General features: G+C 40.9%; 4 protein-coding genes and 1 non-coding gene across 22 annotated transcripts; 2 read left to right on the forward strand and 3 right to left on the reverse strand.

Moving 5' to 3' along the window:
• Positions 1–8,765: 8,765 nt before the first annotated feature.
• On the reverse strand, positions 8,766–128,368 carry SOCS6 (suppressor of cytokine signaling 6). Of its 14 annotated transcripts, XR_011462517.1 has the most exons (8): positions 127,705–128,368; positions 122,022–122,212; positions 78,356–78,552; positions 73,687–73,801; positions 31,245–31,688; positions 15,394–15,809; positions 15,020–15,118; positions 8,766–11,048 (listed from the first exon to the last, which is right to left on the reverse strand). XR_011462517.1 is itself a non-coding variant. In XM_070362020.1 (4 exons), exon 4 carries the CDS (start codon positions 98,136–98,138, stop codon positions 96,564–96,566), a length of 1,575 nt encoding a protein of 524 aa, XP_070218121.1. In that variant the 5' UTR covers positions 98,139–98,267; positions 100,095–100,261; positions 122,022–122,212; positions 127,705–128,012; the 3' UTR covers positions 92,629–96,563. The 14 variants fall into 14 exon arrangements, 5 of the variants coding, with proteins under 5 accessions (XP_070218121.1, XP_070218120.1, XP_070218117.1 ...); XR_011462519.1 differs by lacking the exon at positions 15,394–15,809 and having other exon boundaries at positions 127,705–128,366; XR_011462516.1 differs by lacking the exon at positions 31,245–31,688 and having other exon boundaries at positions 15,360–15,809; positions 127,705–128,365.
• On the reverse strand, positions 14,454–14,525 carry TRNAC-ACA (transfer RNA cysteine (anticodon ACA)). Its single transcript has one exon. It is a non-coding gene; the product is annotated as a tRNA-Cys (tRNA).
• A 69,049-nt stretch (positions 128,369–197,417) lies between the features above and the next one.
• On the forward strand, positions 197,418–318,897 carry RTTN (rotatin). 5 transcript variants are annotated; one of them, XM_070362058.1, is made up of 49 exons: positions 197,421–197,744; positions 198,070–198,257; positions 199,097–199,274; positions 201,182–201,271; positions 203,282–203,372; positions 204,722–204,836; positions 205,782–205,932; positions 209,985–210,150; positions 212,260–212,438; positions 214,852–214,967; positions 218,199–218,369; positions 223,846–224,058; positions 225,570–225,682; positions 227,468–227,594; positions 229,382–229,507; positions 230,012–230,128; positions 230,953–231,092; positions 234,853–235,024; positions 236,618–236,717; positions 238,673–238,761; positions 239,342–239,459; positions 241,045–241,141; positions 241,780–241,848; positions 243,968–244,156; positions 244,735–244,974; positions 247,218–247,362; positions 256,357–256,511; positions 257,873–258,092; positions 267,025–267,153; positions 267,620–267,730; positions 269,633–269,791; positions 270,952–271,023; positions 278,765–278,954; positions 280,403–280,494; positions 286,480–286,573; positions 288,916–289,108; positions 290,647–290,737; positions 293,867–294,020; positions 296,172–296,309; positions 296,621–296,838; positions 297,399–297,504; positions 298,465–298,562; positions 300,253–300,330; positions 303,620–303,746; positions 304,798–305,000; positions 309,116–309,383; positions 315,353–315,456; positions 316,489–316,558; positions 317,688–318,715. In XM_070362058.1, the coding sequence occupies exons 1-49, from the start codon at positions 197,714–197,716 to the stop codon at positions 317,771–317,773; spliced, it is 6,687 nt and encodes a 2,228-aa protein (XP_070218159.1). In that variant the 5' UTR covers positions 197,421–197,713; the 3' UTR covers positions 317,774–318,715. The 5 variants fall into 5 exon arrangements, with proteins under 5 accessions (XP_070218162.1, XP_070218161.1, XP_070218159.1 ...); XM_070362057.1 differs by having other exon boundaries at positions 197,422–197,744; positions 203,279–203,372; XM_070362059.1 differs by lacking the exon at positions 241,780–241,848 and having other exon boundaries at positions 203,279–203,372; positions 317,688–318,716.
• Positions 318,898–374,108: 55,211 nt separating this feature from the next.
• On the forward strand, positions 374,109–467,141 carry CD226 (CD226 molecule). The gene is made up of 7 exons (XM_070361733.1): positions 374,109–374,691; positions 379,298–379,462; positions 379,771–380,106; positions 433,791–434,138; positions 453,713–453,815; positions 459,065–459,122; positions 461,449–467,141. The coding sequence occupies exons 2-7, from the start codon at positions 379,417–379,419 to the stop codon at positions 461,560–461,562; spliced, it is 1,005 nt and encodes a 334-aa protein (XP_070217834.1). The 5' UTR covers positions 374,109–374,691; positions 379,298–379,416; the 3' UTR covers positions 461,563–467,141.
• A 16,601-nt stretch (positions 467,142–483,742) lies between these two features.
• On the reverse strand, positions 483,743–898,669 carry DOK6 (docking protein 6). The gene is made up of 8 exons (XM_070361670.1): positions 898,355–898,669; positions 757,102–757,209; positions 725,490–725,604; positions 653,930–654,049; positions 630,309–630,498; positions 574,387–574,525; positions 559,089–559,206; positions 483,743–484,087 (listed from the first exon to the last, which is right to left on the reverse strand). Exons 1-8 carry the CDS (start codon positions 898,418–898,420, stop codon positions 483,948–483,950), a joined length of 996 nt encoding a protein of 331 aa, XP_070217771.1. The 5' UTR covers positions 898,421–898,669; the 3' UTR covers positions 483,743–483,947.
• Between the last annotated feature and the right edge of the window lie 227,158 nt (positions 898,670–1,125,827).

Below are 1,125,827 nucleotides of genomic sequence, written 5' to 3' on the forward strand. Positions count from 1 at the left end.
TTCTCCCCCCTTCTCATATCTGGGCTTCCCTGGTGGTTCAATCGGTAAAGGAACTGCCTGAATGCAGGAGATAGGGGTTCAAGCCCTGGGTCAGGAAGATGCCCTGGAGAAGGAAATGGCAATCCACTCCAGTGTTGTTGCCTGGAGAATCCCATGCACAGAGGACCTGGTGGGCTACAGTCATGCGGTCGCTAAGAGTCAGACATGACTGAGCACAAAGTCGACTGGGGCCTTTCTGTCATGAGCCAGGAGGACCGTCAGTGTATCCATCAGGGCTCTCCAGAGAAGCAGAGCCAACACGCCTACAGGTACACGAGTGCTCAGTCTCTTCAGTCGTGTCCGACTGTTTGTGACCGCATGGACTATAGCCCGCCAGGCTCCTCTGTCCATGGATGGGATGCTCCAGGCAAGAACACTGGAGTGTGTTGCCATGCCCTCCTCCAGGGGATCTTCCCAACCCAGGGATCGAACCTCTGTCTCTTCCGTCTCCTGCACTGGCAGGTGGGCCCTTGACCACAAGCACCACCGGAGGAGAGTTATTACAGGAACTGGCTCAAGCTGCTACGGAGACCAAGAAGTCCCACCACCTACTTTTCTGTAAGCTGGAGACCAGGTGTAACTCATTCTGACTCCAAGGGCCTGAGTCCAGGTGCGCTGATGTCCAAGGGCGGGAGAAGATGGACATCCCAGCTCAAATGGATTCAGGGGAAAGAACTGGCTGAATTGCTTAATACGTGTGTGCACACGCGTGCTCGGTCATGTCTGACTGCAACCCCATGGACTGCAGCCTGCCAGGCTCTTCTGTCAACTGGATTTCCCAGGTAAAAATACTGGAGTGGGTTGTCTATTCCTTCTCCAGGGGCTTTTCCCCACCTAGGGATCAAACCCACATCTCTTATGTCTCCTGCATTGGCAGGTGTGTTCTTTACCATTAGTGCCACCTGCGAAGCCCCCAATGGCTTAATATCCTTCCAGAATTTCTTCCACAAAGGATAGCTCCATCCTTGACACTCTATCCTAAAGCATTTTGAACTTTTTTGAAACAAGATGGATGGTATCCATTTCCCACCCAGGTCATAAATAGTATATTATGATGAATATTCAGGAAATAATGGAGGGGGCTGTATGTAATTTTCAATTCCAAAGGAAACAGCCCTAATCCTGTAATAAAACGTCCAAACAAGTAGAACAGGAAGCTGGCAAAGTTATTTTTTTAAGGTAAGTTTGACCTCTTCACAAAAGGCTAGATTCTTTAGCTCTTGGTCATGTTGCAGGGCCTAAAATATTCTCCCAAAATAATAGATATGTGTTTTTCCCAAAGGCATAAAATAGTCCATGTATTAGGAGAAAGACTGAAACCTCCAGCGACCAGGCAAGGCAAGATAGTAGGTATTCGCGTGAGTTATCTTAACAACAGGAGGTCCTGGTAATGAACATGGAAGTAACAAGCTACCACCAACCAGAAGAATTCAGGAAAGGATCAAAAGGAGAGAGGAGACTCCAGGTCCTACCAACCTCCCAGAACCCTCCTGGCTGGAATCCACCTCAGGAGGAACCCTGAGTCAGTGATTCACCAGAAACAACCTGGAAATTACCACGACCACCACGAAACCTTCAAACCCAGATTTGAGCCACGTGGCAGAGCAGCCCTCTTGGGTTCCTTTCCCTTCTGTTCTCTGCCCCAGGGCCCTTTCCCAACAGAATTTGCAGCACTGGTGTCTCCTCCCACAATTCATGGCAGAGTTACACCTGGGCCCCCTTTGCGGCCCTGGAAGGAGGCCCTGCTCCTGCAACACATGGGCTTCAAGTCTATATTCTTGCTACTGCTACTTCTGCTAAGTCGCTTCAGTCATGTCCGACTCTGTGTGACCCCATAGACAGCAGCCCACCAGGCTCCCCTGTCCCTGGGATTCTCCAGGCAAGAACACTGGAGTGGGTTGCCATTTCCTTCTCCAATGCATGAAAGTGAAAAGTGAAAGTGAAGTCACTCAGTCACGTCTGACTCTTAGCAACCCCATGGACTGCAGCCCACCAGGCTCCTCCATCCATGGGATTTTCCAGGCAAGAGTACTGGAGTGGGTTGCCATTGCCTTCTCCTAATGCAAGGCCTACATGTGGTCAAAATTATGAACCGCGTTTCTTTTTTGTGTTCTCAGTTTTTTTAATTTTTTCTCCCCCCTTCTCATATCTGGGCTTCCCTGGTGGTTCAATCGGTAAAGGAACTGCCTGAATGCAGGAGATAGGGGTTCAAGCCCTGGGTCAGGAAGATGCCTGGAGAAGGAAATGGCAATCCACTCCAGTGTTGTTGCCTGGAGAATCCCATGCACAGAGGACCTGGTGGGCTACAGTCATGCGGTCGCTAAGAGTCAGACATGACTGAGCACAAAGTCGACTGGGGCCTTTCTGTCATGAGCCAGGGAGGACCGTCAGTGTATCCATCAGGGCTCTCCAGAGAAGCAGAGCCAACACGCCTACAGGTACACGTAGTGCTCAGTCTCTTCAGTCGTGTCCGACTGTTTGTGACCGCATGGACTATAGCCCGCCAGGCTCCTCTGTCCATGGATGGGATGCTCCAGGCAAGAACACTGGAGTGTGTTGCCATGCCCTCCTCCAGGGGATCTTCCCAACCCAGGGATCGAACCTCTGTCTCTTCCGTCTCCTGCACTGGCAGGTGGGCCCTTGACCACAAGCACCACCGGAGGAGAGTTATTACAGGAACTGGCTCAAGCTGCTACGGAGACCAAGAAGTCCCACCACCTACTTTTCTGTAAGCTGGAGACCAGGTGTAACTCATTCTGACTCCAAGGGCCTGAGTCCAGGTGCGCTGATGTCCAAGGGCGGGAGAAGATGGACATCCCAGCTCAAATGGATTCAGGGGAAAGAACTGGCTGAATTGCTTATCGTGTGTGCACACGCGTGCTCGGTCATGTCTGACTGCAACCCCATGGACTGCAGCCTGCCAGGCTCTTCTGTCAACTGGATTTCCCAGGTAAAAATACTGGAGTGGGTTGTCTATTCCTTCTCCAGGGGCTTTTCCCCACCTAGGGATCAAACCCACATCTCTTATGTCTCCTGCATTGGCAGGTGTGTTCTTTACCATTAGTGCCACCTGCGAAGCCCCCAATGGCTTAATATCCTTCCAGAATTTCTTCCACAAAGGATAGCTCCATCCTTGACACTCTATCCTAAAGCATTTTGAACTTTTTTGAAACAAGATGGATGGTATCCATTTCCCACCCAGGTCATAAATAGTATATTATGATGAATGTTCAGGGAAATAATGGAGGGGGCTGTATGTAATTTTCAATTCCAAAAGGAAACAGCCCTAATCCTGTAATAAAACGTCCAAACAAGTAGAACAGGAAGCTGGCAAAGTTATTTTTTTAAGGTAAGTTTGACCTCTTCACAAAAGGCTAGATTCTTTAGCTCTTGGTCATGTTGCAGGGCCTAAAATATTCTCCCAAAATAATAGACATATGTCTTTTCCCCAAAGGCATAAAATAGTCCATGTATTAGGAGAAAGACTGAAACCTCCAGCGACCAGGCAAGGCAAGATAGTAGGTATTCGCGTGAGTTATCTTAACAACAGGAGGTCCTGGTAATGAACATGGAAGTAACAAGCTACCACCAACCAGAAGAATTCAGGAAAGGATCAAAAGGAGAGAGGAGACTCCAGGTCCTACCAACCTCCCAGAACCCTCCTGGCTGGAATCCACCTCAGGAGGAACCCTGAGTCAGTGATTCACCAGAAACAACCTGGAAATTACCACGAAACCTTCAAACCCAGATTTGAGCCACGTGGCAGAGCAGCCCTCTTGGGTTCCTTTCCCTTCTGTTCTCTGCCCCAGGGCCCTTTCCCAACAGAATTTGCAGCACTGGTGTCTCCTCCCACAATTCATGGCAGAGTTACACCTGGGCCCCCTTTGCGGCCCTGGAAGGAGGCCCTGCTCCTGCAACACATGGGCTTCAAGTCTATATTCTTGCTACTGCTACTTCTGCTAAGTCGCTTCAGTCATGTCCGACTCTGTGTGACCCCATAGACAGCAGCCCACCAGGCTCCCCTGTCCCTGGGATTCTCCAGGCAAGAACACTGGAGTGGGTTGCCATTTCCTTCTCCAATGCATGAAAGTGAAAAATGAAAGTGAAGTTGCTCAGTCATGTCCGACTCTTAGCGACCCCATGGACTGCAGCCTACCAGGCTCCTCTGTCCATGGATTTTCCAGGCAAGAGTTCTGGAGTGGGGTGCCATTGCCTTCTCCAAATCTATATTCTTAGAATGAGAAATAAAGCGATTCTAGAACTACGGCTGTATCTCTCCCCCCGCCCATCTCTGCCTTACACACCTGAAGGCACTCAGGAAGCCAAGATGCTCCGGCCCGCTCCTTCGCGCACAGCCCCGCCTGCACCCCCCAAACACACCTGCAGATGCCCGCACACGCCTACCTGACACAGGAATGGGAGAGCTCACCACCGGTGCCGCTGGCCTGCTTCCTGGGCTTGGAGGGCGGGGGTGTCCCTTTGCCAAGGAAGTCACCCGACTTGCAAAGTGTCTCAGATGCTTTGAACACGGAGCGCGCGTGGACCTGCGCAGGACGCGCTACGCCAGGATCATGCCCTGATTCTCAAGGAGAAGGTGACCCCGCGGTGCCCGGTGACAGTGAGCCCACCCTGGGCGCCAGGCCTGGCCTCAGTCTGCGGACTCCAGGGCCAGTCCGAGGTCCGGGGGGAGGGGGGCTGGCTCCAGACCCACGCCGGGCCCGGGTCTCCACCCGCAGGGACAGGCCGCCCTGCGCCGTCTCCACGTGCAGCCCCGGGGCCCCATGACGTCCCGTCCGTCGCGGTGCGAGCTTCTGGCGCCGCTTCTTGGCCGCCTTCCTGGGCCTGGGGCGCAGGGCATCAGTGGAGCCAGCCTGGAGCCCCTGCTCTGGCCTGGAGGCCTAAGTGGCCCGCCAGCACCGCCCCCCGCCCGGGTCCTCGCGGAGTCCACGCCCGGCTGCCCATAACCGCCGGCGGGCCGCTCCTCCCAGGCCGACCTGCAGCCTCGTAACTGACTGGCCCCCGCCTCCGGGACTGCGGGCCCGATCTGACCAGGGGCCCAATACGGCGCGGGGGCAGGCCTTCCAGACCACAGCTCCCCCACGGAGGCCCCCTGGCTCCAGGCCGAGCAATAGAGAGGTCTCGGCAGGTGGCCTGGAATGATTGTGGGGCGCGGGGGCTGTCTTAGGGGTCAGCGGCCTTCAGGGGACAAAGTGTGTTTGGGGCAGTCGCATCAGTGCGTCATCTTGGATTGATTTCTGTGGCTTAAAAAGGTTTTATTGGGGGACAGACAGGTTTCTTCTTTTTTTTTTTAAGGCAAGAACCGGCCCACAGTGATCCAGCGGTTCCGGGGCCTGCAGCCCAAATTAATGGCTAAAATACGGACCTTATGGGAGCCACTCACTAGGGTCAAGCGGGGTCACTAACGTCCAGATGGTCCAATCCTGCGAGTCACCAGGAGAAGGGGAATGAAGGCAGGAGGCAGATACCTGGGTTTGGACAGGGTATAGGTTTAACGCGGCCGGCCCAGGTGGTGCCCAGTGGGCTGGTGTGGACACAGCCCTCGCCCCTTCCCAGGTGTCGGTCCCCCACTCCACCCACCCCAGAACCCCAAGCTTTGTGCGGCCCTCCTACCTGCAAGCTTGCTGTCAGCGGTGCTGGGCCCTCAGTGACCACAGTCAAGTGCTGCCCCGCCCCCCAACCTTCTGGGCCTGACTGCAGGGAGACCCGGCCTGCCTCCAGTTCACATCTCTCTGGATTTATTACTATTTTGCACTCTCGATGCCTGCTGATAATGACAGTCTACATTGAGAAAAAAAAAAATCAAGCATTTGTAATTTATTTAAATTGCTATCCTCTGGTTCATTGGTAGAATAGCTCAGTAGTAAATACAGAATAATTTCTTGAAGTGACAGGGCAAAGAGAGGACTATTATCCCGGCTCCTATCTTGGCTCACAAACCAGGGTGGCCTTTGCTTTTGGGATCAAACAGGATCAAACAGAAGAGTGTGGTGTAGGGTGTGGTTTAGTCGCTAAGCCGTGTCCGACTCTTGCGACCCCATGGACTGCAACCTGCCAGGCTCCTCTGTCCATGGGATTCTCTGGGCAAGGATACTGGAGTGGGTTGCCATTTCCTAAATGTGGTTAAAGGCCTGTGACTTCTAGATGAGAAGTCTGGCTTTTCAAGAATGAAAAGGTAATTGATTAACAATTCTGTAATTCTCATGTTGATTCAATAAGGTTTTCTAGGACTTAGACAGGAGGGATCTAGTTGTGTGTTCTGTCATCTACACAGTGTGTTCTAGGGCCTGAACTTTCCTGAAACACCAGGACACTCACTCAAAGGCCCTTCTGGGAAATCACCCTGCACCTGACGCCGGTTTGTGTGGCCTGATCACAGGATTTGCTGACAGGATTTGTTATAATCATTCAGAGGACTAAACATATCATCCCTGTTTTGTAGCAAAAAGCAGAAATACCTGGCCAGAGAATGAAACTGTTTTTTCCCTTCTTCCCTAGATTTCACAGACCAAGAGTATTTCTTTTCTTCCAGGACAACTGCTTCAGGAGCCACCAGACTTCGTGCTCATTATGGCAAGCCTGCAAATGAACATTTTCTTTGAAAGACCATCGGGTGAAAATTTAGAGACTGGGACAGAAAGTCACCCTACATTTTGAGATTAGGGAATGAACAAATACAGGTGACTGCCTTGTTTTCTCTTCCCGTGGAACACAGTCAAAACAGCACACAGGCTTCCTGGGTGACCGATTTGAAGGTAGCTTAGAAGTGCAGCCCAAATGCAAAAAAAAAAAAAAAAAAAACCCAGCCTCCGCAAATCCAGGCTCTTCTTTTTCATCTTTTCTTGACATTTTGCTCCTAAAATTAGCTTTTTGATGAGAAAATTGCAGTGAGTCATACCAAAGCTAGTTAAAGGTGAGGCAAATGTCTGAGATTGAAATTGAGTTGATTCTGCTTTGCTGTGCTGAGGGCGCCTGGTAATTGGACATTGGAATTAGAACCACTGTGACCTTTCACAATGAGCAGGGGAAAAGGCTCCATTCAATTTGCTGAAATTTTGTCTGTATTTAAAGCTCTTCTTTTGAATGAAGTAATTTACTCTTCTTTTTAAATGAGCAATACCCAGCAGCCTGTTTTTCATGTTGTCCTGTGCCTTTACTCAATCATTCCAGTTCTTTGATCAATAAAAACCAATCTGTTTCTCGCTTTCTTATCACCTCTTCCTCCAAGACTGGCTTCCCTCCTCGGCTCCTCCGACGCCCAGTGTTTCTGGAAATTACTGGTGTGACTTACATTTGCTGCTGTTTCCACGTGGCCCTGAGATGCTCCTCTCCAGATGCCGTCTTCCCGCATGTCTTCAGTGGCATTTGAGCATAGATTGTTTAGGATGATTGTTTCTAAGTGGAGTGAGAGAGGGGCCCAGTTATGTACCCAAAGCAGATTCCTATTTCCTTCTCTCTTTCCCCGTAGCACTTAGTTCATGTCACCTTTCCTTAGCTTAGCTCAGCTCACCCTTTCTTTTTTATTTTTTTGGTTGCACGGTGCATCTTACAAAATCTTAGTTCCCCATCCAGGGATCAAACCCAGGCCCCTGGCAGTCGGAGCACAAATTGCTAATCACTAGGTCACTAAGGCGGAGAAGGCAATGGCACCCCATTCCAGTACTCTTGCTTGGAAAATCCACGGACAGAGGAGCCTAGTAGGCTGCAGTCCATGGGGTCGCTAAGAGTCGGACATGACTGAGGGACTTCACTTTCACTTTTCTCTTTCATGCATTGGAGAAGGAAATGGCAACCCACTCCAGTATTCTTGCCTGGAGAATCCCAGGGATGGCGGGGCCTGGTGGGCTGCCGTCTATGGTGTCACACAGAGTCGGACACAACTGAAGCAACTTAGCTTAGCTTAGCTTAGGTCACCACGGAATTCCCTCATCCTCTCCATTTATTCATCATTTAACAGATATTTAGTAGCTGCTGCTATACATTCAGCCATATTCAAGTACTTACATATTGATTCAGTATCACTCAAAACAGGAAAAAAAAAATCCCTGCCCTCATGGAGCTTATAGTCTAGAGGGCAGAGAGAGAGGGAAGAGTGCAAATTAGTAAAGTACAGAAATAAGGAAAATGTGTAAAATAAGAGAGTATAGTAAGAGCTATAGGGCTTCCCAGGTGGCATGGCGATAAAGAATCTACCTGCCAATGCAGGAGATGCAAGAGACGTGGGTTCGATCCCTGGGTGGGGAAGATTCCCTGGAGGAGGAAATGGCAACCCACTGCAGTACTGTTGCCTGGGAAATCCCATGACAGAGGAGCCTGGCGGGCTACAGTCCGTAGGGTCCGAAAGAGGTGCACACAATTGAGTGACTTAGCATACGTGAGGATAAGATTGATTTGCTTTCCAAGGAGAGTAGCTGGTGTAAGAGACATGACCATTTAAACTGGCTTGTTTTTTAGCATCACCTGATGCCCTCCTTTGTCCCAGCAGCTCCCTTACTGAGTCACGGCCCTTCCCCTCCATCCCTGGCCCTCATAGCGTTTGAGGTCCATGATGAATAGAACCCCCATATGTGGGCGGAGAGAGGCAGCTGTGGGTACAGAGTTTCAGTGTTATAATAGGACAAAGTCCAAACCAACTGTTGAACAAAGATGTGAATACACTTAAAAATGGCTTATATGGTAATTTTATATTATGTGAATTTTAGCACAATTTAAGTAAATAAGCAAGCTAGCAAAGGGAAGTGTATATTAATTAGAAGATCCAAGGTTTTAAAAAAGTTCTAGAAATTTCTTTGAAAGATGTTTCCTCATAAATGAATATAGTCATCATGGACTATAAATCAGGGATGCATAATCCTATAGTTCAAAATCCAGAAGGTCACAGATAGTACAGTAAATGTTCTATTGAAGATACAGGTTACTGTAGCAGTTACAGTTAATTATTACCAAAACAGTGTTCATGGAGCAAGTCGAAAGCACTTCTTAGAGTAACTAGAGTTGGATGATAACAAGTTGAATTATCATTTAAAAACTATCGTCCAGTGGTTGAAGTTCTGTGCTTCCACTGCAGGGGGCATGGGTTCGATCCCTAGTCAGGGAAGTTCTGCTTGCTGAGTGGTACTACCAAAAAAAAAAGAAGCTATGGCCCAGGTGAGAGACAAAGAAACTGAAGACAAAAGTTTATGAAAAGGCACATGACATTTACGGCTTCAGGAAATTGTCATTTCTCCAGAATATTCATTCAAAACACATGTAAGCACAACATGATTTTTTAATACCTATAAGCATGCTTGTGGAGTAGGAAATGGCAACCCACTCCAGTATTCTTGCCTGGAGAATCCCAAGGACAGAGGAGCCTGGTGGGCTGCAGTTCATGGGGTCACAAAGAGTCGGACATGATTAAAGCAACTGAGCACACAAGCACGCTTATTCACGCTACACACACACACACACACACACACACACACACACACACACAGAGGAGTGAGTCTTGGGCCTCTAAATTAATTGCCCTAGATCTGATTATATCTACAGCTAAGCAATATGTACTACAGTCTGAGCAAAACTGTGTTTTTAAACGATCTCTGAATGATCGTTGAAGATGGAAAAGTGGTCATAGTGAGAGGAAAGGAAGATGATGCCCAAAATAAAAAGCCGTCAGGCAGCAATTTTCCTTTTGGCGCCACCATGAGACATGTTCTCAGTTCACGTGTCTTAGTTCCCTGACCAGGGATCAAACTCGCGCTCCCTGCAGCGGAAGCCAGGAATCTCAATGGCCAGGCGGCATTTTTTGTGTGAGGGTCTTAAGAACACCAAAATACCTAGAGTTAGAACAAAGCTCAAAGCCAGATGTTCCTATCATGGAAAATACATTAATTCTGATTTTTTTTCCTGAATTAAAACACAGAGGGTTTTTTTTTTTTAAGAAATGTTAAAATTAGGGTAGCCCTAATTTGCTGAGTCTACAGCTGTCACATATGAAATTTGCATTCAGAAAACTTAATTTCCAAATAATTCACACAGAATTTAAGTGGAGTATGAGCTTATAAGGTGTTGCACAAGATACACGTTTTAGTAGTTAATAAAAAGTCAGAGTTCATATAAAGATGAAAGGAACACTATACCTTGAAATAATAACACAATTGAAAATACTTTAGTCTTGAGAAAAGTGTATTTTTAGAATTAAATTATTCAAATGTCTAAAAACACATCGGGTGCAAGGATTTGGCACAGACTGTTGCTACTGATTTAGTGGCCACTGTTAATAAAATGTCTTCGAACCCCACAGGAACCTGAAGTCTGGTCATTCCAAGCCACAGACTTCAGCCCTAAATAATGAATACCAGCTCCCCTGCCTTTCACAGGCAAAATAACAGAGACAGCAAGAGACGGCAAGAGTAATTAAATTGACAACTTGAAAAACAAAATAAAATATTGTTTAGAAATGAAATTTAGCCTCTCCTTGTCTTTGCAATTTTTCAATTTAGAATGATGACATGCACAGAAAGGCCACAAGGGGGTGCTGCTGGTAAACCGACAAGAGCCCTTTCTTGACCACTCCAGCATCGAGGAAATAATCGCTCAATGTCCACCCTCCTGAGACATCAAGATGAACTCGGACGGTTCACAACGACGGGAGAGATCTAAAAGAGGAGAACGGTCAAGAACATTTTTCCAGAAACAGAGCACCAGGCCGTAAAGACAGGCATCGAAAGGCAAACAGAGGCGATGTCAGGTCTACTTCCCTTATTTTCTCATCACAGATTAGTCATTTGAAGAAAAAAGCAATCTCTGCTTCTCTTCAACGGAGCATTAAGCTTGAGATATATTTATTCTTCATTCTCTTTGGGGAACCATCCACTTTAAAAACAGCTCCAAAGTTCAGTGTCCTGGGGGAGCCTTCCACGGGACCCCCCACCCCCGCCCAGCCAGCCTCCAGTTACCCTGCACATCATTTGGGTTCAAAGAGCTGTCCTCCGTCACATTCTCAAGGCCTAAGTAAAAAAAAATAAAATAAAATAAAGCAAACAAACAGAAACTGAAGGTTTTAAATGCAAATCGAATCCTGAACATCTGAGTCTGGCTTTGTTGTGCTCAGAATTAATTCCACTATTTCTAACTTGCCCTGAAGTGAAGTTGCCAAAGAATTTGCTGAAACTTGAGGACTCGAAGCTATAAACCTCATGATGATTTAGCTTAAAAGCTTTCCCAGAAGTGACAGTACAAACACGAAGCTCCTCTCACTGGGCTAAGGTTTTATCTTTTTAATAAAAGCATTTACTTGGTTGATAAGACTTGTGATGCCTTGATTTGATTATTTTTCAAGAATTACTTTCAAAATGGGCCACAAAAGTTGTTTTCTTCAATCTTGTTAGCCTTAACCTACTATCCCCAAATCAATTGCAATTTAGCTATTTCAGCTGCTTCAGTTTGGGGGCTTTTTTCCACTGCTGCTGTGAACTATGATGGACAAGACAGCAGGGAGATCAAACCAATCAGTCCTAAAGGAACTCAATTGAATACTGATTGATTGATTCTTGAATATTCATTGGAAGGACTGATGCTGAAGCTGAAGCTCCAATGCTTTGGCCACCTGACGAGAATAGCCGACTCATTGGAAAAGACCCTGATGCTGAAAAAGATTGAGGGCAGGAGGAGAAGGGGATGGCAGAGGATGAGATGGTTGGATGGCATCACCGACTAGATGAACATGAGTTTGAACAAGCTCCTGGAGATAGTGAAGGACAGGGTAGCCTGGCGTGCTGCAGTCCACGGGGTCACAAAGAGACAGACACGACTGAGTGACGGAACAACAAGCCTTGAGGAACATCCAGCTGCAAGTCTGGAGAGCATGTCATCAAATACTAAAGCGATGGACACAAGGCAACATGACTTAGGAAAAACGGGGGTTGTGTAGTGAGACAGACCCTGGAGTGGGTTGAATCATGTCCTCCGAAAAGAAATGTTCACATCCTAACTCTGGGTACCTATGTGGGCGTGTGTGCTCAGTCATGTACGACTCTTTGGGACTTCGTGGACTGCAGCACACCAGGCTTCCCTGCCTTTCACTGACTCTCGGAGCTTGCTCAAACTCATGTTCATCGAGTCCCTGATGCCATCCAACCATCTCATCCTCTGTCACCCTCTTCTCCTCCTGCCTTCAATCTTTCCCAGCATGAGGGTCTTTTCAAATGAGTCAGTTCTTTGCATCAGGTGGCCAAAATATTGCAGTTTCAACATCAGCATCAGTCCTTCCAATGAACACCCAGAACTGATATTCTTTAGGATGGACTGGTTGGATCTCCTTGCAGTCCAAGGGACATCCATACAATAGGGATGAAAATACCAATTACCCTGACAGCTGGTGTGAAGATTCAGGAGATAGATTGACCACATCAACACAGTTATGTTAAATTTTGTGGATTGAAAATAAAAATTACCATGATAGAGAAATTATTAGAAGGAAAGTTTGGTTTTTAAAAAAGGTAAACTTAACTGAAAAAAAAAAAAGAAAAAAGAAAGAAAACCAAAGAAAGAAAAGCAAAGCTGTTTAATAAGACTCTGTGGCCACCAGAGGTCAGTGTTGCTTCGAAGCAAAATCCCTGTAAATCCCTCTGGGGGTGTAAAGGTCTTACAAGAAATGACTACATTTTCTTCTAAAAAATGTTAGCTTCAATATATCTGATTTTTAGACTTACTGAGTGACAGATGGTTACAGTCTGTTAAAAGAAATCAACTTGTTAAAAAAAAATCAACTTGTTAAAGATATATATTTTGTGCAAAAATGAGCTTGGATCCTCCTCATTCAAAAGTAATAAGAGGAATTAAGGGAGGAGAGAAATATATGCATAAAAAACATATGCACCTACTCAAATATATATTATATCTATGGTCCTCAGCCACTTAGTCATGTCCGAATGTTTTCGACCCCATGGACTGTAGCCCACCAGGCTCCTCTGTCCGTGAGATTCTCCAGGCAAGAATACTGGAGTGGGTTGCCATTTCCTACTCCAGGGGATCATCCCAACCCAGGGATCAAATCCTCAGCTTCTGCATTGCAGGCAGATTCTTTACCAGTGAGCCACCTGGGAAGCCCATATTATATCTATAGGTACATAGATATATTTGCAATCTTACCCAGAGCTCAGTGCCAGGGAAAAGCAAAAACCGCGTCTTATAACACTTACTCTGTAACTGAAGAGGTCAGTAACACATAGCATATCTTAATTTTTTTAATTATAAATATTTTTAAAAAAAAAATAAATGCTCTACTGCAAACAATAAAGCCAGAGATTACTATTGGTGGCATCATTTGCAATGTCTTTGCTCTAAGATTGGGAGAGCTGAGGAACAAAGCCATGCGGGAGGGAAGGAGAGGAGAGACGACCTTGAACACAGGGGTGAAAATTGACAATAAGCCTGTGGGGAAATCACATTGGGATAACTGGAGCTAGTTTTTGGGACATGTCGTGTGATTTTGATTCACCCCTGTTGCTCAAGTTCCACACTTACCCGAGACATTTGGATATTCATTCATCCACTGCTCTAGACAAAGAAATGGACAAAAACAGAGAGATTCCCAGCCCTCACGGAGCTGCGATAAATGAGCAAGCAAATGTTTGAAAATATGGTAATACGTGGTGAAAAGGGCTCAGGAAGAAAAGAGCAGTGTGACCAGACGAGGGGCTTCCCTGGTGGCTCAGATGGCAAAGAATCCGCATGCAATGAGGGAGACCCGGGTTCAATCCCTGGGTCGGGAAGATCCCCTGGAGAAGGGAATTACCAGACAAGACCTCTCAGAGGGAAGAGACATTTGAGCAGAGACCCGAGGACCATTTGGGTCATGAGCTGTGAGTCAGTATTTCAGGTCAAAGATGCCAAAGCCAGTGTAGACAGTCCACAGTGAGCGAAAAGGAAAGAGGTTTGGATATATCCCAAGGACAATGGGAAAACAGTTTGTACTTAAAGGCTAAAGAATCATTTTGGCTGCTATATAAACAATGGATGGTCTGAGGATTCAACGAGAGTGGACGAAGGGAGACCTGGGCGTGGTTAGGCGTGTGCGTGGTGTCCAGGGAGACCACGTCTGAGATGGAGAAAAGGTTGTAGACCTTTGGAGGGAGAATCAGCCAGTCTCATCAGGGATCAGACGGGGCCGGCGGGCAGTATTGCTGTTTACTCTGTGTGCAGCTGTGTGCTTAAGTCTCTACTGCTGAAACTTAATTGTTTCTACGGAGAAACACCAACCTTTCCTCTTAAAGAAAGAAAGAAAGTGAAGTCACTCAGTTGTGTCCAACTCTTTGTGACCCCATGGACTATAACCTACCAGGTTCCTCCGTCCATGGGATTTTCCAGGCAAGAGTACTGGAGTGGGTTGCCACTGCCTTCTCCAGGAGATCTTCCCAAACCAGGGATTGAACCTGGGTCTCCCGCATTGTAAGCAGATGCTTTACCACCTTAGCCACCAGGGAAGAGTTTGCATTTCCTCTTAAAAGCAGAATTATTAAATTTTCACCACTTATACAAAGAAGAATCAAATAATCATGTATCATTGATTGTTTTGCTGTATGTATGTAAAATAATACCAACTAAGTGCCATGCCTTTTTAATGGGAATGGAAGCAAAATTGCATTTTAAATTTAATAAAGAAAAAATGAAAAGGTGATTATTCCCTTGCTATTCTGGTTTTATATCCATTGTTCAAAGTCTCTATTGCTTTTTCTTCTCCTAGAAATAGTCATGGGAAATGGATATATTGAATCCAAAAATATTCGTCCCCAAATCTATAAATTATAGTCAAATTTCATTTCTACTCTATGGGAACATTTTCAACAATATGCAAGCACTGTGATAAGAGTATCTGTGCCAGCCAGGCAGCTAACAGGAGAAGAGATGGGCCTGTGGATGCGTCTAAATCTTATTAAGAGAACAAGGACTAACATCAACTAAATAGGCAAAGCTTTACCCCAGATGAGTTCTGGACATTCTCATGAAGATGCAGGTTACCGGGGCAAGCTGGTTTCCTTCTGGCAGAACTGGATGAGCCACGCCCGTGGGTAGAATCCTAAGGGAACAGATTTCAAAAGACATTAGGTGCCAGGCGGAGACTGCCTCGGACTACAGGTGTGGGGGGTTGGGAAATATTTTTAAATTATAGAACATAATGCCAAAAAAGGCAGTTGACTGTAACAGCTGCAATTTTCCCGTAAAAGAGGAAAAGAGTTTAGCACAAACAGAGAAGTAGTTACTGGGCCAAATGCCAGAGGTATGTCTAGATGCCCATGTTCAAGTGTGGCACAAATTACCTGGATCTGTTCCCATGAGACTCTGCGTCAGTACCTTCTCCCTCCATTGTCTCTTTTCCAAGGAGCAGCCCAAGGACTCTTCACACCACTTGTTGTTGTAGGAACAAATCAGGATGATGGTTGTAAAGTGAAAGTGAAAGTCGCTCAGTCGTGTCCGACTCTTTGCAACCCCACGGACTATACAGTCCATGGAATTCTCCAGGCCTGAATACTGGAGTGAGTAGCCTTTCCCTTCTCCAGGGGATCTTTCCAACCCAGGGGTCAAATCCAGGTCTCCTGCATTGCAGGCAGATTCTTTACCAGCTGAGCCACAAGGAAAGCCCAAGAATACTGGAGTGGGTAGCCTATCCCTTCTCCAGCGGATCTTTCCCACCCAGGAATCGAACCATGGTCTCTCGCATTGCAGGCAGATTCTTTTCCAGCTAAGCCACCAGCGAAGCCGAAAGGGCTCTGCAAAAATAAACAGTGCAACACAATGCAAGATGGTGTTATGATCAGTTATAATTTCCTTTAATGGTTCATCTGTTACATTTTACCATAACTATAGGCTTCAAGTAGATAGAAGTATCATACAATTATAATTATACATTTTATATTGGGTAATAGGATTACATGGCTTATTGTGAGTACTCAATAATGAAATGAATGCTAAAATCTCCTTAAAATTATTATCGTTTTTTGCTCAGTCGTGTCTGACTGTTTGTAACCTGGTGGACTGTAGTCCCGCCAGACTCCTCTATCCCTGCGAGTCTCCAGACAAGAATACTGGAGTGAGTAGCCATTCCCTTCTCCAGGGGAATCTTCCTAACCCAAGGATTGAACCCAGGTATCCTGCATTGCAGGCATATTCTTTACCATCTGAGCTACCAAGGAAGCCCCATACTTATTTCGATCTCATCCCAAGTCCTGAAATCTGACTTAGGTTGGGATCAAGGCATATGTATTTTCACAATTCTCTAGGTGATTCTGACGGGCACCCCAGCTTCCGAATCTCTGCACTGCTTTAATAAATATTAGGTAAAGTGAAGTGAAGTCGCTCAGTCGTGTCCGACTCTCGAAATCCCATGGACCTTCGTCCGCTGGTGCCAGCGCCCATTGTGCGGGGTCCTTCCCGAGCTTAAGTCACTGCCTGCCTGGGGTCTCAGCAGCACCACTGAGGTCTCAGTGGACGGGCCCCCGGGGCACACAGGCTGTGCTGAGCGGTGCTATCCCATGACACAGGAAGCACGTACAGGGAACACGCACACGTCCCTCCAGGTCACACTTCCCTGTTGGCTCCCCGAAGAGCTTCCTTGTGCTCCAGATGCCACCCCCAGATTTGTAAAATTAGCCGTTTCTGTCTTTAGTCCCCAGACTTGAGGACCGCACCTGATGGAGGGTGTGTGTGGAAGAGACAGGAGAGGACCCAAGGTTAGAGGGATGAGAACCAGGGCTGAATGACCCTAGCAGCTCCAAGAGCAGTTCTCTCTTCTATGTATGAATCTGGGGTGTTTCTGTCACACCAAGTTTACCTCTAATCTCCTCTCCCTTATTTTCTGGCACTGCCCATCAGAAAGGATGCTCCCCTGGGTCTGGAGGAAATGCTTGAATTCTAGGTGAACCACAGCTTAGGGGCAGGCTGTGACCTCCTAAAGCCATTCCCAGAGTCCTTCATTTGCAATGGGAGGAACATCTTGCAGACCAGTAGTAGTGTAAGGCAAATGATAGCAAAGCCAGTTTTGTTTACAACTGAACATATAGTCACGTTTGCAGACAGCTGTTGCAATATTTATTTTTCACTCTTCATAAAAATATAATAATCAATAGTGGTTTGTTACAGAGTCAAAAATTTCTGACCAGTCCTTGGAACATGATCCAGCCCCGGTGCTGATCCATCAGGCTAATGTGTCATTAAAACTCTGTTTGTCAAAGCTGATCTTTCCCAAGGTGACTGCGCCCCGGCTCTGCGAATGCACCCACTTCAGACCTTGCTGGTCAAGCAAAGTCTCTGCCCTTGTCCCTGGTTGATGTCGAACAAACTCCAGGATGATGCTCCACTCATGCAGGATGAGGGATCAGGGTCGGGGAGGGGATGGGGAGGGGGGGTGCTCCAGCTGCAGGTGAGCAGCAGAAACACCCCTGACCTTGCAGATCAGAAAGTCTCAAGAGTTTGGGATCAGGCTTAGCCGATGACATAATTAGCACTTCCTTGAGGGAGAGGAGAGAGAACTTTATTTTGGTCTGGTAACTCATTCATCTGGCTACCAGTCAAGTAAGATGCAAACGTATGATTTCAAATAGCTATTTTTTTCCTATTCTTCCTTTTGAGATAGTTTCAGCCTTACACAAAAGCTGCAAAAATAATACAAAGAATACCCACATAGCCCTCAAGGAGATTCCCAACTATCGACATGTTAATCATGTTTGCTCCACCATTCTCCCTGTCTCAAGCACAGTATGTTATTCTCTGAAAAGTTGGAAAATGAGTGGTGGACATAAGACCCCCTTCTCCCAAAACCTGCTGTATTAACCACATTGCAATTATCAAAAGCAGGAAATCGGCCCTGATATACTGCCAGTATCTATCCTATAGATCTTACAACAAGCTTGCGAATTGTATCACTAATGTCCTATGGCCGTGAAAAAAAGAAAAGAAAGAAACAGAATGTTAAGGCTTATAAAGTCACAGTTGCTCTGAGATTCAGGTAACTGGTAGCATAATAATTCTTAAGGGGTTCGGTACACCATAGTCCTGGTCCTAAAATACTCCCTGATATTTAGACCCTGAAACCTGCTACTACTGTCTTCTCGATTGAAGGGTAGGAAGTGACGATCCAGAATGCTGATCACATGCCTTTTTCAAAACTGAAGTGTCGTTGCTGTACAATATTTTGTAAGTTACAGGTGAACAATATAGTGATACGCAATTTTTAAAGGATGTACTCTGTTTAGCGTTATTATAAAATAGTGCCTATATTCCCCTGTTGTACTGTATATCCTTGTAGCTTATTTTATACGTCACAATTTGAATCTCTTAACCCTCTACCTTCTTCCTCTTCTCTGTCCCCATTGGTAACCACCAGCCCTTTCTCTGTATCCTGAGTCTGTTCTCCTTTGTCATAGTCACGAGTTTGTTGTCTTCTTTAGACTCTACATACAAGTGACATCACACAGTGTCTGTCCTTCTCTGTCTGACCCACTTCACCCATCATCACGTCCTCCAAATCCATCCATGTTGCTGTGAATGGCAAGATTTTACTCTAGTTTATGTCTGAATAGTATTCCATTATGTGTCTGTGTGTGTGTGTATACATACATGTCATGGGGCATCCCATGTGGCTCAGTGGTAAAGAATCCGCCTGCCAATGCAGGAGACACAGGTTCGATCCCTGGGTCAGGAAGATCCCCTAGAGGAGGAAATGGCAACCCACTCCAGTATTCTTGCCTGGAGAATCCCATGGACAGAGGAGCCTGGCATGCTACAGTCTATGGGATTGTAAACAGTCGGACATGGCTTAGCAACTGAGCATACACACATGCATATACATCACATCTTCTTTATCATCCATCTGTTGATGGACACTTAGGTTGATTCTACATGTTAGCAACTGTGAACATTGGGGTGCATGTATCTTTTCAAATTAGTGTCTTCTTAAAATTTTATTTATTTATTTAGGCTGCATAGGCTCTTATTTGTGGCATATGAGATCTAATTCCCTGACCAGGTATCGAACGCAGTTCCCCTACATTGGAAGCTCAGAGTCTTAGTCACTAGATCACCAGAGAAGTCCCCAAATTAGTGTCTTTTTTATTTCAGATATATACACAGGAGTGGAACTGTTGAATCCTATGGTAGTTCTAGGGCTTCCCTATGGTAGTTCTAGGGCTTCCCTAGTAGCTCAGCTGGTAAAGAATCCGCCTGCAATGCAAGAGACCCCGGTTCAATTCCTGGATCGGGAAGATCCACTGGAGAAGGGAATGGCTACCCACTCCAGTACTCTTTGGCTTCTCTAGTGGCTAAGCTGGTAAAGAATCTGCCTGCAGTGCAGGAGACCTGAGTTGGAAAGATCCCCTGGAGAAGGGAATGGCTATGCACTCTGGCCTGGAGAATTCTATGGACTGTACAGCCCACGGGGTCACAAAGAGTCGGGCACGACTGAGCCACTTTCACTTTCCATGCTAGTTCTACTCCTAGTTTTAGAAACCGTCCTACCGTTTTCCACAGTGACTACACCAATTTACCTTCTCACCAATAGTGTACAGGGTTCCCTTTTTTCCACATCCTCACCAACATTTGTCATTGAGTTCTTCTTGAAGACAGCCATTCTGACAGGTATGAGGTGACAGCTACTTGCAGTTTTGATTGGCATTTCCCTGACATTGTGATGCTGAGCATCCCGCCAGGCACCTGCTGGCCATCTGCGTTTCCTCTCTGGAAAACTATCAGTTCTTCTGCTCATCTTGTAACTGGATTGTTTGTTTTTATGATGTTGAGTCACAAGAGCTGTTCAGTATGTTGGCTATTAACCCCTATTGGTCATATCATTTGCAAATATCTTCTCCCATTCAGTCGGTTGTTCTCTTGTCTTATTGATGGTTTCCTTTGCTGTGCAAAAAGCTTTTAAGTTTAATTAGGCCCCACTTGTTTACTTTTGCCTTCATTTCTGTTGCCTTAGGAGATAGATCCAAAAAATATCGCTACGGTTTATGTCAAAGACAGCTCTGCCTATGCTCTCTTCTAGGAGTTTTATGGTTTCAGATCTTACATTTAGGTCTTTAGTCCATTTTGAGTTTATTTCCTTTTATTTCTTCTTATCTTCTTTATTTCTTCTCTGTTTCTCATCTGAGCAATTTAATTTAATTCAACAATTCCTTACTGACTGCCTGATATACCCAAGACACTATCTTTGGTTCAGGGGGATACAAAGTTTTTTAAGATGCAGTCTCAACACCCCATGAATCAAAATGTTATCAAACAAACAGTAGCTTAGTGGAAATAAAAAACAGTAGTAAAAAGGTAGTAAAAAAAAAAAAGTAGTAAAAAACTGTATAGCAGAGAACTATATTCAGTATCCTACTATAAGAATATCAATATCAATATATATATATATATATGTGTGTGTGTGTGTGTATAACTAAATCATTTTGCCATACAGCAGAAATTAACACCACACTGTAAATCAACTATACTTCAATTAAAAATTTAAAAATACAAAAAAAAAAAAGAATGGATAAACCACAGGGTTCTATTGTACAGCACAGGGTACTATAATCTATATCCTGTGAAAATTCATAATGGAAAAGAAAATGAAAACGAATGTATATGTATATATATTTGTGTGTGTATGTATGTGTGTGTGTATAACTGAATCACTTTGCTGTGCAGCAGAAATTAACACAACATTGTAAATCAACTATATTTCAATTTAAGAAAAGAGGGGAGGGATAGAATAGATTATTGGGTCCCTACTGTTTGGTAGATGCCTTATCAAGTGATCATATGCATATAACATTTTTCACAAATATGGTGACACTGGCATGATTTTCCTTGTTTCCTGGATGAGGAAATCGAGGCTCATAAAATCAAGAAATCTGCCTGGCAGGTCCATGCAGTGAGACTTAGAGATCTGTCTCCGAAGCCCTTCAGTTCAGTTCAGTTCAGTCGCTCAGTCGTGTCCGACTCTTTGCGACCCCATGGACTGCAGCACACCAGGCTCTCTGTCCATCACCAACTCCCAGAGCTTGCTCAGAGTTGTGTCCATCGAGTCGGTGATGCCATCCAACCGACTCATTCTTCTCTGTCTCCCCCTTCTCCTCCTGCCTTCAATCTTTCCCAGCATCAGGGGCTTTTCCAATGAGTCAGTTCTCCACATCAGGTAGCCAAAGTATTGGAGCTTCAGCTTCAGCATCAGTCCTTCCAGTGAATATTCAGGACTGATTTCCGAAGCCTTTGTCTGCTCCTCGAAAATGAGACAGAAACAGATGGTGTGGAGCAGAGGGAGGAGAAGGGAGAGAGAAAGAAGGAGAGAATGAAATCAGCGGAGGGGAGGAAGCCTCCCCGGGCCTCAAGGATAGACTGCCGCGCAGAGATTTTGAGGATAAAGATGAAACAGCAATCCAGGCTGAGGCTTGAAATAGCTGTGAGCAGGGTCCCGCGCTGTGACTCAGCAAAGTGGCCAGACCAGGTTCTCCTGACAGAACAAAGCAAACGCAGTTTCTTAAGAGTCCGAGGCTGCCCTCAGGGCACCCCAGGGACAGCTGAAGCCGGGAAGAGACAGCTCACTCCATGAGGCAGGGGGGTTCTCCCCTGGGATCAGCAGTTGGTGAGCTTTCTTCTCACTGTGAAGCTCCTTCGGATTTCTTTCTGCAGGAGAAAGATTCGCCCATTGAAAGCTAAAGAGGATGAGGCGGTGCTGGGAGCCCTTCTTCGATACATCTCTGACCCAGGGGGCCCAGTCTGCTAAGTGTAGACAGAAGTGCAGAGTCAGGACTTGCTGGCCCCCTGCCTGCTGGTCAAGCCACACGTCGCAGTTACTTGGGAAGCGGTCTGGGTGGGGAAACCTCTCTATTTCTGACGTAAAGAGATGGTGTTTGTTTATATTTGCATCTTCTAAGGAACGGATGCTTCAGCAGGACACTGGATCCTGGACAAACATCCTACTGATGACACTGTCACTGACTCCCCAAAAGTTGGAGTTAGAAGGAAACTTTGTTTATATTTACACATCTAAAATAGACCAACTAAGCACTTTTATATTGTAAATATCGGGCCATGGTCCATGGGGTTGAAAAGAGTCAGCCAGGACTGAAGCAACTTAGCATGTGCACACGCATGCAAATTCTATTTCTGACCCAGATCAGCATGTTCTGAAAGATGCTCATTTTGAAGCTGGAAAAGTTATCCAGGCCTTGTTAGTTGCTCAGTGGTGTCAGACTCTTTGTGACCCCATGGACTCCTCTGTCCATGGGATTCTCCAGACAATCCTGGAGTGGGTAGTCATGGCCTCCTCCAGTGGATCTTCCAGACCCAGGGATCGAACCCGCATCTCTTAAGTCTGCAGTGGCAGGCGGGTTCTCGACCACTAGCGCCACCTGGGAAGCTTGAAAGAATGTATGGTTCAGATGTGAACACTGACAGCCCCCTCTGTGCATCGCAGGCACAGAGCTCAGAGACGTGTCATCACTCCCCACACTCCTGCATCCTCACCTCACAAGGAGAGAATGAGACGGACTCCTATCAGTGTTTCCAGAATTAAATAAGTCAGTACACATGCAGCACTCAGAAGTGTGAGCAGTAAATATTAGTTTAGCTAATCATGGGAATGCATGATAAAGCTATTGGGTATTTAATTTCTCGGTTTAAAAAAAAAAAAAGGCCACGATGAGAATCAACATCGAGGAGCTAAATGACCACAGAAAAGAGAGTTTCACTTGACTTTCGGATCACTCACATACCTGCAGTACCTTCAAGATAAAGGTCTGAAGGAGGTGAAATATTTCATCTATCTACTTCCCTCTGGCCATAAGCACACAGGTCAAACCTTCTGAGTCAGAATTCAGGAAATGGTCTAAATCTGTGAAGTGAAAGTCTCTCGGTCGGTCCGACTCTTTGTGACCCCATGGACTGTAGCCTGCCAGGCTCCCCTGTCCGTAAAATTCTCCAGGCCAGACTACTGGAGTGGGTAGTCATTCCCTTTTCCAGGGGATCTTCCCGACCCAGGAATCAAACAGATGTCTCCTGCATTGCAGGCAGATCCTTTACCAACTGAGCTACGAGGGAAGCCCAAAGTCACTCAGTCGTGTCCGACTCTTTGCGACGCCGTGGGCTATACAGTCCATGGAATTCTCTAGGCCAGAATACTGGAGTGGCTAAGCTATTCCTTTCTCGAGGGGATCTTCCCAACCCAGGAATCAAACCCAGGTCTCCTGCATTGCGGGTGGATTCTTTACCAACTGAGCCACCAGGGAAGCCCAAATCTGTGAATTCAACCTGATTTGTATGGTGGTTGATTTGAATAAATTATTGAGATGAGTTCACACCTCGATTACTCAGATTAGAATTAAACTGAGTGGCTTTTTCAATTCAGTCTCATAATTATTCCTCATGGCACCTCCCATCAACTCCTTCTCGACATTTACTCAATACTGAATCCACATCCTTAGTCCTACCTAGTAGACTGAGATGACTGTTAACCTAAGGAACATCCATTAAGTCCCTTGGACAGCAAGGGGATCAAACTAGTCAATCCTAAAGGAAACCAACCCTGAATATTCATTCGAAGGACTGATGCTGAAGCTTCATCACTTTGGCCACCTGATGTGAAAAGCCAATTCACTGATGTGAAAAGACCCTGATGCTGGGAAAGACTGAGGGCAGAAGTGGGTAACAGAGGATGAGATGGGTGGATGGCATCACCAACTTAATGGACATGAGTTTGAGCAAACTCTAGGAGACAGTCAATGGCAGGGAGGCCGGGGGTGCTGCAGTCCATGGGTCGAAGAGTCAGACGTGACTTAGTGACTGAACAACAAGGACATTTTCATGATCATATTTCATTTTCATCATCTCAATATTTTCATGATCATTATCATATTTTCATAATCTCAATACAGAATCATTCCATGGTAATCATACCAAAACCCAAAAATCACCTACTCATCAGAAGAGAAGAGGCATCCTTTTACAGCATGGATGCCATTTCGAGATACTTGATCCCCATCTGCATCCTTTATGTAAGTTCAGAGCTCCCTGGTGGCTCAGACGGTAAAGAGCCCACCTGCCATGCAGGAGACCGGGGTTCGATCCCTGGGTCAGGAAGATCCCCTGGAGGAGGGGATAGCGACCTACTCCAGTGTTCTTGCCTGGAAAACCCCATGGACAGAGGAGCCTGGAGGGCTACAGTCCGTGGAATAGCAAGAGTCAGATATGACTGAGTGACTACCCACCACGGAAGTCAGAAACACTCTCCTGGGACTTTCCTACCTTCAAGTGAAAGGGGCGTGGGCTTGTTCCCTTGTTGAGGAACTAAGATTCCCACTTGCCTGACCCCCATAAAGAAACATAAAACAAAAGCAACATTTGTAACAAATTCAATGTGTTTAGTCACTGGGTGTTGACTCTTTAAGACCCTATCAACTGTAGCCCAAGCCAGGCTCCTCTGTCCATGGGATTCTCCAGGCAAGAATACTGGAGTGGGTTGCCATTTCCTTCTCCAGGACATCTTCCCGACTCAGGGATGGAACCCAGGTCTCCTGCACTGCAAGCGGATTCTTTACTGTCTGAGCCACCAAATTCAATAAAGATTATAAAGTCATCCACATCGAAAAAAACCTTAAAAAAAAAAAAAGAAGAAAGAAATGATCTTTCACTATTGGGCACTTCACGGAGACGTCTGGTCTTTGGTAACTGTGGGTCCTGAGCACTGTCTGGACCATCTCTTCCATTAGGCGAACCGAGGAACACTTTAGTGGATTCGTTGGTTCATTCATTCATTCAGGCAGTGTTGGGTGAGCCGATGCTTGGCACGGAGCCCTGCGGGAAGATGCAGATGGACTTGGCCTAATTCTTATGCCCCAAGGACTTCACAGGGTCACAGGTGAGGGGGGAGTCGGTGCTGGCGAGAAGGACTCGGGTACCGGGAGGGGTCCTGCCAGGCTGGCTCCGCGCACACATCTCTGAAATGACAGCTCATCATGGAGGCTTCATAGCATAAGACAGGAGTCTATCTTCCTGAGCAGGGGACCCCACCTAAATCATCCGTACCAGATGGTCACGGACAGTTGACCGAGGTGGACCAGCAAAGAAAACATCCTCCTCCCCCTCACCACAGCCCCTCCCACCTCGCACCTCTGAACTGCTCAGGGCGTTTCTGCAAAGAGGTCACTCCAGGGACGGGGGAGGAGGGGGAGGGTGCTTGCCCCCTGTCTGCACAGCAGCAACTCCTACTTCCTCCCCAGAAGAAATCCTGCCAGCCTCTTCTGAAAGTAAAGGAGGAAAAGATCTCTGCTGGCAAAGGAGATTCATTTTCTGGCCAGGAAAGAAGAACTGGGAAAGAAGGTGGGAGATTGTTCCTGACCCCCTCACCTAGGATCGGGTGTTGGTTCCCAGCGAGAAAGAAGGCAGGGCTCACCGTCAGGTGGAGGCCTGGAATTGATTCCAGAGCTGAGAAGGAGAAAATGCCCTTTCTCTACATCTCAGTATCTTCCTCTATGATACTGATAAATTATAATAAAACATTTACTTATGTCAGAAGGAAGCTGCCTAGAAAAGTGGCTCAAGGCCTAGAAATATCTTCGAACCTACTTAAGTGTTTATGAGCAGGGTGACCATTTCATGAGCAGTAGAAAGTCAAAACCACCTGACCTAGCGGCAAAGCCATCGTGAACTTTCTAGACCTCTTCCAGGGAAGCTGACCACCCTGAAAACTGAATCTGCAGCACTTCAGAAAGAGGATGGGAGACAGGTCTTTAAAAAATGATACATTTTGCATTAGAAGGCGGTGGACAAATGCCAGTTTTTTAATTCTCCCAAATGTAACATCAGAAAACCTCTGGATGTCTGCTGCAGAGGACCTGTCCCTCAACTGCATGTTCACGGCCAAAAAAAAAAAAAACAGTGGGAAACAAGGGCAAGTACTTCTATTAACACAAAAGGATATTGCTCCTTGCATTCCAGACACGCCATCGTGCTGAGTGAGTGAACTCGGTCAGTTAATCCTTCACTCAGGATCGGAGGTCAGTAGGATAATTATCCTCGTTTTCAGATAAGGCAGCTGAGCTCAGGGTTAATATAAACCAGTGATATTTGAACCAGGACCATGAAGAGAGAGAAAGGCAGGCATAACCAGAAAGGGATCAGAAGATGACCACAAAGCAAGTAAATGCCAATATCTGGGGTCACGTGGCTTCACACCAGTGGAAACAAAGCCCACTTAAATGATTAAAACATCTTGCTTATCGAATAGAATATTTCTAAATAAATGAGTTTTTTGTTCTCATGTACGAATAGGGACATAAAAGAGATGAACGTCATTACCATTAGGAAAGGCTCTTGTGACCATCTTTTGATGCATGAACTTGGTGAGGTTACAGCCTCCAGTTATTCAACCAGACTCTCTCCCAGGAGTTGCTGTGAAGAAATCTTGTAGATGGGAATCAAGTCCACAGTTGGTTGACTTGAGTTAAGGGAGATGATCCTCATTCATCCAGGGGAGCCGGATTCAGTCAGTGGGAAGACCTTGAAAGCAGAACTGAGGCTTCCCTGAAGAAGAAATCCTGTGTGGGGATAGGAGCTTCAGCCTCTTCTAGAATTCCCAGCTTACCCTGTGGATTTCAGACTTGACTAGTCAGCCCACGGTCACGTAACCCAACACCCCTTGCAGTAAAGCTCTTATGACTTATGCCTTGAACACTGGCTGACGCAGTTCTGAAAGTGTTCCTTGTCATGAATGTGTAAGAATGAATTAGGGCTTCCTGGGAGTTGGTGATGGACAGGGAGGCCTGGCGTGCTGCAGTCCATGGGGTCGCAAATAATCAGACACGACTGAGCGACTGAACTGAACTGAGGGCTTCCCTGGTGGCTCAGTGGTAAAGAATCCACCTGCTAATGCAGGAGACACGGGTTTGATCCCTGATCCGGAAGATCCCACGTACCTAGCACAACTGAGCCCGAGCACCACAACTGCTGAGCCTGGTGCTCTAGGGCCCGGGATCCGCAAGAGAAGGCACTGCAGTGGGAAGCCCACACACAGCCTCTAGGGAGAAACCCCCACGCCGCAACGAGAGAAAACACCTGGGCAGCCAAACTCCCGGCACAGCCAAAAATACACAAGTAAACACAATTATTTTTTCAAAGAAGGAATTAGCAGTCACCTACTGTATTCGTATAAAAGCTAGTACTGCAGAGTGTATGTTTAAGGGGGTTACAGTCTCCCCCGCATTCTGGTTACTGATGAACTCACTCTCAGAGGACGGACTCGGAAAATTTCTCACGAAGCCAAAGTAAATGTTAAGTTAAAATTCCGTCTGAATTATTCTGAACAAATTTTCAATAGGTAGTCTTAACAAAGTTCCAGAGTGTTAAAAAAGAGAGATTTCTTCCCTCTGATTTAAAGAACATATTCTTTCTCTCTCTCTCTCTCTCTCTCTCTCTCTCTCTCACACACACACACACACACACACATCTATCACAAAGTACTTCCCCAGGGAAGTTTGGAGGAGAATGGATACATGTATATGTATGGCCCCTTGGCTGCATTCCAGAAACTATCGCAACATTGTTAATCAGCTATATTCCAATAGAAAATCAAAAGTTTAATAAAAAAGAGAGAAAGTATCTCCCTTACTCCACAGACACTTTCATCTATTCCAATAGCATGAATGGAAGGCCAGTGACATCCTGAACACCTTTGAGCTTTGTGACCTTGGATAAATCACTCAACAACTCTGTCTCTCAAGTTGCTTATCTATAAAATAGGGACAAAATACGCCTGTCTCGCAGGCCTATAATGACAATAACGTTAGGTGATAATTGGAAATGAGAAGGTCTGGCACACAGCACACATCATGTATGTGTGGGTTTGGGAAGCTGACAAAAACTTCACAGAGGAGCTGGCACTAGAAAGAGTGGACTTTTAATTAAGTGCAGAGCCCCAGGTACAATTTCAAATAATGGAGGAAACAGGTTTGAGCGCAACTTAGAGGCAGAAGTGAGCAGAGCCTACCCTGAAACTCCTCCTCCTAGAAACCCCAGGCGAGAGCATGGATGCCAGGTTACGGGCAAAACAAATCTAGATTCTATGTCTAAAACACCATTTCAAGACACCTTAAAAACTACATGTTATGTATTTCAAAAAGAGTTCATGTTAAACAAGCTTGGAAAGCAGTATTAACTCAAGATTAACAGGTTAGCCATCACTGACTCAACGGACATGAGTTTGAGCTGACTCCGGGAGACTGGGAAGGACAGGGAAGCTGGACATGCTGCAGTCCCTGGGGTTGCAAAAATTCAGACACAACTTAGCAAACGAACAACAAACCAGCTTCCTTTAAAGCAGGATTCCCTGACAACTATAACCTACTAGGGTGCAGCCAGCAGCTTCCCGGGTGGCTCAGTGGTAAAGAATCTGCCTGCAATACAGGAGATGCAGGAGACACAGGTTCAATTCCTTGGGTTGGGAAGATCCCTTGGAGTAGGAAATGGCAACTCACTCTAGTATTCTGGCCTGGAAAATCCCATGGACAGAGGAGCCTGATCAGCTACTGATGAGTTTGAAAAACAGTCAGATACACCTGAGTGAGCGCACGTGCACGAGCCATGCACACACACACACACACATGCACGCACGCACGCGCTCACGCACAAGATACAGGCCTGTGCAGTCAACAGGGCGCCATATGCAATAGCTCCCAGCATGGGGTGACAGAACCCCCTCCCTCCAGAGCATCTCCCAGGAAAACCGTTCTGAGATGCACACCTCCGCGAATGCCAGCTGTATTACCTGTGTTTTCTGAATTCTGGCATCTGGGGCCTCGCTGACCAGAGAGAGACAGTGCCCCTCACAGGCCCAGGCAGTTCCCAAAGACAGTGCCTGGACTCAGCTTCCCTGCACAGACTGACCAAGCCAGGGCCCACAGGTCGCCCACCGACTCTGCGTGGCTCCCTGCCCTCATCAGCCCCAGGTCAGCCTCTGCGCTCCAGAGCCCACGGAAACCGTCACATGAGCCAGTCCTAAGTCTGCTTTCCCTGCCTTCCCTTCCCGAGGAAGCCACAGTCCAGGCTGCCGCCACATTCTAGCTCCTTCTGCTCCCGGACCCGCCCTGGGCTCTTCCAGGTGGCCCTGCGTGGCCCGGCTGGCCCCTCCTCTCCAGACCTGTAAGGAACAAACTATGCCTTCTATGCCGATCTGTTGGTTTCCCCATGCCTAAATTACAATAAAACCTACATTTTAAAACATCCAGGTTGCCAGTGAAGGGCTTTTAAAGACTTCTAAGCATATTTATGTTTTAGAAGGGCTGCCCTGATGGCTCAGATGGTAAAGAATCTGCCCGCAAGGCAGGAGACGCTGGTTCGATCCCTGGGATGGGAAGATTCCTTGGAGAAGGAAATGGCTACCCACTCTAGTCTTTCCAGGTGGCTCTAGCGGTAAAGAACCCACTTGCCAATGCAGGAGATGTAAGAGATTCGGGTTTGATCCCTGAGTTAGGAAGATCTCCTGGAGAAGGAAATGGCAACCCACTCCAGCATATACCTGCCTGGGAAACCCCAGGGACAGAGGACCCTGGTGGGCTACAGTCTCATGGGGTCACAAAGAGTCGGACACAACTGAGCGCACAACCACTCCAGCATCCTTGCCTGGAGAAATCCATGGACAGAGGAGCCTGGTGGGCTACAGTCCACAAGGTCTCTATAAACAACAAATAAGTGAATTACATTGCAAAGAGTCGCACACAACTGAGCAATTAAGACATACACGTGTTTTAGAGTATTCATCTTAACCATCACCTCCATGTGCTGTGCTTAGTCACTCAGTCGTGTCCGACTCTTTTCGACTCCATGGACTGAAGCCTGCCAGCCTCCTCTGTCCATGGGGATTCTCCAGGCAAGAATGTTGGAGTGGGTTGCCATGCCCTCCTCCAGGGGATCTTCCCAACCCAGGGATTGAACTCAGGTCTCCCAAATTTCAGGTGGATTCTTTACTGTCTGAGCCACCAGGGAAGCCCATCTTAACCATCACCTCTATACCACATTCCAAATTCCCGGAGCATACTTACAGCCTCAGGAAGCCCAAAACTACCCTAAACGCCTCACTGAGAGACACAGAGGGGTTCAAGGGGCCTGAACCCCCAACTATGTCCAAGTCCTAATATACTTGCTGAGTCTTTGGAAGCTCAGAGCATCTCAAGGAAGTCCATCCCTTTACCCCAATCTGAATACCTAGGAATATGGACCACATCACAGTTGCAGGAAAGGTGACACAAATCAGTCAGCTGGAGCCTCTTCACAGTGTTCAGAGAATTCTAGATGTCTTTGGCAATTGGCTTCCCTGGTGGCTCAGACGGAAAAGAATCTGCCTGCAATGCAGGAGACCCAGGTTCTATCTCTGGATCAGGAAGATCCCCTGAAGAAGGGAATGACAACCCACTCCAGAATTCTTTCCTGGGAAATCCCATGGACAGAGAAGGCTGGTGGGCTACAGTCCATAAGGTCACAAAAAGTCAGACACGACTGAGCAACAAATACATACACACTTGGCAATAGAGATCTGGGATTCACTTAAACTTTTTAATTGGAGGCACACAAGAATTGGGAAACTGGTCCTGTTTCTAAACACTTTGACCTCATCTTTTTTTTCATCTGTGATATTAAAGGAGTTGAACCAGTTACCTTATAAAGTAACTCCCGGCTCTGAAATTCTGTGGTTCTCAGTTACTCCCCAGAGCTACTAATTCCAGATAATTTTATAATCCTCTATAACGGCTTTAAATCACAAATGAGATTGATACAAAATTTTTCTACCTCTATATGTTTTTTTTTTTTTCTTTTCTACACTATGCCGGTTCTCCAGAGTACACTTTTGTTAATTACGAGGGCCCTTACTATTTATCGTGAGCCAAATAAAATAAATATTTGACTCTGGCAAAGGAAATGTTTTTTTTTCCTAGCTTGATGCCAACCTTCATTCCATACCTTGCCCCATCACTGAGTCAACAGTGAGCTTTATCTGCACTTGGAAAAGACATTAGGGAATGAATGAGTCACAGCCCCACCAGAGCCCTTTGGGGTCAAGTGGACACTGGCTGCAGCCCCTCCCCATGAGGGAGCCCTTGGCAGGACCCTGAATGGGAACTTCGGTGACCTTTGCTTGAAGGTAAGGAAATGAATCATAGGGCTTGATCAAGACTTACTAGTTCTGTCTCCACGTGAAGGAGCAAGGATAAAACTGATGGCTGCCTGATAAGAAAATTGGAGCAAAGCGCAGAAGAGGGAAATACACGAGCCTCCTATCTTTGGAAGGGAGAATGTTGCAACTTGATGGAAGGTGCTTTGCTGGACTGCTTTCATCTTAGGTGGAACATCAGGGCCATTAGTCAAAAGTCAGATTTGAAACAGGTGAAACTTCAAAGTAAGATATTCTTCAGTCATTAAATATGGAGCTCAGCGCTGAATCCCTTGACCATGCTTTTGTTGTCCATAAGGAAAACAGATCCCCAGTTGTCACGAAGCTACCTAAGAAGTATGGTGCTGTTGCTGTTGCTGTTGTTTAGCAGCTGAGTCATATCCAACTCTTGTGATCCTGTGGACTGTAGCCCGCCAGGCTCCTCCATCCGTGGGATTTCCCAGCAGAAACACTGGAGTGAAAAAAAAAAAAAAAAAGAAAGAAACACTGGAGTGGGTTGTCGTTTCCTTCTCCAGCTCATAGTGATTAGATGGTGTCTTTTATGGGGGCACATCCTTGAGTACGCATTGCATCTTGCTGTTGCTATTGTTCAGTCACTAAGTCGTGTCCAACTCTTTGCAACCCTGCAGATTGCAGCACCCCCAGGCTTCCCTGTCCTTCACAATCTCCCAGAGTTTGCTCAGATTCATGTCTATTGAGTCCATCGTGCTATCCAACCATCTCATCCTCTGCCGCCCCCTTCTCCTCCTGCCTTCAATCTTTCCCAGCACCAGGGTCTTTTCAAATGAGTCAGCTCTTCACATCAGGTGACCAAAGGATTGGAGCTTCAGTTTCAGCACATCCTTCTTACCCTCCAGCATCTCAACCCATCTCTCTGACCTTCAGGAAACCAGATGCCATCACAGTGAGTGATGTATCACAGTGCATTGTATTGGTCAAGGGAAATTAGTTCTCCTGGGCAGTGCTGTGTTTGAGAAGATAGACAGACTGTGCAGCCTCACCCGGGCCAGCAGACTCCAGCCCGGAAGCGCTTCAGGCCACATGACTGACCTCTCAGGATCTGCTCTGGATACAATTCTCAGGCACAGATTAACCAACAACATCTTCCTAGGAAAATACGATCATTTCTAGTAAAATATTAAAATAAAGTCGGGGAGAATTTCCTGCAATTATTTTCTTTGACTGGAATGCCAATATCTTTACATCCTCTGAATCTTTCATATTTTCAGCATTTGGAGAAACTCCCAGATGGTTGTTTGTCTATTAAAGAAATTTTAAAGATATACTTTGAGAAGTGTGGCTGTATCTGGATGGAGAGATTGGGGGGTAGTTTCACTTTTTTTATTTTCTACGTTTTGAATTGTTTGAACTTCTTACAGGGCAAATATATGTTTCAAAGTTTACAGATACATACTTTGCAATCCAAAAAGTAATCTTCACAGGTTGAGACCTTCCTGGATCATTGTTCCATGTAAAGCAAGCCCTTCGAACATCTCTCAGTGAATGTATATTACATGCGGCGCTTCCCAGGGGGTGCTAGTGGAAAAGAACCCAGCGGCCAACGCTGGAGATGTAAGAGACTCAGGTTAGATCCCTGGGTCAGGAGGGTCCCCTGGAAAGGAAATGGCAACCCTCTCCAGTATTCTTGCCTGGAGAATCCCATGGACAGAGGAGCCTGGTGGGCTACAGTCCATGGTGTTGCAAAGAGCTGGACATGACTGAGGCCACTTAGCATACACCCATATTACATGTATATTTTTGCCTACAGTGTAATGTCATGCCCTTATTCATGCTCAATAAATATTAGTTGCATAAAATTATCAAGAAGGATACAACACCTGTCTCCTAGCATCGAGAACATTGTCTAAAAGTCAGCCCATCACTGTCTTAACCATTGTTACAGACTGAATTCTGAACATCTATCCACTAAGTTCATCCTAAAATGAATGGAAAACGAGGGAAGGAGGAGCCACAAAAGGGGAACCGGCAATGGCACCCCACTCCAGTACTCTTGCCTGGAAAATCCCATGGACACAGGAGCCTGGTAGGCTGCAGTCTGTGGGGTCACTAAGAGTCAGACACGACTGAGCGACTTCACTTTCACTCTTCACTTTCATGCATTGGAGAAGGAAATGGCAACCCATTCCAGTGTTCTTGCCTTGAGAATCCCAGGGACGGGGGAGCCTGGTGGGCTGCCGTCTATGGGGTTGCACAGAGTCAGACACGACTGAAGCGACTTAGCAGCAGCAGCAGAGATGTGTGAGGGCCTGGACCCTTCACATATTCTCCTCACGCTAAGGAATTCTGGAAAGCTGTGCCCACAATTGCCTCTTGGTTATTTTTTAACCAGTCTTGGTGTAAACCCATAGCTTCCTGTCTGTTTGTGCTGCCAGACTCTTCAGAGGCCCCGTCCAACCCCTTACCATCTCTGCAGCAGTGCTTGGCGCCCTAGCAACACTGACTGTGACTCCCCTACCTGTGGTCGCTGCATGCACCCACCGTGCAGGGTGCCTCGCCTGGAGTGGCACAAAGCACAGCATCACATCCCCCCACCCCCCGGGCACACAGTGCCCAGCCCTGCCCCCGGGCCAGATATTTACCTGGGCACGTGCTCAGCAGGGCTGAGTCACCAGCCCTCGGAAACCTCACCTCCTAAGCCTGGCTGCTTTATTAAAGAGTTGGCTGAGCACCAACAAGTGAGCTATTTTTATTCAAAACTTGGGCTCAAAGATAAAATTATGGCCAAGAGGAAAAGAGAGGCTGAATGTGCTGTCTGGAAAGTCTAAAGAGAAACACTCTTGCAGTCCTGCTGTTGTTCCGAGGGCAGCACTTGAGTGCGTCAATCAGCAGAGCCTTGTTCGTGTTCCTGGGGGAGAAATCCAGCCACGGGATGCAACCCATGTGCCCTTATGTAGACAGGGGCACATCCTTGCCGCATCCGATGTTGGGCCCCACAGCAGTCACACTGAAGAGCATCCAAAGCAGAGCACGAAGCGAACTCACATCAGCATCAGGGCTTCCCGGTGGTTCAGTGGTAAAGAATCCGCCTGCCAATGCAGGACACCCAGGTTCCATCCCTGGGTCGGGAAGATCCCCTGGAGGAGGGAATGACAACCCACTCCAGTATTCTTGCCTGGAGAATCCCACAGACAGAGCAGCCTGGCGGGCTACCTGGTACTCTTGGCTGTTCACAAAGAGTCAGACAGGACTGAGCCACTAAACAACATTAACAACATGTCAGTATCAGTGACTCTGCAACACTCCTTGACTCCCAGGTCACCAACCATGATGTCCTGGTGCTGGGGTTTGAAAAGCCAGGAAAAAAACTAAGTGGGTAGAACTCTTGAGAGAGAGACATAAATAATTCTTTACCAATAGAATTTAATAGTGTCCACAGAGCCTCCTTAACCACCTTTCCCAACAAGCCTCCACTGCCTCATAGTACATCAAAACATAGAGCTAGACTCATGGTTGCAAGGGCAGAAGAATGTGCGGGAAGGGAGAGTTAGGGAGTCGGGATGGACACGTACACACTGCTATATTGAAAACGGATCACCAACAAGGACCTGCTGTAGAGCACAGGGAACTCTGCTCAATGTTACGTGGCAGCCTGGATGGGAGGGGAGCTCGAGGGAGAATGGATACATGTGTATGTACGGCTGAGTCGCTCTGCTGTCCACCCGAAACTATCACAATGCTGCTAATCCGCTATACTCCAATATAAAATAAAAAGATTTTTAAAAAGATATATCCAGGACCTAGTCATTTGTAACTTTGTAGGTGGTGGATTAAAACTTTAAAATTGAGCCAAGAGATGGCCTAAAATTAAGCTGGAGGTTAAAGGGAATTGAGGGTGGGTGTGAGGATGGTGATCCTGAAACACAGGATCGAAACCAGAGCTGCCGCGTCCATCCAGACAGCGCCCTTGGTTTGTGGATGGTCCCCAAAGCCTGAGAGTCTCGTGTGTCAAGTCCCTCGGGTATAAGTCTGGGAGGTTTGGCAGGTGAGGTGTAGTAAAAGTATTTTTGACTTAAGGACAGATTTTATTTTCTTGGGCTCCAAAATCACTGCAGTTGGTGACTGCAGCCACAAAATTAAAAGATGCTTGCTCTTTGGAAGAAAAGCTATGACAAATCTAGACAGCGAGTTAAGAAGTGGAGACATCACTTTGCCAACAAAGATCCGTCTAATCAAAGCTATGATTTTTCCAGTAGTCATGTACAGATGTGTGAGTTGGACCATAAAGAATGCTGAGCATCAAGGAATTGATGCTTTTGAAATAGGGTGCTGGAGAAGACTCTGGGGAGTCCCTTGGACAGCAAGGAGATCAAATTAGTCAAACCTAAAGGAAATCAACCCTGAATATTCATTGGAAGGACTGATGCTGAAGCTGAAGCCCCAATACTTTTGCCAGCTGATATGAAGAGCTGACTCATTAGAAAAGACCCTGATGCTGGGAAAGATTGAAGTCAGGAGGAGAACAGGGCAACAGATGGTGAGATGGTTGGATGGCATCACTGACTCAATGGATTTGAATATGAGCAATCTTCAGGAGATAGTGAAGGACAGTGAAGCCTGGAGTGCTACAGTCCATGGGGTCACAAAGAGTCAGACACAACTCCGAGACTGAACACCACCACTACCACCACTGGAGTCGATGAATATCTGCATTATATGAGCCACAAAATTAAGAGAAACAAGTATAGCTTAAATCTAGCCAAATGAGATTAAGATCAGTATTGATTATAATCAGTTACTTAAAATTTGAGAGCAATTTGAAAATGAAGGGTAAAGAGCCCTTATCCTATTAATATACACTATCATACTCTTCATTTTACTTTTTAAATTCCATGAGATCACTTGATAGATTAAACAAAATACTGGAAGAATGAATTCCTTGGACAATGGCATTGTTAGCAAAGGAAGCTAGGAAAAAAAAAAATGACACAGAGTCTGAAGCGGTGGGGTTCATCTAACACCACATAATGGAGAGGGAATGGTGACCAAGGAGGTCACATTTAATCCACTTGTCTGTTCATTCCAAGGTTACTGATTGATTGTGTGCGGGGGTCTGGTGAATTAGACAAATGAGAGTAGGTTGGCATTTCAGCAGGATGATTGGCTTTCCTGAAGAAAGAGGGTGGGGGTCTTCCCTGGTGGTCCCGAGGTTGAGACTCTGCACTCCCAATGTGGGGTCCAGATTAGGCTTTCCTGGTGGCACTGACACTTTTATATATTTTTTCATATATATATATATGAAAGTCACTCAGTCATGTCTGACTCTTTGTGACCCCATGGACTATACAGTCCATGGAATTCTCCAGGCCAGAATACTGGAGTGGGTAGCCTTTCCCTTCTCCAGGGGATCTTCCCAACCCAGGGATCGAACCCAGGTCTCGTGCATTGCAGGCAGATTCTTTACCAGCTGAGCCACAAGGGAAGCCCAAATATATATATTATATTTCAAAAAGAGCATAAGGACGTAAGATTGGAAGCAGAAGTAGTTGGAGGCTGCCTCAATAATCCTGGGCAGACACAACAGAGCCTGAACTTCCTGATGACCCAGAAACAGACAAACTCATGGGGTAGCTACCTGTCAGGTAGACTCGGCTCCTTTGCAAAGATTATTCTTACAATCAGGAAGAGAAACTCCAACTGTCTCCACCAAAGAACACTTCTTGAGATAAAGTTATAATAACAGTAGTTGAAATTAATGCGCTTCTACACTCTCCATCCGTGTAGCAATAAAGTGGCTCGCAGTGTCCGTTCAAATCTTAGCTCTTCACGCTAGCTGTGTGACCTTGGAAAAGTTCCTAACCTCTCTGTGCCTCCATTGCATGGACAATTTTATAAGGATTAAGTGAGTTAATTATATGTCCCTGACCTCATGCACTTTTGTGTCTAATCATTTAGTGAGATCAATCAACTCACATTCTCAGACAGCAGACACGCCAGGCCATCGGTACTGCATTATGCTGCACCTGCTCGTTTTTAATCTGTGGTGTCCCCAGGGCACAGGTCAGCTCCTGGCACACCTGAGAAACCAACTGAGACCCGGCTGAAGGTCAGCTCAAAGGCCTCACCTAACCACACCTGCGGAGAAGGCAATGGCACCCCACTCCAGTACTCAGGCCTGGAAAATCCCAAGGGCAGAGGAGCCTGGGGGGCTGAAGTCCATGGGGTCTCGAAGAGTCAGATATGACTGAGCGACTTCACTTTCACTTTTCACTTTCCACTTTCGTGCATGGGAGAAGGAAATGGCAACCCACTCCAGTGTTCTTGCCTGGAGAATCCCAGGGACGGGGGAGCCTATGGGGTCGCACAGAGTTGGACACGACTGAAGCGACTTAGCAGCAGCAGCAGCAGCAGCAGCAGCCACCCCTGAGTATCGCCCTGCCTGCCTCTCAGACTCCAGCTGTCCTGATGGGAGCCATTAGTCGTGTATTCCTAACCACCACTCGTGATGGGCCAATTTACTTTTTTTCCCCAAACGTTAAACTATTTGTTTTGTATTGGGGTATAGCCGATTGGCGAATGCTGTGTAGTTTCAGGTGAACAGCGAGGGGACTCAGTCATTCATATACTTTCTTCCTCAAGGGAATTCCCTGGTGGCTCAGACGGTAAAGAATCCGCCAGCAATGGGGGAGACCTGGGTTCGATCCCGGGGTCGGGAAGATTCCCCTGGAGAAGGGAATGGCAACCCACTCCAGTGTTCTGGCCTGTAGAATCCCATGGATGGAGAAGCCTGGTGGGCTACAGTCCATGCAGTCGGAAGGAGTCGCAAACGACTGAGCGACTTCACTTTCACGTTCGTTCTTCCTCAACCCCCCCCTCCTATCCAGGCTGGCACACAACACTGAGCAGAGTTCCCTGTGCTATACAGTAGGTCCTTGCAGGTTATCCATTTCAAGTAGACCAGTGTGTAAAGGACCTTCCCAAACTCCCTAACTATGCCTTCCCCCCGGCAACCATAAGTTTGTTTTCTAAGTCTGTGAGTCTCTTTCTGTTTTGTCAGTAAGCTCATTTGTACCATTTCTTTTCAGGTCCCACATATAAGGGATGTCATACGGTGTTTCTCCTTCTCTGTGGACCTACTTCACTCGGTCTGACACTCTCTAGGTCACGATGGGCCAGTTCAGAACACGACTGTGTGGACAGTGGTTTAACCTCTCAGGTTGCTTGATTACACTGGTGTGATTTGTTCAGTGTTTATACTTTGCTGTTCCAGCAGGAGGGTCCATGTCTTCACTGCTGTCAAATGTTACCTAGAGCCCTCTTCCCTGCTCCAGGGAACCAGGGCAGCTCCAGAAGTCTGCACTGCTGTTAGCCCCCTCGGGTCCCTGCCTGTCCATCCGAGCCTCGTCAATCCGATGACACTGGGACCAACCTTCTGCATAGTTAAGAAATGGGGATTTTCCCGTACTTCTCCCTAGCGATGAATAACATGAAACATAATTCATGACATTTAAATTTTTATTTTGTTGTTCTTTCTATTCAGTCATGTCTTGTCTGACTCTTTGAGACCCCGTGGACTGCAGCACACCAGGCTTCCCTGTCCTTCATTATCTTCTAGAGTTTGCTCAGATTCATGTCCGTCGATTCAGTGATGCCATCCAACCTTCTCATCCTCTGTCGTCCCCTTTCCCTCCCGCCTTCAATCTTTCCCAGCATCAGGGTCTTTTCAAATGAGTCAGTTCTTCACATCAGGTGGCCATAGTATTGGAGCTTCAGCTTCAGCATCAGTCCTTCCAATGAATATTCAGGGTTGATTTCCCTTAGGATGGACTGGTTGGATTTCCTTGTTGTCCAAGGGACTTTAAAGAGTCTTCCCCAGGACCACAGCTAGAAAGCATCAATTCTTCGATGCTCAGCCTGTTAGCGGAAGTGCACTGACTGAAACTGCCCACCCTGGCCTGGCACCATGGTAACCATTCATGCGAGTTGTTTTACGACAGGAGGTCCTGGTGGGGAACACAGAACTAAGGAGCCACCACCAACCGGAAGAGTTTGGGAAAGGTCAAAAGGAGACACCACGTGTCTGACCACCCCCCAGAATCCTCCTCTCTGGCATCCATCTTGGCTGAACAAGCCGCACACCACCAGGAAGGACTCTGAGTCAGAGTGATTGGTGAGAGACAACCCGGAAACGAATCCCATCACCATAAAACTGTGAGCCACGTGACAGAGCAGTCCTCCTGGGTTCCCTTACCCTCATGCAGGGGCACCCCTTCCCAACCAAGTTTCTTGCTTTGTCAGTTGGTGTGTCTCCTCAGACAATTAACTTCCCAGTGTTAGACAAGGATGATTTTGGGGGCCCTGGAAGGACTCCCCCTTCTGCAACAAGCCTTCTTTATGGTCCAACCGTCACATCCATACATGACTACTAGAAAAACTGTAGCTTTGACTAGACAGATCTTTGTCGGCAAAGTGATGTCTCTGCTTCTTAATACACTAAGTCTGTCATAGTATATTTTAAATGATCATGAATCCTAATCTGTCCTATTCATTTTTATTGAATTCAGTGATATTGAGTAAGGTTCTTTGGGTTACTTTCTCACCCAAAATTTCCCTTTCCTTATAAATATGACCCTTTCTGAGCATGGGCTGGGACCTCTCCCACACTCCTCACAATGTAAGGGGGTCCATCAGTCAGAGACCCTCCGTCCTTACTCACAGGGACTTAGTAAGCACAGTAGCTAAATGGACCGTTTCACTGACATTGACAAATCAATGACAAATCTGTCTCTTCACTGACGTCAGAGAAAACTGGTTTTCTTCATATTTTTTAACACCAATTTCCTCCAATGACTAAAAGTCCAGGGGAAAAAAATGAAGAGGAATATCAAAATGCATACCTAGGATCAAAGGCTAACTTAGCTTAAAGAATTAAACAGGTTTAAGCTAGGTAAACATTAACTTGGGAGGGTATGCATTTGCAGTAGACACAAATATTTAAAGGGTGAAGTCATCGGGATTGAGGAATTGTAAATGCAGATAAATCACCAGAAGCAAACGAAAACTGAGATTCGTACATAGATCAATATCTCAACCATGAATCTGATAGACTTATCAAACAGAATCTAGAAATTCATGGAAAGAACAATGCATCTTGATTAAGTAAAATTGATAGCTAGAATCAGGAAACAGTTTACTATTAGGATTTTAATTTAATTTACCACATTGAGAAAAAAATCAATATGATTATGTCATAACTAATCAATACAATTATCTCTATATATCTAGATGCTATGGGTTATATCTAGAAGCTATGCTATGGGCTTCCCTGGTGGCTCAGACAGTAAAGAATCTGCCTGCAATGCAGGAGACTCGGGTTTGATCCCTGGGTGGGGAAGATTCCCTGGAGAAGGAAATGGCAACCCACTCCAGTATTCTTGCCTAGGAAATCGCATGGATGGAAGAGCTTTGCAGGAGCTACAGTCTATGAGTTTGCAAAGAGTCGGACACGACTGAGCAACTAACACTGTAACACTGTCACTATCCACAGTGATTTTGAAGCCCAAGATAATAAAGCCTGTTACTGTTTTAAGTTTTTTCCTATTTGCCATGAAGTGATGGAACCGGGTGCCATGATCTTAGTCTTTTAAATGTTGAGTTTTAAGCCAGCTTTTTCACTCTTCTCTTTCACCTTCATCAAGAGGCTCTTTATGGTCTAAGGACATCATATACTCTGCTCGGTTATTTTTTTTTACTTTCTCAGGGAGAGCTTCTGGGGGAGGCCGAAGGACAGGCATGGGACAGGGAAGAAGAAATTCACCAGCATGGTGTCAGCTCTGAGATGGGTATGTTCACTTACATTATTCTACTGGATTCACGGAAAGCCCAATAAGTGTGATGCTATTCTACATTTGCAGAGAAGCGAACTAAGACTCTGAGAACTGACGGTAAAACGCTAACACACGTGTGCCAGGCTGCAAACCCACGCTCAGTCACCACACTGCACTTTCACACACCAAATGCAGGCTCCCCCACTCTTCCAGCCCGGCTCGGAAGGCTAAAGGCCGGCTTTTCTCCACAGTCAGAGACTATTTTCTGTTTCAATATCCTATCTCATCAATTCTAAGATTCACCATTTTTTCTTTCATTTTTAACATCTCTGAAATTAAAATGCATCTTATATTCACAAGGGCTCCCCTGGTGTCTCAGAGGGTAAAGAATCCACCTGCAATGCGGATTCAATCCCTGGGTCGGGAAGATCCCCTGGAGAAGGGGATGGCTACCCACTCCAGTATTCTTGCCTGAAGAATCCCATTGACGGAGGAGCCTGCAGGGCTACAGACCACGGGGTGGCAAAGAGGCGGACACGACTGAGCGACTTCACTTTATATTCACAAAGCTTTACAATTATATATGGCAGCATTTGTTCCTTTCCCAGTGATGTATAAAAGAACGGTGTGTCTTAGAATGGAGTGTTCGTAGAATGAGTGAGTAGGACACCCTCCCCTGAGCCACACACTGGGCTCTGAGGTCAGAGGCAGAAATTCTCCACCCTTCCTCAGGAACCTATGCCAATGGTCGTTTTTTTCAACATCAGGAAATATGTCTTATGTGCAACCTAAATCTCTCAGGCTACAGCTGAAGTTCCTGCCTGGCTTGGCTGTTAAAAGAGAATAGTCATCTCTCTTTTTTCTTCTTAGCACTTTTTGCTAAGCAGTGGGTTAGGAAGCTTGGAAGGATACAAACGAAGTGGAAGATGAGGCTTCTGCTCTCAAAAAGACCCAGAGAAAACCAACTGGGATTCAGGTAAGATAACACATGATTAAGGACCTAATTGTCACAGAGACGGCGGGGCAACTTGTTTTAGTTTTGTTTTCAATACAGTCTCATCATTAAGCTTCATTCATTAAGCTTTTCAAAAGCTTTTATGTAAAGAGACTTCCCTGGTGGTCTGGAGATTAGTAATCTGCTTCCCAACGCATGGGATGTGGATTGGATCCCAGGTCAGGGAGCTAAGATTCCACATGCCATGGGGCAGCCAAGTCCATGACAACTACTGAGCTGCGACCACAACTAGAGAGAAGCCTGCACAGTGCAACGAAAACCATATGCAGCCAGAAATAAAATAAATCAATATTTTTTAAAGCTTATGTAGAAATATCTTTGCATCAAGTAAGCTAGTGTAGTGGATCCAGTCATTCCCCTCAAGAGCCATGTTCAAGTCCTAACACCATGTCCCCCATTTGGAAATAGAGTCTTTGCAGATGTGAGCAAGTTAAAATGAGGTCATCCTTGATTAGAGGGGGCCTTACATCCAATGGCTGATGTATTTATTACAAAAAAAAAAAAAAAGGAGAGAGCGATCTGAATACCCAGACTCAGAGGAGGCACACAGAAGGCCACGTCAGGATGGAGGCACAGGTTGGGATGCTTCCCAGGTGGCTCAGCGGTAAGGAATCTCCCTGCAATGCAGGAGAGACAGATTTGATCCCTGGGTTAGGAAGATCCCCTGGAGAAAGGAAGGGCAACCCACTCCAGTATTCTTGCCTGGAGAATCCCATGGACAGAGGAGCCTGGTGGCCTACACTCCAAGGGGTCACAGAGCCAGACATGACTGAACAACTGATACTTTCACTTTTCATCCTTGATTAGAGTGGTCCTTACATCCAAGGACTTTATACCAAAAAAAGTAGAGAGTGATTTGAATACTGAGACCCAGAAGGAGGCACACAGAAGGCCACATGAAGATGGAGGCAGAGGTTGGGGTGACGCAGCTGCAAGCCAAGGCACCCCAAGGATGACCAGGAGGCCCCCAAAGCTGGGAAGAAGCAAGGAAGGATTCCTCCCTAGAAACTTGAGAGCAGGGGTCCCCAACCCCCGGGATCTGATGTCTGATGATCTGAGCTGGAGCTGATGTAATAACAATAGTAACAAAGAGCACATACATGTAATGTGCTCCAATCATCCTGAAACCATGGGCTTCCCAGGTGGCCCTGGTGGTAAAGAACCCACCTGTCAGTGCAGGAGACGTGAGGGACTTGAATTCGATCCCTAGGTCAGGAAGATCCCCTGGAGAAGGAAATGGCAACCCACTCCAGTATTCTTGCCTGGAGAATCCCATGGACAGAGGAGCCTGGTGGGCTACAGTCCATGGGGTCGCAAAATAGTCAGACACGACTGAGCATGTGACAGATGGAGAGATGAGATCTCTAAGTCATAGCTGATTTTTTAAAGAGTTTGTATAGCTCATTGTATCATGTATTGCTAAGAACACATTTTCTGTTAAAGAAGAACATTATGAAACTGTAATAACTCTAGAAGCGTATAGACAGTATTGCAGAATATAGAGACTTTTAGCCAATAAGAACCTTGAGGATCATAATCCCAGTATGAACCATTTGAGAATACTGAGGTCACAGAAAATACAGACTTAAACTCGCCCCTCCCCAGAGAGGAGGAAAGACTCCAGGGGGAAGGGGGCAGGCAGAGCGCATGCTGATTTCAAAGCAAAGAACAAGAGGAGACAGTGGGCCCCACACAGATGAAAAGAAAGCTGCCGAAGTGTAAAGACCACCTCTAATTCAGCATGGCACTGTGAAAAGAGGCCCGCTCTGGGTGTCAGACAGAACTAAATTCAAAACCCCCATTAGCCACTTAACGAGAGCTGTCATCTTCACTTATTTAAGTGGGCTACGATCCATCCTCTTCACATGGACTGCAGGGATGACATCAGAACTCAGTAAGGAGCAATGGGTACCTGGGTTCCCTGCCTGCAGGGAACCCGGCACCACTGACTCCCAGAGCCAACTTCATGAGGCAGGACCTTGTTATCCCTGTCGCCCAGAGTACACTGAGGTTTAGAGGAGCAAGGTGCACGCTCATGGTGACACAGACGGTGAGAGGCGGGGCAAGGACAGCCTAACTCCACAGCAGCCCTCCTCTGCCGTTTGAATCCTGACCCTCAAAATACGCTGCTCTGTTTCACCGACAAGGCATCACCCTGAATCGCCACCACCATCGAGAGCAACGCATCGGAGACACCCCCTATGTCCGGGGACCAGTCTACTCTGTCTTCACACCCTCAGTCCTGACCCAGATGACAGACACACAGCAAGTGTCTGTTAAGGGAATAAACTAACAAGGGAGGTGGGCAGAACGTGGGCTTTCAGGGTCTCGCCCGTGAGACAGAGAAGAAGAGATTTGATGAGAAACGGCTCTGCATTTGTCAAGTAACGCAGTCCAGTTTAAAACATCCACTGTGGGAAGTTCCCTGGCAGCCCTGTGGTTAAGACTCTGCACTTCCACTGCAGGGGGCTCAGGTTCAATCCCTGGTCAGGGAACTAAGAGCCCAAATGCTGTACGGAACACCAAAAAAAACAAAAACGCTGCACGTGACAGCCAGGTCGGACAGCTCAGTGGTGGCGCAGAGGACGCAGGACACAGCCCTGCCCTCTGAGAGCCACGTGCAAGGTCGTGAAGGGCTGTGCACAGATAAGTGATTCACACACGTACACAGTTCTCAAGGCTAATTATTATCTGAGGGATCCATAATGTAAATATATATCTTCATTTTATGGGGGAAAAACATGTACAAACAAAGTGCTGAAAATCATTTTTGTTCAAAAAAAAAATAATATATATAATATATATATATATATATATACACCCATTTTTACAGAGAAAGACCAGAGACGCAAAGATCTTGGGTGACCTGTCACCTCTAACACAGGAGGCCCGTGCTGAGAAGGCCCACAGCGAGCAGTCCAGGAGGTTGTCACGTTGTGTTCAGGTCACACGCATTGCCAACGCCTGAGTCTGGCCTGTCCCTCCCGTGCAGCAAGGTTACGGGCCGACACGATTTGTTCCACTGGCTTCACCAGGGACAAAGGGCAGACGTTTGCACAAATAAATAAACCTCAGGCTTGATATCTTGTTTCTATCCAAAGCTAAAGACCCCTTGTCCTTTTGTCCCTGGGGCAATCTTGCAATAATTTTTCATTTGTTCCTTTGCCTGTTTTGTATCACACTAGGCTCCTGTCCCGGAGAAGGCGATGGCACCACACTCCAATACTCATGCCTGGAAAATCCCATGGACGGAGGAGCCTGGTAGGCTGCAGTCCATGGCGTCGCGAAGAGTTGGACACGACTGAGCAACTTCACTTTCACTTTTCACTTTCATGCATTGGAGAAGGAAATGGCAACGCACTCCAGTGTTCTTGCCTGGAGAATCCTAGGGATGCGGGAGCCTTGTGGGCTGCCATCTATGGGGTTGCACAGAGTCAGACACAACTGAAGCAACTTAGCAGCAGCAGCAGCAGCAGGCTCCTGTCCATGGGGTTTTCCAGGCAAGAATGCTGGAGTGGGTTGCCGTGTCCTCCTTCAAGGGATCTTCCTGACCCAGGGATCAAACCCACGTCTCCTGCCTGGTAGGTGGATTCTTTTCCGCTGAGTCACCTGGGAAACCCCACTGGGAGCAATCTTGGTGACGCTCCGCCTGGCGGGACAGAGACCTGTCCTCTGGCCTGCATCACTGCGGGGCCATGGGGACCTGCAGATGGAGACCCCTTTCTACTGGGTCTTGTTACCCTCCCCAGTTGCTGCTAAGCTGACTTGTCTGGTTTTGTTCTGTCCTTGTACTGTGGCTTTTGCTTCCTGGCAGGGGCCTGTTTTTCTTTGCTTAGATCTACTTTTGCTAACACATTCTTATAGTCAAACGTCTATATTTTATTTTCCTCCCCCTGCATAAACAGCAGGACCTAGAGGAGAATGCAAGCTTTCTGATTTCAGATTACAAATTCTTTCTAGTCTACTCCAAAGTTTCTGGATACATTACACAGATTTTGTAAGAAACAATCAGTGAATATGTATTGAGTACCAAGCTCCCTGCTCAAGAGAAGTATCAATAACCTCAGATATGCAGATGATACCACCCTTATGGCAGAAAGTGAAGAAGAACTAAAAAGCCTCTTGATGAAAGTGAAAGAGGAGAGTGAAAAAGTTGGCTTAAAGCTCAACATTTAGAAAACGAAGATCATGGCATCCGGTCCCACCACTTCATGGGAAATAGATGGGGAAACAGTGGAAACAGTGTCAGACTTTATTTTTCTGGGCTCCAAAATCACTGCAGATGGTGATTGCAGCCATGAAATTAAAAGATGCTTACTCCGTGAAAGGGAAGTTGTGACCAACCTAGACAGCATATTAAAAGCAGAGACATTACTTTGCCAACAAAGGTCCGTCTAGTCAAGGCTATGGTTTTTCCGGTGGTCGTGTATGGATGTGAGAGTTGGACTATAAAGAAAGCTGAGCACCGAAGAATTGATGCTTTTGAACTGTGGTATTGGAGAAGATTCTTGAGAGTCCCTTGGACTGCAAGGAGATCCAACCAGTCCATCCTCAAGGAGACCAGTCCTGGGTGTTCATTGGAAGGACTGATGCTGAAGCTGAAACTCCAGTACTTGGGCCACCTCATGCGAAGAGTTGACTCCTTTGAAAAGACACTGATGCTGGGAAAGATTGAGGGTAGGAGGAGAAGGGGACGACAGAGGATGAGATGGTTGGATAGCATCACCGACTTGATGGACATGAGTTTCGGTAAACTCCGGGAGTTGGTGATGGACAAGGAGGCCTGGCGTGCTGCGGTTCATGGGGTCGCAAAGAGTCTGACATGACTGAGCGACTGAACTGAACTGAACTGAACTCCCTGCTCAAGGATCTTTCAGTCGAGTGGGTAAAGCAGACATACAAGCGGACGATCGGCTGTAACATCGTGTGTTAAATCAGGTGCTGAGAAAGCACAGAATACGATGGGGACACCCAAGGCGTGCTCCTGACCAATCTTGAGAATGAGGACAGGTTAACGCAGAGCCGGCAAAGAGGGTGGTTTGATGTTTGGGGCAGCGTGGTCCAAACAGTAAAGAGAGCTCAACCGAAAGCTGTAAACGTTTGCTCATCCTGACAGGTCGGGACATTTGACAGAAGTGAAGTTTAGGGACTTCCCTGGCGGTCCAGGGGCTGAGACTCTGTGCTCCCGATGCTGGGGGCCCAGCCTCGATCCCTGGGCAAGGGAACCGGATCCCACACGCCACCACTGAGACCCTGCACAGCCAAATAAATACATGTGAGAAGAAAAAGAAGCAAAGTTTGGAGTTTCTGTGGGTGACAGCGGGAGTCACCAAAAAGGAGTTCAAAAGGATGCGAAAAGAGACTCAACAAAAGGAGATGATGTATAAAAATGATCAGGACACAATCCCCTGGGTTCAAGATGTTCATCACCTCCTGGGCAAGACAGATAAACACATCATTACAGCACAATTAGCTGTGTTCTAAACACAGTGCAGACAAAGGGTTGGGGCCCAGAGGAGGAAACCATTAGCACTGCCTGAGGGAGAAGAAAGAAAGGCTTCACGTGGGAGAGAGTTGAGCAAAGTGACCGATGGGTGGGTGGCAGCCAGTCCTGGCAGATGAGGTAGACCCTCCTGGGCAGCTGGGACCAAGACAGGCACCTCCAATGCCAAATTGCATTAGCCAAATGTTTTGCCATTGTCTCTACATTATCCTGTTAGTGATAATGAGTGTTAGATGGTAATTCACAGCCCTCTTTTCAAGGAGGCTGAATGTTTACAGAGCACTCTCTACCTGGTGCATTCCAGAAACAAAAGGAGCTTTCAAAAGACACTCTCAGAAGTATCTGCAGTACCAGGACACTCTGCTCATTTCTGGAGGCTGTGTTTGTGCAATAACCACAGAATCAGAAGCAAGAAGGGCTGGTGTGGGCACAGTTGGACCCGCCTGGTGCGTGTGTGTGTGTGTGTGTATGTGAGTGCTCAGTTGTGTCCGACTCTTTGCAACCCCCTGTACTGTAACCCTCCAGGCTCTTCTGTCCATGGGATTCTCCAGACAAGAATACTGCAGTGGGTTGCCATTTCCTCCTCCAGGAAGGACTCTTTCTGACCCAGGGATCCAGCCCACATCGCCTGTGTCTCCTGCATGGGCAGGCGGGTTCTTGACCACGAGAGCCACCTGGGAAGCCTGGACTCAGAATCCAAGTGTCTGGGTCATGGGGTTAGAAAAGAAGACTCCTCCTTGTCTCGAGCAGCAGCAGCTTTTGCACAGCCTTCAGCTGGAAAGAAAGCTACCCTTCCCGTGTCCTTACCATCTTACAAGGGCATCGCAGGAGCACAGAACATCACGGGACACAGGCTTCTGTTTTTCCCTTAACACAGCTCAGCATCAATCCATGGAGAAAGGGAAGCAGACAGCCTGACACCTCCTTTGCTGACAGAAATACAAGCCAGGTGGGGTCAGCTTTACTGGTTTGGTGGGGTTTAACTTACGCCTGGTGGGAGCCGTGGAAATAGTGAAATGGAAACTACACAAATGGGTTGAAAATAAAGGGCTGGGCAGGAATCTATCAGGGAAACACAAACAAAAGATGTAGAAATAAAAGAGGTTCATAAAAGATTAACAGGCAATTTAATGTTTTAAATAGTCAGAGGACAATTTAGTAATGATAAAAAGCCATGACAAGGATATTATAGTGATGAATCTTTAGTTACTAAATAACAATGTAGTACATACATATGTATATTTAGAATATATACATCTCTTAGAATCTCTTAGAATGTAGACGGATAATTTGGTGAAACTGCAATCACTGTAGAGTAGATCTTTTTATTGTTTTTGTTGTTGGCTATGGGCTTCCCAGGTGGCGCTAGTGGTAAAGAACCCGCCTGCCGATGCAGAAGACCTAAAAGACACAGGTTCAAGCCCTGGGTTGGGAAGATCCCCTGGAGCGGGGCATGGCAACCCACTGCAGTATTCTTGCCTGGAGGATCCCAAGGACTGAGGGGTCTGGCAGATTACAGTCCAGTGTCAAAAAGAGTCGGACAGGACTGAAGCAATTTAGCACACACACACATTATTGGGTATAGCTGCTTTACAGTATCACTTTCTGCTGTACAATGAAATAAATCAGCTGTATGTGTACATATATCCCCTCCCTCTTGGACGGTCCTCCCACCCCACCCTCATCCCACCCCTCTGGGTCATCACGGAGCACCGAGCTGAGCTCCCTTCATGAGACAGCAACTCCCCACTAGCCCTCTGTCTCACACATGGTGTGTCTTTCAATCCCAGCCTCCCAGTACATCCCCCACTTCCTCCCACAACATCCACACGTTTGTTCTCTATCCCTGCCCTGTAAATAGATTCATCAGTTCGGACAATATAAAATGCTTACAGGAAAACACAGGCAGAACACTCTTTGACATAAATCACAGCAAGATCTTTTTTGACCCACCTTCTAGAGTCCTGAAAATAAAACAAAAATATGGGCCTAATTAAATTTAAAAGCTTTTGCACAAAAAAAAAAAAAACAAAACATAAGTGAGACACAAAGACAACACTCAGACTGGGAGAAAGCATTTGCAAATGAAGCAACTGATAAGGGATTAATCTCCAAAATATATAAACAGCTCATGCAGCTCAATAAAAAAAAAAAAGCAACCTAATTGAAAAATGAGCAGTGGTTCTTGACCAAAGGCAGTTTTGTCTCCCATGGGATACTGGGCAGTGTCTGAAGACATCTGTGGTCATTGCAGCCAGGTAGGGGAGGGCCACGGGTACCTGCAGTGATCAGAACACCCCACAGCACAGAGTTAGTGGTGCAAAATGTCAGCCGTGCTGAGCGTGTATAATATGTAGGATGCATCTGATGGACAGGCCCAATGGGGGAGGGAGGAATATATATATATACACACACACACTATATGGAAAATATATTTTCTCTCTCACATCTATAAAACTGTTATAATGATGTTTAAGCTAGATAGCACATTTTGATTCATTTTTTAAACTTTTTATTTGTATTGGGGTATAATTCATTATATATATATGGTTTTACATATATATATATGAAAAGATTGAGGGCAGGAGGAGAAGCGGGTGACAGAGGCTGAGATGGTTGGGTGGCGTCCCTGACTCAGTGGACATGAGTTTGAGTAAACTCTGGGAGACAGGAAAGGACACGAAGCCTGGCATGTTGCAGTTCATGGACTAAACAACAACACAGGCGATTAACAAACAGTGCTGTGATGGTTTCAGGTGAACAGAGAAGGGACCCAGCTGTACATATACAGGTATCCATTCTCCCCCAATATTTATTTTTGATGTGCAAATTAGACTAATAAAAATTCTAAGCTGAGGTATTATTTGACAAAATCATAAGACATTTAAACTGTACAATGTGATCATTTGATATATTACATCAGACGTTGTGAAAGGAATAAACCCCATTCAGATCATTAATACATCCATCATCTCACACATTTCCCTATTTTATGCCTTGTTTAATTTTGAGGTTGAATTCATGTTTTATAAAATTCTTAAGAGTTAACATAAATATTTGAATACTCACTGAAATCAACTTGATGGATTTGAAATCAACTTAAGATTACAGTCAAATTTATTGCCAATCCAATGTTGGCACAGATCGGCTGAAAAAGTTTTTTAAATTTCTTGAATATTACCAAATTTGATCTCCCTAAGAAAGAAAAAAATGCTCATTTAGACTACTAAAATATAAAAGCCTGTGAGAGAACTGTGGAGCTGGGATCTGTCAGAAATGACAAAAAGAAGCCAGAGGAAGTACCAAAGGCAGGAGTCCCAGTGAGGGCGACCCCAGGAAGGAGGCAACCGTTACACAGGGGTGACGGTGTCACACACAGGGGTAATGATGTCACACACAGGGGTGATGGTGTCACACACAGGGGTGATGGTGTCACACACAGGGGTAACTGTCTCACACACAGGGGTGACGGTCCTACATACAGGGGTAATGGTGTCACACACAGGGGTGACGGTCTCACATACAGGGGTGATGGTGTCACACACAGGGGCAATGGTCTCACATACAGGGGTGACTGTGTCACATACAGGGGTGACGGTGTCACACACAGGGGTGACTGTCTCACACACAGGGATAACTGTCTCACATACAGGGTAACGATGTCACTTACAGGGGTAATGGTGTCACAAACAGGGGTGATGATGTCACACACAGGGGTAACTGTCTCACACACAGGGGTGACAGTCCTACATACAGGGGTAATGGTGTCACACACAGGGGTAACGGTCTCACATACAGGGGTGATGGTGTAACACACAGGGGTGATGGTGTCACACACAGGGGTGATGGTGTCACACACAGGGGTGACAGTGTCATGTACAGGGGTGACTGTGTCACGTACAGGGGTGACTGTCTCACACACAGGGGTGACTGTCTCACACATAGGGGTAACTGTCTCACATACAGGGGTGACTGTCTCACACACGGGGTGACTGTGTCACACACAGGGGCAATGGTCTCACATACAGAAGTGACTGTGTCTCACACAGGGGTAACTGTCTCCCATACAGGGATAACAGGGTCACATACAGGGGTAACAGTGTCACACAGGGGTAACGGTGTCACACACAGGGTAAACTGTCTCACACACAGGCGTAACAGTGTCACACTCAGGGGTAACGGTGTCACACACAGGGTTAACGGTGTCACACACAGGGGTAACTGCCGAAAGGTTACCTATTCTTCTCAGGACAAGACAGATGAGACCCCAGTGGCTGTTTCCCGGCCCTGAAGCTGCCACTGAACTTCACACTCAGCCAAGCCCTGCCAAAAAGCACCATGCCCACACCAGCTGGGCCGGGGACCTGAAGGGCTGGGCAGGAGAGAGGAGGCAGATTCCTGAGGCACTCCTGTTAAACAGGCCTCTTCCTCTTTTGAATGTTAAGTTTGAAGATTCTATCTCACCAAGCCAAAAATCAATAAAAATCTCTTAAGTCTTTGAGGAAACTGCCGATTCATTTTTATCTATCATTTACGTTAAAGTTCCAGTTAATAATATTTTTAGAAAAATAATTGCTGCTGCTAAAAAAAAAATTAAAACTTGAAAATAAAAAATAACAACTTGAAAATGACTGCGGTCCAACATGCAAATATGATCAATCCCTGGAATTCATGAGGAATACACGAGATCTTCAAGAATCTCCAAATTTATACGCATCCAAAAATATTTATCTGGGCTGCTGTTCTTCCTCCCAAGTTCCAAGTCCCTGGCAGCATTTCCTGGACATATATTTTCTTTCTCAGTGGACAGTGTTCTTAAAAAAGAGAGAGAGATGTTGGGTAGAGAAGCAGTGAGCCAGGCTGGCGGGGGGTGCATGTGGGGGGCTTCTGAGCTTGCTTGCAGCTCTGGGCAGCTCCACACACGTGGTGGAACCACCCGATGCAGTTATCACACACATCACCCCCAAGTTATCACCCGCATCACTTCCTATACATGCATCCAATTTACTCGCTAACAGCTGAAGTCACAAATGTCAAGTTTAAGAATGCCAAGGGTCTACGCAGCTTCAGTCCATGAAGGGCATACATCAGAAGCCAACTACAGACCAGGATGATCCCTTCAGTGGAGGTCAGGACCCCCAGGGAAGGATGCTGGTGGAAACACTCAGTGAGGTGAACCTGAGGGGAAAGAAGGGAGGCAGGCAGGGAAGCTGCGGAGCGTAAGGTCTGTACGCGACACCGGAGGACACACCCAAGAAGGGGGATGGGCCGAGCGGAGCTGCGGGTCCAGGAAGTGCGGGGATGTCACAAACTGGGCTGAGTGGTCCAACCCAAGTCAAGAGCTGCATTCCAGTCCCAACCCTGAATCCCAGAGTCATTGTGAAAGGTTGTTGCTGAACGAAAAGACGCCGGGATTCTTGGCCTCCGGAGGAGAAGAATTCAATCTGGGGCCAGAGACGAGGCTTGATCGCTCAGAGCTTTTGTGTAATAAAATTTTATTAAAGTATAAAGGAGATAGAGAAAGCTTCTGACGTAGGCATCAGAAGAGGGCAGAAAGAGTACTCCCTGCTAGTCTTCAGCTGGATGTTATATCCAGCTGTCTGTTAATGAAAGAAAGGAATGTCTTAAAACTCAGAATGGCACCAGGCCCCTCACCCAGAAGATGCATTTTGGGATAATCTTGGCACCCTGGCCATAAAATGATTAACTTGAATCTTGTAGAAGGGCAGATTACCATACAAATAGTTTCACTTACATAGATTGGGGGAACAATATCTGTGTATAACATTCTGGTTTGTCAAGTCCGTTCTGAGCCATTAGGCGGAACCAACTTGAAGACAGAGTTTGGCGTAAATGCATAGCACATTAGCATAGCTTAAGACAAACATTTCCGTAAGAAAAATGCATTGGTTAATTCAAGGTTTGAGAATAGTTAACTTCAGGTGAAACCAGGTGTCATTATGGCAACACAGTATTTTAAGAGAAACCTCCTTTTAAATTTGTATAAAGAAGGAAAAAATATCGCTAGTTTGTTTCCTCCTGCCGCTTAAGAAAGATAAAAACGTCTGACAATTGCAGGCTATTTCCTCCGTTTGGAGACCCCTGGCCTTCCTGCCTGTTACCCTCTCATTCACAGATGTGATCAATATAAGAGGTGTTCACACTGGAGTAGGATGAGCCCTAATGCCGTGCCTAGTGTCCCTATAAAAACAGGGAAGAGTGGACAGAGACCTACAGAGAAGAGAAAGCCATGTGACAACAGAGCAGAAACCAGGGTGATGTGTCTCTGAGCCAAGGGACCCTGAGGACCGCCAGCCATGGGCAGACCCCAGGAGAGGGCCGTGGTCTCCTTCGGGGCCTCCAAAGAGAACCAACCCTGTTGACCCTTCCATTCTAGACTTCTAGCCTCCAGAACTGGGAGAAAACCAACCTTGCTGATTTTAAGACTCTCCGTGTGGGGCACTTTATGACAGCAGCCCCAGGAAACTAACCCATGGGGTGAATCGACTCAGTGCGAAGCTGCCCAGGCTTGCTGCTTCCTGACCGTGAATACGGACCGAGCTCCTAGTTTTCTCAGTTGACAGTCAAGGTTGTTCTCACTCACATGCATGTCATGATGCATCTTCCAGTCTGTGACTTATATGAGAGTGCAGATCTATTTTAGCTACCAAAATCAGTAACTAGAGGTGAAAAAAACTAGAGTCACCCAAACCCCACACTTTCATAGGCCAGACACGTTCTTCTGGGTCTATGTGTGAGACCTGCTCCCCAAACATACTTGAAATGCTAGGGAATCAGGGAGACGTCCAACAGCAGACGAGCAGAAGGAGAGGGATGGGTCCACTCACTGCCCAAGGGGTGGGGCTCCTCCAGACCCAGAGGTTCATGGACTTGGCCTGCATCCTCCCCACAAACCAGGAGGTGGATGCTGCGGACTGTGTGGGATGGCGGCACCCACAGTGGGACGTTCTGATGAAACCTTCCGACGCTCGGACCTTGCTCCAGGCTGACAAGGCAAGGCAGGGCTCAGAACCAGTAGTGAGGAGGCCAAGGCGGGACGTCATGGGCAGGAAGGGGTTTGGGCAGATGCTGACTGCAGCTGTGAGTGCATGAGCTGTGGGCGTGAGCCTCAGGATGTCAAGTCTAGAAGTTTATGGCTGTTTAGTTGCTCAGTCGTGTCCAGCTCTGCAAGTCCATGGACTGTAGCCCTCCAGGCTCCTCTGTCTGTGGGATTTTCCCGACACAAATACTGGAGTGGGTTGCCATTTCCTTCTTAAACAAAAGAAGGAGGGGTGTGTGTGTGTGCGTGTGTGTATAAGAGACAGAAGGAGAGAGGGGAGATGCAGAGGAAATATTAAGTATTTGAAAAGAGAAGAAATGAGCTTCCTTTTTGCAATAAAACCTAAACGTGTCAAGAGCTTAGCAGCCAGAGTAGGCTTTCCGTTCCCCAAATGCTAGGAGTCGATGCTTTTTTCTGTCTAGTTTGCCGTGTTTCTGTCTAGTTGCCTGTTGATCCAGCAACACCGCTGCTTCAGCCCAAACGCCCACGACCTCTGAAGAGTCCGGCTCGGGTCAGAAGTACACGATCCTGCCTCATTATCATTCAGGACCTTTTGAAGCAACGTCATTTTGTTCGGTTGGCCAAAAGGTTCGTTTGGGTTTTTCCGTAGGACGTCACATGAACACCCAAACGAATACTCTGGCCAACCCCATACAACTTTACACGCATCCACCTTTTTTGCGTAGCCGGATGGGCGGCTTCATTTCTGTTTCCCTAATCATCTCACTGAGAATGAATTCATATTGTCTACTTGATTTTTTTAAAATTAAGAAGCCTTGATTAAAATATTTCCATTAAAAACACACTGGCAAAGTTTCAAATTATTTCAAAACATTCCATTCTTTGCTTTTCAGTTCCCAGTGCTGTCCCATCACTCTTTATGGTTCCAACTTCAACAGCACATCAAATTCAGGCAGACGTGTCCACCAGCCAAACACAGAGGGAAGAGCCCTTTTAAGCACTGTTGTGTTGTTTTTGTCGTTGTTTAGTTGCTAAGCCGGGTCTGATTCTTGTGATCCCATGGATGGTAGCCCCTCAGGCTCCTCTGTCCATGGGAGTCTCCAGGCAAGAATACTGGAGTGGGTTGCCATTTCCCTCTCCAGGGGATCTTCCCAACCCAGGGATGGAACCCGGGTCTTATGCATAGACGGGCAGATTCTTTACCATTGAGCCACCTGGGAAGCCCTTCAGGTACTGTTGATCTGGGCCAAATACTAAAGAGCCCCCACTTTAATAAGCTGGTCATGGGCCAGGGGAGGAAAGATAACCAAAGAAACAGGAAAGCAGGGGAACTCGGCAGAGTGAGCAACAGCTCGCGTGAGAGGAGCGGGAAGTCCAACAACACAGAAAAGCATGACGACTGTTTCTCAGAAGCCTACCTTCGTAGGTCAGAAAGAGGAAAACAAGCATCCTATAGGCAGACATGTGGAATCTAGAAAAATGGTGTTGATGACCTTATTTACAAGCCAGAAACAGAGATACTGACATAGAGAACAAACCTGTGGACACCAAGCGGGAAAGAAACACAGGACGAGTTGGGAGACTGGGATGGACAAATACACACTATGGATACCATGTACAAAATAGAGAGCCAGCGAGGGCCTACTGCGGAGCGCAGGGAGCTCCACTCGGTGTTCTGTGGTGGCCTAAATGGGAAGGAAATCTAAAAAAGAGGGGCGTAAAAACAATAAGTTAGTCACTTAGTCGGATCTGACGTTTTGCGAACCCATAGACTGTAGCTTGCCAAACTCCTCTGTCCATGGGATTCTCCAGGCCTGTACTGGAGTGGGTTGCTATTTCCTTCTCCAAGGGATCTTCCCAACCCAGGAATCGAACCAGGCTCTCCTGCATTGCAGGCAGATTCTTTACCATCTGAGCCACCAGGGAAGCACTTATATACATATGTATGTATATATATATATAGCTGATTTACTTTGCTTCACAGTAGAAACTAACACAACACTGTAAAGCAACTATACACCAAGAAAAATTAATTGTAAAAAAAATGTAAAAAAAATATTTCAAGTTTACCTGAGATGAAGATTACCTTAGATGAAGATGAGTCGGACATGACTGAGCGACTTCACTTTCTTTTCTTTCTTTAGATGAAGATTAGGACTTTTTTTCCATTTATCTAATTAATAGAGAGCCATGAGGGATTTCATAAAATTGTGCTAAAGTATTATAAGGGGGGAAAGTAAGAAATTACAGTCTGTCTGGTGTAAGTTTTCCTAGATTCTAAGACTTATAACCAAGTTGGAATAAAACAAAAATTTTGACTTGCCCTTTGCTTGATTCAACACTCAAATAGACTTTATATTTACTACTTAAATAACCAGAGCACATGAATTTCAAAGACTATGTTAAAAGAAGAAAACAATATTTCTCCTCCAAATTAGAATATCTTTTGCTCTCTAAAAACCAATAGAATATATTTATTTATTGCTCACTACACTAATGACTAATTTCCATCTAGTTTTCAAAACTCTAAGGTTAATTGTCATAAATTGTCAAAGAAGCAAAAATTAAATATATTTAACATTCTCATGGGCTTCCCAGGTAGCTCATCTGGTAAAGAATCCACCTGCAATGCTGGAGAACCTCATTTGATTCCTGAGTCAGGAAGATACCCTGATGAAGGGATAGGCTACCCACTCCAGTATTCTCAGGCTTCCCTGGTAGCTCAGTCGATAAAGAATCTGTCTGCAATGCGGGAGACCTGGATTTGATCCCTGGCTTGGGAAGATCCCCTGGGGGAGGCCATGGCAACCCACTCCAGTGTTCTTGCCTGGAGAATCCCCATGGACACTTGAGGCCACAGTCCCTGGGGTCACAAAGAGTCAGATATGACTGAGCGATTAAGCACACAGGACACACAACACTCTCTTTACAAAGGACAGCAATATTGTTTTTAAGTTTATTTAAAATTGAATTTGCTGTGGTTGTGCTTTTTAATCCAAAAACCTGAGACTCTCATCTATTTGGAGCTTCTCAGGTGGCACACTGGTAAAGAATACAACTGCCAATGTAGGAGATGAGGGTTCAATCCCTGGGTCAGGAAGATCCCCTGGAGAAGGAAATGGCAATGCACTCTAGTATTCTTGCCTGGGAAATCCCATGGACAGAGGAGCCTGGCAGGCTACATCGGGTTGCAAAGAGTTGGACACAACTTATTGACTAAGCACATATCCTAAGACAGAAGACATTATCCTTTATGAACTGCTTGCTGTAGGGCTCCAGCATGGATCAAAGAGTTAAATGGTGTGGGCAAATAAGAAGAACAAAACAGAGTCTGTCCACCCTCTGATTTTAGGAGTGTCCAGACAACAGAAGACACAACAATGAGAAAGCATGTGTCTCTGCATCTGAACATTAAATTGCTACGTCTAAGTAATCAGTTCAGCTCAGTTGTGTCCAACTCTTTGCTACCCCATGGGCTGCAGCACCCCAGGCTTCCCTGTCCATCACCAACTCCCAGAGTTTACCCAAACTCATGTCCATCGAGTCGGTGATGCCATCCAACCGTCTCATCCTCTGTCATCCCTTTCTCCTCCTGCCTTCAATCTTTCCCAGCATCAGGGTCTTTTCCAAGGAGTCAGTTCTTCTCATCAGGTGGCCAAAATATTGGAGTTTTAGCTTTAGCATGAGTCCTTCCAAAGAATATTCAGGAATGATTTCTTTTAGGATTGACTAGTTTGATCTCCTTCAGTTCAAGGGACTCTCAAGAGTCTTCTACAACACCACAGTTCAAAAGCATCAATTCTTCTGCGCTCAGTTTTCTTTATACTTCAAGTCTCACATCCATACAATACTACTGGAAAAACTATAACCTTGAACAGACTGACCTTTTTTGGTAAAGTAATGTCTCTGCTTTTTAATATGCTGTCTAGGTTAATCATAGCTTTTCTTCCAAGGAGCAAGCGTATTTTAATTTCATGGCTGCATCACCATCTGCAGTGATTTTGGAGCCCAAGAAAATAGTCTGTCACTGTTTCCATTGTTTCCCCATCTGTTTGCCATGAAATGATGGGACCAGATGCCATGATCTTAATTTTTTGAATGTTGAGTTGTAAGCCAGCTTTTTCACTTTCCTCTTTCCCTTTCATGAAGAGGCTCTTAAGTTCCTCTTCACTTTCTGCCATAAGGGTGGTGTCATCTGCATATCTGAGGTTATTGATATTTCTCCCAGCAATCTTGATTCCAGCTTGTGCTTCTTCCAGCCCAGTGTTTCTCATGATGTACTCTGTATAGAAGTTAAATAAGCAGGGTGACAATATATTGCATTGACAAACTCCTTTCCCAATTTGGAACCAGTCTATTGTTCCATGTCCGATTCTGTTGATTCTTCACCTGCATATAGATATCTCAGGAGACAGGCAGGTGGTCTGGTATCACCATTGCTTGAAGAATTTTCCACAGTTTGTTGTGATCTACACAGTCAAAGATTTGAGCATAATCAATAAAGCAGAAGTAGATGTTTCTCTGGCATTCTCTTGCTTTTTTGATGATCCAACAGATGTTGGCAGTTTGATCTCTAGTTACTCTTTTCTAAATCCAGCTTGAACATCTGGAAGTTCACAGTTCACACACTGTTGAAGCCTGACTTGGAGAATTTTGAGCATTACTTTGCTAGTACGTGAGATGATTGCAATTATGCAGTCCGATGCTATAAAGAGCAATATTGCATAGGAATCTGGAATGTTAGGTCCAAGAATCAAGGTAAATTGGAAGTGGTCAAATAGGAGATGGCTAGCGGGAACATTGACATTTTAGAATCAGTGAACTAAAATGGACTGGAATGGGTGAATTTAATTCAGATGACCATTATATCGACTACTGTGGGCAAGAATCCCTTAGAAGAAATGGAGTAGCCCTCATACTCAACAACACAGTCTGAAATGCAGTACTTGGGTGCATCTCAAAAATGACAGAATGATCTCTGTTTGTTTCCAAGGCAAACCATTCAATATCACGGTAATCCAAGTCTATGCCCTGACCAGTAATGCTGAAGAAGCTGAAGTTGAATGGTTCTATGAAGACCTACAAGACTTTCTAGAACTAATACCCCCAAAAAAATGTCCTTTTCATTATAGGGGACTGGAATGAAAAAGTAGGAAGTCAAGTAATATCCAGAGTAAAAGGCAAATTTGGCCTTGGAGTACAAAATGAAGCAGGGCAAAGGCTAACAGAGTTTTGCCAAGAGAATGCACTGGTCATAGCAAACACCCTCTTCCAACAATACAAGAGAAGACTCTACACATGGACCTCACCAGTTGGTCAATACCAAAATCAGATTGATTATATTCTTTGCAGCCAAAGATGGAGAAGCTCTATACAGATAGCTAAAACAAGGCCAGAGCTGACTATGGCTCAGATCATGAACTCCTTATTGCCAAATTCAGACTTAAATTGAAGAAAGTATGGAAAACCACTAGACCATTCAGGTATGACCTAAATCCAATCCCTTACAATTATACAGTGGAAGTGACAAATAGATTCAAGGGATTAGATCTCAAAGACAGAGTACCTGAAGAACTATAGACCTATAGACAGAGGTTTGTGACATTGTAAGGAGGCAGTAATCAAGACCATCCCCAAGAAAATGAAATGCAAAAAGGCAAAAGGATTGTCTGAGGAGGCCTTACAAATAGCTGAGAAAAAAAGAGAAGCTAAAGGCAAAGTTGAAAAGGAAAGATATAGCCATTTGAATACAGAGTTTCAAAGAATAGCAAGGAGAGATAAGAAAGCCTTCCTCAGTGACCAATGCAAAGAAATAGAGGAAAACAATAGAATGGGGAAGACTAGAGATCTCTTCAAGAAGATTAGAGATACCAAGGGAACATTTAAGGCAAAGATGGGCACAATAAAGGACAGAAATGGTATGGACCTAACACAAGCAGAAGATGTTAAGAAGAGGTGGCAAGACTACGCAGAACAACTATTCAAAAAAGATCTTCACGACCCAGATAACCACGATGGTGTGATCACTCACCTAGAGTCAGACATCCCAGAATGCGAAGTCAAGCGGGCCTTAGAAAGCATCACTACGAACAAAGCTAGTGGAGATGATGGAATTCAGTTGAGCTATTTCAAATCCTAAAAGATGATGCTGTGAAAGTGCTGTACTCAATATGCCAGCAAATTTGGAAAACTCAGCAGTGGCCACAGGACTGAGAAAGGTCAGTTTTCATTCCAATCCCAAAGAAAGGAAATGTCAAACAATGTTCAAACCACCACACAATTGCACTCATCTCACACACTAGCAAAGTAACATCTAAGTAATAAAGAAACATTAAAACAAGCCCAAGGACATCATCTGATGGGGAAACTCTGCCCATCAGTTGTCTGGAGCAGTATAATACAGGACTTACTGTTTTCCAGCCTGTAAGTGCAAATGTAATTAGACTTGTTCCAGGAATTGGTTTACCTTTTCCTCTTGTGCTGTGTTTTCTCTTAAACTTGTTCCTTTTTAATATGATCCATGGATCGCATTAAATTGCAAATTTAAATTGAACAAACAGCTACAAAGGTGTTCAAAGTGGGAGGGAGGTATGGAATGTTGCTTGTTTCACCAGATAAAGTTAAAACTTTTTTTTTATCATTGCCTCTCTGATGCCTCAGATGGTAAAGAATCTGCTTGCAATGTAGGTGACACTGGTTCTAAACCAGGGTCAGAAAGATCCGCTGGAGAAGGGAATGGCTACCCATCCAGTATTCTTGCCTGGAGAATCCCAGGAACAGAGGAGTCTCGAGAGCTACAATCCATGGAGTTGCAAAGAGTCAGACACAGCTGAGTGACTGACACTTTCACTTCCTGAATCCTGGAGAATATCATTGTAAGTTACTATCTCCATACCAAAATACTAGCCCCTTTCTTACTTTCTCTGTTTTCAAGCAGATATTTCTATTTGCCTGATGTAAGAACACTGACTAAGCAAAATTATAGAATATTTATAAATGGTTAAAATAAAAATTACCCTCAGAGCCCAAGCATAAAACTGTTTTCATTCTTCATATCTTTCCATCTTCTTTCCCACAATTACTGTTAAGCATAAGATAAAGGCAAGTTTATATTCTGCCTTTTTCACTTAAAATCATAATATTTTCACAAATGCCCACAGCTATAATTTCTACGTGTTGTCTAATAGTGACTTCTCCCTGTACTGCTGCTGCTGCTGCTGCTAAGTCGCTTCAGTCGTGTCCGACTCTGTGCGACCCCGTAGACGGCAGCCCATCAGGCTCCCCTGTCCCTGGGATTCTCCAGGCAAGAACACTGGAGTGGGTTGCCATTTCCTTCTCCAATTCTCTCTGTACTAGATACTGACTATTTTAGATGGGACTGCAGTTAATAGCTTCATGTTTGTAGAACAGGAATACTTAGTCAGAGGTTGATGACTCTTTGGCAGGGCTGGCATCAGTTATCCTGTGTGGCGGGGAGGGGAATTTCCAGCACACACACTTTAATGTCTGTTCAAAGATAAACAGAGGCATACTTAAAATGCTAACAGTTGGGGCTTCCCTGGTGGTCCAGTGGATAAAACTCTGCCTTCCAATGCAGAGGGTGAAGGTTCAATCTCTGGTCAGAGAGCTAAGATCCACCAGCTTCCAGGCCAAAAAACCAAAACATAAAACAGAAGCAATATTGTAACAAATTCAGTAAAGACTTTTAAAATGGTTCACATCTCTTAAAAAAAAAAAAAAGAAAGAAAGAAAGTTAAGAGTTTATTGAGCAAAAATGAATTCCAGTTGGGCAGCACCAAACTGGAAGTGGCTAAGAACTGGGAGAGACTTAGAGAAAGTGAGAGAAAGTTAGGGCATTATGGACCAGCTTAGTTGGGTGTTCGTGATCGGTTGTCCTTAGATTTCGATTTCATAACCTTGAGGCATTGACAGGCTTACCTTTTCTGGTTTGGTTCCTAACTCCTCAAGGGCATGAGTGCCCCTGGATCTACTGACCTCTTTGGATAAGTGGTTTTATATGTCCTTTCCATTCTTAAATTCTGCTTCCCTCCAGCACAAGAAAAAACCCCAAGTGGTCTCACAGATCAGACAACCAACATCCAAACCAAGGATGTTTGCAATAGGCTTGTCCAGTCCGACTAGGGCCCCGAGGGATTTCGGAGTCTTGACGTCAGTGAGGGCATGGGCGGTTACAACCATCATTGTGAAACGCCTCCACCAGGCATTTAAGACAGAACATCCTTCACGATGCCCAAATTCCGTCTAAGCTGTGCAGCCCAATGCTGACTCATGCTTTCTCTGGAAAAAGCAAGACACTGTTGAAAAGGTCACCTTGGTGACTTGTCCCCCATGGATCAGGAAGTGAAGGTAGAGAGAAACTCAGGATCCGTTGGGACCTTGGCCAAGGCGCAGAAGTAGATGAGCACGTTTGCAAAACTTCCTTGGAACACGACGCCTCCGTGTGACCCAATCAGTACTGTTAGGGGAACTACTGACCAAAACCACCCACACTGGCCAGGCACCATAGAAACCACTTGCGTGAGTTATCTTTGTTTTTTTTCTAATTTATTTTTAATTGAAGGATAATTGCTTTACAGTATTGTACTGCTTTCTGCCAAACATCAACATGAATCAGCCATAGGTATACATATGTCCCCTCCCTCTTGAACCTCCCTTCACATGTTATCTTCCACAGGAAGTCGTGGTAAAGAAACGGGGAACTAACTAACTAACACCAACCAGAAGAATTGGAGAAAGGTCAAAAAGAGAGAGAAGGCACAGACCACATGTCCGACCAACCTCCCAGAATCTTTCTCTCTGGAATCCATCTCTGGAAGGGCTCTGAATGAAAGCAATTGACCACAGACAACCCAGACACTGACCCCATCACCATAAAAGCCGAGGCTGTGAGCCACGTGGCGGAGCAGTCCTTCTGGGTTCCCTTACCCTCTGCTCTCCACTGGCACCCCATCCCAATAAAGGCCCTTGCTTTGTCAGCACGTGTGTCTCCCCTCACAATTCATTTCTGAGTAGACAAGAGCCTGCTCTCAGGCCCTGGAAGGAGTCTCCCTTCCTGTAATAGTCCTGGGCTCGACTCCACTAGGATGCAAACACCTACACTGCTGTCGATCTGGCGAGCAAGTTTCTTATTCTGTGTGCCTGCGTGACTGTGTGCTCAGTCGTGTCTGACTCTGCAACCCCACGGACTATAGCCTGCCAGGCTCCTCTATCCATGGGATTCTCCAAGGATACTGGAGTGGGTTGCCATTTCCTTCTCCAGGGGAATCTTCCCGACCCAGGGATCAAACCCAGGTCTCCTGCATTGCAGGCAGATTCTTACTGAGCTATGAGGGAAGCACCTGGGAATCTCCTTGTTCTGGGAAAGCTATAAATAAGACATAATTTACAGAATACCTGATATCCTCTTACTCTAATTCATTTAGTCCTCATGATTAACCCCATTAAAGAGTTTTTTAATCTGTTTTATGTGATATCCACCCAAACTCTGTCATGGAAGTGATCGAATTCATCTTCCCAGATAAACTGGCATTCTATCTGGAGAAGGAAAGAGAAAGAAAAAAAAGAAGAAAACTGGTGTTCATCCATGCTGCTGCCTTCTGGGCACTAAAGTAGTCATTAAAGGGATAAAGCCAGAAAGAATAATAAATTCTCTAGATAAACAGGGGTGTGCCGGGACCCAATTTGTGTTTTACAAAGATCAGGCTGGATAACACAGAAAATAATGTACAGACCAAGAGATTTGAAGCACGGAGAACTTTTAAGAGACTGTTATTGAAGCTTCCCTGGTGGTCCAGTGGTTAAGACTCCAAGCTCCCCATGCAGGGGACCCAGGTTCGATTCCTGGTCAGGAAACTAGATTCCACATGCCTCAACCGCATGCCATACTCAATGAATACTACTGCACCTGAAACCTGGTTCAGCCAAATGAATAAATATTAAAAAAAAGAGAGAGAGAGAATATTATCTTTGGTTTTGTCTTCTCCGTTCAAATCTAGTTGTTGTTTTTTTAATCTCACACTGACCCCAGGCCATTTGTATCACCCATCTGCATCTCATACTTAACATATCTAAAAGCAAACTTGTCATTATCCTCTCAGAGTGAAATGCTGTGACTTTGGCCACTCACTTGAAAGGTCAATCCCCACCACCTCCCCCAGCATCTCTACCACTTGACACTTATTTTTCTCTTCCTTAAAGCCCTTCCTCCTAGATTACTACGCATTTCACTTTTTTTTTTAATGCTTATTATCTGATCTCTCTGCTAAATGAAAGTTATTAAGGCAGGAATTTTCATCTGTTGTCATCACAAATGTATCTCCAGGGGCTATCCTGATGCTGGGAAAGACTGAAGGCGGGAGAAGGGGACGACAGAGGGTGAGATGGTTGGATGGCATCACCGACTCGATGGACATGAGTTTGAGTTAACGCTGGGAGTTGGCGATGAACAGGGAGGCCTGGCGTGCTGCAGTCCATGGGGTCGCAAGGAGTCAGACGCGACTGAGTGACTGAACTGAGGGGCTACCCAGCAGGCCGCCAGCTTCCATCCCAGGAAGGAAGGGATGAAAGGGGAGGTGCTCCTTCTCGCAGTCAGGAGACAGGCCTGAAGGAGGGGTGGGCAGGGGGCTCTGAGTGCAGGAGGCTCCTTTCCTGCGAACACCTAGAAATAAGTGGAGAAACCTTCCAGGGCTGGATGACAGGAGTAGGTTACACAAGATACACGTGAGTAAGCAAGCAGTATAGCAGATGGCTTCCAGGGGGCACTAGTGGTAAAGACCCTCCCTGCCAATGCAGGAGACTTAAGAGACACAGGTTCGATCCCTGGGTCAGGAAGATCCCCTAAAAAAGGAAACAGCAACCCACTCCAGTATTCTTTCCTGGAGAATCCCATGGATAGAGGGGCCTGGGGGGCTACAGTGCAGTTCAGTGCAGTCGCCCAGTCATGTCCAACTCTTTGCAACCCCGTGGGGGGTACAGTCCATGGGGTGTCAAAGAGTCAGAAGGACTGAGCCACAAACAACAACAATGAATCTGGATAATAAGATCAGAGCCAACTTTATTTACCGACGTGTTTTCTTTCCTTTACCTTCCCTTGTCTTCTGGTGAAGTCAGTGAAAATGAAGGTCGAGGAAAACACAGTGACAATGACACGAAGGCCGTGGGGGCGGCAAGGGGAGTCAGAGGGGAGTCTTCTGCGACCGTTTCCCCATTCTGCCTCCCGGCGGTGGCCTCCTGTCCAGCCAGTCACCTCTCATATCGGCTTTAAACTTAGCCACGTTCTGGTAGGGGGAGCAGTGGAAATAAAGAACCTTGTTGCGAAATAACAGACAGGCTTCGCAGAGAGTCTGCAAAGGGGGAAGAAGTAGGAAGAGCTGAGAGAGGCTCTGAGGTGTTGAGCGTGCTCAGTTCTCAGTCCTGACTCTCTGTGACCCCCATGGACCACATCCCACCAGGCCCCTCTGTCCATGGGCTTCTCCAGGCGAGGATACTGGGGTGGGTGGCCATGCCCTTCTCCAGGGCTGGGGTGTTGAGCTCTCTTCGACTAAGAGAATGGTCGTGTCACCGCTGAGACCAGGAGGAACCCCGAGGGCAGATTTTGTCCCTCTGCCCCTGGTTTGGAAGGGAGGGGAGCCAGGAACAGGTGCGGCCTCGCAGGCTTTGGGGGAGCTTTGCTTCTATGTGGAGATAACCCAGCCTGTTTGAGCAGAGAGGGGATCAGACTTGGGTTTTGAAAGGATGACTTCCGGGCAGCATTGCAAACCCACTTGACTTTTGTGGTCATGAATTGAAAATAAACCAGTCAACCTGGTGTGGGTTTGTGTCCAGCCATGGCCAGCTCTAACTGGGCAGACAGATAGATGTAAGTGGAGGTTTAGATTTGCCCAGACAGCTCGAAGAAGGGCAGGGTGGCAGGTTCAGCATGTGGGATTCCACAGAATGCTTGTTGTTGTTGTTCATTCGCTCCGTCTTGTCTGACTCTTTGCAACGCCATGGACTGTAGCCTGCCAGGCTCCTCTGTCCATGGGATTCTCCAGGCAAGGATACTGGAATAGGTTGCCATTTCCTCCTCCAGGGCATCTTCCTGACCCAGGGATCGAACCTGTGTCTCCTGCGTTGTCAGGCGGATTCTTTACCACTGAGCCACCTGGGAAGGCCAAGTCCCCTGAACATTCACCTTTAAAAAAATCAAGCTTCTTGGAATTCCACTTTCAAATTCCTGTCTTGAAAAGTCTCTGTATTTCTCCGTTACCTGCAGCTCTGGTTTGTACACTTTGGTCCATGGATTGGACCATGTAAGGAACCTGAAAAGACTGCAGGTTATAGGACTCACCAAGTTGCTGGGGCAGTCAGCTAGAGGCCCAGGAGTCTGCATTTCCATAAAGCTCCCTGGTGATCCTAATACACTACCAGGGGGCAGAATGGTTGAATTACGAGATAAAACCCAAGCTCTTTCCCAAGTGTGTCAAATTTCTCCACAATACATTGCTACCTGATCTATTTATTCCTGTTTATTCCTCCTTCTCTCTTTCTCTCAAGTCTCTCAGTCAAGTCCAACTCTTTGCAACCCCATGGACTGTAGGGGTTGTAGGGTTCCTCTGTCTGTGGAACTCTCTTGGTAAGAATACTGGAGTCCAAGTTCGATGCATGAAACAGGGCATTCAAAACTGGTGCACTGGGACAACCCTGAGGGATGCGATGGGGAGGGAGTGTCTGGCAATAACCACCACAATATTGTAAAGTAATTAGCCTCCAATTAAAATAAATTAATTAATTAAAAAAAAATACTGGAGTGGGTTGCCATTCCTTCTCCGGGGGATCTTTTTGACCCAGGGACGGAACCCAGGTCTCCCGCATTGCAGGCAGATTCTTTGCCATCTGAGCCACCAGGGAAGCCTTGCAACCCACATCTTCTATCCCAGGAAAGGAAATCAATGCAAGGATCTTTACAAGGCCGGCTCCCTCCTACTCCTGTTTACACCGTGCATCGTTTCAGCTGGCTCTTCAATCCTGTGTGCCTGTTCCAAAACCGGTCCATCACCCCGGCCCAAGTCCCCCTCCACTCTCCACAAAGCCGTCAGGGTGATTGCCACCCAGCGATGGAACCCGGCTGGCCTAAATAAAGTATCGCTTGCTACTGTTTGACTTAGCTTGTTATGGCATTATGTGCAGTTTGTCTAAGGAAACTGCTCTTAGATAGGCCGGTGTTCATAGCCCTAGGGATCTGAACTATACCTGGGACGCAGCCTGGAGGGAAGAGTCTACATCACTTGCAAAATCCCCCCAGCACCTTCCTCACGCCCTTTCCTCACTGTCACAATTTAATTATCATAAGATGTTTTCAAATATCTTTTAGGAAAAGTGTAGCTATCATAAAAATGAGGCAGCGAAGATAGCTTGGGTTTCGTTTGTTGTTCTTTTAATCTCTCACTTTCTATCATTGTTTTTTTCAGGTGGCAACAGGGTAAAGAAACCACCTGCCAATGCAGGAGATGTGGGTTCGATCCCTGGGTCAGGAAGATCCCCAGAAGAAGGAAATGGTAACGCATTCCAGTGTTCTTACCTGGAGAATCCCCTGGACAGAGGAGCCTGGCAGGCTACAGTCCATGGGGCCACAAACAGTCGAACAGCACTGAACACACACACGTGCATTGCTATTATTATATTTATAAAGCACCACAGATAAACTAATGTACCTTAGCAATTGCAATAAAATAATTTTTACAAAGCACATGGGCTGTGTGCTTTGTATGTTTTTTTGTACCTTTTTGTTTTATATTTTCCTTGAGCAATAATATTCATCTCCTGTATTTCACTTCTACTTATAGCTAATTACACTTCCTGGTTCCCATAATCCAAATAATGTTGCAACTATATTTTTTTGTTTCCCATTCTCTGATCATTTCAAAATCATTTTAGAGATTTTTATTGATCTAATAACACTTTAATAATAAATCCCCAGTGAGGGGCTTCATCAATGTCTACATTCTTAGTTCTGTGATAGAACAGAAACACCCAATTTAAGGGCTTTTAGTGTCATAATGGGAAATACACACTGCACATCTATTTTCCTGGGGGCTACTAGGGGACCAAATCTCTATTTTTCTAGTAAAGATTTTACAGGAAGTTTTTGTTTTATTAAAGGCTACTGTACACAAGTTGCTGTAAGATTTCTTTCTGGTCTAGTTTTCTTTCCCCAAAGTTGATGTTTGCAATCTATTATTCATCAGGTTGCAGAGTCGGACACGAATGAATGACTAACACACACACACACACACACACACCCCTATAAATTTCATGAGAGCAGGAGTCATAGGCTCTTGTCCGGTCTTTTACCTTGTTCGGTGTCCAACATGGAGCCTGTTGATGGCACTGTGTGCAGCAAAAGAAACCATTAACAAAATGAAAAGCCAGCCTACTAGGCGGGAGAAAATATTTGCAAATTATATATCTGACAGGGGTTAACATCCAAAGTATACAAAGAGCTCATACAACTTAACAGCAAAATAAATAAATAAACCATCCAGTTTAAAACAGGCAGAGGATCTGAACAGACATTTTTGCAAAGAAGACACACAGATGGCCAATAGGTGCATGCAAAGATGCCCAGCATCACTAATCGTCAGAGAAATGCAGATACAAGCCACGAGGTGATGAGATATCACCTCACACCTCTTGGGATGGCGATTATCAAAAAGCAAGAAATGACAGCTTTTGGCAAGGATGTGGAGGCGGGGGGAGAACACTTGTGCACTACAAGTGGCAATGTAAACTGATACAGCCACGACGGAAGACAGGATGGAGGTTCCCCAAAAAATTAAAAACAGAACTACCATATGATCTAGCAACTCCATTTCTAGGTATTTATTCAGAGAAAATGAAAACACCAAGTTGAAAACACATACGCACCCCTGTGTTCCTAGAAGCACTACTTACAATAGCCAATACACGACAGCAACCTAAGTGTCCTCCAATGGATGGCTGGATAACGTGGCACATACACTGGAATATTATTCAGCCAAAAAACAATGGAATCTTCCTGTTTGCAACAACATGGATGGACCTTGAGGGCATTATGCTAAACGAAATATGTCTAAGAGAGAAACACGAATATTATATGATCTCACTTAATATGTAGCATCTAAAAAAAAAAACATAAGTTCACAAAAAAAAAGCAAGCTCACAGACATGGAGAACAGATTGGTGGCTGCCAGAGGAAGGGGCTGGAAAAGTAGGATGCAAAATGGATGAAGGGAGTCAGAAGGTAGGAACTTCCAGTTATAAAATTAAAGAGTCATGGAAATAAAATATACAGCCTGGTGACTATAGTTACCAATAATATATTGCATATGTGAAAGTTGCTAAGTTATAAAATCTTAAAAGATCTCTCCACAAGAAAAAAAAATTCTGTATATATGGTGGTGAATGTAACTAGACTTATTGGAGTGATCATTTCATAATATATACAAATATAAAGTCATTGAAAGTTAAACTGAAAGTTAAGTTGCTCAGTCGCGTCCGACTCTTTGCGACCCCGTGGACTGTAGCCCACCAGGCCCCTCCGTCCATGGGATTCTCCAGGCAAGAATACTGGGGTGGGTTGCCATTTAAAGTCATTATGTGTACTTAAAATTAATATAGTGTTGTATGTTAGTTACATAGGCTTTCCAGGTGGCTCAGTGGTAAAGAATACACCTGGATTCTCCATTTGCAGGACATTTGGGTTTGATCCCTGGGTCAGCATCATATACATATATGATATTTTCAGGTATTGTTTTAAGTGTTGTTTAGTCACTAAGTCGTGTCCAACTCTTTGTGGCCCCATGGACTGCAGCCTGTCAGGCTCCTCTATCTGTGGGTTCTTCCCAGGCAAGAAAACTGGAGTGGGTTGCCATTTCCTTCTCCAGGGGATCTTCCTGACCCAGGGATTGAACCCAGGTCTCCTGTACTGGGTTCTTGGCAAATGTCTCCTGCCAGATTCTTTACCACTGAGCCACCAGGGAAGAATTGTTTTAAGTACTTTTCATATACTGATTCATTTCCATATAGTGACTTATTCCATATATTGGCTCAATGCATGTCTTTCCATATATTGACCTCATCTACTGACTCATGGTCTTCACAGAGGTCTGACAGATGAAGACACCTCGGGACTGAGCAGTGCAGAGACCAGCGAGGACAAGGCTGGGATGTGAACCCTGGCCTCGTGCTTGACCGTCTGCACCGCGTTTCCTGCACGGCCCCATGCAGTAGCCGTTAACCACATGTGGCCGTATTCAAATTTTAAATTAACCTAATTATGCCAAAGGGGAGTGGGGTAGGGGAGGGGTGGTTAGGGAGTTTGGGATTAGCAGATGCAAACTATTACATATAGAATGGATACACAACAGGTCCTACTGAACAGCACAGAGAATTATAGTCAATATCCTGTGATAAACTGTAATGGAAAAGAATATGAAAAAGAATGTCTATACATGTATAACTGAATCACTGTGCTGTACTGCATAAATTAACGCATTGGATCATTGAAAAAGCAAGAGAGTTCCAGAAAAGCATCTATTTCTGTTTGATTGATTATGCCAAAGCCTTTGACTGTGTGGATCACAATCAACTGTGGAAAATTCTGAAAGAGATAGGACTACCAAACCACCTGACCTGCCTCTTGAGAAGCCTATATGCAGGTCAGGAAGCAACAGTTAGAACTGGACATGGAACAACAGACTGGTTCCAAATAGGAAAAGGAGTATGTCAAGGCTGTATATTGTCACCCTGCTTATTTAACTTATATGCAGACTACATCATAAGAAATGCTGGGCTGGAAGAAGCACAAGCTGGAATCAAGATTGCCGGGAGAAATATCAATAACCTCAGATATGCAGATGACACCACCCTTATGGCAGAAAGTGAAAAGGAACTCAAAAGCCTCTTGATGAAAGTGAAAGAGGAGAGTGAAAAAGTTGGCTTAAAGCTCAACATTCAGAATACTAAGATCATGGCATCTGGTTCCATCACTTCATGGGAAATAGATGGGGAAACAGTGGAAACAGTGTCAGATTTTGTTTTGGGGGGCTCCAAAATCACTGTAGATGGTGATTGCAGCCATGAAATTAAAAGACACTTACTCCTTGGAAGGAAAGTTATGACCAACCTAGATAGCATATTCAAAAGCAGAGACATTACTTTGCCAACAAAGGTCCATCTAGTCAAGGCTATGGTTTTTCCAGTGGTCATGTATGGATGTGAGAGTTGGACTGTGAAGAAAGCTGAGCGCCGAAGAATTGATGCTTTTGAACTGTGGTGTTGGAGAAGACTCTTGAGAGTCCCTTGGACTGCAAGGAGATCCAACCAGTCCATCCTAAAGGAGATCAGTCCTGGGTGTTCTTTGGAAGGAATGATGCTAAAGCTGAAACTCCAGTACTTTGGCCACCTCATGCGAAGAGTTGACTCATTGGAAAAGACTCTGATGCTGGGAGGGACTGGGGGCAGAAGGAGAAGGGGACGACAGAGGATGAGATGGCTGGATGGCATCACTGACTCGATGGACTTTGAGTTTGAGTTTGAGTGGACTCCGGGAGTTGGTGATGGACAGGGAGGCCTGGCGTGCTGCGATTCATGGGGTCGCAAAGAGTCGGACACGACTGAGTGACTGAACTGAACTGAACTGTGCTGAAATCAACTATACTTCAACAAAATAAAGTTTTAAGAATAAACTGCTGCTGCTGCTGCTGCTGCTAAGTTGCTTCAGTCGTGTCCGAGTCTGTGCGACCCCATAGAATAAACTAATTAACCTAATTAAAATCAAACCATATTACAGGTTTCAGTTCTTCAATGGCACTAGCCACTGTTCAAGTTCTCAATAGCCATGCATGGCCCGTGGCTTCCACTGGGCGGAGCAGATGAAGAACATTTCTATCATCACAGATGCTTCTACAGCCCGGTGCTCCTGACCAGGACACTTCCCTGCCTTGTGGACTCCAACAGTCTGTCCACTTCGCCCAGCTATCATAAAGGTTACAACCTGAATTCAAAACACACGTCGCAGAACCAGACACAACTGAAGCGACTTAACCACCACTACAACCACCACCACTCTATATTGAGCAAAAAGCTTATTCTGAGCCTACATTTTACATAGCTATTCAATATAACACATTGAGGGTTGCAAAACAGCCTGGTGAGACAATGGTTTGGATCCATGAAATTTTAAAAATTGGGAGGGGAGTTTGTGGGAGAACAGGTACATGCATGCGTATGGCTGAGTCCTTTCGCTATTCATCTGAAATTATCACAATATTGTTAATCGGCTATACCCCAATACAAAATAAAGTCCTAAAAAAAAATTAAGCTCAGGTAGGAGTCAAGAAGCGCTTCCCAGGTAGCGCTAAAAGAACCCGCCTGCCAGTGCAGGAGACGTAAGAGACATGAGTTCGATCCCTGGGTGGGGAAGATCCCCTAGAGGAGGGCGTGGCAACCCACTCCAGTATTCTTGCCTGGAGAATCCCAGGGACCAAGCGGCCTGGCGGATTACAGTACACAGAATTGCAAACAGTCGGACACGACTGAAGCAACTTAGCATGCACGCATGCACAGAAATCAAGAAAAAGTAATTGCTTGAACAGGAGTGAGGTGGAAGGCTGTTGGTGCAAGCCTAGCAGTGGAGTTAAATTGCACCATGTCTGGGATCATCTGTCTCTAAACAAAGGCAAGAACCCAGAAAGGAACAGAAATGCTCGACGACCATCAGCTGTTTTCCATCAACATCCTTGCTCTCTGCTCTCCTTTCCATCTCATCTCCCATCCTCCCACTTGGTCTCTGCTTTCCTTCTAATGACCCTGAAAGCACCACAGTCTTCTCAGGACCCACGTCTTCCACAATCCCTTATGAGAATTCGGGAATGCGTTCTTCCCTTTAAACCCCTCCTCCTCCTCCTTCTCCACCTTCTCATCCTGCTTTTCAATGACAGCAGCTGCCATAATGGGGAACCTGTCACTATATGCCAAAGCACAGTGTGATGTGTCTTATTTTGTTATCTCATCTAACCTCAGAACAGCCACCTCTGGTAGGATTACAAGACCCTATTACAGAGCGGAAACCGAGGTGTAACTCACCCAGGCCACATGATAAGAGCTGACGTCCGGATGTGGACTCAGGCCTGGGTGTCTCCGAGGACTGTGTTCTTCACGGTGCAGGAGGCCGTCTTCAGCGTCCTCAAATCAGGATTCCCTGTTATAGTGGAAAGAGCTTTTTAACTAAGCGAATTTAAAAGCCCTCACTTTTCACCCTATTCTAGGATAAGTTCAGTGATTATTGTGGGGAAATTATCTAATGTCTCTGGATTTCAGTTTCTTTTTTGACCCTGATGCTGGGAAAGATTGAAGGCAGGAGGAGAAGGGGGCGACAAAGGATGAGAAGGTTGAATGGCCTCACCGACTCGATGGACATGAATTGAGCAAACTCGGGGGAGATGGTGAGGACAGGTAAGCCTAGCGTGCCTCAGTCCGTGGGGTCACAAAGAGTCCGGCATGACTGAGCGACCGAACAACAAAAGCCTGTCAGAGGGATAGGATTTTTGAAGTCCCTTCCAGCTCAAAACTAAGAATTCTATTCTACCAATATATTTTAATTTCCTCCTAAGTATCTAATTTTTACCACATTTTAACTGATGACAACTAGTATTGACTATTGTCAATAGGAGCCAGGCATCTTACACTCATCTTGATCATAACCTGGGGAGGTGATTTCAGCATGGATTAAATTAATTCCGTGATGCAGAAATTGAAACTCAGGGCAGCTAAATAACTTGCCCCAACTATTTTTTTTATTTTATTTATTTATTTCTGGCTGCACTGGGTCTTCATTGCTTTGTGCGGGCTTTCTCCAGTTGCACCAGACGGGTTTCCTCTCCCTTGCGGTGCGCGGGCTTCTCGCTGCTGTGGTTTCTCTTGTCGAAGAGCACAGGCTCTAGAGGTTCAGGCTCCAGCAGTTGTGGCATGGGCTTAGTAGCTCCTCGGCAAGTGGAATCTTCCCAGACCAGGGATAGAACCCGTGTCCCCCGGATTGGCAGGTGGGCTCTCAACCACTGGGTCACCAGGTGAGTCCCAACTTGCCCCCAGTATGAAGGATGGTGGCTGAACCCAAACTCAAAGCACTTGACTCTGGACTCAAAGTCTGCACTGACCCTCAGTCATGCCCACAGCTCCTCCCCTCCCTGGTCAGAGGCTGTATGCTAGACTTTTCATAGCACACAGACATCTAGCGCTAGAGAGAAGTAGTGCAGAGACACATTAACTTTCAAGAAAAAATACACAACCGAGGAAAAAACAAGCAAACATATCTTGACGGCTGGCCTCCTAACAGGCTGTGAGGCAGCAGGCATATTCAACTTTTACTTGTCTCTTTGAACCCACAAATAGACTTTCATTTGTGAGTTAAGCTGCAAGGGCATGCGTGCTCAGTTGTGTCCGACTCTGCGACCCCGCCAGGCTCCCCTGTCCATAGCATTTCATGGAATCTTCAAAAAAAATCATATGACAAACACTGATTGTAGCAGCACCACTAAACTTAAAATCCCATGTAGTTTTTTTTTTTTAATTGGCATTTCTCCCATAAAAGTCATTTTTAAGACTGGAGAAGGGAAAGGCTACCCACTCCAGTATTCTGGCCTAGAGAATTCTACGGACTGTACAGTCCATGGGGTCGCAAAGAGTCGGACACGACTGAGCAACTTTCACTTTCACTTAAGGACTAGGTAAATTCTGGCTCAGTAATACTATCAAAAAAGGAACCTTTAGCACCTTCATTGCCTAAAGTCCATGTACACCGGAAGCCTTATATGGGAACTGAGCCCCTCTCATGTTTGGCAAACAGTAATGGTTTCTAAGGGCAATTAAGACATTTCTGGAGCTATCGCTGATTATTCTGTTGAACTAGGAACTCTCCTCATGTAAGTAAGTTTATAAACTTTGTTTTCTCATTAGCTTAATCAAATGTATCATATGAAAATCCCTCCCCTGGAGTGAAAACACGGATAGATATTTGACGAAGCAAACACAGTAACATTTTAATTATAGCATCTAGGTGGTGGAGATTTGGATGTTGACTGTACAGCTCTTTCCACTTTTATATTTGAAAGTTTTTACAGTGAAATGTTGGGAGAAAGATCCCCTTTTTTATAAAATACGATTGCATATTCTATGAATGGACTTCCCAGGTGGAGCTAGTGGTAAAGAACCCACCTGCCAATGCAGATAGATACCAGAGACAAGGGTTCCATGCCTGGGTTGAGAAGATCCCCTGGAGGAGGGCATGGCAACCCACTCCAGTATTCTTGCCTGGAGAAGCCCATGGACATAGAATCCTGGCGGGCTACGGTCCATGGGGTCACAAAGAGTCAGACACGACTGAAGAGACTTAGCATGCATCTCTATGAATACTTATTGACTCCTCACTATATGCCAGGTGCTGGTATATGCTGAACACTGGGGTTTGATGCAATGATCCTGCAGCGTTGGCTTAGGCTGGACTTAGAGCCCAAGGCAGAGGACCAGATATCCTTTCATTTGAGACAGGAACACTCCCACGGCCTATGCATGAGAAGACTTCCCCCCATGAGCCTAAGAACAGTGAACTGATTCAAGACTGTCAAATAAGTTTGCAAGTCATTCTGAAAACTCCTCACCCACTACCCACTCCTACCACTTCCAAAAACCCCACCTTAGAGGACAATCCCTCCCAAATAGGACAACGACCAAAGACTGTTTGAAATGTCCTCCTTTTACTCTATAAAATCATCCTCTCAAACCTCTTTGAGTCTCTTCATTGTGGTTTAGTCACTCAGTCATGTCGGACTCTTTGGGACCTCATGGACGGTAGCCCGCCAGGCTCCTCTGTCCTTGGGATTGTCTCAGCAAGAAGACTGGAGTGGGTTGCCATTTCTTCCTTCAGGGGATCTTCCCAACTCAGGGATAGAACCCCAGTCTCCTGCGTTGGAAGGCGGGTTCTTTAGCGCTGAGCCACTGGGGAACCCTTGAGTTTCTTGCAGGAGTGCAATAGTAGCTGACTCCGTCTTGACAGAACTCTGAAAAAACAGACTGTGATGAGCTTCACAGGTGATCTTCAACCTTTAGACAGTCCTCAGCTACCACTATCTACATGCTTCATTAAAATCAGTTGTGACAACCCTTCACAAACAAATCGGTCGTGGTTGGTTATTCATTCATAGGTTCTTGTTGGCTATGCATTTTACATACAGCAGTATGCACATGTCCATTCCAAACTCCCTAACTATCCCTCCCCCTTCCCTCCCCAGCCCTGAACATAAGTTGGTTCTCTAAGTTTGTAAGTCGCTTTCTGTTTTGTTAATAAGTTCATCTGTATCATTTTTTTTTTTTTAGATCCCACACATAAGGGATATCATACTGCATTTCTCCTTCTCTGACTTAACTACTTCACTCAGTATGACACTCTCTAGGTTCATCCACAGTGCTGCAAAGGGCATTATCTCATTCTTTTCAATGGCCGAGGTATATTCCATTGTATATATATACATATATATATGTATATATATACACACCACGTCTTCTTCATTCATTCCACTTTACATTTTTTATTTGACTGTGCTTTATCTGTGGCACACAGGATCTCTGATCTTCACTGCGGCATGCGGGATCCTTAGTGTAGCATGCAAGCTCTGAACTGTGGCTTGTGCAATACAGTTCTCTGTATAGTATAGTATGGTGAAGTCGCTCAGTCATGTCTGACTCTTTGCGACCCCATGGACTGTAGCCTACCAGACTTCTCTGTCCATGGGATTTTCCAGGCAATAGTACTAGAGTGGATTGCCATCTCCTTCTCCAGGGGATCTTCCCAACCCAGGGATTGAACCCAGGTCTACCACATTGTAGACAGGCGCTTTACCGTCTGAGCCACCAGGGAAGTCCTAGTTCTCTGACGGGGGATCAAACCCCGGGCCCCTTGCTTCAGGAGCACCAGGGAAGTCCTCTAAAGTCCATCACACTCCTCTTGCAAGGTGAGCTGCTGAAGTCAATATTTTATTGACTACAATAAAAACAGAGCGAACACCCAGGATAAGGATGCCAGGATACGCTTCCTACTTTCCTATCCTTGGGAACTATTTTAGAAGGAACACATAGAATTGATTGTGCTGTATATTGCCTAATGACAAGGTCATCCTATGCCATTCTTCAACTGTTTGGAGCCAACAAAATACAAACTTCACTATAAAAGCATGGAAGTCAGAAACAGTGATTTAAAATGTCAGACCCATGAATTTCAGATGAATTCCAGCTGTCCATGAACATATACCAAACATGTTTTGGGCAGAAAATTTATAGTCCAGGCACCTTTGGTCATTCAGAGCCTAGAAATGAAATTGTTCACACCTGGTCCCTAGAATCTGAACTGTTACCCCTTTAACTGGGGCTTCCCAGGTGATGCAGTGGTAAAGAATCCACCTGCCAATGCAGGAGATGCAAGAGATGTGGGTTTGATCCATGAATCAGGAAGATCCACTGGAGAAGGGCATGGCAACCCACTCCAGTGTTCTTGTCTGGAAAATTCCATAGGCAAAGGAGCCTGACGGGCTACAGTCCATGGGGTCGCAAAGAGTCAGACACAGCTGAGCGACTGAGCACTCAGACACACACAGCACTCCCCTTTAATTGCTCATCATTATTTATAAAATCAGCAGCATTAACGGTTGCCTGCCCCCTTCACAAGGCAGTTAAGAGGGAAAGATCCCCAGCTGTAGAGCTTTACCCCTCGATTCTTCAGCGTGCACAGTTGGTGGTGCTTTGGGTAAACGTCAAGGCGATTTAAATGGACCTGATCGCCTTTCACGTAGCCAGGTTGGAAACCCCACTCTTCCATGCTCGATAGGAAGTGTCAGCAGCCACCGTCGTAACTTTCTCCGAGTCCCTTCCCGAGCAGGGGAGGCTGTTGTCAGATGATGCCGTCTGTAAACAGAGTAGAAGGGAGAGAAATAAAGGGAGCGGGTTAGTTGCAACAAATGCTTTGGTCAGCAGTTCTCCACCCCTTCTCCTCGCCCACCTCCAAATGCAGATGCCAAAAAAGCGAGATCCTTCCTTTTCCAGCCACTTTTGTGGTTCAGGGAGGGAGGCCATGAGACCCCCTCTGCCCAGAGAGATGTAGGCAGAGCGACCTCCGGGAAAGATATTTCTCCGTGGATACAGGAGATGGGTGTGTGGGAAGGGTGGCCTTTTCCACCCTGACAGCCCTCCTTTCCTGCATTCACACCTGGCCGCGTGAAGACCTGCTGTCTGTGGGTGTGGCAACGACCTGGTGGCCTTGAAGCATGCCACCTGAGGATAAAACCTGAACCTGTGACAGATGTTGAAACGTAAGGAAATGTGACTTCCCTGGTGGTCCAGTGGCTAAGATTCCGTGTCCCCAATAGAGGGGGTCCAGGTTCGATCTCTAGTCAGGGAACTAGATAAAGCATTCGCATGACACAGCGAAAGATCCCGTATGCTGCAACTAAAACTGAGCCCAGCCAAAATAAATAAATAAAAGTATTAAAAAAAAAAAAAAAACGGAAACATAAAGAAAGAAAAGAGCATGGGACCCCCATGATGCTAAATCACAAACCAATCCAGAAGCACCTCCCGCTAAACATCTTATCAAATTTGCAATAAATGTGCTTTCTTAACAGGACACCTAAAAGAACAATAGTGACTCAGTTTTAGCATTGCTGCTGCTGCTAAGTCACTTCAGTCGTGTCCAACTCTGTGCGACCCCATAGATGGCAGCCCACCAGGCTCCCCCGTCCCTGGGATTCTCCAGGCAAGAACACTGGAGTGGGTTGCCATTTCCTTCTCCAATGCAGGAAAGTGAAAAGTGAAAGTGAAGTCGCTCAGTCGTGACCGACCCTTCGAGACCTCATGGACTGCAGCCCACCAGGCTTCTTCATCCATGGGATTTTCCAGGCAAGAGTACCTGAGTGGGGTGCCATTGCTTTGTCCACAGTTTTAGCATTGGGACCTACCAAATCATAGAGGTTCTAAAAATATAACACAAAAATAACTCAAGACTTGGCAACAGTAATAGCCAAAATCCATGAACAACCAGTTTCAACAGCTTGTAGTTCATGGAAATATTTACCTGGCAAGAATAAGAACCTGCTGGAACAGTTCCAGAGTTCCTCAGCCTCCAGGTCAATTTAGAATGAATGCCAGCCTTCTCTGGAAGGAATTTCACAACACCCTCTTCATTGAGAACGTGCTGACTTACCCTACAGACACAGCTATTAAGACCAAGGAGGGCCTTCCCTGGTGGGCCAGTGGCTAAGACCCCACGCTCCCAACGCAGGGGGCCCAGGTTCCATCCCTGGCCGGGGAACTAGATCCCACATGCCACAACTAAAACAGCTCACATGCTTGCAGCTGACACTTGGCACAGCCAAATAAATATTTAAAATAAAGATATATTTTTGTAAAAAAAGGCCAAAGAAATAATGAGAATTTTTTCTTATATAGGAAACACCTCCAGAAAGATTGGCAATTTTGTTTTTAATAGCAACTCATTGGACTTCCCTGATGGCTCATCAGGGAAATGGTCTGCCTGCAATGAAGGAGACACAGGAGACTTGGGTTCAATCCCTGGGTCGCAAAGATTCCCTGGAGGAGGAAATGGCAACCCACCCCAGTTTTCTTGCTTGAAAAATTCCATGGACAGAGGAACCTGGCAAGCTACAGTGTACGCGGTCGCAAGAGTCAGACACAACTGAGGGACTAGGCACACAGTCTTTGCAATATCCCAGGTGGGGTGGGATAAAGAATAATCACTGCCATTTTATAGGGAAAAAAATACAAAGAACATGAGATTAAGTGATCACTTATACATCATAGTCAACATTCAGCCCCACATAAATAGCCAGGGACTTCCTTGGTGGCCCAATAGTTAAGACTCCACGTTTCCAGAGCAAGGCGCTCACGTTCAATCTCCTGTCAGGGAGCTCATGAGAAGAACTGACTCCTTTGAAAAGACCTTGATGCTGGGAAAGATTGAAGGCAGGAAGAGAAGGGGACGACAGAGGATGAAACTGTTGGATGGCACCACTGACTCAACGGACAGGAGTTTGAGCAAACTCGAGGAGATGGTGAAGGACAGGGAAGCCTGGAGAGCTGCAGTCCATGGGGTCTTGAAGAGTCAGACACGACTGAGCGACTGAACAACAACCCAACCTCCAATCTGAATGCCAACATCTGTTTTAAAGTATTTTATGAGTATACCCTATTTCTGAATTTCTTGTTTAAGCCTTAAGATTAAGACAAAGATTTAACTCTTCTCTGTGCCCACACATTCACGTCCTACCCAATCCTCCTTTCCCCATTCTACCAATTTATCAATGACTTAACCAAAAATTATACCCAATTTTTGGTGAAATCATTATCCAGGTGTTTACATTATTATATGCATGTAAACATGTTTAGGCTTTATGCAGAGTACATCATGAGAAACGCTGGACTGGAAGAAACACAAACTGGAATCAAGATTGCCGGGAGAAATATCAATAACCTCAAATATGCAGATGACACCACCCTTATGGCAGAAAGTGAAGAGGAACTCAAAAGCCTCTTGATCAAAGTGAAAGTGGAGAGTGAAAAAGTTGGCTTAAAGCTCAACATTCAGAAAATGAAGATCATGGCACCTGGTCCCACCACTTCATGGGAAATAGATGGGGAAACAGTGGAAACAGTGTCAGACTTTATTTTTCTGGGCTCCAAAATCACTACAGATGGTGACTGCAGCCATGAAATTAAAAGACACTTACTCCTTGGAAGGAAAGTTATGACCAACCTAGATAGCATATTCAAAAGCAGAGACATTACTTTGCCAACAAAGGTGCGTCTAGTCAAGGCTATGGTTTTTCCAGTGGTCATGTATGGATGTGAGAGTTGGACTGTGAAGAAGGCTGAGCGCCGAACAATTGATGCTTTTGAACTATGGTGTTGGAGAAGACTCTTGCAGAAGACTACAAGGAGATCCAACCAGTCCATTCTGAAGGAGATCAGCCCTGGGATTTCTTTGGAAGGAATGATGCTAAAGCTGAAACTCCAGTACTTTGGCCACCTCATGCAAAGAGTTGACTCATTGGAAAAGACTCTGATGCTGGGAGGGATCGGGGGCAGGAGGAGAAGGGGACAACAGAGGATGAGATGGCTGGATGGCATCGCTGACTCGATGGACGTGAGTCTGAGTGAACTCTGGGAGTTGGTGATGGACAGGGAGGCCTGGCGTGCTGCGATTCATGGGGTAGCAAAGAGTCGGACACGACTGAGCGACTGATCTGATCTGATCTGATGGCTCATATTGGTAAAGAATCCACCTCCAATGCAGAAGACATAGGAGACACAGATTCTATCCCTGGGTAAGGATAATTCCCTGGAGAAGGAAATGGCAACCCACTCCTGTATCCTTGCCTGGAGAATCCCATGGACAGAGGAGCCTGGCGGGCTACAGTCCATGGCATCGCAGAGTCGGATACGACTGAGTGACTGAGCAGTGTGGAGAATGGTCTCTACCGCAGCCTGTAGCCGTGGAGTAGCAGAGAACAGCTGTGAAGGCGTTGCCCAGAACAGCACCTCCATCATGGCATGTTCTCAAGCAGATCACTTTTAGGAAACAACAACAGACACAGCACTTGACAATCTGGGAAATGATTCTCTTAAAATATCCATGCCTCCATAGTTTAGAATAGTTTTCATGTACTTTACCTCTAGACTTAATCCATACGCTTAACACAGTTTGAGGACTACTGTTTTAAAACAAGTCTTTCTGGTAACGTGGGATTCAAAAGGCAGAGAGAAATAAAAACACTGACTTTCTTACTCTCTCCTTATTTTTCACTTGTCACCTTTACTTTTTTTTTTTTTCTACAGAAACAAAGAGCTTTAGTTACTCTGTTCTTCTGAAACACTTCCTCCTCACCTAACACAACAGTGGGGAAAGTGGCTCAGCAGCTTCTATGTGATCCTGATGTTCAATAACCTATATTTCTCTAGAGTCTAGACTACGCAAATAGAATCATCAACAATGACAATTTTCTTTTTTTCTCATTTTAAAATTTTAACTGGAAACATCTATGGTCCTGTTGGCAAGATGCCAACATTTTAAGATGTATATGTACGTTATAGATTTAAAAAAAAAGAATTCATGATATTTAAGGATTTTAAGATGATTTTAAGAATTCAAGATGAAGAAAAGAAATATTTCAATAATTCTATAATCACCCTTATCTTTATTGTGAACAATTTTGGCATATGTGCCTGCTAAGTAAAATTATATTAATTTTAGTAAAATTTTAAGAAAGTCACCAAACCCTAGATGCTGAATATTATGGAAACATTATAACTGTACTTTCCAGGTTCTTATCATCTCTTTGTGGAGACCAGACAGTTAATCAGTCAAACACTGTATGATTAATTGCTGAAATGAGAGCTATGAAAATATAATATCTAAAAAAAAAAGAAAATATCTGATTCAGTATCATTAAAGACTTAGACTATTGCGAAATTTGCTCTAGAACCTTATCTTGTCATTTATTTAGATGAAAAATAAATTTCACTAGGCTGTGAATTGCTGAGAAATGCAACTGAAAAGTTCATACTAAAATTCAAACAGATTACCTTAATATATTTTCAACCTCTGGGTCTAAGCATATTCATTTATACCACAAGTTCTGAATAGAAACAAACATCATGATACTAAAATTGAATTTTAGTCTAATGCCAACACAGAAATTAAAATTGAAAAACTACAGCACAATATGATATATTTATTTCTTTTATTCAGAGTTTTATGAAGAGTTTGAAGCTATTTGAACATTCAAACTTCTTACATTTTAACTTCCTCTGAAAACAATAGACATATATTCCCACCCTGTTACAATTTTATCTCCCAGTTCCTATAGAGAAATCCTTTCAACTGAAACAGTTTACAAAAAGGTTAAAATCCAAGATTCTATCAATTAATGAAGTTTAGCAATTTAGTAGTTGATAAATGTTACATAATTTTTTCATGCCCTTGAGCTAATAATGCATATTAATTAAATTATTAATTTAGTTAAATGTAAAATTAACATTTAATCTTCTTGTTCCATGGCAAACTTGTCTTTTCATCACATGGCAAATGCCGATAGCTTGAAAAGCCACAAATGATTAGATATGTATGTAGCTATTTCAGTATATAGAAAAGAAAAAAAATCAGTATCTGGTTCATGTTTTTCTAAAAACTCAAGTTCAGACTTCCCTTTTCAGTCAGCATTTGCCACACATCTGTATTCCACCAATTGTCTCTAAGGTGTAAGCAGTGAAAAACTGCTTCTTCAGAAGTAGACCAAGAAAAGAAAGAAAATGAAATCACCTTTAAAGCAATGAAACCCAACAACTAACCATCATTGCTGGGGAAATAAGTAGTCAGGGTTTCAGTGAGACCTAAATATAAACTTCTGCATACCAAACCTTAGCTGTACTTCTCTGCCGAAGGCTCCAAAAATTACATGGTTTCTAATAAGTGAATTGGGCTTCCCTGGTGGCTCAGTGGTAAAGAATCTGCCTGAAACTCAGGAGACCTGGGTTCAGCCTCTGGGTTGGGAATATTCCCTGGAGAAGGAAATTGCAACCCACTCCAGTATTCTTGCGTGGAAAACCCCATGGACAGAGGAGCCTGGGGGACTACAGTCCACGGGGTCACAAAAGAATCAGGTATGTTAGCGGCTCAACAACAATAAGTGAAATAAATTTGTATTTTTTCCATAATCAAAGGATACAGATCAAAGTTTGGGTTCTTTAAGCAACCTTGTTGCTTCCTGAAGTGGCATTCTCATGCAAAAGTGAGGTCATCACCAGGTAAATCAAGATACCAGCTCAGAAAGCGATCAAAGTCGTGAAAAAGTCATTTTGTAAATTATTGAGGGGCATGCAAACACACTCTATTGAGAGTTCCAAGGTTACAGCAGAGAAAAGTATTGAAGTATATTTTGCCTTGTGCTTCATCATTTTTATTGAAACGGCTTCGTTTGGAGACCTATAGGGAAAGGCAGTGCTGTACCAAAGGAAGGCAAAGAGGCTGTAGATTTTAACCTTTCATGGAATCATTTAGATTTCCTTTTTTACCTTTAATCTATTCATGTGGAAGAAATATTCTGGAAATGAATCTCTACCTCTCCCCAAAAATCAATTCTTGTTTTTGAACAGGGAATTTTGTTAGATATTGCTCATCTTGCACAAATCAATATAGAATGAATTAAAATGTTATTTCTGGAAAGAACAAAAAAAAAAAAGGCTGAGTTACAGTTGGAAGACTTCTGGACGGGAGGTGGCAAGAACAAAATAAAAGCAAATTAATAACAGGATGTTTTCCATCCAGAGCTAATTCATCTACTGACAATGAAAGGGTTGGAAAAAGTTCTCTTGGTTATGGATTGGGTTGGCCCAGAACTTTTAAACAACCAAAAACACTGCTACAAATCATATGCGCCATGAGAAACACTGTTACAACTAAACATTTAACTAAATGGAAAAAAAAGTTCTGCCCTTTAGGCAATGCTAAGTTCTTAACCTTGTTATGATAAAAGTTGTCCCTTTAAATAATTCAATAAAACAAAAGCTTTTCTTTATTTCCATAAATGGGTCAAAAGTATATGCAGGAACTGATAACGCTCTATATATAGAGTAAACGCTCTGAGCACAGCAGAGTCTTCATACCCCTGCAAACAATTCTTTTAGGGAAAAAAAAGAAAACAAAAAATAGAAATAACGTAGAAAATTTCATTCTAAGGGAATCTTGTATCTATTCTGTAGCTAATATACCTAAAAATTATTAGTTATCAAATGATTGTCAATCAGAATTATTTTTAATTCAGTTCAGTTCAGTCACTCAGTCATGTCCAACTCTTTGCGACCCCATGGACTGCAGCATGTCAGGCTTCCCTGTTCATCACCAACTCCTGGGGCTTGCTCAAACTCATGTCCCTTGAGTCGGTGATGCCATCCAACCATCTCATCCTCTATTGTCCCCTCCTCCTCCTGCCTTCAATTTTTCCCAGCATCAGGGTCTTTTCAAATAAGTCAGATCTTCACATCAGGTGGCCAAAGTACTGGAGTTTCAGCTTCAGCATCAGTCCTTCCAATGAATATTCAGGACTGATTCCCTTTAGGATGGACTTGTTGGATCTCCTTGCAGTCCAAGGGACTCTAAAGAGTCTCCTCCAACACCACAGTTCAAAAGCATCAATTCTTCTGCACTCAGCTTTCTTTATAGTCCAAACATCACATCCATACCTGACTACTGGAAAAACCTTAGCTTTGACCAGACGGACCTTTGTTGGCAAAGTAATGTCTCTGCTTTTTAATATGCTGTGTAGTTGGTCATAACTTTTCTTCCAAGGAGTAAGCGTCTTTGATTAATTATTTTTAATTAAGATACTTCAAATTTTTTTAAGTGTTTTAGTTTAGGCAATATTTATTAAAGTTAAAATATAGAAAAATCAGAAGTGAAATTCAAATAACCTCCTCTTTGTTCCTCATTTTAATGAGATGACTTTATTCTAAGAGGATTTTCACTTTTCTTTGATCTCTATCAAAACTCAACATAAACTGACTGATGTCGGTAGACTTACAAGGTTCATAAATGGTAGCTGGAGAAAACTAACAAAAGAATTTCTGACTAGCGGAGGGAATCTCTCAGAGTGAGCAGAAACTTTTCAGTCAATGAAGTTCATCTGCCACTAATGGGTCAATAATTGTGTGCACTTAGTCATTTCAGTCATGTCCGACTCTTTGTGACCCCATGGACTGTAGCCCTCCAGGCTCCACTGTCTGTGGGATTCTCCAGGCAAGAATACTGGAGTGGGTTGCCATTTCTTTCTCCAGGGGATCTTCCTGACCCTAGGATCAAACCGATGTCTCTTATGTCTCCTCCATTGGCAGACGGGTTCTTCACTAGTGAAACTTATTGAGTGACAGTTGCTCAGTCATGCCTGACTCTTTGTAATCCCATGGACTGTAGCCTGCCATGCCCCTCTGTCCATGGAATTCTCCAGGCAAGATTACTGGTGTGGGTTGCCATTTCCTTCTCCAATGAAACCTATTAGAGGTTGTTTATTTTTAATTATAATACAAGGCACTGAAAAGATTTCAAATGTTTTCACATAATTTTCCAAGAAATGGTCAACACTGGTATACTGTCCCACATCTATGCCTTCTAGATACTTTATTATCTGATGGGGATGAGTTATCCAGGTAATCTCACTATTCTACAAAATAAATAAATATATCTAATCATGCCTACAGTAGGTAATACTACTTGATTACCTCATAAAATAGAATGTGAAAGATCTACATTTAAATGTGCTTAATTAAAAATGATCATATTTAACACACAGCTAACATCCTTATGGCAGAAAGTGAAGAGGAACTAAAAAGCCTCTTGATGAAAGTGAAAGTGGAGAGTGAAAAAGTTAGCTTAAAGCTCAACATTCAGAAAACGAAGATCATGGCATCCGGACCCATCACTTCATGGGAAATAGATGGGGAAACAGTGGGAACAGTGTCAGACTTTATTTTTGGGGGCTCCAAAATCACTGCAGATGGTGACTGCAGCCATGAAATTAAGACGCTTACTCCTTGGAAGGAAAGTTATGACCAACCTAGATAGCATATTCAAAAGCAGAGACATTACTTTGCCAACAAAGGTCTGTCTAGTCAAGGCTATGGTTTTTCCTGTGGTCATGTATGGATGTGAGAGTTGGACTGTGAAGAAGGCTGAGCGCCAAACAATTGATGCTTTTGAACTGTGGTATTGGAGAAGACTATTGAGAGTCCCTTGGACTGCAAGGAGATCCAACCAGTCCATTCTGAAGGAGATCAACCCTGGGATTTCTTTGGAAGGAATGATGCTAAAGCTGAAACTCCAGTACTTTGGCCACCTCATGCGAAGAGTTGACTCATAGGAAAAGACTCTGATGCTGGGAGGGATTAGGGGCAGGAGGAGAAGGGGACGACAGAGGATGAGATAGCTGGATGGCATCACTGACTCGATGGACGTGAGTTTGAGTGGACCCCGGGAGCTGGTGATGGACAGACAGGGAGGCCTGGCGTGCTGCGATTCATGGGGTCGCAAAGAGTCGGACACGACTGAGTGACTGAACTGAACTGATTCATGGGAAAGTGCTCACATTTTTATACATATTGAACTATTTTGATTTCATTAGCACATTTTTTGGTTCATTAACATAGTGAAACATTAGGTACCACCTTCCCCTCTGTATGCAAGAAGAGGCAGGTCCTATTGGAACAGACTCCTGTCTTCCCACCGTGGAGTAGCCATGCGACCCCACTGGACGCATCTGAGAATTTTATTATTCTGGCCACAGAGATTGGTTCAAGAAGGATCCAGTTTAAGCAATGTGGAGTCTTGGCTAGCATGTCTCTGCTGTACCTGAGAGGAAAGAAACACCTTTTCTCCACTGATTACAAAACTACAACAATGTGTCTCGAGGGCTACCAGCAATCAAGCCCCTCATCACATGGAAAGCTTGAGAACAGAGCTGACAGCCAGAGACGACAGGCGAAATGAAAAGGTCAGGATGGCATGGAATCCCTGGTTCGAGTTCTGGGAGCGAGCCACCCACCAAACCATGAAGTTATCATCTATGGTTTGGGGGAGTAAAGGCATTGCCTATTTAAAAATGGAATAAACCATCTTCAGTTCCTTGATAATCATCTCTCTCAAGATTACATTAGGTCTTACTGAACCCTACCTTTCTAAGACAACTCATCTCACTTATAATTACTTTTGCAGTTTGGACACATAATAGAAGCTCAAGAAATACTTTCGGAATCAATGAGTGAACCAATGACTAAAGGAATTCATTAGCAGTGAAACATGAAAAGTGTGAAGGTGTTAGTTGCTCAGTCCTGTCCAACTCTTTGCGACCCCGTAGACTGTAGCCCACCAGGCTCCTCTGTCCACAGAATTCTCCAGGCAAGAATTAGTGGGGTGGGTAGCCATTCCCTTCTCCAGGGGATCTTCCTGACCCAGGGATAGAAGCTGCATCTCCTGCATTCTAGGCAGGTTCTTTACCTCTACGCCACGGGGGAGCCCATAAAGCAGGTATAAATTGTTATTTCCCAGAAATGTGGAGGGGAATATCCCTTAGATTGATCACAGCATTTATCATATGAACAGGTGGTACATTTTTCTACCCATTTAAGTGCAGGCAGAGAAACTAAAGACAGGGTTTAAGTATAGCTAGAACTTCTGTAAGGAAGTTCTTGCTCAGGGTGTGCAAAGAGAACTGGCTGAGCACGGGTAAAGGAAATGAAAAAGGCGGACAACCATGGCTACTAGTACAATAGGGCAATCTCATTATTCATTAGCAAAAAAAAATCAGAATTAACGCTTTTCCTTATGCACCAAACATGTGGAGAAGTCCTCCCAAGAGTTCAACTTCACTTAATCTTGTTCCTATGTTAGTATATTAGTTAAAAGAAAACTTGATGAGGCCATACAAAGGACAGCAGTGGTCACCTCCCCCAGTAATAGAAGATAAAGTCCCCCAGATACACCAGCCAGGCCTCTGTCAGAGTTTTTCTGCCATGGCTTAGACAAGAGTATTTTTTGTTTAAGCGACAGAGTAATCCCCTAGAGAAGATAGTAGGTCATTCATTTACTTATGCTACAGTTCTTTCCCAGACAATCACAGATAGAAATGCTCCAAATAATAGAAAGCCTGAAGAAAGGAAGGAAGTATATCCTACTGGCTTCGAACATAGATTTTTGGAGCCAGACTGTGTGACTTTAAAACTGGTGTTTTTGTGGGTTTTTTTTTTTTTTTGGTATGTGTGTGTGGCTATGGGAAGGTTCACCTCTGTGCTTCACTTTCATTTTTGATAACCCTCAGGTGTCTGCCTTGCATAGGGCTTAGGAAATGTGAAATAAACGTTAAGCATTAGAAGTATTAGGTATTAGAAGTATGACTTAGCAGACATGACTTAGCGACTGAACAACACAGAAGCCCAATTCATTTGCTATTATAATTGAGAAATGGTGTAAAATCCAGCTCTCGTTTCATCCACTGATTCCATTAACTGCATTCTGGGAGAACTCCAATTTTTTTTTTTTTTTGCAGAGTAATGGATTCTTCTGTCTTTAAAGACATATCAATGCATGTATTGATTTTCTAGGCAAGTGTCACACCCCATAGTCACAGTTAGGCTTGTAATTCTCAGTCAGTGCCAAATGGGGCTAACAATTTGCCAGCCACAAGGAAAAAGGTGCGAAAGACTACAGTGAGACATGGGCTGCAGTAAAGCCCATTTAGGTGAGCAGGAGGCTTCACAGTACACTTCTCAGCGGAGAGGACCAGAGAGTCCGCGTCCTGAAGCTGTTAGACGTGCACTGGAGACAGAGGGCGGATTATTTACACAAAGGAGGAGAGGTTCTCTTTAATGAGACTCTAGGATGGAATCCCATATACTTAAAAGAACATTTTATGGGCTTCCCAGGTGGCACCAGTGGTAAAGAAAAATAAACTGCCTGCCAGTGCAGGGGATGCAAGAGACAAAGCAAGGAGACGCAAGCCAATGGCAGGAGAAGCAAGGGTTCGATCTCTGGGTCGGGAAGAGCCTCTGGAGTGGGAAATGGCCACCCACTCCAGTATCCTTGCCTGGAAAATTCTATGGACAGAGGAGCTTAGCAAGCTATAGTCCATAGGGTTGCAGAGTCGGACACGACTGAGCACACACACACACACGACTTATGACCTAAGGTGTTATCAAAATCTAGTGTGTATTAGACTTCCATAGGGTTGCAGAGAGCTGGACACGACTGAAGCGACTTAACACACACACATACATTAGACTTACAGAACAGAGACCAGAAAAGGCTAGCTTCCTAAAAGAATCTGTGCTTCCTAAAAACTTCCTTGGTGTGAAATCCATGGCTCGTGATCGGAGTCTCTTTCCAGCTTGAGATGTACCCTTATTTGCAAGCCAGTTACCAAGGACGGCATTTGACAGCCCCAAATGACCTCTACGCAAAGGCAACTGGCCCTGTTCATAAACCCTGTAAAAATATTGATAATCCCTGCTCTGGTCAGCCTCTCCTGAGCTTTTACAATCTGAAGGAGCCTCTCCTAGGAGGAGACTCCTCTAACTATTTTGGAAGAGGTGGGAGGCTACCTGGTATGAAGTAGGCAAAATGCAATTCAAAACAAAACTCCAGGAGTCTAATGACTACAAAATTCAGCTGTGCTCAGATACAGATTTAATGGAGATGCCGCTGCTACTGGGCTCTGTCCGTGTCAGGCTCTGGTGCTATCAGGAGGCCCTGGATTCAGGGGAGGTAGCTTGGGGAAGGGGGATGGGCAAGGCAGATGAGGCAAAAACATCCATTCATAAAACAAGTCATGCAAAAACAGCAGGAAAAACAGAAGTCAAAAAAATTTTTTTAAGATGTTACAGGTTAGGAAGCCCTTAAAACTAGAAATTGGAATACAAATACACTAAAAGAATTAAAGGATTTTTTTTTAATGAAGTTTAAATGAAACTAAAGAGTTGAAAAGAGATTGGAGATGAAAATAGCAGACAATAAGGACTAAATTCAAGTGAAATAAAAGTTAAAATATTTTTGATTCAGAAAAGTTGAAAAGCGTAAGTAAAACCTGTAAAAAACCTGTAAAAAAAAAGGTTTTTTTAAAACCTTTTTTTTTAAAAAAAGAATTTAAAGATGAGGTGGCAGTGAGTACTGTCTGCGTGACCATCAAGTAGGAGGAACTTCATCTATATTATTTCATCTGATTGATGACTGTCATTTATCACTTTATAGATACTTCTGTCTCGGGTATTCTTTTGGAAAAGGTGTACGGATTCATTACATATTCTAATGTATTGTCTATAGATTATAAGATAAAATCAAGCATGTATCTTCTGATACTTTTTAAGTTGACCTGTCTTTATACTTAGAAATGTCTCTTAATAGTAAGCCTCCCTGGTGGCTCAGATGGTGAAGGATCTGCTTGCAATGCAAGAGACCCATGTTCTTCTATCCATGGCTCAGAAAGATCCCCTGGAGAAGGAAAGGACAACCCACTCAAGCATTTTTGCCTGGAGAATCCCATGGATAAAGGAGACTGGCAGCTACAGTCCACGGGGTCGCAGAGTCGGACGCGACTGAGCGACTCTCTCTACTGTAGTAACAGGTCTGCTGTTTGAATGAGTAAGAGTCTTTTTGGCTAGGGTGTTAAGTCTGTAAAGTCTAAACTTCTGCAGAGTCCTTGAGGCCTGACCATCTCTTTTCCTTAATTTCCCATTTCATTAGCACCACCATCAGCAAAGTCTGACACTGGAATCAATGCTGTCAATTGATACCAGTTCTAGAAAATGTGGTTAGAACAAGACATTATTTGCATTCTATGAAAGTCAAAATTTGTGATATATTCTCAACCAGGTCATTTAAAACTTTATCTTTGTATTAGCCAGGATAAAAGACCTGTTAAAACGTAACTGAACGACAAATTTTCAAGTGAACGTTCAACCCGATGTGGTGTTTTAAGAACTTCAAAACATATAAGGCAACTCAGTGGCTATTAGATATCATTGTCTATGAAAGGATTTTTAAGTAACTCCTACAGAAAGATCAGCTGATTCTATTGAATACCATGAAGTAATAAGGGGCATATTTTTTAAATGTCAAAATCCAAACATTTTTTATCATTTGGCCTAACATTCTGTTAAGAGAAGTTTTATTATTACTGTGTTCATTTTAATTAGTCTTTGTTTTGCAATGTTCTGCCAACTGGCTCCAGCCTTTGTGCTGAAGGCTTTAGGATATTAGCAACACTGGCTGTCTCCCCGTCACCATTTCACTTTTCCTGTTTTACTAAAACTTGTTGGTCCCTACCTCCAGTCTCTGCCCAGTTTATGGGACATCCAGAAATAATCTAGTTAGCCCTATACCAATTACAAGTCAAACTCTGCATCTGATTATTAAATAGACCACAAGGCAGATCTTGTGAACGAAATTTTTATTTACATGTTGTATCTAGAAGCAGATACATAAATTTTTTATACGATTAATCTCCAAAAATGTGCAAGAAATTACTATAGTTTGTTTACAAACCAAAACACGTATTAAAATCAATGGACTTTGGATAATTCATTCTGTGGTGTTCTCAGTACAAATGGAACACACCTGATTCGAAACATACAGAAAAAGTGTAAACTACAGCAATCTGGATTGCAGGTATTAATTCCATGGCACTCTGACGACTATAAAATTTCTTTAACCCAACACGTATACTTAGTACAAAATTCTATAAGAATTTTTCATCATCTCTGGAAGTAGAGCTTGGATCACTTTTCAGAAACAGCAACTACACATTTGCCATGTTATGACTGATTAATAAAAAGGATGTTTATAAAAAATCTTTACAGGATTAAAAAAGTATTAAACCGAATTTGTGATCACTAGCGTACCAATCTTTGTTTTAGAATTTTAAAGTTACTTATGGAACTGGCAAGTGTTCCTTATTAGAGTTTTCAACGTAACTGTCTATTGCTGGTAGTGTGATTTCAAATTAAGACTTCACATTGGATGAAAAGCCATGAAGATTTAAAACGGATTATTTTGAATCATTCATAAAGCAAATCTCTCTCATATACAATGGGAACTGTACAATGATCAAAATTGGCATTTCTGAAAGCATTGTTAAGAAAGAGATTCGGATTGGTAGCACTAGCAGGGACACTGAATATAACCTACTGAAGATGTCAGTAAATTTTATCCTGTTTTAGTAATACTGGCTCAGAAATTATCCTGTATATTGTACTTGGGTTATATTTCCTATATTCCAATGGTTTAGCCTTTTGGCATGATTTCTTTTAACAGCAAGATGGTTGCCCTGTGTAGCTGGTTTCCTTAAAAACTATTTTAAATTCTATGATCGTTTCCTGTGACATTTTTTGACCTTCTAAAATTTTCAGATTATTGCACCAAAATGGGGCACAGTTTTCCTTAGAGAAAGGAGACTTTTTCAAGTACTTTCTATGCTTTCTTATTATTTGTAAAAAATAAAAATAAAAAAAAAGCACAATAGTGTCCTAGGAAGCCTGGAAATAGCTTCTGGCTTCCATCATGTTTCTGGGATGAGATATTTGATAAAAAGCAACTCTGATTCATTTCATACGGCAGAAGGATACAGCTTTCCTGTGTTCTTTCTCTTGCCTTGAGCTCAGATTTTCAGAAGCAAACATTGAAGAAATCACTTACAAGCAGCATCCATGTCATCTAAGCCACCATTCAGCAGAATCCAGAAATTCACCCAAATGCTACCTGCACAAAAACTACAGGATGAAGACTTCTCTTTTTCTCCTTTCCATTTTTAACCAGACCGTTTTACTAGCCTATAAAGCCAATTGTTCACATTATGTTGTGCTGCCTCGGCCAAATGGTTCCCTAAACAAAAGCAAAAAACATTGCAATATTCCTCTCTGTTTGTAAATGATTTCTTTGCAAACACTTTTATTTTTATTGATACACTATCAGACCCTAGAAATCTGAAACTGGATTAGAATAGGGCATTTTACTTAAAGGAATTTTATATTATGAACATACAGAAGCACACTACGAATTGGCTTTCTGAATTAGAACAGTATCAAGACTTGCCCTCCATAAAAACACAAAATACAATTTTCAAGACATTTATATGGAAATCAGAATGATCTTAACTTGAAACCAAATGGCTCAATCTTAAAAACATGGTTATCATGAAGAAGGTGTGGGGAACAGGCTATGCCCACATAAGACAGGGTTCAGGGCAGTCCAAAGACCTCTGTGCACCACGGTCTCACAAAGAGTACATGTCAATGCTTCTAGAAACACGGAGAAGCCATCTCAACACTTATTATTAACACACAGTGACTCTGTGACAATACCTGCCATCTAATATAGATGCACAGGGACTTTTAACTCACCCTAGATATATTTTAAATTGTTTAAAAATAAATAGTTTTGCAAAAAAATAGTTTAAATGTCTTGCATTAATTTGATAACAAGTTTACAACTCTGTAATAGTTCTTAATCCAAATAGCTTATAATGAACACTTAAATTATATTATTACAGTATACTCCATATTCAATCTTATTAGGTGAAAACATATCAGAAAATGAAAGAGGAGTCTTTGCAACAAGGTACAATCAAACATTCCACCAAAATTAAGTACCTTTTCCCCTTTAAGTCAAATACCATAACACAGGTATTAATACACTGGGCCTTTTCTTGGTAATTCTCAGCTGACTCTAAAAAAAAAAAAAAAAAAAAAAAAAAAAAAAAAAAATGGGGATACTGATATGTCTGGATGACAAAGCTATTAAATTTGACCTAAGACCTTTACTCTGTTTTTTTTAATGAGGATAAGAGATAGGAAAAGGAAGAAATGCCTTAAATTACATGTTTCATTGGAAGGGGAAACATTTCCTTTAAAGTTATGTAGCTAGAAACATCTTCTGGATGGAACAATTTCAAAACACTAAAGAATCTGCAGTGAATAAGCACTGCATTTCAAAATAACTAAAAAGTATTGGATATAACATACTACCCTCACCCCGCAAAGGACTGAATCAAAAGAGATGAAAAAATTAATGATGCTAATTTACTTAAGACTTGGCTAAATAAAAAATAGAAACCCTATGGATAAATGGCAGTATATATGGTAGGCAAATGCACACACCTGATTCGGTATTAACACTTCTGTTACACGGTGCGCCACAATTTCCACAATTTTTAAACTAAAGTCACTGGGATTTTTTGGTTTTGTTGCTTTTTTTTGGTGGGGGAAGGAAGTGTTAAATCTAGCACGTTTTAATGGTGAATACATAAAAGAAAAATATAAACCTAACTTTAAAACATTTTCTTTCTATTCAGATCAATTTAAAACTCTATATAGACTTTAATGTTGCAAGAGGATCTAGTCCATTTATGAAAAGCATTTCTACATCAAGTTCACCCAAGAAAATGTTGTCTAAGCTAAAGAAATTACAGATAAAACATTTTACCAGAGCAAAGTATAGATAACAAAAAATTGCTTATCACAGGAAACTAAGGTCATCTAATAATTTCTTTAATAGTTCTAGTTCCATAGGTCTTTATACGTTATGCCAATTTGTACCAGAGTTTAATGACAGAAAAGGCAACAATTTTTAAATTGGTGGTATACATTTCTTTACAACTTTTTAATGTAAGGCCATTTATTAAAAACAGACAAACCACAAGATGAAAATGAAGGCAACAGAAAAATCCAGCTTCTCAGAACCAAAAGACAGCACAACCTCAAACATAATTTAGAAACAAATGTGGCAGAAAGATATGTCGCAGACCTGCCTTCCATTACCCAAGGTTATGTCAGTTCACAATTGTAAATAAACCTTTGTAGAGCATGAAATTAAAAATCATTTTCAGTGTCGGTGTAAACTCTTGTGATTAATCACATAGCTATGCTGACTCAACACTATCTTTGAAGATGGGCCATTGAAAGAGAGACATAACAGGTTCATTCTGCAAGTTTCATTCAACTTTACTCAGGATTGGATACACATGAAATGTGCTTTTAATGCATAAAATCACAGTGGATAGCAGCAAAGGACTGGGGGTGGGTGGTAAGGAGAATCTGATCATTCACATTGTGATTATTCTGCGCGCTGATGGAAGAGACTTCACACCTCCTCAAACCTCCAGACTTCCCTTTTGTAAAGAACGAAAATGAACCCAAGACACCTCGCGGACGGTTCCCCACCCCTAAATGGACTGGACACTCTTTTACACATAAAACTGAAATAAAGAATATGGCAGCAAAAGATTCTGATGGCGATGAAGAGTCTGTAAACTGTATCTCAGTCTCTCTCTCTCTCTCACTCCCAAAGTGCACGATGCCGGGCTGCGGTCCTGTCAGTAGTGCTTCTCCTGTAGGTAATCCTTCATTTTGTTGGGCAGGGGCAGCTTCTGGATCAGGTCTATCCGGGTGTACTGGCGGATGACGAAGCGGCACAGGTACTGCAGCGAGCGCACCTGCATGAAGCGCGACACCGGGTTGGTGAGCCGCACCGGGTAGGTGGCGGAGCCCGGCAGGCGCGAGCGCGAGTAGCAGAAGGCGCCGTTCTCCGAGTCCCTGATGGAGTGCTCGATTAGGTCCACGATGGACGTGTGCCCCTCTACGTCCGGCTGCTCGTAGAAGCTGAACCGGCCGTTCGAGTGCTCGATCCGGGTGTGCAGGGTCTTGCCGTGTGAGCGGAAGCTCAGGCTGAGCAGGTAGCGGTCGTCTGAGCTGTCCCGCACCAGGAAGGAGCCGTCGGGCACGTTGGCCAGCTTGCCCTCTGCCTCCCAGCGCGTGATGGGCCCCCAGTACCAGCCCTGCTTGGCCAGCTTCTTGAGCTCCTCCGTCAGGCTGGTCACCGCCAGGGGGCCGCTGCTCTGCACCGAGTCGTACACCCTGGCCACCCCGGGAGCTGAGGTGGGGTCAAAATTCAAGTGGCAGCGCACGCTGTCGGCCGCGTGGGCATCCGGGCCGGCCAGCCCGGTGAAGGTCCTTTGGCTCGGATCGGTCTGCAGCGGAGGTAGCAGCGGGGAGAGGGGGGGCCCGTCGTCAGGGCCCGCCCGAGGGCTCGGCAGCACCCCCGCCGCGGGGCCCGCCAGCAGGCCGCCCACCGGCGGGTCGCCGAAGAGCTCGGGCGCTGGGCGCCCGGCGTCCTCGTCGCGGCGGGAGGGGCAGGGGCCCCCGGCGGCCGGGGGCGGCGGGACGGCCGAGACCTCCATCGGGGAGGAGCCGTCCAAAGGCACGGTGTACGGGAGGTAGTCCTGAGGCAGCAGGCCCAGGACCACAGGCACGTGCTCGCCCAGACGCAGGCGCAGGTCCCCAGCCACAGGCGCCGGGCTCCCGGGCGCGGCGGGTGGCTCCGGGCACGGGCAGGCGGGCTCGGCCGCCGGGCGGAGCTCACCGAAGTCCTTGCGCACGCCGTTGAGAGCCGGGCCCGTGCCGGGCGAGTGCACCAGCGCCTTGACCCGCACCTCCATCCGGATGCACGTCTCCTCCGAGGCGGTGGGCCGCAGCGGCCAGGGCGTGGGGCTGTAGTGGTGGCTGCGCAGTGACGTGGAGCGCATGGGCCGCGGCGCCCGCGCATCCTTGAACACCAGCGGCGCCGATGACGACGAGAAGGTATCCTCATCTGCCGCGCCCCCCGCCGCCGCGCCACCCTTGCCCTTGGCCTTCTGCTTGGCGCTCAGCCGCCTCTTCAGCGTGCCCATGAGGCTCTCGCTCTTGGCCCGGTTCTTGCCGCCTCCCTTTTCGTCCTCGCCGTGCAGCTCGCAGCCGGCCATCTCCTTCCCGTAGCAGCTCCCGAACAAGGACTCCTCTTTGCCAAAGTCGCTGGCTAGTGCTGGCTGTTGTACGACCATGAATTCTGCGTCTTCTTTGCTCTTACTCAAATTGAAAGACTTCCGGAAGGTCTTAAGGCTGATCTTCTTCATTCTGACGAGCTACCTGATCCGAGGGGCTCAATTTCTCTCGGGGAGATTATCCGCGAACATCTGGGCAGGCTGCAGGCGAGGCTGCATCCATGCGTTTTCCCAGCTTCATTACCCTTCTAGAGTCACTGTCTAAAAAAAAAAAAAAAAAATTTAAAAGGTCACATTAAATAATGTCTCCACAACAAGTCTTAGTTTTAATTCTTCAGCTTCTGAACAAGGATGCCTAAGTATAAGAAGGTAAGCTCCATTTGGACAGATTTTTTTCCCCCATTTCACGCAGCACAGTAGAACACTGCCTATTTGACCAACATGTGATAGTGCTTCAGGAACAAACCCTAATCCTTTTCTCCCTGCACCTCGCTTTGATTTAACCCTAATTATGGTCCACGTGCCTGTCCTTCCTGAGTCAGTCGCCCTTTTCACAATGACCCACACCGTCCCAGCCACCAGCCTGTGTCCTGCAGACATCCAACACTCAGCAAACAAGGCACCACGTCCATAACAAGCCCAACCGATTCTTCAACAACCTAGGTATATTTTTAAATCTTTAAACAGCTGTAAAAATGAATTAAAGGAAGTCCATAATCTGTGACAAGTTATCTGGGGAAAGCCTAGACATGCCCTCCATGGCCACGAGTCTACTGAGAACAGGGTCTGTCCACCTGCATGATCCCAGAGCCCCGCCAGCCCAGACCTCCCAAGACAGGCACTTTCACCTGCAGGGGACACCGGTAACAACAAGTACAGTTCTTCACAGTAGGAGAAACTGCATTATTAGTCTTAACAGGCAGAAAATGGTGATGTGAAGACTAACAAAAACCTCCCTGTGTTAAGTGATCATTTTCTGGCTCACTAGCAACAAATCCAATTTTGTCCACCAAAAAAACCGACCATCAATTTACAGAGATTAAGAAAACTTAATTACCAATATCCATAAAACTAGAGGCCGTGAATACAAGGAGAAAACAAACATGTTTAGCCCCCAAAACAGGAATGCTGTAAAGAAAGTACCGTTTATAATAATAACTGAAAACCAGCAAATTCTTGATAAACTAGATCAATGACTCAGTATCCAAAATGGATTATGTCTGGTGTGTCTGGAGTGTTACCCCAACATCTCCCAAACCCAAGCAGGTAAACCCACTACACTTAAAGCTTGACCTAGTGGGTCAGGCCCCATCGGCTTTCTATGAATGGTGTAAAACGTTAGTTCGGCTCTCTATTATTAAAAAAAAGCAAATCAAAACTACAACGAGGTACCAGGTCATACTCCTCAGACTGGCCATCATTAAAACCTCTACAAATAACAGGTGCTAGAGAGGATGTGCGGAGAAGGCAATGGCACCCCACTCCAGTACTCTTGCCTGGAAAATCCCATGGGACGGGGAGCCTGGTGGGCTGCTGTCTTGGGGGTCGCACAGAGTCGGACATGACTGAAGCGACTTAGCAGCAGCAGCAGCAGCAGAAAGGATGCAAAGAAAAGGGAACCCTCTCCTACACCACTGGTGGGAATGCAAATCGGTACAGCCACTATGGAAAACAGTATGGAGGTTCCTTAGAAAACTAAAAATAGAATTACCATATGATCCAGCAATCCCACTCCTGGGCACATATCCAGAGAAAACTCTAATTCAAAAAGATACATGCACCCTATGTTGATAGCAGCACTATTCACAACAGCCAAGACATAGAAATAACCTAAATGTTCATCAATAGATGAATGGGTGAAGAAGATGAGGTTTATAAACACAATGGAATACTACTCAGCCATTAAAGAAGAACAAAATAACACCATCTGTGGCAACGTGAATGCAACTGGAGATTATCATACTAAGTGAAGTAAACCAGAAGTAGAAAGACAAATACCGTATGATATCACACATACATGGAATCTAAAATATGACGGAAATGAACCTATCTGTGGAACAGAAAGACTCACAGACACAGAGAACAGACCTGTGGTTGCCTGTGGGTGGAGGGTGGGGAGGCACAGACTGGGAGGCTGGAGTTGGCAGATGTCAACCGTTACATACATAACGGATAAACAAGGCCCTACTGTGTGGCACAGAGCACAGGGAACCAGTCAATATCCTCTGCCAAGCCGTAATGGAAAACTGACTCATCTGAAAAATAGATAAACCATTTCTGAATAAAATGTAAGATATTAAAATGTTAAAAACAATCGCCTGGAGTCATTTGGAGCTCTCAGGGAGGGCTATCCAAGCTTCCCCAGCAGGCCATGTTGCCTCTAAAATTTTCTAACAATGGATGGGCAGGGAGAGCTCAAGTTCAACATATAAGCACTGAAGAGACTCAAATGTGAGTCAATTGCATGTAGAGGTTTTATTCACAGCTAACTTCCATTTGCAAGTAATTCTTCATAACGTCCCAATTTTGTGACATAATTTTAGTGACATTATCAGCCTCAGTTCTGGCAGGAAACAGCTGCAGTTGCAACCCTTCTAGGTCCACCAGTTACAGACATACTAATCACTAGAAACGTGTGTGTGCAGACACAGTTAATGCAGCGAGGAACACACACAGACTCGTCCCAGGGCTGGAGGGAAAACAGCCATGGCACGTGCCACATGCTGTAAGTCCAAGCTTCAGAGATGAACAAGGAGGTTAAGTCCTGAAAAGCAAGTCCAGAAGATGAAGAAAGATCCAGAACACGATGCAGAAAGGAGGCCTGACTAGGAGAGAATCTGCGGCAGGATCTGGACTGCCTGATCCTGCCCACAGGCACCCCGGTCTCCCCCATATCCTGCCTGCCCTGCTGCAGGACGACGACAACCTGAAACAGCTTCTCAGCTCCCTCAGTGAAGGACAACAGGGGCTGAGGCTCCTGTCCTCACCCCGTTCCTCCCGGGCTCTCTTCACTCGCCTCTCGGTGCTCTGAGAACACTGTAAACACGCTGCCACTGAGGGCCTGGGAGCTGGCTGCAAACGTCATACAACCACCCCTGCCCCCAGCTTCGGTCAAGTCTTCCCGATGTCACTGTCTCGATGAGACCTGCCCTGATCATGCCATTCAGGCTACACCACAAACCTTCTTACCCAGGACAACAGAAGTGTCTTGCTTTAACAGGCTCTCTGTTACCCTCTCCTCTTCCACTCACTGATGTGTCCCAGGCATCCAGGACTGTGGCAGGAGCCCAGGAGGTATGGTGATCAGACACCCCGCCCACCTCCACTTCCCTCTCACCTCACCTCAAGAGGTAATTCATCATCATAGGGAAAGGTTACACAGCTCCTTAACACAGTCAATAAAGTTCTACACTGTCTGGCTGTCCTGGGTGATTTCTGCTCCATTCATATTCACCATATTCTCACTCAACACAGAACTTTTTAACATACTGCTCCTTGGACCTGAACTGTTTCTGTTTTCCTTCTCCTCTTTGACTAATTCCTTTGAACCTCAGCTCATCTGTCAATTCCTCAGGGAGTATAAACTGCTCTTCCTGATTAGGTGAAATCCTCCAATTAGGGGATCTGAGGACACTGCACACCTCTCCAGCTTCGAATTTCCATCTGGGATGTATGCTTACATCTATTTGTATAATTACTTGATTAATACCTATGACCCCAGAAGGCTATAACTGACACAAAAGCAGAGACTAGTGTCCATTTTTTTCTCAGCGTGTTATCCCAGCACCCATCATGGATCTGGCCCAAAGAAGGTACACCACAGATAACTGCTGAATAAACAACAAAGTAAAATGAGCGAGAACCCTCAAAGGAAAGGTCCACAGTGACGGACGACTTGATGCTGATGTATTCAACTGCCTCAGCAGCAGAATCAATAACTGACTCGGATGTGCAAGTATCGTTTTTAACTCACCCTCACTAGGTCTGGCTTCCCTCGTAGCTCAGATGGTAAAGAATCTGCCTGCAGTGTAGGAAACCCGGGTTCGATCCCTGGGTCAGGAAGTTCCCCTGGAGAAGGAAATGGCACCCCACTCCAGTATCCCTGCCTGGAAAATCCCACGGACAGAAGAGCCTGGTGTGCTGCGGTCCATGGGGTCGCAAATAGTCGGGTACAACTGAGCGACTAACACTAACTACCAGGTCTGTGGCTGAAATGTCTCTGCTTCCCACTGTCGCATCCATTTCACAGAAAACATGACTGATAACTACAGTAAAATTACTTGGTAATTATCCACTTGATGACAATTCCTTTTTTCAACTATAAATCCATATGCAACTTAATAATAACATTCAATAAACAAAATTCAATCCCAAACATGAGAAACTACACAAAGTTCTATCAGGCCATATGGTCTTTTATCTTTTCCTTTCATTTTCTAGGCAAAGATTACTCTGGAATTTTTAAGAGTATCTGTTTTTCTGTTTGCACTTCCAAAAATATATGCCATCTTTTTATAGGACTACCATCTGTCTCATCATGCCTAAGTAAATGTTCTGAATTAGTTTCACTGCTTTTCTAATTGTAAAATTTTAAGTTTACACATGTATTGGCTTGGCCAAAAAGTTCACTCGGGTTTTTCCATAAGCGCGCTCAAGAAAACCTGAACAAACTTTTTGGCCAACCCAAAATGTGAATAAAGGTTCACATTGAAAATGTGCATAAAGGTTCAAGGGGAAGTTTTAGATGTGAATACGCCACCCAGGCAGAAGATAATATCTTCAAATAATTTCACAGTCTCTTTTTAAAGAAATGAGTGGTGGTAGTCATGCTTGGCATTTTAACACCTAATGAAAAAACTTTTAAAAGACAACATCAAAACAACTACCTAAACCTTCAACGAACAAAACAGCTTTATTGCTGTCAATTTTTACAAGTAAGGAAACTAGAGAGATAAAATTTGCCCCAACAGATTAGATAACTTGCCTCTAGGAAAAACAGCAGATCCAGACCTTAAAGCCAGCTGCTGGCGCCAAAACACACATTTTCTCCTCTGACAGCGGCCCTGCTGGTCGTGCTAGCGCTAAAGTCAGTGGTTCCCAAACTTTCGGGTCTCGGGACCTCTCTGCCCTCTTAAACATTACTGAAGATTACAAAAAGCTCTTGTCTATGTAGATTATACAGAAATCATTTCTTAATAGTCAGTTGCTCTGGGAAATCTGAAAGCTTTTCTTTAAACCCTATTACATTAGAAATTAAAACTGAGATTTAAAAATATTAATTCATTTAAAATGACAATGTACTCATTACACGATAACATAAACCACTTTTCAAGAAAAATAGATACGTCTTCCCAAAGAACTAAAATTCAGAGAGAAGAGGCACTGTTTTACATGATTGTAAATCTTTTCCCATCCGACTATATTAAGACAACTGGACTCTCGTCGGTGTTTGCACTGAATGTGTTACAATATGTTGTCTTAAAGTAGAAGAAGAAAACCCAACCTCTGATAGAAGCAGAACTGGAAAGGCAGGGTACTTTAATCACCTTCCGTGTAACTGTGGGTGGTCTTCTTGCACTAACAGAACAAAGTCAAGGGATAGTTTCTTAAAAGTCAGTATTGCTGAGAAAACAACAGAATGGGAAAGACTAGGGATCTCTTCAAGAAAATCAGAGATACCAAAGGAACATTTCATGCAAAGATGGGCTCGATAAAGGACAGAAATGGTATGGACCTAACAGAAGCAGAAGATATTAAGAAGAGATGGCAAGAATACACAGAAGAACTGTACAAAAAAGATCTTCACAACCCAGATAATCACGATGGTGTGATCACTGACGTAGAGCCAGACATACTGGAATGTGAAGTCAAGTGGGCCTTAGAAAGCATCACTATGAACAAAGCTAGTGGAGGTGATGGAATTCCAGTTGAGCTATTCCAAATCCTCAAAGATGATGCTGTGAATGTGCTGCACTCAATATGCCAGCAAATTTGGAAAACTCAGCAGTGGCCACAGGACTGGAAAAGGTCAGTTTTCATTCCAATCCCAAAGAAAGGCAATGCCAAACAATGCTCAAACTACCGCACAACTGCACTCATCTCACACGCTAGTAAAGTAATGCTCAAAATTCTCCAAGCCAGGCTTCAGCAATATGTGAACTGTGAACTTCCTGATGTTCAAGCTGGTTTTAGAAAAGGCAGAGGAACCAGAGATCAAATTGCCAACATCCGCTGGATCATGGAAAAAGCAAGAGAGTTCCAGAAAAGCATCTATTTCTGCTTTATTGACTATGCCAAAGCCTTTGACTGTGTGGATCACAATAAACTGTGGAAAATTCTGAAAGAGATGGGAATACCAGACCACCTGATCTGCCTCTTGAGAAATTTGCATGCAGGTCAGGAAGCAACAGTTAGAACTGGACATGGAACAACAGACTGGTTCCAAATAGGAAAAGGAGTTCGTCAAGGCTGTATATTGTCACCCTGCTTATTTAACTTCTATGCAGAGTACATCATGAGAAACCCTCTACTGGAAGAAACACAAGCTGGAATCAAGATTGCCGGGAGAAATATCAATAACCTCAGATATGCAGATGACACCACCCTTATGGCAGAAAGTGAAGAGGATCTAAAAAGCCTCTTGATGAAAGTGAAAGTGGAGAGTGAAAAAGTTGGCTTAAAGCTCAACATTCAGAAAACGAAGATCATGGCATCCGGTCCCATCACTTCACGGGAAATAGATGGGGAAACAGTGGAAACAGTGTCAGACTTTATTTTTCTGGGCTCCAAAATCAGTGCAGATGGTGACTGCAGCCATGAATTAAAAGACGCCTACTCCTTGGAAGGAAAGTTATGACCAACCTAGATAGCATATTCAAAAGCAGAGACATTACTTTGCCAACAAAGGTTCGTCTAGTCAAGGCTATGGTTTTTCCTGTGGTCATGTATGGATGTGAGAGTTGGACTGTGAAGAAGGCTGAGCACTGAAGAATTGGTGCTTTTGAACTGTGGTGTTGGAAAAGACTCTTGAGAGTCCAAGGGAGTGCAAGGAGATCCAACCAGTCCATTCTGAAGATCAGCCTTGGGATTTCTTTGGAAGGAATGATGCTAAAGCTGAAACTCCAGTACTTTGGCCACCTCATGCGAAGAGTTGACTCATAGGAAAAGACTGATGCTGGGAGGGATTGGGGGCAAGAGGAGAAGGGGATGACAGAGGACGAGATGGCTGGATGGCATCACTGACTTGATGGACGTGAGTCTGAGTAAACTCCGGGAGTTGGTGATGGACAGGGAGGCCTGGCGTACTGCGATTCATGGGGTCGCAAAGAGTGGGACACAACTGAGTGACTGATCTGATCTGATCTGATTGCTGAGAAATCTACAGCCATATCACTTTTTTTTACTCTATTACATTTAAATCTATTGGTCTAGGTTACACTTTGAATGACTCTTTTATACATTCCTGAGTTTTTAACATCATGTATTAGTTATTTCATCATACAATATGAAAAAATTATTATCACCACTGATCTCAAAAGCAAAGTCTTTAAGTATTGTGAAGCTGCGAAGCCAAGAGTGGTAGGTAGAAGAAGTTCTGCAGTTGATTTTTGCTTGAAAGCTTGAATTTAACGTGGGCAACAACACTGTCAGTGAAGTGAAAGGCTGTACTTTAACCATTTATGAGAAACCGTCTACTAAACACTCAAGATGATTAAGCATATCTGTCAATTGTTCTTTTAGGTAAAAGCAGTGCATGATGACAAAGCAGCTAGTTAAGTCAATTGCTCACACAAGGCTTCCCTGTGGACGCCTTCTTTAGTATGTGGTAAAAGTGCTTTCTACACACTTCCAATTCATCATAAGCATTTTAAAAAGATGTGTATTCAGGGTCAAAATTTGATAAAATTAATAATTTTTATAGCTACATCAATGACATTCTTAAATGTAACTGGAATCTTCTTACCACAAGTGCTTGGAGGTGAAGAACATATGGCCATCATGAAAGTTTAATACTATCACAGTTGGTGCCCCAGCCTTGTTTGTGAACAGGCACCATCATTTTTATTCACGGCACTTTTGCACCCTCAGCAGAAATGGCAGAAACAGTGGAAAAGGCAAATAATGTTTTAGCATTATGATGAAAGGAGATCCACAGACCATATTTTGAGGACTGATAAGTTAAAACTATCTGTGAAGACAGTTTAAAAGAGAAAGACTTTAAATGTAGGCAAAGCATCCACATAAAAAGTCAGCAAGACAGGAGGCTGGTTCACCGTTGTAAATCTCTCTCTGCAGGTCAACACCCAGCCGGTCTTCCCGCATGCTATGGCTCATGCCCGTCCAGGTCAGTGCCCTGGATCCCACTCCCTGCTCCTGAACCTGTCAGCTCGCTACCTGTCATCACCTTTATCTAAAACAAGGGAAAATAAACACCAGATACTAAAGCCTTTCCATGAAGGGAGAATCAGAAATGAGAGAAAGGAACAGACCAATAAAAAAGAAAAGAAGGGTAATGGCCAATGTAAATGAGATGCCACGGAATTTAGGGCCCAGTGCTTGTTGCAACAGTAAATATGAAGGGGATACACCCAACTATAAGAAGAAAACGACTTTCAGAGCTGGTTTTTAAAACTCCAGTCGTATGTTACATTTTTACCAGTTGCATTACATCTGCTCATTGACTGCTTTACATCCGAGCACCACCACTTGGTCACTAGTTGGACCCCAATACCTGAAAAACCTCCTGGGCACTGCTGACATTCATCCAAACTTTGCTAAACTTACGATTCTTTTTTTTTTAAGTTCTTTTTATAAAAAAAAAAGTTAATTGATTTGTAAACACTAAATAAATGCAGACAGCTAAAATTTTTTCCTGTGGAATTAGATGTAAACAAAACCACTCTAAAGAACTATGAAAACAGTACCTTAAAAAAAAAGAAAAAAAAAATCTAGGCCTTTGTATGAAGACTGCTTTGCAAATGTGATTAACTTCTAATTTTACTTAAAAGTTAAGTGCCAAACTGGAAAATCATAGATGACGCATTATGTAAAGCCAGAGATGACATAATTCAAACCAACTTTAGTCACTGAATATTTAAAGAAAGACATTGGTCCTACACTTGGAAACAAAGAGTGCATATTTACTTCTTTTAATTTAAAATAAAATGTTCAAAAGTACAAGAGTACATACTTTCATGCAGTTTTTCAATGAACTAGTAAATATCAATACTAATTATTTTCAGAAAAGATCCTCTAACAGAAAAGAACTTTTGAAAAAAGGCATATGGTAATAACAACTGACTGTGAGAATCAGGAAAAAGGGGAAAATGGATTTACACAAAATAGAAATGCAAAGAGCTGCTGCTGCTGCTGCTGCTAAGTCGCTTCAGTCGTGTCCGACTCTGTGCGACCCCATAGACGGCAGCCCACCAGGCTCCCCCGTCCCTGGGATTCTCCAGGCAAGAACACTGGAGTGGGTTGCCATTTCCTTCTCCAATGTGTGAAAGTGAAGTCACTCAGTCATGTTAGACTCTTAGCGACCCCATGGACTGCAGCCCACCAGGCTCCTCCGTCCATGGGATTTTCCAGGCAAGAGTACTGGAGTAGGTTGCCATTGCCTTCTCCGAATGGAAAGAGCAGTTAACAATAAATCTATAAGAAATCAAAATATGTAAGAGTATGTGGAGATGCTATGAAAATTAAGCTGAAACTCAGATGAAATGCAAAATTTTATGGCTAATATATATTATTACACCAAAATTCTATCAGAGGAGGCAGGAACCCAAAAGAGGCTGACAGCTGTCAAGGAACTCGAGAAAGTACCCATGAACTACCAAGGCCTTCTCTTCCCCTGAGGAGAAAAAGTGACAAGTCACTGAAGACATACGTCCAGTATTCCAATACTAAACCACGTCCAATACTCACTCAACTACTTCAGGGCAGAGAGGGAAAAGAATGGCTCCCAAATTTATTTTTGAAGTCAAAAGAACATTGATACCACAACTGGACTAAGACAACAAATTAAAAAAAAAAAAACACCAAATCTAACTTATGAATACCAAAATAGAACTCCTAAATATCAGCAAACATTGAGAGTGGTGGGGGGAACAACTCAGTAAGATACATCCGAGGTTTGCTGGTATGACTGTGTATTTGTAAATCTACTAACATAATCTACCATACATCAAGAAGAAATATTATGATCACAGCTGTAAATAACAAGAAAGATTTGAAAAAAATTACATAAATTCTTGATTCGCCTCAAAAGTAGTCTTTGCAGAATAGAAACAGATGGACATTTAACACAATAACTATAACAAAATTATGAACCATAATGAATAAATGCTGACAGGCGACAACAAGGACGCCAATTATCAATACTATTAATTAGCATTATTTTAACTGAGTAGCCAGTTAATCTGTCAACAGTAAGAAGCATAAATATTGGAAAGGAGGAAACAAGTTGTCATTATTTACAAATGACATGACTGAATGAATACTTGGAAACACAACAGATGCAGCTGAAAAACTATTGCGGGGGGAAGAAAATTCAGTCAAGTAACTAAAAATGTACACATAAAAATCACTAGTAATTCTATATTTTTTAAAAAGCTGATAAGAAAATATAATAAAAGACTAGATTCTACTTATAATGGTTTTTAAAAGATGGAGGGTCAGGATGGGGAACACATGTACACCCACGGGAAAAAAAAAAAAAGATGAAATTAATTTTTTAAATGTCCCTAACTTTATGAAAAAAATTCTCAAACTCCTCAGAAGGGAGCATAAAAGACCTAAAGACACATTATGTTCTTCAATAAAACAGTTAAATCCTGTCAAAATACTAGGTTCAAGACCCCATGAAAACATCAATGATGTTTTTGCAAGAAACCTGACAAGATGATGTTGAGCTCAGACGCACAAATGATGAAAAGAGAACCAAGACAGATGCTACAGGACAAATGAAAGGGATGAGCTGCACAGGATCACCATGCACTGCCGGGGCTCAGACCCGAAGGAGGACTGCAAAGTCAGGAGACAGACACGGCACACGGAAGGAGTCTGTGACGAGGAAGACAGCTTGAACTACTGGACGGAAGGCGGGTTACTAAGGAAGCGATGAGAGAAGGCTGGAAAACCACTTGAGCATGGTGGGGAAAGCAAGACTTTGACTTCATTCCTTATGCAACTATAAATTTCAGAAGGATCAGATTTGCAAACGAAATAGATAAATGAATGAAAGTTGAAAGAATCCTTAAAAAACTTAAGACGGCAAGTTTCTATGCATAACATAAAATCTTGACTCCATAAAGGAAAAGATAAACAAACATTAACAATGAAAATGTACGGCACAAATAAACCCAAAAAACAAGCTGGAGGAAAACTGCGAACACATATGTTGCTGTCGTTTAGTCTCTAAGTCATACCTGACTTTTTTGTGACCTCCGTGGACTGAAGCCCACCAGGCTCCTCTGTCCATGGGATTTCCCAGGCAAGAATACTGGAGTGGGTTGCCATTCCCTTCTCCAGGGGATCTTCCTGACCCAGGGATCAAACTTGAGTTGGCAGGCAGGTTTTTTGGTTTTTTTCTTTATAAAACACGCTGAGCTATCAGAGAAGCCTGTAAACACACATGACCAAGGATGAATTTCTGTCACATAGACCATGCTCTTAGCAATCAGCAAGAGAAAGGTATACAGTTCTAGAAGCAAATGAGCAAAATATAAATGAAAATGAAAAATTGACACAGAAAGGACCGAAGGAAAGTAAAAAAAACAAGCAAGAGAGAAATCAAGCAAGCAAGAGAAGGAGACAAATTCAAGTGGCCAGTTAACACCCTAGAAGATTCTCAACTCATCTACCACAAAGACATTAAACGAATTTGGGCAAGATGGAACTCTACTGATACACTGAGATTGTGGTGGTAGCTACATGACTGAATGTATTTGTATAAACTCAACAGATTGTACACTATAAAGGATGAGTTTCACTGAATATAAACTATTAAAGAGATGGGAATACCAGACCACCTTACCTGCCTCCTGAGAAATCTTTATGCAGGTCAAGAAGCAACAGTTAGAACTGGACATGGAACAATGGACTGGTTCCAAATCAGAAAAGGAGTGTGTCAAGGCTGCATCTTGACACCCTGCTTATTTAACTTATAATGCAGAGTACATCATGCGAAATACTGGGCTGGATGAAGCACAAGCTGAAATCAAGACTGCCGGGAGAAATATCAATAACCTCAGATAGGCAGATGATGCCACCCTTATGGCAGAAAGTGAAGAAGAACTAAAGAGCCTCTTGATGAAAGTTAAAGAGGAGAGTGAAAAAGCTGGCTTAAAACTCAACATTCAAAAAACGAAGATCACAGCATCCAGTCCCATCACTTCATGGCAAATAAGATGGGGAAACAGTAAGAGACTTTATTTTCTTGGGCTCCAAAATCACTGCAGATGGTGACTGCAGCCATGAAATTAAAAGACGCTTGGCTCCTTGAAAGAAAAGCTATGACCAACCTAGACAGGACATTAAAAAGCAAAGACATTACTTTGCCAACAAAGGTCCATTTAGTCAAGGCTATGGTTTTTTCAGTAGTCATGTATGGATGTAAGAGTTGGACTACGAAGAAAGCTGAGCGTAGAAGAATTGATTCTTTTGAACTGTGGTGCTAGAGACGACTCTTGAGAGTTCTTGGACAGCAAGGAGAAAAACCAGTCAGTCCTAAAAGAAATCAGTCCTGAATATGCATTGGAAGGACAGATGCTGAAGCTCCAATACTTTGGCCACCTGATGCGAAGAACTGACTCATTTAAAAAGACCCTGATGCTGGGAAAGACTGAGGGCAGGAGTAGAAGGGGATGACTGAGGATGAGATGGTTGGATGGCATTACCAACTCGATGGACATGAGTTTGAGCAAGCTCTGGGAGTTGGTGATGGACAGGGAAGCCTGGCGTGCTGCAGTCCATAGGGTCACAGAGTCGGACTGATTGAAACTATATGTTAACTTTAAAAATTCACTAACAAGAAAATTCAAAACAAAACAAGATAATATCCTTCACTGGTGAGTTTGAAAAAACTAAATCAAAAACAACGCTGGCAAGGGTATGGGGAACTGCTGCTGCTAAGTCACTTCAATCGTGTCCGATTCTGTGTGACCCCATAGACGGCAACCTACCAGGCTCCCCCACCCCTGGGATTCTCCAGACAAGAATGCTGGAGTGGGTTGCCATTTCCTTCTCCAATGCATGAAAGTGAAAAGTGAAAGTGAAGTCGCTCAGTCGTGTCTGACTCTTCGAGACCCCATGGACTGCAGCCTACCAGGCTCCTCCGCCCATGGGGTTTTCCAGGCAAGAGTACTAGAGTGGGGTGCCATTGCCTTCTCCATGGGGAACTAGCCCTGACCATTAACTAACTGCTCAAGTGTACACTGGTACAACTTGTGGAGGATTACTTGAAAATATTTATCAAAATTTTAGAATTCACATATGCTTGAGCCAAGTAATTATGCTATTAGGAATTTGTCTTTTAGATATATATACATGCCAAAAACAGGGACATATGGAAAATGATGTGAAGAGAATTAAAAAAAAAAAAAAACAGAAACTAATACTACTTAATCATTTACCTATTAATGACCTACACATGGGCGTGCTTAGTCACTTCAGTCATGTCTGACTCTCTGTGACCCCATGAACCATGGCCTGCCAGGCTCCTGTGTCCATGGGATTCTTCAAGTGAGAATACTGGAGTGGGTTTCCATTTCCATCTCCAATGACCTACTATTAGCAAATATAGGCCACATATTGGCCTACTATGTGCCAAGCCTTGGCATATACTGCGTCTCATTTAATCCTCATAACCCAGCGAGTTTAGTTCTGGGCATAAGAAGTACCGAGTCTGACACAGCAGGAAGCACTCACCTGGAGCTAGACTGCTCCGGGTCATCTGCATCCCAGCTCCAGCTTCATCAGCTGTGTCATCTTAGAGGTATTGGTGCCCATCACACAAGTTAGCGGTGAGGTTTCAAAGTGCTCATAAATGTGATGTCCTTAAAAATGCCGCCCACAGATTAAGCTATACAGGTGCTTGAGGCTAAAGGCAGCAAGAATAAAAGTAACACCCGCTCTGTACGAGTGGGGAAGCTGAGGCAGAAATCACAGCACTGGCCTCTAATCACACCCTGATTCTGCAGGATGATCCGCTTAATCTAAACTTCGCGAGACTTCTGCTGCATAATGCATTCTGGTCAAAATGTAGAATGGATCTGGATATCAGGGAGCAACAGTGAAAACACATGTCAAAAGCTAGTGAACTAGTTCAGTAAGTTACAGTCCATCCACACGATGGGGTATTAAAATGCATGAAGAAAGGGGTCCAGGAGACACTGGAAAAGGCAAGCTACAAAAGAAAAGGCAAATATGATCCCATGTGTGTATTTATATGGCTAAATATATACAGTAAAAGTCTCCAGGTATCAGTGACCACACATCCAGGCGGAGGACATGGGATCAGGAAGCCACACCTGCAAGGAGACATACGTTTCCCACAGAGGACCTTGCGGTGACCACTGAGCAGGTTTTACTTTACACAGAGCCACCACCACTCCCTCCTCCCCACGGGCTAGGTAAACAAGTGTTTGTCTGTGTGTTTTCGCCACCTGGGGTCACAAAAGCAGGACGCTGATGCCCTCGGGGTCAAAGGTCTCAACAGCTTTCCTGAATCACCCATCTCTGTGGACCCTCTTGAACTGCTTCCAATCCTCCCCAGCTTCCAAACTCCTGATGCACCTGCCCCCCCAACCCCAGGCCTGGCCTGGTCTCGCCCCCGGTACCTCACTCTCTCATTTCAGTCTTCTGCTTCCCACTGAGACTCACCCAGGGCTCCGCTCCTATAAACACCCGACGGAGGAAAGCCCTGGCGCCTAACAACCCCAGGACCTGAGCTCACCCCAGACAAGGCGTCCTCACCACTCACTACTGTTTCTGTAAGCTCCTTAACTGCGCTCACCTCTTTGCCTCCCTCTCCTACGGTATTATCACTCCAGCTCACACACGTGTCTTCACACTGATAAAACACTGCACTCCTCCACCAGTGTGAGGAGAGAGCTGCAAACCAGAGTTGAAAGATAAAGTCCTGACCCTCCAGGGCCTTCGATCCTAGTGCAGAATGTAAGTAAGCAAACATGTGCAGAAGGGTTGTAAAAGACACACATTTACAGCCCAAACGACGCACTCATCCTTGAGAGGAGAGACCTTGCTCACTCCAGGAGGCAGAGGCTTCTCGTCACCCACTGCGATCACTTCTGCTGGTAGACTTACTTCCACCGCCACTACAACCACCAACCCAGGGGCATTACTGCGCATAAAAAAATGCACACTGATCTTCCTGAATCGTCACAATAACCCTATTTTCAAGGTTCCAGCTTTACTTCTATTTTATAGAAGAGTAAACTAAACCTTAGAATGTTTAACAGTTGTCCTGAAGTTGCAAAGGAATTTGCCAAGCGACAGACACAAGAGCAGACCGTTGCCGGTTTCCGATGACATGTCATTTTATCTGACTGCGTTAACACTGTATGGAGCTGGGAGGACAAAGCCTTGTGGTTCTGAGCAAGACTCTGCAGTCACCACTGCCTAATGACCCTGGGTACTATGCCTCAGTTTCCTCATCTGAAAATGAGAATTTAAAAGTATGTACCAAGGGGGATCCACTTCTGGCATGATGGAAAGGGAGACTGACAAATCTTCTCTGTAAAAAGCAGAGAAAAACTCTACAAAATCTATAAAGTTTTTCCTCGGTAAAAACTATAAAGCTGGGCAAAACTGTCAACAGCAACCATTTCAGCACTTTAGAGATAAACTAACTGCGTACAACTGAGAACTTATTCATAAAAACCACTAAGCATTGGGACTTCATGAAAATTAAAAATTTCCGTGCTCCAAAATGCATCATTAAGAGAAAAGAGAAGCTACAGATTGGGAGGAAATATTTGCTTACTGTGTGTCTGATAAAGGATTTGTAGCCACAACAAATATATAAAGAACTCTTAAAACTGAATGATAAAACCACCTGTTCTTAAGTGGGCAAAAGATTTAAATAAGACCTTTTACCAAAGACATACAACTGGCTAGTAAGCACATGAAAAGGTGCTTGACACTACTGGTGGTGAGGAAAATGTAAATGAAAACCTCAATGAGGGACCACAACCCACCCCAAGACGGGCAAGACCTAGAGTCAGCAAGAAGGGAGACAAAGTGGAACCCTCCCACATTGCTGGTGGCAACGTAAAATGGGCTGGCTTTTAAACATTCTTCTTTTTCTCCTTATTATATGGAAAATGATTAAAATGCATAACTAGATGTGCACACCACAAAGACTTATGACAAGGCGGGTGCGTTTCAGACCCCTAGGAATCGCCCCGTGTCCGTTTACACAGATCGTCTCCTTTCTGTTTTCTACACTGTATAGCACTTGTGTCTTGACTTTCTCCTCTTCTTGTGGTGTCCTGAGGAGCTGAAGTTTCTCAACGTATTTCAGTCGAATCTGTAAGTTTTCTTTTATTGTCCGCTGCTCCTATTGTCTTAAGAAACACTTTCAACACAGAAAGCATGGTATCTCCTGTTATTTCCTATAGAAAAGTATTAAAGGGTTTGCCTCTCACAGGTAAGTCCTTGGTTAACACTTGGTTAGTACTGACTCATGTGTGAGGAAGGGATTAATTCGCATTTTTGCACAGGGATAACCAATTGGCTCGACATATTCAGAGAAAAATATTGACCCTCTAAGAATCCAAAGAAATGCAAATTAAAATAGCAGTGATCTTTCACAAGCCAAATCAGCAAAGATTCTTCTAAATAATGATATTCATTAGTTGAAAACATCTTAATATAGTTGTAAAACATCACTTGGATATATGCAACTCTTAAAAACATACTCTTTGACCCAATAATGCTATTTTTATAAATCCTGAATATGAAAACAAAGCATAATAACATCCCCTGCAATTTATAATGTAGTGAAAAGATAAATTTAAATTTAAAAAATCAGAAACATTCTAATTTCCAACATTACGAGAACTGTAAACAAAATTCTTGCACATCTACACAATGGAACTTTAGGGAAACACTAAAACTGATATTTATACAGAGTTATAAATAACATGGGGGAAAAGTTCATATTGTTCATTTGTTATGTGCAAAAACACAGGAAATGAAATCTTATGTAAAGTGTGGCCTCAATTATGTAGAAAGAATAGGGAGGAAAATCAGACCAGAAAGAAATACAACATAACTGTCAACTGGATCACAGAAGACTTTGTAAGTATTATTTCCAGTACCTTATTTTCAAAATATTCTACAAAAAACATGGAGTGTTTTCTTCAGAACAAGGTCTGTAGGCTTGTTTGTTGGTAAGGCACTGTTTAGAAGGGGATGGCTGAGTAAATCCATCAAGTCAAAGTAGAGTGCAAAGCCTTTCCTCGTTTTTCAGGCACAGCATGACCACCAAACAAAAAAGCAGGTCAACAGGTAAAAACACTTATTATTTTTGCTGTATTAAGAACCTATACAGCCTCCTCCTTCTCCTCAGTCCACTTAAAATAACTTTTTGCCAATCTGACATTACATTTTATTTAGTGTATATGTAGTCTGGACTGAAATATTCAAAGTTTAAACGTTAAGAGTAATAACCCCACCAGCTCTTCAGTGGCTTGTATTCCACGGTTAATCACCGTCATTCCATAGAACATTCCTTCAATTCCCTTTCCCCATTCTCACTCGGAAAAACTCTCCTGGCGGAACCACAACCCTGGGGACACGGACTCTGCCTGCACCCTCCCCGGGAACGTGGCTGGAGAAACACCAGCCGTCTGGCTGGTCTCAGTCTGCAGTCGTCTCCGCGAGCCGCAGGGGCAGCCTGAACGCAGCCTGGAAGTCACGTTCCATCCCCTGGTCCACTGAGCTCTCCCCTTCCGCGCCGAGCACGTCTTGTCTTCCCTCAGACCTCCTACATCTCCCCCACCTTCAATCTCAGCTGAAGGCCGGGCTCCCTACTTACCGGAGACAATCGAGACCTTCAGAAGCAAACGTGACACTGCGGCGCCGCGGCAGCCCACGCCCACCCGGCTACCATAAACCCACCGACCTTTCCACGGGCCGCTCCGCTTGTGCGCCCGTCTCCTCCACCTGCCAACGAGTCCCCTCTGCTGGGTCACTCCTCAAAGATACAAACCAACCTCCCCCACCCCCACCTATGCTTCTCTCCCTTACAGCCTAACACCTTGGGGGAACCACGCGTATATGTGAGGACCCCCTTGCCCCCATTTTTCTTAAACTCCCACCGGAGACCTTCTCCCCCGCGGTTCCGGGACCGCTCTTGCCAAGGTCACTAAGGCTGGCTGTGCTGCGCTGACCTCCCGCGGACCAGCAGCGCCCCCAGGCACGCTCGGCCCGGCACTCAGACTCCAGTCACTTCTCCTCCGTCCGCACTCACGTCCCTCATTCTCACGCAGGAGATAACACTGACGTGCAGCCCCCTCCCGAACCGTACTTCTTTGCAGTCCAGTTCCAGCCAGTTCCTCTCTGGATTCTGCCGCTGCGCTGTCTTATGGATACCTGAGACTCAAGCTCTTTCAAAATGAAAATCTGGATTTTTTTTTCCTCCCTATCCCAGCCCTAAACCTGCTCAAGCTGCACTCTTTCCCACTTTCATTCATGGCTACTCCATTCTTCCAGTTGCTCAGATCAAAACCTTCAGCACCATCCAGGGCTCTCCTCTTTCTCTCACTCCACATCCAATCTCAATCCCTATCTTCAAACCATAGGCAGAGCCCTCTCACCTGTGGGTCCAATCAACACACTGGCCATCGGCATCCCTGCCGCAGCCTCCTCACTGCTTTCCTGCTCCATCTCCACCCCCCACCCCGACATCTTCTCTCAATATGGCACCGGTGCTCAGGGAACTGGCAACAGATGCCTGTTACTATCCTGAGTAATAAAGTCCTTTATCTCTGACCCAGGAGTCTCATGTCTTCTGGCAGCAGCAATGGAAATGTTTTTGGTTAACTTGGTAGCTTGCAAGTAGCATAAAATCTCTGACTTACTAAATAAGTGAAATGTAGTAAACGTAATAGAATCGCTTTGACTTCTTTTAGAGTCTCTGATCTTTGCACAATAAGCTTTTAGAAGTCATATGAATATTTGCATGGCTATAAAGGTAGATAAGTGGGTTTCCCAGGTGGCTCAGTGGAAAAGAATCACCTGCTAACAGAGGAGATGGGGGTTCAATCCCTGGGTCCGGAACATCCCCTGGAGAAGGAAATGGCAATGCACTCCAGTATTCTTGCCTGGAGAATCCCATGGATAGAGGAGCCTGGCAGGCTACCGTCCATGGAGTTGCAGAGTCAGATACAATTGAGCACGCACACACTGTGTTGACTTAAGTCGCTCAGCGATATCGGACAATCAAGTTAAGACGAATGGACTTAAGGTGCCATATAATTTAAAATTAAGAATGATGTTTATGAGTACAACAAAAGCTCTAATAAATTTTCAAGTTCCAACTCCCACTTTGTGGGCTAGATACAAAACCATACCACGGCACTCAGTTTTCTGTGTGACACAGCGAATCTCCAGAGTCTCAAATTCCCCATATAAAATGAAGACGCTGATCTCTAAAACACATGAAGCTCTAAAATTATCTGATTCAATGAGAACAAAAATATGCAGAGACTTAGAAATTTAACCTGTAGAGAACTTTTATGTGAGCATTTCTAAATACATTTTCCTATTACTGTGTCCAAAACATTCCTATTAAATTGAATATAGAAAAAGTCATAAATTCAGTCATTTAAACCATCAGTGGAGCTAGTTTATAAGATTTGATTACTGAAATAAATTCGCTCCTCGATTTTTTAACTGAGATTTTAACACGTTGGATTTGAAAAGTGTGTGCGCGCTAAGTTGCTCAGTTGTGTCCAACTCTTAGCAACCCCATGGACTGTAGCCTGCCAAGCTTCTCTGTCCATGGCATTTTCCAGGCAAGAATACTGGAGTGGGTTGCCATTTCCTATTCCAGGGGATCTTCAGAACCCAAGGATTAAACCCATATCTCCTGCACTGACAGGCAGATTCTTTACCACTGCACCAACCAGTTACCCATTAAAAAGTAGTATACCTATTACCAATTCATTACTGTCTCTATGTATATACAGGCTAATTTTTAAATTATTTATTTTTATCATTTATTTTCAAATTAATGATATACCATTTATTTTTAAACTGTTTATGGCGCTGATTCTCCGTTGCTGCTCGGGCTTTCTCGCTAGCTGAGGACAGGGCTCCTCCCAGCTGTGGTGTGTGGGCCTCTCGCTGTGGTGGTGTCTCCTGTCGCTCTACAGCACAAGCTCAGGAGCTGGGGCGCATGGGCTTAACTGCTCCACGGCACGTGGGATCTTCCCGAACCAGGGATCGAGCCTGTGTCCTGCACTGGAAGGCAGATTCTTTACAACTGAGCCACCAGAGGAGGCTGATCATTTTCTAAATGTTTACATTTTTACACCTTTCCAGGCACTTACCAATGTTTTAGCTAAAAAACAGCAACTTCCCAAATACTCTCACCACTTTCACTGCCTACAAGGAAGTATTAAACTACTGGTTAAACTACCAAGTAGGTAAGATCCTTTGAGAATTTTTGACCAACTGTTGACAATTAAGCAGGGCCCAAGTATCTGTCTGTCATTTACTTTTATTCAGGGGCAGGGGTGCTGTACCAAACAGTGTAATGATGAAGTTCTTTCACTACTTTTCCTTCTTCAAGATTTGTTTATACACAAGGTCTCTTAAATATACTGAACTACTAAAGCAAAAATTTTTAACTCCTAGTGGCAACATGCACATAAAAGTAACTGAAAAGTAAAGCAACTGCTTTGACTGCTTTCAGCCCTTAGGTCTTAAGACAAAGCTCCAATTTAAAAGGCAATTTGTCAATTATGTGTGCAAATTATCTGTGCAAATGCTTTTGCACAGAACATTTAAGTTTTTCATTTGATTTGCATTAAAGTATAAGAGTTTTAGCTGTAACAATCTTTTCCTCATTTTATGTAAGTATACACAAATAAAGAATAGCACATTTGGGATACAAAAAGTAATCCATGTAAGATTTACTAGATGTATATTAAGAGTGAATGCAAACTTGATTCATTGATAATTAGCAATAAAGGAGATCCCGTAGAGCAATAATTATTCAAATGAATGATACAGCCCTATTAAGCAAATATAAATATCTTACAAAATGGAAAAGGTCATACACATTGTAAAATGATAACTTAATTGTCAAAAGTAATCACTAATTCAAGGCTGCCAAACAGGGGACCTCTAATACTTTTAAAATGATGCAAGTGAAAATAATTCATGTTGCCCACTGCAGATCAGCAGGTATTTCGTAAATTAAGTTCCACAAAGTTCAGTGGCATGGGTGTGGCTTCATGACAGCACTAACTGAAAACACAATGAAAATCTTTATTTAAAGAAAAATCAGACTCGGGTTTCCCCCAAAGTAAAAGACTTTATTATTCCCTGATGCTGGCAAAACAAACACTTTGGACAAGCTTCTGATGAAACATACACTGCTTTATCACCACAAAAAAACCCACAAGGAATGTGGAATTTCCTGGCAGTCCAGTGGTTAGGACCCTGAACTTCCACTGCAGGGGGCCTTGGTTCAATCCCACCAGCCACTCAGCCAAAACATTAAAAAATTAAAAAATAAAATAAATTAAAAAAACACGAGGACAATGAAAACTGGAATGCAAACAACAGCAGATGACAACAGTGTTAACCAGCTCAGACAAATGAAAGAAAGCTGAAATTTAAGCCTGCTACAAGGGCAGGCAACAAAAACAAACCTAAGAAAAAATATCACAAATCTAAAACAAGAGTCAGATGCTAGCCATTAAAAAGTGGGAGTACAAAACATAAAACAAAAACTCTTACAGCCAAAATTAAAATTCAATAGAAGAAAAACTGAGAAAATCCACCCCAAAAAAACCCCAAAATAAACCGACTTAAATATTTGAGAAAAAAAAAAAAAAAAAAAAAAATTAACACATCAATCTAGGAGACCCAACACTCAACAAAGAAGAGCTTTAATCAGGAAAAGAAAGCAAATGAAGGGGGAAAAGAAATTGTCAAAGAAAATTTTAAACTTTTCCCCAAACTGAAGAACGCAGTTTACACACTCAAAGACCATGGAATGCTCAGTACACACACCCAAGAAAATAAATAATAATCAGGCACATCATGGTGAAATTTTAAAATTTAGGTGATAATAGAAAGATATTATAAAGCTTCCAGAAAGAGAAGGAAAAAAAAAAATCACGCACACACGACAGGGAAAGAGATGGCAGCTGACACAGTGGTAACACTGAAAGCTGGAAGTCAGCCTTCAACTTCAGGAGGAAACCCGCCTCCAGCGCGCCCACTTGCACATCAACAACCCTGCCTGAGCACAGCCCCGCACCGCACCCGCACCGCCCCCGCACCGCCATGTGACGGCTTCCGGCCAACGGACTTCCAGCAACAAGGACACAAGTCACTTCTGGGCGGGACATCTCGTGCTAACTTATCAGCGTACCTGCTGGGGTAACCTGGGGCCACCAGGTGATGCGACGGGGAACTGCAGGAAGACGCCAGGGGAGCCCCCGGCAATGGACTTGGTGAAAGAGAGCAAGAAGCATCATTTACACACTGAGGTTTCAGACATTTATCTGCCATTGCAGCATAACCTATCATGTGCCGACTAACACAGGGACCTTGTGATTCTCCAGGCAAGAACACTGGAGTGGGTTGCTGTGCCCTCCTCCCGGGGATCTTCCAGACCCAGAGACCCTGGTCTCCTGCACTGCTGGCAGATTCTTTACTGTCTGAGCCACCTAGAAAGCCTGAACACAGCCAGACAACAAATCAAATATTTAGAACACGGACATTTTCTGACATATAAGATCTCACACTCCATCACCTTTCTAGGAAGTTATGAGGATGGGCTCCATCAAATCAAGGAGGCAAACCAGGAAACAGAGACCAGGCAACGTCACCTAGAGAGAGGAGAAAGCAGCCTCTAGGTTGGCAGCTCCCGCCACTCGGCCTGTCTTCGATATTGTCCTTGCACCGACAGCCCTGCCGACTGCTGTCCCAGAGTCAGCGCAACTGTGACATCCTCCCTGAAGACACAGTCCACGTTCCCTGGCTACCAGAAGTAATACACCCTGACCCTGCATCGACAGCCAGGGAAGCTGCATTCTGAAATCTGCCAGCAACGTGGTACGTGACTCAGGCACGTTAGGTAACCACTCTTACCTGCCTCCTCGTCATCTGCATGAGGATAAGGTTATCAGAAGGTGCCCTCTAATTCGAGAAAGGCAGTAATTCTTCAAATGAATAAAAGCACTAAAATCCTAATACAATTCTTTTGTTTGGTATACGTTTATACACTCTGACAGTCAGCGATACTTGCTAGTAATGTTATTCCCTAAATATATATACGTATATTTTTACATTAAAAGCAATGTAAATAGACAGAAATGACTTTAATCAGAGGGACGATACCTTCTTTAAAACCAAAAACACTTTCATTATTATTATAAACATCAAAAGGAAAATCACATGAAGTGACAGGTCTACGAGTAAAAAATTCATCTTCCGTTTTTTAAGAGTATTTATTAACCCTGCTGTCCCCACCACCCAGCGTGTTGCTGATGTGGCCAGAATACCACCACGTAAGAACAAGAGCAGGCAGCACCGAACGACAATCTGCAGCACCTGCTGCATACACCTTTTCCAAATAGCTCTAAAGAGTAACATTAAACTGGTTTTGCCAGAACTGTTATCTAAGAGCAGCTATATATTCCATTGCCTTCTTGGAAGAGACACTTTACAAACAAGCGTGTACATAATCTCACGCTGCCACTAAACCACTCCAGACAGACAGACGTCTCTTCACACAACCAGACTCACCTCGTGGCAGACTTCAGGATGGCATGGTGACGCCAGCAGGGGTTTTCTGACGCTCAGACGGCTTCGGCTTCCAGGCCTGCAGAGATCTGGTCTCGTCTTCTGCGTTTCTTGTTCTCTACTACGCAAGAGTCGGCTCCCCGGGACAACGGAATAGCCACCGCTCCCCAAACATAGTCTCCAAGTGTGATGTCCTTTTAATAATTTTAAGAAAAAATTTCAGTGGGATGGCTGTTAAGAGTGATAACACAATATTAAAACACACAGTAGGAGAACAAGTGCCAGGGACCTTGCGGGCGGCCGTGTGCGGTATGTTCCTGCTCAAGATTTCCCACCAACCGACCACGATGACCTGGGGCCAGTTAGCCCACCACTGCTCACACTGCCAAAGTGTCAGTTGCCCAGTCGTGTCTGACTCTTTGCGACCCCATGGACTGTAGCCTCTGTCCATGGAATTCTCCAGGCAAGAATACTGGAGCGGTTGCCATTCCTCTCTCCGTGGGATCTTCCCGACCCAGGGATCGAACCCAGGTCTCCTGCATTGCAGGCAGATTCTTTACCACCTGAGCCACTAGGGAAGCCCCACTGTAGCCATGTGTAATTCTCAAATTCTAGTAGCTGCACCAGCAGTACTTTTGTAGACTCCCATTCTCCTTCCTCTTTTATGTCCATTTTTCTCTTCTTCGTTTCACACCCTTTCCCCACAGAAGGCTTCTCCAGCAAGAAAAACCAAGTCTTATGCAGATACTGCAGGTTAATCAGAATACTTCTTTTAACTAATCACGATATAAGTGAAGTGAAGTCGCTCAGTCATGTCCGACTCTTTGCAACCCCATGGACTGTAGCCTACCAGGCTCCTCCGTCCATGGAATTTTCCAGGAAAAAGTGCTGGAGTGGGTTTCCATTTCCTTCTCCAGGGGATCTTCCCAATCCAGGGATCGAACATGGGTCTCCCGCATTGCAGGAGGATGCTTTACCATCTGAGCCACCAGGGAAGCCACCAATCATGGTATAGCTTAAACTAATTATTACTATTGTGCGTGCTCAGTGGCTAAGTCGTGTCCGACTCAGTGATCCCATGGACTGAGCCCACCAGTCTCCTCTACCCATGGGATTCTCCAGGCAAGAGTACTGGAGTAGTTGCCATGCCCTTCTTCAGGGGATCTGCCCAACCCAGGGATCAAACCCAAGTCTCCTGCATTGCTGGTGGACCATCTGAGCCACCAGGGCCCCTTACATGCATTATCTCACTTAATTTTTACACCGATGTGGAGGAAGGCACACTATTATTATTTTACAAGAAGATAAATAAGATTGTTATTTTATTTCAAAAATCACTGCCCTATAAAATCACAGGGCTGAAATTCAGGCCTCGATCTGCAGCCCTATGAGAGCGTGCCTTCACCAGCTATGCTAAGAGTCACCTAGGTCTCTGGCTGGTCTAATTCCAAATGAGTTCTTCCTTCTTGCCGCATCCTGAGGGTGCCAGAGGTTCCAGACAACTGAAGTCTCATCCCACCAAGTTCTGTAAGGCAACTTCAAGGGAAACGTGCCCTGGGGCGGATCCTCTCCTCGCACTCCAGGCAACTGTGATTCCAGATGAGATGGATCAGCCAGCCAGGTGTGTGAGTGAATTCAAACACCTCAGCCCGACAGGTAGAGGTGACTCTCCCTACGTGCAGCTATGTAGGCCATGGAGTTTCAAGAACTCAGGCCTTATTAGTGCTATGATTTATCCAGCTGAGCAGATCAGCGCAGACAGGGGTAAAGAAGAGAAACACAAAAACCAACAGACGTCCAAGACCCAGGCAGCACACCTCTGCCTTTACTGTGTGGACAACCACGTAGAAACCACAGGAGCTTTCTGCACCCCACGGCCCCACTCAGTGGACAGGAAGCATAAGGAGTGTGAGGAGGGCAGAGGAGAAAGACCACAGGCCCGGCACTCCCCAAGGAATTCAGTGATGAACCTTAGATCAGAAACACACGAACTGATAAATGGGGTTCCTGAAGGAGCTATGAGGAAGCGGAGCCAGGGAAGGCTTCCCTGAGACGGTGACCCTGGCATTACGATCCGAGGAAGAACCAACCCCAGGAGGAGCCACTGAAGAGCAGCCCTGTTCAAGGTGAGGACTGAGACGCAGCCTGGAATGCCGAGGAAGAGAAGGGCTGGACCATGACCGCGCTGAGGCAGAGGGAAGATTCTTCAAGACCAACTGAGGAGTCAGGCAGAAGTCACATTTGTAACAACGGTAAACAGCTCGGATGTCACTTTACACAAAACATCTGCGTACTCACAGTAACTCTGTCAGATGGATTATTACCCCCATCTTAGCCCCAAATGAGGAATAAAACTCCGAGGGGATGTACTGTGTATTCAAGGTCACAAGCTAGCAACCTACACGCCGCACTAAAGACTTAACACCTCCAAAACGTCCTCCATGTTCAAAGGGAGAGTGGAAATCCTCAATGACTTATCTCAGACTATTCTACATCTATTCTTCAAACATCAACAAGGCCGACAGTCACCCAAAACAAATGTCACAACAAAGTAAATGTAAAGTCTGTATGAACCATCAAAGACGACCCTGACGCCGGTTTAACGTGAAATGTGCCCTTAGTCTAAAAGTCTTCCCTACTTAGCACATAAAGCAACATGTTATGCAGCATAATAAATTAACCATAAAAACACTAATGACAATTTCACTCTCGGTACACTTTAGAACACGTCCCAGTGTTGTTTCTCTTTTACTACCTGGATAACTCTTTCAATCAAGCTAGTCATACAAGAAAGTTTCCCCTTATCATGACACACTAATATTATAAATGTCTCCCTTACAAAACGACTTTCACAATTTTATGAAAGTAACCGGACACCACAGATGTGCCATGTCCAGAAGTGGAAGAGGTTAGGAATGAGGGCGGAGAACTGAAATAGACAATCTTCATTTCCTATAAAAGATGCAACAAGCAGAAAACAGCAAAAGGTGATCTTTTTACCTCTAGGTCATTTACCTACTTGCCCTTTTTAAGTATTAAAATAGATGCATACACATCCATTAGCTACACCAGATTATAACTAACATGGGGAATCTGACCTCATGTGTGTGTGTGTTAGTTGCTCAGCCATGTCCAACTCTTTGCAACCCCATGGATTACAGCCTGCCAGTCTCCTCTGTCCATGGGATTCTGCAGGCAAGAATACTGGAGTGGGTAGACATTCCCTTTTCCAGGGAATCTCCCCAACTCAGGGATTAAACCTAGGTCTCCTGCATTGTGGGCAGATTCTTTACCATCTGAGCCACCAGGGAGGCCTCACACTTCAACATATTTGTTGAATACCTGACCTCATACTTCAACATATTTGTGTGTATCTTGTGTGTGTGCATGACCCATTTTGCATGACTGCATATTTATGAGTGAATAATAACAGTAATTGACACAAACTCAGAAATGATCCTGACAGTTTCCTTTTTTTTGGAGTACTGCATTAGTCGCTCAGTTGTGCCCAACTCTTTGCGATCCCATGGACTGTAGCCCACCAGACTCCTCTGTCCATGGGACTTCCCAGCCAAAAACACTGGAGTGGGTTGCCATTTTCTTCTACAGGGGATCTTCCCGACCCAGGGATCAAACCCGGATCTCCCACATTGCAGGCAGTCTTTACCACCTGAGCCACCAGGGAAGCTACGTAATAACTCTGAAATAAGATCACACGATTACTTCCATGAGGCAAATAAAAGAAAATACTAGTAAAAAAAATCAGCTTCTTGAAAACTGATCACAAGGGAGAAAATTACCAGAATTTTCTCTAAAGAGTGACGGTTACCTAACAAGACAGGCTTTAAGAAGATGCTTGCTTCTGTTCCCTAAAAAGAGGGCCATTTAAAGGAACCTGAGATGATTAGGAATCCAGTCAGCACAGCTGAGTTTTCTTCCCAGGGCACTGCCCAGCCCAGGTTGGCTGTAGCCCAGGTCAATGGCACCCCAACCCCTGCTTGGCCACTCCCCTGCAAGGTGCTACAGGGGAGGGTGTCAGGTGACACCCAAGAGTGTGCCCCTGGGTCCTGGGGAGGCCATGTCTAAGGCTTGCCCACCTTCCCACTAAGAGAAGGGAAAGGGGCAGTGCCAGGTACTTCCCACCAATTCAGGAGGTATTTAAAGATCATAAGGGGAAAAAGTGCTTCAAAAGAGATGCTGAAGGGAGGCCCCGAAAAGGTCAAGGTTCCGGTGAATAAGGTGGGGGATCCTACCCAGACCAGTAGAAAGTACTTGCCAGGTCACAGGTGAGCTGAGCTCTTCTAAGAATCCCAGTTAAGTCCAAGGCCAGTCTGACAGCTTCCCCAAAGGCAACAAGAAACCATGAGAGACAGTGTCAGAACCAAAGGGTTGGTCACATATTCTGCTTGGAGCAGGCGTGGCCTCTGAAACTTAACCATATCCATGCTACTTGATGCAGAAATACTGAGAAATAAGACAGCACCGGAAGCAGATCATAGGCTGTTTCCAGGTTTTCTCTGTGAAACTTGATAAACAGCGCCATTCATGTTTTTAAATAAAACATTCCCCACAGCACTACATATTCCACTGAACATTCATTCATTCAAGTAAGCTAAGTAGATTTCATGTTGTGATATTTGTTGCGTTAACCAGAAAAAGAAGAAGAAAAAAAAAAAAAGTCAAGATCACTGCACACCTACTGCGACTGGGAACACCTCGCCGTTTCATCTTAAAGGAGAGGGCAGTTTACTTTTGTTTGATGACAGACATGTGTGCAGCCAAGGACCGCTGTCCATGAAGAACGTATTTGGGCAACGTTTTGTGTCTCATTCACATCTAACCGTGATTACTACGTTCTCCATCCTCATCCACAGTAAAGTGGCAGGTCGCCTTTTCCAGGGCAGACGTTTCAAGACAACATTCGTGGAACTGAATCCAACATTATTATCTACCGGAAGCCTAAGGTCTGCCCCCATATTCCCACCTGGCCCTGAGTTCCAAAAAGTGGGGCTGGGAACCCCGAATTCCACATGCCGACTAAACGTGAAGTTGGCCTGCAGACGACCGCACACGTTCCAAGTTCTGGGCCGGGACCTGCCCCGGGACAAATGTCAATAGATGTGACCCAGAAGGGAGGCACCAAGGTGTCCGCGAAGCGAACCGAGCGCCGCGGCCCGGCCCGGCCCCGGGGGCGGGCTCACGTACCCCCGTCCCCACGGCCACGAGGGTCCGGCGGCGCGTCCCCGCGCGGAGCCCACCGGGGTCCCGGCCACGCCGCGGCCCGGGCCTCCCGCGCGCGCCCGCCGGCCGCCGGCCCCGGGGTCCGAGCGCGCAGGCCCCGCGCCGCCGCCCCAGGCCTCGCCGAGCCCCGGCCTCTCCCCGCCGGGCTGCGGGCAACAAAGGCGGCGGCCCGGGCCCGGCGCGCGCGGCGAAGGGCCGGAGGCCGCGGGTCGGGCCGGCGCGCGCGGCGGAAGCAGGCCTCGGGCCTCCCGGCCCGGAGCCCCGGCCCGGCTTCCCGGACGCCGCTCCCCGCCGGCCCGGCGCCCGCCCGCGGACCCGCCGAAGCCCCGGCCGCTCCCCGGCCCGCCCGCGCCGGAGCCGCCCCGCGCCGGCCCGCGGAGCCGCGGCGCCCCCTGCGCCCGAGGGGAGCGGGCGGACGGCCCAGCCCCGCGCCGCAGACGCTCACCCGGCGGCGCCGCTCCGCGTCCTCGCCCCGCGCCGGCGCGACTGCCGCGCTCGGCCCTGCTCGCCCGCAACTCCGCCTCCCGCCGCCTTCCTCCTCCTCTTCCTCCCGCCTCGCCGCCTCCTCCAGGAGCGGCGCGCCGGCCGCCGGCCCGAGCGCAGCCGCCGCCGAGGAGCCGAGCGGGCTGCCCCGCGCCCACCTCTCGGCCCGCGGCGCAGGCGGGCGTCGGCGCGGGGGGCGGGCCGGCGGGGCGGGGCGGGGCCGGGGCCGGTGCGCGCCGGAGTCCCGGCGCCCGCACCCGCCCTCCGGGCGCCCCCGGCCCCTGCGCGCTGGCCCGCCCCCTCGTCCGCCGCCTTTGCAGCCTCGCCTCCGCGGCGGCCGGGCGGACGCGGGAAGGGCCGTATCCACGGCCCTCGGGCGCCGGCCCCGGCCTCGTCCCCTGCGGTCGGGGGTCCGCTCACCTGGCGCGGTGACCGGGACCACCCGGCCCCCGCGGGCAGCGGGACGGAGTGGCCGAGCGCGCGCGCCCGAGCCGGGCCCTTCCCACACCTTTCTCTAGCTTAACCGTAAGATGTGCTGATTAAAAGAAAAACTTACTCCTTGTTTCAGCCCATCTGCTTTTCCCTTTAGTCCTTGTTAGTGGGGTTTTTTTTTTTTTTTATGCATGGTTTTTTTTTTTTTTTTTTAATGCAGAAATAGTTTATTGTTTGTGCCGCCGAGTTCCGAGTTCCGAGGCAGTGTGATGTCAAGTTGCCTGTTGGTAACTTGACTCAAACTCTGTGGATTCTTTGCTACCTGCATATAGAATTAACAGCAAATTGGACTTTTGTCAGCGAGAAGCTACAGGAACATTTATTTCTCTTTTCATCCGAAGAAAAGTGGTTAAAGATAAGTATCATTAAAGTCTAACGAGAATTAGTGTTGGCTTTGAAAGTTGTATTTCTTGAATAGCATGGAGCTTTTAAAAAGGAAACAAGGCTAGGGGAAAAAAAGTCTTAAAGTTTTTCCAAAGTGAATGTATATCTGAGTTATACCTCATTAAAGCTGTTAGTTTTTTAAAAGTTTAAGTAATTGATCTTAATTCTTATGAATGTTCGATATACAATTCTCATCTAAACACCAAACCCAGATTAATAATTTAAAAGTTGCATTGTCAGGTGATTCAGCTGGTTTGTATGACTGAATAGTATATATATAAGGTTGATGTCATCTGGTACATGTGATTCACCAGACCTCTGTCATCTTTAGTTCTTATTTCAATTTGTTATTAAATTCCTACAGGGACTTCCCTGGTGGTCAACTGGTTAAGACTCCCTGCTTCCATTGCAAGGGGTGCAGATTTCATCCGTGATCTGGGAACTAATAGCCCGCATGCCTGGAGAGAGGCGAAAAATAAGTAAAAATAAACTCCTATTATTAGTGTTAATCTGATTTAAATGCAACTCAGTTCTCAGATGTCCAATCACAGTGAATGTTGACTGAAATAGATCAGTCAGGTTAGTAAAAATAGTACTTATTAATTAGAGATGAAACAGGACAGAGGATGAGATGGTTGGATGGCATCACTGACTCAATGGACATGAGTTTGAACAAACCCTGAGAGAGAGTGAAGGACAGGGAAGCCTGCTGCAGTCCACGAGGTCTAAAAGAGTCAGACACGACTGAGCCACTGAACAACCCCAACAACAGAGATGAAACAAACTTTTCAACCCACCCCTCTTGTGGTAAGCCCATTCAGAAGAAGACGCGGGACAGACTGGAAATCGGACTGGTGTTTCCTTACCTGATCTGAAGAAGGCCAGTAGTTGGAGGCTGGGGAGCAGGGCTGATAAGCATGAAGGTGGCAGTGGGCTGGCTGATCAGCACGATAAGCGTGATCCAGGAGACAGGATCAAGACCCCGGCTTCTGAGTCTGGCAGAGCTGGTGTGGCGTCTCAGCCTTGACAATTCATACAGAGGTGTGAGCTTAACCAAGCTTCTCAGTTGTAACCTCGGTTTCTTAGAAGAAGAGGGGTGAGAACGGGGGAGGTGTTTTTATATTTTTGTATTAACTCTATTAAATCAGTTCATTCCCAACTCTTTGAGACCCCATGGACTGTAGCCCAGGCTCCTCTGTCCATGGGGATCTCCAGGCAAGTATGTTGGAGTGGGTTGCCATTTCCTCCTCCTGGGGATCTTCTTGACTCTATATTAAACAGTGGTGGCAATTGCTTGAGATAATGCTCAAAACCGTTTAACTTGGTACCTGGTCCGTAATGATTGCTGTTACTAGGTAATATGTATTTTACAAGCAAGGTATGCAACTATTTTGGGGCATATATTATCTACTTTATTTTAACAGTGAGTTTGTAAGATCTGTATTATCATCATCCTCACATTACAGGTGAGAAAACTGTGCCTTCTTGATTATAAGTAGTAAGTAACTTTCCCAAGTCACACCCTGCTAGAAGGCAGAGTTGGAATTCAGACTTAGGTCTCTCTGACTCTAAAATATGAGCTCTTAACCATTAAAATAATAGTGATATAACAGTATGAATAATACAACAACAACTTTAGGGTAGAGATACCCCAGTGGATAAATTAAAGTCTCCATGCTAATCTAGAAAAATGGTACTGATGAACGTATTTGCAGGGCAGGAATAGAGATGCAGACGTAGAATACCGACTTGTGGACACCGTAGGGGAAGGAGAAGGTGGGACCAGCTGAGAGAATAGCATTGACATATATTAAATAGATAGCTAGTGGCAAGCTGCTGTGTTACACTGGGAGTTCAGCTTGGTGCTGTGTGATGAGAGAGAGGTGGGAGGGAGCGGGGTGGGAGGAAGGTTCAAGAAAGAGGGGATATATGTAGACATAGCTGATTCACTTTGTTGTGTAGCAGACACTAACGCAACTTTGTATAGCAATTATCCAATTAAAAAAATTTTAAAATGGAAATAGTGCTGTAGATAAGAAATAACACACTAATTACTAATAAAATTTTTATAAAGAAAATCTCCATGTTTGGCTGAATTCCAACATTTTGGCTTTAGTCAGCACTGTCTGATACATCATATGCTTAGTCGTGTCTGACTCTTTGAGACCCCATGGACTGTAGTCCACCAGGCTCCTCTGGCCATGGGGTTTTTCAGGCTAAAGTACTGGAGTGGGTTGCCATTTCCTCCTCCAGGGGATCTTCCTGACCCAGGGATTGAACCTGTGTCTCCTGTGTGTCCTGAATTGCAGGCGGTTTCTTTACCACTGAGCCATCCATTGAGGAGGCCCCTGTCTGATAGACACACTTGCTAAAAAGGCGGTCCTGGCAAAGGGCCCTTTGCCCTTTGGAAGGAGTTCAGTTCTTCCTCTTCCTCCTGAAATCACAGCTTGTAGAGCCACAAAGAACCTTCTGGACCATGATCGGCATCCTCATAGTATGGAGGAGGAAAGAGATTCTAAGAAATCATATGACTTGCCCAAGTGACAGAGTTAAAAGTAGCTGAGTCATGACTTCAACTGCCCTCTCCCAGTTTCAAGTCTGGCTTGATTTCTAGTATTAAAGATCTTCTTTCCTCCAGAAGAGAAAAAATGTGGACCTTGGACTGGAAAAAACTGGATAGAAGAAGTAGGATGGGACATGGTGGGTAGCCTTACAAACTCATCCTGACATTGCAAGTCCATCCTCGGTGCTAAAAGTCCTGGGGGAAATTGGCCCAAGTAAGCAACACTGCACACTTTCTACATCCCTCTTGCTTTCCACGGCTATTCTGCTGCCTCTCACCTTCTGTCTTTGAGGCTCATGAGAGGTCTTCCACTCGTGCAGAGTCCCCTGATCGGGATTTGTACTGGATGGAAGAGTGTCCCCAAAGATACATGTCCTTAGCAGAACCTCTGAGTGTGACCTTGTTTGAAAGTGGGGTCTTTGCAGATGTCATGAAGTTGGTACTTGGTCATACTGGAGTAGAGAGGGCCGTTCATCCCATTTGATTGTTGACTTCATAAGAGGAAAAGAGACACAGGACAGGCATGCAGAGATGCTCAGGGAGAATCCCAGGAAGGCAGAGAGGGCAGTGATGTGCCCACAAGCCAAGGACTGCCAGAACTGCTGCCAACACCTGAAGCTGGAAAAGGCAAGGAAGGATGCTTCCCTACAGCTTCAGGGAGAGCATGACCCTACAGGCAGCCTGATTTTCTGCTGCTTTATCCTCCAGGACCAGGAGAGGAACTATTTCTGTGGTGTTAAAGCACCCAGTTTGTAGAGCTTACCCAGTGGCTCAGTGGTAAAGAATCTGCCTGCAAGGCAGGAGACTCAGATTCAATCCCTAGGTTGAGAAGAGCCCCTGGAGAAGAAAATGGCAACCCACTCCAGTATTCTTGCTTGGAGAATTCCATGGACAGGGGAACCTGGTGGGCTACAGTCCATGGGGTCGCAAAAAGAGGTGGACATGACTGAGCAATTAAACAACAACCCAGTTTGTGATGCTTTGTTGTGATAGCCACAGGGAGTCCTAGGCCTGCCCACCCCTCCGCCCTCCCCCTAACCCCTTCCACCCTGAAGGCCTGTTCTCTGGAATGAAGTCATTGCAATCGCCTCCCAGGCAAAGCTTCTCCTTGTAGAGCTTCCCAATTACTAGAGTCTCCAAACGTCCCAGTTTGCCCAGGATGGCACCAGGTTATAACTATCAGTCTGGCACAAATGTGAACAGTGCCACCTTTCATCCCGAAGTTGTTCCTGTTTGGAAAATAAATTCTGTGTTCACCCTGCATTCTCCGTAAAGCACAGAAGAGTGACTCAGTTACTTGGCATTCAGAGAGAGGTGGACCCAACCCACTTCTCCAGCCCCGCCGTCCACTGTTTCCTCATATTACACTTTGCCCGGCCAAGCCGCGTAGCTCCATCTGCAAGCAGTCCCGCCCTGTGCTTTTCTCTTCGCCTAGAATGTTCTTCCATCTCACCACACCACCACCCCGCCAACAAACACACCCTCTGATTACTTCTATACATTGAAAACCTTACTCATCATCTGTCAAGGCTCAGATCCACCCCATCAGAAAAGACGTCATGCTATCGAGAAAGCGCACATTGGGTTTTACAGCACATCCTATGCTCTACCCTGAATTGTAGCAGTTCTCCTTTGAGTGCAGATACGTTGTCTTATTCGTCTTTCTATTATGCTTCTAGTACCTAAAATGAAAAATGTTCACACAGTAGGGCCTCAGGAAATCTTTGATGAATAAATTTGAATATTTCATTCCTCTTTCCATCTATTTGAGAATATCCTGGTGATAAATGAGTTTTCAAAACCCTTTTTAAAGATCCACGTTAATATAGAAGAGTGGCTAATTTGTCCTTCAGGAAGTGACAGGTACCTGATCTCCAGAGCATAATTATGTGGACCCCCCAAAATATTGCCTGCCACATCAGTAAACATCCAACAAGTTGCCCACTGTCAAGCCTTCAGCCACATTAGCAGCTCTGAAGGTGCACCCCGAGGGGGATTCAGGATGAGAAAACAAGATAACTGCCACTGGATAGTTGAGATGCTTATCAAAGGAATCATCGCAGTGAAGCCAGACACTTGCATCTTCCCATACATGGAAAGGCACTGGATCATTATCTTGGGATGCCTGGATGTTTCAGTGTGATTAGCAGTAGGTTTTTGATGTTCAACTATGTATGTTTGAAGCAAAAACTGCTGTATATCCTTGTGTGTGTGTGTGTGTGTGTGCGTGCGTGCACGTGCATTCAGTCTTGTCCAACTCTCATTGACTCCATGAACTGTAGCCTGCCAGGCTCCTATGTCCATGGGATTTCCCAGGCAAGAATATTCAAGGGGGTTGCCAATTCCTTCTCCAGGGGATCTTCCTGACCCAGGGATCAAACCTGCGTCTCATATGTCTCCTGCATTGATAGGCGGGTTCTTTACCCGTGAAGCTTCAGTATATCCTTACTCCTCCTCTAACTCTTTGGAACACTTCCTCAGAGCTCTCCAAGAGGCTGAAGTTCAGGCTATTGTCCTCAGAAAGCCACTGAATAAAAGATAATTCTCGACTTCTAGCTTGTGCAATTTTTTTCAGTTGGCAATTATTAAGAGGAAGTGCTGCAGTCCATGGGGTCGCAAAGAGTCGGACACGACTGAGCCACTGAACTGAACTGAATAATTTTCCTGGGCTATTTCAATCAGTAGCTAGATTCTGCTCAGTGGGGATATGCTGACTGTAAAGGAATGGTGCCTACCTCCCGAATGATGGAATCTGAGGGTTTTTAAGACCTGGCAGGAGGTATGTGGGAACCTATTTGTTGCTCAGAAAGGTGGCACTTCCTCAAATTATCATCCCTACATGGTGACTGTCCCTTGTAGGCTTAGTTTCCTATTTATTCTTCATTTTCTAGATTCCACATGTGTGTTATTTTTCTGTCTTACTTCACTCTGTATGGCAGTCTCTAGGTCCAGCCACTTCTGTACCAGAGAATTCCATTTGTTAAAAAACTCTTCTTTACAGCAAGATAACGCACTGAATTCAAAAGCTAGAAATCCAAAGTAGGATCAGCATTTTATAGAAAAGTAAACTTCTACATATGTTCAGTCTTCGTAATTTTAAAGCATCAGGAAGACCTAACGATCCATAAAAAAAGAGAAATAATACTGTACCTTCTATGGATGGATTAAAATTCTCTATTAGAGCATTGTTCCATTATATTTGGAGTCATTAAAGTAAAAATTTCTCCCTAGAAGCAATATGACTTTTAGACATCATCAATTGTTTATATTCTGTAACCTAAGTATTACTATCACATTGTTATTTGATTTTTGCATCATTTTTAACTTTTCATATCTCTGTTTCCCCATTCACCTATAGTTTATATGAAATTCATTTTGCTCTTTATAATTAACAGCAGACATTTAAAAAGTGTGAGATTTCTCCTAGGGCAAGAAGAAATATTGGTCATTCAAATGTCTTGTCACATAACAATAATGAACACACCTGGAATTGGCATGCACACATTTTCCATCCTGAGTCACATGTTAGTGGCTGACAGAGAACTTGAGATCAAAAGGCACTCTCTTTGAAACAATACCTGCCATAGAATTTCCTGTGCATGACTTTCCAACAGGATCCATTTGAATGTCCCCCTGGACTTGAGTTTTGCTGGAGACTGGGAATCATAGGTGTTAAGTACCCTGATGTTAAGTGCTAATCTAACCGCAAAAGGAATGACTTCAAACCCTGTTTTGCCTGAATTAGCCCACCTACATAGCTTCAGGGTGCAGAAGAGGCTGTACACATCCCATCCTCCAATGAGGGAGGGAAGGGGCTGTCTCCTCCCTATTTGAAACCATGTAAGGGAAAGCTTCAAGAAAACCAGAGCTCTGGACCTATGCCCTTGGAGGACGTGCTGTAGGACAGGAAAATGCTGAGAATATAGCCTGACCTGAGCTGCCCTCCCCCAGCAAGAGAAAGAGGAGACCGGCCCACATCCCCAGGCGTGGCAAGCCAAGGAGGCACCCTTGGGCTGTGTAGGCTACCCTGGTGGCTCAGTTGGTAAAGAATCCACCAGAAATGGGTGGATCCCTGGGTCGGGAAGATCTCTTGGAAAAGGAATGGTAACCAACTCCAGTATTGCCTGGAGTATTCCAGGCAGGATTCTTGCCTGGAAAATCCCACGGACAGATGAGACTGGCAGGCTTTACCGTCCAAGGGGTTGCAAAGAGTCAGACAGAACTGAGCATAGAGAAATAGAGATATGAGCTGGAGGCAGGAAATCACAGAGGACTTCTTTCTGTCCTAAAAGGGTGCTGAAGAAGGAAATACAGTAAGTCCCCTACATATAAACATTCTGAGAGTGCCTTTGTAAGTCCGCTTTGTTCATAAGTCCAACAAAGTTAGCCTAAGTACCCAACTAACACAATTTGCTGTATAGTATTGTAGTAAGTTTATAATACTTTTCACAGAATGTAGTACATCAGTTCAGTTCAGTTCAGTCGCTCAGTCATGTCCGACTCTTTGCGACCCCATGAACTGCAGCACGCCAGGCCTCCCTGTGCATCAGCAACTCCCGGAGTTCACCCAAACCCATGTCCATTGAGTCGGTGATGCCAACCATCTCATCCTCTATCATCCTCTTCTCCTCCTGCCTTCAGTGTTTCCCAGCATCAGGGTCTTTTCAAATGAGTCAGCTCTTTGCATCAGGTGGCCAAAGTACTGGAGTCTCAGCTTTAGCCTTAGTCTTTCCAATGAATATTCAGGACTGATTTCCTTTAGGATGGACTGGTTGGATCTCCTTGCAGTCCAAGGGACTCTCAAGAGTTTTCTCCAACACCACAGTTCAAAAGCATCAATTCTTCTGCACTCAGCTTTCTTTATAGTCCAACTCTCACATCCATACATGACCACTGGAAAAACCATAGCCTTGACTAGACGGACCTTTGTTGGCAAAGTAATGTCTCTGCTTTTTAATATGCTGTCTAGGTTGGTTATAATGTTCCTTCCAAGGAGTAAGCGTCTTTTAATGTCATGGCTGCAATCACCATCTACAGTGATTTGGGAGCCCAGAAAAATTAAGTCAGGCACTATTTCCACTGTTTCCCCATCTATTGGCCATGAGGTGATGGGACCGGATGCCATGATCTTAGTTTTCTGAATGTTGAGCTTTAAGCCAACTTTTTCACTCTCCTCTTTCACCTTCATTAAGAGGCTCTTTAGTTCTTCTTCACTTTCTGCCATTAGGGTGGTGTCATCTGCATATCTGAGGTTATTGATATTTCTCCCAGCAATCTTGATTCCAGCCTGTGCTTCCTCCAGCCCAGCGTTTCTCATGATGTACTCTGCATAGAAGTTAAATAAGCAGGGTGACAGTATACAGACTTGACATACTCCTTTTCCTATTTGGAACCAGTCTGTTGTTCCATGTCCAGTTCTAACTGTTGCTTCCTGACCTGCATACAGGTTTCTCAAGAGGCAGGTCAGGTGGTCTGGTATTCCCATCTCTTTCAGAATTTTCCACAGTTTATTGTGATCCACACAGTCAAAGCCTTTGGCATAATCAATAAAGCAGAAATAGATGTTTTAAATAAAATAGATGTTTTAAATAAAGCAGAAAGTAGTACATAAAAATGCAAAAACAAAACAAAACATTTTTAATCTTACAGTGTGGTACCTTGAAAAGTACAGTAGTACCAGCTACTTCCCTGGTGGCTCAGTCAGTAAAGAATCTGCCTGCAATACATGGGAGACCTGAGTTTGATCTCTGGGTTGAGAAGATCCCCTGGAAGAGGGCATGGCTACCCACTCCAGTATTCTTGCTCAGAGAATCCAATAGACAGAGGAACCTGTCGGGCTACGGTCCGTGGGGTGGCAAAGAGTCAGACACAACTGAGCAAGCAAGCATACCAACTATACCACTGCTGCTTTTATGCTTGCTTCTGGCTATCCTGGGCTTGATATAAAGATACTGTATACTACTATAGTCTATACAGTACCGTACAGTAGATTACACGGACCACAACCACTTGCAGAGAATGCATGCATATGACCATGCACACCAAACACATGAACTAACTGATGTGATTGGACATGTGGACACATGTTTGCATCTTTGTAAGTTCTAAACCTGAAGGTTTGTGTCTAGGGGACTTACCGTACTCTGACACTTGTTAAAACGGTAAGGAGGGCTTTATTTTCATAGGTGTCAAGACTACAGCAATAGGGCAAAGTGATTGGGCTTTAACTCTGGGAACAGTAAAGACAGCTATTTATAGTCAGTGAGCAGGGTGAAGGGAGTCAGCGCACGGAAAATTATTAAGAGGAGGCAGGAAGGAGGGTTCTTGCTAAACCACCCCCATCTTGTGAGGGGACTCAAGCAGCCCAAGGGGAAGAAGCCCACGTGTACGGGAACAGAGGCCCTCTACCCAAAACCCAAAACCCGCACCGCACAGGTGAAGGTTAGTGGGAACCCTAGCTGCAGACAAGCCTTGGAATGACTGCAGCCCACACCTTGCCTGCAACTTCGTGAGACCCTAAACCAGAGTCACACAGCTAAGCTGTTTCTGAAATTTTGACCCAAAGAAATTGATATAATAGAGTTCATATCCTGCTTTAATCATCACATACTATATCTCTGCCACTGAAAGAATGGGAAGTGCAATGTGCAGCCTGGGGACAAATAGGATTTCTAACTAGCCAATAGCTATCTGAGTATGCCAATGACACTATTGTATTTTATGATTTTTTTTTCAGAATTTTAAATAAACTTTAGAGAAAAATAGCTGATTATTTTTTTAATCATCAAGGCTTTGCAGATATTTGAACATACTCAGAAGCTGACAATGCTTGATTAAATGTTTTATAATACGGATATTTTTTGGGGGGTCGGATCTCTGACCAGGGATTGAACTCACACCCTTTGTGTTAAAAGTGTGGAGTTTTAACCACTGGGCCACCAGGGAAGTTCCTATAATAAAGATTTTCTGTGCTTTTTTCATTAACTTTTGTGTGTGTGTGGGTGAGTGGAGGGAATATGTTTCTTTTACCCTGATTAACCTCCCTTCTCCATTCATATGAGCCTGGATTATAAAATTTAGTTTGTGATAGACTGAATGTTTAATTTAAATAACCCAATGAAATATAAACATATTAAGAAAATAACCCTCAACATCTGCTCGTGAGAGTTCAAAATATAGAAATTGCTTACTTTCTTAACTCCATGTTCTCGTTAAAAAACCAACCAACACCCCTACCACCACCAAAAACCCCCCACACCCTCACCTCATTCTTTTTTAATCTCTCTCCCTAGTTTCTCTTTACTCTTGATGTCAAGATTAACCCCCTGCTGTGCCCATGGTAATCATGTTTTGCAGGGAAGAAATGATGCAATAATTATATGAAAAGGGGGGGCGGCAAACCAGTTTTCAGCATCATCTTATTGCTAAAACTTTTGCTCCGGCGGCATTGGGAGTAACTCGAAAGTAGAGTTAACTTTTGGTTGTATTTTAATAATGATCACAACTCGGTAAATGCTGAGTCAGCCACCTAGGCACCTCTGTCCTCTCTCCTTTTCTCATCCCGTGGTGGTCCTCATGAAAAAGTATGACTTCAAATGAAACTCAGAAGTAGAAAAGGCCTTATAGTCACTTAAGAATAGCACTTTGCAAAGAATTCTTCATTATGCAAGGAACTAAGGAAATGTCTAGCAATAAATACCTATTTGACTATTACATTTTCATTAGCACACAGTGCGTACTTTAGTACGGTAGCAAACTAATGCCAGTTAAAAATAGTCGATGAATAATTTGGACCCAGATCTTCAGAAATAGTCTTCTCACAGATTCGCCCTTTAAAATAACTGCTGAGTGTGCGTAAACTCAGGAAAAATCTGGCACCTCCAGGATTTAACTTGAAAAGAGAAAGCAGCAAAAGACCTAGGGAGCTATTAAGGAAACATCAGTGTGATTCAGACTTCCTTCTGTCACTGACTATTTTCAGGTTGAGTTTTGTTTGAAAACAATTCTCCTGGGATGGGGAGCAAACAATAGCCGTCCCAGCACTTAGCCGTTCCTTTTCAGAGGACTCGCTGGAGCCCTGACAGGTCACCACCACAGAAACATGCCTCAGCTCAGTCACTGCTAAGCTTGAGAGGCAGAAGTATAAACACTTTATTCCCGACAAATGGCTGGAGAGTATTTAAGTCTTTATTTCCGGCCAGTGCAGAGAAGTCGGCTTAAATTTTGGACAGGTTGAGGGTAGGCCAGACACACACAGGGAAGGTTGAGAAAGCACACAATGATAGATCTGAATTTAAGATTCTTCCTACATTGGCCCCCAGGTTGTTCCAGGGCCTTCCTGAGGGCTGGCCGAAAACACCCTTTAATTTTACCCCTGCTCCGTCATTCTGACAGGCAATGAAGTCCCAGAGTTCAAAGTCGTGCTTTAACACGGCAAAAACTTTTACCAACTAAAACGTGTATAAAGCAACACAAAACTCAGACATTTTCTGTGGGATGACATAAATTCTCTTTGTATTTCCTAAGCTTCTGGTTGATTACATCCTTGTGTGTCCCTTCTTATTTTGAAACAGGAGTTGAGAATCCATATAGTGAAAATGAAGAAATACCCATGCAGGTTTAAATAACACCTAAATTTCAGAAATACTCTGGTTAAATATTTTAACATGAATGCTTCCCGTTTAGAATGACTCATTGTTTCAAAATATTTTGGTTGAATATTAATTTTGGTTTATTTTAAACTAGTGAATAGAAGAATCTAAAAGGCAATTTCCTCTCTAATCTTATTTATACCTTTTATTTTCCTGCATCAGAGGCTTTAAAATCAATTACCTAATATATATATGATATATATATATATATATTTAATTCCATCTTGTAATTCAAGACTGTTACAAGAATGAAGTGTTTCCTAAGTAATTACTACAAGAAAGGAAGGAAAAAACTAAAATTATTTTACTCTAATTCATACTTTATAAAGCAAGACCAGAGCTTTCTTGTTAATTTCTCAAACTAATATCATATCAAAGAACAGAAAGAAAAGATTTGACAATTCCTTTCAGATCATCAAATCAGTGGAAATAGACACATTGAAATGGATATTCAGTTCTAATTAAACTAATTGATACCAGTAGCTTAGTTTTGAGAAACTCAAACTAAAACTAAAACTCAGGTTTCAGAAATGTTTGCATAGGATTTTCTATTTTTAGTGTTTGTCTGTAAAAAAGAGTCAAATGTTTGTCCAAGAGTAGTAATGCTCTTATCAATGTCAGAATAAAAATTCAAATTTTTAACATCCAGAAAGAAGCAGAATAATGTTGTTGCTTTTTTTTAACTGAAAATTGAAACTGTAACTCTGTAAAAATACTTTTAGCTGTTTATCAAAGCTAACTTGAAGCCTGGGTGTCTCTCAAGATAAAATTTTCCTCATCCTATGTCAGTATTAAACATTTCTTGTTACTGAAAACATAGCCACATTCTAAGAAAGCATCAATCAATGAATAATTAACAAATAGAAAACCCCATCACTAAATTAAGAAGAAAAAAAAGAACAAAAAAAACTTTATCTCAAGGTCTGAAACGCTCAACTAAGATGCCTCATTTCAAGAATATTTGTGAGATGTTCCAGCCACTAGGGATCGCTTCAGGAAACTGGCTTCATTTGAACCATGGTTAAAGTCCTTGAGAGAATTTCTTAAAGAAAAAAAAAAAAAAAATTACTGTACAGGCCATTCTGGGCTCATTTCATGGGCTTGGGACCAGTTCTGCTGCTTGGCATCCAAGCCAGAAGGTCCCACAACTGTTGGTTAATGCTCTGCCGTGGAATTCAGAGTGGCTTTCTTTTAGCATTTGAGTTTTTTAAGTGAAGCGTGCTCTAGGGGCTTGGAGCCTCAGCTCATACGTATTCCAGCTTCCACTGTCTCCCAGTCAGGTTCTAAGTCACTTGCTCCATGAGCCTGGCCCCAGGCCCTGCTGTTCACCCGGCCTAGTCTCTGCCCGAGGTCCACCTGCCCGGTGATGCAGGTGGGAACTGGGGCCAGAAGCGCATGCGCAGCACATCCCGGCGGGGGCCGTGACTCACCCAGGGCTGGACGCACCTTGGTTCTTCACGGATGATGTGCAGTACTAGGGTCTTGCCCTCTTCCTTCCAGGTCCCTAGAGCATCCCTCAGAGGAAGTTGCAACACCCTTGGCCTTGGGCGGGGGGCAGCTGGCCCGGGGGCAGGAGAGATGTCGCCTCTGCTTCCAAGCAATGAAGGCAAGGCATAATGGTTTGAAGCCAGGGGGCAGGAGGCTCAGAGAGGGAGCGGGGACCCAACCGTTGATGACCTGCACCCACACCAAGTCTGGGGTAGGGGCATCTGTGAGGTTCTGCACTAGTTCTGCAAGTGTCCTGGGGCCCAAGGGAGCATGGCATCAAACAGCAAATTAAAACACACCAATATGGCAGAGAGACCCTTAGGAACAAATATCTTCTAAATGGTATTTCTGAGACATTTGTCAACGTTAGTAAAATTTACACAATTCTGTTACTGATTTGTAACTTCAGTGGGATAAGAATAAAGTCGCTCAGTCGTGTCTGACTCTTTGCAACCCCATGGACGGTAGCCTACCAGGCTCATCTGTTCATGGAACTTTCCAGGCGAGAATACTGGAGTGAGTTGCCATTTCCTTCTCCAGGGGATCTTCCCAACCCAGGGATGGAACCTGGGTCTCCCGCATTGAGGGCCGATGCTTTACCATCTGAGCCACCAGGGATAAACAACTATCTATATAGGTATAGATGTTGCTTATGAGGGGCTGCCCAGGTGGTGCTAGTAGTAAAGAACCCGCCTGCCAATGCAGGTAGATGTGAGAGACATGGGTTCGATTCTTGCATTGGGAAGATCCCCTGGAGTAGGAAATAGCAACCCCCTCCAGTATTCTTGCCTGGAGAATCCCATGGACAGAAGAGCCTGGCAGGCTACAGTCCGTAGAGTCGCACAGAGTCAGACATGAGTGAAGCAACTTAGCACACACACATTTGCTTATGTCAGGGGGCCATTTTGGTATAAGTTGTTTTGGGCTCAAATCCACGCTGACGCTACTCCTGTCTGTGCTGTGTTAAGGAGGCTGTCCTCTTGGGGTCCCCTCCTCTGGGCTTCCTTGCCCACTGGTGTCCAAGTAGGTCCAGCAACGTTAGGAAAGAGGATGTGAGTAGAGACATGCAACAGAGAGAATTTGGGAGCTTGTTCCCCTGGTCGGTCCTTGCAGAGGCTGCCTTCCTCGGTTTTAGGTCTTCTAGACATGCCTCTTGGCCACCGCTCCCTGGTTCACGGGGGTTGTTCCCTCTTCTCGCCATTTTGGGTGGTAATGGACTTCCGACTGTTGCCAATTCCTGGTGTCATTGTCCTGTGTTAGTCCTTAACCGTGCTCACCACGCTGTGTACTCTTCCTTGGTGATGTTGTTCAAGTTGCTCAGTCATGTCCAACTCTTTGTGACCCCATGGACTGCAGCACACCAGGCTTCCCTGTCCTTCACCATCTCCTGGAGTTTGCTCAAACTCAAGTCTGTTCATTAAGTGATGCCATCCAACCATCTCATCCTCTGTTGCCCCCTTCTCCTCTTGCCTTCGATCTTTCTCAGCATCAGGGTCTCTTCCAATGAGTCAGCTCTTCGCATCAGGTGGCCACAGTATTGGAGCTACTCCTCCTTCCTTAAGCTTTCTTTGGTGAAGCCCTTTATGTTTTGCCAGTGCTCTGAGTGATACGGCACCTCTTATTGACACAGTGTCCAAATGGCTGCAGTTCAGCTATCTAGTTTGGAGGGGTTTTCCTGGAGCACACATCTTAGAAATTCTGTCATTTCATTTTCTGGATAATCTCTAAGCATCCTCTGGTGGCCTGGCAATATGCTGACTTGGCTAAGGCTAACCAGCAGTTCCCGGAATTCTCGTCCCTGTGTATTTCTGGTTAGGGCTGGCCACAAAGACATTTGAAAAGGGGAAGTGAAGTTGCAGTTATATTACTCTTACGCCTGGGAGATCGGTGGAGAGGCCTACGGGGCAGTTCATTCCTAGTGTCATGTACCTTCCAGCCCACCTCGTGGGTGTCTGCAGCTGCTCCATCACCCGCACATCCTGCTTTTCACTTTTGTGATACCTGGACCAGGGGTGTGTGTTTAGCTCTAAGATGAAAAGTGCCAGGTCCCCGCGTGTCTCTGTGGGCCCCATTTCAAGTTCATGCACCCAGTTAGTTCCCTTTCCTGTCCTCCAACCCTTCACCTTCTTCCCTTTCTGCCCCTGGCCCTGTGGGCAGAAGGTCAAGCACTGCCTAACCAGTTGCTAGGATTGTGGGAGGTCAATCTTCATAACATAACCATATATGAATGATAAAGAATATATATATATATATATATATATATATATAGTGGTTCTATGTCTCTGCTAAATCCCTCACACAGTGACACTACTATTCTCTTATCTTCCCATATGTACATTAGATGTTCAAATCCTTTTGTTATATTTTTATCTCTCTTCTTCATTAATGCCATTTCAACTCATTTCAGAGACTCATTACCTTCTAAAATATCTTAGAAATAGCGCTGTGAGACTGTATTCTCTCTGAGAACATAATTAAGTAATTAGCATCAGTCTGGATGCCTGATTTGAGGCCATCTCACAGAAGCTAAGATTTGGACATTAAAATTCAAATTAGCTATTTTTCATTTTTCTCAAACTGTTGTATGATAGTTATTAGGTTTTTTAAAAATATTTTAAAAATCATTGGCGTATAAATTTGAAATGTTCTGTGCATTTCACTTAGCTGTGTTAATCCCATTCTTTCTCATCTTGTCTCTCTTTTGTTTATGGGTGCCTAAATCGGTCAGAAGTACTAGTGTATTACACCATAATGGTGGTTTAGTCGCTCAGCCTTGTCTGATTCTTTCGACACCATGGCTGCAGCCCGCAAGGCTCCTCTGTTCATGGAATTTTCCAGGCAAGAATACTGGTTTCCTCCTCCAGGAGATCTTCCCCACCCAGGGATTGGATCCGCATCTCTTGTGTCTCCTGCATTGGCAGACGAATTCTTTACCACTAGCGCCACATGGATGTCTAATTTGGGCAGAAAATGGGGTGTTATTTATTCTTTTATTAAACTAGTAAGCAGCATCCTTTCATTCGTATTTTACCAGTGGAAGGTAAAGACCTTCTATTATTGGACCAGTACAAATCCATCCATGTAAACACATTCCTGATTGTGACATCCTTTGCAATCACAGAAACATCTTTCATATTCCACATATTTGAAACTCATTATTATGTCACCCATGCCCTTTGTGGGCATAAGAAACAAAGGATGCTAATTAGTGTACGTAAAAATAAATTCTAGATGTGGCTACATTCCTATTTTTTTTTCTTACTTTGGAATTTATCCTTCAAAGTTAGGACTCAGATGCGTAGTTTATTCATTGTCTGATATCCACATCTGATTAAAAAAAAAGGTGATATGATGTTAGGTAATAATATTCAGAACAAATTAAGTTGGGACTTTTTTTATGAACATCTTTGCTTTTATGGATTATGTGATGTTGTGGATTGCACCCAAATATTTTTGTATTAGAAAAGGGAAAATTTTACTTTTTCAAAGATAAGTGTAATAAACATGATCAGCATACCTAAGAATCATAAGATCTTTTATTTCATAAAGGAAAGTGAGTGAGCAAAACCTGAATCTTAACTTGTTAATTTGTGAGGTTAGCTAAGTATAGCACAATCATTATTTGGAAAAAGTTATAATTTAAATATCTTTTTATATGCACCAGTCTGAAAAATATTATTTAATGTAACCACTTTTTTTTTTACTATGTGAACTCTATCTTAAGAGATAAGTAAGAACATTCATATTAATAAGGACATGCATTATCTTATTTAATTAAATGCCATCCACAGTGGAACTCATCAATCTGAAGAGGATACTGCGCTTGAGTAATGGTAGACCATTGCAGAAACTAAGCCAAGACTTCCTTCTAATTTTAAAAATCATTTTCTAAATCCAATAGATATATTGGCATAGTGTTCATTTTAGTTAAAAGATGTTTATTTTAAAAGTGACTGGCACAGAACCTGGCCAGTGTTCTATTTCACTAATTTTATACTCCTGGAATATTCACTTCAAAGAGATGAGAAGCATGGTCAGTTCTGAGCGAGAGCTAAGTTTGTAATTAACACAGAGTTTGTTTTGATGGGCTGAAGGAAGGACAGAGAAGTAAATTCACAATAATGGCATCTGAAATTAATATTAAACTTTCCATAGTAAAATATATTTTGTATAATTTACCACTAGCAAATTGATTTTATTTGTGTGATATATATCCCATAATTCTTTAAAATATAGACTAGTATGATCAACAATGATACCAAAAACAGTCATTACCTAGATTTTAAAAAATCATTGGAAAAGAAGCAGACAATTTCTGTTTTCAATGTGGAGAGAAAGGAAGGGACATTTACCCTATGCATTTTATTCCTTGCTTAATGGAACAATTATTGGACATTTTGAAGAAAAAGAAAAGATTAATATTTCAACAAAAGAAAATGACCACATAATCTTAGATCCAGAATTCCTGGTGGAATTCCAACAGATAAATTAAAGAGCTGCTTTCCTTTTTAGGAAAACAGAGTAACTAAATTATCTTCTTTTAAATAAGACTGATTTTTTAAAAATTCCTTTTGCATTGATCTAAGGTGATTTCAATATTTTCTAATTTGCAACATTGAAATGATCCTTTCACATAGTGTGATAATTATTAAGCATATTATTTTTCTTGGATTAGATGCCTAGCATTCTAGTTCATATTAAAGTTATATATTCACTTTCAATCCCCAGTACCTTACTCATGAATGGTAGCTCTTTAACTTTCTTAATATATTAAAATGAACAGAAAACCATCTAAGTGCATCAGTATGAGCATGTTTACATGTCTGGAATTTTGACCAGATCCCCTCACTCTGTTGGCTTCAGCAGCACCAAGTTATAAGAGAAATTTTGGATGATGCCATTTGGATTGATTTTCCTACATAAATTCAAAGACAAAGATGGAGGTTTCAGTCTAGGAAATTTTATTGCCAGAAACGCATCTTTAGTGTTCTAAGTCTATACAAAAAGAGTCACTGGACTTTTTCCCACCCGTATTTTAATGTTATGAAATAAGTTACCTCAACTCTCCTGCACGGGTTTCTACTCCAGAATATAACTGCAGTGCTAAACCTTTAGTAGAGGCCAATCTATTTGCAGAATTGTCTGTCATGAAATTACTGATTGATCCCTTTGGTTGGACCCTGTTAACTGATTACTTCTCTTTCTTTTAGATAGATTTATAGACCTATTAGACATCACATAAAGCTAGTAATGTAGAAATGTTCCTCAACGAGGCTGCACAGACTGTGTTAGAAAGTATGATGTGAAAATTTTAAAAGCAGTTTTAGAGTGTAGGACCACCTTTAACACTTTTATTTTTCCTAGAAAATTGCAAATCCTTGAAAATAATGAGAACTTCTTAAAAATAAATTAAACTTAAACAATATAGTGCATCAAAACATACATGCAAAGCTTTCTTTTGATATTAATCATATACTTCTTGCCATTTTTATATTTTGATGCTTTTGCAAATTTCTTCTGTGGTCAGAGTGCAGTGGAAATTTATAAAATTCTAAATAATCAAGCATTACAACTTAATATTTTATCTGAATTTCAAAATAATTCTAAGTGTGTTTAATTTTTAAAAGGATCTTTTGTTACATTGATGAATGAGTTGTTGATATCCAGCAGTTTGTGAACTCTTCGGGAAAAAAGCCAGGATCATAAGGCTATGGCATGGTTTCACTAAAATCAAGTCATGCTGCACTAACCTTATTTCTTTTTTAGGCAGCGTGACTAAAGGGGAAATTAAAGGGCATGCTATAGACCCAGGGTTTCTGGACTTGAGCAAAGCATTTGACAAGTTCTCTCACATAACGTCTTTTAGGATCAACAGAGAAATGCTAGCTGGGAGGCAAAGACACATTGCTGGAAGGAGCTCTAGATTAATGATCATCATCAAGGGCAAACTTGGTCTTTGGCCCTTTGCTGATCAAGTTTATTAGTGATTTAGCTAAAGAGCCCTTTAGATTTATAGCTTGTATGAAAAACTGAATAGAATGACCTGGAAAATTGGGTTGAATTTACAAAAGTGGAATTTAATTCAATAAGTTCATAATCCTTGGTCTTTAAAAAATTTTTTCGAACAAGTGTGGTTGGAGGAAATTTAGCTCAGCAATTTTAGTGAATATATAAATCAGCCATATGATAGGACGTCGGCAAAGCTACCCTGACCTTGGGCTATATTACTGGCACTGTAATACCCAGAGTGAAGAAGACAATTGCTTCAATCCACTCAATCAGACCCCACTTGGGAATTACAATTTCTGTGTGCAAATTGGAGCCTCTTCAAAAGAAAGCAACCAAAATGGTAAAGGAATTCCAAAAGCATATGATCTGGGAAACAGCTAAAGAAATGGGGGCATTGAATTGGGAGACAAGAAGACTAGAGAATATAAAATCGTGGCTTTACAGCATTTGAAGGATGGCCAGGAAAACGAGGATTAGACTCCTGTCTCATCCAAAGGGAAAACACGGATGATTCTCCTTACAGAAAAGGAGAAGCTCTTCCTGAAGATCAACGTTAGCTTACACATGAAGAAGTGTTAGTTGCTCAGTCATATCCGACTCTTTGCGATCCCATGGGCTGTAACCCGCCAGGCTCTTCTGTCCGTGGAATTCTCCAGGCAAGAAATACTGGAATGGGTAGCCGTTCCCTTCTCCTGGGGATCTTCCCGACCCAGGGACTCAGGTATCAAACCCAGGTCTCCCGCATTGCAGGCAGATTCTTTACAGTCTGAGCCACCCAGGGAAACCCATAAATGTAAAAGGATTGATGGAATTAGCAAGTCAGCACTTCACCAACTGTGACTGAAATCACTGCCTCAATCCAGGATAATCAATGGACACTAAAACTAGGAAGAGAAAGGTTGGTGAGAAATAGGGTATTCATACGGTGTCAAAAGGTTACTTTCTGCTATCACACTTATTTTATTTTTTTAAATTTTATTTTATTTTTAAACTTTACATAATTGTATTAGTTTTGCCAAATATCAAAATGAATCCACCACAGGTATACATGTGTTCCCCATCCTGAACCCTCCTCCCTCCTCCCTCCCCATACCATCCCTCTGGGTCGTCCCAGTGCACTAGCCCCAAGCATCCAGTATCATGCATTGAACCTGGACTGGCATCTCATTTCATACATGATATTTTACATGTTTCAATGCCATTCTCCCAAATCTTCCCACCCTCTCCCTCTCCCACAGAGTCCATAAGACTGTTCTATACATCAGTGTCTCTTTTGCTGTCTCGTACACAGGGTTATTGTTACCCTCTTTCTAAATTCCATATATATGCGTTAGTATAGTGTATTGGTGTTTTTCCTTCTGGCTTACTTCACTCTGTATAATAGGCTCCAGTTTCATCCACCTCATTAGAACTGATTCAGTTGTATTCTTTTTAATGGCTGAGTAATACTCCATTGTGTATATGTACCACAGCTTTCTTATCCATTCATCTGCTGATGGACATCTAGGTTGCTTCCATCTCCTGGCTATTATAAACAGTGCTGCGATGAACATTGGGGTACATGTGTCTCTTTCCCTTCTGGTTTCCTCAGTGTGAATGCCCAGCAGTGGGATTGCTGGATCATAAGGCAGTTCTATTTCCAGTTTTTTAAGGAATCTCCACACTGTTCTCCATATTTTAAAACCACATTTTGTGCAGGCATAGAGAACGTATTTCAGAGAAGGCAATGGCAACCCACTCCAGTACTCTTGCCTGGAGAATCCCAGGGACGGGGGAGCCTGGTGGGCTGCCATCTATGGGGTCACACAGAGTCGGACACGACTGAAATGACTTAGCAGCAGCAGCAGCAGCAGCAGAGAATGTACTTGTGGACACCGCAGAGTAAGGAGAGGGCAGGACGAATTGAGAGAGTGGCATTACATAGTGGAGTATTACTCAGCCATTAAAAAGAATACATTTGAATCCGTTCTAATGAGGTGGATGAAACTGGAGCCTATTATACAGAGTGAAGTAAGCCAGAAAGAAAAACACCTATACAGTATACTAACGCATATATGTGGAATTTAGAAAAATGGTAACAATAACCCTGTATATGAGACAGCAAAAGAAACACTGATGTATAGAACAGTCTTTTGGACTCTGGGAGAGGGAGAGGGTGGGATGATTTGGGAGAATGGCATTGAAACATGTATCAGATCAGATCAGATTAGATCAGTCACTCAGTCGTGTCTGATTCTTTGCGACCCCATGAATCACAGCACGCCAGGCCTCCCTGTCCATCACCAACTCCCAGAGTTCACTCAGACTCACGTACATCGAGTCAGTGATGCCATCCAGCCATCTCATCCTTTGTCGTCCCCTTCTCCTCCTGCCCCCAATCCCTCCCAGCATCAGAGTCTTTTCCAATGAGTCAACTCTTCGCATGAGGTGGCCAAAGTACTGGAGTTTCAGCTTTAGCATCATTCCTTCCAAAGAAATCCCAGGGCTGATCTCCCTCAGAATAATATCATATATGAAATGAGTCACCAGTCCAGGTTCGATGGACGATACTGGATGCTTGGGGCTGGTGCACTGGGATGACCCAGAGGAATGGTAAGGGGAGGGAGGAGGGAGGAGGGTTCAGGATGGGGAACACATGTATACCTGTGACAGACTCATGTTGATATATGGCAAAACCAATACAATATTGTAAAGTTAAAAAAATTAAATAAAATAAAAAAGAGAGAAAAAAAAAAGAGAGAGAGTGGCATTGACCCGGGTCTCCTGCAGTGCAGGCAGATTCCTTACCGACTGAGCTACAAGGGAAGCCCTATTGACATATATACATACATTCAAATTTGTTTACTAGAAAAAAATGAAAGTAATTGCTGTCCAGTCAATATTATAGTGCCTGATATTCAAAAATACAGCCCCCTTCATTGAATCATGGGTTTCAGGGAATTATATTGGAAGGCCATGAAATAAAGAAATGGTTCATTTGTGAGAAACCTATGATGATAAGCCTTCCCTGGTGGCTCAGGCAGTAAAGAATTGTCCTGCAACACAGGGGATGTGAGTTTGATCCTTGGGTTGGGAAGATCCCTCAGAGAAGGGAATGGCTACCAACTCCAGTATTCTTGCCTGGAGTATTCCTGGAGAGAGGAGACTGGTGGGCTACAGTTCGTGGGGTTACAGAAAGTCAGACATGACTGAGCGACTAACATTTTCTATGATGATAAGGCAAGAAGGGTATTCTGAGGAACAATAGCATTGGTGTGAAAAAATAAGCAAAGACTTTTAGGCACCATTTGTTAAAGTAAGACAAAAGCAAAATCTACTAATATGTTGGCACAAACTCTTGACGCTAAAAGAATCATTGCGAGGTCTCTGTGCCTGCAAGACTTGTCTCGGCCATAATGCATCAGTCTGCCCTACTGCTTAGAGAAGACTATGTCAGAGAAGCTACGGTCATAGAAGCTCATCTCAGGTAAAAGCTATCTCAAGTTTTTAATAAGACAGATTCTTTTTCAACTAGTAAAAAAGATAAACTCATTAGGGAAAAATGTCAGTTACGTGGCCTATGTTATATAAATCTGATTTTACTCCTTAAGTTTTAGAACCAAGTGTGATAAACTGTGATCCCACAGTAGTCACCTGTGATTTATTACAGCTCTTCACCACTGCCAGAGCTTTGCTTTTTTTAGACTTTGGCTTTTCTTTGAATTGTTCTTTTTACATTTTCTCTACCGACGGGAAGGAAGTCAATTTTATTTACATAAATCTAAAACTGTTTAAATATCAGCTTATTTCCCAAACCCGAAAATTGGGGATCAGTATATCAAAAGTGGGGCTTCCCTGGTGGCTCAGACAGTAAAGAATCTGCCTGCAAGGTAAAGAATCTGCCTGCAGTGTGGGAGAGCCAGGTTCAATCCCTGGGTCAGGAAGATCCAGGTTGGGAAGATGCTACTCTCTCAATTCTTAACCCTTATTACGACTTCTGGGATTCCCCGGTGGCTCAGACGGTTAAGAATCTGCCCACAATGTGGGAGACCTGCGTTTCATCCCTGGGGTCCACAAGAGCCCCTGGAGAAGGGAATGGCGACCCACTCCAGTTTTCTTGCCTGGAAAATCCCAGACAGAGGAGCCTGGGGGGCCACAGTTCATGGGGTCACAAAGAGTCGGACATGACTGAGAGACTAACACACACATGTATAAAAATTGGGGCTTCCCTGGTGGCTCAGATGGTAAAGAATCTGCCTGCAAGCTAAAGAATCTGCCTGCAATGCAGGTGACATGGGTTCGATACCTGAGTACGGATCAGGAAGATCCCCTGGAGGAGGAAATGGCAACCCACTCCAGTATTCTTACCTGGAAAATCCCATGGACAGAGAAACCTGGTGGGCTACAGCCCACGGGGTTGCAAGAGTCAGACACGACTTAGTGACTGAACCACCACCATGTCAAAATTATAAGACAAATTGTTACCTTCCAGTTTTTTATTTAGAACAAAATTTTCATATAATAGGCTTGACCTCTGTCTCATAGAGTCACAGGGTAAAGCAAAATTAATTCTTATGGAGAAGAATACTGAGAAAATGGGAACTGGATCTAGGTTCTGAATCCTGTGGGTCGTGAATGAGACAGAAAGTGGGGGAAGTGAGCCTGGGTTCACAATGGCCGCTCCAGGTAAGGGCTCTCTGTGCTGCTGCGTCTGACACCAGGGTGCTAGAGAAAAGAAAGAGGATTTGGAGACAACATCAAGAAGCCAAGAGGACTGGTACATTTCACACCTTGGTGCTTGCATACATCTTGGAGATGACTTTTTTGCATCATATTTTTTTAAAGGTCTTTTCTTTTGATATTCACTATTTTAAAAATTACTGTATTAAGTCTGTTACAATACTGTTTGTGTTATGTTTTGATTTTTTTTTTTTTTTTTTTGGTCATGTGGCATGTGGGATCTTAGCTCTCTGACGAGGGATTGAATCCACACCCCCTGCTTTGGACGGAGATGTCTTAACCATTGGATCACCAGGGAAGTCCCCTTGCACCATTGTTTATAGTCAAAATATGTTTATTATTTTTGCATAACAGATAACTTGTCTCTTCCTCCCTGAAATCTGTAACTTCCAGAACTCTGACATCTCAATTTTAACTGAGAGCTGGCCACAGTTTACAATTTCTTTCTTTTTTGCCATGTTCCAAAGCTTGTGGGATCTTAGTTGTCTGACCAGGTATCAAACCCGAGACATTGAAATCAGCAGAGTCCTAACCACTGAACCACCAGGAAATCCCCTACAGTTTGCAGGGTCTTGACTTCATGTTGGGAGCCCTCCCTAGACCATAGATACCAGCCATCCTCTGTTTTTGAGGAGCTCACTGTTGGAGATGGGCAGGAGGAAAGAAAGAAGTTCGTTCCATTTTTTTCTGCCTCATCTCTTTGTTGATTATGGCTTATTTGATTGGTATATATACTTACTCTGCACGATCCCACCACATTTCTAAAGCAGTCGAGGAAACTGTTCCCTGCCCCCCACCCTCTGCCTTTTTGTGGCCTTGGTTTTCCCTCAAGGGAAACTGAAATTTATCTAGATTTCAGCTGGACAAAATTGATAGTTAGGAAGAGAAAGAAGCATATAATGTGATTATGTGTGCCCCAATACTTCCTAGAAATAGCCCCGTGGACCAAATTCCCCTAAGGAGATGTTTTGCCCTTGTAAGGTCCATACAGCATCTTATAATTATATAGCCATTTATTCCTTTTCCTGCTCCCAATCTGACTGATGAACTTATCTAACCATGCCTTTAAAACCCATGTATCATTTTTCACCATTAATCAGTTATTCATGAGTTTTATTCATGTCTGAAGTATGTTCATCAGGAAAAATAGCCTCCATTTGCATTTTAATTGACCAATATATAGTGGGATCTGATAATACACATGGTGATTTCTGGCTAAGTAAAAGCTTATGTTTAGTAAGATTAAAATGATCTTTATTTGACAGTTCTCTGATGTGATTTTCATGAATGAACTATAGTAAAAAGTAGGAATTGCTTATATGTTAAACTGGTTTTAACAATAACCATCCAACTAGGATTGCCAAATAAAATGTAGAAGAATTTAAATAGAAAACAAAAGTTTTTTCCATTTTTTTCTAAATTTCTAAATTTCAGGAAAACAGCAAATAATTTGGTGTATAAATACACATATAATATTTGGGGGACATATTTATAAGAATATTTATTGTTTATATGAAATCGAAATTTAACCGAGTGCTCTGTATTTTTATTTGCTAAATCTGGCAATCCTGAATACATATATATATACAACTATGTACAAAATCAAACCAACCACATAATAGTCTACTGTTAACAAGGGTTTCCTATGTTAACCATGAATTCTCTTTAAAATATATTTTTGATAATTTTGAAAGTAATTGCTTTACTTGAAATTACTTAAGTCTTTTCAGATTTCTTTGTCTATAAAATATAAACAGCCTTATCTATATATAATCTTGAATGACTTTATCAGTAGCACCAGGAAACAGTGTTGACTTTCACTTTCTACAAGACCTTCTAAAACTAACACCAAAAAACAATGTCCTCTTAATTATAGGGGACTGGCATGCAAAAGTAGGAAGTCAAGAAACACCTGGAGTAACAGGCAAATTTTGCCTCGGAGTACAGAATGAAGCAGGGCAAAGGCTAACAGAGTTTTGCCAAGAGAATGCACTCGTTATAGCAAACACTGTCTTTGAACAACACAAGAGAAAACTCTACACATGGACATCACCAGATGGTCAACACCAAAATCAGATTGATTATATTCTTTGCAGCTAAAGAGGGAGAAGCTCTATACAGTCAGCAAAAACAAGACCGGGAGCTGACTGTGGCTCAGACCATGAACTCCTTACTGCCAAATTCAGACTTAAGTTGAAGAATGTAGGGAAAACCACTAGACCATTCAGGTATGATCTAAATCAAATCCCTTACAATTATACAGTGGAAGTGACAAATAGATTCAAGGGATTAGATCTGATAGACAGAGTGCCTGAAGAACTATGAATGGAGGTTTGTGACATTGTAAGGAGGCAGTGATCAAGACTATCCCCAAGAAAAAGAAATGCAAAAAGGCAAAATGCTTGTCTGAGGAGGCCTTAAAATAGCTGAGAAAAGAAGAGAAGCTAAAGGAAAAAGGAAAGATATACCCATTTGAAAGCAGAGTTCCAAAGAATAGCAAGGAGAGATAAGAAAGCCTTCCTCAGTGTTCAATGCAAAGAAATAGAGGAAAACAATAGAATGGGGAAGACTAGCGATCTCTTCTAGAAGATTAGAGATACCAAGGGAACATTTCATGCAAAGATGGGCTCAATAAAGGACAGAAATAGTATGGGCCTAACAGAAGCAGAAGATATTAAGAAGAGGAAGCAAGAATACACAGAACTATACAAAATAGATCTTCATGACCCAGATAACCATGATTGTGTGATCACTCACCTAGAGTCAGACATCCTGGAATGCTAAGTCAAGTGGGCCTTAGGAAGCATCACTACGAACAAAGTTAGTGGAGGTGATGGAATTCCAGTTGAGCTCTTTCAAATCCTAAAAGATGATGTTGTGAAAGTGCTGTAGTCAATACGCCAGCAAATCTGGAAAACTCAGCAGTGGCCACAGGACTGGAAAAGGTCCATTTTTATTCCAATTCCAAACAAAGGCAATGCCAAAGAATGCTCAAACTACCACACAATTGCATTCATCTCACATGCTAGCAAAATAATACACAAAATTCTCCAAGCCAGGCTTCAACAGGATGTGAACTGTGAACTTCCAGATGTTCAAGCTGGATTTAGAAAAGGCAGAGGAACCAGAGATCAAATTGCCAACATCCACTGGTCATCAAAAAAGCAAGAGAGTCCCAGAAAATCATTTACTTTTGCTTTACTCACTATGCCAAAGCCTTTGACTGTGTGGATCATAACAAACTGTGAAAAATTCTTAAAGAGATAGGAATACCAGACCACCTGACCTACCTCCTGAGAGATCTGTATGCAGGTCAAGATGTAACAGTTAGAACTGGACATGGAACAACAGATTGGTTCCAAATCAGGAAAGGAGTACGTCAAGGCTGTATATTGTCACCCTGCTTATTTAACTTACTTGCAGAGTATATCATGTGAAATATGGGGTTGGATGAAGCACGAGCTGGAATCAAGACTGCTGGGAGAAACATCAATAACCTCAGATACGCAGATGACACCACCCTTATGGCAGAAAGCAAAGACGAACTAGAAAGCCTCTTGATGAAAGTGAAAGAGAAGAGTGAATAAGCTGGCTTAAAGCTCAGCTTTCAGAAAACTAAGATCATGGCATCTGATCCCATCACTTTATGGCAAATAGATGGGCAAACAATGGAAACAGTGACAGACTTTATTTTCCTGGGCTCCAAAATCACTGCAGGTAGTGACTGCAGCCATGAAATTAAAAGACACTCCTTGGAAGAAAAGCTATGACCACCCTAGATAGCATATTAAAAAGCAGAGACATTACTTTGCCAACAAAGGTCCGTCTGGTCAAAGCTATGGTTTTTCCAGTAGTCGTGTATGGATGTGAGAGTTGGACTATAAAGAAAGCTGAGTGCCGAAGAATTAATGCTTTTGAACTGTGGTGTTGGAAAAGACTCTTGAGAGTCCCTTGGACTGCAAGGAGATCCAACTAGTCAGCCCTCAAGGAAATCAGTCCTGAATATTCATTGGAATGCTCAAGCTGAAACTCCAGTACTTTGACCACCTGATATTAAGAACTGACTCATCTGAAAAGACCGTGACGCTGGGAAAGATTAAGAGCAGGAGGAGAAGGAGATGACAGAGGACAAGATGGTTGGATGACATCACTGACGCAATGGACATGAGTTTGAGTAAGCTCTGGGAGTTGGTGATGGACAGGGAAGCCTGGCATGCTGCAGTCCATGGGGTCACAAGGAGTCAGACACAACTGAGCGACTGAACTGAACTGAACTTGCTGTTGAGATAATCATGTTCTGTCTTTCCAACTTTTCATTGTGTGAAACCATGGAATACTTGCTATAAAATTTCATATCTAGAAGGTAACAAATACACAAAATTTTGCATAGCTAAGTCTTAAACATTTGTTTAATTGATGTGCGATTTTCTTCTTTCTTAGAAGAGTTAAAAACAATCTTTTGAGTCAGTGTATGTCCCTACTTCAGAAAAACAATGAACATACTGTATCTAAAAATAATCATCAGATCACCCATCTTAATTTTCATTTCTCATTTTCCTTGACTTCAAGGGAAATATATTAGTTTCCAGTTACTGCTGTAACAAATTACACAATCTTAGTGGCTTAACACAAAACATATCTATTCTCTTATAGTTCTACATGTGACAAGTCCAAAATGAATCTGATGGGGCTAACATCAAGACGTCAGCAGGGCTGGTTCCCTTTGGTGCTTCTGGGGAGAATGGTTTGTTTACTTTCTCCGCTGCTAGAGGCCCCTGGCCTTCCTTGACTCGTGATCCTGTTTTCACATCACCCCCAGTTCCTGCTCCATCATCACATGTAGGAGGACTCACTCTGATTTTTCTGTTTCTTCTATCTGATCCTAGTGACTACATTGGGTTCACTCTGGGAATCCAGTATAATCTCGATCTCAGAATCCTTGATTTAACCACATCTGCAAAATCTCTTTACCATGTAAGGTCACATGGTCACATGTCTGGAGAACTCAGACATGAATCTTTGCAGGAGGGGGCCAGTCAGGGAGGGATTTCCACAGCTGTTTTATGAATACATTATGTATGTATACAAACACATATATGCATACATGTTCATACTCATGTGTCTTATATGTGTACTGTATTTATGTTGTTTGGGTTTCTAAGATGGCACTAGTGGTAAAGAATCTGCCTACCAATGAAGGAGACTCAAGAGATATGGCTTCAATCCCTGAGTCTGGAAGATCCCCTGGAGGAGGGCATGGCAAACCACTCCAGTATTCTTGCCTGGTGAATCCCATGGACGGAGAGCCTGGAGGGCTACAGTCCACAGGATTGCAAAGAGTCAGACACGACTGAGTGACTAAGCACACAACAAAATATATATATATATATATATATATATATATATATTCAATAGCAGTGCTTTTCACTCACAGGAACTCATTTGAATATTATAAAACACAGAAGTAAGGTAGACAAGACAGGTATTGTTTTATTGATTTTCAAAAACTTATGAGTAATCAAAATAGCAAACTTCTTTTCTAGGTAAGATTAAATCACTATGTATTCTTTTTCCACATTCAATTTAATGAATTATAATATTAATTCTAAATTATTTTTTAAACTGCTAAATAATAGCAAGCTTTTTTGAGTATTCACTCTGTGCTAAGCATAATGCTGTATTTTATTTCCTTAGTATTTTATTCTAACTCATAGGGTTTTACTATGAATTAGAATCTATTATTATTCTTATTCAAGATGACAATAAAGAGGTATAGAGAGGTTAAGTAATTTAGCAGTAACAACAATTTTTAAAACAGGAGCTTATTTTAAGTATTTACTCAGGCACTCTAGTACTCTCTCTCTGTTGTTCCATTTAATCCTTACAAAACTTTTACATAATAATGATATTAATGTCCACGTTTAAAAAGAGGTTAAGGGATGTGCCCAAAGGCACACAGTAAAAGGTACAGCCAGTGTAGAAATCAAGGTCTATCAGATTCTGGGGCTCATATACCTTAAAAAAGCTGTCACCATGGAGGAGTTGGTAAAGAACCTGGCTGCCAGTGCAGGAGATACAAAAGAGGTGGGTTTGATCCCCGGGTCGGGAAGATCCTCTAGAGAAGGAAATGGCAACCCATTCCAGTATTCTTGCCTGGAAAATCCCATGGACAGAGGAGTCTGGTGGGTTACAATCCATGGGGTTGCAAAAGAGTTGGACACGACTGAGCACCTGAGCACACATACTTTAAAAGCTACCTTAGTGATTCTAAAAAGAAGTCATTGTTGGCAGATCGTTAACTTCTAGGCTGTAGCAGGCTATGAGCCACAGGCAAAGTAGAAGGTAAGAATATTTTTCTGGAAGTCAATTATGTACCTTGTCAGGACGTTTGCTGCATCTGGCAGGTTATATGCAGAAGGTGACTGTGAGCCTGCATAGAGCTAATAACTATTTTTTTTTTTTTTTGATAGTCAAGTTTCTCCACAGAAGCCAAACCAATAAAACCAAGAGAGAGCTAGACAGAGAGATGTATTATAAGAATTCCCTGATGTGATTACAGAGTTCAGGAAGTCCCAGGATCATGTACAAGCTGGAAAATCAGAAAGGCTGATGATGTAAACTGAAGTCCAAGTCTAAAGTCCTAAGAAGCTGGAGTGCTGATGTCTGAAGGCAGGAGGAGGTGGACGTCCCAGCTCAAGCAAACAGCAAATTTTCACCCTTTCCCTGCCTTTCTGTCCTCCAGATATTGGAGGACGCCCACCTGCAAGGGCAGGACAACCTTCTTTACTTAATCTACTGATTCAAATGCTAATCTCTTCCAGGTAACACCATTGCACCTGTTCCCAGAAACACCCTCAGAGACTCACCCAGGTATAATGTTTCACCAGCTATTGAGGTATCATTTAGCCCCGTCGACTGGAGACAAATCTAACCATCATGCTGTCATCCTTCTTTGAGTTTAGGGTAGTTTATAATTCTAGGTTGAAATTTTTCCTCTAAAGGGTGACCGCATGGCCCCATGGTCTTCCAGCTATTGAATTCCCTGCCTTTACATAGGACCTGTTTTTGCTTTTTTTTTTTTTCCCTTCTAGGAGCAAGTAAGATCCTCCTCTTATCCCCATTGCTTTGAAATTTCATAAAATAGTTTCTGTTTTATTTTAGATCTTTTTAAAGACTTAGAAATTTTTTATTTCTATTTTATTTTTTACTTGTGGCCGTGCTGGGCCTCCGTTGCTGCTCGGGCTTTCTCTAGTTGCAGTGGGCAGGGGCCACTCTCCAGCTGCAGGGCTCGAGCTTCTCTTTGTGGTGGCTTCTCCTGCTGCAGAGTGCAGGCTCTAGGGCTGGCGGGTTTCAGTCACTGAGGCAGGTGGGCTCAGCCGTTGTGACTCATGGGTTTTAGTGTACAGGCACAATAGTTGCAGGACATGGGCTTAGTTGCTCCTCCACACGTAGGGCCTTCTCAATGAAAGGGTTGGAATGGGACTTTCTAACCCTTGTCTCCTGCATTGGCAGGCAGGTTCTTTACCACTGAGCCACTGAAGCCCTAGTTATTATTACTATTTTTTTTAATGTGGACCATTTTTAAAGTCTTTATTGAATTTGTTATGATATTGCCTCTGTTTTATATTTTGGGTTTTGGTGCACAAAGCATGTGGGATCGTAGCCCCTCAACCAGGACTCAAACCTGCACCCCTTGCCCTGGAAGGGGAAGTTGCAACCACTGGATCTCTGGGGAAGTCCCAACAAGATATTCTTTGACATTGGTCTTTTCCCATTCATTGTCCTGTGCTGTTGATAGGGGGTTATTAGTCTTATTTTTCAGTCTGTGCGATGTTCTATTACAACTTTGATAAGTCTATTTTCTCTGTTCTCTGTTTCTGGAATTCTTACCAGCTGGGTGTTGGGTCTTTATAGTATAACCTTATTCTTTTCGTACTTTTCTCATATATTCTTTCTATGCTGGTAATTCTCTGAGAGGTGTGCTCTCCTTTATCTTCCAATCCTTCGACTGTATGTTTTATTTCTCCTATTGTTAGGGGAAGCACACTGACTGAAACCGCCCACCCTGGACAGGCCCTTTAGTAACCATTCGCATGAGTTGTTTTATGACAGGAGATCCTGGTAAGGAATACAGAACTAATAAGCCACCAACAACTAGAAGAGTTCCGGAAAGGTCAAAAGGAGACACCGCGTGCTGGTCTACTTCCCAGAATCCCTCTCGCTAGCATCCATCTTGGCTGAGCGATGCCTGCGCCACCAGGAAAGACTCTGAATTAGAATGATTGGCCAAAGACCACCCGGAAACTAACCCCATCACCACAAAACCTGAGACTGTGAGCCACGTGGCAGAGCAGTTCTCCTGGGTTCCCTTACCCTACTGCTCTCCACCCGGGTGCCCTTTCCCAATAAAATCTCTTGCTTTGTCAGCACGTCTCTCCTCAGACAATTCTTTTCCGAGTGTTAGGCAAGAGCCCACTCTTGGGGCCCCCTTCCTACAACACTATCATAGCATTAATTTCCCAGAGCTGTTTTGGTTTTAGGAATGCTCCCTTTAATGCAAGACCAGACTTTGTTTCATAGAGGAAATATATTCTTGTGTAACTCTGAGAATCTATTTTTTTTTTCCCTCACTGCTTCCCCCTTCCAGGTTTCTTAGTTTTGTTCTTGATCTTTCATTTCTGTGAGTGTGTACTCAGTCACTCAGTCGTGTCCAACTCTTTGCAACCCATGGACTGTAGCCTGCTAGGCTCCTCCTTCTGTGGGTTTTCCCAGACAAGAATACTGGAGTGGGTTGCCATTTCTTTCTCCAGGGGATCTTCCCAACCCTGGGATTGAACTCACATCCTCCTGCATTTCTGAGTTTCTTCAAATAAGTAGTGAGCTCTCCTGGTCTATTCCTACTTCAAAATGAGGCTCTACAAGAGTTATCCGGAAGCTCTATGTGTTTGAGCTGGACTGTTTGTCTTGGAGGTGTCTGGGACACGGATGTACCTTTAGGGTTGGTTTTTTTGTTTGTCTGCGTGTTCGTGTTCTCTTTTTTGACTGGCAGGTTTCCTCAGAAAGGAAGGCGTGGCTGCTTGTGTTCTCAAGAAGGGGACAGAAGACACTCTCCATAATGACGACTTTCACTTAATCCGTACACCCCCGCCCCCCACTCCTCAGTACAGGGGAAAGTGTGCCTCTGTTTCCTGCCAAGACCCAGCCTGCTGTACTTTTTTGGCTTTGCTAGAAATCTGTCATCAAGAACCCTCTACTTCAGTGCATTCCATGAATAAATCTCTAGTCTTCACCGTGCACGAAGGGAGGAAACAAGTGTTTAATACGCACAATAGGATGCAAGTTATCTACAAATTACTCTGCCCATATCCTATTTCCACATACCTCCTATATGTTTGTGTAGGCATTCACAATATCTGGAAAAATATACATTGTGCCATTAACAGGGTTATCTCTAGGAAATGGATTGTGGGGAGAAGGAAGAGAGTGGGGACTTCCAGTTCCTAGTTCTTGCAGCTCTATACTTTTCTCGGCTTTATCATAATTTTCAGAAAGAGCTCCCAGTGTAATTGCGATGTCCATCTAGACTTGGAACCACTGGCCGTGATCTGACTTCTAGGTTCCTGTCTCATCAGTATGTTGGCTATAATAGGAATTACAGCAAAGGCTGCATGCATAGATGAAATAAATTCTGCAGAAGTCTTCCTGTATGACGTTATGGGAATGTGGGTGTTAGCAAAAAGGAAATGGTAAGCTTGGAATTCATGGGTTCTGGGTTTTTTTGGTTTTTTTTTTGATGCATTTTTGGCATAAAAGTGTCTGACTGGTTGTTTTACAAAGTACTGTGGACGTTGAATAGGTATTGATAATTATACCAACAGGCTACCCGTGGTCCTGAGCAATGCTGTAGAACAGGACGCAACACAGCTTTAAGTTGAGTGAATGATTCTGTTTAAATGTTCTCTTATACCTAAAATATACATATGGAAACCCACTGATATAAATTGATTCTTTTTAATATCTATATATCTATACTTATCTTTATCCATCTATATCAGAATATTTGTAAAAACAAAGAAAGGCATTAATTACCTGACCACCTAACACAGCGACTATTTTAAAAAACATTTCTTTACATCTGAGGTTTTTATACATTCTCCACATCAATAAAAGTTCTTACATTTTGTCTGATTTTTACGATTCCGAAAATTATTTCACTTTTCAATACATGTCATTTTTTTGTACATTTTTTTGTTTTTTTAAATAGATAAACTGCAATATGTTTGAAAACTGTTCAATAAAGAGTAAAGTACTATGTTTCTGAGTGTCTGTTGTTACTCTTTCCACCCACTAAAAAAACATTCCATTGCTACTCAAAAAATGTCACTTTTTTTTTCCTGAAACATTTTCAGAAATTCCTGCGATAGTCTTTTTTTCCTCTTAATTCTGTAGTAGGGTGGAAGGGAGTGAATATTACAGTATAGACTTTTGTCTTGCACACCATTGTCATTAGATTGTAAGAAACATAATTTTAAGAAAAATAAAGCACTAAGGACTTTATTTGTAAGCACAGTTAAACCATGTGTGGATCTTTTGTTTCTGGATATGGAGAAGGTAAATAGAGCAGTTCCTCTGACTACTCTGTGGCAGGTTCCATTAGGTTTTCATGTGTGCCCAAGTTAGCAAACAATGTCATTTGTTGGTATTCACTGTTAATTATTGGTCTTCACACAAATCTAGGGAATTATTTGTAATTCCTTCAAGCTTGGCCACTGTTTTGCCTTGCATTGTAATGCCCTGAAAATTTGTGTATAAAGGAAAAATGCCATATTAAAAAGAGTTACTTCAAAACTTTCAGTGAGACTAATTTTTTAATCTGTTTCTGGCTCCGGTTTGAACATCAGAGTAAGCAGTGCACTGATTTGTCAGTTTTCCATTGTCTGTGAATTAGGTATCCTCTTACGCTTTTGTTTTTATAAGCCTTTAACTCCACGCGGACTGTGGGCTCCGCCACACCCTAGCTAGTCTTTGTTCACAGAGGCACACCTTTGAGAAGAATGTAGGATGTGCTGTCGGTGTTTCCTGGTTATACAATCTCACCACGGAGTAACGATGCTCTTGGTGTTTAAGCAATTGCATAAAGCTATGATGAATAAAGAGTCATTTCTTGTTTATTCTAACAGCAGTGCAATGGTTGGAAATGGCTATAAATGTTCAAATGGAAACCGTTCTTGCCAAAGACTTTCACTCATTTATTGAACGTGCCCTTCAAAGAGATTTTTATCTCAGAGTCCCTTTTTTCTGCTCCCGAACAAGTTGCAAGATGGCCAAATGGAATGCTTTGTGAGCCGAACTTACAGTGTTTTACTCTTTTATCAGATTTTGGTAAATGTCCTGTCCCGTTGTTCCTTTTACCCAGAGAGCCTGCAGGATGTATACCAGAGTCCATCTGCCCCCAGGATTCAGGATTCAGGTGGTTGCTCAATCCAGGCTCACACACCAGAGGCTCTGCTTTAGGTTGAAAGAGCCAGACCTCTCCTTCTGCTGCAGGTGTTTAGGGTCATGTCTGACCCTTTGTGACCCCATGGACTATAGCTGGGCACTGGAGTGGGTTGCCATGCCCTCCTCTGGATTGATCCCTCTTGACCCAGGAATGGAATCCACGTCTCTTAACGTCTCTTATGGTGGCAGGCAGGAAGACCCATATTACTCTCCATTGACATATTCGTGTGACTTTTCCCAACTGTTAATGACTTTGGTGGAAGTTTCTCCGAGTTGCTTCTTAACTCAACTGTTCCCCTTTATCATGAAGCCAGGCTCTTTTTGATACTGTGGGTGCATTTTGCCTTTTTCTTCTCACTTGCGTTTCCACCCACATTTTATGAGGAATAGGAACAGGACTTTCTGTGATTTGGTTTCCTTCCTCTGCCTAAACTTCCCGTCCACCCCCATCTGATGTAAGTGGGAGTGTGGCTGAACGAGTCGTTTTGCCCAGGTTACTTACAGCCAGTGAGCTTCAAAGCAAGCATCTGAGTGAGGGCTGACTCCCCAGCCCTGCTCTGCCCTGCACCAGGCATCACGAGCTCCAAGCCCTCAGGGCCCGTCAGGTGAGTGACTGAAACCAGCTGAGCGGGCAGGTGGGCAGACCTGGGGCTCAGCGACTCCCCAGTGCCAGGTTCCCCAGGAAGTCAGCCTGTGGCTTTTCACTCCATCTATAGTAACTTGGGCTTCCCAAGGGGCACTAGAGGAGACAGTGCAGGAGACACAAGAGATGTAGATGGGTTTGATTCCTGGGTCAGGAAGATCCCCTGGAAGAGGGCATGGAAACTCACTCTAGTATTCTTGTCTGGGAAATCCCATGGACAAAGGAGCCTGGTGGACAATAGTCCACGGGGTTGCAAAGAGTCAGACACGACTGAGTAACCCAGCACACACACACACACACACACACACACACACACACAGAGTAACTTCAAATTCCTTTACCAGCCCCGGTTAGTCCCTGTTATCAGGATCTGAGCAGAAATTAAATCCAGGTAAAAGAGGCAAAATGGAGAAGGCAATGGCATCCCACTCCAGTACTCTTGCCTGGAAAATCCCATGGACGGAGGAGCCTGGTAGGCTGCAGTTCATGGGGTCACAAAGAGTTGGACACGACTGAGTGACTTCACTTTCACTTTTCACTTTCCTGCATTGGAGAAGGAAATGGCAACCCACTCCAGTGTTCTTGCCTAGGGAATCCCAGGGATGATGGAGCCTGGTGGGCTGCCGTCTCTGGGGTTGCACAGAGTCAGACACGACTGAAGCGACTTAGCAGCAGCAGCAGCAGCAATAGAGGCAAAATGGTGATTTCATACCCACAGATAAGCTGTCAGTCAGATAATAGGTCCACTCGCGATTTCCATCTGAAACCAGGGGAAGATGAATCATGTCAAAAAAAAAAAAAACTGAAACAATTTAGTGATGCGTTCATTGACAGGCGGATTCTTTACCCCTGCACCAGCCTAAAAAAAAGATGATTAAACTTCCTCAAACACGTGATAGCCATTGAATTCAATACTGTTTTGAGAGGCAATTTTTCAACTGAGAAAAAACTTGTTCATTACCTTATTCCCATGTGTGGATAAAAGCGAATAAACCATGTATCAATAGAACTTAATTTGAAAATAGTCACAGAATTTTAGTGACTGTGATTGGGAAATACGGTCGTTTGGGCTTTCAGATAGAAAGCGATGCTGAGTAAACTGTAGATGTAGCCGCAAAGGAACTTATGCATTATTCAAGACACATTTACTCAGAGTTTAAGAAATCTTAACGTCATTTTTTCTTTCTTGGCTGTTTTCTGTGATTTTTTTTTTCAAGACTAAAAATATAATAACTGTGGGAAAAGCAATAAATTAACCACACTGCAATTCTTCATAAACTTATTTTTGTAAGATCTTTGTGAAATTCAGAAACTTCTAAGGAATTTACTACTATTTGCCTCTGTTTGACAAAATGGGAGTGAACTCATCTAACGCTGATCTTCAGTTCAGATAGATATATCATATTTTGCTTATCTTTTGTGTGGTGATCAATTCTCAAAACTGGAAGTTAGCATACTTCACAAGCAGGTTTTTGACAAAATTGTTATTTATTTTCTAAAGGTAGATCTATTTTAAATACATTACTTTTCCTCTCTGGAAGATAGATTGGTAAATACTAGAGCAATATATTTACCAGGTCTTTTCTCAGGCATCACCACTTTTGATTTTCATAATATTAAAAGATAAAGAAGTGTTCACATCATTTTCACTCCACAGATGGAGGTGGAGGTCCAGGGATGAAGTTCAGCCACTCAGCCAGGGCAGAGCTAGACACTGAATTCAGATCTTTTGACTCAGTAACCTGTTCTTTTTGAATTAGTTAACACGAACCTGTCAGAGGGACTGTTGGCATAAATACCCGAAGTGAAAATGTGGGTTTCTTTCCTAAATCTGTAAATGATTGCTGGGGAGATAATGGGAGAACTTTTGGAACTCTCATACCCATTTTTTTTGGTAAGGTATATATTTTATTTTTATTATATTTAAAGTCAAAATTAACATATATAAACACATCCAAATATTATTATAAGAATATGACTGGCATGAAAAACACCATATATTGAGTTGCTTTTCTTTGATGGAAAATCATTGGTAATTATTGGGAATCTTCAAATAATTGTTAGTGTTCTATACAGGAGAAGGAAATGGCAACCCACTCCAGTATTCTTGCCTGGAGAATTCCGTGGATAGAGGAGCCTGGTGGGCTTCTGTTCACAGGGTCACACAGAGTCGGACATGAACTGAAGTGATTTAGCATGCATGCATGCATTGGAGAAGGAAATGGCACCCCACTCCAGTGTTCTTGCCTGGAGAATCCCAGGGACAGAGGAGCCTGGTGGGCTGCCGTCTATGGGGTCACACAGAGTCGGACACAACTGAAGTGACTTAGCAGCAGCAGCAGCAGCAGTGTTCTATACATTACAGAATTTCTCATACTGCATGTGTGTGTGTGAAAATCGCTCAGTTGTGTCCTACTCTTTGTGAACCAGTGGACTGTAACCTGTCAGGCTTCTCTATCTATGGAATTCTCTAGGCCAGAATACTGGAATGGGTAGCCTTTCACTTCTCCAGAGAATCCTCCCAACCCAGGGATCAAACCCAGGTCTCCCGCATTGCAGGCGCAGTCATTACCAGCTGAGCTACCAGGGAAACCACACAAACATTTTTATAAATGGAAAAATATAAATGTTATTTAACAGTGTCATTATTTAATGGACTTCAAGATACTTCTGACTAGAAACAAAGTACTAAAGTTTATATCTCATTGACCCTAAGAACCATTTTCACTGAAGTCTCACACCTACTTTTGAAATGCAGAGTCTGATCCTTACTTTCTTTGGTGAAGTCATAAAAACTATCTTAGAGTCTTGAAAAATACCATGGATGGGTCTCTCCTTATATTACTTAAAGTAAAGGCACTGTTTATCAGATGCTGAAATAGCTCAGTTGGGAGATAATTAGGCTGAAGATCTAAAGGTCCCTGGTTCAATCAGGGTTTCTGCAGCTGCAATTTGGGCTTCCCAGAGTTGGGTCAGGAAGATCCGCTGGAGGGGGGGCATGGCCACCCACTCCAATATTCTTGCTGGAGAATCCCATGGACAGAGGAACTTGGTGAGCTACAGTCTATGCAGGACTGAGTGACTAACATTATATCACACTTTCACGGTTACCAGACACTGGCGTTGCTTGATTCCTTTTCCATCTTGGCAATTGATTTTGACCTCAGACACAGTAGTGACTTTAATTGAAAGTATAATGAGGGAGGGGGTGGGAGGGAGACTGAACATGGCGTGGATGTATGTATACCTAGAGCTGATTCACGCTGTTGCACAGCAAAAACCAACACAAGATTGTAAAGCAAGTATACCCCTACTAACTATATCCAAATAAAAAAAATATTTTTAAAGTGTAACGATAGGCATGCTACAGAGTGGCGTGAAGTTAGTGTAGCTGCTAATATGAAGAGCATGGGGCACCTTCATACTTACCTTCTTTGTTGATAGGCTGTAGAAAGATGACTCCAGCACACAGTATCCATGGAGTGGCACTTTGGAACCACCCACGGAGGCGAGGGAGGAGGGACCTGGTCTCTAGCCCTCCCTCTGCCATCTTGAGGAGTTCCTTCTTGCTCAGTCTCGGGTTTTTCTTGTAAAACAGAGGAAGCATTGGATTAGATGACTTACTTCCAAAGGGCTTTCAGTTCTAGAACATGAAGCACTTGCATTCTCGGTTTGCACCGACCTCACGTTGCCTTTGCCACCCCAGACCATCGTTCAGTGCCTCCCCACCCCCCACCCATTAGAGGTGATGGACCGTCTTTCAGTTCAGTTCAGTCGCTCTGTCGTGTCCAACTCTTTGCAACACCATGAATCGCAGCACGTCAGGCCTCCCTGTCCATTACCAACTCCGGGAGTTCACTCAGACTCACGTCCATCGAGTCAGTGATGCCATCCAGCCATCTCATCCTCTGTCGTCCCCTTCTCCTCCTGCCCCCAATCCCTCCCAGCATCAGAGTCTTTTCCAATGAGTCAACTCTTCGCATGAGGTGGCCAAAGTATTGGAGTTTCAGCTTTAGCATCATTCCTTCCAAAGAAATCCCAGGGCTGGACATTATGTATTTATCTGGCTGTGTCGGGTCCCAGTCACTGCATGCAGGGTCTTCATCACATTATGTGGGATGTTTTGCTGTGGCGCATGGGTCTCTCTCTACTTGCGGCTTTTGGGCTCTGTAGTTGCGGAACACCGGTGATTAGTTTTTCCCCAGCGTGTGGGATCCTAGTTCCCAGACCAAGGATGGAGCCTGTGTCCCCTGCATTGTAAGGCAAGATTCTTAACCACTGGACCACCAGGGAAGTCCCAGTGATGTACTGATTTTTGTGTTAACTCCCTAAGTAGAAAGGTGTGTCTTTTGGGGAGAGTGGGCGAGAGAGAGAGAGAGCTGAGAGTGCTGTTTTTGTCTTAGAGTACCAACAGGAAAGAAAAAAAAGGTACAGTAAATGACCGAGAGAAGATGGATAGTTCCAGTGCAATAGACATGCTGCTTGTCTCTCTAGCTTTGGTTGCTGAGCCAGACTCAGAGTTAATGCCAAAATGATAGCTTCTCCCTAGTTATTGGGACACGCTTTCATTCAACCACTTATTCACTTACGTATCCATTCAACACATTCTACTCTGTGTCAAGTACTAGGTAGAGATCCTTTTATGAGCTAAGGATAAACATATTTGACGATGTCAGCTGAAACCTTAGCAGAGATAAGGTTGAAGGCTGAAGAGGGAATTGGACCTAGGAGAGTCACGTTCAGAATGAGAGAGCACAGAGGAAAGTTCCATGGAAAGACCTCTAGCTTGAGGCTGTTCGCACACCGTCAGGAAGGTGACTGGTAACAGGGACAAATGAGTGGAGTTCCGGTCCCTAGCGACACCAAATAAAAAAATGATGACTGAATTTGGTCTTGTAGGTTTTCAACATGAGGCTCAACATCAGACTTTGAACCAAGAGGCTCTCTTGCTGCTGGCAAGTGCCAGAGTTTTACACGGTCATGACATATGTAATGACCCCTTGAAACTCTGGGAAAAGAAAACCTTTCTAAGGAACACCAGCTCTCACGCACTTATGGGAAGAGTGAAACTGTCACTAGTTGTGTGTGTGAGAGTGTGCTCAGTCATGTCAGACTCTTTGTGACCCCATGGACTGGAGCCCGACAGGCCCCTCTGTCCTTGGGATTCTCCAGGCAAGAATACTGGAATGGGTTGCCATTTCCTCCTCCAGGGGATCTTCCCAACTCAGCAACTGCAACCTGAGTCTCCTGCACTGGCAGGTGGACTCTTCATCACTGAGCCCCTTGGGAAGCCAATCCTAGACAAATGTCTTTAAGCTTTTTAACTCATTCTACTCACGTGTAGAGTAGATGAGACAGAGGATGAGATGGCTGGATGGCATCACTGACTCGATGGACGTGAGTCTGAGTGAACTCCAGGAGTTGGTGATGGACAGGGAGGCCTGGCGTGCTGCGATTCATGGGGTCAAAAAGAGTCGGACACGACTGACTGAACTGAACTGACTCATGTGTAAACAACCTCCTCATAAAATCATGGACATTCAGTGAGAGATTAAGTTGTGGACACACATATATTCAGTTCAAGTCATAATTATTAAGCATAAGCATTTTCAAGATGGAGACTCTGTGATGTTAAAAATTATTCCATAATCTTCCTGAAATCCTAGAGCCCTACTACTGAACTAAATATAGGCATGTTTACTCACTGCACTGCTGTGGTTAAGCAACCTGCGTGCCCATCAGTCATCTAAAAATTGCCAGGAATTTCTGATTTTAAAGGAGGTACAGTCTTCAAAGTATCATAAATAAAACTCTCATCTGTTGGCGCAATCATTGTTTATGTCTATAAACTAAAACTTCATTAAATTCAGTTACTGCAAGCAGCAATAACAAGTTCTTAAAAGTTCCTGCTGTGACCACATCAACAAAAAACTAATTTAAGTGGTTAAACAGAGGAGAAAACTGTAGATTATCTAGTGAAAATAATCTGGTGGGTCTGATCAATGACTCAATCTCACTGGAAAAAATTCTTGTTTGACGTTACCTTTTCTGTAATCCTGTGTATGTGCTGTAAACAGTGCTTGAACGTGTCGATTAAACAGATACCATACCACAGGTACTTTCTCACTAAGGCCAGGTCCAGAGCCCAGACCGGGTAAGTAACATTGTGACAGCATTTGCAAACGCTACATTTGGATCTGAAACCAGGCGCTTTCTCAAGCCAATAATTGGATTCAAAGATTGTAGAAGGAATATGAATGCACATGAAGGATAGAACTAAAATCTTAGATTTTACTGAACTCCAAGTTCAGTAAAACTTGGGGCAGGAGCAGTAACATTATTTTTGTATCTCTGTAAGAAAGACATTTTGAATGGATAATTGATGAATGCATAAAAATTGTTACTTCAAATATATTAAACAAAAATCTCTCTCTCCTTTTTTTCTGTGCGGCATGCGGGATCTTAGTTCTCCGATCAGGGATCAAACCTGTGCACCCTGTATTGAAAGTGTGGCATCCTAACCACTGGACTCTCAGGGGATTCCCTAACGTGGCTCAAATCTGGACATGTATCTTTCGAAAACTATTTTCACAATGGAGACCACATTTATTGTTGGCAAGATGATATTCTTCATGAAAACAGTATCTCTTCCTATAGTGCACAATGCTTGCATATTCTTCTATTACGACGGAGGCGATAAATCATTATTATTTTAGCTGACAGATAGGTAAAACTAAAGAAGAGTATTATTATTGATATTACTAATATTTGAGCAAACTCTGGGAGATAGTGGAGGACAGAGGAGCCTGGCAAGCTATAGTCCGTGGGGTCAGAAAGAGTCAGACACGACTTAGTGACTGAACAATAACAACAACAAATATTACTTTGAAGACACTTATGATAAGTAGAGTGTGCAGTTAACAGCTCTTTGAGGCCAATCCCAGGTTTGGTTTTACTCTGTTTTTTTTTTTAAATAAGTTTTTATTTTGGGGGGTGCTTGGGGTCTTTGTCGTTGTTCACGGGCTTTCTCGAGTTGCTGCAAGCCGGGGCTACTCTTCCTTATGAAGTGTGGACTTCTCACTGAGGTGTTTCTCTTGTTGCAACTCAAGGGCTTGGTTGTTCTGTGGCATGTGGGATCTCCCCAGACCAGGGGCTGAACCGTGTCCCCTACGTTGGCAGGTGGATTCTTAACCCCTGGACCACCAGGGAAGCCCCAATTTTACACTGCTTTTGGTAATATAATGCAAACCTGCTTAAAATTAAAACAGGGAAGGTGTTACCTCGGTGGATTGTGGGGTTTTTCCACCAACTCTGTGGTCTCATTTAAACAATATGATGCATATTCTTCTGTGTTAAAGAACTCATACAGAGTATATGGGGCTTCATTAACATTGCATATTTCTGATTAATTATTAAAATTTCAATATAGTCTTGAATTTCTACTGCTAGTTAAAAACAATTCAAGCTACATGGGTGCGTGTGTACTAAGTCACTTCAGTCGTGTCCGACTCTGTGTGACCCTACGGACTGTAGCCAGCCAGGCTCCTCTGTCCATGGGATTCTCCAGGCAAGAATACTGGGGTGGGGTGCCACGCCCTCCTCCAGGGGAATCTCTCAGACCCAGGGTTCAAACCCACATCTCTTGCATCTCCTGCATAGGCAGGCAGGTTTTTCAGCACTAGCACCACCTGGGAAGTCCCTCAAGCTGCAAATCTGTGATTAATGATACTGATATAGTTTCCTTGATCATTAAACTGAGCTTTATGCTACAGAAGTAACTAAACATAATCAGTGTAATAATATACCTTGAATGGAATTCCTTTTGAAACACAGTCTAAGCGTTTCAGTCAAAGGATGGCATCAAGGAAAGAATTGACAGCCAGAGGTAATAGCCCATGGGATAGAGAAACATTCACACAGCAATGGAGAGCTACCCTTTATAGATTTGCAGAAAATGGAGCAGTTACTAGTGGTTTAATGCTTAGAAGTATTTTACCATTATATTCTACAAGAGCCACCAATAATAAACCTTTCTGAAAGCCTGGAAGTAAAAATGGGTTATAAATTAAATATTCAGGAGGATAAAGAATTCACCATTAACTGACAATTCATGATAGTTTCCCTATTCAAGAGAGAAAAAATATATTACTCCTTTGGGGACCTATTCTTAGGCTTCACCTACACTAGAATACCAGTTTATCACACATAGAAATAAAGATTGGCCCTCATCACTTCAGTACACATGCAGCTCTGATGTCAGGGAGGAATTGCCATGTGTTTTTAAATAATAATATTGTGCTCAGTCCGTCAGTCGTGTCTGACTGTTCGCGACCCTCATGAACTGTATACCTTGCCAGGCTCCTCTGTCCATGGGATTTTCTAGGCAAAAACACTGGAGTGGGTTCCTATTACCTTCTCCAAGGAATAAAATTAATAACATATAACAAATTATCTAACCACAGCGGACAGATTGTAACAGATTACAATGACTCTGTAACAGTGGTACTAGTTACAGAGTCATTGGCTCTCAGTGCCAAAGCACCCTCTCTACAAGGCTTCCTGACATGGGGTTGGGGTCTCTGCAACCCATGTGTCAGCTCCGTCTACTGGTTCCCTGGGGATCCTGCCTGTGGTGGGGCGGGGGGCGCTGGAGAGAGGCTGGCAGGCTGGGACGAGGACCCCCCTTCCTGAGGGTCCAGTCTGCTCCTCTTACTCTGTTGCCACTGCAGCAACAACAGCAGAAGGTGAACCAGTCTGCAGTTTTTCTAACCTGTGAAGGGCTAGCCTCAAAGTACGTCCTCAAGACGCACCAGCATCAGCCAGCTTGCAGAAGTCTCAGTCCCAGTGCCGAGGAACAAACCCTCTTCAGGGTGTCAGCTCTAAGGGACCCCCTCCTTCCAAGTTTCTTTTTAGTTCCTCAAAGAGGAGGGAACACCCTGCAGTTGTTACTGTGGTGGTGGGTTAGTGTTCTCCTTTTTACCTTTTCAGCACTTCAGACACAGTGAATAATAGCCTCTTCCTTCCTTTCTTCCCCTTCCTTTCTTTCAGCCTCACTGTGAAGCTCAAAGGATCATAGTTCCCTGACCAGGGATCGAACCCGCGCCCCCTGCAGTGGAAGCACAGGGTCTTAACCACTGGACCACCAGGGAAGTCCCCATAGTTTACGATTCTTTCCGTTAAACTACGTTAAAAATCATGTCCTTTCTGTCTCTTGATTGACACAAGTATACTTAGAAGAAAGGGATGAAAATCATTCAACTATACAGAAACCATCAACTATAACAGTTGGGACTTTACAGAGGTCCACATTTATTTACTTGGAAGGTCAAATGCCTAAGCTTATGATATTTTATAAAAAGGAAGTGGTGAAGTCTAGTTTATTTTTTCCTTGGTTGCTTGCACTTGTGGTTTCATATCTAAGAAACCATTGCCTAAGTCAAGAGACATTACTTTGCCAACAAAGGTCTGTCTAGTCAAGGCTATGGTTTTTCCAGTAGTCATGTATGGATGTGAGAGTTGTACTATAAAGAAAGCTGCTGCTGCTGCTAAGTCACTTCAGTCGTGTCCGACTCTGAAGAAAGCTGAGTGCTGAAGAATTGATGCTTTTGAACTGTGGTATTAAAGAACACTCGTGAGAGTCCCTTGGACTGCAAGGAGATCCAACCAGTCCATCCTAAAGGAAATCAGTCCTGAATATTCATTGGAAGGACTGAGGCTGAAGCTGAAACTCCAATACTTTGGCCACCTGATGCAAAGAGCTGACTCATTTGAAAAGACCCTGATGCTGGGAAAGATTGAAGGTGGGAGGAGAAGGGGATGACAGAGGATGAGATGTTGGATGGCATCACTGACTCAATGGATATGAGTTTGAGTAAACTCCGGGAGTTGGTGATGGAGGGAAACCTGGTGTGCTGCAGTCCATGGGGTCGCAAAGAGTCAGACACTACTGAGCAACTGAACTGAACTGAGGTCAAGGTCATAAAGATTCAGACCTAGGCTGTCTTCTAAGAGTTTTATGGTTTTAGTTCACACACTTATTTAGCAAATTAACCTATACTGCCCCCCCCCAAAAAATCCTAAAGTAAAATATAATTTTAACTTTTTCTACCTTTTTGCAATTTCAAACATGTCTTTCATGACAATAATCATTCTGCTATAAAGTGAAAGCTCCAAGTATATAATTTTAAAAGTCCAATGATCTAGAACTATTTGGGAACTTAAAATACCCAGACTGAACTATAAAAAGGACAATTCATTCTTTTCAAGAGCTTACTGCATGTTTGTTTCTACAATGCTGAAAATAAAGCTGCTGCATTTAATGTCAAATTGACATCAGTTAATTGTATAATTTTTTTTTTTTTGCAATTTCTAATGCTAAGTAGCTCAGGCACATTCATTTATATACTGTTTAGATTCAAATCATTTCTATTCTACTTACTAGGTTTGTTTTTCTTTTTTGGCCACATAGGTTTCAGTTTCATTTTTATTCCTCATTAAAGCTTACTTATGCTATACATTACTATGGAGAATACTTAGGTTACTCAATAGTTAGTGTATGTTGTTTAAAAAAGTTTATGAGCAGCAAATTATGCATTTGGCATGGAAGGAAATCATTTTTATTTCTCTTGGGGTAAATACTTCAAATTCTGGCTGCAGAGTTCAGGTCATTATCAGGACGGTCTGATTCCTCAAAACTCCTGACTAGTCATTTCATGCATATGAGGAAAAGCAAACCAATGTCTCTTATATTTGCTGTCCACATCGCCTGAAGCAGATTTATAGTTATTCATAGGGCTTCCCTGATGGCCCTTGGGGAAAGAATCACCTGCCATGCAGGGGACACGAGAGAAGTAGTTTCCCTCCCTAGATCAGGAAGATCCCCTGGAGGAGGGCTCAGCAACCCACTCTAGTACTCTTGCCTGGATAGTCCCATGGACAGAGGAGCCTGGCAGGCTAACAGTCCAAAGGGTCGGACACAACTAAGCGACTAGCACTTTTTTCACAGGAAAGTGATTTATTGCTTGAATCTCGCCCATCCTTAAAACTCGTCTCTCACTAGCTGAATCCTCTGAGCTGATGCTGTGCAGAGGTTGGAGCTTATCTGAGCTCTTCATCCTGTAAATGTCATGACTCCCTAATTGGAATAGGGTTCTGCTTCTAACTTCATGATGGAAATGAAAGACTTTGCCCCATAATTTAATTAGCTGATCATTCTAATTTACTAGTTTAACTTCTTTTGAGCATTGTATCACTTGGCCCAACATTTTGAGACTTCATGGAAAAGCGTACAGTTTCCGGGCAGGGTGCCTTCATTTACTGAACCAATATGGCACCGTCATTATTTGAAATAACTCTTCTGTTCTTTGGGATTGGAAGGTGTTCAGCCAGACCTATTGAGGCGTGCTCTTAATGACCAGTTGTGTACAAAGCACCTGCTTTCCTGAGAAAGGATCTTATTTCTAAAACACAGCTAGTCGTTGCCAAGAGGCGGGTTTTCGTTTCGTCGGCTGGCTTGATGCTTTATCAGGGTGCCTGTCTGGACTTTGTCGCTGCGGTGCTCAGTCCAAATTTCTTCCTTCTCCCTTTGTTCTGGGAAGGTCCTGCGGTGAATCAGTTTCCATCCTTCCTCTTAGAAGCTGGATCGTGCTGTGCCCAGCCCTGCAGCGAGATTGTGCCGTGATATGAATACAATGCTTCTAGTTCCTGCCACCTTCTCAGGGGAGTTGTTCAGGTCCAAGGACAGGCAAGGAGATACAGTCTGCACCTCCCCCTCCCCACCGCGGTCAGCAAACACCGCCCCTCCCACCGGTCCTCTCCCAGCCGCCCGCTTCCCTCCCTGCTCAAAGGACTCCCATTGGAATCAGGGGGCAGGGCCCGCAAAATCGGGGGTCGAGTTATCATCTGTTCCTTTTGTCCCGGGACAGATGGTTCCAGCAGACCCGGCTGGAAAACGGAAGTACTCCCTCAGGGGAAATCACCTGACACTCAGCGTACCTGAGCGAAAAAGCAGCCGCAGACTCTCCCTAACTCTGTGACCTTGGGCTGGAAGCCTCCTGTCTTCACATCTCAGTTTCCACGTCGTAAAAAGGTGCGAGTGAACTAGATTCCTTTCTTTATTTCCTGCCAATGGATCAGCGCTTTGGGAATCTGATGAAACCCATGTGCTTTCTCCTGAAATAGTGCACACAGACAAATAAGAAAAGATTATAAAAAGTTAGAGATTGACTGGCACCCTGGAGGTCCAAGGCCACGGAGTTAAAACAAAAAAAAAGAAGCAGCAAATAAGCAAAACCAGAAACACAACCTCTAAGTTCACTTTGATGTCACATGTCCTGTGGTTCCAGCCTCTTTGGTCCAGGCTCTTAACCTGCCTTGTATATTCTCGGCCGACCCTGATGCCTCACTTCTGTGTCACGTCATGTATTCGTTTCCCTTAGTTAACTGTAAAGCGACACTTGGCGGAAAAATCATGAAACCTCGATGAGACACTATAGGACTCGATCATTGGCCATTTCTTTTCACTTCTGAGATTTCTCTCTTTTTTATTCTTATTTATTTTGGGCTGCGCTGGGTCTTCGTTGCTCAGTGGGCTTTCTCTAGTTATGGTGAGAGGGGGCTACACTGGTTGCGGTGCACTGGCCTCTCAATGCGATGGTCTCGCGAGTTGCGGAGCACAGGCTCTAGGCGATCAGGCTTCAGTAGTTGCAGCACGTGGGCTCCGCAGTTGTGGCTCATGGGCTTAGCTGCTTGGTAGCATGTGGAATCCTCCCAGACCAGGGATCCAACCCTTGTCCCCTGCATTGGCAGGCGGACTCTCAACCACTGAACCACCAGGGACGTCCCCAGCTCTCTTTTTTAAAAAATATTTTACAAATTGTGGTAAGAGATACATTAAAGTTCACCGTCTTAGTTATTTGTACCAGTAGAGCTTATTGGCATACATATATTCACATTGCTTTGCAGCCATCACCATTAATCATCTTCAGAACTTTTAAAAAAATCTTCTGAAACTCTGGACTCATGAAACAATAACCCTTCATTCCTCCAGCTCCTGGCAGCCACTATTCCACTTTCCATCTCTTTAAATTTGACCACTCTAGGTATTTCATGGAGAAGGCAATGGCACCCCACTCCAGTACTTTTGCCTGGAAAATCCCATGGACGGAGGAGCCTGGTGGGCTGCAGTCCATGGGGTTGCCAAGAGTCAGACACGACTGAGCGACTTCACTTTCACTTTTCACTTTCCTGCATTGGAGAAGGAAATGGCAACCCACTCCAGTGTTCTTGCCTGGAGAATCCCAGGGACGGGGGAGCCTGGTGGGCTGTCGTCTCTGGGGTCGCACAGAGTTGGACACGACTGAAGCGACTTAGCAGCAGTAGCAGCAGCAGGTATTTCATGTAACTGGAACCATACAGTATGTGTTCTGTGTTTTCTTATTTTGCCTTGGTCCTTGTGGTCCATCCACATTGTAACGTGTGTCAGAATTCCATCCCCCTTTTAAAAAAATTGAGTATAATTGCTTTACAATGTTGTGTCAGTTTCTGACGTACAGCAGTGTGAATGAGCTGTAAGTATGTGTATATATATGTGTATCCCCTTCTCTTGAGCCTCCCTGCCACCCTCCCATCCCCGCTCTGTAGATTACCAAAGAGCACCAGGCTGAGCTCCCTGTGCTAGAGAGCAGCATTCCACTAGCTTCTATTTGATACACAGCAGCCTATATATGTCAGAGCTGCTCTCTCAATTCACCCCGCCTTCTCCTTTCCCTCCTGCATCCACCCTTCTGTTCTCTACGTCTGAGTTTCTATTTCTGCTCTGCAAATAGCTTCATCACCACCATTGTCTAGATTCCATATATAAGGCTAAATATTATTTCATTATATATGTGAAAAAACATTTTGCTTATGTGTTCACCTCTTGAGGGACACTTGGGTTGTCTATGCGGGTTGACTATTGTGAGTAAAGCTGCTAGGAACAGGTATAAACAAATATCTGTGTAAGCCCTTGCTTTCAGTTATTTGGGGTATATACTGGCAATTCAGTGTTTAATTTTTTGAGGAACTGCTGTACCAGTTTCCATAGCAGTGATACCATTATACATTCCTACCACCACTGCTCAAAGATTCCAATTTCTCCACGTCTTTGACAACACTTATCTCTTGTTATTTTTTTTTTAATAGTAGACATCCTAATGGGTGTAAGGTGATATCTCTCAGTGGTTTTGACTTGAATTTCCCTAATGATTAGTGTTGGTGAGCACCTTTTCCTGCGCTTACCTGCCATTTGTATTTCTTTGGAGAAATGTTTATTCAAGTTCTTTCTTCCTTTTTAACTTCTACCTCTACATTTTTCTGTGCTTTATTCTCTGGTCCTTTTCTCTGTTTTAGATTTTTTATTAGTTAGTGGTGTTAGATACACACATAATTTAATTTTGTGGTAGACTTTAGTGTTAAAGGGGGGCTTCCCTGGTAGCTCAGCTGGTAAAGAATCCACCTGCAATGCAGGAGACCCCGGTTTGATCCCTGGGTTGGGAATATCCACTGGAGAGGGAAAGGCTACCCACTCCAGGATTCTGGCCTGGAGAATTCCATGGGCTGTATAGTCCATGGGGTCACAAAGAGTTGGACACAACTGAGTGACTTTCACTTTCACCTTCACTTTAGTGTTAAAAAAAAGAACAATTGCTTAGTTTTCTCTTATTTATTACTATTACTGTTACTGCATTTTTGTTCCTGAAATTGAAATGAGTCTAAAAAATAAGCAACACACTCATTATCATAGAAATGCAAATCAAAACCACAATGAGGTATCATTGCACGCCAGTCAGAATGGCTGCTATCCAAAAGTCTATAAGCAATAAATGCTGGAGAGGATGTGGAGAAAAGGGAACCCTCTTACACTGTTGGTGGGAATGCAGACTAGTACAGCCACTATGGAGAACAGTGTGGAGATTCCTTAAAAAACTGGAAATAGAACTGCCTTATGATCCAGCAATCCCACTGCACACCGAGGAAACCAGAATTGAAAGAGACGTGTACCCCAATGTTCATCGCAGCACTGTTTATAATAGCCAGGACATGGAAGCAACCTAGATGTCCATCAGCAGATGAATGGATAAGAAAGCTGTGGTACATATACACAATGGAGTACCACTCAGCCATTAAAAAGAATACATTTGAATCAGTTCTAATGAGGTGGATGAAACTGGAGCCTATTATACAGAGTAAAGTAAGCCAGAAAGAAAAACATCAATACAGTATACTAATGCATATATATGGAATTTAGAAAGATAGTAACGATAACCCTATATGCAAGAGAGCAGAAGAGATACAGATGTATAGAACAGTCTTTTGGACTCTGTGGGAGAGGGTGAGGGTGGGATGATTTGGGAGAATGACATTGAAACATGTATATTATCATATGTGAAACAGATCGCCAGTCCAGGTTTGATGCATGAGACAGGGTGCTCGGGGCTGGTACACTGGGATGACCCAGAGGGATGGGATGGGGAGGGAGGAGGGAGGGGGGTTCAGGATGGGGAACACGTGTACACCCATGGTGGATTCAAGTCAGTGTATGGCAAAACCAATACAATATTGTAAAGTAATTAGCCTCCAATTAAAATGAATAAATTTATTTAAAAAAAATCCAAACTCCTAAAAAAAAAAAAAGCAACAGAAGAAACTTGCCTACTGTCAGTTATAAAACAATTCTCATTGCCTATCTGCCTACTAATATAGACACACTTTCAAGATTTTATACATCTATCAGATTATGTTGCTGATTTCCATCAGTGCCATTTCACAGGGTTAAATTGTAATTAACACTTTGCTCACTAATTATCAAATAAATGTCTACAAAACATTACGCCATGGTGTAACACTGAAACCAAAAGATAAAGATCTCACAGAAGACTGTTATATACCAGGGAATGTAATGAAAATCAAGAAAGCCGGCAATATCTGCCGAATTGTCGTAGAAATTCATTGGAAATTATAAAATACTCATGAGGGAGGAAAGGAACAGGCTGCGCTGCTTCCATCTTGAAAGAAGGAAACTGCATCTCGCACTTTCAGTGAGCTTTGGACTATGTGCCTGGTAGCCATGGGGATAACATACCCACGGGCAAACTGGCCTCCCAGACTGATAAGCCCCAGATTGCATACCAAGATTTCCCGTCGCCAAAAAGAATGTAATATTCCCCTATGTGGTCAGTCACCTTTGTAATCTTTATGGCACCCTTTGGTGTAGGCTACAATGTATAACCAGCTGACCCTTCTGATTATGAATCATGGCTGTAACCTGATTATATCTCCCTTTAACACTTTCCAGGCTAGGTTTAAGGAATTTGCAGACGTGGGCTTGAGCAGTACACTTAAGGTATATAAGGTTTTCACAAAAGTCGGTTGGGGTCCTTGGCTAAGAGGAGACTCCGTTTTGGGCCCACTGGTGCAATAAACTGCACTCCACTATCTGCATTGTCCTTCTGAGTGAGTTTGTTTCCCGGGATGCGTGGCTACAACACTCAGAGATAAATGGCTTCCCTGGTGGCTCACACTTAAAGCATTACATGCCAAAAATTTGGGAACAAATCTAAAGCAAAATATAAATTTATGCCTTTGGATACATTGTTCAGAAAGCAGATGGGAATAAAGACCTTCCCTGTCCTTTGAGATCAGCCATGTCCTAGACCAGCTGCTGGCCTCGGAAATGCAAGGCATACAAGCAGGCCTCGCTCATCTGTATCGCCTGCTGATATCTGCGCTTCTGTGAGACGGAAATAAATTTCTGTCTTTCTCTTTTAAATATTTACATGGCTGCACCTGGTCTTCGTTGCGACATGCGGGATCTAGTTCCCCGGCCAGGGATCAAACCCAACTCCTCTGCACTCAGCATGCAGTCTTAGTCACTGGACCCACCAGGGAAGTCTACATTTCTTTCTTAAGCCTCAGATAGTTAGGACTCTGTTAGAACAGCTGAGCCAGTATCCCAATCAAGGGAGATCTACTTCACACCTCTTAGAAGATAAACTCCACCTTCGTGAAGTGGAAGCCTAATAGAAGCAGATAAGCCATGACATAACCAAGGTAGGCAAGGGAAATCTCTTCGAAATTTGGGGTGGAGGAGGTGTTTAAAAGAAGAGCCCCAAAAGTACCATCCATAGTGACTAAAATTGAGAGAGATTTGACTATGTAAAAATTAAGTGAGGACCTTGGTTGAATGAAGGACAACACTAAAAAAGTTAAATGAGTTACAGACAAAAAAGGATATTTTCAATGTGCAAATGCAGGCATAGATCAATATCTAGATTATAGGAGGACTCTAGGTGGCTCAGAGGTTAAAGCGTCTGCCTCCAGAATGTGGGAGACCCGGGTTCGATCCCTGGGTCAGGAAGATCCCCTGGAGAAGGAAATGGCAACCCACTCCAGTATTCTTGCCTGGAGAATCCCATGGACGGAGAAGCCTGGTAGGCTACAGTCCACGGGGTCGAAAAGAGTGGGACACGACTGAGTGACTTCACTTTCACTTTTACTTTCTAGTCAGTCAACAAGAAAAAGATAGGGAATGGTATTCATTTTCTGCATGCTATTATAACAAATGACTGTAAACTTGGTGCCTTGAAATAACACAGATTTTACAGTTTAGTAGGTCAGAAGTCTGATGTGGGCCTCACTGGGCTAAAATCAAAGTGTCTGCAGGGTTCTGTACCTTCTGCAGACTCTAGAGGAGACTCTGTCTCTTAGCTTTTCCAGCTTCTAGAGCTGCCGGTGTTCCTGGGCTCATGGCCCCTTCTTGCATCTTCAAAGCTAGAAAAATCAGGTTTATCTTTCTCACATTGCCACACTCTGACCTCCCTTTCTAGCTTCCCTTTCCATCTTTAAAGCCCCTGGTAACTACACAGAGCCCACTTGCACAATCTAGGATAATCTCCCTATTCTAAAAGTTAGCTAGTTAGGAATCTTAATTTTCCTTTGCCCTGGAAAAGAACATATGTGCCAGGAGTTAGTACATTGACATCTTTGGAAGAACCGTCATTCTGCCCACCAGGAACACACCAGAACAAGACAGGGGATATGCAAACTTCTAGAAGGAGGAACACTAACGCTTAGAAAATTTGGTTCTGAAACTACCAGCACAATGACCTAAGCAGCATCAGGAAATTCATTCATTTATTCAATCAGAATATTTACTAAGCAGATATCATGGATGAGATTTCTATAGAAATGGAAAGATGGAGAGTTTCCAGGGATCTGCTATAGGCCCCCTTGACACCCAGCCTGTCCAGGGCCATAGGAGATGTACTGAAATACTATAAATAAAAAGTCTATTGACTGTGGACACCAGCCCTATGAGAGATGTTCTTTGGAATTCCAAGACTTCTGTCTTCATTTGGGAGTCAGAATGACACAGAGTTTAGTCTAATAATTGTGCAAAATTACCTTCCCAATTAAAGAGAAGATCAAAATTATTTTAAAATTACCATGTTAGCTCTGGACTACGTTTTTGCCTTAACTGATGTCTCATTCTTCCTTAGAGATGCTGCTGCTGCTGCTGCTAAGTCACTTCAGTTGTGTCCGACTCTGTGTGATCCCATAGACGGCATCCCACCAGGCTCCCCCGTCCCTGGGATTCTCCAGGCAAGAACACTGGAGTGGGTTGCCATTTCGGACACGACTGAGCGACTTAGTGAAAGTGAAGTTGCTCAGTCATGTCCGACCCTTAGCGATCCCATGGACTGGAGCCTTCCAGGCTCCTGCGTCCATGGGATTTTCCAGGCAAGAGTGCTGGAGTGGGGTGCCATTGCCTTCTCCTTCCTTAGAGATACCTAACTTTAAAACTGAGCCAGAAAAATATCTGCACAAGCAAAATGCATTCTGTGGCAGTGATTGGAATCAGTATTTTATTTACAGAGCCAAGATACATTCAGCCCAGCTGTATTCATCAGCCAAAGCCGGACTGAAAGTCAGGGTCATTTTCAGAACATAGATTAAATAGATTACTTTCAGCTGGGGCACAAATGGAGTTCATTATTATTAAAGTTGAGTTGACAGAGGTTACCCACATGGGAATCACCTGAAGATCACGGGAATCTATATCTGTGTATTGGATCTCAAAGGAGCCGGCTTTTTTTTTTTTTTTTTTGGAGCTGGCTTTTATTACATTTTCCTGGAAGTAAAATTTGACCAGCATCATATAACTGATGGTCATAATGAGGTTATGTGAATTTACACGTTGAAAAAATATCTGAACGTATTCACAAGATTGCTTTGAGCTTCCCCTTCACTCTTTATCCAAGGACTTCCCCATCATTAGCTGGTTAAATCTCACAGTTTGGAAATCAAAGCATACATTTACCTCATTTTATCAAAGAGAATGTTTGGGGAAGTTAAAATATAGAGTAGACAGTTATCCCAATGGGAAGGAAGTTTACCCAATAATGTATGATAAATGTAATGAATCTTCAAGGTTCACATAAGGACCACCCATCTAATCTATCACTTTAGAAGGGCCACATGTAAATCTCACCAGATAGAGGGGAAACATTCACAGTTTGGTGGGAAAGGACGCTGTGTGTCTTTACAAAAATAAGCTTTTTATAAAAGAAATTCTTGTTCTCAACTGAATGTCTCCTTACTGCTTTTCATTTTGTAACACTTTATTGAGATATAATTCATGTAGCATATTACTCACCAATTTAAAGAGTACATATCAATGGCTTTTAATATATTCACAGAAGTGCAACCATAACCACAAGCAATTTTAGAACATTTTTATCATTTCACAAAGAAACCCTTCACCCCTTAGCTGTTACCCTCTGTGCCTCCAATGAACCCCAAATCCAAGGAAGCAGGAAACCATTTTCTCTCTCTACAGATTCGCATATTCTGGACATTTCCTAGAAATAAGATCATATAACTTGCTGTCTTCTGCGTCTGGCTCCTTTCACTCGGACTTTGACTCGACGCAATGTTTCCAAGGTTCATCCATGCTGTGCACGTATCAGTATTTCATTCCTCTTTTAGCTACATAGTATTTTATTGTATAGCTATGATTTATCCATTCCATACATTCTTTGTTTCTCTTTTCCTGACTTGATGGACCTTGGGTTGTTTCTACCTTTGGGCTCTCATGAATAATGCTGCTCTAAACATTCCTGTGTCGAGTTTAGTGGTTAGGTGTGTTTTCACTTGAGGGGTATACCCTTACAAGCAGAATTGCTGCGTCATATACTAACTCTGTGTTGAACTCTTTGAGTCACTGTTAACAATTTTCCAAAGTTGCTGTCATTATTTTACATTTTACCAGCAGTGTAGCAGGGTTGTCATTTCTCCAGATTCTCTCTTATTATTTGTTCTTTGACTTTTTTTTAAAAGTTTCATTTCATTTTTTTCTTGAGGGAAAATTCACATGACCCAGAGTTAACATTTTAAAGTATACCATTCAGCTGCATTTAGTACATTTCACCATGTCGGGTGACCATCATCGTTCAGTTCAGTTCAGTTCAGTTCAGTCGCTTAGTCGTGTCCGACTCTTTGTGACCCCATGAATCGCAGCACGCCAGGCCTCCCTGTCCATCACCAACTCCCAGAGTTCACCCAGACTCACGTCCATCGAGTCAGTGATGCCATCCAGCCATATCATCCTCTGTTGCCCCCTTCTCCTCTTGCCCCCAATCCCTCCCAGCATCAGAGTCTTTTCCATTGAGTCAACTCTTCCCATTAGGTGGCCAAAGTACTGGAGTTTCAGCTTTAGCATCATTCCTTCCAAAGAAATCCCAGGGCTGATCTCTTTCAGAATGGACTGGTTGGATCTCCTTGCAGTCCAAGGGACTCTCAAGAGTCTTCTCCAACACCACAGTTCAAAAGCATCAATTCTTCGGCACTCAGCCTTCTTCACAGTCCAACTCTCACATCCATACCTGACCACAGGAAAGACCATAGCCTTGACTAGACGGACCTTTGTTGGCAAAGTAATGTCTCTGCTTTTGAATATGCTATCTAGGTTGGTCATAACTTTCCTTCCAAGGAGTAAGCGTCTTTTAATTTCATGGCTGCAGTCATCATCTGCAGTGATTTTGGAACCCCAAAAAATAAAGTCTGACACTGTTTCTACTGTTTCCCCATCTATTTCCCATGAAGTGGTGGGACCGGATGCCATGATCTTCGTTTTCTGAATGTTGAGCTTTAAGCCAACTTTTTCACTCTCCACTTTCACTTTCATCAAGAAGCTTTTGGTTCCTCTTCACTTTCTGCCATAAGGGTGGTGTCATCTGCATATCTGAGGTGACTGATATTTCTCCCGGCAATCTTGATTCCAGCTTGTGTTTCTTCCAGTCCAGCGTTTCTCATGATGTACTCTGCATAGATGTTAAATAAGCAGGGTGACAATATACAGCCTTGATGTACTCCTTTTCCTATTTGGAACCAGTCTGTTGTTCCATGTCCAGTTCTAACTGTTGCTTCCTGACCAGCAAACAAATTTCTCAAGAGGCAGATCAGGTGGTCTGGTATTCCCATCTCTTTCAGAATTTTCCACAGTTTATTGTGATCAACACAGTCCAAGGCTTTGGCATAGTCAATAAAGCAGAAATAGATGTTTTTCTGGAACTCTCTTGCTTTTTTGATGATCCAGCGGATGTTGGCAATTTGATTTCTGGTCCCTCTGCCTTTTCTAAAACCAGCTTGAACATCTGGAAGTTCACGGTTTATGTATTGCTGAAGCCTGGCTTGGAGAATTTTGAGCATTACTTTACTAGCGTGTGGATGAGTGCAATTGTGCGGTAGTTTGGGCATTCTTTGGCATTGCCTTTCTTTGGGATTGGAATGAAAACTGACTTTTCCAGTCCTGTGGCCACTGCTGAGTTTTCCATATTTGCTGGCATATTGAGTGCAGCACTTTCACAGCATCATCTTTCAGGATTTGAAATAGCTCCACTGGAATTCCATCACCTCCACTAGCTTTGTTCATAGTGATGCTTTCTAAGGCCCACTTGACTTCACATGCCAGGATGTCTGGCTCTAGGTAAGTGATCACACCATCGTGATTATCTGGGTCGTGAAGATCATTTTGTACCGTTCTTCTGTGTATTCTTGCCACCCCTTCTTAATATCTTCTGCTTCTGTTAGGTCCATACCATTTCTGTCCTTTATCAAGCCCACCTTTGAATGAAATGTTCCCTTGGTATCTCTAATTTTCTTGAAGAGATCTCTAGTCTTTCCCGTTCTGTTGTTTTCCTCTATTTCTTTGCATTGATTGCTGAAGAAGGCTTTCTTATCTCTTCTTGCTATTCTTTGGAACTCTGCATTCAGATGCTTCTATCTTTCCTTTTCTCCTTTGCTTTCCCCTTCTCTTCTATTCACAGCTATTTGTAAGACCTCCCCAGACAGCCATTTTGCTTTTTTGCATTTCTTTTCCATGGGGATGGTCTTGATCCCTGTCTCCTGTACAATGTCACGAACCTCTGTCCATAGTTCATCAGGCACTCTATCTATCAGATCTAGGCCCTTAAATCTATTTCTCACTTCTACTGTATAATCATAAGGGATTTGATTTAGGTCGTACCTGAATGGTCTAGTGGTTTTCCCTACTTTCTTCAATTTAAGTCTGAATTTGGCAATAAGGAGTTCATGATCTGAGCCACAGTCAGCTCCCGGTCTTGTTTTTGCTGACTGTATAGAGCTTCTCCATCTTTGGCTGCAAAGAATATAATCGATCTGATTTCAGTGTTGACCATCTGGTTATGTCATGTGTAGAGTCTTCTCTTGTGTTGTTGGAAGAGGGTGTTTGCTATGACCAGTGCACTTTCTTGGCAAAACTCTATTAGTCTTTGTACTGCTTCGTTCCATATTCCAAGGCCAAATTTGCCTCTTACTCCAGGTGTTCTTGACTTCCTACTTTTGCATTCCAGTCCCCTATAATGAAAAGGACATCTTTTTTGGCTGTTAGTTCTAAAAGGTCTTGTAGGTCTTCATAAAACCGTTCAACTTCAGCTTCTTCAGCGTTACTGGTTGGGGCATAGACTTGGATTACTGTGATATTGAATGGTTTGCCTTGGAAATGAACAGAGATCATTCTGTCGTTTTTGAGATTGCATCCAAGTACTGCATTTCAGACTCTTTTGTTGACCATGATGGCTACTCCATTTCTTTTGAGGGATTCCTGCCTGCAGTAGCAGATATAATGGTCATCTGAGTTAAATTCACCCATTCCCGTCCATTTCAGTTCGCTGATTCCTAGAATGTCGACATTCACTCTTGCCATCTCTTGTTTGACCACTTCCAATTTGCCTTGATTCATGGACCTGACATTCCAGGTTCCTATACAATATTGCCTTTTACAGCATCGGACCTTGCTTCTATCGCCAGTCACATCCACAGCTGGGTTTTCTTTTTGCTTTGGCTCCATCCCTTCATTCTTTCTGAAGTTATTTCTCCACTGATCTCCAGTAGCATATTGGGCACCTACTGACCTGGGGAGTTCCTCTTTCAGTATCCTATCATTTTGCCTTTTCATACTGTTCATGGGGTTCTCAAGGCAAGAATACTGAAGTGGTTTGCCATTCCCTTCTCCAGTGGACCACATTCTGTCAGATCTCTCCACCATGACCCGCCCATCTTGGGTGGCCCCAAGGGCGTGGCTTAGTTTCATTGAGTTAGACAAGGCTGTGGTCCTAGTGTGATTAGATTGACTAGTTTTCTGTGAGTACGGTTTCAGCGTGTCTGCCCTCTGATGCCCTCTTGCAACACCTACTTTCTTACTTGGGTTTCTCTTACCTTGGGGGTGGGGTATCTCTTCACGGCTGCTCCAGCAAAGCACAGCCGCTGCTCCTTACCTTGGACGAGGGATATCTCCTCACCAAACTATGCGAGTTAACCTTTATTTTCTTGGAAACGTTGGGTGGACTCCATCGTAAACAGTAACTTTCCATCCAGCTGGCAGCCACGCCACCGCGTCTCAGTGCCTCGGCCTCGCTCCCGGCTTCGCGGGCCGCCCTCTGAGCCTCCTCTGGAGCGCCCCGCTCACTCAGGAGCTCGGGGCTGCCTCCGACCCTGACCTCACTCTTGCCAAGCCGCCGTGCTTTCAACTACCACCCGACCCCTAGCGTGCCTGCCGCCGGCTCCTCCCGGGTCCATCATCATTATCTGGGTCCAAAACATCTTCAATGTCCACAAACGACACTTTGTAGTCACTTATCAGTTACTCCCCATCGCCCCTCCCACCAACCCCTAGCAACCAGCAATCTGCTGTAGGGGTCTGTAAATTTGCCTATTTTTAGATATTTCATGCTGTTATAAACTCAATGGTTTGCTTCCTAAATCCGTATGTTTAAGTTCTGACTCCCAATGTGATTGTGTTGGGTTGGCCAAAAAGTTCATTCAAGTTTTTCTGTCCAATCGTATGGAAAAGATTGGACCCTAGTGAACTTTTTGGCCAACCCAGTATTTGGCAGGAATACCAAAGAAAGGGTTTCTTTAGTAGCTCAATGGTGCTGCTGCTGCTGCTAAGTCACTTCAGTAGTGTCCGACTCTGTGTGACCCCACAGACGGCAGCCCACCAGGCTCCCCCGTCCCTGGGATTCTCCAGGCAAGAATACTGGAATGGGTTGCCATTTCCTTCTCCAAGGCATGAAAGTGAAAAGTGAAAGGGAAGTCGCTCAGTCATGTTCGACTCTTCGCAACCCCATGGACTGCAGCCCACCAGGCTCCTCCATCCATGGGATTTTCCAGGCAAGAGTACTGGAGTGGGCTGCCATCACCTTCTCTGAGCTCAATGGTATAGTTTGCCAATTCAGGAGATGCAGGATCAATCCCTGAGTTGGGAAGATCCCCTGGAGAAGAAATGGCAACTTACTCCAGTATTCTTGCCTGGGAAATTCCATGGACAGAGGAGCTTGGCAGACTACAGTCCATGGGATAGCAAAGAGTTAGACATGACTTAAAGCAACCAATAAAGAAAAAGGAAGTAATTAAGGTTTAATGAGGTCAAAAGGTGAGGCCTCAATCCAATAGGACTGGTGTCCTTATAAGAAGAGGCAGAGTCACCAGAAAGCCCCCTATCCCCTCCTCCCCCCACCACATACACACAGACGAAGGAACATAGTCAGAAGGCAGACTTCTTCAGGCCAGAAAGACAGGCTTCCTCAGAAACTAAATTTTCAGGCATTTGACTTCTTGCCTCCGAAACAGTGTGAAAATATGTTTCTTTTGTTTATGCCACTCAGCCTATAACATCTCTGTTACGCCATCTGGAGCAGACTAACCCACAGATAGTTGGAACCATGAAATATGTGACTTGCATTTTTCAGCAAACAGAATGTTTTCAAAGGTCATCCATGTGGTGGCATGGACCACTCCTTCACTCCTTTTTCATGGCTGAGTACTCTTCAATCATACAGATTTGCTGTATTTTGTGTTTCCATTCCTCCATTTATGGACATGTAAGTTCTTTTCACCTTTGGCTATTGCAAATAGTGCTGTTATGGATATTTATGTGCATGTACTTCCTTGAATTCCTGTTTTCAATAATCTTGGGGTAGGAGATGCCAAAGATACAGGTTCGATCCCTGGGTTGGGAGGATTGCCTGGAGGAGGGCGTGGAAACCCACCCCAGTTTTCTTGCCTGGAGAATCCCATGGATAGAGGAGCCTGGTGGGCTATGGCCCAGAGGGTTGCCAAGAGTTGAACACAACTGAAACGACTTAGCATGCATAAATCTAGGAACAGAATTGCTCAGTCATATTTTGATTCCATGGGGCTTCCCAGGCGGCGCTAGTAGTAAAGAATCCGCCGGCCAATGCAGGAGATGCAACAGACTTGGGTTGGATACCTGGGTTGGGAAGATCCCCTGGAGGAGGAAATGTCAATCTGCTCGAGTATTCTTCCTTGGCAAAATCCCATGGACAGAGGAGCCTGGTGGGCTACAGTTCATGGAGTTGCAAAGAATCAGACACGACTGAGCAGAAAGCACACACACACACACACACACATGTTGATTCTGTGTTTATCGTTTTGAAAAACTGCCAGGCTGTTTTCCACAGTGGCTGCACCATTTCCCACTTCCACCAGCAATGTATGAGGTTCACAGTTTCTCCATTTCCTTGCCAACAATGTTATCTTCAACATTTTTTATTATAGCCATCCTAGAGGGTGTGAGTAATATCTCATTCTGGTCTTTGATTTTCATTTCTTTGATGACTAATAATGTTTAGGATCATTTAATGTGTTTCCTAGCCATAGCTACATCTGTTTTTGAAGAACTATCTATTCAGAATCTTTATGCATTAAAATTCAGTCATGTGTCCTCTTATGGTGGAACTGTGAAAGTTCTGTGTATGTTTCTGATAATAGATCTTTATTAGATATATGATTTGTACATATTTTATTTCACTCTCAGGTTATCTTTTCACTTTCTTGATAGTGTCCCTAGAAGCAAAAAAGTTTTAAATGTGATGGTCTAAATAATCTTTTTTTTTTTTGCCTGTTTTTCTTTCATGTCTAAGAAACCACTTAATTCACACTCCTTAAGATTTATGCTTATATTCTCATCTGAGAATTTTATAGTTTTAGCTCCTGCATTTAGGATTTTGATCTATTTTGAGTTAATTTTATAGACGATGTGAGGAATAGATCCAAATTCATTCTTTTGCATGTGGATATCCAATTCCATTTGTTGTAAAAAAAAAAAAACAAACCCCAAAAAAACCCACTATTCCTTCCCTCATTGAATTGTCTGGGAACACTGATTGATAACCAATTGACTATACATGTGAATGATTATTTCTGGACTTTCAATTCTATTTCATTAGTCGATATCTCTGTCCCTATGTCAGTACCAAGCATTCATGAATATTGTAGCTTTGTAGTAAGTTTTGAATGGGAAGTATAAATCCTTCAATTTTGCTCTTTTTGAGATTGTTTGGGTCAGTCTGACTTAATTTCCATGCGAATATTATTTTCCGATAGATAAGCTTGTCAATTTTCACTGAAAAGGCAGTTGGGTATTTGATAGAAATTGCTATGCATCTGTAGCTTAATTTGGAGAGTATCACCATCTTAAAAGCAGTAAGTATTCTAATCAAGGACACAGGATATCTTCCCATTTATTTAGGTCTTCTTTAATTTCCTTCAATCATATTTTATAGTTTTCAGTGTAGAAGTATTACATTTATTGTCTTAAATTTATTTCTAGGTGTTTTATTCTTTTTGATGTTAATATAAATGGAATAACTTTCTTAATTTAATTTTTGAATTGTTTATTGCTAGTATATAGACATATAATCGGAGAAGGCAATGGCACCCTACCCCAGTACTCTTGCCTGGAGAATCCCATGGACGGAGGAGCCTGGTAGGCTGCAGTTCATGGGGTCACGAACAGTTGGACATGACTGGGTGACTTCCCTTTTACTTTTCACTTTCATGCACTGGAGAAGGAAATGGCAACCCACTCTAGTGTTCTTGCCTGGAGAATCCCAGGGATGGCGGAGCCTGGTGGGCTGCCATCTATCTATGGGGTCACACAGAGTCAGACACGACTGAAGTGACTTAGCAGCAGCAGCAGCAGCAGCAGACATATAATTGATTTTATATATTGATTTTGTATCCTTTAACCTTGCTAAGGTCTTTTTTTTACCTCCAAGTTTCTGTTTTGATTCCTTAGGATTTTCTCTAAATAAGATCATGTCAATGAAAAAACAGAAATAGATGTACTTTTTCTTTCTAATCTGGAGGACTTTTCTTTTTCTTGCCCAATCACCCTAAATTAAAAACTTCCAGGACAAAATTGAACAGAAATGTCAATAGCAGACATCTGTGTCTGCTTTTCTACATCTATAAATAAGACCCTTACTTATTAAATTGTATATAAAAAAAGCAGAGTTCAAATTTATGTTGCTCTACTATTTGAAATGGAACATGAATATATCTTGTTTCCATCCTTCCACTTTAAAAGGGCATGAAATATTTATGAACGTTCTATTTTGGTATGGGGACAATAAATTAGAATTTGACAATCCTCTTAAAAATTAAATATTATGTAAATTCATAGGACAAAGTTACGGGGCATGATTAGGAAAATTCATGAGTGGGGAATGAAACCTCAGGCCTCAACCACTTTTCCTTCTTAGAGATCAGAATTATTAATAAATCATGATTTTCATTTTTAAATAAGGCAGGCTGGGGTCCAGGTGACTTTCCTGGAAGGCACACAGAATGCTTGCTGCCCCTGGGGGCCTGTGAAGCACTTCCACACATCTATTGGGTAGAGCTCCTTTTGTTTAGGAATCCTGCTTGCATTGTCTTCATAAATAAATTAGTATCCCAATTAATGTAAAAGTAGCCTGAAAAGGATTTGCCCTTTGGATCAATAATTTCTTCCTTCTGAAAAATGAGGAAAAGGGATCGAAGTACTGTGGGGTTTTTTGCTGTTGCTGTTGTTTGGCTGGAAATTTCTCCTGGATATGGCTTTACAAATGGGTGTAAGGCTGCAAGCAACTCCAACCACGGAGCCTCCCTCACGGAGCAGCAGGGTCATTTCTGGGGCCCAGCGTTCCTCTGATGGAGCGTCTACCTTGTGGTTACACTTGCAGGTAGCACTGGGATATGACTTGACATTGCCTTTGATTCCTAGAAAGAGGATTATTTCAGTCCTTTTGGGCTGCTGCTCCTAAGTCACTTCAGTCATGTCTGACCCTGTGCCACCCCATATACAGCAGCCCACCAGGCTCCCTCATCCCTGGGATTCTCCAGGCAAGAACACTGGAGTGGGTTGCCATTTCCTTCTCCAATGCATGTAAGTGAAAAGTGAAAGTGAAGTCGCTCAGTCTTGTCCGACCCTCAGAGACCCCATGGACTGCAGCCTTCCAGGCTCTTCTGTCCATGGGATTTTCCAGGCAAGAGAACTGGAGTCGGGTGCCATTGCCTTCTCTGCCTTTTGGGCTACTGTAACAAAATATAATGGATGGCTTGTAAACAAATGTATTTCCCATAGTTCTGGAGGCTGGTAAGATCAAGGCCCTGGCAGATTCAGCATCTGGGGAAGGCCAGCTTCCTGGTTCCTGCACGCCTGCTCAGTCACTTAGACGTGTCTGACACTTTTGCGACCCCATGGACTGTAGTCTGCCAAGCTCCTCTGTCCATGGGATTTCCCAGGCAAGAATACTGGAGTGGGTTGCCATTTCCTCCTCCAGGGGATCTTCCCGATCCAGGGATGGAACCCATATCTTCTGCATCGGCAGGTGGATTCTTTTATGCTAAGCCACCTGGGAAGCCCTCCTGGTTCTTAGATGGCTGTTTTTCTGTGTCCTCACTTGGCAAAAGGGAGGAAACCTTTCCTCTCGGAAACCTCTTTTGTAATAATATAAAAGCACAAATCCCACTCATGAGAACTCCATCCTCAGGACCCAATCTCTTCCTGAAGGTCCCACTTCCTAATGCCATCACAGTGGAGATTAAATATGAATTTTTTTTTTTTTTTGGTGTGGGGATAATGGGACATTTAGTCCATGGCAAAGAACCACCCTTCACTTGGACAGCTGCTAAAATGTTTGTTGTTAGTAGTAACTACAGGTTATGGAGGTCTTGGGGTGCCTGCTTTCTGTTACCTGCTTTGGTCCTATCAGAAGGTACAATTATTAACATCAATTTCTACTTGTAGAAGTTGAGGTTATAGAGGCATCAGTTTTTCTCCCCTACCCCAAATTCTTTCCCTCCATTTTATGTTAATATCCCTTCTTTTCCTTAGTGGAAGTCTTCTGCCCATCTCCTTATGATCCTTGCATAGTATCCTGTTATAATATCTAGTTATCGTCTTCTGTGGAGAAGGCAATGGCACCCCACTCCAGTACTCTTGCCTGGAGAATCCCGTGGATGGAGGGGCCTGGCAGGTTGCAGTCCATGGGGTTGAGAAGAGTCAGACACGACTGAGCGACTTCACTTTCACTTTTCACTTTCATGCATTGGAGAAGGAAATGGCAACCCACTCCAGTGTTCTTGTCTGGAGAATCCCAGGGACAGGGGAGCCTGGTGGGCTGCCGTCTATGGGGTCGCACAGAGTCGGACACGACTGAAGTGACTTAGGAGCAGAAGCAGCCTCTTCTGCTCTTAGATGGGGCTTCCTTGATGTGGGCTCAGATGATAAAGAATCTGCCTGCAGTGCAGGAGACACAGGTTCGATCCCTGGGTCGTCAAGATCCCCTGAAGAAGGAAAGGGCAACTCACTCCAGTATTCTTGCCTGGAGAATTCCATGGACAGAGGAGCCTGGCAGGCTACAGTCCATGGGGTCCAAAAGAATCGGACATGACTGAGTAACTCACTACTGCTTAGAGAGTGAACAGGTAACCTAGGATCAGGTATGGCATATTTCTTGCTGTATCAGTAAATGAAGACTACCATAATCTTCAGCACTTGCAGCCACCACCTGATGAGGAACTCAGGCAGGAAAGACTCCCTTCCACCTGGCAGCCATCAGACTGCAGCCACTGGCCGAGGGTTGTGAAAACACAGGATACTGGTGCCAGGTAGGTGAGGTGCACATCACAGGAGTGATGTCAGTGAGCCCAGACTCCTGCATTTTCTCATATACCTAGAACAGCACTAAATTCCTTCACTTGAGATACGCGGTTTTTCGTTCAGACTACCTGCCCTCAGACTACCTGTGTGTTGTTGCAAAATTTCTATATAACCCGGCTCACCCCTTTCGCTGTCTTGGAGCCATTCTCTCAGGGTTTTCCTGAGATTCTGCCTCTTGGGCTTGAAGTTTTAAAAATTCCCACCGAATAAAACGTAACTCTCAGCATTTAAGTTGTGCATATTTTTTCAGTGGGCAGGCCACCTTAGGTCCCAGCTGGTGGGCTCTTGGTTAAATATTCCCTCCTCCCCACTCCCTCGATTTCCTCCTGGTGCCTCTCACTGGCCACAGTCAACTCAGGGCTGGAGGCCCTGCCTGGATGGTGCAGCCTTTCACGTGGACAAGTCAGTTACCTGCAGGGTCCAGCAAGTGGAGCGGAGCCACTGGAGGGGCCACGTGGACAGCAACTGGCAGGCTGGCTGCTCCTTCTCTTACTCCCAGACCTCATCCAGCCACCAAGACTTTCTCATTTTCAGAGTGACTCTGACAGACTCACTCTGATTTTGGGCCTTTGCATATACTGTTTCCAGGAGAAGGCAATGGCGCCCCACTCCAGTACTCTTGCCTGGAAAATCCCATGGACGGAGGAGCCTGGTAGGCTGCAGTCCATGGGGTCGCCAAGAGTTGGACACGACTGATCGACTTCACTTTCACTTCTCACTTTCATGCATTGGAGAAGGAAATGGCAACCCACTCCAGTGTTCTTGCCTGGAGAATCCCAGGGATGGGGGAGCCTGGTGGATTGCTGTCTCCGGGGTCGAGCAGAGTCGGACATGACTGAATCGACTTAGCAGTAGCAGTAGCAATATACTGTTTCCAAAAATCACGGCAGATGGTCACTGCAGCCATGAAATTCAAAGACACTTACTCCTTGGAAGAAAACCTATCACCAACCTAGACAGCATATTAAAAAGCAGAGACATTACTTTGCCAACAAAGGTCTGTCTAGTCAAAGCTATGGTTTTTCCAGTAGTCATGTATGGATGTGAGAGTTGGACTATAAAGAAAGCTGAGCATCGAAGAATGATGCTTTTGAACTGTGGTGTTGGAGAAGACTCTTGAGAGTCCCTTGGACTGCAAGGAGATCCAACCAGTCCATCCTAAAGGAAATCAGTCCTGGGTGTTCATTGGAAGGACTGATGCTGAAGCTGAAACTCCAATACTTTGGCCACCTGATGCGAAGAACTGACTCATTGGAAAAGAACCTGATGCTGGGAAAGATTGAAGGCAGGAGGAGAAGGGGATGACAGAGGATGAGATGGCTGGATGATATCACCGACTCGATGGACATGAGTTTGAGTAAGCTCCAGGAGTTGGTGATGGACAGGGAGGCCTGGCATGCTGCGGTTCATGGGGTCGCAAAGAGTCGGATATGACTGAGCGACTGGACTGAACTGAACTGATATACTGTTTTCTCTGGCAGAAATTCCCTCAGCCCTTTTCACTGCATGGAAAACAAACAAACAAAGCTCAAACTCCTACTTATCCCTCAAAATCCAGCTCAAATGTCACCACACCACAAGCGTGTGTTTTTATACACTTGTAGAAGTAGCCGCGGAGAAGGCGATGGCACCCCACTCCAGTATTCTTGCCTGGAAAATCCCATGGACGGAGGAGCCTGGTGGGCTGCAGTCCATGGGGTCGCGAAGAGTCGGACATGACTGAGCGACTTCACTTTCAGTTTTCACTTTCCTGCATCGGAGAAGGAAATGGCAACCCACTCCAGTGTTCTTGCCTGGAGAATCCCAGGGACGGGGGACCCTGGTGGGCTGCCGTCTATGGGGTCGCACAGAGTCGGACACGACTGAAGCGACTTAGCAGCAGCAGCAGCAGCAGCAGCAGAAGTAGCCGACTTCGAAAAACGGGACAAAGAAACATGAATCCTCAGTCAGCCACTTACTAGTTGATGTGCCTGTGTGCCAGAACTTCTCAGATTTTTAAGTGCCTCTCCTTCCCTTCAAAATAAGAATGTGAATTGGTGCCTCGATATCCCTTTTCCCAGGATGAACAGGTCCCCGAGGAAAAGTGTTCTCTAAAATGCAAATCACTTTACAAATTTTATTTTGTTGTCATCGCTTTTGCCATTGCCTGTATATATTTTTTTCTTTCCTATTGAGATCGAAGTGCAGCAGTCAACCTCCGTGGCATTCAAAAAAGAATTCAAACCCTTCCTCAGCCCTTTTCTTTCTACAGCCCCCTTCTCGCCTTTGCACTTCCCCTCCGCCGCACTCACGTCTTTTTCCACTTGTTTACTCTGAATCACGACTTGATGGGTTACATCAACCTGGATGTGTTACATCTCACAGTTAAAGACGTTGGGTCGTTTAGTCACGGGAGGGAGGCAGGTAGGAGTGGGTAATCCTAACACGAGTCTCTTCTCTGGGAGGTGAGAATTCAGACTGGCGCAGTTCTGAGCCAGCCCCTCGCGGAGGCAGGACGTAAGGCGGGGTTGAGTTTCTGCAGAACCCGCGCCGCAGCCCGCGCGGGCAGGCCGGAACCGCGGGCAGGCCGGAACCTCGGACAGGCGGGCGCGGGGGCGGGCCCGGAATTCCGGGAAGAGCGCACTACAGCGCGAAGACTACAACTCCCGAGATGCACAGCGCAAAGCCCGTTCTCTCCCCGCTTGCTCCCTCTTTCTGTCCAGTGCTTATGATGGAGACCACCATCTAAGAACCGCATACTGGTAACCGTGGAGACCGTATACGCTCTCCTGGCAGTGCGGGGGCCGGGGACAGCTCACAGAGTATACCTCTCACTAGTTGGGTCCTTCGCGCACACGGTGCAGAACCCGCCTTCGGAGCGGCCGGGTTTCTCGGGGGGACGGTAATTGTGGCCGGACGCGGTGGCGCGGCGGTTTAATTCTCCGGCGGCGGCCAAGCGAGTGGAGAAGACAAGAGATGGTCCTGACGGGGCTCATCCGGAAACTCGGTAACCGTCCGCGTCCCCCAGCGCCCGGCCGGCCCGGCTGAGGCGGCCGCTCGCCGAGGATGGCCGGGCCACGTTCGCGGAGGCCGGGCCACCCCGGTGACGGCTCCCCGTGGCGGCCGGGCAGCCCCCCGGGGACCCACGTCGGATTCGGTGTAGAGACCCCGGCGTTCGCGTCACGGCCTGCGCGTGTAGACGGAACCGGCTTGTTCCTTTGCCTCTTCAGCCCGCTCCCGCCCCCGGCCTCGATAGTGAAAGCGTTGGGGTGCACCCTCGGCGGGCGGCTCTCGGGGTCGGGAAACAGACGCGTGCTGTGCTGCTTTGACAGGTCACCCGCTGGCCGAGATCCGGGAGCGCGCGCTCAGGAGTATTCTCTGCAAGCTCGAGCACAGCTTGGTCTGCGGCGCGGACCTGGCTTCGCACAGGCTGCTGTTTCTCCACTTGCTGGAATGGTTCAATTTCCCGTCCGTCCCAGTGAAGGACGAGGTCCTGGGTCTGCTGAGCAGACTGGTTAAGGTTAGCATCCCTTCGAAATGCGCAAGTGTTCCGTAGTCGATTAGTTGGAGCTTCTGTTGAAAATTATTAACTAAAAAAAAAAGAATAACAACTGGAGATGTTGAATTTTAATCATCAGGGTATATAATGTTCCTCCTTTTCTCTTATGTGTGATGTTGACCCTCACAGTGTCTCTCATATGCTCTGAAGTTAACACGGTTTCTGAGTTCAGGGATGTCCCCCTTTTTTTTTTTGGCATCATCTTGGGAGGTTAATATTTGTCATGCTGTTTTCCCTTATGGTCTGTTGTTTACATGTTAAAAATTAGAGGTACTTTTGTATAAAAGAGAGCACATGAAAGATGATGTTACAGATCCCGATGATAGCACAAATGTTGTTTTGTTTTGTTTTTTTTCTCCCCATACCTGGTTTTCAGATTATTTTTCTGTCTTGAGAGTAGTTAGTTGTCAGGGTCGAATAGCTGAGTGCTAGTTTAAGGTTTCTAAACTTTATAAATCACGTGCAGTTGTAGGGGGTACTTATTACTTTGGCATCCTGTGAGTGGTTGGAGGTAGGAAAGGATAGGGCCACTGTCAGTGGAGAGAAGTAATCAGTTTAATAAAAGTAGGAATTGATAATGTGCATTTCTAATTTCATTGGGCTTTTCTCTCGTCAGTCTTACCGAATATTTTATATATGTCTGTATAAATCTCTGTCATGTACATTAGTGCAAGTTTTATGTTTTAAAAAAGGAACATCTGATATACCAAAACTAGTTTCATGTTTTAATTGCTGTAACATAAAGTCTAGAGATTTTGATATTTGTAGTTTTTCTCAAGATTCTCCTCTTCTGATTGCAGTATCCTCTAGCAGTGCAGCATTTGGTTGATCTTGGCGCGGTCGAATTCTTATCTAAACTTCGCCCTAATGTGGAGCCGAATCTGCAGGCAGAAATTGATGGCATACTGGATGGACTTTTTAGTCTTCCTTCAGAAGTTCCTGAAATGTATTCTTCATCTTACCAGACCAGTCAAACTGGTAACTCTCTGAAATCAATCTGATGAAGTCAATTAATCAATCATTCTGTTAATATATTGGTTCTAATGGTTAATTCTAAGGAAAAGGAACTTGATGGTGATGATGGTAGTTGCTCTGTCATGTCTGACTCTTTGTGACCCCACGGACTATAGCACACCAGGGTCCTCTGTCTATGGGATTCTAAACCCTTCCCCACTCCCCCATCCCACAACTTACTTTTCTTGTGTTAATTTATATGAATTTGACCATAACTCTTCTCCTCTAACATTATACAGGGACTTACTGTAGGTCAAATGGTAAAGAATCTGCCTGCAGTGCAGGAGACCCAGGTTCAGTCTCTGGGTTGGAAGATCCTTTGGAGAAGGAAATGGCAACCCACTCCAGTATTCTTGCCTGGAGAATCCCATGGACAGAGGAGCCTGGCGGGTTACAGTCCGTGGGGTCACAAAGAGTCAGACCTGACTGAGCAACTAACACCACCAATATTATAAAGAGGAGGACAGTTGTGTAATTTTGCCTTTTTGGTTGAGGCAAGTGACTTTCTTTTTGTGAGACTACTTTGACCAATTGTCTTTTAAACGATAAGAAATATTCGTTGAGCACTCATTACTATGTGGTGGGCATTGTTTTAAATGTTTTATACTTTCATTTTGGGACTGTGTTCTTCATATAGTGATAATATCTGCCCCACTCATGATTTTGTTATGGGATACAATCAAAACGAGCTACACGTTTAGTATACCTGCTAAAATCAGAATCAAAGAGACTAGATTTATGTCCCAGGTCTGCCACTAGTTGCGCGGTTTTGGCTAAGGGCCTCAGTCCCTCCAGGCTTTGTTTTCTCCTCCAGAAATCGGTACAATAAACGAGAACATCTTACAAGATTTTTGTGAGGGTTAAGTGAGATAGTACTTAGCATAGAGCCCGTCTATTAAGCCCAGAACTCCTATTTGATGTCTAGTAGTTCCTTGCTCATGGAAAGCATTTAAATTGATTTGAATAAAAGCAAGTGCTCTTGAAATTTATGAAAAGTATAAGATTTTCATACTCTGGAGTATAAAATTTAAGTAGAAGTATAAACAAATGTGTTTTGCTCATTTAATCTGTTAGACTCGATGTTTCTGTATGCCAGTGCTCTGCTGTCCCTGCTGTGACCCTCGGGCCCATTCTCAACAGGAAATAACAATAGCAGCTGCCATTTACTGAATTCTTGTGTGATTGTGATTTTTAATAGTGTATTTTAGAATTTCTTTGTAAGACATAACAAAGAAAGGATAATCTTATATTATGAATTTTCAACCTAGTTCCTGCAGGTGAGAATAGAGGAGTGGTCGTGGGCTAATTTGTAGTTATCTGTATCAGTCTGAGGACCACTGGTGTGAAAACTGCAAATGGAAAATTACAAAATTGAGTTTTAGCCTTTTCTTCGTTCTCAGTCTCATTATAACTGAAGTGCTGAATATGCAATCGTGTATGATAGGAGATAGTCACAGTTACTGAAAGGTAGTACTGACTCTTGCTTTGGCAACTTTTTTCTTAAAAATCATGAATGAAAATTGAACTGATGGGGAACTATGTAGAGTAAAAGAGGCGAGAGATGGACTAAGAAGCAGAGGTGAACAGTCGTTGAATTAATCCTTGCAGCAAATTCTTTATGTACATTGTGCATGTTTTCATTCTAAGAAATAATTGCAATTACTTAACAGTAAAAGAAGAAACTCTCTGAGTTTGAAATTGACTCAGCAGTCACTTTTTTTTTCCTCTTTAGGAGGACAGATTATTCAGAGAAACACAACTGCGTTTTTTTCTAGTTTTTAAAATGATCCAGAAACTTAATTAATATATGAAAAAAGCAAGTTTCACTTTCAGCAAGTAATGCACCAATAATATATATATTTTCTTTTCAGATTTGCTGCAACAACCTGAAATCTTAACAGGATATTTTCCTCAAGACAAAAGTACTTTGCAGCAGACAGAAATACCTTCACGACCTGTGGGTGAGTGTCTGTGGTGAAGTAGATACTGTTGACCTGGGAAATTGGAACATAATATACTTTTTCTCATTGTTCTGAAGACATGTTGTGGTCATACTTAAATGTTTCAGCACCAAACTGTTTACTTCCTCTAATTAGATTAGGATAGTCTAAAGGGTCCAACTTAATTGTTCTTACTGCCTTTGAGCCGCCGTGTGGGTTGGTAATGGTGGCCGAGGTCCTTGGCGCTTGTTGAGTGGGGAGTCTCTGTCAGGGGCTGAGCTGTGCCCCGTGCACGTCACCCGTGAATCCTCCAGCTCACCCAGCAGGACTGTCCATCCAGTGACGAAAGCCAAAGACTCTGGATCACTTTTGTTTCTCCCTTTGTCGTTATCCCCACATCCAGTTGACCTGCGAGTTCTGATTTAGAGCCTCTCCCGGGAACCTCATCCAGAATAGTCTCTGCTCTCATGCCACCTCCTCAAAGAGGCCTTCCTGAGGACTCCAGCCAGGATCACCTTTTCTCTGTCTTTGGTTTTCTCCTTACATGTGTTTATTAAATTGTGTGTTTATTTACATCTTGTTTGTCTCCCTTGTTGTAAGCTTAATGGCAGCCACAAGTACTGCTTCATCCAGTGTGGGTGTGGGGAACAGTGCCAGAAATGCACCAGGTGTTCAGTATGTATTTTTTGAACGAATGAGTGAATCTTCATGGAGTCCCAGGTTGATACTCTTAATAACCCCATTTTACCAATGAGGACCTTTGGACTTAGAAAAGGATAAAATCTTTGTACTAGATGACACAGTTAGGGCACGGTTAAGTGAGCACGAACTTTTTATTTTATTGCCTGTGAAGTTGAAATGAAAAGGCTGTTTCCAGCGATATTTCTGTGGACATCAAGTATTCAGAGCAATTCAGTTTGGAAGCCCTCTGTAACAGAAAAGATTTTGTAGAAATTCTCAGATTGAGTACAGTGTAAGAAGGAACAGAAGACTTGCTCAGCTGTTAAAATACTTGGCCTTTCCTTTCTGTAAAAGTTGTGTTAGATTTCTTGGGAGCTAAGGTTTGATATGGTAGTTCTTTGTGTTTGTGGCTGAGAGGCTTAATGTAATGACGGCCAGAGACATCTGAAGGGAGTGTCTCCAGGGCTGGGAAGGGTGGGTGTTTGAGTGAAGCTGTTGAAAGCATCCAGGAAGACTGAGATGGTGACGCATTCTTGTGTGAGTTGTAGTTTGTGGATTTGATGGTGTGGCTTCTTTTAGACGCATCTTTATGTCCTTCCCAACTCTTGCTTTTCCCTTAGACGGTAAACCCTGCTTTTACGTTAACAGTTTTGAAGGAAGCAACTGTGCTATGTTTGGGAATTTAATAATATCATTACCTGAATTTAGCAAACCCATGCTCTTTTCAAAGCATGTGGCAGAAAGACTATTTGCCATTTGGAAGGGCTTATGTGTTGCCACCTTAAGTTGTACACTAGAAGATCTGTTTAAAAGTAATTTGAAGGAGGGTAGTATAAAATTGCATTCGGGTTTCTCGGATTTCTTTTAATCTTGTTTGAGCACTGATATTTGATCTTTAACCTTATGGTCTTCAAGTCATCCTCAAAGTGTAACCGTTAAAATATCGAACCCTATTTATGATATTTGAACTTGACTTACTAAATACAGTGTATGATTACATTTATATCACTTTTAATTTCCATAGTTAGAGATCTCCAAATACCAGTTTCTTTTTTGTTTAAGGTCTCTGTTCTGGGTAGCCACGTGGTAGAATAAATAATTGATGCTATAAATGTCATTCATTATTGGTTTCTAAAAATAATAGGCATTCTGTTTAAATTGTGAAAAGAGATCTGTTATTTATTCTTTGAGAAGACAAATTTGCAGCTGATCTTTTTGACATACTTCGGGGAACTGTGAGCTGTAACTTTATTTGGGGACTTGTTTTGAAGGCAAAGCGTTCCTCGGGACATTGCAAATCTGTCCACGTTGCCTCCTTCCCTGCCTTATGTTTTGCTCTTCCATCAGCAGCAAATCCGACCACGAAGTGTTTGAAGTTTTCTACTTTCCCCTGGCTCCCCCTGACCGCAGCTGACAGACACGTTCTCTCATCCAACGAAAGGTACTGTGCCCGATGCATGGCAGGTGTTTTGGCTTCTGGTATTTGTAGCCATGAAGTCTGAGAGTTATTACTATACAGTTTCATCAGGAGAAAAAAAGATTCTAAAAGTGGCTGTGGTTGGTAGTAATGGGAATATATGAATGATTTTCAGTATTTCAAAAAGCAAGCCAGAAAATTCCCCTTTGCTTTTAATTAGGCTTCACATCAAGTTTCTTTTATGTGCTTGGAATCCTGTGCACGCTTTGGTGACATGAATCATCTCTTATCAACCAGATTATCTGGCCATTGCTTAGGCCCTTGGTGTATAAAAATGGAGCAATTAAACATAAATGCAGTCTTTTTAGTAGACAGTATATTTCAAAACATGGACTCTGTTAGGGGAAGGTTGGGGACCTCTGATCTGATCTTATGTAGTGGATTTTATTTGGTCATTACTCCTCAAAATAGAGAAATGATATCTAGAAGTTTGGAGAGTGTTTTAAAGTCTAGTTTCACTTTTTGCTAAAACTTAATTTCAGTGAATGCTATACCAAATGTGTTGTCTGCCTTATTTTGGTGAGAGTCTGAAAAATAAAGACCAACTTCTAGAGTTCAGACCAAATAGGGGGATGCTATTAAGTGACTTCTGATGATGGCCCTTCCAGGCCTGCAGTGAATTCTCTTGGAACAACATACTGAAGAGGTTGCATGCAGCTGGGGTTGGGCCCGGGTGGCATTGATCTGTCAGTTCTGTTTTGGTTGCTAAGGAGGGATATGGTCTCTAGGGGGTGCGTGTGGGTGGTGAATGGTGGACTGGAGCTGGACTGTGTGTGGGTTTGGTTTCTTGGGGTGAGAGGTGAACAGCTGCTGTCTTGCTGGGGAGGCAAGTGCTGTCAGAGAAGTTGAGGGGTGTGGTCTCCATGGGACAAGAGAGGAGTACCAGCTTGATTCCCCCCAAATAGGGAAGAGCAGTAAGGAATCTAATGCCTAGAATTTAATTCTGAACCTACTATGATTTCCTCTGTCTTATTTCCTAATTCATTTAGCAGACTTCATTGACCTCATTTCATGGCATTGTGATGGTCCCTGGGCACACAGTGGTGGGCACTGTGATGCCCCTGCTCTTGAGGAGGGCCCGGGGGCTGCGAAGTCGACAGGCAGTAGCCGCAGCGCGAATTCTGGGCATGAGAAAGAACACCTTCCCCAGGCTTGCTCATTGGTTAGGGAGGGGAGCTGGGAAGGTTTCCCAGGGGACGATGTGTCGGCCGAGACCTGAAGGGTTCTGATAGGGCCATTACGCCTGGTTCCTTAGAATCTGGCATGGGTAAACAGTTCTTAAAAATAAAGACTGTATTTTGTATATTTTGCAGCTCTTTAAGAAGTAGTAACCATACTGTAATCTGGAACACCTGTGAACTGTTGAAAGACGTTATCATGCAAGATTTTCCTGCTGAGATATTCCTTCAAAGGCCAAAAATTGTTCAGGTGCGTTTCCTCTGCATTGTTTTATTAGATTTTGCAATAGGGGACTTTCTGCAGTGAAGCACATGGTGCAAAGTAGGGGTCCTTGGGAGGCAGGTTTACACTCTCAGGTTTAGATAATGAGCTACCGGGCTTTTCAGACCCGTTATTCTCTAACGTGGACAGAGGTTGTCCTCCTGATAGGAGGTGGTCTCATTTGGCACACTCAGTCCAGGTTGGCCACCGTGGCCTCACCATTGATGGATCACTTGAAGGGGAGGGCAGACGTGGGGCGCTGCGGTTGGGCGCCGTGACCAGTCCCGTCAGTGAGACCCGTGTCACTCTGAGCGCGTGGGCTCTAACACACAGTGCCGGCTGCTGGGAACGGCAGAGGTGAGCGGTGTGGCTGTCTTCTAGGCGCCGGACTGCAGCCTGCCGCACGCGTGTGCAGCAGAGACGCTGGAGCCTGCGCTGGGCTGCAGCCTGTCCACAGCGTCCGGTCAGGCCCGGCCCCCTTGCTCCACACTCACCAGGCTGAGATGGTGCTGTGAGTGGCAGCTGTGAATACATGCTGTCCCAGCTCCGAGTGATAGCAGAGGAACAGCTGTTAATCATCAAAACATGCCAAATGATTTAGCTGTTTGATATGAAAAAGGCTTGCTGTACTTAAAAAAATACTCTGTAACAGTGTCTTGAATGGGGACTGTTTCCTGTGTTCTTCGGGATAGATACTCAACTAACAGTTCAGATATGAGAAACGCTGACTGTTCCCTTTAAATTTGATCTTCGACCCATCTTCCAGCAGTATGCTAAGTCGTTTTTACCCGTTTCTGCTGCTTCTCTCCTATAAATATTTGGCACCTTATTGTGATTCCTTTGATTGTCCATTTAACCTTGCGTAAGCTCCACGTCCGTCTTTGCAGTCGAGCACTTTGTTCCCGTGGTCATTTTCCTCACTCTTCATTTCAGAGCCTTTTATCTCTGTTGAAACTGGCCTTTGGAGGAGACGGGAAGCATCGTCTGGCATTACAGTCAGTGTCCTGCCTGCAGCAGCTGTGCACGTGTTTAAGAAACAGACTCAATTTCCACAGAGATCCAAGTTTCTTCTCTAATAAACAAGGTATTTCTGTTTGTTTATTCCTTGTGCACTGGCGGTATTTGTAGATTCTTCCAAGAGCTCCCCATTGTACTTACTGTCAGGCTTACTGTGTGTGTACAAAGCGGAAACGCCCCATCCTGAGTGTTTATCAAATCATAACCTTTGAAAACAGCGTGTTAATGAGGGAAGCACTCATGAGCCCATCCTCTTTTTTTTCTTTAAACAGAATGAACTCATTAATTTTTTTTTTTTTTAATTTGTTTGTTTGGCTGTGTCTGGTCGTAGCAGTATTTCTGTTTGTTTTTTTGGCTGTGTCTGGTCGTAGTTTAGCACGCGGGGTTTTCCTCATCACGTGGGACCTTGGGATCTTTTGTCGCAGTGCGTGGACGCTCTCGTTGTGACTTGCGGGCTCAGTTCTTGCAGCACACTGGCTTAGTTTCGCCCTGGCACGTGGGATCTTAATTGCCCGACCAGGGAGGGAACCCGCGTCCCTGCATTGCCAGGTGATTCTTGGGCCGCCAGGGAAGTCCCCGCATCCTCTTTTTTGATATGAGACGGCTGCACGGTGTTTTTCTCCCATGCATGCAGTGGTGACAACTGAGGACTGGGATTGTAAGTCCAGCTGATCACGTGGGGCTTTGGGCATTTTAGCAAGTTATACATTGTGTTAAGAAATTGTTCGGTTTGAAAAATACCTGTCTGTATTACGGAAACTATTTTAATGCAACTTGTGATGTAGGCGGTGTTTTCTGTTAATGTGGTAGCAGCGCCAGACTTCTCAGGGAAAGAGCACCACCTAATGGCCACCAGGAGTACTGGGCTGGCCTTGTCACACCTGCACTTCAGTTCAGGGTTCTGTGTTCTTACGCAGTATGCATTGAAAGTTGAATGTTTAATTACAGTGACTTGTCATGCTTCATAGTTAAGCCCTATTTTGTTGAGAGCATCACTGATCCTGTGCTACTTGAATACTTATGCTTTATATTAGCTTTATTATGGACCTCAGGGGACATGGAGTTTGCTTAGTAATATTCTTGAGAGCTTGCGGGTACCCCATAGTTCATCAGAGAAAGAGTTAAATGCAATTTGGTTGGTTAAAGTAATGGATAAATCAGAAGACTTACTCATCTATTAAATAATGTTTATCACCGCTTCTGTGCCAACCAGTGCTTGTGGGCAGGGGTACCTCTCGTCAGATCGGGGGTGGCGGTACCTCTCGTCAGATCAGCGGCGGCAGTACGTTAGAAGTGAAGCACACAGTCCGTGTACTGTGCTTGAATCATCCTGAAACCATCCATCCACCCGTGGCCTCCCATCCTGCAAAAACTGTCTCCCACGAAACCGGCTCCTGGTGCCAGACAGGTTGGGGACCACAGCTCTAGGGGGCGAGACACTGAACAGGGCAGGTGTGGCACCACCTGATGGAGCTTATGCTGTGGAAGGCTGGTACAGGCCGCAAACGCAGGAGCGTTCAGGTAGGACGTGCCCGAAGGGGATAGGAAGGGTGCTGTGACAGAACGTGACCCGGGAGACGGGTCACCTGGGTAGGATGGTCAGGGAGGGCCTCCAGGAGGAGGTGGCCTGACAGTGAGCGGGAACCTCCATTCCAAGGGCTGCAGGAGGAGAATTCAGGGAGGCCAGAGGCTCGGCACCCCATTCCAGTACTCTTGCCTGGAAAATCCCATGGACCGAGGAGCCTGGTAGGCTGTAGTCCATGGGGGGTCGCTAAGAGTAGGACACGACTGAGTGACTTCACTTTCACTTTTCACTTTCACGCATTGGAGAAGGAAACGGCAACCCACTCCAGCGTTCTTGCCTGGAGAATCCTGGGGACGGGGGAGCCTGGTGGGCTGCCGTCTATGGGGTCGCACAGAGTTGGACATGACTGAAGCGACTTAGCAGCAGCAGCAGCAGTAGAGGCCTCAGGCACGAGGGCGACCTGCTCGAGGAGCAGACTTCAGGCTGGAGTGAGTGAGGTGGTTAACCGGGCGCAGGTGCAGGAGGGGAAGGCGGGAGGTGGCCTGGGGCAGCGGGTACTGGGAGTTGCAGCTCTTGGTATGACTTTGTATTTTCTTTGAAGTGCAGTGAGAAGCTCTTGGAGAGTTGTTATTGTTCCTCCCTCCACACATGTCTTTGTTTTACCTAATTCTTTAAAAAAACTACGGTAAAACACACACCGCATAAACTCTGCCATTATGAACATGCAGTTCGATGCCTGCATTGCATTCATGCTGTTGTCCCCTCATCACCGTCATGTGTTTCCAGGCCTTTTTCTTCATCCTAAACGGAGACTCTGTAAGCACAGCAGAATCCCCATTTCCCCTTCCCTCTGCAGCCCCAGTAATCTCTAATCTATTTTCTGGCTGGGTTCTTCATTTAAGTGGGATCGTATAATATTTGGCTGATTTCATTTAGTTTAGTGTTTTCAGGGTTCATCCATGTTGTCAGAACTTTATTCACTTTTACGACCTAATAATATTTTATTGTATGTACACACCACATTTTATTTATTCATTCATCTGTGGATGGATGTGGGGTTTGTTCCCAGCTTCTGACTATTGAGTAATGCTCTAGTGAACATTGGCATATCTGTTCAAGTCCTTGTTTTCAGTTCTTCTGGGTGTATACCCAAGAATAGACATACTGGGTCATGTGCTAATTCTGTTTATCTCTGTGTGTGTGTGCATGCTCAGTCATGTCTGAGTCTTTGCTACCCTATGGACTGTAGCCAGCCAGGCTCCTCTGTTCATGGGATTTTCCAGGCAAGTGTACTGGAGTGGGTAGCCATTCCCTTCTCCAGGGGATCTTTGACCCAGGGATCAAATCTGTCTCCTGCGTTAGCAGGCAGATTCTTTACTGCTGAGCCACCCGGGAAGCCCTTAGTTTTCTGAAGAACCACCAAAATATTTTCCACAGTGGCTGTACAATTTTACATTCCCACCAGCAGTGTATGAGGCTTCCAGTTTCTCCACAGCCTCTCCAACACTTTTTTATTTTTAATCATAATCATCTTAGTAGGAGTGAGGTGGTATCTCATTGTGGTTTTGATTTGTATTTCCCTAATGATTATTAATTAATGACTAGTGATTCTCTCGGAGAAGGCAATGGCACCCCACTCCAGTACTCTTGCCTGGAAAATCCCATGGATGGAGGAGCCTGGTAGGCTGCAGTCCATGGGGTCGATACGAGTCGGACACGACTGAGCGACTTCACTTTCACTTTTCACTTTCACACATTGGAGAAGGAAATGGCAACCCGCTCCAGTATTCTTGCCTGGAGAATCCCAGGGACGGGGGAGCCTGGTGGGCTGCCGTCAATGGGGTCACACAGAGTCGGACATGACTGAAGCGACTTAGCAGCAGCAGCAGCAGCAGCAGTGATTCTCTAGTGACTTTTCATGTGCTTATTGGCCACTGATAGATTTTTAGAGAAATGTCCATCAAAGTTTTTTGCTCATTTTTAAGTTGGGATATTTGACTTTTTTTATTGTGAGTTTTGGGAGTTATTTATATATCCTGGATATTAAATCCTTAGGAGGTGTTTGACTTGCGAATATTTTATCCCATTCTGTAGGTTGTTGCTTTGTTGATAATGTCCTTTGATGCATGAAAGTTTTAAGTTTTGATGAAGTCCAGTTTATCTCTGTTTTCTTTGGTTGTTTGTGTTTTTGCTGTCTTATCTAAAAATTCGTTACAAATCCAAGGTCATGAGGATTCACCCCTATGTTTTCTGCTAAAGAGCTTTATGGTTTTAACTCATATTTTGGTTATTGATTCATTTTGAGTTCATTTTTGCACATGGTTTGAGGTATGGTCTCTAAGAGGGCTTTAAGCAGGAGAGTAGATGGTTTGGTTTCTGATGTTGTAGGTGAATGGTGCTGGCTAGAAGGTTCTGTGTAATCAGGTCAGTTTTATATGAACTTCATGTGCTAAGGGAGCACTGCATAAAAGTTTGACCTTCACTTTTACCTCAGAGAAGCATTTCTACTATTTTCATTTTTTTTTAAATGACAAAAAGCTCATAATCAATCATTTGTGTATACCAGGGAGTAATTTTATTCTTTTCTCCCCCAGATGCCGTGTCCCAGAACTCTTCCCTGTCTTACTGTCCTGATGCCAGGGCGGCTCCGCATTCCCAGAACCCGTCTCCCGGAAGCAGCAGCCCGCGGCCCTCCGTGGTGGGGCGCACGGGCCAGCGGCCCCGGGGGGACGGCCAGGACTGGGACGCCGCGTCCTCCAGGTGACCGGGGCCAAGGGAGCTCGAGCGCGTGTGTCAGTGCTAGAGGGAGATCGCCTTTCTCTTCTGTCTTATCTTTTGATAAGACAGGTGTTATCAAAACACATTAACTCAGGTGTTGGCCTTGTGTTAACCAGTGGCTTTCATACTTTTTTGACCATGACCTCCAGTAAGAAATAAGTATTATACTGCAACCCAGCACTCGGAGCACAGACATATACCCCGAGTGTGTGTGTGCGCGTGTGTATGCGTGTGTGCCCCTGTGTCTGTACACCAAAACAAAATGTTCACAGAACTCTTCTCTGATTTTGCATGTTACAGAGTGAATTGCATTATTTGTTCATTTCTATTTCATCAAGAAAATGATGATTCTGACCCACTGAATGTTTGTAGCAGCCACAAATGAACTGTGATCTAGTTTAAGAGCATAGTTTTTAAATGTTGGATACATCTTGATAACATTTTAATTAAACCTACTTCTGGGTTTCATTTAATTGTAATTTAAATGTATTGTTGTTTACTGTTAAAAGGAATGATTGGAGAATTAAAACAAAGTCCCCTTCAGGGTGCAGAGTCCATGGTGTTTATGGTGTTTTATTTATTTGTTTGTACAAAGAAAGATTTTTGCACATCGTTTCCTTAAAGGAACTGGCACGGTGTTTGTGTGTTACCTCATCCTTAGGCTATAAGCATCTTAAAAACCTCTTAGTCTTTTCCTTAGGTTCGTTCCACTGAATGCTCCCTGAGACCAGCACTTGTGTGTCAGCCTGATTCTTTTCTCCTGACATGACTAGTGTGGCTGCTCCAGGCTAACACCCACTCACACTTGCTATGTTCTTGGTGTCACCTCAAGGGCTTCACGTGCTTTGTTTCCTGTGGTGTCCTCATAAGAGCCCTGTGATACGACTGGAATGATTATTATCATCATTTTATAGACAAACCTGAGGCTGGGAGGGCTGGGGGCCAACCCCAGTTTGCACGGTTGGCGGAGTGCAGCGCAGGGGCGGGGCAGTGCGGCCCGAGGTGTGCTCCTCTGCTGACAGCGCGGCTGCTGTTGATCAGCGTGCTTTTCCTCCTCAGCTTGTTCTGAGCTGTAACTAGTGTTTTAAATTTTCACTCCTGAGGGAACTTCCGTCCAGGCCCTTTCAGAGTTAGAGAGAAGCCCAGCTCGTTTCCATGTTTCAGGATGCTTGGTATATTGGAATTGAAGGAATGACAACGTGTATTAAATTGTACAAGTTCAGTAGCGTCAGTGCATCTCTGTGATTCAGCTTCAGCTGTGGGTAACATCAAAAGTCAACATTTTGGGGTGCTTTATAAACATGACGTTTCAGGCCTATCTATGGCACTTTGATCCCCACCCCACCCTGTATACCCAAGGTAAAAATTTTTTTTTTTAATAAAGAAAGCTAAGAAAGATGGGATGTTCCACTTTTGGGTACATTTTCAAAATCATGTGATGTTGACTGTACTAAATAAAGTAATCCATTTCTCATCATGTTTTTCTGGCATTTTCTTGCATTCTTCAGTTGCTAACATTGGCTTACTTCAAACATTTGGTGAAAATCACAGAAAGTCTAGGGAGCCATATGAACTATTTAGTTTTTGCCTTTATAAGGGTTCAGGATGGGGAGCACATGTATACCTGTGATGGATTCATTTTGATATTTGGCAAAACTAATACAATTATGTAAAGTTTAAAAATAAAATAAAATTAAAAAAATAATAATAAAAAAATAAAAACTCTGTAAACAAACAAACAAAAAGTTATGGAAGAACTTTGCTATGAATCTGTTTGCTTTCCTTTAGAGATGGATGGGTTTTCAGTGTTTATGTCTATTACAGGAATGTTGACATGTTTGGAGAATATCAATTTGAAGAACAAAATATAAATGCATTCTTGGTTTCGCTTACAATTTTGAGCCATTTTTATGGAATTTAATCTCATAAACTTGTCAAGGTTTCTAGCAGTCTGACCACAGTTGTTCCATGGAACAGTATAGTCCAGCCCAGTACGAGGCTTCTTAATAAGCCAGACAGCAGCCGTGCAGTAGTCTGTCTGTGGGCGGTTTCCCCACCCCAGGGTCGTGATTGTCCTTGCTTACTTTACAGTGGGAGTAGCAGCCACGCTCACGTCAGCTCGCGGGCCTCTGCCCCCTCGCCTCTGGACCTGGCGCCCGTGGACCTGCCGGAGCTGGCAGAGGACGCGCTGGAGCTGCAGCTGCAGCAGCTGAGCCTGCCCCAGCTCTGCGTCTCCCTCCTGGAGGCCGCCGCGCCCCTCCTGAGGACAGGTCGGTGGGCCTTGGAGCCGGAGCTCGTCTGTACACTTTGTGTTTGTTTCTGTCTGTTTTCTAGGACTCTCATTTTCCTCTTTTTCACCTTCTGTCTTACGATCTTTAAAAATCTGTATTTACTTAGTAAGTTCACATTACTGAGGACTTAGTAAGGGCTTTATTCTCTCTCAGTTAAATGTGGATGTCATGGAGCACTGTTCAGATAGAGTGTCCCTTTTCACTTCTGGCCTTTTATGGCACAGACGTGCGCTTGTGTGTGGCTATTTTAAAGGTAAGCAGTGAGGAAAAAAACAACACAAGTGCAGTGAGTTAGAGAAGATGGACTGGCATGAAGAGACCAAAAGAAACAATTCTTGGCTTTAGCTTTTTAGAGATTTTTTGAGTTGCTTCCAGTTGTTCGCTCTTCCCACTCAGTTTTGACTTGAGTGATAAGTGAAAGTGAAAGTTGCTCAGTTGTGTCTGACTCTTTGTGACCCCCATGGATTATATAGTCCATGGAATTCTCCAGGCTGGAATACTGGAGTGGGTAGCCTATCCCTTCTCCAGTGGATCTTCCCGACTCAGGAATCGAACCGGGGTCTCCTGCATTGCAGGCGGATTCTTTATCAACTGAGCTATGAGGGAAGCCTGAGTGATGGGGACATGTTAAAAACCAAAACAGCCCCAACACTGGATTGTACCTTTGCAGTAATATTGTCCTCTTAAAAAACAAACCAGAGTTCAGAAAACCCAGACCTGGAATGACATTTCCTCACCACTGTGCTGGAAGTTTGTGCAGATGTCCTGCAGTGAACTCTGGGAAGTGGCTGTGATCTTCCTGGAGAAAGAATAGTGTGGCCAGTGTCCTGGGCAGTCCCGCAGTCAGTCAGGTTACCATGCACCGAGGCCCAGCTGTGCTCAGCTGCTGGACAGGGTCTGGTGCACGTTATTCCACGTGCTCCTCACACCAGCCTATTTGGTTCACCCCTCAGTGGTAGTTACTGCTCTTCTCCCTGTTTTACAACAAGGAAGCTGAGGTTTAGAGTGCTTTAGAAACTCACCCAAAGTCAGACAGCAAAGAACGGAGACTTGAACTTCAGTTCTGAGACCAAAATCCATGCACTTAGCACTTTGCAAGGTAAAGGAACATTTGCAATCTCCTTGGTATTTGTATTCTCTAAGTATATACATTTTAAGTAATTGATAAACTTGTCAAAATATAAACACAAGATAAATTTTGCTTTGGTTTATACTGGCTGAGTGATAAGTGTATCCCATGCTAATGGTTCTGTAAGTCCTGTGGCTATTTTTTGCTTGCTTGGAAGTGATGTGGAAGAGGCAGGAGGTAAGTGTGTATTTGGGAACATTAACAGTTTTTATTCTGAGAACAGTATACCTTAACTTCTTACTGATTGGAGAACTCTGCTTTGGGAGTGAGGAGAACAGATTGATTCATTTACTAATAAAGTGACGTGAAGGAAGATCTGAGCTTCTTCAGCATCAAGTGTGTATGTTTGGCTGCATGGTGTACTGAGGAGAACAGTTTTAGATTTAATGGTTTTGCATTTAACCTTTTCTTAATTTGCTGTAGAAAGTCAGATTGATAATTATAAAGCTGTATCATGGTACATAAAATTTTCTAAATGTTCTCTTGCCCTTTGGTAAAGGCACATTATTGCTTAATTTGTAATTGTTCAAAGTAATAAGAGATTTCTAAGAGAATTTGCTCCAGCTGTTCCAATGAAGCAATTAATCTGGACCCTCATGATCCAGTAGTTTGTTTTACTCTCATTCGTTAGAAATTGACCTTTGGTATGTGGGGCAGGAAAGTCCAGATTGAATACTCACCTCACCTAGGATTATGGGTGGTGGAATTTCTTTGTTGTTCTGTCTCTGTGGAGAAGGAGGCTGCCCAGGTGGGTTGACAGCACCCTTTCTTCTGGAATGTTTTTAGATTTTAAGGTGAGTGTAGGTTTCCCAAACTCCTGTGTGGGAAACTACTAATTCATGACAAGACTTAAACCTCCTACTAAGTGGGGAATTCATTAGACCATATCTTCTCAACTGACCTGTGCCTTGTCAACATATTACATGTAACGTGGATGGTCTCTGAATTTGAAAACTTACTTTACTCTGTTTCACAGTGCTTCTAGTTATATTGTTATTCTCTTCCTGGCTGTCTTTCCTACTTATGAGCACATTTGATTTTTTGGTGGCTGAATAGTGTTATGATTGAAACAGAAGCCTAATAGTGACTGTATACTGTGGCTTCCCTAGTCATCTCTCTTTTAACAGTTCTAAAGACATCAAAAAATAAGAAGAGAAATAGGAATTTGGGGGGCATTAGTTAACCAGAGGATTGAGCAGTATGCTATTCACCTTTACCCGGAAGTTAACTTTTTTCCCTTCTCTCTCCTGTTTGTATTCCCAGGTAGTAGACAGATGATAATAAGAGTTCTGGAGTTGCTCGCAGAAGTTGTGGTGCTTATTGGTGAAGCGATTTCAGCACATCTGTGGGATGACAGCAGTCTTTTTGCAATAGATATGGTGAGACTCAAGGTTTTCCTTGCAGCGTGGGTAATAACATCAGTCTTTTGTTTTATCTTGGTCCTTTCAAGCTGGCTTCATTGTCTCATTAGCCTTTGAAATCTTTCTTTGTTTTAGATGCAATAGATCCCAGGCTTATTTTGCACTGTGTCTGGAATTGGCTATTTCTTCAGAGATTCTAGTTACTTTTAATGCGTGCGTCCATGTAATGGAAACCATATCATATTTTACACTTCCCATATATCATAAATCATTTGCTTTTTTATATCTTTTATTTTCAAATTATCATCTGATGAGCTTGCTTTTCTGGGCAGAACTGGTGTTCTGTTTTTCTATTAATGTAAATTTGTAACTTATGCCTCACTTTTCCTTTTTTTTTTCCTTCGTCAGAGAATTGGAAGTAAAATTTGTTAGTCATAAAAATATATATTGCTTCCTAGAGTTACCATTTTTTCCTCTTTATGTTATTTTGACCTACCTCGATCTGTCTACATTTTATTAAACTTTGCTGTAGGCTGCTTGAAATCCTTGTGCATAGACGTTAAAACAGGAAAACAAAATCCTGATGTTTACTTTATACCAGTATCCATGTGTGAAGAACTCCCCCAATTTTTTTATATACACAAATCTCTTGAGAAGAAGAAGGATTTAAATCTTTTACAATAGGTTTAATAAATTGTTTCATGTCCTTCAATTTCCTTGTTTATAACATAGGGATTATAGTTCTTAATCTTAGTTTTCTGATAGTTCTTAAGGTTATCCCACTATTTTGTAGTACTTTTAGAAGATTTTCACATATTGAAGATTTTCAACAAGTGAGTTTTTCCTGAGAAGTGTGAAGAATGTTTTATCAGTTGCTTCTTAAAATAGCTTGAATTTCTTGGCCAGAACATTTATCTGTAAAAGTTAGTCATTCACTTTTAACTTTTGGCTGCTGATCTTTTATGATTCAATGAATTATTTTTACTTTAAAGGTTAAATCTGATGTACAAGAGCCAATTGGTATGTTAGAAATGTTAAATAAAACAGTACTGCTTGAAATTATATTTGATCTACTTATTTAAAAGGAAAAAAATGCTCCCTAGGAAAAAACATCTCATTCCTTTGGGCTATATATTAATAGAAGCAGACAATTAAGTAGAATTTCTTAATGTCCTTACTTTTGCAAAGTTTAAAAAGAAAACAGAGGTATATTTTTGTTGTGTCATTAAAGGAACAAAATAAAAAATTTGAGCAGTTCAGTAATTGAATACCTGAAGATGTGTAATAAATTCTCTAAAGCTTTCCAAATATTGCTAATAACACTCATGAAATTCCATAACTCAGTTTGTGTAAGCATAGTCGAAGAAATTTTTTTCTCTATAAATTGAAAATTTTTATTTCATTTGAAACAAATAAAATATTTTCACTGAAATTGTTATATTTTGTTAAAATTAAAAATTTATTGATAAGTGTTTGTAAACGTTAGAAGACCTGAAGGATGTCATCTCTCCTCTGCCTCCCTAGGAAGTTGTGTTTATTTTCCCTTATTTGCCTGGTAAGTTAGGCTCACGGAGTGAGGCTCTCCTCCCTGTGCCAGCTGACTCCAGACTCCTGGGGCTGCTTCTCGTCAACTTTTGCCCTTTTCCTCTCTGTCACTGCTGTCACTCAATGTCACGAAAAGCAGTCTTTGCTCCTTAATTACTCATTCCTTGTAAATTCCCGCCTGACCTGCTGTGAGCTGGTGACTTAGATTTCCTGGTTTGTTAGAAGAGTTGCTGGTTTGAAGTTCAAGTGCAATTGCGAGGATTGTGAAAGATTCTAGAGAGAGGGGCTTGGTATCCAGTAAGGGCTCAAGAAGGGTAACTGAACCAAAGTTTATGTCTGTTTAATTTATTAAGTTGAAAAAGATTGACTTAAAACCTAAAATCCAACTTCAGGTTTTGCTTGATATTTGTATTATTCAGACCACAAAGACTTCATTCGTGTTGCGTCTTTACTCTCTATTACACATTTCATCAATAGACAGTTATCACTTTATCGAATTCTTTTGTTCTGAATTATTCATTATTTATACCTTAGAGATTTTGTTCATATTTCAGTACACTAATTTTTTTAATTGAAGTGTAGTTAATATACAGTGTTGTTCGAATCTTTGCTACACAGCAAAGTAATTCTGTTATACACATGTATACTTTCTTTTTTTCAATAATCTTTTCCATTATGGCTTATCACAGGATATTTAATATAGTTCCCTGTGCTGTACACCAAAACCTTGTTGTTTATGCATTCTAAATGTAATAGTTTGCATCTGCCAAGCCCAGACTCTCATTCCATCCCTTTTCTTCCTCGCTTCCCCTTGACAAGCACAAGTCTGTTCTCTTGTCTGTGCGTCTGTTTCTGTCTTGTAGGTAGGTTTTTTTTGGTGCCATATTTTAGATTTATCGAATGATCCATGTAACAGGTTTACTTTATATAAATAATTTTTCATTTTAGTTTTCACATCTTTTCCATGGAAAGTTGAGATGAGAACCACAGTGGTTTTTTTCTTCTCCCGTCTCCTAATGCTGTCCTTTTAGCAGGACGTTTATAGATGCATGTTGTTACGATTTGCCGGTCTTGTCTAACGAATTTTACCTTTCTCTTCATACTTTATGCATACCTTTCAGTTTAAAAGATACAACTACTATTGGAGTCGTAAGCTATCTAGAAATTTATGATGGTGGAACATTTGCTCTGAATTGGCCTTGTTACCTGAAGAGAGATTATATAATTTAATATTTCATTTTTTAAAAATTATTTGTCTCTGCCTGTTTCATGTCTTAAGTAAATTTGGGATCCCTTTGAGGGCAGAGATCATATCTCTAAAACTAGCGCCTTTTCCCCCACAATCTTACCACTGTGTTCAGGAGACAATAAGTCCAGTAAGTTACTGGATGAGAGGTTTATATGTAATGTTCAAAGTTGGAACAATCAAGCACGAGAAACTAGGAGGAATTTATGGTCCCTTAAGGTTTTATATTTTGTTTATTATTAGAGTTCATCATGTTAATTTCTTAAAACTTGTAGCTTTTAAACAATTTAGGTGTGCTGCTTATTCTCGCCTACCATTAAAAGAATCTTGTTTATTCTTACCGGGAGGAATACATTTGAGTTATTTAATGATAACATTTTATGTCATTCTCCATGACGTTTGCATACTGGCCCCTGCAGTTGACTGTGGTCCCCTGATTGGTATTTAAATGTTTGCAGAAAGAGAAGCTGCTCGTGGTGTTGGCGTCCCTTGGAGACACCGTGTGCTACCATAAAAGCAGCGTCAGTCTGGAGCAGCCGGAGGCGCTGGTCGTGCATCACAGGATGGCCTTTGTCAGCATCTCGCTGTTTGCTGTCCGGCTCCTGCAGACACTGCTCCCTGTGGAAAAGGTAAGGCGGGTAGTGTGGCTTATTTGTAGTTTACCGGGTGTTACGGTCCCTGTTGTAATTCCTTCTGGTCATTTCACAGTGTACAGAGATTTTACTGGAAATGCAGAAGTTGAGAAATGGCTAATTTTAACATATTTGACTAGTTTTGACCAGTTGACAGAAAAAAGCACTCATTTTGTAAAGTTCTTTTTTTTTTTTCTTTTTTTAAGGTGATTTTTAAAAATTCTTGTGAAGCATGTTTAGAAAAGTCCATTCTTACTAAGTGACTAGTTGTTCGGTCACTAAGTCGTGTCTGACTGCAGCCGCGTGGACTGTAGCACGCCAGGCTTCCCTGTCCTTCACCGTCTCCCAGAGTTTGCTCAGGTTCATGTCCACTGAGTCGGTGATGCTGTCTATCCATCTCATCCTCTGCTGCCCCCTTTTCCTTTTGCCTTCATTCTAAGTGACTATATCTCTATTTAAAAAGTAACCACCCCCCCAAAACATGAGGTAGAGCACAGCCAGCATTTCACTGCCCCCTCCTGTCCTTTATCTCTCCTGCCCTCGCCCCCACCCCCAGCTAAACTCCTTTCTGACATCTGTCACCATAGAAGACTTTGTCTGTTTTTGAACTTTATATAAATAGACTTACAAAGTGTTTACTCACTCAAGATGTTTTTTTGAGATTCATCCTTGTTGTTGCTTGTAGCAGGTTGTTAATTTTTATCACAAAATACTTCTCCATTACGTGACTGTATGTTAAATGTGATTTTAATCAGCGTGACTGTTTCTTTTAAGTCCCCTTATTGACTGTACTTTTAATTGGAGGATATATCTCTGCATTTGAATGTTAGTAGTAAAAATATCTCAAATGACTCATATGCAAGTGTTGTGCAGTGGACTTAACTGCAGAAAGAAGGGTGTCGCATCATGCTTAGCTGAAGGTATGGGAGAAGTTAATGTAGCTAAAGAACTGTTTCCTGTGTCTTTTGTTGTCCTTTGTTAATACGTACTTTCCCTTTTGGTTCCTAGAATCTACAGAGCATGTAGTCTAAACTCCATTTAATAACACATATGCAATATATGTAATATATTATCAGGCCATCTGGGAAAATCAAAAGAAAACATCAAACTTCAAATATAGTATTTTGCTTTAGGGAAAAGTAACATCATTTCTGTTGATTTTAATTTTCAACTTTTATTCATTAGTCATTATATTTCTGAAAAGCATACCACTCTGTTAAAGAGTGATAATTTTCCAAGGCATTTGTTGTTGTTTAGTCACTCAGTCATGTCTGATTCTTTGTGATCCCATGGACTACAGCATGCCAGGCTTCCCTGTCCTTCGCCATTTTCTGGAGCTTGCTCAAACTTATGTCCATTGAGTCAGGGATGCCTTTCAGCCATCTCTGTTACCCCCTTCACCTCCTGTCGTCAGTCTTTCCCAGGATCAGGGTCTTTTCCAGTGAGTTGGTTCTTTGTATCAGGTGGCCAAAGTATTGGGGCTTCAGCTTCAGCATCAGTCCTTCCAATGAATATTCAGGGTTGATTTCCTTTAGGATGGACTGGTTTGTTCTCCTTGCAATCCAAGGGACTCTCAAGAGTCTTTTCCAGCACCACAGTTCATAAGTGTCAATTCTTCAGCACTCAGCCTTCTTTATGGTCAACATTCACATCTGTACATGACTACTGGAAAAGTCTTAGCTTTGATTGTATGTACCTTTGTCGGCAAAATGATGTCTCTGCTTTTTAATATGGTGTCTAGGTTTGTCATAACTTTTCTTCCAAGGAGCAAGCATCTTTTAATTTAATAAATTCCAAAGCATAAACATAATTTGAAGGATTTTAGTCATAAAGGACTGGAATTGTATTTAAAATATAGGTGTCTCACTTTACATAATAATATCATATAACTGAAAACTTAGTAGTGCTACAATAACTTATTAGGTATTACCAGATTCAACATTCTATATGTTGAATGTTGTTGGAAAAGTTACTTGTTAGTTGTACCATAGAGCTTAATTTTTGCTTTTTTGATTATAGATGTTTTTCATCTATATGCTTATTAATTAAAATACAAATCAGTAATTTATTTTATTTGAATAGAATAATATAAAGTCAACTCTCCATGACTTTTTTTTTTTCTTCAGATACTTACTTTTCTTGTTTTTGAAGGCAAATCAATATCTGCAATTTTTGGTAGCTCTTTTAAAAATATAGCTTGGAACTTCATTAGAGCAGTAAATGGGTCAATGAAGAGATTATAATAAAAGTATCAGCTTATAGATGGTTATAATTGCTTTGAGAACTTTAAAGTGAAATTTAAACAAAACTGCTCTTCTATTGCTGTTAAAATTGTCCTTTAATTGATAAAAATACAAGGTTTTGCTGCCTCTGCCTGTTGCTAGCCCACCAGAAACTGAACTTGAATCTGAACTCTGAAACTTTCTACACTGAAAGTAGCTTTTAAATATTTGAGTTGCCACTTACCAAATGTGTAATTGGAAGTTGGAAAACGATAGTATGACTCTATGTAAGGATTTCCTGAATTTGAAAATTTTGACAGAATGCCCTGGAAGACCTTTTTTGAAATTGATAATTGCTGGTTTTTAGATGAATTTGGAGAATATCCACTTAGAGGTTAAAAGGAGGCATTGGTAATCTTATGAAAAATGCTATGCTTGGTTAGATCCAATTGGTGAAAAAAATGCTGCTGACTCTTCTTTACCTAGTGGTGGTGATGGCACTCCACTGAAGTATCTCCACTTTTAGTCCCGCCTCACTGACACATGACTAAGGCTTGGAGGACCACCGTCTTCAGCCTGGGGTGTAAACTGTGACGGAGCCTCTGGCCCTTGCGAGGATTAAATGTACGCCCTTCCTTTGGTGCTCTGAGTTCCTGAGATGAATTTCAGATGTGGGAATGTAGAATGAAAATGTCAGAATTCCTGAGTGATGGATGAGAAGAGGAAAGAGAGGAAATTAATATTTATTGAGTGGGATATACCACATTTTCTACTTGTTTAATCGTCACGTCAGCTATTTATATTTTTGTGCCTAAAGTCAGAGAAAGCTCTTTTAAACTAGAACACAGCGTCTTTGGAGTTGATCCACTAGGATTTACTATCTCAGCGCAGTGCCCACCTCACTCAGTCTTTTTTGCTAATTCCTCTCTGTCTTCCTAACCTCTTAAAGAGGCAGAATCCCAAGACTGGCTATGCCCCTCATGAAATGTCATCCCATTTTGAGTCTTTAAATGCCATTTATTTGGGGACACCTCCCAAACTTATATTTCCAGACCACATGTGTCGTCTGAACCCCAAAGTCCTATGTATATCCTATATCCTTCTTACATCTTCCCTTGACCGTTCATATCTCCAGCTTAACAGGTCCCAAGCCTAGTTCTTTGCTTCCTTCCCAAGTGTGTTCTCCCTGTGGTCTTCCCATCTCAGTAAAGGACACTTTCATTCTAGTTGGTAGTTGATCATGAGAAAACCTTACAGGCATCCTTGATTCCTGTCTTTCATACACTTAGGTCCAATCCCTGGACAAAGTGTCTTTTTCCTTTGATCATCGGTCCAGAACCTGAGTAATTCTCACCACTCCCACTGCTACTGCCTGAGTTGAAGCCGCCATTCCGTCTTGCCTGGGTTGTTGCAGTGACCTCCTCCTTGGTCTCTCAGCTTCCACCATTGCCCTTTTCCACCTGTTCGTTTGGACTGATCATGATGTTTGCCCGAAACCTTCCAGTGCCCCCTTGGAGGACAAGTCCTTTTGATGATCTGAAGCCTTCCCTGATCTGGCACCACTGCCCCCGGAGGCCATCGCCCCGCGCTAGCTCCACTGGCCTGCTTGCTGCCAAAGATGCTCCATGTCTGAGCCTTTATACTTGCTGTTCCCTGCGCTGTGACTGCTTTTCCCTCAGATGTCCATGTGGCTCCTGACTCCCAGGTCTCCACTTACATGTTGCCTTGTCAGAGTCCTTCCTCTGCGCCCCCTCCTGTCGCTCCTTGGTCCCTGTCCATCCTTCCTGTCTCCTGTTTTTAGAATTTTCTCAGCACTCCCAGCCGTACCTGACAAGTGTGGCTTACTCTTTGCTTTCTCCGCTGGAATGTTAACTTTGTGAGGGCAGAGGTTCTGTCTCTTCCGCTGTGTCCCTAGGAGCTGAAATGGTGCCCGCGCACAGTGGGGGCTCAAGGAGCGTTAGCCAAGGGAGCAAATAATTAGTCAAGAGGTAATTTAGTTTCTTTCTCTTTCCATTAGGAGTGTTCTTCACAGAATAAGAGAAATTTCTCTTGACTTTGTAATGGCTGCTATCTTAATAGTTTTTTTTTTTTTTTTTCCATGCTCAGTAACATAAAATTTTGATTCCTTTAGTTTTTGACTTTCATTTGGCAACTTTATTTCATGTAAAAGCATTGTTTAGCTGATTTAGCTCTTAGGCCTTCAGACAGTTAATAATTATCCTTAAAATATGTTATCCATGAAAATATTATGACCAAACCTGCTAAAATAAAGGCAGCATAGTACTCTTGAGCTCTTCTCAAATGGTTTTCTCTGAATGTTGAGTTTTCAGTTCTTTTCATTAGTTGATGCATAGAATCCTATCACAAAGCTAGAATCATTAAAAGAAAAAATCTAACAGGGATTTCTTAGTTTTAAATCAATTAAGTTATAAAATGGGCCCCTTTATTTTATACTAATTAAAGGTCAATTTTTTGTGAGTGTTCTAGAACTGTATTAAATATTATGTTGAATTTCTCCTTTCTCTTCTAAAACACAAAACCAAATAGAAATTAATTTCTGTTCAAATCAGTGTATAGTTATACTTGATTTATCTTTAAGCTCAGTCGTGTCTGACTCTTTGCGACCCCATGGACTGTAGCCTACCAAGTTCCTCTGTCCATGGGAGTCTCCAGGCAAGAAAACTGGAGTGGGGTGCCATTTCCTTCTCCAGGGGATCTTCCTAACACAAGGATTGAACCCAGGTCTCTCGCATGGTAGGCAGATGCTTTACCATCTGAGCCACTGGGGAAGTCCTTAATTTAGGGTTATTCAATTCAGTGTGTAGTTAATAAGCCCTGGGCTGTCTCCTCAGGGGTTTACTGCATTTTTTCCTGACCATCTGTGTGCGCCTGCACGGGATACTTAGAGAGAGAGGCCTGGTGCCTTCTCTTCAGCTCTCTTCTGTTCAGCATGAACAAAGTGTGGGCTCCGGGGAGAGGAATGCTAAGGGTTGCTGTGGGGAAGGGGAGGTATCCCGGACCCCAGGCTTTGGAAAGGAGTTGAAATTTGGACTTGGGATATTTTGGGCTTAGAAAAAACTGCATTGAACAAAAGTGTAGAGGTAAATTAAGTCTTGGGGGATAGAATTTTCTTTGGAAAAGCATGGATTTTGTGATAGAAAATTACTAAAAAAAAAGTCGAAGTGCATTAAGATTATAGTTTACTGTATTTATCTGACAATGGTTAATTTTTTTTTTTTTAATTTATCAAGGCAAGCCGCTTTTTACCGGAGCCTGTGTCAGCAGCGTTATTTTTTATTTCTTTGGACATGCCTGTTTCTTTGGAATATCCAAACATTCACGAAGCTGTTGTGGCCTATTTGGAACAGCTGAATTCTGAAAACTACAGTATTTATAAACGAACTGCAGAGGCTGCTTATTCAATTGAGTGTACCTGTAACTTCCTGTCTGATGTTGGGAAGGAGGTAAAAAGTTTTGTTAACGTCTCTTTAAAATTCCTTTGATAAAATGTTTAGAAAATTCAACCTATAGTTTTCAAACTGATGGACATTTAACAATTGAATTCTTCGGGGTAGGATTCATTATTACTTAATGGCCCAATTACAAGATTAAGGATACGATTTATATAAAATAAAATGAAGATTTGATTAATGAATGGTGTATTTTTATGAGACCAGTGGTATTTTTTAAAACAATTATAATCAATATCTTTATTAGATTGAGTTCCTCTTTGAAGTGGTTTAGTGTGTGTGAACAGTGTGACAGGTGACATAAACAGAATTAGAAGGGAAAATTTAGTGCTTATTTGTAGACATATTTTTCCCTTAATATTTTATAGATCTTTATTTATATAAAGAGCTTGTTCTTTTGTTAAATAAAATTATGAACAGCATTTTAAGGTAGAAGGTCTACTTTCGGTACCCTGTTACAGTAGTAATTATGTATTGTTACTTATCCCTTTTAGGATATTATTTAGTATGTTATCTAAATAACATAAATAAAAGTAGCACTTTCTAAATGAAAGCGTTGCTATGCTAAGTCACTTCAGTTGTGTCCAACTCTGTGCTACCCCATAGACGGCAGCCCACCAGGCTCCCCCGTCCCTGGGATTCTCCAGGCAAGAACACTGGAGTGGGCTGCCATTTCCTCCTCCAATGCATGAAAGTGAAAAGTGAAAGTGAAGTCGCTCAGTCGTGTCCGACTCTTAGCGACCCCATGGACTGCAGCCTACCAGGCCCCTCCGTCCATGGGATTTTCCAGGCAAGAGTACTGGAGTGGGGTGCCATTGCCTTCTCCAAATGAAAGCGTTAATGAGTCTTAAAATAGACATTGCTTCAATAGTTGTTTACTGTCTGAAATATCAAAATGGGTCCTGAAGATTTTGAAAAATTAGGAGCAAAATTGTTACTCCTTTTGGCCCCTACAGTGGACTTTTTGGGAACCTCATACTTTAAATTTTCCTTATTTACCAATTATTGTTTATTTTTATTTTCTTTTCCCTTCATCTTTATGCCACTATATCTTGTTTCCTCCATGACAGAATTTTGAATTGCTGTTTAGTTGAATTATTCCTGTGGCATTTTGCATGGCTAGTTAATCACACATGTATTGATTGTACCCTGTTTTCCTAGAACCTGTCAGGATGTTAGAAGCGGGAGGTAGATCTTAAAATACACGGGTCCTGCCTTGAGCTGCAGTTAATAGGGAGACAAGGGCACAATCGAGCCGTCAAGGAACATGCCACTCAGAGGTAAATAGAATGAAGTCTCAGGTGGTGTTGAGTTGGGCATTCTCTCCGCATTTTTCCTCTGAGGCTGACCTTTTTGGTCTGCTTGTGGAGATGGTTGACTTAAGCAGATGTGAACAGGCTCAGGGCCTCTGGATGATCCAGTTTCTTGAAGCTGCTTTGTTAGCTGTTGAGAATCTTACTGTGTATGACCTTGACATTTACTGTTGCATTCTGCGTCTTTTTTAGGGAGAAAAGAATCTCTCAGAGTTAGTGGAGCTGGCAGATCAAGCCTTACGTAGCTTTTCCTACCATCAGCATTTCCCCCTAATAAAGGAAATCATCTCCATTTGTTCAAAAATGTAATTATTGTTCTTAATATGATTATATTATTATATGGTGTGTGTGTGTGTGTGTAAGTTTAGGGACAATAAAATGAAACTGGCTTTCAGTCTGGTTATTTTTTCGTTTAAATTGCTATTATATGTTCTGATTTTTAAACTGTGGGTGTATAGCTGCATTAGACAGTTAAATGTTTTCTTCAGCAGTAAACTAGAAATGTCATGTTTGTAATCAACATTAATTATCCTTAGATTTTTACACTTTTTGATGTCTTTCCAAATAAGTGTTCAAATTTGTTAATATATCTTTAACATTGTAATTAATAACTTGAATTGAGGGTTTTTTAAATGTAAGTTTCATTATTCCTATCTTTTATATAGATTTTTGGAAAGCATAGTGCATTGATTAACTTATTTTGGGGACGTTGGAGCAGAGTTTGCTTTAAAACCTAGTATTTTCATTGCTTTTGGATAGAGTAAACTCCATAGTGATAAATATCCATTAAATATGGAATTTATTTTTCTGTCCCTCTCCTGCTCTGTCAAGTCAGTCACCTCACATAATTATCTGGTGAGAACTACATTGAAGGTTTACTCTTACTACATATCAAGTGTACAAGACAGCATTATTAACCATGGTCCCCAGAACTTACCTGCCCTGTGTAACTGAAACCTTGTGTCCTTTGACCCACATCTCTGCATTTCATCCGGTCCCTGGCAATCACCAGTTCTACATTCTGCTGCTATGAGTTGACTTTTGTAGATTCCACATATAGGTCAGATCATATAGTATTTGTTTTTCTGTCTTGGCCCATGTCACTTAGCATGTCGTTCAGCTTCATCTGTATTGTCACAAGTGATAGGATTTCCTTCCTTTTCCAGGCTGAATGGTATTCCATTATGGGGCTTCACTGGTGGCTCAGTGGTAAAGAATCTGCTTGACATTGCAGGAGACACAGGTTCAATCTCTGGGTCAGGAAGACCTCGTAGAGAAGGAAATGGAAACCCACTCCAGTATCCTTGCCTAGAGACCCCATGGATAGAGGAGCCTGGCGGGCCACAGTCCATGGGGTTGCAAAGAGCTGGACTTGACTTAGGAAGTAAACAACAGCAGTATTCCATTGTATATATTTAAACACTGATTATTTTCATGTATTGGCTATTGTGAATAATTCTAGAGTGAGCATGGGACTGCAGATATCTCTTTGAGAAACCAATGTCATTCCCTTTGGTTACATACTTAACAGTGGGACTGCTGGCTCATACAGTAGTTCTAGTTTTAGTTTTTTGAGGAACTTCCGTACTGTTTTCCATAATGGCTGTACCATTTTACATTCTAAATATAATTTTCTAGAGACTTTTTTTTTGTACTCTTTAAGAGAGAATATTCTCTTTCTTAAAGCAAGTCATGTGCTGTTACTTCAATCGTGTCTGACTCTTTGCTACCTGCATGCACTGTAGCCTATCAGGCTCCTCTAAGCATGGGATTTCCCAGGCAAGAATACTAGAGTGGGTTGCCATTTCCTTCTCCAGGGAATCTTCCCAACCCAGGGATCGAACTCTCATCTCCCATGTCTTCTGCATTGGTAGGTGGATTCTTTTACCACTGAGCCACCTGGGAAGCCCAACTTTGTTTTAAGTTTACTTAAAACAAGTAGTCTTGGCTAAATATTAATTCTAGGTTGGTTAAAGAAGACCCCAGGTGGAGGAATTGGAGTGGAAAGAAATCCTGTTCACTGTGCTTTTCAATGTCATGTTTAGTAATTTATTTGCCTTAGATGTCTTGAATGTTTACCTTCCTACCAGCTGGAAATCCGTGCAGGCCAGTCCTTTACTACAAGGAGAAAGTCAGAAGGTGTTTCTGCGGATGTTGTCTCACCCTTTGCTACAAGTGAAAGTTGAAACTTACCACTGCTGTCTGGAAATTGTTAAGGTAGGTTGTTTGGTTTTTGTGGGGAGGGGAGCATTAACAGTGGATTCTTTTATTATAACACTAAAACTAAGAATTATTACCATAAAAATAAATGGTAATTATTAGTCAACTCTAAAAAATTTATATTATTGCATGCGTGCTGTGTGTGTGTGTGTGTGTGTGTGTGTGTGTGCGCGCGCACGCGCGTGCACTAAGTCACTTCAGTCATGTCTGACTCTTTGCAACCCTATGGACCATAGCCCACCAGGCTCCTCTGTCCTTGGGATTCTCCAGGCAAGAATACTGGATTGGATTACTGTGCCCTCCAGGAGATCTTCCTGACCCAAGGATTGAACCCATGTCTCTTAAGTCTCCTGCATTGGCAGGCAGGTTCTTTACCACTAGCGCCCTCCTGGGAAGCCCCCAAAAATTGTTAGTCAACTCTAAAAACTTTATACTATTAAATTCTGTAACTGCAAACTTGGTAAGTCTAGCATCTGAATCGCTTTATTAGAAGTTTTATTAAGAATTACATTTATGTTGTGTTACTTAATGACGGAAAAATTATAAGCGAAAGTTGACTTCTATCAAGTATTCAAAGTGATTTCTATGCACAGGAAAAGTTTTAGGTTATTACAGCTTAAATTTTATAGTTTCAGATCTGTTTTCTTAGTAATATTTTTCTTTTCTTTTGAAACAAATATTTCCTATATTTTTAAATTATAAAATATTTTAGGATAGAGTAGTGTTCTTGCCTGGAGAATCCCAGTGACAGGGGAGCCTGGTGGGCTGCCGTCTATGGGGTCGCACAGAGTCAGACACGACTGAAGCGACTTAGCAGCAGCAGCAGCAGCAGCACCAGTACATAAATATTAACTATTTTGATATTGAAAAGAACACTGTACAAAGGACAATATAGAAAAATACCTATGTTCCCATGTACTCTTGAAAATGTCCTCTTGTATTCAATACTTCTGTAAGTACTATCTAGGTATAATGTATAGGTTTTGCCATTTTTACTTATCATTTTTTTTCAGGGAAATAAAAATATTAGTTACAACTGAGGCTTCTTTCCTTTTGCCACCAATATAACCATTCTTAAAAGTTGGTGTTTATCCTTCCCATCTGTGTGTTTTACATACATGTCTCTATAAATCATATATATTATTGTTTCTGCCTTTTTAAAGTAAATAATTTCATGCTGTACACGTTTTTATGGCCTGTTCTTTTCATTTAATCTACCTCGTTCATTCATCTTAACTGCTCTTTACTTTGAATGTATTTTCTTCTATTTATAGTTAAGTATTTAGGTTTGGTCTACTTTTTACTGAAATTAAGTTTTTCAGTATTTTCAATAACTGTCTGTAACTGATAGTGCATGTTTGAAAATGTCTTGATTTTATCTTACTCCTGAATGATTGATTAGCTGAGTATAGAATTGTAGATTGACTGCTATTTTTTCTTAGCACTTTTCCAATACTCGTTTGCTCTTGTTAGGCTTCTATCATTTTTGAGAAGTCTGTTGTCAGTTAAATTATAATTTCTTTGTATTTTTTTTCTCTCTACCAGCTTTTAAGATCTTTTCCTTATCTCTGCTGTTCTTCAGTTTCATTGCAGTATAACTTTGTGATAGGTGTGTCATGCAAACTCAAAACTTGTCAGGAGAATCTTTATCTCCTACCAGTTAAAAGAAAAATTTTAGTGACTTAAGTACTAAAATTGGATTTGAATTATAAAGAGAAGAAAGAGGAATCCTTTGGAAAAATCAGTGTCACTGATTTTTAAAAACTTTTTGTATTATTTTGCAGGAATGTTTAGGCATCCATAATATCAGTAAACCTGTGTCTTCCCTTTGTAATGGAATTCATTTTCTACTTCACCCAAAAGTTCTGTATGAAATCTCTGCATTTGGCATTCAAGACCCCAAAAATGAGGTATGGCATGTTAAGAGGAAGTGTCAATACAAGAGAGTAATTTCGTAGATATTCAGCTAAATCAAGGTAATATTCTAATGTAACAAGACAGTAGGATGAGAAAGTAAAAAGAAACTTGTCTTTAATGTGTGGGTTCAGTTAAATTGTTGTTAAAAAAATGTTAAAAATGAGGCTCAAAATACAGGACATCCTTGTTCTCAGAGAACTCAGATCAAACTAAGTTTTTCATGTAAGGTATAGGAATGATGCAGTAGTTATAGTAAGAGTATTTCCATAAAAAACATTTTTATTCAATGGAAAAGTGTACTTTAAAGATAAGAAGAGAAACCATTAAAGGGGGAAAAACTGGTTGAGAACAGAATGTAAGATGATGCTGTGGAAACAGGAACTGTGAAGGAAGAGCTGCTGACTGTAGCAGCTTTCCAGACTGCGCATGGAGCGTCCCAGGTACGTAAGATGACTTGGCGGCCACCTCACTGGACTGATGTCCGTGTTGTTGGGCAGGTGAGCGCTGCAGCCAAGGCCATCCTGGTGCACCTGCTGCAGGGCCGACTGAGGGTGTCGGCGCCGACCTGGAACAAGTTCATCGAGTCCCTGTGCCCCGTCATCCCCGTGCTACAGGTACACTGTGCTCACCCACCTGGGCCACCGTTTCTGGTCAGTGAGCGTGACTGATTGAAACGCGTGCCGTCAGGGAGACGAGATGCTGGGGTGCTGTGTGTCTGGGTGTGAGGTTAAGAAGTGAGGCACTGGCCTTCAGCACCGACTGTGAAAAATAGAGCTCAGCCTCATGTAAAGGCTTATAGGCAAAGCTAACCATGCTTTTCAAGCAGACTTGATAGAATGAAACTGGCTTCGTGGATTCTACCTGTTTATGTATGGATTAGCGTGATAGGTTGATTACTGAGCTCTCAGAGAGCCAGCTTTGTAAGCAGCCCTTCTGGGGTCAGGTAAAGGAGTGAGGGGCATGCAGGGCCCCCCTCCCTTGGATGGGAAGGTGGGGAAGATGGGAAAGGCCCACCCTCATGGGAGTGGTCCTTCAGAAGACAGAGCTGGGACCTCCGGCCAGTGCAAGACTGCTCCCGTCTTTGCAGGCGCTCCCGCTGTGTGTGCGGGGTGGGGGGTGCGGGGGCAGCTCTGAAGATCTGCAGGGGCCCCATCCAGGGCAGCCCCACAGCTCGACTCCTGGAGAAAAATTAGCACGTGTCAGGAGGGTTGGCACATTTTGCTGAAGTTCTCCAGTATTATTTTTTAAATACAGTTGAATGCAGGCTTCTTACTTCATGTTGGTTATTTTAAGAAAAGTCCTTATTCAACTGAATTGAAAGAAATTTGTGAGTTGCCTGACAGGTCAGCAGAGTTTCTTATTCTCTCAAGGTAAAGAATCAAGCAGCATGTTATGTATACAGTCAAATCATAACTTGCCTCTTGATGAAATCTGTTAGGGCTACGCCGACACTGAAGACCCTCTGGGGAACTGCATCCTCCACCTCAGCAGAGAGAGTCCAGAGACCGATGAAGGGGTGCTCCCCTCTGCCACCCGGCTGAAGTCCATGCTGCGGCTCCTGCTGGTGAAGAAGCCCTCGTAAGTAGAGCAGGTCCTCTGAGTGTGCGAGGCCATGGGAGCGTTCTGGGAAATGAGTGAATCCATGTGGAACCAGAGAAGGTCAGGGAGAGTGCTTCTTTTATCAGAGGGCCCCGTGAGTGGTCTTGTGGACGCTTTCCTTGGTGCCCCATCCTCCTCCAGCCTCGCCGCTAGGCCCGCCCGTGTTGTGGCCCCACCGCACTCACTGCTGGTCACAGCACTGCTGCACGCGGGGTAGAGCGGGGCACAGAAGCAGATGGCAGGAACCGTAGAGTGTTTGCACTGTCTTCTCTCTTTAGAAATTGTTAGCCTCCTGGAGTGAAACTTCTCCAATGAAATATTTTTTCTGAAAACTAAATTTTTTCATGAAAGTGTGGTGGACCAGTTGCCTCACATATCAGGGTCTGTTGTTGCTGTTCAGCCGCTCAGATGTGTCTGACTCTGCAACCCCATGGGTTGCGTCATGCCAGGCTTCCCTGTCCATCACCAGCTCCTGGAGCTTACCAATGTGTGGATATATTTTCATCTTGTTTAGCTTGTCCTCTTACTAGGCAAACTGAAGAAGTGCCCTTTCCTCCACCATTCATGTGTCATTTTAACTAAAAGAGGAGGAGAGAAGGATTGTCTTTCTTCCTTCTTGGTCAGTGCAGCATGAATCTACTATTACTCTCTCGGTGTAGCAGGGGTTAGATTTTCTCTCACCAAGAAGAGAAAAAACACTTAAATGTCCAGATGGATCAGCAGTGATGACGAGAAAGGACCAGCTGGAAAGGCTGGGGGACACAGACAGACGTTCTCTTGACGATGGGTAATTTTGTTTTCACCTTACCTAGTTAGGATGATACAGTGGCTTCTTTGTAAACAGGCAGTCAGACGACAAAATAAGGAAGTAGATGAAATAAAGTAAAATGATAAGAGAATGGAAGGAGGAAAATAGGGACATTGTAAGAGCATGTGTATTGTGCAGAGAGGAACCTGTGGGTGATGCTGGAGCCGGTGGGGCAGATGGGGTTACTGTGCGTGTGCTCCTCGGGATTGGGCTTCTGCAAGTGCTCCCTAGTCAGTGTCTTTATTACTACTGTGCTCATTTAGTACTCCCTTCCTCAAATTTGGTGATTTAGCAAAACAGATGTTTGTTTCCGGATTGCCTTTCCTGGCCCAAAGTCTCCAGGTAAACAGAAACACTGTTCTCAGGCAGGACGTTCTAGGGGCTTAGAGATCCCCTCCCAGGAGCCAAGGGTTTGGGTAAGGTAATTCTCAGTTACACACAGCCTAAAGCAGTGTAAATCAGTGTGTAATTGTTTTCATTATTTGACTAATCCTCTCTCATCTCATCAGACCATAAACTCCATTCGGCAGGAACGCTGTCCACTGGCTAATCTTTACATCCTCAGACCTTCATTGACCACCTTGGGGATAAATATGCTCAAAATATATTCGTTGAAAGAAACAAGTGTAGGGAAATAATCGGATTCTGGTGCTCTTGCTAAACCTAAGAAAATGTGAAGTTTATCTCCAGAGGAAGAGATGCCTAAGTCCATGCTTGCCGTGTTCCCTGCTAGCCTTTTCCCTGGGGGTGGTGGCTGCCCCTGCACCAGTGACCCCAGACACTAATGCAGAGCATGGGCCCAAAAGAAGAGTGTCATGTGGGTGACACGGCAGAGGGGAAAGGGAGCTTTGCCTGACTTCCCACACCATCTGGAGCAAATATTTGCCCTTCAAAGATGGTACCTGCTCATAATACAGTAAATTCCTGCTTTCTGTTGATTTGGGAAGCACTTGGGAAACAACGTCAGACTTTATTTTTTTGGGCTCCAAAATCACTGCAGATGGTGATTGCAGCCATGAAATTAAAAGACACATGTATACCTGTGGCAGATTCATTTTGATATATGGCAAAACCAATACAATATTGTAAAGTTAAATAAAATAAAATTAAAAAAAAATAAAAGACACTCCTTGGAAGAAAAGTTATGACCAACCTAGATAGCATATTGAAAAGCAGAGACATTACTTTGCCAACAAAGGTCCATCTAGTCAAGGCTATGGTTTTTCCAGTGGTCATGTATGAATGTGAGAGTTGGACTGTGAAGAAAGCTGAGCACTGAAGAATTGATGCTTTTGAATTGTGGTGTCAGAGAAGACTCTTGAGAGTCCCTTGGACTGCAAGGAAATCCAACCAGTCCATTCTGAAGGAGATCAGCCCTGGGATTTCTTTGGAGGGAATGATGCTAAAGCTGAAACTCCAGTACTTTGGCCACCTCATGCAAAGAGTTGAAAAGACTCTGATGCTGGGAGGGATTGGGGGCAGGAGGAGAAGGGGACGACAGAGGATGAGATGACTTGATGGCATCACTGACTCGATGGACGTGAGTCTGAGTGAACTCCTGGAGTTGGTGATGGACAGGGAGGCCTGGCGTGCTGCGATTCATGGGGTCGCAAAGAGAGTCGGAAACGACTGAGCGACTGAACTGAACTGAACTGGGGACCGTGGTCGGCTGTAACCTGGCAGCACACAACACAGACATGACACGGCCTGTCTGGAACTGGGCATGTAACAGAAGAGAGATTGTATCAGTCATACTTCATTACTAATTGTAACAAAGCGAGATCAGTGACGGGGACTTCAGGGTGACGGAAAACAGGCTTGCTGTTGTAGGGAGGCCTGCGCGGGTGTGCAGGTTTTAACTGTAGTCTTCCATGTGCAACCTGAAACCTGGAACTCGGATTACCGCTTAGAATGTCCCGGTGTCCATGTAGTTCGAGAACCTGTCTCAGTATCCTCCAGCTCATTGTTGCTTGTCAACTTGATGATTCTAGTTTTGCATTTCAGTTGGTGATGGACAGGGAGGCCTGGCATGCTGTGGTTCATGGGGTCGCAAAGAGTCGGACACAACTGAGCGACTGAACTGAACTCAACTAATAGTGTGCAGCAGCCAGCCTTTTCTTGAAATCTTCTGCCTTTGCACTCAACTGGCTTTAAAGCTAATCAAGTCCAGATAAAATAGAGTTTTGATGGGAGCTAGAAGTATTTGCATTTTCATATTTGAGGGGATCTATTTCACTCCGAGTATCTCACTTTAGCTATTAACATGATTACTCTCCTGGAGGTTCGACCTGTTGTCTGGACTGTGTTCTTGCGTCTGTGATAGTTTTCATGATTGAGATAGATCACTTGACATGGAGGCTGGAGTCAGGATTTTTAATTTTTAATTTGGAGTTGAGGCAGTATTGACTGTGAAGTTTGCAGTCACAGTGAGTCTGCATCTTCTCTTGTAATTATCAGTTATTCTTTATTTCTTCTGTCTATTTATAAATGTAAAATGCAGGAATAATTGTAGATATACAGTGAGTACTTTAATAGAAAAAGTAAAATGTCATTCATAATTTCAGTATAGTAGAAAATGAAAAAGTGAAAGTGTTGGTCACTCAGTCATGTCTGCTCTTTGTGACCCCATGGACTGTAGCCTGCCAGGCTCCTTTGTCAATGGAATTCTCCAGGCAAGAGTACCAGAGTGAGTATCCATTTCCTTCTCCAGGGGATCGTCCCAACCCAGGGATCAAACCTGTGTCTCCAGCACTGCAAACAGATTCTTTACCATCTAAGCCACAAAGGAAGCATAAGCATAGCTGATACTTGTGTTGATTTGTAATAATTCTTTGGATTATGGACCTTTCTAATTTCTATACTTTTTTTTTTTTAGCCGTTTATATTCAGTTTATGTTACAAAATATTGACTTAAAGACTTTGTTTCTGCAGGGTCCGGGTGCTGGCATTAAAGCTCTTAGCATCTCACCTCACAAGGGAAGAGGGGTCTGACACCAAGCGCCCTTCAATAGATGCCAGAGTTCTCTCCAGAGTTACTAATTTATTTATTGTGAAAAAACCTATTGAACTCAAATTGGATGACCGAAGAGAACTGATGATTAAGGTGCCTCTAACTTTCAAGTTTATTCATTTGTTTATAACTGTGTGATCTATTGTGTGTTACATTCTTTATTCCATTATACATCAGACAGGGAGAGAAGTGGTAGCTTCACGTGTGAAGTTGAAGTTGTATCCTGGCTTTTTCTGGCTTCTGGATACATTTGTTTATTGAACAGATATTTCTTGACTGCCCACTGTATGCCAGGCATCATGTCCCTTTTCATTGAGAATATACTCTGGAAAGGCAAATTCATTTGAATAGAATCTTAAACACAGCGTAAGGCTAATCTCAAGGAAAGAAATTCTGTGATGACTCTTAAAAACAAATGTCACTGACATAAAAACTATTCTTTCTCTTCTCTTGGAAATATTCAAAAAAGAAAATATTCCTATGATAAAATTTTTCAGCCTTTTCATCACAGGAAAAGAATATAGAAGCCAAAGGCAGTTTCTCTTAAATGTTACAGTGGTTCTGAGGTATTTTTGTTAATCTCTTATTCTGAATCTTTGGCTTTTCCCCTCTCTTCAGAGGTTTAGCCTTCATCTCCTGTCTGCCCAAGGCTGCACCCGAATCATGGCGGACCTGTGGGATCAGTAACAGCTCGTGTCGGTTATCTCCATTGGTTCATTCCCAGCTTTCATAGCTTCACCTGTGGCTCTAAGTGTGCAGTCTGGCTGTTTTTATTTAAGTTTAGACCAGCCCTTGAGGCCTGTGGCAGTGCTGTAGAGCTACACATAATACAGTGGATTTTTTAAAATGGGGAAACACGTTCAGCGTTCTCCTAACCTGAGTGTTCGGGGCCATGTCATGGCAATGACAGGTGGTTGGAGAACCTTCCATGGACCATACACCAGGTCCTGTTGGGGTCGTCCTGTGTACTGAGCCCCTGGTGTCGCTCCTGGCCCTGTGTGTGGTGTGGGGGAAGGAGTGGGTTCTAGAGCTCTCTTTTCTGAGTGCATGTTAGGGCTGCAGATGGCGGTGGGTGGGAGGAAGGAAGAGTGTGTTCTGAGTCCTTTTCTCTCCCCTGGTCCTGTTGTATTTTGCGTCCTCACACTCTCCTGGCAGGAAGTGACGTCCGGGGGCTGGTACGGGGCAGAGGCTGGTCGGAGAGCTGGGCAGCCTGCCCCAGGGAGCTCTCTGCTCCAGGGTGCTTGAGAGGGGAAGGGGAGCGGGCCAGGGGAACTCAGCTGGTGGCCCCTGGGAGCAGCAGAGAAACCCCGAGTCACATTGGGGTTGACTCACATATCTGGGGTTGCTGTTCTCAGGCTAGCAGGCTACCACCTGGAGTAATGTTATGCAACTTGAACATTTTCTGTGAAATTGTTAAAAGTGGCTGCTAATGGGTTGTGAACAACTTCCTGGCAAAAATGTACATTAAGAGGAGAGGCTTATTTGACATGATGACTCTTTGTTTTAGATCTTAACTCCCTCTCTGACCTAGCACATCTTTCTTCCAAATATAAATATATTGATTACTTAAATAAGTTGGCTTTTGAGCCTTTCTTTTAATGGTATGAACTATAGAATGCTGTAGAATTTTACTGGAGAATTGGAAGTAGATGAAAAAATAATTTTTTTTTTCTTTTTGGTTTTCAGTTGGAGACTGTTGAAAAGGTGTATGGAATCTTTGTCTCAGATGATGTTGATCTTGTTTTGAGAAAGTCAGCCGCAGAGCAGTTAGTGGTGATTATGCAAGGTACTGTCTGAGGAACGTGCTGCTGAGGATGGAATTTCAGGGTGCTGCATACAGTGGTGCCGGGGGTTGGCAAACTGGTTTGTAGGCCATTCTGACCTGTGGCCTGTTTCTCTTAACAGCCTTCAAGTTAAGGGTAATGTTTACATTTTTAACAAATGTGCAACAAAGGCCATATGTGGCCCACAAAGCCTGATATATTTACTATCTAGTTCTTTACAGAAAAAGTTTGCTGACCTCAGGTCTAGATTATCATTATTTAACCTAGGGAATGTCATTTGATATGTTGATATAATTCAAACAGTAAATTGCATCTTCCTTTCTCACTTTACCTAGTATGTGGTGTTCTGTTTGTTCCGTCTTGCTTAAAGAAATAAATCAAATTGTACTTTTTGGGTAGGTAAGATAAAAATAATGTACTGTGACTATGTATTTTCTTTAAAGGTTTATTTTTAAAAAAGAAGTAGCAGAATGTACTCTTACCTTGTTTGTAGTGTTGTTATTCTTAGTTTTTAGTTTTTTCCCATATGTGATGTGTGTAATTTATTGTTAATGTTTGAAAGAAGTACCTTTGCATTTACATAAAAGGATTTTTTTCAACTTGGAAGGTGGGATATGATGAATGTTACCATCCTGATTGGGATGAGAGAGTAACGTGGAAAGGCATATTCAACATATTTGTGGTTTTAATAACAGTAGTAGAAACTACAGAAAATCAGGCTCAAGCAAATGTGGAAAGCCTCCACTAAGAAATTAAAAAAAAGGTTTTAGAGAGTATTCTTTGGGTATTGTCTAGTATTTCAAAAAGAAAGCTCCTAGTTTGGCATGCACTGTATTGGAAGGTAGTGGAGCTGCCTTTTTAAAGTGGCAGTTGGAGATAGTTACAGTGACAGCTACTAATTCAATATCAACTTTATGTTTGTATGTTTTTCTTAATGAGAATATAGGGGGACAAATTAAGAAAATGTGTCTACAAGTTATGAAATACTTATATCTAACTTAGAAGCAATGAGAGTGTTTGGTCCTAATGATGTCTCTAGTGCCTGTGTGTGTGTGTACATCTTAGTCTTTTAGGGCTGCTGTAATAGAATACCACAGACTAGGTGATTGATAAACAACAGAAATTTATTCTCACAGTTCTGGAGGCTGAAAGTCCAAGGTTACGGTGCTGTACATTCAGTGTCTGGTGAGGGCGTTTCTTGGTTCATAGTTGGCTGTCTTCCTCCTGTGTCCTCACATGGAGAAGGGGCAACAAAGCTCTCCTGTTTTTATCAGGACACTAATCTCATTCACGAAGCCTCCACCCTCGTGATTGGTGACCTCCCAGAAGCCCCACCTCTTGGAACCTCCACTTTGGAGACTGGCTTTCACACAGATGAGCTCTGTGGGGACACAGACACTCAGACCGTGCCAGTGTGTGCACGCACATATCCGCACGAATATGTTTATTGGAAAAGAGTCCATGTTCTTTAGAAATATTTAGAGTATGTTACAGACCCTTTCTTTTGTATTTGCTATTAAGAGTTTGGGATTAAAGAACTTGTGTTAATAGAAAAATCATGTTGCAAGTGATATTTACACATTTGCTTGTGGAGAATCTAAGCGTTTTGAGATGATGGATTTGGAAAAGAGAAGAAATGCCAATGAAAGAACCTACAATAATGTTCCATGTACAAATTAAAGGAGTCATTTGTATACTTAAAATTCTGGTACTTTTCAGAATCTGACTAGTTCATTTAATGATTCTTTTTAAAATAGTTTCTTTACATTATAGAAGACGTTCTTGTTACTTAAAAGTTCTCAAATTGTTGAGATGTGTATAAAGTAAAAAGTTTAAGCTGTCATCCTCTAATTTTCAACTATTTTTAACAGTTTGAAAGTTGTGGATGTCTGTTCTGTATTTTTAAGACTATAGAAAGTGTTCTTTAATTTTTAATAACTTTTTTTTTGGTCTACAGATATTAAAATGCATGCTGTGGTGAAAAAAGTGCACCTAGTTGACAAGATAATTGAGTATTTAAGTGAATGTGTGGGTCAGGATGGTGAGGTAAGACATATTTTTACAGACTGCTGTTTTTATTAATTAAATTTGAAATGAATTCACTTGGTTTTGGATGAGTTCTTGGAGTGTCAGTCTTGAGTAACACCCACGACCTGTTCATTTTTTTTTTTAATTTCTTAGAAGTAAGGTCTCTAAAGGAAAAGTAACCTTAAAATTTATATTAGATGTATAAGCATAAGTATATACAAAACTTACTTTGAGTGGAAAACAATTCTTAATGTTTGCATTTTAGTTTCACATAATTTTGGTGAAAAAGCATGAATTTAGAATAAGATAATGTTATATTTTGGAGCTTCCCAGGTGGCACAGCTGGAAAGAATCTGCCTGTAATGCAGGTTTGATCCCTGGGTCGGGAAGATTCCCCTGGAGGAGGAAATGGCAACCCACTCCAGTATTCTTGCCTGGAGAATCCCATGGACAGAGGAGCCTGGCGGGCTACAGTCCATGGGGTCACAAAGAGTCGGACATGACTGAGCACACAGGCACGCACACACATATGCAAAGTATATTTTATCTCATCTTAAAACTGATGACCATAGACAACTGTGTTTCCCCCGCCGGCCAGGTGGTGGAGTGTTTGGTTCAGCCGAGCCTCATGCTCCTGAGGAAGGTCCTCTGTGCCGACCCCGTCCTGCGAGAGTCTCTGTCCCAGAAGACTTCTGTCCTGACCCTGCTCTTCAGAGGTACATAAATTCTGATAGTAAGGAGCTCAGTCTTAAGCTTTAAGTGTTTGTTCTTTAACTGTAGGTGACATTTACTTTCTACTTTACTAACAGAATACCAAAGTGGGTATGCTGCTAAAAGAACCCATCGCAGTGGAAAATGTTTAACACTTTTGTGGCAATTTTCTTAAAATTCTGTTTCAGAGTAGGCCTCACAGCTGGGAGGGCTGAAGCCTCTGACGGCCTCCCACGCGGTGAGGTGGCTGTCGGGGGTGGTCAGCTCCCACCTGCAGAGCGAGGGGCTAAAGCAGCTGTCAGCACTGCCTTCTTTCCAACATCTGTTTCCTCTCTATTGTTTTATTTTGTGCCTTTAGATCTGACGCTTTGCTGCGATAACTGCTTAAATCCTTAAACTGGCCTAGAGGGTATATATATAAACCCAGTCTGTGGGGAGTGGGAACTAGACCATCCTGAATGGCTGTGAGCATCAGTGTATTATATTACATTTTATAAAGTGTGTGTTTTTTTTTTTTTAACCCCTTTCAGTTTGGTTGTAATAGAGTAACGTATTTAGATGGGAAAACTCCATGTAATTTTGTTCTCTTGTTAAATTTTTCTTGCCTTTTCTGACTGTTCTCAGTAGAGAGCTTGGTAACATTATATGCTGTTTTCTTTCCTAGAAGTGTAGGCCACTGCTTTTAAATATTCTACAAGAAATGTCTTGATCGGATGTCTTAATATGTTTAATCTTGTCAGTTATTAAGCATATTAAGAGATAAATGATACTTATGTTCAAAATATCCTTAGAATATAGTCATTTTATTTTAGCATTTTCTTGTCTTCTAATGATTCCTGCTTGCCAAGTTAATAGGACACAGTTTAAATAATATTGATAAAGCTTCTAACCAGGTAAAGTTCTAGAGACTCAGAGTGTTCGGCTTCATATATTTTGAGTAGTGTGTAAAATTTTATAATTTTTTTTATAGATTGATGTGGAAGAGTAGCAGTTATGGATCTGTAGTTTTCCTTCACCTCATTAATAATTATCTTCCTATTAACGTCATTCAGCAGAACTTAATTCCAGTTTACCATTTCTTTATGATTTTGATTTATTCAAGCAGTCAACTAATTATGAGTGCCTATTAGATTCAAAGGTGTTTTCTAAGCTAACATAATCTGTACCCTTTTTAATACTTTTTCTGTCTCATTGATGTTTCCAATCATTACTTAATTGAGTCTGAGAATAAATGATAGTATCTCTCATTAATGAATTTAGTTTCAGGGCAAAGTTAGTTTTTTACCTAGGTACTCAACAAGGAAAATTCGTTACTCAGCAGACATTCGTTGACTGCATGCAGTGTGCTAGACCAGTAGTGTCTGTATCCTCCAAATGTACTACACCAGAACCTCTGTTAACAAGCCCTGCAGAGATTCGCATAGATTTGAAAGGTTGAGAGCCACTCTTTTAGTAATGTCAGTTTGTCTGGGTTAACACTGCATTTCTCTGAGAATGGCATCTCTTCTTTTAGAGTTAAGATATTTTAAATTTGAGGTTCATCCTTTTTTGAGGTGAAAATATAAAGTTATGCTTCTTTTTATTTCTCAGTTTCCTTGATATTTCATGAAGATTGTACCATTGTGACTGAAGTTGGAGCATTGTTTTGTCTTCTGTTATTTGATGAAGTATCAAGAATGGATATGTGGTGAGCTATAAGAGTTTTAAATGAATTTTGCTCTGAAATATCTAAGGTTTCTGATGCAGTCTTGCAGCAATACATGGAAATTTCTGACTTAGGAAGCTTATGCTTTCCATGGTAGATATATGTGGTATGATATTTGGTTTGAGTAAGCAGTATTAAAAAGCACATTGGCTCAAAAAGTCACCCAGAACTTTACTTTTGAACATCACTAAGTACAAAATTTAATAATTACTATAGTAAATTCTATCCTAAATGCATTTTTAAGTATATACTCTCAATTTTGTGTTTTTTGTTCTTGAATATTTAATTTTAAAAACCTTGGGGAAGATGTTTAGGATGGTAGCATCTGATTAACACTGATCTTGAGCAGGATTACTGGGAGGGAGACATGGAGGCCACCTGCCAGGATAGCACTTGCATCGTCTGAGTCATTTCTTATATGGACTTCTTAAAGAAAAGCACTGTTTGCTCTTTATAAGTAGGTTGGGGAGGGCGCCGTGTTGTAACTGGACTGAATGACAGAATCAGGTGCAGCTCTGCATCTGAGCGTCGGTCGAGGAGGGGAAGCGGGTCTTGTTTGTTCAGCATGACAACGGTCCACTCAGTTGTCTCTTTGCTTTTCTGTTTCTGCTGTGAAATAGGTCTGATAGTCCTTCCTGCACACCATCTTCACCATCAGTCTTCAGTCTGCCTGTTTCAGTTTCTAGAAGGTAAAAAATTTCTTCCTTCGATTTTCTCGAAGGTAAAATACTGGTACTGAAAGGGAAATAAGAATCTGTGGTTTGTTAAAGTTTCACCTAGCTTTTCCTCACATGCCTTGTAGCGCTTTCACATCTCCTTCGTAAGGGGGGCTTCTGAGGGCTCAGTAGGTGTGCATCCCCCGTCACCAGATATTTGGTTTGATGCTGTTCACGACTACAGAAAGCTTGAGAGAACCGCGCGGTGAACACTCACGTACCCTGCGGTCTATAGTCAGCAACTGTTAAGATGTAGGTCTTGCTTCCTTCCTCCCTCTCTCCTGCTCTCTCAATACATTTATCTATTTTTATGTGATCTTTTCCCCAACCAGCTTAAAGATAAGTTTCAGACATAATCTTACTTCCCTCCCAATTATTCCAACGTATACCTCCTTAAATTAAGATGTTATCTTATATAACCACTGTATCATGAATGGTCACATTTAAGAAAATCAAAAGTAATTCTGTAATTTGATCCAGTTTCTCTAATTATACCCAAAATATCCTTCATGGATTTTTTTTTTTAAAGCAAGATCCAGTCAGGTCATGAATTACATTTGGTATTCATCTTTCTTTAGACTTTTTAAAAAGTAAATTTTTTTTTATGGAAGTGTACACAAAGTTTACAAATCACAAATTTTTCCAGATAAATACATGCATGTATCTAGCACACAGATTAAGGTACAAAATATTACTAGCATGCCGGAAACCACGTTCATGCTTCTTCCTTACCTTCCAGGGCCCACAAAGGTAATTCTACTTTCATTTCTGTTATTATACATTGTTCTTGCACTTTATAAGGTATATTCTTCTCTCCGGCTTCTTTTGTTCCACTTGGGGAGATGTGTCTGCGTCACGTCGTGAAGCACTATTGGGTTTGTTTCCACTTCTGTGTGAGAGTATACAGCTGTGTAGTTTACATTCTACCACTGATGGACACTGGGTTGTTTTCTGTTTGGGGCTACTGTGAATAAATGACTGCTAAGAATATTCTTGAACATATACGGATCAGAGGGTATTTACACGTTTAGCTTTAGTAGGTGCTCCTAAACAGTATTCCAGAGTGGTGCACTGGAAGCACCAGAGTGATTCACCTCCCAGCTCCAGTGTAGCAGTCCCTGCCGTTCTACACCACATATATTAATACAACGTCCGGATCCCCACCAGGCACATCCATCATTCACCTTTGATTTCCCTATCTCAGACCTTGCGTTAACCATTTCTCTGAGGAGTCCTGGTTACTCCTAAGGAAAATTCCAATTTTTAAAATTTGTCTTTTCTTAAATTATGCAGTCTCATTTGTATATAGAGTCCTACCTTGGCCTCTTTTACTGAGATGCTTGAAGTGAAGAAGCACACTAAAGTTTCTCTTAGAAATCCTACTCAAGGGTGTTTACCTGACATTAGTTACAAATATGTGAATATTAGCAAAATTCTTCTTTAACATTTGAGATGCTAGACATTGCTGTACTGCTAAACACTGTGAAATTAACTTTAAGAGATGCTGCTATTGAATATTTCTTAGATCTAAAAATATTTCTAGGTTCTCTTGGTAACACAGAGTCATTGAGTTTATTGATGATGCCACTGTGTTCTCAAGCGAAAATAGTTAAGCTGTGATTCTGTCCCTTATTGACTGCTGTGAGCACAGGCAATTCATTTGCCCTCTGTAAGTCCCATTTTGATCATGTGTAAAATGGGTATCATACTGCCATGCCAGGTAACTGAGTAAAAGGTAACATGCATTGTTAGCACACAGTAGACATTGGTGTTTCAGTTGAACACCATGTGTGTGTCGTTCACTGTAGCCACGGGCCTTGATTTCAGAGGGTGTCAGTTCCCTCTGCAAACACCTCTAATACAACAAGGACTGTGGTAAATTCTCAGGGAATTGTTCAATCAAGTGTCTTGGGAAGTTTGGAGGAGGGCAGAAGGATAAAGCATGACAACTGCTCCAAATCGGGACCATGAGAGAGATCTTCGTGTTATTGTAAAGTGGGAGGTGTAGAACTGACTCTCCTTTGTGGCTCACCATTTTGAGTAGCATTTAAGAATTTAAAAGTTTGTGATTATTTTTATTCCCTTTCTTCAGGTATCATCTACCAGTGCATGTAGTTGGCCACCATGCCGTGAGTCCTAACTCCGTGGTTTTGCCGTTATCTGCTGACTCTTTGGCCTTGAAGCCGGTATCAGATATGCTGAGGATGGCTTGGAACCTGTCGTGGTATCACGGGAGTGACAATGTGTTGAAGCAAGTGAACTCCGAAGCTGAAATCCAGGAGTAAGTGTGACACATGTAGAAAAGCATTCACATTTAATTAATTTAATTAGGCCTTATTTTTCCTTTAGATCAAGTAGCTTTTTTGCTTATGGTCATCTGCTTTTTCACTGAAGATAATAATTTTTACTTTGTTTTATAGGTTGTATATATTTATTACTTTTAAAAAACTATCATACAAAGGAATTTCAACACATTGTTCTCTGTTGTTTTAGAGATTGTATAAAGTTGGGTTAGTTAGTAGATTAATTCACTAGGAAAAGTGCTCTGGGTTAGTGTAAAAGCTTAATAAGTCTGTGTGCATTTGTCATCATTACTGTGATGGTGATGACTTCTAAATATATTGAAAATTAGTGTTTTCTTTTGCATGAAAATTATATTTCTCCAAGCAGGAAAATGTCAATATAAATGTCCTCAAGCTACTGTAAAACCCTAATATTGACAGATACACACCAGATTTTCTTTTGGCCATGAGTCACCCTTTAATTAAAAGGAAACAAAGATAAAATAGAATTTGGGGGAGCTAGTTTAAAAATAATTGTTAGCTTTTATTTAAATAGCTTCTATTGCTCTTTGTTTAGATTTTTAGATACACTGAAGTTATCCACCGAGGACACCCTTACTCTGAAGATGACCCACACACCTAGTGGACTCAAGGACTGTCTCTGCTCCATCGTTCAGGCCGCAGGCCACAGGGAAGTGAGGGCTGCTCTCACAAGGATGAGTTTTTATCTCCTAAATGACAGACTGTCTTTCAAGGGCGGCACTGGCCCCTGTGGGGTTACCCTAAAGTCCTTGTCTTGGCACACCACACTAAACAGGTCAGTGTCAGCTCCAGGTGCCGGGCCAGAGACCTGGGCTGGATTGTATTTGGGTTCCTTTCCATACATTTAAGATAAGAGCATGTGTTCTTATTGTCGGTATTGTGAGAGAGAAATGTGATTTTAGAAAGAAAAACTTAAGGATTTTTAATTATCTGTAATGCATATCCTTTCCAATGAGTCAGCTCTTCGCATGAATTGGCTGAAGTACTGGAGTTTCAGCTTTAGCATCATTCCTTCCAAAGAAATCCCAGGGCTGATCTCCTTCAGAATGAACTGGTTGGATCTCCTTGCAGTCCAAGGGACTCTCAAGAGTCTTCTCCAACACCACAGTTCAAAAGCATCAGTTCTTCGGTGCTCAGCCTTCTTCACAGTCCAACTCTCACATCCATACATGACCACTGGAAAAACCATAGCCTTGACTAGATGGACCTTTGTTGGCAAAGTGATGTCTCTGCTTTTGAACATGCTATCTAGGTTGGTCATAACCTTCCTTCCAAGGAGTAAGTGTCTTTTAATTTCATGGTTGCAGTCACCATCTGCAGTGATTTTGGAGCCCAAAAAAATAGTCTGCCACTGTTTCCACTGTTTCCCCATCTATTTCCCATGAAGTGATGGGACCAGATGCCATGATCTTCGTTTTCTGAATGTTGAGCTTTAAGCCAACTTTTTCACTCTCCACTTTCACTTTCATCAAGAGGTTTTTGAGTTCCTCTTCACTTTCTGCCATAAGGGTGGTGTCATCTGCATATCTGAGGTTATTGATATTTCTCCCGGCAATCTTGATTGCAGCTTGTGCTTCTTCCAGTCCAGCGTTTCTCATGATGTACTCTGCATATAAGTTAAATAAGCAGGGTGACAATATACAGCCTTGACGTACTCCTTTTCCTATTTGGAACCAGTCTGTTGTTCCATGTCCAGTTCTAACTGTTGCTTCCTGACCTGCATACACATTTCTCAAGAGGCAGATCAAGACTCTGATGCTGGGAGGGATTGGGGGCAGGAGGAGAAGGGGACGACAGGATGAGATGGCTGGATGGCGTCACTGACTCGATGGACGTGAGTCTGGGTGAACTCCAGGAGTTGGTGATGGACAGAGAGGCCTGGCGTGCTGCGATTCATGGGGTCGCAGAGGGTCGGACACGACTGAGCGACTGAACTGAACTGAACTGACTGAATGCATATCTTAGAACAGCAAAAGAGAAAATTTGAACATAATTACTGCAGTTTGGAGTTACAAATAAATTGTTATAATTTTTTATAGATATTAAAGTTATTCTATTTTTAGGTCCTATCATAGGAAATCTTAGTTTATCTTACAAAAGTAAGTGATTAGGATAATATGGGGTAAACAAACTGAATGCTGATCCTGTCCATATTATAAATGAGCTGAGATATCAGGGAATTGATTAAAGCCTTAGTAACCCTGGCTGTTTTATTTGCTTTTGCCTTTGTTTTGTTCTTAATTATCTCATTGATATTTTTACTCTGAATTTCATGAAGTTGATAACCATGTGGAGGTCCTTTGATAGTTATTGGAAAACCCTGGCCTGTAAATTTAACATGTTTAACTGGTAGCAGATGGCTGCATTTGAAACAAGACTGATAAATAGCTGTTGCCAGCAATTTTACATTTCAGTCTTCATATGACTTTAGTATAAAATGTATAACTTTCTGTTAAACAGAAAGTGTGCAGTTTTCAAAATGCAAGGTTTATATGCATTTCTAAAATGTGGGTGCTCGTTTAGTGTAGCTCTCACAATTTGGATATCTAATTCGCCTTTTCCAGTGGTGTGCTGGAGCCAGCTAGGACCACCTTGTTAGAGAGCTGTTGGTTAAATTATCTGAATTTCTGCAAGTTAGTTGTTAAACACAACCACTCTTAAAAATTATATTTTGTAAACTTATAGTCAAATTATATGAAAGATAAAGGTAACAATTATGCAAAGTTATCACTTCCTAATTATTTTACAACATTTCAATGTTATCTGTGTTCTCGAAGCTGTTTATATGGATCTGCCTGTGTGATGGGAACGCTGTGTAAAGGTGAGCTGCAGGCCTCCCCCGACAGCTGGATGGTCCCGTGGTGGACGGCAGGCAGACATGGCAGGGTATTTACACTGTAGAAATCGGCAAGCACAGCAAGTCAGCCTCCGCCTCACTGCTTAGCCACTTGTTAAATACTTAACTGCCACTTATTTTGAAGAACTAGAAACCATGGTTATGGTTTTCTTTTATCGTAGGTTTTTACAAGTTCTTCCTGCTTGCACTGAAGATGAGAAGCTGTTAATAGATATCATACATTTTCTCAGTAAGTTATTGAAGGAACAAAGGAAAAATGTACCCGTAGAACTTCTAAACTGGCTTCTAGAAGTACTTCTTAGACAAGTAAGTGCTGTTAAGGAATTTGAGTTTTAGGTTTGACAGATGATATATTTTATAAAGATTATTAATACTGTGTATGGAAATACGGAAAAGTATAATTTTTACATAGCTCATGTTTAGCAAAGTAGTCCTGCTGTTGTAATCTATAGCTTTTAGCAATATGCCTTCCTAACATGACTGAGTTTAAGTTAAAAGTCTATGGACTAAATGGGACCTTCAGTCTTGGTGTTTAACAAAACCTGATCTCTTTGTGAACTTTCAGCTTGCAACCATATTTTTCAGTGAGGTTCTTAGAGCGGGGAAGTTCAGATAGGCCTGTGAAGAGGCAGGGAGCCAAGCATGGAGGCAGAGGGACAATGCTGGTGAGGTTGGAAAGAATGAGTCACGCTGTTCAGGCTTTAATGTAAGTTTAGTGTAGTATTTACCCTTCCAGCCCCCACTGCTCTCTACTTTTTGTAGATGAATGTGTTTTAAGAAACCTGCCAAGAATCCAGGAAGCTAGCTTGCTTTTTATAGCTGGTCTACGTGTTTTATCTTTACAGATACTGTAGGGATTTACTTAACCTACTAAAGACAAACCTTTGCACAATCATGAAAAAAACACAGTAAAATTAGGAAAAAGGGCCTAAACTGAAACAGAAGATAGTAGACCTTATAAAACAAAAATGTTTCATTATATGTTAATGCATTGCAAAGCTCATTTAAAGACTTGATTCTCTGTAAAAATGCATGGTGCTCATATAATGTAAGTTAGAAATTCTAATTGAGAATGCTTTTATTATTTTTTTTAATTTATTTATTTTAATTAGAGGCTAATTACTTTACAATATTGTATTGGTTTTGCCATACATCCACATGAATCTGCCACAGGTGTCCAGGTGTTCCCAATCCTGAATCCCCCTCCCACCTCCCTCCCCATGCCATTCCTCTGGGTCATCCCAGTGCACCAGCCCCAAGCATCCTGTATCCTGCATCAAACCTGGACTGGCAATTCATGTCTTATATGATATTATACATGTTTCAATGCCATTCTCCCAGATCATCTCCCCCCCTCCCACAGAGTCCAAAAGACTGTTCTATACATCTGTGTCTCTTTTGCTATCTCGCATACAGGGTTATCATTAACATCTTTCTAAATTCCATATATATGCGTTAGTGTACTGTATTGGTGTTTTTCTTTCTGGCTTACTTCACTCTGAATAATAGGCTCCAGTTTCATCCACCTCGGTAGAACTGATTCAAATGAATTCTTTTTAATGGCTGAGTAATACTCTATTGTGTATATGTGAGAATGCTTTTAAAAGTAGTTATAAATTTAAAAGATATGTATATGAATGTTTATGCGTGTAAACCTTGTTTAGATGTTTATTGTTTTCTGCCTTACTGTGCTTGGTATAAAGGAGGACCATTTGTTCACAGCTGCATCCCACATTTGCCATAGTGCCTTGCACATAGTGAGCTCTCAGTTCAGTTCAGTTCAGTCGCTCAGTCGTGTCCAACTCTTTGCGACCCCATGGACTGCAGCATGCCAGGCCTCCCTGTCTATCATCAACTCCTGGAGCTTATTCAAACTCATGTCATTGAGTCAGTGATGCCATCCAGCCATCTCATCCTCTGTCATCCCCTTCTCCTGCCTTCAGTCTTTTCCAGCATCAGGGTCTTTTCAGATCTTTGCATCAGGTGGCCAAAGTATTGGAGTTTCAGCTTCAGCATCAGTCCTTCCAATGAATATTCAGGACTGATTTCTTTTAGAATGAACTGGTTTGTTCTCCTTGCAGTCCAAGGGACTCTCAAGAGTCTTCTCCAACACCACAGTTCAAAAGCATCAATTCTTTGGCACTCAGTTTTCTTTATGGTCCAACTCTCACATCCATACATGACCACTGGAAAAACCATAGCTTTGACTAGACGGATCTTTGTTGGCAAAGTAATGTCTCTGCTTTTTAATATTCAGAATGGTTGTCTGAAGAGGCCTTACAAATAGCTGTGAAAAGAAGAGAAGTGAAAGGCAAAGGAGAAAAGGAAAGATATACTTATTTGAGTGCAGAGTTCCAAAGAATAGCAAGTAGAGATAAGAAAGCTTTCCTCAGCTATCAATGCAAAGAAATAGAGGGAAACAATAGAATGGGAAAGACTAGAGATCTCTTCAAGAAAATTAGAGATACCAACGGAACATTTCATGCAAAGATGGGCACAATAAAGGACAGAAATGGTCGAACCTAACGGAAGCAGAAGATGAGAAGAAGAAGATGAGAGATAAGAAGAGGTGGCAAGAATACACAGAAGAACTATACAAAGAAGATCTTCATGACCCAGATAATCACAATGATGTGATCACTCACCTAGAGCCAGACATCCTGGAATGCACAGTGAGCTTTCAGTAAACATTTATTAACTCACTAGTAAACATGTGATATCAAGGAAGCTGTGTAGTTAATTATAAGAAACACAGATTACCCTCATTTCAAAAGATGTTACAATATAACATAAATGGAAACTGTGGGCTGTATTACGAATTTAAGTATATTCACAGAATAACGACTCCTAGAACTATAATATCTGGAGACAATTACAAATTGCAGAGACACGTGTATATGTGTTTCTGTTGAGTTTGTTTTAAATAGATAACCCTTATTTTGAATGATACAAAGATATTTACATGATTGGAGCTCTTTTGTTTCCTTTTCTGTGAATTGTCCCTTGATGCCCTTGTTAAGTTTTGCCTCACAATTGGGTTTTTGGTCTCTTCTAGCATATGTGTGCTCACACACACACACTCTCCCCCTTTCTCTTTCATTTTTGGTAACAGAAGAGCCCTTTATAAATTAGATTAGCCCTTTATCTGTGATATGGGTTACAATTTTTTTTTTTTCCATTAGTCTTCTGACCTTACTGTATTTTGGAGTTATTTTCCTATTTTAGCCACCCCTTTTATCTCCTAGCTTTTGTTAGTTGTTTCTACTTTTCATCTTTTATTATACTTAAACTGTGCTCCATGATCATAATTTCTACTTTTAGGCATAGTCTACAGGCGTGTGTGTGGTATGTATATATATGTATGTGAGAGAGTGAGAGAGAAAAATCTGACCTCTCACCCCTTGACCATTACTACCCCAGGCTGAGCCATCTAGTATAAAGATATGGTAAACTGAGAAAAATACTTATAATATAAATGAGAGACACAGTACGTGCACTGTGAAATTCCAGATGTTCAAGCTGGATTTAGAAAAGGCAGAGGAACCAGAGATCAAATTGCCAACATCCATTGGATCATTGAAAAAGCAAGAGAGTTCCAGAAAAATACCTCCTTCTGCTTTATTGAGTATGCCAAAGGCTTTGACTTTGTGGACCACAACAAACTCTGAAAAATTCTGAAAGAGATGGGAATACCAGACCCCCTGACCTGCCTCCTGAGAAATCTATATGCAGGTCAGGAAGCAACAGTTAGAACTAGACATGGAACAACAGACTGGTTCCAAATTGGGAAAAGAGTACGTCAAGACTGTATATTGTCACCCTGCTTATTTAACTTCTATGCAGAGTACATTATGGGAAATGCTGGGCTGGATGAAGCACAAGCTGGAATCAAGATTTCTGGGAGAAATATCAATAACCTCAGATATGGAGATGACACCACCCTTATGGCAGAAAGTGTATCTCAATAGATGCAGAGAAAGCCTTTGACAAAATTCAACACCCATTTATGATAAAAACTCTCCAGAAAGCAGGAATAGAAGGAACATACCTCAACATAATAAAAGCTATATATGACAAACCCACAGCAAACATTATCCTCAATGGTGAAAAATTGAAAGCATTTCCTCTAAAGTCAGGAACAAGACAAGGGTGCCCACTTTCACCATTACTATTCAACATAGTTTTGGAAGTTTTGGCTACAGCAATCAGAGCAGAAAAAGAAATAAAAGGAATCCAAATTGGAAAAGAAGAAGTAAAACTCTCACTATTTGCAGATGACATGATCCTCTACATAGAAAACCCTAAAGACTCCACCAGAAAATTACTAGAACTAATCAATGATTATAGTAAAGTTGCAGGATATAAAATCAACACACAGAAATCCCTTGCATTCCTATACACTAATAATGAGAAAACAGAAAGAGAAATTAAGGAAACAATTCCATTCACCATTGCAACTAAAGAGAATAAAATACTTAGGAATATATCTACCTAAAGAAACTAAAGACCTATATATAGAAAACTATAAAACACTGGTGAAAGAAATCAAAGAGGACACTAATAGATGGAGAAATATACCATGTTCATGGATTGGAAGAATCAATATAGTGAAAATGAGTATACTACCCAAAGCAATTTATAGATTCAATGCAATCCCTATCAAGCTACCAACAGTATTCTTCACAGAGCTAGAACAAATAATTTCACAATTTGTATGGAAATACAAAAAACCTCGAATAGCCAAAGCGATCTTGAGAAGAAAAATGGAACTGGAGGAATCAACCTACCTGACTTCAGGCTCTACTACAAAGCCACAGTTATCAAGACAGTATGGTACTGGCACAAAGACAGAAATATAGATCAATGGAACAAAATAGAAAGCCCAGAGATAAATCCACGCACATATGGACACCTTATCTTTGACAAAGGAGGCAAGAATATACAGTGGATTAAAGACAATCTCTTTAACAAGTGGTGCTGGGAAATCTGGTCAACCACTTGTAAAAGAATGAAACTAGAACACTTTCTAACACCATATACAAAAATAAACTCAAAATGGATTAAAGATCTCAACATAAGACCAGAAACTATAAAACTCCTAGAGGAGAACATAGGCAAAACACTCTCCGACATACATCACAGCAGGATCCTCTATGACCCACCTCCCAGAATATTGGAAATAAAAGCAAAAAATAAACAAATGGGACCTAATTAAACTTAAAAGCTTCTGCACATCAAAGGAAACTATTAGCAAGGTGAAAAGACAGCCTTCAGAATGGGAGAAAATAATAGCAAATGAAGCAACCGACAAACAACTAATCTCAAAAATACAAGCAACTCCTACAGCTCAACTCCAGAAAAATAAATGACCCAATCAAAAAATGGGCCAAAGATCTAAATAGACATTTCTCCAAAGAAGACATACAGATGGCTAACAAACACTTGAAAAGATGTTCAACATCACTCTTTATCAGAGAAATGCAAATCAAAACCACTATGAGGTACCATTTCACACCAGTCAGAATGGCTGCGATCCAAAAGTCTACAAATAATAAATGCTGGAGAGGGTGTGGAGAAAAGGGAACCCTCTTACACTGTTGGTGGGAATGCAAATTAGTACAGCCACTATGGAGAACAGTGTGGAGATTCCTTAAAAAACTGGAAATAGAACTGCCTTATGATCCAGCAATCCCACTGCTGGGCATACACACTGAGGAAACCAGAAGGGAAAGAGACACGTGTACCCCAATGTTCATCGCAGCACTGTTTATAATAGCCAGGACATGGAAGCAACCTAGATGTCCATCAGCAGATGAATGGATAAGAAAGCTGTGGTACATATACACAATGGAGTATTACTCAGCCATTAAAAAGAATACATTTGAATCAGTTCTAATGAGGTGGATGAAACTGGAGACTATTATACAGAGTGAAGTAAGCCAGAAGGAAAAACATAAATACAGTATACTAACGCATGTATATGGAATTTAGAAAGATGGTAACGATAACCCTGTGTATGAGACAGCAAAAGAGACACTGATGTATAGAACAGTCTTATGGACTCTGTGGGAGAGGGTGGGAAGATTTGGGAGAATGTCATTGAAACATGTGAAATGTCATGTATGAAACGAGATGCCAGTCCAGGTTCAGTGCACGATGCTGGATGCTTGGGGCTGGTGCGCTGGGAAGGCCCAGGGGGATGGTATGGGGAGGTTGGGAGGGAGGAGGGTTCAGGATGGGGAGCATGTGATTTTTTTTTAAATATTTAATAAACAAAAACAAAAACAAAAAAAGTGAAGAGGAACTAAAAAGCCTCTTGATGAAAGTGAAAGAGGAGAGTGAAAAAGTTGGCTTAAAGCTCAACATTCAGAAAACTAAGATCATGACATCTGGTCCCATCCCTTCATGGCAAATAGATATGGAAATAGTGGAAACAGTGGCAGACTATTTTTTTGGGCTCCAAAATCACTGCCAATGGTGACTGCAGCCATGAAATTAAAAGATGCTTGCTCCTTGGAAGAAAAGTTATGACCAACCTAGATAGCATATTCAAAAGCTGAGACATTACTTTGCCAACAAAGGTCCATCTAGTCAAGGCTATGGTTTTTCCTGTGGTCATGTATGGATGTGAGAATTGGACTCTAAAGAAAGCTGAGTGCCAGAGTTGATGCTTTTGAACTGTGGTGTTGGAGAAGACTCTTGAGTGTCCCTTGGACTGCAAGGAGATCCAACCAGTCCATCCTAAAGGAGATCAGTCCTGAGTGTTCATTGGAAGCACTGATGTTGAAGCTGCAACTCCAATATTTTGGCCACCTGATATGAAGGGTTGACTCATTGGAAAAGACCCAGATGCTGGGAACAGTTGAAGGCAGGAGGAGAAGGGGACGACAGAGGATGAGATGGCTGGATGGCATCACTGACTGAATGGATACAAATTTGAGTAAACTCTGGGAGTTGGCAATGAACAGGGAGGCCTGTCGTGCTGCAGTCCATGGGGTCACAGAGTCAGACATGACTGAGCGACTGAACTGAACTGAATGAGAGACAGCATGCTAATTTCCCTGAATTATAATTTTTGAGTTCTTAATAAGATAATTGTCCTTCCAGAGTACATAGACTTATTGTTCAAAGTTTACTCTTCTATTATTTTCTCAAGGATGATTTTGAACTACTGAATTTGCTTTTATTTTCTCTTAACCTTTACTTGCTAAAAAATTAAGGAAGCATTTAGAGGCGATTTTTTCCTGAATATTTTTAATAAAGCAAACAGGAAAACCTAATGTCATAGTTCTTTTAACTTTTTTTTTTTTCTAATTTTATTTTATTTTTAAACTTTACATAATTGTATTAGTTTTGCCAAATATCAAAATGAATCCGCCACAGGTATACATGTGTTCCCCATCCCGTACCCTCCTCCCTCCTCCCTCCCCATACCATCCCTCTGGGCCGTCCCAGTGCACCAGCCCCAAGCATCCAGCATCGTGCATCGAACCTGGACTGGCAACTCGTTTCCTACATGATATTTTACATGTTTCATTGCCATTCTCCCAAATCTTCCCACCCTCTCCCTCTCCCACAGAGTCCATAAGACTTTTAAGCCTACTTTAATATTTTAGAGATTCAGATCAGATCAGATCAGTTGCTCAGTCCTGTCCGACTCTTTGCGACCCCATGAATCGCAGCACGCCAGGCCTCCCTGTCCATCCCCAACTCCCGGAGTTCACTGAGACTCACGTCCATCGAGTCAGTGATGCCATCCAGCCATCTCATCCTCTGTCGTCCCCTTCTCCTCTTGTCCCCAATCCCTCCCAGCATCAGAGTCTTTTCTAATGAGTCAACTCTTCGCATGAGGTGGCCAAAGTACTGGAGTTTCAGCTTTAGCATCATTCCTTCCAAAGAAATCCCAGGGCTGATCTCCTTCAGAATGAACTGGTTGGATCTCCTTGCAGTCCAAGGGACTCTCAAGAGTCTTCTCCAACACCACAGTTCAAAAGCATCAATTCTTCGGCACTCAGCCTTCTTCACAGTCCAACTCTCACATCCATACATGACCACAGGAAAAACCATAGCCTTGACTAGATGGACCTTTGTTGGCAAAGTAATGTCTCTGCTTTTGAACATGCTATCTAGGTTGGTCATAACTTTTCTTCCAAGGAGTAAGCGTCTTTTAATTTCATGGCTGCAGTCACCATCTGCAGTGATTTTGGAGCCCAGAAAAATAAAGTCTGACACCGTTTCCACTGTTTCCCCATCTATTTCCCATGAAGTGGTGGGACCGGATGCCATGATCTTCATTTTCTGAATGCTGAGCTTTAAGCCAACTTTTTCACTCTCCACTTTCACTTTCATCAAGAGGCTTTTGAGTTCCTCTTCACTTTCTGCCATAAGGGTGGTGTCATCTGCATATCTGAGGTTATTGATATTTCTCCCGGCAATCTTGATTCCAGTTTGTGTTTCTTACAGTCCAGCGTTTCTCATGATGTACTCTGCATATAAGTTTAGAGATCAGATATTATTAAAATAATTTCTATAAAGCTTTTCCTCTGAGTTTTTTCATAACTTGATTTTTGATCTATATACTTTTTTATAACTTCATAATATTTTTGCTCATTTTAAGAAAAGAATAACCTTTAAAACAATCTCCTTCTTTTGTTAGAGTTCTTGTACACTGGGAGTTGTGGTGGCTTTGGTTTGTGAAAATAGCAGATATATACCGGGCTTTAGTTTTAGAATCTTTTCTTGAAAAGCTGTACAATAGTTGAATGTTTGTAAATAAGGCTGTAAATAGTATATAACAGTAGAAAAATTAAAATATATTTACCTAAATTGTGCAAGTATAGTCAATTAAAACTTTATATTTCAATCATTATGAATTTTATAGTATGTCATTAGTACTGACATATATATTCCATAATTTATTCATAGTTTTTAAAATGAAATTTCTTCAGAGTTGTAAATGATGGTACTGTAATGTTAATGCAGTTTTAGAAAAGGATTTTTGGTATTTGTTTGACTTTGTATGGTATTAAAGCTGCTTTAGAAAGCTTTTTATCTTGTCTTATATATTATCATCCCTAGTGTTATAAATAATAATAATACTTTTAAACATGAGCAAAGTAACTTAAGGAGAATTTACTCTCTAATATCATGCTACAAGAGTTAAATTATTAAGTGTCATGTTAAATTATTAAGTCTTAGTTTCTCCAGAACATGATTAACAACAAAAAAACCCCAACATTTTAGGGGAACAACATATAGCTTTAGAGAGTAAATACATGTTTTACAAACTTCATTTTTTAGAGTCCAAATCCACTGTTGGACCTGCTGGTTCTGACGGAGTCCCAGACACGAGAGGAAACAGATGATGTCCGCACTGCGGTCAGGCAGCAGCTCCAGAAAGAGCTGATTGCTCTCTTTAGTACCTTGCTGCTCAGTTTTGAGGCTGTTACTGACAGGTACCATTGGGATCGTTGGAGGTTTGGGGACATTTATGTAGAACCTAGTTTTCTTTTGATTTCCAAAGAGTCTTTTCACTTGTTTCAAATTAAGAGGAGGAAAGATTTCAGTAAAAATCAGTTGTTGTGGTCTGTTTTTATATCAGTCCTGATTGTAATTTCACACACACACGCGTGCACTATTTTGTTGTCTCTTGGCTTAGTTCTTGGGGCTTTCCTGGTGGCTGAGATGGTAAAGAAGCCGTCTGCAATGCAGGAGACCCGGGTTTGATTCTTGGAGATCCAGGAAGATCTGGAGAAGAGAATGGCAACCCACTCTAGTCTTCTTGTCTGGAGAATTCCATGGACAGAGGAGCCTGGCGGGCTATAGTCCACGGGGTTGCAAAGAGTTGGACACACACACACACAAAAGAGTTGGACACGATTAAGGGATTAACACTTTGACTTTTACTTAGGTCTTAGTTCTCTCTTACTTTTCTACACATCTGACTGAACAGTCATACCCATTTCTATGACTTTACAACTTTTTGCACTGATGATTTTCAAATGTATGTCCATAGCTCTGACTTAAAAATTTTACATTCATAATTTTAACCATAATTTTAAATTCATAATTTTAATTTTAAAGTATACAATTAAGTGGGTTTTGATATATATCCAGTGTGCAACTATCACTGGTTAATTCCAGAACATTTTCATTACCCCCAGAGCAGTCTGTCCCCATTCACCCTTACCCAGACCCCTGGTAGCCATTAATTAATCTTCTTTCTCTATGAATTTGTGTATTCTGGACATTTCATATAACTGGAGTCAGACAATACGTGACCTTTTCATTTAGCATCATGTTTCCAAGGTCTGTGCATGTTGTAGCAGATGACAGTGACTTAATGATAGTCCATGGACGGATATGCCATGTTCTGCTTATCTGTTCACCTGCTGGTAGACACTGAGTCCTCCTTTCACTGTGGTGAATTGTGGTGTTATGAACATTCATCTGCAAATTTCCATGTGAATATATGTTTTCAGTTCTTGAGTGTATATCTAGGACTAGAATTGTGGGTTCATGTGGTAATTCTGTGTTAACTTTCAGTTGCATTATCAGTTGTCAATACTGATACCCACTTATGCATTTTTCAGTGTAATTGTTACCTGTATTTTACATTATATATTCTGGATGGTATATTCACTATGTTTTCCTTGGAAAGACTTGTTTTAAGAGGGAGTATTTTATGCCGTTTCGACTAGTTCCTACTTTTCTGATACAGTGAATTGTTAGTAACCCTCTACCACCAGTAAGAAAGCCCATTAAACCCATTACATTTGTTCTGTGGTTGAATTTTTTCCCTTCTTCACATACACAGGAAATGCTTGGAGCTTTTTTACGTTTTCCAAACACAGCTGGCCCTGAAACTACTCCAGTGTCTGAGAGTCACGGACGCTCCTCACTTCTATGGCCTACCATCCCTTGAGAGGACCTTGCGGGGGATGGCCCACCTCACGGCGTGTCCGGGGTGGAGCGCACACTCTCCTCTGACAAAGCCACTCGACATTTGTGGGAAATACTTGTCAGGTCTCCTCGAAGTAAGTAAAAATAGCCACTGACTGTAAATAGCAATAGTACAACCCTAGATCATGGCTATTCACGGTTTATTGATCACTCAGTGTGTGCCAGGCACAGTATGAAGTGCACTGTGGGTGCTACTGTATTTAATGTAGATTATTACTGTTTATGTTGTTGTTGGTCAGTCGCTCAGTTCTGTCTGACTCTCTGCGACCCCATGAATTGCAGCTTGCCAAGCTTCCCTGACCTTCACTATCTCCTCGAGTATTATTTATGGCTCATCATGATTAAATGTTTTAATGATTTTTATTAGCAAATGTGTAAGTAAGGTTACTTTTATGAATAAACTCATTTTTAAGAAAAGTAAGGCTTACACTTAGTTAAGCCCCTTTATTTGGGTAACTTGTTTATTTGTGTTTATTAATACTTTTGTAAGTCATACTTCAGGTGATATTATCTAGGATTTGTTTCCAAAAGTACATCTTACTTTTTAAAAAAAGTTCAAAATTTTAAATACTCCCAGCTGTCCTATAAAATTTAATGTGACTATAATGTAAAATTTGTTACAGTCACTTTAACAAAATATTTTTTGAGTAATTATACATATTGAAAGGGAGCAAAGTGTCAGTGTATTAAGTAGTTATTTCATATTCATGGAGTGGGAAACAGCAACCCATTCCAGTATTCTAGCCTGAAAAATTCCATGGTCAGAGGAGCCTGGTGGGCTACAGTCATGGAGTCACAGAGAGTTGGACATGACTAAGCATACACACACACACACACACACACACACACACACCCATATTTAAAGGTGTCTGTGGTCAGAAATATATGAAAGTTTAGAACAGATATCTTAAGTAAATACTTACCGTAATGTTTTTTAAAAAGTCAACTCCTCCAATGCTTTTAATATAATTCAGTCTACAAGTATTCATTGAAAGGACTGATGCTGAAGCTGAAACTCCAATCCTTTGGCCACCTGATGCGAAGAACTGACTCTTTTGAAAAGACCCTGATGCTGGGAAGGGTTGAAGGCAGGAGGAGAAGGGGATGACAGAGGTTGAGATGGTTGGATGGCATCACCGACTCGATGGACATGAGTTTGAGTAAACTCTGGGAGGTGGCGATGGACAGGGAGGCCTGGCATGCTGCATTCCATGAGGTTGAAAGGAGTCAGACACGACTGAGTGACTGAACTGAACTGACTTACAAGTATCTAATTTATAGCTTTATTTATAATGCAATGTATAAATACTCCATTTATCAACCTTTTGGAACACATCGCCTCTATGAGGTGATTCTGTCAGTTTCAAATCAGGGATAGGTGAGGACCTGCTATAGCAGTAACTGAAGAAATATTTTGCTGTTTATATTTAGAAACCATCAGAAGTGCTTTTTGTTTGTAAAAGCTGTGTAAGAGGAGAGACTTCAGATGACGCCTGTGTTTCAAACACCTGAAATTAAAATGAGCTTTCTATGTTATTGAAGAACAAAAAGGTTTAGTTCTAGGTAAGAAGTCAAGGCAAAAAGAAAATAATATCATTCTAAGCTCAGTTGTATTTGCGGTAGTGAAAATCAGCACAGCTAAGGAATAGATTAAAAGTATGATCCTTGTTTTTTGAAAACCTTAATAACAAAGCTTTGGAATAAACAGAGGAATGCGTTTTATCTTCATGTCAATATAGCATCTTGGGAAGAATATCTTTGCCTTAAATGACAGGACAATAATACATATTTAATCTTATTTGGGTTCTTCTGCTTGCTTAACTAGCTAAACAGGTCTCTTTATTTTACTACTGACTAAATTGATTGGGGGCAGGAGGAGGAGAAGGGGACCACAGAGGATGAGATGGCTGGATGGCATCACTGACTCGATGGACGTGAGTCTGGGTGAACTGCGGGAGTTGGTGATGGACAGGGAGGCCTGGCGTGCTGCAATTCATGGGGTCACAAAGAGTTGGACACGACTGAGTGACTGAACTGAACTGAAATTGATATTTTAGAAACTAAAATAATGCTTATGTGAATGGACATCGAAACAAAGTCATTGTTGATCCAAATGATTTGCTTAATTAAAGCTGATTCCTTTTCAGATGGGAAATACAATTCATTATTAGATATTTTGTTTCTGCATAGTGAAATTTGAACGCGAGTATTTGCCTCTTGTGGTTGGGAAATGAGGCTTTTAGACTAAGCATGATTCATTATGATACGTGAATAAATATGATAATTAAATCCTTAAAAATTATATATGAAATGCAATTCTGGGTATCTGACAATAAGTCAAGTTGAAAGGAGATAACCATCAAAGTTCTTAACTTGTCCATCATAAGCCAAAACTAAAACCACGATAATATAGCTGTCTCCAGTGAATCATTCAGATTTCTTACTTCTAAAAATAGCCCCTTAAAATATTAAGCTTTTAATTATGGAAAATCTTAAACATACACATATGCAGAAAGAATAGTCATGTAGCAGTTACCTATAGCTTATTATCCCCTGTAAGATGGTAGGTGTTGCGAGAGGGCATCAGATGGCAGACACACTGAAACCATAATCACAGAAAACTAGCCAATCTGATCACACGGACCACAGCCTTGTCTAACTCAATGAAACGAAGCCTTGCCATGTGGGGCCATCCAAGACAGACGGGTCATGGTGGAAAGGTCTGACAGAATGTAGTCCGCTGGACAAGGGAATGGCAAACCACTTCATTATTCTTGCCATGAGAACCCCATGAACCGTATGAAAAGGCGAAACAATAGGACACTGAAAAATGAACTCCCCAGGTCAGTAGGTGCCCAATATGCTACTGGAGATCAGTGGAAAAATAACTCCAGAAAGAATGACGAGATGGAGCCAGAGCAAAAATAATAACCAGTTGTGGATGTGACTGGTGATAGAAGCAAGGTCCAATGCTGTAAAGAGCAATATTGCATAGGAACCTGGAATGTCAGGTTCATGAATCAAGGCAAGTTGGAAGTGCTCAAACAAGAGATGGCAAGAGTGAATGTCGACATTCTAGGAATCAGCGAACTGAAATGGACTGGAATGGGTGAATTTAACTCAGATGACCATTATATCTACTACTGCGGGCAGGAATCCCTCAGAAGAAATGGAGTAGCCATCATGGTCAACAAAAGAGTCCGAAATGCAGTACTTGGATGCAACCTCAAAAACGACGGAATGATCTCTGTTCGTTTCCAAGGCAAACCATTCAATATCACAGTAATCCAAGTCTATGCCCCAACCAGTAACGCTGAAGAAGCTGAAGTTGAATGGTTCTGTGAAGACCTACAAGACCTTTTAGAACTAACACCCAAAAAGATGTCCTTTTCATTATAGGGGACTGGAATGCAGAAGTAGGAAGTCAAGAAACACCTGCAATAACAGGCAAATTTGGCCTTGAAATATGGAATGAAGCAGGGCAAAGGCTGATAGAGTTTTGCCAAGAGAATGCCCTGGTCATAGCAAACACCCTCTTCCAACAACACAAGAGAAGACTCTACACATGGACATCACCAGATGTCAACACCGAAATCAGATTTATTATATTCTTTGCAGCCAAAGATGGAGAAGCTCTATACAGTCAACAAAAAAAAGACCAGGAGCTGACTGTGGCTCAGATCATGAACTCCTTACTGCCAAATTCTGACTTAAATTGAAAAAAGTAGGGAAAACCACTAGACCATTCAGGTATGACCTAAATCAAATTCCTTATGATTATACAGTGAAAGTGAGAAATAGATTTAAGGGCCTAGATCTGATAGACAGAGTGCCTGATGAACTATGGACAGAGGAGGTTCGTGACATTGTACAGGAGACGGGGATCAAGACCATCCCCAAGAAAAAGAAATGCAAAGCAGCAAAATGGCTGTCTGAGGAGGCCTTACAAATAGCTGTGAAAAGAAGAGAAGTGAAAAGGAAAGATATTCCCATTTGAATGCAGATTTCCAAAGAATAGCAAGGGGAGATAAGAAAGCCTTCCTCAGCGATCAATGCAAAGAAATAGAGGAAAAACGACAGGATGGGAAAGACTAGAGATCTCTTCAAGAAAATCAGAGATACCAAAGGAACATTTCATGCCAAGATGGGCTTGATAAAGGACAAGAATGGTATGGACCTAACAGAAGCAGAAGATATTAAGAAGAGGTGGCAAGAATACACAGAAGAACTGTACACAAAAGAGCTTCACAACCCAGATAATCATGATGGTGTGATCACTCCCCTAGAGCCAGACATCCTGGCATGTGAAGTCAAGCGGGCCTTAGAAAGCATCACTATGAACAAAATTAGTGGAGGTGATGGAATTCCAGTTGAGCTATTTCAAATCCTGAAAGATGATGCTGTGAAAGTTGCAGTCAATATGCCAGCAAATTTGGAAAACTCAGCAGTGGCCACAGGACTGGAAAAGGTCAGTTTTCATTCCAATCCCAAAGAAAGGCAATGCCAAAGAATGCTCAAACTATTGCACAATTGCACTCATCTCACACGCTAGTAAAGTAATGCTCAAAATTCTCCAAGCCAGGCTTCAGCAATACGTGAACCGTGAACTTCCAGATGTTGAAGCTGGTTTTGGAAAAGGCAGAGGATCCAGAGATCAAATTGTCAACATCTGCTGGATCTTCAAAAAAGCAAGAGAGTTCCAGAAAAACATCTGTTTCTGCTTTATTGACTATCAAAGGCTTTGACTGTGTGGATCACAATAAACTGTGGAGAATTCTGAAAGAGATGGGAATACCAGAGCACCTGACCTACCTCTTGAGAAACCTATAGGCAGGTCAGGAAGCAACAGTTAGAACTGGACATGGAACAACAGACTGGTTCCAAATAGGAAAAGGAATATGTCAAGGCTGTATATTGTCACCCTGCTTATTTACCTTATATGCAGAGTACATCATGAGAAACGCTGGGCTGGAAGAAGCGCAAGCTGGAATCAAGATTGCTGGGAGAAATATCAATAACCTCAGATATGGAGATGACACCACCCTTATGGCAGAAAGTGAGGAGGAACTAAAAAGCCTCTTGATGAAAGTGAAAATGGAGAGTGAAAAAGTTGGCTTAAAGCTCAACATTCAGAAAACGAAGATCATGGCATCTGCGGTCCCATCACTTCATGGGAAATAGATGGGGAAACAGAGAAAACAGTGTCAGACTTTATTTTTTTGGGCTCCAAAATCACTGCAGATGGTGATTGCCTTTCTTTGGGATTGGAATGAAAACTGAAATTAAAAGACGCTTACTCCTGGGAAGGAAAGTTATGACCAACCTAGATAGCATATTAAAAAACAGAGATATTACTTTGCCAATAAAAGTCCGTCTAGTCAAGGCTGTGGTTTTTCCAGTGGTCATGTATGGATGTAAGAGTTGGACTGTGAAGAAAGCTGAGTGCAGAATTGACGCTTTTGAACTGTGGTGTTGGAGAAGACTCTTGAGAGTCCCTTGGACTGCAAGGAGGTCCAACCAGTCCATCCTAAAGGAGATCAGTCCTGGGTGTTCATTGGAAGGACTGATGCTAAAGCTGAAACTCCAATACTTTGGCTACCTCATGCGAAGAGTTGACTTACTGGAAAAGACCCTGATGCTGGGAGGGATTGGGGGCAGGAGGAGAAGGGGCCGACAGAGGATGAGATCGCTGGATGGTATCATTGACTCGATGGATGTGAGTTTGAGTGAACTCCAGGAGTTGGTGATGGACAGGGAGGCCTGGCATGCTGCAGTTCATAGGGTTGCAAAGAGTAGGAAATGACTGAGAGACTGAACTGAACTGAACTGCTTATCCCCTGGCCAGACCTATGTCATTTTCAGACACACTATATAATTATTTGGTTTATGGAAATTCTAATTTAAGTCAGAATCCCCAAGTTATCTTACAAATAAATTGCTTTTGTTAAATAAGCTGTACCTAACATGATTTATATTTATACTGTCTTTTTTTTTTTAAACTAATCTTTGTTGCATGAGCTAAAAAAAATCCAAACTAAAAAGTAGTCTCTGTTATAAGACTAAACGGTTTACCTGCTGAGTAAAAGCATTGAGTTCTTGGGTGGATGAATTGAAAATCTTTCTGTTGTATTTGATAACAATTGGTTTTGACTGCTTTGACTTACAAGTGTTTCCTTTGTAATATATTGGCACCTAAAAATAGTTAGCATTCTTTTTTTGTGTGTGTGTACGGTAATGTGAGTTTCCATGTTACTCTTTCCATACATCTCACCCTCTCCTCTTCTCTCCCCATGTACATAAGTCTGTCTCTGTTTGTTTCTCCATTGCTGCCGTATAAATAAATTCTTCAGTATAATTTTCCTAGATTCCGTGTATAGAATACAATACTTATCTTTCTCTTTCTGACTTACTTCACTAAGTATAATAGACTCTGGGTTCATGCCCCTCATTAGAACTGACTCAAATGCATTAATTTTTTATAGCTGAATAATATTCCATTGTGTATATGTACCACAACTTCAATCCATTCCTCTGTTGATGGACATCTAGGTTGCTTCCATGTTCTAGCTATTGTAAATAGTGCTGCAATGAAATGGGATACGTGTGTCTTTTTCAATTTTGGTGTCCTCAGGGTATCTTCCTAGGAGTAGGATTGCTTGGTCATATGGCGATTTTATTCCTAGTTTTTTAAGGAATCTCCATACTTCCTTCCATAGTGGCTGTATCAGTTTACATTCCCACCAATAGTGCAAGTGTTCCCTTTTCTCCACTCCCTCTCCAGCATTTATTGTTTGCAGACTTTTTGATGATGGCCATTCTGACTGGAGTGATGTGTTATCTCATTGTAGTTTTGACTTGTATTTCTTTAATAGTGAGTGATGTTGAGCATCTTTTCATGTGTTTGTTAGCCATCTGTATGTCTTCTATGGAGAAACGTCTGTTTAGGTCTTTTTCTCACTTTTTGATTGTGGTGTTTGTTTTTCTGGTATTGAGTTGTATGAGCTGCTTGTGTATTTTGGAAATTGATCCTTTCTCCAGTTGTTTCATTTGCTATTATTTTCTCCCATTCTGGGGGTTGTCTTTTCACCTTGCTTATAGTTTCCTTTGCTGTGCAAAAGCTTTTAAGTTTAATCAGGTCCCACTTGTTTACTTTTGTTTTAATTTCCATTACTCTAGGAGGTGAGTCATAGAGGATCTTGCTTTGATTTATGTCATCGAGTGTTCTGCCCATGTTTTTCTCTAAGAGTTTTATAGTTTCTGGTCTTAAATCCAGTTTGAGTTTATCTTTGTGTATGGTGTTAGAAAGTGTTCTAATTTCATTCTTTTACATGTGGCTGTCCAGTTTTCCCAGCACCATTTATTGAACAGGATGTCTTTGCCCCATTGTATATTCTTGCCTCCTTTGTTAAAAATAAGGTACCATAGGTGCATGGGTTTATCTCTGGGCTTTCTCTCTTGTTCCATTGGTTTATATTTCTGTTTTGTGCCAGTACTGTAGTCTTGATGACTGTAGCTTTGTAATATAATCTGAAGTCAGGAGGGTTGATTCCTCCAGATTCATTCTTTCTCAAGACTGCTTTGGCTATTGGGGGTCTCTTGTGTTTCCATATGAATTGTGAAATTTTTTCATTCTAGCATTCTTTTTTAAATTAAAATTTTGTGAATTGTGATCTTCTGTCACTTTGAATTTTTTTTTTTTGTTATTGTTTTTTGCTTGAATTGAAAGCTGTGAGGATTGTTATTCAGTGTCAGCAAATACTTATTGAACCCCTATGTGGGGGACATTATAGGATTTACACAGACATGTTTCAGAAGAGTCTATAACATATTTTAAAGGATTTTCTAAATCTGATGGAAGGACTTTTTCCTCAAACGGCTGTCTCCTAACTCCCTGTGTTCATTCTGGTTCAGCTTCTCAGACAAAGGTTTGTTGTTGTTCAGTCATTAAGTCATGTTCAACTTTTTGTGACTCCATGGACTGCAGCCCGCCAGGCTCCTCTGTCTTCCACTATCTCCTGGAGTTTGTTCAGATTCATGTCCATTGAGTTGGTGATGCCATCCAACAATCTCATCCTCTGTCGTCCCCTTCTCCTTTTGCTTCAGTCTCTCCCAGCATCAGGATCTTTTCCAATGAGTCAGCTCTTCGACTCAGGTGTCTAACGTGTTGGAGCTTCAATATCAGTCCTTCCAATGAATATTCAGGATTGATTTCCTTTAGGCTTGACTGGGGTGATCTTGCAATCCAAGGGACTCTCAAGAGTCTTCTCCAACACCATAGTTCAAAAGCATCAGTTCTTCGGCACTCAGTCTTCTTTATGATCTAATTCTCACATCAGTACATAATTATTAGAAAAACCACAGCTTTGACTATACGGACCTTTGCCCAGAAAAGGGCAGATAGCTTCAAATAAGAAACATTTCTTCTGTTGTTATTGATGGGAAGGTGTTAAATCTCTTGGATATGTGGGAGATAAAAAGCTGACAGCCAATGATTTAAATAATTAATACATATTTAGATATGGAATAGAAATCTAAGATGGCTTATCAATGGAGAAACTGTTTACATTTGAACCATAATTCTAGAAACCTAGCCTAACTCTGGTGGTAAGAGTTAGTAAGAGTATAGCTAGCAAATGTCTTAAGTATACTTTTCAACAAGGTATTTATAAACTGGACCCTTACTTCAAAAGGATATTATAATACTTGAAATATGTTATGAGCATAGTTTAAATCACAGAATCTCCTAAGAGTATACTACACGTGCTTTGTACAAATTCCGAAGGAAAAAAGCTTTATATGAAGAATGTTTACTTGTGATGCAATACCTGTAACGAAATTTTACCTTCTGAACCATTTTTAAATATATAAACTGAGAATATGATAATATATGAATACTTTACGTGGTTAGGGTTCATCTCAGATGAGTCAGCAGAAAGGTATATATTTAGCCTATATTTAGCCTCTAAGAGTAAAGCTGCCCCTGAATTGTGTGCATTTGCTTTTCAGGTCATCACATCCTTCTACGTGGAGCGAGGAGGAAATGCGATGTCCTTCATGGGAAAAGGTGTCACAAAGAGCACCGTTCTCTGCCTGCTCCACTTGTCGCATGAGATGATGGCCCAGGCCCAGAGCTCGGTGAGCGCACTCTCAGCCGCCTGTCTTCCCACGGTTGCCAGGAAAGGAGTGTGCTGTGCTTGATGGGTTTCAGGCCTGTCTGATTACTCGAGAAAAATGTCTTTTGATGTCTCCTTTTTAGGAGACAAAAATGATTTTTAAATGAGCAGTTTCTTAGAAGCTGTATATTATACAAATCTGAATTTTACTTTTTTATTTTGCTTGAAATCTGCATGCACTGGAGAACTGCATTTTTGTCTAAATTACGTGTAAAATAGCAGTTCTGAAGAGAAAAGGGACATGTGTAACTTCTTAAGGAGGAGCTGAGATTTTTGTTTGTCGTATGTTGGCTAAATAATGAATTAAAGCCAAGTCTTACGTATAAGATTTTTACTTTGTTTTGCTTTTTAAAATTCAGATATTTTAAATTCTGTTTTTTTCCTTAGAAACTTACCTAGTGTGTTTCTGTTCCCTTTTTCCATTCTAGGAGTGGATGTCACTTTGGTTCTTGCCTTTGGGGAGTCAGAGTGAAGACCATGCTCCCACTCAGCAGGGATTGGCTTGGCTGATTCCGTTGTGGGTTGACCGAGACCCAGAGGTCAGTGTGAAGGAGAATCGAGTCTTATTATGTGTGGATTAGAGAACAGATAAAGCAAAACACACATGTATATACATGTTCATATTTTCCAAAATGAGATTATTTTAGTGACTAAACCTTAAGCTGTATTTACCCCCTATCTCAAGCAGGTTGGGCTGCATAATAAAACACCATAGACTGGTTAGCTTGAACAAAGATACTTATTTTCTCACACGTCTGGAGGCGGGAAGTTGGAGATGAGGTTGTCCACCCATGTGGTCAGGTCTGGCAAGGGCTCTTTCTGGCTTTCACGTGGCTCCCTTTTCACTTCATGCCCATAGCACTTTTTCTCTCTTCCTCTTCTTATAAGGCCACCAGTACTGTCAGATTAGGACCCGATCCTCATGGCCTCATTTAACCTTAATCATCCCCTGAAAAGCTCTATCCTCAGATACACTGGGTGTTAGGGCTTCCCCATACAAAATTTGGGGGTACATAATTCAGTTCATGGCACCCCCATATTCAGCCAAATTCAGAGTGCAGATTAAAAATAGAGGAAGTATTATAAAATCTATCAATCAGATTTATAAAGAACAGTGAAAAAATTATTGGAGAAGTCCAGCCATTTTTGAACAGTTTAGAGGAATAGTGGCCAAGTGACATTTGAGTATCATTTAATAGAATTATAACACTACACTGCAGTGTTTTATATTAATGAGTTTTCCTGTTTTGCCATTTGTCTACTGATCTTAGTTTTTTAAACCACTTTATTGAGGTATGGTTGCCATGCAAAATTCTGTACATAATTAATGTGTGCAATTTCATGAATTTAGAGATAAATATACGCCTGTGAAATATACCTATCCAGAATCAATGCCATAAACCAGTCCTTCACCTCCAAAAGTTTCATTTTGTCTTCTTTACTGTTTGTTTTTGTGATTAGAACACTTACCGTAAGATCTACCCTCTTAGCAAATTTTTGAGTATATATTGATAATGTCCTGTGCTTAGTTGCCCAGTCGTGCCCAACTGTTTGTGACCCCATGGACTGTATGTAGTGCGCTGGCTCCTCTGTCCATGCGGATTCTCCAGACAAGAATACTAGAGTGGATTGCCATGCCCTCTTCCAGGGGATCTTTCCAACCCAGGGATCAAACCCAGGTCTCCCACATTGCAGGGAGATTCTTTACCATCTCAGCCATCAGGGAAGCCCATATATATTAAAAATATGTAATGTTAGCATCTAGAGGTACATTCTTTAGCCACTTTGAACTTGGACTTGTGGCTTCACCATGTTATGACTGCATTACTTTTTGTTACCTTGTGGTTATCACAGGGAAGCTCTATTTTGTAATCAGAATTTGGAGGTTCACCAAAATACATAGCTTGAGAAGCAGGAGTACTGTGGCAAACATATTATATCCATCTTACTTGAAACGTTTTTCTTTTAAAATAATTTTGGGGAAAATACTAAGTGCCTTATAAAAAGATAATTCAGTTATTTCTTTTTGAAAAGGAATTTCAAAGAAGTTTAAGCTGTTTGTTTGAAAGAAACTGAAAAATTAAGGAAGGTGGAACAAAATAATAGTATCCTCTTAAAAATGAGAAATAAACAAGAATCATGTTCATAAAAGATATGTAAGCACTGTATGCTTTCCCTCGAAAAAGGCTTTTGAACTGTGCTTTTTTAATCTTATTTATACCTGGTTTTGACTTTTTGTGATATTTGCTTTTATTATTTATACCTAAGTATAGAGTTTTTATTCCTTCATAGATTTATACTACAGTATTCTTTGTGTCTTATAATTTAGGATTGCCAAGACAATGTCATAAGAATTTGGTATTTTATGTACCAGAAAGATTAAGAACCCATGTTATGGAATCAGGTTTTTTTATTTCACAACATTTTCTCTAATTTGACAGGTGAGGTTCACTTCATTGGGATTAGGATCAGCACTAACCACCCTTGAAACTGGCTGTGTGGCCTTGGCAAACAGTTGTCAAAACATTTCTGGTGGGCTCTGGGGAACGGTGGTGAACATTCTTCTGGACCAGTCGGAATGCAGCATGGTGCGCCGGGAGGTAGGCCTGTCTGTGTAGTTCTTCCTTCCTGTTTCCCTTGAAAATCTGTTGTGAATATTCTTATAAACCATACTCCCTGTTCGCCACAGTGGACTGACTGCTGACCCTTGTCTCTTCTGCCTGTGAAAAATCCAAATTAAATGGTTGCAGAGAACAGAATGGTATTGATTCACAGTAAAACCTGGAGTCCTTTGCTCGGAAAGATCAAAGCAGAATTGAGTCTGTGTTAATATGGACTCTTCTACTTTATTATACGTGGAAAAGTAGTTCACAGGGAAAAAATTATATTATCTCAGTGTTCAAGTTTATAAAGCTTTACTTAAGATAAGGCGCTGTCAAAATACTCATAACATGTAAAGAGGAAAAGTCAGTGCTATTTGAATTCTCTCTAGACAGTTTGTGACTTTCTTTACTGCTGCTTTATCAGAGATGACTGACGTAGACCACTTTAGAAACAGTAATCCAGTAGTGCTTAGAGACCTGTAGAGAAGACGTCTGCTCCCAGGCTCACCGTTAGCCAGTTTCCAGCCCCAAAATCCAAGGGCTGTAGTTGTTAACTTGCTTCTTGATAGTAATGCTCAAACGGATAGCTTCTTCTTGAAGCTGTTAAGATTATCTATTGGCCTCCAGTGAAGAGGGTTGAAAATTTCCCTCCCTCTGATCCCCTGTTACTCTGGTTGTTCTCCTGTTATAATGTAATCTTTCACTGACTAGGTAATCGGTGTTCATATTAGTGTGATTATTTAACTTGTCTGTGTTCAGGACCTAGGTCAAATTGAATTTTTGTAGTTTGTGTTTCTAATTTGCCATTTCTTATTGAGAGGAACTTAGGTAGAAAGAGAGGAGGAGAGAGAGGTGTGTGTGTGATCTTTAAGAGAGTAATATAAATAGGAAATATATTTCTTAAATGCTGCCAGGATAGTTTCTGTTTTACATATCATTTTTTGGTAAGACAACATTCTGAAATAGGAAAAAATATCTTTCCTGATGAAGTAGTTTCTCCTCCTATTACGGCAGTTGGGGAGTTCTCACGATGACCTCTTAGCATGTTCAGCTGACCAGGGATATGCTTTTTTTTGTTATTAAATTACAGTATATTGGTTATTTCAGACATGACAACAAGATGGCAGTATTGACATTTTTTTTCCCTTCAATTTCAGGCTGCATTTATTTTTCAGAATCTCCTTGTAATTCCAATGCCTTCAGTAATTATAAAGGATTATACTTGGCAGGTAGGTGTCTTTGAACAGTTATCAGCCTTGTAGATCTTTGAGATTAATTGATGATAGAGTTTCAGCATATATATTTTTATATTGGTATATATTTCCTTGGTGATGAAACTTTATACAAGCTAACAGGATCCCTTAAAAGAGAATGTAGAGATCTTTTTATGCTTCATCATATTTACCAGTCTCTATGGTGTTAAAAATAATTTTAAGCAGAAATAATAATCATTAGCATGGTGTTTACTATGTTCTAGGCACTCTTCTAGAAGCATTACAGATATTGACCTGTATAATGGTTTGAGTTGTGAACCATTATTCTCCTCATTTTGTAGAATAAGAAAATTTAGCACAGAGAGTTTAAGTAGTGTGCCCTACACCACACCCTTTTGCTTTCAGTCCAGCCAGTTTCTCTTTCCCACTGACTATATTGTTTCTCTAATAATAAGCAAATTTGTTTGTAGTTAAATATACATTTATCTTAACATCTACTTTTCTGGGTTAGTACACAGTGTCATAACTTAACCTTTCTTTGGTTTCTATTGGATTAATTTTCTGTTTCATATTCTAAATGTCAAGTCAGTAAATAGTTTTAGCCGACTTTTTTATAGCCTGCTGCTTTTTAGATGTTTTGGAAGATAGAAAAGTGCTCTCTGTGGGGAGACAGGACATGCTCTTCTGCCCTGTTCCTTATCCACATGTCCTCATCCCGTGTATGTGTGTATGCCTCACATCGTGGCATCTCACATCCCAGGATCTTAGATCTAAGATTCCTTTTTCAGTTTTCATTAGAATACATCTTCAGGGGAGTCACTGAATCTAGTTGAGCTGTATTGAGGGCAGCTTTATGGGCACTCAGGTGGTTGTTAAGGCCTGAATCTCCTTTAACTCTTGGAAAATTCATTTTTCCAGACTTTACAAACCTCATAACGCTGCCAATTATTGAATATCCCAGGCAAGTTTTGCCCTGACTCCTCTTGTTTTTTTAACAGGCCTTCTGATAATGATTGTTATTCACAGTCTGTGTTGTAGTAAACCCTAGGAGAAAAACTAGAAAAGAATATACAGGATTAATATTTATATTAACAGCATAGTGATTTTAATGCCTATTATCCAGTAACCAGATTTAAAAATGTGTTGTTTTTGGCTCAAATGCATATAATCTCTACTCTCATTGTTAACCTAGTGACACTTTTATACTATAATCTTGTTGATGTTCTGCCGGTGAATTTTTTAAAAAATAATTGAAATAAATATAATGCAAAGGCAAGCATAATAAGTTTTCTTGGTTTTGTTAAATAGAACAGAAGCGTGTTCTGTATTATAATATAGAACCATGTGTAGAAGTTCACATTTTTTTTTTTTTCTAATTAGTTAAATAGTCTGCAGTTCCTTTTTGATGCTGGTGATGTGCTTAGTGCAGCTTTTTGCTTTTGTTATTCTCCAGTTCTTCATCACAGAATTAGTTTTCTATTAAAAAGTTGAAAACAGTGGTTTAAGTATGATTTCCTACTATTGCATTCCAGTCCCCTATAATGAAAAGGACATCTTTTTTGGGTGTTAGTTCTAAAAGGTCTTGTAGGTCTTCATAGAACCGTTCAACTTCAGCTTCTTCAGCGTTACTGGTTGGGGCATAGACTTGGATTACTGTGATATTGAATGGTTTGCCTTGGAAACGAACAGAGATCATTCCGTCGTTTTTGAGGTTGCATCCAAGTACTGCATTTCGGACTCTTTTGTTGACCATGATGGCTACTCCATTTCTTCTGAGGGATTCCTGCCCGTATTAGTAGATATAATGGTCATCTGAGTTGAATTCACCCATTCCAGTCCATTTCAGTTCGCTGATTGCTAGAATGTCGACGTTCATTCTTGCCATCTCTTGTTTGACCACTTCCAATTTGCCTTGATTCATGGACCTGACATTCCAGGTTCCTATGCAATATTGCTCTTTACAGCATCGGACCTTGCTTCTATCACCAGTCACATCCACAGCTGGGTATTCTTTTTGCTTTGGCTCCATCCCTTCATTCTTTCTGGAGTTATTTCTCCACTGATCTCCAGTAGCATACTGGGCACCTATTGACCTGGGGAGTTTCTCTTTCAGTATCCTATCATTTTGCCTTTTCATACTGTTCATGAGGTTCTCAAGGCAAGAATACTGAAGTGGTTTGCCATTCCCGTCTCCAGTGGACCACATTCTGTCAAATCTCTCCACCATGACCCGCCCGTCTTGGGTTGCCCCACGGGCATGGCTTAGTTTCATTGAGTTAGACAAGGCTGTGGTCCTAGTGTGATTAGATTGACTAGTTTTCTGTAAGTATGGTTTCAGTGTGTTTGCCCTCTGATGCCCTCTTGCAACACCTACCATCTTACTTGGGTTTCTCTTACCTTTGGGGTGGGGTATCTCTTCACAGCTGCTTCAGCAAAGCGCAGCCATTGCTCCTTACCTTGGATGAAGGGTATCTCCCCACCGCCACCCTTCCTGACCTTCAACGTGGGATAGCTCCTCTAGGCCCTCCTGCGCCCGTGCAGCCACGGCTCCTTGGACGTGGGGTTGGTCCTCCCGGCCACCGACCCTGGCCTCGGTTGTGGGGTTGCTCCTCCCCGCTGCTGCCCTTAGCCTCCGGCTTAGGGGTGTGGAGTAGCTCCTCCCGCCCGTCGCCCCTGGCCTCGGGTTTACAGGCGTGGGGTAGCTCCTCCCTGCCGCCGCTTCTGACCTTGGACACGGGGTAACTCCTCTCGTCGCCGCCCCTGACCTTGGAGGCTGGGTATCTCCTCTCGGCTGCCCCCCCCGACCTCAGACGCGGGGTAGCTCCTCTCTGCCGTTCCTGTGCCATTGCAGTCTGATACTCTCAGCCGCTGCCCCTGACCTCAGACGTGGGGTAACTCCTCTTGGCCGCAGCCCTTCAGGCATGGGGTCCTCCCGGCTTCTGCCTCTGACCTTGGACGTGGGGTGGCTCCTCTCGGCCGCGCTTTGACGCGAGTCCCAGCCGCCTGCGGTTGTAGGAAGTCAAGAAACACCTGGAGTAACAGGCAAATTTGGCCTTGGAATACGGAATGAAGCAGGGCAAAGACTGATAGAGTTTTGCCAAGAAAATGCACTGGTCATAACAAACACCCTCTTCCAACAACACAAGAGAAGACTCTATACATGGACATTACCAGATGGTCAACACCGAAATCAGATTGATTATATTCTTTGCAGCCAAAGATGGAGAAGCTCTATACAGTCAGCAAAAACAAGACCGGGAGCTGACTGTGGCTCAGATCATGAGCTCCTTATTGCCAAATTCAGACTTAAACTGAAGAAAGTAGGGAAAACCACTAGACCATTCAGGTATGACCTAAATCAAATCCCTTATGATTACACAGTGGAAGTGAGAAATAGATTTAAAGGCCTAGATCTGATAGATAGAGTGCCTGATGAACTATGGAATGAAGTTCGTGACATTGTACAGGAGACAGGGATCAAGACCATTCCCATGGAAAAGAAATGCAAAAAAGCAAAATGGCTGTCTGAGGAGGCCTTACAAATAGCTGTGAAAAGAAGAGAAGTGAAAAGCAAAGGAGAAAAGGAAAGATATAAATATCTGAATGCAGAGTTCCAAAGAATAGCAAGAAGAGATAAGAAAGCCTTCTTCAGCGATCAATGCAAAGAAATAGAGGAAAACAACAGAATGAGAAAGACTAGGGATCTCTTCAAGAAAATCAGAGATACCAAAGGAACATTTCATGCAAAGATGAGCTCGATAAAGGACAGAAATGGTATGGACCTAACAGAAGCAGAAGATATTAAGAAGAGGTGGCAAGAATACACAGAAGAACTGTACAAAAAAGATCTTCACAACCCAGATGATCATGATGGTGTGATCACTGACCTAGAACCAGACATCCTGGAATGTGAAGTCAAGTGGGCCTTAGAAAGCATCACTACGAACAAAGCTAGTGGAGGTGATGGAATTCCAGTTGAGCTATTTCAAATCCTGAAAGATGATGCTGTGAAAGTGCTGCATCAATATGCCAGCAAATATGGAAAACTCAGCAGTGGCCACAGGACTGGAAAAGGTCAGTTTTCATTCCAATCCCAAAGAAAGGCAATGCCAAAGAATGCTCAAACTACCGCACAGTTCACTCATCTCACACGCTAGTAAAATAATGCTCAAAATTCTCCAAGCCAGGCTTCAGCAATATGTGAACCATGAACTTCCTGATGTTCAAGCTGGTTTTCGAAAAGGCAGAGGAACCAGAGATCAAATTGCCAACATCTGCTGGATGATGGAAAAAGCAAGAGAGTTCCAGAAAAACATCTATTTCGGCTTTATTGACTATGCCAAAGCCTTTGACTGTGTGGATCACAATAAACTGGAAAATTCTGAAAGAGATGGGAATACCAGACCACCTGTTCTGCATGTTGAGAAATTTGTATGCAGGTCAGGAAGCAACAGTTAGAACTGGACATGGAACAACACACTGGTTCCAAATAGGAAAAGGAGTTCGTCAAGGCTGTATATTGTCACCCTGTTTATTTAACTTCTATGCAGAGTACATCATGAGAAACGCTGGACTGGAAGAAACACAAGCTGGAATCAAGATTGCCGGGAGAAATATCAATAACCTCAGATATGCAGATGACACCACCCTTATGGCAGAAAGTGAAGAGGAACTCAAAAGCCTCTTGATGAAAGTGAAAGTGGAGAGTGAAAAAGTTGGCTTAAAGCTCAACATTCAGAAAACGAAGATCATGGCATCCGGTCCCATCACTTCATGGGAAATAGGTGGAGAAACAGTGGAAACAGTGTCAGACTTTATTTTTCTGGGCTCCAGAATCACTACAGATGGTGACTGCAGCCATGAAATTAAAAGACACTTACTCCTTGGAAGGAAAGTTATGACCAACCTAGATAGCATATTGAAAAGCAGAGACATTACTTTGCCAACAAAGGTTCGTCTAGTCAAGGCTATGGTTTTTCCTGTGGTCATGTATGGATGTGAGAGTTGGACTGTGAAGAAGCCTGAGTGCCAAAGAATTGATGCTTTTGAACTGTGGTGTTGGAGAAGACTCTTGAGAGTCCCTTGGACTGCAAGGAGATCCAACCAGTTCATTCTGAAGGAGATCAGCCCTGGGATTTCTTTGGAAGGAATGATGCTAAAGCTGAAACTCCAGTACTTTGGCCACCTCATGCGAAGAGTTGACTCATTGGAAAAGACTCTGATCCTGGGAGGGATTGGGGGCAAGAGGAGAAGGGGACAACAGAGCATGAGATAGCTGGATGGCATCACTGACTCAATGGACGTGAGTCTGAGTGAACTCCGGGAGTTGGGGATGGACAGGGAGGCCTGGCGTGCTGCGATTCATGGGGTCGCAAAGAGTCGGACATGACTGAACGACTGATCTTATCTGATCTGATCTGAAGTATGATTTCACAGAGTCTTCTGCTTTGCTTGTGTTGGCTAGAATAAAAGATATTTTGGGAGTTACTCTAAAATAGTACTTGATGATGAATCTTCTACTAGTCTTAAGCAAAATTTAAGTCTAATTTTTGGGGGGCATTTTTAATGTACACTCATTTTCTTCCTGTCTTTTTTTTATCTGTTTTGGTTATTAGTTTTTGCTTTTAAGTCTCCTCAGTTGGCAATATAAGTAGTTGGTAATCTAGTATTTGTCCCCCAGTTTTAAAAAGTCTATGCTGTGCTAAGTTGCTTCAGTCGGGTCTGACTCTTTGCGACCCCATGGACTGTAGCCCTCCAGGCTCCTCTGTCCTTGGGATTCTCCAGGCAAGAATACTGAAGTGGGTTGCCATGGCCTCCTCCAGGGGTATTTGTTCCCCAGTTTTTAAAAAGTTTACTGGTGCTTTAAATCTCAACGTGGAAACAACTGCTCTAGTAAGGGAGAAAGATGATCTTCACATGTAGACAATGGAATTTTATAATATCCAAGAAGTGTGACCTTCACCATTTCACTACAACCAAGAAAGAAGATACTCCTTTTTCAGTGCTTTAAAATTACAACTGTCGTTGGTAGAATGATGAATAATAATCTTATTCAACAAGATGTTTCATTTACTTGTCTTAATGTACATTTCGAAGTGCTCTGGGGGATGTAGCAGGAAGTAGCACTAGTATCTAGATGCACATGATTTCCAAGAAGGGGTCACTGCTTCTGTTCATTCTCAGTGGACGTAGGTAGACTGTCTGCGTATGTGTTCATATCTATTGTATAGAGATGGCCGACTCATTTATAGCTGTAGTATGTACTGTTTTCATATTTAATGGGAGAATTATCAGTGCATATTTTCATTTTCTGTTGTGTTCATCATAAATCATTATGGGTATGGGTATGACAGTAAATGCTTGGTGTCAGAGAAACAGTTTCATTTTAACTGAATTCTTAAAATGTAGTTAGGAATTTCTTATGTAATTAAGGTCTTTTTTTTCAATTTATACATTACATTCTAGCATTTTTCAAGTTTGTATACAGCAAAATAATTCCTTTTTCTTCTTGAAAACATTCTTCTCATATGTAATTTTGTTTTGCTTTAGTTCCTTTTGAATCATAGCTAGTGGGTATGTTAGTACCATGACATATTGAAGGTAAGAGGTTTAATTTTAATCATATCCTTAAAGAGAAGAGTTAATGGAGAAACTCATCTTAATGTAATTCTGCCTTTAACTTGCAAGTCTACCTTTAACTATTACTTCATCTTCCTGGATAGTAAGTTTTAAAGGTTCATCTTTCCTTGGTGATCAGGGGGCATGAGAAGTGGGGCACGTATGCAAATTTCATAGTTAATGCTATATTTGCAGACCTTTCCTATTGGCACTTAGCTTTTTATTTTTTGTTTTTATTTTTCTCTCTTATGTTCTGTTTTAAAGTCTGAACTATATTATCATTTTCAGAAAAATAGAAATAGTTATGAACTCAGTTCGGTTCAGTCGCTTAGTCGTGTCTTTGTGATCTCATGGACTGCAGTACGCCAGGCCTCCCTGTCCTTCTAGTGATGTGATAATTAGCATACTTTAAACTGATCCTTAGCATACTTTTAACTGATGGCTTGGTTTTAGCCATTTCAATATTCCAGGAGAAGTCATGAGTGGCACCTCAAAAAATTATTTGGAAAAAAAGTGCAAAGAGATTAAAAGTATGAAATGGTAGATTCTTCTCAGCCTTCTGCTGGAAAATATGTGTGTGTGTTTGTGCACACGCATGTGTTTATGTTTGTGTTAGCGTGCACACATGTGAAATGCCCTTGGAAGACGGGTTCACTCAGTGGAAAATAAAGTGACAAACAGATTTTACTGTGGATATTAATGAGCATTTTCACTTTATCTAGCTTACTGATAGGCACAAAAATAATTTTGAATAAAATAACTTGGATTACTTGTTTCAGATATTTTAATACAAATCATTTCATTGTTTTGAGTGGGTTGCAACACACTTTTACTGTATTTGTGGCTGAAGTACATAATTACTTGATTCGAGCTGTACCATTTCGTAGAAACGTTTTAAACTAAGTGGCCCCTCAAGAGAGACTAGATTAGCTTTCTGCCTTTAGTGGATTTTTTGACAGCAGAGAGCTGGATTAACTTTCCGGGTCAGGGTCAGGCTGGTGTACGTGTGGAAGGACAGAGAGAAGTGAAGGAGTGTAGTAGCATTTGTTTCCTGAAGGGGACTGTGGGGAGACAGTGGGTCTTTTTGAAGAAATAATGTCGTAAATTCCTGTCTCTCTCTCTCCCTCTTTTCCTACAGGGCCCCTGTGTCCATGATGAGGACTCTGGGCTGTCTCTCATAGGAAAACCTGCCCTCCAGGCTCTTTTATACCACTGCCATTTTTATGAACATTTGAATCAGATGGTAAAACATTGTTACCTGGGACGGTATGCATTTGATTTCAGTTTTTCAGCTCTTAATGGAGCTCCTGAAGGCAATGATTTAAATGGTTAGTGTATTATGTTTATATTTTTAATAAAATATATTTCTTAAATTGTTTAAAACCTTTGTGTTGGTTACAAAATATTTGAAAACAATGAAAAATACCAGGAAAACATTCATATCTAGTCCTACTACCCAGAGCTTGTAGTGTTGCATTTAGGGTGTGTATTTCCTTCCAGTCTTCTTTCTCTGTATAGCTTTTGTTTGTTTTATATAATTGTGTTCATATCTTATGTACATTTTTGTATTTCCTTCTTTCACTGAACATTGCCTAAGCATTTTTCTATGTTATAAATTCTTCATGATAACCATTTTTGACATCTTATTAATGTTTCATAAGTTATTTCATGCCCTTCAGTAAAATTTTATAGTTTTTCCCTCTATTTATGTCTTAAATTTTTTTTTGGAAGGCTCTTCTCAAGCAATCAAGAATGAGACTTTTCCTACTAAATTTTCTAACTTGTTTTGCTAATATAGTGAAAACCTGTTTTGGCATATTACTCATTTATCAAAATATTTGCTGAAATCTTTTAATTTCTACTTGTTTGTAGATTCTCTTGGATTTCCTAAGTATAAGATCTTAGTGCCTATAAATAATAATTGTGTCTCATAAAAGAAATAGCAATTTAATAGTAATAATTTAATAATGAAAAATAGTTTTTAAATATAAATAATACAAATTTTAAAAATTTAAATTTTAAAATAATGTTAAAAAACCTTGACATAATTTCCCACAGAAGAGGTTTAAGAGTAGAACAAAGAATTCCCAAATATTAACATTTTACTGTATTTACCGTCCCATGTGAATGTATGTACATATAAGAAAAATTTATTTGTTTATATGCATATATTTTTTTCTGAACCATTTAAGAGTAAATTGTAAACATGAAATTTCTTTACCCTGACATACTTAAGTGTAAGTTTCTAACTCACTTTTCTGCTCACTTCCTGGAGGAATTAAGAGGAGAAAGACATTTGATGACGTTTCTGAACATTCTAAACAAATGTCCCTGTGGAAAGCTACCCCTTTGATTGTTTGGGTTTTCTGTGCTGATGTCACTGGATGCGTGGCCCCGGAGCCAGCAGCACTGACATCTGCTCCCATCTTGTTAGAAATGAAAATGTATGCCGCCCCCCCTCACCCCCCACCCCCGGCCCCACCTTGATTTGGGGAATGGAATCTCTGGGAATAGGACTCAGGAAACCTCTCTAATAAGCTCTCTTTGATTCTTCTACACTTTGAAGTTTGGGAACTGGTGCTCTCCATAAATTATGTTAGATTAAACTATTATGCATATTGAAACATGCTGTATATATTAATTAATTATGGATGATAAAAATTAGGCATACTTTTTTCTTTAGTTCTGGACTGGTTTCATGTAAGGACTACTCCTGCTGTTAATTGTTAAGATGCCCAGAAGACCGTTGATGTTGACAGTTTTCCTGTTGTCACAGGTTTAGATGACTCGTTCAAGTTCTGGAGGGCTCCATCTCGAATGTCCAGTCAAGATCGAGATCCAAGTTCTCTCTCTACCTCGGAAACAATGGTACTTCCAAAGAACGCATAAGTGCTGCATTTTGAATTTCTGCAAAAATTTGCATTTACATAGTGGAGGGATAAGAATGGATGTGAAGAATCAGGTTACGACCACCATGGCAACTGGGATTTAGTTGAAGTGCTGTCTGCCTAGAACTAGGTTCTACCTGGCTCAAATAAGTGTACTAAATATAATTTTATAGATGAATTTTCAACCTGTTTTCTACCTTTTTTTTTTTTACAGAAGTTCAAAAGTTTTGAAATATTTATCAGTAGTAGCAGAAGAAAGGGCTTCCCGGGTAGCGCAGTGGTAAAGAACCCGCCTGCCAGTATTATAGGAGATGTAAGAGATGTGGGTTTGATCCTCGTTTGGAAAGATCCCCTGGAGAAGGACATGGCAACCCACTCCAGTATTCTTGCCTGGAGAATCCCACAGACAGAGGAGCCTGGTGGGCTGTAGTCCATGGGGTTGCACAGAGTCAGACATGACTGAGCACACAGTAGCTGAAGAAGAGAACAGACCCCATGTGATTAGCAGTGCTTGATTACCCTGAAATTTTGCTTAAGGACCAGACAGTTTGAAGAATGTTGACCCATTCAGGTGATTCCAGTGTGGTACTGATGACTTTAAACACATTTCTAAATACTTGTATCAGATAGGAGCTTGTCTTAATTATCTGAAATGCTTGAAATTTATGTACATCTGCCTGCCTTTCTTTCTTTTTATTTATAAGTTTTTTTGTTCTAAAAAGTTTGAGACACTATTTTTGAATAATGACATGCTAGGTTTCATTTGTTTTGGAAGCATACAAAGTTATTCTCAACTGGAAAACATTGCAGTGTATTTTTGGAATAATCGCTGTGTAGTAGAACCAATTAGGAAGGCAAAGGTTTGACTCCGCTGCTTCCAGGAGCAAAAATAATATGAGAATTAAATAATTATACAGGAATTAATGAGATTCACCTCCTGCAGTTTCTCAAGAGAGTGGTACTTTTTGCTAAGTTTTAAGTCTCCCTCCCTCCCCTGCCTCCAGACTCAGAAGAGTTTATGTTTAGTGCTAAATTGAACCTTTATTTAGAAAAATGGAATAATTACCCCAATTCTAGTAGGAGTGATGCTCTCTTTTGCAAGCTAGAAATAGTATGTATCTTTGTTTCAGTAAGAGAAATAATGATATGACTCAGTGCTAAAGGGAACCGTAGTAATTGGCTATTTAAATAGTTCATAGAAGGACAGTGTTAATTATGTGCTTAAAAATAGTAATTCTTAGGTTTACCCTTTTTGTTTAAAGGGCTATAGGCTAACTTTGAAATCTGTACATACTTCAGTTCTTTGTTTATAGAAGGTATGTAGTAAATAGTAATTGCTCTAAGTAACTTTGAGTTATCTTAGCTGCTTGGTAGATAACCAAGTTGTATTTTTTCTATATAAGGAGACTTAAAAAAAACCCAAAGCAAATCAAGCATTTATATTTCTCTATTTTATAATAATATATAAACCTTACAGATTAAGATACTAGTTCTTCTGAGAAACACTTTGTAAATATGTCACTTATTATAATAATTAAAATAGAAGCACCTCTATTAATCCAGGACAGGGAAGCCTGGCATGCTGCAGTCCATGAGGTCACAAAGAATCGGACATGACTGAACAATTGAACTGAACTATTAATGCAAGTCTTTAACTTGTTTATGTGAGGATATCACATAGACTTTGAGAAGTATATACCAATGTTGTTAAGAATTCTTCTGTATAGTCCTATGTAAAACTTACTTCTCAAAAGACTAATAGTACCTGTTAGAATTTTTACAGTCAGCTCTTTCTTTCTTTTTTGGTTTCCAAACAGAAGAGTTTTATTGTTGGTAACTTATTCACCAAATTGCTAACTTTTATTCACAAAAATTAGTCTAATTACTCCAGTTCTATGAATTGTCTTGTTTTCCTTATCATATCAGAGGTACTATATCTTTTTTTTTTTTCCAGCAGGAGACAAATGTGGAGAGTTTTTATTCATTATGTCAGTGTTACTTTAAACCTAAGCAGTCTGTACCCAGACCAACTAACACTTCCTCAGATATAAGAAAATGTTGAGGTATCAGTTAAATGGCTGTAAATCTTGCTAATAAGCTTCTCTGGTTATTTAAATCATAGTTTTGTATGTCTTCCAGAATTGAGAAAAGATTCAGCTTGTTGATGGGTTTGTCTTTCCAAGGAGAGCGCTGTCTTTTGCTGTGGGCCACGCCACGCAGTGCAGTGTGGCCGGGCCGTTGTCTGGTGTTGGTGCCGCACTAGGTACCTGAGTGCTGTTATCTGATGAACATTGGTGTAGGTGACTGCAGCTCGTATGCTTTGTGAATTACAGATAGAGTAAGGAGTGTCGTTGTTACCTTGGGGGATATTGCCCTATAAATAAAGCCTTTTTAGAGATGGCTTCCTCAACTCACCCAGGGCAGGGGTGGCAGTGGGGGGTCAGGCATCAGTTGTTTTCCCTCTTGGAATCACATTTCTACTTCTCAGAGATATTCGAACTAGATGGGTGTTTATGCCTTAGACATACCAGTGTGTATCAACAGCTTTAACACTAAAGTTTGGTCTTTTCTGTGATCTTGAGCAGAATTATGTCTGTTTTATCAGTTTTCAAAGTAAAGGACATGTGGGTCATTTCCTTTTGAGCTTTTCTTTGTGAAATATGTGATTCTTTCAAACTTTCTGGAGCACTAATTTAAGGCAAGCTGATTTCATTTTAACATTTATAGAGAAATTTTACTCATGGGCCCTCCTACCCTTTAAAAAACTGAAAATCGTTTTTACTATCGCTACTTTACAAAAGAAGAGATGAATACATGGAATGAGTAAGTGTCTTGTGCAGGGTTCCAGCACTGCTGACTGGTTGAGCGTTATTTGAATCCAGAAGTTGGCCGTGATGTCATGCCCCTTCACCACAAAGCAAATGTGACTGGTGCCAAAATAGATGCGACAGTGAGGGTGCAGTGAGATTAGGTGAAAAGGAATGATGAAATAGAGAGTGATTTTGTGTGAGAAGTGGCAATTGAGATGGGCTTTAAAGGATCAACACCTTCTTTTTTATATTATGTACGCATTTACAAGGAGCTAAAAACGATACTCAAATATGTCTTAGAATTCAGTGCCCACATATGAGATTTGAAAGTCTAGATGAGACATAAAGCATAATTAGAAAATAACTGAATACCAAGCTGTGTGGTGCTGGAAGCATTAGATATTCAGAAAATGCATAGAGTTGTTTGGAGTGTGGGAGAAGGCTTAAGTTTGATTACTGGTGTGACCAGATGGGATTAACCAGGAGACCTGAGTCTGGGTTTATGGATTTGAAGAGAGAATCTGTAATAGCTATAAAGATGTAAAGATACTTCAGCAGAGTGAAATGTTATGAAACATTATAATTGATATTAGAGAAATATGAATTGACATTTGTTCGATGGTAGTTAAAAGTTATTTTATAGACCAGGATGACAAATAACACATTCACATATCTATGTGTATTATTAAATATGATCAAATGAATGTCCTTTGGAGATTATTTTCAAGCAAGCAAGATTTGAGGACAGTATAGAGCAAGTCAGCTTAATACATTTTTACCTATTAAAATAATAATCCTTGGTGACTCAGATGGTAAAGAATATGCCTGCAATGCACAAGACCTGGGTTCGATCCCTGGGTTGGGAAGATGCCCTGGAGAAGGGAATGGCAACCCACTTGAGTATTCTTGCCTGGGGCATTCCATGGACAGAAGAGCCTGGCTGGTTATAGTCCATGGGGTCACGGAGAATCAGACATGATTCAGCAACTAATACTTTCATGCTAATATAGCAAATTTTAAAAATGCAGATTGTTTAATAGAAATACAAATAACCCCAGTCAGTTTTTAAAACACAGTATATTGGTCTAGAAAGAAGTTCTTATGTTTTATCAATCATATGGGGTGGGATAAGTTAGAATGCAGCCATTAAATATTTTCTAAAATCATATTTTTCAAAATTTGTTTGTCCCTTCTTCGGCTGATACTGAGGAAGAGCCCAGTGTTTGTTAAGGCCTGATGTTTGTTGTGTTCTTCTAATGAGCCAGGTATTTAGTGGGTCCTCAGAGGCTTTCTTTTCCTGCAGTGAGTGTAATCTTCATTTTCATCAGTAGAGAGGACTGCTTGAGTGTTTGTCAGTTGAAGCGATGCTCAGTGAAAAGATAGAGGATTTCAATTCCTCGTCCTCTTAAATTTTTCCCCTATAGCCGAGGGAGCTCGTGGGTGGAGCCAGGCTTGTTTGGTGGCTCCTGCATGGTTGTGATGTCAGTCTCAGTGTGTGACTGTTGCTTCACAGACTGAAAGTTATCTGGATGTCCATTGACAGGAACATTTCTTTTTTTTTTTTTTTTTAAACACATCTCTTATAGCCAGTTATAGGCAGATATAATTTTAAAATGTCTTTAGGTTTTCCCCTAAAACATTTCCACATAGATTTTCTATGTGGATCTAATGTTATATAAAATAAGACATTTAATACATGCTTATTTATGAATGATTTATCTAGACTGAGATTTATCTAGCCTCCATCTGTAGACGACTTTATCCACTCAGCTTACAGCTTTTGGCTGCAGCTTTCTGTCGGTTAGTCGTTGCTGCTGTAATGTCATACTTCAAGTGGTGGGAGGTGATCGAGGTCAGAAGTTGAAAGAGGAATTTTAAAAACTATTAATTTCATGTGCCATTTTCTTCAAATTCTTGTTTTTTTTTTTGATATCAGAAACTTCAAATGAAAATCACCTTGGGTTTTGCTTTCATCCTGTCAAATCAAGTCTAAGGTACCCTACTTTAAGGATTAGGACAAATACGGAATCAATGTACAGATACCGTGAGCTGTACAGTGTCTGGGTTTGTGGTAGGTTGATTCCTAAGTTCTGTTGACAACTTATTTGCGTGCATGCATGGACCTGGAGATGACCCAGATATGGGAAGTTTATGCTGACTCAGAGAAAAGAAACTGATGGGAGAACACAGTAATTTTTACACAGGAGGTGCTTGACAGTTTGGGCTTTTTCAGCTTTATAATTTTTATAATCTGTAAACCTACATGTGAAATTCTGTTTGTTTTCTGCAGAATTTCTATCCTGTTTAGTGTTTCCAAAAAACATGATAGAAATTCTGGTGAAAATTTCTATCTAACACTGTAGAGTGTTTTCTGAAGTACAGTGTCAGTATAGTTCTTAATTTTTAAAAACAGTTCACTTGTGACAGGCGAAGAGATAGAGAAAAATCTTTTAATACTTCTGCTAATTCTTTTATAGGCACTATTTAAATTTGTGTGTGCCATTTGAAACTAAAAAGACTCTTTTATTATGAATTAAGAAGTGCAAAATACCTTAAAGACACAACAATTTATAGTTAAAGTAGTATGCATCTTAGCCTCTCAACATTTGAGCGTTAAGTGGGAATGGGCTTTGTGTGCATGTTCAGTCACTTCAGTCGTGTGTCCAACTCTTTGCAACCCCATATACTATAGCCCACCAGGCTCCTCTGTCCATGGGATTATCCAGGCAAGAGTACTGGAGTGGATCGCCATGCCTCTTCCGGGAATCTTCTCGACCCTGGGTTGAACCCACATCTCCTGAATCTCCTGTATTGCAGGCAGATTCTTTACTGCTGCGCCACTGGGGAAGCCTGGGAATGGGCTTTATCAGGACCTTAAAATCCTCTATGAGTTTCAAATCAAAACTTTGCTCCTTTAAGTTAACTGATTTACATAAACTATAACAGGTCTAAGAAGCAGAAAATGCCATTCCAAAAACTGTTATGACTCTCAAGACATGGAGTGTTTTTCAGTTATACTAACTAGTGTGCTTTTGTGATAAATCTTTTTGTGTGAGGATATCTTGTGTGTATGTTGCTGGTGTTTCATTTCCCAGTTGGTGATGTTAACCAGTGAGTGCTCCAAGTATAAAGTAATTGTCTTTGCTGATCCCTAGGTGGCAGCTTCTTCGGGCAGTGCTGAATTTCAGTCCCTTGTGCTCTCCATGGTGCCTCACCCTGAAGTCACACACGACCAGCTGGTGGCCCAAGGTATCCTTTTAGGAAGACATTCTACTTTCAGGAAGAAGAGTGAAAAGTTGGTCCAGACAGATATTTTGAAAGTAAATGTCTAGATAAAAGAACCAAATTAAATTGTAGAACAAGCCGTCCAGATAAGAACAAAATGAAATGTCACAGAACGTAATAGAATAAGTACATCAGAAATTAACAAACAAATACTCTTAACTAATAAATGGGAGTTTGGCCTTCAAGTAGTCTGATTGCCATATGGTTCCTTATTAGGTAATAATGGGTATTTGGTATTTGAATCAAGGAACTGATAGATGTTAATTAGCTTCATTTTTTTCTGTTCTTTTGGGAACACACCTCAGTTTGCCACTTGAAAAGTGAATCCACTTGAAAGTGATGAGAAGTGGGGTCATAAGGATTTTTCAAAGCCTATGCTTTCGTTTTAAAGCACACAAAATATTTTGAGTCCTTATTTTATAAGAAGGTTGTGATGAGTAGCCTAGGATTTATTTTTATTAATGACAATGTGTAAATTTTATTCTTTATTTTAGGGACTGTTGCCAGCTCTGTTTGCTTCACACTTTATATATTTGATAGATTACAGCTAGCTTTTGTTTCTTCTAAGGCAGTAGATAGACCTTTATTCAGTAGCTTTAAGTCCCTAATCTGTAATGAATATACTACCTAAAAAGAAGGTAATTTTAAACACAGAAATATGAGCATCTGCAGGGAAAATGCTGTCTAAAACTTCAGAAATATTTGTCTAAGACTTTACTCTGAATTTTCATTACAGTGTTTGTTCCAGAACTTCCTGAACAGTGTCCCAGTTTGGTTTTTAGTAATTCATGTTAACATATAAAAATGTTTAATTTTAGAAAGTACTCATTTGATCCTCTTAAGAACAAAAGAAGCAAACTCAGGTTGTTTTAGGTAGCTTAGAACACAGAGCATGAAATGAAATTTGATAACAAATCTCACAAACATTTATTTCTAAGAGTATGTTGAGTTACTGTTTTTTAAACAGCTTTTTTGAGATAATAATTCACATTCATACAGTTCACTCTTTATAAATGTACAATTCCTTCGTTTTAATGTACTCACACAGTTGTGCAAACATCACCACAGTCAATTGTAGAACACTTTTATCACCCAGAACAACCTTGCTCCTGCTAGCAGTCACTCCTGATTTCCCCTGCTCTCCCCATCCTGCCGCAATCACTAGTCTGCTTTCCCTCTTTATAGATTTGCCAGTTTGGGATGTTTCATATAAATGGAATCTTATTTATGGGTCAGGGTAAGGGTATCTCGGGAATTTTTTTTGTAGTTTTGTGTAAGTTTGGTTTATTCAAAATAGAATGTTTCCTTAAAATAGAAATAAAAAATAAAGGTCATGAGGGAGTCTTGAGGCAGATTAAACTGTCTTGTTAACAGTCCCTTGCCGAGTCTTCTAGGAAAGTTCCATACTCTTGTATCTTCAGTTCTAAAATCCAGAATTTCTGAAAGTGAAAAATTTTCTCAGAACTCAGGTGGCAGTAAGCCTTAGCTGTGCCTGAATACATTTGGCTACAAAATCTGACCAATTCTAGTTGGAAGTTGTACTTGCTGATATGTTTGTCCTACTTGTTTTGATTCTGTGTCTGCTGTACTGCAGCAAGATTTGTTTCCTTGTGGGGCGTTGCCCAAGATTCCACTGGGGGTGTTAATTAGTGTAGAGTGGTGGTTGTTGTTTAGTTGTTATGTCGTGTCTGACTCTTTTGAGACCCCATGAACCATTGCCCACCAGGCTCCTCTGCCCATGGAATTTCCCAGGCAGGAGTACTGGAGTGGGTTGCCGTTTCCTTCTCCAAGGGATATTCCTGACCCAGAGATTGAACCCATGTCTCCTGCATGGGCAGGTGGATCCTTTACCCCTGAGCATGAGGATACATGTACCTTATTACTTTTCTAAAATCTAAAAATATTTTGAGTGCAGAAACACTTCTGGCCCTTAGTTTAAAAGACAAGAATTGTGGTGCATCTGTTTGTTACCCAGTGTCTGAGTGCGTGAGACACAAAACCAGGCCCTGCCCTTTTCATCTTGGCCAGTACGTTGGCACCCAAGGAATCCCCCAGATAACATGCATGTACATGCATACGCGTACGTGCATGTGCACACACACACACACACACACACACTCTGGAGGAGCTGGGTGTCTGACACGCTGGCCTCATGGTTGAGGTGTGCCGAGCAGTTAGGGGAATTCCCCAGCTGTCTCTCTTTAGCACGTTTAGAAACTTTCATCTGATTATCAGAACTTGTGAATTTTGTATGTAACCACAAGCTAACAAAATGGTGATAATTTTCACACCTATCTCAATAATAGGTCAGCGTGAAGCTGCATCTCCACGGCTTCCTCCTGATTCACCCCTCTCTGCTCCTCTGCCCAGGCAGTGTGTGTTTGTCACCCCGCCCCTCCTCTCCGCGATGTGCAGCCTCCTAGACAGCCTCTTGGTGGCCACTCCAGGCGACACTGCCGGCGCTTTCCGACGAACCCGTCTCATTGAGCTTCTCTGTAGGTAAGAGATAAACACTCCCAGGGAAGCAGGGAGACTGAGGTTTTTCCTTTTGCCAGATTTGTCTGGACAGTTTTTATTTTCATCTGTTAAAGCATTTGCATTGCTTTGTTTCACTAACTGTTAAACTTCCCTTACCCCATCCTGATGTTTTAAAACTCAGAAGTTTGTCCTCTGCCCCACTAAAGGAATATGATACAAGGCTCCCTGATTGTTCAGAATGCAAGTGAAGGAGTTCTGGGGTTCATTTCCCTAGTGGTCATATCAGAATAACGTCATTGGGTTGAAAAGTCATTTTTAAAATCCATTTGGAATTGTTTAGTTATGGTTGAACATATAGGCTGAAAGTCTTAATAGAAAGTAGTCTGATAAAATTTAAGGAAATCATGATTTGGTTCTTTGATGTATCCAATATTAATTGGCATCTGACCGGACTTTTTCTGATTTTGTGATTGGCTGTATGGTATAGTTAAAAGGCCAAGGAAATTGGATTCAGTCCAACTTAGGTCCTGATTGTGGTTCATTCTCTCACTAGTGTTGCGGCCTTGGGAAAGACACTTTAATCTCTGATGCATCATTAATAACACTAGTTAATGGGATGACTGTTAGGATTAAAAAGAGGTGTTGTCTACGATACTCTCTTACCTTGAGTGAAGTGTTCCTTCCCTCCTGACATCCTGCTTATTCCAGCCACGTATACCCACCTCCTGTTCATTTGCATTTCTCTCTGTTTCTGCCCTTTGAACATCCACTCTCTGAATTGTCTTCCTTCTCTTTGCCAAAGCACAGCACTTTCTCTTTCTTTTTGGGATAAGAGCAGTCTCAAGAGAAAGAAGTCTGTGGTGCTTCACTTTCTCAGTGGTGTCCGTTTCTTTACCCTTTATAGTAGGCAGCAAGATGAGACTTTGGTCTGTTTACATCTCTTGTCCTACTAGACTTGGAAAACGAAACTGCTAGGTGATTGTCTTTCCTTCTTGAACGTTTCCTATCTCAAAAATGGTCAAAATGGAGTGTTAGGAATATTTTTGCTTCTGCAGAGTCTGTTAAGAGTCTGTCGTGACGTTGAGGGCACAGAGGTATTAAAGAATCTTATAGGAAAGGCTTATATTTCCATCCTTGTTATTTCTGACTTAAATTTTTTTGCTGTTTTTTTTTTTTCTTTTTTTTGGTTTTTACTTTCTAAATCAGAACTTACTTCCTCGGAAGTGTTTTTCCTATTTTAAATAGGGACATAAGCACCAAGCTCTTTCTCTTGTTTGTCTTTTCCTTTTGAAAGGACTTTATTATATTCTGCTTGTAATAGGTTTCATTATATATTTTCCTTAGAATTCTTGGTTTCTGACATTTAGTTGATGATATCTTTTCCCATGTTCTGAAATATTTTAGGGAAACTTTTTATAAACATTTATTTCCTTCATTTCATAAAAATCCCTTTTCTTGAGTTCTGTTCATGGTCATATCCAAACTGTAAATTCTGATTTGTTTGTCTTCAGTAACAAGCATCCCGATGGTCTGAAGGGTGCTTTTTTCTTCCTTCACAGCATCGCAGTTGCCACCCTCCTAGAGACAAGTGTCCAGGAGCTCCGGGCCTTGCTGCCTACGTCTCTTCCTGCTGAACACACTCAGGCTCAGGTGAGCGCCCACGTCTCCCTCTCACCTCGTCTGTGTGCTTTTCTGTAGCCTTCAGTGCCAAAAACAGAAGTTCTGGAGGACATACCACAGGAGAGGAGTGAAAGTCTCTTAGGGTATACATGGTATGATGAGGTTATTTGAAATAGGTTACTTAATATTTCAACCGGAGACATCTCTGAATGGTAGTAAAGAGCAGTGAAAGGTTTAAAGTCCTAGATTCTATGCCTGGTTCCATCATTAGCCAGCTGGACATATTTCATCAAGGATCTGGGTACCTTTGAGCACTGTGTTAGACAAAGGGGAATGTTCATTGTATAGCCCACCTTCCCCCTCTGTGATTTTAGGATATCTCTGTTATTTCTACCTAAATTAAAGTTGTAGAAATACTTAGTAAATTCTGTGTATTTTCAAAGCTCAGTTTAATAAGGAGAAATTTATGTTTGTTTCTTCACAGATATTTAGTGAAGTTGTTGCTAATAGAGATGATATCTTAAGATCAGATTTTTAAAAAGGGCCACAAGATTTGTTTGGGGTGAGAGATAATAAAGGTGGGCCAGACCAGTGTCTCTTGCTCTGTGATGTCTTCTTCAAGCTTTCTGCGTAAGGCAGACCACGTCCTACAAGGCTGGGTACCACTGTATATCATCTTCCAAACACTGGCCCAGTGCAGCACTTCCACTTGTGAGTGTGCTTGTTTGCGTATTGGCCATCACCTCCATTTTTCTTCCTGTCCATCCAGCATATCTTTATTGGGGGCCTACCGAGTAGCAGGATCTTCCCTAAATGAATACAGCAGAGAACCTTCCCCTCAAGTTGGGAGTATAGACAGTGATCAAATACGTATATGCCTGATGATGTCTTAGATAGACATCTAAGAAGAAAAACTAAAGGAGGGACAGGAAGTAGTGTCAGAGCTGGCAGGGCAGGGCTTTTCTGTGTCAGGTGCTCAGGGAGAGCTTTCAGACAGTGATGTGTGGCCTGAAGTGAGTGAGGAAGCCAGTCCATGGGGCCTCGCGGGGCCCCTGAGAGTTGCCCTATTCAGGAAACAGCACGGAGCGGCTGGAGCAGAGTCTGCAAGGGGGAGATGAGGCCAGAGCATCCAGGGCTCCGTGAAGGTGGAAGTGCCATTAGTGCCTGTTTTATAAAAGAAACGACGAGCCCAGAGATGGAGAGCTTGCCCAGGATGGCTCCCACAGTGGGAGGCAGGGCCAGGATTCCAGCCCGTGCAGGCTGCTTCTGGAATTCAGTCTTACTCTTGCACTATGTGGCCTGTGTAGACTGACTGCTTCTTCCCTTTTTGTCCTTAATAAGATGATTCATTCATTCCAGAAAACTCTGGAACATACAGCCCACTGTATTGTGCTGTAGGCACTAGTGATGCCTCTGTGAACAGAGCAGGCATGCCCCTGCCCACAGAGCCTGGATCCTCAGAACGGGAATAACAGTTACAGGTTTTATCAGGTGGAGATGAATATAAAGAATCAGTGAGGATGGGTGAGATCTCAGAAAAAGCCTCATCAAGGTGAGATGTGAGCAGAGCTGAGGAGACAGGCTGTGGTGGCGAGGCAGAGCGTGCAGCGGAGCTCTATGGGGGACAGAGACATGAGGTGCTGAAGCTGGGGGTCGCTTGGTTGGGCTTTTTTTTTTTTTAAAGAGTTTCAAACATAAGAAAAAAAGTTACTTTATGAACTATCCTACAGGTAGCTGATTGCATCTTCGATATTGTAGTTCACAGGAGAATCTGACAGCTCAGGTGTTCTGGCTCAGGCTTCCTGCAGGCTCTCCCCTCCCTTGGATTGTCTGTTCACGGTCACAGTACACACCCAGAGGGCAGATTCACTGTAACTGCTGTGGTGTGGCCTAGCAAGGGGTCAGGAAGTACTTCACAGCGACAAGGAAATTAAATTTCACAAACTGCTTGCATTTCACCCGACAGGAAAATTGTAGAGCCACCTGTACTTTTATGTAAAATGTGTCCACAGATTAGATAAAGGGAGTACCTTTCATCCAGAGAAGTAGGACAGAAGAACTCTTTGGAAGTAGTCTGACGCCATTCACCATAGAGGCACTTTATGGTGTTGTTTAGTCGCTGAGTTGTATCTGCATCTATTGCAAAGCTGTGGACTATCACCTGCCAGGCTCCTCTGTCCATGGGATTTTCCAGGCAAGAATACTGGAGTGGGTTGCCATTTCCTCCTCCAGGGGATCTTCCTGACCCAGGGAGCAAACCTGTGTCTCCTGCATTGACAGGTGGATTCTTTACTACTGAGTTACGAGGGAAGCCCTGTAGGTACTTACACCCCAACAAATGCCTGGCAGTCCCTGACTCTTACAGTAACCTTGGAGGAAAAACTGTGAGTGTGTGTGTGTGCACACATGTACAAAAAGAGAGGCATCGGAATGTGTCTGTGAAGTTCATTTCTATGGACTGTTGCATTGCCTGGGCATGGTGGAGAGAGAAGTCATCACAGTTTGTTCTTTCTTATTACATACCCAGAGAATTGTTTTTTTTTTTTTCCAGTATTTTTGCCCATTAATACTTCTTATAGTATTAGTATCAAGCAACATTCCAAAGGTGGTTTTATTGGTAATTTTAGGGAGGATTTAATTGTTCTTTTAAAACTAAGAATAGTATTTTTATGCTGAAGGATAGTTGAGGGCAAAATCAGACATGTTTTCATTTTATTTGTAATGATCACTAGGCTGTTAGGCTGACTTCTCCTACCCCTCAATTGTATACCTTGAAGAATATGTTATAATCTTTCTTTACAGAATTGTAGAGCTTTGGATTGCTTTTTTTGCTTCTTCCAGAATTTTGACTCCACAGTTTAGCTATTTGAAAACCATAAAGACTTTCTAAACTCTGTAAATAGAATTCAGAATTTGGCTTTGAAAACGATGTTTTGTTTGGTATAATTATAGTTGACACTGTTAATGTGACCGTTAGTGACATGCTTATGAGAAAAATAATGCTTTGTCTGCTGTGCGTTTGTTTTAGGTCTTTCAAAATTATGATGAATATTTTATGACTTTTTATTAACTTGTATTATAAAGAAGTGATACTTCATCACTGAGATGGGCTTTTCGTATGATGTGCTCTGTTTTTACTGTATCTCCTCTCTCGGGCAGGTGTCCTTTCTCCTGGAATACTTGTCCTCCTTATCCCGGCTCCTGCAGTCATGTTTATTGGTGGATCCCGACCTTGTGATTCAGGATGAGCTTCTGAAACCTCTTATCCCAAACATCATCCGAGTTCTCACCCTATGCACCAAAGATATATTAGGTGAGCTTTATTTATTTATTTTTAAATTAATTATTTTAATTGGAGGCTAATTACTTTATAATATTGTAGTGGTTTTTGCCATACATTGACATGAATCAACCATGGGTGTATATGTGTTCCCTATCCTGAACCCCCCTCCCACCTCCCTCCACAGTGAGCTTTATTTTTTATTTTTTTTTTTTTTTTTTGGTTTAGAAGGACAGTAAATAATACTGAGGAAAAAGTCTTAACTTTGCACCAAGTATTCAGATCAAGGTCACATTTTGGGTTGTTCTTTGCTAGTGTTTTTGGAAGACTTTTCATAAAGTGTCTTACAGGTTGGATATTTTAAGTGGCTCCAGGAGACCGTTTGAGGCAAGTACGTAGTATAGTGAAGGGCCGTTCCCCTGTGCTGTCATTTTAAATGAGGGTAAAGTTCTTTATGTAATGTTATAAAGTACAGTGAGTGTTAGGTGTTAATTATTCTTATAAGCTATGGCTAAATAACAAGTATAAGCAAGTCCAGAATATAATATCAGAAATCTCCAAAGGTCTGCAATTCTTAAAAAATATGCTCTAATGAAATGCTGAATATAGAGCTTAGTAGTGGGGAAAACTAAAGCAACGTAACTTCTTTATCAAAATTAAAATATGATAGTTGTCTGAAAGAGTTTATAATGAAGTAATCATTCGTTTGGTAATTCTCTTTGCCCATTAGCTCATTCTTGTTTAGTCCTTTGCATTTATCGCTTTGCAGGTTTTGGGTCTGGTAGGTGAAGTGGTTCACAATGCCCAGCAAAGGCAGTCTGCAGAGTCTCATCAGCATTGCGTCACCCAGTGCTAGGGGAGCAGTAGTTCAGTTCAGTTCAGTCGCTCAGTCGTGTCTGACTCTTTGCAACACCATGAATCGCAGCACACCAGGCCTCCCTGTCCATCACCAACTCCCGGAGTTCACCCAGACTCACGTCCATCGAGTCAGTGATGCCATCCAGCCATCTCATCCTCTGTCGTCCCCTTCTCCTCCTGCCCCCAATCCCTCCCAGCATCAGAGTCTTTTCCAATGAGTCAACTCTTCGCATGAGGTGGCCAAAGTACTAGAGTTTCAGCTTTAGCATCATTCCTTCCAAAGAAATCCCAGGGCTGATCTCCTTCAGAATGGACTGGTTGGATCTCCTTGCAGTCCAAGGGACTCTCAAGAGTCTTCTCCAACACCACAGTTCAAAAACATCAATTCTTCGGCGCTCAGCCTTCTTCACAGTCCAACTCTCACATCCATACATGACCACTGGAAAAACCATAGCCCTGACTAGATGGACCTTTGTTGGCAAAGTAATGTCTCTGCTTTTGAATATGCTATCTAGGTTGGTCATAACTTTCCTTCCAAGGAGTAAGCGTCTTTTAATTTCATGGCTGCAGTCACCATCTGCAGTGATTTTGGAGCCCCAAAAAATAAAGTCTGCCACTCTTTCCACTGTTTCCCCATCTGTTTCCCATGAAGTGGTGGGACCGGATGCCATGATCTTCATTTTCTGAATGTTGAGCTTTAAGCCAACTTTTTCACCCTCCACTTTCACTTTCATCAAGAGGCTTTTTAGTGCCTCTTCACTTTCTGCCATAAGGGTGGTGTCATCTGCATATCTGAGGTTATTGATATTTCTCCCGGCAGTCTTGATTCCAGCTTGTGTTTCTTCCAGTCCAGCGTTTCTCATGATGTACTCTGCATATAAGTTAAATAAACAGGGTGACAATATACAGCCTTGACGTACTCCTTTTCCTATTTGGAACCAGTCTGTTGTTCCATGTCCAGTTCTAACTGTTGCTTCCTGACCTGCATACAGATTTCTCAAGAGGCAGATCAGGTGGTCTGGTATTCCCATCTCTTTCAGAATTTTCCACAGTTTATTGTGATCCACACAGTCAAAGGCTTTGGCATAGTCAATAAAGCAGAAATAGTTACTTACATGCAAGTTTGACAAGTGGCAGTGACGTCCAATGAGCTAGCGAGGTTATACCATGCGTTCTCTATGGAGAATAGGGTGAGACCCACCCCAGGGAGCAAGAGGTGATTTTTACGTTGTGTAGTAAAGTGTCTTGGTGAGGTTTATTTTTCAAAAGGTTCTTTTTCTTCTTTGTGTTAATAAGTCGAAACATTTTGATTGATGTTTTTTACAGATGTAGAGTTAAGGTCAGCTTTTTATCAGACATGGACTCATCTGTTCAACCTTCTGGCCGCACTGCTGAGGCGAGCTGGCCCTGCCTCTTTCCCATATGTTACCCTGGGTCTGGCCCGGTCTTGGGCAGCGGTGATCGGTAAGGAGATGGTCTTGCTGGGCTCAGGGTGTTTTTGCTTATAAAATTAAGATAATCCCTTATTTACACACACTCACATTCTTATAAACAGGAACCTATGTGAAAAGAACAAAATGAAAATGAAATCAATTTCTTGATCAATAGGTTGTCTTGGTACTATTTAATTTACCTTTAAACACTGCAGTTATTGTTGTGCTAATAAAGTTCATTAGGATTAAAAAACCTATAAACTTTGTTACTCAAATAAATTTGACTGACTTCTTTAATTTTGAAGATGTTTCCAGTCGTTTACACATGAAACTGTCTTTCAGATACATTCTGCAGGTGTGCGCGTTTGTCTACCACAAGCCCTGCTCTGTACACCGCCAGCCTGCAGTTCCTTTCTGTTCTCTTGACCGAAGAAGCAAAAAGGCGTCTCCAGGATGAGGAGAAAAGAAGCTTATGCCACAGTCCAACAGTGGCTTCACTTCTTGACAAAACCCGGGAAAGTCAGAACTCACTAGAACGACTTACTGAAGTCATCCTTCAGGTTAATGTTTCTTGATTTTTTAAAATTTGGTTTAGTTTTTAAATAATTGACTTTCAGTCTTGGTCTTGTAAGAATTTTGTTCAGTCATTCGAATTAAAAAACAATGCTTATTACGACCATTTAAATAATGGAAGAAAGGAATTTGATAATCATTCTCCAATTCTTCTGTTTTCTAAGAGGCCTTTTAAATAAATTACGTGTGTGTGTGTGTGTGTGTGTGTGTGTGTATATATATATATATATATATATATATATATATATTCCCCTGTGAATTGGATTAAGTGCTTAAACTTGCTGTATGTTAATATTCAACATAGCTTTTTTCTTTAGAGGTTAGTCTTTGAGAATGATTTTCGGTCTTCTCTGTGTTATAAATGTCTTATTCAGTCTCATCCACACAGAACATTCTCAAATCTTAATGATTTATCAAATTCTAGTGGATTTCATGAGGCAGTTGAAAACTAGTGATAGCTCTTAAGTAGAACGCATCTTTTCATTCACAAGTGTTTTGCTCCAGCCTAAGTTTTTCTCGAAGGCAGTTTGATTTGCATTCTTTGCAGTGCTATGAGGGGAAAACCTCCAAAGATGTCCTGAAGAGGGTCGCTGCGAACGCACTGATGTCGCTTCTGGCCGTCAGCAGAAGAGCACAGAGACATGCGCTGAAGGGTGAGCCACCTGACACCTCAGCTGTTTTTAATTTGTATATTTTACTGCCTGTTTATTTTAGGTGTAAAGAACTTAAAATCTTAGTGTCACTAAAAAGAATAATTTTCCCCCCCTATACAGAAACATAGTAAACATGCTTTGCTTTTTAAAAAAATTTCTGTGCATTCCATAGTTTTATTTGCAAAGCAGAAATAGGGACACCAATGTAGAGAACAAACGTGTGGATACCAAGGGAGGGCGGAGGGTGGGAAGAACTAGGAGACGGGACTGACACATGTACACCACCGTGTACAGACAGACAGCTAGGGAGGACCGGCTGCACGGCACAGGAAGTGCCCCTCAGCCCTCTGTGGCGGCCTAAATGGGGAGGAAGTCCAGACACGCATTTCTTTTAAAATAAGATTACACATGTGGACTACTGTTTGTGTGATGAGTCTTTCTCTAGAGAATCTATTAAATCTTAGAGAAGTTTTTTAATGTAACGTATCACTCAGTTTCATGATAATCACATGTTAACCACCAGCACATATTGCACACACAAAGAAAACATGTAGTTTCGATAGGAATAACAACCGTATTAGATGAGCCTATATTTTCATATCAATTTCCCCCTGAAGTGTTGTAATTTCTCATCCAGATTCAGGGAACACAGGTGTTTGACATGAAAGAGAATATCAAGTCCACTAATTTCAGTTGTAACTTTGCTACTGAAACTCCACATGCCTCCAACATAGATGAGATGTGCAAAGAGTAGTAATAAGTTAAAAACAAGCGGGTTTTAGCATTGTAGTTCTCTTGTGTTTTTATCCTCTTGTTCATTAATGTCTCACTGAAAATGTGAAAATAGAATTGGTCAGAAACAGAAAATATCACTTTTTTGAGAAATTTGATTGTTGTATATAGTTTTAACTTATTTGGAAATAAAGTATCTTTCTGACTATTTTGGACATTGTCTTCCAGCCCATCTTGTAGACAGCTGCGTGGAGCAGATGAAGCACATTCATGCACAGCTGAACCTGGGTTCTCTGAAGCCGGGGAGGGCAGCGCTGAGGAAAAAGGTCACTGAGTTCTCAGTCTCTGGGAGGCAGGGGTGACCATTTCTCGAGTCCTTGTGCTCATAAATGACACCCGTGTTTGGTTGAAGTGAGTGTTTTAGAGGAAAGGTACAGCCATATAAATTAATGGGATTTCTACATTAGAAGGTTTACGTTGGGATTTATTTGTGTGTGTGTGTGTGTGTGTCACCTTATTTCTCACTTGAAGATCTTTAAGTGAGATTTATATAATATGTTGTTGTTTTAAGCCTTTTGGGATGTGTAAGATAAATTTTTATTCTACAGAAAGAATATCTTTCATAGGTTCACTAGAAATAGAATAACTTACTAAGTGTTTTCTATATGGCAGGCACTGTTCTGAACACTTCATGTTTATTATCCACTGTTCACTCATGACAATAATCATAGAACCAGTAATGGGTAAAGCCACTGTTTGCCCTGTGTCTGTGCAGTTGCAGAACTGGTATTCCTAGTATTAGTTCATTTCCTTTGGTGACTCTCAGTGTCTCTTTTTAGCACTGAGTCTGCTGGACTCATGACAAGCTGCATGTTCACTGTCAACTTGATGTAACATAGGTTTTTAAGAAAACTGTATTTTATATTGCAATAACTTTGGTTTATAATATTATATCAGTTTCATCTGTACTACATGATATCTGTTTCTGTGTATACTATACCTACTCATCACCAAAAATTTAGTTTCCATCCATCACCAAACAGCTGACTCCCTCTACCACTTTTGCCCTCCCCCTCATCCCTTCCTTCCTGGTCACCACTCCTCTGGTCTCTGTGTCTATGTGGTTTTTTGTTTTTTGGGTCTAGTTTGGTTTGTTCATTTATTTTGTTTTTTTGTTTTTTTAAATATTCCACATATGAGTATAATCATGTAGCACTTGTCTTTCTCTGTCTGACTTATTTAACTTAGCATAATACCCTCAAAATTCATCCCTGTTGTTGCAGATTGCAAGATTTTTTTTGTGGCTGGCTAATATTCCATTGTATATATACACCACATTTTTTTAATCCATCATCTGTCAATAGTCCTTTAGATTATTTCCATATCTCAACTATTGAAAATAACAGTTTTTATATAATAGCAGTGGTTAATAATAATAATTATGGTTAAAAAGATCTGCCACAAAAGCTTATTGAGGAAATGAAGATGTGTGTATTTATAAACATATCTACATATCTAAGACCATTATTACAGCGTCTGTGTAATGACTTGTTTCTACTGCACCTAATAAGAAACCGAGAAAAAGCCTTATTTAATCATTTTATCGGTCTAGGTGCTTATATGTTTGTCAGTTTCTTTTCTTGTCTCTTTTCCTTTTTCCTCTTGTGCAAAGGGCCTTTGCCTCATCATTGAGAAGGTCAGCCAACACCTTATACGATTGAAAACCAGCCAGTATGTGCTTTACTTTGTTGAGATGAAGTATGGAGCTTATCATATATCTCAGTCCCTCTGTGCCTGATAGAACAGAAATAGCTTTTTTGTGGTGGGTGTGCTTCTCGAGACGTGATCATCTTTCAGAGATCATTAGCCTGTCAGTCCCCTCCAAGCCGTGGTGGTCGGGCCACAGAAAGAGCATAGCTGTGGTGTCCGGTGACCCAAGGGAGAAGGAACTATTGTATGCAAAAGTGGAATATGCCATTGTTGTTCACATCTTTCAACTGCTTTTTGTTTAAACAGGAGGATGGTTTTATTAAAGAATTAAGCATTGCCATGCAGCTCCTAAGAAACTGTCTTTATCAGAATGAAGAATGTAAAGTAAGTAGAGCTACTTCTCAGTTTTGAAAGCAGTGCTGTTATGGAACAGTTTAAATTTCATATGAGATAATTAGGGCAACTGGAAAGCTCTTTGAAGTTTCCTTAGATGCATGGTTGATTGGTTCATAAGCTCAGCGTTGATTTCAGAAAAGAATGCACCTAATCTTACTGTTGTTTGTCAGCCCAGATGACATTTCTTGTTCGTGTGAGCATTTTAACTGCATTCCTGAAACTTTGACTTCAGGCAGCTAAAGCAAACTTGAGTCTCTTTTTTCCTACTGTTAGCCATTTCATTTTTTTTTTTTTAATTTAATTTTAACTAAGATGGCGTGAATGGCTGTGTATGTCTTCTAGGCAGGACTTTTTTCTGCCTAGGCAGTTGTCAGACACTTCTCCACGGGGAGGTGTCCTACGCACAGGAAAGAAGATGAGGGTGTCTCCTGCTTCAGAGGAGAGATGGTATTGCTGTGTTGGTGTCAGGCAGGGTCTTCAGCCCCAGCTCTGCCGCTCGCGGGACCCCTGGCACAGCTCCTCTGTCGGGACCCTTGAGATGTTTTGCTCTGTCTGTGAGCATTGGTGCTGTCATTTCACACAGCCATCGGGGCTCTTACACAGAACACAGTGTCTGGAACACTTTGATTTGCTTTGTCAGTGATGGGACACTTCTGAAGCACTAACCTCCACACAGAATCACTGTGGAAAATGAGTAAGTCAAAGATAACTTAAGCAAGCTTTCTTTTAAAAAAAAATTTTCCTACCACTTTTTAAACTTTTTATTTTGTATTGGGGCATACCTGATTCACAGTGTTGTGATAATTTCAGATGAACAGCGAAGGGACTCAGCCATATGTATATCTGTATCCAATTCTCCCCCAAACTCCCCTCCCATCCAGGCTGCCATATCACATTGAGCAGAGTTCCATGTGCTATTCAGTATTACCTCTTTCATTATTTTACTTGTGATAAAACTGGAAAAAGTATACTATGTCTTAGAAAATGAACATTTGGAGCACATATTCCTTAAGCCATATAAAATAATTTACTCAGGACACATGCCTAACAGTTTACATTTCAAAACAATTCCATGAGAATTAAGTATTGATATGTTTCATTAGTAATGTCACTTACTACATTTACTGGTGTCCTTGCAGCTGGATGCAGTTCGTGTTCATCCATGACACGTCACTCAGGCAGTACTCTGGCACACTTCCCGGGTAGCATCTGCCTGTAGAGTCACGAGATGCTGGCCTGGGTACTGGGTATAAATGTAGTGCTCACATTTGTAACACATTAGCCAGCTATGAAAGTGTAATCTCTGAACAGGTCAAAGCACGTGTGCATTTCCAAGTTGCTTAATAACAAATAAGTCTAAAGAAGAATATTCAGATGACTCGAGGATAAATGTAGTTCTGTGGGACAGAAAGCCTTAATTTCTTTTCCTGTTCCAACTTACCTGAGGGGTGTCACACACTCCCAGTACTGAGTGTTGGTCACTCTTGTGGTGACTCAGCAAGTCCTCCACGCCCATGCCACCCTGATGTCGGTAAACGTGTGACAACGAGGAGCTTTCACGCTGGGACGAGCCCAGGGCTGGGGAGGGTGATGGACTGAGGGTTAGAGGTGGGGGACGGTGCAGGTCAGGCAAGAGGTGACGAGGAGAACGGGGAAGGAGGGGCGGACTTGATGAAGACATGTGGAACAACTTCCAGGCTCAAGTGTAACGTAGGCGTGAGTCACTGAGCAGAATGTAGCCGTGAGTGATGCTCACGTGGGGTCTGCCCGTCTGTGGGACATCGGGGTGGAGAACGGCCAGCAGTCAGTGGATCACGTGGGCCTGGGGCTCTGAGGAGCAGCACAGACTGGGGGGTCTTAGGAGTTAGCGCTGGATAGAGGTGTTTGTAGCCATGACTGTTGTTGAAATTTCCCAGTAGAGTACGTAGTGAAAGCCTAGGTCATATCCTCGGAAAATTCAGCTATTTAAAAATGAGACTGTGTAAGGAGTGCTAGAGAGTTTGGAGGTAATAAAGGATAGAAGGGCTGCATGCTGCCACAGTGCCTGAGGGTTTCACAGCTACAAAGGTAGGAACAATTTTACCAGCGTCATCAGTTCAGAAAAGAAATTGAAGATTAAATAATGGTTGGGAAATGACAGCAAGAGCTCGCTTATGAAAAGCATCATTTATAATTGAGAATATGTAGCTGTAAAGGAAGCTAGCCTATATGTTGACTTTTCTAACAGGTAGTGCTTAAGTATAGACAGAAGTGAGCAAATCGAGGACGAGTTATTAAAGAGAGGAAGAAACGACCTCCTAGATGGACTCAGAGCCCTGAGGAGGCAGCGGGCTCTTTCCAGGACACAGATGGACGGATCAGTGCTGCCAGAAGAGGGACTCCGGGTCCTCCCTGCCAGGCGGGAAGGAGGGTTGGGAGGAGACCCACATGAGCCATGTGGAGTCGAGGAGGAGCTCATCCCTGCCTGGCTCTGTCTTCTCCGCAAGACAGTGAACGTGGTCGTCCACTGTGGTTGTGGGGCTGCCCTCCAGGCCTGTGGAGAGTGGGGAGCAAGGGGAACAGCGTTGGGAACAACTCGCCTCTCTCTTCCTCCGTGAAGTTGTGAGGGCATTGAACGAACGCCCACGTGTGTGTGCATGCATGGGTCTACAAACTGCTTAGTCAGTCTGTTCATGAAGAAATTGCTGCATTTGCTGCCAATAGTTATATTTTATCCATAATACTGTCCCAGTGATCTTCATAATAAAAACTGAGTTCCTTAAAAATTATTCAGATAGCATAATATTTTGACTGGATTTTGCCATATTCAACTCATTTAAAAGCAGTGATCTTCTGATCTATCTAGTCACACACATTAGGTATGTATGTGCACACAGGAGAAGAGCAGGCAGGGAGGACTCAGAGTTGATCAGCATGTTTCCTTAACCAGAGAATCCCTTTTCTTAACTGTGTCACAGCATTTGCAAGGGCTCATTCAGTGCTGTAGGATATTACTGTGTTGCTTAATGTACGTGTTCAGAAGCTGTTTTTCTACATTTCTTACCTGAGTTGCATATCCTGGTCACCCAGTGTTGGAGGGAATTCCTGAGACTGGGGGGCTCATGGTCAGGGCAGTCCTGGTTGCAGGGTGCTGAACCTGTCCACGGGATTCTGTTCTGCAATCAGAACAAAATGAATTTTGTTTTTGTCTCCTGTGTTGGTGCAGATTTTCTGGCTTTGATTTTTGTTTGTCTTTTCATTATTCCGACTAACTCCGCCTGCCTCTCTTCCCGCACAGGGGGCGGCTCTGGACGCTCACCTGGCCCCCGTCCTGCACGCTCTCTGGCCTTGGCTCTTGATGGATGACTCACTGATGCAGGTTGCGCTGCAACTGCTTTGTGTCTACACCGCAAATTTCCCAAATGGTAAACTGAGCCCAATGCTGCCTTTCAGTAATATACTAAAGTACTAGTGTTGTTAAGGTAGAAAAATGAATATACATTTTGCAGTGTTTCTTCCACTTATTTTGAGAGTGTGTTGGTTAGAGGTATGCTTTCCTGTAGGGATTATAAGAGTGAATGGTTTGATGAGATAGAAGAATCATCAGACAGCTCAGGGCACAGAGGGAGAAACTGTCCTGATGATACCGCAGGAGAACACTGGATTTAATAGAATTGGGAGAGGGAAAAGTGTGATGGAAGACCTTAAAAACCAGGTATAGGTTAAGCTGTTATAGATTCTAGAGCAGGAGACTGGTGTGATGACAGGTGGTCCTGGCGTCGGGTGGCTTGGTGACAGTTGATGTCACTGGGGTGCCTCTTTTTCTAATGCCTCTGACAGGCGTTTTATTGAGCGCCTCCCATGGGCCCTGTTGTTAGTGGCCGACAGCTGAGAGTGAGAAAGGCAGGCAGGCGACGACTTGGGAAGGGAGGAGAAGCTGTGAAAAACACTCTCTGAGCAAAAGAAAGAAAAGTGGGGGCCTGTGGGCAGTATGCATTTCCCATGTAAACTTAGGGGCACAGAGTTGAGGTTTAACCAGCAAGTCTAGCAACATTCAGCAGCTCAGCAGTTGGCTTTTCCAAATATCAAAAGACAGAAGGGACCAGAACTGGGGACAGTACACAGCCCGTCTCATCACTGCTGTGCTGAGGGTGGCTTACTCCTCAGAGTCTGACCTCGGCCTCCGCTCTGGAGCCTCCCGTCCTGGTGGCGTTTGTCCTCCCCTGCCCCCGCCCCAGATTATCGTATTCCTTGATTTTTTCCTTCTGTAAAATGGAGGCAGGAGCCACAGTGCTTTCAGTGCTGTATTGAGATCACCAGCCCCTCAGTCCATTAGGTCACCAGCACCAGCCTTTAGGGCAATTGCAGTTGACAGGTTAATGACCGAGTCCTTCCACAGACGGATGAGCTCACCACTCAGGTGGTTGAACCAAAGTGTGAAGCTGAGCCACCTTGTGACGGCTGCTGTTTTTGAAGGTTGCAGTTCCCTCTGTTGGTCAAGTTATGGACAGCATCCTGTTCAAGCCGCACACCGAGGGGCCCCCGGCAGCTCCCTGATGCTGTGTATCCTGAAGATGGCTTCCCAGGTGCCTCCAGAGAACATGGCTGTTCAGCAGGCAGTGTTCATGATTCTTTCAAACCTGGCCTTGTCTCATGACTGTAAAGGGGTAATTCAGAAAGTGAGTATTACACTTGCCTTCCTATCATAAAAAAGAGACTCCGTAAAATACCTTTCCAACCCAGGACATGTGTGAAAAGTCTAGAATTCAGTTTTTAGGGAAACTTATGGAGAAGGTGATGGCACCCCACTCCAGTACTCTTGCCTGGAAAATCCCATGGATGGAGGAGCCCGGTAGGCTGCAGTCCATGGGGTCGCTCAGAGTTGGACACGACTGAGTGACTTCACTTTCACTTTTCACCTTCATGTATTGGAGAAGGAAATGGCAACCCACTCCAGTATTCTTGCCTGGAGAATCCCAGGGACAGGGGAGCCTGGTGGGCTGCTGTCTGTGGGGTCACACAGAGTCGGACACGACTGAAGTGACTTAGCAGCAGCAACAGCAGCAGCATTATGATTTCAAACATTTTATTTTAAAGGATTGTAAAGAGATTAGAAGGGTTCACTTTGTTTAAAGCCTGTTGATACATGAAAAGTGACGGAAACTAGAATATGACTGTATTGTTTCCTTTTAATTTATCTTCTTAGCTTTTGGATTGTATTTTCTTTCTCTCAAAAATGATAGTTTTAGAAAGACAGCTGTCTTACGTCTGTCAGAGAGCATAAGAGTAATATGTTCTGTGCTTAGTCGCTCTGTCGTGTCTGACTCTTTGTGTTCCCTTGGATTGTAGCCCACCAGGCTCCTCTGTCAATGGGGATTCTCCAGGCAGGAATACTGGAGTGTGTTGCCATGCCCTCATTCAGGGGATCTTCCCAAACCAGGGATCGAACCTGGGTCTCCCGCATTTCAGGCAGATTCTTTACTGTCTGAGCCACAAGGGAATTCCAAAAGTAATATATTGGTCTTTAAACAGACCAAATTGAGAAGTAACAATTTCAGTTCAGTTGACATTGTCAAATGATTTTTGAAATTGCAGCCCTTTTTCCCCAGGTTAGACCTAACTTCTTTAGACACAGGTGGTTTTTCAGTCTTCTGGGACTCCTGTGCCAAAATTTGAATTCTTATCACTGGTTTTAACTTAGGGCACTTATTTAAAGGAGGCTGACTGGTTTAAACAAAATCTGCTACACATGTTCAGTTAGACTGTATTTAGATGTATATAAACAGAATCCCTAGTTTTGAAGATCCCTAAAATCTGATTATGAACAGGTTATTGTTACTTAATAGTACACAGGCATTTGAGTGTTTCTGTTTCATTTACATGAAGGCCAAGATAAATTGAAAAAGTTGACAGCTCTCATAAGAATTGAGCCCCCTTTTCCTCTATTGTATCATCACCCCAACCACCCCCCTCAAAAAAAAAAAAAATACACTTTGAGTACAATCTCTAAATAAAGAGCCTTACTAAAGAAAGATCTTTTCTCAGTGATATGTTGTGCTAACTCAGCATTGGTTCATGAGTCTCGTTGATCATTTTCAATTTTGCAGTCCAGCTGACATCATCGTGGTATCTTGAAATCAGCCATGGTGGGAACGTTCACTCCATGCAAATCGAGGACCTCCTGCTTCAGCCTTAGCTGTTTATTTCCTAGCACATGGCTGGATATCTGGTTGTGTGTATGTATGTGTGTATGACTCTCCTGGACTGAATTTTTGTGGTTGCCGTCCTTGCACATGTGTGAAAGCGCAGCCTGGGGGTGAGGGGACAGTGCTTTCTGCCACTTCCTTACGGAGAGCATGTTGGTAGGAAGTGAAGTAGGAATTTCCAAGTGGAACATAAGCGCTACTCTCGGATCTGACGTGTGACTGACTGGTGCTTATTTTCAGTTCCATCACTCAAAAAATATTTAGGTTAAACAAAATGCTTTCTAAAGTATTTCAACTCCCAATCTCTGATCTGGCTGCTAAACTTCAGCATATTCTGATATCAGTGCGATCAGGCTCCACTCCAAGTAGGGGCCAGTGAGGTTGTTTTCCCCCTGCTGCTCTGTCATGACGAGCCCTAGACACTTGCAGTTACACCTCCCCTAACTCTTGTTTTGGAGAAGGCGATGACACCCCACTCCAGTACTCTTGCCTGGAAAATCCCATGGACGGAGGAGCCTGGTAGGCTGCCATCCATGGGGTCGCGAAGAGTCAGACACAACTGAGAGACTTCACTTTCACTTTTCACTTTCATGCATTGGAGAAGGAAATGGCAACCCACTCCAGTGTTCTTGCCTGGAGAATCCCAGGGACGGGGGAGCCTGGTGGGCTGCCGTCTGTGGGGTCGCACAGAGTCAGACACGACTGAAGTGACTTAGCAGCAGCAGCAGCAGCAGCAGCAGTAACTTGTTTAGTTACCAGAAAATGTCACGAATGCTGTTATACAATTAAGATTCTAAAATATCCGTCTACCATGGCATATTTCTTTGCATCCTAATCAGTGTGGGAAGTCATCTGAAAAGGTCTTTGTGTGTGTGTGTGCATGCTCAGTCTCTGAGTCGTGTCTAACTCTTTGCGACTCCATGGACTGTAGCCCTCCGGACTCCTCTGTCCATGGGATTCTCCAGGCAAGAATACTAGCATGGGTTGCCATTTCCAACTCCAGGGGATCTTCCTGACCCAGGGATTGAACCTGCATCTCTAGTGTCTCCTGCATTGGCCAGCGAGTTCTTCACAAGTCTTTAGGCTCAGCAGAAAGGGGGAATACCCAGAGCCTATTTGCGATTTAAGACTCTGCTGTGTATTTTATCACCGTTGTCAGCTCCAGGTCTCCAAGGTCACGGCAGAACCTGGCTGAGTGGGAAAGGCAAGGGGTGAATCTAACCAGCCCTCGTTTGGGTGAGAGGGGAGCAGACGTGAGTGATGGCTGCAGGACAGCACGGGGTGTATGTAGTTTGACCGTTTCCTTGGTGCTTGGGTAGCGTGGCTAAGGCTCCTGTAGCTTGTTTTGTTCTCATAGTCAGAGTCCTTTTACATAAAAGTGCTAAATTTATTTTATAGATTCAAGCCAAAATCTTGATGTAGGTATAGAGAAGGCAATGGCACCCCACTCCAGTGCTCTTGCTTGGAGGATCCCATGGACAGGGGAGCCTGGTAGGCTGCAGTCTGTGGGGTCGAGGAGAGTTGGATATGACTGAGCGACTTCACTTTCACCTTTCACTGTCATGCATTGGACATGGAAATGGCAACCCACTCCAGTGTTCTTGCCTGGAGAATCCCAGGGATGGCGGAGCCTGGTGGGCTGCCGTCTATGGGGTTGCACAGAGTCGGACACGACTGAAGCGACTTAACAGCAGCAGCAGGTGTAGAGGAACCCAAAAAATAAGCCCGAGTAGATTGTTAAACAGGAAGAGACGTGGGTGTCCTGGAGAGTTGGGGAAGTTAATGTTCCTATTTCTGTACCCTGATCAAAACGCTCGTCTGACTGGTTCCCATGCTGGCCCAGGCTGCTTCCTGATGACACCTTTGTGCTTTCTTTCCTGTTGCATATAGATTATTCTAGGCAGTAAGTCACTGTCTTTCACATAGTCCGGGGTTTGGTGTGGTTTATGGAAGGGGTTTTATTTGGAGGTTGAAATGACTCTTACAGTTAAGTACTGGAGCTGTCTTTGCTCTAAGTTTACAAGAATGACATGTAGCCATGAGAAATCTTCAGTGATGATAAAGCGGCTGGGTAAAGTGGGTATAATATATACCCACAGATTAAAAAAAAAAACCACTTGTAGCTATAAAGATTCAAATATCCTTGGTAGTACCACAGTTATTAACTGGTGTCCAAGACTGACTGGGGTTTTGTTTCTTTCTCCTCCCTGTAGGATAGCTCTCAATGAGTAGCAAAATTGCCAGAAGGCAGACAGGAAGAGAAAAACCCAAGATGCCCGAAACAGTCCCCAAACTGAATGATCAATCCTAAATAACTGAGTTGACTGGTTGCTTTATCCATTGTCAGGGATTGATTAGTAGGAATTAAAATTTGAGCACTATTTTGTTCTCCTTTACTTTTTCACTTCTACTTGGAAACAGTGTCGATGGAATATTGGGAAGGTATTGGGAGGAAGGAGAAATTAAAGTTTCTTTAATTTAAAGGAAAACAGGAGCAGAATGCTGGCTAATTGATCTCTGTGGGACTAAGAAAGTAATTCTGAAAGACTCGGAGAAAGTAAAGTAACGTTCTCCACATTTATCCACAGAGTAACTTCCTGCAGAACTTTCTGTCTCTGACGTTGCCGAAAGGGGGAAACAAACATCTGAGTAACCTGAGCGTGCTCTGGCTGAAGCTGCTACTGAACATGTCCTTCGAAGAAGACGGGCAGCAGGTGATCCTGCGGCTGGACGGCTGTCTAGACCTGCTCACAGAGATGAGCAGGTTCAAGCACAAGAGCAGCCTCTCCATCCCCCTTCTTATTTTCCATAACATCTGTTTCAGTCCTGCCAACAAGCCCAAGATCCTGGCTAACGGTGAGTCTTCTCCTCGTGCACCGCACGAATCCACTGATACACGTGCTTATCCACACAGCGTTCCGTTCAGGTTAAAACAGAGTAGTTTTATAAACAGTCCGCCTGGTGGTCATTCAGCACCAGCCATGTTCAAGGCTCTGCTGGAGGCGGAGGCTGTGGGAACGGATCGGGCATGACTCTCGCCCGGCGTTCACGGGTCACCGCACGAGGGCCACACTGGGCGCAGGAGGCAGCTCCTGGGAGAGTTTGGGCCCCTCCTTCCCCCCCGTCCAGCCTCCCGGTCCTCTGACTCTTGTGCCTTTAGGCAGGCACAGCCCCGCCCTTGGAGCCTTTCCAGATGGCCTGTCCGCGTGGTTGGTGCTCCCCATGCCCGTCTCCTGCCTCCCCCACCCTCTTTCTCTCTACCTCCTTTCCCTGTTTTATTTTCCTCTGGAGAGTCACCACCAGCTGATACGCTGTGTGTTCAGTGTACATCCGTGCATTCCTCCTGTGCCCGAACTAGAGCAGAAGGTCTCACGAGTCAGGCGGTTTCTGTCTCTTTCGCTGTGTGTACCGGGGCAGCTCTGATCGTGCCCGTCACGAGTGGGCCCCCGGGGGGCACGTGAGATGAAGAGAGTGACCAGGCCGCAGAGTTGAGGACCCACGAGCACATGGTGACAGGAGCCCCACAGCGACCTCACTCTGCCCTCAGGACAGGGAGGCAAGGATCAGTGAGGACTCAGAAATTCTGAAACAGAAATGGAGTGCTCTGTTTCTGCAGCCATACGCTGTTCCTGTGAGGAGTATGTGATTTCAGGTTTTATAAGGGGATGTGTTATCCCGAGAAAAAAAAAAATAGAGGGGAGGTGGACTCTAGACCACATGTATCCGATGCTGGATGCCACACCCTCGGGTGCTGCTTCTCTGGGTCCAGTTTCTTCATCTGCAAAAGAACCCTTTCTTTCTGACTTTGGTAGAAATCAGTTTTAACACATAAAGTGTCCAGCCCTGTCTATGGAATGTGATAGGTGCTCCAGATGTATTAATTCTCTTTTCATGTCTTCCACTTAATCTTTTCTTAGAAGTGTTTTTCTACGAAACGTGGTATTTCCCAAGTAGAAAACTGATTACATTATTGTGTATAGTCATGATTCTATTTTTCTGATGATAATTATTGAATTGTTAGAAATTCAGGGAAAGATTCTAGAAGCTCGGCCAGCCTTTAACTCACCTGAATTAACTGTCACCTGCTTCCCGGAGAGGGATCGACGGGAGTGTCGGTGGCTTTGTTTCCCGGTCTCTCCCTCCCTCACTGTGCCCCCCTGTCCTCACGTTGCTGAGATGACGGTGGCAGTAGGACCCTGCCTCATGGGACGTGAGAGCCTCTGGGAGGTGCCTGCCCCGCTCTGCGGTCGCCTGGTAGCATCACCTTTTTCAGAATACGTTTCTTCTTTGGGGATCAAAGACGTTTCTTCTTTGCATTTTTGTTATTGAGAAGGTCAGGAAGATCTGAAGGAGAGAAGCCTGCATCTTCCATTTCTGGATTACTCAGGATTTATTTTTAAGCATTTCACTTGCATCAGCAGTGTTCTGTCTCCTCCATGAGCTTGAAGAAGGAGCCTCCCCAGCCCCACAGACGTGAGATGAGGGGCCTCCAAGGTGGCTGGGAGGCAGTGACTGTGCAGTTTCTCCGTGACATGTCCCAGGCGCGGCCTCCATTTCCACCTGGGGATCCAGAGGAAGGAAGGCGCTTGGCCGAGTCACGAGGCCGGAAGGTCTTCCCGGCAAGACCACGTGACTCTGATTAGCAGCAGCCAACATCCAGTTTAGGTTTAGGTGGTCTGGAGTGGAGTGGGCAGTGGGCTCGACTGCTGTGTGAACAGATCCAGAGGGTGCCTTGTTTCTGGTCATGTCGGACCAGGTCTCCTCTGAGCAAAACAAAAACATGCCAGGTAAAATATATTAAAATTCACCTTAAAAAAATCAAATAACTGAAGATAGTGGGAAACTTCCAGGCCAACTTTGATTGGCAGTCTGTGCCCAGGACGGTAAGAAGTCTGGAGAAGTCTCTTTCGCTCCGAGGTCGTTGGCCAGCCCGTGTGCTCGGGCTTTGGCCTACGAGTGCCAAATGGGAAGGGGACGGTCCTCGGGGACAGACTCTCGATCTTATGGGCCATCCTGCAGACACTAAGCTGCAGTCTCAAAGAGCTAACCTCTTAGAAAAAGGTAAAAGTGAAATTTGCTCAGTCGAGTCTGACTTTTTGTGACAGCATGGACTGTACAGTCCATGGAATTCTTCAGGCCAGAATACTGGAGTGGGTAGCCTTTCCCTTCTCCAGGGGAATCTTGCTAACCCAGGGATCGAACCCACATCTCCTTCATTGCAGGTGGATTCTTTACCAGCTGAGCCACAAAGGAAGAAGGTGAATCAGAATTAAATTGGTGCCCTGAGCCTCATCCAGGCAATGATACAGAAAAACAGGCGCCACGCAGATGACCCCTCACAGCTCTTCAGCCCAGAGACACACAGACAAGCGGCCCATGGGCTTGGTGGGAGCTGCTCCTCAGTTGAACTGCCCTCTAACGGGCGGAGGACAGGTTCATCCTACGCCTCAGGGAACCTCCACAAACACTTTTTCAGAAGCATCAGCCAGTTCACAGTTAAAGATGACCAGGCATGTCAGGGGAGAAGGCAGTGGCACCCCACTTCAGTACTCTTGCCTGGAGAATCCCATGGACGGAGGAGCCTGGTAGGCTGCAGTCCATGGAGTCACTAAGAGTCGGACATGACTGAGCAACTTCACTTTCACTTTTCACTTTCATGCACTGGAGAAGGAAATGGCAACCCACTCCAGTGTTCTTGCCTGGAGAATCCCAGGGACGGCAGAGCCTGGTGGGCTGCCGTCTATGGGGTCGCACAGAGTCGGACACAACTGAAGTGACTTAGCAGCAGCAGCAGCAGCAACAGGCGTGTCAGGGAAATGGCAGCATGAAAGAGCAACAGCAACAGCAGGGGCAGAACACCAGCTTACCTGCCTGGACTTCAGATGTAGGAATTGTGAAACACAGATTTGAAAACAACTTTAGTGATGCTGCATTTAGATAAGTAAACAACAAGCTTGAAAGTATTTGCAGGGAATGAGAAACTAAAAAATTGAAAGATGTGAAAAAAAGAACCAAACAGAACTTCACTATTGAGTATGATAATGTCAGCCCCTTACAGGTGTTTAAGTGTAAATTAATTAAGATATGCAATTCATTTATCACACTTAGCTGCAGGTGGCTATTGGCTATCTTATTAGACTGCAGATATATAAATATTTCCATCCTTGTGAGAAGTTCTGTTGGACAGGTGACTGTTACAGAACTTCAATAGCCAAAATTAAAAATTCAGTATACATGTCTGGCAGCAAGTTGGGTGTAGTTGAGGAGAAAATTTAAGCATTCAAAGATAGATCAGGAAACAATTTCCAGAATGTAGCACAGAGAGCTAAAAAAAGATGAAAAAGGATTAAAGAATAAAGGGTTAAGGAAAAAAAAAAAGGCTAAGCGACAGAGTAGACATACTGGGGCAGTCTGATTGCATGTGCAGTGAAGTCCTCACAGAAAAGGGGAAGTGAGAGAAAGTGTTTGAGGCCGCAATCACTAAACATTTCAAGAACTGTTTTCATCAAACACTAATCCACAGATCCAGGAAACTCAGATAATTCCAAGCAGATAAGTAAAAATAAGAGATTATCTATATGTTTCTGTGAGAGTTCACGGCCTAACTCTTGGTTAAACTTAAAAATGTTTTATATGCTTTTTGTGTGTGTGCATGTTATATTTCACAGTAAAAAAAATTTTTTTAAACTACTTTCATTATCAGAGGGGGCACTACCTGAATTGTCCTGTATATGTACTTTCTTTTAAAAATGTAAGTGATAGTAACCGGTCAGAGGAGTTGTATCAGCTTACATAGACCACAGGTTATATGTTCTGAGGGCTTGCTGCGAAGTGTGAAAACGCCCCTGGCTGGTACTCAGATGGAGAACACAGAACTCAGCCTCCCAGTTGATGCTGTTCCCTAAGAGTCTGCCACGCATCACCTCCCATGATGAATTTCATCATCTGAAATGACCTCCCATGATGAATTTCACCAGGGAGCTATTTATGTAGGCTGGCTCCTGTAGGTTATGGTACAGGAGAAGCAGAGAGCGCAGAGCAGGTGGTCAAGCAGGAGGGGCTGGGTGGTGGGAAGGTTGCAGTGCCCACACCTCCCTTCCTCTCCGTCTGTCCCTTTACTGCACAGAGTTCACTTTATGGAGCAGCTTTTTATTTATTTTTTCCTATAGAAGATTTTAAATTTCTTAAAATTTCTTTAAAAATTCTAAATCAGATCAGATCAGTCACTCAGTCGTGTCCGACTCTTTGCGACCCCATGAATCACAGCACACCAGGCCTCCCTGTCCATCACCAACTCCCGGAGTTCACTCAGACTCATGTCCATCGAGTCAGTGATGCCATCCAGCCATCTCATCCTCTGTCGTCCCCTTCTCCTCCTGCCCCCAATCCCTCCCAGCATCAGAGTCTTTTCCAATGAGTCAACTCTTCACATGAGGTGGCCAAAGTACTGGAGTTTCAGCTTTAGCATTATTCCTTCCAAAGAAATCCCAGGGCTGATCTCCTTCAGAATGGATTGGTTGGATCTCCTTGTAGTCCAAGGGACTCTCAAGAGTCTTCTCCAACACCACAGTTCAAAAGCATCAATTCTTCGGCACTCAGCCTTCTTCACAGTCCAACTCTCACATCCATACATGACCACTGGAAAAACCATAGCCCTGACTAGATGGACCTTTGTTGGCAAAGTAATGTCTCTGCTTTTGAATATGCTATCTAGGTTGGTCATAACTTTCCTTCCAAGGAATAAGCGTCTTTTAATTTCATGGCTGCAGTCACCATCTGCAGTGATTTTGGAGCCCAGAAAAATAAAGTCTGACACTGTTTCCACTGCTTCCCCATCTATTTCCCATGAAGTGATGGGACCGGATGCCATGATCTTCGTTTTCTGAATGTTGAGCTTTAAGCCAACTTTTTCACTCTCCACTTTCACCTTCATCAAGAGGCTTTCTTGTTTGCTTTCATTATGGTATCTTGCATCCAGCTAGAGTTTATTGAGCCCCTACAGTAAACTTGCACTGTGGATATTCTCCAGTGAGCAGATTCTACACAGACTCTGCCCTCAGTCATACACAGGGAGAGAGTTCCCAGTAACAAGTGTTTCACCTCTAAGAATGCATTATGTCTTAAAAATCACTCATTTTAGAGGGAAAATAATTTGATAGAGTTAAGTAATAAAATGGATTCATGTATTGCTCTGAAACACTTGGACAGTCTACTTGGGGCTAGACGTCTCTACTTTAAAAGGAGGAGGCTGCTGCAGATAATCTGTAAGTCTTGATTCCATACTCTGGCTAGATTTGCTCAAAGAGGGTGTATCTATATGTTATATCTTTAAATAACCTCACATACCTACACACAAAAATACCTTTGAAATGTTTAATCCTTTCTTAAAAGGCTTAGCTAATATGGTATTTCTTGATTTTTTTTTATAGCAGCCCTTGCTATTGATATGTTCGTATAATGGCTTTATAATTGATCTTAAGAGCAAGTTCTGTTTTCCTGCATGTGAAAATGTCAGCTATGATCAAAGAGTTCATTAATAAACTCATTGTGTAATTGCTTATTTCTTCCCTGTCGTTGTCTTTAAAGGGATGTGGCCTCGTTGAATTAGGGACGAAAAAGTTAAGCATCCACGGCTTCTGTGGTTCTGCGCCTGTTCTAAAAATAGTTTGTTTTAGGGTGGTCCTCCCACATATCACATGATGTAAAAGATTGTTTTTGCCAACTTTGTATGTATTGGATGGGTGAAAAGTGGGTATCTTTGACTAGTCTGAGATTTGATACTACTGTCTGGGCCTGACCCTTTCTTTTTGTGTGTTTATTATTAGAGAAAGTCATTAGTGTGCTCGCTGCCTGTCTGGAAAGTGAGAATCAAAACGCTCAGAGGATTGGAGCAGCCGCACTGTGGGCTCTCGTTCACAATTACCAGAAGGTCAGTTGTTAAAATCGTTGTCCCTGGGGGGCAAATGCCAAGCTTCTCGGGATATCAGAGGAGTGTCAGCAAGGGAAAAAAAGTCAAAGACAGTGTTGCCTTTGTGCGTTCAAACCATTAGTAAACCATTGGTTGAAATCTTTCATGTTACCATTTCCATAGGAGGTGCCTCAGTCCCAAGTGTTTCTCTTGGGTGAATTCTCCCTTGTTAATAGAACTAGATTTGCCATATTCATGCAGTGTTAGTATGAATCATTTTTCCTAAAAGATGTGTCCAGGAGAAATTCATCTTGACATCCAGCCAGACAGTGAATTTTTATCCAATTGTGGGATTCGCTTTTCTCCCAGACATGTCATTGCTGAGCTTTGAAGTCAGCTCACTTCTCACAGGGCCAGCCCTGTTAGAATGGCAGGCAGGTTCTCTGGCCTCAGCTCTCCTGATGGCAGACATCTTACTCCTCAGAGAGATAGCTCCGTGTCCCTGGCGGCTAAGTGGTGACCAGCAGGTAGATCCCCGAGTGGTGCTCAGGCAGCCGGGCGGTCCTGGTCAGTGGGCTGCCCTCCCTGCTGGCTGGGTCAGCACATAGTGGGACAGAGGCCACTCTTGTCCCCGGCACCCCTGACCCCCAGGGCCCAGCACACGCTCGGGCATTTTGAAGTCCCTCAAAAAATACGTGAGCAACTGACGAGCTGCTCATATTCCATATTGTTGATCTGAAATCTGAGGCTTGAGGGAATAATGAAGCACTGAAACTAAGATGGCATAGCTGAAAGTAGCAGATTGAGACTGGGGGAGAGGTGGGGGAAGGGGAGGAAAGGAAGAGCATGGGACAGCAGAGGGAGAAGCTGGTTGCACGGGGAGGGGAGTGGGGGGCACAGCGGGACGGACCGGCTTCTCTGGCTGCTTCCTTCTCTCCTGCAGTGTCTTGTTGAATACTGCAGTCCACGAGTGCGGAGTTCGCACTGTGCCGTCCTGCCTCTTAAGCACATGGGACTAAGCCTGACTGATGGATGGCTCTGTGTTATCTCTAGGCAAAAACAACTTTGAAAAGCCCATCAATAAAAAGAAGAGTGGAAGAAGCATATTCCTTAGCAAAGAAAAGTAAGTTTTATCATTAAAGAGACTATAGTTAAACTGGAAATCTATACAGACTTCCCTGATTAGTGAAATATTTGGACAGTTCACAGCAGAATGGCAGTTTCCTACACTGATGTTTTACACTGACGTCTGAGGGGCTTTTTTGTGAAAGCATTGTGAGGAAGCAGACTTCTTTGTGAAGGCATTGTAAAGTGGGCCAGTATTTGATCCATGCTTTTCACTGTAAATATTTTTTTTCAGTAATAAAATGCTGTAATAGGTGAGAATATTTGAGACATAGTAGTTTCTTAAGACATGTCAGTGGTCTTTCTCTCGGTCATTTTTTCTTCTTGTACCAAATTTCTTTCTGCCAATGGCTACCACTGCTGCAGTGTGTTCTCGGGTGATAAGAATTGGGCCCAATTAAAATTGACCTTGAACAGAAAACTTTGATCCAACGTCAGGGAGCTGAATTACAGTCTTCCAAGAATAGATTCCATTGTCCCTGCACCCACTCAGCCCTGTGATGTGATCATGGTATGAGGCAGGGTTTTCCTCTCGAAGGGCATTTTTCATTTTAAGTGACACCAGTTTTCAACAAGCTTTATTCTCTAAACCTTTTTTCTGTTAAGATACTGAACTGTGTCTTTCCTGTACTATTCTGTGTCTATTGGTTATTAATTTGTGTTTTTATAAAGTGTGATTTTTTTTTTTTTTTTTTTTTTTGGTGGTAAGTGGTTCGATTGTGGGGGTTTGGCTTTTTTTTCCCCCTTTGGTTTTTTTCCTAGCTGTAACCATGAGTTTCTGTCGGTAGTGAATAACTGAGTTATGTGTTAGGGATGGTACATAAAAAAGCAAGACATTCATTTGGGCTTATAGGTAGTGAGTGTCCATTGTGGGGCTATATTATTTTTTGTTTATATTCTTTGGCTAAACCATTAACTAAAGATAAATTTTACAATGTCTTAATTTTTAAAATGTATTTTGAATATTAAATTTAAAAATATTCTTACAGTGCTAGTGCATCAAGGATTGAAACAGAACTGGAAGCTACACACAGTTCTGTTCACATCAGTGAGTGCGTGTCTGCTGCTCAGTGCAGTGCTGAAGTTTAATAAACTTGCTCTTCTGTGCTCTGATCTTTCTGTCTCAGCTTTCTCAGACTCAGAAGAAACCCCTCTAAGTGCCTATTATTTGAAATGTCTTGAAAACCTTGTACAGCAGCTTAACTCTTCATGAACGCCCTGGGGTGCTCTGCCCCGAAGCAGGCGGCCACTGGACAGGTGAGCCAACCTTGAAGCAAGTTGTGTGTAGACCCATCCCCGAAGACATGCTAAGCCTCCGCAACAAAAGGTGTAGAGAGTCCTGGGAACACAAGCAGTTTTACCTTTTTCTATGCAATGTGTTTTGTAAAAATCTTATTTATCAGTTATTTAATAAAATATTTTTAGTAACTGAAAATTGACTAACAATTTCTGCTTGCAGCCTTTTATCAGTCTCATGAATATAAATTTGAGGAATGGAAAGAAGACATTGTGTTCTGATCTTTTTTTAAAAAAACATTGTATGTAAAATTTGGCTCTTGTCAATACAAATCCTTATTTTTCAAAACATACACATCAGTGAATGGATATTTGTAGTAAATGTGTTTAGTTTGGTGAGTAGCTTATTTTTGTAATTTTTAGTAATATTAACTCCTTTCCATATGATTTATAAATGTGTTATATTTTATTATTTTCACCTTTCAACTTCTGAAATGCTGTATAGTAAAAAAACAAAAAACAACAACAAAAAAAGGAAGAAGTGGAATGTATGGTCATTTACACCTGGATTTCAAATTCTGTCTCAGCTCAGAACATCATGAAGAAAAAGAATGTGAGAAATCTGTTAGGACCAACTCTGTTGAGGTCTCTGGACATAACTCGTAACCAACATGTAGTTCTTAACTCAGCACTTAAGGTCAGGAGTTCCCTGGTGGTCCACCGGTTAGGACTTGGCACTTCCAACCGTTGTGGCCTGGGTTCAGTCCCTGGTTGGGGAACTGAGATCCTGCAAACCGCATGCAGGGGGAAAAAAGAGAACTTCAGATGTAGTCACTTTCAGCAGTTTTCCCGACACTTTTGAAATTAAGAAGAGAAAATTTTGTCTAAGGAAAGAAAAATAAAAGCAGAAACACATAGATGTATGTGTGTATATACACATCTCTGTTTGTGTACACACATATACCTCACATGTATGTGATTTGATGATGATGATTTAGTCACTAAGTCGTGTCTGACTCTTGCGACCCCATGGACCGTATAGCCTGCCAGGCTCCTCTGTTCATGGGAATTCTCCAGGCAAGAATACTGGAGTGGGTTGCCATTTCCTTCTCCATCACGTGTACATACACACTCATTATCTAGGAAACTGTTTTCTAAATAAATTAAGGTTAACAAGAAAAAAAGAACTTTTTTTTTTTTTTTTTTTTACTAAGTGCTGTTAGCAAATTGCTATCATTAATAAAATAAACCATGTAATGTTAAGCTGGAAGCATGGGGACAAAATATATGTTAAATACTGAGATAGAAGCAGATAAATTTGTAGTATCTGAAAATTATTGATTAGAGATCTGAGAAGTAGATCTCGGAAGTTCAGAAGTTTCCAGGCAGCCCAAATTAATTTGAAGCAATGGACATGGCAATATTCTGAAAAATTCTAAGAGCAGGAACCTTAGGAATTATTTCTTCCTTTTTGCTCGATTTCTTATATTTATGTCATTTTTGGGGTATTACCTTTTAAGTCCTCACTGATGAATGATAAAATGGATTTCTTTGTAACTTCATTTAAAGAACTTCCAGTGTGTCAGGCACTATCCTCAGAATGTTTATTATTTAATCTGTCTTCCTCTAAAATACTGCCGTTGTTCCTAGGTTGGAGGTGAGTGAATGGAGTTGGCTTGGTGGCTCGTCTGTGGCTGGTGGAGAGTGCAGGTGAGGTTGGAGCCCAGGATAATTGTTGACTATCCTGGGGGTTCCAACCACTGTGCTCTACTCCCCCTACTTCTTTTCCCCCTCATTGATATCCCTGTCTTTGTGTTTGGATCTTATACATAACTTCCATTTTTTCTACAAAAGTTGGGTTTCTTTGGGGAAGTCATCACTCCCTTTATGGTTCATTGGTTGATTGAGTCACATCTCAGGGTTTGCTTTGCCTCATGTCCTTGGAATCTGAGAGAACTGTAATTGATTGTATTCTCTTAGCAGTTCAGGGTAGTACAGTGCCATGGGGGGATTTGTGACCCTGCAGGGACGTCACAGAAGGGCCGCCACCCTGAAAAGTGGCGGGGAGGTCCTGGCTTCAGGAGAATGCATCCAAGGTGTTCCAGGGCCTTGGTGGCTCGCCCACCCGTCCTTGTCTCTTCAGCTTGTGTCCAGCCAACCCGTGGGGAAGCTGTTGAGCGGACGGTCCCTGAGGTCACTGGCCCGCTGTTTCAGCAGCTGCCGTGGCTCTACCTTGAGGACCCAGCAACATCGGAATCCCCCAGGATGCCTTGAAATGCACATGCCTGGGCCACCTGAACCAGTCTTAGGCCTGTGTCTGGAATGGTCAGCAAACTGGCCAGGTGATGTTGATCTTCATCGCAGCTTGAGAACCACTGATTAATCCTTCAGCTTTACAGATGCCTTAACATCACGCAGTCACTTAGTAAGGAAGTCAGGGCTTGAGTTTGGGTCTCTTGCCTGCGAGCCAGATGTTCTTCCCATCACACGTCCCTCATTTAGGCAGAGGTCCAGTGCACGACAGGGTGGGTAGGGGGGACTAGCTCACGCCTCCCTGTCTTCAGACTTCCCATTGCCTGGCCATTTCGTTGGCGGGGGTTAGTGTGTGTCACTGCTAAGAATGAGCTCAAAGACTGTGCCGTGTTAACCACAACAGGCCGACACTGATCCTGTGGTGTCTGTGTTCTAAACCTTGAGCCCTCTGTGGGAGAAGGTGGCCCCCGGTTTTGAAAACAGAGGAAAGAAGTAGAATAATTAGCTGACCTAGCTGGAGCCCTTCCTCACTCTTCCAAAAATTGCTTTCAGAAGTGAATAACTGGATGTTCTTTTCTTTGGTATTCTGTAAATAAGGGAGTGAAAGATGGAATTTGTGGGTTTAACTGCAGGTCACGAGTTTCCCTTTGGAGTGCTGAATGCACTCTTCATCCGTAGTAATTTTCCATCGTCAGTGTTTGTGGCTGCACCTGTCTACGCCTGTCTCATGAGATCTGCCTGACCCCTCATGTTTCTCATACCTCGCAGATTGATGGATAAGAATAACAGTTGCTCTTGTCATGTGAGGTGTGTCCACGGTTCTTTGAGCAAACGAGAGAGCGTGGCGCAGTGGTTCAGGGCCTAGGGCTCTCGAGTCTGGGGACTCAGGGCCAGCCTGGCCTCACCCCACATGGCTGTGGGACCAGGGACAGCCTGCTGCTTCTGCTGTCCTTGAGAATACGGACACCCACCTTGTAAAGTCAGGGAGAAGACTGAGTGCCTGGTCCTCCCTGTACGTACGTGATTGTCTCTTGGACATTATCAATGATTGTTTATTCTTATGATCTCGACTAACTTTCATTAAAACATTAACATTTTTGTGTCCTTGCTATACTTCTGTCCCTTTCCAGATATGCTGGAAAGTGAGTTTTACTTAGAACTACATTCCCCAAAGATCATCTGTTTCTGGTGGAGGCTCATGTCCACAGTCCTGTGGTCACTAATGGCAGACACTGAGCAAGTCATCAGGGAGAACTAAGTCTTGTAAAGCATTGCATAGAGGCACTTTATACACCTGCGTGACTTGATGCTTGTTCTCCTTTGGCCCATCAAGTTGTCTTGATTGAATGTCAGTTGGTGAAATATTGCTCTTTCTCCATTTGAATTGTGAAAATGGAAAACACAAGAAATTATAACCTTAGCAGCCAAAACAAAATCTTAGCCTAAAGAACCCATCAGTTTGGGAGCTGATTTGTCCTCTGGCCACTTGTTGTTGACCTCATGATCCAAGCAGTTAGGGAAATGGATGACAGAAGGCCATTGTTTTGGGGAGTTCGGAGGCTTAGTTTCAGGGAATTTAGAGTTTATTCTTAAGTCAGAAGGTATTCATCCCAAGTTGTTCCTTTTAAAACTCAAGTAACAAGTCACCTGGTTCCAAGTGAAATGGATATGCTGAGCTGAGTAGGTAGACCCTGAGGCTGAGAATATATGGAAGACCAAGCCAAGACCTGGGTCCTGAGGCTTGGTAGTGAGATGCGAAGAGCTCAGCATGATCCTGTTTCAGATGTTCTCAACAACGTCCATTTTTGTGTTTTGTTCACTCCTGCCTTTGGGAAATCTGCCTAAGAAAAGAAATCTGCTGTTTTAAAGTGCTCCATATGGTGATGTTCCATAAATTTCTCTTTAATCCAAGAGAAATGTATGTGTGTGGATGTAGACTGCAAGGAAAATTCTTTCATGCATTTCTCCATTTCCAACAACGTCACTTTCCCTGTGGCTTGCCCGTGGCTGTGCCTTTGGAGGAGAGTCTACATCTCATTCCATTCGTTCATGTAGGCAGCGATGCTCAGTGATCTGGTAGCAGATTGCCTGCATTCTGCGCACATTCTGGAAACATGAATTCCTCAGATCCTCTGTTAGAACATTCTTCCCTTGGCTTACCCTGGAAAGAAACAGATTATAAAGTGGAAAACTATTTTTAATCATTTTCTGATGATATTTGTAAAGCTTGAGTTGCAGAGAATCAGTTTATGGATATGGTACCTCTTATAAAAGCTTACCTCTTCTGTTAGGAAAAGCCAGGATTGCTTTCTGCAGAGTAGAAAGCCCCAAATGATAATGGCTTCAGGAAGAGAAGAGTTTTATTTTCTTGTTCTTTTTGTTTGTTTTTTTGTTCCCACATCCAGGAAGCTCCCCTCACCCCCCTCCTCCCACTGGAAGACAGCCCTTGGGTACCAGTATCTCCAGTCGCAAGTGCCCATTCTTCTTTGGTGCATTTTTCCTCCAGCAAGTTATCCTGTGGACATCCGGAAGGAAAGACCTCACCCGGCTGTCTGTTGCCCTTTCAGCAGCCTTGTCAGCTCCCCTTTTATCTTCTTCATGTTCTCTGGCTTGCTCCTCCGTGCCCTTTATCTTCCTGCCTCTTGGTTTAATTCTTCAACTTTCCTCCACCACCCACCTTTCGTTTCCACTTCTGCCTGCTTTCAAAGGCCAAGATCAAAGGTCATCTCTCCCATGAAGCTGTGGCAGATTCCCCGGCTGGCAAGAATGTCTGTCTTTACTCTTTGAGTTTCCGCATCGATTTTAGTCAAATTTTTTTTTTTTTAACTTTTATATCACTTAGCCCTTTTCCCCTTGTATTATACTCATTTGCATAAAGTCATTTTTCCCACCATCTGCTTCAAAACATGACTTCTGACAGCTTGAGACTCCCTGCCTCTGACAGTGCCTCACAAAGCAAGTGTTCAGTTTATATTGATTTACTTGAATTGAATGGATGGATGGATATGGAAAATACTTTATTAGTAAAAGCTGTTGAATTTCATCATGTAAGTTAGGCTAAAATTCTGTTGACTTTGTCAAAATAGGCATTATTTTAAGCTTTTATGAGTAGATTTTTGTTAGGTGTTTAAAGAATGAAAGCAAAAAGCACTGCTTAAAAACACTTTAAAATCTGTAGAATTTTTTTTAGTTTCATAGAGAAAGAATAAAACCCCAATATTTTAGATATGATTTGAAAATATAACTGGCGCTGACATGGAACAGAGATTCTGATCTAACCTGTCAAGGCCCATTATTTATGAGGAATCTTATTTAGGCTATTCTTTTTGGGAGGCAGGATGTAGGTATCAACTTTTTGCAAACAGAACCTTCAATTCTGAAAGTTATATAAGCTGCAGCTCCAGCAGTGTGGAAAGAACAGAAGAAGCCAGTTTGCATCGCCCATGCTGTGTACAAAGCACAAGCCAACAGATCACCTGTTGGCTTCCTTCCAGTTTGCTTCTTCGTGCCCACATTTTGGCAGCAGCAGGCAGGCACTGTGAGAACCTTTGACTAAAATAAACGTGACACTGCTTTGCGCAGAAAGGGAGGAGGGGGCAGTGGTAAAGGCCGAAAGGAAACTTTTAGTAGTTTAACTTAAAATGGGAGGAAATGCTTTTTTGGTTGATACCACTGCAATAGGGAATGAAGTCTGGGATTGCTTCGCTTTATGTTTTTTATGTATGTTTTCTATCCCCAGCTGAAAATACACAGTTCCGTCTACAAGGTGAGGATAATACTATAGTGCCTGCACATTTTTACCCAAATGGGGAAGTTTTAAGTATGCAGAGTCTAATTGAAAACTGATAGATCCAATGCATATGACATTTACTCTGAATTAAATATTTGAAGTTGTTAAGGAGATGGGGGCTGGTATTAACTGAGGTCCTCAGTGCTGAGCTCTCAGGACTGTGGGTCCACCTTCCCCAGTTCATTCCCAGTTGGACAGGGAGCATGGTGAGCAAACCCTGGTGTCACGGGGCAGCTGTTGGAACCGCCGTGTGCAGCGGTGGTGGTATCTTGACTCGGGTAGAAGACGGCCTGTTCTCGCCTCCACCAGCCATCACCTTGAGGGAAGCAGTGCCTGCCTCTCTGTTCAGATCTCTAGGCTGGGGGTGCTTCCAAGCAAACTTGAGGCTGCAACACAGAGCCCCTGTGCTGCCAGGGAGTTGGTCTCTGATGCCCATCAGGCCCTCCTGTGCCCTGACACTTCAGATCCCCAGGCCTGGACACACAGTCATGGAAGTGTCCCTTCCTTACGCTGCTTCTCACTGACCAGTAGTGGTTTTTGGTTTGGGGATGACTGTGAATTATGGGTACCCCAGAGACTCCATTTTCTACCCCTTGAGCCGACCAGGCCTCTACGGGCCAAGGCCTGGCCTTCACTGTGAGTAGGCTCCTGCTATTCCCTTGGGAAAATGAGCTCACTCGCCAAATATTGAACAACAAGACATTTGAGAACTATGACCACTTTAGAAAATACATTTTTATTTATGTATTTATGTTATTTATTCAGCATTCTAAATGCTGAAAATACATTTTTCAAAGCGGCAGCAATGTCAAAACAGATGAGCCAGGAATTTTAAATTAGCCAAACAAATACATTGAAAGAGGTAAGAAATTAAAAGACCTACATGAGTAAACATGAAAAAGGTACAAAAATATGTACAATGGATATGAACGTTGAAAGACCACAATGGGAGGACAAGTGGTAACACAGATCCAACTGAGGGTGAATTAATCAGAAAACATGACTCAGGAAATTTTTGAAAAAGAAGAAAACAACAGTGACTCGGAAATAGAAAGTAAAAATATAAACATTAGGACATGTGGAGGCTAAAAGTAGAAGTGCTCACATCTGGATGGCAGAAGTCTCAAAAATGGAAAAAAATAAAATTGAAAATAAATCCTTGAAGAAATGTGAACATAACTTTCCTAATACTAAAAAAAGACAATAAAGTTTGTACTTAAACAGCCCATAGAAAACCAAAGAAGAGAGGGAAGAAAAAAAATACATAATACACTCATTGTGAAAATCTAAGAATGTCAAAGACAAAAAGCCCCTAGACAACCCAATAGAAAGGATAATAACCCCAAACTGGAAACAACCTAAATGCCCATCAATAAGTTAAAAAATATTGTACTATATTTATGGAACGAAATACTGCCCAGCAATAAAAAATAACAATACCAATAACCACAACATCATGAATAAATGTCAAAACATTTGGGCAAAAAAAAAGCCTGACACGGAGAATGTACTGGATGATTCCACTTACATGAAATCAAATGACAGGTAAACCCAACCTATGGTAGCAGGAGTTTATAGTAACAATGATCTTTTGTCATGTGTTAAAAGACACAAAGCAATCATCCTGGCTCTGTGTCTTGATCTACAGCATATTATCCCTTGATCCAGGTTGTGTTAACATGCATATGTAAAAAGTCTTAAAAATGTACATGTTACTGTATGTATATTATATATATAATAAGACACCTGAAAGAAGGAAAATTATATTTAGATAATAACAGCATGGACATTAGTGAGGAGAAGAACAAAGCAAGTAAAAGAATGCTATATTGCTATTGTGAGGGGAATGCAGGTATCAATTTTTTAATGAGGATGAAAAGAGCAGTGACAAACTGAAGGAATAAGATGACAATCATATATATGCTATCTATAAGGTTGAAGTAAGGCTAAAAAAGCAAATGTAGCAAAAATAAAACTGATATTAATGTAAAATGAAATTGACCTGAAGATAAAACATATAGATATGAAAAAGATCACTATAATGATAAAAGATTCTATGCTTTAAGAAGATGTGGCAATTTTAACATACATATATCTAACAAAATAACTTCAAAATATTTGAATCCCAAAGTGACAGAACAATAAAGATGAAATGATGAATCTATTATTGCAAGAATAGCTTTATATCCATGCTGTTGATTTTTGATAAGTTTAAGTAGGCAGTAACTCAAAAAGATATAGAAAATCTGAGTAATACAATTGATAAACTTGATCTAGTGGATATTTAGATTTCTGCAACAAAGAATTAGACACATTTTCCCCTCAATCCATGTAAAGCATTTAGTTATTCAAGTATCAGGCAACAAAGCCCTTAATAAATTTCAGAGAATAAGTTCATATGGAATGAGCTTTTACCACTTTGTAACTGAGTTAAATTTTAATAAAACAATAAGAATGTATACTTGGAAATAAAAAACTTCTAAGTAACTGACAATGGAAAAAAACCACAATGGAAAGTTACTGAATGATAATGAAAACTCTACACGGAAAGAACTATGGGATGCAGCAAAAGTGAGTCTCTCACATTTTTGAATCCTTTAGAAATTCTTTGCTTTAGATCTGTCTAGAAGAAGGCAGCCTCAAAATGAATAAGCTGTGTGCTTGTCTTAAGAGTTAGAAATCTAATGACAGCATAAACCTAAATTAAGTTGAAGAGATAATGAAGAAACAAGAGCGGAAGGCAGTGAAATAGAATCAAAGATATTACAAAACAGAAGACAAAGCAAAAATGGGTTCTTTGAAGAAAATAGTAGACGAATTTCTGCCGTAAATGATCAACTGAAAAAGCAAACGGAACAAATGGTGTAATGAATATAAAGGGGGACATAATACAGATAAAGTAGCATGAAGAGTTACTACAAAGTATCAACAATCCTGTATGAGCAAATTTAAAAGCATAAACTGACAAATTCTTGGAAAGATACCATTTACTAGAATTGACTTAAAAAAGAATAGACTTCAATAGTCTTGTAGCTAATAAAGAAATTGAAGTAGTGATTATAATTGTCCCATAAAGAAAACATAAGAGTAATGGTCTCAGGCAAATTTTAACAAACATTCCAAGGGCAATCCCAATTTTATTCAAGCTCTTTGCAAGAGTGATAGGAAAAGAGGGAAGAATGCCCAAAGAGGGAAGAATGCTTCATTCTATGAAGCCAGTATAACATACCTAAACCAAACCAGGAAAATATGAGAATGGAAAAGTATAGGCCCGCTTATCTCATGAATAGAGACAAAAATCCTAAACACTATTACTAGCATCAAGTAAAAACTATATTTAAAAAAAAAGACATCTATATGCTTCTCTTCACTGATAAGATGTAGAAAAAGTACTTGATAATATTCTACTTAAAGGCAGACTCTCTTAGTGAATCAGAAGTAGAAGGCAGTATGTTAAACAATAAGGAGTATATTTAAAAAACGTAGAGCACCGTCATTCTAAATGGAGGAACAGTAGATGTACAGTTGGCCTGCCGTATCCATAGTTCTGCACTCTTGGATTCAACCAACTGCAGAGTAAAAATACTAGGGAAAAAATTCCGGAAAATTTCCAAAGCAGACCTAGATTTGTCACACACTAGCAATGATTTACATTGTATTTACAGGCTTCCTTGGTGGCTCAGATGGTAAAGCATCTGTCTGCAATGGGGGAGACCCAGGTTCGATCCCTGGGTTGGGAAGATCTCCTGGAGAAGGAAATGCCAGCCCACTCCAGTACTCTTGCCTGGAAAATACCATGGACTGAGGAGCCTGGTGGGCTACAGTCCATGGGGTCGCAAAGAGTCGGACACAATTGAGAGACTTCACTTTCACTTTGCATTAGGTGTCCTGCGTAATCCAGAGATGGTTTAAAGTGAGAGGGGGGATGTCCATAGGTTATATGGAAATACTGCCCCATCTTATATAAGAGATGTGTATCGGCAGATTTTGGTATCTGTGTGGGTCCTAGAGCCAATACCTTGTGGTTATAGAGGAGTGATATTCCCCTGAAGTTATTCCCACAAATGGGTGTTCTGAATGACAGCGACTGAGTTTCCTGCAGATGGCCAGCTTCAACAGCCAGTCAGTCATGTGAATAAGGAGCCTTCACATGAATCCTGCACCTAGCCACTGCATCCCCCTTCAGCCTTTCCATCGGCCCACCTGAGGCCCCAGATGTCACGGTAGCTGAAAAACTGTCAATGCTGTGCTTCCTCTGAATCCCAGTCCTTGGATTCCTGACCACCAAAATGGTGGCTGCTTCATATCATTAAATGTAAGTTCTCAAACTGATGAAAGTGAAAGCATTAGTCACTTGGTTGTGTCCAACTCTTTGGGGCCCCATGGATTGTAGCCTGCCAGGTCGCTCTGTCCGTGGAATTCTCCAGGCAAGAATACTGGAATGGTAGTCATTCCCTTCTCCAGGGGATCTTCCTCCTGACCCAGGGATTGAACCCAGGTCCTCCCGCATTGCAGGGAGATCCGTTACCTTTTGAGCTACCAGGGAAGCCCTCTCAAATTGATGGATAGGTTTAATTGCACCCAAAATTTCAACAGAGTATTCCTGGTATAATTTGATGAGTTTATTCTGAAGTCTACAAGAAAGAATAATGAGACAGCCAGGACGTTTTTTAAAGATCAATAGCAGGAGGAGGGAATTTACCTTATTACCAAGCAGCAGAATTTCATATGAAATTACAGTCATTAAAACTGTTCGACATGGTGTGAAAATAAGCAAAACATGTTTATGGAAGTTTGGCATATGTCCAAAGTGGCATGACAGATAATGGAGAAAGGAGGGACAGTTTGATTAACAGGAGAAGATAAAGTGTTATCCATATGGGAAAAGATGAAGTTGGATTCCTTCTTCGAGACATATGTAAAAACTACAAATGATTAAGGACTGATATATCAAAGACAAAACATGAATACCCTTTAGACCTGGGGCTAGGAAAGATTTTTTTTTGACTAGTTTTTAAAAAGCATTGAATATAAGAAGATTGATAAATTTTAATAAATAAAAATTAACTTTATTAGAAGCACCAAAAAGAAATCGAAAAGGTAAATTATAAACTAGGAGGAAATATTTTCACCATATGCTACTGACTGGAGAAGGAAATGGCAACCCACTCCAGTATTCTTGACTGGGGAATCCCATGGACAGAGGAGCCTGGTGGGCTGCAGACAACGGGACCACAAAAGAGTTGGATATGACTTGTGATTGAACAACAGCAAATGCTACTGACAGTGGACTAATGTCAGTGATACGTAAGTAACTCCCGCAGATCAGTGAGTAGAACCCAAACAGTCCAGTGGAAGAGTAGGCACAAGTCATGAGCAGGCATTTCAAAGAAAAGTCCATACGCCAATACACGTACGAAAAGACCTTCAATATCACTTTCATTTGGAGAAGTAGGAATTAAGACCACAGTCAGACCGACAAAAAGTAAACTCTGACAAATAACAATATTGGCAAGGATATAAATCCACAGGAGTGTTTTATACATTGTTAGGGGAAGTATAAGTAAGTACAACCACACAGCAAAAACAATTTGACGTTTGGGGAAGCAGGATCAAGTCAGCAGAATAGACCCTGAGCTCACCTGCTCCCATGAACACACCAAAACCAAGCTGCACATAGAACAGTTCTTTCTGAGAACAACCCGAAGACTAGCAGAATGGCTGTTCTACAATGAAGACTGTAAAGAAAAAACAGGAGGGGAAGAGAATCCATCTGGTTGGGACATATAGCCCCAGTGAGTCACCCAGAAGAGGAGGGCAAAGTTACAAGTTTGGGGAGCCTCCCTAAGGAGCAGGGGTTTCAGCCCCACATTGGAGACCTTAGCCCAGGGTCCAGCACCAGGAAGTTCAGCCTCCTTGGCTGGTTTTAGAAACCAGTTAGGCTTACCAGAGGGCTGTAGGAAACCAAGACTCTACTCTTACAGTGTGCACCCATATTTGCTTGCTGCTGGTTCCAGCACAGAGGCATCAGTCTGAAAAGTGGCTGGTGCTCTGGACCAGTGTACTGAGACTACCATAGCATACCCCCAGCCCACATGGGGCTCTAGCTGCCAACATACCCCAGGAGAGAAGATGCAGCTCACACTGGACTGTGACCCCAACTCCTCCAGCTTCAGCCCTGCCTCCCACCTTCATAATTAACCTCTAGCACCCCCGGAAGAAGCCATGGCTCATACCTGATAATATTTTTGATGAAATAATGGCTGAAAACTTTGCTAACTGAAGAAGAAAACAGATATTGAGGTCCAGGAAAAGCTGCAAACCAGAAGGGAGTGGCATGATACATTTAAAATTCTGAAAAGGAAAAAAAATCTACAATAAGGATACTCTACTCAGCAAGATCATTCAAAATGGAAGGAGATATAGTTTCCCAGACAAGCCAAAGCTAAAAGAATTTATCACCACTAAATCAGCCTTACAGAAATATGTTAGAGTATTATTTAAGTAAAAGGAAGAAGGTCATAAGAAGAAATAATAAAATATATGAATGAAAAAAACCTCAATGGTAAAGGCAAATATCTAGTAAAGGCAGTGGATCCAACACTTAAAAAAGGTAGTGAGAAGAATACAGGAGGGACGTCCCTGGTGGTCCAGCAGTTGAGACTCTGCACTTCCACTGCGGGGAACACGGGTGACATGTTTACATGAGAACTAAGATTCCACATGCTATGAGGCATGACCAAAAGAAGAATAAAGGACAAAAACTGTAAAATCAACTATAATTGCAATAAATAGAGAACACACAATGTCCAACATGGCATCAAAAACAAAACTTTGGAGGGGGGAGTAAAAAACACAGTTTTTAGAAGGTGCTGGATCTTAAATCACTATCAGTTTAAAATAAAAATATAATCAATATTATGTATCCATTTGTAATATATATAAATAACATATCGATCTATATGAACCTCATGGTAACCACAAACCAAAAACCTACAATAGATAACACTCAAAAAATGAGAAAGGGACCCAAAAAAACACTAAAAATCATTGAGCCACAAGGAAGAGACTAAAAGAACTACAAAACAATCAGAAAATAAGTGACAAAATGACAATAAGTACATACGTAATAATCATTTTAAAGATAAATGGACTAAATGCCACAATTAAAAGACATAGAGTGAATGAATAAAAGCAAACAAGACCTATTAATAAGCTGCCTACAAGAGAGCTGGGCTTCCCTGGTGGTTTAATGGTAGAGAATCCACTTGCCAAGCAGGAGGTGCAGATTCCATCCCTTAGAAAGATCCCTGAAGAAGTAAATGGCAACTCACTCCAGTATTCTTGCCTGGGAAATCCCATGGATAGAGTCTGGCAGGCTACATACAGTCCATGGGGTCGCTAAAGAGTTGGACACAACTTAGCTACTAAACAACAACAACACAAGAGACTTGCTTTAGAGCTGGAGACACACACAGAGGAATGTGAAAGGATGGAGAGAAATATTCCATGCAAATGGATACAAAAAGGAAGTGGAGTAGCAATGCTCATATAAAACAAAGGCTATGACAAAAGACAAAGAAGGGCATTACATAATGAAAAAGGAGTTAATCCAAGAAGACATAAAATGTTCATAAACATGTATGTACCTAACATAGCATATAAATATATAAAGCAATTATTAACAAACAAAGGGAGAGACTGGTAGTATTGCATTAATAGTAGAGGACTTCGTTACTCCACTTGCATTAATGAATGTGGGTAGATTAGACAGAAAATCAGTAAGGAGAGTGGCCTTAAATGACATGTTAGGCCATTGGAATTCACAGTTACAGAACATTCCATCCCCCAACACAATAAACAGTCTTTTGAAGTGCACATGGAACTTTCTCCAAGTCACCTGCTAGGCCACTAAAGAAGCCTCAATAAATTTGAGAAAATTGAAATTATTGTTTCATTTTCTGACTCGAGGTATGAAACTAGAAATTAATTACAGGAAGAAAACTGGAATAAAACACAAACATGTGGAGAGTAACCAACATGCTACTAGAAATCCTATGATCATCAAAGAGAAAACTAAAAATACCTTGAGACAAATGAAAATAGAAATGTAACTTTCCAAAATCTATGGGACACAACAAAAGCAATTCTAAGAGGATGGTTAGTAACAATACAAGCCTACTCAAGAAATAAGAAAAATCCAAATAGTCCACCTAAATTTCCACCTAAGGGAATTAGAAAAAGAAGAGCAAACAGAGCCCAAAGTTAGCAGAAGAAAGGAAATAAAGTAGGATGAGAGACCACCACCAATAATAGAAACAATCAATGAAATTATTTTCTCCAAAGATAAAATTGATAAATCTTAACCCAAACTCATCCAGAAAAGAGGGGGCGGGGCCAAATAAATAAAACTAGAAATAAGAGAGAAGTTACAACCAATATCATAGAAATACAATCCTAAGAGAATACTACAAACAGTTATATGCCAATAAATTGAATGACCTAAAAGAACTAACTAAATTCCTAGGAGCGTATAATCTTCCAAGGCTGGATCAGGAAGGTCTAAATATAAAATCTAAACAGACCAATTACTAGAAGTGAAATTGAATCCTTGTTCAAAACACTTTCCACAAACGAAAGAATGGGACCAGACCGTTTCCGGGGACTCTATTAAACGCTTAAAGGGGAATTAATATCTAGCCTTCTCAAACTATTCTACAAATTGAAAAGGGGGGGACATGTCCACAGTCGTTCTATCAGGCCATCATAACTTTGAAACCAAAACAGAACAAAGACCCTACCAAAGAAGAAAATTACAGGTAATATCCCAGATGAACATCAATGTGAAAATCCTTGACAAATTATTAGCCAATCAAATGCAGCAATACATCAAAAGGATCATACATCATGATCAAGGGAGATTTTTTTTTCCAGGGATGCAGTGACGATTTAGTCTTCAAATTAATCAACATGCTACAACATAGTAACAAAGGATAAAGAAAATCACATGATCATCTTAATAAATGCTGAAGAAACTTTCGGCAAAATCCAATGTCCATTTATGATAGAAACTCAACGAAGTTGCTACAGAGGGAGCATAGATTGCCTGTAGATATCCAGTTTTCGCAGCCTCCTTTGTTGAATAATGATTCTGGTGGCTATGAGGTCCATGACACAAACCTTGCTGATCGTGTTCCCCTTCCTCTTTTCCATGTGGGCTGCCCAGGGCTTTCGAGTGAGATTTGATCTGTGCACAGACAGTGGAAATTTTTCTTCTTTCAAACTGTCCACTGTAAAAGTAGTCACTTGGAGCTTTTTATTTCATTGATTTTGTAGAATCGATTCCTTCAGTTTACATTCCAAGCTATAAATGTGTGATGGGTTTTTAAAAGTTCATGTCACAAATGCACAGAATGAAACCTGATAATACATATTCATATGGTTTGCAAGTCTGTTTGGTAGACTGTTCAACCTAAGACTGCTCTCTCTCTTATTCCAGTTACGTATGAGTAACACAGGAGAAAAGTGTTATTTGATGCAGGACTTGGAAACAAACAGAAATAAATTGGTAGAACAAGAAAAATGGAAATTGTATGTTTCTTAAAAGGGGGTCTAATGGCCAACATTTTTAAATTGAAAAGCTTAAAAGATGCCTTTAACCTATTGTAATTTAGAAAGAACCTCTCAGATTTCATCATTATGAAAGCATACCTAGAGTGTGAGCATCACTGTCTAAAATCTCAAAAACAATGCTATGTACGAGTCTGCTGTGCATTTCGCTTGCCACAGACTTGTATTAAGTCCATGCACATTGAACACTACGTTCCAGGCCTTGACACCATGGTATGAAACACAGAGCCCCTGGTTAAGCAGCCCCTAGCCCTCAGGGCAGAGACAAACACATACACACACCAACTGCTGGCTGACATGACCCAAATAAGATCAGTGAGCTCCTAGAGCCCAGTGGATGAGGCAGCTAACTGTGCCTGCCTCAGACTGCTAGAGCTGAAGATGGCACTTATTTATAGTTAATGCTGACTTCGTGGGGCATCTTAAAACTAGTTCAGCTCATGTTGCTGTTAGGTTACATCTGAAATGAGAAGAGTAGTATTGGGTTGGCCAGAAAGTTTGGGTGTTTTCATAAACTGATATACTGCTGCTGCTGCTAAGTCGCTTCAGTCGTGTCCAACTCTGTGCGACCCCATAGATGGCAGCCCACCAGGCTCCCCCGTCCCTTGGATTCTCCAGGCAAGAACACTGGAGTGGCTTGCCATTTCCTTCTCCAATGCATGAAAGTGAAAAGTGAAAGTGAAGTCGCTCAGTGGTGTCCCATGGACTGCAGCCCACCAGGCTCCTCCATCCATGGGATTTTCCAGGCAAGAGTACTGGAGTGGGGTGCCATTGCCTTCTCTGATAAACTGGTATAGAAAAACCCAAATGAAAATTTTGGCCAGCCCGTATAATTTGAACTCTCATTAGACACAACCCACAAATGACCTGAATGCATGAATGCTAAGTTGCTTCAGTCGTGTCTGACTCTTTGTGACCTCATGGACTCTAGGCAACCAGGCTCCTCTGCCCATGGGATTTTCCAGGCAAGAACACTGGAAAGACCTAAACATACTTTAATCTCAAAGAAGAGGAATGGATAAGAAAGAGATTTGCTCTTGATGGACTTGAAAATATGTGGATTCGACCCATCCTCCAGGGCAGGAGAAACACACAACTTGTGCAACACACACACACACACACACACACACACACATCATGGACATTTATTAGAGTCTGGAGAAAGTACTTAGAGACAGGAAGAGATTGATACCAAGCAGCGCAAGTGAAAGTGAAGTCACTCGGTCGTGTCCAACTCTTTGCGACCCCATGGACTGTAGCCTACCAGGTTCCTCCATCCATGTTATTTTCCAGGCAAGAATACTGGAGTGGGTTGCCATTTCCTTCTCCAAGAGATCTTCCTTACCCGGGGTTGAACCTGGGTCTCCCACATTGTAGGCAGATGCTTTACCATCTGAGCCACCAGGGAAGTCTATTGGCAGGTCAGTATAAACCCCTGACAGGGTTTCTGCCATAAGCCATATGAGGTCACCGTGGAACTGCAGAGCAGGGCTCCTCACTTGCTTCACACAGGGTGTGTCATTCATACACACTAGCACACTGGAGAGTTAGTCAGGTACAGCAGAAAACATGTTTGTTAGGAGAACAAAGAACTAGAGCTCCAAGAATCTTAACCTTGTCCTGAAGAATCCTGGACAAGCCCCCAAGATGAAAATTTGTTGCTGAACCACAGAAGACACTGGAATTCTTGCCTCCAGAGGAGAAGAATTCAATCTGGGGCCAGTGACGAAGCTTGATCGCTCAGACGTTTTGTGTAATACAGTTTTATTAAAGTATAAAAGAGAGAGAGCACGCTTCTGACGTAGACACCAAGCAGCGTAAACATCTTCAAATTGATTACTTAATGCCCTGTTTGGGCTCCAGCGTTGCTTGGAGCTGGGTGGGCCATTCTCCTGTGCAAACCCCACCCCCACCCCCACCCTGAGCGGCTCAGTCTCCAAGGTCACAGGCAGGGCTGCCCATATCTGCTGATGCCCTTACTTGGGTCCGGTCACCTTGCACTGAGTGGAGGTCCTCCCACCTCCAACTTGAACTTCCACTGGCTCCCGCAAGTAGGGTATTGCTGACCATACAGTGATGCTCAACCTCATTTTACGTTTGGCTGCCAGACAGTAATCACCAACCTCACTTCCGGAAACTTCTGAATTATGGGTTATTGTTCTACAGCCCAGTGAAGTTAAAGCTCTGTCTCCTCTCTGCTTAGAGCTGATAAGAGCACAGATCAAGTTAATACAGTTATTAAACTGAAAAGAAAACAACTACTGGTCTGTTTCTCTTCCGTACTCAGAGAATCATATATCCCAAGTTCTCGGGCAACAGCCACTAATTTCCTTCCCTCTGCTGGATCGTTAGGCAAGACATTTCATACATCTGAATTCAATATGTGTGCGTGTGCCTTGTGGGCCCGTAGTATTCTTCTAGGGTTTTAGGATGGCTAAATTTTTTATTACTTTGTCCTTATTTAGCATACCTGTTGGTACTCTACAGAAGAGAGATGCTATTATTGTTAGCTATAGGATGATCTCTAGTCTTTCCCATTCTATTGTTTTCCTCTATTTCTTTGCATTGATCGCTGAGGAAGTCTTTCTTATCTCTTCTTGCTATTCTTTGGAACTCTGCACTCAGATGCTTTTATCTTTCCTTTTCTCCTTTGCTTTTGGCTTCTCTTCTTTTCACAGCTATTTGTAAGGCCTCCCCAGACAGCCATTTTGCTTTTTTGCATTTCTTTTCCATGAGGATGGTCTTGCTCCCTGTCTCCTGTACAATGTCACCAACCTCAGTCCATAGTTCATCAGGCACTCTATCTATCAGATCTAGGCCCTTAAGTCTATTTCTCACTTCCACTGTGTAATCATAAGGGATTTGATTTAGGCCACACCTGAGTGGTCTAGTGGTTTTCCCTACTTTCTTCAATTTAAGTCTGAATTTGGCAGTAAGGAGTTCATGATCTGAGCCACAGTCAGCTCCTGGTCTTGTTTTGCTGACTGTATAGAGCTTCTCCATCTTTGGCTGCAAAGAATATAATCAATCTGATTTCGGTGTTGACCATCTGGTGATGTCCGTGTGTAGAGTCTTCTCTTGTGTTGTTGGAAAATCACTGCAGATGGTGATTGCAGCCATGAAATTAAAAGACGCTTACTCCTTGGAAGGAAAGTTATGACCAACCTAGATAGTGTATTCAAAAGCAAAGACATTACTTTGCCAACAAAGGTCCGTCTAGTCAAGGCTATGGTTTTTCCAGTAGTTATGTATGGATGTGAGAGTTGGACTGTGAAGAATGTTGAGCACCGAAGAATTGATGCTTTTGAACTGTGGTGTTGGAGAAGACTCTTGAGAGTCCCTTGGACTACAAGGAGATCCAACCAGTCCATTCTGAAGGAGATCAGCCCTGGGATTTCTTTGGAAGGAATGATGCTAAAGCTGAAACTCCAGTACTTTGGCCACCTCATGCGAAGAGTTGACTCATTGGAAAAGACTCTGATGCTGGGAGGGATTGGGGGCAGGAGGAGAAGGGGACAACAGAGGATGAGATGGCTGGATGGCATCACTGAGTCGATGGACATGAGTCTGGGTGAACTCTGGGAGTTGGTGATGGACAGGGAGGCCTGGCGTGCTGCGATTCATGGGGTCGCAAAGAGTCGGACACGACTGAGCGACTGAACTGAACTGAACTGATAGGATGATCACTAAATTGAAAACACTGTGGAAAGAGCTTATGTTTCACTTTTATTTCTGCTCAGCTATGAGCTGGTTCTCATTTCTGAGAACTTGAACCCACCCTAAGATCTGTCTTCTGATCTTTTAAGGACCCTTTAGAAACATATGGTTTATGGTTTGTCTGGTGGTGTTTTTGGTTTAGTTTTACTTTAAACATTCTTCAGCTCTCTCTCCTCTGTACTTTCCCCAAGATGTCATGTCACCACCCACTCTGATTTCAGTTATTGCCTCTACTGGGAAGACCCTGGCTCTGCTTGTAAACCCTTTGCTCATTCCTACCGTTCTTCTCACTGTCCACTCCATCGGCCTGATTTCTCAGGTCCTTTTAGACCTAAGTAGCCACCCGTCCCCCTGGGAATGGCTTGGCAACCCACTCCAGTATTCTTCCTGGAAATTCCATGGACAGAGAAGCCTGGAGGGCTACAGGGGTCCCAAAAAGTTGGACATGACTGAGCAACTCACACACACACATACACACAGCCACCCATTCCAGAGGAATTAAGGTTTCCTGGGCTTCCCCGGTGGCTCAGAGGTTAAAGGGTCTGCCAGAAATGCGGGAGGCCTAGGTTCAATCCCTGGGTTGGGAAGATCCCCTGGAGAAGGAAATGGCAACCCACTCCAGTATTCTTGCTTGGAGAATCCCATGGACGGACGCACCTGGTGGGTTACAGTCCACGGGGTCTCAAAGAGTCGGACATGACTGAGCGACTTTACTTCACTTCCACATTCCATGCAGTACCTTGAGGAATCATCCAGTTGTTAACACTTGCTCTTTGTCCCCGTAACTGCAGTTTGCTCAGGCTAACATGACAGCGATCACACAACCAAGGTTACGGACAGTCTCAGCAGGACATGCGCAGACGGCAGAGAATCGTGACATGTACGTAACTTGGAGAGTTTTCTGGTCTTCTTATCCATAGATTTTTATGGGAGTTAAGGGCTTCCCAGGTGGCGCAGTGGTAAAGAATCCTTCTGCCAATGCAGGAGACGCAGGAGACGTGGGTTCTATCTCTGGGTCAGGAAGATCCCCTTGAGGAGGAAAGGGCAACCCACCCGAGTATTCTTGCCCCGAGAATTCCATGGACGGAGGAGCCTGGCGGGCTACAGTCCATGAGGTCACAAAGAGCTAGACACAACTGAAGAGACTTTGCACATTACGGATATTGATAGAGTAAATAACATGGCTCCATGAGGTTGCAAAGAGTTGAATATGACTGAGAGTCTGAGCACAAATGTGGGAATTAAGGAATAATAAAGAGATAAGTGACTTTGAAAAGGAGTAAAGTGTATTACTAGAGACTCATGTTTATCTCTTCTAAAATGTTTCCAAATCCTCAACAGACAACAATTCTGCTCTCTCATACCCACTGACCTTGTCAAAAATTATATTAATAGCATAACAGGGACTTCCTTGGTGGTCAAGAGGCTAAGACTTCATGCTCCCAAGGCAGGGGGGCCCGGGTTTGATCCCTGGTTAGGGAACTAGATCCTGCATGTCACAACTAAGATGTTGCATGCTGTATCGAAAGATTCCGCATGCTGCAACTAAGACCCAGGGCAGCCAAATAAATAACTATTTTTAAAATTACAGCATAACAGTGCACTTCATGGCAACTCCACCAAGAACACTCTCAGAAGTGGTCCCTTCTTTAATTTTCCACTCCCACTTCCTCTTCAAGGCCTCAGATCATTAGATTCAGAAAATTCACCCAACCTCATTGTGTGGGTGGCTAGATTAAAAGGCACCTCAGTGCCCAATTGTGTCATGAAATATACAATGTCGTTAATGCATTCATAGCTGATGGGGCTATTCAGCTGTCCCTGCTTCTAGACCCTTCTGGTGGATAGAGCCAGGAAACTTATTTTTAAATTTCATGAGTTTACACTGATAACTTTAATGTTAGCCTAGGAACACAGAGTTCTTCTCCTTGCCTCATTCCTTATTCGTATATCTCTTTCTCGCAGTGAGAACCCTGGTTCCCTACAGCATCAGAACGAATGTATGTATCATTTCCTCTACCCTGCAGCCCCAGCAAAATAGTTTCAGAATCACTCCTCGTGTGATACCACCTGCAGCAAGTTGGTCCTACTTTACTACTAGGTAAAGCTTGAGTTTTTCTATTTTGTTTTTCTGCAGTTGTTTTGGTACTTAGAAGATAGCCTTAGTATTAAAGTTCATAGAGAACTGAATTCCAAAGTTGCTTGAATTAATTCTTCTGTGTGGTTATATTTTTGATGTATACTTAGGCTCATTTTTTTGTGATCAATTTTAGTTTTATTTTTTAAATCCTTTGATTTTTTCCTTTTGATTATGTAAAACATACGTAACTCAAAAGTAAAAATCATCTAAAGAGAAATAGCTAGAGAGGTCTCCTTCCTATCCCCTTTGTCCCCACCTGCTTCCCACCAACTGCACATATAAATACCACCCTTAGTTTATGACATCCCTCATATTTCTTTTTTTTTTTAATTTATTTTTAGTTGGAGGATAATTGCTTTGCAAAATTGTGTTGGCTTCTGCCATACATCAACATGAATCAGCCATAGGTATACACATGTCCCCTCCCGCTTGAACCTTTCTCCCACCGCCCCCAACCCACCCCTCTAGGTTGTCACAGAGCACCAGGTTGAGCTCCCTGCATCATACAGCAAATTCCTACTGGCTATCTATTTTACATATGATAGTGTATGTTTCCATGCTACTCTCCCAAGTCCTTCTGTATTTCTTTTTGCAGTGTATACATCGCGATACATATATTGCTATATATATACATATATATATAAACACATAAATATATATATGAAATTATTCCTCTTTCTTACAGCAAGGCCAGCATGCTATACATACTCTTTTGTACTTTTTTTCATTTAAAGTATGTCCTGGAAGTCACTCTCCATGAGTTCATAGGGCTCTTCCTCATTCTTAGTACTCCAGTATATGGATGCGCCAAACTTTATTCAACCAGTTTCTCATGAGTGAATATTAAGTTATTCCCAATGTTTTGCTATCATAATAATACCACAGTTATTAAAAACCTGTTCCTCTGTTGTTTTGTACTTGTACAGGTTTAGAGAAAATTCCTAGAACTAGAATTGCCAGGTCAAAGGGTCAATGCAGATGGAAAGTTTCGTTGCTCCTTCCACGTTCCTTTGTTGGGCGTTGGTCTCTGCCCCCTTGGCCACCACCTGTCCCTGGAGTGTGTGTGACACCTGTCTCCCCAGAGGTGCTGTAGGATGCCTGTAACCTCCGGCCCACACTCCTCAGCACCCCCAAGTCCCGCAGCTGTGATGCCCAGTTTCCAGGTCACTGACAGCTGCCCACCTCCAGCACCTGTGTCTCCATCCTCATCCTGAGGGGGATGCAGGAGTTCACTAGACCCAGAGGGGAGGCCCGTTTCAATGTGAAAGCACAGAGGTTGAAAGAGAATGTTTTGTTTGAAGAACAGCTTGAAATTCGCTGCTGTGAATGTGACTGGAGTGTGTAATTTGGTAATTCATAAAGATCCATTGTGGACAAATTGTGAAGGACACCGTATGCCATTTGCCCAAAGCAAACTCAAATGAGTGTCTGCTCTGTGTGGGACCTGTGTTCACAGTCACATGGTCTAAGTGAACTGCTTTCAGTGCGTTGTTATCTCTCTGAAATTGACTTTAGCCATGACTTTGTCTTCCTCAGAAACAAGAACATTCATATAATTTTTGTGGTCACATATTTTCGTTCAAAACCCATTCAGATCAATAAATACTTATTGAAGACTTTGTCCATATTTTCATGGATTGTTTTACTGCAGTAGGTTATACAAGGCTGACTGCAGCACTTATTAATCCACTCGATAAATAATTATTCATTTGCCTTTTTCATTTAAAATGTTCTCGTCTGATTTTATGTGAAATTTGTAACTAAAGAGATTTGTAAATAGAAATATAAAGATTGACTTTAAGGCATCAACCCAGACAACCACCATCATCTATATCATGGCATCATTTTCATTTTTTTTAATCCCCCAGTAAAGTATTTCTCTAGTGGCAGGAAAAAATGGCAGATTCATTTTTAAAAATTCTTCTTTATCAAATGAAAGCATGTTCAAATTCTAGAGAAAAAGAAAATATCATACCCATTTTACCACTTGAAGACAATGTAGTGCATTTCTTTCTAAGGATAAGAGAAGAAGGTCAAACCTTTGCCACTGTTTTTCTGGTGTGGTGTCTTCTTTCACGTGCTAGTATTACCTGTGCTCATGGATCCTGCCTGCACAATTCCCCAGATTTCTTTTAAGTTATGGAGAAGAGGGAACTTCAATGTTTAGTAACTCTGGCTGCGGCAGCTGCGCGGTGCAGGGGCGGAGGCTGGGGGTGGAGGCTGCGTGTGGAAAGGCGCTGCGCAGGTGCGGCACAGGGGCAGTGGCACAGGGGCTACCCCACGTCCAAGATCAGGAGCAGCCGCGGAGAGGAGCTACCCCATGTCCAAGGCCATGAGCGCGGCCTACAGGAGATACCCCACATCCAAGGTCATGAGCAGCGGCTGTGCTTTGCTGGAGTAGCCGTGAAGAGATACCCCCCATCCAGGGTAAGAGAAACCCAAGTAAGATGGTAGGTGTTGAGAGAGGGCATCAGAGGGCAGAAGACTGAAACCACAATCACAGACAACTAGCCAATCTGATCACATGGACCACAGCCTTGTCTAACTCAATGAAACTAAGCCATGCTGTGTGGGGCCACCCAAGACGGTGGGGTCATGGTGGAGAGGACTGACAGAATGTGGTCCACTGGAGAAGGGAATGGCAAACCACTTCAGTATTCTTGCCTTGAGAACCCCATGAACAGTATCAAAAGGCAAATGATAAGATACTTAAAGATGAACTCCCCAGGTCGGTAGGTGCCCAATATGCTACTGGAGATCAGTGGAGAAATAACTCCAGAAAGAATGAAGGGATGGAGCCAAAGCAAGAACAACACCCAGTTGTAGATGTGACTGGTGATAGAAGCAAGGTCTGATGCTGTAAATAGCAATATTGCATAAGAACCTGGATTGTTAGGTCCATGAATCAAGGCAAATTGGAAGTGCTCAAACAGGAGATGACAAGAGTGAACATCGACATTCTAGGAATCAGCGGACTAAGATGGACTGGAATGGGTGAATTTAACTCAGATGACCGTTATATCTACTACTGCGGGCAGGAATCCCTTAGAAGAAATGGAGTAGCCATCATGGTCAACAAAAGAATCCCAAATGCAGTATTTGGATGCAATCTCAAAAATGATGGAATGATCTCTGTTCGTTTCCAAGGCAAACCATTCAATATCACAGTAATCCAAGTCTATGCCCCAACCAGTAATGCTGAAGAAGCTTAAGTTGAACAGTTCTATGAAGACCTATAAGACTTTTTAGAACTAACACCCAGAAAAGATGTCCTTTTCATTATAGGGGACTGGAATGCAAAAGTAAGAAGTCAAGAAACACCTGCAGTAACAGGCTTATTTGGCCTTGGAATATGGAATGAAGCAGGGCAAAGGCTAATAGAATTTTGCCAAGAGAACGCCCTGGTAATAGCAAACACCCTCTTCCAGCAACACAAGAGAAGACTCTACACATGGACATAACCAGATGGTCAACACCAAAATCAGATTGATTGTATTCTTTGCAGCCAAAGATGGAGAAGCTCTATACAGTCAGCAAAAACAAGACTGGGAGCTGACTGTGGCTCAGATCATGAACTCCTTATTGCCAAATTCAGACTTAAATTGAAGAAAGTGGGGAAAACCACTAGACCATTCAGGTATGGCCTAAATCAAATCCCTTATACAGTGGAAGTGAGAAATAGATTTAAGAGACTAGATCTGATAGAGTGCCTGATGAACTATGGACGAAGGTTCATGACACTGTACAGGAGACAAGGATCAAGACCATCCTCAAGAAAAAGAAATGCAAAGCAGCAAAATGGCTGTCTGGGGAGGCCTTACAAATAGCTGTGAAAAGAAGAGAAGTGAAAAGCAAAGGAGAAAAGGAAAGATATTCCCATTTGAATGCAGAGTTCCAAAGAATAGCAAGGAGAGATAAGAAAGCCTTCCTTAGCGATCAATGCAAAGAAATAGAGGAAACCAGTAGAATGGGAAAGACTGATTTCTTCAAGAAAATTAGAGATACCAAGGGAACATTTCATGCAAAGATGGGCATAATAAAGGACAGAAAAGGTAGGGACCTAACAAACAGAAGATATTAAGAAGAGGTGGCAAGAATACACAGAAGAACTATACAAAAAAGATCTTCACGACCAAGATAATCATGATGGTGTGATCACTCACCTAGAGCCAGACATCCTGGAATGTGAAGTCAAATGGGTCTTACAAAGCATCACTATGAACAAAGCTAGTGGCGGTGATGGAATTGCAGTTGAGCTATTTCAAATCCTAAAAGATGATGCTGTGAAAGTGCTACAGTCAATATGTCAGCAAATTTGGAAAACTCAGCAGTGGCCCCAGGACTAGAAAAGGTCCATTTTCATTCCAATCCCAAGGAAAGGCAATGCAAATAATGCTCAAACTACTGCACAGTTGCACTCATCTCACACGCTAGTAAAGTCATGCACAAAATTCTCCAAGCCAGGCTTCAGCAATACATGAACTGTGAACTTCCAGATGTTCAAGCTGGTTTTAAAAAAGGCAGAGGAACCAGAGGTCAAATTGCCAACACCCGTTGGATCATCCAAAAAGCAAGAGAATACCAGAAAAACGTCCACTTCTACGTTATTGACTACTCCAAAGCCTTTTACTGTGTGGATTACAAAAAACTGAATAATTCTTAAAGAGATGGGAACACCAGACCACCTGACCTGCCTCCTGAGAAATCTGTATGCAGGTCAAGAAGCAACAGTTAGAACTGAACATGAAACAACAGACTCATTCCAAATAGGGAAAGGATTACATCAGGGCTGTATATTGTCACCCTGCTTATTTAACTTATATGCAGAGTACATCATGAGAAACGCTGGACTGAATGAAGCACAAGCTGGAATCAAGATTGCAGGGAGAAATATCAATAACCTCAGATACACATATAACACCACCCTTAGGGCAGAAAGCAAAGAACTAAAGAGCCTCTTGGTGAAAGTGAAAGAAGAGAGTGAAGAAGTTGGCTTAAAACTCAACATTCAAAAAACTAAGATCATGGCATCTGGTCCCGTCACTTCATGGGAAATAGATGGGGAAACAATGAAAACAGTGAGAGACTTTATTTTTGGGGGCTCCAAAATCAGTGCACATGGTGACTGCAGCTGTGAAATTAAAAGACGCTTGCTCCTTGGAAGAAAAGTTATGACCAACCTAGACAGCATATTAAAAAGCAGAGACATTACTTTGCCAACAAAGGTCCATCTAGTCAAAGCTATGGTTTTTCCAGTAGTTATGTATGGATGTGAGTGTTGGACTATAACGAAAGCTGAGCACTGACAAATTTATGCTTTTGAATAGTGGTGTTGGAGAAGAGTCTTGAGAGTTCCTTGGACTGCAAGGAGATCCAATCAGTCCATTCTAAAGGAAATCAGTCCTGAATATTCATTGGAAGGATTGATGCTGAAGCTGAAAGTCCAATACTTTGGCCACCTGATACAAAGGACTGACTCATTGGAAAAGACTCAGAGGCTGGGAAAGATTTAAGGCAGAAGGAGATGGCAATGTCAGAGGATGAGATGGTTGGATGGCATTACCGACTCAAATGGACATGAGTTTGAGCAAGCTCTAGGAGTTGGTGATGGACAGGTAAGCCTGGTGTGCTGCAGTCCATGGGATCACAAAGAGTTGGACATGACTGAGCTACTGAAGTGAACTGAACTGATGCTACTTTATATCACCATCTGTTTGAGGTGAGAAAATCACAGAAAGTGCAGGAATTGTAACTATCAAAAGCCCAAGGTAAATACCCTTCTTAATGGCACCTAAAAGGTGAATGAATCCCCAGTTTAATGTCTTGGCAGGAGACACCTGGCAGTGGAGCACCAGAGAACCATCAAAGTTATCATATGTTATTGCCTTCTCTCTTTATTTTAATTGACTTTTGAATTGAGATAATTGTAGATTCACATGCAGCTGTAAGAAATAATACAGACAGACTCCATATATTTTTCACTCAGTTTCCCCTAACATCTTACAAACTAGAGTACAGTATCACAGCCAGGACACTGACATTGGTGCAATCCACCTACACTATTCAACTTTTCCCAGTTTTACTTGTACTCATTTGCATGTGTGTGCTTGTGTGTATTAAGTTCTAGTGTGTTAACGTGTATAGATGCTTTAAGTATATCATACTAATACAAGAATAATTGCATTAATTATTTCCAGATCTATACAGTATTATCACCTATGTAGATTTGCATATCTCCCAACTGTTTGGTCAAGATACTAAACAGTTCCAATATCATAAGGATCCTTTGTGTTGCCTCTTATAACAAATACTTCTCTTCCACATCACTCCCCATTCTTAACCTCTGGAAACTTCTAATTTGTTCTCAAATTTCTCAATTGCAAAAAATGTTTTGTCGTTTCAAGAATGTTGTATAAATGGAATACATTCAGTGTGAGAACTTTAAGGCTGACTTTTTTTACTCAGCATGATTCCCTGCAGACTGATCCAAATTTTTGCATGTATCGATAGTTTGATCCTTTTTATTGTTTAGTAGTATTATTCCATAGTATAGAATATACCAGATACCTGTCTTTTATTTTATTTGGAGTGAATGTAAATGGTATTATGTTTTAAATTTGGGGCTGTCTGTTATTAGCATATGGAAATGCAGTTAGTCTTGTGGTGTTATCTTGTATACTGCAAGATTATTGATCTTACTTATTAGTTCTAGATGGAGAAGGAAATGGCAACTTCTCCAGTACTCTTGCCTGGAGAATTCCATGGACAGAGTAGCGGGACAGGCTTCAGTCCATGGAATTGCAGAGTTGGACATGACTGTGCAACTAACTTTCACTTTCATTAGTTATAGAAGATTTTATAGATTTCTTGGGTTTTCTACATAGATGGTCATGGCCTCTGCAGGTAAGAATAGTTTTACTTCTTCCTTCCTAATCTGTATGCCTCTTGTTTCTTTTTCTTGCTTTATTGCAGTGGCTGGAACATCCAGTGCTATGCTGTGTGTTGTGGTTGTTTAGTTGCTAAGTTGTGTCCAAGTCTTTAGCGACCCCATGGACTGTAGCTCACCAGGCTTCCTTGTCCATGGGATTTGCCAGGCAAAAAGACTGGTGTGGGTTGCCATTTCTTTTACCAGGGGATCTTCCCAACCCAGGGATCGAACCCACATCTGCTGCATTAACAGGCAGATTCTTTACCTCTGAGCTACCAGGGCAGCCCACCATGTTATATAGCAGTGAGTAAAGCAGACCTCCTTACTTCCCCCACAGTCTTAAGGGGAAAGTATTCAGTCCTAGCTATAGGTTCTTTGCAGATGATTTCTTATCAAGTTGAGGTAATTCCCCTCTATTTCTAACTCATGAAGGGCTTTTAATGTGAATGGGTGATATGCATTTTTCTGTCAAATGCTTTTTATATGTCAGTCAATATGATTACATAATTCTCCCTCTTTAACTTGTTGATGTACTGAATTACATTTATTTGATTCTCAAATAAGAAGCAACTTTGGACAGGTAAAGGAAGGAATAGACTATGTAAGACTTTGAAAATGAAGCCAAGGTGTTTATATATGAATCTATCGCACAGCATTTTCCAAAGTGTGTTCTGAGATGCAGGCTAATTGAGGATACATAAAGATGTAATTTCATGGTGAAATGGATTTGAGAAACAGTAGGTTAAACTAAATTCAGGGGGATTCTTTGCTACTGAATTTATCAGGACCTTTAACACACTGCATTGAATGATGCCTGTATTCTAAAAGGGGAATAAAGTGTGTAAAGTTTCCAAAGCCAGTTTATCCACAAAAATCCACACTTTCCATAATTTCTGTGATAACTGGAAGGTGCACTTTGGGAAACATTGCCATAGGAAATAATTTTTCCAGTGAGAATTTCTGACCTGGGGAGTGTCATTGAAGAAAAGCAGTGCGCTGTGATGGCTCTTACACATGGAACTTCAGACAGGTTTCCTACCTGCTGAAGGCTCACTTCCTTATCTGTTGAGCAGAGAAAAAACCTGACTCTGATGGGTGAGCAGAGGGGTGTTGAGATGAAAAGAGTGTGCTCTACAGTCTAATCAGTTCAGTTCAGTTGCTCAGTCATGTCTGACTCTTTGTGACCCCATGGACTGCAGCACTCCAGGCTTCCCTGTCCATCACCAACTCCCAGAGCTTGCTCAAACTCATGTCCATCGAGCCAGTGATGCCATCCAACCGCCTCATCCTCTGTCAACCCTTTCTCCTCCTGCCTTCAGTCTTTACCAGCATCAGGGTAAGTCCAATATCTGAGTCCAAATTCTGGTTTTGCTACCCGAGAGGTGTGGGGAACATTGAGCAAATTACTTCAGTCTGTGCCTCAGTTCCCTCAAATGTAATGTAAGAATAGTAACAATTTCCATTTTCTAATATTTTTAGAAGGTTTAGTGAATGAAAGACTTAAAGCATTAGAAAAGTGTCACTCAAATGGTGACCATTTAATAGTGCTTTATACCGTGCTGTTTATAGTTGAAGGATTAAGTGAGATAACCAGAAAAATGCCTAAATTTTTTTTTACTCAGAAAGTAGTTACTGGGGAAGTGGACCCACAGGCAATTGTTCCCTGACCAGGGATAAAACCCGCACCCCCTACAGTGAAAGCACAGAGTCCCAACCACTGGATAGCCAGGGAAGTCCTGTGAACGAGTTTCTTTAGGTTATATATGTTGAAGTAGAATTTCTTTGCTGCTGCTGCTGCTAAGCAGCTCTCATGTTGAATGTTTTAAGGACCAGCGCAATGAGTGTGTGGATGGAGAGGTTGCTTTAAAATATTTTCTTTGCCTCTGCAGTACTTGGTGACTAACAATGAGGGGCTGAAAAAGACAACTCTAAGATGACACCAAGGTTTGGACTTGGCATTAGGGAAATGGCTATTGTAGCCCCCACCCCCCACCCCACCCCTGCCATGTATGAAGTGTGTCCTGAATAGTAATGTGTCAGCCAGATAATTGTAGCATTCCAATTAAAAAATCATAGATATTTCAATTTCTGGTTTTAATAAATGCAGGAAAATAAAGAGTTTCAGTCTGTTATGCTGAAGTATGAAATCGAATCAATGTTGGTAAAGGAACAGCCTGATTACATAGCTGTACTACAAGGAAAATTATGCCTGCGACACAACTTTGAACTCTGAGGACATCTCAGCTTTTTATTTAGGGCAGTGATATGGTGGAATGGCTCCTTAGAGGAAATTAAGAGAGAGAAAGGCATGCTGGTGCTCAGGATGAAGAAAAACAATACAACGAGGAAGAATTGGAATGGTCTCTAGAGAAATCAATAAACATAACCTAAAGAATGGGAGACAAGGAAAATGGGATTGCAATCGCAGAGAAGATTGAAGCAAATGGGAAAGTCGGTCAAATGACTGAAAATAAGCCAAGTGTGTACATTTTAACACACGCTGCAAGCATAGTAAGGGAGTTGACTTTGAGTTAGAATATAGCCCGATCTTGTTTTCATCTTATTTCTCATTTTCTTGTACACTGCCTTTGGATCCCAACCATTGGGGACCGGCCAGAGAACAGAATGGCCTTATCTGTGAAACTAACAAGTCTAAAACATTTGATCACAAATATAAATATTTCAGTGAATTAGCATTTTAGTCAATAAATGTGCATGCATTTGTGTATGCTCAACTGTAAAGTTTTTCTTCTCTCTCTCTGCTTATTATCTCTTCCCCCAAATCACCTTTTCCATCAGCCCTCAGGACACCAAACTACAGCTCTGAACATCATGAATGAATTTTCTCAGATGATATTGCTTATTTCTGTGCCAAGTATCAGGGCTTTGAATAAACCAGAGTCAGTGCTTTGGGGAGGAACGAAGGAAATCAGTTCACTTGCATTTTTTTGTGGTGGTTGGCAGAGTAGTGGCATCCCAAAGGTGTCCATGTCCTAACCCCTGGAACCCATGGCTGTCTCACCTTTCACAGCAGAGGGGACTTTGCAGATATGATTAAAGTTCAGGACTTTGAAGTAGCGAGATGATCGTGGATTCATCACTGGGTCCTTAAAGGTAGATGAGGGAGGCAGAGCGGAAAGTCAGAAGGAGCCGAGACCAGGGAAGAATGGTCAGAGAGAGGCGATGTTGTTGACTTGAAAGATGGAGCAAGGGCCTTCTCTGGACCATCCACAGCTACCTGGAGCATGGATGCAGGGTGTTTCCAGGGAGACCCTGGCGAGGAGGCTGCTTCCAGCCTCCTCTATGCAGAGCCCTAAGAGCTGCCCACCACAGCTGAAGAACAGTAGTAAACATAGTTTCACAGAGAGCATGACTTCAGTTCAGCAGAAATGAAATCCTACTTATCTTTTGATTTTCAGATCTTGTGCAGGTGCATTTCTTTGGCAGAATCTAACTTTAAATCCTGCTGGCAGGGGTCTGGTAAATGCAGTGCCCATTGTTCTAGCTCCTGAAACACAGGGGAAAACATAGGAAGAGAAGACAGTGCTGCTTAGCCAGGAGATGAGCTGGTACATCTGGTCGACCACAGTGTCCTGTCTCCTCCCAGGACTTTGTGAGAGCCCAGAAGGAGAAGGGGCTTCCCTGGTGCCTCAGATGGTAAAGAATCTGCCTGGAATGGCAGAGACCCAAGGTTGACCCCTGGGTCAGAAAGATGGCCTGGAGAAGGGAATGGCTACCCACTCCAGTATCCTTGCCTGGAGAATTCCATGGACAGAGGAGCCTGGTGGTCTACTATGGGGTCGCAAAGAATTGGACAGGACTGAATGACTGACACTTTCACTTTCAGCAGGAGAAGGCCTTAAACTCAAGCCAACTCTTATTTTTTGCTTGTTTGTTTTTTGTTGGCCATTGAGGTTGATTTTGTTACTGCTAATATAACCTCCCAACATCTGACTGACGCTTCATCCCCCTCACCCTCCCAGCATAGTTTCATCATAAACATCGAGTGTTTCCATGGTCATGATTGTGCGCATGCTCTTTCCACATGGTCCATCTAGGATCTCTGATGCTGTTCCTTTCTCGAATCACTCTTTGTCTTCCCTCAAGTTTATTGCTGCCTTATTTTTCATTTGCTTAAAATTTCGTGCTCTTATTACTCATTCAATCCTCAAATTCCTTCCAGTCATCTAAATCTCAATGTTCAGATCTCATTTCTTTCAGAAATCCCTTTGCATCTCTGAAGGGCTTCAGTCTGGACTGATTCATCTCTGTAACTAGTGCATAGCTATACCTTGGGGTCGCCTTGAGGTTCTGTTTGCCTCTCTCCTGCCAACACTTATTTGTTGAGCTCCTGCGGGCCATTTTGGCCCCCTTCCCCTCCCCTTATTCCAAAATCAAACTTGAAAGTAAACGTTCAAGCAGAGTTATTATTTATTGAGCTGCTGCATCCTGGGCATTGCCCTTGGGTTGGGGATACAGTTGGAGTGACCAGCTGCCCAGGTATGCCCAGGACTGTCCTGGTTTTAGCACTGAAATCCCAGGTCCTGCGAAACTGCTTGGCCTCAGGTAAACCAGGACGGCAGGTCATGCTTGGCACAACCATGAATGGGCAGTATTTGCTCTCAAGGAACTCACGTTCAAGTTGGAGAATCCAGAGTCAGACACAAAACATGAGAATAAGACATAGGCACAATTGTACACATAGTGCAACATCCGGTTAGGAGAAGTGTGAACTATTTGTATATTGGTTCATCTGTACACATTTCTGTATATTAATTTTGTATCCTAGCACATGTATGTTTTGTGCTGTTTCACAAAGTAAAAAATTTCTTTCAGTGACCTGGGATGCAGCAGTATCGAGAGTGCAAGAGGCCAAATAAGATATTCAGAGCTTTGGGCCTGAAATTCCCCATGTGGGTGGAGGGCCTTGGCTGGGACAGCATGAGGGTGGGGTTTGCCGGCCTGGGTGCTCCCAAGGGGCTGGCAGGCTCCGTGCTCTCAGCAAAACACTGGGAGCTGGAGGCCCCACGGCGTGTCCATGAAGAAGTAGGATTTGAACCCCAGTGTCGTTGCAAAGCCCACACTCTTTTGTTTATGGGGAAGTAACTCTCGCTTCTGCTCACTCACTAACCATGGTGCAGAGGGAATATTGTCACTTAGCAGCAGCCCAGAGAGATGTGGGAAGCAGAGGAGGAAGGAAGGAGCTTGGTCAGGGGACAGCTGTGGGGACGAGATAGGAATATCTGCGAGTCCCTGTCTGTCCACAGACAGTGACTTCTCCTGTTTCCTGGGGCCTCTGAACAAATTCCCAGAGAACTTAGTCCTCACTCGGGCCTGTCAGGTCAGGAGCCCTGGAAATGTCTGTGCAATGTTTGTTTTCCTGAGACCCTGAGACCATCAGGAGAGAGGAGAGGCATACACAGAGGAGGAAGAAGAAGACCGAGGCCAGCGGAGGCTCAGGTGCGGCTGGGGCCAGCAGTGCCACACCAGGTGAGCAGAGGCTGGGCCTCCTGGCCCGCGCAGAGCTTTTCTGAATGGATGTCTTATTTTTATGAGCATAAGTAAGTGTGTGTCAATTCCTCAGTCACGGCTGACTTTGCAATTCCGTGGACTGTAGCCCACCAGGCTCCTCTGTCCATGGAATTCTCCAGGCAAGAATACTGAAGTGGGTAGTCATTCCTTTCTCCAGGGTATCTTCCCGACCCAGGGGTCAAACCCAGGTCTCCTGCATTGTGGGCAATTATGAGCGTATGTGTATTGAGAAAAGTTCTTCACTTGGTATGTGACATATTTTGCACAAGTAAGTAGAGATCTGCATAACCACTGAAGAGCCGTGGAGCATCCCAGCCTATGGGTTTAGCACCATGAGCTGATCCAGTTCCCTAGAGAAAGGCACGCAGAGAGTTCCCAGCTTTCATTCATAGAAACGGTGCTGTAATAAACATTTAGGTGTTTAAACACAGATCTTTGCTAAACGTGTTGTTCTGTAGGATAAATATCTTGCGGTGACCCTACTGGGTCAGAGGAGACAATAAGTCATAGCTTTAGCTTTCCATGTAGAAAATGCAAACCTGTTTGAGTCTACACTCACAGAATCTGGCATTTGTGTTTCTATCCACTCTTTTTTTTTTTTTTTTTAATTTTTATTACTGTCAATTTATTTATTTATTTATTTGTTGGCTGCACTGGGTCTTGGCTGCTGCTTGGGCCTTTGTCTGTTGTGGTGCGCAGGCTTCTCATGCAATGGCTTCACTTGTTGCAGAGCGGACTCTAACCTGCATGTGCTGCAGTAGTTGCAGCTGGCAGGCTCTGGTGCACAGGCTCAGTACTTGCGATGCAAGGGATTAGTTGCTCTGCAGCATGTGGGATCTTCCTGGACCAGGAATTGAACCCATGTACCCTGCACTGGCAGCTGGATTCTTATCCACCTTGCCACCAGGGAAGTCCTCCATCTACCCTTGTTAATAATGATCACTTTCATTCTTCTCATTTATATATTTACATTTGTGAAGTGAAAGTGGCTCAGTCATGTCTGACTCTTTGCGACCCCATGGACTATACAGTCCATGGAATTCTCCAGGCCAGAATACTGGAGTGGGTAGCTGTTGGGGTCCTTTAATGGACTGGAACCTGGTGGTCCAGAGTCGACGATAAGAAAGTGAAAGAAGGAAAGAGGCTAATATTCCCTGGGTTATGCAGCCGACCTTCGCACTCCAGGGAATCAGCCAGAAAGAGAGAGAGAGAGAGAGAGAGAGAGAGATGGACATGGGGACCCAAGTCTCTGGTGGAACAAGGGTGCTTTATTGAATTCTGTGTGAGTATATATACCATATTCCAAGGTAGCTTCTTCAGATAAAGATCAAAAGACCAGAGTTTACAAGTTACCAAGGAAACAAGGAGCAATGGAGGCCATAAGGCCAAAAGGCAATCCATATCAAAAGAGGGTCATAGATAATACCTTCACCATATGGGAAGGCTAATGAAGGAAATCCTATGCAAGCATCCCATCTCTATGATCTCAGTCCTGGGAGTGGCTTGACACTCCTCTTGCTCCTGACAGGAACTGATAAGGAACAGAGGGCTCAAGAGAGATAGGAAACAGCACACAGGAATACTACTGTTAAACATTCCCTAACAATTCCCCCTATTTTATTATATTTGTAAAAAAAGGTCCAGAACATTTGAGTTTGTTTAGTTTTAACGATTTTTGCAGAAAGGCAATGGTAAACAACAAATATAATTACCAAGACAATCGCCAGAGTTACAGTTCCAGACCCGATGCTGTGGGTGATGCTTTGAAACTATCCTTGTGAGTCTAGCCCAGATAATTGATCAGCTAGTTGTTCAGCTAAAATTTCCAGATGGGGGATGAGGGCAGACTTTTAGAGAAGGTTTCAAAGATTTCTTTTTGCAATAATTGTACATTCAGAGAGGGATTATCATGTATATTTTGTAAATGAAATTTGATTTGCTCCCAGTTATAGGCACTATGATTGAATTGAACAGGAGTAACACAAAACTGAGTAGAATTCTGTCACGCGAGTGTATGTTCCTCAGTTCTTTGTCTCGTCACAACAAAGATTTGGAGCAACGGACATTAAAGCCCTCGGCGCATCACAGCTCTTGGGTCTTGGACAAACCATGCTACAGCTCTTAGGCAAATCAGTGTTACAGCTCTATTTTATTTAGAAGATAGCAGGGAGAGAGAGAGAGAGAGAGAGAGAGAGAAAGAGAGAGAGAGAGAAAGAGAGAGAAAGAGAGAGAGAGAGAGAGAGAGAGAGAAAAGAGCGCACGCATGCGGGAGAGAGAAGCGCTTTGGCTCCTCCTTTTATATGTTTTTTCTTCCACCTGGGCCTGCCCTATGCAAATTGGGCTTAGCCAGGAGTGCTGTTTGTTCTGCTTGAAGTTTTCACTCTGGTCCTCGGACCTTCCTTGTCTTTTAGCCACCGCCATTTTGGACTCCTTTTCCCTATTCTACCTACCTAACAATTCCAATCACATTTTAGTATCACTTGTTTTTGTACATCTATTAATTGATCTCTAACCCATTTGATGGCTGTTTTTAGTTCCTGTATTTCATCTTGAATATCCTCATCTATCTGAGCCTGAGTGGCCCACATAGTATGAGCATCTTTAGTCCAATGTTGGATAAAATTATGTGTTTGAATTGAGGTTTGTAAAGCAATTCCAACGATGGCAGCAGTGGTGCAAATAGCTATTAATCCCCAAATGCCAAGAATCAGCCATCCAATGAATCATTTAGATCATCGGAGTAATTTAGTAAGTAACTGGGAAGCAAGCCCGGACATGGTACCTTCTTCCCAGGGCCGTTGGAAATTTACTGGTAACCACAAATTACGCCAAGATTGAAGAATCAAAAGGGATTCATTTCTTAAGGAAATAGAAGAGTTAAGACAGGTATACAATTTGCAATTTATACAAGTTACAGAACGTAAAGTCTTATTGAATTGTAAGTTTCCTGTGGCTGAAACAAAAGGAAGGGGAATACAAGCCTGTATGAAATATGATTGGTTAAAGCTAAAGAAATAATTACTATGACTACGACTGGTTCCTGTGAAATGTCCCGTCCAAGTTCCAAGTTCTTTGGTGCTTGCAGCAAGTTTCCATATGGCCTATTGTTCAGGCCCAATTTGTTTATCGAGGATGATCCGAGGACGAGGTGGTGCCATTCCACCGTCAAGCTAGCCAAGAAGTCCTTTGTCATGGTAATGTTCCATCCTAGTGTTAGTAACTTTCCAAGCCACTTGAGTAGCATAATCACACACAGTGCTATTAATATCATCTGAATAGTTGGACAACCAATACCATGGGGTCCCCAATTGACAATGGTGTGGCTAGCCACAAATATTAGTTTTCCTGATTTGGCTTGACATTTGTCCCAATGAACAGGAGTATATTTAAAGTTCTTATAAGTAAACCCTTTACATAATGTTCTTTGTTCTTTCCCTAACTCTTTCCCTAAAGTTTCAGTAGTATAAACATGGTTCACAAAGAAAGGGCAGTAAATAATCCAAGCAATGTCCGAAAGTCTTCTTTTGGAGGCAGGATGAAAGCCCAAGTTTGTTGGCTGACGTTTATGCATACTTACCCTGGGCCCAGGCACAAGGGAAGGACTTCATAGCCTAAATAAATGTTAATTAGTTTTCCCTCCTCCCCAGGGTGTGAGGGTCCCTTCACACTCCAGGGAGGGGGCATATGGGTGGAGTCACTGGTTGATAAGTCCTTTCTCCATCCATTCTATGACCTGCAATAAAGGGGCGTTGGGTAAGTAAGCCCAGTAAGTATGATTAGTTAATCTGGCTCCAGCGGGAGCCAGAGGATATGCAGGCCAACCGAGCGAGCAAAGCGATAAGAAGGTTTTCAGGACTCTGAGGCATTCCCTGTTGAGAAACCAGATTTTCAGCTTGATTAGTAAGGGTTTTTTTCTGTCTCCAAGAGGGGAGGTCATACGGTTGATGTCACCAAGGGCGGTGCTTTCTGGAGGTCTTTAGAGCTGACATGGCCCATATTGGAATTTCTTCCTCCTGGGGTTTTTGTTGTTTTGGTCTCCATTTTGGATGCCGGGGGCCCCCTTGGGTCGAATCTTCTGAAGAGGAAGCCATGTGAGTTCATTGGATCCATCTGGGGAAATACAAGCACATCCCTTTCCCTGTAAGATTATTTTCCCAGATTTCCATTGTTTATTGAACCCGTCTTGATACCAAATGGGCAGAGGAAGAGAAGTGTCCTTCAATTACTCGAAATGTTTTTCTGCTCTTGTCAAGATATCTCTTTGTGGTAAGTTTAAAAAATTTAAAACAAATAAAACTGTACTAACAATAGTTATAGGTTTAGAGAATATCTTATGTTGGAATCTAGTAGAGTCTGCTTTAGAAAGGGAAGATAGCAATGTTTCAGTGTATTCCCCCGTTTAAAATTTTTTTATTTGCAATTTTAGTGTGTGATGTGAATAAGAGCATATAATTCGTTTTGCTGAGCAGAATGGAATTTAGTTTAAAAAACTTTATATTCTTTGAGAGACCAGAATGAGGCTTTAGTGTTCTTTAGTGTTCAGATAATGTCCGATCTATATAGAAAGCTTCAGCTTGAGGTATTGGCTGTGAGCTGAATGTTAGGTAGGTAGAATAGGGAAAAGGAGTCCAAAATGGCGGTGGCTAAAAGACAAGGAAGGTCCGAGGACCAGAGTGAAGACTTCAGGCAGAACAAACAGAACAAACAGCACTCCTGGCTAAGCCCAATTTGCATAGGGCAGGCCCAGGTGGAGGAAAAAACATATAAAAGGAGGAGCCAAAGCGCTTTCTCTCGGCTCTCTCTCCCGCGTGCATGCGCTCTATCTCTCTCTCACTCTCTCTCTCTCCCCCTCCCTCCCCATGCACTCCTCCACTCTCTTCTCTTCAAGTCTTGGATTCTCCTGATATCTTCTAAATAAAATAGAGCTGTAACACTGATTTGCCTAAGAGCTGTAGCATGGTTTGTCCAAGACCCAAGAGCTGTGACGTGCCGAGGGCTTTAATGTCCGTTGCTCCAAATCTTTGTTGTGACAAGACAAAGAACTGAGGAACATACACTTGCGTGACATGACGATACGGGAAATAATAAATTCAGTATTTTTGAAGAAATTCCATAGCTTGTTAGAAGGATAATGAAATGAAATTTCTCCAAAATAGTCCAGAAAAGCTATTTGGAAATCAATAGAAGTTTGTAAGGCATTCTCGAATTGAGATTTATTGACAGGTATCACAGTTTTATGGGGATCGGAGCCAATTAGAGTTTTAGTCCTACTTCTTTCATTGATAATGGTTAGAGCAATTAAATCAAGGTAGAGTGTACATGACTTTATTCCTCTAAAATGGGTATAGATCCATGCTATTGGGTGTTCTTTTGGGGCAAGAAGTCCCATGGGAGAATGAAGAGAGGGGAGTAAAAATAGTTCTAAAGGTGAAAAGTGAAAGTGAAGTTGCTCAGTCGTGTCCGACTCTTTGCGACCCCATGTGCTGTAGCCTATGAGGCTCCTCCGTCCATGGGATTTTCCAGGCAAGAATGCTGGAGTGGATTGCAATTTCCTTCTCCAGGGGATCTTCCTGACCCAGGAATCAAACCCAGGTCTCCCGCATTGCAGGCAGATGCTTTAAATCTAGTCTAATGCGAGTAAGAAATTGCTTTTGTAATTTATTTTGTACCAAATAGAATTCCTCTCATGTCTCCTGAGAAAGTGCTCAGGGGCTGTTTAAATCAGGATCTCCTTTCAAAGTATTAAATAGATTAGTCAGTTGATAATTAGCAATGCCAAGGCAATGGCAACCCACTCCAGTACTCTTGTCTGGAAAATCCCATGGATGGAGGAGCCTGGTAGGCTGCAATCCATGGGGTCGCTAAGAGTTGGGCACGACTGAGCGACTTCATTTTCACTTTTCACTTTCATGCATTGGAGAAGGAAATGGCAACCCACTCCAGTGTTCTTGCCTGGAGAATCCCAGGGACAGGGGAGCCTTGTGGGCTGCCGTCTATGGGGTCGCACAGAGTCAGACACGACTGAAGTGACTTAGCAGCAGCAACATTGGATCATGGAAAAAGCAAGAGTTCCAGAAAAACATCTATTTCTGCTTTATTGACTATGCCAAAGCCTTTGACTGTGTGGATCACAATAAACTGTGGAAAATTCTGAAAGAGATGGGAATACCAGGCCACCTGACCTGCCTCCTGAGAAATCTATATGCAGGTCAGGAAGCAACAGTTAGAACTGGACATGGAACAATAGACTGGTTCCAAATAGGAAAAGGAGTACCTCAAGGCTGTATATTGTCACCCTGCTTATTTAACTTATATGCAGAGTACATCATGAGAAACGCTGGGCTGGAAGAAGCACAAGCTGGAATCAAGATTGCCGGGAGAAATATCAATAACCTCAGATACGGAGACGACACCACCCTTATGGCAGAAAGTGAAGAGGAACTCAAAAGCCTCTTGATGAAAGTGAAAGTGGAGAGTGAAAAAGTTGGCTTAAAGCTCAACATTCAGAAAACGAAGATCATGGCATCTGGTCCCATCACTTCATGGGAAATAGATGGGGAAACAGTGGAAACAGTGTCAGACTTTATTTTTTGGGGCTCCAAAATCACTGCAGATGGTGACTGCAACCATGAAATTAAAAGACGCTTACTCCTTGGAAGGAAAGTTATGTCCAACCTAGACAGCATAGTGAAAAGCAGAGACATTACTTTGCCAACAAAGGTCCGTCTAGTCAAGGCTATGGTTTTTCCTGTGGTCATGTATGGATGTGAGAGTTGGACTGTGAAGAAGACTGAGTGCCGAAGAATTGATGCTTTTGAACTGTGGTGTTGGAGAAGACTCTTGAGAGTCCCTTGGACTGCAAGGAGATCCAACCAGTCAATTCTGAAGGAGATCAGCCCTGGGATTTCTTTGGAAGGAATGATGCTAAAGCTGAAACTCCAGTACTTTGGCCACCTCATGCAAAGAGTTGACTCATTGGAAAAGGCTCTGATGCTGGGAGGGATTGGGGGCGGGAGGAGAAGGGGACAACAGAGGATAAGATGGCTGGATGGCATCACTGACTCGATGGACGTGAGTCTGAGTGAACTGCGGGAGTTGGTGATGGACAGGGAGGCCTGGCGTGCTGCGATTCATGGGGTCGCAAAGAGTCGGACACGACTGAGCGACTGAACTGAACTGAAAGAGGGTCTAATCCAATTTATATCACCTAAGAGTTTCTGAAAATCATTTAAGTTTGATAATTTATTAGTACAAATCTGAGTTAGTTGGGGAGTAGTATGTTGTCTATTAACAACAAATCCTAAGTAATAAGGTGTAGAGGTTTGAATTTTTTCAGGGGCAATGATTAATCCAGAGTTTTTTAGGCATTTTTGAGCTATATCAAACATGTGTGTGAGTTTCTAAAATGGATGGAGCCAAAAACAATATATCATCCATATAATGGATAACAAGAAAGTCAGGAAATTGTTTTCTCACAGGCTCAAGGGCTTTAGCTACTTAGTACTGACACATGGTGGGAGAATTCATCATTCCTTGAGGCAATACAGTCCATTGGTATCGTTTATGAGGCCGGATATGATTAGGATAAGGGGGAGAGAAAGCGAATCTCTCTCTGTCTAAAGGGTGTGCTACTGCTACTGCTAAGTCACTTCAGTCGTGTCCGACTCTGTGTAACCCCATGGACGGCAGCCCACCAGGCTCCCCCGTCCCTGGGATTCTTCAGGCAAGAACACTGGATTGGGTTGCCATTTCCTTCTCCAATGCATGAAAGTGAAAAGTGAAAGTGAAGACGCTGAGTCATATCTGACCCTCAGCGACCCCATGGACTGCAGCCTTCCAGGCTCCTCCATCCATGGGATTTTCCAGGCAAGAGTACTGGAGTGGGTTGCCATTGCCTTCTCCAGTCTAAAGGGTGTAGAGGTATATTAAAAGAGGAATCTTGCAAGTCAATAATAATAATGTGCCAATTTTGAGGAATAGTGGTAGGTGATGGGATTCCTGATTGTAATGCACCCATAGGTTTCATAGATGCATTAACTTTTCTAAGGTCTTTTAAGAGACGCCATTTGTTAGATTTTCTTTTTATAACAAAAATAAGAGAGTTCCAAGGACAGCAAGAGTCCTCGATATGTTTCAGTTCTAATTGTGTGTCTATAAGTTCTTTAGCAGCCTGTAGTTTCCCTTTCGTAAGGGGCCACTGCTCTGTCCAAATGGGCTCGTCGTTTTTCCAAGTTATTTTAATAATTGTATTATTTGTTAAATGAGCAGTGGCCCCTAGGAAAAATGTGGAATGTATATCTGAGTTTGCCATAGCATAAGTAAATCCCTTCCTATTGAATTAAGGGGTGCATCTATCACATAAGGTTTTAATGTTGCAGGTTGGCCTTCTGGTCCCTCAAATGGGTAGATTTGAACACTTTGATAAACTTCTTGTACTTTAGTTTGAGAAATTCCTGCAATTTGGCAAGAGATTTTCTTGTATAGGCCAGTATTTGAGCCATAAATGTTTGGATATAATAGTAATATCAGATCCAGTATTGAGGAGACCAGAAAATCTTTTACCATTAATTTTGATATATATATTTTGTCAGGCATATTCAGATACCAGTGATGTCAATAAAGATTGTTTTTGATCTGTTTTGCCGAATCCGCCTGTCCATACATCATTAGAGGAGTTAATAGAAATGTAGGATAAAAGAAATAATTGAGCAATTTTGTCCCCTCTTTTGAATTGCCATGAAATCTTAGATGACATCATAATTTGAATTTCTTCTTTATAATCTGAATCAATTACTCCAGGGTGAACAGTAATTCCTTTAGAAGTTAAACTAGTTCTGCCGAGTAAAAGACCAAAGGTGTGTGGGGGCAGACTTTTTGGAGGTTTTTTATTAGCTTTCTTTGGGCAATCCCTTTTAAAATAGTTCTCATCCCTGCATATAGAACATCTCTCATTTCCCTTTTTAAAGCAAGCAGCCATTGTCTCAGCTAGCATTTGCATTTTTTGAGTTTCTGATCCTAGATTGCGACAAACATTCAAATAATCAATAATAGTCCCTGTCTCACGAATTGGGGCTATAGCCTTTTGACATTCCTGATTTGCATTTTCATAAGCAAGTAATTTCTCTAGTTGCCTTTTAGCTTCTTCTCCGATTACAGTATGGGAAATAGCAGTTTCTAATCTAGCTAAAAGATCAGCATAAGTTTCATTAGGTCCTTGCAATATTTTAGTGTAGCTACCTGTAGGCTTCCCCTTGAGGAGTAATTCGATCCCACGCTTCAAGGGCCACTGTTTTCAGTTGTTCATGCAACAAAGGAGGGCACTGTATTTGAGCTTCTATAGCATCAAATTGTCCAGTGCCAGTTAACATTTCAAAAGTTATTTGGTTTTGGGGAGCGCTAGCTCAAGCGTTTTTGTTAGCATGATCTCTGGCTATATCTTGAAACCACATTATCCATTGAAGATATTCTCCTGGTTTAAGGAGAGCTTTTTATTAAAGTTCGCCAATCATAGGGAATAAAGGTTTCAATAGAAGACACCATAGCATTTAGAATTTCTCTAGTAAAAGGTGAATGTGGGCCATACATAGTTACAGCCTTTTTTATTTGTTGCATGTGAAAAATGTTAATATCTTCATATTAAGGTATTATTTGCCCTTGAGTGTTAGCATTTCTTAAAACTGGGAAGGCGGAAAAACCATCGGCTTCAGAGTCTTGTGATTGCAAAGCCAGCAATTCAGAGAGCCTCTGTCATGAAGGAGAGTGAGTAGGTAGCAATTTTTTGCAAATATGAGATTGTGCTAAGGACTTATCATTATTATCCAGGTGTGTCTCAGGAGAGTCGTTGTCAGAATCATTAGGTTCTAGAAAAAGAGAGACTTTTGGATTCGTGCCTGTTGGCAGAGGAGGAGCATTTGGAGCAGCCAGGGCAGGGCTTGTAGAAAAATTCTGAAATGTTTTATGTTGTTCTAATTGGTCCTTTTGTAAAGTTTCATCATCTAATTCATGTTCATGTAATAAGCATTCTGTCTGTTGTCGAATATCAGGAGGGCTAGAATTGCCTTGAAATGGCAGAATTACAGCTTTAATGAGAGTCCACAGGGGCCAGAAATCAACTGGAATATTTTTTCCCCATCTGGCGGCTTGTTCAACATTCTTTTTGACCCAGTGCCAAATTTCTAAATCAAAACTGCCTTCGTCAGGGAACCAGGGATGATGGTCAACTATTGTTTGAGGGCAAGCCTCTACTCGTTAGTGCGAAACCGGAAGTCCCTGAACTGTAAACAAATGATGAAGTAAAGTAGAAAAGTGAGGGGGCTTTCCAGCCATTTGATCCATGTCCTTGTACTTACCAGCCTCAATAGGCCCTGAGTCACTCCGTCCGAAGTGCCGCGTGTACCAGGCCCCTGTTCTGGGTGCCACTTGTTGGGGTCCTTTAATGGACTGGAACCTGGTGGTCCGGAGTTGACGATAAGAAAGTGAAAGAAGGAAAGAGGCTAATATTCCTTGAGTTACGCAGCTGGCCTTTGCGCTCCAGGGAATCAGCCAGAAATAGAGAGATAGAGAGAGAGAGAGAGAGAAAGGACATGGGGACCCAAGTCTCTGGTGGAACAAGGGTACTTTTTTGAATTCTGTGTGAGTATATATACCATATTACAAGGCAGCTTCTTCAGATAAAGATCAAAAGACCAGACATTACAAGTTACCAAGGAATCAAGGAGCAATAGAGGCCATAAGGCCAAAAGGCAATCCATATCAAAAGAGGATCATAGATAATCCCTTTCATCATACGGAAGCATCCCATCTCTATGATCTCAGTCCTGGGAATGGCTTGCCACTCCTCTTGCTCCTGACAGGAACTGATAAGGAACAGAGGGCTCAACAGAGATAGGAAACACCACACAGGAATCCTACTGTTAAACATTCCATGATAGGTAGCCTTTCCCTTCGCCAGGGTCTTCCCAACTCAGGGATGGAACCCAGATCTCCCACATTGCAGGCGGATTCTTTATCAGCTGAGCCACAGGGAAGTCCAAGAACACTGGGGTGGGTAGCCTATCCCTCCTCCAGCAGATCTTCCAGACCCAGCAATGGAACTGGGATCTTCTGCATTGCAGGCATGACATGCAAAAATTAGTTGGTCCTTGTTTTCATTTATTACAACTGATGAGATTAAATAGGTTTTTACATTTTTCAGTCTGTAGTCCTTCTAATGTGAATTGATGTTCAGCATCGATTGCCTGTTTTATATTGGGACATTTGTGGGATTTTTTTGGTCACTCATATTTAAGTACTTTGCACTTAGAAAATATCCGCTGTCACATCCCTCTCCTAATTGTCCCACCTTTGGCTTTACTAGTGTGTTGTTGTTGTTGTGTTAGTCACTCAGGCGTGTCCGACTCTTTGCGACCCCACAGACTGTAGCCTGGCAGGCTTCTCTGTCCATGGAATTCTCCAGGCAAGAATACTGGAGTGGATTGCCATTCCCTTCTCCAGAGGAACTTCCCAACCCGGGGATTGAACCCTGGTCTCCTGCCTTACAGGCAGATTCTTTACCATTTGAGCTACAGGGAAGTGTAATTTTTGCCAAGTCAGAGTTTTAAGTTTTTATGTAGGAAAAACTGTCACATTTTCCCTGGCTTTGGCATTATGTGTGTGTGTGTGTGTGTGGTTTAGTCGCTGTCAATATATATATTGTTTAATTGCCAAGTCATATCTGATTCTTTTACAACCCCATCAACTATAGCCCACCAGGCTCCTCTGTGCATGGGATTATCCCAGGCAAGAATACTGGAGTAGGTAGCCATTTCCTTCTCCAGGGGATCTTCCCAACCCACGGATTGAACCCACATTTCTTGCTTTGGCAAGTGAATTCTCTACCACTGAGCCTCCAGGGAAGCCCTATATATATATATGTGTGTGTGTGTGTGTGTATCTTAATATATTTTACATATATACATATTATATATGTATGTAATCTCAAAACCAAAATTCTGTCTTCACTCTCAGGCTAATAAAACTTTTTCTCCCATTTTTAGAATGTGTTCTCTATTTAAATTATCAATATATTTGAAGTGTCAGCTGCTGTGAGAGCTGAGTGCACGGGTCAGGGTTCTTAGTTCTAACTTTCCAAAATGCTTCCGTCTTAAGTTGAGAAGGAAACAACTTGAAAGGACAGGGGTCGTGGAACAGGCCACAGAGTGAATGGGGTGAGTTGCGGGGAGCCGACTCCATGCCGCGGTACCGGCCACAGTCCCCCAGGACTGCCCCCCCGTAGGCCTGGAAGACACCCTTGCAGCTGTCGCTTGGCACCGGCCCCGCCACCGCCTGCATGGGGACAGCCAGCTCCCCGCTGCCGGCAGAGCCTGTGCGCTGCTGCCCAGGGCACGGGTGGGGCTGCAGCCCTGCGGCCCTCAGGGGCCCTGGGGCCGTGCTGATACCCTGCTTTGAATCCTCAAGCTTTGGAGTCCAATTTTGATGAAATAAATGTATGGGCGGAGCCTATGTCTGCATCCGGAGGCAAGCTGTGCGGGCCCTCAGGTGGGCGTGGCGGGGCAGTCCTACCTCCTGGGGGTGGCAGACGTCCATGGGCAGGGGTGGCAGCCAACTTTTCAGCTTTTCCCAGTAGCTAGGCACTTTCTCTAACACCGGACGGTAGACAATGTATTCCTCCCCTCCCGGCCCTGCCCCACCCCGTGCGGAAATCTCACAGTTGTCATGTGCTGAAAATCTGCTGTTCTGTTTTCTTAAACCCCAAATGTGCTTAGTCACTCAGTCGTGTCTGACGCTTTGTGATTCCATGGACTGTAGCCTGCCAGGCACCTCTGTCCATGGGATTCCCCAGGCAAGAATACTGGAGTGGGTTGCCATGCCCTCCTGCAGGGGATCTCCCCAACCCAGGGACTGAACCTAGGTCTCCCACATTGCAGGTGGATTCTTTACCGTCTGAGCCACCAGGGAAAAGTGGAAGTGAAAGTCGCTTAGTCGTGTACGACTCTTTGCGACCCTATAGACTATACAGTCCATGGAATTCTCCAGGCCAGAATACTGGAGTGGGTAGCCTTTCCCTTCTCCAGGGGATCTTCCCAACCCTGGGATTGAACCCAGGTCTCCCACATTGCAGGCAGATTCTTTTACCACCTGAGCCACACCAAGGAAGCAAACCCCAATTAATTCTGGGTTTATTGAAAAGAGGCTGACAACCTGACCTGCAGAGCCATCATCCACTGTCTACTCATTTCTAAAAAATCATTTTCCCTGTGACCTAAATACATTTTGTTTGATGCCACTTAATTATAAGAACGCAGAAGGCGATGGCACCCCACTCCAGTACTCTTGCCTGGAAAATCCCATGGACGGGGGAGCCTGGTGGGCTGCAGTCCATGGGGTTGCAAAGAGTCGGACATGACTGAGTGACTTCCCTTTTACTTTTCACTTTCATGCAATGGAGAAGGAAATGGCAACCCACTCCAGTATTCTTGCCTGGAGAATCCCAGGGATGGGGGAGCCTGGTGGGCTGCCATCTATGGGGTCACACAGAGTCGGACACGACTGAAGTGACTTAGTAGTAGTAGTAATTATGAGAAAGGGCTTCCCTGGTGGCTTGGTGGTAAAGAATCCTCCCACAATGCAGGAGATCTGGGTTCAATCCCTGGGTTGGGAAGATCCCCTGGAGGAGGGCATGGTGATCCACTTTGGTATTCTAGCCTGGAGAGTCCCCAGGGTCAGAGGAGCCTGGCGGGCTACAGTCCATAGGGTCGCATAGAGTCAGACATGACTGAGCAACTAACACTTTTACTTTACTTTTCAATTACAAGAAAACATTTTACATGTATGTGGACCATCTACCCAATCCTGACCAACTGAAACATTGGGTGTCATAGGAAATGAGATGTTAGCATTGAAAGGATGGTGAGCCATTTGTCTAAGACAAAGAAAGCCCCTTTAGTGATGTAAGAGAGTATTCCATGTCCCACAGGTGCTGGGAGTATCCAGGAGGGCAGGGCCCCCTCCTTCTACGTGAGACCTCGTCCCTTTGCCCAGCATCCTTCTGCCGGAGATGGAAGGGCTTCTTACTCGAGCTGAGCTTCAGCCACAGAGCAGCTTGCTTCTTTCACTCGCTCCCTCGTTAATCAGAGGGAACTCTGATGAAACAGTTGTAGACTGGCTTCCTGCAGGGTTTGCTGCTTATTATGACTTCAAGCCTGATGGAGGCAGAATGGCGATGCCTGTGTAGGTATCCTTGCTGTTTCTTGGCTGAAGGCATGTAGCAGAACCCCCTCCTGTCCCAAGAGAGGGACATTTCTTTTGCAGTTGTTGAAAGGACCCTGGTTTCTATTCAGAGCTGCTCTCTGGGCCGCATGAGGTCACTAGACCATCTTCAGTTTGCAGTTGTTGAAAGGACCCTGGTTTCTATTCAGAGCTGCTCTCTGGGCCGCATGAGATCACTAGACCATCTTCATTTTTCAAGTTAGCAGCACCTTTAGGCCCAGTGAGTGAAGTGAAGCGAAAGTCACTCAGTCATGTCTGACTTTGCAACCCCATGGACAGGGGATTGCAGAGTCAGACACAACTGAGTGATAACACCACCACCTCCACCGGCAGTGGGAGGAGGGTGTTGGTGTAAGGAGGCATCGAGGGCAGGCCCCACACACCTTCTTGGCTGCAGTATCCGCCAGCATCACACACTCAGCACTGTGTCACAGACACTAGGAGGTGCCTGTGGAGGAGGTCATGAGTGTTCTCTTCCGAACAGCTGAACTGAATCTCGACCCCTGAACATCTCTAGTTCTTCAGGTTTGCCTCTGAATTCTCAATTCTAATAGAGTAAAACCTTTTCACATTGTTGTTTTATCATGCATTTTAATATCTGGTAGTGCACGGTGACCTCACTCCATTTTTCTTCTTATTAAAAGTGCACTTTGCTCTTAGGCATTTAAACAAAGCTCTTACTCATCGAGAAATGTTTGTTATATGAACATCCATACACACCAACCACACCGAGTGCTGATGAAAAGTACCTGACTGCCTCCCATGGCCTTTGCCATCTCATGAGTCAGTGAGGCTTTCACAGTCTCTCCCAGCCCGACCTGCTCAAGAATATAAAAGATTTTAAAATTCCAGATAAATTGAAACATTTCTGATATATTTTCCCAAGATTGGTTCTTGCCATGGAGGAACATAGGATGCTACCTTCATTTATTCAAGACTTATATGTTATTTCCTTCAATAGAATTCACAGATTTTGTATAATTACTACAGATTCTTGAGGAACATTCATATATATTCATACATACATATGTATATGCATAGACTTGCATATATATGTTCATTTTGCTGCTCTTTTGATATGATATAAAGTAAAGCTGATGAGCCTTATGAAATCTTTTTGCTAGACATATCATTTATTCTTTTCTCAGTTCCTTTTTTTTGTTTGATTTCTGTGGTGTTCTCCACATACATTGTTGATCATCTGCAAATAATAGTGTATTTAAAATAATACAACATTTACAATTTTTTATTCTTTTTTTAAAAACTTAGAACATCAGTGAAAACTTCCATGGGGAGGGAGGAGGGAGGAGGGTTCAGGATGGGGAACACATGTATACCTGTGGCGGATTCATTTTGATATTTGGCAAAACTAATACAATAAAAAAAAATAAACAATAAAAAATAAAATAAAAAAAAATAAAAAATTATCTGTCTACTTTCCACCTTAATAAATACATTAAAAAAAAAAACTTCCAGAGCAGTGCCAAATAGTGGCATTTGATAGCAGTCATCCTCATCTTGGGAATTTAATTATGATCCTTCTATGTCTTACCATCAAGTTCACCATGTGTTTCTAATCAGGTTTCTTTATTATGCTAATCACATTCCAAAATTATTCTGAGTTTTTATCAGGAAAAGATGTGCCTTTTGGGCATTTGCTGGATTCAGTTCAGTAGCGCAGTAGTGTCTGACTCTTTGTGACCCCATGAAGCGAAGCATGCCAGGCCTCCCTGTCCATCATCAACTCCTGGTGTTCACACAGACTCACGTCCATCGAGTCAGTGATGCCATCCAGCCATCTCGTCCTCTGTCGTCCCCTTCTCCTCCTGTCCTCAATCGCTCCCAGCATCAGAGTCTTTTCCAATGAGTCAACTCTTCGCATGAGGTGGCCAAATATTGGAGTTTCAGCTTTAGCATCAGTCCTTCCAAAGAAATCCCAGGGCTGATCTCCTTTAGGATGGACTCCTTTTGGATCTCCTTGCAGTCCAAGGGACTCTCAAGAGTCTTCTCCAACACCACAGTTCAAAAGCATCAATTCTTCGGTGCTCATCTTTCTTCACAGTCCAACTCTCACATCCATACATGACCACTGGAAAAACCGTAGCCTTGACTACGTAGACAGACCTTTTTTGGCAAAGTAATGTCTCTACTTTTCAATATGCTATCTAGGTCGGCCATAACTTTTCTTCCAAGGAGTAAGCGTCTTTTAATTTCACGGCTGCAGTCACCATCTGCAGTGATTTTGGAGCCCCCAAAATAAAGTCTGACACTGTTTCCACTGTTTCCCCGTCTATTTCCCATGAAATGATGGGACCAGATGCCATGATCTTTGTTTTCTGAACTCTCCATTTTCACTTTCATCAAGAGGCTTTTTAGTTCCTCTTCACTTTCTGCCATAAGGGTGGTATCATCTGCATATCTGAGGTTATTGATATTTCTCCCGGCAATCTTGATTCCAGCTTGTGCTTCTTCTAGCCCAGCATTTCTCATGACGTACTCTGCATAGAAGTTAAATAAGCAGGGTGGCAATATAAAGCCTTGACATACTTCTTTTCCTATTTGTAACCAGTCTGTTGTTCCATGCCCAGTTCTAACTGTTGCTTCCTGACCTGCATAGAGATTTCTCAACAGGCAAGTCAGGTGGTCTGGTATTCCCATCTCTTTCAGAATTTCCCACAGTTTATTGAGATACACACAGTCCAAGGCTTTGGCATAGTCAATAAAGCAGAAATAGATGTTTTTCTGGAACTCTCTTGCTTTTTCCATGATCCAGCGGATGTTGGCAATTTGATCTCTTGTTCCTATGCCTTTTCTAAAACCAGCTTGAACATCTGGAAGTTCACGGTTCAGGTATTGCTGAAGCCTGGCTTGGAGAATTTTGAGCATTACTTTACTAGCGTGTGAGATGAGAGCAATTGTGCGGTAGCTTGAGCATTCTTTGGCATTGCTTTTCTTTGGAATTGGAATGAAAACTGACCTTTTCCAGTCCTGTGGCCACTGCTGAGTTTTCCAGATTTGCTGGCATATTGAGTGCAGCACTTTCACAGCATCATCTTTCAGGATTTGAAATAGCTCCACTGGAATTCCATCACCTCCACTAGCTTTGTTTGTAGTGATGCTTTCTAAGGCCCATTTGACTTCACATTCCAGGATGTCTGGCTCTAGGTGAGTGATCACACCATCATGATTATCTTGGTCGTGAAGATCTTTTTTGTATAGTTCTTCTGTGTATTCTTGCCACCTCTTCTTAATATCTTCTGCTTCTGTTAGGTCCATACCATTTCTGTCCTTTATCGAGCCCATCTTTGCATGAAATGTTCCCTTGGAATCTCTAATTTTCTTGAAGAGATCTCTAGTCTTTCCTATTCTCTTGTTTTCCTCTATTTCTTTGCATTGATCTCTGAGGAAGGCTTTCTTATCGCTTCTTGCTATTCTTTGGAACTCTGCATTCAGATGCTTATATCTTTCCTTTTCTCCTTTGCTTTTGGCTTCTCTTCTTTTCACAGCTATTTGTAAGGTCTCCCTAGAGAGCCATTTTGCTTTTTTGCATTTCTTTTCCATGGAGATGGTCTTGCTCCCTGTCTCCTGTACAGTGTCACCAACCTCAGTCCATAGTTCATCAGGCACTCTATCTATCAGATCTAGGCCCTTAAATCTATTTCTCACTTCCACTGTATAATCATAAGGGACTTGATTTAGGTCATACCTGAATGGTCTAGTGGTTTTCCCTACCTTCTTCAATTTAAGTCTGAATTTGGCAGTAAGGAGTTCATGATCTGAGCCACAGTCAGCTCCTGGTCTTGTTTTTGCTGACTGTATAGAGCTTCTCCATCTTTGGCTGCAAAGAATATAATCAATCTGATTTCGGTGTTGACCATCTGGTGATGTCCATGTGTAGAGTCTTCTCTTGTGTTGTTGGAAGAGGGTGTTTGCTATGACCAGGGTGTTCTCTTGGCAAAATTCTATTAACCTTTGCCCTGCTTCATTCCGTATTCCAAGGCCAAATTTGCATGTTATTCCAGGTGTTTCTTTGCTTCCTACTTCTGCATTCCAGTCCCCTATAATGAAAAGGACATCTTTTTTGGGTGTTAGTTCTAAAAGGTCTTGTAGGTCTTCATAGAACCGTTCAACTTCAGCTTCTTCAGCGTTACTGGTTGTGGCATAGACTTGGATTACTGTGATATTGAATGGTTTGCCTTGGAAACGAACAGAGATCATTCCATCGTTTTTGAGATTGCATCCAAGTATTGCATTTCGGACTCTTTTGTTGACCATGATGGCCACTCCATTTCTTCTAAGGGATTCCTGCCCGCAGTAGTAGATATAATGGTCATCTGAGTTAAATTCACCCATTCCAGCCCATTTTAATTCGCTGATTCCTAGAATGTTGACGTTCACTCTTGCCATCTCCTGTTTGACCACTTCCAATTTGCCTTGATTCATGGACCTGACATTCCAGGTTCCTATGCAATATTGCTCTTTACAGCATCAGACCTTGCTCCTCACCAGTCACATCCACAACTGGGTATTGTTTGTGCTTTGGCTCCATCCCTTCATTCTTTCTGGAGTTATTTCTCCACTGATCTCCAGTAGCATTTTGGGCACCTACAGACCTGGGGAGTTCCTCTTTCAGTATCCTATCATTTTGCCTTTTCATACTGTTCATGGGGTTCTCAAGGCAAGAATACTGAAGTGGTTTGCCATTCCCTTCCCCAGTGGACCACATTCTGTCAGACCTCTCCACCATGACCTGGCCGTCTTGGGTGGCCCCACAGGGCATGGCTTAATTTCATTGAGTTAGACAAGACTGTGGTCCTAGTGTGATTAGATTGACTAGTTTTCTGTGATTATGGTTTCAGTGTGTCTGCCCTCTGATGCCCTCTTGCAATGCCTACTTTCTTACTTGGGTTTCTTTTGCCTTGGACGTGGGGTATCTCTTCACGGCTGCTCCTTACTTTGGACGAGGGGTATCTCCCCACCGCCGCCCCTCCCGACCTTGAGGCATTTTCTCATGTTAACCATAATTTTCATTATTTATTGAGAACCCAAAACATTTGTCCCATGGTTTCTCTTGCTTTCTGTGTTCAGTTCATTGCTTCCTCATGGGCCCATTCTTTTAGTACCTGTATCCCCAGACACTAGAGACTGGTCCAGATGCAGGTTCCATCACTGGTGGGAGTTCTTCCCAAGTGGTACTGTATTTCCTTCTGCCACATCACGTCAGGAGTCCCTTCCTGTCTGGGTGGACCATTTTAGTGAGATTAGGGTTGATCAGGGAGAAGGCAATGGCACCCTACTCCAGTACTCTTGCCTGGAGAATCCCATGGATGGAGGAGCCTGGTAAGCTGTGGTCCATGGGGTCGGGAAGAGTCTGACACAACTGAGCGACTTCACTTTCACTTTTCACTTTCACTCACTGGAGAAGGAAATTGCAACCCACTCCAGTGTTCTTGCCTGGAGAATCCAGGGACGGTGGAGCCTGGTGGGTTGCTGTCTATGGGGTCGCACAGAGTCGGACATGACTGACGTGACTTAGCAGCAGCAGCAGGGTTGATCAGAGGGCTCAGGTGTTGTCAGTCAAGAGTATATGTCGTTATAAAACCCCCACTCACCTTTTGCCTAATGGCTTTAGCATCTAGTGACAATTGTCTCAAGCTATTACTTTAATAGTGTTGAAAAGCAGTGATTTGAAAAGATCTATTATTGTTTTTTTCCACTCAGTAGCTGAATTTTTCTTCAGAGAGAAATGCAGGTCACTCTGAAATGCAATTTGTATAGCAAAGGCATTTGTTAAAACTTACCACTTGTTAGAACAACAAGTCGGTGCCCTGACCACCTTTGAGGAAGAAGTAGGTGGCAGGTGAGATAGTGCTTTATGCAGAGATGTGAGGATTTTAGCTGTGCTTTCTACTTCTGTCAACAAATGGTAACGTTAAAGAGTCTTTTGACTTTTAAACTATTGAAGAAGTCCTTAATAAGAGTCAATGAAACCACTGGAGGGAAGACTTTTTCTCATCTCTATCCTGACCCTCTGCTCTTCCTCATCTTGACAGCAGCGTGCCGGGGGGAACACTTAGAACTACCATTGTCTGGGGGTGTCAGGCAGTTTCATTTGCGCAGGATGCTGTTATTGTCTGTTTTGGATTCATTATTGATCATGTGCTCTTTTAACGTTTCCCCTGCTTGCTGAGTAAGACCTTGCTGGGGAGACCGTTGTTGCTTTCCTGGGGCCAAGACATTGAGATGCCAGTGTCCCCACAGGAGCAGATATAAAGCTGATGGTTAGATTCTGGCTAGATTCCAAAAGCCCCAAGAAGAAGCCAAAGAGGATCCTACAGAGAAGCAATAGAAACTGCCTCCGCTCCTCCTTCCTTAGTAATAGCAATATATGTATTATGATACGGGTGATGATGACATGCATGTGTTTGCAGGTGGATGAAAACTTAGGACGTGAGTATAGAAGAGTAATCGTGGAAAAGCCCCTAACCTGTGTGAATCTGGATTTTGTGTGGAAGAATGAATTTGCAAGCCTAAGACCCAAGAGATGTAAATACATAGCACCTACCGTTACAACAGGCTCTGATAGTTGGCACGACGTGAATCATCTGGGTAGATGGGGATGGTTCTGGGTGCTGTTTGCGGTTCAGTTCAGGGCCTATTGTGTTATTTTGAGAAAGGATTGGCCCCAAACTGCAAAGTTTGTCTTTGGGTTGGTCCTGAAAAATCAGTGTGCATTTTGGCCTGAGGCTTCTTCTTCTTCTTCTTTTTTTTGTTTTATTCATTGGAGAAATAGAAAGATGAGACAAAAGAAAAAAATAAAAATCACACCTTGGAATCGGGACAGATTCCAGATTGTAGTTAGATCACATGTTGTGAAATCTAACAGAAGTCATCACTTCACCCACCCACAACACGTTTTGATTTGATGGGACACCCACCACGTGCTGGGCACCGTGCCAGGCCCTGTGGATACGGCGCTGGACAAGAGCTCATCTTCACCTTGAAGGGGTTTGGTTAGGTATCATAAGAAATTCAGCAGCTAAATGGGCCATTGCAAAGGATGTGGTATGTGTTTCGGTCAGGATGTGCCTAGGATTCTCAGGAAATTCAAAGGAAGAACACCTCTCTGTCTTGGGGGGTGTGCTCAGGGAGAGGACTCTAAAAGGGACGTCTAAGCTGAGACCTGCTGGGTGGAAGAAGAACAAGAGAAGTCACAGCAAAGTAACCTCTGCCCTTCAGAATATGTTCCCCAAATTATCAGCCATTAGGAGGATCAGGAATGGAGGAAGGGAGTGAGCAAATTTTCAAGACATGCGCCTCGAAAAAAAACAGCCAAGTTCAAGTGTGTCTGGCCTTGTAAGTCAGCGAGAAGTTGGATCTTCTTTTTGAGGATGGTGCGGCATTGAAGGGAGGACAAGAGTCAGGCAGGTGCTTTGGGAAGCTTCCTTTGTCCCACAACAACGTGCTCGAAAGACACTTGTGTAATAAAAGGCAGCACTTCAAGGTCTTTTGCACGCTTTCAGGCATCCATGTGCTCTGCAGAAGAGGCCAGCCTGAGGCTGCGACCCACTGTTCAACCCTGGGGCCAGGTCATGCCTTCTCTTTTGTTTGATGCCACGTTTTCTCGCCAGTATTTCCACAAACTGCATGAACTGAGCCTCAGCCACAAACCCTGTGTGTTGATTTAGCCTCCATCCCTTACTAAGTCAAAAGCATGGATAAAATTAACTCTGCTGTCCTCTGGAACAACCTAGAAACTGTTGTGTGTCTGAAACAAAGAAACTGATAGATTTGTGGGGAAGGTTCTTAGGAAACCACCAACCTGTGTGCTTTCTGTGTCAGAGAGTCGGAGAGGCAGAAAACAAAACCGAGAAGGGTATCTGGGAGGCAGCGCTCAGATCTGGGCAGAGATAAGCTTCCTGGGCCTCAGAGACTTCTGCCTCTGAAGTGCTTTGATTGGCAGGAAAACGAATGGGGAAGAAAAGGCAAAGTAACCAATTTCAGGTTTTTTCTTTTTGTGCGTGTAGTTTCAGTTCAGAGTTAGAACACTGACGGTGAAAGTGCATCCTTTCAAACTGTAGACGCTTACTGGGGGAAAGAGAAGGGACCAAAGTATATCTGACTTGGGAATGAGTCTGAGTGGCTGAAACAGTAGAGATGCTCCCAGAGAGAAGCAGGGCTGCTTGTTGATTGGTTTGAATCCTCCCGGCTGCAATGTCAGTGATTTAACTTCAGCTCTGACCTGAGGGAGCCCTGGTGTGAAGTGGGCGTGGGACCAGGAGGCTCTGGGACAAACCAAGCCCCAGCTGCCCCCAAGACACACCCCCAGGGAATGAGCGGGGTGGGGAGATGGCCTTGACTGAGAGGGAGTGAGGCCAGGAGGCCCCGATAAACAGGAAGCCCTTACCGGAGATGCACAGCGGGAAGAGGACTCAGAATGAGCCGAGCCCTTGCATCTCCAGGTTGGTGGTAACCTTCTAGAGGAAGGTTGGATGTGGTCGAACTCACGCTTTCAAACTTAATACTGATCAGGGAGAGGGGGGCTGTGGATCCAGAAGGATGACCAGCGGGGAAAACAGGCAAGTTGCTGCGGGGAAGAGCTGTGACTGACTCCAGGACGACCATTTCCACAAGCATGTAAGTTTAATGATGGGCATAGTTTAGTAAAAGGGTGTCGCTCAAAGTCCTTTTTCTGTCTGTTCCTGGGAAGGTCCGATAGTTTGGATCTTGAGAATAAGAAAACTGGGCCTTTTTACCAGTGTTGGGCTGCCTGGCTTAACCTGGTGATGGTGGTTTTGTTACTAAGTCATGTCCAGCTCTTTGCGACCCTATGGACTATAGCCCACCAGGCTCCTCTGTCCAGGGGCATCCTCCAGGCAAGAATGTGGGGGTGGGTTGCCATTCCCTTGTCCAGGGGATCTTCCCCACTCAGGGATCAAACCCCAGTGTCCTGCTTTGCAGGCAGATTCTCTATCAACTGAGCTACCAGGGAAGGCCTCTGGCTTAACCTACCTGCCATCAAGAAAGCCAGAGTGAGGATAACTTAGTCATAAAGGTTTGATCTCCAGGTGTAAATAACCCTAGGCAAGGGATGGCGAACTTCTGCGAAGGGCCGGAGAGTCAACACTTTGGGCTCTGGAGGCCGCGTGCTGTTCGGTACATTTCCTCATATGGCAGGAAACAGCCGAACGGGCATGTCTGAGTTCCCGCTGAGCTGTCTCCAGAGATGGGACAGTGGGCTGGCTTGTTCTGGGGGATCCCAAAGCAAAGTCTCTGCCTTGAATGGAAGCAAGTTTCCATGGCCCCTCAGAGGCAGCAGAACCTGTCAGAGGGAGGTCTGTGACTGGCCACCAGGCCCTGGTGGGAAAGGTTCTTTTAAGGAGACTCAGTGAAGCAGGAGCAGCCCCTGGACCCTGCTGCTCCCCTGATAGGCTGCGAGCAGGAGCCTCTGAGCAGCCAGGAGCCCCAGCCACAGGCCCCGTCAGCTCTCCCTCTGAACACTGGGGAGAGGACAGAGCTCGAGTGGTCTTGAGCCGCCCGCCTTGCCGCATTGTTCTCAGGGCTTAGCCCAGGCTTTCTGTTCCACAGCCCTCGGCTCCTGGGCATGTGGGTCGTTGTCCAGGCCGGGAGGAGGAGGTGGGAGCAGGGATGGGCTCCCGGACGCACCAGGAGTCTCGGCAGGAGCCCTGGAGGGCGGACTTGGGGAACCGAGGAGAGAGCAGGATCCTCCCAGTCTCACCGGCACTTGGAAAAGCAGAACGCCTCATAGAGAGCAGAGCAGTGCAGCTGAGGAGGTGGGGAGGGTCTGTGAGGATGGCCAAGGGAGGGGCACCCAGCCCAGGACATGTGGGGGGCATCAGCCCTGTGCGTTGAAGTCACACTTCTGCAGATTGCAGAGATGCGGTCAACGGTAGAGAAGTCAAGGAATGTGTTGATGAATGCCATCCTTGAGAATGGGCTCTTTTTTACATAGATGGCTCTATTAGGAAAAATCCTCAGCCCAAATCCCTTCATAAATCAAAAAAAAAAAAAAAAAAGGCTGCCTGCACAGCAAAAAATAGATCCTGCACAGCTTCTGTTTGTCTTCAGCTGGATGTTGATCAATAGGGCACATCCTTAGCAAAGGTGTTGCAGCTGAACCTTATCTCCAGCCCCATGTCTTTCTGCACCTTTAATTCACGTCTGTGACCTCTAGGCCCCTTGAGTGTAGACGCTTCAGAAGACAAGTGCCCTCTACTCTCTTCACCTGTTAGTAAGTTGGCCTCGGATGCCTTGGGAATGAAGGGGTTACTACAAGTTTTTGTTCATGCACACCCCTTTCCCGGTCAGCCTCCTGCATTCCCCAGTCCTCACTCCCTGGGCAAGGAGGTTCACTGAGGGTCTTTCTGTCTTTCTGATGTGAAGTGTAGATCATTTCCTTGATTCTTCTTGGATCTACTCAGGCCCCACTTGCCTTCTCCACCTCCAGCCCCCAAATCTGTCATAGTTCTCAGTGGAATGGCTCCAATTAGTCATGATATCCCTGTGGTGTGGGAGAAACCAATCCCCAAACTAGAACAGGTTTTTGTTAGGAGTCGGGAGAGGAAGATGGGCAGTGCTCGGCTCTCTTTCTAAGAATTTAAAGCAGACACTTAAGATTGGTGTCTTACGTGCCTCCAACAGATTCCACCTAGAATCGTATCAGAAGGTCTTTGAGGGCAAACAGCCTCATCCTGTCTCTCTGCACAGTCTAATCTCTTGTCATTTTCTGTCTCCATCTGCCCTCAATGGCTTCAGCTGCAGTGATTTTTTACATTTCCTCCTGGAGCTGGGATTCTTTATGCCATCAATACATGTCCCAGGAATCATGCTTGGTGCTGGAGCAACAGTGGTAAAATAGCTGCCAAGTCTGAACTCCTCTCTGGATGTCATTTAAGACCCTTTGGATCCAGACGCAACTTCATTTGTGTCCCTTCCCACCCCTCTAGGCTGTAGTCACATCATTCCTGAAAATGCCCGTGTTATGCACCTTTATCTCCTCTTTCCATTTCTCTCTGTCTTTTTTAATGATATCATTCACATTTTTCTTTGGCTGTGCTTGTGAAATCTTAGTTCCCCGACCAGGGATTGAACCCAGGCCCCGTCAGTGAAAGCGTCCAGTGCTAACCACTGGACTACCAGGGCATTCCCTCCTCTTCCCATTTCTCTACTTGGAAAGTCTCATTCAGGTGGAAAAGCCCAGGAAGAGGTGCAGCTTTCCTATGAAATCTTCCCCAAATCTGATAGAATGAATTTGTTCCTCTTTGGGATGTCATAAAACTCGATCATACAACTTGAATAGAAATGATTTAGTTTTGTTATCATAAATTGCTCCTTGTGTCTGTCTGATACGATGTGCTATACATGACTGGAAGGCAGAGACCATTCTTGTGTCTCCAGGACCTAATCAGGGTCCCTGAGACAGGGCTCAGTAAAATTTTTATCAAATTACTTACAAAACAAAGATGACAGTTGCCTCATCGGACTAGGTCACAAAACAGAGAGGAAAGGTTTTGGAAAACAGAGTGCTCTGTAGACATAAGGAAGCACTGTGCAGTATTCTACGGACACGTTAGAGTTTTGTTCTGATGATCGTTACCTTTTTTTTTTTTTTTAATAATTTTGTTTATCATGTTTGGCTGTGCTGGGTCTTCACTGCTGTGCCGGGACTTCCTCTAGGTGTGGCGGGCTGGTGCCCTGTGTGGGCTGCTCACCGTGGTGGCTTCTCTGGTTGCAGATCACGGGCTCTGGGCGCTCGGGCTTCAGTGGTTGGGCTCCCGGCTCCAGAGCACAGGCTCAGTAGTGGTGGCGCACGGGCCTAGTTGCCATGCTGCACGTGGGATCTTCCCAGACCAGGGATTGAACCTGTGTCTCCTGCATTGGCAGATGAATTCTTTACCCCTGAGCCACCAGGGAAACCCTATCATTACATTTCTGATGTCACACTTGAAGTTCCCACAGTAGTTACTGATGTGAAGGAGAAGACACATACTGGCGAATTTTTTAGATGGAATCACATAGGCTCATAGTCAGCATCAGGCAAAGGTGCCTTTAATGGTTCCTGCTCCCTGTTTTCTCCATTTTTAACCCACCTTTTATTTCGACCGTTTCATCAGGGGGTCAGGTGCATTCTTCTTCATTGTCTCTTGTAGTATGCTCCCAGCAAGTTCTCAGGAAACTGAATATTGTTTTACAAGAGAAGGAGAGCAATGATGCACCTCCTAGGATTATGTAAGATGGAAGCATCAGGAGAAATTGGGTGAAGGGTACACAGACCCTCTCTGTACTTTTTCTGAAAATTTCTGTGCTGCTGCTGCTGCTGCTAAGTCGCTTCAGTCGTGTCCAACTCTGTGCGACCCCATAGATGGCAGCCCACCAGGCTCCCCCGTCCCTGGGATTTTCCAGGCAAGAACACTGGAGTGGGTTGCCATTTCCTTCTCCAGTGCATGAAAGTGAAACATGAAAGTGAAGTCGTTCAGTCGTGTCCGACTCTTTGCGACCCCATGGACTGCAGCCAACCAGGCTCCTCCGTCCATGGGAGTTTCCAGGCAAGAATACTGGAGTGGGTTGCCATTGCCTTCTCTGGAAAATTCCTGTGACTTTACAATTATTTCAAAATAAAAAGTTAAAAAAAACAACGGTGTATTTGTATATAACCCGAGCCACACTCTGGAGGGCCTTCTGCAGTCCCTTAATTTACCCCCAAAGCAAATGCCTGAGGTCAGCAAAGAGGCAGAGGTGACGGGTTGGCTGTGACAGTGGGCCACCCACGCTGGTAGAGTTCAGGCCCCTCCTCACACCTGGCAGACTCTGCTCCCCTCTCTTGTTCTCAGTGCAGACTCCCTGGCCCTCCTTCCATGGGGAACACCACCACCTCTTCCCCATCCCCTGCCCTGCTTTGTTTTCCTTCGTACACTCACCGCCTCACCACACCCCATACTTCCTTATTTTATTTTCTGTCTCTTCCCACTGGAAGGTAAGGTGCATGATGGCAAGGATTTTTTTTTTTTTTTTAATTTATTGGTCCATCCTCATCACCTAGAGCAGAGCCAGGCACCGAGCATGCGCTCAGACCACATTTGTTTGATGAGCGAGTTTTTTGTAGAAAACGAAAGCTTGAAAATAAGCCATTTCCCCAAGAGAGAAGTAATTCGAATCTACCCATCCTTGCGCGAGTGAGCCTGACTTTGAACCTCAGACCTTTTTTCCTGTGTTCACACTTCAGATAAAGAAGACGCTGCTGATAGGATCTGAGAGGAAGGAAGCAGTGCCTGCTGGCAGGGCTCTGCAGATGACATTATAAATTGTCCTTCTAGAAACTGGCCTCCCCGACGGCTTCCAGAGATGGATCACCTCACCCTCCTCTTGGCAATTCTTTATGTGTACACAGGTAACAATAATGTCTTCATTTAAAGAATTTACTCCTTTTTCAAGTCTTATACTGTGACACGTTCAGAATTTATGACGCTCTGGGTTGGTCTAGATAACTTCTCACTTGTTCAGAAAAACTACAAGTTGTGAATGCCCATAATCAGCAGTGGAAACCTTTTTAGGCTAAGATAGAAACTGCCAGCCTTTACCGTGATTCCAATGTATTTATAAGTATTTACAAGACTATCTTCCTAGGTCTAGAATAAGTTTCTGATATCTCTCTGGTGTTTCAGTCTAATTGAACTCACGTGATGACATGTCTTTCAGCGCCATGTGAAGAGATTTTTTGGGACACGACTGTTAAACTTGCTAAGAATATGACCCTAGAATGTGTGTATCCATTAGCGGACACTGTAACCCAGATGGAGTGGTTCAAGATTAAGATGGAGAGAGAGTCCATGGCCATTTTCAACCCTGCATTCCATGGGATCATAAGAGAGGCCTACACTGATAGGGTCTACTTCTCAAATCACACCATGGCCTCTAACGACATGACCCTGTCCTTCCACAATGCCTCTGAGGCGGACGTGGGCTTCTATTCCTGCCTCCTGCATACTTTCCCACACGGAACCTGGGAGAAGGTGATACAGGTGGTCCCACCAGGTAAGTGACATTTTCGTTTACCTTTTCACCCACCTCCAATATTTGGTTCTACGAAGACCATGTAGCAACTGTGAAATGCCTTACCCTATTTTTGTGTCATTTCCCAGTTGCATTTCTAGATTCTATATTGTTGTTTGAAAGAAATAATACCGTGAATCAATTCCATTTTTCTTAATGTGCTATCATCTCGTGAATTCAAATGTCATGGGAGAAAGCACAGGCTTTACCTTGCCTTGATGAGAACTTGAACCTCAGTGAAGCTGCTGTGGACAGTGTTTGGGTTCTGGGGCCAGTCACCTGCTGTGTGGTGGTCCCATTTCCTTTTGCAAGACTCCAAGTGCTTCAGCTCTGCGCATTCAGTCCTTTCTGTGACAGCAAATCTGGGTTTATTAGTGAGTCCTGGGCAGGGTTCAAGCCCTGGCTCCTGTTTTCTCTTCACCCAAGTTTCACTAGAGAGGATGCTTTAGAAGTTGCAAGCTGTCATTTCAGGAAGAATCAAATGAGCTCTTTAAGTGTTTCCTGCCATGTCTGCCAGTGACTGTGGTTCAGTGCTTAGTGAGTGAGTGAGTCCTGCGAGGAATACCCACATGGATGGGGTATTATATTTGGAAAAACTCGGTTTTAAAGCCTTTACTTCCTTTATAACCTTGAATTAGCTGCTCAGTCTCTCTGAATCTCAGGTTCCAAAACAGCAAATTGAGTTAATAGCTCCATTCTCTTTGTTGAATGGTTTAGGGATCAGATATGTAAAGAACTCGGTCCTCGATAGCCGGGGAATTATTATTATTGGTAGGTATTATTATTGCTTGTGCTTTTACTTTATTTTTAAAAAATTTAAACAGTTTTTCTTCTGTTATTTTTGGCTGTGCTGATCTTCATGGTCGCGTGGGCTTTCTCTAGTTGTGGTGAGCAGGATCTCCTCTCTCATTGCGGGGTGCTGGGTCCTCCTTGCGGTGGCTCCTCTTGTGGCTCTTGGACCCTGGCACGCTGGCTCAGTCATTGTGATGCACAGGCCTGGTTGTCCCATGGCACGCAGGTTCTTCCCAGACCAGGGCTCAAACCTGTGTCCCCTGCATTGGCAGGGGGATTCTTTACCACTGGACCACCAGGGTAGACCTGTGCTTTTGATGCAAAATGACTAACGATGACATTTTTAGATAGACTGGGTAAGGCAAAAGTTCGGGACTGTGTGTTTCCTGTCTGGTGTCTCTCAAGTTATATCCCAAACAGACCTCCAGCAGAGCACACCATATACCACCTGATACAGTGCTCTCTTTTTAAGGAATCTGTATTATAAAGAACAACTCACAGTAGTACATAGGAATATCTAATGGTCAGGAGGTGAGACAAACTTCCATGTGTTAGTTTTCCCTTTAGCTAAGCTTAAGAATAATTCTGTGCATATGAATGAGCCTTTCAGAGTGTCAATCAGCAAAATCTCTCCTTAAATACTCACTTATTAAAGACCTCATTCATCACTCAAGCTCTCATTTGCTGGTGAAAGCTATTAAAAGCTGTTTGCACGTCTTCAGTGTCTCGTCCACTCTGATGAGCCACTCAGGTGGGGCAGAGGATGACAAGGGTCTTGGGGTGAGCTCTTGGATGCATGGCCTGAACCACCTGGGCCAGAAACCGATATGCTTCCCCACCCTGCCTCAGGCTGCGAGATTTTGTAGTTTGGGTTCCAAGTCAGGTATTCTGATCTCTGTCAAAGAACAGTCAACTGAAAACAGGTGCAACTGAAACGGACCCAACACCGTAAACCAGCTGTACTCCAGTGAAATGAAAACGTGAAAATACTGTGTTATGAAGCAGCAGCAAGGTAATATATTTTTCATGGGTGTATTTGAGATCTGTACAGACTTTTCTGCTTCTTTCAAGGTCTTGATTCAATAAGATTTATTAGCACTGTCTTCTTTATATGAAAAAAAAAACGCTTTGTATAAAAGTTTGTATTTTTCTGTCTCTAGAACTGACATGTCTATGCTCAATTGTCTTAACCACTGTGAGTGAGAAAGGCTTTTCTTTTAAAAAAAAAAAAAAAAAACAGGTAGAGTGCTGGTTACTAGGGCGGGGAGGTGGGAAGTTGGGGAGATACATGTTGGTCAGAGAACAAAGTTGAAGTTACATGGATGGAATCAGTCTAGAGACCCAATGTTCAGTGTAAAGACCATAGTTAATGTCATCATCTTGAACACTGGAGGTTTGCTAAGAGAGTAGATGTTGGGTGCTCTTCTCAACAACAGCAGCAAAATGTAACTGTGGGGAGAAGATATGTGAATTAACTTGACTATAGCAATTATTCTACATACCATTTTGTGGTATAGGCCCTAAATATATACAATTTTTATTCGGAACAAAAACATGTAGCTTGACCTCTTCTGAAGGTTTAAGGATACAGGGTAGCACTAAATTACTGAGAACTAAATTATGGTTGCCACCCCAAGGTAGGATTTGTAGCACCATGTACGAATGACTTCGGCAATATTTTCCCTCATCCAGATTTATTTCTCCCTGTTGTTATTTTGAGGAAAAGGGAGATCTCTGCCATATGGGACTTTTTCAGAAACTGTGGTGAGATTGTCAGTCAGTCACCAGTCAGAGAAAAGGCCAACTCTCCTTGTTGCCGGAATTCTGATGATGGTATTCTTAAACATATTTTGCTGTTGTTTTTGATCATTTATATTTTTAAAGGATAGATTGCATTAACCAGCCGGTGAGAGTATTTCATTCACTTTTGAGATCTGGAGGGTTTCATTTTTTCTTTTAAGCTAAGAATGATAGTGAATTTATAAAATATAGTAGCTATATTTCAAAATTAATCTTAACTATACTTAAGCTCTTCCCCGCGTGCTTTATTTTGCAGAACGTATTTATCTGTTTACTTTGGGATGTGCTGGGCCTTCCTTGCCATGCGTGGGCCTTCTCTAGTTGCAGCGAGCAGGGTACTCTCTAGTCGCAGCGCGCGGCTCTCATCGCACTGGCTTCTCTTGTTGTGGAGCGCTGGCACTGGGCCTGCGGTCTTCAGTCGTTGCTCCGTGGCGCGTGGAATCTTCCCTCACCAGGGATCGAGCCTATGTCCCCTACCTTGGCAGGGGGACTCTTAACCAGGGCACTACCAGGGAAGTCCCATGTGTGCTTTAGTGCATGTCAGGGTCTACAAACATCACCTGCTTGTATAACGCAGAGGGGTAGTTATCTACTTAACAGTGAAAGATTGGACTCAGAATCCAGAGATCTTCATGTGTACAACAGATTGTAAGATCTTTAAAAAGATGAAAGAATTGAGCCATGTGTGCTCTAAATATACAGATTTCTCCCTTTACTGAAAGTTGATAGTGTGCGAGGAGCTCAGTCAACCTTACTGAGGTCTTCTCGTTTAACTCCCCCTCCTTCCCACTTGGATGTAGATGTAACTTAGATTTGAGGGTGAGGACACTGAAGGGAAGTGAGGTCTAGTGACCTGTCCAAGTTCTCAGGCTTTGTGTCCACTGGATCGAGTTGCAAGTAGAGGACAGGAAGTGCCGGCTCAGGGGACACGTGAGCAGGTGGGGGCTGAGGGGACACCCGTCATTGCTGGTCCCTGCGGTCCTTCTCCTCCTTGAGTTTTCAGCACAGATCTCCTTCTGGATAAATGATATTGTTAGTGCAAAATTATGTGAAAATGTGCGTTCCCTTCAGAGCAGGCATTTCTTAATCAGTAACTGATTTAGAGCATTTAATGGCAAGAATGGCTACATTTATTTCAGTGCCTCATGGAAAGATATACTGAGGCATCTCGAGAGGGGACAATTCAAAGGCAGCCCTTTCATGGAAGAGTTTGTGGAGGAAGTGGGGTTGTGGAGAAAATGACTGTGTAACCCACGTGTCTCTGGCTTCACTAGTCAGGGTGAATGTAGTTACATTGATGGAAGTGTCCCCCCAAATGTGTCATGCACCCCAAATTCTCCATCAGCTAACTCTGACCAGATTAGCTAAATCTGACTCATGCCAGGTGTGCATGAGGTAGATACTTTTCCTCTGGTTTAATGCTCATGAAACAAGGTGGGGTCGGAGGTAACGTGTTCCCGTTCTGTGTGTGCTCAGTTGCTCAGTCATGTCCGACTCTTGGCTATTCCACAGACTGTACAAAAGAGACTACAGTCTCTCTTGCAAAGAGACTGACGGTGGGACTGGACTCTTTGTGACCCCATGGACTGTAGCCCACCAGGCTCCTCTGTCCATGGGATTTTCCTGGCAAGAATACTGGAGTGGGTTGTCATTTTCTCCTCCAGGGGATCTTCCCAACCCAGAGACTGAATTCGCATCTCCTGCATGGGGAGGTAGGTTTACAACTGTGCCTCCTGGGAAGTCCAAATACAGCTGAGGAAACCGAAGGGTCATTAGCCAATTCAAGGTTGCCGAGTTGCAACACCAGGGTGAGACCAGGTGGTATTTTCAAAGAATGAGAAGGAGAGCTGGATGCCAGCAGAGTGGGTGTGAACAAGGAGGCTTAGGAGGAACAGGTCCTGCTGGACCTGGAGGACTTGGAAGGATCTTTTAAAAAATTATGATATGATTGCTGTACAGTATGATATAAGCTGGGCTTCCATGGTGGCTCAGACAGTAAAGAATCTGCCTGCAAGCCTGGAGACCCGGGTTCAACCCCTGAGTCGGGAAGATCCCCTGGAGATGGGAATGGTAACCCACTCCAGTATTCTTGCCTGGACAATCCCATGGACAGAGGAGCCTGCTGGGTCAATGGGTTCACAAAGAGTTGGAACACAACTGAGGGACTAACACACACACACACACACGCACACACACACACACGATATAAATCACAGGCATACAGTGTAGTGATTCACAGTTTTTAAAAGTTACACCTCATTTATGGTCATTAAAAAATATTGGCAATATTCCCCTGGTGGCTCAGATGATAAAGAATCTGTATGCAGTCCAGGAGACCCAGTTCGATCCCTGAGTCAGGAATATCCTCTGGAGAAGGGAATGTCTACCCGCTCCAGTATTCTTGCCTGGAAAATTCCATAGACAGAGGAGCCTGGCGGGCTACAGTCCATGGGGTCGTAAAGAGTCAAACACGACTGAGTAACTAATACTCCCTGTGTTGTACAATATATCCTTGTAGCTTATTTAATACATAATACATTTTTACAAGGAATTTTTTAGCATAGCCTGGGGGAGGGAAAGAGAGAAAATGGAGGGAAAAAAGTGGGGGTGCTGATGGCCACGAGAAGGGCATGGGGAAGTCTGATTCAGGCAGACAGAGACTGGATGGTGTGACTGGAGGGCAGAGCTCCAGGTCTCACCTGAGCCTCATTCGGGGCCCCTCACTGCCTGAGAGGCGGCCTCGAGGTCACAGAAGGAACTGTGACGGTGGGACCCTCTCTCTGTGCTCACAGCAGAGGTTCTCTGTGGGCCCAGCTAAGGTTTTATACAGTAGATTCTGTGTTTAAAAAAAGAAGCCAAAGCCCACAAAGCAGCAGAAAGTCAGAGAAGAGCCTGGAAATGTTGGACGGCCCAATGTCGCTGTGCCTGATGGAGTTTGAACTTGACTCTGCAGTGTAGACCATCGGAAGTCTCTGAATGTTTTCAGAGGGAGACACATAATAAACCAGTTTTTTCCCTCACCACCTATGTTAAACTCATTGCAGCCGTATAGAAGGGGAAGAGTTGAAGGGCAGGTGAACAAATATTAATAGTATTTTATGAGTTGGAATGCTTATCCACTGGTGACAGGAGTGCAAGTTGGTGGATCTATTGTGTTAATGGTGATGGTAATACTCAGGGCTGTTCAGAGAAACAGAATCAATACCATGTGTCATGTGATTTTGGATAGGGCAGGCCAGCAGGTGGAGACCCAGGAGGACCCAGTGATGGTGCAGATGCCATCGGGAAGCAGCCTGCTGAAGGGGGGAGGGGGCGGTCTTTTTCTTGTATTCAGACCTTCAAGTGATTGGATGAGGCCCACACACATTAGGGAGACCAATCTTCTTGCTCAGCAGTCACCAATTTAAATGTTAATCTTCACTAAAACTGACTCATTGGAAAAGACCTGATGCTAGGAAAGATTGAGGGCAAAAGCAGAAGAGGGCAACAGAGGATGAGATGGTTGGATGGCATCACTGATTCAATGGACACAAACTTGGGCAAACTCTGGGAGATGGTGAAGGAAAGGGAGGCCTGGAATGCTGCAGTCCGTGGGGTCACAAAGAGTTGGATACAACCTGGCAACTGAACAACAACTTAACCAAAACCACTCTCCAAATTAACACCCTAAATTTAGCCATCACATCTATTTGGAAAATGATACTGCTTTAGTTAAAGAATCCAATTCCTAAGACCTAATCATTCCACCCCCTTGTGTATTCTGGGGATTGCCCACATGTAGGAGACATGCCTGAGAAGGTTTAGGCAGCAGGTTGCTGTGACAGCCTACAAATGAATGACTGATCACGGTGCTCCCCGACCAGGATGAATTTGGGGAACATCATGTGAGAGGAAAAAAGCAAGGGTTTCTGGAGAACACATAGGGTACGATTCCTTTCCTTTATAGTTTAGAAACATGCGGGGCTAAGCGATATGTTACTTAGAGATGCACACATGTGCTGAAACTCTGAGGAAAGCACAGGCTGGAAAGAGATGGAGTCAAGGAGAGACATGAGGGTCTTCAGAGTTCCCAGTCAGGTGTTTTTCTTATCCAGGAGCTTTGTTTCCCATCTGTCTTAAAAATGTTTCATGAAATTCCTCTCAAATCTATTGAATTTCTAAAAAAAAAAAAAAAAAACAGTGAAGAATGCACTTGCGATTTTGAGCGTTCACAGATAATTATCTAAATTAACGGTGAGATCTTCATTCTGATTTGGGCTAGAGGTCCAGAAGAGGGAAAACGGTCCAAATTTTTATAATCCAAGGGCTGAAAAATGATGGTTTCATTTAAAAAGATGGGAACTTAGGAGATGGCTTGTCTTGGAAGAGAGGAAGTAACTGCAAATGGTTTCAAATACATTGAGTTGAAAAGTAGCCTTTGACCAGTTAATGGGTTGGGATTATGGAACAGAGAACCAAAAGAAAGTTGAGGACTGAAGACATTTGGATGATCACCCAGCACATGTGAAGACGGCAGTTAACCAATCAAGTTCTTGTGGGTGGGAGGAAGCTGAGACCATCGCGTCACAGGATGGTCACACTGAAGCTGGTGGGGAGCATTCGTGTTACAGACTGGAGAGGACTGGGGGCAGGGAGGAGGGAAGTGGGGGACACTCAAGCAGGACAGGGGCTCTTGGTGTGGGAGCTACTGTGTTCATGGCAGAGGTGCTCTGTGTCGCTGTATCACGCAGGCTTCTCACCCTATCTTCTTCGGCACTCCAGCCCCACCTGCTCCCATCTCAACTCGGACAGTGAGGGTGTTCCTTACTGTCTCCTTTCTGGTTTTGTTCTTTCCTGGGTGGGATGAGACTCCCTGTATGTCGTCCATACTTGGCCTTACTACTACTACTACTAAGTCGCTTTAGTCGTGTCCGACTCTGTGCGACCCCATAGATGGCAGCCCACCAGGCTCCCCCGTCCCTGTGATTCTCCAGGCAAGAACACTGGAGTGGGTTGCCATTTCCTTCTCCAATGCATGAAAGTGAAAAGTGAAAGTGAAGTCACTCAGTCGTGTCCGACTCAGCGACCCCATGGACTATGGCCTACCAGACTCCTCCATCCATGGGATTTTCCAGGCAAGAGTGCTGGAGAGGGGTGCCATTGCCTTCTCTGACACTTGGCCTTAGATGGGTCTTATCGCTATGCCCGTCAATGTCAATATTTGCTCTTGTCTTGTCAGTTGGTTTTTCTAAAGTTGTGGTATCTCAGGATTTAAATTTATTTAAAGCTGGAAATGGGAAAGTGGCCCAGATCTGGCAGGTAGACCTGGCTGGGCTGATTTGTGGGAATGACATCACTCATCCACTAATTCACTCATCACGGCTTTATTGAGAGCCTGATCTATTTAAAATAATGTCTGTGCTTGGGAAACTAGAGAGACACGATCTTAGCTCTAAACCGTACACAAAGTATTAGGGGAGATAGAAGTTGTGTATCGCAAATTATAATTTAAAGCCAAGAGTAAGTGCTATTTACTTTCAACCGGGAAATTCAGGATAAATTTCCTGGAAACAGGGAATTTGAAGTTCACCCTGATGGAGGTAAATTTGAATATTTGGATAAGGAGATAGTAGCATTCAGGAGAATCACTTCAAATATTATCTAAAAAGTACACAACTTTGGCTCTGCTTTAACCCACATTGCAAGACAACACCTAGGCGTGTGCTTCTCTGGTGGCTCAGATGGTAAAGAATCTGCCTGCAACGCAGGAGACCTGGGTTTGATCCCTGGGTTGGGAAGATGCAGTTTATTCTGGTTTACAGTTCATGGCTTGGTTTATTTCAGCGTGTTGCTGACTTAATGCTTCAAGAGGCATAGGAATCCAGATGTATTTGGAAATTATATTTTACAATCTATCTCAAGATATTTTCATACTCTCAATTCAGCTGGTGTGTTATCTATCCCAAATTCAGAAGAAAGGAAGAAAACAGAGAAACTAACACTACCTTATATATTAGTGACAAGAGATGGAGGAGGATACTGAGTCTAAAAGGCTTCTTTGTCTTTCAGTGGTAATTCCAGACGGGACTAAGAGGCCACTGGAAAGGGTCTTTCTTACTCTCCCATTACAAGTGTCACCAGGACACACCAGCATGTCTCATCCCTGCCAGATTCTTTCAGTTTTGCCCATCAGATGCATGCTCTTGCTTTGAAGTTGGATTTTTTTATTTGTTTGTTTAAGTGAGGTAGAAAAATTCTTTCACATTTACTATTGAAAGAATTAACAAATGATTACTAATAGATAATAATAAATGATATTAATAAATACCAAACTCAAGATCTTAAGGTCCATTCTTAAAAGCTCAGAAGTAAGTCATGAGCGTTTCCCCATCTATACAACTGTGTGTTGTACACATATATGAGAAGAAAAATGCGTTCTCTAAAATGTTACATTTCAGTAGTTTTTCATTTAAGGAAGGGAAAAAGATATTAAATAGTGTCAATAAGAAATAGCCAGCTGAGGAAAGCAGAAATATTTTAAAGGCTGAGAAATCTCACTCCTTAATGAAATAAAATAGCAGATAGAGGAGGCAGACGATAAAGAGCATCTTAAGACGTGTGGAGAGCGAGTTCACGGTCACTGAACTTCTCAAGGGTGAAATTAATGGGAGCCTGAAAGTGGAACAGTCACCAGTACGCGGGCCATGCTTGCTTCTACTGACTCGCTCTCTGGTCGCTAAACCTAGAGGAGATGCTTGAGATTCATCATGAGATTCAACTCTCGGTCTTCGGGGTAGAGCTCTGTAATAAAAAATCAAAAAGGGAGACATAAAAAACGACTCTGAAACAAGGCAATACTGGATTTGTACACAAAATTAAACTCAACAATTGAGTGGCTGGTGAAGTTCAGTTTTGTTGTTCTCCAGTCGCTCAGTCGTGTTCAACTGTGCGACCCCATGGACCGCAGCACACCAGGCCTCCCTGTCCTTCATCATCTCCCGGAGTTTGCTCACACTCATGTCCGTTAAGAGCCATCCCGTCCTCTGCCTCGGTTTTAATGAGAGTAGTTTTTTCTGTTCATCCATGCCGGGGCACAGACCTCTCTCTGGGGTGTTGCCTGCGAGCCCTTTTGGATCACTCAATCCCTCCCACTCTGCCAGGCCTCTGCATCCCTGGAGAGAATGGTCATGCAGGCTTGTGGGAAAATGCACCCAGGCCGTCCAGAGCAGGGGAGGCCACTGGCTGTGCTCCTTGCCCGCGGGCGTTTTTGTTGACTTCACAAGCCCACTCCTTCCTTGACCAGCTGCTCTCCTTTCCCGGGGTGGGGGATGGCTTTGGTGGGACCGCAGGAAGGTGCGCTTCACTCGCCTGCAGCCCTCGAAATCGCCTTAGTGCCGCGCAGACACACAGCTCTCGGGTTTCCCTCCTCCAGCTCACACTCTTCTGTCGCTCGTGACCACAGCCCTTCTCTCCCCAGCGCTCAGGTGGCTGCCAACCGCAGCCTCTGGAACACGCTTCCTCTGCCTGCCGAGTGGGTGCTGCTGGCGTGTGGGTGTGAGTGCAGGGTGGGGACTGTGGCTTCAAGTATGAGTAAGAGCCACCCCCTCCACTACCCCTGGGTTAACTGGAACCCCTTCAGCCCACACACGCCGAGACCCTCCTCTGCACCATCTCAGCTTCTAGATTCTTAAAAAAAAAAAAAATTTCTCCTATGAAGGGGTGAGAAGGTGTGTTCACTGCACCTTTGCTCAGAAGCTTCTCGTAGGATTAGAGGTGGTGTCAGGGACCTTCAAAGAAACCTTATGGGGACAGGCATCCTGACAGTACTGACTGAGTATAAAATGATACTTTTGCATTTTATTAGATAAAAATGCTGGATTTTGGATGTTTAAAAGCGGAGAAATGAAAATAAATAACTGAAGCAAGGTGAAAGGTCAAGCTCTCAGGGCCAGGGGCTTGAGACTCCGCAACCCACTGTCTCTTTGAGCTGATGCTGGGGCAGGGGGCTGGTTTAGTATAGACAGAAAATCACTTGGTCTCTGCCTTTGGTTCCTGGTTTTTGTTTTCCTTTCGTTTTTATAGGGAGGGGAGGTCGCAAGCAGGATGGTTCTTCTGTTCCTTCAGGCACATTTCTGAAGACAGTTAAGATTTTGAAACCATTAAGAATTTTAAAGTTTATCAAGTCCATCCTTCAGGGATCAATGCGAAATTATTCCTCCAGGCACCATCTCTTCTCCTTACTCCACAATAGTTTTAATTAAATAACGTAGCTGATGGGGCTTCTGCTACTTCCCTGGAGAGATTATTCACTACCCAATAAATCTCAATGTGAGAAAATTTTCCCTGACTTCAGCCATTTAACCCACTTACATTAAAAAAAAAAAAAAGTCTTCATAATCTGCCTAGAGAGAAAGACCTGTGTTCCATAGAAGATTGATAGAGAAAGCTTTCTAAGGACGAAGATATTAGATGCAGAATTCACATTTAATAACTCTGTGAATAGCCACATGCGTCATACCTGCTGGGCTTAGTGGGGCCGGTGAGGATGGTGTCTGAGCATGAATTCTGTTCTGCGTTTCTGTGCACCGTTTAACTACCGGAATACTTAAGGAACTTAACAGTCTCATTTTGGCAAATTACCTCTTAAGACCATATTTGTCCCATTTCTTGCCAGGCTACGTGAAATCCTGTATGCTATTAATACCAACACTGGCATTTCCAGAATAGTGTACCAAAGGGGCATGCCTGTGTACAGGATACTTTCCTTCTTGACATAGAAAGACCCCAAGACTTCAGAAAATTTTAGATCATCTACCTAATCTCTTCCACTAATGGACAGAGTACATTTATTTCTCTTTACAAACTGGATGCTACTGTTGAAAGTGGATGCACCTGCCATTTTACATCTGAGAAGCAGCCAGGGATTCCATACTTGTCTCTGAGGCAAAGCTCAGTGACATTAGCATATGTCCCCAAATGAGATTATTTTGTGTCCCATTAGCTTGTGACACCACAATTCTCAAGTTATGTCCCTGCTATCTTTTAAGAAACATAGTTGCTCATTTAAATAAGTCAAAGCATATCTATTTAACATAGGACTTGCTACTTCTTCCTCCGGTTTTCCTGAAATCCTACAAATGTTTCCAAAAAGAATGAATATTTAATAAGATGGAAACATTTCTAATCACAGGCATTGTGTTTCTTTAAGCTGACACAGTGTTTGAATTTTTATTCTGAACACAGCCCTGACTATTATGTTTTCAGTGGAAGTAGTACAGTGGAACCAGAGGGCTAGTTATTACACCTTACTGTTGAAAGACACTTTGGGATGTTCTTCTTTTATTGGATGAATGTTGATAATAGTAATTTAAAGCATTTTAAGTCCTCTCTGAAGATACTGAATAGACATTTACAGTTTGCTGTGAGGAGAAGGAGAGATGAGGAAGAAGGTCATTATTTTCGAGAAGCTTATAATCTAAGACAGGGAAGTAGGTCCTCTGCGTTATGTAAACACATGGACCAAGTGGCCGTGATGTCCGGTGGAAGTTGATGAGCAGCGGAGAATAACATGTGAGGACTAGCTCACCGCTTGGGGGACCTTGAAAGCTGTCTGCACCAACTGGGAATCTAGGTAGGATTCCAGGGGAAAATGCATCAGGGGAAAAATCCCATAAAAGGGAAACACTCTTTGCATTTGGGGCAAATGAAAAAGATCACAGGAGTGGAGGAAGGGCAGTAGTGGAAGGTGTAGCTTTGAACTTCTTCAGTGTTTAATAAAGTTTCCGAACCGTGGAAGTGGCACGTCAGTCATGATTGCAGCCATTATTTGGGACCATTCCTGCGGCAGATGTGTGTGGGATCACTTAGAGGCAAGGCAGGGAGAAGACAGATGGGAGACTAGGAAGCAAGGGGAGGGAGTGTGCATGGCCCACCAGTGCACAACCAGATAAGGCTTTCCCCTCCTCAGGTGCCTGCTTCCCGCCCCCTTCCAGCTTCCCTTCAGTACATAGTTATGGAATGTTGGCTGTGTGAGGTTTGAGGGTACACAGAAATGTCCCAGTCTCTGATCTCCAGCTTAGGGATCATTTTTAATGCCATTCAATATACAGAAGAGGTGCTGGTTGTGACAGGGTTGTGGGGATAGTAGTGTGTGTGTGTGTGTGTGTTGGAAGAATGGTTGTTGGCAGGGGAGGGGGTCATTCAGGAAGCCTCAGAAAACAAAAGATGCTTGAGCTTACTCATAGAGGGAGGTTAGAAACCTCTTACGCTGGAGGATGATTGAGCTGTTTGCAGGACAGCCCTCCTGCTAGAGGGAGCTTGTGCTAATAGTCATTGTTGTTCAGTCGCTTAGACTGAACTCATGGACTGCAGCATGCAGGCTTCCCTGTCTTTCACTGTCTCCCGGAGCTTGCTCAAATTCATGTCCATCGAGTCAGTGATGCCATCCAACCATCTCATCCTCTGTCAAACCCTTCTCCCACCCTTGATCCTTCCCAGAGTCAGGGTCTTTTCCAATGAGTCAGTTCTTCGCATCAGATGGACAAAGCACTGGAGCTTCAGCTTCAGCATCAGTCCTTCCAGTGAATATTCAGGGTTGATTTCCTTTAGGATGGACTGGTTGGATCTCCTTGCTGTCCAAGAGACTCTCAAGGGTCTTCTCCAACACCACAGTTCAAAAGCATCAATTCATGGTAATAGTACAAAAAGCAAATTGAGACTGTATGCTTGGGTGCCAGGCTGCTGAGTTAAGCCAGAGTGTAATTTAGTTTCAATGGCTAGTGATACCCAGGGGCAAGCCTGAAGGGGCGGAGAGCAGCAGAGAAGAAATTTGTTTTGTTTTCTGCAGGGGTTCCAGGTTTTGATTTGGAAGGAGTGGGGGCAGTTTTCAGAATACTCGACTTGGAGCTGTGTGTGCAAGGCCTCATTCGGGCTTAGAGAGCAGCTTTCTTTGCTGTGGGGCGGGGGCGGGTAGCGAGGGTTCACTCTGGTTCCATCTTTGTGTCACAACCATACTCCATTCTAAGGGGTCCTACTTTATTTATTTTCTTTTAGGCAATGAGGAGCGGTTAAGAATTTTGATTAGTTGAATGGTTTGCAATTTAGAGAAATCAGACAAGAGTCTACAGGGGGTTAGAGGTGAGGGGGAAGTACGGAGGTGGCGGTGGGCTGAGTCACATTCCCCCCAAATTCGTATATTGAGGCCCTGATCCCTGGTACCTCAGAAGGCGACTGTATACGGAAGTTGTCTGTAAAGAGAGAACCAAGCTCAGATGACATCGCGGGAGTGGGCCTTAATCCAGTATGACTGCTCTCCTGAAAGAAGAGGACATTGGGATGCAGACGCACGCAAAGCCACGGCCATGTGAAAACCCGGGGAGGGTGGCCTCAGGAGGACAGCCGACTTCCTGCCTCCAGCCTTGTGAGAGCACAGAGCTCTGCGGTTTAAGCCACCCAGTCCGCGGCAGAGTCATGCAGCGGCTAGAGAAATAGGTCAGACAAGAGAGGAAGAAGAGTTACACTGAGGCCACAGAAGTGGGGCTGAAGCAGAGGGGGCATATTTAAGAGAATCCCCTTTTCTTTTTGGTTGTTTAGCATTTATTTATTTTTTTTAAATTTTACTGGAGGATAATTGCTTTACCGTGTTTTTAGTTTCTGCTGTCCAACAGCGTGGGTCAGCTGTGTGTATACATACGTCCCCTCCTCCGTGGGCCCCTCCTCCGTGGGCCTCTCTCCCTCCCCAGCCCAGCCCACCCACTGGGTCATCACAGAGCACCAGGTGGAGCTCCCTGTGTTTCTAGCAGGTTCCCACGAGCTATTTTACACCGGTAGAATATTGATTCTCTTTCTAGCGTGCTTCTCATTATTTTGATTTTCTTCTCTTCCCAAAGAGTCAAAACTTATATTTTTTAAAAAAAACAAAAAAACATTGCCGCTGCCAGCCCTTTGGCTTAGACATTGCTGGAGCGCTGCCCCCGCCCCGCGCCTGTGCGCTTTGTGAGGACTTCGTTCACCTGCCACTCCAGATCCTCATTGTCTCTCCATCCTAAGCTGTTTTTCCCAGCACACACCCTCCTATTGCTCCCAGAATGGAGACACACAGTGGCTTCGTAATCTGTGTCTGACATTCTCATATCAAAAGGCTCTATTTACAATATCAGTCCCCCCACCCCACCTCCATCGCTGATTGTTCCTCTTACTGCTTTATTTCCTTAAGTACTTGGCTGTTTCTGACTCTGTGCTGCTCATCACTCTTCATAAAGCGTTGCCGGTTCTTCTGTGAATGCAGGGACCTTCATTCACAGAGGCGTTATCCTGGATTGCTTTAGTCTTTATAGCACACCGGTGTAATGAGAATTTTGACTGAAAATTCACATGAGAACTGACTTGTGGTTTACAGCTACTCAAGGATTTTCTTTGTTTCCATGGTCTCCTAGGCATGTGGATGAGGCCCGGTTTAGTTCTGGTTCATCCTCACCACGAGGGTGTGCCCCCTCAGGCCTCTCAACAGGTGGTCTTCCCGATTCCCCTGCGGGGAGACCCTGGGCTATGACATCCGTGTCCCTTGCATTGTGTGAGGCTGAGTCAGAGCCCAAGTCTGCTGAGACCGGCCAGTGGGCTTCTCCCACATTCTGACGGCCCCAATTTCTTACATGCTCCTAGATTGCTCCTGGTGACTCCCATGTTGTCAGAAATTTGGTGCTTTTAAGATATTTTAAATCATGCAGCACACCTATTTAGTTTTTAGTAGGAGGCTGAGTGCTAATAATGGAGCCTGGTATTTTACTAGAAATATCTGCATCTCTAAAGGAATATTCATTGGAAAGACTGGTGCTGAAGCTGAAACTCCAATACTTTGGCAACCTGATGTGAAGAACTGACTCATTAGAAAAGACCCTGATGCTGGGAAAGCTTGAAGGCAGGAGGAGAAGGGGATGACAGAGGACGACATGGTTGGATGGCATCACTGACTCAGTGGACATGAGTTTGAACAAGCTCCGGGAGTTGGTGATGGACAGGGAGGCCTGGCGTGCTGCAGTCCATGGGGTCGCAAAGAGTCAGACATGACAGAGCAACTGAACTGAACTGAAATGACATTTCTAAAAAATAAACTCACCCCCCAATCTGTTCTGCTCCTAGTCTGTGTCACTGGAGTCACCATCTCGGGTTCTTTTCTTTTTACCTTATTTTCTCTTATTCTTCTTATCTAAAAGGCTAGACTTTCAAAAGAAGTATCTCATCCTTGTATCTCTGTCCTTATTGCGCTATTATTTCTCACCTCTATGTATTTTTTAAAAAGTTTATTCATAATTTACATGTGTTTACGTGAAGGTCTGATCTGAGTAACATAGCCTGTCATCTTCCCAGAATGACAGCATCGTTGCCCTGTTTTTGGATTCTGGACCTGCCAGGACTGTTTCCAGTTATCTGTGCTCTACATGCAGATAAGGGGTGCCTGGCCTCCTTCATTGCTGACCACCCCCAGCTGAGGCAGACAGTCTGCTTAGCCTCCCCGTTTCCGGAACGAGCTCACATAGCGGCTGTGCAGCAGGAGAGCTGTGGAGTGAATGTTGGGTATGAAGAGGAGGAGGCCGCTGGAGTGGTTCCCAGTTTTAACCTGAGATCCCAGGCAGACAATGCTGCCATTTCCTGAACTGGAGTGTATGGGGTGAAGGGACGGTCTGGGGTGGGGCTGAGTGGTTTAATTCAGGACATCCGAGGGAAGCTCTTTCTTGTAGGCAGGAGGATTTTGAGTCAGAGCCCAAGAGAAGTTGGGCTGGAGATGTAAGTGTGGTGAAGCCCTGAGTGTGCAGAGCTTTGGCTGGTGATTCTTTTGCATCAGTAACTGTGGTTTATTGAATGTTTATTACATCGCAGCCCTGGGCAGGGTTAAAGGCTTTCATGGATTCTTTCATTTAATCCTTGAAATACCCCATGAAGTAAATAGTCTTAATGTAGAATTTTGAAAATGCGTTAAAGCAGAAAGTGAAGGACAAACCATGAGAGTGTAGGGAGAAAAAGAACTTAGCACATAAGGGTGACTTGGTAAAAGAGTGTTAAGTAGACAGGTAAAAAGCATTTATTCCAGAGACAATTATGTGAAACAGAATGCCTTCTTCTGAATAACTTCCTGAAGTGTAAAGTTCTTTCCTGGGTAGTAAGTAGAGATTTGATTTTCCCAGGTGGCACAGCGATAAAGAATCCGCCTGCCAATGCAGGAGACATGGGTTTGATCCTTGGGATGGGAGGATCCCCTGGAAGAGGAAATGGCAAGCCCCTCCTGTATTCTTGCCTGAGAAATCCCATGGACAGAAGAGCCTGGTGGGCTACAGTCCATGGGGTCGCAAAGAGTCAGACACCATGACTGAGCAACTAACTTTCACTTCACTTTCTTCATATATAAAATAGAGTTTGGAGTACTTTGAGGTGTAGTTTTTTCCCTAAATAATTTAATTATTTATATTAACTTCATTCTAAAAGATAAATAGAGGAGATTTTTTTTACCCCCAAAGTTTTCTTTCCATTGAGCATTTATTAAAATATATCTAACCACTTTTGTGCATAATTCACAGCTTGCTAAGATACTTTGGTAATTCACCCTACTGGTTTGTTATTCACACACAGAAAGGTTTAGTGTCATCCACAAGGATGACATTTTGTTATGATATCTGTTAGCACATTATTTGTGAATATATTGTGAGTTTAGTACACCAAGTTCCTAGACACATTATTCATAATACCCAAAAGATGGAAGCAACGCAGGTCTCCGAGGAGGGATAAATGGGTAAGCAAATGTGGTAAAGACATGCAGTAAATGCTATCTAGTCTTTAAAAAGGAAGTTCTTACACATGAAATTATCTGGATGAACCTTGAGGATATAATTCTAAGTGAAATAAGCCAGTAACAAGATGGCAAATCCTGCACGATCCCTTTTTATGGGTTACCTAGAGCCGTCAAATTCATAGAAACAGAAAGGAGCGGGGTGGGGCCCAGGGGAAGTTTAGTGGGTGCAGTACAGAGTTTCAGTTTAGCAGGATGAAAAGTTTTGTGGACTGGTTACATAATGGTGCGGATATACTAACATTATGGAACTGCACACTTAAGGTGGGGAAAATGGTCACTTGGATGTTATATAAAGTTTATGGCAATTAAATATAAATATAGAAATAGCATATATTAAATACACAATAGTGAGTTTAGTTACAGGATTAACTCATGGGCAGTTTCACTGTTGACAGTTTTCTGTTTAGAGAAATTCTCGCTCCCATTTGTGTGGCTTTTTGTCTTCGTGACGGTGAGAACGAAAATGGATCTGTTGGCAGAGGACTCTGGGTTCCGTGTCTGCCCTTCTTTCTAGTACTCCTGTGACATCGGGAAAGTCTCTTCCTGTTTACTCACCTATAGAACGGGGATAATCGTGGGTACCTAGGGGGCACGCTTGAGCATTAATGAGATCACGTGTCCAGGCCCTGTGAGGTCACAGCAGATGCTGGGTACCTGGTGGGCACATTGGATTCCCTTCCCATGCCCCCTAAAAGGTAATATCTTCTTGTTCTGTGTCAAGAGCGTTTCCACAGTGCTAGAGCTCTAATTTATATATTCACTCAAAACTTTGATACAGTTCCACGTATTTTGGCATCTAGTATTACCACTAAAAGTCTAGAAACTCTGTTACCTTAGTGATTTTTAAAAATAAAATTTGAATGACATTTGAAACTTCTAATCCAATACTGAGGATATAAAGAAATATTATGTTGTACCCCCCCATTAACATGTGATACAATATTATTAACTAAAGTATAGATTTTCAAATTTCAAAAACAAAATTTTAAAAGCCGATCATATACCTTGATCCCAATGGAAAGATACCTACAAAGGCACTGTATGAAAATATACCTGTAAAGAGCATAGCAACTCCCTATTTTACAGGTTTAGTGAGAGAATTAAACCAGATAATATAAATACAATGTGTAGGATTCAGTCAGTATTACAGCGGTACAGTGTAAGGTTCAATCAGTATTACCTATCATCACTAGTACCTGTTATATATGGAAAGAATAAAGGTTCAGCACTCATGTTAGAACTGATGCTGTTAATTAAGTAAAGCACCTGATATATAATAAGCACTCAATAACTAATGGCTGAGTAAATGAATTACTGAGTCTAAAAAAAGAGACTATTTCCACAATTGCAGAGTAGGCAGTTACTAGTTGCCAGGTAGCCCATCAGGAACTTGAGATAATGTGATGAGTGATAAGAAATAGCTCCTGCCCTCACCCCCTTTATATGTTCGTAGGGGAGAAAAACAGGTGGTCTTAGATGGTAGTATGATAGATGTTCTGATGCAGAGCAATTCGTAGTATGATAGATGCTCTGATGCAGAGAAATGCCAAAGGGGGCTGTCAGGACCTTTAAGACTACCCTAATTTTTCCCATTGTTCAAGCTGCTGGCAGGAGTATCTGATAATGAAAGGGGGGTAGGAGTTGGCCAAAGAGGGAGCCTAGTAGGCATGTTCTCTGTGGCAGGAGCAGCATGCATAGAGGTCCAGAGAACAAAAAATGTGTGAGATGGTAGAGATGGGAGTCCACGGTCCTGGAGGGTAAAATAGGAGGTGGGGGTGAGGACAGGTCAATGGAAGAGGCTGGCAGGGACCAAACACGATTCAACGCAGTGTGCAGTGTGCCGGGTGGAGGGGTGGGCGACTGAAGGGGAGGGGGAGTGGATTGGGCCTGGTGGGGAGGGGTTTGCATGGAAGAGAGACTGCAGGGAGCACAGGCTGGAGGCTATTGTGGTAGCACAGCCCGAGCAGGTGTGACTGGACTCAGGGCGATGGGCGTGGAGAGCAGGGGACATGCATGACAAATGTTTAGGAGGTAGAACTGACAGGATCCAAAGCCTGATTGCATGGGTAGGGAAATTCAGAATGGCCCTGGATTTCTGAAAGCCGGGAGAGTGGGAAGGAGTCAGTTTGGAAAGGGGAAGGTGGCTCTGCAGTATCTGTGACTAGAAAGTGGAGAAAGAAGTTCTGGAAACCTAAATTGGTGCATCCATCGGTGCTCCTTTGCTGCGTCACTGTCTACTTTGGAAATTCTAGGAGGCAAGTTGGACTTTCTTTCTGTTTGGAGAACAATGCTGCAGTGGCCTTTCTAGTTGCCATAGCATAGCTGGCTTGTGCAGGTGGCGCTAGTGGTAAAGAATCCACACGCCAGTGCAGAAGAGGTCAGAGATGGGGGTTTGATCCCTGGATTGGGAAGATCCCCTGGAGGAGGGCGTGGCAACCCACACCAGTATTCTTGCCTGGAGAATCCCATGGACAGAGGAGACTGGCAGGTTATGAACCATAGGGTTGCAGAGTCAGACATGACTGAAGCAGCTTAGCATGCATGCATGCATGCACTAAGTGCTGTTCCAATACGCTCTCCCTGTTTTCTGGACAGGAGGGGGCCTCAGTGAAGTCAATTTCATGACCTATCTAGACTTCCCCTGTTAGATGGTGCCCACTGGAAAGATACTTGTTCTGAAGCATGGTACCCATTCGTAAATATCATGCACATTTCGTCAAACAAACTGGGCCTGGCATCTGCAGAGAAACTCTGAGTGGAGGAGAAACTATTCCTGGAGAGGTCATTTCTCTATCCAGTTCCTGAGTTAGATCAAGTGCTCATCATTTCTTTAGAGTAACCTGTTACCTCTCTGTTCTAATAGGGAAGTTTGGAAATTCCCTAACGTAATAGCTTGCCCCAGAAAGATGGAATCAGATCATTCCTTACGTGTCCTTATTCTCATTTTCTTTTTGTTCTCTCGAAAACTTGTTGTGTGTGCTAGTTTCAAATGCCATCAAGTTTCTGTCACTCACTTTCTCTCTTTGATGTATTGTAAAACTTTTTGGCATTGATTCCGTAGTCTTTTGCACGGTGTTTTTCAGATACTCTTTTGGCTCGGTTACTCATTTGTACCTCTGGGCTTCATCACTCTCAGTTGAAGGTCTGTCTGTGGGTGAGAGCTTCATCCGTCTGTGGCACTTTCCCTTTGCCAGCCTAGCCGTGAGGGGTTTGGTTTCAAACACCCAGCCCTTTAGATCTGCAGCACTTACTTCCCCCGGGCTTTCAAAACAGTGTTTTTCAGTAGTCTTGGGGTTTCTTTTGGGATTTTTACCCTTTCAACTATATCTTTTATTTTTTTAACCAGGAAATGTGCATTTTGTTATCATTTCTACTTATGCAGAATTTCCAGTTTTCTTTTTTTTTCATTTGCTTTCTAGTTAGAATTGCCTTTAGTCATTTGGATTGTGATAGGTGCTTCAAAGTGCATAGCATGTATTTATTCCCTTTCACAATGTGATATAAATTTCAAGGTATTTTTATTTTCTGTGGACACATAGACCAGTTATATGTACAACCCAAATTCAGAGCATAGATAGCTTTTTCAGAGGAGGAATTCACAATGGACTGTAGACACATCTAAGGAGTCCACCAGTTTAACTTTTCATTCCTCTTCCATTTTGCATAATATTTTCCTCTTAAGTTTTATAGTATTGGCTCGAAGGTCCAAAGAACAACCCAAGCCCAAGAAGATAGAACTTAAAGCTATTTATGTATAACTTTGTTAGTGAAACGTTGTTTATGCCACCTACCTATATAAACTTTCTTTTGTGTTTTCTTTAACATTCAGCATTATATGTCGATTCACTTTTATCATTTTGAGTTTCAATTAATACTTTCACTTTAAAATAACTTAAAGGAAAATATAAAAAATAGAAAGAATATTTTTTCACATAATGATCTCTCCAGTGAACAAAATAAAATGATGATACTACTAACTTTCAAAAAAAAAAAAACACCAAGAAGTTAGTGCCTACTTTGTAATTTGGTGTTTATGTAACATTTTCTTATTCAGACGATTTCCGTGTATGCTGTTCTTTTATAAACGATGCTGTATCTGTCTCCCAGAAACATTTTCTTTTGTCCGAAGGCAAAATATTCTATTGATTTTTATTGAGTAACCTCTTTCCACCCCAAATTAGACATGTCGCTTCGATCAAGCTTGTCAGTTTCTCGTAAGTTTTCCATTAATCCACTGAATTTCCTTAGGCTCCAGGATAGGTGGAGATAAAGTTATGGATTTCTGTTGGTCAGTTCCCGGACTGGGGTGGGGTCGATGGAGACTTCACTCCGGGACAGCACATTTTAAGAAAGGTGGAGATAAAGATGGATTTCTATTGGTCAGTTCCCTCCAGTCTTGACACCCTGCAACCTGACCCCTCCTCTCCAACATTAGGCCATATTTTGCTATTTCGTTACCGTATTTCTGCTTCAAATCTACTCTCCATGCCTCTCAGTCTCCCATCTCCCACCTTGGATCTATTTGGGGGTGGAGCCATAGAGGGCTCCTCCCTTCCCGTTTCAGCACCGCGTGTCCCCCGTTTCACCTGGTTCTGAGTGTTTTGACTTGATGGGATTCGGGCAGAGAGGAGGGTGTGAGGTACGGATGGCGAGGGCAGAGAGGCGGAGCTGCGGACGGTGCTCGGGCCGGGGTGCTGGGCTGTGGGTCTGCGTGGCAGAGGCCGTCACCGTCAGACTTACAACTGGGGAAGACTGAGCTCTCGGAAGAGAGGCGGATGTCTGTCTCCACAACCTGGGTGTGAAAAACAAATGCTGTTGAGGATGACGGTGACTGGTTGTATGAAGATAACAGGAGGACACGTACAGCCGATTGGCACTGCACGTGGGAGATGGCGTTTTTATCAAAAGGGCTCCAGGATCAGTGGTTTATAGATGTCAAAGCAGGAGCTGTGATGTGCTGTAAGATAGACACCTACCATTCTGGTCCATCAGGAGCCCTTGGTTCTTTCTGTTAATCACGTTTCAGATTCAAATACTGACTATGGCTTCCATAGCCATGACTTTGTTACCTTATCTTGAAAGTGAGAAGGATAAAAATAGAGCCTTTAAATAGGGTGGTTTTGAGATTCAATGAAACACTCCCCAGATAGTGTCACATCTCAGGTCAAGGTGTAAGTACTGAGGACATGTTAAATATTATTTTTGTTAATTGGCCCAAATTAGCACATCAAAGGGGCTTCCTTGGTAGCTCAGCTGGTAAAGAATCTGCTTGCAGTGCAGGAAACCCTGGTTTGATTCCTAGGTTGGGAAGATCCCCTGGAAAAGGGATAGGCTATCCACTTTAGTATTCTTGGGCTTCCCTGGTGGTTCACACAGTAGAAGAATCACCTGCAAGGCAGGAGACCTGGGTTGATCCCTGGGTTGGGAAGATCCCCTGGAGGAAGGCATGGCAACTCACTCCAGTATTCTTGCCTGGAGAATCTCCACGGACGGAGGAGCCTGGCAGGGTATGGTCCCTGGGGTCACAAAGAGTCAGACACAACTGAGCCACTAAGCACAGCATACCACATCAAAGAGAATGTGCCAAAGTTGTTTTGTTTTGAGGGAAGAGTTAAGAGTAGTGCTGTGTAGAGTGAGAGATGCAGAAGACATATATTCATGAAAGTAAAAGAGAGAAGAGATAAGATTCGTCAAATAAGATAATAAGAAAAGAAAGGGATGCCTTAGGAGGACAATAAGGGCTTCTCAGGGCATCCTTTCATCTCATGTCTGAATGGACATTTGAAAGTAACAGGGGAGTGTTTTCTTTCTTCTTTTTTAAGAAAAATTTTTACTGGAGCACAGTTGTTTTACAATGTTGTGTTAGTTTCTACTACAGCAAAGTGAATCAACTGTACATATATGTGTGCATGCATGCTCAGTCTCTGAGTCGTGTCCGACTCTGTGCGACCCCATGGACTGTAGCCCACCAGGCTCCTCTGTCCTTGGGACTCTCCAGGCAAGAATACTGGAGTGGGTTGCCACTTCCTTTTCCAGGGGATCTTCCTGACCCAGGATTGAACCCGTGTCTCCTGCTTTGCAGAAGGATTCTTGACCACTGAGCCACTGGGGGAGTGTCACTTCTTTTTTACACTTCCTTCCCATTCAGGTCACCTCAGAGCGCTGAGCAGAGTTCCCTGTGCTGTACACTGGGTTCTCATTAGTTGTACCTGTTTTATACATACAGTGTGTATGTGTGTCAAGCCCAATCTCCCAATTCATCTCAGCCCCCCTTCCCCGCTTGGTGTCCATACGTTTCTGCTTTATGTCTCGTCTCTATTCTGCTTTGCAAGTAGGTTCATCTGTACCATTTTTCTAAATTCCACATATATGCACAGGAGTGTGTTTTCTGTGGGGAAATTCCTGTGTTTCAGAACACGTGACGTGAAGCTTCGAAATATGAAGCTCAAAGAGACGAGGTCACCTTTTATCAGAACCAGTAAGGGACAGCAGTGGGTTCATTTGCCGTGTCTTTCCTGAGGTTAGGGAGACAGTGAAGATTATCTTCAGTGCTTGCCAGTTTGGGGTTGAGTCTAGGAAGAAAGAGTGAGAACAGAGCAGATGACAGTAAGGGGGTGGTTCACGGTCCTCAGGATACCATTGACTCTTTTTTGGAAGAACTTGATTTGCAGAATCGTCATGCAGCGTCCTGTACTATTCAGCAAGTTCCACACCTCGTTACTAGCACTCACGCACCAGCCATGATAAACCATCCTTTGTTGCTAGACTCCACGGTCTTGCCTTGTGTTGTTCAGCAAGATTAGGTGAAAATATGCTTTGCAGAAGGCCACTCACTTCACACAGAGATGATATGCTCGGTCTCTTCACCATTTGTTTATTCTTAAAATTGAGATAATCTTCTTGCCTTCAGTTCTTTCAAAAAAAAACAAAGAGTCATGACTTTACAGTCATCAGCCATTGTTTGAAGGGTTTTGTCTACCTTCCAGATGACCCTGTAAATATCATGGTGCAAATGAAATATTTTGTCCTATGTGATAAATTTTCCTGGTTCATGGCTTCCTTTGGAGTATGTTGGATATTCTGTTGTAGTCATGTATAAGGTCAGGTTTTTTTGGAACCATTTCCCCGGCAGCTTTTCTGCAGCGTTTGAGTGGCTCGAGCTTCCCCAGCACTCATGATGGAAGGACAGTGGCCCCAGCCAGTGTCAGGTTACCCTGGAGAAACGAGGCGGCAAGTTAGCCAAGATAATGTCCAGTCTCATTCGATGCAGTGATTGAAGCCTCTCCTGTCAAAATGCTTACCATGTAAAGTTTCACCCTCTTTGTGGGCTTGATGTTTCTCTCCCCGTGGCTCTTTGCTCTCATTTTGGTGGCCGAATCATCGCTCAGCTCCGTGGTTTCCCAAGTCCTCTTCATTGTTCAGTTTCTGGGCCCTGCACAGGTTCTCCTCTGCCTGTCTCCTCTGCTGCCTTCCCATGTGTCCACACAGAACTGCATCCAACTCACTCCCCTGCGCCATCACAGCTTTGCCCCAGACGTTTAATCTGCAAGACTCAGCATAAGCGCACACCCAGCACTCCAGCCGTTTCCAAGGTTTGACACCAGGGGCGCTCGGCAATTATCAAGCCCTATTACTCCTTTTCAGAGGGAATCCGAACTACTCATTAAAAAAAATTTTTCACTAAACCTTCCCACTGTGATCTCAAAGCACAGCGAGCAATGAATGAATTATGACACTGGAGTCTCAGTCTCAGATCATTTCCTTTTTTCTTTTTCCCTTTTGGCTGTGCCCACAGCATGTAGAAACTTAGTTCCCCAGCTAGAGACTAAACCCATTCTTCCTGCATTGGGATCGTGTACTCTTAACCCCCAGACCATCAGAGAAGTCCCTCTGGTCATTTTTAATGACTTTTTTTTTTTTCTCTTTTGCCAACAAGTTATATAAGGAATTTAAAAAAAAGGTTTATATACAAAACTCAGGGCTTATCTAATGTTCTGAAGAATGAAAGATAAAAGCAACAATTTGCAAATATGTAAATCAAACTGTCAAGACAAAATTGGGTAGGAAAATATGTAAGTCCTTCTGTTCTATTTTTTTAAAGTCAACAACCGTACAGGTTAAACTATGGGCATAAGTTGAGGGAGGTTGGTCTAAACTAGCAGGAGGAGAAAAAGGACGAGTGAAACAGAGAAGCTTAACAGGAGAATCCACACCTGACTGCAAAACCGGGGGAAGCAGCCAGGGAAGGGGCAGGAGGAAAGGATGCAGGGAGGCAGGGGCGACCTCGTGTGAGCGGTGTGAGGGCGGACAAGAGTGAACTCAGGGACGGGAGGACCGGTGTGCACCAACGCCGCAGGCTGGCAAAACTGGCCCCATGCAGGCTTTGAGGGTACATTCAAGGATTTCAAACTGGGGATTTACGGGGCCAGCTGTGTCTTTTCCCAGGATTGCTCTGACTCTGCGATGAGGGGTGGATGGAGGTGAAATGGGCCTGAGTAGAAAGTGTCAGTTTCAGCCTATTGCTACCACCCAGGGCAGCGGGGACGATAAGAATCTCCCAAGAGGGGATGTAGGGAGGGGGTGTGTGAAGGCATGTGGGGAGCACAAGTGAGAGGATTTGGAGGTGCATTAGCCGAGGAGGGGGAGCAGGGGAAGAGTAAGTTTGGCTTCTAACCAGGTAACAGGGCATGTGGTGGCGGTGGGTTAGTCGCTAAGTTGTGTCCAACTCTTCACGACCCCGTGGACTCTAGTCCGCCAGGCTCCTCTGTCCATGGGATTCTCCAGGCAAGAATACTGGAGTGGGTTACCATTTCCTCCTCCAGGGAATCTTCCCCACCCAGGGATCGAACCTGCATCCCCTGCATTGGCAGGCGGAGTCTTTACTGCATCTGGGGATGTGTTTACCAGGATAGACACCATCAGAAGGATACCATGTCACAAAGGCTCAGAAGTGACATGCAGTAAGTCAGTTCTTTTAACACCTCTCAGAGCAAAACTGAGGCTGTGATGAATGCTGATCACATACACATACTGAGTGTAAAAATCCTCCCTGGTGTTCTCTTGGATACAGAAGGCATATGCGTGGTTCATGCCCGGAGTAGGTTTCTGCTGTAGTTGATGAACCATTCAACCATTCATCACAGAAGATGAAGTCAGATCTCTAATTCCTTGGGAATGACTCATTGTAAAATATTATTTTGTAGTTACCTTTTGTTTAAATATCAAGAAAATATACTTTTTCATATTACTCAGTGAATCAAACGTAGGACTGTTTCTAGTTGAGATGATAAATGTGTTGAGTCATAGCTTTCTGGAAAACATTTTATTTCATACAGATTAGCCTGACAGCCTAATTTTTTACCTTTTATTTTGAATTTTTTCAGAAGATGTATTTCATTTTAGAGTTGAAATAACATTTGGGGGGAGGGAAAGTGGAGACGGGTGGATGGTCAATGTCATACTAAATTACTCCCTAAGGCTAGCATATTGGTAACTTCTATTATTTAAAATCGGTTTTGGTTTATTTATCTTATATGATTTTATAAGTAAGTAAGCGCTAAATTAATCTTTTCCTGAAATATGCAGTGAGGTTTTGGGTTTTGTTTGTGGTGTATCACAACTCACAAATCATCATTTGGTGGTTATTTCTGGTAGCTTGAAGCCACCAGTGATTTATTTTTATGCATCGCTTAGATACCTAATTTAAACCTATGAGTGAATTACTTTTGCTGTTGAATACAGTTGATTCTATTGACAGACAAAAAAGATGCTTCATTCTCCTATCTGTTACTCTACACAGTAGACCTCTGAAATGAAATAGACAACTATGATAAACCTCACCTTGACTGCAGCACATTAGGGAGTATTCTGTAATCACGACGGCCAGCTCCAACACATCCCATGATTAGACGCTGATCCCCCAATTGCACAGCTTTTTGTTTTGTTTTTAAAAGGCAAACCCATAAATGGGATAAATGTAATTTCAAGATAATGGAGTTAGGAAGCCATCAGTGAAGGCAATTTTAGAGGAAAATGGAAAGTGTAAAATGATGACTTTAAAATATTTAAAATGATGGAGGTGGAAATTAAATTGCAGACTTTGGAGGAAAGTCTCTACTGTGCAGGGGAAATGGAAGTCACCCCTAATTTAGAGGAAGTGTTTACAGCAAGATAGGCCGGAGAGATGCCAAATGCAGGGTTTAGATATAACCATTTTAATTAGTTTCTGCTTTTAAAAAAATGACATGTAACAAGAGGACACACACATTCCTAAGAGACATATTTATCTAAGTTCTTCAAGGCTGCAAACTGTGTTTGAGAACTAATTGTAATCTGAAAAAGAAATCTGTTTCTTTTTCCTGGTTCATATTTGCTTCCAGTGTTTACACGTTTAATGCAGCTTTTAGGTGAATTCTAACATGTGGAGAGCCATGGCAAAAAGAAAGTACCCAGGGTCTTTGGTCAGTGACATTAATAGTGGATTTCTTTATTAGACTAAAGAGTATATTGCACAGGCTACTTGATCACTTGATGCCTAAACTTGTCTGTATATTTTCACTTACTAGTCAACTAAGGTAGGGCTTCCCTGGTGGCTCAATGGTAAAGAATCTGCCTGCCAATGCAGGAGACATGGGCTCAATCCCTGGTCCTGGAAGATCCCACATGCCATGGAGCAGCTAAACCCCTGTGCCAGAACTACCGAGCCCATGTTCTAGAGCCCGGGAGCCACAACAGGAGAAACCCCTGCGCTAAGAAGCCCGTGTACCGCAACTGGAGAGCAGCCCCTGCTCGCCACGACTAGAGAAAAGCCTGTGCAGTGACGAAGACCAGCACAGCCAAAAATAGATACATGATAAGACTATAAAAATTAAGGTAGCAGTGATTCTGAATCCTGTTAGAGTCAATGTTATCTTTCATAATCAATACTTTATAAATCCCTTTAACTATTTTCATATCATATTCTTAGATAATAAAACCTACCTACACAAACCATTTTAACAGAGTAAACTTAGTGCTTTAAGCATAATTTCAAGGAGAAGTAACAAGAAATAAGATAGTCTATACTTTTCATACTGTTCATGATCCAACCAAGTCAATTCTATAGGAAATCAGTCCTGAATATTCATTGGAAGGACTGATGCTGAAGCTGAAGCTCCAATAATTTGGCCACCTGATACGAAGAACTGATTCATTGAGAAGACCCTAATGATGGGAAAGATTGAAGGCAGGAGGAGAAGGTTGGATGAGATGATTGGATGGCATCACTGACTCAATGGACATGAGTTTGAGCAAGCTCTGGGAGTTGATGGACAGGGAAGCCTGGCGTGCTGCAGTCCTTGGGTTTGTAAAGAGTTAGACATGACTGAGCGACTGAACTTAACTGAGTCTATACTTTAATGCATAAGTATTAAGGCTTTATTATGTGAAAAGACAAAATAAAGTGGTCAAATGTGTCCACTCTGTTTAGAATCACTGTGAACCGTGACTTCATGTGCCACTGAAGATGCAGTTACCTTGAGTGGCGTTGTCACAACAATGCTGTTTTCAAAATGAACAACTTATGGTGAAGTTCTGATACTTCAAAGTGAAATCCACTCTGATTCAAACTGTCTAGAAATAGAATTCCTAAAAAACTCAGGATATGTTAAAAGGGTTCAGAAATATTTCGTGGGCTTTTTCTTGTACCAATTCATTTTCAGATGAGTCAGGACCTCTTACATTATTAATTGTAATCCCTTTGACTGTTGTTAGGTTTTGCCTCAGAACTCAGAACATTGTCTTAAATGTGGTAGGTCCTCAATTGATGGTTATTTGTGTGTTAGTTACTTTAGAGTGTGAACATGGCTATTTTATTGGGAGTAACAGAATGACAGCTGAATGCAACTGAAATGGTTTCGGTTGTCATTCTCAATTAGAAAAAGGGCCGAAAGTCTGGTCTAGCTTGGCCTTTCTTCTCTTTCCAATTTCTTTTGGTAGAACTACTTTTCTAAAAGAGTGATATATAGGACCTGGCAGAAATACCGAACTCTACAGCTCTGCAGTGAGAAAATCGAAAGAGCCCTTGCTAAGGAACTGCCAACCTCAGGTGCAAATCGAAATAAAAATATTTTGCCCTGGATCCACGAACATCATGAATATATTGATATAAGGTGTACACTGTGAGTTTCATTTCTCACAGTGGTAATGAACTGAGTTCCACTGCTTCTTCTTATTGCCACCGGCACTAATAAGAGGTGGTTGACAGGAAACAGTCAAGGCGGATCTCATCAAACTCCTCACAGGCTCAGCAGTGCAGAGACTTCTTAGCACGCGGTCACCTGGCAGACTAAGGGCTGCAGAGCTGTTTTGGATGTGGTGCACAGAATCCTTTTGTAGAAAGGATTTCAGAGCCAGAAAACGTCTACTTCCTGATATAATATTTACAGACCGAACTCTTGGACAGTATTATAAATCATAGACACTTTTGATCACTGCTCTGAAATAACGCTCGGAAAATATGAATACAGTAACACAGCTTTCCAAATTTTGGAAATGTCCTCTAATAACCGTGAGGTATTTTCACCAACTTACTTTGTGTCCAGAAACTTCATTAGGATCACTAGGGATTATAGAGGAAGTCGAGAAGATCTGACCCAGGGATGGAGAAGGTGTGAGATGCCAATTTCTTCCTTGTGCCCTTTGATGAGAAGCGTCTTCTTTCCTTCCCCTTTCTTTGTACAGGGTGGTTTATCACCCTCTATCACCCTCTTGGCCTATCTGAGTTCTCGCCTGTTTCCTTTGGACTGGTCCTTTGCTCAGTAACAACCGTTTGACTAGGACTCCTGGGCTGTGGATGACGCGCTCTGTATCCACAGTGCCTTCTCCTGCCTCTGAGATCCGTGCTGGCGGAGGGACCACAGCTACCTCCTTCTCCACCATCACTGGCGCTCACCCCGCTCTTGGAATGTAATGGTAAATGCTCTCCGGTTGTCACTCAAGAGCAACATAGATGGAAATTTACCAATTTAAAGGTGATCTTTAAAAAAAATTCACACTTTAATGCATGAGCGAGCATGTGTGCGTGTGTGTTAAGTCACTTCAGTCATGTCTGACTCTTTGGGACCCTAGGGACTGTAGCCCGCCAGGCTCCTCTGTCCATGGAGTTCTCCAGGCAAGAACACTGGAGTAGGTTGCCATTTCCTTCTCCAGGGGATCTTCCTAACCCAGGGATCAAACCTGCATCTCTTATGTCTCCTGCACTGGTAGATGGATTCTTTACCACTAGTGCCACATGGAAAACCCACGAGCATAGATTATTCTATGCATGAGCATAGATTAGTGAAATCTGTTATGAATATATGCATAAATAGATTAATCTATGCATTAATCAATGCATGAAGTGCATTAATCTATGCATAAGCATAGATTAAGGAAATTCTAAATTTGCTTCAGGTAGTTTTCCGTTTTAGGAAGTAAAATTTTTTATTGGAGTGTAATTGCTTTACAGTGTTGTGCTAGTTTTTCTGCTCTACTATAAAGTGAATCAGCTATATGTATACATAAAGCCCTCTCTCTTGAGCTTCCCTCGCATCCTCCATGCCCCCGACCCGCTCATCACAGAGCGCTGAGCTCCACTCCCTGTGCTACACAACGGGCTCTCACTAGCTATCTGCTGTACGTGCGGTAGCGTCTATATGTCAATGCTATTCTCTCAGTTCATCTCACCTTCTCCTTCCCCTGCTGTCCGCAAGTCCCTTCTCCACATCTGCGTCATTTTCCCCCCACTACAAACAGGCTCATCTACACTATTTTTCTTTCCATATGCATGCATTATTATACAATTATTTGAAGTAGTAAACATTTTTGTTTGTTTTCCGATTGTGGCCAAGCCAGTCCTTCTTTCACTTTGAGAAATGAGAAATTTAAATGGAAAAATGATCCGATCTGTGATCTGTTGAGGATGTCAAATCCTTTAAGCATATTTATTTAAGGACTCGTTTTGTGGTCAGAGCTCTACCATTCTATGTTCTGCAACGCCCCTGTGTTCTTTTTTCTTTCTGTGATACCCTTGCTAATCTCCAGATCTCTCTCTCTCTCTCTTTTCTCTACTGATTTTGAAAACATCATGTGGTGAAGGCTGGGAAGATGTCTTTATGAGTCCGGGTAAGATGCTGCTGGTGAAGCTGGGCCAGCCAACCACAGGGCAGAGGATCGCACCCCGTCAGGCCTGAGTAAGGGTCCCTCTCGGTGTGTGGGTTCCCAGGCACAGCAGGTTCCAACCCCTGGGTGGTCCCAGTGAAGAGTGGCAGCTACTGGCTGTTAGGGAGAGAAGCACACAGGGGTAGGTGCACCCCCACAGCGTATAGAGGGCCCAGGGGGTTTGCAGGGAGTGCTGAAATCTCGTCAGTGTCCACGTCGCGCATGGCCCCTTCTCAAGTCTACAGAGCTCCCTGCAGTGCAGGGCTGTTTGGAGCTCACTGCTTGGAGACACCAAGCATTGAACCAGGTTTTTCCATTCTCCCCTTCATCACTTGCCTTTATCTGTTACGGAGAACACGAATGTCTGAGAGTTGAAGGTCCCCAGAAGCCTTCTCCTTTCTTAGTGATGGCACCATACGTATAAGATATTTTTCCCAAGTGAAAGAGGCTTATATTCAGATAGTCAAAAGAGAGCTGTAAGAGTGAATATTCAGCTTGCTTTTCTTTAAATGCTGTTGCTATTATTAACTGGAGATTTTTGCAAAGCCAAGGGAGATGAAAGGGCAGCAAGTTTCCGTTCCTTACTTAAAATGTCTTCTGTTTCATAGATCTTGACTTCTGGCTGTAGAATTTTGCAGAAATTGCTTTCCAGTTTCTCAGAGAAATTTGAATTGGATAGAAATCCTGTTGGTAAAAATTGTGAATTCCCGATTTTTCTGAGCAGTGTGTTTTAAAGACTGGGTTTTGCAATTCAGTTGATTTTATTACATCATTTCCTTCTATGGCAGTTGAAGTAGCTAAATCCTCAGACATATATTTATATAATGTCACACACATTATATATTGATGAATTGTGGGGATGTGCATGTGTCATTTCTTCTTTGCCCCTTTTAGCTTTATATCAGTTGCTCCTTAGTCATTTCTCATGTCATTCATCTTTTATTTGTTCTGCACAAAGCCAACTGAAAATATTGAAGAAATGTAATGAAGTAGATACTAAAATAAATACTGTAAATAGTGATGTGCCAGAAAATGCTAAATGAGGAAAGAAATTGAACACGGGGTAGATGCTGTGAAACTTAATCAACCATCTGCCTTTCATGTCCTCAGCAGATTTTCTTAGGGCGAATAACTTTGCATTTGGTCAAAGAAGCTTTGAGATATCTTGGTGCTCCCAGAGTCAGCCTACAGAATGGCTTTTGGTTGGCTTGAAATCAAAATGACACTTTTTCTATCCCAGGATTTCTGTGAACATGGAGTCTCAATGGACAATTTCTAGAGGCTCTGTTTTTCTAAGACCAGATTATGTGTCTGTTCATCCACTTAGAACTGTGCCTTATTTGTCTTTTTTTTTTTTTTAAATTGAAGTATAGTTGATTTACAATGTTGTGTTATTTTTAGGTATAAAGTGATTCAGTGATACATATATTAATATACATGTATAGCAGATATATGCATTGTTTTTTCAGATTATTTCCATTTAGATTGTTGCTGCTGCTGCTTCTAAGTCATTTCAGTCGTGTCCAACTCTGTGTGACCCCAGAGACGGCAGCCCACCAGGCTTCCCCGTCCCTGAGATTCTCCAGGCAAGAACACTGGAGTGGGTTGCCATTTCCTTCTCCAATGCGTGAAAGTGAAAATGAAAGGGAAGTCACTCAGTTGTGTCTGACTCTTCGCGACCCCATCAAGATATCAACTATAATTCCTTGTGCTGTGTATGCAGTAGGTCCTTGTTGTTTGGTTTGCATTTCTCTAATAATTAGCCATGTTGAGCATCTTTTCATGTGCCTTTTGGCTATCTGTATGACTTCTTTGGATAAATGTCTATTTATTAATAGACCTTCTGCCCATTTTTTTTTTTTTATTTTTATATTGGGCTGTATGAACTGTTTGTATATTTTGGAAACTAAGCCCTTCTTGGTCACATCATTTGCAAATATCTCCTCGCATTCCATAGGCTGTGTTTTTTATTTTGTTTATGGTTTCCTTTGCTCTGAAAAAGCTTATAAGTTTAAGTCCCATTTGTTTATTTTTGCTTTTCTTTCTTTTTCCTTGGAAGATTGACCTAATAAAACACTGGTACGATTTATGTTAAAGACTATTTTTCGTATATTCTATTCTAGGAGTTTTATGATGTCATGTTTTGTATTTAAGACTTTCAGCCATTTTCAGTTGATTTTTGTGTATGGTGTGAGGGAATATTCTAACTTCATTGATATACGTGTGCCTTACTTTATGTCAATATTCAGGAATCTTTATTGAATGAATGAATGGCAAAATTGGTAAAACGTCATTGCCTCCCATCCGTCATCCGTCACCCTGCTTATGTCTCCCACCGCCCCTTCCTGCACCCGCAGGCACCCCCCCGCCTCTGCTCCCCGGGGGGCACCGTGGCCGGTGGGGGCCTGACTCCTGCTTCTTCTGTGTCCTCTGCCGCAGCCGGTCTGCTCCAGGCCACTTGCCTGTGGGAGCCTGCCTCCTTTCCTTCACGCAGAGAGCAATCTAATGGACGATTTCACACTAATGTGTGGGTGCCTGCCAAGAGCAGAGGTTGTTATGTGCATTTTAACAAGGACAAGTAAAGAAATTGATTTCTAATTATAGGACTTAAGGCATAATAAAATAAGATTTTTAAAAGCAAGGGCCTCCTGGGAGCCTGTTTTGCCTTTGTGCGACTCAGCCTGGTTGCAGGGTGGAGAGGAGAACTCGGAGTATCACGTGTGGTCCTTCCCGGAGATGAGGGCCGGGGCCCCAGCCCTGGCTGAGGGTGGCTCTGTGAACCCCACCCCTTCTGTGCCACCCGCCGTCTGGGAGACTCACCTCTGATCGTCAGTCTGAGTTGGCACTCGTCATGCGTCTAATGCTGGTGCATGATTAGGACTCATGGAGAAGGCAATGGCACCCCACTCCAGTACTCTTGCCTGGAAAATCCCACGGATGGAGGAGCCTGGTGGGCTGCAGTCCATGGGGTCGCTGGAGTTGGACACGAATGAGCGACTTCACTTTCACTTCTCACTTTCAAGCATTGGAGAAGGAAATGGCAACCCACTCCAGTGTTCTTGCCTGGAGAATCCCAGGGACAGGGGAGCCTGGTGGGCTGCCGTCTATGGGGTCACACAGAGTCGGACACGACTGAAGTGACTTAGCAGCAGCAGCAGCAGACAATTCACTAACACAATTTAGTCTCCAGTGGTATTAGTGGTAAAGAATTCGCCTACCAATGCAGAAGATGTAAGAGACGCAGGTTCGATCCCTGGATCGGGAAGATCCCCTGGAGGAGGGCATGGCAACCCACACCAGCATTCTTCTCTGGGGAACTCCATGGACAGCAGAGCTTGGCAGGCTACGGTCCGTGGGGTCAGAAAGAGTCAGACATGACTGAAGCAACTTAGCACACAGGCACAGAAGGGTATGATTAGAGTTGGTGTTAATCTTTTGATTCTTTTTATGGAAAACTCTGCCATGCAGAAACTCTACATTAAATTTCCAAATCTGGGGGCGGGGGGGCAGTTGCTAACATTTTAGCAGAAAACAAGCCGACGTTCCTGGGCACTATTGTCATTTTTGGTTTTACAAGACTTCAGAACTAGACTATTTAAAATTCTTATATCCTGTGGGTCATTTCTTTTCCTAGTTGGGAGAAATTGCAGTGTATACCCCAAAGTTAAACTGTTTCAACAGACCTTATGATACCGACTTAAATAAAAAGCATCATTTTCATTGTGCCATGACTGAGAGATTGCAATGTGTTCTTTCAGCAATTAAAACCCATGAGGGTTAATTAGGAGATTTGGATTGACATATACACACTGCTATATATAAAATATGTAACTAATAAGGAGTCTCTGTATAGCACAGGGAACTCTACTCAATACCCTGTAATAGTCTATATGGGAAAAGAGCATTAAAAAATAGTGAAATATATATGTATCTATGTATAACTAAGGGCTTTCCAGGTGGCTCAGTGGTAGAGAATCCACCTGTCAGTGCAGGAGACACAGGAGTCTCAGGTTTGATCCCTGGATCGGGACGATCTCCTGGAGAAGGAAATGGCAACCCACTCCAGTATTCTTGCCTGAAAAATCCCATAGACAAAGGAGCCTGGCAGGTTGCTGTCCACGGAGTTGCAGAGTCGGATGCAACAAGCACACACATTTATTTTATGTGTATAGCTGATATGTATGTGTAACTGATACATGTATAACTGATTCACTTTGCTGTGCTCCTGAAACTAACAAACATCGCAGATCAACTGTGGTGGTGGTTTAGTTGCCAAGTCATGTCCGACTCTTGCGACCTCATGGACTATAGCTTGCTTGTCTTCTCTGTCCATGAGATTTTCCAGGCAAGAATACTGGAGTGGGTTGCCATTTCCTTCTCCAGGGGATCTTGCTGACCCAGAAATCAAGGTCAGGTCTCCAGCCTTGCAGGCAGATTTACTGACTGAGCTACGAAGGAAGCCTGTACTTAAAACAAAGCCCCCGCCGCCCCCCCTACCCCAAAATAAAAAAATGAGGAAAGTTTGCTGTGTAAGAAGGCCTGGTCACCCTTCACATAGCATCTAGGAGCTCCATGAAGCTGCTGGGGGCTGCCTGGGATCAGGCTGGGGGTGTTGGGTCTGCAGCAGCTGCTTGGAATCACAGAGGGTTTTAATCACAAGTATGGGCAGCCTGAGTTGCAAGCCTTTTACTGTTTGATGCTCAGACAGGGGCATCACATTTTGGACATGAGGCAAACTTTGTCTTACTATGTAATGTTGGGGCTGAATTTCTGACTTACCACCCAGGACATGCCTCCCTGATTCTGGTTACATCCTGCATTTAAACAAATGACCACACTGGTCCTGCCTCCCTGAGGGCTTTGTGGCTGGTGTTTTTATCTCTTGATGCAGCTCTCATTCTTCCAGATTTATCTGCGTGTTTCTGTCAAGCAGTCTTTTAGCTTATTTTTATCTTGTTTGGTTCCTTTACCTCTTATCTGAACTTTAAATGAAGGACATGGGGAGAGGATTTTTGTGAAGACCCCTAATTTCCCTAACCAGGTGGTCTTGCTGCTTCTGATCAGTTCTGGCGAGATCCAGATTGTACTGAAATTCAGCCACTGAAGTCCTCACTCCCCGCCCCCGTTAGTCTGCTGGGGCTGCTGGAACAAGATAGCAGGCTGGGTGGCTTAAACCACAGAAGTGTGTTATCTCACGGCTCTGGAGGCTGGGCATCCAAAATCAAGGTGTCAAAGGTTTGGTTCCTCCCGAGGCTTCAAGTAGAGGCTGTTGCACCATGTCTCCCAGCTTCTGTGTTCTCTGGCCATCCTTGGCGTTCCTTGGCTTGTGGATGCATCACCCCGATCTCTGCCTGCATTGTCACAGACAGTCTCTCTGTGTGCCTGTCTGTGTCCCGAGTTCCCCCGTTTACAAGGACACCCGTCCTGCTGGATCAGGGCCCACTGTCCTTCAGCTCAACCTCACCTTACCTGATGCCCCTGCGACCACTGTGTTTCCAAACAAGGTCGTATTCTGAGGTGCTGGGGGTAGGACTTCAGCACAGGGATTTTGGGGGGCACACAATTCAACCTACAACACCCCAGACATCACCTGGGATAAGTCCAGGTTTATGGAGAAATGCCGTCGTTCCTTGCAGTGCTTTCTACATTTGAAACAATGACACTGCAAGAGTTTGAGGGTGGTCAGAGCATGTGGTCCATACGGCTTCCTGAGGGTGCTCTAGTTCTGTTCCGCTCGAAGCTGCTGGACTCTCGGTTCAGCATGACTGCGTGTCTGACCAGGAAGAGCTGGGGGGAGGCAAAGTCACCCATGGCCAATTCAGCCTTTGGGTCTATGCTCTTCCTTCCGCCTGCGGCCTCTGCTGCCCCCACCTGCCATCCCTGGGAGCCCCTCAGTGGCCACTGCTCCCCTTTCTGAACCTTATTGCCTGCTTGTGATCAAGAATTTGGGTTTCTATTTTTTTTTTTTTAAAGGAAGCTCTTTTTAATTTTATTTATATTTTTACTATAAATTTATTTATTTTAATTGGAGGCTAATTAATTTACAATATTGTATTGGTTTTGCCATACATCAACATGAATCCGCCATGGGTGTACACATGTTCGCCATCCTGATGCCCCCCCACCTCCCTCCCCATACCATCCCTCTGGGTCATCCCAGTGCACCAGCCCTGAGCATCCTGTTATCATGCATCGAACCTGGACTGGCAATTCATTTCACATATGATATTATACATGTTTCAATGCCATTCTCCCAAATCATCCCACCCTTGCCCTCTCTTACAGAGTCCAAAAGACTGTTCTATGCATTTGTGTCTCTTTTGCTGTCTCACATACAGGGTTATCGTTACCATCTTTCTAAATTCCATATATATGTGTTAGTATACTGTATTGGTGTTTTTCTTTCTGGCTTACTTCACTCTGTATAATAGGCTCCAGTTTCATCCACCTCATTAGAACTGATTCAAATGTATTTATTTTTAAGGCTGAGTAATACTCCATTGTGTATGATGTACCACAGTTTTCTTATCCATTCATCTGCTGATGGACATCTAGGTTGCTTCCATGCCCTGGCTATTATAAACAGTGCTGCGATGAACATTGGGGTACACGTGTCTCTTTCAATTCTGGTTTCCTCGGTGTGTATGCGCAGCAGTGGGATTGCTGGGTTGTATGGCAGTTCTATTTCCAGTTTTTTAAGGAATCTCCACACTGTTCTCCATACCGGCTGTACTGGTTTGCATTCCCACCAACAGTGTAAGAGGGTTCCCTTTTCTCCACACCCTCTCCAGCATTTATTGCTTGTAGACTTTTAGATAGCTGCCATTCTGAGTGGCGTGAAATGGTACCTCATTGTGGTTTTGTTTTGCATTTCTCTGATAATGAGTGATGTTGAGCATCTTTTCATGTGTTTGTTAGCCATCTGTATGTCTTCTTTGGAGAAATGTCTGTTTAGTTCTTTGGCCCATATTTTGATTAGGTCATTTATTTTTCTGGAATTGAGCTGCAGGAGTTGCTTGTATATTTTTGAGATTAATTCTTTGTCAGTCGCTTCATTTGCTATTATTTTCTCCCATTCTGAAGGCTGTCTTTTCACCTTGCTTATAGTTTCCTTTGTTGTGCAGAAGCTTTTAATTAGGTCCCATTTGTTTATTTTTGCTTTTATTTCCAATATTCTGGGAGGTGGGTCATAGAGGATCCTGCTGTGATTTATGTCAGAGAGTGTTTTGCCTATGTTATCCTCTAGGAGTTTTATAGTTTCTGGTTTTACATTTATATCTTTAATCCGTTTTGAGTTTATTTTTGTGTATGGTGTTAGAAAGTGTTCTAGTTTCATTCTTTTACAAGTGGTTGACCAGTTTTCCCAGTACCACTTGTTAAAGAGACTATCTTTTCTCCATTGTATATTCTTGCCTCCTTTGTCAAAGATAAGTTGTTCGTAGGTGCATGGGTTTTCTATTTTGTTCCATTGATCTATATTTCTGTCTTTGTGCCAGTACCATACTGTTTTGATGACTGTGGCTTTGTAGTAGAGCCTGAAGTCAGGCAGGTTGATTCATCCAGTTCCATTCTTCTTTCTCGAGATTGCTTTGGCTATTCGAGGTTTTTTTGTATTTCCATACAAATTGTGAAATTATTTGTTCTAGCTCTGTGAAAAATCCCATCGGTAGCTTGATAGGGATTGATTGAATCTATAGATTGCTTTGGGTAGTATACTCATTTTCACTATATTGATCCTTCTGATCCATGAACACGGTATATTTCTCCATCTGTTAGTGTTCTCCTTGATTTCTTTCACCAGTGTTTTATAGTTTCATATATATAGGTCTTTAGTTTCTTTAGGTAGGTATATTCCTAAGTATTTTATTCTTTTCGTTGCAATGGTGAATGGAATTGTTTCCTTAATTTCTCTATTTTCTCATTATTAGTGTATAGGAATGCAAGGGATTTCTGTGTGTTGATTTTATATCCTGCAACTTTACTATAGTCATTTATTAGCTCTAGTAATTTTCTGGTGGAGTCTTTAGGGTTTTCTATGTAGAGGATCATGTCATCTGCAAACAGTGAGAGTTTTACTTCTTCTTTTCCAATTTGGATCCCATTTATTTCTTTTTCTGCTCTGATTGCTGTGGCCAAAACTTCCAAAACTATGTTGAATAGTAATGGTGAAAGTGGGCACCCTTGTCTTGTTCCTGACTTTAAGGGAAATGCTTTCAATTTTTCACCATTGAGGATAATGTTCGCTGTGGGTTTGTCATATATAGCTTTTATTATGTTGAGGTATGTTCCTTCTATTCCTGCTTTCTGGAGAGTTTTTTTTTTTTTTTTATCATAAATGGATGTTGAATTTTGTCAAAGGCTTTCTCTGCATCTATTGAGATAATCATTTGGCTTCTATTTTTCAATTTGTTAATGTTCTGTATTACATTGATTTGTGGATATTGAAGAATCCTTGCATCCCTGGGATAAAGCCCACTTAGTCATGATGTATGATCTTTTTAATGTGTTGTTGGGTTCTGATTGCTAGAATTTTGTTAAGGATTTTTGCATCTATGTTCATCAGTGATATTGGCCTGTAGTTTTCTTTCTTTGTGCCATCTTTGTCAGGTTCTGGTATTGGCGTGATGGTGGCCTCATAGAATGAGTTTGGAAGTTTACCTTCCTCTTCAATTTTCTGGAAGAGTTTGAGTAGGATAGCTGTTAGCTCTTCTCTAAGTTTTTGGTAGAATTCAGCTGTGAAGCCATCTGGACCTGGGCTTTTGTTTGCTGGAAGATTTCTGATTACAGTTTCAATTTCCATGCTTGTGATGGGTCTGTTAAGATTTTCTATTTCTTCCTGGTTCAGTTTTGGGAAGTTGTACTTTTCTAAGAATTTGTCCATTTCTTCCACATTGTCCATTTTATTGGCATATAATTGCTGATAGTAGTCTCTTATCCTTTGTATTTCTGTGTTGTCTGTTGTGATCTCTCCATTTTCATTTCTAATTTTATTGATTTGGTTTTTCTCCTTTTGTTTCTTGATGAGTCTGGCTAATGGTTTGTCAATATTATTTATCCTCTCAAAGAACTGGCTTTTTGCTTTGTTGATTTTTGCTATGGTCTCTTTTGTTTCTTTTGCATTTATCTGCCCTAATTTTTAAGATTTCTTTCCTTCTACTAACCCTGGGGTTCTTCATTTCTTCCTTTTCTAGTTGCTTTAGTTGTAGAGTTAGGTTATTTATTTGACTTTTTTTTTGTTTCTTGAGGTATGCCTGTATGAACCTTCCCCTTAGCACTGCTTTTACAGTGTCCCACAGGTTTTGGGTTGTTGTATTTTCATTTTCATTCACTTATATGCATATTTTGATTTCTTTTTTTGATTTCTTCTGTGATTTGTTGGTTATTCAGCAGCGTGTTGTTCAGCCTCCATATGTTGGAATTTTTAATAGTTTTTCTCCTGTAATTGAGATCTAATCTTACTGCATTGTGGTCAGAAAAGATGCTTGGAATGATTTCAATTTTTTTGAATTTACCAAGGCTAGATTTATGGCCCAGGATCTGATCTATCCTGGAGAAGATTCCGTGTGCACTTGAGGAAAAGGTGAAATGCATTGTTTGGGTGTGAAATGTCCTATAGGTATCAATTAGGTCTAACTGGTCTATTGTATCATTTAAAGTTTGTGTTTCCTTGTTAATTTTCTGTTTAGTTGATCTATCCATAGGTGTTATTGGGGTATTAAAGTCTCCCACTATTATTGTGTTATTGTTAATTTCCCCTTTCATACTTGTTAGCATTTGTCTTACATATTGTGGTGCTCCTATGTTGTGTGCATATATATTTATAATTGTTATATCTTCTTCTTGGATTGATCCTTTGATCATTATGTAGTGTCCTTCTTTGTCTCTTTTCACAGCCTTTGTTTTAAAGTCTATTTTATCTGATATGAGTATTGCTACTCCTGCTTTCTTTTGGTCTCTATTTGCATGGAATCAGAGAAGGCAATGGCACCCCACTCCAGTACTCTTGCCTGGAAAACTCAATGGATGGAGGAGCCTGGTAGGCTGCAGTCCATGGGGTCACAACGGGTCGGACACGGCTGAGCTACTTCACTTTCACTTTGCGTGGAATATCTTTTTCCACCCTTCACTTTCAGTCTGTATGTGTCCCCTGTTTTGAGGTGGGTCTCTTGTAGACCACATATATAGGGGTCTTGTTTTTGTATACATTCAGCCAGTCTTTGTGTTTTTGGTTGGGGCATTCAACCCATTTACGTTTAAGGTAATTATTGATAAGTATGATCCCATTGCCATTTACTCTATTGTTTTGGGTTCAAGTTTAGACACCCTTTTTGTGTTTCCTGTCTAGAGAAGATCCTTTAACATTTTTTGGAGAGCTGGTTTGGTGGTGTTGAATTCTCTCAGCTTTTGCTTGTCTGTAAAGCTTTTGATTTCTCCTTCGTATTGGAATGAGATCCTTGCTGGGTACAGTAATCTGGGCTGTAGGTTATTTTCTTTCATCACTTTAAGTATGTCCTGCCATTCCCTCCTGGCCTGAAGGGTTTCTATTGAAAGATCAGCTGTTATCCTGATGGGAATCCCCTTGTGTGTTATTTGTTGTTTTTCCCTTGCTGCTTTTAATATTTTTTCTTTGTGTTTGATCTTTGTTAATTTGATTAATATGTGTCTTGGGGTGTTTCACCTTGGGTTTATCCTCTTTGGAACTCTCTGGGTTTCTTGGACTTGGGTGATTATTTCCTTCCCCATTTTAGGGAATTTTTCAACTATCTCCTCAAGTATTTTCTCATGGTTTTTCTTTTTGTCTTCTTCTTCTGGGACTCCTATGATTCGAATGTTGGGGTGTTTAACATTGTCCCAGAGGTCTCTGAGATTGTCCTCATTTCTTTTAATTCGTTTTTCTTTTTTCTTCTCTGATTCATTTATTTCTACCATTCTATCTTCTACCTCACTAATCCTATCTTTTGCCTCTGTTATTCTACTGTTGGTTCCCTCCAGAGTGTTTTTGATATCATTTATTGCATTATTAATTCCATATTGACTCTTTTTTATTTCTTCTAGGTCCTTGTTAAACGTTTCTTGCATCTTCTCAATCCTTGTCTCCAGGCTGTTTATCTGTGATTCCATTTTGTTTTCAAGATTTTGGATCATTTTCACTATTATTATTTGTAATTCTTTATAGATTCCCTATCTCTTCCTCTTTTGTTTGGTTTGGTGGGCATTTATCCTGTTCCTTTACCTGCTGGGTATTCCTCTGTCTCTTCATCTTGTTTATATTGCTGTGTTTGGGGTGGCCTTTCTATATTCTGGCAGTTTGTGGAGTTCTCTTTTTTGTGGAGTTTCCTTGCTGTGGGTGGGGTTTTACGGGTGGCTTGTCAAGGTTTCCTGGTTAGGGAAGCTTGTGTCGGTGTTCTGGTGGGTGGAGCTGGATTTCTTCTCTCTGGAATACAATGAAGTGTCTAGTAATGAGTTATGAGATGTCAGTGGGTTTGGAGTGACTTTTGGCAGCTGTATATTGAAGCTCAGGGCTATGTTCCCTTGTTGCTGGAGAATTTGCACGGTATGTCTTGCTCTGGAACTTGTTGGCCCTTGGGTGGTGCTTGGTTTCAGTGTAGGTATGGAGGCGTTTGATGAGCTCCTGTTGATTAATGTTCCCTGGAGTCAGGAGTTCTCTGGTGTTCTCAGGATTTGGACTTAAGCCTCCTGCTTCTGGTTTTCAGTCTTATTTTTACAGTAGTCTCGAGACTTCTCCGTCTATACAGCACCGATGATAAAACATCTAGGTTAATGTTGAAAAGTTTCTCCACAGTGCGGGACACCCAGAGAGGTTCACAGAGTTACATGGAGAAGAAAAGAGGGAGGAGGGAAATAGAGGTGACCAGGATGAGATGAAGTGGAATCAAAAGAGGAGAGAGCAAGCTAGCCAGTAATCACTTCCTTATGTGTACTCCACAGTCTGGACCACTCAGAGATGTTCACGGAGTTACACAGAGAAGAGAAAAGGGAGGAAGGAGACAGAGGTGGCCAGGAGGATAAAGGGGGGAATCAAAAGGAGAGAGACAGATCCTGCCAGTAATCAATTTCCTAAGTGTTCCCCACTGTCCAGAACACACTTAGAGATTCACAGAGTTGGGTAGAGAAGAGAAGGGGGAGGGAGGAGATGGAGGCGACCTGGTGGAGAAAAAGGAGAGGGCAAAGAGGGAGAGAGCAGTCAAGCCAGTAATCTCGCTCCCAAGTAAAAATGGGTACTGAAGATTGGGTTCTTAACGGTACAAAGTTGATAATAAATACCAAAAAGCAAAGATTAAAAATCTAGAGTAGAGGTTGGATTTTCAAAAATACAATATTAAAAAAAAAAAAAAAACACAAAGTCACAAGAATTATAAAATATATATATATATATGAAGCTTTCTTAAAAAATAGGTGTCTCTCTCTCTCTCTTTTTTTTTTTTTGCAAAGTAATAGTAGGTTATAAAAATGAAAATTAAAGGAGTAATAGAGGACTTAAAAATTTAAAAAATTAAAGAATGATAGTAAAAATATATCTAGGACTTTCTCTGGTTTGTTGTGGGCAGTGTGGGGTCAGTTCATTTTCAGATAGTTCCTTGATCCAGCTTATATTTCTCAAGAGCTATAGGCCCCTTCCTATGTAGTCTGTACTAACTACAGGGTTTTAATCTATTGCACCTGTCACTTCAAGGAGGTTCCCTCTGTTTTAGCTTCTTCTGTTTGCTGGTCTCTTCATTGTTTGATTTCCACCCTGAGACAAGGAGGGTGGTGGTGGACAATTTTTTAGGCTCACTTTGTTCAGTCGTGCTGTGGGGAGGGAGGGACGCTGCGAACAAATAACACTGGTGTGTGCTCGCAGGGTCTCGGCCACACTGGGTTTGCCCCCCCTCACGGCGTATGTGCTTTCCCTGTCTACACTGCTCAGGCTCTAGGTTGCTCTGCCGGGAACTGTCTGAGGCGGGCCCTGGATTGTATGCACTTCCCAGGTCTAAGCCGCTCAGCTTCAGGAACTTGGGTACTCCTCAGAGGCGCAGACTCAGTTGGGCCTGCGTTTTGTACCCTTGCCAGGTCCGAGCAGCTCAGGTGACCAGGTGTTTGGCAAGCGAGGTCACTGCGACTTATCACTTCCCCTATCCCTGCCGCTTGGTTTTCTGGGTGTACAACCAGCGCACCTTCTCAGGTGGATGTTGACTGTCTAGAATCCCAAGAAGTCTTGGTTAGCAACGAAGCCTGCTTGCAGTTTGGTAGATAATGCCTCTCTGGGGCCGCGATTGACCCCTTCCGGCTCTGGCTGCCCTCGCCTGCCTGTCACCAGGCAGGGGGATGGGCCGGGCTAGCTCTGCTCAGTCCTTTGTTCTGTGAGCGGGCCTGATGGTGTCTTAGGTTAGGGCTTTTCGCGTACCTCTAGTCAGTCCTTTGTTCTGTGAGCAGGCCTGGTGGTGTCTTAGGTTAGGGCTTTTTGTGTGGTAGCTATCCCGCAGTCTGGTTTGCTAGCCCAAGTTAGTTCCCTCAGATTGCCCTCGGGGCATTCAGGCCCAGTCCTTACTCTAAGCAATGCAGCCTGTGCCTCCCTGCCCAGCCCCGCTTGCTAGTGGTGGGTGCAGGCATCTGCACTGCTTCTCCGCTGGGGGAGTTACTGTTGGGCATGTAATCTGTGGGTTTTAATTATTTACTTATTTTTCCTCCCGGTTATGTTGCCCTCTGTTGTTCCAAGGCTTGCCACAGACTTGGCAGTGAGAGTGTTTCCTGGTGTTTGGAAACTTCTCTCTTTTTTAAGACTCGCTTCCTGGGTTGGAGCTCCATCCCTACCTCTTTTGTCTCTCTTTTTATCTTTTATGTTTTTTCCTACCTCCTTTTGAAGACAATGGACTGCTTTTCTGGGTGCCTGATGTCCTCTGCTGGCATTCAGAAGTTGTTTTGTGGAATTTACTCAGCGTTCAAATGTTCTTTTGATGAATTTGTGGGGGAGAAAGTGGTCTCCCCATCCTATTCCTCTGCCATGTTAAGACCGACCCTATTTATTTCTTTATTTTAATTTTTTTTTGACCACACTGCATGCCATGCCCGACCAGGAATCAAACCTATGCTCCCTGCACTGGAAGCATGGATTCTTAACCACTGGACCACCAGGGGAGTCTTTGAGATTCTGTTTCTTTTTCTTGCCTTTTACACTGCTTTAATTAGTTAACTATTGAGATATAGTTGGCATATAGCATTATGTTAGCTGGATGTGCAGCATAATGATTTGATATTTGTACATACTGTAAAATCATCACCCTATATATACACAGAATTTAAAATTTTCCTGTGCTGAGAACTTTTAAGATCTGTTCTCTTCGTGATTCCTTGTTTTTCTTTTTTAAAATTTTATAATTAAAAAATTAGTTTGACCTCACAGCATGGCATGTGAAACCTTAGTTCCCTGACCAGGGATCAAACCTGTACCCCCTGCATTGGAAGCATGAAACCTTAGCCACTGGCCCACAAGTGCCTGCTTGCTTATTTTTTGAGAATTTTATCTCAGGTCACTTAAGAATACTTCCACAGTCCCATGCAGTCATCATTTTATCTTGCGTTTGTAGGGGACACTTTCTATTGGTGAGTTTTTAGAGAAGTTCTCAACTGAGCACAGACGTAGTTGCGGTGCAGTTGGGAGTATACAAGGCTTCTGCTCTGCTCACTTCCCATTACCTGGTGTAAATGCAGCGCTCTTCTGTATGACACAGGGAGCTCAACCTGGTGCTCTGTGACAACCTAGAGGGGTGGGATGGGGAGGGAGGTGGGAGGGAGGTTCAAAAGGGAGAGGACACGTGTATACCTATACATGATCCATAGGTCATACACATAGGTGTATGGCAGAAACCAATACCACATTGTAAAGCAATTATCTTCCAATTAAAAATAAAATATTTTAAAAATGCAGTGTTCTTGCAGAAAGCTTCAGGCCATCTGGCTGTTGAATTTTTAGCCTGTTGGAAACATCAGTAGGAGAAGGCGTTGTCTCAGGCTGTGCCCCGGGGAGAGGTCTGACCAAGCAGAGGTTATGGATGTGGCCTCTCTCGGGAGGGTGGGTGGGATGACCCAGGGATGGTAAGTGCAGAGAGGAGAGCAGTGGAATCCAGGGAGGACAACGGTGTTTGAAAAGACCAGCAAAGAAAGAGGGAAGGAGACCAGGGCAGGTGAGGAAGGAGAGGGGTAAAGCAGGAACGTGCGGTGTCAGCAAAGCCAAGGCGTTTCCAGGAGGGCGAGCCTTCAGTTCTGAGGATCAAGAGTGTGGGTGAGTCGAGCAGCGTGGGGCCTGGTGGAAACGGTGCTCCGCGCGGAAGCTCACGTCGGAACTGAGCAGGCGGAGTCCGGAGCAGCGGGTGCCCTGCAGAATTCTGAACGGATGGGGAAGCAAAGGGTCAGCGTGCAAAGCAGGCTTTCAGGGCCGGGGGAGACCTTGCTCAGTGTCGAGGAGCTTTCTGGTTCCCGTCTTCCCCTGGAGTGTTGGCCAGGGTGTCACGTGGCACGTCTCTCTGCCCTTCCTAGTTCTGCAAATTGGTCCTTGGATTTAGAGGCTTGATCACAGTCAGGTTTGATCATTTGGGCAAGGCGGCTACTTCCAGGGTGGCGTTGTGGCGATTCCAGTGCCTTTGTTGTGAATTTGTCAACATGGATAATGGTTGCTGGGAAACATTAATTCATTTTGTTGTTGTTATTTAGTTGCTAAGTTGTGCCCAACTCTTTCACCACCCCATGGACTGAGCCCACCAGGATCCTCTATCGATGGGATTATCAAGGCAGGAATACTGGAGTGGGGTGCCATTTCCTTCTCCAGGGGATCTTCTCCACCCAGGGATCGCACCTTCGTCTCCCGCATTGGCTGGCAGATTCTTTACCACTGAGCAATCTGGGAAGCCCTATTAATTCATTTAGGCATTCTAAATGTGATACTAAGCACATTTCTTAATATTATCAACAGATACACATTGCATATTGTCTGCCAAGTGAAACTGCAAATTGTTTTTGTTGTTGTTGTTAGAAAAATATCAGTTGATGTTTTACTCTATGCCAAGCACTGTTCTAGGTCCTAAGGACAGAATGGTAAATGAAGGTCTGGGTTTATGAAGTTTGAAGTAAAACAAAAGTCAGGGTTTTGTGAGGTTGGTGACTTTTGTGGCAGAGCTGCTCACATTGCAGGCAGAACCAGTGAGGACTGTGGGGAAGGATGGTGAGTGGCTGGGATGTGATGGCGGGCAGGCTGCGGTGGGATGCCCAGAGGCACCCCGGGATGCAGGTGGTGCCCAGGGACTGAATGGTGCTTGGAAACGGCAGTGAAGCACTGAAGTAATTTTCAGAAATGATCCATTACCCTGCCAGAAGAAACACATGCACAGTGCAGAGGATTTCATCATGTTATTCTACAATTAAAAAAAAAAATCACATGAAAGCAACACACTGACAAACCTATTAGAATGGCCCAAAGCCAGAACACTGACCACACCCAGTGCTGGCAGGAAGTGGAGCTCATTCATTCAGGAATTCTCATTCACTGCTGGTTTCCATGCAAAATGGTGCAGCCACTTTGGAAGACGGTCAGTCCTTAAACAACTAAACCTACTCTTGCCATTCATCCAACAGTCTTGCTTGTTGATGTTTGTCCAAAGGAACTGAAAACTTATATCCATGCTATAAACACGGTTGTTTATAGCAGCTTTATTCCTAAGGTCCCAAACTTAGAATAAACTAAGATGTCCTTTAGTAGGTGAATGGCACTGTGGTACATCCTGATGACAAAATATTGTTTAGTACTAAAAAGACATGAGCTATCAAACCATGCAAAGACACAGGGGAAACTTCAATCGATATTACTAAGTGGAAGAAAAAGTGAAAGTGTTAGTCACTCAGTTGTCCTGACTCTTTGCTGCCCCACGGACTGCAGCCCGCCAGGCTCCTCTGTCGATGGGATTCTCCAGGAAAGAATACTGGGGTGGGGTGCCATTTCCTTCTCCACGGGATCTTCCCAACCCTGGGATGGAACCCAGGTCTCTTGCATTGTGGGCAGATTCTTTACCATTTGAGCCATGACGAAAGCCCTGGGAAAAGACTACATATGTAGGATTCCAACTGTATGACGCTCTAGAAAAGGTAAAACTATGAGGCAATAAAAAGCTCAGTGGTTTCCAGGACTGAGGGGTTATTAGAAGCACATGGAGGGTTTTAGAACAGGGAAACTACATGGCATGGTGATGATGGATACATGTCCTTACACATTTGTCCAAACCGTAGAATGTGTAACACCAAGAGTTAACTCTAAGGTAAATGATGGATTTTGTGTGATTATCATGTGTCATTGTGGGTTCAGCCTTGATAAAAGATGTTATCATTCTGTGTGTGATGTTGATAATGAGGGAGGCTGTGTGTGTGTACACACACACACACACACACACATACAAAGGCAGGGAAGTATCTTCCTCTCAATTTTGTTGTCAACCAAAAACTAGTCTTTCAAACAAAAGACAACACAGACTATTCTATGTGTGCACTACAAATCAATATGTAACTAAAATATATATAAAATTAACTGGTTTTTATTATTTTTTGTTTCTATTTTTAATCAACCTCTTGCTTCCCTTTTAATGATGTCATTTTGATCCTTCCTTTAAGTAGATTCCCTTTCCAGTTCCAAGCACATCCAGATGCCGGGTCGTCTCGGGCTTGTGGGGTCACTGGTTGTTGCTTTCAGGGTCATTCCATGTCGCTTTACATGTGCTGAGCAGGGGGACCAGGTGGCTGAGCCTTTGCGCAGGGCAGGCTCTGCAGCCCTCCTCAGGGTCTGGATTCTCACGGGACACAGTCAGCTGTTGGATTCATCGGCAGAGGTTAATGGGGGCGAGTCTGTGCTGCAGTCACCTGCCTCTGCCATGGGGGCCTTGACCTTCAGTCCAGTTAGTGTCTAGTGACAGGTGGGTCGGGTCCTTACCCAGGGCCTGCGCTGTGAAAACCTCCCTGTGCCTGCTCCCTGAGGGGTCTGTCCGCCCGAGACCCCGAGCGAGACCCACAGAGGAAAACAAAGCAAACAAACAGGGGCTCTGGCCCTGACGACAGACAGCAAACCCGCGGCGAGAGCAAGCGGGCCCCTTCCTTCCCAGGGTCCAGCACGGCTCGCAGAAAGTTTTTGTTGCTCTTTTTTGTTAAAATTATGTCTCTGTTCTTTCACTTCTCCCAACACAGGGCCCCTCTCTGGTGTAGCCTTTCATTTATACTGCCCCACGTTTCCTTCTCTTTTCTCATACCTTCCTCCCCCTGTCTGAATCTCAGTTCTCCTTTGTTTCCTTTAAGCTTTTATTTTCTTCTCGTGCATGGTCTCCCTTTCCTTTTTTTCCCCTGGTGTTGGGTCGTCTTGCTTGGACAGGAAGTGTTTTCTGTCTGGAGTGTTAGCTCTGTGAATTGTTGTATGGCTGCAGATTGTAAACTGCAGGGCTGTGGTTTCTCTTTCCAACAGCATTTTGTCACATTGATCCACTTGCTGAGGAGGAAGCTAGTTTTTGGGGGACGTGAGACTTGCATAGACAGAGTATTGTAGTTTAACACAGATGGCGTGTCTTATTGTATTTTATAATAAATTGTTTTTTCAAGAGCGATTTCCTTTCTCCTCTTCTGTCCTCTCATCTCTATGCCTTTTTTCTTTATTGGAAGTATATTTTGCATGTAATATTATATTAGTTTCAAGTGTACGACATAGTGGTTTAACGTTTATGTACATTACGAACTGATCACCAGGATAAGTCTTGTTCATCTGTCACCATACAAAGTTAGTACAATATTATTGATATTATTTGGCTGCCCTGAGTGGCTTGCAGGATCTTCGTTCACAACCAGGGATCAAACCTAGGCCCATAGCACTGAAACTGCTGAGTCCAGTCCTAGCTCCTGGACTACCAGGGAATTCCCAGTACAATATTATTATCTATAGTCCCCATGCTGTACATTACATACCTTGTTTGTTTATTTTATAACTGGAATTTTGTGCCTCTTAATCCCTTTCCCCTGTTTCACCTAACCCCCCATCTTTTCCCCACTAGCAACTGCCAGTTTGTTCTCTGTATCTATAAGTTTGCTTCTGGTTTGTTTGTTTATTTGTTTTTCATATGGTATTTATCTTTCTCTCCCTGACTTATTTAACTTAGCATGATACCTTCTAGGTCTATCCATGATGTTGCAAAGAGCAAGATTTCATTATTCTTTTTATGGCTGAGTATATTCCATTGTGTGTATATACCTCATCTTTTTTATCCATTCATCTGTTGATGGACACTTAAGTTGCTTCCATAATCTTGGCTGTTGTAAATAATGCTGCAGTGTGAATTTAGGGGTGCATGTATCTTTTCAAATAAGTGCTTTCATTTTCTTTGGATAAATATCCAAAAGTGAGATTGCTGAATCATGTTGTAGTTACATTTTTAATCTTTTGAGGAACCTCCGTACTATTTCCACAGGTCGTACCAATTTATTATGTTCCCACCAGCGGTGCACACGGACTTCCGTCTGTCTTCATCCTCACCAATACTGATTATTTCTTGTCTGTTTTATAATAGCCATTCTGGCAAGTGTAAGGAGCTATGTCATTGTGGTTTTGATTTGCATTTCCCTGATGGTTGGTGAGGGAGAAGGCAATGGCACCCCACTCCAGTACTCTTGCCTGGAAAATCCCATGGACAGAGGAGCCTGGTAAGCTGCAGTCCATGGGGTCACTAAGAGTTGGACACGACTGAGCGACTTCACTTTCATTTTTTACTTGCGTGCATTGGAGGAGGAAATGGCCACCCACTCCAGTGTTCTTTCCTAGGGAATCCCAGGGACGGCAGGGCGTGGTGGGCTGCCGTCTATGGGGTCTCACAGAGTCGGACACGACTGAAGCGACTTAGCAGCAGCAGCAGCAGCAGCAGATGGTTGGTGATGTTGAGCATCTTTTCATGTGTCTGTTGGCCGTGTGTATGTCTTCTTTAGAAATATATCTGTATTTATGTCTTTATGTATCACGTTCTTAATTACTGTAGCTTTATAGAATAGTTTGAAATCATGAAGTGTGATGCCTCCAGCTTTGTTCTTTTCCAAGATTTTTTTGGCTCTGTGGTTCCATATAAATTTTAGAATTATTTGTTCCCTTTATTCTCTTAAAATTATCAGGGACTCCAAAGAGTCTTTTGTTAATATAGCTTATAACTATCAATATTTACTATATTAGATATTAAAATGGCATAAAACTGAAAAGACCAGAACTTACAAATTGTTGTTGTTGTTCAGTCACTTAGTTGTGTCTAACTCTTTGAGACCGCATGGATTGCAACATGCCAGGATTCCCTGTCCTTCACTATCTCCTGGTGTCTGCTCAAACTCATGTCCACTGAGTCAGTGATACTATCCAACCATCTCATCCATTGTTGCCCCCTTCTTTTCCTGCCTTCAGTGTTTCCAGGCATCAGGGTTTTTCCCAATGAGTTAGTTCTTTGCATCAGGTGGGCAAAGTTTTGGAGCTTTAGCTTCAGTATCAATCCTTCCAATGAATATTCAGGGTTGATTTCCTTTAGGATTGATAAGCTTGATTTCCCTGCAGTCCAAGGGAGTCTCAAGAATCTTATATAGCACCACAAATTGGAAGCATCAATTCTTCAGTGCTCAGCCTTCTTTATGGTCCAACTCTCACATCCTTACATGACTACTGGAAAAGTCATAGCTTTGACTAGATGATCTTTGTCAGCAAAGTGATGTCTCTGCTTTTTAATACATTGTCTATGTTTGTCATAGCTTTCCTTAGAATAAGCAAGTGTCTTTTAATTTCATGGTTGCAGTCACCATCTGCAGTAATTTTGGAGCCCAAGAAAATAAAATCTGTCCATGCTTCCACATCTCCCCCTTCTATTTGCCATGAAGTGATGGGACCAGATATCATGATCTTAGTTTTTTGAATGTTGAGTTTTAAGCCAGCTTTTTCACTCTCCTCTTTCACCCTCATCAAGAGGCTCTATGATATACTTTTCAATAACTTCTATGCAGAGTACATCATGTGAAATGCCATATTGATAATTCTCCTGGCAATCTTGATTCCAGCTTGTGAATCATCCAGCTTGGTATTTCACATGATCTACTCTGCATATAAGTTAAATTAGCAGGGTGACAGTATACAGCCTTGACATACTCCTTTCCCAATTTTGAACCAGTCTGTTGTTCCATGTCTGGTTTATAAGTACATATCCCATTATCCATCAGAGCCTCTGAAAACATCAGTATATTCCTATATGATGATGAATTTCTAAGAATATATATATATATATATATATATTCTTATATAATAAGATTTAAGAAGGTAAGTTAAATCTTAATATAACTGTGAAAATAAGTTTGTTATTGCAGGTCTCAGAGCGGGAACTCCCTAGGGTCCTCAGACCACATTATAAGAACTACTGACTTAGATAGTTGGTAATGATTTCCTGAGCACTGTGTGCTGGGTTTGCCAGCTATGGTGATAGGGAGGTGGGAAAGTATTAGAGAGCTTTCTTGGTTTCCAGGAATTCATATCACATGTGGGTTCCTGCTCTATCTATGCATAAGACAACCTGTATATCTGAAAGATGAGTTTATGTATATATTCTGTGACAATGATTTGCTCTTTCTTTTATGGCCATTAAAGTCTCTATCAGTAAGGTTACAATCTGTATATTTGATACTCAAACACTTGAGTCACCAGCCTAGCATCACCACAGAACAGTCTTGTGAAATTGAGCCTTTTGATATGATCACTACCAAGAAAAACTCCAGGGGGTTCAGTTATGTTCCTATTATATGGTTAACCAAGGAAATCTTAAAGGAATATGTGTGAACAACCACATCCTCTTTTCTATTTATGTTCCAGCCTCTTTCAAAAATCCTTTTCTTATAAAAAATGTGGTGTAAAGGTATCATTTACACTCAGTGAGACTATGTTAAATAACATCATTAATCATCATTTTCATAGAGCTTTCTGGATTTCTCCACCCTTATATCCAAGAACTCGAGGACCAAAATGTAATCACTTGCTTGTTCTTTTCAGACAATTTTGAGGATGCTGGGCCACCAAATAGCCAGATGGTCTCAGAACCTGGAAAAAACATCACGCTCACCTGTGAGCCTCGAGAGAACCATCTGTTAGAAGAAGTGTCATGGGAAAAGATCCAGCCCCAGCAGATTGACCTCTTAATAAGCTGCAACTTGTCCCAAGGAAGAAATTACACGTCCAAGTACCCAAGACAGATACTGAGCAACTGCAACAAGGGCATGAAAAAGGCCTTTGTCACCATGCCTAACGTTATAGGCTCCGACTCAGGACTCTACCGCTGTGGCTTCAAAGCCAGCACTGGGGAAAAAGAAACCTTCGTGATGAGATTGACCGTAACCAATGGTGAGTGGGTGGCACCTGTCTCCACGTGTCAAAAATGGGAAAAGCTCGCTGCTGTGGGTTGATTTCTTTTGTCTTTCTCATGACTTTCTTATACAAAATACCTGTAATGATTGAATTTGGTAAGTTGTCAGTTACTGAATGTTATTCTTTATCTTGCTGATCTGTCAATCACAGATTTTTTTTGGATCTGTCATATTCCAAAAACTTTTAAAAAATTCAGTGCATCTGAAAAATATGTGGCATTAACACCCAATATGTTTTGACTATATAATTTCTTTTTTAAAAAGTGTCTTTAAAATTTTTTTTTTATTAATTTAATCAATTTATTTCTGGCTGTGCTGGGTCTTTGTTGCTGCACAGGCCTTTCTTGAGTGGCAGCGAGCGTTTCTAGTTGTGGCATGCGGGCTTTTCATCACGGGGCTTCTCTAGTGTGGACATGGGCTCCAGGGCACAGAGGCTTAAGTGGTTGTGGCTCAGTTCTAGAGCACAGCTTAATGGCTTTGGTGCCCGGGCTTAGTTGCTCCTTGGCATGCGGGATCTTTCTGGACTAGGCATCGAACCTGTGTCTCCTGCATTGGCAGGCAGGCTCTTTACCACTAAGCCACCAGGGAATCCCCTCAGCTATATAATTTCTAACTTTTCAATTCTGTTCAAACTTGCTGATGGTGGTGACTGGGTTTTACCATCCTCGTGGCTCCTCAGCAATGACGGGGAAGATGTTTGATTAGCGTCTGCTGAATCAGCATTGAGTAGAATGTAATACATGTGTGGTAACGTGCTTGCTCCTTTGCCAGATCAGAGCTTTGGTTCCCTCACTTGTTTTCAGACCTGGGAGCAGGAACAGACTGGCCTTGAAGCTTTGCAACTCGCCTTCAAGGCTTCTCATCTGAGCTGGCTCAAGGCCCAGTGCTTATTTAGTATTAGTCATTTGTCTGCTGTGTCATAATGAAGCCCTAAAACCTGTGTGAGAGTAAGAAAAAGTGGTATTTCACCTGCTGAAGTGCAAATACAGAGAGACCTGTACGGACCTGTGTAGAAGTCAGTCCAGAGGCCCGAGTTACAGCCTAGCGGGAGGAAGGCCATCTCAGACTCCCCCTTCTGCCTCTGGGGAAGTCTGTCAGAGAAAATAATGTCAGAGGAACCTGTCAGAGAAAATAATGTATATTTACTGATGACAGAAATTTTATTTCACTGTATTTTCACTCTTTACTTTCCTCCTCCTCCTTCCTTTCTGCTTTCCTTCCCTCCTTTCCTCCTTCCTTCCTTCTCTCCATCCACCCATATCTCTTTCTCCATTACTTTCGTGTGCTTCCAGCCACCTCGTGTGCTTCAGCCTGTGTGTAGACTTTTGAGCTGAGGCTTCCTAGGATGTGGCTGCCCTGCATACACGCTGCTCATGCTGCCGGCCAGAGTGCCTTCCTGCTTCGGGAAGAAGAGGAGGTTTAGTGTGTACAGCAGCCTCCGCAGCTGCGCCCCGGCAGCTGTGTGTGCAAAGGATGTTCTTGGCCAGAGGTTAGCAGTTGTCAGTACATAATCACCTTGGACAGCATCAAAGCTTTCTTTGCTTCTCAAGTGAACTAGAGGGTTAATGGAATGTTGAGGAGGGAGGAAATATTCAGGGAGAAAAATTAACAGAGGTTCTTCATTTTAAATGTTGACTTCATTCCTTCATACATATAGAGAAAATACTTCTTGCCTTGAAGAAATACTCTTGCATTATAGAAGTGTTTTTAACACCTGGCCAGAGAAAGAAAGAATAAAAGCAATCATTAAGGCTTCTCTGGTGTCTCAGTTATAAAGAACCCACCTCCCAATGCAGGAGATGCAGGTTCAATCCCTGGGTGGGGAAGATCCCCTCGAGAAGGAAATGACCAATCACTCTGGTATACTTACTTGGAAAATCCCATGAACAGAGGAGCCTGGCAGGCTACAGTCCATGGGGTGGCAAAGAATCGAACATGACTTAGCGACTAAACAATAAACACACAAATCTTCTCTCAGAGACCAAGGTAAGAGAATATTCTCTTCAGAAAATGTCATAACCATTTTCAAACACATCTGAAATAAGATCTTGGCCATTATATGTTGAAAAAGTTATTATAAACATCTTAAATCCTAGAGAAAAATGGATTCTTAGGAGGTATAGTTATTTAACTCTAAATAATTAATAAAAATGTCTTTCACTTATCCAAACATGGCTAAATTCCTTGCACACAGCTATTTCTTTTCTCTGTAAATAAGCCACAGACAGTGTTGAAAATGACTGAATGTAATGATCAGTATAGTTAGGGTTCAAGTGTTTTGAATACTTAAAAAATGGATTTTTGACATTCAATTGACAGGTTGAAAGAATATCAACTGGGCCCATTAGTAAAACATTATAATTGACAGAACATGATAGCTGTTGACTCAATATTTTGGTTTAATTCTTTTCAAAATAACTGTAAGTAAAGATTGAAGGTTAAAAAAAATCAGATGGAAAGCAAAAATAGATCACTTGTATTTCTTTGATATGATTTGATTATTTCAAGTCCTAGGGCTGTTCGGTCAAAAATCAATGTAGGGATGAAAGCAGAGAGACAGGTATGAGATGTGGAGGCGATCTAATTTATTTCAACTGTCAAGGGAAAGGTGATGGTGACGCAGATTTTGTAAACTGCTGGGCATCCTTTTGTGAGCTCCCATCAACTTTTTTTATGGGATCCAAAAGAGATTTTCATGACTCTCGTATTCGACACACACGCACATGCATGTATACACACACACGCACGCACACACACACATGTGCATGCACACACAAGCACGCACATACACACATACACACACATGCACACACACACACATACACCCATGCATGCGTGCACACACACACACACACACACACATGCCTCTTCCCCTGATTTTGCCCACTTGCGTTCATCTTCAGACAAGTACCAGGTACTGAGAGGCCACCAAAAAGATGATACGCTGTCAACTGATACATCGTATATCCAGGCCTTGACTTATTTTGAACAGAGGCAGAAAGTGGCAGAAACATTTTCTCTGCGGAATGAAATGTTTGTTTCCCCTTCTTTGTACTCAAGACCTGGTAAGTAGTCTAAAATGGATCCAGACTGAAATTTCTGAATTTGGAGCTTGTCTGGACCAAGGAAGGGCCAGGAACAGGGGAAAATGCAGGTATACGTACAATGACCAAAATTAATTTGGACCCTTAATATCCTCTGGATTTTCACTAGTCATGGGAAAAGTATTTTAACTATCATCAGAAGGATTTTTGAGGTCTTCTAATATTAACTAAATAGCATTCTGACTACAGTTGTTTTTGATTATAAAAAGAAGGGGGATCAAAGACATGAAAGCAGTCGTCTCAGAAAGTTTCTGGAGAAGACCTGTTTCTAACTCTGTTAAGAAGTATTCTTCTCCAATCTTTTCCCACTAATGAGGGTATTTAGCTGAACCATCAAGTTTCAAATAAGACTTTGATGATCAGAGCAGAAGAAAGAGTTAAAACAGAATCTGGGGACTTACACAGCACGTGTGGGGAAGGAGGAGTTGTGTGTGTTGGGCTTCCCTGGTAGCTCAGATGGTAAAGAACCTGCCTGCGATGCAGGAGACCTGGGTTCGATCCCTGGGTTGGGGAGATTCCCCAGATAGGGAATGGCTACCCACTCCAGTATTCTTGCCTGGAGAATCCCATGGACAGAGGAGGTGATTGCAATCAAATGACTAGGTTGGTGCTGAGATTCTGAGTTATGGGTTAATACAGGAGGTAGTCTCAATTGAATGATAGCTTGGTGAAATTCTGGATGTTGTATAAGAGCAATGAAAGTTACTCTCAATTCTTTATCACAGGTGGCACAAGGTAGTATTTAAGGATGTGTCAATCAAGTAGTATAGAATAAGAAAGAGGCATTGGAGACAAAGGAAATTAGCTAAGAGTTGGTTGCAACAGTCAGGGCATCAGTGAGGGGGCTCTCAAATGGACTGCCACTGTCACATTCTGGGTCTTTGGCCCACAAACAGGAGCCCACAGTTTGATAGACAAATTACAAATGGCATATAAATTAGAAAAAGGTTCCCCTTCTCTGCACCAATGCAGATCCAAGCTCATGTACAAGTTGGTGATGGGCCCCAGGTCCCCTACCACTCGGCTGGGCACACGTAGCCTGGTGAAGCGGAAAGATGTTGGTCAGATGAGAATGTCAGCCTGTGCTTGTCACCACCTCCACAGTCACTCACACCTTCCTACTCTCTCTTCTTCCTAACCCATTTACTCATTCTCACCACAGTTACCTCGTTTCCTTTAGAGTTTCGGTCAGATCTCACCATCTTCATGAATCTATAATTTCAAATGATTCCCTGACATTGAACCATTAAGCAGCTTTAATTTTTCAAACTTTTATAGCAGGAAAGGTGATAACCTCAAGTTATTGAATAACTGCATCTATTTGCAATGACCCAGACCCTTACATTAGAAATTACTTGAGATTGAGGATCATGATATCTCTGCTTAGAGATGTCAAAGTATCCTTCCAGAGTATGCTTAGTAAGTGTTCTTGACCCATGCTGTGCATGCCGATATTCCTGTGTGTTCTAGTACAAACTGTGTCCATTTCATTTTCCAGTTTTCTAGCTGGATTGCTTCTGGGTTTTCTTCATGAACACTTAACATTTGAGATTTAGTGATTGCTAATCAAAAGAAACCTGAGCTCTCAGAAGATCCATTGGAATGTTTGGGGAGAAAATTCTCATGAGCTTCATTTACATATATATCTTTCAAAAAGTATATCTTCTTTTTAAACTTCTCTTGTTGTGCATATTCTGTATTCAGTTCAGTTCAGTCACTCAATTGTGTCCGACTCTTTGGGACCCCATGAACTGCAGCACACTAGGCTTCCCTGTCTATCACCAACTCCCAGAGCTTGCTCAAACTCATGTCCATCGAGTCGGTGATGCCATCCAACCATCTCATCCTCTGTTGTCTCCTTCTCTTCCTGCCTTCAATCTTTTTCAGCATCAGGGTTTTTTCCAGTGAGTCAGCTCTTCGCATCAGGTGGCCAAAGTATCGAACCTTCAGCTTCAGCATCGGTCCTTCCAATTCTGTATTAATGGTGTGTAATTACTAATTGATAGACGTGGAGGATGGAACTTGTAAATGAAGATTGCAGAAGTTTTCACTAGGAAATCATGGGCCCACAGCCAAGAGACTCTTTCCTGATCTTTGTGAGGTATGGGTCAACACAGGGGTAGTGTTGAGGAGTAGCTTCTCTAGGTTCTAAATCTTGCCTCTAATGGCTTGCGGAGATCACTGACTCTGGACTCTGTGCTCCTGAGTTGGACTATGAGACTATTAAGGAAGAGGAATTAATTTCATTTCTTTATTTGGGCTTAGTTTCTGCTAAAATTCACTCCGTTTTTTTCCCAGCTGATTTGGATTTCTAAAGAGTTTGAAGTTGTAGATAAAATATGATTTTTAGGGATTTATTAATCCAGAACTTTCTGTCTGAGTCTTCTGAATTTATAATAGATGTGACTATTGTAGGCGTTGGAAAAGACCCTGAAATGGTAGGCATGGTGGCTGTCTGAGCTGGTGCTCGCCAGGCTCCCAGGTACATCTGTTTCCATGACCTGATATGGTGAACATCTGCCTTTTATTATCTATTCCTGCAGAGAAAATCATGTCACGGCAGCTTATATGCTGGAACCACAGGACTAGAGTCTCAGAGCACCGGTGTCGCTGCCTGCAAGTTCAGTATCTTCTACCAGTACAGACCACCTATGGTTTTTAGCCTGTTTGGTTGTTATTAAAATTCTGGATGATAATTGGGTATCCAGATGAAACATACTGTTTCCATCATCTCAAACGAGTTAGCTAGTCCGTCAGGGCCCTCTTATGTCCTTGTAGCTTTACTTTGAGAGGAGGAAACGGCAACCCACTCCTTTATTCTTGCCTGGAAAATCCCATGGACAGAGAAACCTGGTGGGCTACAGTTCATGGGGTCGCAAAGAGTCAGACACGACTGAGCACACATCACAGCTTTACTTTACATTTGCCTCTGCCCACATCTTTCTTTTACGAGTCATTGAATTAAAAAAAAAAAAAAGCAAGCAGTCAGTGAGTTTGTTTTATAAGCCCTACATCTTGATTTATTCATCTTTCCTAAAGCACACAATCCTGGAATTGCGGCCTGAAGTCATTTTTTGTACATACCCTATTTGTGTAGATAAACAAGATATTGAGCTGAATAATGATAGTGACAAGTTAGTATCAGAGAGAAGGAAATGTTGAAAATCTCGTGTTAAATGATCTGATGGAGCTCTTGCATAAGGAACCTTGTTCATTATCATCACTACTGTACACGAAGCAGCTGGTGGTATTGTGTGTGTGCACATGTGCGCTCAGTCGTGACCGATTCTTTGTGACCCCATGGACTGTAGCCCGCCAGTTTGCTCTGTTCATGGCATTCTCCAGGCAAGAATACTGAAGTGGGTTGCCATTTCCTCCTGCAGGGGATGTTCCCGACCCAGGGATTGAACCTGTATCATCAACATTGGCAGGTGGATTTTTTTTTTTTTTAACCAATGAGGCACCTGGGCATCCCTGAGTTGATGGTATTAGAAAGCAGCTAATCCTAAGAACTGTTTTTCTTAAAGTGGATCTTTATCCTCAGCCTGAATTTTAAATAATTTTCATAACGCTTTCCTCTCCCTAGAAACTCAGAGTTCAGGTAGGAATTCAAATTCAGAAAAATGTACTGATTTTCCTCCCACTTAAAATCCATGACCACATTTACCTGAGAGACCTGTCTAATGACTCCAACTGCAAAATAGCCATTTGTTCTTCCGTGTCATGTGTGATTTTTTTTTTTTTTAATTTTCAAACATCTGAGAATCGTTAACAGCTTATAATGATCTCTTAGAGCCTTATTAGGAACCGAACATAGATGATGGTGTGAATTTTTCCCCAAAGGCAAGTAGAAAACTTCTTAAATTTTTAAAAAGACAGTTCTTTGTATAAGGTTAATGGCATTTCATTCTTAACAGAAATTCTAGTTTTAAGTATTGCAGTTCAATTAGTCAGACAACTACTTCCAACTTCAACTGAGATATTTCGAACATGTTCTGACCTGACCCTTGATAAGCATTCAAAGGTGACCTAGTTTGTTTTCAGTAGTCTATATTATTTGAAAGAAAAAGAAATGAAGAATAAATGCAGGCCTGTCAGCCGTAGAGATACATCTTTGAACCCCCCATTTGTATTGTAAAGTTATGTATACTGAAATGATTCAGAGTTTTCTTTAAAGGTATTTATTCAACAGCATAGGGCTTCCCTGGTGACTCAGATGGTAAAAAATCCACCTGCAATGCAGGAGACATGGGTTTGATCCCTGGGTCATGCAGATCCCCCGGAGAAGGGAATGGCAACCCACCCCAGTATTCCTGCCTGGAGAATCCCATGGACAGAGGAACCTGGTGGGCTACAGTCCACTGGGTCACAAAGAGTCAGACTTGACTGAGTGACTAACCCTTTCACATTCAACAGAAGAATATGCTTGGATAAATTTTTATAAAATAAATATTTTTCAATCCCCATTGATCCCTCTACACCTTATTTTCAGAATTAATTGAATGTAGTTCACTTTGGCTAAAACTCAGAAGTAACTATGATGCTCATAATCTTTTAAATATTAAAGTGGTTTTATTTAATTAACCCACAGGAGGCAACTCTTCCTTTCATGGATATAGGGTTGAGCTGTTTTAAGCTCTCCATAGCGCTGGTCAGGAGTGTGAAATGGCTTTAGTGAAGGTGAATAGTGAGTGATGAAAATCCTTATCATTGCAATGATGGACATGGGCAAGTCAAGAGTAATTGTTGATGGGAAGAAACGATGTTAACAAAGGATAGGATGTTTTTGTGACTTCAAATCAAAGAATCTTAAGGATGTGATGGATATGCAAATGACCCCCAAATCAGGGCCACATAGGAGGCAAGTTTACGAATATAAAGCAATACAGGCTTGCAAAGTGTAATTATTCTCCTGTTGTTTTTCATGTTTTATATTGAGCATTGAGATAATTCTTCACTCTTTTAGTGTGCACATGTGTGTGTATGCATTTGTGAATTAAGATAACTGTGAATATTTGTTAGGAGGAACAATCTGCCAGATGGCAAACATTCAATAAATACATGTGCTTGTGTGGGCAATTTTACACTCACAGGAAACTCACAAATCCCAAATACTTTAATCAAAACAAGTTGTTTTGCTTTTATGTTGATGACTGTCTTTTCTTCCTGGTCTAGTAAGTAAAGATATCAGCTTTGAAATCCAATCATGCAGTTCTTTTTTTAATAAAATCACTGGCTATTTTAAAAATGGAGAGAACGGATGAATAGTTAAACTCTAGAGAATAAAGCTGTAGATTTTGAAATTATTACCAGATCCCTTGTTTCTTATAACCAGGCATTGACTTTTACATGTTTTGTAGAGCAATTAGTAAATTTTTTCATGTAACATAACTTAAAGTTGGACAGAAAAATTAATCTTTAGCCCAATGCTTTCTGTTTCATATTCTGAAACTATCTGTATGACATTTATAGCACATTTATATATACGCCTTTATAAATGTCATAGAGTTTGAGGTATAAAGTTTTCTAAGGACCCAAGGGAAAAGTTATAAATAGCAGTTATAAGGACTAAGTGGCACAAGGCTTTGTCTTGGCTGCTGCATGACAGCCTTGCATATTATGTTTATGTCTGTGCCAGTCACTCTAACACTTACTGATAATTAGTCATGCCGTTGTCACCACAACTCTATTATTATCTACATTTTATGGATGAGGAAGGTGAGGCATGAAGAGCTTAAGAAACTTATTTCAGGCTTCATAGCTAGTAAGGAGCGGGGCTGGGTTTCACAGCCGTGAAGATGGGCTCCAGGGTTCTTGTTCTTAACCACGGCACTGAATTACTTCTCCAAGCAGAAGGAAAAAAAACATTACTGCCATCAACAGCAGCATCACAGGAGAAGCTGGCTACGGTAGAGTTCCACAGCCTTGTGCTCTTCCTTTTGGGAAGTGAGTAGGTATCATAGATCACCTACTGAACCAACACGTGGAGCAGGGGTAGGCAGAGGAAGTGGGGTTTGATCGCCCACTATTTTCTTCCAGCCCCTGTGCTTATGTGTGCTCAGGTCATCCAGGTGCTGTGTCTGTGAGTTCCCCACTGACTCGTCCCCTTTCCTGGGGCTTCTGAGTATCGTGAAGTCACGTGAGGGAGGGTGTTCACGCAGTCTCACGTTCTTCAGTCACTAAGTCATTACTGACACTTTGCAACACCCTGGACTGCAGCACACCAGGCTTCCCTGTCCTTCACTATCTCCCGGAGTTTGCTCAAAGTCCTGTCCACTGAGTCAGTGATGCCATCCAACCATCTTGTCCTCTGTCGCCCCCTTCTCCTCCTGCCCTCAATCTTTCCCAGCATCAGGGTCTTATCCAATGAGTTGGCTCTTTGCATCAGTCTCATGAAGGACAAGTGAAATCAGGTAGCAGGTATTAGGGTGTGGAGGTGAGGGCTGGTCCAGTCCATGCCAGGAACTGATAAGGGGACTTTAAGAGTAACCCCTGAGCAAAGGCGAGTGAAGGTTCTTGCTGGAGAGAACTGGTGAGAGCTCAGCTCTCCGGTGGCTTCTCAGCTTTGCAACCACCTGCCTCCTAGGTCTTCACCAGACCCACCCAGTACACTTGTCCTGTGGGAAAGCTCTGTTTCCTTGAGCAACTTCCCTGGAATCAGCTCAGAGTTCCCCACATCACCCTCCTTCCATTTTAAGTCTCTCCTCCGCCTCTTCCTCTCAAATCCTGCTCTTCCTCTAGGTCTTGTAGATGATGAACGACCACTGAACCCAGAGCTGGAGTTATTAGCTATCAGAATTAGGGCAGTGAAGGCTTAACCCTTAGAATCTCCCAGGAAAAAACAAAAGTTTCTTTTCTATGTTAAGTGTTCTGAAGAGTTATAGTCTCTCATATTTATGGACCTTTATTTGAACAGCTAAATACATAAAATATTTCAATGGTATGTTATGCCCACCATGTCTTATTGCATGGGTGAAATGTTCATCTGGATTTTAGTGGAACATTTGAAAATTTTCCCATTATATCCTCTTGGATTAGCATAATAGTGACACCGTAAGGTAGAGTTACACTTGGTTAAACAACAGTAATAACAATGTGTTGGGGAATTAGAATTAGAAACAAAATCTTCTCCCTACCCAGAAAACTGCTCCACAAGGGTAGAAGGGAAAGAAAACAATTTTACTATTGAATAAGCATTAAACCAGAATTGTGATATGTGTCACAGGCAGTCCACTAAGAGACTGCAAAGATAGAAGGAAATCTTAACTTCTCATAGAGTCCCGCAGATGCAACTATATGTATGTTTTCAAGGTAAACAGTAACTTGTGCTCGAGTAGGAGGACTCGGTAGCATCATTTGTCCCGCATAGCTCCTCCTAAATTCACCTGGCATCTGGAGTGACCACTTGTGTTGGCTAATTGGCTTTATCCAAAGGAAAAATGAGCTTTTTACATCTTAACAGCTGGAGGTAGTTTGGCACCTTGAAGCATGGTGCCCTTGGACCTTAGACTCCTGTCTTCCCATAGAACTGGAAGATATGGGCTCTCTCTTCCTTGATGATTGCATTTCAAAGAGATGGCCCTGATTTAGTAGAGCGAAAGGATACAAAGCAATATCAGCTAATGGAAAAGATGGGTGGGGCAAAGTCAGGATTGGCTGAGTCCCAGAAAGAACGCAGGTGTTTAGCATAAACCACATTGTGTCAATAGTTCAGATTCAACAAACCACCTTGGCAGTTAAGAAAAGGTAAGAATGCTCTCCAAACCCAACTTCCCACTCATCAGCCAAGGGCATACCTTGTGAGCAGGGCTTTCTAAGGATGGGGGTCTTGGGGCTGCTACACTGACTCTTTTTTGCACACTGATTCACCACGGAAGTGAGCAAGATGTATGTAGGTCTTAACATTCTTGTTGTTGTTCAGTAGCTCAGTCGTGTCTGACTCTTTGTGACCCCATGAATCGCAGCACGCCAGGCTTCCCTGTCCTTCACCATCTCCTAGAGCTTGCCCAAACTCATGTCCATTGAGTCAGCGATGACATCCAACCACCTCATCCTCTATCATCCCCTTCTCCTCCTGCCTTCAATCTTTCCCAGCATCCGGGTCTTTTCTAATGAGCCGGCTCTTTGCATCAGGTGGCCAAAGTATTGGAGCTTCAGCTTCAACATTGGTCCTTCCAATGAATATTCAGGATTGATTTCCTTTAGGATTAACTGGTTTGATCTCCTTGCAGTCCAAGGGATTCTCAAGAGTCTTTTCAAACCACAGCTCAAAAGCATCAATTCTTCGGTGCTTAGCTTTCTTTATAGTCCAACTCTCACATCCATACATGACTACTGGAAAAACCATAGCTTTGATTAGACAGACCTTTGTTGGCAAAGTAATGCCTCTGCTTTTTAATATGCTGTCTAGGTTGGTCATAGCTTTTCTTCCAAGGAGCAAGTGTCTTTTAATTTTGTGGCTACAGTCACCATCTGCAGTGATTTTGAAGCCCAAGAAAATAAAGTCTGTCACTGTTTCCATTGTTTCCTTATCTATTTGCTGTGAAGTGATGGGCCTGGATACCATGATCTTAATTTTTTGAATGTTGAGTTTTTGCCAGCTTTTTTACTCTCTTCTTTCACCTTCATCAAGAGGCTCTTTAACTACTCTCTGCTTTCTGCTGTACAACAAAGGGATTCAGTTATATTAATACATATATATATACACACACACACATATATATTCTTTTATATATATATATGTGTATATATATTCTTTTTATATTCCTTTCCACTATGGTTTTTATAGAATATTGAATATAGTTTTCTCTGCTATACAGTAGACCTTGTTTATCCATTCTTTGCATAATACTCTGCGTTTGTTAACCTGAACTCCTAACCCACCCCTCCCGCATCCCCGCACCCTTGGCAATCCGTCCCTTCTCTGAGTCTGTGAATCTGTTTCTGTGTCATAGATAAGTTCATTTGTGTCGTATTTTATTTTACTTTTATATTTTTTTAGTTTCAGCATTTTATTATACTTGTTTTTAATTAATTTTTATTGGAGTATAATTGATTTTCAACGTTGTGTTGTGTCGTACTTTGGATTCCACATGCACGATACTTTTATTTTGAGGAGGAATAGTTACTATTCACTCCGAAGAAAAATTAGAGGTTGATGTCATGGTCCTTTAATTCTCTGCAAATAATTTATTCCCTAGGACCTTCTTGCTATAAAACAGGGAAAGGTTTCTGAAATACAGAGAGTATAAAATTGATTTGCACAAAGAAGTTTGACCTTTGAAAACTTGGAATCATATTACCATGCCAAAACCCGCTTGATGCATATTGCAGGCATACAGGAAAGTTCAACAAACTCAAGGCTACCGTTATTTCCAGGGATCCCCGAAACGGACAGCCATCCTGTACATGTTTATCAACACCCCTTTTACCTTTCCCCAGAAAGGTGAATCTAGTTCCAGAAACAAACACCCTCTGTTTTACATGACTAGAACAACATGGAATTTCAACACGAAAGAACAGAAGTTAGTTACTTAACTCTGATTTTGAATGCATGCATACAAAATATAAGCACACTCTTGATGATTTACATTATGTGGTGCTTAAATATATAAAGCATCTCTACATGTTTTATCTATAGCCACCGCCATAGCCACTCTGGTGTTGATTTCATCATCATTTTGCAGTTGCTAAGAAAAATTCCAGAAGTTCAAGTGTCTTGTACTGGGGTCTTCCAGGGAAAAGACTTAGAAGACAGAACTTAGACTCCAAGGCTTCCCTTCTCAATCTGTGCTTTTCAATATCTAGCTTGGGACAGGTTGGATATTTGCATCATACCGTGAGCCAAAAATTGGAATCGACCTGATAATGCTGAGTCTGTCCACTCACACATGCATCCTGTGGGAACACACACACCCTGAATATATCCCGTCTGAACCTAGAGTGAACTTGAATACTTCTCTTTTTTAATAGGGCAATTCAGCACAGATTACTTTTACTGGTATCTACCATGACCTATCCAGGGCTGGCTAGAGAGAGGGTCAGGACCTGTGAGTTTTTCCCAGCATGGGAAAACTGGGAAATGTTCATTATTTTGACCCAGATATTTAGGTTTGGAATTACCTGGTCTCCCCACTCCCTGACCCCACCCCAACCATGATAAAGGACGAACTGTAAACATCAACGCCTGCTCTTGCCCGCCTGGCTCTGAGGAAAGGACCAGGAAGCATTTCTATCTGAGCCTTTCTAAAGAAAGGTTTATAACTCAGCCATAAATACTTGTCATCGGCAGAAACGTAGCCGGGAGGGCTGCAGTCCTGGAGTAAATTATTCATTTATATCTCTCACTGACGTGCTTTAAATTGTTTTAACTGTATTTATCTTTTCTGATGGGTGGGAAAATAATGGCTTTATGGTTCACGACACTTTTGTCCTCCCATGAATCAACACAGCATGGGGATGAAAGTTGAAAAAAAAAAAAAAAATCAGCCAAAAAGTGGCTGCCTGAGATGAGACAGTAATTCTTCTTTCTTTAAGAGAGGGGCTTGAGGGCTGACATTACTCAAGCTAGGATCTAGTAGCAGAATTTAGGAAAAAGTGAGCATTAGGAAATATTGACTGACTCCCTAAAGTTTCCACCACTGTTTGCTTTTCCCTTTTGTTTCTGGTTTTAGTCACAGAGGGCCCAGCAAGTTGTGTGGTTACGCTAGCCCCATCAATTATGGTTCACATTAATGCAGCCGAGGAGTGGGAGGCGCAGAAGAGGTAAAAGGTAGGATTACCTGTGGACAGCCCTGGCAGGCCAGTGGTTAAGACTCCATACTTCCAATGCAGGGGGCACAGGTTTAATCCCTGCTTGGGGAACTAAGATCTCACATGCTGCACTGCCTGGCCAAAAAATTAAAAAAAAAAAAAGAAAAGAAAGAAAAATTTTAAAAAAGTAGTATTGGCTTTAGGCTGAGATATCTGGATTGTCATACCTCTGGAGTGTGATTGAATCTCTACCTTTTTGTTTTTTTGTTTTTTGTTTTTACCCACCATTCCATCTCTAATGCCAAGTATGCACTGTGCCTTAAAATACTACATGTTAAAAAATGAGTAAGATGGATCTGAGTCCAACATTTGCTAGAAGAGGTTAAAAAGAGCCAATATACTTCACATGAAAGAATGTGAAGAATCTGAAATTTTGATTTTGGTTTTATAAGTGAGCAGCATGAAACAAATCACCATACTTTGCAGTGGTTTCTACTTAATTATCATAATGTAGAGCTTAACAAAGAAAGCCATTGTGATTCTTAAGGGTTCTGAGTACAGTTCTGCAGAGAAACTCTCTACGTCCTGCACTTTAAATATAACCATTAAAAACTGGCAGAGTATTCTGTTTTAAGCAGGCAGACCTCTAAGTTTTTCTACTGTTTTTTTTCTGATTATTATCATTTAGTACATTTGGAAAATAGCAAAAAGCCTAAAGAAATAATCACTTTTAATTCTATTCCCTGAAGCTCATCACTTTAAAACTGTGGCATGCTGTTGCCTGGCAGACTTTTTTTCTCATAAGTTCTATCCTCTATTGAGATATCTTAGCATGCGCATTTGTGAATTCTGGCTTTGAAATTTTACTGAACTTTCTACTTAGAGTCAACAGTTTTCCATTTCATTGTAATTCTTTACACTCATCATTCTAACGTCCACGCCCTGATTCTCAAAGAGGTGGCTCCAAACCAGCATCACACAGGACCTGCAAATTCTGGGACCCTCCCAGACCTGTGTGCTCAGTTGCTTCATCATGTCCAACTCTTTGTGACCCCATAGACAGTAGTCCACCAGGCTCTTCTGCCACCAGGTTCTTCTCTCCATGGACTTTTCCAGGCAAGAATTCTGTGCTGGGTTGCCTTTTCCTTCTCCGGGGGATCTTCCTGACCCAGGGATTGAATTCGAGTCACCCGTGTCTCCTGTATTGACAGGAGGATTCTTTTTTTTTTTTAATTTTATTTTATTTTTAAACTTTACAATATTGTATTGGTTCTGCCATATATCGAAATGAATCCGCCACAGGTATACATGTGTTCCCCATCCAGAACCCTCCTCCCTCCTCCCTCCCCATACCATCCCTCTGGGTCGTCCCAGTGCACCAGCCCCAAGCATCCAGTATCGTGCATCGAATCTGGACTGGCGACTCATTTCATATATGATATTATACATATTTCAATGCCATTCTCCCAAATCATTCCACCCTGGCCCTCTCCCACAGAGTCCAAAAGACTGTTCTGTACATCAGTGTCTCTTTTGCTGTCTCGTACACCGGGTTATCATTACCATCTTTCTAAATTCCATATATATGTGTTAGTATACTGTATTGGTGTTTTTCTTTCTGGCTTACTTCACTCTGTATAATAGGCTCCAGTTTCATCCACCTCATTAGAACTGATTCAAATGTATTGTTTTTAATGGCTGAGTAATACTCCATTGTGTATATGTACCACAGCTTTCTTATCCATTCATCTGCTGATGGACATCTAGGTTGCTTCCATGTCCTGGCTATTATAAACAGTGCTGCGATGAACATTGGGGTACATGTGTCTCTTTCAATTCTGGTTTCCTCGGTGTGTATGCCCAGCAGTGGGATTGCTGGATCATAAGGCAGTTCTATTTCCAGTTTTTTAAGGAATCTCCACACCCACCCATGGAGGAATCTTAATGCATATTGCTAAATGAAAGAAACCAATCTGAAATGGCTACATACCATGTGATAACCTGGAAAAGGCAAAACTACGCGCACCACCTGGGAATCCCTCCCTAGCCTACTGAGTCAGAAACTCCGAGGGGACCACTCAGCCATCTGCAGTTTAACAAGCCCGCTAGTGATGCTAGTTACGTTTGAGACCCTCCGCTATGTAGTCTTGCTTTAGTCTGCTCTCGGAAAATAAGTTTTTTTTTTTTTGCTGTTATAAATGTTTCACAAAACTCTTTGTTCATATTTCTGAACATTTTTGTAGAGAAGAAATTAATCAAATGTGCAAGCAGTTCATGAAAGGATGGATGTACAGAGAATGCTTTCTTCCTGGAGGCTGGTCATGGTAGATTTCGCTCCCTAGATTGAACTTGAGGTCATCCATCTTGCCACTGGCTTCCTTTCATGCAAATTTAAGTGCTTTGGTTAATAAGTTATCCACATCCTTCTCACTGTCTTGCTTAGTTTTCTCTTAATAGCAAGGGTATGTTAAAGATGCCAACTGATTTTTTTTGTTTCTGCATGTTGTTTGTGATGACTTTGACCTCCAGATACTTTTCATTTTGACCCAATTGATCCTATGTATTTGCTTATTTGTATAAACTGGAAAGTCATTTCTCATTTCAGAGATTAAATAATACTCACATTTTTCTCATGTTTACATTTAAACATTTAGATCTCTGTAGTCCACCCAGATTGGTTTTCTTTCTTTCTTTCTTTTTTTTAGTGTAATTAAGATCTAAAAAATATTTCAAAAAGTAGGTAAATTATTTTCCCAGAGTACTGTCAATGAATTTTTTGATCATAACTTTCATTTTTTTCTTTCACAATTGTTCATTTGACTTAACCTTAGCACCTACTATATTCAAATTATGTCAGCATAGCAACTGTGGTCCTTTCATAAGCCTGTGTTATAATGCAGAATAACTTCAGATATTTTGTTTACTTTTAAAAATGTGCCAAGAACTGAAAAATGCTAATTTCTTATTTGATTGGGAGAAAATTCCCTTGTTCTTTTTGCAGTGATGATTCAATGTATTTTTTGCTCTGAATAAATTTCAGTTTCCTTCTCCCCATCATATCTGAACAAAACCCCATCTTAGATGCTACGTACGAGGTCTTTAAAGTGTTAATATAGTTTGCTACCTTTATTCACCTTATAGGTTAAACAAATTTAAAAAGTAAAAATAGTGTTTATTATATGATTCAGTCTCTCTTTGCAGTAAACCTTACCAAAGAATGAGTGGAGTAAACTTTGAGCTCTTATCATTGATTATGACAAAGCCTTTGACTATGTGGATCACAAAAAACTGTGGAAAATTCTGAAAGAGATGGGAATACCAGACCACCTGACCTGCCTTCTGAGAAACCTATATACAGGTCAGGAGGCAACAGTTAGAACTGGACATGGAACAACAGACTGGTTCCAAATAGAAAAAGGAGTACGTCAAGGCTGTTTATTGTTACCCTGCTTATTTAACTTATATGCAGAGTACATCATGAGAAACACTGGGCTGGATGAAGCACAAGCTGGAATCAAGATTGCCAGGAGAAATATCAATAACCTCAGATATGCAGATGATACCACCCTTATGGCAGAAAGTGAAGAGGAACTAAAAGCCTCTTGATGAAAGTGAAAGAGGAGAGTGAAAAAGTTGGCTTAAAGCTCAACATTCAGAAAACGAAGATCATGGCATCCGGTCCCATCACTTCATGGGAAATAGATGGGGAAACAGTGGAAACAGTGAGAGACTTTATTTTTTTGGGCTCCAAAATCACTGCAGATGGTGATTGCAGCCATAAAATTAAAAGACGCTTACTCTTTGGAAGGAAAGTTATGACCAACCTAGATAGCATATTCAAAAGCAGAGACATTACTTTGCCAATAAAGGTCTGTCTAGTCAAGGCTATCATTTTTCCAGTGGTCATGTATGGATGTGAGAGCTGGACTGTGAAGACAGCTGAGTGCCGAAGAATTGATGCTTTTGAACTGTGGTGTTGGAGAAGACTCTTGAGAGTCCCTTGAACTGCAAGGAGATCCAACCAGTCCATTGTAAAGGAGATCAGTCCTGGGTGTTCTTTGGAAGGAATGATGCTAAAGCTGAAACTCCAGTACTTTGGCCACCTCATGCGAAGAGTTGAGTCATTGGAAAAGACTCTGATGCTGGGAGGGATTGGGGGCGGGAGGAGAAAGGGACGACAGAGGATGAGATGGCTGGATGGCATCCCTGACTCGATGGACGTGAGTCTGAGTGAACTCCTGGAGTTGGTGATGGACAGGGAGGCCTGGAGTGCTGCAATTCATGGGGTCGCAAAGAGTCGGACATGACTGAGTGACTGAACTGAACTGACATGAAAAAAAATCTCAGCTAAATAGTGAGTCAGGAAGGAAGAAATCATCTGACTGAGAGATTGGGAAGACTGCTGTGAAAAGCATGGTTTTCAGGTTGCCATGGGATTCCAGACAGCCTGGGAATCAGGAAATTAAATCTCAGTTTCAAGAGGATGGGCAGTTGTGTTGGTCTCTGCCATAGCTGCCCCTTTTCTGCAGGAGGGGGGCCTGGAAAATTTGCCATCTAAAGAGAGATGGGCATAAAGACAGCACCTTGGTTTCCATTCAATCCCACTTCCATCGACAACACAGTCTGATATCTTCTTGCAAGGAGCTCTGTGGGTGGTGGTGGGTGAGGTGTGCTGTGGGAAGGAGGACATCTGAAAGATAAGATGGTCTCTGATCTCACAGGATCTCAGTCCAGAGGGGAGCAAATATTGCTCATTTGAATATTGCCTCATTAGACTCTTATCCCAACTCCATGATGTAATTAGGAGTGTTGGCATCACTTGACAGTTGGAGGAAGGCTGGCAGAGAAGGTTAGGAATTTGCTGGAGGTCAAATAGCTAAATAGTGAAAGAATCAGTGTGAAAATTTCAGATTTTCCTTTTACCCCGATTGCTGGTCTGTCCAGTTAATACCTGAGTTGGAAAAGTAACATACTTTTCTTGATTATTTTTATCCTAAACTACCATTAAGTAGCCAGTATTTCTTAAGCAAAATTCCACTTACAGATATCAAAGTTACATACTGTTGTGATGTACTTATTATTATCAGAACTAAGGAATAATCTTCATTTTTTAAAAAAGATTTTTTTTTTAACGTGGACCATTTAGAAAGTCTTTATTGAATCTGTTACAGTATTGCTTCTGTTTTATATTTTGGGTTTTTGGCTGTAAAGCATGCGGAATCTTAGTTCACTGACTAGGCATTGAATCTGCATCCCTTGTAGTGGAAGGCAAAGTCTTAACCGTTAGATCACCAGGGAAGTCCCAGCAGTAATCTTCATTTATATACTAGTTTGATAGTTTTTTTTTTCCTACTAAAGATTTTGTGTTTCTGATTGGGAGTTCATTAGAATGAAGTGCTACCTACCGTGAATAAATGCTTTCTATTCTTATTCTTCTTAAGGTGTCAAACCCACTATTAGGTCAAGGAAGTAAGGAAAATCTGTGAGGAGTCAGAGATATTTAGGAGACTCTGAAAGAAGAAATCTTTTCCCCCTACTCATCCTATGTTTTTTAAATTGGATTCTTTGTTTTATATACATTGTTATTCTGTGATGATTAATGTACACTTTAAAAATTTTCCCAACTTCCTCTCTATTCTAGCTTTAGCTGAGTTCCTAATTCCTCCTATAATTTATTTATTTTTTTTCCTCCTAGGTGAAACCAAGAACTCATACATCCCCTTTGTGGCTGGTGGGGCAGTTCTTCTGTTCCTATTGGTTATCCTAATTACCACCATCACTGTCATTACTTACAAGAGGTGAGTAGTGCAGCTCCTCCTGAGTAATTCTGATGCTCGAGTTTCTCTATTAATGACCCAGCAGCTGGCTGAGCTGTCTTAGGACTCATGTACTGAGGCTACGTCCTTTGAATGCTGTTCTTAAAGGTAGAGGAGGAGCAGGGGCTGTGGCGGTGTTAGAGGAGAAGGCTAGAGCAGTTCATCTCAGAATTAGGAGGAGTGGGCAGTCCACCCCCTCATCCACAGGTTCAACTGCCTGTCTGCAGCTATATCTGTCTTCTTCCTCCGGCAAACACAAAAGGCTGGCAGATGGGGGGCGAGGTGTGTGTGCGTGACAGAGGGGTCGGGGAGGGGTGGATTCTGAGGCCAAAACCAGGGCTGAACACTCATTACATGTATGCTCAGTCATGTCCAACTCTTTGCTACCCCAGGGACTGTAGCCCGCTAGGTTCCTCTGTCTATGGGGTTCTCCAGGCAAGAACACTGGAGAGGGTTGCCATTTCCTCCTCCAGGGGATCTTCCTGACCCAGGGATCTATCCTGCATCTCTTGTGTCTCCAGCATTGGTAGGCAGGTTCTTTATCACTGCGCCACCTGGGAACCCCCAACACCTTCATTTATTTATTTATTCTGACCACGGTGAATGAGATGTAATGGCATGCACATTCTAATAAGCAAACAGTGTGATTTTAAATGGTTATATAATGTCTGAAACAAGTAATGTAGGTGCCTTTATTACAGATTATTGCGAAGAAAGGAGTTGGGAGGGGCTACCCTAGAGAGAGCAGGGGGCCACCTTGCCTCTTCTAAAGTCTCCTACCTTTTATTGTCTGTGACACTCTTGGGAATTTTCTAGGATGTTCTTGGTTGACCCTTCCCTCCTAGCTGCCCCACATTCATCGACTCACCAGTCTAGGTGTTTGTGGCAATCTTATTTGTATTCACATTGGGTTGGAATCATTCCTTATAACTCGTGATTCTAACTAATGTGTTAATTTATTTACTGAGTTATTTTTAACTGGATAATCGCTTTACCATGTTGTGCTGGTTTCTGCCATGAGACAACCTGAATCAGTTACTTGTGTATGTATTCAGTTCAGTTCAGTTGCTCAGTTGTGTCTGACTCTTTGCAACTCCATGGACTGCAGAATGCCCTCCCTGTCCATCACCAACTCCTGGAGCTTGCTCAAACTCATGTCCATTGAGTCGGTGATGCCATCCAACCATCTCATCCTCTGTCGTTCCCTTCTCCTCCTGCCTTCAATCTTTCCCAGCATCAGGGTCCTTTCCAATGAATCAGTTCTTCGCATCAGGTGGCCAAAGTATTGGCCACCTTTAGCATCAGTCCTTCCAATGAATATTCAGGACTGATTTCCTTTAGGATGGACTGTTGGGATCCCCTTGTGGTCCAAGGGACTCTTAAGGGTCTTCTCCAACACCATAGTTCAAAAGCATCAATTCTTCGGCACTCAGCTTTCTTCACAGTCCAACTCTCACATCCATACATGACCACTGGAAAAACCATAGCTTTGATTAGACAGACCTTTGTTGGCAAAGTAATGTCTCTGCTTTTTAATAAGCTGTCTAGGTTGGTCATAACTTTTCTTCCAAGGAGCAAGCATCTTTTAATTTCATGGCTGCAGTTGCCATCTGCAGTGATCTTGGAGCCCCCCAAAATAAAGCCTGTCACTGTTTCCATTGTTTCCCATCTATTTCCCATGAAGTGATGGGACCAGATGCCATGATCTTCATTTTCTGAATGTTGAGTTTTAAGCCAAGTTTTTCACTCTCCTCTTTCACTTTCATCAAGAGGCTTTTTAGTTCCTCTTCACTTTCTGCCATAAGGGTGGTATCATCTGTATATCTGAGGTTATTGATATTTTTCCCCTCAATCTTGATTCCAGCTTGTGCTTCATCCAGCCCAGCATATCTCATGATGTACTCTGTGTATAAGTTAAATAAGCAGGGTGACAATATAGTCTTGACATACTTCCTTCCTGATTTGGAACCAGTCTGTTGTTCCAGGTCCATTTCTAACTATTGCTTCTTGACCTGCATACAGATTTCTCAGGAGGTAGGTCAGGTGGTCTGGTATCCCCATCTCTTTCAGAATTTTCCATAGTTTGTTGTGATCCACACTGTCAAAGGCTTTGGCATAGTCAATAAAGTAGATGTTTTTCTGGAACTCTCTTGCTTTTTCAATGATGATCTAATGGATGTTGTCAATGTATTCATATCCCCTCTCTTTCAGCTTCCCTCCCACTCCCAATCCCACCCCTTGCGTTTAAGTCTCAGGGAAAGAAGGAACCAAACTTTTGGTGTCTGCTTTTTGAAAGTCTGACACATTGTAACCATTTATTATATGTTTGTTGAGTGAATATCTACATCCATCTCCACTCCTCTCCCCCAGTAATATTAATGTACACACACACACACACACACACTCATGTGTGCTTATTGGTAGGGTTTCCCGTAGGTTTCTCCATCTTGTTGCCACACCCCCAGCCTGCAGCTCTCCAAAGGCGGCCCTCACTGCTCACCTGCCATCTGAGATCCCTCCAACTTGCTTGCCTGCTCCCAGGTATCTCTCTCCTTCTAACTCATCTGATGTTTCCTGGTTCCTCTCTAAAAGTTAGACTGACCACCTTATCTCCCTGTTTAAAGACTATGTTTCCACTGCCACCAGAATAATGCTAAACTCATTAACCTTGTGTCACAGGTACCCTCTGTTCAGCCTGATTAATCTAACCTCAATCTAATATTCAGGAACTTCCCTGGTGGCTCAGATGGTAAAGTGTCTGCCTGCAATGCCGGAGCCCAGGGTTCGATCCCTGGGTTGGGAAGATCCCCTGAAAGAGGAAATGGCAACCCACTCTAGTATTCTTGCCTGGAAAATCCCATGGATGGAGGAGCCTGGTAGCCTACAGTCCATGGGGCCGCAAAGAGTTGGACATGCCTGAGCGACTTCACTTTCTTTCAATCTAATATTCATTCATATTTTCTACTTTACTTACTCTCCTGATATGGACCAGTTGTATTGAAATACAACTTTTATTCTGTGAACACACCCGACTCTTCCCCTCTGTGATGCCACCAAAATGCTGGTTCCCCCAGATTTAGCCTCAGTCCTGTGGATGTTCTTGGTGTGGGGAGCATGTCCCCTCTGGGGGGCTGCCCTGCATTCCACCTCCTGCAAGCAGACGTGAGGTCACCATCCAGAGTCCCATTGCGCCTCTCACCCTCCACGCCTCTCAGCCTGCTTTGTAGTTTAATCATTTCCTCCTCGCTTGTCTTCCCTGCTATTCATAATGGCAGGGGTTGTGTTTTATTCATTTCTTTGTGCTTGATGGCATTTAGTGCTAATCTTTCCAAACAATGGATGGTCCACAAGCATTTGCCTAATTAAGTTGAAACATGAAACTGTCGATGTCCCTTTCTCTGCATGGCGGGCTGCCCTCCAGTCGATCCCTGGTCAGAAATAAGCAAATCGAGGTGCGGAAGCCAGGTTGTTAGTGGCAGTGAGGGTTTCTCCCCTGCTTCACCTTGGTTCATAAAAATGTGCTGAGGGCCAACGTGACAGCTAGAGCGCATGGGAACACGGGAAACACAGCGGAGAGAGACTGAGCGACAGGCAGGTCTCGGGAGGGTCACAGGTGTCAGACAGGATGGATTTTGAGTCATGAGAATGCATCACTTTTACGTGAATAGCTAAATGGAACTGTAGAATATATTGTTCTACTTGGTTAAATGTGATAAAAAGAAGATTAGTGGACCTGAATGCACGATCATGGCCAAAACCACAAAGCAAAAATTGGGTCCTCTTTTCTACCCTGTCGCTAGTATCGGTTTGTGGTCATTGCTTAGAATAGAAACGTCTTGAAAAGTGACCCAAGGACCTGACAATGACCTTCTGAACTCTGTTTTAGCAAACGTTTAAACTAATCCTGCAGCTTCAGCTTCAGATGCATTGACCTGGAGAGGAGCCATAATACATCACAGGGTGCCTGGAGGAAACGAAATCCTTCCTTCATGCCTGGCACACACCCAGAAGCCCCTGGGCACCAGGTCCCCTTTCCTTTTCCAGGGGATCTTCCTGACACAGGGATTGAACCCACGTCTCCTGTATTGGCAGGCAGATTCTTTGCTGCTGAGCCGCCAGGAAAACCCATACAGTGCTCCATGTCAGTTATATCTCAATAAAACTGAAAGAAAAGAAATCATGTTCTCTTTTCTTTCATCACATTGTATACACTAAGGCTTATGTTAAAATATATTTCTTTACACATGTACACATGTATACACACACACACACACACACACACACATATATATATATATATTTGGACCTACTTGGAAAGTTAACTCTATATTATGATATAACAAGCCTTGTGAATGATAATTTAACAATGAATCAAAGGTCATAGATCTGCATATATTTCCTCACTTGTGAAAAGAGTTTGATCCCTGAGTCAGGAAGATCCCCTGGAGAAGGACGTGGCAACCCACTGCAGTATTCTTGCCTGGAGAATCCCATGGACAGAGGAGCCTGGCGGGCTACGGTCCATAAGGTTGCAAAAAGTGGGACGCACCTGAAGGGGCTCAGCAAGCAAAGCAATACAGATGGTTTAGTGAAGTGCCTGAAAGAGTCTGTAAAGCTTAGTTCTTTTGTCATTGTCATCCAAGAAGTTACACTGTGGGCATTTAAAAGGAACTTTTAATTGTGGGAAATGTCTGAAATTATTTGGAGAAGGTTGTCAGTCATATATGTAACAACCCACTCTGCAGCATTCTTTAGTAAACTCCCTGAGATTAATTACTAAGCTACACTACTGGATATCCATTTAGCTGCCTTTGCCATTTGTGAGCACATTGGAGAATGTAGGGAAAATGGAAAAATTTAGGTCAATGGAATTTTGAGTGACTGCATATAAAGCAGCCATGAACAACTTCAGCTTAATCAGTAAGGGTCGGGGTGCAGGTGAGGTATAGAGCGTTTGAAATCATGAGAGTGCTGGGACATCCCTGGTGGTCCAGTGGTTAAGACTTCTCCTTCCAATGCAGGGGGCACAGGTTCAGTCCCTGGTCGGGGAGCTGAGACCCACATGCCTTGTGGCAAAAAACCAAAACTTAAAACAGAAGCAGTATTGTAACACATTCAATAAGGACTTTAAAAATGGTCTACATCAAAAAAAATCTTTGGAAAAAAAAAGAAGAAATACTGCTAGTGCTGACATGTCATTCTTAATTTCTCTTTTGTACATGTGTTCCCAGAAAGAAAAGGCAACAGAAAAGAGGCCTATTTAAAGACGTCTGGATCACACAGAATAGGGTAAGTGTTCTCAGAATAGTTACTCCCCTCTCCCCCAACTCTTTTGTGCATCCTGAGTGTCTTGTCAAGTCAGTTCATTTTGCAGCTTGCAAGCTTCTTTTTTATTCTCAATAACCTAACCACACAGTCGCCTGTTGTTCAAGTCTCAGCTATTTGATGAAGCAGTTCTTTTCTGATTTAGTCTCCTATGATTAATACCCTTGGACACTGTTTTACATCCATATAAATAAAGGAGCAATTACACTTAATAGTCAACATTGCACGTTTAGCTACCGCCATTGGAGGCCTGCAACGACAAAATTACCACAAAGTGGGTGACTAGAAACAAGAGAATCCTGTTCTCCCACAGTTCTGGAGGGCTTAAATCTAGAATCAAGGTCTCCGCAGGGTCGAGTCCTTTTTGGCACGAGGCTCTGCTCCATGCTTCTCTCTCCGTTTCCGCGGCTATCAGCAATCTGCAGCTTGTCGACACATTGCCCAAACCTCTTCCTCTGTCTTCACATGGCGTTATTCCGCATGCACACGTGAATGTCTGTGTCTCTTCTCCGTTTCTTTAAGGGCACCAGTGATATTGAGCTAAGGGCCCATGGTTCTTCAGTATGACCTCATCTTAACCAGTGACAACTGAAGCAACCCTATTTCCACATAAGGTCACATTAATGAAGGTCTAGGAAGTACATACATTTGGGGGAGATGCTCTCTGACCCGGTGCAGGGCATGACGATATTCTGTGTCTTGAGGTTTTTGTGAGGGTTAAATTAATTTAAACTAACGCATAGCAAGCACATAAAAGGATGCAATACAGGATATTCATTACTGAAATGATATTTGGATTAATTGATTAATTAATTGATGTCCAGATTATGAAGCTAGAGACCCTTCTGCTGGGCAGGACGCGGGTTAACCGTGACATTGTCTTTCTACCTGCTCCTGCCCCTTCATGTTTAATTGAAAGAGGAGGTTTCTGGGTTTGCAGATAAGATGTATGCTTATTTCCATGCTCACTCATTGTCTCCACTGTAGGTCAAATATTCCCTCTAATGCACATTTTTCTGTTTACAAAATCTTACAATAAAACATTTCCCCGAGTGTTATCTAAAATTACATCCATTTCTCTTCAATTAAATTATTTGCACTTGAATGCTACATGGCCAAAACATCCAGTTCTAAAAAGCTTCTGACAATCCAGTGTGTGTGCTTCAGACTTCTTAATAATCTCTCAGTTTAGCTTTCTTCTTCTATTAAGGAGTTACTCTTTGCAAAACAAATTTTTGTCTTCCTCAATAACTCATGGTTTGCTTCTGGGCACCAAGTGCAAAGGCCGGAGAAGTCTGGCTTTGTTCTGTCACATACAATTTTTGGGTCTCTTCTCTGTCCTTAGCTGTTGTCCACTCAAGCCAATGCAAAGGTACACTTATTGCTCTGAATTCCAGGGGAGGAAAGGCGCTTTGCAACTTCCTGCCCTAGATATTCAACGCTTCCAGGCTTTTGCAGGCTTTTTAATATTTTGAGTGGCAATTAGAAAGTTAGTCAGCTGGTCTGTCAAAGTTAGACTTCCTTGATTCTTTGGGGGCTCTTTTAAAAAAGACAAATTGAGTAGATAGCAATACCACTTGAACTTTACTTTTACTTTCTTTGTGCAAACACCAATACCACTCTAAATTTTCAAGCTACTCACTACTCACCAAAAGGCCTCTCTCTCCTCCTCCTCTTCCCTTCATTTCTGTCCCCTGCTCTCTCTCCCTGCTCTCACTTATGCCTCTGTATCTTCTGTCACACACATGCATACATGTGGTCAAAGTGACTTGATTAGCTAGAGAAGATTAATGATTGTAAAACATCGTCTTGAAAGTGAATGTCCTCTTGCTTTTGTAATTTTTAAGTTGTGTTCAGTTGCTTATTCCTAAGCCAGGACATGGTGTACTTTAAAAACATTTATTTAGTAATTCATCCGTTCAACAGAAATGAATGGTTATCCACTATGGGAAAATACTGTACTAGACCTTCCATATAAAAATGCGAATTATTGTTCTCTTTGAAATAGCGTAACATCAGGAGAGAGAATTTTACATCTAAAGAGGTAATTTATATCCCTCTATATCAAGTGATAATCAAGACTAGTCTCTGTTGTATCTCAGAGTCATGAGATCAAGAATGTGATTTTCTCGTGGAAAGTCCATGCAATGAAGAGAATGTTTTATGAAATTAATTGTAATAGAAATTTGACCTATATTATGGTTGAATTGAGGAGAAATTTGTTTTGAGTGTCTTGATTAAGTGCTGAAATGCAGTGAATTATTAACATCCTCTGTGTTTATCTTTCTAGGCAACCAACAACTACAGAAATCCCTTCCCTCCCAATCCACCGGCAGGTGGTGCAGGAGAGGACATTTATGTCAACCACCCGGTCTTCTGTCTTGGACCAAGGGCTAGAGTCTAAGCCCATCATAGGAGAATGTAAATGATAACTATTATGTAAATGGATTGTCATACAATTTCTTCCCACTATTTAATGTCTACCTTGGATATTGGTTGACCAAATTTATTTCATTCGACAAGAAAAATACTGCCTAACCATAGAGAGCATTCTTAACAGATATGTTTTAGAAAACCTGACTGTAATTAGCTTTTACATGAAAGGAAACATTGAATCGTGTAATGGGACAATCCAGGGAAGATCAAGCTTCAGGGAAGGGTTATTTTCCAGGGCTTAAAGATTATGTCCAGAATTAAGAATGGACAAAAGACAGTTTCTGGATCCCCTTTCACAGCATCGGATCTACTTCCCTTGATGTTAGCCTCACTCTCCTTCAGGCTTTCCGCTTGTGTTTCCAAGATGACTGCCGACAACTCTCAGCAAGTCATAATCCTTGTTTCTGCCTGGTAGACAGCAAGCACATTCGATGACTTGTCCATCATTAAGCAGTCATCATGGCCAGAAAGGAAATCAACCCTGAATATAAATTGGAAGGACTGATGCTGAAGCTGAAGCTCCACTACTTTGGGCACCTGATGGGAAGAGCTGACTCACTGGAAAAGACCCTGATGCTGGGAAAGATTGAAGACAAAAGGCAAGGAGGGCAACAGAGGTTAAGATGGTTAGATTGCATCACTGACCCAGTAGACATGAATTTGAGCAAACTCTGGGAGAAAGTTGAGGACAGAGGAGTCTAGTGTGCTGTAGTCCATGGGGTCACAAGGAGTCGGACATGCCTTAGTGACAGAGCAACAATAACAACAACACGGCCAGAAAGGGTGGATGGGCTAAGTCAGTTAAGGGCTTGCTAGAGCTGTGTAGGAGTGGGGCCCAAGTCCATTACTGGGAAGGAGAGGGGACGAGGCTGAGGAGGGTGTAAGGAAGGAGGAAAAGGGATCAAAGAGTAGGAAGGTATAGAAAAACTTTTTTTTGCCTCAAAGCTTTGACAAGTACCCAGTTTGGCCTCATGATATGACTCTCAGAGCAATTAGACCATGCCTGTTGTTGTCCAAATTCTAGATGGAAGCAACAATGAAAAGTATTTGTGAAACTCAGTAACGGTCATGGTCACCTTGAAACCACAGTGGTTTGGTAATGACAAAACAGTGATCATTCCTGTCTCATGCCCTTATTACTCATCTTTAAAAGATCTTATTTCTAAAAGACTCATCTCAAAGATTCATTTAGGTTTCAAATTTGAGACTTGGCATGATAATCTGAAATGAACCCAAAGCAAATCCTCACATTGTTTAGATTCTTAAGCTGTAATTTACAGTTTTAGCAAGACAGTGGATATGTTGTGGTTTTATCTTTAAATACCATGCACACCAAATAGTGCAATTATTCTGTGAATTATGGAAACTGTGAGTGCCCCTAACTGTTTCAGAAGGGAAAGAATGAAAATGATCACTCCCAGTTGTACTATGTACATGCAATGAGAGTTAGCTGTCATTTTTATTTGTTTGCTTATAGATACTTATATCTGGATTCAAGAAGTGTTTCCACAGATATATTTGTAACAACGTGGGCAGGCAGTTTTACAAGAAAACCGTCTACTGTTTTGTTAACTAGATCAGATCTATGAAAGTGTCCATGGCTGACTCTATCCATGGTGAAGCAAACTTGGCATCCTTTAAAAGATAAATGACTTCTTCCTAAAAGTTAATGAAAATATTACTTTCTGGGAGATTCTGATAACCAATCCTCAATGACTAAATGACATAGGGAGAAGTAAAAAATTCCTACCATGGCAACATGATTTCAGGGAGGATTTTTATGTAATCCACTTAATGTGCAGTTTATGGAAACCACAATATTTGAAATTTGTCTCTTTTGCCATGGATGTTTTAAACTTTTTAAAAAAGTCTCTCAAAACACTTATGAGAATTATTTATTCTGTCCCTTCTTTTCTAAATTCTTCATCTCCAGGGTTCAGAATTTTTAGGGATTTGGAACCTTCTTAAGTCCTGCTGAAATTTCTCCAACCTCCTCTGTAGATCCTGCTGCACTGTCATCTGTTAGCCTTTGAAACTCTGTTCATTCATTTTCTTTGGACATCTTTACTTAACAAAGCACTTTGATTGTAGTCTCTTTAATATTATACCTAACTTGCTAGAATTGTCAACTGTACCTAATATATTAGGGTTGACAATTCTAGCTTTATATATACATATATATATATAAAAACTATGCCTACTGTATATGTATACAATATATGGTATCCACAGTAGGTATATGGTATATATAGTTTGTGTGTATATACATGTACACACACTAGCACACACACATATGTATTTCCCTAACCTATTGTACCTACTATTCCAGTTGTTACTAAGGAAACAGATCCACAGCATGAAAGGTCAGAATTGAATTAAATTATGTGTTAAATCTTTTCTGCAAGGTGCTATTTAGGAAACAAATGCTTCCTAAGGTTCTTTTTTACATACATAATTTTTATTGGTACTATATTAAATAAAATCTATGTTTTCTTTGAATGACATTCTTTTAGTATCTGCATTAAAGTAACCAATTACAGGGAGTTGCTGTGTGGTGACAAGGTAGGTAAGTTTGTTAAATGCCATCATAGAGTACACAGTTTTGTCAGGGGAAGAAGACATCTTATTAGCCTACAATGATTAGGTATTGATTATATTATCATCAGAGAGACCTTGAAACATTATTTAAAAGCCTTTATGCACACTGGGAAAATAGAATAGGAATTTCATTAACTTGAAATTATGCTTATAAATGGGAGGCAGGTGGATGAGGTTATAATTTTCAGCTAGTAAATATTTATACTTACAGAAGTTTTAAGTAATTAAGTTTATTACTAAAACATACATATACACTTAAAATGTATTATCCATTTATACAGAATGAAATAAAAATGACTTAACTTTTATTGTAAACAACCAAATTATGTTTGTTTTTCTAAAACTGTATTAAATAAAAGGTCCAGCTGCATTGCAGTAATTTTCTACTTTGGTAGAGTCCACAGTGAAATTAGAAATCACTGTAATCAAAGCGCTTCTCCTTGATTTTTAATAATACGCTGTGTTTTGTACCACTTGTATGAATTTCAGCAAGACTGAAGATATTGTAGAATACAGATGCTTATAAACTATGGGTGGAGGTGCTAAATTGTGAGTACAAAGTTAATCTTTTTTTCCACAATAATGATAAGCAAATATCTTTGAAAAAATATAAAATAGTATAAACACGTCTTACCACTATTTTATTATCATCATTAGTTAAGCCATCGTTAGACTGTCTAGAAAGTATTGACCTTCACATGTAGGCTTTTTGCATAAATTTGTATACTTTTCCACTGATCTGTCATTGGATTGTTCTAAATCAAGTCTCTAAGCTCTTATACATTTTTCGTTTGCTAGACATCCAATAGGTGGAACTGTAGCTTCTAGAATTAACTGCAATGCTTTCTAAAATTATTTTTTACAAATCGTCAAGGTTGGTTTATGTATTTTACTGTCCCAGATTTAAAGCACTAACTATGTTGTAAGAAAAGATCTGATTTGTGGGTATGGGTAATAAATGTCTGAAAGAATCCCCATTTATTGTCTGTTTTCCCTGCTGGAATGATGTTGTATAGTCACCCTCTTTAGAACATTTTTTTTTTCCAGTTTTACATGTAATTTTAGACTCGGGTTTTGTAGGGCATGTGAATGTTTACCTTAACATACTATATTCTGTTGTTTGGATGAATAAAATGTAGAGCTCCACTATCATTAGTTTCACTTATCAAAGAATATTAGGGGGAAATCCCTGATAATATTAACATGAAGATTAAATGCAGAAAAAAAAGTCAAATGAGTGACACTTAGTAGCTTCTCTCCATGCCGCATTCAGTGTGTTATGTAAGTGCGTGTAGTTCAAAGAGTTGAAGTGTGCTGTACAAGGGTCATTTTGGCAAAAAAACAAACAAAAAAACAAACAAAAAACCTGTCCTTCTGATTTTACCTCCATTGAGACAAAAACTGTCACTTCTGATTATTTATTTTTCTGCTGTTAGAAGAGTTTGGCTGCACCAGGTGTTGGTCGCAGCACGCGGGACCTGAGTTCCCTGACCAGGGACTGGACCCGGACGCCCTGCACTGCGAGCACGGGGTCGTAGCCACTGCACCACCAGGGAAGTCCCTCTGCTTTTCTGAATTGTGTACATATATCACTGCTGCTGCTGCTGCTGCTAAGTCGCTTCAGTCGCGTCCAACTCTGTGTGACCCCATAGACGGCAGCCCACCAGGGTTCCCCGTCCCTGGGATTCTCCAGGCAAGAACACTGGAGTGGGTTGCCATTTCCTTCTCCAATGCAGGAAAGTGAAAAGTGAAAGTGAAGTCGCTCAGTCGTGTCTGACTCTAGCGACCCCATGGACTACAGCCCACCAGGCTCCTCCGTCCATGGGATTTTCCAGGCAAAAGTACTGGAGTGGGGTGCCATTGATGTTTTTCCATTTTAGACATTCTTTATTGATTTCGATATTGTCTTTTCTACAAACTCACCACACGCACCCACCTTTGTCATGTATCCATCCTTCCAAAATATTTACATTAAAGTTTTGATTATTTCAATATTTGTTTATTTTTTCATGATCTTGCCAATGCTCTTCTTAGTTGAATACCACGGTAAAAATGATTGTTCATTCTCTCCAGAGTTAATATCTTTTTTTCTGTCTAGCATTAACAGTTGTCTCTTTTCCTAGTTTACTGTTTTGGTATTTACCATAACTTTATCTCAGACTCTTCACCCATGGTCTAAAGTCTCTCTTCAGATCCTCTGAGACACACTGGATATTTAGACAATCTTGTCTTCCTAGACCAGAACCTTGACCTGGGCTGATAAACAGTGGTTATAAGCACAAGTTATGACTGCAGAACTGTCATCCCGACATCTCTCTTCATCCAGGATAATAGTGGAGAGAGGACCATACAAGCTGGAATTGATTCTACAAAATTTCCCAGTTGGGCTGCTATCCAAAAGTCTACAAGCAATAAATGCTGGAGAGGGTGTGGAGAAAAGGGAACCCTCTTACACTGTTGGTGGGAATGCAAACTAGTACAGCCACTATGGAGAACAGTGTGGAGATTCCTTAAAAAACTGGAAATAGAACTGCCTTATGACCCAGCAATCCCACTGCTGGGCATACACACCGAGGAAACCAGAATTGAAAGAGACACGTGTACCCCAATGTTCATCGCAGCACTGTTTATAATAGCCAGGACATGGAAGCAACCTAGATGTCCATCAGCAGATGAATGGATAAGAAAGCAGTGGTACATATACACAATGGAGTATTACTCAGCCATTAAAAAGAATACATTTGAGTCAGTTCTAATGAGGTGGATGAAACTGGAGCCTATTATACAGAGTGAAGTAAGCCAGAAAGAAAAACACCAATACAGTATATTAACGCATATACATGGAATTTAGAAAGATGGTAACAATAACCCTGTATGCGAGACAGCAAAAGAGACACAGATGTATAGAACAGTCTTTTGGACTCTGTGGGAGAGGGCCAGGGTGGAATGATTTGGGAGAATGGCATTGAAACATGTATATTATCGTATGTGAAATGAATCGCCAGTCCAGGTTTGATGCCTGATACAGGATGCTCAGGGCTGGTGCACTGGGATGACCCAGAGGGATGGTATGGGGAGGGAGGAGGGAGGGGGGGTTCAGGATGGGGAACACATGTACACCCGTGGTGGATTCATGTTGATGTATGGCAAAACCAATACAATATTGTAAAGTAATTAGCCTCCAGTTAAATAAATTTATATTAAAAATAAAAGGATATGAGGTGGCAGATTACAGATTTTTAATCAGTGCCCAGAACATGGCAGGATAAGAAGGCTGTTATGTTTGGGTTTGTGTCTGTAAAAGTTGAGGGTATTGGTTTTAAGCATTAGAAGCAGATGCTGACTGTGTTATAGGGAAAAAAAAAAAAAAAAAACAACCACAAAAACCAATTAATTTATTTGAGTGATACAGGTGACTCATAGCAGTTCCAGGATGTTGATGGAATAAGTTTGGAAAACAGAAAATAAGAGGCAACTCCAGGGGTCCACAAGCAGGAAACCACTTTGAGCTATGATTACTTTCTTTACTCACTCCAAAATTTGATCTCAACTGATTCTGTATCTTTCTGCAAATTCAGTCTTAAGATGATCTTCTTCTTATTTAATCATTTATTCATAACAGCATTTATTCCAGATATTTAAAAATGCTTATAGTGAATAAGACCATTATCCTTTAAGGGCTTCCTTGGTAGCTCAGTTGGTACAGAATCTGCCTGCAATGCAGGAGACCCCTGTTAGATTCCTGGGTCTGGAAGGTCCGCTGGAGAAGAGATAGGCTATACACGCCAGTATTCTTGGGCTTCCCTTGTGGCTCAGCTGGTAAAGAATCTGCCTGTAATGCTGGAGACTTGGGTTTGATCCCTGAGTTGGGAAGATCCCCTGGAGAAGGGAAAGGCTACCCATTTCAGTGTTCTGGCCTACAGAATACCATGGACTGTATTTTTTAATATCCCAGATATTAAAAAATACAGTGAATAAGACCATTACCCTTTAATCTCATGACTGAATAAGACTGAGCTCTCCAATTTACTCTCAATATTATTAAAATTTCTTGCTACAGTTTTTGATGTGGCTTCAGTTGAACTAATTTATCTTACTTTAAAATTTTATCATTTCTAATGAAGATCTTCAGAAGCAAATTTGAATTTCTTCAGCTCACGTGGTAAAATGACAAAGAGATATAATGGCTCAGTAGTTTGTAGAGAGATACAAACTTCTTCGAGCCTTTTTATAATCTTGGATGTCTGTTTGATCATCATTTCAATGGTTAATGAATAGCAAGCTATTATAAATTTGGTTTATTGACAAAAATATCATTATATTCTTTTGCTGTGCACTGTCATTCTCAAAGCACTTTCTTACGTTATTCCATTTAATTTTTAAACAACTCTAAGATGTAGGCAAGATAAATATTATTATCCCAATTGACAATTAAGGCAAAAAAATCCAGAGACACTGTGTGCCCAATTGTGTTCTGTCAGTTGGTTTAACTGAGGAACTCTTACATCCCAGAATCTCCTCTTTTAATGTGGTTATGGGTTAGAATCGGCCTACATGGAGCTTTAATGAGATGTGGGCCACTGCATGTTGCTCTCTGTAGGTCATTTTGGGCAATGTTGATGAACAGCTGGAGAAGGTCTAGCAAGTTCTGGTTTGCCTTTGCCCCCCTCTATTGTATGTCTTATTTTTCTTATCTTTTCAAAGAATCAAAGTTTGGTTCCATTGATTTTTTTTCTATTATTTTCAATTGCATTGATTTCTGCTCTGTTTTTAAAATTATTTTCTTTATTCTGCTTGCTTTCGGTTTATTTTGTTCTTTTTCCTCTGGTTACCTAAGGTGTAAGCTTAAGTTATTGATTTTAGATTCTTCTTCCTTTTCAGTCTTGGCATGTGTGTGTGTGTGTGTGTGTGTGTGAGTTGCTCAGTCATGTCTGATTCTTTGCAACCCCATGGACCACAGCCCACCAGGCTCCCCTGTCTATGGGATTCTCCAGGCAAGAACACTGGAGTGACCTGCTATTCCATTCTCCATCAGACTCGGCATATAATGCTGTAAATTTCACTTCATCCCCCAAGTTCTCTGTGTGTGTTAGTGACTCAGTTGTGTCCAACTCTTTGAGAGCCCATGGACTGTAGCCTATGAGGCTCCATGGAATTCTCCAGGCAAGAACACTGGAGTGGGCAGCCATTTCCTTCTCCAGGGAATCTTTTCTACCCAGGGATCGAACCCAGGTCCTCTACATTGCAGGAAGATTCTTTACCAGCTGAGCCACTCTGATAAGCTACAATTTTATTTTTATCAAATTGAAAAATTTTGGATTTCTCTTGAGGCTTCTTGGGTTATTCAAAAATGTGTTTTTAAAATCTCTCTATATTTTTGGATTTCTCTGCTATATTTCTCTTATGGAACTCTAATTTAATTTTATTGTAGCCTGAAAACATTATTTGTATGATTTCTCTTCTTTTAGATTTATTAAGGTGTGTTTTATGGTCCAGAATATGGCCTACCATGGGGAATATTTCATGTGAGCTTGGGAAGAATGTACATTCTGCTGTTGGATGTAAAATCCTGTAAGTGATCAGTAGATCAAACTGACTGATAGCGCTGTTCAGGTCACCATACTCTTTCTGATTTTCTCCCCGTTTGATGGATCACATGTGGATAGAGGCAGGTTGCAGTCTCCAACCATAGCTATGGATTCGCCTGTGTCACCTCGCATATAAGAATTTATAAATGTCACACAGACATCTTATCAGCTTTTGCCTCATGGATTTTGATATTTTGTTTTTAGGAACATATGCTTTCAGGACGGTCAATTTTTTTTTTTTTTTTGAAGAATTGACAACCTTATCACATATGATGTGCTTTTTATCCCTGGTAACATTCCTTGTTCTGAAGTCTGCCTTGTCTGAAGTCAAATAGTCGCTCTGGCTTTCCTTTGAATAGTGGCGGCATGTCCTGTCCACCTCCAGCTGCAGACTGAATCATGGCAAACACCCGCCAGGAGCCCTCACAGTGGCCTGGATGCTATGCTCTGGACATGTGCATACATGTCCCCCGCTTGGCTGTGGTCATTCCTGCCCCTGCATGTCCTTTGGCCTAGAGCCTGGTCCCCACAGCTGGCTGTGCCTTCGAGGTGAGACTTCAGGGCTCCGTGATTCTGACCAAGGGTTGGGAGGCCTTGGCATTGACGGGGGCTTGCTTGAAAGATGGCGTGAACCAGCTCCCGTACTGACAAGTCTAGAATGAGGGCCTCTGGCAACTGGTGGGGTGCCCTGGTGTTTCTCATTCAAGGGCTCTCATTCTCACCCCACCCCTCACCCCACCCAGGAGCTCCTGGGATCAGGAGACATGGGCCTCCGTCTGGGATGAATGTTCCTGGCACTGACTTGGGCCTTTTCTGGGTTCCCCTTCACTGCCCTGACCCTCTGCACATCCCAGCTTGTTCTCTACCTGAGCTTCTACCTGGACCTGCCTTTTACTCCCCACCAATACACAACCATGGTCACAAAGTGTGCCCTCCTTCCCTTCCTGGGGGGCTTCACAAAGAAGAAAAAAGACAAAAATGTACTGAGTACTCCTGGGTGCTCCTCAGAGAGATTGCCCCCTCCTAGCTCTGTTGTCTGCAGTCAGCTGTGGTTACACTGGATCCCTGCTGGTGCGATGGTACCTGGTGGGGAAGGGGGTTTCTACCATCCTATGATTAAGTCTCCATCTTTCAGTCACCCTGTGACTTTGTAAGGTTCACAGCTATCTCCCCAGTGGAATCTCTTGCCCTCTACCCCAGGTCCTGGCTGCAGAGTTTCCAATCTATTTGCATGATGGCCTGGCACCTGCTGACTAGGTTATTACGATTATGATCTTTATTTCTCTCCCTTAGGTGAGACAGGAAGACTGCAGGAGCTGGGAGTAGGCTTGAGAATTGGGCTCTGATTGTGTCCTTTCCTCTGGAGTGTTGTTGTTCAGTTGTTAAATCATGTCTGACTTTGCGACCCCCATGGACTGCAGCATTCCAGGCTTCCCTGTCCTCAACTCTCTCCCGGAGTTTCCTCAAATTCATGTCCATTGAGGTGGTGATAATATCTAACCATCTCATCCTGAGTTGCCCTCTTCTCCTCCTGCCTTCAGTCTTTCCCAGCATCAAGGTCTTTTCTAATGAATCAGCTCTTCGCATAAAGGGGTCAGAGTATTGGAGTTTCAGCTTTGGCATCTTTCCTTCCAGTGAATATTCCTTTGGAGTGTAGGTCTTTGTTACAGAGAAGGCTCTCAGCTTATTTCCCAGTTTGATCCTGTTCTTTCCTGAATAGATCTGTGAGGGGGGTCTTGGATCCTCTTGGTGAGAATTTGGTGGCTTTTGGGTCCCTCTCAGACTGTGGTCCCCATGAGTTTCTCACACTCATATTAGTCCACAGCTGTATCCAGCAATTCGTCCAGCTGACTAGGTGTCCCTGTTAGTTCTCTGCCACAGCACTCTGTGTGAGGAGATGCTGCTTGCTGTAGGTCTCTGGATGTGTCTCTCTTGGCAGATTTTGGGGCGGAGGTTTGCCTTGGAACCTCAGTTTTCTGACAGGTTCAAGAAAAAAGAGATTTTAGTTTGTTCAGCTTTTTCTTATTGTCATCATGGCCATTGCCAAGTGCTTTCTATGTTGGCATTAAAGCCAAAGTCCTTACCTGAGTGCTTTTAATACGTATGTTTCCTGCTATCTTGGTTTCTGACCTGTTTTTCCATCCTGATCTTGTGATGCTTCAGTAGGGTGGTCCACACTTCTGACTTTCTCTGTTCCATACTGATTTCTGGCTTCCTTTCATAAGCTACAGATCTAGCTGACAAAAATTTTTATGGCATATTAAAATTGAACACAAATAAAACATAGAATATAATCGGAAGGTTCGTGTGGATCATATGGTCCTACTCAGTTTCCCTGACTATTCAGATCAACATCAGGCCTCCTAAATTTTTAGTCCAAAAAGAATCAAAAGGGGAGGGAGGTTCAAGAGGGAGGGGACGCATGTATACCTATTGCTGATTCATGTTGATGTATGGCAGAAACCAACACAATATTGTTAAGCAATTATCCTCCAATTAAAGATAAATTAAAAAGAAACAAAAGGTAGTAAAGAGACAGTCTATCTCAAGCCACAAAAAGACAGTAACATGTCAAGTCTACCAGGCAGCAAAAACTAGGTCAGAGGCCCTGTCAGTAACACCCACCCAGAGAACACAGCCTGTCTGAGGCACCAGACTTACTGATTTTTTTTTTTGGATTCTACTAAAATGAATGAAATGTGAGTCAGGAAAGTGTTTCCCTGGTTACATGTATTAAGTATTAATTTATTTTAAAGATTAGTTGCACAAAAGGTAAACGAGAGTCAGAATAATGCCTGGCTAAGAAGAAAGAAGGCAGTCACAGCGTGATCGGGGTGTATCTATGAACATTAGGTGTCCATGCAAGAAACACACAATGGAAAGCAAGGCAAACAAAACAGAATGGCAACCTGAGAAAGTCCATACATCTGGAGTTACACAGTCCTAGTTAGTTATATGCTTTTATAAATGGGTGAAAGAGTCACTTTAACATGAACAATAGACCCGTCACAATTGCCTTATAGCTTCTTCACTCCATAGGGCCATAAACCAAAACACTGCAAAGATTTTTCTCAATAGATCACTGAACAATTTCTTCTAAAACGTTACCCTCTTTCTCTTCACATGTTAATGGAGTGGTACTGAAGTTGAACATTTCTATTAGACTGAAAAACAGACAACCCACTACTGCCCAAGTCCCGTTACCATCACTTTCCGATCAGAGAACAACATTAATAATGACCACCAGTGGTTACTGTAAGAATCACATGTCATTTAAGCTTTAGGAAGAGATGGTGTCTAGACAGGAAATAAAAAAGACAAAGATGATGTCTTTTACTCAAGAGTCATCAGCAATGACCTAAATTATTTGAGAGCTCACAGTGTTCTGACTCATTCAAAATAATGCTCCCACCTCTACCCATCAGCCCAACTTAAACACTCAGTTAAATATAGCATATAAATATTATTGCTTAAAATATCACACATCATAATATAAAGTCTCTTTGGGACTACAGTGCCTCTTGGATAAATATACATCTTACATCTATATTGAAGAGCTGGGAAGGACAAATGTAGCACAAAGGATGGAATTTCTACATTTTGTTCATGTATGTAGTGAACAGTTTGTACTATAGGCAATGTTGATTTTACCTGAGATATCAAATATCACCCCGTCTAAGTTGTGCACTGTGTTAAAAGTAGCAGTGGACAAGCTTTCCTGTGTCATACCTAGTCCTACCACTTACTATTTCTAAATTTACGATGATTTTAGTTACATTCCTTAGAACCCTCAGTGGTCCATGCAATTTAAAATTTAGAATGTCGTTCCCTGTCAGCATTCAGGAAGAGGGACCAATGGTGAGGAAGGGGGTGGGGGTGGGGAGCTGAGCAGAACATTTCCAATAGCTCCTTTGTGGCATTGTTACTTTAGATGATATCCTGACAGTGAGGTGGCTGTAGTTAGAGTGAGCGAAATGGATTATTTCTGGCTAATGGACCTAATAGGCTTCCCTGATGGCTCAGAAGTAAAGAATTCACCTGGAATACAGGAGACGCAGGAGACGTGGGTTCAATCCTTGTGCTGGAAAGATCTCCTGGAGGAAGACTTGGCAACCCACTTCAGGATTCTTGCTGGGAAAATCCCATGGATGGAGGAGCCTGGCAGGCTACAGTCCATGGGATCGCAGAGTCAGACGTGACTGAAGCAACTGAGCCCAATGGCCCTAATATTTATCATTTTGGATATCAAACTCTACTTAGGTCTCTGAAATAAAAATGTATTTGTTAAAAAACTATAAACTTCAAAAATAGCAAGGTACTTAAAACATTTTTTTAATGAATATTGAAACAAGGAAGGAACAAGGGACATTAGCTGAACAGCGCTAAACTGAATATACCTGCTTCATGACTTGAAATGCATCCATTTCCTTAAATACTGAGTTCCTTAAAGGAGGATCCAAGTCTTATTCTCTTTTGAATACCCAGCTCTTAGAAGATTCAGTTAATGTTTCTTAAAATTAAATTTTGAGATAGTAGGTTTTTTTTTTTTCTTTTAGCTACCTTATAATCAAAGTTTGCAAATATTCAGAAGAGTATTAGGTATGTAGAACAGGTCTCTGTAAAATTCACACAAACATAGAAAGTGATGGAGAGTGTGTATTTGTCTTATGTACATATTTGCATCAGGAGGAATAGGGAATTTTAGAAAAAGTGGTTTAACAAAATTTATATGACTGAAATAGCAAGAAGTAATTTTGGAGTTATGTTAGACTATGTTGCTTAATAATTTCCTGTGATTAAAAAAAAAGGTGGGTCTAAATATTTAGAGAGAGAGGGATAGAAAAGAAGGAAGAGGAGGCGGGGGAAGAGGGAGGGGGAGGAGGGGGAAGGTGGGAAAGGAAGGAGAAGAAAAGAGGGTGGAAAAGGAGGGGGAGGAGGAGAGGGTGGGAAAGAAGGGGGAGGAGGGGGAGGGTGGGTAAGGAGGGGGAGGGTGGGAAGGGAGGGGGAGGGTGGGAAAGGAGGGAGAAGAAGAGGAGGAGGGGGAGGAGAGGGAGGGTGGGAAAGGAGGGGGAGGAGGGGGAGAGGATGGCAAAGGAGGGGAAGGAAGGTGGAAAAGGAGGGGAAGGAGGGGGAGGGTGGGGGAGGAGGAAATGCAGAGAAACAGTTTTGAGAAAGGGATTTGGGGAGCCTGATGAGGCTGGTCCTTCTTCCTTTCCCTGTGCCCTTATTTCTAGTCATCTCAGGTTTTCTGTGGAAGCCACACGCTTTGCCATCAGAGCTCACACCTGGCACTGATGTGTATCAAGAGTATTTCAAAGGAGGCGAGAACAAGAGCCAAGAGGTAGGGGCTGCCCTGTACTCACGTTCTGTTGGTAGCAAGTGTTCAGGAAGTACTTACCCACTAACTGGCCTTTGCGATTATACAAATCAAGCCTGACTTCCTAAGATACCTAGATATTAGGATAATTCATGTTCCATGAATATTTAAATACTCTAGTTCTTGCTCAAACACTGATTTTAAAAATTACCATATGGATATCAAAATTAGGTATATTGGTCTAACATTTTTCTTGCATACTTGGAAATAAAGATAGCAGTTTTTCCATCTTGGGAGAATTACCAGATTTGGTTTTTGGTACATTACAAAAATAGCATAGTAATTGCTTTGGGGCTGTACCCTCTGACCTGCATTTATTCAATGTTGGCTCTAAACTTATACAAGCTTTTGTAATTTTCATACACTTTCCCCAGTAAACATGATCCCCATGATTTTAATAGTGACAGAAAGGGAAAGAAAACTCCATCAAGTTCACATCAGTTTGTTCTGAAAGCACATGGAAGTCATAGACAGAAGAAACTGTTTCGTTCAGCATTTAGAAAGAAGGAGTATTTGCACCACCATCACCCTCCTAAGCGTTTGCCAGCCTTCTACTGGCTGCACAGAATTGAAAACAATCATACATTTTTCATTGCTTTCCTCCAATTCATGACCTTGTCCAGACCTGCTTGGAGCAGGACATTTCAGCACTATGACTGACCTCGTAATTCAAGCTTCCTCTCCCATTTTGATTTCTATGATATTATGGAAGCTTCACTTTCTCTCTCTAAAGCCGACTCTATAAAAGGACAAAAATATTCCTAACTAATTTGGTAATAGCGAATAAGAAATGCCCAGCTAATATTTAAAGATTAAGTTTGAGAAAGAGATTCTGCAAGTCTAAATCCAAGTCACAAAGGATTCTGTGTTGTGAGAGAGAAAGTAGTAAAGAAAGCCACTGATGTCTAGCACAGTCATGACCATACACATTTCACTTTGGATATTCAATCCTTTTCTACCACATGCTCGTTTTCAATAATTTTCTTTATTTATTAGAGGATGAGCATAGTTCTGGAGAAAAGCTGTTTTCTAGTTGTCTGACACTGTGAAAGCCACTTAAAAATTCTGGATATGGCTTCACTAGTAAATGTGTTGATTGCCAGTGTCATTTTCAACATTAATATTCTATGATTCTGTCAAACCAGAGTCAACCTAATAAAAATTATATTATACCAGAGTTAGGAAAACACTGGAAATGCATAATAAATTCTCAGTAACCTTACATTTAATAAAGGCCTTCTTTTACTTTATTTTGAAAATAGCAAGCCAGTAAGTGAAGGAATAAGTGACATTTTAAAGGTCAGCAGAATGTGATTGTCAAAATTCTGTTTAATTACATAGTTACAGCTCACCACACAATAACAAAAATTAAGGAAATCATATACTATTACAGTTCCAGCAATATCAAATACTTCGTGAGTAAAAACCATCAATTTAGATGTTCAAAATCTTGATCATGCAAAATTGTATTCTTGAACTGCTTTTTCTTTTTTACAGTGGGGTGGGGGAAATTTTAATACTGTGCAACTATAACATCTTCCTGGTAGTCATATCTTTTGTAAATTTCTTAAAATTATGAGTAAGATGTTAATAAGTTTTGTCTATTAAGAATTGAGATATAGAAACTATGAATTCAGAAAGTGGTAATTCTTGAGCTATGCATTTCATGTATTTTCAAGGGGAATAATCACACAGACAGATTTTTAAATAATTTAATTTCCTAATTTTATTATTGCCGCATTATAATAATATTTTCTGTTCTGCCAGAAATTCACATTTAGTTTCCAGGGACAGCTCTTTATTTGCGTTCCTTTTCCAAAGGTGGCCCAATGTTAAGTACAGATGTCCCCAAACTGTTATCTGGGATAAATTGTGATTCAAGATAAAGGATGTCAAATCACATATTTTCCAATAGAAGCAAATTTGCAATGGATATTTTATTTCTTAACAAGGGCCTAGTGTCCAGTTATTTACCAAAATGCTCATAAACAGTAAATGGAATCAATGACAAATGACATATGTTTACAATGTACAGTATAAAACTTCACAAAGTATATATAAATTAATTTAAAAGAGTTTTACATAAAGGAAACATATAGCACATAATTTAATATAGTTTGAAGATTCATAGGGGTGAGGAATTTACAAGATGGGATAATTCTGTGTGGACCTAAGAAAAAGATCATTGTAGTAGAACATAGAGAGTAGGTAAAAAGTCAAAACTGTGTGTGTGTGGAGAGAGTAAGAGGTTCTCTGCAGGTCCCAGGAGGTCTCCTGTCATCTTCAATAAAGATGATACTGGCTTTCATGCATTATTTATTGTCAAGGGGTAGGCTGATTCGTTGCTATGATTTATATACTGCCTGCTATAACTAAAATAATTGTATCATAACTGTAAAGAAATTCTATTCAGGCTGTCACACAAAGTGGGAGCTCCATTTTGCCCCACTCTGCCCACTGATACAGCCATATATATTTTTGATAAAAGAAAGCATTGTTCCTTGAATTATACAATATATATGTAAATCTAAATTTTATTAATCAAATTATTTATCAACCTATATCAATCATACTAATTTCTAATTCACATTTAATATTAAGATACCCTGTCATTTTCACTTTTCCTGACTTTTCAGCTTCTGTCAAATAGTTAACGATATTGAAACACCATAAAAACCCTCTCATAATTTTTTTGAGAGAAATCCTACAGTGACTTTAAAAAAAACAAATTCTTTAAATCATCTCAGTTTTCTTTTTCTCCTGATTTAGGTTTTAAATGTCAGATTCCTGAAAATAAGCAACTCTTATGAGTCTTATGTGGATCATTTGAGTGTTAAGATAGTAATTAAGTTCCAGCATGAACACAACTACAGAGATAGCATGGAGACCTTGTGCCATTTGACTCACAATTCTGTGTCTACAAAAAGGGTTGAATTTATGTTCCTTAAAACCATCCTAAAATCAGAGCATGGACTGAAAAAGCTAACTGTGTCAGCTACTAAACCTACCAAAATAACTATTAGAAAATTTAAATCCAGTCATTTTTCTTCAAACCACAATAGCAGGCAGAGAAAACAAAGCAAAATAAAAACTTATTAGGAAGAATTAGTAGAATAAAGTTGGTGTACTTTGATTACAAATGTATTTTTCCTCTCCTTTAAGTGTATACAAGATGTTAAAATCTTCAACAAGAGAAAAGTGTATGAAAATCACAAGTAAAATGTGTTTTTCATATTATGTAATAATTTAACTTATTTACTTATCTAAAGTTAATTTAAATAATTGCCTACTGAAGTGTGTAAGAAAAAACTTGATATGTAAGGTATTTTAATGTAAAAAAATGCCATTCCCCAAATTTCAGTTGAAAATGGAAGCTTTTTGAGTTCCCAGGAAAAAAATGTAGCCTGGATATTATTATCTAACAAAGATGTGACAAAGTGCTACAGAGTGATAAAGATGCCCAAAACAATAATCATAAATATATATGATGAACTAGTAGGAATACAAAACATAGACATCTACTTAATTTTTTTTTGTTTAACTATCACATTAGGATAAGTAAATCTGGATTTCCAACAAAGAACTCAGTGATAATATAAAAGTAATAAAACTTATCCTAATCACTCATGACCTACAACCAGTCTAATGAATTGCCTCATCAAGCCTTTCTATTGAACTAGTGGTGATGGGTTCAGGAAGAGTTAGAAACATCTGAAAAACAGGGAGAGACACTTACACGTGCAAGGGCCTATTTATTTAGAGGCCACGCAGCATTTCTCAGCTCCCACCATGTCTAACTGGGAAACGCCATAGAGCCAAGGAAGCATTCCTGGATTAGAAGCCTGGAACGAGGCAGAACTGTTCCTGACCATTTCTTTGCCTTTACATGAATTACAATACCAACAGGTTTGGGTTTTCTCCTGAGCAGAGCATAAAGTGAAAATGTTCTTCTACGTGATTGCTTTCAGAGCTGGCTAGCATTCCATCTATCTAGAAAGGACATCCAACATCTAATGATACTTCCCCAAGAAGTATCCTGTGTCTCCACTAAGTTGTAATAGTTGTAGAAATGTACAACAAAGATCCACATTCTCAGGTAAGAAAGGGAGGATTTGTGGTCATTTCAGAGAGCAAAAGTGGGTGACTCTTTCCAATACACTATAGGGAACACACACGTGAGGCTACTGACCTTTTAATTAGCCCCCAGGCAGTGTCATGGCTAATACACCTTCGTGTTGAAACTCAAATGAGGTTGACAGTACAGAGATGATCCTTGTGTTACTGAAGAGACGTTTAACCATGGGTGTTTTGTGATACACCTTCTTTTGTGTGCAATAATTTTCACTAACCAAAGGAAGCACACTTGATACGTGTTGTCTTTCTGTGGTAACTTCAGAACCTGATAAACCGAAGTCTTCTTTCAACTGCATACTTAGTGTGAGGTGAAACTAGTAAAGGCCACATCTGTGACATAGAACTGAGGTCAGAATGTGAAGACAGAAGTCCTGGGGTCATGCTGGACACTTCCTTGGAGTCTTTGTAATTTTGTCTGAACTGTTGCTCTCCTGACTCGTCCCGCCATCTTGTTCTGCCCGCCTCTAGCCGACACTGCACTCCACACATTACATAGGCTAGAAGTGCATTCATGTGGCATATCACCTACTGTAATTATTAACACAGGTCCAGGGGCACATTTTTATCTATTTTGACGAGGCCTAGGTCAGGGGATTGTAAAGTATATTAATGATTGGTAAAGTAATTTAAAATTGCAAGGTATTCAAAGTCATGTTCGATTTGGAGAAAATGTCTAATTTTCACTTTGAGCAGTTTTCAGTATATTTGCTATAAGACACAAAGTGTTAGAGGCCTAAGTTCAGCCCCACTGAATGTAGACTGCACATATATTGCGCTGTGTTTAAAAATAAAATCTGGACTATAATTTTGTTTACAAGAATATAATTTTCTCAGCTTCTTTTCACTGTAGCATTAGTGATCCATTTTAGTAAATGGCTAAAATAATCTAGGGAGGAAGGTACTCATGCTTTTTACTGATTTTCTGAGATTCTGGCCAAAGAATGAGGGGCAGACATCAATTTTTATGTTTTTAATATCTACTCTAAAGATACCACATGCAATAAATTGGATTTGTAAAAACTACTAACAGTGTAAAGTTATTTATCCGTCCACTGCTTCTATGCTGGACAAAAAGAATACGTGGTTAATCATTTTATAGGTGATAAATTATTTTCAAAACATAACTGCCCAGTGAAGACAGAGGAAAATTGTACAAGATACAAGGACTAGCACTTTTTCACTACTTGGTGAAAAAGGTGAGGTTTACTTTTAATAAATACATTTCACTTTATTTCACATGCTCTATCAAACAGCATCTTCCCTAACATATAAGTAAATAGGTATTTCTTATTTCATTAAGTTCAAATGGCGGTAGTGGCCAAAACCTACTCGTTCATAAGTATTTATTGCATAAACAATTTAGTTCTGAGTGCCTAGTATCATTTGATGAATAAGTGAAAGGAATGTTTTCTTTTCCCTCCCACCAGGATAGAAAACCATCGGGTCACAGTTATTTTGTACTTTTCTGAATAAATATAACCTCATGGCTTGGTCGTGTGTACAGCAATTAATATTATCAGAAGAAAAAACAGGGACATAAAAAAATAAATCCCTTCAGATAATCTTTCCATGAAGTATGTGTGTCTTCCAGGCTTTCTCTGAGCTCAGAAGAGCCTTTGTGACTTGTGTTGGGTTCCTTGACCATGGGTTTCTTCCAACCCAATGTGGGACTTCTGACCACCTTCACCCACCTGTCTACATCTGGATGGAAAGCCATCTGAGTTTCAGAAGGAGTCAAAAGATGTTTTTGGTTCGTAACTGTCACTACCTCACGATGAAAAAGTCACATGTATATTAAAGAAGAAGATAGTTTCTGAAGGGAGAGAAATGCAAAATGTAGAGGCATCTTCAGTCAAAAACCTACAACCTCGAGTAAGCTGGATACACACCTATGACCCCTCTTCTGACTGCTATGGTTCTGGCTTTACGAAGTTCCAGCAGACTGGTTCAGTAACTTTTCATCTTTGGTTTGTGTAGAACATTTATCTGCTTGTCATGTTGATTACAATGTGCATTGCCTTATGCCAAGTATATTAGGTTAATATAAATTGTTCTATCTGTTCATTTAACAGTTTTGACTTAGCTACAATTTTAAGTATAGCTAGAGGAGTAGGCTAGAATAAGTCTCCAAAAATTTACCATGAAATCTTTTATAGCATTATTCTCATTGTGATGAGATTGAGTTAACGACACAGGAAGGAAATTTCTCTCTCACTGACTCTTTATGACATGATTCTCTGAATGAACTGGCCCAAGGTTATGCCTGATCTTTGGGACCCCCCTGTTACACTCACTGGTAATGATCACAAGCAAATGGTGTTCTGGAAACTACTTCATGCAGGTATCATGTCTCCCGCCAAACAGACACAAGGGCAGACTCGTCTAATCAGCAGAATCTCCCCCTCCCGCCCGCCTCCCCAGACCTGCTTTCTGTACTGCTGGCACATTAATAAAGCTGAGACGTAAACCAGGACCTCTGAGGGTCTCCCCCTAAGTCCCTTGTAGAAACTTGGGGTCTCTAGGCAACAGCTCGACCGAGTGAGCCGCAGCAGGCTTGCTGTGAACGCGGCGCCACTAGGAGCTGGGCTCAAATGGTCTCAGCCAGGAGTCGCTCTGATGTGTTTCTTTAACGGCATTTCCAATGCAAATGCCACGTGCTCAAGTAATTAGGAGGTGTTCAACCCTGGAAGCTGGGACTTCAGGGAAGGCTGTATGAACATCAGCAACCAGTCTTCTGCTCTTCTGCTGTGTCAGCAAAAGTCACAGCGCAGAGCGTTTGAGTAATTTTCTTTTTACCCCTGAAAGCTTGGGATAATTATTTTTCACAGCCACATTAACTCTTATGATTAGCATCTTGATGGCATTTTCAAACTCATCTGAGAGATGTGGAGAGTCTAGGTAGTGGCTATAAGTGTGAAATTTATCAAGGAGGGACTGGATACTGCTTTTATCTAGTAGTAACTGTCTATAATGAACTGTCAATCTGCATTCAAGCTATGGCCATGGATGAAAAAGTCTTATCACAGGTCAGCAAATCAGGTACCCTTTCAATAGACTAACTCTGAAAGCTTAAACAATTTTGATATTGAAAAAAACATCAGGTTTTCATCTTACAAGAATAGGATCATGGTTCTTTAAATCCACCTTGGAGTGTTGGGAGCTGACCATCTTAGGCATGTGGCATCAGAAAATTCAGGCAGAATGATTTTTATTTTTACTTAAGTAAACTCCAAACTAGAAAAAAATATCTATGTTGACTTGAATTAGCCAAACTTCCCCAGTTCATGTGGGAATCACCACTTCCTTTTAAAACTTATAGGTCTGTCATTAGTCTCAGGGATGAAAAAACTTTTTGTTGTTGTTGGATACATTTTCTCTTATAATCCCACCCAACCTATATCCAGTCAAATGAGAGTAAAACCCAGCCAATTCTGGTTATGTAGTAATTACAAGCCCCTGAAGGCTCTCTGAGAATAGCATCTCTGACACTTAAGAATGATACCTACCATCCTTTCCATGCTCTTCTTCTTTTGACTGCAAAATGTCTGAGTTCTTTTAAAGTGTATTTTTATCCCTTAATCAGATTGTCATTTAGAGTCCTTCATTTCCTCCAGGTTAAATGGAAGCTGATTGGGGATCACACCCTATCTTCCCATGTAGCTCAGAGGGGGCCCAAGGGAGAAACATCATCAACAACAAGGGGTACTTAAACGGAAAGACAGGGCCGTGACGTGATGAGCAGGACAGCCAGACCGGTCCCTTCGCTTCCAGAGTAGTTTCCCGTTCTCACTTTGTCGCCTCCGTTTGTCATAGGAGCAGACGTGAATACATAAATACTTTGCTAATAAGAAGCCTTTTTTTTTTTTTACAGGACTATTTTAAAAATAGTTATTCAACATAACAATCTTAATTTTAATGCACCAAATTACAGTTTTCAACAATTTAAGTGAGCATATCCTGTCACTCTCGGCACACATGGATATATACGTGTTAGATATAGATGGATACAGCAATATCCATATCTGTATTTGTCTACAGACACACACGCACACACACAGCACACACACAGAATAGAGCTACAAGGCCCTGGGTAATAGTGTTCTAAATTTCGTGTTCCCTTAATTGTCACTGGGCTTACTTATATGGAGAGTTGTGGTACCATTTGTAGAGCTTACTGAATTTGTCCCTGTTGAAACTCTCCGAGCCACACAGCTTGTGGCAGGTCACCTTTCTGCCCAAAGACAGACCTCTCACCAGATGGGGGGACTGAGCCCAGAGTAATAATGCCAGGGGTAATGCCCTCACCCAGGTCCAGTGCAGTCCAGCTTGGCAACTTCTCACCCTGCCCAGGTTCCTGCTGCTGTCAGACCCAAAGAATTTTATTTAAATGACTGTTCAGACGATTTGGATTCTATTTTTGTAAGACACCGACGCCCCCCACCCCCCCACCCCAAGAAACTCAATAAATAAAGGACTTAGCCACAGAATCAAGAAAGCAGAACTCCAGTTTTGAACCTTCTACCGGGACTGGGGCCAGACCCGACCCAGGTCAATGTTCCCTGCGGTTGGTCCTCCGGGAGGCAGAGGGCGCGCGCCCCGCAGGCAGGCAGGCGGTCCGGACAGACGGTCTCTCTGGTCTCAGCCTCGCCCTGGGTGTCACTGGATGAGGCTGGAGCTGTAGCTGAAGCCGTAGCTGCTGGAGCGCGACAGGGCCGGTTGCGTCTCCTCGCTCTGCTCCGAGGCGTAGCTGGGGAAGGTCTGCGCACGTGACATCTTTGAGGGCCCGAACCCGTGACCTGGAGGGGCACAGAAGGAGAGCTGTACCGGGGGGCTGGCTCGGTACTGGGGGGCTGGCTCGGCACCAGGGGCTGGCTCCGAGGGGCAGCGAGTGCCCAGCGGCTGGTTCCTGGGGGGTGGCTAGGATGTGGTCTTCAGGGCCCAGTTTTGGACCCGGGTGCTATCAGAAATTCTGGATGACGGAGAGCTAGGGAGAACTTTCCAGGGATCTCAGACTTCTACTGTCCTTCAATCTTGGAACAAAAGCACAGAATCTCCCCCCACGACCAAAAGCTGCTTTTGGTGGAGAACCTGTAAACGCTTTCTTTTCTTTGATGGTCCCTTTTCAGCATACAGGAACGAATGACACACTCCTTAAAACCTTTTTGAGCAGTCAACTTCATTTTATCCTAACCAGTGTCAATTATCAGGAAAAAATACACAGGGGGATAGCGTTTTCAGTACCCCGGGTTTGTGAGTAATGGTACCCACTTCATGATGCAGTTATTAACCCAAATGATAAACCTCCATGGTTACTCAGTTCAGTTCAGTTCAGTAGCTCAGTCGTGTCCGACTCTTTGCGACCCCATGAATCTAGAGTGGTCTAAAAGCTAACTCTTACAGAAAATTTGTTAAAAAAAGATTATAACTACGATTGTATAGCACAGATGTACCCCTGCAGTGAGAACTTTGTTTAATGCAAAATCCAAAGGTAATTACTGGAAAACTAGTGGAATGCTAACATCAGGAGAAAGGATGCGTTCTCGGGCCTCTCGTGGACTTCCCAGGTGTGTGTTCTAAATGAGTCAGGATTGTTCTTCCCACGTGAGGATGAGTATCTGATGGATGAGCTCAGTGTGCAGAGAAGATGGAATAGAGGTGGTGTGCTGTGCTCTCGGAGCTTCTGCGTCACACAAAGCAAGAAACGTGCTGAGTCTGGTTTATACGTTTTCTGGTCTCTGTGGCGAGAAACCCAGGGAAGACGGTCTGTTAACACAGAAAGAGCAAAATCTGCTCACTCCCAGGTGGGGCTGTCCTTTGCAAGCTTCCGCGCTTAAAGCCAGTCTCATCATCGTCGGGTGTGTCTGACGACTCAGAACCCTATCCTTGTTGAGATCTGGGGAGGAAAATGGGTGCATCGGGTAATAATAAAAAGCTAATTAAAGTTGCAGAATCTCCTAACATTAAGAAAAATCGTGAGAGTGGAGCCTTCCGTTCTAGATAAATACCCTTTTAGGGGCACTGTTAGCCTGGTTCTCTGGGTGAGCCTCAGAGCAGGGCAGGGCGGAGAGGGCCCCACCGCCCCTGCCAGCCTGCGCGTCTCCCGGCGTCCAGATCTTCCCACTCCCTCCCCTGCCTCTCCGGGTCCAGAAACCCCGTCTCCTCTCTCTGCTCCTTCAGGCCCGAGGGTGGCGGGGTGCCTTGCTCCTGCCTGTCGCTCACACGTCCTCATCGGCTCAGTACCTGGATCCACAGCTCATTTGTGGGTCCCGTCGTTACATTCCCATAAAACCTCAGCTGAGCGTGTCTTCTCTTTCCTGTCGGACCGTGAAGATGCCGTGAGGAAAGGGAAGCCGGGTGTAGGGGGTAAGATGGAGCCACCAGAGGCGAGGTCAGTAGGGGCTAGGGAGCTGGCCCCGCGTGACCAGCTGTAACTGCTTTTGAGAGACTACTGGTGTCTGGGTTTGTCGGTTCCTTCTCTGCACGGTCTGTATGACAGCAGTGGTATAATATGGCTTTTTGAGTCTGAAATCAGTGTGTATCAATTAAATTCATACATGTTAAATGCATCGTCCCCGGTGGCTCAGTGGTAAAGAGTCTGCCTGCCACTGTAGGAGATGTAGGTTCCATCCCTGGGATGGGAAGATACCCTGGAGAAGGAGTTGGCAGCCCACTCCAGTATTCTTGCCTAGAGAATCCCATGGACAGAGGAGCCTGGTGGGCTACAGTCCATAGGGCTGCAGAGTCAGGCATGACTTAGCGACTAGACAATAACAAGTCTGTCATCATAGCAAGAAACAGATGCCATGAGGGCCCTCCTCCAGTAGGGCCACCATAGGGGCAGTCAGTGAAGACTTCCCTAAGGAGGTGGCCTTTTTACATGCTGCTTGTATGACAGGGTTAGGATACACTGACCTGATATTGGAAACTTCGCTTAAAATTTTACAGTTTGCTTCCTTATCTCACCATTGACTTGCTGGATAATAATTCATAGTTCTTATAGGAGGCGAGACTGGCATTCATGAGCAAAAACCAATTGGAAGCCCTAATGTTAAGACATGTTACTGGCCTTGGTTTTACCCTGTTACTTAAAAAAAATAGAAATATCTGAAAGAGAGCAGTGTGAGAGCACACCTTTAATTCACATTACCTGTGGCCTGAAGGCCAAGGTTGGAGTTGTGAAGATAGAAGCGTCTTTGCCCACGCATTCCAGGTTTTGACCCTGGAATCTTGGTGTAAAACTTCAGTCATTTAAGAAACATTTGCCAAGCAGCTACTAAAACAGTTCAAGATTCCACAGGGAAGACAAAGTAGTGGAAACCACGGTCCCTGAGTTTCTGGGGTCCACCAGCTGCTTTGGGACGCTCCTTAGACAGGGACAGGCAGCAGCAGGGCAGGGTCTGTGCAGCCAGTGCGGCCTGGGAGCAAGGCAGGACGCCAGCGTGGCCCACGGGCTTGGTCAGGGCTGTACACGTCAGTCCAGCCGTCACAGTGACCCCTGCTCCAGACTGTGCAGACCCGCCGTCCCCTCAACGGAAACATACAGCCCTGAGTTCAAATCCAGCCCTACTGTCCCTTTTGGAGCCTCATTTTCTTGCACAGACAGAACACACTTTCCTAAGGTATTTTTTTTGGGGGGGTCACGCCATGTGGCATGCACGATCTTCGTTCCCCAACCAGGGATCGAACCCCAACCCTTGCCCCCTGCAGTGGAAGCACAGAGTCTTAACCACTGGATCACCGGGGAAGTCCCTTTCCTAAGGCATTTTGAGGGTTAAACAAAACCACATGGGCTTCCCAGGTGGCACAATGGGAAAAGAATCTGTCTGCAATGCAGGAGACCCGGGTTAGATCCCTGGGTCGGGATGATCCCCTGGAGGAGGAAATGGCAACCCACTCCAGTATTCCTGCCTGGAAAATGCCATGGACAGAGGAGCCTGGCAGGGGTCATGCGATCACAAACAGTTGGACATGACTGAACACACACATATACTTTCAAACCAAACAACATACAGGAAGACACCTGGGGTGGTAGGTGCCTAATAGTTAGTTTCCCCCCTTCTTTCTATGCTGAGTGTATCCACACTTCTGTTTGACTTCCTATTCAGTGTCTATACTTTCTCCATCATCGCAGTGTGCTGTCCTTATTATGACAGGCTTTGAATATTCTCATTCAGTCATCTTGAAGATTTCTTCATCTCCTCTACAAACAGTTTCTAGTCTAATTGGAAATGAAATGGTGAATTTTTCTTACCTCAATCATGTCTTTACAGACAGTTGATAACTGATGTTATTTAATACTTATCACAAAAATAATATACCTCAATCCGAGCTGAACTTACGCTTAATAAATGCTGTTTGATTTTGGCAACAATGAGTATGAGAAGAAAAGAGAGAAATAATTAATCATTTTCTCAACATTCATTTGAATTCTGCCCCTAGACACTGTTGATGAAAACAAAACAAAAAACAGAAATCAACTTTGTGGCTTAAATTAAAAACTTGCTGGAATAGACCTGTTCACTCCACTCAACAGAGACTCTATTTCAGTTCTTCCTAAACTTCCCCTCCGGTGCCTTGTGCTCAGTTGTGTCTGACTCTGTGCGACCCCAAGGACTGTAGCCCGCCAGCCTCCAGGCAAAAACACTGGAGTGGGTTGCCGTGCCCTCCTCCAGGGGATCAGGGATTATTATTCTCTTGACTTTTTCTCTGGGAGGTATTTGTACTTGCTACCGAAATTCTTTAAGATTACATAAAATGATTAAATATAACGTGTAATTTTTCATCTTCAATTTTCAAAAAAGGAAAATTTTAAAGGTTTCATGCCACCATGTTTCTGATATAAACTGTCAATTTGCATTACACTAATTTACATTCCCACCTAGAGGGTATTAAAATACTTTTTATCCTAATGTTAGATAGATCTGGATTATTAGATTAAAAAATTTTGCCAACCTGAAGGATAAAAAATTGCATCTTGTTTAATTTCTTTTTGCTACAATTAAGTGTTTAAATTTTGTAGTCAAGTGTTTGTGGTTTCTGGTTTTGTGTCTTGAAATAAGTCTTTCTTTATCACATTATTAAAATATTTTCTTACAAGTTGTTTTTACATTTTCATAAATTTCCTCTACTATCTTCAGCTTTTTAATTCACTGTGAATCTCTCTTGGTTCATGTCCTGAGGATCCTGTGTTGTGCGATGGTTGATCGTGTTAGCTCTGACGGAAGAGGACGTGGCTTTGAGTTCTCGCTCTGTTCCTCGACTCTTCTGTCCCTCAAGTGTATAATGGCTGTTGTAATAGTTTCTGTCAATAGGATCATGTGTTAAATGTGTTAATTCATGATAGCACAGTCTCATAGTGTATACATTCATGTGTGTATAACAGGATTAACACTGAGAGCAGGGTATTCTGTGGTACACACACGCAGCCCACCAGTTCAGTCTTCACAGCCGGCTACCGAGGAGAAGCAAAGCGTTTGCAGTAACACCTGCCATTGATCCTTTGTTATGAGGTTCATGAGTCTCAGTGTGAGTATTTTTCCAAAGGCTTTATGAGATTTTTTTTCAATCAAGGAACAAAGGTGTCTCATTTCTGGGAAATACTTCTGAATTATTATTATAATTTTTGTTAATTATTTCCCTCCCATCATCTTCTCTGCTCTCTCTCCCACCTTTGTTCTTCTTCTAACCTTCTACTATTTATATGTCCTAGTACTGTTCTGACAACTTCCCAGTCTTTTCCATCTTCACTCTCTTTTCTGCTGCTTTATTTTGTGGATTTGAGGTTTACTTTACCTTCCAAGCTTACTAAATTATAAAAAAGATTCTGCTGCTCTAATTTTAATTTGAAAAACCTTTCTTTTCCCTTTGTCCTTCCCTGTCTTGTTCTCCTTTCTTTAATATACATTCATATTTTTTGTTATTCATAATGGCACTTTCACCCCCAAAACAATGGACCTTTTTGGCTTATTTCATAAGTAGATATTTAAATATTCTTTTTTTTTTTTTAGGTTCTCAGTCTTTTAATGCATTTAGCATCTGAGGGATGTAGACTTCTCTGAAGATTTTGGGAACCAAAACACCTGGATTCTAGAGGCTCGTGCCAATGGTTATCTCAGACACTCCCTCTCCCTCTGTCTCTGTCTCTGAGAAGCGGCACACGGCTGTTCATTTCCTGACGGACAGCTCCCGGGACTTGGATGTTTGTGATGGATGCCCTTTATCTTTGGAATCCCTTCCTTCCCGCACTGGCAGAATCCAAATCTGTGGGCCTTCCACAACTCATCTCTTTAAAGATTAGAAAATTTTGAATGGAAAAATGCATAGTATTTAATCCTATGTAGTACCCTCCTCCAGTTATGAGAAACTGATGAGTTAGCAGCCGCATTCTCATGCTGGGAAAAAAAAAAAAATCAAACACAATATCCTTCTAATACTTTAATTTGCTTTAAAGATGGTTTTATTTGATTCATACAGAATTATGTTTTTTAATACCCATTTCATAAATTTTCTAGGCCAAAAATAGTCTTCTGTTATTTTGGTTGATGTACCATTTATTTATTCCTGTTGCATACATTTTATTTCTCTTGTATTCTAATTACCTACTGGGATCTAATTTTATACAGCTGTGATATTAATTTTCTACAACAGTAAAATTTAGTTGAACTCTGTCAGCAGACTGCATTTGAGTAGCTGTGGAATTTGTAAGCAATCTGTGGCAGCTAATAAAATGGTAAATATTAACATGGGATAATCAAAGTTGAAACAGTAGAGAATATGTGAAAAAAATGTATTAATGGTGCTCAAAAAGGAATGGGACAATATTATAAAAATAAAAGTAGATATATTTAGTTTTTGAGCTATAAATTTTTCATTGCTATTTTCAAGAGTTTAGGTATATATTTTTAATATAATGTTAATATAAATTTGTTTAGTTGCTAAGTTGTGTCCAACTCTTTTATGACCCCATGAACTGTAGCTTGCCAGGCTCCTCTGTCCATGGGATTTCCCAGGCAAGAATATTGGAGTGGGATGCCATTTTCTTCTCTGTTAATATAAATGAGTTACATATTGATACACCTTTGTTTCCATTTTGAACGTATTTATAGAAAGTTTTAGCAATCAAAGAACTATTAAGGATCATGAAGTAGGGTGTGCCCAGTTCAAGCTGAGATCTGCAGAACTAGTATCTGAAGCATTTTAACACATTTACTATCTAGTCACATTAACTGCCTGCAAAGTAATTACAAGAATACATATCAGCTGATCATCCTTAAGATGACATCTTAAGGAGAAGAAGGAGAATTTCATTTGCTGTAATTCTTCTCTAAGGATTTTAAACGAATGCATAGAAACACTTTTCCAAGAGAGTGGGGCTTTCCTATATAGTATATGAGATTTATTATGAGAGTTATAAATTAGAGATTTGATTTACGACAGAAATATTATAGAAAAAATTGAATGTCACATAAGTTTATGCAGGAGGAAGTTTGCAAAAAAAAAAAAAGACTAGATTGAGGGCAATAAACAAGTTGATTGAAAATTTACTGTCAGGTTTTCATAGAACGCAGTGCAGTTTTATTCTGCAGTGGATACACACTGAGCTTATGTTTAGTCTGAGGACTCTGAGATGAGTTTGAGGGTGTGTGTCCAGAAACCTGCTTAGCACTCAACACATCTGATTTCTCATCTCATCCTATGAAGAAATTTGCCTTGAACTTCTCCTTTTAGTAAGGATTAGGTTGATTTTTCAGAGCTCTGGGAAACATTCTGATAACCACAAACAAAATTATGTCTTCTTAGATTTTCTAAAAATACTTATTTGACAGCGTTGGGTCTTAGTTGTGGGCCCTTAGTTCCCTGACTAGGGATCGAACCCACAGCCCCTCTATTGGAAGGCAGATTCTTAGTCACCAGACTACCAGGGATGTCCCTGTCTTCTTAGATTTGTAAATATTTTGTCTGCATTAGACCACAGTACCCAAACAGTCATGGCTTTCAGACTCTGTATCTCCTCATTAGGAATCAGGCCCTGGTGATGCTCATGATGAAAGATAAAGCTCTAGATGGTGAGTTGTAGCAGGTGAGATGGAAGCATGGAGAGAGCACACCCTGGGGAGTTTGTTACATCTTATGAAGCCGACTGGATATTTTTTCTAAAGGATGAGGAAGACTTTTGAATGATTTAAAGATGAGCGAGTGGATCAGAGTTGCTGGCTTACTCAATGAGACTACAGAGGAGCTGTTCGCAATCCTTTCCCACCATCATGCAACTGAGAGAGAAAATTTAGCCCCAGAGAGAACAATTTCTCAGAGAAGGTGTTTCAAAGGTAGAAAGAAAGAAGCCTCTGATTTTATGTACATTTCCTTAGGTTTACTTATCATTCTTCCTTATTATCTCCAGCTAATCAGCATTCCTCCAAGTCCAATAACAGAGATGAAAACTGCTGGTACCAACTTGCACAAGAATGAGGCCAAAATGGGTGGGAGTGGTGAGAAGTGAGGATGCTTATTCTTGCTGAGAAAGACCTACGAGTACCTCTCAGTATAATTATATTCACTATTTTAAGTTTCCTCATGTAGTCAATAAACTGTGAGAATTTCAGAACCTGGAAATCTGAAGCCTAGAGTTTCTGGTTAGCAGCGCTTCCTGGTAGGTCGATATTGCAGTGATTTCTCTAGTTGTTTTGAAAATAGCCAGATAAATAGAGAATAGGAGATCTGTGATCCATGAAAATGGAGTTAGGGAGTACAGAGCAAAGGAGGTGACGTGGACATTTCTTCTCTTTTATGAAAAAGTACTGCAAACATTTCAAAGTACTTTTCTAGGCAGGCTGAAAAATTCTTGGTATGCATTTTACCATCAGTGTACCCAGCAGACAGCAATGAAAGCCATCTTAATTCCCAGTTAGTTTTTAATTTTTTTTTATTTTTAAACTTTACAAAATTGTATTAGTTTTGCCAAATATCAAAATGAATCCGCCACAGGTATACATGTGTTCCCCATCCTGAACCCTCCTCCCTCCTCCCTCCCCATTCCATCCCTCTGGGTCGTCCCAGTGCACTGGCCCCAAGCATCCAGTATCATGCATTGAACCTGGACTGGCAACTCGTTTCATACATGATATTTTACATGTTTCAATGCCATTCTCCCAAATCTTCCCACCTTCTCCCTCTCCCACAGAGTCCATAAGACTGTTCTATACATCAGACACACCATACACAAAAATAAACTCAAAATGGATTAAAGATCTAAACGTAAGACCAGAAACTATAAAACTCCTAGAGGAGAACATAGGCAAAACACTCTCTGACATACATCACAGCAGGATCCTCTATGACCCACCTCCCAGAATATTGTAAATAAAAACAAAAATAAACAAATGGGACCTAATTAACCTTAAAAGCTTCTGCACATCAAAGGAAACTATTAGCAAGGTGAAAAGACAGCCTTCAGAATGGGAGAAAATAATAGCAAATGAAGCAACTGACAAACAACTAATCTCAAAAATATACAAGCAACTCCTACAGCTCAACTCCAGAAAAAGTTTTTAATTTTTTTAAAAATGAATTTTATTGTGTTTTTTGGCTGTGCTGAGTCTTTGTTGCTGTGCCGGGTTTCTCTGTTTAGGGTGAGCGGGGGCTACTCCCTCGTTGCGGGACCTCCTGTGATACTGGTTGCAGAGCACCAGCCCCCGGGCATACGGTCTTCAGTAGCTGTGGCTCCGAGGCTCGGTAGTTGTGGCGCATGGGCTCAGTTGCCCCGGAACGTGGGATCTTCCCAGACCAAGGAGTAAACCCACGTCCCCAGCACTGGCAGGTGGATTCCCAACTACTGGACCACCAGGGAAGCCCTTTTAATTTTTAATTAGTTATCTTTAACTCTGTGAGAGATTGAAATATATTTTAATCAGTTTTTTTTTTTTTTTTACTATTAAGTACTCATGTCAAAAGGCTGAACGATGCTTGTGGAATTATTGCCATTGTATAATGTCATGTTGCCTGTAGTCATGTCACTGAAAACAGGCCAGGACAGGGAAGGGTGGGGAGCACAGCCTCTGAGGCTGGTACTGGCCTCAGCGGGTGACCTTGGGTTGGATACAATCGGGCATTAAGTAGCCGAGTGCTCGGGTCATGATATTACTGGTCATTAATACTGATCACTAATTGTGTCCCAACAAAGGTCCGTCTAGTCAAGGGTATGGTTTTTCCAGTGGTCATGTATAGATGTGAGAGTTGGACTGTGAAGAAAGCTGAGCACTGAAGAATTGATGCTTTTGAACTGTGGTGTTGGAGAAGACTCTTGAGAGTCCCTTGGACTGCAAGGAGAACCAACCAGTCCAACCTAAAGGAGATCAGCCCTGGGTGTTCTTTGGAAGGAATGCTAAAGCTGAAACTCCAGTACTTTGGCCACCTCATGCGAAGAGTTGACTCATTGGAAAAGGCTCTGATGCTGGGAGGGATTAGGGGCAGGAGGAGAAGGGGACAACAGAGGATGAGATGGCTGGATGGCATCACTGACTTGACAGACGTGAGTTTGAGTGAACTCCGGGAGTTGGTGATGGACAGGGAGGCCTGGTGTGCCGTGATTCATGGGGTCGCAAAGAGTCAGACACGACTGAGCTACTGAACTGAACTGAACTTAATTATGTCCCAGGAAGCAGCAGAGGTTTCACTTGCACTGATTAACTTAATCCATCTGGTAGCCCTGCAGGACTGACCCTCTTGCCCTCTGCTGGCTCTAAACTCTTCACTGACCCCAGAAGTTTGTCTACCTCACAGTTAGCACAACAACCAGAGAAAAGAGTATGCTTTTGCAAACAAAAACATATTTTAGAGGCAAGGGAGCAAGCAGACCTCATGCCTTTTTTTTTCCCTTTTAATTTCTCTCCATCATATTCATTTTCTAAAGAGCACAGGATAATCTGAATTACTTGTATTTCATGTTTCTTGACAATAAGAATATGGAGATTCACTTTTTTCCCCCAAGAGTCTATATTTCTTTATATGTTTTACTTCAATTTTATAATTGTAGAAATCAGAAATGTTAGTTTTTATCAGTTTAAAAGATACATATATATTTAACAATCACTTACTAGAATAGGCTCAATGGTAGAGAATCTGCCTGCAGAGCGGTCAGGATGCAGTTTCGATCCCCAGGTTGGGAAGATCTTCTGGAGAAGGAAATGGCAACCCACTCCAGTATTCTTGTCTGGGGAATCTCATGGACAGAATAGCCTGGTGGGCTATAGTCCATGGGGTCGCAAAGAGTTGGACATGACTGAAGTGACTCAGCAGCAGTAGCAGCTTCTAGAAATAGGATGCTAAATCTTATAAAATTATCAGTAACCCCTTCAGATTGATCTTGGATTATGTTCACAATGGTGAATTGGCCATTGTTACTGAATTCACTCATTTTCACTACTGCTGTGGAACATAATATTTTAATGAAAACCATTTATGTTTACATAATTAATAACACTGACTTAGTATAAATTGATAAACCATGTAAAAATTAAAATTTTCTAATTAAGTCAGAGACAGAACAGCTTTATGGTTGCTCAAGTCTTCATACCTCTATATAAGTCTATTCTAACTCTTATCATTTTCAAAAAATTTCTAGTTCTGGGAAATTTGGCCAACTCTTTAAGGAAGCATACTAGTTTATATTCTTTCCTCCATGATAGATAAAAGTAAATTACAAAGACCTTGAAAAGAAGTGAAAAAATAAGCATTGAAAATCATTGGAAAGAAATTTAGGAAAATAGTTCAAATTGGGAGATTTTTCTAAGTACAAAAGCAGTTGAAGTTCAAATACAGGATCATTTGTCACTGTTTGATACCACATCTAAAAGGATTAAATTTTGAGTTTAACCCCTCAGAAGCTGGACAGCATTCAGTTCTTTGAAGCCTCAATTTTAATGACTTTCCCAGGAAAGCATTCATTAGCTACTATTTACATGTCAAAAATTAAAAGACACTTACTCCTTGGAAGGAAAGTTATGACCAACCTAGACAGCACGTTAAAAAGCAGAGACAGTACTTTGTCAACAAATGTCCATCTAGTCAAGGCTACGGTTTTTTCAGTAGTTAGGTGGGTGTGAGAGTTGGACTGTGAAGCAAGCTGAGCACCAAAGAATTGATGCTTTTGAACTGTGGTGTTGGAGAAGACTCTTGAGAGTCCCTTGGACTGCAAGGAGATCCAACCAGTCCACCGTAAAGGAGATCAATCCTGAGTATTCATTGGAAGGACTGATGTTGAAGCTGAAACTCCAATACTTTGGCCACCTGATGCGAAGAACTGACTCATTTGAAAAGACCCTGATGCTAGGAAAGATTGAGGGCAGGAAGAGAAGGGGTCGACAGAGGATGAGATGGTTGGATGGCATCATCAACTCAATGGACATGAGTTTGGGTAGACTCCAGGAGTTGGTGATGGACAGGGAGGCCTGGCATGTTGGGGTCGCAAAGAGTCAGACATGACTGAGCAACTGAAATGAACATGTCAGAAAACATTTCAGCTGGGTTGATTCACTGAGGGGCCCTGACAATGGTGGTGAGTAGCCTTGAAGTGGTCAGAAAACTATTTTTGTTAAAAAATTTATAGGAAGTTACTTTTTTACCTAAGACAAGTCTGCCCAATGTGAGTGCATTGTCTACTTTCTTTGCTTTGTGTGGGTATATAAGTATAAATATATATGGGCTTCCCTAGTTTTGCTAGTGGTAAAGAATCTGCCTACCAGTGCAGAAGACGCAAGAGACATGGGTTCAAGCACTGGGTCGGAAAGATCCCCTGAAGGGGGGAATGGCAACCCACTCCAGTATTCTTGCCTGGGAAATCCCATGGACAGAGAGCCTGGCGGGTTACAGTCCATGGAGTCACAAAGAGTTGGACATGATTGAGCAACTGAGCCCATACACACATAAATTTATATTTGTGGATATATACATATATACACACAAATGTATATATATGTGTGTGTATATATATATATTTCAGGCTGGTAATACTGTTTTCTGACGATTATAACTTTGGGTCTTAAGTCACGTGTATATTTAAAACACTTTTTTTCTGGTAGACAACTCATTCCAAACATGAATCCAATGAAATGATAATGAAAGAATCAGGGAAGATGTGTGTAGCAACTAAGACAAAGAAGAGGTATCTCGCAGGAGCTGGAAACAGGGAATCATAGACAAGGGACCAGGAGGACGCTGAACAAAGAGAAAGGAGAGCATTTCCACTCGACCCCGTGAATTCCATGCAGTATTGTGTGAATTCAGCCACAGCAAATAGGCCCTCCTGTTTCCTTCCATCAGGAGGAGAGTAGAAATTGTAATTCTTAGGAAGAAAATGAAGCCGAGAAGTTTAGCTGCGTAAGAAACGTATTCCTCTCAGCCTGGGAGACGGGAGCTGGGACCTTGAGAACTGCTGCTTTGGGAGACCAGCAGCCTCTCCCTGGTGTGCGCCTCGAGCGGAGTTATCGGACAGCAGTGAAAATGGTTTCGGCAGGCTTAGAAACACGACTGAGATGGCAGAGTACTACACCTTTTAGAAACTCTGAGGAGAAACTGGATGGGGCACACAGGAACGTTAAATAATCGGGGTGTGATAGACTTGAGCTCAGCATCCTGACTGTAACTGAAGCCTGAGGTTCCTCTTTATCTGTGGGATGAGAAGCGTCCTAGAAACCCCCAGAGCCTTGAAGCAGAAGTGAGACAGTGTAACTAAACCAGCAAAGGGGTAGATCCCCACATGTTGCGTTAATGCCTTCATTTCTGCTTCCCTTTTATTTGAAATGTGTTTCTAGATATCGTTGAATTGACTAAATAACTAGGCTCTGATACATTGAAGAGATAATTTTTTTTCTAAAAATGGAGGAGGGAAAGGTGAGTTGCTTTGGGGGTTCTTGTCTGGAAAAGCCCAACAGCTGGAGGTCTGATGGCTGCAAGTTCTCTGTCACCTACGGACAAAGAATGAGAGGCTTTAAAAATGAAGAAAACGTTTGTGCCTCTTCATCTTGGCATTGGTCGCTGAAACAGGAGAGCATGGCCAGGAGACAAAAGCTTGTCTGCTACTGAGAAAGGGTGTTTCAATACTGAACCCAGCATTCTTGCCCGATTTCCTGTACTCCTGCACTTGCTGTTTCAGTGAGCGGCACCCATCAACCCGACAGCCCGGGTCAGCGAGCTGCAGCCCGTCTAGTCTGCGGGCTCTGCCACCGTCAGCCACTGAGTCCTGCAGCTTCTTCCTCCCCGAAGCCTCGTGCATCCACGTGCTTTCTTCATGCTCATTCCCTTTACCCTAAATTTCCCACCATGTTTATGGCTGCAGCCGCCCAGCTGGTCTTCCTGACAGCAGTGTCCCGCTTCTCGGTTCTGTTCTTTGCAGGGGTGACTGTGAGCATTGGGCCGTCCCTCCCCTCCACACCTGTCCGGGATAAAGGCAGACTCCCCTGCGCAGCACCTACGTCCTCAGGGTCCTCAGTGCTGGTGACACGGGCGTGATTAGAGGGCTCTGTACTCAATCCCCACGTGCAAAATCCATCAGTTCCTCCCCTTTCCAGTAAAACTCCTTGTAAAAAACATTGTTTGGTTTATAATTAAGCTCTAGACTTCCTCTAGGGCTTCCTTTTCGGGGAGGGGGGATGTAATTCCCTTTTATTTATTTATTTAAATTAATTTTTACAGGCGTGTAGTTGGGATGAGGCTGGGAGAGCAGGCTGGGAGAGCAGGCGTGGAGGTGGAGATTGGGAAAAGTTGAAGCTGGAGAAGTGAGCGTGGCTCAAATTGCGTGAATATACGTGGAACCCAGGGCTTTCTTTTAGCCAGACTGTTAACACTCAGACTCTCTCTTATGTAACATATGTTTATACACATGTCGGAACTTCCCCTGATGACTCTCTGATTTCAGCCGTCCTCCACCCCACCTCGGCTCGCCAGCCCCTTTCAAAAGGACACACAGTTCCCCAGGAAGGCAGCTCCCGGCCCTGTGGCCTGGGCTCCTTCCCCCCATGGCAGCGCACCCCCTCACCCTCCTTTGCATCGACTCTTTCAAACTCGATCCTGTTTTTCTTGAAGAATTCACGTAGGAAGCCTCAGAGGGTCCTGCACACCATCTCACCTGGCCTGATCCTGAGCCGCTGCATGGTACTCTTACCCTCTCCTGTGTACCCAGCTCACCTCTTAACTCTTTGCCTTAGTATCTCCTCTGTGAGCTTATCCTGAACGTGAGGAAAGAAGGTCTATTTACCTTTGTGTCTGTGGAGCCTTGTGAAAGGCCAGACTCACAGAGGGCACTCAGTAAATGTTAATGCATAAAACTGTGAGAAATGCATGCCACAGCTCTATGCAGAGAAGGCAGACTCATGTCTCATGGATCTCCTTGCACATGTTTGGTGGTCCGTAATTACTTTGTTGAATCAGAATAATTGAACGATGTGGCCTGGTTCTGGCCAATGGGGAAATGATAATCCTTTTAAAAATGAGAATTCAAATAATAATGTAAGACTAAATATGATTGTCAAATGTATGCTATAGGTGTATAGGAGAATGAGGAAATGATTATTTTTAGCTGCCTCATAATATACTGATCCCAACAAATGTACCAGTTTAAAAGGTTTTTCACAATCTAAACAGATGTGAGTTGAGTGGAAAAATGAGCAAAGTGAGAGTTTGCTGGTAGACAGTCCTCCCTAAGCCTCCCGCCCCTCTGGGTGTTTTGTGAGCAAAGGCAGGGAGGGCCCTTGTTATGAAAGATGGAGCAAGCATCTCCCTGTGGAGAAGAGGGAAGATTATGTCCCTCGCAGTAAGGATGTCTCCCTCTGGGACAAAGTGTGGGCTGGATCATAAAATATTAGGGTTCCCTATGCTGTGGTTCCTCTCCTGTAACACAACCTTCTTCATATGTGGGTGTCACCTGGCCCTCTCTGCACCTCCCTGTGAGAAATGGGACTCAGGAAACCAACAGAAATGCCAACGCACTGGCTAATACTATTGCTCTGAGTAATAAAGCTTCCTGGCTCTCTGATCCAGGCAGCTCTCCTCTTCTTCCGACATCCATGGAACTGCGGCAGGCCGACTGGGTAGCTGGTGCAGGGGGTGAAATCTTAGACCCTCACAGTTCTCGACAGTGTTAATAAATAGTGATGCTTAATGCTTTTTTACCGTAAGGGTGGGCTTCCCTGGTGGCTTAGATGGTAAAGAATCTGCCTGCAATGCGGGAGACCTGGGTTCAATCCCTGGGTTGGGAAGATACCCTGGAGGGCATGGCAACCCACTCCAGTGTGGTTGGATTCTCCAGCCTGGAGAATCCGCATGGACAGAGGAGGCTGGCAGGCTACAGTCCACGGGGTCACAATGAGTCAGACACGACTGAGCAACTAAGCAGAGCACAGTATAAGGGCAGTGGCTCCCAGTTTCTGTTAGATTTTTACATTGACTTATTATTTAGTAAGACTTTGCTAAGTTTCAGTGAAATTCTTCCTCTTGTGAAATCATCATGGCTTTATGAAATAATTTCATGATAGTGACCAGCAGGACAGTTTCAGAGAAAGAGCTGACTAACTCCTTGATATGTGAGAGAGAAAGAACGAATATGGATATGTTGGAATTCTTACTGGAGAACAGAAAATTAGGTGAGTGGTTCGCTTACCAGTCAAATTCATGGGACAGAAATAATTATTCATGAAAATTAATTTCCAATAAAGGTAGTCCAGTCACCTAAGAAGAATTATCCAAACTGTTTCTTATAAGGCACATAGATTTTTGTTGCTGCTACTGCTTTGATGCAGGGAATCTCTTTTTCAGATAATTTTTTTAAACAATAGTATACTCTCAATGCGAAAATAAAATGGGGGATAAAAATCAGAGTGCTTATTTGATTTTCCCAGTGAAAAAAGAAATACTTGTTTTAGGACAAACACAAAGCAGAGAAAATGAATGATTCCTGCAGTTTTAGAATGAAGCTTTTATCTTGTTAGAGCCTTTGTTAGGAGCAGCGAAAAGCAAGTTTAAATTCTGAATATGGAAAATTGTTCTCGAAGACTTTCTGCTCTTTAAAATTGCTCTAAAAGATGATTGCTACATCACAATAGGGAGCTTTAAAGATAGAAAATAAAGAGATTACAGGGTAAATAGCCTGCAAGCTGTGATGGTTAACGTTCAGGGGATGAGTCACTGGTGAATATATCGCTTATCAGAGTTCTTTGGTGAATATAGTTTCCTTTGTTTCCTTGACAGTCAAACTGAACTGAGACGATGCAGCCAGTATATTTCAGAATGTCCTGTTAACCACTGTCAGAATGTGGAGCGGACAGCAGAGAAACGTGGCCCACACAGGAAGCATGGAGCAGGGGTTGTGAGAAGCTGGTTGACAATCAGACAGCTCTGTCTATTGATAACTTTCAGTTAGCGACTCAGTTCATAATTCTTGAGCATTTTAACCACTACGTGTCATTTTCACAGGATGGTTGACATGTGAGTCGATTGAAAAAATTTGATCCTATAATAAGTGAATGGTTGATGATTGTCATTCTGATATTCACAAACTTTTGAATGATTTTCTCTTTCGTTTAATAACAAAAGGTCCTGGCAGTGTTTATGTATTGCATCTGTATGTTTAAATTTAAATTTACCAGTTAAAGTTAGCACAGGCTTCCCTTGTGGCTCAGCTGGTAAAGAATCCGCCTGCAATGCAGGAGACTTAGGTTCGATCCCTGGGTTGGGAAGATCCCCTGGAGAAGGGAAAGGCTACACACTCTAGTATTCTTGCCTGGAGAATTCCATGGACTGTATAGTCCATGGGGTCACAAAGAGTCGGACATGACTGAGCAACTTTCAAAGTCAGCACAACTTTAAATTTCTTGAGTAGAAAGAGATATGGTATAAAAACAGTAATCAGTGTGTGTTCAGTGGCTCGGTCACGTCTGACTCTTTGTGACCCCGTGGACTGTAGCCCACTGGCTCCTCCATCCGCTCCTGGTGGTTCTGCCAGACACCCGTGTGTACTTTGTAAGAATATTTTTTGCTTCTGTAAATACAGGCAGACATTCTCTGATACCAGTGCCAATGACAGTAAAACCAAAACTCTTGTATGTGTGCAAAATGTTTCTTTTCGGTCTCTTTTCACGTTGTTTCATGAAGCCTGCCCGGTAGAGAACTACTTGTCGGTGTCCTTGGGGTTGTGCTGCGGTGTCTGGCAGCCTTGCAGGAAGGGGGCACCTGCAGGCTGGGTGGTCTTTCCCGAGTGTGAACCTGGCTGGGCCACAGCCCTGGTTTCAATCAAACACTAACTTAGGTGCTGCTCAGAGGAGTTTCGCAGGTGTGATTAGAGTCCACAAGGAAGGAGATGATCCCAGAGAATCTGGTGGAGCTGATTCCATCAGGCGAAAGATCAGCACCGAGGGTTTTAGTCCTGCCTGTTAACAGCGGCTTCACATTTGATAGTCAATAAAAAAGTGATACTCACAAACTTTTGAATGATTTGCCTTTTTGTTTGACAACAGAAGGTCCTAGATGTGTTTACATATTGCATCTATGTGTTTAAATTTAAATTTACCAGTTAAAGTAAGCACAACTTTAAATCTCTGGGTGGAGAGAAATATGATATAAAAATAGGAATCAATATATGCTCAGTTGCTAAGTTGTGTCCGACTCTTTGCGACCCTTTGGACTGCAGCCTGCCAGGCTCCTCCATCCGTGGGAGTTTGCCGGCAAGAATACTGGAGTGGGTTGCCATTTCCTTCTCCAGGGGATCTTCACATCCTGGAGTCCCTACCTGCTCTTCCTGAGGTTGTGGTCTGTGGGTCTGTTTTAAAAATAATTCTATTGTTTGTTTATTTTGGCTGTGCTGGGTCTTCGCTGCTGCAGGCGGCCTTTCTCCAGTTGTGGTGAGAGGGGCTATTCATGGACCGGCAGCAGGACGGTCACTGTGCATGAGCTTGTGATGGTCGGGACGCTGGACTGAACTCAGCGGTTACAGGACTGTGGTGGACTGAACTGTGTCCTGCTAGATTCACTGTCTGAAGCTCTAACCTTTATTGTGACTGATTTGGAGATAAAGCTTTTAGGATGTAAGTTAGTTGAAGGAGCTCATAAAAGTGAGTCCTAATCAGATAGCACTGGTGACTTCACGAGAAAAGAAAGCAGTCTCTCTATCTCCACTCACTGAGGAAAGGTCATGGGAGTTCACAGCAAGAGAGCAGCCGTCTACAAGCCAGGAAGAAAGCTCTCACCAAAATCTGACCCTGCCGATGCCCTGATGTTGGACTTCCTGCCTCTTCCTGCCTCCTTCCTGCCTCTCTCACACCAGAAGTGTGAGAGAATCAATTTCTCATGTTTAACCACTCAGTCTACAGTATTTGGTTATGGCAGCATCAGTAAATTGTGGAGGGATTGATTTTAGGGCCAAACATCCTCAAGGACCATTTTCATTATTGTCTCATTTATTAAGAAGAAAACTGAAGTTTTTTCACTTAACAAAGAGTTAACACATCTGAACTGATCAGCAGTAGTGATCAGCGGTGATTGCTGACTGGCTACTGGAGGTGTACAAGGCGTTTCAGGAAAGAATAAGAAACAGATAAGCTGGGCTCAAAGAACAAACACCTACTGTGCAGGAACAGTCAAAATGTAACACCGTTAAAAGTTTAGTCTGCACATCCTTCTGATGCTTGTCGAAGCTGTGGGTCTTCTGTCTGGTAATGGGGACGTGCGAGGATTGTCTCCTCCATAAATAACATGCCGAATGCACGATGTTTTCCTTCGGGGTTTTCTTCAGGCTCACGCTGGTGGACGCAGCTGTCACTTTTGCTGCAGTGGCCTCCTGCAGCCCTCACTGGGGCCTCTGCTGTGGCCCTGGCCATCTCTTCCTTTCCATGGTCCTCATGGCCTAGCTTTCAAAGGTCAGGAACAATTCCTAAACCAGCGGCTCCAGAGACCTCCTCTACAGTGGACAAATTCTCAGACCAAGGGCAGGATTTGCTGATCTGGATTTAAATCCTGTTTGCTTGTAACTGGAAGTCACTGAAAGGCCCCAGGTTTTGCATTTTTTAAGCGGGGGTAATATCTACCTTGTGGCTTAGGTGAAGTAGAAAGTGTTTTAAACAGAGTAACCCATGTGAGGGCTTCCCAGGGGGCACTAGTGATAAAGAATCCACCTGCCACTGCAGGAGACTTGGGTTTGGTCCCTGGGTCGGAAAGATCCCCCAGAGGAGGAAATGGCAATCCGCTCCAGTATTCTTGCCTGGAGAATCCCATGGACAGGGGAGTCTCGTGGGCTATAGTCCAAGGGACTTCAGAGAGTCAGATGCAACTGAGCACATGCATAACCCATGAGAAGTTCTTTGCACAGCACTTACTCCTGTAAGTGTTGCAAACACATTAGCTGGTTATGTTTATGACCATGGAATAAGATACCCCAGAGCAGCAGATCTCCAACCTTCCTGGTCATAAAACATCATCCGTTCACTGCAAATCGGCTTTAAGGCTGTGGAGTTAATTTGCTAAGTTGCTCATGGGGAATGGGTCTAATTATTGTGATATGTGTGGCCACTGTGTATTATTATGCACAGTTCTTGTTTTTTTGGAAAAGGAGCACACTGCACTGGAAGTGGAAAATGGTCAGTTCTGTTGGCTGAGAGACATGTAGGAGCGGCTACTGTCATCCAATGTCCAGCACGTCAGACTGGACAGGGGCCGGGCAGTGCCCAGGGTGTTCACTGCTGCAATTTGATTCTTCAGCAACACAAAGTAGGAGCAATGGGATTACCAAGGGCCTCCTAATGGATTCAGGAGGTTGTTTTATGTTTTAAAAATTATCACTGGATGGAGGATATGAATTAGGATGTTTGATCTGTCTCTAAAACTGCTATTTGTTGTTGTTCAGTTGATAAGTCGTGTCTGACTCTGTGACCCCATGGACTGCAGCATGCCAGGCTTCCCTATCCTTCACCATCTCCAAGTGTTTGCTTAAACTCGTGTCCACTGAGTCAGTGATGACATCCAACCATCTCATCCTCTGTCGCCCCCTTCTCCTCTTGCCCTCAGTCTTTCCCAGCATCAGGATCTTTTCCAATGAGTTAAATCTCCACATCAGGTGGCCTAAGTATTGTAGTTTTAGTTTTAACATCAGTTCTTCCAGTGAATACTCAGGGTTGATTTTCTTTGATTGACTGGTTTGATCTCCTTACAGTCCAAGGGACTCTCAAGAGTCTTTTCCAGCATCATAGTTCAAAAACATCAGTTCTTTGGTGCTCAGCCTTTTTTATGGTCCAACTCTAATATCCATACATGACTACTGGAAAAACCATAGTTTTGACTATATGCACTTTTGTCAGCAAGTGACGTCTCTGATTTTTAATATACTGTCTAGTTTGGTCATAGCTTTTCTTCCAAGGAGCAAGTGTCTTTTAATTTCATGACTGCAGTCACCACCCAAAGTGATTTTGGAGCCCCCCACCCCAAAATAAAATCTGTCACTGTTTCCACTTTTTCCCCATCTATTTTCCATAAAGTGCTGGGGCTGGATGCCATGATCTTAGTTTTTTGAATGTTGAGTTTTAAGCCAATTTTTCAGCCTCTCACTTTTATCAAGAAGTTCTTTAGTTCTTCTTCGCTTTCCACCATTAAAGTGGTATCATCTACATATCTGAGGTTGGTGATATATATCCCGGCAGTCTTGATTCCAACTTGTGAGTCATCCAGCCCAGCATTTCACATGATGTTCTCTGCACATAAGTTAAATAAGCAGGGTGACAATATACAGCTTTGACGTACTCCTGTCCCAATTTTGAACCAGTCCTTTGTTCCATGTCTTGTTCTAACTGTTGCTTCTTGTCCTGCATACAGGCTTCTCAGGAGGAAGGTAATCTGGTCTAGTATTCCCTTCTCTTTAAGAATTTTCTATAATTTGTTGTGATCTACACAATCAAAAGCGTTCAGTTCAGTCACTCAGTCATGTCCGACTCTTTGCGACCCCATGAACTGCAGCACAGCAGGCCTCCCTGTCCATCACCAACTCCCAGAGCCTACCCAAACTCATGTCCACTGAGTTGGTGATGCCATCCAACCATCTCATCCTCTGTCATCACCTTCTCCTCCTGCCTTCAATCTTTCCCACCAGCAGGGTCTTTTCCAGTGAGTCAGCTTTTCGCATCAGGTGGCCAAAGTATTGGAGTTTCAGCTTCAACATCAGTCCTTCCAGTGAAGACCCAGGACTGATATCCTTTAGGATGGACTGGTTGGATCTCCTTGCAGTCCAAGGGACTCTCAAGAGTCTTCTCCAACACCACAGTTCAAAAGCATCAATTCTTCAGTGCTCAGCTTTCTTTATAGTCCAACTCACACCTCCATATATGACTACTGGAAAAACCCATAGCCTTGACTAGACAGACCTTTGTTGGCAAGATAATGTCTCTGGTTTTTAATATGCTGTCTAGGTTGGTCATGACTTTCCTTCTAAGGAGTAAGCATCTTTTAATTTCATGGCTGCAATCACAATCTGCAGTGATTTTGGAGCCCCCCCCCCACCCCAAATAAAAGCCACTGTTTCCCCATCTATTTGCCATGAAGTGATGGGACTGGATGCCATGATCTTAATGTTGAGCTTTAAGCCAACTTTTTCACTCTCCTGTTTCACTTTCATCAAGAGGCTCTTTAGTTCTTCTTCACTTTCTGCCATACGGGTGGTGTCAACTGCATATTTGAGGTTATTGATATTTCTCCCGGCAATCTTGATTCCGGCTTGTGCTTCATCCAGCCCAGTGTTTCTCATGATGTACTCTGCATATAAGTTAATTTAGCATAGTCTATGAAGCATAAGTAGATGGTTTTTTGGAATTCCCTTGCTTTTTCTATGATCCAGCAGATGTTGGGATTTGACCTCTGGCTCCTCTGCCTTTTTTAAATCCACCTTGTACATCTGGAAGTTCTCAGTGCACACACTGCTGAAACATAGCTTGAAGGATTTTGAGCATAATTTTGCTAGCATGTGAAATGAGTCCAACTGTACGGTAATTTGAACATTCTTTGGCATTGCCTTTCTTTGGGATTGGAATGAAAATCGACCTTTTCCAGTCCTGTGGCCACTGCTGAGTTTTCTTCATTTGCTGGCATATTGAGTGTAGCACTTTAATAGCATCAAGATATTTGATGATGACTTTTCTTAAGTCATAGTGTTTTATTTTTGGATAGCATAATCATATCCATAGAAAATAGCATTTTTCAGAAATCCTAGAGGACATAAAATGTAGGAGAAAATACAGTTGTATGAATTGACACCTGTGGAGATTATTTTTCATGCAAATATGTTTAATCAGTGAAATGAAAATGAAACCAAAAAAGAGAATTTTAACCAAATACTGATAAATCTCAAGGCATATTATCTATTCAATAGAAAGATAGGATTGAATCCTATAATATTTCAGTTTTTAGGTTATAAACTATAAAATATCAGAAATTTCATGGCATACAAGCCTAAAATACATACATTCAGATTTTTAAAATGTGATTATTACAAAGTTCTTTTGGTCATCTGTCAAACTTGGTTTGCTTTCATTTGCATGATTTATTCCTGTAACCATAGTCTTACATCAGAGCATGGCCGTCATGTAGGAGCTGCAGCGCTGATCATATTAACTCTGCAGATGCTTAGACCTTCTTCCTGGTAATGGCTTCAGTGCCAATTTTAGCACACGGCTCCATAATACAGTATTGTTTATATTGATATCTCTGTCTAAGGAATCCCTGGTGGCTCAATAAAGAATCTTCCTGTCAATGAAAGAGATGCGGGTTCGATCCCCGGGTTGGAAGATCCCCTGGAGAAGGAAATGGCAACGTGCTTTCCCGGAGAATCTCATGGACAGAGGAACCTGGCGGGCGACAGTCATGGGGTGGCAGAGAGTCTGACAGGACTCAGCGACTGAATCACCACAGCTGTCTGTCTGGCTGCCCCTTAATTGCGGCACAGGGACTCTCTAGTTCTAACCCGCGGGCTTAGTAATATCAGCACCCAGGCAGAGTTGCACCTCGTCACATGGAATCTTAGTTCCCAGGGACTGAACCTGTGTCCCCTGCATTGGAAGGTGGATTCTTAAACACTGGGCCGCCAGGGAGGTCCCTACGGTACTGTTTTTTATTCACATTTCTTTTCTCTGATGCGTTTCCAATCACAGAAGGAATGCCTGTTCACTGCAGGGTGAGAGACCAAACGACATGAAGCCCACCTTCCCGTCGTCCTCCATTCCCTGCTGAGGTGCGGCCTGTCTCTGTGCAGGTCTCCCCCAGGGCCTCCGACCACACCTGCCCCTCGGCCTCCCTCCCTCCTGGGGCTTCGCTTTCCTGCCCCCTCGGCGGCTTCCCCAGGTGCACCAGGCCCGGTGTGCCCCCGCACCTTTCTGCTCTGGTCACAGTGCCGGGCACCTGGGGACCAGCCCGTTTCCCCTTTCATTCTTACAGAGGTCAGACTTTCAGACTGCCTGCAGTGATTTCAGAATTATCGAGAGAAATGAAAATCCAGCCCCAACTCCACTGTACCTTTCCCCCTTATGCGGCCACTCTGGCTCTGCTGGTCTCGTGCCCCCTGAGGGGCCGTGGCTTCATTTCTCAGAGCACCCCTCCCCCTTGTCTAATGTGGTTTTTATTATTATTATTATTTTTTCCTTTACAATATTGTATTGGTTTTGCCAGCTTTTAAAACACGTATTTGTTGTTAAGGTGCCGCTTTGCCATCAGGAACTTCTCCTTCTGCTCACCGCTTTCACTTCTCTTTCTGGTTGGTACTAGTTTCTGATTGCTGGCTCTTATATTTTTAATCAGCTCTTCTTCTAATTGCTTTTCTCAAGGCCACCCAGCTCTAGGCCAGGGTCTGTCCCTTTCTCTCTCCTGGGGGCCCTCCCATCACTCCCCCTGCCCCTGCTCCCATCACTTCGGGTTACACCCTGTTGGCCACAGGTCTCAGTTTTGATCAAAGTAGGAAAATGTTTATATGTGGTTTTCAGGCTTCAGATATTTTCACAGATAATTACTTTTTAAACTCTAAAACCAGTACTGAGAAGTACGAGGGAAGGAGTTGTCACTTGGTACTTGGAGTGACACCCTGGGGGCTGGTGTGAACATGGCTAAGGTCTGTCCGGTGCCCGTGAGCCCACAGCCCAGATTGCCGAATTCCTGGTTGTGTGTCTGCTCCCTCGCATCACGCTCTAGGTGTCCTCTGAGCTCCGCTTCGTGGCGGCTGGAATGTCAGATGTTTAACGACAAAGCTCTGCTTAGTCCCCTTCCTGCATTTTACTCCCCAAATGAGGTCCAGTTCTGCCACTCAAAAAGATGCAGTCATCTTTGTGAATGGTACAGGATATTCTCTGGGAAGTCAGGAAATCTGAGAGTCCTTCTGACTTTATTGTCCAGTGATTGGTGTCGACCTGCCATTCAAAAAATGGAACAAAATGGGATGGGGTTGTTTGGGATTTAAGCATTCATCAGAGTCACCTGAAGGTTTGCTGCACATGGTCTCCTGGGCTCCACCCCTAGAATTTCTGACTCAGTAGGTCTGGACTTGCATTGCTGACAAGTTGCCTGATGTGAATGCTGCCGACTTGGGGAAAACACTGTAAGAACTACTTTGTTTGTTGTTTAGTCGCTTTGGTCGTGTTCCACTCTTTTGTGATCCCATGGACTGTAGCCCACAGGCCTCTCTGTCCATGGGGTTCTCCGGGCAAGAATACTGGAGTGGGTTGCCATTCCCTTCTCTAGGGGATCTTCTGGACCTAGGGACTGAATCCCCTTTTCCGGCATTGGCAGTCATGTTCTTCACCACTGAGCCACTTGGGAAGAACATGTGCCCACGTAAATTCTAAATTCCCTTAAATACCAACCAGTTGTGATTGGGAGTGACAGCGCTCACCATCAGTGAGCTGCTGATGACACTGCGTCCCTTGGCACTTTTGATGATGGTCAACTGGAGGCTGGAGATAGAGGATGTGTTAATGACACCCCCAGCACTTTCTGCAGGTCTGCCTGAAGCTGGGTGTGAATCCAGTATTGGTTCTCTTTTCCATTTGAATGTATGATGAACTTGGATGGCTAGTGTTTGTTTTAGAAATTTGTAGAGACATAAAAGCCAGTCTGCATGCAATCTGATTCCTGAATGAGCTTGTCACTTAGCATAATAGTGTCATATAATAACCTGCCTGGTGGTGTAAGTCTCCAGTTACCTTGCCTGCCTTGTACAATACTGATCCTTAAGGTTGATGGTAATGGGACTACAGTGACTGATGAGTGGGATTTTATTCTGTAATTCTGGGTCTCAGAAAATTAAACAGAAAAGGAATTTATTTGGGTTCTGTAGCTGGTTTCTAGTCAGGGCAGGAGCTGCAAAATTTATGTTTCTTATCTATGATTCTGCTAGGTTCATGGGTTCTGAGGGAAATAATCCTATTTTCCTGCTTAATAAATACAGGGTAAACTCATTAATTACACTGAGATTAATCTGGCATTTAGCACAGACACTAAAAAGAGCACTGCATTGAGTATTTGACCTTTTACAATATTAACAGTTGGAATGGGCTAAAATTTAACATACAGCACAAGTCCAAAAATAGAATTAGCAGCAGGCTCCAGAGAATTTTTGTATTTCATTCAGCTGTCTTCCTGTAAGAAATTACAGGCAGTGAAACCATCTAAGAAGACATAAATAAAACTGATTTTCTAAACTGTGTGGATACCATTAAATATATCATTTATTATACTAATTATATAATAGTAATTCTCTTTGGTGCTTTACTAGGTTAGAGAGCTAAAAAGAGGCCAGATAAGAAAGACATTTAAATGTGTGTAATGCAAATTTCAATTTATAACTTTGAAATACATCCAAGAAATCTTGAAGGAAAAGTAAACAGTAAGGCTACACAACCTTTTTGTTTGGTTGTGTTTGTTTTTTTTAGTACACACATCCACACAACATAAACCAAATAATAATTAAGGGAAATTATTATAATACCATGTCCTTTAATAATAAAATGAAAACCCTTGTTTGAAAGAACAAATACAATTAATGACTTTTCTTCAGAATTTATTCATATATTTGTACCCTAAGAAGTTTCAGTTAAGCCTGTGAACCTTTGGCTAAAGTTCAAGAAAATGTTTATTGCTTGTTAATGGACAGTGCTCAAATGTTATCATGTATGTGCTTTCTATCAGATCTGGATTTGTTTGGGAGAAGATCTGTTTGGAAATATTCTGGCCTGTCTGACTTTTTTCTTCCTGTGTGTAAGAGAACCATCTCAATAGTGCTGTGGTTTATCTGGAAAATTGAATGAAGATGACTGAACTGTAGAAACAAGTTCAGTCCAAATTATAGCACCAGCTATTTTGCATGCGGCTTCGTGTATTGAAAAAGAGCCATCTCTGTTTTTTGCATGGATTTTGCATGGATTATTTCATCAATATTATTATTATGTCTTCCTCATCGCTCACTTCTTTCATGGAAACTCTCAGTGGGCTTCATACCCCTCTTCTCCTATCCTCATCCTCCCCTCACAGGACATAACAGGTGAAATAAGACCACTGTCGAGGTGCTCATGAACTTCCCTCCTCTGAGGTGGAAGTACGTCCCTCGGTGATGAGTTTTAATGTCTCACCAGCATGTACGCCTCCCTTTAGATTATAAACCATAGGTGCAGGAGCCGTGTCTCTTTACGTGCTGTCCATGTTCTCACTTGTGATGGCACTTAATCATAAGAATCATCAAATGAGCGAGTTAGAAAGTGCTCTTCCAAACGCCTCCATCTTGGCAGTAAAAGGATTAACTAGAGCTTGCCCTGCAATGTCGCCCTGATGTGCTTCCAGGGTGTAAGGAGTCCCCTTACCTTCTGAGCAGAAATGTATTTTGACCCTTCCCCTATTGCTAAACTTCTCCATTCTTTATTTTTATCCAGCCCTGCAGAGACTCCATTTGGTAGATACCCTGCACCAAAGTCAAAGTTAGAAAAAATTTATGACACAGAAAACGCCAATACCAGTTGGCAGTCTGTGTTAATATCTAAGGTGGCAGAGCAAGCATATGTGAGACTAAGGAAATTCGTGGCCTACGATTTGCTGAGGAAGCTTAAGAGGTAGTTTGGGTCTAGTAATAAGATACCTAAGTTATGGGGATATGAAGTGCAGCATGGTGACTGTCGCTAACAATACTGGATTGTATTTTGGAGGTGCTAAAAGGGAGATGTTAAAGGGTCTCATCACAGGAAAAATACTGTGGTGTTTAACAGCAAAATAAACAGAAAACCAAACCAAAAACCATAAACACGAAACAGTCTAAATGTCTGACAGTGGGAGTTGTTTATATGGATTAATCTACAGACCTACTGCTTGGAATATCAGTTAGCTATTGTAAGTGATGATGTACAAAGATATTAATGATGTGGCATTAATATCAGCCATGGCACACTGTTAAGGAAAAGGCTGATTAAAAAGTAGTATTGAAGGTAAGATGCACTGAGTAAAAAAATCAAACTAAACAAAAAGACTGGATATATCTTTATACACAAATACAACATGATAGTCTCTGGGAGATGGTTTCAAACATTTTATTTTATTCCCATTTCTCATTTTTTTCTCAGTGCTTTATTCTTTCCCCAAATTTTCAATTCCCATACTTTGTTTTAATCAGAAGTATTTGTACTTACAGATAGATGTAAAATAGTAACTTGCTTGAATAAATATTCTTGGAGAGTTTATAATTTTGTAATTGTATTGCCCTAAAATATGCCAGCTACTGTTTACTGCCTAGACAACTGCCCATTTTGCCTTTTCTCCTTGTGGTAAGAAGCCAGGGTGGAAATATTTTGATCTCAGGGAAGTCAGGATTTTCCTTCAGCCAAGGAGGTAAATAGTGACTATGATTAGTAAGCTCATCACAGCAGTTCTTTCCTCTTGGCCCAGTTACTAACTTTCCTAGCCTCCCTTGTCCACAGAGATGCCCAAAATGTCAGAATTCTGGCCCATTAAATGGAAGATGTCTGCATGGAAATTTGGAGAGATTTCCTTCACTGATTAAAAAATTAATAAGCCTCATAATAGAAAAGCTTCTTGTTTCTTCCTTTTGCATTTTGAAAGTGAATGTGATGCCTGGAGCTCTGGCAGTCATCTTGTGAGCAAGAGTAACAAGCGTGAAGGTGAAAGGAAACTGGCTAAGCACAACAGAACAGAAGCGTTGAAAGAGACTGGATCCCCAATGTCATCACTGAGCAGCTAAACCCTCTAAACTAAGAGCCTCCAAATGACCAGGCCTTTTTATATGATAAATGAACTATTTGTGTAAACGTTAGTTAGTTTTTAACTTACTTGCAGCAAAAACTTTCCTAAGTATTACATGAGGTCCACTAGCAAAATTAGATGGTGGGATTGTAGCTAACTCCCCCCTTATAAACACATTTTTTGAAAATGTATTTGAAAAGAGAGAATGTTGTAAACAATGTATTTGTTATAGTACAGTCTGGAGTTGTTTTTCTTTCTAATGTGTTTGAGATCATGGCATCTGGTCCCATCACTTCATGGCAAATAGATGGGGAAACAATGGAAACAGTGACAGACTTTATTTTTTTGGGCTCCAAAATCACTGCAGATGGTGACTGCAGTCATGAAATGAAAAGACGCTTGCTCCTTGGAAGGAAAGTTATGACCAACCTAGATAACATATTCAAAAGCAGAGACATTACTTTGCCAACAAAGGTCCATCTAGTCAAAGTTATGGTTTTTTCCAGTGGTCATGTATGGATGTGAGAGTTGGACTATAAAGCTGAGTGCTGAAGACTTGATGCTTTTGAACTGTGGTGTTGGAGAAGACTCTTGAGATTCCCTTGGACTGCAAAGAGATCCAACCAGTCCATCCTAAAGGAGATCAGTCCTGGGTGTTCATTGGAAGGACTGATGCTGAAGCTGAAACTCCAATACTTTGGCCACCTGATGCGAAGAGCTGACTCATTTGAAAAGACCCTGATGCTGGGAAAGATTGAGGGTAGGAGGAGGAGGGGTCAACGGAGGATGAGATGGTTGGATGGCATCACTGACTCAATGGACACGAGTTTGAGTAAACTCGGGGAGTTGGTGATGGACAGGGAGGCCTGGTGTGTTGCAGCCCATGGGGTCGCAAAGAGTCAGACACGACTGAGGTGAACTGAATGTGTGTGTTAGTCGCTCAGCTGTGTCCAGCTCTTTGTGGACACAGCCTATAGACTACAGCCCATAGACCGTAGCCCACCAGGCTTCTGTGTCCATGGGATTCTCCGGGCAAGAGTACTGGAGTGGGTTGCCATTGCCTTCTCCATCTTTCCTAGTAGTGGTCCCTAAAATGTTGTTCCCCTTGAGATCCAGCCAACTGGGGGCTACTCTGTGTTTGTGAGGGGACAGAGGTGGGCGGCGGCTTCCTGCTGTCCTCGGGTACCTGGTGTGGGAGATACTGATGCACCTCGCAGTAGCACAATAAGTCTCGGGGCAGCGCTGGCCCCACAGGCTGCCTGCTCCAGGCTCAGCGGCCAGCCTTCATCTCAGGCTTCACCTTTCAGCTCACATGAATACTACAAATGTTGGTTTTGAAAAGTAAAAAGAAAAAAAAACTTAAGTGGCCTTTAAAAAAATTTTATTTTTGGCTGTGCAGGGTTTTGTCTACTTGTGATGAGCAGGGGCTACGCTAGCTCTGTCACTGCAGTGGCCTCTCTTATTGCTCAGCACCGGCTCTGGGCACACAGGCTCCAGTAGCTGCAGCACGCGGGCTCAGTAGTTGGGGTGCACGGGCTTAGTTGCTCCGTGGCATGTGGGATCTTTCTGGATCAGGGACTAAACCTCGTCTCCTGCTTGGCAAGTGGATTCTTTACCACAGAGCCACCAGGGAAGCCCCAGTGGCTTCTTAAAACTATGGAGAAATAGTTGTCTTTTTTGAATTTTGTTTTTTACTGGAGTATACACTGCTTTCCAATGTTGTGTTAGTTTCTGCTGCACAGTGGAGTGAATCGGTCACATGCATACATATATCCCCTCAAGAGGGAGGGGGCAGACACGTAGAGCACCGAGCTGAGCGCCTGTGTATACAGCAGCCTCCCACTAGCCGTCTGTTTTACATACGAGGGGGTGTGTATGTCAGTCCTGCTCTCCCTGAATTTTCATCTTTGATAGTTTTTCGACAGTTAAACAAATTCCCAACTATGTGGTAGTAAAACAAGAGTCCAGTATTCTCTAGCACAGCTGCTGCTGCTGCTGCTAAGTCGCTTCAGTTGTGTCCGACTCTGCGACCCCATGGACTGCAGCCTACCAGGCTCCTCCATCCATGGGATTTTCCAGGCAAGAGTACTGGAGTAGGGTGCCATTGCCTTCTCCGTCTCTAGCACAGAGGTGACCTCAAATGGGCAGTGTTCTCTGTGGATTAGCCTAACATGTGATGAAAAGTTTAACAGCCAGAGTCAGAGATGCGGTGATAGTTCTTGTATCCACTCGGGCGACTGTTTTCCTACTGCTGCTTAATGAATGGGCACAGACTTAATGGCTTTAAAAGCATTGACTATTCTAGCAGTCCTGGAGGTGGTCTGAAGGGCATGTCCCTGCACAGAAAGGCCAGCAGGTGGCGCCAGCTCCAGCCTGTTTCCTTGCCTCGGCCTGCTCCTCACTGGAAGCTTGTGACCCCAGAACCTCATCTTCCCCACCTCTGCTCCCACAGTCAGCTCACCTTGCTCCTCTTCTGTAGCCACATCGGGTCTCACCAGTTCATATCCTTAACTGAGTGGCCCCTGCAGAGTCCCTCTGTCATGTCAGGTCCTGGGGATTTGGACATGATGGGTGTCTTTGGGGAACCATTATCCAGCCAACCACAACAGTCAGATCATTAAGTAAAAATAATACTGACAACTGAGCCCATATTGTTTTCCATGCATTATTCTAAGACCTTGAAAATGGTTAAAGTGAATATTTAGGAGAAAAATATTAACGCACTTTAATACTTGTGTCTTTATGTGATTAAGTACTATAATTATTCTCATTTGACAGATGAAGATAATAAAGTATAGAGACACTAACTAGTTTACCTGAGATCATAATGCTAAAAGAGGCAGAGTGGTTCTTCAGTCCTAAACAAGAATCCCTACTCCTTCTCTGTACCACATGCCACCTTGACCTCCTATGACTGGAGTTTCATGGGGTGATGGGAGGGTTAGTAGAACTAGATAAGCTCTGTATTTCAGGTTCTAATGGATTCTTTCCAACCCAAGGTCATAAATACATTTTGCCCAGTGAGAAAAATTCTAACAGGATCTTAGTTGTAGCAACAAAGTCATTAAAGCATTCATTATATTCTTTGGAAAGAGTGTAGTGTAGGGGGAAAGTCACATTTTTTGAAATACAGACTTCACTGAAATGTTAGTAATGACATGTCTAAGCTGGCCCAGAGTGAGCTTTTCACAGGTGGGGTCTGAGAGGCCAGATTATGTATCAGATAGCTGATGATGAGTCACTGTAAAAAAGAAACTCCATGTTTTTCAAAGGCCATGTTCATAAATGAATTTTAAATCTCTAGCATTCTGAAACTATTATGAAGCCAACAAAGGAAAAGTCTGGAGAAAATAAAACACATGAACATTTTTTTATAAAATTATCAATTCTGAGAAAATAAAGTAAAAAAACTTTCTGTGTTAAGGCAAGCCTATTTAGATATGTATACAGATAGGGTGCATATGTTTAATAATAGCACTTAATATCTTTCCCAGAAACATAATGGGCAATTTCTGAAAAGAGGAACTAAACAGAGGAAAAATAAATGTAGATATAATTTAACTTCTTTGTTATAAGCAATTTGAAAATATAATGGGGGAGAGCAGAATGTAATTGTAATGTAGAATGTATTTTAAAATCCCATTTATTGAGAAGCCATTTGGTAAGTGGTGTACCTAAAGGAAAATATTCACATACTTTGAAATTAGGGAAATTCATAGATTAGTGGTTTTAGAGTTCATTTACTGTTTCAATGCAATAGAAAAAGGAAGCCAAATTGGCTCCAAATGTTGTGTTTTTATAGCACATGTGGAGATAAAGAAAAACTAAGACTAGTAAAAATAACTCCATAAAGATAAGCTGAATGTTTCTTTCCTGCTGATTTCAGTTTGTTGCCTTAAAATTGTAATAGGCTGGGGACGGACTCCCACCCCTTGAAAGATGGCTGTTATAATTACTCCTCTTTGCTTTTACATTCAAGTCACGGGGCTTGGGGACTGAAGCTGTGCAGCTCAGTTTAGCGGATTTCTCAGCTGACAATAGCTAAGATCCAAGCAGTCAAGTGTGAAGAAACTGTAACAGAGGCTAGGTCGTCAGGCCGGCATGGATGCAGACAAGATGGGCTCTCGGCGGAGAACGACACCTCGGGTTTACTACGCTGTGTCCTCCGCAGATGACGGAAGCAGCCTCGTTACTCAGGACGGTGATTCTTCGTGATCAAACCATTACCTTTCAATGCCATGGCCAAAACTTGTTACAGTAGTTTCGTTTGGAGAGCTAACTCACTTGTTAGGGGCACTTCCTGAGCTTGGATGCTCATCAGGAAAGTATCAGAGGTGCTCAAGCAATGCTAAGGAAGTATAGGTATCTTTCCTTTAATATGGAAATTGACCGAAGAACACATCATACCTTTTATGACCTTTTTCAGAATGAACAGTTTCAGTGACTTTAGAATGGTGCTTTTTAAAGCCCATTTGTTGCCTTTTGGGTCATAGGCAAGCCAAAGTTAATGACTTCATTTATGTATGAAACAAGGTTAGGTGTTTCCAGATTTTAAAACATTGAATCTTTTTCACATATTGCTGCTGACAAAAATTTTTCTAAAAAAAAGAGCTGCTAATTTTGAAATACCTTAATGAATTTTCAAAGAATATGATTAAAGTATTTAAAATTCAAGTGAGGATTTCAGTCCTAAGATGGTGGAGGAATAGGATGAGGAGACCACTTTCTCCCCCACAAATTCATCAAAAGAACATTTAAACGCTGAGTAAATTCTACAAAACAACTTCTGAATGCCAGCAGAGGACATCAGGCACCCAGAAAAACAGCTCATTGTCTTCGAAAGGAGGTAGGAAAAATATAAAAGACAAAAAAAGAGACAAAAGAGGTAGGGACGGAGGTCCGTCCCAGGGAAGGGAATCTTAAAAAGAGAGAAGTTTCCAAATAGCAGGAAACACTCTCACTGCCGAGTCTGTGGCGAGCCTTGCAAGCACAGAGGGCAACATAACAGGAAGGAAAAATAAATAAATAATCAAAACCCACAGATTACGAACCCAATGGTAACTCCCCCAGTGGAGAAGTAGCGCAGACGCCTGCACCCGCCACGAGCAAGCGGGGGCTGGGCAGGGAGGCGCGGGATGCATTGCTTAGAGTAAGGACCGGGCCTGAATGCCCCGAGGGAAATCAGAGAGAACTAACTTGGGCTAGCAAACCAGACTGTGGGATAGCTACCACGTGAAAAGCCCTACCTAAGAAACTGCCAGGCCCACGCATAGAACAAAGGACTGAACAAAACTAGACGGCTGCAGACCATCCCCCTCCTGTGACAGGCAGCCAGAGCCAGAAGGGGCAATCGCAGCCCCAGAGAGACATTATCTACCAAACTGCAAGCAGGCTTCTTTGCTAACTAAGACTTCTTGGGGTTCTGGACAGTCAACATCTGCCTGAGAAGGTGTGCCGGTCGTACACCCAGAAAACCGAGTGGCAGGGATGGGGGAGGCGATAAGTCCTAGCGACTGCGCTCGCCAAACACCTCATCACCTGAGCTGCTCCGACCTGGGAAGGGCACAAAACGCAGGCCCAATGGAGTCTGAGCCTCTGAGGACTACCCGAGTGCCTGAACCTGGGTGGCTTAGACCTGGGAGGTGCATGTAGCTCAGGGCAGGCCTCGGACGGTTCCTGGCAGAGCAACCTAGAGCCTGAGCAGTCTGGGCAGGGAGGGCACGTGCTCTGTGAGTGGGGGCAGGCCCAGTGTGGCTGAGACACTGCGAGCACATGCAAGTGTTATTTGTTTGCAGCGTCCCTCCCTCCCCACAGCGCGACTGAACAGTGAGCCTAAAAAAGTGTCCACCACCGCCCCCTTGTGTCAGGGCGGAAATCAGACACTGAAGAGACCAGCAAACAGAAGAAGCTAAAACAGAGGGAACTGCCTTGGAAGTGACAGGTGCAATAGATTAAATCCCTGTAGTTAGTACCGACTACATAGGAAGGGGCCTATAGATCTTGAGAAACATAAATCGGAACAAAGAACTATCCGAAAATGAACTGACCCCACAGTGCCCACAACACCAGAGAAAGTCCTAGATATATTTTTACTATTTTTATGATAATTATTTTTTTAATTTAAAAAAATTTTATGTCCTCTATTACTCCTTTACTTTTCATTTTTATAAACTACTGTTACTTTGCAAAAAAAAAGACCCTATTTTTTAAAGCAAACTTCATATACATATTTTTAAAATAATTTTTGTGACTTTGATTTTTTTTCTTCTTCTTTTCTTTAATATTGTAGTTTTGAAAATCCAAACTCTACTCTAGATTTTTAATCTTTGCTTTTTGGTATTTGTTATCAATTTTGTACCTTTAAGAACCCAATCTTCAGTACCCATTTTTACTTGGGAGCAAGATTACTGGCTTGACTGCTATCTCCCCCTTTGGACTATTCTTTTTCTCCACCAGGTCGCCTCTGTCTCCACCCTCCCCCTTCTCTTCTCTACTCAACTCTGTGAATCTCTGTGTGTTCCAGACGGTGGAGAACACTTAGGGAACTGATTACTGGCTGGATCTGTCTCTCTCCTTTTGATTCCCCCCTTTTATCCTCCTGGCCACCTCTGTCTCCTTCCTCCCTCTTCTCTTCTCTCTATAACTCCGTGAACATCTCTGAGTGGTCCAGACTGTGGAGCGCACATAAGGAAATGATTACTGGCTAGCTTGCTCTCTCCTCTTTTGATTCCACCTCATCTCATTCGGGTCATCTCTAAATCCCACCTCCCTCTTCTCTTCTCCACATAACTCTGTGAACCTCTCTGGGTGTCCCTCACTGTGGAGAAACTTTTCATCTTTAACCTAGATGTTTTATCAACGATGCTGTATAGAAGGAGAAGTCTTGAGACTACTGTAAAAATAAGACTGAAAACCAGAAGCAGGAGGCTTAAATCCAAATCCTGAGAACACCAGAGAACTCCTGACTCCAGGGAACATTAATTGACAGAAGCTTATCAAATGCCTCCATACCTACACTGAAACCAAGCACCACCCAAGGGCCAACAAGTTCCAGAGCAAGACATACCACGCAAATTCTCCAGCAACACAGGAACACAGCTCTGAGCTTCAATATACAGGCTGCCCAAAGTTACTCCAAACCCACTGACATCTCATAACTCATTACTGGACACTTTATTGCACTCCAGAGAGAAAAAATCCAGCTCCACCCACCAGAACACCGACACAAGCTTCCCTAACCAAGAAACCTTGACAAGCCTCCCGTACAACCTCACCCACAGTGAGGAAACTCCACAGTAAAGAAAACTCCACAAACTGCCAGAATACAGAAAGCCCACCCCAAACTCAGCAATATAAACAAGATGAAGAGACAGAGGAATACCCAGCAGCTAAAGGAATAAGATAAATGTCCACCAAACCAAACAAAAGAAGAAGAGATAGGGAATCTACCTGATAAAGAATTCCAAATAATGATAGTGAAAATGATCCAAAACCTTGAAATCAAAATGGAATCAAGATAAATAGCCTGGAGACAAGGATTGAGAAGATGCAAGAAAGGTTTAACAAGGACCTAGAAGAAATAAAAAAGAGTCAATATATAATGAATAATGCAATAAATGAGATCAAAAACACTCTGGAGGGAACCAACAGTAGAATAACAGAGGCAGAAGATAGGATTAGTGAAGTAGAAGATAGAATGGTAGAAATTAATGAATCAGAGAGGAAAAAAGAAAAATGAATTAAAAGAAATGAGGACAATCTCAGAGACCTCCAGGACAATATTAAATGCCACAACATTCGAATCATAGGAGTCCCAGAAGAAGAAGACAAAAAGAAAGACCATGAGAAAATACTTGAGGAGATAATCGTTGAAAACTTCCCTAAAATGGGGAAGGAAATAATCACCCAAGTCCAAGAAACCCAGAGAGTCCCAAACAGGATAAACCCAAGGCGAAACACCCCAAGACACATATTAATCAAATTAACAAAGATCAAACACAAAGAACAAATATTAAAAGCAGCAAGGGAAAAACAACAAATAACACACAGGGGAATTCCCATAAGGATAACAACTGATCTTTCAATAGAAACTCTTCAGGCCAGGAGGGAATGATAAGACATACTTAAAGTGATGAAAGAAAATAACCTACAGCCCAGATTACTGTACCCAGCAAGGATCTCATTCCAATACGAAGGAGAAATCAAAAGCTTTACAGACAAGCAAAAGCTGAGAGAATTCAGCACCACCAAACCAGCTCTCCAACAAATGCTAAAGGATCTTCTCTAGACAGAAAACACAAAAAGGGTGTCTAAACTTGAACCCAAAACAATAAAGCAAATGGCAGTGGGATCATACTTATCAATAATTACCTTAAAATTAAATGGGCTGAATGCCCCAACCAAAAGACAAAGACTGGGAGAATGGATACAAAAACAAGACCCCTACATATGATGTCTATAAGACACCCACCTCAAAACAGGGGACACATACAGACTGAAAGTGAAGGGCTGGAAAAAGATATTCCACGCAAATAGAGACCAAAAGAAAGCAGGAGTAGCAATGCTCATAACAGATAAAATAGACTTTAAAACAAAGGCTGTGAAAAGAGACAAAGAAGGACACTACATAATGATAAAAGGATCAATCCAAGAAGAAGATATAACAATTATAAATATATAGGCACCCAACATAGGAGCACTACAATATGTAAGACAAATGCTAACAAGTATGAAAGGGGAAATTAACAATCACACAATGATAGTGGGAGACTTTAATACCCCACTCACATCTATGGATAGATCAACTAAACAGAAAATTAACAAGGAAACACAAACTTTAAATGATACAATAGACCAGTTAGACCTAATTGATATCTATAGGACATTTCACCCCAAAATAATGAATTTCACCTTTTTCTCAAGTGCACACAGAACCTTCTCCAGGATAGATCACATCCTGGGCCATAAATCTAGCCTTGGTAAATTCAAAAAAATTGAAATCATTCCAAGCATCTTTTCTGACCACAATGCAGTAAGATTAGATCTCAATTACAGGAGAAAAACTATTAAAAATTCCAACATATGGAGGCTGAACAACACGCTGCTGAATAACCAACAAATCACAGAAGAAATCAAAAAAGAAATCAAAATATGCATAGAAACGAATGCACAACCCCAAATCTGTTCAGTTCAGTTCAGTTCAGTACAGTCGCTCAGTCGTGTCCAACTCTTTGTGACCTCATGAACTGCAGCACGCCAGGCCTCCCTGTCCATTACTAACTCCCAGAGTTCACTCAGTCTCACGTCCATCGAGTTAGTGATGCCATCCAGCCATCTCATCCTCTGTCGTCCCCTTCTCCTCCTGCCCCCAATCCCTCCCAGCATCACAGTCTTTTCCAATGAGTCAACTCTTCGCATGAGGTGGCCAAAGTACTGGAGTTTCAGCTTTAGCATCATTCCTTCCAAAGAAATCCCAGGGCTGATCTCCTTCAGAATGGACTGGTTGGATCTCCTTGCAGTCCAAGGGACTCTCAAGAGTCTTCTCCAACACCACAGTTCAAAAGCATCAATTCTTCAGCGCTCAGTCTTCTTCACAGTCCAACTCTCACATCCATATATGACCACTGGAAAAACCATAGCCTTGACTAGACGGAACTTTGTTGGCAAAGTAATGTCTCTGCTTTTGAATATGATATCTAGGTTGGCCATAACTTTCCTTCCAAGGAGTAAGCATCTTTTAATTTCATGGCTGCGATCACCATCTGCAGTGATTTTGGAGCCCAGAAAAATAAAGTCTCTCACTGTTTCCACTGTTTCCCCATCTATTTGCCATGAAGTGATGGGACCAGATGCCCTGATCTTCATTTTCTGAATGTTGAGCTTTAAGCCAAGTTTTTCACTCTCCACTTTCACTTTCATCAAGAGGCTTTTTAGTTCTTCACTTTCTGCCATAAGGGTGGTGTCATCTGCATATCTGAGGTTATTGATATTTCTCCCGGCAATCTTGATTCCAGCTTGGGCTTTTTCCAGCCCAGCGTTTCTCATGATGTACTCTGCATATAAGTTAAATAAGCAGGATGACATATACAGCCTTGACGTACTCCTTTTCTTATTTGGAACCAGTCTGTTGTTCCATGTCCAGTTCTAACTGTTGCTTCCTGACCTGCATACAGATTTCTCAAGAGGCAGGTCTGGTGGTCTGGTATTCCCATCTCTTTCAGAATTTCCCACAGTTTATTGTGATCCACATAGTCAAAGGCTTTGGCATAGTCAATAAAGCAGAAATTGATGTTTTTCTGGAACTCTCTTGCTTTTTCCATGATCCAGCAGATGTTGGCAATTTGATCTCTGGTTCCTCTGCCTTTTCTAAAACCAGCTTGAACGTCAGGAAGCTGGTTCATGGTTCACATTTTGCTGAAGTCTGGCTTGGAGAATTTTGAGCATGACTTTACTAGCATGTGAGATGAGTGCAATTGTGCGTTAGTTTGAGCATTCTTTGTGGGACACTGTAAAAGCAGTGCTAAGGGGAAAGTTCATAGCAATACAGGCATTCCTCAAGAAACAAGAAAAACGTCAAATAGGTAACCTAACTCTACACCTAAAGCAACTAGAAAAGGAAGAAATGAAGAACCCCAGGGTTAGCAGAAGGAAAGAAATCTTAAAAATTAGGGCAGAAATAAATGCAAAAGAAACAAAAGAGACCATAGCAAAAATCAACAAAGCCAAAAGCTGGTTCTTTGAAAGGATAAATAAAATTGACAAACCATTAGCCAGACTCATCAAGAAACAAAGGGAGAAAAATCAAATCAATAAAATTAGAAATGAAAATGGAGAGATCACAACAGATAACACAGAAATACAAAGGATCATAAGAGACTATTATCAGCAATTATATGCCATTAAAATGGACAACGTGGATGAAATGGACAAATTCTTAGAAAAGTACAACTTTCCAAAACTGAACCAGGAAGAAATAGAAAATCTTAACAGACCTGTCACAAGCACAGAAATTGAAACTGTAATCAGAAATATTCCATCAAACAAAAGCCCAGGTCCAGACGGCTTCACAGCTGAATTCTACCAAAAGTTTAGAGAAGAGCTAACAGCTATCCTACTCAAACTCTTCCAGAAAATTGCAGATGAGGGTAAACTTCCAAACTCATTCTATGAGGCCACCATCACCCTAATACCGAAACCTGACAAAGATGCCACAGAAAACGAAAACCACAGGCCAATATCACTGATGAATATAGATGCAAAAATCCTTAACAAAATTCTAGCAATCAGAATCCAACAGCACATTAAAAAGATCATACTCCATGACCAAGTGGGCTTTATCCCAGGGATGCAAGGATTCTTCAATATCCACAAATCAATCAATGTAATACAGAACATTAACAAATTGAAAAATAAAAGCCATATGATTATCTCAATAGATGCAGAGAAAGCCTTTGACAAAATTCAACATCCATTTATGATTAAAAACTCTCCAGAAAGCAGGAATAGAAGGAACATACCTCAACATAATAAAAGCTATATATGACAAACCCACAGCAAACATTATCCTCAATGGTGAAAAATTGAAAGCATTTCCCCTAAAGTCAGGAACAAGACAAGGGTGCCCACTTTCACCACTACTATTCAACATAGTTTTGGAAGTTTTGGCCACAGCAATCAGAGCAGAAAAAGAAATAAATGGAATCCAAATTGGAAAAGAAGAAGTAAATCTCTCACTGTTTGCAGATGACATGATCGTCTACATAGAAAACCCTAAAGACTCCACCAGAAAATTACTAGAGCTAATCAATGAATATAGTAAAGTTGCAGGATATAAAATCAACACACAGAAATCCCTTGTATTCCTATACACTAATAATGAGAAAATAGAAAGAGAAATTAAGGGAACGATTCCATTCACCATTGCAATGAAAAGAATAAAATACTTCGGAATATATCTACCTAAAGAAACTAAAGACCTATATATAGAAAACTATAAAACACTGGTGAAAGAAATCAAAGAGGACACTAATAGATGGAGAAATATACCATGTTCATGGATTGGAAGAATCAATTTAGTGAAAATGAATGTACTACCCAAAGCAATCTATAGATTCAATGCAATCCCTATCAAGCTACCAATGGTATTTTTCACAGAGCTAGAACAAATAATTTCATAATTTGTATGGAAATACAAAAAACCTCAAATAGCCAAAGCAATCTTGAGAAAGAAGAATGGAATTGGAGGAATCAACCTGCCTGACTTTAGGCTCTACTACAAAGCCACAGTCATCAAGACAGTATGGTACTGGCCCAAAGACAGAAATATAGATCAATGGAACAAAATAGAAAGCCCAGAGATAAATCCACGCACCTATGGACACCTTATCTTTGACAAAGGAGGCAAGAATATACTATGGATTAAGAACAATCTCTTTAACAATTGGTGCTGGGAAAACTGGTCAACCACTTGCAAAAGAATGAAACTAGAACACTTTCTAATACCAAACACAAAAATAAACTCAAAATGGATTAAAGATCTAAACATAAGACCATAAACTATAAAACTGCTAGAGGAGAACATCAGATCACATCAGATCAGTTGCTCAGTCATGTCCGACTCTTTGCAACCCCATGAATCGCAGCACACCAGGCCTCCCTGTCCAACACCAACTCCCAGAGTTCACTGAGACTCACGTTCATCGAGTTAGTGATGCCTCCGACATACATCACAGCAGGATCCTCTATGATCCACCTTCCAGAATATTGGAAATAAAAGCAAAAATAAACAAATGGGACCTTATTAAAATTAAAAGCTTCTGCACAACAAAAGAAACTATAAGCAAGGTGAAAAGACAGCCTTCAGAATGGGAGAAAATAATAGCAAATGAAGCAAATGACAAACAACTAATCTCAAAAATATACAAGCAACTCCTGCAGCTCAATTCCAGAAAAATAAACGACCCAATCAAAAAATGGGCCAAAGAACTAGACATTTCTCCAAAGAAGACATACAGATGGCTAACAAACACATGAAAAGATGTTCAACATCACTCATTATCAGAGAAATGCAAATCAAAACCACAATGAGGTACCATTTCATGCCAGTCAGAATGGCTGCGATCCAAAAGTCTACAAGCAATAAATGTTGGAAAGGGTGTGGAGAAAAGGGAACTGCCTTACACTGTTGGTGGGAATGCAAACTAGTACAGCCACTATGGAGAACAGTGTGGAGATTCCTTAAAAAACTGGAAATAGAACTGCCTTATGATCCAGCAATCCCACTGCTGGGCATACACACTGAGGAAACCAGAATTGAAAGAGACACGTGTACCCCAATGTTCATTGCAGCGCTGTTTATATTAGCCTGGACATGGAAGCAACCTAGATGTCCATCAGCAGATGAATGGATAAGAAAGTGGTGGTACATATACACAATGGAGTATTACTCAGCCATTAAAAACAATACATTTGAATCAGTTCTAATGAGGTGGATGAAACTGGAGCCTATTATACAGAGTGAAGTAAGCCAGAAAGAAAAACACCAATACAGTATACTAACACATATATATGGAATTTAAAAAGATGGTAATGATAACCCTGTATGCGAGACAGCAAAAGAGACACAGATGTATAGAACAGTTTTTTGGACTCTGTGGGAGAAGGAGAGGGTGGGATGATTTGGGAGAATGGCATTGAAACATGTATAATATCATATAAGAAACGAATTGCCAGTCCAGGTTCAACGCAGGATATAGGATGCTTGGGGCTGGTGCACTGGGATGACCCAGAGGGATGGTACGGGGAGGAAGGTAGGAGGGGGGATCAGGATGGGAAACATGTGTACACCTGTGGCGGATTCATGTTGATGTATGGCAAAACCAATACAATATTGTAAAGTATTTAACCTCCAATTAAAATAAATAAATTAAAAAAAAGAATTAAAAAAAAATTCAAGTGAAAAAGTTTCCTTTTAGCTCACAACTCCATTTTCTTGCTTCTTGGTCAGTATATTAGGATTAGGAGTAGCAGTTAGCAGTAACAGTAGAAGAATGATCATAGCACTGATTTTAAGTTTATGATGTGCTAGGATTTATGGTTTCTATAAGCATATTAAATTCTGTTTACAAGCCAGTGACTTGCTAAAAAGATTTTTAGTTCTATTTTGCACATTAGCAAACAGATTTATGGTAGGTATGTTTTCCGCCCATGACTGCAGAACTAGTACTCCAGTAAGGTCGGTTTGGCCTCAAAACCAATGCCCTCATTCCCTCCAAAATGCTAAAAAAACATGAATTGAAAATGGTTGTCTCTGTAAACTGAAAACTTAGGGGAAAAAAACAATAAGCAGGATGTTTCTTTCTAAATTTTATAATATTAATAATAATATCAATGAATAACACAGTATTGTTTCAGTTTATTAAAGAGATTCCAAAAGTATACAAAACAGAAAATAAAAAAATTCTGTTCTCCTCAAATCTGGTAAGATCAACTTATGGCATTTTTGATAATCAAATTTTCACAAAGATTTGAAGACATTCTAATATGCAAACATTATGTAATTAATAGTTAATTTTTTAAATTATGATTTTATTTTTTGAGTCATTTTAACATCACAGCAAAATTGAAAGTGCAGAGATCTCCGATGCTCACTGCTCCTACACAAGCGTAGCTTCCCCTGTTATCAACACCATCCACCAGATGTTACGTTTGTCACAGTGGATTAGCCTAATTTATTTTAGGGTTCACTCACAGTGTTGTACATTCTGTAAGTTTGAACAAATGTATAAAGACATTTATCTACAACTATGGTATCATACTGGAGAAGGAAATGGCAACCCACTCCAGTGTTCTTGCCTGGAGAATCCCAGGGACGGGGGAGCCTGGTGGGATGCCATCTATGGGGTTGTACAGAGTCGGACACCACTGAAGCGACTTAGCAGCAGCAGCAGCAGCATGGTATCATACAGAGTATCTTTACTGCCCTAAAAATCCTCCTTGCTCTGTCTGTAAACCTCCCCTCGACTGACCTTGGCAACCACTGATCTTTTTGCTGTCTCTATAGTTTTGCTTTTCTCAGAATATCATATAGTTGGAATCATAATTACATAGAAAGCATAGTTTAGTGAATTACTATAAAGAGAACACAATTAAAACCATCATTCAGGTTAGGTAACGTAATTGTGTCTTCCTGTCCCGAACCATTCAATTAGCCCATTCTCCTTCCAGTCCTTTCCCTCCAAAATACCCTCTGTCCTGACATTTATAGTCACCACTTCCCTATATTTCTCTACGGTGTTACCACTCAAGCGTGCATTCCTAGACACTGCAGTTCATTCTTGCCCATTTTAAAAAGCTTGACTATATCTTTTATGTCTCTTTCGGTCCACAGGTTCTCTTTCTCGCTTTCTTCACCTCACCATTTATCCGTTAAAGACCCTGGACTGACTGACCTGTGGGGCTGAGGGGCCCACAGGCTGGACTCCCGGTGTCACATTTATGTATGTGCGGGTCAGCGTATTCTGCTCCTCTTTGTTTGTGGAAAATTAGCTGTATATGGAAACGTGATCAGATATATAAGATTGACAGTTTATATAAGTGATTTTTGACCAAGATGCCAAATCAATTCAGTGGGGGAAAATGAAGTCTGTTTGATTTTTGAACAGCTTGTACTAGAACAACTTAGTATCTATAGAGATTTGAAAAAAAAAAAAAATCCTCTTCCTACTTCACTCTCTGTAGAAAAGTCAATTTGATGTGAATCAAAGGCCTAATTGTAATAGTGAGACCATAGAGCTGCTGGAAGAAAACCAGAAGACAGTCCTTGTGTTCTTGAGGTGAGCAGTTTATTCTCAGACAGGACTTAGCACAAAGCACAGGAGAAAATGGTGTGAAACGGAGCTTTCCAAAGTTAAAAACTTCTGCTCCACAAAGGACCACAGTCAGAAAGTACAGAGGCAAGCCACAGTAAGGGAGAGAGTTTGCAATATTTATACTTGACAGACCGGAGATGGCAATGGCACCCCACTCCAGTACTCTTGTCTCGAGAATCCCATGGACGGAGGAGCCTGGTAGGCTGCAGTCTATGGGGTCACTATGAGTCGGACAACTGAGTGACTTCACTTTCACTTTTCACTTTCATGCTTTGGAGAAGGAAATGGCAACCCACTCCAGTGTTCTTGCCTGGAGAATCCCATGCACAGAGGAGCCTGGTGGGCTACAGTCCACGGGATCACAGAGCTGGACATGACTGAAGTGACTGAGCACGCATAGTCTACCAATGATTTTCAAAACAAGTCTTGATAATTTACTGTCCTGCCAATAATGTAGAAGATATGTGTTTGATAAAGTTTAGTATCCTTATTCTTTTGATTTTTGGCAGTCTAAGAGTCGGACATGACTGAGCGACTTTACTTTCAGTTTTCACTTTCCTGCACTGGAGAAGGAAATGGCAACCCACTCCAGTGTTCTTGCCTGGAGAATCCCAGGGACTGCGGAGCCTGGTGGGCTGCCGTCTATGGGGTCGCACAGAGTCGGACACGACTCAAGAGACTTAGCAGCATACTTGACAGACAACTTCTATCAGGAAAATACAGAGAACACCTACAAATCAAAAATAACGAGACCTAAAACCCAGGGTTGAAAGAAGCAAAAGGCTTGAATGGAAGTGGGCACAGGGAAGGATGTTCAGCTAAACACTCATGTCACTGCAGATAAAACACAGATCTAGAGCAGCACACCCAAGGAGAATCACTGAAGGTGAAATCTTGAAACACCAAGATGGGGTGGGAAACTGCTGTAACTCCACGCCCACCTGAACGACTGATATAGGAGAGATGGACAACATCAGATGTGGAAGAGCAGCTGGAACTCTCCCAAGTGGCTGGTGGGAATGTAAAGTAACAAAGCTTGGGGGTTTCCTACAAAGTTAAACACACATCCAACTTATTACCTAGTGATTCCTCCCCGATTATTTACCCAAGAGCAATGAAAACATATGTCCAAAAAGACTTGTACAAGACTGTTTTTCAGTTTCACTCATGATAATGAAAACTGGGAATCATTCACAAGATGATCAGCAAGAAGATTAACAGATTGTGCACTGGACAATGATGGGACAATATTCAACTAAAAAAACAAAACAAAACAAAACACTACACTGCATGGCACTCTTAAGTGTCAGAGCTGTGTTGTGAGGATGAAGCCAGAGACCATGATATACACTGTCTAATTACATTGTTAGAAGTCTAAGGACAAGTTAAATTTCCATGGTGATCGAGGTCTGAAAGGAGTTGTTTTGCGGTGGGGAATTTGACTGGAAAGATACACAAATGAACTTTATGAGGTGATAGAAATGTTCTGTGTTTAGATGGTGGTTATGTGAGTGTAATTTCAAACCTCAAAGATCTGAACTTAACCATCTGTTTATTGTATGTAAATTATGATTATAAAAAATTGTATGGGAAAACAAGTCAATCAAGTTGGTTTATTGTAAGAGCCTGTATCGAAGTCCAGAGTGTAAGCTGTGATTAAAATCTGCATCAAGAATCATGTTGAAAGAGGAAAATTGTATGGAGGCAACACCTTATTTTTCAGGCTTAAAGATTAATAGATAATTAAAGATAATAGATAATTAATGAAGGAATGAACAGAAAGAAGAAATGAATATAAGACAGTGATAGACAGGTGAGGAAATAAAAAGATACTCCTGGCTAACTTCTAGAGAAAATAAACTATGTAATACTATTTGTAATACAAAGTATGAAATAGTGTCACCAAAGAAAAAGAAACATTATGGCAGTTCAACAGGGAAAAATGCTGTATTCAGCTGGGGGGATCTGTGATAGAGAAAGCCTTAGTAGAAGAAGTAGAAGATAACTTACCTATGGAAATTTGCATTAACAACTAACCTGTATTGTATATTTTAAACATTAGTATATTAAAAATTTTGAGCTATCTTTCCCCTAGCACTAAAAAATAGAAGATTCTGGCCCTACCTTGATGTATAAGGGTATTTTTTAAAGGTTAATGTCATCTCAAGATGTTAGCATCCTGAGGTGACATTCTGACATTTTTATAGGCGTCCTGAATGGAAATAATAAAGCTAAAAGGCAACTCAGAAAATGAGACATGGCTTATCTAGTATGTGATAAATAATTTTCAGGTAACAAAAATGTGACAAAAATGAAAGTAAAGCAAACAGTGATACAGACTTTCCTAATTGTTCTATTTTTTTCACATTTAATATGCATTTGGTGAGTGACATTTTCTGACTCCAGTGATGGTGGCATTTTATTCCCATAAAAAGGATACAGCTGTTTTCTTAGAGAATTCTAGAAGAATTATGCCACAATGAATTTCTACATCATTTGTCTTCTTCCTTTCAGTTGTTGAGAAGACCGATCCCTCAGGCTAGGTTTTGTGCAGGAGTAAATCACTGGTTTCTAATTCATTTCTCTAAAGTATAGGCAGTGGCCACAGGACTGGAAAAGGTCAGTTTTCATTTCAATACTAAAGAAAGGCAATGCCAAAGATTGTTCAACCTACTGCACAATTGCACTCATCTCACATGCTAGTAAAGTAATGCTCAAAATTCTCCAAGCCAGGCTTCAACAGTACGTGAACCATGAACTTCCAGATGTTCAAGCTGGATTTAGAAAAGGCAGAGGAACCAGAGATCAAATTGCCAACATCTGCTGGATGATAGAAAAAGCAAGACAGTTCCAGAAAAACATCTATTTCTGCTTTATTGACTATCTGAAAGCCTTTGACTGTATGGGTCACAACAAGCTGTGGAAAATTCTGAAAGAGATGGGAATACCAGACCACCTGACCTGCCTCTCGAGGAATCTGTATGCAGGTCAGGAAGCAACAGTTAGAACTGGACATGAAACAACAGACTGGTTCCAAATAGGGAAAGGAGTACGTCAAGGCTGCATATTGTCAACCTGCTTATTTAATTTATATGCGGAGTACATCGTGCGAAATGCCAGGCTGGATGAAGCCCAAGCTGGAATCAAGATTGCTGGGAGAAACATCAATAATCTCAGATATGCAGATGACACCACCCTAATGGCAGAAAGCAAAGAACTAAAGAGCCTCTTGATGAAAGTGAAAGAAGAGAGTGAAAAAGATGGTTTAAAACTTAACATTCAGAAAACTAAGGTCATGGCATCCAGTCCCATCACTTTATGGCACATAGATGGGGAAACAATGGAAATAGAGACTTTATTATTTTGGGCCCCAAAATCACCACAGTTGGTGACTGTAGCCATGAAATTAAAAAGATGCTTACTCCTTGGAAGAAAAGTCATGACCAACCCAGATAGCATATTAAAAAGCAGAGACAAAAATAAATAAATAAAAAGTAAAAAGCAGAGACATTACTTTGCCAACAAAGGTCCATCTAGTCAAAGCCATGGTTTTTCCAGTAGTCATGTATGGATATGAGAGTTGGACTATAAACAAAGCTGAGCACCGAAGAATTGATGCTTTTGAACTGTGGTGTTGGAGAAGACTCTTGAGAGTCCTTGGACTGCAAGGAGATCCAACCAGTCCATCCTAAAGGAAATCAATCCTGAATATTCATTGGAAGGACTGATGCTGAAGCTGAAACTCCAATACTTTGGCCACCTGATGTGAAGTACTGACTCACTAGAAAAGACCCTGATGCTGGGAAAGATTGAAAGCAGGAAGAGAAAGGGAAGACAGAGGATGAGATGGTTGGATGGCATCACTGACTCAATGGACATGCGTTTGAGCAAGCTCTGAGAGTTGGTGATGGACAGGGAAGCCTGGTATATTGCAGTCCATGGGGTTGCAAAGAGTTGGACACGACTGAGCGACTGAACTGATTGCCAGTTTCCAGAAAATAATTTCCAGAACTGACTGCCAGTTTCCAGAAAACTCAGCCATAGCGAGGCTGAGTTGTCATGAGACATGAGCTGATTTCAAGAATCTTCCTAAAAAATATTCACACGGACCTAGGGTGCTTTTAACCCAAAGTGTACCCTCTGCACAGGATACCACCCTCTGCAGGAATCACGCAACAGCAAATAGCTTCCTTATCCTAGGCTGCCCCAAAAGTAGGCCATGAGGATCAGAAGCCATGGCCACCTACAGCCTTGTCGCTGGCTTGACAGTTGGGGGTTCTGACTACACTCCCTTCTCTGGAACAATGCTGAGCCCCTAACTGGACACGTACATTTCCTACATTCATTCATGGCAGGAAATTTCAACGAGTTGCCAGTGACTTTTAAAATTTTTCTGTAAACTATTTAGGAGCGAGATTTGGTCTCTTTTGAAATGTATCGAGCTCAGTAAATTCTACTTCTAAGGATACGTGCGTTCAGACGTTAGATCCTCCCAAGCTGACAGCGTTCCCTCCAAGACAGTGGTCTTAGGCTCTAAGAAGGCTAACATTTTGGGTTGGCCAAAATGTTTGTTTGAGATTTCCTGCAACATCTCACAGAAAAACCTGAACTTTTTGGCCAACCCAGTATACACGTGAGAGCCGACAAAAAAGATGTCATTTCTGCCAAATCCATGTGTTAGACTTACACGCAGCCTTCCCAGCTGGCTCAGTGGTAAGAATCTGCCTACTGATGCAGGACATGCAGGAGACACGGGTTTGACCCCTGGGTCAGGATGATCCCCTGGAGAAGAAAATAGCAACCCACTTGAGTGTTCTTGGCTGGAAATTTCCATGGACAGAGGAGCCTGGCAGGCTACAATCCATGGGGTCTCAGAGTAGGACAGGACTGAATGACTGAGCACCATGTCTGTGCGCTCAGTCCTGTCTGACTCCTTGCGACCCCATGGACTGTAGCCTCCCGGGCTCCTCTGTCCGTGGAATTCCCCAGGCAAGAACACTGGAGTGGGTTGCCATTTCCTCCTCCAGGGGGTCTTCCTGACCCAGGGATAGAAGCTGTGTCTCCTGCATTGACAGGCGGTTTCTTTACTGCTCAGCCGCCTGGGGAAGCCCCTCTTAGACTTACAAAGAGTACAGTGATTAGAACTGAGGGCAAGTGCAAATATCCCCGGAGGCGGATTCACAGTGACAACTTTTCCATTGTGTGGAAAGGCAGAGTTAGAGGAACTGGGTTAGAGGAACTGGGACCGTGGGTCCCAAACATCCTGAAAAGCAAGCCAGGCTCACTGGTGTTTCCAGGGCCTTTCTCCGGGTTTCTTGTCCGCTTCCCGTCATCCTGTCATGAGGCCCACCAGAAGTGCCAGGGACCCACAGCTGTCTAAGCCACTACTGGGACTTCCCCGCACTGCCCACCACCCAGGTCACCACTGTGACATCTCATTTCTCCTCTCTCAGAGACACTCAGGCAGAAAGTTCATTCTTCTAGAAAGTGCCCCGAGCCCTGAGTTACAGGACAACTGTGGTTCACAGGGATGTGACCAGCTCTGTCTCTACATGGTCAGATTACTCAGAGGAAGAATAAGCCTGGACAGATACACAGAGCTGTTTCTCCCTGCTTTCCCACTTATCAGCAGGTAATTAAAAGGGGATAAAACTTCTTGTTAAAGACGCTTACGTTGAGTGCAGCAAAACTTTCTATTTATCCTGCCTGCCAAATGAGTAAAATTCCCAAACTGTGGTCTCATTGAGTGAGTCCATTTGTACAGAAGGAACTTGGTCATACAGAAGACCGGGCCCTTTGCCTGGGGTACAGTCAGCACTCGGGAAACATGTTACATAGACACAGCATCAGAACTGGACCCCTCTTCTTACATTAAACAGTGTTTTCTGAGCTTTTTAATCTTTATCTCTGCTTTCTCTGATGCTCAGCTCACACCATCTTTCAGTGGACTGTGATTAAATCTTGCAAACTGTTTGTACCTGCTGTTTCATAGTTCAAAATAAATAAATTCTTAGCTTTACAGAACTATCCCCACATCCTTCATCACACATTTAAAGAGACTGAAGGATTTCTACAATCACTGTGAAACATATACTGAGTGAGGTAGATTGAAGGGCTGAGCATACCAAGCTCACTGAACCTCAGCTACATCTGGTCCACATTTTACAAGAGAACTGTACAGTTCCGAGAGGTGGTCAACTTGTCTAGGGTTGTGTGAGAAGCTAATGACAGAAGCGAGACGAAAACCCAGGTCTCTCAGCATCTGGAATAACTGTCAATAGGATCTGAAGACCACAGGGTCAGGGAGTATAGCGTTGCTCTAGTCATTCGGCCCGCCTGTTCTGAAATCCCGAGCTTCTATCTTGATCTGCAAACGAGGATGTGTTGTCACTGCGCCTACGGCCAGTGATCTTAAGCCAAAGTCGTGCTTCATTTGACGAAATGATATTGCTGGGTTTTAAAGCTGAAAAATCAAAATGCTGGGGAAAAGCACATTTTTGTGCATTTGAAAAATAGATATTCATTTTCCATAGAATTACTTTCTCCTTTACCTTCCCTGGTGGCTCAGAGGGTAAAGTGTCTGCCCGCAATGTGGGAGATCGGGTTCGAATCCGGGGTCAGCAAGACCCCCCTGGAGAAGGAAATGGAAAGCCACTCCAGTACTCTTGCCTGGAAAATTCCATGGATGGAGGAGCCTGAGAAGCTACGGTCCATGGGATTGCCAAGAGTCACACATGACTGAGAACTTCATTTTACCTATCTACATTAATACATACCTCTGCTAGGGAGGTAACACGTAGCCCAGAACACCACAAAATATTTTGCAGAAACCAGGCTAAAATGTTTTGGATATCTGGTAGATCTACATGCTGTTGAATAGTCCTACACAATAGTGCTGCCACTGAATAGCCACATTGGTGTGCTAGCAATGATGATGGGACCCAAGTGATACGAAACGTGGGCGGGATCCAATGACCATGAGACCAAAACTTTCTAAGACTTGTTTCAATAGACCATACTCATTTTCAGTGAAGACTACTCTTATTTTTCTATAATTTGCATCATGTAAAATTTATTTCCTAAAGGATTATTTACCAAAATGATCATGGACGACAAAACCTAAGTGAGCTGTGATGTGTTGTCATTACAAAGCTCAAGAACTGACTGTTTTTATTCTTGATGGGTGAGATTCACTCACACACCAAGATCTGGTTCAGCTCTGTGTGACTGCACGTATGCTAAATATAGACGACTGAGATCTAAGTATCTTCCATAGAGTTTAAAAGGAATTGCAAACATTCTTATGTAGAATGTTGGCTTCAGCTACGCGGCACAATCAGTTATAAACATGGTCTAGATTTTGTCATGTGATTCTCAAAAACAGCACATTTTAAATCGCAGAGATGCCCAGTGCCTCTTTGGCCAAATGAGAAGACATCCTCTCCTTTGAGAAGATCCCTGACCACAGGTAACAGAGGGCTAGGGGTTTAACCTGTGCTCTGTTCAACTGTGAGGACGTGGGGCTTGTCATCCGCTGCGGCCACAAAGGGAAATTGGTGGTGCTTTTCAGGAACAGGCATGTGACTATGTCACAGAGGAGAGGTGTTTTTGCCTCTCAGACACAGTATCTCCTCAGACTCGCCGCATTGCAGCTTCTGCTCACGTGCTCACAGCTGTGTAGGGACCTTCATGGCAGAATGCCTGCTGGATATTCAAATTAAGAAGAAAAAGTGTTTAAAAATTTATGCTGAACATGAGACTCAGATAGTCCCAGCTGAAATCTTAGGGGTTACTCACAGTTACATTTGGAATAAAACTAGGTTTAATATATTTAATCTGGTTGGATATGACTAGTAAATTGATAGTATACCTGTGTTAATGTTCCTTAAAATGTTATTTTTAGCAACTCTGAAAATCACAACCATAGTCGCAGTTACACTCAGTTATTAAAGAATAAATCTAGGGGGTCTGATGAGCATAGGGGTTACAGTTGACTGTATTATGTACTTGCAAGCTGCTAAGACAGTAGATTTTGAATGTTTTTTGTGCAAAAAAGGGTAATTATGTAAGGTGGTGGCGGCGTTAAGAAATGCTATGGGAGTAATCATTTCTCAGTACAAAGTATATCAAATTAACACATACACCTTAAACTTTCACAATAGTATATCTCATATATAAAGTTTTTAAAATTAAAAACAGATGTACAGTTAAAATGGGTGATTTTGTATTTGGGGTTACTGGAGCCTACCAGGCTCCTCTGTCCATGGGAGTTTCCAGGCAAGAGTACTGGAGTGGGGTGCCATTGCCTTCTCCGCAACAATATAAGAGATGATAATTTCGTTTTTAAAAGTTTTTTAGTTACAGACACACATACATCTTACCAAATGGTCACACATCTGTTTATAGTGTATTTTGTGAAAATTTGAGGAACTCTACCAATGTCTTGGGCTGGCCAAAAAGTTTGTTCGGTTTTAAGTAAAAGATATTTTTCATTTTCACCAAGAACTTTATCCATCAACATATTCCCTAATGGGATGAACTTTTTGGCCAACCCAATAACTTAAGCATTTTTAGGATAGAGAAATTTAAATGGGGAACAAAAGAAAACTAAGATATATCCTATCTATATCTATACCTAAGATGAACGGTTTACTTGTAAAACCAGTTTATATAAATGTTATTTATTTGACATAATAATTTACATAAATTCTATCAATAAGTACTAATTACTCTAGTGAAAAGAATTCAGAATTGGGGTGAAAACTGTACTGCCTTCATTTTTCACAAATCAGCATACACACTTGGACTTTTATGATGTCTGTAAACAAAATATATGGGCTTGGTTTTGATTTGGCAACTTTTTAAAATAGCAAAACATTATTTACCTTTAAGAATGGCATCGAATGAATGTCGCTCTTCTCTTTCCTATTGTAAGATATATTGGGCATGCCAAGCAGGTTGAAGTGAGCGGAAGAGAGGGACTCCATTGTGTTGTAATGTAATAATGAAGTACATTATTTCTGTACTTACGAATGACTTGCCAGAAGTGAAAACACAGGGAAGCAAAACCAATTTTTTATCCTCCTAATTTACAGAGTGGGACATTTTACAGAAGTAAACGAGACAGCCATTTCTGATCAAGTGCTCCACCCTCGTTACCTGGCAGTGACTGTTGCTAACATGGGTGTGTTTAGGAGGCGTGGTGACCACAATCAACCCTCTGACTGCACTCGGCGTGGTGTTTTACAAGCCAGCTCCTCTGGCCAGTGTTCCAGATGATCAGTGAGGACCTCTTGGACGGCTTTATTCAGAAGCGCCAAGCTTAAATGGATCCCATGCTTCACGTGGCTTTAATGCTGGCATCTCCACCTACTCCTTCATTTCTATTTGCTGCAGAACACTGGAAACTTCCCTCCTGCCCCTCTGTTCCCCCACATGGCGTAAATGGAATGGAGCCCTCTAATCTCTTCTCATCACAAGGAGCCGTTTATGCTCCTCAGCTGGGCCCACCCCCACAGGAGTCCATCATTACTCTGAGTGTCTGAGCTAGGCGGTTGCTCAGGGGTGAGGGGGGCGCCAGAGACCCCTACGTTCCTGCTGACACAGGTGCGCCCCCTGGTCCAGTGTGGTTCTGCTCCCTGGAGGGCTGGTTAATTAACCTGCTCTGTGAAGAGAACTTCACGACCCTCAGTTCAGGGGAGACTCACATCACCTTCAGTTTTTCTAAAACTCATTAGCACTTCAGAGAAAACTGAAGTACAAGACAAGGTGTTGATCTTTAGAGATTTGAGGGTTGCAGACAGGGTCCTCTCCTGTTTAACCAGTGTCTACCGAGTGGGGTTCAGGAAGACTGTGCCATTGGAGGGTTTCCTAGAAGTGCCAGTGACTCAGCACTTCCTTCAGAAACACTCTAACAGAGGCTCACAGACTTAGAGAACGAACTTCTGGTGGTCGGGGAAAGGAAAGGATAGTTAGGGAGTTTGGGATGGACATGTACATACTGCTGTATTTAAAGTGCATCAGCAACAAGGCCCTACTGCATAGCATGGGGAACTCTGCTCAATGTTATGTGGCAGCCTGGATGGGAGGGGAGTTTGGGGGAGAATGGATATGTGTATATGTACAGCCGAGTCCCTTCACTGTGCACTTGAAACTGTCACAATGCTGTTTCTTGGCTTTGCTCCAATACAAAATAAAAAGCTTAAAAAAATACTCTTATGGATGCTAATAAGTAAACAGGAACCAGGGTATGGATACCCTCAGAAGCAAGTGTAACTTTGAAGTTGAATGTATTTAAAATACACGTGGACAGAAAAGGGAGGAGACTAGAGATGAGTTATAACTTTTCAAGGTGAGACTAGAAAGATCCTTTGCTCCTCTGTTGGGCTGACTTGGGTTTCCCCAGACCCTATAGGGACCCAGACCCCCTCGTGTCTGCTCACGGGACCGCCTTCTGCATAAGAGTTTGACAACAGGTTCTGAGTGATACTGGAACCACCTTTTTTATGGCCATTGTAGAGCAGCCTAGGGTCCCACTACTGGCAGTGATGGAGGAATGGGCTGAATTTACTTCCTGATGGTGCTGTGCATGCTTAGTTGCCCAGTTGTGTCAGACTCTTATGACCCCGTGGACTGTAGCCCACCAGGCACCTCTGTCCATGGAGATTCTCTAAGCAAGAATGCTGGAGTGGGTTGCCGTGCCCTCCTCCAGGGGATCCTCCAAATCCAGGGATTGAACCCAGGTCTCCTGCTTTGTAGGCAGATTCTTTACCATCTGAGCTACAAGGGAAGCCCAAGAATACTGGAGTGGGTAGCCTTTCCCTTCTCCAGGGGGTCTTCCCAACCCAGGAATCAAACTAGAGTCTCCTGTATTGCAGGAGGATTCTTTACCAGCTGAGCTACCAGGGAAGTCCACTTCCTGATTCAGTTCAGTTCAGTTCAGTCACTCAGTCGTGTCTGACTCTTTGTGACCCCATGAATTGCAGCACTCCAGGCCTCCCTGTCCATCACCAACTCCCAGAGTTTACTTAAACTCATGTCCATTGAGTTGGTGATGCCATCCAACGATCTCATCCTCTGTCATGCCCTTCTCCTCCTGCCCCCAATCCCTCCCAGCATCAGGGTCTTTTCCAATGAGTCAACTCTTTGCATGAGGTGGACAAAGTACTGGAGTTTCAGCTTTAGCATCAGTCCTTCCAGTGAACACCCAGGACTGATCTCCTTTAGGATGGACTGGTTGGATCTCCTTGGAGTCCAAGGGACCCTCAAGAGTCTTCTTCAACATCACAGTTCAAAAGCATCAATTCTTCAGCACTCAGCTTTCTTCACAGTCCAACTCTCACATCCATACATGACCACTGGAAAAACCATAGCCTTAGACTAGATGGACCTTTGTTGGCAAAGTAATGTCTCTGCTATAAGCAACTAAAAAAGTAGATACAGTATATGAAACAACTGACTTTGGACAGTAGGTCACATGAGAATGTGACCCCAGACAGAAGCAAAACCCGTGAGGTCCGCGTGAATCCTCCTCTTTGCACACGGATTCCCTGGCCTTTCTCATCGCCACATGGACAAGGGTAAAAGTGTGAATGGAGGCCCACAGCTCACTTCTAAATGTTCATGTGTTATAAATAAAGCCAGCACATTGTCAAAGCACAGACGCTGTAGCCCCTGATCTTGACAAATAAACATTGGACAAACCAAGTGTATTGATCTTGCTGCGGAGAAGGCACCCCACTCCAGTACTATTGCCTGGAAAATCCCATGGATGGAGGAGCCTGGTAGGCTGCAGTCCGTGGGGTCGCTGAGGGTTGGACACGACTGAGCAACTTCACTTTCACTTTTCACTTTCATGCATTGGAGAAGGAAATGGCAACCCACTCCAGTGTTCTTGTCTAGAGAATCCCAGGGATGGGGGAGCCTGGTGGGCTGCTGTCTATGGGGTCGCACAGAGTCGGACACGACTGAAGTGACTTAGCAGCAGCAGCAGCTGGTTACAGTTATTTGAGAAATCGGATCTCGGTAGTTTTCTAATTCGGTTGATTCATATGAAATTGCTTTGGGACTACAAAAATGGTCATCACGTGGCTCAACTTTGTATATATTAATATATGGTTTTTATATGAATAAATGTCTGCAAAGTATCAAAGTTTACTGATTTTAATGATTGAAATAATCCCAAGTACTTATTTATTTTTTTTAGCACAAGGAAACTAGATATAGTAAGGTAATGAAAATGGAAAATTTACAAACATGAAAATAGTAACAAACTCTTAAGGAGTGTGAGAATGAATAACAAGCTTGTTTTTTAAAATCATTTGTGACCTATTGTAGTATTTTCTTAAAAATAGGAATGGTTCAATAAAATAGAACTTGCTCTTTCCTCCTGGTGCAGCTTCTTCAGGGAGATGAATGAAGCTTTAGAAAATATTAAACACATGAAATTTCCAGATAGCTCTAGGTTTAAAAAGTTTTTCTCTAGACATAGAGAGAAAAAGAGGAGCTCACTTCTTCAAAATGTCTATTCTTTATTTGGTCTCTATGTGCATTGATTCTATGCTCACATGCTCACTCATGTCTGACTCTTTGCGACCCCATGGACTGTAACCCACCAGGCTCCTCTGTCCATGGATTCTCCAAGCAAGAATACTGGAGTAGCCGTTTTCTTCTCCAAGAGATCTTCCCCACCCAGGGATTGAACCTGGGTCTCCTGCTTTGCAGGTGGATTGTTTACCAACACAGCCACCAGAGAGAAGCCATTCTCTCTATAATGTTTCCATTTTTTTCCTTTTGTAATTAAGATGCTTTATTAATTCTGGACCATAATAAAACAGCTACATTATTCTTTCTGATCTCTTATTCATCCTAAGCAAATTCCATATCACAAATGTGAATAATGGACTGTCCAATTTTGCAAAGAACTCCTTTTCTTTAATGAAATCTCTCTCTTCTGTTAGAAAACATGTTACTTTGGACTTTACAGGTGGTCTAGTGGAGAAGGCAATGGCAACCCACTCCAGTACTCTTGCCTGGAAAATCCCAGGACAGAGGAGCCTGGTAGGCTACAGTCCATGGGGTTGCGAAGAGTCGGACACGACTGAGAGACTTCACTTTCACTTTGCACTTTCATGCACTGGAGAAGGAAATGGCAACCCACTCCAGTGTTCTTGCCTGGAGAATCCCAGGGACGGGGGAGCCTGGTGGGCTGCCGTGTGTGGGGTCGCACAGAGTTGGACACGACTGAAGCGACTTAGTAGTAGTAGTAGTGGTGGTTAAGAATCCACCTTCCAGTGCAGGGGGAAGGGGTTCGATCCCTGTTCAGGGAACTAAGATTTCACAGGCCATGGGGCAACTAAGCCTCAGTGCCGTAACTAGAGAAGCCCTTATACCACAACTAAGACCAACACAGTCAAACAAATAAATAAGAGAAAAAAGTAAAGCACGGGGGAGCATGGCTACCATGACCACCTCTTCTAACAGGTGGGGCCCGGTCACCTCTTTATAAAACAAGAAAGAAAAGAAAATATGTAATTTTAGTTGTTTACAACAAAGTTTTCTTTCAAAGGTAAATACCATGTCAAGGTAGTCATTTAGATGAAAAGGTCATTTTTACTTTGATAAGTTTGCTTTTGACGGAGGAAATGTCACCATCTTGGAAATTTATCTTCCAAACTATTTCCTTTTGTATAACTCAACATGATGATTTTAATCATACAAAATTCAACTAAAATGATCATTACTGTATAATCGCATTGATTATCATGTTAAGTGTACTTTTTAGCCTAGCTTCCCCATCTGTAGTGGAGACATTTATCTGCATAATATAAAAAATATCTATTTAGTTACACTGAAAATGGAGTGTTTTTCATAATTTTACCAATATCTATATAGGTATACAATATACCTATGTGTTATATAGGTAAAAACCATTGTTATATATAGGTATCCTATATATCTATCTATATATAGGTATATTGCTGTGCTGTGCTTAGTCACTCAGTTGTGTCTGACTCTGTGACTCCATGGCCTGTAGATTGCCAGGCTCCTCTGTTCATGGGGATTCTCCAGGCAAGAATACTGGAGCAGGTTGCAGGCCCTCCTTCAGGGTGTCTTCCCAACCCAGAGATTGAACTGGAGTCTCCCGCATTGCAGGTGGATTCTTCACCAGTTGAGCTAACAGGGAAGCCCATAGGTATATTATATAGCTAAAAATCTATATTATAGTTTTGCCTTCTCTGCATAATCATAAGTTTAGATAAGTAAATTTACTTCTGACCACATGCAATGTATCTCTGATTAGCACTGATAAAACTGAGCTAGTTTACTTCAAGCTAGTAATAATTTTGCAAGTAAAAGTATCCTGTGAACAGACGGTGGGTGACAACTTCCATATTTTGTTCAAGACATCTAGAGAAAGTCACAGGGGAAAACATCATGGTCAAGCTTACCCACCAAGACTATGTGCTTCACTCTTCTTTTGGAAAACACTTTTTTTTTAATAGCACTAAAGAATGATTTCTCTCATTTAAGAGTGCAAATTATTTAAGTTAAGGAAAACAATCTTCTGACATCCTCTGAACATTCTAAAGAGAACAAGAAAATGAAGTTGGAATTTGGAAACTGTTCACAAAGTATTTGCTCTTGTTAGCCAAGTGCCTGCAGGTATAGCAGAGACACAGTGCACAGCATACTATTTCCAACAGATGGCCACCTGCCACTCTGTGAGCAGAGAAATCCACAGAAACCTCGCCAGGCTAAACTAAGGAATCCCACAGTGACCACATGTGACTCTACAGGAGACAGACCACAGATATCCACACCTTTGGGGCCAGTGAAAAACTAGCTGACCCCAAACACAGAACTTTCCCCATTCTATACGCTTTCAGAAATCTACAACGTGATTGCCTGGTTTTCACTTAAAGTCCTAGCCCTGTTTTATAATTTGCCCTGATCATGGAGTCAGTTGTACAATGAACTCTCATACACAGCAGGAGATATTGTGTACTGTTCTGTGTTGTATGCAAATAGGTTGTGTCTGCCCCAGTTTTTTATTCTATGTTAGTGACACATAACCTTCATTCCTAATTATAATTTTAGAATTACATATTTATGTTTAAATATATTAAGTAATATATTGATATTAAGAATATAATATCATATATAGGATACTATATGTTATACTAACATATATTAATGTATTATAGTATATTATGTTAATATGTTATAATTAATATATTAATATGCTTCATATATTATTATTTATTCATATGTAAAGGTGGGCCCACACTTTCATGTCCTATTGTTTATACAATTATACAATCATTTATATAATTCAGATAAAAATAAGATATTTTCTTTTTGCAGTAACAGTACAGTAAACAAGATGCTTTGGCTTTGCAGGTGGCTCTAATGGTAAAGAACACACCTGCTAACACAGGTAGACATAAGAGATGCGGGTTCAACCCCTGGGTTGGGAAGATCCCCTGAGGAGGGCATGGCAACCCACTCCAGTATTCTTGCTGGAGAACCCCATGGAGGGAGGAGCCCGACAGGTTGCAGTCCATAGGGCTGCACAGAGTCAGACATGACTGAAGTGACTTAGCATGCATGTAAGGCCTCATTACAGCTAGTGTGAAAGGGAAATGACTTAAAAATATTTCCCTGTGTAAGCAAAAGCTGATTCTATTACAAGTAGCAAACTTGGGTTGACTTGACTCCTATCATTAGCTGGGAGTAGTGGGCCCAGCTGCAGCTAGGGAGCTGGCCGACCACAAACAGGATGCTAACACTGGATTCAGATGATTTTTTTTACAAACGTGAAAATATGAAAAATATGTCAAATGTAGACTCACAAGACAGAAAAGGTCAGGTTCAGGTCTGAAGGAATTTGAAGGCAGAAGTTGCCAGGACACTAACATCATTTACCAGAAAGAAAACCAAGGAAGAATTTCCTAAATATGAAGTCAAGTGAATTATGGTACAATGGCAGGTTAAACACACACACACACAGAAGGGCAGGGAGATGGAGAGGGAAACCGAGCAGGACCCTGTGGAGCTCCTCGGCACAGAAGACTCTGTGTCTCCTATTTCTCGTTTGTTGAAAACAGACCCCAATCTCTTGACCTTCCCTGAGTATCAAAGGGCAGATGTGAACAGTTGCTAATCAGGGGAGGGAGAGGATGCAGAGACAAGGAAGAGCAGTCAGGAAACAGCAGTGCCGCCTTGGGACAGGTCCCTGCTCTGCCTCAAGGGACACACATAACGGTATCTTCAAGCTCTTTATAGCACTAATGAGGGTGAAAGGGGAGAGTGAAAAAGCTGGCTTAAAACTTAACATTCAAAAAACAAGGATCATGGCATCCAGTCCCATCACTTCATGGCAAGTAGATGGGGAAAGGGTGGAAAAAGTGTCAGACTTATTTTCTTGGGCTCCAAAATCACTGAAGACAGTGACTGTAGCCATGAAATTAAGAGACGCTTGCTCCTTGGAAGAAAAGCTATGACAAACCTAGACAGTGTATTAAAAAGCAGAGACATTACTTTGCTGACAAAGGCCCATAAAATCACAAGATGGCAGAGTAGAAGGATGTGCGCTCATTTCTCAGGTGAGAACTCCAAAATTACAACTTGCTGCTGAAACCATCTACAGGAGATTGTTGGATACCACCAAAAAAAGATACCCCATGTCCAAGGGCAGAGAAGAAACACCAGCAAGATGGTAGGAGGGGCGAAATCTCATTTAGAATCAAACACCATACCTGCCAGAGAAGTTCAGAGGGCTCAAACAAAACCTGCATGCACCAGGAGACCCCACAGAGACTGAGCCAGACCTGCCTTTGAGTGTTCGAGTGTCTCCTGCGTAGGCACAGGTCAGCAGTGGCCTGCTGCAGGGGCAGGGGCTCTGGGTGCAGCAGTCCTGGGTGTGGCATAAGACCTCTTGGAGGAGGTCGCCAATAACCCCACAAAAGAGCCACCAGAACTTACACAGGACTCGGGGAAACAGACTCTTGGAGGGCACAAACAAAACCTTGTGCACACCAAGACCCAGGGAAAGGAGCAGGGACCGCACAGGAGACTGACCCAGACTTGCCTGTGAGTGTCCAGGAGTCTCCGGCAGAGGCCTGAGTTGGCAGTTTTGGCCCTCTGCAGGGTTGGGGGCATGTAGTGTAGCAGTACCTGCATGGGACCTTTTGAAGGAGGTCACCATTATCTTCATTACCTCCACCATAGTTTGGTCTCAGGTTAAACAGCAGGAAGGGCCACAGCCCTGCTCATCAGCAGAAAATCTGATTAAAGATTTACTGAGCATGGCCCCGCTCATCAGAACAAGACCCAGTTTCTCCTACAGGCAGTCTCTCCCATCAGGAAGCTTCCATAAGCCTCTTATCCTTATCCCTGTCAGAGAGAAGGCAGAATGAAAACCACAATCACAGAAACCTAACCAATCTGATCACATCGACCACAGCCTTGTCTAACTCAATGACTATGAGCCATGCTGTGTAGGGCCACCTAAGACGAACAGGACATGGTGGAGAGTTCTGACAAAATGTGGTCCACTGGAGAAGGGAATGGCAAACCACTTCAGTATTCTTGTCTTGAGAACCCCATGAACAGTATGAAAAGGCAAAAAGATGGGATACTGAAAGATGAACTCCCCAGGTCAGTAGGTGTCCAATATGCTACTGGAGAAGAGGGGAGAAATAACTCCAGAAAGAATGAAGAGACGGAACAAAAGCAACACCACCACCCAGTTGTGAATGTGACTGGGGATGCAAGTAAAGTCCTATGCTGTAAAGAACAATATTGCATAGGAACCTGGAATGTTAGGTCCATGAATCAAGGCAAATTGGAACTGGTCAAACAGGAGATGGCAAGAGTGAAGATAAACATTTTAGGAATCAGTGAAGTAAAATGGACTGGAATGGACGAATTTAACTCAGATGGCGATTATATCTACTACTGTGGGTAGGAATCCCTTAGAAGAAATGGAATAGCCATCATGGTCAACAAGAGTCTGAAATGCAGTACTTGGATGCAACCTCAAAAATGACAGAATTATCTCTTCATTTCCAAGGCAAACCATTCAGCATCACAGTAATCTAAGTCTATGCCCCAACCAGAAATGCTGAAGAAGCTGAAGTTGAACGGTTCTATGAAGACCTACAAGAACTTCTAGAACTAACACTAAAAGAAGATGTCCTTTTCATTACAGGGGATTGGTATGCAAAAGTAGGAAGTCAAGAGCTACATGGACTAACAGGCAAGTTTGGCCTTGGAGTATAAAATGAAGCAGGGCAAAGGCTAATAGAGTTTTGCCAAGAGAACTCACCGATCATAGCAAACACCCTCTTCCAACAACACAAGAGAAGATTTTACACATGGACATCACCAGATGGTCAATACCAAAATCAGATTGTTTATATTCTTTGCAGCCAAAGATGGAGAAGCTCTAAACAGTCAGCAAAAAGAAGACCAGAAGCTGACTGTGGGTCATATCATGAACTCCTTATTGCCAAATTCAGACTTAAATTGAAGAAAGTAGGGAAAACCACTAGACAGTTCAGGTATGACCTAAATCAAATTACTTACGATTATACAGTGGAAGTGACAAATAGATTCGAGGGATTAGATCTGATAGAGTGTCTGAAGAACTATGGATGGAGGTTTGTGACACTGTATAGGAGACAGTGATCAAGATCATCTCTAAGAAAAAGAAATGCAAAGTGGTTGTATGAGGAGGCCTCACAATGAGCTGAGAAAAGAAGAGAAGCAAAAGGCAAAGGAGAAAAGGAAAGATATACCCATTTGAATGCAGAGTTCCAAAGAATAGCAAGGAAAGATAAGAAAGCCTTCCTCAATGATCAATGCCAAGAAATAGAGGAAAACAATAGAATGGGAAAGTCTAGATATCTCTTCAAGAAAATTAGAGATACCAAGGGAACATTTCATGCAAAGATGGGCCCAATAAAGAAATTGTATGGACCTAACTGAAGCAGAAGATTTAAGAGGTGGCAAGAATATATACAAGAACTATACAAAAAAGATCTTTATGACTCAGATAACCTCAAAGGTGTGATCACGCACCTTGAGCCAGACATCCTGGAATGCGAAGTCAAATGGACCTTAGGAAGCATCACTACCAACAAAACTAGTGGAGGTGATGGAATTCCAGTTGAGCTATTTCAAATCCTAAAAGATAATGCTGTGAAAGTGCTGCACTCAATATGCCAGCAAATTTGGAAAACTCAGCAGTGGCCATGGAATGGAAATGGTCAGTCTTCATTCCAATCCCAAAGAAAGGCAATGCCAAAGAATGTTCAAACTACTGCACAATTGCACTCATCTCACACGCTAGCAAAGTAATGCTCAAAATTCTCCAAGCCAGGCTTCAACAATATGTGAACCATGAACTTACTTCCAGATGTTCAAGCTAGATTTAGAAAAGGCACAGTAACCAGAGATCAAATTGCCAACATCCGCTGAATCATTGAAAAAGCATCCAGAAAAACATCTATTTCTGCTTTATTGACTATGCCAAAGCCTTTGACTGTGTGGATCACAACAGACTCTGGAAAATATTTAGAGATGGGATTACCAGACGACCTTACCTGACTCCTGAGAAATCTGTATGCAGGTTAAGAACCAGCAGTTAGAACTGGACATGGAACAACAGACTGGTTTCAAATCGGGAAAGGAGTACGTCAAGGCTGTACACTGTCACCCTGTTTATTTAACTTATATGCAGAGTACATCATGCAAAATGCTGGGCTGGATGAAACGCAAGGTGGAATCAAGATTGCCAGGAAAAATATCAGTAATCTCAGATATGCAGATGACACCACCCTTATGGAAGAAAGCAAAGAGGCACTAAAAAGCCTCTTGATGAAAGTGAAAGTGGAGAGTGAAAAAGTTGGCTTAAAACTCAACATTCAGAAAACTAAGATCATGGCATCCAGTCTCATCACTTCATGGCAAATAGATGGGGAAACAATGGAAACAGTGAGAGACTTTATTTTGGGGGGCTCCAAAATCCCTGTAGATGGTGACTGCAGCCATGAAATTAAAAGGCATTTGCTTCTTGGGAGAAAAATTATGCCAAACTAGACAGCATATTAAAAAGCAGAGACATTACTTTGCCGACAAAAGTCCATCTAGTCAAAGCTATGGTTTTTCCAGTAGTCATGTCTGGATGTGAGAATTGGACTATATAGAAAGCTGAGCACAGAAGAATTGATGTTTTTGAACTGTGGTGCTGGAGAAGACTCTTGAGGGTCACTTGGACTGCAAGGAGATCCAACCAGTCCATCCTATAGGAAATCAGTCCTGAATATTCATTGGAAGGACTAATGCTAAAGCTGAAACTCTAATCCTTTGGCCACCTGATGCAAAGAACTGACTCATTGGAAAAGACCCTGATTCTGGGAAAGATTGAAGGCAGGAGAAGGGGACGACAGAGGATGAGATGGTTGGATGGCATCACTGACTCGATGGACATGAGTGTGAACAAGCTCTGGGAGTTGGTGATGAACAGGGAAGCCTGGTGTGTTGCAGTCCATGGGATGCAAAGAGTTGGAGATGACTGAGCGACTGGACTGAACTGAACTGATGGTTTTCAGTAGTCATGTATGGATGTGAGAGTTGGTCCATAAAGAAGATTGAGCACCAAAGAATTGACGCTTCTGAACTGTGGTGTTGGAGAAGACTCTTGAGAGCCTTGGACAGCAAGAAGATCAAACCAGTCAACCCTAAAGTTAATCAACCCTGAATATTCACTGCAGGGACTGACACTGAAGCTCCAATACTTTGGCCACCTGATGTGAAGAGCTGACTCATTGGAAAAGACCTTGATGCTGGGAATGACTGAGAACAGAAGGAGAAGGGGTGCCAGAGATGAGATGGTTAGACATCATCACTGACTCAGTGGACATGAGGTTGAGCAAACTCTGGGACACAGTGAACGGCAGGGAAGACTGGCGTGCTGCAGTCCATGGTGGGCACAAAGAGTCGGACGTGACTTAGTGACTGAAAACAAGAACAACAACAAAACTTATGCAACCACAGTTTAAAGTTTTAAAATAGTGGATGTTTGCAGTTTGAAGTAGTAAACTTTGAATTAGCATCTATTATTTATAGAGCAGTGGGGTAAGTGCCAGAACTTTACTGAAGGCCAAATTCCAGCTTAAATTTATATTAACTCTGCAGTACAATTTTAACATCCATTGAGGAGGGCATGGAACTCACTCCAGTGTTCTTGCCTGGAGAATCCCCCGGACAGAGCCTGGTGGGCTACAGTCATTAGGGTTGCACAGAGTCGAACATGACTGAAGTGACTTAGCATGCACGCATAATTTTAATGATGTGAATTTCCTGATGTTTCTTATTTTTTCTTATTACCAAATCATTATCAAGTCTCCAGATGTCATGTTGTCTGGCAGACAAAAGAAAACAAGGGGGGAGGGGATACTTGAAAAACAAGTATTAATGTTAAATCTAGAATTAGGGGTGGGGTACATTTAGTTGAAGGGTAAGAGGTAGAGATGAGGTTTAAAAAAACAGAACAGAAAACAGAATCAGGAAGAAAAATACAAGTGAACTGTTTTTCCTCTCAAGATTCTTCTATGTCGTTTCTGGTTTGTGAGGCATAGCTTAATAGGTACATTTTCAAGGGAAGTGATAAACAGTGGACAGCAATGAGCCAAATGGTCCTGTGTGTGTGTAGACGTGTGTGTGTGTGTGTGTGTGTGTGTGTACATGTTTGAGCATATGCACCCAAATCCATGACAGAGACAGCTGACCTTCTGTCATGGTTGTGTTAACCTTTCCTTGAGCTAATATTATGTACCAATTTTATTCCCTACAGAATAAAATGGAATATATTTTTTCCATAAAAGTTTGATCAATATAGAACTACATGTGTTACCTATTATGTTTTTGAATATTTCACGGTGGAAGCTTGATGGAGGAAAATCAAGTAGAGAGATCAAGTTTCAGGTTTAATTCAAGTCTGAAACTAAAGTTTCAATTCCAGGTTTGAATTAGAGAGTGAAGCAGTCTGTTTGAATAAGGCCCTTGCTAGATCATCCCAATCCAATATACTATCTGGAAGCTCTGCGCCTTTTAGTAACTACTTTTTATACCTAATAGACCAGGATTAAGTGGCTGACTGTTGTATTTCACACTGAGTTATATTCCGATTTCACTGTGCTAGACTTAATTAACTAAATCTTGCCTTTCACCTGTGGTCCAGCCAATAGAGTGTACCCCGTGATGAACCCAACTTGCTAATAATGGGATCAAGCAAAGCTGGTCTACCTGGGGAGAGAGGTTGTGCCTGGGGCAGGAACCAAGTGCTCAGAGAGGTTCTCAGGAGACTGGACGGGTGAATCATCAAGAATGGATCTTGGGTAGGAGGGTGGGCTGTGGTGGGTTCACCTCTTCGTCACCAAGCTAGATAAAGTCCTTCAGGAGTTTTTAACTCCCCAGCCTGGAAAACAGAGTTCTGTTTTCCTCAGGCTACATGGACTGTGTGATGCAAACTTGGGAGGAGTGTCACCTCCTTAGAGGGTAAGAGCTGGTTTATACTGACGAGGGAAAGAAAAACCAATGAAGACTTAAGTCTGACTTTGTCCCTTTTCCTCTTGCATCAAAAACTTAGGGTTAGGTTAGAGTTAGATTTAGTTTTTCTCAAATTTCAGAAGCTGAAAATGTATTTCTTTTTTTAATTTTTAATTTTACCTTCTTTTTAAAAATTTTTTCTCTAATTGGAGGATAACTGCTTTACAATGTTTTGTTGGTTTCTTCTGTGTGACAGCGTGAATCAGCCATAAGTATACATATATCCTCTCCCTCTTGAGCCTCCCACTCCCGGAATACTATTACTTAAAGCTAGATTTTTATAATGTCCTTAGAACAAAACAGAATTCTTCATGCATAGTGGAAATTCTATAATAACATTTTAAAGTAACAAAGTGGAATAAACTGGAGTAGGATAGCATGCTTCTCTTTGGGAAAGAAACTTCTTAGCGTGAATTTAATTTACTTCAATATATTGACAACTGTTAATGACTAGGGAACCTTTACACCTCATGTGGACAATCTCATTTAAGCACCGTAATAAGGTACTATTATCCTTGGTTTAGAGATGAAGACAGTGACACTTAGAAAGATTAAGTAAATGGCCCCAAGACACACAACTTAGCTCTGGTAAATATTCAAACTCCGATTAACTTAGCTTCCAAACTCAAGATTGTAGCTTCTGCAGGTAAAGCCTCTTCATCATGACTGAGCCCCCTTTGGTGGCGCCATGGGGATAAAAAGAAAAAAAAATCAAACTTGCTACCTCACAACCAAGTGGAAGAAGCAGGTTTGTAAACAAATGCATTGATGTATGAAAGTTAGACCTAAACGTCTGGGAGCCTGGAAGAGCGAGTGATGGGCTGCGCGTGCAGTGAGGACAGTTCACTCTGGGACTATTTGGAGCATTTTCATCTGATGTCTATTTTGGGGGTGCAGATCCCCAGCAGGCCCTTCCCTGGACTCACCCTTCGCAAGGTAAGGCCATGCGGCAGGTGTTCATGTGCTGCACTCAGTTGTGTCCGATTCTTTGCGACCCCGTGGACTGCAGCCCACCAGGCTCCTCTGTCCATGGGATTCTCCGGGCAAGAATACTGAGTGGGTTGCTGTTTCCTCCTCCAGGGGAAGCTTCCTGACTTGGGGATCAAACCCACATCTCTTACATGGGCAAGCAGATTCTTGACCGCTGAGCCATAGGGGAAGCCCAACATAAATGTCCACATAGATAAAAACTGATGATTCTAAAAACTGGCTCTTGTTTGTGGTAGAATCTCCAAAGCCAGGCTCGGGCCCTAGGGAAGATGTGTGATGTATTTGGCTGCCCTGGACCCAGTGTGACTGACTCACCTGACAACGTGCAGATCACATTCTGGGAAGACGGAACGTGGCTCAGGCAAGTTCCTTTCTACCACTGGTGCAGATGTCTCTGTGTGTTTTACTTGCTGCAGGAGGCTTTCATTAACTTTGCAATTTGGAAAACATCATATCATGAAAATTTAAACAGAAGACCTCGATGGAAGCAATTTAAAAACCACGCGAACTCGAAATTGAATGGGCAGTAAAGGAGGACAGAGGGTCAGAGTCGACGAAGAGTAAGTAAATCCTTTGATTTACCTCCCTCGTCTTGGCCAGAACTCTATTTACTGTCTTCCGAAGGTTATCTCTAATTCTAATTGTCTGTTTGCATCCTGTCCTTCGGAGGAATTGGCGCCGTGGATGCCCTTTCGGCGAACATAAACTGCCTTTCTGTAACCAGGTGCGCTGCTGTGCTGACACTGGAGGTCTGGAGCTAATTACAGACTGGGGGCGGGCGGGGGCAGGGGGGACGCCATTCAGCACTGGCACGTGAGTATTAATCAGTGTTAATGAAAGCAGAACTCCAAAGTTATCACCTCTACAAATGGCACCTCCAATGGTCCTTAATTCGAAGAGCAAAGCTGTTCAGGCTGTTCAAAAATGAGTCCCAGCCTATCTCATAAAAACTGGTGCAAAAAAATGAGTTATTAAATGTATCAGGGAACGTTGACGGGTAACACCGAGTCCCCTAAGCCGGCGCATGGGGCTCATTTCGGGCCCATATTCTCGAGGCCCCTTCCATCACTGTGGCGTGTGGGAGAACTCACCCTGGAAGGCAGCGGCAGGTGGAGACAGAAACCTGGCTACCAGGGGCAGGAGCCTCAGCATCTCATGGCGCCTCCGGGGCCACCTAAGTGAGGACCAGCAGCTGCGAGCATCGGTGTCCAGTGAAAATGGCAGTCCTGAAGCAAGCAGCAGACATGCCAACTGCTCAGGCAGGCAACCTGACTGTGCAGGACAAGGGCTGAGAACTGTCCTCGGAGAGCGGTATTTACGCCACCCAGCCCAATAGCTTTTCAAATGCATCTTCTATGGCAACCCGCTCCTGTATTCTTGCCTGGAGAATCCCATGAACAGAGGACACTGGCAGGCTGTAGTCCGTGGGGCCGCAAATAGTTGGATATAACCGAGCGACTAACACTACTACTACTAAGTTTAAAGTGGGAACACTTTTAATAAGAGGTGTAAGTAAAGATGACATCAGCTTCATGTCTGATGCAAACTTAATTCCTCCCAGAATCTACTTTAAATTTGTACTTATGGCAAGTTTCTTTGTTAAATGCTGCATTGTATGTTAAATGCTGCTGCTTTTTTGTTAAATGCAGCATTTCACCATTGACCTACAGGTTTCAGACTTTCCCCAAAGCTCTGTGCTCCAGAGCTCTGAGTGATGAAAGCCCCAAACCATTTGACATTCTCTGGGCGTCTCTGGTGGCTCAGATGGTAAAGAAACTGCCTGCAAGGCAGGAGACCCGGGTTCAAACCCTGGGCCAGGAAAATCCCTTGGAGAAGGGAATGGCAACCCACTCCAGTATTCTTGCCTGGAGAATCCCACAGACAGAAGAGCCTGGTGGGCTATAGTCCACGGGATCACAAAGAGTCAGATACGACTGAAGCAACTGACTCTGCTCCATAATCTGTTGTGTACGTAAGTAGAATGGTGATTAAAAGTCATGTTGATATATGGCAAAAACCATCACAATATTGTAAATAATAGAGTAAGGGAAACTCTGACCCCCTTATTGGAAGCAGCTTCCTTGTCCCTTTTGTTTGTTCATCCCTGTTTTCCTTAGACTTTAATCATAAAGACTAGATTGTTAGGCAACATTTAATGTAGCTCCTGATTTCTGCTTTCCTAAATATATACCTTAGGGCTTCCCAGGTGGGCAGTGGTAAAGAATTCATCTGCTAATACAGGAAACTATGGTTTGATCCCTGGGTTAGGAAGATCCCCTGGAGAAGAAATTGGCAACCCACTCTAGAATTCTTGCCTGGAAAATTCCATGGACAGAGGAGTCCATGGGGGCTAGAATCCACGGGGTCACAAAGAGTAGGACACGACTGAGCACACACACACACGAGTGTACACTTAATCTAGCCTGTTCATTCCTTTCCTAGATTAGAAGGAATAATTAAGTAGTTAAAGAAGCTAGGTCTCTACCCTTAGCTTCTTCTCCTTTGCAAATCTGCAGGCCGGCTCTACTGGCAAGACAGCATCCCAAGGATGATGGGGAGAAGTTAGCAGGCCTGTAGGCAAGAGAAAATGATGAATAATCTGACCTCCTGCCTCGATGATTAACTGAGATTGTTCCCCCTCTTTTCCCTTTAAAAGCTGTCATGGCTGAGCAGAATCTTGAGAGTTGTTTTCCAGACATGAGGCCACCATCTCCCCAGATCACCAGCTTTTCTGAATAAAGTTCTTCTTTACCGAATTTTTCTCCTCGATTTACTGGCTGTTGAGTGGTGAGCAGCTGAACCTGTGCTCGCTTACATTATGGACTTTTTTTTTTCTTTTCCTCCCTCCCTTTCTTATTGCTCCTCTGAGTGTTTCTCATCTTTCCAACACATTTTCTGCTGAAGGCCTTAGAATTAAAATCACAGTTCTGATACGAGTGAAACAAATGGTGTGTTTTAAGCCTTCATTTTTAACCAAGAGTTCCTTGAGACTAGAAAGAGCATCATGAGAAGGTGTTGTGACATAAATGTTTTTCATAAATGCAGAAGTTAGAGACATAGAAAAACTACCTTCTAATAAGAATCAATCATCCTGATTGCCCACTAAAAATAGAGAAAAGTCTTTATTAACACCCTCTGCAGGAAGGGGAGTCAGAACCCATCACAGCCGTTTAGGGGCAGAGATTTTCACCAGAAGCAGCCTTGGACTTAGCTACTTAAAGCTGAATTATTCTGTTTGTCAATTTTTTTTTTTTTTTTGACTCCAGAGAGCAGTCCAACAGGAGAGCCATAAGAGCCCACTCTTTCTGAGCGCCTAGTGGGAGATCTGGAAGATTACATTGCACCTCTTTTCCAGACATTAGCGTAAACACAGGATGTCAGTATTGATATGTCAATCTTTTAAGTCTATCTTGCCTCTATGGTTATAGAGTAGATGACAGAAATGAATACAGTAAAACCAAAGAGAGTGCAGTTTTGAGGGTGACAGGCAGCTGAAGTTATAGGTAAGTCCTGTAGAGAATGGATTTGTTTTCACCAGGATTTTTTTTCCCACTTCCAGTACATGTGCTGTTTATTAATGAATTCCAATCTATTAAACTTTAAGCATATTAACTTTCTCCCTGTTACCTTCTGAATGAAAGCCTGACAAATTTAATTCATGTTGACCTCAGCTTCACACTGAGAATGCTAACAGTATGGTGGAAAGGTTCTAATGATATTTTTATTCCTCGATGATGTGTCACCCTCCAGTGCCAGAGGTGTCCTCTGACTCTGGACGGTCAGTGATGACAGCTGCTTGACTACGTTCCCCTCCTTGTAAAGAGGTGGTACCACTTTAAGGAGCACTAGTGAGGAGTGAGATGCCAAAAACCACACTTGTATATGTAGTTTAGTGGGATGAAGGGGTGATGAGATTGTTTCTATTTTCCTTCTCTCTCTTTTTAAACAACACTTTAGTTGGTAAAGAATCTGCCTGCACTGCAGGAGACCTCGGTTCAATTCCTGGGTTGGGAAGATCCACTGGAGAAGAGATAGGCTACTCACTCCAGTATTCTTGGGCTTCCCTGGTGGCTCAGCTAGTAAAGAATCCACCTGTAATGCAGGAGACCTGGGTTCGTTCTCTGGGTTGGAAAGATCTCCTGGAGAAGGGCATGACAACCCACTCCAGCACTCCAGTATTCTGGCCTGGAGAATTCCATGGGCTGTATATGGGGTCACAAAGAGTCGGACGCAACTGAGCAACTTTTTTCACTTTTACTTTATTTGGGCTTCCCAGCTGGTGCAGCAGTAAAGAATCCGCCTGCCAATACAGGAGATGCAAGAGACATGGGTTCGATACCTGGGTCAGGAAGATCCACTTCCTGAGGTGGTGGATGAGAAGGAAATGGCAACTCATTCCACAATATTTTTGCCTGGAAAACTCCATGGACAGAGAAGCCTGGTGGGTTACAGTCCATGATGTTGCAGAGTTGGACACAACTGAACACACAGGCAAGAGGTATGCAACACAAAAATAAATGCCCAGCAGAGTGAACTGTACTCTGCGTTGAATGCATTCTATAGTTATCTGATTTACAGTAATTACCTTCATCAATGCATTTTTTTTTTTTTTTTGTTAGCCACAAACAACAACCAGAGAAGAATGTGACATTGAGAGTGAAGGAGTTCAGAACGAGCCTCTCCAAAACGTGCCACTTTGGCAAGTGGATTATTTTGAGCCAAAGACAATCAAGGCCCAGAAGACTCAGGAAGAGTTTTTAACCTCCCGCTTAATTGCCTAAAAGAATCCAGACTGAGCGCCTGGCTCAGATGCAGAGCTGTTACCAGAGATAACTTTTATCAGAAGGACCAATCTGTGTGGCAGAGCAAACATCTAATTACCAAACACCTGCTGTTCTTGTCGCCTGTGTCCTGCCACCCGCCTCTGCCCTTGGAAGCCCTAGGCCCTGTCCCTTCCCTTAGCTTAGAACACCGTATAAGCCTCAGCCACCATTCTTGGCTTTGGGTCTCATGGGAATCCCTAATGTATACCATTACATTTATTTTTCTCCTGTTAATTTCACATCAATTTAATTATTAGACCAGCCAAAGAACCCTGAAGGGTAGAAAGTACATTTTTTCCTCCCCAACACAATCATCTAAATAGATCATAACTAATAAGGCATTTGAAACCCTTAACTGGAAATATTAGTGAGATAAATCATAGAGTATCTAATCACTTATTGATTCTGTTTTATTGTGTAAATCACCGCTGTCCTCCAACAAGTCTCATTGCAATGTTTTCAGCAATTTCACTGCCTTTTGGTATTTTTTGTTGGGCGCTTATGACATTATTTTGGAAGTTATCCACCTAAATCTTAATACTACCTTCAGAGAAAAGTTTTCTATGTTACCATGAAAACCATATTCTTTTATTTGCTGGAATTATAGACCAAAACCTTGTTAGAACCCAAAGTTATCAGTAGAGTTGTTCCAACCCATTTCCAACTTATTTGTAGTAGTATTTCTACAACTTATTTGTAGTAGCTTAGAAATTTAATTGTTTTTATTTTCTTTGAATATTCCATACTTTTAGCTTTCTTCTATTGAATATTTACAGATATATGATTACATTTAAATAAAAATAACTTTATATTAAAAGCATATTTTCTAGTTATTTCTAACCACAGGAACAAGCAAGATGGATTTGACAAGATCACGACTCTGGCAATTTAAGTGTGTAGTGCTGGCATTTCTGGAGGGAACCAACGGAATGAGAAGCATGTCTTCTCTGATTCATGAACTGTCAAAGCAGTTTCCCCTCCCTTTCCCAGTCCTCTAATCCTTATCCTATTAAAGATCTTCTCATACAAATAAATAATACAAAAAATAATCACGACCTGTTAAATACAGTAGTCAAGTTGGTGGTAAGACAGTTCATTGAAAATATCAAATGCAATTATCTTCCATAAATGACTAAAATGGTTCTGCTTTTTCCTGCAGAATGTATCATTCATCCCCACTCATTGAATCTCATTATCCTAGGTTTGAAACTCTGGCAAGCAAATATTGCTTAAAAAATAACACTATTTCAGGTTGCTTGCTACCATTTTTTTTCCTCTCAAAACATTTAGTGTTGTTAATATGAGCAAAAGTTAATGCATAAAAAGGAGAATATTCTGAGTGCCTAATTACGCTGAAGGTTATAACGGTCATTCCTTCACCTGATATTTACTGGGTAGCTCCTACATTCAAGCCTCTTGTGCTCAAAAAAAAGGTTTGTCTGATGAGAGTTTTCAGTTGTGTGTGTTTGGTTTTGTTTTAAGCCTTATTTTCCCTAGTTCCCGCTTCCTCCTGTCTTGGTCAGTTATTAGTTTCTTGCAGCTGAATATTTTATTTGAAGGATAAGTTTAATGCATTAAAGACAGAAGGGAAGAAACAGGAAGAGAACCGTGGAAGCAGAGTTCTGCTGTTATTGATTAAATACCTTCTGTTATTTATTATTATACTGTTATAATTATAAAAAATATATTTATTAATACACTGTTAATCTGATTCATCTGCTAAGCCATGTCTATGCAGTAAGTCAACCATTTACCATTAGGAAAAATACAGAAGCAACGGACTTACGCTCCTCTCCTCCTGCCCTGCTCCCTCCCAAATGGTTTCCATGTCAAGGATTCGGCTAAACCTTAAAACTATGAGAGTTCATGGAGCATTTCATGACGGAGCCAGTAGTCAGCCTCCTGAACAGAGAGTCAACCTTCTTATGGCAAAAAGATGCTAAGAGGGAAACCCTTTGTAAGACTCAGCAGGAAACAGATCCTGCTAGTAGCCACTTTTAGCTTCTGACAATGTTTTGTATCATTTTTTCAGTCCAACTCCTTCACCAAAGCGGCTCCTCGGCCATTGGTTAGCTTTGGGATAATTTTTACCGTGAGTCTATGAAATAATAACTTTAGAAAAGCCACGGTAAGTCTCAGAGCTCCCACTGTGGCTGGGGACAGCAGATAAATGGAAATGGAGGAGAAGCAAGCAGGGCAAATACAAAGCAAACTGCATGGCTCCTGGTTTCACCCCCAGGAAGCCCACTTGCCTTGCAAACTGTAGATTTCTCCAACGCTGCTCTGCCGGGTGATGTGGTGCCAGTAGGCGCTGCGAGGAAGAGAGATCGATTTGGATAACGTCATGGGTTCCGTCAAGCTTGTCTGAAGCTAAAAGAAAAAGAAACTGTGTCTCAGGCTTTACTTAAAATATTCAATTGAAATCGGCTCTTGAAAAAGTTCAGGGTTAAATATGAGTGACATATAATAGACTCTGTTACAGGTTCCTGCATAACATGCTGTTTCAAGATATCACTTTTGCGGGGGGGTGGGGGGAGGGGCTGCGCTGGGCGGGCTTGAAGGATCTTAGTTCCCTGACCGGGGATTGAATCTGGGGCCACCGCAGTGAAAACGCTGAGTCCTAACCACTGGATCGCCAGGGAAGTCCCAAGATCATCATTTTTAAGTAAGGAAAGTCGTGACTTAAAAAAAGATGAAATGAACACTTGTAAACAATTAATCTCATTAATTCAGAAAGGAATGAAAAGATGAAAGACCGATTCCAAGAATTCAAGGAGCTTACAGTCTGTCAGGAACGCGGGTGAAGAACCACAGTGGTGATCCATTCTATTCCACCAGACAAGTTTATCTGCATTTCTATAAGCAAGAACTACCTGCATGACTATCAGCGCTCTACAGTTTACTGGACTGTAAAATAACTCAACAAATGGAGGTGCAACCCCTGTCAGAAACAGGTGCCCAAAATAGCGGCAAACACAAGACAGCATTTCCTTTTCACCCGTTTGAGTGTCTGTTGGGCTGCACCCCCAGAGCTATTCTAGGCTGAAGAAAGAGCCCGGAGTCAGAGACATCAGTGGTTTAAAGGCCACGGTCCCCAACCTTTTTGGCACCAGGACCAATTTCCTGGAAGAGAATTTTCCCACAGATGGGGTGGGGCGGATGGTTTGGGGATGGTTCAAATACATTTATTGTGCACTTTATTTCTATAGTTATTACAACAGCTCCATCTCAGAGCATCAGGCATTTGATTCCAGAGGTTGGGGGGCCCTGGTTTAATGGATGGGGAAGCTCACATGCTGGAAGCTAGGTCCTGGAGCAAGGCCCCACCGTGTGTGGTGAACACAGCAGCAGTGTTTGCTGGGGAGGGGGCGGAGGTCGCCAGTTACAGTGGGATGGATGTCAGGAGGGCTCGTTAGTTACCAGGGCAACCAGCAGAGGCTCCAGAGGCTTCTTAGCACCCCTTTGATTAGAGCAAGCACGGGGCGCGGGGGGGGGGGGCCGCTGGGGGGAGTGTCCCAGTTGACTCTAGTGGTAAAGAACCCATCTGCCAAGGCAGGAGACTCAGGTTCCATCCCTGGGTTGGGAAGATTCCCTGGAGGGCATGGTAACCCATTCCAGTATTCTTCCCTGGTGAATTTCCACCCTCCATAGGGTCACAAAGGGTCGGACAAAACTGAAGTGACTTAGCACAGGGCCTGGGGCAAGTGCTTAGGCAGGTCAGTTATGCGAGCAGGTTGTAGGTGAAGCAGACACCAGCCAGGCAGGGGACGGACAGAGAGCAAGAGGACAGCCATGCTGAGGGGCCTGACCACACAGCACTGTACATTGTTCCTGACACCCGCTCCCAGCCTCACCTGATGGCTCCTTCCTCAAACAGACCAAAAAGTGCTTTCCCTGAGAAGTTCTGTGATACAAGGGTGGTGCATGCCTGGGTGCTCAGTTGCTTCAGTCGTATCTGACTCTTTGTGACCCCATGGACTGTAGCCCGCCAGGCTCCTCTGTCCATGTGATTCTCCAGGCAAGAATACTGGAGTGGGTTGCCCTGCCCTCCTCAAAGGGGTGGTATCTTTTCTTATTTGAAAGATAAACTTCAGGTTAGCGACAGAGATCCACACGACATCACATCAGGTGATGCTCAGACACATGATTATTTCAAAGAGAATGATACTTTATATTGCATTTTTAAGAAGAAATTCATTGTTATTGATTCACAGTATTTTCTTTAGAAGTCCTAGAAATGGTTTTGTTTGGCCTTGGCGCACATTTCTCTGATGTAATCTGAGCCAATGTGCACTTTCTGACAATGGGTGATCCTCTAATTAATAACACGGCACATGTCCCCTTTATTTAGTGACTGACTCCTGGCAAAACTGGGAGTCATAAGGTCACCTTGGAGTCTCATTTGCTCGCTGGTGGGGGACCCTGCCCCGTGCGGCTCGTATGTCTGCATCCAGAGTTGCTGCCCTTCCGAGAAGGTGCCGTCCAGGGTCCCTGATATGATGTTAATAATAGGGCCTTAAAGCTACATAAAACTAGGAGGGTTTTAAATTTTAACTAAAGATGAAGCCATAGGATTGGAACGTATTTGTTTGATTTCACTTTTTAGTAGGGAGGCATTTCTAGAACTGCTGTATCTTGCCACAGAAGTGCCCTACTTGGTGAATCTGAGAGTCTAACTCTCTTGAAGGTCTTTTTCTTTTTTTTAAAGGATGGTTCCAAACATAGCAACACTGCAGCCAATTTTTCAAAATTTGCTCTATTTCAAAATTTTTCTTTTTTATTATGAAATGGGTATACTAACACACTGACACCCCATGGTTGGTAGACAGGGGGTGTAAGTGCCGTGCTAAGTCCCTTCAGTCGTGTCCGACTCTTTGCGACCCCATGGGCTTCCCTGGTGACTCAAATGGTAAAGAATTTGAAGCAGCTGCCATGTGGGAGACCCGGGTTCGATCCCTGGGTTGGGAAGATCCCCTGGAGAAGGGAATGGCAACCCACTCCAGTATTCATGCCTGGAGAATCCCATGGACAGAGGAGCCTGGCGGGTCACAGTCCATGGGGTTGCAGAGTCGGATACAACTGAAGCACTTGAAAGTGAAAGTGTTAGTCCCTCAGCCGTGTCCGACTCTTTTGGGACCCCGTGGACTATACCCGCCAGGCTCCTCCATCCATGGGATTCTCCAGGCAAGAATACTAGAATGGGTTGCCATGTGCTTCTCCAGGGCATCTTCCCAACCCAGAGATTGAACCCCTGTTTCTTAAGTCTCCTGCAGTGACAGGCAGGTTCTTTACCACTAACGCCACCTGGGCTGTTAGGGAGAAGCCAAAATGTCTGGGTTGCAGAAGGGCAGGGGAGGACTGAAGACCAGTGCATATTATTGGAAAGCCTGCATTCAGAAACGGGGCTTCTAGGTTCCAATCTTATGCCTGGGCTGGCTGGCGACTGCTCTGACTGATAAGGTCTGGTACTGTGACACTGTCTGTTTCCAGCATGCCCTTTAAGACCCTGAAGGCAGCCTCTTCTTGCCTCCCTTGTTCTGAGTCACCAGGTGAGCATCACTGCTCTGAGGCTGCCATGGGCTGAGGAAGCCCCGGCTCACTGTGACCCAGGCCATGTAAATCAAGGTTTGATTCCCAGAAATCCAACCATTTTCCTGGACTGGAAAATCCAAGTCCAGGAAAATTCAGGGATTTGCTTGAGGTAAAATCCTGCATGCAGAACCCACAACAGAAAACAGTTCTCCAGACTTCTGAGTCCACTGCTCTTTATCCTATTTACATGCTGATCTCTCCTGGGAAGGCGAGCTTCCTCCTGCACGAATGACAACATGTGACAACACAGCCTTGTGCTTTGAGAGGATCTTTGCTGCCAAGAAGCAGCAGGAAGGGCCTGACCACTGATGTGATTTTTGTGAACGTACAGGCTCCCAGCACCTCTTCCCATTTTACTAACAATATTATCCAGCTTATGCCACTGCCTCCTGCAATTTCCCTTCACTGTTCTGGGACCCTTCTGGCCCTTGTGATAAAACTTAATGTTTATTTGTGTTCACCTACATAAAATTTATGTGTATTTTTTAAAAAAACTGTTAAAAATCAATTTTCCTTTTGTGCTAACTCTCTCTAATTATTGCCTTGAACTTAAAAAATCATATTAGGACTCGAGACACAAATCTATGTGATTGGGAGAGAAGAAAGTCACCATTTATAGATGAGCAGTTAGGAGTCATTCTCTATGTGCCTTGACCTATGCAAATTGGTTTCACAGGTTATCTCCACATAAATTATCAACAAATGTGCCATCTGACTTTTATAGATAAGGGAAATGGGGCTCTGGAAGGTCATGGGACTTGTTCACGGTGCCAGCCAGTGGGCGATGCCCCTGGGGCTTGGAGCCCATGACGTCCTGCCCTCTTTACCACAGTTCATTGTAAAATAATTGATTGGAAACTTCCTATTCAAAAAGCAGGTAAGATGAGAATTACACCAGTTGGGTCAATTCCACTGGACTGAGGTAGGAATGTTAGTACCTCTCTCCTATGTTCAAAAATAGAAGACCACGATTTGTGCAGCAGAGTCACAGAGCTAAGTCTACTGGCTTTGTGGTCCACAACTTGTTATCAAAGATCAACACCACAGTTGCCTAGCCATTTGATTTCAGGCAAGGTATGTAAACTTTTTTTTTTCCCCCAAGATTCAATTTTTCCTTATCTCTAAATTAAAGATAAGACACATTAATATAATGTGCCTTCAGTGTTGTGAATATCTTATAAGATGATGCTTTTAGTATGAAAAGCACACTCATGTCCAAAGTGCTCAGAAAAGACGACCGATCTAAGAGCTCAATAGAAGTAAAAAAACTCATTCTACCCTCTCCTTCCCCTGCTCTATTTGTAAGTCCATAAACATGCAGCTTATCAGAAACACATAACCCAATCAAAAAATGGGTGTAAGACCTAAACAGACATTTCTCCAACAAAGACATACAGATGGCCAACATACATAAAAAAAGATGCTCAACATCGCTCATTATTCGAGAACTGCAAATCAAAACTACAGTGAGGTATCACCTCACACCCATGAAAATGGTCATCATCAAAAAATGACAAACAATACATGCTGGGAAGGGTGTGGAGATAAAGGGAAAACCATCTTGCACAGTTGGTAGGAATGGAAATTGATACAGCCACTCTGGAGGATCCTTAAAATACTAGGAATAAAGCTACCATATGACCCAGTAATCCCACTACTGGGCATGTACCCCGAGAAAACCAGTCTTCAAAAAGACACAGCTTCTCTGTATGATGAAGAGAGTTAAAACATGCCTCACATGGGCAGATATGCAGACCAGGCCCTGGTTTGTCTGAGACAAGGGGAATGGGTGCGGAAACCCTGTAGATGAGATGCACAGAAGATATCCAGGTGGTGGGGCAGAGTGTTCATGTGACATGGGACATGCAGGTCAGCATAAGAAAAAAACACGCTGCTTCATAAGGAAAAGCTCAACACCAGGGCACTCCCTCAAGAACAGTTAGTTTTATTTGTTCTTGGAAAAGAGCTCATGAAATTCGAAAGCTGCACAGAAATCGAAGCCCAGGAGACCATACGCCAGCCAAGGTTGGAACTGTTAGGATTCGTTCAGACAGTCCTCTGAAGTTGGAAAGTTTATGGATGATTGGTTTCTCACAGACTTGACTTAATTCTCAATAGGGGACACTCTTAATCTTCCATTTTATTCAACATAAATGGGGAAAAAATAGAATATACCTTGCTGAGTATAAATGCTCACAAATAAAATGTAGTTTATATGGTCATGTATTGGAAGTTGTTAGGTGACGTTTAAAACTGGACTTTGTGAGATAGTGTTTTCATTAACTTGAAACAAAATAGATGTCATCAGTACATATTTTAAACTGCATATTGACCAAAATACTTTCACAGAGTGCGAAAAAAAGCTGGACTTTGGAGTAACATCAGAAATTATTACAAACATCTACATAAATACTTTGAATGCCACTCTAACCTGTACTCAGTAAAGTTTTTTTTTTTTTTTTTAATGTTTATCAGCTTGCATCTTCTGCCTCCTTTTTTTTTTATGGCATTTTGTTGTTGTGTTTTATTTTATCTGTTTATCTTTAGGCCATGCCATGCAGCACATGAGATCTTAGTTCCCCAACAGGGATGGGATCTGTGCTCCTGCTGTGGGAGCGCCCAGTCTTAATCTCAGGCCCACCAGGGAAGTCTCAGTAATGCTTTTAAGAATATATATTCTTTATCTATCTATCATCTGTAAGCAGATACATTTACAGAGCTACCCTTTGAATCTAAGGAATATGATGAATAAATTAATTAAAACATTAATTAAACATTAAATTTCATAGGTGTTTTAAATAAAAGTTTTGCTGTCATTTGATTTTGACGTATATAGAGGCTGTAATATGTGTATGTAATTAATTTCCAGTGTATGCATACAGTGAATTCTGGGATGAACTTTAGTGGTGGTTATAAAATTTTACCCATTTAAAATGAAAGGTTTTCCTTTTGCCATGTTATGAATTACCTCATAATTATTGAGCTTTCACTAAAGACCAGGTGGTAGTCTAACCCTCTGAAGTGGATATTATTGCTCCTTCTTCCTTCTTTTAAGAAGAGGTAGCCAAGGCACAGGAGAGCCTAGAGGAGCTACTACACGTTCAAGGTCAGGAGGGGCGGCGATGAGGAGACACCCCTCATCCAAGGTAAGAGAAACCCAAGTAAGACGGTAGGTGTTGAAAGAGGGAATCAGAGGGCAGACACACTGAAACCATAATCACAGAAAACTAGTCAATCTAATCACACTAGGACCACAGCCTTGTCTAACTCAATGAAACTAAGCCATGCCCTGTGGGGCCACCCAAGACGGGTGAGTCATGGTGGAGAGGTCTGACAGAATGTGGTCCACTGGGGAAGGGAATGGCAAACTACTTCAGTATTCTTGCCTTGAGAACCCCATGAACAGTATGAAAAGGCAAATGATACGATACTGAAAGAGGAACTCCCCAGGTCAGCAGGTGCCCAATATGCTACTGGAGATCAGTGGAGAAATAACTCCAGAAAGAATGAAGGGATGGAGCCAAAGCAAAAACAATACCCAGTTGTGGATGTGACTGGTGATGGAAGCAAGGTCTGATGCTGTAAAGAGCAATATTGCATAGGAACCTGGAGTGTTAGGTCCATGAATCAAGGTAAATTGGAAGTGGTCAAACAGGAGATGGCAAGAGTAAACATCAACATTCTAGGAATCAGCGAACTAAAATGGACGGGAATGGGTGAATTTAACTCAGATGACCATTATATCTACTACTGCAGGCAGGAATCCCTTAGAAGAAATGGAGTAGCCATCATGGTCAACAAAAGAGCCCGAAATGCAGTGAGTGAGTGAGTGAGTGAAGTCGCTCAGTCATGTCCGACTCTTTGTGACCCCGTGGACTGCAGCCCCCCAGGCTCCTCCATCCATGGAATTCTCCAGGCAAGAATACTGGAGTGGGCTGCCATTTCCTTCTCCAGGGGATCTTCCTAACCCAGGGATCGAACCCAAGTTTCCTGCATTACAGGCAGATGCTTTAACCTCAGAGCCATCAGAGTGGGTACTTTGAATATATTCAATTAAATTATATTATTTGAATATATATTGAATATATTCAATCAAGAATATATTCAGTGAAGAATAGCAAGAAGAGATAAGAAAGGCTTCCTCAGCGATCAATGTAAAGAAATAGAGGAAAACAACAGAATGGGAAAGACTAGAGATCTCTTCAAGAAAATTAGAGATACCAAGGGAATATTTCATGCAAAGATGGGCTCTATAAGGGACAGAAATGGAATGGACCTAACAGAAGCAGAAGATATTAAGAAGAGGTGGCAAGAATACACAGAAGAACTGTACAAAAAAGATCTTCACGACCAAGATAATCACGATGGTATGATCACTCACCTAGAGCCAGACATCCTGGAATGTGAAGTCAAGTGGGCCTTAGAAAGCATCACTATGAACAAAGCTAGTGGAGGTGATGGAATTCCAGTGGAGCTCTTTCAAATCCTGAAAGATGATGCTGTGAAAGTGCTGCACTCAATATGCCAGCAAATTTGGAAAACTCAGCAGTGGCCACAGGACTGGAAAAGGTCAGTTTTCCTTCCAATCCCAAAGAAAGGCAATGCCAAAGAATGCTCAAACTACCGTACAATTGCACTCATCTCACACGCTAGTAAAGTAATGCTCAAAATTCTCCAAGCCAGGCTTCAGCAATACGTGAACCGTGAACTTCCAGATGTTTAAGCTGGATTTAGAAAAGGAAAGAGGAACCAGACATCAAATTGCCAACATCCACTGTATCATCGAAAAAGCAAGAGAGTTCCAGAAAAACATCTATTTCTGCTTTATTGACTATGCCAAAGTCTTTGACTGTGTGGATCATAATAAACTGTGGAAAATTCTGAAAGAGATGGGAATACCAGACCACCTGACTTGCCTCCCGAGAAACCTGTATGCAGGTCAGGAAGCAACAGCTAGAACTGGGCATGGAACAACAGACTGGTTCCAAATAGGAAAAGGAGTACGTCAAGGCTGTATATTGTCACCCTGCTTATTTAACTTATATGCAGAGTACATCATGAGAAATGCTGGGCTGGAAGAAGCCCAAGCTGGAATCAAGATTGCCGGGAGAAATATCAATAACCTCAGATATGCAGATGACATCATCCTTATGGCAGAAAGTGAAGAGGAACTAAAAAGCCTCTTGATGGAAGTGAAAGAAGAGAGTGAAAAAGTTGGCTTAAAGCTCAACATTCAGAAAACAAAGATCATGGCATCTGGTCCCATCACTTCATGGCAAATAGATGGGGAAACAGTGGAAACAGTGTCAGACTTTATCTTTTTGGGCTCCAAAATCACTGCAGATGGTGACTACAGCCATGAAATTAAAAGACGCTTACTCCTTGGAAGGAAAGTTGTGACCAACCTAGATAGCATATTGAAAAACAGAGACATTACTTTGTCAACAAAGGTCTGTCTAGTAAAGGCTATGCTTTTTCCAGTGGTCATGTATGGATGCGAAAGCTGGACTGTGAAGAAAGCTGAGTGCCGAAGAATTGATGCTTTTGAACTGTGGTGCTGGCGAAGACTCTTAAGAGTCCCTTGGACTGCAAGGAGATCCAACCAATCCATTCTAAAGGAGATCAGCCCTGGGTGTTATTTGGAAGGAATGATGCTAAAGCTGAAACTCCAGTACTTTGGCCACCTCATGTGAAGAGTTGACTCATTGGAAAAGACTCTGATGCTGGGAGGGATTGGGGGCAGGAGGAGAAGGGGACGATAGAGGATGAGATGGCTGTATGGCATCACTGACTCGATGGACGTGAGTTTGAGTGAACTCCGGGAGTTGGTGATGGACAGGGAGGCCTGGCGTGCTGCGATTCATGGGGTTGCAAAGAGTCAGACATGACTGAGTGACTGAAATGAACTGAACTGAAATGAAACTGAGCCAAGGCACAGAGAAGGTAAGTGACTTGCAGGAGGTCACACAGCTCTGCTGGTCTTTCCCTAGAGTCTCCCTGGTTACCAACCATGCTGTGCAGCTTCCACATAGTGTGTGTGCATCCAGGGATTGACAACTATGCTCACATTCTTTAAATGTAGCCTTAAAGATCTTATCATGAAATTCTTACATCAATTTCTTAGATTTTAGTTTGTCCCTACTGGCCTACTCCCCCATACCCATTTTATAGCATTGTCTCAAAGAGGACTTCGTCTGATTCTTTGGGTTGTATGCATATATGTCATATATGTCTGTATGCTGAGTCATTTTGACTGACTTTTGAAATCTGTTTTTTTTTTTTTTTCCTCTTTTAAGGAAATTACTCTTGTAATTCGGCTTTCCTGGTGGCTCACTGGTAAAGAATCTGCCTGTCAAGCAGGAGACTTGGGTTCGATCCCTGGGTTGCAAAGATCTGGAGAAGGAAATGGCAACCCACTCCAGTATTCTTGCTTGGAGAATCCCGTGGACAAGAGGAGCCTGGTGGGCTACAGTCCCCAGGCTCGAAAAGAGTTGGACACGACTCAGTGATGAAACGACAACAACACTCCTTAATTGCCAAGAGCAGATTGTATGCCTCTGAATAAGTAAGAGTACTATCGTTTAAAGAAATGAAAAAAGAACGATATTTGTAGATTTCTCTGCTGCTGCTGCTGCTAAGTCGCTTCAGTTGTGTCCCACTCTAGCAACCCCATGGACTGCAGCCTACCAGGCTCCTCTGTGCACGGGATTTTCTAGGCAAAAGTACTGGAGTGGGATGCCATTGTCTTTTCCGAGATTTCTCTACTATTGTTCTATTCTAGCAATATAAATAAAAGAAACAAAATTGTGTCTTTTAAACACAGTTGAACTTTTTAATGTTAGACATTAATTTTCCTTATACCTTATCAATTGTAATCAAGTTGATTATATGTTATATACATATATATGATATATAATATATTTTTTGAAATGACATCTAGAGTCATAGCAACTTCTAAAGAAAAAAAAACACACAATCTAAATAAAATTTTGACCATCACACTATGTCTCAGCATGATGTATTAGAAAAATTACATACTGCCTTCCTGTCATTTCCATCTCATTTGTGTATTTATTGCAGATATAAATTAGTATTTTCTTTGTTTTTGTTTAGAAACTAATTTTCCTTTAGTGTTTTGAAACATCAGGAACGCAGGCCCATGTTAGTTATCAACTATAATAATTTGTCCTAACTGAGCTTGTGTTAGTTTAATCAGTGTCAGCCAATCAGTAAAAGCAAATTTCACAAAAATGCAAACAGCCTTTCCCAGCAGGGAACTGGTCATTGTCAGTAATAATGAAGGCTCTTTTCTGCTGGTTAATAATTGATAATACTGAGCAAGAGAGTCAAGAATAGAACTTTGAAGAAAGAATTCATAAGCAGATATTCCTATATTTTGGTAGTAACATACCATTTGCCATCATAAATCACACATTATAGAATTTCATAGCCTACTATGACTAAACCTAGAAAAGAGATTGCAAAAAATGTTAACATTTTCCTGTCTATAGCTCATAAGATTATTTTGCTTCCAAATTCTTCACCTTTTCAGTATGGGAGAACTTTTTTTTTTTTTTTTTTTTTTCCCCATAGCTGATAGAGATTCACATAAAATATGGGTATGAAGAATGCTGTCACTCAAAAGAAAGCCAAACTGCCCAGGACAGGTCCCATTCTGGAAGCTTTCCTATTTCTTCAAAATTTATAAATGGGCACATGGTACTCCTCGCCTTGTTAGACAGGGACTCGAAAGGAACTGAAAGATGTAATTTAGTGACAGTTGGGAATAACAGCTTAGAGTCTTCAGAATACTTACGACAAGTATTATGGTATTTTATACACTCCAGGATGCCATCATTAGAAAGACACATGATTTTATGGAGCACTAGGGAAGAACAGAGCTGCTAATTAAACCGTTAACTCTCATCTGACTTGAGAGACACTAAACTGTGGAAAAGATACCCAGCTTGGAATTCATGCCATGGAATAGCATTTCCTTGGTCATAGAGCTATTTAGACAAGAACTATTTCATAGGCTGGTAGCAGTCAATACTTGGGTAAGATCTGTGATCATGTATAAATCTGGAAGGGCAAATACACTAACTTTGAATCGGAGTCTAAGCCAGTTGTACGTGAAACCAGCTTCGTTCTCCCCTCTCCCCTTGCCCTCCTCTGAGGCAGGCGGCATTAGACCTAGTACATGCCAATGGGGTGGCTGGAGAGGCAGACAGTGCTGCCTTCTCACCAGAAATTTCTGTTCATCTTACATTATAAAATGGAAATAAGATGATTTGTTTTTAAATGCTTACTGTTCAAAAGGCTTACTGTTTGGGGAACGGTAAAAGTTTCCAGTTTGTTAAATGTGTGACTTTAACTCTCTTTTATTTCTAGTAACAAATCAAGTAAAATGACAGATCTTAGAGAAAGAAAACTATTTGTTTTCTAGGAAGGACATTCTACTTGAGACTTTTGTTGTTTTTCTCCGTCCACTGGAGCTTCGGAAGACCACAGAAGTGACAGTTTTGGACAGCAGCCCCTTTAAGCCTGCCCGTGGTGTTTTTTAGGCATTACCTGTGGTTTGCTATCTTGCTCGTATTTCAACAGCCCCGATGCTGTTTGTCCTTAAATTGTGCACAGAGCTTTTCAGGTGACGAGGAAGCAAGAATGACTGAAAACAGGAGCATTCCAGACACTATGTTTTTAAAGGACAAACTGTAACTTTTGTTATAGGGGGTTCTTTGCTTTTAAATCACTTACATTGTTATGAAGTTAGAAATGACTGAGGACAATCCCCCCTTCCTTCACTTAGTTTTGATAAACTATAAGGAAAACCTGTGTTTTAAAAATTCCATTTATGTCTTCTCATCACATCCCTGTGGACATTTCATAGCACTTGTAAAGCTTAAGAACATACAAAGCAAATTAAAACAAGAAGTTTCTTTCATATTATTTGTGTTTGTGTGCATAGTATTGTATGTGTATGTGTGTAACAGATCCATTGAAATCCAAAAGTAAATTATTTCAGGGCCTTTGAGGTCTTGTCGATGATGAAGTCAGCCCACACTCACCCTCCACGGGCAGGGCCATGCAAGCACCTTTGAGATGTGTGTTCTGATGAATGGTTGTTATCACCGAAACAATGAAAACTTTCTGAAAATGTTGCACACGCAAAGTAGAGCACCTTTGTTTTTGACAACAGACTTAGAAGAACTTGGAGTATTTTATCTAAGATTATGACCTCCATAAAACAGAAACAAATTCGAGAGGTGCCATTGGTTTAAATACAATGGTGGGAAGATTTGGGAGAATGGCATTGAAACATGTGAAACGTCATGTATGAAACGAGATGCCAGTCCAGGTTCAATGCACGATGCTGGATGCTTGGGGCTAGTGCACTGGGACGACCCAGAGGGATGGTGTGGGGAGGGAGGAGGGAGGAGGGTTCAGGATGGGGAACACATGTATACTAATTAAATAATTTTCTATTAAAGAAAAAAAAAAATTTTCCCTGCATTCTCAAATAATTTGAAAGTTGGTAGTCACACTTTTTCACCCGATTTAAGCCACTGCATGATCAAAGATGCCCCGAGCCTGCTATTTTAATATCTGTCCCCTTCCCCTTCCATCTTCGAGCACCCACATCTACGGTGTACCCCGATCCTGGCTTCCACTGCCTGAGATCTCAGTCAGTGGACCTTCCATCTGTACCATCCCTGTCAGAGCAATAGCCTCCCTCCTCTCCCCTTGCTTCTCAGTGTTACAGGATAAGACAAAGTACAACTGCATCAAAGGCAAAGGTGAATTACATTTGGTGTTGCAAATCTTTTGGCACAAGGTACAGGTGTGCTTGAAAGGGACGAACATATACTGAGCTGCTGCTGCTGCTGAGTCGCGGCAGTCGTGTCCGACTCTGTGCGACCCCATAGACGGCAGCCCACCAGGCTCCGCCATCCCTGGGATTCTCCAGGCAAGAACACTGGAGTGGGTTGCCATTTCCTTCTCCAATGCATGAAAGTGAAAAGTGAAAGTGACGTCTCTCAGTCGAGTCTGACTCTTAGCGACCCCATGGACTGCAGCCTACCAGGCTCCTCCATCCATGGGATTTTCCAGGCAAGAATATTGGAGTGGGGTGCCATTGCCTTCTCCTGGGAACAAAAATATCGTGTCTTCACCACCACTGCAGATCTTGAAATTACTCAACATCACCATCATAATAATGAACCTTTCACAGTACCTCCTGTGTGCCAGGTCTGTTCTCAGCACTTTGTATGTATTAATGCACAGATACCTCATTACAACCAAATCAGTAGAACAATTCTATACTCATTCTACAGACAGAGGAAAATGAGACATTTAGAGGTTAAATGAGCTGCTCAAGATTACACAGCCCATGAGTAGGAGAACCAAAATGGGAAGCCAGTACACTGCGTGCCGTCCTTACTGCAGACAATTACGGTTGCCTGGAAGAGTGCTTGGACTCTCCTTTGTGAAAATACTGTTTAAGAGCCTCTACTTAGGAGCATTTTGCCTGCTCAGAACAACCAGAAGTAAAGAAGAACTACACCTGTTGACGAATAGCAAATGACCTCACAGTTGTTAATTTTAGCTGAAAATGATCACTAGCAGATTATAAATATGGGCTGAAAATGATTATGCAAGCTACTCAAATAATTTGAAATTTGGCAGTTACATTTTTTTCTCAAAATTTAAGCCATTATAAAAATGTCATATTAATTAGATAATTATTAAAATAATTTAAATTTAACTTAAATCTTTCTAGAGACTAAATCCTACCAACCTCCTGGTGGTGCTTCATCAATTAATCCCATAGTCTTATATTAATAATCCTCTTTATGTTCTTGCTACTCTTTTACCTCCTACTGAAGGCCAAGTGGAAGCGTGACTTGCACTTGCCACCCTTAGATATTAGGAAGGCTCTTTAAACCATATCTTGGATAGAGAGACAAAAATGTATATGTAGTATTGACAAAATTTGAAATGTATTATGAATAATGTAAAATCATTTCTTAAACCACTTTGTTTTCTTACATTTAAAAGATAATTTTACATTTCAAGTTATTATGTATTTGAAATTTTTTAAAGTCCAAATAAAATAATACTAGATAGAAAGCCCCATAGTCTTTTAATGGAATAGAATTATGAGTATTTTTCTGGGTAGTTACCCACCTATTTATCAAAACTCCACTTTTGTCTTTTCATAGATGGGTTCTAATGCATCCCTATCAATTCTGCAGTAAGACAATATTGATCTCTTTTGATGATCAATGACCAATAATAATTCTTTTGTTTGCTTTTCAAAGAAGTTAGTAGTAAAGCTTATATTGTTTTTCAGATACTTGCAAATTTTGCTATTTCAGATTCTTTATGAAATTATTTCTAAGCTTCACCTCAAAAGTATAGCATAGTTCCAGGACAGGATAACAGACACCTGGTAAACAGTGTAAGTGCCTTCTGCAAACATTTTAGTATTGGCTCTGAAACATGGACAGAAAGAGCTAGAAGTTTCAGAGAATCTAAAATAAATACAAAGACAGAAAGAAAAATTGAATGCTTTCTGGTAGAAACCTATTTTCCTTGTTATTGTGGGTCCACATTCGCATCTCTGATTGTCTGGCTATGTGTGGAGATATGCAGACAGCACCACTCCCTGTTTGACTCTTTGAGCACTCCATCCCTCTTTGGGTAACCATGGCAACAGGTCATAGGTACATACACAAAGTGCATGGCTCCCTGCAGCGGCCACAAACAGCTTCTTTTGTCAGAAGCTGAATAGAATATTTGAGAGATGAGGTTCGGTAATTGGGACAAGCTCTCAGGGCCACGGGTGGGAGTGAACACTGAGGCGCTGTCCTGAATGGACCCACATATACACGATGCGCATTGGAGCTCAGTGACATTCATTTCCAAGCTGTTAGGTTACCAAGGAAGGGGCCTTACCCGGGCCTTCTGCTCCATTTCTAGCATTAATCTCTCATGCTGCTCAGCTATGGCCAGTGTCGCAGAATGGACCTTCTGATAGATCATTTCTCCTTCCCTTGTTTGAAAAGTGAACAGGCCTTCTCCTGTGTCACACATTCTGTGAGGACAGAGACAGGGAAACAGATGGGTCTTCATGTGCTCAAGTGCGCAACAGTTCTCCTCGCCCTGTAACCCCCTCCGCCTTGACCCACACAGGCATGAGTGAAGCAGATTCATCCTGGACCAAACCAACCAACCAACCAGCCGGCTAACCAACCGATGTGTCTATAAATGGTGCACGAGGATGAAGCTAAGGGTGAATATCCATGCACATTTGGAATTTTAAAGATGAAGTGTTCACAGCAGTGTAAAAGCAATTTCAGTTATGACAGTGCATGTCTTACCAATATTTAAAGAATAAAAACAAACTGTTAAGAACCTTCACATTGATATCATAGCACTATCTCCTATGACTTGATAGCTCTTGAAATGTTAAGAACAAAAATCTGCAATTTTATACTCATTGCAGCAGGAACCAAGAAGCAGACTTTAAGGACTTGCATACATAGGTTGAAGCTTTTATTCAAACTGAAGAATCCTTACGTAAATCTCAGTATACACTAAGAGACAACATGGAAGAGAGGAGATTCAACATGGATGTAGGAACATTTGTTTGAACCTTGGCTCAGCCACTTACCAGCAGTGTGACCTTGAGAAAGATAACCCTCCTTTCAAAATCTCCAGCAGGAAAAAATTATAATACACATGTCATAAGATCATTATGACAGTTAAGAGATGATACAATATTTTTAGTGTCATTTAGCATGTATTAAGTGCTCAAAAATGTTGGTTATTATTATTTTCATCATAGAGAAAATATGAAACTAATCTCAATATCCACCATAGAGAATCTGTTGATTTAAATATAATATTTTTATCTGATGGACTATTACAAAGCTATTATCATGTCATTTATGAGAGCACATAACATTGAAACTCTTTTTCTCCTTTCAGCCATGCCGCATGGCTTGTGAGATCTCAGTTCCCTAACCAGAGATTCAACCTGGACCACAGCAGTGAAAGCACAGGATCCTAACCACCTGGCCACCAGGGAACTGCCTAAAATTCTTACAATGTAAATTCAAGAGGAAAAAAAAATCAGAATACAAATTCCTTTTCAATTATTTAACTATGAGTACTTTTTAAAATGGGGTTTCCTAGGTGGTGCTAGTGGTAAAGAACCCACTTGCCAATGCAGGAGACTTAAGAGACACGAGTTGGATCCCTGGGTCAGGAAGATCCCCTGGAGGAGGAAATGGCAACCCACTCCAGTATTCTTGGCTGGGAAATCACATGGAGAGAGGAGCCTGGCAGGCTACAGTCCCTGGCGTTGCAAAGAGTAGGACATGACTGAAACAGCTTAGCACTCGTGCACCTTTAAAACAATTTTTTCTTGGAATAAAACCACTGACAGTTTCTCAGCAGCCAGATTATGGATATATTTTATTAACCAAGACTAATTCGACTTTATTTTTTTGGGCTCCAAAATCACTGCAGATGGTGACTGCAGCCATGAAATTAAAAGACGCTTACCCCTTGGAAGGAAAGTTATGACCAACCTAGATAGCATATTCAAAAGCAGAGACATTACTTTGCCAACAAAGGGTTCGTCTAGTCAAGGCTATGGTTTTTCCTGTGGTCATGTATGGATGTGAGAGTTGGACTGTGAAGAAGGCTGAGCGCCGAAGAATTGATGCTTTTGAACTGTGGTGTTGGAGAAGACTCTTGAGAATTCCTTGGACTGCAAGGAGATCCAACCAGTCTATCCTAAAGGAGATCAGTCCTGGGTGTTCTTTGGAAGGACTGATGTTGAAATGCCAATACTTTGGCCACCTGATGCGAAGAACTGACTCATTGGAAAAGACCCTGATGCTGGGAAGGATTGGGGGCCGGAGGAAAAGGGGACGACAGAGGATGAGATGGCTGGATGGCATCACTGACTCGATGGACATCGGTTTGGGTAAACTCCGGGAGTTGGTGATGGACAGGAGGCCTGGTGTGCTGAGGTTCATGGGGTCTCAAAGAGTCAGACACGACTGAGAAACTGAACTGAACTGAATTCTAAAATAAAAAAATTAATTAATATTTTAAACCAGCTTTTAAAAATAGTTGGAGGCCTTCAGGAAGAGGCACTGAGTATCATTATGATGTTCCCATTCAGACTGGATATTAACAGGACTGCCGTGTTGTTGTTTTCAGGCTGTAACACCAAAAGATTTGCATGAAATACTCATGAGGCCAACTCCCATCTTCCAGCACCAAAGAGATTTTAGATTCTTCTCTGTGATTCTCTGAGGAGTTTCGGTAGAAAATAAATGTCTCAAGAGGCTTTAGAAATTACAGAGGCTGCGACTGCCAGCCCTTAGGGCCCCATAGAGCCAGCACTTAGCTTCTGTCAAAGACATCTTAATAAAATTCACACAGCGTGAAATGGAAAGTCTGAGGGAAAAATGAAGAGTTTTCACAAAGTGAAACAAATGAGCTTTCTTTGTTGATTCCGAGGAGTAAAGAACTCCAACAGGAAGAGCAGGCAAAGCATTGATAAGTGGTGAGCCCATCTCGTTTGAGGTTGAGTTTCGTTCATTGTCACTGGAAAAACACTGCTTATTAGCCTTTGGAAATTGGATAATGAAGATACAAATTATTATTTTATACCCAGTCACTGAGATGCACAGGTCTAACTCTTTGCCACTTCCTGGGACTTAACTATGCCTAGTGGGGATGTCTGAAGGCATACAGAAGGGATTGTGTTTTTTTGCCCCCAAACTCTGAAATAAAAATTTCATCCATTGGTCAAGAAACCAGGAATTTGAACACACTGGCTTAAAAAAACAGAGAACTTTTGGGTAGAAGATGCTGTTTTCTCAACATAGATACCCAAAGCCAAGCTGAAATTACACTTCTTCAGTACAATTGGCTTAGATTTATGACTTTTGTCAGCAGTGTTGGAATAAACAGTTTACGCTTTTCCTAGTTACTATTTAAAACATTTACTCTTGGGAGTGGTAAGGAACAGATAAGATCTTTTTCTTATATGTCTAAACAGTTTTGTGGTAGCAAGCTAGTGCTAGAGAGGACAAGATGAGACATGAAATCATTGTGATGACCGATGCCTTGCTCCTCAACGTGGATCAGCATCACTGGGAGCTGTCCAGAGTGCTGAAGTGGAATGTTCATTTTGACATTTTTATTTTGTTTCGCTTTTTTTTTTTTTAATTGAAATATAATTGCTATGACAAAGGATGCAAGAAGATACAATGGAGAAAAGAGAGCCTCTTCAATAAGAGGTGCTGGGAAATCTGGACAGCTGCATGTAAAAGACTGAAATTAGAACAGTATCTAACACTATACACAAAAATAAACTCAAATGGGATTAAAGATGTAAATGTAAGACTGGACACTATAAAACTCTTAGAGGAAAACACAAGAAAAACACTCTTTAACATAAGCCACAGAAAGATCTTTTATGATCCACTTCCTAGAGTAATGAAAACAAAACAAAAATAAACAAATAGGACCTAATTAAACTTAAAAGCTTTTTGTACAGCAAAGGAAATCATAAACAAGATGACAGCCCTCAGAATGGGAGAAAACATCTGCAAATGAAGCAGTGGGCAAAAGATTAATCTCTAAAATATACAAGCAGCTCATGAAGCTTGATAAAAACAAGCCAATCAGAACCTGCATTGTGACAATATGCTTTGCACACACATTATAGTTTGAAAAGCATATAGAACTCTTTCCATAGGTCACCATGTCATCCAAGGGAGTGGGGGATGATACTTGGGACACATAAGAGGAAAAATTAGGAGTGATATTTGTGCAGTTTAAGACTGTGACCCATGGACCTGAAAGAAAGGAAGAAGTATGACAAAATAAACAAAAAGCATAACAGAACACTTTCCTTAACTTGGGAAGAATTAAGATAGAGGAGTAGCCCACATAGTCAACAAAAGAGTCTGAAATGCAGTACTTGGGTGCAATCTCAAAAATGACTGAATGATCTCTGTTCATTTCCAAGGGAAACCATTCAATATCACAGTAATCCAAGTTTATGCCCCAACTAGTAATGCTGAAGAAGCTGAAGTTGAACAGTTCTATGAAGACCTATAGGATCTTCTAGAACTAACACCCAAAAAAGATGTCTTTTTCATTATACGGGACTGAAATGCAAAAGCAGGAAGTCAAGAGATACCTGCAGTAACAGGCAAATTTTACCTTGGAGTACAGAATGAAGCAGGGGGAAAGGCTAACAGAGTTTTGCCAAGAGAATGCACTGGTCATAGCAAACACACTCTTCCAGGAATAAAAGATAAGACTGTACACATGGACATCACCAGATGGTCAATGCTGGAATCAGACTGATTATATTTTTTGCAGACAAAGATGGAGAAGCTCTATACAGTCAGCAAAAACAAGTCCGGGAACTGACTGTGACTCAGATCATGAACTCCCTATTGCAAAATTCAGACTTCAATTGAAGAAAGTAGAGAAAACCACTAGACCATTCAGGTATGACCTAAATCAAATTCCTTACAATTATACAGTGGAAGTGACAAATAGATTCAAGGGATTAGACCTGATAGAGTGCCTGAAGAACTATGGACAGAGGTTCATGACACTGTACAGGAGGCAGTGATCAAGACCATCCCCAAGAAAAAGAAATGCAAAAAGACAAATGTTTGTCTGAGGAGGCCTTACAAATAGCTGAGAAAAGAAGAGAAGTGAAAGGCAAAGGAGAAAAAGAAAGATATATCCATTTGAATGCAGAGTTCCAAAGAATAGCAAGGAGGGATAAGAAAGCCTTCTTCAGTGATTAATGCAAAGAAATAAAGGAAAACAATAGAATGGGAAAGACTAGAGATCTCATCAAGAAAATTAGTGATACCAAGGGAACATTTCATGCAAAGATGCACACAATAAGGGAAAGAAATGGTATGGACCTAACAGAAGCAGAAGATATTAAGAAGAGGTGGCAAGAATACACAGAAAAACTAGACAAAAAAGATTGTCATGATCCAGATAACCAGGATGGTGTTATCATTCAACTAGAGCCAGACATCCTGGAATACAAAGTCAAGTGGGCCTTAGAAAGCATCACTATGAACAAAGCTAGTGGAGGTGATGGAATTCCAGCTGAGCTATTCCAAATCCTGAAAGATGATGCTGTGAAAGTGCTGCACTCAATATGCCAGCAAATTTGGAAAACTCAGCAGTGGCCACAGGACTGGAAAAGGTCAGTTTTCATTCTAATCCCAAAGAAGGGCAATGCCAAAGAATGTTCCAACTACCACACAATTGCAGTCATCTCACATGCTAGCAAAGTAATGCTCAGAATTCTCCAAGCCAGGTTTCAACAGTACATGAACTACGAACTTCCAGATGTTCAAGCTGGATTTAGAAAAGGCAGAGGAATGAGAGATCAACTGCAAACATCTGTTGAATCATCAAAAGAGCAAGAGAGTTCCAGAAAACATCTACTTCTTTATTGACTACACCAATGCCTTTGACTGTGTGGATCAGAACGAACTGTGGAAAATTCTTCAAGAGATGGGAATACCAGACCACCTGACCTGCCTCCTGAGAAATCTGTATGCAGATAAGGAAACAACAGTTAGAACTGGAGATGGAACAACAGACTGGTTTCAAATTGGGAAAGGAGTACGTCAAGGCTGTACATTGTTACCCTGCTTATTTAACTTATATGCAGAGTACATCATGAGAAATGCCAGGCTGGATGTAGCACAAGCTGGAATCAAGATTGCTGGGAGAAATATCAATAACCTCAGATATGCAGATGACATGACCCTTACAGCAGAAAGCGAAGGAGAACTAAAGAGCCTCTTGATGAAAGTGAAAGGAGTGAAAAAGTTGGCTTAAAACTCAACATTCAGAAAACTACAATCATGGCATCCAGTCCCATCACTTCAAAGCAAATAGATGGGGAAACAATGGAAACAGTGAGAGACTTTATTTTTTGGGGCTCCAAAATCACTGCAAATGGTGACTATAGCCATGAAACTAAAAGACACTTGCTCCTTGGAAGAAAAATTATGCCAACTTAGCATATTAAAAAGCAGAGACGTTACTTTGCCGACAAAGGTCCATCTAGTCAGAGCTATGGTTTTTCCAGTAGTCATGTCTGGATGTGAGAGTTGGACTATAAAGAAAGCTGAGCACCGAAGAACTGATGCTTTTGAACTGTGGTGTTGGAGAAAACTCTTGAGAGTCCCCTGGACTGCAAGGAGATCCAACTAGTCCATCCTAAAGGAAATCAGTCCTGAATATTCATTGGAAGGACTGATGCTGAAGCTGCAACTCCAATACTTTGGCCACTTGATGCGAAGAACTGACTCACTGGAAAAGACCCTGGTGCTGGGAAAGACTGAAGGCAGGAGGAGAAGGGGACGACAGAGGATGAGATGGTTGGATGGCATCACCAACTTGATGGACATGAGTTTGAGCAAGTTCTGGGAGTTGGTGATGAACAGGGAAGCCTGGCATGCTGCAGTCCATGCAGTCGCAGAGAGTCAGACAAGACTGAGCAACTGAACTCAACTGAATTGAAAATAGAGGTGCTAGTTACATCTGAATATCCTAGTTCCCACCAGTAACACGCACATTCCTCAACTGCACTGATGTGAAGAATAAGTGACAATAGGGACTATGCGTGTGTGTCCCGACTGCGAACTTGAATTCTTTTGAAATGTATAAACAATGATGAATGTTCTCTCTCTTTATACTTAACAAGGTAGTTGCACCAAATTAATACTTCATATCTAAAATAAAAGGTTAAAGAGTAGAATCTCTAAGATCACTTTCAGCTTTAAAACAGTCTGGGGCCACATAAAAATTCTCAGAAATAAATAGCAATGGGCTTAGTTGCTCAGCCATGTCTGACTCTGCCTGCCAGGCTCCTCTGTCCATGGGATTCTCCAGGCAAGAATACTGGAGTGGGTTGCCATGTTCTCCTCCAGGGGATCTTCCTGACCCAGAGATTGAACCTGCATCTCTTACATCTCCTGCATTTCAGGCAGGTTCTTTACTTACCACTAGCACTACGTGGGGAGCCTAAAGATATAGATGAACTGACAGCTCTGGGATTCAAATCGATGCCCCTGAAGAGACTGGAGCCTTAATCCAGCACCTTAGACTGCTTGGTCATGCTACCCTGCTTGTGGTAGATTTTTAATATATTCTGATGTAACAAGAATAAAAACAATCTTAGTCTTTTCGTTAAATGGCTCTTTTCCAAATTCCATTCCTCTAGGGATTTAAGAGGGCATGCTCCCTTTAGCTCACCTCACCACTCTAGTCCAGAACCCCTTGACATGGCAGTGCTGTCAGTCTTGTCTCCACTGTGTTCTCCTGTGGCACTATTTACAGCAGCCCTGATGTGTGAGCAGCCTAAAGGTGCTGACCGATGGATAGGGAAGTTGTGGTACAGATGTACACTGGAATATTCCTCAGCCATAAAGGGAATGAAATTGGGTCATTTGTAGAGACATGGGTGGGCCTAGAGTCTGCCATATAGAGTTAAGTAAGTCAGAAAAACAAATATCATGTATTAACAAATACATGTGGAATCTAGAAAAGTAATACAGGTGAATCTATTCGCAGGGTAAGACTAAAGACACAGACACAGAGAACACGCGGACGTGTGGACACGGTGCGGGAAAGGAGAGGGCGGGATGAATGGGGAGAGCAGCTCCGACAAATGCCCACTACCAGGTGTGAAGCAGGTAACTAGTGGGAAGCTGCTCTCTGGTACAGGGGGCTCAGCTTGGTGCTCTGTGGTCACCCAGAAGGTGGGATGGGAGTGAGAGGGAAGGAGATTCAGGAGGGAGAGTATATATGTATACAGTGACTGAGCCACTTCCTTGTACAGCAAAAACTAACACAACATTGTAAAGCAATTACATGCCAACAAGAAAGAGAGAGAGAACCAGAGTTCACTGTGAAGGTCTGTAGTCACAGGAAACTGAACTCCAGGGAGACATCCTGCTATGGATGGGTTCAAAGTTCCCTTCAAGGGGAGAAACAACCGTAAAAGACGGTGCCATGGAGGCAATCTCACTTGAGAAAAAGCCCCTGTCATGTAATCACTACACCACTGCCCTCCTTTTCTTGTCCTTGGGTCTCAAAATCAGCTCTTTATTATTTTTTTTCCACTTTTCCCCCTCTTTTTAGTTTATTTTTTTTATTGAAGGATAATTGCTTTACAGAATTTTGCAAACCTCAGCATGAATCAGCCATAGGTATACATATATCCCCTCCCTTTTGAACCTCCCTCCCATCTCCCTCCCCACCCCACCCCTCTAGGTTGATACAGAGCCCCTCCTTGAGTTTCATGAGCCATAGAGCAAATCCCATCGGCTCTTTATTTTACTTATGGTAATGTGGTTTCCATGCTACTCTTTCCATACATCTCACCCTCTCCTCCCCTCTCCCCATTTCCATACGTCTGTTCTCTGTCTGTTTCTCCATTGCTGCCCTGTAAATAAATTCTTCAGTACCATTTTTCTAGATTCTGTATATATACATTAGAATATGATATTTATCTTTCTCTTTCTGACTCACATCACTCTGTATAATAGGTTCTAGGTTCATCCACCTCATCAGAACTGACTCAAATGTACTCCTTTTTATGCCTGAGTAATATTTCATTGTGTATATGCACCACAAGTTCTTTATCCATTCTTCTGTCGATGGACATCTAGGTTACTTCCATGTTCTAGCTATTGTAAATAGTGCTGCAATGAACAATGGGATACATGTGTCTTCTTCAATTTTGGTTCCCTCAGGGTATATGCCGAGGAGTGGAATTCCTGAGTCATATGGTGGTTTTTCTCCATACAGTCTTCCATAGTGGCTGTACCAGTTTACATTCCCACCAACAGTGCAAAAGCGTTCCCCTTTCTCCACACCGTCTCCAGCACTTATTATTTGTAGACTTTTTTTTTATCATGGCCATTGTGACTGGTGTGAGGTGGTATCTCATTGTAGCTTTCATTTGCATTTCTTTAATAATGAGCGATGTTGAGCATCTTTTCATGTGTTTGTTAGCCATCTGTATGTCTTCTTTGGAGAAATGTGTTTAGGTCTTTCTCCCACATTTTGATTGGGTTGTTTGTTTTTCTGGCATTGAGTTGTATGAGCTGCTTGTATATTTTGGAAATTAATCCTTTGTCAGTTGTTTCATTTGCTATTATTTTTTCCCATTCTGAGGGTTGTCTTTTCAGCTTGCTTATAGTTCCCTTTGCTGTGCAAAAGCCTTTAAGTTTAATCAGGTCTCACTTGTTTACTTCTGTTTTTATTTCCATTACTCTAGGAGGTGGGTCATAGAGGATCTTGCTTTGATTTATGTCATTGAGTGTTTTCCCTATGTTTTCCTTTAAAAGTTTTATAGTTTCTGGTCTTATATTTAGGTCTTTAATCCATTTTGAGTTTATCTTTGTGTATGGTGTTAGGAAGTGTTCTAATTTCATTCTTTTACATGTAGCTGTCCAGTTTTCCCAGCACCACTTATTGAAGAAGCTGTCTTTGCCCCATTGTATATACTTGAATCCTTTGTAAAAAATAAGGTACTCCTAGGTGCATGGGTTTATTTCTGGGCTTTCTAACTTGTTCCATTGGTCTATATTTCTGTTTTTGTGCCAGTACCATACTGTCTTGATGACTGTAGCTTTGTAGTATAATCTGAAGTCAGGCAGGTTGATTCCTCCAGATCCATTCTTTTTCAAGACTGCTTTGGCTTTTTGGGGTCTTTTGTGTTTCCATACGAATTGTGAAATTTTTTGTTCTAGTTTTGTGAAAAATTCCATTGGTAATTTGATAGGGATCAAATTGAATCTGTAGATTGCATTTAGTAGTACAGTCACTTTCACAATATTGATTCTTCCTATCCAGGAACATGGAATATCTCTCCATCTGTTTATGTCATCTTTGATTTCTTTCATCAGTATTATAATTTTCTGTGTACAGTTCTTTTGTCTCCTTAGGTAAGTTTATTCCTAGATATTTGATTCTTTTTGTTGCAATGGTGAATTGGATTGATTCCTTAATTTCTCTTTCTGATTTTTCATTGTTAGTATGTAGAAATGCAAGTGATTTTGTGTATTAATTTTCTATCCTGCAACTTTTCTAATTAGCTTCAGTAATTTTCTGATACTATCTGTATGGTTTTCTATGTACAGTATCATGTCACCTGCAGTGAGAGCTTTACTTCTTCTTTTCTGATCTAGATTCCTTTTATTTCATTTTCTTCTTCATAGCTAGGACTTCCAGAACTATGTTGAATAATAGTGGTGAAAGTGGACACCCTTGTCTTGTTCCTGATCTTAGGGGGAATGCTTTCAGCTTTTCACAACTGAGAATAATGTTTGCTATAGCGTTAGTTGCTCAGTCGTGTCTGACTCTTTGTGACCCCATGGACTGTGAGCCACCAGGCTCCTCTGTCCATGGGATTCTCCAGGCAAGAATCATGGAGTGGATTGCCATTCTCTTCTCCAAATGTTTGCTGTAGGTTTATCATATATGGCCTTTACTATGTTGAGGTCGGTTCCTTCTATGCCCATTTTTGAAGAGTTTTCATCATAAATGGGTGCTGAATTTTATCAAAGGCTTTTTCTGCATCTATTGAGATGATCATATGGTTTTTATCTTTCAACTTGTTAATATAGTGTACCACATTGATTTGTATGTTGAAGAATCCATGCATTCCTGGAATAAACCCAGCTTGATCATGGTGTATGAGCTTTTTGAAGTGCTGCTGAATTCTGTTTGCTAAAATTTTATTGAAGATTTTTGCATATATGTTCATCAGTGATATTGGCCTGTAGTTTTCTTTTCTTTTCTTTTTTTTTTTTCATTGTTTTTGTGTGGTTTTGGTATTAGGCTGATGGTGGCCTTGTAGAATGAGTTTGGAAGTGTTCCTTCCTCTGAAATTTTTTGAAAGAGTTTTAGAAGGATAGCCATTAGCTCCTCACTAAATGTTTGATAGAATTCTCCTCTGAAGCCATCTGGTCCTGGGCTTTTGTTTTTTGGGAGATTTTTGATCACAGCTTCAATTACAGTGCTTGTCATTGGGTTGTTCATAGTTTCTATTTCTTCCTGGTTCAGTCTTGAAAGATTGAACTTTTCTAAGAATCTGTCCATTTCTTCCAGGTTATCCATTTTATTGCCATATAGTCTCTTATAATCCTTTGTGTTTCTGCATTGTCTGTTGTAACCTCTCCTTTTTCATTTCTAATTTTGTTGATTTGACTCTTCTCTCTCTTTTTTTTTTTTTGATGAGTCTGGCTAAAGGTTTGTCAATTTTGTTTATTTTCTCAAAGAACCAGCTTTTAGTTTTATTAATTTTTACTATTGTTTTTTCATTTCTTTTTTATTTATTTCTGCTTGGATCTTTATGATTTATTTCCTTCTAATTTTTTTTTTTTGTGTATGCTTCCTTTTCCAATTGTTTTACATGTAAAGTTAGGTTGTCTATTTGATGCTTTTCTTTTTTCTTGAGGTAGGATTTGTATTGCTATAAATTTACCCTTAGACCTGCTTTTGCTGCATCCTGTAGGTTTTGAGTTGTCGTGTTTTGTCATTTGTTTCTAGAAATTTTTTGATTTCCCTTTTGATTTCTTCAGTAACCTGTTGGTTATTTAGAAATGTGTTGTTTAATCTCCATGTGTTTGTGTTTCTCACAGTTTTTTTCCTTGTAATTGATATCTAGTCTCATAGTGTTGTGGTCAGAGAAGATGCTTGATATGATTTCCATTTTCTTAAATTTACCGAGGTCTGATTTGTGACCCAAGATGTAATCTATCCTGGAGAATGTTCCATGTGCACTTGAGAAGAAGGTGTATTCTTCTGCATTTGGATGGAATGTCCTGAGGATATCAATGAGATTCATCTCATCTAATGTATCATTTAAGACTTGTACTTAATTATTAATTTTCTGTCTTATTGGTGTGAGTGGGGTGTTAAAGTCTCCTTCTATTATTGTGTTACTGTCTGTTTCTCCTTTTAAGTCTGGTAGTGTTTGACTTATGTATTGAGGTGCTCCTATGTTGGGTGCATAGATATTTACAATTGTTATGTCTTCCTCTTGGATCAATCCCTTCATCATTATGTAGTGTCCTTCCTTATCTCCTGTAATATTCTTTATTTTAAGGTCTATTTTGTCTGATATGAGGATTGCTACTCCAGCTCTTTTGCTTCCCATCTGCATGGAATATATTTTTCCATCCTCTCGCTTTCAGTCTCTGTGTGTCAAGAGGTCTGAAGCGGGTTTCTTGTAGACACCATATCTGTGGGTCTTGTTTTTGTAACCATTCAGCCAATCTGTGTCTTTTGGTTGGAGCATTTAATCCATTTATATTTAAAGTAATTATTGATATATATGTTCCTATTGCCATTTTCTTAATTGTTTGGTGTTGATTTTGTAGATCTTTTTTCTTCTCTTGTATTTCTTGACTACATAAGTCTCTTTTACATTTGCTGTAAAGCTGGTTTGGTGGTACTGAATTCTCTTAACTTTTGCTTGTCTGAGAAGCTTTTTATTTCTCCATCAATTTTGAATGAGATCCTTGCCAGGTACTGTAATCTTGGTTGTAGATTTTCCCCTTTCAGTTACTTTAAATATCCTGCCATTCCCTTCTGGCCTGCAGAGTTTCTGCTGAAAGATCAGCTGTTAAATGTATGGGGTTTCCCTTGTACGTTATTTGTTGCTTTTTCCTTGCTGCTTCTAATATTCTTTCTTTGTGTTTAGTCTTTGTTAGTTTGATTAGTATGTGCCTTGGTGTGTTTCTCCTTGCATTTATCCTGTATAGGACTCTTTGTGCCTCTTGGACTTGATTGATTATTTCCTTTTCCATGTTGGGGAAATTTTCAAGTAAAATTCCTTCAAAAAATTTCTCATACCCTTTCCTTTTCTCTTCTTCTTTTGGGACCCCTATAATTTGAATGTTGGTGCATTTGATATGGAGACTGAAGTGACTTAGCAGCAGCAGCAGCAGCAGAGGTCTCTGAGACTGTCCTCAGCTCTTTTCATTCTTTTTACATTATTCTGCTCTTCAGAAGTTATTTCCACCATTTTATCTTCCAGCTCACTGATTTGTTCTTTTGCTTTTGATTTTTTCTGGAGTATTTTTAATTTCTGTCATTGTGTTGTTTGTCTCTGAGTATTTATTCTTTAATTATTCTAGGTCTTTGTTGATTGTTGCACTTTCTCCATTCTGTTTTCAAGGTTTTTGATCATCTTTGCTATCATTATTCTGAATTCTTTTTTGGGTAGTTTGCCTATTTCCTCTTCATTTATTTGGACTTCGGTGTTTTTAGTTTGTTCCTTCATTTGTATAGTATTTCTCTGCCTTTTAATTATTATTTTTTTAAACTTATTGTGCTTGAGGTCTCCTTTCCCTTAAAGGTTGAATTCTTTCTTCCTCTTGGTTTCTGCCCTTCTAAAAGGCCCAGTGGTTTCTGTAAGCTTTGTATAGGATGAGATTTGTGCTGAGTTTTTGTTTGTTTGTTTTTCCTCTTATGGGCAAGGCTGAGTGAGGTGGTAATCCTTCTGCTGATGATTGGGTTTGTATTTTTGTTTTGTTTGTTGTTTAGATGAGGCCTCCTGCACAGGGTGCTACTGGTGATTGGGTGATACTGGGTCTTGTGTTCAAGTGGTTTCCTTTGTGTGAGTTCTCACTATCTGATGATCCCTAGGGTTAGTTCTCTGATAGTCTAGGGTCTTGGAGTTAGTGCTCTTTCTCCAAAGGCTCAGGGCTTGATGTCTGGTCAGGAACAAAAATTCCACAAGTGGTTTGTTATGGCATTAACTGAGAGTAAGACAAATATCCAAAAATTAGAAACCAATGATGAATCCTTGACAAATGGCAGTTACAAAATCAGGCAAATAATATTTAAAATAATGGAATATATACATATACACATACACTCTTGAGCAAAGTCAAAACAGTCCAGCGAACAGAGGAAATAAAAAATTATATTTACCAGTTAAGAACAAAACTAACTAAAGCACAAACTGGAAAACAAAACTAAAGCAAGGTGCCAAGTGGGGAATAAAGCAATGAAAACAAAACTAATAAGTATGTTGAGAGAAAAGGAAAGAAAGAATAATATGTAAAGTTAAATAGAGGTAGATAAAGATTTATATATATTAAAGATTAACTGCAAAGGAAAAAGAACAGTAGGAAAAGCAAACAAAGGAATAAATTTAGAAAAAAAATAAAAATAGGTTTAAAAAATTAAAAATTAAAATTAAAAACGAGAGAGAGGAAAAAAAGGAAAACTCCACAGATTTGAAAAAGCCCAACATAGAAGCAGAGGTTTATAACAACAATAAAAAATGTGACTGAGGAAAAAAAAAAGCTCAAAAGTTTAATTAGATTTCATAGTGCCAATAAAATCGACAACTACTACAGAGGGGGAATAAAAAGGAAAGAAGAAATCCAAAAGAATCTACATAACAAGTCAAAACATAAGAATAACAAATGTTTTTCTTGAGTCACCGCTGTCAGAGTCCTTTCCCGCGCTGGGAGTCACAGGCCACCTCATCTCCCTAGGATGCCCTCCAACACTGTGCTGGTCTCTGGACCTGCTGCAGGGGGAGCCCAGGTTCTAATCTGGTTCTACTCCTCTGTGTTCTTGACTCCAACATCCACAGCTAATAGAACTAGTGTGTTTTCTTTTGGGTGAGCTCTCAATGACCTTTTATATATTCCATAGACACAGTCTGCCTAGTTGATCGTGTGGATTTAATCTGCAGCTTGTACAGCTGGTGGGAAGGTTTTGGGTCTTCTTCCTTAGACACACTGAATCTGGGTTTCAATTGTGGTTTTATTTCCACCTCTGCATGTGGGTGTCCACTGGGGTTTGTTCCTGAGGCTGCTCTGGAGGGCTTGGGTCTGCTCCAGTGAGGGACAGGTGTGGAAGTTTTGCAGCTGCTTGGGTCGCAGGGGCTCTGGCAGCACCAGGAACTCAGGGGAGTTGGCGGCTAGGGCAGCAGGAAATATAGTGCTCTAGAAGGGTATGGCAACCAGTATTGGCCAATATGCTCCAGTTTTCTTGCCTGGAGAACCCCTCTGACAGAGAAGCCTGGCAGGCCACAGTCTACAGGGTCACAAAGAGTTGGACACGACCAAAGGAACCCTGTGTGCATGGACACAAGACTTTTTCCCCTGCGGCAGCGCTGCCCCAGTGACAGCTGAGCTTGAAGGTGGCGCAGCTGCTTGGCTTGTGGGGACCCTGGCAGTGCCAAGTGTGCAGGGACACAGACTGCTTCCGTGGCAGGAGTTATGGCCCTACCAGAGTCTTTTTTCGGCCTCTTGTAGCTGGTGACCAGAAGGCCTCTTTGGCCAGACTTTCTCTGTAGCTCCTCTGGATCAGGCACTTAGAGGGCTCCCTTGCCTGGGGTCTTTCTCTGTTGTTTGGCACATCCAGCACATAGATGGGCCCCTCTGGCTGGGGTCCTATTCTGTAGATTGGCGCATCAGGCACTTAAAGGGGCACCCTGCGTGGGGTCCTGCTCTGTAGTTCAGTGCATCAGGCTTTTGATGGGCCAGGCTCTCTATTGTTCAGCTGTTGATGCTGGCGTGTGAGGAGAGAGAGGCTATGGTGATGGCTCCATCCACTACACGTGATTCAGCAGTATCGTCTTGCTTCCATGGCTGCCCAGCGTTCCTCCACAGGCATTTCCAACCATGATCTCCTCCCTCACATCGCCCCATCCCATCTCTCCACAGTCAACAGTAGCCCTCACCCTGGGACTGCTCCACAATCCCTAAACTCCAGCTCCCAGCCGCTGCACCTTCCAAGGGATCTGCATCCCTGTCTGGGGTATGTATGGTTGCGGCAAGGACTGTCTGATTCTCATTCCATTTAGGCTGCCACAGGTCAGCTCTTTCACTCTAAGCCTTAAATGTTTCTCCTCTGATTCAGACAATTGCCCTGATGTGCGGATCAGACCCCTGCTTCAGTTCCCCACCCGCCGAGGGCAGGTCCAGTCCTTCTAACATTCCTGTTTTCCCCCCTGGTTTCTTCATTCTACCGAGTTTCGTGTGGGTCTCTATATTCCTTTCCACTGGTCAGGTCCTCCTGTCCACGTTCAGGTGGTGTTCTGCATGCACTTCTGTGTCTGAAGCTATATTCCTGATGTATTCGTGGAGAGAAATGTACTCCACGTCCACCTACTCCTCTGCCATCCTGTTCTCTCCAAACTCAGCTCTTTATGAATGAGTGATGTCAGAATTCCAGCCTTTCTTCCAAACGACAAGCAAAAGAATTTTGCCAAGAAGTAAACAGTTTAAGAAGTGAAAATGGATGCTTTTAAAATAATTCTCTATGGGTCTCTAGATAAAATTTTGCTACAGGTGAACCTGTAGACCTCTGGCAATTCTGTCCATCTTCACACTGTGTCATTTCATTCCTGCAGTATGTTTTGTGATTTTGAATCTATATTTAGTTACTAGATATTTATTCTCTGTTCACACAGAAATCCTAAACTCTAGACAATGGTGTTAAAACAGGAGCACTTTCCTGAAAACCCAGTGGTGCTTCTTTCATTATTGAAAATTTAATGTTTAATTATGGAAAGGAATGAAATTTTTAAAAGCACAGCTCTTCTGGAGAACAGTGCAAACCAATTAACACTTTTTCCCTGATAACAGTTTAATCTTTATTGTCACTCAACAATGCTAGCATTTTACTTCTTCTTCTTCTTTTTTTTTTAGCAGCTATGAAAAAGGTTGAAGTTTCTGTCTAAACCTTTGGTGAGTCAGATATTGCTTTATGGTAAGAAATTATAAGCAATATTGACAAACAGACGAAAGCAAGAGTAAGGAAAGTCTAGAAACAGACTCAATTCATACGAGAGTTAAACATGTGGTACAGTGTCATCTCATGTCTGTGGGGGAAAGCTGGACTGGTTAATAAACTGTGTTTGGACAACAGCCATTTGGAAAAATATTTCAATCCATATTTCTGCTTCCACTGATATAAATTCCAGAAAAAACAACAACAAAAAAGTAAGAGAAAAAAGTAGGAAAGAATTCCTATTTAAAGTTAGAAGATAGCAGGGTTTCAAGCTACAACCCAGTGCAATAAGTGACAAAAGACTGATAAATCTGCCTGTGAAAGAAATCATGAGCTAGCAAATGGCAAATTAAATACTACAAAAAATATTTGAAATTCACAACACTGGTAACTTCTGATGCCTGTAAGTTAGGTATACTATCAGTAAGTACTTTGTTCACAGGGTTTGTTTGATCATTAAATGAACGAATACAGGTAAATTTTAAAACAGTGTTTATAATTTATTGTAACTCATGAAATAGTACTTCTATTATTATTATTATTACTACTACCCAAAAGGATATGTAAAACATTGCTAAATTAGTGAAAAAAAAAAAGGTGACTATAATGTTTATAGTGTGCTAACAGTTTTGTAAAAAAAAGTACATGGGGAAGAATTTATATAAATCTTCGGTTATATGTACATTAAACTGTGGAAGAATGCACAAGAACTGTCTTATTAGTCGGGGATGAAATGAACATGACTGGCAGTCCATGAGTATGGGAGACACACTTTCCACTGATTCTTCTTTATGCAAACCGTCGTATTAAATAAAGGAATGCTATCAATTTATTAATTTAATTAAATTAAAATTAGACCACATTAAAATTTAAATCAAAGGTCCAAAGACCCTCCCTCACAGGGTTTTTGTGCAGATGTGGTGCTTACAATGTTCTCAGCTCAGTCCTTTGGCAAATAACAGGCTGCCCTTGGCAGTCATGGGGGACTGGCTCCAAGGGTGGATACCCAAATCTAAGGATGCTCAAGCTCCTTATATAATGTGATGCAGTACACTCAGCCCTCAGTATCAGCGGTTCCCCATCTGCGGATCAATGCTCAGTTGGTTAAATTTGTGGATGTGGAACCCGCAGATAATAAGTGCCAACTGTGCACTTTACAGTTAAATTTGTACAATACTGTAGTAGTGACTTAAAGGCCTCCCTTCCAGCTTAAACACACACACCATATATACATTTATATGCACATTTACTCTCTTTCCAGTGAGCACAGGCATCTCATCTGATTTTCAAGGGGACCAAGATTATGCAGAGTTCTGGCTTATAAATGGGCTTCCGTGGTGGCTCAAACAGTAAAGAATCTGCCTGCAATGTGGGAGACTCGGGTTCGATCCCTGGGTCGGGAAGATCCCCTGGAGAAGGGAATGGCTACCTACTCCAGTGTTCTTGCCTGGAGAATCCCACGGAGAGAGGAGCCTGGAGGGCTGCAGTCCATGGGATCTCAAAGCGTCGGACACGACTGAGTGACTAATACCACCACCTGGGTTGTAAAGCACTGAGACAATACCCACTACCCATAGCAATGCTGCTGCTGCTGCTGCTAAGTTGCTTCAGTCGTGTCCGACTCTGTGCGACCCCACAGACGGTAGCCCACCAGGCTCCCCCTTCCCTGGGATTCTCCAGGCAAGAACACTGGAGTGGGTTGCCAGTTTCTTCTCCAATTTATGAAAGTGAAAAGAGAAAGTGAAGGCGCTCAGTCGTGTCTGACTCTTCACAACCTCATGGACTGCAGCCTACCAGGCTCCTCCATCCATGGGATTTTCCAGGCAAGAGTACTGGAGTGGGGTGCCATTGCCTTCTCTGACCCATGGCAATGAGAGGAAATGATAATAGCCGGCTTTTGGGGAACACCTATAGCGCCAGGCATGGTGATAAATGCTGTGTGTCCATTACCTCGTTGAGCTTCACAACACTCTACAAGGCTCTCACCATTCTGTTTTACAGAAAAACACCATGCTAAGGAGGCTAAGAAATTTGCCCAAGGTCACTAAAACTGAGGTGGCTGAGCCATGATCTGAACCCAGCCATATGATTTTGGAGTCTAGGCTTACTACCACTTAGCTCGGTTTCATTCATTCAAGATGAGCAGCAGAAAAGCATGCACAGTTCTTTCATCATGACACTTTTCATACTGTCATGACAGACCATAGGACAGGGCTTGGGATAAAACATCTTGAAAGCACTCTCCTTCTTTGCTGCAGTTCCATTTCTATCAAATCAGGTTTTCAAGACACATACCTCAACGGCATGGAGGAGGCCATGGCAACTTACTCCAGTACTCTTGCCTCAAGAATCCCATGGACAGAGGAGCCTGGAAGGCTACAGTCCATAATGTTGCAAAGAGTTGGACACGACTGAAGTGACTAAGCACACACTCACACACATATCAAAGGCATATGTGCACCAGGAAAATGCACACTAAGGTAAATTGATCAGAACTGTTAAATTGGACTCAAACATGCCCTGGACTCCCAGCTTCTTGTCAAGTCCTTTGTAAGGAGGAAAATATAATAGAACGTCTGCCATCTGTCTCCTGACTGGACTACTGTACATGTTTAATGCATACAGTGGCTCTTCCTGCTTTTATCACTGTTAGTACCTTAGGGCTACAAAGCTGTCTATCACACAAGCTGAGAAACTCAGTCCTACAAGGAGATCTAGATTTTAGCCCAGGCTCTGTTGCAAATTAGCCTGAAATGACATTTTTGATCCTTTATAAAACTAGGTTACAGTGAAAGAGTTGATATAAATGATCTCTAAGGTACGAATTTCTTCCAATATTCTACAACTCCTCCACCCGTGTACTCAGTGATGACCAAATTATAATCACACTAATTAAAATATCTCCATCTGTACACATATTTTCAAAATTTTCCTACTGTTCTATTCTATTTACTTTTTCTTATTGCCAAATGTTCTCTCTTGGTTTTTCATCTCCATGAAAAAGCCAGCTGAGTCTCCCCGAAGCAGTCTGAAGTTCTGGCTTCATAAAATCCTTAAGAAGATACACATATAAGATGTTCTTTTTCTTACTTTCCCTCCTACCTCCACAATTGAGAACTGAAAAGTCCACCAGGTGAGGATGTAAATAAGCCATAACACTTTAGTTGCTATTTAGAACCTCAAAATATAATCCTAGGGCTTTCCTAGTGATTCAGTGGTAAAGAATCTGCCTGCCAATGCAGGATGGAAGTGGAAGTGTCAGTCGCTCAGTTGTGTCCGACTCTGCAGCCCCAGGGACTGTAGCCCTTCCGTGCTTCTTGCCTGGGGCTCTCCAGGCAGGTGGATTCTTTACCACTGAGCCACTAGGGAATACTGATAACTGTATTCCCTTAGAGCAAAAGAACAAGTAATCAGCATTTAGAAATTATATTTTATTCTCTTTGCTCCAAGTGTAGTTAATTAAAATAATTTTTTAAATTATTTGAAAGATACTTTCACTGTTTCAAGTGACTATGGAGGAAAGTGCTTAAATTATAGCTAAAAGAGAAAAAAATCAAGATTATACTTGATTTCTGTTGGTAATATTGCCTTTTCTTCCTTGCTTATATTTGGTGATGGTTTAGTCGCTAAGTCATGTCCAACTCTTGTGACCTCATGGGTTGTAGCCCACCAGGCTCCTCTGTCTATGGGGCTCTCCAGGCAGAACAATGGAGTGGGTTGCCATTTCCTTCTCCAGGGGATCTTCCTGACCCAGGGACTGAGCCCAGGTCTCCTGCACTGCAGGCAGATTCTTTATTGACTGAGTTACCTGCTGCTGCTGCTGCTGCTAAGTTGCTTCAGTTGTGTCCGACTCTGTGTGACCCCATGGACTGCAGCCCACCAGGCTCCCGGTCCCTGGGATTCTCCAGGCAGGAACACTGGAGTGGGTTGCCATTTCCTTCTCCAATGCGTGAAAATGAAAAGTGAAAGTGAAGTCGCTCAGTCGTGCCTGACTCTTCGAGACCCCATGGACTGCAGCCTACCAGGCTCCTCTGTCCATGGCATTTTCCAGGCAAGAGTACTGGGGTGGGGTGCCACTGCCTTCTCCAGACTGAGTTACCATGGAAGCCCAATTGCTTATATTTATTCACTTGATGGTACTTTTTGAGGAGCATCAGTTAATAATGTGTCAGGTTCTGTATTAGCTTCTAGGTAGTATTTTATAAATGATATTTAAAAAATAAGTAAATAATAAACATTAACTCATGAACTGCATTTGCTTTCATTATCTATCTACCCACCTCCGTACCTACCTATCTTTCTGTGTGTTTACTTTTTCATTTAAAAACTCAGCAATTGAGTAGATGGCAATATGAAATACATGACACAATAACAGATTTTGAAGAACTGAACTAGTTATCAAATTGCCAACATCTGCTGGATCATAAAAAAGGCAAGAGAATTCCAGAAAACCATCTGCTTCTGCTTTATTGACTACGCCAAAGCCTTTGATTGTGTGGATCACAACAAACTGTGGAAAATTCTGAAAGAGATGGGAATACCAGACCACCTGACCTGCCTCCTGAGAAATCTGTATGCACGTCAAGAAGCAATAGCTAGAACCAGACATGGAACAACAGACTGGTTCCAAATCAGGAAAGGAGTACGTCAAGGCTGTGTATATTGTCATCCTGTTTATTTAACTTCTGTGCAGAGTACATCATGAGAAACACTGGGCTGGATGAAGCACAAGTTGAAATCAAGATTGCTGGGAGAAATATCAATAACCTCATATATGTAGATGATACCACCCTTATGGCAAAAAGTGAAGAGGAACTAAAGAGCCTCTAGATGAAAGTGAAAGAGGAGCATGAAAATGTTGGCTTAAAATTCAACATTCAGAAAACTAAGATCATGGCATCTGGTCCCATCACTTCATGGCAAATAGATGGGGAAACAATGGAAGCAGTGAGCGACTTTGTTTTTTTTTAGCTCCAAAATCACTCCTGATGGTGACTGCAGCCATGAAATCAAAAGACACTTGCTTCTTGGAAGACAAGCTATGACCAAGCTAGACAACATATTAAAAAGCAGAGACATTACTTTGTCAACAAAGGTCCATTTAGTCAAAGCTATGGTTTTTCTAGTAGTCATGTATAGATGTGAGAGTTGGTCTATAAAGAAAGCTGAGCACCAAAGAATTGATACTTTTGAACTGTGGTGTTGGAGAAGACTCATGAGAGTCCCTTGAACTGCAAGGAGATCCAACCAGTCCATCCTAAAGGAAATCAGTCCTGAATATTCATTGGAAGGACTGATGCTGAAGCTGCAACTCCAATACTTTGGCCACTTGATGCGAAGAACTGACTCACTGGAAAAGACCCTGGTGCTGGGAAAGACTGAAGGCAGGAGGAGAAGGGGACAATGGAGGATGAGATGGTTGGATGGCATCATCACTGGATGGACGTGAGTTTGAGTGAGCTCCGGGAGTCGGAGATGGACAGGGAAGCCTGGCATGCTGCAGTCCATGGGGTCGCAAAGAGTTGGACACGACTGAGCGACTGAACTGAACTGAACTGGTTATTCTTATTGTGTTAAAGTTTTCTCTAGAGGCTTTTAGTTGATAGATCACTGATGCAGTATAACTTTTAGACTTTTACTGCCACTATCAAAACAAGCCACCCAGTCAAATGGTACAACACATATCATTCTAAGACACTGAGGGAGAATACTGACTGGTAAGACACTGAGGGAGAATACTGACTGGTATTACAAAGGATGTGGGCATATCTGTAAACTACAGCTTTTTCATTGGTTTAAAAACAGAAATTAAAATTAATATGCTTTACAAAAATGGAACCACTAAAATTTTTAAAATTAAAGAATTTCAAATGTAGACACTTAGATTTTTTAAAATAATTTCTGATGCCATCATTCCAGGTCAGTAAACTTTAAAGCTTAATTTGAAACTTCCTTTATAGCTTAAATTGCATTCTTTAAAAGTATCTGAAGTGAACATATGGTGAGCAGATAATCTAAATTACCTTCAAAGTAGAAGTTAAAAAATGAAATCAATATTTCCCCTCAAATAAAAATATCAATTATTTTATATCTCTTGATATCATTAATCTTAGGTACAAGATTTTAGTGCTCATTAAGGTTCAGATTGAGGGTAGCCCCAGTGGCTCAGTGGTAAAGTATCCACCTGAAATTCAGAAGATGTGGGTTTGATCCCTGGGTCAGGAAGATCCCCTGGAGGAGGGCATGGCAACCCACTCCAGTGTTCTTGCTGGGAAAATCCTATGGACAGGGGAGCCTGGCGGGCTGCAGGGCGTGGGGTCACAAAGAGTCAGACATGACTGAGTGATGAGCACACACTAGTATTAAAGAAGCTTTTGTCATTGTCAGAAAACCACAGGAAGAGCCCAAACCTAAGAGGTATTCTCAGATGCTGAGCGTAGAGGTTAGATGTGCTAGAACAAGCCCCAGTGACCCAGATTTCAGACACTTCAGAGAAGAGTCCACCTGGAGGAGGACTGGGGGGGCAGGTGTATTCGGGCGCTGCAGTCCTTTCTGCTGTGACTGTTCACGCTGGGAATAGGGGAGGATGAATTAGTAAGCTACAAGCGATCTCTCGGATGAGATTCACGCTTGGTAAGAAACAGGAGAAATAGTATGGGGGGAGAGAGAGAGCAGCGAATCAGCAAAAAATTAAAGAAGAAAAAAGATGCTCAGGAAAGGTCAGTGAGTCAGCTGGTGATAAACATCCACAAGGAGTGCGTGGAAATATGATTATTTAAGCGGGAGCGTCCTTCAGTGAACAAGCTGGCTAAATCCTGAGGACACAGAAGGTTCCGAGAGCCAGAGAGGAGGGAGTGCGGATCAGAACGAGCCAAGGAAGTAGCCAGCTTTAACATGTAAGCATTATTTTCAGAGTTCCATCATCAGAGAATATTCTGGATTCTCCCGGCTGGTCCTGTCCACAGCCCTGGCTGACGTACTGACTGCATTGCCCTGATATTTTAAGGAAGTGGGTGTGTGAGACCATCAAAGTCTCCTTGTTTATTAACAACTTCAGCTACAAAACCCGGAGGGTAATGACATCAGGGTTAGATGCTCAGGTGTGAAATGAGAGACTTGGCGAAAAGGTGAACAGATCTGGGTGAAGGTGTGCAGCCTCTTCCTGAATTTTTAGCTCTGCTTCATTTTGTCTGACTCCAGGTATACTTTGTTTCATGTGTTCAGGATAATGGGGACTGATTCTATACATTAAATAAATACTATAGGTGATACTTTTGCACATTTCAGCTTGAAACTATTTCTTTTAGAGCACGTCATGATGGTTTCCTGCTCCACCAGATGGAGACGAGAACTAAGGGCCCCACAGAACCTTCTCACAGGACCAAATGCTCATTAGCTTGTTTATTCAATCAACAAACACTTATTTGTCCATCACTGTATGCAACACATACAGTGCCTGACTCTTCACCCGACTCTGCAAATGGTTGTGTAGAGCTGGGTGGTGATTTGGAAAAGAAGCCCAAATGAATGAGATTCTGGAACTTTATATGAGTACTTTATACTCTATCTGCCACCTCCAGTTCACTAATGTCTCCAGGCCTGGACCCAAATACATTCCCTTCATGTTTCCAGAAATATCTTCAATCATTAATTAAACATCTTCAGGGAAGTTGGAGGTCTGGTGGTAGGAATGAATTAATCACTTAGAGTAACTGAGACGTATTTATAGAAATAGAGATATGATTTTTCTGGAAAGGGCAATTTCAAGTCTTTAGTGGTAGAAACCACTGGTTTTAACTAGCCAGGGGGCTGCCTGAAGATATCGGTGTCCTAGTGGGTCAGGTGGAGGAAAGGAGCAGACACAAAAAATCCCAGGTAACGGATGATGCCATCTTAACATTCCTCATGATTCTGGCAGGAGCTGGTTAAGGTGCCTCATGTAGATGACTGAACAATTGGACCTTTCGTAGGTTCTTTGGATTCTCTGTAGCAGAAGGGGCGGGCAGAGATGGGAGAATGCAGAGGAGCTGACTGCCAGTATCCTCTTCTCTAGCTGCCAGCCCCACTCAAGATGAAATACCAGGAAATGTCAAGGAGGTGGGAGTTTACTGGACTGTTTTCACTGTTCTCAGTCCAGCCCCAACTGCTGTAAAGAAATGGAATAAAAATGCCACAGGGCAAAGCAGTTGAGAGAAATTTACTCTTTCACCCTTGAGATCTAATGGGAATTCAAACAGTATACATTTTATTTCATTTTTTTAATGGTCAAAGCCCTTGGCTACTTCTTGTAAATATCTATCATGAATGGAAGCAATCATAGTGAAAAATATCCCTTTCTGCTTTGCTAGTAGCTCAAGCTCCATGAAACTCTCATTTGAAATGCCACCTTCTCTATGGACAAAAATCATTTGTTGCTAAGGAATAGCTATATGATTTCCCTTTTCTTATCACATAAAAGGATGTTGCATGTGTGTGTGCTAAGTTGCTTCAGTTGTGTCCGACTCTTTGTGACTCTATGGACTGTAGTCCGCCAGGTTCCTCTGTCTATGGGATTCTCCAGGCAAGAATACTGGAGTGGGTTACCATGCCCTCCTCCAGGGGATCTTCCCAACCCAGGGATAGAACTCATGTCTCTTATGTCTTCTGCATTGGCAGGTGAGTTCTTTACCACTGGCACCACTTGGGAAGCCCCATGAAAGATGTTACAGAATCTCAACATTCTGTGTTGCTTTGTTGTCTACCATTCTAGATGCATGAGCTGTAAAGTTATCTTATGTTTATAGTATAGTATACTATGAATTATATAAACATAGGATATGTTATTCAATTATATAAACGCATTTATATAACTCATTTTTTTTCTATCTAGGCATTGATCCCTGGTTTTAACTCCCAAGGACTGTTCATCTCGCTGTTTTCATTAGGTTTACCTACAGATTAAAGGCAAGAGGAATTTGCAAGGTAGTGAACAAAGGAGCGCTGGAAAACACAACTCTTCCAATTCGTGTTTGTGTCAGAGGAAGCAGTCAAGGTTTGGGGACCAGGGATAAGAGTCCGAGCAGCGCTGGGTTGCATGGGCAGCGGTGGGTGGAAGCCACAGGGATAAGACAAAGCCTGGAGCAGATACCCAACATCCCAAGAGAACACACAGAGGAGCCAAGCAGCTCAGGCTCAGCCTGGAGGCCTTGGGAAAGTCAGCTGACTTCAAAGTCAGGTGCTCGTCAATAAAAACCATGTCTTTTTTTTCTTGTTGATAGCAACTTTCTTCATAATTGCCAAAGAAGGCAATGTTAACCCACTCCAGTACTCTTGCATGGAAAATCCCATGGTCGGAGGAGCCTGGCAGGTTGCAGTCCATGGGGTTACACAGAGTCAGACATGACTGAAGTGACTTAGCAGCAGCAGCAGTCTTCATAATTGCTAAATCTTGAATGCAATGAAAATATCCTTCATTAGGTGAATGGATAGATGAACAGTGTAAAACCATTTGTCACACACTCTAAAGGTTTGCTATGAGGATCAAAATGCAGAAGCATCATGGAAACTGTCAAGGACTATGAAATGAAGGGCGTTATTATCAACAGTGTGATTCTGCGAGAAGGTTCGGCCAGGGCACTCCTGCATCTGGGGAGCCCCTGCTTCCTCCTTGGCGATGTCTTCTGGCTGCTCTGGAACAGCACCCGCCTCTTCTGCACCTCCCCGGTGAGGCTGCATTGTGAACGTTTGGAGATGATGCTTCCTGTTCTCAAACTGACGCTCGCAAGGCCTCTGGCAGGCTCGATCGCACACTGATGAATACTCTGTCTAACTAGCAATTCTCCCCGTCAGAGAATTTGCCTGTGAAAAACAGTTTCTTCTGGTAAAGGGGCAGCTTCCCACTGTGGAAACACGCCTCTCGCTCCACCAACACAGACAATATTGGAGAAGGGAACAGAAAGCGCTTTGCTGCTTCCCCAGCTCATGTAAGGGTCATTTCTCAACCCGTTTCGCCTGCAGTGGAAGGTTTGATTTGTATGGCTCTAGCAGTGTTACCTTTTCGGAAATTCAGCATTTCTCAAGGGCTGTGCTGTCTTCCCCCTACACCAAGTTTCATTATGTTTAGTGCAGAATGTGTAAATGATGTAGTTAGAATTGCAGGCAAAATAACCTATTCCCAACCTGGGGATTTCCAACCCAGGGATTGAACCCAGGTCTCCAGCATTGCAGGCAGATTCTTTACCAGCTGAGCCACAAGGGAAGCCCTAAATAACCCATTACCACACCTATTGTCAACTTTCTGCGTATTTAATAGAAATGCAGGCTGTAAAACTATGGTCATCAGGACTGGCCTAAATGAAACAGCTTGGTTTCTGACTGTGGATTTGGGCGACTTTATATATTTTTCTCTGGGGTTCTATTTAAAATATGGTAATTCACCTTGGCACGAAGAGTAAGAAAACAATTTCTCTTAGTGAGAATGATTTCTTAGTGTTCCTGTTACTGTGAGTTCACTCTGAAGCAGGTTTACAGGTAAGGGGAGTGATGGGGCATACTTCCTCAGGATGGTGTGTTTTTATTTTAGATTTTGGTGCCAAATACTTGCCATTAATATTTTAAATTAACATTAATGTGATAGAATCTAACTTTATGAGGCACGACTGCCTGGGGAGCATGCCCTCAACAACGTGGATCCTTCAGAAAACTGTGATAATGATCAGAGAAATTCTGGAGCTGCGATTTAAAAACTGGATGCTCAGTACATTCGAAACGTCATGACTGTCCAGTCCCTGCCAAGTCTGAGAGGTGCTGAGAAGATGGGCATTTTGGGGAGAAGACATGGCAGTTGTCACTAAAGCTGAGTCACCGGTGTCCTCTGAGGTTTAGATCAAAGGCTGGGACCCGAGGCTGGCATCTGATGCTGGTGTCTCTACATCAAGGGGGAGTTGCTAGACTCCTTGAGGGCACTCATTTGAAGTTAAGAATAATAACTTACTTGGAAAGCACTCTCTCCTATAAATATGAATGGAAATTTCAAAGGTATAAATGTGAATATGTTCCTAAAGAACATATTCAGGGTAGCACTGCTTTTCAGCAATGACCCAGACCCAAATATATGATTTCGTTTTACTGTTGTTTTTCAGTTGCTAAGTCATGTCCAATTCTGTGACCCCATGGGTTGCAGTAAGCCAGGGTTCCCTGTCTTTTACTATCTCCCAGAGTTTGCTCAAACTCACGTCCATTGAGTCGGTAATTGATGCCATCCAACAATCTCATCCTCTGCTGCCCTCTTCTTCACCTGCCCTCAATCTTTCCCAACATCAGGGTCTTTTCCAGTGAGTCTGCTCTTCACATCACGTGGCCAAAATACTGGAGCTTCAGCTTCAATCCTTCCAATGAATATTCAGGGTTGACTTCCTTTAGGATGGACTGGTTTGATCTCCTTACAGTCCAGAGGACTCTCAAGAGGCTTCTCCAACACTGTATTTGAGAGCATCTTCCAGTAAAGAATCCGCCTGCCAGGAGATGTGGGTTCAATCCCTGGGTTAAGAAGATCCTCTGGAGAAGGAAATGGCAACCCATACCAGTATTCTTGCCTGGAGAATTCCATGGACAGAGGAGCCTGGCAGGCTACAGTCCATGGGTCGCAAGGAGTCCCACATGACTGAGTGACTTAACACTTCATTTTATTACTTGGAATTAAATTAAGATCTTCACTGAAAAGAGATAAGATAACACTGCATCTTCTCTGAGGGAGCTTTTAATTCCCTCCCAAGTTACCATGACATTCCAAACCGATGGATACCCTTGAAATGACCATTTTTTAAAATTTATTTTTAATTGGAGGATAACTGCTTTACAATACTGTGCTGGTTTCTACCATCCTGTTTTTATTCTAAAAGCTCTCTCACAATTTAAGCCTCTTTGTTTAAAGACAGGTCAAGCAGGTTTTACCCAGTAGCTCTCACTAGAGAGGATAAACTTTCAATGATCCTTTGACTTCATTCTACTTAAAAAGACAACACTGTTTATATTGTTTATATTTTTATGCTGTCTTTTGTAACCTCAAGAAAAATCACTCTTTGGTATTTATTTTCTCTGTTTTTATTGTTCTCATCAATAAATGTATGAAATACATACTTTAAGTAAATTTATAATAATGCCTCCGCTGCATTTAAAAAATTCTTTCCAAGGGAGCTGGCTTAGGAAAGAACTAATATAATTAGCATTTTTTGATGGATGGCTCGTGTCAAGACAGAGAGATGAAAATGCTTGCTGCAGTGAGAGAATACACCTGAACGTGCCCTGCATGCAACGGAACAAAGTGACTGAAGACAGTGAATTAAGCTTATTTTTTTTTGTTTTACATAACCGAAGAATTATTTTTCCTGGTTTTAGAATTTATATTGTCATAAACACATTTTTATTGAAAAACCTCATCTTTATTTCTATGTTAAGTTTTGGCTAGATCTATACCTAGTTACTCTGGTGAGTACTTCATGGAGCCCCTGCCATTGGAAGAGGAGGTAAGTTAAAACAAAACAAAACAAAAACCTCACTCCTCAAGTAAATATTGAACTTAGGCCACAAACATCTTCAAATAATTAAGCAAATATTTTTTGTGTATCAGCTATGTCCCAGGAATATATATGCTTGTTGGCCAAAGGAAAAGTAGGGATATATTTTACAACACTTACTAAAGTGATCTTCTGAAAGAACATTTTAATCTAGACATTTGTGTAATATCCTAGGTACGTGGCGATAGGCTCTTCTTATTTATGGCCTGATGGAGGCAAGCTTTGAAATTTATGTGCAGTTTTTATGGTGGTGAACACAAACAACATTAAGATGAAAATTATAAGAAAGTCAAGATTGAATCTCAAATACATTTTTGGGGCAAGCTGTCCATGGGGCATTTCTAAGATATACAAGTCATTCTTTTAGGTTGTATTTACTCTTTTATATAGAAATTCATGCTTTAGATTTTAAAGTATGTTCATTTGATTACAGCTGTCACTCTCGATGAACTGTCTTACAGGAAATCTTCTGAAGTTTTGATTTTGATTCCAAGGGAATGAGATAATAAAATCACCATGTTAACTATATTTTAAAAACCAGAACACAGCAATTGTGAAATTTTGGAGCTATATGAAGAAATAAATGAATTAAGTATTGTGTGTCTGTGTTAAGACGCTTCAGTCGTGTCCGACTCTTTGCGACTCTGTGGACTGTAGCCTGCCAAGTTCCTGTGTCCCTGGGGTTCCCCATGCAAGAATACTGGAGTGGGTTGCCATGCTCTCCTCCAGGGGATCTTCCTGACCCAGAGATTGAACCTGTGCCTCTTATGTCTCCTGCATTGGCAGGTGGGTTCTTTACCACTAGCGCTACCTGGGAAGCCTGAATTTAAATATTCTGAAATATAATTCAGAAACATTTGAATATGAAATACATTTCTTAAAAGTAAAGGTTTAATATTTTCATACTAAGCTTTTATTAATAATTGCAAACAACATGTATACAGAAAATGTGATGAAACAAAATATAATTGTGGTGCTCAATGATACATCCAAAAGCAAATGCCAGTATAACTACCACCCAGTCAAAATTTAAAACATAGTTAATTAGCATCCTAGGTGTTTGTCCCTCCCAATTCCTACACCTTCCGTGTTACACTATGATTTAACCAGATGTTTATGGCAACAGTGTTCGGGATTGTCTTTAGTTTTTCATGTAATTACGCATCATAAACATCGTAGGTTGGCTTTCCAGGCGGCGCTCAAGGTAAAGAATCCGCCTGCCAATGCAGGAGATATGAGATGAAAGAGAGGTGGGTTCAGTCCCTGGGTTGTGAAGATTCCCCTGGAGGAGGAAATGGCAACCCACTCCAGTATTCTTGCCTGGAGAATCCCACGGACAGAGGAGCTGGGAGGGGCTGGCAAAGAGTCAGACATGACTGAGCACAAACATTGTTGGTTAGCACTGATGATTTTCCAATTTCATTCTTTTGTGTTTAGCTTCTGCTTACTCAAAATGATATTTTTAATCTATGTAGGCATGTAGACTGTTGAATGTTCATTGTTTCTGAATTATCCTATTTAATTACATAAATTACTTCTCCATTCTAGCGCTAAAGCACAGTCAGGTTATTTTCATGTTGTGGTTCTTACCACATATATAAATACTTGAATCCATGTCTCTTGGTGGACACGTGCAACATTTCTATTTGGTACATAACTAGAAGTGGAATTGCTTGGTTGTGGAGTATGCGTATGTTCCCGGTAAAACAGATAAACTCGTGATTGTACAAATCTCACTTACTACAAAGATTAAGAGTTCCAGTTGCTTCACATCCTTACCAATGCTTGGCATTGTCTTTTTTCACTTTAGCCATTACTAAGCGTGTTCAGTCTTATCTCATTGAAATCTGAATCTGTAACTCCCAATAACACTGCTGAATGACTGTACTGTTTTTATTAACTATTTGGATATCCTCTTTTGTCTAGTGCTTATTCAAAATACTTGTCTGTTTTTGTATTGACTTGTCTTTTCCTCACTGCTCTTTTATTATATTGTCTGGATAAGAGCGCCTTATCAATTATATATATTGCAACCAATTCTTTTCACACTATGACTAATTTTCATGCCTTTAATGATCTTTTGATGAACAGCATTAATATTCTTAATTTTAATATGGTCCAAACTATTAATTGTTTTGTTAGTATTTTCATTTTATTTAAACAAGTATATCTCCTTTGAGTACATGAAGATATTATCCACTGGTTCTAAAAATTATATTAACTTTTTCTCTCATATTTTAAACACAATTTGTCTGTAATTAATATTATTAGTGTTTATATATGTGAGGCTGGATCAAGTTACTTTTTAGTCCTTATAGTTATCCAGTTGACTCAGCACCATTTATTTAAAACACTGCCTATTCTCCAGTGTTCTCTACTACTACCTTTGTTATAAAACAAAAATCTATATAAGGGTTTGTATGCTTCTTCCAATGGGCAAACATGTATTCCTCTGCTAATGCTACACTGCTAAAAATAATTTAACTTTATAATAGGTCTAAATATCTGATAGGACTTGCCTTCTCAGCTTGTTCTTCAAGAATGAATTGGAAAATTCATACAACTTGTCCATTTTCATTTCCAGATATCTTTTAGAATCAGCTTTTAAAGTTTCACATCTTCACTTATTTCATTTATCTTTATTCAATATTTCATTTCTAATCTTCTATCTGTGAATAGTTTCCTTTGGCATGAAGTCTATCTTTTTGTATGTTTATATTTCCTTTGGCAAAAGTCTGCTATCTGAGTTGGTTTGCATGAAACATTTTAATGTTGCATTTATTCTTGAATAATTTTTTCCCAAGAATAGAATTTTGAGTGACAGTTATTTCTCTTTAGTACTTCATAGGTATCATTCCATTTTTTTCTGGCTTTCATAATTTCTGTTGAGCTGTTAGCTATAAATCACACTGCAACCTATTACTTTAGAAAGAAAGTAACCTATTTCTTTCTAAAGGCAGTGCTCTTTTTATTTATCTATCTTAGGTTTAGTAGAAATTCTTCACTCTATGATATGATGCTTTTTATTTTTGAAAATTCTCGGCCATTATATCTTCAAATTTTGCATGTGTCCGATTTTTCCTGCTCCCTTACTCTAGAACTCCAATAAAGTAAAGGATCTGCCTGGGAATGCAGGGTGACATGGGTTTGAGCCCTGGTCTGGGAGGATTCCACATGCTGCAGAGCGAACAAGCCTGTGTGCCACAACTATTGAGTCTGTGCTCTAGAACCTGGGAGCCATAGCCCCTGAAGCCCCTGCACCCCAGGACCTGTGCTCCAAACAAGAGGCCATGGCAATGAGAAGCGGGAGCACCACAGCTAGAGAGGAGCCGGTGCAGCAGTGAAGACCCGGCACAGCCAAAAATAAATAAGTAAAATTATAAATAGAACATGGAATAAAGGCTTTAACATTAATAGAAGTAGTTTGCTGCACTAGGAGAGTGCTGGAAGGCTTGGGTCACAATGAAGGAGTTACCTGTAGAGAGGGATGGGGAGGGAAAAACGCATGCCGCATGGAAATTGCCCATTTTCCTCAGTTTTCAGACAGCTGCTGCGTGCTCCTACTCCAAGAGTACTTACTTCAAGAGTATCTACTCTTTCTCTATATATATGTAAGCAGATATATCCCTATCTATTTATCTATCAAGAGATCATTCATAAGTATAACACCATAACATCTTGTGAAGCCAGTAGCTACTATGCTTAAAAATGCAAGTCAGATGATAAAGTACATAAATACCACCAATAAAGTCTTCTGTTTGCTAACTCATGGTTCCATGCTTAATCTTTAAAGCATGTTTTGCTCATGAGAATTAATGTTAATGTAAACCACTCATCACCCACACGGAGCCCAGGATTTCAGATGTTGATTACATTTTGCTTTCAACAATTTAGTTCTATTCTTTGCTCTTCTAAGACTATATAATTATTAAGGTGCAGAATATAGTAAACCATTATTTTGTACTCCCTATGTCTTAGCTCTTTAGGTTTTGAGCAGACTCCAGTTTTCATTTTTGTCAGAGTCTAGTATGTTCATGCATCACTTTGGATGGTTATCCTGGTTCTCTTTCCCAGTACTGACCCAGGTCAATGCTATCTTTGATCTCATTAAAAATTAGAGGTAAATAGAGCACTAGTGCGCTGGAGATGAAGTAAGTGTCCATACTGAATACTGCTGAACTTATCTGACAGGTGGAACTCGTGCCTACTATAAAACACCAGGCAAGTTCTCCTCTGTTTATGAGAAGTAAAGACATTAAAGGGCTTCCCAGGTGGCGCCAGTGGTAAAGAACTGCCTGCCAGTGCAGGAGACAGAGGAGACATGGGTTTGATCGACAATCCCCTGGAGGAGGGCATGGCAACCCACTCCAGTATTCTTGCCTGGAGAATCTCATGGGCAGAGGACCCCGGCGGGCTACAGTCCCTGGGGTCGCAAAGGATTGGACACGACTGAAGTGAGTTAGCATGCACGCACAAAGCCATTAGTACAATGGAAAGTGATTACTCACCCCACGAGCATGGCATAAAACATGCTTCCTTTTTAAAACTAAATAGGGGCCTCATCATAGTAGTGGAGAAACAATTTCTGTAACAATTTAAAAATCTTGTTCTTTCCAAACCCTGCCTCAGTTCCTTCCTTGATAAAACGTACTCTATTGTTAATCCCAATTCACAGAAGAGTTCCTGCTTTCTGAATAGTGACTCAAACGACTCAACACTTCCTCTGGCTGCGTGGAAACTGCCTGCTTCCCTCAGCTGTCACGCAGCTGCTGTGTACCCTTCCTTCCCTTCTGTCCACCCCAGACCACTTCAAATGCACCAACATGCAAATCTACTCCTCATGCTACCAAGGCTCCATGTGGACGACTCAGATTCCTTTGTTCTTATTCCCATCTGCTGGGGTGACAAGGATTCTACAGCTTCCTACTGATTGTAAATACGTTCTTTCTGATTGTAAAGAAAGAATTACACTTCTCAAAGGAATAAACCTTAAAATATATTACTGTATTAACTATATATTTTCTTGTTCTGATGCTTTGATTGTTATTATACAGTCTTTAAGTCATGCCTGACTCTTTGCAACCCCATGGACTGCAGCACGCCAGGCTTCCCTATCCTTCACTATCTCCTGGAGTTTGCTCAAATTCATGTCCATTGAGTCAGTGATGCTCTCTCTCCATCTCATCCTCTGTTGCCCCCTTTTCCTTTTGCCTTCAATCTTTCCCAGCATCAGGGTCTTTTCCAATGAGTTGGCTCTTTGCATCAGGTGGCCAAAGTATTGGAGCTTCAGCTTTAGCATCAGTCTTTCCAATGAATATTCAGGACTGATTTCCTTTAGGATTGGCTGGTTTGATCTTGCTGTCCAAGGGACTCTCAAGAGTTTTCTCCAGCACCACAATTTGAAAGCATCAATTCTTCAGTGGTCAGCCTTCTTTGTCATCCATACATGACTACTGGGAAAACCATAGCTTTGACTATATGGACCTTCGTGGGCAAAGTGATGTCTCTCCTTTTTAATATGCTGTCTAGGTTTTTCATAACTTTCCTTTCAAAGAGCAAACGTCTTTTAATTTCATGAGTGCAGTCATGATCTGTAGTGATTCTGGAGCCCAGCAAAATAAAACATTTAGGGTTTTGCAAACCCTAGAGGGACAGCCCCTCCCAGGGTTGGCTGATTCCTAGAAATGGCAAACCACCTGTAAGGACACTTCTCAAATGCAAACCAACCAACCCAGAGTCCACATCCCCAACCACCTTCTCTATGGGGCTCTCACACCTGGGCCACTACTCACCTGCCCTAACAAGCCCAGGGTCAGTACGAACACCTGGGACAGCTCCCCACTGAACTGATTCAAACCAACCAACCCCAATCCTGCTCACACTGTCTTACCAGTCTAACAGGCAAGACACTTGCCTCACCTTCCCTTTCTCCCCCTGCCTCCTGGTACTTTCCTTGTGCTCCCCTTGGCATGGTGTGTCCCCTCCTCTGGGGAACTGTCAGTTCAGCTGCTCAGTCGTGTCTGACTCTATGTGACCTCATGGACTGCAGCATACCAGGCCTCCCTGTCCATCAACAACTCTCGGAGTTTACTCATTCATGTTCATTGAGTCAGTGATGCCATCCAACCATCTCATCCTCTGTCGTCCCCTTTTCCTCCTGACTTCAATCTTTCCCAGCATCAGGGTCTTTACCAATGAGTCAGTTCTTTGCATCAGGTGGCCAAAGGATTGGAGTTTCAGCTTCAGCATCAATCCTTCCAATGAATATTGAGGACTGGATTTCTTTTAGGATGGACTGGATGGATCTCCTTGCAAGTCCAAGGGACTCTCAAAAGTCTTCTCAAACACCACAGTTCAAAAGCATCAGTTCTTTGGTGCTCAGCTTTCTTTATAGTCCAACTCTCACATCCATACATGACTACTGGAAAAACCATAGCCTTGACTAGATGGACCTTTGTTGGCAAAGTAATGTCTCTGCTTTTTAATAAGCTGTCTAGGTTGGTCATAACTTTTCTTCCAAGGAGCAAGCGTCTTTTAATTTCATGGCTGCAGTCACCATCTGCAGTGGTTTTAGAGTCCCCCCAAAATAAAGTCTGTCACTGTTTTCATTCTTTCCCCATCTATTTGCCATGAAGTGATGGGACCAGATGCCATGATCTTAGTTTTCTGAATCTTGAGTTTTAAGCCAATTTTTTCACTCTCCTCTTTCACTTTCACCAAGAGGCTCTTTAGTTCCTCTTTACTTTTTGCCATAAGGGTGGTGTCATCTGCATATCTGAGGTTATTGATATTTCTTGGGAACTGTCAGTGACCAATTATCTTTTCAGTGGCATTCATCTCCTGATCTGTAGGCCTCACCATGCTGTGTTGTGCTTAGTCACTCAGTCTGAACCTATTCTTTGTGACCCCATGGACTGTAGCCCACCAAGCTCCCCTGTCCATGGAATTTTCCAGGCAAGATACTGGAGTGGGTTGCCAAGTCCTCTTCTGGGGGATCTTCCCAACCCCTTCCCAACCAGGGATCAAACCCAGGTCTTCCACAATGCAGGTGGATTCTTTACCATATGAGCCACCAGGGAAGCCCAAGAATATTGGTGTGGTTAGCCTATCCCTTCTGCATGGGTGCTTCCCAACCCAGGGATTGAACCGGGGTCTCCTGCATTGCAGGAGGACTCTTTACCAATTGAGCTATCTGTGAAGCCCAGGCCTCACCATATTTAGATATTAATAAAACCCACTAAAATGATTACCCACGTACTCTGATTCTTTTGTTTATGAGAACTTCTTGGGTACAATATGAAATATATTTCCCATTTTTTCCTATCATTTTTATAAAATATTTATTTTTTAAAGCTTATGTTTTATTCACAGACAAATAGATTTTTAAATGTGTTTTAATAAATACTTCTGCATATTATTGTTTGTATTTCAAAAGCTTTTTGTCATAAGATAATGTATCACATGGGGCTCCCCATGTGATAAAGTGGTGCTAGTGATAAAGAACCCACCTGCCAATGCAGGAGACATAAGAGATGCAGTTTCAATCCCTGGGTTGGGAAGATCCCCTGGAGGAGGGCATGGCAACCCACTCCAGTATTTTTGCCTGGAGAATCCCAAGGACAGAGGAGCCTGGTAGGCTATAGTCTGTAGGGTTGTAAAGAGTTGGACTCGACTGAAACGACTGAGCATGCGTGCACTGTATTTTTTGTATAGGGTTTCAAATTTAGTAATATGTCTATATTTGGAGTCCAGAAATTCATGGAATCAAATGAATCAGTCTCTGACTGTGATGCAGAAAGTGTGAGAGAACTTTCCTTAAAAGCAGAGCTCACTGGTATATGTGAAACAAGAAACTACAATATGTTTAAACTTCTGAAACTGGTATATAGATAAAAGAACTGTAGTATGTTCACACCAACTCCACTCTTGGGTATATATTCACAGAACACATGGTCTGAAAGGATAGATGTACCCCAATGTTCATTGCAGCACTTTTTAAATAGCCAAGGCCTAGAAGCAACCTAATTGGCCACTGACAGGGGAATGGACAAAGAAGATGTGTTTTTATATATATATATATATATATATATATATATGAATATTATTGAGTCATTAAAAAGAATGAAGGGCTTCCCAGGTGGCTCAGGGGTAAAGAACACACCTGCCAATGTAGGAGATGCGGGTTTGATCCCTGGGTCAGGAAGAGCCCCTGGAGAAGGAAATGGAAATCACTCCAGTACCCTTGCTTGGGAAATCTCACACAGAGGAGCCTGGCAGGCTACAGACCATGGGGCCACAAAGGAGTCAGACACAACTGAGAGACTGAACAACAACAAAGATGGAGTAATTCCATTTGAAACAACACGGATGGACCTAGAGATTATCATACTGAATGAAGTCAGACAGAGAAAGAGAAACATTGTATGATATAGCTTTTATGTGGAATCTAAAAAGAAATGATAGAAATGAACTTATCTACAAAACAGACTCACAGACTTAGAGAACAAACCTACGGTTATGGGGAGAGGAGAGGGATAGTTAGGGAGTTTGGAACGAACATGAACACTCTGCTATATTTAAAATGGATAATGAACAAGGACCTACTCCATAGCACATGTAAAACTGCTCAGTGTTGCGTGGCAGCCTGGATGGGAGGGGAGTTTGGGGGAGAATGGATATATGTGTTTGCATAGCTGAGTCCCTTTGCTGTCCACCTGAAATATCACCACACTGTTAACTGGCTAGACCCCAATATAAAATAAAAATTAAGGAAAAAAGGAATAGACTCCTGTATATGAAGCACTGTGTGCACGTGTTAGTTGCTCAGCTATGTTCAACTCTTTGTGACCCCATGGACTGTAGCCTGACAGGCTCCTCTCATGGGATTCTCCAGGCACAAATACTGGAGTGGGTTGCCATTTCCTTCTCCAGGGATGAAACATGATGGAAGAATCTAAAAAGTCATTATGCTACGTGAAAGTAGCCAGACATATATTGAAATGATATTCTGGAAAAAAAAAAAAAAACTTTAAGGATATCAATCAGGGGATGGGGATGAGGTGGGTGGTTTTGCTTGCTTGGTATTCATTTGGAAATTAGAAATAATTCACAAATGATTCTTAGCAAAAATAGAAGAATTTAAAACGCCACTGTAGTGCAGGAGTTGTAAGTAACCAGGGGAGAGTAGTTCTGTCAATTTTGCAGAGCCTGTCATCGTAAAGCAACTCTGAACAACTGAAGCATCTGAGAATGTTCTTGAAACAACACAGGGACATTTTAAAGGCGGACACTTATAGGAAAAGAATTGTAAGGGTGTATAGCAGAATCAGCAAAACCTGTACAAATAAAGACAGAAAACAAAACTTGAGTAGGTTGAGATTTTCACCATTTCTATAGTAAAGAGGAAACAGAAAGATCTATATTATTAATAGAACTTCACTGTGACACATTTGTATTAACAGTTTGTCATTTACAACTGTAATCAGTGATCTACTGAAGCACCCCTGTTTCTCATTACATGGTGCCATTGTGCCCCAAAATTTTCAGTGAACTCCTCCAAGTGGAGCTTTGTAGAATAATATGGACTAAGTGGGCTTCAAATAAGGAATCCCCTCAATATTCAGGTAGGTAGAAAAAGAGACAGAGTTTTATCTGGAAGTGTTCTCTGTTCACTCTGACCCCCTGTCCCCCGCTCCAGGAAGAGAGAAACTAGTTTTTACCCTGCTATGTAATGAATCCATTTGAATAGTTGGGATTTGACTGCTGAAATGATGTTGCCGAAGAATTCCTTTTCCTTTCTTTAGACTTTATATTCACAAAAGTGAAAGTGTTAGTCTCTTAGTTGTGTCTGACTCTTTGTGACCCCTAGGACTGTAGCCTGCCAGGCTCCTCTGTCCATGGGATTCTCCGGGCAAGAATACGTCTCCAGGGGATCTTCCAGATCCAGGGATCGAACCCGGGTCTCCCACATTGCAGGCAGATTCTTTACTATCTGGGCCACTAGGGAAGCCCATATTCCCAAATAAAGTAGCTAATTCCAGCAGAATTACGAATGGTTTATCTTCTGACTCTTGCTGAGTGAACCAGTTTCTGCAGACTGTTTTAATAGCAATACAGTGAATGCAAACATAGTCACCAGAGAACGCATAAGTAGAGCGGGTTCAGAGTGGTAACAGGGAAACAAATAGCCAGTCAGTGGGGACTTCCAATGCCTACATGGCCCATCTGATTTGTTTGAAACACAATCCCTTGACAGAGCAGCAGGGTGTGTCGTTCAAATGTAACATTAGAGACAGGCTTTTATTTCAAAGGCTGTAAAATTGGAAGAATTCATTCATCTGCAGAGCCTAATGTCAAAAGTTGTGCTTCTCATTCCCCACCAGCCCTGTGGTTAACAATGCACTTGACTGACAGTTCTGCCATGCAGAACAGTGTGTGCGTGTGCGTGGGGGTGGGTGGGGGCAAACTGACGCCTCGGCTTGAAAAGCTGTCAGTCCCCACGCTGCCTCATCTGTTAGCATGTGTGCACAGCAAGCTGGGGTCTGACTCCTAATTTCTCTTTTAAAATAGAAAACTCTAGTGTCCGTTAAGTTCAGATATTGCCTTAAAAACTTAAAAGACACAATTGATCTAATTATTAATAACTGGGGCTCCTGCATACTGCATAGCATTTAATGCTAAAAATGACCTTACGGCCTCGGCAAAATTCATCTCCAGTTTTCAGATGAGAATCTGACATTTAAAGGAGTTGACGCACAAGAGAATTTTAATCCAGAATCGATTGCCTGAGATTTCATATTCTAGTCTAAACCACTTTCTTACATGAACTTAATGTGAGAAATTTATAATGCCATGGTGCCAAAGTTGGTCAGATAAAAAGGTTCTTTCAGTCTAGTGCTTTTTCCTAGGGAACAAGTTTTCCAAATTACATTGATCACAACAAATATAACAAATAAAAATAAATACACAGAATGAATTTGTGGCAAGATTTGATTTATGCACATACATATTATTCATATCCAATCCTTCTTGATTCATATACCCTTGGAATAATTCTGTAAGCCAATGAAAACATAATTCAACTTACCTAAGTTCTTTACATGTTGACAAATATACTCATCATGTCTTGGAGAATGTCACTGCATTCATAAAATATTTATTACATAAAAATAGTGCTAAATATTTAATAATCAAGATGAATTGCCCTTCAAAATCTCCTTCTCAGCTCTTTTTATCTAACTAAGATGGTATATTGGTATTCATGTCTATTTGAAACATCTTTTTTATTTTTCTTCTGATGCATGTGTGTGCTCAGTCATGTCTGACTCTTTGTGATTCCATGGACTGTAACCTGCCAGGCTCCTCTGTCCATGGGATTCTCCTCCAGGCAAGAATACTGGAGTTGGTTGCCATTTCCTTCTTCAGGGAATCTTCCAACCCAGGGATCAAACCTGCCTCTCTTACGTCTTTTGCATTGGCAGGTGGGTTCTTTACCTCTAGCACCACCTAGGAAGCCATATATATTGCTAAACATATGTACATTTAGGGATTGATCATTTATAAGAAGTATTAATGAATTATAATGTCTTTCTGAATGTATCTGACTTATTCCCTGTCAACCATCTTTGAGCATATTGGGGATGAGCTAATCCAAAGGGTCAGACCATCAAGAGATTTTACTGAAAATAAAATCTTACCCCAACCGAGAGGCACAGCCAAGGCAGGAGAAGTGGTCGAGCCACTCTGCACCACTGAGAGGCTCCTCAGGACCTCCCCCCAGGGCTGACGTGCACAGTCTGCTTCAGACTACGTGAGTTCTCGGAGTGATGCGTGTGGCAGGCACACTCAGCAGGGAGGTAGGAAAGGCGCAGCTCTATTTTCTACCCCAAATATGTAGTTTAGGTGGTATTTAGCCTAGTGAGCACTGACTCAAGTCCACTGGTTGTAGGACTGTTGACCACAGGCAGCCTTAAACCAGGAGCATCCTGCTAAAAGCATCCTACAGATAGGGATATCCTTAGTCTATTTACTAGGAGGTCAGTAAGCATGCTTGGGGTTTCCCAGGGAGTGCTGGTGGTAAAGAATCCTCCTGTTGATGCAAGAGATGTAAGAGACAGGGGGTTTGATCTGTGGGTTGGGAAGATGCCCTGGAGAAGGCAATGGCAACCCACTACAGTATTCGTACCTGGAGAATCCCATGGACAGAGGAGCCCGGTGGGCTACAGTTCATGGGGTCACAAAGAGTCTGACATGACTGAAGTGATTCAGCACGCACGCACACACAGTAACCAAGTATACAAGACTAGACTGGACTGGACCACTTGCTTTCCTTCTGTCCCCTGGACGTTCCTTCAGTGTTACTCAGGAGAGAAACGGATCCCAGAGCAGGAACTTTATTAACTCCTCTCTCCACAGTGGGATACACTGTTGAATCTGTAATTTTTTTAAATTATTTTTCTTGGACCCTGGTCTCCTGCATCAACAAGTGAATTCTTTACTGCTAAACACCAGGGAAGCCAAAAAATATTTATGAATTTTAGATCTCATTAAATTAGAGTCATGGGCTTCCCCAGGAGGCTCAGTGGTTAAGAATCTGCCTGCCAATACAGGTGACGTGGGTTTGATCCCTGCGTTGGGAATATCTTCTGGAGAAGGAAACGGCTACCCACTCTAGTACTCTTGCCTGGAGAAGTCCATGGACAGAGGGGCCTGGTGGGCTATACAGTCCACAGGGTTGCAAAGAGTTGGACACGACTGAGCACAATCCATTTTTCTGCTTTTTATTTGTCAGGCTTTTCTCAAACCAGGTAACACATTCTAGGGATAGATTGTGAGCTAGGTATACTATATATCCCTTCAAAGAGTAAGGGACTCAGTGACATTTTTTGTGTAAGAAAGAATAACAGACACATTTTAGTCTATATAACCTGGCATGTAAAGTATTTTGAAATTTCTAAATTAAAATTTTAGTAAATGTAGGACCCTGTGGCTTCATATATAAATTGATGTTATACATTCTTCTGTTTCAGAGTTCTAAGAGACTGTTTTTTTTTTTAAGTTCATGAGTGGTTTATTTGACTTAATTTTTTTCAGATAGAAATGCTTTATTTATCAAGATACACATGCCTTATTTGGTCTTCCCAGGTGGCACTAGTGGTAAAGAACCCGGCTGCCAGTGCAGGAGACAGAAGAAACCCAGGTTCAATCCCTGGGTTGGGAAGATCCCCTGAAGAAGGACTTGGCAACCCACTCCAGTATTCTTGGCTGGAGAATCCCCATGGACAGAGGAGCCTGACAGGCTACAGTCCACAGGGTAGCAAAGAGTCGGACACGACTGAGCGACTGTTTATTTACATTTATGCTTTATATGCTTTTGCTGCACTGCATGCAGGATCTTTGGTTCCCTGACCAGGGATGGAACTGTGCCCTCTGCAGCGGAAGCGCGGAGTCTTAACCACTGGACCGCCAGGGAAGTCAGAGACTGTATGCTTAGGGAGACTGACTTCACGTGAAATTTTAACAAGTTTTAGGAGGGAAGAGCTTGGAGAGAGTTTGACATTTTGGAGGGGCTGGATCAGGACGTGTCAGGTAGAAAAGAGACAGGGACAGCAAAACAGATGCAAAAGTGGATAATATTCATTCAAGAGAAGGGAGAGAAAGGGGAGAGGTGTGTCGAGGGAAGGAGGGAGGGGAGGGGAGAAGGCAGAGGTGCAGAGGGAACCTTCTGTGAACGCAGAAAGGCAGGAGGAGTCCCACATGGCGGGGAGTGTAATAATGAAAGGAGGACACAGGAACAGCCTTCCTTTCTGCCCAATTCACCATCACTTCACGAAACAGGAATATGTTTTGACCATATCTGGAGACTAATACACTTGTTATTTAAGTCACGGGCAACTTAGACACCAAAGGAATGAAAATAATACTCTTTCTTCATCTCTGTTAACTCTTCCCGTGATTTGTGGCACAGCTTATTTGTCAGATTTTGTTGTAATAGGATCCTTCGTTCCTATTAAGTGAAGAAAACACCTGACAATTGAAAACAATAACTGAGGTTTTGTTCTCACCTCCTGAAGTAGCGGAACTGTCAGTACTATCTCTGCTGTCTCACTAGAGTCGAAAAAGCCTGCCTTAGAGATTTCTTATTCCCTGCTTAACTAGAGTGATCCAGAGAGTCCCAGAAGCGGAGCCGGGCTTCGGGTCTTGCACGCGACACTGCCCTGCTGTCCAGGGATGGCCACTGCCCTGGCTCACCCCGCTGACTTTGATGGCAGACCCCCGGCTCGTTGCTAGAAGCAGCCTCTCTGACAGCGGGAAGGCTGACAGGCTGTGCGGGACTTTGTCATCCGTGTTCAGTCTATGGGATAGAGGATCTGTGTGGGTCACTGTGGGAGCATCCAGGTCAAACGACTGTGTGTGTGTGTTAGAGAGAGAGAGAGAGATGTGGAAGGTAGGTTAGGAGGCGGGCAATTCCAGGGGGACAAGGCGACAGGGACAGAAGTGAAAGTGAGCCGGATCGCAGAGGGTACAGAATGACAGGCGCCCAGGACGCGTGCTGGAAGGAGGGGCGCCCAGCTCCTTACGGAGCCCGAGAATGTGCCAAAGAGGAGGCGCACAGCAGAGGAGGGCTGCGGCCGTCCAGGGGAGCCCCGAGGCCCCCAGTACGGCCACTCTGAGAGCAGGACACGAGCAACGGCAGAAGCGGGGTCTGAAGCGGACGGGCCCGAGCTGGAGCACCGCCCGGCTCAGCGTGGGGCCGGCGGGGCCCTGAGCCCGCGGAGACCCGACGGGCAGGAGCCGGGCCGCGTGCAGGAGAGCGGCCGAGGTGCGGCTGATGGTAACAGGGCGCCGCGTGCTCACCGGCGTCCTCCCTTCCTGCTGCGCTGGGTTCCCTCGCTCTCTTCAAAAACTGTATCCCACCTTCTCCTGCATCAAGTCTTGACTACCTTTCTCTAGCCTCACAGTCAGTTACCTTGCTTCCTATTTGACCGAGAAAACAGACACGATCGGAAGTCCACTTCCACACGCCTCTATCCGATCCTCAAATGCCTGCCTCCCCTTATTCCTTCATTATATCAGCCTCCATCACACTTTCCTGTTTGAAATGATTTTTTTTTTTTTAACTGTAGCCACTCAGTCATTCACTAGATCCCGTTTCCTCTCAACTCAAAGATACTGGCTAGTGATGTTTCCCTCTTTCTTCTATTATTTTTTTCCTCTTCATAATATGACTCCATGTGCATGCAGATGTTTTTTTAAAAATATAGCTCGCCTTCAAAAAATTTTAACGTCACATTCTTTTCCAGCTACTTCTGTTATCTTCACAATAAAATTTCTTGTGGCGTTGTCCTTGCTGACTCCACTTTCTCTCCTCTCATTTTCTTTGGAACCCACTCCAATCTTCTTTCCCCAGGACTCCACTGAAATAGGTCTTTCCAAGGCCACCAGTGGCCTCTGATTTGCAAAATCAACATAACACTTCTCAAGCTTCATCTTACTCATCCTGTCTGCAGCACTTAACATGGTTAATATTATCTACTTCTTGAGGCACTTTTGCTTCCAGAGTAAGTAATAGATGTTTGTATCTTCTCTTCTCAAAAGTGAGGCATCCAGGTATGTAACTTAAAAACCATCTACATGCTGGGGATTCTTTCCTGATATACAGACACATATATACAGCCACTTTCTGAAATTCCCCCTGGAGGTCCGCAAGGTATCTCCAACTTACCAAGTCAGAAAACAAACAAGACTCAGGCTGACTTGTCATGTATTATTATGTTATCTTTTAAATGCATAGAAAGAAAATGTAAGTAAAATCAGGTAGCCAAGGAATTTATAAACCCTTTGCACATACTTGTCAACCCAGAATTATCAGTGTCCTTTGCTTTTCTTTTTTTCACAAAATATTATTCCATTTGTCACCAGCAAGTTAGTGATACACATTTCTTCATTAAAGAGTATGCTGCTTTTGACTTTAAAATTTTCTTCCAAACCTCTGACACCTACTCTACAAGTTTTATGCTGCCTGGTGGATATTTTGTCTACCAGATGGTGTTCACAGTAAGTTTTGTTTTTCTCAAATGGCCCTAAAGGTTTCTTGAGTGAAACGTTGGAGAGCTGACATGGAACTGAAATATAATTAAACTCAAGAAGTGAAGCACCAACATTACACATAGGTTCAAGAGAAGGGATGAAAACTCTGGCATCCATGACTAAGGCTGTGAACCTGCGACAGTGGCAACTGTATCACTTCCGCCCCCTGCTGGCCACCATCGGATGATGCCATTCAGTGTAAGGTGCAGTAGTAGCAGGGGCTTCCCAAGTCAAGGGTAGAGAACCTGCCTGGCAATGCAGGAACTGTAGGACACGCGGGTTCGATCCCTGGGTTGGGAAGATCCCTGGTGAAGGAATGACAACCTACTCCAGTATTCTTGCCTGGGAAATCCCATGGACAGAGGGGCCTGGCGGGCTACAACACATAGGGTTGCAAAGAGTCAGACACGACTGAGCTGGCCATGAGCACACCGTGAGCACACATGGAATTCTCCAGGCAAGAATACTTGAGTGGGTAGCCAGTCCCTTCTGCAGGGGATCTTCTCGACCCAGGGATAGAACCTGGGGTCTCCTGAATTGCTGGCAGATTCTTTACCGTCCGAACCACCAGAGAAGCCCAGTAGTAACTACACATATCTCAATTCCAGACATGTGAAAATAAGTGCATCTTTTGAATGAAGGAATCAATAAGCAATAAAAGAATGGTCCAACTGTTCTAAAGAAGCTAGCCTGTGTCTCCTGTGAGATGTAAATCTCATTGGTGGGATGTGGAGATGTGCCACCATCCAAAGAGATCAAACCGGAACTTCTCATTGATTTTCTTCCTCTTGATTCCAGCAATCATTCCTTGATTGAATGACTATTATTAAAGTTTAGGAACTTTCTAAGGAGAATTAAAAAACCTAAAAGGAAGGCCAAACCTGTCATTGGAATCTCTATAGACCAATTAATGAAAAGCAATTCACACTAAAGCATGTGTGGGTTCAATAAAAATGTACTGAACTTTAAAGTTAATGGAGCAAAAACTAAGATCAGAGCCTCCATTTCTTGATAAGAACAGTTTCCTAAGTCATTTAATTAATGCTTTATCCTAGGGGGAAAAAATTAGTCCCAGTGTTGTAGCGACAAGAGATTTAGCAAATTAGACACACACACAGAAGACACCAGCATCCTCAAAGTCTTTGTCTTGGCTTTACTTCTCTGGAATTAAAGAAGAGCTTATACAGACATGTGAATTTTAACATCACATATATCCTTGATGTAAATTTTCCAAGAAGGAGACCTTTCTTCCCTCTGCTCTAATAGTTAAAACTCAATTGAATACGATAACTTAATCTTTTTGTGACATAGAAAATCCCATTAATTTTCTAAGATGCTTCCAATCATTTGTCAAATACCATAATGTTTTAGAGAAACAGAGATGAGTAACACATACTCCCTGTCTTTAGTGAGCTCATAGGGTTCTTGGAGAGACCAATGGACCAATGGCTATAATATAAAGTAGGAATTGTAATAAAAGGTTTAGTGAGTAGGTATTGAAATCACAAAAAAGTTGTGGATTAGGAAAATAAACCACACATTCCATAGGGTCACAGAGAGTCAGACACAGCAGAAGCAACTTAGCACAGATGCTCTCACAGGCTGTGTAATAATAATAAAGCTAACTTCAAACCTCAATGCCTTAATACAACAAATGCTTACTCCTCATTCAAGCTATGTCTTATACATCTCTGGGCAAATCACCAGGGCACAGTGGATTCAGAAACTCAGGTGGCTGAGATTCTATGGTTAAGACATCTCAACACTAGACCATTTCAGCTGCACAGTGGGTAAAAGGGATGGGTGACCCCATGGACTGCAGCACACCAGGCTTCCCTGTCCTTCACTATCTCCCAGAGTTTGCTCACACCCATGTCCACTGAATTGATGATTCTATTCAACCATCTCATCTCAACCATCTCATCTATCTTGTCCCCTTCTCCTCCTGCTTTCAATCTTTCTGGCATCAGGGTCTTTTCCAATGAGTCAGCTCTTCACATCAAGTGGCCAAAGTATTGGAGCTTCAGCATCTTTTGAATGAAGTGCATCTTTTGAATGAAGATGAACATTCAGGGAATGATGTCTCACGTGGCTCCACCTAATTGCAAGGGCAAAAGTAAATACAGGGGAGGAGGTGGAAATTAAAAGACACTTGCTCCTTGGAAGAAAAGTTATGACCAACCTAGATAGCATATAAAAAGAAGAGACATTACTTTGTCAACAAAGGTCTGTCTAGTCAAAGCTATTGTTTTTCCAGTAGTCATGTATGGATGTGAGAGTCAGACCATAAAGAAGGCTGAGAGCCAAAGAACTGATGTTTTCAAACTGTAGTACTGGAGAAGACTCTTGAGAGTCCCTTGGACTGTAAGCAGATCAAACTAGTCTATCTTAAAGGAAATCAATCCTGAATATTCATTGGAAGGACTGATGCTGAAGCTGAAACTCCAATGTTGTGGTCACCTGATGCAAAGAGCTGATTCAATGCAAAAGACCCTGATTTTGGGAAAGTTTGAGGGCAGGATGAAAAGCGGGTGACAAAGGATGAGATGGTTGGATGGTATCATCAACTCAATGGACATCATGAATTTAAGCAAACTTTGGGAGATAGTGAAGGACAGGGGAGGCTGCTGTGCTGCAGTCCATGGGGTTGCAAAGAGTCGGACACAGTTTAGCGACTGAACAACAACAAACAATAATATTGGAGACTGTACACTTAATCTCTTTTCTTGTGGCTGTTTTAACTTACTCTTGTCACTTAAAAGACTTCCTTAACTTTATCTCTTACTCTTTTGTGACTCACCATACTTATCTTTTCAGTGTTGCAGGGTTTTAATTTTTTTCAAATCCTTTTCATCTTCGCTTGCAAGTTCTCAAATTATCCCTGAGATCCTTTCTTTGTAGTATCCTGACAGCCAACAAACATTTTGTTTTCTAACTTCTTCCCCTCAATACTGTTGGGAAATACAATTAGAAACAAAATCTTCCAATCTAGAAATCCTCTCCACAAAAGAAAGAAAACATCCTTGTTATTGTTTTCATGTTAAACCAGAATATGATACACATCTCAGGCAATCTGCTGAGAGTTGGCAAAGACAAAAAGACATCTCGCCCTTTTTATAGTCAAAAGCAGATAGAAGGCTCTATGTACATGTTCTCAAGATAAACGACACTGGTCTTAAGGGATGAGAGGGCTTCATAGCACCATTTTCCAGACAGAGTTCATCCTCAATTCACCTGGTAACTGCAGTGACAACCCAGACTAGCTAACTGGCTTTATCTAGAGGAAAAACAAACTTTTCACACCTTTATGAGAGAAGGGGGTTTGCAATGTGGAGTCAAGTGCCAATGCAGTTAGGTTCCTCCCCTCCCACAGCAACTGGGGGTTAGGGGCGTTCCCTTCTTCAATGTTTAACTTTCACAGGTGTGGCTCCTGAGTCCCTGAAATAAAGGCACTCCCAGTTCTTAAAGCTGACAAAAACCTATTGTTTTCAAAAGGATTTATATACATTTCAAAGAGAGAAAACTTAGGGCTTCCCTGGTGGCTCAGACAGTAGGAGAGACCAGGGTTCGATCCCTAAGTTGGGAAGATCCCCAAGGAAATGATAACTCACTCCAGTATTCTTGTGTGTGAAACCCCTGGACAGAGGAGCCTGGCGGGCTGCAGTCCACAGGATCACAGAGTCTGACATGACTGAGTGACTAACACCACTTCAAAGAGGGAAGAAAGTACTAACAATTTTACATTTTCTAAAGTAAAGGTTTTAAGAAAAAGGGAGGGGATAGCAATCTTTCCCCCATTTTTAACAGAGGATGACACTCCCTAATTTTTAGGTTTTGTTTTTTTTTTGAGGAACTGCCCTACTGCTTCCCATAGGGGCTCTACAAACCTTACCTTCCCACCAACAGTGCACAAGGATTCCAAGTTTTCTACAATCGCACCAACTCATTGCTATTGTTGTGATTATTATTATTTTGATCGTAGCCCTCCTACTTGTGTGAGGAGGCATCTCATCATAGTTTCAATTTGCATTTTCCTAAAAGTTTCTTTTAGGTGCTTTTAGGACTTTCTTTTCAGGTGCTATTGTCTGTCTGCATATCTTTGGAGAAATGCCTACTTAAGTCGTTTGTGCATTTATCTTTTGTGTTGTTTGTTTTTGTTGTATGAACTTTTTGAAGTTCTCCCTATATTCAGACATTAACCCCTTATCAGATATAAGACTTGTAAATATTTTCTCCCATTTTGCGAGTTGCCTCTTTACTCCATTGATATTGTCTTTTGATGCACAAATTCCTTAAACTGTTAATAAGTTCCAACTTGTCTATTTTTTCTTTTGTTGCCTTTTGTGTCATATTCAAGAAATCACTGCCCAATCCGAAGCTGTAAAGTTCTGCTCTATATTTTCTTCGAGGAGTTTTATAGTTTCAGATGTTAAATGTAAGTCTTCGATTTGTTTTGACTTAATGTTTGTCATACACAGTGGTGATGGGCCAACTTCATCCTTTTGCATGTTGATATACAGTTTTTCCAGCTATTTGTTGAAAAGACTTTCACCATTGAATTTTGGCAGTCTTGCCAAAAATCATTTGAGCGTATATGTGAAACTCTTCCCTTCTTTAAAATTTATTTTTAAATTAAAACATTTCCACCTAGCAGCATTCACTCTTTGTGCTAGACAGTTCTCTGGGGTTTGATAGATGTATGTAGCATGACATATCCACCACCACCATCAGGATACATTTCAGTTCCGCCATCACCCTGACATTGCCCTTCTGTCGTTTCCTCATCAGGTCGTTTCCCTCCCTCTGCACAGCACCCTCTCCATGGCGATCACTGGTCTCCCTCCTGACCTTGTAGCCTATCCCCCATGCACGTGGCATCATACAGTACGCGGTTTGCTGGATCTGGCCTCTCACTTAGAACAAGGCATCTTTGATGCACTCATTGTATATGTCATTCACTCCTTTTTGACACTGAGTAGCTCTTGCCTGGAAAATCCCATGGATGGAGGAGCCTGGTGGGCTTCAGTCCATGGGGTTGTGAAGAGTCACACACGACTGAGCGACTTCCTTTTCACTTTTTGCTTTCCTGCATTGGAGAAGGAAATGGCAATCCACTCCAGTGTTCTTGCCTGGAGAATCCCAGCGACGGCGGAGCCTGGTGGGCTGCCATCTATGGGGTCGCACAGAGTTGGACATGACTGAAGCGACTTAGCAGCAGCAGCAGCGGCAGCTCTCTATAGATTTATCATAGTTTGTTTACCCATTCAGTGAAGGATATTTGGTTTGTCTAGTTTTGGTCAATCAATGATGAATAAAATGGCTAGCAACATTCATGTACAGGTTTTGATATGAGCATGTATTTTTATTTTTTGTGAGATAATATCAAGAAGTAGGACCCTGCATCAGATCTTCAGGCAATGTTGAGTTTTTTTTTTTTTTTAAACTTCAAAGTTTCTTTCCAAATCACTGTAGCATGCTACATTCCCACCAAATATGTGTTCCATCTGCTGTGCATCGTTGTCTGCATTTGGCATTGTCAGATTTTCCTTTTTAACTTTAGCCAATATAATAGATATGCAGTTGTATCTCATAGTAGTTTTAATTTGCATTTCCCTAATGAATAATTGGAGAAGGAACTGGTAACCCACTCCAGGAGTTTTGCCTGGAGAATCCCAAGGACAGAGGAGTCTGGTGGGCTAGAGTCCATGGGGTCCCAAAAAGTCAGACACGACAGAGCAATTAACACACACACACACAATGAACAATTAGGTTCGGCATCTTTTAGTGTGATTATTGATCAATCATATGTCTTTTTGGTGAAGTATATGCTTACATTTTTTGCCTGTTTTTAAAGCTGGGTTGCATTTTTTCTTATTTTTGACTTGGAAATTCTTTGTATATTTTGTATTTTGGATACAAGTGCATTGTCTAACATGTGACTTCTGAATATCTCTCTAGATCAGTGTCTGGACTTTCAGTCCCTTAAAAGTGTCTCTTGCAGAGACAAGTTTTTAATTTTGATACAGTCTAATTTATCTTTTGTGGGGAGGGTAATAATGCTTTGGTATCCTATTTAAAAACTCTCTGCCTTACCTTTTATTTTAACTGAGTGGTCATACATAAGAGGAGGAGGGTTTCTCTCTGCATGACTGATGGAAAAGCTTTTTAAGGACTGAAGAAGCCTCTATGACATCAGGGAATCCTTGATTATAGCACATAGAGCATTTGCTTCCATTCACCATCTTCCTGTGGGAATTGTACTGCTTTTTATCTCCAATTGTTAAAAATCTGTAACCAGATTGTCCCCAGGCTTCTCAATAGAGACAATACTATCAGAGTTAGTAAGATATATATTTTAAGCACCAATTGTTATATTAAGTGTTTTGCTGAATAGGGAGGTTATGTTTTGAACAATAATTTTATAAAAATGGATTTGGGGATCTTTTGAATCTTGTTCTGCAGGCCTTTGAGCTCATCCTGAATTTTGCTTACAATATTTATGAAGTTTCATGAAGTGAAAAAGCCTCATCAGCAAATAAAAAAAGTGGTTTTATCTTCCGTGCACATTGTCATGACTCCTGTGACGTCCTCTGCAGGTCTGGATATCTTGTTTTGATTTTTTGATTAAATAAACTTGCATGGTAAACTGGGTTGCTTTTCACTTTTAAAGTGCTCTTTTATGAGTAGCTAGCAATTACTCTAAGCAGTCAGGAGGCTGTGACTTCCTCTCCCCAGGCCACGCCCTCTGAGTGAGGACAGTTCCCAGCGAAAGCTCCCTGGTCCTCCTCTCCCGTCCTCACCCGCATGGGTGTATGATTACAACTGTTGGGATGCATGAGGTGTGTTCCTCCAGGAAGAATGATCTTGCTCCATTTCTACTGTTCATGCTTATATTTTATTGGTACAGTAGAATTTAAAATGCATTTTTTTTTTTTTTTTGTGGGAGAGCAGGTTGTACTTTCTTTTTTTTAAAATATAAATTTATTTATTTTAATTGGAGGCTAATTACTTTACAATATTGTATTGGTTTTGCCATACATCAACATGAATCCGCCACGGGTGTACACGTGTTCCCCATCCGGAACCCCCCTCCCACTTCCCTCCCCATACTAGGATGCTCTGGGTCATCCCAGCGCACCAGCCCTGAGCATGCTGTATCAGGCATCGAACCTGGACTGGCAATTCGTTTCACATATGATATTATACATGTTTCAATGCCATTCTCCCAAATCATCCCACCCTCGCCCCAAAGCTCGTCAGTAGGGAGCCCAGAGCCTGGGCTCTACAAGAGAAGCCACTGCAGTAAGCCCCTGCATTGCTGCCAAGGGCGCTCCCGCTCACAGCAACCGGAGAAAGCGTGGGCAGCAACAAAGACCCAGCGCGGCGAGCAAATAGGCAAAGTTGTAAAGGCCTGTCGATAGAAAAAAGGCTAGTTCGACACCCAGTTTTATCACTTTCCAGTACATGCGGTAGTACAAGTCAACGGCTAGAAACTGCCTCCAGATGCTGTGCCGCGTGCAGACAGGAACAAATAAAACACAGAAGATGGAGATCTTGAACTCAAGGTCTACTGTGTTGACAGCACAAAGCTGACCTGCCAGTTTCTCCTTTAAATTGTCCCGTGTCATCACCCATGCCCCCCACACCCCTTCTCCCAGTCCTGACTCGGGGAACTGGGTCGAACATGGACAAAACCTTCTGCTCTTGGTTACCTTTAACAGGAGTGAGATCCTCTGGAGTTTACAAAACAGATGCACAGAACAATGGTCAATATTCCAAGGGCAAGGGACACCCAAAACTCAGAGAAGGAAAAACATACAAATGAACAGTACCCACAAGGACAAACCTTTAAACACAAGGAAACAAAGGAGAAAAGAAAAAAAAATTAACAAGATATCCAAGTCCTCTCTTAAAATAGAAACATCTTAAATCATCTTTTTAATGCCTGTAGTTATGGGGTCAAGAACACTCTTTGCACCATTAGAGGGTGTGTGAATTGAAATTGCTTTGAAAGCAATTTGCTACACTGTGAAGAACCTTGAAAATGTTCACAGCTTTTGACCCAGGAATTCTGCTTTAAAAAGGCTCTAAGAAAATAATCAGATATTTGCACATCTTTTCACAGATGGTCAGTGTGGCTTTATTTATAATAGTTCATTTTGGGAACACCCTAGTGTTAAATTAATGACAGTACAGCCATATGTTCAGATACCATATGGTCACAAAAATATTGACCTTATAGGACTTTATAGAAGATTACTTCTCAGTATAATATTAAATGAAAATGCATTGATTTTAAAATACATTGGAAGGAAGTACAGCAAAATATTAAAAGCCATTTTCTCAAGATACAGAAATAGTAAGTGATTTTAAGCTTTTCTTTCCAACTACTCCCTCAAAAGCCTGGCTTGACTTTTAAAATCAGATGATATAAAGTATTTTTAAAAAAATATTCATGTATTTCTTTGGCTGTGTCAGGTCTCAGCTGCCTCACAGGGCTTTGGTTATGTGTGCTGGCTCTCTGTCCGTGGCACATGCAGCTGTGTCAAGCAGGCTCAGTTGCCCATGACATGTGGGATTTTAGTTCCCCAAACAGGCATCAAACCTGCGCTCCCAGCATGGCATGGAGGATTCTTAACCACCCGGTGGAGCCAGTGGTAAAGAACCTGTCTGCCAATGCAGGAGACGAGAGACACGGATTCAGTCCCTGAGTCGGGAAGATCCTCTGGAGGAGGGCATGGCAACCCGCTCCAGTATTCTTGCCTGGAGAATCCCATGGACACAGGAACTTGGCAGGTTACAGTCCATAGAGTCGCAAAGAGTCGGACACCACTGAACCGACTTAGCATGCAGACCACTAAGGAAGTCCCAATGTCAAGTATTAAAACATCTCAATACTAAGGAAAAAGGGAGACCCTCAAGGAAAACCTAAAAAGTGCAAGGCCTGCCTCAGGTTACAAGAACAGGCTTCTTCCCTTACTGTGCCTACCTAGGAATCAAGGCCCGCCGTCGCACACAGCTTCAAGGACCACCCTCAAAACCCCGTCCAGAAATGCTCACAGCTGTCTCCCCTTCCTTGGCCTCATTCCTCCCAGGGGGCGTGTTTTGTTGTAAAAGTGACAAATGCTCACTGTCAAACCTCAAACAGTGTAAAAGTATATAAAATAAGAAGAGTAAATGCCCTCCTGCTTTCCCCCCAATTTTTTTCCATGTTAAAAGCACTGAAGGATAATTTGCATGTAACGATATGCACTGATACTGAGTAGACAGCTCCATAGCTCTCGACAAATGTCAGGATACAGGGCACAGTCACCCCCCCACAGGTCCTGTGTGTTCCCTGGAGTCCATTCTCTCCCGACCCGAGGCAACCATTCATTTGCTTTCTGTCGCTATATATCAGTTTTGTCTGTTGCAGGATTTCCTACCAATGTTACAACAATGATTTTGAGATTCATCTGTGCTGTGTGTGTCATGGTAGGTAGAATCCTGTTGCATAACTATCTTAATTTGTCTACTCAGTCACATGGTGACTTCATAATTACCTTATAAGGCCACCGATTCATTTTTAGAACGTGATAAATCATATCCCCAAGTGTGAATACATTAAACACTTCTTATATAGAATCCCCAAACCTAAGTCTTATCTTGGATGAATGACAACAATATCACAAAGGGGTCACAACATAATGACTTGATACAGTTGATTGAAGCTCATGTCTAAATCCATATCTGTGAAGAATGATTGCGAAGCAAGCATTTATTTTAAGACATTTATGGATTCCGACCATATGCTGTGATCAAGAAACCAGTGTATCTGTCTTGACATACTACGTTTAAAATCTGAGTCACACATTCCATAAATTATGGATTTGCCAACTTTCTTTTCAGTCATTCTGAATTAATATCAATATTTATACTTGACTAATGCTATTAACATAAACATCTGGATAAATGAATATTACATTAAATTATCTCAAACTTAAAAAGTAATATTTAAGCAATTTTATATAAGACTCCTTTCAACATTTTTCCCTTTAAAAATAATCCATAAAAGTAATGCCAGCCAAGGGCATGTTGACTTTTATGGAAATCCTACTGCACCAAAAATATAGGAGGATGCACCCAAAATCTCACAAATATACTGCATGATAAAAAATAACTATGAAACTAGTTTGATGCCAGCACAAGAGACTGAAGTTATTTTGAATGGGGTAATTAACCTGCCATAGAATTAACACAGTTTCATCCAGATTATCAACAAGGATCTGAAGAAATTATATTTTTGGTAACCTCTAACCTTTACGAAAACAACCATCTACCTGAGCACAGAACCTTGGTCCCAGGCCCCTCCTGCATGTTGCTTCTGCCCTCAGAGCTTACCTGCCCGACTCAAATGTGAACCACGTCGAGTCCCGCCCATATCTCCTCAGTGAGCTGAGGGGCCACATCACCAGCTTGACCTTGGCATTGTGGATATCCCAGAGATAGATATTCTCGTGCGTGATCTGCATTGTGCATTCGCCATAAATGTCCAGATTTGGTGTAGGCATAAGGTACACATTGAATCGTTCTGCAAAGAAACAAGGAACGGAGACAATGAAGTGAGAGGAGGTGTGACTTTTACAGCAGCACTCTATTAACCTGTATACCTACCCACAGCCTGCAGAAAGGGTCACCACGTTCCTTGGTGACACCGATATACATTGTGAAACACTCTCTTTTTCCATTTTGTGGGAAAAGGGGTTAAATGTATTCTTAATCATTCAGTCGTTTACTCATTCTTCAACTTCTGTGGCCTGCATCCTGTGTGTGTGTGTGTGTGTGTGTGTGTGTGTGTGTGTCTGTGTGTGTGTGCATGTGCGTGTGCTCAGCTGTGCTTAACTCTTTGAGACGCCATGGACTGTAGCCCACCACACTCCTCTGTCCATGGGATTTCCTGGGCAAGAATACTGCCATTTCCTTCTCCATGCGTCCTCTATGGTGGGGATTAAACGGTTAAATTGTACCATGGGAACATAAGGGCAAAAAGCTAATTGGAGTCTCTGCCCAAACGGTGTTACTGTCTGCTTCTTCACGAAATCTTAAGTGGATATCATATAAACAATTCCAGGGAGGAATGCCTTATCTAATTTACACAAGAACTTACTCAATTTTACCTCTGCGGCATGAAGTGTTTAATGCCCCCTCAGACTGACTCTCCAAGCACAGAGTACTCATGATCAAATTCAGCATATGATAAATGCAGATATTCATGACTGCCTTCTGCAGAACTTCAGCTATCGTTTCAGTAAGCAAAATAAAACCACATAAATGCTTTCATTCCTGGATATTATGTAGTTGAAAATCTATTAGACAATGATTCCAAACCCTTTATAAATGTCTGTGTATGTCAAACACCACTGCAAAATTCTGCAGCCCTCGATTCCCATTTAAATGCATTAGAATATACTTTATTTTGAAAGATAAGGTCAGTTGGTAAGTTCCAGGAAGTAAAGAACTTGGTATGACCTACAAAGTGTCTTTATAAAATATCCTTAATTCCTAGCATCTTATCTTTGGTGTATAGTAAGTGATCAATAAATATTAGTTAACTAATAGTTGAATGAACTAATAAAATGTTAACTAATAAAATAAGTGAAATAAATATATCCCATGATGAAATAAATATATCCTTGTCAATCTTAAAGAAAAATAAACTCTGAATATTCATTGAAAAGATTGATGCTGAAGAGGAAGCTCTGATACTTTGGCCACCTGATGCAAAGAGCTGACTCCTTGGAAAAGATCCTGATGCTGGGAAAGACTGAAGGCAGGAGGAGAAGGGGCAACAGAGGATGAGATGGTTGAAAGGTATCACCGACTCAATGGACATGCGTTTGAGCAAACTCAGGGAGATATAGAAAGACAGGGGAAGCCTGGCATGCTATAGTCCATGGGGTATCAAAGAGCGGACACGACTTAGCGACTGAACAACAATATGAAGAATATCAGGACTTCCCAGGTGGCTCAGTGGTAAAGAATCCGCCTGCCAATGCAGGAGACGCAGGTTCGATCTCTGGATCGGGAAGATCCCCTGGAGTAGGAAATGGCAACTCACTTCGACATTCTTGCCTGGGAAATTCCATGGACAGAGGAGCCTGGCAGACTACAGTCCTTGGAGTCGCAAAGAGTCAGACACGACTGAGCTGCTAAACAATGATGAGTATGGGCTGCAAGGATTGAGGAATTACAAAAAAATGAGTCATGACAACAAAAAGTTTAAGAATTACTAGCAGATACATCTTCGTGAGTTTGAATTTAATTGTGAACAGTGCTTTAAAGGCAGAGCTGTCGCATGAATTATTTGGAGAGGCATAATTGTGCAGCTGCAGTTGGTCAAGTACTGAGATATTTTCGAATATGCTGCCATCCATCAGGATGCTACGGTTTTAAACACTGTATGTTTGCTGGTCCTGAGCTGCAACTGTCTATATAATGGAAAGAATTGTTCCAGTTGCAGCTATTTTGTAAAGCAAAGATTTTCTGGTGCCAAGTTGGTTATATTTAACTTAAGCACAATAGTTTGAAATTTAGTAACTATATGGACACTATTTATGTTCAAGTGTCTAAATATTTTGGGACCAAAAATAATGATTCAATATTTTACTTAGATTGTTTCTCATGAAAGTATTATGGATATATATTTCATATAATAATTATTTGAAATATAATTATTTCAAATAATTACAATTATTTCCTAAAGAAAAAGGCAAAATGAGGTAAGTTCTATAGCTGAGAAATGAAGAAAGAACACTGTCCCATCAGTTATTTTCAATGAAAGCCTGTATCTGTAGCCACATGTTGTTACTGTTCATGCCTGACTGTTAGAGTCAGGCCTGACTCTTTGCGACCTCATGGACTGCAGCACGCCAGGCTTCCTTGTCCTCCACTTTGTCCTGAACTTTTCTCAAATTCATGTCCATTGAGTCGGTGATGCCATCTAACTATCTCATCCGCAATTGTCCCCTTCTCCTTTTGCCTTCAGTCTTTCCCAGCATCAGGGTCTTCTCCAATGAGTCAGTTCTTCGCATCAGGTGGCCAATGTATTGGAGCTTCCGCTTCAGCATCAGTCCTTCCAATGAATATTTAGGTCTAATTTCCTTTGGAATTGACTGGTTTGATCTCCTTGCTGTCCAAGGGACTCTCAAGAGAGTCGTCTCCAGCACCACAATTTGAAAGCATCAATTTTTTGGTGCTCAGCCTTTTTTATGGTCCAGCTCTCACATCCAAATATGACTACTGGAAAAACCATAGCTTTGACTAGACAGACCTTTGTCAGCAAAGTGATGTCTCTGTTTTTTAATACGCTCTCTAGGTTTGCATAGCTTTTCTTCCAAGGAGCAAGTAAGTGTTTTTTAAGTTCATGGCTGCAGTCACTGTCTGCAGTGACTTTGGAGCCCAAGAAAATAAAATCTGTCACTGTTTCCATTCTTTTTTCCCATCTATTTGCCATGAAGTGATGGGATGGGATGCCATGATCTTAGTTTTCTGAATGCTGAGTTTCAAGCCAACTTTTTCATGAATGATATCTGCCTGCAATTTTCTTACACTGACTTTTTCTGGCTTCAGTATCTGGTTATAGTGGCTTCATAAAATGAATTGTGAAATAATCCTTCCTCTTCTGCTTTCTGAAAAAGTTGCATAGGACTAAAATTATTTCTGGAATCAAGAGTGCACAGTATGTGACTGGAGTTTGTGTATGGGATGTTGTACATTTTTCATTTTAATTTCTTGAATGGATACAGGGATCTTTAGGTTTTTTTTTTTTTTTTCTTGAATCGTTTGGGTAATTTGAATCTCTATTAAGCAATAAAAGTTTTATTTACAAAGTCTATAATCAGAGATAATATTTTCAATTTTTCTTTCATGGCAGATGGAAATTAAAAACATTTTTTCCCATTTTCTGCTCTGATTTTAACATTTATTATAATCTGAGCTCTGAGAATGTTATTACTACAATTAGGATTTTAAACTATACTCAAAGAAAAATGCAGAACTTTACAAAATATATTTTAAAAGTGAAAGGCTGAAAATTAATGATCTAAACATCTGCCTAAAAGATTTGAAAAAGAATCCTGCAATTAAACCCAAAATGGTGGAGCAACTAACAGTGATTAGACATAGTGAGTGAGAGCAGAAATTAATACATTTTAAATTATACTGAAAAAAGTTTTAATAAATAAGTTAATATCTGATGATGCCAATTAAGAGGGAAAAAAGCCATAAATAACCCACAGGAAGTATAAAAGGAGCTATCACTACAGTATAGACAGATATTAAGAAGGTATTACAAGGATGTTGTTATTAAATTTATGTCAGTAATTTTGAAACTTTGTAAGAAATGCAAGAAACTGTGCAAGAAATCATTCAATCATTTTACGAATGATTTTCCTAAAATCACTGGTAGATGTTCTGAAGCTAATTATAATCAATAGTTTATTACCCTGAGTTTTCAAACTTTAGTGCATATTAGGGTTCCTGGGGTTATTAAATTACAGACATCTGGCCCCACATCCCAGAGATATTTATTTTAAAGGTGTGGGTGGGGCCCAGAATTCTCTTGTTTAACACACACTTGATGTGAATGAATTGAAGACATTCACAATATGCTAAAGAAATACGGACTTTCCTGGTGGACATTGTGTTACTTGCTTTCAGTTCAGTTCAGTTCAGTTCAGTCGCTCAGTCGTGTCCAACTCTTTGCGACCCAATGAATCACAGCACGCCAGGCCTCCCTGTCCATCACCAACTCCCGGAGTTCACTCAAACTCATGTCCATTGAGTCAGTGATGCCATCCAGCCATCTCATCCTCTGTCGTCCCCTTCTCCTCCTGCCCCCAATCCCTCCCAGCATCAGAGTCTTTTCCAATGAGTCAACTCTTCACATGAGGTGGCCAAAGTACTGGAGTTTCAGTTTTAGCATCATTCCTTCCAAACAACACCCAGGGCTGATCTCCTTCAGAATGGACTGGTTGGATCTCCTTGCAGTCCAAGGGACTCTCAAGAGTCTTCTCCAACACCATAGTTCAAAAGCATCAATTCTTCGGCGCTCAGCCTTCTTCACAGTCCAACTCTCACATCCATACATGACCACTGGAAAAACCATAGCCTTGACTAGACGGACCTTTGTTGGCAAAGTAATGTCTCTGCTTTTGAATATGCTATCTAGGTTGGTCATAACTTTCCTTCCAAGGAGTAAGTGTCTTTTAATTTCATGGCTGCAGTCACCATCTGCGTGATTTTGGGGCCCTCAAAAATAAAGTCTGACACTGTTTCCACTGTTTCCATCTATTTCCCATGAAGTGATGGGACGAGATGCCATGATCTTCGTTTTCTGAATGTTGAGCTTTAAGCCAACTTTTTCACTCTCCTCTTTCACCTTCATCAAGAGGCTTTTTAGTTCCTCTTCACTTTCTGCCATAAGGGTGGTGTCATCTGCATATCTGAGGTTATTGATATTTCTCCTGGCAATCTTGATTCCAGCTTGTGCTTCATCCAGCCCAGTTTCTCATGATGTACTCTGCATATGTTAAATAAGCAGGGTGACAATATACAGCCTTGATGTACTCCTTTTCCTATTTGGAACCAGTCTGTTGTTCCATGTCCAGTTCTAACGTTGCTTCCTGACCTGCATATAGGTTTCTCAGGAGGCAGGTCAAGTGGTCTGGTATTCCCATCTCTTTCAGAATTTTCCACAGTTTATTGTGATCCACACAATCAAAGGCTTTGGCATAGTCAATAAAGCAGAAATAGATGTTTTTCTGGAATTCTCTTGCTTTTTCGATGATCCAGCAGATGTTGGCAATTTGATCTCTGGTTCCTCTGCCTTTTCTTAAACCAGCTTGAACATCTGGAAGTTCACAGTTCACGTATGCTTAAGCCTGGCTTGGAGAATTTTGAGCATTACTTTACTAGCATGTGAGATGAGTACAATTGTTTTACAAGCGGTATTTAATCCTTACTACCATCCTGTGGGATGTGTACCAACAGTATCATCCTCAAGGGCAGGAATCTGAGATTTAGAGCACTTTAGTTCCTTGACCCTGGCCCCAGAGCTCATGAGAAGTGGACAAGAACTTGATGATGTACTAAGCTTGGCCACTTATGTTCCTCAGGCTAAGGGTCTGACTTTCAAGCTTTACATGATAGTTTTACTGTAGCAGGAAAATAACAAATCATCAAAAGTTGTATATATCCAAAATGATATTAGTGAACACTGATATTTCTTTTCCTTTCTCTTTTTTTGTGTGTGTATGTTTGCGCTTGTTTTCTGTGAAATGAGGGGTCATTTAACCTGGTTTCTCATCATAGTTCAATCAATCAAGCTTTCTTTGTGTGACCAAGAACACAGCATACGTATGGCTGTTTCACGTTGATGTATGACAGAAACCAACACAGTATTGTAAAGCAATCATCCTCCAATTAAAAATAAATTAACTAATTTTTAAAAGATTTAAGAAACACAGAAAAATAAACAATGATTGATACACCTTGTGGGTGTGAGTTTGTCTTGCTTACTACTCTGTGAGCTTCTTAAAAGTAATGGCCCTACTTTGTATGAAGGGAATGGCAACCCACGCCAGTAGTCTTTCCTGGAGAACCCCATGGACAGAGGAGCCTGGTGGGCTACAGTCCATGGTCGCAAGAGTGGGACACGACTTAGTGACTAAACCTCCACCACATTTCCTCAGCTTAGTTCTCATACAGCATAGCCTCAAAATTCTTTGATGAATGAATAATGAATGAGTGAATGACATACAAGAGTGTCTGAGTGGAATGTAGGGAGCATGGTTACTAGGGTAACCAAAGTAAATAATTTACAAACAACACTGGAATACTGTTTTGCTCCCGGAGAAAGGTTATACACATATTCTTTGGCTCAAAGTAGGAATTCATGAGAATTCTAGCCCATTTCTAAGCAGGGACTCTTGGTCCTGGGAAAAAAAAAAAAAAAAACCAAACCCTCAAATCTGACTCTGAATTAACCAGATGTAGTCTGAGGTCATTTCTTCATTTTGTTCTAGAGGGTGATCTCTTGCATGAACAACAAAACAGATCCTTGAATCCACTTGCAACTGTAACAGTAGGAACTTCCTATAAGTGCTGGCTTCTTGGTTGTGATGCTTACCTCTGTTACTAGTGATTAGTACGTTACATTTGTTTCCTAGGATTGCTATTATGTATTGTGAGACTCCTTTCTAAATAAATATGACTGTAACACTGCACTGCAATATTTCTAAGGTCAGCATAAAAAAAAAAAAAGTCGCTCAGTCGTGTCCGACTCTTGCAACCCCATGGACTATATACAGTCTATGGAATTCTCCAAGCCAGAATACTGCAGTGGGTAGCCTTTCCCTTCTCCAGGGGATCTTCCTAACCCAGGGATCGAACCCAAGCCTCCAGCATTGCAGGCGGATTCTTTATCAGCTGAGCCACAAGGGAAGTTGTGAGGTCAGCCACAAGGTCAGCACAGGCTATCTTAAATACAGCTGAAAGATGTGAAGATTGTGAAAGCTGTAAGAAGTTAAAAGCTCAGATTGTCCACTTAATATGCACTCTTCTGTGTTATCTGAAGTCTAAGAATAAGTGCGTGTGTGTGTCTGTGTGTGGGTAGTTGGCTGTGGCGTGCTAGCCTCCCTTACTTTCCCGTATACTGTGCCAGATTCTGAATCAATAGGAAAACAGCTGACAACACTAGATAAAGATGATTAATGCAAAGAATTTAATCAATAACCACTTTTATCTTAGCAACACACATTATACCTTTAAAAATTATTTGCAGGGTATATGGTGGTGGTTTAGTCGCTAAATCGTGTCCGACGCTTGCGACTCCATGGACACAAGAACCCACCAGGCTCCTCTGTCCATGGGATTCTCCAGGCAAGAGTACTGGAGTGGATTGCCATTTCCTTCTCCAGAGGAACTTCCTGACCTAGGGATCAAAACCAGGTTTCCTGCATTGCTGCTGCTGCTAAGTCGCTTCAGTCGTGTCCGACTCTGTGTGACCCCATAGACGTCAGCCCACCAGGCTCCCCCGTCCCTGGGATTCTCCAAGCAAGAACACTGGAGTGGGTTGCCATTTCCTTCTCCAGTGCATGAAAGTGAAAAGTGAAAGTGAAGTCGATCAGTCGTGTCTGACCTTAGTGATCCCATGGACTGCAGCCCACCAGGCTCCTTGGTCCATGGGATTTTCTAAGCAAGAATATTGGAGTGAGGTGCCATTGCCTTCTCCCTCCTGCATTGCAGGCAGATTCTTTACCAACTGAGCTACAAGGGAAGCCCCTGCAGGGTATATGAACTGGGCAAACTCCAGGATGATGAGGGATAGGGGAGCCTGTTGAGCTGCAGTCCATGGAGTTGCAAAGGGTCAGACACGATTTGGCGACTGAACAAAACCATGCCCAGTATGTTAACAATGCATATATATGGCACCTAGAAAAATGGTATTAATGAAACCGTTTGCAGGGAAGGGATGGAGATGCAGACAGAGAATGGCTTTGTGGATACAGTAGGGGAAGGAAAGAACCGAACATGGAGAAAGAAGCATGGACATATATACACCACAATGCGGGAAACAGATAGCTGGTGAGAAGTTGCTGCGTAACACAGGGAGCCCAGATAGGCGCCCTGTGACGGTCTGGAGGGGTGGAGTGGGGAGGGGAGGGTGGCTCAGCAGCGATGATATATGTGTAATTACGGCTGAACTGTGCTGTTGTACTGCAGCAAGCATGACAACATTGTAAAGCAATTTTCCTCCAATTAAAGAATAAATAAACAATTCACACAAATGTTCATTCTTAGCTAGTCTCAGAGTAAATAAGACCAAGCTGTTTGAAGAGTCAGGAAAACCTTCAAGGACAAGTAGCAATTTTGAATGTCAAGATCTTCTCTAGGTGATGGGACCCCATAAGACCACCATGAGCCACGAACGATACAATAATTTATGACATCAATTCTGCACACATGTGTGTCTCATTGCTTAGGAGTAATTTCAAACTGAATCCAAGCCCATCATTGATAACATATTAAAATAATGTTTCTGATGAAAAAGAAATGGTAGAATTTAACTCTGAAATGCCTTAAGAAGAAACCCCTGAATCTGTAATAACAAATCGTTCATAAAGGAATGATTCTAGTCTGAATGTATTAATGACTTGATGCATGTATCAGGAGGTTAAAGTTTTGTTTATATGAAGATGTGTTATGATTGAAAACTGTGGAAGGACAGTTTTACAAGATAACATTGTTTTAAAAAACACTTGCATTAGCTAAACCAACAAACACTTTCCCTGCATGTAGTAAAATGAACAGGTGTCCTGTCTAAGAAACAGGTGTGTCCCTAAAGCAGTTCTAGGGCTCAAGGGAGAGGGTTCACGTTGACTAACAAGCACTCTTAGTCTTCAGCATGAGATTTTACAGATTACTTCTAGTTATTTCAGGGCGGATCTTGAAATGGAATTATCATATTTATGGAAGAAGTCCATTGATTAGGAAGTGACAAAACTGGGAATGCCAGTAACAACCTGTGCTGATCTGTGTGCGTGTGTGTCTTGGCAGCATGTATACACATATTCACTGGGATTTTTGAGCTACCAATAGTTGAGGCTGCAATTTTGACATTCTGTTGAGGTTTATGCCTTCCACATTGTCCTGTGGTATAAATCACTATCTTACAAAGTTGTAGCTAGACTTCAATGGGCCAAAAGAAATGGAGGAAAAGTGCTGTTATCTGGACTTGACAAAGCATTTTTAAAGAAAGTGTATGTAAAGTTGCAGGATATAAAATCAACACACAGAAATCCCTTGCATTCCTATACACTAATAATGAGAAAACTGAAAGAGAAATTAAGGAAACAATTCCATTCACCACTGCAACGGAAAGAATAAAATACTTAGGAATATATCTACCTAAAGAAACTAAAGACCTATATATAGAAAACTATGAAACACTGGTGAAAGAAATCAAAGAGGACACTAATAGATGGAGAAACATACCATGTTCATGGATTGGAAGAATCAATATAGTGAAAATGAGTATACTACCCAAAGCAATTTATAGATTCAATGCAATCCCTATCAAGCTACCAACGGTATTCTTCACAGAGCTAGAACAAATAATTTCACAATTTGTATGGAAATACAAAAAACCTCAAATAGCCAAAGCTATCTTGAGAAAGAAGAATGGAACTGGAGGAATCAGCCTACCTGACTTCAGGCTCTATTACAAAGCCACAGTTATCAAGACAGTATGGTACTGGCACAAAGACAGAAATATAGATCAATGGAACAAAATAGAAAGCCCAGAGATAAATCCACGCACATATGGACACCTTATCTTTGACAAAGGAGGCAAGAATATACAATGGATTAAAGACAATCTCTTTAACAAGTGGTGCTGGGAAAACTGGTCAACCACTTGCAAAAGAATGAAACTAGAACACTTTCTAACACCATACACAAAAAAAAAACTCAAAATGGATTAAAGATCTAAACGTAAGACCAGAAACTATAAAACTCCTAGAGGAGAACATAGGCAAATCACTCTCTGACATACATCACAGCAGGATCCTCTATGACCCACCTCCCAGAATATGGGAAATAAAAGCAAAAATAAAAAAATGGGACCTAATTAAACTTAAAAGCTTCTGCACAACAAAGGAAACTATTAGCAAGGTGAAAAGGCAGCCTTCAGAATGGGAGAAAATAATAGCAAATGAAGCAACTGACAAACAACTAATCTCAAAAATATACAAGCAAATCCTACAGCTCAATTCCAGAAAAATAAATGACCCAATCAAAAAATGGGCCAAAGAACTAAACAGACATTTCTCCAAAGAAGATATACAGATGGCTAACAAACACATGAAAAGATGCTCAACATCACTCATTATCAGAGAAATGCAAATCAAAACCACTATGAGGTACCATTTCACGCCAGTCAGAATGGCTGTGATCCATAAGTCTACAAGCAATAAATGCTGGAGAGGGTGTGGAGAAAAGGGAACTCTCTTACACTGTTGGTGGGAATGCAAACTAGTACAGCCACTATGGAGAACAGTGTGGAGATTCCTTAAAAAACTGGAAATAGAACTGCCTTATGATCCATCAATCCCACTGCTGGGCATACACACTGAGGAAACCAGAAGGGAAAGAGACACGTGTACCCCAATGTTCATCACAGCACTGTTTATAATAGCCAGGACATGGAAGCAACCTAGATGCCCATCAGCAGATGAATGGATAAGAAAGCTATGGTACATATACACAATGGATATTACTCAGCCATTAAAAAGAATACATTTGAATCAGTTCTAATGAGGTGGATGAAACTGGAACCTATTATACAGAGTGAAGTAAGCCAGAAAGAAAAACACCAATACAGTATACTAACGCATATATATGGAATTTAGAAAGATGGTAACAATAACCCTGTGTACGAGACAGCAAAAGAGACACTGATGTATAGATCAGTCTTATGGACTCTGTGGGAGAGGGAGAGGGTGGGGAGATTTGGGAGAATAGCAGTGAAACATGTATAATATCATGTATGAAACGAGTCGCCAGTCCAAGTTCGATGCACGATACTGGATGCTTGGGGCTGGTGCACTGGGACGACCCAGAGGGAGGGTATGGGGAGGGGAGGAGGAAGGAGGGTTCAGGATGGGGAACACAGGTATACCTGTGGCGGATTCATTTCGATATTTGGCAAAACTAATACAATATTGTAAAGTTTAAAAATAAAATAAAATTAAAAAAAAAAAAGAAAGTGTATGTAGACTGGAAGAGATGAAAGGAATGGCTATGTCCACGGCCTTGGGAGTCAGGGAGAAATTCACCCATGTGGAAGGTGTTTCCTGGGGAAAAGAAATCCTCCCAGCTAAGATTTTCCTTTGAAAGCTAAATATGGAAGAGTCTCAATGTGTGTGTATGTAAGCGTGTGTGTGAGTCTGTGTGTGAGGGAGTGAGTGGGTGTATGTGTGGGTGTGATGTCTGCCAGTTTCCTTTAGGGTATCATGTACTTTCAGGAAGTCATTTAAATGGATCAAACACTACCTTCTCTAACTAAATGTTACTATATACTAAAAGCACGTATAACCCTTTGTATGAATTTAGGATTATTAAAAAGCACTGGATGACATTATAACTTTCAGTTCAGTTCAGTCGCTCAGTCATGTCCAACTCTTTGTGACCCCATGAATTGCAGCACGCCAGGCCTCCTGTCCATCACCAACTCCGGAGTTCACTCAGACTCACATCCATCAAGTCGGTGATGCCATCCAGCCATCTCATCCTCTGTCGTCCCCTTCTCCTCCTGCCCCCAATCCTCCCAGCATCAGAGTCTTTTCCAATGAGTCAACTCTTCGCATGAGGTGGCCAAAGTACTGGAATTTCAGCTTTAGCATCATTCCTTCCAAAGAACACCCAGGACTGATCTCCTTTAGAATGGACTGGTTATAACTTTAGGTCTTCTCTAAACTATATGCAGGAATTAATTTTTGATTTCTTTATTTTTACTTGGGCTTAAACAAACAGACTTGTTTTTTTTTTTTTTTTTTTTAAATCTAAGCATGAGTTAGTCTTTATTTTATATTATCTCCTATAACCATCATGATAACACCATAAATCAGTATTAGTTTATTTTCACATAGTAGCAAACTGAAATTAGAAGTGACTAAGGAATCTGATCTATTTAAGGGTGTAGCCCACATTCAAGTTGCATCCTAAAGAGTTTACTTACTAGGCTAAATCTACTTGTGCTTCTTACACAGCTCTGGCTATTTAATTCTGTGTTTATCCTATTCTAAAACATTTATATTAAAAATTTACCTTTATATAGTAGGTAAATTATTTTGACGTTATTATCAAATCAGCAATAAAAATTATAATAACCAAAAGAGTACATTATCTATTTGGATAGGAACCATATACAACCCCAGGTTTTAAGATAAAAGTGTATAATTTACACCAAACAAGTTGCACACAGCAATGACTCCACCCACAGGCCTAATTTATTCACTTTCTTCATATTTTCTGTATGTAGTACTTGACGAATGTTTATTGGTAAAGGGTTTTTTCCTTCTTCTCTCAAACTGAGAGTGAGCAGAATATTTTAAGCAATATGATTATGGATGTTCTGTACTTAGCACAGTTCTCAGAAAATAAGTCAGAGAGATGAAATCCAAGAAAGTGTGGGAAAGAAACTGAAATATCAAAAGGAAGCTAGAAAAAGAGTCACAGGAATGCCTTCGTGACTTTCTGAAACTAGCAACATGGGCAAAATTTGCGCCTGTATATGTTCATGATTAGTTAGTAGGGGAAAAACATTTTTTTCAGTTCAGCAAAAAAACAAAAAGCAATGATTTTTAATGGTCTATGCTGGGAGGGATTGGGGGCAGGAGGAGAAGGGGATGACAGAGGATGAGATGGCTGGATGGCATCACTGACTCGATGGACGTGAGTCTGAGTGAACTCCAGGAGTTGGTGATGGACAGGGAGGCCTGGCATGCTGCGATTCATGGGGTCGCAAAGAGTCGGACATGACTGAGCAACTGATCTGATCTGATCTGATCTGATGAGATAGTGATGGTTATCAGAATATTATTGTTTATAACGAGATCACCATCAGTGTTATCCTGATGCATTTTCACCTGTGCTGTCCAGTGTATAACCACAGATTATTCCAGAATCACTTTTAACAACTAGTGTCAAGCTTCACCAATATCCCTCATTATTTTTAAAAACACTAGTCATTAGAAATTAATAACACTGGAAAGTTTCTATTTTCATACCACTAGATATTCCAGTGATGATAGTTAGTTTTAAAAATGCAGACACGATTTGGCGACTGAACAAAACCATGCCCAGTATGTTAACAATGCATATATATGGCACCTAGAAAAATGGTATTAATGAAACCGTTTGCAGGGAAGGGATGGAGATGCAGACAGAGAATGGCTTTGTGGATACAGTAGGGGAAGGAAAGAACCGAACATGGAGAAAGAAGCATGGACATATATACACCACAATGCGGGAAACAGATAGCTGGTGAGAAGTTGTTCGCAGAACACAGGGAGCCCAGATAGGCGCCCTGTGACGGTCTGGAGGGGTGGAGTGGGGAGGGGAGGGTGGCTCAGCAGCGATGATATATGTGTAATTACGGCTGAACTGTGCTGTTGTACTGCAGCAAGCATGACAACATTGTAAAGCAATTTTCCTCCAATTAAAGAATAAATAAACAATTCACACAAATGTTCATTCTTAGCTAGTCTCAGAGTAAATAAGACCAAGCTGTTTGAAGAGTCAGGAAAACCTTCAAGGACAAGTAGCAATTTTGAATGTCAAGATCTTCTCTAGGTGATGGGACCCCATAAGACCACCATGAGCCACGAACGATACAATAATTTATGACATCAATTCTGCACACATGTGTGTCTCATTGCTTAGGAGTAATTTCAAACTGAATCCAAGCCCATCATTGATAACATATTAAAATAATGTTTCTGATGAAAAAGAAATGGTAGAATTTAACTCTGAAATGCCTTAAGAAGAAACCCCTGAATCTGTAATAACAAATCGTTCATAAAGGAATGATTCTAGTCTGAATGTATTAATGACTTGATGCATGTATCAGGAGGTTAAAGTTTTGTTTATATGAAGATGTGTTATGATTGAAAACTGTGGAAGGACAGTTTTACAAGATAACATTGTTTTAAAAAACACTTGCATTAGCTAAACCAACAAACACTTTCCCTGCATGTAGTAAAATGAACAGGTGTCCTGTCTAAGAAACAGGTGTGTCCTAAAAAGCAGTTCTAGGGCTCAAGGGAGAGGGTTCACGTTGACTAACAAGCACTCTTAGTCTTCAGCATGAGATTTTACAGATTACTTCTAGTTATTTCAGGGCGGATCTTGAAATGGAATTATCATATTTATGGAAGAAGTCCATTGATTAGGAAGTGACAAAACTGGGAATGCCAGTAACAACCTGTGCTGATCTGTGTGCGTGTGTGTCTTGGCAGCATGTATACACATATTCACTGGGATTTTTGAGCTACCAATAGTTGAGGCTGCAATTTTGACATTCTGTTGAGGTTTATGCCTTCCACATTGTCCTGTGGTATAAATCACTATCTTACAAAGTTGTAGCTAGACTTCAATGGGCCAAAAGAAATGGAGGAAAAGTGCTGTTATCTGGACTTGACAAAGCATTTTAAAGAAAGTGTATGTAAAGTTGCAGGATATAAAATCAACACACAGAAATCCCTTGCATTCCTATACACTAATAATGAGAAAACTGAAAGAGAAATTAAGGAAACAATTCCATTCACCACTGCAACGGAAAGAATAAAATACTTAGGAATATATCTACCTAAAGAAACTAAAGACCTATATATAGAAAACTATGAAACACTGGTGAAAGAAATCAAAGAGGACACTAATAGATGGAGAAACATACCATGTTCATGGATTGGAAGAATCAATATAGTGAAAATGAGTATACTACCCAAAGCAATTTATAGATTCAATGCAATCCCTATCAAGCTACCAACGGTATTTTTCACAGAGCTAGAACAAATAATTTCACAATTTGTATGGAAATACAAAAAAACCTCAAATAGCAAAAGCTATCTTGAGAAAGAAGAATGGAACTGGAGGAATCAGCCTACCTGACTTCAGGCTCTACTACAAAGCCACAGTCATCAAGACAGTATGGTATTGGCACAAAGACAGAAATATAGATCAATGAAACAAAATAGAAATCCCAGAGATAAATCCACGCACATATGGACACCTTATCTTTGACAAAGGAGGCAAGGATATACAAAAATATTGATTAAAGACAATCTCTTTAACAAGTGGTGCTGGGAAAACTGGTCAACCACTTGTAAAAGAATGAAACTAGAACACTTTCTAACACCATACACAAAAAAAAAACTCAAAATGGATTAAAGATCTAAACGTAAGACCAGAAACTATAAAACTCCTAGAGGAGAACATAGGCAAATCACTCTCTGACATACATCACAGCAGGATCCTCTATGACCCACCTCCCAGAATATGGGAAATAAAAGCAAAAATAAAAAATGGGACCTAATTAAACTTAAAAGCTTCTGCACAACAAAGGAAACTATTAGCAAGGTGAAAAGGCAGCCTTCAGAATGGGGAGAAAATAATAGCAAATGAAGCAACTGACAAACAACTAATCTCAAAAATATACAAGCAAATCCTACAGCTCAATTCCAGAAAAATAAATGACCCAATCAAAAAATGGGCCAAAGAACTAAACAGACATTTCTCCAAAGAAGATATACAGATGGCTAACAAACACATGAAAAGATGCTCAACATCACTCATTATCAGAGAAATGCAAATCAAAACCACTATGAGGTACCATTTCACGCCAGTCAGAATGGCTGTGATCCATAAGTCTACAAGCAATAAATGCTGGAGAGGGTGTGGAGAAAAGGAACTCTCTTACACTGTTGGTGGGAATGCAAACTAGTACAGCCACTATGGAGAACAGTGTGGAGATTCCTTAAAAAACTGGAAATAGAACTGCCTTATGATCCATCAATCCCACTGCTGGGCATACACACTGAGGAAACCAGAAGGGAAAGAGACACGTGTACCCCAATGTTCATCACAGCACTGTTTATAATAGCCAGGACATGGAAGCAACCTAGATGCCCATCAGCAGATGAATGGATAAGAAAGCTATGGTACATATACACAATGGATATTACTCAGCCATTAAAAAGAATACATTTGAATCAGTTCTAATGAGGTGGATGAAACTGGAACCTATTATACAGAGTGAAGTAAGCCAGAAAGAAAAACACCAATACAGTATACTAACGCATATATATGGAATTTAGAAAGATGGTAACAATAACCCTGTGTACGAGACAGCAAAAGAGACACTGATGTATAGATCAGTCTTATGGACTCTGTGGGAGAGGGAGAGGGTGGGGAGATTTGGGAGAATAGCAGTGAAACATGTATAATATCATGTATGAAACGAGTCGCCAGTCCAAGTTCGATGCACGATACTGGATGCTTGGGGCTGGTGCACTGGGACGACCCAGAGGGAGGGTATGGGGAGGGAGGAGGAAGGAGGGTTCAGGATGGGGAACACAGGTATACCTGTGGCGGATTCATTTCGATATTTGGCAAAACTAATACAATATTGTAAAGTTTAAAAATAAAATAAAATTAAAAAAAAAAAAGAAAGTGTATGTAGACTGGAAGAGATGAAAGGAATGGCTATGTCCACGGCCTTGGGAGTCAGGGAGAAATTCACCCATGTGGAAGGTGTTTCCTGGGGAAAAGAAATCCTCCCAGCTAAGATTTTCCTTTGAAAGCTAAATATGGAAGAGTCTCAATGTGTGTGTATGTAAGCGTGTGTGTGAGTCTGTGTGTGAGGGAGTGAGTGGGTGTATGTGTGGGTGTGATGTCTGCCAGTTTCCTTTAGGGTATCATGTACTTTCAGGAAGTCATTTAAATGGATCAAACACTACCTTCTCTAACTAAATGTTACTATATACTAAAAGCACGTATAACCCTTTGTATGAATTTAGGATTATTAAAAAGCACTGGATGACATTATAACTTTCAGTTCAGTTCAGTCGCTCAGTCATGTCCAACTCTTTGTGACCCCATGAATTGCAGCACGCCAGGCCTCCCTGTCCATCACCAACTCCCGGAGTTCACTCAGACTCACATCCATCAAGTCGGTGATGCCATCCAGCCATCTCATCCTCTGTCGTCCCCTTCTCCTCCTGCCCCCAATCCCTCCCAGCATCAGAGTCTTTTCCAATGAGTCAACTCTTCGCATGAGGTGGCCAAAGTACTGGAATTTCAGCTTTAGCATCATTCCTTCCAAAGAACACCCAGGACTGATCTCCTTTAGAATGGACTGGTTATAACTTTAGGTCTTCTCTAAACTATATGCAGGAATTAATTTTTGATTTCTTTATTTTTACTTGGGCTTAAACAAACAGACTTGTGCTTTTTTTTTTTTTTTTAAATCTAAGCATGAGTTAGTCTTTATTTTATATTATCTCCTATAACCATCATGATAACACCATAAATCAGTATTAGTTTATTTTCACATAGTAGCAAACTGAAATTAGAAGTGACTAAGGAATCTGATCTATTTAAGGGGTGTAGCCCACATTCAAGTTGCATCCTAAAGAGTTTACTTACTAGGCTAAATCTACTTGTGCTTCTTACACAGCTCTGGCTATTTAATTCTGTGTTTATCCTATTCTAAAACATTTATATTAAAAATTTACCTTTATATAGTAGGTAAATTATTTTGACGTTATTATCAAATCAGCAATAAAAATTATAATAACCAAAAGAGTACATTATCTATTTGGATAGGAACCATATACAACCCCAGGTTTTTAAGATAAAAGTGTATAATTTACACCAAACAAGTTGCACACAGCAATGACTCCACCCACAGGCCTAATTTATTCACTTTCTTCATATTTTCTGTATGTAGTACTTGACGAATGTTTATTGGTAAAGGGTTTTTTCCTTCTTCTCTCAAACTGAGAGTGAGCAGAATATTTTAAGCAATATGATTATGGATGTTCTGTACTTAGCACAGTTCTCAGAAAATAAGTCAGAGAGATGAAATCCAAGAAAGTGTGGGAAAGAAACTGAAATATCAAAAGGAAGCTAGAAAAAGAGTCACAGGAATGCCTTCGTGACTTTCTGAAACTAGCAACATGGGCAAAATTTGCGCCTGTATATGTTCATGATTAGTTAGTAGGGGAAAAACATTTTTTTCAGTTCAGCAAAAAAACAAAAAGCAATGATTTTTAATGGTCTATGCTGGGAGGGATTGGGGGCAGGAGGAGAAGGGGATGACAGAGGATGAGATGGCTGGATGGCATCAATGACTCGATGGACGTGAGTCTGAGTGAACTCCAGGAGTTGGTGATGGACAGGGAGGCCTGGCATGCTGCGATTCATGGGGTCGCAAAGAGTCGGACATGACTGAGCAACTGATCTGATCTGATCTGATCTGATGAGATAGTGATGGTTATCAGAATATTATTGTTTATAACGAGATCACCATCAGTGTTATCCTGATGCATTTTCACCTGTGCTGTCCAGTGTATAACCACAGATTATTCCAGAATCACTTTTAACAACTAGTGTCAAGCTTCACCAATATCCCTCATTATTTTTAAAAACACTAGTCATTAGAAATTAATAACACTGGAAAGTTTCTATTTTCATACCACTAGATATTCCAGTGATGATAGTTAGTTTTAAAAATGGAGGGGAAAAAGCTCGTTACACTATTCTGATTTCATTATTCAGAGGCTCACAAAGATGCAGCATAAATTCTTAAGAGACATCAGAAAAGTTAAATTAGAGAACAGTGCAGTAATATGTCATATAGACCTCAATTCTGTTATCTACACTCTGAGTTTTCAAGCATTCTACTTCCTCAGGTGTAGCACAGACTTCCCTTGTGGCTCAGCTGGTAAAGAATCCGCCTGCATGGCCGGAGACCTGGGTTCAGTCTCTGGGTTGGGAAAATCCCTTGGAGAAGGGAAAGGCTAGCCATTGCAGTATTATGGCCTGGAGAATTCCATGGACTGTATAGGCCACAGGGTCACAAAGAGTCAGACATGACTAAGGGTCTTTCACTTTCACTTTCAGTTGTAGTATGCAAGTGTATAGGCAAGAACACTGGAGTGGGTTGCCATTTCCTTCTCCAATGCATGAGAGTGAAAAGCGAAAGTGAAGTTGCTCAGTTGTGTCCAACTCTTAGCAACCCCATGGACTGTAGCCCACAGGCTCCTCTATCCATGGGATTTTCCAGGCAGGAGTACTGGAGTGTGGTGCCATTGCCTTCTCTGAGAATGAAATTAGAAGTGATCAAATAGGAGATGGCAAGAGTGAACATCGACATTTTAGGAATCAATGAACTAAAATGGGCTGGAATGGCTGAATTTAACTCAGATGACTATTATATCTACTACTGTGGGCAAGAATCCCTTAGAAGAAATGGAGTAGCCATCATAGTCAACAAAAGAGTCCAAAATGCAGTACTGGATGCAATCTCAAAAACAACAAAATGATCTCTGTTTCTAAGGCAAGCTATTCAATATCTACACGGTAATCCAAGTCTATGCCGCAACCAGCAATGCTGAAGAAGCTGAAGCTGAATGGTTCTATGAAGACCTACAAGGCCTTCTAGAACTAACACCCAAAAAAGATATCCTTTTTATTATAGGGGACTGTAATGCAAAAGTAGGAAGTCAAGAAATACGTGGAGTAACAGGCAAATTTGGCCTTGGAGTACAGAATGAAGGAGGGCAAAAGCTAACAGAGTTTTGCCAAGAGAATGCACTGGTCATAGCAAATATCCTCTTCCAACAACACAAGAGAAGACTCTACACATGGACATCACCAGATGGTCAATACCAAAATCAGATTTATAATATTCTTTGCAGCCACAGATAGAGAAGTTGTATAGAGTCAGCAAAAACAAGACTGGGAGCTGATTGTGGCTCAGATCATGAGCTCCTTATTGCCCAAATCAGATTTAAATTGAAGAAAGTAGGAAAAACCACTTGATCACTTGGGTATGACATAAATCAAATCCCTTACGACTATACAGTGGAAGTGACAAATAGATTCAAAGGATTAAATATTATAGAGTGCCTGAAGAACTATGGATGGAGGTTCCTGACACTGTACAGGAGGCAGTGATCAAGACCATCACCAAGAAAAAGAAATGCAAAAAGGCAAAATGGTTGTCTGAGGATGCCTCACAATTAGCTGAGAAAAGAAGAGAAGCAAAAGGCAAAGAAGAAAAGGAAAGATATATCCATTTAAATGCAGAGTTCCAAAGAATAGCAAGGAGAGATAAAGCCTTACTCAGTGATCAGTGCAAACAAATAGAGGAAAACAATAGAATGAGAAAGACTAGAGATCTCTTCAAGAAAATTAGAGATTACCAAGGGAACATTTCATGCAAAGATGGGCACAATAAAGGACAGAAATGGTATGGACCTAACAGAAGCAGAAGATATTAAGAAGAGGTGGCAAGAATACACAGAAGAACTGTACAAAAAAGATCTTCATGACCCAGATAATCACAATGGTGTGATCACTCACCTAGAGCCAGACATCCTGGAATGCAAAGTCAAGTGGGCTTTAGGAAGCATCACTATGAACAAAGCTAGTGGAGATGATGGAATTCCAGTTGAGCTATTTCAAATCCTGAAAGATGATGCTGTGAAAATGCTGTACTCAATATGCCAGCAAATTTGGAAAACTCAGCAGTGGCCACAGGACTGGAAAAGGTCAGTTTTCATTTCAATCCCAAAGTAAGTCAATGCCAAAGAATGCTCAAACTACTGCACAACTGAACTCATTTCACACGTTAGCAAAGTAATGCTCAAAATTCTCCAAGCCAGGCTTCAACAGTACATGAACTGTGAACTTCCAGATGTTCAAGCTGGATTTAGAAAAGGCAGAGGAACCAGAGATCAAATTGCCAATATCTGCTGGATCATTGAAAAAGCAAGAGAATTCCAGAAAATCATCTCTTTCTGCTTTATTGACTATGCCAGAGCCTTTGACTGTGTGCATCACAACAAACAGAAAATTCTGAAAGAGATGGGAATACCAGACCACCTGATCTTCCTCCTGAGAAATCTGTATGCAGGTCAAGAAGCAACAGTTAGAACTGGACATGGAACAACAGACTGGTTCCAAACTGGGAAAGGAGTAAGTCAAGGCTGTATATTGCCACCCTACTTATTTAACTTACAAGCAGAGTACATCATGAGAAATGCTGGACTGGATGAAGCACAATCTGGAATCAAGATTGCCGGGAAAAATATCAATAACCTCAAATATGCAGATGACACCACCCTTCTGACAAAGCAAAGAACTAAAGGGCCTCTTGATGAAAGTGAAAGAGGAGAGTGAAAAAGTTCCTTAAAACTCAACATTCAGAAAACTAAGATCATGGCGTCTAGTCCCATTACTTCATCAAATAGATGGGGAAACTGGAAACAGTGAGAGACTATATTTTTTGGTCTCCAAAATCACTGCAGATGGTGACTACAGCCATGAAATCAAAAGATGCTTGCTCCTTAGAAGAAAAGTTATGACCAACCTAGACAGCTTATTACAAAGCAGAGACATTACTTTGCCAACAAAGGTCCGTCTAGTCAAAGCTATGGTTTTTCCAGTGGTCATGTATGGATGTGAGAGTGGGACTATAAAGAAAGCTGAGTACCAAAGAATTGATGCTTTTGAACTGTGGTGTTGGAGAAGACCCTGGGACTGCAAGGAGATCCAACCAGTCCATCCTAAAGGAAATCAGTCCTGAATATTCATTGGAAGGACTGATTCTGAAGCTGAAACTTCAAAACTTTGGCAACCTGATGTGAAGAACTGACTTGTTGGAAAAGACCATGACGCTAGGAAAGATTGAAGGCGGGAGGAGAAGGGGATGACAGAGGATGAGATGGATGGATGGCATCACTGACTCAAAGGACATGAATGAGTAAACTCTAGGAGTTGTTGATGAACAGGGAGGCCTGGTGTGCTATACAGTCTATGGGGTTGCAAAGAGTTGGACACAACTGAGCAACTGAACTGAAATGAACTGTTGCTATAGACTGAACTGTGTCTCCCTAAATTCATAGGTTTAAGCCCTAACTCCCAAGGTGGTAGGATAGGAGATGGAGCCTTTGGGAGTAATTAAGTTTAGAGGAAGTCATGAGGATGGGATCCTCATAATGAATTAGCACCCTTGTAAGGAAGGACAGGAGACAGCTTGTTCTTCTCTCCCTCTCCCACATGGATCCACAGCAAGAACTTGGCCTCCGAAGCTGTGAGGAGTTAACTCCTGTTGTCCAAGCCACCCAGTCTGTGGTATTTTGTTATGGCAGCCTGAGCAAAGACATAATATTCTCCCCATTCCCTAAAATCTACTGAAAAACAACATAAGTCAAGATTGTTTATGTAGACTCCAAATCTATGACAATGCTTTAAGAAGAAATGTAGGACTACTACTGTTCATTAAAAACCTTATGTACAGTGAGTTAATGTATTGATTGTTTATTGAAATAAATGGCAATGTCACAGAGCAAGAATGTAGGGGACCTGGGCTTTACCTTAGCATTTTTCTAGGTGGTATGCAGTCTTGAGACAGATCCTTAATAGCTGAGGTTGATCAGTATACTTTCCTCTAAAGGATTGGTCTGATGTACCCCAGTGTTCATAGCAGCACTATTTACACAGCTAGGATATAGCAGCAACCTCAATGTCCAACAAACACGAATGGATAAAGAAGCTATGGCACATACATACAATGGAATATTACTTAGCAATAAAAAGGAAGGCATTTGAGTCAGTTCTAGTGAGGTGGATGAACCTAGAGCCTGTTATACAGAATGAAGTAAGTCAGAAAGAGAAAAACAAATTTAGTATATTAATGGATAGCTATGCAATCTAGAAAGATAGTAATGATGAACATATTTGCAGGGCAGGAACAGAGACATAGAGAACAGACTTTGGACACAGTGGGGGATGGAGGGGGTGGAGCAAATTGAGAGACTAGCATTTAAACCTATTCATCACCATATGTAAAACAGAGAGCTAATGGGAAGTTGCTGTATAATACGGGTGCTTGTCCCCAAACTCAACCTGGTGCTTTGGGACAACCTGAAGGGGTGGGATGGAGTGGGGGCTGGGAGGGAGGTTCAAGAGAGAGGGGGCACATGTATACTAGTGGCTGATTCGCGTTGCTGCACGGCAGAAGCCAACAGAATATTGTAAAGCAATTATCCTCCAATTAAAACTGACTTTTTTTAAAAAAAGGATTGGTCCAAAACATTTCTGAAGTCCTTTCAGTTCCAAAGTTCGACAACTCCCCGTGCACTTTAAAGGGAAGAACGGAGCCGCACACTTACCGTTCTGCTCCCTCTGCACGCCTGCCGCCAGGAGATCGGGCTCCCCGAGGCTGATGTCATTGAGCCGGGTCCCCAGACACTCCATGCAGAGGTGTTTGCACCACTCCTCAGCTTCCAGCTCTGAAAAGAAGCACAGGCCATCAGAGTCAGCCAAGGCTGCCTGGGAAGAACGAAGAGGACTGCTTCCTGAACCAACTACCCCGGCAAGTGGCGAGCCTTAAAAATCCACTTTAAGAAAGCTAGAAAGCTGTATTCAAGAAGTGAAATAAAACAGTCTCCATGACTGTTGCCCATGATTTGACATTATAACATTGTATCTATTGTATATTAAAGATATTTTAAGTTATCCCTATGTAATTTATCTTATTTATAAAGAATAGACTGAGAAGATTTGTTTACTATCCAGTATACTTAAGATTGATTTAGTTTGGGGAGAGAACGTACTTAATTTAAATATTAAATATAAAAATTAAGAAGTATATAATATTTAATTAAATATAAAGTAAAAATACTTAAGTGAATAGCTGGAAAACGTCAAACTAAACACACGAATGTCTTCCTGAATGTAACGTTGGTTTGTGCAGACAGAAGGTCTGATCCTCGAGCCATTCTGAACTGCCGTGGATCACAGATCAACAAAAGAACGTAACCATTTTTTTTTCTACAAACATCAGAAGTTTTTAAAGTAAGGGCCATCCTTACTTTAAAAAATTAGGGATAGGATATTGAAAATAACTTTCCCCTTTAGAAAGCTCCAATTGCCTAAAGATATTAATTAGATCACTCTCTTTTTACTGCCGTTACTCTGCAACTTCTTTGTATCTGTGTTTTTCCTTTGCTGAAAACATAAGAGTATCTCACACCTCACAGAGTCTTGTAGTATCAAATGCTTCCACAAACATGGATGAATTTGAACTTAATATAAGACCTAGGTGGGCGAGATGGTTAAGGATATCCTAGCATGGGTCAGCACCAAGACAGAATTGGAGGCAAAGAGTTCTAACTATTTTTGTATCCAAAGGAGTATGAGGTTAGAAATTTGGGGCCAAGCCCCCAAATCGATTCACAGAAATTGAATAAGAGCTTTCTATTGACATCTGACCAGAGAATAGAACTCTGTGGGAGACTGTGGGTTCTTTTTACTTTCTAACAATATTCCATGGTCTTGATAAAAGAGGAATTTCTGACTTTTCATGTAGCATAATTCTGTACTAGAGCCATTTAATATAGCTTTCCTTTAAAGTTCTTGCTGTTCTCTGTGGATGACATTCCAGCCCTTGCCTTGGCATTTTAAATCCCCATAACAACGTCATCTGTGACAAGGTTTCTTGACTCTAGGGATTTGAGCACCAACTTCTCTGCTCCATGGCCAATGCCATCAAACCTGGCTAACATTTCCTTCCTGTGCTGGGTCACTCTGCCTTAGCATCAAGAACGAGTTTGATCAATGAGATGGCAAGCCAAATTTGTCATTTATTTTTACTTTATGAAGACCATGGAATATTGTTAGAAAATAAAAAGAACACACAATCTCCCACAGAGCACTATTCTCCTAAAAACAACAGTTCCCATGTTCCAATCACAAAAGTGGTTTTTCTTTGCAAAAGGAATGGTTAGAATCCTTCAGGGATGGTTCTCTGTGATGTTAGTCACTGCGCCTGCATACATCGAGGAGAGAGTAGATTCTCATGCGGCCTGGTTTGGGTGGTGGGCTTTTCCTCAGGAATCTAGAAATAAATCTAGAAAATGAACCTTCCCATTCACTCTATGATGTTGTTTAGTTGCTAAATTGTGTCTGACTCTGCAACTTCATGGGCTGTAGCCCACCAGGCTCCACTGTCCATGGAATTCTCAGGCAAGAATTCTGGCGTGGGTTGCCATTTCCTTCTCCAGGGGATCTTCCCAACCCAGGGATTGAACCTGCGACTTCTGCATCGGCAGGCAGATTCTCTACCACTGAGCCACCAGGGAAGCCCAGGGCTACTATAATGACAAAAAAGCATTGCTGAGACTCACAGCTTTCTAAAAAAAACCCTTTTCTTCTAGAAACAGAATGCCAGCATTCATAGAAAAAATGTATAGAAGCAACAACAGCATATATTGAAAATAATTTTTATTAGGTATATGAGTTTCGACATATAATTTATGAAAGTTTTGAAAGCTTTCCTAACAATGATCAGAATCTCAAGCCAATTTCCATGACATGTCTCTAGAAGTCCTTGACATTTCTGGGAAGGGACACAACATGACTCCAGCTTTTGCTTTTTACATTTCAATGTTTTGAATGTTTCTCAGAACTACAATACTTTAAATCACCAGTGAAGTCACATGCAGGTAACACCTCATCTGCAGGACTACCTGCTAATATTTCCAGGACCCCAAAGATGGAAAGAAGAGTATCTACTATGCCATTTGAGGTGAAAATAAAAGTGTTAAATATGACAAAGCATCTTTGCACCAATGTTCCTTTTAACTGTTTCTGGTCTCATGGTCCAGTGGTTCACACGGCATGGTCCTAGGATTCTCATTATCAAGATTTCCTGGCAGTTTGTTGAAACTGGAGATCTGCCCATCCCAGCCCTTGCTTGTTTGTTTAGTCCCTCAGCTGCATCTGAATCTTTGCAACTCTATGAGGGCAGGAGGAGAAGGGGACGGCAGAGGATGAGATGATTGGATGGCAACACCGACTCATGGACGTGAGTCTGAGTAGGCTTTAGGAGTTGGTGATGGACAGGGAAGCCTGGCGTGTTGCAGGCTATGGAGTTGAAAAGAGTCGGACACAACTGAGCGACTGAACTGAACTGAACTGAATTGAGGGCTGTGGCTGAGCCTGGAGGAGCCGGGGCTCCAGGACCTGGGCTGAGCAGTGAGCAGGGAACCTGTTCAGGGACTTGCAGGGCAAGCAGCAAAGGGAGGGTGTGTGTGAGTGTGTGTATTGGTGTGTGTCTTTGTGTGAGTGTGTATCAGTGCATGTGAGTGTGTCTAAGTGTCTATCAGTGCACGTGAGTGTGTATATGAGTGTGTCAGTGTGTGAGTATTTGTGAGAGTGTGAGTGATGAGTGAGTCCGTGGGTCTGTGTATCAGTATGTGAGTCCGTGAGGCATTTGTGTCAGAGTATGAGTAAGCATTGTGTGTCTGTGTGAGTGTGTGTCTGCACCGATGTGCTGGAGGAACCAGGCTGCATGGAGGGTGGCCAGGACTGAAATGGGGAGGCAGGTCTAGGGGCCACACCGCTGCCCGTGACCAGTGCGGGTCAGCCCTGAGGTCACGGTCAAGTCTGAGAAGCAGTTGGCACTCCGGCCGTCCTCTTCCAGGTTGTGTCTGGTTCAGTTAGATCAGCCCCAAATGTGCACGTCACGTCAAAAGTATTCACTTTTGTAGTCTGCACACTTGATCTAACAGTCTTGTTGCAGACAAGTACATTTGTTTGAGAATTATACAAGGCTTTGTGGTTTAAAACCTGTTTTTGATGGTCACCTTTCAAATAATTAGAGCTGTGCTTTTTATTTGTTCTTTCTTAGGCAAATGCTCTTTATTGAATTCCTTTAATATCTTTTATTGCACGTTAATTTACTTTGTCCCATCCTTATTTAATTAGCGTTTTTCTCCCAGTTAACCTTACATCTTTCACCTTTCTATTTTCACAGAACTGAGCAGATTAAACACAAAGGCAATAATCTCAACCCACTGCATTTTTAAATAATTATTTTCCCATAAATTCAGTGCCTTTTGTCTTCATTTTATCTTTCAAATGTCTATCTTGCTCTATACATAGTGTGTAAATAATGAAATTTCTTTGTGGAGAAATAAAGGCAGAAAATGTTCTACAACGTTTTCTGCATTTTCCTCTTCATGGTGGAAGTGCTTTTTCATTTACATGTCTTTTTCGGGTAGCCTGCAGCTATGCTCAAATTCTTAATTCAGATAAATAACTTTTCTCTGGCACAGAAACCTAAATAACATTTTCATTATGTATAGGATTCGTTAAATGGAGAAATCTGGCAATTTCCAAAAGAGAAAAGCTGAAAGATGTTTATGAATAACAAGACAAATAGTAGAGAAGGGAGACTAAACTAACTGAGTGAATTATGAGACAAATGGGCTTATTGATTGTAGGGAGAATGACCATCAGCAGTCCTGCAGAGGAGAGATACAGTCATAGACGGATGGCCACTCCTGAGTGTCTTCCCATCACTTCTTTTTAGAATTCTGGGGAAAGTACAGTTATATTCCTCTGCATAAGAGGAGGTCTTTATACCAGACTCTTAATAAATACTTACTGAACAAATGATTAAATTTAAGTTTTATCACTTTCACTAAATTTAGGCCTTAGGATAAAGACATGAGGGTTAAATGATCCAAAAGGAGCTTTGAAAACAGTGAAAAATTTTCTCCCATGTATACAGAAAACAGGCTGTCAGCTAAAATCATATAGCAGAATTAAAAATAGCACCAACTCAGTTTCATGGTAATTTATTGTAAGATGCAGGCAAGACTAGCTTTATGTGGAAATAATAATTTAGTCCTCATTAAATTTGGCTTTTATTGAAAATCTTATCAAAATTTAGGTAAAATAATACTGCTTTGTCTTCAGCAAAGTCAGGAATTTTTAAGTATATGTAATTTTTATCTGCTGGGCAGATTTGCTATAATTTGGTGATAAATGTTGTTTTTGTGGTATTAAAGTCTTCTTAGATACATGCTTTTCTGGAAAATGAAGAAAAAAAAATGTCTCCTGATGTAGACTGTTGCTTAAAGACTACAAAGAACTCTCTTATTGTTATTTGAAATTTATAGAGCCATTAAAGTATACATTTTGATGATACTTTTCATTCTTAAAATTGGCACCTACTTGTTACTAAGCAGGAATCCCTTAGAAGAAATGGAGTAGCCATCATGGTCAACAAAAGAGTCTGAAATGCAGTACTTGGATGCAATCTCAAAGACGACAGAATGATCTCTGTTTGTTTCCAAGGCAAACCATTCAATAGCACAGTAATCCAAGTCTATGCCCCAACCAGTAATGCTGAAGAAGCTGAAATTGAACGGTTCTATGAAGACCTACAAGACCTTTTAGAATTAACACCTAAAAAAGATGTCCTTTTCATTATAGGGGACTGGAATGCAAAAGTAGGAAGTCAAGAAACACCTGGAGTAACAGGCAAATTTGGCCTTGGATATGGAATGAAGCAGGACAAAGACTAATAGAGTTTTGCCAAGAGAATGCACTGGTCATAGCAAACACCCTCTTCCAACAACACAAGAGAAGACTCTACACATGGACATCACTAGATGGTCAACACCGAAATCAGACTGATTCTATTCTTTGCAGCCAAAGATGGAGAAGCTCTATACAGTCAACAAAAACAAGACCAGGAGCTGACTGTGGCTCAGATCATGAACTCCTTATTGCCAAATTCACACTTAAATTGAAGAAAGTAGGGAAAACCACTAGACCATTCAGGTATGACCTAAATCAAATCCCTTATGATTATACAGTGGAAGTGAGAAATAGATTTAAGGGACTAGATCTGATAGAGTGCCTGATGAACTATGGACTGAGGTTCATGACATTGTACAGGAGACAGGGATCAAGACCATCCCCATGGGAAAGAAATGCAAAAAAGCAAAATGGCTGTCTGGGGAGGCCTTACAAATAGCTGTGAAAAGAATGGAAATGAAAGCAAAGGAGAAAAGGAAAGATATAAGCATATCTGAATGCAGAGTTCCAAAGAATAGCAAGAAGAGATAAGAAAGCCTTCCTCAGCAATCAATGCAAAGAAATAGAGGAAAACAACAGAATGGGAAAGACTAGAGATCTCTTCAAGAAAATTAGAGATACCAAGGGAATATTTCATGCAAAGATCGGCTCAATAAAGGACAGAAATGGTATGGACCTAACAGAAGCAGAAGATATTAAGAAGAGGTGGCAAGAATACACAGAAAAACTATACAAAAAAGATCTTCATGACCCAGATAATCACGATGGTGTGATCACTCACGTAGAGCCAGACATCCTGGAATTTGAAGTCAAGTGGGCCTTAGAAAGCATCACTACGAACAAAGCTAGTGGAGGTGATGTAATTCCAGTGGAGCTATTTCAAATCCTGAAACATGATGCTGTGAAAGTGCTGCACTCAATATGCCAGCAAATTTGGAAAACTCAGCAGTGGCCACAGGACTGGAAAAGATCAGTTTTCATTCCAATCCCAAAGAAAGGCAATGCCAAAGAATGCTCCAACTACCACACAATTGCACTCATCTCACACGCTAGTAAAGTAATGCTCAAAATTCTCCAAGCCAGGCTTCAGCAATATGTGAACCGTGAACTTCCTGATGTTCAAGCTGGTTTTAGAAAAGGCAGAGGAACCAGAGATCAAATTGCCAACATCCGTTGGATCATGGAAAAAGCAAGAGAGTTCCAGAAAAACATCTTTTTCTGCTTTATTGACTATGCCAAAGCCTTTGACTGTGTGGATCACAATCAACTGTGGAAAATCCTGAAGGAGATAGGAATACCAGACCACCTGACCTGCCTCTTGAGAAACCTGTATGCAGGTCAGGAAGCAACAGTTAGAACTGGACATGGAACAACAGACTGGTTCCAAACAGGAAAAGGAGTACGTCAAGGCTGTATATTGTCACCCCGCTTATTTAACTTCTATGCAGAGTACATCATGAGAAACACTGGACTGGAAGAAACACAAGCTGGAATCAAGATTGCCAGGAGAAATATCAATAACCTCTCACCCTTATGGCAGAAAGTGAAGAGGAACTCAAAAGCCTCTTGATGAAAGTGAAAGTGGAGAGTGAAAAAGTTGGCTTAAAGCTCAACATTCAGAAAACAAAGATCATGGCATCTGGTCCCATTGCTTCATGGGAAATAGATGGGGAAATAGTGGAAACAGTGTCAGACTTTACTTTTTTGGGCTCCAAAATCACTGCAGATGGTTACTGCAGCCATGAAATTAAAAGACGCTTGCTTACTGGAAGAAAAGTTATGACCAACCTAGATAGCATATTGAAAAGCAGAGACATTACTTTGCTAACAAAGGTCCGTCTAGTCAAGGCTATGGTTTTTCCAGTGGTCATGTATGGATGTGAGAGTTGGACTGTGAAGAAAGCTGAGCACCGAAGAATTGATGCTTTTCAACTGTGGTGTTGGAGAAGACTCTTTAGAGTCCCTTGGACTACAAGGAGATCCAACCAGTCCATTCTGAAGGAGATCAGCCCTGGGATTTCTTTGGAAGGAATGATGCTGAAGCTGAAACTCCAGTACTTTGGCCACCTCATGAGAAGAATTGACTCACTGGAAAAGACTGATGCTGGGAGGGATTGGGGGCAGGAGGAGAAGGGGATGGACGACAGAGGATGAGATGGCTGGATGGCATCACTGACTTGGTGGACGTGACTCTGAGTGAACTCCGGGCGTTGGTGATGGACAGGGAGGCCTGGCGTGCTGCGATTCATGGGGTCACAAAGAGTCGGACACGACTGAGCGACTAAACTGAACAGAACTGTTACTTAACTGGCCTTGTGGATGCATTATGGACTTTTCTGTTTCTCTTACTTTTTCTGTAGTAGGAAGACAAGAAGCCAGTGACAACCGACCTGCTCGCTTCAGTAAAGACAAGAAGCAGGTTGAGCTCACAGAAATGAGCCCTGTCTGCTGAAGTCCAACCTAGGATTGATCAGTTTGGAGATGCAGAACTTTCCATTTTCTAAGAGATCCCTCTTTGTTTGGTTCCTTCAGACCCAGTTTTGGATTTCATATCTTTCCTCTACATCTCCATTTCATTCTGTGTTTACTGTTATCATAGCGTTTATGAGGTGGTATAGTGGTTTAGTCATTCAGTCATGTCTGACTCTGTGACCCCCTGGACCCTAGCACGCCAGGCTCCTCTGTCCATGGGATTTTCCAGGCAGGAATACTGGAGTGAGTTGCCATTCCCTACTCCAAGGGGAACTTCCCGGCACAGGGATCGAACCTGGGTCTCTTGTATTGCAGGCAGTCTCCTGTCTTGCAGGCAGATTCTTTACTGACTGAGTCACATGGGAAGCTCCATAGCCTTTATACTACTGAGCTATTTGTCTGTCCTTCCAATCAATATATTCTGAGATGGGAGTGAGGGAGACACTGATATAGTCTAAAGTGGGTGCAGCACCTGGATATGGAAACCAATAAATAAATGTGGAGGGACTTCCCTGGTAGTACAGTGGTTGAGAATCTGCCTTCCAGTGCAAGGAAAATAGTTTGATCCCTGGTCCTGAAACATTCCACATGTCATGAAGCAACTGAGCTTGTGCGCTATAACTACTGAGCCCATGCTCACTAGAGCTGGCGCTCTGAGACTCGAGAAGCCACTGCAACAGAAGTCCATGGACTGCAACCAGAGAAAGCCCACGTGCAGCATGAAGACTCAGCACAGCCACAATGAATAAATGAATGAGTGGATAATTTTAAAAAGACAGCACAGCCAAAAACAAATAAATGAATGATTCAATAAAAAAATTTTTTTTCCTAAAAAAGAGCTTTTGTCTTAGTCACGTTCTCAAAAGGCCCAAAAGCAATTCCTTTCTATGCAGCAAACATGAAGTACTTGGGAGCAGAAAGGAAAACATTTAAGAGGAGAATTGTGTGTTGGAATACAGAAAGGTGGCCAGTGCTGTGATCAGCTGTGGAAGACTGTGACAGAAATCACACAGCGCTCTGAGACAGTTTCTCTTGGCGGAGTGCAATTTATTACAGGAAGCCTTGACAGCGTCTCAGAGTATGGAATGGTACTTGGTCAACAGCCCCAGTGAACCTGGGCTTGTGTTATCCTCAGAGCTCCCAGAAAGGAATGCAACCTTGCCAGCCCTTCAGTTTCTGCCCAGTAAGCCTGCTGTTAGACTTCTGTCCTTCAGAATTCTAAGATGATGAATCTGTGTTGGTTTAAGCTGCTACATGTGGTGTCCTTTTTAATGTAAGAAACTGAACAACAAAACAAACAACAAAGGCCAATTAGTCTCTTCCTTTCTACCAGGAAATCCTCCAAGCAAGCAAATTAATTTAAGGGGATGTGATCTGTGAAAAATTAGGAGGGTATGTAGATCTGGATGGAACATGATGTGATTACATCTGCTTGAAGCTTAAGAAATAAAATAATGAGGAAAGATTTGCTGCTCAACAGTGGGGTCAGGAAGTCTCAAAATAGAGAATGCAAGAACTGCCAAGAATTAACCAAGAAAAAGCAGGGGGGTTGGGGGAGGGCTGCTGAAAGAGGACGGAGGTGAGGTGAAGCAATCACTGGAAAGATGAAACTCAGCTAGAGCCTGAAGGTTTAAGGAAGGACTGGGTAACTGGGTACATGATCTACAGGGAAGGGATGTAAAGGATGAAGAGACATTATATAAAAGGTTAATGCGACTTAAAGGGACACACTGGGTTTAGAGGATCAACAGTGGTTTTTGCGGACAGTCTTCCAATTATATAGCCTTTCAGGGAGGAAAAAAAAGGCCAAAAAGAAGAAGTAGCCTTCAGCAACTGGGTGGGGGAGAGGAAAAGAAGAAAAAGTAGGAAATGTACATAAGTGATACCGTGCAGTATCTGTCTCTCTCCGTCTGGCTTATGTCATTTACCACAATGCCTTCAAGGTCCATGTTTTCACAAATGGCAGGCCTTCCTTCTTTTTAAAGGCTGAATAATATCCCATCACACATGTACCACATTTTCTTTATCCGTTCAACTGTCGATGGACATTTAGGTGTTTCCATACCTTGGCTTGTGTGAATAATGCTGTCATGAATAGGGGAATACATGTATCTCTTTGAGATAATGATGTCTTTTTCTTTAGATATATAACCAGAAGTAGGAAATGGCAACCCGTTCCAGTATTCTTGCTTGGATAATCCCATGGACAGAGGAGCCTGGTAGGCTACAGTCCGTGGGGTCACACAGAGTCAGACATGACTAAGTGACTGAGCACCAGCAGGCAGGAATATAGATCATGTGATGGCTCTATTTTTGATTCCTTGAGGAACTTCCACACTATTTTCCATAGTGTGTGCACTAAGTTGTATTCCTGCCAACAGTGTACAAGCGTTCCCTTTTCTCCACATCCTGGCCAGCGGAGAATTTGTTATCCCTTGCCTATTGCATATATGGTCAGTTAATTTTCTAAAAAGGCACCAAAAATACACAAAAAGTTCTTCTTTATTGAAGTAAACTTTATATTACCAGTGAATGAGTTTGAAAATCCTCTTATGCTTAGATTCAGCTAAAGCTACCACCTCAAAATAGTTAAATATCCTCACATTCTGAAAACATTCTGAAAAGATCCATGACTCTCTCATCCATTCACTCATGATCTAGAGGTAGAAATGTAAGACCAAGTGGCCGCCTTTGCTTGCAATGCCTCCTGATACCCATGCTGGAGTAAACCACCACTACAGAGACTAAGGGCAACGATCTGAGTACAGATTTGGCAGCCTAGAGAGAGGACCATGGAGATTCCTCTAATTCGGAAAGGGAGGCGCCACACACCCGATTCCTCACTCAAGCCAAGGGAGGGTGTGCTTCTGTGCATCTCTGGGTGTATGTATCAGGGGAGGCTGTATATCCGTGGTGATACAACCTCTCCTACATATTAGTGGCTAAAGCTGCTGTTTTCACTCCTGGGCTCGGAATCTCCTTATTGAATTTTCTGTTCTACATACTTGTCAATTGTATGAGGAGAAGGACTGGAAAGAGACCCAAAGCCGGCATTGGAGGCCGACAGACATTCTTAGACAATGGACAGCAAAGATAAAACTTTAGTGTGTCCCAAGTGGACCCTGCTGAGCCCTAAGAGGGCTGCCTGCTGGCTAGACAGGAGATCCAGGGACAGGAAGCTCTGCACACACCCTGGTGGTGGTCGCTGGCAGGGGTCAGCAAGGGACACTTGGCAGTGGAGTGCAGGGAGGCGGCCATCTGCTCGAAGAACTCCAAAGACCCACCCGAACAGACCCTGCAGCTCAGAGACCATGCGTGTCCACAGCTCCCATGCTGGCCGATCAAACAGGTGGCGGGGTCCCTGCTTCCATCCTTCTTCTCTGGACCCAACACTACAGTGAAGCCAGAATGTGGGGGCGAGGAGACCACGGAGAGGTTACGCCCCATCTTCCCTGAAGCCTGAGCGGGGAGAGGGAGCTGCGATCTAAGTCAAAGTCTGGCAGGCCTGGATTTTAAGACCAAAGTGACCTGGGAAGGAGATGGGAAGGGCAACCTGACAAGAGACAGCGGAAGCTACACTGAGAGAAAACACCAACCCCCCTGAATGCGGACTCTTCACTCTTCTGGTTCCATGCAGGTTCCCCAGTCACATTCTGATCAAAAAAGGAAATATCCTTGCTTAAAGTAATTTCCTTAATAGGGAGCAAGAAAATATAATAAAATGGTGCTTTAAACTATGAAGAGTTTAAAGAGAGTTTATATAAGAATAGAGAGGCTTAACAGACAAAATTGATCAGGAAATATTCTCTGACATTAAGATTGGGATTTATTAAAAGCTCCACTTCAGTCAGTACAAAACACATGACTGTTTCAGGGGGGAAAGGATAGCAAAACTCCCAATTCTTTTTGGAAATATTGTTGTTTAGCTGCTAGGTCCTGTCCGACTCTTTGCGACCTCATGAACTGTTGCATGCCAGTCTCCCCTGTTCTCCACTACCTCCCAGAGTTTGCTCAAATTCACGATCAATTTGTTGGTGATGCTATCTAACCATATCATCCTCTGCCACCCTCTTCTCCTTTTGCCTTTAATCTTTCCCAGCATCAGGGTCCAAGGGACTCTCAAGGGTCTTCTATACATCTTCAGAATGTCTTAGTTAAACATTTTCCAAACAGCAGTGCTCCACAATGTGTCTGTACTGTCATAATCAACCTGAGGATAACACAGGGACCATCGGTTATTATCTCTCACTGGTGTCTGTTTTCACATCCCAGGTGGATTTTAGACTGAAGAGACTTCCTATGCTCAACTGACTTGTGAATTTTAAATTCTCTTGCGGGATCTTAAAATAAAACTAGGGAAGGCATGGACCCAGAGCATAGCAGGACTTGGAGGATGGGGTGAATGCAAAATTGCTTCTGAGTACAGCGTGGTTTAGGGATTTCCCTGTGGTCAAAGGGATTGGCTGAATCCATTCCACTTTTTAGCCAAGTCCTGAAGGGCGACATTGCCCAGCGTATCTGCAGGTACAAGTTGGCTTTCACTTTCTTGTCTTTGTTAATAACTGCACTATCTTTTAAGTGACTTGAGAACCGAAACACTGTTCCAAGGAGATAGCGTGAAATAATTTCCGAGCGGCTTAGGGATGTTTCCAAAAAAAACATTCATTCTTTCATTTTCTTCATTAGCTTTGAACTAAGATGAAAAATGTCACCTTGAAAGCTGGATCCACCCTACTGCTTAAATTCATTTGTCCCCAGTAAGTATTTCTATGAAAGCAACTATTTTAACTCGGCTGAAGGTCGGTTTTGTAGCAATATGTTTAGTATGGCTGTTTGATTATTGTAGAGTTGGTGAGAGAACAATGCTACGTTGACATGGCACAAGAGAATGCTTATTTATGGATCACAGTTGATTTTTTCCCTAAAGTACAGATTTTCCACCTGATGATAAAAAGTTTCAAGTCAACTGATGCACACTCATGGAAAATTTGGTTTGGTTAGAATGAATCAATGTGAAACTGTGTACACAAATATTTTCTATTCTAAAGAAATCATCTCTCAACAAAGACTGGAAGATAAAAGACCCAAATAAACAAGAAGGAGAGTACTTAAAATTTGGAGAATATAGTTAAATTAGAAGAAAAACATTTTCAAGGAAAGACTCTCTTTACAGGAAATGACAGTAAAGAAAGCAGTAAGTTGTATCAGGATCAAGCATTTAACAAGTACCTAAAAGTACATGCTGAATAAAACGTGAGTCTCAAGTCAGAGTGTGGGAGAAAGGAGAGAAGAAAACAGATCTGCTCCTGGAATTCTGAATCAAAATGCTTCGGGGGGATTCAATCCTGAGTTTATTTAGAACTAGGCTGAAAATAGGCTAGCTATTTCTCTTCCTATTACTGTTTGTCTCTGTGCTAAGTCCAGAAGTCAGCTTCTCAGAGTAGTCACGAGGTGAATGCAATTCTGATTCGGACAAACAAGTAAGAAGACATCTGTAATGTGCATTTACAGCCTGGCGTGATTGATGACCATCTATCGTGTATTTTATGAACTCTTTCTAGCTTTCCTTCACACTGAATCTGTGTTTTTATTCAGTTTTAAAAGTTAACCCAGTAAATTAAGGTTATAATTTAATAAACAATTATTTTAGGCAAGAAAACCAAAATTAACCAGATGATCACTAATTATATTACATTTTGATATTTTCTGATAAAAACGAGCTAAATTTTACAACCATTATCCCAACAACTGCACAGAGAGAATTTTGACTTGTTATCCAGAGTGTAATGGGAAGGGGCTCCACTTTCTGTTCTTTTACCTTTTCACCCCCTCAACCAACCTGGACGTCTAGCACCGTGAATCTGTTCTCTCCCTCTACAAGCCTGCTTTGGTTTTTTTTGTGTTTTGTTTTTAGATTTTACATATAAGAGATCATAAGGTGTTTATCTTTTTCTGCCTGACTTATTTCACCCAGCACAATGTCCTTTTTTTTTTTTTCCCTTATATCCTACTAGTTTATTGTTTTATTTTTTTGTTGAAATATAATTGCTGTACAATTTTACATGCATTACAGGTATACAATGCAGTGATTCATATTTTAAAGGTTATACTCCATTTATAGATATTATAAAATATTGGCTATATGTCCCATGTTATACAATATATCCCTGTAGCTTTGCCCCTCCCCCATTCTTTTTTTTTTTAATTTTATTTTATTTTTAAACTTTACATAATTGTATTAGTTTTGCCAAATATTAAAATGAATCCGCCATGGGTATACATGTGTCCCCCATCCTGAACCCTCCTCCCTCCTCCCTCCCCATACCATCCCTCTGGATCATCCCAGTGCACTAGCCCCAAGCATCCAGTATCGTGCATCGAACCTGGACTGGCAACTCGTTTCTTACATGATATTTTACATGTTTCAATGTCATTCTCCCAAATCTTCGCACCCTCTCCCTCTCCCACAGAGTCCATAAGACTGTTCTATACATCAGTGTCTCTTTAGAGCAGAAATAAATGCAAAAGAAACAAAAGAGACCATAGCAAAAATCAACAAAACCAAAAGCTGGTTCTTTGAAAGGATAAATAAAATTGACAAACCATTAGCCAGACTCATCAAGAAACAAAGGGAGAAAAATCAAATCAACAAAATTAGAAACGAAAATGGAAAGATCACAACAGACAACACAGAAATACAAAGGATCATAAGAGACTATTATCAACAATTATATGCCAATAAAATGGACAACATGGAAGAAATGGACAAATTCTTAGAAAAGTACAACTTTCCAAAACTTGACCAGGAAGAAATAGAAAATCTTAACAGACCCATCACAAGCACGGAAATTGAAACTGTAATCAAAAATCTTCCAGCAAACAAAAGCCCCAGTCCAGACGGCTTCACAGCTGAATTCTACCAAAAATTTAGAGTAGAGCTAACATCTATCCTGCTCAAACTCTTCCAGAAAATTGCAGAGGAAGGTAAACTTCCAAACTCATTCTATGAGGCCACCATCACCATAATACCAAAACCTGACAAAGATCCCACAAAAAAAGAAAACTATAGGCCAATATCACTGATGAACACAGATGCAAAAATCCTTAACAAAATTCTAGCAATCAGAATCCAACAACACATTAAAAAGATCATACACCATGACCAAGTGGGCTTTATCCCAGGGATGCAAGGATTCTTCAATATCTGCAAATCAATCAATGTAATACACCACATTAACAAATTGAAAAATAAAAACCATATGATTATCTCAATAGATGCAGAGAAAGCCTTTGACAAAATTCAACATCCATTTATGATAAGAACTCTCCAGAAAGCAGGAATAGAAGGAACATACCTCAACATAATAAAAGCTATATATGACAAACCCACAGCAAACATTATCCTCAATGGTGAAAAATTGAAAGCATTTCCTCTAAAGTCAGGAACAAGACAAGGGTGCCCACTTTCACCATTACTATTCAACATAGTTTTGGAAGTTTTGGCCACAGCAATCAGAGCAGAAAAAGAAATAAAAGGAATCCAAATTGGAAAAGAAGAAGTAAAACTCTCACTATTTGCAGATGACATGATCCTCTACATAGAAAACCCTAAAGACTCCACCAGAAAATTACTAGAAATAATCAATGACTATAGTAAAGTTGCAGGATATAAAATCAACACACAGAAATCCCTTGCATTCCTATACACTAATAATGAGAAAACTGAAAGAGAAATTAAGGAAACAATTCCATTCACCATTGCAACGGAAAGAATAAAATACTTAGGAATATATCTACCTAAAGAAACTAAAGACCTATATATAGAAAACTATAAAACACTGGTGAAAGAAATCAAAGAGGACACTAATAGATGGAGAAATATACCATGTTCATGGATTGGAAGAATCAATATAGTGAAAATGAGTATACTACCCAAAGCAATTTATAGATTCAATGCAATCCCTATCAAGCTACCAACAGTATTCTTCACAGAGCTAGAACACAATGTCCTTGAGATCCATTCACACTATTGCAAATGGCAGGATTTTATTATTTTTTATGGCTGAATAATATTTACACACACACATATATGCACACATACATATACACACACATATATACATATGTATAGATAGATATATATATATATATATAGCTGTCCAGTCTTCCTAAAATCATCTATTGAAGAGATTATTCTTTCCTAATTAGAGGGGGTTCTTCCTGAAATTTTAGTTCTGATGATTGTATCATTTGAGAGAGAAACATGAAATTATTTTAGTGATTGCATTAGGATCAAACTCCCCACGAATGTCAGCCTCCTGCATTGGTTTGCTCCATCCTAAAACAGACAATGAGAGAGCGAGGATTCCAGCCTCTGAGATTTGTATTTCGGAGTCAAAACTTACAAGCCGGTGTTAATCTTCCATTCATTAATTTTTATTCAGGTAGACAGAGACACTGCATCCTACTCCTCTTACCCTACAAAGCAACACATTTAACTGTTGATTCAAGTCCACATCCCCAGACATGAACAACTGGTTTCCCTTCACGCACAGTGTCTGTCTCAGAAGCGCAGAAAACATCCAGAAGAGATTTAAAAGTGGCCTTCAGGGCTGCCCCGGTGGCTCAGATGGAAAAGAATCCACCTGCAGTGCAGGAGACTGGGATTTGATTCCTGAGTCGGGAAGATCCCCCGGAGAAGACAATGCAACCCACTCCAGCATTCTTGCCCGGAGAATCCCAAGGACAGAGGAGCCTGGCAGGCAGAGTTGGACCCGGCTGAATGACTATCAGTTTCAGGAAGGAAGTCCATTGGGGCCTTTCCTGTCGGCCACCAGCACATCTATTTCTCACACACGGAACAGCCGCTCCCAAGTGGACCTGGGGATGTGCTGAGGGTGAAGAGACTCCATAGCAGAGGCACCTCCCTCCCCTCCTCACAAGTCAGGGATACACCCCGAGCCTCCACATCAGCTGACTCAGTTCTACCCTTCACTGCTTATAACGCAACATGGGATTTCTGACTGTTCATCCAACTATGCTTAAAACCTGGTACTTACTCAATGTCCAGAAAGATAGTCTCCTAGCAAGTAATTGCAGGTCCACCCAGATTGAGGTCCCTTTAGCCATTTCCAAGATACGCCCAGACACACCAGGGCTGTAAAGCTCAAGGCAGTGCATGTTACTGTTGTCTGAGGCTCTTACTATGGTCACTGAATTTAACGGTTGCCCTGCTCCTGTCCACAGCGCCATTGACTTTATCTCAGGTGGCAACTGACAAAATTCCACTGGTAAATGTGAGCACTGTGCATAGTTTCTCAGGGAATTGACTCTTAAATAAAAACACAAAGGAATGCATCGTGCAGAAACACGTACCATTATGTGATTATCTTCTTTTGCAAAATAACAGCATGTATAACCTTCTTTCTCCTGTGTTCCTGATCACTTCATCTCCTTCTTATGGACCCTATTTTTTAATACTTTACCCTGCCTCCTTTTTAAAACAATCACCTTTTGTAATAGGAAAGCCTGGATGTTGCTAGTTTCTTCTGAAAAGTCAGAAGCAGAGAAAGTGGAGGTGGACCCATGGTGTTAGGAGCTGGAGCGGCGGGAGCCCAGGCTGCCAGGAGGCCCCTTTCTGTGTGAATTCCAGGGCAGCAGAACCAGATGTAGTGATTGCACATGTACAGAGTTCTACCATTCAACTGCAGAGTACGAAGGAAGTTTTCAAACTCTGTGTATTTGCTTTTAATATGTTTTCAAATGTTCAGAGTAGGAAAAAGTATCCCCTTAAGGGAACTAGAGGGCATTGGAAAGACTGATGCTGAAGCTGAAACTCCAATACTTTGGCCACCTGATGTGAAGAGCTGACTCATTGGAAAAGACGCAGATGCTGGGAAACATTGAAGGCAGGAGGAGAAGGGGATGACAGAGGATGAGATGGTTGGATGGCATCACCGACTTGATGGACATGAGTTTGAGTAAGCTCTTGGAGATGGTAAGCCTGGCATGCTACAATCCATGGGATCGCAAAGAGTTGGACACGACTTAGTGACTGAACAAGGCACAATTCATCTTTTCTCATTCCTTTTGTTTCTATCACCTGGGACCTAACTTTTGTGTGTGTTTATCTTATAAGCAGCACATAACCAGATTTTTCAAACCAATGTGATATCTCTTTAAAAAAAGAGGTAGATATTTACATTTATTTGGATTTTTATCAACCATTTCAAGTTTTCCACTTGTAACTCCCCCCTCGCCACCCACCATTCCTTGCTCTCTTCTCTACCAAAGGTTCTCAGACTTTGCTGAGCCTTCGAGTCACCTGGACAGCTTGTTCAGTGGATTCCTGGACCCCCACTCACAGAGTGAGTTCTGAAGTGGAGCCTGAGAACCTGCACTTCTTACAAGTTCCCTACTACACTGCTGGTGTGGAGATCACACCATCCAACAGCATTAGCTGCATTTTCTTTATTTTCCACCCTTCTCATGTAGAAGAAAAAAGTGATCTTAAAACAGTTCAATAATTTCCTCTCCTCTTTGAACCATATTATTTTCCAACATTTGTAATTTAAGTCTCTTACCTTTAAAGTCCTAAAATAGTGATTATTTTTAGCATTTTATGTCGAAGTTACTCCAAATTTAGCAATTATTTATATTCTTAGTCAACATTTATTGGACTTGTATTAATACTATTAACATGTGAAAGTGCTTTGCAAGTATCGACTTGTTTCCCTCTCGTAAGAAACTCGTGATGCAATTGCTATGATCACTTTCATGTTTATTTTATATGTAGGAACTGAAGCACAGAGAGGTGAGTGAGTTTTCTCTTAGCCACGCAGCACGGCTGGTTCTGGCACCTACGTCCTTAGCCACCCTCATCACTGAGCCGTGCGACCTTCTGTTTTCAGTTCCCTTCTTCCTAAAGAATACATTTTCAGTACTTCTTTCTGTGAAGTGTCAGGTTAATACATTTCCTCAGTTTTCATATTTCTGAAAATGTCTCTCTACCTTCACTCTTGAATGACATTTTGACAGTTATTTTTCTCCAGCATTTAAAAAATATTTTTCTGGTGTCTTGCTGCTGACATTGAGGTCATGTATTCATCTGCCATTTCTTGCTAAAGGTAGTGTGATTTTTTTGGGGGTGTTGCTATTAAGATTTTTTTGCTTTATATTTAATCTTGCATAAGTTGGTCTGATGTCAACGCTTGAAGACACATATCTTTCTTCAGCTCTGAGATTATTTTTTCAGCTATTTTGAGTTTTGGCTCTCTCCTATTCACTCTGTTTCTTTCTTGGAAATCTTGTCAGATGTATGTTTAGCATATTTTGGATATTCGCCTTCTCTTTCAAAGAAAGTTATGTCCCATAACCTAATATTTCTGTCTCTTTGTATTTTGTGCTGCATTCTTAACTTCCTCAGATTCATCTTCTAATTAACTTGTAATCTCTTCAGTCTATTTTTTCAGTCCTTTCTATTTCAGTGACTTAAAAAATATCTAGAAATTCTAGTGGTTTATTTTGTCTACATCCTGTTTTTATATTACTATGTTCTTCTGATGTGATGTATATTTGTTTATCATACTTACTTATTTTAAATGCAAGTATAATATTTAAGATTCTTTTTAAACGTTTCCTATTATTTCTGGTTCTTAGGGTGCTAATATACCTTTTTTCAATCAGCTGACTTTTTTTCATTGTGACTTTTTCATATGGTTTGTACTGTTTTATTGTAATTTCATCTTCAGAAAGTTTTTCTCTCCTCTGGAAATCTTATAAGCCTGCTATTCTTAAAATGTCTGAACAAAAAACACTGTTTCAGTTTTGCCTCCTTCAAAATCCTACAGCAGTAAGCACTTCTGGATAAACTCTGAGTCTAATCCCAGCTTGGGATTCTTTCCTTATGCAAGTAGCTTATATTAATACATTATATTCATCCGTGGGGCGAGCTCTCATTTCTGTGATTCATTTCCACCTCATCTCTGAGATGAATGCCAGCCCTTCTCACTGCCTTCTCAATCCTTTGTTGATCAACAAAGGAATCTCTGTCCTACTTCACAGAGGAAGTAGAAGTTATCATTACAGAAGACTTCCCATTACAAAATGTACAAACATCTGCACTCGTCTTTTCTACGAAGCCCCCTGCTAACAACAGAGGAGCCAAGAACAGCAGAGGTGAAAGAACAACGAAGGGGCTGGAAGGCACAACAGAGCCCGTCAACACCTTACAGACAGTAAAACAAACTGGCCGAGAGGCAGAGTTAGAAGCTGCGGAAATAATTAGACTATCAATCAGTGGCGTGAGAAAAATACCAGAAGACACTGTCAAATAATATTTAAAGACTTCCAGTGATGAAAGGCAGGAATCAAGCTCCCTTTTTGAGTACCAAATATAAAGAGATGACTCAGAGATCTTTCAGTGAGAGAAAAAAGTATGCCACAAGCAACAATCACCTATCAAAAATGGCTATTTCAGCTGCGGCATCACAAGCAAGAATGCAGTGGAAAAATGTCTTCAGAATTATAAGATAAATTATTGTCAATCTAGAATCCAATGCCTAGATAAATTATAGATTAAACATTACAGTAAAATCAACAGCTTTTCCTCATATATATCCTCAACCAAGTTCCAAATATTCATGCATCTTTTCTGGACTATTCCTTCTGGCCCTCTCTGACACTGGTCTGTTTGTTTACTCCATCACTCCCAAAACATAGTTATAATAATCATGGCTTCTTAATATGTTTTGCTATTGAGTGGAACAAGTCTCTTCTTCTCCCCTGTCTTTATCCAAATTTTTCTTATTTTTTAGTATTTTCCTTTTTTAATTTTGGTAAGAGCACTCACTGTGTTCTTATTAAGAGGTCTGTCCTCTTAATTTTTCAAGTGTACAACACAGTATCATGAACTGCAGTCACGCTGTTGTACAGAAGATCTGTACAAGTTATTACCTTACTTAACTGAAACTTTATACTCCTTGGATAACAAGGGTTTCTCCCCTTCACTGGATATGGTCATTTTTGATCCATTTATACCAAAGTATCACTGAAAATTTGAGAAGCAAAGACACAAACTTGTGAAAGTCTTTTCAGTTTTCTATTATTCCATATTAAAGGCATAGCAAGCAACTTTCAGACATTTTCTGCACGGCTCCTTTCTGTTTAGGGCTGGCGTGGCTCAGCCGGGATGGGGAAAAGATGACTGGACTGCTGTCCACTCCCTGGGGCAGACGCTCTGTTAACAGAACAGGAGTCCATGATTGGGGCAGGCGGTATCCTGACCTTTGTCACTTCCCTTACTCTCCTTTGTGAGTGTACTATGGTCCACAACACACACAGAAGCAGTACTCCTGTGTTTTATTCACAGATATATAAAATCAACAGTGCTTTCTTTCTTTTTTTTTTTTTTTAACAAGAAGGGAACTTTATAAGGAATTTTCAGAAATTCTTGTCTTACATGTGCCTGTCTCATTGTCTTACTTTACCTAAGAACAAGACAGGGGACACAGAGTGTTAATCCTAGGTACTTTTTCTTGGAAAGGAAATCCATTCCTTGGTGGTTTTGGGGCATCTAAACAGGGGACTCTTAACGGGTGTCTCTTGAAAGATCTATGTTAGAATCAGTGCTGTTTTTTTAATTGTGATTATTAGGGTTCCAGTGCACAAACAGATGAATATAGGAAGACTAAACATAATTTGAACTTCCAGATGTTCAAGCTGGTTTTAGAAAAGGTAGAGGAACCAGAGATCAAATTGCCAACATCCGCTGGATCATCGAAAAAGCAAGAGAATTCCAGAAAAACATCTCTTTCTGCTTTATTGACTATGCCAAAGCCTTTGACTGTGTGGATCACAATAAACTGTGGGAAATTCTGAAAGAGATGGGAATACCAGACCACCTGACCTGCCTCTTGAGAAACCTGTATGCAGGTCAGAGAACAACAGTTAGAACTGGACATGGAACAACAGACTGATTCCAAATAGGAAAAGGAGTATGTCAAGGCTGTATATCGTCACCCTGCTTATTTAACTTATATGCAGAGTACATCATGAGAAACGCTGGGCTGGATGAAGCACAAGCTGGAATCAAGATTGCCAGGAGAAATATCAATAACCTCAGATATGCAGATGACACCACCCTTATGGCAGAAAGTGAAGAGGAACTAAAAAGCCTCTTGATGAAAGTGAAAGAGCAGAGTAAAAAAGTTGGCTTAAAGCTCAACATTCCCTAGTGCACTGGGACGACCCGGAGGGATGGTATGGGGAGGGAGGAGGGAGGAGGGTTCAGGATGGGGAACACATGTATACCTGTGGTGGATTCATTTTGATATTTGGCAAAACTAATACAATTATGTAAAGTTTAAAAATTAAATAAAATTTAAAAAAAAGAATTATGCTAGCTACACAGCTATTTAAAGCAACTAAATTTTGGGGTTGTTTTTTTTTTGGCAAAAAAAAAAAGCTCAACATTCAGAAAACGAAGATCATGGCATCCGGTCCCATCACTTCATGGGAAATAGATGGGGAAACAGTGGAAACAGTGTCAGATTTCATTTTTTTGGACTCCAAAATCACTGCAGATGGTGATTGCAGCCATGAAATTAAAAGACGCTTACTCCTTGGAAGGAAGGTTATGACCAACCTAGACAGCATATTAAAAAGCAGAGACATTACTTTGCCAACAAAGGTCCGTCTAGTCAAGGCTATGGTTTTTCCAGTGGTCATGTATGGATGTGAGAGTTGGACTGTAAAGAAAGCTGAATGCCGAAGAATTGATGCTTTTGAACTGTGGTATTGGAGAAGACTCTTGAGAGTCCCTTGGACTGCAAGGAGATCCAACCAGTCCATTCTGAGGGAGATCAGCCCTGGGATTTCTTTGGAAGGAATGACACTAAAGCTGAAACTCCAGTACTTTGGCCACCTCATGTGAAGAGTTGACTCATTGGAAAAGACTCTGATGCTGGGAGGGATTGGGGGCAGGAGGAGAAGGGGACGACAGAGGATGAGATGGCTGGATGGCATCACTGACTCGATGGACGTGAGTCTGGGTGAACTCCGGGAGTTGGTGATGGACAGGGAGGCCTGGCGTGCTGCATTTCATGGGGTTGCAAAGAGTCAGACATGACTGAGAGACTGAATTGAACTGACTGAAAACGTAATTTACATTCTATAAAGACTTACATAATTTACATTCTATAGAGACTTACATATTTTTATTCAGGTCTTGTATGTTTCTCAAATTGTTTACTTTGAGGAATATGATGAGAGTGTCATTTCAAATAAGTAAATTTGTTTTTATTACCTTTTATAAATATGTATTGCTTCTTTGTAAGTCTTTAATTTCCATGTATTGATTTTTTATCAAGCCACTTTACTAAACTCATTAAATACATTTTGATTGATTTTATTTTGCACTTTCTAATTCTACAGTCAGAATTTTCTGTGACTCAACTATTTAAAAAAGATAGTCATGCAGAAGAATTTCCTCATTGCAACATATATTAATTGCCAAGCTCTGAAAGTATCTATTGAGGTTGACAAGTTTCTTCATCTTAAAAGAAGTGGGCAAACTCCTGCCAGTGAAAGGGATGCAAACACAGGACACGTCCCAGACGAACGACCCCTTTCTCATCATTACTGTGGATTTGTGCAAATTCAGGCCATTCAATGAAGAGCATCAGTTTTTAGAGCTCTGACCAGGGATTTGGTTTATATCGTCACAAAGTATTTCTGTGACAGCTTTGTTGTGATTATTTTTAAAACAAATATAAAGTTACTATTTCTCTTTTCTACATGTAGATGAGCCTTTTAAATATAATGAGTTGACAAGTATTGAAAAAGTACTAACCTCCCTCTCATGCCTGAGGTTTGCCTGTATTCCTAGAGAGAGACACAGTCACAGACCCTCAAATGGGAAGTTGTATGGATAATGAGAAAAGTTAGGGGCACTCTGGTGCCAGGAAATGATTAGGCTATGCCATCTGGATAACGCTATGCTCCAATAATATCATATCCAGTGGGACTGTGTGCTTAACAGCATAAACTTTGTCTCTCTCTCTTTTAGTAAATTCAGCTCATGTTCTCTCTCAATTTATTAGGTTTTAAAAAATACTGTACATCTGAAATTGGCCAGGGATTTGACCTCCTGCATAGAAACCAAGAAAGAAAAAAGAATTTACTACTGTTTCCAATTGCTGATGGGAATAGGAGGCTGTTCTGATTACTTTCCACAGCCCAGGTCTAGGTACAAGCAGACGTGTATTGGCACTCAGTCAAGGAAAACGTGCATGCTCCAGACTGCGGAATCCCAGGCACCGAGGTGCTTACTACCAGTTACTATGGGATATTCAATGCACTCATTCCCACACCCTCACACTGCCTAATTCTTAGTCCTTATTCTGAAGATACTAGAGCATCACGGCAGCATGAGATGCTCCTTTTGTCTCTTCCTTTCAATCAACAATTAGTAAGGCCTCCATAAAGTAACAAAGGTGCCTCTGTCCAACACACCAGGATGCTGGAAAACTTCACCCACCTGCGCATCTGAAGGTGGGTGACCGGGAACACACGGAGGAGGCAGAACCGTGGGAACAGGGGATGAGGTGCCTCCAGTGCTGGACCCCAGCAGCAGCAGCTGAGCCCACAGCCCCAGAGAATCTGGAGCAGCAAGGGAGGCAGTGCCCCCGACTTCAGCCTTCTGGCTGCGGCAGCACACGGCACGGGGAGATGGCAGCAGTGGCTGTGGCGCCTATGACCCCTTCCTACGGCTGCAGAGGCTCTAGCAACTCTGCCCCCTATTCCTCCAGGGACAGCTCCTATGGACCTGATAACCTCACCACAGCGGACACATGTATGACCCAGCACCCCCTCGTCCCTTTCTTCCCCTGTAGCAGCAGAGCCTGTGACACAGGAGACCCCAAACGTAGTGTAGGTGCCTGCCATCCCTGTGCCCCAGGTGACAACCCCGGTGACACCTGTGGCATCAAGGTACCAACTACCCAGAGGCACAAGCAGTGACAAGATGCTCCAACGCCACCAGAGGCAGCCCAGGTAAGGGACACCAAACACTTGCCCCTAGCGCCGCATACTGGAAAAGAAGAGAAAGGACCCTAACTACTAACCTGCTGAATCATTATGTGTGTATGCAGACTCAGTCACTCAGTTGTGTCCGACTCTTTGCAACCCCGTGGACAGCAGCCTACCAGGCTCTTCTGTCCATGGAATTCTCTTATAATCAGGTTATAAAAGTTTCAGTTAAAGAAGAATGGTGTTTGCTATTTCAAAGAGGAACAGCAAGAAGAAAAACTCTTCAGGACTTTTTAGAACCTCAGTAACATGGCATCCGGAGAAGGCAATGGCACCCCACTCCAGTACTCTTGCCTGGAAAATCCCATGGACGGAGGAGCCTGGTAGGCTGCAGTCCATGGGGTCACTAAGAGTCAGACACTACTGAGTGACTTCACTTTTACTTTTCACTTTCATGCATTGGAGAAGGAAATGGCAACCCACTCCAGTGTTCTTGCCTGGAGAATCCCAGGGATGGTGGAGCCTGCTGGGCTGCTGTCTATGGGGTTGCACAGAGTCGGACATGGCTGACGTGACTTAGCAGCAGCAGCAACATGGCATCACAAAAAGAAAATGACAATTCTTCAGAAACCAAAATAAAAGTCATGGAATACTGCGATCTGATAGAGAATTCAAAATCCCGACCCTGAAGAAACAATGAGCTACAAGAAAACTCAGAAAGGCAGTTTCATGGGCTCAGGAATAAAATTGGTGAACAGAAGAAATACTTTACTAAAGATACTGAGACTTTAAAAAAAGAACCAAAGAAATTCTGGAACTAAATAACTCAATGAGATGAAGAATGCATTAGAAAGCATTGGAAGTAGAGAAGACCATATGGAAGAGAGAATTCGTGAGCTTGAAGACAGAAATCTAGAAATAATACTGATAGAAGAAGAGAGAATTAAGAGCTAACAAAATGAAAAAAAATTACAACTCTCTCCAACTCTATTAAGAAGAGCAACATTAAGATAACAGGTATTCAGAAGGAGAAGAAAGGAGAGCTGTGTGTTTATCTAAAGAAATAATAGCAGAAAACTTCGCAAACCTGGGGAAGAAACTGGATATATGAGTCCACTGAGCTAAAAGAACACTCTCAGAAGTCCATGACAGAGAATTTTAAAGGTAACCAGGAGAAAAAAGGATGGTAAATGCAAAGAAATCACCCTAGAGATTTCTCAGTAGAAGCCCTACAGGCCAGGGGGGAGTGGAATGACATTCTCAAATATTGAAAGATGAAAACTGTCATCTAAGAATACTCTATAAACATGATCTAGATACAGGCTTTTGTAAACAAACAAAAACTGACAGAGATCATCAACACCAGACCTGCCTTAGAAGAAATGTTGAAAGGAGCTCTTCTATTTGAAACAAAAGGCAAAAGTACAGGAAGCTTTGAGTAATACGAAAACAGACAGAATCGGAAAACTGCAACACTATCCCAGATTTAGTTGCTAAATACTTAACTATAGCATAACTGTTAAAATAACTACAGCTACCTAGTAAAAATAACTATAGCCACCCAGTCAAGAATACTGGAGTGGGTTGCCATTTCCTTCTCCAGGTAATCTTTCCAACACAAGGATCGAATCTGTGTTTCCAGCATTGGCAGGCAGATTCTTAAGCAGTGAACCACCAGAGAGGTCCTATAGCTACTTCAACTTGGTAACAAATTCCCGACAAAAAAGAGGAAAGAATGTTTCTTAACTCATTTTAAGAGGCCAACACTACCCGATACCAAGAGCAGACAAGGACAACACACACAAAAAGGAAACTACAGGTCAATATCTATGATGAACAAAGATGCAAAAATCCTGAACGAAATAGTGGCAAAGTGAATGAAATAACAATTCCAAAGATCACACACCATGATCAAATGGGTTTCACTCCAGGGACGCAAGGATGGTTCAACATCCACAAATCAGTGTGACAACACATTAACAAAATGAAAGATAAAATGCATATGGTCATCTCAACAGATGCAGAAAAAAAGATTCTGATCAAGTTCAGCATCCCTTTAGGATAATAAATTCTCAATAAAATGGGTATAGAAGGAATGTACTCCAACAGAATAAAGGCCAAATATGATAAACCCATAGCGAGCATCATACTCAGTGTTAGATAGTGAATTTATCCTTTCAATCCTTTATTTTCTGGACAGAAAAGATAAAGAAAATGTGCTTTGGTTTTGTTTGTTTGCTTGTTTTCAGGAGCAAACACACTGTTACCCCGGTTTGCACTTAACTTACAAATATTCTGAAATTCAGCACAATATCATTTTGAATTTAGTTTTTAAATAGTTACCTCAGCTATTATAGTACAAAACTGTAGGAAACTAACATCCTTATGAAGATGTGAATGTGGTCATAGTTTTCCTTTCTAGGTGTATGGAGACAAAGGTAAAACAAAAATTTGAAAGTGCTTTTCAACAAGAAAAAGAGAAAAAAATGGAGGTCCCAAGCTTCATGATGATTCTAAACTTAAGGATCTCATGGTCTCTAAGTCACTGTATACTGGTTCTAAAACAAAGCCGCACATGCACAAACGGATAAAGACGAGCTCATTATCACTCTCCTGGGTGGTTCAAACCACTGCCTTTACAAGCAGGCTCCAGTTCGCACTGCCCCTGTCTGCGGTCAGAGGAGGCACTTTCTGTGGCCTGTTCATCCCATTTTCTACCTTGTGGTCGCACTGCTTCTACTGCCACATGCTATTACCCTGAAGGCATGGAGCTGGTTTCCAACACTTCTGTTTTCAGACACGTCTTTTAAACATGTAGGATGTAAGCTTCCATGTCACCGAAGTCTCCCTAATGCATTTGAATCCTCTTTTCCATACCTTCACCTAAAAGTTTATAGGAACACAGGAAGCACTCGGGCTAAGTGGGGAGTAGTGTGTTGAAGAAACAAGATCATACTGTGTGTGTGTCTCTCTCTCTCTCACACACACACACACACGCACACCTTTCTCTAAAGTCTTAGGTGTCTTACTCCCCGTTGTGATATTCATCTAGCTTCGAATCTCATTTCTCTGTTTGTACATTCATATAACAATATCATTAACTATGAAGGAACTAAGATTTAGCTTCTTTATTTAGATGCTATATATAAAAAGCAGGGACATTACTTTGCCAACAAAGGTCCATCTAATCAAGGCTATGGTTTTTCCAGTGGTCACGTATGGATGGAGAATTGGACCATAAAGAAAACTGAGTGCTGAAGAATTGATGCTTTTGAACTGTGGTGTTGGAGAAGACTCATGAGAGTCCCTTGGACTGCAAGGAGATCCAACCAGTCCATCCTAAAGGAAATCACTCCTAAATATTCACTGAAAGGACTGATGCTGAAACTGCAATACTTTGGCCACCTGATGCAAAGAACTGACTCACTGGAAAAGATTGAAGAGACTGAATCTTTCCCTGATGCTGGGAAAGATTGAAGGCAGGAGGAAAAGGGGACGACAGAGGATGAGATGGTTGAATGGCATCACTGACTCAATGGTCATGAGTCTGAGTAAGCTCCGGGAGTTGGTGATGGATGGGGAAGCCTGGCATGCTGCAGTCCATGGGGTCGCAAAGATTCGGACATGACTGAGTGACTGAACTGAACTGATATCAATTCCACCTGTTACCCTTTCATGGATCCTGGCTGATGACCAGAAACGCTTGGGTCAGAGAAAAAGGACTTTACTACTGAGGACATAGCAGTCAGCATCAGTATCAGGAGGTTTTGAGTAGCTAAAACACTTTTAACAAAGAATAATAACATCGACAGATTCACTCCATTCAACATTAAGGCTTATGATGTAACTATAGTAATCAACGGTACAGTCTTAGCAGGAGGTAGATCATGGCTCATGGACTTACAAGTAAAAAGCAAAACTATAAAACTAAATAAAAAGCAGAAAAAATCTTGAACAAAGACTAGACAAAGAATTCTTAGGTTTGACGTCAAAAGCATGACTCATAAAAAGAAAAAGTGGATACACTGGGCCTCTTCAAAGCGAAAAGCTTTTTTCTCTTTAAAAGTTCATGTAAAGATGATGAAAATAAAAGCTACCCACTGGGAGAAAAAATTTATAAACCACTTATCTAACAAAGCACTAATATCTAAACAGTATAAAGAACATTCAAAACTTAACAGTAAAAATATTTTAAAAATCTAGTTAGAAAATGGGCAAAAGATGCAAACAGATATATGAATGCATGAATGACAGATAAGAACATGACAATGTGTTCAGCATCCCTTGCAATTAAGGAAATATAAATTATGAACACAATGAGGTATCACTACACACCTATCAAAACGGCTAAAATAAATAACTGTGACAACAATAGATGCTGGGGGGCATGTAAAATGGGACAGGCATTATAAAAAACGTGCATCTACTATTTTAACCAGCAGTTGATCTCTTGAGCATTTATCCTAGGTAAATGAAAACTTATGCCCATACAAAAAGTTATACATGAGTACCTATATCAGCTTCATTGTCAAGGCTCCAAACTGGAAACAACCCATAGGTCCTTCCGCAGGTGAATGAGTAAACATATTTCAATAAAATCACATAGTGAACCACCCAGGAGCAAACGACTGACACATGCAGGGAGGGATCGTTCTACCTGTTACATGAATATAACAAGATATTTTCAAAGGGACCGTGTTGAGTGACAAAAGACAGTCTCTAAAAGTTACATACTGTACGATTCCATTTAGGTAACACTTTGAAAGTGAAAATTTAGAGATGGAGGTCAATTACTTTGGGTTAGAGGCAGGGGTGGGGTGGGGTAGGATAATAGATGGGTGTGGTCATAAAAGAGTAACAGGAGAAATCCTTGTGATGTTGGAGCAGGTCGATATCTTGATTGTGATGGTGGATACACAAACCTACCCAGGTGACAAGTGTATAAAACTACACATACACACACACACACACAGGAGAAAAATCTGAATAGACTGGTGGATTATAATGATGTCAGTATCCTGGTTGTGATATTACACTACAGTTTTACAAAATGCTCTCATATTTATTTCAACTGCACATGAATGTGCAATAATGTTAATAAAAATTTCAATTAAAATAATATAAATGGTTTATAACATTGAATATAAAAGGAATCCATGAGACCATAATGCTACTAAGATCAGAAAGCAATCAAATAAAAATACATAAATAATAAGGAAAAATTCTTCTTTACATACTGAGGCCACCTAAAGATAGAAGTCATAGTCAAATCTCTGTTTTGAGGTTATCAGTGTGATATTTGATTCAGACAATGATCACCGATGGATATTTAATCCACTGGGCTCCTGTTTGTGAGGAAAACATATTAATTACAAAGGGAAAGAGTTACTTTTACAGAAGGGAAATTTGTCAAAGTCTACCATCTCCAAGGGACAACAGCTGTAAACTCCCATAAGGGGACAAGCTGACATTGTACACCTTCTAATGACAGGCTGCGAGAAAGACGTCAGATCACTTACACAGTTATTCTTGAAAACATGTTTAACCTGAGGGAAAGATGCAACAAATCCAGGTTGAGGGGTATTGTAAAAGACAAGTTCCTGTTCTCTTCCATCATCTCAATATCTTGGAAGACAAAAAGGAAAAATGAAAAAAGGCAGGGAGATTAAATAAAGGAGATTAAAGATGACAACCAATGCAATGAGTCAGTTTTGGGAGAACAGAATACGAAATAGGGACTGTATTATTTTATCAGTATCAAATGTCTTGTATATGATAATGCATTGTTGTTTAGTCGCTAAGTCGTGTCTGCCTATATTGTGACCCCATGGACTGCAGCCTGCCAGGCTCTTCTGTCCATGGGATTCTCCAGGCAAGAATACTGGCGAGGGTTGCCATTTCCTTCTCCGGGGGATCTTCCCAACCCAGGGACAGAACCTTCATTTCCTGCATTGGCAGGCAGATTCTTCACAGCTGAGCAACATGGGAAGCCCTGGATAACACACTGTACTCACATAACTTTTTTTTTTTTTTTAATATTGAAGTATACAGAGTGGGTATGATGATGTCTACAATCCTCTTTCAAAAATTCAGTTGAAAAGTTCAGAGAGGTACACAGAGACAGGGAGAGGGAAAAGAAGTCAGTTAATATTGTAAACCCACGGCCACTGGGCTCAAGTGTAAATTCTATTTCTCCAATTTTCCTCAAGTTTGCAATTTTTCAAAACACAAAAATCCAGGGGCTATTAAATTCCCCTAAATAAAAATTTAAAATATATTGGCATTCTTGCTCTCAACAGAGTAAAGGAGGGTGGCTGGGAAGGAAGAGAACAGAACACATAATTTCACATTTCGGGTAATTATTCTGCAGAACACTTTTTATGTTTTCCATGCTATTGCTGTGCATGGCAAGATGGCTATGATAGCAGTTGGCTGTTTGGAGATTTAGGATCCTATGTCATTAAACACTGATATTTAAGGAGCTAGTTGAAAATTCAAGTCAAGAAACCATATTTTAAAATAATAGTCATAAACACGTACCCTAATGTTCACAGTAGCATTGTTTACAACTGTCAAGATATGGAAGCAACCTAAGTGTCCATCAACAGACAATGAATACATATATCTTCAGTCAGTCAGTCAGTTCAGTCACTCAGTTGTGTCTGACTCTTTGCGGCACCATGGACTGCAGCATGCCAGCCTTCCCTGTCCATCACCAACTCCTGGAGCTTGCTCAAACTCATGTCCATTGAGTTGGTGATATCATCCAACCATCTCATCCTCTGTCATCCCCTTTTCCTCTTTGCCTTCAATCTTTCCCAGCATTAGGATCTTTTCTAATGAGTTAGCTCTTCGCATCTGGTGGCCAAAGTATTGGAACTTCAGCTTCAACATCAGTCCTTCCAATGAATATTCAGGGTTGATTTCCTTTAGTATTGACTGGTTTGGTCTCTTTGCAGTCCCACGGACTTTCAAGAGTCTTCTCCAACACCACAGTTCAAAAGCATCAATTCTTCAGTGCTCAGTTTTCTTTATGGTCCACATCTTACTCATATACATATACAATGGGATACTACTGAGCCATAAAAATAATTAAATTTTCTCATTTGCAGCAACATGGATGGCATTGGAAGATATTATACTAAGTGAAATAAGTGAGATAGAGAAAGACAAGTACTGTATGATATCACTTATAAAGTGAAATCTGAAATAAAACAAACTAGTGAATATGACAAAAAATAAAATAATAGTCACTTTGTGGTAGTGTTCTTATTGTAGAGATTCTAACGTAACAGAATTACCATGGGCAGCTGAAATCTAGCTCACAAGACAAATCATGATGATACAAATATACAATAATAACAAGTTTGAAGTACTTTCACGGTTTATCATCTGTTTCTTTAAACAGTTTCTAAGCCTCGTTTCAAACTTACTGAATTAAAAACTCTGTGGGTAGCTCTGGACTCTAAAATTTAATCTAATTCTTCAATAACATTAATCAGCTGAGGTCTGTGAACCACTGGCATAAGGTGTTATTGCTATTGTTCAAATATAAAAATAAATGCAGTTACGTTGCCCATTACATATTTTTGTATTCCATCTAGTCAATGGTTTAATTGAAAACTGTTCATGGAATAACTTTGGCACTACTTGTTTGTTTATCATTAAACATGTGTTTAGTTTTTTATGGAGATAAGCAGAAAACACGTATTTTAAAGCACACAGAGGGACTTTCTTGGCGGTTCAATGGTTAAGACTCAGCTTCCACTGCAGGGGGCGCTGGTTCGATCCCTGGTTGGGGAACTGAGATCCCACAGGCCCTGTGGCACAGCTGAAAAAAATTCTTAAAAAGTGTTTAAGAATAGCTATGAGATATATTTCACATCTGTTAAATTGGCTAAAATAAAAAAGAAATAAAAGCCAGTGGAAAGCATGTAATTTTACTAATCTGTTACTGGGCAGCCAACATTGTTTAGAACAGGTGAAGGAGAATAATGCACAGCATTCTGAAAGAGATGTCGGATGGTTAAATGGTTGTATCTTTTTATGCTCTTGAAATAAGACTGCATTTTTTCACGTCTTGTTAGCCACTCATTAAACACAGACACTTGGCCATTTTCTTTAGTAAAGTTTGAGTCCTGATTCTACAACTATGATAGCCCACCTACAATCCAATGGTCCCTTCCATTCCCCTCCTTGGTCTCCTCCTCTCTTTGTTCCCAAAGTATGTTGTTGTTACTTCTGTCACTCAGCTAAGAGGTGACTAAGCTGCTCTGAGCAGGGAGGTTTTTCAGTTGTTGCTGGCCATGCAAAAACGAACTGCCGTGCCGTGTTCTCCATTCATCAATATACACTACCATATGTAAAGTAGATAGTGTGGATTTGTTACATAACTCAGGGAGCTCACACCCTGTGCTCTGTGAGAACCTGGAGGGGTGGGATTGGGTGGGAGGTGGGAGGCAGGGGCCATAGGCACACCTATGCCTGATTCATGTTGATGTATGGCAGAAACCAACACAATACTGGAAAGCAATCATCCTTCAGTTTAAAATAAATAAGACAAAGAAACAAAGCTGAGCTATCACACTGCTGTAGAAACCATGCTGCCAGCTTGGAAACAGAGACTCTGAATGGCTGGGCATTTTATCTGGTGGCATGGAGTGGAATACAGCACAGTCTTTCTGACTCCAGAATGCTCTTACACTTTGCCTCTTTGTAGCTGTTGTTTGGTCACTAAGTTGTGTCTGACTCTTTGTGACCTCATGGACTGTAACCCACCAGGCTCCTCTGTATGGGATTTCCCAGGCAAGAATACTGGAATGGGTTGCCATTTCCCTCTCCAGGGATCTTCCCAACCCAGGGAATCACACTCGTGTCTCCTGCATTGGCAAGCAGATTCTTTACCTCTGAGCCACCAGAATGAGATAAACATTGCTTATCAGGAAAACTCAAACTGATGAGGAAGCTTAAAGACAGTCAGATTCTCTTTGAGATAAAATCTGAGAACACCTTTCAAAGAATAGGTAGAGAATTGACAAGGAAAAGAGTGGGAATACCAGACTGGGCATGTCTGTGAACAGCAATTTCTCAGGCAGCTGGCAATAAGACAGTAGCCCTCAGTAGGGCCAGAGAGTGAGTCTAGCTTGGCATGCAAAGGGCTTGGGGGCCAGCCAGATTATTCAGATTTTACTAGGCAATATGGAAACATCAAAGGCTTTTTACTGGAACTATGCTGTAGGTTAATCAAACATTTTCATTTGCAACAAATTGAGCAGAGATGCCGGTATCAGGAGAACTAGATAAAAACCACCAAGAAACATTTGCTCCGTGCACTCATGGTCACCTGGAAACCAACTGTTGACCCTCATCATCAATTAATAGGGCCATGATCTAGCTACAAAAATCAGAAAAGGACGAGAGACATTGTGGGAGATCATTCTCCTCTAGGTTAGGGACAGGAAAGGAACAGTAATGTAAGGCGTGGAGAAACTCAGATATTTCTTGGCCAATTAATAATGATGTCATGTCTCATGTGTTCTGTTGACAGTCACGTTTTTCTCTTTTTTTTCTTTCTGTCTCTCCTTCCCCTCCCCACACCCACCCCCTTTCTTCCTTTTTTCTTGAATTCATTCAGTCCCCTCCAAGCATTAGAAGCCGTGCTTTGGTTAGTCCCTAACTGGTAAGGAGTAAAACAGTAAATAAGGTATCTCATTAGGATCCTGTTGTGTCTTACAGCGGACTTAGAAAAGTGTTAATGAAGACCAGCATTCACAGAGATGCAAAGGTGTTGGCCAGGTTGTCAGAAATCTGTACGAGAACAGCTGGGAAAGACTTTATAGAGGAGACACGTGAGGAGTCAGTTCCACTGACTTCACAGGAACCCCTTTCCCAGATTCTCCCCAGCCCCTTCCCTCATCCCCATGAAGCATGGGCTCTTGGCCTGGTTTTCTTAAGTTACAGAAAGGGTTCTTCACGGCTGCAAAGTGTCTGCACTACAGCAGTTACAGGATTGGAAGATACTTAGACTTTTTGCAAATCTGTTTCTTGAAGTGGCTCTTAAGGGTCTTGCATTTCCTTCTGTTCACACACTACTGGAGAAATGGACTCCCTGATGAAGTTTTTCCTTGGTTCATATATGCTTCTAGCTTCTGTTATTACCTTTCTTTTACTCCTCTCTCCTCGACTGTAGGAGAAAGGGCACAGAATTTGACATTTAAAAATCCCAGTTTCATTTACCAGCTATGTGACTTGAGCCTGTTTTTTTCAGCTACAGAATGAGGACAAAAGACCTACCTCCCAGGATGGCAAATATCAAGCGAGAATCATGGATCCTGTCAGTGGTGCAGCAGCACATTAATTCTTATTACTATTTAACAGCTTTATAGAACCTCATTTCTAATTAGCCATCATCTCTCTTGTAATATCACATATACATCACCTATATGTACATATATATATATATGTGTGTGTGTGTGTGTATATATATATATATATATATATATATATATATATATACTTATCATTTACATTTTCTTAAGCAGGCATCTGGTCCTTCAGAGCAGGGGCCCCCAACCTCCAGGATCTAATGCCTGATGATCTGAGGTGGAGGTTATATAATAATAATAGGAATAAAGTGCACAATAAGTGCAATGTGCCTGAATCATTCTGAAACCACTGCCCTCTCGCCAGTCTGTGGAAAAACTGCCTTCCATAAAACCCGTCCCTAGTGCCAAAAAGGGACCGTTGCTTTAGAGGATGAGCCTGCATCTTTCTTTGAGCTACTCTAATAAATAGCTAAAGAACCAGGAATAAATCATTTAAGAGTTCACATAGCAACCAGGAACATAAACTGAACCACAAATCAATAATATAAATCATATTAATCTGCTAAATCAAATCGAAGCCAAACACTAAAGTCCTCTTGACTCAACCTTGACCTGACATGTTTGGGAAAAGTCATTATTAATCAGTTAAACCTGATTTATTTATGGAAATAAACATTTGTGGTTTCCTAATATTACAAAGCAAGATAATTATACCCTAGGCCAGTGTTTCACCAACTTGTCCCTTGGCCAAAAAATAACCTGATATATTTGTAAAGAATGAAGATTCCTGGGCTTCACCCTATATTAGAATCAGAAAGAAAGGAGATAACAGAATCTATGGAAAAGTGAAAGTGTTAGTTCCTCAGTCTTGCCCATGCTTTGCAATCCCATGGACTGTTGCCTGCCAGGCTCCTCTGTCCATGGAACTCTCCAGGCAAGAATACTGAAGTGGGTTGCTATTCCCTTTTCCAGGGGATCTTCCCAACCCAGGGATCAAAGCCAGGTCACCTGCATTGTGGCAGATTCTTTACTGTCTGAGCCACCAGAGAAATGCACCAGTTCATCCCAAAGGCCAGGTGATTCTTATAACTCGGGAGATATATGACAGAGTGCATTATAGAAGCAGTTGGCCAACTATAGCTTGGAGGCCAAATCCAGATTGTTCCATGCTTCTGTAAATAAAGTTTTATTGGAACAGAGTCACATTCATTTGTATTGTCAATTGCTGCTTTCATGCAGCAATAGCAAAGTTGAGCAGTGTCAACAGAGACTGTATGACTCACAAAGCCTAAAACATTACTGGCTCCTTATAAAAATGGTTTGCCAACCCCTACTCTAGAGAAACATCTAAGGCAATAGGAAGATCATGGATTACGGAATTAGGAACTGTAAGTTTATAGTTTACAGTTCTACAAAAACCAGTGGGCCCTAGGTAGGACATTCAGTCTTTGAGAAACCAAAGCTTGTGATCTGAAAATAGCTGAGTACAGGTAAAATGTAGATCTGCCCTTAGGAGATCACAGAAAGAAGTCTTTTATTTTTTTTCCTGAAAATTTAGAAGTTTTCCAACTAAAATATCAAGATTCTTTGATATTTTGCTGCAAGTACTACTAAACCACCAAAATAAATATGTAACTCAATCAAAGGCTCTGAGAGGTAGCTCTATAACCCTTTGCTGAATAAAAAAGGAGAAATCATTTATTGAGTGATTGATAGGATACTTCTCTCAAAACATGTAAATATGGGAAGAAGTTAAAAATTTTTTTTTTTCCTTTCTTTTTTTTTTTTTCTTTTTTTTTTTTTTTTTTTTTAGAATTAAAGGGACATTAGAGAACATCTAATTTGGTAGTTCTTAAACATTTTATCACAAAAAAAAAGAACTACCAAATTAGATGTTCTCTAATGTCCCTTTAATTCTAAAATGCCATGAACACAAACACACCGCATGGATACTTCAAAGGTATCATGATCACTTTTTTTCTTCCTGAATGATGAGAAGGCCAAGGCACTGGGGAGGGAAGCGGGTGAATGGTTAAAACAAAGATTAAATGGAGTTATGTAGGCACATAAGTCTGGTAACTGCTGAACTGAATAAGGATAAAAGTGTCTTTCATTGCTTTTCTACTCTCTTTTTGAAGCTTTAATATGTAAATGTGCCTGATGAATCTTCAAAAGGGGAGACACAGTATATTGTATTTCCCAAACTCATATAACCATGAAGACTCATTTTTCTGAACATCTCTTATGACCTCTTTTCTACAGAAAACACTGCTTTAAATAATGATGATCAGTGGGCTCTTACGTTGATTTATGATAGAATAAAGCTGAGTGGCAAGAGCAATTTGGTTGTAAGATCCAGAGGATGGGGGGCAGTGGGGAGAGGTTGGGGGTTTCTATCCTGAAGGCTGCAGGTAATGCCTCTGGTGCCAGGCAGTTGGTGCGGCATTGGCGTGAGGCAGGGGCTCTGCATTCAGGACGGAAAAATAAAGTCTTTTAAGTCCACACACACACCCAATCATCACAGAAACACATACTATGTGCTACACTGGTCACTCCACCTACTTACACCCTCACTTCCCAGGCTGTATTTTTGCCTCTCTGACCTTATTTTGGCTTTTAAAATGACTATGAACATCTCTGAACTGGACTTCATTTGCATAAGTGCACGTGCTTTGCAGTTGTTTAGGCGCTAAATTGTGTCTGACTCTATCGCGGCCCTATTGACTCTATTGTAGCCTGCCAGGTTCCTCTGTCCAAGACATTCTCCAGGCAAGAATATTGGTCTGGGTTAGCCATTTCCTTCTGGGGGAATCTTCCCAACCCAGGGATTGAACCCTTGCCCCCTGCAATGGCAAGCAGATTCTTTACCATGAGCCACCAGGGAAGCCCCGAGAATTGGGCAGTTAAAGCTTTAAGGATATTTCAGCTTTGGATCACCTGATGTGGGCGGGCATGTTAGGAAATCAATACAAAATGAATCAGCAGTAAGGCTCCAGCTGAAGTTAGAGTCACTTTAGTGTGATTCTTTGACTCTTCTCAGCATTATGCCCTTGGCAGAGAACAGATTAAGCTGTTACTGTGGGAAAGATAGATTTTATTGCTGGTACAGCGCACACAGCATACAGAAGGTCAGTAGGATGAGGGGCCGAGAGAGCTTGGATCTTGAACCTTGGTGGTTCAAGAAAACCAAAGTGACGCTGATAAAAAGAACATCAGAAGGCTTACACTACCTGATTTCAAGACTTACTATAAATAAAACCCTATGTAATTAAGACAGAATGGCTTTGGCATAAATACAGACAGATAACATCAAAGAGGAAGAGAGAACCCATAAAGAGACCCATACATGGATGATTGATGGTTTTATTTTAAAGCATTAATATATTTCAAAGAGTAAGACAGTCCATTTAAAACATGGTGTTGGAACAACTGCCTATCTATATAGAAAAATGAACCTCAACTCCTTTCTCACTCCATACACTAAAATTTGAATGGATGATGGCCCTACAAGTGAAAGCCTTGAGTCCACACCACCAACTCCACACTGGTGTCCACACTGACTCTTCCCCTCACTCACTCCTCTCCAGCCACACTGCCCACCTTGGTGCCTAGGCATGCGCTTCCCTCTGTCTGGAATCTCCAGGTCTGCTCGCTCATAGCTTATTCCTTGCCCAAGTCAGGTCTTTGCTCAGTCGTCACCATTTCAGGTAGACCTTTTTCTGAATGGGCAATGTGGGAGACCCAGGTTCAGTCCCTGGGTTGGGAAGATCCCCTGGAGGAGGGCATGGCAACCGACTCCAGTATTCTTGCCTAGAGAATCCCAAGAACAGAGGAGTCTGGTAGGCTACAATCCATGGGGTCACAAAGAATCGGACCCAACTGAGCGACTTACACTTTCCCAAATACCTCACTGAAAACTGTCTCTGTACCCTTGGTCACCTCCCAGTCTCTAACCCTGCCATGTTTGTGTTCATTGCCCTTATTATTACCTGGAATTACATGTTCGTTTTTTTACTTGTCTGTTGTCTGTCTTCCCATCCAGAATGTTTTCTCTGGGTCTGAATTTTATCTGCCTTGATCATTTCTCAAACCCCAAGCAAAGAGTAGGCAACCCGTAACTATCTATTGAATTAGTAACAGTAGCTGCTATTTGCTGAGTCGTGTCCTACTCTTTGTGGTCCCATGGACTACAGACCACCAGACTCCTCTGTCCATGGGATTCTCTAGGCAAGAATACTAGAAGGGGTTGCCATGCCCTCCTCCAGGGGATCTTCCCAACCCAGGGATTGAACTGGCATCTCTCATGTCTCCTGCATTGGGAGATGGGTTCTTTACCAGTAGCATCACCTGGGAATCCAGTTCACCCAATGCCACACTACAATTCTGTGTAGGACATAGTACTGAACTCAAGTTATCTAACTCCCCTTTCAGATATTTCATTCTTGAATTTGTTTTTCAAGAGGAGAAAATATGGAACCACACTGCACCTTTTTGGCTGGAAGATAGCTGTCGGATATTCCTCTAGTTGAACTTTTGAACTGTGGTGTTTTTGAACTGCAGTGTTGTAGAAGACTCTTGAGAGTCCCTTGGACTACAGGGAGATCAAGCCAGTCAATACTAAAGGAAATCAACCCTGAATATTCATTGGAAGGACTGATGCTGAAGCTGAAACTCCAATACTTTTGCCACCTAATGTGAAGAACTGACTCATTGGAAAAGACCCTGATGCTGGGAAAGACTGAAGGCGGGAGGAAAAGGGGACGACAGAGGACAAGATGCTTGGAGGGCATCACTGACTCAATGGACATGAGTTTGAGCAGGCTCCAGGAGTTGGTGATGGACAGGGAAGCCTGATGTGCTATAGTCCCACGGGGTTGCAGAGTTGGACATGACTGAGTGATGGAACTGAACTGATTCCTCTACGCATGATTAGAACAAAGTCACTGCTAAATTAATAGCCTATTTTTCTTCTGTATTCTCATGTAAGTTTTTCAGTATTGTTTTCTCTTATTTATTCTTTTCTTTTTTCCTAAAGACTAGAACTGGTGAGCCAATGACAGCCATTCAAAAATGTTCCCATATTCATTATTTGATACAAAGTTTATGTTTTGTCTTGAGTTAAAATACTTGTTACATGGTCTCACAAACATCCTCCAATACAAACTACTCATTGTACCATGTCTCCACTTTTGCCAGAATTCAAGAGTGGAAATGGCAACCTGGGTATCACTGAGTGATGAGTTATATGGCTTTCTTTAATCCAATAAGTAAATAGCTATGTTTTATGAGTAAAAACATTTATTTAGATATAATCTGCTTCATCTAAAATAGATTTGAAAGAAAAATATTAATTTTTTAAATTTAAAATTCCTGGTCAGTAAATATTTGGCATATAATTCTAAATTGAGGCCAAAATAATTTACAACTAGAACTTGGCTGCAGAATTGATTATAAGAGAAGATAAATGGAAACCTACGGGGAAAAATACACTCTGCAAGACAAAATGAGCTATAGTCTCAAGAAGTTTCGCTTCATGGTTAGCAGTATAAGTTTTGCAAGGAGTCTTTGGGCTTATATTCTAGCTCTGTCAGTTATAAAATGTATGAGTCTGAGCAATTTCTTAAACTGCCTTACCAACATTTCCTTGTCTGTAAAATGTGAGTGTTCATTGCAGGTGAGTAGTGTGAGGAAAAGTAAGTTGAAAGTGAAAGTGTGAGTCGTTCAGTCGTGTCCGACTCTTTGGGACCTCATGGACTGTAGCCCGCCAGGCCCCTCTGGCCATAGGATTTTCCAGACAAGAATACTGGAGTGGGTTTCCATTTCCTTCTCCAGGGGATCTTCCTGACCCAGGGATCGAACCCGGGGTTCGATCATGCTATTCTAAACTGTCATGCTATTCACTGAAGGCCTCCAGTCACACATTATCTGTCAGTGCCTCAAATTCCATTTACAAATTACTGTCAGGATTCTGTTGGCCAGCCATTTGCTGGAGGTATCCATCAGTCTCAGAAGATACTGGGCTTAGACATTAACAATTATATCTTCTGTAAATCCATAGTGATTGGATTTTCTCATCCATGGGGACAATTAGCAAGCATGCTTTTCCAGATAATCTCTTTTTGGTGTATGCATGGTTGATGCTTGATTGAAGAGGAATACTGAAATGCATTTTTAAAAGTCAAGACAAGAGTTGCTTTTTCAAAGCAGATTTAGCTAGAGGAAACTTATTAGAACAGGAATAATTCCCTGGCAAAGAAATGCATCCTAATTCAACAATGAATACCACATTGGATGTTGCTTATTTAACGATTTTAGTTGACTCCTTCAGACTGCAAAATAACCCTCAGTTACTGGCATTTTTAAACATTAAAATTTACTTGGGGGCATCTACTTTTTACAGCTTTAAGAAATCATCTGAAGAAAAGGCCTACAAATTTACATTTTCCTGAATAACACACAGTATTCAGCAATACCCAAAACATTTTGCAGAAGCATTTCATGGGAATTTGACAAAGATTTGTAATGTACAAGGCAATACATGCAGTCAGAGTATAATTTGACCATTCAGCAGAGAATAAAAAAAAAAAATCCAAAATAATGCCTGGAGCTTTGAAAAGAGAAATGGATATAATGATTAATGCTCTGTGAGACTTGGGTGACATTTCCTCAGGAAGAATCATATATCTACCCCCCATTATTATGATTTCAATTTTTTATGGCACTTTACATGGTAACAGCGAGGCTCTTAGTCTAAATTCAGCCCTTTGGCTATCTTCTGACAGTCTATTTGTGTTCTGATTTCATGAATAATAAATGACTGAATGTGAAGAAATATATAGCCTTACTCACGCAAAAAGTTTTAAGATAAAATACATTTAAACACTTTGCGTGTTGTTTAGTCACTAAGTCATGTCCAACTCTTTTGCAACCCCATGGGCTGTAGCCTGCCAAGGCTCCTCTGTCCATGGGATTTCCCAGGCAAGCATCCTAGAGTAGGCTTCCATTTTCTTCTCCATTTAAACATAAATGCTACTAATTTTTTTTTCTAAATCCAAAGGAATAAAATTTGACAAAGTGAGCCATTTTCCACCCTCTCCCCACACCATCCCAAAGAAGCATGGTGTAATAAAAAGAGCAACGGAGTCAAGAAGTCATTTTCCAGCTGGTCTTGGAAACACCATTAAAATGATCAGAGTCGGGCTGGATCTTTCAGGCATTTCTTGAGTGCTTTACTGTTCACTAGTAGAGATATGCCAGGGGGATATGTGTTCAGGGTAGACTTGCCTTGTTGTCGTTCAGTTGCCAAGTTGTGTCTGACACTTTCTGACCCCATGGATTGCAACACGCCAGGCTTCTCTGTCCCTCACCACCTCCCTAATAGGTTGTCAACAGGAACTAAGAAATTATTAAAACATGACAAATGCAGAGTTGACTGTATATTACAGTTTCTCTCGGAATTGTGCTGGAAAGCCAAAGGTAATGAAGATCTGGGGCTGAAGGAAGGTTTGAATTGGGGTGCAGCATCCTCAGGACCCATATGTCATCCCAGAATCAGTCTTTCAAGATAGAAATGATGGCTTCCAGCCCTTAACTACACGGGGATGGACTTCAACAAGGAATGATGGATTTCAGCCCGTAAGTACACGGGGCAGGCTTCAACAAGAAATGATGGATTCCAGCCCTTAATTATATGGAGACAGGCTTCAACAACCTCCATTTAAATGTATCGGTTTCTCTTCTTACTTCCATGTTGACATGATTTATCTAGTTTTTTGTTGTTGCTCAGTTGCTAAGTCATATCCGACTCTTTGTGACCCCATGGACCGCAGCACGCCAGACTTCTCTGTCCCTCACTATCTCCTGGAGCATGTTCAAATTCATGTCCACTGAGTCAGTGATGCTATTTAACTTTCTCATCTTCTGCTGCCCTCTTTTCCTGCCCACAATCTTTCCCAGCATCAGGGTCTTTTCCAATGAGTTGCCTCTTCACATCAGATGGTCAAATTATTGGAGCTTCAGCTTCAGCATCAGTCCTTCCAATGAATATTCAGGGTTGATTTGCTTCAGGATTTACTAATTCGATTCTAGTTCCATAGAAATTGTCAATTCAAGTCTCTAGCTAATGGGAACAATGTTGTCCCCATTGAGCGATCCAAATGGAAACTTGTATAGGACCATGAATCTATTGTGGTTGGCAGTTATAAAAGAAAAATATTAACTAGCTCCTCAATGCCAACTTCAGATGATGGTTTTTATCCCACTTCTAAGTAAATTAATAGCACAATAAAATTATATTGCTAATTTCTCTCTCAAAAAGAATGACAGATGCTGGGAGAAAGATGAAGGAAAGGAGTCTGTCAGGCTGCCACTCTTCTAATTAGGTACAGAATGTGGGATGCAAAATATGTCAGGAACAAGTTTAATATGTGACCATGTAGTATGATAGGGAAAAATACCATATCAGAGGTGAGCAATAATCATTTCTGACATCTTATTCTGAAGCTCAGCGAGCCTCCATCTGAGCTTTTGTTCACTGAGATTACAGAAAGACTGCCACTTGCTGTGTCTCTGAAGACCATAACACTCTGCTGCATTGCTCCAGGGGAAGCAGGCTATAAAGACCATAAAATGAAGCTACTGGATAGGTTTGGAGTTGCCCCAAAACTCTCAAAACAGCTGCCGGGTTAATTTGGCAGGAACCATAATCCTCAAACTGGCAGACCCTCAACATTCCCTCTGATTAGCTAGGAGACCCTAAAATATTTCAGCCTTTGTGAATAAATTAGCAGTTGTTTTCCTACTATAGGATCATTTTTTTCCAGCCAAGGAATAGGTGCCCTTTGGTGCTGTGATTAAGCACTTAACCTTGATGCCTGACAAAGCATTTTTTTTTTTAACTTTATGTCCTATATACTCATTTAAAAATTTTTATTTTTAACTTTTTATTTTGCATTGGGGTATAGCCAGTTAACGATGTTGTGATAGTTTCAGGTGAACAGCAAAGGGGCTCAGTCATACACACTCATGTATCCATTCTCCCCCAAATTCCCCTCCCATCCAGGCTGCCACATAACATTGAGCAGAGTTCCCTGTGCTCTACAGTAAACTGTTTGTTACCCATTTGAAATATAGCAGTGTGTACACGTGTTTGCCAAGAAAATGCACTGGTCATAACAAACACCCTCTTCCAACAACACGAGAGAACACTCTACACATGGACATCACCAGATGGTCAACACTGAAATCAGATTGATTATATTCTTTGCAGCCAAAGATGGAGAAGCTCTATACAGTCAGCAAAAACAAGACCAGGAGCTGACTGTGGCTCAGACCATGAACTCCTTATTGCCAAATTCACACTTAAATTGAAGAAAGTAGGGAAAACCACTAGACCATTCAGGTATGACCTAAATCAAATCCCCTACAATTATACAGTGGAAGTGAGAAATAGATTTAAGGGCCTAGATCTGATAGATAGAGTGTCTGATGAACTATGGAATGAGGTTCGTGACACTGTACAGGAGACAGGGATCAAGACCATCCCCATGGGAAAGAAATGCAAAAAAGCAAAATGGCTGTCTGGGGAGGCCTTACAAATAGCTGTGAAAAGACGAGAAGCAAAAAGCAAAGGAGAAAAGGAAAGATATAAGCATCTGAATGCAGACTTCCAAAGAACAGCAAGAAGAGGTAAGAAAGCCTTCCTCAGAGATCAATGCAAAGAAATAGAGGAAAACAACAGAATGGGAAAGACTAGAGATCTCTTCAAGAAAATTAGAGAAAAAAAAAAAAAAAGAGAGAGAGAAAAAAAAAAAGAAAATTAGAGATACCAAGGGAACATTTCATGCAAAGATGGGCTCGATAAAGGACAGAAATGGTATAGACCTAACAGAAGCAGAAGATATTAAGAAGAGATGGCAAGAATACACAGAAGAATTGTACAAAAAAGATCTTCATGACCCATATAATCACGATGATGTGATCACTTACCTAGAGCCAGACATCCTGGAATGTGAAGTCAAGTGGGCCTTAGAAAGCATCACTACAAACAAAGCTAGTGGAGGTGATGGAATTCCAGTGGAGCTATTTCAAATCCTGAAAGATGATGCTGTGAAAATGCTGCACTCAATATGCCAGCAAATTTGGAAAACTCAGCAGTGGCCACAGGACTGGAAAAGGTCAGTTTTCATTTCAATCCCAAAGAAAGACAATGCCAAAGAATGCTCAAACTACCGCACAATTGCACTCATATCACACGCTAGTAAAGTAATGCTCAAAATTCTCCAAGCCAGGCTTCAGCAATATGCGAACCGTGAACTTCCTGATGTTCAAGCTGGTTTTAGAAAAGGCAGAGGAACCAGAGATCAAATTGCCAACATCCGCTGGATCATGGAAAAAGCAAGCAAGTTCCAGAAAAACATCTCTTTCTGCTTTATTGACTATGCCAAAGTCTTTGACTGTGTGGATCACAATAAACTGTGGAAAATTCTGAAAGAGATGGGAATACCAGATCACCTGACCTGCCTGTTGAGAAACCTCTATGCAGGTCAGGAAGCAACAGTTAGAACTGGACATGGAACAACAGACTGGTTCCAAATAGGAAAAGGAGTACATCAAGGCTGTATGTTGTCACCCTGCTTATTTAACTTCTATGCAGAGTACATCATGAGAAATGCTGGGCTGGAAGAAGTACAAGCTTGAATCAAGATTGCTGGGAGAAATATCAATAACCTCAGATATGCAGATGACACCACCCTTATGGCAGACAGTGAAGAGGAACTAAAAAGCCTCTTGATGAAAGTGAAAGAGGAGAGTGAAAAAGTTGGCTTAAAGCTCAACATTCAGAAAATGAAGATCATCACATCTGGTCCCATCACTTCATGGGAACTAGATGGGGAAACAGTGGAAACAGTGTCAGACTTTATCTTTTTGGGCTCCAAAATCACTGCAGATGGTGATTGCAGCCATGAAATTAAAAGATTCTTACTCCTTGGAAGGAAAGTTATGACCAAACTAGACAGCATATTGAAAAGCAGAGACATTACTTTGTCAACAAAGGTCCGTCTAGTCAAGGCTATGGTTTTCCCAGTGGTCATGTATGGATGTGAGAGTTGGACTGTGAAGAAGGCTGAATGCTGAAGAATTGATGCTTTTGAACTGTGGTGTTGGAGAAGACTCTTGAGAGTCCCTTGGACTGCAAGGAGATCCAACCAGTCCATTCTGAGGGAGATCAGCCCTGGGTGTTCTTTGGAAGGAATGATGCTAAAGCTGAAACTCCAGTACTTTGGCCATCTCAATGCGAAGAGTTGACTCATTGGAAAAGACTCTGATGCTGGGAGGGATTGGGGGCAGGAGGAGAAGGGGACGACAGAGGATGAGATGGCTGGATGGCATCACTGACTCGATGGACGTGAGTCTGGGTGAACTCCGGGAGTTGGTGATGGACAGGGAGGCCTGGCGTGCTGCGATTCATGGGGTCGCAAAGAGTCGGACACGACTGAGCGACTGAACTGAACTGAACTGAACTGTACATGTCCATCCCCAACCCCCTAAATATCCCTTTCCCCCAGCCCAGCAACATAAGTTCATTCTCTAGGTCTGTGACTCTCTTTCTGTTTTGTAAGTTCATTTCTATCATTTCTTTTTTTAGATTCCACATGTAAGGGATGTCATATGATATTTCACCTTCTCTGTCTGACTTCACTCAGTTTGACGCTCTCTAGGTCCATCTATGTTGCTGCAAGTGGCGTTATTTCATTCTTTTTAATGGCTGAGTAATATTCCATTGTATAAATGTATCATATCTTCTTTATCCATTCCTCTGATCAAGCATCTTAATGTTCCCCTCAGCTGGACTCTAGGCCTCTGTTATCTTGCTTTCCATACCCTGATTACAGAATCCAGATGGCCTAAGCACAGAGGTCCTTCTCTCCCTTTTCATAGAGCATTCACTTTGTCCTTTTATAGGAGTTAAGTCTTTTTAAGAGTGTGATTGCTGGTTTTACTCACCAAGAATTATTTGACAGAATCTGTTTGAGATGGAACCACCTCCTTGTGTCTGTGAGAGGAAACAGCCTCTCTTCCCTGGACACCTTGCTCCAAGTTGCACTACCACCTCCCAGAGATGAGTACGTTTACTTTTCCTCTGGGTTAGACCAGTTCTTCCTGATTCTTGGTGGTTTTCTCGATAGCACTTATCACCAACCTATTAAATATTTTACTTATTTGTTGTGATTATTTTTTTTAGCCTCCTTCAACTAGATTATGAGCTTCGCTAGTGGTTCAGACAGTGAAGAATCTGCCTGCCAATGCAGGAGACCTGGCTTTGATCCCTGGGTGGGGAAGATCCCCTGGAGAAGGGAATGGATACCCACTCTGGTTTTCTTGCTGGAGAATCCCATGGACAGAGAAGCCTGGCAGGCTACAGTCCATGGGGTTGCAAAGAGTTGGACGACTAAGCATATGCACATGTCAGGATGTCAACTAGATTAAAAGCTCTTTGCAGACATGAATTTCCCTCTGCTTGTTCACAGCTGTATCCTTAATGTCTGGAATCAAGCCTTTACGTGGCATACATTTAATAAATAAATTATTTTTGAATTAATGACGGAAGAAATGTAGAAAGGTGCACATATTCTTTTCATTGTTGTCAACTAACTTTACACCTAAAACAACTGGAAAAAAGAGATTAAAAAACCCTCAAAATTAGCAGAAGGAAAGGAATCATAAAGTTCTGAGCAGAAATAAATAAAAAGAAATGAAAGAAACAATAGTAAAGATTAATAAAACTAAAAGCTGGTTCTTTGAGAAGATAAGCAAAATTGACAAACCTTTAGCCAGACTCATCAAGAAAAAAAGAGAGAAGAATCAAATCAACAAAATTAGAAATGAAAAAGGAGAGGTTACAACAGACAATGCAGAAACACAAAGGATTATAAGAGACCATTATGAACAATTAACTATATGGCAATAAAATGGATAATCTGGAAGAAATGGACAGATTCTTAGCAAAGTTCAATCTTTCAAGACTGAACCAGGAAGAAATAGAAATCATGAACAATCCAATAACAAGCACTGAAATTGAAGCTGTGATAAAAAAAAAATCTCCCATGCCATATATGCCATATATGATAAGCCAACAGCAAACATTATTCTCAATGGTGAAAAACTGAAAGCATTCCCCCTAAGATCAGGAACAAAACAAGGGTGTCCACTTTCACCACTATTATTCAACATAGTTTTGGAAGTCCTAGCTACAGCAATCAGAGAAGAAAAAGAAATAAAAGGAATCCAGATTGGAAAAGAAGAAGTAAAGCTCTCACTGTTTGCAGGTGACATGATAAAGACAGTATCAGAAAAATACTAGAGCTAATCAGTGAATTTAGCAAAGTTGCAGGATACAAAATCAATACACAGAAATCACTTGCATTTTTAAATACTAACAATGAAAAATCAGAAAGAGCAATTAAGGAATCAATCCCATTCACCATTTCAACAAAGAGAATAAAACATTTAGGAATAAACTTACCTAAGGAGACAAAAGAACTGTACACAGAAAATTATAAGACACTTATGAAAGAAATCAAAGATGACATAAACAGATGGAGAGATATCCCATGTTCCTGGGTAGGAAGAATCAATACTATGAAAATGACTATACTACCAAAGCAATCCATAGATTCAATGTGATCCCTATCAAATTACCAATGGCATTTTAGACAGAACTAGAACAAAAAAATTTCACAATTCAAATGGAAACACAAAAGACCCCGAATAGCCAAAGCAGTCTTGAGAAAGAAGAATGGAACTAGAGGAATCAGCCTTCCAGACTTCAGATTATACTACAAAGCTACAGTCATCAAGACAGTATGGTACTGGCACAAAAACAGAAATATAGACCAATGGAACAAGATATAAAACCCAGAAATAAATCCATGCACCTATGGGTACCTTGTTTTTGACAAAGTAGGCAAGAATATACAATGGGGCAAAGACAGCCTCTTCAATAAATGATGCTGGGAAAACTGGACAGCTACATGTGAAAGAATGAAATTAGAACACTTCCTAACATTATACATAAAGATAAACTTAAAATGGATTAAAGACCTAAATGTATGACCAGAAACTATAAAACTTTTAGAGGAAAACATAGGGAGAACACTTGATGACATAAATCAAAGCAATATCCTCTATGACCCAAGTCCTAGAGTAATGGAAATAAAAGGAAAAATAAATAAGTGGGACCTGATTTAACTTAAAAGCTTTTGCATACCAAAGGAAACTATAAGCAAGGTGAAAAGACAACCCTCAGAATCAGAGAAAATAATAGCAAATGAAACAACTGTCAAAGGATTAATTTCCAAAATATACAAGCAGCTCATACAACTTAGGACCAGAAAAACAAACAACCCAATCAAAAAGTGGGAGAATGACCTAAACAGACATTTCTCCAAAGAAGTCACTAGATGGCTAACAAACACATGAAATGATGCTCAACATCACTCATTATTAAAGAAAGGCAAATTGAAACTACAATGAGATATCACCTCACACTGGTCAGAATAGCCATCACCAAAATGTCTACAAATAATAAATGCTGGAGAGCGTGTGGAGAAAAAGGAATGCTCTTGCACTCTTCGTGGGAATGTAAATTGATACACCCACTATGAAGGATGGTATGGAGATTCCTTTAAAAACTAGGAATAAAACCATCATATGACCCAGAAATCCCACTCCTAGGCATATACCCTGAGTGTTAGTTGCTTAGTTGTGTCCAACTCTTTGCGACCCCATGGACTGTAGCCCACCAGGCTGCTCTGTCCATGGCATTTTCCAGGCAAGTGTACTGGAGTGGTTTGTCATTCCCTTCTCCAAGGCATATACCCTGAGGAAACCAAAATTGAAACAGACACATGTATCCCATTGTTCACTGCAGCACTATTTACAAGAGCTAGAACATGGAAGCAACCTAGATGTCCATCAACAGATGGGATAAAGAAGTAGTGGTACATAAACACAATGGAATATTACTCAGCCATAAAAAGGAACACATTTGAGTCAGTTCTAATGTGGTAGGTGAAACTAGAGCCTATTATACAGAGTGAAGTGAGTCAGAAAGAGAAAGATAAATATTGTATGCTGCTGCTGCTGCTGCTAAGTCGCTTCAGTCATGTCTGACTCTGTGCGACCCATAGACGGCAGCCCACCAGGCTGCCCCATCCCTGGGATTCTCCAGGCAAGAATATTGGAGTAGGTTGCCATTTCCTTCTCCAATGCATGAAAGTGAAAAGTGAAAGTAAATATTGTATACTAATGCATATATACGGAATCTGGAAAAATGGTACTGAACAACTCATTTGCAGGGCAACAAAGGAGAAATAGTAATAGAGAATAGACTTATGGACATGGGGAGAGGGGAGGAGAGGGCGAGATGTATGAAAGAGTAACATGGAAACTTACATTACCATATGTAAAACAGATAGCCAATGGGAATTTGCTGTATGGCTCAGGAAACTCAAACAGGGTCTCTGTATCAACCTAGAGGGGTGGGATGGGGACGGAGATGGGAGGGAGTTTCAAAGGGAGGGGATATATGTATACCTATGGCTGATTCATGTTGAGATTTGACAGAAAACAGCAAATTCTGTAAAGCAATTATCCTTCAATTAAAAAATAAATAAATTTTAAAAAAGAGTCAATGTGGATGGATTGGGGGGGGTTAAAGTTATAAGGTGAGAGGGCAAAGGGCAGAGGTTATGTTAACCAATTTTTCTAATCAGGAGTGAACGGTGGAATTGGGTGTTATCTGAAGTCAAGGGTGTTAGCAGCATCTTTGATGTGAAAGTGAATAGAGGTATGGGGCCAAGAAAAGAGGTATGGGGCCACATTTCCCTACTCCAAGTCTCAGAATTCACTTAGTTCAAGTCATGAAAATACTTCCCTGGTGGGTCAGATGGTAAAAGCGTCTGCCTGCAATGTGGGAGACCCAGGTTCAATCCCTGGGTTGGGAAGATCCCTTGGAGAAGGAAAAGGCAACCCACTCCAGTATTCTTGCCTGGAAAATGCCAAGGATGGGGGAGCCTTGTAGGCTACAGCCCATGGGGTTGCAAAGAGTCGGAAACAACTGAACAACTTCACTTTCACTTTTCATGAAAATACTTAACATTTTAGTGACTTTGTTTTCACAGAAATCATATTTATGAAATCAAATTTTGAAACAAAAATTAAATAGGCTTCAACATAATAGAGCCTGAGTATGTGAACATTTTCTCATAGAGAGCCAATATTTGAGGTGATCACTGAGTCCTGGTCCAAAGAAAGCATATGAAAATGATAACAGTGCTGCTGTTACTGACATAGAAAAGAGCTAAATGATCTGCATCTTTTCTGAAGCTAATTTAAGACACCTTGGGGAAAAAATACTTCTTAAGCTTTGACTACTTCTTTCTATCTTCAGGATTTGAACTTTTACATAGGAGCATGTCCACTTGATGTTAAACTTATGAAACAAAGATAAATATTTATTATCAATAACAGACATAAGGAGTCTGGGGCAGGGTTGGCTGATGTTGACGGGCCCTTGTCATGTGTAGGACCTGCTGTAAAATTTATTCTTAAAAGCAGAGTCTCAACCAAGACAACTGAAGGTGAGTCGCCCTTCTGAGAAACACTATCAGAGAACTGGATCAAGCCATAGATTTTTATTTCCCTGACAAATTATAAAACAAACTTACTCTCTGGCCATAAAACATGCTCCTCTTAGGATTTTGACTCATGAAAAATGTAATAAAACCACTCCAACTTGTGACCTTAAAGTGAATTCTAATTTGGTCTTGACACTAATAAAGAGTTTACTGCATCCTTAGGTCACCTACTCACACTGCTTTATAGCCTTTTAAGTGGCACCTGGGGTATTACCTATGTGATAAGGACATGGACAATGGTAGGGAAAAAAATAGAAGAAAACTAGTTTTCAGATCTTCTGTAGAGTTGCCTTGTCGAGTTGTTCTAGAATGCATTTCAGCCTTCAGTATATTTTAGTAATGACTTTAAGAGCAGTACTTAAAAGATAAAAATTTATAGGTGATACCCAGTAGAATGAGATGTAGGGAAGCTTTAAAAAAGTACTGACCTTCAAAAAAGTTTGGAAAAGCAGATAGGAGGAAAAAGGACCATATTTATAAAATTAGGTATAACTCCTGCAGCATAAAGTAAAAAAATGCACAAAATACTATTTTTTATGTGCAAGTTAGGAAGAAATTGGCTTCTAGTATGTAATCTAAAGTGATTCAAAAATCAAGATTCATTATAAAATGAAGAGCAAATGAAATGGCATAAGAGAAATAAATACTTAGTGATAATTAATTTAAAACTATGGCCCCTAAAAATAATCAGCAATTCTCTCATGAAATTCATGGCTAAGCTTTTGTTTGGTTAATTGGATATGGTTTAGGTGAAACAGAGCAAGACTCTATGGTTCTTGTCCCCCACATCCTCCACCTGCCTTTTTTCCTGTGGAAAAACTTTAGCAAAGAACAAGTTTAATCAGAGAAACGAGAACATGCAGACACAAAGGAAAACAGTCAAAGGAGACCAAATAATAATAGTTTAGTCATTAAGCACAGTCAAGGACCTTTAGTTCCTTCTCAAGGGCCATACATAATATTCTGAGCCATATCCTATGAGGTATCTTATAGACACTGAAATCCCCACCAGGTGGAAGAAGTTAATGACATGATGACCAGACTGTAGCTATGACATAAGCTGCTGCAATTCTGAGAATTGGTCTCAAAGATATGAGAACAAACTGCCCTGGAGGTTGACTATACTTAAAACAATCAAGATGATGCAGGTCAGACCACTGATAACCAATTTCAAGATGACTGTCAGAGCTGAATGTGCTGTTTCCACATGTAGCTTCCTCCTCAGCTTATAAATCTCTTGCTCATTGATTGTCAGTGACAGGGGAGTTGACAGGAGAGTTGTCCGCCCCATTCCATTGCCGGCATCCAAAATAAAGCTAATTTTCCAACTTACCTTTGCAACAATTTGGCCTCTTTACTGGTTTCTGAGTGGCGAGCAGTGGACCTGGGTTTGTAACACAAGAATCTAATGGATGGTCAAAGATTAAAGGGAGAGATTTAACATTTCCCTGGGTTCCTATCTGGTTTTAGATTACCAATGAATAAAGCTTGCAATACAATCCTGCTGCTGGCATTTGCTATAAGAAAAGCTTGCTATATTTTAAACCTATGTTAGGTCATTGTCTTTCTCAGCTGATCGGTGAGAGGAGTAAAAGTCATAATGATTTACTAAATCTTCTGGCACCAAAAGGGATGATGACATAGCTTTAAACTAACCTTTTTAAGGATAGATTTCAGAAAGGGGGAGAGAATTTCAGGGGCCAAAAATTAAAGCAAATCCACTTCTAAACTGTCTTTAGATTTATCTAAAAACATCACTTTTCCAACAAAGGTCCATCTAGTCAAGGCTATGGCTTTTCCAGTAGTCATGTACGGATGAGAGTTGGACTACAAAGAAAGCTGAGCGCTGAAGAATTAATGCTTTTGAACTGTGGTGTTTGAGAAGACTGTTGAGAGTCCCTTGGACTGCAAGGAGATCTAACCAGTCCATCCTAAAGGAAATCAGTCCTGAATATGCATTGGGAGGACTGATGTTGAAGCTGAAGCTCTAATACTTTGGCCACCAGATTCGACTCATTAGAAAAGATCCTAATGCTGGGAAAGATTGAAGGCGGGAGGAGAAGGGGACAACAGAGGATGAGATGGTTGGATGGCATCACCGACTCAATGGTCATGAGTTTTAGCAAACTCCAGGAGATGGTGAAGGATAGGGAAGCCTGGTGTGCTACAGTCCATGGGGTCACAAAGATTCAGACACACCTGAGTGACTGAACAACAAAAAATAACTCCCCAAATAACGAAATGACACTGGTTCCTTAGTCTACAGCAAAAATTGAGAGAAAATTGAGCCAAAAGTGGTGTAGTTACCAGAACGGGCTTACTCTATGCTAAGGACTATATACCTACGACATCTTTCTGTATATATGTGTTTGTGTGTGTGTTCTAATACATTTATTAGAACCCAGTCTAATATTCTTGCCTGGAAAATTCTATGGACAGAGGAGCCTGGCAGGTGACAGTCCATGAGGTCACAAAGAGTTGGACATGACGGAGTGACTAACACACACACATACACACATACTTTATATCTATGCTGCTATTCGTTAGCAGCACTCTAAATTATTCCTTTTTGCAGATGCTAACATCAAATTTAAAATATATGTAATGTAGCAACTAGGACTATAGTTTCCTAATTCACAAACTGGCTCTGCTGCTGCTGCTAAGTCACTTCAGTCATGTCCGACTCTGTGCGACCCCATAGACGGCAGCCCACCAGGCTCCCCTGTCCCTGGGATTCTCCAGGTAAGAACACTGGAGTGGGTTGCCATTTCCTTCTCCAATGCATGAAAGTGAAAAGTGAAAGGGAAGTCGCTCAGTCGTGTCCAACTCTTTGCGACCCCATGGACTGCAGCCTACCAGGCTCCTCCATCCATGGTATTTGCCAGGCAAGAGTACTGGAGTGGGGTGCCATTGCCTTCTCCACAAACTGGCTCTGCTGCTGCTGCTGCTGCTGCTAAGATGCTTCAGTTGTGTCCGACTCTGTGTGACCCCATAGACAGCAGCCCACTAGGCTCCTCTGTCCCTGGGATTCTCCAGGCAAGAATACTGGAGTGGGTTGCCATTTCCTTCTCCAATGCCTGAAAGTGAAAAGTCGCTCAGTCATGCCCGACAAAGTGGCTCTAGCACTTACTAATTATGGGCATCATCCCAGCTTCCCTGTGCCTTTACTTCATCACCTCTAAAATGGGGATGACTACCTATTACAAGTTCTATGAGAATTGTTGTGAGATTAAAATGGAGCCACAGTGTAGAACACAGTGCTGAAAACACAATGCATGCACGGCTGCTCAGTTGCTTTAGTCCTGTCAGACTCTTTGCGACCCTACGGACTGTAGCATTCCAGGTTCCTATGTCCCTGGGATTCTCTAGGCATCCCAGGCAAGAATACTGAAGTGGGCTGCCACTTCCTTCTCCAGGGGATCGTCCTGATCCAGGGATTGAACCTGTATCTCTTGTGTCTCCTGCATCAGCAGGCAGGTTCTTTACCACTAGCGCTACCTGGACACCTACCATCATCAAAGGGATTTAATATGTTGCTTGGAGTCACAGAGCAAATAATTGACTGAATGGGATTCATCTGTTTCCTCTGCTTACTTTCTTAGAAGACAGAGAACTTCTCTTGGAAATATGATTGCGCATATTATGAGCCAATATTAACTAGACAATACAGATATTTAATAAATTATTTAGACCTAGGTTGAATTTTACTCTCTTAGTTATGCTTTAGTTAGATTTTAACACCTTATCCATACACAGGAAAACTTCCCCAATATAATACATGGAAGTTCACAATAATTATCATAGTCTATAAACAAAGTGGAAATAGGAAATAGGGAGAATGGAAATTCCAATGTGAATGGCTTTATTTCACTTTTATATGATTCAAGAGTGGTAGTGATAAACATGAGTGATTTTTTTGCTTCCCAGTTGGGTCAGTTCAGTTCAGTTGCTCAGCTGTGTCCAACTCTTTGAGACCCCATGGACTACAGCACGCCAGGCCTCCCTGTCCATCACCAACCCCTGGAGCTGCGCAAACTCATGTCCATTGAGTTGGTGATGCCATCCAACCATCTCATCCTCAGTTGTTCCATTCTCCTGCCTTCAATCTTTCCCAGCATCAGGGTCTTTTCCAATGAATCAGTTCTTTGCATTGGATGGCCAAAGCATTGGAGCTTCAGCTTCAACATTAGTCCTTCTAATGAATATTTAGGTCTGATTTCCTTTAGGATGGACTGGTTGGATCTCCTTGCAGTCCAAGGGACTCTCAAGAGTCTTCTCAAACACCACAGTTCAAAAGCATCAATTCTTCAGCACTCAGCTTTCTTTATGGTCCAACTCTCACATCCATCCATGACCACTGGAAAAACCATAGCCTTGACTAGATGGACCTTTGTCAGCAAAGTAATGTCTCTGCTTTTTAATATGTTGTCTAGGTTTGTCATAGCAACAAACCTATAAATTCCTATCTTCTTGAAGTTCACAAGTGAGAGCTGACTTCAAGGTCAGTGGTTTTGTTTGTTTGTTTGTTTTCACACTTGTATCCCTTAAACACTAACAGTAGTTGTTGCACCTACTAGTTGTTCGAATCTCTGAATCTCAATTTTCTTTGTGTCATTATGCAATTTCCATTCAATGCTGCAAGCTCTTTATCTGAAGAGGCCATGGTGACTTGCATTGTCTAATTTGCTGCTTTCGTCTGCCTCACTATTTATAAATGATATTAGTATGGTTTGGACTTCCCTTGTAGCTCAGCTGGTAAAGAATCTGCCCGCAATGCCGGAGACCTGGGTTCGATCCCTAGGTTGGGAAGATCCCCTGGAGAAGGGAGAGGCTACCCACTCCAGTATTCTGGCCTGGAGAATTCCATGGACTGTATAGTCCATGGGGGTCGCAAAGAGTCGGATACGACTGAGTGAATTTCACTTCACTTCACTTCACTTCACATTAGTATGGTTTAGTGAACGATGACTATGTCGTTAGAAATAGTCCACCTAAAGACAGAAAAACATAGCTTGACGCAAATGGCAGCAGAGTACTTAAACACAGAATCCTAAAACACAGAATCCTATTGCTCATTTCATAGCATTTTTTGTGACACACTAAAGAAAGATGCTTTTGGCTACAGACATTAACAGGCAGCTTTGTGATATATTCTGCCCCAAAATTACAGTTATCAAAACAAATAAATCCTTCAGATGTCAATGTGATGTGTGTCCATAATACAAAGCTGAAATTCACAGGAGACAAAGGTTATCAAACTGTGGACTGGATATAATTCTCCAGTCTCTATTTTCTCTCCTTATAGAGCTGGTGAACGTCATAAAGATACAGTGACGGGTTTATAAGCTAATAAGAAGGTGTGGGCCTGGAAAAAACAAAAAATAGGAAAGACTTAAGAAATTTAATAGATGAGACATTCCTTAGCATGGTACCAGACTCAGTCAATGTTACGTGTTTCTAGCATCTAAATCTGTTGAAACATGAAAAATTCAAAGGAGAAGTTAACACAGTATGTTACTGTACTTAAGAGTATTTGCAAGTCATAAAATTAAAATAATATATTTAATTATTATAAAATTATTATAATATATTGCTTTATCTTCTACTTCATGTGGGCTCAGTCATGTCTGACTCTTTGCAACCCTATGGACGGTAGCCCACCAGGCTCCTCCATCAGTGGGATTCTTCAGGCAAGAATACTGGAGTGGGTTGCCATTACCTCCTCCCGGGATCTTCCCAACCCAGGGATGGAACCCAAGTCTCCTGCATTGGCAGGTAGATTCTTTACTGCTAAGTCAACTGGGAGGCCCCATTATAAAACAATAATATTTTCCTATTAAAAATCATATTCTCCCAATAAAGAAACACAATTACAATAGGATAAAGTTTTAATGATATTATTTTAAATATATTTTAAAGTCATTTTCTCTTTCAAAACATGTGATTGGTAACAACATAGTTTGTGTGAAACTAATATGTGCCAGCCATCATCTTTTCTTGTTTAGGAATTAATTATTTATCATAAGTGAAATTTCCAAATAACTGGTTTGTATCTTTCATTAAATCTATTTTCACACATTCCAGCATCAGACTTCACTTCTTGCTTTTTTCAGTTTACTCCATTGAGTATCTCAGCTCCACATCCTTGAACTCTATCACAACTACCAATCTACTACTGATTCTACCTTATTTTCAAACTCAGTCACCCCCTGATGGCCTCACTCTCATCCTTATTCAGTTTAAACTCTAATGTCAACCATGATAATCACCCCAGGCCCCCAAAGTCAACTTCCTTGACTCTCTTCCTTGCTGCTTCTTATTCACTTGCCAAAACAAGACAGAAAAATACATATGTTCCTAAGCACTCTGAACAGAGAGAAAAAGAGAAAGGCATACAATTACAAATGTTAGTAATGAGAAGAGAACTATACAAATGAAAGAAAATTAGAATAATAAGTTACATAGTAATAAGAGCTAACACTAACAAGCACTTACGAAGCCCAGTTAACCTGCTCAGTGATCAACAATTTTAGTACCTTCTGTAATTGTCCTTTTAAAGATGACAAGGGCAAGGTTTATGGAAGGGAAGTTCCTTTCTCCCAAACACACCACTAGAAAGTAGAAAGCCAGTATTTGAACTCAGGCAGTTGATGACGGAGGCTGTGGTCTCGCCTGGTCAGATACAAAGAACTCTGAAAACCAGGATAAAACAGACAGTGTTTCAGGAAAATAAAATTACCACAATGCCTGCAGCTGGAAGCAGAAAGCCTGCCTGGCCAAGAAGTCTATAAACAAAGTAACATGGTTTCAGAAGCAACGTGGAAATAATATTTCACTTGTTTTCTAAACTGTTGGAGAGCTTAAATCATGAATACTTGGACATTCATTTTTATAAACATTGATAATATTCTGATGTCAAACCCTGTCTAGGAAAGTAACAAAAATTCATAGACCCCCCGTCAACTATGAATATAGTTGTAAAAATCCTGTTAACAGAAAATTGAATTTAAGTCTATTAAGAATAATGCTTCAACATGTCCAACTGAAGGGTCTGACTCTTGAAACATAAAGATAATATTCACTACCATTTGTCAAATGCTTAATATATGCCAGGTGTTGTTCTTTTGATACTAAATCTTTATTACTCCATGAGGTGAAATTGTTATTAGACCCTTTTACAGAGGAGGAATTGGGACGCAGGGAGCATCTGAATTCAGACAGGGTGGCTCCAGAGTATGATTTTGGCCATGACTTCGCAGGAAACATATTATCATAGTTCATCCTACTAACTGTTTGAGGGAAAAGAGACATGTAATTGTACTGCTGACTTTGAGGGAATCGACCTATTTTAAGAACATGACTATTCTATCAGAAATAGAGCATAATACAGCCCTGTAGTGATATAAAATGAAGGAACTAGGATCATAGCAGTTCACAAATATGACAGTGAGGAAAAATAGCAACTTTCCAAAGACTAGAGTATGAAACACAGTTTTACAAATTTCAAAAATATGTAAAATAATAAGCCATGATTCTAGAAATAAATGTAAACATAATAAACCTATAATTCACAAATGTTTAATAACTAAAACATGTAATTACAATTTTAGGGATTATACAATGACAACAAAAGTCTATGTCACCTACTCACAGTGTACTTGACTTATTTATTCCTTAAGGTGGTTGTTGGGGTCAGCTGTTTATAATACTGTGACTTATATTGTTGTTTATGTATGTCATTTTAATAATACATATTAATATTCTAATAAAGTAATAAAATCAATACATACAAATTAAACAACTTTTAAAATTTTTTTAATTTAAATTTATTTTAATTAGAGGCTAATTACTTTACAATATTGTATTGTAGAGAATAAAGATATAAAGAGAACATCATTGATATTTCTTAACCAAAACAAAGTCATAAATATGAATTTAAGTATTTCATGTTTTATGACACACAGACATATTTGGGTGTATATGTGCCTGTGTGTTTGTGTGTGTTTATACACTTGTTCAAAATATTGGATCGCCTTATAGTACATTTTATGAACTGAATTATTCACTTAATAAATGATCTCCATCTTTTCAAGTTAATCAATACAAATTTACATCATCAGTTTTAATTGCTGCAAATTATTTTTTTTAAATCAGTGACAAACTAGTGGACAATTACTGTATTAAGTTTTATGTTTCATTAAAAAGTACTGTAGTGATCTTCCTTGAACATAAATTTGTCTATATCCTAACTTTGATCCATGGTGCTTATTTGCTTATAACTTGATATCTTTACTGGCAAATCCCTATTTTATAGGTTACCTGTGGGACTCCTGAGAAGTTATGTGCCACTGAAGGAGAATTACCAATACTGAGTCATTTTAGACAAACTTCTGAGCTTGTGATGTCCAGAATCACAAAAGTGGTATAATGTTACAAAAATTCCAGGAAGAGCAGAAGAGGAAGCCTAGGAGAGGAAGTCTCCTAGACATTTTTATTTTCTGGCATTTGAATATTTTTTAAATTAATGACTTTTTACTAAAAGTTTTGAATTCTGTTTCCCCAGTTTGCAGGAGCCCAGGCATTGTCTGCTGCTCCCAAGGCACAGCTGTGAGGACCAAGGCATGTCCCATGTTCATTATAGAGATGAACGAAGGCTCCCAGGTCTTGAAAGCTTTCTCCTCATTCCTTCTTTTTGTGGTACTTCCTTGCTACTTAGAAGAAAAGCTATGTTCAATCTAGACAGCATATTAAAAAGCAGTGACATTCCTTTGTTGACAAAGTTCTGTCTAGTCAAAGCTATGGCTTTTCCAGTAGTCATGTATAGATGTAAGAGTTGGACTATAACGAAAGCTGAGCACCATAGAATTGATGCTTTTGAACTGTGGTGTTGGAGAAGACTCTTGAGAGTCTCTTGGACTGCAGGGAGATCAAACTAGTCAATCTTAATGGAAATCAACTCTGAATATTCAATGGAAGGACTGATGCTGAAGCTGAAACTCCAATACTTTGGCCACTTGATGCAAAGAACTGGACTCATTTGAAAAGACCTTGATGCTGGGAAAGATTGAAGGCAGGAGGAGAAGGGGATGACAGAGGACGAAATGGTTGGATGGCATCACTGACTTGATGGACATGAGTTGACCAAGCTCCAGGAGTTGGTAATGGACAGGAAGGACTGGCATGCTACAGTCCATGGGGTCACAAAGAGTCGGAAACAGCTGAGTGACTGAACTGAGTTTCTCTGTCTTGTAAGCTGAAATATGCACTTGAATAGTTGTTATATTTTGCTTAGTGCTTACTTCTATTTTCAGTACATAAAGCAGCCTTATTTTTGGAGACAGAAAGCCTGTATCCCTTTGATAATCAGAAAAAAATGTTTCTAAAAATAACTTTAATTTGTTCCATTTGGACACGTTCAAAACAACATCCAAACTCTGGAGCTCCTCTCAGCTCTTTCCATTCCTCTTCCTCTGCTCCCAAAACTACTTTGAAAACATGAAGAAATTTCATCATTTCTTGTTTGCATTTATACTCGAAATTATTTTTTCTCTCCATTGATCAGTTGAAAGCCATTCAAAGTCCTCCACAAACGACATATTATATATATATAATATGGAAATATTATATGTATATAGGGATGTCTTTACTTTTTTATTCTTTATTCATTTATTCAGTTGTGCTGGGTCTTTGATCTTTGTTGTGGCATGTGGGAGCTTTAGTTTCAGCATGTGTGATCTAGTTCCCTGATGAGGGATTAAATCCAGGCCCCCTCCATTGGGAGTGCAGAGTCTTAGCCACAGAACCATCAAGGAACATCCCTATTGACATATATATATATATTTAAACCTGATTTGGAAGAGCTCTGCATTAGTACTAGGACTGACAATTAAACAGACTGGGTGGTTTAATACTGTGTGTGCTCAGTCAGGCCTGACTCTTTGTGACCTCATGAATGGTAGCTCATCAGGCTCCTCTGTCCATGAGATTTTCTAGGCAAGAATACTGGAGTGGGTTGCCATTTCCTTCTCCAAGAGATATTCCTTACCCAGGGATCAAACCTGTGTCTCCCACGTCTCCTGTATTAGTGTGTGGATTCCTTACCACTGAGCCACCATTGAACATTAATTGCTTAAAACATTTTCTAGAAAGTTTAAAGAAGAAAGTCTTACATATTTTTAAGCTTTTTTTTTTTTTTTTACTGAGGTGAGTTGCCTCTTTAAGAAACATACTCAGTTCTAAGCCTTCATTCAGCACTTCAAATTAAAATTTTTTTCTGAATAAAAATATTCAAACCACTTTTCTGCTTCAAAGATTTCAAAAGTCTGGCACCCAATTATAGATGGCTTGCTATCTCAGAAAGAACAGTTTCATATGACAGAATAACATATGGTACAATTTTGGAGTGACACATCAAAGGTAATAGTCTTTATGTAAATCCTGAAAATAAAGCAAAAGTACATTTTCTTAATGTGCAGGAATAAGGAATGACAATGATGCCTCCCCATCTGATCATTTTCCAGCTGACACCCTGTGGTAATTGTTCATAAAACTTAAAAATATTTTGTGCAGTCTTGCCTGGAGAGCAGTTAGTTCTAACTTTCTTCAGCTTGATTGACTTTGGGGGAAATCTACTTGGTTCGCTCCAAGAAAGAGCATGAGAGTTGGCTAGGGCTTCATGGTATGAAATGATGGGTAGAGAACCACGCAGAGGCAGCCCCGCAAAGGGGCAGCATGCTGGACCCAAAGACGGAGTGACAGGGTGAGAGAGGGTCCTGACACAGCAGATGGCCAGTCAGCTGAAGCTCATTTTAGTGTGCACAAAGTTCAAAAGTAGGGATCTAAAGAGGGTGAGGGCCTCCCAAGTGGTGCTAGTGGCAAAGAACTCACCTGCTAGTGCAGGAGATGTAAGAGACTCTGGTTCTACCCCTGGGTTGGGAAGATCCCCTGGAGGAGGAACTGGCAACCCATTCCAGCATTCTTGCCTGGAGAAGCCCATGAGGAGAGCCTGGTGGGCTACAGTCCATGGGGTCAAAAACAGATAGACACAACTGAAGTGACTAAACAAAGGGGTGAGGAGAGGGTGGGATGAATTGAGAGATTAGCACTGACATACATATACTATCATTTGTAAAACAGACAGCTAGTGGGGAGCTGCTGTATAGCACAGGGAGCTCAGCTCAGTGCTCTGGGATGACCTAGAAGGGAGGGGTGGGAGAGGGAGGGAGGCTCAAGAGGAAGGGGATATATGTATACATAGAGCTGATTCATGCTGCAGAATACAGCAGAAACTAATACAATACTGTAAAGCAATTATACTCCAATAAAAATAACTTTTCATTTATCTTAAAAAAAGAAAGTAGGGCCAGGGTGAAACTGAAAAAGCAAACCACTGGAATTGGAACTTAAACAGAAGACTCTAGGGATATGTGTTAGGTTTTATTCTCCAGTTTTCAATTTCTAGAGTTTATCAGTCTTTAGTGAGTAAACCAGGATATGTCAGTATCATACATGTTACACTTAATGGCATATGCTTTTGTTGTTGTTCAGTCTCTAAGTCCTGTCCAGTTCTTTGTGACCCATGGACTGCAGCATACCAGGCTTCCCTGTCCTTCACCATCTCCTGGAGTTTGGTCACACTCACGCCCATTGAGTCAGTGATGCCATCCAGTTATCGCATCCTCTGCTTAATATAACTGTTAATCAGTTTATACATTTTCTTCTCATAACAAACTAATTTGTCTTCATTTTCAATGTCTGAAATCAAAGAACCTCTTTCAGGTGATGGTGTGTAGTCCCATTCACCTTCAGGCAGTTCAGCTGCACAGTCGTGTCCGACTTTTTGAGACCCCATGGACTGCAGCACGCCGTGGGGTCGCAAAGAGTTGGACACGACTGAGCGATTGAACTGACTGAAGGTGAATGGGACTAATGCAGTCATCTTAAATGGCATCAACTCACCTCAGCCACAATTCTGGTGTCTACGAAGGGACTGCTCTGGACTGAATCTACAAGACCACCCCACTTATCTCCATTACACATCAGTACCTTGACACTGTAGTGTAATAAGTCATTAAATTTTGCTTAAACCAATTCTATCTCTGATTTGTTAACTAGCGTACCAACCTTATAAAACCATGTCCAAATTTTACAAGATGCACATAGTCTTGTTATGAGAGGGTGCAACTGCAGGTTTGGCATTTTTATTCCATGTGAGTCTGAAGGAGCATTAAAAATTCAAAGTCTCATTACACTGTCACTGCTACACAGCATATACTTTCTCTAAAGAAATAACTTGAAGATCGCAACACATTTCAGATCACATAGGGCCACTAGCTTCTGTTTTTTTAATCACTTCTTCCAAATCTCATAGCAGGATAGCTACGAACCAGATGGTTATAAATGGGCAATTCTATTCTGCAGTGACTGAGTCAGCTAGAAATATAAGTTGTGACAACTTCATTCAAGTTGTCTTTTGTATCGAACAATCAATAAACCAAAAAGTCTCCCATTATCCCCAAAGTAAATAGACTGCTCATAAAAGAGCTTTCCTGACATCACTTGAACCTGAAGAAGTGTATTTATCCACAGACCATGTGACTGAGCAGCTGCAGGGAACTTTTTTCTAATGTCACACCCTAATTTGACTTCTTAAAGTGTTAGTCACTCCATCATGTCTGACTCTTTGCGACCCCATGCACTGTAGCCCACCGGGATCCTCTGTCCATGGGATTTTACAGGGAAGAATACTGGAGTGGGTTGCCATTTCCTTCTCCAGCTGCTGCTGCTGCTGCTGCTGAGTCGCTTCAGTCATGTCCGACTCTGTGCGACCCCATAGATGGCAGCCCACCAGGCTCCGCCATCCCTGGGATTCTCCAGGCAAGAACACTGGAGTGGGTTGCCATTTCTTTCTCCAATGCATAAAAGTGAAAAGTGAAAGGGAAGTCGCTCAGTCGTGTCCAACTCTTAGCAACTCCATGGACTGTGGCCCACCAGGCTCCTCCATCCATGGGATTTTCCAGACAAGAGTACTGGAGTGGGTGGCCATTGCCTTCTCCAGCAGATCTTCCTAAACCAGGGATCGAACCTGAGTCTCCTGCATTGCAGGCAGATTCTTTACCATCTGAGCCACCAGGGAATTTCACTACTTAAATGCAAAACAATTGATATCTTCCTTCTAACTGGATAAATACCAGCTATTATTTTAAGCTATGCAAACCAGATTTTAACAACTGAAAGTCATATTTGACTATGAACTGAACAATCATCAGAATTTGTTAGTTGTTGTACTAGCTTACTTTTATCAAATTAAATTTAATACTACAAACTTGAAAACTTCTATAACTTGGGGGCCATACTTGAGGTATAGAACCTTTTTGAGGAGACTTTCCTTCATTCTTAAGCAGAAATTGAACCCTATAATATTATTATCCTATTATTATAACTGCAATTTAATTACTATTAAGTAATCTACATGGTTCAAAGGAGTTCTTAATCAGAAAAGGGGAATTTAGAAAAATCAAATAAAAAACATTTTTGGTAAAATAACACACACATATTTTATTATAATATTAATGAATAGTAATTGGACTTTATAGTAGTCCAAGAACATATTTTACTCCAGTGCGTCTAAACCTTTAATGCAGATGTGTAACCAGTTCATTTCTAATGTTCACAGGTCCAATGCCACAGGTGGGAGGCAATACAGGTTTTGCAATTACATATACAATAAAAATGTTAGTCAAAAATGGCTTAAACGTGTGCCTATTACCTGTCAATCTAAATTTAAGAATGATTTTTGACTACATCCCTTTTGGACTTATTTGTGGGAGGAAAGAGTACTGGAAACCTGAGAAGCAGAAAAAATCATAGAAAATCCTCTGGAAAAAGATGTCTTCTTAAAACAGTATAAAATATAAGATACAGGTATATTTTACTGACAAATATAAAGAATTATAGGGAAAGACATTATTTTAAAATATAATATTTTCTTAGAAAGAAAGCTATAGGATTTGGAAAATACAATGTGAATAAACTGAAACAGGTATTAACTGATATCCAGGTATTCTAGGTACAAGGTATTACTTGTGAAAAAAATTTTAAAATTTTAATGATAAATATATCAATATATTGGATTTGGGTTTTACACAAATATTTTTCATTTTATTGTGGGAGAATTTATTCAATTATGAATATTCCATTATATATTATGAATGAGAGAAATTATAAAAATAACTGTATTACAGAATAAACTCAATGCTTCAAGTAATTAGGAAATTAACTAGGTTGTTTAGAATTTAAATATTATTTGTTCTAAATAAAGGAGATAACTTTCTTTTCCAAATGAGATAACTTTTCAGATTTTCATATACTGACAAAGACATAGCTGAGTTGCTTTTTCCTTTTCTCTTTTCCTTAATGAAGATAACAGAAACTATTACCCAACCTCTGGGTTTCCAACATTTAAGCAATCTGCTTATTCACTGGAAGGACTGATGCTGAAGCTGAAACTCCGATGCTTTGGCCACCTGATGCTAAGAGCTGACTCATTTGAAAAGACCCTGATGCTGGGAAAGATTGAAGGAGGGAAGAGAAGGGGACGACAGAGGATGAGATGGTTGGATGGCATCACTGACTCAATGGACATGAGTTTCAGTAAGCTCCGGGAGTTGGTGATGGACAGCGAAGCCTGGTGGGCTGCAGTCCATGGGTTTGCAAAGAGTCAGAGACGACTGAGAGACTGAATAGAACTGAAGCAATCTGCTCCTTTAGTCACTAGGAAATGAACATACTCCAAAAAAATAAGAATGAGCAAAGGCTCTCTCTTCAGGGAATAGCAAATGCAGAAATTTTCATTTGTATTCAAGACTGTATTACTCACAGTAGTTACAGCAGACCTGGTGGGCCGTGGTGATTTGCACACACACCCAGGACACTGATCACCATCCCCCACTCACCATCACAACACAGAGCAATCTGTTACTTGGCAATATAAGCAATTTTTTCCCATGGGGCAGTCAAATTAATCTCTCAAACTTGTTTTGAAAAAGGAGAATGATAAACATATCATGATAACAAAACTCAAGTATACATTTTACTCATTGACTAATTCAACAAATGTTCCTTAGCATGGTGGTGGGGGAATTTTTGTGGCGTGGGGGAGAAAGACACCAGAGTCATGTTTTCATTGAGGTTAAAATCCCACAGAGCAGAGAGATTCTGAACAGAGTACATGAAATCCAAGTTCCACTGCTGTGGGGGCAGGAGGCATGCCATCCTAAGCTGAGGGTGGAAGGAAATGGGGCGGTAACTGGGTGAAGTGTGTGTGAGGGTTCACTAGGCTGGGGGAGCCCGTGCAGGGACCACAGGTTAGGAAGGGCCAAGACGCCCATATGACTGAGTGCACACGTGTCTCTGTGCTCGTGAATCATACACAGGCTGCACAGGTACACATTTAGATTTATTTTTGTTGCTTGTTGTGATTACTGTCAGTTTCTTTATAGAATATTAGGATATACCACTTCCTATTTCTGCAATGCTCTCTCTACTCTGTTTTTAACTTAAAAATACATCATCATCTAGATGGCTGGTGGGAAACTGCTATGTAACACAGGGAGCCCAGCCTGGCACTCTGTGATGACTTGGAGGGGTGGGATGCGGGGAGGGGAGGGAGGCTCACAAGGGAGGGGACATATATAATTATGCATGGCTTGCATTGTTGTAAGGCAGAAACCACCACAGCATTGTAAAGCAACTTTCTTCCAATTAAAATATAAATGAAAAAATATATCATAGATGACCTTACAGATAACTGATATAGATCTAATATTTTATTGCAAATTTTACTGAGATAATTGTAGATTCACACATAGTAGTAAGAAATACTACACAGAGATCCTGCGTATATTTTGCCTGCTTTCCTGCAGTGTATTTTGCAAAAGTATACAACAACATCATAACCAGGAGGCTAACGTTGGAAGACCACTGATTTTATTCAGATTTCCTCAGTTTTACTTGTGTGTGTATGAAGTCTGACACAATTGATCACTCGTGTGGGTTTGTGTGTGCACCACCATCATCGAGATAACCACTCAGTTCCAACAGAAGCTCATGTCACCCTTTTATGACCACACAGTCCTGCTCTCTGCACACCCAACCCCCTCCCTAACCTCTGGCAACTAAAATGTCCTGCATTTGTAAAATGCTTCCTTTCACAGATGCTGTATAAATGAAAACACAAAGTGTATAATCTTTTGGGACTGACTTTTCTTCACTGGGCATAATTCACTTGAGATTCCTCCAGATTGCTATATGTATCAAATGTTTGCTCCTTTTTACTGTTGAGGAGTTCATGGGGTCGGTATACCACAGTTTGTTGAAGCATCTCTGGGCTCTTTCCAGTTTTGGACTATTATGAATAAAGCTATTATGAGCACTTTTTGTACAGGTGTGCGTGTGTGTGTGGAGTATGTTTTTTTTTTCTTCCTGAGATACATGTTCAAGAGTGAAATTGCTGGATTGTGTATAAATTACATATTTAATTTTATAAGAAGCTGCCACCCATTTTCCAGGGTGGCTGTACCACGTGACATTCCTACCAGCAACGTATGAGTGATCCAGTGTTCCTGAAACCATACGAGCATTCAGTGGTCTCACTAATTTTTTTTTTTTTTTTTAGCCATTTAGACAGATGCATAGTGTTGTTTCCTTATGGTCTAATTTGCATTTCCCTGATGACTAACTTTTCAAAAACTTCATGGCTACATTCACATATGCATGTGCCTGTGCTAAGTCACTTCAGTCGTGTCTGATTCTTGTGACCCCATAGACTGTAGCCCGCTAGGCTCCTCTGCCCATGAAATTCTCCAGGCAAGAATACTGGAGTGGGTTACCATGCCCTCCTCCAGGAGATCTTCCCGACTCAGGGACAGAACCCATCTCCTGTGTCCGCTGCATTGGCAGGCAGATTCTTTACCATTGCGCCACCTGGAGCCCTCACATATGCATAATTTCATACAAATGGGACAGTCTGTATGCTGGATATTTTTCTCTGTTCACTGTATTTTCTTACTTTTCCTTTTTGCTTGCTGATTTTACCCATCTTCCTTTCTATCCCACTTCATTATCATCTCCTCTCACCTAGAGAATGCTTGTGAAGACCCACACTCTTTCTCTCACTTTTTCTATTACCAAATGTGATTATTCAGTACATACTTCTCTGCTGGTTGTTTTGCCTGAAGAACTACACTTCACAAAATGCCTTTAAGTTAATTGGGTTATTTAGAATTCTTTCCAGTGATTGTATAATATTTCATGATAAGGATATACTATGATTTATTCAACAATTTTCTTGATAGGCATTCAGCAATTTTGTTATCATTACACATAATGTATAATACACCAAATATGTTCCCCAAAAGGTTCACTGAGTCAAGGGTATACATGTTTACAACAGCAGTTGTCAGTTTTCTTGAAAAAATAATTGAAACAATTCACATTCCCACTAGCCATTATGACAATACAATTTTATCTGCACTTTCATTCCAAATAAATGTGAGAGCTCTTTTCAATCTTGACTTTAATCTTGTTATTTTGATTTTCACAACTCTAACTGCTTTTCAGTGTAGTCTGTTTCCATATAATTTTGTCATTTTAATAAAAGACATAGACTACTGCATCTTAGTATCTATCTAAAAAACATAACTTCCAAGGAAAAGTACTCAAATTCCTTATCAGTTTTTAAGTACTTCCTTTTTTCCCACTGGCATGCCATGAAGTTAAGACAATTTAAAAAAACTGTGCCATGACTTTTTAAACATTTTTACTACCATCTAAAAGCAGACTGTTACATTTACATATTAAAAATGGTTTAAAAAATAATACCCTCAAATTAATCATAATTTAAGCTAGCTGAAAACTCTCTGCAAGAATTGCACACAAAAGCGTTCTTCACTTTTACACTTAGATCTTGCCTCAGCCTCACTGTCAGGAAACTCTTCTCTTGGAATTTAAGGCCATTTTCTTTGAGTGAAGAGACCTTCATTTCTCAAAATTCTACCATGAATCCACCACCAATGACAAAGTATTTAAAATCTTCCAATTTCAGACTTGGGGTTTACAGCTGTGAGCCTAAATTTCAGAATTATGGCAGAAACCAACACAATGTAAAGCAACTGTTCCCCAGTTAATAATAAATAAATTAAAATAAAAAAATAAATTTCAGAATTATGTAGAAACATGATTCAATATCCTTCTTATCTGAAATAATAGCCTCCAATATTGTCTCTGTACCCAAAACGCAACTCAGGACAATTAAAAACTGTAAAACAACAGTGAAAATTGAAACATACAAACAACAGAGAAAATGATCTTTTATCTGTTTTGGAAAACTAGTTTTCTGGGAGTTATTAGATTTAATCTAAGACATTATTTAAGAGCTCAGAGAAAACTGAAGTGATCAAGTAGCAAGACAGTGAACAAGAAGGCACAGATATTAATATATGATTATTAACGGATATTAATATATGACACCAGCAAGGCTGGGACAGGTTCTATTATCACATGGGGATTTATATTACCAGAAAGACTTCTATTCAACCACCACAAAAGTCAATTCTAAATGATGAAATGAGGTCAGATGGCAAGTGAAGAAAGTATATAAAAAGGATAAAGGCATTCAAGGAAAGAGGAACACTTTGACACATTCTAATTCAATTTAGCAAAACTAAGATAAGTGTAGGTGAGTAGGTGTGAGCAATTTATTTAGGCAAAGTGACCTTATCAGTCTTGAATAATATAATCCAGTAATAAGTACACCTATAAACTTTAACTGTAAATACAGAAGGTTTACTACCTTTTAAAAGTTACTTAACAAAGCATCTCCTAAAAGACTTAACCATTATTTTAAATTCACATCTTTCAAAGACTTAGTGCTTTCTGCTTCCATCCAGTATAAAATGAAAACACCATTCCATTGAGAAAAATCTTTAAAAAACTATAATAAGCCAACTAATATATTACACAGCACAGGGATTCCAGGGCTTCTCTGGTGGCTCAGCTGGTAAAGAATCCACCTGCAATGGGGGAGACCTGGGTTCAATCCCTGGGTTGGGAAGATCCCTTGGAGAAGGGAATGGCTACCCACTCCAGTATTCCAGCCCAGAGAATTCCTATGACTGTATAGTCCATGGGGTCACAAAGAGTCGGACACGACTGAGCGTGTGTGTGAGAAAGTTTCACTTTCACTTTTCACAGGGATTCCAAAATGAGAAACACTGAGTTCCAATGATTAACTGCCTAGTGTCTCAATAATGTCAGAGTGCTTTATGAACTGGGATGCTAAAATTCAATCTGAAATGTACTTAACTTGTAATACTAAGGATCCCTGAAAGCAACCAATTGCTCACAGGTCTGCTCTGGAGTGTCTAGGGACCGTGGCTGTGCCCTTGTGCCACACTCTTACACTGTTAACGCCTTACCAACTGCCTCCAATGGCACTTGGCAAGAACCAGAACACATGTCAGGAGCTTGCTCTAACAAACACCCCCACAGGCATTGTTTGCTTAATTCTCCAAGCTTGAACGGAAACCTCAGAAGTCCTCAGACCACCTGGGAACAAAATCCAGACACAGCCAGATAATAAACAGGCACCGATAACATCTGTAGCAACAGAGAGACCAAGCTTACTAACAGTCTTCCACAGCACATTCTCCCCACAATAAGCCATGCAGTTCATAGGTGGATCTTAATGCATCTGGGCTATTGTCTCAGAAGCAGCTCCAGGTTTTCAAGCTGGAAACAGGGCTGTGATTACTTACCTGATTCACAGGCAAATGTCTTTGACGTTTCATCATGAAAGATAATTGCCACTGCATGCTTCTTTGTCTCTCGAGGCAGCCTGGTTATATTTTTGATGTTGTGCAGTTCAGTTACCTTGAACAAAAAAACAGTTTTAACTTAGCATACAGTACATGCTGTATGCTGGGTGCTCACACAAAATGATCCATTATTATTGTCCTAAGTCACTTTCCAATGGATATTTTTACTTGTTTCTAATTAACAGGAATCAAATACCATGCAGAATGAAAACAAAAAAGTTTTTCGATGCCATCAACTGTGGTTATTTTCTTTGCTCAATTTTGAAAGAGTCTAAAAATTATGTAGAAGAATAACTCTGAAAGCAAGGACTCCTGTGTTTTTTTAAAAATTGCATCTTTTACAAACAATAGCCAGTATGGCACACAGAAGATTCTCAATAAATTTGCATTAAATATTTATTGGATTTAACATCTCAACTGTCTCCTAAAACCCACTCATCATGCAAGTCCCTGGTAGAAATGCAGTCTAACTGACACCTGTCAATCAGCAGACTGTGGCTCTAAAATTCTGGAAACATTACATATAAACAATGAACTTCCTTCCCAGCCCAAACCACACAGTGTTCACGGACCCTTATATTCCTGCTCGCCACCCGGTTCTCTCACCAAGGCTCATTCGTGATTTATGGACCCAGGTTAACAACTCTACTCTTTTGGCAACTAATAATTTTATTGAACAAGTATTTTAGCTCTCAATTGTATGGGTACAAGGCTTTCTGCTGTAACTTGTGCATTTTTATTTCTCTCCACAGTCCCTAGAAATGAGCAGTTTGTCTACTTCCTCACTTACTCTGCAAATACAACTTTACAATAATAATGTTGTGTGAGTTCATTTCCAAAATGCACTTCTCAACATGCTACTTCAGTATTTCTTCTAATAAAAGATCCAACAGGTTCGTTTTCATTTCCATCTATATAAATACTTAAAAACTTCTCTTTAAGTTTCTTTGACCTATGTGCTATTGAGAAATACATTGTTCACTCTCCAAGTATTTCAGAATTTTCTAGCTATTTTCTATTACTGGTTTCTAGTTTCACTGCATTCTAGTTTAATTTCATATAGTAGAGAGAAGGTACGCTACGGTTTCCGTTTTTTTAAATTGGTTATGTTCTATAGCCCAAACTACTGTTCAAACTACCGCACAATTGCACTCATCTCACACGCTAGTAAAGTAATGCTCAAAATTCTCCAAGCCAGGCTTCAGCAATACGTGAACGGTGAACTTCCAGATATTCAAGCTGGTTTTAGAAAAGGCAGAGGAACCAGAGATCAAATTGCCAACATCCGCTGGATCATTGAAAAAGCAAGAGAATTCCAGAAAGCCATCTATTTCTGCTTTATTGACTATGCCAAAGTCTTTGACTGTGTGGATCACAATAAACTGTGGAAAATTCTGAAAGAGATGGGAATACCAGACCACATGACCTGCCTCTTGAGAAACCTGTATGCACATCAGGAAGCAACAGTTAGAACTGGACATGGAACAACAGACTGGTTCCAAATAGGAAAAGGAGTACATCAAGGCTGTATATTGTCACCCTGCTTATTTAACTTTTATGCAGAGTACATCTTGAGAAACGCTGGGCTGGAGGAAGCACAAGTGGGAATCAAGATTGCCAAGAGAAATATCAGTAACCTCAGATATGCAGATGACACCACCCTTATGGCAGAAAGGAAGAACTTAAGAGCCTCTTGATGAAAGTGACGGAGGAGAGTGAAAAAGTTGGCTTAAAGCTCAACATTCAGAAAACTAAGATCATGGCATCTGGTCCCATCACTTCATGGCAAATACATGGGAAAACAGTGGAAACAGGGGCTGACTTTATTTTTCTGGGCTCCAAAATCACTGCAGATGGTGACTGCAGCCATGAAATTAAAAGATGCTTACTCCTTGGAAGGGAAGTTTTCACCAACCTAGAAAACATATTAAAAAGCAGAGACATTACTTTGTCAAAAAAGGCCCATCTAGGCAAGGCTGTGGTTTTTCCAGTAGTCATGTATGGATCAGAGAAGGCAATGGCACCCCACTCCAGTACTGTTGCCTGGAAAATCCCATGGATGGAGGAGTCTGGTGGGCTACAGTCCATGGGGTCGCTAAGAGTCAGACATGACTGAGCGACTTCACTTTCACTTTTCACTTTCATGCATTGGAGAAGGAAATGGCAACCCACTTCAGTTTTCTTGCCTTGAGAATCCCAGGCACGGGGGAGTCTGGTAGGCTGCCGTCTATGGGGTCACACAGAGTTGGACACGACTGAAGTGACTTAGCAGCAGCAGCAGCAGTGGCATGTATGGATATAAGAGTTGGACTATAAAGAAAGCTGAGCGCTGAAGAATTGATGCTTTTGAACTGTGGTGTTGGAGAAGACTCTTGAGAGTCCCTTGGACTGCAAGGAGATCTAACCAGTCCATCCTAAAGGAGATCAGTCCTGGGTGTTCATTGGAAGGACTGATGTTGAAGCTGAAACTCCAATACTTTGGCCACCTTATGCGAAAAGCTGATTCGTTGGAAAACACCCTGATGCTGGGAAAGATTGAGGGCAGAAGGAGAAGGGGACGACAGATGATGAGGTGGTTGGATGGCATCACTGACTCAATGGACATAGGTTTGGGTGGACTCCGGGAGATGGTGATGGACAGGGAGGCCTGGTGTGCTGCGGTTCATGGGGCTGCAAAGAGTTGGACATGACTAAGCGACTGAACTGAACTATGGCCCAGAACATGATGCATCCTGGTAAGAGTTCCATGTGAGCTGAGAAGAGTGTGTATTCTGCTGTTTGATGACATACATGTCCATTACATCTAGTTAATTGATGGTGGTGTTGAGTTCACCTATGTCTTCACTGATTTTCTGCCTGTTGGATCTGTCTACTTCTGAGCAAGGGGGGTTGAAGATGCTAACTATGACAGTAAGTGCATCTATTCCCCTCGTTCTATCAGTTTCTGCCTTATGTCGTTTATTGATCTGTTGTCAGGTGCACCCAGATGTTATGTCTTCTTGTAGGACTGACAAATTTATCAATATGTAATACTTAATAAAAACCCTTGCTTTGTAGTCTGTTTGTCTGAAATTAAAACTTACTCTTGTTTTCTTTCGATTAATGTTAGTATAGCATATCTGAAGAGGAACTAAAGAGCCTCTTGATGAAGGTGAAAGAGGAGAATGAAAAAGCTGGCTTAAAACTAAACATTCAAAAAACTAAGGTAATGGCATCTGGTCCCATCAATTCATGGCAAATATATGGGGAAAAAGTAGAAGCAGTGACAGATTTTATTTTCTTGGGCTCCAAAGTCGCTGCACACAGTGATTGCAGCCATGAAATTAAAAGTCACTTGCTCCTTGGAAGGAAAGCTATGACAAACCCCAGTGTTTTAAAAAGCAGAGATTCCTCTTTTTGACAAAGATACATAGGGTCAAACCCATGGTTTTTCCAGTAGTCATGGACAGATGTGAGTCAGTCACTTCAGTCGCTCAGTCATGTCCAACTCTTTGCAACCCCATGGACTGCAGCACGCCAGGCCTACCTGTCCATCACCAACACCCGGAGCTTATGCAAACTGATGTCCATCAAGTCGGTGATGTCATCCAACTATCTCATGCTCTGTCGTCCCCTTCTCCTAATGTCTCCAATCTTTCCCAGCATCAGGGTCTTATCTAATGAGTCAGTTCTTCACATCAGGTGGCCAAGGTATTGGAATTTCAGCTTCAGCATCAGTCCTCCCAATGAATATTCAGGACTGATTTCCTTTAGGATTGACTGGTTGGATCTCCTTCCAGTCCAAGGGACTCTCAAGAGTCTTCTCCAACACCACAGTTCAAAAGCATCAATTCTTCAGTGCTCAGCTTTCTTTATAGTCCAACTCTTATATCCATACATGACTACTGGAAAAACCATAGCTTTGACTAGACAGACCTTTGTTGGCAAAGTAATGTCTCTGCTTTTTAATAAGCTGTATAGGTTGATCACAGTTTTTCTTCCAAGGAGAAAATGTCTTTTAATTTTATGGCTGCATTCACCATCTGCAGTGATTTTGGAGCCCAAAAAGTAAAGTTTCTCACTGTTTCCATTGTTTCTCCATCTATTTGCCATGAAGTGATGGGACTGGATGCCATGATCTTATTTTTCTGAATATTTTAAGCCAACTTTTGGGCTGAGTTTTAAGCCAATTTTTTTCACTCTATTCTTTCACTTTCATCAAGAAGCTCTTTAGTTCTTCTTCTCTTTCTGACATAAGGGTGGTGTCATCTCCATATCTGAGGTTATTGATATTTCTCCTGGCAAACTTGATTTCAATTTGTGCTACTCTGCATATAAGTTAAATAAGCAGGGTGACAATGTACAGCCTTGGTGTACTCCTTTCCCGATTTAGAACCAGTCTGTTCCATGTCCAGTTCTAACTGTTGCTTCTTGACCTGCATATAGATTTCTCAGGAGGCAGGTCAGGTGGCCTGGTATTCCCATCTCTTGAAGAATTTTCCACAGTTTCTTGTGATCCAAATAGTCAAAGGCTGTGGCGTAGTCAATAAGCAGAAGTAGATGTTTTATGGAACTCTCACTTTTTTGACAATCAAACAAATGTTGGCAATTTGATCTCTGGTTCCTCTGCCTTTTCTAAATCCAGCTTGAACATCTGGAAGTTCATGGTTCATGTACTTGACTTGGAGAATTTTGAGCATTACTTTGCTAGTGTTTGAGATGAGTGCAATTGTGCAGTAGTTTGAACATTTTTTGGCATTGCCTTTCTTTGGGATTGAAATGAAATCTGACCTTTTCCAGTCCTATGGCCACTGCTGTGTTTTCCAACTTTGTTGGCATATTGAGTATAGCACTTTCACAGCATCAAATTTTAGGATTTGAAATAGCTCAACTGGAATTCTATCACCTCCACTAGCTTTGTCGCAGTGATGCTTCCCAAGGCCCACTTGACTTTGCATTTCAGGATGTTTGGCTCAACGTCAGTGATCACACCATTGTGGTTATCTGGGTCATGAAGATCTTTTTTTGTACAGTTCTTCTGTGTATTCTTGCCACCTTAAGGATTCTTGCCATCTCACAGATATAAGAGTTGGACCACAAAGACGACTGAGTGCCGAAGAATTGATGCTTTTGAACTGTGGTGCTGGAGAAGAGTCTTGAGAGTTCTTTGGACTGCAAGGAGATCAAACAAGTTGATCCTAAAGGAAATCAACCCTGAATATCCACTGGAAGGACTGATGCTGAAGGTGAGGCTCCAATACTTGGCCATGTGATATGAAGAGCTGACTGATTAGTTAGAAAAGACTCTGATGATGGGAAAGATTGAAGGCAGAATGAGAAGAAGGCAGCAGAAGATGAGACGGTTTGACAGCACCACCGACTAGATGGACATAAATTTGGGCAGATTCTGGGAGATAGTAAAGGACAGGGAAGCCCGGTATGTTGCAGTCCATCAGGTCAAAAGAGCTGCATGTGACTCAGTGACTGAACAACAACGAAGTATGATTTTCTATATCCACATATTTTTAATTTATAGATGTCTTTACATTTATGGTGGGTTTCTTTATGATAGTGTATGGCTGCATCTTGTTTGATCCACTCTGACAATCCTCATCTTTTAATTGGTGCATTTAAGCCATTGATATTCAAAGTAAATATCCGTGTAACTGGACTAATATATAGAATATTTGTACCTGTTTTCTATTTCTTGTCCCTCTTCTCTGTTTCTATTTTATCTTTCACTCTTTTTTCTGTCTTTTGTGGTTTTAATTGTGAATTTTACATGATTCCATTCTTCCTCCTTTCTAACATGTCAGCTATACCTTTTTTTTTTTTACTTTTTTAGTTGCTGCCCTAGAGTATGAAATATAAATTTACAGCTAATGCAATTCCAAACCACACTATATCAAACTACACATATATCAGAGATATATACATATATATCTACTTATCATATATATATATATTTATAAATGTATACAAAATCAAAATCATTGTTGTTGATGCTATTTTGAACAAACTGTCACCTGTTAGATCAATTAAGAATAAGAAAAAATGAAACTTTTTTATCTTCACTCACACCTTTTTGATGCTTTTCCTTTCTTTATATAGATCTGAGTATCTAACCTACATTATTATTTTCTCTAAAGAAATAATTTTAACATTTTTTACAAAGTCAGTCTTACCAGCAATAAATTCAATTTTGTTTGAAAAAGTCAATTTATATTTCACTTTTAAAGATAATTTTACAGGGCATATGGAACTCTAGGTTGATGGATATTTTTCATCTTAAAACATTAAATATATTTAGCTCTTGATATCTTAGGGTTCCACATCGTCAGATTCGACCAACCTTGGATTGGGTACTACTTTTACGATCCACGGTTGGTTGAATCCGAGGTTGTGGGACCTGCAGATATGAGACTCAGCTGTGCTTGCTATTTTATGTAAGGGTTTTAGGCATCCATGGATTTTGGTATCCGTGGAGGATATTGGAACTGACTCCCCATTAGATACCAAGAGATGGCTGTGTTTCACTCTAATCTGTTGCTTGTATAGTTTCTGAGGGAAAGGTAAATGTAATTCCTCTTTGCTCCTCTATGGAGAAGGTGATTTTTCCTCTCTCTAGTTTCTTTCAGGATTTTTTCCTTGATTCTCCATAGTTGAAAATGCCTAGGTACACTTTTCATTCATTTTTTTTTTTTTTTGGGGGAGCAGTAATCCTGCTTGGGGTTCACTGAGATTCCTGGATCTGTAGTTTTGTGTCTGACATTGATCTGGGGAAATTGTTAGTTATTATTGGTAGAATTTTTCTTTCTTTCTTCTCATGCTGGTACTTCCATTGTGCATATATTATACCTTTTATAGATGTCCCAACAGTGCTTGAGTATTGGTTTTATTTTTACTGTTTCAGTCTCTGTTCTCTCTGCTTTTCAGCTCTGGACGTGTCTTTTTATTTTTTACTTATGGCTGTTCTGGGTCTTTGTTGCTGCACAGGCTTTTCTCTAGTTGCAGCAAGTGGAGGCTACTCTCCAGTTGCCCTGCAGGAGCTGCTCACTGCGGCGGCTCCTCTTGTTTGCAGCACAGGGTCTAGGGCACAGGCTTCAGCGGCTGTAGCACATGGGCTCAGTGGTTGCAGCTCCCGGGCTCTAAAACACAGGCTCAACAGTTGTGGAGCACAGGCTCATCTCCTCAGCATGTGGGATTCTTCCAGATCTGGGATTGAACTCATGTCTCCTGCACTGGCAGGTGGGTTCTTTACCACTGGGCCACCAGGGAACCCTGGAAGTTTCTACTGAGACATCCTCAAGCTTGTAGATTCTTTCATAAGCCATGTCCGGTGTTTACACATTCATCAAAGGCATCCTTCATTTCTGTTACAGTATTTTCTTTTTGGTTCTTTAGACGTTCTGTCTCTCTTCTGACAGTTCCCATCTGTTCTTCATACTGTCTACTTTATCCATTAGCACCCTTAGTGCAGCAATCATAGTTGTTTTAAAGTCCTGGTCTGATCATTTCAACTACCCTGCCTTTTCTGATTTTGATGTTCCATCTGTCTCTTCAAATTGTATATTTTGAAGAGATATTTTCAAATATCTTTGAAATACTATTTGTATTTTTCCTTTTGGTAATGCCTTGTAATTTTTTCTTGGTAGTCATTGATTTTTTTTTTTTTTGATAATATTTCCTTTTAAAATCTGTAATGATGTGGACTTCTAGCCTCATAAAATAACAAGCTTATCACTCAAGGTTGCTGTGCAGTCTGTCCAGAGGGGCCCTTATGGTCTCTGTCACAATAAATTTAGTCTATAGTCTACATGCTGGAAAAATTATTTTAATATTTAAAAACTATTTATTTTTCTCTCTCCTTGTCATTATCTCACTTAAAATACAAAACTAAAATTGGTAAGGTAAGTGATTTCAAGTTAAATAAACTAAAAATGGTTTGCTTCATATATATCATGTATAAAAACACCTCCATATGTGTATATATGCATTCATATGTGCATTTATACATATACTGTATCTATTTATTTATTTATCTAAAAAAAACTCATTTTCTCTTCCACGGAAGAAAAATTAGGCACTAGTATCTTAAAGTGTCAGATCCTGGGGAGAAAGATGAGAATTTTTTTGGAACAATGATTTGTATATTATATTTGAAGTACATTAAAGCATACTCTCAACAATAAACTCTTAAATTTTTAAATCATTTGATGATTGATTCAAGTAATAGTTAACCCAAATTTTATTCTAAAATAGTAGATTAAAGATATTTTAAAAAGAGACATTATTTCCAAGTGTTATTAATTTTAAATAAGAAAATGATCTTACTAAAATTAAGTAGTCTAAAAGCAATGAAGATCATGTGTTGCCTAAGAACAGATACTATCCATGTTAGGTGAGTATAAAAGTGATATGCCACTATATAAGATATATTATATATAATATCAAGTTGTGCCAAACAATATCATAAATACATTTATTATTCTGCTCCAAGGCCTTTTCCAAATATTTTTATTTACAAATATAAAAGAATATTGGAACTAATATTGTGTAGGACATCTTTTTTTCACCTCATAGCAAAAAATCAACAGAGCAAATTAATAAACAGCCTAGCAAAATGCAGCAAGCACTAGAGATTTTCTAACTTTTGTGCCTCAGGCAATCTGACAAACAATGTAGTTCAAACGAAGTGTTTGCTCTTCCGTAAAATTCACATTTAGAGATGCAGAGAAGCTCTTCAAGCAGACATGGTTACAGTGGTTTCCGCTACAGTGTGAGGCTTTCTGTTGATCAGTAGTGCGATGCTACCCACTTCAGTGTGTGCCCTAACAAACTGAAGTGATACCAGGAAGCAGAGCACTCACGGGGGCATAAAATCTCACCTCTCAGATTGTCTTGGTTAGGAAGTTCAAGAGTTCTGTTAGATTACAAAATGTTACAAAATCATACCGGAAGATTTTCTAAGGACTTGGTATACCTTTGGAATTTGCATGTATGCATGCTCAGTCGCTTCAGTTGTGTCCGACTCTGCGACTTTATGAACTGTAGCCCGCTAGGCTCCTCTATCCATGGGGATTCTCCAGACAAGAATACTGGAGTCGGATGCTATGCCCTCCTCCAAGGGATCTTCACAACCCAGGGATCGAATCTGCATCTCTTATGTCTCCTGGATTGGCAGGTGGGTTCTCTACAGTTAGCACCACCTCAGAAACCCCTTAGAATCTGATATATCTTTAATTTAAAATATATTTTAAAAATATTTAGAATCATAGCAATTCAGGTCAAGATATATCTGAATCTCTTGTCCTCACTTTTCACTTTCAGTACTAAATGATTTTATGACCCAGTACAAAACTGTTTGCATTTTCTTAGAGGAAGGTAATTTTTAAAATAATATCTTTAAATGCTTTAAAATAAAAAATATTTTTATTGGTCTACAACCTAACAGTGTGACATAAAACTGTGAACTTATTATTGAGTGTGAAATCCCTGTGTGCATGCTAAGTCACTTCAGCCCTGTCTGATTCTTTGCGCCCCCATGGGCTGCAGCCCACCAGGCTCCTCTGTGGGATTTTCCAGGCCAGAATACTGGAGTGGGTTGCTACGTGTTTCTCCAGGGGATCTTCCAGATCCAAGGACTGAACCCATGTCTCCTGCATTGGCAGGCGAATTCTTTACCACTAGCACCACCAAATCCTAGAGCATTTCAATAATATATATCTATAAATTATTACATCATTTAATAATCCAACCCATATTTCTGAAATGTTAATTTTTTATATTGCTCTAGTAGGACAAAACATTAGTTTAATAAGAAGGCATTAAAATAATTAAATATGATATTAGCAGAATTTAATTAAAGGAAAAATTACTTGAAAATAATTCAGGTTGTTCAAGTCTAAGTCAATAAATGCCATAGTCAATAATTTAAAATACTGAGGTCTAGTAAGTGTGCGTAGGTATATAGAAACAGCATGTTGTACACTTTAAATATATACAATTTTAATTTTATTATTTTAAAAAGAATACAGTAACTGGACTTTCTTGGTTACTCAGTAGGAAAGATTTTTGCCTGAAATACAGAAGACGCAGTTTTGATCCCTGGGTCGGGAAGCTCCCCTGAAAGAGGAAATAGCAAACCCTCTCCAGTATTCTTGCCTTGGAAATTCCTTGGACAGAGGAGTCTGGCGGGCTACGGTCTATGGAGAGTTGGACACAACTTAGCGACTAAACAACAACCTTGTTTGGAGCCACTGCCTTGATTCCTGCTGCAGTTTTACCTATTATTGCCTTTGCTCTAAAACAAAGTGAAAATAACAAGAAATATGTTAGTGTTATGATGAAAAGAGTGCTGTCTGCGTGGACAATTCTGAGGTCCACTGTTCCAAACACAGGCTTCTCTCGAGCCCACAACACCTGCTCTGTCCTGAAACTCTGCCAACGTCTATTTTACACACACTCCCCTTACCCCTACTCCACAACTTCACTATTGCTCTTTCTCATCTCAACTATTTCCATTTGTTTTTCCATCTGCCTTCATACCCTTCATCTTCCATTGTCTTGTTCACACTGGTTTTAGACTTATATTTTTAACCCAAACGTTTTATCATGCCCCTTCATTTATCGTGCCTTCAGTCAGTTTAGTCAGTGTTAGACGCTAAGTCATGTCTGACACTTTGCGACAACTGTAGCCTGCCACGCTCCCCTGTCTGTGGCATTCTCCAGGCCAGAATACTGGAGTGGGTGGCCATTTCCTTCTCCAGGGGCTCTTAAACCAGGGATCAAAACTGGGTCTCCTGCATTGCAGGCAGATTCTTTACCGTCTGAGCCACAAGGCATTAAAACCATTTAATTACACCTTAAAATTAAGTTCTCACTCTTTAGCAAGGACTTGATGACTTTAATGACTCAGTTCCTTCCTGGAAATTGAATCTCATCTTTGTCTACATTAACCTTGAACACAAGTTAGTGTCCAGCCATGTACAAAGCCTTTCAGTTGTTTTGAATAGAAATGTGCGCTTTAAACGTGATGCTAAAGCTGAAGCTCCAATACTTTGGGCCACATGATGTGAAGAGCTGACTTATTAGAAAAGACCCTGATGCTCAGAAAGATTGAGGCCAGGAGGAGAAGGGGGCGACAGAGGATGAGATGGTTAGATAGCATCACCGACTTAATGGACACAAATTTGAGCAAACTCCGGAGATAGTGGAGGACAGAGGAGCCTGGCGTGCTGCAGTTTATGAGCTTGCAGAGAGTCGGACATGACTTAGCAACAGTAAAACAACATTCAAAGGTTACAGAGTCTTTTACAGAATAATCTTCTTGGAGCTTCCTTCAGCTTCCTATCAAGCTCACAATCATTTGTCAAGACCAACAAGCCTCCCTTAACCTTCCCTGAATGACTCATGCACAGTTAATAGCCTGTTGCTGACGGTGGTCGTAGGTGGTGTTCCTCAAGCCCTTGACAGTGTGATCTGAATTCAGATGGCTTCCTGACTCATTATGCAATCTGGTTGTGTTCGTACAGTGGACTCAGTAAGTAAATTATTGAGTTGTTCCTTTATTAATTCATGTCATTTATTTATCAATTCTCTACATAACTGGACTTCTATATAGGGTTTTTTTTTTTTTCATTTTAAATATATGCTTTTCACAGTGAAGACCAGTAGATGCCTATTAAGTGATTGGCTCTTTCATATCTGATGAGAAAAGAAAAGATTAAAGATAAAGAAAAGGGTAGCATACAGCTGCACTGGGCTATATGTTCTGAAATGAAGGGCATACTTCTGTGTATCACTTAATAAGACCAAACAAAAGAGAAGCTGCTTCACTTGCAGATGAAAATAGTTCATTAGATTTTAGTCGCTCTACCATTACTTAGTTTGTAGAACTTTCAGGAGGAATCTGATATGGGCTGAAGGGCATAGTGATATTTTCTCCAATTAAGCCCAAGTTTTTCAGAGGGGTCTTCTTTGCATACTTAGCAAAGTTCAGTTCAGTTCAGTTCAGTTCAGTCACTCAGTCCTGTCTGACTCTTTTCGACCCCATGAATTGCAGCACACCAGGACTCCCTGTCCATCACCAACTCCCGGAGTTCACTCAGACTCACGTCCATCGAGTCAGTGATGCCATCCAGCCATCTCATCCTCTGTCGTCCCCTTCTCCTCCTGCCCCCAATCCCTCCCAGCATCAGAGTCTTTTCTAATGAGTCAACTCTTCGCATGAGGTGGCCAAAGTACTGGACTTTCAGCTTAAGCATCATTCCTTCCAAAGAAATCCCAGGGCTGATCTCCTTCAGAATGGACTGGTTGGAACTCCTTGCAGTCCAAGGGACTCTCAAGAGTCTTCTCCAACACCACAGTTCAAAAGCATCAATTCTTCGGTGCTCAGCTTTCTTCACAGTCCAACTCTGACTGTATGACATGTATGACATCCATACATGACCACAGTCCAACTCTGACTGTATGACATGTATGACATCCATACATGACCACAGGAAAAACCACAGCATTGACTAGACGGATCTTTGTTGGCAGAGTAATGTCTCTGCTTTTGAATATGCTATCTAGGTTGGTCACAACTTTCCTTTCAAGGAGTAAGTGTCTTTTAATTTCATGGCTGCAGTCACCATCTGTAGTGATTTTTGAGAACAGAAAAATAAAGTCAGCCACTGTTTCTACTGTTTCCCCATCTATTTCCCATGAAGTGATAGGACCAGATGCCATAATCTTCGTTTTCTGAATGTTGAGCTTTAAGCCAACTTTTCACTCTCCTCTTTCACTTTCAACAAGAGGCTTTTTAGTTCCTCTTCACTTTCTGCCATAAGGGTGGTGTCATCTGCACATCTGAGGTTATTGATATTTCTCCCCGCAATCTTGATTCCAGCTTGTGCTTCTTTCAGCCCAGTGTTTCTCATGATGTACTCTGCATAGAAGTTAAATAAGTAGGGTGACAATTTACAGGCTTGACGTACTCCTTTTCCTATTTGGAACCAGTCTGTTGTTCCATGTCCAGTTCTAACTGTTGTTTCCTGACCTGCATATAGGTTTCTCAGAAGGCAGGTCAGGTGGTTGGGTATGCCCATCTCTTTCAGAATTTTCCACAGTTTATTGTGATCCACACAAAGGCTTTGGCATAGTCAAGAAAGCAAAAATAGATGTTTTTCTTGAACTCTCTTGCTTTTTCAATGATCCAGCGGATGTTGGCAATTTGAACTCTGATTCCTCTGCCTTTTCTAAAACCAGCTTGAACATCTGGAAGTTCACGGTTCACATATTGCTGAAGCCTGGCTTGGAGAATTTTGAGCATTACTTTACTAGTGTGTGAGATAAGTGTAATTGTGTGGTAGTTTGAGCATTCTTAGGCATTGCCTTTCTTTCAGATTGGGATGAAAACTGACCTTTTCCAGTCCTATGGCCACTGCTGAGTTTTCCAAATTTGGTGGCATATTGAGTGCAGCACTTTCACAGCATCATCTTTCAGGATTTGAAATAGCTCAACTGGAATTCTATCACCTCCATTAGCTTTGTTCATAGTGATGCTTTCTAAGGCCCACTTGACTTCACATTCCAGGATGTCTGGCTTTAGGTGAGTTATCACACCATCGTGATTATCTGGGTCATGAAGATCTTTTTTGAACAGCAAAGTTAGGATGAACAAATTAAGGTTTATTGTAAAATGTAAAAATCACCATACTATTATGTTATATATCTTTCCCCTTAGACTAACTGTGGATATTAAGCTATTCACATTCAATGCAGGTTTAACTCACAAGCATAAAACAAATTTTCACTAATTAGTATAAGATAAATAACTGAAAAATCCTGTTTGGTCAATTTTTTTTAAATTTTAAAGTATCTCATCAGTTAACTGTCATGAAAATTGAGATTAGATACTGCCTATTGAGGCATTCAATTTCTTTCTTTAAAGATAATTATATTTTGAAAAGTTAAAGAACTTAACTTTCAGATTTTTTTCAAGTATATTCAAATGAACCAGAATACAAACTGCACTCTTCTTTCTTATTAATCTTACTAATAATTCTTATCTCTCCTGACATTTTACTAATCTCCTATGGTTGTTTTAATTAGGTCAGAGTTTTTATTTTTGGGAATAAACACTTTAGAAGATAGTTTAATAAAATTCTCTTCATTAGGATAGAGAATATTGATTTTCCAGTAAGAGAAAAAGGTGAAAAACTTACTAAAGTTTTAGATTATTTCTATTATTACATGTCAATCTCTTTTGAAAGCCCAAATCCTAAGTGTTCATAATTATAATTTAATTATTGGTGTTACCCTATATATTGTATGCTTTAATATTCTGGTCACAATATTTGAATAGAAAGTGTATAATTGCTTCCTTCCAAAACTTTTGTATCTATTTTCCAATAGCTGCTTCCTTATATTTATCTATCACTGAAAAATATGAAATGTGTACCATTGAAAAAATCAATATAACTCATTTTTTAAGCTCCTTGTGACACGCTTTCATGTTTACTGTGTGACAACACCAACAGGTTCATAATCAATAATCACAAGTTCTGTTGTCAGCTGGCACAGTGGTAAAGAATCCGCCTGCCAATGCAGGAGATACAAGAGACACAGATTTGATCCTTGGGTCGGGAAGATCCTCTGGAGAGGGAAATGGCAACCCACTCCAGTATTCTTGCCTGGAAAATCCCGTGGACAGAGAAGCCTGGTGTGCTACAGTCCACAGGGTCACAAAGAGCCAGACACACCTGAGCATGCACACGTCACTCAAATATTAAGCTATATTGTGAAATGCATCTTCTAGAGAAAATGATTATGGATAAAATTACACTAGAATTGGAATTAATCACCGTTGCTGTCCACTCAGCATCCAGTCCCAGCTCCTTCATTCCGAACAGAATCTGATTTTATTCGTTGTGTGCCCCTATGTCACGTGACCCAAGTACCCCGGCAGGCATTGCTCACTTTCAGTGTCATGGTAGAATCTGTTATTCCTAGGGTTATAATCTCCTTGCTCATGATTAGTTTAAGAAAAACAATATGACCTAAATATAACCAGTGTCTTGTGCACAGAAGTCTTCTGGTGGCTTCAGAGAAATGTTTTCTAATCTGGAGGTAACTGCCAGATGAATTTAGCCCCTTCTCCGGGGGATGCTGTGTTGTCTGGGTGTCACAATTCAGAGATGCTACAACTATCATTCTAGTAGACTGAAGATGAGGGCAACCATACAAATGGCAGAGCAGAGACAGAAAAAGAGAGAAAAAAAAGAACGCACGTCCTTAATTTTCATTCTTGAGCAAGAATCAAGAATGAACCTACCCTGGAGCCATTTTCTTTTTCTGGACATGCTGTAATATGTGAGCATGCTTGTCTTTAAGTTGTTTGAATTGGGGATTCTGATGCTGGGAGGGATTGGGGGCAGGAGGAGAAGGGGACGACAGAGGATGAGATGGCTGGATGGCATCACTGACTCGATGGACGTGAGTCTCAGTGAACTCTGGGAGTTGGTGATGGACAGGGAGGCCTGGTGTGCTGCAATTCATTGGGTTGCAAAGAGTCAGACATGACTGAGCGACTGAACTGAACTGTTGCTTTCAACCAAAATCATTCTAACTTAACAACACTGAGAGCTGAGCTGCCCTCACTTCACCAAAGGAAACGGCTGTCCTCTTGGGGTGGCCAGCACAAGCTAGAGTGATGACCAGAACCTGATCACACCTTCTGTTTCTCACACTGGTGCTCTTTCCACCAGTTTATGCAATAGCTACTGCTCTGAAATCCATGCTATTTAATAATGGCAAACAATGGCTAATGGGGACGTCATCACAGGAAGGAGAATTCAACTACAAAATTCAACTACAAAAAAGCCTCAGAGTGCAGGGAGGATGAAAGGTATCCCAGAAAACTCTTTATGTTATTACTCCAAAATTATTTTGAAGTTGTCTATTACAGAAAAACAAAACAACAACAACAACAACAAAAACAAAAAGAAAATCTATTTTCAGGGCTAAGAAATGCAGAACATCAGTACAAAGGAAAAATAAGCACTAAACAGGAAATCTCTATAGCTCTTTCCTCCCTCCCACCACCCCCCATCCTGGTCTCTCTCTCAACATGTTTCACTGACTCTAAAAACAAAAAGGCATGAAACCACTCTGTCAGCTCTAGCATCATTCTCCCTCTGAGAGGCAAAGCTTTGCTACACAGATACTAGCAGAGACACCACAGCTTCTAGGACTTCACTCAGCAGATGCACAACTTTAGATCTTTAAGTGACAGTAATGGGTTGAATAGCGCCCCCTCCCAATGGTATGTCAAGTCCTATACCCCAGAACCTGTGAATGTGAACTCATTTGGGAAAAGGGGTCTTTGCAGGGGTGATTAAGGGTAGGACCTTGAGAGGGGCGCACCCTGGATTCTGTGAGGACACCGGAGCTGATGAGCAGAGTCCTGAGAACAGAGGAGCAGAGGGAGCTGTGAGGCATGATGCAGTGGACACAGCCATGTGCGTGTAGGCTGAATGGACCCCTGGAGCCGACAGAGGCTGAGGATTCTCTCAGAGGCTCTGGGGGTACAGCCCAGCCAACACCCTGACCCTTGACTTCTGATCCTGAGAAATGGGAGAAAATAAACTGCAAATTTAAGACAAATCTGCAGTAGCCTGTTAGGCTAACCTAGGAAACTTACATGATTCAGTTCAGTTCAGTTCACTCAGTCATGTCCAACTTTTTGTGACCCCATGGAGTGCAGCATGCCAGGCCTCCCTGTCCATCACCAACTCCCAGAGTCTACCCAAACTTATGTCCATTGAGTCAGTGATGCCATCCAACCATCTCATCCTCTGTTGTTCCCTTCTCCTCCTGCCTTCAATCTTCCCCAGCATCAGGGTCTTTTCAAATATGTCGGTGGCCAAAGTATTGGAGTTTCAGCTTCAGCATCAGTCCTTCCAATGAGCACTCAGGATTGATTTCCTTTAGGATGGAGTGGTTGGATCTCCTTGCAGTCCAAGGGATTCTCAAGAGTCTTCTCCAACATGATTACACAGTATTATTTGAATCTGGACAGCCAATTTGTGCTTTAAAGTCAGTTGTCTTGAATGAAGGTAAAATGACAGGAAGAAAGTGACAAAAAATGTGTATACAGACCTATTTCTCTAGTTAGATATTAGTTTTCTAAGAAGCAAAGAACACATATGTACTTACCTTGAGTCACCGAAAGCATAGCTAACATCAGAAAGTGTCTAAATGTAGTTCTTAAAATTGATAGACTCCATGAGAAAAATCACATGGTTACCTCAGCAGGCTAAAAAAAAATAACAGCATTGATACAGTTCAATACCTTTATGAGAAAAAACCCCATAAATATATGAAAAATAGAAAGGGATTTTATTTAAAATTGATTCACCAAAACTTATTTTACTTTATGCACGAGTTCTAGACACAGTCCCTGCCTACTGGAAGCATGGCAGAGGGGCTCTTGATCAGGTAGCACAGGTCCTGGACAGGAAGGTAAGAAAAAGACTAAGAAAGGAGGAGATAGAACTATCCATATTTGCAGAGAATATGATCACTGATATGAAAATACTAACAGCATTCATAGGAAAAAACTATTAAAACAACAAAAGTATACAGCAGTTATCAAATATAGTTAACGCAAGAGACTAGCAGGATCCGTATACACTAACAATTGTTAATTAGAAAAAATTACCTTCACTATACAAGAAAAACTGTAAAGTACCTACGGATTTTGTTGGAGAAAAATTTAAAACTTAAAGAGAGAAGCTAAAGTGAAGTGAAAGTGTTAGCCGCTCAGCTGTGTCTGACTCTTTGTGACCCCACAGACTGTAGCCCACCAGGCTCCTCTATCCATGGGATTCTCCAGGCAAGAATACTGGAGTGGGGTGCCAGTCCCTTCTCCAGGGGATCAGAACCCATATCTCCTGCACTGCAGGCAGATTCTTTACTGTCTGAGCCACCAGGGAAGCCCAAAGTGAAAAAAGCATATTCCATGCCCTTAGATAAATTGCTAAGGTACCTTTATAAAGCAAGAACTGAGCATGTTTGGGAAACAATTGCTCTAACAAATGCTATAACACATGCTATCATGTGATCTGGTGGCAATTTAAAACAAGTGGCATGTTAGTGGTCCAAGAACAAACATGCAGGCAGTACAGAGTAGAGAAATCAGAGAAAAACGTAAGAGACTCTCAAGAGTCTTCTCCAACACCACAATTCAAAAGCATTAATTCTTCGGCGCTCAGCTTTCTTCACAGTCCAACTCTCACATCCATACATGACCACAGGAAAAACCATAGCCTTGACTAGACGGACCTTTGTTGACAAAGTAATGTCTCTGCTTTTTAATATGCTATCTAGGTTGGTCATAACTTTCCTTCCAAGGAGAAAGCGTCTTTTAATTTCATGGCTGCAATCACCATCTGCAGTGATTTTGGAGCCCAGAAAAATAAAGTCAGCCACTGTTTCCACTGTTTCTCCATGTATTTGCCATGAAGTGATGGGACCAGATGCCATGATCTTAGTTTTCTGAATGTTGAGCTTTAAGCCAACTTTTTCACTCTCCTCTTTCGCTTTAATCAAGAGGCTTTTTAGTTCCTCTTCACTTTCTGCCATAAGGGTGGTGTCATCTGCATATCTGAGGTTATTGATATTTCTCCCAGCAATCTTGATTCCAGCTTGTGCTTCCTCCAGCCCAGCATTTATCATGATGTACTCTGCATATAAGTTAAATAAGCAGGCTGACAATATACAGCCTTGACGAACTCCTTTTCCTATTTGGAACCAGTCTGTTGTTCCATGTCCAGTTCTAACTGTTGCTTCCTGACCTACATAGAGGTTTCTCAAGAGGCAGGTCAGGTGGTCTGGTATTCCCATGTCTTTCATAATTTTCCACAGTTTATTGTGATCCACACAGTTAAAAGCTTTGGCATAGTCAATAAAGCAGAAATAGACGTTTTTCTGGAACTCTTGCTTTATCGATGATCCAGTGGATGTTGGCAATTTGATCTCTGGATCCTCTGCCTTTTCTAAAACTAGCTTGAACATCTGGAAGTTCACGGTTCATGTATTGCTGAAGACTGGCTTGGAGAAATTTGGCCAGTCCTGTGGCCAGGACTGGAAAAGGTCATTTTTTTCTTTCTATCACACTAGAAAAACAAAAATAAGGAAGGAAGGAAAGGGAAGAGAGGGAGAGAGAGACAGAGGGAGGGAAATCCACTTTCCATAGAAAGTCAACTGAATGATACGTGAAATTCTAGCAGGTCAACTGCTATTAATTATATGACAGTTACAACTTCCCATGCTCTGAGTTAGTCTTTTGCTCAGCTCTCCATGGCCTAGTATGTGATATCTCCTAATATAGCTAGTGGGAACAATTATGTTTCTCTAGTAAAGGATACAGAGTGGGAAAGAGTATGATCACTGTTTTAATTGTTTAGTTGCTAAGCCATGTTCGACTTTCTGCAACCCCATGGACTGTAGACTCTGCTGTCCATGGGATTTCCCAGGCAAGAATACTGGAGTGGGTTGCCATTAGAGTGAAAGCAATATTCCAATTATTGTTCGAATGTGATTAAAGTGCATAAAATATCCAAGCTTGGGGATAATAATGGGTCTGACCTCGTGAGTTTACTTGCAAGGTAGAACTGGAATAAAAGAAAGCAAAGTTGACTTTTAGGTACACCTAAAAGTCGGGTGTACCAGCTTTAAGACTAGGAGAACTTCCTGGTAGCTCCAGGATTAGGACAATTCCCACTACACCAAGAAAACCTTTTTATGAAAGGGTAAAAGGATTAGTGGAAAAATAGTCTAGTGCAAATCTGATTAAATTTTAATTTTATAGTACCCGGATTTCTATGATTAACTTGTTTCAAAGGAAAACTAGGGGGAAAATAGTTGCATAACACTTAACAATCTCTCTCTTTTTTTCTCTCTTTGTCTCCAAATAAATGGGGGAAAAACATTAATTTCCCTGAATATTGTACATAAGGAATTCAATCACCTCTTCAGGATAGACACCAAATTATGTATAAAAATAATTTTGATTTCAAAATTAATTTTACACATAATTTAACAAATGCAATTATTATCATCAAAACAAGAATTTCACTGACTCTCAAAGCCTATGGTTCCCTAAACTAAGAATATGTTCTCTAAATAAAATCAGGTTAGAGGCTATTATTGGTTTGTAACTTAAGACTGTTTCACGGGCAATTAAAATTTTACCTTTTGTTATTGAAGTATTAGATGTAAAAAGGATTTATAATTTTTAAAATATTATATAAATTTGAAACAAATATTAAACACCATTATTTATAAAATACAAGATGCTGTATAGTTATTTATAGCAAGGTACAAAGTCATAATTCAAGAATAAAGTCTCACTGAAACATCCTTAAAATTCTAAGTTGTAAATAAATATGCATTCATTACTTGAAATATAATACATAACATTCCATTAATGATGCTGCTGCTAAGTCGCTTCAGTCGTGTCCGACTGTGCGACCCCATAGACGGCGGCCCACCAGGCTCCCCCGTCCCTGGGATTCTCCAGGCAAGAACACTGGAGTGGGTTGCCATTTCCTTCTCCAATGCATGAAAGGGAAAAGTGAAAGTGAAGTCGCTCAGTCGTGTCCGACTCTTCTCGACCCCATGGTCTGCAGCCTACCAGGCTCCTCTGTCCATGGGATTTTCCAGGCAAGAGGACCTGGGTGGGGTGCCATTGCCTTCTCCATCCATTAATGATAGAAAAACAATTTATCCTCAGTGAACATTATGCAATGACCATTTCTCCTGCTGCATCTGTCAGATATTACACAATTAAGTAGACTTTGTTAATGGGTAAAAAAGAGATTTTTAAAAACTCCAGATGCATTGATGATATTCTGAAATAATAATTAAGGGCATTGGATCTAAATCCATTATATATATGTAAAAATGCTTCAGAAATGATGGAAATAATGTCATAACTAAATCACACTGTTGAATATTCTTTCTCAAATTACTATCTGATTTACCATGGAAAATGGCTTGTTTGAAACTATAAATTACTTTATCATGCAAATTGGTCTCAGAATTTTTCTAAGGTTGGTATGAAAAATGTCCCTGGTTTCAAAGATGCAAAATCTGAGGCAGAAATGACTTGTACAACCATAACTGTTTTACATTTACACATCATCTTATATGAAATTGTCATCGCACTTTCTGAGCTATAATATTATTTGCATTTTACAGATAGGAAAGTGAGAGAAAGACATTGTTTAAACCACACTATGCTTTCCCCTGATGTAGTACCACTGTGGATGACACACAAGTGAGTAGTTTAAAAAAGTGAACAAAGACAGTAATTTTCCTAACATAAATCCTACTGCTGCATACTCTAAATCAAGCCCAGAATACTCTTACAGGTATTTTCTAAGAGCGTGATTCCTATTTCTCACTGAAGAGATGACTCTCATGGCCCAGTAGGTAATAAACAAATCCTGATGACTGAGTGGTTGCTTTTCTAAGACTTTCTTAAACCACACAGAACAATCATTACTGAAGATTTCTTAGATGCTGCAAAATTTCAACTGGCCTTGACTCAAATATTACCAAGATCAAGTCTAACTCTGCAAGTTCCCTATCATTTTGAGAGCACAACTTCACAAATTCTCTCCATCCAGAAGTCTTTACCCATGGCCTTTCTTGCTGATCTCCACCTCTGTCAGTCAAGTGCATCCAGCCTTGGGCATAGCCCCCCTTCATCTTACCCTACATCAAACCAACATTTTGCATTCCATTTCTATGTGTCTTCCCTGAATGACAAGCACTAGTGCTCAGATATTATGAGACAATTAATAAATGACCATGGATTAACTGTGACTGCCGCAGGAACCAAGGTGTGTGTCCATGGAAGCTTCTGTTCAAGAAACTGAGATGTCTTCAAAGTAAGGGATTATAGGAGGATGAATGAATGAATGAGTAAATACACAAGTGGATACAATGCCTTAACCCGAATAAGTGAATATCACTCTGGGAACTTCTGGTTTCAGGAGGATCCACACTGATGATTATTCTTCACATGGTGCCCGGGAGGTGCTCATCTAAGCATTAAGCCATTTCTTCATGGAATCAAAGTGAAAATCTTCAAGACACCACATTGTACACAGGGCTGCTTTCACATTTCCCGATGCTTTTGCTTCTAGCAAAGGGATATGCTCTATTTACAGATGGCTAGTCTTCATAAGGACATTTTCATCTTTTGCCCAGTTCTCTTGGATGTTTACATATAGTTAAATATTGACAACTCCAACAGGAATAAAGAGGATGGAATAAGATGATGTTTTCAATGTCAGGTTGTCGGGGATTTAGAAATAAGACTGGTCCCAAAACGAGCATTGCTTTTCTTGCATCACGTAGATTGGGAACTTTGCATAGGTCTATCTTCATTCATCCTTCTAAGGGACTTTATTTATATTTTCCTCCCCACAGACTGCACTCATATTTACTTTGTTAAAATTTCTATAAACTGTTTCTTTTTCATCTGCTTAGGAAATTAAGGAAAATTTATTAGCTGATTCTATGTAAATTGCTTTAGCTCAGTTTTCATTGAGGATAAATTTGTTTTGAATATCTGTTATGACAATTATATACAGCCACATTTTCAACCCTAATGCATTTTTAATAACTCGCTTCAGCAGCTAGTGATTTGAATTTCAAATTTCTTTCTACCAAGAAGTAAAAAAAAGTACATACCATCTTATGGCAGTTTCATATAAAAATTGATTTATGCTGCAAGATCTCTCTCACAGTAAACATATCAAATGTCTAAATGAGATCATTAATACTCATAAGCTCTAGAATATGTATGTTCCACATAGAGTATAGCATTAATTTAAACTTGGTGCAGAAATAATTGTATCTTTAGATTATTTTTCAGACGCCCCTCACTTAGGTTGGAAACATTTCATTTGATTTTTTAATTAATTTCTATCGAACATTACAGAGTATTTTAGAGCATATCAAAATAACTGACTAATCACAAGTGTAAGGTTTTTCAGTTCAGTTCAGTCACTCAGTCATGTCTGACTCTTTGCGACCCCATGAATCGCAGCACGCCAGGCCTCCCTGTCCATCACCAACTACCAGAGTTCACTCAGACTCACGTCCATCAAGTCAGTGATGCTATCCAGCCATCTCATCCTCTGTCGTCCACTTCTCCTCCTGCCTCCAATCCCTCCCAGCATCAGGGTCTTTTCCAATGAATCAACTCTTTGCATGAGGTGGCCAAAGTACTGGAGTTTCAGCTTTAGTATTTAAACATTAACAAATTGAACAATTTGGGAAATCCATAAAGGTCTATATCTTTAGGCCATCTTGAAAATGAAGTCTATTTTTTTTTTTTCCCCAGTTCTGGTGATCTGATAATTGGACTGACCATCAATGCTTGAGGGAAAACAAAGATTTTTAAATATGCCACATGTTTTCACACAGAGACCTTTCTTCATTGACCTGACTATCGGAGGCTGTTGCTGTTGTTCAGTCTCTACGCTGTGCCCAACTCTTGGTGACCCCATGGACTGTAGGGCACCAGGTTCTTCTGTTCTCCACTGTCTCCCAGAGTTTGCTCAAATCCATGTTCCTTGAGTCGGCCATGCAATCTAACCATCTCATCCTCTGGGTTGTCTCCAATCTTTTGTCTCCCCTTTGTCTCCTCTTCAATCTTTCCCAGCATCAGGGTCTTTTCCAGTGAGTCGGTTCTTATCATCTCATGGCCAAAGTACTGGAGCTTCATCTTCAGCATCAGTTCTTCCAATGAACATTCAGAGTTAGGATGGACTGGTTTCATCTCCTTGCTGTCCAAGGGACTCTCAAGAGTCTTCTCCAGCATTAAAATTCCAGAAGACTTTAGAATTATCTCTTTAGAATTGTTACATTTTTCAGCTAGTAGTATATTTAAAGACTCTTGGTAATGACTATACATTTTATAAATAATACTGGTTAGGATTTTCATGTTTATTTTACTAGCAGTTTCTCATTTAAATGGGACTTTTCATAATATTCTAACATTCCTTGAATTAGCTGGGTTTTTTTTTTTTCAGTCCAAGTTTCCACTTTTTGGTTTGTAACTCTAGATAAATTTATAATTGAAATATCTGTGAAATATCTTGATGTCGCCCTAAGGTTGGAACTAAGGTCAGTGTCTTTTAGAGAAAATGGTTTATTTTATACTGATAAGGGGCTTCCCTGATAGCTTAGTTGGTAAAGAATCTGCCTGCAATGCAGAAGACCCCAGTTCAATTTCTGGGTCAGGAAGATCAGGTGGAGAAGGGATTGGCTGCCCACTCCAGTATTCTTGGGCTCCCCTATGGCTCAGCTGGTGAAGAATCCTCCTGTAATGCAGGAGACCTGTGTTTGATCCCTGGGTTGGGAAGATCCCCTGGAGAAGGGAACAGCTACCCACTCCAGTATTCTGGCCTGGAGAATCCCATGGTCTGTATAGTCCATGGGGTCGCAAAGAGTCAGACACAACTGAGTGACTTTCACTTTCACTTCACTTCAAGGCTTTTCTCATCTTCATAAGAATTCTGTTCAGTTGATCTCTTGGGTAGTTTCACTATAATCTGGCTGCACTTCCAACTGTTTAATAGTAGATACCTGTCATGTCCGACTCTTTGTGACCCTATGGACTGTAGCCTACCACGTTCCTCTGTCCATGGGATTTTCCAGGCAATAGTCCTGGAGTGGATTGCCGTTTCCTTCTCCAATATACCATATATAAATACCTCAAAATCTAACATGTGAACAATGACCTCTTCTTCACCCTGTCTCTGTGAACAGCACGGCCACCCATCCCTCATCCAGTTCCTGAAAGACATCAAGTCTCACTCCTCTCTCTTCTATTTCCCTGACATCCGATCAGTCACTAAATGTTTTTTCTTATTGCAGGTGCTTTACAGTGTTGTGTTAGCTCCTCCTGTGCAATGATGTGAATCAGGTATATGTAGATGTGTGCCCATCCCTCGTGGACCCCTCTCTGCTCCCCAGCCCTGCCCCTGGGTCACCCCGAGTGCGGCGCAGAGCTCCCTGTGTTGTGCGGCAGGTCCCCACTCTGTTTCACACGTGGCGGTGCATGCATGTCAGTGCCACTCTCCCAGTTCATCCCACCCTCCCCACCCTCTGATTTACATGCCCGTTGTCTACATTTGCATCTCTATTCCTGCCCTGGAAACAAGTTCATCTGTACCATTTTCTAGATTGCACAGATATGTACTAATATACGATATTTGTTTCTCTTTCTGACTTACTTCATCCTGTATGAGAGACACTAGGTCCATCCACATCTCCAGTAAGTCTTCCTAATTCTCCTTGACTGTACCTGGAAAATATCACCAAAATCTATCTCCTCTCCATTCACTTCACTTTTCTCCATTCAGGAGCATGTTGTCTATTTTGGGGAAATGACAATATTACAGCATTTAATTACATTGTTTCTCTGTGTATCTTCTATTAGCCTATCCATTTGACGTGATGTCACACAAACTTGTTTTTTTCTAAATACATATTTGATGATACGAAAAACCATTTAAAACCCTTCACAACTGCTCTGTTGCTTAAAGGACAAAGGTTAAAGTCACATGGAAGGCGTTTATGACCCCTCACTGACCCCATCCACGTCCTTCGAGCTTACCATCCATCCTCCTCTCAAGCTTTGCCAACACTAGATAGATTCCTCAGATTGTCTTCAACTCACCACACAGTGTGACTTATCAGTATGTTTATTCACCTTTTCTCCCATATAATGCATTCCTCTCCATTATTTTGCTTTGTTAAAAACAGAGCAATCTAAAGAAGCTCCTTGGAAAGTCCTGTCCTCCAGAGGTGACAGCTGTTCCCTTGTACTTTTATTACATTTCATCGTATTTCATTATAGTTAGCTATTTGTAACCTTACTTTCTCAGATTGTAAAAACTTTAGACAATAATGATAATAACTCAACATTTTCTGACTGCTCTAGCCTCAAGGAGTTCACAGGTAGTATCTTATTTATGGCTCAGCACTCATGGAGAAGGAGGGCAACTCTCCCTCCTGGGAAAAGAAGAGCATCTTATCTTCATCTTCTGAACTGCAGTGTCTACTTTGTCACTGGACATTGTTGTCTCACAGAACAATGTGTCTTGCTGTTGCTGCTCAGTCACTAAGTCGTGTCTGCCTCTTTGTGACAACAAGGACTGTAGCATGCCAGGCTGCCCTGTCTTTCACCGTCTCCCAGAGTTTGCTCAAATTCATGCCCATTGAGTCAGTGATGCTATCTGACCATCTCATTTTCTGCTGCCCGCTTCTATTGCCTTCAATCTTTCCCAACATCAGGGTCTTTTCCAATGAGTCAGCTCCTTCCATCAGGTGGCCAAAATATTTTACATATCTTATTAAAAGAGCACTTTATTTGTTATACTGAATTGGGTTTGATCATCACTTCCCAACATTCAGGGCAAGCCTCTTTTCTTTTGTAGCAGAATGGAAATTACTTTTATAGGCAAGATGCATCTGTACGTTCCTTATCTCATCCAATGAAAGCAACTATTTACATGGAAACTTTTTACTTTAACTTGAGCAACATCAGAGTTGCCTAAAGGGGATATAATTTTGATGGGTAGGTACAACTTTATCGTGTGTGAGTGATAAAGAATGGCAGTATTGAATAATAGAAGAGATGATCAATGAGACTTTAAATAATGCTAGCTGTATATTAAGAAAAAAAAAGAAGTAAAAATCAGTGTTATGGAGCTAGTTAAGACTGTAGGAAGAAGAAGAGAAGTAGTGAGGTTGACACAAATATTTTGGTTTGGATGCCTAAGAGACATTTCAAATTTAACATATACAAAGTGCAAAGCTTGTGATTTTTTTTTTTTACTCTAAGCCTATAATAAGATAGCCAGTCAAGCATTAGTCAAAACTTGCTAAAACAGTATTAAAATAAGAGAAGAGACCATTTATATATTTTCCTGAATACACCCTTTAAGATTTCTTATTACTGATGAATCATGACGAAATTGTTCTTCCATATCAAAACTGGTCTAACTTCATGGTATTACTTTGCAATCACCAAAGAAAAAATAAGATGAAATTTCTGAAAGGAAATTTAAATCACTAGGAAACAGAATTAGGCTTTCGAATGCTGTGAAGGATAAGTTGTAATAATAGAAAACTTTAATCTTCATAACACAGCCACCAGAAAAGTAAATTTTAGCTGTCACATACACTGAATCTAGTTATTAATGTGCGTTAGGAAGCTCCAAGCTACAGTCAGTGATATCTGTTTAGTTATTTATTAGAAGATGAACCATTCCTATTCTCACTGTGCTCCACAGGGTCTTTCGTGACTCAATTTTCACAGACTGGAGAAAGCTCACATACATAAATTGTGTTTGTTTTAAAAGCGTTAGTGATAATTTTCTAACATTAATTTTTATTTAACCCATTTATGTCTACAGTCATTTTCTTCTTTTTTTGTTAAAATGAAATCTTTCCGGTTCTGTTCAAGACCAAACCCTATCATTATACAAAGGAAACATCTAATCATCACATCTTTGGTCTACTAGATCATTCCTACTGGCATACAGGGATATTAAATACGTTTCATATTTTAAAAACATCTGTTACACACAGGCTCAATTTTACCGCAAAACATCTTGAAAATAATTGCCTGGGTCGCTGTCTGTTTCTTCCCCCTCAATCTCATGTAAGCTACTCCAAGTGAAATTAGTCCCATATTTCATTGAAAAAATTCTTGGCAAAGCCATTGAAGACCATGTTAAAAATCCACCAGTCCCTCTTCTGTCACCTTTCTCAATCTCTACAAGACACAGATGAACATTCGTTCAGAATTTTTTTAAAGTGTATGTTCAAATGTTTTTGGCACAGTTTTCTCTTAGTTTCCAATGGTCTACCCTTCAAGTTATTCTTCTGCGCTTACTGCCTGCTGTTCTCAGCTTTCTCTCCTGGACCCTCCACCTCTGCTAATCCTTTAAGTGTTGGAATGTTAATTATCTCCTTTTCCTTCATTTTCTCCTAATGACATTTTATCCAGTGCTCCAGAGTAAAGTACTATCAACATGCCAATGACAGTCAAATGAATAACTTTAACAGTGACATTTCTCCCACCCAAGCCCACATCTGTTTATCTAACTGATTACTTGACATATTAGTTTGAATACCTAATAAACATTTCAGATTTAATACATGCTAAGTGAAATCTTCTGATGTGTACTCAAAGGCTGCTCTTCTGTCTTCCTCATCGTCATAAAACGTACCATTCCTCATCTCTGTTGCTCAAGTACATGAGTCTAACCCTTCTTTTACACACTACATTTAATCCATAAGTACTTCCAGTCTGTTTTCACAAACTATACCCAAAAATTGTCCTTTAACCTCCAACTTCAATACTATCAAATTCATTGAAATTACCATCATATCTAGTCTAGATGAATAATGGCCAATATTTGCTAAATTAACCATATGATATCTTTGTCTAGTTTTGGATTTCAGTTTTGGTTTTATCAGTCTGATAAACTGAGTTTGAAAGGGTTTCCTCTTTATATTTTCCTTAAGAATTTATGTGGATTCTTTTTTCACTTTAAATATGTTATAGTATTAACAAGTGAAATGATATGGAGATCAAGTTTTTTTGGTAGGAATATTATTGAACTATAAGTTAAAAGTTTTTATTAGATCTTGAACTACTGAATAAGCCTGGGTGGTTTGTGTCTTTCGAGGAGTTTGTCTATTTCATTTAATTTGTCAAAAATTTTAAATCACATTTGCTCACAATATACTCTTATTATCCTTTTAATATTTGTAGAATTTGTAGTGGATAACCCCTCTACTCATCCCAGTCTTTGATTTTTTAAAATGTTTTTTTCTTGATAAATTTGGTTAACAGTTTATCAAGTAAATTTCTTTCTTTCTTTCTTTTTTTTTTTTAAGAAGCAGCTATGGACTTTCCTTCTTTTTTAAGGAAGCAGCTATAAAATTTCCTTATTATTACTTTGGTTTCTATTTCATTGATATTTTCTCCTCCATTTATTGTTTCTTTGTAATGTAGGAACTTACAGATATACATTTCCCTGTAATTACTCATGTAGTTCTATATTCCACACATGTTGATACTTGTATTTTATGATTTTTGAGTTTAGAATATTTGCTAATAGCCTCTGTGACTACTGCATTTCCTTTTTGATTATTACCCCTTGGAATATGTTAATTCCCAAATAATTAGAGATTACTTGATAACACCAACTTCTAATTTAAATTATTTATGGTCAGAGAACACACTCTTTATGACTTCAACTCTTTTCAATTTATTAAGACTTACTCATATTGAATTAAACTTATCTGCATATGTGTGTCTTTTTACTGGAATACAAACTCTTTCAGGGTACGTGTATCTCAGTATCCCCAGTGAAGAGCCCAGTGCAAGGTATAAATCAGATACCTTATCTCACTCTAAACTATTAACCCTAATAAGTGATTACAATACTGGAATATTGCCATTTGTCAAGTAGAAGACGGCGGAGTATGAGGATTCTAGATGCACTGGCTAGAGAGTGGGTAGCCAGGATACATCAATGACCAGCAGGCAAGTATTCTAACCAGAATCCAAAGAACATATACTATGCTCAGTCTTTGAAAATTTTACTCAAAAACTAAATGTCACAGACTTACCTGGCAGTTTCTTACTAAGTCAGGTTTAAAACTATTGCCACGATCTTTATCATCATACAAAATATCAACATGACTTCAGGCTACAAGTATCTTTTCCTCTAAAAATAGACATGTAATATAACGATTTTAAAATCCATGTACTCAAGAGAAAACCAAACTCCCATAAGCTTATAAGTGCTTTGGCAGGAACTTAAACTTGGATTCTCCAGTTGTAAATGTGTATTAATATATAGAATACCTCATAGAGAGTTAAAGAAGTTCACATTTTAAGCCTTATGATACAGGTTCAAGTCTAATACAAATGACTGCCAGCTATTTGTGTAATATAATTGGTTAGCACATGATTGCTGAGTAACCTATTTTTAATAGATTTTACTTTTTAGAGCAGTTTTATGTTCACTGCAATACTGAGCAGAAATTACAGAGATTTCCCTTTTACTGCCCACACCCATGTACACGTGGGCTTCCCAGGTGATGCAGGGGTAAAAAATCCATCTGTCAATGCGGGAGACACAAGAGATATGGGTTCAACCCCTGGGTCAGGAAGATCCCCTGGAGGAGTGCATGGCAACCCACTCCAGCATTCTTGTCTGGAGAGGACCATGGACAAAGGAGCCTGGAGGGCTACAGTCCACGAGGTCGCAAGAGTCAGATATGACTGAGCGCACACACACACACAGACAGCCTCTCCCATTAGTAACATCCGCACCAGATGGCACATTTGTTATAACTCATGAATGAATCTACTTTAATACAACATAATCACTGAAAGTTCATATTTTAGAGCAAGGTTCACTCTTGGTGTTGTGTATTTTATGGCTTTGGATAAATGTATAATGGCATACATTCACCGTTATAATAAAAGGGCAGTTTCACTCTACGTAAAACCTTTGTTGTTCAGTTGCTAAGCTGTGCCCAACTTTTGTGACCCCAAGGACTGTAGCAAGCCAGGGCTTCCCTGTCCTTCACAAAAAATCCTTGGTGCTATGCTTATGTAGCCCTGTCACCCTCCACATCCCTGGAACACACTCTATTTTTTAATAAAAGAAGAAATTAGAACTATATATCACATAAAATAAATTCCACAGACTCATTACCTTATTCAGGGTAACTTATTCCATGTTGCCGCATGAAGGAATTACAGTCTTTCCTGAGCTTATGCGGGCATTCTGTCAAAAGGCAACGCTGCTCCACAGTTCTGCATCCTGATCGTGAATCCTCCACCCTACTATCAAATACCTAACTCGTTTTGACATTATCACCAGAGATAACTTTCAGCAGTACATTCAGCATCATTCTATGGTGATTTCTTACATATTTTTAACTTTCAACTCATACTCACATATTTTTAGGAAATTGATATTTGACTCATAGGATTTATGCCACATCTCTGCATATCAGCATGCACAATGATCACTTTCTTGTTAAGCTGTAAACAGCAAGTGCTTTGTACATTAACAGTGTCATTAACACTGCTCACACCAGCCTCAAAAGTTTTATCTCCTCAACATTGCCCACAGTTAAAATCAAAGTAACAAATGCACAATTAACCTGAACAGAGGGAAACTGCCTACTCAGCACCTTGGGAAATGATCTGGTTGAGTTATGAGGCATCTCATTTTGCAAAGTAGCAATAAAAACGAGCCTTTCATTTTGCAGAGGTAACACTGGCATTTACAGTAGATGATTAAAATAAAGGAGAAAAATAACTTTTGCATTTTATCAGCACAGGGACATTTTATCCTAGCCATGCATTATGGCCTCTGCAGATTTTATCTATCAAAAGAAATGTCTCCACAGTTGTTGCCAAGGGTCCAGTTATTCCCCAGAGATTCTAGAGACCGTGACTTACCTTATGAAAGTTCCTGAAATATGCTGCCTTCTCATCGGGAAATTTTTCTAGCCTTCTGGGTCCTTTACTAGATGCCTTCTTGAAAACCAACCAGCATCGTCTGAAAATCTGAAAGGAAATAAAGGAATCTTATTCTCTCTCTTTTTACATGCATTTAGTAGCATCAGAGGTTTATCTATTCAGCTAAGCCAGTGGGAATAAATTGTTTTAAATGCACTTATTTTACAGAGAGAAAAAATTGGGATCATAGGCATGTTATTCTTTCAAATATCAGCAAAACTTAAAAAGAATATTAAATATAAAGTTGTATGTGAAAAAATTTTTTGTTGTGAGATTTTCAGTGCACTGGTTCCAATCCTCTTCAGTCTAATTAAATCATCTGGGTATCAACACCATATAAAATTATTACCATTCTAGTGACACACAATTCTGTTTTCCATGATAATAAAGTAACAATTTACTAACTTAAGTACTTTTATAATGCTCAATTTCCTATCTTTGGAGAGACATCACGTTTAAAAATTAACTTATCTTGTACTATTAATTTTTAAAAAACCTAAATGCTCATATATTACTTTGAAAATGAAAGAGAAATGTTTGTTATAATGGATACATCTGTTTCATCCTTTTATACTTTCATAGCAACTAGTATTAATTAAATTCTTATTGGTGGAACAAACATTTTAAAATAAATTTTAAATAAATTTAAAAATTTAGACACATTTAATCCTCATATTCGGGAGAAGGCAATGGCACCCCACTCCAGTACTGTTGCCTGGAAAATCCCATGGATGGAGGAGCCTGGTAGGCTGCAGTCCATGGGGTCGCTAAGAGTCAGACACGACTGAGCGACTTCACTTTCACTTTCTACTTTCATGCATTGGAGAAGGAAATGGCAACCCACTCCAGTGTTCTTGCCAGGAGAATCTCATGGACGGAGAAGCCTGGTAGGCTGCAGTCCATGGGGTCGCACAGAGTCGGACATGACTGAAGCAACTTAGCAACAGAAGCAGCAATCCTCATATTCACTATATGAGGTTGCCAGTACTTTAGGATAAAGATAATTAAAAAGTATCAGGATTTGAACATACATCTGTCTGTACAAACATCTCTTCAGCTTTAGTTAAACAAAAAAATAGGGCTATGTATTACACAAACACAGGCCCTTCTCTCTGGACTTCCTCCTGACTTACAGGACTGATTCTTAGACTATTAAGTCATGCCCACCTTATCACCCTCCCTCCACAGGCATGTTTAAGGCAAAGTAATTAAAAGAGTCTCCTTTTCAACAATGGAAGAGGTCCAGAAATACAAATTTCCTATTTCAAAGTTTTATAGAAATGCATATTTTTGCAGGAGTTAATATTCTCCATTGCTGGAAAATCAGATCACTCTATTTCTTTTCTATTTCTTTATTTAAACTGCAAAGTGGCTATGCATGTGCAGGTTAAGTAGCTTCAGTTGCGTTTGACTCTTTGCAACCCTATGGACTGTAGCCCTCCAGGCTCCTCTGTCCATGGGATTTTCCAGGCAAGAATATTGGGGTGGGTTGCCATGCCCTTCTCCAGGAGATCTGCCCGACCCAGGGATTGAACTGGCATCTCTTAGGTCTCCTATATTGGCAAGCAGGTTCTTCACCACTAGCACCATCTGGGAACTAATACAGGCCAGATACTGTAATTCCTCTGGAGTGTGCATTGTTTGTTTTCACTAGAAAACAGTCTTTACCCTGTTCAAAGGCACTCAGAACAGTCACATGAAGACCCTTTCATCATAAAAGCAGAATAAATAGAATAACGATTCAAATACACAATTTCACTTTATTCTTGCCAACTTTTCCGGCTCCTTCCTGGTGGCTCTGCAAAGCGAGTGAAGGGCAGCCCTGGACTTCCAGCACATCTGACCACATCTCTTCTCCACCTGGTGGAGATGTGTCTCCTCCCATCACAAGTCTCCTAAACCCTCACTGGAAACAAAGAGTTAGGCTTTCAGAGCTCCAGCTGTTCTTTCTACATGCTTGTGCTTCACAAGCAAAGTTCTAGTTATTTATTTGCGGACTCCTTATTAATCTCCATCCCAAAGTAAAACATTAAAAGATGTAATATAAATGTTGATAGTAATATGATGTCAGCATATGGTTTGTTGGATTCCTCAGCCCAATGTGATGGCTTGGAGGTGGGACCCCAACGGGGGTAATTAGGATTAGAAGAGATCTTGAGGGTGGGGCCCTCAGGATGGGATTAGTGTCTTTATGGTTTATGTCCTTATGTAAAGAATCTGCCTGCAGGATACCACCTGCAGGGCAGGAGACTCAAGTTGGATACCTGGATCTGAAAGATTCCCTAGATAAGGAAATGGCAGCCCACTCCAGTATTCTTGCCTAGAAAATCCCATGGACAGAGGAGTCTGGCAGGCTACAGTCCATGGAGTTTCAAAGAGTAGGACATGACTGAGCAACAAGACCATCACCATCAAGACAAGACATCAGAGGGCATGCTCTCTCTCCATGCCTCCCAGAGAGGTCACGTGGGCATGTGGTGAGATGGTGGCTGTGAGCAAGCCAGGAAGAGGGCTCTCCCTAGAACCTTACCACACTGGCCCTTGATCTTGGACTTCTAGCCCCCAGAACTGTGAAAAAAATAAATGTTTGTTGTTTATGTCACTCAGTCTTCGGTATTGCATTATGGCAGCTCACAATGATTAAGACAGATACTTCTCCAGATTTTGTTTTATTGGCAGAGTAGCAGTCATAGTAGTATTGTGAAAGTGAAAAAGAGTTACATGAATCTGAGTAGAAATTTGAGAGATTGGAGGTATGTAAATAAACATATCATTTGCAAAGTGGGACATATATAGATTATCAGTATTTATCTCTTGATTATTTTTAGTGGATTGGGAATTCTAGTTGAGGTAGAAAGATCCTGTTTGAATGGAACTGAGACGTGAAACTCTGGTAATACAGTTTCTATTCTTTCCTACAGAAGAATTATTTCCCCTGTACCCTATGCACTTTATTGCTCAGAAACCATCAGTTCAGTTCAGTTCAGTTCAGTTCAGAAGCTCAGTCATGTCCGACTCTTTTCGACCCCATGAATCACAGCATGCCAGGCCTCCCTGTCCATCACCAACTCCCGGAGTTCACTCAGACTCACGTCCATTGAGTCAGTGATGCCATCCAGCCATCTCATCCTCTGTCGTCCCCTTTTCCTCCTGCCCCCAATTCCTCCCAGCATCAGGGTCTTTTCCAATGAGTCAACTCTTTGCATGAGGTGGCCAAAGTACTGGAGTTTCAGATTTAGTATCATTCCTTCCAAACAACTCCCAGGGCTGATCTCCTTCAGAATGGACTGGTTGGATCTCCTTGCAGTCCAAGGGACTCTCAAGAGTCTTCTCCAACACCACAATTCAAAAGCATCAATTCTTCAGCGCTCAGCCTTCTTCACAGTCCAGCTCTCACATCCATACATGACCACAGGAAAAACCATAGCCTTGACTAGACAGACCTTTGTTGGCAAAGTAATGTCTCTGCTTTTGAATATGCTATCTAGGTTGGTCATAACTTTCCTTTCAAGGAGTAAGCGTCTTTTAATTTCATGGCTGCAGTCACCATCTGCAGTGATTTTGGAGCCCCCAAAAAATAAAGTCTGACACTGATTCCACTGTTTCCCCAACTATTTCCCACGAAGTGATGGGACCGGATGCCATGATCTTTGTTTTCTGAATGTTGAGCTTTAAGCCAACTTTTTCACTCTCCACTTTCACTTTCATCAAGAGGCTTTTGAGTTCCTCTTCACTTTCTGCCATAAGGGTGGTGTCATCTGCATATCTGAGGTTATTGATATTTCTCCCAGCAATCTTGATTCCAGCTTGTGCTTCTTCCAGTCCAGCGTTTCTCATGCGCAGCCGGGAGGACCAACCCTACGCCCAAGGAGCTGTGGCTGCATGGGCACAGGAGGGCCTAGAGAAGCTATCCCATGTTGAAGGTCAGGAAAGGCGGCAGTGAGGAGATACTGCTCGTCCAAGGTAAGGAGCAGTGGCTGTGCTTTGCTGGAGCAGCCGTGAAGAGACACCCCCCGCCCAAGGTAAGAGAAACCCAGTAAGATGGTAGGTATTACAAGAGGGCATCAGAGGGCAGACACACTGAAACCATACTCACAGAAAACTAGTCAATCTAATCACACTAGGACCACAGCCTTGTCTAACTCAATGAAACTAAGCCATGCCCGTGGGGCCACCCAAGATGGGAGGGTCATGGTGGAGAAATCTGACAGAATGTGGTCCACTGGAGAAGGGAATGGCAAACCACTTCAGTATTCTTGCCTTGAGAACCCCATGAACAGTATGAAAAGGCAAAATGATAGAATACTGAAAGAGGAACTCCCCAGGTCAGTAGGTATCCAATATGCTACTGGAGATCAGTGGAGAAATAACTCCAGAAAGAATGAAGGGATGGAGCCAAAGCAAAAAGAATACCCAGCTATGGATGTGACTGGTGACAGAAGCAAGGTCTGATGCTGTAAAGAGCAATATTGCATAGGAACCTGGAATGTCAGGTCCATGAATCAAGGCAAATTGGAAGTGGTCAAACAAGAGATGGCAAGAGTGAATGTCGACATTCTAGGAATCAGTGAACTGAAATGGACTGGAATGGGTGAATTTAACTCAGATGACCATTCTGTCTACTACTGCAGGCAGGAATCCCTCAGAAGAAATGGAGTAGCCATCATGGTCAACAAAAGAGTCTGAAATGCAGTACTTGGATGCAATCTCAAAAACGACAGAATGATCTCTGTTCATTTTCAAGGCAAACCATTCAATACCACAGTAATCCAAGTCTATGCCCCAACCAGTAACCCTGAAGAAGCTGAAGTTGAATGTTTCTATGAAGACCTACAAGACCTTTTAGAAATAACACCCCAAAAAGATGTCCTTTATATTATAGGGGACTGGAATGCAAAAGTAGGAAGTCAAGAAACACCTGGAGTAACAGGCAAATTTGGCCTTGGAATACGGAATGAAGCAGGCCAAAGACTAATAGAGTTTTGCCAAGAAAATGCACTGGTCATAACAAACACCCTCTTCCAACAACACAAGAGAAGACTCTATACATGGACATCACCAGATGGTCAACACCGAAATCAGATTGATTATATTCTTTGCAGCCAAAGATGGAGAAGCTCTATACAGTCAACAAAAACCAGACCAGGAGCTGACTGTGGCTCGGATCATGAATTCCTTATTGCCAAATTCAGACTGGAATTGAAGAAAGTAGGGAAAACCACTAGACCATTCAGGTATGACCTAAATCAAGTCCCTTATGATTATACAGTGGAAGTGAGAAATAGATTTAAGGGACTAGATATGATAGATAGAGTGCCTGATGAACTATGGAATGAGGTTCAGGAACCATGGTGATGTTCAAATGAAGTCTTGTAATGTTCATGGTAATACACAAATACACTTACTGCAGTGTCCCAGCTATGGGACAACACTATTTTCTGCTAAAGAGAGAAATAAACATTGTCAGGAGGCATAAGTATTTCAATTTAGGCACTCGATATTGCTATAGAACAAATCTGATAACGGATAATAAGGGAAAATAGATTTGGTATTTTCGATAGTATCTTTTCTCTTTGCTATTACATTAACAGGCAACCACATATAAATAAAACTGATTGCTAAAGACCTGATGTAATAGACTGTTTACCAAGCAAAGGCCCTCAAGTTATTATTTCCTTGCTTTGGGATACTGCTAGATTTATAAAACACTAGCAAAAATGTAAAATATTTCACCCAACTTCTCCTAATATTAACATCCTCAATAAACATGATACATTTTTCTAAAACTGAGAAATAAACATTGGTAAAATGCTATTATCGAAAATATGGATTCTTTTCAGAAATCAGTTTTTTTCCACCAATGTCTTATTCCACTTTGGGTTCAGTCCAGGGTTTCCCTGGTGGCTCAAAGGTGAAGAATCTTCTTGCCAATGCAGAATACACAGGTTTGATCCCTGAGTCGGGAAGATCTCTGGAGAAGGAAATGGCAACCACTCCAGTATTCTTGCCTGGGAAATCCCATGGACAGTGGAGCCTATCCATGAGGTCTCAAAAGAGTCAGACATGACTTGGCGACTGGACACCAGCCAGGTGACCTGCTGCATTCAGTGTCCCGTCTCTGTGTGTGGACAGTGCTCCCGTGGCTGGCTCTTTGCAAACCCGTGGACCCTCCAGGCTCCTCTGTCCGTGGGATTCTCCAGGCAAGAATACTGGACTGGGTAGCCTACTCCAGGGGATCTTCCTGACCCAGGGATCGAACCTGTGTCTCTTGTGTCTCCCACATTGGCAGGCAGGTTCTTTACCACTGTGCCACCTGGACTTCCTGTCTCCTCCCTTGTCTCCTTAGTCTCCTCTGATCTTTGATAGTTTCTCAGCTTTTTTACTTTGTTATGGAAGACTACTGGTCAGGCATTTCACAAAAAGTTCCTCAATTTCTGTTTATCTCAATAAAATTATTTTTGAAATTTCAAAAGTCTAATGAAAATCTCACAATAAAGTGATTAAAATGAAATAATTTACTGGGAAAAATAGTACGAATTATAATGACTGTGGACTAGTTATATTTTGATGTTTATTTGATTTTTAAATTATTTAATAAGTGCTAATAAATGCAGAGGGTTTCATTTTTGGCTTTTATTGTCATGTTTTTTTCAAAACATTTTGCTCTGTGATGGGAGTCAGATAATAAAACGAGACTTGGTGCTTAGAATTTGTAAGTGCCATTCTGTGTCAATGTGAAGTCAAATTCAGCATGCATCAGCACTCTGAAAGCCACCTTCAGCCCAGAAACACGCAATTCATGGGAGTATGAGGAAATCACCTCTCTGTTCCTCTTTACTAAGCAGGATTTCAAAGTGTGCTGTGCTCTGCTTTAGTCCCTATAGCTGATGCATGATATGATTATGTTGGCAAAATTCTGGACATAACGCAGCAAAAATGACTGCTTTAGTCCAGGAGGGCTGTAAGCTCTTGTGGCACAGTGGTAAAGAATCTGCCTGCAATGCAGGAGACCCGGGTTCCATCCCTGGGGTCGGCAAAATCCCCTGGAGAAGGAAATAGCAGCCCACTCTAGTAATCTTGCCTGGAGAATTCCATAGACAGAGAAGCCTGGCAGCCTACAGTCCATGGGGTCACAGAGTCAGACACGACTGAGCAACTAACACTTAGACCTCCAGGAAATCACTACTCTGAGAAGAAAAAATAAAGGAATAGGTCTTATTTTGCTTATTTTTCGAGTGCATGAAAGAGATCTACACCAATTAAATAGGTATTTTTATTTTTGTTCCATGAGACAGGACATACATCAGTGCCCTTCATTAGCAGCGTGTGGGCGGACAGACACTGCTTGGCTTTTCAAGGACATGCGAACATGCAGGGACCATTTGGCTGGTTATCGACAGGACTAATTGCCTGCAGGAAGATTCACCTTCTCACGAGTCCTGTCCCTTCTCTGAAGACATGCCTGCCATTGCTGTTTAAGATGCTGCTTCATTCTCTCCTGGTGAATTAACCCATATCACCTTCTCATTCAGAGCTGTCTCCTAAACATGTCAGTGGTCTCACCAAACAGGCTCCTGGATACCCTTCAGGTTTTCCTTCTAGAAAATTCCATGTTGCTGCTAGGAGTGCAGGAATCCCCAGGATGCAAAACTGCTCCACACCTCAGTTTTCTACCACATTAGCCAGCGAGCCAGCTTGCTATAGTCAAATACCCTCGGATTCTCTGCCACCTGATGAAAACCCTTTTAGCTCATAGCAATCTCTTTCTTTCATGCTGTCTCCTCTCCAAAGTGATTTTACACAAAGGGCATCCTTTTTCCATTTAAGACGCACTGTGATGTAGGCGGTTTGATTTCTTGGCTGGAGTTCCTAGCCATAACGATGCTATTTACCCAGAATCCATTCCTAAGATTTAACTTGACTAAAAATTGGATTTAATGGGCCTGTTCCATCACAAGATGGTGACCTAATGAACTCCACACTTCAGGTAGGATTTTGGTTAAAACACTTGGGAGAATTTTTCATTATACAAGTTGTCAAATGTGAGGGTCCATTGCCCTAAGTGGAGTGATATAAATTACATTTCTGGGGATTTCAGAGAATACAGAAGACAGTGGCATATCCAGAGCATCTTACATTTGTTTTCCCTTCTGAAAGCAAGATACTATATACATGATTACTTGGGCTATAGGATTCAATTGTTTACTTATAACTGCATATAAGATGAATACATCAAGACAACAAATAAACAACCAAATAAGTAAAGCCCATTCAGGAATAGTTACTGCAGGCTCATGCTATGAGTAAATTCAATTACGTAGTCCTGTGTCTTTGTCCTCCCACAAAACGTATATGGTACTATGAAAGACACACTGTGTTTTTGCAAAAACAGTTAATACACAGGATTAAGCTTAATGCACAGATGAGTTTAGCTTCAGCTATCTTTTCAGTAGGGATATGAACTTTCAATATTGACTTATATTTAATTGCTGTCAAATATATACCAATATTAGAATCAGTCTTAACCATTCATTCATTCAAAAAAATACTTGAGAGCTCTTTGTTCTCTGGATATAGTAGTAAAAAAAAAAAAAATACAGATTAAAACAGTAACAGCAACCAAAAGCACAAAACTTTCCGCCCTTATGGAAACAGTTTCTGCCTCTTGGAACATCCATTCAACTGGGTAGCCAGAGGATGGTAGATAAATAAGTGCATTTGTAAATAGTATTTTTCAGTCGTGCTAAGTGCTATGGAGGGGTGGCGAGGGAAGGCTCACCCATGAGCCCACATTTCAGCAGTAGAGTAAGTGAGAGAAAGGGTGATGCAGACATTTGGGGAAAAGTGCTTCAGTAAGACAAAACTGCAAGAGCAAACGCCCTAATGAGGGAGTCTGCCTGAACCATTATTCCAAGAACTGCAAAGAGCCAGTGTGAAGGGCAGTGAACCACAGTAAGGATTGTAGGAAATTAAAAAATATGGGAGAACCAGGTCAGGAAAGATCTCGGCTTTAAGAATTCAATCAGACTCATCAACTCTTTCTCTAAGTTATAGCAGATGCTCTTAAACTGAAGTCTAAGCAAATTTAGGATTATAAATTAAACAAAAGTCACAAACAATGAAATTTAAAAAACAGAGGTACAGGGTCAGAAATCTTAGGCATTTCAGGTTGATTTCTTTTAAATGCCTAGATTTTTCAAGGCACATGTCATCTCTAAACTGCAAGACCTGCGGCTGTCAATCTGCAGTGTCTACAGTCCCGTGGCTTCTGGATGTCCAGAGAACAGACTACTAGAATCAAGTCAAGCCACTGTGAGTCCTCCTTTGTATACACTTGCAACTCTGGATATAGTTCACAGCCTACTGAGTTCCCTGAAACAAACGCAGTGGCTCTCTGATAAATGTAAACCCAAAGGGTTTTTCTCCACCTGTGAACTGATTAGAAATACTTAAGAATACAAAAGCAATGAAAAGAGGTGAGCCAAAGGTAACTTTAAAGGTATTATAGGGGAACCCTGGTGGCTCAGACAGTAAAGAATTTGCCTGCAATGCAGGAGACCTAGGTTTGATCCTCCAGTCAGGAAGATTCCCTGGAGAATGGAACAGCAACCCACTCCAGTATTCTTGCCTGAAGAATTCCATGGACAGAGGAGCCTGGCGGGCTACAGTTGATGGGGTCCCAAATAGTCAGACAAGACTGAGCAACTAACACTTTTAAGCAGCACACAGTGTAAAAAAGCAGAGTATATTTTTGGGGATGAGGAGATATAAATACATTTTCTTAAATATCCACAAGTCTAAATACACTCATTTTTATCTGTAACTTAATTTAGCAAAAAGCTAGTATCTCATAAAATATAAGAATTCATATCACTAATTCAAAGATTGTTTTCATTAATATTTTAGTGTTTCAAAAATACTTCTACTGGCCATTTGACTTTAAAAAGCAGAGGTCATTAAGGATGAGAGGAAGCAGTTTATATGGCTATCATTTACGTTTTTATATAAATGCATTTGCCCTTGCATCTATTTGCCTTTTAAAATCTCAGTTTACATATGTATATAAATAATATATATAAATATGCAGCAATCTCTATGTAAACACTCACCTATTTAAATATAAACCCACAGGACAAAGAAATTAAAAACTTCTTTCCTTTCTCCTTGGAGCATAATTTAAGTTTAATTTTAAAAGAGAAAGTTCTCACCAATTTTGTTTACTCAAAACTTTGCACCATTCACCATTGTTAGATGCAAAATATAAATATTGCTATCTGTTAACAGTGAAATATGTATATCTCATTTTTTCTCATTTCATGGTTGGAAAGTCCAAAATAAGTGTTCATCTTTTCTGTTTCTATTGTCTTGCTTTCTCTTTATCTTAATAATCCAGAAGAACAGTTGGAAATTCACAAAAGGCAAACGACAATTCCCCCAAGTCTCACCACTGCCAATTTTTGTGGAGGCCAACTGTTTTTTGTTTTCTGCCCGAATATACATAGTTCTCTCTACTGCATTTGTCTACCAGGCCATCCATGAAATGCTGGGAGAGAATACACACATGGTTGAGAGTCACAGCCAGAAATGAAACACTTCACAGCAGCACCAAGTTTTAGGTGGAGAGTGTGAAATTGTCATCATCATCATGAGAATGAAAACCAGTTGTAGAGCAGACCTGGGACGCACTAACCCAAGCAGGCAGCAATTTTTAGAAACCATTACAGCACTGGAAAGGATGTCTACAATTATTAACCCTCTCTTCTTGCTCCCCACTTTCAGACATGATACAGAACAAAATACCCTTGCACTTTGCTCAAAATGTCCAGGAAAGAACCATGTCTTCTGGCTTTTAGTTTATCTAAAATCAGAGTAACTCTTTGGCTCTATCAACTTAGTTTTTGGAAATTGACGGTGTTTTATTTTCATCAGTCAGCTGTAGAGACATAATGCTACTGTAAGTGAAAACTCTATTCCCAGGTACAACCTGTATGCTTCTGTTTTATGGACTCAGCTACTATGGGGCTAAGGAAGTACAAGTCAAACATGCAAATCACAGCTCCAAAGATTTCCTCTTCAGTTTACTTCTCCTTTTGGGTTTTTTAAATTATATTTCCTCCACATGTTAACCATATTTTTAGTCACATAAGCTTCAGATATTGGTGCTGTCATTAATTTCCCCCTTTACCTGCACCATCTCAAAATCTGCGGGCAAAATACAAAAACGAAAGGCTCCTGTGATGTAGTAAGAATGGGCTGAATTGAGGAAAAAACACACACACACACACACACACACACACACACCCTTAGGAAAGAAACAAAAGATACAAATACAAATGGCAGAAGACCTTAAAAGCCAAAGAGAGTTTTCATTTCATGCAGCAGAAAATGGAGTCAACAGTTTATTAAGGGAGTGATATAATGGGACTAATATTTTTTAAATATTAGATCATTAGCAGGGTTCATATAATGGTGCCCTCAGTAGCTCAGTTGTGTCCGACTCTTTGTGATCCCAGGGACTGTAGCCCACCAGGCTACTTTATCCACAGAATTTTCAGGCAAGAATACTAGAGCAGGATGTCATTTCCTACTCCAGGGGATCTTTTTGACCAAGGGATCAAATGACAATAGAATAATTTCTTTAGATAATCAGTACTTTCACACCAGAGGAGATGAGAACTCAACCACTGCTGAGGGCAGCAGAGAGAGAGGAGATGAAATCCAAGATGCAAAACATTACAGGAAAAATTTGAACTTCATAATAAACTTAATACAAGTGAAGAATTAAAGACTATATCTAAGTTCTTATACCTAGATAGCTAAGTGAATGATGGCATTTATGCAACTGTCACAAAACCTAGAAATGAGTTTAGTTTTAGATATGCTGTTTAAACGATATTTAAACAACTGTGCTACCAAAACTGTTCTGAACAAAGTTAAAAACTGCAGTCTTCTGCAAAATGGATGCTTTCCACACTTCCTAAGAATAACTTCTCACCATTAAACTATATCCTCCTTGTGAAAACAGAAAACTTCAGTTTCTGGACATAAATTTGCAGACTTATTCAATGTTGATTCAACACCCAGTCCTTTTTTGAACACTTACTGCCTCTTTAAAACTATAAAGTGCAATATACTTAAAATGTTGAATCAGCAAACACGTTTCCATTACTTGTTTCAAATTGGTGTATCAACCTGACTTAGGTCTACATACCTGTTGAACTGTCTTGAATAAAACGTTTAAACCCAGAATAGAATTATTCCATGCCTCTTGTAATCCACTATTTTTTAAAACTAATGTTGATATTCAGACTTTGGTTTCAAATGAGGAATGTATAGGAAGGTTTCAACTGATAAGACATGAGTTTTCTGGTAACAAATTTGATTATATCTGAAGGTACTCATTTCATTGTAGAAAGCGGACCCCTTTCAGGGCCCAAAAGGGGCTCTTGTCTAACATTTGGGAATGAATTTTCCGAGGAGACATACATGCTGACAAAGCAAGAGACTTCACTGGGAAGGGGCGCCGCAGGAGCAGAAAGCCAGAGGGTAACGGAGCCCAGGAGGACTGCTCCGCCACGGGGCTCACGCTCTCGGGTTTTATGGCGATGGGATTAGTTTCCGGGTCATCTCTGGCTGGACAGTGACTCAGGGGCCTTCCTGGTGGCGCCTGCATCTCTCAGCCAAGGTGGACGCCAGCGAGGAGGATTCTGGGAGCTGACAGGATGTGTGGCGTCACCTTTTGACCTTTCCCAGATTCCCCCAGTTGGGGGTGGCTTGAGAGTTCTGACTCATTGGAAAAGACTCTGACGCTGGGAGGGATTGGGGGCAGGAGGAGAAGGGGATGACAGAGGATGAGATGGCTGGATGGCATCACCGACTCGATGGACGTGAGTTTGAGTGAACTCCGGGAGTTGGTGATGGACAGGGAGGCCTGGCGTGCTGCAGTTCATGGGGTCGCAAGGAGTCGGATACGACTGAGTGACTGAACTGACTGACTGACTAAGAGTTCTGTGTCCCTTACCAGGACCTCCTGTCGTAAAATAACTCACATGAACGGTTCCTATGGTGCCTGACCATGGTTGGAGGCATCAGTCAGTGTGCTTCCCTTACCAGTTTCATTTCAGTCCGCCATAAATAGCTGTCAGATTTAGTAATGAACTTAAAGAATTATGAAAATGTCAGTTGTAAGAGAAGTTCTGTAATGATCTTTAAGAAATTCCAGAACTTGTAGGGTCAGTGGTTACTAACCATTAAATTCTCATTTTCATATGTGTACCGCATATGACATATCCTGGGCTTCCCAGGTGGCGCTAGTGGTAAAGAACCTGCCTGCCAATGCAGGTTACGACGTTAAGAGATGTGGGTTCGATCCCTGAGTTGGGAAGATTCCCTGGAGGAGGAAATGGCAACCCACTCCAGTATTCTTGCCTGGAGAATCCCATGGGCAGAGGAGCCTGGTGGGCTACAGTCATAAAGAGATGGACTTGACTGAAGAGACTTAGCTCACTTGCACACATGACATATCTTAATGTACATCCTTCCAATCAAAAACTTTTATATATCAACTATATCTGTATACCTTTATTAACAACATTAATTACTGTTTTTATATTTTACATTGTGCAAGATAGTATAAAATGTTATGTATGAAACATTATAAAACCTAACACATCCAATTATATGACAGAGCTTGTTGATATACTATTTTGCTGTTGACAGCCCTTGCTCTCAAGGGCTGGAAACCAGCCAGTGAGGAAGAATTACCCATTTATTCTGATAAACTGAAAACTTCAGCACAGCTACAACATTTCATGTCTAAAAACTCAAGTGATGAGAGAGAAAAAAAAAAAAAAAGCTAATAAAAGAAGAGTGAAAAGAAGAAGAATCTGAAATTGACTTTCCTTCTAAAGCCTACGAAACCTACAGGCAACACGGGGCTTGCTTGTCAGTATACCCACGAAGAACTCTTCAATCCAAGTGCTTAGTTATAAATAAATGTTTGGAAAATACCCATTTGAACAACCTTTGTATCCTTTCATTTTAAAATGAAATTTTGTCCAGAAATAAGTGATTTTTTTTAAAAAAAAGATCAAGAATAAAGAAAGTATCAAGATCTAAACTAAATGGTTTTGAAAGTATGGGTTCCTTGAAGCCTTAGGCGTTAATCCACGCTCAGTAGCTGAACAGAAGCTTATTTCCTCATAGCATGAAAAAGACATGAAAGCTTCAGGAGTTTGAAAATCCAGGGAAGAAATAGCTTAAAGGGTGACTGATTGCAAATGTATAAAGCTCGTTTTGAAATGAAATGTCTTAAGTGAGAGGTTTTACTCAGAAAAGAAAATTAATTTCTTTGCAAAATGTACACAGTGTTTCTTATCTACTTTACACTTTTTTTTTCTACTTTACATTTTTGTGTCTCTCATGTGCCCTAATTTAATTTTAGCTGCTGTTTAAAAAATGTACTGGCTTTCTGTTTAGAGCTACATAATTAGATTCGGATGCTCTTTTCTTGGGTTAGTGTTATTTGAATTTTGTGGTTTAACCTGACTTTTTCTCTTTATTCAACATGTTGGACATCACATCAATCATGCAGCAGCAGCAATCTTGACTTTCAGTAATAGTGACGATAAAGGTGGCACCTCAAATGCAGAAAGGATAACAAACATTTTAAATTTGAAAAAAAAAGTATCAAATCTGCATCCATGACTTTGACCCAGCATTCTCTCATTCTAAATTTTACACCATCAATTCATTTGCATTCATAACAATATTATGTGGATAAATGATATACTGCAGGGTTGCTGGTAATAGCAGAGTAACCACATTCCTGTTGATAAGAACTTGCCAAATACACTATAGTACATTTACAAAATGGGGTAAGACAGCTTTTTACATTCTGATTGAAAATATCTCCAGGTTATGTTTATGTGTGGAGAAATGCCTTGCTTTTTCATACACATGTGTCTTTTGCACGAGAAGGAAAGAAAATGAAAAATACTCTGCCACATGTTCTTGGATCCCCATAAAGAAACACTAGAACCACGAAAAAGAACTTTAAAAATTGGTTCCACGACAGAGCTGATGGGTAGGGTCTAGGTCTACCAAAATGAGGGTGGGAGAGATACTTCTCAATTCATGAATTATGTGCCACTAATATTCCTTACCTCCCTGGTAAGGAACATTAAAGTGTGGTCATCAAGGGTTTAAAGCTCCATAGACACATTTTGACTGCTGAAAGAAAATTTATATAGGCAGCCAATGGAGGCTCCACAGTCACATTTGCATTTTAGAATGGCTGACTCTGGCAGTGGGGTGCAGAGTAGGTTGATGAGGAAATGCCTGAGGCATGGAGGTCTCTTAGTTTGGCTTTACTTCTAACAATAATTGACATTCAGTACCCAAATATGTCATGTTAAGCACTTTCTCACTCAACCCTCACATCAATATTGTATGGTAATGACCGCGATTACTTCCATTTTACTGATGAAGCAACTGAGGCTCAAACAGTCTACCAGTCTTGCAGGACCAAGGACAACATGTTGCATGGGGGAGGGGAGAGAAGGGGGAGGGGGAAAAAGAAGAAGGGGAAGCTGGACATTTAAAGGGGAATGGAGACACTGTATTGTACATTTGAAAGTTGCTAAGAGAGTAGATCTTAAAAGTTCTCAACATAAGAAAAAAATTGTAACTATGTGCAGTGGTGTATGCTAACTAGTTTTGATAGTTCTTTGCAAAATATATACATATATCAAAATCACTGTTAAACTAATACAATTTCATATGTTGACCATTGGTGTTGTTCGGTCGCCCTGAAGCATGCCAGGCTTCCCGGTCCCTCACCATCTCCCAGGGTTAGCCCAAGTTTATGTCCATTGCATCAGTGATGCCATTCAGCCATCTCATCCTCTGACCCCTCCTTCTCCTTCTGCCCTCAATCTTTCCCAGCATCAGGGACTTTTCCAGTGAGTCAGCTGTTCGCGTCAGATGACCAAAATACTGGAGCTTCAGCTTCAGCATCAGTCCTTCCAACAAGTATTCAGGGTTGATTTCCCTTATGATTGACTGGTTTGATCTCTTGTTGTCCAAGGGGCTTTCAGGAGTCTTCTCCAGCACTACAGTTCGAAGGCATTGATTCTTTGGTGCTCTGCCTTCTTTACGGTCCAGCTCTTACAACCATACATGACCACTGGGAAGACCAGAGCCTTGATTATACGGACCTCTGTCAGCAGAATAATGCCTTGGCTTTTCAACACACTGTCTAGGTTTGTCATAGCTTTCCTGCCAAGAAGCAATCATCTGATTTCATGGCTGCAGTCACTATATGCAGTGATTTTGGATCCCAAGAAGAGGAAATCTGTCATTGCTTCCACCTTTCCCCTCCTATTTGCCAAGAAGTAATGGGGCTGGATGCCATGATCTTAGCTTTTTTAATAATAGTTTTAAGCCAGCTCTTTCACTGTCCTCCTTCACCCTCATCAAAGGGCTCTTTAGTTCATCTTCGCTTCCTGTCATTAGAGTTGTATCATCCGCATATCTGCTGATGTTTCTCCCACCTATGTCAGTTGTGTCTCAATTAAAAGTATACATAGAGATAAAGGGGAAGAGTGGGAACTGGGATAGATTGGGAGTTTAAGATGGACAGGTACACACTACTACATTTACAGTGGATAACCAACAAGGACCTACCATATAGCACAGGGACCTCTATTCAATATTACGTAACAACTTAAATGGGAAAACAACTGGAAAAAGAATAGAACAGGTACATGTGTAACCTGAATCACTTTGCTGTACACCTGCAACTAATAAAACATTGTGAATCAACTGTACTGTGATACAAAATAAAAAATTTAAATATGTAAAAAATAATAGAAGGGAATGGAGGAAAGGAATTCCCAGGAAGACAATCAGAAAGGAAACAGGAGTAACTGAAGAGCTAATATTCAGTAATTAAGACAGTAGGAGTATAAGGGGTGATGAAGTAGAAGAGAACCTTCTAAGGTGCCTATTTTAACTATTCCTTTGGAGGAAAATAAAAGGCAATGTGTAGCCTGCATGAAAGAAATGACACTAACAATGAGACAGCAGGTCCACGGTGGTCTCTGCTGTAATGTAAATGTTATAGGATTTGCTTATCTGTCTCCTCACTCTTTGCATATTTATCTTCTATGTAGGTTCTCATACATCAAAATAACATTTCTACTGTCAAAATGTATTTTTCCAACCAACAAGATACCTGGAAAAAGAGCATACTTAACTAGTTTTCAAAAAACTAATGACAGCCCTGTAACCTCACAGTATCTGTCATATGCCACAATAGTAAAATCAAATTGAACATAGCAGGTTTATTTTAAAATCTCTGCTTTGATACAAGTCCTTATGAAAAATCCTTCAATCATTCCTTTATAAAAAATAATAACACAAAAAGCTCCTAAGAAGCTTATTTTTACCAGAAGCTCTATCTCTGATACATCTTAGACACCATGGACTATACTATAAATGCAATTTTAAGATGTACTGTTATAAAAAATCATAGAGAAGCAAAGAAAATTCCCTCTGCAAAAGAGATTTCATTGCATCTTGGCCTGGCAACCACTGATGATGTCTCTGAAATGTATTTACCAGATAGCAGTCATAAATTATTCTTATTCAAAAGCATAAAATCAGAACAGGAATAGAAGCCTGCATATTTGTATAAAATTAACAGCCTTCTAGATGTAAAGGACACAATGGACATGAGTTTGAGCAAACTCCGGGAGTTAGTGCAGGGAAGGCTTCACTGTCAGGGAAGCCCGGCAAGCTGCAGTTCACGGGGTCACAAAGAGTTGGACACGACTTAGTGACTGAACAACAAGACATAAAGGAACAATCCAACTCTTTATCAGTATATCTTATTCATACTAGTGTTAGCTGCTCAGTCATGTCTGACTCTTTGAGACCCCATGGACTGTAGCCCTCCAGGCTCCTCTGTCCATGGGATTCTCCAGGCAAGAATACTGGAGTGGGTTGCCATTCCCTTCTCCAGGGGATCTTTCCGACCCAGGGATTGAACGCAGGTCTCTTGCACTGCAGGTAGATTCATTACCATCTGAGCCATCAGGGAAGTCTTATCCATATTAAGTGCTCAGTAATTCTCTGACAGTATAGATCCTTAAATACAAATCAGCTCAATAAATGTTCACAGAACACTGACTATAAGCCACTGTACCACTGCATTGTACTGGCCAATGCATTAATGAATGGATCCTGGCTTGACGGAACATGCAGTCCAGTGGGGCAGACCAGCATGCAAAGACTAATTTCAAGTCATTAAAGAAAGCACCACAGTAGTGATGCTCTCAATGCACTGAGACAAAAAGGAGCATTTGATACAGCCTGAGAAGAAAGGCTGGATGAAGAAAAGCTGATTAGAGAGAGAGAAGCAGGCAACATCAGCAGCAGGAAGCAAGTCTTTTATAAAATCAAATTGAAATCATATGATGAATCATTTTACCTGTAATTACTTGAATAGGATTTAAATAATACCTCTTTCTTGTATGTTAATGTGTATATTCTTTTGTCTGTATGACAATTTTGATGAATTAATTTCAGATATATGAAATTGGTCCCTCGTTCTTACATTCATTAACTAGCTACGTGATACTGGACAGCTTTCCGAACCGCTTGAGCTTACTTATTCTCAACTGTAAGATGGAGTTGAACTAAGTCACTTTAGTTCTTTAGTCACTTCAGTTCAGTTCAGTTGCTTAGTCGTGTCCGACTCGTTGAGACCCCATGGACTGCAGCAGGCCAGGACTCCCTGTCCATCACCAACTCCCGGAGTTTACCTAAATTCATGTCCATTGAGTCAGTGATGCCATCCAACCATCTCATCCTCCGTTGCCCCCTTCTCCTCCTGCCCTCAATCTTTCCCAGCATCAGGGTCTTTTCAAATGAATCAGTTCTTCACATCAGGTGGCCAAAGTATTGGAGTTTCAGCTTCAACATCAGTCCTTCCAATGAACACCCCGGACTGATCTCCTTTAGGATGGACTGGTTAGATCTCCTTGCAGTTCAAGGGACTCCCAAAAGTCTTCTCCAACACTACAGTTCAAATCAATTCTTCAGTCCTCAGCTTTCTTTATAGTCCAACTCTCACATCCATACATGACCACTGGAAAACCCATAGCCTTGACTAGATGGACCTTTGTTGGCAAAGCAATGTCTCTGCTTTTTAATATGCTGTCTAGGTTGGTCATAACTTTTCTTTCAAGGAGCAAGCGTCTTTTAATTTCATGGCTGCAGTCACCATCTGCAGTGATTTTGGAACCCCCCAAAATAAAAGTATGCCACTGTTTTCATTGTTTCCCCATCTATTTCCCATGAAGTGATGGGACCAGATGCCATGATCTTAGTTTCGTGAATATTGAGCTTTAAGCCAATGTTTTTACTCTCCTATTTCACTTTCATCAAGAGGTTCTTTAATTCTTCTTCACTTTCTGCCATAAGGGTGGTATCATCTGCATATCTGAGGTTATTAGTATTTCTTCTGGCAATCTTGATTCCAGTTTGGGCTTCCTCCAGCCCAGCGTTTCTCATGATGTACTCTGCATAGAAGTTAAATAAGCAGGGTGACAATATACAGCCTTGACATACTCTTTTTCCTATTTGGAATCGGTCCATTGTTCCATGTCCAGTTCTAACTGTTGCTTCCTGACCTGCACACAAATTTCTCAAGAGGCAGGTCAGGTGGTCTGGTATTCCCATCTCTTTCAGAATTTTCCACAGTTTATTGTGATCCACACAGTCAAAGGCTTTGGCATAGTCAATAAAGCAGAAATAGATGTTTTTCTGGAACTCTCTTTGATGATCCAACAGATGTTGGCAATTTGATCTCTGATTCCTCTGCCTTTTCTATAACCAGCTTGAACATCTCGAATTTCATGGTTCAAGTACTGTTGAAGCCTGGCTTGGAGAATTCTGAGCATTACTTTGCTAGAATGTGAGATGAGTGTAATTGTGTGGTAGTTTGAACATTCTTTGGCATTGCCTTTCCTTAGTCACTTAAGAGTCTTTTAAAACAAAACACATCATAATTTATTGTGGATACATTAACACATGTGAATACACAGGCTATATCTCTGCCATTTATTGTTCAAAGTTAAAAATGATTAAGAATAGTGATGTGAGAATTTTTATAAGATAATGATATTATAAAAATTTCAAATAGTATAAAAGTGCATAGAAGACAGAAAGTCATCTAGCTATCAGAAATAACTGTAATTAATAAAGTGACCAACATTCTATATAGATTCTTTCAATGAAGTCAGAGAATTTTACAAAAATGAGATATTTAATAAAACTATATTTAATAATAGCAAAATATTCATTCTACTTTTCTGTTTTAACAATATATATTTTATTGTTCATTTGCTAAGTCATATATTTAGCAGGTTGTATTTCATTAGTCATATTTTTACATATCCAATTGTATGGAATTTAATTTGCAGTTTGGTAATAATTGAATAAATTATCAAAAGATAAATGTACTCAAAACTATTTAAATTCTCTTACCATAGATTCTCTATTCCTGAGTTAATTATTTCCATGCAGTTTTCAGTGGGCCTGATTTTATTGCCAAGTTATTTGTTCTAAGAAAGATTTGTAGGTGTAATTCCTTGAATTCTTACATACTTGAATTCTGTCACATGTCCTCTTTATATTCACTATTTAGCTGGATTGAATTTTGTGGTAAATGCCTGATTCTGTGAGACTTACAGACATTGTGTAATTATGTGGATATTGCATCTGGCACTGGTCCTTTTCTATGACATCTCCATTTATTGTCTGGCAGGAATTTGACTTCATTATTATTATTTTTTTTAATTTAATTTTATTTTTAAACTTTACAATATTGTATTAGTTTTGCCAAATATCGAAATGAATCCGCCACAGGTATACATGTGTTCCCCATCCTGAACCCTCCACCCTCCTCCCTCCCCATACCATCCCTCTGGGTCGTCCCAGTGCACTAGCCCCAAGCATCCTGTATCGTGCATTGAACCTGGACTGGCATCTCGTTTCATACATGATATTTTACATGTTTCAATGCCATTCTCCCAAATCTTCCCACCCTCTCCCTCTCCCACAGAGTCCATAAGACTGTTCTATACATCAGTGTCTCTTTTGCTGTCTCGTACACTGGGTTATTGTTACCATCTTTCTAAATTCCATATATATGCATTAGTATACTGTATTGGTGTTTTTCCTTCTGGCTTACTTCACTCTGTATAATAGGCTCCAGTTTCATCCACCTCATTAGAACTGATTCAAATGTATTCTTTTTAATGGCTGAGTAATACTCCATTGTGTATATGTACCACAGCTTTCTTATCCATTCATCTGCTGATGGGCATCTAGGTTGCTTCCATGTCCTGGCTATTATAAACAGTGCTGCGATGAACATTGGGGTACACGTGTCTCTTTCCCTTCTGGTTTCCTCAGTGTGTATGCCCAGCAGTGGGACTGTTGGATCATAAGGCTGTTCTATTTCCAATTTTTTAAGGAATCTCCACACTGTTCTCCATAGTGGCTGTACTAGTTTGCATTCCCACCAACAGTGTAAGAGGGTTCCCTTTTCTCCACACCCTCTCCAGCATTTATTATTTGTAGACTTTTGGATCACAGCCATTCTGACTGGTGTGAAATGGTACCTCATAGTGGTTTTGATTTGCATTTCTCTGATAATGAGTGATGTTGAGCATCTTTTCATGTGTTTGTTAGCCATCTGTATGTCTTCTTTGGAGAAATGTCTATTTAGTTCTTTGGCCCATTTTTTGATTGGGTCATTTATTTTTCTGGAGTTGAGCTGTAGGAGTTGCTTGTATATTTTTGAGATTAGTTGTTTGTCAGTTGCTTCATTTGCTATTATTTTCTCCCATTCTGAAGGCTGTCTTTTCACCTTGCTAATAGTTTCCTTTGATGTGCAAAAGCTTTTAAGGTTAATTAGGTCCCATTTGTTTATTTTTGCTTTTATTTCCAATATTCTGGGAGGTGGGTCATAGAGGATCCTGCTGTGATGTATGTCGGAGAGTGTTTTGCTTATGTTCTCCTCTAGGAATTTCCTCTAAAGTCAGGAACAAGACAAGGGTGCCCACTTTCACCATTACTATTCAACATCGTTTTGGAAGTTTTGGCCACAGCAATCAGAGCAGAAAAAGAAATAAAAGGAATCCAAATTGGAAAAGAAGAAGTAAAACTCTCACTATTTGCAGATGACATGATCCTCTACATAGAAAACCCTAAGGACTCCACCAGAAAATTACTAGAACTAATCAATGACTATAGTAAAGTTGCAGGATATAAAATCAACACACAGAAATCCCTTGCATTCCTATACACTAATAATGAGAAAACAGAAAGAGAAATTAAGGAAACAATTCCATTCACCATTGCAACAAAAAGAATAAAATACTTAGGAATATATCTACCTAAAGAAACTAAAGACCTATATATAGAAAACTATAAAACACTGGTGAAAGAAATCAAAGAGGACACTAATAGATGGAGAAATATACCATGTTCATGGATTGGAAGAATCAATATAGTGAAAATGAGTATACTACCGAAAGCAATTTATAGATTCAATGCAATCCCTATCAAGCTACCAACAGTCTTCACAGAGCTAGAACAAATAATTTCACAATTTGTATGGAAATACAAAAAACCTCAAATAGCCAAAGCGATCTTGAGAAAGAAGAATGGAACTGGAGGAATCAACCTACCTGACTTCAGGCTCTACTACAAAGCCACAGTTATCAAGACAGTATGGTACTGGCACAAAGACAGAAATATAGATCAATGGAACAAAATAGAAAGCCCAGAGATAAATCCACGCACATATGGACACCTTATCTTTGACAAAGGAGGCAAGAATATACAATGGATTAAAGACAATCTCTTTAACAAGTGGTGCTGGGAAATCTGGTCAACCGCTTGTGAAAGAATGAAACTAGAACACTTTCTAACACCATACACAAAAATAAACTCAAAATGGATTAAAGATCTCAACGTAAGACCAGAAACTTTAAAACTCATTATTATTTTTTAAGAATTCTTTCTAGGTGTTATATAATTCCTAAGACATTTCATGTTTAAGAATATAAGTCCATTCCACTGACATTTGGGTAACAATTTGGCCAAGTACTAATACAATATTTTTTGGAAAACATTTCCTATCACTCAGAACTTTGTAGGTGTTGATATACTATATTCTAGAATCCAATGTTGCATAAGAAAATTTTATACTCATTTGAGTGATCCCATTGTCAGTTGTTTTCTTCTCTGGATGGAAATCTGAAGAACTCAAGATATTTATTTCTTAGTACAGTCTAAGAGTAAAGACACTAATAATAAAACACAGAGGTAATATCTTTAAAATCAAGAACATGATTAGCATGTCCATTGTCTATATGTTACATATAATTCCTAGAAAGTTTATTAATCAAGAAAAAACTATACAAGTGTTAAGAAAACATCAAGGAAACAGAGTGATCATTATTTATAGTTTATAGAAATTATATTGCCTGCATTAAAAAACAAGTTATAATAATCATAATTTTTAAAATTAAAATTATAATTTTAGTAGGTCAGTCAACCACAAGATCAATATACAGTAATTAACTACTTTTCCATTAATCAACAGGTGTAGAAAATGCAAGAGGAAAATATAAGCTTTACAGCAGCATTGAAAGTATAAAATGAGCATAAACCTAAGAACGAAAAGTGGTTAAGAGTAATACAGAGCAAATATCTAACTTTGGGGGGCTTCCCAGGTGGTTCATACAGTAAAGAATTCACCTGCAATGCGTGAGACCTGGGTTCGATACCCACATTGGGAAGATCCCCTGGAGGAGGGCATGGCAACCCACTCCAGGTATCCTTGCCTGGAGAATCCCCATGGACAGAGGAGCCTGGCATACTACAGTCCAAGGGGTTGCAAACAGTCGGACACAACTGAGCGACTAAGCATAGCACAGGTGCTTCAGTGGGAAAGAATCTGCCTGGCAATGCAGGAGATGCAGGAGGCTCAGGTTCGATTCCTGGATCAAGAAGATCCTCTCAAGAAGGAAACGGCAACCCACTTCAGTATTCTTCCCTGGAAAATCCCTCAGACAGGAGCTAGCTCTGGCTACACTCCATGGAGTCACAAAAAGTCAGACACAATTGAGCACACACATACACATCTAACTTTGGGGGACGACATTAGAGTATTAAAGAGATGGGAGGTATGAGCATATGATGATTCACACTGATTCTCTTCACACTAATCTATAGGTGCAATTTCAACCAAAACCTCTACCTGGTATTTTATGCAACTTTGTCAATCTAAAATCATGGCAGTGTTAAAGAAGAATGAGGTAAAGGGTTTTCCCATTCTGCTATGAAGACTTAAGGTGGAGGTGAGGTAATTAAGACATGTGGTATTGATACAGAGACAGAGAAAGGGACAAGTGGAAACTATTATGGGGTCATCGACTGGCAGACACATGTGGTACACTGACGCACGACAGAGCTGGGATTCAGAACAACAGAGTTACAGACTGCTCAACAAATGGTAATGGGAAAACTCATTATTCACATGGGAAAGACAAAGACTATGTTTCCAACCTCTCACCTTGTACAAAATCAGTTCCTGGGAATAAATACGGTAAATAAAAGAGGCAATGCTTTAACAATTTTAGAACCAAATAAAGGATAACAAGTTCATTACATACTTGAGAAAGAATATTTTAAGCCTTACATCAAACTCACAAGATATAAACGCAAATGTTGAGAGACATAACTATATTGAAATTTAAAATGCTATTTGTCAAAATATATCATTAATGCTTTTTAAATTCCTGGAGATGATATGTGAAACAGATAAGAGATGACAATATGTATACAACTTATTATGCACATCTGGATATTTTGAGTGAAGGCCAGTAGTAAGTAAGGCAGGACACATGAAGAAATACACAAAAGGTATTTAGTTGCAGATAAAAAATTCTTCTAGATTTGTGGACAATATTTAAATATTGATTTTTTTTAATTCTTTAAACCTATGAGTGGTTTAAACATTGCAAAAAAAAAAAAAAAAAAGACTTTAAGAGAAGAAAAATTTAATTTTATTCAGTTCACATCAGAGCATTTTATCATCCTAGTTCCTGCTCTCTCTCAAACTTGCGGAAACTAAATATTATTGCTTGTAAGTTACAGGAGTTTCTCTGTCTCTAATAAGAATCAGAAAGAATCCAAACTTTATTAGAATTTATTGTTCTAATGGGATCGCTTTAATGCACCAGAGATTAGTTGGCTAGTTGAGGTAAAATTCAAGGCATTCAATTCAAAATTTTCAGCATGTGGGCAAGGTATGGCCAAGAATCACTGTTAGGCTAAATTAGAGCCTGAATTGAAACACACAGAAAGAATAAGGACTGCGGCTGGGAAAAAGAATGGAGCGATGAAAGCAAACCGGGAGCGGACGCAAATACAACAGATGTTCCCAAGGTGGAGGGCAGAACCATAAACACAGCCTGGCGTGAGAGAGGCCAGAGTGCAAAACTCCTTAGCACCTGGTGAGAGTATCGGATTGCATTCATGTATCAGTAATTTTACCTCACATTTCTTTAAATCTCCATATGTCCTGGCTCTCAGAGCAATCGCTTTATGTAGCTGATAATTATAGAGCATGGCTTTCCCATGCTGTGGACTGACCAAATAACACATTCACATACTCAAACTCTCAGGAAGTATATACAAATAGAAGGTTCATTTTGAATACATTTTATATTAACTGCATCAAAATTTAAAAATAATTTTGTCTGATTCTTATTTATTAGGATGAAAAAGCAAAAGATGTTTGTTTAAACATCATTCATCTAATGAGATCATCTAAATGATTCTAGCTTTAATTTCATACATGAGAAAAGGTGGACAAAATAACTGCCCTAAAATTATCACTTTGTAATTAAATATTAAGAATTAGAATTTAATTCTGCTGATCTTGAGCTAGTATTATCCCCTTATTCCATATATCTTCCCATTAAAAAGTGAGACAGTAATATAGTTCTTCATACAGGGTACCTTGTTGATTGGCTAATTTAATTTTTATTATATATAAAATGTCACACTTAGATGAACATTTAATAATCATAAAGAAAAATTTTCATATATAAAATATATACAATTTTGTTGCTGTTCAGTTGCTCAGTCATGTCTAACTCTTTGTAACCCTCATGGACTGCAGCACACCAGGCTTTCCTGTCCTTCACCATCTTCCAGAGCTTGCTCAAACTCATGTCCATCGAGTTGGTGATGCCAACCAACCATCTTGTCCTTTGTCATCTCCTTATCCTCCTGCCTTCAATCTTTCCCAGCATCAGGATCCTTTCTAATGAGTCGGCTCTTCACATCAGGTGGCTGAAGTATTGGAGTGTCAGCTTTAGCATCGGTCCTTCCAATGAATATTCAGGGTTGATTTCCTTTAGGATTGACTGGTTGGATCTCCTTGCAGTCCAAGGGACTCTCAAGAGTCTTCTCCAACACCACAGTTCAAAAGCATCAATTCTTCAGCACTCAGCCTTCTTTATGGTCCAACTCTAACATCCATACATGACTACTGGAAAAACAGCCATCTTGCACTTACATCATATACAATAGTATATAGAAGTAATATGGGCTGTATAGGTTTCCCGGGTGGCTTAGCAAAAAGGAGTCTGCTTTTCAGGAGATGCAGGTTTGACCCCTGGGTCAGGAAGATCCCCTGGAGAAGGGAATGGCTACCCATGGCAGTATTCTTGCCTGGAGAATTTCATGGACAGAGGAAACTGGCGGGCTACAGTCCATGTGGTCAAAAGTCAGACACGACTGAGTAATTAACACTTTCACTTTTTTTCCACCTGTGAATTCATGTATAGGATTAAGCATCTTATTTTCTATGTTACAGAGAAATATAATTCTGGAGAACAGAAAGAGACGAGATCTGGGTTAAACATGCTACTAACAGCAGCAGAACTTGCAAACTAGTTCTTACTGTCTTACTTAGGCACTGTCTTACTTAGTGCCTCTTCAGTTTTGCTAGATTCAGATTCAAGACAAGGATGAGTCATCTCACCAGAGGACAAATGTTCTGGCATGGACAATGATGCCTAGAAGTAAACAGAAGGCATAAAAATTGGAAAGGAAGAAGAAAACTGTCTTTATTTTCAGATAATATAATTTTATATTTTAAAGTGCTAAGAGATGTCTAAAGAACAAGAGCTAACAAAATAACTATACTGAAAACATGAATTCTACTGAAGATCTGAAATAACAAAGGTGACTGCTTTTCTGTATACTAGTAACTGACAATGGGAAAATTAAGCTTAAAAGGTAAAGCAGTATAAAATACTTGGAAAAACACATACCAAGGTCTAAGAAAGACCTCTATACTGAAAACTACACAACTCTTGAAAGAATTAAAGAAGCTGCACACAAAGGGACATTGCCAACAAAAGTCTGTATGGTCAAAGCTATGGTTTTTCCAATAGTCATGTATAGATATGAGAGTTGGACCATAAAGAAGGTTGAGTGCCAAAGAATTGATGCTTTTGAACTGTGGTGTTGGAGAAGACCCTTGAGATTCCCTTGGACTGCAAGGAAATCAAACCTGTCAATCCTAAAGGAAATCAACTTGAATATTTATTGGAAGGACCGATGCTGAAGCTGAAGCTCCAATACTTTGGCCATCTGATGTGAAGAGCTGACTCATTAAAAAAGACCCTGATGCTAGGAAAGCTTGAAGGCAGGAGGAGAAGGGGCTATAGTTATGTATTTAACAACTAAATCTGGTGTACAATTGCAGTTTTCCAATTCTGTTCATTTTCAAATCTGTTGTTCGGTCGCTGAGTCATGTCTGACTATTTGTGACCCCATGGACTGCAGGATGCCAGGCTTCCCTGTCCTTCACTGTCTCCCAGAGTTTTCTCAAACTCGTGTCCATTGAGTTGGTGAGCCATCCAACCATCTCATTCTCTGTTGTCTCCTAAGCCTAATGGTTAACAGGTACATACTATTTATATTCTTGAATTTGGTTTTTGGCTTTACAAATATGCTACCTACAAAGTGAATTGTGATTTGTTTTATTCCATTTAAAATCATCTTAAATACTCTAGTTATAGCTAGGGCTTATAGCCTACTCAGAATGCAATGAAGCAAGGCCATTCTGTGTGAGTCTATGTGTCTTTCAGTATCCTGCTCTGTCGCTCAGTCGTGTCCAACTCAGCGACCCCATGGACTATAGCCCACCAGGCTCGTCTGTCCATGGGATTCTCCAGGCAAGAATACTGGAGTGAATTGCCATTTCCTTCTCCAGGGGATCTTCCTGACCCAGGAATGGAACCCACATCTCCTGCACTGCAGGCAGATTCTTTAGGACTGAGCCACCAGGAAAGCCCCCATCTTTCAGTATATAATCAGCACACTGAAAGTTATTCAAAAAACTATATCCTATCTTTCCCCAGTTTTTGTCTTGAAGGGACTAGGCACATGAATTCTTAAATAAATACATTTGATTGTCTTAAATATATCAGCATTTACTCAAAACCAACTAAATCCAAGACCCAGAATATTCAAAGAAGGGATGAACAAGGCTTGGTTCTATGCAGATCAGCTACAGTAACCATGAAATAGTACAGCTGCTATAATTTAGGTAAACACAGAAAGATCTGGAACTACAAACAAACTGTGTTTTACTCCATTGCTTTTCTTTCCAATTATTTTAAGTCCTTCTAAATAACTGAAGAACAAAGGTCTTAAGTGATACATTTTGTTATAATAATACATCACATTTAACATATCCACAGGTCAGACAAAAAACTGACTTCCTCTGTCCTAGAAAACTTATAATAACAGATCCATACATGGCTGATCTGATTATATGAGTGGTTCTATTCAATCTCTTGCTGTTTGAAGACATACATGTATACAAATATACCCACAAAGGGATTTCTGGTGGTTCCCTCCATCTTCCAGACATCTGCTGGTAATCAAATATTTCTACTAAAGTATAAAAGACCAATGTTTTAGGAATTTTAAAAAGAAAGATAATTTCCTTGATTTCAAACCAAGGGAGAAATAACTTAAAGAGAAAATAAAGCAGTTTGCTTTAATAAGAATCTTATGAAATTTAAAAGTTATTGTATAATAAATTTATGAATTATATATTTTTATTAAATACTGAAAACAAAATAATGAATTTGTCTATATGTAATGTATTCTAACGTGTACTTTTTATTTAAATAAAATAATTACTGAAGTTTCTTTCCTGTAGCTGTCAGGTTAATGATCATATTTGCATAATAGGAATCTATTCTATTTTTTTACTCTTTTCTGTGAATAATTCTTAGTATCTTATTTTTATTCAGTTTGACTGAATAGAAAAACCTGTTGTTATAACGTTGGTTATTGTTGAGTCGCTAAATTGTGTCCAAATCTTTTGTGGCCTCACGGACTGTGGCTTGCCAGGGTTCTCAGTCCACAGAATTTCCCAGGCAAGAATACTGAGTGGCCATAAGGCTCTTTGCTGAGAAAACAATGCTTATTTTGAGAAATATTCAATCACTACTGAAATCTTATCTTTAAAACAGTTTTAGCTCCATATATATCTTAAGGCCATTGACAGGGAATACTCATTTAAAGAAAAGTATCACCTAATTTGTTAAGAAAACTATTATCTGACCCCATGTATCCAATTACAGTTTTGAATGATGATGAAATACATTCTGACCAGAACTGACAGGAAAAGCCTCTATTTTTTTTTTTTTTTTTTTAATGAGAAAATGTCCCTTCTTTGGCTATTGTTTCATGAAGTAGTGCTACGTAGACTGAAAATGGTACTGAGAACTTTGCCAGTACGTCTTGATTAAAGTTCCTCCTTCCCAGGGTATTAACTGCAAAACTGAAAGGGGATGAGAGCTCTGTGTTTAAAGAGGGCTCTCAAGTATCACTGAATTCTGACAGAAACCTACCAGATGTACTTTCACAAGTAACACCTAGTGTTTCCAACAGACAGGCATGACCTTGTTTTGCTGTGCTTCACGTTGTTGCGATTCTCAGACATTGCATTTTCTTTCCAAATTGAAGGCTTGTGGGAACCTTGTGCTGAACAAGTCTGTTGCTGCCAAGTCGCTTCAGTCGTGTCTGACTCTGTGCGACCCCATAGATGGTAGCCCACCAGGCTCCCCCGTCCCTGGATTCTCCAGGCAAGAACACTGGAGTGGGTTGCCATTTCCTTCTCCAATGCATGAAAGGGAAAAGTGAAAGTGAAGTCGCTCAGTCGTGTCCGACTCTTAGCGACCCCATGGACTGCAGCCCACCCGGCTCCTCCGCCCATGAGATTTTCCAGGCAAGAGTACTGGAGTGGGGTGCCATCGCCTTCTCTGGAACAAGTCTGTAGGCACTGCTTCTCCAACAGCACTCTTTTTAAACTAAGGTATGTACACTGTTTTTTATATATAATGCTATTGCACACTTAATAGACTATAGTACAGTATAAATATATAACTTTTATATGCACAGGGATTAAAGAGTAGAGCATGGATTAAAATCACATAGAAAATTAACAAATTTTAATGTGAGTATATGTCATACAAAAAATTCTCTTGTTTCCTTATCAAATTATGATAAGTATTAAAGTCTTTATTTTATTAGTAGCCAATTAGGAAATTTGATTTGGCATACATTTATTTTCAAGGGCTCAGTTTAAATTAATATTAAACTATGAAATCAGCAGGTTCTTCCTGATGAGTGCCATTAGCCTACAAGATTACTGCCTGATGAAAATTGGCTCCTCAATGAAAAATTCATTCATAAAGTTTAGAAATTCTTAAGAAATAAAAGGTTACATTTATTAATAACTCTGATTGGTAATGCCCTTTTAAAAGCAATTCTCAAATAGGAAAATTAACCAATGGATTTATTCATTTATTTGTAAAATACCTGTTGGTAATAGACTTACTTTAAATCTGTAAAGATGAGCCAATTCAAATTTCCTAAGCAAAAATTAAAAACAAAAAGCTATTGTATTTTTCAGAAAATCACTCTAGGGTACAATATTGATTTTCTGCTTAGTCAACATATAGATGAAAATGTTATTAACATGCTAGCATACATGCATTGTTTTCATCAATTTATAACCATTTACAAGAATCCATCAAAATGTTATGCTTTTATTACTTGCTGTCATTATCTTCCAAAGAAAACATTCTACACATACCTGGACAATTAATTTTCTCATTAACTTTGAACAAATAGTGTAAGAAGAGCCTAAGAGTCTAGACTGACTCTCTCTGGGATCCCTCACAACGAAAGTAAGGTAGTGAACCAGTTGTCAACACGCAGCCTCCTAGGGCCATCATTCTCTAAGTGTGGTGCCCAGACCAGCAGTTTCAGCATCACCTGGGAACAAATGACGAATCAAAATCCATGAGGGTGAGGTCCAGCAGCTTACATTTCAACAATCCCTCCCAGTGATTCTGACGTATATGAAATATACTATTTAAGAATGTATTTTAAGGGACTTCCCTGGTGACCCAGTGGCTAAGACTCTGTGTCCCAGTGCAGAGGGCCCACCGTCATTCCTTGGTCAGGGCACTAGATTCCATATACCACAATTAAAGATCCTGCTTGCCACAATGAAGACCGGGCACAGCCAAACAAACAGACCAATAAATAAAGTTAAAAATAGCTCATCTGCAATATCTTTTTAAAAAACAATGCATTTTAAATAGAACATTAGATCATTCTTTGAGTCCACACACAAAAATAAACTCAAAGTGGATTAAAGACCTAAATGTAAGACTGGATACTGTAAAACTCTTAGAGGAAAACTTAGGCAGGACTTCTGACATAAATCACAGCAATATCTTTTTCCATTACCTCCATAAATCACAGCAATATCTTTTTCCATTACCTCCCAAAGTAATAGAAATAAAAACAAAAATAAAGAAATGGGACCTAATTAAAGGCTTTTGCACAGCAAAGGAAAACATAAACAAAACAAAAAGACAACCCAGACACAGGGAGAAAATGTTTGCAAATGTTGTGACCCACGAGGGATTAGTCTCCAAAATTTAGAAACAGCTCCTGAGGATTAATATCACTGAAACAAACAACCCAATCAAAATATGGGTAGAAGACCTAAACAGACAATTCTCCAAAGAAGACATTGCCAGGAGGCACATGAAAAAATGTTCAATATTGCTAATTATTAGAGAAATGCAAAGCAAAACTACAATGAGGTATCACCTCACACCAATCAGAAATGGATATCATCGAATAGTAAATCCTGGAGAGGGTGCGGAGAGAAAGGAACTTTCCTACACTGCTGGTGGGAATATAAACTGGTACAGCCAGTGTGGACAACAGTATGGAGGTTCCTTAAAAAATGAAAATAGAGTTGCCATATGATCCTGAAATCCCCCTCCTGGGCACATGTGGTCCAATAGGATACATACATCCAAATGTTCACTGTAGCACTGTTTACACAGGTAAGACACAGAAGCAAGCTAGATGTCTGTTGACAGAGAAATGGATAAAGAGGATATAGTACATATATACAATGAAATATTACTCACCATTAAAAAGAATGGAATAATGTCATTTGTAGCAACACGGATGGACCTGCTGCTGCTGCTAAGTCGCTTCAGTCGTGTCCGACTCTGTGCGACCCCATAGACGGCAGCCCACCAGGCTCCCCCGTCCCTGGGATTCTCCAGGCAAGAACACTGGAGTGAGTTGCCATTTCCTTCTCCAATGCATGAAAGTGAAAAGTGAAAGTGAAATCGCTCAGTCCTGCCCGACTCTTAGCGACCCCATGGACTGCAGCCCACCAGGCTCCTCCGTCCATGGGATTTTCCAGGCAAGAGTACTGGAGTGGGGTGCCATTGCCTTCTCCTTGGATGGACCTAGAGACTGTCATATTGAATGATGTAAGTCAGAGAAAGAAATATAGTTTGATATTGCTTACATGCGGAACCTTAAAAAACGATACAAATGAACTTATTTACAAAACAGAAACACACTTACATACTCAGAGAAAGAACTTATGGGGGGAACAGTGTGGGGGGAGGGACAGTCAGGGAGTTTGGGATTGACATGTACACTGCTGTATTTGAAATGGATAACCAACAAGGACCTACTGTATAACACAGGGAACTCGGCTCAGTATTATGTAACAACCTAAATGGGAAAAGAAATTTGAAAAAGAAAAGATATGTGTGTTGGGTTCACCAAAAAGTTCACATGGGGTTTTCCATAAGCTGTTATGGAAAAACTCAGATGAATTTTTTGGCTAACTCAATATATGTATAACTGAATCACTTTGCTGTACACCTGAAACTAACACAACACTGTTAATCAACTCTGCAGCTGCTGCTGCTCAGTCGCTTCAGTCGTGTCTGACTCTGTGTGAACCCAGAGACGGCAGCCCACCAGGCTCCCCCATCCCTGGGATTCTCCAGGCAAGAACACTGGAGTGGGTTGCCATTTCCTTCTCCAATGCATGAAAGGGAAAAGTGAAAGTGAAGTCACTCAGTCGTGCCTGACTCTTAGCAACCCCATGGACTGCAGCCCACCAGGGTCCTCAGTCCATGGGATTTTCCAGGCCCAAGTACTGGAGTGGGTTGCCATTGCAACTCTACTCTGATATAAAATAAAAAGTTTAAAAAATGTATTTTGTTTAGCAATAATAATGAGCAAAGATTTAAAGAAAGAAAACAGAGTCTTTGGGGCAGAAGGTACTTATGTTGTGGTGTACCTGGGGTGATATCTTGTAACTACTGCCTTATATAGCAGAAGCTGGGACCCAGCAAGTATTTGTACTCCTTTCCAACTCGAGGGCAGGATTCCTTAAGTGAGTGTTACATGCATAAATAAGTGGAGACTGCAGAGGGAAGCTTCTTTAGAGAACACAGCTTGGAGTTCACTGAGAAATGAAAGCAAGGTCTGAAATGGAGGTATAAAATTGTGCTGATGATGGGAATTCAAAAGAACTGGCCAGCGGAAAAAGTTGTAAAGTGATGAAAAGAGTTACTGGTTAGTTGGACAGGAAAGTAAAGTAGAAAGAAAGGGAAACTGCAATTAAAAAAAAAAAAAGACTACAATGAAATTTATGGCACTTTCAAGAATGCTTGGTGTATTACTACAATTTGGTTTAGGTGGTAGGTCATCTAATTTACGATAGAATTTTATGTAATTTCCTTTCATTACAGATGGCAAGGAGGATATAAATAGAAGTGTTCAGAAAGAGAGAGAGAAAAAAAAAAGAATCATAGGGAAAACAGGAGTACTGAACCAATACACAATGTTCATTGCACGATTTGACCACAAAAATCCAGAAATGCGGGTGGTTTCTGTCTGGTGATTTATGCAACGCTTGATTCCTTTTATACTGCTAGATCAATTGCGTTTTGTTCTTTGGACCTGACAGGGCAACAGAATTTCACGTTTGTTTTCTTTTTTCCTGGAGAGAGGTGATAGTGAGCAACACAACATAAGCACTGCCAGTTGCTCTAAAGCAATGCTGGTTTTGATAGTTTCCAACCGAGAGGGATGGTGAGCAGTGTTACCTATGTCATGATGATGCTGCAGGTTAATTAATGCGGTCCAGGCAGGATTACAGCATGAATGATGAACACTTAGATGACGGAGATCCAATTTTATTAAATCTCACATTTAAACAGAAAGTTTGACCAATAAATGCTGGGGTGGAGGACTATTTAGAGATCCTTAGCATTGTAACAACTGGCAAGATGAGAGCCTTCCTTGAGAGAAGAATTCTTATAATCAGTGAGTTAGGCTACACTTCGGGAATTTCCTGGATCAATGCCGAACACAAATTCCCTTGCACTAATTCCCTTTGATTCAGAGGTCTAATATACTGTTAGAACCCCTTGAGGAGTAATTTGTTTCAAAGTTATTTTCTGCCTTATACAAACTCTAGTTATTTTGTGTGCTAAATCACTTCAGTCTTGTCCGACTCTGTGTGATCCCATGGACTGTAGCCCACCAGGCTCCTGTGTCCATGGGATTCTCCAGGCAAGAATACTGGAGTGGGTTGCCATGCCCTCCTCCAGGGTTTCTTCTCGACCCAGGGATCGAACCCATGTCTCTTATGGTCTCCTTCATTGGCAGGCAAGTTCTTTACCACTAGTGCCACCTGGGAAGCCCCTGGTTATCTTCAGTTCAATTCAGTTCAGTTGCTCAGTCGTGTCCAACTCTTTGTGACCTCATGAATCGCACCACGCCAGGCCTCCCTGTCCATCACCATCTCCCGGAGTTCACTCAGACTCACCTCCATCAAGTCAGTGATGCCATCCAGCCATCTTACCCTCTGTCACCCCCTTTTCCTCCTGCCCCCAATCCCTCCCAGCATCAGAGTCTTTTCCAATGAGTCAACTCTTCGCATGAGGTGGCCAAAGTACTGGAGTTTCAGCTTTAGCATCATTCCTTCCAAACAATTCCCAGGGCTGATCTCCTTTAGAATGGACTGGTTGGATCTCCTTGCAATCCAAGGGACTCTCAAGAGTCTTTTCCAACATCACAGTTCAAAAGCATCAATTCTTCGGTACTCAGCTTTCTTCACAGTCCAACTCTCACATCCATACATGACCACTGGAAAACCATAGCCTTCATTAGATTGACCTTTGTTGGCAAAGTAATGTCTCTGCTTTTGAATATGCTATCTAGGTTATCTTAGAAAATGTTAAATTCTGAAGGAAAAATGATTAGAAAATATTAACTGATACTGTATCCAAGAGAATAGAAGATAAGAACATTCTTCCTAGAGTAACCTCAAAGCTAATCTGGTTTCACTGTTAATTTACTATGATATTAATAATTTATATATCTCAGTCTTGGTTTATGCATCTGTAAGATAAAGCATTTGTATTAGAAGACAGTTTTACAATTATGCTTACCACTAAGTTTAAGGTTCCTTAAGTGTGACTATTATTAAGGTATAGAAAACAGAATCACTAGTTTTTATGTGGAAAATCAAATCAACAAAAGCTCAGCATTTGCCTTATAAAAGTAGGCTCCCTATTTTTGTACAAGTCAGTAGTAATTAAAGGATTTTCAATTAAAAGTATGTATATCTAAGATATATTTTCTTAGACTCCAAAATCACTGCAGACAGTGACTGCAGCCATGAAATTACTTACTCCTTGGAAGAAAAGCTACGACCAACCTAGGCAGTGTATTAAACAGAAGAGAAATTACTTTGCTGACAAAGATCTGTATAGTCAATGCCATTGTTTTACCACTAGTCATGTACAGAGTGAGAGCTGGACCATAAAGAAGGCTGAGGAACTGAAGAATTGATGCTTTTGAACTATGGTGCTGGAGAAGACTCTTGACAGTCCCTTGGACTGCAAGGAGATCCAACCAGTCAATCCTAAAGGAAATCAGTCCTGAAAATTCACTGGAAGGACTGATGCTGAAACTGAAGCTCTAATACTTTGGCCACCTTTTGGGAAGAGCCGACTCACTGGAAAAGATCTTGATGCTGGGAAAGACTGAGGGCAGGATGAGAAGAAGGGGATGACAGAGGATAAGACTGTTGGAAGGCATCACTGACTCAAAGGACATGAGTTTGAGTAAGCTCCAGGAGATGGTGAAGGGCAAGGAAGGCTGGCATCCTGCAGTCCATGGGGTTGCAGATCTGGACTCAGCTTAGCAACTGAACAGTAACAACAGTCTCTAAGATAGAACGTAGAATGTGACTAAATGATATAAATGTCTGAAATGACCTCACTGAAGCAGATGCTTTTGAACTGTGGTGTTGGAGAAGACTCTTGAGAGTCCCTTGGACTGCAAGAAGATCCAACTAGTCCATCCTAAGGGAGATTAGTCCTGGTGTTCACTGGAAGGACTGATGTTGAAGCTGAAACTCCAGTACTTTGGCCACCTGATGTGAAGAGCTGACTCATTGGCAAAGACCCTGAGGCTGGGAAAGATTGGGGGCTGGAAGAGAGGGGTATGACAGAGGATGAGATGGCTGGATGGCATCACTGACTCAATGGACATGAGTTTGGGTAAACTCCGGGAGTTGGTAATGGACAGGGAGGCCTGGCATGCTGTAATTCATGGGGTTGCAAAGAGTCAGACACGACTGAACGACGGAACAGAACTGAACTGAAGTGGATGAGGGAATAGGTGCTGAATTAAGTAACTCTGAAAAGGAGGGGGAGACTGTGAGATTAACAGGAAAAAGAATAATACGAATCAAAGACTCTTATGGACAAAGCTGCTTCCCACAGAAGTTGTCATTGTTGTTCAGTCACTAAGTCATGTCCGACTCCTTGTGACCCCATGGAGTGCAGCATGCCAAGCTCCTCCAATCTCCACTATCTCCTGGTTTGCTCAAACTCATATCTGCCTACAGAAGTACAGGACAATCATTCTGAAACTATTATACTTGTAACCTGGAATTAAAAAATTAGGCAAAGATGGTGGTGGTAGGTACCAGGTTTCTTTCTTACTGTTGGAATGGGAGGTCTCAGATAAGCAAAGGGAGGAGATAGAATGATCGACATGATGATAAATGAGATACGGAGACATCAGTAGGAACTCGTTTCACTTAATATAGAGATTCATGTTTATAGTTATAAATATTTACACATATGAATACATACATGGGTTAGTATATACCCCTATATTCCCTGTTCTCCCAGCAACTTAATGGAAAAATATATATATTCTTCTGAAGGGTACATGAAACACTGTCTGGGATAGACCATACATGGAACCATAAAAGAAACCTTAATAACTTTAAATGGAATGAAAAAGTCACACAAAGTTCCAAGACTACAATGAAATGAAATTAGGAATCACTAACAAAAGAAATTTGGCAAATTTCTATATGACTCTCCAACTCCACTGCTAGGGCAATATCCAAGAAGAATGAAAACACAGGTCCACACAAAAGTCTGTGCATGAATGTTGACAGTAGCATTATTAACCATAGTCAAAAAAGTACAAACAACCCAAATGGCCATTACATGATGAGTAGATAATCAAAATGAGAGTGGAATATTATTTGGCAATATAAAGGAACAAAGTACACATACATGCTGCAGCACTGATGAACCTTGAAAACATGATACTAAGTGAAAGAAGTCGCAAAAGACCACATATTATATGATTCTATTTGAAATGTACAGAATAGGTACATCAATAGAAATCACTCACCAGCAGCTGTCTAGGCTTGCAGGAGAATTGCAAAAAAAATGGAAGTGACTGGTAATGGTTATGGAATTTCTTTCTGTGGTGATGACAATGTTCTAAATTTGATTGGGTGATGCAGGAACAAATCTATGACTATTCCATCAATCATTAAATTGTACACATTAAAGGGGTAAATTGTAAGGTTGTGATTTATTTATCAAAAAGCTGGTACTAAAATATAGCAAAGAAAGGAGAGGTATGTATAAATTTATTACAAAATGTTTTTTATAAATATGACTTACTGAATAAATTTTAAATTGTGTAGCTCAGTGGTATTAAAACTTTATGTGGCCCATACAAAGTACAGACCACGGGCCAGATTTATGCATGACCCAAATGGCACAGTGGTAAAGAATTTGCCTGCCAATGCAGGAGGTGCAAGAGACATGGGTTCAATACCTGTGTCAAGAAGATCTCCTGCAGTGGGGAAATGGCAACCCACTCCAGTATCCTTGCCTGAAAAGTCCTATGGACAGAGTAGCCTGACAAGGTACAATTCATGGCGTCGCAAAAAGTCAGACACAACTGAAGCAACTTAGCACACACAAGACCCAAGAATAATTTTTACATTTCTAAATGACTGAACAATAGGAGAAGAATATTTCATGACAGGTGGAAATTATATGAAATTCAAATTTCAATATCCATTTCATTGGGCCCTAGCCATGTTCATTCATTTATGCACTGTCTGTGGTAGTTTTTACAATACAGTGGCTCAGCTGAGTGCTTGTGACTTTATGGTCCACAAAGGAGCCTAAAATATTTACTATTTGGATTTCTGCAGGAAAAAAATGGCTATATTTCCCAGTTATGGTGAGGAGCCCAGAGCAGGAAAATATATAGTTAAGTGCAGTAGTGTGTATCACAACTAAAGCAGATGCAGAAAGATGAAAAAGAGATATTGAATTCAAATTAAACAGCATGACAGATTAATTACACGTCTCCTGTGCTTTCCGCATGGCAAGTGGATTCTTTAGCACTGAGCCACCAGGAACTCTAAAGTAAACATTACTTAGAATCTACTTAGATAACTGAAGGCCCTCATGCCATATCCACACTCTCCAGTTCATTAAATCACTACACATTCTTACTCAGGAAAGACAACGTAACTGACAAGCTTCACCACCCAACTTTGGAGAAGTGCTCTAAGTACCTTAAACTGTACAGCCAAAGCTTGGAGGTATTATGGGTTTGATTCCAGATCACCAAAATAAACAGAATATCACAATAAAGTGAGTCCACATGAATTTATCTCCCAGTGCCTATATGAATTATATTCATACTATACTGTAGTCTACTAGGTGTGCAATAGAATTATGGCTGAAAAAAACATGCATTAATTAAATATATTAATTAAAAAATAATCTACTGGCAAAAAATGGTCAACTATGCCCTCAGTGAGTCGTAATATTTTTTCAATAGCTACATCACAGATCATTGATCATGGTAACAAATACAGTAACAAAAAAATTTGGAATCTTGTGAAAACTACCATAATGTGACACAGACACAATTGAGCAAATGCTATTGAAAAATGGGTGTCGATAGACTTGCTCGATACAAAGTGGCCACAAAACTTCAATTTGGAAAAAAATTCATGATTTGTGAAGTGCAACAAAGCAAAAAACACAATAAAACAAAGTATGTCTGTACAATAACACATGAAATAGAAGAAGGTTTAATAAAAGACACTTTCTGCTGAGGGGTTGTGACACACAAAACATTTGGAAAATACTGCTTGTTCATTTCTTATGTTTAGGTTGCTTAATCTAATAATACTTTCAAGTTTTTAATTTTTAATAATTCACTCTGTAACCTCCATTCTTACCAGAACTGTCCAGTTTGACCAAAATAGCAACAAAATCACAAAATTAATGTGTTCCTCAAACACAAAATAAACACAAAGATTTCATCCATATAAGGGTACAGAAGTTACTGAGTAAGACATACATGGATGTGAATAGAATCTTTGATAAGAGTTAGACTTCTTCACCTGTGCATTTGGAGACATCACCTCTTCACTCTCCCAGCTGCTGAAAAACTGAGATGGAAGTTGGAAAAACATTTGAATCTATAAATTTAAGAATCAGGAATAACTTTAGATCAATTTTCAAGTCAATATTTAACTTTTAAATCATGTGGACGTAATACATTTGCAGATGGTGTGCTCAGTCGCTCAGTCATGTCCAACTCCTTTGCAACCCCATGGACTAGCCTGCCAGGCTCCTCTCTCCATGGGATCTCCCAGGTGAGAATACTGGAGTGGGTTGCCAGTTCCATCTCCAGATCTCCTCAACCCAGGGATCAAACTCATGTCTCCTGCACTGGCAGGCAGACTGTTTACCACTATTGCCACCTGTGAAGTTCCATTTGCAGATTATGAGCAGATAATTCCTGTAGCTCAGATGACCATAACCATTACCAGAACGAACAGAAAATTCATGAAATTACCAACAGCACAAACATCAATGCTGCTGACACAGCAGTTCTCCTTTGGCCCAGTTAAGAAAATATACAAAAAAACACATAAAAAACAAATAACACCAAAGAATCAAGGGGGAAAAAACCTCACATAAAGAAAAAAAATGTTTTTCTTTCACAGCAGATCAATATCTACAATGTCTGAAAAAAACATTAAAATGAAAATATTTTTAACCATCAAGCAAAGCATCTGTTTTGAAATCAAAATGGAAATGCTGGAATAAACCAGTGGATCATATCTATGGCATTCCAATCCCAAAGAAAGGCAATGCCAAAGAATGCTCAAACTACCGTACAATTGCAATCATCTCATATGCTAACAAAGTAATGCTCAAAATTCTCCAAGCCAGACTTCAACAGCATGTGAACTGTGAACTTCCAGATGTTCAAGCTGGTTTTAGAAAAGGCAGAGGAACCAGAGATCAAATTGCCAACATCCGCTGGATCACTGAAAAAGCGAGAGAGTTCCAGAAAAGCATCTACTTCTGCTTTATTGACTATGCCAAAGCCTTTGACTGTGTGGATCACAACAAACTGTGGAAAATTCTTAAAGATATGGGTATACCAGACCACCTAACCTGCCTCCTGAGAAATCTGTATGCAGGTCAGGAAGCAACAGTTAGAACTGGACGTGGAACAATAGACTAGTTCCAAATAGGAAAAGAAGTACGTCAAGGCTGTATATTGTCACCATGCTTATTTAACTTATATGCAGAGTACATCATGAGAAGTGCTGGGCTAGAGGAAGCACAAGCTGGAATCAAAATTGCTGGGAGAAATATCAATAACCTCAGATATGCAGATAATACAACACCTATGGTAGAAAGTGAAGAAGAACTAAAGGGCCTCTTGATGAAAGTGGAAAAGGAGAGTGAAAAAGTTGGCTTAAAGCTCAACATTCAGAAAACGAAGATCATGGCATCTGGTCCCATCACTTCATGGCAAATAGATGGGGAAACAGTGGCTGACTTTATTTTTGGGGGCTCCAAAATCACTGCAGATGGTGACTGCAGCCATGAAATTAAAAGACACTTACTCCTTGGAAGAAAAGCTATGAGCAATCTTGACAGCATATTAAAAAGCAGAGACATTACTTTGCCAACAAAGGTCTGTCTAGTCAAAACTATGGTTTTTCCAGTAGTCATGTATGGATGTGACAGTTGGACTATAAAGAAAGCTGAGCACTGAAGAACTGATGCTTTTGAACTGTGGTGTTGGAGAAGACTCTTGAGAGTCCCTTGGACTGCAAGGAGATCCAACCAGTCCATCCTAAAGGAAATTAGTCCTGGATATTCATTGGCAGGACTGATGCTGAAGCTGAAACTCCAATACTTTGACCACCTGATGCGAAGAACTGACTCATTTGAAAAGACCCTGATGCTGGGAAAGATTGAAGGCAGGAGGAGAAGGGGATGACAGAGGATCAGATTTTTGGATGGCATCACTGACTCGGTGGAAATGAGTTTGAGTAAGCTCTATGAGTTGGTGATGGACAGGGAGGCCTGGCATGCTACAGTCCATGGGGTCACAAGAGTTGACAAGACTGAGTGACTGAACTGAACTGACTGATGGCATGTTTATACTAAACTAATCTTAGAGAGTTTAAATTGAGATTTGTTTCTTTGGAGGATAAACAAGGCTATAAGTTATTTTTCAAGTGAAGTACATATTATGCATATTGCTTGATTTTTCTAAAAAATAATTGGGAACTACCCATGGAACATAAGCATTAAAATAGGTTCATTTAAATTTTTCAATCAAATCGCCTCATTCCTCATCCACATTTCATAAAATACTAATTTTACATCAAGTTGGTGGCTCTGTGTATGACTTCTGTTGGTGGACTGTGTCGTTCATGAAGATGAGCTATATTGAATCAAAGGTTAGAAATATGGGCTTCAGTGAAAAATCTGTGGGAATCTGAGACGCATTACATAACAAGTCACAAAATAAACAACTTAGTAATAAATTTATGTTACATGTTTCCAGCCACTCCTACCTTCTGTTTTGCCAGGCCACTGACCTCCTGGATCCTACCCACAACCCCCAGCTTTCTTTTTAGACTCTTTCTTTCCCTTTCAGAGCAATTAACCCCTGTCTCATTGCCTCCTTTCTTACCCATCATATCCATAGCCAGGTTCAAAAAACAAGACAAGCTCCTGTTGCCATGATTTATCTTCTTTTGAAAGCAGAAAGGGAATTAAAAAGGATAGATTTATTTTCCTCTGTCACATTTTTGAACTGTAATTCAGTAAGTTTTGAAAAGCTAGAAGATAATTCAATAACGTGGAACAATATTCCACATCTCAGAAGATATCATGAAAGCTAGATAGAATCATATCTATAAATTTCACATGAGAACTATTACTTTTGCCCAAACCAAGTCAGTTACTGACATAAAAATGTTTACGTGACAATAATTTATTTTAACTAATGAATCCAGAATATAGACAATCAATAACTCTATTTCTATTGGAAAGAATAATTTAGTTTTGCAAGTATCTATGTATTTTCTCCTAAAAGAGTAAAGGTCCATTATAAACTTTTGTTCCATAGAAAATTTTGAGCCTCTGGGTTATCTTCTCATTGTCTGTTAAAAATGTACTTAAAATACCATGTTTGACTTAAAAAAAATCCTTTCTTTTTTGGAAATAAATGGAAAGATGGAAATAAATCCACAAGTTTAAAAAATGATGATAAATTTCAAGGTATTAGATACAGCAAACTTTCTAAAAGAACCCACAACACTGTCAAAATAATGTCAAATGATTTGGTTGACTTTTGTCTCATGTGACTTAAGATAAGGATCTTTGATGATTGCTGTTGTTCATTTGCTCAGTCATGTCTGTCTCTTTGAGACCTCATGGACTGCAGCATGCCAGGCTTCCCTGTTCTCTATCTCCCAGAGTTTGTTTAAACTCATGTCCATTGAGTCAGTGATGGCATCCAACCATCTCATCCTCTGTCATCCCCTCTCCTCCTTCTCTCAGTCTTTCCCAGCATCAGGTCTTTTCCAGATGATAAAGAAACTAAATTATATATACTACCTCACATAGTGTCAGAGGTAAGTATATATTATTATTTAAAACATACAACAGTAAAATAAAATCTCAGACATTTATTTCTGTAGGGTTTAGATGCTTAAGTGAAATTTGATAGTATGTATAAATATTTAAGCAAAATTTTAAAATGCAGAATATCACTTTGCAACTACAGTGACATCTCATATATAGAATAGATATTTTATCAGAACAATCCATTAAAGACTAAGCTTTACGGACTAACATCTTTTAATTCATCAGTGTGTTTATTGTTATTATCATCCCATAGTTCATATTTCATTAATTGCTTTTATATCCTGCTTGTCAAAACATGAACAATGGAGTGAAGGGACTATGTCTTTTTAATCATTTTATCCCACACAGTTTAGGTAGGACTTCCCATATTTCGTAGTGGTAAAGTGAACTTAATTGAACAGAAAGAAAATGTCCTGGCTGACCCCACCCTATTACACAGTTTTCTAAAGCAAAATTAAAAAAAAGATCTGAACCAATCAGTGATTCAAAGAAAGACAGAAATTAAGAATTAAAAACCTTGAGTCTATGACATACATAATACTCAAGTATATTTAAAAATATACAAAGAAGATGATATGATTTAAATCACTTTAGCTTACTCTAATAATACTTGACCCAAATCCAATAGTGTAATAACTATTTTTAACCAAGGTAATTTAGTAACTAAGTGTTTTAAATAAGCAAATATACTTTCTTGAAAAAAAATCATCTTTAGAAACATGATTGAGGGTAACTAAAGCTGCAAGGAACTATACAGTGAACGCATGCTAAGTCACTTCAGTCATGTCTGATCTTTGGACCCCATGGACTGTAGCCCACCAAGCTCCTCTGTCCATGGGCTTCTCCAGGCAATACTGGAGTGGGTAGCCATGCCCTCCTCCAAGGGTCTTCCGGACCCAGGGATCAAACTTGCGACTCTTACATCTCCCGCCTTGCAGGCAGGTTCTTTACCACTAGTGCCACCTGGGAAGCCCATAAAATGCATAAATTACCCTTAATGTAATAAACATTAAGGTTTTCATATATAATGAATTGAGATTAGAATTCAGTGGATTCAAAGGTATTTCATCTGCACAGAATTTTATTTATTTCACTGGTCTTACTTTAATTATGCTGCTCAGACTAACAGTGTCCTAGACACATTTTTGGCAGTGTTATTTCATTCAATTAAATTGTAATAAGCAATAAAATTTACCTTTAAAACTGGAAACTAAAAAACCCAAAAGTCCTACATTAAATTATGTAACCTTTCTACTGAAGGCTCTATTATATTAACAATGCCAATGTGACAGTTTATATTGATAAATAGTAACACTAGTTTTCTTTATAATCATATTTATGCCATTTATACAAGATTTATTATGTTATTTCAAATACTTTCAAGAAAACTTTTTCTAGTTGTAAAAGTAATATGATGCCATTATTGAAAATTTAGAATAGTAAAATTTATAAAAATCATATATTTTAATTTACTTCCAAAGTAGCTTCTTTCAATATTAGTATATTTTTCCAAATTATATTAACATTTTTCCAAGATTGTGGAGCTCCTTTTTAATGGGCTTTTTACACACTCCACTTTAATCAACATCTTCCTAAAAATCTAAGCAATCTCCCAAAATCTTAATTTTTAATAACTCCATACAAATCCAATAAATAGATTTAATTTATTTAAATTTTGCTTATATTTGTGGCATTCAGTTAATTTTTATGGTATATGTGAATAATGAAAATAAAGCATTCTTGTATCTATTTTCTTCTGCTTCTTTATTCCAATTGCTTAGTTTTACTAGTAAGTGACTATAACTGAAACTTGGCACTTGAAGGCTTTTTTAAAAATTCAAGAGGAAATATTAAATTATCCCCCCCAAAGTCTGCCCCAATATACATTTATCTTCACAGTTTGTAATTATGTTAAACACAATTTTATGTTCTAAATAATCAAAACATAAATATTTCTTCTATATTTCTTCGCATATAATGAAACTTTAAATATATAATTTTCAAAGTTATACTGAGTCAATGTCTTTCACTGGGTTTATCCTATCAAATTATCCTTTCTGCATAGCATGATTTTAATGTTTAATCCTACCTTTTATTCTTTTAAGACATTTTCTGTTCTCTTTAGCCAAGAAGATGAAGCTCTGGAAAGATTCAGTTCAGTTCAGCCACTCAGTCGTGTCCGACTATTTGTGACCCCATGGACTGTAGCACGCCAGTCCTCCCTGTCCATCACCAACTCCTGGAGTTTACTCAAACTCATGTCCATTGAATCGGTGATGTCATTCAACCATCTCGTCCTCTGTCATCTCCTTCTCCTCCCACCTTCAATCTTTCCCAGCATCAGGGTCTTTTCCAATGAGTCCAGTTCTTCACATCAGGTGGCCAAAGTACTGGAGTTTCAGTTTCAGCATCAGTCCTTCCAAAGAATATTCAGGAAATATGATTTCCTTTAGGATGGACAGGTTGGATCTCCTTGCAGCCCAAAGGACTCTCAAGAGTCTTCTTCAAAGATTATCCACATATTATCTTGCCAAATATCTATGAATTTTCTGCTGCTGACTCCTCTTTTAATTTTCACATAAAATTTTCAAATTCAAATACCTTAACTACAGTAATAATGATTCTAGGCAAAATGATCAATGTTGCTACTGAATTTACACATTAAAGTGGTTAAAACATGATGTACTGAAGTGCTTTCTCATAAATGAGCATAAAAAGGAAGATGCCTAAGAAGGAAGAGCAGGATAATAAGCAGATAGACAGGGAGGAGAACCTGCGCTGGGGGCAGGACACATAAAAAAGTAATAATGATAACAAAAGGAGAGGGATGAGGAGGGCTGGAAAGGACACCTCATTCTCTTTCTAGGCATTCTGTGTTGGAATATGAATAGTTTTGGCTTCTCAGGTGGTGGTAGTAGCCTCAGTACATCTGAAGGTGTTCTGTGAACTCCTCTGGAATAGAAACTTAACCCATGTTGGAAATTACAAAGCTTCAGAAAAGTGAGAATTGATGATCAGTGTATGAAACCAAAACAATATATACTAAAGTGAGTACTGGTGAAAATTAAGCATGGTCTAAAGAATATGGAAATGTATAACCATAATCTGTCTGAGAACATTATAAGACGTATTAGTGTACTTGAAAGCTCTACAATGATGGAACATTCTCTCAATTATAAGGCTTCCTAAACTTACTTACTGGAGAAGGCAATGGCACCCCACTCCAGTACTCTTGCCTGGAAAATCCCATGGATGGAGGAGCCTGGTGTGCTGTAGTCCATGGGGTCGCTAAGAGTCGGACACGACTGAGCGATTTCACTTTCACTTTTCACTTTCATGCATTGGAGGAGGAAATGGCAACCCACTCCAGTGTTCTTGCCTGGAGAATCCCAGGGACGGGGGAGCCTGGTGGGCTGCCATCTGTGGGGTCGCACAGAGTCGGACACGACTGAAGCGACTTAGCAGCAGCAGCAGCAGCAAACTTATTTAATTACAGAGAGAGAGAGAGAGCCTATTATTATGCTATGAACCTAGTGTTACACAAAAGGCTTTATTTTTCCTCAAAAAAGGCTGACTTAAAGTTACTCAGCCAGGAAAAGTGAAGTCAAAACACTAGTGCCGTGTATGTTCCACATCCATGTTATTTCTCTGTGGGCTTCTCTGATTTTTCTCTCTCCTCTGTCTCATTTTAGACATGTTTATTTTTCCAAATTCATTCTATTTTTGTTTCGTCTGAGGTGTAGCAGAAACAAAGAATATTAAAAATAGCTTGCATGGTCTTTAACTCATGCCCGCATCCCTCATTTATTCAGTATGTCATCGGCTTCGTGCTAACGATGCCCTCAGAGGGCTCAGAAACAGAGGGAGACAAGACAAATGACTGACGGAGCAGTAACAAAAAGGGAGCTTATCTGGTGACTATCAGGAAACACTGAAGCTGAAGGGATGCTGAATTTATTATCAGGTTCACCGTAGAACCAGAAAAAAATAGCTGATCTTTCCTCTTATATGCATTAGAAAGGTTATCTGACTGCAAACATATAGGAAATCTCTCTTCATTTATACATATTTATATAATACAATGCTTTCAGGCCTAAAGGAAGTCTCAGAAGAAATGGTAGACGTGATAAATTGTACACAATTAAACATGTTGGAAAATGATTTTGGTGGAAAAATACTTGTTTCATCTCTGTGTTTTCAATATTACAGTGAAAATAAGGTAAGCATGTTAAAAAAAAAAAAAAAAAAAAAAAAGAACCAAAACAGAAGACTTATATTATCTTGACCTTAACAAGAGAATCCACATACGAAGAGCCAATCTGAAGTCATTACAAATTCACCAATCATTCTAAAGTTTACCCACCACCCACCATGTCATCCAATTAATTTAGGGGAGCTTCTAATTAGCCTGAGATTATAGACAGAAGACAGAGCTGAGTGTTGTTGAATGGCGCCACCTACAAAGGCATATGCTAATGACCCGTGTGTCCAAAAGAATGGGGAACTCTAGCCATGAGTGGTCTCAAAAGGAAGGGAACACACTGCCCAGTTATTTGGTGGGGCGGGGCACATAGGGAAGCGACTTTGTCTTTCCTGCTGGCAAGAAATATAATCTAATCTTTAGATAAAAATGGATTCTTAAAAAAAAAAATACCATAATTTCTATGAGAAAAATGATGTGTAATAAACTAATACACTTGTAGCTCAAATGACATCAATTATGATTTTGAAAGTTAATGAAGTAATCCCCTTTCTGTTTATTAACATCAAGGGTATCTATATGGGTTATATGGACTCTGTTTTCATTTTAAAGTTTCTGAAAACATTACATGGTTTATTCATTACCTTTCAGGATTCAGTCAACTATTTGGCTAGTAAACAATTTTACAACATGATATCCTATTAAACTTTTTAGGAATTCACCTCTCAAGAGGAAAAAATCTAAATGGAAAATGATCTTACACTTTATCCTTTTTGCATATTTGACTCTTGAGTGGCTGTTGCTTAATGTCTTAAAATATATATTTAACAAATTATATGCATTGACAAGAAGTTAAAACCTAACCAGAGAGAATATGTATTTTACCTTAAAATGGACTTGTGTGTATGCATCCTCAGTCATGCCCAACTCCTTGCGACCTCATGGACTGTGGCCCACTAGGCTCCTCTGTCCATGGGATTCTCCAGGCAAGAATACTGGAGTGGGTTGCCATATCCTCCTCCAGGGGATCTTCCGCACTCAGGCATTGAACCTACATCTCCTGCACTGGCAAGCAGGTTCTTTACCACTAGTGTCACCAGGGGAGCCCAAAATGGACTTAGCATTTATTAAATTTTAATCTGTCAAATGTTACCATAAAATGAGAAATACATTTGATTGCAGAGAGCTTAGTTTCTAGAAGACAATGCAATTATCTTCTAAAGATAAAATATATTTTTACTAGTTTACTAGCTTTTTAAGATAAAATTATAATACTGCAGTCTTACGATACTAAGAAATGTGTTGGTCTTCTAGCAAGTAAGAACTATTTATCATTGCATTTTTTTATAGCTAAGCTATTTAGTCAAATTAAGATCTCATGATAAAAAAAATGATGCTACACTACCTCTCTACTGCTTTGCTGCCCTAGAATTTTACCACAATGCATATATTGACAAAAGTCTCTTCTGTTATGCAAGGTTTTCTAATGATAAAAATGTCTCTTTGTGTTTTATCAGAGAATGAAATGTAGGCATTGGACCCAAAAGGAAAATACTGTTCTTCATCAGTGTTAGGTTGGATAAAAATGAAATGATTTTCTCTTTGTTTGGAGATTGCTTAAAGCTGGAAATCCCCTTTATCTGGGGTGACTGCAACTTTCCATAAGCAAAGTACAGTCCCTATGTGCTGGGGTCAGTTGTACCAAAGGGTGTTCCTCTGTCAAAACTCTAAATTAATCAAGTGCCAAACTTGACTGCACACATGTAACTCTGTCAGACATACACACTTACATTCTCATATGTGCACATACAGACAGACAGGACTGAACGAATAAAACAGCAACACTGAAGAGCACTGAGGCAAGGCAGACTCAGAGACTTGGAAAACAAATGTAAGCTTACCAAAAGGGAAACATCGGGGAGGGATAAGTTAGGAGTTTGGGATTAACACATGCACACTAGAAGGAAGTGTTAGTTGCTCAGTCATGGTCCTCCTCTTTTGTGACCCTGTGGACTGTAGCCCACCAGGCTCCTCTGTCCATGGGATTTTCCAGGCAAAGATATTGGAGTGGGTTTCCATTCCCTTCTCTGGGGGATCTTCTGGACCCAGGGATTGAACCCGGGTCTCTGAATTGCAGGCAGAGTCTTTGCCGTCTGAGCCACCAGGGAGGCCAACATACACGATACTATATATAAAATAGACAACCAATAAGGACCTACTGCATAGCACAGGGAACTCTACTCACTATTCTGTAATAACGTATATGGGAAAAGAACCTGAAAAAGAACAAATATTTGTATATATATAGCTGAATCACTTTGTTGTATGACTAAAACTAATACAACATTTTTTTTAATAATTTTTTTTTAAAGAGGATGCTTTTTAATCCCAAAGACAGTGGGGGTGGGAGGGTGATAAAAAGAGTGAACATAAAAATCAACTAATATCCACTATAATCAGCATTCCTGTGACTGTCAGGATCAACTTAAAAATCTGCTCAACCATAACCCAATGGGTACTACCAAACAAACCTCTCTTCCATTCTGTATCCAAGCTGTATCAATTCATGTTATTTCTCAGGGTTATCTAACATTCTGCTAAAATGTGTTAATATAGGTGTAATAGGTTTAGTCTATTGGATGCTTAATTTGGAACAAAATTACATGAGTCACATTCTAGAAAAGATTTAGTGAAAGACAATGTTAAGATAGCTGTATTGTATATCTGCAAGGCAAATTGTTTAAAATTTTGTAGGGTATTTCCTAAATATGGATGAGATGCGTCCGAGGTAACAATCAGTGGGATCACCAAATTTGAAACTTTCAATATGTCATGTGCCTTACCCAAATATTGCTCCTACTTGTGTTATTGTTATTTTATAATAACAATAATAAATTGGAATAACGACAATGTGCCTGTGTGTATAAGACTGCATCTCCCTAAGTGAATATCTGCATAAAGGTGATAAAATCGAAGGAAGGGTTTATAGACTTTGAAGTTCTCTTACTTTTTTTCTTAACATGAGGCCTTCAAGTTTTTGCCCTTAATTCCTAGGCAAGTAGTTACTGTATCTTAACTCCCCAATGAAATTAAGGCTGAGATAAAAAGAATTGAAAAGAAACAGTCACACAAACACAGTATTACAGATCTGTACCTTGTTCCTCATTTGGAATGTAATGCATCCCTAAAATAGGGGACTGTCATAATGTGTAGAGCAGTGTGCCAAGATATAAACAGCAGGTGATATGGGAGAGTCATGGTTCAAGGTCATGAAGAGTTAAATAATGATATAATAATAGGGTGTGAAAGATATGGGAGAAGATATGAGAGAAGCCATGGAAACAGGAGTCACCTGTTTGCATAAATCACCTCTCCCTCCAAAATTAATTTCCTCTGCTAATGTTTTGTTTTAATTTTGCATTTCTTATTAATTAGATACCATTGCCAGAGTATTTGTACTCTTCCCTAATCTGCCCACTTAACTTCACCCAGTCAATCAATTCTGAATATTCACTGGAAGGACTGATGCTGAAGTTGAAGCTCCAATACTTTGGCCACCTGATGTGAAGAGTCGACTCATTGGAAAAGAAACTGATTCTGGGAAAGATTGAAGGCGGGAGAAGAAGGGGATGACATAAAAGAAGATGGTTGGATGGCATCACCAACTCAATGGATATGAGTTTGAACATACTCCGGGAAGCAAAGATCAATAAATCAAAATTAAAATAATTTTTTAAAATGAGTGCAGTAATGTAATCCCGTGAGTTAAAATTAGTTGTTAAATGGGTTTATAAAATGAATCACTGATCAAATGGACTAAGTCAAATCTGATTTCCTTTCTCTTTTATAACAATTTAGGATCATAACACTTACTGCATGTTGAGTAAACATAATTTTAAAAATGCTTATACTTTGTATTGTTGCCAATATACAGATATATACATCATTTTGGATAGAATACAAATTTGTGGCATTCACATTGGTAATATCCTTTCAGAAAACCTTTAAAAAACTTAAAAACAATTGGCTCAGTATTTGGCACTGAAATGTAATAAGCTAAACAACAAAACTCCTAATCATTTCATTCATTAAAAAACATTTGGCATTAATGTTTTAAAAGTAATTAGTGAAGAAGTTAATATAAATGCAGGCGTCAATATTCACAAAAGCAAAACTGATGGGACAATCAGTGAGAAGCAAGGTACCCTATCAAGTGATTAAAGATGTTTTCATTATTTAATGGTGGGTATTACCTAAAAGCGATATTGTACAATTCTAACATCACCAAAAAGAAATATACTAGTAATAAAGAATTAAACAGACAATACCCAGCAGCTTCAATTCAGTGTAATAAATTTACATTTTATTGCTTTTTGTGCTTAATAAGAATTCTGGGATTCATTTGTTGAAAACATTTTCAAATTTTAGCCAAAATAATTCTAAAATAATAATAAGCTCATGAAGCACAAATTACGGTATTAATCTCCTAGGAGAGTAATCGTAGGGTAAACTTGACACTGAATTTTTCCATTAGACTTCTGTGCTGCAACATTGATTTAATAAAACTACCATCCAGACAGAGCCGTTCAACCTAAGTGAACGTTACTAGCATAAAACTGTTGCTGCTGCTGCGGTTCCCATAAAATGTCTTGGAAATAACGACAGCATTGCACATCCATTTGCTGGTGCATAAATGCACAGGACCCTGAGAGCATCAATAACAGCATTAATTGCAATTTAGTTGTATTCGCCCAAGAATAAAATCCTATAGGGAGTGCTTTATTTAAACTGGAGGAGTCATATTTAATATAACCTTATATATTACTCATATTTGGGGAGTGTTGGGGAATATTTTATGGGCGTGAAGGAAATTAATATGCTTTAATCAAGCATGTCTATATAAAGGTATATTGCTTCACTCTGTATTATGTAATTTCATATTCCAAGTCCTCAAATTTTTATTGTAATAAAACTGAGATATTAATGGAAAATTGGGGAAAACACTTAAATATTTTTCATGTCTCAAAATCCCTAGATCACAAGATCTATAAACGATCAAAAATTCTTTAAAGTTTATCTGAATGACCCGTGTCTTGAAAACATATGTTAGATGTTAAACTATCATAAAGTGATATTCATATAATCATACATAAAAAGATGCTTCTTTTCTTTAAGAAAGAAAAATATTTCCTCTTGAATAGATTGCTAATGAGGACAATCTCAGAGACCTCTGGGACAATGTTAAAAGCCCCAACATTCGGATCATAGGAGTCCCAGAAGAAGAAGACAAAAAGAAAGACCATGAAAAAATACTTGAGGAGATAATAGTTGAAAACTTCCCTAAAATGGGGAAGGATATTACCACCCAAGTCCAAAAAACCCAGAGAGTCCCAAACAGGACTCTCTGGGTTTATACCCAAGGCGAAACATCCGACACATATTAATCAAGTAAAAAAGATCAAACACAAAGAAAAAAATATTAAAAGCTGCAAGGAAAAATAACAAATAACACACAAGGGGATTCCCATAAGGATAACAGCTGATCTTTTAATAGAAACTCTTCAGGCCAGGAGGGAATAGCAGGACTTATGAATGATGAAATGATGAAAGAAAATAACCTACAGCCCAGATTACTGTACCCAGCAAGGATCTCATTCAAATATGAAGGAGAAATCAAAAGCTTTCAGACAAGCAAAAGCTGAGAGAATTCAGCACCACCAAACCAGCTCTCTGACAAATGCTAAAGGATCTTCTCTAGACAAGAAGCACAGAAAGGGTGTATAAACTAGAACCCAAAACAATAAAGTAAATGGCAACGGGATCATACTTATCAACAATTACTTTAAATGTAAATAGGTTGAAAGCCCCAACCAAAAGACAAAGACTGGCTGAATGGATACAAAAACAAGACCCCTATATATGTTGTCTACAAGAGACCCACCTCAAAACAAGGGACACATACAGACTGAAAGTGAAGGGCTAGAAAAAGATATTCCATGCAAATAGAGATGAAAAGAAAGCAGGAGTAGCAATACTTGTATCAGATAAAATAGGCTTTAAAATGAAGGCTATGAAAAGACACAAAGATGGACACTACATAATGAACAAAGGATCAATCTAAGAAGATATAACAATTATAAATATATATGCACCCAACATAGGAGCACTGCAATATGTAAGACAAATGCTAACAGGTATGAAAGGGGAAATTAACAATAACACAATAAAAGTGGGAGACTTTAATACCCAACTCACACCTATGGATAGATCAACTAAACAGAAAATTAACAAGGAAACACAAACTTTAAATGATACAATAGACCAGTTAGACCTAACTGATATCTGTAGGACATTTCACCCAAAAACAATGAATTTCACCTTTTTCTCAAGTGCACATGGAAACTTCTCCAGGATAGATCACATCCTGGGCCATAAATCTAACCTTGGTAAATTGAAAAAAAATTGAAATCATTCCAAGAATCTTTTCTGACCACAATGCAGTAAGATTAGATCTCAACTACAGGAGAAAAACTATTAAAAATTCCAACATATGGAGGCTGAACAACACGCTGCTGAATAACAAACAAATCACAGAAGAAATCAAAAAAGAAATCAAAATATGCATACAAACAAATGAAAATCAGATCAGATCAGATCAGATCAGTCACTCAGTCATGTCCGACTCTTTGCGACCCCATGAATCGCAGCACGCCAGGCCTCCCTGTCCATCACCAACTCCTGGAGTTCACCCAGACTCACGTCCATCGAGTCAGTGATGCCATCCAGCCATCTCATCCTCTGTCGTCCCCTTCTCCTCCTGCCCCCAATCCCTCCCAGCATCAGAGCCTTTTCCAATGAGTCAACCCTTCTCATGAGGTGGCCAAAGTACTGGAGTTTCAGCTTTAGCATCGGTCCTTCCAAAGAAATCCCAGGGCTGATCTCCTTCAGAATGGACTGGTTGGATCTCCTTGCAGTCCAAGAGACTCTCAAGAGTCTTCTCCAACACCACAGTTCAAAAGCATCAATTCTTCGGTGCTTAGCCTTCTTCACAGTCCAACTCTCACAGCCATACATGACCACAGGAAAAACCATAACCTTGACTAGACAGACCTTTGTTGGCAAAGTAATGTTTTTGCTTTTGAATATGCTATCTAGGTTGGTCATAACTTTCCTTCCAAGGAGTAAGCGTCTTTTAATTTCATGGCTGCAGTCACCATCTGTAGTGATTTTGGAGCCCAGAAAAATAAAGTCTGTCACTGTTTCCACTGTTTCCCCATCTATTTCCCATGAAGTGATGGGACCGGATGCCATGATTTCATTTTCTGAATGTTGAGCTTTAAGCCAACTTTTTCACTCTCCACTTTCACTTTCATAAAGAGTCTTTTTAGTTCCTCTTCACTTTCTGCCACAAGGGTGGTGCAAAATGAAAATACAACAACCCAAAACCTATGGGACACTGTAAAAGCAGTGCTAAGGGGAAGGTTCATAGCAATACAGGCGTACCTCAAGAAACAAGAAAAAAGTCAAATAAATAACCTAACTCTACACCTAAAGCAACTAGAAAAGGAAGAAATGAAGAACCCCAGGGTTAGTAGAAGGAAAGAAATCTTAAAAATTAGGGCAGAAATAAATGCAAAAGAAACAAAACATACCATAGCAAAAATCAACAAAGCCAAAAGCTGGTTCTTTGAGAAGTAAATAAAATTGACAAACCATTAGCCAGACTCATCAAAAAACAAAGGGAGAAAAATAAAATCAATAAAATTAGAAATGAAAATGGAGAGATACAACAGACAACACAGAAATACAAAGGATCATAAGAGACTATCATCAGCAACTATATGCCAATAAAATGGACAACTTGGAAGAAATGGATAAATTCTTAGAAAAGTACAACTTTCTAAAACTGAACCAGGAAGAAATAGAAAATCTTAACAGACCCATCACAAGCATGGAAATTGAAACTGTAATCAGAAATCTTTCACCAAACAAAAGCCCAGGACCAGACGGCTTCACAGCTGAATTCTACCAAAAATTTAGAGAAGAACTAACACCTATCCTACTCAAACTCTTCCAGAAAATTGCAGAGGAAGGCAAACTTCCAAATTCATTCTATGAGGCCACCATCACCCTAATACCAAAAGCTGACAAAGATGCCACAAAAAAAGAACACTACAGGCCAATATCACTGATGAACATAGATGCAAAAATCCTTAACAAAATTCTAGCAAACAGAATCCAACAACATATTAAAAAGATCGTACATCATGACCAAGTGGACTTTATCCCAGGGATGCAAGGATTCTTCAATATCCACAAATCAATTAATGTAATATACCACATTAACAAATTGAAAAATAAAAAGCCATATGATTATCTCAATAGATGCAGAGAAAGCCTTTGACAAAATTCAACATCCATTTATGATAAAAACTCTCCAGAAAGCAGGAATAGAAGGAACATATCTCAATATAATAAAAGCTATATATGACAAACCCACAGCAAACATCCTCAATGGAGAAAAATTGAAAGCATTTCCCTTAAAGTCAGGAACAAGACAAGGCTGCCCACTCTCATCACTACTATTCAACATAGTTTTGGAAGTTTTGGCCCCAGCAATCAGAGCAGAAAAAGAAATAAAAGGAATTCAAATTGGAAAAGAAGAAGTAAAACTCTCTCTGTTTGCAGATGACATGAGCTTTACATAGAAAACCCTAAAGACTCCACCAGAAAACTACTAGAGCTAATTAATGAATACAGTAAAACTGCAGGATATAAAATCAACACACAGAAATCCCTTGCATTCCTATACACTAATGATGAGAAAATAGAGAAATTAAGGAAACAATTCCATTCACCATTGCAACAAAAAGAATAAAATACTTAGGAATATATCTACCTAAAGAAACAAAAGACCTATATATATAGAAAACTATAAAACACTGGTGAAAGAAATCAAAGAGGACGCTAATAGATGGAGAAATTTACCGCGTTCATGGATTGGAAGAATCAACATAGTGAAAATGAGTATACTACCCAAAGCAATCTATAGATTCAATGCAACCCCTATCAAGCTACCAATGGTATTTTTCACAGAGCTAGAACAAATAATTTCACAATTTGTGTGGAAATACAAAAAACCTCAAATAGCCAAAGCGATCTTGAGAAAAAAGAATGGAACTGGAGGAATCAACCTGCCTGACTTCAGGCTCTACTACAAAGCCACAGTCATCATGAAAGTATGGTACTGGCCCAACACAGAAATATAGATCAATGGAACAAAATAGAAAGCCCAGAGATAAATCCACACACATATGGACACCTTATTTTTGACAAAGGAGGCAAGAATATACAATGGAGAAAAGACAATCTCTTTAACAAGTGGTGCTGGGAAAACTGGTCAACCACTTGTAAAAGAATGAAACTAGAATACTTTCTAACACCATACACAAAAATAAACTCAAAATGGATTAAAGATCTCAACGTAAGACCAGAAACTATAAAACTCCTAGAGGAGAACATAGGCAAAACACTCTTTGACATATATCACAGCAGGATCCTCTATGACCCACCTCCCAGAATATTGGAAATAAAAGCAAAAGTAAACAAATGGGACCTAATTAAACTTAAAAGCTTCTGCACAACAAAGGAAACTATAAGCAAGGTGAAAAGACAGCCTTCAGAATGGGAGAAAATAATAGCAAATGAAGCAACTGACAAACAACTAATCTCAAAAATATACAAGCAACTCCTACACCTCAATTCTAGAAAAATAAATGACCCAATCAAAAAATGGGCCAAAGAACTAAATAGACATTTCTCCAAAGAGACATACAGATGGCTAACAAACACATGAAAAGATGCTCAACATCACTCATTATCAGAGAAATGCAAATCAAAACCACTATGAGGTACCATTTCACGCCAGTCAGGATGGTTGCGATCCAAAAGTCTACAAGCAGTAAATGCTGGAGGCGGTGTTGAGAAAAGGGAACCCTCTTACACCTTTGGTGGGAATGCAAACTAGTAGAGCCACTATTGAGAACAGTGTGGATATTCCTCAAAAAACTGGAAATAAAACTGCCTTATGATACAGCAATCCCATTGCTGGGCATACACACTGAGGAAACCAGAATTGAAAGAGATGCGTGTACCTCAATGCTCATCACATCACTGTTTATAACAGCCAGGACATGGAAGCAACCTAGATGTCCATTAACAGACGAATGGATAAGAAAGCGGTGGTACATATACACAATGGAGTATTACTCAGCCATTAAAAAGAATACAATTGAATCAGTTCTAATGAGGTGGATGAAACTGGAGCCTATTATACAGAGTGAAGTAAGCCAGAAAGAAAAACACCAATACAGGATCAGTTCAGTTCAGTTCAGTCGCTCAGTCATGTTCCACTCTTTGCAACCCCATGAATTGAGCACACTAGGCCTCCCTGTCCATCACCAGCTCCCAGAGTTTACCCAAACTCATGTTCATCGAGTCGGTGATACCATCCAGCCATCTCATCCTCTGTCATCCCCTTTTCCTCCTGCCCCCAATCCCTCCCAGCATCAGTCTTTTCCAATGAGTCAACTCTTCGCATGATGTGGCCAAAGTATTGGAGTTTCAGCTTTAGCATCAGTCCTTCCAAAGAACACCCAGGACTGATCTCCTTTAGTATGGACTGGTTGGATCTCCTTCCAGTCCAAGGGACTCTCAAGAGTCTTCTCCAACACCACAGTTCAAAAGCATCAATTCTTCAGTGCTCAGCTTTCTTCACAGTCCAGCTCTCACATCCATACATGACCACAGGAAAAACCATAGCCTTGACTAGACGGACCTTTGTTGGCAAAGTAATGTCTCTGCTTTTGAATATGCTATCTAGGTTGGTCATAACTTTCCTTCCAAGGAGTCTTTTAATTTCATGGCTGCAATCACCATCTGCAGTGATTTTGGAGCCCAAAAAAACAAAATCTGACACTGTTTCCACTGTTTCCCCATCTATTTCCCATGAAATGATAGGACCAGATGCCATGATCTTAGTTTTCTGAATGTTGAGCTTTAAGCCAACTTTTTCACTCTCCTCTTTCACTTTCATCAAGAGGCTTTTTAGTTCCTCTTCACTTTCTGCCATAAGGGTGGTGTCATCTGCATATCTGAGGTTATTGATATTTCTCCTGGCAATCTTGATTCCAGCTTGTGCTTCTTCCAGCCCAGCATTTCTCATGATGTACTCTGCATATAAGTCAAATAAACAGGGTGACAATATACAGCCTTGACGTACTCCTTTTCCTATTTGGAACCAGCCTGTTGTTCCATGTCCAGTTCTAACTGTTGCTTCCTGACCTGCATAGAGGTTTCTCAAGAGGCAGGTCAGGTGGTCTGGTATTCCCATGTCTTTCAGAATTTTCCACAGTTTGTTGTGATCCACACAGTCAAAGGCTTTGGCATAGTCAATAAAGCAGAAATAGATGTTTTTCTGGAACTGTCTTGCTTTTTCGATGATCCACCGGATGTTGGCAATTTGATCTCTTGTTCCTCTGCCTTTTCTAAAAGCAGCTTGAACATCAGGAAGTTCCCAGTTCACATATTGCTGAAGCCTGGCTTGGAGAATTTTGAGCATTACTTTACTAGCATGTGAGATGAGTACAATTGTACGGTAATTTGAGCATTCTTTGACATTTCCTTTCTTTGGGATTGGAATGAAAACTGACCTTTTCCAGTCCTGTGGCCACTGCTGAGTTTTCCAAATTTGCTGGCATATTGAGTGCAGCAATTTCACAGCATCATATTCCAGGATTTGAAATAGGGTGAGGTAAGTATTAGGCATATGTTTAAATACTGTATTAAACTTCTTATATACTGTCTATTCCCTCCTTAGGTTAATTTCAAGTAAAGTTGTGTTTCTTAAAGAGTTGTTGTACCTATTTTAAGCAATTCTGGTGTCCTCTTCTTGCTTGTAGTTTATTAAATGGAATGAGATGATTTGGATAGCTTCAATTCAGACTTGGAAATTTGCACTTAATAGATTTTTTGGACTCACATATCTCTAAAAGATTTTTTTTTTTTTTGGAGACTAACTACTCATCTAGCTGACAAGATTAAATGACAGTCCTCTGCATTACAGGTACCTCACTAACTCTCAGAGCAGACGTGAGTGTCACCTAGATTGGTAATCAGTTAAATATTTGACATGAAAACCTATTGTATTATAACTTTCCATTGTGACTCTATGTGGAGGATATGACTAAAGATTCATCATCTGAATCACTGAAAACTCACAGAGTTTCTTTACTTCTCAAAAGTTATTTTTCTTGAAATAATTTTTAGCTATAAATATAACATTTCCTCTATTGTTCAAGAAGAAAAGTGACTGCTTATTCTTTTTTCTGTCTTGGAATAAAAATTCAGTCTAAAAAATATTACTCAATACAAAATGACATGTTTGTCAAATTATATTTCTAAATTTCCTTTTTGTAAATGAAATTAAAGATTTGTATTCTTTGTTAAGGTGATGGTATTGGTTAAGGTAAGGCACATTAACCAAAAGGAAATTTCTTTTTTTATAAATACCACATATATTGAGCTTAAAAATAAATATTTGTGCTGTTTTAAGACACAGTGTAAAGTGAACAATGCAAAGAAATAAAGGAAAACAATAAAATGGGAAAGACTAGAGATCTCTTCAAAAAAGCTAGAGATACCAAGGGAACATTTCATGCAAAGGTGGGTTCAATAAAGGACAGAAACAGTATGGACCTCACATAAGCACAGAAATTAAGAAGAGGTGGCAAGAATACACAGAAGACCTGTACAAAGAGGTCTTAAAGACTCAGATAACCACAATGGTGTGCTCACTCACCTGGAGAGAGGCATCCTGGAGTGTGAGGTCAAGAGACCCTTAGGAAACATAGCTACAAAAAAAGCTAGTGGAGGGGATGGAATTACTGCTGAGCTATTTCAAATCCTAAAAGATGAAGACTGATAAAGTGCTGCACTCAATATGCCTGCAAATTTGGAAAACTCAGCAGTGGCCACAGGACTGGAAAAGGTCAGTTTCCATTCCAATCCCAAAGAAGGGCAATGTCAAAGAATGTTCAAACTACTGTGCAATTGCACTCATTTCATATCCTAGCAAGGTAATGCTCGAAATCCTTCAAGCTAGGTTTCAACAGTATGTGAACCGAGAACTTCCACATGTACAAGCTGGATTTAGAAAAGGCATATGACTGCAATGTAGGAGACCTGGCGTTTGATCCCTGGGTTGGGAAGATCCTCTGGAGAAGGAAATGGCAACCCACTCCAGTATCCTTGCCTGGAAAATCCCATGGATAGATGAGCCTGGCAGGCTGTACAGTCCATGGGGTCACAAAGAGTCGGACATGACTGAGTGACTAACACACACAGAAAAGGCAGAGGAACCAGAGATCAAACTGCCAACATCCGCTGGATCATTGAAAACACAAGAGAGTTCCAGAAAAACATCTATTTCTGCTTTATTGACTATGCCAAAGCCTTTGACTGTGTGGATCACAACAAACTGTGGAAAATTCTGAAAGACATGGGAATACCAGACCACCTTCCCTTCCTCCTTAGAAATCTGTATGCAGGTCAGGAAGCAACAGTTAGAACCAGACAGGCTATTTAAGACGGGTAAGGCAGGGTTAGGAAGGTGAGAGCCAGCACAGTGAGTATATTTCTGTGCATTTGACAGCCTTCCTCCTCTTTGGTGGGTCAGATGGTAAAGAATCTGCCTGCAATGCAGGAGACCCAGGTTCGGTCCCTGGGTCAGGAAGATCCTCTGGAGAAGACAATAGCAACCCACTCCAGTATTCTTGTCTGGAGAATTTCATAGACAGAGGAGCCTGGTGGGCTACAGTCCACAGTGTCGCAGAGTTAGACACAACTGAACAACTAACATTGACTGATCATTATTAACTAATAGCTGCTCATATTTTGACCATTATCCTTAGTTGCTCTGTCTAGAGCAGTGGCTTTCAAATTTTAGCGTGCATTAAAATTCCCCAGAATGCTCATTTCAAGACATTTAGTGCTCTATCAGCAAAGTCTATGATTCTACAGAATCATAGGCTAGGAATTTGAGCTCTAACAAGCTCCATGTGATACTAATGCTACTATTCCAGAACCAGCATCATTACTGCTCTTGGGTATTTAAGGAAGTGATGTGTCTAACACTTTTCCATTGTGTATGATATAAGTTTAAATAAACAATTGGATGTCATCAAACTCTCATGTAAAAATATTGTGATTTTTATAACTTTAAATATTTTAAACTGTGCATTTTCAAAAAAGGAAATGTGTTATTCTTCCTACAGGCTGTATGTCTCTCTACATAAGATAATTAGAAATACAGATGCACAACACTCAACTCTTCAGTTTTCTGTCTGCTACTGGCCAGATGATTATCTCTGAACTAAAAAAGAGATAGATTTGGGAATGAATGCTTGCTTACAAATATAGCCATAATGAACCTATCTGAGCTCTCAGTTTAGAGATGTCTATTCTTAATATCTCTTTGGTTCTCTGCTGCACATTGATTGCCATTTACTGAGTGATAACGTCTAGCCAGTTGGCAAAAAAAAATAATGATGATTTATATATTTAGATAGCATGTTACATTTCTGAAACATGTGTAGGCAACCTACTACACACAAATTCAAATTCAACAGATACAATAAACAACCTCCTACTACATACAAATTCATATTCAACAGATACAATAAACAACCTCCAAGACCAAAGCTGTGTGCAAAATAACACCATGATAAATGATTACTGCAATTTAGAAAACCCTCAGTCATGCTGGAATTAATACTCAGCACTGATTCTTAGTTCTTCCTTAGGAAATGTACAGATAACAAACTAAATCTTTTGCCAACTTATGATCCTAAGTACATCACACAAAGGGCATACAGTACACTAATGGGAACAAAGAGATGATATTTCAGAATCTCAAATTTAGCCCCATGCCATTTTATTGAAATTTCAGAAAACACTTTTTCTAAGCCTGAAGATATTTTCAGAATAAGTATTCAAGAACACATTTTTAAAGAAACCCATGATATAATGTACACAAAACATGTATTTATTGTGTCATAAAATGATAGGCAATATAATTTCTCAGTTGTTAGCTTTTTTCCTTCTGTGAAGGGCATTTGAGCCAATCAAGACAGCAAAGTGCAAAAGCTATACATTTCCTCTAGGAATTAGTCAAGAAAAGTATTCACTAATGATTTAAATAAACTCAGCAGATGTTCTGTACTGATAACATTGTTCAGTTTAGACAATTTCCATTTCATTGGTGTTATTACTATTAATAGCTGACATTTACTGAGTGCTTAGTATATGCCATGCCATGTGTAGTAATTTTACATTTCAACAAACTTTTTATTTCAAGAAGTAGAGAATACATAACTTTCAGTGCCTAGTATACAATTGATTTGGAAAGTCATGTATGAATTTATATAATCACTGAGTATATAAATATATTTTTTTCACGTTCCTTTCAATATTAGAAATTATGTATACAAATTTTTCTTACCTTTCGGTATGTATTCTTATATGTTTTGTGGAAGGAGAAAATTCTTATGTAATTTGTTAATACTGTTTTAGTGAAACAGCTAACTGTATTCCTATCTTAATTAGTATATACACTCAAGCAATGTTGCGAGCAACCCCAGAGAATCATTTCTATAAAGAAATACATTTAAGTATTGAATCCAATTAAACTTCCGCAACCCTGAAAATTATAAATATATAATGCTAATACATTATCTCGACATATGATGGGGGCTTCCCTGGTGACTCAGATGGTAAAGAATCCATCTGCAATGCAGGAGACCTGGGTTCAATCCCTCGGTTGAGAAGATCCCCTTGAGGAGGGCATGGCAACCCACTCCAGTATTCTTGCCTGGAGAATCCCCATGGACAGAGGAGCCTGGTGGGCTACAGTCCACGGGGTCACAAAGAGTCGGACATGACTAAGTGACTAAGCACACATACGCAGACAAATGATAGGCTAACTTTGTCTACTAAATATCTAGGGAATTTTAAGAGAGTAATGTTTGCTATTTGTTTAAAAAGTAAATCCAAAAGAGAAAAATAATTTTTCAATGATGATTTTCATTTTCTTTAGTATATTCTTACTGTTGTATTTCCTATTTTTTACAACAAATATCTATTTAATATATAGTTGGAAAACACTTAGGCAAGTAAAGTTTATTCACTGGAACCACTAAACTGGAAGTGACTGAGTAAACATCTACTTCAGTGGTCAATCTTTTCTGCCATCGTTATTTATTTTCAAATAAAATATTTCTTGGAAGCCAAAATGAATAAAAGCAATGAACCTTCCAGTTTTGCAAAATTCTGTTGTTTGTGAAAAACAATTCTTTACTCACAGAAACTCTAAACATTTCTGTGTTCTGACAAACACCCCCAAGATCCCCACGCAGACACCATTTGCAGTCCTCCTGATTTCCTGGTCAGGTTTGTTGTTATTTAGCCGCTTAGTTGTGTCTTTGTGACCCTAGGAATTGTAGCCCACCAGGTTCCTCTGTCCATGGAATTTTCCAAAACAGAATACTGGAGAGGGTTGCCATTTCCTTCTCCAGGGGTTATTCCCAAATCAGGGATTGAAACTGTATTGCCTGGATTGGTAGGCAGATTTTTTTTATCACTGAGCTAGCAGGGAAGCCTCACAATTTCCTACCAATATTTATTTCATTCTAGAGTCTATTAGATAGAAGAATCATCTCTCCTCAAACTGAGATGCATATTTGAATGTCTTATCCTCTGTTCACTAATCTTAATTCAAAGCCCATTTCTAGAATTTCCTCCTGGAAGCTGGGGGACCCTCTGACAACCTTGACCAAGAGCATCTGACACAATGAAGCAGTTCTAGTCCCAGGCAAGGCAGTGAATGGTCTAGGAGCTTCTCTCCAGTTTGCTGAAAGCCAGCTGCATGTAAAGGTGTGACTGTACCAGGAGAACCAGGCTTGAGGAGCTTGAGCCCCAGCCAGGAGGCTGTGGAGGTTGAGGCGGCTAGAGGAGAGGAGAAATGTGAACCAAGAAACCAAACAACCTGGAAATAGATCCCAGCCTCAGGGACTCCCACTGGCACCCCATCCATCCAGAACAATCCACTCAGCAAGCCCTTCCCCATGGTGGCAAAATTTGAATAAAATAGAATCATTGTTTCTAGCCTCTAAATTGTGGGGTAATCAATGTGGTAGCAATAAATAAGCAAGACAAATGATGTTTCTGTTGTTCTAACAATTTTGTGTTATATGAGCCTATCTTAATTTGTCCAGGCATGAACTTATAAACATATAACCAGTTCCATGTGGTTAAGTATTCAAGGCACATGGCCCAGCAGCTTAATGCCTCTTTCTTGTTGCCAAAAAGGTTGCCCCAGGCTTAAAAGAGCCTGGTACCATACCAAAAAAAAAAAAAAAAAAAAAACCATAAAACACCAGCAACTTCTTATTTTCAATGTGCAAAAGAAAAAAGCAAGAAAGTTTAAATATATGAATCTTTATCTGGTTGTCATATTTTCCTGCACACAATTTCTATCTAGAATAGTAAGTATTGAGTTTATTTCTGAAAATTTCTGTGATTCAATACATTACATGCATACTTGATAAAATAAGAGAAGTCTAATATATATAAATATAAAAAGCATTTTCCTCAAAGGTCACAGGAAGACTATTTCTCAATTGATTTTCCTCTATCTTTATTTTTTTTAATTTTAATTTTTTTAAATTTTATTTTTAAACTTTACAATATTGTATTGGTTTTGCCAAATATCAAAATGAATTCGCCACAGGTATACATGTGTTCCCCATCCTGAACCCTCCTCCCTCCTCCCTCCCCATACCATCCCTTTGGGTCGTCCCAGTGCACCAGCCCCAAGCATCCAGTATCGTGCATCAAACCTGGACTGGCGACTCGTTTCATACATGATAGTATACATGTTTCAATGCCATTCTCCCAAATCTTCCCACTCTCTCCCTCTCCCACAGAGTCCATAAGACTGTTCTATACATCAGTGTCTCTTTTGCTGTCTCGTACACAGGGTTATTGTTACCATCTGTCTAAATTCCATATATATGCGTTAGTATACTGTATTGGTGTTTTTCTTTCTGGCTTACTTCACTCTGTATAATAGGCTCCAGTTTCATCCATCTCATTAGAACTGATTCAAATGAATTCTTTTTAATGGCTGAGTAATACTCCATCGTGTATATGTACCACCGCTTTCTTATCCATTCATCTGCTGATGGACATCTAGGTTGCTTCCATGTCCTGGCTATTATAAACAGTGCTGCGATGAACATTGGGGTACACGTGTCTCTTTCCCTTCTGGTTTCCTCAGTGTGTATGCCCAGCAGTGGGACTGCTGGATCATAAGGCAGTTCTATTTCCAGTTTTTTGAGGAATCTCCACACTGTTCTCCATAGTGGCTGTACTAGTTTGCATTCCCACCAACAGTGTAAGAGGGTTCCCTTTTCTCCACATCCTCTCCAGCATTTATTACTTGTAGACTTTTGGATCGCAGCCATTCTGACTGGCGTGAAATGGTACCTCATAGTGGTTTTGATTTGCATTTCTCTGATAATGAGTGATGTTGAGCATCTTTTCATGTGTTTGTTAGCCATCTGTATGTCTTCTTTGGAGAAATGTCTATTTAGTTCTTTGGCCCATTTTTTGATTGGGTTGTTTATTTTTCTAGAATTGAGGTGTAGGAGTTGCTTGTATATTTTTGAGATTAGTTGTTTGTCAGTTGCTTCATTTGCTATTATTTTCTCCCATTCTGAAGGCTGCCTTTTCACCTTGCTAATAGTTTCCTTTGTTGTGCAGAAGCTTTTAAGTTTAATTAGGTCCCATTTGTTTATTTTTGCTTTTATTTCCAATATTCTGGGAGGTGGGTCATAGAGGATCCTGCTGTGATGTATGTCGGAGAGTGTTTTGCCTATGTTCTCCTCTAGGAGTTTTATAGTTTCTGGTCTTATGTTCAGATCTTTAATCCATTTTGAGTTTATTTTTGTGTATGGTGTTAGAAAGTGTTCTAGTTTCATTCTTTTGCAAGTGGTTGACCAGTTTTCCCAGCACCACTTGTTAAAGAGATTGTCTTTAACCCATTGTATATTCTTGCCTCCTTTGTCAAAAATAAGGTGTCCATATGTGTGTGGATTTATCTCTGGGCTTTCTATTTTGTTCCATTGATCTATATTTCTGTCTTTGTACCAGTACCATACTGTCTTGATGACTGTGGCTTTGTAGTAGAGCCTGAAGTCAGGTAGGTTGATTCCTCCAGTTTCATTCTTCTTTCTCAAGATCGCTTTGGCTATTTGAGGTTTTTTGTATTTCCACACAAATTGTGAAATTATTTGTTCTAGCTCTGTGAAGAATACTGTTGGTAGCTTGATAGGGGTTGCATTGAATCTATAAATTGCTTTGGGTAGTATACTCATTTTCACTATACTGATTCTTCCAATCCATGAACATGGTATATTTCTCCATCTATTAGTGTCCTCTTTGATTTCTTTCACCAGTGTTTTATAGTTTTCTATATATAGGTCTTTAGTTTCTTTAGGTAGATATATTCCTAAGTATTTTATTCTTTCCGTTGCAATGGTGAATGGAATTGTTTCCTTAATTTCTCTTTCTGTTTTCTCATTATTAGTGTATAGGAATGCAAGGGATTTCTGTGTGTTGATTTTATATCCTGCAACTTTACTATAATCATTGATTAGTTCTAGTAATTTTCTGGTGGAGTCTTTAGGGTTTTCTATGTAGAGGATCATGTCATCTGCAAATAGTGAGAGTTTTACTTCTTCTTTTCCAATTTGGATTCCTTTATTTCTTTTTCTGCTCTGATTGCTGTGGCCAAAACTTCCAAAACTATGTTGAATAGTAATGGTGAAAGTGGGCACCCTTGCCTTGTTCCTGACTTTAGAGGAAATGCTTTCAATTTTTCACCATTGTGATTTTCCTCTATCTTTAGACTTTTAATCTGAAATGCATCTTAAATATTAAACAATGGAAACAAATGTTTCACAGAGGAAATAAATGTCAGAGGCTTAAACAACACTACAGAAATTTCTGTCAATGATTTAAACTTCACTGTCAAATATTTACATAACGTAGTTTAAATGAAAGCAAAAACTGTGCACTTGCTATGAATGAAGTGTCCTTTTACCAAAGGATAATTCTCTTTAAGAGCTTGTTCAAAATCTATTGTGGGTGATTTAATAAGATTTCATTATTTCGACTCTTTTGATCCCAGCAACTGTAAGATTTTTCTGCATTTTCACAGTTCCTTTATTAACTGTGATATATATGTGTGTCTGTATGTGTATGTATATACATATATATATATATATAATTTTATACTTTCTGCATTCACTATGAAAATAGTACTATAAAATTATTAAACCACAAGCATCCCCTGCTTTTCAAAGGTTCCCATTATGCCATTTCACTTTTACAAAAATCCACATTAGTAGCTGTTTTCAATAACCAAAAGAAATCTGAAGAGGATTTTTGCTTTCACTAAAGGTGAAAAGCAAAAACAGGATTCAGCATTGGTTTTCCAAGGAGCCAATATCTGGCGTGCTACAGCCCATGGGGTCGCAGGGGTGTCGAACACAACTGAGCAACTGAACACGAAAAATAATACAGAGGAAGCATCCACCTAGAGAAGCGGGACTGGGGCAGCCAAGCTCTTTTCCTGGTAACTCTCAGCATCTCAGCGTCAAGCTGCCACAGCTTTAATCTGTGCCTATAAGCAATGGCAACCCACTCCAGTGTTCTTGCCTGGAGAATCCCAGGGACGGGAGAGCCTGGTGGGCTGCCGTCTATGGGGTCGCACAGAGTCGGACACGACTGATGCGACTTATCAGCAGCAGCATGAGCATCTGTGCTTTATCTTGATCTATTTTCTGCCTCCGTTAGCAAGATGTATCCTAATGTAATTGCTTCTTCTCTTTACACCGTTTTGGCTTCTGAAAGCTTTCATAGGAACATTCTACCTTCAGACAGTGTGGGAAAGCTGTGCCATGATTTATGCTCTTTCAGTGATTAAGGTCGTTATTTATCATCAGTGATTTCCTCATAAAACCACAACTCTCACATACACAACCATGTGCTCACGCTCAGTCACTTCGGTTGTGTTCGACTCTTTGTGACCCTATGGACCAGCCTGCCAGGCTCCTCTGCCCTGGGGATTTTCCAGGCAAGAATACTGGAGTGGATTACCACGCCGTCCTCCAGGGATCTTCCTGATCCAGGGAACAAACTCGCATCTCATGCATCTCCTGAACTGAAGGTGGATTTTTTACTGCTGACCCACTGGGGAAGCCTTATATGACATTACAGATTAGAAAGTTAATTTTTAGACTAGAATTAGATGATTAAAATACTCAAACATCAAGTAAACAAGAACATGCTTGTCACAAGTGGATTCAATCGCTAAGAAAAGTCCTTCAAAGGTATATGTGCTCATATTTTGATGAAATTTTAAAGACACTGTTGACAAGAAGCTCAAATTCCATCTTTTTATACCATTTATCTTAAAACCAATTAAATGATAAATATGAAGTGATTTTCTATTGGTTTTCAAATGATCCTTCAGTACCAAAAGTTTTTTGGGGGTAAGGGAGATGGCAGGAAAACCTTCCTCACAATTGCAATGAATGAAACAGCAGAGGGTATCTCTGTTCTAGGGGATAGAGGCTGGGGACTGGGCCTATTTCTGCCTCTGACTTCCCTCTTCTGCTGAGATAACTCCAGTGTATCTGGAGTCGGAAGCATCAGTATCACTGATGTCAGAAGCGCCGGTATCACTGATGAAAAGCACTGTATCTTTTGGACTGAACAATGAGTGGGTTTAAACAAAACATCAATCAAAAGTCATCCACACTTGCTCATGGCATTCCAGCAAGACACACGGCACACCAGTGAGCTGAGCACTAGTTGGAAACTATTTTCAGGTTATAAACAGTGTCCATTCTTCGAGACAAGAGAGACCATTCACCAAGCATTTTACCTGCTCTCCCTGCTTCCTGGCCCTTTGCCCTTATGGGAGCCATATGGTGACTCATCTATAAATCAATGTCTGCCACCTTCAGCTCAGGTAGGGAAAAGTCCCCGTGAGATTCCATAGCCTCCTAAACATCTGTGATGGCAGCCAAGAAGACCTGCATCAAACGGACATGGCGGCACTTTCATCAGCTGGCTCCCTGGTGACCACACAAAGCAGGGCCTGAACCAGCCCAAGGTGTTTGTTACACATTTGCTTCAACTCTTCAAACAGAGGAATGATCTTCTCTCCTAATTAAACTCTCTTAATCTTCCACTACTTTTTGACAGTGTGACACAGAGACTGATAATCAGCCATCTATCTAGTAGAATTTTTCAAGAATGTGCCTGACCTAATCATTTGTATTGGAGTCACTCTATCTCCTTCTCCAAGTGCTGTACAAATTCTCTATTTTTCAATATTCATATATATTGCTGCCTATAGGGCTTGGACTTCCCTGCTCAGTTGCTAAAGAATCCACCTGCAATGCAGAAGACCCCAGTTTGATTCCTGGGTTGGGAAGATCCGCTGGAGAAGTGATAGGCTATCCATCCCAGTATTCTTGGGTTTCCCTTGTGGCTCAGCTGGTAAAGAATCTGCCTACAATGCAGGAGACCTGGGTTTGATCCCTGGGTTGGGAAGATCCCCTGGAGAAAGGAATGGCTACCCACTCCAGTATTCTGGCCTAGAGAATTCCGTGGACTGTATAGTCCATGGGGTCACAAAGAGTCAAACATGACTGAGTGACTTTCACTTTCACTATATAGGTCTTAATAGAAATTGATTTTTTTTAATCTAAAAAAATACTTTGAAGAATCAATGACTAATGAAATCATTCAACAAATATGTATTGAACAATTCCTGAAACATGGTAGGTTGTCATTTGGTATCTGTCTTAAATTAATAGATAAAAGTGTGACATGATTTGGGGCTTGTGAACATATAAATATACATTGTGAATATATATGTATATATTATGTGAATACACATGCATATATAATATATATATATATATATATATATATATATTGTAAATATTTTACTCTAGAGATATAGAAAGAATCTGAGACTGTTCATGGGAATATTATTAAAATTATTTTTCTTCTGTGCTATAAGAGGTGGAGGGAGAGAAAACTATAAAAGCTTTCATTCTATGTTTAGGAAAAGATATGCAGTATGTTTGCATTTAAAATTTTCAGTAGAATCAGAGAATATTTTGTCTGATCACTTAAACCAGAGCAGAAAAGTGTTTTTTCTAGAGCTTTACCAATTCTATCTTCCTAAGAAGGGTGAACCAGATGAAGCAGTGGTCAACAAGGCCTTTCTTTACTCTTCTGAAGGATCTCAATATTCAGTTCAGTTCAGTTCAGTCGCTCAGTCATGTCCAACTCTTTGCAACCCCATGAATTGCAGCATGCCAGGCCTCCCTGTCCATCACCAACTCCCGGAGTTCACTCAAACTCACGTCCATCAAGTTGGTGATGCCATCCAGCCGTCTCATCCTCTGTCATCCCCTTTTCCTCCTGCCCCCAATCCCTCCCAGCATCAGAGTCTTTTCCAATGAGTCAACTCTTTGCATGAGGTGGCCAAAGTATTAGAGGATGACAAAAGTGTCACCCTCCCATCTCAGATGCAGACTTGAGGGGAAGGATCACATGGACGATGGACAATGAGGATTAGACCACAGGACATCTGCTGCCCGATTTGCTCTACTTTCCGGGCCAGTGGGACAGAATTAAACAACCACCTGCAGCCATGACCTTCCAACTGTACAAGGGAAAGGGCCAGTTTTTTCTTTTTTTCTTATCTATTAATAAGCTTTATAAGGTACATTAAAAGTTAATATTTTAAAAATTATGTTTACATTTTACATTTTAAAAATTCAACCTAAAATCACTCTGCCAAATGACTATGAAGTCTTCAAGCCTGGTTCTCACTTTTGGCCCTAACTCACCTGGACTGAGAATGTGAGCTGTGTGTCCCAGCTCCACCCCAGCCACATCACATGCTGAAAAGTTGATTCAAGAGTCCCAAATCAGACCTTAAAGGTGAGAAGAGGATATGCTGTAAAATTCAGTTGATCCTCATTATCCAAGAATTCTACACTTGAGAATTCATCTATTGATATTTTTATAATCCCAAGATCAACTTGGGTCAACCAACACTCACACATATCCAGTTGAGGTCTTATAATACAAGGCTCCATCTTCTTTGTCTCAAGTCTCTTAACTATAAACTAGTATATTTTTTTTACATTCTATTTATTTGCCACGTTTTTCACATTTGTGTGCATTTTGCAGGTGATTTCATTGTTTAAAATAGCCCCAAGCACAGCGCTGAAGTGCTGCCCAATGTCCCCGATCAGGCACAAGAAGGTTACAACATGCCTTAGGGAGGAAACAGGCATGCCAGATAATCTTAGTCCAAGCATGAGTTACAATGCTGTTGGTGTGCGTTGTTCAGTGTTAATGAATCAACAATATATGCTGGAGTATCTTTAAACAGAAACACACTAAAAACACATTTAAAACACATGTATGTATGGATTGCTTGATGAAAATGCTGTGACCAGTCATTGGCAGGGCCCAAGTCTGTATTTCTTTTAAGAACAATGGTTCAGTATTAGCTAATTCAATGCTTTTTGGTGACTTTATAGAATGTAACTACCATGAATAACGAGAATTAACTGCATACACAACTCTTTCCTTAAATGACTGTGGCAGAGTCATTTTTTTTTTTTTTTTTTTTAATTTTATTTTTTAAAAAAATCACATGCTCCCATCCTGAACCCTCCTCCTCCCAACCTCCCCATACCATCCCCTGGGCCTTCCCAGCCACCAGCCCCAAGCATCCAGCATCGTGCACTGAACCTGGACTGGCATCTCGTTTCATACATGACATTTCACATGTTTCAATGACATTCTCCCAAATCTTCCCACCCTCTCCCACAGAGTCCATAAGACTGTTCTATACATCAGTGTCTCTTTTGCTGTCTCGTACACAGGGTTATCGTTACCATCTTTCTAAATTCCATATACATGCGTTAGTATACTGTATTTATGTTTTTCCTTCTGGCTTACTTCACTCTGTATAATAGTCTCCAGTTTCATCCACCTCATTAGAACTGATTCAAATGTATTCTTTTTAATGGCTGAGTAATACTCCATTGTGTATATGTACCACAGCTTTCTTATCCATTCATCTGCTGATGGACATCTAGGTTGCTTCCATGTCCTGGCTATTATAAACAGTTTACGATGAACATTGGGGTACACGTGTCTCTTTCCTTCTGGTTTCCTCAGTGTGTATGCCCAGCAGTGGGATTGCTGGATCATAAGGCAGTTCTATTTCCAGTTTTTAAGGAATCTCCACACTGTTCTCCATAGTGGCTGTACTAATTTGCATTCCCACCAACAGTGTAAGAGGGTTCCCTTTTCTCCACACCCTCTCCAGCATTTATTATTTGTAGACTTTTTGGATCGCAGCCATTCTGACTGGTGTGAAATGGTACCTCATAGTGGTTTTGATTTGCATTTCTCTGATAAAGAGTGATGTTGAACATCTTTTCAAGTGTTTGTTAGCCATCTGTATGTCTTCTTTGGAGAAATGTCTATTTAGATCTTTGGCCCATTTTTTGATTGGGTCATTTATTTTTCTGGAGTTGAGCTGTAGGAGTTGCTTGTATATTTTTGAGATTAGTTGTTTGTCGGTTGCTTCATTTGCTATTATTTTCTCCCATTCTGAAGGCTGTCTTTTCACCTTGCTAATAGTTTCCTTTGATGTGCAGAAGCTTTTAAGTTTAATTAGGTCCCATTTGTTTATTTTTGCTTTTATTTCCAATATTCTGGGAGGTGGGTCATAGAGGATCCTGCTGTGATGTATGTCAGAGAGTGTTTTGCCTATGTTCTCCTCTAGGAGTTTTATAGTTTCTGGTCTTATGTTGAGATCTTTAATCCATTTTGAGTTTATTTTTGTATATGGTGTTAGAAAGTGTTCTAGTTTCATTGTTTTACAAGTGGTTGACCAGATTTCCCAGCACCACTTGTTAAAGAGATTGTCTTTAATCCACTGTATATTCTTGCCTCCTTTGTCAAAGATAAGGTGTCCATGTGCGTGGATTTATCTCTGGGCTTTCTATTTTGTTCCATTGATCTATATTTCTGTCTTTGTGCCAGTACCATACTGTCTTGATAACTGTGGCTTTGTAGTAGAGCCTGAAGTCAGGTAGGTTGATTCCTCCAGTTCCATTTTTCTTTCTCAAGATCGCTTTGGCTATTCGAGGTTTTTTGTATTTCCATACAAATTGTGAAATTATTTGTTCTAGCTCTGTGAAGAATTCTGTTGGTAGCTTGATAGGGATTGCATTGAATCTATAAATTGCTTTGGGTAGTATACTCATTTTCACTATATTGATTCTTCCAATCCATGAACATGGTATATTTCTCCATCTATTAGTGTCCTCTTTGATTTCTTTCACCAGTGTTTTATAGTTTTCTATATATAGGTCTTTAGTTTCTTTAGGTAGATATATTCCTAAGTATTTTATTCTTTCCGTTGCAATGGTGAATGGAATTGTTTCCTTAATTTCTCTTTCTGTTTTCTCATTATTAGTGTATAGGAATGCAAGGGATTTCTGTGTGTTGATTTTATATCCTGCAACTTTACTATAATCATTGATTAGTTCTAGTAATTTTCTGGTGGAGTCTTTAGGGTTTTCTATGTAGAGGATCATGTTATCTGCAAATAGTGAGAGTTTTACTTCTTCTTTTCCAATTTGGATTCCTTTTATTTCTTTTTCTGCTCTGATTGCTGTAGCCAAAACTTCCAAAACTATGTTGAATAGTAATGGTGAAAGTGGGCACCCTTGTCTTGTTCCTGACTTTAGAGGAAATGCTTTCAATTTTTCACCATTGAGGATAATGTTTGCTGTGGGTTTGTCATATAGCTTTTATTATGTTGAGGTATGTTCCTTCTATTCCTGCTTTCTGGAGAGTTTTTATCATAAATGGGTGTTGAATTTTGTCAAAGGCTTTCTCTGCATCTATTGAGATAATCATATGGTTTTTGTTTTTCAATTTGTTAATGTGGTGTATTACATTGATTGATTTGCGGATATTGAAGAATCCTTGCATCCCTGGGATAAAGCCCACTTGGTCATGGTGTATGATCTTTTAATGTGTTGTTGATTCTGATTGCTAGAATTTTGTTTAGGATTTTTGCATCTATGTTCATCAGTGATATTGGCCTATAGTTTTCTTTTTTGTGGCATCTTTGTCAGGTTTTGGTATTAGGGTGATGGTGGCCTCATAGAATGAGTTTGGAAGTTTACCTTCCTCTGCAGTTTTCTGGAAGAGTTTAAGCAGGATAGGTGTTAGCAAGCCACACTAGAAGCTGTGTAAAAATGTAGTTTAAAAATACACTTAAATGTTAATTCTTCATGCGTTAGAAACAAAAAATTTTTAAAACATATTATCTGAGGATGGGCCAAGCTTAAAATCCTTTTAGACTTAGCTATACTAATTTTTTAATTAACTTAAGAAATACAAAATACAAAAACCAAAAACGTCTGGCAGAATTTTAGGACTGTACTGTCAAAGAAAGATAGTTTCTAAATTTAGGCTTCATTCTCATCACCAGAAATAAATCAACAGAGTATCTCCATGCATACTTATGAAGCTGAGACATTTATTTGGATTCCTTCAATAAAATAAATATTTCAGTTGCTTACAGAATAGAAACTGTAAATTTTTTTACAAAGCATACACATATTACATAGAAATCAGTTTGTCAAAGTGTCTTCTAAGAATAGATTTCTATAAACCAACAGTGGCTGATATATTCTTGTAAGACACTTTGAGAAACTGATTTGTATTCTGATAGCCCTAATAGCTCAGCTGGTAAAGAATCTGCCTGCAATGCAGGAGACCCTGGTTTGATTCCTGGGTCAGGAAGATCTGCTGTAGAAGGGATAGGCTACCCACTCCAGTATTCTTGGGCTTCCCTTGTGGCTCAGCTTGTAAAGAATCTGCCTGCAATGTGGGAGACCTGGGTTTGATCCCTGGGTTGGGAAGATCCCCTGAAGAAGGGAAAGGCTACCCACTCCAGTATTCTGGCCTGGAGAATTCCATGGACTGTAGTCCATGAGGTTGCAATGAGTTGGACACAACTGAGTGACTTTCACTTTCACTTTTGAGGTAAGGCTTGGGCCTCAGGCTTTATAAATTAAGCAAACAGGGCCTTTTCTGGTGGCTCAGTGGTAAAGAATCTGCCTGGGGTTCAATCCCTGGTCCAGGAAGATCCCACATGCCTCAGGGCAACTAAGCCCACGCAACACAACTACTGAGCTACAGCAACAACTGCTGAAGCCTGCATGCTCAGTCTATGCTCTGCAATAACAGAAGCCTCCCCAAGGAGAAACCCACATGCCGAAACCAAGAGTAGCCCCCATGCTTCACAACTGAAGAAAAGCCAGTGCGGCAATGGAGACCCAGCACAGCCCAAAATAAAAGAAAGAAATAAAATTATTTTAAAAATAAAATAAGCCAACAGTAATTCAAAATACATTAAGGTCACAGGATGTCAGCAAAGAGCAGAATACCTCAACCTGTTAGCTGATACAATTAATTAATCTGGATTAATTCTTGAGTAGTTAAATATTCTTATTTGGAAAATTTTAAAAAAGGTGTAAATAATCAAATAAACAAACCCAATCTGGCATGCAGATTCCTGGACAAAAAACATTATTTTAATCATTAAAGAAAAGCAATTAACTTCTGTAACTAGTATGAACAAAACACGAAAGCCAATGTCTTTCTTTTCATTTTGTTATGTCAAGTATAAGTAAAGCCTGCAGTCTGCTAAGGCACTGTTTTCTTTAAGCAAGTGTATCCTGCACAATGTGACCTAGCAACCTGGTGGGAACAGTTTCTGGATGTTTGAGCTTCACCTGCAGCTACCAAAGACAAAGGACTTCAAAGACTCTCATGTCACAAATGTTTAGGAGACAGGAGTGGGCAAGAAGCAAAATCATTTGATGATATAAATTTAGAGAATGACATTAATTATAGGAGAAGCTACAGAAATATTTTAAAAGAGCTACCTCATTTCCCTAAAATAATTTAGTCAAGGATGTATAACCAATAAATGAAAAATGTGTTATGTTCTTGTCACTGCTGTATTGTATTCATATCTTTGAGATTCATCTCAAAGTGAGATAAAATGGGGCAAAAAAGAAGAGACAGTTTCCCATTTGTATCATTTACGAGCTTTAATCTTATATATTACACGTTAATAGGCTTTTAAAAAAATAAGAGCACAGTCTATAAGCTATTATTGAAAAATTAAACTCCATAGTTCATCTTTAAAATAGAGAATACCATTTTAAGGTAAGTTATCACTATCATCAAATACATTTTACTATTTCTATTAATATGTGATTAATAACAATCCATTCAGCTATATTAGTATATCAACAAATAGACTGTAACATCTCATTAGTTCAGATGCTAAAGAATTAAATGAGTTTTAAGTGTGCCAATTTATTAATAACTCTTGAGGTGGACCTGCTCCCTCTTGATTTTTGTCTAAATTTATTAGGGGGTTTGATAATTAAATTAAGATCAGGTCATTACCACATACTCACATGAGACTCAACAGATGCAAATGAAATGTTTAATCACATTAGTGTCATCCTTCATTCAAAATACTTTGTGAATTTTAAGCATTTCCTTAAATTATTTTTATATCTCTACTTAAGAGTGTTAAATACCTTTTTTCCTCATAGGAAGAAATTACAATTCCATGTTGACTGATACTATAGATAGCAAAGCATATTTCCTTTTTTTATGACAAATGTGCCAAAGTTAATGAAGAAATTCCCTGGGGAACAACGTTTTAACTTATATATATTAACTTCAGCTGCTCCGTCATGTCTGACTCTTTGTGAACCCATGGACTGCAGCATGCCAGGCCTCCCTGTCCATCACCAACTTCCAGAGCCTGCTCAAACTCATGTCCATTGAGTCGATGATGCCATCCAACCATTTCATCCTCTGTCGTCCCCTTCTCCTCCCACCTTCAACCTTTCCCAGCATCAGGATCTTTTCAAATGAGTCAGCTCTTCGTATCAGGTGGCCAAAGTATTGAGTTTCAGCTTCAACATCAGTCCTTCCAATGAATATTCAGGACTGATTTCCTTTAGGATGGACTGGTTGGATCTCCTTGCAGTCCAAGGGACTCTCAAGAGTGTTCTCCAACACCACAGTTCAAAAGCACCAATTCTTACTCAGCTTTCTTTACAGTCCAGCTCACATCCAGACATGACTACTGGAAAAACCATAGCTTTGACTAGATGGATCTTTGTTGTCAAAGGAATGTCTCTGCTTTTTAATATGCTTTCGGTTGGTCATAGCTCTTCTTCCAAAGAGCAAGATTTCATGGCTGCAGTCACTACCTGCATCTTTAATTTCAAGGCTGCAGTTGTGATTTTGGAGCCCAAGAAAACTGTCACTGTTTTCACTGTTTCCCCATCTATTTGCCATGAAGTGATGGGACTGGATGCCATGATCTTAACCTTTTGAATGGTGAGTTTTAAGCCAGCTTTTTCACTCTCCTCTTTCACTTTCATCAAGAGACTCTTTAGTTCCTCTTCACTTTCTGCCATAAGAGTAGTATCATCTGCATATCTGAGGTTACTGATATTTCTCCCTGAAATTTTGATTTCAGCTTGTGCTTCATCCACCCTGGCATTTTGCATGAGGTACTCTGCATATAAATTAAATAAGTAGGGTGACTACATACAGCCTTGACATATTCCTTTCCCAATTTATTCCAAAGAGCTCACAATTAGATCTCTAAAAATGGAGTAGGTAGCCATTCCCTTCTCCAGGGGATCTTCCAGACCCAAGGATCAAACCTAGGTCTTCAACACTGCAGGTGGATTCTTTACTGTCTGAGCCACCAGGGAAGCCCTTACAAATATATTATGGTGGGTATGTTACAGAAACATATCTGCAGTGAAATACAAGTGGAGTAAAACACTGTACTCCTCTAATCCTCAGAATCCTACAAAACTTGCTTCTGTATTTACTATCATGTATCAACTGGTTTACAATATGCATTACATACTGAGGGCAAGGTATGGAAGTCTCATTCAATAATTACTCCAGGTAGCCCTGTTAAATGCACTACATGCTGCTAGACTGTAAGGAAGTAAGTAAGTGTTAGTTGCTCAGTCATGCCTGACTCTTTGCAACCCCATGAAATGCAGCCCACTAGGCTCTTGCGTCCATGAGATTTTCCAGGTAAGGATACTGGAGTGGGTTGCCATTTCCTTCTCCGGGGGATCTTCCTGACCCAGGGATTGAACCCAGGTCTCCTGCACTGCAGGCAGATTCTTTACCAATCCCCACTTATATTATCCCATCTTCTCTGGATTATTCCAGAACTCTTTAGTGAATTCCATTCTCATATTTTTAACTGGAATCCTTCTGGATAAAACTGTCCATTATGAAATCAATATCCCCACTTCTCTCTCCCACTAACTAATTCCTTGTTCTTTGTTTATTCTATTTTTGTTTATAGAACCACAGGTTGCTAGGACAGACTTCCTGCATTTGTTTTTCAGTTAAACCCTTCCCTACCTCGTAACATAAGCACTGAGTGGACTAAACATTCACGAAGTAGTTTAGCAAAAATGAAACTAACAAAATATCTAAATTGGATATATACCAAAAATACAGCCTAACTGAAATCTATACCATCATCTGGCAATCTATTCCTACAACTGAAAAAGCATCAGGCAACTGAAGAAAAATAAGTAGTTGAAATGACATGAAACCAAAAACATCTGCACAGCAAAGAAAACAATCTCTGACACCAGAGACTCCAACAGGATGACCCTGTCTCTACAGTCTTTGAGACTGATGCTCTCACTTGAAATGGATCTGTAAAACCTGTGTCTACACTTGAGACTTGATGGGATTCCCCCAAAGATGAAAGATCTTCCAGCCTTTATTTCAAATAGCATTGTCACCACTGGGTTATCACACACTCTATGCAACACAGCAGTACACAGTCATCCCTCCACCACACCCATCTTTAAACATAATACTATCCCCATGCCACAAGCAGTCTGTTTGGAAGGCTGCCATGCAAACAGCTTCAGGGATGGGATCATTAAGAAGACTCATGTCCTCAGGACCTCCACTGACTTGTTCCACTGGTCCCCTCCTGAGTCCCCCCATCTCACTGCGCCTGGTCAAGCTCTGCACCCAGAAGCTGATCTGCATGGACTAGAGAGCAAGGGCCTATGCTTCCAGCTGGTCCCAGCTGGGTTCTGACAGAGCGAAGTTCCATGAGATATGGGAGGGGTGCTTGTACTGTGTGTCCCTTCTCTCCCCCTCAGGCTTCAGCAGGCACCACTGCCCCCTCCCCAGGCCACTCCCTTGGGCGGCCCTCTGTCATCCTCAGCTCCGATCTGGCCATCAGTCCCTTCTCTTGTTCTTCATGCCTGGGCACAGTAGAGGCTGACTCTTGCTCTCTCCTGGCTTTTGATGGTTTCTCTTACCCTCTCACCTACAGTTAAGATTGCCCTAACTCGTTCTGAGAGGGCCATCTTTTTCCTCCAGGAACCCGAAATGACAAAGTGACAGTTACGTATAGTTTTCTAAGAAACCCCCTGACTGCTGTCTCATTCTTGGGAAAATAAAATAAGAATTCATGAGTTCTCAGATACTTGTATTCCTTACTAGACAAAGAGTTTAGGAACATCTGGAAAATGTCTTGCTCTTGTATATATTTTTTCCATATGAAAAAATTCACATATGTACATATATCTAGGAAAAAAAATTATCCCTACATGCTAAAGAAAAATTAATCAAAACATTGTAAAACTCTTACAATCTATATATGGATCAAATCAATTATACTACAGTCATGAAAAACTACCTGTGAAGAACTGAATTTAAAATGTCAGGTACCAGGCAAAGATGCTCATATTGTTAATGCCTGTTGAGTAGAGATGGAAGGTCAGTATTTATAAAGCAGAATGGAGACAGTTTCTCAAGTGGGCAGCAAGACAAGAATAGCTGTTACATATTTACTGGATGAGCTGATATGTCTAAAGGAAGACAATTAATTTTCAAGCAGACATATAACTCATTATGATACCAGTAAGTGCTTCCCTGGTGGCTCAGATGGTAAAGAATCTGCCTGCAATGCAGGAGACCATGGTTCAATCCCTAGGTTGGGAAGATTCCCCTGGCGAAAAGAAAGGCTACCTACTCCAGTATTCTTGCCTGGAGAATTCCATGAATAGAGGAGAAGCCTGGCGGGCTATCCATGGGGTCACAAAGAGTTGGACACAACAGAGCGACTAACACTTTCACTTTTCATGATACCGGTAAGAGCCAAGCCTCCTTAGTTTCAGGAACATAATTTCAGGTAAAGCTGGGGCAGTTTAAACCAGGGCTCACCTAGGGACATGTTCAATGCAATTGGCTCAGCAGCACAGCAGACACTGAATTTCTCTCTTCAAAATTTTAAATGATTTGCAAATAATTCTGTGATAAATGCTTCCTCTTTTTTTTTTTGTTTTTGTTTTATACTTCCAATTTCAAAGTACTGTATTTTTTACTATCTCATTATGGACAAGTCACAAAATACTAAGGAGGTATTTGTAATCAATACAATTGCATTTCCACAGGGTCTAACTGCAATGCTTTGTTTTCACTTTATGTCTTGTAAACTAGTTACTCTCTGTAAGATCGATACTTCTGGTTTTCCAAGTTTCCCAGTGAAAATAAGATTCCAGTATTATCTTCTACTTAACCACAGTCTCCTTTTTTCTAAAATGATCATACATGTTATACAAGTACCTTGCTATGTTGTACTAATGCAGATTAAAATACTGAGGTATACATTGCTATTCATTAGCTATATTATTTCTTCAGTAGTGATTTGTTGACTTTTTCTTAATTTGTAAAAATCAACACCAATGTGCCCACCTGGAACTCAAAAGTTAAACATCTGGCCCAGGATTTATTTAGAAACTTTGATAAAATATAACTTTTATACAAGATAACATTTTTTTCAAATATGTAGAATAGATAATCGATGTTTAATGATAAACATTACATTCTGTTAAACATTTAGATTTGGTTCAAGTTTTTAGAAAATATCATTGGCTGTAGTATTTCTGAAGAGATTGTTTTAGTTTTATTATTGGTGAGAATTACAAGAGAACATTAATTTTTATTTTTGACAAAAGTTACCCCAGCTCTGGATACACAGATTGGAAAACATTTCATCAGGATATCTGTGGAACTATTTTAGTTACGCTATGTCAAAAGATTTTCTTGCCCAAGAAGCTAAAGGCAGTTTCAAAGGGAGTTATATGTTGGTTTAAAAATGAAACATGGCATTAAAAAGATTTTTGACACATTTTCTAACTAATAGGCTTTTGAAATATATTAAATCTTATTGAAACCATACCAAGAGTAAAATCAAATGTCTCATAGGGAAACATTTTATTTTAAAGATCCAAGCACATATTTTCTGGATGAGCCTAAATAAAATACATGTTTGTCATATGTATTAGAAAAAAGTGAAAAGTGAAAGTGAAAGTCGCTCAGTCCGTACCTGACTCTTTGTGACCCCATGGACTATACAGTCCTTGGAATTCTCCAGGCCAGGATACTGGGGTGGGTAGGGTATTAGAATGGAGAATCCTGAATTTGCAATTTATCTTAAAATTCAGCACCAGATTATTTAACCTTTCAAATGATTTTGTGCTTCTCTAATATAGTCGCTTCTTTAATTATGCATACACAATTATACAGTCTCCAAGAAAAGAGAGAGAATAGAATGCATATGTGCCTGCATGAGAGACAGAGACGAAGGAAGAAGCCCCCCAAGCTCACACACACCTGAACTCACATAACAAAGGCTAGATTATGGAGGGTCTAAAAAGTAATTTTGCAATGGACTTCCCTGGTGGCTCAGATGGTAAAGCCTCTATCCACAATACGGGAGACCCACGTTCGATTCCTGGGTCGGGAAGATCCCCTGGAGAAGGAAATGGCAACCCACTCCAGTATTCTTGCCTGGAGAATTCCATGGACAGAGGAGCCTGGTGGGCTACAGTCCATGGGGTCGCAAAGAGTCAGAGACAACTGAGCGACTTCACTTCCTTCCTGAAAAATCCTATTGCAGTGAAGCTTTTTCTATGGTTTTCCTTCTTTCAATAGGAAAGATAATACTACCTGAAATAAAGGGTCATTAAGTCTGAAAGATGGTTTTCTTGAATCTTCACTGTGTCTTAAAAGCTTAGGTATGTTAGGAAGAAAAAATACTCATTTTTAAAAGCTCATTTTACACTGAAAAGCAAAGCATTAAGTCATTTCTGGAGGATAAGGAGGCTAAATATATACAGGTTATTACTACTGACAGGAAGGTGCCCTCTGCATTGGGAGGAAGAAAGAAAACAGGGACAAAAAAACAGGGCAGGATTCCAGAATCCACAGCCTTATTTCCCTCAAACTTCCATTAGGTGTGAACTTCAAGAGGGCTGGTGACAGAAGAGCCCAGAAACAGTGAACAGGAGCTATACGCAATAGGAACATGTGTACATCCTGGTTCCATCTGTAACCCTGCAGAGGTCTCCATGGCAAGCTATGTGGCCAAAGTGATCTCCAGCCACAGTGAAGATCAAGAAAGGACCCAAAGCAATAGTCTTAAGTCTCTTTCCCAAGTTTGTGATGTAGAAGGGACCTCAGACACCTGCATGTTACCCAGAAAGGACAGGGAGACCTCAGTGAGGGTCTTGTTGACCCCAGAGCAGAGACTCATGGCAGTAGGTAGGTCCAGGACTGAGGCCAGAGGCACAGCAGAGTGACGCAGGAGTTATCTTCAGTGGTGGCAAGAGCTTAGGTGAGTCTGCATTAACAGGGACCAAGGACTGTGATCCTGGAAATATATCAGGGACCATCACTTCACTATTGTGATTATGTAAACTAATTAGAGATACTTTAATACGTTTTTCCTTTGTTGTTCTTAAGTCGGTAACTCATGCCCAGCTCTTTGCAACCCCATGGACTGTAGCCAAACAGCCTCCCCTGTCCATGGGATTTCCCAGGCAAGAGTGGGTTGCCATTTCCTTCTCCAGAGGATCCTCCCGACCCAGGGATCAAAACTGCGTCTCCTGCATTGTATTCTTTACCACTGAACCACTAGTGAAGCCCGCTGTTTTCATCACTCAACCTTTAAACTTTTAACTAAAAATAGCTTTATAATTAAAGTTATATTTAGGGTTTCCAGATTTGGCAAATAAAAATACAAACAATGCATCACACTTATACTAAAAAAAAGTCATTGTTTACTTGAAATTCAAACTTAATTGTGTATCCTACACTCTATTTGACAAGTATGTTTGTAATTAAATGGCAAGTTGAAACTCTTAAACTTGGGAAGCAAGATTAGTCTCATAAAATATAGAATGTTAATCTTTCCACCTACGTCTGTACTGGTGAAATTTTTATTGTACTATATGAGGTAAATATAAAATGTACTTTCCCTCTGATGTATAGGTTAACACTGCTATAAGACAAAAGGAGTAAATGCCAGCAATTATCTTTGAAGGGGTTTCAAACAGTGTTGAGATTCTCAACACAGATCAGAACAGGGCAGATACAATAACCTACTCTTAGAATTCTTTGTTTCTTATTAAGGAGTTCTTGAAATAGATAAGGTGTTAGCCTCTGGGCCAGGCATTTTTAAGTGAGAAAGGGAAAAAAATGTTTCTTTGAAGAAATAGAGAGGTCAGACATGTGTGGGTTTTCCCCAAATATGAAGAAATGGAAAAGATGACAAAGAGAAAAGCGTTCCAGAAATAACTGAAGAATCTTTTTCCTCCTGACCTGAGTGAGGAGTAGGAGGAGAAGTCCCAGAAACTGGGGAGGAGGGGAAGGACCAGGCCGATTCCAAGGCCAGTCATTAAGGGAGCCCAGGCCGCAATTCCACCAAAACCTTAACCCCAGAGGCAGGACTATTATCTGCCTCCTTTTCTTCTGAGGAGGGTGAGTCCCAGGGGGGATCTTCAGCATGGGACCGAGGACAGCACCCCAGGAGGGATGAGGAAGCTGCATCCTGCGAGCATGTCGTTTCCCTGGGGTAGGCGTCAAGCTCGGAACTCGGCCAAGGTCATCAGGCAGGCTCCACCTGTCTCTGCTTGTTTCCTTAGCTGCAAATGAAGGAACATCCCAGGTGGTTTTCTGAAACTGATTTCTGGCTTTTCCTATACAGGCATTGGAGGAATCATTTCTTAGGTGGGGTCATGCTTCGGTCTCCTTGTATGTAAAACGGGGCAATTTATGTCACCTGACTGATAGCGTTGTTTGGGAAACTGATATGAGATAATGTGTGTAAAACACTAACCACGGTCTCTGCCTAATAAATAAATGCAAACTGGTACAATAATAACTTGATGATGATTATTATCCTATAACAACACTGCAAGGTGAGTGCTGTGGTGAAATGGAGGCAATATGAGGATAATTTTTCACTTGCCGTGAAAAACAGGGTAGGACAGAATTCTCTGGATGAGCACACACAGGCAGATTTCATTAGCTGCCTGCAAAGATTTGTTATTTCCTGGAACCAACCAAAAACTGTTCTCTGTTTCAGATACCAGAAGTAAATTCATTCATTTGATATTTACTGATCAGAATTTTCTTTCAAACATGACAATATTGTAACAGCAGCTTCAGTGGTCTCCCTGATTCTCTTCTGTCCCCTCCACCCCTCATCCACTTGTAACACAGCAGCCAGCTACGTGTGGTCCTGTTGCTCAGTCACGTCCAACTTTTTGCAACCCTGTGGACTGTAGCCCGCCAAGCTCCTCTGTCCGTGGGATTTCCCAAGCAAGAATACTGAAATGGGTTGCCATTTCCTTCTCCAGAGGACCTTCCTGACCCAGGGACGGAACCTACGTCTCCAGCATTGCAGGCAGAGTCTTTACTGTCTGAGCTACCAGGGAATATACGGTATATATAATACATACGTGTATAATATATTCAAAATAACTATATATAATATATACACTCTCTATATAGTTTCTACTGAATGCATTCTATTTGACACAAAATGTAGTAGAAACCCTATTAAGTCACACATTCCTCAAGGATATGGAACATCCCTGGTGGCTCAGACAGTAAAGAACCCACCTGCAATGTGGGAGACCCAGGTTTGATCCCTGGGTCGGGAAGATCCCCTGGAGAAGGGAATGGCAACCCATTCCAGTATTCTTGCCTGGAGAATCCCATGGACAGAGAAGCCTGGCGGGCTACAATTCATGGGGCCGCAAAGAATTGGACATGACTGAGCAAGTAACGCTCTTCAAGGGTACAGATACTCTGCATGATTTCTCATAGGATCTGGTTCCTACCAGAGCATCAAATTTATTACCCGTGTTATCAATGTGCTGAGTTTAACTGAGTTTCAAAATCTAAGTACAACAAAATTTAATGGGAAGAACTGTTCAGTGACATGTTTCTATTTGTTAAGTAAGTATTCATAATTTGCTTCCTGAAATGCAGAAGCCTCCTTTACTGTATACAAGGAACATAATTCCACTGTAATGAGAAATATCAAATTCCCACCATTATATAATGGCAACTGGATATATAATACAAGTCAGGCAGTGATACATGAATCATGATAATCACCAAAGGAGGATAAATTGTGAATTAATAAAGAGGTGCATAGTAAGAAACAAGGTAGATTTCTCATTTCATTTGAAAGTAATAAAATAACTTCAAAATTAAATAACTGCCTATTGCAGGCATAGGGCTGTTCAGAAGTGCCAACTGTTTTTCCATGCTATTACTCACAGTAAATTGGGGAGCCACCATACTCTTTAAATCAATTTGGTAACTATATCACCTATCACTTCTAATATAGATATAGCAAGAACAATAATTGTTAATACCATGACTAGTGGTTAATATGTACTTCATAAAAATAACTAACATGAATGAAACAGAAAACAGTACACTCAGACTTTTGGTTATTTCTGGTATAGTAAGCTTTGATTATCTGGTGGAATATAGAAGAATATTTTTTTTAAAAGGACCAACTTTTTTCAGTATATAAGAGATATAAGAAATTAACTTACTTGATAATATCTAAAGAGCTTCCCTTGTGGCTCAGAGGTAAAGAATATTCACGCAATGCAGGAGACCCAGGTTCGATCCCTGGATCGGGAAGATCCCCTGGAGAAGAGAATGGCAACCCACTCCAGTATTCTTGCCTGGAGGATCCCATGGACAGAGGAGTCTGATGGGCTACAGTCCCTGGAGCAGCAAAAATGGGATGGAACTGAGCACACACGTGAGGTGTGTCAGTAGACAGCTTTCTAGAAAACACATGTAAATTAATAATTTATACAATATTATGAGTCAAACACAGATGCACTGAATACAGACTAGGAAAGAAAACTCAGTGTTTCCTCCAGTTCAGTTCAGTACCTCAGTCGTGTCCAACTCTTTGTGACCCCATGGACTGCAGTATGTCAGGCCTTCTTGTCCATCACCAACTCCCGGAGTTTACTCAAACTCATGTCCATCAAGTTGGTTATGCCATCCAGCCATCTCATCCTCTGTCGTCCCCTTCTCCTCCCGCCTTCAACCTTTCCCAGCATCAGGGTCTTTTCAAATGAGTCAGCTCTTCATATCAGGTGGCCAAAGTATTGGAGTTTCAGCTTCAGCATCAGTCCTTCCAATGAATATTCAGGACTGATTTCCTTTAGGATGGACTGGTTGGATCTCCTTGTAGTCCAAGGGACTCTCAAGAGTCTTCTCCAATACAACAGTTCAAAAGCATCAATTCTTCAGCACTCAGCTTTCTTTATAGTCCAAATCTCACATCCATACACGACTACTGGAAAAACCATAGCTTTGACTAGACAGACCTTTGCCAGCAAAGTAATGTCTCTGCTTTTTAATATGCTGTCTAGGTTGGTCATACTTTTTCTTCCAAGGAGCAAGCGTCCTTTAATTTCATGGCTGCAATCACCATCTGCAGTGATTTTGGAGCCCCAAAAAATAGTTTGTCACTATTTCCAGTTTCCCCATCTATTTGCCATGAAGTGATGGGACCAGATGCCATGATCTTAGTTTTCTGAATGTTGAGTTTTAAGCCAACTTTTTCACTCTTTAGTTCTTCTTCACTTTCTTCCATAAGGGTGGTATCATCTACATATCTGAGTTTATTGATATTTCTCCTGGCAATCTTGATTCCAGTTTGTGCTTCAACCAGCCCAGCATTTCTTATGATGTACTCTGCACATAAATTAAACAAGCATGGTGACAATATACAGCCTTGACGTACACCTTCCCCCATTTGGAACCAGTCTGTTGTTCCATGTCCAGTTCTAACTGTTGCTTCTTGTATACAGATTTCTCAAGAGGCAGATCAGGTGGTCTGGTATACCCATCTCTTGAAAAATTTTCCACAGTTTGTTGTGATACACAGAGTCATAGGCTTTGGCATATTCAATAAAGCAGAAACAGATGTTTTACTGGAACTCTTTTGCCTTTTCAATGATCCAACTGATGTTGGCAATTTGATCTCTGGTTCCTTTGCCTTTTCTAAATCCAGCTTGAACACCTGGAAGTTCATGGTTCACCCACTGTTGAAGCCTGGCTTGGAGAATTTTGAGCATTACTTTGCTAGCATGTAAGATGAGTGCAATTGTGCAGTAGTTTGAACATTCTTTGGCATTGCCCTTCTTTGGGATTGGAATGAAAACTGACCTTTTCCAGTCCTGTGGCCACTGCTGACTTTGCCAGATTTGCTGGCATATTGAGTGCAGCACTTTCACAGAATCATCTTTTACGATTTGAAATAGCTCAACGGGAATTCCATCACCTCCACTAGCTTTGTTCATAGTGATGCTTCCTAAGGCCCACTTGACTTCACAGCGTTTCCTTGAGAAACCACAAATCAGTGTTGAAACTGCTCAGGTTTTAGTGTGTTTCACTTCTGTAACAGGACCACTTCACAGTCCTGACTCAAGGCAAATTTTACCTAATTCATTGCCAATTTTCACTCATGTTAAGGTAAATATTTGCTTCCTTATATTCACATTCACCTTCTATAAATAGTCGTCTGATCTTACATGAGAGTATCAATAACTTTAGAAACTAATTTGTAATTTGCTGTTGCATATTACACCATCTTTTATCAGCTATAAAGAATACAGTATATTTTAACCATTCTTTCAAATATTTACTAATCTTATCCTCCTCTTTATAGCATTATTAAATAAGATACTGGTCTGACTAGCATTTTTCCTGTATTAAAATATGCAGACAGAATGCATCCTTGCTGAAAATAATATTAATAATCAGTAAGGTTAAAATGAGTCATCTAAGATGTTGCTGCCTATCTTCAGCACTGAGTGCCTTCACAGTCTCCCCTTCTTCCTACTTAAGTAAAAAAGGGAAGGCAAAGGAATCTTTATTTCCCTTGGTATCAATGTAAAAGTAACTTGGATCATCAACATCTTACTCATCAGAAAAGAGTATTTCATTATGAACAGGAAGTCCTGCTTCCCATCTCTCTCCTCTCTTTCTCCAATTTTTATATTGCATTATGTAAATGTAATACACAGTATTACATTATGTATATGGCTAATTAATCATGAAACAAATTAGAGGATTCTCGCTTCTTCATCCTGCTTTCTGTTTTTGAAAACCTTTCAAAGACAGAAAAATGTGTACAATTTTATTTTAAATTTAAGGGCCAAAAGAAAAATTCTAATAAGAACTTTGCTTATTCTTTTACAGTCACATCACAAAAATCCAAAAAAGTAAATTCAGTTCCTTCTGTCCTAAATGAAGACATAAGTTTATCAATATCTGCTTTCCATGATTTTGTATTATTAGAAAACTGAAGGTCCTGTGATCCAGGAATGAAATCAAACATGCTGCACAACAAAATCAGTGAACTGGTTTCCAGCTGCACGTGTGTTTGTGTGTGCATTTAATAATCAATTAAGTTATATTAAAATGCTACAAGGAAATATAAGTAATTTAATGAAATGAAAGTTAATTTGAAGTCCATGTGAAGAGCAATTACCCTAAAAATATGGTCTGAAATTTAAGCATAGAGATTATTTCTGGTTTTGTTTTTCTTATAAACAGATCCCTCAGGTCATGATTAGTTCTACATAATAATATTATACATCTTTAAAGACATTTCACAGTTTGCACTGTTTATTAATTTAGGCTGGCTCTGCTCAAAATTAGCCCAAATTGCAAACATTTTATGACAAATATGTCTACAGCATTTCACCTACTGAATGGTATGGTTTATGCTTCTACAGTATCTTATAGGTCATTTTCCTTCATTAATTTGTCAGAGCAAAATACTTCAAGAAACATCTCTGTCTTAGCTTAGAGATGATGAAAGAGAAGTATCAATATGCATTAGCTTCAGGCTTTCAAAATCTAACAAAAAGCTCCATTTAAAAAAGTCAAACAGTTGTCATCAAACTTTCAAGATACAGATAACTCTGGGAACAGGTTTCCCCTTAAAGACTAGAGAAGTAGACCTTTAACACATAAAATTCAAAAAGCAAAATAAACATACCCCCTCCACTGTGATGTACACCATATTCACAATCTCCTGAGACAAGCTTTCAGCTACAAAGTTTTTACAAAATGCCAATCCCACATCAGGATAGGTGACAAATGATGGGAATTCACATTGATTAGATGATTTCTTTTCAGATGTGAGTCTATCATGCAAACATGTATGAAAACAACACCCATAAGGTTATTACACTCATTGTGTTACAATTACATCTGAAGCCCAGGACTCACTGTGCACTTTAAAAATTGCCAAATCTTTAGATGGCCCAGATCTTTATGCTTTTATGCCCAGAGTTCAGAATGCTAGAAATACAAGATGAAGCACTTTAACAAAAAGCTGACAAAAGCCTATAGTAGATAATATTTTCAAACAAAAGCAGCAGTAATTACAAGGATGGCAGTTTAAGTTGTATTCAGCGTCAATAAGATGTTGGGCCCTATCCTGGTGATACAGACACACCAGCAAGAAATCTAAAGAGAGATCATGATGAAGACTGTAAGATATACACATGCATGCACACACACACGCACACAAGCGGAGGGCAAGAGACAGGGAAAGGCAACTATTTATAGCACGTAAAACCGGGAGGAGCTCTGTGAACTTCTTTATCAAGTATCTTATTCAGGCGTAAGTTGGTTAAACGCTTCAGTTAAGTTTAACGAGAAAACTTTAGTATTTCATCTAACCAAACCCATTCTTAAGAAGGAAGGGGAGCGGGCAAGGCCAACAGTAGGTTGCCACGTGCTACCTGCTGGGAGCTGACCAAATCTTTCGAGGAGTGGGAACAGGAGGGAGAGTGGGCGTGGCGACAGACTGCGTGATGCAGAGCCAAAGACTAACTTGCAAGTACCACTGCAGAAGATCCTGCAACACCGGCAGAGCTGCCTGCCATCCCTTCAGGCTCAGAGAATGGAAAAGACAGGACAGTTCCTAATGGCTTGAGTTACTTGGGCACAGCGCTAAGATAATTGCTCATGCTCCCAAGAGAAACCACCTTTCCGATGTTTAAATGCTATTAATCTGGATTTGTTGAATTCTGCACAGATTTGAGGGCTTCTGTAATCTTCTAGCAAAAGGATTAATCACTTAATATCCTACATGAATGTTCTATAAAAACATTTTTTAAAAGCCGAAGCAGTTCACCAAAGCTTTCAATAAAAATAAAGACCAGAAATCACGCACAAATAGGACAGGAATTTTCTATCATTTGCAAGAATGTGCTGAATAAATACACCTCTAAATATACATGACATTTAGAATTTTTAATACCAGAATGGAAAGAAGCAATAATGTAATCAAAATATTCATGGAAAGCTGATGTTTGAGGATATATTTTGTAAATATTCTTAACCATCATACCCAAGGCGAAGTTCCAGGACAGACAGACAGACACACACACACAGAGCAGGTTAAAAGGACCAACCATGAGGCAGAAAGTGTTGCTACTCTGGGAATTCCAAAGTGAGCAGGAACTGGGTGGAGATGAGACTTGAAAGACAGAAGTGGGATTTTAACACAATAAAAAATATTGAAAGAAGATAATACATTGTTTAGCATAGATGTCACAATTCTACCAGTTGTTTACAAATAAAAAATAACAGATTCAGTGGCTTAGTTAGAAAATCATAAATTCACAAAAGTGTCAGCTAACATAAATTTCTCATACTGCCCATGAAAAGGTACGATGATATCACACTTAATTACTATCAGATGTAATATATATATACAAACATTAATATATTTACATACAAATATAATGATCAAACTCACCTAGTAGTTTTACTAAGTGGCTTTACAATATAAAGCCATTGTATATTTTAGTTTTACATGCATAAAAACTTCTGGTATTTATATCAGATCAGATCAGATCAGATCAGTCGCTCAGTCGTGTCCAACTCTTTGCGACCCCATGAATCTCAGCACACCAGGCTTCCCTGTCCATCACCAACCCCTGGAGTTCACTCAAACTCACGTCCATCAAGTCAGTGATGCCATCCAGCCATCTCATCCTCTGTCATCCCCTTCTCCTCTTGCCCCCAATCCCTCCCAGCATCAGAGTCTTTTCCAATGAGTCAACTCTTCGCATGAGGTGATATTTATATAAATATATACTAATCAGTGAATATGTTATGGATATATTATTACATTATTGATATGCTATATTACTTTGACATATGTATCTTCTTATTGCATTATAACAGGATATAGTAATATCATTAGGCCCATTTCTGGTGATGCTAAGTTTTATCATTTAAGTTGTGAATATTCTCTTTGCTATCTTTTCTCAGTGGTTGATGATGCCAGAGTAATTTAATTACTACTTTAGTAATTGTGAGAGAATATTTTCTATTTCTGTCACTCATTGTGTGCTTTTATTGCTCATCCTTTGGTAAAGAAGAGTTTCTCTTCTCCCCAACACCCCTTACGTTATTTATTGTGCCTGTAAGTAAGGATGGGCTTTGAGGCTTATGGGAAATGGTTAGGGGACACAGAAACAAGCTGGAAGAGGCCACCATGGGCCACATTAGGGTCAATTTAAGTATAAAAGTAAATAATGACAGGAATTGACTACAAACTGAGTTTTTAAGGTTCCATAAATGATATTAGAGAAATAAGAGAAAGTCAGTTTTAAACACAAATAACATACTAATAGGAAAATAATTCCATTATATAATGACCTTTATCCATAGATACAATATCAAAGTAATATTACATTCTTTAATAAAATTATCTGAAATATATAGCTTTATACAAATTACATATATGTAAGCCAAGTATCAGATGTAATGAATATACTGCTTTTGCATTTATATTGAGTTTTCTTCCTAACTGAATTATCAAATAGTATTCATTGTGCTCAGTGACAGGAAAAGTTCTAACCACAGTGAGAGGAGCCTGGTTATGAAGAGCCTAAATACAGAAAGAGAAGACACTATGCTCTGCTATAATCACCAGTAGTAAGTAGAACTGTTCTGAGCACAGGTTCTAGGGACAAGGCTGACTAGGCTTTACCCTTATTTGAGAATTTGCTACTTACTCACCAGGGGTTGCCCCAGTGGCTCAGTGGTAACAAATCCACCTACAAAGCAGATGCGGGTTCGATCCCAGGGTTGGGAAGATCCCCTGGAGGAGGAAATGGCAACCCACTCCAGTCTTCTTGCCTAGGAAATCCCATGAAGAGAGGGGCCATACAGTCCATGGGGTTGCAAAGAAGTGGGCATTACTGAACGACTGAACACACACACACACACACCAGACACCTGACTTTCCCCAAATATAAAAAGAAGCATGTATTAAATTATTTAAAAAGTAAAATGTCAAAAACATTGGCACATTTTAAGTATTCAATAAAGGTTAGTCATTTATTATTATTGGTGTTATCAACTGGATAAAATAAGGACCAATAAAGAAAGAAGGCAAGAAGAAAAGAGAAAGTAGATTCAAAGTAAGAAAGAGTGCAAACCATTTAGAAAAACTGGCGAGTGCTGGAAAGTATAAAAGGAAAATTTTATCTATTACAGAATATAATAAATTAAATGGTACTTTAATGAAATAATTTATTTTTGAAACATATTCCTGAAGAAAAGCAATGTTTTGCTATCAATGCTTTATTTTAAAGCACATTTTGATGCCATAGATATGGTTCTTCATTTTAATGCATGAATGAGAAACATTTGTTTGTATATGGCAAAAATAAATCTGAAATCTTGCGTCTCCTCTGTTTCAAACATTTAAAGTTCTTAATCACTTCTTTAAACCCTCATTTTTAATCCAGATACACTGTGTGTGTGTGTGTGTGTGTGTGTGTGTGTGTGTGTTAGTCGCTCAGTCGTGTCTGACTCTCTGTGACCCCACAAACTATCCATGGGATTCTCCAGGCAAGAATACTGGAGTGGATTGCCGTTCCCTTCTCCAGAGGATCTTCCTGACCCAGGGGTCAAACTCAGGTCTCCTGCACTGCAGGCAGCTTCTTTACCATCTGAGCTACAGGGAAGATCTCAGATACACTATAGTAATGGAAATCTCTTTAAAGAACTGGCATTTCAAACTAGTTGTTCATTCTTTTGTAGAAAAAAAGATTAATGTTGTGATTATTTGCATGGGTTTAAAAAAGATAAATGAGTTCAAATTGCCCATAATTTAGCTTTTTGAATATACATGATAAGCCATTTGCCAATACAGCTGCAGGTAATTTTACTGAAAGAAAAGGATTGCCAATATTTTACATTTTATGCTGTGGCATTTGCCCTTAAAATGTTCTGCTTTTCTCATCTGCTGTCAGTTAAAATCCGAGTCTCTAAGGATCTTACTTCCCATTTCTATGTAAAACAAACAGACACAGTGATCAAATTACCTCTCAACATACAACTGTGACTCTGGACAAGTCTAATGAACATGCCACATTTACCAAAAAGGGAGACAGCACTTGGAAAGGAACTTGCTGACATATTCTGCAGTATGAATTATTTCATATATGAATAATATATAAATATAATATACATCACAGTCCATGAACAGGGGATGTAGGGACAGTCATATTAAAAGAATGAAGGTGGGCCTTTTAAGTGTTAGTTGCTCAGTCATATCTGACTATTTGCAACCCCATGGACTGTAGCCCACCAGGCTCCTTTGTCCATGGAATTCTCCAGGCAAGAATACTGGAGCGGCTTGCTATTCCATTCTCATGGGATCTTCCTAACCCAGGAATCGAACCTGGGTATCCTGCATTGCAGGCAGATTGTTTACCACTGAGGCTCCAGGGAAGCCCCTTTACACCAGATACCATACTTAACTTAAAGACTGAAGGAAAAAAAAGGAGTCAATTTTTCATTACTGCATATTAAATTACATTTTTTAAATAGTGATACAAAAGTTCATAATGTAATGTCTACCCTAAATGTGATTATTTCCAAGTGAGAATGAAAAATGCTGTTCATAGATGTATTATGAACATGAAAAGCAAACTCATCCCGCACCCACTCTTTAGCAACAAGTCCTCTGCCCAGCTACCTAAGAATAACAAAAATTAATAACTATAAGACCAGAGGACTGGACCATAAGTCAATTTTATCAATCACTAGAGAGAAAGAACTAGTCTGATTATATAACAGATAGTAAAATATAGTCCAGGTTACACCTTAATCCTGATTTCTTGACTGGTTAGCTCTTCTTTTTATTTTCAAAGTATCCTGGTTTTGGTGGTGAATCATTTCATCACCCTATATATAGTTTGTATTTTGCATATTCTACTTTTTTAAAATTTGGTCATTGATATAGAAGGTATTCAATCAGTATTTGCTAAATGCACATTAAATGCCACTTTTCATTATTGCTAATATTTGATTTTAAAGATATCACATTTCCTTACTATTCAGAACTCAAAAATATATTTAATAATCTCTCACTAGGAGCCCAGCATGGTGTAATCAACTATTAAGACCCCATATGGAGTGACGTCATCAAAATGGCAATGTAGGGAACTCTGGGGCGCTATCTTTTCACAAAAGCAACTAAAACACCAGCACAAAACTGTCAGAGTTAACTTTTGCAGAGCTCTGGATTCAAGTCACACTCTCACAATGACCAGGGGCAAGCTTACTGAAGATAGATGCTGCTACATTTTCATAAGAGAGAACCCTGACATTTTTAATTGCCTGCATCCCATCTCCCAATCTGAGATTACCAGTGGCCAGGGAGACAAGAGAGCATACTCCTGGTGCAGGCTACTAGTGCCAGAAGGTACGACATGGATGCTATTCTCAAAGAATGGTGGTTGTTTTTTCTGACCTGTTTGATAGCTCCCTGAACTACTAGCTTCTCTTCTTTGCATTCAAATGGGTATATCTTTCCTTTTCTCCTTTGCCTTTAGCTTCACTTCATTCAAAAGATTTAGCTTCTTTTCATTCAAAAGATATACCTATTTGAATGCAGAGTTCCAAATAGCAAGGAGAGAGAAGAAAGCCTTCCTCAATGATCAATGGAAAGAAATAGAGGAAAACAATATAATGGGAAAGACTAGAGATCTCTTCAAGAAGGTTATAGATACCAAGGGAACATTTCATGCAAAGATGGGCACAATAAAGGACAGAAATGGTATGTACCTAACAGAAGCAGAAGATATTAAGAAGAGGTGGCAAGAATATACAGAAGAACTATACTAAAAAGATCTTAATGACCCAGATAACCACAATGGTGTGATCACTCAACAAGAGCCAGACGTCCTGGAATGTGAAGTCAAGTGGGCCTTAGGAAGCATCACTACAAACAAAGCTAGTGGAGGTGATGGAATTCCTGTTGAGCTATTTCAAATCCTAAAAGATGATGCTGTGAAAGTGCTGCATTCAATATGCCAGCAAATCTGGAAAACTCAGCAGTGGCCACAGTACTGGAAAAGGTCAGTTTTTATTCCAATCCCAAAGAAAGGCAATGCCAAAGAATGTTCAAACTACCGCATAATTGCATTCATCTCACACACTAACAAAGTAATACTCAAAATTCTCCAAGCCAGGCTTCAACAGTACATGAGCTGTGAACTTCCATGTGTTCAGGCTGGATTTAGAAAAGGCAGAGGAACCAGAGATCAAATTGCCAACATCTGTTGGATAACTGAAAAAGCAAGAGAGTTCCAGAAAAACATCTACTTTTGCTTTATTGACTACGCCAAGGCCTTTGTGTGTATCACAACAAACTGTGGAAAATTCTGAAAGAGATGGGATTACCAGACCACCTGACCTGCTTCATAAGAAATCTGTGTGCAGGTCAAGAAGCAACAGTTCGAACTGGACATGGAACAACAGACTGGTTCCTAATCAGGAAAGGAGTATGTCAAGGCTGTATATTGTCTCCCTGCTTATTTAACTTATATGCAGAGTACATCATGCGAAATGCCAGACTGGATGAAGCACAAGCTGGAATCAAGATTGCTGGGAGAAATGTCAGTAACCTCAGATATATAGATGACACCACCCTTATGGTAGAAAGCAAAGAAGAATTAAAGAGCCCCTTGATGAAAGTGAAAGAAGAGAGTGAAAAAGTTGGCTTAAAACTCACCATTCAGAAAACTAAGATCATGGCATCTGGTCCCATCACTTCATGGCAAATAGATGGGGAAACAATGGTAACAGTGAGAGACTTTTTTTGGGTGGCTCTAAAATCACTGCAGATGGTGACTGCAGCCATGAAATTAGAAGACACTTGCTCCTTGAAAGAAAAGCTATGACAGCATATTAAAAAGCAGAGACATTCCTTTGCCAACAAAGGTCCATATAGTCAAAGGTATAGTTTTTCCAGTAGTCATGTATGGATGTGAGAGTTGGACTATGAAAAAAGCTGAGTGCCAAAGAATTGATGTGTTTGAACTGTGATGCTGGAAAAGACTCTTGAGAGTCTCTTGGACTGCAAGGAGATCCAACCAGTCAATCCTAAATGAAATCAATCCTGAGTATTCATTGGAAGTATTCATTCACTGATGCTGAACCTGAAACGCCAGTACTTTGGCCTGATGTGAAGAACTGACTCATTGGAAAAGACCCTGATGCTGGGAAAGAGTGAAGGTGGGAGGAGAAGGGGACGACAGCAGATGAGATGATTGGATGGCATCACCGACTCAATGCACATGAGTTCGAGTAAGCTCCGGGAGTTGGTGGTGGATAAGGAAGCCTGGTGTGCGGCAGTCGATGGGGTCGCAAAGAGTCAGACAGGACTAAGCAAGTGAACTGAACTGAACAACTACATAATGGCTTACAGTTTTGAATTGAGGCATTTCCAGGCTGGGGTAGCATTTGCCAAAAGCTCTTAAAGGCAAAAATACTGGCCACAGATGTCTGAGTCGAGGGATAACAGTCAGGACAAGCAATAGGCCAAAAGCCAGGGAGGAAGAGGTTGGGAAAAGAAATTTGAAGCAAAATAAAAGCTTGTAAAAGATGTGTGTATACTGGGCAACTGAGAAGACCAAGCACATGCCCAGGGCTGTACACTTAACACTAAAAAGAGCGGAGGACAAGCTATACATTCCCCTCTCTGTCACTTTCAAGGTTCCTGCAAACATAGTGAAGGCTAAGGCAGAGTTGTAAATGGTCTGGGTGAGTACTGAAGTATTGAGCGGAAGGAAGGAAATTTATAAACATGGGAGCACAGATAAATGAACTAGAGGACAGGAAAACAACAGAGAAAAATCAACAAAACCTAAGGTTGATTCTTTAAAAACATAAAGATGAGTAAAACCGACAAACTTTCAGTTAGACTAACCAAGAAAAAAAGAGAAGAAGATTCAAATTACTGTAATCAGAAATGAAAGTGGGGACATTACTACAGACCTTGATTAGAAGAGATACTATGAACAACTGCATACTGAAAATTTAGAAAATGTATATGAAATGAACAAACTCCTAGAAACACAAACTACCAAAACTGATTGAAGAAGAAACAGAAAATGTAAACAGATTTATAACAAGAGGTTAAATCAGAAAAATAAATGACCCAATCAAAAAATGGGCCAAAGAACTAAATAGACATTTCTCCAAAGAAGACATACAGATGGCTAACAAACACATGAAAAGATGCTCAACATCACTCATTATCAGAGAAATGCAAATCAAAACCACTATGAGGTACCATTTCACACCAGTCAGAATGGCTGCCATCCAAAAGTCTACAAGTAATAAATGCTGGAGAGGATGTGGAGAAAAGGGAACCCTCTTACACTGTTGGTGGGAATGCAAACTAGTACAGCCACTATGGAGAACAGTGTGGAGATTCCTTAAAAAACTGGAAATAGAACTGCCTTATGACCCAGCAATCCCACTGCTGGGCATACACACTGAGGAAACCAGAAGGGAAAGAGACACGTGTACCCCAATGTTCATCGCAGCACTGTTTATAATAGCCAGGACATGGAAGCAACCTAGATGCCCATCAGCAGATGAATGGATAAGAAAGCTGTGGTACATATACACAATGGAGTATTACTCAGCCATTAAAAAGAATACATTTGAATCAGTTCTAATGAGGTGGATGAAACTGGAGCCTATTATACAGAGTGAAGTAAGCCAGAAAGAAAAACACTAATACAGTATACTAACGCATATATATGGAATTTAGAAAGATGGAAACAATAACCCTATATACGAGACAGCAAAAGAGACACTGATGTATAGAACAGTCTTATGGACTCTGTGGGAGAGGAAGAGGGTGGGATGATTTGGGAGAATGGCATTGAAATATGTATAATATCATATATGAAACGAGTCGCCAGTCCAGATTCGATGCACGATACTGGATGCTTGGGGCTGGTGCACTGGGACGACCCAGAGGGATGGTATGGGGAGGGAGGAGGGAGGAGGGTTCAGGATGGGGAACACATGTATGCCTGTGGCGGATTCATTTTGATATATGGCAGAACCAATACAATATTGTAAAGTTTAAAAATAAAATAAAATTAAAAAAAAAAGCGAGGTTAAATCAGTAACCAAACTCTACCCCTAAAGGAAATCCCAGCATCAGATAGCCTCACTGGTGAATTAAGCAAATTTTTCAAATAAGAATTAACACCAATTCATTTCTACCTTGCAGATAACTGATAGAAAAGGAGTGGGGAACACTCCTATCTCATTCTATTAGAAGACTGTTATCTTGACACCAAAGCCAAATAAGGACATCATAAAAAAAAAAAAAAAAAAACCAAAAAAAAAAAAACCTACAGACCAATTCTCCTTATGAAAATAGATGCAGAGCTCTGCAACAAAATACTAGCGTATTAAATCTGGCAGCGTATTAGAAAAACTACACAACATGACCAAGTGGGATTTATCTCAGGATAGCAAGTGTGGTTCAACATACAAAAACCAATCAAAGTAAAACACCACAATAGACTGAAGGAAAATCCCTGTCACACAATAATCTCAACTGAGGCAAAAACAGCATGTGACAAAATCCAAAACTTTATGATAAAAACACTGAATAAACTAGGAATGGAAGGAAACTTCCTTAACCTAATAAAGGGCATCTATGAAAAATCCATAGCTGACATTACATTCAGTGATGAGAAATGGAAAGCTTTCACCCTAAGATCAGGAATAAGACAAGATAGACAGTCTAATCACTAGTATTCAACATTGTACTAACCAGAACTCTTAGGCAATTAAAAACAAAACAAAGACATCCAAATTGGAAAAAAGTAAAGTATCTCTACTTATAGAAAACCTAATCTTACATATAGAAAATCCACACACAAAAAATCGTCAAAGCTAATAAACAAAATCAGTAAAGTAGCAGAATACCAGGTCAACACGCAAGAAAATCAGCTATAATTCTATACACTATCAGTGAAAAATCTGAAAAGGAATTTAAGAAAATAATTCAATTTTGATTACATCAAAAATATAATACTCAAGAATAAATTTAACCAAAAAAGGACAAGACTTGTACACTGAAACTATAAAGCACTGCCCCCAAAATTCTTAAATACCTCAATAAATGGAAAGAAATCCCATGTTCATCTATCAGAGAACTTAATAGTGTTAAAATGGCCATAGCCCAACCCCTGCAAGTGATCCACATAATCAATAAAATTCCCATCAAAATCTCATTAGCCTTTTGCAAAAACTTATATTATTCAAAATCCACAAGCAATTTTAAGCACTCCAAATAGCCAAAATAACCATGATAAACAACAGAGCTGGAGGACTCAGTTCTCAACTTTAAAACTTAGTACAAAGCTACAATAATCATAAGAATGCAGTGCTGCCATTAGGACAGACATGTGGATCAATAAAATAGAACAGTCTAAAAATAAATCCATACATCTGTGGCCAGTTGATTTTTTTTTTTTTTTTTTTTTTAAATTTTATTTTATTTTTAAACTTTACATAATTGTATTAGTTTTGCCAAATATCAAAATGAATCCGCCACAGGTATACATGTGTTCCCCATCCTGAACCCTCCTCCCTCCTCCTCCCCCATACCATCCCTCTGGGTCGCCCCAGTGCACTAGCCCCAAGCATCCAGTATCATGCATCGAACCTGGACTGGCAACTCATTTCTTACATGATATTTTACATGTTTCAATGTCATTCTCCCAAATCTTCCCACACTCTCCCTCTCCCACAGAGTCCATAAGACTGTTCTATACATCAGTGTCTCTTTTGCTGTCTCGTACACCGGGTTATTGTTACCATCTTTCTAAATTCCATATATATGCGTTAGTATACTGTATTTATGTTTTTCCTTCTGGCTTACTTCACTCTGTATAATAGGCTCCAGTTTCATCCACCTCATTAGAACTGATTCAAATGTATTCTTTTTAATGGCTGAGTAATACTCCATTGTGTATATGTACCACAGCTTTCTTATCCATTCATCTGCTGATGGACATCTAGGTTGCTTCCATGTCCTGGCTATTATAAACAGTGCTGCGATGAACATTGGGGTACACGTGTCTCTTTCCCTTCTGGTTTCCTCAGTGTGTATGCCCAGCAGTGGGATTGCTGGGTCATAAGGCAGTTCTATTTCCAGTTTTTTAAGGAATCTCCACACTGTTCTCCATAGTGGCTGTACTAGTTTGCATTCCCACCAACAGTGTAAGAGGGTTCCCTTTTCTCCACATCCTCTCCAGCATTTATTACTTGTAGACTTTTGGATGGCAGCCATTCTGACTGGTGTGAAATGGTACCTCATACACTAATAATGAGAAAACAGAAAGAGAAATTAAGGAAACAATTCCATTCACCATTGCAACAGTTGATTTTCAACAAGGGTGCCAGAATCATTCTAAAGGGAAGGAATCATCTCTTCAATAAATGGTGCTATTACCTGGAAACAGAAAAGAATGAACTGGAACCTCGCTCAAACCACAGAAAAAAATTAACATAAAAATGAATCAAAGACCTAAATGTAAGAGTTAAAGCTATAAAACTATTAGAAGGAAACATGGGAGTAAGTCTAGATAACACTGGATTTGGCAGTGGAATCTCAGATATGACACCAACAACACAAGCAACAGAAGAAAAAATAGATAAAACTGGATTTCATCAAAATAAATTTTTTGTGCATCAGAGCATATTACCAAGAAAATGAAAAGAGGAGAGCCTATTTTAGAATAGAAGAAAAAATGCAAGTCATATATATGATAAGGGTCTGTTTTTCCTGAACATATAAAGAGACTTTACAGTACAACAACCAAAAACAAACAACCATCTCCCTACAAAGGACTTGGGTAGGCATTTCTCCAAAGATAAACAAATATCCAACCAGCCCATGAAATGATGTTTAAGCATACACGTTCAATAAGTCACTAGAGAAATGAAAATCAAAACACTAGAGAAATTTACACCCACCAGGATGGCCATCATAATCACAGCCACAACGACAAAGAAAATATCAAGTGTTGGCAAGGATACGGATAAGCTGGACTCCTCATACACTGCGGACAGAATGTAAAATGGAGCAGTCATTGTTTAAAACAGTTTGGAGATTCCTCAAGAAGTGAAACAAGGAATTAATATTAATATATAAGACAGCAATTCCATTCATCTATATATATTCAAAATAATTTTTAAAGGTATCACCAAAAGCTTGTACACAAATGTCCACAAAAGTACTATTTTCGATCACCCAAAGGTAGAAACATCCCAAATACCCATCAACTGATGATTGGATAAACAAAATATGATATATTCATACAATGAAGGACTATTCATGCATAAATGAAATACATGCTACATAACATAGATGAACCTCATAAAAAGTCACACAGTATATGATTCTATTGATATATCCTAAATAGTTAAATGCATAGAGACAGAGGCAAACTGGTGATTGCCGGGGGCTGAGGGAGTATGAAATAGATAGTGACTGAGTATGGAATAGGGTTTTCCTTTGGGGTGATGAAAATGTTTTGGAACTGGACAGGTATAACAGCTGCACAACACTATCAATGTACTTAATTCTTACTGAATGATACTTTAAAATGATTAAGTTTATACTAATATAATTTTGCTTCAATAATATATTCTTTATTAGGAAAAAAAAAAAACTAATATGGCGATCAGCACTGAGGAGATAGCGATAAAGATGACACAAATTCTTCCCTGTGAGGGAAGAATTTTAACCAAGTAAACCTCAGAGAAACAATTACAAAATGGGCATAGTTCATATGTGGGGTTGGAGAGTAGGGAAATGCATCCTTGGAAAATGACCACGAGTTGAATCAACACCATATGTTGCCCTTTGGCACAGTTGTGAAGGCAGCCAGTTCCGGGGTCAGATAGTCTTTGACCCTTCAAACAGCCAGCCATCATGATATATCTCTAGTGATCTTATATTGCAAGTGAACTGGCTTCTGTGGTGAGTGCCATAACTTCCAAAGCATCAGAGGTCTTTAAAAACTCCAAATTGCCTCCTGAACTTGATCCTTGATTAGTGCAGCCATTTCTCTGAAGTCATCTAAAATTATCTTAAAACTTGCATTTTTAATTCCCTGCTTACTATCCTTCCTGGCTTGCTTTACAGGTTGCAAGAAACAGATACAGATTCAACTTTTTCCAGCTTAGGAAGAGTAACCCCTGACCTAACCAGAGCTGTGGAGAACTGGGTCCCCCAGTATTTATAATAACAATTACACACACTTCTATAGTACGCTACTTGTACCACTTTTCCAAACAAACGACTTACATGATTTAACTCATTTACTCATCACTCCAACACTATTTTGCAGAGGAGACTAGAGATCAAAGAGGAGATAAATATCCCCAGGTTACATTGCTAGGAAGTGCTGGATCTGGGTTTCAAGCTGACACAGTCGTGCTTTAGAATCCATACACTTAACCAATATGTAAAGATTCTTACAAGGTCTGTTAAAGCCTCTGTATTCAGGAGGTAGTCAAATTTCACATTCAGACACTAAAGTCGTTTTTTAAATACAGAGATGATTTAAAATCAACATGTGAAAATCATCTTCTTAACTCAATAGATTCTATATAATCTTTTATTTTGAAAGAAATTAATTCAGGCCTTGAACTTACTGATGCATTCATTATGAGGTAGACTATTTACGCCAAATGAAAATAATCTGAGTCATCGCCATTATTTTGAAATAAAATAAGTGTGAAATATCATTCATTCCCTCCCCCATTTGTTTGTATATTAATTCAATACATACCTCTAAGCAATGGTTATGGGTCAGCCTTGTGCTATGAGAATGTAGTGAGAAATGCTGGAAGTGATCTTTAACCTCATGGAATTCACAATTAGTGAGACAAACACTAAAACAATATTCATATAGATGTATAATGTAAGATTATGATAGTTATTATGTGAAGAAAATGGAAGTGGCTTCAAAATAATGATAGGCATGTAAAAAAAATCAAATGGAAATTAAATTTCTATTGCTGAAAAATAATTTGCCAAGCCTATTAAGAATCCTGAAAGATACTTAAAAATAAGAAGCCCATAAAAGATAATTCCAAATAATTTTGTTAATATTCATAAGATCAGCAAATTTATCCCATTTTAGGGAATGAACATAAATCAAAATAACATTAATGGTGAAATGTAATAAAAATAAAACATAAGTAAAGAAAGCCTGATTAATTATGCAAGGATTGTACACAATTCAGGATTATCCAAATCCTCTGATCCCTTATTTTGTTCCCTTACTCCATCTCTGCATATTTTAATCCCCAGCTTAAACCGTTATCTCCTTTCCAAAGTATCATTCTGAACTCTGCCCTCCTTCCAGCCAGCACAATTTGTTCTTTTCTCTCAATATCCAAAATACTTGACTGTGTCTTTCTTAAGGCACTCAAAACATTTGGTGTTGCACTGTGGGTATCAGGGTTTTAGCTCTACCTGAACCATCTCTTTGTACCACGGAACACCTGGAATGCTTTTCACAGGCAACAGCTGTTGAGTGAACAATTATTCTGTTATCCCCTGGCAGTTGATATTTCTATTATAAAAAAGAAAAACAGATTTGTAGCTATGTTTATTGCTACACCAGCCAATGCATATTCTAGTGAACCAAACAATATAATTCATTGACTCAGAAATAACATGCAAATTTAAGCTACCTACATTAACCATATTTGAGTGAGTCACTAGGGGTAGGTTTGGTATGGCTCTAAAATTTTTTTTACAAGATATACATTTCAAAACAAGCAAGTCATCTTAAGTTGTACAATAGATGTTATGTACAAGATGCTCTACTGAATTTACTTGCTCTTGTCTTCTAATGCCATCGTTGAAAAAACGTTTCAAAAAGCAAAAAGGAATTGAGATCCTGAAACACCTACCACAAAATAGTACAACGAACAGAATGACATAATTTTCAGTTTCAAAAATTAAAGACAGGGTGGTCCGTGGTTAAGACTCTGTGCTCTCAAACCCAGGGGGTCCAGGTTCCATCTCTGGTAAAGGAACTAGATGTTGCATGCCCCAACTAAGAGCCCAAGTGTGGAAAACAAAGATTCTTTTGTTTGCATGCAGTGAACTAAGAACCAGAGGAGTCAAAGAGATTTTTTTTAAAAATAAGCACAGCTACAAAAGAATATTTAGCATACTTTTATACTATTTTTTGACAGTCACACAGTATTATAACAATAATTGCAATGAAATGATACTTTAATTTCACTTGATATTGATATAAGGTCAGGTTTTTTTTTGGTCTGCTATTAGTTCGGATTTAATATAAATTAAAAAAAATACACAGAATTTACCAGGAATAGAAAGTACAGAGAACTGATTTTAAAAGTTGAATCTTCATTTTTTTTTTTTTCTATTGTAAATTCAAAGCTTAGAGTAGTCAATTAAAAAAAAAAAAACTAGCACATTGAGAAATAGTGGGATTTGAAATATCCCAAGAAGCTGCTGAATTTCACTACCCACTCACTCAGTACTCTCAACTATACAACGAATGGTTGTTTTTCTCTTTAAAGATTTCAGTTTTACAGGATCATTTTTTTGTTTCATGTTCAGCATTTTTCATAGGCAAGGCAAGCAAAATACCTGTTTTTAATAAGAATGGACCTTCGAGGAGAACAGTGCAATTTTGTTACAGAAAGTGAGGATAATAGAGAAACCAAATTCTGTTCCTCAGAAGCAGTAAATGTTCAAGAGTGTGAAACTGTCTATAGGCGTTCTCAATGAAAAAGGCTGTAGCCGGAGAAATAAAATCAGCTACATTTTCACTACATTTATTTAAATGTAGCTCAAGTTATTGTTCAAGTGTGAAAGTACTGTAGCAAGGAGCTACTCCCATGGAGGCAATAAGTCAAAAGAAAGGCATACCTCCTTTTGTTGCGCTTCCCAGAAAGTGCACGGTTTAAAAATGGAAGGTTTGAGGCATTCCAGCCTCCAGCAGGTCTATTTGTGTCATTTTTCTAGCAGCACCTGCTCATTTCACGACTGTGTCAGTTCAGTCGCTCAGTCGTGTCCGACTCCTTGCGACCCCATGAATCGCAGCATGCCAGGCCTCCCTGTCCATCACCAACTCCCGGAATTCACTCAGACTCAGTGATGCCATCCAGCCAACTCATCCTCTGTCGTCCCCTTCTCTTCCTGCCCCCAATCCCTCCCAGCATCAGTCTTTTCCAATGAGTCAACTCTTCTCATGAGGTGGCCAAAGTACTGGAGTTTCAGCTTTAGCATCATTCCTTCCAAAGAAATCCCAGAGGGATGGTATGGGGAGGGAGGAGGGAGGAGGGTTCGGGATGGGGAACACATGTATACCTGTGGCGGATTCATTTTGATATTTGGCAAAACTAATACAATTATGTAAAGTTTAAAAATAAAATAAAATTAGAAAAAAAAAAAAAAAAAGCATCAAAGAAATCCCAGCGCTGATCTCCTTCAGAATGGACTGGTTGGATCTCCTTGCAGTCCAAGGGACTCTCAAGAGTCTTCTCCAACACCACAGTTCAAAAGCATCAATTCTTCGGAGCTCAGCCTTCTTCACAGTCCAACTCTCACATCCATACATGACCACAGGAAAAACCATAGCCTTGACTAGACGGACCGTTGTTGGCAAAGTAACATCTCTGCTTTTGAATATGCTATCTAGGTTGGTCATAACTTTCCTTCCAAGGAGTAAGCATCTTTTAATTTTGTGGCTGCAATCACCACCTGCAGTGATTTTGGAACCCCAAAACATAAAGTCTGACACTGTTTCCACTGTTTCCCCATCTATTTCCCATGAAGTGATGGGACCGGATGCCATGATCTTCGTTTTCTGAATGTTGAGCTTTAAGCCAACTTTTTCAACTTCCACTTTCACATTCATCAAGAGGCTTTTTAATTCCTCTTCACTTTCTGCCATAAGGGTGGTGTCATCTGCATATCTGAGGTGATTGATATTTCTCCCGGCAATCTTGATTCCAGCTTGTGCTTCTTCCAGCCCAGTGTTTGTCATGATGTACTTGGCATAGAAGTTAAATAAGCAGGGTGACAATATACAGCCTTGACGTACTCCTTTTCCTATTTGGAAACAGTCTGTTGTTCCATGTCCAGTTCTAACTGTTGCTTCCTGACCTGCATACAAATTTCTCAAGAGGCAGATCAGGTGATCTGGTATTCCCATCTCTTGAAGAATTTTCCACAGTTTATTGTGATCCACACAGTCAAAAGCTTTGGCATAGTCAATAAAGCAGAAATAGATGTTTTTCTGGAACTCTCTTGCTTTTTCCATGATCCAGTGAATGTTGGCAATTTGATCTCTGGTTCCTCTGCCTTTTCTAAAGCCAGCTTGAACATCAGGAAGTTCACGGTTCACATATTGCTGAAGTCTGGCTTGGAGAATTTTGAGCATTACTTTACTAGCGTGTGAGATGAGTGCAATTCTGCAGTAGTTTGAGCATTCTTTGGCATTGCCTTTCTTTGGGATTGGAATGAAAACTGACATTTTCCAGTCCTGTGGCCACTGCTGAGTTTTCCAAATTTGCTGACATATTGAATGTAGCACTTTCACAGCATCACCTTTCAGGATTTGAAAGAGCTCAACTGGAATTCCATCACCTCCACTAGCTCTGTTTGTAGTGATGCTTTCTAAGGCCCACTTGACTTCACATTCCAGTTTGTCTGGCTCTAGGTCAGTGATCACACCACTGTGATTATCTGGGTCGTGAAGATCTTTTTTGTACAGTTCTTCTGTGTATTCTTGCCACCTCTTCTTAATACCTTCTGCTTCTGTTAGGTCAATACCATTTTTGTCCTTTATCGAGCCCATCTTTGCATGAAATGTTCCCTTGGTATCTCTGATTTTCTTGAAGAAATCTCTAGTCTTTCCCATTCTGTTGTTTTCCTCTATTTCTTTGCACTGATCACTGAGAAAGGCTTTCTTATCTCTTTTTGCTATTCTTTGGAACTCTGGCTCCAGAATCACTGCAGATGGTGACTGCAGCCATGAAATTAAAAGATGCTTGCTCCTTGGAAGAAAAGTTATGACCAACCTAGATAGCATATTCAAAAGCAGAGACATTACTTTGCCAACAAAGGTCCGTCTAGTCAAGGCTATGGTTTTTCCAGTGGTCATGTATGGATGTGAGAGTTGGACTGTGAAGAAAGCTGAGCGCTGAAGAATTGATGCTTTTGAACTGTGGTGTTGGAGAAGACGCTTGAGAGTCCCTTGGACTGCAAGGAGATCCAACCAGTCCATTCTAAAGGAGATCAGCCCTGGGTATTCTTTGGAAGGAATGATGCTAAAGCTGAAACTCCAGTACTTTGGCCACCTCATGCAAAAAGTTGGAAAAGACTCTGGAAAAGAGTCTCTGGAAAAGACATTGGAAAAGACTCTGATGCTGGGAGGGATTGGGGGCAGGAGGAGAAGGGGACGACAGAGGATGAGATGGCTGGATGGCATCACCGACTTGATGGATGTGAGTTTGAGTGAACTCTGGGAGATGGTGATGGACAGGGAGGCCTGGCGTGATGCGATTCATGGGGTCGCAAAGAGTCGGACACGACTGAGCGACTGAACTGAACTGAACAAGTTAGAATAGTATGCAGAAACCAGGAAGGAGAAGAGAACCTTGTGTTGACTTTATCAGTTTTCATAGCAGAGAATAAAGAGATATGATCTTAAATTATCTTAAATATTATCTATAAATCTAAAGAAAAAGCACATATAAACAAAAAGAAGTTTTACCTCAGAGGGATGAAACTGAAAAAGAGGAAAAAATTCTAATGTAAAAATATATCCATAAAATTTTTCTTGAATGCAGTAATATACATTCTCTAAAAATAAAAACAAACATAATAAATTGGAAATAATTTAGGGAAAAAAAAAAAACAAAAGTAGTTTTCAATACATTCATTAAAGTACAAAGATAATACTTAATGCTATTCTGCATCCTGAACTTCTTACCACATCATTATCAATCCTGACTTACTGAAACAAAGCCCCAGTTCAAGACCCATCTCTGCAAGGAATTCCTTCCCATTTGTCTGAAATCTACTGGAAACTGTCTCTATCCCCATAAGCACAAAACAGACAAGTGCAGTACTGTTGCCAGCAGTCAGTATTTAATTAGCCAAACTGTGAATAAGATTCATTTTTACATTCTGAAACCTTGTTGAAATACAGCAATATGTGTATCTGCTCCCTCTTGTCTCAAAATAGTATTATATTAAGAACAATGAGCTTAAAGTTTCACCCTTCTCACTCAGTTTATCTATGGGTTTGCTATCTTTTTATATATTCAGAATAACTGCAATATTAAAATTGTTCAATTTAACAAGTTTTAGGGAAAATTTTCACTAAAATTTTAATTACAATTAAATTGTAATGTATTTTTAAATTTTTAAATCTCTTTTTCTTGGGTTATTATAACTTATATAGTGTCTTATAATTTAATGACTGTGGTTTAAAGAAACAATGCTTAAAGGCAGGATGCTGTTTATAATGGAGTAAAATTAAAAATAAGATAGAGAATTATTCTGTTTTGTAAGATATTAACTTAAAAGAAAACTGGATAAAGGGCATACAGAATTCTCTGTACTATTTTTTGTAACTTTCATGTAAAATTATCTCAAATAAAAAAGTTACAAATTATATAACTTTGATGCAACAATTCCACTTCTTAGACATTATCCAGGAGGTAAGGGGAATCCAACAGTAGCAAATATGTTATACTAATTATATAATATCCACAAATCACACCCATTGAAAATTGAATATATATACTATATTGTGAATATATAATATCCACAGATCATACCCACTGAAAATTGAAAATTGAAAATTTATTATGGGAAAGTAAAAATTATCTTGAAGTGCAAACAGCAGTCCTACTGTTTGCTGTGCTGTAATAAAAGTTCTGCCCTATATTTTATAATCTATATTCCCTAGTGTATATAAGCCATAGTCTCTATATTTTATAATCTAATCATTAGTGCAGTACAAAGCAGAATAAGCTAAAGGCTGGGCTTCCCAGATGGCACTAGTGGTAAAGACCCCACTGGCCAGTGAAGGAGACGTAAGAGATGTGGGTTAAATCTCTGAGTCAGAAAGATCCCCTGGAGAAGGAAATGGAAACCCACTCCAGTATTATCTCTCTTTTTTTTAATATATTTATTTATTTGGCTGTGCCAGGTCTTACTTGTAGCATGTGGGATCAAACCCAGGTCCATCTACATTGGGAGCATGGAATCTTAGCCACTGGACCCCCAGGGAAGTCCCCACTCCAGTATTCTTGCCTAGAAAATCCTACAGACAGAGGAGATTGGTGGGCTACAGTCCATGGGGTTGCAAAGAGTAGGACATGACTGAGTGACTAGGCACTAAGTCAAAATCAAGTAAGTGCAGGAGCTGGAAATCAAATCCATTCAGTCATTCACCAGTTGACATTTATGTGTCTCCTTCTCAGAGTCAACCATTGGACTGAGCACCGTGGGGGCTGGGGGGGGGTGGTGATGGGCAAGAGAGGCAAGGTCCCTGTCCTACAGGGGCCTATGGGGATGAGTTCCCTCTATTTCATTATTTGCTAATAGTATAAACGGGCTTCCCTGGTGGGTCATGGGGAAAGAAACTGCCTGCAATGCAGGAGTTGCAGGTTCGATCCATGAATCAGGAAGATACCCTGGAGGGGGGCATGGCAACCCACTCCAGTATTCTTGCCTGGAGAATCCCATGGACAGAGGAGTCTGGCGGACTATAGCCCATGGGATCACAAAGAGTCAGACAGGACTGAAGTGACTTGAGCACACACATACAGTAGTATGGACATGGCATCACAGTATTTAGTAAATGGTCCATATTTCAGTCGTGCTCATTTTCTCACAGAAATTTAGACCCAAATGTTCTCTATAAGAACACAAAATGTTTTAAGAAATTATCACTGGTATTTATGTTCACCAATCTACAAAATGTTAATGTAAAAGTTCATAATTGCTTACTTCTTAGTTTTCACTAGAAATTAAGGTTTTTAAGTTGAGAGTTCTAATTTAAGCATGTAACTAAAACAAAAGGAATAATATGGACACACTTCAATACTCAGTAGGAAGTAGGATATGCGTTTTCAATAAAGGAGGTATGAGAAAACAAAAAAAGAAATCTGAACTCAAGATGTTTTTTAAGGTAGTCTGAAAGTACTCCTTTGAGCTTTCATTTCCATATGCGTAACATTAAGGCATTGAAATATCATGTCTAAAGGTCATTTTTAATTGCATTTCCAATATTAAGTCAAGGAAAAGGAATGAAATTCTCAGTGAAGTTTCTGATGCAACTTAATAACAAATCCCAAAATGCAAATGACAAAAGATTAAAAATCCTGGACAACTTTGGAGAGGAAGTATTCATATTAAGTTTGCTGGGGGTAGAGAGTAAGATCGAGGCTCATTACACACAAATGAACAGTGGGGAGAGAACAGGGAGCCCAGAGACAACCCCAGAGATAGAGAAACTTTGTCTATAAAAACAGTGCACTGAACCTGAAAGGAAAAGAACAGACTATTTAACAATAGTGATGAGAAAACTGGCTAAATATTTAGAAACCTGATCGTTATCTCACACTAAGAATTATTCCAGGTGAACTGACAAAGCTACACATGAAAATCAAAATTGAGAATGGTTAGAATAAAATGTAGAATAATATCTTTATGATACATAGTCGGTCAGGGAAGAAATTCTCCAAAAATAAAAAAAGCTAAGTATGGATGCGAGAGTTGGACTGTGAAGAAAGCTGAGCGCCGAGGAATTGATGCTTTTGAACTGTGGTGTTGGAGAAGACTCTTGAGAGTCCCTTGCACTGCAAGGAGATCCAACCAGTCCATCCTAAAGGAGATCAATCCTGGGTGTTCATTGGAAGGACTGATGTTGAAGCTGAAACTCCAATACTTTGGCCACCTGATGCGTACAGTTGACTCATTTGAAAAGACCTGACGTTGGGAGGGATTGGGGGCAGGAGGAGAAGGGGACAACAGAGGATAAGATGGTTGGATGGCATCACCGACTCAATGGACATGAGTTTGAGTGAACTCCCAGAGTTGGTGATGGACAGGGAGGCCTGGAGTGCTGCAATTCATGGGGTTGCAAAGAGTCGGACACGACTGAGCGACTGAACTGAACTGACTGACTGAAGTATGTATTTCTAGCTACAGTATGCTAAAGGTCAAATAATCTTAAAGATAGTCTTGCCCAATGCCTTAGAATATAGACAGAGAAATACAATCAAGGGGGACACAATCAGAAAATCAAGTATATATCTAGTAAGTAAATAAGTGAAAGTCACTCGGTCATGTCTGACTCTTTGCAACCCCATGGACTATAATCCATGGAATTCTCCAGGTCAGAATACTGGAGTAGGTAGCCTTTCCCTTCTTCAGAGGATATTCCCAACTCAGAGATTGAACGCAAATCTCCCACATGGCAGGTGAGTTCTTTACCAGCTGAGCCATGTATCTAGTAGTATAGCTTAATTTTCTGATTGTCCCCCTGACTTTAATACTTTATGGGATTTCTTGTATTTTAATTCAGAATCATTTTGTATCTGATTACAGATGGTTAAAGGATGCCATTTTTTAAAATTCTTGTTTAAAAATAAGACATTGCATTAATGACAATTTAATGAATAAAATAAAATACTGTAAAATAAACTCAAATTTTCTTACATTTTAAATATCTTACAAAATAAGCATAATTGTGTGATAATTGTAAACTAATTTCACAAGCAAATAAATTGAAAAGCAGGAAAAAGTAATATAAAAAAATAGGAGCAAAGCACTATAAACAATTGAAAACAAAGAGAGGGAAAACCACATATTGTTTAGAAATGATGGAAAAGGCTTTGTAAATGAGGTGCCTTTTTAAATGGTCTTAGGACTTCCCCAGTGGTCAAGGGTTAGGAATTTGCCTGCAAATGCAGAGGACACAGCTGCTATCCGTGGTTGAGGAGGATCCCACATGCCTTGCAGTAGCGGGGGGCATGTGCCACAACTACTGAGCCCAGGCTCTGGAGCCTGTGTGCTGAAATGAAGCGGGGCCTCCAAGCACCACAGCTAGAGGAACCCCACACACAGCAACAAAGACCCAGTGCAGCCAGAAATAAACAACACACTTTTAAAATGTATTTTAAAAAAAGTTAAATGGTCTTAAGGACAGGTAGCACTGTGACAAGCCATGACCGTGAGAGCAGGGCAAAAGTTACATAGCATGTTACATACAAAGTGTATACAATCAAGAGGCCAGAAGTGGGAAAACCCACCCGTTTTCTAACACACAAAAGGCACCATGACAGCGATGCTCTTCTCTTATTTTTGCTGCCTATCCTGGCTCTTTCTTGCATTTTTTGGCTTGATTTCTATACAGCATCCCCACTTCCAATACTGATCATACCAACTCACACCTCAAATGCACAATTATTATTGTATTACTCACCTGCCTAAAACTCCTTTTCTGAAAAATCAATGAATATACATCATGGTCGTAACTTACTATAACTTTAAATATCTTTTAAAATCCCCACTCCAGCACACTTTACACACAAGTGGTGCTGGGTCACTCGTGGTTCACACACAAAGATATTCCGTGACCTTTGCCCTGCCCAGGTTACTCCGTTATTCACCCAATCCTTCCTCCACACCCACTTGATGAGCCCGCCTCATTCATCAGAACTAACTCAGTCACCTCCACGGTGGGACCTTCTGGGTTCTCGGTAGCAAAATCCCCTCCTATCTTCTTCACCATCTTCCCCTGCAAAAGCTGCATGTGACTCTCCATGGCAACTGTGTGTTTCATCTTGACCCCCTTATTAAATGTGCTCCTGGGAGGCAAGATTTGTGCTCTTTGCTTTGATGTGTCCTGGGCACCTACACAGTGTCTGCACAGAGCAAGACCTCAACCCATTCAATATTCAATTAGATCCAAGATACACAAAAACAATACTTTTCCTCCAAGTCAGTACCAACCACTTAGAAAAAGTCATTAAAAAAAAAAAGAAAAAGTCATTTAAAAAGATTTCATTCAAAGCAGTAACAAAACCTTTAAAGTGCATTAAGAGTAAATACAACAAAATGTTGGAAATATACACAGACATAAAAAATTGGACATGTTTAACAAGCTCATGGATAAGAATATTTAATAAATGAAGATGAAAAAATTGGCTCACTATACAGAAAGCAATAGACTACCAATGTAAGGCCTAAAATGAGGATTAACTGCAGGTTGATTAAAGATCGAAAGGTATACATAAATACATGAAAGCAACCAACTAAAATAGAAAAATGGCAGTTTTATATTATCATGTGGAGTAAATTCTTAAATACACAAAAAGTATAAGCCATAAAGAAAATAAATTTGATTTCATTAAAATTTAAAATATCAGGAAGACACAAGAGACTATAAGCAAATTTAAAGGCAAGTCATATCATGAGACAAGATAATTGTATAGTTTATTTTTTTTTGATAATTGTATAGTTTATTAACTGCATTTGAATAGTGTTCAAAATACAATGAGAACCCTTGTGAACCATTAAGGAAAAAACATCACATAGAAAAATGAGCAGTGGAATTAAAGAGAAAGTTCATAAACCAGGAACATCAACTGGTCAACAAACATATGAAAACATGTTCAAACTGTAGAGAATATGTAACTTTCACACACCCACTTCCCCATGGGAGGAAAAAGTCTCATCTGAAAATACTAAGTGTTGCTGAGGAAGCAGGGCAGAGGATATCAAACTCAGGAGAGAATATATCTGGATGGATCATCTGGGAACAATTTGGCAAAATCTAGTTTGTGTCGATCTATGCCCAGAAATGGAGAAGGAAATGGCAACCCACTCCGGTATTCTTGCCTAGAAAATTCCATGGACAGAGAAACCTGGTCGCCTACAGTCTATGGGGTTTCAAAGAGTCAGACACCACTGAGCGACTGAGCATACACAAGCCCAGAAAATCCACCTCTAACTATATAACCTAGAAAAAAATGAATTGATAAAGATCTGATACAGATATATGATGGAATATTACTCAGCCATAAAAAGAAATGAAATTAGGCCATTTGTAGAGATGTGGATGAACCCAGAGTGTGTCATACAGAGTGAAGTCAGTAAGAGAAAAACAAGTATCATATACTAATGCAAGTATGTGGAATCTAGAAAAATGGTACAGATGAACCTAGTTCCGAAGCAGGAATAGAGACACGGACATAGAGAATGGATGTGTGGAAGTCAAGGGAAGGGTGGGATGAACTGGGAGATTAAGACTGACATACATACATTACCATGTGTAAAACAGACAGCTAGTAGGAAGCTGCTGTCTAGCACAGGCAGCTCAGCTCAGTGCCGCGTGATGACCTAGAGGGGTGGGATGGGGGAGTAGACAAGAGGCTCAAGAAGGAGGCAATATATGTGTACATACAGCTGGTTCATTTTGTTGCATATCAGAAACTTTCACAATATTGTAAAGCAACTGTATGCCAATAATAATAATAAAAAATTTGTACAACTGTACTAGGAAATACAAATTGTGTGATATTTATACCAAGGAACAGTGTACAGAAGTAAAACTGAATAAACAGGAACTCCATCAAAATGACTAAAATCTCAAAAACAATCTTGAGCAAAGAGAAATATTTTTCAGGAAGTTACAAAGTGTATGATTCCAATCATGCAAAGCTGAAACTATGCAAAGCAATAGTAAGTATTATTCAAATAAATTTCAAAATGTAATAAATGTAGAAAAACTATGTATATAGCATTATAAACTTAAGTGTACTTCTGAAGTTACTGTGCTGAGATACAAAGTGAAAGTCTCTCAGTTGTGTCCGACTCTTTGCGACTCCATGGACTATACATCCCATGGAATCCTCCAGGCCAGAATACCAGAGTGGGTAGCCTTTCCCTTCTCCAGGGGATCTTCCCAACCCAGGGATCGAACCCAGGTCTCCCTCATGGTAGGTGGATTCTTTACCAGCTGAGCCACAAGGGAAGCCCGTGTTGGGATACAAAAGGGGCCTTGAATTGACCCATTTTATTTCTACTTTTAAAAAACTGAAGTAAATATGACCAAATATTTTTTTAAGACAGTTATATGTACTCTGCTTGAATTTTTCATAATTTAAAGAAATATGGCAATAGCTATTACTTCTAAGGATGTAATATAATAAGTTCTCTCATTTCATTGGAACAACTGGAGCAATTATTTGTGAGCAAACTGAAAACATCTAGTCAAGTGAAAATGCACATATTTTAAAAACTGCAATTCTACTTTGAACCACACTCCTTGGAGAAACTTGGATATATGGGATCAGGAAGAATTATATAAGTGTATTTGTTGAAGTATGGTTTATAATAGCAAAAACAGCAAAACCTCAGTGATGTCCATTAACAGAGGAACTGTAGTTTATGTATATAATACAGGACTATACAACCAATGAAATAAACTAAATCTATGTAGTAACATGGATAAATATTGAATACAGTTGTTCAGTGTGTCAAAAGCAAGAGGTTCAAATGGGTCTTCAACTCCCAACATTTTTTCTATCTTAAAAATTTTGAAACAAAAAAATACAGGATTAGATTGGTAAAACATGGGTAGTCTGCATGTGTCGGTTTGTAGTATGATTCCATGTAGCTTCCAGTATGCTTGAAATATTATGTAATTAAAAAAACTAAATGAAACAATAGTAGATATTGTCAATAGCTTTGAATTATACGTTTTAGTTTAATTATTACTCTAGGTAACGAGAACCCTGGGAAAATTTAAGAGGGGGGAATTATATGCTTCAAACTGAAATTTCGGAAAATTAATCTGGCAGAAGTACAAGGAAAATTGAGCTGGCAGTAAAAAGAACCATTGGAAAATCTCACCAACATTTAAGCCTGAAGTTAAAAAAGCAAAATTTCAACTGGAAAGAGACCACAGAGGACAAAGACACCCCAGTCAGCACTAGTAAGATACGGCATTTGGTTGCCTGCAGTGACTCAGAGAAATGGAAGACCGTTATCATCTCCGAGATCTGATACTGAGTCACTTTGAAAAGACTGACAGTGGCAACAGAAATATCTACTTATACATGTTTCTATATGACGAAGTGGCTGGTTTGAGGAAAAAATACAGTATGTTCTACACAGACTCATTGCCTTGGGGGTGCAGTATGGGTAATAAAAGCAGGGAAGTTTTCATAAAAATTTGGGCATGCCAATCTGGAGCCTGGAAGTGAGATTAAAGTTTAAAATATCTACTTTAGATAAATCTTTTGAGAAATAGGAATAAAACCATACTGCATGCTAAGTTCGGAGAAGGCAATGACACCCGACTACAGTACTCTTGCCTGGCAAATCCCATGGATGGAGGAGCCTGGTAGGCTGCAGTCCATGGGGTCGCCAAGAGTCGGACACGACTGAGCAATTTCACTTTCATTTTTCACTTTCATGCATTGGAGAAGGAAATGGCAAGCCACTCCAGTGTACTTGCCTGGAGAATCCCAGGGATGGTGGAACATGGTGGGCTGCCATCTATGGGGTCGCACAGAGTCGGACACGACTGAAGTGACTTAGCAGCAGCAGCAGCAGCATGCAAGTTGCTTCCGTCATTTCTGACTTTTTGAGACCCTATGGACCATAGCCCACCAGACTCCTCTGCCTGTGGGATTCTCCAGGCAAGAATATTGGAGTGGGTTGCTGTTTCCTCCTCCAAGATATCTTTCCAACCCAGGGATCAAACCCACATCTCCTATGTCTCCCACATTGGCATGTGGGTTCTTTACCACTAGTACCACCTGGTAAGCCCAAAACTGTAGGGCTCAGGACTAAATAAGGATTCTAAAATAGGCTGAGTTTAAGAAACAGATGATTTCCCCTTGAAAATTAGTTTGTGTACTTTGCATGAGTGAAGTGAAGTCGCTCAGTCATGTCCAACTCTTTGCAACCCCGTGGACTGCAGCCTACCAGGCTCCTCTGTCCATGGGATTTTCCAGGCAATAGTACTGGAGTGGATTGCCATTTCCTTCTCCAGGGGATCTTCCCAACCCAGAGACTGAACCCGAGTCTCCCGCATTGTAGACAGATGTTTTACCCTCTGGGCCACCAGGGAAGTCCAAGTACTTTGCATGGATGATAATAAAAAAAGTTTAAAACTGAAAAAAAAAAAAAAAAAGAAACATGATTGAGAGAAGTCTTACAATGATGAGTGCTGGGAGGCTGGGAGGAGGAGCAGAAGCCAGTGAAAGCTGAAGATGTGGCTGAAAAGGCAGAGGGAGGCACCAGTTCAGGGCGATCTCGCCTTCCACGCAGATGTGACAGCAGGTATCAGGTGACGGCAGACAGCAAGATCAGGTACACTTATGGCTGAAAATCGGTAAGGTATATGTAATGGCAAGTCCAGAAGTGGAGGGCTTTCTAGGTGGTACTACCTGTGCTTCTATTAACTGAAACAAATCGGACAGTTGGAAAAAACAACCAAAATATTGAATGACAGAGAAGAGCTAGTCATCAAAGTCCATCACAGCTCAGCACTCCAGGTAAGGAAGCATGGCAGCCCAATGCAGGTGCAGCCAAGGTGTGATCACCCCGGCAACCTTCACTCTGGTTACCACGCCTTCACTCACATCAATCCACGTGTCATTTTATCAGACTAAAGTGTCTAAAACACCTTTCATCAAGTAACTGCTCTGGATTAAAATCCTGCTGCGTTCCCACTGTTTATCAAATAAAAAATCCAGTGAAGTGTGTTGCCGAAAGCAAAGAAAGAAGTACTATTCCAAAGAGGTGAAATGTATTAAATACTCCAAAAAGATGGTATTTCTTCATTGTGGCAAGTCAAGTCAGTGCTTATTATTTAGAAACATTAATGTCAATAGATGAAATAGTGTGCGGTCTATTGCATACCTGCACTTTGAATATTTTATCTTATTTACAGCTAACAGTAACCCTATAGAATAATCTTTGCACGTGACAATCAATTTACAGATGAGATACAGAGCTGGAAAGTCAACAGACTCAACAAAAGGTCTTTCCAGAGCTTCTCCTCTCCATGACCCTGTGCTAATCCTTGAAGCCTGGAACTCTTGAATTGAGGCTTAAATCTTGTGAATAACCTGAAATACTGAGATTTCCTCAAGCAGAGGTTGTGGAGAATTGTTTCAGGGACCAAAAGAATGTAATCATTGCTAGAAGAGGGGGATCCATCAATTTCATCTAAGTCATAAAGTGACATGTCAGAAAAGTGAAAATCAAGGAAATGGAAGAAGACCTATTTCAGAATTATGCTTTTGCATATAGGACTATTTTTTATGACGGTTTTCATGTTTAATAATAAACAGTGTGAAAGTTGCTCAGTCGTGTCTGACTCTTTGCGGACCCGAAGGACTATACAGTCCATGGAATATTACAGTCCAGTATTCTCCAGGCCGGAATACTGGAGTAGGTAGCCATTCCCTTCTTCTGGGGATCTTCCCAACCCAGGGATTGAACCCAAGTCTCCTGCATTGCGGGCAGATTCTTTACCAGCTGAACTACCAGGGAAGCCCTTAACAATAAAGACAAGGGTGAAAATTTCACAATTCTCAAACACATTTAAAGTGATGCACACACCAAAATTTCAAGGCTGGAAGATTACATGCAGCTCCAGGAAAGTGGTAACAAGATCTGAGGACCCACTGGAGACATTACCTTTGAGATTAGGAATTCAGACTCAGTGGAGACAAAGTATTAGAACAGAGACATTGAATGGCTCTCATCTACATTGGGAGGAAATCTACACAAAATAGGAGTTTCATAATTTGTACAGGTCATAAAGAAAAAGTATCACTCGTTCAGCCGTGTTCTGACTCTTTGCTACCCCCGTGGACTGCAGCCTGCCAGTTCCGTCTGCCCAAGGCATTTCCCAGGCAAGCATATGGGGTGGGTTGCCTTTTCCTCCCCCAGGGAATCTTTCCGTGTCTTTGGCACTGGCAGGTGGATTCTCTACCACTGAGCCACCAGGGAAGCCCAAAGAAAAAACACATACTATGTTCTAATCAAGGATGCCACATCGGAGGGGAGCCTCTACTGGGGTGAGAGTGAAAGGCATTGTCATCAAAATGTGTGCAGTGGTTAGCACTGGTATTCTGAGAAGAAACTAGAAATGACTGTAAAAGAATGACACTTTTGGACATGGCGTTTTATCTTACCTCGCTTAAAATCTTCCTGTAGAGAATAAAGATGGTATCTAATCTTCCCGGTGAAGAATGTCTCTGCTCTGTGGGGTTCTGAGATGAGTAAGACCCAATGTTATTTTAATGGGGGACCATACAGAAAAGCATGTTTCAAAATGTAAAATGCTGTAAAAATACAAGTTGTTGGTATGATTTTTAATGGAAAATTCCTCTTGCTCAAAAAGTTATCACAAGGTTCTAACTCATATAACTATTTGAAATTTCACAACCAATATTAAAAATCAATATACACACAAAGCATATTCAAAATAGCAACTGAAACAAATAATACAACACAATATAAGAAATACATGTGATGTTGTAGAGCTGCATTTTTTTTGTTTAATTTTCGTAGCCTTTAAACAAAACTTATTCTTTCCAAAAAACAAATGCACTTTGTGGGGGTTTGTTGTTACATGGTGTGTTTTTGGAGAAGCTAAATTTTAGTGCTTTCTCAAAGAATTTTCAGAAAGGGCCTTTAGATGAAGTTAAAAAATATTACAGAAAAATGAAGTACAGGGTAACATCTTTTAGGTAAGATTAAGGCATATGCTAGCTGATATATTGCTTACTACAGCCTTTGTATTGCAATTCAATTGATATTCCTAAGGCTAATTACGAACAGGAAAATTACCAAGTGCCTTCAAGACAGCAGTACCAATACTACTTTTGTGTCAATCAAAACCCTGGTAGTGCAGTTCTGAATAAATTTATCTAAAAATTTAACAAAGATGTATTGACGGCCTGTCTTTGTGCCAGGCCAGGCCAGCCTGATATTGGGTCTTACTCATCTCAGAAACCCGCAGAGCAGAGACCACTACTAGACTTGCAGATTGTTCAGTCGCTAAGTCGTGTCTGGCTCTTTGTGACCCCATACTTCCTCCTTTAGCATGCTAGTCCCCTGTGATGAAAAGGACATCTTTTTTTTTTTTGGTGTTAGCTCTAGAAGGTCTTGGAGGTCTTCATAGAACTGTTGAACTTCGTCTTCTTCAGCATTAGCGGCTGTGGCACAGACTGGGATTACTGTGATGTTGAATGGTTTGCCTTAGAAACGAACAGAGATCATTATGTCATTTTTGAGATTGCATTTCAGACTCTTCTATTGACTGTGAGGGCCGCTCTACTTCTTCTAAGGGATTCTTGCCTACAGTAGTAGATATAATGGTCCCCTGACTTGCAGGCATTGATGCAAATTTTTCTTTTCCTTCTTTTTACTGCTTCATCTTCATATATTTCATATTAATATATCCTTAGTTAATGTATATTTAAAAATAATCTTGATCTTTTTAATTGAAAAAATGTACCAAATAGGTTATAGATTCTAATTACATAGAAAAGTGATTATTTAGTACAGCTGTACATAGTACAGCTACTATGGAGAACAGTGTGGAGATTCCTTAAAAAACTGGAAATAGAACTGCCTTATGATCCAACAATCCCACTGCTGGGCATACACACTGAGGAAACCAGAAGGGAAAGAGACACGTGTACCCCAGTGTTCATCGCAGCACTGTTTATAATAGCCAGGACATGGAAGCAACCTAGATGCCCATCAGCACATGAATGGATAAGAAAGCTGTGGTACATATACACAATGGAGTATTACTCAGCCATTAAAAAGAATACATTTGAATCAGTTCTAATGAGATGGATGAAACTGGAACCTATTATACAGAGTGAAGTAAGCCAGAAAGAAAAACACCAATACAGTATACTAACGCATATATATGGAATTTAGAAAGATGGAAACAATAACCCTGTGTACGAAACAGCAAAAGAGACACCGATGTATAGATCAGTCTTATGGACTCTGTGGGAGAGGGAGAGGGTGGGGAGAATTGGGAAAATAGCAGTGAAACATGTATAATATCATGTATGAAACGAGTCGCCAGTCCAGGTTCGATGCACGGTACTGGATGCTTGGGGCTGGTGCACTGGGACGACCCAGAGGGAGGGAGGGGAGGGAGGAGGGTGGAGGGTTCAGGATGGGGAACGCGGGTATACCTGTGGTGGCTTCATTTCGATATTTGGCAAAACTAATACAATATTGTAAAGTTTAAAAATAAAATAAAATTAAAAAAAAAAAAAACCAACATTATTGAATGCCAAGCACTGGGTGAGGTGGTGGTAAAAATAAATAAATAAATAAATAAATAAATAAAATAAAAATAATTTTGATCTTTTAATTGAAAAAATATACCAAATAGGTTATAGATTCTAATTACATAGAAAAGTGATTATTTCCTTCACCACTGATTCTGAATCCGGTATGCTTCAGGTGTCATACTATTTTTCGAAAGTAATCTTACGGTTCCCCCTTCACATCTTATCCAGCTACTGAAATTAACCTGTCATCAGACAGCATAATAACTGAAACTGTTCCTAGATGCTTTATTTCGGACTTCATTTACTTTGTATTCTGGGCAGTTTTATTATCATTTAAAAAGGAGCTGCAATGAGGTATTATCTTGGGAATCAAAATAGCTAATGGCACTTTTTGGACGGGAATGTAGCCAAGTGGTCTCTTACTGGAGATATAAAAAGAAATTCCATTGAAATTGTTGCTGACCTTTATCTTCCTTTAAGTAATGGCATTTTTCTAAAATTTGGACAAGGTGGCTCACTTCGAGTTCAGAAGCAAAGGCAGAGAAGTTTTCATTGCTCTTTGCTTCCACAGTCAATGGAGTATTCAAGCCGCTTGCCTCCTAGTAATTAAGGTGTCCAAGGCAATGGCACCCCATCCCAGTACTCTTGCATGGAAAATCCCATGGACAGAGGAGCCTGGAAGGCTGCAGTCCATGGGGTCGCTAGGAGTCGGACACGACTGAGCGACTTCACTTTCACTTTTCACTGTCATGCATTGGAGAAGGAAATGGCAACCCACTCCAGTGTTCTTGCCTGGAGAATCCCAGGGACGGGGGAGCCTGGTGGGCTGCTGTCTATGGGGTCGCACAGAGTCGGACACGACTGAAGCGACTTAGCAGCAGTAGCAGCAGCAGTGGGCAAACCTAGCTCATATAAGCCTCCTTCACAGAGAATAGTCACTTGCAACTGCAAAATAATCAACATTTGTATTTTTCACAAATCAAAGAGAAAGGAAGTCTATTTCAAACTAAATAAGCTTCTGCACAGCAAAAGAAACCGTCAACAAAATAAAAAGGCAACCTATGAAATAAGAGAAAATATTTGTCAATCATTTATCTGATAAGGGGTTAATATCCAAAATAAAACCTTAACAACACTATTACAAATGGGCAGAGGACTTAAATAGACATTTCCCAAGAAGACAGATGGATGTTATACAAATGAAATCACATAGCATATAACCTTTGGGGATTTTTTTTTCTCACTCAATATAATTCTCTCAAGATTCATCTTTAGGGGGTAACAAGAGTTTAATCTTTTTTACTGCTGAATAGTATTACACGATAAAGCACGCTGGCTATGACAGACCGCAGAGAAGCACGGCCGAGAGGAGCTACCCCTTGCCCAAAGTCAGGGGCGGCGACCGAAACTGCCAGGCTGTGTCGGCACAAGAGCTACCCCAAGTCCAAGGTCAGAGGCGGTGGCCAAGACGAGCTACCCCACGCCCGAGGTCAGGGGTGGCGGCCCAGAGGAGCTACCACACTTCCAAGGAGTAGAGGCTGCGCTGGCACAGGAGGGCTGAGAGGAGCTACTCCACGTTCAAGGTCAGGAGGGGTGGCCGAGAGGAGATACCTCTCGTCCAAGGTAAGAGAAACCCAAATAAGACGGTAGGTGTTGCGAGAGGGCATCAGAGGGCAGACACACTGAAACCATAATCACAGAAAACTAGCCAATCTGATCATATGGATCACAGCCTTGTCTAACTTAATGAAACTAAGCCATGCCCTGTGGGGCCACCCAAGATGGGTGGGTCATGGTGGAGAGGTCTGACAGAATGTGGTCCACTGGAGAAGGGAGTGGCAAACCACTTCAGTATTCTTGCCTTGAGAACCTCATGAACAGTATGAAAAGGCAAAATGATAGGATACTGAAAGGGGAACTTCCCAGGTTGGTAGGTGCCTGATATGCTACTGGAGATCAGTGGAGAAATAACTCCAGAAAGAATGAAGGGATGGAGCCAAAGCAAAAAGAATACCCACCTGTGGATGTGACTGGTGATAGAAGCAAGGTCCAATGCTGTAAAGAGCAATATTGCATAGGAACCTGAAATGTCAGGTCCATGAATCAAGGCAAATTGCAAGTGGTCAAACAAGATATGGCAAGAGTGAACGTTGACATTCTAGGAATCAGCAAACTAAAATGGACTGGAATGGGTGAATTTAACTCAGATGACCATTATATCTACTACTGTGGGCAGGAATCCCTTAGAAGAAATGGAGTAGCCATCATGGTCAACAAAAGAGTCTGAAATGCAGTACTTGGATGCAATCTCAAAAACGACAGAATGATCTCTGCTCATTTCCAAGAAAAACCATTCAATATCATGGTAATCCAAGCCTATGCCCCAATCAAAACACTGAAGAAGTTGAAGTCGAATGGTTCTATAAGACCTTTTAGAACTAACACCCAAAAAAGATGTCCTTTTCATTATACGGGACTGGAATGCAAAAGTAGGAAGTCAAGAAAAACCTGGAGTAACAGGCAAATTTGGCCTTGGAATACGGAATGAAGCAGGGCAAAGGCCAACAGAGTTTTGCCAAGAGAACGCACTGGTCATAGCAAACACCCTCTTCCAACAACACAAGAGAAGACTCTACACATGGACATCACCAGATGATCAACATCAAAATCAGACTGATTATATTCTTTGCAGCCAAAGATGGAGAAACTCTATACAGTCAGCAAAAACAAGACCAGGAGCTGACTGTGGCTCAGATCATGAACTCCTTATTGCCAAATGCAGACTTGAATTGAAGAAAGTAGGGAAAACCACAAGACCATTCAGGTATGACCTAAATCAAGTCCCTTATGATTATACAGTGGAAGTGAGAAATAGATTTAAGGGACTAGATCTGATAGACAGAGTGCCTGATGAACTATGGACGGAGGTTCCTCAGCGATCAATGCAAAGAAATAGAGGAAAACAACAGAATGGGAAAGACTAGAGATCTCTTCAAGAAAATTAGAGATACCAAGGGAACATTTCATGCAAAGATGGGCTCAATAAAGGACAGAAATGGTATGGACCTAACAGAAGCAGAAGATATTAAGAAGAGGTGGCAAGAATATACAAAAGAACTGTACAGAAAAGAGCTTCACAACCAATACAATCATGATGGTGTGATCACTCACCTAGAGCCAGATATCCTGGAATGTGAAGTCAAGTGGGACTTAGAAAGCATCACTATGAACAATGCTAGTGGAGGTGATGGAATGCCAGTGGAGCTATTTCAAATCCTGAAAGATGATGCTGTGAAAGTGCTGCACTCAATATGCCAGCAAATTTGGAAAACTCAGCAGTGACCACAGGACTGCAAAAGGTCAGTTTTCATTCCAATCCCAAAGAAAGGCAATGCCAAAGAATACTCAAACTACCGCAAAATTGCATTCATCTGACATGCTAGTAAATGAATGCTCAAAATTCTCCAAGCTGCACTCAATATGCCAGCAAATTTGGAAAACTCAGCAGTGGCCACAGGACTGGAAAAGGTCAGTTTTCATTTCAACCCCAACCCAAAGAAAGGCAATGCCAAAGAATGCTCAAACTACCGCACAATTGCACTCATCTCACACACTAGTAAAGTAATGCTCAAAATTCTCCAAGCCAGGCTTCAGCAGTATGTGAACCGTGAAATTCCAGATGTTCAAGCTGGTTTTAGAGAAGGCAGAGGAACCAGAGATCAAATTGCCAACATCCACTGGATCATGGAAAAAGCAAGAGAGTTCCAGAAAAATATCTATTTCTGCCATATTGACTATGCCAAAGCCTTTGACTGTGTGGATCACAACAAATTGTGGAGAATTCTGAAAGAGATGGGAATGCCAGACCGCCTGACCTGCCTCTTGATAAATCTGTATGCAGGTCAGGAAGCAACAGTTAGAACGGTACATGGAACAACAGACTGGTTCCAAATCGGGAAAAGAGAACGTTAAGGCTGTAGATTGTCACCCTGCTTATTTAACTTATATGCAGAGTACATAATGAGAAACGCTGGGCTGGAAGAAGCACAAGCTGGAATCAAGATTGCTGGGAGAAATATCAATCACCTCAGATATGCAGATGACACTACCCTTATGGCAGAAAGTGAAGAGGAACTAAAAAGCCTCTTGATGAAAGTGAAAGTGGAGAGTGAAAAAGTTGGCTTAAAGCTCAACATGCAGAAAACGAAGATCATGGCATCTGGTCCCATCACTGCATGGAAAATAGATGGGGAAAACAGTGGAAACAGTGTCAGACTTTAATTTTGGGGGCCCCAAAGTCACTGCAGATGGTGATTGCAGCCATGAAATTAAAAGATGCTTACTTCTTGGAAGGAAAGTTGTGACCAACCTAGATAGCATATTCAAAAGCAGAGATATTACTTTGCCAACAAAGGTCCATCTAGTCAAGGCTATGGTTTTTCCAGTGGTCATGTATGGATGTGAGAGTTGGACTGTGAAGAAAGCTGAGTGCCGAAGAATTGATGCTTTTGAACTGTGGTGTTGGAGAAGACTCTTGAGAGTCCCTTGGACTGCAAGGAGATCCAATCAGTCCATCCTAAAGGAGATCAGTCCTGGGTGTTCATTGGAAGGACTGATGCTGAAGCTGAAACTCCAATACTTTGGCCACTTCATGAGAAGAGCTGACTCATTGGAAAAGACCCTGATGCTGGGAGGGATTAGGGGCAGGAGGTAAAGGGGACGACAGAGGATGAGATGGCTGGATGGCACCACCGACTTGATGGACATGAGTCTGAGTGAACTCCAGGAGTTGTTGATGGACAGGGAGGCCTGGCATGCTGCAATTCATGGGGTCGCAAAGAGTCGGACATGACTTAGCGACTGAACTGAACCTAATTGAGTATTACATGATGAGGATGTCCTACAGTTTAACCATTTATCCAATGATGGGTATCTGGCTTGTTTTCAGTTCGGGGATATTTAAAATAAAGCTGCTATGAACATTTGTATGGTTTGCATGTGAACAAAAGTCTTCATTTCCCCAGGATAGATTACTGATGGTACTGCTGATGGCTGCGTGGCCACTGCATAGTTTAAGAAACTGCCACATTGTTTTCAAGAGTGTCTGAACCAATCAACCTCCCCAACAGCAGTGTATGAGTTATTCAGGTTTTCTGTCTCCTGCCAGTATGAGGTGTTGTCACTGCTTTTCATTTTAGCCTTTCCAATAGGTATTTACTGATAACTCATGATGCTTTCACTTTTCACTTTCATGCATTGGAAAAGGAAAATGCAACCCACTCGTGTTATTGCCTGGAGAGTCTCAGGGACGGCAGAGCCTGGTGGGCTGCTGTCTGTAGGGTCACACAGAGTCGGACACGACTGAAGCGACTTAGCAGTAGCAGCAGTAGCATGATGTTTTTAATTTGCATCTCACTAATGGCTAATAATGTTGACATCTGTTCATGTGTTTATCAACTTTTGTGAAGTATCAGTTCATGTTTTTTGCCCATTTCCTAACTGAATTGTTGTTTTTAAAACTTAGCTTAGAGTTTTAAGAGTTTTTTATTCACGTTTTCTGTTAGAGACATGTAGTTTGTAAATAATTCCTCCCCCCATAGCTTTTTAAAGTTCTCTTAACAGGCTCTTTCATAAAGCAAAAGTTTTCATTGTGATGAAGTTAATTTATCAAGTTTTCCTTTTAAGGGTCACACTTTTATGTCAAGTCTAAGAACTCTTTGCCTAGTCCTAGTTCCCAAAGATTTTATGTTTTGTTACAAATTTCATACTTTTACTTTTCACACTTAAATCACTAATCTACTTTGAGCTATAATGTGTGAGGTTTATGTTGAGATTCATTTATTTTGCCTATGGATGTCCAATTTTTCCCAGCACATTTGTTTGAAAGATATCCTTTCTTCATCAAATTTGTATCTTTGTCAAAAATTTGTTGGGTATATTAGAAAATCTTTTTCTTCATTATATGGTCTAAATGTATGCTTCCGTTGAAGCTCCTAAACTTCTCTATGGATGAGCAGAGTAATTCACTAAATATGCTCTAAATGTCCTCGCTAGGAGTGACTACAGCAGAAAATGAATTCTAGCATCTACATGTTGCTAAGGACAATTACTTAATCATCAATGCTCTAAAAATTAGTTACTTTAGAATATATTTAGCATATATTGGATTTAGTATATTTTAAAATTTAATTGCATCACTTCCAATAATGCTGTCTTATTTGTTGGGTGTCTTAGTTGCTACTTGTTGTGATCAAAGCTGACACTGGCTCATTCAGATGGGAAAATATTTATTTAATATTTTATTACCTCAAATCAGGAAGAGCAGGCTAGAGAACCAGGTAAAAACCACTGTATTCACAGTTGAATAGAAAATAGTGAGCTGGAAGGACTGTCGGTAGTAAACCTCTATCTTGAATCTCTGAGACACAAAACTATGGCAAAAGAAGGAAAAAACCAAAAGGCACAGGACATGTGGAACAAACGATTTAACATGCGAGGAGAAAGAACAGACAGAATTACTGTGTGAAAAAGTAATGGTAGATCATCTTTCAGAGCTGCAGGAAGACATCAAGCCATGGAATAAGCAGCACCATACACCCCCAAATAATGAACAGAATAAACACTGCACCTCCACATTTCATAGCAAACCCTCTGAAAACCAGGAAAAGAGGAAGTTACAAAGGGCCAGAAGAAAAAAGACCAATCCTTTTCAAAAGGTAACAGGATGCCTGACAACCGATTTCTCAATGCAAACAATAATAGGTTGAAGAACGGGTTCTTCTCCGTGCTGAGGAGAAAAAAACAAATACGTCAGTGATTCTCAGTCAGAGCTAGCCACTAGAATTATCAGCATCTTTCCAAGACACTAAAACTCACTCCATTTGGTCTCCTTGCCAAAAGTCCTACTTGACTGCAATCCTTTCTATACACCCAAGATTTGTGGATGTTGCTAATTTGAGAATGAACATTTAACCTTTCCTCTAAACACATTAGTGACTTTCCAGACTCTCAGCGTAGTGCAAGCCCCTTTAGTCTGGTCCTTTACTTCAACGTTCCATACCCATCCTGGGGACGCCAATATACAGTCCCTCCCAAGTACTGAGAACCATTTTTTTGGTTAAGGGCTAAGTAATGTACAGATTTCGGCAAAGTACCAGGGTGCAACAGTATGTGTGTTAAGTAGCCTTTGGAGTTGTAAACAGTTGCTATGTTCTAAATGTACAGAAGAGTACATTTCATACTTATTCATAAGTTTGGTACCTTAAAGTTATACATCATGATTTGTAACTGGATGTACTTTTATTTGAGGCTCCCCTGAAAGGTCCGTCTAGTCAAAGCTATGGTTTTTCCAGTAGTCATGTATGGATGTGAGAGTTGGACTATAAAGAAAACTGAGTGCTGAAGAATTGATGCTTTTGAATTGTAGTGTTGGAGAAGACTCTTGAGAGTTTCTTAGACAGAAGGAGATCCAACCAGTTCATCCTACAGGAAATCAGTCCTGAATATTCATTGGAAGGACTGATGCTGAAGCTGAAACTCCAATACTTTGGCCACCTGATGCAAAGAACCGACTCATTGGAAAAGACGCTGATGCTGGGAAAGATTGAGGGCAGGAGGAGAAGGGGACGACAGAGGATGAGATGGTTGGACGGTATCACTGACTCAATGGACATGAGTTTGGGTAAGCTCTGGGAATGGGTGATGGACAGGGAAGCCTGGTGTGCTGCAGTCCATGTGGTTGCAGAGTCAGACACGACTGAGCGACTGAACTGAACTGAACTGATGGTTCAGATGGTAAAGAATCTGTCTGCAATGCAGGAGACCTGGATTAAATCCCTGGATCAGGAAGGTCCCCTGGAGAAGGGAATGGCTATCCACTCCAGTATTCTTGCCTGGAGAATCCCATGGACAGAGGAGCTATAGTCCATGGGGTCACAAAGAGTTGGACACAACTGAGCGACTAACACTTTTGGGGACTTCCCTGGTGGTTCAGACAGTTACAAAGCTAATACTTAAAAAATTCCAAAGTGTAATAAAGTCAATAAAAGCATCAGTAAAATGACATGGGTCCTTTCTACAGAACAGTCCCTAGGGTCTTTAAAGCACTCAGAGAGATATAATTCCTTTTTCCTAGTAAGTTAAATGAAAGGCATAGCTTTTTAGGCAAGTTCAAATATGTCAAAAGTATTTTTTCATTTTTTTTCTTGAATAACATGTGAAAAGTTTTACTAGACTTATATAGACAGAGATATAGAATTTTCTCTTACTGACCGTCACCCTTTAAAAGTTGTAATTTTTTAAAAGACACACTAAAATTCAATGTTAAATACCAAACATTTTTCCAAATAAAAGTATAATGTGAAGATGTAACAATTTATATAATAAATATAAGACATTTTATGAACATTTTATTCTCCTGGAGTAGGGCTAGGTGCCTTTACATAGTTAGGGAAGATAACAATTCATCACTAACTAACGAAGGCTAACAACTCGTTTGGAAATATATACATATTCTACTTAATATACAACATAAATTATATGTATGCATGTATTTAAGTATGTGTACATATGTACATTCATAGACATACACACATGCATATTTTAAAGGTTAGTGAATGGTAAAAAAATGTATTTCATATTTACAAAAAAATCAAGAGAAAAATAACTATACATGTTTACACATGTAATACATCATATATTTAAACATTTAAAAATATAACTGAGAATGGCATATAGCCAATTTTAAAAATTAGGAAACTAAGAAAAGGAACATCATTTAAGTATGCATAATTCAATTCCTGCCACTTAAAAGCTACTGCTGCTGCTGCTAAGTCGCTTCAGTTGTGTCCGACTCTGTGCGACCCCATAGACAGCTGCCCACCAGGCTCCGCCATCCCTGGGATTCTCCAGGCAAGAACATGGAGTGGGTTGCCATTTCCTTCTCCAATGCATGAAAGTGAAAGGTGAAAGTGAAGTCGCTCAGTCGTGTCCGACTCTTAGCGCCCCCATGGACTGCAGCCTACCAGGCTCCTCTGTCCATGGGATTTTCCAAGCAAGAGTACTGGAGTGGGGTACCATTGCCTTCTCTGCACTTAAAAGCAGCTGGCTACAAAAATAAACAAATAACTGACCCCAGCCTCTTAGATAGCGTTCACAGTATATTTCAGTACTGTCTGATGTTAAAGACATTGGGCAGGTTCTTGCTGAATAACTCTGTCACCCGTTGATTTGCCAGATCCCAGTAAATGTGCATTATTTTTTAGTTGTGTTTTTCTTTAAATAAACTCACTTTCCATTGGGTTAGTTCAAACATAAGCTTTTATATAACAACCTTAAATAAAAGACCATTTTTCATAAATAAAGGTAATGATAAAATAAACAGATTTAAATATTTTTAAAGCATTTTAAACTCTACTGGAACAGTGTCAGTTTTTGAAATTTGTTTTCTTTTCTTAAAAGGAGAGATCATCTGGGTTTTAGATGGTACAATGGAAACAAAATCATGGCCAAAGTGGACTAGAGAAATATCAGTATAGAGACTCCTTATTGTGGCAAAGATTCTCTTACTACATAGCAGTTTTTCTAGCTTTACTGAGATATAATTGACATATAATATTGTATAAGTTTAAGGTGTACATCATAATGATTTCATATGCATATACAGTGATCTGATCAATGTGATAAGTTTGTGTGCTCAGTCACTCGTCATGTCCTACTCTGGGCGACCCCATGGACTATAGTCTGCCAGGCTTCTCTGATCATGGAAATTTTCCAGGCAAAAATACTGGAGTGGGTTGCCATTTCCTTCTCTAATTCACATGGCTTATTATGATCCAACCGGAACAACACATTAGAATAAAAATACTTCAAGACAATGGAAATTATTTCAAATACACAGACTTCAGATTAAACTTTTTTTTTTTTTACATTATTTTATACTCATCTACAATGTCAACATTTATGGAGCACCTCTGAAATACTCTTAAGGAAACCGGGAATGTAAAACTTATAGAGATAGTGACCACTGTTTGGTTACCCTAGGTACAATTTATTTTGGTCATCTGGAAGATGTCCCTGAGTGCTGAGCATAATCTTTGTTATCTGAGGGAACGTCATCTTCTAAAGTTCAGCTTGCCAGCAGTCATGTATAAACCTATCCAGACAAAAGCTGAGATGTGAACTCTCATATCTCACCCCTGATTTAATGACTTCCCCCAGGTATTACATGGGCATAATCATTTCATATCAAAATCCAGCAAAATGTTTTGGTTTGGTTTTTACAGTTAGGCTTACTTTTATTTTCTGTGCTTTCTGGCTTAAAGGTTTGAAAAAAAAAAAAAAAAAAAAAAAAAAAAAAAACACCCAAAAACTTAGTCATGCCCATATGCATAGGTAGGAATGTTTTTTTAAAAAGGAAAAAAATAATCTCACTAATGCAGATAACAGAGTTTCTTAGGATAGCTAAAATGTCATATACACAAACATACGGCTGCAAAGCAATTAATATAGAGAAACTGAATAGATGGTATACAAGACCATTTTCTACTATAAAATTCTAAGAACAAGTGAGACTTGTAGACAGATAGAGAAATAAGTGGTATGTACACCTAACATTAAACATATACATAACATAAAAACCTGAATATAGCACAGAGAGCTCAGCTCTGTGTTCTGTGATGACCTAGATGGGTAGAACTGGGGGGAAGAGAGGTCCAAGAGGGAGGAGATATATGTATACATATAGCTGACTCACTTCATTGTATAGCAAACAATAACACAACAATGTAAAGCAATTAAACTCCAACAAAAAATGTAGAGCTAAAATAATTGGAATTTTATACATTCTAAATCCATATTTAATGAGAATGAGATAAATAATAAGTCATCATGTATATAACAGATCCACTTCAGAAAGCAAAATGCCTAGCATACACAATACTCACAAATGAGTAAGGATTTAAAGGTATACCCAATACAACTTCCACATCTTAAATCCTTAGATTGAGAACTCATACCTGTGGTAATGATCCAGAAAGTTCTTTCAAACTTTTGAATGGTCAAAATTATTTTGCCTGTATCTTATGTTAAATATATTTATTATATCAAAACTAAGATCATGGCATCTGGTCCCATCATTTGATGGGAAATAGATGGGGAAACAGTGGAAACAGTGTCAGACTTTATTTTTGGGGGCTCCAAAATCACTGCAGATGGTGATTGCAGCCATGAAATTAAAAGACGCTTACTCCTTGGAAGGAAAGTTATGACCAACCTAGATAGCATATTGAAAAGCAGAGATATTACTTTGCCAACAAAGGTCTGTCTAGTCAAGGCTATGGTTTTCCTGTGCTCATGTATGGATGTGAGAGTTGGACTATAAAGAAAGCTGAGCACAGAAGATTTGATGCTTTTGAAAGGTGGTGTTGGAGAAGACTCTTGAGAGTCCCTTGGACTGCAAGAAGATCCAACCAGTCCATTCTAAAGGAGATCAGTCCTGGGTGTTCATTGGAAGGACTGATGCTGAAGCTGAAACTCCAATACTTTGGCCACCTCATGTGAAGAGTTGACTCATTGGAAAAGACCCTGATGCTGGGAGGGATTGGGGGCAGGAGGAGAAGGGGACGACAGAGGACTAGATGGCTGGATGGCATCACCGACTCGATGGACATGAGTTTGGGTGAACTCCAGGAGTTGGTGATGGACAGGAAGGCCTGGCATGCTGTGATTCATGGGGTTGCAAAGAGTCGGACATGACTGAGCGACTGAACTGAACTGAACTGAATTCTTGGCAAACTACTAATGCATTTCATACACAACATAATCTCTTTTCACAAAATACTTTCTAGAGATTTGGGAGTCCAGAAAAAATTTTAAATGCTCTGCTGCTGCTAAGTTGCTTCAGTCATGTCTGACTCTGTGTGACCCCATAGACGGCAGCCCACCAGGCTCCCCCATCCCTGGGATTCTTCAGGCAAGAACACTGGAGTGGGTTGCCATTTCCTTCTCCAATGCATGAAAGTGAAAAGTGAAAGTGAAGTCACTCAGCATTGTCCGACTCTTAGTGACCCCATGGACTGCAGCCCACCAGGCTCCTCCATCCATGATATTTTCCAGGCAAGAGTACTGGAGTGGGTTGCCATTGCTTCCTCCTTTAAATGCTCTAGGGACCAAAAATATGCAAATGCACACACAAAGGTTGCCATTTGTATTAATGAGGGAGATTTATAAAGGGATAAATTTTCAGAAAACATGTCTCATGAAAACCTACTCTCTTCCATCATCAGGTAAAAGCTGTTTGTAAAACGACAGGAAAACTCAGAAGAGTTTGCAAGAAGCAGACAAGTAATCATCAGACTAGGAATGGGGGTGTCTTGAGGTTTTAATCCAGGAGGGAAAGAGGGCAAGGGACAGATGAATCCATGATCGGTTGTTAGAACAAATGGAGACCCTGCAGAAGAGAAAACCCTCAACAGATGATGAGCTCATCAAGCTGCTGCTCATCAGAGACTCCAGAAGTGCGCTCTACTTTCACCTGCTTCCTCTACAGCTGGGTGGGGACACAATGATTACCCTAAGTCCCCTACATATGAACCTTCAAGTTGCAAACTTTCAAAGACGCCCGTGTGCCCCTGTGTGCCAGCTGTTATACTGTACTACTCTACTTTTCAAGGTACTGTACTGTAAGGTTAAAAATGTTTTCTCTTTTGTGTGTTCTTTATGTATTATTTGTGTGAAAAGTATTATAAATCTATCACCATACAGTAGCATATAGCTGATTATATTAGTTGGGTACCGAAGCTAACTCTGTTGGACTTAGGAACAAACTGGACTTACCAGCACTGTCAGAATGGACCTCATTCTTACATAGGGGGCTTGCTGTATTCCTGACCTACTACACCATGAGTAGTGGTGATGTAGAAGATGGTGTCAGAGAAGGCAATGGCAACCCACTCCAGTACTCTTGCCTGGAAAATCCCATGGACGGAGGAGCCTGGTGGGCTGCAGTCCATGGGGTCGCTAAAGTCGGACATGACTGAGCGACTTCACTTTCACTTTTCACTTTCATGCACTGGAGAAGGAAATGGCAACCCACTCCAGTGTTCTTGGCTGGAGAATCCCAGGGACGGGAAACCTGGTGGGCTGCCGTCTATGGGGTCGCACAGAATTGGACATGACTGAAGTGACTTAGCAGCAGCAGCAGCAGCAGAAGATGCTGTGCTGTGCTAAGTCACTTCAGTCGTGTTCAACTCTCTGCAACCCTATGAACTGCAGCCCACCATGCTCCTCTATCCATGGGATTCTCCAGGCAAGAATACCGGAGTGAGTTGGCATGCCCTCCTCAAGGGAATCTTCCCCACCCAGGGATCAAACCCGCGGCACTATACGTCTCCTGCACTGGCAGGTGGGTTCTTCAGCACTAGCGCCGCCTGGGAAGCCCCACTTACGGGTAATAAGAACCCTGACTTAATACAACCTGACTCTGGAATATTCATACACACACACCCAGTGTACACAAGCTGACAAACAGTAGATGCTGCATAATTATTTAACCATTTGTTGAATGTGTAATACCACCCTATCCTGAGACACCCCTTCAATACCCACACATACCAAGCCAACCTCTCACCTGACTACTAAGAACTAGAAAAAAGCTGCATAAAATACTATCTGTGAACACCTGCCTGTGAATACGCACGTTGATGTATTTGAATAAAATTCCTTGAGAACAAGGACACGAGAGCCTAGAGACAGTCAAGTTTCAGAATCACGGTAGCCTGTTTGCAGTCTGGAACTTGTGCACTGATGACAGTGATGGTAATGATGTGATGTCATTCCACTATGCTGCATTTACGTGCTGCTATATTTTTAGAGTCAATAAGCTAAGTATAAAGTGACTAAGTTTCAGTGATTGTGTTCTATCTGCAAACCAAGAATAGCTTGGGTACTTTGTAATATATGCTTTGTTGATTAAACTTAACCCATTAGAGGTCAGAAGAAAAACAGATAATCAAGGCTAAGAAATAAACAATACTGACCAACATGCGTTTGCTTTGTTTATTTTTATTAGAGTTTTTAAGTACTCTTTTCTTTAATAAGAAAACACTGGCCACCATGGTATCCTGTGAATTATAACATTAATCATGCAACAGATAAAATGGTGAGAAGAACTAAACTACTGTAAAGGCTTTTAAATCCTGCAATATATATTATAGAGAAATATAGAAAAAATAGAAATATATAGAGAAATATAGAAAAAATATAGAAATATATAGAGAAAAATATATAGAGAAAATATATTATTTCATATGTATTACAATGAAAAATAATAAAGAATTTAAAGAAATGATTCTTTATGAGTCATGTCATTGTATTTTTAATAATTGAACACCTTTAAAGATACAATGATTTAACAAGCATATTTTTAAAGGGCAAAAGTAAAATTCAGGAAAATGATTCTATTTATTTCCTCAAAATTATTTTCCTAAATGGAAGAAAAACTGATTGAGTGAAGACAAATTTCAAAGCAAGCAAAAAAAGTGTTTAACATTTACCACTTCCTCCAACTATTTGGCTGAAGAACTATCCACAACAGGTAGCACTAGTTTCTATTAAAAGACACATGGCAGGGGCCCTTTCAAACACTGACCTGGAAGCACCTCTGGAACAGTTGCCCCACAGGGTAGAGGGCAGAAGTGCTTTTCTGCCCTCATTCAGCGTAACGATAAGCACTAACTTGTGAGGAGTAAAGGGCATATTAAACATTTTATCTCAAAATATATTTTCATGTCATCCTTTTTATCTCTGATATGATTGGACTCATACCTAGCCCTTCTCCCTCCCCTTAGAATACTATAAAACTTGTTTCCTGAAAGCATGCCTTCTACCCACAGTAAATCAAATATCTGTGCATATTTAATTAGATTTCTATTTTGAAACTTAACCCATAAAAGAACTATTATGTATCTGATGAGTTAAAAATATTTTGCTTACAAAAGTTCATAGTTCTGAGTCCATAAAATTAGGAATATATATTATTAACTATGAAAACGAATGCTTAGATAATTCCTATATCTCTATTTTGGGGTATGATAATACGTTTTCATTTTTAAGGCGCACAATATTCACTTAGTGTTTTAACTATCTTAAGGGACCCATTTAAAACTTACTAAGCTTTACAGAATCACATGTGTGAAGTTGTGTCATTTGAACTCCCTCTTTTGAATATTGCCATATTCTGAATAGAAAAGTTTCTAAAGTTTAAGTAAATAATATTTTCCAAAACAATCAAGGCTAATGTAGCTTAATATTTTGATTTGCTATTAAAACCAAGCAAAACTGTTTCAACACCAACCTGTGAAATTCATATTTCTCAAGCAGAAATGGAACACAAAAGGAGGTCCTCCGAACATAAACATGCTTTTACTGTTTTCTGGGTCGTTTACACAGGCATGGTTCTACACAGTGAGTGTGGAAACAGATGCTTTGGAAAGGAAATGAACATTGGCACCCATCTTTAGGGGGGAAACTGTGTCTGCTGAACCAAGAGGACATTTCAAAGGCTACAAATGTCAGTTACCCAAGAAGCCTTCAATACCCTTCTCCTGGATCCTATCTTATAATTAAGTAGCAAATTCGGTTTTAATTGTAGGAAATCTTGGAAAGGTCTGACGGGGGAGGAATCCTACAGATTCCAAGGCCAAGTGCGCAAAGAGGTGATTTCTCAGCGTTCTGCTCCTTATTCTGATTTTCACATACAGGGTAACTGTGCAACCAGATGCCCGTCTCCCCGAGGGGCTGAAATCACCCATCAGCTTATAGCCTGTGAGGTGTCAGACACAATGGAAATTTCAAGGAGAGGAGCTAGAGTGCTGAGCAGGCACCCTGTGGGAGACCAAAGGGCGTCAGAGGTCAAGTTCCTGAAACCCTTCTCGTCCGGCCCACCCCCACGCTCTAGCTCGGCTGATGGCTCTGGGGGCCACAGATGGAAGCACCGTGTCCCGGCCGCGCGCAGCTTTTCCTGGGGGTTCTTCCTTCCCTCTCCGGGAAAGAACGCGTTCCTCTACCCAGAGGAGCCCCGAAACCTGGCCGAGCCACTCCCCCAAGGTGGGGCGCCAGGCTGGGGGGGGGGAGGGTCGTCACCCAGCTCTATGCTCCCCACTTGGACAGATCTGCTGGGGCTCGAGAAGGGGTCCCGTGTGTCCTTGGGGGTACCGTCCGCATCTCGAAAGTGAAGCCAGCAGGGGCAGCACCCACAGGCAAGTCAGCCCGGTCCCATCCTCCGGCCCCCGGCACCTGCGCTCACCCACTGGCCACGCAGCGGCTCCTCGGTTCGGGCGATCCTTCTTTTAGGGACTCTGCCCTTCCTTAGTTTTCCAACGATATATTAAATATCTAGCATTTATCTTCTCTTTTTTTCTTTTTCTTTTCCTTTTCTTCCCCTCCTTCCTTCCCTTTTAATGAGAAAATAAACGAAGTCTCTCTCCTTTCCTCCCTCTCCAAGTTAAGAGTGCTCATCTCTTCAGCAGAGAAAGCAGGGAATGTTCTCGGTCAAGGCCGCGTAGCCCCAGCATCCCGGAGCTCCGCTGAACTGGAACTCGGAGAAGAGTGAGGCGGAGAGACATCCAGGGAATCGGGAAAACCGGCATCCTGGCCTCCGCACATGGAGCGTCCCTCGCACCCTGGACCGGCCCGGCCCGGTGGGTGTCAGGACTCAACTCCACGTCGCGCCCCCCCGAGGAGGCCCCCCCGCCCGGCTCTCCGACCTGCCGCTCCGCACCCACACCCCCACGTCCGCCCAGTCGGGGCAGTGCTCCGCCCAGGTGACCCCCCCTCTCCGGCTCCCTCCAGTCCACATCCCGGGTCCTCTACCACCGTCTACGCGTTCCTCTTACCTCCTCCTCCGGTCACTAGTGAAGTTTTTACAACCCTCAAGGGTCTACACTGTCTCTCTCTCAAATCGGGCAGAGCATCTTTCAAAAGACCGTGAGCAGGTCTCCAGAAACTTTTCGGCCGCCGCGGCTCCGGGGTCAGCGACCGTGAGCACACCCCTGGCGCGCATACCCGGGCGCAGGTCCACCTGTCCCGGTGCACCCCAAGCCGGGAAGCCTGCCCGCCGGCAACCGCAAAACTCGCCGGCTCGCCTCGCAGAGCCGCGGGGCGCTAGCCGGGCATCGAAAGAGAAATTGGAAATGGGCTGGGGCAGCGGGGACTGGGAAGCGGTGACGATTCTGGATACACACTCAGAGGAGAGTGTGTCCACGCCCTGCACACCGAGCGACTGTACCCCGAAGGCGCACACTTCCCGAGATCAGAGCCCTGTGGATGCTCTGAATGTAACCCCCACTCCGGGGCGCATCCATCTCGGAATTGATCATCCTTTCGCCTAGGCGACTTCTCAGTCTGGGTCTGAACCAGCGCCGCGCACGGGAGGATGCGGATCCGGGCGCTCCCGGCGCCCTCGCCCCATCTCCGAGACCCCCACCCCCCGCGCCCCCCCGCCCCCGGGGCAGGTGCGGGCCCCCAGCCCGGCCGAGCAACAAGCGGGCCGTGCGCGGGGGAGCCGGGTCCCTGTCCGCCTCCGTCCCCGCGTGGGTCACCTCTCCCCGCCCCCCACCGCCAGCCGCGCCAAACGGGCGACGGGGACGAGAAAGCCGCGCGGGCGACTCACCCCCAGCTTCCTGCTGCGGATTTTCACGTAGCCCTGCTTGACTATGTCGTTAAAGTTGGAGGCCATGGTCGGCGCGCTCGGCTTCCCCGGGTCGAGACCGCCGCCGTCCGCCGCGGGGTCCGCGCAGGTCTCGCATGCAGCCGGCCGCCCCCGAGCTCCTGCCGCCGGGGACGCGGGCGGGGTGGCGGGGCGACCGCGGGCGGGGAGCGAAGGCGGCCCGGCGCTGCGAGCCGCGCGCGCCCTCCGCGTCCCGGTCCTCACCTCCGCCCCCGCCGCGCGCCGCCGCCGCCGCCCCCGGCCAGCACCCTCGGGCCGGCGGCTCCCTCGGCGGCGCGGCGCCGGCCGGAGCGCACCCGCGCCGGGGAGGGGCGGGCCGGGGGGGCGGGCCGACTCGCCAGCGCGCCTCCCTCCCCGCGGCCCGCGCGGCGGCGGAGCCCGGAGACGCTCGCCAGACGCGCTCCATCACTCGCGGCTCGGGCGCCGCTCTCCTCCCGCCGCCCCGCGCCCAGCTCCCACCCCGGCAGCCAGGGCCCGCTGCGCTCTCCCGGGGCGCGGGGTTCTTCCCCGGGCTCTGGCTCTCCACGACCCGGACCGCACCCCGGGGACCCCAGGGCGGAGGTGGGGTGGGGGGGCTATGCTCCCCGGGAAGATAGGCCAAGGAAGTGAGGGCGAAACAATTGTTTATTTCGAGGGCCGTGTTTACAGTGCGATTTGATTCCTGCCGCACACACTCGCGTGCCCGGTCTGCGCCCCGTTAGGAAGTGTAAAATCGAGCTCTTCCCGATGCACACAAAGAGACCGATCGTGCGCATGTGTCTAGTCCCTCGGCTGCTGGGGAGACTGGAGCGATCAGGCGAGGCGCCGGCCGCCGACGTCCTCTCCCGAAGAGGCGCTGGCCCTGGGGGGAGTGATGTGTGCCCGCGTTTTCCTGAACTGTGGCTTAAAGCGGCTCGTGGCTCCCGGTCTTCTAGAGGAAATGGAGACCACAGCTGCTCCCAGTGGATGCAAATGATTCATTGAAACGTTCCACTCAACAAAGCAACGAAGAACTTTGTCCCCTTAATGTAGGAACACAAGACATTCAAGTCGGCTGTTCTCTGTTGTAAAAGAAATCTTAAGCTAAAATTTCTGTTTGATAAGATTGGAGGGAAAACGACGGAGTATCAAATGTTGGCTGAAGGCAATATAAGGATTTGTGCTAGAGGAAAGGATATTTAATACCTTAGTAGGTAAGGATGTTTCTAAGTAAGGAAAAAATGTGTCAAGATTGAAAATTTTCTAAGTGACTCAATTATAGTCAATATTGAATATAGCTTCAAAAGATCGTGTTTCCTTCTGCTCATTTGGGTGAGCAGTATTTTTCCAAGTTCTCAGATAAATTTTCTTAGCTCTATTGGGAACATAATAGTAAGAGAGAAAGGAAACTACTTGATTGAGGGGAGAAAAATACTAAAATTTGCAGGATAAAGTAACATGCCCTTCACTCTACTAAATGGATGCCCCAAGGGTGATTTTTGTCCAGACATTAGCAAGAGTCTCCATCTAAAACCGTTATAACCCGGTGGAAACTCTAACTTATCTAAACAGCACACTATTCGTATCTGCTCATCTATGTAGCCAGCACAGTTTGAAGACCTGTTTGAATGATGCAGAGGACCAGGTGCTAGGCAGGTCTCATATATCCAATCACATGGCAGTATTTCTTAGGCTGTCACTCTAGAATGAGCTCAAATTCTGACCTTTCCAGAAAACTTGCATAAACTCCCTATTGACTCCATGTGATTCCCCTTTTCCAAACACCTGGAGCATGTGCGTAGTCCTCAGGAGCTAAATATCTTCAGCTGTGTTGGACTCTTTGTGACCCCATGAACTGTGCTCCTCTGTCCATGGGATTCTCCAGGTAAGCATACTGGAATGAGTTGCCATTTCCTTCTCCAGGGGATCTTCCCAACCCAGGGATTGAACCCACATCTCTTAGGTCTTCCGCACTGACAGGTAGCTGCTTTACCACTAGTGCCGCCTGGGAAGTCCCATTTGCTCCTGTTTTCATATACATGGCTATTATTGGTTTCCTTTATCTGAAGACTGTTTTAGATTTGCAGATACTTTAAATACATTCAGTCCTCTTTGCAACACAAGGAGACTTGCCATTTAATAGATGAGGAAACTGAAGCTCGGAGATGTTCAGTTTCAGAGGCACAATTTCAAGACAGGTTTTGTGTCCACAATAATTTCCCTGACCACTAACTTCCACCATCATTTATATAGTAATTGGTTTCCACAAATCGATTGTAAGCTGTTTGAAGTCAGGGATTAATTTTGTCTCAGCAACAATCTTAGGGCATACTCAAGGATAAGATAAAGGTTCTGCCTTTTAAAGATTATGGAAAGATGATGCCTTTGTTCATACGCTTATGTAGGTCTCTGCTACTGCTGCTGCTAAGTCGCTTCAGTCGTGTCCGACTCTGTGTGACCCCATAGATGGTAGCCCACCAGGCTCCGCTGTCCCTGGGATTCTCCAGGCAAGAACACTGGAGTGGGTTGCCATTTCCTTCTCCGATGCATGAAAGTGAAAAGTGAAAGTGAAGTCGCTCTGTCGTGTCCAACTCTTCGAGGCCCCATGGACTGCAACCTACCAGGCTCCTCTGTCCATGGGAGTTTCCAGGCAAGAGTACTGGAGTGGGGTGCCATTGCCTTCTCCGATGTAGGTCTCTATAATGCCCTAATATGATTTAGCTATTTTCCTGTATTTACTTTTGATTCTTAGATAACTGGTATAGTAATTTGTGTGTGTATGTATATGTGAGTGTGTGTCTACAACAAAATTTCCTCCCCCTCTTTTTATACTGTTTGTTTGCCTCCTGAAAACACTAGGCTATGCTGTATAAATTTGTCATGTAAATTTTTCCAGATATGGATTGGTTGCTTGTATTCTCATGGCATCATTTATTTTAGTCACCTAAGTCTCAAACTATTAATGTGACTTAGACATTTGAGTACATTCTTCTTTTTATTTTCAAGAATAATTTATGAGGTGTTGTATGTATCCTACTGAATCACATCAAGGGTAACAAAATGTCTGATGCTCCCATTTATTGGAGAAATCAAGTCTTGTCAGCCTGATCCATATATTACAAAATTCTCCTTCAAACTTCCAGTTAATGGCTTTGCAGCCTCTGATGATCACAGTTTAGATATATTCTTACAGATTGCAATGCTGTGATTTTCTGATTTGATTTCATTCCTGCATTTATGAATTCTTTTCTTACAAAACTTTCCTTTGCAAACTACAGGATTGCCCTGAAATAGATTCCTTGTAAGAAAGGCAGGGACGATGCTTTATTTTTAACCTTTATCAACCTTTTTTTTTTTTTTCCAGAAATATTGACTAGGTTATAACAAACACAAAAGGAAACTCTGCTCCTTTTAGAATACCATCAAAGATGGTGTTTTGTGTATGTGATATGTCAACCCAACACAGTGCAAATTCTTTTCGCTGTTTGAATTCCTCCATCCTTGACCAAAAGAAGCTGCTTCAGTGAAGGCTTTTTGTGTTTCTGTCAGTTTCCCATGAACCTTAATAGCTTTACTGTGATCAATCACAAGATATCTCAGGCTCATCTTGCACATTTCCAACTCAGGACCTGGAATCCATTATGTCTTCTAGGAACCTTTGTTCCTTTTAATGGGAAATGAAATTCATTTCCCATAATCTGGTTAGAAGCTTGTTCTTTTTGCTACTGATTCTATGCTTTTCAGTTATTGAGAAATGAAACACTTTTCTTTTAGGAATAAATCTTAAAAGAGAAAAATTCTCAGGTTGTACAAATATTTCCAGTTCAAATGAATGTTGACAGATTCGATATTTAAGGATTGCTTCTTTTCTTATGTGAAATATTTACAGATTTCCAAATTCAAACCTACCAAACAAGGTGCATTGAGAGATAATAGCTCTCATTTCTGTCCCTTCCTTCTGTTTTCTACTTCTCTTTTTAGGAAGCCATTTTTATTAGTTTGGGGTTTATCCTTCCATTGTTATTTTTGGCTATATAAGACACATGTGTGCTCCTATTTCTATTATTAGTTACCAAAAATTGCATACTGTTCACACTTTTATCACTATAGTATGCATTCTCTAAACCGGGACCTCAAGATCCCCATCTCTTGGCCTGATGGGTCCATGTAATCCACCATCTGAGTCTGGGCTGGATATTTGGATTAACTTCTAGTGGATAGAATGGCAGAAGTGATCCTTCCTAGATTAAGTTGTAAAAGACTGTGGCTTCTCTCTTGGGTGATCTTGGTTGGAGGCTCGCCCTTGGGGAAACCAGCTGCCACAATGTAAAGCAATCCTATGAAGAGGGCTGTGTCAATAAACCTGGAGGTCGACCTTCCCAGGCTTTCCAACAGCCAAGGTGACCTACCTCACAGGTGGATTCTCCCTCAGTGAAGCCTTTAAAGACACCACCCAGGCTGACAATTGGAGAAAGACCCAAAGACAATCAGCCACCTAAGTTGCTACTGAAAGTGAAAGTGAAGTCGCTCAGTCGTGTCCGACTCTTTGCAACCCCATGGACTGCAGCCTAACAGGCTCCTCCATCCATGGGATTTTCCAGGCAAGAATACTGGAGTGGGTTGCCATTGCTACTAGCTGTTTCTAAATAACAGAAGTAGTAAGATAACAAATGCTTGTCTCCATCTGCTAATTCAGGGGGTAAGTTATTATTGGTATGCATAAATGGATAAATAAAACAGATTTTGTTACCTGGAAATAGGGTGCTGCCTTAAACCAAAACTGTATAATTGGGGAATGGTTTTGAAATCCATCACTGATCTTGAGGAGGGTATTGGTGAAAGCTTTAAGTAACTTGCACACACTGTTTGCAAAATTTTGGAGGCTAAAGACACTGTGAGTGAGATCTTACAATAAAGTAAGGAAAATAATTGGAAATAAGAGGACGGATCTTTCTGGTTAGGTAGTGGAAGGAAACTTAGCAATATACCTTTTTTGCAACTATGTGGAAACTAGGAAAATATACCTCATAAACTGTGTCATCAAGATAAGATTCCCAGGCAAAGTATTGGTGGAGCAGCCTCTTTCTTCTTCCTATTTAGTAAAATGAGAGAGGAGAGAGATAAATTTGAAGAAAGGACCATTAATGAAAAAGGAGCCAAGAACTGATGTTTTTTAATGTTCTCAGCCTTTCCAAGCCAAAATAGTGCCAAAATTAAGAAAGGGCTTTTGAACAAAAATCTAATCTTGGGCACTACTGTGAAAATTTTCTCTAAAGATACAGCCAAGGATATGACTGTAAAATATGTATCTTTTAAGATTTCAGAAAATTAATGATTTTAATCACTTCCTTGGCTGTATCTTTAAACCAAATTTTTTGGCAGTGTCCTGGATGAGATCCAATAAAAAGATTCACAAGAAACCCACAAAGCTCTTAAAAGAGCTATATATGCAGGAACAGTAACAGACAAAGATAATACAGAATGAGAGGCACTTGGACTCAGAAAACAAAACAAAAAGCTACCTTTCATGAAAAAGTAAATATGATTGATTACTCAGAGGCAGGAATTAAGTGTCTAGAAAGAAGAGTCAAGAATTCTGGAGAAGTATTAGCAGATGGTGATTGCAGCCATGAAATTAAAAGATGCTTATTCCTTGGAAGGAAAGTTAAGACCAACCTAGACAGCATATTAAAAAGCAGAGACATTACTTTGCCAACAAAGGTCCGTCTAGTCAGGCTATGGTTTTTCCTGCGGTCATGTATGGATGTGAGAGTTGGACTGTGAAGAAAGCTGAGTGCAGAAGAATTGATGCTTTTGAACTGTGGTGTTGGAGAAGACTCTTGAGAGCCCCTTGGACTGCAAGGAGATCCAACCAGTCCATCCTAAAGGAGATCAGTCCTGAATATTCACTGGAAGGACTGATGCTGAAGCTGGAACTCCAATACTTTGGCCACCTGATGTGAAGAGTTGACTCACTGGAAAAGACTGATGCTGGGAGGGATTGGGGGCAGGAGGAGAAGGGGACAACAGAGGATGAGATGGTTGGATGGCATCACCGACTCGATGGACATGAGTTTGGGTGAACTCCAGGAGTTGGTGATGGACAGGGAGGCCTGGCATGCTGTGATTCATGGGGTTGCAAAGAGTCGGACACGACTGAGGGACTGAACTGAACTGAACTGCTTCCTTGAACTTCAAGACTAATCTAGGAGCTTCCATCATTTTCTCATTTGGATTTCAGAATTGTTAGCAGCCACGATTCTGCATGCTTTTTTCGAGCAGGAATATGTATAGTAGTTGTACTGTACTTTTTCCACCATTACATGTTGGAACTGTGGGAGGCAGATTCTTTGTGTTTTTAGATTCAAAAGTCTACAGTTTGAAATCCACATTTGAGAAACTGCCTGAGGTACCACACTTGAAGACCCACACTGACAATAGCACCTGTTTTATATGACAAGATTTGGTACTTTGAGCTCATATTCTAAAGAGATGAGAATCTGAGGGGTCTTAGGAGAAGGCAATGGCACCCCACTCCAGTATTCTTGCCTGGAAAATCCCATGGATGGAGGAGCCTGGTAGGCTGCAGTCCATGGGGTTGCAAAGAGTTGGACATGACTGAGCGACTTCACTTTCAGTTTTCACTTTCATGCATTGGAGAAGGAAATGGCAACCCACTCCAGTGTTCTTGCCTGGAGAATCCCAGGGACGGGGGAGCCTGGTGGGCTGCCATCTCTGGGGTTGCACAAAGTTGGACACGACTGAAGCAACTTAGCAGCAGCAGCAGCAGGAAACGTAAACATATTTTGTATTCGAGGGACATGAATCCCTGGGATCCAAAGGGCAGATTGTAGTTGGCAGCTTCGAAAAGGGGTCACAGAGATCCCCACTTCCTTGTAATAGCCTCTCCTTCAGTGTGGGCTGGACTTGTTGGATGAAGCCAAGCAAACACGGTAGGGCAGGAGTGATGAGATGTCACTTTCCAGATTAGGTTATCAAAACAACACAGGCATCTTATCTCATTCTCTCAGGGATCTCTCCCCATCTTTAAGGGGCAAAATGAGCAGTCCTCTTCTTCAGTGGTGCCTTCTGAAAGTAGTACGAATCCATGTAAAAACTTGAAATACTAGAAATATAAAATACACCACAGCTTTTCATATTATTTTATGAATAATGTTTTAATGAATCTGGTTTTCCCTTGACTTTAGGATGTTTTGTTTATCAGGGGGAAGGCTGAGTTAAGCTGGCCTTCTTCCCTTGTATCATAAAGTGTTCCAAGGATGTAGCTTCTCAATGCATTCATCTTAACACATTCTGTGATTGACTTACTAAACTGGTTCTGGTACCTGTTCCCCTGTGAAGCTGGGCATGGGGAGGGGAGGGCTCCACGCCTGCTTGAAATACTCAGGACACCAGGTGGGTGTCCTGCTATCTAACTCACTTCTGACACGGTCTACCCAGAGACGGCATCGATATTCTGAGGGTTAAGAAATCTGACTTTTACCAGACTGCACCCCTTCCTTCCCTCCGCCCACCTCCGGGCTCTAGTCACAAGTCTAAGCAGTTACCTCTACCTCTGACTGACTGCATAGACATCAGAGGTTTCCAAGCCCCCCACCACCCCGCCCCTTCTCTGGTCTGAGTTTGATTCATTTGCTAAAGTGGCTCACAGAGCTCAGAGAAACATTTTACTTACTAGGTTATTGGTTTATTCCATGGCCTCTCTGAGTTCACATTGCTCTCCCACCACCTCCATGTGTTCACCAACCTGGAGGCTCTCCAAATGTCATCATTTGGAGTTTTAATCGAGGCTCTTTTTGCATAGGTGGGCTTCCCAGGTGGCGCTAGTGGTAAAGAACTGCCTGCCAATGCAGGAGCTAGAGGATACATGGGTTTGATCCCTGGGTCCAGAAGATCCCCTGGAGGAGGAAATGGTAACCCACTCCAGTATTCCTGCCAGGATAATCCCATGGACAGAGGAGCCTGGTGGGCCACAGTCCATGGGCTAGAAAAGAGTTGGACATGACCGAGTAACAGAGCACGCACACACTCACATTACATAAGCATGAGTAATTAAATCATAAACTTTAATTGACTCAACCTCCAGCCCCTCTCTCTGGTCCCTGGGAGGTCAAGAGGGTGAGGCTGAAAATCCAAAACTCCAATCACAGGATTGGTTCTCCCAACAACCAGCCTCCAACCTTAGGTGACTTCTGGGAATTCCAAAGTCACCTCATTGACATCACTAAAGAAACTATGACCTCTTAGGAATTTCCAAGGGTTTTAGAATCTCTGCACTAGAACCAAGTAGAAGACCAAATATACATTTCTTAAGTCACAGTATCAATCCTACTGGGTCTCCTTCTTTTCTAATATTTGAACTTTTTCATGTTCATACTGTTAGAATTCCTCTCCTGGTTTATTTTTATTCTATTCCCAATAGGCTTTGCTTTTCAAAGAGGACTAAGGACTGAGGCCCAGGTCACTTACTCCACTTACACATTTTGTTGTTGTTGTTTAGTCAATAAATCATGTCCAGCTCTTTTGTGACCCCATGGACTGTAGCCTGCCAGGCTCCGCTATCCATGGCATTTCTCAGACAAGAATACTGGAGTGGGTTGCCATTTCCTCCTGCAGGAGATTTTCCCAGCTCAGGGATTGAACCCTGGTCTCCTGCATTGGCAGATATATTCTTTACTGCTGAGCCACCAGGGAAGCCCGATTTATATGATGCAATATCACAAATATCTTCATGATTTTAAATTAATATATTGTGTTATATATACAGCTGAAAAAAGTATCTTTGATATTTGCATTTCTAGTCCATTTCTTCTTTCTAATAGTTTGAGTTCCTTTCTTTTGATTATGTTTACAAGATGTAACATTAAACATCATAATTGATGCTTTTGAACTGTGGTGTTGAAGACTCTTGAGAGTCTCTTGGACTACAAGGAGATCAAAGCAGTCAATCCTAAAGGAAATCGGTCCTGAATATTCATTGGAAGGACTGATGCTGAAGCTGAAACTCCAATATGGCTACCTGATGCAAAGAACTGACTCATTTGAAAAGACCCTGATGCTGGGAAAGATTGAAGGCGGGAGGAGAAGGGGATGACAGAGGATGAGATGGTTGGATGGCATCACCGACTTGATGGATATGAGTTTGAGCAAGCTCTGGGGTAGGTGATGGACAGGGAAGCCTGGCATGCTGCAGTCCATGGAGTTGCAAAGAGTCAGACACGACTGAGCAACTGAACTGAACGGAACAAGATATAGGTCTATATATTCTTTTCTGATTAATTATCTGTTGTTTTTAGTAATAAGTTCCATTCATTTTGGAGCTTCCCTGGTGGCTTAGAAGTTAAAGCGTCTGCCTGCAATGCGGGAGACCCAGGTTCGATTCCTAGGTCGGGAAGATCCCCTGGAGAAGGAAATGGCAATCCACTCCAGCACTCTTGCCTGGAAAATCCCATGGATGGAGGAGCCTGATAGGCTACAGTCCATGGGGTCACAAAAAGTAGGACACAACTGAGCGACTTCGCTTTCACTTTCCATTCATTTTAGTTTTTGCTTACCTTTAACATATAGCTTAAAAAATAGGCCAAAAGATTTCATAAATTCAATAACTATATTCCAGGTATATGTAGTCGTAGTCCTATTCCTAGAGTCAGCCATATTTTAAAAGTCTTATGTTTAGTTATTTGAGGGTTACTCCAAATTAAGTGAAAGCTTGCCCTACTGTTTCTTTATTTCTCAATTTCAGAATTTATCTGGTATCAATTTTTTTCAAGGATTAATGCTTTTTTCCCATATCTAGAATTATACTGTGAGAATCATTGATCTTGTAGAACTACATATTTGATCAATTGTTTAAGTTACCTAATCATCATTATTTTTATGAGAGGTTTAGTCACACATTTGATAATTTGAGAAACAATAATCTTGTAAAATATCAGAATGTAAGTAATATAGCTAATAATGTTAATAAGTTCGTAGGTGACTGTGGTGCTGGAGAAGACTCCTGTGAGTCTCTTGCACAAGGAGATCAAACCAGGCAATCCTAAAGGAAATCAACCCTGAATAGTCATTGGAAGGACTGATGCTGAAGCGGAAGTTCCAATTCTTTAGCCACCTGATGCAAAGAGCTGACTCAGTGGAAAAGACCTTGATGCTGAGAAAGATTGAAGACAAAAGGAGAAAGGGATGGCAGATGATGAGATGGTTAAATAGCACCATAGACTCAATGGACATGAATTTGAGCAAACTCCAGGGGATAATGGAAGACAAAGGATCCGGTTGTACTTCAGTCTGTGGGGTCGAAAAAAGTCGGACACACTTAGGAACTGAACAAGAAGAATAATCTAAGTTAAAAACTTCCACTGGGTATGGCTGAATATTTCCCCAGGTGGTCTGACCAATCATTTTTGCACCAAACTCTGTCTTTAAGGGAAAGTTCACTGAAGATGCCTGCACATAAAGGATGAGCAGTGAGTTATCCTTACCCCTTACAGAATTCAGAAAGGAATGTTATCTTCTAAGGAGTTACATGGTTGGGGTCAAAACAAGAACATGATCCTTATGGTTGAGCACATGTTCTGCCATTGGGGAGGTCTGGTGAAAGCATCCTGCAGCTGCACCCTTAGAGAGGAGGGAAGAGGCCCAAATAGCTAGAGAAAAATTTTATGTTTAAATTTTTCTTATCTTGCCTTAAAATAGGATTTTTTTTTCCCCTCAACACAATCCCTTATAAAAGAAAAACATGAACAGGAATAATAGGTGGGATGTTCCTATATTGGAGTTCCACAACCCCAAGGTTGACTGCCCACTAGGACTAGAGAGATACTATCTTTGCAAATCTGTCTAGTTCAAGATAAACACTCAACATTCCCATCTCTACTAGTTTCTTAACAAATCTTTGATGCTAGTCTTACATATGATGTTCAGCTTCTCTGTTTTTCAAAAACATCATTAATCTTTGCCACTCACATTTCATCTCTGAAACCTTATTTGTTGGAGAAATAGCAAGAGCATCAGAGCAAGACAAATTATAACTTCCATGAGCCTCAGTTTTTTGGCAATTAACCAAGGTGAATATCAATGATTTAGAGATGTCTGTTAACATTAGGTAATATGATGTCCCTGGTACAGTGCCCATCACATAGTTTATATAAAAATGAATATCAACTGTCCTCTTCTGTCTTAAATAATTGTTTTGGTATAAGGGTTTAGCCTTTCTGTATTTCTAGGGACGTTATATCTTGAATCACAGATAATCAATGTCATCTAAATGTATCACAACTGTCCTTTATTATTTTTCAACTTGAAGAGACAATTAAACTTGTTTTAGAAAAAATAGCTTATTTATTTCAAACTAATGACCAGTCCAAATATATATATACATATATATATTTGTATATGTATATATATATATGTATATATACACATTCATTGGAAAAAACCCTCATGCTGTGAAAGATTGAGGGCAGGAGGAGAAGGGGGCAACAGAGAATGAGATGGTTAAATGGCATCACTGACTCAATGGACATGAGTTTGAGCAAACTCGGGGAGAAAGTGAAGGACAGGAAAGCCTGGTGTGCTGCAGTCCATGGGGTTGCAAAGAGTCACAGATGACTTAGTGACTGAACGACAACAATGATCTAAAGTTTCTTTAGTAAAATTAAAGTGGGTATCCAATGCAAACAAAATGTTTCATATAATCGGTTTGGTGATCAAACGACAGATGAAAGCAGCATAACTTTAAAGCATAAGTACAAATTGCATTATCTATAACTCCATTTACTACAAATCATTTGAAAAATATTTAGAAGTTAAAGGAAAAAAAACATTTACTTCAACAAAGACTGCACTTAACTCTCTAAAGCAGACTTAGATAAATATCACAGATATTTGCTTGTTCATGGTGTGAAAAAAATTCAGCATATCCAGCGTGGCAGCCTACCCCAACCTTTTTGGCACCAGGACCAGTATTGTGGAAGACAATTTTTCTGTGGACTGGGGTAGGGGGAGGGTGGTTTCAGGATGGTTCAAGAATATTACATTTATTGTGCACTTTATTTCTGTCATTATTACATCAGCTTCACCTCAGAACATCAGGCATTAGATCCTGGAGGTTCGGAACCCCAGCAGTGAGGTATATAGAGAACCATTTAAATAAATAGAAGCAGTTACTGAATTAAAGTATGCAAAAGCGACTCATAGAGGGTACTTTCCACACATTTTTAAAATAAAGAGAATATTGATTCTAAATAAAGAGACAGCATGTTGTATAGAAATAGAGCTGGATAAATTAAGAATGTACATAAAAGATGGAAGCTTAAACCTTCCTCTGAAAGAACAAGTCAGAATCATCAGAAAAGAAACTCAGATCAGTGACAAGAAGTTTATTCTTAAGGAGCAGTATAGAACAGTCTTATGGACTCTGTGGGAGAGGGAGAGGGTGGGAAGATTTGGGAGAATGACATTGAAACATGTAAAATATCATGTAAGAAACGAGTTGCCAGTCCAGGTTTGATGCACGATACTGGATGCTTGGGGCTAGTGCACTGGGGACGACCCAGAGGGATGGTATAGGGAGGAGGAGGAAGGAGGGTTCAGGATGGGGAACACATGTATACCTGTGGAGGATTCATTTTGATATTTGGCAAAACTAATACAATTATGTAAAGTTTAAAAATAAAATAAAATTTAAAAAAAAAGTGATAAGGAAAAAGACAATGGGAGGAATTGTTCTGTTCCTCTGAGGATACACCAGCATATACTAAGGCTGAATGATGGCTCTCTGGCTTAGTGAGTCATAGGAGATTTTATAGACCATGGGGACCAGGCAAGGCTCTGGGTCAGTCGTGACTCAGAGAGGCAATTTCTCACCAAGTTTCACAAACCCCAGTGATTCATCAGTGTCTTCCTTCTTCAATCCCTTCTCATTACCACGGCAATTCATACAACTCAAGGGAGTCAGAAAAGGTGTCAGAGTTTATCTTCTATTCCTTGAATTTCAAATATCCATTGGAGCAAGTTCCAACCAGAACACAGTTGTAAATATCAGGTGCATAATGTCATTTAATTCAGGCAAAGCAAGAAAAACAGGATCACTGGGAAATGTCTGTAGAACTATCTGACCGCTTAAAAATATGTTGCATTTATGTTGTAATATCAGATCCCACTCCCCAGGTGGCTCATTGGTAAAGAATCTGCCTGCCAATGCAGGAGACACAGGAGGCAGGGTTTGATGCCGGGGTCAGGAAGATCCCCTGGAGGAGGAAATGGCAACCTACTCCAGTATTATTGCCTGGGAAATCTCATGGACAGAGGAGCCTGGCAGTCTACACTCCATGAGGGTGCAAAAAGTTAGACATGACTGAGCGGCTGAATACTCATCAGATTCATGGCAGATAATTAAGAAAAGAACAAATGCAAAGCTTTGAGTTCACTTCAGTACTATTTGAATATTAGGTCTCCTTAAGATTAATTGCCGGGAGAAATATCAATAACCTCAGATATGCAGATGACACCATCCTTATGGCAGAAAGTGAGGAGGAACTCAAAAGCCTCTTGATGAAAGTGAAAGTGGAGAGTGAAAAAGTTGGCCTAAAGCTCAACATTCAGAAAATGAAGATCATGGCATCCAGTCCCATTACTTCATGGGAAATAGATGGGGAAACAGTGGAAACAGTGTCAGACTTTATTTTTTTGGGCTTCACAATCACTGCAGATGGTGACTGTAGCCATGGAGTTAAAAGACGCTTACTCCTTGGAAGAAAAGTTATGACGAACCTAGATAGCATATTCAAAAGCAGAGACATTACTTTGCCAACAAAGGTTCATCTAGTCAAGGCTATGGTTTTTCCTGTGGTCATGTATGGATGTGAGAGTTGGACTGTGAAGAAGGCTGAGCGCCGAAGAATTGATGCTTTTGAATTGTGGTGTTGGAGAAGACTCTTGAGAGTCCCTTGGACTGCAAGGAGATCCAACCAGTCCATTCTGAAGGAGATCAGCCCTGGGATTTCTTTGGAAGCAATGATGCTAAAGCTGAAACTCCAGTACTTTGGCCACCTCATGCGAAGAGTTGACTCATTGGAAAAGACTCTGATGCTGGGAGGGATTGGGTGCAGGAGGAGAAGGGGACGACAGAGGATGAGATGGCTGGATGGCATCACTGACTCGATGGACGTGAGTCTGAGTGAACTCTGGGAGTTGGTGATGGACAGGGAGGCCTGGCGTGCTGCGATTCATGGGGTCGCAAAGAGTTGGACACGACTGAGTGACTGAACTGAACTGAACTGAAGATTAATTTATGTCTTTATCATAGCAGTTCTCTGAAAATGAAAGATTAAAAGTAGCCTACACAACAAAGATAGAAGATAAAATAGATGGCAAGGAACCACAAAACGGAGAATTGTTTTTAAAAGACATAAAGATTAACACCAAGAAATGATGGCTTTGAAAGTGAAAATTTGGAAAGTTTCACTAACTATATGTCATACTTTATTATATCTTATAAGCCCATAATATATTCATGAGATGTTTGTTATTCAAATGTGACTATTTTCTAGGTAATGTTAAATGTCTCAATTTAAAAAATGTAAAAATGTATAACAGCACTATATGAAAAGAAACTATCAAATTTCAATGGACCTGTAAAAGGCAGACGGAAATAAATAACATTTTACAATTTGTAGTAATAGCTGTATGTTAATTGTAAAGCACTAGTCAAATTCCAACCACAACTTTTTTTTTTTAAACAACTACTCAGTTCGAAGTGTATTTTGGTCAAAGAAGTAGTTAAAGTTCAGTAGATTAATTAAAATATGTAATAAAGGTACATGATAAGAAAATACTATGGGCCATATACTCAAAGTTTACCAAGATATAAATTCATGGTAGTAAATTATATCATTATTAAAAATAAAGGATAAATTGAATGGAATGTATTGAGTGTACTTTGTAAGTAAGCCTTCATTAATCCTTACAGATACCCTGAAAGGTATTTATCACTCTAAAGATTAAAAAAAATCGGGTGCAGAGGGGTTAAAGTAAACTGCTACAAATACAGTTTCTATATATTTTATCTGTCTGGATTAGGAACTTGCAATTTTTACTGCTGTAATTTTCCAAGAATAGAAATAAAGAAACTATTTAACAACAATATATTTTCAGTGAAATAAAATAGAAGGATTGTTATGCTAGTTATAAGTACATGCAAATTAAAAAATAGCTAATAGTAATAGTAATATTGATGAGTCCGGGAGTGACTCATTAGTATTTCTGAAAATACTGATCTAATCATCAAAGAAGGTAATTATAAATACAATTGAAAATGAAAGAACAAAATATGTAATGATTTTTAAATGTAAAGAAAATAGTGTTACATATAAAGTTATGCTGAACAATTTAATGAATGGAAACACATCCTTAAAGATAGAATCAAAACTGTTTTTAAGGTTAACAGTTTTAATAGTGTTAGTCGCTTAGTCATGTCCAACTCTGCCACCCCATGGACTATAGCTTGCCAGGTTCTTCATTCTATGGAATACTCCAGGCCAGAATACTGAAGTGGGTAGCTATTCCCTTCTCCAGGGGATCTTCCTGACCCAGGGACTGAACCCAGGTCTCCTGCATTGCAGGCAGATTCTTTACCATCTGAGACAGCAGATTCATTCACAGTTCAACAAATTAATTAAGCTATTAATTAAAACAGCAGTTATACTCTGGGCATTGTCCTAAGCACAAAGCCTATGTCTGTGAATATTACACAGACATGACCATAATGAGACATCACCTCATGCCTGTTAGAATGGCTACTATGAAAAAAAAAAAAAAAAACCAACCAAACAAACAAGAAATAACAAATGTTGGCAAGAATACAGAGAAAAGGGAACCCTTGTGCACAGTTGATAGGAATGTAAATTGGTAAAGCCATTATGAAAACAGTATGGAGGTCCCTCAAAATATTAAACCTAGAACTTCCATTGTTGTTGTTGTTCAGTTGCTAAGTTGTGTCCAATTCTGTGACCCTATGGACTGCAACATGCCAGGTTTCCCCATCCTTCACTATCTCCTGGAGTTTGCTCAAATTATTGTCCATTGAGTTGGTGATACTATCCAACCATCTCATCCTTTGCTGCCCTCTTCTACCATTTCTGAGTATTTATCTGAAGAAAATAAAAACACTAACCGGAAAAGATAAAGGCACCCCCATGTTCCAGCAGCTTTATTTACAATAGATGAGATATGGAAACAACCTAAATGTCTGTTAGTAGATGAATGAATACAGAAATTGTGAGATATACACATATAAATATGAGTATTATTCAGTCATTAAAAGCAGTGAAATCTAGCCATGTGCAGTGACACAGTTGGGCCTCCAGGTACTATGCTAAGTGAAATAAGTCAGACGTAGAAAGACAAACCCTGTATGTTTTCACTTACATGTGGATTCTCAGAAAGAAAAACAAACAGTACATTCATAGATATGGAGAATGGATAGGTAGTTGCCCCGGGTGAAAGATGGGAGAAATGGATGAAATTTTTTGTTGTTTTTGTTTAAATAAGTTGAATATAAAATTAAATTTTAAAAAGAGACCAACCTAGTTCAAGCCCTCATCTTTTTAAGTACGATATGAAGGAATAAGGGCTTCCCTGGTGGCTCAGTGGTAAAAAAGCTTCCTGCAATGCAGGAGATCCAGGTTCAATCCCTGGTTTGGGAAGGTACGCTGGAGAAGGGAATGCCCATGCACTCCAGTATTCCTGCCTGAAGAATTCCATGGACAGAGGAACCTGGCGGGCTACAGTCCGTGGGGTCACAAAGAGTCAGACACGACTGAGCGACTAACCTCCTGAAGCAATAAACTAACCATCATGGATGACACCGAAAAACTTAAAATTAAATTCCAGTCATTGTTTGCTGAAACCAATAAATACCTAAGACCTGATCATTTCTTGGTACATTAAAGAACAGGTTATTCATATATTGCATAGTGTGCTAGAGAAAATAACTAAAAAAGTGTTCAGATTAATTTTACATAGCTATTAGAACATTCATCCAATATGGAAAATAATGGTAAGAAAAATAATTCAAGTGAAACTCATGGTGAGATTGGGCATTCTGTCTGCAATCTGCCCCAATCAGCTCTAGTGTTGTCGTTGACCTTCCAACATGGGTCCTTTTAGCTTATGTCAGTTGGAGATCAAGTTTGGTGCAGAAGCCAAGGAAAGGTATACTCTCTGATCAAAATGGAGCCCAAGCTCCAGAACACATGCTCTCTGGAACAGGTGGTGGGCGGGGCTACTTTGTGGTGAGTCTCAACAGTTCTCACGGGACTGGTACAGTTCACGTCCAGATGAGTGTGCTGGGTGCAGTGTCTCTGCACTGGCAGCCGCCATCTTGAGCTGACCGGACGTCCTGTGAAGCGCTTCTGCCCACCGCCGGCAGCTGAGGTGTCGGGCGCCATTTTGCTCCAGGTCTGAAAGGCCGGGTGTGAGTCCTCTGCTTGCCCCATTCTTGGAGCCAGTGAAACCTGACTAAGCACAAAGGAAAACAAGGCTAGACTTTATTACCAGATTCTATTTTTATCTCCCGAGCATTGTTCATGGGTTTGACTGGTGACACTGTCCCTTGGGGAGATTCCTCATTGTGGACAGTTTTGATAGAAGGGATCTTCCCACCAGGGGATCCTTCCCACCTCTCAAGGAACATCAAGGTTCCCAGACCAATCTGCCAGGGTTCTGGATCCTGGAAGGACAAGCACAGGCTGCATCTGGGCCATGAGGCATTCTCTCTGGGAATCTTGTGTCTTGGCCTCAGAACAAGCTCGTTTCTCTTGTGTACCTGGCTGTGACTGGCTGTCTCTCCATTAGAGCTCCTTTGGCTCCTGTCCTACAAGTCCAATTTCATCCTTCTGACCATTCTGTGTGTCCCCAGTAGTCACCAGTCAAGGTCTTCCTAGTTTAAGATGGCTTGTGTTACTTGCACATAATACCAGCTAGCAAGATAGGAACATAAAATTTTCAATGAATATTCTAACAGTGAAATTAAAATGAAGTTATAAAATTAAGATGTTGAACTTACTTCTTTCCTCTAAGAAGTTTAAGAATGGGTTAAGAGGAAAATCTCAGTAAAATAGAATAGGCACATAGACATTTCATTAAAATGTGAAAATCTATTTGGTAAAATTCAATATCTACACATTTACTAAAAACTCTTCGTAATAGGGGGCTTCACTTGTGGTTCAGCTGGTAAAGAATCCACCTGCAATGCGGGAGACCTGGGTTCAATCCCTGAGTTGGGGAGATTCCCCTGGAGAAGGGAATGGCTACCCACTCCAGCACTCTGGCCTGGAGAATCTCATGGACTGTATAATCCATGGGGTTGCAAAGAGTCAGACATGACTGAGCCACTTTCACTGTCTTCATAATAGGAGAATTCATTTATTTATGTAACAAAGAAAGTCTTTCCTTATTTTGTAATTTTTCCCAATTTTTTTTAACTAATTTTTTTGGGGTATAGTCACATTACAATGTTGTGTTAGTCTCTGCTGTACAGTAAAGTGAATCAGTTATATGTATACATGCGTGTATGGGTGCTAAGTCACTTTAGTTGTGTCTGACTCTTTGTGACCCCATGGATTGCAGAACATCAGGCCGTGGTTCTCCAGGAAAGAATACTGGAGTGAGTTGCAATGCCCTCCTCCAAGGGATCTTCCCAACCCAGGGATCAAACCCACATCTCTATGTCTCCTGCATTGGCAGGCAGATTCTTTACCACTAGTGCCACCTGGGAAGCCCCTATCAGTTCAGTTCAGTTGCTCAGTCGTGTCTGACTCTTTGTGACCCCTGGACTGCAGGAAACCAGGCCTCCCAGAGCTTGCTCAAACTCCCAGAGCTTGCTCAAACTCATGTCCATTGTGTTAGTGATGCCATCTGCACTGCTATAGGAAGCCCTATACTTATACATATATCCCCTCTTTTTGGATTTCCTTCTGATTTAGGTCACCACAGAGCATTGAATTCCCTGTGCTATATAATGGGTTGTCATTTGTTCATCTATTTTATATATCAGTTCAGTTCAGTTCAGTTCAGTTGCTCAGTCGTGTCTGACTCTTTGCAACCCAATGAATTGCAGCACGCCAGGCCTCCCTGTCCATCACCAACTCCTGGAGTTCACTCAAACTCACGTCCATTGAGTCAGAGATGCCATCCAGCCTCTGCCGTCCCCTTCTCCTCCTGCCCCCAATCCCTCCCAGCATCAAAGTCTTTTCCAATGAGTCAACTCTTCGCATGAGGTGGCAAAGTACTGGAGTTTCAGCTTTAGCATCATTCCTTCCAAAGAAATCCCAGGGCTGATCTCCTTCAGAATGGACTGGTTGGATCTCCTTGCAGTCCAAGGGACTCTCAAGAGTCTTCTCCAACACCACAGTTCAAAAGCATCAATAGTATTGTATAAATGTCAATTCCAATCTCTCAATCCATTCTACTTCCCCTTACCCCCTCATATCCTTATGTTTGTTCACTATATCTCTATTTCTGCTTTGCAAATAAGTTCATCTCTATAATTTTTCTAGATTCCACATATAAGTGTTGTTATATGGTATTTGCTTTTCTCTGATTTACTACTTCACTCTGACAGCCTCTAGGTCCATCCACATCTCTGAAAATTGCACAGTTTCAGTTTTTTGTTTTTTATTGTCCTTGTTTTATGGCTGAGTAATAGTCCACTGTATGTATGTACTACATTTTTATCCATTCCTCTGTTGATGGACATTTAGGTTGCTTCCATGTCCTGCCTATTATAAATAGTGCTGCAATGAACATTGGGGTGCATGTCTTATTGAATTATGGTTTTCTCCAGGTATATATCCAGAAGTGGGAGCTCTGGGTCATATGGTAATTCTATTTTTAGTTTTTTTAAGGAACCTCCATACTGTTCGGAGAAGGCAATGGCACCCCACTCCAGTACTGTTGCCTGGAAAATCCCATGGACGGAGGAGCCTGGTAGGCTGCAGTCCATGGAGTCGCTAAGAGTCAGACACTACTGAGTGACTTCACTTTCACTTTCCACTTTCATGCATCGGAGAAGGGAATGGCAACCCACTCCAGTGTTCTTGCCTGGAGAATCCCATGGACGGAGAAGCCTGATAGGCTGCAGTCCATGGGGTGGCACAGAGTCGGACACGACTGAAGCGACTTGGCAGCCATACTGTTCATATGGCTGTACCAAATTTGCATTCCCCCCAACAGTGTATGAGGGTCCTGCTTCTCCACACCCTCTCCAGCAATTATTGTTGTAGATTTTTTTATGATGGCCGTTCTGACTGATGTGAGGTGATACCTCTGTGGGGGTAAGGACACAGACAGCAGAAGCCTTAGGAAAATATTATTATGACTATTTTGTTTTTTGTTACCAACTTCTTTCACAATCCATACTTACTGTAGAAAATCCAGAAAACAGGAGATTATCAGAAGATTAATTTACATAAACTTGTTAAAGCAGTTGGACAATATATGTGGTTATGTTAGCTTAGATAGCAATACCTTAAATGCCTTAAGGTCACAAAAGTATCATCGTGCAAGACCCCAGGATCCTAATCCCAGCTGACTCCAAGGCTTCTGCTTGTAGGGCAGGCTTGTTACACTCAGACTGTACTTCTAACTGCATTCCAAATACTGCATGGAAATCATTTGATTGATATGATGAATCACTTAATTTTTGTCTCATTGCCCATAGAATCCATGCTAACCTTTCTTTTTTTTTTATGAATTCTGTTGGTATTTCTGGCATATTCTATGTTCATTTTATCCTTCAGTCATTCATTTATTCATTCAAAAAATATTTATGGAGCACTTGTAATGGGACGGGGTATTCTAGACACTTGGCAAAACAGTGGTGAACAAGACAGACAAGAACTTCTGCCCTTCTGGAACTGAAATTTTAGTGAAAAAAAAAAAAAGTAAACAAAGTACTGTAGTGTTTTAGGTTGTGAAAACCCTAAATTTAACTCTAAACAGAAGGAAGCAAAGCATTCAACACATTTCTTCCAATATCTTTACAGGAGTTGCTAGATGGCTCTTGCTGGAGGCATGGAGTAGGTACCACATTTATGTTACAGAAGAGAAATTAGACTCACAGAGATTAGATCGCTGTGGCAGGGTACCTGACTTGTGAGGCATTTAGCACCAAGAATCTAAGAGTAGAGTCTGGGCTAAACCATACCTGCATTATCCCAAACTCAGCCTTTCCTCACATAGGGTAAATCTGAACTGTCTTTAGGAGTAGGTTCTTATCGGGCAAGGAGGAAGAACAGATCTTAAGAATTATGAGGACATTTTCCTCATGTCTGTGGAGTAATGAAATACTGTAGCTGATGTCTGGAGAATCATTACTGAAGATATGGAAAGTAACTGTGTATCAATGTGATTCATCCAATTCAAAGATATGCTTTTGTCTTAGATGACAATCTATACTGTAAATAATCCAGCTACTGCTCTCTCCTGGGGCCTCAACTAAAATAATATATCTTCTTGAGGCTGTTTCTTTTTTTTCTTTTTCCTGGCATCTCCATGTTTTCAGACAAAAGTCAATAAATAATTTCTTTATCCTTGATAATAAAAGTAATTAATATTATATTATTGAAAATGCATTCAGTTCAGTTCAGTTGCTCAGTCATGTTCGACTCTTTGCGACCCTGTGGACTGCAGCACGCCAGGCTTCCTGAGAGTCACCAGCTCCCAAAGCTTGCTCAAACTCATGTCCACTGAGTCGGTGATGCCGTCAAACCATCTCATCCTCTATAATGTCCTTCTCCTCCTGCCTTCAATCTTTTCCAGCATCAGGGTCTTTTCAAATGAGTCAGTTCTTCACATCAGGTGGGCAAAGTGTTGGAGCTTCAGCTTCAGCATCTGTCCTTCCAATGAATATTCAGGACTGATTTCCTTTAGGATAGACTGGTTAGATCTCCTTCCAGTCGGAGACTCTCAAGGGTCTTCTCCAATACCACAGTTCAAAAACATCAATTATTTGGCATAGAAAATGCATAGATTTAATATTTTCTAATGTAAACACTGAATTATGTATCCAATATAATAAACTGAGCAGTCCATTATTATAAAGACAATTTCTGATATGCATTTCCATATATACAGTTTAGCACATATTAATTTGAATATGGTAAATACTCAATAAAAATTAATATGTGGGGTGAATCAATGTAATAATAAATTTTATAATTAGGAAAACAAGAGATAAAAAGGAAATATCAAATGTGACTGGAATCCTTATAAGAATCAGAACATTTTGAGGATAAATGTTGGACTTTAATTTCTTGTTTTTATGTGAAGCTGAAAATTGACAAAGTTTTAGAATAAAGTGAACAAAATAACTTGGCTTTCTGGCACACGGGTTAGTGTCGAATACATTGATTCTGCTCTAGGGCCAGACGACTCTTGTGAAGATTATAAAAAGGATATATTTTCCTTGATTTTTATTGATTTCTTGACAAGGAATTTAAGCTTAAGAGGAGGGGGAGAAAAAAATGGTCGGATATATCTGTAATATGGATAGGATGCAGGAAATCTTGTCTGTCAAGGGATAAAGAAAGTCAATAAAAGGAAGCCTCAGCAGTTCTTGGGAGAAATTATTATAAAGCATATCAGAAATCATGTTCATGACTTTGGATGGCACAACATATGGGTCAGAGATAGCCTGAACTTGAGATTTAAATATGAGTAGAAAAATGCAATCACAAGGTATTACAGGATCCCGAGAGCTAGAATATAGGCATGTAGAAATGTACATTGTACAAAAGGAACATGTCTGACAGAATGTGCCAGTTATTGATTGCCATGGATAGAAATGCATCTAACTATGCACACCTTCATATGCCTAAGAATATAAGCATGGTGGGCTACATGTGAGTGAGGAAGAGAGAAAGGAAGAGACAAAGAAATGAGAAGAAGTCAGAAAGAGAGAGAGACAGAGACGGAAGAAGGAAGAGAGAGACTGCAGGAGAAAGAGAATAAAGGAACCAGGGAAGAACAGAAGAAGAGAAAGCTAGAGAAAAGGAGAAGGGGTCCAGAGGGAGACAGGGAGGGAAAGAGGAAGGCAGGGAAAAGGGAGAAAGAGAGAGAGAGGTATTAAAGCTATTTTCCTCAGATGGAAAAGAATAGGTGATCTAAACAGCTCCTGTTTGTGTCTCCAATAACGGATTGTGATATGAAAGGCTGTATTTTCAAAGATATGTTCAGATGAGTTCTTCTACTAAAGTCAGAATTATGATTATCTTCAAGTAAGTAGTTGGAGTGAGTGTTTGAGAAGGAGATTTGAATTTTTATGGTCTTCAAGAATAAAGCTGGGATACACAGGTGGAATGCATAAGAAAGGATTTTTTTTTTTCTTCATTCACTGCAGTCATTCAGAAATAGTTCTTTCTGAGCTATTCAGGCGGAGAAGGGAATGGCACTCCACTCCAGTACTCCTGCCTGGAAAATCCCATGGATGGAGGAGCCTGGAAGGCAGCAGTCCATGGGGTCGCTGAGGGTCGGACACGACTGAGCAACTTCACTTTCACTTTTCACTTTCATGCATTGGAGAGGGAAATGGCAACCCACTCCAGTGGTCCTGCCTGGAGAATCCCAGGGACGGGGGAGCCTGGTGGGCTACCGTCTGTGGGGTCACACGGAGTCGGACACGACTGAAGTGACTTAGCAGCAGCAGTAGCAGCAGAGCTATTCAGGAAGAGTGTATCCTATTTCACGGGATCATATTTTGCCACCAGGGGAAGTTTCAAGAGACTCTTATTCTATTTCCTGAATTACTTTATAATAAATAACTTACCTTATTTCTATTCTGGGGGAAAAAAAACTTTTTAATTTTGTTTTTGTTCTCAGGTTAATCATGTAGGAAAAGATAACGAACCCTTATTGAAGGGGTGAGGATGGCAGGGTAGAAAAACCTCAAACCATCTGTCATTTGAGTGCCTGTTTTCCTCAGATCTTTCACCTGCACCTTCTCATTCAATTATCCCTGATATAAGAAAAGTGTTATTATTCCGAACCACTTGATAGGAAAGCTAAATCTGGGTAAAGCAACCCGATCAAGATCTCAACTTGTTTACTTGACTACACACTGCTTACTTTTCTCCACGGCACACTGCCTGTTTAAGTAGAATAACTCTGGGGGAAATCAGGTGCATGTGAACCCCCACCTCATGGTATCATGAAGTCCAGAACTCTTTAGAGGCATTTTGCAGGCAGAAACAAAAAGAGCTGTCTTTCATTGTCTTTTTGCTCGCTGATTCCTGGGAAGAACCACTAAGATAACTTACTCCACTAGACTTCTGTTGCATATGTGAATGGTTCTTCTGTCTCCAGCGATGAGGGACTTTGAAATCCATCTTTGAACTTATCTAGAGACATTTTGATTAGAGATACCAAGGGACATTTCATGCACAGATGGGCACAATAAAGGACAGGAATGGTAGGGACCTTACAGAAGCAGAAGATATTAAGAAGAGATGGCAAGAATACACAGAAGAACTGTACAAAAAAGAACTTCATGACCCAGATAATCACGATGGTGTGATCACTCACCTAAAGCCAGACGTCCTGGAATGTGAAGTCAAGTGGGCCTTAGGAAGCATCACTATGAACAAAGCTAGTGGAGGTGATGGAATTCCAGTTGAGCTATTTCAAATCCTGAAAGATGATGCTGTGAAAGTGCTCCACTCAATATGCCAGCAAATTTGGAAAACTCAGCAGTGGCCACAGGACTGGAAAAGGTCAGTTTTCATTCCAATCCCCAAAAAGGCAATACCAAAGAATGCTCAAACTACCTCACAATTGCACTCATCTCTCACACTAGTAAAGTAATGCTAAAATTCTCCAAGCCAGGCTTCAGCAATATGTGAACCATGAACTTCCAGATGTTCAAGCTGGTTTTAAAAAAAGCAGAGGAACTAGAGATCAAAGTGCCAACATCTGCTGGATCACCAAAAAAGCAAGAGAGTTCCAGAAAAACATTTCTGCCCTATTGACTCTGCCAAAGCCTTTGACTGTGTGGATCACAACAAACCGTAGAAAATTCTGAAAGAGATGGAAATACCAGACCACCTGACCCGCCTCTTGAAAACCTATATGCAGGTCAGGAAGCAACAGTTAGAACTGGACATGGAACAAAAGACTGGTTCTAAATAGGAAAAGGAGTACGTCAAGGCTGTATATTGTCACCCTACTTATTTAACTTATATGCAGAGTACATCATGAGAAACGCTGGGCTGGAAGAAGCACAAGCTGGAATCAAGATTGCCGGGAGAAATATCAATAACCTCAGATATGCAGATGACACCACCCTTGTGGCAGAAAGTGAAAGAGGAGAGTGAAAAAGTTGGCTTAAAGCTCAACATTCAGAAAACGAAGATCATGGCATCCGGTCCCATCACTTCATGGGAAATAGATGGGGAAACAGTGGAAACAGTGTCAGACTTTATTTTTTGGGGGGGAGTTCCATAATCACTGCAGATGATGACTGCAGCCATGAAATTAAAAGACGCTTACTCCTTGGAAGGAAAGTTATGATCAACCTAGATAGCACATTCAAAAGCAGAGACGTTACTTTGCCAACAAAGGTGCATCTAGTCAAGGCTATGGTTTTTCCAGTGGTCATGTATGAATGTGAGAGTTGGACTGTGAAGAAAGTCGAATGTTGAAGAATTGATGCTTTTGAACTGCGGTGTTGGAGAAGACTCTTGAGAGTCCCTTGGACTGCAAGGAGATCCAGCCAGTCTATCCTAAAGGAGATCAATCCTGGGTGTTCATTGGAAGGACTGATGTTGAGGCTGAAGCTCCAATACTTTGGCCACCTGATATGAAGAGCTGACTCATTTGAAAAGGCCCTGATGCTGGGAAAGACCCAGGGCAGGAGAAGAAGGGAACGACAGAGGATGAGATGGTTGGATGGCATCCCCAAATCAATGGACATGGGTTTGGGTGGACTCCAAGAGTTGGTGATGGACAAGGAGGCCTGGCATGCTGTGGTTCATGGGGTCGTAAAGAGTTGGACAGGACTGAGCGACTGAACTGAACTGAAGATACTTTTTGTGTGTGTGAGAAATCATGAAGCTCACTGTGCTTTTCATATTTTTTTTGAATGTGACCTCCTAGTAAAACTTCAGGAGAAGGAAATTCCAACCCACTCCAGTACTCTTGCCTGGAAACTCCCATGTGTGGAGGAGCCTGGTAGGCTGCAGTCCATGGGGCCTCTAAGGGTCAGATACGACTGAGGGATTTCACTTTCACTTTTCACTTTCATGCATTGGAGAAGGAAATGACAACCCACTCCAGTGTTCTTGCCTGGAGACTCCCAGGGACGGGGGAGCATGGTGGGCTGCCATATATGGGGTTGCACAGAGTCAGACGCTACTGAAGTGACTTAGCAGCAGCAGCAGCAGTAGTACTTCATCATAATACTTAATTACAGAACAGTATAAGTGTAGTATGGGTTTTTTGGAACCAAAAGAAAGAACAAGCATTAGCAGTTGCACATTTGGGAAAATTTTAGAGAAGTAGATGTGACATTAAGTGTGACACAGGCATCAATGTTGTCTGATTGGAGTGGAGATTGTAAAAACAGTATTTCCAGGTTCTCAAGTTATGAAGATTAGAAAATTTAAGATGCCAAAGTAGAGTATCAGTAAGCTAGGACAGTAAGAAGAGATGGAAAGTCTGGTGATGGTGGAGGGCAGCTGACATAGCTTCTTCCTATTATATTTTTCATTGACTTAAAAATTTTTTTATCTATAAATGAATTCTACGATTTTTAATTAGCATAATAAAATGGTGCTTGAATATTCTGTCATATAATAGGGATTCAGTAAACTTTTATTTAGCTTAACCTTTATTCCATGACTTATATAGACTTAAATAGACTTAAATATTTGTATGTGGATAATTCTTATACCTAGGCATTAAATTATAGTATAAAAACAGTGCTTTAATGTTGCTAAGTATTTAAGTGTTCTCTGAAGGTTGTTTCTGAAAGCCTATTACTGCTTTCTTTAGGAGAGCAGTAAATTGTGAATACATTTAGCCTTGTTGTTCTTCCAAATGAAAATATGATAAAAAGGAGTAAGGCGTTCCATCTTTTGGTTTATGATGAAGGTTAGGATTTGTCCTTTGGCTGGAGTCAATGTGGAAAATAAATTCTAGATGCCACTTGGTTTTAAAAAATTGATTCTGCAGCATACTTTCTTATGCAACTCCTGCTGTACCGGAAATGGAAGAGTCATGTTAAGGTAAAGAACACTGGAATGTGTGTGTAAGGGACTGGGTGGTAGAAATATGGGGTTATTCAATGCCTATTCTTTACAAGGAAAGCTGTGACAAACCTAGACAGTGTATTAAAAAGCAGAGACATCGTATTAAAAAGCAGAAACAGAACCTATGGTTTTTCTTGCAGTAATGTATAGGTATGACAGACCATAAGGAAGTGTGAGAACTGAAGAATTGATGCTTTCAAATTGTGGTGTTGGAGAAGACTCTTGAGAGTTCCTTGGACAGCGACGAGATCAAACCAGTGTATCCTAAAGGGAACCAACTCTGAATATTCACTGGAAAGACTGATGTTGAAACTGAAGCTCCAATACTTTGGCCACCTGATGCAAAGAAAAGACCCTGATGCTGGGAAAAGTTGAAGGCAAAAGGAGAAGGAGGTAGCCAATGATGAGATGGTTAGATTGTATCACTGACTCAGTGAACATGAATCTGAGCAAACTCTGGGAATTGGTGGAGGACAGGGAAGCCTGGCATGCTGCAGTCCATGGGGTTGCAAAAGTCTGACATGAATTAGTGACTGATCAATAACAACAATCCAACTGAAAGTTCAGGAGAAGTCCTGAAATAAAAGGACTCTCAGATCAGAAAAAACTGTGAAGTAGGTGTTTATACTTACACAAGTATTCAAACAATGTGCCCCTTGAAGTCATATGTTCATCTGTCTCTGAGTCTATGCCTGCCCAATCTATACAAAGCCCCTTGCATCAGGAACCCACCAGAACATAAGCACTATTCACCAAAGGTGATGTAACAAAGTCAAAATATTCATTATAGGAAAAATATTTGAGTGTAGGGAATTTCTCATAATAGCCTTTAAATCATGTGCCTGACCATACTGGATGGCAGACATTATTTCCATAAACATTAATGTTACCCATCTTTGTGTTCTGTAATTATATACAGTAATATCCATATATGTTGGATGAAAGTCCTAGGACCAAAATTGAAAAGGACTAAGAAATGAAAATCAAATCAGTCGATCCTAAAGGAAATCAACCCTGAATATTCATTGGAAGAAGTGATGCTGAAGCTGAAGCTCCAATACACTGGCCGCCTGATGAGAAGACCGAGATCATTGGGAAAGACTCAGATGCTGGGAAAGATTGAAGGCAAAAGAAGAAGAGGGCGGCAGAGTATGAGATAGTAGGATAGCATCACTGACTATGAATCTGAGCAAAGTCTGGGAGATAGTGAAGGACAGGGAAGCCTAGCATTTCGCAGTCCATGGGGTCACAAAGAGTTGGACTGGACTTAGGGACTGAATAACAACAGAGAAATGGAAGCAATTGAATGTAAGACTTGAGAGGTCCTAGAGAAAGAGATCAGATGTTAGAAATAGGAAGAGTGTGAAAGAGTCCATGGTTGTTACCAAGCACGCTTCCTGGGTTATTTTTCTGATCTCTCCTTTTGCTATCTGTGAATAACTTGCCCATGTATCGTCTTTCTTAAAATCTGGGAGGTTCTTCCTTATCTGTGATCCTCAGTGGTCTAGTCTGAAGTCCATCATGGAGAAATTTCTCACAGGGGCTGGTGCAGGCATAAGACAAAGAGTAACTGAAAATTAAAGTCATGTCTTTGTAAAGATTTGTGATTTCTGTGCCAATACAACTTCCTCAAGTTTTGGCGGTGTTCATGTCTATTTGCTTTCAATGCACTCTACATGAAGTTAATCATACATGTAGTTTTGAAAATTGATGACTCACCTCTTTTATTTATTGAACTCTTGTTTGCACCTCTCTCTCCCCCTCAGTTTAATGGCAATTACCTTGAGGCCATGGGAAATAATAGACTTGGAGAACAAGGAGGGCACCCTTAATTAGTTTGGTATCATTGGACTGGCTTGTAGACAATTGTCTCTCTTGTATCTTGGGTTACATGTGCAGTTGGCTTTTCCAGTCCTGGAAAGCTGCAAATTATTGGACTCTCAACCATTTTAAGTGGGAGTCCATAGCACAGAGAGCAACCTTTAGTGAAATTATATTCTTTTATTTTTCTCAATATTTGGTCAACTCTCATCTCAGCATGTCTCCTGATACTTTGTTAAAAGCATTAAGAAGCAGTGAAGATATATACATGTTGTGATTTTTTTTTGCCTACCCTGATAGCAACAGACTTATTAGGCAAAGTTTATGCTCACAAATTCTCAATTTAGCTCTATCAGAAATTCATTTGAACTTGTCCCTCACCCTCATATTCCATTATGTACCATGTCTAACATATTTTAATTTCTAATTACTTCTCAAATGCAATAATAATTTCCTATCTCCCTGTAACCATGTGGACAAGCTGTTTAGAAGACTGCTGACTGGAGGCAGAAATCATTTAGAAAATAAATTATTTTTTTTGACAGACAAACTATATTCAAATAATAATCAAGGAATGACTATATATCATAAATGTGTGGTTAGTCAAAAGTACATCTGCATTAGTTATTTCCCAAGGCTGATATTCAGCTGTATGAAATAGAAGAATAATACACTAATTTGCAAAAACTATATTCTTAAATTGATAGATTCTGTAATTTCTTTTATTTGGATCCTAAGAATGTCTCCTAATGTCTTCTTGTATGAGCTATGGCAGTGAAGATAAGTAGGGTTTTCTCTCTGGTCTTTAGGACATAAACACTGATTTGTTCATTTAACAAATATTTACTCTTGTGTATTGTCTGTTCTGTACCCACGCTGTGTTGCATCCTGAGAATACATTAGGAAAGACAGATATGGAGACGGAGTCTGATAGAAAGATGGATTTTAAAGTGATGACAACCCCATGTGAATTTATAATTATGAAATCAGAAAGGTGTTGTTTAAAACAGAGGATGCTTTACATGAAAGAACAAAGCAGAGAGATCTTTGTCAGACTGGGTTATCAGAGCAGACTTCTCCAAGAGACTGCTGCTTAAAGCACTTTATCTGCTTATTTAACTTCACATTCTTATATTTTATTGACATGCTTTTGGAATTCATTTATTAGAAATGAGCAAATGAGATATGTTCTAAACAGGTTAAATAGAAATTTCAGATTAACCGCTTCACCTAAAAATTTCAGATGAGTCCTAAAATATCAGGAACTTATTTCAAAATATTTTCATAATCCAAATAATTGAAAGCAACTTTTATCATTTTTAATTATACTTTTCTCTTTGCTTCTTTCTTTCCTTACCCCTAACCAAGTGAAATCTTATTGTTTTGTGTAATATTTCAGAAATCACATCACTCCTCTGCTTAAAGCCCTCCAACACTTTACTTTGAACTCAGAGTCAACCCAATCCCTTCTTTTGGGCTACAAAATCTCTTGTATGATTTGTGTCCATCTCCCTCCAATCATACTGCACTGTTTCCTCTCATGTGCTGCTCCAAGAAATGTGATCAACACTTGGGAAAACTGTTGAAGAAAGCAATTTGGATGAATATATTAAAATTAAAATTATAAAATCACTCTGACCCACTGTTTGTCATTTATGGAAATATAGACATGCTGGTACTGATAACAGAGACTTTGTACATGGAGGTTTTTTTCAACTGGAGGACAATTGTTTTACAAGATTGTGCTGGTCTCTGCCATACATCCAAGTGCATCAGGCATAGTTATGTATACTATCCCCTCCTCCTTGATCCTCTTTACTCCCCTATTCCACCCTTCCAGGTTGTTACAGAGCACCAGGCTGGCTCCCTGTGTTATACAGCAGAGCTCACTAGTTATCTATTTTACACATGATAGTATATATATGTCAATGTTACTTTCTCAGTTTGTCCTACCCTCTCTTTCCTGCGCTGTGTCCACCAGGCCTTTCTCTATGTCTACATCTTTGTTTCTTCTCTGCAAATAGGTTCATCAGTACTATTTTTCTAGATTCCTTATATATGTGTTGTGTGTATGCATGCGTGTTGCTTGCATACATATACATACATGTATATATGTATGTCCCTTCAGTCATGTTGGACTCTTTGCAACCTCATGGACTGTGGCTTGCCAGGCTCCTCTGCCCATGGGATTCCCCAGGCAAGAGTATTGGAGTGGGTCACCATGCCCTCCTCCAGGGGATCTTCCCGACCCAGGAACTGAACCCGTGTCTCTTATGTCTCCTGCACTGGCAGGTGGGTTCTTTACCACTAGAGCCACCAGGAAGCCCTGTATATGCCTTAATATACTCTATTTGTTGTACATGGAGGTTTAATGCAGAAGTTCTTTGTTACAGTAAAAATCAGTTAACAAACCCTGAAAACCATCTTAATGTTCATCAGTTTGTGAAAGACCCTGGAAGGTCATTTTAAGGAAACCTTTGTTGCCAACTACTAAGACATATTTGGTATTGATTTTAGAATGCATTTTTTTTTCAGGTATCTGGGAATAAATTTGTCAGGGCAAAGATCCAATGCTGTGTGTTAGAGTGGAGTTGTCACAGTGGAGATGAGAAAATGTCTCTGGTTGGTTCAAATCAACTAGACATATGGTTTTGTTCCTCTTCCTGAGTCTCCCTGTGAGCCAAGCTGAGTGTGAGCTAGTGAAGAGGTTAATATTCATCCAAGCTTGAGCTTGAGAAGAAAAGACATGGAGAGAAAGATGAGAGAAGGAAGATAAAAATCTTAAGAAATAACCTGAGTCAAAGAAAGTTAGCTGAGTAAGAGAGACATGCTTCAAAGCAGCTTAAATATATTATCCTTTATTAAGAAAAGACCCCGATGCTGGGAAAGATTGAAGGCAGAAGGACAAGAGGGCAACAGAGGATGAGATGGTTGGATGGTATCACCAACTCAATGGACATGAACTGGGGAAAACTCTGGGAGATGGTGAGGGACAGGGAAGCCTGGCGTGCTGCAGTCCGTGGGGTCTTGAAGAGTCAGATGCGACTTGGTGACTAAACAACAATATATTAAGAAATGTGAAAGGAAAGAAGAAAGTAAAATATGGTTTAAAGTTCTTTATGTGGTAAATCATGGATAACTAGATGAACCCAGGATTACAGTTTGCATGAAATATAAATGGGGTAGATTATGCGTAAGTATATAGTTAGCTAATATAGTAACTTTATTACCAGCAACTTGTTCTTTTCTTCATAAATTTGAATATGTAAAATGAAGTTTTTATCTGGGCATTCAGTTACTGATTCTGGCAAAGGGTTGTACATCATCAAATTTGATAATGCATAGTGACAGGATACATAGTAAGGTTAAAATTGGAGTTTAGAAAACTATCATAGCAATTCTGTAGATAAATAAAGGGCAGACGGATGGAAGAGCCTTATTTTTTTGTGAGTTCAACTTAGTGTTTAGAAAATCAGGTCAGAATAGTAGCTCAGAGAGACTGATTTTTGCAGTGGAGTTCTCTGTCACCTTTGTTTGGAGGCTGCTAGAGACTTCTCACAATATTTGTGCTGACAGTTTTCAAAGGCTTCAGCTGATTTTTAAGCTGGGAAAGTTCAACTCTCTCTAGACTTTTCAAAAGTCAGGCTCATCTGTACTTACAGATATACCTCTGTATTCCACAACTGAGTTTTCAGTGTAGTTGTTAAGAAATAACTACTTATTCATAGCTGTTTTTTAGAATTTCAAGGTAAAGGATGACAAGTGGTGTCTTTTTAATTAACAATGTTGTTAAATGTATTAACAGAGATTAGAATTGAAGGCACATAAAAATAACTCAAAGATGATTCTTTAGCCAATTATGGAAAGTACTAACTTCCATTCTGGAACTAGCTTTACTGATGCAAAAATTTGATTTAGAATGTATGCTTTTTGAAAACTAAAATACTTAGGGCAGTATTGCCTTAATATGGTGAAAGAAAATTATCTCTGGTTGCAGATGACATGATCTTATAGGTAGAAAATCTTAAAGACTCCACAAAACAAAAACAAACTATTATAATTAATAAACAAATTCAGTAAGGTTGCAGAGTACAAAATCAATATACAAAAATCAGTTAATTTCTGTACATTAACAACACATTATCTGGAAAAAAATTTAAATATGAATAAAATTAAACAAGGAATGAAAGATTTCTGCACTGAAAACTATAAAACATAGATGAAAGAAAAATTTAAAAGATAAAAATAAATGGAAAGATATCCCATGTTCATAGACTTAAATAATTAATATTAGTAAAGTGTCCATTCATCCATAGATTCAACACAATTCTTATCCAAATCTCAATGGCATTTTCTACAGAAATAAAAAAGAAAGCCTAAAACTCACATGAAACTACAAAATACCATGAATAGTTAAAACAACTTTGAGACAGAGCAAAGCTGGAGGCATCACACATCCTGATTCAAAAATATATTGCAAAACTACAGTAATTTAAAACAGTACTTTACTGGCATAAAGACAAACATACAAACCAATAGAGCATCTGGATGGTCTAGAGCCATTTCACTGTCCAAAAAAAAAAAAAAAAAAAAAATGTTCAGGGCATAAAATAAAGAAATTGATCAGTTCAGTTGCTCAGTCATGTCTGACTCTTTGGAACCCCATAGACTGCAGCACGCCAGGCCTCCCTGTCCATCACCAACTCCTGGAGTTTACTCAAACTCATGTCCATTGAGTCAGTGATGCCCTCCAACGATCTCATCCTCTATCATCCCCTCCTCCTCTCACCTTCAATCTTTCCCAGCATCAGGGTCTTTTCAAATGAGTCAGCTCTTCACACCAGGTGGCCAAAGTATTGGAGTTTCAGCTTCAACATCAGTCCTTCCAATGAACATTCAGGACTGATTTCCTTTAGGATGGTCTGGTTGGATCTCCCTGCAGTTCAAGGGACTCTCAAGAGTCTTCTCCAACACCACAGTTCAAAAGAATCAATTCTTCGGCACTCAGCTTTCTTTATAGTCCAACTCTCACACCCATACATGACCACAGGAAAAAGCATAGCCTTGACTAGACGCACCTTTGTTGGCAATGTAATGTCTCTGCTTTTTAATATGCTGCCTCACTTTTCTTCCAAGGAGTAAGCGTCTTTTAATTTCATGGCTGCAATCACCATCTGCAGTGATTTTGGAGCCCCCAAAAATAAAGTCTGACACTGTTTTCACTGTTTCTCCATCTATTTGCCATGAAGTGATGGGACCAGATGCCATGATCTTTGTTTTCTGAATGTTGAACTTTAAGCCAACTTTTTCACTCTCCTCTTTCACTTTCATCAAGAGGCTCTTTAGTTCTTCTTCACTTTCTGCCATAAGGGTGGTGTCATCTGCATATCTGAAGTTATTGACATTTCTCCCGGCAATCTTGATTCCAGCCTGTGCTTCATCCAGGCCAGCATTTCTCATGATGTACCCTGCATATAAGTTAAATATACAGGGTGATAATATACAGCCTTGAAATACTCCTTTTCCTATTTGGAACCAGTCTGTTGTTCCATGTCCAGTTCTAACTGTTGCTTCCTGACCTGCATATAGGTTTTTCAAGAGACAGGTCAGGTGGTCTGGTATTCCCATCTCTTTCAGAATTTTCCACAGTTTGTTATGATCCACACAGTCAAAGGCTTTGGCATAGTCAATAAAGCATAAAAAGAAATTATTAAAGGGAGGAAATGAGTCAATTCTAGCAAACCCAGAGAAGGCAATGGCAACTCACTCCAGTACTCTTGCCTGGAAAATCCCATGGACTGAGGAGTCTCATAGGCTGCAGTCCATGGGGTCGCTAAGAGTTGGACACAACTGAGCATCTTCACTTTCACTTTTCACTTTCATGCATTGGAGAAGGAAATGGCAACCCACTCCAGTGTTCTTGCCTGGAGAATCCCAGGGATGTCAGAGCCTGGTGGGCTGCTGTCTATGGGGTCGCACAGAGTAGGACACGACCGAAGCCACTTTGCAGCAGCAGCAGCAAACCCAGTATAAAAATATCCTGCATGTATTAAAGAAGGAAAGAAACCAAGTTAAACCAAGTGAAGAATAAGCTTGGATTTTCAGAAATCCAGCTGAACCCTCTTGAAAGGAATAAGACAATGGCAGAGGGAATTAGTGTGAGAAGCACATTCCATGATTGTAGGAAAAAACCAACATAAAGTAATTTATGTTTCAATGTTTGGAAGATTCAAAAATTGCATAAAAATACCTCAAGGATTGTAGCTCCTGTGTCCATGGACTTCTCCAGGCAAGTATACTGGAGTGGGTTGCCATTTTCTTCTCCAGGGCATCTTCCCAACTGACAGACCGAACTGGGGTCTCCTGCATTGCTGGCAGATTCTTTACCATCTGAGCCACGAGGGAAGCCCAAGAAAAAAAATCAGCACAAAGTAATTTATATTTCAATGTTTGGAAGATTCAAAAATTGGATAAAAACACACATATTGAAGAGCACATGCACAATTAGTGGTTCTTACAGGTTCCTTTTGGCAAAGGTTTCAAAAGTATCAAATAACAGCTATAGATCATTAATCTGAAGGTAGTTTTCCAACTAAAGGGATGAAGAAGCATCATGACTAGGAGGTAGTTCTTGTAGGATTCAAGTTTTCCTGTAATAAGAGGCAGTGGAACCAGAGTCACTGTGCCCCAGGAATTTGAAAGTTTGCTCAGAAAATTAATAGATTCTGTCTCAGATAGACATGAGTCAAAGTGCAACTTTGGATCAGAAAAATGTGAGTCAGGGGAGAAATAGAAATTTCTGCCTTTGGTTGTAAAATGGAGATGCTTCATATGTGATCTACTGCTGTCCTCTTTTCATTGGAATTTTCTAGATTTCCAAGACACTAGTAGAATTTCAATGCCCAAGTATGAGATAGGATATAGATGTATATTTAAGTCGACCTTTTTTGCAGATGCCATATTTGCATATAAAGAAAAACAATGCTTTGCAGGATTGTTGCTTCCAAACAAATGTGAATTTATAGGCCATGGATTCTGAATAACAGAAATGGACTGGTTATCCTTCTGGCCTGGGTGATTCCATGAAGATGATCTGTAGATTCTGTGTCTTCTAAGTCTCCTGATTTTCCAACTAAAACATCTTGATCTCCTTCATTTGGTTTCTGCTGTGGATTTTGGTAACACTGTGTACTGAGTCCTGGGAATATGACTTTCCTGGGATTATTGCTGCAAGTCTCATGATGGTCCTGTTTTCCAAATTTTGTGGGGATGGAGATAGCAAATTGAATATTTGGCATTGTATGAACCTTTTCAGGGCTTCCCCGATGACTCAGCAGGTAAAGAATCCACCTTCAATGCAGGAGACACAGGAGATGATGGCTCAATACCTGGATTGGGATGATCTCCTGGAGAAGGAAATGGCAACCCATTCCAGTATTCTTGTCTGGAAAATCCCATGGATGGAGGAGCCACGGGGTTGCAAAGAGTCAGACACTGCTGAGTGACTAAACACACACATACATATGAACCCTTTTAAACTAATAAAAGTGAAACTGTTGAGAGATTTGTTTCACCTCTAAGTTCTCAGGCCCTGAAGGATTCACACCCAGTGAAAAGAGAAGCCCAAGTTGCTTCTGGCTGCTGTAAGAAGCATATTTCCAGGAAGTCATCAAGAACACTTCTGCTGCTGCTGCTGCTAAGTTGCTTCAGTTGTGTCTGACTCTGTGCGACCCCATAGACAGCAGCCCACCAGGTTCCCCGTTCCTGGGATTCTCCAGGCAAGAACACTGGAATGGGTTGCCATTTCCTTCTCTAATGCATGAAAGTGAAAAGTGAAAGTGAAGTTGCTCAGTCAGTCGTGTCTGACTCTTAGCGACCCTCCGGACTGCAGCCTACCAGGCTTCGCCGTGCATGTGAATGAGATGAAATAGAGTAAGAAATTGAGGAGGAAATGCTTTTCCCCCTGAAATGGAACAAAATTTTGGATTTTAGGATTTTTAACTTATAAGAACAAAATAGTTGATTTTAATGGCATTGGACTTTTATCTTTAAATTTTAACTTGAAAAGAAGTTGCATAGTTGACCTTTAATTTCTCCCTAGGAATTTTATAATCACATAGAATTAAAATTGGGGCATATCTCAGTTGACATTTTTAAATGAGGTTTTTGCCTTGGGTTTTATTCATTTCATATTACTGTTGGCTTCTGATTTCACAGTACTTAGAGGCTGGATATGACTTTGGATTAAAAAAAAAGGTATAGAATGGAAATGGGATGACTGAGGAGTATTTAAATCATATGCTTTTCTCACCCGTGTTAAAGACCCAAGACTAGCAGAGTCCTAGAAAGATATTCAAAGGACCTGCATTTGGCATAAAAGGAGTAGCTTCCTGAAGATGGGGCAGGGCTGCATTAATACATGGTGTAAAATAGACAGCTAGTGGGAAGCTGCTGTATAGCACAGGGATCTCAGGGATCTCAACCTGGTGCTCTGTGACCACCTAGAGGGGTGGGATGGGGGGTGGACTGGGAGGGAGGCTCCGGAGGGACACACATAGCTGGCTCACATTGTTGTATGGCAGAAACCAACACAATATGGGAAAGCAGTTATCCTGCAATTCAGTTCAGTTCAGTTCAATGGCTCCGTCGTGTCTGACTCTTTGCGACCTCATGGACTGTAGCATGCCAGGCCTCCCTGTCCATCACCAGCTCCCAGAGTTTACTCAAGCTCATGTCCATTGAGTCGGTGATGCCATCCAACCATCTCATCCTCTGTGTCCCCTTCTCCTCCTGCCTGCAATCTTTCCCAGCAGCAGGGTCTTTTCTAATGAGTCAGTTCTTCACATCAGGTAGCCGAAGTACTGGAGTACACACATTCTCCAATTAAAAATACATTTTTAAAAAATGAATAAAATAAATATGCAGGCTTGTCTCCAACCTCAGGGAGAGCCATACCCCTCTTTAGAGCAGGAATAGTGATTAGGCACAAAGAATCCTCAGGCCAAAATCATCTCAGATGAATGCAGGTCTCAGCCTGACAGGGAAGGCTGCTCCCTGCTTTCTCTTGTTTTGTGAAGAGGGAGCTTCTCCAGACCAACCAAAGCCAATCCACCCTTCCTTCTCTTCACCTGTAGTGTGGTGCACAAACTTCATAGATTGGTAAACTTGGAGAAAAAAGAAAAAAAAAAAACTAGATGTGTATAGCTCAACACTGGCCTCACTTTTCCTTTTGGGAATCAGTTGCTAACAATGAGAACATAATTTAATTTCACTGGCAAATAAATGGAGAGTGTCATAATTCTGAGGTTTGGGTGATATTTGTCTTTTCCCAAGCTCTCTGCTTCAATTTACCTTCAATAATAAAGCTGATGTTTTGGCAGACAGAGTTGTAATTGATTCTCAAACTATTTGGAATCTGATGAAGAGGTGTGATTATTACTGTTTGAAGATCATTACAGGATCTTCCCTGAGGGGCTCTGAGCAGTGAATACTATTATTCCTATTTTAAAGAAGGAATAGAAACACTGAGTTTAAAATATGATGTATAGGATCACACATATAAGTAGATAAATTGTGACTCAGTTCCATGTAATCCTACTCTAGAGACTGTGTTCTTAACTATGTTATATCCCTCTAGTGAAAAGTTGAGTTTCTGAAAATGTATCCACAGACAAAACAAAACAAAACAAAAGTAACAGAATAAAAGCCCAGGATATTCAAAAGCAGTGTTGAGACTTTTGGAAAAATTTTTCACACTTTATTTCCCTTTCACTCTCACCCCCAATTTCTCTCATCACTGGGATTAATTTAGCCAAGGCTTAAGGGTTGCTTTCTATCACTTACTTGGAGAGAGCTGGTTTGAGGCTTTTGTCCTTACGTGGGGGAATTATGTGTCCGGAGATTATTAATAATAGTGGGTGATACTGAAGAGGGGATAGAAAGTTATGGATCTTGGGAAGAGGTTGACCTGCCAAGATCTGTGTTTGCAATAAAAGAGGGTCAAACTCAATCTACCATGTGTTTGTCTGATCTTCCTGGCTCCCTAGACACTGATAAGGAGCTTCTGGGAGCCCTACCTGGGAAACATAAAGAACCCGGGAACAGGGATGTGCTTCAAAAGTAGGATTCAAAACCTGCTTTCTGATAATTCCTAGCACATAGCTGTAGTTGTTTAGTCGCTAAGCTGTGTCTGACTTTCTTGTGATCCCATGGACTGTAGCCCACAAGGCTCCTCTGTCCTTGGGATTTCCCAGGCAAGAATACTGCAGTGGGTTGCCATTTCCTCCTCAAGGGGACCCAGGGATCAAACCCCTGTCTCCTAAAATGGCAGGTGGATTCTTTACTGCTGAGCTACCCAGGAAGCCCCAGCATGTAGACTTTGCCCCATATCTCGTATGACTTTCTACCACTGGGGAGCTGCTTTCATTTAGGGTACTCTCCAGACTTCAGCCTTATGATTCCACAAAGAAACACATATTCATAGAGGCATTCTGAATGCAGACCATAAGGAAATGGTAAATGGCGAAGTAAAGCTGCTGGAAGATATATGCTATTAAAAAAATTATTATACCTGAGATTTAAATGGAGCCTACATAAGCACAGCTACTCACAAAATAATTCTTGGAGAAAACAAAAAGAAATGATTTATCAGCTGGAAATTTTGGTTAATATATTTAAGTATGGTACTTTCTTAGTAGCTGCTTGGTACATAAAATGCAGATATTAATATAAAATACAGAGAAAATATTTAGAAGACATTAATATACACACACACACATATATATGTGTGTGTGTATGTATAGGAGAAGGCAATGGCACCCCACTCCAGTACTCTTGCCTGGAAAATCCCATGGATGGAGGAGCCTGGTAGGCTGCTGTCCATGGGGTCGCTAAGAGTCAGACACAACTGAGCGACTTCATTTTCACTTTTCCCTTTTCACTTTCATGCATTGGAGAAGGCAATGGCAACCCACTCCAGTGTTCTTGCCTTGAGAATCCCAGGGATGGTGGAGCCTGGTGGGCTGCTGTCTATGGGGTCGCACAGAGTCGGACACGACTGAAGCGACTTAGCAGCGGTAGCAGCATACTATATATATATGCACATATGTATTAATGTACATATGTATGTGTGTGCTTGTGTGTGTAAAAAGCAGAGACATCACTTTGCCAACAACGGTCCATATAGTCAGAGCTATGGTTTTTCCAGTAGTCAAGTACAGATGTGAGAGCTGGACCATAAAGAAGGCTGAGTGCCGGAGAATTGATTCTTTCAAACTGTGATGCTGGAGAAGACTTTTGAGAGTCCCTTGGACTGCAAGGAGATCCAACCAGTCCATCCTAAAGGAAATCAGTCCTGGGTGTTCATTGAAGGACTGATGCTGAAGCTGAAGCTTCAATACTTTGACCACCTGATGTGATGAGCCAATTCATTGGAAAAGGCTCTGATACTGGGAAAGATTCAGGGCAGGAGGAGTAGGGGACAACAGAGGATGAGATTGTTGGATAGCATCACCGACTCAATGGACAGGAGTTTGAGTAAACTTCGGGAGATGGTTAAGGACAGGGAAGCCTGGCGTGCATGTTGCAGTTCATGGGGTTGCAAAGAGTTGAACACGACTTAGTGACTGAAGCCACTGAATAGCAACCCCACACATTTTCCCCAGGAAGACATTTTAGGTCCCATGAGCCCTCAGTAGGCTTTACTGAAGGAAGACAGGTGGCAGAAGATGGTGGCAAAGCTGGTTTTGCACAAGAACACTAACACAGCTTGGGATCTGATTTTAGGCACCATCCCTAATGGTAAATGCTATGAAAGTGAAAGTGAAATTCGCTCAGTCGTCTCCAACTCTTTTCCACCTCATGGACTGTATCCATGGAATTCTCCAGGCCAGAATACTGGAGTGGGTAGCCTTTCCCTTCTCCAGGGGATCTTCCCAATCCAGGGATAGAACCCAGGTCTCCTGCATTGTGGGTGGATTCTTTGCCAGCTGAGCCACAAGGTCAGTAAATGCTGTAAGTAAGTAAGTAATTGTTAGTCGCTCAGTTGTGCCTGAGTCTTTGCAACCCCATGGACTGCAGCCCACCAGGTTTCTCTGTCCATGAGATTTTCCAGATCTTCCCAGCCCAGGGATTGAACCTGGGTCTCCTACACTGCAGGCAGATTCTTTACCGACTGAGCTACAAGGGAAGCCCAGTAAATGCTATCAATTCAGTTCAGTTCAGTCACTCAGTTGTGTCCAACTCTTTGCGACCCCATGAATCGCAGCATGCCAGGCCTCCCTGTCTATCACCAACTCCCGGAGTTCACTCAGACTCACATCCATTGAGTCAGTGAAGCCATCCAGCCATCTCATCCTCTGTCATCCCCTTCTCCTCCTGCCCCCAATCCCTCCCAGCATCAGAGTCTTTTCCAATGAGTCAACTCTTCACATGAGGTGGCCAAAGTACTGGAGTTTCAGCTTTAGCATCATTCCTTCCAAAGAAATCCCAGAGCTGATCTCTTTCAGAGTGGACTGGTTGGACCTCCTTGCAGTCCAAGGGACTCTAAAGAGTCTTCTCCAACACCACAGCTCAAAAGCATCAATTCTTCGGCGCTCAGCCTTCTTCACAGTCCAACTCTCACATCCATACATGACCACAGGAAAAACCATAGCCTTGACTAGACGGACCTTTGTCGGCAAAGTAATGTCTCTGATTTTGAATATGCTATCCAGGTTGGTCATAACTTTCCTTCCAAGGAGTAAGCATCTTTTAATTTCATGGCTGCAGTCACCATCTGCAGTGATTTTGGAGCCCCCAAAAATAAAGTCTGACACTGTTTCCACTGTTTCCCCATCTATTTCCCATGAAGTGATGGGACCGGATGCCATGATCTTCATTTTCTGAATGTTGAGCTTTAAGCCAACTTTTTCACTCTCCTCTTTCACTTTCATCAAGAGGCTTTTTAGTTCCTCTTCACTTTCTGCCATAAGGGTGGTGTCATCTGCATATCTGAGGTTATTGATATTTCTCTCAGCAATCTTGATTCCAGCTTGTGCTTCTTCCAGCCCAGCGTTTCTCATGATGTACTCTGCATAGAAGTTAAATAAGCAGGGTAACAATATACAGCCTTGACGTACTCCTTTTCCTATTTGGAATCACTCTGTTGTTCTATGTCCAGTTCTAACTGTTGCTTCCTGACCTGCATACAGGTTTCTCAAGAGGCAGGTCAGGTGGTCTGGTATTCCCATCTCTTGAAGAATTTTCCACAGTTTATTGTGATCCACACAGTCAAAGGCTTTGGCATAGTCAATAAAGCAGAAATCGATGTTTTTCTGGAACTCTCTTGCTTTTTCCATGATCCAGCGGATGTTGGCAATTTGATCTCTGGTTCCTCTGTCTTTTCTAAAACCAGCTTGAACATCTGGAAGTTCAAGGTTCACATATTGCTGAAGCCTGGCTTGGAGAATTTTGGGCATTACTTTACTAGCATGTGAGATGAATGCAATTGTGCAGTAGTTTGAGCATTCTTTGGCATTGCCTTTCTTTGGGGTTGAAATGAAAACTGACCTTTTGCAGTCCTGTGGTCACTGCTGAGTTTTCCAAATTTGCTGGCATATTGAGTGCAGCACTTTCACAGCATCATCTTTCAGGATTTGAAATAGGTCAACTGGAATTCCATCAACCCCACTAGCTTTGTTCATAGTGATGATTTCTAAGGCCCACTTGACTTCACATTCCAGGATGTCTAAATGCTATCGATCTCATTAAATTCTGTAGCCTGAACATGGGTAAACTGTGTTTCTAAAACATTTTAGCTAACCATAAACTTGATCACATTTTTTTTTCCAATAAGAGCCTATTTGTAACATTCACTGTGCTAAAAAAACAAGTCAGTAATTTTTCCAATGAACATACATCTCTAATGCTTACCTTGTGTTCAGCCACTGGCTTATGAAGAACTTTCTTTTTGTGTCTGATGCATAAAATCCTGCTTTTTGAATGTCATTATGTTTCCTTTGAGTAAACCACTCACAAAATGTTCAATTCAGTTCATACAATTAAAGCCCATAAATATTTTCTGAGCACACACTGTCTTTCATAGATGCAACATAATAGGAAATCGTCATGATCATAATAACCACCTTATGTTATTTAAGAATCTGCTAGGGGACATTAATTTTGAACACCACAAATAGATATATAAATATTACTGCAAACATGACAGAAGTGTTATTTTCAAATCATAGTAATTGGTCAATTCAGCGTTTTCCCCAGGGTGGCATTGAGGTCCCAGGTGCCTTATGTAGCATTATGTCATTTGGGGGAGAGCATCTGGACTTCAGCTGGCAACTGCCCATGCTGTTAGCAGCTAAGATGTACATGATATATTATCCCTGTTGGGGTTTTAGTTTTCAAAATTACTCCATGCTGGAATCCCCTAAGAAGTCTGGATGAAATATGAGTTGCTGGGAATGTATGTATAAGAACAGAAGTACAGATGGGGATGGTCTACAGTGGGATCGCACTTTAACTCAGCTCACAGACCTCTCCTGAATATTCAGCCCATGCATTTCCTGTTCTTGTTAGTAGTACACAATATTAGAAGAAGACATTTCTGTTCTGAGAGCAAATGACATAGAAGCTAACATTCTGTAGCTATTCAACTAACCATATGACAATGAAGGGAAATGACTTATTCATATATACAAGGCCAAGATATTTTCCATCACCTACTATTCTGGAAAAAAGTGACAGAAGTTGTATTCCATTAATATAAAAAATAAATCCAAGAAAGAAGAAGCTATGGGATATACAAAATATTGGAAAACTGCATGGTTAAGTCTAAATTATTGTTGAAAGACAACTTTTTCATTTAATGCAAATAAGAAATAAATGTTTCAAACAATAAATTGGAAAGATGGTGATCTCAAAATTAAAATTAGGGGTTACAAATGAGCAAACTTTTGGGGGGGGGTGTATAGACAAAGGTGGACCCCGTGAACAGTATGAAAAGGCAAAATGATAGGATACTGAAAGAGAAACTTCCCAGGTCAGTAGGTGCCCAATATGCTACTGGAGATCAGTGGAGAAATAACTCCAGAAAGAATGAAGGGATGGAGCCAAAGCAAAAACAATACCCAGCTGTGGATGTGACTGGTGATAGAAGCAAGGTCTGATGATGTAAAGAGCAATATTGCATAGGAACCTGGAATGTCAGGTCCATGAATCAAGGCAAATTGGAAGTGGTCAAACAAGAGATGGCAAGAGGGAATGTCGACATTCTAGGAATCAGTGAACTGAAATGGACCAGAATGGGTGAATTTAATTCAGATGACCATTATATCTACTACTGTGGGCATGAATCCCTCAGAAGAAATGGAGTGGCCGTTATGGTCAACAAGAGTCCAAAATGCAATACTTGGATGCAATCTCAAAAACGACAGAATGATCTCTTTTCGTTTCCAAGGCAAACCATTCAATATCACAGTAATCCAAGTCTATGCCCCAACCAGTAATGCTGAAGAAGCTGAAGTTGAACAGTTCTATGAAGACCTACAAGACCTTTTAGAACTAACACCCAAAAAAGATGTCCTTTTCATTATAGGGGACTGGAATGCAAAAGTAGGAAGTCAAGAAAAACCTGGAGTAACAGGCAAATTTGGCCTTGGAATACGGAATGAAGCAGGGCAAAGACTAATAGAGTTTTGCCAAGAAAATGCACTGGTCATAACAAACACCCTCTTCCAACAACAAAAGAGAAGACTCTATACATGGACATCACCAGCTGGTCAACACCAAAATCAGATTGATTATATTCTTTGCAGCCAAAGATGGAGAAGCTCTACACAGTCAGCAAAAATAAGACCAGGAGCTGACTGTGGCTCAGACCATGAACTCCTTATTACCAAATTCAGACTTAAATTGAAGAAAGTAGGGAAAACCACTAGACCATTCAGGTATGACCTAAATCAAATCCCTTATGATTATACAGTGGAAGTGAGAAATAGATTTAAGGGCCTAGATCTGATAGATAGAGTACCTGATGAACTATGGAATGAGGTTCATGACATTGTACAGGAGACAGGGATCAAGACCATCCCCATGGAAAAGAAATGCAAAAAAGCAAAATGGCTGTCTGGGGAGGCCTTACAAATAGCTGTGAAAAGAAGAGAAGCAAAAAGCAAAGGAGAAAAGGAGAGATATAAACATCTGAATGCAGAGTTCCAAAGAATAGCAAGAAGAGATAAGAAAGCCTTCTTCAGCGATCAATGCAAAGAAATAGAGGAAAACATCAGAATGGGAAAGACTAGGGATCTCTTCAAGAAAATCAGAGATACCAAGAGAACATTTCATGCAAAGATGGGCTCGATAAAGGACAGAAATTGTATGGACCTAATAGAAGCAGAAGATATTAAGAAGAGATGGCAAGAATACACAGAAGAACTGTACAAAAAAGATCTTCACGACCCAGATAATCATGATGGTGTGATCACTGACCTAGAGCCAGACAACCTGGAATGTGAAGTCAAGGGGGCTTTAGAAAGCATCACTATGAACAAAGCTAGTGGAGGTGATGGAATTCCAGTTGAGCTATTCCAAATCCTGAAAGATGATGCTGTGAAAGTGCTGCACTCAATATGCCAGCAAATTTGGAAAACTCAGCAGTGACCACAGGACTGCAAAAGGTCAGTTTTCATTTCAACCCCAAAGAAAGGCAATGCCAAAGAATGCTCAAACTACTGCACAATTGCACTCATCTCACACACTAGTAAGGTAATGCTCAAAATTCTCCAAGCCAGGCTTCAGCAATATGTGAACCTTGAACTTCCAGATGTTCAAGCTGGTTTTAGAAAAGGCAGAGGAACCAGAGATCAAATTGCCAACATCTGCTGGATCATGGAAAAAGCAAGAGAGTTCCAGAAAAACATCTATTTCTGCTTTATTGACTATGCCAAAGCCTTTGACTGTGTGGATCACAATAAACTGTGGAAAATTCTTCAAGAGATGGGAATACCAGACCACCTGATCTGCCTCTTGAGAAATTTGTATGCAGGTCAGGAAGCAACAGTTAGAACTGGACATAGAACAACAGAGTGATTCCAAATAGGAAAACAAGTACGTCAAGGCTGTATATTGTCACCCTGTTTATTTAACTTATATGCAGAGTACATCATGAGAAACGCTACTGGAAGAAACACAAACTGGAATAAGATTGCTGGGAGAAATATCAATAACCTCAGGTATGCAGATGACACCACCTTTATGGCAGAAAGTGAAGAGGAACTAAAAAGCCTCTTGATGAAAGTGAAAGTGGAGAGTGAAAAAGTTGGCTTAAAGCTCAACATTCAGAAAACGAAGATCATGGCATCCAGTCCCATCACTTCATGGCAAATAGATGGGGAAACAGTGGAAACAGTGTCAGACTTTATTTTTCTGGGCTCCAAAATCACTGCAGATGGTGACTGCAGCCATGAAATTAAAAGATGCTTACTCCTTGGAAGAAAAGTTATGACCACCTGGATAGCATATTCAAAATCAGAGACATTACTTTGCCAACAAAGGTCCGTCTAGTCAAGGCTATGGTTTTTCCTGTAGCCATGTATGGATGTGAGAGTTGGACTGTGAAGAAGGCTGATCGCTGAAGAATTGATGCTTTTGAACTATGGTGTTGGAGAAGACTCTTTAGAGTCCCTTGGACTGCAAGGAGGTCCAACCAGTCCACTCTGAAAGAGATCAGCTCTGGGATTTCTTTGGAAGGAATGATGCTAAAGCTGAAACTCCAGTACTTTGGCCACCTCATGTGAAGAGTTGACTCATTGGAAAAGACTCTGATGCTGGGAGGGATTGGGTGCAATAGGAGAAGCGGACGACAAAGGATGAGATGGCTGGTAGGCATCACTTACTTGATGGACATTAGTCTCAGTGAACTCCAGGAGTTGGTGATGGACAGGGCGGCCTGGCATGCTATGATTCATGGGGTTGCAAAGAATCGGGCATGACTGAGCGACTGATCTGATCTGATAGAAAAAGGTTACCATCTTTGTTTAAAAAAGCAAAACAAACAAAAAATAACCCCTACATTGTGTAAAGTGTTATATTTGTGTTCAGTTGTTAAGTCATGTCTGACTTTTTGAGACCGCATCGACTCTACCCCACCAGGCTCCTCTGCCCATGGAATTTTCCAGGCAAGAATACTTAAGTGGTTAGTCATTGCTACTAAAGGGATCTTTCTGACCCAGGGATTGAACCTGCATCTCTTGCACTGGCAGACAGATTCTTCATCGTAGTTTAAAGTAATATAGGACATCTATTAATCTATCAATATATAATCTTTTGAGAAAATTAGTGCTTAACAGAGAATACACATTTTTCTTAGTATCCATAAGATATTAAAAACAATTGACTATTTACTCCACATGGAAAGAAAAAAAGCATAATAAAGCCGAAAGAGGTGAAACCATACATACTTATTCTCTGAATATAAAATAAAACGTTTAAAAAAATGAATAGTGCAAACTACCCTTCAACTGTTAAATTTGAGAGTTAAAACATCTAAATATTTTAGGTTAATTAAAAAAAATCAAGTTCTATTATAAATAAACAAAATGAAAGCATTAAATATCAAATCCATGGAGTCTAAAATTATAGAGGCAAATTAAAACCTTAAATATCATAGAGAACAAAATAAACTGCGGATAAGCAAAAACACCTTTAAATTCAGGAACTTAGAGAAAAATAAAAATTAAAAAATGGGTAATATGGAGGATTTAACATGAAATGGAAGTTTTTAATTAAGTCCTTGGTTTATGATTTCTTAAGGTAAACAATACTTTGTTTACTTTAAGGCCAATTCTTTGGCTACCTGGTGTGCAGAGCCGACTCATTGGAAAAGACCCTCATACTAGAAAAGACTGAAGGCAAAAGGAGAATGGGAGACAGAGGATGAGATGGTTGGATGGCATCACCAACTCAGTGGACATGAGTTTGAGCAAACTCATGAGAGGTAGTGAAGGATAGGTGATCCTGGCATTCTTCAGTCCATGAGTTGCAAAGAGTCAGACACAACTTAGTAAGAGTCAATTCCTAGGCAGGTTGATAAGAAGTCTGGGGGTGTCCAAGGAGAGAGGGGTCTGGGGTTCTCAAGGAGGAGATAGAGGTCTGGAATTCTCAAAGAGGAGGAAAGGACAAATGTTCTTTTTTCCTCTACATTCCCTAGTCTTAGTCACATAAAATGTTTTTATCTTTGAGGCTGGAACTGATGATTACACAACAAATAACTCAGTTTAAACTCTGTACTAAGGATTATATAACAGCAATGTATCCTGCTTGAGGACAATTTCTCCTTCTTGAAAACCTTCTGGCTAATCCTGTTATCTTAAAATGTAAATTATGGGAGTGGGTCTAGTAAGGTCTTTACAACCTCCAGACATTCTTTTGATTCATTGTAATAACTAATTTAAAAGTGGATAACTCCCTTACTAACACTAGCAAAGGGGGCACTCTCTGTCCCCCTTTTGATGTCTATGTCAGAAGCTTTCCCTATCCCTTTTCTTATTTTAATAAAACTTTATTACACAAAAGCTCTGAGCGATCAAGCCTCATCTCTGGCCCCAGATTGAATTCTTCTCCTCTGGAGGCCAAGAATCCTGGCATCTTTCGTGGTTAAGCAACAACCTTTCATTAGTGACTGAACAACAAATAGCAATGTAAACAATATAATACTGTATGGATTTATGAGGCATAGCTCTCTGGAAAATGCCACATAATTTAAGCACAAAACTGGGCATAAAATAAAGATGCATGATAATGCAAATATGTCCTGGTCCAAGGACAGGACAGGTTTCTTAAAGATCTCACCTCTTCCTCTGTCTTTCCCATGTAAGAAAGGACAAGGGAAAATATCTTTGACATCCAAGACTCCTATTTTTTTTCACTCAGATCTATTGATTATTTGTATTCTTTAATTTATTAGAAAAGTTTAATACTGAATAAATTTTCTGATATGTGTGAGTCTGATTGGACAATTTCATTTTTTATGCTGACTTGGCTAGTAAATGATGGAATTAAATTTCCCATTCTTATACACAGCAGAGCAACAAAGATGGTTCTTGTCTTTTATGATATATTTTTGTTGTTGTTTTTAGCCTTATTAATCATCAAAGACCACTGTTCTACTAAGGTTCTGAAAAGAATTCACACTCTACTTTTGTATCTTCATAAAGGTTCAGTCTATATTTTGCAACATTCATTACATCAGAAATTCTTGTTTTCAGTGAAGAGACTCTAGACATTCTATTTATTGTATCTAGGCATACAAAATTTGCTACTAACAAATATCTAAAATAAATTCACCTTTAATAAAATACAGATATTTTATAGCAGATTTGCAAAGTTATCTTTTCCAGCATTCCCAAAACAAAATAAAAATTAACATTTGTATAGTAGTTTATAATTTACAATCAAGTTATGTGTAAACTGCCCCAGTGATAAGACATACCAAAGGGAGTTTCTGCAAATCATTGAAAAAGGTTTATTATGGACTTTATCGATTGATTTAATGTAATTCTAAGAATCTTACTACACTAGGATTTATCTGTACCACTTCTCAGGTGACGCTAGTGGTAGAGAACCTGTCTGCCAATGCAAGAGACGTAAGAGATGTGGTTCAATCCCTGGGTCAGGAGTTCTGCACCATGCTTTTCTCTCTTTGGTTGAAGTTTCTCAAACTCATGGTAATGTGTATTGGATTTGTAGTTGTTGTTGTTTAGTCACTAAGTTGTGTCCAACTCTTTGCAACCCCATGGACTGCAGCATGCCAGGCTTCTCTGTCCTTCACTATCTCCCTGAGTTTGCTCAAACTCATGTCCATTGAGTCAGTGATGCCATCCACCCATCTCATCTTCTGTCCCCCTCTTCTCCTCCTGCCCTCAGTCTTTCCCAGCATCATGGTCTTTTCCAATGAGTTGGCTCTCTGCATCAGGTGGTCAAAGTATTGGAGCTTCAGCCTCAACATCAGTCCTTCCAGTGAATATTCAGGAATCATTCAATATTCAGTTGATTTCCTTTAGGATTGACTGGTTTGATCTTGCAGTCTAAGGGACTCTTAAGAGTCTTCTCCAGCACCACAGTTTGAAAGCATCAATTCTTCAGCACTCAACCTTCTTTATGGTCCAGTTCTCACATCAGTACAAGACTACTAGAAAAACCATAGCTTTGACAATAATCCTTTATTGGCAAAGTGATGTCTCTGTTTTTTAATACGCTGTCTAGATTTGTTATAGCTTTTCTTCCAAGGAGCAAACGTCTTTTAATTTTGTGGCTGCAATCACCATCTGCAGTGATTTTGAAGCCCAAGAAAATAAACTCTGTTACTGTTTTCACTTTTTCCTCATCTGTTTGCCATGAAGTGATGGAACTGGATGCCGTGATCTTAGATTTTTGAATGTTGAGTTTTAAGCCAGCTTTTTCACTCTCCACTTTCACCTTCATCAAGAGGCTCTTTAGCTTGCTTTCTGCCATTGTTGTGCTATCATCTGCATATGTGAGGTTGTTGAATTGAGGAGATGTACCAAGGTACCCAGAGACTGGGCTTCCCTGGTAGCTCAGTCTGTAAAGAATCTGCCTGCAGTGCAGGAGACCCAAGTTTGATTCCTGGGTTGGGAAGATTTAATGAAAAAGGAAATGGCAACCCATTCCAGAATTCTTACTGGAAAATCTCATGGACAGAAGAGCATGGTGAGCTACAGTCCATGGGGTCACATAAGTTGGACATGACTTAGTGACTAAACCACCACCAAGGTACTGATAGCCATTTTATCTCTTTTTGGGAGAGTTGCCTTGCATTATGTTTTGGGATTATGTTAATTACTCTTAAAATTCAGCCACAATCCCAGAATAATATTCAGTTGCCTAAAACCTCAATTGTTACGTAAACTTTCAACAACAGCAGTATTAAAATACTAACAGGAAGGAGGAGAGAGAAGGAGAAAGTTGATGTTCACATGCACAATTGAGGAGCAGAGCAAGCACAGCTACTGCAGTCTTCATTCCCGTCAGTCCTGAAGAGACAGTCATGGGTATTTTTTAACTTCTTTTTTCTACTATAGCTCAGTGTTTCATTTCCTTTACCCTAATCCTTTGGTAGAGTGAACTAAACCCGCACTTCATTCAGAGTTTTCAATCTTGTACTTCTGGGTTAAAGTTGATAATTAGACAAATCAATCTGTACTACATAGCTATGAATTCAGATGACAGCAACATCATCCAACTAACATTTTCTTCAACTAACTTGCAAAATATCATAAAAGTGCATTTGAAGAAGGACTTCTGGTAGCTGAGGACAATAGGATCAGCATAGCTCTATTTCTCCAAAAATATTCTTCCTAACCCATAAATAAAACCAAGAGAAAAGTAAATTCTATACAAAACTACATCCTCAGCATAGCTTGAAGACAAAGAATGCTGAAACTACAAAATAAATAAAAAGAAAAAATGTCACCAAATTCTATCATGCTTTCTCTCAAACAAAGCTACCTCCATCCAGTAACAAAGGCAGACTAAGAAACACTGCAGTGAAGATATAAGAGGGAAGCTAATGAGAAGATGTCAGTGTAGTTTGGGGGGAGGGGAGGGAAATGCCAAAAGATTAAATCTACCCTAAATAGGAATATACTGAGAAACTGTTCATGAGGGTTTGGGCATAGAACAAAGGAAAATATTTCTAAGTATGCTCCATTTAAAGGTCTAGATGCCATTTAAAGATCCATAAACTATTTTTAAACATGCATGATTTAAAGGGATGGTAGTGGTTTAGTAACTAAGTTGTGTCCAACTATGTGTGACTCCATGGACTGTAGCCTACCAGGTTCCTCTGTCCATGGGATTTTCCAGCCAAGAATACTGAAGTGGGTTGCCAGGTCCTTCTTCATGGGATCTTCCCAACCCAGAGATTGAACCCTAGTCTCCTGCTTGGCAGGAAGATTCTTTAGCTCTGAGCCACCTAGGAAGCTGATTTAAAGGGATAGGCGTAATTAAATGGGAATCTATTGAAATGTATAACTTCTAAATGAAGAAAAAAGGTCAAGCGAAAGGAAGAAACACCAATTGGGTGGTAAAAGAAAAAAAAATGAAAAGAAAATTTAGGATCCTGAAAGACAAATAGCAACAAAAATATTGAAGGGCTCTTTGATAGGATTCTTAGATATAATATCAAGAGCACAAGCAACAAAAAGAAAAAAATAAATGAATACATTGGACTTTCTCAAAATGAAAAACTGTTGTGCACCAAAGGATATTAGCAAGAGATTGACAAGACCACATATGGGATGAAAGAAAATATTTGCAATTCCTTTATTTGATAGATGTCTAATATCCAAAATATGTGAAGAACACCTACAAATCAGCAAAAACAAGGGGAGGCAAATGACCCAATTAAATCATTGGCAAAATACTTGAATAGACACGTCTACAAAGACATACAGATGATCAATAAATTCATGAAGTGCATCATCATTAGTCATTAAGGTAATGCAAGCATAAGCAAACCTTAAACAAGTATCACTCCAATGATGGTAATAAAAACAATACTCTGAAAATATCACATGTTGATAGGATGTGAAAATATCAGGACACTTCTACATTGCTGGGAGGAAAGCAAAATTGTTCAGCCACTGTGGAATAGTTTGACAGTTACTAAATGGCCTTTTTTCCACTCTTAGATATATACCCTAAAGAACTGAAAATAGGTACTCAAACTAGTATATGTACATATATCTTTAAAACAGAATAATTTATATTATCCAAAAGATGAAAGCAGCCCAAACACCTATCAATGGATGGATGGATGGATAAAGGAATTTTGATAAATACATGCAATGTAATCTAAATAACTCCAGTTTTGGTGGGATTAGGACAAGAAACATATTTATGTTTTACTAGGCTTTCCCCTCTGAAACAGTAAATTAAGGATAACTAGGAATAAGTGTACATGCTATTTTGGCCTGATTCTACTTTCTGAGGACTCATGGCCAACACAGATCATAGAATCAGGGATAGACCTTCTCTTGCATGAAAATTATATTTCTTAATATAGGGACATACAAAAGGAAGTATTAGGTTGGCATCACAAAGAACATCTGCAGGGTGCATCTGTTTTCCTAGTAATGTTAGAAAACTCTACAACTGAAACAAAAGAAATCTCACACTAGTCCAGCACAGATGAATTTGATTTTAGATGAAATTTGAGAAGCCCAGACCTAAAGAGTGATTGGCAAAAATTTGATAATAAGAGAGAATGACTTTATACTCATTATCAGAGAAATGCAAATCAAAACCACTATGAGGTACCATTTCACGCCAGTCAGAATGGCTGCGATCCAAAAGTCTACAAGCAATAAATGCTGGAGAGGGTGTGGAGAAAAGGGAACCCTCTTACACTGTTGGTGGGAATGCAAACTAGTACAGCCACTATGGAGAACAGTGTGGAGATTCCTTAAAAAACTGGAAATAGAACTGCCTTATGACCCAGCAATCCCACTGCTGGGCATACACACTGAGGAAACCAGAAGGGAAAGAGACACGTGTACCCCAATGTTCATCGCAGCACTGTTTATAATAGCCAGGACATGGAAGCAACCTAGATGTCCATCAGCAGATGAATGGATAAGAAAGCTGTGGTACATATACACAATGGAGTATTATTCAGCCATTAAAAAGAATACATTTGAATCAGTTCTAATGAGGTGGACAAAACTGGAGCCTATTATACAGAGTGAAGTAAGCCAGAAAGAAAAACACCAATACAGTATACTAACGCATATATATGGAATTTAGACAGATGGTAACAATAACCCTGTGTACGAGATAGCAAAAGAGACACTGATGTATAGAACAGTCTTATGGACTCTGTGGGAGAGGGAGAGGGTGGGGAGATTTAGGAGAATGGCATTAAAACATGTATAATATCATGTATGAAATGAGTTGCCAGTCCAGGTTCAATGCACGATACTGGATGCTTGGGGCTGGTGCACTGGGACGACCCAGAGGGATGGTATGGGGAGGGAGGAGGGAGGAGGGTTCAGGAGGGGAACACATGTATACCTGTGGCAGATCCATTTCGATATTTGGCAAAACTAATACAATATTGTAAAGTTTAAAAAAAAATAAAATAAAATAAATAAATTAAATAAAATAAAATAAAGGGGGAAAATAAAAAAATAAAGTTGAGCAAAAAGCTACATTAGCTTTTAGAGTAGAATTTGTTGGTCAATCAGAGAAAGCTTTACATACAACAGCTTATAATCTATAATAAATGCAGGACAAAAGAAAGGAAGAAGGAAGCTGAAAATTCAGAAGAAAGTATTATTATAGAATTCAGTAATCATAGAATACTTTAACACATTGGCATTTTCAATAAAATGCAAAAAAGCTCCAGTACAAAAAAAAACTTGAGAATGTAGGCTAAGATATGCATAGTCTGTAAAGGCTGCATGAGTAATCAAATAGCAGCAGATTAATTAAAATACAACCAAAAAATAACTAACAAAATTAAAATATAAATCAACTAAGAAATCCAAAAAAAAGGGCAAAGATTGGCATAACTGATAAAGAAATATGTGATCCAACCATATGCTTTTCACAAGAGACACACTTTGAGATACTTTCAGAATAAAAAGATGGGAAAAAGTATGCCAAATATATAGTACTCTAATGAAAAGTAGGATGGTTATACTAATATTAATACAAACAAAACAGACTATAAGACCGAAATTTTTAGTAGAGAAAATTGTTACTGGATAAGGACATTTTATAATGATAAAAAGATGAGTCCATAGGAACATAAGAAATTTATAAACATGCATGCACCCAGGAACACAGTCAAAATGCATGAAGCAAAGCTGACAGAACTGAACAGACCAATAGATAATGAAATGGCAGCCAAGGGCATGATTCTCGTCCCTTCTTTCCCTCCCCAACACCTACCCCAACAAGTGCAGTTCAGTCCTGAGACTTGGAATGGAATGCATTGGTAGCGGTGATACACTATTATACTGTTGTTGCAACTTTCCTGAACACTACTGGGACTGGGGAAAGAGAAAATCATCCAGTTCTGTCCTATGTTCCATCTCAAGATGGTTAGATGGACTTCTTGTGATGTCATCTACCTTCTTGATTATTTATTTAAACCACAATGCCAGTTCAACTAATTAGACATTATTTATAGTGTATTTATAGTTCCTTAAAAATATCTGCCAAAGTTAACTTCATATTAAAATTCATAACCTCATTCTTAGTTTATTTTTTGTATGGTAATTTACATATGAAGTTATCTTCAGCAGATATTGTTAAAGGAGATATCAATACACTATAAACAATCACTCAGTTGTGTCTGACCCTTTGCACCCCCATGGACTGCAGCATGCCAGGCTTCCCTGTCCTTCACCATCTCCTGGAGTTTGCTCAAACTCCTGTCCATTGAGTTGATGATGCCATCCAACCATCTTATCTTCTGTCATCCCCTTCTTCTCTGGCCCTCAATCTTTCCCAGGATTGGGGTCTTTTCTGATGATTTGGCTCTTCGCATCAGGTGGCCAAACTATTGGAGCTGCAGCATCAGTCCTTCCAATGAATATTCAGAGTTGATTTCCTTTAGGATTGACTGGTTTGATCTTCTTGCTGTCCAAGGGACTCTCAACAGTCTTCTCCAGTACCACAATTTGAAAGCATCAATTCTTTGGTGCTCAGCCTTCTTTACAGTCCAACTCTCATATCCATACATGACTCCTGGAAAGACTATAGCTTTGACTCTATAGACCTTTGTTGGCAAGGTGATGTCTCTGCTTTTTAATATGCTATTTAGGTTTGTCACAGCTGGAGAAAGGAATCACAAAACCACTCCAGTATTCTAGTCTTGAGAACCCCATGAATGTACGAAAAGACAAAGAGTACTACTTAATTTATTGATGCTTCAAATATTTTCAAATTGGTTTGATAAATGCATGTTTCCTAGTTTATGTCTTATTAAGTATTAAATTTAGAAGCTGAACTTAATGACTAAGCAATAGGTATTGAAATGAAGCATTAATCTGGAGTTATTTAACACCAAATCTTGGTCATAATAATGGTTAGATATTTTCATAGTTTTTGAGCCTAATAAAAGCTTGAAAAATAATTTACATTGTTTGAAAATAATGGGACTTAATAATGGGACTTAATTGTACTATTTTATCACAACTGAAGGATATCCTTTATTAATAAGAGAGCACTGTAACTAACCTGCTTAGTTGGCATTACCTAATAAATTAATTTGATTGAGATTAATAGTCACCAATGTTAAAAACTTATACACTGGTAAATTTCAATGCTAATGTAATTAAAAATGCTTTCATCAGTGATATGTCAATTCATACTTTTACATTTGGATTCTAATGGTACTAAATGTGATGGCTGAATATTTCTAAGTCTATTGAAATAATTATTAATTTTTTAACAATAATTCATTTTAGCTTAATCTGTGAATTAAGCATTAAAAAGTGATTTCAAGATGATATTGAATTTATATGCATATTCAATAGTTTCTGTTGGATTGTTGTATGTTTTGCAATTTGTAGAGTTGTATTTCCAATATTAAGACTTTTAAATCCATATTATATAAGAAGAGAGTATATTATAAATATATATTTTGGATAACCAAGTCATTTTTAAATAAAACTTTTTAAATTTCTTAAACTTATAGTGAAATATATAACATTTTTATTATTCTTTCTTCCCCACAAATCCATAGATGGACTCCCTGGTGGCTCAGACTGTAAAGCATCTACCTACAATGAGGGAGATCCGAGTTCAATCCCTGAGTCGGGAATATCCCCTGGAGAAGGAAATGGCACCCCACTCCAGTATTCTTGCCTGGAAAATCCCATGGATGGAGGAGCCTGGTGGGCTACATATCATGGGGTCACAAAGAGTCAGACATGACTAAGTGACCTCACTTTCACTTTCACAAATCCATTAAATTTACTAAAATATGAATACTAATTTTAATCCTGGTCTATGCTTCCCTGATGGCTCAGTGGTAAAGAATCTTCTTGCTAATGCAGGAAATGTAAGAGACACAGGCTTGATCCCTGGGTTGGGAAGATCCCTTGGAGAAGGAAATGGCAAGCCACTCCATTATTCTTGCCTGGACAATTCCATGGACAGAGGAGCTTGGCAGGCAATAGTCCATGGGGTTGAAAAAGAGTTGGATATGACTTCACAACTAAACAACAACAACAGCAACGAATTGTGTGACTATACCAGCGGTTATTTATTCTCACATTAATAGACACTTTGATCATTTACAGATTTGGGATATCTCATATATATTCTTTCTGTGACGTCACGGGGGCAAACGTTTCAATTTGTTAAATGGTGAATCTTTTTATACTACTATAAGAAATGAATAAAACTTCTAGTTCTTTCACATCATAGCCAATATTGGTGCTATCAGGCTTTTTAATTGTTCTCACTCTAGTGATTGTGAAGTAGTTTCTTATTTTAATTTTTGTTGTAACTGTTGTTCAATCACTCAGTCATGTTTGATTCTTTGTGACCCCATGGACTGCAGCACACCAGGCTTCCCTATGCTTCACCTTCTCCTGGAGTTTACTCAAATTTGGGTCCATTGAGTTTGTGATGCCATCCAAATATCTCATCCTCTGTTCTCCCCTTCTTTGAGTTTACTTTGATTTTCACCTACATTTCCCCCCAAAATTCTGATCTAGAGTAATATTTTATGAACTTATTGGCCATTTGTATATATTATTTTTTGAATTATTCACATTTCCCCTTTGTTGTCTTGTATTTTTAAATAATTTTTCAATTGTTTGCTGGTAGCATGTAAAAATGACTGATGTTGAAAGTGAAAATCGCTCAGTCATGTCCGACTCTTTGTGACAGCAAGGACTATACAGTCCATGGAATTCTCCAGGCCAGAATACTGGAGTCAGTACCCTTTCCCTTCTCCAGGGGATCTTCCCAACCCAGGGATTGAACCCAGGTCTCCTGCACTGCAGGCAGATTCCTTATGAGCTGAGACACCAGGAGCTGTTCCTGATTATTCACAGCACACAGACTTGCAGGGCCTCCGAGTGATTCTGAATTTGAGCAGAAGCTGTTTTAGACTTTATTTTACCTTTACATTGTCACAGTTGACAGCCAAATAATATATCCATTTCTTGTCCTTTGTGATGTTTTTAATGCATTTTGTTTCTTTATATGTTATAAACCCCATAATACATTGATATCATTATCAAACAAATAATCAGTGGTCCTTGAAGTGATTTTGAGAAGAAAAACTCCATTATATGTAGAGGGCAGCAGAGGATGAGATGGCTGAATGGCATCACTGACTCAACGGACATCAGTCTGAGCAAACTCCAGGAGATAGTGAAGGACTGGGAAGCCTGGTGTGCTGCAGTCTGTGCGGTCACAAAGAGTCAGACACGACTTTAGTGACTGAACAACGACAACAGATTCACATCTTGTGCTCTGTTGCTCTTCATTTCTTTCTTATGTGCAGGTTTCCATATGTTACAATGTTCTGTCTGCCTAAAGGAATTTATTTATCCTTACTTAAAGTAATGATGTGCTGGTGATAAATTCTCTCGACTATAGTTTTTTTTTCCCCTGAAAAAGTATCCTTATTTTGCCATTAATTTTTAAAAATATTTTCACAGAGTATAGAATTCTGGGTTGGGTTCTATCTGAGTATATTTTTCTACTTCACTTAAGGCATGCTTCTCCATTGTTTCTGGCCAACCAAAGCCTTTGTCTATCTGAAAAAGCTATTTCCCCTGTCTTTCAAAGATATTTCTTCCAGGAAAAGAATCCTAAGTTGGCAGCTTTCTTTTACTAGCTTAAAGCTGTTAGTTTTATGCATAAATTTCACTTAACCACAGTTCAGTTAGGTAATACCAGTCTCTCAGCCATAGAGTTAAAATTTCAATTATCATAGTATGTTAAATGTGAGTAATGCCATAGAGTTAAAATTTTAGTTATCACAATATATTAAATGTGAGTAATTTCATAAAGTACAAATATTACTTCCAGCTGTTTAATCCAAAAATCACTATGTGAACAGTAGACAAGTATTATGACTGGTGTCCAGTCACGTCAAGTCTTTCAAATTCTCCTAGTGATCGGTCACTGTGAAGCTGTTACTTCAGTCACACAAAGACAAAAGGTGTCAACTTGTGCTCCTAGAGCCTCCCAGTGGTAAACTTGTATGAAAGTTTACAGTGGATACTCAAAAGAGTTTCCTCCTTTTGGCCAGTAAAGACGAACACGCAGCAAAGGAAAGAAAGGGATGACATTTGCAAGTGAAATTCAAGTGGAACATAAATCAAATCATGGAAGGAATAGCTGATTGTGGGGATGTTGACACTTGTTTCTCAAGAAGCTCTAGACATGCAGCCGGAGGGATGTTGTGAAAGCTAGTTTATCAATGTAATGAGGAGAGTGTTTTTGACAAAAAGGATGAAGATGTCCCACAGGAAGTGATGTCAGCGCTGCGTTTTGTTTGTTTTATTCTCAGCTATGTTGTTGTTTTTGTTCACTCACTAAGTCATGCCTGACTCACTGTGACCCCAGGGAATGCAGCACACCAGGCTTCCCTGACCTTCGCTATCTCCCAGAGTTTGCTCAAATTCAAGTCCATTGAGTCAGTGATGCTAGTGAACCATCTCATTCTCTGTGGACCCCTACTCCTTTTGCATTCAATCTTTCCCAGAATCAGGGTCTTTGCCAATGAGTCAGGTCTTCACATCGCTCTTCTCAGCTGTGTGCTTGCTGGGCTTTGTCACTCAGTTGTGTCTGATTCTTTGCAAACCCATGGACTGTAGCCCGCCAGGCTCCTCTGTCCACGGGATTCTCCAGGCAAGAGTACTGGAGTGGGTTGCCATTATCTTCTCTAGGGGGAGTCTTCCCAACCCAGGTCTCCCACATTACAGGCAGATTCTTTACCATCTGAGCCACCAGAGAAGCCCAAGAATACTGGAGCGGGTAGCCTATCCCTTCTCCAGGGGATCTTCCTGACCCAGGAATTGAACTGGTGTCTCCTGCATTGCAGGAGAATTCTTTACCAGCTGAGTCACCAGGGAAGCCACTTCTATAGTGGGTTCTAAATAAATGTTATAATTTTAATCAATATTTTATTACTCTGTCACTGACTAGAAAATATAACTCCTTTTATTTTTTCCCAAATATGATCATTTAGAGAAAACTAACTTCCATACATCAGGTCAGATATATAATTTTTGGTAATGGCTATCCTGATTTTTGTGTGCATGAAATAATCTTTCTATCACTAAAACAATCTTTCCATGACCTTCCTAGCAGAATCAGCTATCTCTTGTATGATTATTTTAGTGAATACCATCCCTCATCCATAAATCTTTTGTTGTCATATTGACTTATGAATCAGTTGTTCACCTCTACATGTTAAATATGCCTTTGTTAGTCAAGGACTCTGACTTTAAATCATCAAATTATCTTTGATTTACATCTTTTCTGAATGCTTACTGTGTGAAATGCATCTTTCATATATTTTATTATGTTAGACTTTGGTTTATTAACTTTATTTAGAATTAAACATTACTGAGTTTCCATGTTTCATTAGTACTGGGAGCATGAAAGAAAAAAAGTGTTATTCTGCTTTCACAGAATCCTCTGAAGGAAAAATTTATATAACATTTTCTTTTAAAGAAATTCTTAATTATATAGTATAGACATAAAAACATATTTTAATTGGAAGATATCCAAATCATAAATTGAGAGTCATAGTCAGAAGATACACTTTCGTAAGTAAGATTTTGTTTTTTTTGGTGAGCTAAGAATTCTATAAGAATTATGGCCTTGTCATTTATAGTTTTTACAGAAAGAATCAATGATTATTTCTCTGATAGTCATGAAACTGGCATTTTCATTATATCCTCTTATTGAATATTTTTGGTAAATATTCAATAAGATTTTGGACCAAACCTTTTGGTCCAAAAATGTTTATCTTTAAAGGTATTCTATAGGGAATAGAGGACAAACCAGAGTATTGAAAATTACCTTCAAGGGTGTTTAATAAAACATAGTAAGAGATCATAGTTGAACCTATTAATGATAGTTCTCAAAACATTTTCAGATACTTAATTTAATCAAATCTAGGAAAAGCCAAATCATACAACCACAATAGGGAACGTGTACCTAGACAGAGTATAAAATAGAAAATAATAATTTCCAGTGTGCTTGCCTTGAAGATTGATGACCTAAAAGAACTTGAAAAATATCCAACATTTTTTAATTTAGCTTATTCTGTTTTCAGTGGTAGGTGATGGAGAACATTTACAGAAAACTAGACATGGATTCTGTTTTCAATAAGGGTTTGGACCGTATCATGTTAAAATGTGTGAAGTAATACCTTTTATGTAGGGGATATTAATAAAGTATTGGTTTGGCCAAAAAGTTCATTTGGGTTTTTCCATAAGATCTTATGAAAAACTCCAACAAATTTTTGGCTAACTTAATACTATGGAAAGTAGGAATAAATAATTGAAGTCTGATGGTGAATAAATAAAAAAGCTTCCACTCCTTTAAGATGGTAAGGAGGAAGCATGCTAAATGTAGAAACCAAAGCCCGGAACAAAGTGAAAATGAAGAAAATAGAAAACAAACCAAGGTATAAATAGGTGCCAGACAGACCTTCTCCTACTCAAAAACAAACCATAACAACAAAAACTATTAAAGGGATGAAGAATATAACTGAAAAATTTAGGTAGGAATCAGATTGTGAATGAACTTGGTGTTCTAGGTTTCCTATGACCTTGGAGTTGATTCCAAGACGGGATTAAAAAAAACTGAATCCAAACCATTGTATAGGCTACTATTTTTTTAAAAAAAATGACAACAAATAAAGTCAATACATGCATATTACCTCTGCATTATCACTCATATTCTCATGAATTTTATCTTAATTGGTAAAACTCCATTAGAACACAAGTGGGTAGTTCTAGTTCATAATTAAACTTCTGAGTGATTTCTTAATTACTTACTTCGTTAGAGAAAGCAAATGAAATCCAGGGCTATAGAGCTGCTTTATTCCTCTGACAGAAGAGTAAATCATATGCAAGAAAGCAGAGAAGCTCCAACAGATCTCCCTGGCCTTTGAGCAGAATGGAACTCTTCACTGACAGCAAGCACTTTTTAAAGAACCTCCTGGAAGAAGAGGAAATAGATGAGAATATGAACTCCATAGTCATGGCAGACACATTTTAAAAGTCCTTTCCAGTATACTAGGGTGTTTTGTCTAGTTCCAGCTGGCCAGGAGACTATTTCTGCTGTCACGATGATAAATGAACCCTGACATTCTCTGTATTTGTCATATCTAGACTCAGTCATTATAATGTGCTTTATCTGAACATTAATACAGCAGGCAAATAAAACTCCAGTAAGCACAAAACAGAGAAGCTCACCTTCTGGTAGGAGCAAATCCCTCATAAACAGAAAGGCACATATTCACCACTGCCACCATATACAAGAGTCATACATTGAAGGGGTCCAGATGACTTTCTTGAGTGAACTGTGCCCTCATTATCTTTCTTTTCATAATGACTCAGATTTTATTAAATGCAGGATCATTTATCCCAAAACCATTTTTTTAAAGTTTATTTTTCTAATAAGCACTGTTTTTAAAGTTTTTATTGAATTTGTTACAATATTGTTTCTGTTTTATGTCTTGGTGTTTTGGCTGCAAGGCATGTGTGATCTTGGCTCCCTGACCAAGGATCAAACCTGCACCCTTTGCATTGGAAGGCGAAGTCTTAACCACTGGACCACCAGGGAGGTCTCCTCAATACTATTTTTAATTTGATTTGTTATATGAAGTAGTGATAATCTTGGGGGAAAAAAGTTACTTTAACCTTCAATAAATGGATACATGGCAAGTTAAATAAAGTTAAATAAATATCTGACTGTCATTTCCCCATTATTTCATAAAATCCTTAGCCTACAATATCCTTGCTTTGTTATTTGCACTACTTAGAAAGTTTCTTCTAAAAACTGAGCAGTATTTTTTCTTCATTGTAAATCATGCCCTTAGGACTCAGGAATCAAATTTCTCCATGAATATTGCCATTTACCAACCTGTAAATCAAAAGAGGTTGTTTTTTTATTTCTGTGTCTATTTTTCCTCCTGGGCAAAGTTACACTGGACTGCATATATTAGAAATTAGGATTCTCAAAAATCTTCAATGGGTATATGCCTAACAGTTTTAAGCTATACTTTAATTTTTGAAATCTCATTCTTTGGCTGAGCAAGCAGGTTATCATATATCTCATGTTTTGTAGTGTATGTCCAAAAAATTAGGAGGCAGAGGGGGAGTGATATTTGGGATATGAAGGGCTGCAGTGAAGGAAAAGCAGTATTTGAACTTCTAGGAAATATTGTAGCACATTCTAATACTACAAGTTACCTGACAAACATGAGAAAAGTAAAAAATTTTATAGTGTCTTATTGTGCAATTCTGAGAAGTAAGAATATGAACTAAGATTAGTGAAATTTGAGTATGAACTCAGTACTGAGTGGCATCAAAGTGAGACTTTTTCTTAAGAGTGAGAAAAATAATATACTACTTCATTAGGTATTATAGTAACATGTGTGTTCTTAAAGTTATATTCCCTAGCATATAATAAATATTTTAAAATATGAGTTAGGACTTTGTGGGATATCTTTATATAAAAATAAACTCCTGCTTGATGCCAATAGAATATTTGTATCAACCTTAACAATTTCATAGTATGAATATTTTCTATGAGAATGTGTAAATTATTCATATTTTATGATATTACAAATCACACACAGATAAAGGCTTTCACAAATGTGTCACTGAATATTAATCACAGAGTCAAATATAGAACTCGTTTTCTTACTCAAGATCAAATATTGCAAGATAATTTATTTTTTTTATACTTTTCTTAAATAAGAAATATATTTCGTTGTTGTTCAGTCACCAAGTCGTGTCTGACTCTTTGCCACCCCATGGACTGCAGCACACCAGGCTTCACAGTCCCTCACCATCTCCTGGAGTTTGCCCAAGTTCACGTTCAATGCATTGGTGATCCCATCCAACCCTCTCATCCAAAATTCAAAATGTTGCCAACATCAAATATGCTGCTTATAAACATGAGTATTTTCATAAAGCAGAAGAAATATATTTATAAGCAGCTTATTCAATGTTGGCAGTATCTGATTAGGCAGAAGTTACCTAAAATTTGAGAAGCTTATCCCTCAGTATCCTACAATGCAGTTTTTGCAAAAATGAGTTTTAGTTCCACTTCTGGCCATGATGGAATCAGAGACATGATTAAGTAGTCCACAATAAACAACTGAAAACTGGACAAAATAGATTAAACAACCTTTTTCAGATACTGGATAATAAGTTGTTCAGGATTGTAATCACTGAGAAATGGGAAGTAAGGATCGCTTTATTATTGCCTTGGCATTCTGCCTGGAGGCAGTGACTTTATGCATCCGTACTTACATTTACTTACATTTGTTTACATGGTTGGGCTTCCCACTAGCACAGTGGTAAAGAAACTGCCTGCCAATGCAGGAGATGCAGGAGACATGAATTCCATCGCTGGGTGGGAAAGATCCCCTGGAGGAGGAAATGGCAAACCACTCCAGTATTCTTTCCTGGAGAATCCCTTGGATAGAGGAGGCTGTCAGGCTACAGTCCATGGGGTCTCAAAGAGTCGGACATGATTGAGCAACTTAGCGTGCATGCACGCATTTATCTATTTATTTGACAATGGGACTGTTTTAAGAATTTACATTATTTTGTTGCTGTAGTTCAGTTGTCCAGTCGTGTCCAACTGCAACCCCATGTACTGCAGTACACCAGGCCTCCCTGTCCCTCACCATCTACAGTTCACCCAAGTTCATGTCCATTGCATCAGTGATGTTATCCAGCCGTCACATCCTCTGATGCTGTCTTCTCCTTCTGCCCTCAATCTTTCCCATCATCAGGGACTTTTCCAATGAGAGTGACTATTTGCATCAGGTGACCAAAATACTGGAGCTTCAGCATCAGTCCTTCCATTGAGTATTCAGGGTTGATTTCCTTTAAGAAAATACCATCTCACTTGAAATCTTGTTATATAAAATAAGTTTAAAAAACTGAACTCCTTTTATTGCGGACAGAAGGAAGATGAATTTTGCTTTTACCACCCTGAACACATTCTCAATGACACTAGTAGCAGAACTCTAGAAAACACAGTTGGAAAAGCAAGATAAACTTATTCTAGCATATATAGACAGGTTGTAAAATCTTGGTAGCATGCATTGTTTATATATTCTATTGAATATACCAAGTTTTGAAATTAAATTATTTAATATCAAACTGAAACATATATACACCTGTTCCATGATCTAGGCTCTGTCCACATTACCATGGGGATTTGAATGAGTCTTACGGTTTGATTGACATTGATCATTCTGTTTTAACAAGTTAGCCCAATAGTTGGAGCAATATAACTTATCTGGGGAGCAATGTTTTTTTTTAAAAGTAATAAAGAGAATTAAAAAAAAAAATAAATAAAGAGATGAAAGGGAAAGACCCTAAAAAAAAAAAAAAAAAAAACCTTATCCTTTGAATATGTTTTCTTTACATTGAACATGGTTACTTCTGATAGACCAGATTTGCCATTTTGGGTGAAAAGTAATTTCCATACCTAATTTATATTTTCCTGCAAAGGCAGCCCACATTGTTGATGTTTATTTTTAGTCTGAATTATCCTAATAAATTATCATTACTTGAGCATTCAGATTTAAGTAGATGATTAATGTAGAGTCTATTTAAAATGATGGATTAGAGTGATCTATAATGATAGTGTTTTATCACCATGATTTATTACACCTTTCCACTAATATAGTCAACCTTCTAAAAATTTATACCTTTTGGACAAAAATGTACATTTTTATCATTTTCAAATGAGAAAAGCATCATTTTAAAATTAAACATACGTTTTAGGCTATATAAAAAAAAAGAAACTACAATGGCTAGCCTGGAATATAATTGTCATTCATTGAATCATTCAGCTGCTTTCCTTTTAATATACTTACTTATCTTGAGATTTCTGTAAGAAATGAAAGTGTTTATGATTAGTTTTCAGTATATACCTATATGAATTTTTAACTTAAAATCATTGTTGTGGTCTTTCTTATTTTATCTAAAATGTGTTTTAAAGCTAGAATAAATTTATTCTAATAGTGAATTATCTAATGATTTAACGTTTTAAGGACTTTTAAACTTATCAACACATTAACTATATCAAATATTTTCTCTGGATGTACCTGATAGGAGGAAAGAAAAAACTAATTAAATTTGAAAACAATTTAAGTTGAATTTCCTCCAGAATCCATACCTCTTCTTAATTTTGACTCTTTTTAATAGGAAGGATTTTGCATTTTTTTGGGACATTGGTATACTATTTATTGATATAGAAGTCAAAATGCCTAACTTTTTAAAAGAATATGTACACATATACATTTATATAATAATATAATGAGTATATATGCATACACATGCTATAATGTTATATAATAAAATGATATTTTATATATAAATATTTATATATTATTATTCATATAATGTGGTGGTGGTGGTTTAGTCACTAAGTCATGTCCTACTCTCTTCAACCCCATGAACTGCAGCCTGCCTGGCTTCTCTGTCCATGGGATTCTCCAGGCAAGAATACTGGAGTGGGTAGCCAGTTCCTTCTCCAATTCATATAATGTAAATCATTCCAAAACTCAATAGTTAAATTCAATACAATTTTAATTAGAATTCCAACAATGCTTTTCTGAATAGAAAGCAAAATGTTCATTTGTTCCACTGTATTTGTTGAACATACAAATCCCATGACTGGCATTAATCTTGTCCTTGAGCCTGTAGAGGAAACAAAATGTACACCCCTATGGTGTTTATCATCTGTAAGAGGAGAAATTCATCGTAAAACTATAAAATGTAATGTCAGGTAGGGATTAGTGATATGAGGAAAAAGTAAGAAAAGATGCTAAAAGATATTAGACAGATTGGTCTGGAACCATCTCTCTGAGGAAGTGACACCTAAATCAAGATGTGAGTGAAGTACATGAATACTTAATAAAAACTCTTCAGTTACATGGAGGAGAAGAATTATAAGCAGTTAGTGCCAATGTCTGAGGTTAAAAACAAGACAAAAATGTGTGTTTTAAGATCAGCAAGGAGGTTATGGCAGTTAAAAAGAATCAGAAAAGCACTGTAGGAATTTAATTGAAATTGTGTTGAATTTACTATTGAGCTTTGGAATAATTTACTTTATATGATGTTAAGTTTTCACATCCGTGGAATTTTTTTTTTCATTTGTTGATATCTTTTTTTTTTTTATAGTAGTTTTTAGTTTTATGAAGGCCCAGAACTCAGTAAATGTATTTCTAACTACAGCATAATTTGTTGGTGTAATGGAGTATTTTTCTCATCTCTGTCCTATATTCACAAAGAGTTGGACATGACTGAGCAACTGAACTGAACTGAACTGAACTGATCTCATATTCAGTCATTTTAATAAAACATTTCAAGTCTAATGAATTCTGTGAATTTAAGTATAAAATCAAAACATTAGAAAACTCAATTTCTGTTTACTTAATGTTTATAATTATTTTAGCTTAATACTTCTGTTACAATATTCTAGATAATAGCATTTAATAATGTTGGTAAACAGGCAATGTCAGTGTATTCCCAGATATTTTATTTAATTTTTTCTTCTATCTTATCTTTACATAATTTTCTATGTCTTGAGGCATTTTTCCACTCAATATTTTAAGGTTAATTCTGGGGTTTTACAGTTTTCTTCCTGTATTCCATAATACCTAATGAAGTTTTGAAATTGTGTAATGTTCTTTGAATTCCAAAAGTAGAATTACTTTGATTCAAGTGCTGCTTTGTTCCTCCCTCATCTCTGTCTTTTGAGTAACTATACCTACGTGTTCTTCTTGTGGTCTCTTTTAATGGTCCCTAGATGGATTATTTTCCTTTGTTTGCTGCTTGGGACTAAGGTGCATCTACCCGGAAACCACGTGGAGAGTCAGGCCCGCAAGGGGGCTGTGCTGTGTTCCCCATTGTGCGCTGGCCCTTTCGCAGATGGCAGGCAGAACTGACGGAGCTTGCCCCTTAGGGGATCAGAAACCTGGAGGCTGTGTTTGACTCCTGGTCTGTAGACAGGCTAGGAAGGATAGAAAAGGTCATCTTCTTCAAGAAATGGTGGTGGTCAAGGCTTTTATTATGGGTCTCTGGGGCCCATATCACCAAGCTTCTCATTTCATTTCTTTCCCCAAATGCTCCTTCCTAGATCCTCCTTCAGTCTGAAGATCTGCACTTGTCTTTGCAGAGGTAGCCAGAGTTATAATCATCTGGCCATTAGCCTAGGAGCCCACAAAAAGCCTGACCTGAGAATGATCGACGGACCCCGGGTTCTCTTCGAAGTAGTCTTTTCTCTATTATTATTTTAAAATAGATTCATTTCGATATTTGGCAAAACTAATACAATATTGTAAAGTTTAAAAATAAAATAGAATTAAAAAAATAAAATAGATGAGATTGTATAACATTTTCAGATTTGTCTAAAGTTAAAAATAAGCCACTTGGGTTTCAGTTTACATAGTTAATTTAGATGGACGAAGATAACTCTGCAATATTCCAAATGCCTTTATTGGTACCTGATGAGTAATTTTCTTTTATATTTGAACTCAATCATGATTTAATAAATGTTAAATGCAGTATATATTTATATATACAGCTGAATTATCATTTTTATACAAACAGTTGATTTATAGTTTCATTTTTAAAGATGAAAAATTTTATTTACATTCCCACAGTATTGAATTTTCAGAAAACTAAAAGAAAAAAATGTTTGAAAATCAGGCAGTCCCCACTAAGTTTTAAGACATAGCTATAGCCAAGCTACCAGATGGCACGATTACAAGAAGTAATCAAAATTTTATGAGCATGTAGTTGGAACTTTAGGAGCTGTTCTATTGCTATAATGGTGCTGGAGATTTTAGTGAACTGTTAATTATGGTTTTGAAAATAAATTAATTTTAGAGAATCATGGAATTTATCCCTGAGGGTTAAAGCTTAATCTCATAATAGAGCAAAACTTTAAAATATCATTCTGTGATATCAATAATGTCTTTATTTAAGAAAAAGGAGTAATATAAAGAATTTAATGCCTCAGTGTGGACTAAGAAATCATCTCTCTTTAAAAAGGTGCTCTGGTCCCTGGATGCTTGTTGTGTCATGATATATGATGGTCTTGCTGTTAATTAGAAAGACATTGAAAGGTTATGGGGGCTGAAGAAATGAGTCATGTCTTATGTGGGGACTCATTGTCCCCAGGCTGTCCTTCCTTCCTCAGATGAGCCCTGTTATTTTATCCATTCTGTGTGTGGCCTCAGGCAGTTCAGCAGATGCTGAACTGATAGCCAAGGTTAAACATCTTCACTTGTGCCGGGCAACTGCTGTCAGCTGATGTGAGCAACCCAATTAACTAATTTTATATTTGTTTACTGCCTCATTTCGGAATTAAGTCCTTGTATATGATTTGATGATAGCAAAAACTTCTCTGTCTTCTACAAATCAGTAAAAATCAGACTAAAGTCCTCACCTCAACATCGTGACTCGTTGGACTAGTATGCCTTTGATATTAGTATATTCACTGCAGATTTGCCATTTTATAATTTCTAGAACTTTTCTTGGGCTTCCCAAGGGTGCAGTGGTAAAGAATCCACTTACCAATGCAGGAGACACAGGTTCGATACCTGGGTTGGAAAGATCCCCTGGAGGAGGAAATGGCAACCCACTCCAGTATTCTTGCCTGGAGAATTCCATGGACAGAGGAGCCTGGTGGGCTATAGTGTCTGGTGGGCTATAGTCCATGGGGTCACAAACAGTTGGGCATGGCTGAGTACCAGATAATTGCACCAGGTGATGAAGATACCATTTGTACAGGTAAGCAAGATTTTTAATGTGGTCAAAGAAATCAAGATCATTTATTTTCAAGAAATCCTCTGTGCTCCTGTATGCATTCTTTGCTAGTATACTTTTTACAGTTATAAACACTAGAATCAGCCATGGATGTTGCAGGGTAGAATATTAAGATAGCTTTTGCTAAAACATCACCGATAAAGGCATCACTGTTTATTCCTCCTGACTTCTCATTTATCCAGGTTACCCCCACTAAAGTACATTTGCTATCTTCTATTTTTGATGTATGTCCTTACTCAGGGTTGGCCTCACAACTTGCTGGGAAACATGAGGCAATAACTCAAATGTTGTCAGTGTGTCAGAAAGGAAGCCAATGAAAAATGCATTTTCTATGACAAGAGCAGATGTGACTCTGAGAATGCAACTATTGATAGAAGCTGTAGGAAAATGAAGAGATAATAGTAAAGGTTAATCTTTACTCTTGCCTAGTCTTTAAAAATTATGAAATCCAAGTGATTTCAGACAAGTTGAAAAAAAATTAGTAAAGAAGAGATTTAAGAATGCATTTTCTCCATAAATGTCAAAGAATGACACATCTCTTATAACACTTTTGTTTCTACAGGGAACATTGCTGCTCCCATATAAAGGGATAAGTGATTTTAAAAATAATCAAACTTTTAATTTCAGAATCACTTTTGATTTCTAGAAAAGTTGTAAAGATAATACAGAGAGTCCCTTGTGCTCAGTTACTCAGTTGTGTCCGACTCTTTTCGACTCTATGGACTGTAGCTCTCCAGGCTCCTCTATCCATGGGATTCTCCAGGCAAGAATACTGGAGTGGGTTGTCATTTCCTCCTCCAGGGGATCTTCCTGACCCAGGAATCAAACCCAGGTTTCCTGCATTGGAGGTGGATTCATTACCAACCGTGCCGCCAGGGAAGCCTACAAATACTATAGATATTGTCAATAGTAATTTATTTGACATATGTTTTTAGCAAATTTTTTCTTACCTGCCTTTTGACAGCAGTAGCATGTGATTTGTAAGAATATGCTGTACAGATGGAGCTATATTTCTGATTTCATGATTTTGACTGAAAAAAAAAAACTATAGTTTTACTAATTAAGAAAGAAACACACACACAATCAATAGTGGTGCTAGTTCTGGGTCCAGATGATTTTTTTCTGAATTTATAAATACAATGAAACCTTACTCTTCTCTACTCTTTAGTCCATATATGCCCAAGTAAATATTCACAATGTTACTGGACTTGTGTTAAAAAGTGCTATTCATGTATGGTTCCCATTGATGTTGGCTTTCATACAGCTTTCAATTTTTCAGTTAATTATGAGACAAATATTTATTAATTCAATTCATTTACTCAGTGTTTCAGCTCAGAGATTTCAATTTATTCCATTTCAAATTTTGAAAAGGTTAACATAATTGGTCATAAAAACTGATATTACATTTCTTTTCATTCTCTTTCTGTGCAAGAAATAAATCCTATGATTTTGAATTACATCTATTATAGAATGTTTAAATATTTTAACATTAGCTGTTGCTGATAACATGGTTCTATAAAGCACAATTAAGATTTGTTTTAGTTGTTTTATTACCTTGTAAACAATATTTGGGAAAGTGGGAGGAGGAAGAGCTTATTTCAGAGTATAGGACGTCTCTTCCTGAGCCTCAAAGATATTTCAAGGGTTTTTCATTTTAGGGAATGCTGGTGGAGAAGAAATTAAATTCATTTCTCAGGATTAAAGCTAATTTAATAATTTAATAAGGGAAATGAGGACATGACATAATTGGTGAAATGTGCATTTGTGAATAGCTATCTTCACTCTATCATCTAGAGAGATCATCCTCAAACACAAATCTGGTAGAGACAGACCAATACTCTGAAAGCCTGCTTCAATATCCTTAAATATCCTAGACTGCAAACATGTTGCACTTCTAATACCACCATTTAAACAGCTATTAACACCATAAACATGTATGATCTTTGGTTCAGTTCAGTTCAGTCGCTCAGTCATGTCCGACTCCTCACTACCCCATGAACCACAGAACGCCAGGCCTCCTTGTCCATCACCAACTCCCAGAGTTCACCCAAACTCACGTCCATCGAGTCGGTGATGCCATCCAACCATCTCATCCTCTGTCGTCCCCTTCTCCTCCTGCCCTCAATCTTTCCTAGCAGCAGGGTCTTTTCAAATGAGTCAGCTCTTCACACCAGGTGGCCAAAGTATTGGAGTTTCAGCTTCAACATCAGTCTTTCCAATGAACACTCAGGACTGATCTCCTTTAGGATGGACTGGTTTGATCTCTTTGCAGTCCAAGGGACTCTCAAGAGTCTTCTCCAACACCACAGTTCAAAAGCATCGATTCTTCGGTGCTTTCTTCACAGTCCAACTCTCACATCCATGCATGACTACTAGAAAAACCATAGCCTTGACTAGACGGACCTTTGTTGGCAAAGGAATGTCTCTGCTTTTTAATGTGCTGTCTAGGTTGGTCATAAATTTCCTTTCAAGGAGTAAGCGTCTTTTAATTTCATGGCTGCAGTCACCATTTGCAGTGATTTGGAGCCCCCCAAAATAAAGTCAGCCACTGTTTCCACGGTTTCCCCATCTATTTGCCATGAAGTGATGGGACTGGATGCCATGATCTTAGTTTTCTGAATGTTGAGCTTTAAGCCAACTTTTTCACTCTCCTCTTTCACTTTCATCAAGACCTTTGGTACAACCACAATAAAGGAGTTGAGATCCTATTATTGTGAGACACTGTACTAATTTTCTCATTTGTTTTTACCAGTTATCCTCTCAATGAACAATAACTCTCAATTCCTTCCTCCATTTTGCACGATTAAGTTTTGAAGAGTCTAAATAACCAGCCCCAGAGGCATCCCACTCCAGTACTCCTGCCTGGAAAATCCCATTGACAGAGGAGCCTGGTTGGCTGCAGTCCATGGGGTCGCTAAGAGTCGCATACGACTGAGCGACTTCACTTTCACTTTTCACTTTCATGCATTGGAGAAGGAAATGGCAAGCCACTCCAGTGTTCTTGCCTGGAGAATCCCAGGGACAGGGGAGCCTGGTAGGCTGCCGTCTATGGGGTCGCACAGAGTCGGACACGACTGAAGTGACTTAGCAACAGTAGCAGATAACATTTCATGTCTCCCCAAAGCCAACGTACGTTCCTTTTTCCATGCCACAGATCATGACACGTTTTTGTGTGTGGTTTATACCCCCACTGACACCTTTTTTCTTGTCTACCTCTTGAATTCATATGAGTTCCTTAAGATTTATTCCAAACATCTCAGTCAGCTCAAGTGCTTTCTTCTTAGGAAAGTCCTGCAGAGTTAAATGCTCCACCCTCTCTCCTCTTTATCTATTAGAGACACATTATGTTTCATGGTAGCTTCCACATATAGAACCTCATGAAATAAGATTATAGAATCCTTCAGAGCCAAAATTGCCTATTGTTTGTCTTGATTTCCATAACATCTAGCACAGGCTTGGCACATCTATGCCAATTTTAGAATCAGAATTATTATAATGTTTGCCTATGATATCTATGTATTAAAAGGTGAAAATCAGAAGGAGTTGTTCTACATGTGTATCTGAAAAATATTTTCAGTGTTACATGAGTGGGAGAGTACATGCAAACGAAAGTTAAGAGATAGTAAATGACTGTTGCAAATAAAGCATAAGCCAAATGGAGTATATGTCAAGTGTTTTAAAAATTGAAAGGGAAAACTGTTGGAGATGATTCTGACATTCCCAGTGTCCCAAGTCTGACAAATCCACATCCTGTAGATGTTAAGAAAACAGATAAAGAATATCATAATATACTCTGGTTCTTCAACTGTCATGTCGGGCTTCCCTTGACTCCAAATAGAATTTTATGAACTAAAAATTTTTTTCTAGATGAATTTTAGGAGCTGAATTTCATTACTCTGAAGTAATCTCTGCTAAGTATGAAAACTCATGCACATAACAGCCCCTTGAAATAAGGCAAATATTTTATTTCACATCTCTTCAAAATAATGAGGATTACGTGAGACCAAATGATTTGCATTCCTCTTAATACTGCTGCTACATTTTGAATCAGGGTATTATATAAGATTTTCAGCTTCCCATCTTCTTTTATTGGTATAAGGGGTGAGTGCTGTTCCTCAACGGGCCTTCATGTCATGCCAAGAAGTTTGCATTTTATGATGAACCAATGGTTTGTTACTAAAGGAGGCAAGTAGCCTGCATCTTATAAAAACCCTCTGACACGAAGTGGAAGGAGACTAGAGGCGAGGAGACATAAATACGGGTGTGTAATATTTCTGTCAATAAAGAATGGAAGCCTTAGTTAAATGCAGTTGGAAATGGAGAAAAGGAGGACATTGTACATTTGTATCTGTATGCACATATGAAAATATATGGGTTTCCCTGGTGGCTTAGTGTAAAGAATCTGAGTGCAGTGCAGGAAACACAGGTTCGATCCCTGGGTCAGGACGATCCCCTGGATAAAGAAATGGCAACCCACTCGAATATTTTTGCCTAGGAAATCTCATGGACAGAGGAGTCTGGAGGGCTACAGTATATGGGCTCAAGAGTCTGACATGATTTAGCAACTAAACAGCATGAAAATACATAATCACACACACAGGCCTCTGCCCTGAAGAACCCTGGTAGATAAAACCAAAGCATGACGATGCTCTTTCCCCTATTAAAACTTACACGCATCTGAAAATAATAACAAAACAGACATTAAAGTAAATGTTTCTTGTGAAATCATATACCCTCATCAACTATATCCAGCTACAGAATTAAATTCATAAATATTTTAGATTGTTTCAATATCGTTCTGTTCTCATTAGTCTTTCCAAAGGACAGAGACATATCAACCTCATTTCTTAATGACATTTAGAGTAAAATCTTGCATATACATAGATTGCTTTCCAGTTGTAAACCTAGGACTACAGAGCCTCCTATGAAAGAATGAAGCTTGAAGTTCCAGTCACTTTGATGCCATATTAGGGACCTGATGGGACACTGAGTGTTAGGGAATGGTTAGCAGTTATGTGTCAGTACCTGTGGGTACCTGGCAGCCCCCAGCAAGGGACGGTGATGAGAGGTGACAAGCCTATTGAACCAGCAGCAGACATGGATGCAAACAAGCGTGAGACTTGCTGGTTTCGTGATAGCACCCACCAGCAGTGAATGGGCTTGTGACTATCCCTGGGGGTCCCATGATTATTCAGTGAATGGGGACATGTGTCAGTGAGGGTGGGGTGGTAGAGACTGGTGGGGAGTGCAGCCTGTGGGGATTGCAACTTTGAGGGATACCTTATGCATCAGAGACTGCTTAGCCTGGAGAAATTTGTCTTATTTCTAAGAAAGTCATTCTCTCCATTCTCTTACCTTTTATCTTCATAGTCTTTTTCAGAGATCATATTGTATCTGCTCTTTAGTTTGGAAGTCATACACTGGCCTTGGTTCAAAACCAATAAAATTTTTACTTGCTTAAGAATTATTAAACACGGGAAGAGGTCAGTGAGAAACCCTGAGAAATCTCTTTGAAGGGGACCTTTTAATTTTCTCTTTTGTTTTTTTTTTGACAAAAATCATCAGTGGTGTGGGCATTCTTATTTGAAAGCAAGGTTCAACGTATTTAATGTAAGATTATATAATGCCAAACCAGCCTTAAATTTCATGACAATAAAACATGCCTTTTAATCAGTCTTCCCAGTTACTTTGGCTTTGACTCAGACTGTTAAGAGAGTTAAGGTTTTGGCAGACGGATTCACATTGTTGAGTTGTCAGTGGTCTCTCCGTTCAACTTCATTGCCGTTGTGTTGGCTGATCACTTGCTAAGCAACCGACAGCAAGTACAGATGTGCCGTTTCATCAAATTGATGTTAGATATTTAAAAGGTGGATTTCATCAGACCTCAGTTCACTTGTGTTTTTAATAAACCATTCTTAAAAATTCCATTCTACATGTATAAGGATATGACTCAGAAAAGAGCAATTTAACATTATAGTTTTTAAAAAAGTGCTAGGTTTGCAATTGTGAGAAGTATAGAAATGAAGCCTGTTTCATATACTTGGAGGTAACATAAGGCCTGTATGCTGGTTCTATGAATTTTAAGGTGAACATTAAGTCTATTGAATTGTCAGCACAAAGTATTCATCACGAAATAGGCCTACTTGCAGAAATTCTATGTAGTCTAAAGTTGGAGAAAAGGTGTGAAATTAACTTAACAGATGGAAGCAGGCTAAAGTAATTAAGCATTGAGAATTCAGTCCCTCTTATAGCTGCACAGAATGTTAAATCAGATGTTTGACCAGCGAGATCAGGCAAAGAGAGAAATGTGCTTCTGCTCACAATAATCTGTATATTTAATATATTCAAAGTGCTCCTGAACTAGTATATGGACACTGGATATTACCTTGGTAGGAACCATTTTATTTTATATTATTTGAATCCTGCAAAATATGCTTATGGGAAAGTTTGAGTTCTAAAAGCAATTATCCTGTTATTATTTGTTCTCAGTATCTTGTATTTTTTTCAAACACAGAGAACGCTTCTCTAGTTAAATCCATTTAGTCAATTCAGTTGCCAAATAAAGTAAAGGACATGGGAAGAAACAGACTTGTCATTATTCAAACAAGGTGGCCCTGAATAAAATATTCTATCTACACTATGGCTTGGAAAATGCATTTCTCTGTGATTTTAAAATCATAAATTTATAATCATAAATACTATAATTTTGGCTAAGAAGAGATTTACACTGTAAACATCTATAATTTAGATATTTATAGAATATCTAATCTGATTTATTGAATTAAAATAATTTACATAAGCTTTGATTGTACTAGAGGTAGCCTTTGTGTTCCATTGTACTGAACAGACTTATGGACACGGGAGGGGGTTGGTGAGGAAAGAAAGGGTGGGATTATGGAGAGAATAACATGGAAACATACATTGTTATATGTAAAATAGATAGCCAATGGGAATTTGCTGTATGACTCAGGAAACTCAAACCAGGGCTCTGTAACAACCTAGAGAGGAGGGAGGCGGGAGGGAGGTTCAAGAAGGAGGGGATATAGGTATACCTAGGGCTGATTCAAAAAGAACAATGGACTGGTTCCAAAGTGGGGAAGGAGTACATCAAGGCTGCATATTGTCACTGTGCTTATTTAATTTATACGCAGAGTACATCATGCGAAACGCCAGGCTGGATGAAGCACAAGCTGGAATCAAATTTGTGGGAGCAATATCAATAACCTCAGATAGGCAGATGACACCACCCTTATGGCAGAAATGAAGAACTAAAGAGCCTCTTGATGAAAGTGAAAGGGGAGAGTGAAAAAGTTGGCTTAAAGCTCAACATTCAAAAAATGAAGATCGTGGCATCTGGTCCCATCACTTCATGGCAAATAGATGGGGAAACAGTGAGTGACTTTATTTTTTTGGCTCCAAAATCACTGCAGATGGTGACTGCAGTCATGAAATTAAAAGATGCTTGCTCCTTGGAAGAAAAGCTATGACCAGCCTAGACAACATATTAAAAAAGAGACATTACTTTGCTGACAAAGATATGTCTGATTAAAGCTATGGTTTTTCCAGTAGTCATGTATGAAAGTGAGCATTGGACTATAAAGAAAGCTGAGCAATGGAGAATTGATGCTTTTAAACTGTGGTGTTGGAGAAGACTCTTGAGAGTCCCTTGGACTGCAAGGAGATCAAACCAGTCAATCCTAAAGGAAATCAACCCTGAATATTCATTGGAAGGACTGATGCTGAGGCTGAAACTCCAATACTTTGGCCACCTGATACGAAGAACTGACTCATTGGAAAAGCTCCTGATGCTGGGAAAGATTGAAGGCGGGAAGAGAAGGGGACGACAGAGGATAACATAGTTGGATGGCCTCATTGACACAATGGACATGAATTTGAGCAAGCTCTGGGAGTTGGTGATGGACAGGGAGGCCTGGTGTGCTGCAGTCCATGGGGTTGCAATGAATCGGACACAACTGAGCAACTGAACTGAACTGAAGGCTGATTTATGTCGATGTTTGGGGGAAACTGACACAATACTGTAAAGCAATTATCCTTCAATTAAAAATAGATAAATTAAAAAAAATTTTAATAGCATTATCTTCTAATCAAAATTTATTTAAGCAATTAGAACAATAAAATAAAGTTGTATTTTATTATGGCCCAAAGTGTAAAACTACTTATCCATGAATCCATATTGATATAAATGATTGAATAAATAGATAAATGGGGGAGGGTACAAATCTCCCCTGCAGAAGAATTGCAAATAATTTATGTCTATATAAATAAGGTATATAGATACCCTGCTCTTGAAGAGGAGAAACTTAATTCCCTAGTTCTTTTTTTTTTTTTTCCCTTCACCACCCCACATGGCATTCAGAATCTTAGTTCCCTGACTGGAGATCGAACCCATACCCCTTGCAGTGGAAGCAGTCTTTTTTTAAAAAATGTATTTATTTTTAATTGGAGGATAATTGCTTCATAATATTGTGTTGGTTTCTGCCATACATCAACATGAATCAGCCACAGGTATACATGTGTCCCCTTCCTTTTGAATCTCCTCCTACCTTCCATCCCATCCCACCCCTCTAGGCTGTCACTGAGTACCAGTTTGAGCTCCCAGCATCATACAGCAAATTCCCACTGGTTATCTATTTAACATATGGTATGTTAAATGTGTATGTTTGGAGAAGGCAATGGCACCCCACTCCAGTACTCTTGCCTGGAAAATCCCATGGACAAAGGAGCCTGGTAGGCTGCCGTCTATGGGGTCGCACAGAGTCAGACACGACTGAAGTGACTTAGCAGCAGCGAGGTGTATGTTTCCATCCACTCCCTCAGTTTTTCCCACCCTCTCCTTCCCCCACTGTGTCCACAATTCTGTTCTCTATGCCTGTGTCTCCACTGCTACCTTGCACATAAGTTCGTCAGTACCATCTTTCTAGATTCCATATTTATGTGTTAATATATGATGTTTAGTTTTCTGTCTTACTTCACTCTGTATAACAGGCTCTAGGTTCATCCATCTCCTTAGAACTGACTCAAAATGCATTCCTTTTCATGGCTGAGTAATATTCCACTGTATATATGTACTGCAGCTTCTTTATCTGTTCATCTGTCGATGGACATCTAGGTTGCTCCCATGTCCTAGCTGTTGTAAATAGTGCTGCAATTGGAAGTTCAGAGGCTTAACCACTTGACCACCAGGGAAGTCCGCAAACTCCTTTCTTCTTAAATCATAGCTGCAAATAGTGACTTCCTTCCAAAGAGTCAGTATGACAGGATAGGAGAGAGTAACGTCACAGAAGAGTCTGGCACATCCTTCCTCAGCCGACTCATCAAGTTCAAGTCAAGTCATGTGGATAGTATGTGTCTTTGATGTGACATGATAAAAATGGTGTGTTATCTTTGTGATCCTCCTCCCCAATCTGATTAAATTAAAATCCCAATTTTAATCAGGAGAAAACATCAGAGACATTCCAATAAAAGGACCTATTACAAAATGCTGGACCTGTAATCCTAACTATCAAAATCATCAAAAACAACAGAAGTCAGACAGACTGTCACAGCCAAGAGGAGCCAGGGGTGTGTGGTGACTAAATGTATTATGGCAACCTGGGTAAGATCCTGCAACAGAAGAAGGACCTTAGGTAAAAATTAAAGAAATCTGAGTAACGTATGGACTCTGGATAGTAGTGGTATGTCAATTAATTGTTCATTAATTGTAACAAATATACTACAATAATGAAGATATTAATGACAGGGAATCTAGGTACAGAGTGTATGTTCTTCTACTCAGTCTTTCTGTAAATTTAAAACTGTCCTAAAAAATAAAGACAATTTAAAATGATGTTTTAAAAATATATATAAAGTATATGTATATATATATACATATAAAACTTTAAAAATCATCTGAAGTCATGATATAGTGTTATGACCAAAAAAGATTTCTATAGAAAAATAATAATTATATTAATTAGAGAATTATAACTCTCTAAAACAAAGCTTTTAGTGACTTTTTTTTTCTTTTTCAGTTGACAGTTGTGAAGTTGATTTTGAGGTGATTAAAATGCTAATTTGAATGCCTAAATTACAAATGAAAAGTTGATTTTATCTGCTGACAAGTTGTTAAGAAACATCCTCAGGTTCTCAGATTTTTGTGTTAGGTGCTTCTTGCTCAGCTTAAATGTTTGTTCAAGGCAGAGGAATTTATGTTTAAGCTATTTTTCAGCCTTCTCACAGGTATGTCATGAACATTTTCAGCTTGCCCATTCTTTGAGAGTTGAAGTAATATGTATAGCTTTGCTTTCAGGGAGGGCTTGTCAGGTACAATATTTATTGTTTCATTACATCCACATCTTTTCCTCTGCAGAATTCTTACAGCATTGTGTTCCCAATCACATTTTAGAAGTAATTATCGTGAAGCTTTTCTAAGCTCTCAACCTTCCGCTTTGGAGAAGGCAATGGCACCCTACTCCAGTACTCTTGCCTGGAAAATCCCATGGATGGAGGAGCCTGGTGGGCTACAGTCCATGGGGTCGCTAAGAGTCGGACACAGCTGAGCGACTTCACTTTCACTTTTCAGTTTCATGCACTGGAGAAGGAAATGGCAACCCACTCCAGTGTTCTTGCCTGGAGAATCCCAGGGACGGGGGAGCCTGTTGGGCTGTCATCTATGGGGTCGCACAGAGTCGGAAACGACTGAAGCGACTTAGCAGCAGCAGCAGCAGCAGCAGCAACCTTTCCCATCTTCTTATTTGCACTTGTGATAGGTGGCAAAATGTGTCCCCGAAAGCTGTCCATGTCCTAATCCCCCAAAGCTGGGACTATGTTAGGTCACATAGAAAAAGGAAACTAAGGTTGTAGATGGAATTACGTTGCTGAATCTAATCTTAAGATAAGGATGTTATCCTATATTATCCAGATACACTGAACATAATCACAAAGATCTTTAAATGTGGATGTGGGGAGAAAGAGGACAGCCAGCAGGAGATGTGACGGAGGGACTGAGGTCAGAAGGATGCTCTGATGGCTTTGAATGTGTGGGAGCAGGTCAAAAGTCAAGGAATGTGGCAAACCTCTGGGCACTGCAAAAAGAAATGAATGGATTATCACTGTGAACCTATGGACCAGAATGCACCCTGCTGACATCTCGATTTTAACATAGTGAGACCCACCTCAGACGAAAATGATAAATAACACATTTGTATTGCTTGAAGAGACTACGTTTATAGTAATTTTTTGTGATGGTCACTGGACACCAATACAATGACCCCAATATATGTTATGCTGTGCAGGCGTTTAATAAGCATTCCTTCATGCTACTGTGCCCTTATTTTTTCATTCATATTTTCCCAAAGGACTGTAAATTCTATCAGGTCAAGAAATATATTTTTTGCAGGCAATACCATACTTGGGCCATATTTTGGTGCTAAGTACATAATTACTGATCAATAGATAACATAACACATCAGATAAATGTTTACACTTTGAGAAAGATGAGACTCTTAGCTTTGATTTTTGGTTTCCTCACTTATAAACATCAAAATTGTGTTCTCATGGTTATTAATTAGAATATTAGAGTGAAATTGAATATTAACCTGAAGGCATTATGCAGATATAAAGTTTTATAATTTATATGGCAGTTAGTTTTCTGCTTGTCAACTGCCCTTTCCCCAACAAGTCTGATAAATACTTGATAGAATTCTACCTCATTCATCTTCTCTTCTTCAGCATGAATCCTATAGATTTTCTACTTATTGTTCAAAAATAGGTACCTAATTGTTATCTTAATTAGACATAGTAAATTTGAGTTAAAGCAAAGAAAGCATAATGAATTAAAAAGAGAAAAAAGATTTTATTGTTATCCTAAGAGCTATTTCTTGCCTTCCTTTTTTTGAATTTTTTTCAAGAATGTGGCTCCTTGTTTTAAGTGTCTGCAGTATCATTCACAGTACCTTTTAAAAGATGGGTAAATGCTGCTGCTGCTGCTGCTGCTAAGTCACTTCAGTCGTGTCCGACTCTGTGCGACCCCACAGACAGCAGCCCGACAGGCTCCCCCATCCCTGGGATTCTCCAGGCAAGAACACTGGAGTGGATTGCCATTTCCTTCTCCAATGCATGGAAGTGAAACGTGAAAGTGAAAGTGAAGTCGCTCAGTCGTGTCCGACTCTTAGCGACCTCATGGACTGCAGCCTTCCAGGCTCCTTCGTCCATGGGATTTTCCAGGCAAGAGTACGAGAGAGGGGTGCCATTGCCTTCTCCAGGGTAAATGCTAGATGGTGAGAATGGTACTATGATAGAATTATATGATTTACTCAACTCTATAAGTAAAAAAATGAGTTTGTGCTTGAATTACCCATAGCCACAGTCTCCACATATAAGCTATAGGGTCCAGTTCTCCATTTCTATTACCATGTTTTAGCCAAGCATCTTTCAGTCAGGGTTACAGTAAAGGGCAAAGTTCCAAAGCAAATATGCAAACTGTTGAAGATTTGGGACCTTATGTGAGTACCACAGGGTCTCTACCTGAATTCCTTTCCTTTACCATGAAAACTTTATTTTTCAGTGAGGTGTCTAGAATTCTCCTGTTCTCCGTGACTTCCTGACCAAAGAAAAATATCACTCTTCTTAAGCCAACCAGGTTACTTGCAGTTTAAGGTTTTCAACTAACTCTGGGATGAAAAAATTTGGCTATGCTGGAATGAATTTCAACCATCACTGAGCAAATTAGGAATGAAGATTTTGGAACCAGAGATCTGATTTTCTAAAGTCTCTAGGCAGCAGCACATACTGCTCTCTTCTGAGACCGGCTCTGCTCTTCCTATTACTTAGTATATCAGTGTCCGAGCTCGAAACACTCTTGACCCTGGGAAAATAAGCAAAGTTTCAATATATCATATCTCTGCAAAAAGTGGAGTTTTTATAATGAGATTCCCTCATATAGTACTTTAATTAATATCAGTGGTTTTGTAAGATTTAATCAGTACATTTTTAAAGCATGTGGAGATTCTTTAAGGATGACAGTTAACCAACAGAAAGATTTTCTGTTACCTGCTACCTTTTGTCACATTACATACTAAAAAAATATAGCTCTGATATTTGAGGGAAAGAAAAGTGTGTTGGGGGTGGGGTTTCCTAAGTGTTTTATGATGGAATAATGCAGATATATGAAATTAATTCATGAATGCAAGCAGTTTTACAATGCAGGTCATAAAAACTATATTTGATGAACAGTACTTGTTCAGAATTAATGTTCACATTTTCTCAAATTTCTGTCTGTCATTTAGATTGAAGTGATTTCACTTTAGATTTGCCAGTTCACTTAACCTCATGATTCTCTTCTATAATGTTTTGTCATTTTTCAGAATTTCAATTTCTATACGGCTTTTTGGCAGCAGTAATTCACCATCTACCAAAAGTGCTGGAATATGTTATATTATCTCCTAAGCAAAATTTTCATATTACTTAAGATGTTCCTTGGTAATTTTGTATTGCCTAGAAACACTAATAAAAACTTTATACTTTGGGTCATTTCTAAGTTTAACTATTAAGTTAGAAGTTATGCCTCAGTTCAGTTCAGTCCAATCACTCAGTTGTGTCCAACTGTTTGTGAACCCATGGACTGCAGCATGCCAGGCCTTCCTGTCCATCAACAACTCCCAGAGCTTACTCAAACTCATGTCCATTGCATCATGATGCCATCCAGCCATCTCATCCTCTGTCATCCCCTTCTCCTCCCACCTTCAATCTTTCCCAGCATTAGGGTCTTTTCCAATGAGTCAGTTCTTCACATCAGGTGGCCAAAGTATTGGAGTGTCAGCTTCAGCATCAGTCCTTCCAATGAACATTCAGGACTGATTTCCTTTAGGATGGACTAGTTGGATCTCCATTAAGTCCAAGGGACTCTCAAGAGTCTTCTCCAACACCACAGTTCAAAAGCATCAATTCTTTGGTGTCAGCTTTCTTTAAAGTCCAACTCTCACATCCATACATTACTACTGGGAAAACCATAGCTTTGACTAGACGGACCTTTGTTGGTAGAGTAGTGTTTCTGCTTTTCAATATGCTGTATACCTAGCTTTTCTTTCAAGGAGCAAGTGTCTTTTAATTCCATGGCCATGAGGTTATGCCTGCTTACTATTAATTATATCTTCCAGTACATGGAAACCAATCTATAGACTATTTGTAGTAAACTTGCTAAAGCTGATTCCAAAAGCCAAATGAGTCATTTACAGTCTGAAGACTAGAAAAAGAGGAGAAACCTGAGTCATTTTAAGCTAATCATGTCCAAATGTTTCACTAATTATTGTTGGCAAGTGTGAGTCATAATGATCAACACTCCATCATCATTTTAGGACACATAGACAAATTAAAAAACTATTATACTGCTTGGCTATATTAGCTACCATGTTTCCTACTGAGTTTCAATGCTAGAGTCAATTTTTGTCCAATTAATTGCCACAAGTTCCAGTTATCAGTTCAGTACATAGTCTTTTTCAATTTCTTCATTTTAGGGTGCACAAATGCTCAACAATCACATGTACATGTGTGTTCAGTCATGTCTGACTCTTTGCTACCCTATGGACTGTAGCCTGCCAAGGCCCTCTATCCGTGAGACTTTTCAGGCAAGAATACTGGAGTGGGTTGCATTTCCTCCTCCAGGGGATCTTCCTGACCCAGGGATTGAACCTGTGTCTCTTGCATTGGCAGGTGCATTCTTTACCACTGAGCCACCTGGGAAGCCCCAACAATTATATAGCCATAAGAAGAAACTCCTTAGCCTTAAATATTAATAAATTCATTCTCACCTAAGGAGCATTTTACCATGAAGCTACTTTGGTCTTCAGTTTCTGTTGAAACCCAGAAGTATAAATTATACATTTCAAAGGAGGATTCCAGACTTCTTTGTAATTCATGCAAAGATGGTTTCTGCAAATATCATCAGTCAACCAAAGAGGATAGAAGAGATAAGAAAAGCACTGGAGATTAAGGAAGATTAATTGAAAAAAGTTGTTACTCTACTGGGAGTTCTCTCCCAAACCAAAGCCCAGAAAAGGTGCTTCAGCAGGGTGACCTAGATTCTTTGATATTGTTTTCCCACAGTGAAAGTGAAAGTCTGAATCTTTGTGACCCCATGGACTGTAGCCCACCAGGCTCCTCCATCCATGGAATTTTCCAGGCAAGAATACTGGAGTGGGTTGCCATTTCCTTCTCCAGGGGATCTTCCTGACCCAGGGATTGAACCCGGGTCTCCCACATTGCAGGCAGACGCTTTTCCCGTCTGAGCCACCAGGGATGCCCACAGTGAACACGTGTTCAGTTCATGACTGAGAAACACGCAAGAAGTTGGCTCTGTAACTTGTAATGGCAGGAAAGGAGCGATGTTAGCGCTAGACTCTGAAGTCAGAGGTCTGTGAGTGCTTCCCAGAGATGAGAGAAAATCAGCATGAATTTGCTGTAAAACTCATCTTGGAGGGCATCCTGGAGACCAGTGGGAACTACAGTAAGAAGGAGAAAGAGAAGGAAGAAGAGGAGAAGGAGAAGTAGCCTTGAAAGCATACATTCAGGTGCTCAGAACCTCCGGGGGGAGCGATAATGGGAAGAACTGCTGATCTCCACGGACCCGCAGTACGTCGGATCAGCAGGGAAAGTGGCCGCTCCTTACAGGACCAGAACATGCACGTGTGCTTCTCTCATCCTCGCAACAGCCTGAAATCTAAAGAGTCTCAAAATCAGAGTCAGCAAGGAGAGTGGAAACGCAGATGGAGAAAAAGGCAAAGCAAACACCTCCGCCCCTTTTCTTGACTGGTTTCCAGCAGCCAGAGTTGGGGGAGAGGGCTCCTTTGAATGCAATTCGAAGATTTACTCATAACTGGAATCAAGTATATTATTTATGTGAACCTTTTTGTGAGTAGAAATAACCGAAGCTCCCGTTATCATCTGAAAATAGCCAGAAGACTCATGAGCAACTATTTTATTTGTTGTCTAATGGAGCAGGGAAGAACTAGTGTCTAAAATAGATTGCTATGGACTGTGGAGAGAGGAGATAAAATGCAGGGCTTTTAAAATTTGATCCTGTGAGGCCTGCTTTTTAACTCTAACAGAGCACGTGCGTGTGTGCTAAGTTGCTTCAGTCGTGTCTGACTCTTTGCAACCCCATGGACCATAGCCAGCCAGACTCCTCTGTCCATGAGTGTCTCCTGGCAAGCATATGGAGTGGGTTGCCATGCCCGCCTCCAGAGCATCTTCCCCACCCAGGGATCAAACCCGTGCCTCCTACATCTTCTGCATTGGCAGATGGGGTCTTTACCACGATTGCCACCTGCCACCTGGGAAACCCCTAATCAAGCACATTCGGGGTAAAAATGAATGGGTAAGTGAAATGAATGAATGAATGAGCAAATAAACAAAACCAAATAATAAACACTTTCTAAATCCAGTTTCCTCTATTGGTATATTCACCTAGCTCCTTATATTAACTGTTCAATTATAGCCCATTTTTTTTTCTGAAAATATTACTTTATATGTCTTTCTATTGAAATGTTTCCTATTAATTTTTAAAAAATTATTTGGGTCTATATAGTATCAAATTATGTATCTCAAGGAAACTTTAAAAAATCAAAATTTCTTTGATTTAACAGCTTTTCATATATTCATCCTCAGATATATTTATGAATTTGCCATGGCATTGTTATTTATGCTTTTAAGATTTTTATGAGATATATAAAGCCATAGATATTTAAAGCCATAGATGTGACATTAAATTCTGTGAGAAACACCACTTTCAAAATTATTATTACATTTAAAGTCATCTTTAGAATCAATCATTTGATTAAAATGAAATCATTTTAATTTTGTATTATTTAACTTTATATGTACTTTATATTACTTTAGCTTTATAAAATGTAGCCTTATAGATACATTAATATTTAGCTAAATTAATGGTGTCCTCTTTATGCAAATAAATAGAATATATATGAAATAAATAGAATTATATTAACCAGATAATTCTGTATACTATATAACATAAGGGAAAAGGGGGCATTATCATTTACGCTTTTAAGATTTCTTTACTATGGGGCATAGAAACTATTTCAAGTCATAGGTGGAATTTAAGTGACAGTAAATTCTGTGAACAAACTAGTTGGGGAACAACATCCACCCCTTATGGCGAACGTGAACATCTGTGGTGCTGACCCCACATTCTGCCTCCATTCACATCGTCAGAGGCAGCGCTGGGACTCCAGGAAAGTTTCTGTCCTGGACATCAGCTCAGTATCTGAGTGTCATTGCTTCTGGGCACTTCAACACTGGAGCACGTGTACTGACCCACGGAGGCCTGGCATGTTGCAGTCCACGGGGTCACAAAGAGTCAGACACAACTTAGCAACTGCACAACAGCAACAACATACTCACTCATGCATATGCAGGTCTGTCTATGTGTGTCTATAAATATGTATTTATGTCTGTCTGTCTGTCCATCTATCCATAATGAGTTCATACTGACACCTCTGATTTCATTGCAGTACCACAGAATTCTTATTGATCTTCCCTCTTTCTCACACAGAGAAATTATATTTTCAGTCTTCATATACACATAAAATAGATTACCAACTAGATTACAACATTTATGCACAGCTTCTGTTTTTAACCTTACAGTGTCTGTTCAAGACACCATTTAAAAACATTTCTTAGATTAGTTCTTTCCTCACCTTCCACTTTCAGCATGTTTATATTATAAATTTGTAATAGAGTTAGGTTTATTTGTTAGTGTTCATATTCCTTTTGTGGGATCCTGCCAAATCCTACTTGGTTTCCTTTTTTATTTATATATATTTTACATTAAAAGCTGCTTCCCTCTCAGGCTCACACTGTCTCCCACACAAGTTCTATGTTGTCTTTGTGAAGTCTACAGTATGGGTTTTTATTTAAGTTGGTCATTCAAGTGAAATTGATCTGGATGCTGCAGATGTACAGAATGTGTTAGGCTGTCTGGTTAACCTGTCACATAGTTACTGAACAAGAACCAAGACTGAAGGTGTGTTTAAAGGAAAGATGACTGCCAGTAGATCTAATAGTAGATCCTCGGCTATTAGAAGGTAACTCAGAGAAACAATAAAGGCATGGATCAATATTTTACTTTGGCTTGTGAATCTTTTTTATATAATGGATACTTGGCTCCTAAAAAATGTCCTTTAGTTTTCAAATGATATATCTTTTATGGACTGCACTTTTGTGTTCTTCCCCAAATGCATATGTTTAAACCATAACCTCCAATTGGATGGTATTTGGAGGTGGAGGCTTTGAAGGTAATCAGGTCACAGGAGGGGGGGAACCCTCATTATAGGATTAGTACCCTTAGAAGACGAGACAGGGAGCTTGCTTTCTCTCTCTGATCTCCACTGTGTGAGGTCATAATAAGAAGCTCATCCTCAGTAAACCAGGAAGACGGCACTCACCTAAAACCACCCACACTGGGCCCCTTGGGCTTCCAGTACTGGGAGAAATGAAAGATTGTTGTCTCAGTCACCAAGTATAAGGTATTTTTGTTATAGTGGTCTGAGCCACTAGATAAGAAACCAAAAATCAGGGCTTAGATTCTAACCCGCTTGATTCGGAAGACTTTGGTGGTTTGGAATTATATTGGTAGTGTGCAAAAGACACTAAGCATGATACAGTAGAGACGAGGTCTGTCAAAGTAATGAAATAGTTAAAGAGGAAAGTGTGAAAACAACTTACAGGATATTTTGATAAGAACCAATCCCAGAAACTTCAGGCTGTACAGGGTCAAACTGAATCATCCCAACAGGGGCTTTTGAAGACATTACTGTCATGACCAGCAAGAAAAATTCAAGTGATGAAGCCATACTTCGTTTTTGCTAACATGAATTTAACTTTGTTACACATCAGAAAATTTAATTGCTAAGGTGAGCTGCCATTGGATAGGTGTGGATGTGAAATATTAATAGGTAGAAAAAAAGACGCCTAACCTAGTGACAAGTTCAAAATGGTATGATGCCTTCTTTACTCTTAGAAATGATTCTAAGATTCTCACTGAGAAAGAGAAGCTCTAGATTTTCTGTGTGTCATTTTCCTGTAAGTCTTGCTGGGAAAGTTTTTCCAAATGTGATAAAACTTGTAAATCAACTATATTCCAACAACAACAAAAAAAGTTGTTTTTTTAATGTGATAAACTGAGCGAGTAATTTAGTAGTGTATTTTGGTTTTGATATTTCAGGGCTTTATTTTATATAGAATGCTTCATTGCAATTATGTTCAAGGTGACATCCCTCTAATAATTTTAATGCCCAGAAAAATTATTAAGAGATCACCATTTACCTTCATGAGTAATTTTATCTGAAGTTAGGAAAACAATCTAAATATCAGGTTATATGTACTAAATTGAAGAGGTACATATCATATGCATTTATAGAGAACTATTTGCTAACCTCACTGTAGCATAAAGCCAAGGTCTTCTACGTTATTTCCAAAAATAACATCTGTTTTTTAGTCCCCAAGTGTTCCTCTCTACCTCTCCATTTCTCCAAAGAAAAAAATATTGATGGTATTGGCAACTAAAAGTTGAAATTGGAAACCAAAGTATACACTTTTAATGTCCAGAAGAAGAAAAAAAGCTGCATGGGTTTAAAAATAAATGCTTGCTCTTATCAGTGAAATAGAGGGAGAGGGTTGAGTCAACCAAATGTTCCAGGGTTGCATCCACCAGAAGGAAGGGAGGCATGTCCAGGTGAGGGGAGAACTTGAGCAGTCCTCTGTCTTCATCACAGACTTTCAGTTACACATCGTGCTTCCATCGTGGCTCAGCTGGTAAAGAATCCGCCTGCATTGCGGGAGACCTGAGTTCCATCCCTGGGTTGGGAAGATCCCCTGGAGAAGAGAACAGCTACTCACTGCAGTATTCTGGCCTGGAGAATTCCATGGACTGTATCGTCCATGGGGTCACAAAGAGTCAGCCATGACCGAGTGAGCGATTTTTTTTGTCTTTCATGTTACTTTATATGACTTCTATCTCTTCTTTGGGGAGCTTCTTGAGAAAAGTATCAAGAATTGTTGAACTTAGTGGTTACATATAAAATTTTTAAATGTAATTCCTTGGGAATTAAATATCGAGTTGATTGTCCTTTTTGCAACAATGAGCATGAGAGTGCAGATATTTTTTGAGATCTTGATTTTAATACTTTTGTATATATGCCCATAAGTGGGACCGCTGGATTATGTGGTAGTTCTGTTTTTAAATTTTGAGGAAATTCCATTCTGTTTTCATAGTGTCTACACCATTTTGTTTTCCCACTAACCATGAATAAGAATTCGAATTTCTTCACACTCTCACCAATACTTATCTTTTTTCTTTTTTGATAATGGCCATCCTAATGGCAAATAGATGAGAAAAAAAGGAAACAGTGACAGACCTTATTTCTTGGGCTCCAAAATCACTGCAGATGGTGACTGCAGCCATGAAATTAAAAGATGCTCCTTGGAATAAAAGCTATGACAAATCTAGACAGTCCTTTAAAAAGCAGAGACATTACTTTACCAACAAAGGTCCATATAGTCAAAGCTATGGACTATAGTCCATAGGTCCAGTAGTCATATATGGATGTGAGAGTTGGACCATAAAGAAGGCTGAGGGCCAAAGAATTGATGCTTTCAAACCATGGTGCTGGAGAAGACTCTTGAGAATTCCTTGGACAGTAAAGAGATTAAGCCAGTCAATTCTAAAGGAAATCAACCCTGAATATTCATTGGAAGGACTAATGTTGAAACTGATGCTCTAATACTTTGGCCACCTGATGCAAAGAGCTGATTCATTGGAAAAGACCCTGATGCTGGGAAAGATTGAGGGCAGGAGGAGAAGGGGACGACAGAGGATGAGACTGGAATCACTGACTCAGTGGACATGAGTTTGAGCAAACTCTGGGAGATAGTTAAGGACAGGAAAGGCTGGCATGCTGCAGTCCATGGGGTTGCACATAGTTGGACAGGACCTAGCGACTGAACAACAAAATCCTGATGGTATGAAGTGATATCTCATTGTGGTTTTGATGGGCATTCCCCTGATGATTAATGATGCTGAGCATCTTTTCATATACCTGTTGACTATATGCATGTCTTCTTTGGAGAAATTTCCATGCCAGTCCTTTGTCCATTTTTAAATGTTTTGTTGTTGTTGTTTTAATTTTGTTTTTTTGCTATTGACATATAGACCTTTGGTTTATATTTTGGATATTGACCCCTTATCAGATATATAATTTGCAAATTTTTTTCCCATCCCTTAGTTTGCTTTTCACTGTGTTGAATTTTTCTTTTGCTGTGCAGAACTTTCTAGTTTGATGTAGTCCCACATGTCTCTTAGCTTTTGTTGCTTATCCTTTTGATATAAATCATTGCCTAGGCTAATGTCATGAGTTTTTCCCTTGTTTGTTTTTTCTAGGAGTTTTGCAGTTTAAAGTTTTACATTTAAATCTTTAACATCTAGCCTTTAAAAAGGAAATCCTGACATACGTGACAACTTGGATGAGCCTGGAAGACATTATTGTAAATGAAACAAGCAAGTCACAGGAGGACAAATACTTCATGATTCCACTTATATAAGGTGTCTAGAATAGTCAAACCCACAGAAACAGGGACTAGAATGGTAAGTGCCAGATATTTGAGGGGAGAGTAAAATAGGGAATTGATCGGCAGATATAAAATTTCAGTTATACAAGATGAGTAAGTTCTAGAGATCCGCAGTACAACACTGTGGCTATAGTCAATACTGTATTGTGCCCTTAGCATTTTGTTAAGAGAGAGGATCTCATGTTAAGTGTCCTTACCAAAATAAAATAAATAAATAAGGTTAAAACATACAGGTGGCCAATAAGTTCATATGAAAAGATGCTCAATGTTGCAAATCAAAATGACAGTGAGGTTTCACCTCACACTGGTCAGAATGGCCATCATTGAAAAGTCTACAAATAATAAATTCTGAAGAGGGTGTGGCGAAAAGGGAACCCTCCTTCACTGTTGATGGGAATGTAAATTGGTGTAGCCACTATGCGAAAAAAATATGGAGGTTCCTTTAAAAACTAAAAACAGAGTTACCATATGATCCAGCAATCCCACTCCTGAGGATATATCTGAAAAAGATGAAAACTGTAATTCAAAAAGGTACAGGCGTCCCAGTGTTTATAGCAGCACTATTTATAATAGTTAAGCCTAGGATGGAACCTGAATGTCCATTGGCAGGTAACTGAATAAAGAAGATGTGGGGAGTGTGTGTATGTGTGTATATACACACACATACATACAATGGAACACAACTCAACCTAGAAAAATAACGAAGTTATGCCATTTGCAGCAACATGGATGGGCCTAGAGATTAGCATACTAAGTTGTAAGTCAGAGAGAGACACATATATGACATCACTTATATGCGGGATCTAAATTAAAAAATCATACGGACGAGCTTATTTACAAAACAGAAATACAGATATAGAAAACAAACTTATGATTACCAAAGTGGAAGGGCGAGAGGGATAAATTAGGAGTCTGGGCTTAGCAGATACACACACTGCTATATAAAAAATAGATAAACAATAAGGACCTACGACAGAGCACAGGGAACTGAATTCAATATCTTGCAATAAACTATAATGGAAAAGAAAAAAAGAATTGTACGATGTAAATAGGAAATAAAATACTGTTTTAAAATGTTAATGCCACAAATCAATTTAGAACATACCAAGTGAATGGCCAAGTTTTTCATGTTGAATCATAACATTCAAATTTTTAGTTCATCTGGAATTAATTTTGTTCTATGAAGTGAAGTTAGACTAACTTGATTAGGTTTTTCCTGAAGAAGAAGCAATTATATCTGTACTATTCTGACTTTTGGTTTCTATGCTTTTCTCCCTTGGTTTCTATGATTCATTTTACATATATTATGCTATAATAACTTGAAAAAAGGAAATCTCCCAGTGATTATAAGGAGGAAATGTTGCTTAATATTACAGTTACTTCTCTAATCATCTCTCCATTCCACTACAATTTATCCACCGTAAATTTCACCTCAGCAGCCATTCTTATAGATCTGTTTTGGGAGTGGTGGTGATTATTTTCTTTTGAATTTAAGTATCTGAAAATTCACCTTTCCAGAAATCTCTGGCTCCATGTTTTGTGTGTGTGTGTGTGTGTTTTATATGGACCATTTTAAAAGTCTTTATTGATTTTGTTGTTGTTTGATCACTAAATTGTGTCCGACTCTTTGGCAACCTCGTGGCCTATAGCCCACCAGGCTCCTCAGTCCATGGGATTTCCCAGGCAAGAATACTGGAATGGGTTGCCATTTTCTTCTCTAGTGGGTCTGCCCAACCCAGGGATAGAACCTGGGTCTCCTGCACTGACAGTTAGATTCTTTACCACTGAGACACCTGGGAAGCCCCACAATATTGCTTCTGCTTTATGTTTTGGCCATGAGGTATATAGGATCTTAGCTCCTAGACCAGGGACAGAACCTGTACCCCTTGTATTGGAAGGGGAAGTCTTAACCACGGGACCACCAGGGAAGTCCCAGCCTCCATGCTTTTTAAGGGAAGAAAACTTCAGATTAAATGAAAATTCCTCTGATTCTCAACTTAACTCTTACCGAGCAATCAGTCTCTTTCTTAAATTCACCTCAATAAACAACAGGATTAAAGCATGAAAAATATGGTGATTTATCTGAATTCTTCATTCAGTTTCCCAGATTGGTCTTTGAGGATTGTCTACAAATGACCCAAATTCTAGCCAAGAGCAGCTCTAGTTTATAGCCACTCTGAATGTCACCTTGTTATTGCAACATATCCAATCCCCCAACTCTGGTACTTGGTACAGGGGTGTTGAAAAAGTGAAGCCATTTCTTTTCTGTTGTTTTTCACTTGAATGACCAAAAATATTTTATTTTTACCCAAAATAACAGCAGCACACTGCTAGGTTTCTGCCTCAAGGTCACGTAAATTTCCTAGTCCATATTCTAAAGTTGTCCACTGGCAAGTTGATGGATTTACTCTCCGGGGACATTGTCCTTGTCTGTTAAATTTATAACAGCAAGTATGAAGTGACAAGTCTTTTACGTCTAGAAGAGGAAGACAGCTAAGCCTTCTGCAAATCCATGGCATTTCTGAAGTTTCTGGGCATCCAGTGACTTAGGCCACAAGGGTAGATATGTGAAGAGCAAGGAGCTGTGTCTTGAACATCACACCAGGAAGAAGGTGTAGGAAGATCAGTGTAAGGTTTTAGATTTTAAGTGACTAGGACCACCAAGTGAGTGACTTTCTCCAACTCATTTCTCTTATGACTCTGTTTACTACAATACAGGGAAATCTTTACAAGTTCAGTCATGCTTAAAGTATCTAGAAGAGAGGTGATGAACTTGAGGCAAGAATTTTAATAGGAGAATTACAAGAAATATCTCTTTGGGAAATTGGAACAAAGACATATTTTTCTTCATGCATGCTAAGTTGCTTCAGGCATGTCTGACTCTGCAACCCCATGAATTGTAGCCCACCAGGCTCCTTTGTCCATTGGATTTTCCTGGTAAGAATACTGGAATGGTTGCCATTTCTTTCTCCAGGGAATCTTCCCAAGCCAGGGATTTGAACCCACATCTCCTAAAGCTCCTGAGTTGGCAGGTGGATTCTTTACCTCTTGCAGCACCAGGGAAGTCCCTATTTTTTTTCTTTATATGTGCAAATAATTCACATTTTGGAAAATAGAATTTGGCTTGCTTTAGAATCTACTGGAGTCTAAATACTTGATCACAGGTTATTAGATAGCTTTTAAACCCAAGCTACACATTAGGCTGGCAGATAAATTATACATCCTGAAGCAAAGTTGATTTACCCCAACTGAGTGATATGTGTCCTCAAATTGTTTCCTTATTAAATGGCATCAGTATGAAACATTTGATGCCAGTGTCACTGAAAACACAAGTTTCTTAAATTAGTAAATTCCTCAAACACTTCGTGTAGATGTATCTGTGGTTGTAAAAATCTGAGTCCTAAAAATAAACACTTTCTGGAGTTTCAAAAGAGGTTTCTTATTGTTATAAGATACAAAATAGTAATTCTGTTTACAAGGAAAGATTTTAGTATTCTGAACATTCACAGGAATGACCTCAGAAAAGACATCCTGGACATGAATTTGAGCAGGAAGTTGATTGCTCATTCTGCCTGGAAGGTGAGTTAGTGTGCAATCAGGAAGTGAACCTACAACTGGGTAGGTCCACAAGAGAGCTGGGAAGAAGAGGAAGAGGCAAAGTGTTTGACACACAGTAGACGCCAGCCTCCAGGACAGTGACATTATTACTGTCTCTTAGTTACTGATAACCTAATATATAACCCAGTCCTTGGAGACTTATAAGCAACCAAATGTTTATAAAAGGCATGCCCACCCCCCCCCCTAAATTCTCCAGGAAAAATAGCTTCCTAATAACAGCTTGGAGAAGACTCTTGAGAATCCCTTGGACTGCAAAAGACCCAACCAGTCCATCCTAAAGGAAATCAGTCCTGAATATTCATTGGAAGGATTGATGCTGAAGCTGAAACTCCAATACTTTGGCCACATGATGCGAAGAACTGACTCATTGGAAAAGACCCTGATGCTGGGAAAGACTGAAGGCAGGAGGAGAAGGGGATGATAGAGTATCAGGTGGTTGGATGGAATCACGGACTTATTGGACATGAGTTTGAGTAAGCTCCGGGGGTTGGTGATGGACAGGGTGGCCTAGCGTGCTGCAGTCCATGGGTTCACAAAGAGTCGGACATGACTGAGTGACTGAATGAAACTGAACTGAATAGCAGCTTGTGGTCATTCTAGTCATCACTTTCTGGTTGACCTATATATTTTATAAGTCATGAGATGGTTCCTTATGATTTCATACCTTTTAGAGTATCCTTATAATAAGTAAATAATTCTGTATCAGCTAAGATAGTATGCGTGTGTCTTTTTCTTTCAACACAAAATAATCTAACTTGTACAAATTAAGTAGAATAATGATTTTTAAAATATTAACATGTGCCACTTTCTTAGAGCTTCTCAGGTGACTCAGTGGTAAAGAATCCACTTGCCAATGCAGGAGATTCAGGAGATGTGGGTTCAGTCCCTGGGTCAGGCAGATTCCGTGGAGAAGGAAATGTCAACCCACTCCAATATTCTTGCTTGGAGAATCCCATGGACAGAGAAGCATGGTGGCTACAGTCCATGGGGTCACAAAGAGTCAGACACAACTGAGTGACTGAGCATGCACGCATGCCATTTTCTTAGACTCTGAAAAGAAAGGTGTTACATCTGCAAAAGAAGGGGCTGTAATTTACTCTGGGACTGTCAGATACATAAACGCTTATATATTATATGCCAGGTGGCATATTCTTAGCAACTAAATGCATAATCAAGATTTTTAAGGAAAATGTCAGGTTTCTTTTTTCCATTTTCAGACAAGACCTTGGAAAATAGAGGGAGAGGGATTTTATGTTGGCACAGGAGATGTCTGAGTTAAGTTTTACCCTGTACCTAAAACTGCTGAGTTGAATTTTAAAATGAAGAGATACAGTAATGTAAACCTTGAAATGTTGAGGAATCTGAGAGCAGCAGAAATAGTTCTGTATGTCCTACAGTGTATATAAACTAGGTAGACAGTTTTGAGAGAGAAATCTACTCCATTGTGAAGGAGCAGCAGGGAATAGAAACATCCGTGTGGTGTCTTCAACACATTCTTCCAGATGAAGAGAGGTTTCTAATGAATGTAGAATACTTGGCTGTTAGAGACTGTGCATGTCTGTGTGTGTGTGTGTGTATGTGTGTGAGTGTTAGTTGCTGAGTCATGTCCAACTCTTTGCAACCCCTGGCAGGCTCCTCTGCCCATGGAATTCTCCAGGCAAGAATACTGGAGTGGGTTGCAATTCTCTTCTTGCAGGGATTTTCCTGTCCCAAGTCTCCTGCTTTGCAGGCAGTTTCTTTACCATCTGAGCCACTAGGGAAGCCCAGAGAATGTCAAATGGTTTGGGGAGTTCATAACTCAGAACTCTGGAGCACAAAGCTTTGGGGAAAGTCTGAAGCATTTAGGTCAATGGCAAAATGCAGCATTTAACAGAAAAGAAGCAGCATTTAACATGCAGTGAAGCATCTAACAAAGAAACTTGCCATCAAGTACAAATTTAAAGTAGATTCTGGGAGGAATCAAGTTTGCATCAGACATGAAGCTGACGTCTTTACTTACACCTTTTATTAAAAGCGTTCCCATTTTAAACTTAGTAGTAGTGTTAGTCGCTTGGTCATATCTGACTCTGTGGCTCCATGGACTGCAGTCTGCCAGGGTCCTCTGTCCTTGAGATTCTCCAGGCAAGAATACTGGAGTGGGTTGGCATTCCCTTCTCCAGAGGATCTTTCCAACCCAGAAACTGAACCTGGGTCTCCTGTGTTTCAGGCAGATTCTTTACTGTCTGAGCTATAAGTTCAGTAATTCCTTGTTGGTCAGCTGAACCAGCTCTTTTATTTTAGCCGGACCTCCAAACTGCACCAGAGAAAATCATTCATGGTTATTCCTCTCAGCAACCAGTGTTTCATTTTTACAACTTAAATATAAGAGTTATAAAATATAAAATTTGTAAATTATTGAAGGCTATATGAACAGTTAGATCACAGCACTCAGGACCAGGCCTGAGAGAAGAAGGGAAGGTTAGGCAGAAACAGGCAGCGTGTAAGATGTAGAAGTTATTCTTGCAGTCGTGATCCATTGTGAAATCACCTCTCAACAGTGTTTAACCTGCTGGGAATTAGAAACCACAGAATGAATAGTGCTTTTCTTGTAGTGCTATATCCTATCATTTCAACCTTGGGACCCAGTGTATACATGCCTTTGTGATTAGCCTTGTGTATCTTCCACTGGTGCCAAGATGACTCCTTTTAATATTAGGTTTCGGTCTTACTACTAAGTGTTAATTTAGGCCTGACAAAGTTAACAGAGAATCATTCCACAATATTCCTCCTTGCCACTATACGTATGTATGTATGTATGTATGTATGTATATATACACACACACACACACACACGAATATATAATGTTAACCATATGTATATGTATGCATGTGTGTGCTCAGTCACTCAGTGGTGTCCAACTCTTTGCAGTCCCATGGACTATGGCCCATCAATCTCCTCTTGTCCATTGAATTTTTCAGACAAGAATGCTGGAGTGGGTTACCATTTTCCTCCTCTAGGATATCTTCCTGACCGGGGATCGAACATGCACGTCTCTTGCATCTCCTGCTAGGGCCACCTGGGAAGCCCCATGTATATGTGTGTGTATATATCAGATCTGATCAGAGTAGTCACTCAGTCGTGTCCGACCCTTTGCCACCCCATGAATCGCAGCATACCAGGCCTCCCTGTCCATCACCAACTCCCAGAGTTTACTCAAACTCATGTCCATTGAGTCAGTGATGCCATCCAGCCATCTCATCCTCTGTAGTCCCCTTCTCCTCTTGCCCCCAATCCCTCCCAGCATCAGAGTCTTTTCCAATGAGTCAACTCTTCACATGAGGTGGCCAAAGTACTGGAGTTTCAGCTTTAGCATCATTCCTTCCAAAGAAACCCAGGGCTGATCTCCTTCAGAATGAACTGGTTGGATCTCCTTGCAGTCCAAGGGACTCTCAAGAGTCTTCTCCAACACCACAGTTCAAAATCATCAATTCTTCAGCATTCAGCCTTCTTCACAGTCCAACTCTCACATCCATACATGACCACTAGAAAAACCATAGCCTTGACTAGACGGACCTTTGTTGGCAAAGTAATGTCTCTGCTTTTCAGTACGCTATCTAGGTTGGTCATAACTTTCCTTCCAAGGAGTAAGCGTCTTTTAATTTCATGGCTGTAGTCACCATCTGCAGTGATGTTAGAGCCCAAAAAAATAAAGTCTGACACTGTTTCAACTGTTTCCCCATCTATTTCCCATGAAGTAATGGGACCGGATACCATGATCTTCATTTTCTGAATGTTGAGCTTTAAACCAACTTTTCCACTCCCCACTGTCACTTTCATCAAGAGGGTTTTTAGTTCCTCTTCACTTTCTGCCATAAAGGTGGTGTCATCTGCATATCTGAGGTTATTGATATTTCTCCCGGCAATCTTGATTCCAGCTTGTGTTTCTTCCAGTCCAGTGTTTCTCATGCTGTACTCTGCATATAAGTTAAATAAGCAGGGTGACAATATACAGCCTTGACGTACTCCTTTTCCTATTTGGAACCAGTTGGTTCCATGTCCAGTTCTAACAGTTGCTTCCTGACCTGCATACAAATTTCTCAAGAGGCAGATCAGGTGGTCTGGTACTCCCATCTCTTTCAGAATTTTCCACAGTTTATTGTGATCCACACAGTCAAAGGCTTTGGCATAGTCAATAAAGCAGAAATAGATGTTTTTCTGGAACTCTCTTGCTTTTTCCATGATCCAGCAGATGTTGGCAATTTGATCTCTGGTTTCTCTGCCTTTTCTAAAACCAGCTTGAACATCAGGAAGTTCACGGTTCACATATTGCTGAAGCCTGGCTTGGAGAATTTTGAGCATTACTTTACTAGCATGTGAGATGAGTGCCATTGTGTGGTAGTTTGAACATTCTTTGGCATTGCCTTTCTTTGGGATTGGAATGAAAACTGACCTTTTCCAGTCCTGTGGCCACTGCTGAGTTTTCCAAATTTGCTGGCATATTGAGTGCAGCACTTTCACAGCATCATCTTTCAGGATTTGGAATCGCTCAACTGGAATTCTATCACCTCCACTAGCTTTGTTCGTAGTGATGCTTTCTAAGGCCCACTTGACTTCACATTCCAGGTTGTCTGGCTCTAGGTCACTGATCACACCATCGTGATTATCTGGGTCGTGAAGATCTTTTTTGTACAGTTCTTCTGTGTATTCTTGCCATCTCTTCTTAATATCTTCTGCTTCTGTTAGGTCCATACAATTTCTGTCCTTTATTGAGCCCATCTTTGCATGAAATGTTCCTTTGGTATCTCTGATTTTCTTGAAGAGATCTCTAGTCTTTCCCATTCTGTTGTTTTTCTCTATTTCTTTGCATTGATCGCTGAGGAAGGCTTTCTTATCTCTTCTTGCTATTCTTTGGAACTCTGCATTCAGATGCTTATATCTTTCCTTTTCTCCTTTGCTTTTCGCTTCTCTTCTTTTCACAGCTATTTGTAAGGCCTCCCTAGACAGCCATTTTGCTTTTTTGCATTTCTTTTCCATGGGGATAGTTTTGATCCCTGTCTCCTGTACAATGTCACGAACCTCACCCTAGTTCATCAGGCACTCTACCTATCAGATCTAGGCCCTTAAATCTATTTCTCACTTCCACTGTATAATCATAAAGGATTTGGTTTAGGTCATACCTGAATGGTCTAGTGGTTTTCCCTACTTTCTTCAATTTAAGTCTGAATTTGGTAATAAGGAGTTCATGATCTGAGCCACAGTCAGCTCCCGGTCTTGTTTTTGTTGACTGTATAGAGCTTCTTCCATCTTTTGCTGCAAAGAATACAATCAATCTGATTTCTGTGTTGACCATCTGGTGATGTCCATGTATAGCGTCTTCTCTTGTGTTGTTGGAAGAGGGTGTTTGCTATGACCAGTGCATTTTCTTGGCAAAACTCTATTAGTCTTTGGCCTGCTTCATTCCGTATTCCAAGGCCAAATTTGCCTGTTACTCCAGGTTTTTCTTGACTTCCTACTTTTGCATTCCAGTCCCCTATAATGAAAAGGACACCTTTTTTGGGTGTTAGTTCTAAAAGGTCTTGTAGGTCTTCATAGAACTGTTCAACTTCAGCTTCTTCAGGGTTACTGGTTGGGGCATAGACTTGGATTACTGTGGTATTGAATGGTTTGCCTTGGAAACGAACAGAGATCATTCTGTCATTTTTGAGATTGCATCCAAGTACTGCATTTCAGACTCTTTTGTTGACCATGATGGCTACTCCATTTCTTCTGAGGGATTCCTGTCCGCAATAGTAGATATAATGGTCATCTGAGTTAAATTCACCCATTCCAGTCCACTTCAGTTCGCTGATTCCTAGAATGTCGACATTCACTCTTGCCAACTCTTGTTTGACCACTTCCATTTTTGCCTTGATGCATGGACCTGACATTCCAGGTTCCTATGCAATATTGCTCTTTACAGCATCGGACCTTGCTTCTATCACCAGTCACATCCACAGCTGGGTATTGTTTTTGCTTTGGCTCCATCCCTTCATTCTTTCTGGAGTTATTTCTCCACTGATCTCCAGTAGCATATTGGGCCCCTACTGACCTGGGGAGTTTTTCTTTCAGTATCCTATCATTTTGCCTTTTCATACTGTTCATGGGGTTCTCAAGGCAAGAATACTGAAGTGGTTGGCCATTCCCTTCTCCAGTGGACCACATTCTGTCAGATCTCTCCACCATGACCCGCCCATCTTGGGTTGCCCCACAGGCATGGCTTAGTTTCATTGAGTTAGACAAGGCTGTGGTCCTAGTGTGATTAGATTGACTAGTTTTCTGTGATATAACATATATCTATATATCTCTTTCTATATATATATATATAAACATGGAATATCTTCAGAAATCTATCAAAAGGAAGTCAATTTTCACTAATGTATAAATTATTCCAACATACACTTGCCCAAAGGCAGCAACTTACCATTAATGAATTATTATATTAGAGAGACTTCAGGTACCAAGACATTTGAGTGTTTAAGACATTTCTGAGTTTCCATTCATGAAGGTATTTGTCCAAGAAATATTTGTTGAATACTACTATTAACCAAAATTATTCTCAATATTGGGTATATAATGGCAAATATTGGAAGGACTGATGTTGAAGCTGAAACTCCAATACTCTGGCCACCTGATGGGAAGAGCTGACTCATTGGAAAAGACCGTGATGCTGGGAAAGATTGAGGGCAGGAGGAGAAGGGGACTACAGAGGATAAGATGCTTGGATGGCATCACTGACTCAATGGACATGGGTTTGGGAGGACTCCAGCAGTTGGTGATGGACAGGGAGGCCTGGCGTGCTGTGGTTCATGGGATTGCAAAGAGTTGGACATGACTGAGCAACTGAACTGAACTGAATGGCAAATAAGATAATTTTAAAAAGTTTATAGAATAGTTGAAAAGCATGACAATCAACAAATAAAGTAAAAAGATAATTTTCAATTACCTCAAGTGATATGAAGGAAGTAAATTAGATAATGTAATCCAAGAATGATTGTGAAGAGACCACTTTAGATATAGTGGTCAAGTAAGGTTCCTTTCAGCACAGATATTTGTAATAGCAGAAGAATGAAAAGGCACAAACCATTTGAAGACTCCACAAAAGAGCATTTTAGGTAGGAGGAACCAAAAATTACAATGTAAAACAATCCTGAGAAATACCATTTCTTTAAGTTATATGGTGAATAGATAGGTAGAATGTAAGAGTGGAAAGATCTATAGATCAGTTAAGAAGCTAATACAGTAATCTCAGAAAGAGAGCATGGTGTTTTGAAGTAGGATTAAGAGGTACTTAAGATATATTTTGAAGGTATAAGTCACAAAATTTAGTGGTGGAATGGTTTGGGAGCTGGGAAGGAGGGAATAATAGAAAGAGAGATACAGCTATTAGGAATGCGTTGAGCTGCAAGTACCAGAGTACCTGACTGTAGTGGTTCAACATATGACGGTTACAGGAAATCTGGCAGCAAGAGTTGGCTGGCAACAGTTCCATTCTTTACTAATTCCATCAAAGATCCATGCTATATTCCAGGTCCTAAATCCTTTACTGGAGGAAATTTTACTCGTCTATTTCCTGCCTCTCTGTCACATGAAAGCAAACACAACTTTAGATATCATGTCCACCTATTGAAAGAAGGGAAAAGTAAAGAGATTCAGTGCCATGAGTTACATCTATTCTTTTGATCAGGACCATAAAAGTCAGCTTAGAAACCTCAAAATTTCTTGCTCTCTTTTACATTGATTGGAACCTGGTCACTTGGCAACCTCTGGCTGTAGGAATGAATGGGAAACATGTATTTCTTGTTTCCTAGACTATAGAAGGAAGAGTAAATGAAGAAAAGGGGATTGGTCAGTATTAGGAGTTGCTGATGAAGTGTTGTCCACAGGAGGGTTCAGTGACAACATCCAGCTTTTCAGCTTGATCTAAACAGGGAAGCTGTTTAGGAAAGAGGAGGGAAGCAACACTAGAGGGGAACAATAAGTCAAAAGTTTTGTTTTAGATGTGATATAGCCATATGAATCTGATACAACCCTTAAAAAACCGTGTGAGAATGTTAAGGAGAATACAATTGGATACGATTCTAAAGGATTGGTCAGAGCTAGAGGCTTCTTGGACTTCACAGGTAACACTAGTAAAGAACCTGCCTGCTGATGTAGGAGATGAAAAAGACACTGATTTGATTCCTGAACCAGATAGATCCCCTAGAGGAGGGCATAGTAACACCAATATTCTTGCCTGGAAAATCCCATGGACAGAGGAGCCTGGAGGGCTGCAGTCCATAGGGGTGCAAAGACTTGGACACGACTGAGGTGACTTAGCATACAGATGCAGAGGCTTCTTAGTTGTTGTTGGTTAGTCGTTAAGTCCAGCTTTTTTGCTACCCCATGGACTGTAGCCCACCAGACTCCTCTGTCCATGGGATTTCCCAGGTAAGAATACTGGAGTGGGTTGCCATTTCCTTCTCCAGGGCATCTTCCTGACCCAGAGACTGAACCTGCCTCTCGTGTGTCTCCTGCATTGGCAACCAGATTCTTTACCACTGAGTCAGGACAACATAAATCACATGCATGGATTTCAAAAATCTGATCACGTCTAAGATCTGCTTTCCCCATCTAGTTCATTTTATTTTCTAATATTAGAAAGGAAAGGAGTAAGGGAGAAAGGGAGGAAGGAAGAAAAGAGGGAGTTAGTAAGATACAATTTTTCAGAGGAAAGAAAACAAAGGCTATATCTGCATAAAATCAGATGGTAATTTTTGTGGGGGGATTAATTTGAGATTTTAATTTTTGTTTTTTTGATAATGGAATGCCTAAAAAATTTCAGATTATGGCTGGATAAAAGGTAAAAAATTTTAATTTATAAATATGTGTTTCAGATCAGATCAGATCAGTAGCTCAGTCGTGTCTGACTCTGCAACCCCATGAATCGCAGCACGCATGTGTTTGGACAATGGTTAATATTAGAATACATACATTCTACTGTATAGTTTGGGCTTCTCTGGTAGCTCAGATAGTAAAGAATCTGCCTGCAGTGTGGGAGACCTGGGTTTGATGCCTGGGTTGGGAAGATCCTCTAGAGGAGGGCATGGCAACCCACTCCATATTCTTGCCTGGAGAATCCCCCATGGACAGAGGAGCCCAGTGGGCTACAGTCCATGGGGTGGCAAAGAGTTGGACATGACTGAGTGACTAAGCACAACACAGAACTATACAGTTTTATATGTAAAACCTTTTCATTTAATCTATATGAAATATGTTACAATTGCTAACTGCTAAGTCACTTTAGTCGTGTCCAACTCTGTGCGACCCCATAGACGGCAGCCCACCAGGCAACCCTGTCCCTGGGATTCTCCAGGCAAGAACACTGGAGTGGGTTGCCATTTCCTTCTCCACTGCAGGAAAGTGAAAAGTGAAAGTGAAGTCGTTCAGTCGTGTCCGACCCTCAGCGACCCCATGGACTGCAGCCTTCCAGGCTCCTCCATCCATGGGATTTTCCAGGCAAGAGTACTGGAGTGGGGTGCCATTGCCTTCTCCATATGTTACAATAGCAGATAAAATAAATAACATTTAAGTAGTTAAAGGCAAAAAAAAAAAATTTTAAAGGTGCTATTGTGTGAATTATGTGTGTGTATATATACATATATATGTATATACTTCAACTACTGTACAAAGCCAGTCTTTCTGATGAGTAGCAATTTTTTAATGAATTCAGGTGATATTACACTGAGCTATAGAAATGGGAAAGTTGTGCTTGTTCTACTCATCCTAAATCTTAATAAAAAGCAGTATTTAAAAGCTTGTAAAATCCTCACCTAGTACATTTTCCCTCTTCACAGAATTTTAATTTTAAGTATTAGTGTTTTTCATTTTTATAGAATGTGGGGGTCTTGCAACTCCTTATTCTTTCATGTTTTTCCCATTGAAAATATGTCCCACAAAAAATGATTTTGATATTGAATTGTTTTGGATTTCCTTTCTTCTGATCCCAGTCCATGACTTCTTGAAAAAAAAAATAGGTGAAATGACAATGAAGGAAAAATAATTACTAAATCCATATTTCAACTCATTTTGTATTTAAGCTCAGAGGAAACGCCTAGATGTATTTAATTACAATCATAGGACAATAATTGCATACATTAGAATCTGCTAGAGCATCTTTCATTTGTTTTCAGATTCTGTATGAAAAGGCATAAAAGATAACATTATAAATATAGTTGTTTGAGTTGTTTGATGGGTCTTCTGAAATGTCTGTCCTGTAGTCTAATTTCATTCTGCTCCATGGTACCCTCTTTTAGGGTCTTGAATGTTTCACTTTACTGAAACATTTGTGGGGAATGTAACATTAAATTTGATTAATAAATATTTTCATTCATATAATAATATTAATTAAGCATCTAACATGTTCACGGTATCAGTGTTAGGATACTGGGGACTAGGCTTATAGTTTGTATCAAGATATTTAACAAATACTGGCATAGGCAAATATGATAAATAGATATATTAAATTTGAGTGCTGTAAGCTTTGTATAATTGAAGATAAGATAAAATTCATTGCAAGCCTTTAAGGATAAAGGAATCGTTTAAGCCAAGTTACAGAAAGTATATGGTGCATTCAGAATGAAATGTAATGCAGTAAGTCTGGGGGATACAGAGCATATTAATAGGATGAAAAATTGAATAAAAGTTTTGCAGACATAGTTTGGGAACTTTGTAAAGAATTAGGAAGTTAGTGTGTTTGCAATGATGAGTAACTATTTTTTAACAGCGCACTAAGAATTATCCAAGATGGTGACATACTCTGAAAGTGTATCACTTCAGAGCCACATGTTTGAATAATGTGGTCCAGATAGCATTCTTTTAACACATCTCTGGTTCCTTTACACAGCATAGTTTGTCTCATTGAAATGCAGGCACGAGGTTAAGGGGACTCTGTAAATGAATACCTAATCCAGGGATTCAGAATTGTCCAAACATAAGACTTAATGCTTTCTAAGAAGCCTCAGAGACTAGAAAGAATTCCAGAGATGATTAATATTACCCAATTCAAACTGAGGATGGTTAAACATGTATGTTTTATATATGAGGACTTTAGAAATGTTTATGTATACAATAAATGTGTGCGTAAGGACAAGCAGCAAGGTTCTCAGTGGGCCATGTCTAGACCAGCTAGAAAGGATGTGAAAAATGTCAAGTGAAGAATGTCTGTGATCCATGAGGTCTAAGCATCTAATCTAAGAGGGACTAGCTTGTGAGTAGGGCAAAGAGCATACCTACATCTGGAGCAGACAAACTCCTTCTGCACACACCCTACCCATCCACATAATATTATCTACTCACGTCACCTGGGATTATGATTTTTAAGGAGGAATGAGAGAGAGTGTATCATGTGGATAGTCTCAGTCTTAATCTGTATTTGTCATGACCACCACCCTGTTTCACCATAAATCTAAAGTGTTAACCATCCTCTTTAAGAAACTACAAAATGGGTGAATTTGTCCAAGTGTACGAATACCGCTCTAACTTTTCTCTATAACCGTTTATCAGCAGCAACAATAGAATCAAGTCTTATTGTATTAGCTCAAATGCTTTATTTCAGCTTTTATTCTAATTTTATTTTTGCCATTCTACCATTGGATGATTTTAAAGTATGTTCTATGTTTGATTGTAGACTATGTGTACAATTTAACACCCAGCACTCTGTAACTTTAATAAGAAATTGCTTACCTTTTGTCTTGAAGATAACAACTAAGAAATAGAATTCTTATACTTCCTTTTGTTTTTATTCACAAAGCAAGCATAACAAAATAAGTGTGATGAGAGCATACAACACCCAGAATAAAACCTAAAGGTTTATTGAGGTAAAGGTTTTATCGGGGTATAATTGCTTTCCAGTGTTGCGTTGGTTTCTGCTGTTCAGTGAAGTGAATCCATTCTAAGTAAGTAAGTATTAGTCACTCAGTCGTGGCTGACTCCCTGTGGACTGCAGCTCACCAGGCTCCTCTGTCCATGGGTCTTTCCAGGCAAGAATGCTGGAGTGAGTTGCCATTTCTTTCTCCAAGGGATCTTCCCAACCCAGGGATCGAACCCCGGGTCTCTTGCATTGCAGGCAGATTCTTTACCGACTGAGCTACAGGGGAAGCCTATGCATACATATATCCCCTTCTTATAGGACCTCCCTCCCCACACTATCCCACCTCTCTAGGTCATCAAAGAGCATCAAGCTGAGCTCCCTGTGCTGTACAGCAGGTTCCAATGAGCCATCTGTTTCACACATGGTAGTGACTATACTGCAATCTCCCAGTACAGTCCCCCCACAACCATGTCCAGACATCTATTCTCTACATCTGCATCTCTAGTCCTGCCCTGCAAATAGGTTCATCTGTACCATTTATATTGTATATTAACACGTATATGCACAAGCTGGGATCGAGATGGCCAGGAGAAATATCAACAACCTCAGATACGCAGATGACACCATCCTTATGGCAGAAAGTGAAGAGGAAGTGAAGAGCCTCTTGATGAAAGTGAAAGAGGAGAGTGAAAAAGCTGGCTTAAAGCTCAACATTCAAAAAACTAAGATGATAGCATTCAGTCCCATCACTTCATGACAAATAGATAGGGTAAAATTGAAAACAGTGGCAGATTTTATTTTCCTGGGCTCCAAAATCACTGTGAAAGGTGACTGCAGCTATGAAGTTAAAAGATGTTTGTCCCTTGGAATGAAAGCTATCACCAACCTAGACAGCATATGTATATCATATGAGAAATGAATTGCCAGTGCAGGTTCGATGGAGGATACAGGAAGCTTGGGGCTGGTGCACTGGGATGACCAAGAGGGATGGTATGGGGAGGGAGGTGAGAGGGGGTTCAGGATTGGGAACAGGTGTACACCCGTGGCAGATTCATGTTGATATATGGCAAAACCAATACAATATTGTAAAGTAAAAAAATAATAATAATAAATAAATAATTAAAAAAAAAGACATCACTTTGCCAACAAAGATCTGTCTAGTCAAACGTATGGCTTTTCCAGTGGTCATGTATGGATGTGAGAGTTGGACCATAAAGAAGGCTAAGCTGCCGAAGAATCGATGCTTTCAAACAATGCTTTGATGCTTTTTTTGGAGAAGATTCTTCCCTGGTGGCTCAGAGGGTAAAGGCATCTGCCTACAGTGTGCGGGAGACCTGGGTTCGATCCCTTGGTTGAGAAGATCCCCTGGAGAAGGAAATGACAACCCACTCCAGTACTCTTGCCTGAAAAAAATCCCATGGACAGAGAAGCCTGGTAGGTTACAGTCCATGGTGTCGCAAAGAGTCGGACACAACTGAGCAACTTCACTTTCACTTTCTTGAGAGTCCCTCGGACTGCAAGGACATCAAACCAGTCAATCCTAAAGGAAATCAGTCCTGAATATTCATTGGAAGGACTGGTGCTGAAGCTCCAGTACTTTGGTCACCTGATGCGAAGAGCCAAATCATTGGAAAATACTCTTGTGCTGGGAAGGATTGAGGGCAGGAGGAGGAGATGACAGAGGACAAGATGCTTGGATGGCATCATGGGCTCAATGGACAAGAGTTTGAGCAAACCCTGGGACACACGGAAGAACAGGCAACACTGGTGTGCTGCAGTCCATGGGGTTGCAAAGAGTCAGACACAATTTAGCAACTGAACAACAAAATGAGTAAAAAATGCTAATCACTGAGTCCGAATATATTTGCAATTACTACTTTCACCAGTGGAAAAGAGGCTGTTTTAGTTCTTTTCCTTAGGGGAAAATTATATGAAAGAAGTTACAAATTATTATTTGTAAATGCCATTGTGGGCCAAATTCTTGGAAAGGAAAAATAAATGCTATATTTCTTTTCATGACATAGTTAACTCCACATTAATTAAAACATTTGACAATGCTTAAAAGTTTCTATACCGGTAGGCTGAGAAAATTGATGTGCTACTTGTTAAGTTTTACCTTAAAGAAATTTCAGTTTATATGAACACACTGAAATGCCTGTAAGAATTTTTTTCTTATTAAATATGAAGAATGGGAATTTTTCTATGAAAGTCTCTGTCTTATTATTTAAAAATAAGAAACACAGTAATGCCTGTTTTATGACAGATTTTTTTAAAGTTATCACAATATATGGAGAAGAATCATTTAAAGATTGTATTAATCACCAAAAATGATAGTGATAGATGTTTGAGTGTTTAATGTTAAATAAATGATTTCAACATTTAATCTTCTCTTTTATGCCAAGTAGGAAGCAAAAAAGTTGAGGATAAGACAACGTAATACAATTTTAAGTCATTTTTGGAATTATTGCTTTTCTTTCAAAGACAACATTAATGAGCTCTATTTCCTCTAAAAAGAAATGCTGAGATTACATTTACTTTTCTCCCCCCCAACCCCAGCAGCACTTAACATTCCTCGTTTTTATTTGCTTTGGCTTGTTCTGCTTTCTTTCTCTCCATATCATCTATAATGCAAAGCCTGTCAAAATGGCATGGGATGCATTTCTTAGAACGTAAACCACTTTAGAACTATCTTTGTAGCTGAAGATAAAATGAAGCATAAAAAGCGTGTAAATTGATTTAACATTTCCCCCCAAATAAGAGCATTTAAAAATCCTGAACCTACTATTGTGCATGCTTTAGGCTTAGAGGATTCAAGAAGAAGAGAAAATGCCACTGCTCAAATTTTTCTTCACCTTTTGAAAACGTTTTTGGAAAATGTGATTGTTCCCATTGTGAATAGAGATCCTCGAGCAAGAAGATCTTTTAGAATTAAGCATATTTGGACAAACGCCACCTTCATCTTAAAAGGAAGAAATAAAAACGAAACTGAAGTGCTCCCAAAACTTTATACTTAGGTACATGATCATACTAGGGTTAAATAAAAACAGTAATGGGTGTATGGGATAACTTAAAGATCTGAGAGGAGAAGGCGATGGCACCACTCCGGAACTCCTGCCTGGAAAATCCCATGGATGGAGGAGCCTGGTGGGCTGCAGTCCATGGGGTCGCTAAGAGTCGGACATGACTGAGCGACTTCACTTTTCACTTTCATGCATTGGAGGAGGAAATGGCAACCCACTCCAGTGTTCTTGCCTGGAGAATCCCAGGGACGGCGGAGCCTGGTGGGCTGCAGTCTATGGGGTCGCACAGAGTCGACACGACTGAAGCGACTTAGCAGCAGCAGCAGCAAAGATCTGAGAATGTTTTGAGTTCATTCGTGATCAGATAGAGCTGAGATAAATTTGAGAACAGAAATTTCCTATTATTCTCACACAAGTTTTATTATGAATAAATCTATGACAGAAGGGTTTTTGCTGTAATACAGTGTTACAAAAATTCACATGTGAATTAAATTTTGCTCAAAGGTTAACCAAACTAAATAGTTTGGAATATAATATTTAGGTAATAAATGTGCTAAATTAGCTCTACTTTCACTGGACTTCAGGCTAGAACTGTATTCATTTGTTGTGAGGTTGCTATTTGTATTGGGGACAGTTGGCACTGGGATAAATTATTTATTGAAAACCTAAGCTCTGGATACTGAGAAAACTGCAATATATTTTTTGTGAAAAAGAACAAATTGAAGGCAACCGTTTTTATTAATAACAATTTTATAATATTAATAAATTCCTCAACAAAGTCAAATCAAAATCCTAGTCTGTTTAAGCAGATAATGAAGACTGTGATTAGTGGAAGTCAAAATACAAATGTAATGCCATACAGTACAATGGGGGCTTCAGATGGTGTGGTCTGGATTTGGTTTATAATGAAAAAAGAAAGAAGTGAATTAGAGCCTTGGAACAAACGAAATATTAAGAGAGATTATTCTGAAAGATAGATTCAAATCTGGAAGATGATTTGGAGAAAGAGTGGCTTATCTTAAATAAACAAGACAGATTAAAAAAATCAGAAATAAAGCCCAAATCAGCATTTGTTACTATAGCAGTATACACATAGAGGTCAGAAAGACCTGCCACTAATATATTTTAAAAAATGCATATTCTGGACTCAATACAGAAAGTAAACCTAAATAAATATGAAACAACTTTCAATATAAACAGGGACTTGTTTTTGTAAGAAACACATAACATGGGCCTATAAAATGAAGATGATTTAAATAAAAGACACAACAGCAATATATTCTGTAGCTTAGAACATATTACCTTTTTTCATGTATCCTTATGAACTCGTGTCTTTTGGGCTTTAATCATTTTTTAGTTAAGGTTTGTATTCATCCTTGGACGCTCAACTGTCAACATTTTGTCAACGGGAGTCCCTTTATGCGCACCTTTGTTACAACTCCTTGAACCTTGGAATCATATTCTGCTTTCTGGCACCAGAGTATGTTTCAGGCTCACATTTGACAGATGGAATTACCTGTATCTTCATGGAACTCTTGATCTTCTTAGTAAACAATGGAAACTTAGGGTAATAGTATCTTTTGACCATTTTGGTGGTCAGAGGTAAGACTCCTGGAAATTACATGCTCTTTTAAAGACAAGAATTCACATTGGAATTTCAATTCAGTTCTAATATGATAGTGTTCCACTTAAAATGCTTAATTCTGTAAGTGAACTTCATTTTTCTATGTTTAAAACACTGATTACTAAAAAGTTTCAAAATATAACCATCTCTTGCTGTCTTTAAGGGATTGGCTGCAAGAACCCCTACAGATACCAAAATCCACAAGGCTCAAATTCCTTATGTAAACTGGCATGGTGTTTGTGTATAACTTAGTATTGGAACTAAATTCTTTCTATTAAAACTTTTAAGTTGATTGTTATTTCCTGTAGAGCTAAAGGTTTTCTTTATGCTATTATATGATAGCCTTTTACACCACATTGAATGTATCATCAGTTCAATTCAGTTCAGTTGCTAAATCACGTCTGACTCTTTGTGACCCCATGGACTGCAGCATGCCAGCATTCCCTGTCCATCACCCACTCCTGGAGCCTGCTCAAACTCATTTCCAATGAGTCCATGATTCCACCCAACCAACTGATTCTCTGTCACCCCCTTCTCCTCCTGCCTTCAGTCTTTCCCAGCATCAGGGTCTTTCCAGTGAGTCAACTCTTCACATGAGGTGGCCCAAGTACTGGAGTTTCAGCTTTAGCATCAGTCCTTCCAATGAATATTCAGGACTGATTTCCTTTAGGATGGACTGATTGGATGTCCTTGTAGTCCAAGGGACTCTCAAGAGTCTTCTCCAACACCACAGTTCAAAAGCATCAATTCTTGTGGCACTCAGCTTTCCTTATGGTCCAACTCTCACATCCATACATGACCACTGGAAAAACCATAGCTTTGACCAGATGGATGTTTGTCAGCAAAGTAATGTCTTTGCTTTTTAATATGCTGTCTCTGTTGGTCATGGCTTTTCTTCCAAGAAGCAAGCGTCTTTTAATTTCATGGCTGCAGTCACCATCTGCAGTGATTTTGGAGCCCCCAAATTAAAATCTGTCACTCTTTCCACTTCTTCCCCATCTATTTGCCATGATGTGATGGGACTGGATGCCATGAAAAAGCTAACTTTTTCACTCTCCTCTTTCACTTTCATCAAGAGTCTCTTTAGTTCCTCTTCACTTTCTGCCATAAGGGTGGTGTCATCTGCATATTTGAGGTTATTGATATTCCCCTGGCAATCTTGATCCCAGCTTGTGCTTCTTCCAGCCCAGCGTTTCTCATGATGTAGTCTACATATAAGTTAAAATAAGCAGGGTGACAATATACAGCCTTGATGTACTCCTTTTCCTATTTGGAACCAGTCTGTTGTTCCGCGTCCAGTTCTAACTGTTGCCCCTTGACCTGCATACAGATTTCTCAAGAGGCAAGTCAGGTGGTCTGGTATTCCCATTTCTAAGAATTTTCCAGTTTGTTGTGATGCACACAGTCAAAGGCTTTGGCATAGTCAGTAAAGCAGAAATAGATGTTTTGATGGAACTCTCTTGCTTTTTCAATGATCCAGCAGATGTTGGCAATTTGATCTCTGGTTCCTCTGCCTTTTCTAAAACCAGCTTGAACATCCGGAAGTCACAGTTCATGTACTTTTGAAGCCTGGCTTGGAGAATTTTGAGCATTACTTTACTAGCATGTGAGATGAGTGCAGTTGTATGGTAGTTTGAGCATTCTTTGTGGACATTTTACTAAACATCTCTTTTTCAATAACATGCTTCGACTTCATATATCTTTGTTCTTTTAAGCATTCTTATTCTAAATACAAAATCCCCTATCATGAAATCTAGAATTTCAGATGCCACTGGAAAAGTATAGATATCTATTTCCATGATAAACTCTTACTTTCACCAACAAATTAACAATGTTAGGAAAGATAAAGCTTAAACTCTGTATAAAATTAATGTTTATGTTTTTAGATTGTATAGATTTAATTTATAGATTCACATTTTTAAAGCATTATTTATAAAATTCAAAGTCACTTAAATCCTAAAACATTTTGGTGCTAATACTAAAGCCCTATTACATTTATGCAGGGGTTTGTATACTTTGATTCAGTATGCAATGCAAATTGCAGAAGAAATGCAAATTCTACCAGGAAATTAGTATATGTTATGTCTCAAATACCCAGTTTTTTTTATTACTAGTAACTGTGTTCATTTCCATGAAAAAACCCCAAAATATTCTTCTAAAATAAATAAGACAAAACAGTAAGTTTTCAGTTTTATTGTACTATTCATGCTTTTTCAAATTTAAATGGAATTTAATATTCTTCTTGAAAAATGAAGGGACTAATGAATACCTCTTTAACCAATGGATGAGGTTTGGAGGAGACGTTGATCACTCTTTAAAATCTGGATTTTTGCTATTAGAAGATTTAAAACTGACTCTTGAAAAAATAAAGACCTTTCAGCCTTTGAGTAGTTAATTCTTTTATCATTTCCTTGGCTTGCAGCCTGCTCCTATCACTCCATTAGTTAAATTTCTTTCTAAATATAAGATTGTGCTTTTAAAAAGAGAGAGCATTTTAAATCCTTATAATTTTTAACTTCAGAAAAATGATTCACAGCCATTCTGTCTTTTTAGCTGGAAACAGTACATCTAAGCAAAGAACTTAGACATCGGTCTTCATAGTTTTACTAACAGAATGTCTTTTTTCCATTTTTTAGAAACTTTTTTTTGGAGGCAGCTTTTCCAGTGTCTTTGGTTTGGCATGCTACGTCGATTCTGCCCTTCTGCACCTCATCTCTCATCAGGACACTGGCCTGTATGAACCTCAACACCAGGGATTCTCATTTCCTGTTGGCCAGTGGAAACCCTAGAAGAAGGTCAGAGAAAGGGAGTGGCAAGAGATGAGGACTTTCACTTCCACTCAACGCTTCAAAGTCACCTTCGGCTGGAAGCATCTCTAGGACCATGTCCCAAGATGCATCCTTCTGGGTTCTGGTGACTTCTCTCCAGGAGCACCCAGCACTGCTAGCTGGAGGTCGCTGCCTTGCCCTGTGGTTCCGCCACACTCTGCTCATAATTTGTAAATATCATCTTTATTAAACTTTCCCTAAAGAATACTAATTTAATTGTACCACCACTATCTGTTAGGTCTATGACTGTTCCAGCAGTCTTTCCAAAGATTCCTTCTTGAAACATGAGTTTTCTGAAGAATTTTTTTAATTCAATAAGCTTATGTTTGTTTTTAGAGGAATCACAATACTTCTAAGTTCTTTTGGGTGGTCGTAAATCCTTAGGATGTAAAATAAAAGAGCATTTCAGATATTAAAATGTAGTGACTTGCAGTCACACATCTTTAATTTGGTTTCTACTCAATGATTCTTGATTAGGATATATGATTTCAAATACACATAATCCTTTACTATTGCATCCTAAATGATAAAGCCTTCTTTGAAAGGAAAATTTCCCCATTTTTGCTATTTCTAAGTTTTCAAATTTAAGATTCAAAATCTTAAGAAATTAATTTAAATAAAGTAGATTTCTTCTCAGGAGGATTCTTCAGTTTGTTTAATAACAAAGGGTGTCCTTTAGCTTATGGAATGGGTTTTACGTGGTGGGTTTTAAAGAATAATTTTTCCCCTCTGACATATCTCCTGCTGATTTGAGACCTTTTGTTACAGTGCCTCCATGGCTTAATTTTGTATTTAGATAATATGGTAGAAGAATTGCTGACATTCAGGGGATTGGAAGCTGAGCAAAGTTGTTTTAGGTAGTGTTGGGGCAGAGTAGGAATTAGAAGCTGGGGATCAAAAAGATGATTGGGTCTTCCCATTGTTAGGGGGAAGAAAGTACACTGTCGGTCTTGCTTTGTGTCTAGAAGCAACGCTTGGTGTTTCATGAGCTTTGCACTTTCTCTTTTATAATTTTAAAAAATATTATTATTATTTAACTTAGTGTTAATTTCCTGTGGTTGGCTGGGGCCTGAACTTATCAATGTAAGGTTTTGGTCTTTTGCCTTTGTAGGTTATTATGATTTTAGCAAACAAAGTATCTACCTGCATTCTCTCCCTTTTCCCTCTCACCACTTGGTGTTCTGCACAGTTTCGTGATCATTCTTGGGTATCTGTGGGAAGAAGTCAAGGATTTTAAAATATCTTTTGTGGGCACCACTTTCCACTGAACCCATGGGACAGTAGTAGTGGACCTAAGACTTACCAGGTGTCACAGAAAGTCATATTTTAACACAATTTCTAATATATTCAAACCTCATCATAAGTCTACAAAGCAGATGCTATTATTTTCATCCCCTTTTTAGAACTTGTAAAAATTAATAAACATGAACTTCAATTAAACAGAGACAAGAGACCTGAAGGGGAAACTCTCACACCCTAACCACTAAAGCAAACAGGAAGATGGGGCTCAGCCAATGAGAGATGATGACAGCTCAGCCACGGACTTTTTGTTTACCGTAGCTCCCCCAAATTCCTTCCCCCCCACTAAAAGAATTTTGTCCATTTACACAAGGGACTTTCATTTGACTTACTATGGTTGCAGACCCAAAATTGCATTCTTTATTAATCCTGAAAAAAACCTATTTTTGCTAGAGAAATAACTGTCAGTTTATTTATTTTAGGTCAACAAGTTGAAACACAAAGTAATTTGTTCGTGGTTTGAACTAAGGCACTCTTGGGTACAGGCTTCCCTGGTGGCTCAGGGGTAAAGAATCCTCTTGCAATGCAGAAGATGAAAGTTCACTACCTGGGTCAGGAAGATCCCCTGGAGAAGGAAATGGCAACCCACTCCAGTATTCTTGCCTGGGCAATCACATGGACAGAGGAGCCTGGTGGGTTACAGTCCATGGGGTCATGAAGAGTCAGAGACGACTGAACAACTAAACCACCACCGCTCTTGGGTACAGAGTCTGTCTGTGACCTCTGTCTGTAATTGGTGAATTTACATGATTTACATTCAAAGTGAAATAATATATCCAACAGGATACAGTGGTATTAGTATCTACCACATTTGTTACTATTTTCTCTTTGTTACCCTTGTGTTTTGTTTCTAATTTTGTCTTCCACTCTTTTTTTGCCTTTTGTGGTTTGACTGAGCATTGTATATGATTTAATTTGTCTTCTTAGCATATCAGTTATACTACTTTTTTTTTTTTACTATTTTTACACTGAACAAACTTATCTGTGAGATGAATTAAGAATAAGAAACATAACAGATTTCACTTTTACTTTCACTTACTCTTTTTTTCTGTGTACTTCCTTTACTTTTGTAGATCCAAGTTTCTGACCTATATCATTTTTTCTTCTCTCTAAAGAGCTTCTAACATTTCTTTCAAGGATGGGCTAGTGGCAATAAAGTGCCTCAATTTTAATTTGTCTGAGAAGGTCTTTATTTCTGCTTCAGTTGCCAAGGGTAATTTCACAGGATAATTTTCTATATCTTTGATCTTCTGTAGTTTGAAATGATTTGTCTAAGCTTAGAGTTTTTTAATTTAAAATTTTATTGAAAAAAATTTTAAATATAAATTTATTTTAATTGGAGGTTAATTACTTAACAATATTGTATTGGTTTTGCCATACATCAACATGAATCTGCCACAGGTATACACGTGTTCCCCATCCTGAACCCTCCTCCCTCCTCCCTCCCCATACCATCCCTCTGGGTTGTCCCTGTGCACCAGCCCCAAGCATCCAGTATCGTGCATCGAACCTGGACTGGCGATTCATTTCTTATATGATATTATACATGTTTCAATGCCATTCTCCCAAATCATCCCACTCTTGCCCTCTCCCACAGAGTCCAAAAGACTGTTCTATACATCTGTGTCTCTTTTGCTGTCTCGCATACAGGGTTATCATATCCTCTGTTTTTGAGAAGCTTCTTGGACCTGTGGTTTGGTGTCTGATGTTAACGTGGGGAAATTCTCAATTATTATTATTATTTCATATATTTCTTCTGTTATTTTCTTTGTTCTCCTTTGGATATTCCCATTTCTCATATGTTATACTTCAGCAGTTGTCCCACAGTCTTTGGATGTTCTGCTTTTTCAGTCTGTGTTCTTTTTGCTTGTCAGTTTTCAAGGATTCTACTGCTGTATGCTCTAGCTCAGAGATTCTTTCATCAGCTATGTCCAGTCTCCTAATAGCCCCTCAAAGGCGCTCTTCATTCTGTTGTAGTGGTTTTTATCTCTAGCATTTCTTTTTGTTTTTTTCTTGTATCCCCATCTGCTTACATTGCCCATCTGTTCTTGCATGCTGTCTACATTTTCCATTAGAGCCCTTAGTATATCATCTTAACTGTTTTAAATTCCTAGTCTGATAATTCCAGCATCTCTGCCATGTCTGGTTCTGATTCTTGTTCTGTTTCTTCTAATTGTGTTTTATGTCTTTTGATACACATTGTAATATTTTGTTGATAGCCAGGCATGATGACTGGTTACAAGGTACTCTTGTAAATAGGCCTTTAGTCGTGGGGTGGTCAGGTGTGGGTGAAGAATTTGCTAGTCGGATAATTATGTCTCAGTCTTTTAGGGATGCTATGCCTGTGAACTGTGAACTTCACAAGTGTTTTTAATACTTTTTCTGCTTCTTAAGTGGAAGAGAATGGCTAAAACAGGCAGGAGTTGGGTGTTTCCCTCCTCCCACACGCAAGTCAGGAGCCTGCTGGAGTGGGTATTTACCTTCCCCCGGGTGAGTCAGATTCTGATAAGAACCAGAAAGTTGGTCCGAAGTTAACTAGCTTCCCCTGTGGGCAAGTCTTAAGGAGACCAGAGTGCTTTCGGGTAATTCAAAATGGCTCCTCTCTCTTTGTTCTGCAGTTATTGTGAGAGGATTTTTCTCAGCGATTTCCTGTGTGAATCTGGTCTAGACCCTGGAAGGAAATCCCCAGGGTTGTGGGGGTCCCCCTCTGCCTGAGTCCCCCTGGAGTTTGTCAATAGAGTTGTCCACATTGAGCCTGCGGCAGTTCGTCGATTACAGTTCTTGTTTCCCTACGTTGACGCTGGTCCCTGTGGTGGCTTCTGCTTGTTCCCCTCTGCTTGGATAAGTTGTTCCCTTCTGTAGTTACCTGTTGGTTTGTTCATCCTCATGGGCAGCAGTTTGGTTTGTTTCTTTACCTCATACGGAGTCTAAAATAGTTGATATTTTCATTCTCTTTATTTATTTTTCACTTGATTTAGGATAGAACGGGGGTTTCTGAGTTCCTTACATGCAGAACCAGAAATGGGAAAGCCCCCTTTATATACTTTTAAATATTTCATTCTTGGTTTGGTTAAATATGTAACCAATTTGTTTCTTAGTAACCCATGATCCTATCTTAAATAACTGTAAAGCTGTTATATTCCAAAAGAAGAAAAAAAAGTATACAGAAAAGCAAATTATATATATTCTTACATCTCTGATATTTTACAAGCCCCAAAATCTAATTCCCCAGAGAATATCCTTTGTGACTAAAACCACCTTAAAGGGCCCCTGGAAAATAAAAAAGATTTGTTCTTTCACCTTGTAAAAAGAAAGGTGTTAGATACCATTAAGGGCTTGCATGGAAAATGTCATGTCTTTAGGTTAAATTGATATAGGTAAAATATTATTAATATAAATCAGAAATTGTAAGTTGTATGGAAATCTAAAGGATTGTCAAAGCTCTTGTTAACTTGTTTGTGTCAGAAGCCTAATGCTTGAAATTAGATAGTATTGTGCCATCAGGTATAAGTTTATTTATTTTGTAATTTTGATGACAACTTTTCTTCTTTAGTTTGAATCAAGTATCTTCTAGGATAATGGTTTTCAGCTGGGGTTACACATCCCTTACCTATGGAGTTTTATTAATATGCAGACTTAACAGAAGCTCTTGATTATCTTGATGTATTAATAATATATTCTAGTGATAAATCAGTATAGTAATGGCATATAACCTAATGATATTATATATTTTATCTGAGATCTTTTTCCTCTGTAAAAATTATATTCACCCATTTTTATATATTAGATATAGTATGTAGTCTTCTGAAATCCATTTCTTGGATTGATTTCGTTTTGCACACTTCAGAAGTAACCACATTTCCATGCTGCCTTCTTTTCTTAATGAGCCCACATCAAGTCTTTCACTTTTGAAAATTATCAGCAAAATATAACCATAGCCATTTTACTGTTTTAAATAGTTTTAACCAATTATTTTTTACTATGGCCAAAAGCCCTCATGTATACAAAGCTTGGCATATTGTGAAGCTATAGAAATACTCTCTAGAATCACTATTGGAGCATGCTATTAATGCTTCACCCATTCCTCAGTTCTGCAGTGTAATCCCCTAGTCCCTATTCTGGAGCCTGATTTTTTATTTTTTTTGCCTGATATAAATCTTGGAGATTAGCTTCTGCCTTACACTCATAAACTGGAAGAAAAGACTTTTTCTATATTCCAACTTGAGAGAAGACTGAATATGAATCAATGATATACTGGCCAATAAAAAATTGTCTCACTCTACCACTAATTGATTTATCAATTAGAGCAACAGAGAAAACCTAGTTTTTGGAGGCAGTTTATTCTCCAGATCGTCAAGCTTAGCCCAGGAGGAATGGGTAGATAAGGTCCATTATATTACTTGAGAGGCCAGCCAACCACTATTTCCTGAAATTTCACATTTGATAATTCATCAGTTGCTATCTTGAAGGTTTTCCTGTTTTCAAGCTCCTTTTACAAACATTTATCCCTGAAGGAAGCAATGATTTAAAACCATTTGAGAAAGGTCACTGACAGCTCTGTGAGACCAAGATAGGGTCCATAAAGGCAGAGAGAAAAACCTGATAGGGAACTGAGAATAAAAGTTACTTTTACCAAGTTCAAAATTTGCTCGCATTCTGATACTTTTGATTGAAAAGGGGATGTTTAATTGAATTACATAATTATAGTATCATGGCATTTTAATTCTGAAAAGAACCTTAAGTATGACTAGTCCTACCCTTTCATTTTAAAAATGAGGAAGAGTTCCATTAATTAAAATATTGCAATTCAACTCATAGGAAAAGAACATTTCTATATTTATTACTGCTCAAGCATAACCAAAAATGCTCCTTAGAAAGTAAATTTGTGATCAAAGTAGTGACCCAAATTGTTTTTTGTAGAGTAGTAACTGTGAACTGTGGTAAAACTGAAACTCTATCTTATCAGCAAAATGATATTTTATTTATTAGGACAGCAGTTTTGGGCAGCGCAGAGAGACTAGATTTGGTTAGTTCACAGGACAGGAATATTAGCTGTCTGATAGGCATGCTTTAGGATTTAATTATTCAATCAACTTTCTTAGAATAATGCAACAAGCTCATTTTGGGAATTAAACTTGAGATGAAAGAGAGAAAGAAAAGAACTTTAGCTCTTATAATGTAACAGTATTTTATCCTACTTATTTATTTTGTGTTAAATTCCTGGCTTTCTGCAAACTGAGAGAAGCAAAGTAGTGTTATCAGAACTTCAAAGGGCCATCAAAGGATGCACCATTAACTGTGGGCAGAATGACAACAAAGATGTAGAGAAATGCACTCGATTGCAAATTTCCTGAGTGACATAAAATTGTATAAAGTAAGCTTGGAGCCCAAAACAAGCAGTGAAACTTCTTCCCTCATAGCTCAGTTGTTAAAGAATCCGCCTGCAATGAAGGAGATGCCGGTTCAATTCCTGGGTCAGAAAGATCCCCTGGAGAAGGGAAAGGCTACCCAAACCATTATTCTGGCCTGGAGAATTTCATAGGGTCAGACATGACTGAGCAATTTTCACTTCACTAATTCATTAGAAAGTGTTATACCTGCAACTGGGCACTTCTTGGTACAGTTTACCAACCAGTAAGGCATGTACTCAAAACAGTAGACAAAGTCACAATATATACACAGATCCAGCAAAGCTGCAGTACCTTTAAAAGGGCTATAGCTAGAAAATATGATGATAAAATTAACCTGATATGTAGATGATACCAACCACTAAGCTCGCTTCATAAATAAACAGCAACCTTGCTGAGTTCAATAGGATGAAGCTAACAAATGTGTAGAGGAGATGGTGCAATCCCTGAATCTGTTTCATGGTAACATCCCTTGTCCACTGTGTCTCTCCACCCATAGGCTACACCTATGCTGCTGGTGATAAACCCAGTGTGTTACACCCCTAATTCAATGGCATGACCAGTGACTTCTGGCCTCTATACAGGATAGCTTATAACACTCTTTGGAGAATGGGAACTTGGGAAAGTGAGAAATTGACTATTTAGTCATAGTCAGTTGAAGTCATAACAATGTGCAAACTTAAGTGATAAGGAAGAGGTTGATATAATAAAAGGAACAGAGTCAACAGGTAGAAAGAAGTTGTGCCATCATGAAAAAGATTATTTTTTTGGCTTTCAAGAGTACAGGGTTCTTGCCAGATTTTCAATTCATACTTTAGATGGGAGATGTATGGCAATATGGAGTTCCTGGTCTTGAATTTCCTTCTATCTGACTCACTTCTTCCCTTAATTCCTTGCCCAAATCCCCTTTTCTCTCTATGCTAAGGTAATTAAGTGAATGTCTATGCTCTTAAACTGAACAGAGCTCCATGTAGTTCAAATACAAATGGGAACAGCATTATAAGAAGAGAGAAATACCGAAGCTCATGATTGCATCAAAGACAACTGATGCCTTTTGGTTTAACTAGATGGTTTCTTTCATTCTATGCTTGACTTTTTCAGAAACTTTACAAAATTTTATATTTTGCTACAGAGTTCTGGAATTTCAAACCAATACTGGCATCAAATACCTTCTAGTAGTTAATAAAGTTATCTTAAGATGTGTTATTTAAGAAATAGAAGCAAGTTGCAGTGGATCTGCAATTTTAAACAAATCTGTTTAAGAACCGCATATGCTTAACATTTTACCAAATCTACTATAACACAGATAGAAAATCAAGTTAGATACTTTGGAGTGGGGAAACAGATCTTTATTGAGTCACCTTCCTAGATCCATACCTAGAAATTAGTTTCAGATTACCTAGAAAGGTGATAGGAACTTTAGCTTGCAGACATTTACTGTATATTAAAATGTGCAAAGAAATAGAGGAAAATAACAGAATGGGAAAGACTAGAGATCTCTTCAAGAAAATTAGAGATACCAAGGGAACATTTCATGCAAAGATAGGCTCGATAAAGGACAGAAATGGTAGGGACCTAACAGAAGCAGAAGATATTAAGAAGAGGTGGCAAGAATACACAGAAGAACTATACAAAAAGATCTTCATGACCCAGATAATCACGATGGTGTGATCACTCACCTAGAGCCAGATATCCTGGAATGTGAAGTCAAGTGGGCCTTAGAAAGCATCACTATGAACAAAGCTAGTGGAGGTGATGGAATTCCAGTGGAGCTATTTCAAATCCTGAAAGATGATGCTGTGATGCCAGCAAATTTGGAAAACTCAGCAGTGGCCACAGGACTGGAAAAGGTCAGTTTTCATTCCAATCCCAAAGAAAGGCAATGCCAAAGAATGCTCAAACTACCTGCATTTGCACTCATTTCACATGCTAGTAAAGTAATGCTCAAAATTCTCCAAGCCAGGCTTCAGCAATACATGAACTGTGAAATTCCAGATGTTCAAGCTGGTTTTAGAAAAGGCAGGGGAACCAGAGACCAAATTGCCAACATCCCCTGGATCATGGAAAAAGCAAGAGAGTTCCAGAAAAACATCGATTTCTGCTTTATTGACTATGCCAAAGCCTTTGACTGTGTGGATCATAATAAACTGTGGAAAATTCTGAAAGAGATGGGAATACCACACCGCCTGACCTGCCTCTTGAGAAACTTGTATGCAGGTCAGGAAGTTCCACGGGACGTGGAACAACAGACTAGTTCCAAATAGGAAAAGGAGTACGTCAAGGTTGTATATTGTCACCCTGCTCATTTAACTTCTATGTAGAGTACATCATGAGAAACACTGGGCTGGAAGAAGCACAAGCTGGAATAAAGATTTCCAGGAGAAATATCAATAACCTCAGATATGTAGATAACACCACCCTTATGGCAGAAAGTGAAGAGGACCTAAAAAGCCTCTTGATGAAAGTGAAAGTGGAGAGAGAAAAAGTTGGCTTAAAGCTCAACATTCAGAAAACAAAGATCATGGCATCTGGTCCCATCACTTCATGGGAAATAGATGGGGAAACAGTGGAAACAGTGTCAGACTTTATTTTTTGGGGCTCGAAAATCTGCAGATGGTGTCTGCAGCCATGAAATTAAAAGACGCTTACTCCTTGGAAGGAAAGTTATGACCAACCTAGATAGCATATTGAAAAGCAGAGACATTACTTTGCCAACAAATGTCCATCTAGTCAAGGCTATGGTTTTTCCTGTGGTCATGTATGGATGTGAGAGTTGGACTGTGAAGAAACCTGAGCACCAAAGAATTGATGCTTTTGAACTGTGGTGTTGGAGAAGACTCTTGAGAGTCCCTTGGACTGCAAGGAGATCCAACCAGTCCATTCTGGAGATCAGCCCTGGGTGGTCTTTGGAAGGAATGATGCTAAAGCTGAAACTCCAGTACTTTGGCTACCTCATGTGAAGAGTTGACTCATTGGAAAAGACTCTGATGCTGGGAGGAATTGGGGGAAGGAGGAGAAGGGGAAGACAGAGGATGAGATGGCTGGATGGCATCACTGACTTGATGGATGTCAGTCTGAGTGAACTCCGGGAGTTGGTGATGGACAGGGAGGCCTGGCGTGCTGAGATTCATGGGGTTGCAAAGAGTTGGACACAACTGAGCGACTGAACTGAACTGAAAAGGTACAAAATCTGAATTGTTTTCTCTATTTTCTGTTCTCTGTGGCCTTCATCAGGGGTGATCAGGAAACAAGGTTAAGTTCTTTTAGGGTTAATTATGTTGGACTTTCCTTTTTTCCCACGCACAAGCTTAATTATATTCATCATCACATAGGTCTCTATCCCATGTAGCCAATTGGGATTGGGATTCGGTCGTGATAAAGTGGAGAATTTAGTACTTTAGACCGGGCTTCCCTGGTGACTCAGACAGTAAAAAAAAAAAAAAGTCTGCCTGCGAAGCAAGAGACCTGGATTTGATTTCTGTGTCAGGAAGATCCCCTGGAAAAGGAAATGGCAACCCACTCCAGTTTTCTTGCCTGGAGAATTCCATGGACAGTTGAGTTTGGTGGGCTACAATCCATGAAGTCGCAAACAGTCGACAGTTCAGTTCAGTTGCTCAGTCGTGTCCAACTCTTTGCAACCTCATGGACTGCAGCACACCAGGCTTCCCTGTCCATCATCAATTCCCAGAGCTTACTCAAACTCATGTCCATCGAGTTGGTGATGCCATCCAACCAACTCATCCTCTGTTGTCCTCTTCTCGTCCTGCCTTCAATCTTTCCCAGCATCAGGGTCTTTTCCTGAGTCATTTCTTCCCATCAGGTGGCTAAATTATTGGAGCTTCAGCATTAGTCCTTCTAATGAATAATCAGGGGTGATTTCCTTTAGGATTGACTGGTTTGATCTTGTATTCCAAGGGACGCTCAAGAGTCTTCTCCAATACCACAGTTCAAAAGCATCAATTCTTCAGCACTCAGCGTTCTTTATAGTCTGGCTCTCACATCCACACGTGATTACTGGAAAAACCATAGCTTGGACTCGACAGACATTTGTTGGCAAAGTAATTTATCTGCTTTTTAATATGCTGTCTAGCTTCATCATAGCTTTTCTTCCAAGGAGCAAACTTCTTTTAATTTTATGGCTGCAGTCACCATCTGCGGTGATTTTGGAGCCCAAGAAAATAAAGTCTGTCACGCTTTCCATTGTTTCCCTATCTATTTGCCATGAAGTGATGGGACCAGATGCCATGATCTTCATTTTTAAGCTAGCTTTTTCACTGTCCTCTTTCACTTTCATCAAAGGTTCTTTAATTCCTCTTTGCTTTCTGCCATGAGGGTGGTATCATTGCATATCTGAGGTTATTGATATTTCTCCTGGCAATCTTGATTCCAGCTTGTGCTTCATCCAGCCTGGCATTTCTCATGATGTACTCTGCGTATAAGTTAAATAAGCAGGGTGACAATATACAGCTTTGACCTACTCCTTTCCCGATGTGGAACCATTCTGTTGTTCCATGTCCAGTTCTAACTGTTGCTTCTTGAACTGCGAACAGATTTCTCAGGAGGCAGGTAAGGTGATCTGGTATTCCTATCTTTAAGAATTTTCCACAGTTTGTTGTGATCCACACAGTCAAAGGCTTTGGCATAGTCAATAAAGCAGAAGTGGATGTTTTTCTGGAACTCTCCTGCTTTTTTGATGATCCAGTGGATGTTGGCAGTTTGATATCTGGTTCCTCTGCCTTTTCTAAAACCAGCTTGAACATCTGGAAGTTCACGGTTTATGTACTGTTGAAGCCTGGCTTGGAGAATTTTGAATATTACTTTGCTAGTGTGTGAGATGAGTACAACTGTGTGGTAATTTGAGCATTCTTTGGCATTGCCTTTTTTTTGAGATTGGTGTGAAAACTGACCTTTTCCAGTCCAGTGGCCACTAATGAGTTTTCCAAATTTGCTGGCATATTGAGTGCAGCACTTCCACAGCATCATCTTTCAGGATTTGAAATAGCTCAACTGGAATTCCATCACCTCCACTAGCTTGTTCATAGTGATGCTTCCTAAGGCCCACTTGACTTCACATTCCAGGATATCTGGCTCTAGGTGAGTGATTGCACCATTGTGGTTATCTGGGTCATGAAGATCTTTTTTGTACAATTCTTTGTATTCTTGTGACCTCTTTATATCTCCTGCTTCTGTTAGGTCCATACCATTTCTGTCCTTTATTGAGCCCATCTTTGCATGAAATGTTCCCTTGGTATCTCTAATTTTCTTGAAGAGATCTCTAGTCTTTCCCATTCTATTGTTTTCCTCTATTTCTTTGCATTGATCACTGAGGAAGGCTTTCTTATCTCTTCTTGCTATTCTTTGGAACTCTGCATTCAGATGGGTATATCTTTCCTTTTCTCCTTTGCTTTTCGCTTCTCTTCTTTTCACAGCTATTTGTAAGGCCTCCTCAGACAACTGTTTTGCCTTTTGCATTTCTTTTTCTTGGGGATGATCTTGAACACTGCCTCCTGTACAGCATCATGGACCTCTGTCTGTAGTTTTTCAGGTACTCTGTCTATTAAATCTAATGCCTTGAATCTATTTGTCACTTCCACTGTATAATTGTAAGGGATTTGATTTAGGTCATACCTGAATGGTATAGTGATTTTCCCTACTTTCTTCAATTTAAGTCTGAATTTGGCAATAAGGAGTTCATGATCTGAGTCATGGCCAGCTCCTGGGCTTATTTTTGCTGACTGTATAGAGTTTCTCCATCTTTGGCTGCAAATAATATAATCAGTCTGATTTCTACAATTGACCATTTGGTGGTGTCCATGTGTAGAGTTGTCTTGTATTGTTTGAAGAGTGTGTTTGCTATGACCAGTGTGTTCTCTTGGCAAAACTGTTAGCCTTTGCCCTGTTTTATTCTATACTCCGAGGCCAAATTTGCCTATTACTCCAGGTATCTCTTGGCTTCCTGATTTTGCATTACAATCCTCTATGATGAAAAGGACATCTTTTTTGGGTGTTAGTTCTAGGTGGTCATGTAGGTCTTCATAGAACCATTCAATTTCAGTTTTTCAGTATTACTGGTTGGGGCATAGACATGGATTACTCTAATATTGAATGGTTTGCCTTGGAAACAAACAGAGATCATTCTGTCATTTTTGAGATTGCACCTAAGTACTGTATTTTGGACTCTTTGACTATGAGGGCTACTCTGTTTCTTCTAAGGGATTCTTGCCCACAGTAGTAGATATAATGGTCACCTGAGTTAAATTTGTCCATTCTGATCCTTTTTAGTTAATTGATTCCTAAAATGTTGATTCACTCTTGCCATCTCCTGTGTGACTACTTCCAATTTACCCTGATTCGTGGACCTAACATTCCAGGCTCCAATTCAAAATTGTTCTTTACAGCACTGGATTTTGCTTCCATCACCAGTCACATCCACAACTGGGCATTGTTTAGCTTTGGCTCCATCACTTCATTCTTTCTAAAGTTATTTCCCTCACTGATCTCCTGTAGCATATTGGGCACCTAACGACCTGGGGAGTTCATCTTTCAATGTCCTATCTTTTTGCCTTTTCATACTGTTCATGGGGTTCTCAAGGCAAGAATACTGAAGTGGTTTGCCATTCCCTTCTCCAGTGGACCACCATTTGTCACAACTCTCCACTATGACCCGTCTGTCTTGGGTGGCCCTACACGGCATGGCTCATAGTTTCAATGAGACAAGGCTGTGGTCCATGCGATCAGTTTGGTTAATTTTCTGCGATTGTGGTTTTCATTCTGTCTGCCCTCTGAAGGATAAGGATAAGAGGCTTATGGAAGCTTCTCGATAACAAATAGCACACACAAAACAATCTGAAGGCTAAGTATCATAACTCTGGGTAACCTACAAGAAATAAGTTTAGGCAGCGCCATTTGCTTCTTTGTAAACATTGTACCAGCAAGTTGGAGAGGTTGTGAGTTAAAACCAGATTCGGACCTTTCTGGGTTCCCAGACAAATACCTTCTAGCAGCAGTTCCACCATGACCCTTAACACATGCCCACTCTATGAGTTTAGGTAAAAGCTGTTTACTGGGTACAGTACAGTCACCACTGACATTGCTTAGACTCCATAGGTGGTTTGTAAAATGAAGATTGTGTAAACTAAGTATTTCCCTTGACAGTTTCTTAGAAAATCTCCACATTGAAGTGTAACATATGATTTCCCACTAAATTTTCTCTCCAGTATGAAGCCAATTACACTTTTTAGTTGAGCATCCTGAGAATTAGTCGCCATGTATTCAGGTGATATACTAACAAAACTGTGTGCTTTTAACTGATGGATTCACATTCAAATCTTGAAATGCTCATGCTATGAATAGTCTGAAGAAGCTGAACACGGCTAGAATGAGCACTGATTCACATCTCCTCTCACATTCACACTGGGATAGGTGCTCATGGACTAGCATGCGTGTGTGCTCAGTCACTCAGTCATGACTGACTCTGTGACCCCGTGGACTGTAGCCTGCCAGTTTCCTCTCTCCATGGAGTTTTCCAAGCAAGAACAGTGGAGTGGGTTGCCATTCCCTACTCTAGGGGATCTTGATGACCCAGGGATTGAACCCATGTTTGTTGCATCTCCTGCATTGGCAGGCAGATTCTATACCACTAGAATGACCTGGGAAGCCACTCATGGACTAGAAGGCATGCAAAATCCTCACCATTAATTCCTACTCTCTTTTCTCTCTGGGAATTACACGGCGTTTACTTAGGTTGAACAAGTATATGTTATCATTTCACTGTCTAAACAATATGAATGGCACTGTTTTAAAAATCTGAGAGGAAAAATAAAGAAATATAAGAGGTAGTCTTTATTCTTTGGAGAGAATATGAGTACAAACATAAAATAAGTAACCATGATTGCAAAGGGATTTATAATAACTAATTTATGCAAAGATAAGTGATACAGAGAAAAGAATCAACACAACTTCAGAAATGGATTGTGTAGGGCAGTGAGGAAGATTCTGAAAGATCTATCCTGTTTTTGAAGAGGCTACAAAAAAGTTGGAGGCCATCTTGGCCATTTATGACCATAACTTGTCACTACTCATTAAATTTTATTCTCTGCTAATACTGGACCAATGTACTTGGCTGCATTTGAAACTATGATCAATTTTTTTTTTTTTTGGCACATAGACTAGCTCTTCCATCATGCCAACTTCTAGCCTGTGCGCGTCATACCCAATCTTGGGAATTCTTATGAGAATCACACTTTCTCTGTTTCTACTTCCTACTTCATCTATGTGCTTTGTCAAAAGTTTGTTACTTACCAGCTAGAAACAGTCATAGTCTTGAATGAAGATGGCATAGTTTGGAAAAAGAGTCTGAAGACAGATGACCTGGGTTTGCCATCTGTGGTGCGCTGTGCTCAGTTGCTCAGTCGTGTCCAACTCTTAACTACAACTACTAACACATATTAGATATGTAACTTAACTTCATTGCAAAATTATTAGACCCTGTGTTCTTTAGTTTAACTATACCTTAAACATAACAGTATCTATCTACCCTTGGGGTTAATATGAGACTTAATGAGGTAATATTTGTAAAATGATGTTAAATATACGGATACTTAGTTTTAAATGTTGGCTCTGATTTATGTTATTCTCTAAGTAACTAGAATATTACTGTGCATTCTCATTAATGAGCACTCTTGAAACTGATAAAAATCTTCTTATGGTAAATGATACATACAAAGACACTTTACATATTGAAATAATTTAGCTATTAGCTGAAATGCAATTTATTTGTTTCATTAAGCATTCCTTACCAAAGGGCTTGCTTCTCTATTAATTCTTTCTCTTGCTGTTATAAATACACTTAATTACTTTCTTCAATTGACACAGTCTTCCTTATTTCTGAAGAACATATATCACCCATCCTCTTTGAAAAAGCCTTCCCTGATAGCTTTCAGGCTCGACAAAGTATTCTGTTCTCCTTCCATACTTTCTGGGATGAATTTTATCATGACACTTTGAGCATTATACTGAAATGATCTGTTTGGCAGTTTGTAAGCAGACTGAGAGAATCTCCAGGGAAGGGTAATTTGGTTTTCTCATTTGTATCCTTGACACCTTTTGTAGTGCCAAAATGTAAGGGACTCTTCAGTGTTGAATTGAAATTGACCTTTGTTATGATCACAAAGATTTCAAAGAGTATTAAGAGAACTTGCAAGATTAAGGTCTGCAATACAAAGGCATATTTGTTACCACAGAGAATTCTTTCTAAAGAAATCAATGAAGAAGCCTTGGGAAAGGATGCAGCACAAAATAACTTTGTTTTTATTTCTCAATGTAACATTATCCACTTAAAATGAGGAATGGTAGAAAACCTCTAAAATTGCTTGTGGAATATTGAGCCCTCTTTTACAAATTATTCTTCAGAGAATTTAGATCTTTGCAGGAATGCTGGTTTCTGTACTTACAGGAAATTATACATCTTTTTTCAATGTTAATTTTTACATCAAATAACTCCCTTGTACAACCACATCATAAAATGTTCAGTCTTCTTGTACAAGTAATTATTTATGTTAATTGTAGTCATTAGAATTGAAATTGATGAGAAAAAGTATAGTCAAAAGATAACATCTGAACATTTTAATAGTATATGTTAAACATTAGATAAAGTTAATAAGAATATTAAAAGATGTGTTTAACAATGTAATTAGATGACAAGAATATTTCAATTATCTTCAAGTAAGTACAGATCTTACAAAAGCTTGGAACACATACCAAAAAGCAGAAAAAAAACGAACCGTTTACTGAAGGCATACTTTAAATACAATTTAAATAATCGACTAAAAGATCACCATCAAGGGATTCCCTGGTGGTCCAGTGGTTAAGACTTCGTCTTCCAATGCAGGAGGTACAGGTTCCATCCCTGGTCTGGAAGCTGAGATCCCACATGCCTCACAGCCAAAAGCCAAAAAAAAAAAAAACATAAACAGAAGTAATACTGAAACAAACAGAAGTAATACTGAAACAAATACAATAAAGATTAAAAAAAAAAAAATCACCCCCAAGCTTGAAGTGACCACAAAGTTTTGGGTTAAATATGAAAGCAGGCCTGATATTTGCTATAATATTTTCTAGTAAAAATATATAATTTTTATACTTATAAAAATATAAATATATTTACTGTATAAATACTTTCAAGAAGCAGAATAATTCAGAGGCAAGAAAATCATGCATGGTCCCTCAAAAAAAATTTGTTTAGGTTATAAATTGCAAATCAAAGTCTTACATTGAATTTAATTGTTTTTGAAAGATTTGACTTTTCTAGATCAGTTTTGCACCACATGTCATAAGAATTCCCCAAAGTCTGTACACTTGTTGGTTTTTATACTCATGTTTGATAGGTAACTATATGTTGGCAAAGCATATAGTTAAAATTACATTTAATTTCTAAAAAATTTGACTGGCTTTTGTTTATTAATAGATACATTTTATGCTTACTTGTCATAAAGACTTTCATAATTAGAATATCCCATTGTTAATTAAATGAAAACAACTAAAGAGCTACATATTAAGAAATTTTTATATTAGTTCCTATTATAAATCCTATTTTGAAGTTAGCCTAAATTACCCTCCAACAGAATTTTGGGATTCCGGCTAGAGTTACTGGGAAATTAGATTTATTAGATTCAAAATTTGCTTAGCTGTTTTTTTTTTAATTGAAGGACAGTTTATTTAAAATGTTGTGTTAGTTTCATGTATACAGCAAAATTATTCAATTATACATTTATATGTATACTTTTTCAGATTCTTTTATTATTTTTGTTGCTGTTCAGTCTCTAAGTTGAGTTTGACTCTTTGCAACCTTGTGGACTACAGCACGCCAGGCTCCTCTGTCCTCCACTGTCTTCTGGAGTTTGTTCAGATTCATGTCCATTGAGTTGGTGATGCTATCTAACCATCTCATCCTCTGTCACCCTCTTCTCCTTTTGTGGTCAATCTTTCCCAACATCAAAGTCTTTTCCAATGAGTCGGCTCTTTGCATCAGGGAGCCAAGTATTGGAACCTCAGCTTCAGTCTTTCCAATGAATATTCAGTGTTGATTTCCTTTAGGATTGAATGGTTTGATCTCCTTGGAGTTCAAGGGACTCTCAAGAGTCTTCTCCAGCACCACAATTGGAAAGCACCAATTCTTTAGTGCTCAGCGTTCTTTATGGTCCGGCTCTCACATCTGTACATGACTACTGGAAAAACTGTAGCTTTTGGCTATACAGACCTTTGTCAGCAAAGTGATGTCTCTGCTTTTTAATGCACTGACATTTAATAATATGACAAATAGATTTGTCATAGCTTTTTACACATTATTGCAAGATATTTAATGTTTCCTGTGCTATACAGTAGATCCCTATTGTTTATCTATTTTATATACAGTAATGTGTATCTGTTAATCCCAAGCTCCTATTTATCCCTCCCTCTTCCCCCTTTGATAACCATACGTTTGTTTGTTATGTCTGCGAGTCTGTTTCTGTTTTGTAAATAAGGTCACTTGTGTCATATTTTAGATTCCACACATAGGTGATATTATATGATCTGGTCTTTGTCTGACTTACTCCAGTTAGTAGGATAATATCTAGGTCCATCCATGTTACTAAAAATGGCATTATTTCATTCTTTTGTTTGTTAAATTTTATTTATTACTTATTAAATTTCCTCAAGTTATTACATCAGATCATGTTGAATAACTCATACACTCTAAATGCTGTTTGGTTTTCTGAGTCATTCCTGAGGAATTGTCAAACCCAGAGGCTGAAGGAGGTAGGCAGATACTGAGAACATAACCCAGATACATATTCAATTCTGGGAATTTTTTGTGAATAGCTAATAGGGTTTCTAGTCTGTCCAGGGTTCTAGATGTATTTTCAACCCTGAACCATCAACAGTCATTTGCTGGGTTTTACTTCCTGGGCACATGGCAGCCTCAGGTCACATGCAGTCCTTAGATGAGAAGGACGTTGTTAAGCTGGATGGCTTATGGGATATGGGTCCTGGGATGTGGACCCCAGTGGCTCAGGAAGAAACAGGCTCAGAGTCAAACCCTCCAGCTTGACTGTGATGCAGTTTTCCTCACTTCGGTCTGCCTCCAGCCACCTGCATCTTGATTCATCTCCCTCGGCCAACAGTGAGAGTTTCGTGTGAGGCATTAGGGTTGTGGTGGGTATACCAGGATCCCTTTTCCTCTTTCCTGCTTCCTAGTTTCTCATCTGTCATGTGACCGTTTGGGGGGCTGTAACTTAATATTACATTATCGTCAGCAAAATAGCAGTGGGAAGATGATTTCTGTCCTGCTGGCCAAAGAGCTGTCTGGATAAGAGCAACTTGTCTTTTTCTTTACTCTCTGGTCATATGGAAGGCCAGATGTCACAGGAAGTGTTTTACAACTTGCTGACTCTGTGAATGTTCCAGAAAATATAAATGACTCTAAAACTTAAAAAAGTATTCATGTATAAAGGTCTATTGTTTTGTTTTGTCTTGTTTTTGGATTATGGCCATGTTGAGTGTCCATCCATAGAGTCACTGACAGAAAAGCGTTTGGACTTACCCTTTGACCTTGAGACATGTCCATGTAGGGAACTTTGTAGGGGGGAAGGGCTTCTTAAAGATGACATAGAAAGTACTGTTCCCCCCATGGCTGCCTTCAAGCTGTGCTCTCATTGGCCAGTAGTTATTGGGAATAAACCATCTCTGAAGACCAAAGGACAGGGAGCCCCAATCTATAAAGCGTTCCTAAGAGCCTCCTAAAGCCTTGCATGGGACACAGAAAAAGCTTTTCATGTGACACAGAGTACAGCCATCTTTTCTGAAGTAGGCCGAAACTGGGTGCTGCACAGAAGGGGGAAGAGTAAGAAGTAACTCCTGCTGATGTTTCCTCCTGGAGACTGGACTCATGGGCCACCAGTTGAGTTCAGTCGCTCAGTCGTGTCCAACTCTTTGCGTCCCCATGAATCGCAGCATGCCAGGCCTCCCTGTCCATCACCAACTCCCAGAGTTCACTCAGACTTACGTCCATCAAGTCAGTGATGCCATCCAGCCATCTCATCCTCTGTCATCCCCTTCTCCTCCTGTCTCCAATCCCTCCCAGCCTCAGAGTTTTTCCAATGAGTCAACTCTTCGCATGAGGTGGCCAAAGTACTGGAGTTTCAGCTTTAGCATCATTCCTTCCAAAGAAATCCCAGGGCCGATCTCCTTCAGAATGGACTGGTTGGATCTCCTTGCAGTCCAAGGGACTCTCAAGAGTCTTCTCCAACACCACAGTTCAAAAGCATCAATTCTTTGGCGCTCAGCTTTCTTCACAGTCCAACTCTCACATCCATACATGACCACTGGAAAAACCATAGCCTTGACTAGATGAACCTTTGTTGGCAAAGTAATGTCTCTGCTTTTGAATATGCTATATAGGATGGTCATAACTTTTTTTCCAAGGAGTAAGTGTCTTTAAATTTCATGGCTGCAGTCACCATCTGCAGTGATTTTGGAGCCCAGAAAAATAAAGTCTGACACTGTTTCCACTGTTTCCCCATCTATTTCCCATGAAGTGGTGGGGCCGGATGACATGATCTTCGTTTTCTGAATGTTGAGCTTTAAGCCAACTTTTTCACTCTCCACTTTCACTTTCATCAAGAGGCTTTTGAGTTCCTCTTCACTTTCTGCCATAAGGGTGGTGTCATTTGCATATCTGAGGTTATTGATATTTCTCCCGGCAATCTTGATTTCAGTTTGTGTTTCTTCCAGTCCAGCGTTTCTCATGATGTACTCTGCATATAAGTTAAATAAACAGGTGACAATATACAGCCTTGACGAACTCCTTTTCCTATTTGGAACCAGTCTGTTGTTCCTATATGCTGCTGCTGCTAAATCGCTTCAGTCGTGCCTGACTCTGTGAGACCCCATAGACAGCAGCCCACCAGGCTCCCCCATCCCTGGGATTCTCCAGGCAAGAACACTGGAGTGGGTTGCCATTTCCTTCTCCAATGCATGAAAGTGAAAAGTGAAAGTGAAGTCGCTCAGTCGTGTCCAACTCTTCGTGACCCCATGGACTGCAGCTTACCAGGCTCCTCCATCCATGGGATTTTCCAGGCAAGAGTACTGGAGTGAGGTGCCATCCCCTTCTCTATTTTATATATCTATATATCTATATATATATATATATGCATTATATATATGCATTCATATATGGCATTTGTTTTTCTCTTTCTGACTTGCTTTGTTTAACAGGCTCTAGGTTTATCCACCTAACTACAACTGACTCAAATTCATTCCTTTTTATGGCCAAGTAGTGGTCCATTGTATGTATGTACCACAGCTTCTTTATCCATTCATCCGTTGATGGACACCTAGTTTGCTTCCATGTCCTGGCTGTATAAATAATGCTACAGTGAACATTGGGGTAAATGTGTCCTCTTGAATTAAGGTTTTCTCAGAGTATGTGCTCAGTAGTGGGATTTCTGAGTCACAGTATTTTTACTCCTAGTTTTTAAAAGGAATCTGCATATACATCCTCTCCAAAACAAGTTGATGACTCATGTGGCCCAATCCCAGATGAAAAGGCTGCATGTGCCTCTGTGAAAATATCAGTGGAGACTTAAAAATACTCTTCAGTAAGACAAGGTTAGTAACATCAGCACCAAAAATTCCTGGAAGTGAGGAGTCATTGTCAGCAGTCACAGATCCTGAATGAGAGATATTAAAAACAAAACAGGACAATCAATAAATAAAAGAGAAAGATGGATCAAAGGTGAACAAAGTGTGGGGAGAGATTATAGTTAGAAACCACTGAGAACAAAATAACCTAAGACAAAAGGGGAGGCAAAGTCCAAACTAGCTGGCTATTTATATCATCCCCAAGAAAAAGAAATGCAAAAAGGCAAATGGTGGTCTGAGGAGGCCTTAAAAATACCTGAAAAAGAAGAGAAGCTAAAGGCAAAGGAGAAATGGAATGATATACCCATTTGAAAGCAGAGTTCCAAAAAGTAGCAAGGAGAGATAAGAAAGTCTTCCTCAATGATCAATGCAAAGAAATACAAGAATAGAATATAATAGGAAAGACTAGAGAGCTCTTCAAGAAAATTAAAGATACCAAGGGAAGTTTTCATGCAAAATGGGCACAGTAAAGGACAGAAATGGTATGGACCTAATAGAAGCAGAAGATTAAGAAGAGTTGGGAAGACTACACAAAAGAACTATACCAAAAAGATCTTCACAACCTAGATAATCACGATGGTATGATCACTCACCTAGAGCCAGACATCCTGGAATGTGAAGCCAAGTGTGACTTAGGAAGTATCGCTACGAACAAAGCTAGTGGAGGTGATGGAATTCCACTTGAGCCATGATGCTGTGAAAGTGCTGCACTCAACATACCAGCAAATTTGGAAAACTCAGTAGTGGCCACAGGACTGGAAAAGGTCAGTTTTCATTCCAATCCCAAAGAAAGGCAATGCCAAAGAATGCTCAAGTTCAGTTCAGTTCAGTTCAGTCACTCAGTCATGTCTGACTCTTTGTGACCCCATGAATCGCAGCTCGCCAGGCCTCCCTGTCCATCACCATCTCCCAGAGTTTACTCAAACTCATGTCCATCAAGTCAGTGATGCCATCCAGCCATCTCATCCTCTGTCGCCCCCTTCTCCTCCTGCCCCCAATCCCTCCCAGCATCAGAGTCTTTTCCAATGAGTCAACTCTTCGCATGAGGTGGCCAAAGTACTGGAGTTTCAGCTTTAGTGTCATTCCTTCCAAAGAACACCCAGGGCTGATCTCCTTCAGAACGGACTGGTTGGATCTCCTTGCAGTCCAAGGTACTCTCAAACTACCTCACAATTGCACTCATCTCACACGCTAGTAAAGTAATGTTCAAAATTCTCCAAGGCAGGCTTCAGCAATACATGAAATGTGAACTTCCAGATGTTCAAACTGGTTTTAGAAAAGGCAGAGGAACCAGAGATGAAATTGCCAACATCCACTGGGTCACCAAAAAAGCAAGAGAGTTCCACAAAAACATGTATTTCTGCTTTATTGACTATGCCAAAGCCTTTGTCTGTGTGGATCACAGCAGGCTGTGGAAAATTCCTAAAAAGATGGAAATACCAGACCACCTGACCTGCATCCTGAGAGATCTTTATGCAGGTCAAGAGGCAACAGTTAGAACTGGACACGGAACAACAGACTGGTTCCAAATTGGAAAAGGAGTACATCAAGGCTGTATATTGTCATCCTGCTTATTTAACTTATATGCAGAGTAAATCATGCGAAATGCCAGGCTGGATGAAACACAAGCTGGAATCAAGATTTCTGGGAGAAACATCAGTTACCTCACATATGCAGATGACACCACCCTCATGGCAGAAAGTGAAGAGGTACTAAAGAGCCTCTTGATGAAAGTGAAAGAGGAGAATGAAAAAGCTGGCTTAAAAACATTAAAAAAATTAACATCATGGCATCTAGTCCCAACACTTCCTGGCAAATATATGGGGAAGCAATGGAAAGTGTGACAGACTATATTTTTGGGCTCCAAAGTCACTGCTGATGATGATGGCAGCTATGAAATTGAAAGATGCTTGCCCCTTGGAAGAAAAGCTGTGACCAACCTATATATCATATTAAAAAGCAGATGCTCTACTTTGCCAACAAAGGTCCATCTAGTCAAAGCTATGGTTTTTCCAGTAGTCGTGTATGGATGTGAGAGTTGGAATATAAAGAAAGCTGAATGCTGAAGAATTGATGCTTTTGAACTGTTGTGTTGGAGAAGACTCTTGAGATTCCCTTGGACTGCAAGGAGATCCAACCAATCCATCCTAAAAGAAATCAGTCCTGAATATTCATTGGAAGGACTGATGCTGAAGCTGAAACTCCAATTCTTTGGCCACTTGATGAGAAGAAAAGAAAGAGTCTTTGGAAAGACTCTGATGCTAGGAAAGATTGTAGGTGGGAGGAGAGGGGGACAACAGAGGTAAGATAGTTGGATGGCATCATGGACTCAATGGACATGAGTTTGAGCAAGCTCCCGGAGTTATTGAAGGACAGGGAAGCCTGGCGTGCTGCAGTCTGTGGGGTTGCAAAGATTCAGACACAACTGAGCGACTGAACTGAACTGACTTATTTACATCATGACCCAGTGTGTGCTAAGTCACTTCAGTCATGTCTGACTCCATGTGACCCTATGGACTGTAGCCTGCCATGCCCCTCTGTCCATGGGATTCTCCAGCAAGTGTATTGGAGTGGGTTTCCATTTCCTTCTCCAGGGGATCTCTCTGACCCAGAGATTGAACCAACATCTCTGATGTCTCCAGCAGTGGCAGGCAGATTCCTTACCACTAATGCCATCTGGTAAACCCATCATAGGGCAGAAACATTATTTATTATTAAAGCAAGAAAAGGAGATTATATCAATCCAATGAGGATGAGAAACAGTTTAGTGCAGAGACAGATTAAAGAATATGGTGGGTGGCTTAGAAGGATCACAGACTCAGGTATTCTGACTGCTGTGAGAAAGGATGGTTCAGCCCTATATAATATCAGCTCTCAGTGCACAGCAGAGGGAGTGCAGTGATTAATTTGAAAACCCCTGAGCTGCTGCAAGTGTGGAGCAGGCGGTGTGTTAAGGCTGTGATATAGGAAGTGTCCAGGTGGCCAAGTTTCTGTGTAATGAGGAAACCTGTTTTCAGATTGTACTGTAAATAAGAAGCTACCCTTCCCCCATCCAGAGTCCCTGCCAGCCTGCCGAGGAAGCAGATTTTACATCTCTCTACATCTGCAGCCAAGAAGGGCACCAGCTAAGCCTGTGTAAATAGAAAGCTACACGCATAAGTCAGAGAGAGAGAAGTCATTTCTCAGGGGTCAGCGTCGACGGAAGCCAGAGATTGGTACTCCTTACATACAGGAAAGCATTAACTGCACGGGGTCCAGCTGAATGTGGGGCAGGATGAGAGCAGAAGTCAAGGACGAGTGGGCCAAGAGGCTGGGGGGATCCGCCTGTCTGATGGGTGCAGTGGAATATCAGCCAAACCTAGAACCAAGTAGATCTTGACTCTGTCTAAAGAGCTCAGCTAAGGACTCAGCTTATTTCTTATGGAGGAAGAAATAGATTCTCCCCTGAGGCCTCTACTTTGTAGCACATGTGCTTGGTGGGCAGCCTATTCCCACCAGGCCATCTGCAGTGGTTGTTAAAATCCTTACTGGTTGGTAAATAGCTGCTGTCCTGAGCCACAGTTCCTTTCCACATGCCCAGAAGTTGGATTTCTGGAGTTTTTCAAAAGTTAGCTCTTGGTTTCAGTCTTCAACTTCTTTAGGTGACCCAGGTCACTGTTGACATCAGAGTAACAAAGCTGTCTCACATTGGTGGAATTTCTTGGGTGCTAACCTTTCCACTATGTCAGTGATCAATTCTTCCAATGAAATAGTTTTGGAAGATTCTCTTTCAGAAGCTTGTGGTTACAGTAATCTTTTGGTTCTGTCCTCTCTTGTTGGCCTGTTGTAGATTGCTCTTGATTTTGTTTGCCATATCCAGGGGTCGATACTGTGTCTTCATCAAGATAAACGTGTCTTCTCTTCTCCCACTCCGGCTCTGCCTCGACCACCACACTATTCACAGAGCCAGGTCACCATACGACCAACACACGTCCTTGTGTTGTGCCAGACTCCATTGTTTTATTAATGCAGCACAGAGGCCAGGCCTCTGTGGGACAGTTAGTAAGGATAGGCTTGGAAATGTCCACCCTGAAGGACTGTTCTCCACTCACTACTCATTCAACACAACATAGAATTTTTCATAAGAATAAAATAAAGCTAATATAATCTGCTGCTGCTGCTGCTAAGTCGCTTCAGTCGTGTCCGACCCTGTGCGACCCCATAGACGGCAGCCCACCAGGCTCCCCCGTCCCTGGGATTTTCCAGGCAAGAACACTGGAGTGGGTTGCCATTTCCTTCTCCAATGCATGAAAGTGGAAAGTGCAAGTGAAGCTGCTCAGTCATGTCCGACCCTCAGCGAACCCATGGACTGCAGCCTACCAGGCTCCTCCATCCATGGGATTTTCCAGGCAAGAATACTGCAGTGGGGTGCCATTGCCTTCTCCATGATATAATCTAGTTATTTTATATTCATTGAAGTAATTTCTTCCTCAATATCTATGACAATTGGTCATTAAATCTATTCTTTTTTTCTATCAATGAAAACACTTTATTAGAATACCAAAGTTCTCACCCAGAGTTTGGTCATGTAGGGGTGACCTATTTTTATAGTTGCATCTTAACTCTAAGTATTGATGCTTCTTTTCAATTATTTTTTAAATTTATTTTTTATTGTAGGATAACTGCTTTACAATGTTGTGTTGGTTTCTGCCCTACAATAACATGAATCAGCCACAGGTATGCATAGGTCCCCTCCCTCCACCTATGGAATCTAGAAAGATAGTAATGATTAAACCTCTTCTTAATTATGTCCACTAATAAGTATTCCACTTCACTATGATGAATATGTTTATAACTATAGACACACACACACACACACACTCACTCACGTGCTTGGCCCTCCATAGCTGTGGATTCTGCATCTGTAGATTGAATCAACTGTGGGTTGAATATATGGGGGTGGGGGACGGGAATTCCAGAGAGTTCCAAAAAGGAAAACTTGAATTTTCCATATACTGGCAACTATTTATCTAGCATTTTCATTGTGTTAGGTATTATACAAAATTTGGATATGATTTAAGGTATACAGGAGGAATTACTGATAAATAGTTTACATGCAAATACTGTGCTATTCTATAAGGACTTGAGCATCCTTAGATTTTGGTATCCACAGGGACCCTGAAACCAATCTCCAAGGTATACCAAGAAATGACTGCATGTATCTTCAATATCAATTTTTTTTGTGGATGAATTGAAGTCTACTTCTCAGTAATTTAAAATAATGCAATAGATATGTTCATCTAGCCTCTGTCACAAGTCATCTCTACAACAGAGTTAGCCAGCTTCTTTCTTTCTCTTTCTGACTTACTTCACTCTGAATAATAGGCTTTAGGTTCATCTACCTCATTAGCACCAACTCAAATGCATTCCTTTTTATGGCTAAGTAATATTCCATTGTCTGTATGTGCCACAGCTTCTATATCCATTCATCTGTCACTGGACATCTAGGTTGCTCCTGATAGATTATAGTGAACGGTGTGGCCAGATTCATGGTCTCTGAAGGAGAAGATTTAACTCTGGGACCAAAGACAGTCTCAGTTACTCAGAACTTTGTGTAGATTTTATTTAAAGTGAAAGTGACAGAAAAAGCTTCTGACATAGACATCAGAAAGAGGGCAGGAGACTATCCGCCACAGTAGTTTAAGTGGGACCTTATATACTTCTCAACTAGCTGCTGAGAATAGATAAAAAGAATACCTCAAACTTGTAAGTGTTCCACTGCTGCTGCTGCTAAGTCGCTTCAGTAGTGTCCAACTCTGTGCGAGCCCATAGACAGCAGCCCACCAGGCTCCCCCATCCCTGGGATTCTCCAGGCAAGAACACTGGAGTGGGTTGCCATTTCCTTCTCCGAGTGTTCCAGTAGACCCTTTCCCAAGGCATACATCCTAAGCTAACTTTGGCACAAGATTAGTCAGGGAGAACAGGGTTCCAGGCAATGTCTCTGGTGAGATACTCCATTGCTGTGCAATCAGGGGTGCAAGTCCTGAGAAACAGGTTCCCAGGCAAGATTTGTTACAATCATAATTATTAATATAGAGCCTAAGGAAAGCATTTCCATGAGTAAGACATTGTGCTGCGTGATCCTAACAAAAGGCCAGTTCTGGGGCAAGATACGTTATTGCACAAGGCTTAAGGGCAGCCTGAGTGAGAATGTTCACCACCTCCTCAAAGGGCCTTGGACGGCCTGCCTAAGCTTTAACTCTGTCACTCTCATATCCTAGCTATTGTAAATAATGCTGCAACGGATACTGGGGTACATGCAAGGTAGGAAGGATGTTCACGAGGGAGGGGACTTATGTGTCCCTGTGGCTGATTCATGTTGATGCATGCCAGAAACCAGCACAATATTGTAAAGCAATTATCCTTGAAATTTAATTTAATTTTAAATTAAAACTTTTTAAAAAGCTTATTTGAACTCAGATGCTGGAAACAGGCTAATCCCAGAGTGTCACAAATATCTAAGAACATTTTTTTCTCCCCTCAAAGGGTTCACAGTCCCCTAAGAGAGGCAGACAGACACACAACTAACTAACTAGATTACTATGTGGAAAGACAGTGGTCACCAAGGTGCAGAATGTGATGGCACCACAGAACACATCACCCAGACCAAGTAACCATGGAAGGTGTCACCAAGAAGTAAGGAAGCCGTGCATCTTGTGAATTTCAGAGGAGTTAGAACAAGCAACAGGGAATGAGAAATGCTGAGGGTTCAAAGTGAACAAAGACACAGAAGATAACACTAAGCCTTTTCAAAAGGACAAGCACTTCAGTGCTGAGAACTCAGACTCGTTGTGCCCCTAGGCTTCCGTCTCTGAAGTCAACTTTCTTCTCTACATGGCCACGAGGGGATCCTGTAGCTCTGCAACCCTCTTTCTTGTCAACAGAAGTCATTGCTGTCCCTGAGCTTGTGCTGAACTTTCATCTTAATTTATGGCACAACCATCGTGATGAAAGCACAGGCTGGAAAGTCAGACTGATGCTCAGCCACTTCTACTTGATTGGTTATCAATGGGCTATGTAACTTCTGTGGACTTTAAAAGCTTATTTGTAGAGTGGGTATACATAAAGCACCAACCTGAATCTCTAGAGTGTGAAGGATGAAGTAATCCACTGAATGACTACAACTTTGAAATAAGCATTCTATGAGTAGAGTAGCATGGTGCCTTGTCCATCATGAATAAGAAAGCAAAGTGTTAGTCACTCAGTTGTGTCTGACTCTTTGTGACCCCATGGACTGTGGTCCACCAGAGTCCTCTGTCCATGGAATTCTCCAGACAGCAATACTGGAGTGGGTTGCCATTCCCTTCTCCAGGGGATCTTCCCAACCCAGGGATAGAACTCAGGTCTCCTGCATTGCAGGCATATTCTTTGCTGTCTGAGCCACCAGGAAAGCCCTCAATAATGAAGCTATTGGTATTATTTATCTTTATGATGATAACATTAGTATTAATACAAATCGACATGTTAATACCATTGTTATCTAACTATCCCTTTTATTTATTTTTATTTTTTTTAATTTTATTTTATTTTTAAACTTTACAATATTGTATTAGTTTTGCCAAATATCGAAATGAATCCACCACAGGTATACCTGTGTTCCCCATCCTGAACCCTCCTCCCTCTGGGTCGTCCCAGTGCACCAGTCCCAAGCATCCAGTATCGTGCATCGAACCTGGACTGGCGACTCGTTTCATACATGATATTATACATGTTTCAATGCCATTCTCCCAAATCTCCCCACACTCTCCCTCTCCCACAGAGTCCATAAGACTGATCTATACATCGGTGTCTCTTTTGCTGTCTCGTACACAGGGTTATTGTTACCATCTTTCTAAATTCCATATATATGCGTTAGTATACTGTATTGGTTTTTTTCTTTCTGGCTTACTTCACTCTGTATAATAGGTTCCAGTTTCATCCATCTCATTAGAACTGATTCAAATGTATTCTTTTTAATGGCTGAGTAATACTCCATTGTGTATATGTACCACAGCTTTCTTATCCATTCATCTGCTGAAGGGCATCTAGGTTGCTTCCATGTCCTGGTTATTATAAACAGTGCTGCGATGAGCACTGGGGTACACATGTCTCTTTCCCTTCTGGTTTCCTCAGTGTGTATGCCCAGCAGTGGGATTGCTGGGTCATAAGGCAGTTCTATTTCCAGTTTTTTAAGGAATCTCCACACTGTTCTCCATAGTGGCTGTACTAGTTTACATTCCCACCAACGGTGTAAGAGGGTTCCCTTTTCTCCACATCCTCTCCAGCATTTATTACTTGTAGACTTTTGGATCGCAACCATTCTGACTGGCGTGAAATGGTACCTCATAGTGGTTTTGATTTGCATTTCTCTGATAATGAGTGATGTTGAGCATCTTTTCATGTGTTTGTTAGCCATCTGTATGTCTTCTTTGGAGAAATGTCTATTTAGTTCTTTGGCCCATTTTTTGATTGGGTCATTTATTTTTCTGGAGTTGAGCTGTAGGAGTTGCTTGTATATTTTTGAGATTAGTTGTTTGTCAGTTGCTTCATTTGCTATTATTTTCTCCCATTCTGAAGGCTGTCTTTTCACCTTGCTAATAGTTTCCTTTGTTGTGCAGAAGCTTTTAAGTGTAATTAGGTCCCATTTGTTTATTTTTGCTTTTATTTCCAATATTCTGGGAGGTGGGTCAGAGAGGATCCTGCTGTGATGTATGTCGGAGAGTGTTTTGCCTATGTTCTCCTCTAGGAGTTTTATAGTTTCTGGTCTTATGTTCAGATCTTTAATCCATTTTGAGTTTGTTTTTGTGTATGGTGTTAGAAAGTGTTCTAGTTTCATTCTTTTACAAGTGGTTGACCAGATTTCCCAGCACCACTTGTTAAAGAGATTGTCCTTAATCCATTGTATATTCTTGCCTCCTTTGTCAAAGATAAGGTGTCCATATGTGCATGGATTTATCTCTGGGCTTTCTATTTTGTTCCATTGATCAATATTTCTGTCTTTGTGCCAGTACCATACTGTCTTGATAACTGTGGCTTTGTAATAGAGCCTGAAGTCAGGTAGGTTGATTCCTCCAGTTCCATTCTTCTTTCTCAAGATAGCTTTGGCTATTGGAGGTTTTTTTGTATTTCCATACAAATTGTGAAATTATTTGTTCTATCTCTGTGAAAAATACTGTTGGTAGCTTGATAGGGATTGCATTGAATCTATAAATTGCTTTGGGTAGTATACTCATTTTCACTATATTGATTCTTCCAATCCATGAACATGGTATATTTCTCCATCTATTAGTGTCCTCTTTGATTTCTTTCACCAGTGTTTTATAGTTTTTTCTATATATAGGTCTTTAGTTTCTTTAGGTAGATATATTCCTAAGTATTTTATTCTTTCCGTTGCAATGGTGAATGGAATTGTTTCCTTAATTTCTCTTTCTGTTTTCTCATTATTAGTGTATAGGAATGCAAGGGATTTCTGTGTGTTGATTTTATATCCTGCAACTTTACTATAATCATTGATTAGTTCTAGTAATTTTCTGGTGGAGTCTTTAGGGTTTTCTATGTAGAGGATCATGTCATCTGCAAATAGTGAGAGTTTTACTTCTTCTTTTCCAATTTGGATACCTTTTATTTCTTTTTCTGCTCTGATTGCTGTGGCCAAAACTTCCAAAACTATGTTGAATAGTAGTGGTGAAAGTGGGCACCCTTGTCTTGTTCCTGACTTTAGGGGAAATGCTTTCAATTTTTCACCATTGAGGATAATGTTTGCTGTGGGTTTGTCATATATAGCTTTTATTATGTTGAAGACAAGGGAATAAACTGAAACTCTTGCCTCTCCTTTATTGTCCTCCTTTCCCCTGTAGGAATATGTCACTATGCAAATGCTCCTTCTGCCCTGAAATTTCTGTTCATTTTTTTTACCATGATAAATCTTCCTCTAATATATGTACATATAATCTTATACTTTTGATGAGTCTGGGATCCTTAGCCATACTTCCCTTGGAGGACACATGAAGGCAGGAATGTGCAATAACTGATGAATGTTTCATAAGTACTGTTCAGTTTATGCTGATATCTAAGACATGTTATGCTTGCGATGGTTGAGATGATACCAATAATAAAAAGAAACACCACAAATGCAGAGACCCTCCTGGGATGGTGAACATTCCTGGAGATAAAGCTTTCCCTTGACCAGCACTTTTGACAATACTTCTAAAATCAAAGGTAAGCAACACTTCCTTCTTTGTGGAATGTTTTGCATTATATCACATTTGGAACCAACTGTCTTTGGAGTGATCCATATTAGATGCAGCTCTATCTCGGTATAGCCTGCTGAGCTCTGGGACCCGCGAGATGGAGCAAAATTCCCAGGAAAGTTATCTCTGACTTCCAGGCCAGGCCCCCTGCCCGTCCCCACACTTCAGCCTTATTTGCTGACTTTCCGGGACTTGCCTGTCACTCTGTGCTCTGGAAGTGCTGATAGCCTCAGCCTGACCCCCATGTGTGCTGGGGTGGCCTGCACCCATTTCACAGGTTGGCTCCTGCCCATCCAACAAGAGAAGGCTGAGGACAGGATCTGGAATTTGCTTTTCTTCAAACACATTACATTTTGCTTTATTTACATTTGTTGGGGTATCTGCTATTATGTCTGTCTCAATGGCACCCCACTCCAGTACTCTTGCCTGGAAAATCCTATGGATGGAGGAGCCTGGTAGGCTGCAGTCCATGGGGTTGCTAAGAGTCGGATACAACTGAGCGATTTTCCTTTCACTTTTCACTTTCATGCATTGGAGAAGGAAATGGCAACCCACTCCAGTGTTCTTGCCTAGAGAATCCCAGGGATGGGGGAGCCTGGTGGGCTGCTGTCTATGGGGTCGCACAGAGTCGGATACGACTGAAGCGACCTAGCAGCAGCAGCAGCTCCTACTGTGTTATGGACACGGCTCTTGATTTTGTCACACTGTTTCTGCAGTTTTCATTTCACCAAACAGTTCTCTCTTTTTTCCCGTTTAGTCATAGGCCCTTTTGTTGAATAAATTTTGTGTCTGTTGCTATTCCAACCATGTCTAAGAACCTTGTCTCAAACAGGCCCAGAGAATAGACATTGCATCCTGTTTGTGTTCTATGTTGTAGGCAGAATTAGCCTTTCACGCTTCCTAGCAATTCGACCACTTTGCAGAGAATTCACTTACATTATTCTTTTAAAATTATGTATTTTTTATCCATTATTTTTTCTAGTATGTGAGGCTATTCAAGAATAGAGCCCTTTTATTTATTTTTAATCACTCCAACCCCTAGTGCAGTGCCTACCTGAATGAATGTTGGCTGAAGTTAAAAATATACTAATAACAACATCACTTTGTACTTTGCAGTCAGTTAATCAGTGAGCACTTCACTCAGGGATCGGGGCTTAACACAAGCTCTTCGGATCTATGTAAGGATTCCATGCGTGGCCAAACACTCTTTGAATCAAGACAAACCACAAACGCTTATGTTTTCTCCCCAATACTGTCTTATATTTAAGGCTAGCTGGAAATACATATGCACAAATTAAGCTTCTCAAAAGGCCACTACCATGAGATAAGCACTCTGTTATCTTCAAACTCTGCTTAAAAATCTGGATGCAAGAATGCTGACTATTGACTACACAATGCGTAATTAAAGTTCTGCTCAGCAAATAGAAAATCTAATTTAAGAAAACTGTTATCATGCCCCCTCCCAACCCCAAAATCATTCCCTTGCTTTAACAAATAATTCTTTTCTGTTCTCACTATAGTACATGTATTATTGGACTATCTTGTATGGTTTAACACTAAATAAATAATCACTGCATGCAGAGTAAAGAGCAGGATATAATTCTTCTAGAAGGTAATTTCCCCTTAGATGTTATGGGTTAGAAAAAAGGATAAAGTTCTATGTGTTTAGGGGGTGTTGGTCTTTCTACTGTTAATAGGTGATTTTTCTGGTTCAGCTGCCTACTCTTCATGCTCATCACTTCCTCCACTTACTCTATCCATCTCTGTATCAGCTAAGTTTGCAAAGTCCAGTTGCTGGGGGAAAACAGTTCCCCTGTGCCATATACAGATGACATTTGTAAAATAATTTGATTGCATTGGGAAAGGGAGTGCAGAAAAGATTTAAGGTTCATTACTTTCAGCATATGTAAAAACCTTCTTCCAAATACAAGTATAGGTTGTGATGGTGACAGTGGTATTTGCACAGTTCTTCTAGAAAGAGCACAAAACTCTTAAGTTGTCACTAGATGACCGACATACCCAGCCCTCTCCTTCAAATGTACCCATAGCTCACAAACACTTCTCATCTTACTTTCTCATCTCAACTTGGTTAGAAATTGGAACATTTACCCTGCCTAATAAAGTTCAGTACTCCTGGAAACTTTCTGTCTTACTCTGTCACCTAAACTTTCTCATTGTTTTTCTTATTTCGCCAAAATTCTTCTGCAGATGGTTAGCAATGAACAATTGGATCAACTAATCTCAGCTAATTTGGTAGAAAATTAATTATCTGTTTAAACTTAAATTATGTCTTAAGCTAGCTAAAGAGCACTTAACGGCATTAAAACTGTAATGATGTTGGAATGGGTGAAAGCAAAGCAGGATTTTATAGTTATTTTTGGTCAAGAGGACTTTTTGACTATCATGGCCTGTGCCATGTGGACAGTGGCTGTTCCTATTTGCAGTGAGGCCAGGGGAGAAGTCAGCTAGCACAGCTCTCAGTTATCTTAGAATAATGTCTACTCACTGGTCCATCTGTTCCTCCCAGGTCTGCATGTCAGGGATAACCCAGAGGTCAAATGGTTTTAGACAGAACACTCTGAAGGCTTGTGCCTTTAATGGAGTAGAACTTCTTCTCATAAATCAGAGAGGCTCCCACTAAGATTTTATAATAGTGCATTTCACTCCTGTGTGAAAGACATGTTAGGATATTTAATCCTTTCCTGCCTAAGAAGATTTTGAAAAGTGAAAGTGAAGTCATTCAGTCGTGTCGGACTCTTTGAGACCCCGTAGACTGTAGCCTACCAGGCTTCTCCATCCATGGGATTTTCCAGGCGAGAGTACTGGAGTGGGTTGCCATTTCCTTCTCCAAGAAGATTTTAAGACAAAAGAAGTCTGAGGGTCTCACATGGTCACTTTACAGATAAATATATGCGATGGAATTTGGAATTATAGTTTTTGTTTTAATGAGAACTTCAGAATCCACTGAAACACTGTAGATCTTGAAATTAACACTTGACTTCAAGAAGAAGAGGAGGAGAATCTCCACTCCTGCAAGAGACCGCAGGAGCTTATAAAAGGGAAATAAGCAAGGCAGCAGCCTGCTCCCATGGAGCCTGCATTCTGCTGAATGCAAAATCCTAGAACATTTTGATAGTTTGTGCTTTGAGGGGATGTGTGTTTGAAAAGACGATGAGATTATGAGAATGATTGAACATGGGTGACAGCTTTAAAATTGTTAAACAACGATAAGGAAGAAAATGAAAAGCATTAGCGTATGGCAACAGAAAGCCACTGATTATTCAAAAATCTCAAAATACTAAAAAAGTAAAATATGTAATTGTATCACCTGCATGTATTTGAAATATTATCCACATTGTAAAATCGCTGAAGCCATATTATGTTTCTTTAGACAACTCTGATAATACAAATTTAAGCATACAAACTCAGAATAAGCAGGAAGCCAATTTTTTTTTCCTGTAAAAAATGAAAAAAAAATACATACCTTAAAAACTAGGAATAAAACTACCATATGACCCAGCAATCCAAATGCTACTCATATATGTATATACCCTGAGAAAACCATAATTGAAGAAAACACGTGTACCCCAGTGTTCACAGCAACACTATTTACAATAGCAAGTACGTGGAAGCACCCTAGATGTCCGTTGCCAGATGAATGGATAAAGAATCTGTGGCACATATATACAATGGAATATTACTTGGCTATAAAATGAACACAGTTGAGTCAGTTCTAGTAAGGTGGATGAACCTAGAGTCTGTTATATAGAGTGAAATAAGTCAGAAAATCAAATTTTGTATACTAACATGTGCACACGGAATCTAGAAAAATGGTAGTAATGAACCGATTTGCAAGGTAGGAATAGAGACATAGAGAACAGACTTTGGACACAGCAGGGGCAGGAGAGGGTGGGACAAACTGCGAGAGAAGTATTGACAGATATACACTGCTACTGCTGCTGCTAAGTCGCTTCAGTCGTGTCTGACTCGGTGCGACCCCATAGACGGCAACCCACCAGGCTCCCCCGTCCCTGGGATTCTCCAGGCAAGAACACTGGAGTGGGTTGCCATTTCCCTCTCCAATGCATGAAAGTGAAAAGTGAAAGTGAAGTCGCTCAGTCGTGTCCAACTCTAGCGACCTTCATGGACTGCAGCCCACCAGGCTTCTCCGTCCATGGGATTTTCCAGGCAAAAGTACTGGAGTGGGGTGCCACTGCCTTCTCCAATATATACACTACCATGTGTAAAACAGATAGCCAGTGGGAAGCTGCTATATGGACACAGGGAGCTCAGCTTGGTGCTCTGTGATGACCTTGAGGGGTAGGATGGGGTGGAGGGTGGTGGGAGGCTCAAGAGGGAGGGGACATATGTATACTTGTGGCTGATTCACACTGTTGTACGGCAGAAGCCAACACAATATTCAAAAGCAATTATCCTCCAATTAAAAATAAAATAACATACACCTAAGAAAAATCTATTTTTCAGTCTTAAGTCAGTTGTTTTCCTTCATTTGATTTGCATTTCTATAGTCTCCTATTTAGCTGAATCTATTTCTTCTTCTTTTTTTTTTTTTTTAATTTTACTGTGTGGGAGAAGTCTATCAGTTTGTTTCCTAGTAATATTGTTGTATGACTTCTGGAGTTAAGCTTTGTCAGTATGATAGGCAAGGTCTTACACTATTTCTAACTATGACTGTCCTCATTCTTTTCAGATGCATACTTTTTTTTGTATTTTTATTCTTTTCCTGACTTTCAGCAGTGCATAGATTGGCCAAGTAAAACTTCCATTTATCTGCAGATTGTCAGCATAGTCAATGAGCTCTGCCATCTGCCTAGCTGAGAAAGGCTCCTGGGTGAGCATACTGGAAGGACACTCTCACTTCCATAATAGCAGTTGCTCGTCCAAAAGAAAGGAGAATTCTGCGCACCTGTCTGATCTCTATGTCCCTGCTATGACAGAATCAACTGTCTTTCGAATCTCTAATGTGATTAAGAAGATGTAGCAACTAACAGTTCATTCCTTACTGAAACATATTCTGCAGAATTATGAAGAAAGAAAAGACTTTAGATTTAAAATGATTTCATCTTCATGTTTTTCATTTATATAGATAAAATCTGAGCAGTTAAAATCTGAGCAGTTAAAAAAAAAGGCAAAAAACACCTCTTCATTCCAAGTGATAGTATCACTCTCTAAACCTATCTCAGCTCTCCCTTCATTCTACTTAAATCTTTCTCATTTGCTACATAATGTGTATCTGATAAATGGATGCAAAACAGTGCAAATGGTTAGCTATGTTAAAGAATAGAAAAGGGAGAATACATAGTATGCACACATTCAGATAAGAGGAAAGGCAATTTGAAGAAATGAAATGATTATGCCGTGTGTGGGGGTGCTTTTCCTTCTGTGTAAACAGAAAATTTGCTTTCAGCATGACTTTGATTATTTTATATATGAATATAAAAATATACTTCTCTACTCCCACATTACACTATAAAACTTTATTTCCTAGAAAGAGAGATTTTGACTACTTACCAAGGCTGAATCTACATAAATGAGTACTAACGTCACATCAGTAAAGGGGTTAATGTGTGCTCAGTTGTGTTCGTCTCTTTAGCCCATCAGGCTCCTCTGTCCATGGACTTTTTCAGGTAAGAATACTAGAGCGGGTTGCTATTCCTTCTCTAGGGGATCTTTCTGACCCAGGGATTGAACCTGAGCCTCTTGCATCTCCTGCAATGGCAGGCAGATTCTTCACCACTGTGACACCTGTTTGTTGACTTTTTCTTAGATCAGGTTGGGGAAGTTAAAGATAGAATTTCATGTCATTGGAGTAAGTTTTTAAAAACTTTTTCTAAATCTATGTCACGATTACCCTGGAGGAGATGTTAGAAGCGAGAGTTCTTTCTGTTTTCAGGTTGCCTTATTATTTTTAGATTGTCTTTCATATTTTCATTTACATTTCCTTGCTACAGCATCTGGTTGAAAAATTCCCCATGCTACTTGTGCTGGGATAGAACGTTTCAACTTGTCCTCATCCAGTTGACAATCTATGGTCCTTAGGCATCGACTCCTTTACTGCCCCCTCTGTGTAAGCCATGGCATTTAGTGCTCTGTCCCTCTTACCTTCTTTGAGTCCTCATGATATATTGTCCAGACTTTTAACAGGATATTTATAAGTTGCCCCGTGGATATTTTCTTTTTTCCTTCTCAGTAATACTGAGATATCCCCAAAGGTAAGAGTTTAGTGGGTTTTATGCCTTTTGTTCCCATTGTCTACCAAAGTGCATGACATACATTATAGGCATTTGGAAGCTGAAAAAAAAATCATAAAATCAGTCATTATCCTTCAGTCCTTGAACAGACTATTTTGGTTTATCACTACTACATAAAATTTCAATATGCTAAAAATCAGCATAAAGTGCTTTTGACTTAGAAGGATGTAATTGACAGAATTTAAAGTTTGAGACATCAGGATGGTACAGACTTCCAGAGTGCAACTGACATGTTGAGGAATTAGGTTTAGTCATGGATATTGGATGAGAGAAGGGAAAATTATATAGCAGACTCTATTTGGCATAATAAAACACAGAGGTAGAAATTAATATATTCCTTCTCAAAAGGTAATGCAAATAGCGTTATTTCCACTTGTTAAGTGTCTCTCATGAAACACACTCAGTGTCAGGTGTTTTTACACCTTTGGTCGCAAAACAACTGTGCCAGCTGGTTTTACGTAGGTTTTCTAGACGGAGAGACTGAGATGCAGGTGCTTTATTAAACTTAAGTAGCAACATTAGAATTTGAAGCCGTCACTCATTTTCTCTGATCCCGAGATTATCTTGCTAAACCTCCCAGTCATAATTAAATCAATGCTGGGATAAAGTCATTTGTAAAAAGAAAAGAGGTATTATGAATTTTGAGTCCTTGTTTTGTGACAGAAAACATTATTTATATCTTAGGTGGTAGTGATAGTATTCTACCCGACTTAAACTTTAAACAAAAAATTAATAGAAACTAGTAATAGCCAATATTTTGTAATGCTTCACCGTTTAAGGTGGTTTTATCATAGTTAAGTTTATAGTTAAGTTATAAATTTAAGTTTATTTTTAGGAGATTTCAAGAGCAATGTTGCTTAAGTTGATCCAGAAAAGAATGAAACAGTTTCCTGAAGATTCTGAAATGTCACCAAATTAGTTTGATTTTCCTCTTAAAGTCCATTTCTCACCTAAAATGCAAATTTATTTATACACATTCTCCTCTCTCTCTCATATATACATATATATTTCTATCTGAAGACACTTATATATTGTGTTATACATATGTTAATAATATTTTGTCTCAATTTAACAATCATTTTATAGATTTAATCATCTCTTTTTGCAATTGATTATTTGGAATAAGTTCCAAAATTTCCTTGACCAGTTCACTGCAATCTAACATGGGTGCTCTGTTTCCTGAGATAACCTCATAAATATTGTACTTGCAGAAAACATGGAAAAAATAAGTCATTCTTTTTTTAATGGAATGACCCTGAAATCTAGGTAGGAAAATGCAGTTAAGTATAATTGGAACAATAAAGCTTTCACCCGAATTTAGATCCAGCAATTAAGTAACAAAATTTTAGTGTAAGTATCGTATCAGAGTAGTAGTTAGAAAACTATATTAGACGTTTCTCCTCTGTTCTAGGACATACATCAGATAAATAACAGCTAGTTCAAACAACATCAAAGAAAGAAAAATTTCCAAATGGGCGGCAGACACAAAAATAACTAGATTCAAATAAGAGAAAGATTATTGGAGGAGAGATAGCATGGAAAATGTTTTATCAAAGAGAAATGATCTGAAGTAGGTTTAAAGGAATGCACTATTTTGGGAGAAAGGAGTGACTTCTGTGTCTGAAAAAAAAAAAAAAAAAGGCAGATGGAAAAAGTGCAGGAATATAAAAATAGTGAAGAGCCCAGTTGGGCCATACTGAAAATTGGGAAAATTGAATGGTAGAGAAATGGTTTAAGAGCCAGTTTTAAGCCACGAATCTATCTCAACTGGTTGAGCAGGAAGTAGTACTTTTGGTAACAGCAATATTAGATTTCAAATACCCAGGCAAAACAAGTAGAGTGAGAATTTTAGAAAATATTCTAGAAAGCAGAGTAGGCATTTTCCTGTAAATGCTGAAATTGTAAAATTATCCTCATAAATTAAGACATGCAATTTCAGATTTTAAAAATATAAACAGTATATCCATAAGGAGTTTTGTATTCAAGTCTCCAGAATTGATTCATTTAAAGTAAGCAATCCTAGAATCACAAGAACATAAAATTTTAACTTTGTTTTAATGAGCCCCTGAAAATGTTTACTTTATAAAAAACATTTCCCATTTATTTTGTAAATGCTGTTCATGATCATTTTCTCTAGCATAAATGAATTATGCATGACTTTAGTGTAAAGTTTTTCTTCCTATGATGTGGAGACATTAAGGATTCAGACTACTTTTAAAATATAAATATAATTTTGTAAAAAAAAATGAAACAATGTTCTTAAATATTTAAGAGAACAAAACAAAGAAGCCATTCATTTTGCTGTTAACCAATGCATGTCTTCCATGGGCCAAAGGGAATTTTTAAAAAAACTCATAAAATCATAACATATGGGCAGAAAATATTGATTTTTACACATTTTAAGAAGGGTGGTGCAATATCTTACTAAAAATTATAATAGAAAGTATTAGAGAGAAGAGGTACATCAATCAAAAAATGGCAGCCCTTTCATCCAAAATTCAGCTATATTATATAAGTACTGTGAAGAGAATATGCACTATTAAAAATTCTGTTGTATGCATTAAATTATTAAATAATACATCTCATTTATTGTCATAATAGTTGTTTTTGTTGAGTATTGTATGCTTACATGATAATGGCACATATTGGAATGTGGAATGTTTTCTTTTTCCTTGATTCATATGAATATGAAGCATAATATGCTTGGTGTTATATAGATATATGGACACATACATATATATGTGTGTATACATATATCTGCTTTCAAAAGATTATTTCCGTCTATAATTCACATGATGATTTAGTTTCTAAGTCATGTCTGACTCTTGCAACCCCATGGACTGTAGCCCACCAGGCTCCTCTGCTCATGGGATTTCCCAGGCAAGATTACTGGAGTGGGTTGCCATTTCCTTCTTCAGGGGATCTTCCCAACCCAGGGATCAAACCCCCTGTTTCCTGTGTCTCCTACATTACAGGCAGGTTCTTTACTTGCTGAGCCATCAGGGAAGCCATAATTCACAAGCACCCATACTAATTTAGTAGGCAGAACAAAATATATTAGGCGAAGTAAATGATATTTTATTAAAAGATGAACAATGAAAAACAAAGCAGTAATTAGAAGGATAGGAGTTATGAAACATGCAAATTCAATAACACAGAGGATGAAGATATTTAAAGTAATTTTTGGCAAGCTTGCAATATTTAGCTGAACATTTTTATATGTAATTAGATTATGAAATAAAGCCAGCTGGCTCTGTAAAGCTTTAAATACTGTGTAAACACAAAAGCATATGGTCTTTTGATGATGTCAGCCTATTTCAATCTAGGTATTATACCTACCCGTCCTCAATAGTTTCAAACTTTTGAAGCAATTTTCCACTGGCTAAAAATAATTATGAAAATAATACTTATCTGATCTATGCCAGTCAGTGACTTCTGTATATGTGTCAAATGTGACAAATGCCCTTTGTATTTTGTCATTCATCTAATTGGGCTGTGCTGTGCTAAATCGTGTCCAACTCATTTTGATCCCATGGACTGTGACCCACCAGGTTCCTCTGTCCATGAGATTCCAGAGGCAAGAACACTGAAGTGGGTTGCCATTTCCTCCTGCAGGGGATCTTGCCGACCCAGGGACTGAACCTGTGTCTCTTACACCTCCTGCATTGGCAGGTGGGTTTACTAGTGCCACCTGGGAAGCCCATTCATCTAATTAATAGATAATATTTGCCTTAATGGAATAGGCAATGACAACCCACTCCAGTACTCTTGCCTGAAAAATCCCATGGATGGAGAAGCCTGGTGGGCCACAGTCCATGGAGTCACTAAGAGTTGGACATGACTGAGAGACTGCACTTTTCACTTTCATCCACTGGAGAAGGAAATGGCAACCCACTCCAGTGTTCTTGCCTGGAGAATCCCAGGAACGGGGGAGTGTGGTGGGCTGCCGTCTCTGGGCTCGCACAGAGTCGGACACAACTGAAGCGACTTAGCAGCAGCAGCAGCATTTGCCTTAAGGTTTTTGAATGGTTAAGAATAATTAAATATAATTTCCCAATTGGAACTTGCCAAGAAAGCATCTATAGTTTTGGAAGATATGTTCAAACAAACATGTTTAGTTTCCAAGTTAATAAATGTTGGCACTGCTGGATCCTACATTTTTTACTGATTTCCTTCCTCAAATTACTAAGTATTCAGAAACTTGCATAGGGTAATTTCTGTCAAAGCTTTCTCCCTTCAAAATTAATAAATAGGCAATTAATTTCATTAGAATAAAATTGAAAATGTTATTTAATGTTTTTATTCACTTTAATTTTATATTCAGTTTAGATTACACATATTCTCTTACATTGAGAAATTATGAAATGTTAGTTAAACACACTTTTTTAGTCTTAAAATACTGAAGTCATTCCAGTTTCCCAGTATCTTGGTTGGAATAATGTAATTATAGGAAGCATGAATCTGTTTGGACCATATACAGTTCTTTTCTTAGTTTTGCATTTGAAAAATATATAGGTTTGAATTTGTTGTTCACTTGCTAAATCATGTCCTACTCTCTGCAACCCCATGGCCTGCAGCATACCAGGCTTCCCTGGCCTTCACCATCTCCCTGAGTTTGCTCAAACTCATGTCCATTGAGTTGGTGATGCCATGCAACCATCTCATCCTCTGTCACCCCTTTCTTCTCCTCCCCTCAATCTTAGGTGGCCAAAGTATTGGAGCTTCAAGTTGGCTATTTATAAATATGTGACATGGATTTTTATAACACTCTTCTTTACATTCAAAGACTATGGCAGATACCATATATTTCCTTTTTCTCTTCTGTTGCTGCTGCTGCTGCTAAGTCACTTCAGTCCTATCTGACTCTGTGCAACCCCATAGAGGGCAGCCCACCAGGCTCCCCCATCCCTGGGATTCTCCAGGCAAGAACACTGGAGTGGGTTGCCATTTCCTTCTCCAATGCATGAAAGTGAAAAGTGAAAGTGAAGTTGCTCAGTCGTGTCCGACTCTTAGCGACCCCATGGACTGCAGCCTACCAGGCTCCTCCGTCCATGGGATTTTCCAGGCAAGAGTACTGGAGTGGGGTGCCATCACCTTCTCCGATTTCTCTTCTGTTACCTTTAATATAAAGTATGTAGTTATACTTTCAAATGAAAGTCTCCACATAGACAACTATATAACCACTTATTTTTCAAATCTCCTTCTTCATCATTATTCCTGAACAGGCCTCTTCTATTCTGGTCTTTTCCTCTTTCCCTCATTTCAACTCATTTTATACTTGACCAGTAGTGTTAATGGAATATTATCCCTTGGTAATTTCTTCAAGTACCCTCAGTTTTGTTTTTTTTTAAATAAAAGTACAAACTTTTAAACCTGATTGTTAAACATTTCACAGTTCCTCTTGACTGTTCAAGTTTCCCACTTCAATTTTATGACCTGTTATTTATCTTTAAAATCATTTACATTAGCCAAATTGTACTGTTTGCTCTTGTTCTCATCTCTTGGGGTCCATCACACGTGGTTCCACAGGCCTCTCCTGTTTCTATATACAAGTTATTTCTGTAACAAGTTAAGCTCATGTTACACTGGCCTCTTCTGTTAGCCCTCTCTAATTTCCAGCTCATTTAATAGCCCATTCTCTCCCCCATGGAGTTTCATATCTATTATGAACCTTAGCCTATTTGTTTATAGTTAATGTCCAGCTGTACCTGTAGACTGTTTTTATTGGATTAGAAATTTCTTGAAAATAATCTTTCTCATCCCTTGGGCAATATTTATCACTCAGTATTTTTGATAAATGATTTTTCTCCATATCAGATATCCTCTCCAGCCTCTCTTATTTTCTAGGCAACAAAGCCCCAGGGTGCAAAAGAAAACATATCTTAATCTCGTAGCATTTGAGAATCATAAATTATTATTCCATTACTTTGATATTTAAATAAAAAATACACATTTTATCTAAAAGAATTATACATTTAGTTTCTAATTCTAAGAAACATTATATTTAAAGTAGGAAACCAAGTATTTCTTTTAATTTTTACCCAGTAAAGCACTTTTGATATTAAACTTTCTAGAGTATGCCTATAATTTTCCTCTTTTTGCATTTGAGATTCTAAATCATCTTGATATTTTTTCCTTTATATGATGTATTGGATATTTGCTTTTTTATCAACATGTTTGCATAGGAGAGTTTCAGCATTAATTCTCACTTTCATATAACTCTGTTACCTCTTAGTAAAAGTTATCTATTCTCTTATCAGTGTATATGAATATGAAATTGAAGGTGCAAAATAAACAGTATATCTTTTCTAACACATTGTTGAATATAGAATGATGTTTGTGCAAAATCAATAAAATATATGAAATCGCCATAGAACAATTGCTCTAGGTTGCTCAACTTATTTCAGTGAAGTCCACTTGTGTATTAAAATCAAAATAAAGTCTTTGCAGCCTCTTTTAAAAAAAGAATGGTATATGGAAATAAGATACTATTTTAAGAACAGAAAAATACTTGGGAGGACTCTCTATAACCTTTTTCACACACTAAATATTAACACCATTAGATTTAGCCACACAGCCTCTGGAAAATATAGATTAAAAATAAAGTGATAGGTGTGCTTCTTAAATTGTCAGCCAGCATTTGTAAATGTGACTTTATAGTTACTGTAGTTATAATGAAAAAGAACTAAGTTGTTTGGGTCAGCAAATGGAAAGATTCTAAGGGCAAAGGACAATAAAAATCCGTGAATTAAAGCTAATGTTTTTCTAGATCATCTTTTTCACAAGGACCAAACTTAGCATAATGGCTTTTACTCTAGACCTTGGAGATATTTATATTGATCCAATTTTTGATATATTCAGAGAAGACAAATATGAAATTTTCTTAGGTTCCTCAGCACATGTGTTGAGTCCAACTCTGTGACCCCATGGGCTGTAGCCCGGCAGGCTCTTCTGTCCATGGGATTCTCTGGGTAAGAATACGGGAGTGGATTGCCATTTCTTTCCCCAGGGGATTTTCCCAACCCAGGGACGAATCTGTGTCTCCAGAGTCTCACAACTGAATATAGGAGCTCTCCTTCCTAGTGGTCCACATAAGCACCAAGGGAAAAAAACATACAAGAGGAGGAGTATGTAAATGAACAATTAATAGAGGAACAAATACATGGACTATTTGGAAGGCATTACAGTGAAATCCTTTATAAATACTGATAAAATTTTGACTTTTATATATATTTTTGAAGTTCTTATAAATATTTCTCAATGATGTAAGTGGGGAATTTGAGTCTCCTGTGATTCCATTGATATAATGCTCATGTTCATGATATCAATCATGAACTTGGAATATGCAATCTAAATCCCATACTCAAGATTTTATTCTACCCTTTAAACGGTAACCCACTCCAGTATTCTTGCCTGGAAAATCCCATGGATGGTGGAACCTGGTAGACTACAGTCCATGGGTTCACAAAGAGTCGGACACGACTGAGCGACTTCACTTTCTTTTCACTTTACCCAAAGGGTCTTTGTTTAAGACCCTTTTTTTAAACTTCTGTGATAGGATGCCTAGATAATAGTGCTCCAAAATTTCTGCTGCCAAAGGAATGTTTCTTTGCTTGCAGACTTCAAGTGTGCAAGGGCAGGAGTTTCCTATTTCCTTTTTTTTTTAAATTATTTTTTATTGGAGTATAGTTGCTTTAAAATGTTATGTTAGTTTCTACTGTACAACAAAATGAATCAGCCACATGTATACGTGTGTGTGTGTGTGTGTGTGTGTTAGTAGTGGCTCAGTCGTGTCCGACTCTTTGCGACCCCACAGACTGTAGCCCCCCAGGCTACTCAGTCCGTGGGATTCTCCAGGCAAGAATACTGGAATGGATTGCCATTCACTTCTCCAGAGTGTATACATATATCCCCTCCCTTTTGGGCTCTCTTCCCTTCCTTCCTGTTTCCTTGTTGCTATCTCCTAAGGGTATGAAGTAGGGTGTGGTTTTCCAGAACTCAGCTGAATGAAGAAATGTGATGGTTCTGTGCCATACAAAGTATCTGGTTTTAGCTGTGTTGATTCAGTCAGAAAATGTCTTTCTGAAAAGAAACTAAATTCCATAAAATCTCCCCATCTTTATGCTCAAGAGAAAGCAACATTAAGCAACAGAAAGACACAACAGAAAATACATTTTGTTAAAAAAATTTTTTTAATAATTTTAATTATTTACTTATTAATAATTAATAGAACTTAATTGTTTAATTATTTAATTTATTAAATAATTTTAATTAATAATTTTAAAACAAAATTTATTTTTTAAAATAATTTTATTGAAAAAAGCTTTATTAAAAAGAACTGTAGTGGACATTAGGTAGAGTACTTTGGGAAGAAGGAAAGTGTTAATGAAAAACAAAAGATACAGTATTGATGACTATATTTTGAATGAGTCTTTTCTAAACAATAAAAATATCATGTGACTAATAATGAAGGAGTTAAAGTAAGAATAAATATTTCAGTGCAAAATAAATCAGAGGTGAGCAGACCAAGGAAAATTGAACAGTCCCGGTAAAATAGGTCAGTAGAATAATTGTCTTGATCACAATAAACATAGTAATGCCAGCTCTATCGGACTGATTATTTGGCAATGCTTATCAGAATTCTTCTGTTATAATATTAGTTATATTTATATTTAGGCTTAATGTAGTATGAATTAAATTGTGCATAGATCTCTTTCTAAAAGTTGATTTAAATTATTGGCAAATCATTTTATTGTTATGGTACAGTCACAGGTTAAATAAAATCCTACAGTGTAATTTTGAACATGAGTATGAAAGGCAAAATAGAGGTAGAATTAATTTTAACATTTTGGCCAAGTTTCCTATGTCTAGCATGAATAGGAATTGGCAAACATTACCCTTTACAGAATTCCATCTAAATAAAAATAAATTCTGGCTAGATGTATCATTTGTTACACTTTTATTATCTGGCCTTTAACTCATTATTCTACTGTGATGAAATACAAATTTAGCATAATGACTGGTATAGCATTTCCTATAATTTTCATTCAAATATTAGGAGATCATGTTAGCTCTCTAAATTAATATTTTTTCAAGAATGTTTTGATGACTCCCACAATGTAGAATATGCAAATGTAAACTCATTTGCAAGGGCATTAGCCTCAATCTACAAACCTGCCTGAGAGATGCTCTCTAGGCTGTATTATTATTGCTAAATTAATATCGCTAGGATTGTGCTGCTGACAAAGCAGATGTTTTACATGCAAATATTTGTCTTCTGTTGTTTTTATGCTTATCTCCTGCCCCAAATCAAGGTTTGATGAATATCTATGTGAGCATGGTAATTAGTTCATCAGTAGAAATAGGGAGAAACTGCAGGTAATGCTGCCATAAAATAGCTCCAAGCCAACTATAAGTATGTGTAGCTATGTGTATTTGCTGCTTGCTTTGGAATCATTGTTGAAAATAGTTTGGACTAATAAATGATACTCTTGCTTTCACAATCACCTAAGGACAAAAATTTAAATTTAGCTGTCTTAGGAATTTAATGGCTTCTAAATAAATCTTTTAAATTATAGTTTCAAGGCACTTTAAATTTAATTAGTAAATCTTTCTGTATGAGCCGAAACTGTATCATTTTAACAGCTTCCTTAAGCCCACTGAGTTTTTGTTTTAAATCTAAAACCCAAAGGAAGTCACTTGTTTTCCAAACAACCTCTTGGTTCACTATATCTCTCTTTCCATGAAAAGTAATTGCCCTACTTGTATTGGAGCATGCTATAATTATAATGTAGACCAAAAAAAGAAATTGCAGTGCCTATAGCGGCTTGCATGCTCAGTCGTGTCTGACTCTGCGACCCCATGGACTGTTGCCCACCAGGCTCTTCTGTCCATGGCATTCTCCAGGCAAGAATACTGGAGTGGGTTGCTATGCTCTTCTCTGGGGCATCTTCCCTACTCAGGGACCAAACCCAGGTCTCCCATATTGCAGGCTGATTCTTTACTGTCTGAGCCACTAGGGAAGCCCTGAGCCTCAATTATATCAGTTCATCAAGTTCAGGTTTTCCTATCCTGATATTGGTTCCCAAAGAAGTTTCATGTCTATAAGCTGTGGTTCTCTGTATCTGCCTCTCCAATTTTAGGGGCAGCAGTTTGCCTTGTGACCCCACTTCTCTTACTAAGAAGCTGTGTCAATTTTTCAGTTTGTTCAGCTTTTTCACCTGGTAGGATAGAATGGTTTCATATTTCTTTCCCCTTTTTTATAGCTAAAAAATATTAATAATTTTGGGATTGTCCATTCTTTGTTTAAATTTATTTTGAGGCTGAAGCTCTCTTTATTTGAAGGGGAAATGACACTGCATATTAACTAACTTCTCCATTCATTCTACAGTTGTTGGTTTAGAATGCTTTACTATTTCTTTATGAAACAATTTTCGTAGTTAACATCTTTTACTAAAACAATCCTTATAATCCTTTTTTACTAAAAACTCCATTTTTACTGAAAAAAATCCTTTATAACCTTTTAATTTTTAGATTCTGCTTCCTGTTTTTTAACAGCTTGGGTTTCATTCCAGGTAATGGATTTTGGATGGCTGTCACAATGTTTTTTTGACTGTCTTGGGTTTAAAACAGTTTTTCTTAAATTGAATTAGAAATCAATAAGTTCTTTTAAGATACATTATTCATTTGAAAACCTTTCCCCCAAAAAACAAATTAGAAGCATTTCCCATGATTGATTTGTTATGGGAATTCTGGAAGAGAAGTAAGTTAAAGGTAACTGTGATTTCTTACCTGAGTTTCCTGGAAGAATAGTGTTGTTATTTATGGGAATGATAAAAATTTATAGACATGAAGTTATGTATGATCACAAATTGTTGAACTGATTAGACTGAAAGACGTTTGAAATTCAGGATAAATGCCAAATTAGATTATGTTAACATTAGAGAAACAAGTACTCTTGCCTGGAAAATCCCATGGACGGAGGAGCCTGGTAGGCTGCAGTCCATGGGGTCATTAAGAGTTGGACACGACTGGGCGACTTCACTTTCACTTTTCACTTTCATGCATTGGAGCAGGAAATGGCAACCCACTCCAGTGTTCTTGCCTGGAGAATCCCAGGGATAGGGGAGCCTGTTGGGCTTCCGTCTATGGGGTCCCACAGAGTCGGACACAACTGATGCGACTTAGCAGCAGCAGCAGCAGCAGAGAAACAATATTTGAAAACTATGCATACATATTTTAAATCATATTTATAGTGTAAAGGTATGCATGTATATAGTTTTAATACATAAATATATGTGTAGTTTTAAGTATATATATATGGTTTACATGTGTATTTATACATAATTTTAAAACATATGTCATAAATATGTGTGTAATACTTGGAATAACTATAAAGACAGAATTCAAGAAGGGCTGCAGTAGGAGGTGCCAGAATTGTTATTCATTACGGTGGTCTCTTGGAACTGCCTTTTGGACTATGAGGAGGCCAGAGAATCCTATCCATGACATCACTGGAAGTTATGTTCCTTTGTTGTTATTTAGTTGCTAAGTCATGTCCAACTCTTTTTGTAACCCCATGGACAGTAGCCCGCCAGGCTCCTCTGTTCATGGGATTTCCCAGGCAAGAATAGTGGAGTGGGTTGTCGTTACCTTCTGCAGGGAATGTTCCCAACCCGAGAATGGAAGTCGTGTCTCTTGTATTGCAGATGGACTCTTTACTGCTGAGCCACCAGGGAAGCCCGTCATGCCCCTTACCTAGTCTTAAAAGGATACATAAATCTTTGAGTCTTCAGATGCAACTTTTATATGTGATTTTTGGTTTAAAAAAAAAAAAAAGGTCATCTTTTTATTTTGCTTAGAAATGATTTCTTACCTGTGGCTGACTCATGTTGATGTATGGCAGAGGTCAACATAATATTGTAAAGCAATTATCCTTCAATTAAAAAAGAATAATAAGAAAAAATATAAATGACTTTCTTTAGCATAAAAACTTTCCTCCAAATATATCTTAGATTGTTCATTTTGCTATGTTGGACATGACCACATCAATGAGGATAAAATTATATGTATTAGCATGTTAATTATGTGTTATGTCTAATCATCTATTTCTAAACAAAATCTTCCTGCTGCCATTTCCTCAAACATTAATTTTATATTTCATGTAAGGAATTCCTGGTAGAACATATAGGAACTAACCTATTTGTGGCAGTTCACCTCCATAGGACTTACATTTATTTTTCTTAACACAGTCAGACCTATGCTTTTAGTTTAGTTTATTTTGTCATGTATTATTTCTCATGTATCTTTTCATTCAAAATTGATTGTAACATTTGCAGTTATTGTCAACTAGATTTACATTAATCAGATTTTAATATCTTAAGTGTTTTCTGTGCTCAAAGTTAGTTCTTAGTACAATGAATTTTAAATTTTGATTGTTAATATTATCTTTTCTCCTCTATAAGTTTTAATAACTCTTTTTCCTTGTGAGGACAGTATGTGTGTTCTACTTTTTGACTGTCTGTGTCTGAGAGTATCTCTTTTTCACCAACATATATGAGTTTGCTTATATTTTATATTCTTCATTTGCAATATTATTGTTCTTCAAGTGCTGGATGTATCAATCTATTGTCTTCTGAAACCTCATTTGCATGGAGAAATTTGACACTGGTATACTCAAGCCTCTTTTCCAATTTTAATAAATAATACATCTAACAGAATGTTTATTAGGGCTCTTGCCAGCTCACATATACAATTCATGATTATTGAGGATATCTTTAGATGCAATTTTTACATCTAATTTTCATCAATGAAGTGCCAACCTTTCATTTTCCTTAAAGATGGATGTTTTTTAGCCTCAAACTTTTCTTCAGGCATGTCTCAGCTTATTGTGCTTTATTTGATCTAGTCACTCCATTGGGGGAATATAAATTATATATATGTTGGCATTTTCCTCCCTCATTTTAATATCTGTTACTTTCTCATCAGTTGCATCTATTTGCTCTTCTTCCTCTCTATTAAGTTTTAATACTACATTTTTAGTACATTTTAAAAATATTTTAATAGTCTTATAACAGTTGAGCTTAATTCTGCCTTTTGAGCTTTTAATTCCTTTGCAATATTTTCTCATCTTCCCCTTTGCTTTTGATTTCAAACCACGCCTTCTCATCTCAATCTGTGCTCACTTGGATTTCTCCATTAATTATAAAATGGGCACATACTATTATACTTTTTCAAGGATTCCAAACAACCTCCTGAAGTTTCCTTCTTGATTTTTCAGAATGTCATTTTAGAGAAACGTTCCTTTAATCATTTACTTTAATTCATCATGCAGTGATTTTTTTTCCCCAAGAGGCCAATGTTAATAATTTTCCTCATTTCCAATTCTTGAAATAATGAGATATGTTAAGGCTATTGTCTGTCAACACACAATAACCCTCTTTCAATTATACTGTTGAAGGGAAGATTTTTGAACTTTTTAAAAACTCACTTTACATTCTAATACCAAGTTATTTATAAGCTTATCCCAGGACACTTCTCTTTGACAGTAGGTGTATCATTTTTATCCTCTTTCCCTAAATATCTTAAAAGTCATCTTTCACTGTCCTGTAACAAAGCCTTAAAATGTGTACAGATTATAGGCATAAAACTTTTAAATACTTTTCAGAGTAAAGATGCCCACAAATGTAACTAGGAAATGCAAGTAAGAACATTAGGAAATCCTAGAAGGGTGTCTTTGTGCCCTTTCTGGTCACTAACTCACAAGGAAAATATCTGACTTATAATGCCACGGATAACTTTTTCCTGTTTGGTACTTTATATAAATGGAATATTATATATTCTTACATCTGACTTCTTTTTCTCAAAATTCTAGCTGCAAGATGTTACATGTTGTGCGTTCATGCTTAGTCACTCAGTGGGCCACTCTTTGCCACCCCGTGGGCTGTAGCCCGCCAGGCCCCTCTGTCCGTGGGATCCTCCAGGCAAGAATACTGGAGTGGGTTGCCATTCCCTTCTCCAGGGCATCTTCCCAATCCAGGGATGGACCCAAGTCTCCTTCATTGTCAGGTGGATTCTTTACCACTGAGCCACCTGGGAAGCCCATTACCTGTCAGTGTTCTGCATTTATTTTCATTAGGTGAGGTTTTCCCTTGTATAAATAGATCTGCTATGGATTGAAAGTGTATGTCCTTCAAAATGTATATGTTGAGCCCTGACTCATAATGGGATAGTGCTTGGAGGTGAGGCTCTTGGGAAATAATTGGGTTTGGGTGGAAGCAGGGGGGTGGAGTCCTGCTGATGGGCCCAGAGCTCTCTATCTCCCAGGAATACTACTATCTTTTAGAAGATGGCTGTTAACGAGCCAGGAAAAGGGTTCTCACCAGAGCCCAGCCTTGCTATCACGCTGATCTTAGACTTCCAAATTCCATAACTGTGAGAAATAAAATTCTGTTGATTAAGCCCCTCAGTCAATGGTGTTTTTATTATAGTTTCCCAGGCTGACTAAGGCAATGCAGTGATTTATATTTTTATCTCTTTTTCTGTTGATAGACATCTGACTCGTATACTTTTTTACATATGTGTGATTTTCTTTTGGCTGCTTGCCTAGGAGTCAATTTACAGAGTCATAGGAATGGGTATTGGAGAAGGAAATGGCAACCCACTCCAGTATTCTTGCCTGGAGAATCCCACGGACAGAGGAGCCTGGTGGGCTGCCGTCTATGGGGTCACACAAAGTCAAACACGACTGAAGTGACTTAGCACCAGCAGCAGCAGGAATGGGTCTATTTAGATTTAGGACTTGACTAATTCCCTGTGGCAGAGTGGTAAAGAAGCTGCTTGCTGATGCAGGAGATGCAGGAGACATATGTGTTCAATCCCTGAGTTGGGAAGATATCCTGGAGAAAGAAATGGCAACCTACTCCAGTATTCTTGCCTGGAAAATTCCATGGACAGAAGAACTTGGTGGTTTACAGTTTACAGTGTTGCAAAGAGTTGGACATGACTGAGCTACTGAGTATGTAATGAATTTCAGCAACTTTTCTCATGCTATTGGCAATTTGGATATCTCCTTTCATAAATATACGCTTAAGATACTTTCCTGTTGTTTTATTAGCTTCCCTGGCTTTTACTTACGATTTCTGGAAGTTCCTTGTGAGTCTTCTGTTAGGCACATGTGAAAATATCATCTCCTGGGCTGTGGTTTGTCCTTTCAATTTCTTAATGATGTCTTTTGATAAGTTTTTCATTTTATGCAGTTCCATTTATCATTTTCCCCATTATGGTTAATACTGTTTGAGTATTATTTATGATATCCTTTTTTAACCTTGCTCACAAGATTTCTCTAATCACAGGCATCACCACTTACTATGATATTTGCCATGCTGCTAGAGTTCTTCCCCCTTGAATCTGCTTTGCCTTCTCAATCTTTTAAAGATGGTGTTTCTGTTCAGTTGCAAAGTTGTGTCTGACTCTTAGCTACCTCACGGACTGCAGCATACCAGGCTCCTCTGCCCTCCACTACCTTCCAGAGTTTGCTCAAATTCTTGTCCATTGAGTCAGTGATGCTATGTAACCATTTCTTGTCCATTGATGTTGTCCCCTTCTGCTTTTGCCTTCAATCTTTCCAGCATCAGGGTCTTTTCGAATGAGTCAGCTCTTCGCAGTAGGTGGTCAAAGTATTGGAGTTTCAGCTTCAGCATCAGTCCTTCCAATGAACACCCAGGACTGATCTCCTTTAGAATGGACTGGTTGAATCTCCTTGCAGTCCAAGGGACTCTCAAGAGTCGTCTCCAATACCGCAGTTCAAAAGCATCAATTCTTCAGCACTCAGCCTTCTTTAGGGTCCAACTCATATCCGTACATGACTACTGGAAAAACCGTAGCTTTGACTATATAGACCTTTGTCTCCAAAGTGATGTCTCTGGTTTTTAATACGCTGTCGAGGTTTGTCATAGCTTTTCTTCCAGGCAGCAAGCATCTTTTAATTTCGTGGCTGCAGTCACTGTCCACAGTGATTTTGGAGCCAAAGAAAATCTGTCACTGCTTCCACTTTCCCTTTCTATTTGCCATGAAGTGATGGGACCAGAAAACAAATAACAAATGTAATACTTTTATTCACTTTACCCTTTGCTTTTAGCCTAGATGTTTTGGGGGAGCTGCAGACTATAATTAATGTTGTAAAACTGTAGTAACAACTGGTAAAGGAGAGTGTGAGAGGAATTTGGGCTGGGATGCTTAATTAATAAGTTCCTTCAGGGTAGACATGATACTTCAATATTTTAGTGATTAGAGATGCTAGGTCTCTAAGTCAAGAATCACGAAGGTGCAAAGTATTTTAATATTGTGTGGCAGATTGTCTGAATCATATGAGACAGATCTCAAATATGCTCTTATATAAATTCTGGGTAAAGTGTAAATCGTGTTTTCTTTTCAGTGCATGTTTCTTGCAGGTGTCAGAATTGCACATAGGTATTAGTTTTCACTGTATATGAACTGTATTTTCAGAGCACTGTTGCTTATTTTTTATAAGTCTTTATAGTTGTTGTAGTGGGTAGTGTCTCCTCCATTTTCTTTTTTTACCTTTTTTTAAAAAATTTATTTTTTATTGAAGAATAATTGCTTTACAGCATTTTGCTGTTTTCTGTCAAACCTCAACGTGAATCAGCCATAGGTATATATCTCCATTTTCCTTAACAGCAGCTATTTTTTCCCTCTAAGGATCTCTGTGTGAAATATTGCAAAGCCTGAGGCACTTTGTGTGTATGAGTGTGTGTGTATTTGCTAGAACAGATTCTCAAGAAAAAGCCTGATAGATGGTGATATGAACCTGAATGAACATTAGTGTCATAACTTCAGAAAGTACCAAGGAGAAATTTAAGCATCACTTCATCAAGGTAATTTAATAATAAAAGTTTGGGAGAGGCTAGTGACCTGAAAGGAGTATAATTGACAGATGTAGTGAAGACAGAGAATTTAATGTAGCTTTTTTTTTTTTAATGTAGCTTTTGATTGGGTAAACTGCATTAATATCAATGAGGAAATACTCAGGATAGAGCCAATGCTTCTTAAGAAATCCAAAAGGATATTTAACTGATTTCCATATATTTTCACTCTGTTATTAAGCTAAAATACTATCCCAGCAAGGTTGAAACAGAAGTTTCCTCTCATTTGTTAAAGGGTTCGGTTCAGTTCAGTTTAGTTCAGTTACTCAGTAATGTCTGACTCTTTGCGACCCCATGGATTGCAGCATGCCAGGCCTCCCTGTCCATCACCAACTCCTGGAGTTTACCCAAACTCATGTCCATCGAGTCGGTGATGCCATCCAGCCATCTCATCCTCTTCTTCTCCTCCTGCCCCCAATTCCTCCCAGCATCAGGGTCTTTTACAATGGGTCAGCTCTTCACATGAGGTGGCCAAAGTATTGGAGTTTCAGCTCAGCATCAGTCCTTCCAATGAGAAGAAGGTAAAGATTAAAATTAATTATATTTCATTTATGCTGTCTCACAGGAGACTGAATTAAGACTAACCTTGCGTTCAATTCATTATCAGATTGATTTTTAATATATAATGTATTAAAAAAGATTCTCATATGTGGAATAATGTTAAAACAAGCAAGAATCAATCTGTTATTTTCCATTTTATTCTATTTTCCAATGCTTGGTATACTATTTATCTCATTATTGCAGTATATCTGATAACTTTTCCTTTAAAGATTATGAGAAATACAAAATCTACTGTATATGTCTGAAACTTTTGCATTTCTGTTAATATCTATTTTCTAAATGCAATCTTTATTTACTTTTAAATCAAAACTGTTATGCATTTTATAAGGGATTTGAAATAAGCTGTAGTTTAAATTTGAATTATAAACTTTTGAAAATATTTGCATTTGAGTTAGTTGAAATAAAAAACAACATTAAACATCTAAGGAAAATGCAAGAGAGTCAATATTTGTTTAAATATGTTATGGATAATAGTTTACTACTTCCATGATGATCTTTGTGTGTGTGTGTGCTTAGTCGCTCAGTCACGTTTGACTTTTTTCAACCCTTTGGACTGTAGTCGGCCAGGTTCTTCTGTACATGGGAGCTTTCAGGCAAGAATACTGAATGCGTTGTTATTTTCCTCCTCCAGTTAGAGTAAAGTGTTACTAGCTGAGCTGCTGAGCCAAATACAATGATAACCTCAGATCCATTGATAACCTTAGATCCATTACCTTTCTCTAAGAAACCAAAACAGACTTCTTGACAACCAAATGTCAATCACCATCCCATAAGGACAGCAGATCCCTACAGACTGCTGGACACATCAGATGAACTACTTGGGTTTGCTGCTTTCTTGGTCAGTTGTACTGAGACCTCTCCTTATGCGAGTTGAAATACATTTAGAGAACAGTCCTCCTGTATGAGCCTACTTAGGCTTGTTTCTTAGAACACGTCAAAGCTGGCAAAACTGTGTGTCTTTCAACAATTGGAAACTTTTCAAATTAATTGACTCAAGGTCATTTACTTTAGGTGTATGATTCACTTGAAGATAAGATATATTAATAGTAAATCCTTTAGATCTAAGCAGACACGGAGCAAGATTATTTGAGAAAATATAACATCTCTACAGCCAAAGAATGTAGAGTTTCCTTCCCCCTCCTCCTCTCTTATTTGTTTATTCTTTTATTTATTAAAGAAGTTAAAATGTTATACTGGAAAATATTCACTTAATGCAAAAGAAAGCAGTTAAGGACAGAGGAACATAAAGCATAGGATATATACAAAAATCAAACTAAACTTCAAGCCATAAATCCAATTATATATACAATAACACTAAATATGAGTGGATTAAACAATCCAGTCAAAAGGCAGAGTTTGTCAATATGGTTAAAATAAACAATTTCTAATTATATGTTGCTGCAGGACATACACTGCAGATTTGAACATATGAGCAGATTGAAAGTAAAATAATGAGAAAAATATACGAACAGAAATGACAGAAAACTAAAGTGGCTATTCTAATATCAGATAAAATAGAACATGAACAAAAGAATGTTATTATAGATTTAAAAAAAAACAACAGATCAAAGACAGTTCATCAGAACATCCATGAGATAAGAGGAACAAAAATTGAAGTTTATGGCACATCTAGGCATAGGTGGAAAATCTTGGAAACACGCCTAGAATTTTGACTGGGAATCATTTGTTTAAAGGTTACAGGTGTAATAGGAATATACGTGGGTGAAAGACTTAAAGCCAGCTCAGAACCTTCTCATTATTTGTGTAGATTAAGATAGGTTAGGGCTGCCAGTGTCTCTGACCTCTGATGCCGAATGCAGCAGGATTTAGAGCTGAAAATTTTTTTCTTGCAGTTTTTCTTTGGCAGTGTCTGCAATTCAGTTAAAAAAATTATGTATACAAGGAGACAAGTCAGCATGAACAAACCCCAAAGAGACCATAGAGCAAAAGGAATTAGACAAAAGTTTATAAAAACTTATTTCAAATCACTTTATGGCAATGGATAAAATGAAGATAAAAATATAAAAATCATTGGTAAAATATTAGTAAAACTTATGAAAGGAGAAGGAAAACTGAATTATGACTAAAGCTAGACTCAATAATCAGCAATCTTTCCCTTAAAGAACTCCAAACACAGTTGGGTTCACTGATGAATTCTACCAGACATCTGGGTAGGCAACAATCCAAATCAAGTTCAAGTTTTCTCAGATTTAGAGAAAAAGCAGTGAAATTTCTTTTAAATATTTTATGAGGCAAATAAGCATCTTAAAACAAAGCTTAACAAGGACAGCAAAATAAAGGAAAATCATAAGCCGATAAATTTCAAGAATATTCATAAAAAAATCTTAAGCAAAATATTAGATTGTAAAGAAAGTATGAAGGATAATTCAGCCTGACCCAGTTGGTGTGCAACAAGGAATTCATTAAAATTAATGAAATTTGTTATATTGCAGGTTAAAGCATATATATGTGTCTGTGTGTACATATTTATATATACACACACATAGTTTTAATTGCTTCCTATTTAGTCTATTATTAAGGATGTAATTCCCATCCTAGGCTTATGAGGGTAGCCAAACATAGCTTGGGGGACGAGGACCCAAACCTCAGGACCACAAGGGTCTTGCACTTGGGAACAGAATGAATGTGTACCCTTCGAGGTACACATCCTACAGTATCAAGAGGGTGGCTGGCCTCTTGGTTCCCATGAAGAAGTGTAACTGGATAGTTGAACTATTCCACAGACTGGCAAGGACCTAATACCTACTTCCCAAGATGATCAAGTGTACTCAGTACATTTGAAAAGGAGGGTTGTGTGGCTTGGGGACCTTAACTGTGGGGGCAGAATGGGGACGGAACATTGCAGTTAGATCACTTAAAGCCCTCCTGATTTTACCAGATGACAACATATAATACTGAACCTTGATTTTAGATCTTTACCACAGAGTTATGTAGGCTCTTCACTGAGAGTAACTTTTACAGTGATGTGTTATTTTTAGCTGCATGTATGTGTGTGCATACATGCATGCTCAGTCATGTCCAACTCTTTGCATCCCCATGGACTGCATCCAGGGGATCTTCCTGACTCAAGGGATTGAACTTGAGTCGCCTTCCTCTCCTGCATTGGCGGGAGGCTCTTCACCACTAGCACCACCTGGAAAGCCCCCATTTTTTCAAGCTATGCAGTTGAACAATCCCTGCATCACTTAGTTTTATACTGAAATAGTGAGAAGGTTCAGATGGGGGTGAAGAGAATGTGTAGTTTTCAAAAATAAAATCATAACTTGTGGTTATGTCTTTATCTACATTTTATGTTTTGTCAAGAATTCTGGTTTTATCCACGTTTTCTGTAAAAATTCATCTCTTTCGACCTAAAGTGTGTGAAAACGAAACAGGTGAGGTAGCTGCTGCTGCTGCTGCTAAGTCGCTTCAGTCGTGTCCGACTCTGTGCGACCCCAGAGAGGGCAGCCCACCAGGCTCCCCGTCTCTGAGATTCTCCAGGCAAGAACACTGGAGTGGGTTGCCATTTCCTTCTCCAATGCATGAAAGTGAAAAGTGAAAGTGAAGTCGCTCAGTTGAGTCTGACTCTTAGTGACCCCATGGACTGCAGCCCACCAGGCTTCTCCGTCCATGGGATTTTCCAGGCAAGAGTACTGGAGTGGGGTGCCATTGCCTTCTCTGGGTGAGGTAGCTAGATGGTGGTAATTTTGTTTCTCTAACCTATAGATGGGGTAAAATACGACATCATTGCAATGCATTCAATGCAGTTAAAACCACAGCCATGTTTAAGTAAAATATTGAAGGAGATAAAATTTTATTTTCTCAGTCCTTGCAAAATCGATCTCCTCAGGTCACTCATGCATGTCCCTCATATCAGGTCTTTTTCTCTTTGTACTGGTACACCTAATAATCGAAATCATCTGGTTTTCCTAAATCCAAGTTATAATACAACTAGTATTCTTGCTTGGAGAATCCCAGGGACAGAGGAGCCTGTTGGGCTGCCGTCTATGGGGTCGCACAGAGTCGGACACGACTGCCGTGATGCAGCAGCAGCAGCAGGAGATATAGTTTAAAGGATTAAACATTGATGCTTTCAAGATATTTTAATAACTGAGAGTGCATAAGAATTCTTGATTTCTATTTCAGAATATGGTATATTTTATTAGCATTTCTGAGTCACAACATTTTGCCTCTTATTTATTTCAAAAATTAGCTGACCTGAGATTATTAAGGCAGAGATTAGTAGAAAAAGACAACCTCGGTAAAGATTACTGATTCTCAGGGTTTTCACAATGTTTGAGATAGTTTATAAATGAACCCTAGAGATTCTCTGGTGAAATTTATAACAAAGTGAAGTTAGAAAGCTGGGTTTTCCTGTGATTAAAGCTTCAAGTGTTTTTGAAGGGAACATACTTTATCTGACTTCCCAAACACACACAGCTCCATTTAAAGGATTACTCCTTAGCTCACTATTTAAAAAATCTTCTAAGTGTTTATCCATTTAATAAAGTTTAAATTACTTTGCATATAAAACTCCTTTAGTTTGACTCCTTTAACAATCATAATCAGACATATCTTAAAGACTATCTAATTTTGTAAAAGTGGACTAGACACTTTTTCTTCCATTTAATGCATGTTTTATATGTTCATTTGGAAAATAATTAGATCAGTAATTAAATATTAATATTTAAAACATTGAGAGGAGTTCTACTTAGGGCTAGAGCACAGTTTAATTTTTTAAAAAGGACTTTCACATCTATTCTTGAGACAAAGATGTATTCTTCTATCTATTTTTTGCTGTTTATGTAGAAACTGAAATCACTTTGAGTAATCGCTATGTACTGTTTATAAAATATTCTTTACCATGAATAGTTATCATGAGTGGCAAAAACATATTCAAATATATTGTGGATTATTCATCTCTGAAATTGCTTTGAATTGGGTGCAAAATGCCAGTGGAGGTTCATATAACATGTCACTATTAATTAGGTAGAAAATTCCTGCTAAGCACCTTATTGTAGGCAAAATAAATGTTTTTCATTAACTGGTAATTAACCTGACTACATTAGGAATGTCAAAAATTAGTCTATGGCATATAACACCTTATGTACAGTTTGCAGAAGATAAATTTATCAATTTAAATACTCTCTGGATAATACAAGTAATGACAGAGGCAAATCACAGTAGGTCAGTAAACAACGATAGCAAAATTCCAAACAGAATAGACTTACATGTTAACGGTGGAAAAAATAAACTTCTATTGACCACTTACTATGTTTCTTATATTAACACATCATTATCTACTTTTTTAAAGAAATGTAAAAGATGATTCTGTTACTTTCAAGTTTAATCCAAGGAACTAGAGGTCCAGAAATGTTGTTTTTCCTAAGTCACAAATAAGGAACAGTTGGGAAATGATTCTTTCCTGAAAATGATTCACCAGGCTCCCCTGTCCCTGGGATTCTCCAGGCAAGAACACTGGAGTGGGGTGCCGTTTCCTTCTCCAATGCATGAAAGTGAAAAGTGAAAGTGAAGTTGCTCAGTTGTGTCTGACCCTCAGCGACCCTATGGACTGCAGCCTACCAGGCTTCTCTGTCCATGGGATTTTCCAGGCAAGAGTACTGGAGTGGGGTGCCATTGCCTTCTCTTCTGGTAGTCTACTAGCTGGCAAATCTGCACTGTCTTAGTAGAAGGTAAAACAATTTTAAAAAGGAAGCAGATGCAAAAACTGGTAAATGAATACACAAGATTGAACAGTGAGTGAATGAGCAAGATAATATGTGTATTCATGTATGAGTAGACAAGAATACTTTTCCATAAGCAATTTGAATGCTGTTTCTATATATAACATTTTAAGCAGTGGAAATCATAGTGGTGAGGAAAAGTAGAGAAATGGTGGAATGGAGTAAAAGCTGATGCCATAGTATTGAAACTGACATTAGAAGTGAACGTCTGGGCATTGTTTTTAAATTTTAACTTTAAAATGGTGACTATAAATAACTTTTGGGTTCATAGGTTTATTTGTTGACAACATAGGAAATAGATATATCCAGTTTGCAGTAGAATTTTTTCATGATGTCAGTTAAGAATACCATTTTCAATTTTTTCAGTTCAGTCAGTCATGTCTAACTCTTTGCAATGCCATGGACTGCAGCACGCCAGGCCTCCCTGTCCATCACCAACCCCTGGAGCTTACTCAAACTCATGTCCATTGAGTCGGTGATGCCATCCAACCTTCTCATCCTCTGTCGTCCCTTTATTCTGCCTTCAATCTTTCCCAGCATTAGGGTCTTTTCAAATGAGTCAGTTCTTTGCATCAGATGGCCAAAGTATTGGAGTTTCAGCTTCAGCATCAGTCCTTCCAATGTATATTCAGGACTGATTTCCTTTAGGATTGACAATTTGATCTCCTTGGTGTCCAAGGGACTCAACACTGTTAATTTTAGGGAAGAAAGCAGAGTGGAGAGATGAGCTGTTTTGACAAGATTAAGAGGGGTGGAACGTATGTTCACAGACAAGCAGAGAACTTAAATAATTCTAATACCACATATGAATTACCTGTTCCTCAGCCTGTGTGGAAAGGGTTAAGATCTTTGTGGCTTCAATTTTGTGTGTGTCCACGCCACTGATAGAGGCAGAGGGAATGGTCGCTGTGGAAAGAGTAATCTGAACAGAGATTCAACCCCCATTTGGAGCATTCATCCTCTGGGGTCATGGTGTTAAAATCATTTAGCATCGACAAGCACCAGTTGGACAGAGCATTAATGGACCCACCATGCTGACACACAGCCAGACCAGAATCAGACACCTTTTTTCCCCTGAGGATGGATGAGATTCATGCAGAAGCAAATGGAGTACTCATGTGGGATGCTCAGTTTAAGGGGGTGTCCATGACTCCAGTATGCAAGACAAATAATATTTCAGCACATAATTTATAAAAATAAAAATCAATGTCAGAAATCTAAATCTAAACATGAAATTTAAAAATTGAAGCTAATAAAAATTATAATAAAAATAATGACAGTTTAAAAAGTTAGCTGAGGGTTAATGTTTTAAAATTACCTTGAATAGTATTTCCTTCAGAAGGAAAGCAAACAGTATGTAGGGTCTATAATGTATTATTCACAATATCAATCATATAATCTGTATTAGTTGGGATTAGCTGGAAAATCAGACCTATAGGATATGTAGAGAAATAGATGAGGAGTTTAGTTATGGGAATTGGCTAAAAGGCTGAGAGGTTAAAGCAAAAGTCACTTAGTCATGTCTGACTCTTTGAGATCCCATGGACTTCATGCCACCAGGAGGCTCCTCTGTCCATGGAACTCTCCAGACAAGAATAATGCAGTGGGTAGCCATTCCTTTCTCCAGGGTATTTTCCCGGTGCAGGGATCAAATCTGGGTCTCCTGCATTGCAGGCAGATTATTGACCATCTGAGCCACCAGCAAAGCTAAGAAAGGAGGTGTTATAAGTCAGTCTGAGTCCAATGACCAGAAAACCAGGGGCTCCAATGTGGAGGAGGGCATGGCAACTCACTCCAGTTTTCTTGTCTGGAGAATCGTAATGGACAGAGGAGCCTGGTGGGCTATAGACCATGGGGTCACAGAGTTGGACACGACTGAATGACTAACACTTTCAGTGTCTGAGGGCAGGAGAGGAAGAATGTCCCAGCTCAAGAAGAGAGAGAAAGAATTCACCCTTTCTTTACATTTTGTTCTGTTTGGGCTCTCAATGGACGGATGATGCCCACTCACACTGGTGAGGGCAGACCTTCTTTATTTAATCTGCTGGCTCAAATGCTAATCTCTCCTGTAAACACCCTCATAGATATGCTATGCTATGCTATGCTAAGTCACTTCAGTCGTGTCCGACTCTGTGTGACCCCATATAAGGCAGCCCACCAGGCTTCCCCATCCCTGGGATTCTCCAGGCAAGAACACTGGAGTGGGTTGCCATTTCCTTCTCCAATGCATGAAAGTGAAAAGAGAAAGTGAAGTTGCTCAGTCGTGTCCGACTCCTAGCGACCCCATGGACTGCAGCCTACCAGGCTCCTCCGTCCATGGGATTTTCCAGGCAAGAGTACTGGAGTGGGGTGCCAGTGCCTTCTCTGCCTCACAGATATACTCAAGAATAATGTTTTACTGGCTACCTGGGTGCCCCTTAGCCCAGTCATGTTGACATATAAAATTAACTATCACAGATTTTACTTCCTCACCTCCTCTCTCTCTGTTCTATAAAAGAAACTGACATCCAGACCCCTATAAGACGGTACTCTAGGACACTAACCACCACCTTCTTCGACACTTGGCTTTCTGAATAAAATCGCTATTCCTTTCCTCAAAAAAAAAAAAAAAATTAACTATCACACTGTCCAAAATCATTACTCCTACGACAGCTAGAAATAGATGATTCATACTGCAGAGAACAAGCAATCAACGGAGACCACCCACAAGATGACCAAGCTGTTGCAATTAGCAGACACCAGTTTTTATAATAAATAGACATTATAACTGCTGAGGATTGTAAAGAATATGTACAAAGTAAATGAAAATATAGAAAAACTCTGAAGTGAAGTGAAAACCATAAAGAGAAACATTTGAAGGAATTGTTTCATGTGCTGTGGGGGGCTGGTGAGTTCCAAGTCTGTGAAGCAAACAGGCAGGCAATCTGGAAGTTCAGGGAGCTGCTGACACTGTCGTTTTGAGTCTGAAGTCTCCAGGCTGGAAACTCAGGCCAGGTTTCTATGTCCCAGTCTTGTGACTAATTGCTCCTTGCTCCAGAAACCTTGATCTTTACTCTTAAGTCCTTAACTGAATGGGTGAGACTCACATGCCTTTGGGAGGGTAATTCGCTTTGCTCAATATCTACTGATTTAAGCTTAATCACATCTAAAAAGTACCTTTAAAACAATATTAAGGATGTGTTTGATGAATCAACTGGCACTAGGGTGTAGCCAAGTTGACACATAAAATTACTTATCACAGTTATCGTTATATTCTAAGTACACACTTAAGCAATATACATCAATGGAATTGGTAAATAAGAATTTTCTGCTATGGATACTGTTCTACTACTCTTTTTTTTTTTTATTTTTTTTTTAAATTTTATTTTTAAACTTTACATAATTGTATTAGTTTTGCCAAATATCGAAATGGATCCGCCACAGGTATACATGTGCTCCCCATCCTGAACCCTCCTCCCTCCTCCCTCCCCATACCATCCCTCTGGGTCGTCCCAGTGCACTAGCCCCAAGCGTATCGTGCATTGAACCTGGACTGGCATCTCGTTTCATACATGATATTTTACATGTTTCAATGCCATTCTCCCAAATCTCCCCACCCTCTCCCTCTCCCACAGAGTCCATAAGACTGTTCCATACATCAGCGTCACTTTCGCTGTCTCGTACACAGAGTTATTGTTATCATCTTTCTAAATTCCATATATATGTGTTAGTATACTGTATTGGTGTTTTTCCTTCTGGCTTACTTCACTCTGTATAATAGGCTCCAGTTTCATCCACCTCATTAGAACTGATTCAAATGTATTCTTTTTAATGGCTGAGTAATACTCCATTGTGTATATGTACCATGGCTTTCTTATCCATTCATCTGCTGGTGGACATCTAGGTTGCTTCCATGTCCTGGCTATTATAAACAGTGCTGCGATGAACATTGGGGTACACGTGTCTCTTTCCCTTCTGGTTTCCTCAGTGTGTATGCCCAGCAGTGGGATTGCTGGGTCATAAGGCAGTTCTATTTCCAGTTTTTTAAGGAATCTCCACACTGTTCTCCATAGTGGCTGTACTAGTTTGCATTCCCACCAACAGTGTAAGAGGGTTCCCTTTCCTCCACACCCTCTCCAACATTTATTACTTGTAGACTTTTGGATAGCAGCCATTCTGACTGGTGTGAAATGGTACCTCATAGTGGTCTTCTACTACTCTTTATCAGCATGGTGTGTATTGATAGATAAAAGATTCACAAAAAACGAAACTGGATAAAAGTGATATTTTTAATCAGTCATGTATTCAGTATATTTTTAAGGTTTTAGTCTTCAAAGACATCAGTTTTCAAATCAGTTATTTGCCTTTTACACATTAAAGTCCTTAAATCACCAACTGTTAGAGGTGCTAAACAAATCTTAGCTCCCATATGTTTTTATAACAGATATAATAGCAGTTTTTTTGTTAAGAATTCTAATCCTAGAAAAGGTTATTTCCTCTTTCTTCTCTCCCTCTCTCTTTTTATTCTTTACATGTGTGAGATGAGTAGAGTGAAGCAACTGTTTGTAGGAGTCATGTGCTAGGAGAAGGCATTAGGAACTGTGCAGTTCCAAAAAAAAACAGTGATGAAATTCTCATTAGCTGGATTGCAGGTTAGGTCCATTACACTTCAAAAAGCTCCTTACTTTTTATTCTTTTCTGAAGCAAGAGTAAAGAACATTTTTTAAAGGAGAAATAACCTTTACTTGCCACCATGGAGAGGGATGTTATACAATTTGCCTTGGAAAAGTTTATTATCTCCCTACCAGTAAGTTATTTGAAATTAATTATTCATTTATGTGGCAAAGATAGAGAAGAGAATATATTATGAAGATAAAATGTGCCTGCTGTTTTTGTTTATCACACACATTTAGAAGCTTTAGAAGCACAAAGCAATGACCCTGTGACCCAGGAATTCGACAGCTAGAGAAAATACACTTGAGAAAATTGTGTTCATGGTTTTAGGAAAACCTCATAAAAATCTTCAATCAGCATTACTTTTAGTAGTAAAAATTTAGAAACAATAAAATATTCTTTCATTGAAGAATGGATAAATTTAGTATGGTCTAATAATCCGGGAGTTGGTGATGGACAGGGAGGCCTGACGTGCTGCGATTCATGGGGTCGCAAAGAGTCAGACATGACTGAGCGACTGAACTGAACTGAACTGAATAATGGAATAACCTGAAATAAAGGATATATTCATCAAAATAAGTAAACTTCAAATATATAACTTTGAGTAAAAAACATGTTAAAAATGATCAGATCATGCAATATAACATGTAAATATTACAGACAACATATTTTATGAACATATATGTATGTGTGTATGTATGTGTGTGTGTATACATATACACATACAGTTTCCTTAAAGAATGGTAAAGAATCTGCTAGCAATATCGGAGACATGGGTTCCATCCCTGGGTCTGGAAGATTCGCTGGAGAAGGAAATGGAAACCCACTCCAGTATTCTTGCCTGGAAAATCCCATGGACAGAAAAGCCTGCTGGGTTACAGTCCATGGAGTTGCAAAAAGTCAGATACAATGCGGCAACTAAACACCAACATACACATACACATAATCATGAAGGGAAAGAAATACATTCTTTCTACATCTCTGGAAAAAGATGGAAGGAGATATGATGGGGGCAGGATCAAATGTCTGTAGTATATCTATATACAAAGCCCTTTTAATAGATGGAAAATATATTAGAATATACATTATAGTTAACTCTGGGTGATGGTTTTACAGATTTCTGCTATATTAATCTATACATTTTTATCTTTGCAGAAAATCATGATTAAAACTAAAATGACATTAACTGAAAACAAGCAGAGACGAAAGAAGGCTCTTTTAAGGAGGAGCACTGTAGCTACTGATTAGTATTTGCATCCAGTTGGAACTTTCACAAAGGAAATCAGCAACAGGCAATTCTTGCTCTCTATCAAAACTCCTTAAGCCTTCTAGAAAGAAGAGGCATGAATGCTACAGATTCTTTGAAAATTTTAAAGTCTAAGTAGTATACTTTATGCTACAAACTGAATATATTAAACTGAGTAATGATGAAAAATTAGTGATCAATGTGCATTTATGATTCAATGATATATTCAGGTACATGTAAATATTTATTTTAAAGTATATCCTTAATGAGTTTGTTTACAAAACATAAACAGAATTGCAGATGTAGAAAACAAACTTATGGTTACAATAGGATAAGCAAGGGTGGGGGATAAGTTGGAAGGTGGGATTGACATATACACACTGCTGCGAAGTCACTTCAGTTGTGTCCAACTCTGTGTGACCCCATAGACGGCAGCCCACCAGGCTCCCCCCTCCCTGGGATTCTCCAGGGAAGAACACTGGAGTGGGTTGCCATTTCCTTCTCCAATGCGTGAAAGTGAAAAGTGAAAGTGAAGTCGCTCAGTTGTATCCAACTCTTAGCGACCCCATGGACTGCAGCCCACCAGGCTCCTCCGCCCATGGAATTTTCCAGGCAAGAGTACTGGAGTGGGGTGCCACTGTCTTCTCTGCATAGTTGAATTACAATGTTGTGTTTGTTTCCAATTACAGCAAAGTGAATCAGTTATACATACACATATACCTACTCTTTTTTAGATTCTTTTCCCATATAAGCCACTAGAGTATTGAGTCTAGTTCCTTGTGCTACAGCAGGTCCGTATTAGTTACCACGTCTATTTTGCATATAGTAGTGTGTGTAGTAGTGTGTGTGTAGTAGTGTGTATATGCATATAGCAGTGTGTGTAGTAGTGTGTATATGCATATAGTAGTGTGTGTAGTAGTGTGTATATGCATATAGCAGTGTGTGTAGTAGTGTGTCTATGCATATAGTAGTGTGTGTAGTAGTGTGTATATGCATATAGTAGTGTGTGTAGTAGTGTGTCTATGCATATAGTAGTAGTGTGTCATAGTGTGTGTAGTAGTGTGTATATGCATATAGTAGTGTGTGTAGTAGTGTGTATATGCATATAGTAGTAGTGTGTAATAGTGTGTCTATGCATATAGTAGTAGTGTGTCATAGTGTGTGTAGTAGTGTGTATATGCATATAGTAGTGTGTGTAGTAGTGTGTATATGCATATAGTAGTAGTGTGTAGTAGTGTGTATATGTATATAGTAGTGTGTGTAGTAGTGTGTATATGCATATAGTAGTAGTGTGTAGTCGTGTGTGTGTAGTAGTGTGTCTATGCAAAATAGATGTGGTAACTAATACGGACCTGCTGTAGCACAAGGAACTAGACTCAGTACTCTGTAGTGGCTTATATGGGAAAAGAATCTAAAAAAGAGTAGGTATGTGTATGTATAACTGATTCACTTTGCTGTAATTGGAAACAAACACAACGTTGTAATTCAACTATACTCTGATAAAAATTCTGAAAAATAAGATAGGTGAACAACAAGGACATATTGTATAGCACAGGGAACTATACTCAAAAACCTTGTAATAACCTATAATGAAAAAGTTGCTGATAAAGAATATATATGTATATATAACTGAACATTTTGCTGTATACTTAAAGCTAACATAGAATTGAAAATTAACTCTACTGAAAAAATTACAGGCCATGGACAAGAAAAAATAAAGTATATCCTTATTTAAAACTCTGAGAAACATAAATACACGTAAAAAGCAGGATCATCTTATTTTCATAAATTGGGTCTAAAGAAAGTGTTTCAAAGAAGGCATAATTTTCTAGACTCTGTGCTTACCTATAAGAGAGTGAAATTCTATAGATTGGGGAAAAAAACCTACAAGATAAAACTAATGAAATCTTTCAGTTTGCCTATATACACTTACCTATAGAGAATAAGTATGGAAGCCTTATTTCTCCTGCAAACATATACTTTTAAATGGGATTATTTAATAGCCCTCTGGTGGTTTTATTGGAAAGGCAGTTAGAAATCATACAAGTTCCACTTCTTATTTCATCATGCATGCCATATTTCATAATGTAATCTCAAGTAGAGTCACATGATGGGGCAAAATTCTCTTTAAAATAAAAAAGTGCCATTTTCAGAAGATACATGCTTACTGAAATCACTCACATGTGCCCAAAGCAGCCTGTGTATATATTTTTTTATTCACTCACATATAAAGTAGGCCAGGCTCCAGTTATCATCAAAAAGTGCATTCACCGGAAAAGAAACAAATCATTTTCTTTGTAGATGAGATAAATTACTTAAAAAGTATGATATGGCTATTTTACTAATGAAAAGTAACTTAATAATCAAAGGGTATTTGCGTTTTTGGTATAAATGAACTGATTCACTGGATAAGAAAAATAGAATGTAGAAATGGAGAGAAAAAAATGGACAATAAAGCAAAAACTGGATTTTCCTCAGCATGTTTCTCCAGAATATTTTTGCAGCCCTAGAATAATTAGTAAAATAAAAATAGGAAATTGTGCATAGATTTAGAATCATGCATAGCTTCTATAAAGTATTTAAGATGTACTCATTAATTTTCAGAGTAAAATATTACACTTAGATGGGATCTTAGTCATCATCTGTCCACATCTTTGATTTATACTTGAGGATATTGAGATTCAAATAATTCCATGTTCACAGCTCTTTGGAAGCAGAACCAAGAACAGAAAAACCTCATGTTTGTTCTCTTTCAGGAACACCTGGACAATTTTTCTTCTTAAGAAACATAATGGAGAAATTTGATCAGTCACTAAATCGTGTCCAACTCGTTGCAACCCCATGAACTGAGGAACACCAAGCTTCCTTGTCCTTCACTATCTCTGGGAGTTTGCTCAATAAGTCAACGAAATAAACCTAAAACCCCACTAAATCAAATCCTCTGTTATTAATGAAGGTAATTGTTAGATAACTAGGGAATAAATGTTATCATGTCAAATTATCATTTTAGAAGGGGATAGAAAAGACTTTGGCTGCCAGAAACAATCACAGAAAAGTCTTAAAAAGATTGTTCCTTTTTGTGTTTAATAACAATTTATAAAAGCTTTTATATAAAAATAATTTATGCCAAGAATTGTGCTGGTCATTGAGCATACAAAGATGAATAACCTATTTCCTGCTTTTAAGACTGTCAAAAGCTTTTGTGTGATATATTTAAATGCATTAAGGGCAATGAGGAAAGTACTATAATTAAAGTTTGTAGAAAATCATTGTGGGGATATTTTATGGTATATGGAGATAAATGAAAACCTCCCTGAATATCTTGTAGTAGTCTTAAAAAGTGGCTAGATTAGCAAAGTGTAAGAATGCTGAATGCTATGGTTTTTCCAGTAGTCATGTATGGATGTGAGAGTTGGACCATAAAGAAAGCTGAGCACCGAAGAACTGATGCTTTTGAATTGTGGTACTGGAGAAGACTCTTACGAGTCCCTTGGACTCCAAGGAGATTCAACCAGCCCATCCTAAAGGAAGTCAACCCTGAATATTCATTGGAAGACTGGATGCTGAAGTTGAAGCTCCAATACTTTGGCTGTATAATGTGAAGAGCCAACTCACTGGAAAAGACCTTGATCCTGGGAAAGAGTGAAAGCAAAAGGAGAAGGGGACGACAGGGAATGAGATGGTTAGATAACATCGCTGACTCAATGGACATGAATTTGAACAAACTCCTAGAGATAATGAAGGGCTGGGAAGCCTGTCGTGCTGCCATCCATGGGGTCACAAAGAGTTGGACATGCCTTAGCGACCGAATAACAACAATAAAAAATGCTGATGTGGAAATTAAGGAAGAACATGAAGATGGAATTGGAGATGCACCAGCAGTGGTTGGGGAATGCAGCACCAGGAAGACAAAGAGCTATGGGAGATAAGACACCATCTTTTCATTAACCTGTTTGGAGGGGAGCACACTTCACACCAGCCCCGCCTCCAACACTGGGCACACAGCAGGAACAAGGGGGCATGTTCCATCCCCTTTCCTAAAACTGGATTCTTTAATCTCCTGCCTCTGAAGTTTAACTTGCCCAGATGACTTTCCTATTTCCTCTGCCTTTACGAGTCTGTTGTTTATTCAAAAACCAGTTTACACCTATGTTTCCACTTCACTTCACCTGCTAAAAGTTTCCTGCAAGATGGGAATTTACCTTGTGGTATGGGGAGAGTGGTTGAACAGTTACTTGATCAAGGTTTGGGATTTATAAAACTGATCCTGGCACTTCCAAGGAGGATGAAGTTAATGCTTTTGGGGGCCAGATGGTGGGAGCTGATGATACTTGAAGCAGGAATCCAGACTGAGAACTTCTTTCTCAAAAGAGTTCCATGGTCCAGAGGTCTGACAGTGTCTGGAACAGAGGAAATGCAGGCCATTTCTGCCCCCCACTGTACTACACACCTCTCTGTCTCCTTCCAAACCTCTGTGTTGTTTAAAGAGAAGCCTTTGCAATCATTCTCTAAGAAAGTGTGGGAAGAAGTGGAAATGGTTTCCTAGGTGTCAAAGACACTAAATGTTGGAGAAGAGAGAGAGCTGCTGTGTCTATCAACTCTGGGGCTCAGAAATGCTATGCTTATCCCAGTTGGGTTCAGAAATGTCATTTGTCTAGTTTTCCCAAACCACCCATGTCTCAGGCAGCCTTCAGGAAGAGTTTCATCTTTCCATCCCCTTCCCTAAAACTGGATTCTTTAATCTCCTGCCTCTGAAGTTTAACTTGCCCAGACGACTTTCCTATTTCCTCTGCCTTTATGAGTCTGTTGTTTATTCAAAAACCAGTTTACACCTATGTTTCCACTTCACTTCTCCTGGTACTCTTAGTCCTTTCTTTATTTACCATGTTTTCCTTCATTTACCATTTTTTAATCTCAGAATGTAATGTGCTAAATAAGACATAATCATTATTTAGAAATATTTGCGTAAAACAAAGGATATAAGATAAGAAAAAAATGATAGTCCTTGAGTTTTGGTCGAATTGTTAGGCAGAGGCTCACTTTAGTTCTGAATCTGTTTATATGAAAATTTTCTTGAGTAAAAATGAGAATGTTTCTTAATCATTGAGTCTCAATAATAAATATGTGACTGATACATACAATGGTCTGCTGCTGCTGCTGTTGCTACTGCTGCTAAGTCACTTCAGTCATGTCCGACTCTGTGGAACCCCATAGACGGCAGCTCACTAGGCTCCTCTGTCCCTGGGATTCTCCAGGCAAGAACACCGGAGTGGGTTGCCATTTCCTTCTCCAATGCATGAAAGTGAAGTCGCTCAGTCATGCCTGACTCTTAGCAACCCCATGGACTGCAGCACACCAGGCTCCTCCATCCATGGGATTTTCCAGGCAAGAGTACTGGAGTGGGGTGCCATCACCTTATCCGACATACAATGGTCTAGTGACTCAGAATTAGAGATTATCTAGGTCACAACTGGAAACTAAATTTATGCACTGTCCCAAACTAATAAAAGTGAAATTGGGCATAGTTTTATTTTTTAGTATGACAAAAACATGACTTTATTTCAGAAAACAATTGTGTAGTTCATAAATGCACTTGATGTATAAATTTAAAAATATTAGGCTCAATTTTTAATTTGAAGATATGAATTTAAATTAAAAAAAATTTAACAACTTTTAAGTAATAAACCTTAGAAATAACTATAGATGTTTTCCTTTCAATGCAAATCTGCAGGGCACTAGTAGGAACAAATATGAACATTTGGCTGTCTGAAAGAGACAGGATCACAGACACAAGGTTAGAGATATAGGCAGAGATCCAATAATGCTTGGCCTCCAAGGCTCTATGAAGTGTTTTTACGTTGATTCTCTGGGTGACATGGATTTTTTTCTGATGTCTAACAGTTAATATCTGTATAGTCTTATATAAGCTAATTAACCTATGCAAACATCAGTGTAATCAGTATTTGTTGGGAAGACTGAATGAGAACATGTGTATTCAGTTCAGTTCAGTCGCTCAGTCATGTCTGACTCTTTGCGACCCCATGAATCACAGCACGACAGGCCTCCCTATCCATCACCAACTCCCGGAGTTCACTCAGACTCATGTCCATCGAGTGAGTGATGCCATCCAGCCATCTCATCCTCTGTCGTCCCCTTCTCATCCTGCCCCCAATCCCTCCCAGCATCAGAGTCTTTTCCAATGAGTCAACTCTTCGCATGAGGTGGCCAAAGTACTGGAGTTTCAGCTTTAGCATCATTCCTTCCAAAGAATTCCCAGGGCTGATCTCCTTCAGAATGGACTGGTTAGATCTCCTTGCTGTCCAAGGGACTCTCAATAGTCTTCTCCAACACCACAGTTCAAAAGCATCAATTCTTCGATGCTCAGCCTTCTTCACAGTCCAACTCTCACATCCATACATGACCACTGGAAAAACCATAGCCTTGACTAGACGGACCTTTTGTTGGCAAAGTAATGTCTCTGCTTTTGAATATGCTATCTAGGTTGGTCATAACTTTCCTTCCAAGGGGTAAGCGTCTTTTAATTTCATGGCTGCAGTCACCATCTGCAGTGATTTTGGAGCCCCCAAAAATAAAGTCTGACACTGTTTCCACTGTTTCCCCATCTATTTCCCATGAAGTGATGGGACCGGATGCCATGATCTTCGTTTTCTGAATGCTGAGCTTTAAGCCAACTTTTTCACTCTCCACTTTCACTTTCACCAAGAGGCTTTTTAGTTCCTCTTCACTTTCTGCCACAAGGGTGGTGTCATCTGCATATCTGAGGTTATTGATATTTCTCCTGGCAATCTTGACTTCAGCTTGTGCTTCTTCCAGTCCAGCGTTTCTCATGATGTACTCTGCATAGAAGTTAAATAAGCAGGGTGACAATATACAGCCTTGACGTACTCCTTCTCCTAATTGGAACCAGTCTGTTGTTCCATGTCCAGTTCTAACCGTTGCTTCCTGACCTGCATACAGATTTCTCATGAGGCAGATTAGGTGGTCTGGTATTCCATCTCTTTCAGAATTTTCCATAGTTTATTGTGATCCACACAGTCAAAGGCTTTGGCATAATCAAGAAAGCAGAAATAGATGTTTTTCTGGAGCTCTCTTGCTTTTTCCATGATCCAGTGGATGTTGGCAATTTGATCTCTGGTTCCTCTGCCTTTTCTAAAACCAGCTTGGACATCAGGAAGTTCACGGTTCACATATTGCTGAAGCCTGGCCTGGAGAATTTTGAGCATTACTTTACTAGCGTGTGAGATGAGTGCAATTCTGCAGTAGTTTGAGCATTCTTTGGCATTGCCTTTCTTTGGGATTGGAATGAAAACTGACCTTTTCCAGTCCTGTGGCCACTGCTGAGTTTTCCAAATTTGCTGGCATATTGAGTGCAGCACTTTGACAGCATCATCTTTCAGGATTTGAAATAGCTCAACTGGAATTCCATCACCTCCAACTAGCTTTGAATTTTCTTGAAGAGATCTCTAGTCTTTCCCATTCTGTTGTTTTCCTCTATTTCTTTGCATTGATCACTAAAGAAGGCTTACTTAAGTAAAATGCTTAGTAGATAGTGCTCAATAAATGTCAGCTACTAATCTGTTCTTTTTCCTAAATATGTTTGTATTACAAAAAATTCTAATAAAATTCAGTATTGAGACTAATACTGAATTGACCACCAGATGGTCAATACCAAAATCAGATTGATTATATTCTTTGCATCCAAAGATGGAGAAGTTCTATACAGTTAGCAAAAACAAGATTGGGAACAGACTGTGGCTCAGAAAATGAACTTCTTGCAAAATTCACACTTAAATTGAAGAAATTAGGGGAAACCACTGGACTATTCAGGTATGACCTAAATCAAATCCTTTACAATTATAAAGTGGAAGTGACAAATAGATTCAAGGTATTAGATCTGATGGACAGAGTGTCTGAAGAACTATGGATGGAGGTTCGTGACATTGTACAGGAGGCAGGGATCAAGACCATTTCCAAGAAGAAGAAATGCACAAAGGCAAAATGGCTGTCTGAGGAGGCCTTACAAATAGCTGAGAAAAGAAGAGAAGCTCAAGGCACAGGAGGAAAAGAAAGTATACCCATTTGAATGTAGAGTTCCAAAGAATAGCAAGGAGAGATAAGAAAGCCTTCCTCAGTGATCACTGCAAATAAATAGAGGAAAACAATAGAGTGGGAAAGACTAGAGATCTCTTCAAGAAAATTAAAGATACCAAGGGAACATTTCATGCAAAGATAGGCATAATAAAGGACAGAAAGGATATGAACCTAACAGAAGTAGAAGATATTAAGAAGAGGTGGCAAGAATACACAAAAGAGCTATACAAAAAAGATCTTCATGACCCAGATAACCACAATGGTGTGATCACTGACCTAGAGCCAGACATCCTGGAATGTGAAGTCAAGTGGGCCTTAGGAAGCATCACTACAAACAAAGCTAGTGGAGATGATGGAATTTCAGTGGAGCTATTTCAAATCCTGAAAGATGATGCTGTGAAAGTGCTGCACGCAATATGCCAGCAAATTTGGAAAACTCAGCAGTGGCCACAGGACTGGAAAGTGTTTTCACTCCAATCCCAAAGAGAGGCAGTGCCAAAGAATGTTCAAACTTCTGCAAAATTGCACTCATCTCACATGCTAACAAAGTAATGTTCAAAATTCTCCAAGTCAGGCTTCAACAGTACACGAAACATGAACTTCCAAATGTTCAAGCTGCATTTCAAAAAGGCGAAGGAACAAGAGATCAAATTGCCAACATCTGCTGGATCATCGAAAAAGCAAGAGTTCCAGAAAAATATCTACTTCTGCTTTATTGACTGTGCCAAAGCCTTTGATTGTGTGGATGACAACAAACTGTGGAAAATTCTGAAAGAGATAGGAATACCAAGACCACCTGACCTGTCTCCTGAAAAATCTGCATGTCAAGAAGCAACCATTACAACTGGACATGGAACAACAGACTGGTTCCAAATCGGGAAAGGAGTATATCAAGCTGTATATTGTCACCCTGCTTATTTAACTTATATGTAGAGTACATCATGAGAAATGGTGGGCTGAATGAAGCACAAGCTGGAATCAAGATTGCGGGGAGAAATATCAATAACCTCAGATATGCAGATGACACCACCCTTATGGCAGAAAGCAAAGAACTAAAGAACCTCTTGATGAAAGTGAAAGCGGAGAGTGAAAAAGTTGGCTTAAAGCTCAACATTCAGAAAACGAAGATCATGGCATCTAGTCCCATCACTTCATGGCAAATGATGGGAAAGCAATGTAAACAGTGATAGACTGTTTTTTTGGGATCCAAAATTGCTGCAGATGGTTACTGCAACCATGAAATTAAAAGATGCTTGCTCCTTGTAAGAAAAGCTATGACCAACCTATATAGCACGTTAAAAAGCAGAGACATTACTTTGCCAACAAAGGTCCATCTAGTCAAAGCTGTGGTTTTTCCAGTAATCATGTGTGGATGTGAGAGTTGGGCCATAAAGAAAGCGGAGCACTAAAGAATTGATGCTTTTGAACTGTGGTGTTGGAGAAGACTCTTGAGAGTCCCTTGGGCTGCAAAGAGATCCAACTAGTCCATCCTAAAGGAAATCAGTCCTGGATATTCATTGGAAGAACTGATGTTTAAGCTGAAACTCCAATACTTTGGCCACCTGATGTGAAGAATGGACTCATTTAAAAAGACCCTGATGTGGGGAAATATTAAAGGTGGGAGGAGAAGGGGACTACAGAGGATGAGATGATTGGATGGCATCACCAACTCTGGACATGATTTTGAGCAAGCTCCAGGAGTTGGTGATGGACAGGGAGGCCTGGTGTGCTGCAGTTCTTGGGGTTGCAAAGATTGAGACACACCTGATCTACTGAAATGAACTGAAGAACCTTGCCAACCCTATGAGTCATAAGAGAACTAGTCAGGAAAGTGATTATTTTCTCCAGGGTGACTTGAATTATTCTTTTACTAATGAATACTAGTGGTGTGTGGTCTTTTCTGTTAATACCCTGATTTAATTTCTTTCTTGGTCAACTACTAATCTTATACCTATAGTGCCTAATGCCTCACTTAGAAGGAATGAGAGGACATTTATAGGAAAGAACCATATCCTCTCTGTGTTGTGACTTAACCTGTGTTGTGATTACTGAAGAGTATTGCTTTTGCCTGATGTATCTCTCCTGCTTCCCAGGTGGCACAGTGGTAAAAAATCTGCCTACCAGTGCAGGAGACACAAGAGAGAGCGGCTCAATCCCTGGGTCAAGGAGATACTCTGGAGGAGGAAATGGAAACCCACTCCAGTATTGTTGTCTTGGAAATCCCATGGACAGAAGAGCTTGTTGGACACAACTGAGCAAATGAGGGCATATGCACACACACACATGAATTCTCTCCCTAGCCAGATTCCCAGTCCTTTCTAACTAAACATCTAAGCATCCAGACACAACCATCCGTTTCCCTGCTGCTCCACCCACTCTCTCAGGAAGGAGGCAGTCTCTTCTTTTAGGCTGCATTCCTTGTAGGCAGTGAGCTTCTTGCATGGAGTGTAAGATCCTTCCTCTATTTGCTGACTTGAAAGCTAGTATTAGTGGGGAGTATTTTATTCCCAGTCCTGGTGACAGTGCCATTTAAAAAATCTGCTCTCATCTTACTCCCTTATTCAGTTGGAAGACAGAGCTCACACATATGTACTCCTTGCAGGGCCTGCCTCCTTTTTTTCCTCCAGGAGCATGGATTGGGCGGGACATGGACCATCCTCTGGGTGGCAGGTCCTTCTCTGCCCTTACCAGTGAGTGAGAGCCTGGTGGACAGGTTCAACTGGCACTTCTCCAACCGTGCCATTCAACCACCATCTCCAACAGAGTCTTCGTAAAAAGTTATAGAGCTGATGTTTTCACCATCAGATGCTGCTGTTTTTATTTCTTAATCTGTTCAGAGCAGAGGAAGAAGAATGCGATTTGCTGGCCTGCTGGGAGCCCTGGCACCTGGTAAAGAATAGATATTCACTCGATTTTTGCTGAATGAATGGAGATAACACTTAATCGAACTCAATAAGTGAGAGGAAAATTGAATTAGCCTTAAAGTCTCATAAGTACAGCTATACTTAAAAAAAAATCATGTGCTTGCAAAAGCTATTGGTTTAATAAATCATTTGCCATGGAATGAGCTTTGTGAATATTTATCTCTTCAGTATTATGTAGCCAGCATAATAGTATAATAATAGACCACACGGAATCACAGGCAACAGGGCAGCTCATCCAGAGATTTTAAATGATTATAATCATAAGAGCAGACAACTAGTAAAACCTTTGTATAGAATGAGAAAGGAGGGGGGGGAATATTGTCAATTTCAGCATAAGCCATTATAGGATAATCTATCTTCCGAACTATCACAGAATCATTTATGGCTCACCATCTAAAAATACCCCTTTTAATCACACTTGGCATTGCTTACATTTATTTTTAGGGCAATGTAAAGTTCATGTTATTTTCATGGTTGGAAAATGAGAGGTATTTCTATTTACCCATAATTGTTACTCACTCTCAGAATGTGTATGGGTATGGTGAATACTTAGAGACCACTTTTGTGTCACATGAACACTTCGAAGAAGATTGGAAGCAAACTGAAGTGTTGCTTTTACCTTAGGCACAAATTTTTAAGTTTAGTCATTTGCCTCTTAAATCACATTTAACTTTTACAACATTTTTTAGAAAAGTAAAAGAGGGATTCTAGGTTGCAATTAAGATTTGTTTGAAGAAAATAACATTCACTTGAACTATATTTCCTACTTAGGAGATCGAACTCAAATTTTCATATAAAACTAAGCATGAAAATTCCTTATGAATTTCCCAAGAATTAATGTCTGTTTTTCTTCATTAATCTCTCTCTCACACATACAGACTTTTACATGCGTTCTATGAACTGATTCGGTATGATTCTTCATAAGTCATTGCCATGGAATCATCACAGGTGTTTTAGGCACTTAGCTTCAAGTAGAGATCTTGACTGCTTTTCTAATCTAAAAGAAAGATGGAAAATGTGACTAAGAGACTAAATACCCAAATCTAGAATAAAACAAAAAGCCATCAAGTAATCCAAATAGCTAAGAACACATGCTTATAGAAGTAAATACTATTTGAATATAATCATGTTTCAGGCAAATGCTTCCAACTGCGTACGCTATTGGATTATCTGATTCTTGGAAGATTTCCTCTTGCTCAGAAGGAGGAAGTTTCAATTACTGTCTGTACAGTCAAAAAATTGTCCGTGGCATCAGTTAACATAGTCATCTCACCCACCCCCCAATGCTTCCTCACCAGTGTCATTTCACCCAAGTGGCAGATCACCAAAGAAAATCAATCTTATTAAACTCCTGAGAGAGTTTTGTGCTTTAAAGTATTTAAATTCTCCAGAAGTATCACATAATCAACTCCCTATTTTTTCAAGTGGCTTGAATTTAAGATGCTCTTCAAGTAATGTTTTGCCCTCACAACTCTCAGATTCTTGAGTTCAGTTTCTAAGGTTGCTGTGAAGAAAAAAAGATGTGGTAAATGTTGTGGTCCAATCTCTGAGTGAAGTGGAAGAGCTACTCGCTCAGTCGTGTCTGACTCTTCTCATCCCCATGGACTGTAGCCCGCCAGGCTCTTCTGTCCATAGAATTCTCCAGGCAGGAAAACTGGAGTGGGTAGCCATTCCTTTCTACAGGGGATCTTTCTGACCCAGGAATCGAACCCGAGTTTCCTGCATTGCAGGCGAATTCTTTACCGTCTGAGCCACCAGGAAGCCCATAGTTTCTGAACGTGTCGCCTTATTATGGGGCAGCCCAATCAACTCCCAGGATGGCCCATGAAAGGCAACTAGAGTCAAGTACAGAGACATCAGAGTTCAACTTGGGTTTTGTTGCCGTTGTTGTTTGTTTCGTTTATTCATTAAACAAATATGTGTTCAGAATGTGTTATGGGCCAGGTGTTTTATTAGGTATTGGAGGGCTTTCTCAGGGATGCAAATGAATTCTAAAATGAAGCTTTGTTTATTCTGTCATGCCAGAATAGACATGTCGAACCTTTTACAATAAAAAAACTATACAATCTCTAAAGCTGTCTTTCACCTCCCTTCACTTCCTCTTCTACATTGTCATTATGTGTGTGTGTGTGTGTGTGTGTAGGCAAATAATATGTGTAGATTTTGTAAATCTGTCTTTCCTTCTGGGCTGTGAGCTACTCCATAGCATGTACTTTTTATACTTTTTATATCTAGTGAGTAACATGTAATAACTACCCAGAAAATGTCTAGGTAAAGAATGAATAACTTCATTTGGTTCATAATTTAAATATATAAACCTATTCTAATTCTTAAAATAGATAAAATGGTACCCTAAACCTATTAAATTAAAAAACCTATTCGATCTATTAGAATTTATGTGATTTATAGTAATATATTTTTTTAAAAATGAGTAGAGATGATTTTCAGAGTAATATTACATAAAAGACTGGACTTAATGTTTTCTACAAGTCAATACAAATCATAGCTAATGGTGTTTAATTAAAACCTCTAGCAAAGTCATCAAATAGTGTCCTAGAGAACTTTATGAACATTTTAGTTTGCATTTCCATTAATATTTTAACTGGTACAAATCAATTGCAGGTACTAGTGTGGAAATTTATTCTCAGGCATCAAAGCTCAGCCTCCAAGGCAACAAAACCCTGAAACCTTGAATATACAGCATTAATTTTCTCTTCTTCTATGTCTGAAAAAAAGCAAAAAATTAGGGAATTGAAAGAAAAACACCAGTTGGAAACTCTGCATAAAAATGATACACCTCAAATTCTGGCCAGTGTTTATCTTGGATACTTATAATCCATATATTTCAAAGCAGTTGCTGATTTTCTTCCCCTTTCTTTTTTGTAATGACACTTTTAATTTAATGATAACATCCAGGCATTTTTAATAGTTAAATCTTTCAGTTTTATTTTTTTTAATTTTATTTTTAAACTTTACAATATTGTATTAGTTTTGCCAAATATCGAAATGAATCTGCCACAGGTATACCCGCGTTCCCCATCCTGAACCCTCCTCCCTCCTCCCTCCCCTACCCTCCCTCTGGGTCGTCCCAGTGCACCAGCCCCAAGCATCCAGTACCATGCATCGAACCTGGACTGGCGACTCGTTTCATACATGATATTATACATGTTTCAATGCTATTCTCCCAAATCTCCCCACCCTCTCCCTCTCCCACAGAGTCCATAAGACTGATCTATACATCGGTGTCTCTTTTGCTGTCTCGTACACAGGGTTATTGTTACCATCTTTCTAAATTCCATATATATGCGTTAGTATACTGTATTGGTGTTTTTCTTTCTGGCTTACTTCACTCTGTATAATAGGTTCCAATTTCATCCATCTCATTAGAACTGATTCAAATGTATTCTTTTTAATGGCTGAGTAATACTCCATTGTGTATATGTACCATAGCTTTCTTATCCATTCATCCGCTGAAGGGCATCTAGGTTGCTTCCATGTCCTGGCTATTATAAACAGTGCTGCGATGAACATTGGGGTACACGTGTCTCTTTCCCTTCTGGTTTCCTCAGTGTGTATGCCCAGCAGTGGGATTGCTGGGTCATAAGGCAGTTCTATTTCCAGTTTTTTAAGGAATCTCCACACTGTTCTCCATAGTGGCTGTACTAGTTTGCATTCCCATCAACAGTGTAAGAGAGTTCCCTTTTCTCCACACCCTCTCCAGCATTTATTGCTTGTAGACTTTTGGATCTCAGCCATTCTGACTGGCATGAAATGGTACCTCATAGTGGTTTTGATTTGCATTTCTCTGATAATGAGTGATGTTGAGCATCTTTTCATGTGTTTGTCATCTGTATGTCTTCTTTGGAGAAATGTCTATTTAGTTCTTTGGCCCATTTTTTGATTGGGTCATTTATTTTTCTGGAGTTGAGCTGTAGGAGTTGCTTGTATATTTTTGAGATTAGTTGTTTGTCAGTTGCTTCATTTGCTATTATTTTCTCCCATTCTGAAGGCTGTCTTTTCACCTTGCTAATAGTTTCCTTTGTTGTGCAGAAGCTTTTAAGTTTAATTAGGTCCCATTTGTTTATTTTTGCTTTTATTTCCAATATTCTGGGAGGTGGGTCATAGAGGATCCTGCTGTGATGTATGTCGGAGAGTGTTTTGCCTATGTTCTCCTCTAGGAGTTTTATAGTTTCTGGTCTTACATTTAGATCTTTAATCCATTTTGAGTTTATTTTTGTGTAAGGTGTTAGAAAGTGTTCTAGTTTCATTCTTTTACAAGTGGTTGACCAGAGTTCCCAGCACCACTTGTAAAAGAGATTGTCTTTAATCCATTGTATATTCTTGCCTCCTTTGTCAAAAATAAGGTGTCCATATGTGCGTGGATTTATCTCTGGGCTTTCTATTTTGTTCCATTGATCAATATTTCTGTCTTTGTGCCAGTACCATACTGTCTTGATAACTGTGGCTTTGTAATAGAGCCTGAAGTCAGGTAGGTTGATTCCTCCAGTTCCATTCTTCTTTCTCAAGATACGGCTTCACAGCTGAATTCTACCAAAAATTTAGAGAAGAGCTAACACCTATCCTGCTCAAACTCTTCCAGAAAATTGCAGAGGAAGGTAAACTTCCAAACTCATTCTATGAGGCCACCATCACCCTAATACCAAAACCTGACAAAGATCCCACAAAGAAAGAAAACTACAGGCCAATATCACTGATGAACATAGATGCAAAAATCCTTAATAAAATTCTAGCAATCAGAATCCAACAATACATTAAAAAGATCATACACCATGACCAAGTGGGCTTTATCCCAGGGATGCAAGGATTCTTCAATATCCACAAATCAATCAATGTTATACACCACATTAACAAATTGAAAAACAAAAACCATATGATTATCTCAATAGATGCAGAGAAAGCCTTTGACAAAATTCAACATCCATTTATGATAAAAACTCTCCAGAAAGCAGGAATAGAAGGAACATACCTCAACATAATAAAAGCTATATATGACAAACCCACAGCAAACATTATCCTCAATGGTGAAAAATTGAAAGCATTTCCTCTAAAGTCAGGAACAAGACAAGGGTGCCCACTTTCACCATTACTATTCAACATAGTTTTGGAAGTTTTGGCCACAGCAATCAGAGCAGAAAAAGAAATAAAGGGAATCCAAATTGGAAAAGAAGAAGTAAAACTCTCACTGTTTGCAGATGACATGATCCTTTACATAGAAAACCCTAAAGACTCCACCAGAAAATTACTAGAACTAATCAATGATTATAGTAAAGTTACAGGATACAAAATCAACACACAGAAATCCCTTGCATTCCTACACACTAATAATGAGAAAACAGAAAGAGAAATTAAGGAAACAATTCCATTCACCATTGCAACGGAAAGAATAAAATACTTAGGAATATATCTACCTAAAGAAACTAAAGACCTATATATAGAAAACTATAAAACACTGGTGAAAGAAATCAAAGAGGACACTAATAGATGGAGAAATATACCATGTTCATGGATTGGAAGAATCAATATAGTGAAAATGAGTATACTACCGAAAGCAATTTATAGATTCAATGCAATCCCTATCAAGCTACCAACGGTATTCTTCACAGAGCTAGAACAAATAATTTCACAATTTGTATGGAAATACAAAATCTTTCAGTTTTAGAATCAGCTGGGTGACAGCAGAGGGAGGAGTGAAGAAAAAATATATTTAATATTTCTGATTAATAGGGAAACTAACCTTAGTTAATTAAGAACATAGAACTCCTAAATTCATGAAAATGACATGTGTTGCATTTTATAAACAGTTATTCTTAAAATTTTCTAAATGTGTAGCAGTTCTAGGACACTGAAATTTTAGATTCAAATATACGAAAACATACAAATTAGGATTTATAGTTGAAAAGAGTTCTGAGAGCAATCCATTTTCTCTCTTTTGGGAGGGATTCAATAGTATAATATTTATTGAGTATTGACTGTCATCCAGTTCAGCAAAGATGGTCATGCTGTCTGCTTTCATGGAGATTACAAGTTGGTGAGTGAGAGCTTGCTTTTTTTGGGGGGGTGGGGGATGAAACTGCAAAACAAAATCCTTCTGAATGCACAGCACCTTTCCTTCTGCCATCACCCTAGGTCACGCTGTAGATGCACATAGCCAGCTTTCCTGAAAAGATTATCTTATTATAATGGGTTTAATTTTTAAAATTTCTTTTCCTTCATGCCTGGACCAAAATCTGAACTTTACTATCCTGGTACTTAAGAACTTTCAAAATCTTATTAATTTACCTGTCCTCTGACTGCTCTCTTTCTAACCTGTTACCTATTATAACTTCTTTACAGCTCTTAACACAATCAGAAATGATTTTACCTATTAGGATGAAGCTTTCAAGGGCTACTGACTCCAGCATTCTTGCCTGGAGAAGTACATGGATAGAGAAGCCTCAGTTCAGTCGCTCGGTTGTGTCCAGCTCTTTGAGACCCCATGGACTGCAGCACACCAGACCTCTCTGTCCATCACTGACTCCTGGAGCTTGCTCAAACTCATGTCCATCAAATTGGTAATGCCATCCTACCAGCGCATCCTCTGTCATCCCCTTCTCCTACCTTCAATCTTTCCCAGCATCAGGATCTTTTCCAATGACTCAGTTCTTCATATCAGGTGGCCAAAGTATTAGAGTTTCAGGTTCAGTATCAGTCCTTCCAATGAATATTCAGGACTGATTTCTTTTAGGACTGACTTGTTGGATCTCCTTGCAGTCCAAGGGACTCTCAAGATTCTTCTCCAACACCACAGTTCAAAAGCATCAATTCTTTGGTGCTCAGCTTTCTTTATAGTCCAACTCTCACATCCATACATGACCACTGGAAAAACCATAGCATTGACTAGATGGATCTTTGTTGGCAAAGTAATGTCTCTGCTTTTGAATATGCTATCTAGGTTGGTCATAATTTTCCTCCCAAGGAATAAGCATCTTTTAATTTCATGGCTGCAGTCACCATCTGCAGTGATTTTGGAGCCCCAAAAATAAAGTCTGACACTGTTTCCACTGTTTCCCCACCTACTTCCCATGAAGTGATGGGACTGGGTGCCATGATGTTAGTTTTCTAAATGTTGAGTGTTAAGCCAACTTTTTCACTCTCCTCTTTCACTTTCATCAAGAGGTTCTGTAGTTCTTTGCTTTCTGCCATAAGGGTGGTGTAATCTCCATATCTGAGGTTATTGATATTTCTCCTGGCAATCTTGATTCCAGCTTGTGCTTCATCCAGCCCAGCATTTCTCATGATGTACTCTGCATATAAGTTAGATAAGCAGGGTGATAATATACAGCCTTGATGTACTCCTTTTCCTATTTGGAACCAGTCTGTTGTTTCATGTCCAGTTCTAACTTTTGCTTCTTGACCTGCTACAGATTTATCAGGAGGCAGGTCAGGTGGTGTGGTATTCCCATCTCTTTCAGAATTTTCCACAGTTTTTTGTGATCCACACAGTCAAAGGCTTTGGCGTAGTCAATAAAGCAGAAATAGTTATTTTTCTGGAACTCTCTTTCTTTTTCAATGATCCAACAGATGTCAGCAGTTTGATCTCTGGGTTCCTCTGCCTTTTCTGAAACCAGCTTGAACATCTGGAAGTTCACAGTTCATGTACTGTTGAAGCCTGGCTTAGATAATTTTGAGCATTACTTTACTAGAGTGTGAGATGAGTGCAATTGTGTGGTAGTTTGAGCATTCTTTGGCATTGCCTTTCTTTGGAATATGTCAAAACCAGCTCGACAACAGGGTTTTCCAAAAGCGCGATATGGTGAAAGGAGAAACGAGACACAAGAATTCAGAGAAAAGTGAGGATCAGGGGACCAATACCGCTCCAAGGCGAAGGTACTGAAACTGAATCAAAGCCGGCTTTATTATATTTTCAGCCGTGAAGGAAAGAGTATGTGGGGAGCTAAACTATAACTCATGCGGCCTTCAGGGCCAAAGAACAAAATGATCGTTAACCATTGAGTAATTGGAAACAGTAATTAATAACAGATTAGTAACTAAGACTAATATTCTTATCTATAGATTTTCCACCAGATACGTAAAACATGTGACTCTGAGACGCCAGTTGAGAAACAGTCTGGGGTCGGTTTTCCAACCCCAGGATCATATCTTGTTTTCAAGATTATGAACTGTCCCCTCTGGACTTGTTCCAAGAGTCTCATGCCTTATAGCATCCAGTTTATCAATAATTATAAATTTCTTTTGCAGCCCTTGCCAGGGCCTGCTTTTCTTTTATTCTTCCTGTCTCTTACAGGAATTGGAATGAAAACTGACCTTTTCCAGTCCTGTGGCCACTGCTGAGTTTTCCAAATTTGCTGGCATATTGAGTGCAGCACTTTCACAGCATCATCTTTCAGGATTTGAAATAGCTCAACTGGAATTCCATCACCTCCACTAGCTTTGTTCATAGGGATGCTTCCTAAGGTTAACTTGACTTTGCATTCTAGGATGTCTGGCTCTAGGTAAGTGATCACACCATCATGGTTATCTGGGTCATGAAGATCTTTTTTTGTACAATTCTTCTGTGTATTCTTGCCACCTCTTCTTAATATCTCTGCTTCTGTTAGGTTCGTACCACTTCCGTCTTTCATTGAGCCCATCTTTGCATGAAATGTTCCCTTGGTATGTCTAATTTTCTTGAAGAGATTGCTAGTCTTTCCCATTCTTTTGTTTTCTTCTATTTCTTTGCATTGATCACTGAGGAAGGATTTCTTAGCTCTCCTTGCTATTCTTTGGAACTCTGAATTCAAATGAATATATCTTTACTTTTTTCCTTTGCCTTTAGCTTCTCCTCATTTCTCAGCTATTTGTAAGCCCTCCTCAGACCATCATTTTGCCTTTTTACTTCTCTTTTTCTTGGGGATGGTCTTGATCGCTGCCTCCCGTACAATGTCACAAACCTCTGTCCATAGTTCTTCAGGCACTCTGTCTAACAGATCTTATCCCTTGAATCTGTTTGTCTCTTCCACTGTATAATTGTAAAGAATTTGATTTAGGTCATACCAGAGTGGTCTAGCAGTTTTCCCTACATTCTTCAATTTCAGTCTGAATTTGGCAATAAGGAGTTCATGATCTGAGCCACAGTCAGCTCCCGGGCTTGTTTTTATTGACTATACTGAGCTTCTCCATCTTTAACTACGAAGGATATAATCAATCTGATTTCAGTATTCACCATCTTGTGATGTCCATGTATAGAGTTCTCTTGTGTTGTTGGAAGAGGGTGTTTGCTATGACCAGTGCATTCTTTTGGGAAAACTCTTTTAGACTTTGCCCTGCTTCATTCTGTACTCCAAGGCCAAATTTGCCTGTTACTTCAGATATCTCTTGGCTTCCTACTTTTGCATTCCAGTCCCCTATAATGAAAGTTCAGTTCAGTCGCTCAGTTGTGTCTGACTCTTTGTGACCCCATGAATCCCAGCACAGCAGGCCTCGCTGTCCATCACAAACTCCCGGAGTTCACCCAGACTTACGTCCATCGAGTCAGTGATGCCATCCAGCCATTTCATCCTCTATCGTCCCCTTCTCCTCCTGCCCCCAATCCCTCCCAGCATCAGAGTCTTTTCCAATGAGTCAACTCTTCACGTGAGCTGGCCAAAGTGCTGGAGTTTCAGCTTTAGCATCATTCCCTCCAAAGAAATCCCAGGGCTTATCTCCTTCAGAATGGACTGGTTGGATCTCCTTGCAGTCCAAGGGACTCTCAAGAGTTTTCTCCAACACCACAGTTCAAAATCATCAATTCTTTGGCGTTCAGCCTTCTTCACAGTCCAGCTCTCACATCCATACATGACCACAGGAAAAAGACATCTTTTTTGGATGTTAGTTCTAGAAGGTCATGTAAGTCTTCATAGAACCATTTAACTTCAGCTTCTTCAGCATTACTGGTTGGGGCATAGACTTGCAATACTGTGATATTGAATGGTTTGCCTTGGAAATGAACAGAGATCATTCTTTCATTTTTGAAATTGTATCCAAGTACTGCATTTCAGACTCATGTTGACTATGATGGCTACTCCATTTCTTCTAAGGGATTCGTGCCCACAGTAGTAGATATAATGGTCATCTGAGTTAAATTCACCCATTCCAGTCCATTTTAGTTCACTCATTCCTGAAATGTTGATGTTCACTCTTTTTTTTTTTTTTGCTTTGAAAATGCAAAATACTTTTTATTTTTGACATAACATATAAAGATACAACTGAAACAAGCTTTCATACCTACCCACCCCATGTGTGCTGCATTATGAAGTTTTATTTTCTATTTCATTCTACCCTTGTTCATTTTTAATTTTTTCTTGGTTGGAGTCAGTTTTCTCACATTAATTTTTATTGAGTTGTATACAACATACAATATTATTTTAGTTTAAGCTGTACAAACTAGTGATTAAATATAGTTATACATTATTAAAGGATGACATAATCTGTCCAATTCTAGCACCATAAAAGTTATTACAATATTATTGATTAACCCTTATGTGTACATTACATTCCCATGATTTATATATTTTTTAGCCAAAAAAACTCTACCTTTTAATGCCCTTCATATATTTAGTCCATCTCCTTGAACCCTTCTTTTTCAACCACCAATTTGTTCCCTGTATCTGTGAGTCAGTTTGGATTTGATGTTTGATAATTTTTTATTTTATTTCTTTAATTTTTTAGATTCTGCTTATATGTGAAATTATATGGTATTTGCTTTTCTCTGCCTTACTTAACATAATATCTTCCAGGTACACACTCTTGACATCTCCTGTTTGACCACTTCCAATTTGCCTTGATTCATGGACCTAAGATTCAAGGTTCCTATGCAATACTGTTCTTTTCAGCGTTGGATTTGTACTTCCATCACCCATCACAGCCACAACTGGGCATTGTTTTAGCTTTGGTTCCATCTCTTCGTTCTTTTTGGAGTTATTTCTCCACTGATCTTCAGTAGCATATTGGGCACCTACCAGTCTGGGGAGTTCATCTTTCAGTGTCCTATCTTTTTGCCTTTGCATACTGTTCATGGGGTTCTCAAGGCAGGAATACTGAAGTGGTTTGCCATTCCCTTCTCCAGTGGACCACGTTTTGTCAGAACTCTCCACCATGACCCGTCTGTCTTGGGTGACCCTACACGGCATGGCTCATAGTTTCATTGAGTTAGACAAGGCTGTGGTCCATGTGATCAGTTTGATTAGTTTTCTGTGATTCATTGTTTTTAATGGCTGGATAATATTCTTTGTGTAAGTATACCGAATCTTCTTTATTCATTCCTCTTATATGACATCCCTCATATGGGGAACCTAAAAAGAAATGATTCAGATGAACTTACAGAATAGAAAGAGACTCACAGACTTAAAGAAAAAACATATGAAGAAGAATGGTGGAAGGGAGAGACAGGGAGTTTGGGATGGAAATGTATACACTGCTATATTTAAAATAGATGACTAACAAGGACCTACTGTAGAACACATGGAACTCTGCTTAATGTTATGTGGCAGCCTGGATGGAGGGGGTTTGAGGGGAGAATGGGTACATGTGTGTGTATGGCTGAGTCCCTTCACTGTTCACCTGAAACTATCACAACATTGTTAATCTACTATACCCAAATACAAATAAAAATTAAAAGAATAATATAGTGGAAGACCTATAGACAATAGGAAAGATGAGCAGCTAATAGGTAAACAGGAAGCTTTACATAATTCTAGCTCAGTTGTACCAGAGCAGGGAAAGCATAATTTTTGCATCCCCCAGTATGGCATGAATGTCATCAGTTCAGTTCAGGCGCTCAGTCATGTCTGACTCTTTGAAACCCCATGAATGGCAGCACACCAGGCCTCCCTGTCCATTACCAACTCCTGGAGTCACTCAGACTCGTGTCCAACGAGTCAGTGATGCCATCCAGCCATCTTATCCTCTGTCGACCCCTTGTCCTCCTGCCCCAATCCCTCCCAGCATAAGTCTTTTCCAATGAGTCAACTCTTCACATGAGGTGGCCAAAGTACTGGAGTTTCAGCTTTAGCATCAGTCCTTCCAATGAACACGCAGGAGTGATTTCCTTTAGGATGGACTGGTTGGACCTCCTTGCAGTCCAAAGGACTCTCAAGAGTCTTCTCCAACACCACAGTTCAAAAGCATCAATTCTTTGGCACTCAGCTTTCTTCACAGTCCAACTCTCACATCCATACATGACCACTGGAAAAACCATAGCCTTGACAAGATGGACCTTTGTTGGCAAAGTAATGTCTCTGCTTTTGAATATGCTATCTAGGTTGGTCATAATTTTCCTCCCAAGGAATAAGCATCTTTTAATTTCATGGCTGCAGTCACCATCTGCAGTGATTTTGGAGCCCCAAAAATAAAGTCTGACACTGTTTCCACTGTTTCCCCATCTATTTCCCATGAAGTGATGGGACCAGATGCTATGATCTTCATTTTCTGAAAGTTGAGCTTTAAGCCAACATTCACTCTCCTCTTTCACTTTTATCAAGAGGCTTTTTAGTTCCTCTTCACTTTCTGCCATAAGGGTGGTGTCATCTGCATATCTGAGGTTATTGATATTTCTCCCAGATTCTTGATTTCAGCTTGTGCTTCATCCAGCCTGGCATTTTGCATGATATACTCTGCATATGAGTTAAATAGGCAGGGTGATAATATGCAGCCTTGACATACTCCTTTCCCAATTTGGAACCAGTCTGTTGTTCCATGCCCAGTTCTAACTGTTGCTTCCTGACCTGCATATAGGTTTCTCAAGAGGCAGGTCAGGTGGTCTGGTATTCCCATCTCTTTCAGAATCTTCCAGTTTATTGTGTGATCCACACAGTCAAAGGCTTTGACATAGTCAATAAAGCAGAAATAGATATTTTCCTGGAATTCTCTTGCTTTTTCTATGATCCAGCAGATGTTGGCAATTTGATCTCTGGTTCCTCTGCCTTTTCTAAAACCAGCTTGAACATCTGGAACTTCATGGTTCATGTATTGCTGAAGCCTGGCTTGGAGAATTTTGAGCATTACTTTACTAGAGTGTGAGATGAGTGCAATTTTGTGGTAGTTTGAGTATTCTTTGGCATTGCCTTTCTTTGGGATTGGAATGAAATCCAATCCAGTCCTGTGGCCACTGCTGAGTTTTCCAAATTTGCTGGCATATTGAGTGGAACACTTTCACAGTATCATCATCTTTCAGGATTTGAAATAGTTCAACTGGAATTCCATCGCCTCCACTAGCTTTGTTCATAGGGATGCTTTCTAAGGCCCACTTGACTTCACATTCCAGGATGTCTGGCTCTAGGTGAGTGATCACATCATCATGATTATCTGGGTCATGAAGCTCTTTTTTGTATAGTTCTCCTGTGTATTTTTTGCCACCTCTTCTTAATATCTTCTACTTCTGTTAGGTCCATACCATTTCTGTCCTTTATCGAGACCATCTTTGCATGAAATGTTCCCTTGGTATGTCTAATTTTCTTAAAGAGATCTCTAGTCTTTCTCATTCTGTTGTTCTCCTCTATTTCTTTGCATTGATCGCTGAGGAAGGCTTTCTTATCTCTCCTTGCTATTCTTTGGAACTCTGCATTCAGATGCTTATATCTTTCCTTTTCTCCTTTGTTTTCACATTACAATTATTAATGTGATGAGGAAATTCTGTGTTATTGACATTGATGGTCACTGGGTCTCGTGTGCTCTGTTTTAGACCATGGGGTTGTAGACCATAGTTTTTGCTAGTCAATAAACTTTAATAGATAAAGAAGTAGGTGGTGAAGGTAAAGTTTAAGGGAATATAAAGTACTACACTGACATAACAAAAATATGGAACAATGAAATATTGCCACAGTCATGGCTACCAAAGATGAGATGCCGTGGCACCAACATACAGTTGTCAAGTTGACAGTTCATTTCTGTACAGACTTGATTGATTTACCAGTGTTTTGTTCCTTCTCGGCTCCACATCCCCCCTTCTTTGTTTTACATTGTGATACAGGGCCTCTATTCCACAAACTTTTTTTTTTTCTTTCTTTGCCTTGTCAGCATCAGCCTATGGTTGGGGGGAACCTTTGGGGAGACTCCAGGACTGGGGGGAGGAAGGAAAGGCTTTCTCTTCTGCTTTCTGCTTGGGTTTGGGTTTTGCTTTTGCTTGTAATGACAGAAGGGCTATTGTGGGGGGCTGGTCTCCTAGGCATCCCTATGGCCCTATCAACACCCCAGCAATGGGTGGTGTGTTCCTATAGTAGCCACAGCATCTCCTAACTCAAGAGATTCAGGCATCTCAGTCTTCACCTGTGGGGCCCCCTCTGAGTTTCTCAAAATCTTCCTAGTTTTCTGCTGATGTGAAAAAGGACCTCTTGGTGGCCTTCCTCCCAGGAGCAATTCTTAGTTAGAATCAGTTTTTTGTTTGTTTTTGTGCTGTTAGCCTGTACTGTCAATCTCACTGGAGTTAGACTCCCAGACTAGACATTGGAAATGGCAGGATTTATAAGCAAGAGGCAGGGCATCATTTGTTAATCCCAGGACCACAAAACAAAACATGGTTTGTATACCTTTTCCTTCACTCACAGTCCACTGTCTAATGAGGTGAAGATTGAGATTCAAGCAGATCTTGACCCTGTCTCAAACCTGCTCAGAACTTTTTATCAAATAACAGAATGGTTATTTCTAAGTCCCATTAATTCAGGCATTCTGAAAAAATATTTTAAAGGATATTTTTTCAGATTAATTCTGCCTAAGGACTTCTTTTCACAGTTTAAATCTTGGAATCCCAAGATTAGAAAGTGGTCTTCACAGGATGCTGTAACATGGAGAACAATTAAGGAATTAAAGAGTTTTATTCTATCTTAATTACCTTCATACTGGAAGTTTACATATTAAATAATTGCTTGGAAGGGGTTGAAAAAACTCAGGTAACAGAATTCCTGACCCAAGTTGATGCCAATCAAGGAAGAGCATATAAAATGCACCAGAGTAAGTACTTCTTAGAGAAGAGCTATATAGTTGCATCTTCATATTTACAACTGAAGATTAATAAATGTCAACCAAGTTTAGGATGGAAAAGCACCACTGAGGAGGCAAAATCCCTTATGTCTTCCAATATTCAGGTGCTTTGAGGATGTTAGGAGAGTGATTAAGGTGCAGTCACACAGAGTCCAGGTGTAACACGGCATATGGCACATTTCCTGCCTAGCTGTGCATTTCGGTGCTCTTGTCAGCTAAAATCACCAATTCATTTTTACTGCCACTTATGAATGTGCAGATATGGATTTATTGTTTAAGTAAACTCTCAATAGTGTAATGAATCCTTTATTATTTATACTGATTGTCATCATAAAATTACTTTAAGGGATATGAGTATGAAGAGATTTTTACAAATTGAAAAAAATCTTTAAAAGTAATCATGTTAACTAATATTTATTGAAAATTTTCTTAGTTATTTTAATTTCCTTAAATTTATAAGCTTACTTAATTTTCACAAGTGTCATTATTTTCCTGGATTTGCAGAAGTAAAAATCAAAGTAAGTAATTTGCCCATGATTACATTTAACAAGTGTAAGAATAGGGATTCAATTTCAGATATTCTTAATTAAAAAGACTGTGTACACTCTACTATACCATTCTCAATTTAAATGTTACAGATATTTTAATAAATTGCAACTTCTATGAAAACAAAACACAATGTACATCAATTTTGTACTGTTTCTGGTAGTCAAAATAAGTGGGTTGAAGATGAGGTACTCTTGGAGATGGGTTTTAAGATGTCAATAAATTATTTGATACTTTTCCCTTCAAGAGATGGAGTTTAATCTCTGTCCTGAAGTATGGATGGTACTTAGAGACTGACTTTTAAGTAGTCTCTATATTTTTTAAGTAGAAATATCAGAAAGGACAGCATGCTACTTCTGAGATTAGATTATAAGTAGATGGTGGCTTCCACCTTGAGTATGTGCTCAGTAACTCAGTCCTGTCTAACTCTTTGTGATTCCTTGGACTGTAGCCTGCCAGGCTGCACTGTCTATGGAACTTTCCAGGTGAGAACATTGGAACGCGTTGCTATTTCCTTCTCCAGGGGATCCTCCAGACCCAGGGATCGAACCAGTGTCTCATGCATCTCCTGGATCGGTAGGTGGGTTCTTTACCACTGTGCCATCTGGGAAGATCATCTTGAGAACACTGTCTCTCATTCTCATTCTTCCTCTTGAGTCACAACGCAGGGCAGCCCATACAATCTGCAAGAGAGATCCCTGTAGCAAGAAATGCCAGCTCTGGGTTATAGCCTCACAACTGAGCTTGGAAGCTTAGCCTGGAGGCTGAACTTTATGAGCAAAACTCTGAGTGTGGAGATAGAAGCTCACAACTGCAGTTTGATTCCAACCTCACGGGACATCCTGAGTCACAACCACTCAGGTAATCTCCACCTGGAATCCTTAGCCTCATAAACTGAGTGAAATAGTGAATGCTTGATCTCTGTAAAATCTTAAATTTTGATGCATTTTGACAAAATAAGTTTCACTTTACAGAAACACCTATTTTAATTTCTTAGCCTTTTCATTTGGTGTTTACTTCCATTTCCCCCCAGTGATTTGCTTATATTGATGTTTTTATTTAATCTTTCATTTTCAGTATCATTATGAAAAAATAGGCATGTAGGTGCATGTCCACATACACACACACACACATCATTTTAATTACTCTGCATTTGATTCTCTGAATTTATGGGTGTGGACAGGCAGAATTCTTGTATGGTTTTTCTTACATCGATATGTCCATGGATACATATGCATGCAGAAGTTTTGGGGAGAACTGAATATATTCTCTTTTCTCTCATTTAACTTTTTAATAAGAGGACAATGAAAAGTAAATGCTTCTAAATCTGTCGGTAGAGGAAAATTCAAAATCGACATTATAGAAGGTATACCACATATAGAACACAAGCTCTACAGACATTACTTATGACCTGCAATGTGTTTCAGAATACACAGCCCTGGATTTGATTTAAATGAACAGATATCAAACTCTCTTACCACATGTCACCCAGTAAGATTCCAAAAAGCATCTTGTCTAAGGACAGGAGATAAAGACAATGTCATGATGCTACTTCATCTGTACAATCCATCAGATGAACTTGCTTTTGAGGAATAAGAGAAAACTAATATGCACATATTTTTATTATGTGTGTAGACTTTCAGTACAGGTGTGCGTTTTCATGCATATTTTTTGTAGTACATGACTCAGTTTAAATGTTCATGGTAATTACAAATACTATCATCTTTTATTTGTCATCATTTGGTAACGTAGAAGGCTCAGATGCTACCCAAAAAAAGGAGAAAGGACTTCCAAGGATAGCATCTGTCTCATTGGCAAAGCCTGCCCCGCGTGTGATTATACTTTTGGAATTGCCATGGAATTACCATTGGGTTTGGCACTTCTGAGATTACAACCCAGTGGATCTCTGTCTCTCTCTCTCTTTTTTTTAAAGAAATCACTGACTTCCAGGTCATGTTCGCATTCTGAAAAGTGTAATTGTGTTTTGAAAAAGGTAAGCAGGCCTTCTTTACATTCTTGTGCATCTCACCATGATGTCAAGCCCTTTAGCTGCTAGACAATAACTAGAACAGGACAGACCATGGTTGCCATATTCTTAGCATGGAAATGTGCTGTGTGGGCTGGGTGCCACTCACCCTCCCACCTGGCTTGGCTATTTTTCCAGCTCACATGCTTCCTTTCTTATTTAGGATTCAAATACGCCGACAGTTTTCCTTGCTGTGAGATTGTCTCTTTCTCTCTCCTTAGTGTGGGCATCTGCATGTTATTTTATTATAAATTAAATCTTGGCTCTCTTACTAAAATTGGGTCTTTCTGACAAGAAAAATGCATGCCTGTCTGCAAATATCATCTCATTATTTCAGGTAGCTTACCTAATGACATATTCCTATGTGTATCTATTGAAAATTGAGGATATTTTTTCCTAATTGACTAAATTGAATCAGAGGAAATATCTTCATATTCACCTTAGTTTACCTAAATGGAAATTTCATAAAGTTGGAATGATTTAGATGTTAAATTAGAGAGCACAACCTGTAACATCAGATTTCTTGAGTCCTTTAATTTATTGCATATAGAATTAAAAAAGAAATAAAGACTAATGGTTAAAAATGAACATACTGATGAGGTAACATGTACAAGCACATTTACACTCATCAGTATTTAGTAAAAACATTCAAAGAACGGTGACATAATAAAACATCTGAACTCTGGTTTAATCAAGGAACAGTAATAAAAGGACCTCACGTTACCCCAAACTAAATAACTAAATAATGTAGCTGAATGGCTTGGTTAGGACAAAAGACACATTTTTTTCCCCTCTAAAGGCAATTTCATAACAACATGGAGATACCAAGATGGTAAGTGACATATCAATTTTCATGTGGATCTGCAGATTATAGATTCTTTTTGATGAATTCTGAGTTATTAAGTACTTCAATGTTTTCTGAAAGTCAGAGTATGTACCCTTCCACTAAAATAACCTTCAAGAAAAGCGATCCTAAAACCTAACGGAAATTCACAAGCTTAAGAACAAAGCACTACCTTTGCAAAGTCCACTTACACTCCACTTTAAAATGCAACTCCAACAGAGAATGCATTGTCTTGATCTATTTTGAGAAGAGGTGACTCTAATATCAACTGCCACCTCACGAGTCTTGGGGCAGAAGGAAGTGGAGAGGAAGCTGGACACACTTTTCAGAGCTAGTTTTAAGCAGCACAAATCTATCAGGTACAGTTCAGTCCTTTAGCAGATGAAGGTATTAAATCCAATCAGATTTCCGTCAATGTCTTCCCTGATGTGCAAACAGCAGCTTTCAGACATTATCTCCACAGTCATAAGAACCTAACAAAACTGCCCCTGATGGAAGCTTTCAGTCCTAATGAGCAACTGAGTAACATAGCTTAAAAGAAAGCCAACTAAGGATAGCCCTGCTGACATGCTAGCCATCAATAACTGTTTGAAATGCTTAATGGATACTAGCATACTGAAACCTCCTTGTTTCTACTAAGAGAAAACCATAAACTGTTGTATTTGTTAGGCATGAAAACTAGGCACAAAATTGGTCTGTTTTATTGGTTCTCTGAGAAGACATTTGGACCATTCTGAGACTTCACAGAGATTATGTACCTGAGGGGTACTCCTGTGTTATTAAACTGATAAAATAACAAGGGCAAGTCATTTTTTTTTAAAGGCAGGTTACCCTCCTCATTTTCTATTTCGATTCAGTCTGTCTCAACTGTTTGGCTGGATGTCTGGTCTAATGAAACTTGCTTTTCATTAAGCGGCTGGTGACAGCTTGAGAGTCATTGTGCTGTGATGCAGCAAACGACCCACTTTTAAATGGGTTAATGATCAAACATTAATGGGAAAACTCATTGAAAACAAGCCAACTTCTATTAGTAGTGTTGACCACACGATGGTCAATTGCCTCTTTCCCACCTTTTAAAATAGAATGCTTCTTTTAACACACAATTCCAAAATGTATGCTTCCCAGGTTCTTGTATACCCCATCTCTGTTTGAAATACTAACTCCTCTGGGTTATTAAACCAACCCCCTCGTGCCCTTTACCCTCACTAGGCGCACCTTGCTGGGTCCTGTCCACTGCCATGCTAACCACATCACTCCCTTCACAGAACTTTTTCTAATGGATTCCTCTCCATCTTTGCACATCTGTTTTCTTCTTCCATCTTCGTCTCTTGGCAATACCCAAGGAGAAGGAGCACATTTTTTTAAATTTTATTTTATTTTTAAACTTTACAATATTGTATTAGTTTTGCCAAACATCAAAATGAATACACCACAGGTATACCTGTGTTCCCCATCCTGAACCCTCCTCCCTCCTCCCTCCCCATACCCTCCCTCTGGGTCATCCCAGTGCACTAGCCCCAAGCACCCAGTATCGTGCATCGAACCTGGACTGGCGACTCGTTTCATACATGATATTATACATGTTTCAATGCCATTCTCCCAAATCTCCCCACCCTCTCCCTCTCCCACAGAGTCCATAAGACTGATCTATACATCGGTGTCTCTTTTGCTGTCTCGTACACAGGGTTATTGTTACCATCTTTCTAAATTCCATATATATGGGTTAGTATACTGTATTGGTGTTTTTCTTTCTGGCTTACTTCACTCTGGATAATAGGTTCCAGTTTCATCCACCTCATTAGAACTGATTCAAATGTATTCTTTTTAATGGCTGAGTAATACTCCATTGTGTATATGTACCACCACTTTCTTATCCATTCATCTGCTGATGGGCATCTAGGTTGCTTCCATGTCCTGGCTATTATAAACAGTGCTGTGATGAACATTGGGGTACACCTGTCTCTTTCCCTTCTAGTTTCCTCAGTGTGTATGCCCAACAGTGGGATTGCTAGATCATAAGGCAGTTCTACTTCCAGTTTTTTAAGGAATCTCCACACTGTTCTCCATAGTGGCTGTACTAGTTTGCATTCCCACCAACAGTGTAAGAGGGTTCCCTTTTCTCCACACCCTCTCCAGTATTTGTTGCTTGTAGACTTTTGGATCGCAGCCATTCTGACTGGCGTGAAATGGTACCTCATAGTGGTTTTGATTTGCATTTCTCTGATAATGAGTGATGTTGAGCATCTTTTCATGTGTTTGTTACCCATCTGTATGTCTTCTTTGGAGAAATGTCTATTTAGTTCTTTGGCCCATTTTTTGATTGGTTCATTTATTTTTCTGGAATTGAGCTGTAGGAGTTGCTTGTATACCCACAGGCTGCTATTCTGTCGTTTTGATCCAACCACTGGACGCACATCTAAAAGTCTGGAGGAGAAGCTCATGTCACTTTGATATGACCAGTACAGATGGCTCCAGTGCAGGATGTATTTCACATTTGCATTCACAAAGTAAACATACAAAGGGCATTTTCGTTCCCCCAACTTGTCATATTTTATAGATCCAAACATGGTACGACTTCCTCTCCCCACCCCCTTTCCCATCATCTTGCTTACGGAGTATTTTGTAGAGCAAGAGAGCTGGTGTGAGAGGGAATTCACCAGGTTGGGGCGGCAGTGAGGTAGGCTTAGACAGTCAGCTATACGGAGTTCGGGGGAACCTTTTTTAGAGCAAGTGAACAAAAAGAGCACCCTTCTTTCATGCCTTTCTAGAACAATATTTGAAAACTCTATTACATAAATTTCCCTCACCAAGAGAGCTTTTTGTGCTCTCCTGTGCTAAGAAAATCAATATTATCAGTGACTCCATTCCTTTGGCTGCCCAAAATATGGCAATCTGACTCATATAGAGTTACTTTCATCAAGAGATAGGAAAGTGAAACCAGAGTACATCCTTTCCTTTAATTACATGCACCATGATACAAAGTGACTTAAAATCTGGATTCTTTTTTAGCTTTAAAAAAAATGCACACATGACTTCCAAATCCTAGCTGATTTTCAATTCTCATTCTGTATAGAAAATTTCCTTCCCAGATTTTGGTTATGTACATAATGGAATCTATAACCAAGATTGGCTATAGTATGTTAGTAGATTCAAGTTTTTTTTTTCCTGATAAATTATTTATTTCCTTGAATTTGGGATTAAGAATAAACAGAGTCACCTATGCATTCTTGGTTGTAAATATCAGATCCCTATTTTGGATACTGTAAGCAGAGATGAAATTTATGAAGCATATCAGAATCTCACAGAAGCAACATAAAGCTGACAAGCTATTCTAAGAAAGCAGGGGAGAGAAAAACAAAAACAAGGGAAACTTGGCTACAGAAACCACATTCAACTCATGCTCTAGGGAGCATCTAAGGGCACTGCTGCTGGCATGTGGCCCCAGCGGCACTACCCATGAACACATGTGACTGGCAGAGCAAAGGTATTATGGGCCCAGCCTGGCCACCAGGATGTAGAGACAAGGAGTTAAGGTCCATAACAGGAGGTGGGAAACCCTTCCACCAATAGTCTGCATGGTGTCAAATACTCACATATAGGAAAATAATTTACATTATGGGAGGCAAACAAAATAAATCACAATCCATGAACACATACTAATCAATGGAAACCCTCAGGGCCTTTCCTTTCCACCAAATAGTAACACCAGTTAAATGTTGTATAACTGTTCAGTGTGTACCAAGTTAAGAGAGGACTGGTCGTCATCTGTGACACCTTATGATTCCCTAGGCCCTGCCATCCAATGCATGTTTGAAAACATTTGCAGAATCAATTTGTTCATCTTCAAAAATCTCTGATCCTAAAATAACCCATTATAACGCGTCCTTGTTGTGATAGGCAGAACAGTGCCTTACCCTCTACCCCCAAATTGCCTACCTTCTAACCTCCATGATAAGTGACTGTTTCACCTTACCTGGCAAAGGGGCTTTGCTGATGGGGTCGATGTAAAAGATTTGATGGGGTGTACCCTGGATTGTCTGGGTGGGTCAAATTGAATCAGGGCATCCTTGAAAAGCTCAGATTCTTTCCCAGCTGTAGTCAAAGAGAGATATAATGAAGTGATATCATATATATGAAACATTACTGGCTTTGCAGATGAAGAAAGGAAGCCACAAGCCAAGGAGTGTAAGCAGCCTCTAGAAATTGGAAAAGACAAGGAAAAGGGTTCTCCCTGGAGCCTTCAGGAAAGAACACAGCCTTGTCAAATACCTTGATTTAGCCCAGTGAGATCTGTTGAACTTCTGACTTTCAGAACTGTGCCAAAATATTTTTTGAGACGCTAAGCTTGTGGTCATTTGTTACTGTGGTCCTCTGTTATGGCAGCAACAGAGAATAACATAATCATTCTTCTGTGGAGCAAATGGAGTGTGTCTTCTGTGTCACAGCTAGAGCAGGTGAGTCTCAGGGATGGTGAAGATTTACTTAATAACAAATGAAATTCAGATATCAGCAGCTAAAGTGATCTGCTTCTCTAGTAATCTGATACAAATTTGAAAGGGTTAAATAATAACATAAAATAATAAATAAGGGTTTTTCTAGTAGCCATGTACATATGTGAGAGTTGGACTATAAAGAAGGCTGAGGGCCAAAGAATTGATGCTTTTGAACTGTGGTGTTGGAGAAGACTCTTGAGAGTCCCTTGGACTGCAAGGAGATCCAACCAGTCCATCTTAAAGGAAGTCAGTCCTGAATATTCATTGGAAGGACTGATGCTGAAGCTGAAGCTCCAATACTTTGGCCACCTGATGTGAAGATCTGACTCATTGGAAAAGACCCTGATGCTGGGAGGGATTGGGGGCAGGAGGAGAAGGGGACGACAGAGGGTGAGATGGCTGGATGGACAGACAGCCACTGACTCGATGGACGTGAGTCTGAGTGAACTCCAGGAGGTAGTGAAAGACCGAAGAGTCTGGCATGCAGCAGTCCATGGTGTCCCGAAGAGTCAGACACGACTTAGTGACTGAACTGAAGTTGATCAGTAAAAATTCAGAATTCCTAAGGATTAATGTTATGTTAACACCAAGAGAAGGGAATTGCTATTATGCAGAGTGTGCTATTGGTTTTACTTGAAAACAAAATATGCAGACAAAAGACATCTGTAATTGAAGCTAAATTTTCAGTGTTCTAGTTGTCTAATCATATAGAATTTATATCATCCTTTATGTAAACATTTTCAAGCATATAAATTTGAGGGGTGATCTCTACTTCACAGTGCATGCTGCATTACAGGCTACACACCCTACGGTACGGGCTGTTAGCGTCATAAGTAATTATCTAGAAGCTAAACAAAGAAATATTAGTGCATAACAAATTTAATGAATCCTAGAGCTGGTAGGTTGGAGACGGAAATGGCAACCCACTCCAGTATTCTTGTCTGGACAATCCCATGGACAGAGGAGCCTAGCAAGCTACAGCTGATGGGGTCACAAAAGAGTCGGATACGACTTGGCAATCAAAAAGCAACAAGAGCTGGTAGGAAGCTTTTGTTCCAAAATTACATTCCAAAATGTCATTACCAAATAATGACAATTTGTTTCCAGTACTTACCCTTAGTAAAATTATATCATAAATTGGTAAACTCACTGTTCAAAGACTAAAATATAGACAATTATTCCTTCCTGACTGTCAGTCCCTGATAATGTAAAATGTTGTGAATGGGTTCAGTGTAACATAATCCTACACAGTGGCCTTGTTAACACTTGAGTTTATGTATTCCCATTCTGTTTTAATGTAGTTTTATAAATCTGTAGTAATACACTCATTTCTCAAATTCAGGGAAAATACATAAGAAAAGAATATTCATACTGAAATTGTGGACTTTTTCTTGTCAAAGGAAGGTTAACAGACAGATGAAATATTGACAGGCAAATTTCATTCTTAATATAAACTACAACATTAAAAAAATAAAATTCCACTTAGCAAAACCTCAATTTATTATAACTGAGATTAAATCCATAGAAATTTAGTGAAATATACCAAAACAGTATTACGTACATGTTTTTCTCATATAACAACTATACAGTTTGATGCTTTGAACTTCAGTTCAGTTCAGTCGCTCAGTCATGTCGACTCTTTGCGACCCCATGAGCTGCAGCATGCCAGGCATCCCTGTCCAAAAACAACTCCCAGAGCCCACCCAAACTCATGTCCATTGAGTTGGTGATGCCATCCAACCATCTCATCCTCTGTTGTCGTCCCCTTCTCCTCCTGCCCCAAGTCCCTCGCAGCATCAGGGTCTTTTCCAATGAGTCAGATCTTCCCATCAAGTGGCCAAGGTATTGGAGTTTCAGCTTCAGCATCAGTCCTTCTAATGAATATTCAGGACTGACTTCCTTTTAGATGGACTGGTTGGATCTCCTTGCAGTCCAAGGGACTCTCAAGAGTCTTCTCCAACACCACAGTTCAAAAGCATCAATTCTTTGGCCCTCAGCCTTCTTTATAGTCCAACTCTCACATCCATACATGACTACTGGAAAAACCATAGCCTTGACTAGACGGACCTTTGTTGACAAAGTAGTGTCTCTGCTTTTCAATATGGTATCTAGGTTGGTCATAACTTTCCTTACTAGGAGTAAGCGTCTTTTAATTTCATGGCTGCAGTCACCATCTGCAGTGATTTTGGAGCCCCCAAAATAAAGTCTGACACTGTTTCCACTGTTTCCCCATCTATTTCCCATGAAGTGATGGGACCAGATGCCATGATCTTCGTTTTCTGAATGTTGAGTTTTAAACCAACGTTTTCACTCTCCTCTTTCACCTTCATCAAGAGGCTTTTTAGTTCCTCTTCACTTTCTGCCATAAGGGTGGTGTCATCTGCATATCTGAGGTTATTGATATTTCTCTTGGCAATCTTAATTCCAGCTTGTGCTTCTTCCAGCCCAGCGTTTCTCATGATGTACTCTGCATATAAGTTAAATAAGCAGGGTGACAATATATAGCCATGATGTACTCCTTTTCCTACTTGGAACCAGTCTGTTGTTCTATTTCCAGTTCTAACTGTTGCTTCCTGACCTGCATACAGGTTTCTCAAGAGGCAGGTAAGGTGGTCTGGTATTCCCATCTCTTTCAGAATTTTCCACAGTTTATTGTGATCCACACAGTCAAAGGCTTTGGCATAGTCAAGAAAGCAGAAATAGATGTTTTTCTGGAACTCTCTTGCTTTTTCGATGATCCAATGGATGTTGGCAATTTGATCTCTGGTTCCTCTGCCTTTTCTAAAACCAGCTTGAACATCTGGAACTTCATGGTTCACGTATTGCTAAAGCCTGGCTTGGAGAATTTTGAGCATTACTTTACCAGTGTGTGAGATGAGTGCAATTGTGCAGTAGTTTGAGCATTCTTTGGTATTTCCTTGCTTTGAACTTACATTCACATAATTGGAATAAATAATATTTTTGAACTCAGAGAGGTTTAAATAGTGCCACTATGACTTTTTTCCTCTGTACTTTTGGACTTAATTATACCATTAGTTTGATTGTTTTTATAGTTGATTTAAATAAGAATTTTGAAAACAGTTATATATATAAATCCTGGAGACCAATTCTATATTTCTGTGGGATTCAGGATGTCAAGCACTTTATAGTCTCATGTTTTAATAACGTATTTTTTGGAAATAGGATATATATAGATAGATACAGAGCAGACATCATGGTTGTACTGCTTAAAGAATTTTAACCGCAAAATACCATCTGGATCAAGAAATGGAATATATTCAGCACTATAGACCATCTCTCATACGTTCATTCTTTCTTCTCTCCAGGAAAGTATCCACTATCCTGATTTCTAATACCAGAGGTGAATTTTGAAGATTTTCAATTTTTGTATATGTCATACCTGTGTCTTCTTTTATCTCTGTCATCTTAAATGGATGCTTCTTGAGACAGACATCATATTGTAGCAGTTTTTAATTTCATTTTTCTTGTTATTTTTCATTTTATGAATATACCATAATGTATTCACCCTTCCTATTTTGGTAGGCATTGGCGGTGAGTTTTGTGCTTAGCTCTTGCTTTATAATCTTCTCATTCATATATGTCTGTCAGTACATATAATACATATTTCTGTGCCTGTATAACCAGGAGTATAGTTGCTGAGTCACAGGGTATATGTTAGTTCAGATTTAGTACATATTGCAGATGGCTTCCTAAAATGGAAATAATAACGTACATTTCAACAGCAAGGCATATGACTTCTGGTTACCCCAAGCCCTAGTTGACACATACATTCTATTTTGGCTGCACGGTGGTACTTTGTTACTAACTTGCCTGATACTGAGTTTGAACATCTTTTCATATGTTTATTTAGAAGTCCTGAGCAAAGAGTGTTTAATTCAAGCAAAATAGTGGGGTCATGGAAATTTGAAGGAGGTGCTTCAAGGGAGGCTGCATGTGTGTGTTGCGTGGGGAAGAACAGATACAAGAATTTGTTATACAAAAATGACATTGAGGGGAAGAGAGGAAGACTTTAGATATAAGGTGGTTTGGAGTAGTGATGGTTGTTGTGGTTTAATCACTCATTCATGTCCAAGTGATAACTGGCATGAAAAACCCTCACAAAATGTTGTTGCACGAGGGTCTAAGGTGTCTTGAGCATAAAATAAACAAGGCAGTTAATGGGAGAAAAGATTATGAAAAAAGATTTGAGCTTTCAAAGGGGTCAAATGTCCTTAGTAAAGAGATGGCGTTCTACTATTTAGAAAATAAATATGTAAATGTGATGTTGTTGTAAATAACACTGGTTAGAAAAACAATCATAATAATTGAAACCTGATATAATTTCTGAGGAATAAAGAATATATTTTATGTTCCTCTTAATGTTTGATTTATTTTGCTTATTTTTGCTGCATGTAACATTTCTATCTTGTAGAAATCTGTGCGTGCCCACAAAGTAGACAGATTTAGATCCCATTAATGATTAATAATGTTTCAAAATTGAAATCCATGATTCATTGTTTGTACAGAGTAAGCTCTAATATCATGAATGAATAATGGAAAATATTACACAAAGGAATTCATACTCATTCTATGAATAAAATGGTAGACAGCTTTTGGATAATCCACACAAATTACTTCACCAAAGAAACCAGTCTGTACACAAAAAGGAAAATTGAGTTTAAGGCTACTAGATGAAAATTTAAAAAAACAGTGGAATTTTCCATATAATGAATATTTAGATCAGTTCTGCTTTCAAAAACATTATCTTGCTTTAATTTGTCATAAATTTATAGAGTTAGACCACCATGGATTCAGCTCTTACTAGCCATATATAAGTCTATGACCTTCAAAAAATTGCTTAAATCACATGAACCTCACAGTCCTACTTGTAATATGGAAATATGACTGTTTACAGAAACGTTTGCGTTTTTAAAGAAGAAATGACTGGCACAAAACAACATTATCACGTTAGTTGATGGTTCCATTTTCTAATTATTGTTTTTCTCTAATTCCTCAGGTAACCTCCATTTCACTCTCAAATACTTAAGGAATTCTTGTTTGAAAGGAAGACAAATATAGCTGTCCTGCTTTTATTCCACAAAGTCATTGAAAGACTAGATATGTTGAAATTCTAGGGCTTTCAGTAAAATTCCATAACTTAATAAATGTGCCATGGAAATACTACAAAGTTAAAATATCTGTTGATACTTGCCCAAATTTAAAAGACTCAAAAAAGTGCTATGCAATCACTATGTTTTCTCATTTCCTTAAAATTTTTGACTAGTAGAGGAATAGCTGATCCATAGTTTTGTACAGTGATAAAAAGGATTTATAGATTTTCATTTTAAATTGCCAGTTATGGGGTTCTTATTTTTTAAAAAAGATAGTGTGATGAAATGCTTCTCCTTTTTTTTTTTTTTTAAAAGAACAGACTTTTTTTTTTTCTCTATGCTTTTATTTATTTTATTTTATTTTATTTATTTTATTTTATTTTATTTTTAAACTTTACATAATTGTATTAGTTTTGCCAAATATCAAAATGAATCCGCCACAGGCATACATGTGTTCCCCATCCTGAACCCTCCTCCTCCTCCCTCCCCACACCATCCCTCTGGGTCGTCCCAGTGCACCAGCCCCAAGCATCCAGTATCGCAAGATCGAACCTGGACTGGCAACTCGTTTCTTACATGATATTATACATGTTTCAATGTCACTCTCCCAAATCTTCTCACCCTCTCCCTCTCCCACAGAGTCCATAAGACTGTTCTATACATCAGTGTCTCTTTTGCTATCTCGTACACCAGGTTATTGTTACCATCTTTCTAAATTCCATATATATGCGTTAGTATACTGTATTTATGTTTTTCCTTCTGGCTTACTTCACTCTGTATAATAGGCTCCAGTTTCATCCACCTCATTAGAACTGATTCAAATGTATTCTTTTTAATGGCTGAGTAATACTCCATGGTGTATATGTACCACAGCTTTCTTATCCATTCATCTGCTGATGGGCATCTAGGTTGCTTCCATGTCCTGGCTATTATAAACAGTGCTGCGATGAACATTGGGGTACACGTGTCTCTTTCCCTTCTGGTTTCCTCAGTGTGTATGCCCAGCAGTGGGATTGCTGGATCATAAGGCAGTTCTATTTCCAGTTTTTTAAGGAATCTCCACACTGTTCTCCATAGTGGCTGTACTAGTTTGCATTCCTACCAACAGTGTAAGAGGGTTCCCTTTTCTCCACACCCTCTCCAGCATTTATTATTTGTAGACTTTTGGATCACAGCCATTCTGACGGGTGTGAAATGGTACCTCATAGTGGTTTTGATTTGCATTTCTCTGATAATGAGTGATGTTGAGCATCTTTTCATGTGTTTGTTAGTCATCTGTATGTCTTCTTTGGAGAAATGTCTATTTAGTTCTTTGGCCCATTTTTTGATTGGGTCATTTATTTTTCTGGAGTTGAGCTGTAGGAGTTGCTTGTATATTTTTGAGATTAGTTGTTTGTCAGTTGCTTCATTTGCAATTATTTTCTCCCATTCTGAAGGCTGCCTTTTCACCTTGCTAATAGTTTCCTTTGATGTGCAGAAGCTTTTAAGGTTAATTAGGTCCCATTTGTTTATTTTTGCTTTTATTTCCAATATTCTGGGAGGTGGGTCATAGAGGATCCTGCTGTGATGTATGTCAGAGAGTGTTTTGCCTATGTTCTCCTCTAGGAGTTTTATAGTTTCTGGTCTTACGTTTAGATCTTTAATCCATTTTGAGTTTATTTTTGTGTATGGTGTTAGAAAGTGGTCTAGTTTCATTCTTTTACAAGTGGTTGACCAGTTTTCCCAGCACCACTTGTTAAAGAGATTGTCTTTAATCCATTGTATATTCTTGCCTCCTTTGTCAAAGATAAGGTGTCCATATGTGCGTGGATTTATCTCTGGGCTTTCTATTTTATTCCATTGATCTATATTTCTGTCTTTGTGCCAGTACCATACTGTCTTGATAACTGTGGCTTTGTAGTAGAGCCTGAAGTCAGGTAGGTTGATTCCTCCAGTTCCATTCTTCTTTCTCAAGATCGCTTTGGCTATTCGAGGTTTTCTGTTTTTCCATACAAATTGTGAAATTATTTGTTCTAGCTCTGTGAAGAATATTGTTGGTAGCTTGATAGGGATTGCGTTGAATCTATAAATTGCTTTGGGTAGTATACTCATTTTCACTATATTGATTCTTCCAATCCATGAACATGGTATATTTCTCCATCTATTAGTGTCCTCTTTGATTTCTTTCACCAGTGTTTTATAGTTTTCTATATATAGGTCTTTAGTTTCTTTAGGTAGATATATTCCTAAGTATTTTATTCTTTCCATTGCAATGGTGAATGGAATTGTTTCCTTAATTTCTCTCTCTGTTTTCTCATTATTAGTGTATAGGAATGCAAGGGATTTCTGTGTGTTGATTTTATATCCTGCAACTTTACTATAGTCATTGATTATTTCTAGTAATTTTCTGGTGGAATCTTTGCTTCTCCTTTTTAAACCACTGGCTTTTAACAGCCTTAGGATAACACAGGTTTTAATTTTTTAAAACCAACTTAATATGTAGTAAGTAAAAGTGATTTCTGGTGACACATGGCCGTGTTTATTGTCTTCTCATTATCCAAATACCTCACTGGGCTTATTTCTTTTCAATTCTCTAGCATAACTTCTCAGTGTTTGCTTGAACTTCTATGTTTCAGTTCAGTTCAGTCACTCAGTCATGTCTGACTCTTTGCGACCCCATGAATCACAGCTCGCCAGGCCTCCCTGTCCATCACCAATTCTCGGAGTTCACTCAGACTCTCGTACATCGAGTCAGTGATGCCATCCAGCCATCTCATCCTCTGTCGTCCCCTTCTCCTCTTGCCCCCAATCCCTGCCAGCATCAGAGTCTTTTCCAATGAGTCAACTCTTCGCATGAGATGGCCAAAGTACTGGAGTTTCAGCTTCAGCATCATTCCTTCCAAAGAAATCCCAGGAGAAATCTGATCTCCTTTAGAATGGACTGGTTGGAACTCCTTGCGGTCCAAGGGACTCTCAAGAGTCTTCTCCAACACCACAGTTCAAAAGCATCAATTCTTCGGTGCTCAGCTTTCTTAACAGTCCAAACTCACATCCATATGTGACCACTGGAAAAACCATACCCTTGACCAGACGGACATTTGTTGGCAAAGTAATGTCTCTGCTTTTGAATATGCTATCTAGGTTGGTCATAACTTTCCTTCCAAGGAGTAAGCATCTTTTAATTTCATGGCTGCAATTACCATCTGCAGTGATTTTGGAGTCCAAAAAAATAAAGTCTGACACTGTTTTCACTGTTTCTCCATCTATTTCCCATGCAATACGTGAACCATGAACTTCCAGATGTTCAAGCTGGTTTTAGAAATGGCAGAGGAACCAGAGATTAAATTGCCAACATCCACTGGATCATTGAAAAAGCAAGAGAGTTCCAGAAAAACATCTATTTCTGCTTTATTGACTATGCCAAAAACTTTGACTGTGTGGATCACAATAAACTGTGGAAAATTCTGAAAGAGATGGGAATACCAGACCACCCTACCTGCCTCTTGAGAAACCTGTATGCAGGTCAGGAAGCAACAGTTAGAACTGGACATGGAACAACAGACTGGTTCCAAATAGGAAAAGAAGTACATCAAGGCTGTATATTGTCACCCTGCTTATTTAACTTATATGTAGAGTACATCATGACAAACGCTGGGCTGGAGGAAGCACAAGCTGGAATCAAGATTGCCAGGAGAAATACCAATAACCTCAGATATGCAGATAACATCACCCTTATGGCAGAAAGTGAAGAGGAACTAAAAAGCCTATTGATGAAAGTGAATGTGAAGAGTGAAAAAGTTGGCTTAAAGCTCAACATTCTATGTTTACTTCCTCGGAATTTGTCTTTTCACATTATCCTATGAAATCTCTTTTTCAGCCACAAGTACATTTAGTATCTCCTCACTGATGATGCTGAAGAATGCCCATACTCTGCCCTGCCTCCTGAGACCTGGCTTTTACATCTCTGTTTGCACACCTGCATGTAGGTGAGGAGTCTCGTGTCCAACTGAATGTGCCCACAAGAACATACTTCAGTGTTCTTGTGATCCAACTTAGAAACCCAAAAGATGCCTTGACTTTCCATTTCCCCTTCCTGCTCATCCCCTCAGCTCCATTTTCTGAATCACTGAATCCTGAGTACCTCCTCATCCATCTTTGACTCTCAGACCTTGCTGTAATTGCCCAAATGACACGATTCCTTATCAGCTTTTGCAACAGACTCTATTCATTATTTGTATTCACACTTGACACATCACCCACACATTCTTCTCTCAATAGTCTGAGTGATGGTTACTATGTGAACAATCTATTATCCACTCTCCTGTTTAAAATCTGTACATCAATTTAGTTTTAAATTATTTTGAAATACAGCTAATATATAAAATGTGTAAAACATGAAATAAAGGTAAAGAGCAACAGTAAAATAAATAGCTGTGTACCTACAACACCAGGGCTTCCCTGATGGATCAATGGTAAAGAATCCACCTGCCAAGGGGACATGGGTTCTATCCCTGGTCCAGGAAGATCCTCTGGAGGAGATGGCAAGCCACTCCAGTATTCTTTCCTGGGAAATCCATGGACAGAGGAGCCTGATGGGTTATAGTTCATGGAGTCAAAAGAGTCGGTCACAACTTAGCAACTGAACAACACGTACAACCAAGAAAAATCTTAGGACATTAAATGCAGCTTCCAGTGTCCACTCCCTGACCACTCCTTTTCTTCTCCTCGAAATCAACCACTGTCTTGAAACCTATCCTGCCCTACATCCTCTATTTCCTTCTTTATCCAATTATGCCTCCCTAATTAAAACTCTATCAAGTGGTGTGTACTTTAGACACCGTATAACTGGAAATCACACTTTGTTTATCATCTAAGACAGACTTCCTTCACTCTATAATATGCTTCTGAGAATCAAGGCTTCTGGGAATGAGGTTTTATTTCTTTTTTTCTATGATATCCATTCTAGACTGATGTACATTCTGTTTTCAATATTTTGCTATTATGACCATTTTTACTATTAACTCTCTTGTAACTATCCTGGTTCACATGTGTGAGAGATTCTCTAGCTATGTGTGAGAGATTCTCCATAGTGTAGGTCCTTCATTAGAGGGAACTGGGCAGAGCTTCCCAAACAACACTGCCCTTTAGAATCACCTGCTGCTACTGCTGCTGCTAAGTTGCTTCAGTCGTGTCCGACTCTGTGCGACCCCATAGACGGCAGCCCACCAGGCTCCCCAATCCCTGGGATTCTCCAGGCAAGAACACTGGAGTGGGTTGCCATTTCCTTCTCCAATGCATGAAAGTAAAAAGTGAAAGGGAAGTGACTCAATCGAGTCCGACTCTTTGTGACCCCATGGACTGCAGCCTACCAGGCTCCTCCATCCATGGGATTTTCCAGGCAAGAGTACTGGAGTGGGGTGCCATTGCCTTCTCCATTAGAATCACCTAGGAGCGTCCAAAGCTCCCAACGCCCAGGTATCATCAATTAAGTCAGACTGGCTGGAGGTGGAGCCACAAATCACAAGTTTATAAGGACCCCAGATGATTCCTGTGTGCACCCATTTGAGAGCTGTGGGGATAAGGGTCAGCTTTGCAGAGTGTTGCCAAAAATGCTTTTCAAATCGGTCATATTCATCTCTCCAACTCCGGCAGCAGTGGGTAAGTGTTTAAGTTTTTCCATATCTTCAACAGAATTTTGTATGAATTGATTTTTTAGATTTTTGTCAAGCTAGCAGATGAGCAATAGCATTTACAGGGGTTTTAGTTTGTATCGCCCTCGGTTTCTTGTGAAGCTGAACGTGTTTTAACTTCTAGGTGGGCCGTTTCTGTTTTCTCATCCTTAAAAATGATTTTTAGGCATCTGCTTGGCATTACAGAGGCTTATTTCTCTAAATGATTTGATAGAAAATATTTGTATTTTATGGAAAATCTTTTGATATTTATACATTTTTATCTGGCTATCAGAGTTCTACCCAATTCCTAGGTTTTTAAATTCCTTCCCTCCCCAAATTATGAACTTGATCAATTTTTTTGGAGACAGGAGAATTTGTTATGTGGATTATTATGCTTTTTCGCCTCAAATCTCAGTGGAGTCTAACATTTTTAAATTGAACTATCCATGTGTTCCTTGAATAAGCCTTCTGTGTCTATCATATTATTTCAGTGTACAGATAAATTCTGTTTGCTAATATGTGGTAAATTTGAATCAATTATTTTGAAGTGACATCTGTCAATAATTGTATGTGCATTTACACGTGGTATGTATTTTTTCAGGTTTATTTTAATGCATATTATTATTTTTTTACTCCAGAAAGCTTTTCTTCTATATTTTTAAGAAAATAACTTATTTTCCAATGTGGAATAGTTTTATTTATAAGACACTGAAGTTAAACAGTTAAGTCTACATGATAAGAAGCATCCTAACTCACTAGATAGAAAGTTTAGCTTTATTTTCTAGCCAGGCTACCTTCTGCAATTCACATACCAGCTGTGTGTGGGTGGGTGCTTT

This window comes from Bos mutus, chromosome 24, assembly GCF_027580195.1.
Source record: "Bos mutus isolate GX-2022 chromosome 24, NWIPB_WYAK_1.1, whole genome shotgun sequence".
Taxonomy (NCBI): Eukaryota; Metazoa; Chordata; class Mammalia; order Artiodactyla; family Bovidae; genus Bos; species Bos mutus.

What these genes read in the sequence shown, in the direction of transcription:
- SOCS6 (XM_070362016.1), bottom strand. Translation starts at nt 98,138, where the DNA reads ATGAAGAAGATCAGCCTTAAGACCTTCCGGAAGTCTTTCAATTTGAGT.
- CD226 (XM_070361733.1), top strand. Translation starts at nt 379,417, where the DNA reads ATGGATCACCTCACCCTCCTCTTGGCAATTCTTTATGTGTACACAG. An exon ending in AATTCTTTATGTGTACACAG is followed by an intron (nt 379,463 to 379,770) that starts GTAACAATAATG and finishes CATGTCTTTCAG; the next exon opens with CGCCATGTGAAGAGATTTTT. An exon ending in GAGATTGACCGTAACCAATG is followed by an intron (nt 434,139 to 453,712) that starts GTGAGTGGGTGG and finishes TTTTCCTCCTAG; the next exon opens with GTGAAACCAAGAACTCATAC.
- RTTN (XM_070362057.1), top strand. Translation starts at nt 197,714, where the DNA reads ATGGTCCTGACGGGGCTCATCCGGAAACTCG. An exon ending in AATACCTTCACGACCTGTGG is followed by an intron (nt 201,272 to 203,278) that starts GTGAGTGTCTGT and finishes CTCTTCCATCAG; the next exon opens with CAGCAAATCCGACCACGAAG. An exon ending in TTTCTTCTCTAATAAACAAG is followed by an intron (nt 205,933 to 209,984) that starts GTATTTCTGTTT and finishes TTTCTCCCCCAG; the next exon opens with ATGCCGTGTCCCAGAACTCT.
- DOK6 (XM_070361670.1), bottom strand. Translation starts at nt 898,420, where the DNA reads ATGGCCTCCAACTTTAACGACATAGTCAAGCAGGGCTACGTGAAAATC. An exon ending in ATTTCAGGAACTTTCATAAG is followed by an intron (nt 725,605 to 757,101) that starts GTAAGTCACGGT and finishes TTTTTGTTCAAG; the next exon opens with GTAACTGAACTGCACAACAT. An exon ending in AAATGGAGCAGAAGGCCCGG is followed by an intron (nt 559,207 to 574,386) that starts GTAAGGCCCCTT and finishes TTTTTCTTTTAG; the next exon opens with CTTCAGACAAGCTTGACGGA.